Here is a 1153433-nt window from a genome sequence, read left to right on the forward strand (position 1 = left end):
GAGAGGGTGTGTGCGCGTGCACTCCTCCAGAGAAGCCCATGCTTGCTTGGTGGGCACAGGATCCCTGGGAATGCCTGGGCCTGCTGATGGAGAGGGATCACCCCTATGCTATGACTCAGTTTCCCCAGGTGCAGATGCAAGATTAGTAGTATTTTTCTAATGCAACAAAGCATTTTGTTAGGTCCAGATGGTATGCACTAGGCTCAGGCTGCTGCCCCATGTGCTCTGCCTGCCTGCGGTCATCATGTCTTGTAGTTGCAGAAGTGTAGAGCCCCTCCAATGCACATCAAAACTGCCAGGGCCTAGGTGCAGTCTATCCAGTTGCACAGCAGGCTGACCGACACTTCCGGCTGCACAAAAGTTTAACATGATCCTAAGTGCTCATGAAAGACCCATAGGGCAGCTAAAGCTGGCTTGGTCTTGAGTATGGGCCCAAGCATCCACTCAAAATGCTATGGGAACATGGCCATAGCTGCCTCAAGTTTTCAAGGGCCTTTCTGAACTGATCTCCGCGTGCTTTTATTCTTTTGTTTCCCTTTGTATTTTAAAGTTGGGAATTGCTCTTCTGGTTATGCTTGAGAGCTGCTAGGAAGCTCAGAGAATTAGTGTGGCAATTTCCTCAGTCCTTTGTTGAAAAGGAAGAGTCCACAAAAATGCACTACCATTTTAGCTGCAAAAGAGCGTAAATAGCTATCAAACACAGAGATGATTTAACTAAAAAACTGCAAACAAACAACCCCCTCTACACATACTTTTCTGTCCCCATTAGAACTGCAGGTTTCCATTCTGTGGATCTCCCAGCCATCTGCTTGGCCCTTGAAAGAGTCCTTGAGAAACCGAAAAATGAAAACCACTTACTTTCTGAAAACTAATCTTGGCTTCCCGGTGCCTTGCTTTCAGGGGAGTTCCACTTGAGGCTTGATTTCTGTAAGTGCAGATACTCAGTATGTCCTGAACAATTAGATGCCTTTGAGGATGTTGAAAGCTAGACATAAAAAACAAATCAATCAGGAGTTTTGTTTGACAACTGACACTATTTCTAATGGAAAAAAAAACAACCCACCAATGAACAACCCCCCCCCCCAAACAACAACAACAAAAATTAAAACAAACAAACAAAACCAACAAAACCAAAAATCCGGAAAGTTCAACCCTTTGATCTTCATGTTTTAAAACCTACAGAGGTACAAATCTATCTTTTTTTTTTTTTTTTTTTCTCCCTGCTGAGGCAGATAACCTTTACCAGAAGCTGAAGTCCCCTGGTGTGTGCAGCATGGCTAGGGGCCCTCAGAGGGGTGCTTGGGGCTTGCTGATGGATCTCCTCTGGGCACTGATGTCTTCAAATGCTCCTTCCTTGTCACAAAGAGCTAAGAGATGGGGGTGACAACCCCTGCAGCCCCTCAGGAGCCCATCAACACAGCCTCTGGGTAGAATATGAGTGTGGGCATGAGGCGTCTGATGACAGTGACCAGGACTGTGAGCTGCTCAAACTGCTGGGAATTATGCTGTAATTTTTTTTTCTAGGCTCTCATAGAAAGCTGTATTTTCTATAATATAGACAGTTAGGATTACAAGCAATCACTGCCTTCCAAGCAGTTGATATTCAGACAAAAAAAAAAAAAAGAAGAGCAATGGAAGGTGCAGTTTTGTCTCGTCAGCTAATGATCCTTGACTCTCTTGCTTTGTGTTTTTGGTAGCAACCACAGAGAGGTCACACATGAAACTGTGGCAGTGTGAGGTGTCTTTATTAAATATATCAGTGGAGTTTATTAAATGGAATGTGTGGCACTGGGTAGTGTAAGCCACTGTCGGACGGGCTCGGGGTCATGCAGGCCTCCTGCCCCAATGTCACCGGCTGCTGGATTAATACCATGAGCTCACAGCATGGGCCTGATTAGAAGGTCGGGCCCTGGTTGGTTTTACCTCAGCCCTCCGCCAAGCCTTTGTTTGTAACGTGAGCAACACACTTTTCAGCTCATCACCAAGGCTCCATGCTCAGAGCCAAGACAGATCACTTAGGTCTTTTACCACCTCTGGCAGAAACAGGTTTTAAAATCCCCACCCTGCAAGAGGAGGGCGCAGAGGTGGACTCATTATCTCCGGTTGTCCAGCTGATCGTTTGGACTCTAGACAGGTCTTCCTTTTTGAAAACTTTTGCTTTTTTTTTTTTTTTTAATCTTTTCCCCCTTTTCTTCTCATTTTCAACCTGCACCAGGAGGGCAAAACAGAAAAGGTTGCTGAAAAACTTTTAGCTTGCTTTTTCTCAGGGGATTCTAGTTCATGGAAGAAGAAACTAGGCTCTCTAACAGGAAAAAGTCATGAGTTAGAGACCCTCTACCACAATGAGACAGTTTTCCTATTTGAAGCCAATGGATTACTTGCACAGGCTGGGAAGAGCCAGAGATGGAAAAAGCAGAGAGACAGAGAGACATTCAGGCTGCACTGAGGGATGAGGGAGTATTTCATACAACCCAGAGAAAGGCAGATGGGAGGAAGGGATCTGGTGTGATGGTGATCACTGCATGATTAGAGGTGACAAGAACAATAGTGTACATCTACACCACTTGTTAGCTGAATGCTGGCCTCCTAGGAAAGAGGAATATATCCAGCATGGAGATGGATGTGCCTATCTCAGGCAGTTTTCCTGATGCTCTGCTCCTTCCAGTCCTGGCCTTTATTCTGCAAAATGCAGGAAACAGCATGCTGCATGCAGACCCTGCCATGACTGAGCAGGCAAACCGAAACTGCCTAACACTGTTCAACTGTATTCCCAATTTTGGGAACATTTATGCCTGATACAATAGTTAGAAAAGCTATTCTTACACACCACAGTAAATCAATGTTTCTATGCTGATCTGGATCTGGTGACTGGATAACACTTCTTTATGTGATCCTGCAAATTTAATACAACTTTTCATATGGATTATTTTTTTTCTCCTCTCCAAACCTTTGACTAGGATTGACAACACTGCCTCATATTGTCTGAACTTACTGGACCTAGTAAACAGAAGGAATTACTTCATCCTTGCTAGCACAAGATCTATTTCACTTACAACCCAAGTTGTGCTTCTTTCCAGTAAACTCATGATACACTACTTGACTCCCTACTTGCCATTATTCATATTGGTTATTAACCATTTTCCACCTTTTATCTGTTCTATGAACACTTTAACCTAACTGCTCAGCTATTTGATGATTATCCTGCTGCAGCTGTTTGTCAAATTCTTTTATCCATTAATCTGTGAGACCTTTCAACTGCTGTTTATCTGATACAAAAACATTTAACTACCAATGCTGACAGAGTCATACCACCCTGCATGTCATGGTCTTAAAAGGAATATAATCGTGGTGGGCTGTAGTCATTTGTGGACCCATTTAGAGGGGAATACCACATCCTAATTTCTGCCATTCACCTGTACTGTCTTCCCTAAAGCTTCCTTTAGAAAGCAAGTTGTCCCTATCCTGAGATTTGTGGGTATTCTGCTGTGTAGTTCCAGCTTAACACCTAGCAGGGCACATAGCTTGTTCAGTAAAATGAAATCCTTCACCCTTGTTTGCTCATATTGCTTGGCTGTGCACCTGACAATGCAACTGGTATTTCTGCCACTTGTACTGGGTGAGGTGAGAGCTGCCCCACTACATCCTGCTCTTCCTACAGTGACTGTGACAGCCTTACCCTATGAGAACTTGAACCCCCTGTAAAACACATTTCTGTTTTATGCAGATGCATTTCGACAGAGGCAGTTAAACCTGCATGAGCCACTGCACATCAGGAGGCTGCAGTAGCTAATACTCTTGTTTGGCACCCTCAACCATTAAGGTATAGAGGCACTCATGTCACGTGCCCTTTTCCAGGTCTAATGCCCACAGACGTTAATGTGAGGGTCCATTTTGCCAGCCTAGAGCTAGGTATTTGCCACCTTGTGCTTTATCAGACACAACGTATCTCAAGGAAGCGTGTCTGGTGTGTTGTGCCGTTGGCATTTCTCCAACAATATAATCCGATTTTTCTGATTACCAGAAATTTGCTTGTTCCTTTTGACAAGGAGTTGTGGCATCAATAAGATTTGAGATGAATGGACAATAGCCAACAACATGGTATCTCTCTTTTGTGCCAAATCGATACTTCCTTCCTGGCTAACAGAAGCAAACCAACCACTCAATTTTCTGAGTCCAGATATCCCATCACTGCAGCTTGGGCTGGCTTCAGCTCAACCAAGCTGCCTGTTTTTCTGTACCCTGCTCCCACTGCCTAGTTTTCTCCAAAAGCTTAGCTGGAGGACGACTCACTTCAGTGAACATCAGAATAAAATCCTGCATACAATTAAATGTGCCTTACAGTGCTCTTAGCTAGACTGAGCAATGGGTTCGGGTAACTTCTGAATTAATTCCACATTCTGTTTACCAAGAGTCTGGCCTTCAATACCTAGTATTGCTCCTAAATATTTTACCTCTTGTTGTACTAACTGAACTTTTTGTCTATTGACTTTCAATCCTTCCTGTTGGGATTGCAGCCAAAACTTCCTATTTGCTGACACAGTTGTTTCTCAGAATCCCCCAGATTTGGCTGTGATCCATATATGATGATACATGTTTCCTGGATGTGCAGGCTAATTTCTCCCACATTTGAATGATGCGCATATGAAAGATAACAGGACCTTGTGAATACTTGAAGAACTCATGTGGAACTATTTTGTTTCTCCTGAAATGTAAAAACAAGCATTTACCAACACTTCTCATCCAGTGGGCTGAAGAAGAATGCATTTGCTAGATCTATGACTGAAAACCACTTATCTTCTTGTACTATTACAGCCATAATTTCTGGCTTTTCAACAAGAAGAGGTGATGTTTACGGAGTTACAGCATTTAATGCTCCGAAATCCACAGTCAGATGCATGTTTTTATCTCCCTTTAATACCAGCCACACAGGGGAATTACACACAGTGGGTCATTGCACTGGCACTCCTTGATCCACCAGGCTATTAATAGTGGACAACAATCCTTTCTGGACTTCGCTTGGGTACTCACATCATTTCTGTGGTCTTGGATCAAACACTGCTATTAAAGAAAAGGCATTAATCTTTCCATACTCCAACTTATCTCAAGTTTATACTTACGAAAAAATGTAACTCACCCTCATCCTGAGATGTTCGGACTATTTCAGGATCCTTTATAGGAATACATCTTTGTACAACTAAGATAATTATGAATCCTTAGACTTCCGTATTACCCTTCCACAGTCAGATCTAAACCTATTTTGTTTAGGGAATGCGCTGCCAAAAAAAGCACATTTTTTTGCCCTGCGCATGATGCTGAATACAAGAAAACTCAACCTCATTCTCCAATAAGCAACTTGCACTGGGTGTGGGTGTAGGAGCAGAGCTTATACACTCCCTCTGCCACAGAAAACCACTATACACTTCTGCCTGTATGGTGTACCTTGTAGGCACCCACGCTCTTGCAAAATAGTAATTTCAATAGTCGCTGAGGCACCAGAATCTAATAAGAGCTTGGTCTCTCAGTATCTTGTTTTTCATTGCTGTTGCACTGTTCTGCCAATATACGCATTAAGACACTAATGGATTTTATACTCCACCTAGCTATATCTTCTCCCAGGCTCTCCAGTTCCTTCCAAAGCCTGTTTCACATCTGCTTCAAATGCCATTTCCAAGAATCATACAGTCCAGAAAAAAACTCCTCTTACTTCCCCCAGGCAGTGTCCCACATGCTGCAGAAGCACAAAGGTCCCTCTCATCCTCAAGAGCTTTGGGTTTGTTTGCCCTCAAGACCCTGATTAGTAAAAGGGATTATTAACGGTAGAAGTTACTTTGACTAGATTTATTTCTAGTTCCTTTTCTTTCCAGAGAATCCTTCCAGCCCTCCCAGCATGTCCTTCCATCCCCAACCCCCAATTACGTTAGCGGAGTTCACAGGTCCCATAGCTGTGCCTAACCTCTAGCACTGTGATCTGAATCCCAGTTCATTATCAACAGGGCCCCAGTCTCCCCCAGCAATAATTCAGCATCCATCTCAGGAGCTGTTTTCTAGCAATACGTGACTCCAGTCCATCTTTTTTTTCTCTTCTTTTTTTTTTTTTTTGGCCAAATGAAGCAGCTTAGACACCAATTCAGTTCAAAATCTCATCAGAATCACAGTAGCCTGTTCTCTTTCCCTGCTGCAGACTCTTGAAGCTCAGCATCACACAGCCGTCAGTGGGCACCCAGACTGCCTTAGACACACTTAGACACAGAGTCGTTATCAGAATTGGTCTAACTGGGCTATGCTCCTAAGTCCACAAACCATTTCCACACAAATATCCCAATTAAAGGCCCCACTTTGATAGCAAAAGCTCAGCCTTGAGTAACAACCAACTCCATTTCAGCAGTGACTCTTTCAGCGTTCTCTCTCTCATGCTGGTCCCCATCTCCCTGAATTAACAGTATTCTTTACCATGATGACATCCCCCTGACCTGTATGCCTGTAGCTCAATATGCAAAGGAAAGTATTTTTGGAGGGTAGAAGGGTATGATCCAGGTGAAATGGGGTCATCCCAAATGGTTCCATCCCTGTCATCAGGGTCACCACTCCTTTTCCACTTTGTACTGCAGCCAATCTGTCCAGTTTAGCTGACAACTTCTGTTAATTTTTCTCACTTACTTGCTTACTGGAGTCCCAGAATTCAAGTGCTCTTTTTCACTCTAGGTGGCTATGATTTGATTTCTGTTCCTGCTTTGCTCAGACTCTCACAGGCTCACTGTCATGGACTTGACTGCTGGGTTATCACCAATCTGCCGCAAGCAAAATGCGGTCTGATGATGCATACAGGCGCCCTCTTCCCCACTAGCACAAAGCAGAATAAAAATGGCTTGGCCAACATCCCTTTTACTGAACAAAACTGGAGAATGGGGCCCTTGTACCAGACAATTCTTGGGCATTTGTACGTGCGTTAACATGCCCAAACACTGAAGCTGAGTGATGACCAAGCCTGAGGGTGGTGAGGTGAGGACTGTGATGACCATGCACTATTATATTCTCAGATATAGCTCAGTTTCAAAGGAAAACACTCCCAATATATAAGTCCAAACCATTTTTTTTTTCCTAGGGTTAGTTCTACAAACATAGTGGGTATGTGACTTGATTGATTTTTAGTTCTACATAATCTGTGAAACTTTCCTACTTTCCCTACTTTCCAACAGTTTCGAAACCCACTTGCTTCAGATCTACCAAGTTACTTTGGGCTAGCAAAAGACACATTGTGTAGCTAAATCTCTCACAGTAAGCAGTGCTGTAGCCAATGTCATTCTCTGCATCATCGTGACCCTTTCCATAAATGACCTCCTAGTCTGGTTTATATTACCCTTCCTTGCTTAGCCAAGCTGCAAACCTTCAAATATGTGCTGCTGAACATACAAAGCATGCTCTTCCTCTCCTTCCATGGCATAGCCCAAGGACCATGTTTCCCTTCCTCTTCTGTCAGGTAGGGTCTGGTGGCTGAAAGTCCATGTGAGGCTGCCTGTGAGGGCTTGCCTGCCCCACAGTGCTCCTGTTGCAGCTTGGGGTTTCCTGGTGGCACTGGTTCCTTGGCAGATCTGCGTGTGAAAGTTGTGAGCTGCCATGCTACACTGTGGCAGCAATGCTGCTTGTACAGTGAAGGACCCTATGATTTGTGGTGCTCTAAAAGCTGAAAAACTCCATCATTGCCTTTTATATATAATTGAAAACACAGTAATTGACTGCAGTGTCAACTAAAGAAAGCAGGCAGCACCCTTGGAACTACACACACACGTGCGAGCACACACGTGCACACACAGCCTTCTATTGCCAGCCAGGCAGTGCTGCGTGACTTGTCTTAATAGAAGGCTTAAAATAAATCAGAATTATTTCCAGATTAGAAGGAAAAAAAAAAAAAAAACAAACCTTGTGAAGATGTTTCAGTCTAAGCGCAAAGAACACAAAAAGAGCAGTCTCTGCCAGGCAGCACAGCATTTTCTCTCTCCTGGTCCTTTGCTCTCTGCCCTCCTGCTCCCACAACCTGGCTTAACCTTTTTTTTTTCTGTCTGATGCAGCTGAACATGTGACATTGCAAAGCTGCTGCATCCATGCCAGTGTATCTGTAAACAAGTTATGTGTCTCCTAGACTTCCCCTATTCATTTTCTTGACATAGGTCTCAGAAAAGCTCCCCAAACCAATGTCGTTGCGTTCTGAAATAACACTCAGCAGCTTAAAACTCCCATCTACAGCCATAGCATCTGAGAAGGCCAGACCATAAACTCTTTTCCTCCTGGTATCACCTGACCAAGCCCTCACCCTAGAGAGCCTTTGACCCACAACCACGTAATCTGTCAGAGTTCACAACAGGGATCAGGTACACACAGGAGCGTTCATATTTTTGCCAGCTTTAGGGTCCCAAATGCATCACAACATCTGATGGGAGTGGTGCTTCCACCTCTGTTTGCTGCACGCTGCTGGCTTTTCAAAGCAATATGAAAAGCTTTTTCTCTTCTCCAATGAGAATTTCTCTTCTCCAATAAGGGGCCATTGCAGGCACTTCACTAATCTCAGTGTTGAAACACATTGGGATCTTGCATGATTTCCTCAGTGCCTTCTCTGGGGGACAAAGCCTGGCAGACAAGCTGGATGGTACTATCTACCCCAAGTACATGAGTCAGGGGGCACTGAGGGAGATGGGAAGGAGGAAGGAAGGCGGACAAAGGCTGAAAGCACAGCCAAAAAAATAAAACCATCCTACCAACCTGCCTCTCCCCACCTCACTTCAGCTATTTAAATAGGGAGAATTTTTCATTTTTTGCTCATGTGTGACATTTTGTTTACCTTGGGTGCTTTCTGCTGAAATTATAGAAACAGGCCAGTTTACTTCACTCTCATTTTTAGACAGTTTCGCTTTCAGCTTCTTCTGCACAAACAACATGCTACAATTCGGGGGTTGCAAAGACTGCAGGGAAATATTGATTTCCTCGCAATAACACTAAAACAGTTCGACCCAACATTTTCTGAAGGCTTTTACAAAACATACATTTTGAGGGACAAGTTTGCCTTGACAGAGTTCTTTTAAAGTGAACTGCCTTTCTTGCAGCTGCAGTAGAGCTGCTATTTACTACTCTTTATTACAGAAAAAGAATTGTTGATGCTGGAAATTTCTTTTACTCTGGTAAATAGCTATAAAATTTTAGATTACCTGGTTATGTGAAAAGCTGCACTGTAATGCAAGAAAAATTGTAATTATTCAGCTAATTAAAAAGTCTTAATTATAATATAGAATAATTAATTTCTTTTGATACTTACAATTCAGACACTCCCTTGTATACCTCAGGGGTCCAGAAGTCTTAGTGAACATAACAATGGGAATTGCTTCTTAGAAAAGCCAGCTTTCTCTAAGGCTTTTCTTAGCTTGGTAATAGCTCTGTATATGAGAATAGGGACTGATGGCCAATATTATAGCTGGAGATTCCTGAGGCATCAGCTCTCAAATGCAGAAGGTCATATGCCATCTCCACTATCAAAAGCATTCCAAAAAAAGACACCAAAGTATTGTGAACTGCATAACTACTGGTGCACTACCGCACTATGTGAACTGCAGCCCATCTCATCTTGCCATCACAGCCCCACTTGCAGCCCCCTGCTGAGTAGCACTGGACTAGGAACTCCAGAGGCAGTCTTTCTTTGAATTCCTCTGTCCCACGGTCTCATCACAGACTTCCAGTCTGCTCCTGCCTAGTCAAACTGCTCTGTGTCATCCAGCCAACTGACGCTCCAGGAGCAGTGCTGCTCCTCTACCAGCTTTATTATACCTTCTGGCAGAGCTGCATTCACGTGGGCACTGGGGATCACAGCTTACTCCCGCAGAGATGAGTAGCTAAGAACACACGAGGTCAGGAGATGCCAAGATGGGAAGAAGGCTTATGCTTCCATTTGCAGCCATTGAAGTGACACTTTTCCTCATTTTATTCCATTTGTCTCAACTACAGAGCCTAAATCAGTTTAATTCCAGAAAGGACATTTTAGCTTTTATCCTCCCCATCCCATTTTGCCCAGTGAGCTGGGTGGAGCTAACATTCTGGGGGTTGGCTGTTCTTAACCAGGAAAAACAGTTCAGCTATGAGGGGCATTGGATTTATTTGCACCCTAGCCCCTAACGTCCAAAAGCATATGGAGTTGCAATTAGAGGAAAAAAGCTGACTGACACTCTAAAAACGGGTTGGAAATATTAAACATACTCCGATGTTACAAAGCTTGATAGAGAAGGGTGGGAGAAGGCATTACAGAGGCTCTGGGTCTACCACAAAGAAGTTATTTCTTAGGACATTTGCGTTTTTCCAAAGATAGTTAATAAGAAGGACTTGTTTTAGTGAAGGCCTCCGAAGAATTGCTTTGTGAGATCAATATCAGCTAACATAGTACTCTAGCACTCCATACACTCTTGATCTCATGTGTTCTCCTTTCCAGACCCACATGCCAGTGGGAAGCAGCCACTGGGACGTGTGGGTTGGGCAAGGAGAGCTGGCTGACGTGAAGCCATCAGATACTGAAAGTTCATGCTATGCTGACTCTTTTCTTCAAAAAGGCATTTTAAAAAGATAGAATTAGGAAAGTTTTTGAGGCACTTAAGTACAGCATCCTAGCCTTAGACTTTGTGATGCTTCATCAGCACCTCCATCTTTCAGTGTTTCTTACAGCACGTCATGAAATAGGATCCCTCCACACCCTTCCATCCTCTTGGCAGTTTCTGGAGGTCAAGGCAGGACACTAACACAACACAGCCATGCATACTGGTGGGTGTTCAGTGGAACTGAACTTTTACTCTCAAAAAACAATGTGTTTGCCCAATTTCTGTACCCAGTGGAACACTAATTCTCAGTGAAAGCAATTGTGACATCTTATTTCTTGTTCAAGGCTCTAAATCTCCTCTTCACCCGTTCGTGTGTCATAGATAAGAGTTGCATTTACATTCCATCAGTCACACCCTGCTGCACAAGAAGGTGAAGCCACTTTACACAGGCTAGTTAGCAATGCAAGACTCTTTCCCAGAACTGTATACTTCTTTCTGACATCTTTGATGGCAAAATAGGAAAATAAAAATTCAATTACATTTCAACCTTAATAAAATTCACTTATCTTTCCCCTTTTTCTATTTTTAAAACATACCTGCATTTGCTACTTTTCTGGATTTTCTCCCTCATAAAATTTAGTAAACCTTGTGTGCATTCTCACTCATCTCTTTTTCTGTGAAGAATTAAAAAGAATTCATAAGACTGGATATTCGAATGAAATCCTTTTTATTTCATGGCCCAATTTTGCTTCCATAAACTCTGCATTTATAGCAACCTCATAAATTACCAACGCATACTGAAAATAAATACTCCTTGTCTCTCCTACTAAGCATGAAGACTTAGCAAACAGATCTCTCAAAATCATGGGAAAAGAAAAGGATATTTTCTTTTTGACTCATTCAACTGGAAATACAATTTTGAGAAAAGCAAAGCAGTGTTTCCCTTTCACTGTTTCCATTTCATTTGGGCTGATAAATGCCTCTGGGACATTGCATTTCTGGTTTCACCTCTTCCCAGCTGTCTGTCTGTCTCTCTTTCTCTCTCTTTCTCTCTCCCTCTTCCCCCCCCTTTTCAATTGGCCTAAAAATAAGTGGTGCCTGGCAGCTGCAGAGTGTTGGCTGTCATAGGGATTGTTGGTATATGACCTTCTGTCTGTAGTAGAAGAGCACTGGTTTCCTTTAGACAGGCACTGAGCAAGTCGAGAAGTGGTTTGACTGTCTTTGCTGATGACATTAACCAAACGATGTTCAAGAGATGTCAAAGTCCTGTGGTTAGGTAGGCAGCCAGATCTGAATGATGGGACTTTATTACAAACAGTCCTATCCAATAAAAGCATGCTAAGACTTTGAAAGGAAAGAAAGCTACTGTGAATTCATGTCCTTCTTTGTGCTTCTGCTGGCAGCAAGGCGCTGAATTAGTGTGAAAATTGAGCAAAAATTAATCTTTGCCTCATAATCCATTATTTAAAAGGGAACACTCACTCACTATAATTTTCAACTCACTGCCACAGCAAAGTCATTCTGGATTCTGTAAGTTTGCCATAGGGGAAAAATAGCAACATAAGAGTAGGTCTTGAGATTTGTTGGAGTGCCAGACTCTTAATCTGCTTACTGCATTTGCCATTTGCAATTTTACATTGTAGTTACAGCCTCCCCAAGGTCACCCCAAACATCTCAAAGCTCTTAACCATCTGTCTCTGATTCCTAAAAATTAATATGGATATGGAGAGAGAGAGACAGACTGATTCATTAGGGTGAGTCTCATTTACCAGAAAACAAAAAAAAAAAACAAACAAACAAACAAACACCTGCACCAGCTGCACCAGAAGCAGAGCCCTGGGCAGCCACAGCAGCAAACCAAAAGCCTTTGGCTCTGAAAACTAAGCCACTGCAACCTATGTCACCAAAGCATGTGACTGCATGTTCCCTGCTGACACCTGCAGGGAAATGATGGGCAAACTGGGATCTCGCATGCCAGCTTCACCAGCACTCACCTCTGCTAGCCCCAAATCCTGTTGCAGGTAGAGACGTGGGACGCCGCACCTTTTCATGCTTGCCATAGCTTGAGAGACCACCATGAAGGAGGGCCTCAGGCACAGCGTTTGTTTAGTCAAGGCTTACCTTCAGTAAAGCTGTCGCTTTAACATTGATTTCTTAGTCTATGCCATGCTTAAAATGAGGCAGAGTTGTATATGAGACAAACTACACAGCTGTGTTTCATTTGCCATGTGACTGCCTGCTGTCCTCCAGCTTTCCACACAACTTTGGAGCATAGGAATAAGGTTGAGAGGATAAATCAAACAGAGGAATAGTCTTATGGGTATGGGAACCAATCCCAAATCTTTAGGAAGGCTTGAAACAGGTCACTGAATCTTTCTGTGTCTACGTTGCCTTCCTGAAGCACGGCAGGAAAACATACTTTTTGCTTATGTATGTAGATTATGATGTTGTTTGGTTTCCTGCTAGCTGTCGTGCAACCTGAGATGCCATTCTCTGCTGGGGTCCATAAGATTTAATGTAATGTAACAGCACTACAAGTAACAAAATACATACGTTACTGAGCACGACACACACACACACACACAAATCTAGCTCCTCCTATGACACAAGAAATGACTAGCAGAAAAATTTAGAATTTGGTTCTGTTTTTACAAAAAAAAAAAAAAGTAAAAGAGTAATGGTAGCCTATAATACAGCAATAAAAAGAATGGAAATTAAACTGCAGCATACAGGCAATTTAAAAGGAATAAATAACAACAACAAAAAAAAAGTCTAAATTTGTTTCCATTTGGTCTGAAAAACAAATACAGGACAAAAAAAGCTGAATAAAAAAAAAAATCTATGAGCTGCCTAAAAAAAGATATTACGGGAGGAAAAGACTGATGAGTACTTTGAGAATGTGTTAACTTTTAAACAGCTTGAACACTCAAATTGGAATAAAAATACTCCTTCAATTAAAAATTATTAAAATTAGCTCAAAGTATTTTTTGGTGTGTTCACTGCAAGAATTTAATAGGATCTAGTACTCAGCAAAGCTTTGAAGCAAAAATAACGTCTCAGGAGCTCATTACGCATTAAATCCTATCAAAAAGCAGGATCCCACTATGAAATTAACACAATTTGCAAATCATTATTGCAGGCTACTCCTTCCCCTGCTCTTTTGGTCATTTTAAACTTGAATCTGTGATGCTGTCAAAACCACCACCACCAAAAACCACTCAGAAAAATGGGCATTGTATCTTGAAACATTCTGAGCTGTGAACAGCACGGTACAATAGTCACTTAGAACAATATACACAGGAGAAGCTGTCAGGAAAGCCGAGAAGTAGAAAGTGAAGTGAACCAAGGGATGTGGATCAAAACGTTGTTTGGGAACATTTTATAGAGTAGGAAAATTTGAAACTTATGCCTTCCTCGGCTTCTATAGACGTAATGGTGTAGTTTCCAGTTTTCAGCCTCGGTCTTAACATGGCTGAATTAATTGGTTATTTTACAGGACATGCTCACTCACGAGTATTCATGAAATATGAATAACTGGACAAAGTTTCCTTCTAATGAAATGCTGGTTCTTGCTTCCTCTTGTCTGAATCGGAAGAAGAGAAAAAAAAGACAATCAATACTGTCTGAAACAGCTATTGCTCATTAAAATTCTAGGCTGTCAATACAGTATATGTCTGTCACTTCGAAGGCTACTGAAGTGTTGGTGGTAATGGCACTTTACTACTCTATTTGTTAAAGTACTTCTGGAGTCTGCTAAAACTTAGCAGGTGTTGCCTGCTTTCAGTGCTTCTGGGGACCAAAAGAAGGTGACAATTAAGGGAGAGTCATCACTCTCCTTAACTGTCCTCTCCTAATGTGAAAACCGATGTAGTAGAGTTAAGGGATTCGTCTCCATAGAGCCCAGCTGTTATTTTTAATGCAGTATGTGGAATATTAAACTGTTTATCTTGTTATTGAAGCCATAAGAAGGCTCTTTCATGTCATCATTTCTATTTTATTTTGTTTAGAGTCCTTCATTAACTTTTCATATGAAAGATCTGTAATTTACATCTTCAAAGAACTTTCAAAATGTAAGTTTTAGGGACGACAAGTGCTGTATGTGTGCAGTTCTATTCTGATGGCAAAGTCGAATCACAAAAATACCATCAAAAATGTTTCTTCCTTTTTCTTTTTTATTTATGAGTAAAACACAGGGACTTTCTCTGGGGAAAAAAGAATTATTCTGACTTGATAATAATCAGCAAAAAGAGAAAGCTAAAACAGCACTGCCTCTGAAACGCTAAAGAAGGCTTTATGGTCCAGAGCAAAAAGCACTGAATTAATTAGAGGCACTTTGAGACCAGGAATAATCTGCATATAAGTATTGGTTTTGTTTTGTAAGCCTAATTCTGAGTGGTCAAAACCCAAAACCAATGCTCTGAAACGTGAAGGGGGTTTCCTCCTCCCTGTTAGGTCAGGAAACATGGCCTGATTTTTGGACTTCTGGGAGCAGAGAAAAACGCTGGCCACTACTCTTAAGCTTTGTTTCTGTTACAGTGTTCAGTTCTGATAAGAAATGCAGCTTGGAAGATTATTTTACTGGGACATTTCAGCAGCAACCACAACAGGATTTAGAACCTGTACACCAAATTCTTGCCTCACAGAAGTCAGCGTAAACATCCTAACCGTCCCCAAAGGTTTATATTACTACATCTAATGGTGATAACCCCTCTCATGTCAAGTCCCATGTTAAAAATCAGTCGATCAATCCCCAAGATTGCTAAAGCATTCAGTTCCACATTGTGATGGTAAAGCAATTAAAAGCTTGGCCATAAACAAATTAGATTTTGTGTGTTTGGTTTTACAAATGCACAGAAAGGGGTCAGATCTTTTATCACTGTTGTCAAGGGGGAGGGAGAGAATCCATCAAGTCACACAGAACTAATTTACACCACTTAGTGAAAAAAATTGGAGCTATAAATGGTAATCCAAGTAGAAAGGTTTCTTTCAGTACAAAAATGCACCACACTATACAAGCCTGACAGATCATAAGTTGGTACTAGCTGAGGAATCAAAAAAATTAGGGACACACTGGAGAAAAAGGTTCTCTAACAATGACTGGAAAAACCCTGGCATCAGGAGTTGTCTGGCCATGTTTGTATATGTAATCTGTTATCTCAAGACAGTATTTGATGGTATTGAGGCTCCATTTTAGGGCCAGTTCTCTTCAATGTTTTTATAATTGGTTTGGATGTAGGACTAGAAGTTTTTTTTTTAGCAAATTTGCTGATTTACTAAACTTGGAGCAGTTGACTCTGTTGAGGGTGGAAAGGCCTTGCAGAGAGATCTGGACAGACTGGAGAACTGGGCAACCACCAACCGCATGAAGTTTAACAAGAGCAAGTGCTGGGTCCTGCACCTGGGAAGGGGTAACCCTGGCTGTATGTACAGACTGGGCGATGAGACGCTGGAGAGCAGCCCCACAGAGAGGGATCTGGGCGTTGTGGTTGATAGCAAGCTGAATATGAGCCAGCAGTGTGCCCTGGCAGCCGGCAGGGCCAACCGTATCCTGGGGTGCATCAAGCACGGCATTGCTAGTCGGTCGAGGGAGGTGATTGTCCCGCTCTGCTCTGCGCTGGTGCGGCCTCACCTCGAGTACTGCGTGCAGTTCACAGAGCTATAGCACCATAACTACACCCTTTACTGCCTTCCTCTGGATGGTGAAGGCAGATGTGCCTACCTGCACTCACCTGGCATCTCCCTCGGGTGGTCATGCTCTCACAGCACTCAGATGCCTTGTTCCTCTGCTTGATCCCACCCTGCTCTCTTGCCTATTGGGTGCTGAAATACAAGCAATATCACAAGATGGGGTGGTACTGGGGGGCAAGGCAGGGCTCGGTAACTCTGGCAAAACTTGGAGACTGTATCCAATCCTGGGTGATCCTGATGTGTGTCTGGGCCACATTTCTCCATAAATTCTCCCAGCAAGTTCACCCTGTCTTAAGAGAGAAAACTGCTTGGAGTAGGGACTATCATTCATTGTGCCTTTACTTATCAAGGCACATGCCTAATGTCTTATCTTTAATGAAAGTCTCTGAATGTTCCTGTACTATAAATAATAATTTAAATATTGTATGTCTGAGCTCCAGTTGCTGAGGTTGAAGTGATCATTTTGGAAAGATGGAACAGCTCTCATCTAAAAATACGTATCTGAAAAACTATTCTGGAAGAAGCGAGACTTATAAATTGATAAATGGGTTGAAGCTGGGATGGAGATTGTGATGAGAGGAAACATTCAGCTCTCAGAAGGAAGGAAACTATAGAAAAGCAAGAACCGTTCCAAGACTTTTATTGTTTAAAATTAAGAATGTGAAGCGTAGCAATATAACAACTGGGAAACTGGCAGTGTAAAAATGCTGACCTAGATGAAGAGTTTTTGAATCCAAAAAACATCATCAAGAAGAATTTCTAGTTAACAAAAATAAGCAGGAAGAATGAAAATGTCTTTTTATGGAAATGTAACTTTGTAGGAGATTAGAGATGCATGACAGAAACCCAGAATGAGGATTCAGAAGAAGCATATCTCAGCCAGCTAAGCAGCTTTGATTCTAATTGATAGTAACCACAGACGCAGTTACTGCCTTTCTAGTTCCCTCCCTATGAGATATACAGTTAGACACTAGCGTGCAGAGTGTAGGAGTCCATCTCTCCATGGGCTCACACCAGTTTTATATTGCTACACACAGACTGCTGTCACTTGTGGCAAAGCCACTGTAAGAACAATTAAGTGAATGAGGCTTTGGGGTTTTACAGAATGATACACTTTTCACAAATAAACACAGTGCATTTTACCTTAAGATTACTTTTCTCATGGATAAAACCACAATATTTCACATATTCTTCTGAGACTAAATAGCATTGAGGAAAAACTGGACCCCCACAACATATTTCCTTTAATAATCCAGTAAAATTCTAGCATTTTTTTTCCACGTTGCATGTAAAGAACAGAAAACATTTCTCATTTCCCTTTGAATTTTATCACTTCACTAATACAAAAGACATGTACTTCTAAGCATGACCTACAAAAGGTCTTTGAATTTTACAGTGCATGGACCAAATTAATTGCTTTTATTAATGATTATGATAAAACCAGAGTTTTACTTCCCACTTCCAAGAACCTATTTCTCTGGGAGCCTTTACAACGTAAACACACGAAGGCCCTGAGGTGAAGACACCCAGTGCTCCTGGCGCTGCAGCCGCAGAGACTGAGGGAGGAAGGGTGGATGCAGAGAGACTCCAAGGTACAAAAGATAAGAACGTATCACGGGCCACAGGAGAACAAGGAGCAGAATCCGCTTCTGTGGTCATAACGAACAAACAACTTTCATTGTCAGGGGCAAAACAACCTCCCCACATTCTAACTTGAAACCAATTATGCAGATGGAGGAGATACTCATAGTGTAGTGAGTTCTTTGACAGACAGTCCGTTGAAGCAGACAGAAATCAGTAAGAAGCTACAGCACCAGAGTAGGTTTTGCTTTAGCCCTAAAAAAGTATAGCACCCACCAAAATGTTGATGAAACCTGGAACGTCATTGGGGTGGTGAGCAAAAACTGCAGAAGACCATTTTATTGTCTCAGAAATCCCTCATTAGAAAATGGAGAGAAAAAGGGAGCAGATGATGGAAAGCTTGAACAGCACAAGTTGAACCAAGGAGATAGGAAATTAATTGCTGCGTTGACATTAAGTATAGGTGGTTGGACACTTGTGGGAAGGGTTAAAAGTCTGCATTTACCCTGGATCGCAGTTCAAGGCAGGAGACTTTTATACTGACAGAATGCAGGCTGGAGAGGGAAAGGAAGGCTGATTGATAGGAAAGAATCAAGCAAGTGAAAGTGAATAATAGAGGAGCAGACAGTAATTGTTGAAGGAGATTTGATAAACTGTTTCAGAGCAAGACAAGTAGCAGAGAGTCAAATATTGTGCTGCCACAAAAGCCAAAAGTCAGAAAAAGAAGAGCAAAAGCAATGCTTCTTTTTCCTCTCAGAAAATACCTAACCAGGGCCACATGAGAGAGAAGAATCAATAGCACTGATTTCAGGTGTGCTAAAAATTACTGCTAAAGCATTCAAATTATGCTGCTCAATTAAATTGTTGAAATAGCAGGACATATAATAAAATATTTGAGGCCAGAGCAGCGGATTACGAAATGAACGCCAAGGAAGAATGGGGTTCCTGTACAAGCCTGTTGCGTAGAAGGGCTGAGAAAGTAAAGATTGGGAAGTTTTGAGCAAGAAGTTTTTAAGATACCTAACTGCAGAAATAAAGAGGACTTGGGCAGCCTAGGTTCTGAAAGATGAAGTCAGTAACAGTGCTATTTTTTTTTAATTAAATGGCTAAAATGTTGTTTGACCTATTGCTTTTTCTCCTTCTCAATCCTTCTCTGAAAAAGAACATGAAGCAAAGAGCTTTCTCTGCAGACTCAGAGGTCTGGACCCACAGTGCACACGCACACACATATATATTCCCATTGCCAGAGTTTATGTGCTCATGCTCCAGGAGAGCAGACTGTGGGGTTGAGCTGAAAGTCTGCGGTTATGCACGACTGCAAGTTGAGTTTGCATTTGCACTTTACCAATTGCTGGATTGTAGTCTAGAACTGCAGCTGGCCTGCAGGTCCAGACATTGTCCTGGTGGGCTGGCACTGAACAAGGATTGCTGAGGCTCCCTTTGAAGGACAACTGCTGGCCCTCCCTACCATGCTGAACTCCCTGTGTCTGCAGATTAGAAAAGATCTTAGAGCTGGAATGAACTCAAATGTAAAATAATGCAGTTGGCCCCTTCCCAGAGAAAGCTGAATCCCTTCAAGGCTAGCTTTAAAGCTAAGCATGGTTGTCCTGTTTTCTCCCCCATCACAAATGACTAACTCTGGAAAGGCCCAGATCATATATAGCCCTGGATAATCCCATGCCTTGACAAAGGTAGAGCAACACTAGCAAGGATTAAGAAAGAATTGTTTTTCCCTTTAGAGTACAGGTTGTCTTTAAAAGGAGAAAATCAACTGCAAAAAGAATCCCAGGAATGTAATGAAGCAGCACACTGGGAAAGCACAGGATCCTAGCACCTCCCAGCATGTGTGAAACACAAGCAAGTGTAAAAGCAATCGCAGATTAAAGTTTGTCTCTTCTCAGTTTGGCTGGCCTAAGGGAGACAATAGCAGGATTAAAAAGAATAATAATAACAATCAGCCTATGGGAGTAATTTTTAATAAAAATACTCAGCTCAGAAGGAAGTTCTGGCCTGTACCTGTCTATATGCTGTCTCCCAGGAGGGCAGCTGCCGCTGCTCTGTAATCAAAAGGAGCTGTGGTAGGTACGCGGAATACAACATCAGGGCTGTAAGAATATAGGACATGGAGGGTAGCTAGAAGATATGGTCTGAGCCATGAATGCACTGGGTGGGAGTAAAGGCACAGATTACGGATTTCAATGGGGTAAAACTTCAAGTGCATGGGGGGCTGATAAAAGCACTGACACCACATAAACGCTAACAAAGGCAGTGAACTGTGTGATAAGTATTTTTTTAAGGACTGCTTAATGAACTCTGCTTTTAGATACATCAAGTAAAATATGTAAAATATTCACTAAAGAGCTGAATCTCTGAGAGACCAGGAATAGACGACACTGGGAAAACAGCTGCACCTGAGACTGCAAAACTGCACAAAGGGACAATCAGGTATCCTGCAGCTGCCTTGCTGGGCTGTGGCAGGCTCACACGACAGAAGAACACCGAGTCACCACCAGCTGTATATATGCCACAGTGGGGGGATCATATCGCTTCTGTGTCTCATTTTGCCAATCTAATAATGGATCTAATCATATTTACCTACCTTACAATAGCTCAGTGAAACATAATGGGGTTCTTTGAATTCTTGGACAATATGCCCTATAGAATTGCAAAATTGTGACAGACTCCTTGTCAAAGATCCTACGGTGTTTTATCTACTGCAACTGCCACAGTAACTCACTACCCAGATGAGCTTTGATAAAAATCTCAGTTGTCTGTTGCACATTTGCTTCTAAATCAGTGGTAACCCTGAGTGTTCGTTATTGTGATCAGACACACCATTTCTGTGAGGCTTTTTGAGGAATGCTCAAACAGAACTGCTGCCAGATCACTATGGGCATTTCAAAACAGCAATAGATTTACATCCCCAAAACACATATGAGGAACTAGTGTGACTCCAGGGCTGGTGAGCAAAGGAAACTTAGGTGACACAAATGAACAAGAGCAAAAATGCTCCCAGGCTAAGTATCATATTTAGGGATAGATAGTTCTTTCCCCTATGCAGGAAAAAATTGAGAAACAGTTGTTGCGACAGAACAGTATCACAGGTACACATTCATCTTTCTGACTGCTGAACAAATCATGGCAAACACTATCTTGCCTTTTAAACTTTCTTTTTAGTACTCACTTTTTCAAGCATTCAACCAGCACATGCCAACACCCCCATGGACTTAAACTTCCTTAAAGGAAAATAATGTCAAAGTGGCAGAAACAGGAAAATGTGAGCCTTTGTATACAACTCCTGCAATTCTGTAAGTGGTCTCAATCAGCTTATTCTTTATTCCTCACATAAAGATGGTGAAAGTACAAAGGAAACTTATTTCAACTTTGTTCTAGTAAAAGGATAACCTCCAAGTCTCCAAGCATTTTCTTTGGAGGGATAGACTCTCCTACTGTGTTAGCCAGAAAGGGGCTGAAAATAGGGACGATTGCACCACTTGCATAAAATTCACCAGAAAAAGAGAAGGAGATTAATCACCTCCTGAGAACAAAGCTGACCCCAGCTCTGGATAAAGAGGGGCCACCAGACAGACAAAGCTGTTGCCTTGAGGACTGAGTTGCCTCCATCAGATGAGATGTAAGCACAGTGGCAGAGCTTAGGGTAGACCAGGAAGGCAACCACCTCAGTGATGACAACCCACTCAAACCCCTACATTTGGGTACATACTGTGACAGCAAAGTCAGTGGTGGTGATGGAGGGGGACACTTTGCTTGGGGTTACATCAACAAGTGAGGTAGAAAAGGCTCTTCAGAGGACTCTGCACAGAAGCTGTTTTCTTCCCGTGTCAAAGTTGCCACTGCCCTCCACTGCAACACGCTTTGAGATAAACTAGCAAAAAGCTCTATTTAAGATAAAGCCAGCAAAGTTTGTTTCAAGTACTCTCAGATCCTGAGAAATCTAAAAAGCCACCTTCCCCAATCTTCAGTGCAGCAAAGCAGGTTAATGTGAAGAGACCTCTGCAAGACAGCACGTACAGCACCGCCGCTTGGTGCACTGGCTGCAAGAGGGCTTTGTCACGGTCCTTAGGAGTCACCCAGCCTCCCTCCTGGGCAATAGTACTGCTCATGGAAATCCTGCTTAGCATGTGCAAAGGGCTGTAGCATCTGGGCCTTGGCCTTCAGCAGAGAGGTTGGCATACAGGATTAAAAATCCTGGCTGGCTGAGCTGACAACACCTGCTACTGCGTCCTGATAAGCTGGGCTACACAAGGACAATTATAAATGTCTCCAAGACATGTTAGAATACATGTTTTAATTTAATCAGAGAGAACAAAAAAGCACATTAATCACTGCTTTCTTAACAGCAAAGATGTCCAGATATTTGCCAAGATATCAGCATTTTTCCGGAATGCTTCAGGTACAAAAGGACAACAACAACAAAAAATTACTGCCTTACAGGCATAGGTACAAGGCCAAATTCCACCTCTTGTTTAGCTGAGCAGTTGCCAGCACAGCCAGCTGGGGGAAGGGAGAAGCCTGGCAAGACTGACGGAAAGGTGAGTGATGAAGGTCTTGAACAATGACCTTTAGCTTTGTCTGTAGTAAATGACCAAGTGCTTTGGCACTCTTTGCATGAATATGCCTAACCTCAGAGGATGTTTGCAGTAAATGTTGTCCCTCTGATTCTTCTATATGGTAAGATGAAAATTAACAAGAAAACATTCACAGAAATGACAATTGAACACTGATGTACCAATCACAGGGCTGATCAAGGAGCTTTCTGATGCATGATGGAATGATCAAGGAGCTCTCTGATGTCAGAGCTGGAACGTGTCCTTTCCCTACCATTCACGGGAGAGAAAAAAGCTATCATCATAATAATTTTATTGCATTCTGTGCTCCACTTTAATCACTAATTGCCCCTTTATAGCAACCACCTTTTTTTTTTTTTTAATGAGACCACCTTCAGGCTTGCTCTTGATTCTGCTGATGAGCTTTTAAAGGGGGAACTGTACCTGCCTATTTACTTTGAGCAGATGCATTTAGGTTGGAAGCTAAACTGTGTACTCAGTGGAAATGTATCAGCAGGCACTGGTGTCCAGTGGCAGCTAGGATGTTGTGCATTAATATATGAGTGTGAAGCATCTTGTCAAGCCTTCAAGAAAATTCAAGAAACAATTAAGACACCTAAACGCCACAGAAGTAACAAAGCTAAAGAGCCACTTTCCCAGAGGGAACTCTGAGACCTCTATACACCACGCAGAAAGAAGCAAACTCAGCTACTATTTTTAATTTCTAAAAGACATCTCTGAAATTTGCATTGGCGGGTCCTACAAGAAAGGATCTTTAAGAAAATCTGGTCTCCTATCTCCCAGTGCTAATGTCACTTCTGCTAGCTATAGTGTCACGCTCCTAGCAAGACCTGGATAGCTTGACCACATAAAATAAAGCCAGGTACCTGCAAAAAATGTGCTGAGTTTAACAGTGTAGGCAAGCAGCTAAATGGCTTTTGCTACATTACTCCCTGTAGGAAGTGAAACTCCTCCAACTCAGCTTCTTATGACATGAGGTCTTCTCTCTTCTTATTGTTGTTATTTTTCCCCTTTTAATTTAATGCATGCAGCTGAGTTTGGAGGAGCATAGTAGTGAGTAAAGAGGCGCTAAGCAATAATCATCTTCCCTAACTGTCAAAGGATTGTTTTTGATAATGCAAAATGCAGGCAATTTATTGACAGTGATACACTGCAGAGGGATGATTTTGCTTTACTTTCACACGCAAAAAATGTAGACAGAGAAGTTAGACGGATGGACTGGTTTGATCTCAAATGGACAGCGAGCAATAATGATACGTTCAACTGAGAGGCTCAACTGGATCGACAGATGAGAAGGTTTGGCAGTTAGAGATAAGTGATAATGATCTCCATCATGCATTTCTACAGCAACTTTTATTCCTAACCACTCCTAGCATAAGAGGCTCTTTCTTCTTTCCTTCTTACTATAGGTTGCACTTTACGTGGGGGGCAGGGAGGAGAGAGCAGCATCAAGGACAGTGACATACCTGTTCAAGGCAGCTATGTAGGAAGAAGTGCTGAGTGGCAAATTTAGGTGCAAGAGGCTGTGCTTTGATAGGCACACTTAGATGCTCTTCCTGAAATCAGGCCTGGGAGAAGTCCAGCTGAAGTCAGTGAGACTGTTCATGTGAGAAATGATGAGAGGGATTAGGTATAGCTGGAACACACTGATAGCATAGCATTTCTGAACCATTTTCTTGAGCCTTGGTGTTGGCTTCCCTTGCTTGGGTGATTTTACAGAATTACTAGAAATGTAAATTCTAACAGGCGCCAGAGCACCCTGTGTCTTCTTCAGGTTGACTTCAGAAATTTAACATGTGGTTTTTGTTATTTTGACCTGAGCCCTTTTAACATGTAGCTCCGAGACGTAAAGAACAACCTCCCCAAGAGTTTATTTGGAGGCACTCCTTTACATGTATCCAGCACATGTGAAGCAGTTGTGTTAGCACTATACAACTTCATCTGACAGGAATTAGAAAACACATTTTCCATTTGAAGCCACAAGGGAATTTAAAGAGAGAAAGGGAGGAAATTCATTACAGAAAGTACAAAATCATTTTATCTGTGTTACTTTGGCAATTCAAAACAACCTCAGCTTGCTTAACATATCACCATTTATGATTTTTTTATTTATTCACTCTATAGGATGACAAATGAATCAGCTAAATGATTGACTATTGCTTGGTCATATTTGATCAAAAATGCCACTACTACTTCTATTCCACTTGCTACAAAACTCTGAGGAAAAAAAAATGTAAATGCAAACAGGGGAGGAACACATTAGAAACACGTTAATACAAAAAGCCTGATGTATATTTTTGAATTTCTTCTCCCATATGATGTTTCACAGGAGGCCGCCTAAATGGGAATTTATTGGGACGATCTCTTGCAAAAGTGCAATCAGATCTCTAGTGACAGTATGTGCTCAGAAGCTTGCTTTCCATCTTGTTTAAAAGACTGCATCTTTAGTAGAACAGAGAAAAACATCACCTATGGAATCAGAGGCAATTCTTCGGCCCAGCTGTTTCTTGGAAGCCACCTATTTGAGTAACCTGGACTAACCCGCCTTGCCTTATGCAAGCTGGCAAAATCACAGTGGAAGGTTGTTGCAGAATGTACAAAAACTACAGGAGAAAACTTTTTTTTTTTTTTTTTTAAAATTTAAATAAGGGAGTAGAAGAAACGTCCAAGCAGCCCTTTGGTTTCTTTGGCCTTTGTGTCTGCAAAAAGTGTAACTGAACTGGTAGCTCATGATATACATCACTGCCTTAGATGAATATCAAATTACTGGAGAGTACAGAACAGTACTTGATCATTTATTGAAGAGCCTTGTAAAACGAATGGGAACTAGCATCCAGAGGCTTTTGCAAGTCATATCAGTATGTCTGGAGGCTGTGCAGTGGTGTGCCAGCTACTGGCTCACTTCATCGATGTGCTGGCACACCTTGACACAGCCTCTAGAGAAAGCAGCTGGTGTCCAGGTTTGTATCTAGGCTTCCTAAGTTGCCAATTAAATATGGAGGTCTGTATTAAAACATAATTACTGAATTTTAGAAGTAGTAAGTAGAGGAATGCTTGCGACAGCCACAGTGAGGAACCAGTGTCCAGGAGTGTCAGAGAGTATCAGAGATATCAGCAGGCTCCTGCCAGTACCTTCTGCTTCAAACCCTTTCTCTGCACTATGCTATAATCTTCTTAAGTTTTAAGCATATGTCTGGGCATGGCAAAGAAGAAAAGAGGTGGGAAGATGTCCTTTATTTTCTGGTTATACCACACGTGAAGCTACAGATCCACACTGTCTTACAGACTTTACTGGGTCAACCAAAATCTTGCTGGTAGATCCACATCAATGTGTTCGAAAGGATTATACTGGTCATTTCCAAAACATGGGTCTCCTGGGTGGAAGAACATGTTACCGGCTCCACTCATTTAGCCTGGAACAGAGTACTTAAGAATAAGGCTTCCTCTGCGCTTTTCTCTTGGATTACCCTGAGGTTAATACCTAAGCACTGTTAATGAGCAGGCTGAGCATTGCAGCTGCAGGAGATATGGGAAGGAAAAGGTCAGACGCTTGCGCTCATAGCAAAAGCATTTGTCACTTGTGGAGCTGAATCTAGAGAGATGCTGCCTTCAAAATTCCTTAATCTCTTTGAGGAGTTCATTACTAAAAGAACTGCTTTCTGCTTCACCAGGAGCTCAGCAATACAGGGGATTTTGTTCTCTTAGCTTTCTGCTTCAGCCTTTCCTTACCGGAAAGTAAAACCCATCTTCCCACCTTCCAAAGATATTAGAAATCTCCTGTTATATTTTTAACTGGCAGCTCATAATCACCCTCCTCTCCCATCACCTGATCCAGTCAGCTTGAAAACTGCATTCTGTCCTGTCATACATCATCTCCTAAACATGGCTGAACTCTCTTGCCTGGGGCTAGGCACCCTGCCAGAAACCTCCAAGAGAAACGGGCATGAGCGCTCCACCCCTTGAAGCAGGAGGCCTTTGGGCCTGACGGCACTGGCTGTGGTCGGTCATACAAAGAGAAGAGTGAGAGGATCTCACTGCTGCCTTCAGCTGCCTAATGGCAGGGTGCAGAGAGGCAGAGCCGGACTGTTAGAGGTGCACAAAGGATAGGGTGAGAGGAAGTGAACAAGAGCTGCAATAAGGGAAATTCTAAGCATATGTTAAAAAAAAAAAAAAAAAGTCACCATCCAGCATTGGAACAACGAGGCTGTGACATCTATTCTAAGAGATGCTCCAATATGGGCTAGAGAGGGCACTGAGCAACCTGACTGAGCCATCCCACCTTTAGCAGGGGATTTGATCGGGCGATTTTCAGAGGTCCCTTCCAACGTACGTTGCTCTAACAGTCCTCTGCTTTGTCAGAAGAGTCAGTATGTTCAGATCGTAGTGGGAAGTCCAGGCATACAGACTGACTGTTCCATCCCAGTCCTAGCTAGTTCACAATACATAACTAGATCCATTACCCTGCTCTCCAGTGACCCATAGAAACAGCCCCGCCAGTACTGAGGGGCTGTGGAGCCTTTCAGAGTTCTTCTGCAGGGGTGACATGATTATGATCATAAGTCTGCAATAATGATGATGGAGCTAACCATAATACTATTTCAAACTGAGGTAAGCTATGGATTTGTATAGAATACGTATCAAATTATTTCTAGATTTTTTAAGTTCAGAGCCGACAGGAGTTTTTTTATTATAATGATTTTGTATTGACATAACAACGACTTTCAGCTAAGCGGTTAGGACTATATATTTCCCTCACGGCCTCCAAAAGCACTGTAAATTGAAATGTACATTAAAAACAGTCAATTTTTGTTTGCTGGTAACAGTGAAGGAGAATTGACTGTATTTTTATTAAAAAAGCTCATATCTTACAGTGACTGGACTACAGTGAAAAGGACCCTTAACAAAGTGCTCATTTAAAATAATAAAAAAAAAATCTCTGTTTGACTAGATACATGGGAGCATCATTTTGGTGACTCAAAGTGTAAAGATGCTTGTTAATGTCTTCACAAAACCAATGACTTGACACAAAGTCCAAAGTCCAAAGTACTGGACTGAAGAAAACGGGGACCTGAGTACTCCATCCTGCACAAACCCGAGCCATAAGCATGTCTGCTTGCAGCTGCCCCAGCAAGCCTACAAGACAGCCTGTTCCCTCGGCTGTCCTAGTGCCTGGAGAGATCTCTGTTCAGGCTCCTTGGTTCAAACACTACAGCGGGAAGCCATGTTCAAGGAGACCCTGCATGTTCAGTCTTAACATTGTGGTAGAAAAGAACAGAAAACAGGAAAAAGCTGAGATTGGTACTGAAAAAAATCCTCTTGCAAACCTGGACCTTAAAATTTCACTCAGGTAAAGCAAATAAATTGCATCTAAAATCTGTAAAGGATGAATCATAGGACTTGGCCAGCCAGGCCCAAGGGCTGCCTCTTCAGCAAACAAAGACTTCTGTGCAGAAGTGATAGCTGTTAATTAATAAATAGTGCTGTTTTTTCTTTAATAATTACTTATTGATAGACCTGATAATGCACTTTGATAAGTCAGTTTAAATTGGTAATAGCTTTTATCACAGCTGTGAACAAGCACTATCAAGTATACAGTGCCTTTCCTTTTAAGTTGTTTATCTTCAGCTGTTACAGAATTCTCTGCAGAGTTTGTTTGGAAATGCAATGAATTAAACACCTTATTTTTTATTATTATTATTTGTATTATAGTAATGCTTAGAAATCCCACTGTGGGCAAGGGCTTTGCTGTTACGTGAATACAACTCTGAACACAGAAAAGGCTGTGTCCCAGAGAGCTTACCCCTGAGCTTTGTGATTGATTGCTTATACATATTCCTTCCAAATGTTATCTCTGAGCGAGTGTTTTCTGTAATTTATGTCATATTCTATCTCTTGCCTTGTTTTGTGTCTGTATTTTGGGATGCAGTTTGCATGAAGCAGCCAAAAATATAAAGTTGTATTGCACAGGCTAGCAAACAAAGTCCTCAAAGCACCAAGAAGCACTCTCTGGAGAATGAAACTAAATTCAAAGCAGAAGAATAGAAGATTTTCTAGCCAAGCCAAATAAGTTGATGAGAGAAAGACCACGGGGAAAAAAAAAAAAAAGATAACAAGATCCTTAACCAGTATGCTGGAGCTGATTTGAAAGACTCAAATACTGTCACATAATGTGATCATCTCACTTTGTTTTCTTCAGGAAAAAAAAATCAAAACCCAAAGTAGTAAACAGAGCAAGCAGATTGCTGGCCTTGGAGCAGTGAGCCTCCAGAGCACTGATTAAAGGCATCCACCCTCCAACACACACAACTTCTCCAAGAACTAAAGATACAACGAATGCCCTCACAACCTATTAGCCAGCTTTGTATTCTGAACAAGAGAACCCCAGGGCCTGGCCCAGAAAGGTCATGAAATTTTGTAGGCTCAAAGTAGGCCTAATCAAGGTTTTCCCAAAAGAAAATGCAGGAAAACAATGTTTTGTAAGAGAAAAATCTAAAGAAATCACTTAATTCTCCCATCCTTTAAAGTATCCAAGTGCAGCTGTGAATGGTTCATGGATCTGAAGGAGAAAAAAACAAAGCCCAGTTCTGGAGAAAGACAGAGGGGCCTGCAAACACACCAACACCCCTGAATCTTCACTTAAGTGACATAAAAGGGTTGGAATAAATTCTGAATCGTGTTCACTGCTTTCAGTGGCCATGGGAGTACTCTGCCAGTCTAGCCTGCTGTATCCTATATTTTGTTATTCTCAGCAATTTTTTCCATTATTCTTGAAGATGCCACCTTTTCTTTGTTAGAAAGAGAAAAAGGTTTCTTTTATTTTTCTTTGACTGCATATATAACTCTCGCACCAAAATGTCCTCTCACACACATGCTTTCTTGTGAACGGAGAACACCTCTTCAAACACCTCCTAATTTGTCACTGGTGATATATTCTGCAGCTTTTATTAATGAAAAAGTATTAAGGTGGGATCACTGGGCCAAACAGAACTAGTTAGAAAGCTTGACAAAAAAAAGAAAGTTTTATTTTATCAGAAGAATATATATCAAATGACAAAACCAAGTTCACTATGCACATGTTCTGACATCCCCCCTCCCCCTTTTTAAATATTCAAATACATCCCATAAGGATGATTAGTTGCAAAAGAAAAGCATTTGCTAATGATACATCTTTAAAAACAAAACAAAAACTAGAGCTGCCTGCTTCAAAAAGGCAGTTCATTTTTGGGTTCTGAAAGTAAAAGATTTTAGAAATGTAAAGAATAACTGACAGTTTTATATCCATAATGCATTCCTCCCTAGGCACATTTACAGTCTATATAGTATGTGGTATTTAAAAAATTCCAGAGATATAAAACTAGTGACTTAAATACGAAATCACTCTGAGGCTAATGTAGTTTTTTATCAGTGGTGAGTATCCTACACTGTCTCTTCAACTGTGACCTATGCTTTACTCGTATTCATTTGGTTGTTGTCCAGCCCTGCTTATCATGAATTTGATATTTAAGGTGAAACTCTTTTTCAGACTTTCTACTGCACCATTTATCTTCATAGCACAGATTCTGTTTCCTCTTGACTATTCCACTGACATCTTTGCTCGACTTCGTGTTCTTCCATCAACCCCCCAGGCTATGGCTGCCTGCTTATTTATGCTGTCGGCTTAATTTCTTGATTGATATTCTCACATTCCCCTTGCTGCTTACTTATTTACATCGTCTGCTTGTTTCCAAGTCCTGCTTCTTTAAGATCACAACACTATTTTATTTATGGAAGAGAACGACTGTTTTCCACAGCATGTTCTTTATGCTTCTGCCATGACCTTCTATAGTACCAGTTACTCATCCCAAATCTTGCTTGGCTCAATGCTCTGTGCTTTTCAATCCTCTGTGCCTCTCTAAAGGAATTCTCTTCCTGGGGACACTTCACCTGCTGAATCAGTGCATTTTTTTTTACTGTAGTCATTTCTTAACACCTAAGTAGCACTACATTCTCTAGGTAACTAGAAGATAAAGTCCTTATGCTACGTTACTCATGATCTATAGATCTGATTTACCCTTCTTCATGGTAAACCAACAATAGTCCATACAGTCAAAGGATTTACCCTGGGGTAAAACAAATTGGTAAGGAAAAAAGTACCATATGAGCATATGTGGCAGCCTGGTGACAAAAGATACAACATCCCAAGTGGGAAGAGAGAGAAGTGGCTAATCTTGTCTATAATACAAATGTTTTGGAAGGCCTACAAACACATGGAATTAAAATGCTGTCTCAGGAAAGGCAAGAAACAACTGATTTCAGTAGTGTCACAGCTTCACTGGGTTGTTTGGATGCTGATGGATGAGAGTCAGGGCAGGAATCTCAAAGGATTCTTTGAGATGAGAAAAAGGGTGCGGAGGCTCACTTCAGAGGGTTTTGGAGATTTAAGGGATAATGATATGTGTGTGCGGGCTTAAGTCAGACTTACACTGGACAGATGCTCAGAGATAGCTTCACCTTGAAAAAGTAGCCAGAAAATGTCCTACCCAAAGAGCACTGCTCCTTTTAGCTATTGCCAGAACATTTTCATTACTCTAGCCAAAGGTTTGTCATGAAAAACGTTGTACCAAGATCTCGTTGTGTGTAACAAGTGGGAATGTGACTGGTTAGGTGAATTCCCAAGTGTTCCATACATCCCATAGAACTTTTCCTTTAGCACTTCAAATACAGCACACTCAGAGTCATGTTTAATTGGTATTTAGCCCTGGCTATAGCCAAGGTTCACTGCCTGGTGCTCCAAGCTCTCCTTAACATGCTGGATACACACAGGTCTGATGTGATTTTTAGAAAGTACTAGTAGAATGCTTTGAGATGATTACACTGAGCTAAGGTAGGGAAGCTTGCCTTTCTTTTGCAGGTGAAAAACCTGCAATGCTCCTAGAACCCAAAATTCAGCAAACTGACAAAACAGACTAATTTGTGGCCTTATCTAACTGCCTTGCTAAATTTGTTGGCTGTAAAGAAGTTACACAGTAGGTTTTTTTTTGCTCTGGAGTGAGGAGCAAATTCGAGTCTGTCCTGCTTTCATACTGCACAGAAGGGGAAAGGAATCAGCAGAGGATATTCATTTAACAAGTGGCAAAGTGGCGATGCCACAGGGGGAAAAAATAAACGCAGCTGAGCCTGCAGCATTACTTAATCTTTCTCCCTCCATTACCTTCAATGAAGATTGAGCCCCAGCCAGCAAAGGAACAGCTGCTGGTGGTTATACGAAATATCATGCCTGAGTCCAGCCTGAGGCTGGGAGATATGTTTGGTTTTCTGCATAGCACCTTTCATAGTTAAAGGTTTGCAAAACTGTCCTCATTGACTCTGCTCCAGGACTCTGCCTCAGTGTTGGTACGGAGTAGGGGAATACTGAAGAGGCATCTGTTTTGATAAAATAGCCAAACTGTAGCCTACTGTGCTGGGTCACCAGCAGCAGGGCTGATAGCACTGTCCTTACTGCACTGAATGCCCTTAGCAGCTGACAGGGAACCTCACTTGAAGCTGTCCTTAAAAATCTGTCCCCTCTGCCTGTGCCACCCCTCTGTGGGCTCTGTAACCACGTCACATTGCATGGCCCAGAATCTGCTGCCTTCACTGCAGGACTGGAAAAGACTTCCTGGGTTACAACCCACTATTATAGACAAGCATTTAATCACATGGACATAACAATAATAAAAAGACATAAATACTCATTTTTAATTCTCAGTTATATAGCGGCACATCCAAATATAAATCACAATGAAAACTTCAAAGAGAACTAAATTGCTTGATCCAGTGAAATAAATCGGATCCAAAGCAGCCTACTATCCAGCCGCAGAAACACAGTTCACAAGACACTAATTAATACAGGAGCAGAAAGAAAGATTGATGCCAGATTTAAATAGGCTTATCTCAATTCACAGTCTGATCCAAGGTATCTTGAGTTATATCCTTGAATGAAAGAATTAGTAGTGGATGGTGGAGCATACCCTGCCCTAAGAGAAGGCTGTCCCTCGTTGTTTCAGCTACCATAAAACTTCAGAACACTAAGATTTCAGTGGTCTGGTTTTGCTCGTTTATCCATGAGTTCATCTGCTCAGACAGAACAGAAAGCTTTTTTCTCTCATGCTTTGACATAAAATAAAAATGTTAAAAATCGACAGGAAGATCCAACTATCATGAGCCTGTCAGAATATGGAAAAAGGAGAGGAAAGCAGAGATTAATGGATCCCAGTACCATTTAATGACCTGTTTGGAGGTGGACAGTACAGATACTGTGGCTCCACCCTGGATGTTTTACCGTTGCATTTGCAAGAACACGTGGCACGGTGGAAGTAGCCTGGCCATCCCCTGCTCCTGTCCCACCCATCTTAGTCTAGGGATCTTACCATTACCTTTCTGCTACAAGTAGCTGGTCCTCTCTCTCTCTCCTCAGGATAAACAGTTTTCAAGTGTCACTGACTACTGACTCCTTAGGAGTAGTAGCTCAGGAATGTTCTTTACTTAAGCAAGGGCTTTTTCAGTTCCTCAGAGTGGCAATACTTTGTTCACACCTCATCTTTAATTCTTGCAGAAGTATTTTCTTTCACTGAGAGAGCTCCCATAGGACCTTCCCTCAGCATGACTAACATGCTTCACTGTACTTCAGCACATTATCCTGTGCTTGCATATTTGCAAGGCAGCCTGGATGTAACAACGAACAGACCCTGGTGCACAGTGTCTGGCCCAACTCGAAGGATGACATGTCCCATTCATCCAAGGAGACATCTATTAAACTTACTATTGTCTACCCTAAGGGGAGAGTAAGTTGTATAGTAGTTAGACCTTCAAGAAATCCTCGAGGCTGGCTGAGATGCAGGCTCTGTGCCCACAGCCTCTGAGCACCTGGTGAATTCTAAAAGAATCACAGACGTAAGTCCTGACTTAAGCGAAGTGATGATGAGCATGTGGGCGTAAGAGCAATACATTCAAGAGACTTAAATGCTTTATAAAAGAAAATCTGTCTTGAAAAGAAAACAACCAGCTGGTTTAGTCAGATGCTTATTAAAACCTCATGCGTTACCTTTTGACCATGTTTTTTTTAAGATCCCATCCTACAAAGTGCTGGCATCTTCTCAGAGGTAATGAATGTTCTTGCCTGACAGTGAAGCCGGAGAAAGGGAGCACTCGGTGACTCTCACAATGAGACTCTGAGAGTGGATGGAGGGATGAGAAAAGCAAAGCCTCAGGCTTGGATGATCAGAAAATCCTGGAGGAGTTCAGATGCTTTTCTGAACCTATTCTGCCTAGAAATCACAAAGGATCCACTTCTCTCATGTGATTCACAATACTGCCCTGGTTTCAGCTGGAAACTGCACGGTATTTCTGCAGATTTTTCTGCTTCTAGCCTAAACCCAAAAATTGCAAGAGCACAATAAACACTCTGTTAAGTCTGACCAAACTTCTCCTAGCCTCAGAAAAAAATATCTATCCTTGCTTTATTAGACCCAATTTGGATCACCCATCTGTTGTCTGAGGGAGTTTGAAAGCTCATGGGTGGAATAAAAAAAAAAATACTTTCTATCCTCTTAACTATTCCACTGGCATTTGCTTACTATTTTCCTGCCAACCACGAAGTGTCTGAAGGGGACAGCACCTGAAGCTTTTTGGAACTGGTTTAGTTCGAGCTCTACATAACAAGCAAGTGACAAGTGTATTGTGTATTGTCACGGGCATCTTTCCTCATAAAGGAAAAAAGGCATGTATGTATGGGCTTTTTTCCCCACTCCTCTTTATTATTTTTCCTTTGTTCCGTTGCTTATCTATTCCTTTTTAATGCACAAGATAATACAATTCCTATTCTCCTGGCTTGTGATGTTCAATGCATTTTGACATATGATGCTGGTTGATGAAATTGGAGGAGAAAAGCTGCATGATGATTTAAAGTGTTATTTTCATGATTGTGCCACTCTTGAATATGGCACAAAGGCAAACATGACACATGAGCCTCCTGAAGAAAATAATCAGGATGACAGAACGTTAAATTAAAAATTAGACTGTCCTGGTTAAACCAGGATGTCTGGACATCTAACCTTATAGGATTATATCTAACATCCTTTTACCAGCGACAGTTAATGCTTGAAGGGATTTTATTCTCATGTAATCCCTGCATTGCTTTCAAATCTGCTTGTTTGGGGAGATATAATTAAAACTTATTATTCCTCCCTTCTCTGCCAACCAACTGTCAGAGAGCAGGAACAGAGGAAACAAGATTTCTTTACCAGTGAAAAACCTTGTTATTTTAAAACTGAAGCCTTATATATCTATTTAATTTCAAATCAAAGGATCAGTACCGCCCTTTCCACTGGCAAAACGTAGTGGACATGACAGGCACTGATATCAAACTTCCTTTAAGAAAAAAAACATTGGCAGATCATTGGAGAAATCAGAGTTTTAGAAACGATCTTTCTCCTCCTCCTTTCTTTTGTTCTGCATCTTAGAATATATCAGCTGGCTTTTGCATATGATGCAGTAAAATGACTAGATGATTACTTTTGTTCATACTATTTTACCTGTTTCGTGTATTCAGTACAAAAGAAGAATAAAAGAGAATTATATATAGTATTCGCATGTCACTGGATAAAAGTGGAAACCCCACATAAAATTGAGGAGGAACACCCTAGTGTACATATGTATTAGCAAAGCAGTGCTGTTTAGATCCCTGAAGGAGTTTTGGAGTTTTGACAACTTAAACCCAGGGATCCAGGACTTTTTCATTGCGGATACACTCTCTCATGTCAGTTCAGGTTCATTTTACTATCTCCAATCCAGGATACGAAGGATGGCATCTCTGCCAATTACAGTGAGCACAGAGAACCTGCGAGGAAAGCTTTAGACACCATGTGGCCAGAAGAAATTAAATCTTTGCTTTTATATTTTACTGGCATTTAAATAAACTGATAAAGGCAAAACTCAGATACTGGAGGGTAAAGGGTAGCTAGAAAATTTCCAGTGACTATTAGCTGTATTAGAGCAAGCAAACTTTAATTCCTCCTCTTCACAGACATTTGTATTCTCATTGAAGACACTGAAGCAAACAAACTTTTCCTTCCCTTCCACTCCCCTCCCACCCACCCATCCTTGCCTAGCACACGACTGGCTCTTTCACCCGATATCCAGAAGCAGACTGAGCACACACTAAGCTCTTCTCCTGCCCTGGGACAACAGCATACTAATAGACTTCCCCCATGCTAGCCCCCAGCCATTTACCTAAGATGCTGTTTTTGACTTCCTTGGTAAATTGCCACAGCAGCTGTGGCTTTATATTACTGTGACACATTTTCCCCCAATTCAACAGGCTAACACTTTCTACATAAAACTGTTTTGTTGTGGTTAGCTGAATCACCTCTTGTCTCACGGAGCACTCACAGCCTTGTCATTAGTGTGATATTGATATTGTCCCCATCCCTGGTGGACAGGCAACGCATGAATAACCCTGCCCACAGTCCTCACCTCTTTCCGAGTCACCGGGACCTTCGGTTACAGGTCTGAGCCACACTCACAGCTGTATGCAAAAATGTATGGAAATTTATGGAGACAAATCAGATCAATTTCCATGTGCTGAGACTCTTCTCCAGTATGGCCACAGCCACCAAACTCTGTCCAGCAGGATCCCAGCCACAGGGAGCATTCTGTGCTGCCTGCTCTGCCTGTAGGCAGCTCTAATCCCACTGTTTTGGTGCGGCGGGTGCCTTGGGGAGGCCTCGCTTCCCTAGGAGAGGAAACGGCAGCCTGCCTGTAGTCATTTTTTAGCAGATTTCAAAGGACAAGCCAGTCAATTCTTCTAGGAAGAAATCCACAGTAGTAAATGATCCTATTAAGTTTGGTGTGCAAGTCCTGAAGCTGAGCTGAAAAAAAAGAGTGATTTAATAAATGAGGGTAGTTTGAAGACACACTCGTAGCCACTAAAGGTCAGCCATTGCAACAGTTACCATATGGCATAATGTGCAGGTGGGAGGCACGAGGGAAAATGCAGGCTCCCAGTTATCACTGTGCGGTACTTGGCAGATGATGGGCTTTCAGTGGTGACACTGTATACATCACTGAGCAGATTCTGCAGTCAGACCGTAGCAACCTTCATTCAATCAATGAGGTCGCAGCAGTGTCAACACCAAGGAACTATAGTTTCTTGTTTTCCTCAGATGAGAATTTCTCAACAACAAAAGAATAAAAATACCCGAACCAATCTTCCTTGCAAAAGTGTGGGTGTGATTATCACATGGTGTATGTCACTCCGTGCAGCCCCATGATAATTGATGGGGCTGTATTCATTTAAAACCAGCTTGGATCTGATATATAAACATCTAGCATTCCCTTTAGCAGTCAAAATTAACAAGATCTTGTATTTTTTGAAAGCCATGACTGAATATATACATATTTTTTTAAAGAAAACTATTGCTTATGTAAATAAAGAAATTCCCAAGGAAGTAAACTTTCTGACAGCTCTTGGTTCAAAGAAAGAAAACAGGTATCTTTATATTTACCTGAGAAACCCCCTAACTAGTGATTCTCAGTCACCCAGAGGTGGCTGATTGAAATACTGCATCATGATTGTGTGGCAGCTTTGCTGCAGCCCATTTTTACAAGGTAAAAGAATGCATTATTTTGCAAAAATGCAGTAATTAGATCAGTTTTTAAAGTCATTTTAAGGCTAAACTAAATTCAGCCTGTCTTTTCTAACTGTCTACCAGACATCAGCAATGCAAAACTTTTCTTCACAGATCTTTAAGGTGAAGAGTTTATAAAGGATGAGAAGATGCCTCAGTTTCAATGTTCTAAGTAGCTGGCTGATAGACTAACAATACATTACAATTTAAGCTATTTATACTGGTTTTGTGGAACTTGGCTACAATCATGGATGTAATACATTTTACTTTTCTTCATTCCCTCCAGTTCTTTGTTCTTCCCTCTTAGATCCTGAAATTCAGTCCTGTGTTTCAATACATCCGTACTCAGAACAACTTTTTAATAACGTAATTCCTTGTGAACACTCAGCTTTAGTCTGAATCAATAGTAAAAGCAACTTTTTGGTATTGCTTTGTGCCATCTTTAATGAAAATTCAAACTTCTGTTCTAGGCACAACCTAAAATCCTAGTGATGAGAGAGAGACAAGAAATTTTAGCAAAATTGCTGTAGAGATTTCTGATGCAGACAGTCTCTCCCTTAAAGTAGCTCAAAGTTTCAAGAGCTTTCAAAAAAGTTCAGGCAAACTTACAGTCTGTATAGCTACCCAGTAGGTTCATATTCACTTTTCATGAGCCACTAAGCAGATATCAGACTGTAAAAGCTAACAACTAAAAAATAGTTCCCTCCATCTGAGAACCAGCTCTTTGGATAGGGGATATGAAAAATATGTAGGAAGTCTGCAATCTGCTTGTGACTATAAAAATTTGAAGATTGTTCATTCTCAATTTTTCACTTATGTGCAATAATGAATTTAAGTCATCAGAAAGGCAGGGACAAATTCTAGTAACTGAAGTCGATGGGGTTAAATATGTGATTTATGTCAAGGCAGAATTTACTTTGTAATCTGGATTTGAACCAGGTCATCCACTGATGAAAAGCTACATCACCTATTCCTTGAACCCATGCTAACCTATCCATATTATGATATTGATTTCTGCACTCTCATTACTTCCTTTTACACATTAAGTCATTGAGTAGCCACCTTTTTATCACATCACCCCTATTTTTGCCATGATATTTTATCTACTTTTTAACACTACGTAGAGGCCATTTTATCCTATTGCTGAAATCCTTCTTACACAAGGACATGTAATCCTTTTTATTACACAGTGCTTTAATAATGTGCTTCTTTGTTAATGGCCTGTTCATTTCAGATAGTTTGATACAGTAGCTCCTGACTGGATTTAGTAGTTAGCAAAAAGCTATGTTATCTTTTCACAAACGGAAATACAGTGTTTCATTCTTATATGTTGATCCAGATTTTTACCTAACATATGCTTAAGATAACATGAGCATCTCTTAGCAGCAATGTGTTTTTGCAAAATGCATGGTTCATTGCTGAAGTAAAACTAGAGCTGGGTAATCTGCAAATTGTGCTGAAGTAAGCAAGAAAATGCCGCATGGTAGCTGCAGAGATGAGAGGGTGAAGATCATGATAACTGAAACTACCAGAGGAACTCAGATAAGAAGTTAAACACGAAGACTGGAAATTGGCCAGCAGATCTAGGTTAATGGTCTTACCCTTGGAAAACTTCATTGCAAGTACTCAGCACCTAGGTTTTTACAGCTCATCACGAATAGCTGGGTGATCTAATAGCACTGTAAAGATGGCTTTGTTTCAGGGTCAAAGTCTGAAGGAATGGAAAAGGGAAGAGCAACGTGTAATAATGTTATTCTTTTTCAGTAAATATGGTGTGTTCCTCAGAAGTCTCCCTCTCAAGTGTAGTCCAGAATCAAAAGGTGTAGCTCCAAATACAGTTTCAGCTATTAAAAACACTCAGATATGGGTATCTCATTATAGAGAAATACCAGAGCATGTTAGATTTCAGCTTTTCACAGCCATGGGGTTCAAACAATTTCCTAAATACAACAGTAATTATATATTCAATTATAACTTTGTCCACTACAGAGCTTAAACACAAACCCATCCCAGTCTACCTTCAACAAAATGAAAACCAGTTAACTAAATACCATAAGACCCAGTAGGAACACTGAGATATGTATTCAAGTTATTTTAATTAACTATACAGGACAGACACACACAATCTGCTCCCTTATGAAAACCCAGATGTAGGCTTAGTACATACTACACCTAGAGTGAGAAACATGACCAGATGCTAAGCAACCTCTCGAACCAGCAAACTCTGGAAAAATCAACATTTCTTTCTACATTTCTAGGCCTGTCCAACATCTTCCGCATTCACCCTGAAATAACTTTTGCAGGCAACCAGTCAATTACCACAGCCGGTTCTCCAACCTGCTTTTAAAGTATCAGCAAACAGTCAGATATTTTGACATCAGCAGGTGGAAATGCCTCATTACTTTGCAGACCTAAACCCACAGCTTAATTAGTAACATAAACATCTATAAAGGAACAAAAGGTGAGGGACAGCTTGTTTAGCTGAGCTCCCATTAAATGATTGCCTAAATTTATGTACACTGATCTACTTGCAGTAATAGCTTGGCCTCTTTCTCCCACATCCTCTTCTGGTATGGTGCCAGGTTCATAGTGTGGGGATCATACTGAGTTAAATGAGTAGTGTGGGGTGCCTTATCTGCAAAAACACACTTTCCCACTGTTCGTGGTATTATGAGATTCACACAAGTCATTGCAAATTTTGCTGACTCGGGTTTTGTGAGAAAGTAATTAGAGGTAAGTAGTATTGCCAACCAGTAGTTTGAGAAGTTTCAACAGAGAACACAGATCAGCGTCTCACACGAGTAATGACGATATTTCAGTACTGGTGGAGCTTCTGCAGATGAAGCACACTGCCACAGAGCCAGGCTTGCTGGTACAGAAAGGAATGTCCTGCAGCACATCACAGAACTGCACAGCATGTGACAAGCATTTTGTAACTTTACCGACCGAGAGTCACATTTCTTTCTAAAATGGGTGGAAGTCAATAAATTCCTATGGATAAAAGTTGTTAATTGATTTTGCTGCCACCTGTGAGCCAAAGTAAGCCGTGAGTATAATATTACTTACTGGCATCTTCACACTATAGCGAATATTTCACACAAGAGAACTCTAGACAAATTATTCTAGTCCTGTGTCTTTTTATTGCTGCTAATAGCTTGTTTCAACAAAGAGTCAGACATTCCAAAATTGATGGGAAGAATATTGACATTGGCTTAATAAATCCTTCCAACCAGAAAGAGTTGGACAAAGGGAAATAGGTCATAGTTTTCCTTGTGGACCTGTTCCATAATTAAGGAGCTTGGAGCAGATTTTAAAGACTGAGAATTCCAAAAGTTGTGTCAGTTTGTAATTCCTCTGATCATTTTTTCTCTCAGTGTGCCCCTCTACCATCTAACTGCCTTTTAAAGTCTGCCCCTTGAACACATCTTTCCTTGGCAATTTATCTCTCTGCATATCCTTTTTGATATGCAGGAAGCTTAGATATACTACATACTGATGGCTTAAAGTGATGGGCTGTAGAAATAAAGCTTTAACTAAGATAAAATCAGAAAATCTGGAAAACCACAGTGACAAGGTTGCCTGAGCAGCTTGTTCCAAGATTAGTGATGTGTAATGTTAAGGTTTTAAGAAAGAGAGCCTTAGGTTTTTCAGATTTTCAGAACAGAAAATTCAGCCCACCACAGGCAGCTCAGCACCACTTGACTGCCAGAGCTAGACTGATTTTTATAATGGTCATTGATATCAGTTACTTAATAGGCTGGTATGTGAACAGCACACAAAATCTCAATTAGTATTTCTGTGACAATGTAGTAGTGAAATAGGAGAGGTATCCAGGGGCAGAGGTAGGAAGGGGAGGAGTCGCCCACTTGGGATCTGTGGCACGGGGTGACAGAGCTCCGTCTCATTCAGATGCATAAAGAAAAGGAAAACAACACTTTCTTAAAAGAGATCCAGCTTTTATAACACAGGAGTACCTGGAGGACAACAGAATAGAAACCGGGTCCATCATGCTGGTGAAAGACGGACAAATGCTTTTAAAACTCTTTGTTGGCACTTGACAATGAACCTCAGAGGTAGAGTTAAAACAAACCAAAGCATGGTTTGTATAAAACAAACAACCACCCAAAAAATTGCATTTTCCACAGTCTTGTAGACAGAGCTGTAGTTGATAAGACCTGTAAGAAGACCTTAAAAAACATACCTTTACAAGTAAATTTCTTTCTATGCGGGGAGTTAATATAAGAAGGTAATTTTCTAACCACTTCTTCCTCCACCAGCCCTTTTGCTCTCTGAAGGACGAGTCCATGTTCAAGCAGACTGGGATTTACAAAAATCTTAACAAGCACAAAGGATTTTTTCTAAACCCTTCTCCGCTCTGTTGCATGTAGTTTTGCCAGCCTCATTCTCCTTTTATTCTCTCTCCTACATGATACCTCTTATCTCTCCCTTGCTCAGCCTCTGTGACTGATCCTTTACGAAACTCTGCATATCTGCTTGGCCCATTGCCTCAGCTGTGGGGACAAAGCTCTGCTCACGGATCTCTCTCAATCATGAAGCGTTTGTTTCTAAATCAAGTTCAGGGCACTTTAGGAAAGACATGAGAATATCTCATCTGTCTTCTTGTCTACCTGGAAAGCTATAGTCAGAGGGGATAATAGAGATGTTTGGGAGAGGGGCAGGAGCCCTTCCACATAGCAGGAAATTGTGCTTATGAATGTAGTCTCATTTGGAAGGAGAAACTACAGTTTTACTCCATAACTGGCTGGAGATGTCATCACTCCAGCAAATAAATAATGAGGATGGGTGGGAAAACTGACTTTCAGCCTGATCTGAAAATAATTTCTGAATGAAAGTGTTTAGGCTGACTGCTAGAGGAAAATATGGCTCTTGAATGTGAGAAGGGAGTGTAAGAAGAAAGCTATGGTGCTTAGACTGCACACAAAAGGTCCGAAGCTGTGCTTCACTGATTTTCACCTCTCAGTGAAAATTTCCTCTCCCCTGGTCATAGAAAACACAGGTCTGTACTGAATGGCTGTTTGCTCAAGAGCAATTTTCTTTCAAGTTCTGGCAAATGGTTCCTGTGAAAACTGCTGAGAATTCAGTACCACAGCTTTAGAAATGGGCTTTTCATTAGTAAATATCAAACTACCTTGCCATTTTCATATAAGGCACTGTTCAGTAAATAAAGAGCACTAATAATTGACACAAAAGCCAGGCATTAAAATTTAAGAAAGTGAAAAAAATTTCTCTGTATTGCCCCTTTGATTCCATCCCAGTGCAACTGAACTCTGCCTACACAGAACCTCTACTTAAAAAACAGCAACAGACTGTCCTTTTTTTCCTTTGTACGTTTTTCTGCTTTGTGTTATGTAGTTATACTGACTTTGCGGAGTCATTGCAGTTACTTGTAAATGATGTATTCATTCCTGTCCTTTCTATGCACCAAGAGAATACTGGCAGCTATCAGCAAACCCAAGTATGCTGCTTGCTTATATTATATTCAGCCTCATCAACGAAAGATCCTGAACTGAAAGACAGTTATCCATCCAATTACCTCTATGGCTACTTCAAAGCAGACATATTTCAGAACAGCATTTCTTTGCCCCCTTATTGCCTCCCCAGTCCACCTACAGGTTATAAAGATTTTGGTTTTAAAAGGCAAGTTTCAATGTTTAGTGGGAAAGGCTTGGGAAGGGGGATTTCTAAAGGCTCGGGTGTGGTTCCCTCCGGCACCACAGCCAAGAATTCCCCCAAAGACTGTTCTAACAACCAAAGAAGCCATTGGCACAGTTGGAAAAAAACAAAACAAAAAAAAATTAAAAACAAACAACAATAACAACTAAAAACAAACAAAAAAAAAACAGAAAAACACTCAATGACAGAGAAAGAGCTCAGCTTTTTCCCTCTAAAATTCACCTTCTCAAGCAATGGTGTCTTAAAGCTTTTGGATGCTGGATTCTTAAATCCATAAAGTGGTTTGAAAGTGCCTGTGTGTTAAACGCTGGCAAGGATGCACTCATTTGTGGGAAGTATTCTTGCTCTGCATAGGGTGAGAAAAGACAAGGCAAGAAATGGCTGGGACATCTGGTGTCACTTAGATCAGGGCTGTACATTTGCAATGCTCTGCACTGACCAAGTACATTTAGATTTCAATTCAGCAGCTGGATGTTAGGGAAAAAAAAAGAGAAAGAAATCTTTGTAACCAAACAATCCACCTAAAAAAATTCCCCCCCTGCAAATGCATCTCCATTATTGCTTTTGATCCCACATTACCTCCCCCTTTGCCTCCCTGTGAGTTTTAGAAAGAAAGCTAAAAGAGCTCAGTAGACATTGATCCTTCACCTGCTTCCTGGCTGCTCTGCTGCTGTAAGCTGTTCTCCAAACGGATGTATGGGCAGACATGGAAGTCAGACACAAAGAAGTCCAGGTAGAAAACCCATCCAAAGCCGGCATAAAATACTGCATTCACTTGCCTCTTCAATTCGTCCACAGCAGACCAGTTCCAGACAGCAGTGATCATCTTCTTTTGCGAACTGCCACTACCTGGACAGAACAAAACATTTTTTTTTTTTCCAGAAATCCTGTTTTTAAGATTCTATTTCAAGGTTAATCATGTTCTGTCTTCTATGCCGTGTGGAGCTGTGATGTCTGTCCACAGAAATACCCAGTCAGGCTCACGACCCACAGTGTTAGAGACTGTATAAAAACAGTTTTGGTGAGAAAAGTATGCTATGATTAAAGGTGTCTGGCAGGAAACTCTTTGCACATTTTTTAACACTTCCTGCATCATTCAGTTCTTCTGTAGTTCACTCATTTGGATCTTACAAAAGCCTTCAGTGACTGAAAACCTTTGCCAGCTCTTGCTTCCTTCAAGTAGCTACTGTGTGCTAAGCACAAGTACAAGAATTACCACCTAAGTTAGCCCCAATGCCACTGCTCCATGGCATTTCTTCTGTCTCTTGATGGCTGTGAAGTTGCTCTGAGTCACCCAGGGGCTACACAGGTCCCCCTGCACTGGTCTGAAATGCAGGGACAGCAAAGGCAGCTTGCAGGCAACTTCCCACCGTCACCCCTCCTGTCCTACCCAGGGCGGGTGAATCTCAGAAATTACACGTCATGCCTTCTTCAGGAAGGAAGAGTATTTCAGAATCACATTCATGAATATACTGACTAACACAAATCAAGGTCATGTCATGACCAAGGCAAATTACAACTTTAATTCAGTTTTATTGGCTGTGGGATAGATAATGGACTTCAAGCTACATCACCGTCTCTCTAGCATCTCTCAGAAACATTACATTAACTCAAATAATGGAAATAAGAAGGTCAAGGTTTGCTCTAGAGCAGATCTTCTGATCTATTAGCTCAGTAACCAGAGCAATAGTTTTTTTTTTTTTTTTTCTTTTTTTGAGCCTGATCTCAAAAGCCTCACCTTGCAGGTGTCCTTATACCACTAAGTAAAACCGAGTTGCATCACAATACACTTGATTGCATCCATACAGAAATGTGTAGTGCATTTTAAAGGCCTGAGTTTGTAGGGCTCCTAGTGAGGGAAGACACTAAGAAAACAAGGTTTCCTAAGTAAAGATGAAGAAGTGACTTTCTGTTTGCAAGAGGTATGCTGCTTTGCTGGGCAAACAGCTTGTTGTTTGAGTTTGTATGCTCGCTTTCACTTAAACTTGACATGGTTGATCTCTCTGTGCCAATCACACACAAATATGTACATCAAACTGTGTTTGCATAATGCAACCTTACAGTTAATTAAGAAATACAAAAAGATTTAATCTGGATTGACATTGCCAAGTTAGCTAAAAGAGTTATACATTTTTTTCTATTCTTGAATAGAAATAGCTGTTCTTGAATGAGGAACTCAGTATTTCAAACTTGTATTTAACTTCAGCCCTTCACACGTACAATCACTGTGGATTTATGATTACAGCAGAGGCATGATGCCAGACTTCCTAGGTGACATTTGCATTTTCACCAAATTATTAGCCTTATATAAGATTCATTTCTAATTTACTGTTCCTCCTGAAGGCTTAGGATATTTTTTGGTCAATCAGCTCTTGTAAATCACAGATTAATCTGAGAACTGATTGTAGTTTTGCCACTGGAACATGTCACAGTCCTAAGCATAAGATCAAGAAGAGCACTGCCTTGTATAACCCAATAAGATTGGGTGGTCTGGGAGAGAGGGGATCCGGCTTCACATTGCCTCTACCTTTAAGAAAGTGCATACAACAGAACTACATATGATGCTGATTGCAGGACAGTTTGCTATTGGTAGCGTATACAAGGTATAAAATTATTTCATAAGTCTTTAAAGTATCATATATAAAACACTAAAGGAAGCACAGCTATCTGGCATTCTTGTGAAGGCTGGAACATTGGACGTTATGTATAAAATATTTAAGAAATGCAGTTTTGATGTGTTATTTTCCATGTCTTTTTGCCTGCAAGTGGAGAGGTGGATGGGATTCCCAGAGAGTTTCTTTTTGAGATTCTGCTGACAGCTCTACAGATCCACTTCCTTTCAAGCCCTGTTGGTTCTCTTTTTAAGGAAAACACAATACAAAACAAAACTGGTACATCTTCTCCAAAACTTTACAAAGAAAAATAAAAGAAACTTTGCCTACAGAGAACTTTGGTTTTAACTATTCAATTTATACGTGGTTTCATTAACTCCAGGTGCCCTGGAGACCTAGGAACACGTAGCAAGTCACAAACTGGCTGTTTGGCCCTCATACAAAACCTGTACCTTGCCACCAACATTAAGCATGGCAGCCTCACAGAGCTAGGTGGCTAGCAGGTTTGGATGTCTTTGAGACAGTACATGACAGAGAAAAACAAACAAACAAACAAAAAAAAAAAACCAAACAAGCCGTTTTAAAATTTGTACTCAACTACTTTCTAGTGGCTGGGAAATGTGAAATTTCACAATTAAATACAAAAACCTAGCTGTTCAGTGTGACTTTTTTTTTTTTTTTTTACATTATTTACTCTTCACTCTACTGTAGTGTATGTCACTTGACTTTGCTTTTGCTAGAAATCTTTACGGTACTGACTTTTAGCTAATCACTACTGGGTACCTGACTGTTCCAAAAATGAGACTAAACAGCAGTACATATTGTCTGATGAAGGAACAGAGGGCTGGAGGAAAGACTTCTGGCTTCTATTTTGAGCTCTGCTACTGATTTTCCACATATCATTTGGCAAACTGTGCAACTTTCCTTTTCCCTAGCCTTATACTTAACTAGCAAACAGTTGTGAAAGTCAATATTTAGAAAGCATTTTGAGATCCATGGGTTAGAAGTTTCAAACAAGTTTCAAAGTTTCACCGCCCATAAATGCCAAGCATTGTTATTGACTATAATCTCCCTGTCAAATGTTAGGGGAAAAGGTAGAGAGGGATGGGGAAAAATCAATAACAATACAAATCTGCCACCTTCACAATAGTGTAAATTTATGACCCCTTTCATAGGTTAAAGGTGGTCTTCTGTTCATTAGTGTCAGTCACACATTAAAGGTGCTGCTGGAGCTTGGCACAATACAGGTAGCAGTTGAGAAATCCAGTTATCGGCCTAAAACCGTAACACCAGTGCTACTCAGGAGAAAGAAAGGAGGAAGTATTCTCTCTCCTCTCAGTTTTAATTGCCATTATGCTATCTCACCAGCTACCCACTGCAATATTAGTCTCAATTAACAACCTGATGGCAGATGCCCTGTTGCACGATTGATTTTTATGCCTCACCTGTATGTCTCCCTTATGCAAGTACCTGATTTAGGCAACGGATCTGAAACATTTCTCAAGTTAATTCATATGAAGGTGTACCCACAAGACATTTTTGGTTAGATCACTGCTCATGTCCACCCATTTCCAAATGAAGACAAGGAAAAGTTGATAAAGTTCCCCTTTGATAGTGATTTTAGGCTTTACGTCTCGGACTCCCCTTTGTGATGCTCCCTACAAACTGGCAGTACGGCACTGGGTCTTTGCTAGCATCAGTTTTTAAAAGCTCTATCCTAAATCACTGATACATATTGTATCAATCCCTGTAAATAGTGGTTCATGATATTACTCAGGATTTACATGTTAGGATAACCACCACATAATATTGTTGTCACTACTGATGCTTCCACAGGAAGCGGAGTCTGTCTCTTAGCAGAAACAGACACCTAAGAAACAACTGGTTTTGCATTTGGGGAGTTATCTGAACAAAAGTGAAAAAAAAAGTTTATAAATAAGTTTTTAATTCAGTTATTTATTGGTTGCCTTTTAAACTTCTGTTTGCAAACACCTGCTTGCACTATTTTTCTTTTTTACAAGATCCCACATGTTTACATATGGAAGGTATCAACAGGCAGCTTGCTTCACAGGTGGATTCACCTGTGCAGAAGCTTAGAAATTAAAAAAGCTAGCACTGCTTCTTACCCAGTAGCCTGCTTCAAAGCCTGACAAACAAGCAGGAAGCCCCTCTCCTCCAGGATCCAATCTGTCACAGCCAGAGACCAGCCTGCCTCCATCCATCAGTGGAGCCACGCTGATTTTCAGCAGCTGGCAGTCTGGTCCCATATGTCTTAGCTGACCAGTCACATAGTACAAATAATGAACAGTCACAGTGAAAGATTAATGAACTCCAGACCACAAATCACCCATGCAAATGATCCTGGGATTGCAAGTGTTTGTGAGCAGTGAACACAACTGCAGCTTCTCGCACAGCTTACAATTGATCCACAAAGCGCATGTGAAACAACACGGATGTGAAAGCCTCAGCAGGACAGAGCCATTAGCACAGCAGTTCAAACCACAGAGACAAGAGCAGTGCATGCGATTTTGATCAGGAAACCAAATGCAAACTTCAGCTAAAAAATATTTGGTGAATATTAATTCTGCCAACAAATGCTATTTTAGGAGGATTGTAACTACCCATGAATTTAGATTGAATTTGATAAAACTGTTTCGACTCTAAACAATGAAGAAATGTTTCCAGTACACACCAAATATTTAATTCTGTTATTTTCCAAGGAAAATATTATGGCTTTTTTTTTTTTCCCAGTTGAATATCTACTTATGATTTGAACACTTTAAAGTGGTAATAGGAAGTGTCCATCATCTTGAAAATGAAATTAAATATTTAATTTGGATATGATTGTTTAAGTTTGGATCAAATTTGGATCTTTGTCCATAATAATAACACACGTGATATATGTATGTATATACATGGAGGTATGCATGCTTTCCTTGCATCTGGTTAGGCCAATGAAGTGGAAAAAGCCCTTCTGACAGCTTTACACAAGCATTTCTATCAAAATGGCAAAGCCTTTCCTTCACACTCATAGCATTCAAAAACCATGGTTGCTTTTCCAACCCTTTGCAGATCCTCAAACTTGCACCATGGCCCTTTCCTCCTGGCTCTGCCTGAAGAGCTGAACTGACCTGATGGGTGCGTGGCATCCCCAGAGGCTCTCAGGCAGGTTAGAAAGCACGCGCTTCTTCAAGTCCATGTGGCCCTGCAAGTCTCTCGGCGTTTGAGACTGCTTCACTTAGGGTGCCTCACATCCTCCTCAGTCAATTATGGAAGGAGCCTTGGGAAACCTCTCAGTGTGACCTGAGCAGGGTGCTGGGGGGACGGGACACATTACTCTGAAGCAGACACAATCAGATGGCATCCAAGAGGTTGCAAGTGCGTGGAGAAAAAATTCAAGATATATTTTGTAGTTGCTAAATTTAGATTGCTCCCCCGAGGCACCAGCCTTCAGGGATTTCTGCTGTGGGAAATAAAGTGGCAGGCACGCATGGAGGGGAACTTGCTGCTGCTCTCCTGAAAGCCTCCCTGAATGTGCTGTGGGGAAAGACAAGGGGACAGAGCAGGACTGACGCTGGAACAATTCTTTCCAAAGTCTGGAGTTTAATTTGCCCTAAAATAAAGCAACTTGTTATCGGGTGTAAAGCACTGCTTCTGACCTTCAACAACTACAACGTATAAACCAAATAACACGTCTCTTATCATATTCCCCTTTCCCCTTTTTGCTTCAGAAATACTGCAGAATATCTATGGAAATAATCACATGAAAAACAAGCAGTCACGGAAGGTTTTCTTGCAAACAGGATACAAACCTCTTGGTTAACAGCAATGTCACAAAGAAGCTGTAAAACCCCCAAAGTCATTTCCTTCTTCTAATTCACAATGACATTAACAAGATCTGAACCCTGACCTGCAGGTGACTAAATTATGTTGCTAAGCAACTACACTTTTGAAAAAGAGAGAGAAAGGAGGAGCACTACACTCACCCCAGGTTGCCAGTACGGGGTAAATACGCTTTGTGTCCGACCCCCCACACTCATGGTGCAGCACAGGAGCACTCCCCCCTTTGGCTTTGGGAAGGGAGCACAGCCCGTGACAGGTGTATACGCAGGTTTGGATTTTTCTTTTCTTGAGAGGCGCCACGCAGACAGGTATACAAGACCATCGCTACAGCTAAAAATGACAAAATGAAATATAGCAGCCATTTTTCTTGGAGAAGAGGTGCTTATAAATTCACTTCGTCCAAAGTATCTCTTGCTTCAGCAATACATCAAACTATGCAGCCCCATCAGTCTGAATCAATTAGAAATTACTCACCAAGTAAATTACATTGAAAAGCTTTGATTTGTTACCAGAGTTTGTTACTGTTCTCTTCAATCTTAAAAGACTGAAAGCAAAAAAGTAATAATGTGACGGTGACAGTGAAATGTAACTTTTATTGAGATGGATGGGAACCTATTTGCCACAATATTTGCTTTTAATAATTTAATTTTTCAAACACTGCAAAGAGAGCCATAAATATTTGATTATGAAGCTTTCCAATTTGTGGTACATTAGTTTGCACTGGTTGCCTATCTTTCCAACTTTTTTATATTTCATTTCTAAAAATAATTCTATCAACAATATGTTCATAACTACCTTTTACTTTGCCTTCTTACCGTGTTCTTTTAACTTTCATCTGTCGCAGGTTAGTAACCTTTCTACAAAAGGTACTTCTGGCACTGAAAGAAAATACAAAAGGACAACTCCCTTAAGAAAATATTATGGTTTTTTACTGCTTTGGTTCATTTTTGAATTCCCTTAAAGGGCCAGCTCTTTCTGTCATGAAGGTCACTGACAAAACTTACAGTGATTTTGGTGGGAGCAAGGCTTGCTTCCCTCATTAGCATTGCTCACGGTTACTGTGACTGCTGCATGAATGAACCACAGGGTTTTGTAATCGTTAAAACAGAAAGCATTTCCCAAGCTAAAACATAAAACAAAATGAATACCAACAGGATTTATGTTAACCATAGACCAAGTTTCTATCTAGAAAAATTTCTTCTTGTATGGAATTCACAATTGCTGGTTAGATCAGAGGACTTTGCCATTTTTGAGGACACCTGTGGCAGATAAAATTGCCTGGCTGGACTTCTCTGATATGACAGTTCTTACAGATGTGTGTAAAAAATGGGTGCAAGAGCTAACCTTGAGCTCACCTGGTCTTCGGCCACATTTTAAAAGTTAAAGAAGGTTAAGAGCTGAAAGAGCTTTTATCTCCTGTTATACCTAGGTGCTTAACAAAGCAAGGAACGCACACCCCGGTTACTGCTGCTGAGTGTTCAGACTGATGGATTTCACGTACTGAGAAAGATGGCTTTGCTCCTCATTGATGACCGGATGCTACCAGCTTCTGCTTGGCTGCCTCAATTGGATATTAAAATAGATCATCTTGCAGATGCCAACTACAGATTTTCTGGTAAAATACATTAGCGTCCAAAGAGTTTTTCTGACAGTGTGGCTGCCTTCTGGGCTGGTTATTTCACCTTGGATCTGTCAGAAAGTTCTGGTGCTGGAAATACCATACTAACCCCCTCCTTTCACCAGTCCCAAGCCCCTGCCATTCCTGACATGATATTCTTAGTGGAAGATTAAAATAAACAATGTAGTAAAATATAATAGTATATAATAGTAACAGCAAAAATTAAGACAAATGCAATTGAAAAGCATTTCTGACATAAGGTACAGCTTCCTAGGTAAATGTCAACTTCTAAGTTGTCACTTAGAGAGAAAATGACTCAGAGACTGAGAGAGAAGGCAAAAAGAAGAGTCAGGTTAAGATCTTTTAAAGGCTACTAAGGAGATGACAAATGTAGTTCAAAGAGTGTAGGTGAAGAATGAGTCATTATTAATGACCAAGGGCTTTAGTTATTGGTGCCGAAAAAAAAAAAAAAATATTATGCTTGAAGCTTTATACTGGCATAGAGTGGAAATTATATGCAATCCCTGCTAAGTGCCCGATTTTACTGCTAGAAAATCCCTCTGATTGAAATGTACTTCAAAGTAAACTACTTCAGAATTTCTTTGCACTGTTGGATGCCCAACCAAAGGTCATTTTCTCCCTCTCTCTCTTTGTGCATCATTTTAGCAATTTTTTAAAGTCGTCTCCCCACACCCTTCTGCAGTTTACTTTTATTTTTCTAGACTTCAGAGGGCCTAAACTGAAAATTGGATAACTGGGTTTGGAAATGAAATGCAAAATAGGGAGCCTAGGGTGATTTAAAATGAAGATGTTTATTCATTATGGACCTTCCCCTGCAAGGCACTGGCCACCCCCTCATGCCATTGAACTCAATAGGCGCGAAGGGGTTACAGCACTGCAGCCCCTGGCGGGAGCCGCAGGCTGGACTCCAGCTCTCCCCCTCCTCCTCCTTACAGCCCAATTCCTCACAAGATTTAGTTTTCCCTAAGGCAAATTCCCACTATGCCCAGTAAAAATCCTCTATCAAGGAAGCTTTTTTCTTAACATTTTGGGATTCTCTGGCTCTAACAGCTTTCTCACTTGCTCAGTGTATTTTTTCCTCTCCTGATAATCAGAGCACTGATACAGCACCCTGGTTAGAGGCTGAAAGGACAGAGTTCCTCACTTTGGTTTTAAACACATCTGCTACTAGTAATAGTGAGGAGCACATAAAAGGTGGCAGTGTTAGGAGCGAAGCGGAAGGCTGTGTAGAGGAAGTAGTGGGCATGTCATCCTCTTTTGTTACTTCAAGAGAAACCCCATCCCAAACCTTCCAGAGCAGTAAAGCTCCTCAGGGCATAAATTGGGGTACACTTCAGTGTAGGTTCAGACAGCTTACATCTCACTGCTTTGGCTCTGCTGCTGCTCTGTTTAGGACACTGTAGAGCAGCCTGAACATTACTCTGCTTTATCCTGGCTTAAGATCAAAGGTAGCAGGGCACTTTTCCTTCCCCACCTATGATACAAGCGAGCAGGTGTTGGAAAGAAATGATTAAAATCCTGTAACAGAACACAGCAACTGAAGATCAACCCTCAGAACAAGACTACGGCGTGGTGCCTGCTCCTGGATCTATAAATACTGCAGAAGCAAAGCAGCTTTAGCTGTTCTAATTTGATGATTGCTTCAAGACTATCTCTTAGACTGATATCAAAAGAGCTAATTCAGCTGAAAAAACTAATGTTGCCAATCCTCCCCTCTTCCTCCCCTTGCCTCCCCCCCCCCCCAAAATAAATAAATAAATAAATGAATAAATAAATAAAAAGGTTAGTGTTAGCCCACTGCTTTTTGATCCAGCCTACAGGTACCTTATATGAGCACCAGCACCTCCAGACCCTGCGCATATGAACACTCCCTATGGCAGCCTTCACACTGCAGGCAGTCATAAAGCTGCAGTGAAAAATCCTATCCCTTTATTTATTTTCTTTCTCTGATGCACAAAACAGTACGTAGCTTTTGACTACTGTGTGATCCAAAGGAGAAAAGAAAACACCAGAAACAAAAGAACAGTTAACAGTCATGAGAAAAGGAGAGACCTGTACGTCTCAGCAAATTGGACTGCTGCAACATACGGCATTATGTTTTTTCTTACTATTTTCAGTAACAGCAATATGACTTTTGTCTTGCAAAATGGCACTGTATGTTGCAAATATAGTGTGTCCTGAGGCCTTTCAATTTTTTGGGGGTAGAATACGAAGTTGTGCTTACATGGACCTCTATGCTACACTGACAGGAGGGAAATAAAGGGGAAAGAAATAGGATGAAAAGAAAAACTCTTCAGGGCAAGCTAGTAATAAAAGAAATGTGAAGTTTTTAAACTGGCCAGGGCATTGGCATAGCACCCAGGAAACCTACATTCAGTTTCCAATTTCTGGTGTAGTACAATACTGAGCAGTTCTCTTCACCTCTCACTGCTTCCATTTTTTTTAATCCAAAAATGACACTACTAAACACCTTTCCTTATATTTGTGCTGTGAAGACTAATTCATTATTAATAACTGAGAGAGGTTCAGAAACACAATGATGCGTGGCATATGAGCCGGCAGAAACTCTTCTATCCCCTCTGCACCACGCTTCATTCAAAAAGAGATAAAGGGGTTGATTTCTAGCAGGAGAGCTGTGACTGCTGTGGATAAAGGTTCCCTACAGACTAAAGAAGGCACTATTTGAAGGTATTTAGTGCTATAGCTTTCCCTTCTCAGGCATCTTTACTCTACATAAAAGCATATTTACAGAATCCATGCTTCAGTGTGCTGTGCAGGGAAAGGCATTCATTTTCCCCCTTTCCCCCCCGCCAGTTTTCCCTCGACAGCTGATCTGACTCTATCCCCTGCTCCAGGCCCCTCACAAAACACAGTGTCTTGTCAGCTCCCTTCTCACCTGTCCCCTCAAAAGGCCATAAAAAACAGAACAGAACAAAACAAAAACACACTTACAGAGCAGAAGCTTATATCACCCCCTGCCTCTAAAGCCATTTCACTTTACCTAATAATATTCTGTGTGGATCTTGATTTGGAGGCCTGGGTTTGTCCTCAAAAAAATCATGTATCAAAGAACAAACCCAAAATCTCTTTGAGAAAGCATACAATTCTTTACTGACTGCCTATGCTAAGGAGGTCAGAGGATGAAAAAAACCCCAACACATAACACATTTCTAACTGAATCACTGGAAGGCACTGATAACGCAGTGTAATGGTATGTAAGCATGTATGCAGCAAAAACGACCATCCTCAGTACTCAGTCAGCCCAGACCGCAGCTCAGAGAGGGGCTAAAGGGACAGCTTGGAACTTCACTTGGAGTTAATACCAAGTTTTTTCAGCTTCTTCCTATTTCTGAATAAGGCAGTTGTAAAAAACTTTTTTTTTTTTTTTTTTGGGGGGGGGGGGGGTGAGGGCAGGAAGGGGGAGATACAGCCACAGTTGTGGCAGGGAATTTAAATATCTGATGGTAGAAATAGTGGCTGGAATTTTTGGCACTAACAATGACTTTTCGGGCTTTTTCAGAATTCACAAAAGTAAAGAAACTTCAAGAGTTACCTGAAGAAGTCACAAGAAGTTGCACTGTGAATGACAAGGACAAGCCAGAGGCCTAAGCAGCACTGAGACAAGTTCAGGACATCTTGCGACACTCTACCGAACAAGGTGAATTGAGGCCACGGGTATGCAACTCTTCTGACCTTAACTTTTGTTGCAGAGGAATGAGGACAACGTGGCAGACCAAAGGCAGGCAAATACATTCCAGTACTTCATAAATGCAAACACTCCTCCTCACAGGATTTATGCCAGTTGACATTCAGATTAATTTATTTCTTAATTAGGATTAACCACACTTTGCTAATACAGAAGGAAAAGAAATCCGCTGCCTGATATAATATGGCCTTATATGTTACCTCATAAAAGTCTTAACGTAAATCTCCATTCAAACATGAAAACTCAGTGCTGAAATATTAGCCAAACTCCAAGCATCTGGGGGACTTTCATCCTGTCAGATAAGGTGAGTGTTTGGAAAGTAGATGGCATCAACTGCATGGAAGGTTCAGGGGCAAGAACAAGGTTCATTGTAACCAGCACCTTCCAAATTCCTGGTCTAAACTCACTTCTTATCATCAAGTCTCTCAAATCTACAGCCCAATTCACAAGTAGCGTGACCACAGGCAGGTTGGGTAGAATACAACCTTGTAGACTTATCACAGAATTATTTCTGTAAATAATATCTCTAAACTCACAAGATTGCCTGGAAAATAACCTCTGGTTTATATACGCAGAAACTGGATGAAATCCTCTAAAAATCCACACCACATTTTACAAAGCTTTCTGCTGGTAGAGAAGTTCAGGATTTTTAATTAGTGCTATGCAGACATGAGGCCAGACGTGCAATGTTCAATAAACCAGTTAGTTTTTACATCAGTAATGAGTCTTAGAATATTAATGTAGGGCCTTCAGAAGTCAGAAACAGCAGAGTGAATGTGCAGTGATCCTAACATTACCCCCAGGTACACGTAAGTAGCAGAGATATTAAAGACCTCAACAGTATGAAGTTTTGTTTTTTTTTTTAAAAAACACAGTCTGTAGAGGTGGAAACATGTATTTCTCATGGGTTAATATAATCAGCTGCAGGTAGATTTCAGAGGATTATTTCCACTCTTTTGAGAAGAGATTTCTTTTGTGGGCATGATAAAAATTGTTAATATGTTGCTGCTGTTTTATTCAAGGTGAAAATTTTACTTTAATCACTTTCAAATAAATGCCAAACTCAACCATTACTCCCTTCTAATAATACTGAAGAAAATAGTTCACACTAAATCTAACATAATGAACACAGCACGTTCATAGAGAACTGAGTGTTCTGAGCTTAACTCCCCTTTAATCCATAATTCCTTTGGAACTATGTATTACATCCATATGAATACCAAAGAGGTTTATGATTAATGTTATTTTAATGAATAATAATAATAATAAAAAAGATGATGATTTACACAGAGTTATTTTATTTTCTTTTTTTTTTTTACACATATAGATTTGTTGGTTAGAGACTCTAATATATTTAAAAAAGAGCACTCCAATCTGATTGGGATGGTAATACATTTCAAAAATCTTCTAAGCATTGTGAATGCATAGCTGAATTGAGCTGAGAATAGCTGCAGGCTCTGACAAGCCCCAGGTACTTCCTGGATTTTTCCCTTACCCAGGCTGTGCTGTGGAAGCATGACGTGAGCTGCACATCCTTGGGGGAAGTGACTTTGCCAGCACGTGTAGCTGGGCATGATTCTCACCTTGCACTGGCCTGAGTCTAGGTTTCCTATCAAGTTACTCCTCATGTATGGTGACAGATGATGTGAGGTGAGACCTGGCCATACTATGCATCATTCAGTACAGAGGAATGCTGGGTCCCAGCACTTGCCCTTTGAGCAAGATCCTTAGCTGTTGTAAATGCCAGCAAGGTCACTGGCAATTAGTTACACCAGCACAGCAAATGACAGTAAGTTATAAATGGCCTGATTTCCAAAAATAATGGACAGTTAGGGAGCTCTCACATAAGGACGGGAGCCAGAGTTTCTCAGTCCCTCTGTATGGTCACATTACAATCTTCAGGAGGGCTTTTACTGCATCAGCCAACTCACATGTGCAGACATCGAAAGCTGTCCTGCAAATGCTCTCTGCATATGGAGTGGGATTACAGCAGCTGGTGATATCAAGGGCTGTGGTTCTCACCCTGCTCTCTGGTACAGAGCTGCAATACCAGCTGCTGCTCACCACTTGCTCTCTTGCCTTCTAATCTGAGGCACTAGCTCTGGCCAAATCTATTTGGCTCATCTTTCCAAGAAAGTCAAGAAAGTGAAAAAAGGGCTGTGAAGCAGTGATAGTGCAGCATAAGCCTGCATACAGTGTATCCAAATAACCTATTAATGGAAACCCTTTGGCAGCTGTTTAAATGCTGTGAGTAGAGAAACGTCTGCAGTCAGAACTCTGTGGGATCCCTTCCTGAAAATGCCATCACCATGTTGTTATAATTAAAATAACATCCTCACCAATGCCAGCTATCTTTATTAGGTACCAAACACTGAACCTCTTCCCAAGTCACTGGGGTGCAAATTGCTCTTCAAAAACATTTCTGGAATTGATTTAAACATAAGCTTTCACACTGGAGTGAACCTCCCCAAGCACATCAATTGTGTTCCTACCCCTAGGCACTGTGGTACCCCTTCCAGAGACTTCTGTGTAGTTATTGACATGTCTGGATGCTGCAGATTTTTTTCTGGACTGAAATGTCAAAAGATTCTAGATCATACTCCATAGTAGACATATACATACATATATATATATATATATTTGTCACTTTGACCAAGGAAACAACTGCCCCAGTGCCTTAGAGGGGGACTCCAAATGAAGGTTTAGTCTGGAAAACAGATTGTTAGTGTGAAACCAGGAAAGCCATGAGTTGTACATGAATATCCACCAAAATTAACTCAAGTGATGCAATTTACTATAAGATAACTAACTAAACATTCTCATTTTTAGCATGCAATTGTGAAAGTTTCCTTCTAGAGGAAAGTTGTGGTGGTGTCTGCCTTCCCACAAGCCTGCCCAGAGATCTGGGCACAATCCTGTATGGTGCTAGCAGATATCAACCCAGCCCTAACGTAAACATTATTTGACAGGGTTCATTACCTGAAAAGGCAAGAGTGATAATCTGTAAAAACTTCTCTCCTATTACTCGCAGTTGGTGTTTGATTCCCTAACTGTTACTCACAGCCAGCCCAGGAACCTACTTAACTCTCCCATGAGAGAACTCGGCATTTACTCCAGAAACATCGCTCTCTGGACTAAATGTGGCAAGGCAGAATCTGGAGTGGAACTGCTGAAACTGATTCCTTAAAACAAAGACTCCAGAGGGATTTTGAATCTCCAAACATGAAATAGAACAACCCATTTTTTAGCTAGAGGATGGCTGCACAAAACAGAATGAAAGAGTTTGAAAGCAGATCTCCCCTTCTCAGTTCTCATCACAGCGAGTACTCAGTGGCTTCTTGTGCTGCAACAAGTTACATACAGGTGACAGAAATCTACTGGGGAGGGACTCACTTATCTCTGTATTGGCATGTTGTACTTTTTGAGAAGCCGTAGGGTACCTGAGGGACCAGCTCTTCAGAAGGGTGCAGGTCTCCCATACAGTTTGTATCATGTCTGAGTCCTGGCTGCTCTCTGACCTTCTCAACAGTTTTCCTGTCTGCTAAATCTCACGTCATGACTTTGTGCCCTCTCTGTACTCTGGGGGCATCCCTCAGATCTGTCTGTGTCCGCAGAACTCGTCTGACCAATGCACAGCAGATGGTACCACAGACACAAACAAGTCCTCCTCCCTGCTACCTACCCACACTCTTTTAGAGGATGCAGTAAGCTGCAAACAAACAAGTAAAACATGTGCCAGGACTCTCAAAGGAAACATACAGTTTGAAAGCTTCTCTTCCAATTTCTCAGGCTAAACACCCTGGGTGTTTGTGGGAGATGCTGATCATGCCCTTTCTGAATAATTACATGCTAGTGGTTAAACTTTCTCCATCCCCTTTCCCATGCATACTGCAAGACCTTTGACAAGTAAATGGCTAATGAAATATTCACATAATTGTTTCATAATATGAAATTTATGTTCTACAATGCAATCTACATTCAGTCAACAAACTAAGAAGCAGAACAAAATCTGGTCTGCAGGAAACAGAAACAGCTTTTCCCGATGCCAAAGAGAGCTGCTCAATTTACCCTGGATTTTCTGAGGGCACTGACCATCAGACTGGAGAATATTTAAGATTTGAAAGTGGATCTTCTTCTAACTTTTATATCACCACTAAAGTTATTTGTTCTTCTCCCAGCTTTTAGAAATTACCGCTGGTTTCTAGAACAACTTGGATACTTCCTTCATACACAAAATGTCATTCCTGTGCCTTACAAGATACACAGTGTATCTGCTGGTCAAAGCCATCCTTCGGAAACACACGCAAGCACACCCCAGAATGTCTTTTACTGATAAAAATTATTGGACCACAGTTTCTTGCAACTAAATGTTTAAAATCATTGTTCTAAATGTTTAGAACCATAAAAAATACATAAATGTTACGGGAGACAAGTAAGCAAACAGACTATGTGTGTGTTGGATGACCTCATTATTCCACCGTGACCAGCTGGCAAACTGTGACTTTCTACGAGACCTACCGACAGCTGATGCAAACTTCTGCTACGTGGACTGTACAAGGTGGAAAGAAAGTTTCACAACTGATTTGCTTTTTTCAAAAAGGTTTTGTGTGTTCTCTATAGAGGAAACATGGAGAAACTTTGCTCACTATCTCTTTCTAACAAACAGCTGACAGCTCCACTACTTTTCCAGGCATCCGGCAACTCTCCGGTTTGCCCCTCCAAACGTCTTCTGGGCTGCTGCCTTTATTGCCGACTCCAGAAATACCATTTATAGGAGAGGAACTTCAGAGGATTCTATTTTATTATTTTTTGCGCTGGTGTTTCACCTTCAGTGTTTTGCTATCAGCTTTGCCATAATCACGTTTTAGCATCTGCTGTGTCAGCATCATGTTTCAGCATCAGCATTTAACCATCAGCTGTTCCACCATATGGCATTAGAAGCATCAGCAGTACAGCACTTAAAACATACATATGAACAAACAAAAAAGCACTTTCAATTCCCCTCTTCTGCCTACTACCCTTTCTTCATGTCATAGCCACATTTCTCTGTGATGAGTCCCCCATTTGTCCTTCCCTCTTTTTTTTTTTTTTTTTCTGAAATGCATTATTCAGAAATACATCCTGAAAGGAAGAAAAACAAAAGAAAGTTAAATTATTCAGTTCCTCTATGCAAATTTGAAAGAATTTCTCTTGTGATTTGAATTTCCCCTGAGGTTTTAAGGTCCTATGCTATGGTAGCAAGCTAAGGGTCACTGACTGTCATGTTTTCAGTCACACTACCATTTGGCACAGGAGCTTCCCAGCAGCAGTGGCAGGAAGTCTCCTTGAGTGCTGGGCTGAATTTCCAACGAGTGCAATCTTTAGTACTTTGGAAGATGAATTTAGGACACCCTTCAGACTCAAATTCTTCAGAAGGATCCAATTTATTCTGCAAATGTTTAGTGTGCAGGACAGGTTGGTTGAAGTAAGCAATACTAACCCTGGCTGCAACTGCATGAGGCTTTTCTTTTTGCTACTCAAGGGATTCACAAAAGCCTTCAAACAGAAAAGGAGAGCATACTTTCACCTTCCTGATCATGCAAGTCAGGGAGGTCAACACAGCCTACTGCCTAAATAGCAATAGCTTATATGACAGCTTGGTTTTACCACAAATCCTTGAGGCATTATAATCTACAGCTATATCCCTTCACGCTCCTGACACGTATTTTCTTCTCCTGATGCAGTCTGTCTAACTGAAGCTCAAAAACAGTCTTCCTAAGCCAACTTTGCACAGTAGAGGACCAACTAATAAGCCTTTCAGTACATTACAACTACAACCTTTGTGACTGGTGAAATATTTTAGACCCACATTGAAATGTTGGATAGGTCCTGAAGTCTGTGAAAAGCCATTCTGTCTTTATGCCCCAAAACAATATAGGAGTCTTGGTATTTGAGTATTCCAGTAGACACATCAGATACCATCAATTTCTTCTGATCATATTAAATTCCCCACAAAATAGTAGCAAATGCGGCTTTTTTTTTTTTTGGGGGGGGGGGGGGGGGGGGTGAGCTGCAATCTGCAAAACCAAAGCATGATGTAAATCCTGACCAAATGAATTTGATTTCTGCTTTGCTTACAAGCAATTAAGTCTCAAATTTGTTTTGAGTAAAGAGTGCCATTTTTCCACCTCATTGTAAAATTTGACAAATGCAAATTTTGTAGGCTTCACTTTGAGTGTGAAATTTTCCAACATGGTGCCTGTTTATCTATAGAAAGCTGTAACGAGCGAGATATCCTTAAGAAAAATGCAGCAGAAAGGGAATTAAATGAGACATAGGACTTTTCACCATGGTGGTCAGAGTCTAATCACTCCTTCCCCTGTTTTGAAGAACAGTCAGTATGAAGCAGTAGTTTTCCATTTTATAGTGTACTAAAGGAAGAGTTGATCTTTGGAAACCATTTAGGAGCAAAAAAGCTGAACTAAGATTACTGCCACACCAGAGAGCTGACAAAACCCACATAGGAAAGGACAGCATTAGCTGGTCTCTAATGGTGTGAATCAGGGTTACCAATGCCATGGACACTGGTGCAAACAATTTAAAGGAGGATGATTAATGTAACAGCTGACAGAATTTACTTTTTGTATTTTTAGGTCATCACTGATGAAACATTCTTATTAACTTTGATTCAAAATTTTAGATCAGAAAGTCTGAATACGCAACTCTAAAAGATAATTAGCATTATTTTAGTTGTCAGGATGCTAGTCTCTAAAGCCACAATTTATGTATGAAGCTGTTAGAAGCTGATCAAGATGTTAGATGAAAAGCCTCACATACTGGGAGGACTAGTTCAGATGTGAGGAAGTCCTGAACAGCAGCAGGGAGTCTCTACCTGTGAAAATACAGTTCAGTGGAAATTGAGAGGCACCTGTGCAAGCCTTACACAGGTGTAAGCTACCATTATATTCCTTCTAAGTGGACTGGAGGAAGTGAGGGATGGCCACAGCTTCTTTTCCCAAAAAGTCAGATTCTGTAGTGACTGCCAGAATCTTTAAGCTATGCCTCATAATGAAGAAATTTTCCCTTGTAACTACGTTCCTGGAAGACCTGACTTAATGTCAATCTGTGGATTATAGGGATTTTCCATTGAAGTGTATTTCCAGTGTATTTCATAACCTTCTGGAATGTATGCGGCATCCCAGTAACTGAGGATGTCCCTTAGCAGCGTGTTATCAACGGTTATTTTATTCTGTGAATAGATCCTTAACGAGCCCAAGATTCTCCACACACAGCAACACTTTTTGCTGTAACATACCACATTTTTCTTCCAGAAAATGAATCTACTATGCTTCCCAGCCAATATAAGCTTTTGTAACCAGCGGAGCCTGCATCTGCACTACTAATCACTCCAACCTTGTAAATTGTAAACAGGTCTCACAAAGCCGGAAGTAACACTTCCAGCTGTAATGCTATTAACCTAATCCTTGGTAGTTATTACAGAAGCTCATGACACACAGCTTAGCAGATACCAGAAAATACAGTCCTTCTTCAGTAAAGTTGGAGCTGATCTTTGTATATCATGAGCATTATTAAAACCAGCTGAATTAAAATGTAGAAAGTTGATGCTTCTACAGCTTTGGTGCAAAGATGCAAAAAAGGCTTGTATTAACTTTCCTGGCACATAAAGATAATGACACAGGGGAGCATGTTGCATACCCGTATAGTGCATTCAGGTTTTAACATTTTGCATTCAAACCCATATTACAGTGATTTCCTTATACGCAATTCAAATTCATCAAATTCTCTTCTCTGTATGTGTTTTACTGTCTTTTCCACAAAGAGAAACACAGGGCAAAATCATGGCCAAACTCGATCAGAAGATATAAACACTTTAAATCTTCTTATGTTAAGTGTGTTAGGGTAGATTCTCATTTATAAAGAAACTTCCAGACTGCTTTTACAATGCAAAGGGAGCAAAAACTTAGTGGAAAAGGGACTTACCTTATCATCTTTAGCAACTGAAATCATCTATGATTGCTCCAAAATTATATCATTCTAAAAATAAGTGCCTTGAAGTTATTGTTCACACATTTCTAAGGTGTGCAAAGGCATCAGCCATTTGGTTTTAAAATTACTGTAGCGAGCTTCGGAAAAGATGTGTTTTCCATGGCCTATCATGGAAACACTGTTTTTGTTGATCTCTAATGCGTTTCTTCCACTAAAGTAAATTACTTTAGACTGAAAGTTCTCTGTTTGCCTTTTTTCTAGGGAACTGTAACTCCCACAGATATAATTCTTGGCATTGTAACTGCAGAAGACTGGAAGTGATATGAAAACCATGGATTATCTCAGAAATAAATAATGATACGCTCCGTTTCTACGTCATTCAGTCACGCAGACTCCACTCTTCCTGGGGCCAGCTAGTTGGAAAACGTTTTTGAAGCTACATTAGCAAAAGCTTGTGCAGTACTTTGAGACACATGGGAAGCTACTGTTTCAGATGTGAAGTATAAGATGTTTAATACATTTACTGTGGGTTACACCATCAAAGGTTTCCCTTAGAGAACTGATTCCACTTTCTGTGACTGCTAAGTTGGGTAAGACTGACAGATATTTGGATAAAGCTCTCAAGTGAGGAGCACAGTACAGGTCTCACTGACTAAGGTAAGTTACTTTAGAAGAAATCTATGAAGAAACCTATACTTTCTAAGAGCTCTAGGATCTTATTTCCCTCCCAGAGTGAAGGAGGAGTTGTAGGAAGGCAAGGAGAGTGAGCAATAGGAGCAGTGCCCCAGAAGCAGTGTGAACATCAGTGTGATTCATAGAACCACAGAATATCCCAAGCTGGAAGAGACCCACAAGGATCATCGAGTCAGCTCCTGGCTCCACACAGCACTACGTGAATCAGACCCTATGTCTGAGAGCTCTCCCCAAACGCTGCTTGAACTCCAGCAGGCTCAGTGTTGTGACCACCGCCCTGGGGGGGGGGGGCTGCTTCATGACACAATAAAGCTTCAGGAGCAAACACTGCTCAAAGGTGAACCCAAGATCCAGAGGTATAAATTCATCTCACAACAGTCTTCTAGTATTTCATTAGCACCTGAGCTGACAGTACCGTAAATGGAGTGAACAAATTTAAGAGTGAAAAAGCAGAATGTTATGAGGTGGTTTTTTTTTTTTTTTTTTGAATGTCCCAGTTTTTGATTGTAGTGCCTTCTGTAAATCTGAACGAGACACTGTTTTTCTCTTCTGAGATTCAGCCATTCCGTTCTGGAAAGTGGCCCACAGAAGAGGTTTCCTTCCAGAAAAGGAAGGAACATTCTTATAATTTTAAATTAAAGTGTGCAATTACTGTTCTTTATTGTTGCCAGTTAAAAGAGATTTGCTACAGTTGCTTACATACACATATAGGAGCTGAAAGAAACCAGCAGATTCTATAAGGTTTCCTCCTGAGAGGTGTGAATTTCACAACAGCAGTAAAAATGTTTGCTACAGAGCACAAGCTATGATTTAAACACAGACAAATGCTTATTTCCCTTCTGATAGCATTTCCCTTAGTTCTTTCTGACATATAAATGCATTGCTTTGGAAAAAGACCTGGAATATTATTTTAAGATAAGATAGTACAAGTTCATAGTAATTAAGTCAAACCCTTTTTCTATGAAAAGATGTGAGTGAGCAGGTTTCCATGGTAATTCCTTTCTTACCTTTTAAGACAAAGGACAGCTTAGAGCTACAGAATTAAGTCTTTTTCATCCCTTTCTTCTCATGCTTATACAGAAGATGTTTCTGTTTTAAACTATCAGAGGCTCATATTTTCTGATAAATCCAGCTTCAATATCAATTTCTAATGCAAATTTGCATTAAATATTTAATGATTAAAAAAGTGAAGGCAAACAAAGAGTTAATGAAAATATAGAGTCCTGATTTTTCATGGCCAAATTATTGTCAGGTTACCATTGAAGAGAGGCTGGGGGTGGTACAAGTCTAACTGAAACAATTTTACCTAATTATTGAGTTATTCCAAGGTGTAACTTCAATGAGTTAATTGGCACTGCAACAAGGATGAATTTGTCCCAGTGTAAATTCATCTCTTCTCCATTGTTCAGGCTGCTCAAAAGAATGTTTTTGTAACCTATTTCTGAATCCCACCATTGTGTTTCATTATGATTTTCTTTTGATTCTGTTACCATGCGAACAGTGAAATACACATAACCACAGCTCATGATCTCGGAATGTCAACCAAGGGATATTTTGTGCTTCAGAACTGATTGGAGTGACTCAGAGTGCTTTCTGAAAGTTCTCTGAAAAAGTCACACGTGTGTTTAGATCTGAAAATTAATTGGGGATTAAGGAACCAAGAAGCAGGGAAGGGAAAATTTTGATCACCTCAAACTCTACATAAGAACTTTGCATTGAGAAAACCTTTATTATAAACAACTCTTAATTGTGGATTAGATTCTGAGCTGAGGTAAACTGGATTAGTTCCATTGACTAAATGACTCAAATTTAGTGGGGTTACAACAAGCAGCAGTGGTGCCAATTTATATGAGCAGAAAAAATGGCTCTATAGTTAAGACACTAGTTTGCAAGTTCTCAGTATGTGAATTATCATCTGTATTTACATTATATTGAAACAGAGAGCACCCATAAATCTACCTCGCTAAACAGCACAGTGTCCATTTACCCCTCATACAAACAGTGATTACTTATTTATTAATTTTGCTGAACATTTCTTGAAGACACAGACCATGATTTCTAACTATTGCTGAGGAGTTCACAGAGGAACTCATCACGTGGACTCCAAATGCTTCAGACTCCGTGTTTACATAAGGTAAACGACTGCCTCAATGAACTAATACATGAAGAAATAGGATCCTGGACTCCCCCAAGAACCAGAAGCAAAATTACTGGCCACCTTCACCTTCTGGCATCTTTATTAGAGACAGTGCAAAAAATAATACAAACTAGCAAGAATCTCAGATGATCCCATATAGAATTTTGAGGGATTCTAATTATAAAAGCATCCTTTTGGTATTCAAACTGAGTCAGTTTGAAAGTAGTATCACCTAAGAGAGAACAAGTATGGATAGAAGAAATAACACTCACTTGATGGTACAGAACAACCAGTATGATTGTTGATCACATAAAGCTCCAGTGGATCCCTTCACTAGACTGACTCAATAACTCCCACACAATAAAGCAAAGACCCAGGCTAGGAAGACCACAGGGGACAAATATAGCATGATGTAGATTTAGCATCATCTGTCCAGAAGCCCATGCTTGCATTGCTGCACTGAAACAGCAGCAGCTGAAGATGTCTGCTCTGCACCACGTTCTTTAGCGCTTGTAGTCTTGGGATGAGGTTACGTGGATCTGGGCTTGTGTGTCCCCACGCTGGGGGAGCTCTGTCCAGCCACCTCATGTTCCATGCTGGGGAACACAGCACTCATCGGTGTCTGGCACGGCCCCAGCTTTGTTCTGAAGTCTACAGCACACAAGAATTGCAACAGCCTGCAATGACTCATGTGGCATTTAGCAACAGAAGGAAGACAACTGTGTGCTTTTGGCCTCTGCCGTCTTTTTCAAGTTTACCTACAGCTTCATTATTCTTAGGGAAATTCAGCATGTGTTCACACTGAACTGGGGAAAACTGAGCTGGGTTCCATGACTTGTTTTTTGCAGCCAAAAGGTCATACCATAGTTGCAATCAAATTAATTTTTCAGAAAGTAGTTGGATGCTTTTCAGGGTCTGCTCAGCTTCTCTGATCCTTTCGTGACTATTCTTTGTGAATCATTTTTTTTTTCTAATAGAAAGTATAAGTAGGATTTTTTTTCCTTTTTTTTTGTTTGTTTGTTTCTTTTTGTTTTTGTTTTTCATGTAGTTACCTGAGAGTTAGAGAGTTACAAGACATATACATCAACAAAGAAGGTGTTTTTCCCTGTGACAGCCATGGATATGGCAATACAGAAAAAAATCTGAACAGTAGTTTCACAATGCTAAAAGCTCAGTTGAGACCAAAAGCAAAAAAGGCGAGATGAAATATTTGTGTCTCTTGTGCCCCTTGGATTATGACCTCTTTTGTTTAACATAGCTGTTCTTAATTTGTGTTTTGTAGTTTGCCACCAACTACATGTAGTTCTCAAGCCATTTTATGACAAACCATCTCCAAAAGAATTGGTGGGAGAGACTGGAGGAGAAACATTACTCCTTACAGTAATTCATTTCTCTTTAAGAATGCTGAAGGGATCCTCTCATCTTCACTGGAAAAAAAGCAAGTATTTCAAAACACTGTAAGAACTGAAAAACTACTGGGGTTGCATAATTCTTGCAAAGAGCAGAGACAGAAAAATTGCTTGATTTTGAGAGAAACTGTGAGAGATTTCTGGCAATGTTTCTGGATAAGGAAAGAGAAATAGATCTGAGATGCAATCAAGACAGTTTTCTCAGTGCCAGCAGAGGCACTAGGGTTCAATGACCCCAGCGACCCCATAAAATGAGACGGGTAATACTGCCAGCTCTTAGAAAGGTTATCTGGGTTTACTCCCAGCCGTGCCACAGAACCACCAAGTAACTCTAGACAAGTCACTGAAATCCAACTTGCTTCTGTTTACCTGTCTAAAAATCAGAGAGCGAAGTATGTAATTTACCTCATCCACTACATATTCAGATTATAAATGCTCCTATGAAACATTTCCCTTCCCTTAGGTGGAGTGCCAAACACCAGGTCAGCAGCACTCTTGACTCAGCTGGAGCCTCTTGTTTCTAAAATAATACGAATATCAGTAACTGCTCCCCTCCTCTTTCCTGTGCCAAAAATCCTTCCTCCTTCATTTTTCTTCCTTCCCCAAATTAATACTTATGTACCCACACCTCCACATGGACCCCTGCCATGGCCAGGTGTGGGCCCTATCTTTTCTTTTCTCATAGTTTCAAACAAAAAGAAAGAGGTGGGAGGCCAGCTTCACTATTCCAGCTCCACTTCCACATTGCAATGTCATTTCTTTACAAGGAAGAAACAAGGAAGAACAACTATAGGTGGCTGTTACTTTTATTTAAGAACAAACCCAATGACATTTATATAACTTTTCTTGTATTATTACAGTATTAGCAGCTTTAGCAAACATCTTAAGCCGGAAGAGCTGCCAATTCTCAAGTGGCCACAGTTGATTTATAAACTGCAATTATGTTTGTCAGCTGATAAACAGAGACCTGATCAGTTTTCACCAACTCAGTGGACTGAAAGTGAATACTTTATTACCTTCGCTCACTATTTCTTTTCAGATACAAAGTGCTTTCAGTAGATAGCAACTTTCTCCATGGAGTAGCAGATGATTCTTGGTCTACACCGTAGAAACTGAATGCCTTTGTCATATGGCAATGCTAAGAAATGAAAAAGTAATTCTCATCTTTCTAATACTTAACATGGAGCTTTAAGAGCTGTTCTTAACATCACATTTCCACACACTTCTCTTACTTTATTCTGTACTGTTAAACCTTCTTTCGAGGACTTTCCTTAGTCATTTACTGCCTGATTTTCTGGTATGAACACAAAGGCTGCGTGAACAATATCTCTGTTTCTTCTTCATGTTTCTGCCTGCATATCTGGCAGACTGGGTGCATCACAGGTACCACCACAGAAGAATCCTGGGTATGCTCCAGAAATAAACTAACTTTCAATTTTCAGATAATAACTTTCTGGAAAAAAATGACTAAAGCTATTCTTTCTGTAGTTTGTAGTAAGACTGACATTCACTGAAAAATACCATTCATTTCAATCACATTCCTTTACTGCAAAGACTTGATCCATGGCACATGCCAGGGTAAAATACCTCTGCAAAGCCCAACGTCCAAAAAACATACTGGAATTAAAGTGAAATTAGAAAGAGAAAGAGGTCTACCTAAAGCAGAAGTTCCAGGATAACAAAGAATAAAGATTCAACAAGGAAATATTCATAAGTGTGATGTCAGCTCTGCAATCTAGAGCAAGTGCTGCTTTTTTGACTTAATAATAGTGAATGTCAAATTCTTCAGGAAAGGAATTTGCAGTCTTGGTAACAAGTCTGCTGTGGAACTAAATCGCAGTGCATTCACCACACTAGATTATCTGTCACTCATAAAACCAGTACTTTCTGAGTCGTCTCTCTGCATGGCTCAATATATAAACACAGATAAAAAATATTTACAAAACCACTTATATTCACCGATATGATGCCACTTTCTTAACTGATTTATAACTTCAGTCTTCAAAGGGAAGATCTGCAATGAGCAGATTTTTACATTTGTATGACAATGGAGAAATACCATTTTCACTGACCAGATACAAAAGAATGAAGAAAGTAATAAATTTCTTCTAAAGAGTAGCTAAAAAAATCCGCAAAAAACAACATACAAAACAACAACAAACCAGCACTATGCAGAAGGACCAAATTCCTAAGCTGGAGAAAGACAGATAGCCTGTTTCTCATCCCATACAGGCATAAATCAGGACTTAACATGCCAAAAGCCAGACTAGGTTGTTAATCACACTGATGGAATTGCAGATGTCATCAGTGGATCAGTGGGATGGAGACAATGAAAGTAGTGTTAATGAGATTAGTGCCCATCGAAATGGTACTGCCTCCATGCAAAATGATAATCAGGCTCTGATTAGACAACTCCCATATTATCACTTCAAAGCAGATGCAGCAAAATATGTTGATGGAGGAAACAATGCATAGGGAGCATGCTCTGTGTGATGAATGAGGAAAGAATCTCCCTTTCTTGGTTTTGAATGAAATAAAGCAGCATACCCTTCCAGTTCACTTTCCTCTGTGGTTAGCTGGTGCACTGGGACTTTGCATTTTGTCTCACTCTGCTTTAACCACATGCAGTGGTAGCTTGTCCAACCACACAGCAAATGCTGGGAGGAAGGTAAGTGGCAGGAGATGTATCTCATATCTCTGTGCCAGCATAAGCAAGCTTTGCATTGCATTTCAAGAAACAGGTTTAGTCAACTTTCAGGAGTGCTCAGGTCAAATTGTGTGCTGGTTTAAACTCAGCATGGCACCACTCATTTCAGAGAGATTGCAGAGAATTTGCTTTTCTGAGCATGTTTTGCCAAATTAAACTCTGGAGAATTATCTCCATAGCTTGAATGAAGATATACAAGTTACTACCTAGTGGAGACTGGATTCTTTGTCTGATAGAAAGGAAAATCCTTTCAGTGAATTATATCAATGTCTAGCTTTTTTTTTTTTTTTTTTTTTTTTTTTTTGTATGCTGCCAGTGCAGGTTACTTGTAACACAATGACCAGAACTGTGAAATTTCATGATATTTGCCAGGCAAATTGGAACTACAAATGACGCTGTAGCTGCAGTCCTTGCTTGGTTAGTAGACCTGAAAAGCCACACTGATCCTCCTTGAGTGCAGTAAGATGTAACCTTTATTTTTTCACTACATCTTTCTTTCTTTAGATCACTTTTGTCATTCAGAGCGTTGGCAATCCTTCTGGCTAGGTGAGCACAGAAATGTTCAGGTTATAACATATAGAGCATTTGAAAGGTATGACAAGGAAAGGAAGCATTGTAAGTACCTCAGAGATTATAGGGAAGGGAGATGCGGTATTATAAGGAGTATTTGAGAGGTAGGATGAGGAACAGATATGCAGTGTAAGGGGATCACTGACAATACATTAAAGACTACTCAGCATCAAGGGATGGAAAGCATTTGAGAGAGACAGTAAGGAAGAGAATTACTATCCAGAATATCTGAATGATGGGACAAGGAAAAGAGCTATCTGATATGCCTGAACTTTATCTCATAACTGTAGTATTCATTACCAGTTACAAGCTATTCAGGAACGAGTACATTTCATTGGGTAATCTGGGACTGACTAAAACACTGAAGAGGCTGTTGGCTGTTTTGGAGTTACTAAGCCCTGATGCATGACTGAAAATGTGCTGGGAGAAGCCTGATGTTGCAAGGTGCTGAGCACCTTCACTGAAGACAGCAGGGGACAGACTTTAGAAAGGTGCTGAGCAGCCACAATTCCACGGAAATCAATCAGACCTGCAGGGAGTCACCACCTCTGAAAAATCAAGTTGTGGGAGTTGAAGGCACCCAGCAGGTTCAGGTCTGAAGTGTCACATTAGGGATGTGACAGCAATGTCTAATAAAACTCTCCACACACACACACGAGTGCGCACACATACATATTTTACCATACTCCTCCATCTTCCATTGTTAAAATGATAGAAGTGTAACATTTAGCGAAGGCAATCAGAGAAGTGGTAATTATCACAGTGGGTCTGAAAACTTTGGCGGCCCAGTAGTGGGAGGAAATACAGTATATCTTGAAAGACAGAACAGATATGAAGAAAACTTATTTCTTAACTACAGAAACCTGCTTCTTCTGATTATTTTATTCCTCTTTTAATAACCAGCAGCTGTGAGTTGTAGTACAATTGTGCGCATGCCTTGAGAAATCCTCTGCTTCCATCCACCAAATAGCTTCACATGCTAAGACATACACATCAAGGCAAGATCTTCTAGCAATCATTTCTTCTCTTGGTTAAACACTTCCTACCTCTCCCAAAGTAATGGCCTATTCCAGTCTTCAATGCAAAGTAGCAGGTATAACAACAGGGCTGTAGAAATACAGTGTGACAATGTGTGGGTCAAAGCACTGTTACCAACATTCATTTTCTTTGGGCACACAAAAGGAGATAAACAAGGTGACCCAGACCCTCCAACAGTGTAAGTAATGGTGAGCTTAACTTCCTGGAAATTATGCAATGAGCAGCAGAATAAAACAACTTGTCTATTCATACTAATTTTTACATTTGCTGTTTACTAAATGATGGCACGTGCCCTTTCCCACAAATAGCATCCACTTTTTGCTCATATCTTCACACAGACAACAAGACTCTGCCAGCATAACTTTTGACAGACTGTCTCCTGTGGCACCTTCTCATAGCAGGGTAATCTGTGCTAGTTCCTGCAGGTTTAGTGCACTTGTCAAAGGTACTAGTCTTAGTTCTCCTTTGCTGCAGTATTTTGAATTCACTATCAAGTTCACCCTGCATAATACCCAAAGCATTCTATGCTCTCCAGAAACTTCAGCCCACGTGATGCAAATCCCTTTGCCCAAGACATTCTCGCTGCTTTCTTAAGGGCTACATTCTGCCTCTTTGAGTAGATACTTGAGAAAACCCTGTTTTAGATCTCAGTCACAAGCTGATCTTTTCTCTCTGGGACTCCATCCCAAAAGATCACAAGGAGGGCTCTTCAATCTTGGATTAGTGCAAGTTGTCTTTTTCACCTTTCTTTTGTAATTTTAAAAAGCTGCTCTTACACAACTCTTTGCAAGAAGTGCAGCACTTCTCAAACCTGAATGTAAAATTAACTGAAAATATTAACACTGCAAAATGCCTGTGTTCTTACCGATCAGCCCTCAGATATATTCTGATACATCTTACCTTCCGTATGATGTAAAATCTAGTTCTTCTCGGCTCACAGAAATACCTCTTCATGATAACACTTTCCATAATATTCTACAAAGCCAGAAAAGTCAGTCAAAGACTGTTCTCAGCCTAATGTCTCTCCAGACTGCTTGGCTTACTCAAAAAGATATCTGAAGAGATGCCAAGGTTACTGTGAATTCTCGGAGCTATCAAGAAATCATAGTAAAGTAATGATTTAATATCTGCCTACTGAAAGGTAACTGACGAAGCACCAGCTAGCGCAAAGGGTGATCTCCTGCTACAGGAAACTACAGGTTATTCTGACTGATTTCAGAAGGATGAACAGAGCAAAACCAAAAAGTCTAGAGCTAGCAAGCCAGCTGCTATTGCCTAAGGGAAATTGCCAGTCAGTAAATGCACGGCTATTCGTGTGAGTAAATGAGATGTCAAGTCACTTCTGTCTTCATGCTGTTGTACTTTGTAGAAATGAACAATCAGCAGACTGATCTCACCCTAGAAGCAATGTTTTTTGGTGGCATTTGATCTTGAAGAAGACACTGCTGTAGAAGAGGCTGCTCAAAGATAAGACAGTGTAATCATGATACCAGCCCAGCTAACTGCAATAAATCTGTTTTTTCTACCTTTTAACATCTCTGGCATTCCTCTAGATAAGGCACAGATTCCCTCTTTGAGCACATTTGGACTGAGAGAACAGCATGTTAGGAACTCTTTTGCCTTTTGCAGATTTTTTCTCAGTCTGATGCCTGTTTGTTTATCATTAGCACGAATTATGATGGGTGTCTGTACAATTTGAACAACCTTTTCTCTAACAGCATCATCTCAGTCTTTTTTCTCTCTAAGCTGCAGTTCGCTACAAGGGCTGTGACAGCTTTTATGTTTAACAGAATCTTTAGTCTGGCAATCATGATTAACTCGTCTCTACAGAGAAGTGTTATTTTAATAAGACCGAGTGAAGAGTTCTAAGAAAATCTTTTTCTTCTTCTTCTTCTTCTTTTTTTTTTGAAGACTTTTATACATCTAAGAATTAAGACTCTGTAACTAAAGTTTAGATACAGCATAGCCAATTCATCTGTTGGCCCCTTGAAATGTTTTGGAAGGTTTCCAGCAGACCCAATTATTTCAAATATGCTTCAGAAGTTACATTAAGGCCAGCATAACAAAATCTGTGAATTCATTCAGTCCTTGCCCTCTTCTGACCTCTGATTTCTTTCCAAATAAAATGTTTAACATTTTTTTTTTTCTTTTCGTCTAATAGCAGCTTCTGGGGCTCCGACAGTGACATCATTTGATATGTAAACTATCCAAACCTAATAGCTTATTTAGGGTCATAGTTATGCTTTACAGGGGTAACAAATCAGGAAACCATGTTCTATGATGCTTAGACAAAATAACATATTGCCCTTTCAAGGCTCTTAAAATGCTTCACAAACATTGGTATGTCTTGTACTAGCCAAGGAAATACCTCAGCATCATTCTGCAGGTAGTAAAGTCATTGTTCTTAAGCCAAACATCCTCCTCAAAGTTTGAGAAAGATCAAGACCAGGAAAAGGTAAGGAACTGGGGCAATCAGAACTCTATAAACCACATTATCTCCCCTAATATTATTTAAAACAGTGTCTCTCCTCATAATACAGGACGATTTGGAAATTAAAAAATAATGATGTCAAAAGAAGGCAAATACAAGTCTTCATCCCACTTGTCCCTCTTCTCTCCCCCAACCCATAGCCCAGTGACATTTCATGTTTAGACTGAATTGTAGGAGTTAGCCAGTCTCTGTATAATATCAACTTGGGGACCCAAGAGTTCTGAAAGAACAGCTAGGCCAGACAGAGGATGAGGTTAGAGTAGGAAAGGTTTGAGAAAGAATAAAACCACAGCAGGGTTTCTACTTTTCAGGTCTTTATCACGCATCATGATGCTATACAGAAAGATCTTTTATAAAAAGAATAATATATTTTTTTTTTTATAAAAAGAAGAAGAAATGAAGGAGAAATCTCAAACATCTAATAACCCTTTAACTCAATAGCCTGAAAAAGTTTTTGTTTGGTTTGTTTTATTGGAAACCCTACAGAAATTGATCTGAAAGCAATGCAAGGGCCAGAGGGATTCCTCTTCTTTTGTCACAACTTTAGGTTGTTCCAATACATACAGAATTCAGCTCTAACCAGAATTCTTGAGGCATCACAGAAAGATCAATAATCAGCAGAGGTCTCAGATGTTTCCAGAAAGTGCGAGCAACGAAAAAGTAGGTGAAGGTATAACCAATACAAATCTACCAGAGGACTGGTCAGCCAGCTTCCTAAAGAAGTTCACCTTTTATTTGGAGTAGGGAGACTTCTGGTCCTTGCCTTTCTTGTAAAATTGCATTCCTGCATGAACAGGGTAAGATAATCACATTGGAACTGGATCAGTGGAGAAGTGTGAAAAATGTGGCAGCATTCAAGTTTCTATTTGAGAAGAGGCATTTACCAGTCTTGGGAGAGAGAGAATAAGAAAGTGTATAATTCAACATTTCCTTTTGATCTGTAAACTACTTTTTTCTTCTAAGTTAATTTGCTTAAAAAATGCACAAAGAGGGAGGGCAAAGCAAAAAGTAAATGTGCTAAAATGTTTGACAGAAATTCAAATGTTTGTGAGGAAATGAGTTTGCTATTCCATGCACAGAGAGCATTAGTATTTTCTTTGCTTAGTTGGGTGCATAAATCTAATGCCAGAAGAGGCCTTAACAAAGTATTAGATTTGAGACAAACTCACAAAACTGAGGCTCTTTGTCTGTTAAAGAAATGTGATCCACTCTAACTACATCACTGAATGCACAGGGCAAACCACTAACATGGATACTGTGCACTGGGGCAAACCTAGGTTTTCAAAGATATTGCTTAATCTAGTAAATTACTGGAGGGTACTTTGATGGAACCACACTAATGTAAGCACTGTAGTGTAAATTCCCATACAGCAGACATGGCCTGGGGAAAAACGGAAAGATGATTAATACCCTAAACAGAGACATTAAAGAAACATCTTGAATCAGGTTCTGTTTTTAAGAAGTAACACCACCTGTACTGGGCTGCGCAAACTCTTCTTAATATCACTTTGGGTGAATATCATGCATGGAAACACCACCAGCAATATGAGCAGCTGCATTAACCTCATAAGGATCGACAACACTGCTGCCCTGAGTCACACTCTTTCTGGGAGTGCAAAGACCAGCAGCATCAAAAGGCAGGTTTCCTGGGGAGCAGGAAGACCGGACAGGAAGGTCTGTCACTGGCTGGAATATCTGGTAGCTAGCAGCTGTGTGGGAAGGAGTTGTGGGAGGACACTTGAAATGCACTACCCATGTTATGATAATCCTTGCTAGTGAAAGATGCCCTTCTTTCCTAACCCACGCAGACAGGAGATGGCAAAAGCCCAGTTTTAGCAGGACAAGATCACCCTGCCTATCTACCATCCATTTCATACTATTTGTTGAGTAGCCAACAGCCCACATGACTGTGTAAGACAGAATCAGGACCTTCTCATTCCTGTGCAGCCAGGCTAGTGACACTGAGAGCATGCTGAGTTCCCTTTGTGCTAGACACGCTATATAAACACATGATCACAAGCACTCCTGAATTAATCACATTACTGCTCACATTACCATTGAAGAGTTAACAATCAGATCTGCAGTACACCTGCAAACAAGCATATTAACTGTGATATCACCATAGTATACAGTACCCAATGTAGAAGAAGTAGAAATAAAGCGTTTTAGGTGATAGTGTTTGAGGACAGTCGCTCTAAATTGTAAACCCTTTCTTTATGCTCGCTGCTCCTACCTAAATTGACTTTGGCAATTCATCCCACCTGGAGCTAGCCTTCCAACTGAGCACCTAGGTTAAGAACCACGAAAAACAAAGCTCTCAGACTGCACTCTGCACCAGAGCTGCTTATATCTCTTCTGTGACTATTGCAGGAACTGGTGGATAACAATCTAACATAAATGCTGGATACTAAGTGGGACAGTCTGTCTGTAAAAGCTTAGTCCCTAAGACACAAAAGAAATGGACTCAGATTATATTTCCTAGTTCCGTATAAGTTACTGGAAATACATCAGAGCAATCTCCAGTTTCTAGCATCTCTGAACTGTCTGAAATTTTTTTAAAGGAAAATCAAGGTCCTCGTTATGCTACAATAAATTAAAGTGAAACCCCACATTAAGTCAGCTTGGACTCTGGAGTATTTAAAATCTGTATCCCAATTTTGCAATTTAAACCTATTTATATGTAAATTAAAAAAGGAAAAGATTACTTCCCTATTATTTCCCCTATGATGAATTAGCCTGAATTAGTGATGAATATAAAGAATTAACTCTTATATTCCTTATGTTTTGCCTCATTTACAAATGTCATAAGAGCCCATTAGACACTTTAAAAAGTATGTCAAGTAAAAATAAAATTCTCTAAAGAAAACAAAGTAAAATGTTTAATGATATAATGAACACTCATTAATGTAATGTTTATTTTTAATATTAAAAATTCACAAGAATCGTCTCAGCTCTTGTCTTAATCAGATGAGCTTTTGTAATATTTATTTGTGTTGTAATTTCATAAATATTTATACATCTATGTTCAAACTTTACTAGTCTTTGCTTTATTAAATACATTTTAAACTTGGCAGTCTTTGAGAAGTATGTTCTCCATCTGTGCAAGACAGCCATTTTACCATGCCATGTGATCACAGGTGCAGGTAAAAAAATGTACAGGTACCAGCCTCTGAGAGTAATTTTCCTATACCAATTCACCACATAATCTACCCTACTGCTTTTATGATATGTGTGGATGTGGAAATGGAGCTAAACGTAGAGGTCAGACTATCAATCCCCTCACCCCTACGCCTCCTCTCTTCCTATGCTCTGTGGAAAGCAGGTCAGCAGCCTCAGCCTCTTTCTCCTCTGTTTTCCAGATGGTGCAAGTAATTGGTCCAGGGGTCAGGGGCTTAATGCCTTGCTTGCAGTCAAAGATATACAAATAAGGCCATAATCTTGCCTTACATAGTACTTCTGTAAAAATTCCAATCTACAAGAAGTATAAAGAAGTATGGTATAGAATCCTTCAAGTGAAAAATTCAAACTTTACCCCTGACTGTTGGAATTCCTTAAAAAGTCCTTTTATCACAGAAAAATTCCCAAACAAGTAACTATTACAGATTAGTAGAATTAACAGAATACATTTCGGGTGAAAACTGGTACAAATTCACATAGTGCGTTAGAGAATGGAAACAAGGCTCAAACTTCCTTTAGCCTTTTCTCAGGTTTGCCACTTCCTACATCTTTATCTGTAGATTGAAATTAGATTTTTCACTGTATTAATTAAGGACAGATTCAGCGAATGTGTAAAAAGCATGTGACACAAATGCAAAGCTGTCAGTAATACTCAAACTGTCTTCGAGTTTATGGGCTTGAACACTACCAGGGCTACCTGCACTGGGTTGGTACCACCCAGTACCAGTAGGTAATTAACTCTGGTGAGCATATATACATAAATGAGTAGCTGTGCCTATGTGTACCTGTGCCACTCTGTGCTATGTATTGCTATGTATGCGCTAGGTATTGCTATGAGGAATAAGCTATGAGCAGTGCTCTGTACCATATACACATACCGTTTAAGACAAAGGGCCACAGCACTTGCTGAAATCACAGCTGTCTCTCTCTCACCTCCTCCTTTGGGTGTCCGAATATCACTGTGCTCGCTGCAGCAAGTATGAAGGAGCTTTTCGTAAAATTACAGATGAAGGTCCAACATGTAACTTCCTTTTATGTCTCCTGCTCATGCCAAATGAAGTAGAGAGGGATTCACACTACATACCCAAGGTGCTTCTGTTAAAAGCTCAGCCATCCCTGGGCTCCTCCAGACAGGAGGCTGGCAGCTCCAGCATGCAAATCAACCTCACCTGGATGCAAAGCTAAGCTAAAGGTATCTGCTTATCTTCACTGATTATACATAGGACCAATGGTGATGGCCTTGCTCACATTAGCTCTTAAGTTAAATGCTTAAAATTAGATGGCAGAATTTCCTCTAAAAGGCCCAATTGCAAATAGCATACAAATAGAAAACATAAAAGCTGCCTATACTTCTAAGCCCCTCTGATACACTACTGTGAGCTAAACACACAGATATCTTTCAGAACAGTTTTTCACTTCATCTCTCTTGATTTACCATCCTCTGTATAATCTTTCTAGTAATATTCATAAATAGTAATTGCTTATGCACTGTTATGGACCTCTTGAATTTGATTCTCCTCTCACTTAAGCTTTAAATATGGAATAAAATTAAAATCAGTCAGAAAAATCAAGACCCTAAAGACTGGAATATATTTAAAATCACTTACAGTTCTCTAACTTTTTAAAGTCATTTCCTACTTTAATATTCTCTTGGGTTGCAAACACTACAGGGGAAAGTTTACATCCAACTAAGAACACATTTACTGAAGTGTTTAAATATGCACAAAAGCAATTCTGCTAATATTAAGTTTTCTAACTCTCTCTCTCCTGGATTAAATACAAAGCAAGCCCTTTTATCCCTGACATTTTAGAGTCTTGAACACATCAAAATGTTTCTTCCACTGCAATGGAAAGAAATTCTGATTTTCTTGTCCTCCTGTGTTTGAGACAAAGAAGCTAACACAGAACATCCAAATTGAACTTTGTGTTTTCAGGGAGAAAAAAAGGAAGATACAAAATCCAAACACAGAGGAAGATTGATTCCTCTGGGCTGGTGTCTAACTCACAAAACTCATGTGTGTCTTCTGAACCTGGTTTCAATGTCTTTTTGAAATAAAAGTTTAAATCATGCACATTTATTGGACTCACATAGCAACTAAATAGAATTATTTGAGCTATGCCATTTAAGAATTCAGATTAGATGATTTAATCCTTTCTGGCCTTAAAACTTACAAACCTAAAGACCATTTCTTCTGAGATTCAGATTCAAAGTGGAAGAAATACCCGGCAGGCTCAGGAGGCATCATGACAATTTCACCAGTTTGGTTCAGAGCTCATGAAATGTTTTTTTCACCATTGAAAAAAAAAACCCGAAACATTACTTCTTTCCAGCTTTCTAAAATACACTGAAGACAGTCCTAATCTAGATCAGAACAGGCTCTCCTGTCCGTCACCACTTTGAATTTAACACTCAGCTTTGAAGTCTACAAATTAATTTCTTTTTTTGCACTGAACTGAGACACACTGAAAACAGAGGAGATGGGGGAAAAAGAAAACAGGTAGAAAACAATTCTGAGGATGAAACCTTGATGTTTGCATCACAAAACCATAAATAGAGTATAGGCCTATCTGCAGAGATCATCAGTATCCTGTTTAGCAGCAATCTTCCTTTCCAGTATCTAGCTGCAAGGATGACACCATTATATCCCGTGACAGTCCTAGGCTGCAACATTTTGTGTGCTTCTAATTCACTGTGACTTCCATAATGTATTCATCTGAAGCAGCTCATTCACATATGCTATTGCTGTTAATTTCAATCTGCTTTGTTATTATCTTTACAATTTGACAAATATGAGCTCAACTGAAAAGGACATTCAAAGAGGTTTTTTTTTTTTTTTTTTTTTTCCTGGAAATGAGTGCTGAGTGATGCTCACCATAAATTAATTTCCAAGCTTTGTAGAGGATATGTAAATCTGCAGAATGTTCTTCTGATGTTTAAGCCACAGTTTGACAACAGCTTCAAAAACTGGTCAAAGAACTCTTCTTACTAGCATCTGCTTGTTGAAATATTATATGTAATGACATGGTTGTGTAATACTCCCCATTGATCTTTGGATGCCAGGTGATCACTCAAGCTGAAAAATATGCACATGCACAAAATGGAAAACGGGATTTTAGATCTTACAAGTGATGGAATGAGAGGAAAAAAAAGTAGTAAACTTTCTTCACCTTCTTTAAACTATTATTTTAAAAGATGTAGTAACAGATACAGCTGATAAGGTAACTAAAATCCTTTCAAGCATTGTTATTCATTCCTACTGTTATTCTTGCGAACTGTTTTGTATTCCTTATCACAGCTGAGAAAAATATTTCAAACTGTGATCCTCAAAACAACTCCCAGCTTAGATTTTAAGTAAAGTTTAAAGCAGCTCAACTGTTTGTGGAAAAATGGGAATCACTGCGATTTCCTTTGAGGTTCAGCTGTTTGAGAAAGCACTCAATTAAAGCAGAAAGGAAACTGTTTTACAGCGTCTGACATTGGAGGTCTGTAATGCTTTTGTCACAAATGATGTCTCTTTTTCAGAAACATGGTTTCCTTGCCACCAACAGAAGGTTTAGTTTAATTTAAAATACAATTTAAAGTTTTATACATGGTGGGAACTCTCTCTGTCAAAACATTCTGCTGAACACAATGGGTGCAGCCTCCTTTCAAGCATGCTGTGCTACTTTAGAGAAACACAGATGCACAGTCGGCACTGCACAAGCATCCGAAGTTATACTGAGAGGACAGCTTACCCTACTGGGAAGTTTCAGGAGTAAAGATTTTATGGTATGCACAAACGAGACGATAAAAATATAAAGTTCCAATGATATCAAAATGCTTGGTTTTATTTGATTATCTGGCAATTTTTTACTTCCAAAGATGTGTATATATATATATATTTAATTATTGTTATAGATATAAACAAAAATAATCTGCATCTTTATTTACCCAGAAATTAAAGGGTTTGTGATTCTCAAGTGAAAATGTATCAGAAAATATAAGGCAGAGAGTATCTTTCCCCCATAAACAACTTAACTTTATCGTTGAATAGCTTTCTTTTATCATGGAAGTAAAAGACCTCAATGCAACTTGTATAAAAAGCAGCAAAGAAGTTTTGAGATTAGCTATCAGAGAGAAAGAGTGGCATAACACACTGAAGGTGACAAAAGTTCGTAGGGAAACATGCTTGGCTTTGTTACTTCTTCATAGCAGGTAGGCTGTATGTGATACGTACATCAGGCAAATGCATTTCAGAAAAAGACTTTTCTCTTGTAACGAAAGAAAAAAAAATCCTATTGCAATGAAACCCTTATCCACTCCCTTAGCCAAGAATAAAATATTTATGGAATTTCTAAATAATGAATAACGGCATTTTCTTAGAGAGATGTGCTTTTGATTCTTAAAATGTGCTTGCATTCTCTATGACAACGGGCCACATTAACTGGTGACCTAAGTAATGGCATCCACTATCTTGCACAAATGAATGATCATTGTCCAGTGGAGTTAATCGATCATGAGCTGAACCAGAGACTTTTGCAGAGCTCTCTCCATATGCTCTGGGACAAAATTTGGAGTAATGTCAAAATTACTATTTAGTTAATAAAGTGACTTTAATCACTTGCTTCCAAAATATGATTAAAACCACTAAAACAAAACAAAACAAATAAACAAAAACACTAAAGAACTTGCACTCCAAAGCACAAATAACAAGCAAAACTATAGTGGATTTCTACCTAAGCACATGAGACAAAAATCTATGAAATCCTTCTTTCAAGACACAGAGAAACTATTGAAATTTGAAGATATGTGGGACCTGAACCCGGAGCTATTAAAAAATAAAATGCAGAGAAAAAGACATTGTTGATATTGAACATTCCTGATTATGATAACCTTGTGTGGAGAAGTCATAATGTCGCTTGTCAGATTTTCACTAGTAGTGCAGATGAGCATGCATGGCAGATACACAGAGACCAGCATGACTTCTTGAAGATGTGGCAGATATCTCCTCTATACTTCTGCTGATTTCAGTGTCTTCATCTTGACTTGACCTGACAGATGGTGATAGATCATTTGCTGTTTTTTTTTTTTTTTAAATGTTTTCAACACCTATTCTGTCAGCATTCTTACTTTTTGTCATGTTGTGTCCTTGTGTATTTTCAATGAATTCTTAGGTTAATTATTTATATTATTTTGAAAAGTGATGAGATTTTGAAAGCTATTGTTATACTCAAAGTCACTGGAAAACTAAGTATCAGCACCAGATGTTAACTTTTACAAAAGGCCATGAATATAGATTAAAAGAGATATTGGCAAAGCTCCAAAGTTTGGAAGGAAGCATGTGGATAAGCACAAAAAAAAAAAAACCAACAACAACAACAAAAAAAACACACAAAAAACCACCACAGACAAAACACAACGGTCTCCTTCCCAGACCCTCATCTCAACTATTTTCCAGTTTCCTAACTTTACAAAATTTGGTAGAAAATCTTTTGAGTCCAGGTTTAAAACAAGGTTCTACCTGCATTTTATAAGATATTACTTGCATCTGGTCAGGTTACTCAAACCGTCAAGACAGACTTTCAAATAGTACTTTAACACTTCTTAGCTGAGCAGAAGCTGGCAGCCCAGGAACATGGAAATGCAACATGATGGGAAAGGAAGTGACAGATATCTTTCAGAATTCAGCGATTCAGTCTGAATTTCTGGCAAAATTTTGGGTTGGTTATTTCTCTTGACAAACCAGTGTTGAATTTTCATGGAGCCAGACACTGAGTCTCATTAAAAAACACTGCCCTTCCTCTCATGAAAGCTTTAGCTTTTGTTAAGATAACAGGACCCTACTATATCTGACTAAATAAGTTATAGTTGAGTCTATACAAAGTAATGCATGAATAAGTACATCCCTCACTCTCCCCCAGATAAAACACTGAAAACAACAACAACTAAAACAAACAAACCATATTTTAAAGTCAAAACTTAAGAGCACCATACTAGGTGTGATGTCCTCCAGTTTGAACTACTTCAGTAGTTTTGTGTGTGTGTGTGTGTGCAGTGTGCATTCCTATCCACCTGTGCCGTTTTTCTGCATCTGAAACTTATTCTCTAAAATTTCACCCGCATGTTCTGCAGGTGAACATTTTGTAAGCCTAAATCATGTGTTTCCCATCTCCTCTTTCTTTGCAAGTAACTAATTTCTACTGCTTATTTAAACTGGCAGAGTGCCTGCTTTATTATCATTTAAGAACTTGTGCACAAAAATGACACCAGTTTGCATAATTATCATGAAATAAGACAGGCTTTTTTAGGGGTAACAATCTGGTAACTTCATAATAAATCTGTCTGAAGCAATCGTAATTACACAGTAACTCATCTTAATACATTTGTATTCACAGCAGATAAGTGTGCTGATAAGAAGACCCACTATCATCTAAGATTCAATGAAATGAGAATCTGTATACAGAAGCATTATATAATAAAATTTCTAGAGCTTACCACCCTGTCTTCAAGTCTTACTGCAATAGCCCAAGGCTTTGTTTATCTAATCTGGAAAACAGTTTGATTTTTTTTTTCCCCACAGCCAATAATATAATATAGCATCAGAGGTAAAATTTCCAGTGTTAAATTTGTATACATTCCAAAATCTGAACATATGCTCCTTAGTTCAATCAGTACCTCCAGTTGTGCATGGAAATTTGTTAATTGCCTATTTACCTCTTAATGTAATAAGCAACTATTCAATGAATACAAGGACATGAACATGTATGTTTCTTTTCCTTCACCGAAATGAAAGAGCCTTTGGAAGTATAGCAATATGTTAGCTGTGCCTTTACAGGGGATGAAAAGACCTGTAAGAAACAGGTCTGAGGGAAGTCTTTGCTTAGCAGCGGAGCACAAAAGAGAAAGGAAGAGTAAAAACTGTGATGTATTCAATAAAAATGGGTAATGAAAGGATGCTCTAAAACTTGTTCTTACGAATTGAAAGTTGAAAGCAGTTATATAAGCTCGTAGCAGTGCTGATAAGAACACAGATGATGAGACAGATTTTACCACGTAACCGACAAGCAGAACACTGCACAATGCTGCACAAAGTTGGTTGTTAGTAACCGTAAGAAAAACACGAGGAAAACCTGCTTAGCTCTCAGCCTCTTGCTGATATTCCTACAAAGTTCTAAAGCTATTTGCTGTTCTACTGTGGCCTCAGTTGTTGCTGGACCTGCCTTGTACCCCTCACTGTGCCAATGCAGCCACTCAGCAATTCTTTCTCCTCACTGTGAATTCCAAATCTCATTTGTTCTTCCTCTTGGTTTTGCCTCACGCTTACTTCCCACCTTACTAAATGACATAAAGCAGATCCAGGAGAATTGCACAGTCCATACTGCTGCCTGAAACAGGAGTAGCCACACCCAAACATTCCTGAGAGGTGGTTCTCTGAATTGCTTATAAAAATGTACAGTGACAGAAAATCCATAACCTTCAAAACATAACTGCTGCCACCAGGAGAAATGTTTTCCTAATGTTTATCAGATTCTCCTTGGTAAAATTTAAGTCTCATGCTTCTCATATTATCCACTTCTGTTTTCGCTAGGTCTCCCTGGTTCTTTTTCACTTTCTATTTCACCTCTCTCTATCAACCCCATTTATTCCTCATCAAGTAAAACCAAGGTTTTATTTTCAATGACAAACAGAGCTTAGAAAGACATACACCCACCTTCATTCTGCTCTGGATGGCACTCTTCTTTCCTGTTTCCTTCCACAATTTTTTTAACCCTTCAGGTTGTGAGAGAGAGCACACAATACAAAATCAAGGGAGTTATCAGTAGCTCAGAAAAAAAATAATTACTAGAATTCCCCAAACTCTGAGATCAAACTGAGCAAATGCATACATCAGACAGAGCTATAAGAAAGGATGCTAAATATTTAAATCAAGAAGAAATGTAATATGGTATTCATATATTACACAAGTTTATAATCTATGGCACTGCATATACTGAGCACAAAACTGTCAAAAGACAAGATATGTAGTTTACAGATCTGGTCCCCTGAACATGGACTCAAGATAGCAAGTCCTAATTGCCACTGAAGTAAGTCTGAGGAGATTCAGAAGAGAAGTTCATGTGCAATGAAATGTTATTGAAAACTGCGAGTGAGGGAATGTAAAGGATATATAGAATTAATAGCACATTGATGAGAAAATTTAAGATGAGGATCACGAATTAACTCCAGATGCAATCTGATTTTTTATGACATATAACTAATTACACGGGCAATAAAAAAGAAATTAAATTGATCATTTTCTTTGACTCTCTGGTGCTAGGACTAATGTGCAAAGCACAGTATCTGGCTCTATTTTCACAAAGCAAGAATGATTTTTTCAAGGAAGAACACTTAAACTTAATTTTGAGGCATAGAGAGGCACTGGCAAAAAACAGTAGAAAAATTCTCACACATAACCTGACTAAAGGGGAGAATCCTGCATCTATGAACTAGAGGATCAGACCTGCAGAAAGATGTTTCTGTAAACATTTGGTGTCAATTCTTCAGGAATTTATTTTTTAAACGGTAGTGACTAGGTATACCGCGCAGGCACAAGTACCTCCTTGTAATAATCACTGTACCCGTAATAATCTCTGCCTCAAAAATTAGCACTGGAGATGGCTAATCTAAGTTACAGGTACATAAACTATAAGTGAGGTGGAGCAAGGGAGAGGAAAAAAGTCTACCATCAAAGCAGACGCTTTCAATTGGTCCTCACTCATTGCTGTGCATCAGTAGCCTGTTATGTATGTCAAAGACCAGGAGGAAAAAACCTTTTTCTCAGCTCAGAAAGCAACGCGTTCTTGGAAAGATTATTATTACAGTTTTCAAACAGAGCAGGTGGGGAAGAGAGAAGTGGTAAGTAACTTTTCTGTGCTACAGCGGTTCACCCTTATTTTGCATTCATTCCACACATAGCCATGTAACGGTGTAATGCTGCACTGTTGAGACAGTACTAATTTCAAGCTGTATTTACTTTTTTTTTTTTCAAAACCAAAATTATGTACATGTATCATTGTAAGATATCTTGAAAATGTTACCCTGGTAGACCAGAGCTCATTTTAAAACTACTGTTTCAATAGTAGTTATCTCTCATCTACATGCTTGGGCTAATCTCATCTCTATTATGCCAGTCTCAGCTGCCTTCATGATACATTTACAACCAGCTCTGCCAGCACACTCAGAGTTTCAGAACAGCCTGAGTCTGAAAAGCAACTTGGATTAAGAAACTGACCCTTATTTTTAAATAGCATTGACAAATTGAGGTTAAAATACTGTATGTCCTGTTGGAGAAATGCACGCTGGGCCAAAGACACCTCTCTTGCAACTCTGCCAAGCTTGAGATGAAGCGAGGGATGCATTTAATGTTCTTGTCCTCTTGTTCAAGCTGGCACGAAGTCATTATGAAAGCAGGAATTGAGACTGGATACAGTTTTACTGCTACAAATAAACCAGTACAACCATGAGGAGGAAATAGGAACAATGAAAAATTTCTTTTCATTATTTCCTCTCCAAACCCAGAAGTTAAAGCTAACTTCTTTGACATTACCACTAAATTTCTGGTGACCCACAAGATGTCGTAAGGACATGAGCAAGACCTCTCAGTAATCAAACAGAAGGCAAACACAGGCTGTGAAAACAAACTTGCTTAAGATTAAATAGACTTCCATATAAATTGAACACAGTATCAGTAATTTACAGATTCTGATAAATGATTACCATGCAAGTATTTTCCTTGCACTCAAAGCTCTGTTGTATTTAGCGGATTTCTATATATCTGATTTCAGAAGATTCATTACACAGGGAATGCCCCAATATTAGTTTGTAGTATTTCCTGACCTTGTGGTGTTCACTGACTACTGCCCTAATATAACTATATGATCTCCCGATTCACTTTATTGATTTGTTCTTTACTGCTTAAATGGAGACACAAGCAAGAATGCCTTCAGCAGCTACATAGCTTCATTAGCCAAACATTACAGCGTTTACAGGCAAGCTTAGTGCAGAGCCTTCTCACAGGTCACTTTTGAAGGAACCATTCCTGGGTCACTACATTTCCACAGCTGCTACTACACCGTAACACTGCACATGAGGAATTACGAGGCTTCATGTTTAAATCTCAGAGGCTTTTGCTCATTTACATGGAATATATCCGGGATGAAACTTGGAAAAAAAAATTAAATCCTGTCTGCCTTTCTCTGTGCAACAAAATCAAATTTTCCTGTTAGGCCTCCCATTCCTGTGACAGGGAAGACAAAGGAGCACTCATTTTTCTGTATTTGATAGAAGTTTGGGCATTCAAGACCTGGGAAGGGCCTTTTTGATATCTGCCACCGGAAACATCGCTTTTGAAGTAGAGTTATATTTTCAAGAAGAGAGTCCTGATTTTGGTCCTACAGGAGATAGAAATGCTTCAATAATCTTGCCAATGCAAAAGGGCTCACAAGAGCAACTTCTGTCTGGTTCTGGCTACCCATGTTTGGGAAAGGTGAAGGCTGGGATAGATTAGGGAGCAGCAGCGCTGTGTTGCTTGACCACCTCTTCTCAGCCCCTACACTGTCACAGTTTGTTGATACTCTGAAGCCACAGAAAGTGATTTTGACTTTCTACATTAACATTGATATATTCAAATAAGAGTTGGCAATTTTATTTTTTTAAATTTTTACATAAGCATTTATCTCAACGATTGAATAAAATGAATCAAGTACCCTTAGTATATGGATAGCTTGGCAGTAACTAATTTGCTCTCTCTGATACACTAGAGGTGAACAGACTAAGCAAGCTAGTTTGCTATCTAGTAGATAAGAGGGGAATGTATTATCATTTTCTCTGATTAGTATCTTGTGCAGGTAATTATACTTCTCCTTTGCACATAATTAAAGTGAAGGTTGATTTCCATTCATTCTTCACAGTGGTAAAATTATCAAGTTACTTCTCAACTAATTATTTTCTGTAGTATAGCAGTGTTTCAGATCCCTGTCACATTCCATTTAGCAAACACAAAATAGCTCTGAATAAGACTTACCACAGCCTGGGACTTTTATGCTATTAATTTGCAGGGGAAAAAATCTTTAGATGGATGCTATCCAAGCTGAAAATGAATTTCATTCCAAAGAATCCAATCAGTTTTTTTTTTTTTGAATCTAGCACTGAATCCTTTGCCTTTTTACAATCTCTAACATTCGTTTGTTTAATTTGTCCTTAATTTGCTCAAGCCCATAATGCTTTAACTAGTAAAGATTTACTGAATTAACTTATTAAAACTTTTTTTTTCTAGTTTTATGTATTTCATATGAACTACACCTTGCTTTAAGGCTTTCAGGGTACCAAACACCAGTGATATGTGGTTGTTGGAATTGCATTTTTGAGACACAGGTAGAAACACCATCAGCATTGTGATTTGTAGAGAAGTAGCCATGCAGAATAAATTGGCAAGAAATTCCTACATTATCAACACATGCAATTGTTGGTTGAAACCACTTTTTAAAAAAACAATTTCTTTTATATTTTTGCTGCCAGAAGCACTTAAAGGACTCTGACTGAAACTGCTGTCATTTGCAGGAGGAAAATTTAGCTCCTGCTATTATTTTCCATCTTTCCATTTAGCATCCTTTTGAAATAGCTCTAAATTACATGGTCTGCCCCACTCTTGATTCTTAGATTTTATGTCACCCTACTTCAATGTTTTTTTTTCCCCCTTTCTAACAGTAAGAACAAAACATAATTACTATTACCATTCTGCAGGTGTCAAATTTAAAGCCATCCTTCAGTTGCTACCACTTGTGGTGATTTTTCTTCTCCTGTTCATTGTCCTGCTTGGCCATTGTGGTTCTTTGTTGTGCTTCAAAAGCACAAGTTCTGCAGATTATTTCTTCTGCTCAAATGTAGTTCTTCTTTGCCAATTGGATCAATTTGATTCCATTATAGACCTCTCAGAGCTGGATTCTCCCCTCTTATTCCACAGTAACTCCATTGAAAATTATCTTTTTTTCTGACTTGCCTTGGCAAAAATCAGAGTAGAAACTCCCTGTCCTTTTTACTCCTTTTTATTTTTTTTCTTTCTTTCCCTTTCACAGCACTGAGATGTAGTATTTGCCTGCAACAGTCTTTTATCTACAGAAGACAGTAAAAAAATTAAATTCCCCTTACCTCCAATGCTACAACCCTATAGATGTAACTTGATATCTTGAGATTTTAATGCGAACCTCCACATTAGCTTTTGCTTGATTCCTGGCTACTGCACTTATCTGGTGTCTGATATACTATGAAATATTTTTCCTTTTCCTAAAATTGACTCTGTATTATGATAATTGGACATATTGTCTCTGAGGTCTTTGCTCTTCTTTCTCCTATAGCTTTTAGAGTCTGTTTTCATTGCAGTCCAGGCAAGGTGCCATCAGAAGCCTTGAACAATCCTGAAAAGTGCAACCTGCTCAAAGTCAGCTCCCACTTATGTCTTGAAAATTCTGGTATCTGCTAGTTATGGAGCAAATCAACCTACCTTCCCAATGACCTCCACAATTTATGACTCACTTAAAAAAAATAAAAGTGAAAAATAAGAACTATTAATCAGGTACAGCACTCAAATTTATTTATTTATTAGTTTTTTATTTATTAGTTTTTTTCGCTGTGAATTTAGTGCCAAGAAAATTGCTAGACTGGCAGCATGGAAGAATTAAGTCAATTTTCCACAAACAAGGTACAGTACAAACAACACATACTTCCCAATACCATTTGATGAGTATGCTTCAGGGACAGAACATGGAGAAACCATACTTACAATACAGGGAGCAGAGCTCTATCACCATTTCTGCAGGCACTGATCCAGCAGGGCACTTGTGTACGTACACAGTCTGATCGATTTCAGTGGAACTATTATATACTCAAAGTTTCTCATGTATTTAAGTGTTTTGCTGGATTAAAGCCACAATCCCTCAATTCTGATAAAACTGGCCAGTGCCTGTTAAGTTCCTCAAAGAGGGTTCTGTGAAGATACACTTGTTCATTGGGACATGGATTGTGATCACCAGTTTGATCAGGCAGCTGACATTCAGCTGTCCTAAAATGACTGTTCTGTTCTGGCACTAATACCTAGAAGTGGAAAAAAAAATAATAAAAAAAATAATAAAATATAAAATAAAATAAAAATAAATCTTCTTGTCCTTTTGCCCCTTAACTAGGCTAGCCAAAGGAAGTCTAGACCCCCTCAAACTTAATAAACTTATTTTACAGAAATTAAGGAAAGCATCTAAGTCCTTTTTTAGAAAATGAATTAAGAACTGCACCTCAAAATATGTTTTGTATTTGGCATTTCAAATGACTTTTATTAATGCTGGAGCTAGTCCTTTCTTTGCTTGTTTCTAAGGCATACTGCATGTGTGTCTGGTTTTATTTTACAAGAAATAGCTGTGGATATAGGAAAGAGAAGTGAGAAAATATATTATATACCCTATTCATACCTGAAAGCAAACTAGTTTCATCATTTTTCCCCTTCCCTAAAAGCAGATTTTAGAGATACCTCTCCGCTAAGAATCCTGTCCATGGATATTGAAACTGTAAGTCATTCAAGTTAGAATGAAGGTCCTCTAAAGCAAAAGAGAGGAAAGCTCAAAGACTGAGCAGCTGTCCAGTAAAGAAATTTAAATTCAAAGAGGAAATAACGCACTACAGTGTCTGTATTACCTGGCCACTGGAGCACGCCTTTGGTGCTTTTTAGGAGCAGTGCCAGGTTTCAAACTGAGGCAATATCCACTTAACAGGCACTCTAGTAAGATTAACTATAGCTTACTCTGAGAAGAAAGCATCCTTTCAAATTACTGTGGCTGTGAATACTGTAAGGAGATAGAACACAAATGAGAATTGTAAGAATTGTACTTCTATATTGCAGCTATTTACAAATTGCATCATCTTACATACTCATTTGGTTGATTTGCTAATTGTTGTTAGTATCGATGATTTAACTCACAAGAATAATTATTGTCTCATTCTTCATGAATGTAATTTTTAAGTGGATAACAACTGCAGAGCAGTTGCACAAGTGTCCTCCAGAAACTTTGTAGAGAATGAAACTAGAGGAGGAAAAAACGTTAGTTTTCTTTAAAAAACTTATATAATTCCTTGTTTGCTTGAGACAATCACTGTGTGTCAAAATCGAATATACTTGATTTAGCCATTTATTTATCTTCTGATACACAGACACAGGGCAAAAAGAAAATACTGAAATCTCTAAAGTGATTTCTGAGAAGTTTCAACAATTGGGCATGAGTTGAAATCAGTCCTATTCATCCCTCAGATTTGCATATTTCTAGGTAGAAGAGCAATTTTTTTTCCAATGAATAAAGGAAAACGAGGATCAAGAAAAACAAACAATGATAATACCCAGTTCTTTTTCAGAGCTTTTGATCTGGATGTATAAAAAAATTGGGATTGTTTATTTGGCAAATATGGATGACAGAGCATTGCAACTCCCTATGAAAAAGATACAACACAGAGGGCAAATTTCTGCATCAAAATTGCAAATTTCATGGACTGGGAGAATGCTGCAGTAAACCTAACTTTCCTTTTCCAATTCTAACTTAAACTAGCTATTTCCCTCACCTGAATCCAGATGATTTGTCCCTGATAAAAAACAAGCATTATCTATTCTTCCATATCTATACTCACATTTATGCCAGTTTTTGAAACCCTGCAGTACTGCAGCAATAAACCTGATTCATAAATACATCTTTTCTCTATTCCTAATCCTATCACTAGCCTTAATGATACCCAGGAGAGCAAAATCCAGAAGAAAAACAAACAGTTGTCATTCATCACTGCTGACAACCTCACTTATCCTATGGTTCCACTCCACGTAGAATGCAGCATTCAGCCTAACTCAGAAATGTCTCTTTTCCCAAATTTTTAACTCTAATCATAATCCCCCACCCCAAACCTAGTATTAACCTTCACCAGAGGCCCAAGACCCAGACAGAAGCTAATACCCGCCCCTCAAACATTATACGTTTAAGATGACTGCAAACTCATCCTGCATTTTCCTGCCTTAGAGAATATAGAAATAAATTTGAGTTACAAATGTTTGATTCCCCAGACTTCCCTTGTACCTAGCTTTCACTGCAACTGAGGGACCATTACTTAACCAAATACTGAACATCAGGCACTCATTTCTGCTAAGATTTGCAGTTATCTTACATTTCTGAGCCTCCAAAAATGCAGCAATAAACTCAATTTATATATCTGTGTTTTTCCACAACCCATTGCCAGATACTTCCAGGTGATCAGTAGCAATTGTTGCACTCATTTTTGATTTCCTGCCCTAAAAAACATAGTCATACATGCTAAAAAAAAAAGTCATACATGCTTTCTTTCACCCCAGAATTGAACCCTAATGCCAACGTTAACTCAATATTTAACTATATTCATGTGACCAAAGCAGAGAGAAAAACATTAGTCATTCAGTTTGTTTGACAAAAGACCTAGAAAACTCATGGAAGTGATATGTGCTTCTGTGCATAGAGGAAAAATAAGTGGCAATCATTCCTCACAGCTAACACTTTCTCTTATATTTCCAGTCCATATGGAACATGGAATTAAGAACAATTTGTATATGACTCCTTTGCAAATCATAATCTTAAGTATAATCTCTTACTCCAAACGGAATGGTTATGATTATCAGGCCTATGAAATTGGTAGTTAGACAAAAAGTCACCTCTGGCAGCATTACATGCGTCTCCAGTTTGATCTTCTAGAATGCAGCTGTAAACCCACTACTTCTCTGCAGCCTTAACTCATGCAACAGCCCCAAACATAGCTGTGACCTAAACTGGGCCATCAGCACATACATGAAAACAACAAGTCAGTCTTTCGTCCCTGCTGGCACCTCTACTCATTCGTGGCTTCTGGGTGCTGCTGAATGAAACACAAACACAAAGGAAAAATGCATATTTTCCCTTCACTGGTTAGGTTTCCTTTGACCACTGCTTGAGCCTTTACCCTCTGCAGTCACTCGTGCCCACCTTAGATTTTGACGTCACACAGGAACAGACTTGATAATTTAATGCTTGCTTCTTTTCCAAAGCTCTAGCCCTAATCTTCAGTAGGAACTTAATCACAGCAAGAACTTACATTAAAACCAACACCTGTCATAAATCCTTGCTAATATTTGCATTCATCCTACTTTTCTGGTCTATGCAAATGGCAGTGACAAGCCAAATATATAAATGTTGATTTTCCCACACCCAGCCATGCACCCAATTTTAACTTTAAAGTCAGTTATGTGGGGTAGGCAATACATTACTAATTACTAATTTTGCTGTACTAGCACACTTCTCTGTTGACACATAGGTTCACCCCAGTTTTCCAGACTTTGTAGTGATGCTAGATTCCCTACCAAGCGTGGTGTTGCACATGTGTGTGTGTACACATGTATATGCAGTATACCATTTAGGGTCCGCAGTTCTGTGGTGGTTTTCCTCCTTCGTTCCATTCTCAACGCATGAGCATACCTATAAGAAGGTTTACATGGTTCAAGCAGACTGAGGTGTAATGTATAACACTGGTATCCAACTACTTCTGTAGAGAACACAGGCTCCAAAATAATTAAATGCCTGCTGGTATTCAAGTTTTATGATCAAAGATTAACTTTTTGTCCTATCCCAGTGGCAGGAAAAGAAACAGAAAAGCAAGCGCCTTTCAGCAGCACTAGGTCCAGTTTTTTATCCTAAGCAGGAAAATGCAGAGCCGTTTGGAGAATCCTCCCTATCACCTTGTGGCTTCTTTACGTTTTCTGTTCTCCTGTGATACAATTTATTGGACAAAAGTTATGAGGACAGAACCGTGAGTGTTCACCCATTTCTTTGCATAAATAACTTACTTATATTACAAACTTATACCACTCTTTTATGTGATCATGAATACATTAACAGAGTTCCTATTGAACTCTGAAAGCTGCTGTTCACTACCCTGATGGAGGATCTATTACACATTATAGATTAGGCATTTCTTAAATAATCTTGTGTCTTGTATATAACACAAGGAATGTAAACCTAATGATAAACACAGAATATCAAATAATCAATGCAACATGCGCTGAACTGCTCTGCAAACAGTTTATCCATCAGATCAAATAAAAAACTATTAATTGAGCAAGTTTGAACAAACACATCCATAACAATCTTGATCTCCTCAGACAATCTGCAAACAGTTTAAATGAGCTCAGTCACACTAGTTCCTCTTCACAAAACCTTTCTCTTTGAACACACATGCTGACAGACTTCTCTTACCTCTAACTGAAGAGGCCCATAGGGTATGAAACGACCAGAAACAAAAGGGATCTGTTGTGGAAATCACACGGCACCCTCAGCAAGAGCTGTCCCCCAGTGCCTTTCCCCAAGCCCCCTGAGAGTCACAGTGGGACCTGTCACCTTCCAAACTCATTTGCTCTTTCTACACAGGCAGGCATTTACTCATGCAAGCCCAGACAGGATTTGGGGATTCCGTCTGGAAATTTTCTGAAACTGTCTTTACTTGCTAGCATGACCTATCTACAACAAGAAAAACAAGAAACACAAGCTAACATATGTGAAGCGTTAAACAATAAATCACCACCTAGCCCACTGACTCAGTGGTCCACAAAGAACAGTCAGACCAGTTTTACTGTTCCTTCTTTTAACATTAGCTTTGAATTTTGAGTTAATGATTTTTCTTTTGAGTCAAGGGATTGCCAGGTAACCCATCTAACCATCAGGCACACTACACGTTACCAGCCACGGTCTCCTAGAAGAAAAGCATTTACACACACACATCCCATTGGATTTCATATAGTAAGAAAGAAATCAACCAACATTGTCACACTAACAGCATAACTTTGTAGCACTTCTGTTGGACAGTTGAATGTTTTTGTTAAAGTGTATTGAGTGACAACAGTTAAAAAGACAAAGGACAGGGAGCAGGACTCCAGGAGCAATAATTTATCTTCTCTGAATAGCATACACTCAAGTATGCAAAATGAACAAAATGATGCTGAAAACAAAACTTACGCAGAATAACACTTACATGGCACAAGTGTTAATCAGAGCAGGTTATGCATGACTTTCAGATTAAAAGATGAAAGACAATATGAAAACAGCTCTCTTATTATTACCAGACACATAAAAAATTTTTGCCATTAATTGCCTCCCAGATCAAAATGGGTTTGCATTTCTTACTTCAAGAAATACAGCTTTTCCATAGACTTCATTTATTTGAGGACACAAGAAAGGAAATTTGTGAAGTATCTCTGGGTTCCATGTCATTTCAGAAATCAATAAACTGCTATTTCTTTTAAAGCTCCTGAAAGTTGGGAGAGAACTATCTAACTTGCCAGGATTCACATGCTAAATGGACAGACAAGAGTAAATATTTTCAAAATGAATAGCATGCATAAATTATGAGTCAGTATTGATGGCTATTAAGAATGGGTCAGAGTTAATGGTAGACATGTCAGCAATTTTTTTCAGACTATGCAGATTTTTGAAAAATATTTTTAAAGATAATAGGAGCTGTGTGAGATTTTAAAGCTAAATTTCTGTTGTGTACAACAATACAGAATGCAAAGCACATCTTATTCAGGAGATCACCCACAGATTCAGTATGCAACTCACTCATCATTAGAGTGAAACATCTTGGTTTACTGTCTCTAGGTCTAAGTTATCTTCAAAATTCTCAGCTTTTCTGCTTATTCACTTATCTTTTTTGGCTGTTTAGAGGGTTGGCTAATAAATAAGCAACACAGGCAGAATGACATGAAGCATAATAGCAAACCAGACAATTAATTTGCTAAAGCAGAGAAAACCTTAAAATCCTGGTAAAACAAAGGAAATAAAAGATTATGAAGTTAAATTAAAATGAGGGCAGGCAAGTTCCTGAGTGCTATAATTGTCTGAATGTTTTTCAACAAAAACATATTTTTGTAAAAGAAGATTTTCTTTCACAGAGAAGTAACAACTTCAGCAAAGTTAATTTTAAAAGTGAAAATATGATTTTCAGAAAATGTAGCTTTCTATGCTTCCTGTGAATGCCTTGCATCTTTTGGTACAAGGAAAACAGTAAATAAGCTGAGGCTATGTTTTTCCGCACTTTTTGAATTTCTTGCAGCTTTGCTGTCTAAAAAAAACAAGTACAGGAAAGCAGAAGAAAACACAGTTTTGTAATTACACATGGTTTTCCAGCAGATGGAAAAAAGTAACAAAAATAAGTAAAGTTCTCCCCCTTCCCCCAACCTTCCTTCCCCTGTCCTTTTTAATTCTCACACAGAAAGAAAGTTACTTCTCAAGAAATTTTTCAGTGAGGTTTTCTCTCAAAATTCCCAAGAGAGAGTTCTCATTTCTACCCAGCACTATTGAGAGCTATACTTGTCCCTTGAGATAAGCATGCCTTTCGCCTGTGCCATCCTGCTTAAGATTCTTTAGTATGACAGATGCTTAAGTCAGTGATTTTATAGCCCCATTTACTTCATTGGCATTTTCAGGTTCTGAACTCCAGGGCCAAACATCCATTTTCACTTATTTATCAACAATTGTGATTACACATAGGAGCTTTTTCCTTCAGCCTCCCTCATGCAGTGGGGGGTGACATAGCTGTGCAGAAGTTCAGCCGATACACCTTTCTCTGCCTCCTCCGATGTCCACAGCTTTATTCTAGGGAGCTTGACATATCCTGATTTTATTTGAAGAACAGAAGAAAAATGAGGGGCAAAAATACCACTAAGGTTCTCTGATGTACCAATCCCTTCCAGGTAGCTATGTTGGGCTATGATGTAGTGCTTTCAAAAGCTGGCTACTGCAGCTTTAACAATAAAGATAAAGGACTCTCAGAGATTTTAGATGGGAGAAGTGCAATGGTTTAAAGAGCAGCAGGTCAGTCTTTGCTCCTATGAGACTCTGGAATTTCACAGTGACTTGACAAGCATGGTGGAAGCCCAGCACACATGTCTACATGTCTTCAGAGATATCCAAGTCATTAAAAAGTCAGCTTTTCCATATAATTCCCTGTACACAGGATGCTTTTCCTGGTGAGACTGTAAAGCTACTAACCTGTCTGCCATCAAGATCCTTTTCAAGGTATAAGGAAGCCAATTCATATCAGCCGGGATGGGTGACCTGTATGAATTACTGACACTGATTTTTATCCCCTTTTTTATTTAAGTGTATTTAACAAGAGACCACTTTAAAATGAGTAATAGCAAGTGATCATACTCATAACTAGTGTATGCTTATATGGCACACTTCTAAGCCCAGGTCAATGTTATTTAACTGCCAGTAGGACTTAATAGTTTAGGATCGGTGACCAGTTTGTAGAGCTGTTGGCCGTCTCACTGCGAGTGCAGGCACAGGAAACTCACAGATGCTTTCACATCACCATGTGAAAACATGAATTCACTGTAACTCATGTCACCACTGTGATCTTTGCCCTTTTTATTAATTTTCCAATTGTAAGTATCTGTTTCTTTGCATACAAGTACTTCAGAGGAAAAAGAGTCTATTAAACTGCATTTCAATAGTATTGTATAGTCAGAGGTATTTGTATTGAACATCCCTCCAAAAATGGAAAGAATCTATAAGAAGTTAACATAAAACAAAACAAAAACCAAAACCAACAACAACAAAAAAAACACAGAGCAGGTGCCATAGCAGTTCAAGCATAGAAAGTAGGAAATTAAAAAGGGAATTTCAAGGTCTTCCATATCAGAAAATTTGTCACCTCTTCAGACTTTTCCATGTGAGGAGAATGCAGGGAAGCCAGCAGAGACTTAGGCTCTGGCACAGAAGGCTGCATGCCACTTTCAGTGTTCTCACATTTGAATGAGGCACAAAACCTGTTTTATGAACGTATAATGATGATGATAATACTTTGCACTTCAAAAGCTGCTTCTCTCATACAGTCTGAAAGATTAACGAATGAGACTTCACAAACCTGTGCTAGTTAGCATTTAACTGATCACAGTATTTACACTGACACACACGTCTTTATTTTTGAGAAATAATTTCACTGAAAGTTTAGTAAATTGCCGAGAAGAGGGAATTATAATCATCAAGGGCCAAATCCTACCTGCTGACTTCATAGCAATTCAAGGAGTGTCAGGATTTGGTCCAAATCATTTCCTATATGCAGCAGCACATTTCCCAGTTTATTTTCCTTTCTCTTATATCCTCATACACTACAGTCTTCTTTTGACTCATTCTTTCTCTATTGATTTGATATCGTTATTTCTCTTTCTTCCTCTTATGATAGTAACTGTGCCTGAGAAGACTAAAGCGTGATCAGTACTCTTTCTTGAATTGCTTTCCTTGGCTGCTACGAGTTCTCTTTCAAGCTGCAAGTATTCCAAAATCTACAGCGTATCTGTCATGCAGAAACTACAGCATGCAAATCAATAGACATGCCTGGGCTGCTAAGAGCAAAACTCTTGACAATCCCAAAATAGAGCTTAAAAACACGTATTGGTGCATGGTGATTTCTTGCTTCCTCCCCCAATGACCACATATACTTGTTATCCTTGCTCTGACTCCAGCTCCAGCAGCAGTCAGCTAGTCCTGGTTAGAAACTACAGGCTGCTCTTTATTCTCAGATCTATGCTATTTTAGTCATTACTGTTCTGCAGGAGAGTGTTTTTTGCTCCTGAGTGTTTGGTTCCTCTGAGACATTCAAACTCATTTGAAATACTTACGGAAAATGTAAAGGACATAGGGGAGGATGGTGCTGTCTGCAGAGACCTGCCAGACTAACCCTGCAAAAACATGTCCATCACAAACACTAATCTTTCTCTGAAAACTAAAGCAGGTGTTTCCTTCAATTTTTCTCCTGTTTACAAATGTTGGCCCAGTTCTGTCCTACTCACTCAGGCACAACTCCCAGCGAAATCCCTCTCTCTCTGAAGTTCAGAAATGTTGCCTCAGTAGATAGGACAAAATGTCTGTATTGACTGAGGGTGCTGGGCCTCATTTTCCCCCGCTGTCATCATAATGTCACTGATTAGAGCAGAATTACTCAAGAGATGCATCTAAATGGCAAAACACAGTGCTGTGGGTGAACACAGAATGCTATTAGGAAGTGAACAAATGCCACGTCTACCTGGCCAGGTATGAGCAGCAACACACACTGGTCCAAGTTGGTAGATGTCAACCAGCTCTGGTCTGGAAACCGAGTAGTAGTATTAGTCTTGGAGCTAAAGAGCCCAGGTGAAACGCAGACCTGCCTCACACAGCATGTGTTGAAGTGTCTACACAATTGCTGCACTACGGCTGGTTGGTGTTCAGCTGGCCCTGCTCTGGCTTCAAGCTGGCACATGGCTACAGATAAACCCTCATCAGCCTGCTCAGCATGTCACTGCTGCTGCTCTGGGCAATTTTGCCCTTTTGTTTCTAGTGAGTGAAATACAGACAGAGTTTACAGAGGCTGTTCTCCCCTCCATGCCTTTCTGACCTCCATTATTCTGCTAGTTTCATGAACAGCCTCATGACAGATTTTCAGCCCAGTATCCTCCAAAGAAAAAGAGAGCGAGGTAAGAAATACCTGGTCCTTTGAGAAGATAAATGGCAGAAGGGTGGGTCCATGCAGCAGAGTAAAACATTACAGGGGAGAGATTCTTCCTAAGACTGCAGGCGATGTCCTATGGGACACTTTACAACACACTACAGAAAGATCACCTCTTTGTAAACCATGTGTATACTATGGTACAGAATAACTGTCTTTGAAAAAAGAAATACAATGCTAAAAGATAAAAATATTCTCAATGTACCTTGTTCAGATACCCATGGAGATGAATACAGTACTCAAAGTCAGGGTATCGTTATATTATCTTAGTAGGACGTGTAAGGACAAAGGTGAGCAGAACACACTCCCAGCCGTGCAATTCCTTCTTCTCCACAGACAGCAGGGCAGATGCTGGGGAATTTGTGAGGGACAGCTACGGTATGGGTATGCTACCCAGCCCCGGAGCCCCAGTTACGGCAAGAACCACTAAAAGCAATGGTTAGGGGAGGTGCAAGAAATGGCCTTGAAAAAAGCTGCAATGGTAACACAGCCTCCCTGAGCGATGAATATGATGGTAAAACCACTAATTGGAGAGCTAATTCATTCAGCAGGTTAGAGTAGCAATGAAGAATCATCTACTGGATGCCAAAATCAGATCATCTGACACCTGCAGAGAGCGAGCGGGGCTCGTCCAAAGTAGTGGGCCTGCTGTTAGCCTGTTAATAATTTCATTGTTCATTTCTTGCTACTTAATCTATTTGCTTTGCCCAATTTAGAATGTTTGATTAGAAACAAAAGCAAACAAATAAACAAAGAGTCACACGCCTGCTGACTGAAACGATGACATTTCACAACAGCCACCTCTCTTGATTAATGCAATTTTCACCGACTTGCAATGAATGGAGTAATCTGGTATTTACTAGATCTCAACCATTTTTCTTTTCCAAGCTAGAAATGGGACACCCTCAGGGGATTGTTGTAGCTTTTATGTATTGTTGTTTTATATACTGTTTTATATATTGGCTTTTGAAGTACTGTGAATTTCCATTTTGCCAGAAATTTGTTCATTTTTCTTGGTGTTACAGCCAGTTTTCCTGGGTGACCAAAGGAGAATGAATTAAAACAGTATCTGGCCAACTGCAACCTCTAATCACTGGCAGAAAGCCTGCATTTGAATAAAGCCTATCTAGTTAGTTAGAAATTGAATGTTTGTGTCTTTCTGCTGTTACAAGGGTGGGCTTAGAAAAGTAGAAAATAACCCAAATTTTCATCATGGAATCAAAAGCTCAATCAAGTAGTAGCATCTGTCAGGAAGTCACCTGCTATAAGACATTGTGCCCACTGTGCACATTTCATTAATAATAATAATAATTTCATTAATAAATAATCCTGCAGTATTTCATAGCCCTGATTCAGAATACCAAAGTATCAATATCTTAAGAGTCACTGCAGAGAAGAAAAGCACAATTGAGAATACCCCATTGTGTGAAGGATGCACTTATCCTTGGGAAGCAAGCAAACATTTTTCCCTCTCAAATAAAGTATGTCAATAAACACATCATAAAGTACTGACCCTGTAAGGTACTCAGTACTTTGGGCTTCACTGAGTTGTTTCCATTGGGAGACAGAGTTGCTTGTATGAACCAGTTACAGATCTGGAACAAGTCAGTTATACACAAAGAGTACAGACAAAATTCTTTTTCTGTAAATCCAAATGGAAAAAAAGGAATATGAAAAATGATCAACAGTTGCTTGTTCAGAAACCCAAGCCTTCTTACTATTCCAATCCCGTGTCAAAGGAAAGTGTTCTCAAGCTTATTTTGGGGCTATACTTACATTTCCTTCCCCAGAGATCTGACACCTTTCTCTTCAACCATCCTAGTCCTGCATCTGTAACATGGCTCAGGGAAATCTTTAAGTTTATTTGTAAATCAGATCTTTCTGTGTTGTTCAGTGTTTTGGATGTCAAGTCTGATTTCTGCGGCTACCCTAAAATTAAACAATATCTAACTCCTCCCCTGTCCCATTTAATATGGAAGAAGAGTAGCTGGTAAACCAACTTGCTTCACTGAGATTTACAAAGGAATATGTATTTTTAACTCCTCAACATCCAACAGCATGTCAGCAGAGAGAAATTTCATGATGAAAATAATAGGTTCCTCTGAGTGACTGAAGCTTTATTATCGACGGAAACATTTAAACCGTTATAAGGTCTCAAAATCAGACTTTCAAGCCGTATACCTCTGTTCCTACTAGAGAACTAGTACTAGCACATGATTTTTTTCCAAGTTTAAGATATGCTGGTACATCAGTGTCCACATTCCACCCATTTGCAAATTCAGTGAACCAAATTCCATTTTTCTTTCTAATCAAAAGACCACTGATGTACCTAAGCATTTTCTTGCGGTAACACTGCCAGCTTAAGCTGACCCGCACCCCATGACTCCCAGCCTTCCCCTGTTCCTAATACATACTGGCCCAGTACAATTGTTCTTGGCACTGTATCCTGACCTGGATGAAGGCATGGATCCAGATTAAAAGTAAGTACTTTTCTGGATTGCTTTCATCCTGTATCATTTCACTGATCTGGCTCCCCATGGTACCCCTGAGCAGTTGGTGGCTTAACGGACAGGGTGGCACGGTGATGAATACAAACTGCTCAAGCCAGTACTGCCACCAAAAGAAATGTCTACTAAACTACAGGTTTTAGATATATACCAAATCCAGTTAGCAGCTTCTTACTGCCACTCTGGGAGGTGTTTTCTTTAAGAGCAGACTGTCAATATCCTGTTTACTCTTCACTTCAGAAAGGCGGGTTTTTGTTTGCTCGCTTTAGCATGACAAACTATGCTGCTATTGCCAAACTACAAGCAAGAGAGAGCGACACCCTGGGGTGTCAGCCAGAGGTATGTAAGATCTGTCCAGTTTGGTCTTTCTCATGTATCTTCCTATTTTCACTTGCAGTTTACAGTCACTGCTTCTGTGTTTGGAGAAAGTCAGTCTCAAATGTTGAACATTTTGCTATAGTAAGGTAGTCTCTGCAGGGATACTTACAGCTTCTGCTCTTAGTGCCTTCCAGAAATGTTTCTTTAATAACACACATTAATATTAAAGAAAGAGAAGGAAAATTGGGAGGAAGAGAAGGAGGGGTTTGTTATTTTTTCTGACCCAATTTCCATCCATCACTTCAATTAGGTTCCCAGAGACAGATGAACTCTGCATCCTTTTTCCCTCCGATACCTTCTGTACAACTCCATATGGATCTTCGAAAAATCCTGTCTTGCTGCTCAACCTTCCCTCCCTGTTCTCTGTCTGCATGAGTGCCCTATTTCTATTCCTTATTTCTTGGTAATTGTATTCAAACACACTCTTTGTTCTTTGTTTGCTAACCTGCATTTTTTTCCTCTAGTCAGCTTATCTCTTTTTTAGTCCTTTTGATTAAAGTTCTCAATTCATTTAGTATCTTTCTGTTTCTCCCCAGTCTTTCTAAAGTGAAACTATAAAGCACTGCAGGGAATGCTTGTATTTACCTCCCAATTCTCTTAGCCAAGCTTTCAAGGCTGACTTGTGAGCTGTATACTAGTACATCTTAAAAGTTTCCAGTCCTACACTGAGACATTCTCTGGCAATAGCAATAGCTTTACTCTTTACACCATCATAGTCTTTTAGAATTGTGATTTGCTGCTGCTAAAGACCTTTCCTGATGATCATACAAACTGAATAACCTGCACAATTAGGATTGAACATCTTTGTGCACTGGCAGCATAACTGGCAGGAGAAGTGACTGCTTGCTACACTGTGCATTTTTCAATGCACACATTATGTCGCAGTTTTTTATCTACCGTCTGTCTCAGGTAGCAGGAAAATTGGAGGAGTGTTAGCCTGTAATTCTCCTGGGATTTATCTTACATTTTTAAACAAAAACTAGGGGAAACAGCAAAGAAGTGTGCTTCATAGTCGGCTCGGTCTGACTGGGGCTTTTATTGTTACTCTAAATGATCATTTTTCTCTCCTCCACAGGCAACAGGCTGGTTTGCAGCCTAGACGTGTTTCTACCCACCACATCAATACCAGTAAGTTCATCTTTCCATTTTCACTGAAGTTGCTTAGTAACAGAAGATGAGGGTAAAGCGTGTCCAGACTGCACTGCAATGTCTTGTCTTCAGGTTCATTGAAAAAGATGGACTAATGGACCACCAATGTGAAAATGTTGTTCACATCTGAATCAGTGGATCCATTTGATATTCCTCAAGGAGCTTTTAGAAGAATAGTTTTGTCATATTTCTTTTCAGCCTACATATTTTTATGTGATTGCCCTTTGACTATAGCACATCTAAGAAATAATGAAGAATTCCCTTACATACTTGTTTCACACGGCATTCTGACCACTTTGATAAATATACAGGATGAGAATTAGCACACTTTGGGCAGACACGCTTTGAATCATTTTTAGTACCATTTTTAACTGAACTTACAGTCCATTAAAAGGAGAGTAATCTCAAGAATTTTTAATAGTGTGGACCAGAACTTCATAAAAACACAGTCTCATGCATGGCTTCCTTCACTACTGTGATCCTGAGAACGATCTTCTCTCCCACTGTAACTGTATAACACCACTCAGTAGCAGGACTGCATTAAGGAAGTGTGCAGGTGCGATTTTCAAGTCTTCAGCTGTGATCTAGCTTTGCTGTTTTTGCAGGCAAACAGTAAAGACATAGTGCTTCCAAAGTCTATTACAAGATTTCTAATTGCCTTTGAAGAAAACTCTCTACTCAAAAAAAAAAAAAAAAAAAAAAAAAAGCAAGCCTCAGAGAAAAGGTCAAGAGCCACCATTCTTGACCAGCAGTCTACAGACTAGATTTAGGACAGAGCCAGCTCAGGACTCTTCAGCGATGCAGTCTAAGCTGAATTTTACATCCATGGCATGTCCTTCTCTTTGCTCTTGTACTAAGGACAGCATCTCTACCTTTACATAAACTCGCTTGCTACACAAACATCTCTTTTCTGGACTAGCTCATTGCATCCAAAGACAGCAGCAGCAGCTGTCAGAGCCACAGTACTAGATACCGACTGTTTTTATCTCCCTGTGAGGCCCAGGGAAGAGGGGGAGCCAAGCCCAGGAGTGTGTTGTTCCACTGCCTGCAGCAACAGCACACTCCTGTGCACTCAACAGCACAACCAGCAAGAGGACGCGCAGAAGCACAAGGGCAGACAGAGCAGAACAAGCTATGCGAGCACTACATCTCGGCAGCCTGCTAGTGATGCTGTGTCCCCTGCATAGGAAAATCTTAAATAACTCCCTACACTATTTATAAAGCAAGCTGCAATTTTGAGCTCTTTATGTATGTATAGTGTGGTGGTAATAAATGGCTCAGCTCAAAGGGTGAGCTATATGCTTGGATTGCCTTCTGATATTGCTAATGAACAACCCTTGCTAGTTCTTGGTGATCCATACCCTTGTCATGAAAGGGTTCTCGTACTTACACTGATGAAAGAGGGCGATAGGAATAAATCCTGAATATATGCTTGTATGTATCAGATATGTATGTTACAAACAAAGCTTTTCATTTATCTGTTTGCAATGAACAAAACCCAGCACTTTTAAAATATGAGTGCTGGGTTCGGTTTTGGATATATTTCTGTTTTTAAAAAGAGAAATATTTCTGCTTATATTTGCAGAATATAGTGTGAGACTACCTCTTGGTTGTTATTTTGCTTTTTTAAAAAATATTTTTATTTTTGAATCTTAAGAGAAAATATGTTGCTGCTCCACAACACTACTTATTCAATATCCTCAAATCCCCAGGGCAAAGAGTTCAGTTAGACACAAGCTGGCTGAGTACAGATCATAACTATATTGAAAAGCAAGGTTTTTTTAAATTCAAGATAAAAAAAATGAGATCCGAAATTCAAAGTTTGACTAATGTACGGATGGCCAGGAGGCCACAGCATTATCTTTAAATACTTAAGGGTATATTACGCAAGGCATTGCATTATGCATTTATCATCACTCTTGACCTCAGTATCTTATCAGAAAATACATGTTCCAACAAATAACTCCTATAAATCCTAACAAACAGTTAATACTTCTATTGCATGTTTCCCTCTGGATTTTTCTAAAATACTTTAGACACTATAGCCTATATATTGGAGAATGATTTTTTTTTTTTTTTTTTTAATCAGGACTGAGATTACAGGAGGGGTTTTCTTTGATAAATAGATCAGAATTCAGCCCAATGAAGAAACTGACTGATCCACCACTGAAATTTTGTCAGACCTAAAAACCACACAAAATCAAACATCCTTCAATGCACAGTGTCACTATGCAAAGTTTAGGAAGAAGAGCTGAAGACACTGAAAATAGGTGACAAGAAAAAGAACAAGAACATTAATATCATAAAAGAAATAACACAGGCCTATACTTTCTTCTTTGCAAAAAAGTGTCAAAGATTCTTAAATGAATATGCACTCATAATAAGAACAGAAATGCCTGCAGGAGTTAAGCTGGCATTACACTCAAAGCCAAAGAACAGAGCTGAAAGAGCGAGCTCATGCGCTGGAAGCAGCACCTTTTCATCCTCTGCTATCCAGCACCTAAGTTGTGATCCACTGTATTGCAGGTTGCTCAACACATTTGCAAGTGTAATAAAAAGAACTGAACCATTTCCCAAAGAGATGGAATGAAAGAGAGAATTACACTGGGGATACTTCCAGATTTTCTACTTTTTTTTCTCCCAATCTCCTGAAATTTTAACAAGGGAGATTCCCTTCTTGTTTAGTGCACTTTGTAAATAGTAGCAGCTATTATTTATTCAACATATTTGTCTTTTGTAAAGTTGGCTTCAATTTTTATTATTCACACTGATATTCTTCAATAGGGTTGTGTACAGGGGCATATCTGTTTGTATTTATTCATTAGTGTGTTGTTAATTAAATATGTGTTTCATTAAACTTGTTTAAAAGAAAAAAAAAGTTGAGAAGAATGAACATACTGAAGTACAACACCCCAAGGCTCTGAAAAAGCTTCCACAGCTGAGTTGTTAAAAGTAATGTGGGCAGCAGGAGTGTCAAAAGCATCTAATGTTTTCTGCAGAGTACCAAGTTTAAACAAAATGCATGTGCTAAAGGTGGCAGGTAAAGTTAACATGTATCTATCTACTTAGAATATTCATGCCTGTGAATCAAAGCGCTTCAGTTACTTTTCCTCTGGCTGATCCCCTGGCTGGCTTTTTGCCACATGCATTATTTTCTTAGAAGATTCCTTTACAAAGATGTACAGAGATATACCATGCATAAATGAGTATAAAGTGATCGCCTACTTCAACTACCTTTGCAGTGTGAATACTAAGGAACTGTTTTTCTGTTCAAAGCCTAGGAGCCCACGTCTCTGCCCAACTTATTAAATGCCACTGAATCTTCAGTGTGACATCCCAATCCAGAAACTGTATTCTGGCAGATTTGGATGTTCCTGCTGGCTGCACAACAGTCACTACAGGCTTTCCACAGCAACATGACCCTGAAGCATAGTAAATGCAGCAATGGAATTGCTCAATGATAAACTTAACTTTAGGATGGGCACAAGCTAAAACTCAAGCTACATATGTACAAGGGGTACTTTACTATTTTTTGACCCCGTAGCTGGCTGAACTTTCATAAATAATTCTGTTGAGCTTTGCCATGCAAGGCTACATCCGCTGATCCTGCTTTCACTAGCTTACCAATCTAGTATGACAGCTGACAGTGACAAGTTGTAGTGAAAAATGAATTTGCTCTTCCAAGTGTGTGAATGCTTCTGTATTTAAACTACTGCCGACCTAAAATTCTGGTGTCAACATCACCAGAACAAACTAGTGAATAGCTCAGATCAATTACAGAGGATACTCATACAAACAAGGAGTTCATTGTTAGGCAAGTATCTGATCATATGAACTAGATGGAAAGGCACATATCCCGAGATCCTAGCTGCCAGCTGCACAAAGGCTGCACTTACCATTCAGGAGGAGGAGTGGGAAAACAAGCAGGCAACTGGCACAGGAACAAACGCATCAAGCTGGAGCACCAAGAGTTATGACATGAACTCAGCGTATCTGAGATTTGCAGGAACATTATAGCAATCTGTAGATCTTGCAGTAATGGCACATAAAATTAAATGATATGCAGGGGAAATCACCAGTTTATGCAAAACAAAAAGGATAGGCAGATGAGAAATTTTTCAGAAGGAACATTTGTCATGCATCTACCGTGACTACTGACACACAAAGATGATGATGGTGGACACAGAGAAAATGACCTGGGGGCTAGATGAAGTCAAATGCTACTGGCTACAAAAATGAGCTTGTTAGAAGGAATAATGATGCCTTCAAGAAAACAGAAATAAAAGATAAGTTTTAATAAAAGGTCTAGGGCATGAAGTGAGTCTGTTGCAAAAGATTACAAAAAGACAGTTGTAAAAAATCTCAGCATATGTGAAGAATGATCTTGGAAGGATATAGTACATGATAATATACACTAGAGTGCAAGGAATGATAAACAGAGGAAAGATCAAGAGTGAGCAGAACAGACAGAGTGAAGAATGGCACAGAACAAAAAGGTTTAGCGATAAACAGAGTTATGGAGCAGATGCAGAACACAAAGTGCAAGAATGTCATTCAGCTCCACTGCTACAGCTGCACTGGCAGATGGAAAAATACAAATAAGATATAAAACAATACTCTAAGATCCATAAGGTTTCCGCTCCATGGTTATAGTGGTCCTAAATGTACCGGTTTAGTTCTCCAGAAGAATCAGTGTTTAATCTCTAACTATTTAAATACACCATGTAGACAAGCAAATGCCTCTCACACATGAATTTTACTCTGTTTAGCTGCTTACCTCTGTCTTACTCTCATGGACCTTTGACAGCAGTAGGATTCAAGAAGAAACTTGTGATAAAAGTTAAAGATGATCACTGAACTAGGGATGTCTTGGGCCTTATCTGTAGCCAATTGATCCCTAAAAACAGCAGTTGTCTGAGACAGAAAACCAGCATAACTGAAATCAAATTTAGCCATATTTAACAACATATGGAGTGTTTTCATTCAACTGTAAGATTAAATTTTTATTATTATTTCATCAAACTTTAACTATAATCTGGAAGAAGTTACTTATTTTCATTATTTCCTTAGGATATTTAATTCTTTTACAGTAAAATATTAATATTTGATCATATATTTTCCTTCTGTTTTTCATTCTTTCTAGTTTGTGTCCATTTAAATGATAAAATAACATAATTAAATAACTTCTTCCTTTATTGTTTAAAGACTATTTCCATGATGAAATAAAATTTATTTAGCACTGTATGCTTATTGTACATGAACAGACTGAAATAAAAACTCTTCCTCAAGACCTTATAATCTACTGCCCGCAGAAAAAAAAAAGTGCAATTTGATAATGGGCAATTGTTTGAATGACACAATCTAGGCAACTGACACAGGAAAGGTAAGAGACTGCTTAAGACATGCCGTACAATCCTGAAGTCACTTGAGTTTCTTATCTGATTTCAGTGGACCTGGTTTTCCTGGCAGAATTTATGGAAGAATTTAATGAAAAACAGAAGTTATTCAGTAGAAAAGAAATAAAGATCATTCTAGATATGAACTAATTATCTCAGAGACAGAGCAAGATGAAGAAATAAAGGTCAGATTTGGAAGAGGGATGAATAGATAAAGTGAAATATCACAACAAAAGCTTCTAAGAATGAGAAGACAATTTGCACTGATGAACAGTACTGAGGAATCTGTGGAAAGAGGGAGAACAAAAGGAGGTAAAAACAACTGAAATGGAAACAAGACAATTTCTGAACCTCTGTAGGGGTAGCGAAGGAGACTCAGACTGGAGGAGTATAATTACATCAATACATAGGTTCCTGGGTTAGATATGAATAGAATGGAGGAAAGAAAAACAAACCATTACAAATGTCAAAGTTAACATAATATTTACAGCATAGACAGTAAGGAATGACTGGATCATCCCTGTAGAGATAAAGGTAGCAGAAACAGGTAGTGAGATCAGTGATAAAGACACCAATATTCAAATAGTGACATAATAACAAACAAATGATTCAAAGTTCAAGAAACTGTATGACAGGTCAGGAAAACAGGTAGTTATTTAGGATTCATCTGAATATTGGCTATGTCACACATGTCACAAGAGTGAGAAGAGAGCCAGAGGCAGAGTAATTTAACTTTAAACACCAGAAAGTATTCTTCCATCATTACCATCCTAGTAGATGTCTCCCTGCAAGCTGACTATGACGGCCTATCAATTAAGACCTGAACTTTCTGCCTATGAAACAAATGAATTATGGGTTTCTTAAATTATTTCTTAGATTATTTTTGGACTCTACATGACTGTGCTACAGACAACTTTAACAGAGAGAGATATTAACTCCTACATGAAGTAACTACTGACAGTGAAACAACCTGCACAATAAACAACCTCAATTAATATTATGCAGCTTTTGTAGGACTACAAATAACTATAGGACTTAAGTATCCCAGTTATAGAACAGGGTGCCGTAGTAGTAGTCTAAGGACCAATATAGAACTGAAGCCTAAAATCTTTTCCAAAAATTAAACACAATAGCAATGCATCTTAATCTCACTACAACAATGCAGATTAATCTACCACTGCTAAACCAATCTTTGAAAGCACTTATTTTCCTGCAATTCATTCTGTTATTGTTTATCATGCCTGATATAAAATGAAAACAATAAATTATTTTGATAACAATATTATGAAGAATATTTATAATTATTCTATTTAGTTGTTTCTAAAAATCTGGGAAGTGGTAAAATAATGTTAGAATTTATCATTCTTTAGTTATGAGAAGTGAAACCAAAGGACCAGAAATAGTCTAGATCTGCCACAGCCTCCTAACAGAATACTACGTGAATATCCAAAAGTTTAATCCTGTAGAGAAGAGGTCATCTCACTTCTATTCTGCTGCTGACATGAAACACAGGGCAAATACTAACACTGTGGTTTTCCTCACTATCAAACCCCTTCATTCAGTTCCCAAGCATGAATGAGCAGTCACACTGTAGTAACAGCTCCTTACTAGTTTCATTCCAGAGCAGAGCTCTGTACCTTTAGTATATTCTGCTGAAATTACTGAGCATTGCACTTCCTGAACAAACCAAAGAACAACATGGAAATTTTGGTACATAGTCATCCCCGCAACCACACACACAAGAGCGTACACACTTCATTCATGCAATTACATTGAGATACTCCTAGTGTGACATGTTAAAACAATAAAATTATTTGAATGCTACCTCTGCTGAATATCACATAATTTATATCTTCATTTCAGTTTTGAGTGAAAATCTCTCTCCTCAGTGCTACACATATTAAATGAAAATCATTATTTGCTTTAATCCCCGTTAGTAAAGATAATGTTATTCCTCTTTTTATAATGAAGTTAAGTGCTTCAAAAAGTCCTTCATGTAGCGGCATCATCTGTGTGTAAGATGAAGTGTCCATATCCACCACTTCAGAAAGTGTTCTCCTTTCTATGGATACCCATTGACATATGCCCTGCATAAAAGACCCCTTCTCATTTCATGGAAACTGAGCATGGTGCTTAGTGAAAAACTGTTCACCACCCATCTTAACTCACAAAAACATATCTAATGTTTGAGTACAAAGAAGAACGACAACTGCACTAAAGTGATTTCAGTGCATCCAGTGTTCACAAAGAAATGACAATTTCAAGCTGTCACGCTATTGAAGAATTCTGAAATTGCTGTTGATGCACCATGTAACTAGTGAACAGGTGCTAGAAATGATTGGAGCGCAGTTCATATTAAATAGAGACCTTTGGAAAAGAAAAATACATTCTGCCAGGCAAATTTGGAAAGGTTCAGCTGATAACACATATTTATGAACAGTGGCAAGCAATGGCAAAAGAACAGGAGGTAGAAAGAAAAAATAAATCTTAGATGAACACAGTGATATCACAGCAAAAAAGCAGACCATCTCTCCATTGAGAGATTATAGCCGTACACTGTGCAGGACGGTCAAACCTTTAATAACAACAATGACGCGGCATGAAAAAGATTTCCCTCTTGAAAAGAAAAATCAGCCACTGTATTTAATAAGAAACCTGTTTTCCTAACATTATCGGTATGTGAAGGACAATCTAGGTGCTTTGAGACACCCCACAGTCATTATCTCAGGGAAGGTTAAATGGAGTTACCAACTCTTCAGCAACTTCCTTCTTTTTACTAAGCTCAACAGTTTTACACATTCAACTACAGATCCAAAACAAAGATAGCCAAAGGTATGTAGAAAATTGTTTCAGCTGAGTGCAAAACAGTGGGATGCATTTGGCGAGTTTTAAGCCAGAACTAAGTCCCTTCCAAAGAAACCAGACAGTTCAATGCCCCTTTTGTACCTCCCAGTCTGTACAGCTTCTACCGACCGTTTGGCCAGCCTGCCTTTGTGAGAGTTACTGCAGTTGGTGACGGGGGTGTGTGAAAGGATTTATGAAGGATGAACAGAGGAAAGGTATTAACAGCTAGAGACAAAAATCAAGCAAGCTCATTTTACTGTTGGGAGTAGATATCAAGCATCCGCCATTCTGTTATCTCCTTCTACTAGACTCCTACAAGGTGCTCAGTAACCTGGCATGTTTGTGCTGTACATGCTAACCTCAACAAAAATTGTGCAGAGCTCTAAAGCATTCTGCATAAGATTTGGGTGCCACAATTGTGCCACTTTGATGTATGGGTTTACATTAGGCAACCAGGATAGAAAAATAGCTACAAGGGGAAATAAAGAAAAAAAGAAGAAGAAAAAAAAAGTAATTTCCTATGTTCTTCCTTTGCTGTTCTGATTCAATGTGTTGAACTGCCTCAGACTGGAAGATTGCAGAAGCCAGCACATGGCTGGGTACAACAGGTAGTACCCACTCACTAATTTTGTCATGTATATGCATCTGTAAAAAGCAAAAACAAATTGCCCCATCCACCTGTCATACACACTGTGAGCTAGACTGTGCTCTACAGCAGATGGGAGGGCATAAATTCCACCTTGACCCTTGGTCAGCAGCAATATTTTACTCCTGTAGTTATTCCAGACTGGACAATAGCTGCAAAAAAAGCCTTTAATCCTTTCTGAAATCCCCTGACAACATTTGCCTTCATGATCCTTTGTTTTATTTAATTTCAGATAGTGAATGTTGCATAAACAAGCTATTTTCAAATACAGAATTGCTCAGCTTTATTTCAGTGGCTGAATCCTTGATCCTGTACTCTGGGATGGGAGGAGGTAGAAAACGATTTGATCAGATCTTATCAGCTTATGTATTTCAGTCAACTGCCTCAAAATAAATCTTATTTTTCGTAATTTCTATTCTTCCGGCCTTTTATAAATGCAAATAAAACATCAGCATTTGGTAAACAAAAGCAGATCGAAAAATAAACAGTTGGGAAAACCAGGTAACTGCATTGCCAGCTCCTTCTCTATGCCTGAATATATTCCCCTTTCAGACAGCCACAGTGGATAGCATTTTTCCAAGCCTATCTAGGACATGTGGGTTTGATTTCAAGAACAACTGTGGAGAATTTAGAGAAGCTTCCAGTAAGATCTATTTAAAATGTGTATTCAGATTTCAAGTTATGTAAAAATCCTACAACTCAATGATTCTGGGTTTGAGCTCATTCTTAATGAGAACCAATCCCTAAGATACCCCCCACTGGCTCTGAAATTTTGTTCTGGGTAAGAAAAAGAAGGTATGGATAAGGCTTTGGCAGAGTATAGAATATAAAGCACAACATCAAACGCAAAATATCTGATCAGGACTTTCCCAGTGACTTGTAACTGATATTACAGACACGGGTGAACAGCCAGATATCAAATTTGGGGTATTGGGGTATAATAAATACTACAGAAATAGTATTTATTAATATCTTAGCTGTCAGGTCACATGCAGATGTAGAAAGATGTACGTTTCTCGTTTCATGAAACAACTTGCATGGGATATCACAAATTATTCCAATGACTTGCACAGCAAAAATAGGAAAGTGAGGATCCATTAAGGTTACTGAAATATTGTGGGATAAAGATAAAACAGATATTATAAGGGCAGCTGACAGAGACTCTTCTACTAATTATAGAGGTATTTTGCTAATATGCCAAGAGGGAGATGGGTGTAGAGAACCCAATCACTCTTGCTGTGCCTGCTTCTCAAATCTCGCAAAGGTCAAAATGAAACTGGAAGTAATCTAAAATGCCCTGTTCTTTCCCCTTTGTACCCAGTGATATTTTGGAGCCCTGTGCTGAACTAAGCAGCTTGCCACAAATTGTACTTGGGCACGTCTCCATAGAAGAGAGTATATGAAAAAGCACTTAACATTGACCTATTTGTACTCCTATTTTAATCAACTGGAAAACACAGACTGGTCAAAAATGGATTCATCTGAAAGTCCTACCTGTATGCATTAAGGTTACAAAAGTTAGATGTGAATAATACTGATAACTCTGCACCAGTCTCCTAAGGCTCTACTCTCCCCAAAAAGACATGACCATCTGTGGTTCTCAGATTGTCGAGCAAAGGGAGAGATTAGGCTTGGACAACAGAAAACGGACAGATATACAGGGGAAGTAGACACGTGAGGAAATATAAAGTGTGTTAAAACAGGTGAATTAACACATTGGTGCATGCTACAGAGCGGACGACAAGTACTGTGCTAGAAGTTACTTCCCTTAAAGCAAGCAAGAGATATAGTAATACTTCAAGATGCAAAGTGCACCCTTTTAATACAACTGATTTTATATTTTTAAGAAAAATCCTGACTTGAGTAGCAATCACTTGATTACATAAGTATGACTTCTTATTTTCAAGTAAGGCTTTAAACTTTCCTTGCCACCAGCCTCCTCGACCTCTCTTTATACTTTATATACTGTACAGCATGCAATTTTGGTTTCCTGCTGAATTCACACACTTTTTGTTTGCTTATATATTTCAAGATCTCAATCAATCATGTTGTCAAAACAGTCTTTTTGTATCATCTACCTACCACCACTTGTCATTAGAGATGTTTAAAGCTCTACTGCTGCAGAGTCTGATTTACACTCTGACATCTCCCACACTGAGCTTATTATAATTGTCTATAAACTGCCCTTTCACAAGCTTTAATTAGGAAATAACAAATGGTTCAGGAGCATGCTGTTAGGCAGTTTATTCTTTCTAAATTCAGTATTTCCACTGTACTCTACTGATCACAATGTCATGCTATGCAACAATCATGTTGATTTCAAAATTTTTACTTTAACATTTAAATCTCTTCATGACCTTTTCCCTTCTCCTCCTCTGCTTGACTACGTTTTACAGCTTTATGAATTGTTCTAGATGCAATATTTCTGAGCTGAAACAGGAATAAGCTAAAAATAAGTACCGCACCATCAGAAAACGTTTATTTTATTAAAGGCCCATTGGAGAGGTGCCTTTCTTGGTTACATACAGTACTCTCTGAATTCTAATATACCACTGTAGCCCTCCAATTTTACTGAGGACTAAAAAGTGAGATGAATTATATTGTTCAGTGGCTTGGAGTCACAAATTCTAGAAAGGGTTATATAGTTCAATTAACTAGTCACCACATTGCCAGAGCTTATTTTATACAGTAAAATTAACACTGGAGAAATGCATCTATAGCAGCTGCTGCAGACCACCATATTACATCAAACAAGATCTGAAGAAAGAATCACAGATCACAAAATAAATGCGCAAGGAAGTTCTAAAGGTCAAATGAATGCAAGGTTTTGGATGCATATCTATACATCTTTTGTTTGCAAGGCTTTGTTTTTCATGTCTATAAATGGGATAGTTTATTTAGAGAAAAAGATTATTTGAACTGCACTGATATAAACAGTCCTGTACAAGCTATTTCCCTGAACTTCACAAGAGTATATTTTAGTATTTATGAGGAATAGTCACAGCCTAGCCCACCTGCAATCAATCACTGCTGTTTTGTAGCAGAACAAAGACTTCTTAACAGATTAATCACTAGAATTTTCTACCTAACAATAATGCTATGCTAAAATCATGTTTTCACTGCACATCACTGACTGTAGCAACAAAAAGTTTGAATGATCTCAGGATATTTCTCTGACTTGCTCAGATGCTTTTTCTTATCCGAGAAGAGGTTACTGTTCAGGTATGTATTCCCCTTCTCCTCAGTACCAGGTCAGACTGCTGCAAATAACTGTTAAGAATGTTTTGGTACTAAAACAACAGAGGAACGCTTTAATGGTTCACAAGTCCATTCCTTAGTATTTCACAACCACTAGTTACCGTCTCTTTTGTATGAAGCTTCTGCACAGCTTGAGGTCCAGCTACATATAGTGGCTGGGCTCTCCAGCCGGCATGGGTTCTCCAATGGCATTCTGCTGCCACAGGCACATTTGGGTGGTAAACTAGAGAAAGAATTAGGAGTTTTAATATTTTGAGTAGTCTTTTAGTATTTTGAATTGAGCTCAGACTCAGTAAAGGCATAAGAACCAGTTAGTGCATATTCATGGAGAAAAGCAGCAAGAAGCACAAATGGCAATGAATAGCATTTAAAATTTCATATTGTCTTTTATAGCCATATGCACACAAGGGACAAAAGTATGTGTATTACACACAGATAACCTGTTGAGATAAACATGCTGAAACAGCAACTTGCCTTGTCAGTGCCTGACAAGGTAGGATATTCCCGTGTGATAACTGACACCATTTTCCTCAATGAAGACATGTTTTGGGGTCTGTTCATAAAACCTACAATCTGTCTCTATACTGGTCATTTTGCAGAGTTTTTTTCTCTGATTTTCATACAGAAAACAAACAAACAAAATAAAGCAGCAACAAAAAAAACACACACAAAAACAAAACAAATTAAAAAAAACACCCCACGTGTAGAAATACTAATACAATACTTCATTAAACCCACCATATGGCACTTTCTTTTATAATAGACAGATATGCATTTGTTTGACACATGAAGATAGATGCATTGTTATAGAAGTGGTGTACTGGAGTGCACTGTTGATCAAACTAAGCCTAACCTGTTGAAAATTGTATTTCTGCTTTGTTAGCTCCAATCATTCATCAGCTTGAACAGAAATTCAGTCAACATCTTTCTCAAAGGGTTGTTCAGGGAACAGAACACATAGCGTGTTTTAAAAACTGATATATTTTGTTTTAATAAAATGTTTGGCTTTGCATACATAGACTGATACACTCTGTCAAAATGTGTTAGATCCCTAGATAACTGCATAACACCAGAGTATTATTTGACACATTTTTGAAGTCTGTTTTTACTTATTTTTGTCTATTATTTTATTTATGTTTGGTGCTAGCTTTATTTTATTTATTCACATTTGTTACTTTCAAAGTTTAGTCCTACCGTTTCATCTGTACATATTGTGTACTTTTGGCATGCTCAGAGGGAAACTGTTGGGACTGCTACATGTGAAACTTGTACTAGCCTAGGGATCCCGTAGTACCTGGATCTAAAACAGTGTAATAGTTAGGTTGAAACAGGGCCAGATTCAGCTGTGTGCTGACTGACTTCCAAAGGATGGTAATTTTCCACCTTCCAGGAATGTCTTTATGTTGCAGATATAAAGAAAGACCACATTTCAATTTCTTCTAGATCTGACTTAAACTCTTATAAGGCCTGTTTTAAATCCTGCTTATGTCTAGCTTATTTTGTGATGTGTTATTACTCTATTACATAATGTAGGTATGAGCATCTCAAAAGTAAAGTATTCTATATCAAAATAGGAAGAACTGAAACAACAGAGAAACCATTTCTAAAGATCCAAGGAATAAAAATAATGGCAATGAGGAATTTTTAAATTCTAATTTTTTTGTGTATCTTGCCTACTCCCTACCCTATTATACAGTGTTTTTTTTTTTTTTTTTTTTTTTCCCCCAGAGAGTTTTGTTACACTAGAAGCAATACTTGACAAAGTTCAAGAGACAAAATTCGGTATCATTTGGAAGAATCCTACTAAATCAGCTTAATGGGCCACAAATGACCCAATTCTGTAAACGCCGTATGATGAGACTATTGTATGAAACCCAAGGTAAGTACAACAAACTCAGATGAGTCTCAGCAAGTGTTCAGATACTTATACTAGTTTAGATGCACAATTTAACCCAAACAGAATATCACTTGTACATTTTTGTAGCTTTCTCTATAACAATATTTCAGTAATTTGCAGTGAGAAAAAATATTTTTAATGACTAAACAAATGGAAGAATCTGAAGAAAATTTTCCTTTTTTTTTTTTTCCATTCTAATATTCAACTGCTTCTTCATATTCAGAACTCATCCTCAATTCTTGAAAATCCTTTCGTTACAGGTGAATAATGATAGCTCGGCAATGCAGTTATTTCTGCTATGTATTACAGTAACAGCACATTTTTCCTGTGAGCGCACGTATATATGAAAAGTCCTAAATGAAGTTTCACTGTGTTATGGAGGTACATAGATTGAACTATACATCAGCTGTAAGTCTATTTCTCCCAAGTGCAAGGCAAAGGATCCGAATTCAAAATGTACAACAGCTATCGTAGATGTATTGTCTGCACTGAATACTTGAGACATATTTACACTAGTATTCACAATTTGAGTTGTACTGTTTCTTTAATGTGAAATTTATCTAAAATTGAAACTTTTGTCAGTGACGAACTTCCTGCCATGCGGTACATGTGAAGGTGAAAAAGATACATGAACCCGTTCCCCCTGTGGATGTTTTTAATGCTATCAAATATTCCTTACAGAAATTCAATTTTCTGAAGGACAGCAAAAACACAGAGAAGCCTAAAATTCAAGACAGCATGAGAGAGAGCACTAAAATATAGTGAAGCCTCTGCAAACACTGAAAACTTAACGGATTAAAATAAGAGAGAGAAAGGAGCAAGTATGGCATTTTCCTGTGATCTTTGTTTTCTTCCCTTATTTTCCCATTCTGCTGTGCAGTCACGAGCACAAGTAGGTATAGTTCTAATTAGAATTGGAAACGTTCATGGAGAAGAAGAGCTGTGCCAAATGGCACCACAGAGCTTCAGATCTGTAAGGCTAAATACCCCCACACAGTCATAGTTAGATATGTCTGCAGAGTCTTTTGCAGAGGGATGTGAGCTCACTGTGAGCCCAGGAAAAGCCACATAGCAGTGACATTAAGCTCAAGTTAATAAGACCTGCTGGGAGGTATTTGCTGCAAAGTAAGAGGCAGACAGGCTCTTTCTTTCTGGTTCCAGTATGTTCCACGTTGACTTTATGAGCTTTTTCAAAAAAGCACAGAAATCTTGGTGGGCCACAAGAAGAAATCATACAGTAGCTGAACACTGAGAGGCTGATAGCTGTAAGGAGCAGGACAAAAGTCCTAAATGAGTGACAAATAAGCACTAAGAATCAGTTGAAGGTTCTAAAATGTCAGGATGCTGAAAACTAAATGGATTACAGAGCCCATCAGTTTTGATAAATAGCTCTCTTGAAATAAAGCAGTAATACCCCATTGGATAAAGCACCAGTTGCTCTTCAGCTGAGCAAACAGGTCAAACACATGTCCAGGCAAATATCTGTTCTTCAGCATTAAAGAGAGAGTTGCAACTCCATTTCTTCTCTCTGTCAGTTTGCTTTTGGATCTGCTCTGACTCAGGTCGTACTTGTGGGGATTTAAATACGACATATCAGAGCTGGAAGGGCTGTTCACCTATGTCTCAATAATGTGGGTACACCTCAGTCAAAACCAGGCTATTGATAGGAGTCATTCCTGATGGATGTTTACCCCTTACACAAAGAACACAGTCCTGATGTCATTAATAAAGCAAATATACTAGTTCATTAAAAATACAAATCCAGAGAAGGACACTATTATGAGTAAGCACTCTTGATCTATTTATCCTCCCAAAATGACACATTTCTAATCCTTTTACAGGTGTCTATCTGTCTAGGGTTTCAATGACACCCCATCTACAGTAGGTAAGATTTAGAAGAGCACACAGTATTTTGTATTCATAGCTTGCTTTTCATCCTGAGATACTTTAATACCTTAAATTAAATTATAAATTAGAGAAAGATTATTTATTCTACCCCTGTAGTCAACCAGATTATTTATTCTACCCCTGTAGTCAACCCTGTTCTATGGTGGGATGAACTAACAGTGATTTCAGACCACAGCACACCAGGTTTGCAAAAATAAAAATTAAAATCAAAATAAATCCTGAAGTGACTGCTAACCTAAATGCATATTAATATCAACATCCATGGTTTGTGTATATAGCTTTCCATCAGGTCTGACTAAGGAAGTCCAAAATAATTTCTCATAGTCTGCTAAATGTCAGTTAGTAGCAGGCTTTTTGTTTATTTATTTGTCTTTTTTATGAAGAAAGACTTTTGCCTACCTGAGCTAGACCCAGAACTGTCAACAGCTCCACAGTTCCTGTAAAAACCACTGAGATGTTCAGATCTTGAGAAGGATTTGAAATTAATATTTGAAAACATCTGGTCAAGCAAAACATACTGAAATTTGACGAAACATAACTGGCAGGAAACAGAGGTATAATTAATTCAATTTTAATGTACACACAGAGGCATGACTAGGAAAACCAAGAACTTAATTTCTCAGTTTCAAACTTTCTGCCACTCTGTAAGAGTAACTACAACTACTGCTGTCTGAAAACGCTTTGAGCAAAAGCCTTAACATTCCAAATGATCCTGCAAATCTCATTTCTGTATGCTTTTTAAGTTGTTTAGTTCTGAATCAGCAGTCTAAAAGTGTGTTTAAACACTGCAGGTAACCATTTCCCATGGAACAAATAGGGAGGAAATCAGGTTATAGCGAGGGCGCCCAGCAGGACTCTTCTACTGTCTACTCAGTGTCAATGTAAACTGATTCCTTTAAGAAAGACACTCAGGGAGAAGTGAACAGATTGTGGGAAACATGTTCTGCATGCAAGAAAGAGCAAAGGGATGGAATGCAGGATACTATGAGATACTTATGCATAGGAAGAAAAAAAAAAAGAAAGAATCAGACAGGATAGCAACAGAATAACAATATTTCAGGAGGTGGGAGCTCTACAAACTAGGTTGACTTGCAGCAGCACAAAGCAGGTAATAGCTGAGCATTCTCTTGCTTCCATGCTCAGTTACTAATTCTCTCATGTAAAATAACTGCCACACTGCAAGTTTCTGACGGTTTCTCTATAATTGTTCAGGTCAATAAAAGTACTATTTTTGCCATCTATTCAGCCATCAACTAAATAAGAAACATACTACTGAAAATTATAAATGTTTGTGTATTAATCTGAAACAAAAAACACTTTTGGACTGACCAAAAAAATTGCTTGTGACAGCTGAAAAAATGAGAAAAGTCTGCTGTAATAAGCACAGAAAAATACCTAGAAAGAAGCTAAGTAGGCATAAGTCTTAAATGTAGGTAGCCCAATAAATCTCTGCATGTAACCTGCACGAAGCTATATGCTGGTTATCAGGAACAGCATCTCCCCAGGTACAATCTTAATAACACATCGTGTCACACTATACAAAAAGTGTGAGAGCAATCAAAGGAGAATGCAATTGGAGATGTGCTTCTCTGATGCAATATCAAGCTGTTTAAACAGGATTTTAATGGTTCTAACAACGATCTAGCAAAACAGAACACATTTAGACTATCAAAAAAGTGAGACTATGTTAGTGATTAATAAAAGATATCATTATTTTTGACACCAAGTTTTATTATTTTGCACCTCTGTACTATAGACTTATTAAAGGAGCTACAAAAGGGATGCACAGCCAACAGAAATAACCCATCAGAAATGCTCATGCAGCAAACCAACCTACCTGGATACTACAACAGTGCCTGGAAGAGAGGGCTCTGCACATGCAAGGACCAAGACTCCAATGCTACCATAATCTACCTGTACCAGTGAACTGAGATGAGCCTAAGGGTAAAGGAAAAATAATCAACTCTTCTCTGATTTCAAATACACTTGATTATTGTGGGTTTGAAATTTCAACTCTTGATGCATTTTATTTTTAGTAGAGAGAGCACAATTAAAGAAGATAGGCTGAAAAAATCTATTGGGAAAAACATAGTAAAAATGGAACAGGGAAACAAAAGGTACTGGCAAACAGAAAAGGCATTGTATATAAATAAAATACATAAAACACAGAACAATGCATTTATGACACAAATGACCTGGGCCAGTTGAGGACTCTGAATTTCCTTTTTCCCTTCCTGCATATGCACAAGAAAAAATACTTTTAAACTGATTAATCCTTGAAACAAACACACAGCTTCCATGATAGGCAAAACTCTAGTCAAAGAAGTTCTTGAACCTTAAAACAGATGACCTCTCCTTGTCCGTTTTAAATAATCAGTACGCCTGTGGCAAGGTCTGGGCTTTTGTTTATCTTACATCTAAATCTGCTGCTTCCTTTCTAAAACCTCTACAAACAGCAACAGCATAAAGCCAAATAGTGGTTTGAGCACTGCACTGTGATACGTGGTATATAGAGACAATGAAACCTGATTTTAGAATGCAACAGAGTGAAAGCTATGATTTTGCTAGTTTGAAGCTTTTACTTTAGGAAAGAAGGAAGAGGACCATGACAAGTCATCACTGGACAGAATTCTGAGATCCTGCCACCCAATTCACAAATTCAAATATGTCAAAGAATTATGAGTAGTACAACATAAAATAAAAAGGGAGCGCACTAGATAGTCAATAATGGAAGGTAGCTGCATAAATACCACTCTAATTACAGATTCCCATTAAGTCACACAAATAATAGAGGGTATGTATGCTGCTGTGACTACAGAATGTGAAAAGCAATGAGTAAGTACAGAAAATACTACTAGCCTTGATATAATACAAATCATAGATTTCAAAATTGGAAAGTTTCAGAATTAATAAAATGAGAGTAAAAAGGCTCTCTTCATTGCTAAAAAAGTAGCCAACAAAGTTAGGATGTGAACGAAACACTGGAATGGCTAGTAATTACAGAAGCTTACAGGTAACAAACGTGATGCTCAATCACAAAAAGCCATCAACAGAAGCAGCTCCAATATTGTAATTGCAGGAAAAGGTAATTGTGGAAGTGGTACATATAATAAAATAACCCCTAAATCGTGGTAAACAGGACATCAGAAAGATTCTGTAAACTGTAGTACAAAAGAGGGAGTAATAAAGAATAATTTCAGACACCAAAATGTATCAGCTGTTAAGAAAGAATGATAAGGGAGTAGGAGGGATTTTACAGCGGGCTTGACAGAGGTTTGTATTTTTTGATTTTTAAGACCAAGCTAATTAGACACTAAATTGTCATCTAGAACAAAGGTTAAGCATCGGCTGTTAAGAAAGAGTAGGGCACTCAAGGTGAATCTATCAGGTCTGCAAGTTGCAATAAAAGATAAAAAAAGGATGATAGAAGACTGGCTTAAAATTTTAGGAACAGAAAGAGAATATGAAGTGAAAATTTCTACTATGTTCTTGTTATTGATGGAAACAAATAGTACCCATATCATTCACATAGTATATCTTCTTAATGCACTTTTTAAAACATAACATGGTTCAGTAGCTGACTCTTGATGGAAATATTTTCAAATATATTCCATAATTAGAATAACATCCACATGAGTCAGAAGGATTTTATTTTGTAAAGTGCAGTTGGTTTGCTTTCCTGTTTATTATGACATGATTCCTGGAAATATGATTTCAACTAAATATTCATGATTGTGCAGATTAGGACCACTGGAGTCTCACTTCCAAAGCAGAAGGGTAAATGGATCCTACATAGAAGAGAATTATTCTGGGTAACACTCAATTCCATACATAATAATCATTTCTTTCTAAATCATTTGTACCAGTAAATTACTACTCTTCTGAAATGGAATTTGACATCTTTTTTGCAGTCATAAGTGAAGGCATATTAGTTGGGAGAGACTCAGTGGAAGCTCAGCACTGAGCTGAAACCAAACACTGAAACAGTTCTCTGCTTCGTGAGATCACCCAAACAATTTGCCCCAGCCACAGATCATGCTTTTGGGCAGTGTCATTTTGTGAGGAGTGTCTTCATCATTTTCTGCACTAAATGCTTTAGGGTATACTCGGGCTCTTTCCTGATATCCAGAGGAGGGCTGTCTTACTGTTACTTTTACATCTTTCACTCAGATACTATGGTACTTGATGGATTTATACTAAGTGTATTTATTAGAAATGTCTGCATTTCTAAAACCCCATAAAGATTTTCAAAATATCATATTAAAATAAATGTATCGACAAGCTCAGTGAGATTGCCTCTATATTTTAAAAACTGTTTCAACATTTTTTCTAAGGCGTCATTGTACTAGGTATAACAAATATATATAAACAACTCATTTTATCTCAACATATATTGGTCATTAAAATTCAACATAACTTTACTCTGACAGCCTAAATGGACTTAAGTAGTTCTTTTCTTGATATGTTGCAAGGTGAAACATATCTGCTGCAAAAATTACAGACATTAAATTTCTCACTAAATATATATAATCTTTTATTTTTTTTCCCTAGGAATATTTAAAAATATTAAAGATTTCTTTTTAAGTGTCAGTTGCATTTTACAGCATCATAGGAAAATCCAGGCTGGAAAGGATCTCAGGATGTGACTAGTTCAAAATCCTACTCAAAGGAGGGGTGGCTATGAGTTCAGTCCAGATTACTCAGCACTTAACTTACTCATGCCTTGAAAGCCTCTCTAGATGGAGACTACAAACACCCCTGAGCAGCCTGTTTCACCACTGGGACAGTTAAATGTGGAAAAAGATTTTCCTTATATCTAGTCAGAGACCATTGTCTCTCATCTTCCCACCACTCACCACTGTGAAGAGACCTCCAGGTGTTGGAAGGCTGCTGTTAGAGCCCCCCCAGACCTTCCCTTTTGCAGGCTAAGCAAGCCCACTGCTCTCAGTCCTTCTGCACAGTGCATGTGCTCCTGCCCCTTGACCAGCCTGGCAGCCCTCTCATGAGTAAGGGTAATCAATGTTTTTCTTGTTCTGGGTGTCTGTAGGGATGGGGAACAAAGCCAGACACAGTGATCTTGATGTGCTCTAGAGTAAGAGGTGGGTAATTGCTTTCCTCAGGGAACGAGCCATGCTCCTGTTCTTACAACCCAGGTTGCTGCTGGCCACCTGTGCTGCCAGGATATTCTGCAGGCTCATGTTCAGCTTTGCTGCCAGACAGGACCCCCAGTTGATTTTCAGCAGAGCTGCTCCCCAGCTGGCTGGTGCCCAGCTTGGATCACTGCAAGGGTTTTTTTCCCTCCCCTGTGCAAGCCTTTGCATTGGTCTTTGATGGATTTCATGAGGGGCCCATCAGCCCATTCCTCCAGCCTCTCCAGGTATCTCTGAACGGCAGTGTTTATTGACTGGTCCCCAAAATTGGTGCCACTGAAAACTTGATGAGAGGATGTTCGCATTAGCTACAGAGGGTTAAATTGCATATTTGACAGAACAAATAAAATGGCTATGAACTTAACTAGGTGATTCCACATATGGAATTTAAATTGGAACGACTAATAGTTAGTTTCAGCTGGATACATATAAAGAAGATGAGAAGAAAGACTCTAAAAAAGAACACTGTGCTAAAATGCTGCCTGTAAAATGAGGGGCAGATCCCAAGTTCAATAGCTCATTCTCCTGCTGATGCTGTTCTAATTTAATCCAGAGTACTGCACCCACATAGATCTCAGGTAACAGTATCATAATATCTGTAGCAGTGTGCAAAAGCTTTATAAATTGGGTAAAAGCAAGTGAAAATAGAAACCTAAAGAAAAGAATTAAATATTTTCCTATGAAAGCATTAGCAACCACATTATGATTACAAAACATAAAGTATACACAGTAATACTCCAGTAACTATCAAGTATACTGTGATACTCCAGTGCAACATTTCTGAAGCAACAAACTTGATGGAACCTGGAAAATGACTAGATATATAAAATATCAAGCTGCAAGGTCAATCAAGTGACAGGTAAATTAAAGCACAACAAAACAAGGACACTGATTTGATTCAAAATTCTATATCTGCAGCAAGAATTATATAAATAAATTGGCAGGCAGGCAGAGAATTCATATAGAAAATAACAAAAACAACAAAGAATTATGGAATTGTGAGTTATTACAATTCTCTGAGACATTTTTTTGATCTTCTTCAAACTATTTATATTATGGAAAACTCGGATACAAGCACCAGAACACTGACTACGCATAGCTATTAACTATTGGGTTGTGCAATCTTTGGAGACTGTAGACTGTAATGCAATTAACAGCAGACACGCTGATTTCAAGCCATGTTAGCTGGTTCATGGTTCCACGGGTTACAGCTGACCTGCCTGGACAGCTCCCTGACCCCTTGATATCCTTTTTCCTAAAGAATTCGTAAACAGGCATACAGCAGGGTGGTGATATGACCAATTTAATTTGATGGCTCACAAGCTGTTCTCAACAACTCTCTTTCCTACAAACACGGTCAGAACAAGCAGTCATTACAGGAACCCTCATATGAGCCAATGTCTAGGTAATGCCATTGCACTGTCATTACACTTGGGGAAAGGGCTCTGTACCAAATCATTCCACCTGCTTTAGCAAGAAAGCCTGGAAGACCTAACAGGACTCTTGGCTTAACAGCTAATGTCATGTTTGTTAGCTGACACCTGAAAACAAAAGGAAAAAAGGGGGAAAAAAAAAGAAAAAAGAAGAAGAAAAAAGGTTCAGAATCTGCAAGACCAAAATTACTACCAATGTAATACTGCTGATAAAAGTATGTGAAGAAACTTTCTTCTACAGGAGTGACCAGACACATAAAAATGACCAAGTCAGTGGTTGAAATTAATCTCATCCTCAACCGATACAAAATAATATGGCATTTATTCCCAGTCCAAGGTGTGCAAGCTGAAAACATCTTCATTACAAGTGGCTTAACCTACAAGGTATAATCTTACACTGCAATAAACTAGGAATTTACTCATGGTCAATTACCCCATATCAGCAAAAGAGGGGAGGGTGAAATTCCTAGCTAAGCATCAGCAATTCCTTGAATAGCTGAAGCTCTGCTGCTTGTTTTAGTCCAAACATCATTTAATTATCATTACAGAACAGAGCATGTGGCAGTTACTGACCAAAATTTCTAATTTAATTCTCTGCAGTCCTAAAACGCCAGGTATAAACCAAGAGAGAATTTGACTTCTGAAAGGTACTATATATGCAACTCTCTGCCCAGGATCCTAACGATTTTTGAGAGCTTCTGTGAGGAATGACTTGAATAAAAGTATGAGGAATTTGGCACCTTGAAGAAACAAGCCTACTTTAAAAGGTAAATTCTGTGTGCCTTGCATACGCAGAACTCCCTCAGACAGGTTTCAAACGAGCCCTGCTGTTAGTGCATTCACACTGCTCTATTCACAGTAAGGAAAAAAGAAATGTAAACATGAAAGATCTTTAGAAAGCATACTTCCTTAGAGATTTTTTTTCCTCTTTATATTTTATCCTCTTGTTCCATTTCCACTAAGCTTGTTTTTTTGTTTTCTTTGCTGAAAGAAATTTAAGGCTGATTGCTTCAAAGAATGCCAATAATCACATATCACTATCCACAATATCTTATAAGAAGCCCTAGTGTATGTGACTATATTACCTTTGCCAACATTTAAGGTCAGAATAGCATGAAACTGCTGCTTCTCATGTCACAGAGGTTAGTTCTCTTGTGAGTTTGTATGAAACAGCTAGTAAAAAGTAACTATTATCTGAATCCAAATACACAAAATAATCTTAACTGGCTAGCATTTTACTGATAGTCTGTGAGATTCAATTGTGTAATTTACTGAATACAGCCACTAATGACAAGATACACTGGAACTGTGTAAGTAGTTCTTTTCAGAGCCATGTCTACAAATTGACTGAAAATTGCAAGCACAGTAGAGGGGGAGAGGGGTAAACAACCCCCCCTCCCCCAAAAAACGGTAGTGGTTTTGAAAAGCCAGTTCAGAACAATTCTCCGCCCAGCTGAACTGACTTCCATTCTTCCCTTCAAATGCTTACGTGCAAATATACCAGGGCACGTTCCAGAGAAATAACAGATCCAGCTCCAGATAGAACAGTAAAAAACACAGAAAGTGGTATTTGTGTGCTGTACATCAGTGTTAATATGTGAGATCAAGACTACAGGACAAAATACAGTAAATATAGATAGAGCAGCAGCATACGTGGAGAGGCCCAGTCCTTTACTCCCCTCAAAGACTCCAGAATACAGATATTATTTACACCAGTTTGCAGTAGAAAATAACATTTTATTTTATTTTTTATTTTTTTTTTTTGCTGGTAGTGGTGATAATTTCCTTCCCAGCAAGCAAAGCATGAACATTTACTCAAAGATGAATAGAACTTAACAATTAGAGTTACTAATGCCTTGTGAGAAACAAATCAAACATAAAACAAGCAGGTGTAATTTACATGAAGGACTAAACTGAACTGTCTTATCAAGACATTGTACCTCAAAGTCGTGCAGAAGGTGGACTAACAAGAAATTTGTACATGGGGCTTGATTCACTGTTGCCATGGATGTAACCTGATCCCTGTATCAGTGAAAAATTGCCATAAGACAAAAGATTTATGCTGGTTCTGCTCAGACCTATGTAAACACGAATAGTGATAAAACACAGCCAGATCTGACCATTCACTAATATCAAATCCAAAACAGGATGACAGGATGCCCAGATCACCACTGTCTTTCAAGGCCTTGCCAGATGACCACAGATTCAAAGACTTTAGTCTTAGAAGTTTGTCTGTTTTTTCCAGCTGCTTCACCTGCTCTAATAGGGATACTACCTCGTCTTCAGGATTTTGCTTTTCTTGTGTCCTTAGACATCAGCCACACCAATATTACTATGAGCAAGCGACAACCAAAGCACACAATATATCCCAATTTAACTTTCTTCCCCTTTACTGTGTATCTGATTAAAACCAAACCAAACCAAAAGGGCCTCAAGAGAACCTCTTCCACTTGAAGAATCCTCTCAGCAAGTTACAAAGCTACAACTGTCATGACAGAGGCAGTTGTTAGGAACTGAAATCAGGTAACAAAAGGTTGCAAGATCTTCCTGCCAGTTAATCTTAGCTACACACCATTTGCAACTCTACTGCAACGTACCAAATCAAAGCAAGATGCATGTGTTTTACAAGCCTTTTACAGCAGGCAGGTAGTCACCAATTATACTAAGCCAGCACTTATATCAAATCCTTTCTGTCAGCTAGGTTTATACTACTGTTGATTCTGATCCAAAGCAGTTATTTTAAGAGTATTCAAAGGTAGGTAGCAAGCACTGTTACTTATGTATTTGCCTTGCAACTTGTTGCTTCAAAATGCTAGAGCACACTAGGGGCAGAATAAGGAAGAAAGATGAATGCTGCTGAGTAATGAGGCCTGCATAGCCCAGGAATCCCTCTTTTGGCATTTCCTTGAGGTGCCAAGCCTATGGGGCTTTGCCGAATCGATCCCTGCAGAACACTTTCAACTGCCCGATCTCCTTGGGGGTCGCACACAGCCCAGTACACAGCAGCAGTGACACCACTTAACACCGCTTCCATTACTGCCTTTAGACACCAAATTCTGTTTCACAACAAAGTTAAAAGAACAACAAAAATGGTGCCACAGCTGTCAAAGATCTAAATCTCAACTTCGCCAATTTAAACATTCAGAGCTAGAGTTGCCTGTAAATGCTGCTAACACATTCCAGTTCCACTTTCAAGTAAAATCTGATGCTGACTATTGTTTGGGACAAAGACCATCAGTCTTTCATCCTCACCTTTAAAGCACTCCCACAGTGTGGAATAGGACCTTGATTTACCTCATTCCAGTGTAAAAAGTTGATCACAAAAATCACAGCAGTCTTGATTACCTGCCTCTTATTAGGGGGAGATTTTAAATAAGGTGTTTAATTTATGACATTTCTTGGTGGAAGGTAAATTATAGAAAATATCGAGCACAATTATTAGCTTGCAAAGCGTATACAAATATTCCTCCATATTAACTTAGTCATGACTATTTGAGAAAGCAAACTGTTAAACTTCTACATCTGATAATGCACGGGAAATATTTTAAATTCACTTTCCATGAGCTCATTTGAATTGAGTTGTTCAAATATTATTCAAGTTAGACTCATCTTATTGGCAACAGAAACAATGCCATGTGACTTATTATTTTAGATTTCTGCATCTAATCAGTGCAGCTGTAAAAGTGAATATTGAACTAACAATTGATAATTAATTCATGACAAATGGTGCTGAATGAATCCACAGAGAAAACAAATGTGAACACTCACTCTTCTGGCAAGTGAACACTCACTCTTCCAACCAACAGCTGAAAGGGCCAAAATCTGCCTAATAAATTTCAAACTATACATTCAGCTCTAAGTTTCAGATGAATATTGCCAAAGTAGAATTTCATTTTGACATTTAATTTTCAGCAGTTTTGTCTGCAAAACTGTTTTGCCGGTTCCAGCACACACATCTCATGAGATCTTTAAAACATGGGGTATCTGATGCTACACAAAGGGCAATTTTTTTTTTTTCCACTTACTACATCAGCTTTGATTAACATTTCAGGATATTCCTCCTCCCTGTCTCAACAGCACAATTTAATACTACTTTACATGTATGTGCTAAGCTGTCTTGCTGAAACGTACTCCTTCTACCTGCCACTGTTATGCTGAAGATGGCAGCCACCCCTAAACACTCTGCCCTGCCCCTCTAAGTTATTTTGCTGTCAATTTGCAAGTTGAAATTAAATTACTATTTTAAATGTTTATGCTAACCTAAGTTATTTTACTGAAATCAATTGGAAAACAATGTCACAAACAGTAGAGAAGATAAATCAGAGGGGACAGTTCGCTCCACCTACGCAGTAGTGATACAAAGCTGAGGGCTGACACAGGCTGCTATCTTCTTTAGCTAGAAAAGCTGCATTTTGGGGAAGAAGTTGAAGTGGACCCTTAATGTTATAGCTATAACACTTATTTTGGTATAAAATGGCCCATTTCTACATAGGTCACATTTATTCCGGATTAAGAGCATCCACATGGGAAATTATACACAGGATTGTAGCAGTAAAGCTGCACAGATACAACTATACTGGTAAACTGCTTCATCTAGACAAGCTGTACATTTTTCCTTCCATATATAATTCCCCTAAAATCAATGTGTTATCAATTTTGCTTCAAGGGAGAAGAAACTAGAATAATTTGCAATTGAAGAGAATATCTAAGCTAAAACACTACCAGCATGGCACACTTTGCCAAAAAGGAGGTGTCTAGGGAACTTTTCCTCCAAAGTAGTTCTGAAACAGCACATTTTACTGCTACAATGCAGAGAGAGCTTGGGGAATAAAAAAGAGGTGAACACACAGTTGTATACACAGACACAAAAAGATATCTGGAATCCATCATTCTCCTCCTAATTGACAGCTAGTTAAAGCCAAACGCTCTCTGATCCAGTTACATTTGTAGTTTTTGGATGTCTTTATTGGCATAAGACCTACAAACACCAGCCGGTCATAATTAGAAGCATGTGAACTGGATGAAATTCAGTTTGCCATTAACTTTCAGACACTTGCATTCAGCTAGCATAATGGCTTAGTGACTTAATCATGTATCCCACAGCATGGAGCCGTGGAATTACATCCTTTCTTACACCGGCAAGGCATTCTACACTAAAGGCGATGCAAGTGTCTGGGCTTTAGTCTGGCCTCAAGGAAAAAGCAAATGAAAGACAGTGGAACTTTCTCAAAGCTATGCTAGTAAAGTATAAAATCCTTAACTGGAAGATTGTTGGAATCTGTACCTCAGATACCAATAAGCATTTATCTCAGAGGGTGTACACGACTTAGGCTGCACTGGCAGCAGAGATGCCAAGCCACAAGATCACGAGAGAGAACAGAGCGATTGGCCCACCCTGTTGGCTCAGTCTAATAGGTAACATGAGTCTCTTTACAGTGCTCATCATCACAGAAACCATCACTCCCTGTCAACTCAGACTGCAACAAAGTGCAGTATTTCCCTTGAGCCTGTTATTTTCCTGGTGTATCACCCACGTGGACAAAAGCTATTTACCCATCCTCTGCCTCCCCCTGTTCTGAGAGCCTAAAACTCCTGCATTTTGCGGAAAACAGGCTCCTGTACTAGAGGACGAAAGGAGGAAATCTCCAGTGTATAAAAGCTTTGTACTCTTACAAATTACAGCAGCTAACTTTGCTGGGCTTTAAAAAAAATACAAACAACAACAAAAAACTCAACAAGTTGAGCAGAGAATTCCTAACTTAATCCACTTTTCATAAGAAAAAAAAAGTTTCAAAATGAGCTGCACTTCAAGGATCCTAGACACAGACAGTATCCCATTGCTATGGCATCTTCACACTCCCCTGCCAATGGCACGTCTGTAGTGTCGACCACAGTGTTCAAATAACTGATGCACAGCTGACCCTTGCAGATTCTATCCTTGAGTTTATACATGAGCTCTTGGGAGCATTTTAATTCAAACAGTCTTATTTCCTTTCAGAAATGAAAAAGTGAAACATAATACAACTGCAGCTAAGTTGGCTGCACTCATCAAAGCCACCTACCATTTGTTCTGAATAGAATGGTCTTCAAACCAAATCTTGCTGTCATGTACATGTTCTGAAAAAGCTTTACTGAAATTGTAAAATGAGGGTGTTGGTGCAAAACTCGCAAGGAAGTTTGAAACTGTTGCTCACTTAGGCTAGAATTGCACAGGCATATCTGGAAGGAAGAATCTGACCCTTAAAAAGACATAGTCCCTTTAAAAGACATTTCAGTATTAGCAACCAGCGTTTCCCTAACTGTTGCAAATCAAGAAATTACTCTGCCTCTGTATGTCTCCCTGGAAAGTGCAAACTCACAAGCATAGACAGACACAATTCTCTTGCTGAGTAAAAAATTAATTATTACTCATTACTTGTTTAACATTAATTTTTATGCTAATTGTTATTGCTGAGTTAAAAATATTATTCTTATTACTCCAACTTGATAAAGCTGAAAACAAGCCACCCAAACTTCAGAAATGGAATTTCACAACTTTAACAAGTTAAAATACTTGGGGAGGGGGGTGAAAGAGACAGACAGACATTCCAGAATATGACTATTTCTCCCAAGTAGGATTACCATTGTGCTCAGTCTATCGTAAGAGTCTTACTGACTTCAGCAGGAGGATAACTACACAAACATTGACTGCTTCTGAAAAGTCAATGCTATTTATTTACAGGGTTTACTGCACTGGGTACCTAGGAGATTTGCACATGAAGGAAGCAGCATCTGCCTACTTTTCTGTACTGTACTGGAAGAAAATACCTGAGTTCAGTCCGGTAAAATAGGAAATAAGGGGGAGGAAACCAAATGAGACACAAACCAAAACCAGTGACCTGGAAAGCCAGAGGCTGGCTAAGGGGTAAAAGTGTAGTGATGTTCTCAATACACAAGGTATTGCTGTGTGCAGCTGCAGCTAAGTCAGCAACCAGACTTGTGCAACTGCAGTGGGTCTGTAGAGTGAGACAGCTGGTGATGTGCACTACATGCTTTTTGAACCTGATCAAGTAGACTGAGCACCCACTTGCAGCTGGAATACTTAGAGCATATTTCTGGAGCCTTCTCACACACGTGGGGCTCAGCCCACTCCAAGGACAAATAACATTTTCTCTCCCAGCCATATGCTAGGGGCTTATCTGCCACCAGGTTCCAGGAAGCTGCCTACAGGAACTGGGGTAGTTACCAATAACCGTTTGTGTTTAGATTTGGAAAAATACGTAAGTAATATATCTACTCATAGAAGACCAATCAAGCGACATGAAGGAAGAGTATTTTATACAAGTACACAATCATTTCAGGTAAAAGTTTATACCATATTAAGTTTAGTGAACGTTAACAGATTACAAAGAGGCACAGACGAGTGAATGCTGTAGGGAGCCAGATAGATACGAGCAGCAATGTAATATAAACTACTGTTTCCTGACCTCAAGAACTAACTGTATTTGCTAGTAGCAATGTTAGGTTATAATCCTCCATAAACTGGTGGAGAGGGACACATTTTATATTCTGCCTGTCTGATCCACAATGATAGACTATGTAGTCTGCTTTCTATGAGAAACAAGAACCTATTATGATGAAAGTTAACTGATCCCACCACTGTACTTAGGAAAAAAAAAAAAAAACATACTTTAAAATAGCACAGAAGCAACCAAGACAAATCACATACCATCTAATGAGCAGGGCACTGGCATGTTCCTGGAGATCTGAATTCTTTTCTTGATTAAACAGTAGGAGTGGACTGTTTTGCAAATATTTAATTTTCAAGCTTCTAATTACAGTGGCTGAGTTTTCTCTCCTGAGAAAACAGGTGTTGACACAAGATCTGACAGATCCTAGCAACTGGCATTTGCTGGTCCCTTTCTCAGTTTTACAGACACACCAAAAAAAAAAAAAAAAGCCCAATCTAACCTAAGGGACAATTATTTGGGCTGTGTATCTGGAATTTTTCTTATCTGTGTTTAGATGTTGAGTTGTTCATAATCTGCTCAGTTCTTCCAAGGACAGAAGTTTCAGCAAGCCCGATTCTAGATTAGCATTCCAGCTGAGAAAAACTTTACACATGGGTCAGTTAATAGGAAGCAATTAAATACATTTATAATTGAATCTTTTTAGTACGGGGATTTCATCTTCTCGTCTTCCCTGGGCACATCAAATGGGGAAATAAAATGCATAAAAGAAAACAAAGTGACTATTTGCTGTACAACAACAATAAAAACCCACAACACTTCTAAAAATATGCAGCTTCCACTTCAGATTTTAACTACAAATGTGAGTAAAGTCAAATTTACAGTTAAGAGTACATCCCCAATCATCTGCATGTTCCAATATTGCTAAAAAATTAATGCATTTGATGGAAGCAGAATAACTAGGAAAAATACTACCTATCACACATTGTTTTGCTGTACTGCCTACATATAGCTAATTGCAGATACCCTGCCTTCACTCTGAAAATCTCTTGCTTTTGTGGGTTTTATTCATTGTCCTTAATGTTATTTAAATGCAGGGCTTTGTCTGAATTACCATTTTATTGTAGTATTAAACTTGTGTTGAGACACATTAATAGCCCTGTGTTATCACATGTCAGTCAGTTCAGTCAATAATATATGTAACCTCTATATTTAGTTTATTTCTGTGTCATGCCCCCCCAATATTATTTGCTTATTCACTGGAGCTGTTGTAGTCTATCAGCCAAATACATGCATTTTTGGTTTGAGTACTAATTTGGAAACACATAGTTCTTACCAACTGTGCTAGCCTATTGTTTATACCCCTAACGAGATGTGTTTTAGAAGTGCATTTTTGGTACAAAGCACTAAACACTCTAGAGGCTGCCCACTGTATATACACAGTAAAACTATCCTCTGTTCATGCTTCTGCTGCAATAACACAAAACCAGCTACGTGTTTTATACTACTAAAACACTCAACAGCTGAACCTGCCTTGCCTCAATTTTTCTCTGATCTTGAAATGTTATTATGTATTGTCCCTCCACCCCCCTCATTAGATCAAGACAACTCTATTAATATAATCTAGATGCTTTGATATCCTCAAATGAAAGATGATAGTTCTTGACATCAAAGTATCACATCTGCATCACACAACTCAATTTTAAACAGAGATACCCTATCCAGCAAGTGCACACAGGAACTGAAAGCTGACCAGCTCAGATGGAGGCTGTGCTGTCACAGCCATATAACTTGAGTGATCTGAGCTCACATCCCTGTAGATATTTCTTGAAACTAGCTATTTCAGAGCTATCTGAAAGAGTTCAAAATGGCACCAAGCAACATGACATATGTATTAAAGTTTTTTTTATCTCGTTCAAACCTATTCTTTTTTATATTTAATTACTTGCTATGTAAATAAGAAATCAGTTCAATGTCTGTTAGTGTATTTTTTACTTCCACATCACTCAAAGGCATGACAAATTCAGACATGAATTCAATCAGAAGGGACTTCTGAAAATGTCTGGTGTGACCTGGTGTAACACGGAATCCAAAATACAAGCGCATAGAAGTTAATATATTTACAACAGGGATGGATCCAGATGATTCTGCCTGAACTGCACAAAATGCATCCATTTTTACAGCTGTCAAGTGATATAAGTGATGCGCAGTTATTTAGGTCCCTATGGTGATTAGCAGTGGTGATCTTCTTGGGTTTCACAGAACGTGTCTTCACAGCACCACATGTGTTTTCTTTACACTTCTATGCATTTCAGGTTGTTAAATTCTGCCAAACCCACCATCTTCAATAATGCAGAATACTTTGGTTCTAGGTCTCAGAAGTCAGAAAGTGACCAGTGATAGGACCTGCAGGAATGGTGTCAAGCTGCAGCAGGAGAGGTTCAGGCTGGATATCAGGAAGAGCTTCTTCACTGAGAGGGTTGTCGCGCACTGGAACAGGCTCCCCAGGGAAGTAGTCATTGCACCAAGCCTGTCGGAGTTTAAGAAGCGTTTGGACTGTGCACTTAGTCACATGGTCTGAATTTTTGGGTTGACCTGTGTGGTGCCAGGAGTTGGACTCAATGATCCTTGTGGGTCCCTTCCAACTTGGGATATGCTATGATTCTGTACTCACTAAGATCTTCACAATAGAGAAAGGAGACACCAAGGCCTGTGCATATGAAGTAGCCATGGTCCCAACAGATGGGCTATGCCCATTGTGCAGAAAAAGACAAAAATCCGCACAAGGTCAAACAATCAGAAAACTGTGGAAAAAAATGTATTTCAATACAAGTCCGGCAGTTTGTCTGCACTAACCGTGTGAATTTGCTAGAATACAGAGAGTCTGTTCAGGTACATGGTTGCTACGCCCAGGCACTGGTCCATCTTCTCAGGATTCCATCTCCAGCCCTTTTTCTTACTTACTTCCACAAAAAAGTAATGTGGCTTCTCTGATAAACTGAATATAAACTTCCTCTTCAATCCCAGGAACATTTCTGACTCATTTAAAAACTCTGCTCAGTATTTGTGTCCCTTGAAGCTCTGAACAAGGCACAAAATTCTAGTGACCATGCTGTCCCCAGAAGCAAGATACTTTCCCACTTACGCTTAAAACACCTTTCTCCATTTACCTAAAAGACCATGTTTCCTTTCAGCCACAACACTGTATTGAGAGCTCACGTTTAGAGGCCTTCTTATGGCAGCCCCATGAACGCGGCCTGAGTACTTACTTTCAAAAACTTCAAGTCGCTGAAGTCTAGGCTCATTGTTCCCAAGCAAGTGACCTTGCATTCATTTTATTAAAGAGAATCCTTTGCAATTGTGATCAACTGACTAACTTACTTGGATAACTCAATAAAAGTAACCTGTCTGCTCTTTTGTTGCTACTCCACCAATGTTTGCAAAGCTTGTACATTCTGCAAAAAAATTACACTTAAAACAATTAAAATCATTTATAATCACATTAAAAGTTAGACCACAACTCAGTCTTCCTTACTCACCCTACAAAAAGAGCATTGCTTACTGATATCTCTTCCTTCTTTACTATCTTTTGAGATCTACCAACCAATCAATTTTTAAAAGACACCCAGCTAAATCCAAGCTTTCAAATCAAAATGTCATGCAGTATTAAGTTCTGAAGAAGTTCAAGCATACAGTGTCAGTTAATTTGCCTTTATCAACCTGCCCATAATCCACTTAAAAAAAAGAGAGAGAGACTAAGTGTCTATTTGACAAATTATGCATTTCCAAATAACTCTATTAGCATTAACTGTGTTAGAATTAATTAAAATTTTAGCTGCCATCTCTTGCTGATGAATCAAGTGTTTTGTTATTTTATATAGAATCAATATCAGGCCAATTTGCCTATAGCTTCCAGGTCATTCTTTTTTACAACTTGTAAACAGGAAACAATATCTAACGTTCATCAAATTCTGTGATATTTCCTTGATTTCCAACATTCTTTTAACTACTGACTCAGACAGCTACTCATTTATTTATTTATTTATTTATTTTTAATAAGCATTCCTGGATAAGGAATTTGTCATATTTTTACCACATTCTCCTCTGTTACACATGACAAGCCTTCTATTTCAGCTACACCCACAATATATAGGATAGGTACCTCCACACATTTCATGCCAAAGAGTTATCAGATGTACCAGGTGAACACCTCACTCTTTTGTGTTTTCGTTGTTTATGATGTTTCAACAATCACTTTTATTTCAAACCATACCATTTAAACGAGGCCTAGCTAGCTATTTCATTACTTTCTAGCAATGAGTATTATCTTGTGATATCCCACCAAGTCCTACAGTGAACAAAATACCACAAAGCTTAATTCGATTTTGTAGTTAGAAGGCAGCCCACAACTAGATTTCTGCTTCAATGGAATCCCCTTTCTAAAGGAGGGAAGTATATTGCCTTTAAAGCTATTTGAGTATCTGGGGCCTTCCAGGATCATCTCGGCTTACCTGTGAGAAAGTCAAGTCTGTGACAGGCAGGAGTGAACAGATAATCAATAGCAAAGCAGACTGCTCAGAGAGGGAGGGAGAGAGGGTATTTACCTTGGTAACAGACTGAAGGAGAAAGTCTACTGGTATCTATTGACAGAGAAGAGCAAAAGGATTACACCTTTACTAATGTGGTAATAATGAGTTTATATAAACTAAGGGAATGCAAACTTTTCAGACACGTGAAACAACTAAAGCTAGGAATATTTTAGAACTGACACAGATAATACAACAGGATAAGAGTCCCCTTTGTTACCAAGCTCTACACCACTTATAAATGCAAAAACGGCTTCATACTGTAAGGAGAAAACAAAAAGCTCTTGCTCTCCAGAGAGGACATTCATGTTCTGGCACACATCTGAAATGAAAGAACCTCACAGTCACCTTGACAGACAACTTCTGCCTCTCAAGTTCATACCACCATCCCCTTTTCTAAGGAATCTCTCTGCAGAGCAGGAAAAATATCTGAGTTTTGCAGGTTGGTTTCTCTGGGAGAAGAAAGTTAATGGCACAGAGGCTGCTAATGCTCTTCTACACAAAAATCCCCCAAACAATCCCATCTTCTAGGATTTTCAACTCTCAGTCAGCTCTCATTTCTCAAGGAGCAACTCCAGACCCAGAACAGAGCTTAATTTGAGTTGGGGCAAACACTCTTTTGCCTAACTCCCTTTATCCAGGTTCTTGCATAGCCAGAAGTTAATGGATTCTTTCTAGCAGGACTGAAAATTTACCAGCACACCAATAAGAAGAAACTAGAAAGCTCTGTGCAGAAGCACTGCTTGGCAACATTCCCTGTATCACAGGTATGAATCTGTCAGTATTTTGCTACACCACTTCTCAGACAAGCTCTTTGTATCACAGGGCAGCGCTCTTCCATCATTATTCTGTGTAGAGGAGAGGGTTTAACAGCTGAAGTTAATGATATTTAAACAAAACAAAAATATAAAGTTTCAACAAAATCCAGACTCTAAATTTCAAAATTAAATAACCTAAATTAAGCTATTTTTCTTCATGGAAATTAGAATCTGAGAGAAATTCTATCAATACATTCCACTGCTCAAAAAGGGAAATGTTCCTGAACCCACAATACACAAATCCTGAATTTCAGCCAGCTTCAGTAAACAGTTTATCAACACTCATTACTCACAGTCAGTGTACCACTGCACACAGCCCTAACATATGCTGCCTGACACCCAGCCTGCCTGGAAAACGAGCGACTGCACTGATGATCTGGTTACTTAAGCCTGAGAGCTAAGAGACATAAAGGAGACAAATCTGTAATTATAGCCCAGTTACTATGCAAATACTTAAGCACACTATCTTGGTAAGAAATCTAGGTCTTCCCTCTCAGAACAATTTCATTATTAGAAACGATTATTGCCTTTATTCTACCACTGTAATATTTCATTCATCTCATACAGCACAGATAAGGAGCAAACAAGAACAAACAGCTTTCACCTCTGCAGTCCTTACTGGCAGCATCAAAAACACAGCCCTGAAAGGACCAGACATAAGAAATACCCAGGGATTTTAAATCTGTGGTTAGCAGAAAGCCTGAATAATAAGTCACATCTCATATCTTAAGACTGCAGATATTTTTAACAAGTTCATGAGCCTTTATGCAGCTGAACCCGCACGGGTCAGACACACACCACGATTCCTCATGTCATGCAGGTGGTGAGTCTGTAATGGATCATTAACATGGGGTCCTGGCTGTGAACAGTTTTTTAAGCATGTTTTCTTCTGCTGGTATTTTTGACTGGGCTTGTGCCACAGAACTAAGACAGGAATTCACGGAGCACTGCCTATTAGCAAGGCGGGTACTGTACAAAGGCTGCTTGTGGTCCTGGCCCCAGTAAGCACGGCAGTAGGGAGCGGGGAGGCAGATGCACCAGGAAAGCACTGATACAGACTTTGCTGTTCGATGGGATTATTGCTGACAGTCACCAAGAATGACACTGGATGTGCTAGGACGAATGCTATGCGGACACAACTGGGGTAAGCATACTGCATTGGATAAGCACATCAGACCGAGCTATGCATAGCATGGTTTTATCTGTACTGTAGGCAAGCTGCTTTAAAGCAGCTTGGCCGAAATATAATTCAGAAAGGAGAAAAATCCACAGGCAAAGACTTGCCATTGAAAGTGTCCTGCACCTTAGCCACAACTTCATTATCTCACATTCAGTGGACTACTTCAAAAAATCCGATGTTATTCACAGCCACAGAGTTTTCACAGAATCAGCAGACGAAAAGAAAAAGATGCTTAAAAAAAACACTCTGCTCAAGGAAGTGAAAAAGCGAGATGTCCTGAGTACTTCATCTAGTCCCTCATGTTTATTACAGGCAAAATAATTTCTCTCTCCTCACATAAACGGAGCAGGTACTGTATCTCTCCCCAGAGCACCAGAAGCCACAAGGGCAGGCTAGATTAAGCCTACAGGACTGATGCAACCTTGTGTGAGGCATTACTTCATGAAGCAGTGAGTTAGCAACATGTGTTTTGAAAAATATTTTGTGTGCATCTTCTCTCATGAAAACAAAAGCAGTAATTGTGGGGAGATCTGTTCTGATTTTTTTCTGTGCTGCTGCTACTTTCTGCTTAGATGTAAGCACTGTGTCAGGCAATTCACAAATGACACCTCATCCTGCAAATGAATGTTGGAGTTATACATTAAAGATCACCAGGATATTTGCAGAAAGGATAACAGAGATCTGGACAAAGCATACATAATAGTATCTGATACATGGAAACAGATGTGTTTGTGGAAGCCAGATATATTCACTGTAATTTTTTTTGCATTTTCCTGCTTGCTATCTTTTCTCATTTGAAGGACATATCTGTATTAGTTTCCAAACAGTGAGCCTATTGTTCCACATGTTCTACAGCTCCTGAATCACACTAATTTGTATTACTACATTTTTAATTTAATGATTGATATGTTGGCTTTGCAAACTGACTGTCAGAATAATTCATATAGTATTAAAAAACCCAAGCGTACAGTAGTTTTATTAATGCACCCTTAAAGAATAATGAAACCTTCAGCCTCACTCTAATGAATTCTGGTGAAACACTTATGAATGATACTATTCATATGTGCCTGTCCCTCAGGTGGGGAGGAGAGTGAGGGAAGGGAAAGAGAAAGGAACAAAAAAAGCAAAGAATTCTAGTGATAAAATGGAAACATTTTCTAAAATAACCTTCCAATATTAAGTCCCAGTAGGAGAAATGGTAGCATCAGACATCCACTTATTTATTCCATGGCACCACAGAATTATGAAAGATTGTTTCTTGTTTTATTTCACTTAAAACCCCAGGCACAGCTGTTCCAGATTCTCTAACAGTACTGAGGCAAGATCTATATACCTAAGGTCAAGTCCTGAAGCCCTAAATCAGGTTTTCAATGGGTATTTTGCTTCAGGGGCAAATACTGTTCTCAGCCCATATTTATGGCTCTCGAGACTCATCAGCATACTATGAACATGATTCATGTGAGTACAGGAAGGTTTGAAGCCCTGTGTATGAAAGAAGTACACATGATGCACGTGTAGGATTTGTTTTCAGATGGCCTAGCTACGTATGACCAGCAGAAGGAAGCAATGAGATTACCTACCAGCCAGCGTGAGGCTCCATTTCATATTTCTGCCCAAGGACACTACTTCTGATATTGCACTGCAAAATGTCAGTATATTGGGATTCCCTCAAAATCTGTTGTTTAATAACTTTCATTAGGACCAAGACAGAGTTACAAGGCACATACCTAGATTCCTACCTGCTGTTAACATGTCAGGAAGTATTATGCAGAAAGGGGAACGTGTTTATAGTGTCCAAGCTAGTTGAAGGGCAGACTTGATCAATAAAGTTACAAGAATAGATGGATGAGAATACCCCTTCTGAGAATACTTTGCTTCTGGCAACCAGTATAGGACTTCAGAATAAAATAAAAACTCCATAAGAGACACTTAAAATGAGGAGTGTTGTGCTTTAAAACAAACAAAACAAACAAACAAACAAAAAATAAACCAACAAACAGAAATAACAACCATACAACACAACTGAGTCAAACCAAATAAAACAAAAAACCTACACTAAGTTAAACTGTACTAGTAGGGAAGGGATCTTTAAATCTTGTTTAAAGATGCTAGGATAGAAAGGACTTTATTCGTCCTGTAGGTTTCAGATGGACCAGCTTTGTGCAAGGTGTCTAAGCCCCATCCTGTTCATGACTGAAGAAGTGCTGAGTGCAAGGGAGGAGCACAGCTACAAATCCAAAGCTTTGGAACAAAAGTCTCTTCTCTTTTTTCTTCCTCTCAGGAGGAATAAGAGACACAGCATCACTGCCCTCAGAAGACAGGGAAGCACAATATAAGAATGAGGAACTGGACTCGTTATCTATCACATTCTAATCTCAGAAACTCACTTCTTCCATGACCTTCATATTTCTGAGATGGACAGCGCATAAAGACCCAAAAATGAAAATGGCCTGAATATTGTTGGTGCTTCTGCCTAGAAAAATCTCCAAGCTGATAATGAAGCTGATAATGCTGCAATGGAGCAGTAATCAAGCTGAAGAAGCTCTGAAGAAATGTCCAAGCCAGAAATGACAGACAACTGAGTTGACTGGCTGTGCAGGGAGGATAAGATTCCCCCCACCCAGGTTATGCTCTACAAATATGGTGGACATACTGTGTTTTAAATTTTATTATGTTTATGCTCCTCATATATTCAATATTCTGCCTCTTTCTTGTTGACAAGAAGGGACCTCTGCAAGCCTGAAGTCTACAAAGGACAAGACAACAAAGATAAACATCTCTCTCTCGGGAATATCCTGAGGTGAGATGAACCTTCCAAATCCGGCCCTAACTCTGATCTTTTTCTTCCCCCAAAATAGTCTGGATGGTGCAGTATTTAAGGGTTACGCTGCAGGCCTGAGCCATCCAGCACAATGGGTAGCTGACTGACTTCTTATGCAGTTTTCTCTGGTGCCTGCAGTGTACGTGCCAGTGCCCTAATCAGTACAGGCCGTGCCACCAGAGAGGAGAATCTGACCATTCGACTTTGCCAGAGTTTATACAGTTATTCGAGTAACACCAGCATAAAATTACCAAGATGCTCCATATATCTGAAATATGAGGGAAAGTTAATTCTAACAAAGCTATAAATAGAAGAAGGGGTAAATCACAGAGTTTATTTGCTGGCCAACAGTCTAGTTCAGGCATGTTGTTGAGAGGGATGGAAAATTGGAATACTTTCATACTTTGTGTGGCAGATGGATGGCAGCACCCACTGCTTGGGTGAAAACATCTTTGGTTTCATTCATCAGCTGTATGTATATCTACAGTAAGAACAACAACTGGAAACAGAATTTCCTGTTATGCAGAAATGTTGTTGGCTGGCTCTAGTCACTATATCCTAGCTTCTGACTAATATGCTGTAATGATGCCAGGCTGGTTGTTTCACTTTCCTCCTTTGTAACAGGCACAAAACTTAAGCATCAAAATCTCAGGGGTATCTTACAACTTAATTACATACTACGTGTAAAGAACAGAATTAAGGAAATACCGAATGATTGTCCCTTGAGAAATTCCAACATTTCAGTAGTTGACTACTTTTCACCACTGAGACATAGTATTTAGAAATATTAAATTTTCAATATTTTAGGCAAAGCAGTGGTGCATTCTTGAAGCAAAATACTTTGTTCTGACTCAGTTCAGTATTAAACTGCGTTTCCCTCTGCAGCACGTTGCTTTGCAGGAATTGTTCATTGGGCTTCTTGATGTCCATAATCTTCATGAGACCAGCCCATTGCCTAGATTAACCCTCCTGAAATACTCCTTGCACCCAACACCTGGACCATACCGCACCCCTCTATAAAGCAACGCTGCTGCACCACAGGAGACACAGGCAGGAAGCACAGCTCCTGGCAGAGTACAGTCACTGACTACAGCTCCTCAGAATCAGCATGCCAAAACAAAGAAACCTAAATATTTTATGACAGTTCATTTAACTGAAGTATTTCAGTTCAGGTCAAATCCAATGCAATTCAGACACAACAGGTTCGACAGCCAGATCTATTTCTGTTGTTATCCCTTCAAATCACTTACCTGTGAAAACTCCACCTCTCTCTCTACATTAATAACAGCGATGCAAACTCTAAACTGTCTCAATCCCTTAACGACACATAAACAGTGTTGTTTTCATTCTGCAACTCCTGATGACTGGGATAAAACCAAGTTGCAACCAAATTTGCATTTGCAAATAGTGTAAAATTGTTACTGATTCCAGCACTTGAACCTGAGACAGGAAAAGTGTTTTCAAAGAAATCAGGATAGAATAGAATAGATGGTGGGAGTACATTTCAACAGCAAACAAACTCAGTGTCACTGACTGAAGTCCATTAAAGTTTCCCCAAACATTAAGTAATTTTCAATGTTTCAGCTGCAGATGAGGAATAAGGGAAACATCTCAGAAAAAAAAAAAAAAGGATTTAAAGGCTACTTAAAGCTTTACTAATTTTAGTGTCAGCCATGTACAAAGATGGCTCCTCACTTGGTTTTCTCTGCTTTTTTCCAGCTGGTAACACTACTCAGTTTCTCCCCTAGAGGAGCATCTACTACAATACCACCAGAGTGGTTTACTTGCAAAAACTATGAGCTATTTTTTTTTTTTTTTGGACTGCAGCATGACATAAAATTTTACAAGGAAGAACATATTTCTTAGCTCTTTAAGTGCAGATGAGTACACAAGAAACAGATGATGAATGCTGATATAAGGGTATGTCAGCCAAGGCTAAAGACTTGAAACGGGAACCAGATCCAGCAAAGTGTTGAGTTCCCTGTTATACTAATAGCACATTAGAATGCAGACCATTTTTGCAGAAATGTGAAGAAAAATCCTAGTGATTAGAAAAAAAGATTATTATCTGCACTGTCTTGGGGGTGGGGTGGGGTGAGGTTGGCTCAGGGTGTCTTGTAATTTGCCTGCCATACTCCATCAATATAAAAACACTTGGGTCATGCATGACACAGTACTGCCAGATAAGAGATGTGTTTACTGGATCTTACAAAATTCTTTTGACATGACTAGCAAGAATTATTCAAGACTGTAATCCTGATCTATAAGACAAAGCCCAGTGCAGTCAAAACAAAACAGCAACAAATCCCCATCTGCAATGAAGCTGACAAGCCAGCCAAAGCTAGTGGCTCGGAAGTCCCAGTACACAGTCCCTTGTATATGTGGTGGGAAGAGGATGATAGGAGGGCACAGAAAGCTGAAGGAGGTACCAGCCACTTCAATTATCTGGAAAGCATCTAATTAAGTGCACCAAATCAATGGCTGGAAGTCCTTTCCACATCTCATGTTTCTCTTTTGAATGCTGTGCAATAGATTCTATTTTAGTATAATAACACAACAAACTGTAATGCACTGATATTGTACAGAAACTTTAGAATGGAGCCGTGGCAGGCTACAGATACATATTTCTCAGACCTTGCTAAAGAATGTGATACATGCTGCCTACTCTAAAGAAAATCAAATATTTCTTACTTTTCTCCATCTCTCAAAGAGTATCTGCATCATGCCACAAAATGCCTAGCAGAAAAGAATTCCAAGCCAGTAAATAAATAATCAATAAATCAATCGTTTTCTCTTTACAAAACATTAGCTGATACTGGTAAAAAAAAAAATAAAGTAAGCAGTCCAGCTTTTGACTTTCTGTATTTACTAGTTCAGCAACAGGAAAAGGCCCTAAAAGGGATGTTTAGACTTAACCATTAACAAGTACTAATTGTACAGCAGAACTCAAAATGTTTTTTAGAAACTCAATCTCATTTCTCCATGAGAGTATTTTTAGTACCAAACTTTCTTAATATATAAAAAAGAAACCTTTTCCTATGCTAGTAGCCCTATCATTTCCTGATTTCCTGAGACCACCTGAACAAAATCTGTTATTTATCCACATCTTGGGTAGGCTGGTAGAAGCTCCCCCACTGATGAACCTAGCCCTGTTCATAAGGATATTATTTGAAGGTTAGCAATGAGTTTCTTCTTCATGCTCTGTGCAATTGCTTCTTTATCACTGTCAAATAGCATGAGCAATTTGCGGTTTTGTGGTACGGGCACTTTTCTATTAAAAGGAATTAGATGAACTACTTCCTGCACCTCAGGCTGAATAACTGTAAAATAATTGCACTTTCTATGAACATGGGGATGATTTAAAATAGTATTTTAGAGGTACCAAATTTTAGTAACAGTCTGCAGTGTACTACTACATATGATGTTTCCTTCCTCATCCAAAACAAGCACATATTGGCTTCATCTAGGTAGAAATTAGCAATTCCATACATTTAATTGAATCGTGCTAAAAAGCGGTACATATTGTCATTTGCTGTTCGTTGATATCAGTTTTACGTTGTAAATTTGTAACATAAAAGGAAGGAGATTCTGGCTATTCTGGTAAATGCACAGTACTTTGGGTTTACAAAACAACCACCCCTACCCCTGGCCTTTCAGAAAGTGCTCAGTTTGAACCCAAGGACACTTAATACCCCATCAGAACTCTGCTCATTGAAGCATTTTTCAGTAAATGCCACTTGGTGATCTGGCAGTGCCAAAAAAACTAATCAACATTTCAAAACACTGATCAATGAAAAAGAGAGGAAAAAGAAATGTTTCTAGAAACTTTCATTCTCATTCCATTTATCTATTCATTGAAAAAGTGGCAAGTGTCACCACATCACAGTATCTATAATGTGCGTACTGTATCTTTACACACCAACTCTTCTCTTTAACCAGAAAAAGAAGATGGAAAGAAGAAGATAAATATAATATTAGTGCTGGATTTATATGCTGCAGTAGAAATAAAATGAATACACAACTATTGGATTTGTCAAAGACATATTTGGGTAGTGGCAAACTCCATCATATTTCAGAAAAACGGGCTGCGTTCTCTAGTCTGTCAGATGAAGTGCAGATACAAGTTCAACATTAAAACAAACAACAAACAGAAAAACAAAATCTAAGTTGAAAGAGGAAATGTGGAAAAAAATAGTCAAAAACTCCAAACACTTCCAGGGAAATTCATTACTTTCTAAAAAGAACAATCAGCTCCAAGCGTCGTTGTCTATTTTGCAGCACATTCAGACAGAACTAGTCTAGCAATAACATGCTACAAATATTCCCAGAGCTTCACCAGCCCTGTGCTTGGTCTGTCTAGGTTTTATTTATTTATTTATTGAACATGCAAGTTTAAGGTTGATTCAGTTCTCCTCTGCAACCCCCTTTATTTTCAAAGGTTGTATAGCTGGATTTACAGTGACTGGTTATTACAAGAAGGAGAGGGAGGAGGCTATAATCCTACAAGCCTAGGAAAATTGCAAGAATAAATCATGATGGAGACTTTTTCTTTTATTACATTTAAAAAACAACAACAACAACAACAACAACAAAAAACCCACAACAGTATAAATAAAAGACTGCAAACAAGAACGAAACAGAAATCAGGAATAATTCTTTCATCTATTCCTTCCTAATTCCTGCTAAAGCTTTTTCTATCTTTAGTCTGGAAACATAGCCTTCTAAAAATCTATTAATATTCTTCATTTTCCCTAGCTAACTGTCATTATTAGAGAAAGTGAGAAATGGCTGTCAAGCTCAAAAGCAAAATCAAGCATGTTCTAAATCCCCTACAGCCACGCTTGTTCCATATAAGGACATTGCTGCTATTATAGCAGTAAACAGAGTAAATAATTAAAAAATAATAATTTAAAATGTTAATAATTAACAATCCCAAAGCTCCATATTTTTTTCACAGAGTTTGCTCTCCAAACTGCAGAAAGGTTCTTTTATTCCACACAGCACTTATCAATGCCCAGGTCACCAGAGAGCAGGAAATTTAGATCTCATAGCTTGTATTGTATTATTGGGAGAACACACTTAAACAAGACAAAAACCTATACCCAAATGGTACAGATCAAATAAAAGATCAGCATGGATTCATCAAAATGGAAGACTGCACTCTAAAAGATGTCTACGTGCTTCCTTCCTAAGCACTCAGAGGACAAAGCACAGTCTGTCAGCGTTCAAGAACTTCACCCTTCTTAACTCCAGAGAGCAACCAGGGGAGAAGAAATATGAATGTCTTCTCACAAGAAGCAGACTTAAATATAGTCTGGAATTAGTTCGTTAGTTCATATTCCAACTGTAGGGTCAGACTTTAATGACAAGGCCAATTCAAGCCCAGTAACTTCCAGTCATAATCACAAATTCAGCGCCACACAGACATGGCCAGAAATAAAACAGCCTATTTCACTACTCTTAGCTTTCTGGGAAATGTACTTTTAATCTGTCTGGCTGAAAGTCATTTCAAGTTATTTAGGGTTGACAATTCTCAGTGTAGCTCAGATTAGATCTGGCCAGATTTTAAGGTGCTGTGAACACAAAACTGGCGCTGGACCTCCAATAATATTATTGTTTTACCTTCTTGACAGTTTTTCAAAATGCACTGGTACCCAAAATGAAGAACACTTCTGAAAATCTGGCCCTTCCTCTCTGCCCATCATGCTGAAGTTAAACCATCTCAAGACCAGGACCTTGGAAGAAGCTCACTTACACTTTATCTTCCCCTGTGTTCTTAATCAAGGCAGGACCTCCTCTGCCTTTGCTGGGAAGTGGCTTTTCTAAATATCTTGACTTTCACTAGACTGTTGAGTCATCCTGCAATAATTGTTTTAATGACAATTAAAGAGCTGTATTTCTGATCATTTAAAAGTACATTAAATTTCAGCCCTAAGGCAATGAACTACTGGCAAAAGAGAAGCAGTCCCAGTGAAATCTAGGATTTCCTTGTCTCTCTCTCTCTCTCTCTTATTTTTTCACCAAGTAATCTCAGAGAAGCAGGGTTTGCAGGGAGAGGTAATGTACTTCATTAAACCAAATGATGCTACTACGAAAAGCAGACAAGCTTTCAGACACACAGTTCCTTCAGGTCAAACATCAGGTCAATAATTCTCAAAATATTGCAAAAGTGTACTTATCTCCAGTGATAGCAAATGTGCTTTTGAGCTTTACCAATGCTTATTAAACCGTTAACATTTTGGTTTGGAAATGGATGCAAGTTCTGCACGGCGCTGGAGCAGAAGACTCCTCTATTGGAGCTTACAGACCACAGAGAGCACAGGCTAAAAAATCCCTCCCTGGTCTGTGCAATAAACACCCATTATGTACAGTGCAATGAAAATATTTTCCCTTCCATTATTTCAAAATATTTTATTTGAAGTCACTGAATTCTTCATAGGATGTTTTAATTTTCATTTTTCTTAACGCCTGAAGAAACTATACGCTAAAACATCTTCTCCACACTCATCCTTCACCCTTTCATTATTTCCTCCATCTTTCCAGTCGCTTTTGCAAGAATCTTTGGAAAATCCTGTATTGGACCTTACCTCTGCACTTGTCACTCCTTATCTTGACAGACCTAACTTTGATCTGTCAAGTCACTGGACCGCACACAGAGCTGCACGTGGTGCTGGTCAGCAAGCGCAAGGGGAGGAAGGCTCTCTGCTCACCGCCCCCAAGGACAGCCTCCCTCTGGGCTTTGCACCTCGGCTAGGAAGTGGCAGCTCTGCCCCAGCACCTGTGCGCTCAGCACTGGCAAGGGCTCAGATTCAGCGAGCCAGGGAAACCCAAATGTTGGGGTGAAGAAGGGGCTTGACATTGAGCCAAGCCTCAGAGAGGGAGGAAAGCCTTCCCTCCCCCAGGAATCCATGGGCAGGTCATGGAGAGCCTCAGCAGGACAAGGACAGTTGCTGGACTGCAAAGAAAGCCTGGAGGAAATCCTGTATTGACAAACAGAATATATTTGATTTTTAGCCTTTCATTTACCTTCTTTCTCTCTCTCTCTCAAAATCTGTGCTTTCTCCTTCTAAAGAGATGCTTTATTATTCTGTATTATCATGAAACATACGTAAAGAAATTAGAAGTCTTTGGTCCCTTTTTGGCACATTCACTTTGAAAAAGGGGAAGATAAATTCAGGTGTTCATTTCAAGGAGAACATGAAATCTAATCACGCTCCCCTTCTTCCCACCAGGTTTCACCACACTTTGAGAGTATTTTGGAAGGCAGAAATTGTCTCTTACTGTGCTTTGTGATTCTGGGTGCAGCATTTCAACAGCTGTTCCTGTTTGCTTATAGAGAGAACAAAGATACTTCTAAATTCTGATTTTCTCAACTCCCTGAGGCTCTGTTATGAAGTATTTAGTAAGTGACAACAATCCCGTTTATGACATTCTAAGTTACTACCGATAATTCCACATGGTTTTAAAAGGGGCCCTGACATACCAAAGGCTCTGTCTTTTACATAAAATATAGAAACTAGATCCTTCTGTTCTCAGAAATCAGAAGCTCCTACACAACCCAGTTGGTAAGGTTGGTGTCCTGGCCTAGCTCCACCCTGAGCACTGTTATTCTGTCTTCTCGCTCCTCCCCAAGCATTCCTCCTCCTACCCAAGGACAGATTAGGCAGGAAAAATGCAGCATGCAAGTGTACAATGTCCCAAAGGTATGCAAGCACAGCAATGGGCTTAGAGAGCCCCATGGTATTTACGCCATACTAAATTCAGGAAAATAAAAGGTGCGATCTACACAAACCATTAAATCCTTACTTGGAAGCTTTATAGGACTAAAAATACCACACATACATATATATATATATAGCATAGTGAAGTACAAATACACAACTTTGAACATAAACAATGTACTTCACCATGAAAAAAATAACTATGAAATAACCACCTGATTTCAAGTGCATCTGTGTAAGTGACAACCACGGATTGCAGGTTGGATAGACTTCAGTACATGCAAATAAATATTTTTTGCGTACCTGTTATCGTTCATACAGCACAGAAATGTATGGTTCATAAGTAATAGAAAAGACAGTACTCCTCAAAAAGTTATTTTTAACATCAAAAAAGATATTGTCCAAAATAGCTAGTACACAGATGTTTAAGAAATGTTAAAAATTATTGTAATGAATTTAGAAAAATAAACTGACTGACCACTTGAAATCATGTAGTTCTAAGAGGTGATTTTAGGTCCTAGCACTCTTTGGCTTTAATATTAATGACAGGATCAAACAAATGTAAAAATAGCACTACTGGTAGCCTACTGACCTGGCAATGCACTGGAGCAAAGAACTGTGTGGAGAATCCTATTGCAGTAAGCATAACTGATCAAAGGATAACACCAACCAACCAAAAATCACATCCTGGGAACCACGATCACCTGAAATTTCCAGTGATTTCTGTAACTTGGGTGTGTTTAAGCTGTACCGTACTCCAGAGGACTGCAGTCCTTTTCACACAAACTCAAACAAACACACACCAAAACCTCAGACAAACCTGTCTTCCCACAACTTTTGTATACTGGGGATGTCAGGGAGGAGGAAGAGTGAGAAGAGCACAATTCCTATGTATTCTGGATAAACTCCATTAAAACCCCAAGTGAGAAACATGTATATATATTCCTACGGTAGATCACCAGAAACCCTGCAGCATAGGCAGGTGAATCACAAACACATTTCAAACCCATTTTGCTGACTTGCAGAGCCCTCTGAAGACAAGAGGCTGAAACTATTTGTGTGCAATCAGCAACCTGGAAAAAGAGTTCCTGTGTAACAGTGGCTTCAGATGTGGAAGGTGGCAGTGGTGTGACAGCATACACCAACATAGGTGGTTAGCATTAGGTTTAGTGCTGTCCTTTGACAAATGTGCAACAGTTGGCAGAAGGTATTTGCTTGCACCCCAGTAACAATATCACTTTCAATCCAGCGTAAACGTGTGGTTGTCAGAAGGAGCAGCAATTGCTCAGCCCCACCGGCTGGCCTGGGCCAGCACGAGCATTCCTGCTTAATGTGGTAACCTGGATTAGACATCTAAACTAGCTGAAAATGACTCTCCTGTTTCTTTTGTTCAGTCAGTTTTTAGCCATACCTGAAGGCAGCTCACCCTACAGTTTACCCTACGTGACTGGAGTAATTTCATTAGCACACTCCTAATTTTTCACAAAATTGCCCAATTTAAACATTAAGTACAATCAGGTCTTAGTCTGAGCAGTTGAATATTTTAGATTCAGCTTCCCCCATCAGTTTGGATCTTAAACCTGAGGCTAAACCAAAGCTAATGTACTAAACCACAGGTAACCTATTCAAAAAATCTATGGAATTTATTGTACCTAGAGCACCAAAATTGAAGGCAGGAAATGGCAAACACATGGGTTTGCTCTGTGCACTAGTTTGCAGTTGATGCTCTATTTTCTTCCCCTCTGATAAATATAGATAGGCCCCCAACCAGGTGATAGGCCTTCTCTCATACATAGTTGTTCATCTAGAGACAGACTATAGAGATTTGTCCATCAATTGTTCACAGTTGGTGCTGCCCTGAACTGATCACCCCTTTAATTATCCTTGTTAAACTTGCTCCCTGAAGCTTATGATGCTTCTGTCACTCGCCTGTGGGTTTCCTCTTCTCTACAAGCCTGAGTGCTTCCATTAAGTTTACAGTAAGAAGAAACCAATAGAGAAAAGGATGAAGGATATCCCTGTGCGCCATTTGAAAGAGTTATTACGAAAAGGCTTCACAGCGAACAGATTTTAATAAAATAGCACTTTTTTCTTTGATGCCTTGGGAACAGAAAACAACAAAAATACTTATTTTTTGCTATATTTAAAATATCTTCTGTAATAGCAAAATGAAAATTACAAAGCCATGGGATACCACCACAGAGGACGTAGTGCATTCACCAGTTGTAATATTGTAGTCCTCTGATCTGCTGTATCCATGGTTTCATCTTTGAAAATTTGCATATAAACATCATGTGGATGGGAAAAAGTTGGAAACAAAGAAAGGTTTACTTGCCTACCTACTTATTGGTAGATGGGCTACATCTTTATAGAATAAACAGATTTTATACCCAAAATAGAGCTTCTGAAAAATCTCACCTATATAGTAAGAATCCAGTGGCCACCTTAGAGATCTGCAAAATTTTGTCAGGTCACTATTTGTAGCATCACCATTATCTCCTTTAATGAGTCTTGTAAATGATGAAGTGTCAAACAATTAACACATTTCCCCTAGTCTTGCACTTCGGATAACACATATTCCCCATGAGTGGGAAAGAATTTATTTGGCTTACTTTCAATTTGAGCAGCAAGGGTATAAACGTAGCCTCGAGAGCAGCAAGTCTGGTATATCATTACCGTTTTCCTCAGGTACACACATTTAAAAGATAGGAAGGCTTCAGCCTGAGCTCCCAAAATTACTAATGATGAAGCAGAAATGACTGTTGGCAAATACGCACTTTGTAAAACGAGTGAAGTATTTTAGGACCTTGAAAAAGTAATGTCAATGATATGAAAATATTCTTCCTCTTTGCCTTTGTCTGAACAAAGACAACAATAAGAAATCCTGATAGCTCTAAGTATATTCTTCAGTGTTTAATGCCATGTGTAGCCATCATTATTTTTCCCAGTTATGATACAGGATAAGCAATATGTGGGTGATAGTTATGAGCAAGGACCTCTGAAAATTCAATGCAACCGGTCTGGAGCCCATGTTCTCATTCTGTGTGTACAAATCCTCTGGGTAACTCAGAAAGTAATTCAGCTCTTTCTAATAAAGTCTCCTTTTGTGCAACAGACAACTGGAAGCAAGGCACAACATCCCTGTTTCTCTCATTGAAAAAGAAAGTTTGGCCTGCCAGAAAATGCAAACTCAAATGCAATGTGCCAGATCTGAACAGCTGTATGTATCCCACTTCTCCTGAGGCTCCATCACATGCCACATGCCAGTCACCATAATTAGTGAGAGTTAGAAGGAAAACTCACAGTACAGTTAGGAAATGTACAGCATTATACATAAATAAAAGATTACTGCTCCCCAGTGCTCTTGTCTCTTCTAATTCCTGTTTTTTCTCCCCACAGACCAATAACAGTGTTGAATTCTGATGAAGCAAAGTGTGGTTCAACCTCAGGCATTTTGTGAGGCAGAGAGCAATTAATTGGCATTAAAGCAATATATAACAGTGCATACTTTTTCTGGCAGGGAAGTGGCTGACTAAATAGTTAACTTGGGCATTACTAACAAATTTGAACCAAAAATTTACATGCTTACTTTATTTACTTTTCATCACTGCAAAGAAACTTCTGTATAATTAATGTAAGCATTTAAATATATTTTTTAACTCTAACCTGCCCATATAGTCTATGAAAGTCTGAAGGATAAATAATTTGACTAATATTAAATACATGCTTAAGTGTTTGCTGAAATGAGCTTGGATGAAATATGAATTGGGTGATAAATCTTGGTGGGAGAAAATACAGTAGAAATTTTCGCCTACGTTTCTCCAAACAACAGCATGAAACAGAAGCTGTTAAATTGTGACTCCTGTAAGAATTAATGAATCCTAACACAGTTGCTAATTTTTGTTTGTTTGTTTCCTGAAAAAATAAGTCAGATCCAGAGAACGGGAGTGATGAAGGGAAATACCGATCCAAAATCCCATCCTTACAGGACTCTTCTGTTTCACCTTTGTAAAATCCCTATTTATATTGTGCTTTCTGATGCAGAGGGTAGTGATGGGCACAACTAGTAATAAGTAAATAAATAACTGAGGATGTTTAACAATTTTCTTGTTTTATTTTCAAGAGATTCAGGTTTGACAGAACATATGAGGCATAGCAAGATGGACAGTGTGCCTACATCTTTCAAGTTTACAACTGCCAAATTGTTAAACTATGCTATTTTTAGTTAAATTACAATTTGGAACAGGCATGTTGATTCCACACGGTTGGAGTCTGCGTCAATGCCAGTGAACATGCTTTGATTTATTGCTCTTTTATTCAGGTCAGGAACCATAACCTGAGGAGCAGTCAATTCATTGGTCTCAGTGCTCTAGACAAGAGGTGAATGTGGCCTTTAGAATTAAAACAGTTTATGCTATGAAGGAGAAAACAATCTGAAGCAAGTATTCTGTAATTAGCTATAAGTAAATTTGACTGCATCCTACTGAAACAGACATCAGGGTAGGAAAACGGTTGTTCATTTTTAAGGGAAATGAAATCTGGAATTTGGGAATGAGATTGAGGGAAAAAACCTACAAGAGAAACAGTAGAGAAAAAAAAAAGCTAATTTTAAAGATAAATCATTCCTTAGATAAGTGGGAACTGGCAGATTTTTAAGATGGTGTTAGTGGAAACATCATAAATATCTTGAAATAAGAATAGAAACAGTAAGCATCTGACAACAGTTAATTTCCTGCATCCATACAACTTCACTTCAAATGCATGTGTATTCTCTGTACTTTGATCAATAATGTACCAGTATCTGAAGTACAAGCAACATCATCTGTACTCAAACAAAGAAATGGAAAAAAAAAAATAACCCAATAAAGTTGAGGGAGGTACTGAGTAGTCAACTGGAGAACAAAAATGGTCCTCTAAATGTCCTTTCTAAAAATTAGAGAAAGAAGTTGGCAGTCACACAAGAAAAATCAGAAACATAAGCATCCATTGCTCCCAACAAAACCAAGGCAGTTCGTTCAAGTCTTCCTGAAGACCTGTGCAATAACAGGAGGCATTTAACTGCACTGAATTGTCTTGATTAGAGCTGCTAGAGAATGAAAAGAAACATGGCCTTTGTGGCAACCTGACAATTCACTAACAATCCCTCTCAGACTGATGGTGGCTAAGTTTGAAAAGCCTAATGTTACGACAGATGTCAAGGAAAAACATATAAAAAAGGCAATCTAGAAACAATATCCACGAAAATATATCAAACTTCTAAACCTGGCACCATTTCTTTAAAGTGAAAACAATTAAGCACCATTTAAAGCAAAATAGCCAAGGGAAATGACAGAAATCAAACATTTTTATTTACAGATTAAGTGACATTAAGAGAAGAAAAACACAAAACACAAAGAATAAAAAGGATTGGTTCTGCATTGCTAAACCATAAGGGACAAAAAACAGTGTTGGCATAACATTTTTCATTAACTACAGTAAAAGGAAAATGTACATATCAGTGTTACACATCCTCTTCTTGCCTAAGGCTCTGATTAAATTCTCCAAACTTCCTTTGCTCTACAGCTTTTAATGCACCACCACATATTTTTCTGCTATCATTGAACATGTCAGAGAAATATCTCTGCAGCACACTAAATCTAGGTTAAGAATCATGGAGACAACAATTTTTTTTTTCATACTTGGGATATTAAAGTAGCCACAGTAAGGGTTTTTCTTCTAGTTAACTACATCTCTATCTGAGAAATAACAGTCTTGGTTTTGTTAGAGCATTGGCCACAAATGCTCAGGTTACCCAAGGTAACTGATTGGTAATGGTCACTGGAGAATTTCTTTTGCATAAGAAACTATCCTGATATGAATCTCGTACAAGCCGTATTGTCTCCTCCCGTATAAATTCCTTTCAATTTGTAGTGTATACTATATGTGTTTAAGGGAATACAGCAGAGGAAAAATGGTCTCTGGGATTTTACAGAACCACAATAAACAAGAATAGCTCCTTAATTTTTCATCTCACTGCATCTCCGAACTGTAAAACGTTTCCTTGACAGAACTCCCTTTCCTTTACAAAAGGCCATAATGCAATAACTGCTGTATTGTAACATCAGTCTTCCTGAAGGCAGGAAAACACTACTCCTTACACAGACATCCAGACAGCGGAGGGCTGAATAGTTACTGGTACGCCTATCTGGATAACAATGTATGTATGTATGTACATTCAGGTGCTTACAACTTCTCCCTGAGCAGAAGCTTTCACTTCTAGAAAAGTGTCTCCCTCCGTGTTGTGTAGGGTCCAGGGAGGGGAAAGGGAAGCTGTATAATAGCATAATTATAGCGCACACAGAAATAATATAGCATATTTAGATAATATAGGTAGACTTAGAAAACAAAAACTGCTAACAACTTCCCTTTGCAAGACACCTTATCCCTATCAGAGGAACAAACTGCATCTAGAACTTTCTGATCCTCCTCCACAGGACATTACAGAAAAGCTGCAAAATCCGGGTTTCTCACGTCCACGTACAGATAGTCACCTTGGAGGAAACATAGCACACAGATCTCTTCTGCTATCCTCAACCATGTATTCCGTGAGGTTGCCTGTGATACTCACAGCCTCAGTCTTACTAACAGCTAGGTGGGCATTTGGTGAACGGCTCATGCCTGAAAGTGAAATCGATGGAAAAATGGGAGTGATTTGTGTTTTTCACCAAACTAAAGCTGAAGAAAAAAAAAAAAAAAGACATCAACTACTGAATGCTCAAATTTGTTAACCACACTTCTGACTGCACCCTTTAACTAAAATTTCTGCAATTATCTCTGAAAGCCAATCATATATAAGGTATGTGAGAAAATCTACTATTACTTCAGGTTTTTGTGGCCAACTTTGTTCTAAATGTACAGAATTTACATTGGTACGAAGATTAATATAAGAATACTGAGCCAAACACTTCATTTTGTATTTCAAATCTTATATTTTTCAGGCACCATTAATATCTCATTTATGCACTGAGCTTACCATGAAGCAAATGTACAATTTGTGTGTATTGTCATATCCCAAGACATTGAGATAATAATGCCTTGGGATACAGGCCCACAGACAAGGGGTCTTGTCATTCCCACCACAAATAAAAGTTTTATGTTCAAGTGAGGTTCCTTTGTTGCCCCCCTTCCTGCAGAATGAGAGAACAAAGTACAGTGGTATTTATAATGACCAAAAAGGAATACAGGTATTTTCAGTATTATGCAAGCAACCCAATTAGTGCTTGAGTGTGTGAACCCAAGGAATTCATGCATGGTGCAAGGAACACCATAGTCCAACTTAACTGTTTTGACATCTAGGTCAGAACTCTAGAACTAAATATTTGCATTGTCCCAGCAGTATAAGATCCCCACCAAGCCTCCTGGAAGCTGCCAAGTATTATGGTATTTTGTTTGTTTGTTCCCCCCTTCCCCCCCCCCCCCCCCCCCCCTTTTCTCATTTATTTTATATTTATATACAACTCTGCACTGCTAAAATCTGCCTGGAAACAATACAGAGAACTAGTGAAACAGGGAAAGTCAAAATTTCAAAACTATTCAGAAGTTAAAAGTATTAATAATATTTTGCTTTTGTTTTTGTTTTCAGGAGGTCAACATCAGGAGGTTTTTAACAAACTTCTGAATACTAAGGAGGTTCAGGCTGGCTTAGAAGAATAAGTCAAAACAAAATACCAAATTTTTTGTTGCGCCATATATCACAATTACTGTTAACATCATGCATTTCATTTAGTTCCAGTTTCACATTTGCACTGACAGTCTCCATAAAATCAGTAAAAATCTAGTAACTCTAGATTTCTCATGCCAGTCTTCCAAGTGAAAAAACTTTTAGACTATGTCTAGAAAAAGATCATTTAATATTGCCAGTAAAACATCTCATGCAGAAGTTAGTAAATAAAACAGTTTCTCTGGTCTAATTCTCATGCACTATATAATGTGTGAAATCATTCCTTGGCAGGGAAGCTGGAAGAAACAGGGTGTTGTTTTCTGTCTTCCCTGCTCTGTCTCCTTCCTTCAGCAGTTTCTTAATTCTGTGTGGGCCAAGAAACACCAAAAAAGACTCAACTCTTTTACTTGACAAAGTTAAGTCTTTAACTATTTTTATCTTCCAGAGCAAGAAATAAAAAGCCAGTTATTTCTTCTTATCACTTAAAGGATTGTCTAGCTTGACGGCTGTGCTTCACAGAAACATTTTTTGCCATCTTCTGTCAATGGAAATACATCATTATTAGTATTGTGAAGAATTTTGTGACAACCTGTTAGCAGCTGAACGTTGCTGACAAAGGGGGAGGAACTCAATAGTGCAGGCTATCACAAGACATTACATGACACCAGCATGGTGTGAGAGTGGAAACAGCAAATGTAATCTTCAGCAAATGTACTCATTTGTAATATCTGGAAACTGGATGTAATTCTGATCACCTGTGCTCCAGAAATGAATTTGCTGTGGAATAGGCACAGAGCCAACCTAGTGGGATGGGGAGAATGGGGAGAATGGGGAGTCTATCTGAGCCTGATTTGTTTAGCTTTCCAACATGAAAGCTGCAAGCCCTTATGATTGCTATCCATAAATGTACCTGGAGAAAGTATATTCGGGCTGAAAAATAACACTGATACAGGAATAAGCGGACATAGGGCAGCCATGATTAAGTTGCAGCTGAAAAGTCACATGAAAGACTACTGCCTGTGTTGTGATGCGATTCTAAAATTCTCTCCCATTACCAATTGGACAAAATGTTTGACTGGTGTGAGGAGGGAACTGTATCAAATTATCTTGTCACTTGTACAGTCCAGAAGTCTGGATTCATTACCCTTAGAGTAAGAAATGACATGACCTTGTGATGGCTCCTTCTATCTTTTCCAGTGCACATCTGTTTGGGCAGGCCTACCATGTGCCACACCAACCATTTCACATTCTTGGTCTGAGAATGATTTTTCCTTACAAACCACATATATTTTTCTTTTTAACTGTATTAACTTAAGGCACTACAGGGACACACAAGTGTAATATTACAGGGAACAGTGTATGGTGAATTACATCTCAGGCTGCCAACCCAAAACTGCTAGATGAAAAATACTCTTTTCAACCCCAAGCCTTACAAAATTTCCGAAGTCTTTCTCCCTTCATTTCCATAAGTCTCCTTTCCATCTCAACACTCTTAACTAGCTCTAACATCCCAGTCACAGACAGTCCATGCATCTACAACACACTGGCAGACATTATATTCTCAATATTTTATTACAGCTATTAAAAGCCATCACAGGATTGGTTTGTTTCTAAGTTTCCATCATTTCCTATTTTAATTATGAATTGTTTAGCTGAACAAAGCCATATTAAATGAAAAGCACAAAGCAGAAGTAGAGGAAGAACTTCACAATCACAGTTGACAGCTTAGCTATTTATGCTGTAAATGCATCATAAATAATTTCTGAGGTCTTCATACATTTCTGTACATGGTCTGTAGCAGGCTCATAAATAGATTGATAGCCCTATATTAACAAGTGATATCCAAACCTCAAAGTAAAGCAGTACCACAGCCTTCTCTCAAAAGTACAGTGCTAGTTATAATCTCCACAGACCTGCTCTTCACCAGCAGACACAATGAATACAGGAATCAGTTTCAAAATGACAAATATCAGATCAACCTTTCTCACTAAGGATCTTAAACACATAAGAAGAATCAAATTTCCAGAGTCCCTCAACACATCCAAAAGCACACACCATTTCAGCTTTCATCAAAAACCTGAAAGAAGTGTATAGCACATATGTCAACAATTTACCACCACCCTCTCCCTACATGAAAAAAACACTTGCAAGCCAAACATGTAAAAATGATGAAATACTGTTTTTCTAAATGATATTTTACTGAACAAGTATCAATTAGCCCCATGTAAATGTATATGTCATTTTAGTTTTTATATTTAAAAACTTCATATTTTATCCAGTAAACTCAACAGACAATCATTGGATAAAAGGAGGACAGTATAGACCAGGAAGCTCTTATTTCTGGACTTTCCAAATCATCTGCTGCAACACTTAGAAAGCAAACAAAATGAAGGACAGAGGGAAATACATGGGAAATACGGATGTGGAAAAGCAACCAAGTGTCATCCAGAAGAGCTAGATTCTGCTGAAACGATGGGTCTGTCACTCCAAATTTCTGTGAGCAGTCAAGTGCTTGAGATACATGTATTCTGACTGGCAGAAGCACATGCCTCTCTTACCTGAATCTGCATTTAAGAGGAACCATCTTCTGAATATACAAAATTCTATGAAATAGTGTTCATTTAAAGTTAAGGTCCTATATTTCTCTGCTTGGGTACTAGATAACGCTTCTGACTTTAATCTCAGTACTTCAGATCCACATGTGAAAAACCAGGTTGTCAATAGGTTTTGTGAAGATAACAAAAAGTATATTGAAGAACTGAAGCACTATGATAGCAGCATTATTGGAAAGCCTATAAGAACTAAGTAAACCCATATTCAGTGTGTAGTACAGTAAATAATTACGTAGCCACATGAGAAATTAAAAAAAAAAATTAACAGCTGCACAATCATTAATTCATCTCTTTCCCTTTCATTAGGAGTTTTTTTTTAATATATTTGCTCACCAAGTTCTTCTGTAGGTTTTTATTATTTGACAGCTGCTGGATAGCAGCCAATGAAGACCTTTGGTCTGACCCTGCACGGCTGTTTTTACACATTTTGCTCACTCCGCTCACCTTGCCTTCCACCCTTCACCTTCCCCTTCCCCACTTTACTGTCCCACAAGCCAGCCTGTAGTCTCTGAAATATTGCCATACACTGCTAGAGCAGGGACCTGCAAACCAGGTACAGCAGAAGACTTAGATTCCTTAAGGTATGTCTTCTTGTCTTTCTTTTTTTTTTTTATTTTTAATTACTTTTGATAGAAAGCCCAGCCTAAAGAGGTACCTGGACAGCTGCACCACAGCACAGCAACACTGAACACTGAACGGGAAAGGTGAAAAAGCACTTGTTTTTAAAGTATTCAATGCTTTCCAGACCCAGATTTTATTCAGCTGCTCAGAAATGATAATTTAAACCTGCTGCTGAATCCTCACTGCCCCCCTCTGTACATAGTATGCCTAACTGCACTGCTTAGCAACACACACTCGTGCACTGCCAGATTGGACTGGGAGCTGGAGCACAGGCTTTCTAGGCAAAGAAGTGATGATCACTTCATGCATCATGGGTTTTTTCAGCTGTGTTCCCTCTGCACAGAAACTGAGAGAAGTCTCTCAAAAAATCAGCAACGTTCACCTCACATTGTACAGTTAAAGCAGGGGAGAACAGCGACCGATTTAACAATATAGTTGTCCTCAGCAAAAACATTTCTGAGTATGCAGATTTTGTAAGGCAAATTAGTAAGTCATTCAGCCCCATGTCTTCAGTACTATTTGAAATATTCTTTGAAAGGTAAAATATGTAAAATAGGTTAAGTATCAAATGCAGCAAAACAAATGACCAAATAACATCATTACCACATACAGTATCTAATTTTTTTCGGCTCCTGAGGAGTTAAGTAATTATAAAACATTCAGCTGCTGCTTCTTTCTAGCAGAAGTCATGCAAGAAGAAACAAACACTATTTACACACACTTAAGGGTTTTTAAACGCTTCAACAAATACCAACTAACTACCACAAGTGAAATTGTGGAAAAATAAAAATAAGGAGATGAGTGAACAGGAAAAATGTGTCTTCTTTTACACATTTTCTTTAGATGTTACACGAGATAGAAGGGGTTGAGAAGTGAAAGAACATTGGAAGAGACACAAAGAAATTCAGAGATAATAAAAATGCTCTAGTCTGATGTACTGAAGGACCTAAAGTGGGGTTAAACAGGAAAAAAATAAGTATTAAAATGAGTCCTGGGTGACCAAATAAGGACAACTTTATACACAATGTGAATAAGAGATAATTACAGCATAGCAGCATGGCATTTATAAGCAAATCACAGTTATTAAAAGATACAGTATGAAAGTAGGGTAGCGTTGTATACTAATACCATGAAGAAATAGGAAAGTAATGGGAATGACAGTGCAAAATCACCTGTGGTCAAAATCATTTTAGAGAAACACGGTAAAAGAATACTAAGATCCAATAAAACCTCCACAATCAGACTTGGATTAAACTAAAGATCTTAATGTTAGAGAAATTCTGTCAAAAATGTTTTCAACTTCCCAGAAAGAGCAAAAAGAAAAAATGGCAGGAGGCAGATGTTAGGTAGCAGTGATTACTGCGTCTCAGGGACTCAGAACAAACAAGAGCTAGGAATTTCCCATTTCAGTCATCCTTCCAGTGCGATCTCACCACAAATCACCTTTATGAGATATTCTTTTTGACAGCTGTATTATTAAGATAATGCTATAGGAGACTTAGAATAACATCTCATTATTGGGAAACAGAGAGGAAAAAATTTGGAACTACTGTCCAGTCACAGAATGCTCACAAGCCTGTAGTACACTACAGCAGTGAAAAATTAAACCAGGAGAGGTATTTAAACAGTACTAGTGAGGCCTTGTCTAGAGTAAAGTATACAATTCCACCCAAGGAAAATAAATTTAATCTGCATTAGTAGTATGTTTGAGGGAATTAAAATTTACTTTGCAAGAAGAGTCTCATGGTTTGCATAACCTCACAAAATGGAAGTTGAGAAGGATTTTTTCTGTTGTTCACTCTTTCTCATCATAGAGCTAGCCAGCAGCAAGGGAAAAGAACTATTCACCTAAAGGTTAGTATTGGCACAAGAAAGAATTATTCAAATTGGCCATAAACACATTTGGGTTAGAAACTACAGTATTTCTAATTACTTAATATGAAAGGGAAAAATAATAATAATAAAAAAAAAAGGAATAGAAACAACGGATGCAATAAGCCATAACTAGTTAGGATAATCAATATACAAAAAAATGATTACATAAAACTGGTTGCATGGAACTGGATTTGACTGCCTACAGGGTTTCTGCTTGCTTATGTGCTTGTTTCCTAGATTCCATCAATCAGATGTACTCTAGCTCAGGTCCACACTTCATGGATCAGACCATCTGCGGAATGCCTGCAATGTTAGGGGAAGCCGGGGAACCACACAGATATCCTGCAACAGAGCCTCGCTTATTTGCACTGTCAGAAGGTTCCATTGTGAGTTACCGAGTCGTATGAACTAGGGAGTTAAAAAACAGCCTTGCCAGATGTGCTTTTTCACATATTTTGACAATTATAGTTGGGCTTAATCATTTATGATAATACTTCATAATGTTCTAGCAAATGCTCTGGAGTATACTCTGTAAAAAATAATAAAGTCTTAAGTAACATGGCAACTCACCCAGCTTTTAAATCTTTTCTCAGAAGCAGACAGAAACAGGCAATGTTTTCTGCAGATTATGGAGAACTACTGTAATAAAATTAGGAACACTTCCATCATTGCCCCCCATCACTTTCTTAAGCATTAACTACTTTTCAATGTTACACAGCAACTAGGCACCCACAAGTGCCACCAAATAAGACCATAGCTTCTCAGCTTTAAAGGAAGCAATGCTATCAAAAGTCACATTGGGTTATACAAAAGAAACCACAGGAAAGGAAAGGACTAATATTTTGTGTCCAAATTTAAATTGGTTCTCTAATTCTCATTGAAAGTCAGCTGCCAAGTCCTACATAATTTAACTGTCTACTCCCTTGCTTATCATGGCTTTGCTCAGCAATTCAGCTGCTGAAAACTATCACAAAAAAATGCTTCTTTCACTTAAAAAAAATATCATTCTGATAGAAATTTTCCATCTGACTCCTTTATCACAACTTCTGGACAGGGTTGGATAAGCACCAAAAAACCAGTCACGTGACCTGGCAGAGCTTATTTATGAAACGCACCAAGTTGATATAAGCAGTTAAACATCTTGTGTCACTAACACGAACACTATCTCAGCTTTGAAAAATGTCAACAATTGAACAGCGCCTGTACTTAATTTCCAGGAAATTAAGGAAATCTGTAGCATTCAAAGAAATTTGCTATTTCCATACTTCCTTGTTTTGCTGATTGGCAGCAGTTGCCATTATAACATAAGGTGGAAAACAGGAACAACTTGCACAGATCTGTCATATGTTTCACATTCTGCAAGTGTTTAGGTGGGAAGGAGTTATTGTTCCAATGCTGAAAAAGAGGTAACCGAGTATTCACTGCAGATGCGAGTCTGAGGCACTCACCATTTGATAAAATCAGAATCCTTCCAAATGTTGTGCCAATGGAGACAGTAAACTGACAAGAAATGTAGATCAATGTTCTTTAAACATTTCAGCTTTTCTGATAAGCAAACATTTCAGTCTGTGTAATATTGTCAAACTACAGCTGCAGAGAATTTTGAAGAGGCTCCTATGCATGCTTTAAATATTCCTCTTCCTTTCTACCAGAAAATGTTCTCCAGAGAGCATAACGCCAACACAGTCCTGTTCATACTGCAGTCAGTTCTCTGTATCAATTGTGGCAGAGAGAACGGGTAAAAGCTCAATGAAAGCTTGGAATTTGATGTCATTGCCTGACTAAGGTACTTCACAAGTTGCAGCAATGGAAACGGTAAGATAATTTGCCCCTAGCTTCCTGCACAGAAAATATAACTGATGTTGCAGAGAGAAAGGATTTGGCAAAACAGGCAGAAGGCTACAGGCATTGCACTGCCATTACATTAGCATTTAATCTTTCCTTTACAAGATGCAGAATTTTCCTGAGAAATGTGATCTTTGCAAGATACCAAACTCTGTGATCTGTCAAATAGTCAAAAAGTTGATTTCCTGGCACAGAAAAATATTCCCATGAAATAAGACTTTTTGAATGACACAAAGAAATGACAGGAAGGTAGGGAGAACTTCTTGGTTAACTGGAAGCATTTTTTTCAGAGCTCCTATCAAGAGGCAAAAAGAATCTTTAATATTTAGAAGATTTTATATGCATATGGAAGAATCTATATAGAATTTGGATTCCATCTTTAAAACAGAGTCAAAAATGTCCGAGGAGATAAACAGAGTAATGAACTCAAACTCTAAGGTGCCCAATGGCCTCAGGAAACTTTGTCCCATGTAATAAGGATTGAGGAATAGCAATTTGTACACTTGGATCCATGTTCTGCATGTACAAAGACTAACACAAACAAATTTGAAAGGCAGGAAGGAACTATCATTGCAAATTAATTATATTTCATAGGTTTTTTTTCTGCATTCATCAGTAAATCTCTCAAATTGCTGTCCTTCCATTGCTCACTATTAGGAAGACACTAAAATGTTCTGTAGAAATAAATGATTATTTACTATCCCCTTAAATTATTTTCTTTATAACTTTCCCCCTTCTTTTTAATTTTGTTATTAATTCTTAGAATAAAGACCAAAAAGTCCATCTAAACCCAGTATGAGAACAAATTAAGTTGACAGTTTTGGATGCATCAGTAATGACTATTCACTTTCCTACACACTATTTAATAGATCAGTTTTGATGATAAAAATTAGTCTGCATGCTTGTGAGACGCCAAGTAAGGATGTTCTCCAGAGGGCAAAAACCTCCTATATCTAGGTGATAAAACACAAGAAAACAAATAACATTAACACTACTAAATTTCCCACAAGCAACAGAACAGTAAAGCTTGCTTGCTGATCACTTTACGATACTCTATTAATATTTTGGCTATAGATTTTAAAATGAAAAAATTAACCCAGATATTTCTTTTCTACTCTTTACGATAGCCAAGATCCATCATATAAACTGAAAGCAGGAATAGCAGTAGCAACTACAAAACTGAATTCTCATGTCATATTTTAAAGAGATCGAGCTTTGCAGGTTTCATGAAGACTTCAAGGGAATTTGTGTTACAGTATTTGAGCTCATTACAACAGCTCAAAATCGAAGAAGATCAGAAATGCCAAGAAAAAACAAAAGATATGTCTAGCATTTTCCACAAAATCAACTTGTGCCTATGATTTTACATCAACATGTAAAATTATAGTAACAACAGAGTCAAACACCTTTGCATCAAGTTGGCTTCTTGAAAGTGACATTAAACGATCATGTCTGTGTAGCTTTATGAAAAGTAGTAGAGCCTCTGTATTAATAAAAAAGTTCAGCTATGGACCCTTCCAACCTTATGGAATAACAAATTTAATGAAACTGCTTTAAAGAAACCTGATGCCTATAAATTTTAATGACATTTGTATGTCCTTATTTTAATGACTCTTCACCTGATCATCTCATCTCTTTTGATACACTGAATAGCTATTTTGCGTGTTCCCCTCTCCTTGCCTTCTCTGTCTCTGACTGTTGGCTTTAAAGTTAACATCAGTTTTCTTCTCATCCTTCAGCTGCTTTATGCTGTGGGAACAGTATAGAAGGGTGGCTGCTCTTACAAATTTCCAGTTTCAAACTTACAATGAAAAAATACATACCTATAGAAGAGCTGTGGCAAAAATGCTGACTAAAGCAATCAACCTGCTGGCACTTCATGCACATGCCTATTTAACGTTATTAACCCCTGAACAGTAACATTTCAGAGACGTGCAATGAACATGCACAACTAAATCAACACCAAAGGCTACTAATAAAAAGGACTGTTTTGTAAGTTGACTGTCATGGTCTATTCACCCTGTTGTGTAACCAGAGTTTCTGGTAAGTCTTAATACTCTAGTACAGCCAGAAGTTGCAATGGAAAGCAGTTGTGGAAGGCAACATGTATACCAATGTGTAAAATAATAGAGGGCTATCCAACAGTTCAACGTGAGGAAAAAAAGAAGATCTCTGAAGTCTTATCTTGTATGGATTCACCTCTTCATATAGCAGTTAAAGCAAAAATCCTTCTTCATTTCTGGACAAAAATAAAACACAATCAAGCAATTTTAAAGCATAGAACGGATTTTTTAGTTTAGTTTAGTTTTGTTTTGTACAAGACAATATTAACTTCTCTATAGGATTAAGCAGTCACCTATTTGCAGGGAACAGAGGATAACCTGGATTAAGTTTGTTGCTTCTTCTAGTGAGAAATAACTTGTTTGCCAAACACTTTTGCAGTAACTGAGCCATCCAGAAAGTCTACTTGAATTTGGAAAGCAGAGAAAAGTGGTAGTAATGAAAAAGACTTAGAAAACAAAGATACCATCAAGAAAAATAATGTACTGTAATAAATGACCATATGGCAAATAGTTCTTCATATGTACCTGTTAGACTTCCCCTCCAAAAACATACTATGGGCCCGTAGATGGGTAGAAGGAAATACCAGATATGACAGAACAATAAGAGATACTGAAGGTAGCCTATATAATAAAATCAGTTATAAACACAACTGCTTTCATGAAATGTAGCACATAAATTAACAATAGGAAAGTTTACAAGCAATGTGAAATCCATGCAATTTGTTGCTCTAATTCAGATATTATTAGGAACTATTTATCCGTGATACTATAATTTCTTGCTTTTATCCTAGGATGTTCTTTTTTAAATGTCTGAGCATCTACCACCTGTACAAACAATATTAACTCTTCTAGCTAGGAACAGAAGGTTGTTACCCATCCAAGCTGGTGAAGGGGGAAATGAACAGTCCCTCTGACATTAGGGTGACAAACTTTTTCACAAGGCCAGTCCAGAATGGACAAGCTGTAAGCAAACGAATTAGTAATTATGCAAGCAGAACCATTGACATGATAATATAGAAGAAAGAAACCAGACCCTTTAGAAAGCATTTATGTTGCTGGAAGCACTAAAGGACCTGTGTTCTGTGCAGGTGACATCCAAAATTTGCTAAAAAGAGATAGATATAGCCCATTGCTTGTTCAGTACACATCCTGTACACTTGAAAGACCTTTTTCATAAAATCAAGCTCCAGATGTTCAGAAAAAGATTACTGTTTTATGAGAATATTCTAGTGAGATACAGGTGGAGATCTCTGAGATACAGATAGGATGAAATGGCCGCAAAAGATGTGTACTGTTCTTCAAGAAAGCACCTCATGTTCACAGCAGATGTCTGCAAATTGCTAGCAACATGTCTTTTTTGGTGAATCACAAAAGGGAGAAATATACAAATAGTGAAAAACATTAGTTTGCATTTCTTCTAGGATATAAAGATGAAAACATCTATTAAACATGCATAAAATATCATAACATCTGTTTTTGTCTTCCCTGTAATGGTCAGAAAGATGACAACTGTCTTGGAATCATGATAATACTTAGGTAGTGGGAAGTACCCAATAGTAACAATAACTGACCCTCTCCCTCACCAACAGATAGACAAATCTGTGTTACCGGAGCCTCTTTATTGTTCCTATAGAAAGGCAAACTAGACACAGCAGCAGACAACATGGTAATAGCATGAGCAGCACTCTCTAACTTCCCCACTGCTGAGCATCCTTGAGAAACTATTAATTAGTTAGAAAGTTTAAATAGGCACCTTCCACTGGTTTCTTTATGAAACCATGTTATTCATCTCAATTAAGAGGAACCCCACAGAATGGCTGTGGGGAGTTCAGAATAACACCTTTTTCAGAAGACTTTTTCTCATTTCACTGCTTTCTCTTCTTTTGTTAATTGCCTAATCCACCTTCTCCTGGCTGCACACCCCTTGGGAGGTAAAGACCACTTAGCTATTTATTCTCACAAGCAAAGTGGCTTTGAAAAAAAATTGTGTTTTCATTTTCAGACATCTGACAAATGAGACCAATTCATTAGTAATTAAAAAGTATAGAGTTTTAATAGCTCATCCTATTGGCATACTGGAAGACAGAGAGAAGGAAAAAGTATAGCTCTGGAGAATGAGGTTGTCAAATGTGCATATGTTTGCTCACATGAGAAAGGTGAAATTCTCACATGTCTCATCCTTCCCAATTCTCCGTCCTGCCAGCTTCATCTGTAATGATTGATTAAACATCCCAAAGCACTCTCATGGGACTACCAGTTTGCGTTTGATGATAGTCAGAAGGATAATTCAGTCTGCATCTGCTACCACTTCTGAAAAGTCAGAGCACCTAAGAGTTTATCATCTTTACATTATCCTTGTGATTACAAAGAGAGATATAGGTGCAGGTTACATTGCAGGAGTCAGCTTTTGGACAGGAAACTAGGACTTGCCTGTTTTAATAGAGTACTTGCATTCTAAATTTAATTTAATGAACGATCTCAAAACTACATTTATACAAGAAAAAAACATGTTACAGGATACTCTACCCTATTCACTTTCAGGAACATCCTCTGCTACTGGCTGTGAAATAATATTTCTTTATTTCAATTATTTCCTGTCAAGTAGAAATACAGTCACATTTGTTCTGTGGTGTTGTAGAATTTCATGGTCTTACTGCAATACTGACAGCATTTAACAATACTACCAAAGCACCAGTTTCTGGAGTTGGGCTGTTATAGGGCTGTATTATTTTCAAGTAATCATTCCTTTCACAGCTGCAAAATAAAGTTAGAAAAGTTTTAACTATAATAACAGCACTTAAAAGTTTGAAACATATTTCCATAAACAAACAAAAGCAGTTATCTTGTTATTATTTACATTTGATAATTCTGCATTGCATTTGATTTGGATTCAATATAGTTGACTTCAACTCCAGTCCTTCTCATACTCTGCCTTGTTTTCCTAACTCAGTATGTATTACATGGTTGTTTAATTTGGATTTCCAGTGCTAGATTTTTATCACCACTGATATCATGCTTTAAAAATTCTTCTTTAATGTATTTAATTATATATTTATTTACTGACTGGATCAAGCATTAAAATACACCAGACTTCCAGAGGAAGAAAAGAACAATTAGAAAAGATTCAGATTTAACTAGAAACAAAGGTGATGCATTAGGCCATAGCCAAAATAATTCCTTTCTGGTAGCACTATTAAAAACCTATCAAAAGAAATTATTTTGAAATAAACAAACATCCAGCCTTTTGAGTATAACATTCAGTAGACCTTGTGCATTAACAACATTCCTTGTTACCTAAGATAAGCATTTCCAATAACTGTTTTCCAGTTTATTAATGTTTTGCAAAAATTTAAGCTTCAGTTCTAGTAATTACATTTCTTCCCCCTCCTGAAATTTTCAGCTATTTTCATCTAATAAATACTATCACAAAATAAATAATGAGTAGAGAATTTTAAGCTGAGCATTTTCATCCAACCTTTGACATAAAATGCTTGGTATTGGACATGTGCCTAAATGACTGAGAAGCACTCAGCCGGCCCAGCAGTGTCCCTGGCCTTTTACGTCTTACTCACATGCATTGCTCTGCTCCCTTCAAGCTACCTTAGGACTTTGCTGACCACAGTGGCTTTGGGTTCTCTCACCCAGAGACTTATTCAAGCACTCAGCTAATAACACACTTGATTAAGAGCAATGTCTTTTGTATAATCTTCTCCACAAATTCATACCCCTGGATAATAGGCCAGAACAAGATGAGGTATTTCATCAACCTCCAAAGCATGACTCAGGTTGAGGTACACTAAAAATATATATTCTGCTTTAAGTTTAAAACCTCTGACTCTAAAGTGTATCAACAAGATGAAAGCCAGCAAAAACTGTACAACTGAGTTGGTTGTGTTTCCCAGGTTTAGCACTAACTTTATTGGTATGTAAATGCCTAACAATGTATTTTGTAATATTTGCTGATATTCCTCATGAAAAAATGAAGAAAAAAAAAAGAACATCTAAAAATCATTAAGGAACATTAAAGCTGGCAAATGCTCGCATAGTAGATAACAGTATAAGATACACGGAGTCAGTTTGAATGTGCAGCCCATGTTTTAGTTGGAAGATTCATCCCATCATTAAAGCTTTTCCTTCCCCAGTTCCACAAAAAGCTTCTATGAGTGGCTGGGGCCTCTCACAATTCTGATATTTTATAGCTTATATAACCTTAGTCTGCTTAGGAAGGTCTAATTAACCTCATTTTATTAAAGCTGTATGCAAACTTGGTTGTACTCAGACTTGGGGAACACCCTGATGGCTATTCAGCTAGAGGTCACCACCATGTCGAAACCCAATTGTCTCAGAAATGTAAATATACCACTCAATGGAATTAAACACATTAAAACTTGAATACTTTTTGTGACATCAGGTCTTAAAAATGGTTAAATGTATCCACATCATTACAGAGTTCCAGTTCAACTGCAAGCAATATAAATTCCAGCAATAGCTTAAAAAGGACCTATTGAACACAAATGAGTAATTTTAAAAGGGTGAAGAAACATTTATATTTAATCACAAGCACCAACTGGAAACACATCTACATTATAATATTAACTCTGGCTGGGATTACTATTGACAATTTTAAAATTAACAAATAGAACACACTTTGATTATGGTGTTAAATTCATTATTATCCATGCAAATCTAAACTGAACAAAACACAGTTTTTTAAATAATTAATTAGTAAATGACAATATAAGTGGTTTTGTATTGAGTGGACCACCTCTGAAATCAATAAAGTTGTTTTACATTAAAGAAACTGTTGTATTATATTAAACACCTTAATAGTGTCAGGAGACTTGCATCAACATTAATCTCATGCAGATAATGTATTCAAAAATACAACTTTCATTGAGTAGAAGTCTCATTAATATTTTGCAAGAAGTATTATTTGCTGATACAGGCATCCGAGATCACCAGATTTTGGTCTTTGTTGCGTTCTCCTTAGATATAATTAACTCAGTAGTGAGCTTGGACACTTTTAGGGCAGAGATCAGCAAAATACATGCTGCCGCCTTTACTGTCATTCTGGCTGGGCAAGGAAGATATTATCAAAGTAAGTTTGAAAACTTCAATTACTGGGACTTGATCCTGAAATTGGCTTAATTTCTTAAGGAGATGGACAGAATGGGGTCAGTTAATGCCACTTATTTGTGCGTGACATACTTAGAGATCAAGCAGCGAGGACATTATCAAAATACAACACTGATCAATGTGCAATAAACTGCTGTTTTACTGGGCTTGGAGACTTGTAAATTACAGAGAAATGGGCAGGAGAAAACATTGCACATTGAACAGCAGTCACATTTGCCAAAAAATAATGGGGCCCACAAATATTGTCTAAGCACAGAATCATTAAAAAGGGCTTTACTATATTAGAAACAGCATTGGCTTAGCTACTCTGAGTCATGATGATGATCTCTGTGTCAGGACAAGTTGAGGGGAATTTGTGTTGTAAAATAACTTCCTCCAATATGGCCTGGAACATCTACAAAAAAAAAAAAATCATTTTCTGACTCAGCATCTGAGTCATTTCCTAAAACACACATCAAACTGGATGAAGTATCCCTCTGTTGCCGTATGTTCTCTCCTTTTCTTATAATACCCAGAAAAGCAAAAACACATTAGTAACATGGGAGTTGTCCCACACCAGTGCAAAATGGCGGCATTGTTATGAAATAACCATCAGGCCCACATCAGCTATTGCAATCCTTAAGGAAATAGCATGTATAGGGAAGACGCTGAAAAAAAAAAATAATAAAAAGTGATACACAATTGTAGTAGAGTCAGGGAATAAAATCAGACTCCAAATGCAATTTCAGAGAACTGCAACGTACCCCCAAGTTACTTAAAATGCCATAAACTATGAACAAAACCTAGTTCTCAATAATAGAGAGCTTTTATTCTTTCTATTATGAATTCCATCAAAGGAAATCAAAGCTTCCAAATGCTTTTTCCAGATCCCAAAAGAATCAGGAAAACAATTCCAAAGGATTTGTTAATAGAAGGAAGTGGTTTTGCATTGCAGTAATAGCTGACATGAAATAATTCAAGACATAAATGTCAACAGGATCTTCCTGGGGAAAAGTCTGTACCTTTGGAGTATGCTTCCAATCAATGTAACAAAAACTCAGACGTGGACCTTCAAATACCATGTATTATCTCAGGGTAAATGGCATATTTACTCCTAGATTTTCTAGCTTTTTGCTAACTGAATTCAAAACTTACTTTCCACTTTGACCTCAAATTTCTTGTGTTGCCTGCATATTCTTTTGAGTTCTTTTATTACTCTGAGTAATCGTGTGCTGACATTTTTCATAACCACTAATTGCACTAGATGACTCTTGTGATCAGAAACAACGCATTTGGGAGGGATTAAATGAATGAAACCATCCTCAGATGATTGTATAAATGCTGAAGTCTTCTTACAGACAGATAAATCTTCATTCTTCTGCACAAAATAATTTATTCAATATTTTTTGCCTTCACTGCTAAGGCAGGAGCTTTGATAAATATGAAAATGCTGCAGTTTTTGGTCTTTCTGTAATTTAGCATTATTTCAGCTTTCTAATATATAAAATTTAAACTGACACACGCAATATTTCATTAGTGTTGGTTCCAACTGTATGGCTAGATGATGAAAACTTATCAAATGAGTTAAAGGAACTAAAATGAAAATGGTCTACACACACACATGCACAAAAGGACAACGAAACGTTTTTTTTTTCTGCTTTTGAAACAATTAATAATTCAATTAGTATAGATCACAAATTTGTTGATTTGATAAAGAGAGCTCTCCAGTGCGTAGAAATGTTTATAAAATAATTGGGACAGCAAATGAAATCCAGAAACAAAAATGATTTTAAACTGAAAAAGTATTAATCTTTAACGTATAAACTTGGACTGTCAGGAGAAGTATAAATTAAGTAGGCATTTCCAATGAAACAAAAAAATACAACCCCAATCAACCTGAGCCTCCAGTTACTAAAATGCCCCAATTCCAAGTTATTATTCTCAAGCATTATTGCTGTACATAATACAGAGTACATATCCTGTTTTTAAAATCCTGACTCCTGCAGCCCCTAATTCAGTTCCTAGACTCAGCAGGGACACTGATTGCCACAGACAACTGTTGCAATTACTGTTTTGGCATTCTCCAATTTCTACTACAGGGATTCAAAATTAACCTCAATTGTCAATGCCTTTCACACTACTCCATTACAACATAAATGACAAAATAATTAGAAATACTAAGTATTTTATCATAAATCAGTGTAATAGAAAAACACAGTAAAATTCATACTAAAGCACTGTCTGGTTCCCTGGGCATGTGCATAAACCAGATTAAACCAGAAACTATAGAGATGCAATCTATCATGTCCAGCCCAACGCTGGGGGGATGCTTTGACTAAGCTGATGTCCACATAAACATGAACAGGAGGATTACAGCTTATATTAGCTAATATGTATCTTGGTCCTTACTGTATGTACTACTTTTTAGACAAAGTCCTGTACTGAGAAATAAATAATACTTTGCTTTGTACAAGTTATTTTGTTTTATAAGGGTCACAAATTGTGAAGAGAAGCCTCCTGAAGAGGTGAAAAATTAACTGGACTTGCAGAGAACCTGTAGCAATGGAGCAGAGTAACAGGGAACCAATATTGTGACAAATCATGAGATCCCACCTTGAGGGAAGAAGAAATACAAACTCATCCCTTAAATTGCACGTGCTAAGAGACAGAGCAAGGGGGCAAAGGTACATCCTAAATGAGCATTTCTGAGTGGAACAGAAAAGCAGCACTGAGACTAAATCCCACATACACTACACACAGCAAACTACTACTTTCCAAGCCAGTGTCCTGTGGAGAAGTTATCTCCACTAACTTCAACAACACAACTTCCTTAGCTCAAAAGCTGGGGTTCAATGTCCACAAGAAGTATACTGGTGAGAACAGAGCTATCTTGGACTAGGAGTGGTCTGGTTCCTCGGACAGTACTCTTATCAACAAGTGATACTCCTGGAAAGCACTTACTCATCTAAAAATAATCCAGTTTGCATGCTCAAAGACTACTTCATGATGCATACGAAAGCACGATTATCTGGAGGTAATCAGGACGTTTACTTCAAAAACAAACTCCTGATCCAAATCAAAATGCTAATGTAAGCTCACTTATTGTAACATTCAGAATTACAAACATCCACAAAGCTCACAATTTGTAGTATTAATGATCTAGAATGAAAAAAAAAAAAGGAGAGACTACCATACAACCTACCCTTATCACAAAACAAAGATCTAGGTACTTAATTATTATTCATGTGTCGTTACAAATATGAAATACAAACAAGAAATTTAATATTAAAATTAATATGATATAAAATATATAATTATATATGAAAATAAATGACAAGTTTACATGTGATCAGCAGCTAGCAGCTTCTGTTTGGACAGCAAAATACCTACTACAAATAAGCAAATGAACAAGTTCAAAAAAGTTCCGAATATACTGAGCTCTTCTAGAAATCTGTCCCTCATTGCAATTACCATGTTCTTTTGACTTATTTAGCCTCAGACATCCAACCTAACTATCACTTCTGTAGAAGTCTAGAAATTACACTAGCTATCTAGTGAGATAATTAAAACAAAAATTAAGTCAAAAACTTTCAGAGAGTTATGTTGAGACAGACTGGAATTTATAAGCAAATGATTAGAAATGATTAAACAATGGAGCTTAACTTTAAATGCTGTGAAATGAATTCAGTACAAGCAGAACTTCATTACTTTTTCTGCTTGTGTATAATGGATTTTTTTTGAGTATAATTTCCTCTCTTGAAAAGCTTGGAGATATTAAAATGTTTGATTAACTAGTCAAGAAGCAAAGTAAACAACAGCCATTTTTGTATACTAGTATCCAAATAACTCAGGAAAATAACTGTGAGCACAATGAAAACTAAATAGAGCCAGAAATGCATTGTAAATATTACAGTAGATGCTTCTGCCAAAATATTGTAAACTAGCACAGATTACAGTGCCATAATTACAGTAGATGACATAAAATGATTATAAATTAACAGTTTGTAGTACAAAGTTATTCATTATATATTTTTCTGGGTAGCTACACAACACATGAAACAAAGGACTCTGAAACATTCTCAAAGTGATTAAATTGATCACAACATTTTATATAACACACTGCCAAAAATTACAGGCTCGTTTTAAACAAGGTTTAAATTCAACACAACTGTTATTAAGCAAGATTGTTAGAACTGGGGAGAAAGGTTTTGAGTGTGATTTTGCCTAATATTCCATTTCTGTATCGGGATATTGCTTGTTTGTTTCTTAAATAGAGCTATGCATTTAAATAAATAAAGCTACACATTTGAATCCCAGGCAAAAGTATTTTGAATTGAAAGCTTAAAAAGCAGTAGAAACGAAGGATGACTTCATAACGTCATTCAAATTAGAATGATAAGCCCCTCTGATATACTGTAAATAGGCTCTAAACTTTGTCTCTTGTTTCACCTAGCAATAGAAAAGTTTACAAAGATCAATATAGTTTTTATATGACACAAATTGGTATCCTTCAGCTGCACGAGGAGTCATGCATTTGCTTTTTTTTTTTTTTTCTAAAATAGAGTGCAATGTCAATCAAAATAAGTAGAAACTAATAGCCCCTTTACAAAACATGAAAGACGTTTAGCTGAAGCTTAGAGTAGATTGTATGGAGTCCTTTGACATTGGACGGGATTGTTTCATCGTTGCCTGAATACCTAACTACAAATCTCAATAGCTTTTTGATCATGATTCCACCACAAATCAACAAAATACAACCTAACCAACAAATTTTCATAAAACTAAACCTTTCCTGTTTCAGTTTTCTAGGATAACATCCATTATTCCCCAATTATGATGACGACAACTTCTCATTTGGACCATGGATCTTCTTTATTTTGCAAGCACATATGTTGTAAATGTTATACTAGATTTTCTTTCAGTGTAGTGAAGTATAACTTATCTGCATCTCTGTGAGTGTGAACATTTATTTTAAGGTAACATATATATGTAACGTATATATGTAACATATATTTACATACATCTGTAAATCACAATTATTAAATTGAACTCAGCTTTACTAACCATTTTTAAACTCAGTTTTCCTTAACTTATTGTCCTTTCTACAGATGAGGCAGGACCAGAACCACGCTTTAGAGGTGCATTAAGAACTGTTTGTGTTTCAAGCATCAAAACTTTATCCTACAGTGGTATTTATGAGTGAATTAGGCAGTATTTCTCCTTTGTCTTAACCTTTCTCCTTTCTTGTAAAAATGGTTTCATATCAAGAATGATATTGCTTTCTTTTAGAGTATCTTTGTATTTTGGCAATGCTTGTTAACATACTTAGGATCAAGCTGAGAAACAACAAATATTTGTTTATTTTACAGCTTGAGAAGATCATAGTCTACAATCAACTTGTATATATATATCCTCCATTTCTGAAGTCAACCCCATTTCCAAAGATAGCTTTGCTTTGACTGAATTCAGTGTTAGTGAATATAATTCAGTCTCTCATTACTCTATTACAGATATTATTAATACAACTTAGATTTATTATAAAATATATATAATGTATATTATATATTTATTATATAAATACAACTGTTATACATCAGCCAGCAAAACAGAAGTAATCTTGTAAAGACAATGTGCCTTTCCCAAGGAGGACTCGTGTGCAGTAGTTGTTAAATTTAGGAATCAAATATGTCTATGACTTAGTTTTTTAAGGAATGAAACTGTCAATCCTTATCTTCTATCTCATAATATATAACCAAAAATTTTCCCTGCACAGAGCTCACAATATACCATATCTGAAAAAGTATTAGCCTGTAAAAATCAACAGCAAGAGATATCCCATGCACATTGTGAACCATAAAATCTGATCAAAGACCAAAAAAAAAAAAAAGCCTTCAGAGTAAAGAGTTAAATGAAAATTATTAAGAACATTTTGAAGAGCTGCCATCACCCCCTGCAGTTGCTGTCAAAGGGTTTCTCATGCCCAAGACAGCTTTGTTTCAACTTGACCAAACACCAAGTCTTTTCTTCCATAGAATAAATTAATAATAATAGCAGATAATGTATATAAAGTTAACCTAACAGCAAAAAGAGAGTGAACAGGCCAACTATAACTTGGCCCTGATATAATTCCAGTTTACAGAACATTTTGCCATAATCCTACTCCATTCATCAATAACAGTAGTCTATCTTAAAAGGAAAGATGGATACAGTACTGATTTCACACCTGTAAGAAAGGAAAATTACTACTTCTTTTCCACGGATTATTTTTTTTTCTTTTCTTTTTGAAGTGAAGAATTATCAGGACAAAACAGTTTAAGAACTGTAGATCAGATTACAGAGCTCATACAATACAAATTCCCATTCCAACTAGTCTCTGAAGACCTGTGGCCACCTAAAATCATAATTTGCAGAATGCAAGTTCAGAAAAATCATCAGAAAACCTTTTTCTACTTTAACTCAAACTCTATTTAGTTTCCTGAAGATGCTCAACTTTTTCTAGATCATCTTTTCCCAGTAAAATAGGAACTTAAAAATAATGTGTCAAATAATAAATAAATACAAATATCTAAAACTCTTAGTTTTTACACCTATATTTTAACAAATGTTTCCACAAAAGGCCAAGGCGTTATGTATAAACATACCTATCTGTGTTTTAGTCCTTCCAAAAGGTACTCAAGCTGAGATGGCAAGATAAGAGTTCCTAATAAATGAGGATATATGGAATCTGGTCTCTATGCAGACCATTCAAAAAGTACCCGAAGTTCTGGGATGTTACTGCTCACTTCTAATCCAGCTCTTTCCTATCTCCAGTTCTGGGGAGACCAGATGGCGGATTTTCCTTGGGATGAAAGTTTCTAGAGCAGGCAGCCTTTAGGGGGCAAATCTAAACTCTCCCCAAAGTGCTCAGTACTTATGGATCCAGCATCATATTCACTTGTCAGTTAACTTCCCTAAACCAAGTAAGATAATTTACACCTACAAAACAAGATGGAAAGGGAAGGAAAAACAGAAAACAAACAGAAAACACTAAAACAAAGAATGGTTTCTGCATGATAGTTCATCAATACAGGTAAAGTACGGGTAACAATCCTATGCAATGATTATGCAAAAACAAAAATATGAGAAGTTGATGTGATACCAAGTTCTGTGGTGTGTGCCAAAAAAAAAAAAAAGCCCTTATCTACCACTTTCTTTTAATGAGATTTTCTTAGTGTTTGATTTATTTTTCTAATGACAGTATAATGTGCATTGACACCTTTTCATTTCCACATCATCACAAGTTCTCTAAGGGTTTACATTGAAATCTCTCTCCTATAATCACAGTGGTATCAAATTAGCATCTTAATGAATACTCCATGGACTTATGTCCTTATGTATTTTCCCCATTCTAATCTCCTATCATAATGGTGCCAACTGGGTCCCTACAGATTCTGACTGAAATCAGTATGAAACAGTTAGCATCACTGATCCACTAGATTAAACAGAACAGAAAGTCCGTAGCATGGTAAAAGAAGAGATTCTGAAAAGTAATTAGTAGATACAGTTATGATTTCTGAGTTGGTGATTTATTTATTTTTTCAATATTCCCAAAGAAGTTAAGTCTCTGTGAAGGAAACCTACCTGGCAGCATAAAAAATTCTTAATATGGAAAATATTCAACGAGAAAATTTTCAAGCCGTTTAGCACAACAACATGCTAGCTCTTAACTAAAACTCGACAGTCAAATAAATGAACAACTAGAACTTAAGAGCACAATCGGGTGAGTATATACATACAATTGTATCATGGCAATTTATAGACATGAGTAACAAAATGGAGCAACAAAACATTATCTTTCTATAGCCTAACAGGAGAGGCCAAAGTATTTGGCATCTATAACGAGAGGTGCTAAGCACCAGTACCTTGTCACTTCCTTGAAAAGCAGGTGTAAGCAGAAGTCTCAAAATTCTCACCCTTCATGGGAGGCCCTAACGCTACAGTGGTGTTAGTTCAAACCTAAGTAAACTTCTCCGCTTTTCCAAATTATACCTGACATTTGGAGTGAGTGGAGAAATCTGTTTACCTACATTTATTAAATGGGGAAAAGACCCTTAGAACTGTCCTTCTCTTCTGAGGTTCATGAAGACTAAATTACTGATGTCAGTAATATGCTCAGTAATAAGGTGCTGTACTGAACAAGAAGCATGTAAAGCTCTGTAAGGGTTACAGATTGACAACTCTCTAAAGTTCTATCTTACTGCAAAACATTTTTTTAGTGTTGGTAACTATACGCACATACCAGGCTGAACTGTATTCTAAGGACAAGTTGGCTAGGAAGGTCCGCCCAAAATAACATACCAACCGAACATCAGGTGCAGAAATGGAATTGCAGAGCTTGTAACTTCCAATAAGGAGTGCACAACTGTCCAATGCAAATTATTGGAGATAAGATTCCTTCTGTCTCTGGGGAAAAAATATGTTTTTTGCAGTTTTCAGTTTTGATTCCCATTTGAAATAACTGCATTTTTACCTCCCAGTACAGACATGTCACAGAGAGCACTGAAGAGAAGCTGTAACTCTTTCACATAACATAGCAAAAATTTGGAGAGACATCCCAGGAGAACAGCTGATGTCAGTTTCAGGGGAAGTAGGAAGACCAGAAAGATGCAGTTCCATAAATTCTTAAAAACATCCTACATCTCCTTTTGAATTGATAATGCATTAATTGCTTAGGTATATCATCTTCTAACAATTTGAAGGAAAAAAAAATGACAGAACTTTGATGATATTTATAGTAGGAACAGAACAGAGTATAATTAAAAATAAATGACAAACTTGGTCATAACAGTGTTATTCAAGAAAAGGTTGAGTCACTAAAAAAAATTAGCTTATTAAATTTCTCAAATACCACATGAATTACACTAGTAATGGATAGCATTAATGACAGTTTGCCATAAAATAAAATAGTCTGGCAGTCTTTTTATCACAGAGACTCTCGTTTCAAAAGTATTTTGCAAATACTTTTTGAACATATATCTGTGTTGAGGGCTTAGCTAGCAAGCCAAGAATAGACAGAGATAGAAGCGGTATACTGCTTAGACCTGGAGAATAAAGTCCTAAAACAGCTAATACTAGAAGGATGAAGTAAGTTCAGCCAGTTGATAATGTTCATCCTTTCTTTTGTAGGTACAATGTGAAATACTCAGTCCAGACTGCAGAATTACTTTCAACATAAACAGGATTGCTTTTGAAGGTTAGAAAAACAATCATGTTCACAGTAATGATGCAGTATCAAGTTTGTTGCCTGAACTGACTTGGAAAACAACTTCCTCAAATCTTATTCTGGTCTTATTGCTTTCATGTCTGATCTAAAATGAACTTCATGACCTGTATGCTTATAGTAATTGTCTACATTGCCTTAAAAAATCATCAGTAAAACTAAAAATATCTATAAATTGATAGTTTCTGGTACTTTTCTTTGTTAAAATACAGAAATCTCCTTGCAGTTTCCTAAGTATAAAATACAACATGGCTAAACTTTCTAAGCTGTTGCATTTATTAAATTCAAAAAAAAAAAAAAAAAAAAAAAGAAAAGTTACAGATATTTTCAAAGACCTCTGGCTGAACACACACCTGATCTACAGCTATTTCTGACCAGTCTGACATGAGATGCCACTTAAGATTATCTAATATGAAAATACTTCACAAATAACAGCAGCGTGGTTATACAAGAAAACTTAAAGTAAAATTATCTCCACTGCACTAGAATCTTTGGTGATATGTTCACTTCCTCCTCTAAAAGAGATCCATCTAACTGACAGAAGAAATATTTTAATACAGCTGTTTTTAGGTTATTAATTTAAAGCAATCTTGATAACATAGCTTTCTTTTAGTTTTGAAAAAAAATTTATAAAACAGGACAACAGAATTTTAAATTATTTTTCTGATTTATTTTAAATTTTCTATATTATATTATATTATATTATTATATATTATTATATATTATATATTATTATATTATATTATTAATTTTCTATATTATTTTTACCAAGTTGGGGTCTAAATATATTTGCACATTTTTAAAGCAGTGATTTTAATCTTAGCCTTATTCTGACAAAAAGAACAAAATATAAAAGGAAACATCCCTCATAATGACAAAGGAAGAGGTTACATATGGACCATTGAACCCTAGTTAGAAACCCATATTGACAACTCATTTATCAATGCACTGGCAATAAATTGACTGATTTAGTTTTGCTGTTCATCTTACACAAAGTAAGCAAACCTAATCAATGAGGAGAACCTTCTATACATGCTGTCACCATTGAAAACCTGAATTATTATCAGTAATCAAGCAAAGACATTAAAAACTAATTTTAAAAAATCTTGCTGGTCTTGCCAGTGTCCCCTTTAAGGCAGAAGTTACTACTATATTCTTATATTACTCACAGTGAAAACATTCCCTCTGAAAGTACAGGATAACTACTTGTTATGTACAGAACGCTGTCTGCTTCAATTCTAATTTAGTATGTGGCTTACCTAGCCTCCACATCATTAGTACTTACATAGAAAACATTCCACATAAAAATACATCGGTTCCTCACTGCAAGGATGTGTAAGTGCCAGCTTAAGAGAAAGACAATATTGTGCTACTCATGGAGATTTTCTCCAGTGCACAGCAGTTGAAGTTAACATGCTTTTTCTGGGGCTGTTACCTTACCTACAGGCTTCACACCCTTAAATGACACATGCAAAGAAGTCAACTGGGTATGTGTCTTCTCAAGAACTCTAAACAGGAACAGACTGTGTAGCCTTGGCATTACTTCATGCTATGTTGCCTGAGATGAGACTCAATTAACTTTTGACAGAGTTCAATATGAGATTCTTAGGGATTGCAAAGATCACTACAACCAAGGTGCTCCTTAATCTTTGGAAAAGCAGTAGCAGTATCATCACAGAAGAAACTACAAATAACAAAATGGGCTCTAGAGACATTTTAAAATAACATACACCATAGCTCTGAGAAGAGCCTACTTCAACAATATCAGAAAGCTGTAAAACATTTTGCAAATATTTCTTATAATGTAAACACATATATAGCTCCCACTATTGCCTTTTAAGTATTCCTCTTAAATTCTCTCATGTAAAAATTGTGAAACTGGGAATACATTCTAAGAAAATATAGAAGTATGTACCTAAGCAGGAAAAGACACATCACCAAACCATTTGTGAATAAAGAGTTATTGAATGGAGCTTTATGTCCTGAAACATGAAGACCTGTTAGCTTTTTACACCTTCAGAATATGGTAATATTTAACGCACTGTTAAGATGTGTATGCGAATAAGAAATAGCACCTTTTCTACTTTGATAGCATTCTTCTACACACAAGCTCACAAACACTTCCCTCCTATCTATAAAGGAATCATTATTTAAGAAAATAACAACAAAAATTGTCACTGTCCCCTCCAAACAGTTTTTTTCAAGGAAAAAAAATGTATAAAGTGGTCCCTTTTGCAGATCACAGCAGTTCTACTGAATGGCAAATACTCATTATTATGTACTGATATGCAGAAGGTATTACTAACAATTCCCAGGGTGTTCCCTCTTTCATAAACAGATTGTTGATGGCTGATGCATAATCCATCAGAGCAATGCAATAAAAGGAAAAATATCAAAAAAATATACACTGGGCAGTCAAAAAACTATATGCCAAAACTGTAACAGATAATACACAGTAAAATATATTTTCTGTCTACATACATTTCTCATAGTCAGTGGCATTATTCATGAAGAAATGTAAACTCTTATATTTTGCCACTGGATTTGTGTTTGCAGACACTTGTCAAGCATCACTGCAAACATTTCACTTAATTTAATGCAATATTAAAATTACAAAAAGTATACTGATATGATACTGTAACTCTGACTAAATTCTTACTTTTGAATTCATTGTCGTGCATGGGAGAACACCTGAAAAAATATTCTTTATATTATAAATCTGCTGCATATACAGTCAAAGGCATAGCACACCAAATCCTATGGAACAGCAATGCAAGAGCAAATCATAAAATGGGATGATGCTTTTTGGCCCCAAGAATTATTTGCAGAGAAGTTCTTCATATAAATATTTTATTTTACCAACTATACAAACAGCTTCTAGCATACTGGTTGTCTTAATGTCAACTTAGGCCTCTAGGTGCTTTTGTAATACAAATCACAGATGTAATGAGAGCTGGAGAACTATTTATTATAAATAATTTGTGGCAAGTTTCAGCATTTGTTTTGAAAGCAACTGTTCACAGACAAGACTTGCAATTCTGAACAGTTTGACAAACAGCTAAATAAAATCAGGGAATAAATCACTAGACATTATTGCAGTGTAAGCCTGCAGCCAAAGCTCTCCCCCAAGCACTGCTGCGGTCAATGAGGCTGGCTATGCTTGCTGGAAAGCTGGAGCAGTGGACTGAAGCCCAGGCAAACCCCAGCAGCACTTCGAGGCCTTTTTTCTACCTCATTCGCTTTCACAAAAGGCAAACCTCCATACAAGAACCAAGAAGAGGCCCAGTTCTGAGAAGGGTTCCAGGTGGGTATCACGTGGCATTGCATTTTTTTCCACGAAGACTGAAAACATTTTTGAGACTGCTGAGAGTGAGGGTCTGGCAAAACAAGGCAGAGAGAGAGAGACAGACAGAAAGAGAGAAAGACAGAGAGAGCGCACAGAGCTGCAGCCTGTGAGCTGGCCGAGAAAGTCGAGCAGCTGGCATGGCCACACGGGCGTCCCATTGAGAGTACAGCGAGCAAGAACCACTGATGCCGAACCCAGTTAGGAAGCTGGCAGGAACAGCTAAAACTGAACGGATCCAGTAGGAGCAGCTGGTAATACACACAACAGGGACACCTGCTCCTGGCCACCAAAGCTATGAAGATCAGCAGTGTAGATCACCAACTCTAACCTGATATTATTATCTAACAGAGGAGCAGTGACTAAAGAGGTTTTGCTCAGTGCCCAGGAAACTCAGTGCCCAGTTTAGCAGCAATAATCCACGCGCTTGTGCAGCCCTTGGCAGACTCAGGAAGACCCTCTTACCTAACAGCTCTTGCGCTTTCCCAGTTATTTCGAGGGAGAGAGCAAGGGGAGTGAGGAAAGGAAAGGTCAGAAAACTAAGCCAGAAAACTATCTCAGAAAGATGAATTTTCTGTCTTTTTATATTGTCAGAGACAATGGCTGCTGTAGGACCGGGACATCTGCCACAAGATCTTCACTCTCCACACTTCCTAAATCCATCGTCAGCAACATTAACAGGTGCAATAGTTATCCATGCTGTCAGGAGGGCTTTAGGCTAGTGTGGCTCATTGTTCTGAGGCACCAGAAAACTTGACAGCATATTTCCTTGAACCCTGCTGTATGACAGTGACATACGCTTACCTGCTTACGGTTTGAGCTGACACTAGTTGGTCTCCTTTAACCACGAACAACAAATTGTGGGTGGGATCCAGTAATTGAGCACAGGAGTTAACCCTCCATTCTCAGTGTCAGGAAAAGGATGTAATTGGGATGATAGCCAATTTGGAGAGTAGTTGGGTAAGGGACAGGACATGAGGAAAACAATTCTGCCTGCTACTGGTGCAGATTTCTCAAAATGATCTGTTACCATGATTTACTTTCTCCTTCCCTTCCTCAACTTTGTTTCCTTAAATAATAATAATAATTTAACTAAATCTTTTATTCTTTTCCACCATGTCTGTATAATGTAAAAGCAAACCTTTGATGTGAAAATCCTTAATCTTTCAAGTCAAAACCAATGCAAGAGTTAAAAAGAGTTAAGGATTCATTCACCTTTAACCTCACAAATGAAGAGACTTAATTATTGCAGATAACACGATCCTTGATCTAAACTTATTTCTGCTTTATTTTTCCTTTGTCATAAAGGACTTGTACTGAAAATACAGTAACATTCCAATATCTTGCTGCCTTCTGCTCCTGAAGTACAAATTCTAACCCTTGTTTGTGACACACCAACTAATATTGTGCAGCTGCAATTATGTGAGTGGGAGGTGATTAGGATGTCAGTAACACAATTTTATCAGTTCAGATGAAGGATAAACAAAGATAAAGATAGAACACAGATAGGAAGCTCTGCTGTAATTTTAGTATTTTCCAAACTTATCATTTTATATTTGCTATTTCTTTATTTTAAAAGAGGTGTGAGAACATTATGATCCACAGACTTAGTGCAATATAAAATTTTCCTCTTTGAAATTTGTTGTTGTATCACAGAAACTGAGCTATGCTGAAATAATCAGCAACATGTCATTACTAACAAAATTTCTGATTTGAATCAGATTTGCAATTGGAAAAGACAGAACACCTATTTCTAGTCTTGGAATATTTACTATGTTATCACTACTGCTAGTGCTGCTTATGTCCCCTTTGTAAAACAAAAATGTGGGTGTTTCTTGAGGTTGTTATAGTTAAATTCCCATGCATCCACTAGATACAAAAAATAAAATTAAAAATACATGATGTGTTAAACACATAGTAAGGAGTATATTCAGTTTCAGCCTTTATGAAGTTCTGCATACAATGACACCAGATAAATCTGTATCACGTTTCTAAAATCAGACATATGCATCACAATTTATTCTAATCAAGATACATAAAGGTTACTACCATCTGCTTCCCAGACTATCTTCATAAGTTACAAGACAAACTGAAGTTTTGAATTTCCTTGAATTTAAGTGGTTATCTTATTGACATTTGGGGGAAAAAAAAACAAAAACAAACAAAAAAACCACACAAAGGTCAAGTCAATAACTAAGAACAATTGTAACAGTATTTTGTGGTGGGTGGACATGGTAAGTGAAAACATGACTGATAAGGTCAAAGTTCAATACTTGAATATGCTTGTTTCACCTATATTCTTGAAAAGGCTATAATCTTTGTCATACTATCTAAATGCCATAGCAGTGTTCTTAAACTTACTAAGGCCCAATATAGGAAATCAAAGGGAAGGGAAAAGGGAAAAAAAGGGAAAAGGGAAAAAAAGGGAAAAAAGGGAAAAAAAGGGAAAAGAGAAAAGGGAAAAGGGAAAAAAAGGGAAAAAGAAGGGAAGGAGTCTTTAGCAAAAATAAAAAGATTAAAACAAACTCTTCTTTGAAGCAACAGTTAAAAGTACAAATTGATGAAGATCATTAACCAAGGGTCATGCAGCATCAGCTTTCTTAATAAAAAGTTGAAATTAAGAGGAGAGAAAATATCACAAGAAAGGCTACCTGCATTTTTCCTTTTGAAATGTGTTTCCATGATATATATATTTTAAGAATAATTACATAATTGGACCATATGCTGTATGGAATGCCATGGGAACTTGAACTTGCTTTGGATTCCTGATTGATAGCATAGTTAATGGTGGCAGCCCTGATGATTAAAATATTCTTGAGTCAGACATACATGCAAATACTTTTTTTTTTTTTAATGCAACACATTTAGTTTTTAATTATTTGCCTTATGTCCATTGATAATTTAGGATATACGGATATACACAGGACACATTTCTCAATTAATATCTCAGAACCCCACAGTAAGACTCTCTTTGCATATAACAGCTGGCATTTTCAAATGTGCAAAGCTGGAGTTCAAAATCCATACAACATACCTTGAAAACAGATTTTGTAATACTGTGAACTAGAAAGTACTTTCCAGCCTAAATAATGCAATTTTAGATCAAGGAAAAGAATGGACCAACAGACAATTAACACTAGTTTCTCAAGAATATCCTTAAAACACAGACGTTGGAGTGCTTTAGAAGGCAGGACAGTTTCCAGATAAAGCATGGGTACAGTATATGATGGCCAGTGATAATATTTTAAAAGCTGTAACAGTGATGACAAAAACTATGACATACAAATAGGACACTTTATACAACCTTCTCTGAGTTAAAATCAGCCAATTTCATTGTTTGTAAATAGTAATTTTTGGTAGATCTAGTTAAGTTTTACAACTGTTGACTTGATGAAATCAAACTGGAAAAGGTTTTATCAGGTTCATAATTTATTTGCTAGGGTAACAGTTGGTGGATGCACTTGGTGACCTTAGAGGTCTTCTCCAACCTAAATGATTCTATGTTTGGATGATTCTATAATGGAATTTCTAGTCATGATCAGTATCCTAAGCGTAAAGCTACCAGCTCTTTTGAAGATGGTCTCCCAACCTTTTCTGCTGGAACTTGACTACTTCCCACAGATAAACCTCTGAGAGGAAAATTAGGCACACCCATGTCAAAGATACAAAGGATGTCATTAGTGCTTGTAATGGAATATGGAAAATAGCAGATCCAGGATATATTAATTCCCTAGGTCAGTATGCCAAGCCATTTTGAGTCTTGCTCTTACCATAACAATGCTGCTATTTTCTATTTTTGGAAGGTAGAAATATTATTCTGAAAGGACCTCTACATGGCCATGATTTCACAAGACATTTCCATGCCTTAATTTACGCCTTAGAATCTAAATGTTGGGCTTAAGCACACTTTATGTGTGCGTCAGCAACTTCAAGTGCAGATTCATCCGATGGGGGAGTTAAAAGCCGCTAAATTTCAGGAGACAGAAAATTATGTTTTATCACAGATCAGTTCCCATCTCCTGTTTTAAAGTCTGGCAATGTGACTGGTTTATTTATTTATTTATTCTGTAGCTATGGTGACAGTTCATCTCTGTCAACCACCAGCTAAAGAGTTAGGCACACCTATCTGTAAACAATGGCAGACACACAATATTCTGTAGATAACACAATTAAGAAACCTTATTAGTTTTAGCAATATTAATATATATCCTCACAGTAAGTCCAAGTAATGCTTATCTGCATACAGTATTTAGTTTTTTTTTTTTTTTTTTTACACTGCATGTGAGTAAGAAAATGAAATCTGTATTGAGCATCTGGACCAAGAGGATATCCAAAACTTGGGAGGAGGGAGACTGCTGCAGCGAAGACAGGACAAAACAGATGAAATGTTAAATGATTTCTTTCTCCACTAATATTCTATTTTATTAGGTACATAATAGTGGAATGCGTGTAACTTTTACAAAGAAGTGGGAAGGAGTTATAAAATAAGTGTCTATTCTAGTTATAATCTTAATCTTTTCATACTAGATATTAAATGTCTCCATTCATACAGCAGCTTCAGAATAAGCCTAAACTGAAAGTTTCATGCTTCCCCCATGACAGACTGACAGCCCCACTAAGGGCAGAGCCGCACTTTGGCTTGAAGGTCACATCCTCATTGTGCAGACTCAAATCTTTCCTCTTCCTGACACCTTGCATCACTACAGTTACATATTCATTCATTTTATTTCATTACTTCAGGTTAGAAGAGCACGCATACAAAACCATTTAACAACAGCTTCAACAGTGCTTCAGCAGATCCTCCCCTCTACATCATTTTATCTTTAGTATTTGTGATAAATGTAATCCAAAGGACTTTTGTTAGTTGATTTATTTATGTGTGTGTGTGTGTGTGTGTGTATTTCAGCACTCTTTGGAGTTTTTGCACTACTCTCATTATCTTAAGTTTCATATTTTTTTCTTTATATTCTTTATCATGCTTATTCTTGCAAATACTTTGAAATCATCTGAATATTGTTTGTGCTATTCTTTATACTCACCCACTAATCATTTTCATTTATTTTATTAATTCAATTTAATTAACTGAGTTACAATATCATTGCTGCTAACAATTTCTTAAATGTTTCAAATTTCTCTATTAAACGGTTCACTATATGTTATGAAGATACTTAAATTCCTTAGGGCATTTTAATATTCCCTCAACATAAGCTGCTTCACAATCAAACTTTTGTTTCTTTACTTATTCTTAAAGTGTACGTTCAGATAATACTGCAATCATTAGTTCCTACATGCTTTTTTTTTTTTTTTTTTAATTAGACTTGTCTCCTTCACAGGATTAGCTCCCAAATAGCCTTTGACTACATGGATTGTTTCATAAATTGTCTCACAGAGCCATGCAGTATTATCATATATATATATATTTAATAATACAGCTATCACAATCAAAATCTCAAGAATTAAAATCTGTGATCAAAGTTCTGGCTCTCTTGCAGACTTTTTTCTTTTATATCAGCAATATGTTTTATGATCTGCTTTTCTTAACTGCCCTCAAGGCTTATAATAACTGGATTACTTTATTGTTCTTATCTATTAAAGCTTTCTGATGTACCAGCCAAAATTCTTAAATATTTCTCTGTTGGCAGCCCAATACCATCTTACTTCAATAGAACCACAACATTTCTTTGCCTTTTCTTGTTCATCCTACAGTCAATCTTCTGCTTCTCAGTGTTAACATTTTTTTTTTTTTTTTGTGATTTTCCTTCCTGAGGAAGCCCTGATTTCTGTTCAGTAGACTGCATTGGGTACGTATCTTGGCATTTATTCTAGGGAAAGACTTTGTTTTTTGTTCGTTTTCTCTTTCATCTTTAAATTCATAATTCAAAATAAGGACACGGACCTATTGGAGCAAGTCCAGAGGAGGCCATGAGGATGCTCAGAGGCTGGAGCACCTCTCCTACAAAGACAAGCTGAGGGAGTTGGGGTTGTTCAGCCTGGCTCTGTGGAAACCTTATAGTGGCCTTCCAGTACCTAAAGGGGGCCTACAAGAATGCTGGGGAGGGACCCTTTGTCAGGGAGTGGAGTGATAGGACAAGGGGGAATGGCTTTAAACTGAAAGAGGGGAGATTTAGATTAGATATTAGGAATAAATTCTTTACACTATGAGGGTGGTGAGGCACTGGAACAGGCTGCCTACAGAAATGGTGCATGCCCCATCCCTGGCCAGGTTGGATGGGGCTTTGAGCAACCTGGTCTAGTGGGAAGTGTCCTTGCTCATGGGTAGGGACGTTAGAATTGCATGATCCTTAAGGTCCCTTCCAATCCAAACCCTTCTATGATTCTATGAATTTCCCATTAGTTCTGACAAGTTAAGCATTATTGGGGCCTACAGCTGGACTGTCTCTTCATTCTCTCCACCTCCCCATTTTACTTCATTTCTAGTCTAGGAGTGTGTGCTGCATAATTTACATCAATAGTTAACCTGCTTTCTCCTTCCAGGGCTCCTAAGTGGCTTTGAACAGTGGTTCTACCAATGTCACTGTTCCACATGCATGCAAAATCACTCAAAAACCTGACTGTAAACCTGTATTAGCAGCAGTTCCTATCACAGCAGGATCATCTTCATGCTGTGTTACCAGAGAAAGAACTAAAGATAAAGACAGATATGAAGATAACATTGCTGAGAAAGTGATAAAGCACTGCCAGGCAACTCTATTAACAACTGCATATATCTGAGTCAGAGGGAAGGAAATAAAAGGGCCACAACTGTTACAGGATATATCCACCCAAGGAACTGTGGTCCTTTTATTTCCCTATATAGTGAATAAAGGAATTACTATGCCACGAATTGATGGAAACACAATACAAACAGCAGCATTTCCTACCAATATTTTAGTTGCCAACACACAAAACAAAGTATCTTAAAACCATGACTAAGCTACAGCTCCAGATGTTATAAATTTACATCTCTTGCCTTTTTCATAAAATATGTTCATGACAGTCTTTTGTGAGGTACGGAAAATCCGTTGCTGCTTCTGATACCATTCCTCTAGTCAGCAAACTGTTACATTTGAAAAATTATAATGCAGTATATGTAAGGTGTCAGCCAGTCAGTCGTGCACTGTCCCCTCTGAACCTTGAGATATATTTTCATCAACAACTTAAATGAAATTGGTCATTTGCTAGTATGTTAAAGTATCATTCTGAGTACCCTGTGTCACTACATACAGCTGCAATATGCTTCAACTGTAGGGAAACAAAAACTGTATCCAAAATACACTATTTTTTTTAAGCAATGTCAGAGGGATGATGAGATTAAAAAAAAAAAAAACTATTCTGGAAAATACTAAAAAGGACTAAAAGCTTGAAGATGAATAAGATGAATATCTAGAGTGCACAAGATCACCTATGTGACAGTGGAAGAAGCCAAGTAAGGACAGATGACAGAGCATTTCTGTTGACTCACACTATGAAGATTTTTTTTTTTCTTGGTCTTATTTGCTATGTAATTAATCGGGCTTTTACAGTATAGTATTTCAAAGACCTACCACCTGTGTAATTTCCTGAACTTGCTGGACTTTCTTTTGTATGTCACCTTCTGTGCTGCCCAGTGTTATTCCTGCTTTGTTCATAGGCTTTGACAATATATTTTCTCTCCCAGAGCAGACAACCCTCCGCTGTAGCTTTCCACACTGTGAAGCTGACTCTACATAAATCAGCTTGTGCCTTAAAGTTGCCCTTATAGTGTTTCATTTGCATACTGACCTCTCAGCTGTACACCACAATATTATAAGAAAAAAAAAAAAAGTGTGTGTTTGTTTGTTTGTTAGGGGACAGACTTCCAGCATCTTTGCAGTACACACATTCCATAACCAAACAAAACCAGATTACCACTACAATACTATTTAACCACACCCTCAGAATTCAGCTTTTGAAATATTTTTCTGAAGACATGCAAGTATATAAGGCTACTAGATACGTAAATAGCTGATATCTTGATGCAATAACTATATATTTGTCAAAATTTTGCAACGGCATAGAGAAGTAGTAACAACAGATGGCTTTGTAGAAATTTACTTCTGTTTGAAGTCCATTGATTCTCATTCTAGACATTTATTTTGCTAGGTAGCAGTTTTTGAGTGGTTTTATTACTGATCATCATGTTCTGATACGGAAGGCTGCTGAGAAAACAGTTAAACTAACTAGAACTAATGAGCAATTAAACTTGCTAGGACAGGTATAGTAGCAGTCAAATAGGAGCAAGCACAGGACACGAAGAAAAATGTGTCCAGTTTTCCAGTTTCTCAGACTTATCATTATTTTTTTAAATAATACTCAGGAAGACCAATTCAGAATCATTTTCTGGACAATATCACATTCATTAGAGAAAAAGATTTAAATACAATGTCTTAAATACATATATACATATTAATACATATCATTACACATATACATTAATACATATGTATTAATACAGAAGAGAAGAAAATCAATAATAAAAACTGTTCAATGGAGCCCCATTTTAAAATTATATACTTATTTTCTTCAATGTAAAGGTAGAGATCTCTTTTAGAGGAAAAGAGTAATGCCCTATGTTAACTTAACCTTTTAAAACCAATTGCATGCATTGGTGACTGTTTCCATGTATTTTGTGTCTTCTGTATGAAATTGTTCTCAAATTGAAGCTCATTTACCTTTTCTTGTACTATGTTCCCAGTTCTTCACCATTTTGTGCATTTGTCAAATGCTCTTTGGATCTTACCATTTCTTTCCTTTCCAGTGAAGGTGTGATTAATTCCTGAAGGACTCAGTTAAGTTTTCCAGCAAAAATCATGCTGTAGGAGTGAGACAAGAAGGGCTGGTGTGGTGCCCAAGTGTTGATGATTAGCAATGTTACAGTTAAATCTCCGAAACTACAAACCATCCCAATCCCTGCTGAGAAGAAAGTATTTTAAAAGTTCAGTATTCATTTATTACAATGTATGCAGGTATTGTTTGATGAGCAGACACAGACAAGGCCTTGTTACAGTGCCTGTGGGCTGTTTTGAGAGCATACTACAGCCACACATTTACCTTGTGACCTCAATGAGTAAGATAACCTTAGCATAACCAAATTTGTACTGGAACACAACTAACATTAGCAGAGCTATAATTTGGCTTGACTTTTTCACTTCCTGACATCCTTAAACATACTGGGCGTTATAACATGCAAGCATTAAAAAGCAAAAACATCCTCTAGTGTACATGACTGGTTAACAGCTTTACATATTACATCTTTAAGTAACAATACATTTAACAATACATGCCCAACAATAGCATTTTCAATAGCATCTCTTGTAGTTTGCCCCTCTGGTTATACTACCAAGAACCTTTTATTCACAGATCAGGTCATTTTAAAACATATGCATCAGAAAGACAAGAAAGTACCTTCCATCAGCCATAGAGCGCAACCATTAGTAACCTACTTTTTCTTAATGCATAGTAATAAAACTTACAGGAATTAATTATAATATATAGATAACTAAATATGATTGTAAAAATTAAAACAATATTAAACAGATATACATTCTGACACTTTATAGCAACTAATTACTGTAAGAGGTAGTATCCATCTTCTGAGAAAAATCCAATTAGTAACAGAGTGGTCAGAAACAATCCTAAGAAACTGCTTTCTTCCTGTAGGTTTTAAGAAAAAGTGTTGTCAAATGTTTAATGTGGATAGCTCTGGCGTACTTAAAGGTTTGTTCGATTTTTAGTAGAAAATCTCTTTTCTTATTTAGATGAGATAGCTATGAGACAGCAGATGAGTTGAAAAGGATCCTTATGCAAGGCTTTTGTCTCTTGAGAAGGTCTCTCATAAAAGAAATGGAGACCTTCATTTTTTCCAACTTCTCATTGAAGCCTCTTACTGAAGCAGATACCACAATTTCATTGGATTTTTGTTCAAACTGTATAAAACCTCTGGCTTGCTACCCTGTACTAACACCACAGTGCCTTTAAAATGCAGTATGTTAAATGGTTTCTATAGTGACTACCACAGAGTAATTACTGCCTTTCCTAGGAAGCAAGTTTTGGAATGCTAAACAAACTAATATTTTCAAAATATTTGCTTATGATTGGGGGGGCAGAACTTCATGGTCAGTGCATCCATGAAAAAAAGATGACCATAGTTCCAATTTCTTATACCATGCCAAACAAAAAACAGCATTTCCAATAAAACACAATTCAAGAACCATTTCAAGCTGATGCATCCATCGATAAATAAAAAAGGGCACAGTATTTTCATTATGGAAATTTCAAAAATACTAAAAGAAATCTGATATGTTCAACTAAATCACTTGCTAAGGGTAATTCTCCCAAGTCTGCAAGTTGGCTGGGAGGGATGGCAAGAGCTTAAGAAGCATAGAATATGAAATGGAAAGAAAAAAAATATGTTGCTTTTTGACAGCTGAGGAAAAGCCTGAATACACAAGCCAAGGAACAATGTTTTTAAAAGTCACATCTCTGGAAGTCTAATGAAAGGTAATAAAATCTTGAAGACCAAGGCAGACGTATTTCAGAACTAGATTCAAGATGAAATCCTCAGGCTACACGGACTCCCATATGATCAGGGTAAGAACAAACTAGTTAATTTTCTTGAAAATTGGATTGCAAAAGCTTAACAGCTTGCATTTGAAGATGACCCACTTTGCATTGAAAAGGCACACAGAATCGCCTTTAAGAAAATAAAAGAAAAAAGAAAAAAAGAAAAAGAAAAAAGAAACCCTGAGTAGGAGGCAGAATTATGCTTGGCCTCTCAGGTCAGAGGTACAAGGGAAGGATCCTCCTCAAGGCAGCATATAATGATAACAGACTTTTCTAATGTACGCCATGCTTTCTTTTTTTTTTTTTTTTTCACGTCTCAAGTGCCATAATTGCAGCAAGGCCTCAGATTAGCCCTGCCAAAGCACAGAAGTGAGGTGGCCACATCCCCTTATTTTTCAAGAGGAAGTAAGGTTTCACATTTCTTTCCCAGAAGACTGGGAAAAGCAGGATGAGCATACCTGTGCAGCACTCCCTGTTTTTGCAAACACCTTTCACACGTTCAGAGCTCTACAGCTTTGAAAAATCACTATAGCCAAACAGAAAAGAATAACCTAATAAGTATTAATGACCCTTGATAATTGAATTTTACTTTTTTTTTTTTTTTTTTTTTTTTTTTTTTTTAAGAACTTTCCAAGCACAGAACCCCAGGAGTCACTGACAAACAAATTTCCAGTCATCTCCAGGTTTTGGTCTTATCACTGTATAACAAGCAATAAACATTTCATTTCAAACTGGTAATTACCACAAACAAACCTATTTCTACAAATTTTGTACTTGTTCAGCACTTCTGAAGACAAGATCTAAGATATCAAATCACGTATGTGAAAACTGAGATTAGAGAATCTCTTTGACCTTTACATTTGTATTTCCTTCATGTAAATAAATTCACATCTTTCATAATGGGAATGATAAAACTTATGCAAATATTCACTCAGTACCTCGATAAGATAATTTATTTCCAAGTATCAAGTAGTACAGTGACCAAACATTACCAAAAAAAGCTTTAGGAAATGCAATTGACCATAAAAGGTATAAAATTCCTCTTTGCAGAGTAGCATTTGCATTAACTTCTACATCTATAAATCAAATTCTGTGTTGGCTAGCTGTTTTTTAAATGGATTCATCTTTTTTAATGTTCAGTTTTTCTACCATCAGTAGCTACACTTCAGTGGAAGAAGGTATTAGCTGTTCAACAGTTTTTTTTTTTTTTTTTCATTTTTTTCCTCTAAAACTCCATTACTGTCACCTCAAATCATAAAAATCACACAATCTTTAGAGAGAAAACAAAACAAAAAACCAGAACCAACAAACTTTCAACTGCTTTGTCAAAAAAGTTCTTTTAGGTTAAACAGCTAGTAGAACCATTTTCAGTAGAATGATAAATTAAAATGACTCAAAAAAGAAATAGTATTCCCTGACTTTTTACTGTTATTAGGAAAAAAGAAAAGATAGAACTGTAACTTTTTAAAGACAACTGTAGTAATTTCACAATTCAAGGGTCTTCTCATATTTGTTTTCTTACTTTTTTCCACTTATGTAAATTGACATGGGATAATAAAAGATCCACTACATCTCATAGTTGAACAACTACCTCAAAATCTTAATTACAAGCATTCCAAATATAGTTAGTTTTCAAGCTTCCCAGGAACATTTTATTTTTGTCGTTCTCCATATTGATCTGCATTAGCTGCCATTCTTATTTGTAGATCATTTTTCTCCCTTGTACCAAGTTGTTCCATTCTTTCCTCCAATTTAAAACACTATTTATCCCTTTTATTCAGTTTTAAGATACATAATTGACCTACAGCTGAAAAAATGAATGCCCAGATTTCTCTGAAAGTCCTGTGTAAATAAAAATTGTAGTTTGCTACATTCAGATCTTAATTAATCTTAAATGAAGCATGTTGTTTCTCACTGAGGTTCTGTGAATGTAATGAAGGAAAAAAGAAGTTACTCTGCGTACATAATTAGAGAGCTATTTAAATTAAATTTGAAAAAAAAATGCAAAGGTTTTTTATTTTTTCTTTTAAGCAAGTTTAAAGATTTTTGAAATAGTTAGCTGGAGAACATTGGCCTATATTCAAAAATACCAAATGGGGTGCACTAAGGAACATAAACTTTGTGATAATTATTTGATCTTTTTTAGATTGCCAAGTACATTTTAAACTAGTATATTGTGAACGTACATAATGAAAAAAAATCTAGCAGATAATTTTTCAGGTGATTTTTTTTGCAGCAAAACAAAATGCTCAGCTGAAAACAGATCACAGAAAACAGAACATATTATTTCCATTTTTTAAAATATTATTCTCATGGTTAGAAACTATTTTTTTTCTTTTTCTTTCTTTTTTAGCAGTAGCTGAAGAAACCTGGTGATGTTATGCTTCTTCCTCTTAAAATGATACCACATCAGGAACCTTCTGTAATATTACTTAATTGCATAATTAGCAGCATCAGCATCCTAGGCTTCTATCTAATTATATTCTTCTACTCCCAGATTGCCATTCCCACTCACACAACCTGCCAGAACCCTGCCACCATCTACAGTGTATTAGAGGTAGAGAATTCAATGTCTTAAAACTGAGTAAAACATTCATTCACACCTCAAGTTCTGCTCACATATAAGTACGCTCTGCTGTACCAACACCTTCACAATTCTTTCTGAACCACACTGGCAAAGTCATTCCTTTTTATTTTCTTTTTATTTTTTTTTCTTTTTATAAAATTTATTTCCGGTTCCAATCGTTTAGAGCTACAGTTCCTTAAGTTCTATTTAAGCCACCTCACTGTCTTCTGGCTAGCTTTTGTCCTTTCACAGAAGTGGTAAAGCAGTTCTGAACTGTATAGCTTCAGGAAGTCCTGTCTGTTGACATAATGAGCCTACAATCACATGGATCCACTGAATTTGGCCTGAGAGAAGGGGAACAACAGACTTAGCAGGCAGACAGCTGTCTGATTTGTGCTGTTAGCCTAATGATCCCCTGGACTAGGGAATGGGCTGCCTGGGGAGTAGCATGTATAGGCAGTTTTATAACAAAGCAGGCATCTGTTCTTGTTCCTTTGATATGTTATCAACCACGACACAGAGCACCACTAGAGAGAAAAGTGGAAGCACTCACTTTTCCCAGTATGTCATTTCCTTCTACCCACCTCCAAATCTCAATATCAGCACTCATCCTCTCTCATCACTGTTTTCTACTAGCTAACACTGAAGCAACTCAGATATTCCTGAAGTGATACAATACGTGCATAAAAGCACAAAAGAAAAAGCCCTGTAGTTTTAAGCACTCATCAGCAACAGAGCGAAGCAACACTGCTGGTACTACATTCAACACACATCCTGCTTTCACTTTGTTTCTTTTCACGACTGCTGTGAATGTTTCAAGCCACGGTATTTGGGCACAAAAACTATGGAGTAATGAAAACCTGTGATCACTAATTACCTAAAAAATAATTTTCAAAAAATATAAAGAGCTTCTTTAAAAATTTCTGCTTAACTCTAAAAGACAACTAGTGTGACGAAGGAAAAGCAGCCACCTATAGTCATCCACTGTTCTACACTGCAAAGGACAAAGTGAGACAAATTGTGAAAACTGGAACTAACACACCGATACAAATATTTTCATAGAATTTAAAACATTTTTTTCTAATGAAAATAAAAACTCAATAATAAAATTTCACAAGAGTACAGTACCAGTGGAACACTAGGTAAAACGTGAATCTAAAAGAGCAAAGTAAGATCATTAACATCAACTCAGTGTTATGTCCTTTGAGTCTTACCTTGTCTTGTTAGATCTTGATTGTGAAGCTACACCAGTGTTCTTTATAGCTGGATTGGGAGAGAGAGAGAAGAGCAATACTTAGCATGCACAAACTATTACAACTGATAAATAAGAACCGTCAGCAACAGTTTCATTTCAATTTTGCAGTTAAACATTTCAATTCTTTACCATCAGTACAACTAAATATTAACCCTAAGGGGAAAATTATTTTTCTACCTATATAGCATAGGCAAAAAAAGGTGTTAAACTCATGCTGGTCTCTTAAAGCTTCTGGTGTTATACAATTTGGGGATTTTATGTATTTTCAGAATTTCTACGTTGACAAGATTTTTCACAAACAGAAAAGGATGACCTCTTGCGCCTATATACAAAAAAGTAGCCAAGGTTTTACTACATATAAGACAACAGCATGTATAATGACAATGCAAAAAAGTCAAGACAAAAAAAAACAGTATATAACAGTACTTCATGTCTTGCACAATCATTCGTGTCTACACAAAAACTTTTATAATGACAAAAAGTATCAACCTTAAACAAATAACATTAGGCCCAGCTTGGATCCACTTCCCAAACTGAAGAAGTCACACTGTATTACAGATAAATCAAGTTAGGTTATTAAGACCCAATTTTAAGTATAATAATAATCTTGCTAGTAAACATGCTTAAGCCTATTGGCACCATCAAAATATAACAATTTCCAGATCATCTAGAAATTTTCTCTTTTGACCATAAATTGTTCCACTATTGCATCAACAATAACACAAATACTTCTTCAATTTCATTTACACTAAATTAAAATCCATCTGAAAACATACATCTATAAATTCAGAGGGTAATTCAAATAATTACAGAAAAAAATATGAGTAGCATATGAAGTGAAATCCACAGCTTTATAATTACAGATACAGTCCACTTTATTTTGGCCAATCAGCTCTTAATAGTTTAGCCTAGTAAGACTAAAGTCAATTAGTACTTCTTTAATAGACTAATCATTTTGCATTTAATTGTCATATCAATAATACTGGCATATCCCTACAGCAAAGGCAATAGTTATTATATCAGCTAATTAAGATTTGAGTTAAAAGGTAAGTTAAAAGGTAACTCGCTGAACGATCTGTTCAGAAAATGCAAATTCTTAGAACTAAAACCAACACCTGATGGGGGGGGGGGGGGGGGGGGGGAAGGAAGGGATTCTTCTCAGATTCAACCAGAAAAACATTGTGTGGCTCTCTCATACTATTAGAAGTGACTTTTTGATTGGTATAATGAGAAGAACAGCAAAGCAGATGGGTCTCTGAAGTTGCACAAGATCACAAGATTCCCACTGGACAGTATAAAATGCTGACAGATAACAAAAGAATTCCATACTTGTTATTCATTGCAAATTAAAATTTAAACATCATCGGAATAAGCCAAGCATTTGAAGCAATTTTCTTAGCTTGGTATTATAAAATACAATTACTGGTAGGAAAATAAGTTGTAACAGGAATTGATTGTTTGAGACTACAGGTCTATTAATGACCCCAGGAAAAAAATATCCCTATTTACAGTAATGAGACTAGGAACACTATCAAGTTGCTATGCATTCTTGTGCTCTTCATGAATTTGAAAAGGCTTTTGTAGGAGCATTGCTCTTAAGACAGTCTAGAAAGTCATATGTAACAATACTATATGCATACATGCAGAACAGAGTAGTCAAAGCAGAGACAAAGATCAAATATTATACACTGTACATTGTATCACGTCAGACTTTTTTAGAATCATGCCATTGAACAAGTTGTTTTATGCAAAGAAAAGCCATAAGAGGCTAGGGAGTTTGATATCTGAGTGTTAGCAAAAAATTACTGCCTTTTTTTTTTTCCTAGAAAATAAATTAAAAAAAAAAAAGGAGAGAAATAAGATCTAGGATATCTAAAACTCTAGGTTTTATGGTTGAATTAAAATTCATGGCAAGATTGAAAAATGAGGAGACAAAATGAAGAGAAACCTTATTTCTAAGGGGAGGCAAAATGAACTACTCCAGTAACATTTAAATGAATCTACAAAAAGAAGAAGTGGAAGAGGAGAAGGAGCAACAAACACAGTAATTAAGAACAAGGCAATGAGATAATTTTGGAGATGGATGATCAATGATGCTTTTGGGAATACAATAGTTTGTGGAGGTTAAAGGAAATTTTGAAGTGCCTGAGCTGAACGAAACTGTATTTCAGGCTCAAGAACATCCCAGATAACAGGAGAAGAGCATACATTCTTCTGTGACTGCAACTGCTAGCTAAAAAAATATGCAATATCTTCACAGATTCATTTATAAATAAATTATATAAAAAATTTTACTGTGAGCTCATATACATCTGTGTACACAGATTTGTTCATTCTGTATTCATGCCACACACACCTCAACCTGCAATTCTAACATGATCATGATCAGTTTTTAAACATACGGTTCTATAATGATCTAGGAGTTAAAATGAGAAATTGACCTTGATGAATAACATAAAACAGTCTCTAAATACGTTCTGTACATAGGAGGGAAAAAATAAACAAAAAAAAAAAAAAAAAAAAAAAAAAAACACAACAATAATACCATTAGCACACACCTGCAAATAGGTATGCTGTACATGAAATATTTTAATATACGGTTTAACACAGATTTTCAACATTAAATACAGTTCTGGCCTCATAAAACCAGCCAGAAAAAAAAGTAAAGCAAAAACACTGAGAAACTGAGATGGAGGGTGAGACATAAGCACAAAAATTTCATAAATGTCAGATCGTTAATGCTCCTCAACACCTCTAAGTGTTATCTCATCTCTAAAGGTGAAGAAAGAGATATACAAACTAACAAGTTCAAACTTTTGCAAAGAGTATCGCTATGAATAGAATCCCCATATTCCTGGTCCTTGAGGGTCAGAAATATCAAACTTCTAACAATTTTTAATAGAATTTTTCTAAAGGACAGAATGGCATTACAGTCTTTACATTTACGTATACATACGTGTATTCGCACACATGCACACACATACTAAAGTTTGCCTAAGTCCTGACTGGGTCATTCATCATAGCAATAAATGGAGAGAGAAACAACATTTCTGCTCACCAGGAAATAATCACAGTGTTTTTCCTTGAATGTTTCTCATGCAAAATCCACCAGTATTCTTCCTGCAACATCATACTGAATTTGTGGCTAGAAGAACTAAAAAGCCAGCCTAAAAAATTATATTATTGCAGCCTTGGAACAGATTGCTTACAGAGGGTGTGAAGTTACTGTCATTAGAGATGTTTTAGGATAAGTTCAGCCAGCATCTATCTGTGATTTGATTCCATCTTGCATCTATACAGACTATACAATCTCCTGCAGTCCCTTCCAAGGCAATCTTTCTGCAGTTCCACTTTTCTTCTTCATACTATGAATGCATAAGAGAAATCAGAGAAAGCGTAATGGGATTTTTATTACTAGCAAATACTAGCTACAAAAATAGAATGTAGGAGGTCTATCACCTCTGTGATTTGACTACTAAACCACAATACCTCAAAGCATGTATCTTATTCCCTCACAACCTGCTAATATAATTCAAAAAAAACCACACAACAACAACAAAAAAAGCACTGCAAGAGCCAGAGATTTATTCTACTTCGAACACATGCAGTTTGTTGTATGAACCAACTAATGCACAATATATATTAGAATTAAACCCTGTCCACCTCTCTTGAAACTACTTTAGGAAATTCATATCAAATCTGTCTGGTGCAGTTAGTTTTTATGACAGAACTATTACAGAGAAATAAACAGTGTCACTGGTGAAAGGAATGTCAAGCTGCTTTGAATTGGCTAAACAGCATCTGATGTCCTCAAGGATTATAGTGCATTATGACCCTGCCCTGCCAATCTGTTTAGCTTCTGACGCTTCACCATATGGGGTCAGAGCTGTGATTTCTCATATAATGCTAAATGACCTAGAAAAGCCTGTAGCATTTACATTGCCAACACTTACTAACATTGCAAAGACTTAGGCGCAGATAAAAAAAGCTTCACATACCTATTGAGATACAGTACCATTATATTACTAAATTTGACTCTCTTTATTCCTTGGTGGTTAGAATAACAAAATAAACGTCCACCTGTGTGGGTTTCACATATACATGGAACTTCTTTTAACTGCTGCAGTGTTTCTGATATCACCTTGAGACTTGTACTATATCTTTTTTCACTGATCATGGCATTTAACAGAAATGGCTTGGTAGGCTGGCAACAATCTTGGGAATAACAAAAAATGAGGTTGTACTAGAAGAAACCACTGTTCATGAAAATGAACATTTCACTGTTTATGTGAAAATAAAAATTTGTTTATGTGAAAATGAAAATTTCACTGTTTATGAAAAGCATCCTTAGCAAATAGTACAGTGAAATGTTTATTAAAAGTAAATAAAAATGCCTTCTTATGATGTAGTGTATTTTGGCCAAGTGAACAGCAAGGTACTCATTCCAAGTTTAACAAACTGTTCCATTTTTCAAGTTCTGTTTGGTGTCCCATACTGAGAAGCCACTGTACAATATGTCTATTACGAAAAAGAAAGTTTCATCCTCTATCAGGCATGACACGTAAGAGAAAAGAGAAATAGGCACCATTATCCCAGTTATACAGTTCATGATGTACCCTCAAATTCCACAGAACTGGAGGCTGGTTTAACATCTTTCATGACTAGGCTCTCTAAAGTGTGTGTGTGTGGGGGGGGGGGGGGGGGGGTGGAACCGACCACTCTAAAGTGCTCTTTAGGTGACCACCTAAAAGGCATATATTCATCCATGATGGCAGATTATTTGCTGTGAAATTAAATATTCCAACATTTACATCTCTGAAGACAGAAAAAAAAAAAGAATGTTAAATTAGGCAAAAGAGAAAAAAGCTTCCATCAAGCGTACTGCATGAATAGATGCAAAGAAACTGGAACAACATAGGACCAAAGACAATCTCTATAAAGATGTACTCATGTGGTCCTTAAAGATTGAAAACCCATGGTTTCACAACAGGAGTTCTGGTCTAAAAATATATAAACAATGAAAAGAAGGAGCTTTGAAAGTTGAAAGGTTTTAACAAGATTTTACTTCCTTTTATTAGAATTTATAAGAAAAAATTATCTGTTTTCATGACTAGCACACATAAAAGTATATGTTAATCCATCAGAAACAATACAACCAAACATTACATTCCTCACAAGCAAATGAAGCTGATTCACTGATAAAAAACACTACAACACTTGACATAAGAAACTCTCCTTTGGACATATGCATTAATTCATCTGGAAGACATTATCATGAAAACTACAGATAATGAGGAAACAGAAAAGATAAATGGGAAGGGAAAGGCAATGCAGGGAAAGGGATAATAGATCAATAGGTTAACCATCTTCAGTAGTTATTTCACAGTGAGACATTCTAGAACATCTTAAATGAGCAGAAATGGCTCAAAGGATACAAAAGGGTATGTACCAAACATCTAAGAAAGCAATTTTGATGTGTTTACAGAACTGTCAGTGGGAGCGATGTCAAATAATAAAGTGGATATGATTTGATTTCATAGACAATTACGGGTGAATGTTGAGTGTCGCGTTCAGGAGCAGAGACCCAACCTCCATTACTGTTAATGGGAGCACTGACTCCTGCAGTGTACTAGAATTGTAATTGTTTGGCCTCCAAATACCAAAGCGCTGCTAAAATGAAGACGTAGTGAGGATTTCTCAGAGATGGAGGCACTAGAAATGCTACACTAGTTAAGCAAGATACTTCAGCAGGGAAAGAAATTCTCACTTGCTATTACATTATTTTCCGTTTGAGGACTATGCCTTTTACTAAGAAACAATTGCCTGCTTCTCTTTGTTCTTGCTCTTATTATTTTTCCTATTCCTCCTACATGAAAAATATGAGATTACTTTATTTCACAGCTTATAAACTTCCCCTACCACAAACTGACAGCCTCACCATCAAACCATTACTTATTGTCCAGGAGTTTCCTTTCCTAAAATTTTTTGCTTAAGGAAAGGTTGACTAGAAAACAGGAATTCAATTTAATAGGAAAAAAAAAGACTCAGCTTAGAAACATTTTGCAAAGCAGGTACCACTCTTATGTCCCATACAAACAGACAATTACCTCACCTGCAGACTTATGTTCGTGTCACTATTCTTCCCCATAATCACATAAAGAATATAAGAATAGCCATCCTGACTATTTAGCTCATCACTGGCAATGTTGTATATTAGATGTCTTCATCCAGCATACAATAAGCCATAGCTCAGGAGTTTCTTAAATATTTCTGTATTTAGCAGCTATTTATGGATTTATTTTTCTTCTAAGGATTAATCCAAATCTCTCTGAACTGATGTAAACTCTGCACCGACAGCATCATGTGGCAAGGAGCTTCAAAACTTTTAAGTAAAAAACAAAAAAACAAACAAAACCAAAACAAAACAACAACAAAAAACAATCATCCCACAGTCCACCTCATCTTCACACTTTAACTCATTATTTTCTGTGTGGGGCCAAATATCTCAAGCTGAGTATCTGAAATATTAGAAGACACGCTTTAAGCCTCAAGGTACAGAGCCCTTATTCTCTTTAGGAGTCACTGCACTTAGTGTAATTGCCAACACTTCCCTGAAGGCAGAGCATGAGAAACTAGCTATGGTCCAGTGATTAAGGCACTTATCAAGGATCTGGAAGAACCAAATAACTGGCATTTTTCCAACAGAAAACATGTTTCATTGAACAATTTGCATCTAGCTATGTTAATGAGCAAGCCTGCTTTCCAGATGCTGGGACAAATCAGTGACCTTGCCCTCATCCTGAGCGAAATTCCACCTTTAAAGTTCATCCTCATTAGAAACTGTACATACTGCCCCCACCAATGGGAAATAAAAAGGCAAACAACAGAGGCTAGAAGTTACAGAATATTTCCTGTGTTTGAAAGCATGAAAGAAAGAGATGCATCTTAATCCTCATGTTCTCAAAATAGACTGTATGTACTGGATGGACCAAACCAACACACTGCTGGATACTATCTACAAGAAAAGCTGATAGACAATGACGTTTACTGTATCATCAATAAATGCAACCAAGACAGTGAATGCACCAATATACTCCTTGGTTGTTTGGTTCCTTTGAAGCAATGGGACAGGCGTATCAGGCATTGCCTGCAGTTCTTCAAAGGTTGCAATCAATTGTTTGCTCAGCAGTTGATCCCTCTTTGAGAGAAGAAATACCTAATGCAGTTCAGGGTTTACTGCTTAGGGACATAATGAAAACAGTGATACAAAAGTCTTGTGTAGACTTGAGCCTTCGAGGTAGTATTAACAGTGGACTAAGGGAGACCTACAGACTTTGAGTCCATGTGAAACAAAACAAATGCAAAAGGTATTAACAACAATGTCACAAAAACTCTTTGGCTGTTTTTCTTTTTACTCCAAAACTAACAGTGTTATATATCTACCCATCATTAATTTAATACCGATAAACAGGAAAACTTAAACGCTGAACTATTACATTCTAGCCAAAAGGGGAACAAACAGACAAGCACGTTTTCCTAATACTAGCTATGTCAACGAGACAAGCACTTCCCTTATGAACAAGTCTATATGTAAAATCAGTTTCATTTTTTATGGGAACAAAGTGAAGCAAAACTTCATAGAGAGCTCTTTTTGTATTAAATTTAAAATGTTTTGGTGTAATGACGAATTCTACTAGCTAAAGGGATGTTTACAAATATCTTACCTTATTATTTCACACAAAAATTACACTATGCTGAAAAACTACTTGTAGAATTTAAAAATTAGGCACAAAGCAAGTTGAATATGAGTCAGCAGTGTGCCCTGGCAGCCGGGAGGGCCAACTATATCCTGGGGTGCATCAAGCACAACATTGCTAGTCGATCGAGGGAAGTGATTGTCCCGCACTGCTCTGTGCTGGTGTGGCCTCACCTCGAGTACTGTGTGCAGTTCTGGGCACCACAGTACAAAAAGGATGTGAAACTATTGGAGAGTGTCCAGAAAAGGGCGACAAAGATGATGAAGGGCCTAGAGGGGAAGACGAACAAGGAGTGGCTGAGGTCACATGGCCTGTTCAGCCTGGAAAAGAGCTGAGGGGAGACCTCATCGCAGCCTACAGCTTCCTCATGAGGGGGAGTGGAGGGGCAGGTGCCGATCTATTCTCTCTGGTGATCAGTGATAGGACCCAAGGAAATGGTGTCAAGCTGCAACAGGGGAGGTTCAGGTTGGATATCAGGAGAAGGTTCTTAACTGAGAGGGTTGTTGTGCACTGGAACAGGCTCACCAGGGACGTAGTCACAACACCAAGCCTGTCAGAGTTTAAGAAGCATTTCGACTATGCTCTCAGTCATATGGTCTGAATTTTTGGGTGGACCTGTGTGGAGCCAGGAGTTTTGATCTTGATGATCTTTGTTGCTCCCTTCCAACTCGGGATATTCTAAGAAAAATAATCAGCTGTATTCCAAAATATTCAACAAACAAATTTCTGTTTGAATATAACCTTGCATCACAAAAAGAAATGGTCAAAATTTAAAGTAAGGTCAATTCAGGTGACAAGAAAGCACCCATATGTACATAAAATCCAGAATATTTTTCTTTATGGTTATACATTTGAAAATACAAGTGCATGTACAAAACCACTTTTTTTTTTATATGTCCAATTCATGTAGTCCCATAAATCCAGAAAAGTATCGGTAAGCACAAATAGAATTTAAAATACCAGTATTCATTGAGAGTATATATGAACATGCCTGCACCTGTTACAGAACCTCAGAGTGGTCGGACCTTTGACAAAAACTTGTCTAGACCTTTTCTTAAAAGCAAGCACTAAAAAGATGCCGATCTAAAAAGATCAGAATGGCTTTTAAGCTCAAATGCCAGGGTTTTTTTTTTTTTTTTTTTGAAAATACACAACACAACAAGTAATTTTTCAAATAAAGAGAATTGAGAGTGATGAGAGAGATCAGAAATAAATAATATTTCTAAACAAATGTCTTCCTATTGCATCCTTGCAGAGTTTTCCTTACTCTCAGGCTTGCTCTCAATCAAGCTATTCTTCAAAGTTTCCTTGGCTGCAGTAGACTGACACATGCTCTGTTACATCTCTAGGTAAAATATTTCATGTGTTTCCTCAGAAGTCTCAGCACTGTGGGTCTCTTGCATGTTCACTTGTATTTTCCTCTTGCCTCAGCGTGTACACCAGAAGTGTATTTCTTCTCCATTTCCTTCTTATATCCATGAGAAGGAGCAATCTAGTGCCTTGTGCACAAATGGCTCCACCTGACCTTAGGTCAGGACGGGGCAAATAAGCATTCACCCTGTCCAGCCACAGCATTTGAAAGGACATTGTAACCCTCAAAGCAATAAAACATACTCTGTCCATCATATTTGTACCATACACCACTTTAGCAGTAATTCAGCCAGAAGGTTTCAGCAGCAAAATAATATCATACGATTATACAATCTAGTTCTAAAAGTGTCGTAGAAACCGATACATTAGACAAGTCAGGAAAGGTCCCCACACTATGTAATTCAACAGAAGGCCAGAGCAACTTCATAAAAAGTGGACAAAACCAATACTAAGTGCATTATCTCAGAATCACAGAATCGTCTAGGTTGGAAGAGACCTCCAAGATCATCTAGTCCAACCTCTGCCCTAACACTAAGAAGTCCTCCACTAAACCATATCACTAAGGGCTACATCTAAACATCTTTTAAAAACCTCCAGGGATGGCGACTCAACCACCTCCCTGGGCAGCCCATTCCAATGCCTAACAACCCTTTCGGTAAAGAAGTTTTTCCTAACATCCAACCTAAACCTCCCCCTAAACCTCCCCTAAAGTTGCCCCCTGGCGCAACTTTAGCCCATTCCCCCTCGTCCTGTCACCAGGCACGTGGGAGAATAGACCAACCCCCACCTCTCTACAGCCTCCTTTAAGGTACCTATAGAGAGCAATGAGGTCTCCCCTGAGCCTTCTCTTCTCCAGGCTAAACAACCCCAGCTCCCTCAGCCGCTCCTCGTAAGACTTGTTCTTCAGACCCCTCACCAGCTTCATTGCCCTTCTCTGGACTCTCTCGAGCACCTCCATGTCCTTCTTGTAGCGAGGGGCCCAAAACTAAACACAGTATTCAAGGTGCGGCCTCACCAGAGCCGAGTATAGGGGGACAATCACCTTCTCTCTCTATATATATTTATAAACAGATCAATAGGACAGCTGTGTGAAAAAATGTGAGTTCTTTTCTATCTTTGATGAGTTACTTTGCAAGCTTTTTAATATATGTTAACTCTAAAAAGAAAAGGATAAAGCAAACAAAAAAAATATTCCAAGTGACAAAAAGCTTCAAGTGAAATACCAAAATTTATCTGTAAAGCAGATGAGCAATTAGAAATAAGGCTAGCAAACCAAAAGAACAAGGAAATATTCCATGTCTTTGGAAACTAATATATTAAGTATTAGTCAAGAATTCGTATTCAATTCTATGACTGACATTGTGAATCTATTTATCCAAAGTTAGAACAAGCATTTTAGAGAAATATGAATTTTAAGTGCTGCAATGAACTGACTGGAAAGTATGGATTCTTATATTTCCAAAGACTTAAATCAGGAGAAACTCATGGTAGACCTCAAACATTTCATGTAAACATAACTTAAGAAAACTCAATAGATTCATATCTTTGTTGAATCTAGTAATTTCTAGCCTAAAAAGAGAAGAATGTATAAGAATCTAAGAATTTTCATTTAACTTCGTGGTTTCATTTTGATAATCATCTTTAAGTGTCAGAATGTGGCCCACTAAATATAACTCAGGGTACACAGGGTACTTTCTAATATAATTTAAACCTACTAGAAATAACTGACAATTTTACAGTGCAAGAAAAAACAGCAACAATGAAAGTTACTGAGACATTGTTCTACTAGGCATAAAAATGTACCAAGGAAATTGCATAAAACTGAGAAGATTTGATTTAAACTCAAAAGTTACACTTCCACTGAAAGAGGATTGAGAGTATTTTCTGCTCATCTGTATTGAAACTGTAGATCTTCCAGTGACCTATCATTTTACACTACATAGAAACTGTTCAGCCAACGAGTCCTTCAAGAAGGTAAAGATTGCCAAAATGAGAATCTGGGAAATACCTCAACACCTAATTGCAGAGTTAGTGTAAGGCCCTGTAAGAAATTTAAAATTAGCTGGAAATGAGTTAAACACATTCTTATCACTTGTTAGCATTTTGACTTAAGATTCCTTCTCTTTCTAATAAGGTTTTACCAGCTAATGTTTATTATTTTTCACAATTGCAAGCCCCAGCAATCCAGATTTGTCCAGCTTCTTTAAAAAACAAACAAACAACAACATAAGATCAACCCAACAACAACAACAACAAAATACAGGCCTACTGTGTTGTGGGTAGTGCACAAAGAAGCATCTGGAGAAATAGAACATTAATGTTTACTAAGTGTAATTACCATTTGTGCATAGTTCAACAGAAATTCATTTTCCCTTGGCTTTCAAACTAGGTATCACATCACTAGCACAAACTGTTGTTAGCTAATTATTCAAAAGAATGTGCTGCAAAAGCAGCTGCCTTTCTTGAGCAGTATAGTGTGCAACTTTTATAACAAATTCTCTCTAATACACCTACCATTACCGTACTTGGGTTTAAGTCTGCAGTGGGTTTGTGCACTGACTTTAGAACATAATAGTAAGTATCATGTCACCCTCCAGATATGTTATCATGATTTCTAAATCACGCTACTGATTTCAGAATATAACTAATAATGCATCTGTTTATTCTGGGGATGCAAGATTTCATTTTGTCCTTTCACAAAAAGCAAGGCTAAATTTTGTTGAAATAGGATACAAGGACTCAAAAAAGATTGGTAGTATCCAAAGATACTAAGAGCAAGACTTTTCTAATAACATGGGAAACTAACAAAACATTAAGAAATAAGAACAATGACAACAACAACAACAACAAACCACAACCAAATTGTTGAATTCCTGTGATTTAAAAAAAAAAAAGTTTCAGTTCTTTGTCATTGGGATTGCCATTGTGGAGATTCCCTGCTAACCAAGCCTCCTACTTTCATGCTCCACATACACATGCCCAAAATTTATGCCAGAGAAAAGAACCACTAATTGACTTCTAGTTTCACCCCAAATGGCCTTCATTTGGCCCTGTTTGCTTACATTAAGACTAGCAAGTAATCCATCTGCACACAAAGATACTACAAAACACTTAGCACAGTCAACAATTCGCTCAAACAATTAGCACATTTATATTCACTACTGTGAATATAACTTGTCTAAAGTCAAATCACCTTCAGATACGTCCTTTTCATCAATCTGAAATATTACATTATTCTGCAGAATAATATCTGCTTGATTTACACCTGGCCTTGACCTCTGAGTTCAGGTTAACAGGAAGAAGCTTTTTGCATGACCTCAAAACCATAGCTGTAGCTCAGAATACTGTCAAGTCCTCCTGCCCAAGCTAATCAGTGAATTTCAGAAATACAAGTTTTAAAAATGGATCTGTTCTTCGGAGAACATACTCCATGTTCATGTTCTATATTGGAAGCCTACCCACGGCCTCCTGCTTTTCCTCTGTTTCTGTGCTGCATGCTGTGCAAATGTTTTTCTGTGCTTATTTTTCAAGTGGCTTCTTAGAGCAGAGTAGATATTCCCTTGAGTGTATTTTCTTTCTTCACCATCACTCTTTTCTATACAAACAACAGATTGCTCTGCTGCTGCCCTTTAAATTTAGAGAAGAAAAATCCCACACTACAGATGTCTCATGATAGGGGAGGGTTACTGCTTCTTTAGCAAAGTAACGAGGAAGTCAAATAACTCAAGTCTTTTTCTTTGTGCCTCTTCAGAGGATACACAGCATGGATTTTCCTCTAATCCTGATCATGGTTCTCAGTCTATGATTTACAGACCATTGTTAGAAAGCAAGATCATATTGAACACTATTGAGCTACTTTGTGAATTTCCATATGCTGTTTTTTATTAATTCTGCAGTGATAATATTGCATAATTGTGTAGAATTGGGAATTACTGGAGTCTCATTTCCCATAGAATTGTACTTGTTGCATGGGAAAACAATGATAGACTAATCAAAACCAAGAGTGGTTTCAGTGCAGACATGATAAATTGCATTGCCTAGCCTCAGTGTCATTATTATTTTTTCTGTTAAAAAAACTACTAAGAGAAACAGAAGTGCCAACTAAGCAAGTAAAATTGCAAGTAAGAATCTTGCACCACAGACACGAACACAGAGAGAGAAATGCGTGGATATTCAGTGAACCTGAACTATAACAGGACATCTGCTAAGACTGTGGAAGCCATACACTATCTAACTTCAACTGCCATTTCAAAATGTTAATAAAGAAAAAAAAAAATCCTTAGAAGCATCTAAAAAGTTTATTTGAACAGGATACATCCACCACTGTAAGCATGGGCAAAAAAAAAAAAAAAGAAAAAAGTAGCTAAGCCACTTCCACTGTGACATAAAATTAACTGAAGAAATTACTTCATAAATATCAGTACTACAAGCTATACTGGTTTAAGATGTGTACACAAAAGTATCCTCAAGGAAGAGCTTAATACATAAAAGAAGATGCAGACAAAAGGCTCAAGAAATAACTACAGTCAGTGAGGGGAGTGATGAGTAGGAATCTGGTTTTATTATTGAGATAATAAACAAATTTTTTCAGCATTAGTAAATGAGTATGCATTACAAGAAACCAGAATGGAGAAACATATAAGCCTTACTGTCAGCTAGCCAACCAAAGAAAAACAAAAATGCCCATACTTCTAGAATTCAGTTCGATACCTGATTTTTATTTATTTATTTACTTCCATCTGGTAAGCCCTATGTTTTTCTGTTCAGTTTCTGAAAAGTTATTTCAGGATTAACTTTTTTACCCTGAGAAAACCTCTCTTTCATACTCACACAACTCTATTCAAAGAATTAAATAATATTAAAAAAAATTATATAATAATAATAATAATAATAATGTAGATACATTTTCATAAAGCCAAAAAAAGAAGAGGTTGATCTTTTAAAATACTCTGCATTATTTCTACAATTTCTATTATTAAAAAAGTGAAAACAGATGTGGATTACAAATCTTTTCAATTTTACATTTTCAAAATTATTTTTTCAACTATTTCAAGGTTGTTTTTTGTTGTTTGTTTGCTTCTGGATTTTAATTCATTATACAGATAAGTGATTTCCTAAAATTTTTGGTAAAACTAAAAGCAAATCTCCCCCCCCGCCTCCAGCCCAAATCTGTTCTATGGAGTGCTGAAGTCTTTAGACAGATGTAATAAAGCAACAAATAGTCAGAAAATAAGCTAATAATTAGCAGGGGAGGAAAGGTGTAGCACACAAGTGAAATTTTCAGTGTTAGAAATTATAATATATAAATCGGAACTAGAACACAGTTCAGTCGCATGGACCAACAGTTATACATTCACAGTAGTCTGCAGGCTCATGTGACATTATGCGAGATTAAGTGACATTGGTAGAATGTTGTAACACATGGTAGGGTATGCTGATCTTATTGAACTACAAGGATTCACAAACTGGCAAAATCAACGTTAAAATTACTTCTACTAACAGAAAGGTAGAAGTATGACAAACACTTTTCCTGTGGTTTGTCTGCAGTTTTAAAACAAACTCTCTGGAGGTCACTTCTGATGATGTGTGAATATTTCAGATTTGTGTGAATATTTCACATTTGTGTGAATATTTCACATTTCTAATTCTGAACAACTTTTGAGAGGGTAAACCCTCTACAGAAAAAAAAAAAAAAAAGGCACTTTCTGACATCATAGAAAAGAGGATCTATATCGCATAGCTCTACTCACCTCAATCCTTTTTTGGGCTTTGGGAGAAAGCAAGTCATATGAGAAATCTAAGAGGAAAGCCATCAAATTTGTCACAACATGGAAATTCTACCACTTTTGCTCAATAGTCCACCCAAAAGCATTCTATACAGACACTGCTCATGGCTTAGTTAAAAACAGCCATATAAACAAAAAAAAAACCAAACAACTTTTGTCACAAAAGCATCTGTGCTTTCTGAGAAATTCTGAGATTGGCAGAAAACACTAATAGTATGTTATACGCTGTTTCCAGCCATATACAGAGACATTTTTAGCTGCAGATTCTTCATAATTGTATTAACCCTATCTTGTTGTCATTTTGTTTTTGCCTGAACCACTGCAGTATTCCTCTTAATTCTCTGAACTCTCAGTCATCTGTTCCCACACCCAGGTTAATCTGAAAAAATTTCACTCCTCCTAAATTTCTAGATTAAAACTCTGTAAAAAATATAGGCCACCGAGAGAAGAAAAGATGTAGCAGAATAGCTTGGAGAGGCAGCTGCATCTTGAAAAACCCAGAATTGACACTCATAAGCTGCAGAATTTCTCATTAGTATCAGCTGTTCTGGCCCTCCAAAGTCCAAAGATTACATATTTTCAGGGTGAGATAGGAAGCGGGTATTCTTCTTTTAGTCAAGACACTTTCCTCCAGTTCTCCACAAGCACATTTTGAGAGGGAAGAATGAATCAGAACTGAAGATACTACTAATCAGTATCCAACAAACATGAAAAGCAAAGCAAGCAAAGACCTATTTCACATTCCTGAACAATGTATTTTTTGCCCTGGAGTATCCTCCTTTTTAATTGGCTGAAGTTCTTTCTATCATACTCTACTGTTTAAGCACACATTTTAATATTCACAAATGCACAGGCATGCCTTTTTTAGCAGTCAAGAAAAACATTAAATTGACTCTTCTGGATGGGAAATAAGTCCAGCTACAAAATAGATAATAGCAAAGGTATCAGAGGGGTGAATCTCTTTAATGCTTTGCCAGTGAATATTAAAACTGTTACAATATAAGATCCTCATCAGTGGAAAAAAAAACCAACACATTTCAAACTATAATACCGTTTAGACATTAGTTTCTCCTCAAAGACAAAGAGTAAAAACATTAATCTGTGCCAAACATAACTATTCTACTTTGTGACTGAAAACTCAAAGACCATAGAAAACATCAGTTGATATCAGCCAGAGAGGACTGGCTTTGACCATTTTAGACATAAAAATGACATAAGTACTTTAGCCATTCTAATAATTCTATTTGAGTACTCTAAATTTTGTATGCCTTCATGTGATTTAAATTTTCTCAGCAAGAAAAAAAAAAGGAAGCAAAGAGAAATTATTTTCTATGTTTTTGCATTTGATTTCAGCTTTTGGAGGCAAATGACTGAATGAACTCAACATATATCTTGCTGTGCATTGCAGAACATCAAGCATTCCTTTGTTGCATTAACACTCCATGTGTCTTGCACAGCTTTGCTTTTTGTTGTTTTTTTTTTTTTAACCTTAAAATACCTCATAAACATTAGTTAATCCAATAAAACAGCAGTGTAATACTGAAAGATTCAATTGTTTCCAGAACTTTCAACTATTTCATTGCCAGTATATTTCTGTTTTCATGCATTGAAAATACTGAATAGCCTGCCAGAAACAGCTGCAAATTTGACAGGAAGGAGATGCTTTAGGAAGACAATTTCAAATCCCACAAAGCAGAGAGTAAGCAGTTTCGTTTTGCGATTTTCCTCATCCTAAAACCAGTGTCTTCCTGTTTTTCAGAGAATTTTTAATAATGCCTTTCCTTGTCTCGAAGTCAATGGCTTAGTTGATTTCCAATTTCAACACCCTTAACCGCCATTGACTTTTTTGAAAAACAAAAGTTTATTTAAACCTCTGGCTATGATTTCTCAAACTAGTAAAACTGTGGCTATCAGCCCATGCCACAAAAATAGCTTCTCTCTTTCCTTGCCCTCTAACCACTTGGTGATCACAAGTCTGTCGACCCTGCTATCTTCCTTTGCCTCTCTGTTCTCAGAGAAATGCTGGGTCAGGAAGTTAAAAAATGTAAGAACTTTCTTTTTTATCATCAGTCATTGTATACCTCTGGGATTTAAGGGACATTAGCTACAAGCCATACTTTCACTACACAGAAAGAGAGAAGGCAAACGTCAGAAATAGATGAAGTGATAGAATAAAAGCCAGTAAAGTGCTTTGATGACAAAGGTTATGCAAGCGTGAAGGAACACTCTTACGCTTCTCATCAGCAGGGAGGAAGGGACTTTGAAGTACAATTTGATGGCCAAACAAAAGTCAAGAACTGACCAAAAATTTTGGTTTGGATGGAAATTACAACAGTGACAGAACACAAAATGCTACCATATATCACCCCAGAAAATTCTTACATTCACAAAAAATAATCTGATAAAGAAGCAGATCTTTCAAAACATATAATTTTCACACACAAACCTCAGACATGCAGCTATTCTATGGTGACTGAATACCCTAGAACCTTTGCTCCAAAATGGGTAGGCTCTGTTGTGCATTTTGCAAATTCATAAGCAAGAACAAATCCAGCACTGAAATGCAGACAATACATGCTGGATAAGTAGAATACAAAAAACAACAACAGAAAGGAAAACAAAAATATATCAAAAAAGGATACCATACTTAATAATTTAGTATAAATAAGTATAATTAATGAGACACTCTTTATCCTGTTTTATCTCTCTAAAGACGAATTCAAGAAATGGAGACTGTGCTGAACACTACAAATTAAAATCAGGTATCTCTGTACAAATTTTACAAAACATTCAACAGGAAAACCCTGCTTACTGTTAAAAACAAAATTATTCAGGTTTATTTTCTCTAGGATGTGACACTAGGCCACTGCCCTCTCTCTCACATTTTCCTTCTGGGCCAGCATATTCTCTATGCTTGTATCATACACATTTTGCAGTACACGTGAGACACATGATGGTTCTTCCACCTCATGCGTTACAAAGTCCTGCAAGAGCTCATTTTCTGATACAGAGCTCCACGGGAAAGATGCAAGCAGAAAAACAAACATACACACACACACACAGAAAAAAAAAAAAAGAAACGCATCCTCCCCAGACACATCTTTACCCCTCTCTCTCTGTCGTAGCCTTGTATACTCCTGCCTGCCTGACACTCTATGGACTGTAGAAAACCAAAAAAATAAGCCATAATGCTGTTATCAAGAGTTGTTCCACCTATCTATACACCACCCCTGAAACAGTGAGGTTTGCAGAAACTGCTGATGGAATCCTTACCCCCATTTACTGAAGATGATAAATACTAGTTGGAAAACATTACACAGAAGCCAATAAATTAAACCATTTGCTTACTTAGCAACAGCATGGTAATGAAAACTTCTGAATACATATACATGCATATAAATATAAATAATGGGAGAAAAAGTACCCTTAAGTCATCCATAAAGTTCAATCTCTGTTACTGTTTTCCAGAGCCTGATTTATAAATCTAGTATTTAAATTTCAAATAACTACCCTTCCATAAAATGTAAATAGATCATGTAAATAGAAAAAAAAAATCAAAACTAAAACAGGCTGTTAAAGCTATTTAGGTTTCCCATAGTATTTGTTTCCTTTAACTTTATGGTTACAGCAGATTTTTCTTTCATAGAGAGGTCATGTTTCTAGAAATAATGGGCTTTATGTATAAAATCACTTTATTCTTAAACAACAATCACATAAAAATCACATGTAGATTATACAAAGTTCTCTCAAGTTATTCCAGGAAATAATTTTGATGGATTTTTATAAATTTTTAAGTAATGTTTACTTCTGAAATGTAGCAATGGCTTATGACATTTCTTTGATCTATACTGAATTTTATCTATTTTTATTGTACTATAGAATGCACTGGTTCATATATTGACATCTTTTGATGTACTGAAGTCTTCATGTAATTTTTGTTATGTATCATACTTAGAAAATGGATAAACAAACATATGGAGAATATATATTATATGCAGCAGATCACAGGTAGATTCAGTCTTTATTCATGAATAATAGAGAACAGAATTCTGATTGAAAACAACAGTTCATGTGACTGCATACATCTAAAGCTAATGTTACTTACACCTGTGTTCTCTGAGATATGCAGCCCATATGTACATTCACATATATGTATAAACATCCCCTAATACATGTGACTGAAGTTTTGCATACATAAAAGACGCACTCCTCTTCTTACTCCTCAGCACAGAACATGTAAAAGATGCCATATTCACTTGCATTTCCCTTTCTTCTTTGGCAGAGGCGGCGGAAAAAAAAAGTGAGCTGTACATCTCAGAGAGTAGAAATGACAGATTAATAGGACATTTTTCTTCCAAGCAGAGTGCAGGTATATGTTCTCACACTGTGTGACATACGCAACTGCTTTGCACCTTGTATGTGCAGCCCCATTCTGTTGAGGACGTAAACCTTGCCCAAAACTCAACAGCACTGTGAAGGGGACCAGTCCCTCACAAATCAGTGGACCCAGGCCAGAAAAGTGTCCACATAGCTTCTCATCACAAAAATGAAGCATCTGTCACAAAGAGCTTTGTTGGCAGGGGTGATTAAGATGATCTCTGCCAATGGCTGTTTGACTGAGTCACCAAACAAAGGAACCCTCGATGTTTGCAGTCAACTCAGAAATTGAACTGTTGCACTGGACTTACCTGAAACTTGAAAGAATAATAATAATGGCAGTTCTCAAGCAAGTGGCCATCACCAGGGTTGTACAAATACCTGGAACATGGGTGCGCAAACAGGCTATGCATCTCAGAAAGTAGCCCAAGACGGTAAGATTCAAAGAGGAAAGGACACTGCTTCAACAGCATCACACAGCAAGAAACCTTGGAGGCTGGGCAGACTGTAATAGTGGCAGATGCATTTCCCCTGAAATACTGAATCATGTGCCACACAAAATTTTAATGCATCTTAATAACAGAGACTGCAGCAAAGATTTTTTCATACTTTCCTGCAGTGTCTTTTAAAACACACAAAAAAGAACACAGTAAAGTTCCACAGGGCTTGTCATCACTTTTATGACCTGACTTTATTTTCAAACACGCTACCTAAATCTTCTGCTTCTCCTTCCCCCTTTCTTGTTTAAATAATTAGTTACCATGGAAACAAATATAATTCTGGTATAAACACCAATTTGTGACACTGACATTAATGTGAAATGTCTCCTCTTTTTGTAGATACATGGAGATGGCAGTGACCATGAAATATACTTCAAGTTATATACAGCTTCACACTATTTCTAATGACAAAGAATATTAACGTTGAATAAAATTGCAAAGCTGTCCAAATAATAAAAAAAGAAGAAATTAAGATCTTTTCTTCTTTTAAGAGAAATGGGTTTAGATCACATTGAGTAACTGAGCAAGTATTTCATCCTCCTCAATTTACAGTTACTTTAAACAAACCAATCACTTCTGCAAAATAAATCACAGTCAAATCTATAAAGGAGGAACTGGGTATCATTTGGACCTCCAGTGGCAAAAGAGTATGTGGCTTTTCCATTTCAACGACTTCACAAGACCTGTCTGGCTGGTTGAAAAAAAAGTCTATAATGCTACTTTGGGAGACTTCATTTCAACAAAGTAATCATAGTTCTTTTATCAACTCCTCTCACTTGAAGATATAAACGGCCCTCAGAAATGTGGGGTGCAGAGCACTCATAAGAACATTTGCCCTCACAGGTAATTCCATGCAAATAAATGCATACTACTAGATGTATGAGAGCTAGTCCCATGAGTAAGGATATGCAGACCTACCCCTTAATTAGAACATAGTTTCCTGTCATTTAAAAACTGTTTCATATGCAGATACAGTAAGAGACATCTAAATGAAATCATTTATTCCTGCAATTATTTCAACATGAAAAGGAATGTCAAAGTATGAAACTATGACTGAAAACTGACGTGACTTTAAGATTGTAAATACTACCCTGTATTTTCAGAACTGTAACTGCACAAATACAGTATGTCATTAATTTACCTTCCCCCCCCCCCCCCCCCCCCCCCCCAGCCAGGAAGGGAAAGGAAGGCAATGATTGAGAAGGTATGAGAATACAGCACAGAAAAGGAAGAATTATGTTTTGAATGAATTTTGCATAAGATCTTCTTTTAAATATTTAAAGCCATATAACTAGAATAGCTTTATCAGGCTCACCATTTAATCTTGCAAATACCTTTTATTCATTAACTTGAATTATCAATTCATTTAGAGTATGTTTTTCAGTAACCTATGTAAACAGATAAACTGGCAAAAGAAGAAAAAAAAAAGGAAGTCAATGAGAAATAAATAAAAAAAGTGCAAGTCCTCATCATACTTATTCAGAAGATAAGAAAGTGAATTTTTCTACAGCAACTAGAGACAGAGGAAATACTATGAATAACCTGTAGTGACAGAAGAACAAGATAAATGTGTGCATGGACTGGAGATTCCAAATCAATTCTTAAAAGATTTTTTTTTTTTTAAACAATGCTTTTAGCAGAGCTTAGTCACTCAAAGCACACTTTCAGGTTATTAGCTTGATTAAATGTAGAGAAGAATTAAATATATTTATTTTCAGAAGTTTTCAATTATGGATACAAGTTTCTCATTATTATGCTCCTTTAAGTTCTGCATTTGTTATATGCCATCATGTAAATCTCAATATATTAGACAACCTCAGCTGCTGATAGCCATAAGCTCATTAATAATGGGGATCAGGGCACATGCACTTCAGTAAGCCCCCTTTTTTCCCTTCCATTACTATTGCCAATAATTAAAAATTCTTTCCTTAAAAGCATTAAAAATGCTTTCCATTCCACTCAAGGCATTAAGCTTGCAGTATACAATTCATCCAAATATTTATACCTATCTGTACCATGCTTCACTGAACCTTGTTATGAGGGCCCCCAGCCTTCCATGGAAGAGTAAGCAGACACTTACCCAACTCCTGGCTCTCTCTGCCATTTACTTTCTGAAAGCCAATATCATAAACTGGGCTAATGAACTATTAAGACAGCTCAAGCACTCATGCTGCTGCATTAGAAAGAAGATACCTGGAAGATGCATAAGAAGATGCCAGACTGTCAGCAAAACTAATAAACAGGTAGAAATGAACATTAATGCACAGAAAGTCAATGCTGACTGTCACACAAAGAAAAGTTGGGAAATGTAAATTACTTTCTTTACATGGTTTGAGTAATTATTGAAACATATGCAGTTTGAAAGAAAACAAACTAAAAGTAGTCGTTTTGCTGAAGTACCGGACACAGTAAAACCTTTTACTATCTATCCAGACAGATAATGAAACTTTCAAATCAAAACTGATCATTTGCAGCACTGTACATTATATTTCTTCTAACCCTTGAGTAATCAACCAATAATTAAGAAAGAAGATTAAATGGCTTTTAAAACAGTCATCTCCTTTAAAAGTTGTCTTCCGTGATCACTAAATATGACCCCCAGTTTGTTCTAAAAGCATTAACAGAACTGGGAGTTTACAGTAAGAGACACACAAAGGGATCACTATCCAGTTTCCTTTGTTGCAGTGTACAGTTACTATATTCTAGGAATATGACAGGACTACACACGTGGTATATGGATGCAAAATTGCAAACACTGAAATAACAGCAGTTCAAGAAATTTCTGTTCTTTAACATAGTTACCAACGTTCAGCCGAAACCCATTTTGCGTTTGCATACAATCCTAGCCCCCTTATATGTGACCGTCACATTTAAGCAGGGTGATTATTTCAGCTGCTGTCTAAATCATTTGGTTATGTTCACAGTGTAACTGCATTCAAAGTGTGGCATTTGACCAGGGTGAACTTGTTAATGGGATAATAATATCACAAGTGACTACCTATCCTTGCCCTGATGTCTATCACAGACCTGCAACCTAACAAAGTAAAGGTTTTTAGAGATACTGCAAAAATATCTTTATTCACCAGTAACTGTCTCTAGATGTTGTTAGAAGGGCCTTTTAGATTTTTTTGCCTGCTTTTCTGAGAAAAGAAAAGTCAGCACCTGATCACACTGAGAAGTATAAATTGGCAATGTGATGCTGTCGTATGTCAGTCATACTTATTAACTTTTGAGCTGATTGGCCAATTATAACCAATATGACAAAAGCACAGCAGTTTCAAAGACCATTAAGTTCCTGATGGGGGGGGGTCAGGGAAGGATGGAGAGTGATAAAGATTTATCATCAGATTTAGTGCCCCTTGCAGAAGGAAAGGCTTTTATGTCAGCTCAATAGTTCTTTCTTCAACCAATCAAAAGTGAATTAACAGGAATTAATTATGGTACTTGTTATCTATTATTCAGCTAGAACGTGAGAAGGATTTGAGAATGCTGTGAAAGAAGTGGCAATGGAAGGAATAGTATGAGCCTGTTAACACTTCAAGAGAGGTCAGAAAATACAGAATATGGTGCTGAAGTGTAAGAGACTAACGTAAAAACTGCAGGAAGTCCAAGTCCATTAGCTCTCCTCAGGCGTGAATCAATTTTGCAATCATGTGCCCACCAAGCACTCTAAGATGTTTGACAGCTATTTTCTTCTCATAGAGAAGATCTGTTACGGAACTATATTAAAAGCAGCATTTTCAAAATTAAGTCACAGGATAAAAATATGCTGGTAAAAGACAGGCATATGCATCTCGTTGTTCCAGAATTCCATCACTGATCACGTAATACCATGCTCTGCTAATCATCATCAGTCTCACAGAGTGGTCATGTCCAAAACAATTTTTCCCCTCAAAAATTAATGTAATAAAAAAAGGATATGTGCAAGGACTTGTGAAATACACAGATTTGTACAAAGAGTATATACAGTAGGAATGACAGTATCAACACTCAGAGGAGATGCTTGTATTTCAGAGGCTGAAAAACTACTTAATGTATGAGACAATGCCTGATCATTACTCTTGTCCCCTTTACTCCCCATTGTTTTTCATTGATGCATTTGTATTAGTCTGAGGAAGATGATGATGACAACAAAAATGTAACTATTCAGGAAGGCACAGCAAGAATGCGCTTGCAAATGGACTGGCATCTCCTTGATGAAGCCGCTGAGATATTTTGGAACGGATTCATTCCAAAAGAGCCAGACTCTGCCTTGGCTCACTGGGGATGCCATTCACAAGACACCACAGCTGAGCGGTGACACTGAGGTTTTATAGGGAACAGTCTCTGGAGGCTGCAGTACTAAGGAAACACTGGTCTGAAGCTCAGCGTATGGAAGCTGAGGGAGCTGTAAGAACATGACAATGCTGGTGTTGCTGGGGAGAAAAGTCACTGGTCAATGACCTGGCAGATGAACAGTGCCTCTGCACTTGCTTATCCTCAGCTTTTCTCTCTCTGCCCACCAGCAGCCACGGTGCTGCACTATGTGAAGAATACACCACAGCCCTTCCATTACTACTTCCCTCCAGCATAGAAAAAAAACAGGGGCCTGTGTGAACAGACCTCCTAGCATGTGATTTGGCCTCCATCCTGATCTGCTTCTACATAGCTCTGTATGTGGGATCTCCCCACAGGTAGCTGCGTAATGCCCTTAACTTTTGGTCAGCCCTGAAGTGGTCAGGCAGTTGGACTTGACGATCTTTGTAGGTCCCTTCCAACTCAACCGTTCTGTTCTATTCCCTTATACATCTCTCTCACCACTTACTCTCTGAAGATTCTCAGATACTCCACAACTTTATATTGCAGTGATGATATACCCCAAAAGGACTTCATTTCCATGTTGTTTTCCACGTAGTTTATAAGGAGCTCAGTGGGGTAAATTTCCTTGGCAGGAATTTAGGTCGAGTTTGATTCTTCCAAGACTGCTCAGTACTTGTGTATGAAATATCTATAAACGAATGAGGCATTTATTTTGACACAAAGAGAACCAGACACAGGCAAATATCTATGATCTGCCATCTTAAGTGGAGGAATAATAATTCCATTTCCTTTTGGACTATAGTCTGTTTGACAGCTCAAGTTTAGAACCCACAACACTTTGACACTAAGCCAAACTGTCACTCTGACATTTCTGTGTCTGAGAAATCCTGAATCTCACAGGTAAACTGTGAAAGCTGAGAAGCAGGGAGTGAAAGCGTGAGGCTCATAACTGTGACAGTAGACAAACTCTGAAGAGTCACTTTGTATGACCTCTGTTTTCTTATAACTTGGGGCAACATAAAGCTGGGAAAATAGAAAAGAATAAAATCTACAGGACTTTCTTGCAGACAGAAGAAACATATGCTCTACATAGCAAAAAAATAAAAAAATAAAAAAAATAAAATATGCATGGTAGACTAGATAAGCCAGACATTATTTAAAGTGAAATATACCCTTGAAATCTAGATAAGGAATGCAAGAAATACATTCATGTTATCATTTTTATACACTGTTGAGAAGGAAAAGAAGGAACATGTTACAAGTCTGAATTTTCTCAGATTAATTTTCTTTGGTACTGTTACAGAAAGCAGAAGAATGTATAGCGGCTTTCATAGGGTCAAAGGAAGAACCAAGACCTACTGACCTCTATAATTGTGATTTATTGATTTAAGTGAGTTGTTTATATCCTGGCAGCACATTTAATGCTATTAACATTTACACAATGAGATATATCTTATTAAGATGACGCTCACACCACTCACGCTCTCAATATTCCGTTTCAAAAATAAACAAAAACGTACACACACTAGGAAAACTTAGCACTTCAAAGGAGCTAACAGCTAACAAATGTAGCGCAAAACCACCACAAGCCTAGAAGAGAAATCAGACTACCTCTCAGAGCCCACATAAAGTTGAAGTTCCTCAGACAAAACAGAAGCACAAAAGTATGTCTTATCTATAGTGATTCTTTATCACCTTATTTAAAATCTTCCAGACACAAAATAGCTTCCACTAAAACGTAGAAGGGCTCAAAATATTTACTGGATAAGCACTTCAGGAGATACATTTTGTCAAGTTAATTTTTGCACTAAGAAGATAAGTAAAATTTTCAGGAAAATATAGCAGATCAGAAACAGAATTAAAGCAATTTTTTAGAACAAATTTGTGCATCATACAAGAACAGGGAATATCATAAAGAAATCAGTTATTCTATGAAACATGCCAGCATTTTGTACCTTTCACCTAAGAATATCCAGAAGTTGCTTACAGAGGAAGGAAAATGCTTGTTATCTTTTTATTAAGCACAGGGAAATTAGGCATAAAACAGCAAAAAAAAGGAACTCCTCCAAAAACTTGTAACAGGACAGTGAATTAGAAGCACATTCTTTGCATTTGCATAATCTTGCCCAAGTAATCTGCTACTTCCTAATAGAGATTCTGTATGCAAAGTGTTTGTACCTGAGTTGGCTTTTTACAGTACAGTCACCTGACCTTGAATTTGAGGATCACTTTATAAGGGTAACCAGTCTTATATATTTGTCAGGGGAAAGCTGTCAGGCATGGAGGAGTTGAGTAACAAGCTAAATCAGCAGTACAAATAGGAGCAGTAAACTACCTGCTTCAACAATTTAAATAATTGCACAATTGATGAGGAATTGAGGAGGCATGCTTTCCTTAAGAAGACATGGAAAGTATCAGAAAAAAAACCCTCCCCCCAAAAACAAACAAACAAAAAAAAACAAAACAAACAAACAAAAAATCTCTAGTGATCAGCAGAACTAGTCCAATTTCAGGATCCTCATGCTGTTATTCCTATGTCCTTCAGCTTAACCTGAAGACTATCTTTAAAGCAGAGTAGAAAATGTACCGAAAAGTTCCAGGCTCATTAAATTCTTGGCCAGAATGGACAGAAATACCTGTGGGTGATTACTACTGCAAGAAGAACTTGAACTGATGACCTCACATGAGCAGACATACATTTTATCAATTCCCTAAGTTGGAATTCACAATATGACCCAAACTGCAATTTCAGCAGCAACAACCAATAACCTTTTCTTGCAAACAAATACGTGCTTCTTAATACTTGCAAGATATCTTGCGCTGTTCAACTTGTCTATACTCAAATATACAAAATACACTGTGTATGCAAGATCAGCATCTAAATAACTAAATTCCATATTTTATTTTAATTAACTTCAAGGAGTGAAAGTCAAAACAAAGGTTAGCAAAGTTTGTTAATATTTTCCAGAGCTAAGTATTGTGTGAAAAGACTCTGCTACACTGCCAAGCTGTAGAGCCAATTTAGATTATTAGGAGTTGATAAATAGTGATATTTCATGTTCAGGAAGCATATGACAGGAACTGCCGTGCACCTTGTCATATTACAGGGACTAGCTGTTAATGCTGAAAAAGATATTGAAACTGTTCCTGGACACATACACGTAACACACACACAAACAAATCCAAGTAATGTCATCAAAGAAACATTATTGTACATACTAAAAAAAAAAGAAAAAAAACTATGTATAGATGGCCTCAAAAATTTAAGATTTGTATATTTAACTCACTGAAGAAAAATGTAAAATAGAAACCATTCACATACTATGTGAATAGTATGAATAGTGAATAGTATACTATATTCACATACTATTCTTGATTTTGCTTGGAAATGCTATACTATTTTATTTTCTAACTCTCATGGAAACAAGCATTATCTTGAAACAACATTTGGCACTGGATGGAAATGCACAAAATGAATGGAATACACGATTACTACAAGTAACATTTGCAACTATTTCAATTCATTGCTGGCTATGAACAAATAACTAGTCCAGAGCTCTGAAACATGACACCATGCAGAAAACAAACACACAGAGCAGCTCAGAAAGTAAACAGCTTGTGTCTCAGTCTTCTTCAACACAATTAACAATTTTCAGTATTAAACCACAACAAACTGATTCTAAGTTATTTGTAATTCAAGCTATATAACTGGAGCATAGCAGGATACTTCTTAGTCTGTGTTTCAAGTCAGAATATTTACCAAGCATCTCACATAGTTTATTTTTCCATGGGCTGCTCGTGTAAAAGATTTGAGCAAGACTACCCACAGAAAAAAAAATAAAAAGTAATATGTGTATATATATCTATATATAACTGAAAAAATAACTTGTTATTAACCTGTTATAACTTGTTAATAAGTTGTGATCTCACTTTCACATTACAGAGTCTAAAGCTGGACACTGAGGGAAGACCAGGCCCATATGATGAATGACTTAATCTCTGCAATTTGTCTAAATTTAAAGATGGAAGATAGACTTGAGGAAAATTTAAGTCTTCTATAGGCAAGTAATAATAACTCTACATCATGCGTCTTTGCCAAGACCAGCTGAAATCTAGGTAGTCCATTTATCTGGACCACAAAGAATTTAGCTGATTAGAAGCATACTGGATTCTCCCCCTTGTGACCTGCTTTATGAGTTTCCATCAGTGCTGAGCAAGAGCTTCTAAATTAAGAAGCAATCTTAATGCTGCCTTTCAACCTCTTATTAGTGTGCTAGATTTATTCCTACACAAAATCTTTTTTATTTTTAATATACGGTTTAGTATATGTTGCTATGAAAAGCTTTTAAAGAACCCAATGAATCTCTTACAGCAGACTACTCAGCTTCAATCAGCTCATATTAAAACATGATTGTTGTAAGTACAAAATGAATTAATATGGTAAAGTTCTGTGTACTACATTAAGTTAAGAAATATTTGGCATATGTGTATTTATAGTAGAAATACACGGTTATAAATTTGTTGCACAGTAAAACATCTACACATTCAGCACACCACAATTCTGTTGCATTTACGTAATGATTTGCAGTTTCTAGAAGTTGTTAGACATACTAAAAGCCAAAGTATGAATGGGATTACAATCTATCCTAAAATTTACTGCATTCAGTAAAGTAGTAGAGCACTCAAGCTTTGAAATCATGTACTGCGAAGGCTGTTTATTCTGCACATAAAGTGTTTCAGGATATTGTAGAGACAAAGATATAAGGCCTTCAGTGGAACAGACTGCTAAACAGCTCAAATATTAATTTATTAGCTTCCGAAGTCATGTTCAGAGTGCGTACAGAATGAAAGAAAATGAAGAAAATAAAGGATTGGTTAAAAAAAGAGCACAAGAGCTGGCACAAATAGTTGGCTGTTCTGCAGTGTAGAGTTTGAGTATTTTAAGGCTGTGAGCTACGTGAATGGAACATCGATGTGAACAAATGGATATATAAAGTAGATTTTTTTAATACTTATCATTAAGGCTATTTCATTTCTTTACACTTATGTAGGTGAAAGAGAGTATAACCAAGTGGAAGAGCTTAATGACAAGAGATTGGAACAAGAAAAGCAGCTTTGTAAAAGATTAATTTCCCTTTATTGACATGCCTAAATATCGTGGATTTCCCCCATTCCCCATTTTAAGAAGACACATTCTTGCTTCTGCCTACTGGTTCTTCCATATATTCTGTGAATCATGAACAGACAAAGAATATAAGCCTTATATTCACACTAGTGCATCTCCCTCAAATATTTGAGTGTATAGGTCCTGAAAACGAAATATCCATTTCTAAAACATCTATGATAAAATTCTTCAAAAAGGCAGCAATATTAAAATGTATCTATTGAGGTGGAAACATGTTTTATATTTTTGACTTTTAACATTGCTCTAGCACCCTAACAGCTGGGTTGGGCTTATGTTATTTTTTCACAGGTTACATAAAGGCTTGAACATTAACTGCAAGGTAGCACTACAAACTAGCAACCTTAATATGCTTTTAATTATTTAAACACTTCGTAGCAATACACATTACAGGTAGAGAATGGTTTCTTCTACCCTGAAAACTCCTATTGAAATATATACTCTATGTAAGGTCATTTGCTATGTGGGTGTTATGTTATTGAAAGCCAGAAGGTGAGAGAAAATGAAGAGGAAATAGAAGTGTGTTCTGTCTCACCTTATGTCCACTTAAAGAACACTAATCACACAAGCATACATAAACAACTCTCATTTATTAGAGACTAAAAGACAAAAGCAGAGAGGCAAGGGACTTGCCCAAAGGAACAGAATTCTTGATAACATTCATCACTCAGATTATCTAGGTACCTAGTCAGGCAACCTAAAACTCAAGTTCTGTGTTTTAGCCACAAGAACTTTCTACTCTCTGAATATTAATGACGATTAGTTCTAAATGAAGCATAGTATGCATTGGGTGAATCCTCCATACCCTGCAGCTATGAACGCAAACAAGACAGCCAATTGATACCAAGAATGCTGCTGGCTTCTGTAATATGGGCATCTGGGTGTCAGGAATGGAACTGCCTGGCCTGGTTATGTAGTTCACTGAGAAAACCAAAACAAATCTTTGTTCAGACAAATGTCTGGTTGGAATCTGTGACCTGGCCCATAAACATCTTCAGACTTCTAAGAATCTAAATAATATTATAAAATTTTAGTGTTTTGCAACAACAACTCCATCCTTTAATAAAAAAACTACTTCACAACATTAACTGTATATCAGAGGTGTACTTTCAAATTTATGATTCTATAATATATCTACTATGTAACTGATCTAACGAGCCTGCATATCATCCAGAAGCAGCAGCTGTATAGCTTAGAGATCTCCTGCCTGACAATAGAGATAAGATTTTCTTTTTAAATACTAAAAGTAATTCCTGTGCAGTCAATACCTTCTAGGCAACAGGAAAATTGTATGGCACCTCTTGCTTCTGTACATACACTACAGAAAATTCATGAACTTAAAACCAGAACCTTTCAAACTGCAGGTATGAAGTGTATCTGGGACTACACACTGTGACGGTCTCCAGAACAGGGCCTTGAATCTCTTGCATTATGTGCACTGAAATTCCTGCCAGCTACAGGTGTTTTTTGCAAGTATGCTATACTGCAAATTTCAAAATTCAACATATCAAGGCACTGACAATTTTATTTTTCTTCCAGAAAGTGGCCCAAGTTATAATATCAAGAAACAGTCTGTTCAATCACAGCATACTTCTATATGGCAAAGTATCAGAGGTAAAAAGATTTTTTTTTTTTTCCTGCTAGAGAGGGTTGATTTTTTTTCCCCCATCAACAGGAGACAAACTCCTGATACTAGAGAGACATCAGCTTCAAGGAGAAGACTGAAAGTGCCGTCAAAAAACAGTTTGATGGGAGAGACTGTGCACCTATACTACTGACAAAAGTAGCACAGATGTACAGAGTGGTCATGTTCATGGAAATTCATCTGAAAGTAATACTGATTTGCCAGCATACTGTTCCATCTTAGAAGTATACAGGAGCAACAAAAATGTTTGTATGTATCCAACACGTTTACACAAGAACTGCCATAGTCTGTATCAAACATGTAATACACATTGCTAAGGATTGACTGATTCCTGTGGATATCCTGTACAAACCATAGACAATCAGTTTACACACCTCCTAGAATACAGAATTGATAATGAATTGCACTAAGAATATTGTATCATAATTGACAAATCAGACCTCTTCATCAAATATTTAGAAAATGCCATAAAAAAAAAATCAAAGCAAAGTCTATGATTTACCTCTTTCAAAATGATATCGAGTTGTTATCATGGTGCATAGCAAGATATTTGGGGTAAAGAAATGAAATAAGGACCCCAAATTTCAAGATTTCCCAATGACTATCTCAAGAAATCCAAATAATAAACTGTTTTCTAATGAGCTTTATGGATGATCTGCAGAGGAAAATTGTGTGAAAACTACATGCTCAGTTGTCCAGATCATTCTAAAATACACGTCAACTTTCACTGTAACAACAAAAAGGATATTCAATGAATATGGTTTCCTTAGCAACCACTACGTCATTCATATTAACGTTATTTACTGTACCCCACAACTAAGTAATACCAATTCACAAAGAGCATATATATTCCTCGCTACAGAAGTTGTTAGATTTGAATACTCAACAGTGTTGTTTTAATTTAAGTCCTCATTCCTATTTAGTTATTTTCTACAAAAAGAACTGACATTTCATGCCACACTTAACCTCCTTTTTGTCTCTGAGTGCAGTTTTTTTCACAGTGACTATCAACTCAGTTCAAAGGCATGTGTGACATGAGTGAATCTTTTCCCATTCTGGAAACACTCTTCATGCAGGTGTGGTGCCCACTTTCTACTGAAAACATAGCTAATTTCAGGTAGACATCTGTTTATAACATTTCTTTATAAACTAATCTTAATAACACTAACATCCTTCTCACTCTTAGGTATGGTTCCAAGAAATCTGTAGTAACACCCCTGCTGCACATTTTCAAATATGGGCATCCAGTTCTTTGGAAAAGACCTTTTTGCCAATACCTTGTTGATAGTAGAGAAAGTAAGAAGCAGTAATGACTTACCACCATTTCTCAGGCCCATCCAGAAGAGACTTATGTTTCCCCTTTGTGCCTTTAGACATCTTTTGCACAACTGCAAAATAATTAATTTCCTTCCCTACTCATTATTTACAATAATGAAGAAACAAGACTTCTATGTTTCCATGAACATTCAAACAAAAATTTATAGAAAACAATACTAAGGATAAAGTACCACTGATGTTACTTATCCTTAAGCAATGTTATCAACTGTTTACAGCTCTACATTTGCAACAAGAAAGTTTGGAAAGTTTTGAATTCAGAAAAAAACATCCAGTGAAGTTTCACTTAAAAGAAATAAGTAATTCTCTCCCTCTGCCAGCCAGAATATTAGATCAAGCAATGTTTCTATCACTTCAAATGCCCCTTCCTTAAGGTACCAAAGCCACGATTCACAACACAGAGACATTTCTGCTTTACTTCTGATAATTACAGAAACAGACATGGGAAAACATGCAAAGGAAGAACTGAAGAACCCTTTTTCTGATTTCCAAAAGTAAAATATACATTAACATTCAGATGAAAGTTCAAGGGTTGAAATGAAGTTCTCAATTTTCCAAACACTTTTGCCCATCACTTCCTATCTTTAATTACATGTAATGTTTGAATGAAATGTAAAAATACAATGTAAGCAAGATGAGACCAGTGATTATACAATTTATTGCAAATGCATACACATATTCAGAATTCATGATCAGTATACCAATTCCATTAGTTATCAACAGAACATTGCTAGCGTAAGGGTAATCAACACTGAACCACAAAATGGGATAACAACATGTTAATCAGGTATTCTTACTGAACAATTGAAATCAGAATCAAGATGACACTACGATCTAAAACCCATATACAGAACAATTAATCAAAACTGTAACTAATATAGCGGAGATTCTCTTACCATGGGTTATTTCAGATGCATGTGTGTGTTTTTTTTTTTAAATAGGATTATAAGCTGTTGTATTTTTTTTTTAATAGCACAGCTCTTCAAGCATCTTTTAAATTAAAAGTGTTGCTTTCTTAATTATTCAAGTTTTATTTATAACCAATACAAGATACTTGTGTGGTTACATCTGCTGCTTAGGTTCTCTTTACTACTGATAAAAATTGTTCTCCAAGCACTTTGAAAATATGAGTTTTAAAGAGAGAGGAGGAAATTAAAGTTTTCAACAGCAGATATGTAGGCGTTTGTTGAAACTGGGCCAAAACCCATGAGTTTTCTGATCAAAGAGGATAAAACTGAGTTTGGGGAAAGGAATTGTTGTTAATGAGACTAACAAAAAGTGGCACATACAAGGAAAAATCAATAGCCCATGGCACTAGCACTTCAGACCAGAACAACTAAAGTGAAAATCAGCTCCCCTTTGCTAAGGCTTTATTCTGATCACATGTGAAAAGTACTCACTTTTCCTGCTTTCCAGACCAGCTCCAGCACACCGAGCCATTTTATTCTTATAAAAAGGCAAATTGGAAACCAACTTTCCTCTACTTCATATATCAGCTAGATGTCCATAACAACCAAAACACAATACACTAAACAGACAATACAGATTTGCTGGCAGAAAACTCTAGACCAATAATGGCTAACGAAGTTTGCCTCACAAGAAAAGAAAGAATCATAGAATCAAGAGTACATTTTGCACGAGAGTAATTATTAGGATTAACTCATTAATAATACGATTATTAGGACAGGTAAGATTTCCTCACACATCCTCTCTTCCAAATGATTAGTACTCATGATTTCCTCCTTTTACTCTGTTTAAAAGAATATTCAAAATAACTGGAAATTAGATCTTAAGAACTTCTCAAAAAAAAAAAAAAAAAACAAAAAGCAACAACAAAATTGTTAAACGCCTCTGCATCTGCGTGTAACTAAATATTATATGAAATAACATCCAAGTTTCTCTGATTTTATGAAATCTTGCTTAATAGTTTTCTATCAGCCCTATATTACTTGCATGCTAGTTTTTTTTTTCTACAACAGTACTTCCTTCTCCCACCAAAATGCTGATTTCACATCTGACATAGTGCATTAAAAAATCAGTAAAAAACAGGTTTAGAACTAGAAGGGGATCTGTTTAGTTCATCTTCCCATTTGGCTGCCTTTTCTGGTCCTTAACATATACATTTTTTTTGCTCCCCCCCTTTTTTTTTCCCCGTTTCAATTCCAAAGCAGACCTATCTCGCACCAATGAAAGACTCCTCCAACATGCAGTATTATCTATTTTGTCTTTTCTGCTCAGCTTACGTTACAGGGCAGTACTGTCATATCGACGCTTTGAAAATACTCTCCAAAACTACACAGACAGATAAAAGAAGAACTATGTACTTCATATTAGCATAAAATTTTAGGGAAGAGAATTAAAACTGAGAAGAAAAAAAAAAAGTAAATCAATTGTGGGGGCTTTTGTTTGTTTGTTTTTAAGAGAATCTGGACATATTTGTTAAACATAACCTTCTCTTACCATCATGACACCTGCATTCCTACAAATCCTAATACCATAAAATTTGTTTCAAGGTACACTTCAATACAATTCTTAAGGAGATGATAGGAAAAGCAAAGAGAGGTAGAAAAGGTGTGAACTTAATGTTTATTACTTCTAATCCTAAATTAAATAGAAATACTGTTTTTAAATTGCCTGAGTGTTCTTATTTCCCTTTTAAAAAAATCTAAATACAAAACAAAAATAAATACATCAGTTGAACTTGAAAGTTTATATGGAGGAAATGTTGATATCCCTTCTCCTTATGCAGACTGACTGAATAAATAAATTTAAAGATTAAATACACTAACTCATAAGCCTGGTATCTTAGTTTTTTGAAAAAGTTATTTTTTGGCTACTCTGGGGACAAGAGACAAGTTTCGTTTTCCTAGGGAACCTCTATAATGTAAAAGCTTAGCACAGACAAATTAGCAGCAGTGCAAATAGTTTTCTCTATCAAACAATCCTTATATTTTGCATTTACTTGTCTTTTCACCTATGTAGGGATTCAGTTGCACCACATGGATACCCTGGTAGCTCCCTCTTTTTCTGTGTTTAGCCTTGCCCTCCAAATACAAGTTAAAGGGGCAGACTTATGATTTCAAAAACAAGGTGCTTGAACACTAACAGCTTTGGTGGAACAGACCCAGAAGGCTTGCAATAATTCTGCACATGCTTTTATGAAGTTATTAGATATCCTTTCTTGAGAGGAATGCTTGACAAGGGACATGGCATGTGTTTCCAGTCCCTTCAGGAATTTGACAGAAGGTTTGCTAGAAAGCATGGCAAAGGCAATATGAGTCCATTTATAAGCTGTGCAGTGTTCTTATTTCAAACAAGCAGCTCAGTGATCCTTTACTTACTATGACCACACCATGCCACTCTTGGGCATTTTTTAATAGAGAATTACAACATTACATAAGAATCAAAAGTTAACAGAATGCAATATTGACTTAAAGGTACAGAATTCACCTACAATACAAATAAAGATGACATATTAAACAGAATATCCATCCTTTAAGCTTGGCTCCAACATGGACTTACCATGAGCTTAAAATCACTTAGGTCACAAAAAAGACATGACCAAATGCCAACAGCTTAGTATCCTAAAGCATATAACAACCTCAAGAATTCATGCCCCAAATATAAATGAAAAATTAAGGCTTCAAAGCTTAAATGACTTCTGAATACCAAATTTATTCTATGCCTTGGTATGCGTCTTTCAATCCCTGCAGATATTAGATAACAAGGTAACAGCAGATCAGGGTGTATGTATGATACTATTTCAAGTGTTGCACTACAGATGCGCATGCTCCTTTCCAGTAGACACCATTTTCACTTATCCTGAAGCAGAGATTCATGCGTGTGATCCTGTATAAACAACTACTGAAAATGCAAATCACCAAATCACCAAACCAAACAAACTTTTGGGAATGTAGAAACCTTAGCCAGAAACCAAGCTATGTTCCCAGACTTGTATGAGGAGCATATTATTGTCTGCCATGCATTAACTGAATTACATTTATTGGATCTATGCAATTTGATGCCTGTTGAACTGACCCTTCTCTGACTCATTTGCATTTTGTTAGTTAGAAGTAACCACTGGATCTTTGGTTTGCTTCATCTATATCAGGATGTAATTAATATTGACCGTTCATATGGAAAGAAACACAATAGGGCTTGGATGTGCTAGATTAATCAATCCTCTTTCTTGAAGTTCAACTGACTTGCCTAACTTTGAGGAAAATTAATTCACAGAACAGAATAATAAACAAATCAACACAACATAACCTTATTTTTAAGCATTAACTTCTTACAACTTTATGCATTATGGTAAATATTAATCTTGTTCTCTGATTTTATTTTTTTTTTTAGGAAACAATTACATTCAGGCTCAAATTCTGCATAATTTTAAGCATGCGGTAATTGGAAAAAAATAATTAAAGCAGAGTAGAGTCTCAGAAATACTGCATCAGCCTCTTTAATGATAGCAAAATAGCTGAAAGATTTTGCAAGCTGTATCTGATTTGGTTTGAATTTATTGGCAGAATCTATCAGGCAAGAGACTAAACCACTTTAGAACATAGAATTAAATGGTTGGGTTTTATTTAATATCCACATAATACTACTTTGAAAAGAAATCCTTTATTCTATTGCCACCAGAACAAGAGAAATGCTGATTTTTCTCTACCAGCTGTCAAGTGAAGTCCCTTTTCTTTTCTCTTATGTACATGGGCTGTGTGAAATTCAGCAATTTCATTTCACAGGGTGTCTTTGGCATTAGTCACAGTGTAATGTAACTGGAACTACTGAAGTTCATCTGATTTCACACCTAACCCATACAGCCTCACAAATTACGCATTTCTTCAATAAAAAAAATAATAATAAAAGAAACATAAATTGTCTAAGTTCTTCTGGAAACAAAGCACGTATTCCTTTGAGTTTTCTGGTGAAACTTAGACAAGCTTGCCAACGAACACAACACGTGCTTATTCTTTGTAATAAGATGTCTGCATAGAAAAACAAGATTTTTCATGTGGTTTGATACATTTTCTGGGTCAAGACTAATTTCTGAGAAAACATTGTATAATGCTGAAATTTTAAAAATCATACTTCATGCACAGCTTCTGTCTCAATATCGTGGAAGAATAACATAAGACTTCCAGTAGTGGAACAAGATTTTACATCCTTTAACTATGCACATATTTCTGTTTACCTTAATTTCTTCAACCAGGTGAAGAAAATCTTCATCCTGAAAAACCAATTCTTTACCTATATCAATATATACTTATTTTTTAATGGAAGCTGGAGAAGAGAGGCACTTCACAGAAATAGAAAATAACCTTTTGGATAGACATCCAATGTCACTTTGAGACTTGCAGCTCTGCACATTTCACACAAATAAATTTTTTCTCAATTGGAATCAACTATTTAAACTGATATTGAAGCACAGTGATGAACTTAATTAGACAGTCTACTGCCTGAAAATAATAGAAACACATACGCTCATGCCCTAGGTGATAAACTCAGATTTTATTATTATTGTATGATAATTTCCATGCCTTTTTTTTTTTTTTTTTTTTAAGAAACTCTCCTTGGACTAAATAATTGGTAGTTGTTCATGCATGTTTTATTAGTGTTTAAAAAAAAGTTTCCCAACAAATGCTATCCAGTAGGAAAGACTACCTGAACTGCATTTTTCCTATGGCAGATTTCCCTAGTTGGCCAATTAATAACAAAATATGGGTCTTCTTAAAGTCACTAGAAAAAAAAAAAAAAACAAAAAAAAAACCATAACTTAAGAAAGACAGTTATGGTTCACTCTTCCTATCTTGAACTCTACTAATGTACACAAAAATGTCATTTAATATTTCTAGTACAATATTCTAAGTCATCAAAACTGCAAAGATGACTACATTTCTGCACTTTGATTTTCCCCCATTCAACTAATACAGATCATTTAATTAAAAACAATGGCACAAAAGCTTTACACACCGTGCTTACTTGTAACTACATAAAAATATACTGCTCTATTTGTACACTATTAACCAAAATTGACTGAGGAGGTTATAAACCAGCATGACATAAAATGTCATCATAAGGTACTGGTACAGTTCCTTCAACAACAAGAAGACTGTTGAGCATACAAAGTTTCTACAGGAACAAAAGACAGCACCTGGCTCAACTTTTGTCACTGAAGTCATGTATTCTGCAATGTTAATTTCTGTAAATTTGCAGCTTTGCACTGACTTTTTTTGCACACGGGTGTAACAAAAATAATGTCAACAAATCAGTTTCAACAAGAACCTTTATAATTGACAAGTTAGTCTTGTCACACCCAGAATAGCAAGATGGCACTCTAGCTACCCGAAACACAGGACTAAATTTTCAATTAATCCTTTATTCTCCCAAGAGGTACTAAAAGAGAAAAGTAACATATTCAAATTTAAAGATGTAAAAAAGATATCATTAGGTTATAACAAGCAAATGGATGGCAGACTGGCAAACTAAAACAGAAAAATCCAGTGGTGGAATGACACTCGCACTGTGATAATTTCATCAGCACTAACAATATATGATTGTTATAAATGAGAGTTTCAAGATGGCATGAATCGCAGAGTGGAAGAAAAAGCAATTTGTACAGAGTTTTCTGGATGTGCATGGTATAAGATATTGCCTGATCTAACACTGAAACTGGGGAAGAAGATATTTAGGAAGAATTCACACTATATATAAAAACAAAAGCTCTTTACCAAATGTTTTTTCTTCTGTCCTAACCCACTGCTTCTCATTCAAATGTCTGGGGGAAAAATAATAAAGAAATACACAAAGGTTAAGTTAACAAGCTATTTTTTGAAACTCAACAAGCTAAAGCATGAGGAATGACTTAACAAGAGCTGAGAATAAGAAATTAATTGCCTGCTTGAATATGGAAGTGAATCGATCTCATTGAAATATGCAACTTTCTAAATAAGACTTCCCTATTTCTTGTCATTCTTTTCTGTGCCATTTTATAGCAAAATTCTTAAGTATGTTTGCTTGTTTTACAGTATGAAAATACATGGCTGCACTTTTCTCACTTGTGTATCATTGTGTAGTATCAATCTATGCTGTTCCCAGATTTTTAGCAACTGATTTTCTCCTGCTCAGTATAAAAGCTAGAAGGGTGAAAGGAGCGTTGGTAGGTTATTTTTTATTTCTTCAGTAACAGTAAAGAAACAGAGGAAAATTATTAAAGAAAGCATCCCAGAAATAAATTAGTCTAAATGAGGTTGACATTTTCATTAAGAAGAAAAAAAAAATAAAAACATCACAGTTGTTATTCTTAGGAAAACAGTCCTTTCCAATGAATGTCACACCAGTACAATGAAGAACCCATATTGTATGTTGCTAAAGACTGTTTCCTTGGCAATGCATGCCAAAATCATATATCAGAGAGATTACAATTATTACGAAGTGTTTTTTTTTTAAATAAATAAATCAAAAGTTCTGAAAAAGAAATAGTCTGTGACCACTCAAGCTTACTGCTATGCAAGCCACATAGTATTTCAGATACTATCTGAATATAGTATAGTGAAAAGTATAATAGTATCTGAATATCTATAGAAAAGGGTTCAATATTATAATTACCTGGGAAAAGAATAGAAATGACAGTTGTAATAGTGTCCAAATCTGAACTGTGAGGTGATGCACAGTTTGAAAATAAAGTCACAAAAGTATGTACTTAGTGCCTGAAAAACAATGCTGGCCTACAAATGCATGAAATAACGATAGAGAAAAGGTGCTTGCTATATGCAGTTAACAATGCTGTGGGGCTCGTACCCTTTAGATTTTTAAAGGAGCTATGCGGTAACAGGATTAACTTTGATCTGGATGGTGTATTTCCCTAGTGTATGACTACTCACTAAAACCCATCTAAACCATGTCATTTGTGATAAGAGCAGCAACTGAACCATACTACCCTGAGAATACAATTCCTGTGTGTTAATCTAATGTATATTTCTTTCCATATGCAATTTGTATATTGTTAAGGCAACTCTTCTTCCAATGCGAAGTATTTAAAACAACAAAAAAATCTTTTCCCAGCTGTGAGCCTATGTTGCAGCATATCACAATACTAGGATACACTTCTGACTGCAGAAACACTAAATATCCACAAACAGTGCTCAAAGATCCTGTAGTACAGTAATCTAAAATTTTAGCACAAAAAAGAATATTTAAAATTTCCAGATACAGAAAGCATCAAGTCCCAATTCCATGTTCTGAAACATGGAGAACATGCATGATTGACACAGACAGGCACATCATCATGAAGGAATGGTGCATTTCATCTGATTATCTAAGTTTCTAATGACACCGAGTGTCTTTTTAATCCTCTACCAAGGAAAAAAAATCCTCCTTTGCATTTTTCTTTTTCCTTTAGAGGAATAATTCACCTATTAGTAAGTTTTTCTAGGGAAGGCTGAGTTTAAAAGAGTGACAAAAAATAAAAATAAAAATCCCTGACCAGTTCTATTCACTGAAAAATTAAGACTGCTATCAAAAGAGTATGCTATGTATAGAAAGAAATCTTATGACTATCATAAATCTCCACCTTAAAATCCCACTTACTAGAACCATTAAATCACAGTGTAAGGTCTTACCAAAATAAACTAAAACAAAGCAGTTTCCAGACCAAATCTTGTATGCTGTTCATTGTAAAGTAAGAGAGGTTGGAAACCCAATTACATTTTCATGACTAAGTGCAAAACTTGCATTTTGGATAGTGTTGTTCTCAATATTACACATGAGATCTTATAACTATTAAAAATCTGTATTTTTCTCTTAATAGTCCTGAGGAGACCATAAATTTTCCTTATAGAGAGAAAAAAAAGACAAAAAGAAAGGTATTGCAACAAGTGTTGCACTCAGATTTTTTGATGATGAGCTGCCTGACATAAGCATGGCCTCAACTACGTTAGAACAGGACAAGATCTATTCCCTCCTGCTCAATGAAATGGCAAAGCATCACTCACACCCATTCTTAAGCAGAGGCACAAATAGTCAACTCTTTACAATGCACTGCATGGGCATTAAGCAGTAACATAGTGCATAGTTATCTCAGCAAATTATTTTCAGGGAGAAAAAAAAATAGCTAGAGGCCAAGAACACTTTTTAAGCTTTAATGAGCATGAATTGCTAGAAATCATTAGTAGCGAGAAGCTTCTGTAGCTGTAGTGGTTTTAATCAACTCTCAAATATTCTGTAGTTATATGCTTATAGCACAGGTTGTTTTGTTTATTTATTTGGATTTCAACTCTGTAACAGAAGTACCCATCTCAGAACTATTGTATTAATAGAACTAAAAATTATTACAAAAATTATTATCTGGAATAATACTTCACTTAAAAAGTAACTATAACTTCTTAAAGGAGTAATTCCAGTTTTATACAGCTATAATTTGTAACAGTTGTTCTGAGTCCACAGAAAAGCCACCTCAAGCACAATGACACAAACCTCCAAAAAAGGGAAGAGAGTATATCCAGCTTCTCTACATTCTGTACATTTCTTCATAAAGCTTTTTGGGGACAGCATTCTACAAAATGTGGTTAGTATGGATTTGCTCCCTCTGAACATTCCAACTTGTAGCTGTTTATCTGAATCAGCATTCCTCTAACCCACTCCCTGCCCCTTCTCCACTACTGGCTGTGTAGAAAAAAGCTCTGTAAGCTAAGGAAAGACTCTGGCAACTCACTAATAACAGAGTTGTTAGGCAAAGATCAAATTGTAAAGCAAAATCAATGTAACTCTATTAGTCCTTGATGCGAATTCAGAAGTCTAACCAAGGATAGATTTGGCTGGCAGGATCTTTCTTTCTGGCAATGGTACACAGAAGCTTGAAGGAATACAGCTCAATATCCTGATCTTAACACAAGCTTTCTAGAGATGCTAACTTAAGAAACAAAACAACAACAACAAAACAAACAACAATAACAAAAAAAAAAACTTTAGGAGAGTGAAGTAAACAATTTTCACTGAAGTCACTGAGACAATCAACATGAGATCTTGAAGAACAGTGGCTTCTACCTAACATTTTTACAAACAGAACTCAGTAAAAAAGCATGTTTTAAAAATGTTACTGTTAACATACAAATCCTCAGCTTCAGAATTCCCAGGCAAGTAATGCAAACACTCTTATAATCATGCACACCAACCCCACTTCATGGCAAGTCAAGTGAATCTCATTTTCATATCTTCTGCATGCTACAGAGTAGGTGCCACCTCTAGGCAGTAAACAGGAACCAGTGGGGCCCCCTTCACAAGTGGAATGCATTTTGACAAATGATGACTGACAGCTATAGTTCCTCTCAAATCAATGAATGAGCTCTGTGGAGCTCCTTGGAAAAGAATAGTTGTTTAAGTGAAAAGATGACAGTCTCTTGTGTGAGGCTCCTTTTCCTATCATTTCATGATCCTTCTTATTGCTCCCTATATGACAAACCGAGATCAGGGATTTTTTTAATTACTGATCCTAAGAATGACTTCAGGAAAATAAAATCATGAAACTTAAATTTAGTTGACTCAGTAAATATGTGCTTTGGGGAAATACCAGTCACTTTTCTATTTTTTTTTTCTCCAGGATAAATGCTAAATAGAGACTAAAAAAATAAAAATGACATAACAAGACTTTGCTTGGATAGCTTTCCCCTAAAGAAAAAGTCAAGGTCTCATAATCACTGTAACTGGTTTTGATCTTGGGTTAAGTTAAGCAATAAAAATTGGAACAGAAAACACTGCATTTCAATAAATAATAATAAAAAAATCAGTACATGCCCTCCAGGAACACATCTCTGTTTATAGTTTGATCAATCAATCTTTCAAAAAAGTGCTTACTTATTTTTATCTTTAAAGCAAGCATTTTTATCTAATGAGATTAACAAATCTGAAGCAGCACCTCAGCTGCAAAACACTGGCTATGTCAGATCTTCACCCATAAGAGAAAAGAAGCTGGTCCCAAGGCATTGCTACTGCCACCAATGAGAATGGCACAGACCCCCTTTTCAAATCTGTGTTGGACTTTATGTTTGAGACTGGCTTAGGGATAACAGAAGAGTAGGCAGAACATGAAGGAAGCAATCATGCTGGCAAGGCTTAGGTGCAACAGGAAAACAGTGATCAGCCTACGGGGAAGTTGAAGGCAAAGATCAGCTTCCCTGATTCTGGGAGTCACTGCAGCAGCCACACACAAAACGCGCTGGCTGTGAGCCTTGGCCTCCACCAGGCCTTCTCCTCCCTTTGCCAGGCTGCCGTCATTGGGCCAGAGGCATCTGCCACACTCTGATACTGAATGAAAAAAAAAAAAAAGTTATAGAGAATTTATTATTTTCTCTAGTGCCAGGTGGATGAATATTTTTATTTTCTAAAACTGTATTGCCAAAGGGCACATGAGGCAGCTGCACAAGGCAGGGTGCAACTGCATGCAATTAAAACAGTCATCTAAGAAATTCATGCACTTTTCAGTGTTTGGATTACATTTGGTATTTCTTTCCAGAAATCCTAATGCATGTGAGATTTTCTTCTGTGTTCAACAGTCTTTGCCTTGAAGGGCAAAAAGGAGATAAATACACATAAGATGGAGCACATGCAGTAATAAACACTAAACGTAGCCCTAAAAACTGATACAAAGTTTGAAAGTTTGAAAGACAAACTGACAAGATATGTGTATCTTACAGCAAAACAATTCACGATTGGGTCATGAAGCTTAACTAAAAATTTAGGCGCACCCGTTGCACACGTAATCACAAGCACAGCTCCTCTAATTTACAATCAGCACGTTAACTTCTGTTTTATGGTTCTTTCTTCACAGAGACAAGAACCATATCCCTCCCTTCTTTCCAATGATTACAATCCATTCACCTTCTCTCACCTTCAGAATAGCACTTGTCCATTAAAGTACCTGGACAGCTTGCTGGAGATAAGAGTATGGAGAGATGTAACTTTTACAGAGCGAAATAGTGTTCTCTTTATTTCTGCCAGTGAGTTGCTAGGCTCCACTGTCAAGGAAGAAACAGCTTTCTGTCTCTGCTGGAAAGTGGCTAATGGGATTTCACTCTGTATGGGAATCTCAACTCTCAAGCACAAGCCTTTAGACAACCCCAGCGTTCAAACAGGCCGCTCCACAAGGATATGGAGATGCTTCACCCAGCTGTAAAATTTTGCAGCAGAACATATCTGCAAGTTAAAACATTGTAACAGAAGCTAGCCACCATTCCAAGCAAAAAATAGGATCTCTGAGCTTTGCAGTGTTTATTTAACATTATCAACAGAGCTAAGCTCCATCCTGTGAGGTGTTGTTTTTTTTTTTTTTTTTTTCCAGTCTGTCATTTGTTTTCACTGAATGACCTGCAGTACAATATTTGTGGTTTATTTCTTCCACTACATTTCCTTTTCTTGGCACGTTGTCCCAGCACATACCAGGCTGTCAGTTCTGACATCCTAGCTTTTCATAATAAGAGGAAGGACAGCGAGTGGTTTTCGTTGGAGACACACTCAGGAACAACCAGAAAACCCTCCGCACCCTTACAACTTAAGAATGTTGCCATCGTATCAAACACAAAGGGGGAGAACAGAATTCTTTGAGAAAAGGTGATGTTACTGTCTTTTTCAGGAGACAGCCTCTTGACCAACTGAAGCTTATGTGTTCCAAGAAACTCAAAAGCTGTGCTAAGAGAAGTTTTAAGTCCTTAGTACATCACTTGTGGAGAACAGGGACAGTGTGAAAAGTAGCCTGGTGAACATCCAGACTTCATGCTCAATAACAGACCTGTGCCTTCCTAAAAATGTAGAACTGAGGAATCACAGGAAAAAAAAATTAATTCCCAGTCTATTTTATGACTCTGGAACTGGGACTGTTAAAAATAAATGTTGCTACAACTTTAATATTCAAAATTTCTGCATAACTTTGGATATTAAATCTGATATATCAAAATAAAATTTTAAATTCTGAAGTGGAAGAATATGAGAAAAAATCCTGACAAAATTTTATTTCTGTGTGAAAGTCTCTTATCTCCAATATTTTTATTTCCCCACAAATAAATGCTTCACATGCATATAGCCTAGCAAGCCACAAAGCACTTAACAGTTAATGTCACCTAATTTCCGAATCTGTATTTCAGCTCCTAGTCAAGACAGACAGTTAAACTCCAGTCAGCACACATTATTCAGAATTCAAAAGAGAATGCGCTGGTCAGCTGCCACTCAGCAGCATCTGACAGCACCGACTGTCCATGCAGGACTTGCTGCCTATGACTTCTCTTCTAACCTTCCTTCTGACTTTGAGAGTAAAACTCTCTTTCTTCCCTTCTCTCAAGCTGACTACTCTCAGCCTAGGTGACTTCAATTTCCACTTTAATGAACGTCTTTCCAGCGCTTCTCATTAACCTTCCTTTTCACTTGCCAGCTCTGAACTGTCTTTCACAGTCACTGCCTTGTTGATTCAGGGCCTGACCTGGTAAACTTGTATGCTCATGAATAATTTTACTCTAGGGAATAGCCAGGTTGACTTCTATACAGTTTCTCCCAGAAGTTAAATTACTTACATGGATATTGTGAACAGGACAAGGGTTGTTTTATTGTTTCTGCTTTACTTGTGGGGGGAGGGTGGAGGAGGTTGTATTGTTTGCTTCTTCGTTTGTTCCCCCCCCCCCCCCCCCCTTTTTTTTTTTTTGACTTGGCTTTCTTTCTGACCTTTCAAGTCTTGTTTCTGGCAATTTCAGTATTACTAATGTCTTCAGTTTTATTATTTTATGCTTTCAAGTTCATTCATTAGAGCATAGTGAATAATATAGTGAAGCACAACAGGAAGTATGTACATGCTATGTTGCAACTCTGTACATACTTTGAACTAGACAGATATCATACATTTTCTACCTGGTTTCATTATTCCACTTGATGAACTTTAAATATTTTTTAAGGAAAACTGAATTATTCTTGATTCTGTGGAAGAAGATATTCAAATTTCACATTACACAAGATCAGTTGTGTGATGCAGGACCTGTGTATACCTTCCATGCAATAAGTACATGCCAGAATCACACATACCCATTAACACGTAGACAACATTTGCATTCATTCTCTGCAAACATTCACCTTAGTTAAGCTCAGCGTTTTGACTCTTTGTAGAAATAACAGGAGAAAAGGAATGAAACCAAGAAGATATGTTTAGAAACCCGAATACAAATTTGCAGACGTGTTTTAGCAGTATTTAACCAGCTTTGGCTTTGTGTTAGTCTCCTTACTTTTGTCATAAGCAACTTTATATCCTATCTTCTTTGAATTAATATTTCCTAGTCTTATAATTCCTTATGCTTTTCCAGCCCTTAAATGTTTCCCTAACATCCTTGTTCATCCATGTACTTTCATATATTTTACCCCATTTTACAATCTACAGTACATTCTTTGTTCATTGTTTCCCTCTCTCCATCTTTACAACTCACTGATTCCTAAAGTATTTAACTTACTTTGCTTTTTCAGTCCACCCTTTTTTTTCTTTCTGAATTTGCTCTCACCCACCCCCAACTGTACAGAGCTCAAAAGTCTAGATAATCTAAAAAAAATGAGGGTTCTAACCACTAAAATGTTCTTTTAATCCATTTTTCTCAATGATTTTAATGTTGAAACTGATCCTGAACTTAAAAGACTTCTCTTAATTTGGATTGCAGGACAAGCCCCCAAGACCATCTTAATGGAAGTATATATTCCTATAGTGATATTTATTATTAACAATAAAAATATACATGCAATATTTTAATAATATTTCCATTTATATGTATGCAATAGAGAGACCGAATACATAAAATATTAAAATTTGATTCTAGATAAATTAGAAAAGACAGAATGCTATCCAAGAGACAAGAATTAAATAGCATCTCAACACCTGAAAATTATGATAACAAAACCAATATTCTGTGTTGGAAGCTGAACATAGTGGATTATCTCTACTGTTTGACAAAGGGGTTGACAGTAATAGCTATGCTAACATCCCAGAGCATGCTTGATCTCATCACTTCACCTCTTTGATTTTAAGATGACTCTACCTTCAAAATTAAATATTGCTCTCATCATTGATGCTGTCTAATGTGAAGACAATTCACTGCACTAATCTGAGAGCAGAATTCAGTGCTGCCTCAGAAGGCAGTGGTTAGGGAGCTCTCAATAGAGAACAAATCAGAATCAAACAATAGAATATTCAGATACATTGCAACCAGTCAACTCAATCACATACGGAGATACTCATGCATTATTCATTCTAAGAAATCTGGGAGTTTTTCCAGAGAATATGCCACAGACTAGAGATAGGGTTTATCAACTGTTTTAAATCAGCATGTTTTATCTAATACAATAACAATTTATTTACTGAGGATATTTATACCATCAGAGCTTTTCCAAGCTTAATTGATTCTTTTCATCAAGATCCTTTGCACTGGGGAAGCCAGCTCACAAAGGAATTTGAGAAGAGACTACACTGACTATCTACAAAATGATTTAGATAATAATGGGGGTAAAGTTATGGATCTTTTAGCATTTCAATTACCAGATTCTTTTTCTTTGGAGCTATTCTACAAGGCCATCCTCATTTGAAGGATGGCAAAAATAGCTTTTAATTTCAGAAAAATGTTTATGTGGACTTAAATAATCGCTAATCACCAAAGCTACAGTTAGAAAAGCCAGTTTGTAAATATATCACTTGCATGGACAAAAACTGTAACAAGAAAAGCTAATGTAAATATGAAAAATTTAATTATTAGTATATCATGAATGACAAAAATAGTCTACTAAGTACTACTAAGTTCAGTTCAGTATCTTCCTCCTAATCCTGCAATCATCCACTTCAGTGCTGTGAGTTTTACCATGGTGAGAAAACAGGAGTGGGTCAGTGTTTATCCTTGCAAATAAGGTTAAGTACGGCTAGGCCCAAACCTCAAAAATTATACAGCAGGCACTCAAAATTAAGAATTCTAAAGATGTTATTAATAACAACACATTGGATGAGCCAGTTCATCACTTGATGTTCAGGCTTATATCTCTTAATTCCAGGAGCTAATGTTTTAAGACTTTAAAACATTAACTCATTAGATAAAAGACACTGCACAACATAAACAGAATTATTATAGTCAGAAAAGCTGGAGTCACCAGTATGCCAGTACTAACTGTGACTGGATTAGTAGTAGAGCAGATCCCCATGCTGGATTGATGCCAGGGAAGTCAGAAAGAGATAAACATTCCTTTTAGTTGTAACAGAAGCTAATACAAAATGGAAACACTCAAAGACTACAGTCTGCTCTGACTGACAAGAATAATTGCTAAATAAGGACACAAATAGAAAAGCAAGGACACTTCTTCATTGTCTATCTTCAGATTCCAAAGTACCTACTTGCAATGTAAAGAATTCTTCTGTTACAGATGATGTCTGAATAAATCATAGTGAAGAGGAAAGTCAACACAAACTCCTCTAACATATTGCAGCTGTTTCATTGAATAAAATCAAACAGATGTTGCTGCAGCAGGTAAAGAACTTCTACCTTTAAAGACAGACTATATACTTAAGAGTTTTTTCTTTCCATTTACATAGGAAAAGTCTGTATGAATAAAGTTTCGCTTGTGCATGAAATCTTAAGTTTCAGAGCTAGAAAATAAATGTCTCTCTGGTTATTCTTTTGACGCAGAATGTGAGTCCTGCTAAGCACTGGCCAGAGTACAGCTGAATGATGAAGCAGCAGGGTAGCAGAGTACTAAGGAAATTAGAAGCAGAGTTCTGCCAACACCTGCTGCTAGATCCTAGCTCTCCATGCCATGCTCTTTGTACTCTGAATGCAGCTGAATTCTCATCATACAAGTTCTTGTCTGCACACTCCATAGACTCTTTTTCTGCAGGTATTTCACCTAAACCATAGAAACCTTTTCTTTTGTTGCTGTTGGTTTTGTTTGTGTCATCCCCTCCTACATAACTTCCCCCCCCTCCTTTTTTTTTTTTTTTTTTTGAGGAGGAGGCGCATGTTTTTGTTTAAATCTAAAAGCCCTTTTCTATGGAAGGTAAAAGTTCTCAAGCCCCAGACTGCCGTTTCCTTAGGACCACTTTTCCCAAAGTATAATTTCTCAGCCTCTGAACCCTTCCCGAAGTAATCTGCCCACAACTAGCCCAATATCCAGACAATAATCACATGTCCTAGTAGGGGCCACTAGTCCCAAAATACTTATATTTTAAGGCAAAGTAACTGGGAGAAGGGACAATATGCAAAGTGACAACAGACTAAAGAATGATAGAAGTTTAAAGAGTACAAAAAGAGAAATTCTTGAGAAAGAAATTAACCAAGGAAGAAAAAAATGTTTCTAAATCATATCAGAAGCTCAGAGTTTGTGACAGAACCAGAGTCTCCAGGAAAGAATGAAAATAAAAAGGTAACTAGGAAAATTACTTAAAATGATGATTTTTTTTTTTAAATCTTTATTGTAAAGAGTGTAAGCTAAGTACTGATTTGGCACCCAATCCATAAAGGGTCAGAGATAAAATTATTTTAAAATGAATGAAACAGTGGTTTGCCTGTTTCATCCAAAAGAAATTGTTTACATACAATTTTCAAATGAGCTCTGAGAACTATAATTTAATAGTTTGCTGGGCTAAAATGAAAAATAACTTCCTAGCCTATCTTTATTTAGTCTTAAGGCTACATAATCTAGACGGAGGAAAGAAGTACCACTACTTCTCTGACTTCCAATGGAATTTTGTTTCTCTATTCACATAGGCTTGTTCTTCTGAAACAGCACAAAGATAGCACCTGACCTACTCATCCTTTCAGAAGGCCTGTAGCGAAGTCCACTGCAAAATTTGCTAAGGAAAACACACACTTACAGAACAGAGGTATGATACCTCTGCTGGCTGAAAATACTTAAAGAGAGAATAGGGCAGAGAAAGTGTTTTTTTAGGAAGGAGTAATCAAAGTGACAAGATGTTTAAGTGGTACAAAATTGCATTAGTTAGAATAGAATACAGTTGAGGAAATCTGAAGGGACCTATAAAAAGAGAGCTGATCGAGTATCATGACACAAGTGGATACGCAACATTTACAAGTGCAAGGTAATGCAGAAATTTTAACTGCTAGCATATAACGCCAGATTCTCAATCAACTATAACAACTTAGAAAAAAAGGCCTGGACATTACTGTGAAAACTATATAAAAACATCTATTTCCTGTACAATCCTGGGGAAAAAAAAAAAAATCAAATATAAGATAAAAAACATCTAGATAACATGTAACCATAATGTAAGTGAACAGTACAGCCTTACCTGTAATGATCTGTGTTCTTTTCACACCATTTTAAAACAACAGCAGGAATAGAAGCTGCTATATTGATATGTACAGATAAATAAAATACAACCTTCCCCCCCCCCAGATCTTAGCGAACCTCTAGTTCAATGGAAGATTGTGTTATTTCTAACTGTCCTAAGATGAAGCAATGCATGGCTCAGCAAATTCAAATCCTGATTGTGATCTGAGCTCAATGACTTTAAACAAGTTACTTAACCTTTCCTTACCTCAATTTCCTAGCCTGTTTAAGAGTTTAAAGCACTTTCAGATCTTTAGTTCAAAAACCCCAGGCAAAAACATAATGTTGTAATTATTATTAAAATATTAATAAGCATTTAATTAGGCTAATTCTAAAAGTTCTTTGTAAATCCTTAGTTCAGTACAGATAAAAACATCATTTGTAACCAGACAACCATTTGAGTAAAAACCAATATAAATCAGCAAAAGCTATTCCAGTAACAGAAACTGTAGCTACATCATTAAGAACAATTTTAGCTGCTTAAGGCTTTTGTAATCACTTGCATTTTATTTTCAAACTCTTTTTATTAGAACATTGACTAGCCATTATCCTGGCACAGCTAAACTGGGACAGAATCAATGCCCTGTAGACTGTTTCCTCTGCTGTTTGTGATAAACACTGTCTAACAAGATAGAAAAAATCCATTTTGATACTGCTTCCCAATTAGACCTGTTAAATGTTCTTTGAATGACTGAATTTGGTTTATTTTTACAGCTGGATGTGTTGCTAAGCTGATATTTTTTAATGGAAGAGTATTGTACAATTTCTAGTAGCTTTCTTATCAATTTTCAACCTAAGCAAATTATACCGTAATTGTTTTCTTAGGATTCAGTGCAAGTTGTTATCTTCTATGTTGTTGGTAACTTTCAGAATTCTAGTCACACGTTCACAGCAGCAGCTGACCTAGATTCATGCTTAGGAAATCATGTCATTAATATCATGCAATGAAACAGCTCTTTTTACATGTGATCATTATAGAACAACAAAATAAAGTAAGCAAATGTCAGCAACTAACACTAATGCCCCATTTCTTGTCATATAACAAAACACAATTTTCTTCACATTAATTTTGGAAGGATCCATCAAACAGTGGGGCTTCCATACAGACCACAAACACAGACTACTCAGCCACATGCAACCGTTTGCAAAGTCACTCTTTAATCTTAGCCTTCACTGGTAAATTCCACTAACTAGTGCTGTAACCAAGATATCCCAGTCAAAACAAATGCTATCTCGGATCACTTAAAGCACAGATCTGAAATATTTCTTTGTTGTTAAAAAGCATCTTCCATATGTAATTAAAATAGCTCATCTACTTTTTCCTTCTGCACTAGTGAAGTTTGGAAATGTTCATTCATTTTTTGTTCACAATGACCTCTGTTCTTCCTTCTCTTATCCTTTTAGCCTATTTTCATGTTGTATTATCTGTTTGCATTAAGCTTATAACCCTTTCCTTTTGCAGATTCACTTAGCTTAGAGGCAAGTTATGTTGACAATTATGCACACTTCAGTTTAATGAAAGCGGTTTCACATCTTAACAGTCTGGGTCACCAATTGAAATGAATATTAAAAAATGTAAGCAAGTATATAAATATCTAGCTAATGGACCTGTCACTAAGAAACAAGAAAAAACCAATCCACTACAGTGTTCACAAATTCTTTTCTTTGAGGGATATTAGGAAATAATCTAAAACAAACAAACAAAACAACAACAAAACAGAAAAAAAATAAGCCCCTGAAGATATTATTAGGTTGTTTTATTTAAAAAAAAAAAAAACAAAACTTCTGTGAAAGCAGTTATTAGATTCAGATGAGCAGTCTACCAAGACTGTTCATATCTGTTCAGTGTAATCAGTGTTTAAAACCTAGTGTTTCCACACCAGCTAAATTACTATCTCACTCACTGCCATTGCTCCAGTTTACACTGAACACATTCTAACTTTTGCACTGAATTTTCACTGTTATTTCTGCTAGCAATCTTCCTGACGAATTATCTAAGGTATTATTAACACTTAGAATTAAAGAACTATTGTTTTGTAAACCTGGAATCCATTATAGCTAAATCATCAAGTTCTCCTAACCAGGGGAAGGATATGCTGTACTCATTCTGAAGCAGTGCTGAGTGCCTTAAGGAGCAATTTAAAACCAAGTAAGAAACAAAACAAAACAAAAAAACTGTGGAATAGGACACAGAAGAGGTAAAATGTAGTATTTTGGTATAAGAAGACTTTATATGTACGTCTTTACACTGAGCATGGACATAAATTTTCTCATTTTACATGAAATTATTATTAAAGTTATATCAAAAGTTTACTTTGAATGGACAGAGAACCTGATCTTGCTGCCCTTTATGTCATACACTCTGGAAGAAACTGCATTAAATCAAACGAGAGGTATTCATTCTTCCACAGTTAAGATAAAGAACCATACACGCTCAGTGTACAGAAACAGCTCTTGAAATAATTTTCCATAGAAACTGAGGGTTATTTTTGCTATAAATAATTGTTTTCTGCTGCTCCTATTCACTTTTCCTTTGATTTTTCCATATTACTTGAAAACAGTGAAAAATGCAAACAGGCTTCGTAACCACTGATGACTACAAGATTCTTCACAATCTGTTTCAAAAAGAGATGACAAGAATTTCAGGGCAAAACGCAGAAGTCCCTATTTTTAATATAAGAAGCAATAAAAGAAATTTCAACAGATATCCCAGATCTGAGTAGACCAAAAGAGCATGCATTTGCAGTCTAAACTTTACTAGTTGATAGAGAATAAAACTGAATTCTTCATTTGAAATCAAAACTGCTTTATTTTTATCAGTGTAGCATTTCTTGAACGTGACCCTATTCAGGTCAAAAAAGTTTTGAAGTACTACATAGTAGCTATCAGTAACACTTTTGTTCTTTCATTATGAGTCTATGGCAAGAAGCTCTAATTACTGCATACAAATGTTTACATTAGTGTGAAAACTGCTAACTACCTTTAATTGCTAGCAGGAAATCATATGCTTTAGGGTAAAATGAGCAAGTATAAACACCTGTAGCCAATAAATAATTTAGTTGTCATTCTCATACCCTAGAGAAGTTGAACTGCCGCTGACTCAGCATGAGCAAAAATTAAATTGCTCAACCAAAAGGTTTCAGAAAACACTCTTTTAGAGACTACATGTGACAAAGTATAATAAATCCACAGGATGGGTTATTCTGTGTATTATTTGCATTTTGAAACATCAGTAACATCTAACATGAAGATGAAAATCTCCAAGCCCTGCATAATGATTTTATTTCAACGGCTAAGCATCTAAATTTTTTCTGGTACCACAAACATGCCACATTGTGGCACTTAAACTTTCAAGACCAGTGTGCTAAAATATACCCCCAAAACTGCTTCAAGCCATGGTATGTAATTTTTTGTTTTCTAAATCTATTTAGGAATCTACATATATCTTAGTCCCCAAAGAGGTCCTAGAGAAAACAGTAAAGAAAAAGTAAATAAATCATGCTATTCCAGAGCTGTTGGCTGTCTTAACTTTTTGAAGAACGCACATAATTCTGAGATCCTTTGTCAATAAAGAAACAACAACCTGAAGGAAGTGTTTTTACTTTCTTTCACAAACAAATTAGGTCAAAGCAATGAAGTAAACAGTGAAGCATTCTGAGTTGGATCTTTAATCAGCAAACGGTTTATAGAATTAGCTCTGTTTTTTGTTTTTGCTTTTTCTCAGTTCTTTGGTTTATGGAAATCTCTGAGATTTCTCACATGAGAATAAGATTACCAGCAAACCATTTGTGTAAAAGTGATTACACTGATTGCCCATGACATCCATATGATGGCAATACTACTAATCTTGGCAGAGCCTAAATGCACCACAATGATTTACAGTTTAGTGATCATTTGTAGTGAAGGCAAGTAAACTTAACATTCAGGACTATTCTTCCTCATCTACCATGGTCATTTTAATAACGAGTAGCTAATTCACTGTACAAAATGGATACTGAGTATGCTAAAACCAGCTAGGTAACTGAAGTAAGCCAGGCTCATCAACAAGACAGAGATGATGTCTCAGCCTCATGCTCAGTTGAAACATTTTTAAAGTCCATTTGCATGTGTATAAGTTTCCAGACGCTTTTCACTCAGCCCATTTGCTAATACCATAAATTTAGCTTGATGCCCTTAATTTGCTAAGTTTTTTTATTCTTGAAAACTATTCTGCACTGCAGAATTTACTGCTCTGCCTAAGACCTTCAATTTCTGTTACTCAGATGAGCTCTGGCTCTACTGCTGATTAAACATATTGCTAATGTTTCAGCTGACATATTTTCCTGGGCTATGAAGGCACGCATGCATGCATGTGTCTCAGTGGTAGTGATTTGTGAATACTTATGAACTAATCCACATGCATAGTATTGAAAAAAATGTTCAAATGTAAATTATGAAGCATCACTAACATAGCCTGACAATATTATGACACTAAAATAAAGGCAAAAGAATGTAGGACAAAAAATTCATCTCTGAAGTGACAAATTTTCAAGAAGATGAAAATCACATGTACTGATAAACACAAGGAAAGGAAGCAAGAAAATATATAGGATAGAGATGAAGCAGAAATGGAGCTCATAATCTTGTGATATTAATAAAAAATATAACAATTATAAAGACTGATAAGGAGATTCAAAATGATTAGAACAAATATATCATTTTAGACTATTAAACAAGTGCAGAGTAAAAAAATCCATCAAATAGATTTACCAAGGCACACCAGTCACTAGAAGGACTAAAACAATGAATGCTAAAAAAAAAAAAAGTAGGACTAAAATAAAAACGTATGATCAATAATCGTTAAGTTCTTATTAAAGAAAAAAAATGGAAGAATGGTTTAGAAAAAACACCTCACACAGCTAGAAAAGAAGGGGTCAGTGGCAACACATCAAGGTGATACACTGCATTGCTGAGTATCCACAAATGGAAGGTCATGCTTTACAAATTTCTGCAGATGAACATGAAATGACAAAGAAAACAATTGTCATCATGTCAGAGCAGGCATTTAGACAACAACTTTGGAATTAGTATACTCTCAAAACAAAAAAAAACAAACAGCAACAACAACAAGAAAAACAACAACAACAAAACCACCAACACAGATAAAAGAAATGCATTCTAAAATATCTGACAGAAGTTCCAGCAGAGATTCTAAAGATTCAGGAGAGATTTGGGCTCTAAAGACTGAAATACTCCTTTCTGTCAGAGGTAGTTGGCATACGATGAACATAATAGAAACATCTTCCTGCCATCACTTACAACTGCTGGGTAACATTTCTTAAATCTCCAGGGCTAGCAGATTATCACAAGCCCTACGTTACCAGAACTAGTATTTTATTCTTGAAGACATTTTCTGGAAAATCAACAAGAAATCAAGTTGAAAATATCATAAAGGAAAGTTAATATTCAATTTCTCTTTTTGTAGTGATTTTTAAAATCTTTATCAAAATAATAGATAAATCACATGAATCTTGGACAGACCACACACATTCTAGCCATGTCACACATGTCCTCCACTCAGTTAAATCCCATTGCAATTTCTGGCACGCTCTGCCCTCTAGTTAAAGCCATTACCTACTAAGGACAACAGAAATCGGAAAATTTAAACTAAAACTGTTCAGAACTCTCTCAGTTAGCATCCTGTAACATAAAATTGAGAGTCAAAGTTGAATCCAAGCCCTCCAAAACAAATATAGCTCAATTAGGGACTTCATATATTTTACGGTGAAACAGGTTCTTTTATTTTTATTATTATTATTCTCTTTCAGCATATTATAATGAAATAAATTCTTTCAAGTTTTTTCCTTGTCGGTGCCAACTTGATACACTATGGAGTCTATAGAGACTAAAGATGAACATAAACACTACATTACCCAGCATTTCTTAACTTCAGGGAGGTCTGAATGAGATTTTAGGTCTACCTTGCTCTATAATAAGCCAACTACATACTAGACTCTAGTCTGGCTAGGAACATTTGTAGTTGAGGGTTGGGGCAACTGTAACAGCAAAAGACATAACCATAAAAGATATTCCCATATAACTCCTGGCTTGTTATGCATATTTGCTAAACACCTCCTTTAAAAAGGCAAGTATACAGGTACCCCTGTATCAAAGTAAATTGTATTTTGCTAGACAATATTATCCAACTGAGAAAACATTTATTCAGATATATTTATTCAAAAATAATTAAAAAGATCCAGCATAAAATTCATTATGCAGCAAATACGTGAAATACATAGCGTCTTAATCAAATGTTTGGGAGGAAATTTGTATTTTATATTATGATTTTATGCATTATCAATTAGCTAGTGATCTAAAATAACACTCTGAGCCCTCTGAGCTTTAAGTGGAATATTAATGTTGTAGCCTGTAATCATTTCAAGAGCAAACTTTTACAAGCAATGCTGAGCCTGTTGCATGTTCTGGCATGTCTTTTTCACATTATTTCTGTGTGCAAAAAAAACCACACAATCCCACGCAGCCATACACACACAGAACAACCTTACCCCAAATAAAAATATATCTCATCCAAAGTACAAACAGAACCTTAACCACATATTCTAGAGTAAGTGGCATTTCAATTAGTACTTCAGATTATTCATATTTTTATCCCCTAGGCTCTAATAAAAATCCTCACCAGAGTTTCTTTAAAATCTTACTGTATATGCAAATTTACTGTATCAAAATCTTTATAATCCTGTTCTGAAGATTCACAGGATACAGATGAGCATTAGATATTGCTCTTTAATGTAATGGTGGTTTCCACTAAGATACGTGAATATTTTAACAGAATTGACTTTGAGGGAATTAAAGGAAAGAAAAAAAATTTAATATGACAGAGGCAGGAAGAATGCACAAATCCAGAGTAGATTTTCTAAGATAGCTTTTGCAAATTAAATTAATACATTTTAACTATGCTTATATGGTGATAACTGTACTCTTTAAAATTAATTCACTGTGTATGATTTACTCTGTTATAAAACATTCAAGGACAGAACACAATGACTTGGTCTTGTGATCTGAGACAAATTCAAGATTTACACCTCCTCTCAATGTCTAGAAACACCAACAAAAAGAATCACCCCACCCTTTAAAGAATCTAGTACGTACACTCATATTTTCTTTATTTCACATTAAAAAGGGCAACAAAGTAATCTCATAACTCAGGAAATAATGCATTATATCAGCAGCTAACAGTGCTAACTGCAACTTAGCTTTCTTTGAACTCACGGGTGCATCTGATTTTTAGCAAGAACAACAGGAAAAAAAATGCAAAATCCATTTCATCTGTAGCTTGGCTTCTAGTATTTTCTTTCACTTTTTCATCATGTCTATCAAATTACGTTTTTCCTTTGTAAACCTGTATGAGAACATCTTGATGTTGGTACTGTACTTTATTCACATGAAATCATCAAGCCAAGTAAGGAAGCAATAAAAAACAAAGAAGAAATACGATGGGAATTTACAATTTGATGTTAGTAGGCATCTTGCTTTTCTAATGTTCAGTGTTGTCTGCAAAAATATTGAGCCAGATTAATGAAAGATAGGAGAAAATATTTTTCATGTATACAGTTTTAAGCTATAAAAACACTCCTATAGTACCTACTCTCACTATTCAACGAAAAAATTGTAGTGCTCATTTCTATAATGATAAAATAGCAAGTGTAGCTATTTAGCACCTTTTGATATTATTTAAGTTAATATCTTCCCTGCACATGTTTTTATTTAGTAGTCTCAGGATATGGTTGTGTATGGATATAACAGCAATAATGTAAAGTGACACAGATACTTGCATCATAAAATAGAGAGAGAAAATGATGATACTGCTACAACTATAAATTGCAATCCCAACTCCTGAAATAACTCACAGGGTTACCAAGCAATTACAAAAAATTGCTAAAGCTAGCCTTTAGTGCTGTTCTTGCCTGTGGCAGAGGCTGAATTGGTCCCTAAAAAAAACAATGCCTAATTGCAGTTTTGTCCAAGTATGTTCACACTGTAACACAACCTCATTTATCTCAGCCTGTCCCATTCTGTGTACAGTTTTCCATTTACATTTGTGACTGAGTATTGGGACTGTGCTTCATTGACTATGTTTTCTGACTGCAGGTAGCAGACTTCTTTTGTGTGTGATTTTTGGTTGACAGATACTGTGTGATTATTGATGTTAAACTGGCTTTAGCTGCCTGTTTTGAAAAACTACAGATTTATCTTTCCCACTGTAGATAACAAGATGCTCTGTTTACCAATATGTTCTGTCCTCCTGACATGGAGAACTGAAACATGAGATAACAGTGCAAGTCGAAATTCCTACTGTGGTCTAAACAGACCTAAAGTAGGTCAAAAAGAGGTGTTGACAGTGGAGCCACTACGTCCTGCCACTGCATGTTCTGCAAACACGTGATTTCTATGTGTTGTTCGTTACCCCCCCGCCCCCCAGTATGATATGTTCTTTATTTGATCTTAGTTTTTTCCCTGTTGAGAACCACCATTCAGCATGTCTGAAATCACCTACGGCAGACAAGGCACTGCAGATAAACAACTTTCTCTGAGATTCCATAAACAACAGCATGGCTTAGCAGCAACAGCCTCTCCTGCCTGACACAGGAGAGGCAAGACAGAATAAATCAGAAAGATAGGTGGAAAGCAAAGCATTTAATATGGTTAGACAGGCAGGTAAATGAAAATAAATAAAAACATTTCCCTGTTCAAAGAAATTTATTCTAAGTAGTACCCATAATGAGTAAGTTCTTCGAGAACAAAGCGCTAGAGCAGAAAGTGAACGTTTTTTCTTCCATCTGTAGTCAAAAAGTCACGTTCATCTCTAGTATTCCTTAATTGTACATATGGAAAAGTATTCTGTACCTTAAACCTCTGAGATATTTCCCTCACCCCCCATCTCCAGCATACTTTTTGTCATTTGTAGTTTTGCATACAAAAAAAAAAGATCAAGTTAGCTTCTCTCAACACCAGTGAGAAAGTTCTGTAGAATTCTTTGTCCTGCTTTTAAACCCTGAGATTGCAGTTGGATCATGTTTTCAAGTTGTTATGTTTTGGTTTTTTTTTGATTGTCCAGAAACATTTACTATGCATAAGCTGACATTCTTTTTCAATTATTTTAATGCTCTGTGCTTCTAATAAATTAGGATAAAGCCACAAGAAATGTAGCATTAAAATGACTAGCACTTCCCCTGATTCTAACAGAGCCATGTTTGAGGCAGACTCAGCCAGTATACTGTTAGCTATCTGCTGCAATCTGAAACACTCTGCACAGTGTTTCCACACCATTTAGCCGTGACTGTATCTCCATTGTCATTGTTACTTGCACACATTTTTATACATCTTTCTTACCTGTTTCTTTCCATCCACCATTTTTCATCTTCTGTACTTTTTCCTGTCCTTCTGTTCTTAAAGGAGTACTCCACATTTTGTTAGTCACTGTCTCCTCTCCACTTCAAATTCAAGGAATCCCATTTCCACTGCAAAAATCTCTACACTAATCTTTACAGCACAAGGAAGTAACGCAATCCATTACTTACAAACTGTTTTTGACATGTAGAGGTGAGAGCAAGAAAATGCAATTCTGACATCTCTGTGCTTTACTGTATCTTATCAACTTCAGTTTTGGTTTGCCAGACAGTATTAATTTGATCATGCTTCATGAAAGACTTTCTTTTTAAAAACACATTTTATGTTGTCTATTGTGTAGCAAGAATAGAACACTACTTAAAATTGAAATCATTCTAGAATTTTATACCTTTTATATTGGTACTTAATGGGTCAAAAAACAAGAGGGAATTTCTTCCCCCTGTATAAAACAAAGCATTGAATACATTTATAATTATTTGCATTAAAAAACAATATTCTGTGCCTTGATTTCAAGACAGAAGCTAGAGGTTCACAAGTTCATATTTGGAAACAACTTTATTTAATGGCTTCACTCTCCTTGGATCAAACTTAAAGTTACAGTATATTGTATTTATTCAACACTTCATAATTCTGTGCATTTTCACATGCATATTCCCAACTTGCAGTAGAAAGTTCAGTCTAAGCAGACAAAAAATACAAAAAAATACAAAAAAACACTAGGCAGAAATACTTGCTTAACAGTGCAAGAACTGATCTTTCATATTTTGCCACCAAAAATAAAGACAAAAAAAAAACACAACACAAAGCAAAACAAAAATGTCTAGAAATGAACTATTAAAAAAAATAACATCAAGAAAATGTGGACTTGATTTAACAAACTGGATTTGGTATAATAGGAAATGGAAGCATCCTGTACATATTTGCCACTTTAAGATGCAACTTTGGCAGGAAAAATGCTGAGCTTCTTCAAACACTGGAAACAGAAAAGAATTGTGGCAGATTTAATCAAAAAGTACTAAGATAACAATGATAAACTGGCAACAGTGATAAACTGGAGCCAGGTCTACCAGTTGATATCTTCACTTTGAGCAGGCATTATTTATTTGATCCTTCCTTTTAAAGTCTGTCTTTCTGAGTGCCCATGCTGTCAACCAATAGGTCTGTCACTGAAATACTTTTTCGCATGTAGTAAATGTCATGCCACATATCTTTCACCTCCTAATTTTAGTGAGATAACCACTTACTTTCACTGTTTCAAACTGTAAATATACTTCAATAAATTTTACACATACACAAAAAAAGGGGGGGGGACACGACATTTCCTTTTTCACTGTTACCAAAGTAACCACATGTATCTGGGCAGGTGATGAGCATGCTCCTATATTATTATGGATAACTTTATGTTCTGTTGACATGATGATCTAATTCAGAATGCATTTTGAGGCTGGAAGACTTCTACCTTGATGAAAATAAAATACAAAAGTCACCACAGATGTTACTTATCAGAGAGAGAGAGAGAGAGAAAGAGAGAGATACAATGCAGCGCAGGAGTTCATGCCTTTGTCTTCTCTACTAGTAAAATGGGAACGTACAGTATTAAGTCACATACCCTTCTGTATAACGTACTGAGCTTTAAGAACCACTTTTTTTTTTTCACTGCTTAAGAACTGAGGTAGTCAATGCAGCTTTGTATATTCTCCAGTAATGAACACTTTCATAGACACTACAAATTGACTCTTGAGTAAACAAAAGTTAAACCATGTTTAAATCCATAACAAATATCCACTCGAATAGGCAGCCGCTGCTGCCAGCTGAAGTCTTGTCAATGCATAGGCAAAACTGAGCTTCATTGTTGCAGAAATAAGGAACTAGGGTTTACCTAGGGAAGGGCAGCTGTTATTACAGGAAGGGATGTGAGAATGGATGAGACAGCGACAGAGAACCACAGTCTGACTTGTCCTTACTGTCACTAATGTGAACAGAGGGTTTAAGCACAGCTACTGCTCCTCTGAGAAGCAGCCATCCCACCACTGTAAAAAGCCTCCTCTCCTACATGATGACCTTTCCCTCCACAGCAGCAGCAGCTTAGCTCTCTAGAGCTCTAATGCAGCCAAATTAGTGAGAAAAACCATTCTGTTGCCCCGGGCAACTGCATGCAAGACTTTTTTTGTAAACATGAAACTTTCTGTAATGCTCTTTTCTGTTTGTACAGGTTATAAAGTGCAGCCATTCTTGAAGTCTCACCATTAAATAGTATTTCTCACTAGCATCCACTTAACAAAGATCTCAACCATATGCAAGTTTCTGTTCTGCTTACATACGTAAGAACTTCCCTTCTACAGACCCTTATTATATCTTAGAAACTGTCCATTCATCTGAACTCATAAAGTTTATAATCAATTCTTACTTTTATATGGTTTTGAATGTTTAGATATTAATAGCATTATACAGTATTTAAATAGTTCTTTACCTCTGCCCTCTTCCCCCGCCCCTCCCAGGTAAATAAGTCATGGAAAGAAAAACTATTATTTTCCCTTTCAAGCAAGCATTTCAAGCTCAGCTGTCACATAATACAATATTTCATCATATTTGACTACATTAAGAATATAACTTTCAATGTATACCCTCACTTCCAGAATTTCTGAATATATGTATGTTGAAATTGAGCAAGTGTGACATGGTTCTTCATTCCCCTGGGAACAATATTCAGAGCTTATTTGAGTTTTGACCTGCTTATGCTGCCAGGAAGTATTAGTATTTTTGTTGGATCTTTAGAATAGAGATACAGAGTGAAGGACAAAGGCAAAAAAATAAGACCTTTTAACTTCACAGATGAAGAACTGATGAGGTACTGCTGTATCTCACTAGCTTTTCATAGGATTTGCCCCATTTTGTAAGCCTTCCTGGAGAGATTATCCTTTTCCATAGTAAAATATTCTGGATAAACTGTGCACAGAGAACTTACAGTTGTCCACAACACGATATATGGTCTGAAACGTCTAAAAATGCTATAATAAAAATATAAGAATGCAAATTAAATTCAGAAATGATTTTGCAAAATGAAAGGCTGTTCAAAATGGAACATATTCACAAATTCTATAATGCTGCCTTTTGTTTCCTGATACCATCACCTTGCATAATTAGAGTTATGAAGATTATCTATTATATTAAATGCCTCCATTATGATTTCTTTGCTTACAACACAGAACTATGTACAGTTTAGCCCATGGAATGGGCCCTATGAACTACATTAGCACAAAGAGTATTTATATATCCTTTCCTCATATAAAACTGACCTCCAAACTTTACTTCTAACTTGTCGTCTTTTTAGGCCATCAATAATTGCAAAATCCATCTTCCTACAAATATTTCTTATATATATTAGGATCAGGCTCTCTTTCCAAAAATACTTCTTACTCATACTCTCTTGCTATCAATTCAAGTCGAGACCAAGCTAGTGAATTCTTTCACGTCTCCCTTCTTCAACATACTGTGGGTTATATTCCCCCCTCCTCTAGTCCTTTCTTCACAGCTCATGGAAGAAATGGCATACATATATGGTGTGCATCTGCAACTGGCTCTTCATTACAACACACACCCTGTCTCATTATTCTGTCTTGATACCCCACTGATTAGCATAGTGCTTGTGAGAGGTGATACCATCAGTATGTATACATCTATTATTAAGACACATACATGGTTTCTATTGTATTCAAACATGAAAATGAGTTAAGGGCATATATTGTTCCTGAAGAGAACTGCAAGTAAAAAATGTGTCACTTTCAGTTTTCAAAATATTCTTTTATTTGCCCTTTCCTGTCTCATTTTCTTCTCCCTTAAGAGACAGTACTGAGCTTGTTCCTCCTGAATGTGAACAGTTTATAATTGTTTTATTTAAACTTGTTGTTGTGCTACCTTAGGTTCTTCTATGCAATATATTTTCTGGAGCAAGACAAAAAATGTCTTTTATAGCTCTACATGTTAATGAATAAACTGTTTTCAGTTTTAGGCCTGTGCAAATGGAGCTGCATAAAATAGTTAAAACATACCCATAAACCAGCAGCAACTGCAGTATGTTCAACATGTTGATTTTCTTTTAATTTTATGAACACACAAAAAGTTTGCATTATAGCCTGACCATAAGCACATTCTTGCCATAAATTGAAGATGTGCCAAGCCAGCTCCAAACACATTTTGTAGTCAACGAACTACTGTGAAACAATAGCAGCAAGACATTAAGACGTTAAGACACAGCAAGCATAGGCCAGTAAGGTATATCCTCTCCAAGGACTGAGGATTATAAGCAAATCAGATTTACCGACCCATTATGAAATGATTTCCCATGTTCACTGGAAGAAAGGAAGACTGTTCAGAGAAACCGTGTGACAAAGAATGAGATAATGCAAGACATCATAGGCTCATGGAAAAACACAAAGAAAGAACAGACAACAGTGAAGGAGTTAAAGCTGAGTGTAATGTAAAAAAATACTAGTATGGAAAAATGTTTTTTAGATAGTAACTTGTTGTTCGTGTGTCTTTTTGAAAAAAAAAATCTAAGAAGGCCAAGTTTTTAAGAAAGCTAATGCAGGCTTTCAAAAAAATCATTGCACATCGAGTGTCAATCTTTCAAGAATCAGACGTCTTACAAGTATCTGATGATCGGTAGAAAAAGCTTAAACTAAACTAAACTAAGACAAGAGCAACAAACCTTATTAAAAACATGCAAAATCAGGACTTAAAAGGAAAAAAAATAAATATTGAAATTATTAAAAGGTAATCACAAAATACACACATTCCTGTATGCTTTCAAAATAATTCCCAATTCATATATAAAATTATCTGCAAGTTTTTTCAAGAAATGTTTTAACTTAGCATTGCAAAAGTGTTAAAAATTGATGAGTGTTAAATAGATTTGACGACTACTAAGTACCGATTCAAGCTTCAGTCAAGGCAACAGGAGATTCTACACTGACCTCAATTAGCTTTTGACCAAGCCTTAAGAGAATTAACAGTCCTCTGAACAGTCGTCATTCATAGGTATATTCATAGAGAGTAGAAAGTGTTAGCACCTTTGGTGCTAATGACCAAAGTTACTCTAATTGAACACAAGACCAGTCCCAACAATTTTTTTAAAACAATTTCATTAGAAGTCTGCCAAGTCAGACTTGCCCTGTTGCTGAACTAAACCTCAAGGTAACCTTAAAAAAACTGAATGCAGAAAAAAGACAGAATGGGCAACCTCAAGAAGAATGAAATTCAACTAAGCGTTCTGAATCAGATTTATCTTTGTAATTTAGGAGCTGAGTAGCTGACAGTTTAGAGTAATTTTTGCCCTAGAAAATTCATTTGAAGAACAGCAATGAGTCATCAACAGTTAACAATAAGCAAACACACTTTCCTATTTCTTTAAACCATCTCTTTACTAACTATTTGTGTAGTCTTGCATTCCTAATTCTCAACCTGGGCAGAAACAGAGGTAATGCAGAAATCAAAAAAGGTGCATTGGGGGAAGGAATGTTTATTATAACCTCCCCCCCCCCCCGCCCCCCCCCCCCCAAAAAAAAAAAAAGACCACCCACATTAAGCCTTTATACCCACTTCTTCAACAGCAAATAAAAAATCTATTTGATTGCTAGACAGTCTCTCTTTATGCAAGATATAAGTTGATTAAGACTGGATTAGAGCTCCAAAATTCAAGCTGAGTAACCATGGCCAATTGTCAAAAGTAGTAATGAAAGCACAGCTATCACTATAATTGAAAGCAACAGGAAATAAAGGAACCTGAATGCTAATTATTAGTGATTAGTTTGTCCACTCAAGGAAAGGAATGCCAACTTACTGATAAACTCAGAAGGAGCAGCAGGTGATTCTAGTACTTTATATGAACTATATTACTCCAAGTTTAAGCAAGTTATGTGGTAAACTAGATAATTTCCTGTTTCGTCAGATATAGGAGTTATAGACAAACTGACAGCAATTAAAGTATATATTGGCCCTGTGTACTATTCAAAATATACCAGTTCAAAATACTAGCTTGCATCTTTTTGAGCTTCCAGTCTCTTGAAAATCTTTTCACTGGAAAACAAGAACTGAATTTTCAATAGACGTGCCTTTAATTTCCTCACTCCCTAATTCTTCCCAAGTAGTGGGAGTGCTACTCAAAAAATTTTACAGTCATCTAAACAGGTCACTTTTAGGATGCCGGACCCAAGTCAAGATCTTAGAATATCCAATGGGACATTCATATATTACCAAGTTAGAAGATTTATGAGGACATTGTTCAATTCATATTTCAGAGATTTTTCATAAAGATATTTCATAAGAATAATGCAATGAGAACTTTCCTTAATATTTAAAAAAACCTAAAGGAGGAAGAACCATCACATTTGAAAATATATCCAGTTCAAAACCAGTCTGTCTAGATCAATCATCTTTTGGCACATACTGAGAAATGAAAGGAGTGTGGCAGAGGGGATGACAAACAAATTAAACAAACAAAAAAAAACCACAGAAAAACACAAAGCAAGAAACAAAAAACTTTCAACATATATTTAGCACCAAATAACTAAGCAATATAAAGCCTCAACAACCTTATTAAAATGTTCTGTGTGGAAAGCATGACGTATACAGAAATATTAATTAGAACACTGGCACTTGTAATTCAATCTAACAGGTGAATAAAATACTATTCACAGTGAAAGGAGGACACACAGTTACCTCGGTAGCTGCACACAGTCATTTCCCATCATTTTTAACCTATGTTAAATCTTAGTCGAGTTAGAACAATCCCCTGTACTTAGCAATCAAAACACTATTTTACAACAATTAGAATGGGCAAAATATTAAAATATGCTAAATAGTTTGTAGGGAAAGAGGTAGATCTATTACCCTACACACCTTTAGGTTCTAAAATGCCATTTGAGGTCTCATAGTCCATAACTAGTTTCCTGAGTTACCAATTCTCACCACATGAAATATTTAAACCATGAACTATTCTTCCCTGAGTTATACCCCATAAAGATCCCTAAATAATAAAAATCACCTAGCATTTAACAGAGGCTGAGTTTGCATCAGTTTACACACTGGATAGCAATGGCATCTGTAACTGATTAGATTTAATCATCTTACACTGAAATCTTGTTTTAGTTTGAGAGAAGAAAAAGCTACAAATCTAGACTGAACACCAAAATACACGTACATTAATCATAGCTTCCTTTTTTTTTTTTTAAATATTATTTCTTTTGGATAAACAGAGGTTTTAATTATACAGGTCCCTGTTTGTTCTGTTTGTTTCCTAATTGGAGAAAAATGGCAAGTATCCCAATCTAAGCTCTTTCCCTCTGAAGAATTTAACAATACATTTGGACAGGCACATATATTTATTTGGAGACTACACAATGAACAAAATCCCTTTTGCACTTAACAGAGCAAAGTTTGCCAGGATTCAGTATGTGAGCCAAGGCTCTACTCTCTGCTAATGGCAAAAATGACTGTCCCTGCTCTCAAGTACTGGATTATGTACTTTTCTCTTGGCAAGTACAAGCTTGGAAACACCCACAACACCTGTTGTTTATTATAAATGGCTGCATTGAAAACTGACATGTTCCTACTGAGGAGGGGAAGGAGGGGAAGGAGATGTGTGTGCATAGTGAAATTACGGACAAAGATAACTGTGAACTCCTAACTGATCCTGCTGGAAGTACTTAACTGCAAAGTGCATTTCTATAACAACTTTCACCTAAGAAACTCAAAATACAAAAGCTTTCTGTAAAGGTAGTTAAAAATTACCATTAAAGCAGTTCACCAAGCAAAATGACAAGAGGAGAATTAGAGAGGTCGGGAACAAAGCCAAGAAATTTCATTTCTAGTTGCAAGGCAAATGACCAGGCTTCTGCACGCAGTTAAATCTGGACTAATGCACATTGTTCAGTAAAAATTCTCTCAATGTGTTTAACCAATGTCTAACTAAGCCAGTGCTCTTTTCTGTAAGCTGTTACTACTGTCCAGATCATACCTTGTATATCAATATTGAAACACTACCAAGTAACTAGGATATGGAACATGAGCATCTTCAATGATTATTTACTCAGAAGAAGAAAAAAAAAAATCATAAAATCTCTTACAGTTTTACCAGTAAGTACAAGGAGATCCAAGTCCTGTGACCATTTGTCTAGATTGAGTCTCAGAGTCCTAAGTCTCTTGTCCTGAATGAATTCCCTATTCTGTTTTCTTCCCTCTGGAAACAATGTCCCAGCTTTTTCTTGGGAAAATCTTTCTGCAACTGATATTGGCAACTAGATTGTTTATTCTTTGTCCTCAGTTTTTGAGGCAATAATGGAAATATGCTGGCACAAATCTCAACTGTATTAATTCCTGCCAGTAGGGTACTGTGACCAAATCTTGGGTCCTGATCTGTCTCATTCCTTTCAATGAAGTAGCTCAGCAATTATTTCTTTCAACAAAAATGTTTCCATCAAAAAATAACAACTATATTGTGAATCAGATACCATTTATTTCTTCTGCCCTGCAAACAGCCATGACAGTATGTAGCTCCTGTCAACGAACTGAGTACAAACTACTCTCTCAGCATCTTTGTGATTAAGCAACATATCATAAAGATCTTTTTTTTTTTTTTTTTTTAATTGTGGGAAACTAAAGGACAAGAAAAAGCATCCATAGGAAAACTACTAAGATTCAGACATTAGAAGTAGGCCTACAAAGCCTACCAAATATCCAGTCAGTAGGATTTCTCTCTTTTGGCAAATGACATCAGTAAAAGAAATTTTCCAGTTTTTTATTAAAAGGGTCTTGATATATATATGGCGTATTAAAAGCATTTTATTCATTTGTACTCAGCCTGGGACCATGTCCATCAACTTTAGCACTCTGCTTATTAACCTGGACTCCTGCTTCGGTACGTTCTTTTTCCAGACAGCTTTTCTATTCTTCCAGACTACACCGTTTCTCCCAATTTTCATACCATACCACCAACAATCACAATGGACAATTCACACCCTCATACAGTTTTAAAATTTTCTGTTGCTACAGCATAAGTGATCTGTTTTCCCCTTTTTAAAAATCACCCTAGCACATTTCTAACCTGGCATTAAAGGAAGCAAACCTATTTTATGAACATTTATTGTAAAACTCAGCTCCGAATATGGCTTGTACGCCCTTCGAGTAAAAGACAGACGTGCTCAAAGCTGTCAACAGAACAGCGTCAAGCTGAGCTGTCACATGATTTATGCAAGGAGGGCCAGACCTGTCATTTCCACTGTCATGACAGCAGGAAGGAAGGGAGGGCAAAATTCATACTTAGGAAATTCTGGGTTCACTACGTCACAAATCCAAGACAGATTGCAAAATGACAGAATGCAGTGTCTGATTAAGAAAACATTTCTTTAACATAACAGAGGATAAATGAATTGGGAGATAATCTATATTAATATTGGAAGCCCAAGAGCAGAATGCTGTTTTTCCCCTATTTGGATTCCAGATGAAGGCTGAAATATTTTGGATAAACAGATGCAGAATAAAGAAAAATATATATATTTATGATTTAAAGACAGTATCACCAAGTCATCTGATGAATTTGGTACTTTATTACAACGGTACATATTCCAGTTCCTGCTACAATTGATAAATCTTATCATCGGGAGTGGGATCTGGTTACCTGCCAATATTAAACATACTAAATTTAATATTTTGCATTGAAGATGTATTTATACTCATTCTCACAACTAACACCTCTGAAACTGAAGAAAATCTAACATTCAAGGTAATCAGGATATTTATAGATTCAATTAGTGTTTCAGTTATAAAAAACACTCATACCTATTGGTAATCGCTCCATTTGAATGGACACACGTCCACTTCTAGACGGTTGTTTTTGGAAGACTTGAAACACTTCCGGATAGAACTGAGCTAACCAAAGAAAGTCTCTCTCAGTTTTCAAGAGAAAATTCAATTTATTGGCATTAAGGAGATTCAGTGTTAGTGTTGACTTTTTCACTAAACTGTCTTAGTTTGGATTTGTGTGCACTCGTGTTTTCTTTGCCTAAAAGACTGAACTGAAGCTGCAGTTTCAAAAAAGAAGACTGACTTACTATATTGCACTACTGTGTCTAACACAGTTGAAGCCTGATCTCCGCTGGGGACTCCAAATGTTACTGTGATAGCTGCTTGCTGACACAAGTAGAACTACCACCTTCACTATTAACTTCAGTAGCTGTAATTCCAATATGCTACAGAGCATAACGCCTACAAACATTGTTTGGCACTCTCTTCAGTTTACAAGCAAGGTATCTATAGCAGCTACTTAAAGAACTGCAAGAATTAGCTTAATATAAATTGGTCTTAATGCAAGGGAAAAGGAAGGAAAGATTCTTTAATATAGTATATTTCCTTAACATTGTCTGTTCTGAAGCTTTGTTTTCTCAGTTCATAAGTTAAATAACTCATGCACATAGAATCATAGACAATTAAGAAGCTTCACTATGCAAGGAAGGAAAACAAACAAACAAACAACAAAATTTTCCTAATCAAGGGATGATATCTGTGGCTGCTTTCTTGTTAGCATTTTGCTTACAGCTGCTTCGTAGATTCCTGCCTTGTCTTAGTACACATACACCCTGCTACCAGACTGTAACTATAAAATGAAAATTAACTATAGAAAAAAGGGCATCTAATTGCTTCCTTTCTTGAAGGTGCATCATTCAGTTCTCTTGTAGGACTGATACAATCTGACATGAGCATTGTAATTCAACGCATCAACTAGAAAATATAAAGAGACAGCTTTTCTGAAAAGGCAACCACTTTTTTTTTTTTTTTAGAATACAAGAAAGGAATAGTAAGTAAACCTGATGTATGTGTTATCTTTATCTTGAGAGAAAGAATATATAATATGTACAACTAAGCAACATTGCATATATCATTACACAAGAATTTAAGTACCTATTAATGGGGACAGTAGCCTGATATCCTGTCAAAGTAACAAACTTGCATCTTAGAAATAGACGATCTGTGGTGGAGCTGCATTTTTATTTTTTACATTAATATTGTTGGGATAAAATGCTTTTCAGCAAATAGTATGTATTTCTTACAATGTTTGCAGAAGATTATGCTTTTCTATGAGCAATTCAATTTTAATCCATTTAATCTACACATTGATTAACATCAAAGCTAAAGGAAGGCTTTCTATAACTGACATACAAACAAAAGCATTAAGTTAGTTTGGGATATTCAGGGGTTTTTCTTCATTTTATGCCTCATCTCCCTTCTTTGGGGATTTCAGAACTATTGTGACGTCAGTAAAATATCAGTGCATGTAATTCAAAACTGTTTTGCCAATCAAACCCTGAGAACTCCAAAAACAATTAAGAAAATCTTAAAGAATGACACAGGTGACTGTCCCCTATTAGGCAAAAAAAAAATTGGTTTAGGAAGAAGGTGGATTCCTTCTTATTATTTTTTACCATATGTAAATTACATTCAGTCTGTTTTTAGGATGCAGGTACAGGTTACTTCTTACATACTCATCCCTCAAAGAAATTTATACGAGTACTTCATTTTTTTCAGATGCATGCAGACAGAGCTATAAGAGATGGTGAGTGTATGTGTACAGACAAGCTGATACTCTGCTTTCCATATACCTGATCTCTTCCAAAACAGATAAACCCAACTTTTTTTTTTTTTTTTTTTTTAATTTCTTCACTTTATTCTGAAATAAGCACAGAGAGACCAGGCCATGAATCTGCAAGCAAATGGTCAACTACTATTCCTCAGCTAATGTGGGAAGTCCTCAGCATTTCATTTTATTGCAAATTATAATGATATGGAAAGGGCAAGTGCCTACAGTCATTACTCAGTCTGATAAAAGAAATCAAACCTCAGTACGATTGAATGACAACACACTTCAGTTCATTTCTTCCTTGGAATCCATTAACCTCTTTCATATGAGAGCTCCAACACGTTTTTTTTTTTTATCTAGGTACAAGGTTCTTTTATTAGCAGTTACTCTATCACATGCTGCTCTAAAAATGTACTCTGCACACAGCCTTTCGTTAGAGGGCTCACAAATTAAACAGCTATCTTGTCTAGTGGTGATAAAATATCACTACGGAAAATAAAGAGGTCATCATCGATAGAAATATAAACTTCAAGAAGATACCCGACCACTGTAAGAGATGAAGACTTAAAAGCCATACAGGACAGGAGAAAACAAACAAACAAAAGCATCAATTGTCATTAATAACTGAAAGCTGTGTTTTGCTACCTTTGCAACCCTTCAGCAGTATCTTAATCTGCAAGAAGTACAACTGAAATGAACAGAGAAAGGTACCATGCAGTGCAATTAAGGGTGAGAGAAGACTGAACATAAACAAACACTGAACTGTAAAAAAAAACACAAAGAACGTCCATCTTTGTTGACATAGTATCCATTTACTCTAACCAGAGAAAATACAGTCCTTGATTTCAGCTGTTGAAATTAGTAGTGCCTTGTTTATTTTCCTGCATAATTTACTATAAATATTGAGCAACTCTGTATTCCTCCCATTTACCCTTCACACAATACATTCATTTCTGTTTGCTCAATTATTCTAAAATCAAAATGAGAAGAGAATACCAAAAAGTATTCAAATAACTGCATATCTATGCTTATTTATTAATAAAAATTAAGGAATGGCAATATGGTACAGTGATCACATGATGTTTTAATAGAAATAGCCTAAGGCAGCAGTAATACATGAACAGTGTACACTTACTTTAGTCATGCAATTTATAATACATTGCATACGTCCTACGGGATCTTAGAGCAGCTTTTTACAGTCAATTTAGGGAAAGGAAATAGAAATGCTTTTTGCAGATGACTGTAACACTCCTGTGAGCCCCAAAATGGTAACTTCTCTGTTTATCCCTCCAAAACAAGATTAAAACAAACCAAAAACAGAACACCAACTGAATTCTTTTGATATTGTTATCCTCACTCTAATTCCACTTTCTCCTGCCAGTCATACAGTCTTCAAATCAGAGTTGCAAAGACTGTTTTCTTAGCCAGGGAGCACAGCCATACAAGCTCACAAGAGCTCCAAGCTGAGAATGGTGTTCTTTGACCTTCCTTGTTCCCTTGTCCTAGGAAACGAAGGTAAGGATTACTCAAGCTAGTTATTCTCACGTGTTTGGTTTGTTTCTTCTGAATTGTTCTTCATTATAACTGTTCTGTGGGTGAGCATGGGAAACAACGCACAAGAAATAATTGTAATTACGAGTTTTGAATTAAAATTGGGAATGAAGGGCTGAACGCTGTAGTCATTAAAAAATATATATCTATTCTTACCTCCAATAGGCCCACTTGTCTTAATCAGCGACAGCTTACCACAAACTGCATCGATTTTCTGCCGCTATGCCATAGTTTCAGCATACTCTTCTGCTCAGTGCCAGACCAGAGACTCCAGTACCGCTGCACCACCACACTGGGCAGAGTGATTCCAGCTGCTTACCTCCTCCCTTCCCTTCCTTTCCTAAATCTAATGACAAACACTTTAGGAGCCCATCCATTCCTACAGAAGAACTACAAAGGACTTTGAGCAGGTCCCGCTGCCACTATCACTTTCCCACAGCCATTTACACTGCCTAATTGTTCAGCAGCACTTATATCACGGAGCACAACAACTGGGGACCATTTAAAGAGTAGCAGAGACCACGAAACATGTCCAACTGGAACTACGGAAAAGGCCATGCTGTTGTGGAGCATTTAGCTTTATAGAAGTGAGTTGTTTCATAGCACTTGCCCTCAAGGCTAGGGAATGAGTGTCCCCCTTTTTTATTTACAAATATAGTTGCAGTCTAGTGGTTTCTGAACCACAAATAGGCTATTACAATAATCTTATTTGGAGTTGTGAATGGCTACCTCAATTTACTTTAAAGTATTTAAGACGTGAAGGAGTCATCAGATTCACAAAGGATTTGATATTACAAGTTTGCATTTCAAAGAGATCATTGCTTAAAATCCACAATGTACAGAATGACAACAGCTTAAATATTTGATTTTGTACTAGGTCAAAAAATGTCTGTTTCTAACAGCAATATAAACACTACAGCAGCTACCCTCCACTGAATGTATGAAAAATCATGTATAACAGCTTAAAAGCAAAAGCTACAGAATCAAAGTTCATTAGACCTTGTACAGACCCAAATGAAACAAACATAATTTAATAAATTTAATCTTCTGGATAAGTAATTTTGTAACCTTGCCTAGATTGTTAAAAAAAAAAAATAAGCTGGGAAAACAGTAATAAAAAAAAAAAATCAAGGCTTAATTTGAACACTTCTCCAAATTTCACTTGACTTTGAGGAAGCTGAAAAGGAAAGAACAAATATTCTTAGCTATCCAAATCTAACTACTGTTTCTTTGTAAAACACTTTATATTAATAATTTAGCTAAAATATTCTTTGTCTCTTCTAAAGCAAGAGAGACTATGATACTTCTCTTTTTAATGGTATTTGGCAATTAGAATCCTCTTCCCCAAAGCCCTAATGATTTGTTTTCTCTGTGCAGGTGAAATTTCCATCAGGGAAGTAGTTACAAAATTCAAGATGATCTGTCATATATTCCAGAGACACTGATATATTTTTTTGTCATTAAAAGAATTCAACACTTCTACATCCAGTATGTGGAGAAGATGTATTTTACACATCAGTTTTTGATCCTAATTTATGCACAGTCTTTGCCTATAAGAATAAATAACTACTAGAAACAAAAAAAAAAAAGCCTTGCATTTGCACCATGAGTTGTGGAAACATATGCTTCTTATAAATAATAAAACCCACACATGATCATACCTCCAGCAATCCTAATATCACTTATGTCCTCTGGCCTGCTTATTTGAATAAACAGAATTTAAATGCCATTTGCATCCCTCCTTGCCTTTCTAAAGTAGTCTTTTGCAAATGCAAATTCAAATAAGAGTACAGGGCTTCTGATTCAAATAATTTATGTAGGAACAGCAATATTGTATCACCATACCTTAGACATATCATATTAGCAACAACAAAAAAACCACACACAAACATACCTATGGGATTAAACAGCAATACTAACATCTTTAAACCCTGAAAAATTTAATTCCAGTCTTTTTAAAGAAAAAAAAAATCTATATAGAAGTAATAAAAGCAAGCTAATATAGCTCTAAGATACCATAGCTTATGGTATATATTGTCAATCTTATACCAGTATGACAATGTTCTCTAAATTATGGTTATGCATTTGCCATTATTGCCTTCTCTGTTGACTCACAGATTCACAGAGCTCCTAATGTTTTCTATACATCACACACAGTAAAAGTATTCTCAACTTAAAGTAGACGCAAGAATTGCAAAATAAGGAGGTTCTTGAAACAGCTACCTCAGGGACATACAACAAACACTCACAAACTATTTCCAGGACCTAGATAGACCAAATTGAATTGCTTTCCTTCAATCCTATACCATTCATCAATAATAATAAAAAACTGAAGTACCCATGCATGAATTCTTTGCAGAATTCTTTTCTTTTATTCTTTTCTTCTGTGTCACTGGTACCAGATCCATGCTTAGCTCACAGAGTTCTCAAAGCAACTGGTAATTTCACCAGCTAAAGGTAAAAGACCCTAGGAAAGTCCATAAGTAAGAAATTCAGCAAGTGCTTATAGAATACTGCAATGATTTACCTCCCTCCTATATCTTTTAACTATTTTAAAAAGAAAATTTAGGCACATTTCTTTTAAAAGGTCCTGAACGGTGTCCAGCATTCTAAAACCCAGCCAAATCACTCTAATAACAGCAGGAGGTCTCCACCTGCCTTCAAGTAAACTGATATATCATCAGATTAAAGTAACAGGTTAACTGACAAATAAACTAACATTCGAAGATGACAAAAAATTATGAAGTTCTGTAATAATTAATGAGCTCATTGATGCACATATCTTACATGCAGACCATAACATTCAAGTTCGTTCTTTTAGATAGCCTTCTCTAATACTACCTGATATATGCAAATATGCTCCCTGAATCTTAGTGTTTCTAATGAAAACAGATTTCACATTACGAATTTTTTCTGGAATCAGAGAAGTCTAAAACAAAGACTTATCATGTCACTAGCATGTCAGTCAAAAGATGATGCAGAAATTATTATTAACAGTGCATTGGCCTGTTTAGTTCATTTACAATGAGACTAGGCTTTCATCATTTCGCTTTGGGAAACAGTTGCATCATCCACTGAAATTCACATTAAGATATTTTTGATCCTGAAATTCAACACCAGGTCTTCCTTTTGTCAATTCTTCCTTGCTTCTCTCAGGATTAGTATTTTGTGCCACTGAAAACAATCTCTGTCCTTCTTGGGTATTTGCACCACTCCACCACTTCCATGAGGTCATCCACCAGACTTCTTAAAGCAAGTATCACAGCTACTGTAAATACCTACGGAAAAATTTCGACTGAAATCTGCTAAGTATTTTACCCATCTGGATTATATTTGCTTTTTCAGTAAAAAGGAAAGTCAAATATCCCTTTATTAGGGTTTTTAGCACACTATCTCTTCATGAAACAGTGACAAGAACAAGTCAAGAAATCAGATTAGTGCAGTAATTTGGCTAAGTATGGCAACATTAAGACTTATATCACAACATTTACCTTCAAGAGACTTCCAGTAATGAAAACTTGTCTATTATAGTGTACCATTTAGATAGTACTACCTATTGCTAAATCTACTGTTCGGAATAACAGCATTCAAAGGTTGCAAACTTTAGCATAAAAAAAATGAACAGAAATGCAGCACCTTCACTGGTTCATCGGCACCACAGCAGACATATTTTAGCATTCTTATGCTTCACTTTCATTTTGAATATCTAAGAAAAAGCTTTACCACTCTTACGAGGCTCTCTCTCCCAGGACCTGTCTGCACCCCCCTCCCCGCAAGGCTGATTTCGCTTCTGCCCTTGAAGCACGGTTCTAATAATGTTGCCAGGATGCACAAAATTCTTTCTTGTCCTGTATTTCTCTTATCTCATAAGTTCTGTAGACAATCTTCAGTCAGTACTTCTGGAATGATGTCTTCTGCTTTCTAATTACATTTCTTCAGAAACACAATAGAAAACAGCCCAACAGATGAGTCACAGCTGTGCTTATTGTGGTACAAACAGCTATCTTATGAGGCTATCATCAGTTAACACAGATACTAATCTAACAGGATATTGGCAATGTGACCTGCAGATGTACTGAGCTTTGACTTCTGAAGAAGAAACAACATAAAAAAAAAGGGCTAGTGATAAAAAATAAAAATAAGAAAAAAAAAACCAACTATGGAACCTGTGTGTGTAAAGCCCTTTCAAGACCATTGCCTTGCTGATGCCCTTGAATCATTCCATGCTTCCTCAGGCCTCGACGGAGAGGAGTCTTGACCCAGAATAATGAAAAGCTCTACACTTGATTTTTTCCTTTCCTTGCTTACTGTGGTTATTGCCTAAAGAGGTGTCACACTTAGAAGCACATCATATTTCCATCATGCTACAGTCATGTCATTGATACTGCTTAATACACAGCTCTCCTAGAAAAAATACATCTTTATGCTATTCACTGAAATTACGCTTTCCCTAGTTTATTTACATACCATTGGATCTTATTTCTCCTAGACAATGGTAATGTCAGAAATAGTTAACCCAAACCCTGAAAGAAATAACCATAAATTTCATCAAACACATTTAAAGGTTATTGAACACAAAAATTGTTATATCATCATCTACAGTTCAAAGAGAAAAAAAGAAAAGCCTAGCTTTCCACTGGGAAACAAGCTAATTGTAATACTATGACTACTTTTTTTTTTCAGTGTTTACACTACTGGTGTAACCTAAGTCATTACAGGAAATCAGAATAAATCAAATGGAAAGATAATGCTGTACAGAAAAAGAAGTTTTGTTTCCGTTTGCCACATTTTCCAAAACAACGCAAAATAAAATGAATATCAAGGCCTGCAAGAAGAGTTCACTGACTTAGATAAGAAAATCTATTACACTAACAGAAGCAATAGAGGCCCAGACACTGAAGGTATTAACACCTTTTAAAATGCATTGACAGCTTGCACTCGTCCCCCGAGCATAATAATTTATTGTGCTACTTTAAAACAACACTAACTTCGAATTGTTCTGTAAAAACAGATATTAAGAGAGGTCTCAGTATAGAGCTTAAGGTGACTGCCTTTCAGTCCATAGGCAAGCGAACAAAGTCATACTGGCACACACAGGAAACTTAACTGTAAGTAGTCCTTGGTATCCTACATTCAAAAGATTTTGTAACATTTCCAACTGATTATCTCTGCCCTTCATATGTATAACATATTGGAGTAGGAACTGCATCTTATTTGGCACTCTGAAAGAACCTCTCATACTTTGGCAAGTACTGCAATAAATTATAACTGGCTGGAGAATCACTTAAAAGTGTACATTTTTTGGCCGTCCCTGTCCACATTAAGTAACTGCAGTCTATCATGTCTGTTTCATAGTATCTGAGCACCATGGACAAGTGAATAATTAGCTTTAGCAAGAATAGCCAGATTTATGTGAGGAAAAATTTAACTCCTAGAAAGCTCAGCAACTCAAGAGATGGATTTCTCTCTTCATGCAACACTAATTTCAGTTCATATTTCCCTTGTAGTTAAGACAAATTGGTAAAAATGGACATGATTTAATTAGAATCTGAACCCTTCACAGAGCTTGTCTCCTAAATGCAATTTGTAATGAAAATGAAAAAGACTATTTTTAAAGATTGCAAGCAGCAGATATGGGGGGGGGGGGGGGGGGGGGTGTAGGAATTCTTATAAATGATGGATGGATGGTCAGAGAAGACAGTCAGATAGCAATCAAAACTTTTAGGATCCTCCTCCCCTACACAAATGAGATGATAACATATTAACAGATCATTCCTCTACAGCTCTACAAAATCCACACCATCTAAAAGTTCTGAAGGAAGTGACAGCGTCATTCCATGCTTCTTGGAGGAACTGTCCCACGCAGTGAAAGGAGGTAGCCCAATGTGTGTCTCAATGTTTTGTCAAGATTTTAATGTAATAAATTACTAATATCTCAACAACAGCTGTTAGCAACTCTGAAAGTTCATAACATTAAAATATTTAGTTTCCTGTCTTTCTCCCATCCTAAGGAATACTGAACTAAAAGTGAAATGCTAAAAATATTTTTTCTGTGTTAATTTTTGTTTCATTCATATTTCAAATTAAATAACAAATATGAATAGTTTGTTATTTTCTTTTAACGCTCATACAGACATGGAATGCAAGTACCTTAGGGTATGGCTTTCAAGCAGCATATTTTTTAATTTTCTTCTTTGATATGGATTTGCTCTTTGACTGTGTAAAACATCAGTTAAAAACTATGCTCTCAGGACTTTTGCAAAATCCAACACTGCACATTTACACAGAGGTGAGCATCTGACAGTAAAACAACTCCCTCTGCCAACATAGCCAGAAACTTGTATCCAGGTTCAAAAGATACCTACCTCCTACAGGGAAGTGTGTAGGACATCCAAGTTAAAGTATGAAGTAGAAATGAAGAAAAATAGAACCCCCAGCATAGCAAGTCTTTTATCGTAAATCACTAGCTACAGTTCAAATACAGTAGGAAGTCCCCTTTTATTAGAAGTCTCTCAGCATTCACTCATCACTCCAATAAACTATTTGTAAGAAAAGGACATTACAAAAAGGTCACTATAGCTATAGTAGCGAAGTATGACACAAAGATTGTTACAGAGTGCAATGTCAAACCTGGACAAAATTGATGGAGAAATAATAATAAGAAAATGAAGCTAAAATACAAAGCCAAAAACTGTTCTCTTGCTCTTGCCCACCTTCTTACATGTAAATCAAAAGAATGATGTACATACAAAATACCTACTGGTTTCTACTTCCTGAAAGTGCCAAGTAGAAATTATCAAACGTACCTTCACTTCTTTTATCTCAGCTCCTTACATTTTTCTTGTGTCATCCACTGCTGACCACTGTGGGAAATAGAATACTTCACTACCTGTACATTAAATCTGATGAAATAATTACAGCCATTCTTGCATTATTTTCAGTTTTACCTCTAGAGGAAATGACAATTAAAGCAATAATGCTGTCTTTGTCCATCTGTCTACCTGCCAGTACTTTATGTCCCGATGCAATTTCAAGCAAGCTAATTTTGACAAAGTTTTCAGAGATTATTTTATTCCTACAGGTTTGGCGAAAATCTGGCTGTCAGGTACAATAGAGACCTAAAGTCTGTAGGTATGGGAAAAAGCACACACTGCATTCGTTAGCAGCAGACTTCCCAACAAGCACACTTACTCCAGCAGGCAGTTGCCAGTGTTGCCATCTCTTCTCAGAAAGGGATGGCACAGGAAGGAAGAAAGGTAGCACTGAATTTACTGTATTTTAGCCTTTGGTGTGGAAACAATGAAAGAGGATTTTTTAAAATCTGTAGGCAATACAAAGTGGAAGTCTCTTCACCTGTGAATGTTAGGACATGTCTACACCCAGGGTATGAATGGACATGGAAGCTAGCTCCTTAACAAAAAAAGCAAGTAGCATTAGACAGACCGAAATAAATGCATACAAAGGAGATTTCCTCCTAAAATTAGTCATTGTTGAAACAGAACAACTTGAACAGTAATATTTTAAACACAACTCCATTAAAAGCATACATTTGCAACAAACTTCCAACATGTAATTAGTTTGAAGATTTGAAAGACTAACCACTTTTTTGTCGCTTTTTAAAAATTATTATTATTATTATTGTTGTTGTTGTTGTTTGTTTTTAAATAGGGGGAAGTAATTGTGAAAAAACAATCTGTACTTAGGTAGTTTCCTTTGATACCATTACTGGAAGGGGATACCAGCTATATAAATGCTTTAAAATACCTATATTCATTTCCAGCAGCCCAACTAAAGATCAGTTGCAGAGTTCCTAAGACAACCGTTTCCTAGAAATAAATGCAAACAGAAAAAAAATAATAATTCTTTTTTTTTTTTTGGCTAGCCTACTTCCAAAACGTAAATGAAACAAACATCAGTGAAAATGGCTTTTCTGTAGCAATAAGTGAAAAACTTTAAAGATGATCTTGAGTCAAAGTATGTAAAATAAAAATATTCCATAGCTTATCTGAATCACCATTAACAATGAAACAAAAGAACTTCAACTAAAAGGAAAAAGTGCTCTGCTTTTGATACTGTCTTGTATTATAAGGTAGAAATCCAATAGAGTAACCTATTATTTATTTAATGATGATGCTGTACTCTACATGCAATATATACTTTTTTTTTGCAGCCCACCACTAACATACAGAAAAAAACATACATTATTGATTATTTGTCTTCCTTTGAATTAAAAATAAGTGTTCAAATTGTCTATCTAGTTACTATGAATTTTAAGCTTTTTCATTGCGTGTCATTGCAAATACAAATCTGGCTTCCACAATGGAAAGAATAAGATTTTTATTGGAACTTGATTTTTGTAGTAAAAACCAACCAAACAACAACAACAACAAACAAACATGAAAACAAAAATAACTGCTGGACTTAGTTTCTGATGACAGATTGGAGTTTTTAGCAAATTATGTGACTCCTGATAGTTGAGGAGCAGGAGTACTGTGGTTGAAAAACTCTGCCAAGAGTATAGGCATTAGCTCCCCAGTCTCCCAAAGCTGTAAAATACCAATTTGTACTCAGTAGAATTTCCCTCTCTCTTTTTTCAAACTAAATTTCTCTTTTCACAGGAATTCTCTGCTGTCAAATTATACAGAACATAGGCCACCTTCTTGGTTTCAGCAAAACTTATATGTATATGGAGCCTGTGCATCTAATTCAGGTCACTTAGCTCAGTCACTTGATAATATGACAGCCAGAAGTGTTAAACTCCTCAACCTAAATCCCTAGTAAGGGCTCTTAACTCAGGAGCTAGTTACCTTAATAAATGCAGCTGGAGTTGATTAGCACCAAACATAATTCACAGACTGAGCTACAAAATCCTTTCCTTTTTGCTTTCTCTTCTCCCTTTCACCCTTCTCTACATACACCTGCTACAATCATTGGGTATCTCTATCAATCTGTGGTGACCCTTTCACCTCTTAAAATTCTTTTCCTTCATAACCTAATTCTGAGAATGTCTCCCCACTCTATCTCCGTCAAGTCCCCCATCTAAAAGAAGATTCCCTTGTGCCTTTTTTTTCCTCACTCCTATGCTCCACAAATGAAGGCCTTTTTTAGTATCTTGCTTCTTATTTTGTATCCACTGAGAAATGAACACATTTTAGCAAATCAAGAATGCATGAAAAATTCATTCATGTATTTGTACAAGTCTTTTAAGACACAATAATGAATCCTTGATTTGCCATATTTTACAAACTGTCTAATTAATAGCAGAAATCCTAATTTGTTAAAAAGCAAATTGACCTACTATACTGTTTAAGATGACATCTTTATTTAGAATGGGTTTAGAGAGGAATCCAGAAGGATGTTTAAAAAAAAAAAAAGACAATATACCACTGGGAGATGTTTTATTCATATAGACATTGTAAGAAAAGGACTGAAAACATTAAATATGACTTAATTATAATCTTGAAATTGATGAAAGAATTATGCTTATTTCTTCAGGCAACATATGAACTTTTAACGTAAGCTTGGTCAGCACGGAGCTATAGAGATCTATTCCACCTTTTTTCCTGTTTTGTTGTTGTTTTTGTTGTTGTTTTAGTAAAAGAATACAATAGTATTAAAAAAAGAAAAAGAATATTCCTTTTTAGTATGAATTCCCTGCAATTCAGGAACAAGCTATATTGTCTGTCCTTTAGGCAACATCAGAACACACAACTGTGAAAGTGCATTTTTCACATGAAAGTTAGGACACTAAAATGAGTGCAACCCTTTACCCATCCCAGACCAGGTATGTTGAGAGTTGGGAGGAAGCACAAAATCTTCCATTTTGTGCTTTCCTGCAAAGCACAGCTGTGCTGGTACCAAAATAAGCAGAAGATAAAGCAATTATAATTTAGCATAGGGAGAAGTATTTAGTATATAGGAGTGGACAGAACTGAGCCAATTTCAGAGCCTACATATAAGTTGAAGGAGGTGATTCTCCCCCTCTGCGTAGAATTATATGATTCTATGAAGTATCTTTCATTACATCTTTTTATAGGTATTGCTGAGTTTGACCATATAAAATCATAGAATGGTTTGGGTTAGCAGGGACCTTAAAGACCATCTAATTCCAACCCCCCTGCCATGGGCAGGGATACCTCCCACCAGATCAGGTTTCTCAGATTTCCATCCAACCTGGCACCTCCAGGGATAGGACATGCACAGCTTCTCTGGGCAGACTGGTCCACTTCCTCCTTCTAAGCACTCTCCTTAATACCTTTGGAAACATTTGGTACAAGATGTAGAGATGCAATTGCTCTGAAAACTGTAACAAATATGGAATTAATACCTTCTGCTTTTTTTTTTTTTAATTACAAAGCAGAATATAGTGAGGTGATATAGTTCGAATGGAGCTAGTGTGACTTTTGTATCTCTTCTAGACACAAAAGGCAGTGTAAAATGACTGATGGGAACACATTAAAAATGCATGTATGTAATGCCCTTTGTGTTTTTTATGTTTCCTTTGTTCTTTTTCTACTTATTTGCTGCTGAATGCTATATGGATAAAAATTAACTACTGGCTTCATTTAAGTCAAAGTTTTAAATGGTCACTGTATGACCAAAACTACATATAGCCTGCAGCCTTGTAGCCCAACGAACATAACATGGCTGCTCTTTGTAACATGCAACAAGCTGTGTGTTGATAACAGGTCTTGGGTTTTGTCCAAATCTATCTTATGTGGCATTAAAAATATATATTTTTGCCTGTTAAATTACAGCAATCATCTGATAACCATTGCTTAATTTTTTTTAGACTCGTATGACTGTGTTGATACATCTATTGTTATATATATACACAAACATACACCCTTCTGTAACCAGTAGATAGTAATAGCAAATAATTATTTTGTACAGAATGAGCTACGATCCTAGTATACTGACGGAACATAAAGGAGTACCACAGGATAACAGTAGAGGCTCTGAAAGCATAGACACAAGATAAAAGATGTCAGACCAAGCAACCACTGGTCAATTATTAGTCGAAGTAATGCTACCATAGGGTCTGGGTAAATCTTGTTTTAGAAATAAAGATCAGCTATTCAATGACTGTAAAAACACGTCAGATGTAATAAATTCAGATATAACATAGATTTGCAGACCAGTGACACAAGATCACTGCATAAGGCATACAAACAACAATCACAATCACACAAAACTGATCCCCAAATTGGCCCAGGAGCAAGAAGCCACCAACATCACACTGCTCCTGGTAAGGAGGAGAAAGCAGCCCCCACTATCAACACACTCCTTTAAGTGAAGGACTGGGACACTGACAAATTCTTCTGAAGTTGCATACTCATATTGTTGAAGTACTGATGCAGAAAATTTTTATTTCCTGTGTAGTTCACATACCCCACAGAGGTTAACAGCCTCTCTGGCAAAACTGTACATGACTACTTTGCTTCAGTTCATGTGTGAGGAAAGAGAGAGGATGAAAAAGGAAAAACAATGAATCATCCACTAAAACTTCAACACTTAAAATGAGATAGAACTGAAACGAAGAACTTTTGCTTTCTTCACAAAGAGCTCAAAAAGCAGAAGTGTATAGAATATACCACGTGGCTTTTCCTCAAGGAAAAAAAAAAAAGAAAAACTGTTTAATGAGTTATGCTGTGTGTTAGGGCATTTGTGATTTTGGATTGTACTTTTGGCCTAAGCTAACTGACCTTGAACAACTAATTACTTAGTCCATGCCTTAGTTTGCCCATCTAGAAGAAACTCACTCTCACCTGAAGAGTAAAAAAAGGTGTCTTTGATTTTTTTAAATACAAGTGCAAATCCATATTGCAAGTTTATAAACTGTGATGCATATCAAACAACTGAATTTAAATACGCCTTTTTTAGTTGTCCAGGGAGAATTTTGGGACTTCCTGTTCTCTAAACTAGATTTTAAAGTTTAAAGACTATAATTTCAGCAACTACTCCCATTATAACATGAAATATCTTACGCTTTTGTTATTTGTAAATATGTGATTTCTTTATTAAACAAAAATTGCTTTCTTACATTGTTTGAGGCATGTGATAATGCCGTAGATAAGTTTCATTTTTTTTCATGCTAGCCTTTACAACTGAGCAAGATACATCTTAACATTTTTAAAAACCACAATATCATATAGGAAACCACTTCAGGAATTCTCAAGATGATTCTTCACACCAAGTCATTAAATTTAGTAACATTACTTTTTGGAGAAAAAAAAGAAACACAAGTTGGACTAAAATCTCTTCAGCTTTTATTCTGACTCAGATGTAATTTCTTCTTAACTAGAGTGGGGAAAAAAAATCCTTGCAATTGTTGGAGTTACCTAGTATTAATAACATAAGAATTAGCACTGTAACTATTATGGCACAGGCAAAATAAAATAAAATAAAAAAATCTCATCTGCCTTGCAAACATTTGTACTTCGTTGCAATTTAATCATCTTGTCTATGCTTAAAAGGAAGGTTTAAGGACAGATAATTCACCTTAAACTGCTTTGAACAAAATTCTATGGGCCTGGCAGTTACTGTGGTAAAATGCATAGTAAATTAATACCTTTACTGAATTATGTACCACAAAAGGAACTAGTTAGTGTGCTTTATGTTCATATGTGTCTGACTTGCATATAGGATATACTTGGTGTCACAGTCATGCTGTACCTGGAGAATACCTTATAAAGAAGGCAGTCCTGAACCTTCAAATTCCTCTTACCTACCAATCTAGCAAGATTTGGCTCGCATACTTAGGTTAGATGTGCTAGTTACCTCAGTTAAACAATTAAATAGTAAATATACTGTTCATGCAGTGCCAAAATGACTTCTGTGTTTACTGATCCTGTGTCCTTCATTTCCTTTCATTCGCCCATCACATCACTAGAAAATACGCAGATCCAAGCAGTTAAGAAAAATGGACTTCATACATGCCTATTTTAAAAGGTCTTTTCTTTTAAAAAGATATCATCCCATTATCTTCCCATCCATTAAGAGCATCTGCAAATTCTGTTGCTCCACAAATGCTCGCATACAAACACGTTGAACAAAATATCAGATGGTGTTTCAAAAAATATGAATGGGTGATACTGCACTGTTAAGAAAGCTGGCACAGCTGTACAGGGATGACTGGCAGGAAAATGAGGGCTTTGGTACTAGGGAGACAAGTTTTGTCTCTTTTGGCGTGTAATAATTTTGACCAAAAATATTTTTAAAAGCAATGTCATCATTCGTACTTAATGATGTTCCTCACAAAACCCAGAACAGTGGAGGATTCCAGTGGGGGGTTGGTTTTCAAAAGAGAAAGTTGAAGTTAATGCCATTCTAACTGAGTTCTGGAACAAAGTTTTACAGGAGAGCTAATTACAGTGAACGGAGAATGCCTCCGGTTTAAAAGTTATTTAATCCCTTATGGTAGAGCTGTGGGTGCTGACTTTCTTACCCTCCTTCTAAAGTGCAAGCTGTTAAAAATGCTAATTGACTGAATTCACAAAATTCTCCCTTCAAAGAGAAATAAAACTGTTTTGAAAGGCAGTTTTTGAATGTGATCTTGATTCTAAAGCAGCCTATTTAGAGAAAATGGGATCCATAAATGTCAACACCACCTGTAGTCTGCCTGAAAATGTGCCTGCCTTCTGACAACAGCATTGATAAGCCACGGGCACACTGGAACAAACATCCCTTACTTTATCAGTTAGATAAAAGTTAAAGGAAGTAGTGGTTACTAAGAAAATTTCTGCTTCTAATTTGTTTCAACACGATCTGCAAATACAGCTATAATCATCAAACAATGCTAAATAGAATTCAGTGGATTATCATTTTTCCTTAAGAAAGCATGGAAGTTACGAGAAGTGTGCTTGTTTTAGGTTAAAATTGCTGTAAAACAGCCACGCAATATTACAAAGGTAAGGCGACTTCTGAGGGCATTTTGAGCATGAGAAATTGTTGTATAGTATAGCACACTGTCCTGGTTCCAGTTAGGACAGAGTTAATTTTCCCTCATAGTAGCTGGTAGGGTGCTATGTTTTGGATTAGGATGAGAAGAGCGCTGATAACATGCTGATGTTTTAATTGTTGCAGAGCAGTGTTTACACCAGGCCAAGGACTTTTCGGCTTCTCGCTCTGTCCTGCCAGCGAGCAGGCTAGGGGTGCAGCAGGAGCTGGGAGGGGACAGACCCAGGACAGCTGACCCAAACTGGCCAAAGGGGTATTCCATACCATCTGACGTCATGCTAAACAATATATAGGGGTGGCTGGCCGGGGTGGGGGGCCGGCTGCTCGGGGATAGGCTGGGCATCGGTCAGCGGGTGGTGAGCAATTGCATTGTGCATCACTTGTTTTCTTACACATTATTATTGTTAATACTATTACCATTATCACTATTATTATTATTATTGTTATTATTATATTCCTTATATTCCTTATATTATTATATTCCTGTCTTAATCTCAACTCACCGGCTTCACTTTCCCGTTTCTCTCCCCCATCCCAGAGAGGGAGGGGGGAGGGTGAGCAAACGGCTGTGTGGTGTTTAGCTGCCAGCCGGGTTAAACCACAACACACACGAGACATTCTTGCTCACCCCAAATCATATGCCTTCTATTTATAGAGAGGACATGATAGAAACAACTTTTAGGCAGGCAGAATACCTTAACAGACATTATGAAATGAAAATAAATGTATTTAGCTGCTATTCCTTTCCTTCGCATGACACAGAGCACATACTATTTAAGGAAACGTGATAAGACTTTAAGTAGCAACTCTTTATTGCACTGTAAAACTAAAACATTGCAATACTTGGGCGTTCTAAGTATGTATTTCAGTGCACATAACATGCAGAAATATAGTTCACATACCCCACAGTTAACAGCCTCTCTTGCAAAACAAGATATGATTATTCTGCTTTAGTTCATGAAAGAGAAAAGAAAATGGAAGTGTAAAATTTGACAATTCATGTCTGCCCAGTATGGTCAAGCAGCACCCCACTCCTCTATTAGATATTCATTACTACTTGGACAAACCAATGTCAATATTGTTTTGCATAAAAATCTCGGGCGAGGAAAAACACATAAGTAAGGTCAATGACCCATCTAGATCAATATCCTACTAATAATGGTGGGGACCTTTGAGTATGCAAAACATATTGTAGCAGATGATTACCATCATTGCAAAGATGCGTGGACATATAGCGGAGAGGTATAAAGGGTCTTACCATCAGAAATCACATAGTCTCAAAAGAGCAAATTGGGGAATTACTGAAAGAAATTTTGCTTTGAATTTATTTGGTTGGTTCCCTACACTGCCTCCTCGACAAAAATTAAATATATATCAAGCATGCAAAGTCTGGATCACTCATGCAGTTATTTTCTTCAGACTCTATGAATTCCTCTGTGTTTGCAAGAGCTAAGTGAAAAAAACTCAAACATATAATTTATTCCCCACACCAGTTCAAGATAGTTTCCCACAGTGTTTAAGTGTACCGTCCAATTCAACTTCGAATAAAATCAAGCCACAGGGCTTCAAAACCACTTCAGACAGTTTATTTCAAAGTCTAACACATTTTATTAGTTCTAAGTAAACGGCCTTCGTTCATTAGCTTAATTTCCCTTAGTAAGTTGCTATTATTTTCCATCTACCAAAATATTCCAATTACTCCATAGAAGCTATAAAAAGAGCCTTTGAATACCTGTTGATGTTTCCTCTCAGTTAGCCAGGCTTTTAAAAATCTGGGCCAAAATCTTTATTAGTGTAAATCAACATAGCAAAATGAAATTAATTACAGCAAATATGAACCATTTTGTAAGAATCCAGGTGGAAGTAGGCTTAAAAAGATGGACAAACAATGCACATGCACTGCTTCTCATCTGTTCATTTTGCCATCAGAGTTCAGGACAGAAATTAAGTTCTATATGAACAGCTAATAACATTGCTTACTCTGCAAAGATAATTTGGAGAGTATTTGCTTTGTTGTTGTTGTCAACATTCCGATTTGGATACACCCCCTCCCACCATACCCCACCCCCCCTTTCCATACAGCTAAAGTTGTGGCTGCTTAAGTTTCAGAAAAGTGTTATAATGTTAACCATTTCTGAAATGTTGGACAGGGTTTCCTCAACCTCATCTCACAGATACAATAGAAATAACCATTTCACATGAGTTTATCTCTATGAAACTGAGCTTTTGAATAGCTACTGAAGATGCAGAGCAGAGGCAATAGGAGCAAAGTTTTCCCCGGTCCCAAACTGCCCTACTTAGATTCTTCAACATACAATGGAAGACCATGTCAGTTGCAGGCACTGTTGAAAAAATCAGACTCTATCATTTGTTCTGAGTCTATTAGAAAGGATACAAAACAGTGGTAGTTAAAATGTGAATCCTTGCTTTTGATATACAAAATGAGGATATTTGCCAGAAATGTTACATATTCTGTCTCTAGCTTCATAGACTCATATCTCAACTAATAATTTAGAACTGAAACCGTGTTAACACATTACAGCTTTCTTGCATCCTATTGCAACAATTACTCCACAAAGTTCTAAAGAAATGCTGGAATCACACTGAAAATTCATGCATTTCTTCTGAAGTTCTCCATAAAACTCTACTGTAGAATCTCTGAATTGGATTGGACAGTATAGGTCACAAAAAACATAATCAATTTCTATCAACTTCTGAATATTTATTTCCATGGATGGAGCTTGATTTTGAATAATGCCTTGGATTCCAACTTGGACTTGCAGAGTATCAATCTCTTCCCTCCTTCTGTCATCCGCTATTAGCTAAAATTCAGGTAAGGAGCAAAAGGAGGAAAGAATTTCTCAGTGTCATCATCCTTAGCTGAAAGCTCTTGCTAGGACTGGGATGAGCAATGATCTGCTTCCTCAGCATGAGGAGACAGATGTTTAACACTGAGATTTTTCTATGTATACAGAATCTAGCTCAGAACTGTCACTGTGACATTTCTTCAGCTGCCCATGGCTCAGAAAAGGGGGAGGGAGGGGGGGCAATTCTCATCACAGAATTATCTGTACTATTGTTGGATCGTGTTGCAATTTTCCAAGGTTTTAATGCTGAAATGTGTTCATATTAGCAAAACCACATAATCGAGTTTATTACCTCTTTGATCAAGTAATTGACTGTCTTGCACTTGAGTATTTTATAAAGACTTCAGAAAAAAAACTATTTTTGAACTTTAATTTTTGTGGTACAATATTGGCAGAAATTTTATCTGTTAAAGCAGAAAATTCTTTCAAGCAACATGCTGCAGACTAAAAAAATAATTCTGTAACTAATGAAGAAATCCTTATATATATCTGGTCAAACTAAGAACTACTTTTGGTGCTAAACTCTCATATACTATGCAAAATATGTACAACTTATCTCACTGAGGAACACTCCTGAAGTACCAAAAAGACTAACAGCGTGACCAATTGCAAAAGACAAGCAAGAAAGATTACCTTCAGTAGTTACAAGCATTCTTCCATTTTGTCATATAATTATGTGGGACTTAGGCCTCTAAAAATTTTAGATAAGAAAATCTCATGAGAGTTCTTATATTTCCAGCTTCCATCTGTGAGGTCATTAAAGCTCCAATCTGTTCAAGCCCAGAAAGGCATGCCCAAGTGGATGAGTCTCAATCTGATTTTCAAGCATCTTAGAGATAGTTACCCAGATTTCTAATTTAATAACAGTTTGTGTCAGCTATAAATTCTTCATTTTATAACTGTTAGGCTACGTGCTAGCATAATGAACCAAGATTCAGGTTTTTAGTATCTCTTGCAGTGAGTTACTCAAAAAGCTTATTTTTGCTCATGTCCACTTCTATTTAGAAAAAAAAAAATAAGTTGTGCAGCGTTCCCCACAGGGCAGACAAAATTCTAAGATATGATGCAGAATAACTCTATGGGGCCATGAACCAGAACATTTGTGTTAACAGAGTCAGGCTTGGTCTGGTAAGCTCTGTCTTGCTGACACTGCCCTGCTACTTGCATTTCCAGAGCCTGAAGGCTCAGGATTCTTTGCAGTCTGTGTCACCACATGGTGTAAATAAACTTTAAATTTATTCTAACTTACCCAGTTAAAGAGAACAAAGCTTAACTGTTTAAGAGGGGATTTGCCTCTCCCTCTCCGCCTCCCCCCCCCCCCCCAAGCTGTTCCCTGCCCCCATCTTGTCTTCAATCTTAAATCTCCTTCTCTACAACATTTTGGGAAAGATAAAGTTAAGTGGGTTTCTTATAGAAATGTCAAAGGAAAGGTTAAACCATTCTCATCTCATTCATCATAATTATTTTCTTTTTCTTTCGTACTTATTCTTTCTGTTATACAAAATAAAATAGCAGTTGGTTTGAAATGGCAACAAATGACATGTACAGGAGTTTTATTTTCAAACAAATCTACAGTTAGATCATGTACAAAAAAAAACCTAGCAGTTCTGATAAATGATTTTTTTTCTTTATATCTGATTTCTGACATTCAAGAATGTGACCTTCAAAATGAATTTCCTTTTGAGTCTGATTTTTCTATTCCTTTTCGTTTAACAATTAAGTATCTCATATGCTGTACATCAAAGTAGAGAAAATGGCCACCATAATAAAGACCTCACTTTCTTTCTCTATTTGTGCTACTTCCAGATTTCATCTCATTCAATGTATCTGCTTCAAGGTGATGTTTAAAGATAATTCACTCAAATTAATAAAACTCCCCTATTTTTATTCTAACATAAACTAGTATCTGCTATCTTTCAAACTCCAGGTTGTTTGCTGTAACTTCTGAGATGTCACAGCTCCTGAGTTGAGTATGGCATATAGAAACACACAATCATTTAGGTTGGAAAAGACCTCTAAAATCATCCAGTCCAACCATCTAAGCTTTTGAAATAATACTCACCTTGTCTCATAGCACTTAATTGCACCTATCTGAGGGGAGTAGAGAGGAAAGAGATAAAGAACTTAGTCATGGAGGAATGACGTCATGTTCTGTTGTTGTCACTAAATTTAGGTACTTGTTTTTTGTTGTTGTTGTTGTTTTAACATGCTGAACTAAGAAGACATAAACCAGGCCTGTGAGGAATTCTAAGCAGATTACTATCATGAAATTGGACAAATGATCATTGAAAAGAGCAATTCTCTACATGCAAAGCAGATGAATACCTCTGTAGGCAAACACAGAAGTCACTTAATGTGTCATTAAGTACCTTTAACTTATCACTTTCTATTATTTCTTATGAAAACGTAACCATTTCCAGTTTCCATCTGGAATGCAATTTCAATTCCAGTATTAGAGGAAAGCAAGAGATGAAAATGTAAGAACCCAAATCTAGCTGTTGTGTTTCCTAAATTGTTAAGAATAATACAAATTTATGACTTCATGACCTAGACTATGTCTAAAAGGTATATATTTTAGCCAAAGGATTACAAAACAGATGGGTCTAGTTTCAAGTGCTTTTAAAATAGGATATCGAAGGGAGTTAAGCATCTTAGTTCCCATGTCTGCATAATTCATTTCATAATTCATTTTTTTGGATTTTTCTACCATGGAGAGATTCAGCTATATGCTGTATGAAAGAAGCATGTATATAATTTTGGAACTGTTGCCTGAACATACACTGTGCCACTTTCTACCTCAAGAGATAAATTTAGCCATCTAGATATTATGGTGTTATTTTTACCTGAAGCTTTGTTCATGGAAATCCTAGCTGTCATACCTACAGGAGCACTGGTTGACTTACAGCTTTTATTTGTACCTAAAAAGAAATAATAGTGGCAAACCTCTTAATTTATGCACCTAAAACCCCTGGGTGTCTTTGACTGTAAATGTACCAAATTCCCCATTATCTTTGCTTCCTGTGATGTGTAGTAAATCCACCACATAACTGTTCTATTTATAAGAGCAGGATAAAAATGAAAAACTAGGAAATGCAATAGAGAAAGTACAACTACATTAAACACCAAAGTTGCTATCCCTTAACATAAAACATTTAGCCTTGAGAGGCATGACAGTAGTCATTTTAAGTCCTAACTCATTCCTGTCTTCTTTCCACCACTTTGACACCTCACCCTTTGCCTCAAAGGCTTTCTTCCACTGTTTGCAAAGCTAAGCAATTTTATAACAAGGACATGGCTGTAATAAGACAGAACTTAAGGACTACTTTCTTTTCCAAAGGAGTTGTGAAAACAGTCAAGGTACTTCACTGCTGTTTGCTTCCTCTGGAAACAAAATCAAATTTCATTCTGAGATGACATAGAGAAGGAAATCTGCTGTAACTGTGTCTCAGAAAAGCAAGGATGCAGCCTTAAGAGAAGTCAAGTTCTAAACTCAATGTTCCACTCACCAAAAGCTGATGCAGCTACTAAACCTCTAAATTGCCACAAAACTGCAATTTACGTGGCCCTGAGGAGTGAGTACATAGAATACAGTGAGCCTAGTTCTCTTTATCACACACACACATGCACAAAATAGAATCATAGAATCATTCAGGTTGGAAAAGACCTCTAAGATCATCCAGTCCAACCTTTAACTTAGTACTGACAAGTCCACCACTAAACCATGCTACCAAGTTCTACATCTACACACTTCTTGAAGGCCTCCAGGGATGATAACTCAATCACTTCCCTGGGCAGCCTATTCCAATGCTACACAACTATTCCAGTAAAGAAATTTCTCATAATATCCAACCTAAACCTCCCTTGGTGCAATGTGAGGCCATTTCCCCTCATCTTATCACTTGGTGCTTGGGAGAAAAGCCTATATTGCCTATATCCACTGCCTCCAGGGCAACAAATCTACCTCTACACAGAATGACTTCCAAGAAATAACAGACAAAATGGGAGGAAGAGGCATCCCATTAGCAACCATGAAGAAAAAAAAAAATAATTCCTGAAAGCAACAGAGGCAAACTGGACCTTGATTAAACCCATGCAGCAGAAAGGTGTCAGTGGTACAAGCACAAGACCATAGTACCATTTCAGTACCCCATGACAGCATGCTGTACTCTTTCCACTTAGTTCCAGAAGATAAGGGATAAGGCAAAAAGCCAGACAATATTTTAATAGAACCTTCAGAAAGAGAAGAACCTCATTAGTTTTGTTGTGATGAGGCTAACCACCAAAAGAACTAGTTTACCAGTGAGTAAATTAGCAAAAATGATACTGAGGGTGAGATTCTTCTCCTACCAATATTACATGTCTTACATGCGTTGCAGTAATACTAAGACCATTTTGTACCAGTCATTGTTAAATACTTAAGGAAAAGACAACGCTAATACAAAACACAAATACTTTCTGTAAAGGAACAAAAGATAACCATAGAGCAGTCCTGAAAAATTAAAATAACTCACCTACTCCCAGGTACAATCTTTGAAAGTTGAATTATCACATAAAATCACTTTCAGCTTCTTGAATAACACACACACAAAAAAGTGTACATACATCTGTAACCCAGATGAAAGATGCCTTGCTTTTCAGTACTACTGTTTTTCACTGAATTCCTACAGAAATTCCTACCTCTCTGTAGGAAATGGATCAGAAGGTTGCATGCTAAGGACTAAAAGACTCTCCATCTTGCCTTCCCACTCATAATCTTAAAATGACTGTCACAAGATTTCTAACTTCCTATGCCATGGAAATCAGGTTAATCTTCAGTGATAGGTGTTAACAAAATCCTATAAGCAGAGCTAAATTCTATGCACTGAAACTTAAAACCATTGACATCCATCATTAGTAATTATTCCTACGCCCAAATAAACCTTTTTTATATGACGATCACTACTTGTTAACTATAACTCTGAAGTGCATGTTACTACTGACTTAAAAGTAGTTAAGTATTTACAATTTGTTCTGGACAGGCAGGTTTTAGGAACTTCTGTTTTTCCCAGAATTTAAATCTGACAGTAATATGCAAGAATTCTTGAAATGAGAGCCACTCACAGAAAAATCCCTAAAAATTTATTAGCATAAAGACAGCTGATCAAATCCAATGAAGGCTTTGCTAGACACTTGACCTAAACAACTCTCATATTTTCACTTCTAAAGATTAATGCATCACCATAGAGTCCACCAAAACCTCTCCATCTAATACTCACAACTATTGAGAGACAGATTTCAAAGATGATAGCTAAAAGTTTATTTACCATTAAGCAGTTGCTAATAAGTATACATTCCAGCATGTGTGGTACCTGTTTGTCATACTATAGTACCTGAAAATATTCACCCTTGAGTTGTTTGCTGATTTAATTTTCTGTTTGAACATATGCAGTAAAGTCCTTGGTCCTGATTCCTCATTTATTGCTTCAGATACACATAGTAAGATTTCTGTGAACTATCTGTCGGCCAAAAATTAACTGCACAACCTAGTCAGGAAATATTATTCATTAGCTAAATACAAGAAAATGATACACTGTGTATAGGTAACCAATGACAGGAACTGCTATGACCTTTCTTCTGGCTTTAATGGTATTTCATATATTCTTCTTCAACATACCATGGAAAAAAATTCTACAGAACCCTGAAAAGAAAGGTATCAATGACCATGAAGTCAGTTTCTAACTCTGCATTTTAATACTCTTATTATTACACAAGGTTTGACACAGATTCAAAAGGCATGTCCGTATCAGCATTTTAGTTCACACTTTAGAAAATCTCACATTTGTAGCGATTCTCCTTCTATACCCTGGTAGCATTGCAGAGCTATCTAAGAGTGCCCAAAGTGAATTTCTCTCATAAATATCTAATCCAAAAGATGCACTCCAAAATCATACTTAACACTTTCAAACCACTAACAGACACTCAGTTCAGAAACTGAATCCTGTAAAGTGTACACAGAATATCAGATCCTCAGCACCATCATTTTTGGCATTATAAATCTTCCATTGTGCTACATTAATTTGAATGTCAGCTTTATGTCAGCTATGATCTGTTTTTGACATACATATATATTTCCATACTAGCATTCATAATGATGAGCAATATTTGGGCTTTTGTGCAAGTTTGCTCAAGTAAACTGCTCTCACAGTTAAAGAAGAGAGGTCTTTCCCAAAACTTAATGTTCATTCACAATAGAAATGCATTTGCTTTAATAGTACACACAATTGTTAGGCTAAAAGACATGCATTTGAAGCACTCACATCTAACCCAGCCCTAGCTTCTGCTGCTTTTTTTGTGGTGCTTTGTACCTTTCTACGGTTGCCAGTGGCAAGAGTGTAACCAAAAGCAGGAGGAGCAGAGACCAATCAATCTAGTGAGCAGAAGTAGTAGGGAAACTGGCACAAAAGCTTTCACAAAATACTCTTCTATTTTCTGCATCTCAACAACTAAAAGAAATCAGTTTTAAATGTTTATGTATATAGTATACTCTGCTTTTAATCCACCATTTCTACATTCACCAACAATCAGTGTAGGTACTATTACATTATTTAGTGCCACTACTGACTTTTCTCCATACATGCTGCCTTTTTTAAAGCTGCTTCTGTGACAGTGTAACTTCTGGTGCTGAAACTAGGTGCACAGTACAACCTAGTTGGCTCAATCTGTCATCACAACACCAATGACTTTAAACAATCACAAAACGCAGAGTTTTCAGTATGGAAATCCTCCTAACATGTCCTGTGATCCTGTACAACTGTTTCTGCTACGGCACTACGATAAATAGTGTTGAAGCATTGTAATGGCAGCAGTAAAGAGATTGGATATTTCAATTTTCAAGGTAATAGGTTATGTCAAATCTTTCATCTCTCTGCTGTAAAACTTCAAGCTCACGTGGCTTTTTGGGGGCTCAGTATTTGAGATTTAGTGTTTTGGTATTAGCCTTTCTATTCCATTCCTTTATAAAACAAGTTAGAAGAGTAGGGAAAATTATTTATTAGACTGGGGGGGGGAGGGGGGGGGGTTGCTGTGTGTCTCTCAGTATTTCTCAAATTATTTCAAATTTCTATAGTTCAACATATTTAGCTACATCAAAGCCAAAACATATACTTCTGAGTTCTTCATTCACTGCCAAAAATCAATGTTTGTGGATAGTGAAATGTTTACTATACTTACTCCAAACTTACTTAAGAGTTAATGTCTTCTATGTCTTCTAATGTCTTCTAGCTGTATCGGTACCAAATCGGTACTATTTTAAATGACTGCAGTCTGCAGGAATATTTACTAAGAGAACAGGTTTATTGTTTACATCAGAAAGCATAAATTAATGCTAAACTTTTACAGGAAAGCTCTCTTTACTCCTTCCATCCCTGCAGCCATACTCCCAGCCGTACATTAGCTCTTCATACTTGAATTTACGATATGAAATAAAAACTGGTGTCATCTGCCATCACAGTAAAACACCAGGGTTTGCATTGTGCTTTGAAGACGATGGAAATTTTCCTTTCCAGGTGTCAAGGTTTCCTCATACTGCGCTTCTAAACTAGCAAATTGTACCCCAGATGCCCATCTCTCTACTCTCAGTTCATCTCAAAGATCTGAGATATATCACCAGATGTCAAGCTGAGAGACACCTAAAAGCAGCAAAATATTGCTCACCATGCTGAGTGTATAACGCAGGCCTGCTGCTCTAAATTTTTCCACTTCTGTTGATTACATATTAGTACTTCTGCTGGTTAGAGAAAGCATGTGTGAGAGTTGCTGGCTGAATTCTGTTTATCAGAGTTGTTATACACAGGGTTGATAGACACTTTTCCACAACTCTTCAAGACAACTTGTTCCCTGTGCATCAAGGAAATAAGAACAATGGATGAAGCAGAACTTAAGAATTTCAAAGGGAAAGGTCTTCTCCTTGAAAACAGATATTTACTATGTTTCCTCTCATGCATGTCTAGAATTAGGCTCTTACCAGGTACCTGAAAGATTGCATCATTATAGTCACTTTCATTCAACAGTACCGTAAGGTTTTCTACACCACCTGTAACTAAGTAAAACAAGATTTACTTCACGTCACGGACCGCCTTGTTGAAAAAAATTGGATAGCAAAGCCCACAGTCGGAGCCTACATAAAAAGAGAATAAGCAGAAAGCAACTTCCCAAATTTCCTGTTTCCACAAATTTCAAGAAGTCTAAGTCATAACTACTATGCCTAGCAATTACAGCACAAAACAAAACAACCCTCATATGTGAAGTATTTGACAGTTTGAAATACACGTTTGGCCAAATCAACAGTCAACATCTCTTCAAGCCACTGTTAAACTGTAAGCTTTATCCTCTTGCTAAGTATTGGTCCCTCTGTAATGACTGGTTACTATCATCAGAAAAATCATTCCTTTTTCAAGGATTATTGGTTATGCACAAGCTTGATATGAGGAGGCTAAACAAGCAGCTTGATACACTAATTTGTATGCAGCTATCTTGTTTACATCTCTAAGTCACAGTTACTCACAGAAGAGGAATAATACTTTGCAGATACTACACTACCAAAGTAATTCAATAGACTTCAATCCTTTCTATAAATTAGCATTCAACTGGCAATTTTCACTTCATAACTATTGTAACAGTTCACTTTTCTCTAGAAAAACAACAATTAAAGCAATAGCTATTCAATAGCATTTTCCAAGTAACGGTAAATACAGAGATTTGACAGTTTGCATGTCCAGAAAGGTCTTTATATGCTGTTAATATATTTCCTACATTATACATTATTGCATGCTACTTTGGCATATTATTGTCCATCAAAAATCCCCCCCCCCCCCCCCCCCCAAAAAAAAAAATCACCAAAAAAACCATGATGTATACATGGGGTCAAAACAAAAAGACAGACTGAAATATTCTCTTTGACTAAGCATACCGTAGGCAAGAGAATATGAGAAAGTGCTATACACAAAACAGGTAGGACAGCAAGCCTGTTTTTAAGTCCTGCAGTAAAAAGGTGGCAAGAACTCATTTATTTTCACCAAACAATATCTTTCAAAATTACAGATCTTCTAGGTTTACCTTCCCCAAATACCAAAGAATAAGGCTTAAAGAAGCTCTTAAATTGAGAATAAAGCATTGAAGACATAACGGCACCAATTACTACCAAATATTACTTCAGCAAGGCAAACTGTAAATACAAAAAAAAAAAAAAGAAAATTTGGTGGATACTAATAACTAACTTTAAAAAAAATAAATAAAAATAAAAAATGAAGTTGGTAAATGTTTAGTGTGTTATCTCCCTGGGAATATGAAGGTGTTGGTCATCACTGAATAAACCTTTTTAGACAATAAAACTACAAATTTACTAGAAAGTAATGGAAAAATAACTAAATGAAAGCATATGTAACCCATCAAGAATGCCCTATCCATGGACAAGCTAAACGTCAGACTGTGTTGTGACAGCAGGTGAAGTGCTAAAAATGCAAATGGATTAGAACACAGTAAAGTCATAAATTCTGAATAAGCTTTTAATTAATAGATATTCAAGTGTAATAAGCCATCAGAAATACTGAAACAGTAATATTGTCCAGTTGTATGACTGGTTACAAAATTGGGAATCATGTGCATATATACACCCACATAAATTTCCTGATGTATAACTAATGAAAAGACATAAAAAGGATGTAGTAAAAATTTTCTTGTGAATCATGAACAGTCCTGGAGTAAATCCCTGCTGCTGAGCAATATAATCCTGTGGTTCAAAAGCTGTCTGTTATTGTCTATTTCCATGCATTTCAAAACATGCTGCATTGAGAGGAGACGACCCTTGAAGCATGAGCTGGCAGAGTCCTTTTGGAAGCCATGATTATCAAACCTACTATAGTGCCAATCTCAGACTATACAATAATTATAGGAATTACTCAAATATAGGATTGCTTGTTATAAGAATAGTAACATGAAAGGTGGAACAAAGGCTGGAGAGTCCTCCATGGAGCTCAAAGCAACACCTACTGTCAAAGGGAGAACACCTCTCACTTAACCATACAAAATGCAACAGGTTCACATCAGTAGGAGTAGCTGCCTGAATTCCTGGATCTTGATTAACACTTAATTCAAAGTTTTAAGGTTCTTTAAGAAAACCAAAACACTTTGAACATGAACTAAATTTTAAATATCATAGAATGGCTTGGTTTGGAAGGAATTGTAATTATCAGCTAGTTCTAACCCTCTTGCCATGGGCAGGAATACCTTCCAATATGGTATTAAGTATTCAGCTGCACAGTAATATTTAACATATAAAAATATATGACAACATGTTCATGGCCTATGACAGTCTACCAAACCCAATATACACTAGTACCAAATTTGATTGGCGTTAGTTAACAATGCTTTGGTTGTTTTTGTGTGTGAAAAGCAAATACCAATGCTGTATTTTTCACTCCACAGTCATTTTAAGCAACATCTATTAAGCAACCACAATTTTGTAATTCCTAGAAATATGTAGAACACATTTAGGGAGCTCTCCTGAATAGAAATTATGCTGTATTACTATGCTGTTCACATTTTTATTTATTCCTGAATTTTCAATACAGGCTTCTGTTATCAGAGTGGCAACTCCCATCTTTTATTTTGCCTCTAACAACCTGCCAAGATAACTAAACCAACAACTCAGCGTGTCTCAGTGACTACAGAATCTTCTGGACAAACATCAGAAGAATGGCATGGCAGCAACTCATGTCTTTTTAAAGACAAGTAGAAAATCTTCAACACCAGATGTCCAGTTAATCCGGCCTCAAAGGCAAGGGGAAAAAAAAAAAGAGAGAGAGAAGAAAAAGAGAACAGGACTGTCGAACAGATACATTTATTTAAGACCACATCCTCAACAAAATCAATGCAAAAATGAAAAATATTTGAATATTACAGCATACAGTTTATATACATATATTTTTATATATATAAATTTGCTTTTGCTTTCCAAGACAATATTTCTACTCTTTTCCAGTATAGACACTTAAGCTTTGCTCATTTAATAGACTAGTGAGAAATCAAATAGATTTTCATCTATGTGAATAGCTCAACAGTGTTATAGTAACAGCAAGAAAGTTTGAGTGCTTTGATGGCAAAATGCCACACTTCTAAACCAGTGTGTCCTAAAGGCCCTGTAAGTGATAACTGATTTCTCAGTGTTCTGAACTTCTTTAGAAAGTCTTGTATCTGTTATTTCACAGACACTAGACTTTTAGTCAGAAAAGTACATTGAAAATAATTGCAGTTGGATCATCTGCATATAAAATATTCACTTGATCTTCTCGACGATAGCCAGACAGAAAGGAAAATACTGTGATGCCGAGCAAATCCTTGCTCTCATCATGATGAAAATTGAGAACAGTGGAGAAGCAAGTCTGATTTCAAGAGCTTTACACTAACTGCATCTAAAATAAAAAAAGATAAACTAAAGTTTCATTACAGCAAGACATATCCACTAAAGTTCTGGGTCAGCATCTTATGATGCAGGCACTGATATTTTAAATTTTTAAGGCCACACTCATAACAAATAAGTGGTATTTGCTATCTTTAAGGCTCAAAGAGGTCTTTCTCGAGGACAAATAATACATAGTTAAAGATAAAATCTGCTTAATATTTTATCAATTTAAACAGCACATTTTCCAAAATAAGAAGTCAGAAAATTTTATATATAATATTATAATAAAATCAACAACAAAGGATGTGTTGGTTAGGAAAAAGAAGACAGATATTAAAGGTTGTTTTTTTTTTGGTTATTGTTTGTTTGTTTAATTATGGTCTTAATTTGAAGGAGATTGTTGGTCAAACATAAATGTTTCCCTCATCTTTTAATGCTGCTACTAGACATTTTTACGTTGAACACTTGTCAGAAATCCCTGCTGTGTGCCCATTTGAAATATTGCAAGTTTCAACTGCATTGTTACATGTGGATTATTTTAAAGCTAATTAGATTTAAAGAAGGCCTTGATTCAGTAGAGCACTTAAGCAACCAAATGATCTTACTGTTAGATTTAACCTTTCCCATGAGATGCATCTTACAGCTACAAAACAAAAGTTAACAATGTTATTTGATAGTCATTATTGAAACATATTGTACAGAAGTATAAGCCTTCTTGCATCTGATCAATTACTGCGAAAAATATCTTTAACATTAACTCCTTCATCAGTCCATACCTGTGTATACTACAATGTTAAGGGACTAATGCCATATCATTCAAAGATATGTAACTGAACACATGCATTACTTTCACACAAAAATACTATAAACCAAATACAGATGGCAGACAGCTTGTATTGCGTAACTACTACATACATGACTTATACATTTCACAGGAAAAAGGAAAAAAGTCCAACTTCAACTTTACACTTACAATACACACAATAATTTATAATGCAATACACATACTGCTTCCTGAGGCATGAAAAACAGCATCCTACGAATCTATTCCAAACATATCCCCTGGAAAACATTTCTTTCTTAAAAGATTGGCATACAAAGTTGCTTCTTTTATTTTATGACAATTCTACTATGTAATGTTTTTACAGTTTTGTAGTTCTGATGTCATCAAACTACTCAGTCATAAAACCGTTCTCTAGGATATGTACCATCATTGCAATGTCAAAGTGAGGTAGAATCATTTAGGTACTGTGATCTAAATATCAAACTATGACAAATTAAATACTTAATGTGACAAAGATAATTGTGCATCCATTTACTTTCTTTGTTCCAAAATAGTTACGTCATTTTTTAAACTGAGCAAAGAAAACACTGCATTTGCTCTGGTAATGAGATTTAGATATGGCAATGGAATAAATATAGTCCAACATAGTATATCATGACTTCTTGTCTAACACATTTGAATGTATGTTATGTGCATGCCTATGGTATTGAAAGAAAACACAGATGATCATATGTATTCCTGTCAAACATATGTGTGGGTAAATCCACCACAAACCAAATTCTGAGCAAATTTTACATTGAAAACACAGAATCAGACTGCTAGAAATCCATTTATTAACTTTTGTTGGGGTAGGGGGGGAGGGAGAGGCTGTGGCAGACTTTAAGTACAGTGTAAACAGGAGCTTGCCACTAATATAAACATGTAAAACCATTTAAAAGTTAAGTGTTTAAAAGAGCTTGATGAAAATAAAATTCTCTCTAGGTAGCTCACCTAGCAACGAACTACTTCAAGTTACACTCTAAAGCTTTTACATAATACAGTTTAACTATATAGAAACTACAGATACTTTGGTAAAACCTGGATAGAAGACTTTTATACTACGGGGGAATTTACAGGACTCCTGATAACAGCATTGTGTCAGCAACGAAGTTCAAGAAATGGGGAGTCTATTTTCAATTTGGTGTTAGGGACCTGTGGAAATCACAGTTGTTACTATCTTTTAGGGTTTACATACATTCTAAACTAACATGAGAGTGATCATTATCACCTTTGTCAGCGGAGCCTAATCCCCCACCAATGACAGGAATGATCACAACTGGCGGAACCAGCTACAGTTGTTGTGCTAAGCTAGTGTGTTTGTTTCCTTAACTTACATTTGAAGAACACAACACCATATACAAGAGCCTCAGCCTAACCCAGATCCACCTAAAACTATCCTTAATCCAGGTACTTTCCCTTACTGTTAGATATTTGCTGATGTACCAAACTGAAGAAGTGCAAGTACTGCTTGGTTTCAGTGATATGTTAGTGCCAGGCTGCTTCTACATGGACAAATATCTAAGCCAGTATCTGAGTGCCTGCAGGAGACACCAGACAGGTATCACTAACAGCAGAGGCCAACTCCTGATTCCATCTTTAGAAGAACACCTCCCAAAGATGCTGTCTAGTTTTGCTTGCATGTTAAAATTGATAGCAACAAGTATTCCTGTGTTCTAGCCCCTCACCAATAGCACAGATCTAGAACAGGAGCTGGGAACCTGCAGTTGAACAGTAACACAAGACAAGATCCAGTTTCCATTCTCCCATTTGGCCAACAGAAACAGGACCTGGGAGCTAGCTCTTGGCTCTGCCAATGTGCAAGTACTGCACGTTCTTTTGCATTTGTCCCACACATGTTAAAATGCGTGTTGTGGTTTAACCCGGCTGGCAGCTAAACTCCACACAGCCGTTCGCTCACCCTCCCCCCTCCCTCTCTGGGATGGGGGAGAGAAATGGGAAAGTGAAGCCGGTGAGTTGAGATAAAGACAGTTTATTAAGTCAGGAATATAATAATAACAATAATAATAATAATAGTGATAATGATAATAGTATTAATAATAATAATGTGTAAGAAAACAAGTGATGCACAATGCAATTGCTCACCACCCGCTGACCGATGCCCAGCCTATCCCCGAGCAGCCGGCCCCCCCACCCCGGCCAGCCACCCCTATATATTGTTTAGCATGACGTCAGATGGTATGGAATACCCCTTTGGCCAGTTTGGGTCAGCTGTCCTGGGTCTGTCCCCTCCCAGCTCCTGCTGCACCCCCAGCCTGCTCGCTGGCAGGACAGAGCGAGAAGCCGAAAAGTCCTTGGCCTGGTGTAAACACTGCTCTGCAACAATTAAAACATCAGCATGTTATCAGCGCTCTTCTCATCCTAATCCAAAACATAGCACCCTACCAGCTACTATGAGGAAAAATTAACTCTGTCCTAACTGGAACCAGGACAATGTGTTAGAGACTAGAACAGGAACCCAGCTCTTCATGTATGAAGAGCTTGTTATGATGTTTATTTGGGTTTTGCTTCAGCCTTAAAACAGAAGAGGCTTCTGTGGAAATAAAGTGACTAATTTTACTATAAAGCCAGATTTGGGAAGACACAACATAAAGAACTAAAACTGCAGTAAAGAAAATTAAAGTTAATACTGCACATGCACATATTGAAAGGTTGAAGTTAGTATCAGGAAAAATTGTCTATAATAAAGACAAAGTACTGGAATAGACTACCCACAGAAAACAAATATTCAAAATTGACATCTAAAAATAGATTGGCAAACACCAGCAATAACAGTTGATTCTTTTCTAGGGTAGGACATATTTAGTCCAATGGTTCTAGAAAAAGGAAGGTTGGAGGAAATTCACCTCTACATATAAACATGATTAGTTCCTAAGAAATTTTAACAATTTACTTTAAAAAAAAAAAAAACACAAAAAAAACACACAATCCAAATACCAATTATTTTTTGTCTACATTTGTAGCCTCAATGAAGAGATCTAGATGAAAGCTAGTACACCCAAAAATACTTTGTCTCCTACCACTCTGTGGGGACAGTGCTCAAAAAAGGATGAGAAGGATGAGAACATGCAGGGGAGAAAGGTGGGAGCATGATAACCCGTATTTTCTTTAACTTCACTGATCACAGAATGACCCCATAAATAGTAGGTATGAAAACTCTTAAACCATACTGCAAAAAAAAAAATAAAATCTGAAAGTGACTTTTAGTTTCCTGTTAATGTCAGACATTTAAAAATCAAGGTAGGATGTGTTAATCAGTATGTTTTCAAAATATTAGTAAATAGAATTCAATCATTCTCCAGAAAGAGGTAATAATAATAATTAAAAAAAAAAAAAAAAAAGGTATGCTTTTGCCTACATGGAAAAATAAACATATAAAGATATGGGGATGAGAGTTTGGCAATAACTATAAGAACATTCTTATTCTGACAATTTTATAACTTAGAAAGGATGCTTTTAATTTGAATCTTTTTATAGCACAAGGAGAACCTTTCAAGAACATACAGTGACCAAAAACCCTTTTAAAAATATTTATTAGCCCCTGGCATGTTTTCATAAATAAGTAATAAGTATACACTACTGAATACATAGTTTTACATTAGCACTGTGTTCAAGAGTTAAAAAGAAAAGCTAAGCAGAATTTAATTTCCATTCAAAAAAAAAATAAAATTCTGCAACTATGAATGTGAAAGAAGACAAAATTCTTTCCATAAAATAATACTATAATCTCAGCCAACATAAACCTAACAACAAAAGGAGTCATACTATTAAAGAAATTAAGGGTCCAGTTCAGTATCTTAGAAAAAAATAAGTAAATTCATAGAGGGAAAGGTCTCGTAGAATCACCATGCTTTATAAACAACTTCACATTACCGAGTTATATAAACCAGGTGTATTTATTGTGTCTGTATATTCTCATACTACCACTAATCACAGTAAAAATTGTTGTATGCAAGGATTATTTAAAGAATCCTTTACCTACGGAACATGTTGTAACAAACTCCACGCTGAGGAAAGTCCAGTGAATTCACTGGTGAAAAAACTAATGGACAAATATGCCTTGGTTTGCATTTTAATCATGAATTGTTTCATACAGTTTTAAAAACGTCACACATTTGAAAAAAAAAAAAAAGGTGAAATTACTATAAATTACAGTGAAGTATTATTTTTGCTTTCTGATGCCAAAACTGACTGGCTTTGGCAATAAATGCTATATTTGCATATGCTAAACACTGTTTCAATCATTTTTTACCATCAAATACTGTATAGCAACAGTATCCAAAGAGCTATTGTATGATGGAATCTACAGGAACTATGCCAACATCTTTTTTCAATGAAGCAAATCTATTGATATTAAATTCACACTAGTAGATTAGACCAAAACTACCACCCACATTCTGGGCCAATTTTAATTTGTTCTCTGCTGGAGTCTTCATCTAAGGCTATTTGTTCGATTTAACTGAACGCCTTTCAAATTTTTCTTGCATCTTCTTAAACATGTGTTGTTTGCCTGCATGCTTGCTCAGTAAGTGTAAATGACCACATAGTTGGCTCTTGTACAGTTTAAACTCTGATTTTGCTTTCCAAAATCATTTGCAACTTTTGTCTTCGCTGAAAGTTTTTAAGAAATGAACACTGCACTACATAATTTCAACTATCATTAATTTTGTTCTCTTTTGCATTTAATTATTTTAATTTTTATTATCTTCAAAAAAACAGAAAATACAACTTCCCATATTCACATTATGAAACGTCCGTTCTTTTTTTTTTCCTCTAGGAATGCTACTTTCACTTAACAAGTGTAAATGAGTTGAGCACACAAACAATTGAGAAAAGTTGCTGCTGTGCTCAAGATATTTAAAAACTTTATAAAAGGCAATAAAGGTCATGAAAAATAAAAAGTATGCAAATCTGATGAATTCCCTTACAGTGAGAAAACTAGCATATATATACTCACAAAGTTATTGCCTGTAGCTACTTATTTCCACTGTTAAATACAAAATTTACTGTGGAGAGCAATGAATGATATCTGGCTCATAACAAGGCTTGGTAACTTGCATACTTGGCAAAGGACTCAAATCATTTTAAAATATACATTTTTATAATAGTTATGTTGTTGCATTGTATTCACTGCGCAGAATTTTCTCTACATGGGATCATATATACCAAAGATATATGGGATATATATATATATACGGAAACAAAATGATAACTTGTTACTGCCCAAGTTACATTATTAAAAAAGTATTAGATCCTTTCATTTCCAGGGGAAAACAGGAAAACAACGGGGGGGGGGGGGGGGGGGGGGGGGGGGGGGGGATGGACTGGTAACAGACGGACATGGAAAATGCTTCATAAACACACAAATTCTGCCAGGGAAGATGGCATCTATTGAAAAAAAGAAAGAAAATTCTACTAGAAAGTCAAAGGCAGTTTGTAACCCATTCAGAGATGTTTTATATTTTATTTCCATAGACATGAAAAGATCAATACACCTCAACACAAACAAACGCCACGCGACCAACCATTTGTCATAAGCCCATTTTTAATTTGGTCATTAATGGCTGGATCAAACCTCAGTGAGGCTCAAGGCCTTTGTAAACAGACAATAGGGTGCAATGCAGTGTAAGAACACAATGATTACAAACTGCAAGTTTTTAGCTACCTCCTCTTCAGTTACTTCCATGAACCTGCACTTTCAGGATTTATTAACAAGTAAACCACATTATAAAATTCAACAGCCAGCTCACCATTACCTTTTTGTTCAGTAGAAGAGGCACAATATTCCCTTTTTGAAATGATGGTAGGTCAGCAAAACAATATAAAGACAAAGTGAAGGCCACTGAAAAAATATTAACTATAATTCCAGGATGTTGACTCACAATTCAAAGTAGATTAATCTAAAATATTTAAGAATTATTATCCTCAGATATCTGCATTTCCCCCTTCAAAGATTCATGCTGCTCCATCAGGGACAATTGAGTAACGTAAACTGTAACAACTCAGTTGTTAATCTACCGTATAATTATGAACTGAAATTGGCAGCAGTTTGCATTAACATAACTGCGCTAGCATCTGAGGTTACGAGTTTCTTCTCTCAGGTTGAACAGCTTCCAGGTTTTTGACTTTTTCTCTTTTCATTATCCAACAGGCTATCCAGTAGTTTAATCAAAATGTAAAGCGTGCATAAGAATTATTTTGTTCTTATGGCTTTCTGACATTACTATTTGTCTAGCGTCTTTATTTTGTAGTTACGGGAATAAGTAAAATATTTTCTAAGATTCAATACTGTGTAAATCATGCAAGAACATAGTACTAGGGACAATTCAAAATGACTTTTTGATTTGGTAGGGTACAAAAATGGTAGATAATCATGTGATGTTTTTGCAAATATCTTTCAAATACCAAAGATTAGACTTCCATAAAAAGTCAATCTGTTACTAGTTAGATTTTTTAGTTTTAACTTGTCCATCAACTAAAAAAAAAAAAAAAAAAAGGCTTCTTATAATTCCATTCCCATCTTTTATTATTCCAGTCCCTCTCCTCTAACACCTCTCCACAACAAAGGAACTGGAGGGATAGTGATTAGATAAAAATCATCATTTGTAAAGAACAAATTCCTGCTGCTGCTCTACAGGGCACACAATTTCAACTAATTTAAACTCAGCATCTTGAAAACAAGTGCATTTTTTGTTTTGCACTGGAATTAAACTGGCAATGAAGAAAGACAGCTTATGAATGGCAGTGCCTGAACTTTCACTGAATCTTCATAGTCATGTAGACAACTTTTAATCATTCTCTGCATTCCACTGTCCTGTGTGGCCATTGCTCGTGTTTTATTTCTGTCCCAGAGAAAAACTCACTCCCCCTTCAATTGCTCAACAATAAGCTAAGTCACTCACCAGTATTAGAAAAAAATATTACAAAATCTGTCAACACTTGTCACAGTTTATTTCAGAGCAGCAGCAGCAAAACTTTGAAGCTTAAGAATGTCATTAAAACAAAGTAAAAAATATCTTGCAACAATTCAGAAAAATATTAATCTTTTCTAATTTGACTGATTTAAGTGATGTCAATCCACCCTCTATAAGCAATGAAAAGACTTTTTGTTAACTATTATTTATTAGCTAGATTTCTATTTCAAAATCCTTCCTAACCTAAGAAGGCTGCTATTTTAGAAGTATTTTCAGACAAGTACATGTTCATCAGGCTTTTTAAAGCAGTCTGCTTATTTCTTAAGAAGATTCTTGACAGGGTAGTAGTTCTGAGTTTTTGAGTTTTGAGTCTCCGAGCTGTAGCATTTCACTTCAGTATTATTACCTTCTCCAGCAATTTTATAAAGCTAGTAGTATAGGTGACAGACAATATCTTACATTATTCTTTTATTTTCCACACTCTAATTATAATCTGGATTATTGCATTTAAACTAGTACCTTCCTACACTAGCGTAAGAAACAAGAAAGTACACCTCACTTAGCACTCTACCAAATAAAATCCATTTCTTTTCAAAATAGTTCCTTAGAGACATTTCAAATAAGGAAGCAAACTTTGGAGCATGTCCCAAATATTAAGAGAAGGTCCAAAGCACAGAACAAAGTGCAGAGCCAGAGAACTCAAAAACACGTAAGCCTATTAGGTAACAGCACCAAAAACGTAAACACACACCAGTTATCTTAATGCTCAAAGGCCAACATTGCCAGGGTTGGCTGCTCTCTGCTATCTCATTGCAGAAGCCAGCAAGAGCCCGGTGACACAGTACCTGTGTGAGAAGAGCAGAGCAGATGCCACCAAGAGCCCAGCTCATCTGGCAAGTTCATGGTGATGAGACACAGTCAAGGCAGGGACCGGCCTATGGGTCACACCCTGAACCGAGAGTGCCCCAAGCCGGGCAGGGGCGTGGGGAGGCCGCAGGTGGAGCAGGTGAGTGCAGTTAAAGCCTATGAGTGGCACGGGTACTACAGTCCTAATGACAGCTCTCTTTCACTTCTTGAAGGTATGTGCATACAACACTTCACAGATCAAAAACCAATCTTAATTTCATTTTAAAGTGAACTGGCAATTAATACATGAAAAGACTGCATGTTGATTATAAAATGCTGTCACATAACTGGCAATCTGCTTCAGCTGAAGTTATTCACTTGTTCCTATCTGCAGACCACAAAGAAAACTACTGCGATAACCTACTCTGGGAAGGACGACATTACAGATCAACATGCACAATCTTTTTCCAAAGCAGATACAAGCAGAATAATATTCTGTGTTTGTGTCACAGCACTGAAAGCCCAGTGAAGATAAGCAGCACTCAAAAATTACAATATGAGTCAGAAAATAGAAACTCGAAAAGGGATAGGTATTAACACCAGTATTAAATTAATTGACTCTCCCCCAAGCCACAAATAATATCCACTTCGTAAAGAATAAATTAGCTTTCCCCAAAAAACAAATCTCAGCCAAATTTCTTAATTAAAAAAAAAATTAAATAAGGGAAGAAGGACAGAGGAAAAAAAAAAAAGTATGAAATATTTCTACTTTGAATAATTGAAAATTGGAACTTCCTGCCTGAAAACATAAGTGAAATCAAGAAGTAACAAAGGTTCAAGAAACTTCCTTCCTCACTGAAAAGAATGAGACTAGCTTCATAATTAAAAAATGTATTCTCCTCTATCTTAAAAAGGAGTGAAACTTGTATTACAAGGTATAGGTCAACAACTAATGAACAAGATGAAGGATAAATGTTTTTAGAGAGTCTCAGACAGCCTTTTGCAAGGAGCAAAAATGAAATGGCAAGCCTCTTAACCTTTGCTGTTTTAGCTCACAATTAATCTGGTAGGAGATAAGAGGCCTATAATCCTTTTATGGCTTTTATCAGAAATAATAAGCCAACAAATTTATAAAATGCATATGCAAAACACTCTATACTAAGCTTATTATAGATGAAACAATGAAATGAAAGAAGATCACCACTGAAGTATCTTGTAGCAGATGCCTAGAGAGAGAATACAAGAAATACGACAAGTAAAGAATGAGCCTTTTTAACCTGTTCCTACTTCCAAGGTATAATGACTAATTTCAGAACTCCTGTATTAGAGGGTGCATTTGGAAAATTATTTTCATCTGGATCTATCTTCCATAAGGGGTGTGTTTAATCCTTTTTGAAACCATTTATAATTTGGCTTCTGCAATGTCCACTAAAAAGACTTCCATAATTTATTTATACATTGCATTAAAAAAAAAATAAAAAAAGATTTGCTTTTCCTTAAACTTCTACATGATAAATTTATTGAGGTAGAGATTACCTCTGAAACAGAAGACAGTTTAAATGGCATGAGTGCTAGGGACAAAAACACTTAGAAATAATCAATACTGCCTGTACTAAAAGAATAATTGTCTTGCTGTAGTTTGCCTAAAGACAGAGACAAAAAGATGAGACAACATTATAGCCATCATCAGAAAAATAAAAGACTGTTGAAGAGAGGAATTAAGTGATATGTTCTTCATAACCACAGTGAATAAGCCATAGGTTTAAGTTATAGTAAGGAAGCCCAAAGCGGGTATTAGAGGAAAAAAAATCCCCATCCTAATGGCTAATCAAAAGAACTATATGCTATAGCTGTATAGTCCCCCTAAGAGAACACTGGATGAGAGACAGTCTCTCTGAAATGATGTGGATCTATTCATCCTATCTTAGCAAAGAGAATGGCAGTAAAAAACCTCTTGATATCCCTTCCGATCTAATACCATACAATTAGCAAGAAAGGTAGTCAAGACACCTAGTATAGTGGTTTGTTTCACCCTCTCCCTTTGTTGTGTGTACTGTTTCTGACTTTATTTATTTTGCTAGAGAATACTCAATTTTCTCTCCCACTCAAAAGAAAATACACAGCATTGTGATTACCTGAAATATAACAGAGTAACTAGAAAGTGGAGGTGTACAGAATTTATGATGGTGTTTACACTCAGCCATGTGACCACATTCAAGTTGTTTTTTGTGTTGGACAGTTTCCAGAAATTGCAACGGCATCTGCTAGAAAACAACTTTCTACACTCTCTAAATTTAAAACACAGATTTTGACAGATATTATATTCTTGCCTTCTGGACAACATAATGCTGGTCATGATAAAAACTACAGTTCTCAATGGAAAGAAGAATCCTTTAAAACTAAAGACACAGTTCCATATAAATCTAAATTCCTTGCTTTCTTGCATTAAGTTCGAGAAGTAGAAATGACTGAGACTTCGTATGTTTAGCCCAGTATGCAGTAAGAAAGTAGTTTTTGTTTTTAGCCTTTCCACCTACATTTATTGAAGAGAATAAGACAATTCTGTATAAAACAGAATAAAAGTTAAGTGGAAACATGTAGTTATCTGGAAGGATGAACCTGAAATGAGAAGTAATTCTATCATAAAAACTAACCTGTTTTTATGGTCAGAGCACGGAGGCTCAAAGATAATATCTATCAATGACTGCAGCTAGTTTCATGTACAGGTAGGTACTTGGATCCATTCTGGACAGTACCATAGTTATCAACCTTGGTTTACATACTCTAAATTATTTATTCTTTTTTCTTCCTTGGGATCCCAATAACTAATCACAGTACTTGGTCATGGCCATGTTCAGTATTGTGAGGCATCAGGCATATGACATCAGCATTCGTCACATTCTTGCTGGCCAGCAGGTTGTTCAAGGAATATTTGAATCTATCTGAATTGGTCCCACAACAGGCAGTCAATTCCATGCACCGGAAATATATTATGGTTTGGTGGCAATGGAGATCTGAGTGGCACAGAAGGAGGCAGGTCCCAGTCATAAAAGTGCACAGAAAGCTCTAACTTGCAATCAGAGGAGGTAAATGGAACTTGAAAATGAAATTCAGTCCAGTTTGCAAAGCTATTTTACATTGCGTATGACAAAAGCAGTGCTACCTTCTCCCATAGCTAGCTGCCTGTTCTAGAACTTGTGCTGCCACCTTCCTTGTCCCCGCAAAAATATTTATGGGACGATGCACCCTCCTCCCCTCCATAAGCTGCATCAGAGAACTAGTCAAGCTGAAAGACAGCCCAACAAAACAGCGCTGGCAGCCCCACCTCCCCCCTAAAAGCAAAGGCTGTTTTAATTCAGACAAATTCTAGTCTGGTTCTTCAGCACATAGCATTTGTGCCACCACAACAGGGGGATGCAGAGTCTCCCTGGTGGGTGAGAGCAGGGTAGGGCTGCTTCCCTCAGCAGCTTCCTTTAGCAGCAGCAGCGTGGAAATACCTGGGCCATCACAGTCCTATGGACAGGCTGATAAAAGCCTTGCAACTTTCCCTCCACGGACAACAAACATACCTTGTAGAAAAACGTAATAAATCATATAAAGAAGAAACCAGCATTCTCTACAGCAATAAAACCAAGCAATTTTGTACTTTCGCAAAGGTTCTGAAAAAATACCCACTCTGAGGCATTGAATATCCATTCACTTGATCCAATGGCCTCAGTATCCTTGTCTACCAGCTATGTGTGTATTCATTATACATTACTTGCTATGTTATTTTCCTTCATTTCCGCTTCCTCATTAATTTTTATGCAGTTTTGTTTTCATTTGTATACTTTTCATCACTTCAATTTCCTAATATCTCAGTGTTCCAATTAGCTACTTCCATATCTTAATCACACTGAGACTCCTTATTCAGCTATAAATATAATTTTATTACTGCTGTTTTAATGACTAACTGTTGCAATAACTGTTTTACATAAAATAATTTCTCTTAAAACTTTCTCCATTTCTTTCTCTTGTCTCTAATTCATTGCATCTCTCATTGTACTCTATATTTTGTTCAGTAGATCTTGTATCATCCTAAAATGTTTCCTGTTCTAAAAACTAATTGCCTGGGGAGGGGGTAAACTTTCACTTTGTTTCAACATAAACATTAAGAACAAGCATTGAAATATTTCCTTTGAATTTATCAGACTGTCCTAAACTTGCTAAATGCAACCCAAAATCAGACAGATAGAATCCCCACATTAAAGGGCATAAACTTTCAAAACATGGAAGTACAGCCTAGATAGGCATTATGAATACAGCACATTGCTCTTTTGTTGTGAATACCAAAATCACCGTTAGAAAATGTGTCTGTAATAGGTGAAACCATTACTTCTGAACTTGGAATCCAGCATTATTCTCATCTTTAATTTCTGTAACAGCATATATTGGCAGTGCCAATATTAATATTTACTTCATGATTCTACAATCTCTGTAATTTCAGACTGATCGTTAACTTCTGCAAGACCTGAGATGCTGACCATCAAAGAAAACAGAAGAAAAGTCTCCAAGTGAAAAGTATAGATCTGATTATGCTCAAACTAATAGAAGAGTTTGTGTTCTCTACATTCTGTGAGTGACCAGCTTTGTCTGGGATATAAAGCAAAGATCACAGCAAGGGTTGCTTTAAGAAAAGCATACGCAAACGTTTATGCCATGTACACAAAACAGATTCAATATGAATCCAAATAGTACTTTAAGTTGTTCTAACAAAGTACATTCAGAGTTAACACTTGATCTTAAATTATGTTGTGTTCAACTGCTACATTTTAAAACTTCAATTTACTTTTATGAAGGAAAAATTAAAAGCATTAGAAGAAGTGAAAATTTATACATTTTGAGTAGTCAGTCTGTGCATAAGTAGTGAAACTTACTTGTAAAGCCCCATTACACTGAACTTCTCTCAAGGCTTTGGAGACTTGTGATTGTGTGTGTGTTTGTTTTATTTTGTTTTGTTTGTAAACTGCTTCAGTCACTTCAAAATCCATGGGTTCTCTCTGGTGAGGTGGGCTGTAGTTGTATCATGTTTTTGCCAGTTTTTGCCCTGTAATAGACTTAACCTAAGCTCTACCGACTCTGCACTATTACAAACTACAGCTAAGCTGTCTCTGCTTATAAAAATGAATCTTCCTTCTTGTTATTTTGCTGTCTTTCACTTCAGGAATTCAGGGAATACCGATACAAACTAAGGCTGTACTAGAGCCCCTTTTTTTTTTTTGTAGGGGAAAATGCCTTTATGCTTCTTGGTACCCAAAATGAAAGCCTAAATCATGTTATGATATAATACATTGCATTAGTTAAAAAAAATCCAGTTAGACATCAGACTTAACTTTTGGGTTTTAGACTCAGAAGCATAAATTCTTTATATAACAGATCCAATTGTAGTAACATCACTGACAATTTCTACCAGCTGAACATCTGATTTTGTTTTAGAAAAACTAAATTCAGTTGCTGATCCCAAAGGACAACAGAAAAATGATTTTTTCAAGTATAAATTTTTCCTACAAACATGTCCAGTAAATCCTGTCACAGATTTAAGATATAAATTTATAATACAATGTTTTATATTCGATAATTTGTTTATCTGATAGCTCTGATAGCTTTGGAATGGTAACCTTTCAGAGATAAATGAACTTTGTCAGCTACTGAGGTACTTTGGTTTAAATACACAAGCTCATGCTTGCTTACAGTATACTAACTGACGTATCTAATTACTACTGATGTCTCCTTCTTTAGTCCTCTTCTACTTTCTACTGAAATATGCCATTAAGTATCTTTATTTAGAGATAAGTGATATCTCAGATACACTGTTTGCTACCAACTACCAAACAATTCAGCACTGATAGCAAGATATAATAACTAGAAGTTGCTCAAATCTGTTTTAATAGTAATTTCTAAAACATATTACTATTGCTTGAAAAATGACAGTTATGCATTGTTTTACAAATTCTTTCTTCACTTTGGTCTTCTTTTCACCTGCCACAGGGAACGTCCCCCCACCCTCTACGGGCTTTCAGCCTTAGGTTATAACCTAACATTTTACTGAGTGCGAACTCCTTTTTTAATTATGTAGTAGTTCAGTGCTGCTTTTCACCTCAAGTAACAGAAACAGCATGTCAAATAGTTACTAACCTCTCTGCAGAAACAGAAGTGGGCAACAGGTCTAAGCAGTCTGCCTAATCTTTACATGAAGCTCATCCAAAGTACTAATATCCTAAATAACAGGGAAGAAAATGAAGTAATTCTCCAATGTGAGAATGTTTTTAGCAGAGATTCCAGAAGCAGCTAGCATTTATACAGAAAGTTGATGTGTAATTCCTCCATCAAACTTCTAAATTTAACTGTCTTAAAGACCAGGATATCAAAACAGTTAAATCTCACATACATTACTATATATGTATCATTTTAAGTTCTCTTAAATCAGTGATTCCTCAAAAACAAAGAAATAAAACAACAACAAAACCTCAAATAAAACAAAACCCTAACCAAGCAGACTTCAGTCATGAATTAATCTTTACAAAAATTAAATTTCAGACCTGGCAAGTTTGTTTTACAATGCCCTAAAGCTTTTCTGAAACTATATATATCATACTCATCAAGAAGATCCCGCAGATTGCTATTAGTATGCTGAAATTCTGTAACTTGCTGTCTCTCAGCCTTACTGGCAAACTCTACTGCTTGAACCTGATCACCTATCGGTAGAGCAATATTTTCCTTGATTTGACACTTTCCTTTACTGTTGTATGTTTGGTAGGCCTATTTTTATTTTTATTTGTTAAAAAAAAAAATACACAGTTCATTTCCTTCTTACTATCATCACTTTTCAAGTATTTTCTAGAGACTGATGGATATTTTTCTTATGTTTTAAATTCAAGGCACTGGCAAAATGCTGCCAAAAAATGGATGTTTCAGTATTGTCTCAAAACTTTTTGAGACATGAGAATATTATTTCTTCAAGATATCTCAAACTGTGAAATACTACAAGACAAAATTTTAAATGTCTTGAGAGAAATGTTTGCGGTATTATCAAAGGTTCATGCTTTGGTATGGTCTCTTCTATCTAAGAGTATAAAAGACAGAAAATACGTCAGTTGAGAAGGACAGAAACCTCTAAAAGAAGATTAACAGGAACAAAGGATTTTAGAATTCATAAACATTTTACAGTAGGTCACCCAACTTTGTACAGGAACAGTATGTGACCCAGGAGACACTCAGGCTGTGTTCCAGTCAGCACATTTCCCTCTTCATGAAGTTGGACTCATGCTTTTCATAAGACACATCCAACGTACAACACTGACACAGATGGATTCATCCAACCACTTTTGTTTGCTATTAGTAGACTGATATTGATGCGTCAGTCTCACAGAACCTGAGCTGGCTATATGCGGAAATTCAGATGCAGTAGGTCCACCACAGCCCAGAAACAGTGGACCCTTTGTGCAAGAGCTGTGCAGCAATTCTTTCTGTGCACAGCAGTAATTTCTTTGAAGTTTCCAAAATTCTGAAGATCACCAGAAACAGCAGCATTTGCTCTAACTGGGAAATTACAAGAAACATCTAAACTCTAAATGCTAGGATAAGAGACCACATCCATAAAACTCTGATTGTACAAAAGACCAACACACAACTGTAAAAAATATATATATGTGAAAGTATTTATCCATCAAATGCATCCCACTACAGAATTCCAACTCACATTTAAAAAGTACTCATTAAAAAACTAGTGATTATTGTTTTCTACATAAAGTGTCCGTGGGTGCCTTTTGTTCCTATTTCATGATTATAACTACGCAATAATTGGTTCTACTTCACGTCATGTGAAGATAGAAGAATTACCATTATTTCAAAAATGGAGTTGAAAGATACACTCTTTCACTGCTTAGAGAGTACCCTTGTCTCTCTGTACATGTTCCTCAGAGGATAATAGCATTTAGGAGTTGAAAGTTTGCTTGCAATCTTAGGTCAACAGGAGTACAATATAATACAGAAACAATGAAAATATATAAATATTGATTTAGAACTGAAGCACTGACAACACTGAGATATTTACTGTGAAAGGCACTGAGCTATTAGAAAAAAAAATGAAAAGAGATACAAGTTTGTTTCTCAACTTTCTCTGTTTCTAAAGGGAATAAATTTTATCCTAAATTAGTGCCTATACCTACCTAAAGTACTTCATATATTTTAAATAAGAAAAATATAACAAAAATAATTCTACAAACAAAGTAGAGCCCATAAAGCTACAGAAAGATATTTTGTGTATTCAGAGAGTCCTTTGAGACTCTTCCTAAAGTCAGTTCTTCTAGTCATATCATTAACCTTCTTTTCTATTAATGTTGTCATGGATTTTCTACACAATATCTACTATTTAAGATAGCAAACTTATTGTAGTATGTCTTCTAGGGGGCTAAAGTTCTTTACCAGCAGACTATACTGCTTCGGAGCCTTGAAGGAGCTACCATGAGTTTGGGTGCCAGGCGCCAGAATGTACCAGCGATGTCTATTTGCAGTAAACAATCATAACAAATGATGGCAACAGCAAATAATCACAAAAAAAGTTGTTACAGCACTATCTTATTTCAAACTGCAAGGAGTCATTTCCTCCATGAGATTGTCTTCCAGTGTTTACAAGATAACAAACAGTAACTGTTCAGTGCTGGTTAGGTGGAAAGAAAAAGGTTATAGAAATTTCTAGACCAAGCCTAGGTAAATATAACCCTTGTATTTCCACTACAGACATCTAGACACTTCCAGCTGTTGAAATTATTGCTAAATATATTTACAGTCTTTGTACAATAAAAAGCTTTATTACTTTTACTACAGGCAGAAGAAAAAAGCTTTAAATCTTTAGTTCTGAAGCAATATCTCCTGTCTTAAAAGCAATGAAGCCTTTCAAGGAAAAAAACAGCACACTAAAAAAGGTGTTTTATGATGTTGTATCTTTGTTGCAATTTTGGTTCATATATTTTTATTAAGTGTAACCTTTATATGTAAATGAAATGATTATCTAACACAAAGTACTGTTTTCATAAAGGAAGAATAGGTTTTATGTCCTGAAAGATAAAGCAGCATAAACCAGTCAGGCAGCTCAGCATGTATTTGACGGCTGTGAAATGAACTATTTGATTTCCTATTACAGCCTTAACACTCTGCACTGTACCATAGCCACCAAACCCATGTGATTAGGCAACTAACCTTTCATCAGGGAGTCAGGTAATACAGAGAAAGTTTGGTATTTCTAATAAGTAAAATACCTCATTTAAAAATCTATGCTTGGAAATAACCCTTACACTGTGAAATTTAGAGAGGAATGGAAATCATATTTTGAAAACTCAGAGATAGATGAACGTATTTAGGACAAACAAAAGGCTTCTACATCAAATATGCTCAGTTTATATGTAAAATATTTTTTCCTTCTCTCCCTGTGCTTCAAGTGCAGCAGGACACATCTAGGACCTGCTTCCCACATCACTGGACTTTGCGGAAGAACACAGAACTCTGCCTCTTGGCTGACAGACAGATCTAAGGATGCATCAAGTTCTTCCATAAATTGGGACCTGCGATTTCTGCATTTGTAATCTGTCTGACAATGCTAGCATTGAGTCAAAGGCCTTTACAGAGTCAAGGGAATTAAAGGGATTCAAATCTTACTTTTTAATTTTGTGTACGCCTCTTACGCTATGAAGAACATAACTAAAGACATTGGTTCAATTAACAGCAAACATGAAAGTATTTTGAAAGGGAAAAGAAGATGACTTTTAAGATATATTTTTAATAGCTATCATAACAAAATAAAGCATGGCATAAACCTTCCTCACTTAAACCTGAAAGCAGGATAGAGGCCATCAAATAATGGTGTATGTCTATCCTCATTTGGACAAAAAAATTCCTGAGAGATGTATAGATGAGAAAAATACCCGTCAAATCTAACAAAAAAATCTTGCATGTCTTTATTTTTCTGTAAAATTCCCCTTTGGTTCAAGTGCATACAGAAAGGTAAAGCCTAATTCACTAAGGGATTACCTGGGAAGCCCTAGAAGTTTCTGGTTTTTAAAAAGGAGCAAAAGTGGCTAACAGCCAAAGAAATCAGACTACTTCAGTCACAGCTGTCAAAACGAGACAGACAGTGTATGGCTTTTTTGATAAGCAGCTGTCTTTAAAAAAAATTATTAGTGACTTGATGGATAAAATTGTTTTGCTCCTAGGTAAGGTTTTCTACCCCTAAATTAACAACTCTCAAAAAAACTGAGTGATTTTTTTTTTTCTAGCTATTTGTTATATAAATCTAAATCCTCAATTTGTTATCTCTATTCTCTTTTTAATCAGATGTATAGTACCAAGCACAATGACTTCTCATTAGATCCTCTACATGCTACAACAACAAAAACTGCCACACAGTTTAAAAACAACCTACTGTTTCAGTCCTTGTATTTTTTGTTTTTACATTTTGTGGTCTTGGGCATTCCTTTAATTTATCATCACGAGAGAATCTGTCAATAAAGAGAGTTATGAAAACAAGATGGGTTTGGAGAAAGAAAATATATAGATTTTTACCTTGGGTGATTAAATTCTCACTGACATTAACATATGACAACCTGTTAGAATGATTTGTAAGTCTTTACAGTTTTATAAATAGCTTTATCTCTTCATTCCACATGAGGAAAAAGCAAAGTATTATTTATTGTACCTTTCTAGCACCACAGCATGGAATATTTCAAAGACTTATTTTAAGTTTTGTGGAAGTCTCTTGATATTAAAGGACTGCAGATACAAGATGAGGAAACCTTCTTTATATCTTCTGGCCCCCTGCTGTACATGTTGTTACACACTGTTTTGTAAAAGAACTAGCTCTAATCCATACAAAGGAAATGCTTTCCTTTTATTGTCATGAGCTTGTAAAGCTAAAGCAAGCCATCATAATTTCATTAAATCATGCTGAATTACTTACAAATGCTGAGAATGATTTGTAATATGTAATGTTTGCTCTACAAATGGATTGAATATTTATAATATTTAGTTTATACCGTGCTATTTGTTCTTTAAAAAATGACATATTTGTTTTTGTTTTCTTAGCAGAGCATAAGGCAAATTATATTAATTAGGCTATTTACATGATTTCCTAACTTGGAGCAGTGAAACTTGCCTTTAGCTAGCAAATAATTGAAATTACAATTGCTGGAGATATCACAAGTTTTTTAATTATATCAAGCCCCATCAAGTTCTGATAGGACATTAATAGTTACTTCCCTTCACTGCCATTGTTTTTTCTCCGCACTAAGGCATTCCAGTATACTCAAAAGCCATAAAACAGAAATATATGACAAGAAACAGTAATCTTCCAATTTTACTCCCCAGATTTCAGGTCTACTGGTATATTCCTTTGGGAAGATAATGACAGAGCTTGTCTTTCATGAAGACGTTGAAAATAGATCGTAGTCTAAAAGTTATATCATTTTGGATAAGCAACCAGTTTTGTTAGAAATAATAAAGTATAAAAAAAAATACAGAAAAGCTAATACAGCACACACATATTTTAGCACTGTAGGAAGTTCTTATCAATATGAGTATTGTTTTTTCCCGCCTTTTGGAAATCAGAAGGGAGGGAGAAGCTTATTAATTCAACATTTCATTTTTAAAACATAAAGAGAATTCAACACAACACAACAATCCTCTAACAAGCAGAATTATGATTGTGTCTGATAAGGTGGGTGCAATCCAGGCTTACATCAGGCTTGATTTTAATTCAGTCATAGTTATTGCATGCTTCTATGAAGGCTGTGAATAACCTTTCTTTTTTTCCAGTCTTTCTAGTGTTACTCCAAGAACTTTAGACAGAAGCCTTCAGAGGCAGAAAATGAATCTGACTCCAAATGACCACCAGTGAAAGAAAGGGATATGCAGAGATTATTCTTTGAAGCAAAAGGCTCCTCAATCTGAAGGGGTTCTATTGTACCTATCAGCTTTAAACATTTAACTATTTATACAGCAGACAGAAAATGCAGACAATATTTAAGTCATAATAAATCTTACCGCACTGGACAGAAGAGGAAATGTAAGTTGGCACAGTAGGAAGTCAACAGCACCATCCTTACTGGAAAGTGCCATAGGCGAAACACCTGTTGACTGATGAGATAACAGTATGGACAGTTTTGTAAGATTTCTGCCTGTCTGCATTTTGTTCAGGAAATTCCAACCCCTGAAATTACAAAAATATGTAAGTTTCAGTTTGCTTGAAGTTTTGCTTTTCTTTTTTTTTTTTTTTTTAGATTGAGTTTCTAGCCAGCCCAAACCAAACAGCTGTGACAAAAACATGGGGAAAAAAAAAAAAAAAAGTAATCTGTAAGAGTTAAACACTAATGAACAAATAATAACATGAAGTTATTTCTTATTTTAGAACATAATCTTGATTTCTTTCAAGAGTTGCACATAGAAATGTCCCTTCCTAGGGCATTTTCTGCTAATTATCTGCTAATACATTTGCATCTTCAAAAAATCCACAGTTCAGCTCCTAAAGTGTTCACCATCTCTGATTTTATATTCCCATGATCTGTATGTCCCTTCAGAACCTTATTTTCTATCTTAAAATACCACACAATTCCCTACCTAGCCTCCATGATTTGCACTGAGTATAGGTGAGGAGTGAGCATAGAAGAAATTGTTTTTTTAAGTAAGAGAGGTAGAGTTGTGTCATTTTTGATCAAAATGTTCTCTGTAGCAACATCAGAAAACAACACCCACCACTGGGCCTGAATATCTATGAAAAATCTCTTAGAACTACTGGATTATATTGAATAAAGATAAATAAACTTATGTAGTTAGCACTGAAAGTTCAAAAATTTTCCATTTCTCAGGTATCAGGAAGCTGTTTAAAGCTTGGCATTGGGCTGGACTAACTATTCAATAAAAATCAGGGAATATGAGAAAAATTGAGCAAAACTCCAGTACACATTTTAAAGACAGCTTGGTGAACTGAAAATTCAGTTAACCTCTCAGGAGTTACTGTGCAAAATTTCGAGATTAAATTCAATTACAGGGTGAAATGGACATTTTTATTTTTGCTTCAAGTGCAAATTGTAACACATCAATGAACATGAAGCTGTTTCCAAAGCCTCCATTACCGTTTTTAAGGAGAAAAATAATTCTTTAGTTTTCAGTATTTATTGCCTGTTAATAATACAAGTGGCTCAGAAGGAGTTAAGGGAACAGGGACCTATCTACAAGGCAGATCACCTGCTGAGATGAGATACAAATCCAGGCATGTGAATGCACAGGAGCAAAACTCAATTTACTCCTCCCAGCCCACAACAAAGCCATACTTGTCCATTTAGATACACTAAGTTGCTTCTAAAGAGCAGAACTTCATTTTGAACAATATAATATAAAACTCTGTTTTCCATATAAACATTATTTATGACTATTCTTCCTTCTGCTGCAGCAACATCAATGTTCTTTTTTATCTTCATCTTTGACTTGCCTATTCTGTGTCTCTGTCACTAACACTGGGTTAAGGAGAAACACTGCAAAAGAGTACAGAAGCTGAAAGGGAGTTATGGAAGCCAAATGACAACATAATCTTAAACTAGAAAGAAACAGTGCGAAGGATGAGTGTAAATGGGCAATTTAAAAACAGTGCAATGTGACAGACCTTTGAGATAGGTGGCTTACAGACACTGGTGTTCAAATGAGATATAGTGAAACATCTATATGTATGTACATCAACAGCAGTAGCTCCAAGGAGCAGGATGAATTGCAGGCACATCGCCCATAACAGACTGCAGACTCCATCCACTGCTACAGTTAGGCCATCACTTTGAAGGTTATTTAAGGCACGCTGGCAACATACATAGGAGAAGTTTTCTATGGCTTGCAAATGGGAAAAATTACATACAAAAAGGCTACAGCTTTAAATTTTAAAGCACCCAAGAATTGTCAGCACCTGATAACCGAGTGTTTTATCAAACTCCACACAAGTGTGGCCCAATGACCAAGCGCCATGTCACCAGGCACTGTGCTACCTGCACTGTCTTCTTACAAACATCAAAGAAGTTTTGAGCCTTACATGTTGTATTTTAATAGTTATGATGGTTTTACCCTACTACACAGCTGAACTCCACTACAACTGCACCCTTACTTCCCCTCCTCAAATTAAAAAGGGAAGAAAATACAATGGAAAGGGCTCAAGGGTGGAGGTAAGGACAGGGACATCCCTCAACAATTATCATCATGGGCAAAACAGATTCAGAGTGGGGAGAGAAATAGAATCTATCACCTATCACTAACAGACTAGAACAGTGAGAAACTAAAAGCAAACTAAACACACCTTCCCTTACAGCCACCCTCTTGTATGTCCTTCCCCAAAGCAGCACAGGGGAATGCGGAATGGGGGCTGTGGTCAGTCCCTGACACTTCGTCTCCTCTGCTCCTTCACAGTCACTCTCTGCCCCTGCTCCACGTGGGGTCCCTCCCACGGGATGCCGTCCTTCCCAAACTATTCCTGTACTGTCTGCCCACAGGCAGCAGCTCTTCAAGAACTGCTCCCACATGGCTCCGTACCATGGGGTCCATCCCCCAGGAGCAAACTGCTCCAGCAGGGTCCCCCACGGGCGGCAGCTCCCCCCAGACCCCCTGCTCCTGCGTGGGCTCCTCCCCGCAGCCTGCAGCTCCGGCCCGGGGCCTGCTCCTGTGGGGGTTCTCCATGGGCCGCAGCCTCCTCCAGGCCACATCCACTTGCTCCACTCCATCGGGGGCTCGTCCACGGGCTGCAGCGTGGAGATCTGCTACATGTGGGACCCATGGGCTGCAGGGGGACAGCCTGCTCCACCAGGGGCCTCTCCTCCTTCTGCACTGAGCTTGGGGTCTGCAGGGCCATTTCTCACTCATCTCTCCCAGCAGCTGTTGTGCAGCAGTTTTTTTTCCCCCTTCCTAAATCTGCTTTCACAGAGGCAGAAACAACATCGCTCATTGCCCAGCTTTGGCCAGCGTCGGGTCCCTTTTAGAACCTGCTGGCACTGGCTCTGATCTGACATGGAGCAGGCTCTTCTCGTAACAGCCACCCCTGCGGGCCCCTGCTACCAAGCCCTTGACACATAAATGCAAGACAATGGTACAGAAATTCAAGCAGGGTAGTTCAATAAAGAAAGCAAAGATGTACTGAGTGAAATAAATTTAAAAGATCTGAGTGGATGCTGACCTTCTGCCCCTCTCTCCTCACCAGTGCCTTTCGTCTTCCTCTCACATAGCAGCCTTCAGTAGCTGCCATGACAAAACCTGGTCAACCTCCCCCAGCTGCCCTGGGAGCTCTCCTCCATTTTATTACCCCCAAAGCTGTGCTGTGGCTGGCAGCAAAACCCTTTCCTCAGGGCAGTGTCCCCCCGGCCTGCCCCTACTTGCAGGTGCCACCTTCCAGAAACCTCCAGAAGCTTAACTTGAGCCTCTGCTGCCACTGCAGGGGCCTTGGCCATCAGGGCTGCCACGGTCAAGGGAGCCACCAGAAGCCAGCAGAAGGAAGCCATCCCCGAGGGTCACAGCAGCTTCTTCGCACAGGCAGGAGTGCTTCTGGTGACTCTTGATGTGGGGATTTATGTTTAACCACTGAGCTGAAGTCAGGGATACGACTTGGAAGGAGGCGGGGTCGGTGTGCCTCAATTATACTGTTTTTGCCTTTAAAGTGATGAACATGAAAGGAAAGCCTTCACTTCACTATTGCAATCTGGAGATTTGTGTCCTTAGCCTAAGCTTGAAGGAGGAAAAATAAGAATGAACACTTGACCATCTGACTCCAGAAGGTGAATCAGGGGAGAAAAGAGACTTTTAACTCTAGGCAATTTGCTGTAGATACAAGCTGTTTCTTATCATATTTAGTTAATCAGCAATTTCTTTGTTTTTAAGGATTATGGGCACTGATTAAAAACAAATCTCTGCTCTTTTTCTGAAAGTCTCACTGCTCAGCCATGAAAGCATTACCACAAAAGTATTTCTGTGAAACAGCATCTTCCCACAAGCGCAACCTCATTTCAATATCAAGGTAAGAGTCCAAAATGTGTACACAGCTTTTCATAATATGCGCAGAACCATCTAGCATAGGATTATTTTTAAAAGACTGAAAAGAGAAAAAGGAGGCCTGCTTATCTGTTTCCAAATCACAACAGGATCATACAATATAGCTTATGTCTTAATAAGAGATTTTTAAAAAGAAATCTTGAATTATTAAATTGATTGATATTCTTCCCTCTGGGAAATCAAAGCCAACAATGATACACTTGCTCAAATGTCGGCATGTTTCATTCTCCTTGAGTGAACTGTGCTGTATTCTGTGCGTGCATCTTGCTGAAATGAGACTTTTGGGGACATATGACCTCTGTTTCTCTTATCATTGGGAAGAAAATCAATGTATTTTCTGCCTTCGTGAACGCATGCATGCATGCAAAGGAGTTAAGAACTAAACATTCTGATGTAATCATTCCACTATGTGTTGAAAAACATAAAATCAAGATACTACTAATCTGATAAATAGAATTTAGTAAATAAAGAAAAAAAACTAATAAACAGTATACCTATTGTATGATCCTGGTGACCTAAATTTATGGAAGTTATTAGGAAAAAAAAAAAGGCAGTATTTTTGTAAGTATAATATTTTAATTTGAAAATTTTACATTGAAAAAGCTGACTGGCAGTATGAAGAATTTTGAGAAACACAATAATAAACTGTTTGGACCCATTTCAGTAAAAACACAGCAAACTAGAGGTAGAACTGGGCCCCATCTAAGAGGTCACCAGGAACTGTATTTGAATAATGCTAGCAAGAATAAGAAAGAGTCTTTAGTAAGGGCATCTGTAAAGGAATGGCTTCATATTTAGCATATTGACTAGGTGTTTAGGAGGAATACTTCACTATATCTGAAACGTTCCCATTTTTACCAAAGAGTCTACATGTAAAATGAAATAAGTCACCAGGTTTTTCTGTGCCCCAGGCTTCATCTGGAACACAGTGCTTCAGTACCACAACAATAGTTTGTTAGGAAGGGTACAAGTGTTAAAGGAATGGGGCCAGATTTGGGAGACAGTACAATAAGGAATGGATGTGCCATAAGAGAAAAAAACAAACTGACTAGAAGTTTTAGGCACAACGCTTTATAACATGAGTAAGCAATAAAATATAGGGGAAAGGAATGTGTTAAATAAGAAGAGAAAGTTTATTTTGACTGGCATTGACTGTGAAAAAAAAATAAATCTAGTATGTCTAGAATTAGACCTTGCATATTGTGTTTTTGTCCCTTCTGCAAGTCTGATGCTTCTTCACTGATATGATTAAAGAGGTTTTGTAGGACTTAGTTGCCTTCATACTGGGAGTAAGTAATAACCGTTTATACAATCTAACAGCTGGAAACAGGTAAAATAAACACAAGCTATGCTACAGAAATCACAGATCCTTTTCAAGAAAAACACGAGTCTGTCAATCAAAACATAAGTCCACATACCATATAGCCCTAAACTAAAAGTTAGGAAGAATAATCAGTGCTGTATTATATTTTGGGAAGTCAGTGGATTAGAAAAATACATTATTTTAAATCAGTCATCGGCTAAAGGAGTGACAATTCTTTAATAATGCCAGGATTGGTTTTGTAAGTGAATAGACCAGCAAAAAGCTGGCTGGGTCTAGTAATCTTCAAAGCTTGATTGCTTTTTCTGATAGCTTTAGAAAATTAGTGGATGAAGGCATGTGTAATATATCTGGTCTGAGTAAAACACTTGATGTAGGGTCTTACAGAATCTTAACTTGCAAAATTAATTCAAATTGGCTTGGACATGGAGTACTGTCGCTTGGATTTAAAAATGTCTGGCTGAGTGCAAATAAAGGGTAATGAAAAATGGCAATGTATCAAGTTGGTGGGAGGTGTCTTGTGGAGCTCTGCAGGGATCACTGTTTGGTCCTGTTTATTTAACATCTTCATTAACAATCTGGAAGAGGGAGTAAAACAGCATGTTAATTAAACTGACACATAATAATAAATCAGGAAATGGTTCTAATGCCAGCAGTAATACTTGACAAAAATGCAGCATACTACTTCCAAGGTTTCAAGAAAGGTTAACAGTGTCAATAACAAAGACTTAGCTGAAATGTTATAATTGCCTTCTACCTTTTAAAAAAAGCAGTCTAAAATATACACAAGGGGGGGGGGGGGGGGGTCAGAAACCTACTAACAATCTACTAGTTTAGAGCATGATTGCACAGTATATATAAACAAAAGTAACAAAATATTATAAATTAATGAAATAATGTGATAGATAAACTAAAGTTCTCCAGAACAGCTGAAGTGCATTAGATTCAGTGGCATGGACTGAGTCAGTTTAGTAACCTCATGGAAAACTAGTATTTGGTGGGTAGGGAGGTCATTAAATCAGTTTTCTGATGTTTTTACATGTGATTGATTGCTAAATGGAGGGAATATACAGGCAAGAGGAATTGGAGATAGGACCACGTCTTTTAGTATCACTCACGGCTAAATTGGACTAGATATAGCATAAACCACATCCTTAAGTGTAATTTAATAGTTTCTTATGAAGTTGAAATTCAGCATTGTAGAGTACTGTTCCACAATGGCAAGACTGTAGTCTACTACTATGGCATGCTGGATTTACTTTAATTATAAATACTCTAAAAAAATCAAATATGTAAGTAAAAACGAAGCTGTTCAGTGAACAGTGATGAAAATTGAGCAAAGACTACAGTGAGAAATGAGAGGTCAAAAATATGTTGCAATGTTAGTACTCTATCAGACACAACTGCTTTTGTTTTACAAACATAACTAATTTAAACACAGACCTTAAATATTGGTGTTATTGTCTCCCTGCTTTGAATGATTTACAGGAGCTTTTCCTGGCTGGCCCTAGGGCTGCGGTTCTGCACTGAATCATAAATGTAGAATCATTTTTTAAAAGGCAGTTTGATGTTACTTCCTAAAAGGTAAGAAAAAGGGAGAGAACATTCAATGTCTACTTTACCAGACCCAGTTTAAATTCTGCTGGGAACTTGTGAAGTACCCAGAAAACACAAGAGTAGCTTAAAGACTCTCTCATGGGTCTCACAGTCATTAAAGTATTCCTATATTACCAGGAAATGAATATAAAACAATTAGAAAAATAAAGCTTTGCAATCCCCACACTAAACGTTGTGTCTTGTTAGACTGTTCTTGCAGCTTTTGGAGGGCAAAGCCTTATAGTCCGACAGGAATAGAGTAGACAAGCAACTCCATCTGTCCAGGGGAGCTCTTCTCCAGATTGGAGCACTGGAACGTTCCTTGTTTCCATTAAAGTTGTATTGCTTTCTGTTCAAAACGAATGCAAAGTTATTAGAAGAAATAGATAATAGGATGCACAGTATTGATGTCACATACCTTTCTATTCATGAGCTAGGCACAGACCTGTCATTCACAGATCTAAAACCTACTTGTCTGAAGGCAACAGTTCCACTGATGTAAATGAGAACAGAGAAATCCAAATTCATGTGCCAATATAGAATATGATGTATATAGAAAAGTGTTCAATACCCTTTAGCAGCAGTAGAGAAAAATTCTCTTGGCGGCTGTTATGTAATCACCCTCCTGAACCTTTCTTGCAAAGTTAGAGGGAAAAACCACAAAAACATTAAAGGTTGTTTAGGTGTCAGCTATTGTAGTACGCTTATTACGCTTTTTTCATTTAATTTATTCTCAGTGGCCTTGCCCTGAATGCTACTATCCATTAATGGCACCAGTTTTATTTAGTTTAATTTTTAATCCTCTCTTTTTTAAGGATTTCTTTTCTCTCTCTCTCTCTTTTTTTTTTTTTCTTTTCCACTCCAGTAATTTGTGAAGCATCTGCATTGGTCATGAACTACTCAAATTTTATTATGCCTATGATGATTTTTAAACAGAAAAAAAAAACCAAACACCTACTCATGGGAGTGCTAAGCCTTCCATTATAGAAATAATTAATCTCTTATATTTGCAAGATGAAAATCTTTAGGGAACATATGAAAAACAGCAAAGAACAACTTTATTTTATTTTATTAAGAGGAAAAATGATATAAACAGGCCTGGTACTATTAAACTGTGGAATGTGAAAAGGCATTCAAACACTTAGATAAAGCTTTATCAGATTTCTTCCATTTGACTCAGGAAAAAAAAAAAAGACATCCTACAGAACTTTCTTTACAGAAGTGTTATAGCAAGCTCTCGCTAGATCTTTTCTAAATCTTTTCAGTGTTAGTGCTTTTTTTTTTCCTTTTATGGTGAATGTTAACCTAAACTTTGCTATTCTAGCCTTAAGAAAGTTATATTAGCTATAATTAGCTATATACTTGTTTACAAAACACAATTTCCCCCAGTTAAATGAAGCTACCTATGTTAAATTAGTATTTATTTACTTTTTAGTTTTTGTTGTGTCAATGCATTTTATATGTAGCAGCTTCTGTTTCTACTGTAGATGGGGAAAAACATGAAGACAAAATTGCCATTTTTCAGATCTCATAGAGATGTTTTCTACTTCCCTCCCTCATGTTAATTTTGAAGAGTCCTTGGAAACATATACAGACTTACAAATGATGCTAGACTTTACTGATCCTTTCACTTAGAACAAATATACTATTTATGTATTTTTAGCAGACAAGGACATTTTAATTAATCTCTCTCCTATCAATGACTCATAAAATAAGAAACAGACACAGTGACTCATAAAAGCCTTTAAAGAGGGAATATATAATATTATTTCCATTTTTGACAGGAAATAACATAATCTATATGATGATCTATTGGTTTCTTTTCTGTGTGGACATTTTTTTTCTCCTATGTCTGCTTCAGATGCAGTTGCTGAGGAAGTTACTGTGCACAGTAGTCAACAGGACTACTCCAGGGATTTAAGGACTTTCAAGAAGATCCCATACATGTTATGTGCCAGAAACTATCAAAGCTAGAACCTATGCCCTGCCTCAGGGAAAGAATGAAAATCCATTTCTTTCTCTTGGAGAGAAAAAATAAATACATAAATCACTGTTCTGGTACCACACTCTAAGTCTGAAACCTGAAAGTTTTAGAGATCAGTAACAACAACAACAACAAAAAGGTTATGATTATTAGTAGTAGGCCTTACATAGGCTTAATTCTTTTTTCTATGTTTCACAGCATAACTAAGTGAAGAATACTTTACAGGCTTGGAGTTTGGAAGAGCATTATATCTAGAGAGAGTTCAGAGTTCATTCAGATCTAAAGTACGGTTAGTTTTGGAAAATGTATTTAGCTTATGGAGCGTAGCTAAGTACAAAATAAAACTTACAGAAGATACTTCTTAAAACTTGTATAGTAAATACCTATAATCCATCAATATACATTAGAATATAGCAGTTCAACTTCATTAATTCATAATTTAAAATTTTAAAAATCCGTAAATATCGAATGCCAGACAAAATTAGTCACAAACTCTATGATATAAAGTTGTTAGAGAATGTAAAATTCTTAAATATACACAAAGATGCTGATATTTTTCCTTATCCCCACTAAAACTAGAGAGGAGCAAAGATTAATTAAAATAATATATGTTTAAAAAAATAGTTTGTGCTTTACCTTTTTTTCTGAATTAGAGCAATAGGCAGAGTTCCAGATGTAAGGTTGCTTCTCATGGCAGTTAACAAGCAATTCTGCTGTTATTCTTCTCTTAAGAGTTTGTTTGTATTCCAACCTACAAAGCATCCAACATCTCATTTAACATGTGCTTATTAAATATAATTATTTGCTCTCTATGTAAGTCAGTCTTGTATTCAAATGCTGATTTGGTTGTTTCAAATCAAGTTAAACTTCAGCTTCCAGCTGAGTTGTGAGCAGGGTAAAAATAGGATATGCTTCTACAAATACTGACCTAACAGCTGTTAATCCTTTCACAGGAAGGATTCAGTATTTCTGCTAAGTGTGTATAAACTGCTGCATTCTGCTTTTGCAGTTCCATTTATAATCTATTTGCAGGCTGAAAGGATAAAAAGGAATGAGAAAGAATTTTTCTGAAACCACATTTTGAGAATATCATTTAGATTGATGTCTAAACAGCTGTAGGTGATTATAATAGACTAGTTTGAGAACGTTACCAGCTTGTCAGGTAGACCAAGTGATTTCTCTATGCTCCTTCTTACTTGGTACATGTCAGAGTTCCTCAGAAATAGTAAGATGATGAAAATCTTTCCAGATAGAAAAAATAAGAGGCTGTTACCTCACAAATCAAATTTTCTTTGGTGACCCATTGCAGAGAATGAAGGCTTCCAGTCATCCTTAGTGATAAAAAATATCCCAATCCCCTACCCCGTGCAAGCAGAACATGGATAAATTAGTTTTAATAAGGATCAAGAGCTAAGCGGAAACCTGAGGAGCACGACATGCAAAAGAGTACAGACAAAATAGTAAGAGTCTGAGGTCACAGATCCACTGTCCTACCTAATGCAGGTGTGCCTTCGCCTGCACTGCAAAGCTGGATTGGCTTTTGAGCATTCTTCCTCCTTAGATGTTTTCCTGTTGTTTCATTTTTTGTGATAACCATCACATGATCCACATGCTCCTGGTCTACAGCAGACCTGAAGTTATGTCTAAACTGAATACATAACATGAAATTTAACAGTGATTTATCTTACAACATGTGACTATTCGTGATACTTGTTAGTTTGGTGAGTTTTCTACAGAAAATATAAGCAAACAGACAAGCTTTTGTTGAGAGACTTGCAGCAAGCTTTTCTCTGCTTTTACTGATTTCCAGAACACAAAGATGATTTTATTAGACTCGAAAGGCAAATGAGACTTTCAAGAAGGTGGCAGAAGAAATGATAGCAGCTACTATGTTTTTCCATCATGAGCTTCTGTCTTGACTGCTATACTGAGTACTTTCACAACCTTGACATAACTCAAGAAGAAGTACAAAATCTTGTCTGTACTAGAATTCTTCTCAGTCCTTTAATATTCAATATAGCCCTATAGACATCCTGTTTAGTCCTTGAGAGAAATGTTCTGAGGAAATTACTGAATTCCAATACAGTCAGTGTAAGAGGCAGGATTCTACAATGGATCGTTATCTTACCAGCCAGAATATTTAAACGATTTATGGTAAACTAATGCAATGTATGCTGTTACATTTAGTGTTAAGGTACGTTGGTCTGTGAAGACAGATACCAGTGATACCTGTGATATACTGTTGAGCAAATTTGCCTGTATGTGGAGTTTCCAAGATGCCATAACAAGAATACGCTATGTTTGATCAAATTAAAATATGTTCTAATAAACAGTAAATTGGAAGAAAATGACATAAAATGATAGTCTGGAGTAAAAGCAGAACACATTGGCTTTTTGCAAAATTTAATGTCAAGTAATACCCGACAGACAAGGGATGGCAACACTAAATTACCTGGAAGAGCCTTTTTCTCAGAGTGCCTCATTTCCGTTGTGTATTTGGCCAATTATATACCTGATACGGAAGAAGTCATAATCCTTCCCAATTGCACAGGATAGCATGTACCCCAAAACCCCATATTTTGCATTCCCCTGAAAAGACAACTGTCATTTCTCCGTGGCTTTGTTTTGTGAGTTGCGCATTCCTACAGAAAAGCTGAGTGCTTCCTTCCTTCTCATTTAAAGAAAGATGGGTCTGACTGAGAGGTTCGGCTGTTCAATTTGTACTGTCTATATATACTACTCATCAGATGTTCTAGTATCTTGTTTGTTAAAGTAATTTCTAAAAGCAGTCAAATTTTCATATACCCCAAATGTTTTCTTGTATAGAATGGTGCCTTTAAAAAATAAATAATTAAAAAAAAAAAGTAATGCTGAATAGACTCTCTGAATATTTATTTTCCTTTTGATTTCCTTCTCATGGTACAACTGAAGCTGTGGCAGCAAGAAGAGATGACAACTTTAAAAATGCTTATCTTTCCATAAAAGGTCTAAAGTAATATCAGTAATACAACGTTAAGAATTATACATGGTTATCATAGGCTGGTCTGAAAATTCTGCAATTGCTTTTTCTAGCTAAATACCTGTATTGAAGTTACAATGGAAGTTTAGACCAACTTTCGACCTTTTAAATGGTTCAGAGCTGCTCTTACAAAAATGCATCTCCAGCTGCCTTTCCTGCTCTGTAATTTGTGAACTTCAGTTGTTATTTTGGATCCAGAAATAATGTAGGCTGTTTGGAAAATTGTTCTTTAGTGTACATTATGTTTACTCTGTTGTAACATTACCAGAACGATAACACTTTCGTATTTAGTAACTGAAAAAAGCTGGTGGCTGACATCTTAAAAGCTTGGAGAAGGTTCATTCACTCATAGAAAATCTGTTCATTTATGTGATCTACAAGTTTTTTTTTTCTTTAAAGCTATTTCTTTAACAATGCTCTTGTAATGTCATCCCACAATAACCACCACTGCTAAATCAGTGTTATGATTTTTTATTATTAAAAATGTCTTATAATACAAGTTCTACCATAATATTAATGCAATTTCTAAAATGATTAAATTACATCCTAGCAGTTGGTTGCACTTCAAATATAATATTTTTTTCCCTTATATCATACCCTTGTTTAATATTTTCATTACTGAGTAGTCAGTATTGGCTTTTCTATAGTATATTAATTTCACTTTTGTTTACTTATTACATGTAAAACATCCATACTCTAATCTGATATCTGGTCTGTATTCTATCAAAGAATAGAAACACAATCAACGAGATTCTATTCAACAACCAAAACATCTCATTGACGTTAAAAAAGTAAGAGAGTGAAAGGGGACTGTCTGGGAGATCCTGGAAACTAGTCTCTGAAAGTACAGTTGCAGAAACTGTAGGCTTCATTTATTTCTCTGTAGTGAAAATTGAAGAATATTGACAAATGCTATTTTATTTCGTATCCAGATGCTCCCTTCTATGAAGTAATAAAATGATTTAGTCAAGGAGTATTATATTATTTACAAGACTAAAGAACACCAGGCAAAATCTCAATTCTATAGCTGGCTAGTTTTAAATCTCTCAGGAGTAGTTGAGGAACTATATATATTCTTAAAAATAATATTATGTAATATACAATGTAAACAAGTTATTTGAAAAGTACCAGTTTCTGTTTCCTGTCTGACCCCAAATATGATCTAATACTTTTATTATGGAACACACTGTATCATGTTTATATGTTAGCCCACAATGACATTAAATATTCCAGTTTATGATTAAAGTATTTTGGGGGCGACTAAAGTATTTGGGGTAATCATTAAATATGTGACTTCATATTTGTTCTGCTGTGGACGAGACTTTGCTGGAAGGAAGGACAAGGCTCTGTTCTTTAGACAATGTCATTAAGAGAAAATAATACAATGAATAATTGCTAAATGAGAATGGGATGCAAAAAGATACCCTGCATAAGAAGCAAAAGTAAAAAAAAAAAAAAAAAAAGTTTAGTGAAGGTACCAGATGAATACATTAAAAAAAGCACATGGGGAGGAAATGAGGCATGGAATATGCTGTAAGGAAGAACAGCAAAACATGACAGCATAATCTAAAAATCTCAGTCATGATAAAGGAAACAGTGAAGGTTGAGAGAGAGGTTTTTGTGGTTTAATCCATTGTCTATTGTGTGAACGAGCACACAAATTTTTACCTTTCAGTATGATATAGAATATTTGAATGTGAAAGGAGTAGCAGATAAACATTGTGTATTTCTTTGGTACAAAATCAGAATCATTCCCTCTAATAATTATAACTTCTAGGTCTCAAAAGCCCTTGAACACTGAATCAGAGTTGAATAGCATTTTCACAATGAGGAAACCTGCAAAGCAAGAGAGTTTAGGGACTACTTCACACATTGTAACAGTCTTTATTTATTGCACCACATTAGAGGTCAGCCACAGTTAGTTTTGTTCTCTTTAAACTTGTTTTTTATATTTTCCTCATATGTGGAATTTCAACATTACCACCACTAGGTTTTCCCAATAGGAGCTCCCTACTCTCACTAGAAGGTTCCCATTATAACAGGAAAATTGGGCGTCACACACTGCCTTATAGACCCAGTCAAGAAGATTGAAGATTTGACAATGAAGATTGTCAAAAACAGAATTGCTATTCTATTTCATCAGAACACTAGTTCACAAATATCTGGCACTGCTTTCCACAAAACTCACGTTTGTAACTTTGCTGCTCATGGTAGCCCCTAGTCACATTGCATTCACAGAATAACTCAGACACTGCAGCCATCTGCAGCCTTACATGCATTTCATGGTTTCAGCATCCAACCTGCATTTTGAAGTCTTCATGATTGTAAATGTTGGTAGTGAGGCTTAAAATTTTCCATTTACTCTTTTTCCATTACAGTACCGTTTGCCAATATAAGTGGTCATAAAACAGAATTATCTTGTGAGGAATTCCAACCTGTCAAGTCTTTCTAATCACAAAAAGTCTGTCTAAAATTTAATTCAAATTAAAAGAGTGAAATCACTTGGTTTTATAATTAAGTAAAATTTTTCATTCTTAAAATATATTATTGAATTTTTATAGTATTGAGGTGTGTATCAACATACAAAATATTGAGCAGCGTATTAGAAAATTACCAGAGGATATATTAAAAGTCTAATTTTAAGTGCACTCAGGAAAGCATTAGATTCCTAAATGCCCTCCAAAGTCATTGGAGAGAGGAAGGTATTTCTGTACAGTAACAGGATGCCTGAATTAGAAAGGTGTTTGCATCTTCATAGATCCAAGAAAAACAGATCATTGCAAGATTGATGTGAAATGAAAATCCAAATCAAATAATTCATTACAGTCAAAACTGGAATAAAATCTGCCTGGTTTATGTAAATTTGCTTTTGAGTACAATGAATTAATTTACATATTCTTAAGATCTTATTGATCTTAATTTAAGCTTTTAATCAAAAAAAGAAAATATTTAAAGGTACTTTGAGTAAAATATATATTGTGTTAAATTTGTCTGTTACAATGCTAGAATATACACTATAAGCAACACACTACTTACAGAAGTCCTTTTAATTTTATAGAATAACTAATGGGTTTTAAGAACATATCTGTTTTCTAATCCACTTTTATCATAGAGGATCTGATTATTTAGAAGTGAATATTTAATTCCGATTTTTTTTTCTTCTAGAGTAAAAATCTTTAACATTACCTCAACAAACAGAGGGAAAGAAGGGTGAGTAAATTTTGTTTTTTCTCTGTTCAGCAAGCATCTGATGTCAACAAACCAGTTTTTAGTGTTTTGGACTTCACGTACTCCCAGTAGTGCGCCCGAAATGAAAGACCTGTGCATTCATCTGAAAGAAGTTAGGATTTCAGCTGTCTTGGAAATATTGTCTCTGAAATGTCTGAAATCCAAGATGCACCCAAATTCCACTGGCTGATGGAATATCACTGCTCTGTTGACCTTGGTACTTCAGAAGGTCTTCCCTAGGTTTTCTTGTCTAGAAGATGCACCTAAACCAATAGAAATTCTCATGTTTCAGGTTTCAACCTGACCTTGCAAAACAGTGCAAAAACCTAGCATCTTTTTTTTTTTTGTCTTTTGTACGTTAGTACTTAAACCAAAAAAAAAAAAAAAAGTACTTCCAACAGCGTTATGGTGTTATGTCAGAATTTCTGAAGATGATACAGACAGAAGATTAAAAAATATATAGTAAGTGACATGAAGATTCAGTTCAGCTGGCATTTTTGTACATGATTTATACTTTGCCCACTAAGTCAGAGGATGGACCAGTCATGCTAACTTAGCCTGAAGCAAAAAGAAGTGGAAATGTTGTGTCCCCTCCCTCTGACCTAGAGCTTTCCTTGGGGTGACTTTGAAAGTGTTTTATATACTTTTGAAAAGAAGTACATGAAAAAGTTTAAGACAAACAACCAAAAAAAGTAGTGGATATAGAGACAGATTTTTTTTTTTTTGGTAAAAACATATCAGGTGAAAGAGAAAATTCCTAATGTTTTCTAACTTTTTTTTTTTTTGTCAACTTACAGAACTATTTTTAAAAACAAAAGCAGTAGAATTCAGAATTGAGATACTTGGCAGTTTTGCCTCTAAACACAAGTACTAATCTGTTATGGCAGAATTGTTTAAGTGCCCCATGCCTGATTTTATTTTAATATATATTTTTTTTAGGCTATAAGGTACTAATTTGAAAATGGAAACAAAAACTAGATTATATTTGGTAGGGAAATACAGCAATTGAAATCCGGCACCAACAAACCTCACAGCATGACTCGTTGAAATTACCAAAAAGAAAAGATGACTTATAATAATAGGGAGAAAAGGATAGGGAGGAAAAAAAAAAAAAACACATTATAGTCTTCTATTCTAAATTTTCTAATAAAATTTTCTAAACCTACATACTGAAAAACAGGAATCAAGCCAAGTAAGTTCATTTAGTTAGGTTAGAGGAGACAAATATTTTTCATCCTAACAAGCATACACGTTCTCCTGTGTTGAATATCAAAGCGTCCAGCAGAGAAAGTCAGGAAGGAGCAATGATGATTGTCTCCCCTAAAAGTGCCTATAGTAAAAGGCTGCACAAATCTCAGGTGAAAAGAAAAACTCGTTTGACAAGGTGAGGCTTCTAACAACATATATGCAAGCTAAACCTGAGTTATTAAAGCAAGAGAATGAAAAATTTTCATGTATATTGCTGGAACGAATACTGTGAAGGGTTGTTCTGCACATCCAATGATTATCAAAAGCCCACGAAGAAGAGCTGATTGAACTAGAAATTTTCCCCTGTTTAGATCAAAGATAAAAACAGCAGTAAAATAATAATGATAATAATATAAAATTTGAAACCCCCCTAATGCAACAGGATAACATATGAGCAGAACTGCTAAAAGCATTAAATAAATATCAATCCATGTTCTCCACACCATCTCTGAGAGACTAGATATGTAAAACAAAGCATTAATATCATGCAATTTTTGATACAGACACATTATGCTCTTTTCCTGTAAAAGGCTTATATGACATCTATTACAGTAAAAAACATACAGGGTAGAACTCTATAGTTCTGTCAGAAACATTCATTGAAGTTAGAGTTTGTATTTATGAGCAAACAGGGAGAACATCTCCATTAACAGATGAGTTCATTTAGATTCATTTTTATGTGTTGTAAGTTTAATTCGAAAGAATTTTCTTTAATGAATTTAAAGACTGGTTGTGTAGAAGTGAGATTGTTTTGGACCTGTATCAAGTACAGATTTAGCTGCCTCCTCATATCTTTGGGGATTCTGAAGTTTTAAACTAATCTGAAATTTCTTTAGAAGTCAAAGCATATTTTGGTAACACTATTAATAGAGTGTCTCTAATTACTGGGTGCTTTAAGCATAATTATGGAAATGTTCTTGGTACACAGTATTAATTTCTTCCAGTATTTATAAATTTGTGCACTGATGTATATCACATTCTAATGCTATCTATCCATAAATACAGCCAGAAGTAGGATGAAAACATGTATGTTTTACAGAGGGGAAGGGAAAAAAAAAAAAAGTTTATCTGGATGCTTTCTACAGATTAAAAAATATCCAGCTCATGCAATTACTGTTTATTGTCTTGTTTCTACAGTAACCTCCATTAAATGTTTCTAATGTTCCCTGTACCTGCTGTTGGAAGATTTAGAAAGGTAATCATTTGTATTTAGTGATAAATAGAATCTAAAAGATAATCCCTGTAGATAACTGGGATTTTTTTTTGTTTGTTTGTTTGTTTTTAAATCAATCATGAATGTGATACAAATATAAATACCAGTTTTTAGGGTAGCATTTCATTCTAGCTCCTATCTAAATCTTTATTATTTATTATTCCCAGAGGCAAATAAAACACCTCTGATGCTCAGCATGCTTTGAAAGAGCCACCATCAAACCACCCAAAGAAGTTGTTTACTTACATCCTGAATTTCAGCACTGAAAGAATTGTCAAGCTTTTGATTGTTTATTCCATTTTAGGAAGAGAAGATTGAGTGTAAATGCACACTAGTTTTAATGAATAAATAAAAAAACTAATAATATTCTAATAAATAAAACTTCTACTATAATCATCATGGGAGTTTGTACCCCTTCCAGGCACAAAAGTAAAAAAAACAAAAATAAAAATAAATCAACAACCAAAAATATTATTATTATTTCCAAGGAGAAAATACATTTCTGTAAAAGAAGCCACGTACTAGTCTGTATTAATGATGAGAATTTGACTCGACCTTAATTTCTAGAGAAAACAGACAAAAAGAGAACAACTTTATATTTATCTGCATTTATGTATATATATTCCCAATTAAGTTGATTCCCCCTCCCCTTTAAATTCACAATAGACAACTGGTTAGAAAACCAGGATCACTGGAATACCAGCCATTCACTTGGATTGTGCGTATTCTCGTATTTCAAGCCAGTTGAGCAGTCTTGCACGTGAACTCATACTCGCTTATATTTGAGCAAACATGCAAGGCAGTTACTCCTGAGTGATGTACTAAATGGGAGATAATGACAGAATGAATTAACCAAGTGTTTTTAGGAAGAATCTGAGTTCTCAGTAAGTTTTGTGACTACAGTATTGCTCTTAAGATTATTAGTAGATTTAAGCAAATACGACAAAAGTATTCTGTAATCAGTTTTCTTCGGTAGTATTTGCAGACACAGTTTTATTAAATATTTAGCTGAGCAGCTTTGATGGAGTAGTCATACATTTATATATGACTATTATTATGACTTCACAAGTCACCTATCAAACGAGATGCTTTAATTGTATGAGTATGTAGATACTGAATCAGTTTCAAAGCAAAAGCTTGAACCACCTTCACGGTGACTTAAACTATGCATTTTAGTTTGCAAAGACTGTATATGTAGTCTGTTACTGTTAATATGTGTACACATTGGAGCATTAATATTGATTTTTATCTTTTTTTTATTTTAAATAAAAGCTGCAAGTATTGCACAGAAATCATACAAAAATGACAGCTTGTTGGCCGAGAGAAACGGACTATTATTTAACCTGGTATACTGATATAATTGCTAAGTAAAGCAGTCAGTTACCTGACACTTGAGAACCTCTGCCCAGTCTAGAAGTTGTGAGAAGGTTGTGTGTGCCTTTCTGATCACTGGGGAGGGGGGGAAGAGAGAGCCAACACAAAAACAAACAAACAAAAAACAACCCACAGACTTATAACAGGGTGAATCTTTACATTAAGGCATAGATGATCCACTGAACACAGCAGAGCCTTATCCATCCATGCTTCTTGTCCATATGAAAACTTTAGGCCAGGAAGAGACATGAGTACACCATTTTGGCATGAAAGCAAGAAGGAGTGGTGCAGTGCTCCAGCAGGTCCTCTCTGAGGATGGCGAAAGGGCTGGGCAATTTACATCTTCACTGCAAGTAGACGTTGAGGGGAGAAACACCCGGGAGCTAGAACAGTGGCACTGAAGGCTGCCATAGCAGTAGCTGAGAATTTTGAACATAAGAAATAATATTTTATACACTCTGGATAAGTAATTCCTTTTTTTTTTTTTTTTCAAATGAAATATTTTGAACATTTATGTCAGTTCTCCTTAATGCAGTTTTATTGTTTTGAACAGACACTTTTTTTTTTATCCATGTGTCAAGGCACAGCAGTACAGGTTTCCCTCTGTTCTGAAAGCAATCTGATCGTTTACACCCCAAAATCATGATCTATAAATACAAAAGTACTTCCTTATCTTTGGAAGAGTTTAATTAGTAGGAAATGTTTTAATTTAAACAGATAGTGTATAATTAATAACTCCAGTAAAGGTGGACAAAGAAGAAAGAGGCTTTGTACATCCTTAAAAGAATTTTACAAGCTATTTATCTAAAATTAATGAACAAATTGTGTAGTCATAAGTGGGAGGAAAAGCTCAAATGATAGCACAGACTGTATTTTAATTCTCTCATTCTCTTGATGAAAAAATTGTTTCACTGGTTGTCTATGGTTTCTTACCTTGTTTGAATTATTATTTTTTAATTAAGAACTGTGCTGTCATGCCTAAGAAAAATGTTTGTCATGGATTCTTTTCTTGCCATTCTTAAGTATTTTGACAAAGAACAAATGATTAATACATTAAAGATTCATAAGTTTGAGATACCTTGTCCAGGAAAAATATTTAAAAGAAAAAAACAAGGAAGATGGATTTCCATCCCCCCCGAATCATCATACCAAAACTAGACAGAAAGATCTTGGCCATCATTTGTACACATTCCAATTCTAACCTATTATTACAGTAAGTTCATTTTCACAGAAGCATTTTCCAACTCATGTGAAACATGGTACTATGATTCTGAGTCAGCACACCACTACCTCTACATGTATGAATTTCTAAATAAATTTCTTGAACCTTGGAAGGACACTTCCTCCCCTCAAGCGCAAACAAAGAAAATACTTCAAATACAAGCGGAAAAAAAGACAATGAAGTAGAAAAAACCCTCCAAGTATCTGATGCAGAACCAAGCTAAATTAAGAGGATTTAAACTATTAACCTGTTCTTTCTGAAAGATTAATTTTAGAACTTGCTTTCTTCAAACAGTCAGAAGCACTAGTATTCCAGAGGCCTCAAAACAAAGTACTTGGTGAAATAAAGCCCTGAAGTGTAAATCTTGTGATATATATGTATGTACATATCAATTATATAAAAATTGAACTATTACAAAAAAGCAAGGAATTTGAGGAAAAGTATATAAAGAGGAAGAACAGGTAAGTAGTGTATTATCCAAAAATCAGATTTAGCAGATAATATGATAATAATAAAACAGTGGAGAAGAGATTAAAACAGAAAAGCACCATTAAGTGCCTTTTTTTTTTTTTTTTTTAAATTTCATTTGTCAGTCCAGAGCTTTAACAACGTACCGCCACATATGACAGAGTTTGCTACTTTGGCCAATGCTGGGTATCACAAAGGATAGTAGAGTCTTTGAATTGCCAATTCCAAAACCACATACACTTCATTCAAACTGGTATTTACTGTACCTGGCATTCTTACATTGATATACTGTTGATATAATCCATGAACGCAATCCTAAATTTCAGGTCTGTTTTTTCAACTCAGTTCATGAACAGCTTCAGTGTTTTTATGCGGGATTTGGGTTAGAGCAGGGAAGGATGCTTTTTTCAGGAAATAGAATCAAAGTTTGCTGTGCTATAAATAAAAGATGGAAGGTAAAGAATTTACAAGTCTAGTCATTGTCTTAAGAGATGTATCTAGAAGAGAATATTTGATTTTGTCACCATGTTAAATGAGTTCAAATCCTTATTCAAGTATTAAAAAAAAAATTATAAAAATGGATTTAGAATTCCACTATGTATGCAGACTCAAAACTTTATCTGATTAGTCTTCTTCCAGTTTTTCACATTACTGGTGCTGGAGGGAGGTTAGCAACTATTCATCAGTTGAAATACTGATTTGAAAATTCCCTCAAAGGTGCAACAAAAATCGACTGATTATTTAAATGCAGAACTGCAGAACAGTAACCTCTCCTATATGCTAATGACTTGCCCAGGTTGCTGTTGCAACTGCAGACAGCTTATAGATTCTCCAAGATGAAAAGGACTCTTGGAAGAAAGATGCTAGGAGATGCAGGCTGAAAGAACCCATTATTTCTCAATCACAATACTCCTCTATTCTCAGAAATGGATGTGATACTTCAGTAAAAAAAAAAAAAAAAAACATGCTCTTCTGGAACTGATCTAAATGAGGAATCACAACTTGCTATTGTTGATCATTTGCTCTGTTTGAGTGGCTGATGTGGCTTACCTAGTTTCATGCTTGTTCAAAACTTATATAATGCCAACCTGGAAAAAAAAAAGATAATACCTAACCACACAAAAATGAACCCCTTCCCTTTCCTCTGAAAGAGACCATCAAACAACATAAAAAAAAAAAAGACCTAAAACCCCCCACAAAATGTTATTAAAACCTTAAGTTTATAAAATATGAAATATGTCCTTGGAACAAGGAAGTATTAAATTATATGACCATATGCTCCCCCCTCCTCCTCCCGTCCCACTTTCTCTATATAAGTACTGTCCCCTTTGGTGACTCAATGCATAAGGTAAACCTGCTCAAAGGTAGAATTAGTTGTAGTTTTTATCTTTAAGGCTTTAATTTCATTTATAGAACAAAGTAGAAGATATACAGCATATGATGTAGGGTAATGCAGGGGTGGAAAAACAAAAAGATGTAGTTTGGACATTTGAGAATGGTACTGGAAAACTGGATTCTATGAGACTTATTTAAAGCAAACTTCTTCACAGGAAATCAGTAGATATATGTTGTGTTCTCTGCCCCCCCCCCCCCCCCCCCCCCCTCGTAACCCCTACCCCAGGGTCTTGTCTTCATATTTTTTCTGTGAAGACTCAGAGAATTGATTTAAATATATACAATCCAAGTTCTCTGAAATTAGTCAGAGCTTTTGACTCTGTTTTTCACTTCCTCAAGTGTGAAATGGAAATAATACCTTCCCATCTCAGAGGGGCATTATGAAAGTACGTTAATTAATGTTTGAAAAGTGCCTATACATTGCATTGAGAAGAACTGTTTAAAAGACAATGAAGTGATTAACAGTTCTTTCCTCAGATCAAAGCCATAGTGGTATCCAGTAAGCCAGTCAGGCCAGGGAGCCAGCAATTAAAAATAGGATTAAATGAACTGTTGAACCTCTGTTCATTGGGTGAATTAAATTATCTCAGCATACAGGACAAAGCATGGATTTTGTATTAAAAACAGAATATTTGTGCAATTGCACTGTATCAGAAACCACCCAAATAAGGAAGCCCAAAGAAGGTTGTGCTGGAAACAATTTTTGCTATGTAATAATTTTCGAGTGCTTGCCTTTTCAACCTTCAGTTATATATTGCACTTTTTTCAAGCATATTTAACCCCAAATTACAGAATCATCTAGGTTGGAAGAGACCTCCAAGATCAGCTAGTCCAACCTCTGACCTAACACTAACAAGTCCTCCACTGAACTATATCACTAAGCTCTACATCTAATCGACTTTTAAAGACCTCCAGGGATGGTGACTCAACCACTTCCCTGGGCAGCCCATTCCAATGCCTAACAACCCTTTCGGTAAAGAAGTTCTTCCTAATATCCAACCTAAACCTCCCCTGGAGCAACTTTAACCTATTCCCCCTCGTCCTGTCACCAGGCACGTGGGAGAATAGACCAATCCCCACCTTGCTGCAGCCTCCTTTAAGGTACCTGTAGAGTGCGATAAGGTCGCCCCTGAGCCTCCTATTTTCCAGACTGAACAACCCCAGCTCCCTCAGCCGCTCCTCGTAAGACTTGTTCTCCAGACCCCTCACCAGCTTTGTTGCACTTCTATGGACTCTCTCGAGCACCTCCATGTCCTTCTTGTAGTGAGGGGCCCAAAACTGAACACAGTAGAGGTGTGGCCTCACCAGAGCCAAGTACAGGGGGACAATCACTTCCCTAGTTCTGCTGGCCACACTGTTTCTTATATAAGCCAGGATGCTGTTGGCTTTCTTGGCCACCTGAGCACACCGCTGGCTCGTATTCAGCTGACTACAGTCACCTTCAGTAATCACCCACCATTCTTTCTGGAATTTTAGCAGTGTGTGGTTGCTATTCCACAACTGGGGTGTTCTCAAATTTATTTCACTTGTATTCTCTCTCAGAACAAAATCAGCAGCATGCAAATTCAAACTTAATTACCAGAAGGGTGTTTGCACTGCAAATAGTTTCCTCTCTCCTCAGGATTTTCTAATGATGGCATTGCACATGTGCACAAAACTCTACTGTTTCTACTAACAATTGATTAATGTGGTGATAGTTTCTAACAAGATATAATCAGGATGAGATACTATAACTAGATAATGTCTTCCATCCAACAAATCCAATTTCAAGCTGCCCAAGAATAGGTAGTATGAAATAAAGCTGGGTATTTCTTTGAAAAATATGTAGTCCAGGATACTGCTGATAAAGCCAGAATGTTCTGTATTTAAGAACAACAACAACAAAGTTATGTTATTAACATGTATATAATGTTTTCACATAAAACAGTAAATGTTTCTAAATAGGCACGTCAAGTTCATGATGCATGTCATGATTTAAATCTTCACTGTGCTCTAGCTGTCCAGAATGTATTTGGGAAAACTCCGATCTGTCATCTCACACCAAGTGCAAATTATTTTCCACAAAATTAAAGAAGCTAAGGAAAGAAGGTGTCCTCACATGTCCACTCCTTTAGTAGCATAGATAATTCTTTCTGCTCCAGACAATCCAATTAACTGAGCAGAACAGGGACAACTCTACATCTGCAAATCGTAGAATGGCTTGGGCTGGAAGAATCAACTCTTTAAGAAAAATCTAACCCATCATAAATGTAGGCATTATTAACATTTATTACTAATTTTTATGCAAAAATTAAATCAACAATATATCGCAAACAAGTGATTTCAAAAAAAAAAAAAAAAGGTAACATAATTCCAATAAAATACTGTGGTGAATTTACATAGAGAACCATAGCTACTGGGCATGTACTTTACACAGGGAGACATAATCCCTTCAGAAGAACTCCATTACACGTTAGATTTTGGCTGTTAGTTTGTTATCTAATATTATGTATTTCAATGTGGAAAGTGATGACATTGGCTCTAAAACCCATCCAAGCATAATGGTGTAGGTAATCACTGATCATAAAAAGAATGACGTTTTAGGGTTTCTGCTGTTCTTGGTATATGTTAAAGCATGTAAACAGCTTCAGTGAGCATTTTTATTGTCTGTTACGAACCACAAAAAAAGCATCGAAAGTACAGAACAAAACCAGCTTGATCAATATTCACAGAACTTAGTCAGGCAATTCAGCTGCAGAGCAAGACAGAGGCAGTTATTGCACGTAGACCAGAAAATGCGCAAAAATGGTCTGATGCTTATACCCCTTTGTATAATTTGTTTGTAGGAATTTCCGTACAGTAACAGTCAAAGTTTGATTTTGATCCTGCATACCAGTAAGACAATTTAAATATTCACCGATATAAGCAAGGGCAGTATAAATAAAATAGATTATAAAACTAGAAGGAAATTTCAAACTAAAGGAAATCCAAACATATTATACTTCGGTGGGATGTTACAGGGAACAGATATCTATAAATGTGTTTGTTTTTAAAAGCTTTTGTTTTATTGTTATGGAATGTATAATCAGAGAATCTCCCAGATTATTGCCATCTCACATCTTTGATTACTTGCTGTTTTTCCAGTAGCCAACTTTTTTTTTAAAACTTACGTGCAAATTCTCATTTATACTAATCCTCATATCAATTCAATCATTTGCTAACCTACTGCTGACCAAGAACTAGATGTTCCTAATTTGAATTGCTCTGTACCCAACTCTTCCTGCTCTACCAATTTAGTTTTTTAAATGTTCTGATATATTTTGTACTTCAGTTAACAGATATACCAGAGAGTATAATAATCACAAAGATCAGAACATAGCTTCCAAATGCCAGAAATACTAGAGAGACAGTCATGTAATCTCACAAGGAGGTTTATAACACATGGGTTTCGTCATATACTCCCACAAAAGACACTGAGTCAAAGGACACTGGCCTCTTCCTCTGGAACAGCAATTATTTACTATGCATATATCTGGCATAAAATTCTCTTCTCAATAGCAGTGCTGTACTTTTATTGATTTTTCCTCCTCCCCCTCCTGGAGATGTGATGAAGTGAGTCAGACTTCTTATACCTTCTGAATAGACAACAGGGGCCAAATTAGATATAGAGAGTAATGTAATTTACAGCTTAATCCATCTATGGATTATTTTTGGACTTTATACAAAAGGAAAGAGCTGGGGCTTGACAGCAGAAGGTGAGCACTCATCCAGACATGAAATGGACTAAAGGTGAAGCTAACAGAAATTACAATAGTGACTCATAACTATGGAAGGAGAAAAGAAGATTAAATTTTGCAGAACAAAATTGATCAATTTTAGATCCATAAAATTAAGAACTAAATATACACAGGTTTAAGATGGTTTGATGTCACATACTTTAAGTAATGTGGCTTGATAGTATAAATTAGTTAAGTTAAAATACGTGTCCTGAAAATGTCAGATTATATACAATATATACTCAGCAAATCTTGTCACTGACTACTTTTCCTCCATCTGATGCAAAGCCTTAAAAATGTGCTCAAATACACAGACACGTTCAGAAACCTACCCAGAAATTTGCTATGAAACAAGGGTCAGAGTCTGGAAGGAAAACCCTGGCAGGTTTTCTAAGTGTTTTGGTGTTTCTGTATCTATCAGATTTGTTTCCTTATCTACCCAATTTTCATTCACAAAGAAAGGAGTAACTTGGAGTATGTCTGAGTAACCCTTACTCTAAGCATCTTCTCTGAAATAGATGCCTTAGGACTCCTTCTGAAGTGGCAATTTTAAGACATTTCATTTGGTTCTTTTTTAAAAATAATATAAGAACAGAAGACAAGAAAAAGTCTGGTAAATGTTATTTTGAGGAGATAGGTTAAGTAAAATGATCTGCTTATGAAATTATTTCTTTAATCTCACAGCTGAAGTGACGTTTAATGATTCTCTTTTACTTCTACTTTCTTGTGAACAGGAGCAGAGCAAAGGACAAGCAACAAACAGTGTGAGAAACAAAGCCAGCAAAATTTGGCCTTTTACGAGTATGTATCACACTTGATTTATTCAGCTCCCTTGCATCTCTACAACCAATCCCTCTACAGTTCTTCAAACTCTCATTCATTCAAACTTTTTCCTAAACTTTCACTCCCTTCTGTATATACTAATATATTTCTTCTTAGCCTGCTGAAGGGAACATGCTATTTAATAGTTTGCAGCTTGACAAAAATTGACTGATTATCTGGCTGCTGCTTCTTGGAGAAGCTTTACCTCTAAGTTACGGGCAAGCAAAACAAATTACTTCGGAGTCCATACATGACTGAACCAATGTCTTGCAGACCTTCGTAGGACCACATGCCTCCTTGTCAGATGTGGTTGAAATTGGCCAGCACAAAGTTATTGGTGAGCAGGAGGATAGAAGGGGATGAATAACAAGTGACAGTGATCAGAAAGCTAAGTAAAAACTGTGCATGAGATATAGAAACTAAAAGCAAAAATAGTAACAGTTCATTTTCAGAAAATAATCAAAAAAAAAAAAAAGAAACACACATGCAATGTCAGCATGCTTTTCCAGTAATTTATATCAAATCAGGCACAAATGAAGATAGCAAGGAATGTATTCCTTTTGGTTCTATTTGCTTTTCTGTATGTTCTCCCTCCCACCATACACCTTTCACAAGTCTCCCCATGTGAAGGAAAGTAGGCTATACACACAGGTTATTTTCTATAGATAGCCTTTAGACTATAGAAACATATACACTTCTGAAGACTCTTTTCAGGCATGTATTTGAGTTTAACACCAATTCCCTTCCACTGTGATACACACTGGAGACACACAAGCCAGCAGGACTCAAGTACATATTGAGAGGTATGTTTCTAGTGTGTCATCCTCTAAGTTAAGATGACATTGTCAGTGCTTCCATGATTTGATACCTTGAAGCCTAGTGAAACAACTCATCAGTCCTGAAATGAAAGTAGGGAGAGGTATTTGAAGTCTGCTGGAAATTAACTGCTATGTAATTCAATGTTTACAATTACACATTGAGATTTTTTTCATTGTTGTTTTTTTTCCAGAGAGAATTATAGAGACAATACATTTTTCCTCATGCCTATCTTCTTGATAAGGTTTTTCAACTAAAGTTACAATCAAATCCAATATACTAGCTTATGAAAGGCACTTATTTTTTACATTTTCAGAACTATATATTCTGATTGAATACCAGATGATAAATCAGTAAAAATGCTTCTTTAATGATTGCTGATTGAACATCAGATCTGAAGTTCTGAAGGTCTGAAGTTCTCATCTGCAGACTGGCAGATCTATTGTATGCTAGCACCGAGTTACTAAAATTTACAGTATATTTCTATTTACTAACATTCTAGCAGGATTATACTAGCTCCTAAACTCTATGTGAATGGACACCCAATTGTGCTATTCAATTTTATGTGTTATTCAACATTACTACACCTTAAAGTCAGTGAAAATTAAAAAAATACATAAACAAATAGGATATTGTTAGAACACATATATATTTTAGTATTGTCTTTCTAGTATGGGACATCCCTTTGGTAAATCTGGGTCAGCTGTCCTGGTTGCGCCCCCTCACAGTTTCTTGTGCAGCCCCAGCCTCCTTGCTGGCAGAGTGGTGTGAAAAGCTGAGAATTCCTTGACTCTATGTAAGCAATGCTCTGCAGCAACTGAAAATATTGGTGTTCTATCACCACTATTTTCATCAAAAATCCAAAACACAGCATCATACAAGCCTCTGTGAAGAGAATTAACTCTATCCCAGCCAAAACTATGACAATATCTCATCTGTAATTGTAAGAAGGACTCACCTAAAGATCAATAAATGCTTTAAAAAACAAAGGATTTCTAAAATACTTATATGAAGACTGTTTTATCACACATTTTATAAATGGGAAAGCTCTAAGACATCATTCAAGAAGAGACCGTTTAAAATATATTCAAACAGTGTTGAGCATTTACCCTAAGGTGACTTTTTAAGGCCATACAGTAAAAACTAAGGCTAAAAAGCAGCAGAAAATCCTTTAGTCCAAAATAACTACATTAAATATACATATATATATTACAAAGAATTGTAAGTTGTGACAAAAATACTTAGGAAGCATCAAACCAAAATAATTGATTTAATCACAAAAAAACAATCAGAAGTTTACAGGAAAAGGAAAAAAAAAAAAAAAGCTCTCTGTTTTAGAAATGCTCAAACACTCTTCCTCTCCCCACTCTTTTGCTAGTTTTTATATTAGAAAAAGCTAAGGAAAACTCTTTATTTCCTGTAATTGGTACTGCCCATGAAAACAACTAGTAACTGATGTCAACACAGAAGCAGAAGGATATCTACACTATAGCATCATTAATGCATATTCTAAAGTGGTATAAACTAAATTCTAAACTTTCTGGTGGGAAGGCATATGCAGCATATTAACAATTTCACTGGGAATCTGTGCTCTATGAACAGATCTTTACTGAATGGTTTCTAAATTATTTCCATCCACACTGAAGGACTACTTCATTAGCTATCATTATCCATTTTATTACACATAGTCATAATGTTACAGTTTTCCATTTCTGAAACTGCTTCAAACTACTGATTTCAAAGTGTTTTTGTTTGTTTGTTTGTTTTTTTTTTTTTTGAAATAGCCAGAAACACAGTGGGCTGTAGGCTTCATCCCCTCAGAAGACTAGGTACAGCTCTTTACTTGGGGCTTACAAAAAGAACTATTCTCATAGCATTCTATAGTAATAAACGAATTTTATCCATGTACTACAAAACATTATCTGTACATTGATAGTTCAACATTAGCAATAGAAACAATTTCTTAATCTTACCTTGAAAACAGCCCACTTCAAAGAGAAAAGAAAGATATCTAGTTTTGGAGTCTCTGCAACCTATCAAAATCTTTTTACTCAGATTTTTAAGTAAAATAAAACAATAAATAAAGAGATGGTAACAGAAAAATGGAACCTGAAAAAATTTTCTAGTACTTCAGTAATAACTCATCTACAGTGATTTTAATATTAACTGAATTTACTCTGTATTTAACAGCTTTAATTCGGTATATTTTCATTTTCTCTGTTTTCTAAATGCAGATTGCGGGGTGGTGTAAAAGGGAGTTAATTAGCTATAAATACCAAGCAGCACCCAAATAAAAAAGCTCATTATGAACATACAGTGAACAGCTGTGCCATTTGATGAATTGGTTTTGTTTCTAGCAGTGCTTCTATCCATTTTCTAGATTGGAGAAGGCTTAACTCTTTACATGACTAGGGGTATGTCCCATGTCAAGGGTCATGAGAGGCCAAAGAGAAAATTAACTATGTTTTTCTAAGACAAGAATAAAGTTTGTAATAGATTGCATTAATAAGTGATGTATTCACCACCACCAGTAAAAACAGTAATATAATTGAAAGAAATAGTATAGCAAGTGATCATTAGATTGTGTTATGAACTGGAAATGCTGTTGGATGCCTACTTATTTACTATTATCATGCTTTAAAAAATATTAATTTGATTACCTCACTTACTGAATTTAGAGCAAATGAAAAATGTTAGATCAATGACTGCAAAGTGTTAGACTGACATACTTTCTCTGCTGAAAAGCTGTAATCTTGAATTAGAAGAGATTGTATCCTCTGCGTTCTGAAGGGATAGGATAGATCATGTAGAAATCTGATGCTAACCTCTAATTGATAAAATACAAACTGTCCCATCAATAAAAAGTGGAAGTTTAAATCAATATAAAAGAATTTATCATACCTTTAATTTCATATGCTCACCGATATTCTGGCTCTTAAAATTTACATCATGGAGGTCCTACTAATGAGTAGCTTATGCTACAGAAATTGCACCCCAAATTCACACGTTATATTAGAAATCACATAAACAGGTGTCAAAATAGATGGGAATCACAGATCCAATTAACTGCCAGATGTTCTGAGTCATAATAACTCTGCCCATTTCAAATCCTCCAACAGTATCAGAACTTATTAAAGATTAGTTTCGTTCCTATTTAATAACTGCTTGATCTGCTTTCTGTGGTGTAGGCATAAAATTATCTGGAATTGAATGGAATATTGCAGATGGAATCAACAAATAGGGACCAGATTTTCAAGTCTTTCAACTACAACTACTGGCTTGGACTATAAAAGTGAGATGTAGAAAACTCACTGTTGTATAACCAAATTCCTATGACATCCAGTAATAACTTTTTCTGTCTTTGGTGCCAAATTGAATTTGTGCATCAGCAGAGTGAATTATGAATAAAAGGTTGTTAATTTAATTTAAAGCTATAATTTAAGCACAGAACATGGTAATTTACCTGCATTATTTTATTAATATAAGTAATTAATCCATGCTTACTTGCAGTGCAATCAACACATAACCATAATCACTGATACACTAGGTGATGCTTTAATTTACAGGAAAAAAAAGATCCAGCAAGACTATGGTAGGAAACATAAAAAAAAAAAGAAAATCTTATCATATTCACTTGGACTTCAGCTATCATAACAGATTTGAAACTTATTCATATTTTCCTTTCCTTTCCTTTCCTTTCCTTTCCTTTCCTTTCCTTTCCTTTCCTTTCCTTTCCTTTCCTTTCCTTTCCTTTCCTTTCCTTTCCTTTCCTTTCCTTTCCTTTCCTTTCCTTTCCTTTCCTTTCCTTTCCTTTCCTTTCCTTTCCTTTCCTTTCCTTTCCTTTCCTTTCCTTTCCTTTCCTTTCCTTTCCTTTCCTTTCCTTTCCTTTCCTTTCCTTTCCTTTCCTTTCCTTTCCTTTCCTTTCCTTTCCTTGACTGAGTCTTTTCAAGTGATGGGAAGCATTTCACAAAAGGAAAGCCCTTGTTGCTGGATTCTTCTCAGCAAAATTTAGTATTGGAGGGTTTTAAGTTATTCTTAATTTATATTATTACAAATGTACAAAATACAACCTCTTATACATTCTTATCTCAATCTGATAGTGGTAGTAAACATAGGTATATATGAGGACAGAATTTCAATGTAATAAAGATCCCACTTGATTAGTAAAATACATAAAATTCTGCCATGTCTCTTTTAATTACACAGTTAATGGACATTTCTGACAATTTTTTTCATTGAAAAAGATTTCATCATTCCATTGTTATTCATGGGATTTACCCACACAGCTCTCCCATGTGAGACTGAAGAAATTTACCCTTGAAAAAAAAATATAGTAAAGGTTTATATCATCTACATGTGGCATCTAACACTAAGGCCCTCACAACAACAAACTGTGAAAGCCAAACCAACAAACCAGGAACTGGAAAAACATTACGTTGATATTCTCCTTCCAGCTATTTTCTTTCCTGCAATAAATTAACATTCAGGTACTTGGAAAAGGGGAACATGTCAAGTTTCAACACCCCCAAACTATAATACTGTAAAGGAAGATGAATGCAGTGCAGCAGTCCACAGGATATAGCATTTTTAAGAAGCTTTTTGGCCAATGGTACCCTCAAGATTCTTATACTGAAGATGCATTTTCTTTTTTTTTTATTTTTTTGTCCTATATTTATACAGTTATTATATTATATCTCTATGAAATATCACAATTATAAGAGTGATTTATGGCACTCATTTCCCTTTACCTGACACTAATGCTTTTCTAGAGGCCCCAACATGTACAAAATGCCTATGGAATTGAATGAGGTGTGATTACACTTATTACTGAAGTAATTTCAGATACAATTGAAAGTGTTAGTTATGGTTTTAGAAGTGTGCTATGAAGTTATCCATTTCTTAGGTTGGTATTTGATTTTTGAAGCCTAGCATGGGAAAGAAAAGACTGCTAATAAATTACTTTTCTCTCTCAAATGATGTACAGAGCCCAAACCTCAAAATACTTGTGACACAGTATGAGGTTCACCTTTTAATTCAGACACTTAATTACTCATTGTATTATTACTTAATTTCCAGAATTATAGAATGGAAATAAAATCATAAAAGAAATTTAATCGTGCTGTAGCTCTTTTACTGATTTATGTGAAATTGTGCTATTAATGAAAGGTCCAGCAGTTAAAACTGCTGAAAATTTGATATGGGATTGAGAATAGAATTTCAGCCCTTGAAACAAGCTGCATTAGATGTGCAATGTTGACAGGAAAACATATGTAAATAGGACATAAGTATTCATGAGAAACAACTGCCATGTAGGTGGATATGTTTTATTTTCTTGACCTCCAACTGCACTTTATTCTGTGGTATTTTGATAGCACAGTAGGTTAGACAAAAACTAAAGAGCAGAAAATTTTTCCCAAGGTAAGACCAATTTGAAAGACCAGAATACAAAAGGGAAAACACACTTTCTGCCTTAGTAATCATAATTATTGGAGGACAGAGATGGACAACAAAGGAAAAAAGAAAATACATCTGCTGCTGCATAAAAAAAGCATGATGTTTTCTACATGACACTGATGGCAATGACATCAGCTTTTTCGATGAGTTTTCAGTCCAGCTGACCACCCTACAAATAGTTTATACCAAAAATAATTCTTCGTCTACTGGCATTTAAACTGAAATATTAAAAAATATTTTTTAAGTCTAAAACTTAACGAATCCCAGGCATTTAGAATGGCTATATTTAGATAGTTCTCAAAAATAATCTGCCCCCCAACCAAAAAAGGAAAATCTTACAAATAACCCCTTTTTAAAATAGGACTAACACTTTGTTGCTCAAAACAGTGGGTGGTTTGGGAACGAAATGATCTTCAAAATGCCATGACAAAAAGGATAATGGCCTTGCAAATTAGTCTTGACTTTAGAAATTAATTTCTCTTTCTTCACCTTCTAGATCCAAGCCTATTTAACTCTGTACCATGCTTACACTTGCCACTTGTTAATTCAGTAACTTGAGCGTGGCATGAAATAAAAAGGTATGAAGGAGCAGCATTACGACATCTCAGGGTATTTTATATTTAAATATGTATTTCTTAAGGCACTTGTATTTCAGATTACATGTTGAAATTAAGAAAGATATCCAGTGCCTAGGAAAATGTTGGATTTTCTGTTTGCATATAAAAACATAGTAATAATGTGCTTGCTTCAAACAACAATGAAAAAAATTACCTTCGTGCTATCTGAAACTTCTTAATTCTGAACAAATAAGGAGACAACTGGAGAATTTACAAAGAAAGAACAAATTCTTCAAAGAGAATCAAGCATAAATGTTAACATCTTAAGATTCGTGCTCATTCTTCCACATCTTTTTCACTACAAAAATACAAATGAGAGTTTTATGGCATTGCTCACTAACATTTCTTCTTCCCATTGTATTCGTCTTTTTTTTTTCTGGCTAGTTCAGTTATTAATTTGAATCCACTAGCTTCACGTTGCACCAGCCATTTGCAGTGGATTTATGTTACACAATGGACTTACGTTTTGTATTGCTATAAAAAAATATCCATACAATTATCAGTAAATTAACTGCAAATTATATATAAGGAATATAATAGACAAAGATACATGTAGAAAAAAAAAAGCAAAACCAAAACAGTTATTTTTATATTCATTATATTTATTTGCTTTCAAATTCCACTCCAGATTTGAAGCTCCAGCCTTCTATGAAAGTTATATATTTCCTGTAAATGTATGAATGATCAGACATTACAATAATAAACATACCAAGAGAAAAATAAGGGAAATATATTTGATGTTACAACTATTTTTACTACAGTTTGTAGAAAAATAAAAAATGGAGAATAATTTTCAAATAGAAGTCTACTCCATTTGCATTGTTGTTTAATATTAGAAACTAAGAATATAACATCGAGTCTTTTAATTGATGCAGTTCAATTCAAGGATTCTTCTTGCTGTACCATTTGACTGATTTGCCAACTCTGAATTTTAGTAGTACGTCTAAATTTGTTTCAACTAATACCTTTCTTTAAGTCTTGAGGCAGCTTTGCAATTAGAAAGTTAATGGAATTAAATCAAATTCCACTATTATTAAAGTGACAATTTCCACAAGAAAGAAAAGATCTTGTTGTTTGGTATCATGCAGCACACACTTAGTATGTACTGATTCCAAACATACATCTGAATGTGTGATTAAACACATTTTTTTGAAGTGACAAGACCACTGCACAAGCCAGGTACTCAGATTCAGTTACAGAACTGAATATGTGATATCAGATGAAATGCAAATATATAGTTATTTTCTATGTGTTATCAGCAAGTAATAGACAATGAGTTATTGACGCTTGCAGAGTACTTGCAGTTCAAGCTCTGAAGCAGTGAAACAAGAGTGCTCCTGACCTGACAGAAGGGAAAAATGATTCACCATGAGGACAGCCAGGCATTGGATTAGGTTGCAATGCAGTTCCCTTCTTAACGGGTTTTCAGAATGTGGCTCAGTAAAGCCCTAAGCAACGTGGGCTTGATCTCATAGCTGATGCTGCTGTGAGCAGGAGGTAGGCCTCCTTGACTAGAGACCACCTGAGATCCCTTCCTGCCCAAATTATACTGTGATTCAATGCTAAATTTGATTAAGACAAGTAGCATGGAAAACAATGCATATATTAAATTATTGCATTCAAGAAATAAGTGATACCTAAAGATGAAAGGATAAAAGGGAAAACCAGAATGATTACATTACAGAGAATTTTTAAGTACAGAAAAACAAACAAAAAACCACAACAAACAGACGTATCCAAGAATTATAAAATAACACCACATTAAATCTGTCACATTGATGTATGAACCTCTGTATACATTTTATAAATCTGATATTTACGAAGTGATAAAAAATGGAGACAGTCTAAACAATTTATTTCTAGTAGGGAACTATATAAGAAATTACAGATCTCTAAAAAAAGAATTAATCTACAATAGATGTATTTTTTTATTGAGAAACTGAGTAAAGCTTACATTAGCAATACAAGGATTATGTTGCAAAAAAAGGCATTAACCAATCAGTTTCTTTCTATAACTGGAATGATATAATGCTAGCCACTTTGAATATCACTCAGAAGCTCTATGAAACAAGTTGGATATAAAATTTCTAACAACATGGTAGAACCTTTCCTATTGGTGGCCGCTTATGTTCCTTTCTCTTGGGACTGTCACAAGACTGACAAAATTCATATGTGACAGCAGCCATTTAAGAGAAGTTTTTCAATGCCTATTGGAAATGTAATCTATATTAGAAATGCAATGTAATCTCTTAGAAACGTGATTTTAGGATAAAACAAAACAGGGAAAAATACAGGTTATCAAATGAAGAGATACTTTTACAGCCCTCTGAGCATGGGAATACTTTCTACTTCTGCAAATAATCCATTACATCAATACACATACACATAAAAAATTGTGTTTTGCAAAATTCAGTCTTACAGAGTTTAAGAACTGAACCATTTGGAAAATATCAATTGGGATGAATTGACCATGTTGTAAAATAGCTGCCCATTTAATTATCTGTGTTCTGAACATTTGGTGTATTTGTATTTTAGTTAAGATAATATACCCTGTAGAATCAAAATTATCTTTATTTTCAATATCACACAGGGACTAGAACATTCCTCACTTACCTGTGGATCAGAGGGATATTTAGTACTTATGAGTTCCTGTGAAGTAGGTGGGAGGACTGGCAATATTTCTTTCTACCTTACTAACGTTATGCAAGAAAATACCCAACACCATTCAGCAGGTTCGGAAGAATCAGTGCACACGTTACAGGACTCAGGACAAATAAGGCTCTCACTGACATGTTTACAGCCTTCTACCATTGTTAAGACTAGACTGGTGTTCTGAATCTCTCTGAAATATAACTTTCCTCTACTCTTAAGACCTTTTCTAAAATATTTCCAATCCAATTTGTCCTGTACAAACTCAATACACAATGTCTGAAAGTTGTATATACAACTAACTTTTAAAGAACGAAAGTTTTTTTAGAGGAATTTACAAGATTTGTCCAACTTCCCTACTTTCAGGAATTTCTCCCTGATCTAAAATATATATATATAAATGATGATAATAAAATCAGTTTGCCATTTTAATAAAAACCTAAAGATTATCCTTGAGTAGTTTTGTGTTCCATGTAAATTATCCTACAATTCTGTAAAATAATTTTACAGTTTTAAAGAGTGATGTTGTATATGCCATTGGCTCATAAAATAAATCTTTTAAGAAAAATTGGAAACCCACAGAACAAAAATAAGAGCACCCTCAAGTGAAATTAAAAAGAAACAAATGACAGCCTTTTTACAACTCATTCTTTTTATATTTTATTTCGTATTCAGTAAATCAGTAGTCCATGGATTTTCACCTGCAAAATACTGCTGCAGGAAATTGCTCAATATAAATTATAAAGAGAACAGTTGAGTTAATTAAAAGTTTGACTAAGTAACAAGTTACCTAGAAGACTAAATCCCAAACTCAAAATAATTTATCCACTTAGTCTGTCTCATGAAAAATTAATGGCAAAAGTCACGTAGACTCTAAATCACTTTTGAAGATATAGCTTAGTTAGTTTTAAATGTGTTTTATTGAAAGTAATTTCATACTTAAAAATAAGAAATACTGTATCCAAAGGCTTTTCAAGGTTATGTCACCATATTCTGTGCTGTTCCATAACTATTGCCAAAAACAGAGTGTGGCAAGAGACAGACTAATGACGGCTTCTAGTTATTATTGGTGTATCCACAGTCTTGTTAAAAAACAGAAGTACAGTATTTCATTTCTTGAGTTATATGTCATATAAAATCTGAAAAACAGTTTCTCTCCATTACAAAGAGTCAGTTTTATTAATGCAATGGTTACATAAAGCCTACTTATTAGAAAAACAGAAAGCCCAAAGAACTCTTTGCATTTGCATTTAAATGTACTGTATGATAAACTTTTATATAGATTTTATCCTTGTTATTTTTGTAATACTTGGTCAATTTTACAATTAAAAAAAAAAAAAAAAAGGAAATCAAAGCTTCTTAGAAAGCAACTTAAAATGTCCAGTAAGCCAGAAAATCAGTGAGTAGTAATGGTTAAAGTTCACATCAGAAGCGAGATCGTTTGAGAAATTATAATGTTGGGGGGTTTGACCAGTTAATGAATCTGTATCTGCTTTGCCGCCCCACTGTAAGAAGGAATTTCCAAATGTAGTCTAGAAATACTGACAATCGTTTGCTTTTCAGATATTTATCTAAAAATTGATAACCCAACCTTGGGAAACAGAGCAATAACTTACCATTGTAATTTTTAAGGAAAATGAAATATTTGAAATTTCAATTACATTATTGCAAAGACACAAGACAAAATCAGAAGCCAGAAAAATAGGATAAAAATATGTAAGAAACATAAAATAAACTCAGAGGAAACAGCAAACACTATGCGCAATCTGTAAAAATATGCAATGCATGTGTTTAATTCCTCCAGTAGAAGGAATAATGGTTTTTTGGTGACATTCAGTGAAATCTAGGATTCGGCTATTCAAACAAACAAACAAACAACAACAACCACCACCAACCTTAAAGCATTGAGGCATTCTATATCTAGACAATGTCACATAGAACATTAATTATCATTATGTTATCTCGGTTTAACTCATTTGTAGCAACATGGATGTTACCAGGTTTCATAACAGAGATCTGTAAAATGAGGAAAAACTTAGCACAGATGACTTTGCAGAACCAGAATTTACAGTAGTACACATAACCTCAGGGCTCTAATGTGAATGTACAGTTTAGAAAACAGAGCCAAATTCACAAAGGTTTATAAGCAACCAAAGATAAAATATGGAAAAACAAATATCCATAAAATTTCAAGCAAAATTTTAGTATTGTTTCTTTCCTTTCCTTTCCTTTCCTTTTCCTTAAAAAATAGAAAACAAGTATAAAGAAATCACTTCATCATAAGGAATATTTCAAAGCAGAAAAAACTTCTCATTTTGCAGGTCAGCCTTAAAAACATGAAGATTTCAATTATACTCAACTAGAACAGGAAAAATAATCACAGGAGCTCAGCATTAACATCACAATACAAGATAAAATAAAAAGGTCATCATGTCTCTGAAAACAATAACTCACTCCACACTTTATGTCTTCTGTGCCAAGGCCACAAATACAATAAGACTCATATTCCATCCTTTGATTGTCTCCTGATCATTTAAAAGCTTGTTAATCTCATTCTTTATGAGAACTTGCGGAACTTCCTGGGATCCATTTGGTGGTAATTGCCCCTTGTCCTGTCCCCACAAACCACTGAAAAGAGGTTGGCCAAATCCCTTTGTCTCCCACATTTAAGGTATTTATAGACATTTTTAAGATCCTCTCTCAGTCTTCTTTTCTCAAGGCTGAACAGACTCAGGTCTCTCAGCCTATCCTCACAAGGGGGGATGCTCCAGGCCCCGTATCAATTTTACCAGGCACTGATGTGAGACTGACAGGCCTGCAGTTGCCAGGGTCTTCTTTCTTGCCCTTCTTGAAAATTTGTACAACATTTGCCAGCTTCCAGTCAACTGGGACCTCTCCGGGTTCCCAGTTATTAATATTGTATTAATATTACAAAAAAGATTTGAAAGGGAAGGAACTCGGGAGAAAGAGGAAGTCTGAAGATTTAATACAGTTGCACCATCATGAAATAAAATGTCATACAAACTGATACAGTAATCCTGAAACTAATCTAAAGTAGTAATCACAGCTGAATCACCCATGGTCTATTTTAAAAGAGGTAATAATATTCTCTGGGAATGAATACACTACACAAATATTTCCATAGTGAATGTCAGAATGTTTAACCATATATTCTTACCAATAAGCTTTTATTTGTTAATGTATAAAATATTGAAGGGTATTCCTATATATTGTAGCTGATATTACTGCAGTGAGAAGTATATATTCCTAGGTATCCCTCACTATTATTCCATTTCAATAAAAGGATAAATCTAGATATGTTCCATAAAACTGGAGTTCTCAGAGGAATAAGCATATTAAACTGAGAGAGTTTAGTGTAGGACAAAGATATTTTATATATTTTCTTAAAGGCCCCGTGTGTGTTTGAAAAAACTAGTTCATGCCTGATGTATTTTTCATGAGAAAATACATCAGGTTGGACAAGGCCCTGGGCAACCTGATTTAGTGGGTGGCATCGCTGCCCATGACAGAGGGGTTGGAACAAGAAGATCTTTAAGGTCCATTCCAACCAAAGTTGTTCTCTGATTCTATGAGTTTGATTTAAAGTATTCTTGCTTCCATAATATAAAATACCAGTTACATTAAATGAGAGAGTGTGTTATAATTTCTGCATTGTTAGATAATACCAAAGAAGTGGTCTACAAGGTAAAATTCTTCACAACATCATCATGTGACTGGGGTAAATAAATGAAAAGAAGGTAAACTTCAAACCTTCCTATAAAATAAATAAATAAATAAATAAATAAAGGAATGGCTTTACTGAGACAAACAATAGAAGAATTTAATTAAAAATGAAAAATGATTTATATAGTTTCTACACAAAACCAAAAGACTGATTTTTTTTTGGTGGAGATAACAAAAAATGTCAATAAATGGCAAAAATACTAAACAAAGCACTTATTTCAGTATCGCCATGCCCTGTCCTGAGATGTACCTATCAACTGATACTAATTGGTACCTCGGGAAAGAACGCATCTAAATGTTGACCATGGCCAACCATCAAAAGAGGTATTTTTGCACATATTCTCTAACTAAGATAGAGTTGGTTAGTTCAATGTTTAATGCATGAATAAGCAATAGACTTTTATGGTTACCATTGCATATTTCATGACAGTTCTAGAAGTGTTTGGGTTTAGATGAATATTAAGTAAAATAAACATAGTTTTATACATTTTGAATCTCTACAAATATAATTTCACACAACCAAATTCTTCAGAACTCTTGGAGTATTTTGGAATAAGATGCAAAGGAATAATCCGTTTGTTTGAAAAAGCCAGACTATTAGTTCCTTTCCTCTATGGCTGTTACAGTTATCAATAGGAGAAAGAGCTCCCATCTCTCATCGGTAGATGAGTGCTAAAGCTTTGCAGCCAAAAATCGAAGACTGAAGCTCATATAGGAAACTAATGGCAGAAAATAATCATTAGAATCCATGGGGATAGTTATTTTAAGACCAAAAATACTGCTTACAAAGGCAGTTGTTTTCTTTACTCCTTTCTATCTCTGAATTCATGTGTTTTCAGTTATGCATTTTGGGATCTCTTTTACAGTATCATGTATTACATGATAAAGGGAAGCACAGGTGGGGATTTCAGTCCTTTAAAGGAATCTATATTCATTTAACATGCAGAATTAATATATTACTATGTAGAATATCACAGTTTTCTTGTCTACCATCGTGATGCAACTGAATTGCTTTTGCCCTTAAAAAAGCAATAGGTTATGTTGCACAGTGTGCTGATAAATAGTTTACTAATTTGTAATGTAACAAAATTGATTTGTGAAAGAATCCTATAGCTTGCAATCAGCCACATTACAGCTTCTAGTATTTTTCTTTTTTTTCTCTGATGCTGAAATTTAGTAGACAGCATGTGCTCTGAGCATAGAAATTTCAGAAGAATCTGCACTACTGTTTTACAGTCATCCAAGTATGTATTTTTACCTATAACAAGTTTTTCTCAAAGAAACTGCTCTTTACTAAGTGTTACACTTAGTACTGTGACTGACATATGTTTTGAATACTATTAAGATACTTAATAATTAATCTGAAATGCTAAACTCATTCCAGTTAGTGCAAGATAGATAAAAAAAAACATTGCAGGCAACTGAGAGACAACTCTGGCCATGCGTTGTTTTCAGCCAGCTGAGTCTGACACCAGGGTATTGCATTTGATTCTCCTGAGAGAAAAAGACCCAGCTGTGCTTCTCCTATAGCACTTTCTACCAGATGATCCAAAAATGTGGCAATTCCAGAGAGACCGAATGCTTATCTTTTCCTTGACTATGAAGTATTAAAGTTATACCATGTTTATTCCAACACAAGGTGTATCTTGTTATTGCCAATTTTTCATTATATCAGTTGTACCATAACTGTAAAAGCAGACATTAGAGTGTTAGAAAATACTTTCTTTCCCCTAATTGTTTTGTTTTTCTTTTGTCCAAATGGTCATGAGACCATTCTACATGAGACAGGTCATACACAGTTCAGCTGAGTTTCACCGTGACACAATTGCTGAGTAAAAGAAACACAGTCTTCATCTTTCCTTTACCTTCCCATTAAAAACAAAAATCAAAACTAAGTTAAATTAAAACTAGACACAAAGAACACGGGTTCTTTATTAAGCATGACAATATTCATCTGAATTTTAAATATTAACTTAGTGTCCATAAAAAAGGTCAACTTGAGATCATTCTTTTCAAAAGCTAAACCTATTTGAAACTACAATTGTGCAGCCAAACCAATCAGAGGGGCAAAAAAATATTTGGATGGAAGCATATAATGAAAAAAAAAAATCTCATCTAATAAGGATTTTTAATGAAAAGAAACTAAGTCAACTCAAACTTTCCACCTGAGCCGGCATGAAAAATGCCTTTTGAGCACCTGTAAGAAAAGAAAACAAAGAACTAGATTCATTAAACTGGCATTGATAGCATTTCCTTTCTTTCCAAAAGGTTACTCCTTAAAGCTGTTTCCGAGACAGTAGGATACTTAGCCTCTGTTCAGACTTCTGCCTGCACAGATCTGAGCTTACTTTTATTATTTCTGAAAAAAAATGCCCTACATGGACTATTGAGGCATTCTTTTCTAATTTGCTGATACAGAGCTATTCCAACCTGCATATATCTTTGAGGCTTGGAAAAGAGACTGATAGCTCAATGTCCCATTTTCCTAGATGAGTGTTCCACCCACAAAGTTAGTGACTTATTCCCTCCTTGGCTTGGAGATTATATGAATACACAAATTTGCTGGCTCCATCTACAAAAATTCAGAAAAATCTAATCCAAATTACTCACAGCTTCTTCAAGTGGGTAGTTTATTATATACATTAAAAATCCACTCTGTTCCTGGTTCGTAGTGGTGATTTGGGCAAAGGATTTTGACAGGCAGTGACCTTAGTCTCCTGAGAACTGAACTTAGGTCTCTCACATCTTGGGTGAGAGCTGTTACTCTTGACCTTCCAGAGAAAGAGAAGAATGTCTCATTTTCTTATAAAGCTCTGTCTCTAAACCAAGAAGTAGCTTGCAGTTGAAATTTTTCAGTGATTATGGCCTAAATAATTTTGAGACAAGAGAGAGATTTACTCAGATTTGAAGATTCTCCTCCATTCCAGAGGAAGGAAAAAGTAATGCTGTAGAAAAATATATATATATATATCTTTGATATAGTTTGTCATGTTAAAGCATTACATTTTATAATAAGACACTGTACTGGGCAGTTTTTCCCCAGTTTCCCTGTATTCTCTTTGTTTCTGACTCTTCCTGCCTTGATCTTCAGGGGGCCACAAGTAGAAGTTTGGAGGTGTGCATTTGGGGGTGAGGGTAACAATAGCTGCAGCAATTCATAAGACAAATGAAAGTTAGGAATCAGTAAGTCCATCTGCTACTGTATAAGCAATACCAGTCCATAAATGTAAGCATCCAGTGCTGTATGAGACAACCTGTGGCATCTCAGTCACAGGAACAAGTCTGACAGATATAAAACGGGACATAAAAGAAACCCCTGCCCTTTTGGAGCAGGAGGTAAAGGGCATTAGGCAGGTGTATTCAGGCACATTTGTTCCCTTTCTATCCTTACACTTCAGCCTTGACACCAAAGAATGTACATGAGAAAATAACCACTGGAAAAATAACCCACCAACATCTATTAAAAAGCAAGACAATTATAAACAAATGGTTAAGCACCCAATTTTCAGCGGAGTCCAAATTTCTAAACCATGTTCCAGAGGAATGAGGAGAAACAATATCTATGTGTAGAACTTGGAAACACTTGTTCACATTAATATTAAAGTAGCACAGTTGGTGTGTGTATGTGTGTATATAGATATGTGACAGCGGATGTGGGATATGTGACAGTTTCCCTTGTCCTAGTTTTGTGTGTTGATTATGTGAATGGACTTGCATGCTATTTTGACATTACTTATCTGCACTGGCTTTAGGAACCATATGTTTTCATTTATAGTCCATTGCATATCTGTAAGTTCCATATGCACTGTGTAAATATGAATTTATGTTTTGAGAGCAAGTACAAACTTGCATAGTTTAAAGAAACATATCAGAAGCCTAGAGTGTCATTATTTAGAACAGAATGGTAGTGGTTATGGTCAGGAAGAAAGGTGCTGATCTTAGTATTGACTGTTGTCACAGGTAACTGTATGAAAGCTATAGAAACCTTCTGCATGCGTGTGACTAGCAGCACAGTATGACTCACATAAAATAAAGATCTGAATAGCTACATCTTTCAGCCTTCTTAAATTGGGTTTTATTGTACCAAAAAGATCTTTTGCTATGAGCATTATTTTTTTCTATCAATTCACTTCAGCTGAACGTGAAGCTAAGATATAACATATGCTGTATGCATCATATGTTTGCCTGCATACCCATGCATATTGTCGCTTTGTTTTATTCCAGAAGTCTCTTGAGCACATGGAAAGTAGAGTTTCAGTGGGTTGGAAATTTATGCTTCAGTAAATATATTGTCAATTTAGTGACCATCTGTAACACAGAATTTTCTTTTACTCTGCAGCAATGCATATATTATAGTTTTCAAAACAGTCCCAATAATGTTATGGAAGCTCTATATTTGATTATATATATATTTATATATATAAAACCCAAGTATTAATTCACCATCAAGACAAACTTTTCATGAGTTCTCTTAGTTTAGATAAGCACATACTGACACAGTTCCCCAGTATTAACATTTGCAGACCAGTGTTGCAGACATGCACACAGACAGAAACGGAAAGCTAACCTAGGATGTCCAGGACATAGCATTTAGTTGGATTCATATTACAGTCTAGAGAGAATCAGATTTCAGTTTTAGTCAGTTAGTACATAAAGACATGTTCTATCTTAAGTCTTTCCTCTGAATGCAAATAAAATGTGCATATTTACATGAGCAATATATACGAAAAACAATTCAGTGATAGGAAATTCAGCTTCAAAAACAAAATTCTTGGAGAGTGATTCAGGAGTGATGAGTGAAAACAATATTTTTTTAGTTTAAAAAGCATTATTTATAGATTTTTCTATCATTCAGGACATATATAGTAGCCACCATTCTTGATCATTTACAGAAAAAAATTTAGGTAAGGATGACCACCTAACTCAGGGACAATTTAAGACTGTAATTGTTTGCCACCATTTTCTTTATTAGCCACAACATCTGTATTAACTGTCTTACTGAAATGAGATTTACAGATAAGCAAAAGGATGCAGTTTGTGTAATCCATTTCTGAAACAGCTCCACAACAGTGTTCTTCCTTCCTGCTCACTATAATCTGTGATGAGGAGACTGTACAATATTAGTGAATTGCATTCATTATCCCCTGTCTAGGTGATACATTCACCCTCATAAGAAGTGTTTTTTGAAGAGGGAAATCCATATTCTTTTCTTCTTCTTTCTTCTAATGCAAGAAAACATGGGAAACCCAGAACATAGTACTGCCTCAGCTGCATTTGCACAACCCCAGAAAATATCTTCTATTAAATCTTTTTTGTTCTCTCTCTTGTTTGCTCTGTCATAGGCAGGATTTTAACACTAACATTTGAGAGGGATGTTAATGAACTCCCAGAGGATTAAAATAAAACTACGGTAAATATTCATTTCAGTCACCTAGCTCTATGCTTGTATCTGTATGTAGAATGATGACCTTTATTAATATAATTTCCCTCCTACTTCACAGGTTACTATGTTGATTTTAGAAGGTTTGCACTGCTTTGACTGTAACAGCATTGTTAAAATGACACAAAGCAAAGCTGAAGAGATACTGGAAGCCCTAAGGAAAGAGCTGATGTTGGAGATTAAGAAGAATTTGTCTTTTAGCAATAGTACTGGGCATAAATATTTTAGATAGTTTACTTTCTCACTTTATCAGCTTATAGATCAAATATATATGATTTTTATACATGTGTGTGTGTACATATATATGTATATAAATCATATATCCTATATACCATGACTGCTTATTCATGCATCAATGCAATTCAAAAAAGGACAACTTGAAAGAGTTAAAATGCAAATTAAATAACAACAATCAAAATAGTGGGGAGGGACACAGTCTTCTTCACTACTGGGATACACAAATCTAGTTGTTGAAGTTCTACGCTTCTGTTTGCTGATCTGGAAAAAAAGGATATTACTTACCTCATATAGGTACTCTGACAACTAAGTGTTTTGAACAAACCATTCTAAACTTCTTAAAGTGATTTAATAGAATAAATCATTCTACTGTAAAAAATAAACTTTTAAAGTTCATATTACTCTTCAAAATCTTTTTTTTTTCCTTGGGAGAATTTATTTTCCTTGAGTTTTTTTTTTCTTTTTTTTTTTTTTTTTTAGATTCCATAGCATTGCGTATGTTAGAGAAAGACTACTATTGTAGTCAGAGTGTTTCTATTAATCTTAATGTCATCTATCGGCACAGAAAAACATTCAAAGAATTGAATGAGAAATGACATGCTCTCAGGAGATGGCATTTATGTTGTTACCTGCTTAGCTATGATTGAAATAGCTGGATTGGTGACATGCTGTATCTGGATTGGTGACATGCTACTCAAATTAGTGTTTCTAAATGATACGATTGATTTAGCTGTTTTGAAATTTACTACTTAAGAAATGTTAGAATTTTAACTTTTATTTGCTGCATCATGACAATCTTATAAACCCTTATACTATACAGATAGGATCTTATGAAAATTTGCCATGTCTTCTGCTATATGTATGGCTTTTTATTTATTATTAGTAGTATTATTCAAACACTTGTTTTAATTAGGTAGTACTCATTAGTTTTTCAAAATTCCAAATGTTTACCTCTTACTTCAGTCAGGAAGCTGGGATGCCTAACCATCATCATCAGAAAATACTTTCTTCACTAAGAAATCTTTTATAACTTCCTAAACTTGACATATACAGTTACCTTTTTTTTATCCTAGAGAACTGCACTGTAATGTTGGGTACTGTGAGACAGATCTGGAAATCCAGTTTAAAGTATCGCCCCACTCTGCACTAAAAAACTTCAATGTTAGACAGCTTACTCTGGCATTAGGCCCAAGTATAACTACATAGCCTTGTAGCTATGATTTTTGCTGTTATTAGTAGAAGAAGAAGGGCTTCACAATGACCTGGCAGCGTACTAAGTTATCTGACCTTTCCTTGGCCTGAGCTGTTGTTAGCTTGTTTACAGCAGTTGTTGGTCTAGTGGCCAAGTAGCTTTTGCTTAACCTGTTCTAGCCTAATCATTGTGAATGTCACGTAACATAAAGGCCTGACAAATACAGTCATTCTATGATTCTATGAATATTGAATGCCATGCATTCAAAGTGTAGAATTTTGCTTTTGATACTATCTTAAGTTATGTAAATGAGTTCACTTAAAGGACAATTATTCACTACTTCTGCTATGCATCAGATCGAATGTGTGGCCTTGACACTCTAATTCACAGTATTTAAAATCTAAATTCTCAATACAAGATCTAAAATGATTAACATTTCCTCATGGTCATGCTTTGTAAGCATCCAACATTTTTTAATAGAATATTGGTATGGAACAAGGTTTGTTCTCAGCCACATTATCCATCAAAACGTAGCAATCAGATCATAAAAAATCCATTTATTTTACCTAGGTGAAAAATTCCATTGAAAATAAAAGGCTGGCAATTGGAGAAGGTGTGGATCTGGCTCACCAGTTGTTGAAATTAACCAAAAATTTAGTTAATCATCATATAACAAGGCCAGGTGTACAACACTAACAAGTCTGTGAATGTTTACAAAAGAAAATTTGTCTATGACACAAAATCTAGACAGATTTTTAACAGCTAACAAGAAACCTATGTTCCCTAGATTTTACTGCAATCTTGTCATATTTCTGAATTGAACATTTCATAAGCAGTGGGAAATTATATTTCCTCTAGTTTGTCCCTTTAGTACAGCTTTCCATTCCATAACTCCTTTCAAATTTGTCTCACAAGAAATTAGCACAGGTATGCAATACAAAACAAACAAACAAACAAAACCCACAAAACTGAGTAACAGGTTAATAGAATGATGGAACATTAATGTTATATATACTGTGTTTTTTTTTTTTTTTTGCTGCTGTTATCTGCATATTTCACCAGTGAAGTCATTGAAATGTGAAAGAACGAAAATTCTTGTATTATATCAGTATGTGTACATTTCAGGGAAAAAAACAAAAACAAAAACAAACAAACAAAAAAACTAGAAGTGACAGCAGAAATCGTAATTGAGTACTACACTAATAATGACCACTAAAAATGCTACTTAACTAATCAAGTAATTAAAAAGAGAGTGTTAAGCACATATTTATAAAATCTATATTGTTAAAGTCATTAAAGTTGTTGTAAACTGTCGAGAAAAAATGTAGGAATGCTGAGAAATAAGAAGTAACCAGATTTTAGTATGCTTTATAACAACAAAATCAATGTATAGTAGCTAATATCAGCACAACTAATTGTATTAACTGTTAAAATGAAAAATCCCCACGCACCTCAAAAATAGGAATTATTATGAAATTCTACATTCTATCCTTTCTGTCTGTTTTTCATATAATGCAAGAGAAACTACTGAAAAGGAAGAAGATAAAGTGTATGAACTTTTATACATTTATAGTAAATTTTGGAGTTTATCTTATGGCACTGTAGAACACAAAAAACTCCCAACAGTACACTTAAAATATGATATATATTGCCATTCTATCACATATAGTTTTGACACTGTACACTATGTTCTGAGTTTCAGTCACTATCTGTTAGTTAAAATGTAAGATTGTTCCTTCAGTCAGATAAGCTGTGAAGGGGAGAACATAAAAGCAAAGGTACTGAATGACATATTTGTCTATTAGGAATTGGAATATCTTACTAGCACTGGCAACACTGCTGAGACTTCTAAATTATTCAGCATCTACAACCAACACACTAAATTTCAGTGGAAAGTTCTGTGGTTTCTAAGGAAACTCCTATCTTACCAAATCATATTTGTTAAGTTTGATGTACAATTGACTAAGGTGTTGCAAAAAGGTCTCTCTCCAGCTTACGTGGTAACATTCATTTAACTGAATTTAAATGAATTTAAATTGAACACTTAAAACTGAATTTAAATGAAGAACACTTCATTTCTTAAGAAAAAAATTAGCAACTTACATTTAAAATTCATATCAAATTCTTCAGTCTTCAGATTTACCATCTATCATATAACCATATGTTATCTTCAGAGTCTTTGGCTTTGATGAACCTAGGAGGGACTACAAGGACATCTGTTAGAAGCATCCATTTATTATGTTTAATAAAAGTTATCCTGATCCACAAGGTTCAGACATATAATTAAAGTCAGTAGAAAAAAAATGCAGTAGGAAATCAGAGTAAAATTTAATAGTAAATCAGCATAAAGCAATTCAAGAGAAACCAGAGGGGATTGATATAATACCTGACTGAATGGGGAGGATACAGTATTTCAGGGAGTGAAAATGTCATGCAGTACTGTCCAGTTCAAATGAATGCAGAATACATAGGTGCTAGATAATTCATTTATGTGCAGAAGTGCTGACAGTATAACAGGAATGGCCAAAACACTTTAGAAGACAAATCCTGACATAAATGATTTATGGTCTAGAGATACAGTTCACAGTATTCCCTGCTCTGATTCTAGTTTCTGCATAGATATTTGCATTAGCTTTGAACTATGTAAAGTACCTAGCTCAGGAATAAATACCAGTGTAGGCATCGCAACATGAAGTATATTGCAGATTCCAGTGCTCACTCATCCATTTGAGTGTGTGACTGGGTGGCTAAGTTACACTGAACTTTTTATCCTTTCACAACAATACTGACAACAGTAGCTAAGTAACTAGCCCATGTGGTCTCATTCTTCATCCTCCAAGCCTTTCTAAGTTTATTTATTGATCAGTTGCAAAAGATATTTTCATGATCTCAATTGCCTTGTCTAGACTTCAAGTTCCCATTTCTCAAATTTGATGGGTAGATCTTTGTTATCATATGAAGAACAGTGCAGGAAATGACTGAAGGACTGACAAACTTTAAAATTTTTAAGGCATTCAGGAATTAAGGTTTTTCTGTCTACAAGTTAATCTTGTTTATTCTTACCCAATCACTTTAAAATAATTTCTCAGATGAGAATTAAACTATTTTTGTCAAAGACAAAAGTGCTCTAGTAACTTTTCTGGCAACATCGTTCAAACTCCTTTCTTCTTGGGCTGAACAAGAAGATTGTAATTTATCTGGTAGCATTGAAGTTCTGTAAGTTTTTGTTAAAATGTTGTTTGAGTAAAAATAAATAAATGAATAAAAATCTCTGATTCCCTAATATTTCTAGAGGCAATTCATAATCTAAATGTAAGCAGTACCTACTGCTTAAGTATAAAATACTTCAGTTAACATTAGGTGTAACTAAATTATATTTCTTAAAACATTGAAATAGAAAATTACAGTCCGCATTGGAGTTTGATTATTAAGAAGTAATATTTTATATTCCTTGAAAAACAAAAACAAAAAACACCCCAAACCACAAATATTAATGCTATATAAGACTTCAGTGTGGCTAAATAATTCATAGAAGTTAATTGAATTTTGTTGGTTGGAAAAGGGATAAGATTGATTTAGCAGTGGGACAGATGAGTTAATCCCCTAAAGCCTCTGATATAAGGATTGCCCATTTCTATGACCTCTTCTAATTTTCTCCCTAATAATGCATAGATCAGTCAGCAATCAGTTCCTAGCAACTCCTTAACAGTTGCTGACCCCAGAAACTACTTGTGTGGTGATAATATTTCAGAGGAAGTGCATGAGTCATCACCATTTGAAATAGTTTAGTCCATATTTTGTCCATATATACTTATTGAGAGGTAAATATTTTCCTGACCTCCCCAATGAGCAAGAGCAATTTAAATGTTTATCCTATAATTTTTAAGTTTTAAGTTTTTATGCTTTGTCCTCTTGTACATTAACATATAATATGATTTATAATAAAGTTATGAGCATGTCTTGCCCCCAGACATTCAAGAAGATATGAAGTCAAATGCATATAAATTTAAGGAAATCTGAAGAGGAACAATTTAAATATAAAAGACTGTTAAGACAAAGATCAAGAAATAGGACACATATAAATCAAACATGCATAAATCAGACACATACAGTTTGGACTTATTTAGGGTATATGTGTTTGTTCACGTGAAATTTGCAAGCTATACCTGCAAATTGCTCTCTTAAGCCATATGTAATTCATACATTCTAGAAAGCTGAGCTGACAGCTTCCAAATGCAAGTGGAATTATTAAATGGAGATCTGCAAGCACTGAAAAAGTATATCACACTACTCAGATTATGACATACATATAGGCATGCCAGGAACACAACAATTTTTTTCATATACAGTCTTAATAACCCCAATGAAATAAGAACTCAGATTTCCAGGAAGAAACTATATAAGCAGGAATTGTTGAAGGAAAACAGAAAATTATAGTCTGGAAACCATGATTATCTAAACTATCTCAACTACAGATTATGAAAACTTATTCTGGTCCTGTCTTATTTAAATCCCCAATTCAAATCCAAAATTTATTCACTGATTCACTTTGTAAAATACTGTACCACGGTGAACACTCTAAACCCAGAATATTAAAAGGTCAAAATAATATTAAATTCAGGGCTTTGCAAAATTAAAGAACAAGCTTTCAAAGCTCAGAGTGGCCTCAACACATACAGAAAACTAGAGGAATCAAAGATATGTGGTGCTTTGGACTTGGAAAGATTGTGCCCAAGAGGAATTCTGATACTACATGCTTGTAACAAAAGTGCAGTGAAGAGATATTATTGTGAGAAACATCAATCCTCCTTCTATAAAAGTTATCAGAAGGAAAAATAGATATAGTTAAATGTATTGTGATTCCCACCGTTCATTCAGAATAATTTCGTCCATTTAACAGGATTTTTATACAGTCATTCTGAGAAAATACTATGTCTAGAGAAAAGCATATTACTTTATTTAATAAAAACTTATCTAACACACACAGACACAAAAATACAAACCTGCATGCATACATCTTAGCTTGTCACAAGTCATTTAAGCAGTTTTCAAGACCGAACTTCATGTATTACTTCAAGCCAAAAGCATTATGCCAAGTTAGCTTTAAGAGTTCTGGTTAAATGTATTTCCACAAAAGCAGCGTAGGCTTCTTTATCCAAAATTTTTGAAGATGAAAGCAACTGAACTTAACATGCTTATTCTGTTATCATGTACTTGTCATTAATAGGCTCTGTTCCATAAATAATAGCTCCCCATAATAGTTTTAGTTGCTTAGGGTTTCATTCACTACTTTAGAACAGTTTAGGTTTCTGTTTTTCTTTTATCCTTTCAGCAATTTATAACCCTTTTTAAATTAAAATCCTACAATTTCAGAAGGTTTTTAATGAATTCTTTATGCATGCATAAATAGATAAATAGTCATCTTATTTCCAAATATTTCTTGGAATGAAAACTCTATATGGAAGTGAAACAACTAAATTACAAAGATTGATGCAAAGCGAAGTTTTATATTCCAATCTAAGCGAGACATGCAGTATGCTATTTCTGCTCTGATACATCAGTATAAGAATAATTTCACTGAACTTGGTTTAAAAACCTGGATTTCCAGAGTACAAGGAGTACACAGCTGTACAGAATTGACATGCAAGTGTTTTTATTTGCCAAAAAGTACTAAATTTGGTAAGAGAACAATCTGTGATACTATAAAATGGTTCTTTAACATCGATTTTCAATCAATGTCAGAGTAGAACCAATCCTCTAATTCCTATTCCACAGCCAAGTCTGCCATCTGATTTTTCTACTGCTCTCTGCAATAATTTTCCTAGAATTAAGAGTGCTGATGGAATCATAACACTCACCTGTTGTGAGTTTTATTCTTGCCCTCTTCGTGGTTTTACCATTTTATTCAAAATCAAGGGAAGGTACACACAAGGCCCTTTTGGCTTTTCTCTCCAGTGACCTCTGCACATTTTCATCTTGAATAAGTGCCAGTTTGTTTTCCACAATGTGTTCGTTTGGTTTTATTTTTTTAAGTTGTTGGTGGCGGTTTATGGTGTGTGTATTACACACACTAGAGACTTTCAGAAGCTGTATAAGCATCATTTTATATGAAAGGTTGATATAGTAAGTGACCTCTTGCAAACTGAGTCATCTTGCAGATTTACAGTTGTTCATTGTGCAGTACGCATTGCTTTTGATTTCTCTTTTTTTATGAGTCCTTGTTATACAAGTTATGTTTTTAGACATACACTGATGAGAAGCATCCAAATACACAATGCATGAAACAAATACAATGTATAGAAAATATTAAAATAATGTGATTGGTTTAGAAATGCCTCACTGATATATTTTAGTGAATTTAGCGGTTCAAGGAAAAGTAGTTTGTACTGACTGTCATATAGTCAAATGAATTTTACAGGTAAAAGGGAGCATCTATGTACGGTTTACTCAAGTGCATATACAGTCTTACCTTGGAGTTCAGCTCATTTTTTCTAGCACAAAACTAATAAACACAAAAAGAAAGCAAAGTCCTTGACTATTACAAGGTAGATTTCTCAGGTGTCTTCTTCTCTCTTACCTCTTCACAGTCGCTAGAAGAAAAACATGTCTTTTTCTTAAATAACAAGTTTGTGTGGCAGACACATTTAGTTCTTTCCTATCATTTTCTTGTCAGAAGGGCAGTAAACATGTTAAGTAAAAAGCGTAATCTACTTCAGATGCAGATGTAATGCATCCATTGCATAACTTACTGTAAATTAGATATGCAACAATCAAATCTCTGAATGTCATATTTTTTATTCAAAAATTTTACTTCCTCTTAGAAGATCTAAAAGCACAGCATTTCTGCAGCTGGGACTGGTAGAAATTCTCAACTACAAAAAGGACATCAAAAGTGTTTTTCTATGTTGCACTTGTAATATAAATTTCTTTGAAGTTAATAATACCTGAGTTGAATAAAATTTCAAGTGTGCATGTTGAAACTAAACACACATATCAGGGTTTGACCTTGAAAAATATTTTCTATTACTATCTAGAAGACAAAAACATTTAGTGCCAAACAAAACATTTCTTGTTTAACAAGGGAAAATGATGGGACTAGCAAGAATAGCTTAAGCAAGCATAGCTTAAGCAAGCATAGCTTAAGACATGCTATACTGTTCTAAGAAAAGGCATAGAAAATGCAATTAAAAATGTCAAAACAAATAGCAATAGAAATCATAAAGGCAATCATTGCCAGAGAAATTACTCTTATTTTGTTATACATTTTATTACTTAGTCAACTATCTGCTGTTAGATAAAGGACACAAAATAGCTCTTGAAAACAACTTTATACTGGATAAAGCATATATAAAGAAAGACTGAAATCAAATCCATTTTGAAAGAAACATGCTGGCAAAGTTACAGTACTGGCACCTTCTGGATACACATAGCACAGGTGAACTGTAGATAAGAACAGTATGTTGTTGCACAGTTTTCCTTAAGAAAACCTACACAATTTTACTTAGGCTATTATCTGCCTGTGTCTTGGTAATTCCAAAAGGATCAACAGATACTTCAAACTGCTTTATAATCTAGACACGAATACAGAGAAAAAAAAACACATCACTTTACTAAAAGCTTGAGTACATGCAGGGGCATAGCTGTTACAGATATAAAAGAGGGATGCATAGTATATAACACTGACAATTGCCAAATGGGAACACTATTTAAGTGTTTAATATGCAGAACTTTGTAAAATACTGGTGTTACAACTTCTGAGGGAAGTCGTATGTCATAAATGGTACATTTATCATCAGACTTCCTAAGAAAACTAGTGTTACTTCAAATATTCAGATTTTTTTTTTTTTATTATTTTATTTTACAGAGAACCAATGTAATTCTGTAAGAATTTAGAAAATATTTCTTCCTTCAAGGATTATTTTCCTTATCTGTGGAACTCAAGTTTTTAACTCAATTTGGATTTTGGATATTTCATAATTTCCAGTCATTAGGAACTGCTTTTCTAAAAGGTATTCACCTCAGAATGGCTTTAAGATTTATGAATCTTGGAAAGCAGATCTCAACATTTCCATGGTTCACCTGTTTCTCTGCATTATTCTCAAGCTAAATCAATCTTCAGATTCATAAAATAAGTCTGTAAATATTCATGCCTGCCAGGAACAGTATCACCTCAGATACCTAGCAGAGTAGTAGAATGAAGGAGAAGAAACTTTTTTTTTTTAATTTCTCTCCAGCAAAATGAAACTTTCTACTCTAGAGAAGGAAAAAAATAAGGAAACAAGTATAAGAAAAAATCTGAAATAATCTGGAAAAGAAATGCTAGAAAAGCTGGTTGAAGAAAAAAAAAAAGAAAGAAAGAAAGGGAGAAGACCAAAAGAGAAGAAAAAGTGCAATGTGTCAAAAAGTTATGAAAACAAAGAAGAGAAGGAAGGGAGGAAGACAGAAATGAGAGAGAAGAAAGCATACAGAAAAGCAAATAAATAAAAAGAAAACCCAGGGAAAGAGAATGAACACCAATGAGATTTATATGTATACATATATATATATGCACATATATATATCACAGAATCATTAAGGTTGGAAAAGACCTCTGAGATCATCTGGTCACTTTCTGGGAAAGTATCAATGTCAAAATATGTAGTTGAACAAGTGTATAAAATAGATATGATATATCACATCTATTGGGGGAGCGGAGGGGCAGGCGCCGACCTATTCTCCTTAATCACCAGTGATAGGACCCGCTAGGAATGGTGTTAAGCTGAGGCAGGAGAGGTTCAGGCTAGACATCATGAAGAGGTTCTTCACTGAAAGGGTGGACGCGCACTGGAACAGGCTCCCCAGGGAAGTAGTCACGGCACCAAGCCTGTCGGAGTTTAAGAAGTGTTTGGACTGTGCACTTAGTCACATGGTCTAAATTTCTGGGTAGACCTGTGTGGTGCCAGGAGTTGGACTCGATGATCCTTGTGGGTCCCTTCCAACTCGGGATATTCTATGATTCTATCAGTAGAGATCAGGGACAGACATACTCAAATTTACCTAGAGCAACTGAATGCCTAAGGCTGGTTCTTATTATCATCATGCTGGGGCAGCATATATTGCCCTGGATTTCTCCTGTCATAAAGAATACAAAGCCTGGCTTGTATTTACTGCCAATGCTTTAATTATAATCTTTGACATGTACCATCCAGTAAAGTGATGACTGACATCAAGTCTCCCTCATTTGTCCTACACTAGTGTATTTTGATCTCTTTTTGCACTGTAGTTTCTTACTTGAAATTTTTCATTTACTTCAGTTACTCTTTCCTCAGTTGTTCATGTCTTGCAAGTATTTTCTTTCCTTTTTTTTTTTTTTTATATTTGGCTTTTTTTTTTTTTTTAAGAATCTTTCTTACCTGGTAGATTGTCTCTGTCTTTCATAGATCTCTTGGTTTTGTTTTCTCCTAAAAGAAAAGAAAGTAAGGTTAGAGGTATATTGAATACAAGCAGGAAAACTATGCATTTGTTTTTGCAGTGATGTCTATTTTATTTATTTATTTTTTTAATTGGCAATCCAGAGGAACTAAAAGAAAAGCAGAAAACAAAAACAACTGCCAAGACAAAGAAAGAGAGCATATACTCTTTCTTCCAGTTTCTTACATGATATGTTCAAATACCTTTTAGATACAGTATGTCAGATTGTGTTTCCTCATATGATATGACATAATGCAACATGACACACCAATTGTTTTGTGACAGAAATGTAAAGAAAAAGAGCTTCTCCGCTCTACTGCTAAAGAAATCATTTTAAGTAGAGAAAAAGACAGATTTCTCCCAACCATCAATACATCAAAGTGTAACGGCCTTGAGGTCTTCCCCCCTCCAGGAATTCCTGCTGCCAGGGATCAGGGACAACTTCATGATAGTGCAGCTGCAGGCTCTCCTCTTTACCTGACAGCTCTGCTGGGAGGCCTGAGCCAGACTGACTCCACTTTCCTGTGGGATCTGCTTTTAAGTTGAGATGCTCATGTTTGGCCCCAGCCTGACCTATACCCATATTAGTATTTGTATGAGCCTACAACAGCAAAGTCCTCACACAATATATAGCAAAGCTATTCAAGTGGCACAACACAACTTAGTGCAGTAACCTGAACCAAGACATATGCTCTAGAAACCCTACCAGATAACTCCAGGTTACAGCAGTGCCAGTATTTGTATATTTGTATATTTATAGAAAGAAGTCCTTTGGCACTTTCAGATGAGGAAACAAAGAAAAATAAGACTGCCTTTGACTAATTTAGATATCCAGATCTAGATTATCTAGATTTTTCAAGCATATTTCAGCAAAACTTGATCCTAAATAAAGTCCATGGTATCCTACTGCATACCCTCAGGGTAGATCTGAGGCTTTGTCTTAGCTGATTCTTGAGACTCTTTCAGCTGGGGAATTGCAACAGTGCTATTAAAAACGGTTTTATTGACATGACACATTCCCTAAGATAGGCCGCTAATCATTTCATGTTATTGTATCAATAGTATACTTCATGTTTTAATTCAAGCAAAATCCTAATGATACAGCTATCAGGAGGAAAAATGCTACACTGAATCTAAGTGGTGCTTCCACTATGACTGAGTAGTGTGTTCAGACTAATACTTATCAGCCGGGTTTCTGCTGTTCTATATTTTCATTTATTAAAGAATTGTTTATAAAGAAGGAGGAGGTTAGCAATGTCATTCTTGTAACCTGACTGCCTACTTAGAAAGAACTGCCTGGAAATAAGAGTTTTGTTGTGTCATTTTCTCTGGAGCCTTCTCCCAAAACATATGCATAAACATATCTTCATTGATAACACTGGGCATATGTTTCAACCCCAAGCAACACTGATTACTGTGGTTCTATACCAAAATAACTTAATGAGACAGAGGGTACAGGTTTTACTACTGTTTTCCAAATAATACCCTGTCCTTATTTACGTCACTGGGAAAAGGATTCATTTTAACTTTACAAAGTATAAAAATTTTAAACATCTCAGAAACAAACAAACAAACAATAACAATAAGCTATTCATGTGTGATTACCTTAATTCATATCTACTACTTTTGTTGATTCTGACTGTTTCCCCAGCAACCTCTCTTGGCAAAATAAACAAGTAACATTTTAAAGTGGTGATGGAGAGTAAAGCAACACCGTATTTATAAAATGGAGGTTCCAAGATAAGGAAATTGTCACTGACACAGAATGGAGATTAACACAGCCGCATACCCCCACCCATCACTCAGCAGAGTGAAACCCGAAGGGAATGAAGAAATGCCTTCACTCCTCCCTAAAATCTGACAAAACTGTAGTGCTATAACTTGTGATATGTTGTATAATTGTGTTAAGACTTGACATCCATGCTGAGGTATGAAGAATCTGTGGTCCTGCTCTGCTTGTTATCTGCTGTTGTAGATCCATACTGTCTATACGAACTTGGTCTTCACTTACTGCACTTAACTTAAAATGGTCCTGCACAGTTTTAGTGTTCTTGTGTCCTGCGTTCCAGGGTAAATCCCATTCATACCTGGTTGTATCCCCCTGCTCTGCTTGCCTCCCCATCCTGCTGAAGGCACACTGCCACTGGCAGACATGGGATCAGTGATCACGCACACTATGCTTTCCCTTCAGATTTCAAAGATTTTGCCAAGAAAACAATTTTGTGGCAAGTTTTAGTGGAGCTATTGAGAGCAGCTGTTTAACACAACCACCTAAACCACTTGTGAATCCCACATCACCACCACACCATTGTTTTCACACTACCTTAATTCAATCTAGAATTGAACAAAGAATATAGCCTACTCTATAACAGAGCAATAGAAAACAGAAAGTGGAAAAAGAAAGGTGATAGGAATGAGAACTGAGGTATGTCAGGAAAAAAAAAAAAAGGAGAGAGAAAAAAACAAACTGCAATAAAGCTCATTTTCCTTCCAAATTAAGCACGACTATCAATCTGCTGTGTTTTTGCAGACTTAGTTTACAAATACATTAATTCATCATACCTCTTTCAGGTTTAATAAAAATAATACCAGTTCAAATGAGCATCAGTCAGTTTTGTTGTCTTATAATAGACTGATGGCCTTAAGCTTTCCAAAAGGAAATTCAATTTGAATAAGGATTTATCTTGAATTGTCAGTGAAATATTCATCCCTCAATAATTATTTCTCACATTCACTCTAAATTCTGTTAGTATTTTTTCTTCCAAAACACCATGTTTTGAAGCTAGCCCTAGCTTAATCACAGAATATCCATATTAATGGAGATATTTATAGTAAGAGCATTGTTTTTTCTCACAGTAATTCATGTCCCAAAAATATCTTTCCTAGTACCATAGGAAAAGAAGATATATCTGTGCAAAATGTCACCAGTGTTGAAGCAAATATACACAGTATTTGTTTCTTTTGATATTTCAGCTGAGGTTTCTAAGTTCAAGTAATTAACTTAGGGTTTTCTTGTATCCTTCTACTGCCTCTTATATCTATCTGTCAAAATGATTTCATTAAAACACTCACAGATGATCATTTTACTGAATTTCTGACAAGTTAATATACTCCTTGTAAAGCTGTAACTACAGGTTAGATTTGGTTTTGATTCAGTGCCCAATCCATTTACTGTTTACAGAATAGGAAAAAATATCAGGTGTAATGAATGGTGCTAAACTGGAATAAAATAAATTGAACATGCATTTTTTTATTTCTAACCTCTTATGATCTACTGCCTTTTCAGACGATATTTAAAATGAATACATATCATTCAGGTGTTCAAATGTGCATATGTACCTTTATCCCAGGATTTAAGAAGAGAAATGGCAATCATTACAACTACAGAGTGCACAGCTGGTCATTAACAGCACAAGTTACAGATCCTTCTGAATAGCCACTACCAGTCAAAACAAGGTGATGAGTGTTTTTTTTTTTTTTTTTTTAAAGAGCACTACATGAGCCACAGTCAAACATCACTGGAGCAAGCCAAGTCAAAGAAGCAGACTGTCTAATTAGAGTTCTCAGTTCCTTATATTTGTTAGCTGCCTAGAGAAGCTTCTTCAAAGATGCCCTAAAATCAAGTAATACAGAGGACAATCAGAGGAGAAAAAAAAAAAATCTGCTTTTCATGTAAAGGAGTAAGAATTGGACTTCAGAAAACAAACACACACTGTATTTTTACTTTTCCTGTGCATGAAAGGTAAAGGAGGTAGACTTGTTTTACAAATACTCATTCAAGAATATTTCCTATAGGTTAACTAATTTTGAATTCACCTACAAATCAAAGTAGGGATATTTTTAGCTTTGTATTGTAAGCATGATGTAGAAACAGCAAAAAACAAAATGGTATGTGGTACCTCTGTTGAGTTTTCAAATCGCAAACAAACAAGAGGAAAGGGATATATCTCTCCAAAAACAGTTTCTGCCAGTTATTTGAAACAGATAAATCCTAAGCAAGTTAATGAGCAGTAATGCTTCTCTAAGCATTACTCTAAACATCTGAAATAAGTAGAAAACAATGAAGGAGAGACTATAGATGAGTCCATTCTTCTTCCAGCGCATGCCATTCAAGATGATAGCTAATTAGAATCCCCAAAATTAATGCTGAATTTTGCTCTCTTTAAGTGAAATGGTGGAGATAATATGAATATAACTCAGTCTTATCAACTGATTCAGCTCCAAAACCCACACTTTTAACATATGGTTATATGGTCAGAAAAGCCTAAATATCAGAAGAATAATTCTTGAATGGAACAGTAACAGTCTGGAATTACATGCTAGGACTCACAAAACTGGATTTCCACTGCCATAATATCAACAAATAAATTTTATACTTTGACAGTTCATCACATAGAACATAGTGAGAATTTCCAGAAAATGTTTAAATTGATCAACTCAATTTTTGAATAGTGTGATTCATTCCTAATAAAGGAAGTAAGATTTTTTTTTCTCTTAAATATGGCCGATTTCTTCATTTAATAAAATAGAAACAAAAGAGCTCAAATTCTATCAGGAAATACAGCTTAGTACAGAAAAACACAACATAAAAAATGGTCCATTGATTCTGGTCCATAACTAATAGACAATACTAGCAAAGCTTTAACCCATTTTTCTTGTACTGAAACATTTTTTTTTTCAAAAACATATACTAGTTGGATATACTACATATTCAACTCATGATAGTGATTTCCGTGAGTAGATTTTCCAGCTTGTTCTATATGATCGCTGCATAATTACTAGTCTTAAAATGCCTTAAATTGCTCTTATTTTTCTAGTGTCCTAATCTATGAACCAAATAGATTCTCTCTTTTTAATAAACACTGAGAAAAGGCATCTCTTGCCAAGATTCTGATAAAGCGTTTCCAGAGACTGTTGTGAAAAGAAATACATCAAGTATACGTTGTCTACAGAAGCCCAGACCCCAGTAAAAACTAATTTGAACAAGGACTGGATATCCTGGCATGATTTTTGATCCCTGAAATCAATATGAAGTTGCTAAAGGCAGAGGGAGGAAAGGAAGCACAGCAGTCTCTGGCTTGGTTATTGTTTTGCATGAACACTGTGTTTCTAAGTCATACACCATACTAACATGTCTATTAGGTGTGTGATCTCCCTAGGCCTCCTTAAAGACATCTGCAGAAAATTGGTAATAGTTTTGCCAGGCTTAATCACTTTCTTTATTGTGTATACGGGAAACGCAAGGCAGTCGCAATCCCAACTTCAGCACTGGACTTCTTTGTCTTAACGTTTACCACTTGTAGATTAGTGCTGCCTCTACCCAGTCTTCTACCAAGCTCATTGAGACTCAGTGCAACGATAAGCATCTTCCACCATGAATAATGCCAGATGAGGACAAGGGACTATAATGATAGGGTGAATTAATAATTAGATAGGAAATTAGATGGTTCTTGATGGACTGCAAAACAATCACTTACGGTACAGGTGATCTGTAAGTGGATTACCACAGAATTAGGAAAATCACAAAAATCAATTATTTGCATTCAAATATATTCTCCAAAAAGAAAAGGAGGATGAATTAGTGGTGTTGCTACTGAGAGATTTATCCTGTAGGAAAACAAAAACAAACAAACAAACAAAAAACACAATCTAAGATATGCTATAGAACTTATAAAGTACAAAAAAAGAATATTTTTCAGATTTTTTGTCAACATTATACAAATGATATCAGAGGTTAAACGCTGTTAGCTTTTTTAACTCATAAATCATTACAATAAATTAGAGATGTCCAGTTGCATTAAGTAAATCATGTAAATGTCAAAATCATTTGTCAAGAAATTATGATCATAATTACCAGCGATGTTTTTTTAAAGGGAATAAAAGGTAAAAACAAACAAACAAACAAACAAACTTAACTTTTCTTTATGGTACTTCAGAACCTCCTTGTTCTTCATATTTCAGTGATGATCAGGTTTATGATCAACTTAAGCTACTTATATACTTGGAATAACATAAATCAACCTTGTTTTATAACTCCTTTATCCAGAAAGTTTTACAAAATTGATATTTGGAAGTGAATTCTTACCTGCCTTTTTCTTTCAAGATAGAGCACATGTGAAGCTGGTATGACCAGGCAAGTTTAGCCTATCTCTGTACTAATCTATACTTCTTATAGCAAAAATTGCAGAATGTATTTCACAAATCATCACTGCATGTTTAAGAGCATTTCCTGGAAAATTCCACTGCTAAGAAAATGGAATAAGACCTTGGACAATTTTTTTTACAGTCTCCCTTTTTGTTCTTCTGGTTTTGCTTTTGATCCTGCAATTGGCTGCTTTATGTATTGCTTCCACTGAGAATGGAGTGAGTGTTCCAGTCTCTATGTATTGAGGATCTAAACCCTTTTTATCATTTAAGCTGTTTTCATGCATCATTCTCAAGCTAAAGCAACACTGTTGAAATAATTATCACCTTCAGTCTGTTCCTGAAGTTAGAGGTTATTGCCTCCTCTAATCTCCCAGTGGAGCTGCTTGTATAAGTGATTCTTATCCTGTTTCAGTTCCAATCAGTTTGATTAGCAAAATTCTATTATGTATGCTCTATACATTAACTTGGATCATTTAGTTAAGAAGCAGGCAGATAAGAAAATCCATCAATTCAGAAAAACAACTACTTTCTACAGGGAGTATTGACATGAAGAAGCAGATAGGTTAGGGGAACAGCAACCCCTTCAAGCTGGTATGACTCCAGAGAGAATACACCTCTGTATTTCCATCAAGATAGCCTGAATGCACAATAAAATATATATACTGGCATATTTTTTATACTAGAACAAATATGACTTACATCAGCTGCAGGAGAACAGGAAATTCCTGACCTAACTTTAAGTTAGATTTTTCACAAATAGATGATATTTGATATAGCATAAACTCTTCCACGAAAAAGCTACTCTTTCAAAAATATTAATAAATATGATCTGACAGAGAACATTTATATGAGTCCAGCAGAATGTCTCATCTGGAATCAGCATTTCTGGTCTGTGAAAAGCACAGTTAATATCCCATGGAAGTGCTGTTCGTGTCCTCCAAGGCAGGAAAGACTACACCTAGTTCTAAACTATGAACAGAAAATTAAAACCTGATTTTTTTTTTTTTAAATGAGTAGAAATATAGCAGGGAAAACAAAGAAAAATGTCAATTTCTGAAGTTTTTGTAGATGTGTACATTTGGCACATGGACCAATCAGCGCACAGGTTTATAATATACATGAAGAACAGGGTAGACAGTGATACTGCTGTTTTGAGATTATCTTCCAGTTAAGTGACAATTAATTGGACAGATATAAACCTGAATACTTTCATCCATTATTATGCACAAATTGTTTAATTCTTCAACATCTGATTTTTTTTTAATGTATATCTCATTTTTAACATGTATTTCTACTGTAGCCACAATATTTATCAGCATGCAGTTAATATGTTACCTCCGTATGCCAATAAATGTTGTGGGTAAAACATATACATCTCCTAACTTACAGTTAGTAACAAATCAGATTTTAATGCTAGAATTGTGACTATTTTAGAAGTATTTACTGTAGCTAATGTGACTTCTTCATAGTATTGTCATTTACTCTTATTTTTTCTAGATTTCTTAGCATAAAAGTAAGCAATTTTGCACCATACCTATGTCATGTTTTGTTGAATTCCCATCAAGATGGTAGTGCCCTGCAGCACCTGGAAATGTGCACTGATCTTCTGCAACACTAGTTTCATCTCTTCAAGACTAAAATTGATTTTTCTCAAACTGGCATGTAAAGGTACAAAGTGTACTCAGTGATCCATAACTCAAGTGAGTGCAACAAGACCAGCCTCAGTGGTTGAAGAAGCAGTAACTTTTTAAGTCTCTGCAAGCAACAGTGAAAAGAAAAAAAAAATCAGACAGTAGTGAAGAATTTATCTTGTAAAATGCCAGGCAGTCAAGTTGTTCTACTGCTGCTGCAGGCTATTGTCAGAGTTGCTAAGTAAATGGTAGAAATAGTTTTCTTTAATTGGAAAGAGCTGGGATACCATGGTGATGTGCTTTTTATAGCACACCTAATATAAACAGATAAAAAAGGATTTCTAAACTCAGATTTTATCTCTGCATTATTTGCCTGATTCTGTAGTTCACTGTGAAAGGTTTGAATCCTCCCTGAAACAGAAGGAAAAGCATTGGAGTTTCTCCTAGCTCTCCCCCACTACATAATCCTGTCTGTAAGGCCTAGGCTTATGAAAGGGAAAGCAAGTAGAATTACAGAATCACAGAATAATAAAGGTTGGAAAAGACTTCCAAGACCATCTGATCCAACCATCGCCCTTACTACCATTGTCACCCACTAACCCATGTCCCTAAGCACCAGGTCCAACCTTTCCTTGAACACCCCCAGGGACGGTGACGTCACCACTTCCCTGGGCAACCCGTTCCAATGCCTGACTGCTCTTTCTGAGAAGAAATGCCTCCTGTTTTCCAACTTAAACTTCCCCTGGCGCAACTGGAGGTCATTCCCTCTAGTCCTATCACTAGTTATCTGCAAGAAGAGGCCGACTCCCAGCTACCCACAAGTTGGACTATGCCTTTAAACAGAAAGACTGGTCAAGTCTTGCACTCACTCAGCCCCCATTAGCAATTGCCTGGCAACTCATGTACTTCCCTGATAAAGAAGAGCAGTACATATGTCTTGGAAAGGACATGCATAAGAAGCAGCATCATCAGTAGCCAGACCCCATGCTACTCTGTCAGGCCATGATGCTTTCTTAATATACAATCCAATAGAGAATACATGGTTTCAGATGTGATGTCATCTGTGGAGTCCCTGACCTGTTAACAACAAAATATCAGTAATACTGAGTTTTGAAATAAAAAACTGAATTTCACAGACAGTTCAAATTTCTACATTTACTAGTTTCTGCAGTGTCCAAGACTTCAAAAAGCCTTTTTATTTTCACTACATGTGCATAAATGGTAATGTAGGAGAAATGCAATGGAGTGTTCAGGCACTTGGGAGTAACGAGAATTTCCACTGTCATGGAATATCCTGATGCTAGCTAGCTTGCTTGGTATTATTAAACTGAGGTAGGTAAAATAGAAATTAATAAAACCATTTAAATACTAAATCATGAGTAAGAGAAACAAATGTTTTCTCTACACTACATAGCCCAAGATCAAAATATTTCTTCTTCCTTTTGCAATCATCTGATTAAGTGGTAGATGCTATCCTATATTCTGTTTTCAGTAACAAATAATTGCTTCTCATCGATCTTGTGTGCTCAAAAATGTAAATTCTGAGAGTGCAAATGGAAAATCTTTATGAAAACTGAGAAAATAAATGTCACTCGTATGAACATATGAAAGCAATAGAAATTGAACACAATTTTGAGGGTCCAGACAATTCCTACCCCAAGTTTGTGTTGCTCTGACAAAATAGTATGGAAAATAAGTAAGTTTTAGAAAGATACAAAGACCATACCATCCACGATTTTCTTTCTAAAAAAACTTTATTGACATGTATATTTTACATAAAATTATTCTAATTATACCTCTTGCTTGCAGTAACTACCTTTTTTTATTAATGAAGTTTCTGATAATCACAATTTCATAGAATCATAGAATATCCTGAGTTGGAAGGAACCCACAAAGATCATCAAGTCCAACTCCTGGCTCCACACAGGTCGACCCAAAAATTCAGACTATATGACTATGAGCACAGTCCAAACACTTCTTAAACTCCGACAGACTTGGTGCCGTGACTACGTCCCTGGGGAACCTGTTCCAGTGCGTGACAACCCTCTCGGTGAACAACAGTTTTCTGATATCTAGCCTGAACCTTCCCTGTCACAACTTGACCCCATTCCCTCGGGTCCTATCGCTGGTTACTAGAGAGAATAGATAGGCACCTGTCCCTCCACTCCCCCTCGCAAGGAAGCTGTAGGCTGCGATGAGGTCTCCCCTCAGCCTCCTCTTTTCCAGGCTGAACAGGCAAAGTGACCTCAGCCACTCCTCCTGCATCTTCCCCTCTAGGCCCTTCACCATCTTAGTAACCCTTAGTTTCTTTCAACAAAATTGTTGAAAGAAATAGCTCGAGTTACAGATACCATTTTCAGAGTGCTTCAGGTTACAATGCCACCAGTATTCTAATTCTATTCACTGGATGCTAATACATAAATCAGGATTAGATTTCTGTAATTTGACCATACTGTGATAGTGATTAGCACTGTGTGCAGTTTAGGCCACAATCAAGTAACTGCATTGACATAGCAAAGAATTCTGACACTGTTCCCAATTACAGAGCAAAGACTGAATTGTCTCTAACCGGTTTGAAACATTGCTTTGAAAAAGGGCCTATCATAGCAATAACATATACAGATGTTCCTTTATCTCAAATGCAGAGTTATTAATAGACTGCTTCATCCTTGCTAAAAAGAGAGCCAGTAACGCAGCCTTACTTTTAATTTATGATTTGTTAGGTCTATTTCTTAATGTGATTAATGACAAATCACTACTTAAAGCATGGAACATTCATCAGCAGAACTGTATGCCCTTAAAACAGGTGTTGAGAGAATTTGAGAACTTTACAATGCAAAGTTCTACTGTTTCTATCAGTCTAAATCACCAAAAGAACTGAAAACAAGTAAGGCTTTCATGGCTTTCATCCATACGTGAAGGGCAAACTTCAAAATTTGCCAGTGCAGAATGTGAGACAACAGGAAAACAGAACCTTTCTTGAAGCTAGAAAGTTTTGGTCAAGATTTGCTTTTTTTAAAGGATGAAACATTTAGAATCTTGATTACTGGCAGAATAAGAGTGGAAAAAGAAAGAAAACCTAGAATATAACTATATAGACTACTGACCTAATGTACATATAACACAACAAGAATACATCTGACTTCTAGGTATTTCTGAAATTACAGCATGAAAGATCAGTTCCCAAAATAAATTATTTATTGCATGAAATAAATGTCCACAGAGGATGCTGATGACAAAACTAAGTAGACCAGATGAGCCAGAGACCCTCAGGATAAAGACCATGAGAATTCTCAAAAAATTTAAAAAACGGACTAAAAATAGATAGCAGTAGTGATTCTCCTTCCCTAAAATATTAAGAAAGGTATAAAATAGTTAATTAGAGATATTCAAAACCAATATTATGATTTTTTTCTAACATCTGTACACCTAGGAACATTTTTACCAGGTATCCTACTTTAGTACTAATTTCCCTTGTTTTACCAAGAATCATTGGTGATTTTTGCTTTTCTGCTCAGTTCTGTTCAGTTTTTATTTCTACTTTCTTTTCTTTCCCAGTCCTGTTATTTCATCTTCTCTTTAATGTATATTGTAAGTTCTCTAGAGTAAAAATTTTTTCGTTGTTATAGGTCTGCAGAGAGCCTTGCCTAACCCACCCATGATACACAAATTGTGGGTTTAAGTGATAGCATACAAATAAATTAACACAAAACGTTTATTGCACTTATACCTAACAGAAATAGATGATTAATGGATATTAAACACTGGTTTAATTAATGGAGAAAAAAAAAAAGCAGGGGAAAATCCTGTTGATAAACAGATATTTAAAAATTATTTCAACACAATCTGTTGCAGTAATTACCAGAAAAACTTCCTGGTTCTGCCTTCAAAGACAGAGAAAAGGAAAGGAGGAGTGTGGGTGCCAGGGAATACTGTTTGTGAAAAGGAGGCCTGTGAATTGTGTAGTACTTTTGTGTCTTGACCACTGCAGAAGACTGAAAACTGACTAGAATAAAGAGAATCTGCAAAATTTGACCTCAAATAAACAATTTTCTTGTCTCCACTTTATTCAGAGTTGGCCATTATCAAAATGTGTATTCATTCCAGAATGCAACCTTTTTTAAAAAATTATTGAGGGGCTGGTAAAGAAGTGTCAGATACTAATAATTCCAGTCTGAATATTCTCACTTGAATGTTGACTTCCAGACATTGCTTCAGTTCAAGGTATGCTAAGATCTGGGCCCTGTCTGGATTCTAGGCAGATCCAAGTCTGGGAACACAGAAGTAGTTCAGAACTGCCCTCCTTTCACCTTCAGAAATCAGCCCCCTGTTCTCTGAGCCAGTTCATATAGTGAAGCTCATACCAGGGCTAGCTCATCTTGAATCACATTGGTTACAGCCATACCATATATACTTGGGAGTGCCAAAAGGATTTCATTGTGCTAGAGTAGCTTTTTTTTTTTTTTTAATTTTTTTAAATTATTTTTCAATTTTAAGTAGTGAAAACCAACCAAACAAGCAAGCAAGAAAAACACCACAGTGGATAATTTTCTTTGTAGCATGATATTTGATGGACATCCTTGATTTCTGTGCAAGAATGTTTGAAAGTGACGGATACTATGGCAAGATAGTATTGGGCTAGCTCTTATATAGGACCTTTCAATTTTCATATCTATGTTCTTAATTCTGGTTGTTTCTAAATCTGACTTGTAATTCATCCCCTTAACTATTTCTAAACTAATGGTATTTCAAAGTAATTATTTCTAAAACTTTTCATGGTTTGTTTTTACCTCCTTAACAAGAATACTTAAAAAGACAAAAATTCATCCTTATTCTCACCTCTACCTTTGAGTATTCTTCCCTTTACAAATCAACTATCCACTAATTATAGAGACTTCACACAAGATGTGTTAAGTGGCCTTTCACAAATGGTGTCTTATAGCATGAAATGTTGGTAATATCCTAGTCATCTAAATCAGAATATGCTTCAACATAGAAGTGCAAGATTACCTTTTTTGAATAGTTATAAATAAAAACTTTGTACTTATTTTTGGGTATTTAATATTTTATTTCAATTTTTGAGTTATTAGACTCCTTCAGTATTATCTGTAAACTGAGAATAAATCAGGATATGTTTCAGACCAAAACAAAATCAAAATGGAATCATCTAGGAAAAGTAGCATAAGCTATTGTCTTTCACCAGTTGACCATGCCTTTTAATGAACACTTCTACCCAGGCAAAGCCAAAGATGAAATTATATCTTCCAGTTAGGGAATTTGTCCTATCTGCCCAGTTTTCCAGCTTGACGGACTGGAAAAAAAGATTTTCCAAACCATATAACTGGAGGTTGAATAATCATTGTCAAAAAGATGAGCCCTGAAGTTTGTCCAATTGTATTAAATAAATAAATAAAAATAATAATCAAATATCAGAATGATGCTTGTCTACTATTGCTCACGATCAGCATGTCTTTCATCACAGAACTGCACTGCTACAATGCACACCTCAGTTTGCTTGGAAAAAGAGAATTTCGAGCAGGTTAACAACGAAGTGACTGCTCAGTTTTGTTGACTTCAAGCTTATTGTCCAGCATTCAGCTGGATTCAAGCAGTCATACTCATGTATAGAAAAGTAACAGTGTAATTAGCACAACCATATTTAGGTATTTGCATGGGATAAAAAGTGACTTTTATTCATCATTGGGAATAAGAACTTCTAGCAATAGATTTTAGGTTTATTTTTTCCTCTACTAAACTGGTTTTGACAGTTTTTCATTCCACATGTTATTTGTCCTGGTCAACTTCTGAATAATATCCCATTTTAGTAGTCAGTGACTTCATTTTTTATTTTTTGTTTGAAAACAATCTCTTTTTTGCCCTTTTTTATGTGATTGCTCCTTAATTACATATTGTCTGGTCGAGTTTTCCTCCGACACTACATGCAAAGTACTGTAGAGACAGCATTGTTTTTGCTTGCTAAACATCTGTGCCATGAAAAGATATTGCCTGGGAAATGAATTAGGCATGAATCAGTTTTATATCCCCATTTAAAACAAATATGAAATAAATCAAATTATTGTTTAATATACTTAATTATCTTTTTATGTGTCTCATGTCACATAGCATATGTCCTGTAAAAAGCACTTGGTTTGGTCCTCTGAACATGTCATTTATATGCTAATGAAGAGAGATGGCGCAACACATTCTTGCCAGTCAGAATTCACTGTAAAAAATATGTGTCCCTAAATAGAGTTCTACTCTAAAAATTACATTAGTACAGGCATACTTAATTTTGAAAAGGGCACACTAACTATAACATCCTTTCTCTGAATATGGTAGATAATTCATTTTATTGTAGAATATTTACCAGAGGATTGTTTAAGTTGGATGGGACCTGTGGAGCTCATCTAGTCCAACCCCCCTGGCAGGGTCAACTAGAACCTATTTGACCATTCTAATTGAAAACAAACAAACAAACAAAAACAAACAAACAAACAAACAAATTAAAAAACTGCTTCATCCTTTCATCCTTTAAAAAGGGCCTTGACTAAGCTGTTTTTATTATGTTTATCTTGGATTTCTTCTATCACAACTTGTGCTATTTACTTCTCAATATGTCACTGGGCATCACTGACATCCGACTAATTTTCAAAGGCACTTAAATCTAGTAATAGTTTATATAGCGAAAAAATGTAAATATGTTATTAAAAAGTAGCTGTAGTTCTGAAAAAAATGCTAAGGGTGCCACTCAGTCCAAACTGTGTCTTCTACACATCTGAATTACAGTCTTTGGTGAACACTGTATCTCAAAACACGATAAAGTACCTTTCAGTAATAAATTCATTATATGACTTTGAAAATAGAAGAAATAGCACTCTATTTGTAAATAATTTGTAGTATTTGCTTGGCTCTAGACAATAAACCGAATTATTTTGTGACCTAATGCCACTGAGAGCAGCAAATTCCTGTCACAGAGGTACACACTTCATCATTATAATATAGATTATGGATATCACTAACTGTATATTTTCACATTGCCCATATATATATACACTTACAAATTTATATATCTAATACACATAATGTCATGTGTTCAACTGGGCAACATTTGCATTTACTAAGCTCTCCATTTTTAACGAGCCTGATATAAGGAACCTGTTAAATGCCTACAATATGTTCACCTTTCACAACATATAATAAAGTCAAACACACTCACACAGCTACTTCATTACAAACATACTGTCAAAGAAATGGAATCTTTAAAGGAGTGAACTCATCTGGAGGTGGTGATTGAAAGCATTTTCGCATCTCAGGAAAGGAGCATTTTAACGTTGCTTGTCACAGACATCCAGTTAGGCCTTCATGAGTTTCAGATAACACCTTTGGTGCAGCTTCTTTAAGACTAGGAATGAAATTTTGCTATTGGTTCTACTGTAAAATTGAGTTAATACATTGTACTCACAGGTTGTTTTATTCAAATGATAATTTTTGCTTGCTTCTTGCTATTCACCAGGAAATAACCAGCTCCATATGACTCATCATGTTGTGGGAGTTCAAGCCTGCTTGCACACAAAAGAAAATTACATAATTAAACTAAATTTTGCAAATCAAAAACATCTTTGTAATTGCCTAAAGAGTATTTTATATTCCATTTTCAGAAGATGCTTCTCTGTGTAGCTATTTAGAAGGAACATATATTATAAAAATTAATTTTAGTTTCTTAAAGAATTAAGCAGTTTGGTGAGTTTTAGTTGTTGCTATTGGTAGTGTTTTTTTGTTTTCTTCCTCCCAAAGAATACCTCTCTTATGCACATTTCTGAATTTTAGGTTTATGTTTTGGTTTTGTCCTGATTAAGGAAATGTCATTTACTGTACATTTATCTGATCTGTTTCATTTTTTTTTTAAAGATGGGCTATTGGGCAGAAAAATAAACAAACAAGCACTGATGTTCCTAACAATCTCTGAACTAAATTTAACTTACAGAAAATATTTTAAAGTTAATAAAGAATGGGAAAAAAAAAAAAGAAAAAAAATTGTTATTTCAACAGACGTGAAAACAGACAGAACTTTCAAAACACTATTTCAGAGAAGTAAAGAAAGGCCAGGGAGAAACGTGATTAATGAGTAGAGCTTTAACATTTATTTTTGTGGGTCTTCTTAGAGTCCAACGCTACCAATCCACCGGTCAGCAGCTATTTCTGATGTGTTGTTTCCTAACCTAACTACAGACTGTCACTTCAGTCTCCAGAGAATGTTATTGCCTAGGAAGACTGAACTGGTAAGGGGGAGAAAGAGACCAGGAAAATCACTTCTAATTACTGTGATGTCAATTTGGAGACTGACTGGAAACATCAAAAATCTATCCTTATTTCTTACACTAGAGTAAAACCAAAAAAAAGTCTCTTGACTTCTTGATCCACAGCTCTGTCTAGTTCCTGAAAATGCCAGTTTCACTAAACAGGATTTCTAGACTGCTCACAAGTGGGGAGGTAATAAAGGACTTATCATAATTTAATGATAATCGGTCACAGAGTTCTGTTTAGCGAATTCTAATGCTTCCAGAAATTGGATTTTGATGAGGTTTCTGCACTTTAATTTCCTCTCTGTATGCATTCCCACTAAAGACTATTAAATAGAATACAGACTGAAAGCTAACCCACACTGCATACTTCAAGATGTTTTATTAGCTTTTGTGAACATTAGACAACCTGTCTGTATTTACCACCTGTTAATAACAGGATGGCACAGAAAATAAAATACATGCCATGAAACTTACTGATATTTTCTTCCATCTTTGACACTTTCCTCTGCCTCTTTGAATGTTCTGCAAAGAAGCTCTCTCTGGTTCTCACTGTTTCCCTTTACCTCCACTACATCAAAAGCAGAGAAAAAGAACAGAATTCTTAGCCTAATATTGTGTAGGTGACAAAATATTTCTTATGCCTCTGCTTTGGGAACAACTTTGAAATACTTTTCATAGCTGCTTGACAAATCCACAATTTGTCCTGCCCAAATCCTGGCTGAATTTCAGTCTTATAATTACATTCCACCTACCTAAAATTCTCCCTTTAGTTCGAGTGGGATAGTGTGCCATTTTCTGAGCTCTGTTAATTTACTTATAAACTCCCACAGATACTAAAGAGAAAGTCAGGCAGTACTTGGTTTCACTGCTCTAAAAACATTATATACAATGTACCAATTGTTCAGTAAAGCTAGTGAAAATATTCCAACAGACCTAGGCCATAGTGCTGAATCCAAAACTGTTGCTGACCAGCTAACTTTCTGCCTGTCTGTGGCAGCATTTAAGCTGATTTAGAGTGGTGTGGAGTGAAAAATCTCTTGATCCAGAACTCATGAGCCAGTGCCCAATATAAACATTGTAATAGCATACCTGTCTTTTTTGAAAACTGTTAAATGGCACCATTTTTATTTCAGTGAGGAATTAAGAATTTCCCAAACTTCGTTTTCCAGGAAAGAGAAATGTCAGTCCCTGGTAGACTCTGCTTTTCAGGTCCTAGTGTAAATCTCACTCTTGGCTTAGAGATGTGACATACAACTGTAGAAGCTGTAGGCTTTCCCTTCCGTATCAACTATTTTCTTGTTCATCCAGGCATCTAAGTTTTCATTTATACTTGAAAAATACTACTAAACAGTTACAATGCTCGATTTCCTGATCACTAGGTACCCATGAAACCTAAAAGAAGAGTAGTTTTTATTTTGGGATCATTGGATTTAGACTTGCAAACTAATATTTGTAAGATAAAGGCAATTATCATTAGTTAAACATGAACTTCTAAGTGTTCAGTTTCAAAAGTTCCAAGATCATGGGGTGTTCAAAAACTAAGCCAGAAAAAAGAATAATTGGTAAGGGGAATAAAGGTAGTATCTTGATACATATAAGAAGAGGAGCTATAACTACAGGTACAAAAAACTGATCTTGGAGAAAGAAAAAATGACAGAATATGAATCAAAAGAGAAAAAAAATGTGTTTGGTTGAGTTAAGAAAGACAAAAGAAAGTTAAAAATGAGGATGCAAGAATAGAAATAATTCAACATCTCTCTTGCTCAGGATTTCAGTTAATTCTTTTCCTTTATCTTATGGCAGAATCAGATATTCAGAACTTTTTTGTGTCTGGTATATTCATCACAGATAAGTTTGCGGTGTTAAGATTTGCTAATAAGTAGACAGAGGGATTTTGTCAGTAAATTGCTTTGGTTGCTCAGCAATTACCAAACACAGACGTGTTGTGACATATTTTCACACAGAACATATTTATTTGCCTGATGAGGAGGAGGAATGAAAGAAGAGAAAAAAATCAGTGTGGACATGGTGACCTCCACTATGAATTTTACTAAGTGACTTAATAGTTACTGTGAATTTGTGTGACCCTCCTGCTCTTTTAGAAACAGTGTGATAGACCTGATGGATATACACAGCATGCACCCAAATGACACATTTCTCCCTTTGTACCAGTGGTAGCCTCCCTAGCAAGCAGTTTGAGATGTACTGAGTATATGGCTGACTTATCTGATGGCTAACATGAAACTGGGAGCCTGAAAAGCCAATCTTAATTCTATTTCTCCTCTACCAACACTTATGCCTTGGGGAAAATCGCTTAACTTCACTGAGAACCTACTATACCTCCAGTAAAAAAAGGCTTTCCAAAACAGATTGAGTCTCTGCAAGGTTATGAGGTGAAGACAAGATTTTGTCTACTACTCTGAATATGTAAAATCTAACAAGAGCTGGCTATCTGCAGCATTCTGTAGTTTAAAGAATGAATAAAATGCATACTACAGTCATTTTTTTGGTGTGCAGACATAGTTATCTCTCTACAGCAAAAGCACATAGTGCCAAATTCTGACCGTAGGGATATGTTACCAGTAAGAGGCCAAAGACACAAGGACAATTACAATATTTATCAATGTTTACTAAAAGTATACCATAAGAATTTGCATCTACACTCAGTAATTAGTAAATATATGCTGTTAAAAGTTTATATATATTATATATAATTATATTTAATATATATATATTTAATAATTTCCAGATTAAATTGACATTTGTAAGCAGACCTCCTATAGACTTTTTCTGCAGTTCTTCTAAGAGGTATTCTGTCTAGCAGGACAATCAACAACTCCTATGTTTCCCAGACACCGCTGAACCTCCTAAAGTATTTGAGCTCATTTGTTGTTCAGTTATTAATAACATTTGCATCTGTTGTACCTGATCTTCTCTGATCATTTTGTCTAGTGCTAATGTTTTACCTTTTCCTTTTTAAATTACTGCAGATGTTTGCTGATTCTAACCATACTGCAGCTACCTTTTAAACAAGCTACAAAATTATCAGAAAATGCATTGGACATCAGAAAAAAATTTCACTAGCAGCAGGTTTTCCACATGATGAAGAGACAAAATGCTAAGAAAACCTAATTTACTCTTCGTGTGAAGTAGAAGGGTTATATTCCTCTGGGTCTTTATTCCTGTGCATGCCACTTTGCAAACGAAACACACCATGAGTACTGTATGAAAAAAAGCATCATGAATACTAAGTTGGTCTTGAGTTACACAGGAATATAAAATGCATTGGTTCTAGTTAAAATTGATTTTGCCTTGGAAATAAGTATTGGATTCACTTTCTCTCCATCCCCAAAACACTTAGACAGATGGAAAATATCACGATTGCTGCTGTATATTTGAGGGATAAATATACAATCAAGAAAGCTAGCAATATTGTTGGTAGTTTCAGGAAAAAAAAATGTTACTATTTCACTGCAAAGAGGTACAGCCTCTGGAATAAGTTCACAGAGTTCAGCAGTGTTGATTAAATTAAAATAAATAAATAAATAAATAAAACAATGGAATCTTTATTTTTTTCCCTGTACTAAACAAGATATAATTAGAGCTCCAACAGGAGCTACCAAAAAGTCAGGAAGGCAAGGGGCTATATGAAATTATAGAATTAAAACATCTTGTGTACTGTTGTAATAAGTGTAGCAGCTGCTAAATTCTTTGTGTTTCCCTTTATATTATGTTAAAATAAATTACTGGTCTAAAAGTGTTTTTCTAATTACTGATCTTAAGGAAAGATATTGATGAGTGCTGATGAGATTAGATAAACCAACAGGAACCAACTTGAATAACCATTTGAAGGCCCAAATGACTGAATATTTTAATCCTGTAAAATACATTCAAATATTTTTCACACATGATGTTCAAGGAACTATGTTTGATACAGATTTTCAGGCTTTTCAGATGGGCTTCTTCACAGTTTGTATGTAACTGAAATGTGCAACCAATTTCTGCTCTATTCTAAAGTATCAGTTGCTGTTTAAAGAAGGATTATTGATGATATTGATTCTTGTCACCAAAAAAGGCAGAGTTGATCAGTCTGGGGCTATAAAACTTATTTATTTATTTATTTACACAATTCCTCAGTACCTTTTAGACAGCATCAATTGTACCACTTATTAGACCATTTTCACAAAATAAGAAGTAAAACATATCTTTGGTTAGATTGATATTACTGATCTATTATGATTTGATCAATTGATAAGGTTAAGCAAATCATAACTTCCTTTGCTCCTTTCATTACATTCTAATGATATACAGATACTTACAGTATAGACTGAACAGTTTGACAGTGCATTTTATTTCAACATCAAATAACTTTACCATCTGACTTACTAATAAAGTTAATCTGTCTTTGCAGAGCTAGGCACCAGATCAGAAATACTATGGTAGACTGATACGATCTCACTCAGCTGTCTTTTTTTTTTTTCTTTTTTCTTTTTTTTGAAACATTTAACTAATGGCTTTGCACTGGCAGGCTTTTTTTGTTTGCTCATGTAGAAGTTAGTCTGACAGAAATATGAGCATGTACACTTGTACTGGTAGATATTCCACCAATGAATAGGTCTGCCATTATTACTGTGAAAACAGAGTCTGAATTAAGAAAAAAAAAAAAGGAAAAAAAAGTGCTTCTGCTAGGTACATCTCTCTCACAGTTTCATTTTTTAAACATTCAAACTCCAATGCAGACAAAATACCCTTGAAATTTAAGACAAATAAAAACCCCAAGAAAAATAAATTACCTCATTCAGTTAATGAGCAAGGGAAAATAAAGGCCATATGCAAACCAATATGAATGGAAAAAAAACTTATTTGCACAAATCTTTGTGCAGCCACATGGTGACTTATCAGACATTCAGACATGTAGAGCAGGCCCCTGAACTAAGAGTTTTAACCTAGGCTACTTTAGATGAATAAATAGCCATCAGATTTCATCAACAGAGCTTATCAGAGGTAAAAGATGTCCATGTGATCACAGAGATCTTGGGCAGGCATAACGGAGAATATGTGCACTCTAGTATTTTGGGCTTGGACTGTATTCTATAAATGAAAATAGATTTGGTGAAGATTTGCAGTAAAGATACCTAGGTATAAGTGCAAAATATGAGTGAAGAATTAATGAAAAATGTAAGGCACTGAAAGCGAAAAAAAAAAGTACTTAAAAGATGCAAATTGAAACATAGTTGTGTATGAAACTAGGACAAAAAGCTTGGAAAGAACATTCTCCAGCCCAAGAAAACTCCTACCTACTGCCAAATACTGCAGAGGGAAAACACCCACCATGTTGGTGAACACAGCGTACTCTGCACTAGTACATTGATGTCACTGGTGTGCAATAACACAGCAGGTGCTATGCTGTGAGGAATTAAATGTTGTAAGAGTTTTCACTCAGCAGAATCTGTCACTTCTCCACCTCCCAGCTGTTCTTCTCTTTCACTGTGGATGTTGGAAGGCTGCACAATCTGGTTTAAAGTATGGCAAAAGTAATTATCTTTCTATTGTAATTCTTATTTTCTTTTGTGTTCTCTGTGAGGCTTCTGAAAATTCATCCACTATGTCTCTGCTATATTGCATACATTGCAGATATTTGCTTTTAAAGATTAACTAATATTTTCTTGAATTTGCATGCAAACTGTTGTGAACTGATAATATCCTTCTGTTCAGTTTTATATTTCTACATTAAGGAGAACTGTTGGCATTTCTGTATTATATCACAGCACACTTTTACTATAATCCCCATTTACCTTAGTAACTGATCAGACTGCAGTTTATATCTGTAACAAAATACTTACTCATTTCTCTGTCCTATTGGCATACTTTTGGTTCTTTATGTGAAATGCTACTTTTTGCATGTATCTCCCAACCTGTCCCATACTTGAATTATGAGCTTCAGAGCTCTATACTGTGTGAAATAACATTCTTCAGGGTTGAATACACTCTGATAAAATCAGTTTCTTTTTCTAACTCCCCAAAATAAAGCCTTTTGCCCCCAAATTCCCCAAAGCTTTCTGTAAATTATTCACTTTGCAATTATACATACTCTTTCAACATATGGAAGAGCGTTTGTTCACACTGAGAATTAGATGTCCATTATCATTCTTTTCTCTCCCTGGATCTCATACATATGCACACAGACCCACACAGCAACTCTACATTTTTTTTTTTAATGAAACCAGTTTTTCTGCTATACTGATGCAAGACATATCAGGAGAACAATGCTTCCAAGAAATCTGAGAGAAACTACTGGAGAGATACAGAAGTTTTGCCTGTTCAAAACTGGATTTTACGTTCGGCAAATTTTCATTTTTCCAAAATGACCTGGCATAGAAATAATCATTTTGTTTTGCCATTTTGACCATGGTGAATAAAATCATAGAATCATAAAATCATTTAGGTTGGAAAAGACCTTTAAGATCATCAAGTCCAACCATCCACCTAATACTACAAGCCCAGTGCTAAACTGTCCCAAAGTGCCACATCCATGCTTCTCAAATACCTACAAGGACAGCAACTCAACCACCTCCCTGGGCAGCCTGTCCTTATCCCTAACCACCCTTTCCATGAAGAACTTCTTGAGCAAGCTTATTATAGGAACTTGAGTTGCACCAATAACTACACACCTTCTTAGAAGGCAGACCTAATTGTTACCCCTTTTTTGCATCAGCTGTTTGAAGATGGATAGAGAAAGACAGAAAAGCATCCTAAAACATTAGAGTTGAAAGAATACCAAATAGGATTAAATGTCAGATGGAGCATTGTGTTTTAAGAAACCAGTGGATAATACAGTATTAAAATTGGAAATCAAACCATATATTTGCATTTGGACTTCTCAGCTATTTATGACTATGATGACTGAAGAGTATTCCCCTGACCGAAACTGGTTTGCATCAGACTAATGTTTTTTGTTTGTCTTTTTGCAATATATTCAAATACCAAGAAATTTTGTTGTTTTGGCAGCTAGAATATAACCATTCTATTTATTATTATTATTATTATTCAAAAATGTCCTACTGAGCTTGTATTTAAAGATTTCACAATTTCTTACTCTATGTGGAGCTTTAAATTTAGGGAAGATGGCATTGCTGAAGTTAGTTACATTAGCAACCAGAATTTGAAAAAGATCCTGTCAGATATTGTTAGGCATTTATCTTATCAGTGGTAGATTTCATACATGCTTAATGAAATAAGAACAGGAGATATTCCTGCCCTACAAGCAGAAAGAAACACTATACAACAAATTTTTCAATGACCCTCATTTATCTTTTTCCTTCTATTAAAAGCTGTTTTGATCACGCTTTTTCCACAGCACAAAGAAGCCAGATAACTGATATACTTTGTCCTCCAACCTTTTTTTTCCTCATCACTTATTAATGTTTCTTATAGTTATGCAAAGTATGAGATTGCACCAATTACATAACATAAATGAAAAGCACTAAAATGAGTGGTTCTCCTTGCAAATTCATTGTGCTACTACTGCATTTTCTACTTAGCTACTTAAGGATGTAGTTTAAAAAAAAAAACGATACTTTTTCACCTAGGTTTCAATAGGAACTAAACAGTATAAATGTTCACTTGATCTAGAACATTTGAAGAAACATTTAGAGTATAAAGTTTTCAGTGAGGTTTCCAACACTAACTTCTCCCAACTGAGCTAAAAACCTAAAAGTAATTATCATAATCATAATATGACATTTTACCCTGTATTAATTGTGAAATAATAAAAGTGGAGGGACAAAAATTGTGTCCATGTGTGTTTATTTCTTAATATGTAGTAGCTAACTTCCATACAAGACTACGTATTGACTACATCTGTTTGAACTTAACTTCAATCAAGCTATAACTGGGGCAAAACGTCCTTTTCAAAGTCACTTACTTTGTCCTAAAAGTGATAAATTATAGAGCGATAGAAAAAACAGAACAAAGAAAGGAAGTCTTCAGAAGAAATTGTCAGACACTAGCTTCTATACATTTACATAAGAGCAACTCATGTAGTACAAATATGGAATTCATAGCTATGTCTCAAATTTAAAAGAGGTCACATACCACATGACAGATTTCTTGTATAACAGTCTTGATAATTTTTTCATCAAGATGCTATCTACTAGGATATGACAGTGGGGAAGGGAAGTAGAAACACCGAAAACAGGATGCGAAAAGATGCATTAGAATTAGAATTCTAATTAGAATTAGAAAGTAGAAACACAGAAAACAGGATGCGAAAAGATGCATTAGAATTAGACTAGATGCATAGAATTAGATGAATTAGAATATACTCTACAGCTTTTAAAACAGTGGGAAAACTTCATTAGTCGGAGCCAAAACTAAAAATGAGAACTAAAACCTGTAAAGATAATACAGTCAAGGAAGATAATAAGATAGCATGTCTGTATAACTACAGTGACAAAAAAAAAAAAAAGAGTGGAAGCAAAAACCACTAGAGTTGGAAAATACAATACAGAATCTAAAGAATAAAGTGAACGTTAGCACTGTGATTGAAGGGCACACAACAATAAGCACCAAAATGTGGAGAGAGCATAACATACATTTAGTATAAAATGTCAGTATAGAATCATAGAAGTAATGGTCAGTAGTTCAGATGCAGGAAAAAGAATGATATTATGATGCTTACAAAATTGTTGAATGAAATATAAAGGTAGAGAAATATACAGTCAAACAAAAATTAGATATTTGCAGGACATAAATGAAGAAATGAAGAACGAGGACAAAATGCACTCTATATAAACAATGATAAATTAAAAATTATTATATTACAGAACAGGAAACTGAAAAATAATATGCAGAAAGAAGCCGAAGTAAACTGCAGTGCATTTGTGGACAGAAATTCTTAGCATCTCAAACAGTTACTGAAAACTAAACATGGTAACATCATCTGTGGAAACAACAAATAAATTATGGAATGAGAAAAATGATGACGTGGTTCTGTTGTACTTCATATCATCAATTAGTAACATTATGATTTATAATACAAATTCTTTGGCGTACTAGGTTTTAAAAAAAGCAATACAGAAACATCCACAATTTGCAACTTATATTGCTTAGAAGATTTCTTTAAAATCCTTAAAAACAACTAAAGTATGCATTGAAAATCTTAGTTTAGTTCACTGAAGCTTACAGATGTATCTTCTGGTTATCAGGTTAAATGATCTGTAGAGAATCACTGTGAGAATAATCACTGAGAATCCCACCGTTCCCAGTGGGAGTATAATCTGAGAGATAGAACACAGCTGTGTTTTGCCCTCCCCAATAACCAAAGTCCAAGTCTAGTGGTTCTCAAGAAGCAGCTCACTCACGTGTTCATCCTTCAGTTTTTCATGAAGGAAAATGACTTCATCTGGCAACTAGCATGTAACATAAGTACGGGAAGCCAGAATTAACACAGCTTACTTTTGAGAGAAAATGCAACAAGTTTGTTGTTAGGTGGGGCGTAATGGCCACATGGACACCAGGGTTCTTTTAGGATCAGTAACTTCACCTACTTTATTGAGGGCGTAACTTCAACTAACTTTACTGAGGACAGGCTCCCTTCTTATACCATTCGCTCTACAGCAGTACTTCTCCACTAACTATTCATTGGTCAACAACTTTGCCCGGCAACAGCAAACACCCAGCAACTTCCGTGTCTTAACGGCTGGAGAACAAGCAGTCTGAGACAGCAAGATGTCCCCTGAATCACAAGAATCTTCTTTGTTCCCTCTAAACTTTAAATTCCCAATGGCCTCATCGTTAAGAGTCCGATGTTACCACCAACCATGGGGCTTGTTGACCCCCATGGCCACACTCCCACAGTTAGGTTTGACTGTCTCATGCTCAAGTTCTGAATAAGATTTTAAAATACTTTTTGAAAACACCTTAATCATGTTTGCTTTTCAGATGAAATTAAAAAAAAAAAAGTCCTAAGTTTAAGAAAACTCTCTCCAGTTTTTCACTTTTTCAGCAGTGGGTCACTTTTCACAAAGACACAAATGTTTCTAAGTCACAGAATGGAAACTAGTTCTGCTTCTGTCAAGCTAGATTTCAACAGATGTTGATGAAAACAAATTCAGTATTAGTTCTCAATGCCTCATCTTTTCTGACACAGTACTCAAGGTGAGGCTGCACAAGCACAGAGCAGTCACTTCCCTCAACCAACTAGCAATGCCAGTGTTCTGAAAAGCAAGAAGAAAGGAATTTAATTCTGGCATAAACCTGTTGGAAGCAACTGTTTTATTGTGCACCAATCAATCAGAATATTGACATTGTCAACACGCAAATGCCAATCCATCAGAATTCAGATACTGAATCAAGGCACCAAAAGGATTCTTGAAAACAGAAATATATTAATGATTATAATCTCAGATCTAATCCTTTCTTCCCTCCATAACATATCTTGCCAGTTTTTTTTTTTTATTAATCAGCACCACCACCACCATCTTATAGAAGTGCAGGTACTTTTAACATAAATAACAAAGGAAAAAAAATGCTAACTGCTCATAAAAACTGAAGGCTTCAGCCAGCCATCGAAACATTGTCTGGTGTAGAGCACAGACGGAGGAGTATCACAACAGAAAGCCAAAGTCAGAAAAGTTATGCTATGAGTTTATCAGACAAACGGTTGTGATAATTCACTGCCATAGACTATATTTTCTATGAGAACAGAAAAAAAGAAGAGCCTATTCTCAGTCATCATGATTCTACATTCAAATCAGTTTGTGTTTACCACCACCTAGATAAGGCCAGAGGAAGAAAATTAACTACAATGGAATCACAGAAATTCTGAATTCTTCAATTTGTATTCGTCATGTATTGCAGCAAAGTATCTTTTAAAGTGAATATCAAGAAGAAAGGAAAGAAAAAAAAAAGTTGTCAAATAAAACTGCCACCTAAATGCATCTTTGGATTCATGTAGAATTTAATATTTGGAGAGACATCCATACAGTCCCTTAGCTTCAATGGGAGATATCCACAGATGAAAAACTGATAGGTACTAAACTACAAGGATGCATGATAAGGGCATTTGATGTATTGTTTGTGTGTGTCCTTTTTTCAAATTCTTTGTTGACAGAATTGCAACAAATATGGTTGATAGTCCAAGTTAATCTGAGCTGAAAATGTAAGCAAAATATGAGAGCAAATTCTACCTAATTCCAAACAATAATATTGTCCTCGTCAGAACACGCATAATTCAAGATCGGTCTATAAGATCTTCCTCCCTCCAATCATGGCTAGTCTTTTAATTAGAAAGGTGCTATGCTGAGTTAGCAGACAAAAGCAAAGGCCATACACAGGAATAAAGATCAGCAGTTTATATCAGTCTCAATAGTGTCCCATGTTGTCAGTATAATTTGTGGCATATGCATATTAATATGAGTACCCCATCATCTTTCCTACTGAAAGTGAATATAAAATTCTTCAGCTTTACTTACAAGAAACGTTGGTGTTAAAATTGCCAAAGAAATACCTATAAGATAGCAAGATATTGAACTACTTTAAAATTATCTTAGAAGAAGATAGCAAGTTTAAGTGAAAACTTTTTGAAGAGACTAATTAGCAAGCCTTTCCGTAGTATATACTAAGTAAACAGGTATCACAAAGTCGTCTTTTTCTAAAAACAGCATGCTCCTTCATACTACATCAAAAGAAAAAAAATTGTGATGTGTCTCTAGACACAGAAAAGAAAGAATTCTGTAAATAAAAGAAACAGAAACACAGCTATGTGTGTGGAAAATGTGTCTGTTTCAAAGTACACCAGCACCGAAATTCCTTTTTGTACAGAGTTGTAAGAAGTGCTACGCAGGATTTTAGAAACCTCTTCCCATGTTTGTCCTTCTGTGTTCTTCCATGCCTGCCAAAATTAGGAGCCTTTTCCACAATCCCAAATGCCCTGCATAAAAAGGATAATTTTTGAAGTCATATGAAGGGTAAAGGTAAAACACAAGATAGCACTGTTATCAGAACTTCTCATTGGGTTGGTTTGTAAAAGATAAATTACCTTCAGCAGGAGGTGCCATCTAATAAAGTAGTGTGTCTTTATATTGCTTGCTTATAGTTTGCATTAGTGTTAGAAGAAAACAATAAAGTAACAAACATCTTGCATGCCTGCAGGGATTAGGTCAATGTAATTGTTCATTGTGCATTCCTCTGAGGCTGCTGGTGATACAAATGGTGCGTTCACCAACTTTTACCTAAATAGTTCTTTGCACATTTGATATTCCTAGGGAAATTCAGTCCAAGTGCTCACGCATTTATTATCTGAAGCTTTATACAGGTAACAGGAAAACATTGTAAAGTTGGAGTTGAGAGACCAAATCAAAACTGCTATGGTTAAGTTCTTTTTCCTGAGAAATGTAGCTGAGTATTCTCAAATGCAATTAAATGCACAGCAGGACATGATCAAATCCTCTAGACAATAATGTTAGGGATGAGATGGGCAACTCTTATTAGATAACATAGTTTGAAATACATGACTTTGTTTCACAGTGCACGAATTGTCAATAAGTATTTTCAGATCTTGACAGCTGTGGCCAGCTCATTCTGCTGCCTGTAATTGTGCAAACTATGTTGCAGAGGCAGTGGGATCAGGAACATACTCCAGGCAGCTGGTACTGAGGACTATGTGGGTAGCCAAAATGAGTGATTCCCAGGAAAAATGTATGAGCTTGGACTAGTATTAAAAGATGCCAATCCATGTTGCACTTCTCATACTTAACCAAGGCCAGCTTTTTTGTCAGAAATTGCAAAATATTTCATTTGCACTGAAACCAAATATCTTACATAGTAATGCAAAATGAGCTTATTTACCGATATCGTAAGAAACAACTTAGCACCTTTTTGGGTGGGACTCTACTTCACTTTGATGTAAATCTCTTTGACAGATTTAAATGATTTTCTTGGTTGATAGTCAAGAACTCATAAGAAGCCACGCAATTTAACTAATTTATTTGGTTCTCAATTAAATATCCAAAAATATGTAAGTTGTAAACTTGCAATAACTCACAACAACTCAGGCTGTAATGGGTCTCTTATATTTTCCAAAAGTAGGAAGTGAATGGTAAGTAGAAAGGGAATAAGTTTGCACCTTGGCTTCAAAATACAAAGGACTCCAAGATTCTTTAAGAAAACCTGAGGCTCTGATCTCTTAATATGAAGGTCACCTGAAATAATGTCCTGGATTTTCATAATGATCAAACAGTGCAAGTAAAGGTAATGACTGTCTCGCTATCTTTTAGCCATCTGTATCTATAGTTTTATTATACCTTTTCTGCTTCTTTATAGTAAACATTAATAGAGCTGTGGAAAAGATCACTTATAGTTTGCTCATATAGAAGGACATTTGATTGTATTAATGAGATTATGATTTTTGGTTTGGAATAGTAGCAATTAGAGTTAAAATAAGAATTCTCACAGTTGATCAGAGATATGAAAGGCATACTATAATTAAGACCTGTATAACACCAGATCGTTTCTACTTATCAGATGCTTGCTCATACACCAGAAGATTATATAGACTACTTAGCAGTGTTGTGAATCCAAGAAAGAAAAAAGTCAGAAATAACTTGCATGCCTTATTAAGAAAATTATTTTTCCATGCATTTTGTCTTACAATTGCCCTATCATCAAATCTGGCAAAGAAAACTGATCCAGAGATTATACCTCTTTTGTTATTACCAAATAGACTTACTGTATCAGTAAATCCAAAGGATGGTTGATGTTTAATCACTGACAAATTCTTGCTGTTTTAAAACTGTGATCTCTATGAAGCTTTTAAAATTGTATCTATTGATAAAATATTCCTTGACTTAGCAAAATGTCCAGCACCTTTGCATTCTGAAGGATTGAAAATGCAGCATACCATGAAATGTGCAGTAATAAGTTGCCATTTCATGGTGATATCAATTGTCTAAAAAGCAGTTATTTATTGTATCCATTTAATGTTTAGTCACTGTAGGAACTGCAGGACTAGTAGCCCTCCCTTTATAGACTAATATTTTAGCTTTGGGAAGAACTCAGGGTGTATTACATCAATATCCAATTACATGAAAAGAGGTAGATGTGATTATGGATGTCTAAAATACATTAATCCATGGATGTTAATTTCTGTATGTGCCATCAGAGATTTCCACACCACTTTATGATACTGCATGGACTAGCTTGAAACCAAAGATTTAAACTTTTCCACTTTTATACACAAAATACCATTTTTCATAAATATTGATTCACTTTCACATATTTTTATATGTAGCATAAGTAACCCTACGTAAAATTCCCTGAGCTATGTTCTATTGTGCAGGTATCAAAATGTAAATGCTTTTCTTAGATCTTGAAAATTTTAAACTACAGGGAAGGATATAAATGTAAGTTCCAAAATAAACTCTTAAGTTCCTTCCTTCCAAAAAATCTATGACTTTTAAAACACAGGTGAAAGTACTGCTCACCAATAGATAGTAATTCTAGTCTAACATACATAAAGGTGCAGGCGCATTATGAAGCAACTAGTTAACAACATACACATCTCTAGATACTGTCAATTACATAGAGGTTTACTAAGAATCAGTAAATCACAATGATTTAAGCTAGAATGGATGGATAAAAATCTCCAAAATTTTAATTGTTTTTTATAAAGAAACAAATATTTTTGAAACAAATTATAGAAAAAAATCAATAAAACTGTATACTTGGGTTTCTTTTGAACACAGTAACAGCTATTTCTTCACAAAGATATAGAATTTACTAAGAAATCTGCTCCCAGGATAAGTTATTATTACTTCAGCCACTTCCAAGTTCCAAAAGAAATGAAAATAGTTTCAAAAATGCAGGATGTTCATGAAATGGAAAAATGGATGAGAAATTTGTGCTACTTGCTGCATATTGTCAATTGTTTGCTTTTCATCATAAACTGAAAAGACTCCATAGACCAGCCACTTGGAAGCAGAGCCAGTCTGAAGCCTAGGTCAATGAGGAGGCTACTTAATCTAGAAGGAAATAAATAATGGCAAAAGAAGCAAATCTGGTAGCAGGGAACATCTATTAATCATCCACAGTAATTTATTGCCTGGCAAGAATTGATGAATACAGTTTTTAAGGTATTTCTCAGTGAGTTAAGAAGTTTACAAAGGAAAATCAGTAAAAATATTCTTCTCTGTTATAGAAATAGGTTAAAGACACCACAGGAAATATGTCTTTGATAACCTGACTGGAGTTAAACAAATCAATGGTCAGCATTGTACTAAGAGCTGGAGATGGGAATGTTGAATTTTCCTATGCTTCACCCAGACTGTACAGGAGAAACACCAAGAGAAATGAAAGGAAGAGGCTCTGGTTCATTGCGGGTGATCCAGAGTATGGTGAAAGATTTTCCTCACTCACAAAAAGGGTGGGAACGGTACAGTCAAGGTCTGAAATGATCATCAGATAGTCCTGCTTGCATACCAGAAATCACATTTATTATGCCAATGACTAAGAAAGCGAGAAGCAGCATTATCATAAGCATTTTGCAAAGGCTTAAATCTGTTTTAACTAAAATTAAAATCACGGGATCACAGGTAGAAAGGTTGCAGGTGAGTCTTCTTTATTCTATATATGCTGACTAGCTAAAACAAAAAACAATTTGTACATTACAACTTGTGCAACTTGTTCCAAGACAAATACAGCAACTTTTTTGCTCAATTTGATAATGGCAGAATGAGGGGGAATGGTTTAAACTAAAGAGGGGAGATTTAGATTAGAGTTTAGAATGATATTTTTCACTCAGAGGGTGATGAGGCACTGGAACAGGTTGCCCAGAGAGGTTGCGGATGCTCCATCCCTGGAGGTGTTCAAGACCAGGTTAGATGAGGCTCTGAGCAACCTGATCTAGTGGGTGGCGTCCCTACCTATGGCAGGGGCGTTGGAACTAGATGATCTTTGAGGTCCCTTCCAACCCAGTCCATTCTATGATTCACTGGATCTATATCTGGTTTTGTGCCAACTTTCTAAAAAATTGGCTACAAAAGGATGAGTTTCCTAAAAAACTTGAATTTGTGTGCTGGTTAGTACAGTGGGGAACAAACAGCATGTATGCTTCATCCAGTGAAGCAGAACAAAGAAAACTAATCTCAATTTTCCTTTCTTTTTCTGTGCCATAGGACCAACATTATCACAAATGTTGTTCATAATAAAAACTTATATTTATTCATTTTGCAAATGACATGATGGTAACAGAGCTGAAAGGTTTTGTTCCTATACTTTGACTTGTCAAGTAAAGAAACAAATCTTTTTCAAAGAAGAAATCACTCTTAAAATTGTAACATCTAATAAAATAAAAACTAATTTCACTATTACCCTGACTTCTTGTTATGAGTTATAATTTAAACTATATTTCAAATCCTCCTAAAGGTAATAAATTTGACATAGAAAAAAATAATACAAAACCTAATTACATTTAATTTGATTAAATTAGAATGGACAGTTTACAGTAATCTCATTTAATTCAAGACATTTGTAAAAATTGCTAACAATGTCTTAGGAAAAAAAAACCACACACATACAAAAGTTTTACATTTTATCAGCTGTCTACCTTCCCCTCCACTAGGGGAAAGATGAGAATGGAAATGTCATGTTCTGGGCTAAATTCTGCCAAAGACAGCCACTTTCTACACTCCACTGACCTGAATCTGTTAAGAGCCATAGTTTTAGAGCTAGAGAAGAAATGGGGTACAGAAAAGCACGGTATTCCTACAGCTCTCTCTTTCTCTGCAGATGTATGGGAATCTCACTGCTATTTCTCTGAGAAAAAAAAAAATAAGAATAAGAATCTCACTGCTTGTCTCATCACGTTTATCCTAAAAAGGATTCACAGTGCACATTAGTAAAACTAATTTAGTTAGTAAAACTAACATTATTTCAAGAGATGCCCAGAATCCACCTCCAATAATGATGGGTGAGTGAAGCAAGATGAAGTAGCTGTCCCAGACAGAATTACTTGGTTTCAGCAATGCCAGATAGTGATTCCCTGTTGAGAAGAAGTAAAGAATCTCCATGTACATTATTATATTATTGTTGAACTATTGCTAGAAGGAAATTTCCATCCCCAGATGGAAATTCCTTTTATATGCTTCAAATACCACTTTTTGTAAGCTTGATCTTAATGGAAGACATTCTTACTGAATCTTCACTGAGAATCACATTTTCCTAACACACAAAAATTATTTATTCACGGATGCAAGACATCCAAGCATCCTCAGATATCTGCAAGCAGATGCCAAAATCATCTTCATAACTAGGTTTCTGTACAAACAGTAATGAACTATTTGGCTTGTAGAAAAACATACATTAGTTAACACACAAAATTGCAACTTCAATGTTATCCACACAAAGCTCTTACCAAAAGGGAAAACATATGTATATTTTATTTTTGAACATTAAATATTCACAGAATGTTTATTAAGACAAATACATAGCCTCATCAAAATGAAAGACTTGTGAATTTTTAAAATTAAAAACGAAAACATAATGCTAATAAGACCTAATGGCATAGTTAAATATTTAAAATACATCTGTGAAAATGTCTTTTAATACTCAGATAGCTAAATATATTTTTCCTTATAAAACATCTTCAGCTATCAAAACTTTGCTGTTCATCAGTTAACTAATCAAAATGGACTTTTTTATGCTCTCTTATAGTTTCTGTCTTCTTCATATGTAAATAGTATATATTTCTTCTGAATCAGCTGGCTAAGCCAGATAAAGCTTACAGGATTTTGTAAGTTGTACCACATATTGGATATATTAGGGAGCATCATTCATTTAAAACAGATTGGAAACATACTGTTTTCTATACAAAGTCTTTTCTATAGCTTATATTATGTTACTTGAGATCTATGCCAAGTGGAAAATCAAGTAGGAAAACTATTTTGTACTTGCTAATGCCGTATACCTATTTATAAGATACGAGATCCTACAACACGAACTGTGGTTACTTTATTCCAGATAGTGGCACAGGTAGCAAACAGCAATGACAGAATTAATTGCCATACCAAATTCTAACTACTGGTTTTGTTTACTTATTTATGGCTAGAGCAATGACAAAATTTATGAACATTCTTTAAATTATTCCTTGATGTTTTAGTTTGCCTTCTCAGCTGTTGCTACAATTAGATCTTACATGGACTGAGATCAGCAATCACTTCAGATCCATTATAGAAAACATTCATTCACGGATACGTCTTTAGACAAAGCAGTATGCAGAAATAGCAGTTAAACTCTGCAACTCTTGATGTATTTATTCAGGGAGGATCCATAAAATTATTTTAAAATATTTAAGTAAAATGTTTAAATAAATCAGTTCTACCCAACTTTGACCTCCATTCTTAAAATTTAGCTGAAAATATATCAATACACAGAAAACAAAACAAAACAAAACCAACCAACCAAACAAGCAAACAAAAAACACCCTTTGCTGGAAGTACCTGAAATATTAATCAGATTTTCAAATGACTCAATCCATCCAACCTCACAATGGCTAGCACATTAATATTTCTCAGGTCTTTTGCAAAAAAGTCAGATGGCCAAAGCTTCTCATTGAAAAAATCTTGAAGCTATAAATGAAGAGCTTTGTCTTCACTGATCATTACAAGGAGAGGGAAAAGAGTATGGATTATACAATAAAACCACCAGAAGGAGTCAGCCCACCAAACTATACACTCTCACTGGCATTTTTTTTATTTGGAATATGAGAGGAGCATTATACTAATCGCAACTTTTTTCAGCTCTGACTTTACTGATGGCCAAAACGTTAAGCACAATAGCTTGACACATCACCCCAAACAGCTGAAATGCTCTGTTCAGCAATGTGTGAACATGGTTTCAATGCCACTTAAACAACTTTTATAAAAAGAGAAAAAACGAACAAAGAAACAACAAAAAAACATGACCATGGAGTGTGTCTCATTGTTCAATCTTAATTATAAGGACATTCTATTAAGAAAATGATATTAGTGCCCTTCTTTAAGATAACAGTCCCTGGCTTGATCTTTAGTTTGATTAGCTTTAAATCCCACAGATTTAAACTGAATCCTGTACTTATGCATAAACAAAATGATGCTAGTTTGCTGCAGTAAACAGATGCCACTGATCTGCACAGTGATCCTGAAATCATGTTTTTCATTTCTCTTGCAAAGAACAGTGTGATCTCTAAACAGCTGCTTTGTTGACTCCCACAGGTATCTCCACTTTATTTTGATGGAAATAATTGCTATATATAGCGTCCATATGTTCCTTTTCTTTCAACGACTTAGTAGAAATTAAGTAAACAAACAAAAAATCCCACTTCAAATGACCACATAAAGGCTATCCTCTGCTTCTATACAGCTACCAAAAACTCCTCTCAGAAGACCATAAAGTAAAGCCCCATAATGGTCTAAAGGTAGTAACCAGGGTCAAAATCTCTTAATTTATTGCTGACCTTTAGTGTCAAATTCAATTGTGCTTATCTGTGGCTAAAGTTCAGCACAGGAGTAAATATTAAACAATGCTGGGGCCTTTATCTGGGAGTGAAGGTTTTCAGCCTGTTTTCAGATGAGCAGTGAAAGCAGTGGATTGAAATACCATTTTTATCCCACTCACATCTACATTAAAACAAAACAGGACAAAAAACAATAGCTCCAAGACTAAGAACCACCACCATTTGAACAACTGAACAACTGAACAAATTGAACAAATGGTGGTCAGATATCATTCTAAATTAAAGACTACCTACTCTATTTTTCTCCATTAGTTTGCCACACAAATTGCAATATAGTATTAATTTCATTTGTACACAAATTACCCAGTACAAAATAGGTACCTACCAATACCTCCAAGTTCAAGTTTTGACTCCTGTAGTTTGGGATTTCATTTCTTTCATTATTTTTATTTATTTATTTATTTACAATTTCTGCTTGATCTGATTCTTATATTTGTGCCTTGTAAGAATACCATAAAAAATCTGTTCAGTTTGTGCTGTGGGAAAAAACTTTGATGTGTCTGATGTTCAATCCTAGCTTAATTTGTAAGTGATAAGTTGGGAGGCTTAATCTCAGTACCCATATGTCACATCTCAAAACCAGATCGCACTTTGGCATGAACGGCAGGCTCTGCTTAGCAAAGCTCTAGATTGACATATTGGAGTGGGTTTGGGAGATGCTCAGGAGGAACGCTTATTCATCTTTTATCACTGGTGGAAGTATTCATACTTCAAATATATCAAAAAACATCAAAGGATTCTTATGGACAACTATATATATATTTTTTTTTTCTTAGTGTCAGTGATCCACATATAAGGATTGTTTCTACCTAAGTATTCTAAGTAATAGATACAGCTTCCATCTATTAGCTTCAGGTTCCATACAGATGGGGAAGAATGGTCAGAAGACATAGGGTGCAAACTTCAATATATTTTTTTTTTTTAAATAGAACCATTTATTTTCTGTTATATATATTCCTGTCTATACTTGAAATTTCTGTAAAGCAGTATGGCACACAGCTACTCAAATACCACATTCAAGTACGTTTATTTGCTGTTCCAAAACTGAATGTAAAAATTATCTCCACAACTTAAAGGAAGAAAAAAAATTTGCCCCTAAAACATGTAATATAGTTCATACAAATGTAAAGGTAATAGAAGGACCAGTAGTTTTGTATTTAGGAAATGCATATTAGTATTGAATAAAATTAATTTGTGCCTATATTGTCTGTATTCATTTTTGTATATCATGGTGTTTACTCTTAACAGTACCAATTGCAAAGAACAGTATGCAAGAGATATAGGTCCTTACATTCAGTGCTGTTTACTTTCCTAATGGTGTTGCAGCTACCTTACACAACTCAGTGCTATTCTGTTTCCTCACCACATGCAGCTTTAGACCAGATCCCATTTTCTCCTTTCACAGGCAAAATGGATTGTATTGCAGTGCATCCTAAATCCCAAAGTATCCACCACAATCTTCTGTAGATTTAAGACCTAAGTATGGCCAACTAGTTATCACATCTTCAATTGATCCTCAGACAACTCTTACTAGAACAGTCATTTGCTAAGGCTAGGGTAACAATAGACATAATTTGTTGTTCTCTAAACACCATCTCGTGTGCTTCAGATGCATACACATCATAGTAAAACCCTTCTTCTAATAACTCTCTGCTGTTGAAGCACTCTACTGTCTTGCTCCCATCCTTATTCATTAGTAGTTTATGTGTTTTCAAATGTAGAAGATAATTTCAATCAGAATTGAAACATCTTATGCCCAGAAATGGCATCTTAAATACAGGTTTCTAGCGACTCTAAAACTATTTGCTATCACATTATAAAGGACTGCATTCCATTTGCCAGGAGTGGAGAGAGACAACTTTTCTTCAGCGTTGTTCTCTCCTCCCCTTTGTGTCTTCTAACAACTTTACAAGGAATGGAAAAGCCATTTAAAGAAAAATACTATGAAGCACTAAGGCCCCAGCATTAGCAATCTGATACATAACTGCATGGTTAAGAAGGCTATATACTTAGCCCATTTCACTGCAGAAAAACTTGCCAACGGTCTTTGTTTCTTTCATTAGGTGGTTAAAATAGCAAAAGCAAAAATGCTAGTTTCTCTATCAGGAGTTTTTAAAGGTAGGATAGCTAAAAAGGGAGGTATTAAAAATCTGATATGATAATCAAGATAACCAGAATGAGACAATATGAAATAGCTTTAAACTTTAAAGGAAATTTCTCTTAACAGATACTTTTTCTAAAGTCTTCTTTTCAAATAATAAACAAATGCAGTAGAAAAATTATGAAAATTTTAAAAAGAACCTACAAGTCATAGCTCACATAATCACTGGAACAGATTCTATTACGCTGTTGCTAAACCTACAGTGCCTGATGGATAGTTGGTTTTGTGAGCCATGTAGCCCTACTATAAGCTGTATTATCCCTGCTAAACAGCACTAATCACAAAAAAAAGAGGTCTTCATACTCCATTGTGTGTGACTGCCATCATTTAAATTACAGTATCTTTGATTTGCTCTGTGCCAAGGTCAAAATTAGGACTAAGATTTGCACAGTATTGTAGATTCCAATTTTAACCTTTGTTCTAGTCCTGTGACATAATTCAGCATTTCTCATTATTTTGCAGAGACTGAATTTTATTCTTTTGCCTATTTTTTTATTATACCTTCTAATTTTACAAACTTCCTATTGAACGAAATCTGATGTTGCTCTGATTGTTCTTTCCTCAACCTCATAAACTGTGGTCCAACCAATGCATTAACTTCAGGAATTCTGCTCTGGTAACTGCTCAGTTTTGTTACAAAAACACTTGCACATGCAATTTTTCACACGAGCTCAATTGTGTGGAAGGAGATGGGTAAGTGTTACTTCCATGGAAGAAGCAGCGAATGACTGGAAGAAGCTGACTATGTGGATAATGATAATCTCTTCATCATCATTCCGGGAGAACACAGCTATCAATCCATGCCTAATCTTGACAATGTATTTCTAACAAACTCCTCATATAGCAGGAAATGATAGCTGCAAAAGCTGATTTATCCAAGCTGCTCTGCTAGTTTCTATTCCATGACAGGATAGCTAATATGCTGACAGACAACTTAGGCTGAGCTGTTCTTGATCTCATTATGTGCCAGCTGATGCAAGTTAACTACCAAAGATATAAATTATCACACAGACAAACTTCTACAAAAACTAGTAGAATTACTTTCAAGCCAAAACTTGAAAAGTAGCTTAGTTGACTAGTCACCCTATAGCTTGGCTTGAAATAAAATAAAGCAAGGCTGTTAGAACAGAGAAATGTTAGAGAACAGGATTTTATTGTTTTTTGTCTATGTTTAAGTATACAATTATTTGTGACTGATTAGACCCAGGGTAAATCTAGGTCAAAATGTTAAATATTGATATAGCCATTGGCCTGAAACGTTCTTAAAGTAGCATTTATTGTTGATTCTTGTGGGGGAAGAAAACAAAACAAAAAACCCACTGACTCCATTCCATTCTAGGCAAAGCAAACAAGAACTAGATTCTTGTGGGAAAGCAGCAACAGTAATACTATATAAACTGTCAAAGTCTGTGGGATGATTTCACAATAGCAGTGCTGTCTAACTTCATCCATAAAAAAGTCAGATTTATCTGAAAATTCTAACCTCACAGAGGCAAGAAAAGTAGTTATCTATTTTAATAATTTTGAGTTTACATATTTTTAACATGTTATGATTTTCAACAAAAAAAAGATTGTTTTTAGATTGAGCTTATTTGGCAGTATCTAATTAAAAACAGCAAGTAAAATTAAGAAACTAAAGTAGTGTTAATCCTGGAAAACTAACAATATATTTATCTTTTTATTTTTCCTTGTAAATTTCATTGATTTTGAAAGCCAATCATTTTTCCTGGCTTCATTTAGACACTTCATTAGTCAGTGGGTCACCACCTTTCACCCCACTGAGTAGTGGTTATTTTTCATGCCAACAAAGACAGAGAATTCAGATCTGATTTGAATTACAGGTAATAAAGGGTAATTATCTGCATCTTTTTTTCTGATGTGTATCACTGTCTCTGAATGGGTGGAACTAGATCTTTGTGACTTTGATGACAGCGGATTGCAGAATATAACTAGTCCTCTGCTATACTTATTGGGGCAAAGACTTAGAGGTCATGCATTCAAATTCGTGTAATTACTGTCAGTTTAATGATGAAGATGAAGGAAGATAGTGTATACTTAATTAAGCAGAGAAGCATATGAAGATTTTGCATTAAATATTTAATGGAACAATAGACACAACTGGAAAAGGGACAGTGGACAAAACATATCCCTTTACTTTGAATAGACAGGACAAACAGTACGTGCTTTTTTCTCCAACTTTTTTTTTCCCTGATATAATGGTAATTGTGCTATTAGGGAAGCCATGATCAACTTTAGGATATGTAGTGAAATTTCACTTTTCTTCCTATGTGAGTCAATGGTGAAAGGTGCCAGAGTAGATGCACTAGAGTCCAAAGTAATTCATCAGAGACAGTGTTGACACAATGGCAAAAGCTTTTTTTCCCCTGACTGTAACAAATACGAAAATAAATAAAAAACCACACCTGTCATAGTTCATGTGTTTAAAATGCACAGCTTCTAATTATATTTATCTTTACAACATCCCTATGACATGAATGCTCCCTTATATAGAGGGCAAACTAAGGAAGCATAGCCAAACATAGGAAGGACTCAGACAGCCTAGTCATCTAACAAAGAACAGAACCCCCCAAATCCTTCCTAATCTATATGGCACATGGTGATCACTGTAGTGTCTACAATGCATAAAGTTCTACATTTCCTCATACGTGAAAGGGTCCCACACTTCAGATTGCTTCTTACTTGGCTGAGAGGCTCAGCACAGGTGTCATGTCTAAGCCCATTCAGGCTGTTTGTCCCTTCTATGTAGTGCATTCCAGTAGGCTTTCTCTGGCCATACTTTACATGCATTATCATGCTCTGCAGGAAATACAGCAAGAATATCAGCTTGTTGGAGTAAAAGCTGCTTAGGGATAAAAAAAAAAAAAAAGAAAAACGACAAAAAAAAACCACCAAAAAACTCTGCGTAAACATATTCCATGAAATAGGGAACATGAGCCTGAGGGCAGAGTAGTACATAGGAATGCTAACAAAAAGCTAGTATAATGCTACCACCTATTCCTGGAGAGATTACTTCCACCACCGAAGAAAATGATAGGGCCACAAAATTATTATATGAAATGATATATGTATCTTTAGCTATGTATTAAGAGAAAGTAGCGATCCTTGCTCTGATATTGAAATATGTGATACAGTTATTCAGCTAAGATTCTGGTCTAAGCCATGCAACCTCAGCCCAGGGTTGGACTCCTAAACTACCAAGGAATTTAGGTATTAATATGCATCCTCCTCTTTGACAACTTTATTGATTAGTGTAGATGATGTCCCTTCTCTGTGCTATTGTAAACCCCATTGCAATAAGCCTCCTTCCCCTCAGTGCACATGATCGTAGGTGCTTACCTCAGAGTTGTGCCTCTTGCACCATCAGGTTACAACACATTAAGAATGTCTGTGGAGCCAGCCCTAAGGTCACAGACAAGGCTACACCACAGCAGCAAACTGAGTCCAGCTCTCTTGGATCTCAAGCTGTGTCCCACTCACTGGCCTATTTATCCATAAGAAAGCAACACAGACTGATAAAGAGCAATGAGTCCAAATCTAACTGGATCCTGAAGATTATCACATTTTCCAGTTTGTACATCTTAGTCCACTAAAATGGTGATGGGAATTCTCAACTATATTTCATCATATGAACTGGAAATGTAAAGTTCTGTCACTTTTTACAAGCTCATGAAATTTCAAGGGGATACAGTTCTAATTACCTCTCATATCCAATTTGGTAGATAAGTAATAATTTCCACTCTTCTATTAAATGTAGATGTAAGAAGCATGTCAAACAGCTCAAGAGTATAGTGCTCCCCAGATGCTACACCTGTTTCTCATATATCACTTTCTTCTGTTTCAACATTTGAGTTTACCAGAAGGTTATGAATAGCTAAGTTCTGCCACCAGGGAAGGTCATCTCTGAGTGATCCTTATTACTTATTACCACTATTTGCTTACATTTTATTAATGGCCCACAGACTCTAGTCAGGATCTCACTTGGCTAAATGTTGGAGAAACATATGGTGAACATCCCCTGCTGAACCCTATAAGAGAAACAGAAAACTGGCAGGAAAATCTTATATTAGAATGATTATGAAAACCGACGTATTAGTCCCATTCTCTTTACCTATCCTTGCTTCTAAATATGTACCACACACACACACACACACACAAAAAAAAATCTTGACTTCTGCTGGCATTTGAGATACAATGATGCAAAAGATTAAAAAAAATAAAAACCTAAAAATACTGTAAAAATAGAGAGTAGAATGATAAAAGAGAACTCTGAGGATCAGTTGATAATGTCAAGATGAGATGAGGTGCTTTGTGCTTTGGACCTCTTACATCTCTTTGGAAGGAGTTCCTACAACTGTTTTTGGTGAATTTACACAAAGATGTGTTGAAGCATTTATTTATATGGAAACAATGTCTCTCTTGTTCTAATATTAGAAACAGTTTCAGCCATAAATTTTCCCTGGATTTTGGACACAACAACTTTCCAACTGATTTAGTGCACTTTAGTCTGATGCCAAGATTCCAAATCATCTTCTACAGAAGAAACTTTCTTTGATAGTCTGTATCAGACCAAAAGTCCAGTGGCTTTGTAACCTTTACCATTTTGTTCAGGCTGATGACTGGGGACTGATACACAGTTCCATGGAAGAATTCTACTGTAGACTACAATATTATTAGTCAGTTGCTGCATCTGGTTAGAGATTCTGAAAGCGGTGAGACTGAAATCCCAGAGATAGCTGAGGGCAAACAACATACACTGTAGTTTTTCTAAACATCAAATTATTGTAAGATGAGCCTTAGCAAAATGCCTTACTGTGTCATTTCTATTTCTGAATGCAATTCTTCACCTTCTGCCACAATGAGTCTGTTTACCAGTGCAGCACTAGTGGGGTTAAATAACTCATCTGCAACACCTGTGTAAAGAACTGGAGGGGTTTAGGACTGAACTGTACAACTCTGATAACGAGACAGTAAGCCTGGCCCAGTGACCCAAAACAAAGGAAGCAATGGATGTAAAAGGGCAATGCTGGGAAAAAGAAGGAAAGTTCTGAATTAACCTGGGATGATTATGTGTTCTGACAGAATGAAGTAACTCCTACTCTCTGTACTAAAGCTACATGACAGCAAAATGGAACAACAATAACAATAAAAATGATGTAGACTTTGCACGCAGCAGATAATATAGTATCTTCTCTCATATATGAGTAAGAGTTGCTAGAAAAAATTCTGTCAACAAACATTAAAAATGCAAATAATTAGACATATATTTAATATACCATATTTAATACACATCCTTATGGACAAGATCATAAAGGTATAGCATAAAATCACAAAGGAGCATGCATACCTTCCATAAGATATTTAGTTATGATTATCCACAGAATATATTACTATTATTATACTTATTACAGCAACTCCTGGTGCAGCTTTGCACCACCCACATATCATACGTATTCAAAGCTATGGAATATATCTATAAATAAGTTTTATTATTGTTGTGGTTTTATTTTAAATTTCCTAGTGCTCCTGCTGACTCTTTCAATTCATACCTCTTAGAGTTAAAGGGACTAACTGAAGCCAAAACCCATGTATTAGTGGGTTCTACCAGACAGGGATCACTTCCTTCCTAGAAGGATGATTACTTTTCTACCTTGGATCACTCTCTTTCACTGCAGTCTCCTGGCACTGTTGAACAAATTTATGTTTCCTGTGTAGAAGTAACAATAATCTTATACTGTGCAAATAGCACTCAGCTGTGTGCTCCTCAACTCATGCCCTGGCCTCTGACCAACTTCACCTCTATGAAATGGAATGTAAACAAAAAACAATGCAAGCAACATAAACACAGGTCTAGAGATTGACTATATGTCCCTTACTCCTTTTATAGCAGATATTCATGTTGCCACTGCTATGCAGTAATAAGCCTTGCCTGAAAGCAAGACTCAAGTCATAACATGGCTTAATATCTGCACACTGGTAGCCTTCTCTATACAATTAAAGGTGAGTTGGCTTACTGGCTACCAGTTCTCACTTGGCTTTGAAGATTAAACTTCACTGGCAGGTCTGTGGAAACACCATGCACCTACAGTTCTTGCTATTATCCGGTGTTTGAGGACAGACAAAAAGAGCAGCAAAGCATTTGAAAGGTAATCTTCATACAGGAAGAAGGAAAGCCTGATGCAGTTATTGTTTTTAAATGTGTGCGAGGCCGTAGAAAAGAACATAAACAGCCATAGGAAACTAATATTTTGGGACACATGCTACCCTCTCAGATTTTCTATTTCCCATTTAAACTGTCAATTTTCTTTTCCTAGTTTTAAATGTAAGGGATTGTTAACCCAAGATAACTAGATTAGCAATGGTTGTACTTTTCATGGGAAGATAGAAAAAGCATTGCACCTTGTAAGATACTTTTCTTCTACTCAGGAATTTCTTAAAACTACTTCTGAAGTATCAGAACCCTTTCTAGGCTCTAATTTGAGCCAAGTCTCCTAAGGAACCAATCTGTGCTTCTTATTAGAGCTCTGTAGTTTAGGTTGTATAGTTGAGAAAAGGGAAGTAATGCTTAGCTGTATAACTGTAGTTTGTCAACACTTAAAGAATCACAGAATAATCTAGGTCCAAGATCACCTAGTCCAAATTATGGTCATGATTTTATCTCAGAAAAATCATGTCTGAAAATATCATGATATCAGTTGAAAACGTGGATAATAGTGCCAAGTTCTGAGAGATGTGCCAAGAGATTTGAATCTATCCCCTGAACATTTCCCTTTCATGATATTTCCATCAAGCAGAAGGGGCCTTTTCTGGAAATACTTATACAATCATTCCTAAATAAATATTTAAGATTTAGTAATTTTTTTTTATCACATCCCTTGGAGTTAAAATGTTTGCCATCATCTGCTGCAGAACATTTTGTGCTACCATGGAATTCCTGAAGATTACTGGCTCACCATAGTGGAAATCGAACCCAGGTTTGCACCTGAAAGGGGTCCCAAGAAAGTCATCACACAGATGAAAATTTGACTGTCATCTGAATATCAGTGTAGTTACAATGATGTGTCTATGTGGGAAGGAAAACTGCTTGTTTGTTTGAGGAGACTTGTTGGTTTAGCAACTGCCCTCTCCTGATATTTGTGCATACCACTAACATCAAATGCAATATCTGAGCCATATTTTTCAATATAAGTCCATGCTAGCAAGGTAAAATATTAAGTTAGGCATACAGAAATGTTTCTTATGTGAATCTAGTGGAGGATGTCTGACTGACAGGCAGGAAAAGTCTATATTAAAAAAACAACAGGCAGTGTTGATGGAGGCTTCCTCCTCTTCTCTTCTTCCCTCCCCACTGCCTTGCCAACATACCACATCATGCTTAATTTGCATGGCCTGGAGTGGCAGTGTATCCATAGAGTGAAGGAGAGTTACTGCAGTGCAGTGACAGATCCTGGGATCCCAAAGCCTTACAAGACCATTTCAGGAGCCAGCGAAGAACAAAATGAATAACATTAAAAATGTTATTTTTAATTGTATCAATTTTCTAGGTGAATGGTACAATGGCAAATGAATTATGTGATAAAAATGAATGGTCTTATGCAGCAAAGTTGAAAGAATAATATTACTGTCAAATAAACCAGGAAATTATGAATGTAGATGGCAGGCTTTGAATCTCTGTATTCTCTTAAGCTATCTTTAAATATTTTTGTAACAAATACAGTTGAAACTTCAAAAAATTAGAAAGCTGATTTTCTTCCATTTTACACATTCTTTCTGCCTTAGCTTTAAAGTCTGTTGTGATTACGAGGGTTTTCTGTATCTCGTACAAAATGGCTGGCTTGAAGCAAAAATATTGTACTATGTCAAATAAAACAAATTTAACACCAATCAGCTGCACTAATTGGAATGACAGTGACATTCTGCACTACACTTGAGTGGAAATACCTTATAGACAAAAAACCTGACATTTGACTGTGATTCTCTATCTAGACTTATTATCTTGTTTAGAAATGCAGCTCCTAAAATTGAAAGCATAGGATTCAAAATATAGTAGCAGTTACAGTAATTGTAAAACGTCTTAAACTTTCTACACTACAAATTCTGCCTACAGAATGATCTTCACAAAGTCTCTCCTATTTTAACGTTAGTGCAAAAAAAAAAAAAAGAAAAAACAACAAGCCATACTGACTTAAAAATAAATGTTTCCTTTGATATTAACCTTGCTACCCTGAAATACACTTAGAATATTTTTTCTTTTTTCTCCTTTCTATTCTTGTCCAGCCTCCCCCTCAAGCACTACTCCCCTCCAAAGATTATTTGCCAGTTAAGACATCTATACACTCCTCTGCTCAGGGAGAAGGAATTGAGACCAGGGATAAAACTGTTTTTTAGTTTTCAACACCAGCTAATCTTTTGGTAAGACAAATTGTCAGATCTGGAAAAATTTTCAATCGTAGAAATTTTTTCACTAAAAATCAATCAACACTAGCAAGGAGAACTGCATAAGTAAGAAATTATAAATCAGAGACAAATCATTGTTGATGATAATTATTAACTGGATTAAAGTCTGCTTTGAGATGAAGGACACTCCCTTTTGCAGGTAGTATACATCTCAGCAATTTATGGTGACACACAAATGTTAGGAAAACCATACTGGATAAAAAAATCATAATAATTTAAAAAATTAAGTCAGAATTCTGAGAATAAAACTGGAATTCTCACTCAACTCTGGACAGCAATCACAGACCACATTTTTGAAGAAATCCCTAGAACAGATACCTTAATCATGACACAAACTACTGACTTCAATGAACAGCTGCAATGTCTTTTGCTTTCAACAGAAATCCTGTGTGCTGAACTTTCCCCAACATAATTCCCCATGCATCTAAAACTGAGAAAAGTTGACATGACTGAAATGATGATACTTCAAATTCAGATCTCAGTCTTTCCGGGATTGTTTTTCCTAAACATTAAATAGAATACTTAAGAAAGAAATGCTAAAAACATACAAAACAACCAGTCAACAACAAAAAACAAACGAACAAACAAACAAAAACAGCAAACCCATAACCCATAGGTCTGAGGACACAAAAACCTTTTTCTGGAATAGACAATGATGAAGTTCAGAGTATTTCTCCCATGTTAGTTCACTGATGATTAAACTGGTTTAAATATGAGCTATAGTTAGAGCAGTGCAAAATAGACTTTTTCAGAAATTACACAGAACTTTTCCATTTCATAGAATTCTGCACTCTGTTAGTTATGGGCTTGCAGTGCTGATTAAGTAGATTTCTGCATCAAAAATGCAAATGTATACACATTTTTGATGCAAAACACTCTTTGCTTGAATGCTGTTACGTCTGCTGTGATACTGGCCTGTTTGTGCTCAACAAATTTTTCTGTTACTGAAACTTCACAGTAGATTATGGACTCAAAACAGACCCACTTGGGGATAAAGAAAACATCCTTAAAGTTATGCAAAATATTCATAACAAAATGCAAATACTGTTTACATTCTCAGACTCTCAGTAGAGCAACTCATATTCTAAACCATAATCAGCTAGAAGCTATATGGAAAACTTTTTATCAGTCTCTGAGCTGGATACTTATGTTGTTGTCTTGTATGACAAATGTTACAAAAAGGCCCAGCACAGCATTAGATAAAAAAATACCACTTTTAAAGTAAGATGATGTTTTTAGATACATTGAACACCAACACATTCAGAATGGCATTCACTTTCACCAACAAAATTTTCCAAGAAGGACATTCAGACAGACAGGGGACTTGTTTCTAGGAGCAGTGAATGCATACAGTTAAAGGATTGGGTTTTAATTCCACTATGTTAAAATGCACTGAAAATGAATTGCGCCAAAATAATTATTCACATCATACACTGCTGGGCAGTTGCAGATTGACATATTTACATTTTGCCAGAATAAGCAACGCCTTCTGAGAACTATATATCTCTACTTCTTTAACCCTCGTATCACCAATTATTACAATTCTTGTCATCTTTGCTCACTGACATATTGAACATATAACTTCTCATCCCTCCATGCACATATACCTTCCTGTCTTCCTTCCCACTGAGTAAAAAGTCCTCTACATTTAGGACCAAATGTTCTGTTTCCTAACATGCTGCATTAATAAACTAATGACACTTCTGTCACTCTCTTGTGATCAATTCTGCCTCCTCAAGAGATGTCCATAAAATGGTGCATATACCTCTATACTGTACCTAACTCAACCTCACTGATTCACAAAACAATTCTGGAGAGTAAGAATAAACAGCTATAGCACAAAAAGACTGGAAATTTGCAGAAAAAGAAACACAAAGCTATATGGATTGGATCTCCATCTTACTAAGATCCTTTGTTAGTTCTGTGTCTCAGGTAATACTCATTTAGGAGTCAGATTTTTTCAGCAAATATAGGTAAATGAAGTATGTTTTAGAATTTATACTCACATGCAGGCCTTTACTGCGGTGAAGTGTATCTGTCTGAGTAAAGATGTCTGTTTCCATAAAAATTACGAGGACTTGCTCTCACTGTTTCAATTTGCTGAATTGTTTCTTCAGAAATTTCTCCCACATGTTCTATTGGATATTCCTTTTTTTTTTTTTTCCAGTCTGAAAATGTGTAGAAAGGATGTTCACTGATAACTTCAGTGTTCTGCTCTGCAAAGGGCTACTATCAAATTGGCAACTGAAATTATTGAAACTAACAAAGAACACCAGACAAAACAGGTTGTGAAAGCAAAAGATTTCAAAATTTGCTCCACAGGTGAAAAACAAATGTGAAGTTAAACAGATACCTTTTGGTTTAAATTCACTATATGTATCCTTCCTGATCTTTTACATTTGCTCCTTTTAGGCTAGGACACCTCCACGAAAGAAATCTGATGAATGAAAGAAACGAAAGAAAATTATGACTACACTGGTACTTGATAGTACCAAAATGGCAGGCTATGTCTTTACTACACGTGAATACTTGATTAATGTAGGAAAATTAGCACACTTTGTAAGGGAGAAAAAAAAAAAAAAAAGACTTAATGATGACAGATGTGTTATATAATTTGTTTCCTTGATTATACAGTGTACTCCAGTAAAAATATAGTTTTGCTGACAGTTTTTTTTTTTTTTAATTAATTAATTTATTAAAGGCTTCCCCTGCTTAACTACATCAGGGCAGATATCTCTTAACTGTCTCGACCAATGCCATGACTTAGCTGAAACTGTCAAAGTAAACCCTCTCCTCAACTGTAACACCATTCATCCATCTGACTCAAACCAAAAACCTGTAACAGTGAAATGAATGAACAATACAAAAAAACGGCTAAGCGAATAATCCCAGTACTAAGCAATATTTAAGACTAATCCTGGCATAACTCTTCTACCAAGTATTTGAATAATATGCACAAATGAGGTTTTAGTTTGATTTTTGAGCAACCAGGTGTAGGGGAAGGTGTCCCTGCCCATGGCAGCGGGGTTGGAATTAGATGATCTTTAAGGACCTTTCTCACCTAAACCATTCTATGATTTTCTAATAGTTCAAGTTCATCAAGAGATAGTGTTCAACAGATGCATTTTTATTGCATACCTAGTTCTCTGTTTACTTCATATTTAATGTTACAAATTTTGCTTAAAAAGAAATCATGCTTGACCCTCATTTAATTTCATGTAGTTCATAAATAAGTAACTTCAAGTCTGAATCACTTGGACAAAAAATAAAAAGGAAATGGATAAGAGACCTTTTGTCTACTATGTCAGTTCTCTGCCAAATGCAGGAATCAAAACCACTCAAGATTTTACAGGGCAAAACAAATTATGAGCTCAAGACATACAGTAACTAAATGAATGGGAAAGTACGACATTTCTCTGATACAGTTCACTAAAACCCATAAAAATGAAGTTTATCCTCTTTAAATTGTTCCTTTGTGTAAAAGGGATTATATTTTATATGATTTAGTGCTTCTTTAAATGGTTGCTGCTGTAAAAGTAAGATTACAGAAATGAAATTATTTAGGAAGAAAATACAAGGACAGATGCAAAAAGACCCAAAAAACACCTAAAACAGTGTTTGCAGAATCATTTAGCATAGCTATGCTCTTGGCCACTTTTGCAACTTGTGTCTCCTCCTCTTTATGATTATTACATTGTAGAAAAATTCCAGTTTAAAAAAGTGCCATGTCACCTCACTTCAGCTGTAGAGAAGTCTGAAAATACCAAAGACTTTCAGTGGCAAAGCAGTTACTTCTGTTTCCACATTTTTTAAAAAATGACACCTTATATATATAATATAAAATAATAACAATGATCTTTTTAATTTTAGCTTTACAAATTAAAAAGTGACATTAGAGTTGGATGGGGCTTTGAGCAACCTGGTCTAGTGGGAAGTGTCCCTCCCCATGGCAGTGGGTAGGAACTAGATGACATTTAAGGTCCATTCCAACCCAGACTATTCTATGATTTTATGTCTGCTTGTTTATGGCATTTCTTAAGTGATTTCTTAAGAGACCACTCATAATTGGTATATGGTCCATTTCACATAGATGTAGGACTGAATTTTGTTAGTGAAGTGCTGTGGCAGAAATGCCTAAAGGTGTGCATCAAATTTCAGCAGGCAAGAAAATTATTATTTCTAAAATGCAGTTTAAATAGTTGGAACTCAGTTATGGCTGACAGGGAATCAACTCCTACCCTTAACTCTTCCCTCACACTGGCACTTTTCACATGCTGTAAAACAGTATTAACCTTATGGACAAACATGCTGGTGCTTTCAATCACAAGCTGAAGAATGAGAGCTGAGCAACACCTTGTGTTGGTTGATAAAACTAACCATATGCTGTGATTTTGCTCCTTTTCTTCCCGGATATAGCAAATTTCTCTCTCTACTAACAATTTCCATGTTTCATCTTTTGAGGCATTTATGTATTTTCATTTCTTTATAAAACACCAGCTTTCAGAAGGCACTTGATAACATTATTTTATATGTGCTTTGTTCTTCATTTCTTTCCTATGCTTTCTGACACTATCCATTATGTCAAATGTTGCTTTCCAGTGTAAATCAAAGTTCCTTGAGATATTTTTTGCCAGATTGAGAGCTGAGACTGACAGCTGATTATCACTATTCTACTTCCTTTTTTTTTTTTTTGGCAGTTGTTCACTATTAAAAAGTTAGATGTCTGTCTCTTACTCACTTCAATTGAAGATAGTTCTTTTCTACAAATGTTTACTATATCCAGTTGGGTAGGAATGCTACAAAGTTATTATTCAATTTTGTTGTTGTGAATGATTGCAGATTATTCGTTTTTGTTAGGTGACTATACTGTACAAACATATAGAGATGACTCAAAACACATTTCCATTATGTTTAGTTAAATTCACAATAACTGGATACTTGGAAACATTTTCTTCCCAACAGAATCCATACCCAGTTTTGTAATAATGAATTTCTAAACTAGTTTTTAAACTGATACAGCAATTAAGCTTACCTTTATACTTCAGAATGTAAGGATTCAAACCTAGGGAACCAGCTACTTTTAGCAATGAATGAGATGAAAAAATTTTATGTGATAAAACAAAGCATTCTATCACCTTACAAGAGATATTGCTAAAGAAAGCATTGTGTTTGAATAAACTCATACAAATTGATCTTACCCATTTTTTAAAACAATTTAATCGTGCTCCAAGAATCAAAAGTTATTTAAAGCTAAATATTTAGGTGGGCACCTGCAGATGGTCTTGGGGAAAGCTTTTATATGAAGAAACAATTTTTCCTTTCATTAACTTAGCTTTCATTAAAATTACAGATATGGATAATCATAACATGTCTTATAGATGGGGTATATATTTCTGAAGTCCACAGAAAAGCTGCCATTTATTTCAATCAATTTCAGAGTATCGGCTTAAAGTAAGCACAGCCAGGCTCAATATGCATAACCTACACAGTAGCATCCAGATGATTGACTATAGTACACAAACATTATGATAATATGTTAGGTAACTGCTCTCATAATAATAAGCTAAAGAACATTTAGGATGTCTGGCTTGGCTTATTAACCAGATCTAAAGATCCAAATATGAACCATATATGAAATCACTATAAATTATACAGAAGCTACAATTTGTACCTTACCACTATCTAGCAAAAAATGATGCAGTTTTTGTGTCTATTAGCTCTTGAGGTAGGGTTTTGTTACCCTTAACACCAGCTCTGTGTTTTAGCTTCTGGTACCAGTAGATCAAAAGAAGCTATAAATTACCCTCATTACCTTAATCACAATCAGGTTGTTGAGTAAGCTCCTTTCCATCATAACATAATCACATTCCAGCATCTGCATCAGGCTTTCAGACTTCCTATGGTTTATGAGGAATAGGGATCTGAGTCAATCAATACAGAAAGCATTAACGTCATGCAACATACTGTACATGTGATAGACACGCTTGCATATCATTATAGCTGCAATAGTTCAATGATAAACTTACATATCTAAAGTGAATAAATACAAATAGTTGTTTCAAATAACACATGCAGGTCATAATGACAAAATATGTTTTGCATTTCACCTGCATACATATCTCATTTCACAGTTTCAGGTGTTTTGTTGTTTTTTTTTTTTTTTTTTTTTTTTCCCTTTGCTTTTCTTTCAACTGCAATTCAGTGTTGAGACTTCTACAGGTGTTGGTGCTGAGGGAATATAAATAGGTGTGCAGACTAACTACAGAAATCTGCTAATGTATTACCCAAGAGAGAGAAAACAAACTGAATTTAGATGACTTTATCCAGTCAGTACAAGGAAAAATTTCTTTGCCAACCTTTCAAAAATCAAGTTGATAACAGCATAATTTTATGCAAGTTTTGTTAGCTTATCTTTAGTTTAGAGGTATGAAAATTAAAGTCTGAGTTAAATTACTTGCTCTAGGTTAGTAGTTGGGCTAAGAACAGAATCAAAGGACCATCACCACCAGTTTTATGCTGCATCTGTAAACAGGTCTTTCTTATTGCACAAAATTCCTCCACATTGTACATACAAATGTAACCAAATATCCCAGCTTTCATTACTTTGATATTGTTCTTCACCTTTATGGTGCAAAGAAAGCTGAAAGATGTGAGCAAACTGTTGCAATAATGCGTGAGCCTGCAGTGTAAAACTGTAACTTTGAGGAAGCAACAGCTCCTTGCTTTTCAGGCAGGGTCCAGGGTACTAGAGACGTTGCCTGTCCCCTGCCCTGTCTTCCTGCCCAGCTAGGAACTGGCCTACAGCTGCATCCTGCTTCCTAAAACTCCTTTCCAAGACCTGCCAATCAAAATGCAGCATTCTGCACTATTCCAAAGGCAGAAAACAGGACTGCCCAGAAGCACAGGCTCATGAGCACATAGATCTGCCTGCTCAAACTGTTCCTGCAGAAGCCCGGTGCTTGAGCCAATCTGCTGCATGTGTCTGCAATTTGGGTTTTCACTTGGGAAGGCTAGTTTAGAAGATGAAAACCCAAGAACAGAAAAGACAATGCTGTATTGATGTGGATTTTCTTTCCACATCCTTCTAATTTAGTAGTTGCATTTTTTTCCGAGTGTTTCTCAGCTTCAGTAATTCTTTTTCTCCCGAATTTGATGATGAGATGTTTTATATCAATAATTTCTCTTTCAAAAAAAAAAGAAAATCAAAGGAGAGCTCAATGCATTTCAAATAATCTCTGATTACATTTTGGAAAAAAAAAAAAAAAGGCATTATCACCACTGTATAATTTGTCTAACCCTCTTCCCCTCCCTCCAGTTTACCATTATTGATTTTATACTTTTCATAGAGAGAATAGTATTTATTTAGACTTAATGATGCCACAATCACTGACTCCTATTACAACACAACAACTACTACTAAGCTTTATCTAAGCTTTATTCCCAACTGGGAACAATATCCTGTGATAAGCTAAAACTACCAATCAGAGCAAAAGTCACAATGTCAATCATTTTCAGTTTATTCCTGTGCTGCAAAAATCTTTGCAATAAAAACTATTCATTCAACAGACTGCTTGGAACAGTATAAGTTCCTCTCTCCCCCCCCCTAAATAACACATTTGGGGACTTTTGCAGTTAGGCAATCTGCAAGGTGAATCTTAATTTCTGAGCGCTAAGAATTTGAGCACAACTCTGGACATTGAAAAGTCACAAAGAAAAAATATTCAGGTGAAATAAAAGAATGCTCCTCCTTAGTTTTTTGTTTCTTACGATCTCTGAAATAAAAATGATTAATTAATGTTTGCAAGTGCATCTCCTACTAAAAATAATAATAAAAAAAAAGCGATGACTCTTTCAAGACCGATCACATAAACACAAAATAAACTTAATAAAATAGTGTTAATCTATTTTAGTTTCTATTCAGAATTCACTAAAGGTTGCTCAAATTATTGTTCACGGGAATTAAAACTATATTTTATTGAGAGAGATTTTAACAAGTTCCATGTAAACAAAATACATGTTCCATGTATTACATTTACATAGTCATTGCCTAAAATGAAATCACATTTCTATTGGATTACCAGAGTTTAGAAATATTTTTGAAAGCACCATTTTTGTTTGGCCATTTGATGTTAACAGCTTTCAAGATTTCAATACCTGCATTAAACTGTAACAAATCAATTTCAAAATCTATTGATTACATACAGCGCAAACACACGTAGGCAAATTTGTCTGTTTTTCTATTTGGTTTTAGTACTACTCAATACAAGTAGTATAAAAGCCTTTATACAGGTTTATCACTACTTTTTGCCTTTGTAATTTCATTTCTCTTCATGCCAATGAACTCAGTCAAAGTCATTTTTGAGATTTATTCTGGTGGTGGTTTTTTTTTTTTTGTTTTTGATCCACAAATACTGCTGTTCTCTAAGTTGACCGATCCTATACCACTTAATTACTTAACTGAAATAGGTAATAAGCATGGAATCAAGTCATGGTGCATTTAAAATGTTATTTCTTTCAATTTACAACTTTATTTACAGTTTATAAATACTTACACTTTTTGTTAGCATTAATTTTACTCTCTTCAAGATAAACCATCTCTGTTTTTACTTCTCCAGCAGACAAAAAAATTTGAAGGATGTGATCTGCTAACATAGTAACAGCCTGACTTGTACCTCCAGTCTGATAGTTACTCATTAAGTCATCTTTGTACTCTCAAAAACTGTTTAAAAACCAGACATTTCCAAATATAACAAGAGAAGCATCTAGAGGTCAGAGGTCAAGGTATGCGGGTTTTGTGTAGTGTCAGCAGACTCATGGACTTGGAAAGCACACAAGCACTCACAGTGCTTTTCAATCATCTGTGTTTCACAGATAATTTTCCCTTTAAGGCACAGATCTATTATTTCAATGGAAGAAAGTTGGTCATATTGCCCTTATGAAAACCTTGCCTGAAGACCTGGCTCTTCTGCCTCCCTGTGAATGCATCTACAAAAGTATTCTGCAGGCTGTCGTGAGCTTGCTCTGCATGTGGCCTGAGCAGGCAGGATGAGAGCCAGCTGAAATCAAAAAGCTGTATAATTTTGTTAGCATGGTGCACAAGATATCCTTTGCCTCTCAGATGGGTTCCTTAGGTTGGCTGCATTATTATACTAACACAAACAAACAGCTTGCAATACCTCGTGAATTTAACTGGACTAAATTTAGATTTTTGCTCACAGCATTGCTCACATTGTGCAGGCAAAAAAGAAAAAAAAATCCTGTACGGGATTTTTTCTTCTTAATCTGTTTCACATCTATTGAAAGAGCCATTAATTATAGCCATTAAGTACTCATCAAATACTTCCATGCAATTCAATTGAATGTTTTTATAATTTTACCACAGCCCAGTAATACTGATTCTTAGGGAGAAAAAAAAAAAGAATAAGCTAATTTTGAGATGTTGTCTAGAGGAAATAAAGGAGGGAAGGAATATAGCTCAAAGTTACAGAAAGGATCCAAATGTAAGGAAGCAATGTAAGTGTCAGAGAGCCAGAATTTGCTATCGATCTCAGGTGCACACAGAGAACTTCTTAAGCATTTGAGGAAGCAACAGAAATAATTACCATTGAGAAAGGTATTAAGGTACCAGCTAGTTATTTGAGAAGAAATTCTGCCTGCTAACCTCCCAAACACAAAATATGTAAGAGGATAATGGCAATTCTAACCTCCCATACATGTAAGTAAGAAACCTTAACCTAAAAATAAGGAACGGGAATATGGTGCATATATATGTAAGACATCATTACTGCATTTGCCTAATCACGACAATCACAGCATTTACATTTATAGCTCACACTTAGAAGTTTTCATTTATTTCATGTTATTCCCGTAAGAAAATAAATCTTTCTATAAAATTCCAACTATAATTCAGTTCATTATAATAAAATGGTGCATTAAACGATCCTTTGGTGTATCTTTACCACTTACAGAAAGTTACTTGACGAGTGTTATACCAAATTGGCTGATCATATTCATTACAATCTCATTCACTTAGAATCTTAAGCTTTTATTCCAGGAAACCAATGTGCTGTCTATACTTTTGGGCAGTTCAACTTGTTATTGTGACATCATTTAATTGTTTAAGGTGCAACAGACTGTTTTCGAAGTCTGCCGAATTTCTATTCTGCAAAGACCATTTTCTGATGGAGTGAAGTAAACACAGAAAACAACAACAATAGCTGTCTAACTGAATGACTATGTCTCTGCCTTAAAAAGCTGATACAGGAACCCAGTCACTTAAAATAAATATGGACCCATGCAATTTCTTTAGTGATTCCCTTTTATTGTTATTGTTGTAAAAATAAAACGGTATCACCATAATTTGTTTTTTAATCTGTACATAGGTTTTTGGTCATTTTGTTTTTGAAGTTTTCCTCTATTAGAAAAAGTATAATTTTCCTCAAAATCAAGTCAAATATACTTGACACTGTAGAGAAGAAATCCAAATATCCAAAAACCTTAGAGAGCCAAAAGTGTCAGTGAGTAATTTCCAGTAATTTCTGCATTATAATACTTAATGAAAACAGATTTTAAGGTGATGATACTCTATTAGTAATAATCATTATAAAAAAGTAAAACATTGGCGCACCTAGCAAAATTATGTTATGTATATCTTTATTACAGTTTTCAGAATACATGGATAAACAATGGCCAGGCTGTAATTTCATCAAATTCCTATTTTAAACATTACATACAAACACAGAGCTGATTAAAAACAGAAATGCATGAGTTTTGTCACTTTTTTTTTTCTTTTTCCTTTTTTTTTTTTTTTTGGCATTAGGAGTCACATGACTTCTAAAAGGGAAATCAAATGATGCATGATACTGACTAATCTGTAATCAATTATTGTTCACTTTCTGTGGCATATGTACCACCTCAAACAGCGCTAAAAGAAGCACTACAAGAACAAATCTTTCTCCTTCAACATTTTTCTAATGACATCAGTAGGTGCTGAGTGACAGTTTGCAGGACTGCAGAATTCACAGGCTTACACAACTCCCTTTCTTGCGCACAAAAGCAATACATGATCTGAAATAGAGACACCTGAAGCTGAGGGATTTGGCTTCATCTGCTTTGATTTTTATTTTTTTATTTTTTTTTATATTTACATTTTGTGTGCATGCGTGTGCATGTGCATGGATACTGTAGAAGAAGTGATGTAAAGATTTCTTACAATACTTATATCAAAATGAGTAACTTGCAAATACATTATGGCACATAAGAGGTGGGCTACCTTACATTGCTTCATCTCTTAGCATTTATGACACCTGAATTCTCACCAATTTGAAGGCAAAACATTGAAGAATAATCCAGCCAAGCCTTTGTTTAATGGATAAGAAGCAATACACTTTATGTAAGTAAGTTTGCTCCCACTCCCACCTATCACCAGTTCTGAATATTTACTAGCTATACAATTTTCAACATAGGAAGTACTAAATTCACCCATCAAAGCATGATTTGCCTGAGGGATGCAGAAGCTGAACATTGCAAAGTTTTATTAATGAAAGCTATACAAGGATTTCCAGAGCCAAACCTAAAACTCAGCCAAATTCTCAAGAGCTTTGCAAACAATTGTGGGATGATTTTGAAGTAGGTCACTAATGAATTGTGTTTTGGATAGAAACCATGAAAACATTATGGTTTTTACAGCATTTCTCTGAGGTAGTACATATACCACACACAAAAGATGCAAAAATATACATATATTCATTACTATTTGTATATTACAGAAGGGAACTATGGGAATGTTCGCATTTGTCTCAATTTTCAAAAAAGAATCAATAATTTCAGGTAACATTTTTCATATTGACCATGGTTGTTTAAAACCAAAACGAATTATGTAATAATAACTCTGGGAATACTTCCTGAAGTTGTTTGTCAATGCCCTCTGAGGTACTAATTTTGTTTTGGCTTTAGCATCAGTTCAGAATATGATTAACACAAAACAAACACCCCTATGTGCTGGGAAAAGATATTTGCTCAATCACAAACAAATATACATGACAAATTGTGTTGCACTTTTTTTCCTCAGCAAACTGCATAAAACTGGAGCAAAAGATGTCTAGTGTCATTTCTGATCTATACAGCCAGCAGTTTTAAGCAACAGAGATGTATATTTGTATATGATTTAAACATTTCATTCCCAAGTCAATTGCAAACTTAACTCAATTCATTGCAAAGGTAAGATTATTTTCCTCTTAAATAAACTAAGAAATGTAAACAGTGTAACATCATAAAAAACTCTTCAGTACTTGTAACTGGTAAAATGTGAATGCAAACAGATGTGCTAGTATATTGTTAATATAATGTCTCAGAGGACATATAGTAAAACATAATTAGCAAGAAATTTATGTATGAAGCCTCCAGTAATTTTCTTTCTGGGATTACTCTGAATACAAATATAATTTAACTGATATATTTCATTTTTTAAAATTAGAAAATAAGGCAAGTGCATTTCTGAAAAAAGGTGCTACTCTTCTACACTTTTAGATAAACGTGACAACTCTGAAAATTAGATCAATAATAAAAACATTAAAAATAGCTGCAATTTAATATAGACTGAAAAACTATCAAAAGACAAAGTGACCAGCATCGATTTCAGAAAATATTTTAGACTTCATAAATACGAGCACCCTATATTTACATAAATCATCTTCTAGTTTTCCTTTGAAAGACACTTTTGTTCTAACAGATATGTCCATTAAATAATATAAATGTTTCAAATATGAAAAAAATAGTAGTAAAATAGAAGTATCAGATGATGATGATATTTTGGATTTGCTTTTTGCTAAGATTTGGTTCTTGAGAATCTGTAGTCAGCTTTTACAGACCTTTTAAAAAAATTAAAACCATGGAAATTATAAACTTCTGCACTAATTACTGCTACAGTATGAAGATTCTACTTTGAGCTTTTGAGTTTTCACATATAAAGATTATATCAATACTTGTAAATCCCAAAATGATGATTTTAAAATTTGAATTTTAATACACTGTTGATTTCAGTACAAATTTATGCACCTAATCCTTTTAAACTGGCTTTGCATATTAAGCACAGAACTGAAAAATCAATAGTTCAACTTTAGAAAGTTATGGTTGAGTACAAGGGTTGATGTTGACCTTAAACAAAACAGAATAAAATTCTTTGTATCTTTTACTGAAAAACTGAGAGAATCCTGTTGCATGCTTTTTTTTTTCTTTTTTTTTTTTTTCCTCCTGAAGTACCATACAAGTCTTTTACTTTATTACTAAAAATCACAAAAAGCCCCAAACAGTTTGTTTAGGTAGAGTATTAGTTGACAGTGCACATTTCACCAGGCTTCAGTCGCTTTTGTATGTTTAGCGATATAGCAATGGGCAAAAACTATTTCCTTTGAAGACTAAAAAAAGAAATTCAATACTAGTCTGATAAGGAGCTGTATCTTTTCTTTCAATAATCGGATATTTATGAATATAGTTTGAAATTATAAGAGTTTATCCCAATCTAGCTGGATAGTCTTTAAAGTAGCTTACCAGAGAAGCAAAAAGAATGTATTGTACAAAATGCTTGGCTCAAGCAGTAGTGCAAAGTTATACCACCCCAGTATCGAATGCTCCTCTAGAGCTAGCAGTTTGTGCACAGAAAATAATGTGACACCTTGCCTTCCAAATATTCTTTATATAACATTAAAAAAGACGTTCTCCATAAATCCAGGCAATATGTGTATTTGTAATAATTCATCAGTGAAAAGCAGTAATAATCTGAGAATAAGTGCCATCTACTACACTGTATCCCATTTTCAAAAATATCATAGCTGAACAACATACAAGTAGTTTGACTGAACTCCCACTCAAAATCCTCCATCCCATCCAAATTAGCAATGAGCCTTCAGTAAGGATGGTGAAGACTGAGCTGAACACCAAAATAGACTGTACATTCAACTAGTATCTGGGGAGAAAAGGTAACTGTAGTTTCCCCTTGAGTGGCAGAACAATACACAGTGTCAGCTACTGAACTGACTGCTCACCTGAGGTACTGCAGTGCAGGGGCCTGTATACAAAGTAGAATGGGAGTAGTTTCCCGAAAAATCAGTCTGCTGCAATTATTGTTCACTGCTATATAGTGCTCCATGTGGAAAATTTGTTCTTAGCTGCTAAACCATCAGCACTAAAATCCACCAGTAGAGATCCTGCTACATGTTTTACCTGAGAAACAGAGGAAAAACTCAGAGGCAGTCCTGAATAGCTTCGTAATGTAGCCTATCTCTGAAAACCTACACAAAGGTATTTTTAGCATAATTAAAATAGGACAATCATATTTTCCCCCAAATATCTGTATAAAGAATATATAAGTGCATAATTAGAAAATTCCTCTGTAGATACAGTTAAAAACATATTCTGCCCTTGATATCATTAATTTTGGTAAAATCCTATGCTTTTTTTTTTATTATTATTTTTTTAGCAGTGATAAGTAATTACACATCATTAAATCACCAAAAGTGTAGATATGTGGTATTACCCTACTTGCAGCCAAAATTGCTGGATCCACCAAGCTTTACATTGAGATAAGATTTCCAGCAACCTGACCAGGTTTTTATGCATTGCTTTTTTATGGTTACAAAAATGATTCTGATATTGTACATCAGCTCATCTCTGAATTTATTAACATGCAATTTTATTGTTTTTTTCTTTCATGTCCAAATGAACTGCAAATGGAATCCACAGCTGTATTCTTTCAACAAAATTGTATTTTCTTACCCATAAAAAACATATCCTAGAAATCCCCAACTCCCTTCATGTAAGTTGCCAGCTTGAAAAAACAAAAAACAACTAAACAGAAAAAAGAGAAAGAACATAAGAAAGTGAGACCTTACTGTTTAACACTGTTTACAGATCTTGGTAGTTGGGGTAATAAGACACAGTATGTGGATTATTTAGCAATAGCTTTTAAAATACATAATATTTGTATATCTATTTCATTTAATCAATACCAGTATTATTTTATGATCACTGCCAATTTGTATGATAAACTCGTTTCAAAGTATATCCATTTAATTGTTAATAAAACAATTCACTAAATTCTTTGGCATCAGAAGAATCATACAGCTGCGATTGTTCCACTGTGGCGAGAACGAGACCTTTCCAAAGTTACTTGTCTGTTATCTGTAATATAAAGAGAAAAAAAAACAAATCACCATAAGATTTGAAACATGGATAATGCGATGTCAAAAGGTTTCCAAACAGCCCTGAAAACCATTTCAAATGATATGTAAATAAGTAACTAGGAGACTGGATCAGAGAAGTTTCACACCGCAGCTGCCAGACTGAGTTCAAGAGTTCTGCAATCAGCAATAAATTACTTTCTTGATTAGAGAAGCTGGGTGATAAAAGCATTGAGAGAATCCTGAAACACTGTCCCCTTGGAAATAGCACACAATAACTAAAAGTCTGGGTAAAAATCTTATTTTATAAACAATTACGTACAGAAGCTCTGCAAAAATACGTTTCAGTACTCATCAGATTGTACTTACCAAAGAGGTGATGGAAAGCCTACTCTAAGATGCTACAAGTACAAAAGTGCTATGACTATTCACTATAATTTGGTACAGATTTAAAAATAGAACAGTTAAATCAACCACTTCCTAAGCACTTCCTGATTGTACAATGTGAACAACTTTTAGTAGGAAATATTACACAGTAATTATTGCAATGAATAAAAAATTTCTTTCACATGAAAAGAAAACAATCATGAACTACCAACCACATCTAAATGCATTTTAAATAAAGTTTTAAAGTAATGAATACACACATACAAAGGCAGAAAATCAACCCCCACTTAATTTTCTGGATATTTTAAGCTTTATTTTTTTAAGATGTAGTCCTGCCGCACCAGTTTATTTTTTCTGTCACTGTTTACTTTTGACCTAGCCTCTTCCATTCTCTTATGTCCAACTTGCTGTTCTTTGTATCAGCAGAAGACTTTCATTGCTACAGCATCAGGGCATCCCACTATACAGCTGGAACTCATAAGTACTACCAGAATATTTAAAAACAACAGTAACTGCTGAAGCAGAAAGTCTGACACACTGCAGTCAAGCAGGTTTTCTCAGCTTTTTTCCAAATCAAGTGATTTAGTTGTATTTGCTTCCACAATGCCACAGGCTATAAAGGCATGTGCTATAAAGGTGTTACTGCTTTGGGAAAGCACTACATTTGGGCCAAAGCACAGGAGTGAAAATTCATAAGCATGAGACTCTACCCCATCTGCTGGACAGAAATGTATTCTTTGAAAAAGATATTGACTGCATCACCATGTTCTAAGCTAACAAAGCCAGAAATGGTCTAAGCACATTAAATAAAATTCCAGAGTAGACAAAGATCTGTGATCTGTTTCTGGATAAGAACCGAGTATGCCTGTGAAGACCGCATGGGCTCTGCAAAATCAACCTTTTCTTTCCCTGTTCAACACAAGTGTTTCCAATACTACAGGGAATTATGGCTCCTTTACCAAGATTATTGGTTCTTTTTATAGTTCTGCCTTGCCTTCTTTTCCTAACGAATCTATCCATGCATAAAGTATTCAAATTACCCTAAATCAATCTGTTTTGCATGGGAGTAAGTCTCTACACTGGCTGCAGTGTCACTAGGCACTGGAAATTAAAACATAGAAATGCTGTCTAAAACCTAAGAAGGAGTTATCAACACAAATGTGCTGCTGTTCATCTATAACAGCTAAGAGTCCAGTGATACTTGCTCTCAGTGACTAATTTAACTGTTCTGGGAATAAATATCTACAACATAAAAAATATTTGTGGAGGTGCTATTTACATGAACGCATCATTCACCATGTAATATGACTCTTGTAATGTAAGAAAACAAACACAATAATAAGTGTATAAATATATACCATACAGTAAACAAAAAAATAAATTATATTTAGACGTTATAATGTTTTTTTTTCAGTGACATCACCCTTCTGCCTTATACTCTGTATGGGTAACATATCAGAATTACAATCAATTAGAAATACAGGGGAGAGGAAAATATTTTTGCAAAAATGCACTCTGCAAAATGTGTTTTCCTTTCCTTAATGCTCCTTCATTAGTTCTGTTATTAAAAGAGAAGTCTCAATAGCTGCAACAGATTTATTAACTCCATAGCTTGTTATCAGCATGAAACTCAGTTATATTAGGAGAAAAAGAAATTATATTTTACAGAACTGCAATATTAAGATTAAGTGACTTTTCCACTTCACTTTCTACTTAGCCACTTTGCCAGGTAGTACCTTTGTGTTCTCCTAATTACAAACTTTTTTTTTTTAATGAACAATCAATATTAGTAATAATACAGATGATGTGTAATCGAACTGACTAGTTATGAGACTGAGGTATCTGGTAATAGAAAAAGGCACATTCTACAAAACTATATCTTAAAAGTACTCAATTAGAATTTGTATAAACCTGTAACAACCACAAAAAAATTATTTGTATTAAAATTATAAATCTACTGTAAACTGCTATCTTGGACTTGGTACCTTAGTTGGCTAATTCACCAGGATTAAATTATTATTTTTTTTTTCAGTCACAGCATTAAAAGTGTTTTTATGCTGTATTAACAGCAAGCAATTCAAACAGGAAACTAAATTTAAAACCTCCTTTCTCTGCAGACCTTCCTACAGTACTCATCAGAAGACTATCCAAGTTACTCCTAGATGTGACCAAGACTAGCACTCCTAGATTAACATTAAAAACAAAACTAAACCAACAACCAAATACGCCTGGTGGAAATAACTACCGTTTTTGTTGATGCTTTTGTGTTTTGCTTATTTGTTTTAAACAAAAGATTGAAACATTAACCTAGATGCAGAACGCAAAGCACCTATAGGAAAATAGGTGCTTTAGGGAAATGGACTAAGAATACCAGGGCTTTGAGGCAAGAGTACTACCAGAACTATTTGCCTTCCTTTAAGATAATGGTCACGGGACCCTCAAACCTGGACAACATGTATTTTAAAGAATGTCTTAGTTAATCACATTAACGAAAACATAAAATAGTGGCAAAATTTTGAATCCAGAAGACAGGTAGTGTATGTCACTGGGTGTTCAGCAGGGAGCTGTTATGCTGGAGCACATGCTGGAGGGCACAGTAAGGATAACTCTGAAATGTTAACGTATTTAAAAAGCTCACACAATTAATTTGCATATTCACAGTCACTACTTTTTCTTTTTTGTTTTGTACCTACCCCGAGGTGAAAGAATCAACTTTCCCATAGCTGACAATAAAAAAGATGTTTACTGCTCAGAGAAAGTAGGTGCCTGCATATATTGACTTGAAAGAGACCATATAAAGGAGTTACTCAGCAATGAATACAGTATTTCCGATTTCATCTTTTTGCAAAAGATGCAGAAATGCGTCCTGTAAGGAAATTTATAAGGCTTATGCCTTTGGGAATCAATGAAAGTGTTTGAATCAACTATTTATTCCTTCATGTAAAATTTCATTCACTGGGAAATCCTACTGAAACTCATCTTGTTTTCCTGAGCAACCCAAAGGAGAACACTCACAGGTCCTGGTACTTCAGCACACACCACGAACCATATAACATGGAAAACAATGAGAAGACCAAAAAAGATTTACGTAAGTATGATTACACTAAAAATGAGTAGGTAAGCCACTTATTATTTCAAATAGATAAGCTGTCACAGCAGGTGTCTATTCTAGGGGGAAAAAAAGACATCTGTGATATTGATGACAACAGCATTCCTGCTTGAAAAAAGGTGGAAGTCCAAATAACACTTTACAACTATTACTTTTTTCTGACTGAGATAACTAATTATTTCCTATACACTGTCATTGATTAACAATGGGACAAGTTACAATCAATTTAAATCACGTTAGTCTGGGTAGCTGCTAGTTTTCTTCTTCAGCTATCTATACACAGGGAAAATTAAAGCCAAGTTACCATGTGATCTGATATAACAGCATATTATCAACTGCTTTGAAGAAACCCAATGACAAGAATTAACTTAATTATTTTTCTATATTGACTGTGTGCATCTTCATCATCTTAGCTTACCAAAAGTGAAAGGTAAAGCTTTTTGGAAATTGTAATTGACAGAACATAAGACAGAACAGAACAGGTATCATGTAACGTAACAGGGAAGCCCATCTCAAGCACTTTCTTAACAGCTACAACTGAATAGTGCTCTCTATATTATCTGACCTATATCTATAACATTATTAGATGTAGTTTATATGACATATGAACTGAGATATAAGTTAGTCAAGAAATTAAGGACTTCAAAACTGTTGTGCCTAGCACAAAATCTTTTGAGAAACATCACCCTGAAAGAAAATATCTCTAACTTCAATTCTGTTAAGATTCAGTCCATTTCTATGAAATTTGATTTCAAATTGATCTTTCAGAATGTGCAGCCTATATTTAAAAAAAAAAAAAAAAAGCAATGAGTTAAGGTCAGCTATGGAAGAAAAATAACACCTCAGAAAGCACTATCTCAGAAAGCACTCTGAAATAATACTCTCCAGATCTATATTGCAGACAGATGAAGCAAGAAAACACAAGATTTCTAACTGTGTTAGGGGAAACAGTTAATGTGTTTTCTTTTGATTCTTTAGTATTTTAAAGACTTATTTCAACCTCAACTGGCACCCTACACATGCCTGGCAAAATCTGAACTAGACACTTTATAACCATCTCAGACAGGTCATTTTACATGTATTTGGATTTTATATTTTTGTAACCAAAAATGAAAAAAAAAAAACCCTCAAAACAAGTTATACAATTTCCCTGCTCTCAGCTTTTATTCCTGAACAGAATCTCAAATTCTGATAATCAAACTTAAATGACAGCTAAATTTTTAGCAGCAAAGGAAACTGAGATTTCAAGCAAAATCCTGGTATATTTTGTTTTAGGTCCAACCCCAGACTGATGTGCATGCTGTGTGATACCTGAGCATATAAATAGAATATGGTGTCATGAAAGAGAAAAAGAAACTTACCCTCAGGCTAGAGAAACAGCTGCATTTGTCTTTTCCCCCCTTTTTTTTTTTTTTAAGCTCTGACCATAGTCAATACAGTCAACACAATAAAAATAACACCTTTGCAAACAAAATCTGTGATATATAAAATCTGTAAATAAAAAATTTGTGATACAAAAACTCAGCAAATTCTGCCAAGCAAATAAATACTTATCCTATTTAGAGCTGAAGAAAATCTAATAAACTTAAGAATTTATAGAATAAAAATAGATTTATAAATCCTATTTTCGTAAACTTTATCTGTTTAAAATATTTTTTTATTACTTTATCCAGGCCTTAAAGATTTCACAAAAAATCCTAAACCCAATAAGTTAACATTCCTTAAAACTTTAAATGATCTACTTAGTACTTGAATTTGACTTGGCTTTCTTTGTTAATAGTCCCACTTGGGATATGCATTGAAAGTTCTTCCACAAGAGTTGTGATGGAAAAGCCTTACTTTGAGACAATACATGCCTGCCTCAGGGGTTACAAGATAAATCAATCTATTTTTCTCCTTTCCTCCAAGGGTAATTGGCTTTTAAAATTACAGAGAAAAATAGGTCTTCACATCAGTACAAGGCAGGCCCATATACAGCCATTTTCCATTTCTTTTTCTGTTGGAGTTCTTAGCTGAGAACTAAAGGTGGATCCAAGAAAGAAAAAAAAAAGAGGAATGACTGCAATGAGTTGAAATCCTCTCCAATAATAACACTGTGACCCGCATGTGAGTCTGGAATTTACTGAAACCTACTATGAATAGCTGTTATTTTTCTCATCAGTATTTTTCCTTCTAATTTGTGATAAAATTTACTTCAACTTCTGTGACAGCCTGCACCACTGGAATTAATGGAGATTTTGTTACAAAATTCAGTATAAACTGTGAAGTTAAAATTAATGCATTGTTGTTATTATAATCTCATTAAGTAATGCAGACTTGTACCTCATCCTTACGAAACTGCCTTTTACAAGCAGCAGTCATGGCTATGAGTATCCTTACAGCCCTTAGGCTGTGCTACACAATCATATATAAACTCAGAGTTTCAGACTTGGAATTCAGTTAAATCTACTGCTCTTCATTCCACTAACTTGGCTAATAACAAATTGCTTCAAAGCAGTGAAACTCACATGATAGCCTTCAGATTTTTCTGATTGCTATTAAATGAGCTTTGTAATACATTACTCATGAGAATTTCTTACTGGAGATATGATAAGTGAAATTTTTTTCCAAAGCTTAAGATGAGTAATCAGCTAAACTACAACTCTTACACAAAAACAACAACAAACTCTTGAAAAAAGTCAAAATAACTTAGTCTTTTAAAAACTACTAAAATTCCCTTGAAACATAGTACTGAACCTGTACCACTAAACCTTTAATGTGAACTTGCTCACTGGGACTGTGTATACAGGTGTAAAGCAATTATTAGATTTGATATCTGAATGAACTCAGGCTCCCATTAGAGCTTGAATGCTTCAATAACCCTATTATTTTCCTTCCAATGCTCCCAGACCTGATCAACTTAATTATTCTGACTAGTGAAACATTTAGGACATGAATGTATGATTTGTTTTAAACCAAAAGAGACAATTGAAAGTACTACATAAAATAACATACAAAAAAACCCCACAGGATAAATGTTGTGACGTGTCAAATCCTGGAAAAAGGTCAGATCCACAAAAAAAAAAACAAACAGGGAAAGATATACATTTATTCAGACATTTTTCCTTGAACTTTTAATTTGCATCCTTTATTGCATCTAATGTACCATAAAAAAGGTGTATCTTACTAATCAAAGGGGTAAGGGTATTTCAGAGAGTAAATAAATTAGGTCTGCTTTGCTAAGCAAAAAATCCCAACCCCCAAAACACAGAATGTCTCCTCTTTCATGAGTACACACAGACTTTCAGTAGTTGTTCAAAAGTAAAATAGATTGTCTAATAAAAAAACACATTTTATGTTGGAGATAACAGATTTGCTGATATAAAAGATCTGTTTCCCAATTTTAACTGTACCTGCTATTTTACTGTTAAGGAAAAGAGAGTTAGAGAGCAAAAATGTATACCCACATTTTGTACAGATTTGGTACAACGCTAATAAAACCATAACCTTCATAAACAATATAATTTAAAATAGCTTTCAAAATTTGCTATTCCCAACTCCCCTATTAACACTGCTGTTTATACAATTTGTATTTGCCTTGAAAGCAAGTTGTTGGTAAGGTTAAAAACATGACAAAGAAATACAGACAGTAATAGGTTCTGAACTTCAAGTATACAAACAGCCAAAAAGTTAGCATCTTCTCATTTGAATGCATTTGTCCTTAAAAAGAATCAAACTGACAACAAAGTGGTCCCCTTGTCCCTTGCCTCCTTTCACTAATGATATGTAATGGCTGCTGAGCCTGCAATAAACGTGTTTATGTCCAGCTAGATTGCCATCATTTTACAATCTAATCTGATACTTTTAAGAAAGAGGAAAGTCACGAGAGACCAACACCAGCTTGTGCTGAAGGCATTTCTTGACATCAGCCTTCACTTTGCACTTCAAATATAAGTATTTGATTTGACAAAACATAGAGAAAGTCATAAGAGAAGGCTCTTCACCTCTTCTCCAAAACTGCCTGGTAGAAGTCAATACCAATTCGTTTACAAAGTTACAATCAAAAACCACCAGATGAAAGTCAAAGGGGAAGCTTTCCAGTTATTCCTTAAAATATTTTATTAAAGGGCAGCATAAGACGACATTTGCCTCTGTAGGATTGCTCCCACCTACACTTCTCATTTTTATCACTTAGCAGTTTAAATATGGAATTTACATCGCCCATGTGCAGATGCTTTAATCTTTGCCTAGAACATGAAAGCAATGAACTCAAAGCTCTCTGCTCTGTAAAGAAATTTCTTTCAGAACAGGAGTCGGATAACACTCCTGAAAAGCAAGTCTTTCCTGCTGTTTCACACAAAATGGCTACCATTTCCCCTCCATACCCACACAATTGACAGCCCTTGTCAAAATCAAGTGATTTTTCTTGTAGCGTGCAAAAGTCTGTTGTATTTTTTTTATGCATCAGAAACAAATTCTCGTTATAAAAACGTAATTCTGCAGTAACTTGTAGTCTACATGTAAAATGAAATACTTTAAATAATACAATAAAGGCCAACTATTCATAATTATTTTTTTTGATTAAATAAAATATCAACATTTTTTATTCATGGCTAGGTTAACATTTACAATTCAGCATTCTTCAATATTTAAATGGAATTGAATATGCTATGAGAAAACTTAAAACTACATCGCTCCTGTATGACTGGCTGGTACGGGCTGTAGTTGTCTGTGCACATCTGCAGCTTCATCGTGTAACATTAAAGTAAAGGCCCCTGTTTGAGCCTGACAAGATGATCTCACTACTACTTGTTACTTCGCTATGCACCCCAATGGAGAATAACTAAATACTGCATGGGACTTTTACTATAAATTATTTGCAACAAAGGCATGTGCAGGTCATGCGAATTGAACTGTTGCTTATTAAAATAATTCATATTAAAAATAATTTAGACTATAAGAAAAATAAATGACAAACAAGTAAAATATCGTAACTTTGGGGAATTTAAGAGATCAAATTTTATTGGCTAAGCACAGACAACTCCTTTATGATTCAATGTAAGACCTCAACGCTTACATGAGGTAGAATCTGACCCTTAATGTTCATGTGAAGAATAAAAGCATAGAAGTACTTAATGCTGTGTCAGGTCAACAAGCTTTTATTATGGAGCTCAAAATAGTTTCTACTCAATACCAGTACGTGAGTAAATTTTGAGACTTCCTGTACTATCTCAATAACAACTCTCTTGGAGTATTGGAAAGCAATAATTAACACCTCATTGTAGCATAATCCGGGTGTATTTTCTAAACTAAAGCCGAAGTGCCCATTCAAAACACACACCTGTAGGGTCTGCCAATTTATCCCTTCCCCCATCAATATAGCTCCTTCTGACATATAAGCAAGGACCTCAAAGGAAGAAGGGTGGAGGGTAGTGTGCCATCAAAACACATGTACACGTTTTTCAGAGGATTCCTAACAACCTGAGACTATTTTAAGACAGCCTTAGTAGCCCATTGACAAAGAGTAAGCGGACAACAGTGCTTAGGTGTACTATTATTGTCTGCATTTAGAAAGCAGATTTAAACACACCAGGGCTTTTTGAGACCCTATACTAAAATACTACTTCCAAATGAGTCTGACTGAATTAATCTATGTCTTTGAAGTATATATATATATATATGTATATGTATATATATACATATACATATATATATGTATATATGTATATATGTATATGTGGACACAACTGCTCCAGAAGCAAAATACGAACACACACTATAACTTTTTTTTCTGAGGTCAAGCTTTTCTACATTTCCCAGATGCAAAACTATATACCCTTCCTTACTAAACAATGAGCTGTGATAATGCTGATAGCCTGTATAATGAATTTATTTAAAAAATAATCTGTATTAAAAGCAGACTAGATCTGGCTTGATAGACATCAAACACATCCCTATTAGTAACAAGAAATGTAGGAAGTTCTCAGTGCAAGTTACAAAACTTTTAAATAAAGATTTCAATTTATTTTAAAGAGAAACAAATTGTACAGAGCTAAAAAGAAGTTAAGCTCTCCTAAATGACCAAGATTAGAAACTGCTGTTCTTCTCTCATCCCACTATTCCTACAAAAAATGCTCTTGAGGTCACCAATTAATAGACAAAGCTTTTTTAAAACCCGCAAGTGTTGCACTCTCTGGACAAATGACAAAAATGGAAAATTAATTGGCATCTTTCAACCTCTCAATATCAGAGCGGTAGACTTTTGACAGTACAAACTTTTATAAAATTAATTACCGCTTAGGGTAGGAGCTCCCGAGCAGGCAATGCCAAAGTTAACAGTGATTATCTTTGCCTTTATCATGCAGTGATATAATCTTAATGTTTTTATGGTTTTTGTTTGTTTTTAATATTCTGTTAAATGTTATGTTGTCTTTTAAGCACTTTTGGTTTAAATTAACTTGCACTAAAATTCAGTGCTAGTTAAGAGATGAATGACTTAATGAGGAGAGTATTTCCATGTATTTTCAATCATTGATTCAGAAATACCTATATCTAAACGCTAATGCTGACATTCATGATATGAATAAAAACATTTTTACATATATGAATCATAATAAAACAAAATGGCTGTAATGTGCTGACTACACCAGAAAATTAGTCTTTCCTTCCTAACTCCAGCCTGTTCTTTTAAATAACATACTCATCCAGAGTTTCTGTCAACAGCCTATAATCTTTTCCCCTGAAAACCTTATATACATATAAGCATTTCACTGCGTCTCTCTTCTGAAGTTTATCTAGTTACCTAACCTTAATTAAGATAGTATCAAAAACCCTAGAACATTTTAGTTACCATCTTCTGCCCTTTTCAATACCCTCATTCTTTTCTGCTGTATGGAAGGTCATCAAAACAAAGCATTTGAAAGGGTGCTTTATGGTACTGAATAAATGCTAAAGCCCTTTGCCTGTGCACAGTGTGTCTCTCCACACACTCCTAAGAATTCCTTTTCTCTCAACTGATGCTTTTAATAAATACTTTTTCTGCCTTTCCTTATCAACATTCTGCATTTGTAGGCAAGTCTCTTTAGTGAAACCACAAATTTAAGAGCATTTTCCTCCACATAAAGTAGCACAACAACCCTACTTTTTAAAGTTTTATTTTAATCTAGTTAAAATTGAAGTAGAGATTATAAGGACTATTCTGCACTGTATGCACACAACACAAGAAGCCTTCAACAAAACAGTAGATAACAGTTTTATGACCAGCAGAAACAACAGAGAAAAGGAGCTCAAAACTGTGGCTCACTGTGAGGCACGTGTTTTTTCAAAATGCTCTACAGCAAGTCACCCCAAATTTGGTGGGGTATAAAAAGCTTCCTAATTATACTTATATATATATATACTTATATATACTTATATATATATATAAAGGAGGAAAATTCATTCAACATATTCTACATCCAGGACAATTTGCATGGACAACTATTCAAGGACACCTACCTGTTTGGTGCCATGCAGTCTGACTTCTCTGCAGCTTTACTGCCCTGCCCCTCTTGCTCACTGAAGGACTGTATCTACTTTGCTTTTTAAAGATACACTTCATCAGCTTTACTGGGAAGGGAGAACTCCTGCTCTATGCTTTTAAGTCTCACTTGGTTACTGCATTGTTTCTGAAAGTTAAAATACTTCATATCAATTGCTCTCTATCCTCCTGTGTTCTCTGACCTCTTTGTTAGTTATTCATTTCCTTGATGCATTATCTACCAGCTATTCTTCCCTGACATACTGAACTTACACCACATTAAAATTCTCTTTAAGATAACATTTTGATACCTTACTCCAACTTCTGCAGTGATAATTGAAAATGAGTTGTGTATGTAACTATGAACACAGGAACTGAGAACTACTCAGCAGGCGGAACAGCAAATCACCTTCACTTTCTCCACTCTTACACGAGCAAGATAAAACAAATTCTAGGTAACAGACAACCACAAGGAATCCTGCATTTCACCTTTTCTTTAGGTAATGAATAGCCATGAGATCCTTTAGTCACTTATTTATGCGTCTATCATCAAAAACTTGAAACACAACATACAATGAAGATCTCATTAAATATGTTCCCCCACCTGATTCATTACATATTTCCCGTGACTATTTTCCTTTTTTTTCCATTTTTGACAAGGATGTATTTACATATTTTCCTCTAACTACACAGATGCATGAACAGTAAAACAAGAGTCAAGGTACTAACTGCAAATTGAATTATTGTTTGATTTGAATTATAGTTCAAAAACAAACCTCATGTACTTCAAGTCCAGCACAGCAAGAGACAGACCTAATGTCTGGTAAGTCCAATAGGAAGGATTAGTAAATGTTACAATACCTTTAGGGCACAGAAGATCCTTAAAATAAGTAATGATTCAAAAGCTTAAATAAGAAAGGTACAGTGGGGTGCACTGGAAAAAAAGATTTGCATCAGGCTGAAAGGTCTACTAACTTAAGTTTCGTGAAGAGCAAACTAAAAGGTCACCATTGTCATCAGTGTGTGCTCAGTTACAGCTGTTTGAAGTGAATCATGCAATCATTTAACTGTCCAGGTAAGGAAATACTAAAACGGTTCAAGTCATACAGTTAAAAAAGCTTATCCACATTTCTTCTGTGTTATTCATATATATGACAAGACTGTTCACAAAATGGACCTTATGAACATTAATAAAAATGCCTTATATACTTCAAGTTTGTATGGTTACGTATGTACACATAAATACATTTTATAACTTAGAGAAATTATAGATTATTCACTCTAACATGCAAAGCGTCACTAGAAAAAATAATATAGTAGTTAGTCTAAATGGCTTATGACCAAGACTCCTAATTTTTATTTACATTTGTTGTGTTTTACGCCCAGCAGGCAGCTAAGTTACACAGTCACTTGCTTACTCTGGCCAGGTGGGATGGGGTAGAGAATTGGAAAGGTAAAAGTGCAAAAGCTCATGGTCTGAGATAAAGACAGTTTATTAGGTAAGGCAAAAGAAGGAATTCATTCTCTACTGCACTGGCAGACCGATATTCAGCCACTTCCAGGAGAGCAGGGCTCATAACGCATAAATGGTTTCTTGGGAAGACAAGTGCCATCACTCTGAGTGTCCATCCCTTCCCTCCTTTTCTACCCAAGGTGTCATAGCTGAGCATGATGCCATATGGCGTGGGACATCCCCTAGGCCAGTCTGGCTGTGTCCCTTCCCGGCTTCCTGTGCACCCAGCCTCCTCTCTGGCAGCGCAGAGAAGCTGAAAAGCTCTGGACTCTGTGCATGCACTGCTCTGCAGCCACTAAAAACATTGGTGTGTGATCACCACTATGTTCATCAAAAAATAAAAATAAAAAAAAAATACAGCATCATACAAGCCTCTATGAAGAAAATTAACTCCATCCCAGCCAAACCATGGCAACAACATATGTAATGACTACCTGTGAGAAGTCTGGAAATACACAGCTTTATAATACTCTGGTAAAAATAGTTATCATCTACCTTATTGTTCATGTGATCCTTTGAACACTGATGAGCATCTGAAAACCATTACAATTTCACAGTTGAAAAATACTAAGAAATTACTTTCAAATTAGCTGTGATTTTTAATTCTCATTTTAAAATGTTTATGGAAAATAATCTTCTCACAGAAGGGAATTTCAAAAATCTTTGCCATCTGAAATCAGAATAAAGTATGCCAGTCTAAAAATGTTCGAAAAAAATACTAGAAACATTGAAATGTATAACTTATCTTTTTAAAAAATGCTGAAATAAAATGTTGAACAATCTTAGAATCTATGATTCTATGAATCTTCACCACTTATTCCAAGGCACTTTTGAAACAGAAAAGTCAACCAACACATTTGTAAGCTTCTGTAAACAACATGGCTCCAGCATATTGTACCGTTCCTGTAAATACTTTATTACACAAAGTATTACTTGGTTCTCCTTTGGAAGATTTTTAAGCACTGTCAAAATTGGTATTTTTTTCCTTGGATGCTATCCATCTAGTCATCCCCATCAGTTTTACAGATAAGACAGCTGATATGATGGCAGCATTTTGTGCAACAGCTGCTGCAAGTATTAGTTTTACTCATTTGCTTTCACTGTATCTCTTCTCAGCTTTATACTGCAATATTTTATTATGAAATAAGTATTAAACTTTTATTTTTTATTTTTACAGACTATATTAACTTTGTAAACCATTAGTTTCTTGTGAGTTTGGTTGTAATCAAAATATTTTTCAAATGAGTTTGTTATTTATTATAGCTTCATAAGAGGAAATCCAAGAAGTTAAATCTGCTGCTAAATGCCTATCTCTTTAAGGATGAAGAATGAGATGCAATAGAAAGTTTCAAAATTTTTGTAAAAGCCAAAATATAACAACAGTACCCATCAGGGATTCATAATTATCTTTTATGTGAATGAGGATACTTGACAGGAATTTAGATTGTAGTTTGCCAAGGGCTAAGAGAGAAGATTCATGACAAAGATAAGCGTTGAAATACTATTTTGCATATTAAATTGTGCCACCTCGTGTTTCTTCAAGAAATTATCAGAAATGTTTGGTAGATGACTATTCAATTTGTCTTTACAGTTACGCGTTTGTGGATATTTCAATTGCTTCAGAATGTGAGCACCTGCACAGCAATTTATCACTGAGAAAAATGAAGGCATTCACATTCCAACAACTCCATTTCCTATCAATATGACATTTTAAGCCTAAAATAAATGCATAGCACTCTTACACTTTTGTAAATAAAACATACACAGTATTTAACTTGTAGAGGAGTAAAATCTATAATTTTTAAAACTACAATCTAATTTTACTGATGCTGTGAAAGAACACAATCTATCCACTCCAGAAAAGAAAGACTATATGGAAAAGAGATGAATGATAGAAACAAACTGAGTTCTGTACAATACTGAAGACCGATAAGAGTATAAAACATAAGAAGGTGAAAAAGATATGGGACTACATTGCTAACAGTCTGATCAGAGATGCCTGCTGCAACATGAGGAGAGATGAGAGAGAATGCACAGAGGACAGCAGAAGTATTGGCCTTCACTTATCCCCATATTAACCAGGTAAATAACATTGGGCTGTTACAGAGACCAAACTTTTCAACACAATCAACAACTCACAGAGCAGCCAACGAAGAAAGGCAAGCTTTAGGTTGATATAGAATAGAATAGTATTTAGATGATGCAGTTCAGTGTATATCCTGTAACAGTAATTATGTGGTACTGTGACTTAAGATCCTTGCATAAGCAAAACCACACCAAAAATACACTAGTCTTGTTCAACTCCAAGAAAGGAAGGCTATGATGCAAAGACAGCTTAAATTTACTCTGTTTAGAACTACAGACCAAAGACATACCAAGTAGGTTTACAACACACAGGAAAAGAGAAAAAAAAAAAAAAAAGGAAAAAAATGTTTGATATACAGAGGAATACAGAACCTTGTTATGAACAAGCTGGCATCTTTCCAAAAGTTCAAATCTTGTCTGAATTAATAAAATGGAAAGAAGCATGATATTATGACTCCAATACTGGGTATTATGCATGTACACAAGACAATACCAAAAATTTACAGGGACAAAAATATTGGTACAAAACAATTAAGCTATTTCCACTGTAGCAAACCACTAAGGGCAAGAGTATAAAAGTATTTCCCCCCCCATAAGTGGCTAGTAGAATTATTACCTATACATCTAAGTGGTGTTGAAAATCTAAATATCTTTTAAAAATTCAAGGTCAAACACAGTCAGTATTTAAGCAAACCACCACTTAACCTCAGATATTCTGGGTCTAAAGCTAGTAGTTTAAACAACAGCTAAGCTGACTTCTTGCTTTCTGAAAATGGCTTAATCATCCAGTCTGGCCTTATACAATTAAAAAAGCCTCACTGACAACTGAGGTAACTAAATATTAATTCACATCATACAGAATTTAATTTGTAATACTAACATTGACCATAATACATGATATAATACACTATATAATCCCTGATTCTTGTCTCCATTCCTCCTGCCTTTGAAAAATTTACATTTTGTATAAAACCACAAATTGATTCATATCATATAGTCTCTGTATTTCTCCTTTATGAAATTCTGCATTCATTTGCTTAATATGCCTTGTCTTGCTTTTTCTTCCAAGTGACCTATGAGATGACAATTCCAATGAACTACAGAAAGGTTGAAGGAGTAGAGCTCGTTTACTCTTTTGAGCAGGTGGGCTAAGGAGGGATCTAACAACAACCTTTGCCTCGAAGGTGAGTCACAAAACTCCCGTCAAATTATTCTTGGTCACATAGATAGTAAAATAATAGACAGTAGTTGAGAATTGCAGCTTAAATGTTAAGAAAAAAAAATCTGCATTAGGAATGTAGTGTAACACTAGAACAGGGAAATCAAGAGGTTGTGCAGGTTTTCAGGACTTGGTTTGACAAGTCACAGCTGGCTCCGTCTAGTATGGTGATAACCCTGCTTCAAGCAGGAGGCTGTATTATATGATTTCCAAGAGTCCCTTCCAAACACGTCTCACAAATTAATCAATTCTGTATTTCTTGGCAAGTACATATCAGGGATTCAGAAATGATAAGTGTTAACAGTAGGGTTTTTTTTTGGCTTATCATTAGTATTTACAACACACTCTTAGCAGTTCTAAATGTCAGGCCTCTAGTTTCAGTGATATTTTTCCAATGGGAAAGTTCTGATGCTTGGTGGCTTTTTTTTTTTTTTTCCTTTGCCAATCAATCATTTCTAATTCATGCAAAGCTTAAGCCAGAATTCTTCAGTGAGACTTCTTCATAAGTAATTACATAATGAAAATAAATTAAAATTTATTATTTCACTTATTTCCTGAAATAGTCGTTATGTGCCCACAGGCTAAAGCATATACTGAAAAAGTAAACAAACTTACAGATGGTGGATCTTCATGACACTCTGAGGACTCAGCAATAAGATATAGTTGGACTCAGGCTAGCTACCCGATAAATTCCTGACTACAAAAAAACTACCAGTAATGGTTCGGAATTTAATAGATGTAAAATGTTAGTAATAACATTCATAACTATCACATCCATAGTTAGGTATGACTGAACATGTAACACAGGCATTTAGGAAATGCTGCTACCAATATGGTACAGAAGCTGTATGTTTTGGCTATGTACACTTCACAGTATTTTAAAATCCTGTACCCATTGTGCACGTACTGGCCACATCCTAGTCACAGAGCAGGTGCATTCCTCAGCAAGTTCCTTGCTCATTTTATTTGGGGCACCCGGCAGTGAATAAGCCAGGTCACTTCCGGTTTGTGCGTGTGCATTTCCTTCCAGAAGTGCCTGGAGGAACACCATGTATCAGGATGCAGAGGCAGTGCATACACGTGGACCAAGATTCTCAAATATGCCATTAAACATCTGTCCATGCCACAGATACAGCCAAAGGGACTTGAGGTCAGTACTGTGATGAGAAAAACAGCCTCTCTGTATTATGTAACAATAAATAAATTAAAAAGCTCCTAAGACAGTTTCCCATCATTTTCCACTAAAAGCCCAGAGAATATGTTGTGCAAGCACAGAAGAGTGAAAGAGAAGTGAAAAATGGAGATGTTATTTATCCTTTCTTAATTTGATTACGCCTAAATTCCTCATGGAGAAAGCAAATAATAAAACTACCTCCCCTATCTTGTTTCACAACTGTATGAGAATGTGAAGCCATGGTATGTGGTGGATAAGCATACTGTGTCAACAAGGGCAGCATGGCACGTCAATGCACAAGAATATAAGGTGCTGCGACAATATGGGCTTATATTCACATACACAAAAAAACAAAAACCAGACAACAAAAATCCCTTAAACCTTTGCAGCCTAATTGCTTTTCTCTGACAGGTTATTTTAATTGTCATTGGCAAGTGAGAACATATCAAATTAATAAAAACAGCCTTTAAAAAAAAATACAATAAAGCAGTAATAGATACTAGGTAGAAACACAGGCGCTAAAGTTAAGTGTCAGTTTTTTGTAAGGTAGTATTAAACTGTGACAGCTTTGCTTTAACTCTAGCTTTCCTTTAAAATAAAGTTGACCAATTCACTCAGAAACCAACTCTTCCCAAGTTTACTTCAATTTCTGAAGATAGCATTATATGCAATCTGTGCATACAGCTACATATGCTCTTTATTAGAGCTTTTTTGAAAAAGTGTTCTAAACAAAGAACACTTAAGCAGTGATCCCCATCCCAAACCATGTACATCTTAACCCACCTGAAAGGGAGAGAAAAAAAACAACACATGAAGTATGAAAATGCAAAGAAGGATTTATGAATTGAATTTCAATTTTATCTACTAGTCACCCTGAGTTGCAACATGACAAACCAATTTAACACTGAAATGATATTCAAATATTTGACTCCAATCCCTTATTGCTTCTAAATTCACTTCAAAGTCAAGATTATTAATTCCTACTGACAGAAAATCAAGATTTAATGATCATCTAATAGCTCTTAGGAATTACAGAGTAAATTTAGATGATAATTCAGACAAATTAAAATGATTTTATAAATATAAGGAAAACACCATGCAGAACGCCCATTCGGGCATTTCTTTTGGGGCAGTAACTAGCTTTTAGCAACATACAGAGCAAAAAAGTATATTTCAATGTGTGCAATAAATGTTTACAAGTGAAAAGGGAACCTTTAGTACCTATGAACATTTCCATACCATTCTCTGCTTAGATAAAAAAGAGGCACAGCATACCTTGAAAAGTATCCATAGTAGGAAAGTGAATGCAATAATTTGAACCCAATGACTTTGCAGCAATAATAACACTTAGTTTAAGGATAGTAACACTTTCAAGATCAAGCTATAAATTCACCAAGGCACATTTAGCCAAAACTGTTACAATAATTTGCTTTGTACAACTTCATAAAGAAAATGACTTCAGCTTAGTAAAAATGATATGCTGTATGTGATTTTTAGGTAAATTTTTAGCTTTCAGATTATGGCTGCAGGGAAGTAACAATAAAACTGAAAACGGTGTGAAAAATGGAGACACAAATTTATAGCCTGGGCATTGATTCCTTGCGCCCCAGAGTTTTCTTTGCTAGCAGGAGCACTTTAAAACAAATTACGAGCCAATGACAATTTATTTTTATATGTCTGTGTTCATTTTTTATTTTGGATTTTGTTTGAATCTAATGACTATTATACCTCATAGCAATTAAAATTGTGCATCTCTTTACATGCATTGCCTTTCCTTTTAGCAAAGTTACTATACAGAGAAAAAAATTCAACTGGTGCAACATCTTGTCTAGCACTGAGTAGAAATTACACCAGAAAAATTAACAGTCAAAGTAAGCTGTAAAGGCAGTTCCAATACATTCTGTCTGTAATAAAAAATCCAGATAGATGCTTCTCTAAAATTCTTTAGTTGTAGAAACTTGAAACAGGTTGTAGAAATTTCCACTAATCTGACCTGGGGAAAAAAAAAATGCTAATATGAAGTTTGTTTGTCTTACCCTTACCATTTCAGCAACACATGTCAAATTGAAAAGAGGGGTGGGAGCATGCCCTACTCTGCTGTGCCTATGGAAGGGAGACCAAAACAGTTGAGAATTCCACCCTGATTGCAGAAGTCTCAGACAGTAATATGAGAAATAGTTAAGAAATATGAATTGCTTGAATGACAGCTAAATCTCAAGTTTTTGCCTACCATACAGTCTTAAGACCTATCAATGTAAAATACAAACACTTACAAAGCTCCAACTTTTTCTTTTCCTAAACATTTGTGCGTAGCAACTGACAAAACATTTTGGAGATGCCTGTTACTGCAGAAATGAAGGAAGAGAACAACAGACAACAGCATTTCCATTTTCCTTATTGCAATTCTTCTTCCTTTAGCCTTTTTGCCCATTCATCATGTATTTCACCTAAGTACAGTTTCACTTTTAAGTTAACAATATGCTTCTGTCATTGGCAAAGGGCTTCCATATAATTCTATGACATTTATCACACATGTATATTGTGCATGCAATCCATTTAATTTTTGATATTGATTGGTATGCAGTGCTAGTATTACGCGGTTTGCAGAACATGGACAGAGTAAAGGTGAGAATTTCTTCCAGTTGTTCTTTATTCTAACTTTCTATGACTTCCGAATCCCCTAATGGTACCATTCTTATCTATGAAATCTATTTCTTTGCTACTTTAAACATACTAAACTTAAAAGCCAAAATGAGAAGTCCTGAATATCCTAAGTAGTACAGGAGGCACTTGGAACTTGCAGTAAGTAATTAACTTTCTTATAAATCTTTTGTCTTAACACATCCTCCTTTATCTTCCCATCCTGCTTTTCAATTTGAAGAAGTATTTTGAGATACCATCTGGCTATTAAAGAGAGTGGAGAAAGGAAGCTTTAAAAGCAGCCATAGTGAAGATAAAAAAGCCAAAAAAACACAACAACAACAAAAAACCGCAGTAAGCCAGTACCAGCTCCCCCCCCCCGAAAAAAACAAAAACAACAAAACAACCAGACAAAATAATTTACTGTTCAAGACCTTTGTTCTTCATTTAGGATTTAAAAGTGAAAGCCAAAAAAGCAGCATGAAAGCTGTTTTTGAATTCCATTTACTATTTTTAATCTCTTTTATGTAGGGTTTTGCTTAAGTATGAGTTTTCAGCATTAAAGACACTTAATCTAAACCTAAGAACTTCCTCTGAAACCATCCCTTCCAGTCCCTATCATGAAACATTCTAAACTGGTTTATGTCATTTTAGTGGGCATTGGAACACTGGCTTGAAATACAAATAGAATTTGGGGAAGAAATATCTACAAATGCTTACATAACAAAAGGTAAGGCGATTACTTTATTTGAAGAGCTCTCCACTAGGATACCTGAAAGACTGGAATTCATCATTCTTTGAGCTGTTGTCTAGTACACATCAGTTTGATGTAAAGCACTGATATAAGGTGTATCCATCTCCCTGAAGTTTCTGTACAGGGAAACTGATTACATACAGAAGTTTAAGTAGGTGCAGCATATAAATCTTTATGTGCTTTAACTTAAAATTGCTAGCAGTTCACATCAAGACTATTAGAAATTGAGTAGGAAATAAGTTTTGATATTTACTGTACATTTTGGCAGCTGCTCAGAAGACCAATGTTTAATCTGCTCCTGTTCATCTCATAGGGATACAGACAGGATAAGAACCCTTTTTTTCTGCATACAGCATTAAGAGGATATGTACTGTCTGCCTTACAGCTCTCTCAAACCACGGGAACCAGAGTCCTGCTCCGGAAGAGCTTTAAACTTTGCAGGCCGAACACTTACACCCCTCACAGCTTTCTTCCCCCCAGCAATTTTAAACGCCAAAGTTGCAGTAAAAACTTAGAGATGCTGGCATTTGTGGAACTGATATAGTCGCTGTCTTCCACATGGTAAACAGAAGTGATAATGATAAATGACGCCAACAATTATGCTGTTAGAGTTTTGAATTACTCACACAGAATTTAATATAATGATTTTAGGGAATCTTTAGCCTCGACTGATTCAAAAAGTTACAACATCTTCAATATTATAATATTAAAACCGTGAAGTGGTACAAGGTAAGCATTTTAGCTTCCTAAAACAAAACAAAAAGAACTCTGATCTTACTTCAAGGCAAAGGCTGAGATTTACATCTACAAATCATATTCCTGTACATGAGAACAAAAAAACTGAACTCCCTTTTCACCGAAAGCCTCTGTTCAATTGCAATATGGAAGATACGATACGATTTTTCATTCTGAAGACTGTCAATGAAATGTCAATGAAAACCAAGAATAATTATAGCTCATACTAAATATTACCTACAATATGGCCTAAAACATACATTCACTATTATTTCATCTCTAAATTTAAATTGCTATCCCAGTTGCTCCTCTGCTACTTACTGTCCCCATGTCTGTGCTCGGCATGGTTACACTTCTTATGGAATCACCAACATGACTGTTTACTGAACTCAGATAATCACATATCCACTAACAAACACACAACAACGTCCTTAGACATCAAGGACCAACAAAGCATGAATTTCACATTTCAAAAGTCATGAATATTTTATGAAAAGCATTAAATTATGGAATCAATTTTTTCTAGAAAGTCTGTAACTAAAATGTAGATTCCTATACTTAAAGCACTGTGTTTGTGAATATTTAAGTAAATACATATACATCAGAATAGGGTGGTGGTGGTGTACATATACACACACCTTCCTCCCCCGACTTTTTTGTTCTGCCAGTCATTACTGTTTAAAAAAAAAGCTGGTGTTACATATAAATCCCTATTAAATGGTGATGAGGGAGCTTTCTTCTCTTTCAGACCACAGACATACACTTTGTTTCTAATAGCAAATTATAGTTGAGACTTAATTTAAAAACCAAGTTGCTCTAATCTAGAGTTCTACTACAACAACACTTTCCATTGGACAAAGCGCCCCCCCTTTTTCTTAGTTTAAGATGATTTTAGACACAAGTAATTGAAAATGTAATTTAGAATTCTTTACTTTGGGTGGTTAATTACAGCAGAAGAGTTGCAAAAACATGACGACGTAATAAAAAGTAATAATTCTATCTCTGAAACATGGTAAGAGTAAATAAAACAAATTAATACGAGTATTTTTATTACATTGAAAATATTAAATGTATACCAACATGTAATCTAGTCCTAACGGTTCAGCACTGAACGAACATATTCTAGAAGTTTATAAAAACAAACTTAACTACCAAAACATACAGAACTTGTAACAAGCCACTCTTATATTGTGTTTTGAATAGAAAACTTACCATTTACGACTGTGCAATTAGTCCACAATTCTTAAACAAATGAATGTATTTCCTAACCACATCAACTAAAGAATGCAACTGAGCCAAGGTTTTATCTCCATTCTATGTGAATTTTCCACCTCTTTTGATTCACAAGGAGAATAGAAGGTGCCTGTTTAACCAAAATATCTGATTTCGAATGATAATGAAAATTCTTTTGCAGTGATTGGGTCCAATCCACCTCCAGCTATTTTGCAGCAGAAGAATCCATGACCGTATTCCTCTTTCACAAAGGGCACAGAAGTCAAATGAAGCCTTTACCTATGTTCCTGAAAACCAGGAGTGTGAAATAACCTAAGAAGTTCTCTGTCAGACACACAATTCTGCATCTTTTTCTTCCCCCCCCCCCCCCCCCCCCCCCCATCTTCAGAAGATTGGAAGGTTATCAGTAGATACACTGATTAATGCAATTAAAGCCTTGGGAACATTTTTGTCTGAAGATCTTAAGAATAATTTAAGTGGTTTTACTATAGTTGAGTGGTAAAGAACTGTCATGTATAGACCACCTAAGAAATTTGCTATGCTAAAGTATACAGCTATTTTTAAATTGCTAACATTGCACCTGAAGTTAAATATTCGAATTTGGTAATGTGCTTTACTCTGACCTAAAATAAGGAGTATCCTGATAATTTTAATTTTCTAGGGCACAGATAATTTTTAACTCAGAATATCATCTTCTCAAGGACATGTGTCCCTGCAGAAAGGCTGGAGTCTCTGTGTATACTTCAAAGGATTGTTTCGTGATAGATTATACCTGACAGTCCTTAGTGAGAATAGCACAAATATTGGTGAATAATGTACGGTGCAAAGACTGCAAACGTCAGTATAATATTTGAGGTATCACAACATGAAAGCACACAATCTGAAACATTTGCAGAGATGCTGTCATGATACCATGCCTTGTGCACAGCAGTGTTTTCAAGATAAGTTTATTAGGATGTCTTTAAATACTTAGTTATATAAACCATAAATAGCACATGGCTGTCTATTTTCATTTGTACATGATCTACTGAAGAGATGGGAAAGTCAAAATGCCTGTGGGTTTTGCAATAGTAAGTCACCTTGACTATACCACCATATTTCTGCTTAAAGCAGGATGCAGACACTCTAACAGTGAAAACACCAGGGGTGTCTCTCATCATACTCATATTGTTTGTTTGCCTCTCCTCCCAAAAGTCTTAAACACTTACTGTATTTCATAACTAATATACATTTTATGTTCATAATCCGTTTTTACTTTAAAACAATTCTTTAAAGAATCAGACTCTCTCTGACTACAGTAGAAGATGCATGAAAAAGTTCACTAATGTATTTCAACCTATTAATTTTCAGGTTATACTTTTAAAATCAACATTGTCTTTAAAAACAACTTGTTTCAGATACACAGAATATGCAAGTGTAAACACCAGATAGACTATTAACAGTAATTAAAAGTATCTGTGAAGACTAACATCTCAAAGCAGGTATTGGGTAGCTTTTCCCAAACCCGATACTAGTTCTCAATTTAACGTAGCAGAGCTGTAGTTGGCCAGGGTGGCTAAAGTGCAAGGTTACATGGCTTATTTGCATCTCAGAAATATTTAAGCACGTCTACAGTTTTCTTGGAATAAACTGGATCACAATAAGAAAAATTTCTTTGAAAAATATTGGTTCTAGAAAGAAACTAATACATACCAAAATATACAAAATATATTGTCATCAAGTTTGAGTTGTCTAATTCCAAGATATAGCACCATGGAAGCTGACATTATATTACAGTCTGGTAGAAACTTTACAGAAAACTTTATCTGTTTTTTGTTGTTCTTGCTGTTCTTGTTTGTTTTCAATATTTTACTGTCTATTGGTATTTAATATGCATGTCAGTAAAAATTTGACACAAAATACTGGATAATATCAAACATTAAAACATTTAGACCACATCTGCTGATGGAAAATAGTTAGTAAAAAAGAGGGCTTTCTGCTGAGAAAAGTCCATTCCATGGGCAAATACTGATTGTGAATTCTTGTACCCATTATGTTGTCAATAAAGGAACTGAAGGTGAATTGAAGTTCAAAATGCTCTGCCATCCTTAAAAAAATGTAAGTAACATTATTCAAGAAAGGTCAGTAATTAACTGAAAATTATGAAACAGAACAAAACTTAATCTTCATGATGGTAAAAGCATTTTATTTAAAAGCATGCGTTTTTCCTCATGCTGTAAAAAAATGACATTTCATTACTTTTATATTCACCTTCTAAGGGGTTTAGTTAAAGACTTGTGCCAGCACAGAATTCTTATATATGTGTATATATAATTATGTGTCAAAGTAGACATACACACATTTACATATGTACACATATATTTTCAGTCTCAATTTCTGTACAGCAAAAGTTACTTTAAAAACCTACATATTCCAATATATAACATCAAGATGAAGTGAATGATAAAAAGACACCGTATTTTTCAATGATAAAATGTTTTGACATTCACTGTGAAAGTGTTTTTCTCTTTCACACATTTTGCACCACAGGTTGTCTAAAATATGTTCTTAAGTATATTATTCTTGCTTATGGAGTATTTTACTCACAGATTTGTCTGCTATATCCAAATACTGTCTGAAGTACTCCTATGTATAACATTACACGAAGAATTTCTTCACAATTCCTTCTGAAAACTGCTAGAATCAGGGCAAGGGCATACTGACAAACATGACAAGGATCATCATCCTCACCCTCTAATCTCCTTGATTTTAAGGTAAATATAAGAAAAGAAAAGGCATCGAAAAATCCTACAAAATGGAACTGAGGTGTAATAATAAAACATGCCATTTGCTCCAGAATATTAGTGTTTTGTTGTTGTTGTCGTTGTTTGGTTTTTTTTGGATTGTCATAAAATTCAGAATAATCTGAACAGAACAATAAATGTTTACCACTATTTTTTTAAATAAATATATGTCAATTAGAAACCACAACAGCCTTCATTACATGCTGGACACAATTTTAATTGATAAATATATTTTGCATAGATATAGTGTTGGATAGGGTTGGAAATGCAGTTCTCATGGTTAATAAATTCCCATCCTTGGACCTTGATGTTTGAGTACACCTGAGATCAGAAGTGTAATTTATGCTTTTAATAGCAACATTTCATATTTATCTGTAAAAATCAGTCCAGCATAAGGGGAATATTTAATACTACCATTACAATACAGTTACAACAAACCGCTGAGGGGGGCTTTCCTGTTACTTGTTTTTGTCCTCTAACCAGGATTCATACAGGCTCAAACTCTTAGAAGCAGAACATTTTACTTCTAGACAGTTCTGTTCATAAATTTCTACAGTTTCTAAAACAACGTGTTTTTAAAGAATAAGAAAGTAAGAACTAACTTATGAGGGAATCATTGCTATTATTTCTAAATAATTCACCGACAATCAGAGCTGAAATATACTATACTGACTTATACCTTCACCACTACGGCCATGATGGTTGGGTTTTCTGACTCTTCTAATAGGTTTAGAAACTTGTTGACTTGTTTTGAAACTAAGTTTGGAAAGTGAAATGCTCAATAATTGCCAAATATTTTCTATTAAAATTTACTTACACAATGACTTGTGAAGAAGCTTAGTGACACAAACAACTGAGTCCTATAAAATGTTACAACTTGGAAACACCTTCAATACATATACACAGTGAAATTTTCAATATTGATTTGTGGTGCTTAGGGCAATACCCAAATCTACATGAAACAACCAATGTCCATCAGGATTCCTGACCACAAGGTTTGTAAAAAAATAAAAACTAGAAAAAAAATTGGTTGATGATTTCAAACTATGGATCATCTGCCTGATTCTTAATAGGAACACATTATGTTTTCTGAAAACAATCAGGCCATACCATTTTAGATATAATATGTTATTAGCATTACTCACTACCTAGAAAACTTTACTACTTCTTCATACTTTGTCCATTCTTCTCTAAGACTGATTGTAAAGGATATAAGTAGAATGTAACTAAATGATACACTCCATAGGTCAAAGAAATGCTGTTCTTAGGTAGTTTGCAATATACAATTCTCTAAACAGAGAATGCCTAGGGATCCCACAAGAACCTTAATACAATACAAAGTCTTGAATATGTCTTCCTGTGTGATATTTATTGTTGACGGGTTATTATTAGGTTGGTTTTCCTCCCAAATTCACAGGTAATTATATAAATTATGAGTTCAATTTTACGTGAAGATGGACTCTGCTGCTATAATAGATGTTTTTAAACAGCTCACAAATGAGAAACTCTAAGCACTGATATACGTCAAAACTAGTAACAAAATGAGTGAAAGTAAAATACACTTTCTAAATGCTTTCTAAATTTTGCCCATGTACATAAGCACAAACACAGACCTATACTACTGTTGTGAAAGCAAGAGCATTCACAAAACAAAGCACACATGCACATAAGCATGGAGAAAACAAACCCATGCTCTCTCTATCTTTTAAGAGACATGGCCAAATTTTCAGTGTAGTTGACATCATCTTTCTTGGTAAACACTTACAAAAGCCTATCAGATTGATGTGAAGGAAATCAAAGACATTATTTTCACTTACATTCCCTTTTAAAAATGCAGAACTTCTTTTAAAAGAAGACATGAAGGACATCAAAATTGTATTATTGTTATTGCATTTTAGATAACATCTTGCAAGTGACTACCTTGTATCCCAAAACATGTAGGTTGCTGTCTTTAATATTGGTAATATATTACAGTATCCAGACTGTGAAGAGATTCAGTTTGACTTGAGTTACTGACTGTAATATTTGCAATAATTGTGGATGTGTAACAATAACCTGTAAAATATTATTTCCAGTTAACTTACTACTGTACTTTAAGTTAATGTATCCTCATAAGACATTGAGAAGGGCATATGATTTTATCTATGAAGGAATGAAATGGCATGGTTAGGGAGAATGATTCCGTCTGCAACTTGAGGATGTATAAAAAAAGTTTCTGCCTTAATTTATGCTGTTTCAAAGTCCTAAACTAGTTTCCAAAACTTTGTCCATCAAAGGCATTCTTAATATTCAAAAAGATCTTGCTAATTAACTCCTAAAACTACCTCAAGTAGAACCTGCTTCTCCTGCTCCTTAGAAAAGTTTTAATTACACAGATTAAGCACTAGGATTCCAGATGTCACCTTCCCATAGCTTTCTTCCTTTCTAAATAAGGTGCTTTTGTGCTGATCTCCCCTTTGCTTTGAGAAGAGCTTTGGACAGGTTGTTTTTATGATTAAGCAATTCCATGTGACTATTAAAAATGATGTGACAGCATGGAAATCACATTTAACCACTTACAGAAGACTCAACTCTTTTCTGAAATGTTATGACGGCTGGCCATCAGAGTAGGTTTTACTTAACACAGATATTACTTGAAAACCTAAATGATAGTTACAGAGAAGATCATGGCACTACACTCACATGGGTGTATGATGGCAGGACAATAGGCACAACTTCATTCACTGTGATCCCTTTACGTAAGAAAAAAAACAACCCAACTCCATTGAGAAAACAATTAAATATAATAGGCTCCCCAGACAAACAGTGGAAACTTTTTTTTTGTCATTAGAAATACTTAAGACCTAGCTTGACAGGGAAATAGTCCCTAATCTAAGGCCTTTCTTTCAGCAGATGGGTGGGTCAGATGACCTTCCAGAGTAGACTTTTGTTTGATTCTATGAACAGATGCATGAGATGACAAAATACTACCAATGCAGTTCTCTCCTCCCTTTCTGTATTAACATTAAGTGGAAGATAGTCAGAATAGTATTTCAATGGATGAGTAGAATTTTATCTGTGCAGTTCCAACCACCACTGCTGTATGAATAAAGTAAGCAACAGGGTTAGTGAGAGTAGCTCTGCGGAAATATACTTAGTTGTGAAAAGGTCTCTCGATTACCTTTTCCAGTGTGCAAGCCTTCCTTCAGATGACAGAGTTTGCATGAACATATATATGCACAGAAACTGTAAGTAATATAACAGTTTCTACAGTCTTCCATTTACAGCCACTGCTCTCCAGCCAGGATGCTGAGCATGGGCCCCATTTCCTGGATTTTCTCTGATCCTAACCCACGTGCAGCTGATGGGCTTACTAGATATGACTGACGGGTAGGTACATGCAATTAGAGAAGGATGGTGATACTGACCAATTCAAAATACTCAGAATGAAAATTATTAGAATTGCCTACAAACCACTGTCCCAGAAAGCATTATTAATACAACAGCACACATGGAATTTACAGTAAAAATCTTGTATCTAAAAGTAGATGACAAACTATATTTTAATCAACATCTGCTTATATCTTTTACAGCATGCTCAGCAAGAAGCACTTTCCTAGTTGCAGCTCTACTGAACTGGCAATGTTCTGTATGCTCAGGAAATAAAAGTATTTGCCACAAATGTCTCAAAAAAAAAAAAGTAACATAAGTAAATACCTCCCCACAAGTACAAAAAAGAACTCTCACATTTTGGAGTAACATAAAATGGGTTCAGATCCACATCAACTCACTGATGTACAAACGATCCAGCTAGGTTAATTCAGGCAGCTCTCCTCACCAGCTGAATATGCTTCATGTCATCACCTTCTAGCTGGCTGTATGCCTTTCCTCTTAACTAAAACAGAGCTCTCCAATTCTCACCAGTCCCACCTCTCTTACCACATAATTTCCAGCTACCTGCACATCCCACCTGCCATGCAGCATCAGCATTAACCTCCACTAAGACTTGTTATGGAAGTCCTCTGTAAAGATAAATGTAAGAGCAATACCTTCAAATAAACAGAAATGATATGACTTTTGGTTACAGTCTATGTTGGTATTAATCTAAACTGGACATTTATCTTCATGAGAACGCAGAAATTGGAAGTAGTTATTTGCTACCGTTCTATTATATACGGTCTTTAAAAGTGAAGTTGAATACCATAAAAAAAACTTACTATATAGAGCATTTTTCTATATTAAATATTCTTTTGCTTACTGCTAACACACAATTCTTTCTCCAAAAAATACTCTGTGATCACTTCAAATAATTAAGTTACATTTTTCTTTACTCCTTGGAATGAATGGTTTGAAAACAGGGTGTGTACTTGTACAAGTACAAAAAATTATTGATAAAATCCATCGAAATTAAATAACACTCAGGCAAATAGTTTTGTACTACCTTTTGACAGCACGGTATATACTGAAAAATATATACATAAAGACTTTCAGATTTTAAGAAAAAGAAATTATTTCTAGGAATTAAACACACACTCCCAGTGAAGAGAGATTCATAATATTGAGTTATATGGATATTTAACAAAAAATAAATTTTATCCCTAGGTAATCACATGGTTATGGACGCAGTAGTTAATCTATACTATGAATTTATTTCATCAAGCCTCAAAGCAAATTTTAACAACTGCCAAAAACTAGACATCATGTGAAAAATATTATCGTTCTTCCCACAAAAAAATTACGAATATTCTTTTTATATTTCTTTAGCATGAGAGGTAAAAAGGGAGATTTGGACTAATATCACAATTCTGAAGTGTTTTCCAAGTCTTCAGAAAGGACTACTGTATCTTTTGGGAAAAAATGGCATAGCATTCTAGTCACTAAGTAGCTGATTGCTTACCCGGCTTCCCTAGAAATCTTGAACTAGTGGACTACAATGGTTTTATTGCTGAAATATACAGTTATTTCAGACCATTAATTTTTGTCTAGGCCATCTGTGAAAATGTGATCTTTGTCAACCCATAACAACCATATTGCAGTGGTTAAAACAGAATTTGTGTGCAAAATACATTTGCACAAATATGCTTCGAAACACATTTATACCTTGTAATAAGTTTCTGTTAATTTTTTTTGTCAAAAGAAAATTCTGGGAAGTATGTACGCTCCACTAAAACCAGATCATACTTAAGAATGGCCATATGATTTCTAGCAATATGATACAAATGATAACACTATATGCTTGCCATAAAAATTCAAACACATATGTAATGGCATCTTGTAACCTGAAACAATTGCAGGGAAACTAGTTTAATGACTGACTTCAATTGCAGCAGAATCAGACACTAAAACGGTTTTAATATGAAGATACCACTGCCACTGGCATCTTTTTCTCACTCAGTTTTGAAAAAAAAATCCTGAAAATTCTTACAAAAACAGAAGAAATATCATGCTTGAAATCCTACATCTTCCTACAGAGCACTGAAAGCCTTTGCTAGCTATCAACTAGATGACACAGACAAATGTAACGCATCTCCATGACGGGCATAGTAGCAGAGTAAGGCTTTAGAAACAGACTTCAAAAACGTGCAACCCTTAAAATTAGAGCTATACTATTATAAATAAACAAAAAAATAGAATAAGTACACCAGATTTCTTCTACAATGATGTTTTCTTGCAGAAATAGAAATTTATTAAAATGTATCATAAAAACGACACAGCCAGCATTTCAGACTGATCACAAGTAATGGTTCATTTGCGTACTGACACCAAACAGGATTACATACCCTTGGATCCTGCTGAAGTACACTGCCTCGCAAAAGCTTAATTCTTTCATCATCATCCCTCTTCAATCAAGCAAAAACAACTACAGATGTTCACAAGACAGGTTGAAGAGAGATAAAGAAATAAGCTTGCTTGAGCTACAGCCTTTTCTTCTTTGCCAGAAAACACGCAACAACCAAGAAAGAAAAAGGAAAACATGTAAAGGGGAGTATAAGTCCACAAAAAGTAAAAAAGAATGACTGAGGATGAGACGTAATGAATTTGGCACTGAGTTAGGTACTGCAAGTTGATACCCCGCTGTAGCCAAAAAACATCAGAGGTCCTGGAAATAAATTCTTACATGTGTACGGTGATGACTTCTTTTAAGAGTCAGATATCACCTTCATAAATATTTTCATTTCCTTGCACTAAGGGGGTGGGTGGGGTGGGGTGGAAATCATATATAAGTTATATTAAGGTGACTAATTTTGAAGACTATTAGATATACAGGCCCCTTAATACTCTGCTAAACTCGGACAGTTTCTGCGTGTGCATAGAAAGGAAAAGAATAACAAGAATCTGTTCCTTATTAAATCCTCAGGAAGCAACAGTTTCTGATGCATTTGTTTCATTTTCTTATCTCTGCTTGAACAGCAAGAAAGGATCTAAAAGCAGCAGGTTTTATGGCACAAGTGATGCCTACATTTCCTACCCATAAATTTAACAGAGTGTTTTTATACTTAAAGAAATTCTACAGGTGAGTAGAAAGACAAAAATTCAGAGGGATACTGACATACGTGTTATCACACTTTGCATGCTTATCAAACTCTGAGCTTTTGCTTCTAATGCACACACAAACAACAACAACAAAATAATAAAAAAAACACTTGAACTCATAATAGATTAAAAAAATTAAAATTATCTCCTAAAAAATTATTGTGCCATTTACAGAATTTTCCTTTATATGTCTATAATATTTTGCATGCTTACATCAACTATTATCTTATTAAGACAGTCAAGGTACTTCCAAAAACTGAGAATTAGAGGTAGCAATATTTACGTATGCACTGGAACAGCATATTTGCAACCTCCTGCTATCTACTTCATGAAGATTTCCCCCCATCCCCCCCCCCTTTTTTTTTCAGTCTTTACAATTAAATTTTATTTCCTTCTTTGCAGTATATTAAAAAATTAAGACTGTGAATACAAAGAGTTCAGCGAAGTTGACACACCACACTTATTTTTTCAAGCATTCCTCAAAAGACAAACCAGTTCTGGTTATAATTTTCTATTTCAACAACTCACATCTTTATCTGGTTTTGATTGGTTCTTTAAATTGATGACAGGGTGCACAGTTGAGCTAGCAGTTGTGATTAAGAGGTCAAACACTGAATTCAGTAGTGTTTGTTTCTTTTAAAATCTACTTCTTTCCACAACTATTACTTTAGTGTCTTAAGTTATACATATCAGCAGGAGGCTATGTCTGAACACCATCCCCCAGTCAAAAACACAGAGACAAGCTTCATTATCACCTATTGATTGAAGTAAACAAACTCAACAGGAGTTCAGATAATCCAAGCACATATATATTGCCCTTTGAATTCAGTAATTGTGTGCTTTTCCTTCCTCCAAACCATCAATCCCTCTTTAAAAACCTTCAAAAAATTTTTTTAAATTATTTATTATTTGGGGGGAACCTCTTTTGTCCTTACACAAAAAAAGCAACAAAAAAAAAATGTACTCCCATGGACAGAGTCTGTTAAAAATCAAATTACTTCCACACCATTCTCCTATTATTCACCTGCCAGTAAAATATGTACACTCATTGTCTCTGCTTTCTCTGCTGGTCATTTTTGTATTTATGACTGAGTTACTAAGTTGTTTTTCTCCCCCTTTTTCTAAAGCATGTTTTTCTGTTCTCAAAAACTGGGCCACATGCCTCTGAGGAGAAAGTAGTGCATTATTTCATTCCCACCTTTTCTTCTTTTTTGGCATCTCTGAGGCCTGCTATGCCCAGAAGTGCTTCCACTCAAGCTGGACCATCAAATCAATTATCACAGCAGTCTGCTTTCTAAATATGAATGGCAATGAATGACAACAGGCAAGGCAAACTTTCAGCTTTGATTTGTCATTGGTAATGTAAATTTTTTTGTTTTCTTGTACAGATGTTTGTTATAGTGGCAATTTGACCAAACTCTTCCCCCTGCTGTCTGCAACTACACTGTGTAGATCTTGAGATGAAAACCTTCACCTTTGCCAAGTCAAAAACGAAAAGAAGAAACAATATGGGATAGGCCATTATCAATATAAAAGTTCTCTTTTTCTGCTACCCTCTTACTACAATTGTTCCTGTCAAAAAAAAAAAAGCACCATAAACTTTACCTGTTTCCATTAAAATGAATCCTAGATGTTTCACAATTACAAGGTTCAACTGTTTAGTATTGCTGTTCCACCAGTTAACATCAGATCTTCATTTACAGTAATATGCTTCATTTTTTTCAGCTAGAATTAGTATGGCCTTTTGACAGTACTAAAAGATAGATAAATTCCTGTATAGAAGCATCCACATATAAGACCTAAAGTACAAGACAATTTAAGTAGACAGTGAATTAGAAAAAAAAAGAGGTCCTACCCTTATTTATCATCAGTCATATTCTCCAATGAAGACTCATATTATTTTGTTAAGAAAGGAATTAAACTATGAAATATAATAAGGGATTAAAATATTTTTGTGCTTTTCTTCATTGACACTACTGGTTCAAAAACATGCAAAAACTGCACTTTATATTAAAAGCTTAAATTATTTTTTGGGAACTGATTACATACTATGAAAGTGGATTTTAGATAGCAGCTGGGACACATTCAGGAAACTTTGGAGTGAATTCACCTGCAAGTTTGCTTTATTGCCAGTATATATAAACTGGGTGGCAATATGGGAAAGACTATATTGCCTATTCTAGTGAAAACAATTTCAACCAAGCAGGTAGTAATTTATTTCTGCAGTCACAGGAGAAAAGAAAAAAAAAAACTTAGGTCCTTTTGAAACACTCTTGGATTGTAAATTTGCTTTAATCTTCTTAAAAAGGGAGGTTTAACAGTACCACCTAGTGGTATCTATCCATAGACTTATGGACCAAATGGCCATCATATGGAAATCTAGGAAAGCTTCCTAGAACCTTCTGACGAACACCAGAACTCTTAATGATGTCACAGTTGAACCCTGATTTTAGATGCCTTTGCTACTGTAGGACTTAGGAAGGCTTTTTATTTTTTTTCTGTGTGGTATTCCATTTTTATGTAAACCAAACTATATCCAATTTCAAAACAGACAATTCCATTTATAATGATTTTTTTTTTCATACATGCCATTACCTTGACCTTTAAAAGGCTATACTTAAAAAAGACATGAGACTGCAAGCAAACTGGTCCTACACTATTTCATTCATCTGGAAATATGACTACATGAAAGACCAAAATACTGCAATTCTGACAAGCAGACTCCCCAACAGGTGGACTAAAATTACTACGAAGTGATTACTATTAAAAAAACATAAAAAAAACTTAGCAGTTTTCACAGTCATATTACTTATTAAACATTGAACTTTTTTGCATAGAATGAGTGATAAAGCCTGCATACCTGCATGCCAACATGAAACTGTACAACCCCTCATCATATTCAAACCAAACTGATTGAGAAGATTAGTTCTGAACTTGGAATTAGACTATCCATTATTCTTATATCAAAACCTTATAGAATCCATTATTCTTATATCAAAATACATCACTTCAAATAGAACACCTAAGAGCATGCTTAACATAATAGATAACTAAGAGAAACCTTCATCTGAAGATGACTACCTGCCATAGCAGTCTCGCCAGTACATATATACATAGCGGTTTATAATATAGTTTAACATTCTCCTTACAGAAAAAGGGGTTATAAAAGAACGGTGAGGTCTACTTTACCACTTACTTGTATACTCTACAGATACTAGAAAACTACCATTTTGGAGGGTTTTCCAAAGTGTGGATGAAATTATTCATTTTAATACCTTTCAAGTTTCTGGTATAAAACGGTATGTTATTGTGAGACAAGTTTCTGTAGATAGGCTTCCATTGCTTTTGCTTAGTCCAGAAAAGGTAAAAACATGGAGAATGTGATTGCAAGCTTTTCTGTATGGGGTAAAGGACTGGCCATGATGACAGGAACAGATGACAGGCAACAGTACATGCACTATGAAAAGGCTGACTTCAAGTGCACAGTAAAGACAAGCATGGATTAAAATGTTTGTAGGCAAAGAGGTATGTTCAATTTTGGAGCTCTGTACTTCAGTTTTTCTGTGCCTATAAAACTATTAAATAAAGGATAAGCTTTAAATCTAGATATGTTAATTCAGACTGGTTATTCACTTGCTTCAAATTAATTTTCATTGTAAACCTGAACTTAGACAAGCCCATTTTTTCCCTTCAAACAGTGGTCCTCTCCTTATGCCCCTTCCAATTTCTTTTTTGTTAAAATATTAAAACTTCTACAATTAATCCTAAGAAAGCACTGTGTAGTTAAACAAAAGAAAACTATTTGATATCTGTGGATCTTATTTTATCATTTTTTTAAACATCTATTTCTCTTTCTGTGGCTAAGAGGCAAGTTTACTCTGGATCAAAGTACTTCAGTAACTTTGTGAAAAAAGGGTTGCTGCTGGGTACTTAAGTGGTCTCTCAAGAAAGCTGCTTTCACCGAAGTGAGCACATGAATGGAAGAATGCATATCATGGTTTCAATGACTTGCATCTACCAAGTGACAGACAGAGAATGTCTTTAGTAAACGACTGATCTAAAGTTATCCTGATTGCCTGTAGCAACAAGAGAGATTTAGAAACAACTCATCATTCGTCTTCCTTTAAAAAAAGCTACAGATAACTTTAGATTACAAACTGAATCAAAATACGGATTTAGCTAAAAAAGTGTGAACACCTTTTCTGAAGACATTTTTGGATTCTTTTATTTTAGAATATAAGATTTATTTTACATTATGGATATATTTTGCCATGAAAACAAAATTGCAAAAACACATATGTGAGTTGCAGCCACATCTACAAACCATTTCATAGTGTATGAAAGAGGAAAAGGAAGGCTTGGAACACCCTTCTTTGGTCCTTCTTAGTTTCCATATGCCAGTTGTGAATTCTGCCTCAATAAGATAAATAACTAGTCAAGAGTGAAGAAATGATCTGCTTTGGAGAACATCCTCAGGCCTGATGGGCTGACTACCTGTCAGATAATGTTGAAAGTAGGATTATGTCTGAAAAGGTTGACATACCACAGACTTCTCTAAATCAAACACACGCTGTTTAGCTAAACTCAGTGAACTTTAACTGATTAGCCCATCAGTACAGTGAATTTGTATCAAATAATTTTCAAAAGGCTAAACCAAGAGCCTATACTGCATAATCTTAACTTCAAATACCGATGGTAAACAAGCTAGTATATCAAAGATTTCTTGTTAAAAAATGAACTAAAAAAAAACAACACACAAATGCAGCCTTTTAATCCTAATTGTTCGAGATCAAAGCTATAAAACACTGTATTCAAAAAAAGATAGCTAACAATAAAAAGGTACAGACACACAAACACACACAAAAGTTTCCACTAGACTGGAAAGCAGAAATCAAAAATACATCTTATTTTCCTGCCTTTTTTTTTTTTTTTTTTTTTTTTTTGCATTTTACATCAAGCACTATGTCAGTGAAAAAAATATTTGGGAACAGGAATTCTGCTCAAAGAAAAGATCATCATAAGGATATTCCAGTTTACAAGAGGAATCTGGTAAAATGAAAAAACCGAAATGCAGAAAACTTTGGAAAAATAAATAAAACAATTTTTAAAAACAGAACCAAATTAATCTTTCAGTTCACAATGTCATGAAAATTTTTTTGTTGTAATAGGGTATACACAACAAATGCAAGAAATGCTACAAAAGAAACAGAAACATTCTGTGCTTTGTAACTGTAGAAGAGTAGCTATTAAACTCTGCCTTGGACTTCTCTAACTCTTCTTTCCTTCTTACTGACTTGTTAAACAGGCACTCAAAGAAGAACAGAAAATACAATACAGTAGAGGTGCAGCTGTTTTCTGGCTATGCAGACAAAGCTCTAAGATTGCACTTGAAGCAAAAAAAATGATGGAAGAATATTTGTCCAATTTAAAGAGTTTCACATCTGTTCTTCATAGATTAATAGAACAGTATTTGTTTCTTTTTAAAAGTACAGAAAACAGAAAGAATATGCAGTCTCCAGTTCTCTCCTCTGCATTTCAGAGAAAAACACAATCTTTTCAAGATAAGTACAACTTTCTCTCTTCTAATACCACGAACAACACATAAGTGAAGCGTGGTTAAGAGCATAAGGGTCACTCCAGTGCAAAGTATCATAATTTACATGCACACGCTTATCTTCAACAGATAATGATGTTTTGCTTGACAACAATTACTCGTCTTTCAAGTACCTAGTTCTACTGTTTATTATCACTCAAGATCACATCTCTTCAAAATCTACATCAATACAATTACCAAATCTGTAAGCTCATTTTTAGAAAAATATACCAGAGTGCTCTCAGTATTTCAATTTCAAAAGCTGCAATCTTTACAGAACACCAGCTGTTAATTTGATTTGGAGAAAAAAAAAAAGCTAAAAAAAACTCAACAGAACGTCAGTTCAGATTGCTTGTAGATCATAAACTGTTAATTGTTTTAAATTTGTATGAATGTTTAGATGCAGCTGAAATCCTGAACTCATTTATTTGATTACAAAACCAGAGACAAGAGTGACTAAATTTGAACAGTGTTACTGGTTTATGTATTAAATGCCACCTGTTAGTTGCTGGAGCTGTATTTTTTTGTATTTTTTTTTTTTAATTCCTTCCTTGTTTTCAGATTGTTTTCACTGAGATTTAACTATTAAGTTACAAGCAGAAGTCTGATGTTTTAGGCAGAAATACATCTTTGTATTTTATAAATAGAATTAAAAAATACTGAAGCATAAAACAAAATTTTAAAGGTGAACACAACCTTTTACCCAAAATGCATCTGGATTTATGGCACTCCTTAAAATACCAATAAAGTTACATACAAGAATGTGGCAATGTATTGCGGTCTAAATTTAAAAGACTTGTCTAAAAATGTTCTATAGTTGCCTTCTTAAGAAATCCAAGTGTTGTTTCTAATTCCAATTTTGTTATTTATTCTACAATATTCCTCCTTAAATCTTGAAAAATCACATTTCAAGAAAAACTCCTCAATTCAGTTAAAATAAGCTGTGTCATGTTCAAATTTTGGCAGTCCAAAGCCATACAATTTCGTAGATTTTTTTTTTCCTACAGAATACAAACTGTTCCAACAATATTTTCCAAAGGTGTCCTACCAACTTTCCTTAATAGGTCATTTGCAAGTAAATTCTTAAAAGTCCTTAGTAGTCAGAAGTCACGGCCACCCTATTTTAATACGTCAATTACAAAGTGTACAGTTAAAATCCACAGATACATTTACAGGTTTTTTTATGCACTTCTATATATGTAATTCTCAGAGTAATATTGCCTTAGTATTGATACTTTGCAGAACTTTCTTCAATTGATGCTTTAGTGTTAGTGTAAGAATCCTCTTGCTGCATTTTCTTTTCTGAAATGTATTAATATTCTGGCAGCATGAGGATAATTTTTCCAGTATACATCAAAGAGGACAAAACTGACCAACTCGGGTTAAAGTTTCGTACTTTACACGCAGTGATGTTAAAGTCTTTCCAGGCTACATGAGCATCTTTGAAACAGAAGACATGAATATTAGAGCTTACATTAGTCTTTCTGTTCTTCAACACAGACTCTAAAGAAACCGCAGGGCATAGGAGATGTTTGGGAACATGGAAAATTCCAAGACACATCAAACTTCCAGACTACTCTTTTCATGCTGTGATTATCTTCTTGGGTTGGCTAACTCCTGACTACATGGGCCAGATGACACCTCAAGGAGCTGAAGGCAACAAAGAAAGTAAAAAAATTAAAAATTATCTGCAGTTGCAGAGAGTTTTGACAGTTTAAAGCTTTGCTTTCTTGAAAATATCAACAGTTTTTTCCAGGTCAGGTACGTTAACCACACAAGAGAATTGAAGATAGTATTGAAGATGTTATTTCTGACATCTGAAGGGCAGAATGCATTCTAAAATCAGGCATCGACTACAAGGAAGGCAAGAATTGCCTCTAAAAAAGCATAATAAATGTGATGCCCTAAGAGGTTTCAAACAAGAGTATGAGCGATCACTTAGAAAGGATCATAATGTGCTTTATGCAGTTAGCTGTCTTCCCTGCCCAGAACTGATTTGTTTAATAACTTACTTTCATTTATGAAATCTTGTTATATTCAAACAGAAAGGGAATAATACTGCAGGTATTATTAGACAAAACAAGTATGAAACAATCACAGGAAATTACAGAGCATTATGTGCAAAAATTCTGAAGGAGAACCAAACCTACAAAGGGTAGCATCTAATAACCCGTATCTAGAAAACACTTGAGATTATGTGAAGCTTCAGTGCAAAAACAAGCCTATATAGACTATTTCAGAAAGTTCTCTGAACATGAAATGTTCTTATGATATGCCAGCAAATAGTAATAAAAAAGCCATCACATATGCTGTCCCGGGAGACAAACAGAAAACTATAGTGTATTGAATCTGTACAGGGTAAATTTACCACCAAAGGTCTTCCTAAAGGTATTTTAATACCTGGCAATTGATACTCAATCTAGTACAAAATGTTCTTATTCACTCTTTCATGATAGAATTTTATTGTCCATTCTACTTTACATGGTCAAAATCACAGAAATGTCTGAAGACCTGGGACTGTTTGAGTACCTCTATACAATGAAAGAAGAACTTCTCTACAGGTTTTTATAGTCCATTAGATTGCTTTGTCTTTGAATCCTCCATGCTTTCAACTACTCCTCTAACGGTAAGTACTCTAACACAAGCGCAGTTCCAGCAAACTGCTAAAACAGATTGTTACAAGCTTATATATACCCCTAAATTCTCACTTCAGTGCTAAAAAGCTTTCAAATTATTCAACAGTACAAATATTTTCCAAAGTTTAAGCGCAACACAAAAATACAGCCAAACTCTGTTCACGGTGATATGTTGCTACTGCTTTAAAAGAAAATCATAATTGCTTTCAACAAAGAAACAGCATCTTTTTCTGAAACATATATTCTTTAGTAATAGAATCAATCTTACTAGAACTGCAAATAAATGTTCACACTCCACAATAGTTCCACCTTCCTTCAGATGGGTTGTCTACTAGAAGAAATAAAACTTTTGGTAAATCTCCCTTTTTCATTCTAGTAAAGAAAATCTAAAAATAAAACATGCTTATGTGTCATCCACCTTGTAGTGAGCTATGTCTATACACAAATAATGTGAATAATCACAGATTAATTTTATATTAATAAAATGATTAAGCTAATTGACTTCCAAATAGTTGATTCAATACTGTACTAAATTTTAATCAGACCCCAGTAATGGTGGAGTTTGGTTTTGTTCTAAAATCAACTTAATTCAAACTCAAAGTAAGCCCTAAGAAAAGCCATAAAGAAATTGTGTCCTCCATTGTGTCCTATTTTATCCATAATGCTTGCATAGATTAAAGCTACCTAATCTGGCAATGTAACTAGATTATAGAAGGTAAATGCTGCAACCCCTAAAGTTGGAGTTTCTCTCACCCTCTTTTGCTTAGGAAATAAATAACAAATTATAAAAAATAAAAGCATTCTCTGGTCTGCTTAGTCTGACTGACAGCTTCTATAGACTGACCTAATGAACCTTTCAGCCCAAAAGTCTTCACACATCCCCTGGTAGGTAGCAAACTAAAGTTTTACTTTGGGCATTCTCTCATAAATTACCAATGATACCACTGTAGTTCAAAGGTCTCAAAAAAATAAAAACAAAACACATTGTTAAAACTTGAGGAAGATCAATTCCTGAGGAATCACTGACAATTTGATTTTAATTTTAATTGATTTTATGTTATTTTGGAAATCTGTTCACTTTGAAATGCAAAAAAAAAATCCGCACAATAATTGGACATTTCCGTATTTCAGTGCGATGTGTCTGTTGTTCTTTGAAATTTGATTTCATAGGGAAAAAATGCAGAAAGACCGACATCACATTCCAATAATATGTTCGTGAAGCTACAGGCACACAGACATTGTTGTACAGTTTTATATACCTGGCATATTAAACAAAATAATTTTCAACAACAGAAGAAACACCTAATGCGTTAACGGAAAATGCACAAAAATACAGAAATAACACAAAAAATGAAAAGCAAAAAGAACACAGCTCTAATTTGAAAAGCACCACTATCTCGTTTTTTTTTTTTTTTAAACACCCATGTGGAACGCACTGTACTGTATGCACATGGCTTTTAAATAACAGTATTATGATGTTATATACTTCCATAAAAGGGTAAAAGAGGATAAACTAATTCACATACTAATTATAACATGCTCAAGAAATCTTACAGCCTAAAACACTTGACTCCAAAAAAGAAAATCACGAGTATAATATGCAGTGATCTTCTACTGAAACTAACAAAACTAATCGTATCAAATCATATCTCCTGCAGTATGTTTTGAAATGGACTAAACAAAACCAACTCTTTGGATGTTGGTGTCTTGTTTATATGGGATATAGATCAATCATTCTAGGTTTTGGAATTAAGAGTTCCTCAAAATATATCACCACTGCAATTATTATTAACCTATATTATCAAGTTCAGACCTGCTTTTATTCATCATTAAAAATAACTTCACCCTACTTGTAGCAGCCTTTAAAATATTAGAGTATTTAATCTGAAACAATCTAGTAATACATTTAGTGATTAATTAGCACTGATGGTTTTTAGGATATGAGAGCAATTCCTGAGCTACATATATTACAAACTTCACATTTCAGCTACATTACATTGAGGCCATAATGTGCAATCATTAAAGCAAGCACCTGTGCCACAGTTTCAGACCTGTAATGGAGATAGTGACAAAGCTGCATTAAAGATTTTGATTGACCAGGACACAGCATGCTCCCTGAAATTCAAACTTCCCTGGAGCACAAACTACAAAACGTAGTCTGAGAAAGTCCACTGCCGTGCAGTCAGACCTGTATTCATTTAAGCCCAACATATTATGAATGAATGGCCAAAGACGCTTTGGAGAAAGATAAAAAAAAAAAAAATTCATGGCACAGAACCAGAAATAGTATGCTATTAGGCAAAATATCCTCCTAAAATTATCTTCGTAGCAATAAATTATTACTTAACACAAGGACACTTGGGTACATTACTTAGCACATTACATTGTATAAGTTACTAAATGCTTTAGGTGAATTACATAAACTCAGATGTAACGAGTTAACAATTAAATAGCACCTCTTTGAAGGACATGTTTAGAATGGGTATCACTTTTTGTTTATTCAGATAAAAATCTTGTTTTAGAAAAAAGAATTAAAATGGCAACTAACAATTCAGAATTATACAAAGCAATATAAACACACAAAGTCTAAAGTTCATAGCACACTTCTCTAATTTACCAAAGATTCATAAGTACTTTACCAAAAAAAAAAAATGTATTTTTGAAACCTCACACCTTTTTTTCCAATATTAGATAACCTCACTGTGTCAATGTGTCAAGAATCTCTTAAGTACCAAGATCTGAGAATCAATTTGAAAGAAACTAATCAGTTTTCAATACTTTCTCCAGTAAAAGGTAATAACCACAATAACACAGGAGAAAACAATATGAAAATTATTCAAATGTATGCAATTCCCTATTTTTTTTGTCTTTATTTTCATACAGTTATTAATTGTGAGGTGTTTTCAGACCCTTTTCATTCCCTTCATGCTTAAGGGTGTCACCCATGTAAAAACCTGGAGAATCTAGTCTAAGTAGGTTTTAGGTTAAAGCCTGCTTTAGTACCTTTTATTTTTTGTGTGTTTCTTTTTTAAAATGTAAAATATATTTTAAATAAAAAACTGGAAAATAGAGCGTACCATGAGCTTTAATGAAACGTAAATATATAGTAAATGCTATTTACAAACTGTATGCAACAGGCATACTTGTAAGGGGAGGAGAATGGAAAAGAGAAAACACTGCAACTGCTTAGCTCTTGCTCAAATTTCCTCAAGACCTAACTTGCAGGAAGCACTAGTTGTTCAGACTACACCTGTAGAATACTATTGTCTTCTTCAAAAAAGTAGATTATTTTTATTGTAAATCGACTTTCACAGCTACACACAGTACATCTTCCAACCAAACAAGAACATATTTAAGACTTGTGCTTAAAAATGATGACCGGCTATATTCTTACACCAAACTCTTACTGGTGTAAGAAGTCAGTATTTTTCATCACACCGCCTACAATAAACGAATTATACTTATGGTTTTAAAGATTAAGACAGACTTGCTTTGTGCAGTCATGTTTTTAAATTACACTTGAAACATAAGAAGCACCCTTGTTATATTTCAGAGCCTCCAGTTACCTGAAGATAGAGCTATATTTAAAAATCCATGACCAAAAAGAAGGAATTCCTACCGAATTTTCACAGTAGCTCAGTGGTTTCCAGAGGAAATTGTTTTTAAGTCTTGGCAAAATAACTTTTCTCCATTCAGTTCATAATTAAAAGTTTTAAGAAATCACCATACCGTGTCCCCTTGGTGTTCGTTTCCTGCGATCTCTGAATGCTGCTCCTGACTGCAAGGCCTCAAGCAGACTATCCATCACTCCAGTCTCATCACCCTCTGAAAATAGGAGAAAGATATTATTAATCCCAGGGCGATTGAAATCAGAATGTCAAAAAAAAAAAAAAAAGGAAAAAAAAAGAACAGTGTCAAGCTTAAAAAAAAAGAATAGTGTCAAGCTTACATAATACTTGCAAACAACAGAGACATGTCTTAATGTAATGGATGCTGTCAGCGCTTCAGGTATCCCTGCCTAGTTTTTATATGATGCTCTATTAAGTAAAATTTATGCCATTCCTACTGTTCTTTCAGTTTAGACATGATCTTGTGCATTATTGATGTCATTTTCAGCATGCAGACAGATGCTGTTGAATGACTGCAGTTTCACTGCTAAAATTCCTTTAGGAACATCCTGAAGTAGAAACAGGGCACTTTTTTTTTTTTTTATTTAATCAAAGCACACAGAAAATCTGATGAAACTGAATACCCCAAATATTGTAGTACTGCATATATATTTGTGTTGACTCTTATTTTTATGACACATTGAATCCTTACTAGCCACATAGTACACTGCTACACATGTAAAAGAATACCATGGATGATCTTAAGGCAAGGTAAAGAAAAGAAAGAGGAAAAAAAATGCAGTGAAAGAAAGAGGTGCAACACTTCTTAAAAGCTGAATGCTATTTCTGCTAAATCTTCCTCTTGGTTTTCTATTTGGTTCCCCCCTTCCCACTCCTGACTGAAGCAAACTTGCTGCTTTTAAATTGCTGGATTTTACGGTGCAGTATGAAAAAACAAGTAGAAGGTTTATTTTTTACATATTTAAGTTGTTAACTTGCTTTGCATTTCAGACTGTTATTAAAAGTTGATCACAGCACAGCACAAAAAAGAGAGGTCAAAACTGCAATGTTACAAAACTGTTGATGATTACCTCTTTTCCTGCTCACATCTGTGTTATAATCCAAAGCTAAAATATAGACTAGACTCAGCAGGTAGGAGGTGAACATTTTATTCATCTCTCTCAGACTTCAGGCTAATACAAATTACTCCACCAAAGAGTGGGAAGATAATTACTTTATGCAAAAGATTTACATTACTGGAAAACACTTGTGACTTGCACAAAATGTAGGAGTTTAAATGTACATTCAAGGCTCTCAAATGCTAAAGTTTAAAAGCAGCTTATTAAGGCAAAAGGTATTCTGCCCTGGTTCTCTATTACATTTAGATTTATTAGACTAAATCCAGACCTGATATAAGAGCATGCAAATCCTAAATCAATACCTGGTTCTAATTTCTACATAATGATTATCAGTATAATTACTTGGTAAATTTAAATTATATATCAATGTAATTGCAACTATTACGTATAATATGTCACATGTATAAAGTTATCTTCAACACCAGATGCAAGGGAGCAGAACAACAGTAGCAACCAAAAGACTGAAATACAAGTCTTCCAGTACAGAAAATCTTTTTAATTTTCTTTGTGTACTTTACCATTCACATGCTTATTCAATGCTTTATTGTTGGTTCTGCATTAGATTTATTTTCTAAATCAAAGATCTGTAAATACATTTTAACCAAACTATTATACTACATGTTGATCTGAAACATCTAATGAATAATAAATATGATTGCAATACACATAGAGTTAGTTAGCATGTTAGAATATTTTATATGCAGAAAAATTACAATCATTTGACCTTCATAAAAAAATTGGCAGAATGTATGCAAAAAACCTTCAATACTCCATAGATGTTTACACAGCTTTCCACATTTTCTGCTGAGTGTGCTACTCTACCTGCTAATTACTGCAACTGCTAAAGAACACCCTATTTTGGGGTATCAAAATATACAATACAAGGAGACATGAATTACAGAAGCTGTAGAACACAGTGATGAGATTTTTAACTCCTCAAAGTAAAATTTATGCTGGGTATGCTCTCATCACTGCATCTTTATCAAAGTTGTCAGTCGATTAAGTGGAAACTGGACAAAATTGCATTTTTAGTCAGCCTTCATTAAAATTCATAAATAATAATATTCAATAGAAGTTTCAGACTTCACCCACAGTTTTTGCTGAGGTACTTCACATATTACAAGCTACCTCCTTGATTTACTATTATTATTATTTTTTTATTTTAATACAACCTGCAACAGTTTGCAGACACAAATCAGCTAAGGCAAAAAACAAACAAACAAACAAACAAAAAAACAACAAGTTTCTAAATTGAGTTAACTTATTTCTAACCAAAACTGTCCATGAAAATATGATGTGGATGCCCATCCTTGGAAGTGTTCGAGGCCAGGGTGGATGGAGCTTTGGGCAACCTGATCTAGTGGAAGGTGTCCCTAACCACAGCGAGGGGTTGGAACTGGATGGTCTTTAAGTCCCCTTCCAACCCAAAGTGGGCTAGCTACTACAATTTTAAAAAGAAATATAATAACTGAGATAGCACTTTTGACTGGTGATGGTAAAACAAAACAACAAAATAGCTTAGGTCTTTACTTTAGTCACTTTGGAGGACAGATGACAGAAACTGCTTGAAATCAGAACAGATGTCAGACCATCCATGCAAAACATGGTACACCTCCTGCCTGTTTGGCTTCTTCTGAGCAGTAGCTGTGAATCTGAATTGGCTCCCAAGAGCCCCTGGGAACACTTTCTCATTTCTAGAGTGTTCTGCCGTCTTCCCTTTGATTTGTTCACGCTGACTAGGAGAAGATTACGAAGAGAATGTCCATATATTTTACTGGTGCACTTCCATTTTCCAGTAAAGACAATGTATTTGCAAAACAGGTTGTACTCTTTTGGTTTCACATGTACTAATTGTAAACTAATTTAAATTAACACAAACGTAAGTAATTGCATGGCCATTTGGACAGAAGCTTTCTGGAACTTTGCAGGAAATTTTTCACAAATCTAGGCCCTTACTGAAAGAGTCTTATCAAATACCACTTTAAGTAACACATGATGTCTACCTGCCTGCCTCTCCAGATGGTTTCAAATTCATACTTCTAATCACATCTTGCATTATATTATCCTGCTTTGAATTTTAGCACTTCTGATGAGTTACATTTCAACAGTGGAACCACCAAAATGGTTCACTGCTCTTTCATGAGTCAAACCCATGTCCTGTATAAACTTTGAAAAAAAAAAGACTGTGTATTCATAATTAGTATTAGGATTCTAAATTGCAATATATTCACTAAAAAAGGTCAATTTTCAGCGTCTCTTTGTCAAGTATGTATTTATTTTTTCATACATTTGTATTTTATTCATCTGCTAAATTCATTTTGCAAGCATAATAAATATCTTCAGGAAGCAGTCTTCCTTAGCATTTTGCACTAGAATACAATCTCGTGACTGTTATTTACTTTTTAATTAAATGGAGAGCAAGTTTGGACAGTATGACTGATAAATGAACCTATACCTCATGTCAGTTTACAAAAGAAGACAAATCCTCGCTTACATACCAATTAAGCATATTGTTTATGATAACCTGATCTCAGGCTTATATCAAGTTAATAGAATGAGAAAAATGTGCTTTGTTACACTGGCATGCTACTAAAAACCACTTTTGAAAAGCGCACACATTTTCAGAAAATGTCACAGTGGTCAAGGTCTACTTCAACAGGAATGTATTTAAGTGAAATGTGTAAACATTACCCGTGGGGATCATTTGCCCCTTGCAAGGATGATTTACACACACACGCGCGCGAGTGCAGACATTGCCTCTGTGTGGGAAGGAAATGATTGCGTGGCTCCAAAAAAAGAGAGAGAAAAATACCATAACAATTGAAGATATTCATAACTAAGTTCCACTATTGTTTCAAAGGTTACATTTCTGTTACAGTATTAAGCAACTTGTAATTGATGTCATTAGCTGACACAGCACTTTTAGCATTAGAAAATCACTTAAAAATTGCTGATAGTTAACAACTCAAATATTTTATCTAAAAAAAGAAGAAAAACACAAAAAATGTAAAAAAAACTAAAAAACTCGCAAATGTTATGCAACTTTCTGCTTCCAACAAAAATGTATACTCTGCATACTAATCCAGAAGCAGTCTTTGTTTCTACTGCACATTAAAAAAATTAAATGTAATATTGTTACTTTAAAAAAAAACAAAAAACTTCTCCCAGTGGATTACAGAACTCACCAGTGATCAGGAATTTCAAGTTCAAAGTTTGACTGTACAACTAACAAACAGCCATGAAATCAATGCCATAAAGTTCAAATTACTTTAATTTGGCATCTATACCTGAGAAAAAAAAATCCGCTTTTATCACTAAACTAAGCATCATTTGGTGTCTTACAGAACTTAACCTTTTAAGTATACATTTATATATTTTGTCAAATGAACGTTACTTAATTCATGAAGTTAACTTTATCTATACAACTGTTAAACAATTTTGGGAAGAATGTTTTAACACTAATCATACAGTAAAAACAGGCTCATTAACATAGTATTCTTTCCCACATAATTAGGGAAATTACTGTTGTTAAGACAGCATCTTAACAATGCTATTACAAACGAGATACTACAACCACAAAGAAAACAACCACTCCACTAGACAAAATTTAGACACCAACCTTGTCCCCAGTTTAAATGAGGACACAGTTCCATTTCACAACCATTCAACGAGCAATTCTGCTATCCTGATTCCTGGACAAACCCTGCACTATAGAAAAAGCTATTTGATCAACTAATTATTGCAGAAATGCTTTTTAACATTGGCAATTCTACAAAATAGATGAATATAAATTTAAATAGCTATTATATTGGATAAAGAATATAAAGTATTTTCAAAAGAAACAACAACACGTGCTTTTCAAAATAAGAATACTTTTCCTACCAAGGAAAAATAAAGTTGATTTTGCATAGACAACTATATTAAAAGTTAACACTTGTTACTGTCCAGTAAATACTCCAGAAGAAGCCTTATTTTAAGTGAAAGAATCCAATAGCACTGCCTTTCTTCACCTGCAATTATCCCAATTAGATTTCAGTCTAATGATTTTTTTCCCATGAGAATTTACCCCATGAAATCTTTTCATTTTACCTACCATATTCATAAACAAACAGAAGTTTTCCATTACTTTTTTTTTTTTTAATTTGAGATTATATTTTCATTTCTAATTTCTTTTTGTCTACCAGTCCATGCTTCCATCTATTTGCATCTCTTGATCTGGTTTTGATCTATATTAACAGCAACATTTACAGGAGTTTTGATTCTCCCCCCATTTTCCACGTGGCTTCAAAATACTGCATAAACACGGCTTAAAATTTTTGAGCAACTCATGTAATTGGAGAAGAAAATTTCAAGCCTTGTTGTACTTCTACTGATAGTTTTGAACATAATGTAAATCTCCATTTATTTTTTCCTTTCTTCTGTGAAGATTACATTTCAGGAAGAACGCAGCATATTCAAATGGACCATTGACATCAATGTGAAACATAAAGAGTTCCCAAATGAATTCTAACACTGATCTCATTGGCATCCAGCACCATAAACTAATAATTAACGGAATGTAAATATGCCTCATGTTTTACCATTCCAGGTACCTCATGCAATCACTAGCCGACACAAACTCAAAGGATTAAGACTAAGATACTCACAACAAAATATGCATCTCATAATAAACTTAGTATGTATTTTTGTTTATGCTAAAGGACATAGAAAGAACACAGCAATTAAGAAAGCATACAGTCAGTAAAAAAACAAGAATGACATTCTTGAATTACACCCTGCAATTGCCAATGCAAGTGTAAGCTTTTCAAGGAAACAACTGAATTATTGCTGGTACTAGTACATAGCAATTTGAATAAATGGCATATGAATTCTTATAAAAGAGTACTTAAAAAGGGAAAGTAGGAATATCCATCAACCACTAGCATAGAACTTAATTTCCATTATCTTCATCGGCATTAGGGGACAATGTCAATGTGTCTTCAAAACAATTTATTCAATACGAATTGGGACTGAGCAAGTTCATTCTATTTTTTATCCCAATACTGTCAGTTAAAAGGTAATTTTAATCACCATGGTGATCAGACATAGTGAAGAGGAAAACTGTTTCTGATTAAATAACATTTGCATCAGAATTGCTGTTATAAGTTTTTCAGCTCCTAGAAAGGTGACTTCATTTCTTTTTTCCTCTCTTGTTCACTTGGAAGCAACATTGCAGGAATTTTGCAGATGTTAAGTCAGGTGGAAGTCATGAAAACACTGTATAAACATATAGCCCAGTCTACTACAGCCCTCACAAAAATATAGAACACTGCTGAAAAATAATGTTCCCTTTTCATAGAGCTGGCAAGTCCTAGAGAAAAGACTAATTTCCAACTAGCCAACTAAAAATTTTGATAATAGATTCTTCAAATCACAATTTTTTCATCACTACTTAAGCATCCACTTTTAGTTGCATGTCAATATCTTCCTCAAAAATGCTTGAGTGTGTCACATATAGGGAAGAATGAAATATTCTGAAAATATTTCTCTGGAATTTTGATGTGTGTCATAAGCCGAGCACTACCTAATACCTTGTCCATCATGCTGCCCTTATAGCAAAAACTCACAAAAGCTACCTTTGACTCAAGCCACTACACCATCTTTTCTGTTAAAAACAACCCAATTGTATGGGAATTTGAATGCCAAATAATACAAAAATCCACTGACTTCAACTAAAGAAGAAACTCAACGGAAATTACTTCAAAATAAATTATAGGCTGAAAAGATCTTATTGTCGTTTAATGTTTTCTTTTTGATTAACAGAGAACCCACTAACCTTTCTATACCTATTACAGTGCCTATTTATAAAAAATAATAGGCATAAATACAACAAAGTTTTTTTGAAGCAAAAAGAATAGTATATGTTGAGTAAGTTCCTAACGTTTTGTTTTTTGTTTTTAATTTATTTTGGAAGGTATATGTTTATTTTGTCAACTATCAGTCCATCTTGGTTTTGTATGAAACACCTATATTTGGAAATGTGTATGTCTTTTGAGACTTAGAATCACTTGACTTTTTATGTTGTCTATTGTAAATCACTTCAAAGCTTATACTGAGTTGAGAGATTTTCTATATTATATTTCTCTTTACACATTTTTGAATGCTTAGTAGGATTTATGAAAGTACTGCATCAACTGGCTGATATGGCATCTCAGTTAGACTAGGCACTCCACAAAGCAGAAAATACTAGCGAATTGAGTAACCTGGTCTTTATATAATATTGGCAATTGAAGTTATTTTTATAGCTAGGAATTAAAGTTCTTGGACAGTTCTTGATTCTGGCCACACTGCAGTCTTCTGCTTTCTCGCACCAAGAAACAGAAAAGCAACTAATTCTGACTTGGATGTTCCAGTGACTTATGCATCTGTGTAAGAGTTTTCTTGCTCTTACTTGGTTATAGAACTACCCTTAAAAGGCTTGAAAATATAGGAACCCTGTTACTATTGCTCGGACCTGAGAGGCTGTAGCGATGTTTTTTGTTTGTTTTTGTTTTCTTTTTAATTGAAGATACAGCTGAAAAAATAACTAATGCATAGTTAGGTTAAAACACCCTTCAGCTGAAATTACCTTGTCAAAATGACAGCTTGAGAGGACATCTGTGTCCTTCCTCTAAGTCTTCTGCTTCACGTTTGCTTAGACAAATTTGTGAACTACTTATATAAGTAGCAATGAGCATACAGAAGTAAGCATATCAACAATATATATATATATATAATTAGTTAAAAAACCTGAATATCAGTGTCCTGGAATGTAGTGGGGATAGAGCTATCACCCCACTCCACCCTTCCTACCATGGCAATAGAGCTCTAATATGCAGTGCATTCAAAGTGCACTGGTATCAAATGTATTCAGAAATTCAGAATGCAAATAAAGCTTTTATTTCCCCCAGTTCTTCTTAACACAGTCAGGAAATACAATAGAGAACCTAATTTATCATTTGTTAGTAGCACATATAAAGTCAACACAGTAAAAAAAAAAATAGCACTAATAAATAAAATTTATCCTCTGCATCCATTTTTAGTTTTGAAGATTGATGTGGTTCCTCACTTTCACCAAAATAAAAATATGAAATTTCTAACCACAAAAAAGCACAAAACTGTGACACTTGGTATACATATATCAATAAAGATAAAATAGTATAACCTCCTGAAATCATTGCAAATATGACTCAGTCTGACAAAGTAATCTGCAAGTAGACTGTATATATTTAAGATATACTATTATTACTGTAACTGTATACCTGATGTAAGAATTTCAGTTAAAAACAAATATAAATGAATTAATGGTTCAATGCAAATATCTAATTGCTATTAAAAAACACATATAGGCCCCAAAGGAGGTTTCTGGAACACAAGTCCTATGAAGAGCAGCTGAGGGAACTGGGGTGCTAGGAATGCCCCTGTGATTCTTAGAGTGAAAATATGCTGGTGACGGCAAATCTTAGGGTTTTAATTGCTCTCTGAAGAGCACAGGGATGGAGTAAGGAACTTGAGGAACAAAGCGTTCTCAGTACTGCATCTACAAGATCCATGTTTTTACTATGGCTGTACCAGAGGTACAGATCACCTTAAACGCAAGTTCATTTAAACCACAGAGTGAAGATTAAGCCTACCAAAAACAAAGACTGTAGAGGATCATGGTAGCCAAACAGGAAGGGGAGGTTGGTGACCTGACACTCCTTAGTGTGACAGCTAGCTGTCAACACACAAGTCACAGATTTTCACTGGTCACAGGAAATTTACTGTTTTGCAAGAAATACCGGCATTCTAAATATGTTTGACACCATACAATAGCATAAGCATTACATGCCAGTGTTTCTGCACTACTGTGTTATCAGTGATTAAAATGCTGACCAGAATCTTGTCCTTCCATGACTTAGATTGCTTTCACCTCCACAGCCATCCTCGAAGATGTTGCAGTGGACTTTTTTTGCCTGGCCTAGTGTTTCTCCAGTGTTTTCCATACAATCTTCTCACAGCTGACAAGCTTAACACTGCTTTTCATAATGCTGAAATATCATTCTATACTTAGGCCCTGAGCTCAACCAGATTTTCCAACCATAATAGGATTGTTGGGAGAACATACATTATAACTTGGAGCCTCCAAGTCCAAAAAGGAAGACATTAATTGCCACAGTATCTTGATTATAAAGATGTTCACAGAATGAAATTAACAACAAAGCAAGTAAGATACTACTTCTTGGAAGTAAATCCTTATGAAAAAATCAATTAACTGCAACAAACGGAAACAAGGCAATAATTCACAGCAAAATGGCTTGAAAGGAACATTGTACATAATAAATGACAAATACAGAATTATAAAATCAGATAGGCCAAAACAAAAGAGTTTTCACTTAAAAAGCTAACCTTTTTTTTTCTGCTTGCAAAACAGACAGCAAGTATTTTTCATATTGACCTGGAACAGTCTTCAGCTTGTTATTCCCCCCTCGCCCCCTTAACAAATTTCTCTACTAAAAATGATGCCTTACCTTTGTTCATATCAATCAACTGCTGTTTCTTCTTCTGTCTCTCCAATTTCTCTCGTTCAGCCTTTTCTTTTGCCAGTTTGGCTCTTTTCATTTTTTCTTCCATTTCTCTTCTTTTGTTGTTTTCTTTTACAGCCTCCTGCATTAGATAAAATGAACATGGGAGTCTACATACTGAGGACTAGGAAAAATAACAAAAACTAACCTTGTTTGCACAGATATGCATTTACGTCTCACATATGTGAAAAAATAAAAAGGAACTGATACATTTTAAGCACTGTCAGAAATTTTAAAGAGAAGATAACTTACCATACTATTTATACACATTATTAGATAATCAGAAGAATGAAAATTAAAATCACTTTGCGTTTATGGTGATTAAAAAATTCCAGATTATTCAGCAGCAACATGTATATTTTTTTGTTTGGATTTGCTTTTAAGACTAAGCCTAGCTTAAACCAGTAGCTTACTTTTAAGAGGAATAAGTGTAGATGAAAGCAAGTTTCTGTCATTATGCAGTTCAACTACGAGTAACTAAAATTCATTTACCAACATTTAAGCTACAATTCCTCAAATATTTTGAAATATACCGAAATATCCAAAGCAGTCTGCATTGCTTAAATACACAAAACACATCAAAATTAATGGAAAATAGTTGAATTTATGGATTAAGACAGCAAATCTAAAGTCTCTGTGGTGACAGGTTACACAAAGTGCCATGCTAAAAGCTATAAATGTAGAACACTCCTGGACAAAAACCTTCCACAATCCTTCCTACATTTAATCTAGAATATATCCTCCTTTTCCAAATGAGGTTAGTCTTGATTTCCTACTGTGCTGGGTTGACCTGGGCTGGCTGCCAGACACCTACCAAGCCACTCTTTCACTCTCCCTCCTCAACAGGACAGGCAGAAAAAATAAGATGAAAAGCTCATGGGTTGAGACAAAGACTGGAACTGGCTGTTTCTGGCATGGGGCAGGTCCAGTCTCTCCTCACAGAGCCTCCTCCACCGTGACCCCTCTCCACTACCAAAACCTGAACACACAAACCCAATACACTTATTACTTCTTTGCTCAAAACCAGTCATAATTCCTATTGCACTCCTTGCTCTCTTAAAAAAATAAATACTTGAGTTCCTTTCAGCTTTTACGTAAGACCTTAAATACATCCTTAGTTTCACCCTTCCTAAGATTCATTTATCACGAGGAAATTCACTGAAATCCATCATGATTTAATTTCACTTAACGTTATAGATAGACATGATAAATGTTAAGGGTAATTTTCTTATTTATATTCACAACTAGACATGTATTGCTTCCTTTCCTCTCCAACTCACAGTACCCTAATATACTCTGCCTACAAGTAGTGTAGGTCTGGGCTTCAGGTGATTTTGGACATTATGTCCAACAAAACAGGTACAATAAAGGAGCAACTGGATCTAAAACCATCCAGAATTAATGCAACATGCTCATTAAAGATGCTTCAGCAGAACAGCCAAGACTTACTAAGGACAAGGCATAAAATAAATGGTTTCAATTTTAACGTTCACTTTATTTCCTGTGCAATTTAATCATACCTTAAAATACAGGAAAAAACACAAGATTACAAATACAATAAAGAGAAAGATTTATTTGTAGATGTTCTGTAAAGATCCAAATTGATGTGTCAGATATTACTCCACAAATAAAATTCCCATAGGAGATTTGGAGCAGACTTGCTATATTACACAGTCCAATATATTTCTCAGAAATGACATCTCAAATGTTTATAAATGGAAGATAGCTATTTGCCTACCTGTGTACATGCTAGGAATGAACTATGGGCAATGACTGTCACTTCCATAAGAAAATCCTATCTAAAAACATTTTTAAGTGTTAAGACTTACAGAAGTTATATCAGTATTTGATAATGCAGGACTCCCAAATACCTCCAATTATGGAATACTCATGCATCTCAAGGGCAACATATTTCAGTGCAACCATTTCAAGAGTTCACCGAGGTACAATACTACATATAGCACCTTATTTAATAAGGGATACTGCTTTGCAGCGATGCTGGATACCACAGTTACGAGTGATGTTACCTGTAGAGGCATATGAAAACTCAACTAAGAACTGTATTTGCTGTACGATCGCATAACCTACCACACTGTAAAGCACCTTTTGCTTTAGAAGAAAAAAAAAATCGCTATTTTATCCTCTTTGGTTTTGGACAATTCTGTCTCTGCACATTTAATCACACTTGATAGAGATTTCATTTTACTGTAACTTCAAAAGTTGGAATGAAAGTAAATGCCCACAGTCTTATGAAAGAAAGTAGCTAAGTAGCCTGTATACTAGTAGCACCTAACAGAATTAGAAGTAGCCCACTAGCTATTAAGTTATTATGATTAAAGTCATAGATTTTGCCATATTTTCTATCAGGAAGACTACTATAGACTGAACTAAACAAGCCATAAATTTATTGTATCTGCAAAATTAATTTGTGCCAGCCTCTAAACTTCCTAACTGAAAGGACATGATATGCAAATACACAGTTCATAAATCAAAAATATATGCACTTAAAATACGCTACCTACTCATGGCAATTCGAACAAAAAACATTCAAAACAGAGACAGAAATCCAAATGGGACATCACACTAACATGTCTCTGGGGCTCTTAGTTCCCAGACTGGCAGTTTTGGAACTAATAGAGTGCAATGGAACACTGCACCCATACAGTTTCAGAAGGCTTTTCATAGCAACAGTAGAGTTACTCTAGGAAAAAAAAAAAAAAATCCCAAGTCTTATTCACCCTTGGCTTCACTGTAGTAGTCCAGCAATTCTTTAGTAATGGTCTAGTATTCTGATTAGTATTTAGTGGATCCTTTCCTGCTATCCCTTATCCTCTTGAACCTCCTACCCACTCACCCACCCAATTTTATGCCACATTCCTTAAAATTGACCATCTCTTCTTTTCCTTTACATACCACTTAAAAATGAAGACTGAAAAAAGAAAACGATTTGTTATTTGACACATCAACATTGTTTAGTGAAAGTAATCCTTTTCCTTCAAAAAAATATCCCAGAACCAAACCACACAGAAAGTACTTATCATTACTCTCCACCAGCCAGTTCCACATTTGCTATGTCATTTACTACTATAGACAGTCAGACAATAGCCTGAAATATATCATTCACAAGAACATATTACCAGATGTTTTTCAAGCTATGTGGCTAAACCAAAATAATTATATGTTCATCTGTATTTATAAATATACTTTATATTTGAATTAATATTGACCATTCTTTTTCAAAGCTAGTTGAAGATGACTCTAAATAAAGGTAAAGAGAACTTTGACTCGGATGAACGGTGTTGTTTACAGAATTTGCTCTACCTTGATTATAACACAAATCCTTTAAGTTTCCCTCTACATAATTATTTGTCACCCCCATGTGGCTTTGGGTATTTCCTTATTTACTCTTTGCTCACTTTCTAGACCTCCAGACTGTGAACTAGCCCAGGTACAACAAGCCTGCACATGACTTACCATGGTGTGTAACTCATGTCCTACCATTCTAAAGTCTAGAGATGTCACACAATTAAAATTGGGCATTCAATTTTTTGGAGTGATTCATACAGCAGCAAAAGTGTATGGGCCATACACATGCATAAATTTCGAGGCTAGTGGATTCAAACAGCTGTAACAGATTGCTTTTACAAAAACTTATGCACACAGTAACATTAGCAGGAACATGACCTATGCCGATACTATAAAATAAAAATTAGAGCAGAAAAAATAAGAATTATAAACTCCCTTCAATGTTACCACTTTGAGAAAAGCTAAAGTGGTTGAGTTCTAAAAAGATATCTATTCGGTTACATTCATTCACTTTTACGCACACTGCCTATGAGATGTAATATAATCAACTTATCATCATTCATTCTGCAAAGTAACAGAAGAGAGTACTTGATTTTTATGCGTAAAAATGCCACTTTAAATTGAATTTCTACACCACTTTAATAGCATAATGTGAGGCATCCACAGAAATTCATTCTCTATGCCTTAAAAATAATACTTGCAGATCCCTCAGACCTTCCCTAAATTTGCCTTGCACCAGCAAAATATGTGATTCAACATTACAAGAAATAAAGAATTGCATCATAAATCAATAGGAACAGTGAACTCAAATTAACTGTTAAGATGCAGCAGATTGCTCAATGTGTTCGTATAAAGACCTTTCATAAGTATTCCATGGAGGATAACATTCAAGTTATCCTTATGACAATAATGCAAAAGAGATGCAGCAACCTAGAATTAAACAAGAACAGAAATACTGAATTTCCTGATGGGTGGCTACAAAACAGTAACTAGAAAAGATTATTTAGGATACTGCCCTATGATTCGTGAATCCCAGCCATTATATCTAACATAAAACATCTTTGGAATGCTGTCACTGCAGGTCAAGCTCACCCAGGACCAAGGCCAGCATTAGCAGGAGCACCGGCATTTACTCAAAGGCACAGCCATTCAGCACTGGGGTCCCAACACAATGCCAGAGCTGGGGCTGGGGACAAGGGCCAAGCCAAGGCATGTACACGACCCCAAGCAGAGCCATCCGGCTTACTACACCTTATGCAGCACATAAATTAACATGCATAAATATATGCACCACCTTGTGTTGCTCATTAAGTACAGTCCACTTGCTTCCAGCTGCTACTTATCATTATGGCTCTCAGGTGCGTCTACATCCAATATCTGCCTGTGTTGCTGGCACCAGACAGTTCTTTATCAAAGAAATCAGGATTTCTGGACAAGGGAGGGGGTCATCTACACTAGTTCATCATTACGTCTTCTCACACCCTACAGATGCCATTACAGGGTAAGACTTCTGCAGTTGTAGCTGCTGTTGTATATGCAAGGTGGGGAGGAGGGTTTTGCACCAGCTAATCAGCAATATTACATTTTAATATACTTAGAACTGTATAGCTGTGTAAGGTAGAAGAATCCTTCACTATTTACTGAATCAAGTTTAAGGGTAACAATTAAAAACAATAAGTAAGCATGTCCCAGCAACATGCTTTCCAATAATTACAAAATAGTTGTCAAGCAGACAGATTTGTCTCAGTTAACAATCTGAGCAGAGGAACCGAGGACCACATCAGACAAATTGTTGTTTAGGTCAAAAACAGATCTTTTTGGGTCAAGAAAGAGATGGATAAATAGGTCAGCATGCGAAGCTTTGCACCATTATGCAAGTGAAACCTTACATTTTAACAAAAAAAACAAAAAACAAAAAACTTATTTCAAGGTGATTTTGTAAAATGTTTTCCTAAACTTTCTACACGCGCCTAAAATCAAGCAGAAAGTGATAGTTTTGTTCTTCCATAGATCAGGATCTTAAATGTGATGCGTTGAAAGGACTCAAAGTTTTTGCCTCGAAATTCTCAAATTTTAACAGAGATTGCAAGGATGACTACGCTGTGCAATGTATATTGATTTAAGTATCTAAACACCAAACCCATCAAAAGAACAATAAAATAAAACAGCATGGGTTTGAAAGCTTTTACATGCTTCCTTCAAGAGAAGACAGAGACTATTAAGCAAAAGTGTTCCTTCCAGAGAATATATACCAATACACCCTTAGGAAATGAAAAACACAAAAAAAACACCACAACATTGCAAGGATACTCATACTCATCTGCAATTTTTTTTTTTTCCCAAGGCTTCCCATACCTTCCACTTCATGCTTCATATTACATTTTGACAGAATAATCCAATTCTATTAGCTTGCTTTGGAATTTCCTAAACATGATAAGCCAATCTAAACTTCAGGAAATAAGCTAATTTACTCCAACATCAGCAAGCTAATTGAAGATGTAGTAACAGTGATCAATCAAATGACAATTAAGACAAATGGGAGGTTCAAATTATCAAATTATTATCTTGATATGATATATGAACAAGCACAATGATGAGCCTGAGAGTAGATGGAGTGCCCTTGCGGAGACTTCAAGAGAGAGATCAGATTACTACTAACCCAAGACCCAAACACAGCTTTTTCTCTAACAAATGTGATAGGTGCAGATGCAAGCATCTGTAGACTGTGGGCATCTTCTGTGGTAGGGTCTCTTTTAGACTTAGAATCTTGCCAAAGGGAGTCACTTAGAAGAGGTAATAAACCCTATTGTTTACAAGAGTTCTTCAACATCTGGGTTAGATTCACATCTTAAGTACTGTGATTCTCGACATTCTAAACTATGGCTGGTTTTCAGAGTGGAATAAGGATTTAAAATCCTCATTTAAGTTTTATAAGCTTCCAAGATAATGCTAAGGAACACCGAGAAGACTCAATTAGACTTACTGCAATCAGTACTGACTGGACAGTCAGCTTAAAACTATCGAAAATGCTAAAAAAAAAAGTTTTAATCATGTCCCTTTTCAAGATTAGGAAGCCTAACTTCTGTTTCTTCTAGACCATGTTATCCTATATTACGTCTGAAAAAAATTATCCAAAGGCCTCACTACCATAAAATATATCTATTAGTTTTCCCATCCACAAGACCTATGACACTGCCAAAGAAACAAGTTAGACTTGCCAGAAACAAATCCCAATCACATCTACTTTGCCAGTTATTCCTACACTTGACTGCTTTTTAGTGCTTGTAAATGCAGTGTACTGCAATTCAGTTTATTTTTTATTGTAATTTTTATTATCTTCCAAGAGAAATGACATCCTTACCCTTGTATGTCAGAAATAGGGCAGCCACCTACCTAGCAGCACTAACAACCTGTTAACAAAGTCAGTAAGTTACCACATCTATATGAATCCTTTAGCCTCCAATTCCATTACTTATAAACTTTCCTAGCGTACACCCAATTCCTGATTTATCTTATTAAAAAAAAAAAAAAAGAAGTTCTCATTAGCACAAGTTGGACTTAGATGAGAAATGAGAGACCTTAGAAAAGGGTCTTCGGGTGTTTCTTCCTGTGTGGTTGGCTTTTTTTTTTTTTTTTTTTTTTTTTTTTTTTTTTTTTTTAGGAGGACAGCAAGGGCTTGCTACATGCTGCCTGTTAGTAGGGGCAATGTTTCAGTATTGCCTTCTGGAAAACTTTGCTGCAGGAAGTACTTCTTGGTGTTTTTTTTTTTTTTTTCTTTTAAAGGCAGAAGGGAGAAACTGTATTCCCAGACAAATAACCTGGAAGACGAGTGAATAAACACACCCTTTCTTTCAAGTCATTCTTGAATTACAAACTCAACTTACTAGTTTAAAGCCTGAGAATTCAGCTTGAATTTATGTAGTGCCTTTCATAAAAAATATATATGATTATGTATTGTGTATTGTATATTCATTGATTTATATTATTGTAACCAATGTCCTACTGCATTCAAGGGATGCTTCAAAAACAGCCACAGGAAAAAAAAAAGCTCCTGCATCATACAGCTTAACATGTGCTTTGAAGCATAGTATAAGTAAACAAATATTAGAAAGAAGAAAAGGGCTTACAAGGACATTATACTCAAGCTGCTGAATTCACTGTGATGAAAAAGTCTTCATATGAAAGAAACAAGTTTTGAAACGAATGTTTTGTTTCCTGCTTGATACAGGACATACTTCTTAAAAACCTTGAAAGACCAGGATACTTGTGGCCCAATAAAAAGATCATTTAATATCCTATCATTTTGGGGGGAGTTCCATTTTCTGGATCAGGGTTACAGTAAAATATCCCAGCTATTCACAAATCATCAGTGAATCAAAAGGCACTGCTGACACAAAAGTGCAGTTTATTTCAATGGACTTTTACATGCAATCATCACATACTGCCAACTGATGTTACTTGTATCTGTTTAAATATTTCACTATACTAGAATACAACCCTTTTTTCTTTAAGTACATTTATAATGTAATCAAAAGATTTTCTTACTCAAAAAGCTGCACTTACAAAAATCTTTTCTAGGAGAGAGAAGCAGTCACCACTGACAAAAGTCCACCAAAATATCAAAAATATCCCTTCACCGAAGGAAGAAGCTTCTTTGCGTTTCATAACAACTATGCCTATAAATGCCAGATTTTACCTCTAAGTTTTTGGGTTTTTTTACCTCCTCAAATTTTACTGTACTTTTGTAGACATTATTGCAACATTGCTTATAGACTTAATATTCATCTTTAAGACTACCTGCATGAAAGGGGGAGCCCACAGGGAAAAAAAAATAATGAAAAATTTAAGAGCTATACACGGAAAAAAAATACATCTCATGTTATACATTTCACACACCTTTCATAAAGCATACAACCTCATTAAAAGGAAATTTATGTGCATTTTTAAATGCAGGCATGACAGATTTGGTGGATATTTGTAAATACTCTAGTGCCAACAAAAACAAACATCCAGAAAGTGACAGATAAAAATATTTCAGATCATTTGATATAAAGTTTGTGAGACAGCAGGCTAAAGTGAAGAACCAAAACAGAAAAGAACAAACAGGCATCTTGCTTCAGGCAACTGATTAATCATTACTTGATAAGAGCCTGAAAACTATACCAAACCAAGTATATCAGGTTGCAATTGTTCCAAGGTTATGCTGCAAAGGAAGGACAACAGAAATTTGTGTTTACTTTCACTGAAAGGAAGGACTAAATCGATATTAGCTAAAAAAAATATTTTTTCCAAAAATGTCCCAAATATGAAAGGCATATTCTTATTCTGTAGATCTACTATTATATGAGGAAAAAACAAAATTGCTACTTTTGATTCAATTTCCCTGTAACTGTCAGCTCTGACAGAAGAAAATACGTAATTCCTCCCCACACACACATGCCCCAGCTTGATTTTGAATCAGGTTTCATTTACAAAGTCCTCATGCTCAAGTGCTTTACTTAGTTCTTGTGATGTTCCTTGAATACAACAAGGTTATGAAGATGTATCTAAGCACTAAATCAAAGAAATAAACCTAGGCAGAGGTGACAAAGAATTACTTGTTAAAAGCTCACTTCTAAGGTTTAAATATTCTACCTCATCTTAGGGAAAAGAAGAGACTGAACAAGAAGCAGCACAGCCATGTAAAGACCAAGAAGGGCAGGATTTCCAACAGCAAAAGGTAAAGAAGACTTCTGAGGTAAAGCAATGCAAACTTGATTTAGTCCTCTCACTACACTCTTGGCTCTAACTATGTTTCCTGCAAAAAGGGTAGAAAAGCCTAGAAATAAAAAGTGAGCAGATATAGCATACATAAATAATATAACTCTGTTTCTTCCATCCACATTTCTATATTGATTCACTATACTGCAGCTTGATAAATTGAAATGGCTCAAAAGCCATTGGCTTTGAGCCAATGGCTCAATTTTTGGTTAGGTAAGTCATAGGTGCTCTAAGTTTATTTGGTTATTTGCAAGCATATGATAGACACTTTTGCAAATTTAAATGTGAATTCTTAAGTATGCAGAGCCTTCTTCTCCTAACATCACAAAACAGTGCAAAAAATGATTTACTTTCACACAGCTAGACGGATACTGATAAAGAACTAGTTATGAGATTAATTTGGTATTTGACTGCAAACTCTGTGTGAGGGCAGTCTTAAAGATATTAAAAAAATGAAAAAAGGTTCATAAATAAATCAATTTCTATTCAACAAGCCAATGTATACTTCTCTAAAAAAAAAAAAAAGTCAGCTCTACCACTCCAACCCCTTCTCCAAGTATAACGAAACATTCCAGTAGCAGTCAATATGTCTCAAAAAACAGAGAAAGGTCAGCTACTGTACCTGCCTACATGGCCTCCTTGTAATTTCCTTTTCTGCTGTTGCTTAGGGATAACAGAATAACAGCTTATTTATATGGATAATCTTGTTGGAAAATAATTTGGGAAACTACTGAACCAAAATAAGTATCACTGTATAAGTGATATACTTTGATCAGAAAAGTGAAAAATGAAAAAGCAACACTGACTGTTCCAGAACTTCTTTTCTGATAAACTCTACAACTTGATATTCAGCTCAACAACTTCTAAATACTTAGAACTTATGGAGGTGCATTTAGTAAGTATTGTTTCTCTCCAACTTGCAGAAGAAATAATTAGAAAAGATGATGCATGCATATATTGTTTATTTCAAGAAATCAAAAACTGGCATTATTTTCCATTTAATGTACGCCACTTCTGACAATGATCAGCAGTCTTGAACATATTTTCAAAAGACCAAATGTTTTTATTTTCTTAACATTGAAATAGTGCAATATAAGCATTACAAGAAAAACGTATCATGCAACAAGCACATATTTTATATATGATATAGATATGTATATATATGCATACATACATAAACACAGATTTCTCTGTGACCATTAAATGTGCCTTTCAGAATATATTTCTGATTAAAGATGAGCCTAAAATTAAAGACATTGATATATTTCATCTTTTTCAAAAACACTAGCTGAATTTCATTATTATATAGCATAACAATCTTATCTGCAGTTGCAAATGAAAGAAGAGAAAGAAAAATGACAAAGAAAAATAACAGAGTCAGTAATTTATTTAGTCAGCATACTTGCTTTCACACAGCAAAATTATATACAGAGTCACAGGTTAAGCAAAGGGAAATAGTGGTTAAAGCTGTTATACAAAGCTAACAGAAGAAATGTCACGATTTCTTGAAGGGCTGTGTTGAATTCTAAGTTCCGATGACTGGCCTTTATCTAGAACTATATATGCTGTAGATTCAAAACACAACATATTATCTATCTATATATATACACACACAGATAACCGATCTTCAAGGAAAACCTTCTCCAAGCACTAAGATCACCATCCTGTCATGCAGGAAGCTGAGGAGGTTTGGCAGGTTTAAGTGTGGTTGAACAAGGAACTCTTGATGTAGCTCTGATGTAAAACAGAAAAGTTGAAAGCTAGAAGCATGGTTACACTACGCAAGAGAAATACAGCACTACTGCACAGGGAGGGAAAGAATTAAGAAAACCAAAGCTCAGTGGGAGATAAAATTGGCAAGTGACATTAAAGGCAACGAGAAGGGTATTTACATCTACAAAGGCTGATTAAGGAAGAGAGAGGTCTGCTGCTGAATGGAGTATGGAACCTAACCTCAGAGTCTCAGGTACTCAGTGCCTTCTTCATCTCAACCTTTACCATCGCTGTCTCACAGGCTACTGGGGCAGCTGACTGATGTCATTGCAAGGCCTCTATTTCATCAAAAAGCTGCACGACTCAAGGGACATCCCAAAGCCTGTGAAAAGCAAGTGTTATTCTCATCTTAAAAAGAGTGAGGAAAGCTTGGTGAACTACATGCTACTCAGCCATCACTTGTGTTTTCAGGAAGTTCACAACACGATTCCTTCTGGAAGCCATTTCCTGTTACATTAAGGACAAGATGCTGACTGGAAACCAAAAGAATGGACTTAGCAGGGACAAATTGTGCCTGACCAATCTGACTAGCTTCTATACTGAAATGACTGACTGGCTCTGTGGAGGGGAAGGCAATGCATGTTTGTTGTTATTTATCTTGGTTTTACCAAAGCCTTCAACACAGTCTTCCACAGACAGGGTATCTCAATTCATGGAGATATTCAAAACATGGTCCCACGCAGCTTGAACTACTGCACTAGCCCTGCTTTGAGCAGGATGTCAGACTCTCTAGTATGTTCTTCCACACTAAACTACCTCATGATTCTATGGTATGTCTTATCATAAATGTTCACACCAGAAATGTTAGCAACAAAACCGAAAGCAGCAATCTAAAGAACTCCTGAATTTTTATTTGTTAACAGCTGTAGTACAAGAAATAAATCTGGAGAAAGACAAACAAGAAGAGCCAAGTCATCCATATTTCAAAAAATACCTGGAATTATATTTTGGCCATCTACTTCAACCATTTACCATAAATGGGGAAAAAAAAATACTTAGAAGCAGCATGCAGGCACTACTCTGCTTTGAAAACAACACATTTAATAAGTAGGCATGCTCTAGAGGACACCTGGAAATGCTGTATATACTCAGTTTTCTCCAATGGTTCCTGAATTCTTACCAGTGGTTATGAATTTTTACAGTAAATTCCACAGATTAAATGAGTTTCAGTGATTTCTTGCTTTTTCTTGCTTTTTTCCTTAAACTTGAAAATGAAATGCTTTTTCTTTTTGAAAAACTTTTCATAGCCATCAAAATGTTGCAGGAAATTTTAATTCTTTAAAATAATTTTCCTCATATAAAGTAAAATCATTGTACTGCGAACTTCTAATGCTTGCCCTAGGCCTTCTTCATGCATATGGAAAAATTAAATCCTTAAACAAGAATCTTTACGCCACTGAAGTCTACAAGGTTCTGCTCTAGTGGATAAAATAAGTCAGGAAATTCTCAAAAGACCTAATTACAATTACTACAACTAGTGTATATATCTGAACAAGTCAATTTGACTAAAGCACAAATTATACTAAGGAAAGAAAGCTTTTCCTTAAGCTATACACATCTCAGATCTCACTTTTTTATACTGAAGCTTTAATATTTAATATTTAAAGAGGCTTAGAAGATAATACAGATAAAAACTTTTAAAAACCTTAGCACCACACAGATAATTAGCTATTCAGACCAACACATACAGCATTAAAACAGTATCTTACTAGACTACTGCCCACTTCCTAAAATTATAAAGCGACACAAGAAATTAGCCCCACTTCTCTAGAAACTTGGAAAGATTATTTGTTGTCTGTCTTTTCTGTTTGGAATGCAAGTCTGATATTCCAAACCAGAATACAGAACTCGATAGTTCTGTCTTAGTAAACTGAATTAATTCATGGAGATTTAGTCTTTAGAATAATCTCCCACCCTAAAAAAAAAAAAAAAAAAAAAAATTTTTACTGCAGTTTTTTCGTATTAAGTAAAACAAACATCATACAAATATCCTAAGAAGAGGTGACCATACATAGGTGTTTAGAAACTCCAAAAGCAGAATTGCTGGTGGATTCTGATCTCTGCAAGGAGGTATAACTCAAGTTTGCATCTGTAATTACTTTCCCTGAACACAGAAGGCACTTTACATCAATTAGGTAATAAAACAATTATGTTTTGCAATGCATTAATTTGCTGACTGCATTTACAGCACAAGATGAAGGTGTTGTGGAGGTATTATTCAAACATAATAACCCTTTAACAAGGATTATGAAAACATACATGTGAGGTTATCGTGATCCTCATTGACAAGGAAGTACATGACTGTGTAGTGCCTACCAGAAAGATGCTGTCTTCTTGATTTGTGAATAGCTAACAGTTCTATCTGAATTTTAAGAAGGAAAAGTCCATTAAAAATAATTTAGTATGTAAGTGAAATACTAAAGACGGATTACATTGGAAAAAATGAAGAATAGTTGCAGTCTACTGAAAATATACAACTACTTGCTCAAAGTAAATCCTTTTTCTGCTAGATTCGATGTTCAAGGAGTATTTTATCTTTACCAAACACTATGATAATATCCTCTTCCCCTCCAATAAAAGCAAAAAAGGAAAAAAGAAAACAAACGTCAAGACAAGTTTGCTGTCTGCTTTCAGTACTGTCTAGTAATCTTAAGAACACAGATGTTCCCACACTCATACATAAAGAAAGTAAAGGACATCCTGGCAAATAAAACCCAGGTAACATCTCATGGTAAAAATTATCTGGGTAGTTTATAGAATTTACACCTCTTTTCCATATCCACAGAGGAGTATTTGCAGAAGATACGTATACAGCATTAACAAGAGGATTATGTGCATGTTGGGAATAATAATTAACAGTAGTTTGCTAGTAGTTTTCAACACCTTCATTACTCTGATTGCTACAGTTATTTCAGTGATTAAAAATAAAGTTAGAAATGCCCTAATTTTTAACAGTTTCCTAAAACAGTGAGAATTGGCTATCTGGAGCCTTGCTATAAGTACAAGTGAACAAACTGCATACAGAAGAGAAATTTATTCTCAATGTAAATTAAAATTCTTCAGTGACGTAATACACTTCCTTCCTCCCAAGTCACACTGCATTTACCTGCATTCTGTATTTAATGTGCAAATGTTCAAAGCCACCTGAACATTCTGGATTTAGAAGCAGGACCTCATTTAAGTGAGGTAAATTAGCAAATATTTGAAAAACAAATAAAAAAACAGATACTTCAAGGCCACATAACAATCATCACTGAAGTAAAGGTATTAGAGATGCAGTGAAATCCATTCCAGACAGTATTCTCACAAATGATATTTAGGAAATTCAGTAAAACTTAAAAATTGAACCACCAAAAAATTCGCAAATATACAGTTTTCTATAGTATAGGCTAACACCACATTACTTAACCCTAAACACAACTAATGTAAAATGCAAAAGCAATCCTAGAAAGCTGCTCTGAAGAAAAATGAAGTTAACTTGTGAACAATTGGTTGGATGAGAGGCAGCAGTGTGCCTTTGGAGCAAAGAAGTTGGAATCCACAGTCAACTATTTTAAAAGTACAGTAACAGGTTGAAGGAGGCAATTCTTCCACTTTACCACTCCTTGTAAAAACATATCTGGGGGAGTTCTGTGCCCAGAATGAGTTTCAATGAATATTGGAGCGTGTCCAGTAGTTGATATCAAGATGGTCATGAGGTTGGAGCATATGACAAGCAGAAGCTGAGAACTGAGCTTGTTCTCCTGTAAGAAGAGAAGGCTCTCGGGCAACCTAATTGCTATCTACACAACATAATGAGATGGTGTACAAAAGACAAATCTAGATTCTTCTCAGAGGTGCAAAGCAATTGAACAAGAGACAATAAATACAGTCTCTTATGTTATAACTTTTTTCCTATTCTGCCACCACAAGTGTGATCACTGTGGAAAACAGAGAGGTCATGAAGTCTCCATTCCCGAATAAAAATTTAACTGAACAAGGCCCTAGGCTACCTGCTGTAACTTGACCTTACCTTGGAATATATAGGTGGATTAAATGATCTCTGAAAGTCCAATCAACATAACCACATGAATTTAGACATAACACAGCCGACAACATAGTGCTGATGTTCTAAATATGACATAAAAATTAAAAGCTCATAAAATAACCTGATTTGTGTCTTTGCAGACTGTGGAACTTATATCAGCAGAACATTTATTGCATTCATACATTTGAAATTTTGGCACCCCAAGCCTTGTGGTAATTCCTGCCAGTGGGATTAATCCTAGATTTTTCTTGAGTCGACTCTTTGTTCTTTAAATTACAAAAATATTAGACATATATAAAATCTTAACTATTATTATAATATATATTATAGCCATCATATTAAAGGATAAAGGACAGAATAACCACTCTATTTTATAGAATACGACATTTCATATAGAAAATATATAACTATTATACCTTGACATGAAAAGAGATTTGTCTCCTGGACAAGCATACAGATAAATCTCAGAGAATTTTCTCCTTAAATAAATAGCAATGAATTAAAGCTGATCCCACCCTCCCCGCCGTTATTATTCAGTCACTTCAAATACAATTATAACCAGCAAAGAGCAACAGGCTATTAGTCAGATCTTGAGGTAGTCAACAAAGAAGGAGTAGACATATTTAAGCAACTGGAAGTATTTTCATTCTAATATGCTCTCTAGAAAACCTGGATATTTGTTCTCTGGCTCTTATCACCTTCAAAGCCGTTTAAATACAGACTTGAGGACAGGTTTTTCACCACAGTATTTGGATATTGCTAGTTTGAAGTCTGCTTCAAGTAGTTACAATGAAGTAGACTTCAAAAATTAGACATCCATGTTTGAAAATGTAAGCTTTGGATTTATGAAAAAGTAAATGCATTGAAATAGCTTATGCCAACTATTCCTGTTTTTGACACATCTTCATACAGATGTGTTGGCCTACTTACTTATTATAAAAAAATTGGCAATTTGCTTACAGTAAAAAAAGAATAATTACAGCCAAATTAAAATGAACAGTTAGATATATTGTAGTAGAAGTTTACTAATACAGTAAACTTAACACTAAAATTACATTTTAAAGTGGTTATTCATCCATCACACCGAAAACCGAAATTCCTATGATTATGTGATGAATTAAGCCAGATACTGGCAAAAGACACATCTCAGAGCTACAGCTGGATGGTAAACAGTGGTATTTCCAAGCAATTTTAATATTCTCTAGAGACGTAATGTGACACTCCAGGCATCTGTTTTCCTTGTGCACTTCCTACGGTGCAGCTGATTATGGCTTCCAGACAGCCACTAGGAAAGATGACATTAAACCCATTTAAAAACTTAGGTGTTGAATAAAATACTTAAATTCCGACATAAAGAAGCCAAACCCTGATAGCAACCATACCAGCTGAATAGAAATAGTACTACGAACATCTAAGTGAGTATTCGGAATTCAGTCAGAAACAGAGGGCTTATTATGAAAGTCTAAGCTTTAGCATCACAGCATCATGAAGACATGAGTCAGATTCCTACACAATGTGAACATAGGTATGCCCATTCTGCTTTTTGTTCCATTATTCACTAAGAGTTTGTGTTTTTTTGGTGGTTTTCATTTTTGTTGTTTGGGGCTTTGTGAGGTGGGGGGTGAGGGAGTGGGGAGGGTTGTTTTTTTTACCTGTTTTCTGATTATCCATGTCTTGCTCACATTGACAGTTGGGTTTGCAAGTTAAAAAATTATAATTATCAGTGACCAAAATCAAATTAATTCTGGACACATGCATCTGACACCCTGCCACAGTATAAAACAAGAAGTTAACTAAAACTCTAGGAAGAAAGAAGAGGAAGGAATTAAACTTGAAAGAACCCAAAGGAAAAATAAGAATATATGATGTTTTGCAGACATTACTTACCAAAAACAGAGTTCTGAAGTTGCTCAGATCGCCAAAGAATTCTTCTATGCTTACTGTTTTGGGATCAAAGCTAAAGTATTCTCCCAAATTTTCATACAATTTAGTCATGTTGTTGTGCATGTTGGACAGTTTTTCATACTGTTCTCGCGCACTCTCAGCGAAGCTGTAAGGTTGTGTTAAGGAAAATGATTCATGTGTAATTAAATCTACCCCCAAAATATAAACAAGAAAAAAACTTCAGTACTAAGTTTGTAGAATCACAAAATATGCTAGTATTGTCTTGCTGTCAAGTGGGACATTTTTTATATGTTTATATGTATATGAGTACGTTCCAACATAAGAAGGTAGAAAATTTCCTTGATCCTGTTGGCTTAGAAGTCTAGTCTAGCTCATTATACTGAATACATGATCATAGCTCAAAAGCACTTATGCCCCCTTGTATGTTTAATATAGGTAATAGAGCTACATAATTTACCTGGAATACTGTGTTCAACTCTGGGTCCCCCAGCACAAGAAGAACATGGAAGTATTAGAATGAGTTCAGAGTAGGGCCACAAAAAATGATCAAGGGACTGGAGCCATCTGTCCTATGAAGACATGCTGAGAGCACTGGGGTTGCTCAGACTGGAGAAGAGAAGGCTCTGGGGAGATCTTGTACCAGCCTTCCAATACCTAAAGGGGCCCTAAAGGAAAGCTGGGGAGGGACTCTTTGCCAGGGAGAGCAGTGACAGGACAAGGCGTAATGGCTTTAAATTAAAAGAGGGAAGGTTTAGATTAGATATAAGGAGCAAATTCTTTACTACGAGGTGGTAAGGCACTGGAACAGGTTGCCCAGGAGAAGTTGTGGATGCCCCATCCCTAGAAGTGCTAAAGGCCAGGCTGAATGGGGCTTTGAGCAACCTGGTGTAGTGGAAGGTGTCCCTGCTCGTGGCAGGGTGGTTGGAGTTAGGTGATCTTTAATGTCCCTTCTAATACAAACCATTCTATGATTCTATGATAATTTTTCACAGCTTATGAATACACAAAGATGACAGCTATACAAGATGTTGAGGGGTTAATGTTCTCTGTATTTCAAGTCGGTTTACAAACAACTTCTCAAAAACTCATGAGTTCTAAGCTAGCAAGAAAGCAAATAACAGGACAGGAAAAAAACAAAAACATTCTTCTCTAAAGAATGTCCAGACATTTGTCTGTTGCGGTGGAAGTAAAAAGCTGGATGATAATTGCCAGCTACTCAAATGCACCACAGAACGAAACCCAAAACACGAGTATCTAATGCAAATGTACACTTTTATATTAGGTAATATCAACCCTAAATCAATCAGAAATTCTCAACAATATTAAATCAGAGATACAAAAAATACCTGAATTCTTTAAGTACTAGTGATAAACAGGTAATGAATTGTTGTACAATCGGAAATGAAACCATGGAAGTTGACGAGACTGTTGTCTATATCCATTCTGTTCCATGCTCTTTTATCCTCTCCCACACTGAAAGAAGTACCTCTTGCTTTCATTTCCATGAAATTATATTATTAAAAGGTCACAGTATATTAGACATTGTATTAGTAACTGAAGAGTGTAGAAATTAATCTTAGACTGATTTCCATCCCAGCAGTGATCGTTAAAAATTTGCCATAATCATTTTAAATAGAAAAAAGGGGATTTTTTATTTCTATATGGAAAATTGGTTTTAGAATAACTTATTCGTAAACATAGAAATAGTACAAGCTGTAAAGGGAAATATTACTTTGCCTTAAAGCTAGTTAAGTTTCAGTCTGCTGTTTTATTTTGTTGTGGTTGTTCATATCTGCAAAGATAAAAACTCACAAATCACTGTAAAAAAACATCTCGTACATGATTAAACTAGTTCTGCGGATCACGAATTGTAGCTGATTAACAGGTTGTGCTGGATGTATCAAAACCTAAGAACAAGATATGAGTTTTTCCCTGACCCACAGAAACCATGCAGCCTGACTCCCTGTGGCTTTTATCTGTAATGACCGTCTTCCATGCAGATTCTCTGATACTTAATACAGCAATGCTCATGACTCAAAGTTTCCCCATACTTGTGTCTCTAATCTGAGACTCTGCCTAGTTATCACATTACTAACTAAAAAATATCTGAGATCCCTAACTCTCTGCAAAAACAACAAACAACCCAGAAACTAATTACAGGAATGAGACATGAAGACTTGATATAAACAACTTATTTTTGAGACCAGACTGAGCCCCAGTACAATTCTTCTGAAATCAGCCAATAAATTGCATAATTGACAAAAGAGAGGAAATATAGGTAGATGTTCTGTTTCTAACATATGCTCCTTGGTGTTTGGACACTGTTGAGCACTTAAGAGGCTATGTCATTTCATAAGTCACGTGCAAGAGTGTCAAGGCTGAAAATATATTTTATTGGAAGGATGATTAATATTTTGTTTGAATTTTCCTGCTCTAATTTCAGGTCATCTAAAGTCATTTAAAAATTGGTTCTTTGAAGTATGATGGAAAAAGCTTTTATATAATATAAATTTCTCTCCTGGGAAAAATATTTTCCAAGTAATCCCCTCTTCTTCATTAAAGCCTCAGTATCATAAAAAGAAAGTTTTATTCTTTTGCTAGCTTTACATGTTCATTTAGGATGGCAAAAAGATGAAAACGCTGTGATGGACATTAATAAATATCTTTTTTTTTTTTTTAAACAGTATCTACCTATATAGTTTCATATCAGGGCAAAGGCAAGAGTAATAACTATATTTTCATTTTAGTTCATGAATTTTAACATGCCTGGTTAGAATTTCAAGTGCAGAGCACTGAATCCTTCATCTTAACACAAGACAAACCTGGTATAGTTCAGTGTTCGATGACATTTAGCTGTATAAAAGGAAATGAAAATTTAATGGCAAGAATATATTAAATAGGTAATAATGTCACATTACTGAATTATTGAGCAGAGTCTAAAAATTTCTTAGAAAAACACCAACCACCTTACAGTCAGTAGACTACTGTCTTGGACAACCCACCAAAAATACTGAGAAACAGAAATACAAAGATACGCAATTATACAAATTACATCTGCGGTTCCTTTCAAAAAAGCTCAATAATATAATATAAAACCAAATTAATATATCAGAAATGATAAGAAAGTCTGAAAGAAAAGAAAAAACTCATATTCTAGATATGAAACTCTTTGAGACACACCTCCCAAAGTCAAATTCACCATTAAGTTTGCACATGCGACTTCAAAAATAACAATAACCACCACAATGAAAAAAAAAACATTTCTACTGAAACTAGACCATATTTAAGAGCAACACTGTATAAACATATACTATAGTTTCAACACTAATATTTTTCGTTCAGTAAGTTCCAAACTGCAAATAAGAAATACCATTAATAGATGACTTGTAAGAGAAATGAAAGTTAGCAATGTCAGATTAATATGATGAGCAAAGAGAATGGACTATTTTAACTGTACTTAATGTTAAAGAAAACAAGTCAGTGCTGTAGAGACAATAGTTTCAAAGACCATATCCAGTCATGTTAAGAAAATTATTCTTAGTCACATGATACGCTTCTTACAATCTTCATATTTATAAAATAATAGTAATTTGAAACATCACCTTGAAATATACAGCAATTCCAGAAGGGAATTACTGGCCACCACTTGGGCAACTCTGTACACATAAGCCTTAGTAAAGTTTTGAAATACTTATTTCAGTGGTTACTAGGTAAAAGAAAGTTTACACTCTTTAATAAAATTCCACTTCTTATTTCAACAGTATGGTAGATGGCAACTACAAAAAATGACTGAGATTTTCTAAGCATCAAGTCTGAATTTTTGAAGCAGTGTTAATTTTAAAATTTATGGGGAAATTCCAGATGTCATGACCTCTTTCACTTGTTTCAACACTTGACCCTGCATTTAAATATAAAAAGTAAAAAAAAACACTGTTCTAGTAACTGATACTAATATATGGTTTTATTGTATAACCCAGTAAAATTCTCTGTATGTCATATCTCTAGAGAATTTTAAATAAATTAGACTCCCTATTAACTTCTGCTGCCAAATTTTAGTTATCAACAAATTCTAGTTTTTTCTAGTCTTTCTGTCAAAAGAGAAAGGCTGCGAAACTTTCAAACTTCTGTTTTTCCTCCACAAAATGTTTTTGTTTGCTTTTGCATTGCTGCAAACTTGAGTTTCCACCCAATTCTTACAGATAAGTCACTACACCAATGATCTTCGCATTTTGAAAGAGGACCGGGTAACTATGTCACTATGCCACTAGGCTACATCATTATGTCAGAGAGAAAGAATCTCCAATTGCTGTCAATACTAGATTTGAATTATGTATCAATATAAAGGAACGGTATCATGGTACTTCCAAGCTTTTGTTTGGTTTCTTTCAAGTAAACAGATGAGAAAAAATATCAGAGTGATGAAGGTTAAAAACCTTAGATCTGCTGGATGGTTAGTTATCACTTCAAACATAACATTCACTATCCATATATCAATCATTATTTTTCTGTTAGTTACTCCAAAAATTCCTCAACACTCCATTTACTATTCTGAAAATGGTTGATTTCCATCAGTGTTCTGTATCTCAGATAACAAAGTTTAATTAAACTGGCTTATTAAAATTTACATTACAAATTACATGTTTGAATGTTTCTCTGTGCTGTCCTGAAATGAACTACGGAATTAGTGTCTACAATACTTAAAGTAAAAGGGAATGCAGCTGCATGACATACCACCTTATCATTCTGAAGATACACATACATTCCACAACTCTTCAAAAGGACAAATACAGCTGCAATATCTGGGGAAACAAATACAGTTAAGTATTGATAAAATTACAATTTAGTTATTAAACCAACACAGAGTACGTAAATGCTACCAGTATAAAACTAGCCTATTATCTCTACTGCGAATTCTTTTATTTCGGAAAAACGGAAATTTGTTTTATTATTTTAACCATCATTAACTTATTGTCAGTCAGTTCAGTGCATAACATGTTGCTGCCAACACCAGTGAAAATTAATAAACCAGCCGAGAAACTGCCTATTTAAAGAATTTAAAAGTGAATCTGCTGGAGCCCCAAATGAAATAATAGGGGGAGAACTAATTAGGCAGAAAGAACTATATAAATAACCATACAACAGCTGAATTTTGTTTGTACGCCTTCATGATGCATTAGATAAACCATACAAGTGGTATTAAAAAAACATTTATGACACACCTCATCATAAATGTTGCATTTTACTAATGTGAATGTGTGGATTAGTGTATCTGCTTGCAAATTCACCTTATTCATAGGTGGCACTTGTCATCCTCGGCAGTAGGAAATTAGCAACAAACAGACATTAAGTGTACGGTTGATCAGACAAGATGAGGAAACGATTTGAAGACTGCGCCTCCACAGAGGGGTCTGTGTTCATACCTAATAGTACTTCAATGAAAAATCACGACCTAATTTGGCCTTCCGTATCTTCTGAATCAAGTGCTGACTTGCAGCCAAACTGAGCTTAAATGAGCGACTGAGCACTGACACAGATAGCCCAGAGAGGTTGGGGAATCTCCCTCCCTGGAAATACTCAAAAGCCATCTGGACATGGTCTTGTGAAGCCTGCTCTAGTTGGCCCTTCTAGAGCAGAGGGGTTGGACCTGATGAACTCCAGAGGTCCCTTTCCCATCTCAACCATTTTGTAATTCAGTAAAATCCAGATGTATAAATATAATAACCAACACCTTCTTCATAATTTCAACTTTACACTGTAACATCTCAAAGAATTTCTTCAGCTAGATACACAATGCAACTTCATGCCATTCAAAAATCCCAAACTTACCAACAAGTTTTATGCACTGTACTTAACCCTAGTAGACCTTTTACCACTCCAAGCATGCCAGAATGAAATTTAACTAGGAAGACTGCTTAAGAGAGACATGAAACACTAAGAACATACCAGTTGTCAGAATCTTCACTATTAACTATAAACACTCAGTTCTAAAATTAGCTTGCCGAATAGTTATTTCAGTAAATTGAAGTCCTGATTAAACTTGTAAACTAGTATTTTATGAAATGCCTATGATCAGAGTAACTACATTTATTAAAAAATACTGGCAATTCAGTTTTAGAAAGTAAAAGGACCAGATACTTACAATGCCTGCCCTGTGTTTGATTTAGCTTTCTATCTGTACCTAAGCCAAATCACGGTTTGATTTAACACACACAAAAAACGCCTACACCTGTGCTTCAAAAAACCATCTGTGAAAACAATGTAATCTCTTGACATCCTTACTTGAAATTAAAGCCTTAAGTAGACTTCTTGCAAATCTATATAGCCATACACTACTCACAGTAAAACACTCCCCCCGCCCCAGGGATACACCTATCTACTACTATTAGAAAAATACACTTGAACAAGAATACAAACCTTCTAATCACTTCCAAATAACTACCAGTTAGTGTCAAAATGTACCAAAAATATTTCAAGTACGCATTCTGCATTCCATCATTTCAAGCTAGGAAATCATTTCAGAGCAGAACTCTGGATTATGGAAAAGCCAAAGGAGGCTAAAAATATATTTTACACCGCTACAAGAGAAACTTTTATACAATATTGTCATCATCTTTAATAAAGGGTGTATCATTGCTCGTAGTTTCTAATCTCTAAGCTCATCCATAATAGAGCATTCTTTGAATTGAACTGCAGAAACAAACAAACAGAACTTATTAGCTGAAGACAAATTCAGCTTTAATAACAGTAAGTCATTTACAGAGAGAGCTTTATTTTCATCTGCTATCAGTAAGTAAACAGATACTAACAATTTTATCATTCACACTACATACATAATGCATCTCTCTGACTACAGAGAAGTCGACTTCTGGAACACACAGATAATTATGAATCACAATTATATACTCAATCTTTTATTCCAGTAGAAAGCCTATCTTTTCTGGAAGAAAAAAAAAAAATACGGCAGAAATCTTCATTACAATACACTTTATATACACAAATTAGAACCCAAAGAAATCAAGACCCAAACAAAGAAAAACATTTTACCTGTTTATAAAAAATCACATCCTTTTGAAGAATTTAAAGATTCACTAATAAAATATCAATTAAAAGTTCAGTGTAGTGATTTGTTTCCCAAAACAAAGCAAAAACAACTCATCATTTGACAGAGTAGCCTGCGGAAGGGGAAGGGAGTGTTGTTGCTCCTCAGTTACACATCTAAGGGTTCTGTGCCTCTCCCTGGCCTCAATTACAGCTGCATTCAGTGTGTACAGACACTATTTAAGTGTTTGTGTCCATGGAAGTGAAGCAAAAAGATCATAACCATCTGATAAAAATACTAATTGTAGCCTACTCATTCTCCCTAAATTGCAGACTCACTCCGAAGTGATGTTAATCATCGAGGCCTTTCTGACTTGGCCCTAAATAGCCATAAAACTTTCATCTTCATAAACATGAGAAAATATCAATGCTTTGTAACTCCTAGCTCTAAGCATTTATATCAATTTCGAATTTTCATCAATTCAAACTTCTCAATAATAGTAAGACTCTTTCCATTGACTACACATATACCTCTTTAATATGCACAAAAGAAAGCTTCTATCAACAGAATTTCAATAGTGCCTTTTTACTTATTTATACTCCTGTTAATCAGGAAGCAGAGATCAGTGGCCATTTCTCTAAAAGTTCCATAGAAACCCTCTAGGCAAAAATTGATAAATAAAAGTCTATTTACAAAATATTCAGTATAAGGAGCAAAGCTCCACAAGCTGTTTCTTAAATTGGTTTGTATTAGAAAAGCCTGCTCAAATACTTATAAGGCTGATATAGGAGCTTTCTCTGGTAGCATGAGCAAGTAAACTTTAAAAAGTAAGTAAGAGTAATTGGCTACTCAAACAGCATACATAAAAGTCAGCATTTATGAAGCCACAGTCTATCAAGAAGGGAGGATATTCACTACCTTAAATGGATAAAAAGAAGGTTGGAAAACTCTTGAAATTATAGTTAGGCATTAACCTAAATTAACCTAAAGCCAGGTTGTTTTTTTTTGTTTTGTTTTGTTTTTTTTTTTTCCCAGCGGAAAAGACAGTTACCTGACTGACCTGAGAAGTTAATAAATCTGTATCATTTTTTTCATAACTAATAGGAAAACAATTCCCCCAAGTTTATACTGTTGCCTATTTTTTTAATTAAAAGTATTGTTAACTGAGAAAAGAAATATCAGAACAATTTTTAAAAGCACTAGAATGCCTGATAGCAAAACAAACCTCAAATCCTGACAAAACCAAGCCTTTATTTCTACTGATGAAGTCACCAGAATTTTGAAACTACTTCTAGAAAAATACACTGAAAGGAATTGAATTTACTAACACTGCCTGAGAGCTAAAAAACATAGTTCCAAGAGAATGGCAAAAAGCCATTCATGAATGAAAGAGGTGGACTATTTAGCTTCATGTGTTCTGAAATGGAAGTTGACAGCTATTAAAAACAAGAAAAAAAGACTACACCAGATTAAGAATTAAATTTATAGTTAGATACAGGTTTAGGTTATATATATATAGGTATGTATGTTATATATACATTGATTATATGTAGATTTTATATATATATATATATATACACACATATATCTGTATAACAACACACACAGCTAATATTGGTTACATGTTTCATGATCTATCCCCACAATTCTTAAATCTTTTTACACCAATAGCACATACTTCAATGATTGCATAAAAAAAAGGGTAATTGATGGGAGTCCTAGAATAACAACTGTAAAAAGATGACAGGGCAAACAAATGAAAACTGACATAAAATTACAGCAGAAAAATAAAGAATTTATCCAGTTTCTTATCCCAGCTTCATAATGCTTTACAAGTTTTCATTTTTCTTCCCTATGCTTGTACAAAATTCATAAAACTCTGTTAAAGTCTTTCACAGGTCAGATCACATTTTTACCTGAAATCCCATACTAAGATTTCTGAAAAGAAGTCGCTTCCTATCTACTTTATGCAAATGCTTTTCCAGCATGTTTTACAATGGAAACCATCTCGATTTTCATCTAATCCTCATTTGTGATATTTTGGGTTAAAAATTATTTGAAACAATATGAAGAGTCATATTCTATAATTTTTTGGACATCACTCTCATTTATAGTGGTGCCAAGCAACTAACTATAACCACTATTTATGCATTAGAAAGCAACACAGAAGACTTGATAACCAAGAAAATATTGCAAGAGTAATGGATTTCTAGTGCATCTTCCCTGCAGAATAATTATATGAAAATCTGGAGAAACAAAAACAAGAAAACCAAAAAGCAGCTATTACAAACAAAATGATACTGCAAAATTTGTTTCTCGTATTATATTCAAATTAACTAAATAAGAATGTTTCAAATAACACAAAGCATTGACATATTAAGTTTTATCAACCATTAAAAAATTAATTTCAATTAATTAATTATTAATTTTAGCAAAGCCACTGTAAAGTAGCCATTCCTAGAAAAAAACTATTAGTTTTGGAACATAAAATAAGACGCCTTGAGCAATAATTACAGCTTTGTGTGCCCTAAATCTTTCAGAGAATCTGCAACCATATTCCCTTTCTCTTTGATCGTACAGTTTTTCCTCACTTCATCTGGATTTAATTACGAGAAATATGTTTGAGCTGTCAGTTTTACCCTGGTTTAACAAGCTTCAATCAGTAGACGCGATGGTTACTTCATCAAGATAACGGTTTTTTTGGGGGGTAAAGTGTGGGGAAGGAATTGAGAAGTGACTAAGTCACATATTTCTAGGTTTCCTTTAATGCCGCAGTGTTATGAAGCCCTCATTATCTTTCTTTTTTTTTTCCAAATTCTAAAAAAAAAAAAAAATCACTTGGTACAATGTTTTAAGACACTAGATGTTTAAAATCAAAGGAATGATTTTAAAATTTATGGACAAACAGATATCTAATAAAAAAGCTACCTGATAGAAAAATGTTGAATAAGTTTATTCAAATAAATTACTTACTGCAAAGAACTGTTGTAATGAAGTGTTCACAAATTCAAGTACAGGGAAAAAAATGAGAGTGCAATCTAAAAATGAGTCTGTTTTGCAGCAAAATAGTATTTTGAACACCAGGTGCAAATTTAAAACCACTCTTCACGTATAATTTTGAGTAATACAGTTTATGTCTTGAATTTTCTTTCCAGATATTAATACCACAAATATGTAACCACCCTTGTAGACCCCTTTTCAGGGTTGAAGAAGCACACAGGGCAAAATGTAGTTCCACAAACCGCAAAATTTTTTTTCAAGGAATTCCATTTTGGTATCTAATGCTGCAGTTAAAGGGACTTATAGTATGCACTCTCCCATTAATTTCAGATTTTTAAATAAGCATATAGCAATTAGAAAATGGATCTCTAAAGAATTATCATTTTAGCAGTGCACAATAGTTGTTCTTTTTTCATTAAAAAATCTGTATTAGTAATCTCTACAAATTGATTTAATATAGATTTAAGGACAAAAGCACAGTTTCCCTCAGGCAATTATTCACAATCAAGGCAACTTTAAATTTTCCATGGATTTAAGTAGATTTTTGTTCATAGAAGTTTGCTCTTAAAAATCTCAAAAACATCCAGGCTTTTCCTCCAACACAGCTTTTCAAGTCTGCTTTGATTTCTGTTCAAAATTCTTCTCTCACTACTTGGCCAACATGTATGTGCTACAAATGCACTTCAACCTTTGCCCTTTTCTTGTATTAAATTCTCTCTCAATCTTTCTCAGTCTTTCTCATAAGCATCTCTTATGCTTTAGAGCATAATTCTAGATGGGCAGTCTTTAAAGTGCAGAACAGAACAGAGCTCCCTCATGTGGTCTATCTATATAATCTCATGGATTAAACAAGCAACCAAAGCAGAAAATTGATAATGTTTTGTATAACACTATTTTCATTTACACTGAAAGAATTACAACAGCTTTAATACACGTATGAAAAATTATATGATCTGAGAAAGATAAATTAGTAAACCCTTTTGTTTCCTATTTTTGGCTTTATAAACTCTCTCTCCTGTTTTCCTCTTCTCCAGGCCCAGCCACTTATTTAACACCTACAGTTTTTCCTTCCACCATGCCATTTTACTGTCATTGCCATTCACAAACTCCAGCACATCATCACCTCATCTGCTACTTTGCAAGTCATATCCTCAAAATATGACTACTCCCTCTTCCTGCTATATACTTTCCAAGATTTTGGTTTCTAGCAGCTTTCCTCTTCAAACTTTTCTTTGAAAGGGAAATGCAGTGGAACTGGCTGACAGAAATGCAACTGTAACGTCCAAGTTCAACAGTACAAAAAAATCGACTTCCATTTTCAGCATCTGTAAACACTGCCCTAACACTACATATGCAAGTCTGTAGGAGCTTCCATAAGCAAAACATACAGAGTTACAACATAATTCATGTATCAATAATAAAACAACCCCAGAAAGTCAAAGTCACAAGAAAAGGAGGAAGTACAAAGCACCAATCCATATTCCTATGAACTCTCCCCAGCTCTATACACAAGCCATGCCTTAGAGCATGATGCAGACTTGTCTACCCCAGTAATCTACCTTCCACCTAATTTGCACCCGAGGGGAAAAAAAAAAAAAATACACATCTATATACATACGGAAATTTACTGAGGGCCTGTGTCTGGCCAGAAAATATATTTCTAGCAAAAATAACTTTAAAAATGACTCATATGCTTATTCAAGTTCCTTGCTTAATCGTCTTGGCAAAAAGTACTACTAGTGCAAAAGATAACCCCCCCCCAACCTGACAACCCTATTTTTAACTCCATATGTAACAATTCTCAAACTTATCTTCTTCCACATAGTATCTACATAACTGTAACAAAAATACCTCAATACACTTCAAAAGCTACCCCCACTCAACAAAATAAAGAACATTCTCTTTGCAAAATCAGAATAACTATTTTTTTTCTCTATGAGGTAACGTGAACACATGATCTATACTGCATTCCCAACTGTGCTTGCTTCTTGCAGTGCACACTTTTGCAAAGTTATTTTCCCCTGATTATGTCCTGATTGCATTGTTTTTCTCCCAGGGCCCTTTTATACTCCACTCACTTGTGTTTCTATTATTTACTGATTTAAGTTAATCTTGCCATATTAGACTTGACCAATTTAAAGTTTTCCTAATTCTATTTCACTGAATGACTATAACAAAAACAACTAACACACAATAACTCAACTTGGAAAGTATCTGCTATTTGATGGCATGCAATCAAAACAGACTCACAATTCCTTTGATGCACAGTGCACCAAAAAGGGAAATACTTTTATCTCGGCAGAGCTTAGGTAAAAATTCATGTATTTTGTGTGTTAAAAAAAAACACACACACAAAACCCACCAACATATATTCCAAGACATTTCACACGTTCAATATCCCTTATTAGAGATGAAAGAGAGATAATAAAGGAGATGGATTTAGATTTGCAACAGATAGTGCATTCACTCTGTTTCAAGATAAACCCACTACTCTGTATACCCTAAAAGAAGCCCTTATAATTCCACACCTGCTTTCTACATTAACAGTTTCTTCCTTGTGAAGAAAAAACTTGACATAAAACTTCACTAAAACTTCATAAAACATAAAACTTCCCTAAAACTTCACATAAACCTCCTTCATCCTCCAAACCATTCTGGTCAACAAGGAACCACAAAGAAAATATTCTTAATGTTGGTCTCTCTCAGTACATGACAATGCAGGAAGATAACACTCAAACTCCTCTTTAATAGAAGTATCTCCCTAATATGGTCATGATATAAGGTATCATTAAATGAATGAAAATGTTTCACTTAAAATGGATACAGTAAGAAACTGTGTAGCAATTCTGAATTTTTATAAAATTATGAATTCTGAAACTATAAAATATTGTGGGAGTTCTAGTAAGTACTGAGACAAGGGGGTGGGGGAACACCAGTATCACGAAAAATTGATTTTTTCACTGATTTTAGGAATCCTAATTTGGGGAAACAATGATCAACTCTGTCATCTACTGTATTAAATAGCAAACCAAACCCAAATGTATTAAATTCACAACGCCAAAAGAAAAATCATTACAGTCGGTTAGTAAAATATGTTGCCTTATTACAGCAGTTAATCATTGTAAGTTAATTTTGCATAAAGATTCAAAGTTTTCATGTGCTTCATATTACAGCTGACACAACAGGATATTGTATTGCATGTCTAGAATATTTACATACAATAGGAACACTGCATTTAACCTTATACGTTACAGTGAAGTCTGTTGGCCTTCATAGCATATAGACAGTCATACAAAATGTGACACCAGTCATGCAAACAATTCAAAGCAATTAGAGTAGGGGGATTAATATTTTTTTCAGGGTCAAAAATTATTGAAGCGAAAGGATTAGTAAATTCCACAAAGCCATATTAACATTTCTCCATGGAAATTAAATTGAATAGCAACATTTATATGATGGCTGTCACTGAAACAACATGGAAGAAAAATGACAGACAATCCCAGAAACTGTGAACATTGCTGTATTGCTCAGGACTGACACCTTCAGAAAGCATTTCTGACATCATACCTTCTACTTGCAATAGATCCTGGATGTATTTCTGACATGTTGATTACCTAGTTTTTAAATTGGTACACCTTCAAAAAGGCTAGTCTGTACAATCAGATCATTTTATATGCTGAAGAAAAAATCTCTTCAAACTGAAATCACAGCAGTGCATGAGCTCAAATCTCTCTTATAGCAGTCTCTCTGCCCCCCCTCATAACTTAATAATGTCAATATGTCAAACATAACTAAACATAGTACAAGTTGCTTTTAACCTGATTTTGAACTTTGCAGGGTCAGTTCTTCAACAGGATTCAGAATGCTGAGATGCTATGAGCTTGAACAATTAGCAGTGCAAAAATAAAAAAGACTGTTCACTGATGCCCTGAATTTTCTAAGAGAGCTGCGAGTTGGGAAAAGAAAAGCAGATTATATGTATATACTAATTCTTCCCATCTTCTATCACAGTGCTTTCAGAAGTGGGATATTCTGCCTATGCTGATCAAATACAGCAGACCTTTGGATGTACTTCTAAGAATTACAAGCACGATCAGTTTAATCAAGTTTGTCTTGGTTGCTTTAGCATACTCATTTAAATATGATGAGAGTGTTCAGACAGATGAGGTTCTTAAATGTAACCTCCTATAAAATGATATACTGTTGATTTTCTTTTTAAAAAGTGCTTCTTTTTGTGCAATTGATTCTAAAATTGATTCTTTTTGTGCATTTAGTTCAACACAATATTAATACAAATTTGGGGTATACACATACAGTGGATCTAAGTCAAACAGTCAAGCAACTCATTTAAATCTTAAAAACATTTATCTACAAGTGACAAATTTAACGCTCTCACAGTTCCACAAACTTAAAATAAAGCATTCTGGATGTAAATTTCAACATATACCAATGGCATGAGATTCTTCCTTTGCACATCATGTTAACCAATTATGTGAATTGGAATAAAAAAGCCTACAGAATATGTAGTAGAAGGTAGAAGCTCTTAGGAACATTTTAATATCTCATTAACAGCAAATCCAAGTTCACTGCTCCACTATAGACCTTGGTCAATGTTATCCCTGTTACTTAAATATAAAATGTACGTCAAAATTTGAACATGAACAATTTATATACTTGGGAATGCGCTGCAAAACTGATTGAAACCCAGAGAACTACAACATCAAAACAGAAGTTGCTTACAGTCTAAAGCAGGCCTACGTATTAATTAGCCTGTACACTCAATTCTGAAGACACAAACTATAAAAGGAATCACACTTGCTATGTAAAATTAATTATAAAGCAAAAAAAATACGATACAGTGGGACTAATATTTACTGCTTAAAGCCTTTTTTTTAAAGACTTAAAGACTACTCCATTTAAGAAGTACTAAACATGTACTAAGGATGGCTTACAAAGCAGCAACTTCCGGGTTGGAAGCTGTCATCTCTGTTGAGTTGAACTTTATTCTGTCCTAAGTGTTTCTAAACTCTTTCATTCTGACACCATGCCCTTTACCCTAAAACCTAAATTATCAATCTTAATCTTTCCATCTTCATGCTACTTTCCATTCTCCACTTACTACATGCTCTTCCTATTTTTTCTCCAGCTGATTGCTTTCTCATCTCCCATTCTGTTATTTTACTCGGCTGACTAGAGCAGAACAACAAAATGAAGCTGATTAAACTGGAAGCCCAACAGAATCATAGCTTGAAAATTAATTCAGTTCACATTCCTACTTCATCAGATGTCCTCAGCCCTAATGAACTCGAAAGAATGAGAAGCTAAATAGAAAATCTGCGCAGAAAGAGCCAACATACAGCATGATTATATTTTACTTCTAATGGAGTATTTTTTGGCTGTACTCTTTTCAGAAGAAGAGAAAGTGAAAAGGAAACAGAGAACTTTCAACTGAAGAAATAAGTTGTTCATCACTATACTTGTAATGCACTGCTTACACACTTATAACATTAACTAGACAGCTGGAAAGTCTCTGCTTACTAGGAATTCCTATAAGGTCTTCTCTGCCCTCTTTCCTTGAGCTTTAAACTCGTAAAGCATGAGTAAGAAAGTAATATAAGGTACAGTTAAAACAGAAAATTCCATAAACCAAAGATTCAGCAGGAAATGCAAGATTTCTTTTCTATATTGTACCTTTAGTAGGCTGTGCAAAGCCTTTTTACTCATCTGCTTACTATTTAAATAAAAAAAATAGAGGGGGATCTTGTACGTTTCTAACAGGAATCTCAATCACATTTTGCAGAAACAATTTAGCTCACAATTAATATTTACTAATATATTATTTATGTAGCTGTTAAATTGAAGTAATACCAAATAGGAGAATTCTCATTAAAGGCTGCAGTATCAGCAATACTAATTTATGCTTATTATAATTTGTTGATACTAAGCAAGCTCCAAAAATTTCTACAAGTTCATAATTGTTTCATAGGTGATAACAAAGTAGACCAGATGGTCTCAACTGATCCTCTTATGAATCAAGTAAATCAAGCTTTGAAAAAGTTGAGTGAAGCTTACAATAATCTATTTTTCCCCACTGAAAGAAAGAAAAAGATCTTCAAAGTTCTCCTGTTTCTAGCCTTTCCTCCATTACAAAAAATAGCAGTTAATATGCATTTATTGTTAATAGTTCTGTTTTCTCTATATTTGAAATAAAGTCTAACAAATTGCTTGACTATCCATTTTAAAAAGTAATAATTTTTCCTTGGAGTCCTGCAGAGAACATCTGATATTTTTTATCTTTTAAGCTAGAATAAGTCACTCAGGTTTCATTCCCCTTCACTGCCTGCACTCTTAAGTCCTCTTACTTAAGACTTTAGAGGACTGAGGCTAGCAAGTCTTAAGACATGTGCTTTCTGTTGGTTATACCTAGAAGTTCATTTTTGACTGCAAGCTGCAGGCTTAACTTTAAATGAATTCTTAGCACTATGAGTATCAAAACACCTGATTATATTCTTACAATGCAACGACAACAACGAAAAAGCTACATCCAGAAGCTCGGTCTTTCTGTTCCTTTATTTACCACATAACTTAATACTTTAGAACTTTCCAACAACAATAAAATAAAGATTTTCCATCACATTTCATTTTTTCTTGCTGGGGTGGTATGTAAAACAGAGAAAGAGGAAGGACAAGAAATAGGTTGAGAAGTTTGGAAAAAAAATCTTCCTGTTGTCTGGAAAAAAAACACCTTCCTGTTGTAACTTCAGCAAGGTAAACCTTCTGTCCCTAGACACTACCTAGGAAAAGTATTTTGTCTAGTTACATAACCAAGATTTTTCTGAAATGCCTCTTTTAATCAAAAACTGCACTTGCTGATGAAATTATTTTCAAATACTACTTTTGCGTATAAGAACAAAAAACCTTTACAAATATTTCAAGAAAAAGTACATTTAGAAGATGATCTCAATAACTGTACATGACCTATAATTCAAAAATCTTTGAATGACTTTCCTTTTCCAGTTCCAAGAGTAATGACAAGTGCATTCAGGCAACAGATATTTCAAATGTAGGGGCACATACAAGACTTCATAGAAATTTCACCCTTTGGTGTTACTTTTGAGGCACCCCTAGGTATGAGAAAATTCTAATATTAATATACATACTGATGAAGAAAAGAAGGAGCCAGTGCACTTCAAATTGTCTCATAAACAAAACAGGCTTCCCCAAAAAATGACATCTCAAAACACTAAGTGAATAATTTTTTCCATAACAAGCTAGGAGGATATCCCAAGTGCTAAGAGATAAGAGTGTTAATGCCATTAAAAGATTTTAACAAGATTATGCATGTTAATATTTTTTACTAAGGTAAATGATATAGAAGAAAAAGACAGCTTAAAAATTAATTACTAGTATGTCACTTAGTCATCATTAATACATCTGAGATACATTATGTTAAAAAAAAAAGTGCGATTCTTTACAAATTATATAATGGTCCAAAAGCAAGACCTCTGATTCTTTAAATACAAGCAGCTATAGCAAAAAGCTAGTTTCCCTAGCAAGACAAACACTCATGCTTTAACATCACTAAAAAGAAAACAATCCATATACCTACTACTTGTAAGTACAAAATTCTGAGTTTTCCATTTAAAATCTTTAATTATAGGCACAAACACTGAAACAAATCAAGGAGTGAAAGCCAAATTTGTCATAGTCTATAATTACTTCTAAACTGTTGAAACAAACTCCCCTGTGCTGCATGAAGCTGGGCTAATTATAAAGAAACCTCTCACATACATATGATCTTCAAGTAAAATACTATTCTAGTCCTGGATCAGATCATGAAAAAGTTACTTAACATACCATATAATTCACAGGCAGAATATTTTTATGTCTTTTCTTTTTCTGTAACCATATTACATTTTACTTTCTGTTACAGAAGAGCTGTAATTCTCATTAGGTTCTGAAATCAACTGCTATTGGCGGCCAACCATACAAGTCAGCTTCAGGATCCCAGTAACTTCAGACAGTGCTGTGAGCACTCCTTAAAACTTGGGCAATTTAGTGCCTGAAGAAAATCCCAACATGAGGCAGGTAAACTAAAGTCCAAGCATGACAGCATGATAGTGCCTATAGTATCACTTCAGAATCCCACAGAAATATTTCTGTGCAGTTACCTCCTAGAAGCTCAGTGTTCCTTATAAACAACATGTAATTACACTTATAGGATGCAGACCTGTGTCCCAGCAAGTAGTGGTCATGGAAGCAAGTTTGCATTGTTTTCTAATGGTTTGATGGTTGGACTAGATGATTTAGAGGTGTTTTCCAACCTCAATGATTCCAACTGAATACAAAGTTCCACTATGATGGTGGTGACAGAAACAGCTTCTGATGTAGAACAAAGACAAATAATATTAAATCTTTAACTCATGCCTGTAAAGCTACAAAAATACTGAAACACTGTACTTAGTTGCAAACTGCATTACAAAAGCACATTAAAAAATACCAAGAACAGTAAAGAAGTGAGCCTACTTGGTTATCACAGATTAATTTAAGCAACCTGACCATACTATCAAAATTCTTGCACTGAGAAAGAGATACGTAATAGCCACTAAGTCTTAAAACACTTAAGATGGCTAGAAACTGAAACCACGAGAAGTCAAACCAGCATCTATCTATGTATTTTTGAAAGAAAATCATTGATACAATCTATTAGGAATGTAGAAGAAATTATACTGAATTTTTCAAGTCAAGATTTTATACTCTCATAAAAAATATGCTTTTAGACAGAAAAATCCAAGTATGAGGTTGACAGTGGCATTACTTGTTAAGACCGCTCTATCACAGTTGAAATCAAATCGTATTATCACAATAAAATTAATTGGTTAAAAAAGATGGAAATCAAACTACAACTGCATCATCTGCAATTCTTATTATATTCACTGAACCTTATGAACAATCAAATAGAAAAAAATCGTACACCCTTAGGCAGGAAGTCACACTGACACAACTACAGAACCAATTCACGAGAACCAATATCTGCATAGTCCTAAAGCAAGTCTAATGGAAAACCAAATGTGCTTGTGAAATCAAATGATTTCATTTAGTTGCCTTCAGTTTTAAATATAAACTGTTCAGATAACTCATTTTGCCTCAGTTTATATGTAATGAAAATGTGTCAAAATAAGTGTCTGAAATGTGTACCCAGTTAGCAGACTGTAGTCATAACTACATTGAACTAAAGCTCTTAGAGTTATATTTAAGTTTTTTAGTCAGTGGAGCATACTTACTCATCTACTATTTTTGTACACAGACTGTGGAATAGTAAAATATTACTCTTCCTGTCTTTGTATTTAATACCTAACGTAGCTAGGTAACTACATCAAGTAGTGTGCACCGAAATGAGTAACTGTACACACCAAATAAAACACTGATAAAGAAAAGTCACAAATTAGCCTGCTTAAAAATGGATCAAGGAAATAAAATCTAACTCAAAAATAAGCAGAATTCATACTCATTTTTTTGTCACTCAGAATACAAAAAACTTGCATTGTTTTTCTTTTAAGTTATAAGAAACCAAACTTGTTTTATACCATTTCCTTCTACACTACAAATTATATTAATTACTTTTATTATTATAAATATTACAAGTGGTATTTTTTATTGTAATTAATGTCCTAATTTAGTAGGATACCAAACAATACTCCTTTTATGCTTTCTGAAGGAAGTCTCTTTCACAATTACTTGTACGCTGCTTTGTTTAGTGGCAGGTAAAGAAAAGAGAAACTATGCCTTTAATCCTGCGTGCCAAAACCCTACTGAGAGATGATTTATGTTCCAACATGTACCAATTTTTCTGAAACACTCAAGCAGTTAGAGATGTTCAGCTTGAAATTCCTCAACTTCCTAATCTCAGTATGTGCTATCAACAACAGTTCTTCAACAAGCTGACAGAAACAAAAGAAACAGATTGATGATTAAAATGAGATATTTTTCCTCTTAAATAATTCCTCTTAAATTCCTTCCAAATTTATCGTCCATTCTAAAAAAATATAGGAGTGTAGAAAATTTTAAAATATTCAACAAATTTGATCATCTGACATAACATTCTTTAGGCAGAATCAGTTCATTTCTTAGTCTTATCTGTTTTGTCAAGCCACCAAATTCACTGGTATGATAAAAGCTGTCAGACATCTACAGTTCAGGGTGCCTACTTTAATTACCAGGAACTGGTAATCTAACTGTGACATTAACATATGTGCACCAGAACAAGTCTGCGTTCTTAATAGACTTGCAACAATTTTTTTTTTAAAGAATCCTTATATTATCGCTAATACAAAAAGCTGTTTATATACGTATATATGTATATATACGTTTTAATCTCAGTCACACTCCAAGGCAATCTTCGTGCTTCAATAAATTTAGGAGATGAGCAGCAGATACAAAAGAAGGTACCTATGTGCCTCTTTTCCTCACCAAATTACTTGAATGATGTAAATAATCTTCTCTAAGTATAGTAAATACACAAGCAGAAAAATAACAAATGACAAAGCACTGGCTCAACACAACTGAAAGTATGTATACAACTTGCAATACAGAACTGTAAAATTCAAAATGACATAGTTGCAAAAGGTGCATTTCAATATATTGGTTTCATGTTCAAACAAAACTGATTTACTTTACTGTATTCAGCCTACACACAATGTCAAAACAAAGGGCTATTACAAGTGAAGGTTTCCCTGTGTGAATGCATCTCAGGAAAATATTTTTTTTTCTACTAAAAAAACCAGCAAACCTGATAAATGTGATTACTAACAAGTCTCCTAACCTTGTAAAAAAAGACAAGGTAGAAGAGAACAAAAATTTTCTTCTTATGAGTTGTCTCCTTTAAGTTAGTTTTCCAGTCTTGACAGAAACTTACAATAAATGCATACAGAGAAGACATTAAACATATTCTTGTGAATTTCTGTCACCGAACCGATTCAGATGATTAATCCTGCTAAAACTCAGATTCAAATACATAATAGTTGGGTGAATCCTTCATTACATCCACCTACTAAGTGTGATGAGCAAGTAACAGCAGCTCTAGACATCCATCTCCATTTTTTTTTGAACAAAAAACCCCCACAAAATTATTACTTCTGTCTCATTGCATTATCGTTGCATTAAGATAACACATGAATTATCCAAGCTTCTATAAATGCACAAAATGCCTGTCTTTATCACGTACCATACTCTAAATGCTTCCACACAAGTGTGCTTTATGCATTTTATTTATTTATTTTTTTTAAAGGAACATGAACTTCTGCCTGGTCTCAGAAAATTTTGTGGGCTTCTTGCACTGACAGTATACTTATTACCTTATATTTTTGCACAAAAGTAAAGATTGATATGTGAAAATTTTGGAGAGAAAACAATCTAAACAAACATGGTTTGGTATTCTCCCACCGTTTTTCCTTGTACTAAACAATGTACAGTCTCTATTCTCTATTTATTCTGAAATAAAAGCACAAATCTCTCAAGTACAAAATACGTAAAAAGTTGTACTCTAAACTGATCTGTCAAAAAACAAACAAATAAACAAAAAAACACACCTGATACTCTCCCCTTCAAATATCAACCTATCTGAAGCTAAAATAAGAACTAATCTTAACTCTACTGCAGGTAGTTAATGAGATAGAAATGACTCAACAATTACCATTAAATACTGTTCTTTAGAACAAAAACATAAAACTATCTTCATGAGAAGACACTTTAATTCCTTTAAGAAAGCTATCTGCTTTTCTCCTTTGGAATACGTTAAATTATACACCAATTACGAATAAAACACAAGATTCAGCTTAGTAAATGGCTTTTTTGTTTTCTTACATTCAGCATATTCTGATATACTTTTCTCTCTGCTAGAATAAGAGCATGAAAGAAGAGATTTAAAACTTATTTTTAAGTGTTGTGAAATACTTAACCAGACAAAGATAACATTGATATCAGCAGTATAAACATGCAAAAAGGATATGCTCATCTTTTCTACGAACTTATCATGTTCATCTTGTGTTTTAGGGAAATTCTCAATGTCATTCTCTAGGCGCTGGATTTGATGGTTCATTGAATCAAGGTTGCTCTTCAGAGTCTGGGCTGAAACTAAGAAGAAGAGTCAATAAGTAAAAAGCTTCCAGAATATGGTTAAAAAGAAAGGGTATCAGAAAGGGAGAAAACAACAACAGTATGAATAGTCTCAAGGAGAATTATTCCATTACGTAGACACATTCTTCTGAATTACTGTTCATAAAAAAAATTCAAATCTTCATGAAAATAAGTGAAAATATCTAATGTAATACACCAAATCATCACACTTCATATGGAAATGTCACCACTTAATTCTACCATTAGTTCAAATGATTCAATTTCTATTTAAATTTATTGGTAAAAAATCTAATATCTCATTCTTTTATATGTAATTCAAAGATTAGAAAGTAACTAAGGTTCAAAGAAACTTCACCTTATTAATACATGTACTTGCTTAAATGAATCATCTTATTAATGCATGTACTTAGTTACAGAAGTGATTTAAGGAACAGACATAGAAAAAAGATCAAATATTTTTCTTTTATTGAAATTAAACTGATTTCTATAAACCAATGTCTGTGAAACCCTCTGTTAACATCAAAGATAGGTTTGAATAACACAGGTCACTGACAATTAAAAAGAAGTAAAGGACTCATAGTACAGCACCCAAAAGTAAATAAAGAATAGAGACATACATATGGCACACACTTAATATCCAGGCACATTTTGAGATATATAGTCCCACAAGCATACATGTGTATATTACACACAGACACATGTGTAATATATAAATGTATGCATCTGTGATATATAATATTTTATCATTTCAGACTTTGATTAAAATATGACTCAACTGCTAAAGCAATTGTGTATGGATTCTATTATCCTCTCAATTTGCAAGCCAAGATGAACTGCAATTTTAAGGTAAGAACACCCTTTTTGTTGTTTGTTTGTTTGTGGTGATTCTCCTGGATGAATCCTGACAATTTATGCTTATTTTGTGACCTGCACAAATCCTGTGCGCCAGCTTCCTACTTTATCTGAAATATCTTGTCAATACCATACTTTTCGTATATTTTCACCTACGAGTAAACTGCCAACAGTACATAGCAGAATATAAATCTTTATCAGTTGAGCATCAAGGTACTTCCAGTATTACAAATAAAATTCCTTTAGAAAATAGATGTCCCTATTTCAAAAACATAGCCAGAGGTGATCACTGAAAATAGCAGTGTGTCCAGCAGCATTCTCCTGGCAATATGGATCTCCTCCAGAGCATTCCACAAATTAACCTTACTTTGAAAGTAATTTAATTTAAAACATCTTTCAAGTTCTCAAAAGCTGTGTCTATGTTGGAAAAAATCAGTATCTATTAGATGAGCATACACTTCCTGGAAAAGGCATAAAGTAAAGTTAAAACGCAAGTCAGGCCAAGGCAAATGACTGAACTTTTATGTTCTTTCTATTAATTTCAACCAATTTGTGAAGTGTTGATTATTCACAGTAAATTCTGCTGCGTTTGCGTCAATAGCTCGCATTTTGCACTGTCACTATTAGTCTATAGTCCAACTTTGCTTGGCTTGTTTGTATAGCCTAAAATTTATATATACACATATTGTATATAAATAATTCACTGTGAAACAGCTATGGCACATGATATACCACCATGGTGTATGTGCAGAAATCGCAGGCAGAAAGGAATGCAAAGTAAGAGGAGGAGTAAAGCGTCGGTAACACAATCAGGGAAAGCTGTTCAATCACTGAGTTATTAAAAATGCACTAGACAAGGCATGGAACAATTTGATCTAACAGACCTCCTTTTCAGGCTCTCAACTTTTAACAAGTGTTTGGTCTTTCCAATTTGTTGAAGTGCAAGCCATGCCTCCAGAGGCATAACAACCTTGCTCATATCAAGAAGAGTGCAAATTCAAGAACAGATGAGAATAAAAATAAGTAGCATTGTGAAAGCTACAAAACAGTACCAACTTCTCACTAAAGGTTGGTAATAAGGAATTCTGAATGGATTTCTTTCTTTGAGAAGCCACTTAAAATGGTCTTCAAACCTCAATTGGTTTAACTATATTCATAAATTCTTTAATGCTCTAATTTCTTTAATAAGTAACAGCCTATGAGAGTCATCTGCACTGTTCCCTATTTTTGCCCCTGATAATTGCACTTCAGTGAGAGAACTGAATCCTTAAAACATATGCCATACTAGAAAGCTTTGTTTAAAGTGGAATTCAAATCATAGCTTGAAAATGTAGCTTCAAATTCCAAACTACCATGACTTTGCATAACACTTACTACACATTAGAAGATAACTGCCAAATAAATTCTAAAGCCCCTAAAAGACAGGGAAAAGTTTTTAAACATTTTTGCAGGCCAATCCCGAATCCTACTGAGTCTCCCAACAGGATGTCTTTCAGAAATTGCAGTTTGGAACTGCAACACAAAATCTGCGAAGCTTTACTTCTCTGTCTTCTTCACTGAAATCTTGTCAGTGAAAGAGAACACTTCTGTCAAAAAGCTTTTAATGAGATGATGGATAAGCTACCATCAATACCATGATGATATATGCAAATACGGGAGTGCAAATACATATGCATATATGACATGACATATGCAAATACAGTTTTCTGGAGGAAAACAATTCTCCAGTATCTGATGCACCTACAATTCAGAAAAATACATTGAGAGATTTTCTGACGTTTTATTATTGCATTTTATGTAAATGAAAAAAATGACAGAAGTCACTATACAGTGTAAGACTGACTTTTGATTCTGAAGCAAAATGCCAGCTTTCAGATTCTATTACGGAAAGAACAGACACATACGCAGGCATTATATTTATAATGCCATAAGTCACTGTCTGTTTCATATCCACTAACATGCGAGATCAGGCAAAATCTGTTTCAGCAACTTAATCTGTGGTATTTTCTACCTTGCACAGCTTTCTTTGTTAAAAACAGTTTCTTCTACTGCAATGAACTATAGAACTTCCATTTGACAGAAAAATGACTACTACTTATGAGTATGTTTTAAATTGCTATACTTTAAAACAACAATCACACATTTTAAAATATTTTCCCCCTCTGAATTTGACATTGTCTCAATGAAACACCTGTACAGACTTTCAAAAATGGTATTTACTTCCAGTATTTGCAATAGTACATAATATAAAGTATATATATTTGCATTCCAGTGCTTATGATTGCTAATGTCCTTTCTAGAGAAATGTCTCAATTGTCTGAAACACATTTGTAAATCCAGAAAAAAAATTGTATGTCAACATGAGTGAGAAAACTGTTCCTGTTATCAGTACTTTCTACTCTACTACACACACATAATTCGCCTCCCACAAGATCTCTTTCACTTCCTTTTAAATAGAATACTCCGCAGCTGTTTTTTGTTGGTTTTTTTTTAAACAATACTTAAAAAATATATGGTATACCTTGATTTCAGGCAAACAATCCTCTATGCTATGTACTGGGAAAAAAAAAAAAGGAACAAAACCCCACAATTTCTGAAAGAGACCTTACTACCTATACTGGATTCACCAGTAAACTCTGCCCTTCACCTGGAGTTTAGCTGTTCTTAAGAGTCCTACTTAACTGCAGAACTAACTCCCCAAAAGATACTCCTCCAATATGTGTGTGTGTGTACATATATATGTAAGGTATCACGTTGCCTTGACCAAAAAGTCAAAGAAAGCACATGGAACACAATGGCCAAATGCAGAAAACTGCACTAGGGATCCACCTTAAGTAAACGAGAGTTGGACCAAAAAAAAAAAAAAAAAAGCCTTACAAAACTTCTCATGAGTCTACATCCTGGTAGAAAGCCTAGTAGTTCCCAACTTCGGCAGACAAAGCAAGCAGATAACAAAAGTATGTCAAGAATTGTTAAACTCAGGAGGAACTAGTCAGAATAATCAACTGATAAAAATATGGTTATGTTTCATTTTAAATATAGGCACTCTATTTAAACCACAAACTATGATTTACAGCTATTGTTCTTTTAAAATTTGAAAACAAATTATTATTATAAAATATATGGTTAACTTTCATCTTCTTCATTACGTGGGTTATGTATTTCTTTTCTACCGTTTCTGGTAAGCTTAATAGTCAGAGGAGCTTCAAGTTACAGTATACATATCTTTTGCAAGGATTTTCAAATACTTTTAACAACTTTTTCTAGAAATCCCAAACGTGTTGCCTGACTCTAGTGAGGTATTCTCTTATTTTTGAAGTTTTTCTTTGACTGCAAAAAGGGATGTGAATTTTTTAAGTATATATTAAAATCATAAATCATAAAATTGTAAGAGAAAACGCTATAACTGAATATTACTTGCAACCAGTTTGTCACAACCACGTGATTTTATTGCTTTTCTTTTCATATAGTCTGCTTTAAGTAAGAAAGAATGCTTTGCCAATAATCTCTTGATAGTTAATCAGTTTGACCTTCACATATACTTTCCAGAAAAAAAACTGTTTCCCAATTTAGTTTTAGTTTTCAAAAATCACTAGGTTGATATTCCATGTTTAAAAAGATAAAAATATTTTATTATACCTAACATCAGATTATTGAAGATTTTGGTACATGCATGGGCAGTTCATCTAATTCCCACTGACCTTTGCATATTAAAATCCAGTTTTACGCTTTATCTCCTATTTGTTAAAAATCGTACATCTTTTGTTCAGATACTGATTCTTTATGCTTACATGAAAATAAAAGCAAAGTAAGACTTCATTTTAATCTTTCCATAGCTAAGCAACAAGTGCACTAAAAAAGCACAGCTTATTATATATAAAAGTTATCCAACAATAAATCAAGTTCTCTATCACATCTACTGGGCAATACTGCAAACTGACCAAAAATAAAATCAGTATTAATCATTGACTGTACAGTGTAAATTGAATTGTACCTTTCACATGGAATCTGAGCACGTTAGAAAGCATATTTGCTATTCTCTTTTAAAAAAATCAGGTATTAAAATGAGAAACATATGCATATACATGCATGGGTGTTTACTCTCAAACAGTAAGACTTGAAAGGCCTAACAGTAATCAACAATGCCTATACAATTTTTTACATATCATTTTGTAAGCACTTCGCTATGTTGTATTATTTCCACAACCTACTTCAGAAGAAGAGAAGTTACTTTATTACTATTTCTCCCCCTCACTTTTTCTTAAATCAATAAACATCAGACAAGAAAAAAAATCCATGTGGATTATCAATGCTTACATGTTACATAATCCTGCAATCTGAAGAGAAATGTTTTGACATGAAATATCTCCAAAGAGCTATTACCTCTAGGTGTTTCATCTACTTGCTTACCTTTACTTGCACTCTCAACATGCTGCAGTTCATCTGGGAATTTTAAGATGTCCCGGTAATTCTCCTCACAGATTTCTGCCAGAAAATGCAGTAAGGTTGTTTTCTGATCTGTTGATTTAGTATCTCTAATCTAAAAAGTGAATAGAAGGAAAGAAAAAAAAGCACATTTTAAAAACATTTTTTTACATCTGCCAAATTCATTTTATTTAAAGTCATTAGCAAAAAGTTAACGGAATAGGTTGCCTGCAAATGAAGCAAAAATTTTTAAAACAAACTTCTGCAATTCTTTGTTTTAGGACTACAGAGGGAATTTAACCCCATACTGTATTTTTTGTTCTCATTTCTTAAACCTGAAGACAGTACAATAAAGTTTTGAGATTTTTAGCAAAGGCAGTTCAGAATCCTGTTATATAAAAACAAACAAAAAAAAGATGTGAACAGAGATCAATAGAGTTTAGTTCATTCTCCGAATGCCCCCACTGCCAGATTTCTAAAGCAATGCCTCTGAAACACTGCATAGCTGGACACAGTGTTAAAGTACTTGCTCTTTCACCAGGCAAGTTAAAGAAAATTAATATAGTAAATTCTCAATTTTTATTGAAGCAAAATCTAAAGAATACTGCTTGATATTAATCTTTCTTCTTGCTTGGATTTTCAGACAAATTCTATTCAAAGACATGATATAAAAGCACCACACTGGGACACCAAATGACGATAGTAAAGCAAAAGTAATCCTAACTACCAGTAAAATAAATTCATTAAGTCCAATTTTATTCAGGAAAATATGAGAAATGCATGAGAAAGTGCATGAGAAATGTACACACTGAAGGCAATTTCATACTTTCACTCTCCTCTCAATTGGACAGGCAATTTCTAGTGGTCTGAAATAAACTAGTGTTCTGAAGGCAATACGACCCTCTGCTCCCAATTAACGTAAGGGCATTAACTGCTAGAATCAATTTATTATTTTAAAGATTGTTCTGAAATCATTGTTAAAATACAGGTCTAGTGATAAAACTCCAAGTAAACACATATACTTGTGGCATGTGCATGTAAATGCAAAGAAACATCACGAGCTTAAGGGAATGACAAAAAGAATTTAAGTCCACATTCAGTTTATCCATTTTCCTGCAGATGTAAAGAAAGAATGCGTGAGGTGACTGAAGAGTTAGTGGAGATTACCCCTTATTTACGAAGTTCACAGATACTGTATGTGTATGCAACAGTTTGAGAAGAGTGTTCCCCACTTTTCACAGAGAAGTGGTACTACAAGTATATCTGTGAAGACCTTTAAATTGAATTTTATTAACCACAGTTCTTGTACAAAAAAAAAGCTACAACATACAGAACAAATGAAATCAAGGATTTATTTAAGAAGTATATATAAATGTGTATAAAATCTCCTATTTGTTTTCTCATTCTGTAAATCACTAGAAGTTCTAATTCTATAATCCTCATGACAGGCTTGCCATTGATGTTCAATTTAATACAGGCCTTTCAGCTTTATGGATTACCCTTTAAGAATAAATGAGTGCAGTCCCAAACCAGGCTTTTAAAAATATAAGGTATTTAGGCAATTAAGAATGCAATTTAATTCATAACAAATCAGCGGTTAAAGATTAAACAGTGCTCGGTAACGGTATGTAGTTAAAAGGTTTTAATACGCTACGTATATATAAAGGTTTTTCCAACTTCAAAAAAAAACATAGATTTAGTGGCCCAACATCTGCATAGTAAGAAAAAATTCCATTCCAATTTGTCTGTGAACAGCAACTGTGGAATTTACATTCTTTGATCTTTATGATATCATAGTGGATAAAATATTTGTACCCTGAAAACAACCAAATTATTTCACCTACAGATTACAAAATAAACATGTTTTGTCACCACCATTAACATCCAAACTAATATTAGCATCTGCTAAACTGTTTAAAACATTTAATAAACAGTCATACAGATCCTGAGCAATCTTGTCAAATTCTCTACTTTAGCCCAATCAAGGAACGCATTTTAACTAAATTAATTCATATTTGACTTTCAATACCTAATATTGAGTAATTGTATCAATATTTTAAAATAAAATTCTAAGCCTACTAATAATGAGAGAAGAAAATAGGCATTTCTCAAGTGTAGTTTGGCAGACATTATTTAAAAATAAATCTACAAACAAGACAGAACCCGGAATGCTAACAGAAGTTTGAATATGCTTTGACATTCCCTTGCTTTTCAAATGCTTCTGCATTTTGCCCCCTTTGTTTTTACTGTTTCATTTCCAAAGCATTCCCAGACAAGTTATAATGATTCCTTGAGACTTAATAAACAAAACAAACTCATTAATATTAGAAGAATTCACCATTTGGGAATTTATTTTTTATTGTAAAGCAAAATAACCCAATTTATCTACTACTTCTCTAGTAGTATTAATGCATTGGAACAGAAGAGCTTTTATAGAGCAACGCCCACATATATGGCATTTGTAAAACATTATTAATGCATATCACTGACTTAAGGTTTTCCAATCCATTAATTTTTATATGAGATACTAACACGGATGTTAAAATCTTCAAACATGGATTTTGATTCCACGGACTTAATCTGAGAGAAAATGTGGAAATAACACATTTGATTGAAGAAGTCAGTAGATCAATATAGGTTTTATGGAGCAGCTTCCTGCTGAATGTCAAAGCATTAATTTGGATACTATTGGATTCATTGTTTGGGAAAGGATTAAAGATAAATATACACAGAACACAATACTTGCAAGCATAGCCATTCAAATCAATTAAATATAGAGTATCTAGGTCTGTAGTTCAAAAATAACATCAATGTAATAAAACTGCCCTGTTTCTTGCAATATTTTGATAAACGATTTAAAATGGTAAATCACACCATAACCAGTTTCAGGTTTTAATTTGTTTTTCTTCTTTAACAGGTATTTTTGGATTAAGTTTTCAGGTGCAGGAGATAAAAGTGACAGTGAATGTAAGGCAACTTTCTATATTCACAGAATCACCACTAGAGCGACATTTGATTATTATAAATCATAGAATACCCTGAGTTGGAAGGGACCCACAAGGATCATCAAAGTCCAACTCCTGAAAGAGCTTTCTATTGATTTAAACGAGATTACATAAAATAACTTCTCATGCCAAGAAATCTCTCTCTCTCTCTATCCCTACCTTAACAGAGAAGAGACCGGTAGACAATAAATAAACACTAGTCAGTGATACTCAAACTATATGAACAGCTCATCTTGTACTATTCACACTATGAACAACACAAATATTACTTATTACATAAAATACCCAATTGTTCCAGATGGAATAATAGAAAAGCTTTATTTAAAGCAACAGTGCTTGCTGTTAGCCTTTCCATCAACTCAAACACAAAACAACAGAAGTTGTACTCTACATATGCTTAAGGCTAATCTTTTTTCTTTCAATTAAATTTCTTTCTAGCCTAAAACTACAAGGGTTTTCTCATCCTTGAAAAGATGGTTACTATCGTCTTTTTGCAAACAACTACAGTTCAATCATTTACACACAATAATCAAAAGTAACAACTCAAAAATACTCAACTTCGGTTAATTATTACAGCACCCTCCCTGCCATAACTCTGCTACTTCTGCCATATTCATGTTTTCACAGAGCACTTGACACTTAGGCAATCAAGAATGCTCTAAAACATACACCAGGAGTAACTGCTTGGCCTCTCCTATTTAAACAAAATTAAGTTTTCTGTATTCTGCCAAAGGTTGTTTACAAATCACTGCTTTTTGCAATATACTCTGCAGTGTAACATTCAGAAACATAATTTGCTTTTAAGGATTTGCAATTACCACAAAACCATTAGTTTTCTAACTATAACCAAATAAGTCTGAATCAGTGTTTTCTCTTATTGAACTTTATTAAAAGCTATTACACAATAAGATTTCCGTATATCAGATGACCAGCTGTACTTTAAGGACATGCATTTCACAAAACAAAAGATTTATCTCAGATCAATACCTGCCGTGTTTTTGATTGCATATCTACTAACAGACAATTAATTTTAAGATTGTTCAAACAACAAAATCAATATGGATATCAAGTTCTATTGAAAAGTGAATTTATCAGGTTAGGATACTTCATAAAAACAAACTGATTTCTAAATGTATTTTACATAAATGGGTACACAGACACTTTTTCTAACTTGCCGACAGTCAGAAATTCTGGCTCTACCAAAAAAAAAATAAAAATCAAAAGCTCTCTTACTGTGTTTCCATAGGCAGAAAGCCTAAAGACAGTTTAAATTATTGGTCTAATGACAAAAATCTTACAATCATCAAGACTTCAAAAATTCTTGATTAATATCCACTGTTCTGATTCCCCTGAACCAACTATATTTTCTGGTTATTTCTTCTGAGACTTAAACCCTTGTCAAAACATCAAATACAAAGAATAGCTAAAAACTAACATACGAGCCACATTCAGCTTGATTTATAATAACTCATGTTCACATAACAACTGAAGTCCTTCTAGAACAAGAATATTCAGAGGATAATAGCGTTATTAAACTTAGATCATGCTTTATCCGATCAAGTAGACTACAGTGAGCTTAAAAAAAGCCATCAGTCCAAAAATTAGCAAAGTGACCAACATTTGAAAACACTAAGCTAAACAGTCTTAATGGTTTTTAAAACTCCTGTAGAAACAGTCACTAGGTATGTAACCTTTAAAAGTAGACAAACAGGCATCCTCATCTTTAAAATTGTCATCACCTGTGATATAGACAGACATCAAAACGTAGTTGTTCTACACAAAACAGAAGCTTAATCGGGCTAGTAATTCCAAAAAAGACATTCATACTTTCCCCTTTTTACTTTGCCTCGTGTCCCACTGTATGTTTTTGAACTTCATGAACAGTTCATAACACTAAGTTTTGCCATCGTTCATGAGCCACTGAAAGAATCAAAATGCACCTAATACAGACTTTTCCTTTGTATAGTTGTCCCTGACAACAGAAGACTAGTCAAAGCATCACTTCAAATTAACAGAATTATTTATTACAATCAATCCTCCCTTGATTAATAAAAAACAGTAACCTCCAAGAAGTTGCAAACTTATAAGCAAAAATGTCATACTATGAAAGCTTTCTTTATTTTACATAGTAAGAAATTATATACTATATATTTATATAGTATGAAAATAACACCTTCACGGTGTATTTCAAAAGAAGCTGACATAGATATTTTAAATACTGGGACAGGGAATGAATGCACTTCATACAAGTGCAGTCTCAGGTTAAAGCTCTTCCCAAAACTGGCAGCAACTTCATAATTTAAAATGTTGTTTTTTGTTTTAAGAGAATGGATGATCTTGTGGTTAGTAGAAAGAAATTGTGTCCTCTGATTTTTTTCCTAACTGATTAAATATGCCAACTGACAGGCAGAACAGCAGACAGAGAAAAGGTAAGAAACTTTTCTGTTTCTCAAGTCACTTAAATAACAACAACAAAAAAGTCACTTTCATGGCAAGCAAGACAAAAAATTCGGTTGAAATTTCTTTGGCATATTATACCTGACATCTAGTCTAACAATGTACCTGACATTATGGAAATGCGATTTCTAAGTAATAACATACTATGGCTTATGAGGGTTCCACACACAAAAACAGAGCTCACAAAACAGTAAAGTAAGTTAGTTATTATTATGCTTTAAATATATTCTATCAAAATGCAAACTAATAGCTCTCAAATTCCTCTATAAAAGCTTACAACTCAAATATATTGCCTGGGAGAAGACACAAATACACTTGAAAATTATTCAAGGCAGACGTTTTTATGCAGTAACGTTGCCTTATCAAATTGCCACCAGAAAAAATAATTAATTAATTAATAGTCTTTCAGTGTTTACACAGCCTTCAAAATTTAGTAGCATATAGGTATACCACAAAGCAAACACACACAAGCCACAAGACACTGGCAAACAGACTGCTATCTTGTTTTTGCTGTAAAATGTCACTTCTTTCTCTTAGTGCCTTCAGCAAAAAAATAGAAGTCAGGTATTTCTATTTTTTCTATTCACAGTAAGATTTCTGTGAACAGGACATTACACTCAGCCTACCATCCTTACGCATACAGAAGCATTCATTTACATCATTGAAGGCCAACCATTTTCCAAGTCTTCAATTCCAAGACTGTTTTAATCATGTAATAAAGCTGGTAAGTGGCTACAGATATATTAAATCTGGTGTTTACAGAAGATACCACCACCTGATATAATTTAATATTTTATACTATTCAAGACAGTTAACGAAGGTCTGTGAGATTATACTCTTAGTTAATAATACAGAGCCAATAATGCCATCTTTGCTACTTTGAGGGGAGAGTAAGAGGGCAGAATTTGAAAGCTATTTAACAAAGGAACCAAATGCAATTACCAATCAAAAATAATGTACAAAAAATAGTCATTACCCAAATATCAGTTTTGTCTATAGGAGTAATGAAATTAAAAAAAAAAAAAAATCAAGAATACTAAGTGTGTAGACACCTTTTTCTTTTTGTATACAAAATAAATATCAATGGTCCAGAAGGGTGGTTCTTTAATTATGACGCTAAAGCAAAGGTACAGAGACAAAATTTGAGAAAAAACACCTATAGCAAAAGCACGTTATTATAATGATCTAATTCAAATTAGAATGGCAAATGCATAAAAGCAATGAAAACCAGAGCACTAAACGGAAGCAGCAAGCATCTTTTAACTTAAGTAATAAACAACAGAAGCAAATAGCCAATAACCATGTCGCTCTGTCTGGAGAAATTTATCCACTAACTTAAATTACTTTTCCTGACTTTGCAACTAATTAGTGGTAATTCACAAGGTATAATTACTATACAGAGGTATTAATGATACAATTTTATGTCTACATTTTGGTGAGACCTCCTTTTTCACTCCAACAGACATCACTGTCCTTGTGATTATTTTTATTTTTAGACATCACCTTACAATAAAACATAATTAACAACTAAACGCAGCAGCACAGTAAGCAGTTTGTTATGGAGAATGTTTAAAGATCTTCTCTCACAGGTAAAAAAGTACTTCCTTCAGAAACATGTCTTGAAAAAAGGTGGGTTGTTTTTTTTTGAGGGCAAGGCAAGTAGTCATAAATTTTTATCTCAGTTATTTTAAATGGAATTTAGCTGTAAGCACAGATAGTTATGCTTCAGCAATTACTCAGTTCAAGTAGAAAACAATTTGCAGGATTAGTCAATCTACATTAGCTGTGTCAACACCTGTGGGATTTGCATTGACAGCAATTCATAAGTCACCTGGAATGCAAGAATACCTTCTCAAATCTGTGCTATGCTAGAATACTATTTATGCATAGTCATCATTTTCTCTCCCTCTAAATTAAAAAAGCAGATTTCCACTTTACTCACTAATTTCCCTTTAGATTCATATGTTAATGACGAGAAAAAACAGAACTGGATTTATAAAATAAACTTCAACTTGGCCACTCTTAAAAAAAGCCATTAATGAATGAAACTACTTTCCGGGTCATGGTTTTATTTTACTTCAAGTTGGCAAAATCTTTGTATTAAACTACAGTAAGCAGTTTACAGATGTTTACATCTGTTTACAGATGTTGCATCTCTTTATTTCAAAGACAGGTACTTTACAAACTGAGATGGTCAAGCTCAGATCAATGCCTTAATCACATTTCATCATTTAAATAAACAAGTGCTGCTACAAATTAAGTCGATGTTGTATTTCATTTTGCCACCACAAGTGAAGTTTAACGTAGGATAACAATGTCCATCTTTAATTCCACATACTTACTTCTTGCTTTATGGATAGCAGGATGGAAGACAGAAGCAAGAGACAAGTAGCCAGAGCTATTTAACACAAGGTCTATGCGTATACTATTGAAGAGGTGATGGCTGAAAAAATTGGGGTTGGAAAGGCTGTTCTACTTTTATGTTCCAGAAAGACTCAGAACAGACTTATAGTTTAACGACTGCCTTTAATCACCAGTGCACTGAGTAGGACAGCTATAGCAACGTACCATGCTAGAAAGTTTTATTCTGTGTTTGTGCATCTGTTATTTAAAATAGAGATGTGGGCAGTAAACTACATTGATTGGTTGTTTTTCCCTAACTTATGGCAGTTTCTCTTGTGGTTTTAAGCTTCATGAATCTGCACTTACCAGTTTTATAGTTTCATCTTACCTTGCAAAGAAAACTGATGTTAAAACCAAGAGACTGTGCATTTCTGGAACCAGAGTTCATGTAGTTTCCAAGGAACAACACTAACTCTAAAAGCCTGCTAAAGCTTTCACTCTTCTTCAGCTCTTCACAAGCTATTGTAACCGCCATAATGTCAGGTTTGATATTGTTTACGTGTTCTTCAAACATAAGCTTGAAAAGGATCCCATTGAGACGTGACCGCAACATTTTCACTGAACTCATCTACAAAACAAGAGAAATTGTATCAGAACATAAAAGAACAAAAGTTTATACTAAAAACCAACATTGTGCAACCAGAGTTGGAAGACTACAATTTCTGTGTTTTCATTGCCTATCTTGTATTTTCCAAGAATCTGTACCTGCACAGAGGTATTTTTTCCCCAAACCATACACTTCACTTGAAATAATTCAATAAAACAACATACTGAAAATAAGAGTGCTTTGTGTTATCAAATCATTAATTTCCAAACTCACTAGCAATAAATGTACACTACTAAAATTGTTCCTCACAGCATGTATGTAAGCCAGTTCCACCAGTTAACAAGAACTGAATATTAGCCTGAAGGCATATGTGATGACCATTTTGTCAAAGCTCCAGTGAAGTTAAGCTTGGAAGCTAAGCTTCTCAAGTTTTTCTTCCTTCAGAAACGGTCTAAACCAAAGACACTTGAGAGATTGTACAATAGCAGAAATATAAACAGTTACAGTCTGATTAAACAAGAGAATTCTCATTTTTAGACTCTCTTACTGAGCTGATGCAGTTCTCAAGTTGCACTTCATCACTGGGAGAACAGTGGGGGAGAAAAAGATGATGAATTCTTAGGGGCCCTTGTGGAAGGCCTTGGAAATATCCAAGTGAGTTTGAGACACTGGAGGTCAGGCTTCATTAGTCAGATGTTTATATGAAGCCAGATTACATTAGTGCCACTGTTCATGGAATATTGCCATTGTACTAATGGGAGCTATAACTTATGATATTTGCTGATAACATCAGCAAATTACATTAGTGCTACATCTAATTTGGTGATTACTTTTGCAGGTTTTAATTAAACTGAAGCTCAAACAGTTTTCTGTTATTACCTATACTGATATCAAGTGATAAGTAATATGAATCCTATCAGCATTTTGGAATGATGGTTACCAAACAAGCTCAAAGTTATATTATAGATACAGTATGATATATATTTGACCTGAAGGCTTTTAAAGTTCATACCATCCAAGAAAAAGTCTCATCTTTGTCTATCCCAACAAAAAAATCCAGATTTAGGAGGTGAATGAAGAGTTTTTGGCTACTATTCAACTTGTCGTCTTTTGAAACAAACTTTCTAAAACTTCTCCCCAAGACACTATTTTCTGTTTCAGGGATTTTGTAAAAGGTAGTACAGCACTAATTCATTCCTGACCTGATGGGAAGGTCATAAATCACAAAGTTGTAGAACAGTACATGACACAGATACTGAGAAGTATCTCTGATAGCAATATCATTAAGTTAAACCCCCAATACCGATTTTATTATTCTAGAAATTATTCTTTTGTATTTTGCGCAAGTAATCAGTAATATTTCCTTCTACTTAGCCATTCATAAAAATACGTTTAAATTTAAGAAAATAATACGTATTGAAAATTTTTAATCCACTTAAAAATTTTCATTTAAATGCAAGAATGATTACCTTCCAAATCTAACTCTTAATTTTAATTAGAAGAATACAGAAAGATTTCTCCCCCAATGTATTCACTATCAGTGGTGTTCCTGAAGCACTTTGTCCCCCTGAAAGAAAAGCTTTGTTATGTGACAAATCACAGATCTTGGCCATCAAAGCAAATAAAAAAAATCTTTGTTTATGTCTTTTGCTCAGACTTCTACCACAGCTCCTTTGAGGAACTGAGATTTTCGATGAGGAAAAGGAATGATTCAGTAAAAAAGTGTTTCAGCATAACTTGCTTTTTAATTCCCATTATTAGAAATATCTATTGAAGCCTCCATAAGCTACCACCATTCAGTCTTGAAACACTATTTTTCTAATCATTCTCTATCTCACAAATGTCATACTGAAAACATTTGTCCTGAAAACAATCTACATTCACTGTGCTACAGTAAATGGAAGTCAAAGCAATTTAAGTGATTAAGTGACTTTTGCAGGACAAGCTCCAATTAATGTTTTTATTCAAAATGGCATCAAAAAAAGTTGTAAAACTCTTTATATCCTGAAAGCAATATTTTACCATATGGTTTAGTAAGAAATAAATTTGAATATGTCAGCAAGCTTCAAGCCTTTCATGAGGTAAACATCACCATTTTGATATGTTTGATTTAGTGTTTTTTTTCCAGTTAACATTGCATCACATGCTTTTAAATCCTTCGTGAAGTTTTGTAGTCAGTCATTCCTCAAAACAAATAATCACAAATAAATATCATGACTGTCTGAAAAAAAGCATATTTTTATGACTTCTTCAGTAAGATTTGACTAAAAACCAAGAACCATTTAGATTCAATCTAGTAGTGATCACAAGTGAGATAAATCCAAGATCATCTGTTCCTAAGGCAACCAAGAGAGAGAATACAGTCTCCCCAGCCACTTTCAATTAGTGGCATAGTTTTCGGAAAAAGAAAAAAATCATAATACTACATAGAAGGAATGAGAAAGCATTAAGCAAGCACTAGATCTAATCGATAGAAAACTGACTGATTAAAAATTTGAACTATTCAACAACTGCTAAAACCCAAGGCTACTCCTTCTCAGGTCAAGTGGTTTTCAGGTATCAGCAAAGCCAATTGGCATGAATTCATACTCTGGTAAGAAGTCTCTTGAGAGCACCTACTTTCTACACATACCTAATACACAGTACTTATATCTTGCCAACTTCATTAATTGCTTTTGGTTTACCACTAAATGAAAACAATGCAAGAGAACTAGTCCTTCTTCTAGTCTTCTGGATCAAAGGAAAAAAATCTTCCAAATAGGAGAACAAAAACATTCTCCACATATTATCATACACTCAGTATTATGTCTGGTAACAGAAAACTGAAATAGCTTTTGCACTCCGTCAAGTCACTTTGCACTTGGTAAATTAATTTACACTCACTGTGCAGCCAATTCATATATAAACATGCTAAAGTAAACGAGAGCATCAGTTATGTTCTTTCATTTATCAGTCATATTCATTCAACCAAGACGAAGCCAAATATATGGCAAATAACGAAAGACTATTTTGCAGGTTTTCTTCACTTTACAAAGAAATGTTTCCACAGGGATAGATCAACATTTTGATACCTATAATAATTACACCTTAAGTTTACTATCAGTTTTTTTTTCCTAACAGCAGTGTATTAGCATATTACCAAAATTGCACATCCATTGGTCAAATATGACCAAAATAGGTACAAAATGCAAAACCTGATCCTGCCTGTCCTATGCCCCATCAGAATTTCAGATGAAGTTGCAAGTTCTTTCGTAACACCTTCTGAACACACGTTAAAGTGGAGAAATAATTTTATCTTCATGAATAGCAGATCATCTTTGCATAAATGAACAAATATAGTTACCTCAATTCTTAAAAAAAAGTATATGCTTCTAAAGTAAGCCTATGAAGAGCAAACAAATTTTGGCAGCAACAAACAAGTTTGACTAATCTGTTTTACTGCATCTGGCTAGGATTAGTTAGTTTTCTTCATAGCAGACCGTACGGTGCTCTTTTTGTTTTTCCATGTATGATGAAAACAATGCTGATAACAGTGATGTTCTAATAACTGCTGAACAGTGTTTGCACAGTGTCACAGCATTCTCTGTTTCTCAATCTGCCTCCCCCCAGCGAATAGACAGGAGGTGCACAGTAAGTTTAGGAGTTGAAAGAAAGATGCCATTGCATCACTTTTGTTTTTTCTTCTTCCACTTCCCCTTCATTTACTGAACTTTTTTTTTTTTTTTTTTTAATCTCAACTTCTGTGCTTTCTTTCACTCCTTTCTTTTTACCCTGTAGGGATGGGATATAAGGAGGAAATAAGTAGCATTTGTGCGGTGCTTAACTGTCTACCCAGATCAACCCACAACACCTGTTCTTTAGTGAATAGCTGCCCTTGACTACCATTTGTAACTACCTAAAGGGAAGAAACAGAGAAGACACAGAGGATTCTTGAAAGTGCATAGTGATAGAGCAAGAGCAAAAGACAAGATGGTGCTCAGGAACTTCTGACTGTATGTAAGGAAAACATTTTTGACAATGAAGATAGGTAAAACTGAGTTCAGCCTCATCCTTCCTCATCAGGAGAATAATTTACCATTACCCACCAGAGAGCAGAATGGTGGGAGGATGCAGATACACAGTATAGCATTCCAGAAATACCATTACGTAAAAGCTAGAGAGAAATGCAGCAAAAACTGAATGGGGAGAAAGACTGAAGCTGAAGAGACAAGAAGGGTATGATGTTTATAAATTGTAGTGTGCAGAAGGCATCAAGCTGGGAGAAAATCTCAGTTACAAAGATCAAAGGTGCAACATGAAATACCTTACAACAGTAAAAAGAAGAAACATCTACAAGTAATGCTTCAAAATTCAAGATCATTACGCACAATTTTCTGAATTTTCTCAGTTATTTTAAATAGTTAACTGAATGGAATTCACAGACACCAGTCATTTGTCCCAGTGCCTCTGCCCTGCTTGCTTCCATCCTGTGTTTTCCTCACACGACATCTACACAATTTGCCACTTTGGCTTTTTTGGTACATCAGACACTCCCTGCCACCCTTTGCTTGTTGCCATTTCAGAAGTAGGCAGGAAGCAGACAGTGCAATTGTTCTGGCCTGCCTGCCTTCCTTCCTAGAGATTAAAAGCCCTTTCTGCCATTGGGCTGGAAGCACAAATGTCATTTTATCACATCATTTTAGTCACTAGAAATGTCTGTTACATGACAGGAGGGAACAACATATTCCTCCAGGGGTTTTAAAGAGTTTATATAAATATTACATTATAATAAATACAAAATAATACATAATATAAACTATTCCAAAATCATGTTTCAGAACAACAAGGAAATCTGGTAGAATATTAGGTATGAATATGTTCATATTCTACCAAATTTCCTCGTTGTTCTGAAATAATGTTTTTGGAACTTTATGCCATTTATAAAAAATTAAAATCAATTGCCTAGGAATTTTCAAAAGAAGTCATGGATACCTTTCATTTTTTTATATCCTCTACAAAAATCTCACTAGTTCAAATCATGTTCTCTGAATCCAAACAAATCACTCAACGGTATTTCTGAAGCCAACTTACACTCAAAGCAGAGACTGCTTATGTATACATATACACACACATGCACACACACACATATATAAAAATAAAGCTGTTTCTACTCTTCCAAGAACTGCTATTTCCGTTTTAATACTTTTTAATTTACATAACTGTAAATTAAACTGTAAAATTCCAACAACACCAAGCCTAGCTCCTCTGGTGTTAAATACATTCAAATATATTACAAAGGCGATCATCATTATAGTCTTTCAGAATGTCAAAACTAAAGTGAAATGATAAACTAAATTGCTTTAGGCTTTATCAAGTCTTTGGAAAACCAGAATCAGAATCTTCCAAGTCCTAGCTTAATACTTGGTACCATAAAATCACCTACCAGCATGTATTTGGCAATTTATGCAAACTGAATGATTTCATTCAGAGACAGGTTCTAGTCATTATATCTGATATGCCTTCCTCTCTAATAGATACATTTATTGAACACTAGTAAAAGCAACAGAATATGATGTTAAATTTCAATTCTATTACAAATCCATGCTTTTTCTAAAGCAGTTTCGTAAGTATATGTATACATACACATACATACTGTATGTATATGCATGTGGGTGTATACATACACACATGTATATTATATAGAATGATAGATTATCCCAAATTGGAATGGACCCACAAGTAAAATCGAGTCCAACTCCTAAAAAAGCTTTCTATTGATTTGAGCGCAATTATGTAACTCTTTCTACCAAGAAATCTTTCCCCCACCTTAAGATGTACAGACATATCTTACCAAAAGATAAAACCTGAGTTGAGATATTATGAGCACATGACTTTCAGATGTTCAGTTTTCAATAAAGAAGAATAAATTTGTCAAAGTTGTCAGTGCCACAGTAAATGGATCTTTAAGAAGTTAAATTTCTAAGACTTCATAAAACGGTTATGAAGAACACTCTAGGCACAATAAATACTTAAGTGTTCCATGCAAAACATCATACAAAAATCATATTAAAGACTTGGTCTGGCAAAGAAATGCCTTAATGATCTTAATCACATGCCATAATCGCTACCATAAGAAAACAAGTATGAATTTACAGAGATTTTTAGACTGTTTCTGATCAATAAATACAGCACCATTTTCTTTATGCAGAACGTGCAATAACACTAACCAATATACTTCAAAGTTACATCTATTTGATGAAATAATACTCTGCAGTTAATTACTGCACTAATACATACCACAACTCCAAATTGTTCTGACTCAGCAAGATCATTATATTCATCCTTCAATTCAGCTAAGGCATTAAGTTCTTTCTGCTCAGGAAGATTCTTCACTAGGTTCTAAAATAAAAGAAGGCATTATATTACACTTGATATAACAAATGAGCTGGCATCTTAAAATAAAATGTTTAAGACGACACAACACAGAAATACATGAGGAAATTACAGGGAACTTATTTTTATCTACGTAGCTTAGACACTATAAAAATCAAATGAAACCAGTAATTAATACAGACATCAGCACTGTCTTCAATTTGAAGAATACCTTCACAGTATTTAAAAGTTATAGACAGATAAAGCAAAGTGTTTATGAAACATGCAATTCTATAGCATTTTGATAACAACTTAAGACTTTTGTGGAGATAACGTAATCTTACATTAAAAGTTACAAGTAATGCTAAATGTTATATCTTAAAAAAAAAATAAATTTTGCTTAAAAAATCCATGCTAAAATTTGACAAAGTGATGAAGTACTAACTGTGTAGAGACCAGTTTAGCCCAATCTCCCTGGAATAATCATTTTCCAGGACCAAGAAAGGAAGAAAACATTCATTTAGAAAGCCTTGTGGGAACCAGGACAGGGTCACAAACAGGGGACAACGAAAGATGAAAGGACAAACACCAGCCTACTACATTAGCTAGGAAAGTATCAGTTAGTGAAGACTGGATCAGCTGGTAATGATGACATCAATAATCTGCGTAGGATATTAAGAGGAAGTAATTCAACATCCGTATCATCATTGTGCTACATCTGTATACCATTTCAGGTTTGCCTTCTTCTCTGCTGTGCTCTTACTCCACAGAGATTGCTCTCCTCCTACAAGACTCTGTCCTCCCTTGTGAGGACAGCAAGCAGAGACATGTAAAGAAGCTGTACTCCATATTTTCATCTCTCTGGCTGACAGATTTTGGCCTTAAAATAAGATCAAAGATGCTCAGAAGCAGGTCTGATTTATAGACTCTTTCTGTTTGTTTGGTTGGTCTTGCATTGCACTGCAGCAGTATCCTGAAACATTCAAGTAGTTTCATCTATCACTAGTGACAAGCAGAGGTTTTTCAACAAGAAGCCTTCTGAAACTCTATTATCCACTAGCCTAAACTAGGTAAACATTTGTCTCATGCTCAAAAACTAGAGTCAGATTTTTTTTTAATCTCCTACATTATGAATTTTCGCTTTCAAAAGAAAGAATTTTTAAGAGCCTTTTAAAGACAGTTTTACTGCCATATGTAACCATATACAAAAGTAGAAGTGAAATAAACAAAACACTAAATTCAAGTGATATATTTATAGCTGATATCCAGAAAACTCTACACTGTTTTTACTTTTGAATTCTTACAGCTTTATATCATTTGTATGTACAACACACTATGAACAAAACCAAACATTTTTCACATACCTGAATCAAGGATTCACTCAGCTTCTCTTCATCAACCTCTAAAATTATATTTTTTATTTCTTCATAAGGCAAACGGAAAGAACCCAAAAATATTGCTGAAATTCAGTAAGAAATCATTAGAATCCAAAAGGTCAAAGAAGATGGATGTAGGAATGCAAATTTCAATTCTAACAACTCAAAAAAAAAAATCTATCTTGATCCAAATTAAGATAACTCACAACAAGAAAGTTTTCTATATAAGCCAAGTGTTATATGAAGTAAAATTTCAATTGAAATTATAATCAATGTCATTTCTAAGAAATCAAAATACGACAACAATTTGGACTGTTTTTGCATTGTCATTTATCTGTCAGATATATTATTTTTTTTTTAAATGAATAGCAACACACTTGCATTACTACTAAAACAGACATGTTCAGCCCATTATAAGACTTTAGCTGCTACTTTTGCTTTCACAACCTGGTCTACACAGCTGTAGTGAATTTATAACTGGCTGAGTATTTACATAACATTCTAAAAAAAATCCTTGCCAAAGGCAAAGACAATATATTTATACACACACACTCTACCTCCTCTACCATTTTTTAAGTAACTAAGCTTATAAAAGAGACTATATATATTGTATATGTTTCAAAGATGATGTTTGTAAAAATAATTTGATTCCAGGATGTTACAACATCTCAAAACTCCATTCCATAAAACACAAAATATCCCTAACGAAGACAGACTGATACATTGTTTTTTATGAAGCGCTGTATATTCAACCCAATTACTATGTCTGATTTTCCTACAACCATATTTTCAATGATTGGTTTAAAATTTTATATCACTTGTGTCATAGAACTTTTTCTGCTTAGAAAAATGTATTCATGGATGTAGCAATAAACAATGCACGGATTTGTTTTTACATACTTGCTTTGCCACAAGTGTAGATGGACTACGGGCATTTTAAGGTATTTCTAATTCAGATTAAACAAAAAAAAATCTACTACTCTCAGAAATCAATTTCCCTCCATCTTAAAATGGAAAAGCAAATTAAAAATAATAGGTGGTGCTGTGTTCTTTATAACTTAACATAGTGGTATTTGCACCTAATTTATCCCATTTGGCAATATTTGTCTCTTTAAAAGTCTAGCCCTTATCAAGCTCTTTCTCCACTGCTTTAACCAGAAAAATCCACTGGGGATGGGAGCTGAGAGGCCAAACCTAAAACCCACCAACACTGTGCATTCCCTGAATCGGTGATTATCACTTAATTATACTTCTAGTCTAATGCAGTTAGAGAAAGAATCAACTCTTTAATTACAAAGAAACTATAATTAAAATTTAAGTTTACACCATTTTTTCTTTCTTTTTTTTTTTTTTTTTTTACATTTTCCAAGGCTGTAAAGTGTATTTAGATCATACTTACATAAAACCTCTCTGAACTTACGACTTACATTCACATTAGCAAATTTTTAGAAAAATATTGCACATCTAAGCAAGGAAAGAATATTTAAGAACAGTCATGTGGACATGATAATTATTCATTTATAATATTTGACACTCACATAAGTTTTGTGCAGATTTTCCATCCAAAACTCTTAATTCTTTAATCTTTTTCTTCGACTGAGCTACTTTCTTTTCTTCTGTTTCTTCTATTGCCTTTTTAGCTGTAAAGAATGTATTTATTAAATTCTGATACAATTGTTAAAGAGACTAACAGCAACTTAGTCAGAAAGCCGTAACAACGCATCTGTAAGAATTAGCTCAAGAAAATGCAAATCCATTGCCTCAATGTACTGCAAAATATCTAAAGCAGCAAATAACACATTTATCTAAGGAGAAGGAAAGTGAAATGAAATTTTTAATAAGACGATGACAATTTTTTCATGTACTATCACATTATATTTATATATTTTTGTATATTTTTAATCCAGAAGTTCTAGTATCTTCAGTCCAGTTTATTCCAAACACCTTTAAAAATGCACTGATTTGGTGTTACCACAAAGCACGTGAGTGCCCTCTGTTGACATCTAAGTATCTCAGATAGCATTAGAAGTTAACCCAAAACCAGTAAGGTAAGTTATTCTAGATTCATCACACAATAAACCTGAAGAGGTAGGTTTTTACTAATTACATATCTCGTCCCTAGTAAAGAGCAAAACCCCCCAAAAACACTGTAAAACATTTAAAAAATATTTTAAATTGGATTCTTTTATCGTTTGTTTGTAAGTAATAAAGATTGCTAGCTTTATATTCAGTATTTAAAATTATACAGAAAGTAAAATGGTATTCAGATATTTAAAATATATGCTGATTTTCTGCATAATTCAGTGTACTTAATGTTTACAGAATTTGCTAAAGTATTGTGTAAACCCATTAGCAAGGGTTTATTCCCTTTTAAATATTACAGAACATATTTGGCACTGAAGAAACAGAAACTTAACACGTTTAATAAAATTTGATGAACATTTTAAGTCAGTCAGAAGTGACTGAAAAACTTTAAAGTATAATTAAGAGGAAGTTTTAATCAGACCAAATGTTTTTCGTCTCAGAGCAGTTTTTTTTTTTGCTGTGCTGTTTCATCAGGATGGGTTTCACTACAATTATCTCCTAAGAAAACACGTTTATTTTTAGTGTTAAGAGTAACACTAAAGCCCCAGTTTCAACCTCTTAAAGAAAAAAAAATTACTTTCACCTCATACACATTACTAGCAGGAAAACATCTCAAAATAATACTACTGGGTTTATACCACTTGAATAATTAGTTTACCCTGCGCGGTTGCATACCAGCATAAACTAAGCTAGTCCAAGACAGTTCCCTTATCTCCAGCTACCTCTAAAAAGCCTGAAGCAGAGAAAGCTAAGCAGAAAAGACTGTTCAACAACGTAATGCTTGCTCTCCCCTTCCCCTGCTATTATTTTGCAAGCCTAGCCACATATGACCAGCCTGTTATATATTTGAAAAAGGACAGAGCTACACATCAACTTTACAGCAATCTTGCAGACAGCCAATACTCAAAATTCCGACGAGCACTGACCCAATGAACTACAGTTCAAAATCCTAAAGTGACAGTCCAGTCCATGAAATAATCAAACCCTTATCACTAACTGTTCTCAATTAAACATGGAAATAAAACCAGATGCTCAACAAATAAAAAAAAATAATCCAAGAGTTAATAATGACTTCTCCCATGACAATGCAATAAACGTTGTGAGTTCTGTTAGAGCAAGAGAAACTACTGAAAAGCAGGAATTTGTGTCTGGTGAGACAGGTGTGAGAAATGATTTGAGAAGGTAAGTGACTTATTCCTAATTTCATCCCTTTAATGAAGCCTTCCTGATTTCCATATATAATCAAGTCTTTATGGAAATATGGTGAAGAACATACATCCTTATAATCTGCTTACAGAGTACGAGACTTGTCAATCAGCCACGAACATTAAAGACAAACCTGTTCTTTTATTAGTTAAAAGAAAATACACAAAGCCAGTGCTATTTGTCTTGAGGCTTCCAAAAACTGCAGGGCTAACAAAAATATTTTGTAATATACAAAACCAGAGAAGCAAATATGCTACCAAATGTCAGTTCACACAAAGGATTTTTTTTTCCCAGTGATAATTCACATATACCTGATCAGACAGAAAGAGAAACAGCTTTATGAGCAAGAGTCCACACAGGGCAAACAACAAATTTTCAATAGTATCCCTCCTCAACTGTTTCCAGATTGCATTTCTCTAGGTGTTGTGAAACCAGTAATCAAACTTACAACACACAAGACCAAACTTTCAGAAGTTTTGTAAGAAACTACAGCTACCCTTCAAATATTTTCAAGCATGAGACTAAGAACTATTAGTTACCTTCATGCCAATTCAAGAAAATGATAGAGAAATAACTGAAATCACAACTAAATTCGGTGACTACACCGAAATTGCTGTTTAGCATCTACACCAACCTTACCAACTTAAGACTCACAGGCAGAAGAGACGTTAAATTACCAGAAATTCTTCTACACAGTTTGATTGATTACATTAAGGAGAGTGCTATCAAAAGTCATGCTTTTGCCTCTTCTGTTATAGAGCCTTTCTCACTCCAATAATGCAGTCCATTTTAGCAGTGACTTGACTGCAACAGAACCACAAATTACAAATTTTTAAAGAATTAAATAAATAAAACACTACTTGATACATTTAAGAATCAATATACTACTGCTGACCAACCTCCCACCTCTTTTCAGGTATTCCTGACACAAGTGCCTATTTCAAGATGAGACAGGCTTTTCATCTTGATGCCAGAGAACTAGTTGAAGGGAGAGATGAATAAGGATTTTACAGCAGTTAACACAGGGTAGCTCAAAAAAGATTAAAAAAAAAAAAAAATCAATCTGGAAGCTAAAACATCTGTATTGCTTCATACAGATGTAGTTTAGTGCAATTCTCCATTTAGTAGGGAAGAAGCAGCAAGCTTTTTTTTAACCCATCAACAATCATTCACTGAAGCGGCAAAATAACTACTAATGCACAGTTATCTCGCACTGATTATACCTACAGAATGTTTTGGTTGGTTTTACTTTTGTTTACCATCTTTCTAAAGCAGACAGGAGAGGGAAAGGTAGAGAGAGCCAATATGATCAAGCAGAAGGAAGAAAGGGAGTTTTAACACATGCAGATGTCTCTTTGAAGAAAAGAAAAATATCTGAATCCCCATGTTATATAACCTACTTTTTAAATTCAGAATTGAGTTCTATTGTGTTAGTAAAAACATATTTGTTTATCACTGTAAGAGGAAAAAAGCTGATGCAACATGCTGCAAGGCATTGTTTTCTGTTCATCATACATTATGCAATCAATGCACATGCTGCTTAAATGGGTACCTTTAGTGATGCCTTCAGCTGGGAACTAACACAATCCCACAAAAAGTACACTACTTGAAACCCACATCGGATCTAAACAAAAACAAGTGACACTAAACAGTGTTAAATATATTGAAAAAAATACTTCTAACAAGAATAACGATAACCGTGGCAAAAAATATACACAAAGATCTTGAAATACTTCAGAGACTTAATTAAAAAAAAGTTCTACCACCAGTACTTTAAACTTCTGTACCAATATAAATAAGCACATATGGCTTTTCAAAATTATTGTTCTACACTTGTTATTCAGCTACTGTAAAGTCAAAACAAATTTTTAGAAATACAAAAATGCCAAGTAAATGGGACCCTAACAATTTCTGAAAGTCACTGAATGATAAAACAGATATTTATAGCACAAAAATTCGGTAAACTTTACTAGAAAATGAAACTTCTTTGAGCATGACTGAATTGGTGACCTTGGGAAGCTATTGATCAGCTATTACTTGCAGAGGTACCCAAGAATAGTAAAAAAACTAAAAAATATTTGTTCAGTTGGAAGGAACCTACAAGGATCATCAAGTCCAAATGCCTGACCACTTCGGGGCCAACCAAAAGTTAAAATACAGTATTGAGGACATTATCCAAATATCCTCATTAACTAACAGAAATGGGGAAGCAATCACCTCGTTAGGAGGCCTGTGCCAGTGTTTGACCATCCTCACAGTAAAGAAATTTTTCTTAATGTCCAGTCTGAACTTCCCCCGGCGCAGCTCTGCACCATTGCCATGTGTCCTGTGATCGGTTCCCAGGGAGCAGAGACCAGCACCTCGCTCTGCACTTCCCCTCCTCAGGGAGTTGCAGAGAGCAAGGAGGTCGCCTCTTGGCCTCCTTTTCTCCAGACCAGACAACCCAAGTGCCCTCAGCCTCTCCTCACAGGACATGCCTTCCAGCCCTTTTACCAGCTTTGCTGTCTACCTCTGTATCTTGTCAAGGACCTTAACATCGTCTTCATATTGTGGAGCCCAGAACTGCACACAATATTCAAGGCAAGGCTGCACCAACGCTAATTATAGCAGGCGAATCAGCTTTTCTGACCAGCTGGACCAAGTGTTTGATGCAGTCCAAAATACAGCTTGCTCTCTTGGCTGCCTGGGCACACTGCTGGCTCATGTTGAGCCTGCTCATCAACAGGAGTCGAAGTCAATACAAGTCAAAGAAAGGCACAGGGAATAAAGTTTTATATAATAGTAGTCTCACACTTGCGCTTACTCTTTCCTCACTGATACACCAACAATAAATCCTTCCATTTGTCTCACCACACAATTCCTCACTGAAATGGAAATGCATCAGTTCACATAAGTGAGGCCTGGTTAGCATAGCTAGCGGCATAAGCCTGTGGACTCGGAGCAACCATTTATTTCAGTGAACAAAATATGACGAACCTTTTGCCCCAGACAACAAAACTGAACTCCAGGAAGTTTTTGTATGCTCAAGGAAACAGACAGTCAAACTATGCAAAGAATCTTGATCATCTGTAAGTGCGAACGTGTCTAGAAGTATCTTCAGTGTAAGCCCCGACAATGACAACAGCACAAGTTGAACAAACCCGTCACTGAGGAGATATTCTTTATTTAATCCAGTAACTGATTAAGCTAAAGAATATTCAATGGATCCCAGATTCTGGAAGATGTCAGGGTCCTGTTCCTGGACTCTGAACAGCACAGCTGAAACCACAACTTCTCTCCTGGACTGCATCACCTCTCCTGCAGAACATGTTATGTAGGATGTCATGGAATTCATAAATTACATCTCCTGTGATCTAAGCCACGTGGTAGCCAAACGTATTTAGTCTCCACACTGTGATTTGGTCTGAAAACATGACAAACCACAAACCATTTCCCTAAATATCCAGAGATAAATGCAGGAGCATTAACAGATGCTAGCCACACCCTCCATCAATCCTGTCAGCAGCTGTGTGATCTCATGTTTATTCCTAATGCCACCTGGCATTTTTAGGTTCACCTAAAATCACTCAGTTATCAATTCCTGACATAAAATTAAGCACTCCTGCTGTTGTTCTGTCCTTTTTCTGCAATCAGAATAGCTAAATAGCTAATATAGCACTAAAAAGAAAAAAAAATATTACAAAGAAAGCAAGCAATTGATCTGAAAATGATTCTTAGTAAAGAAAAAAGGAAAAAAAAAAAAAGTAAACCAGCAGGAGAAAAAACATGGAACATCACATCTCGTATGTTTTTTGCCTAATTAATGTAATCAAGCTGAAGAAGGCAACATCAACCAACAGATTCTGCTCCATGGAAGAAAAAAAAAAAAAACAAAACTTAGTTTTACAAGAAATTTTTGTTAAAAAAATAGCAAAGGTATTCCTATTACTTACTCTTCTAATGCAAGCAACTGCTATTAAATTTCACCATCACATTTAATGAATATATTAAATATTCTTATTCTATTAAAATTGCCCTAAAATGGCTGTAAACTAGCCTAATTTTCAACTGCAATTTGAAAAAATGTATGTAACTTGTGCAGTTTAGTTGTACAGTTCAAATGTACTTTAATAACCATTCCATATTAGAGTTGCTCCCAGCTTTTTATCAGCATATGCCTGGACTACAAAAAATAAAAAAAAAAAACAACACACACAAGTTTGCCTCCTTCTGTTTACACTGATAAAAGTCCATCCAAAAGATGTTGATCTTTCTGGAAGACTAAGGAAATAGCAACAATTAAAGGAATACAAGTGGTCACAGAAATACATGCAAGATGTATTACGCGCATTTTGCAAATATGTGCAAATACAATCACAGAAATTCCTTCTGACCATTAGAAACCAAACAGCAGCAGGCAAAAAATGATTCAACTGAAAATATCCTCAATGGGGCCTACTTAACTGTCTTGTATAATGTGCTGTAGGAAGCTGAAATAAAACCTTGTAGCCTTTTCCATTGACACTTCTCTCATATTCCCGCCATGAATATTTACAAGGCAGAAAGCCCCAGGACTGCCTACCCCATTTCTCCTTTTGCCACTGCCCATACTTCAACACCTGCAACACAGAACACACACAAAAAAAAAAAGAGGGCTTTTTCTACAAGGAGGCATTTATCACTGGTGGGTTTTGCTGGGCACTGAGACATCATAGATTTTCACTGTCTATGCATCAGTACTTGACTAATTACTAAAAAGATCAGCCAATGCATTTTAGAAGTAATACAGTAAGTTTCTATGTGGGTCAGAAAACACATTTGTCTAATAAAATAAAATAAAATACTTCCTATAATAGTAATTTTAATTTAGACAGTCTCATGTCCCAGTTATTTTTTTCCCCTCACATATTAGGTCATTATCACAACAGACTGTGAGGCAGAATAGTGAAGTATTTTCCAGACCAAAAAAAAAAAAATCAAAGTAAAACAAAACATTGGAAAAACTGCTTATTTCATCAAAAATTTCATAAACTCATTTTCTGTTATTATGACAAGTCTGGCAAGCAAAAGTCTTTTAAACGAATAGCTCAACTACTGTTCCAGTTGAACAGGCACATCTTCCCCAATAAAGACACGTGAATTTCATATTCCAAATGAATTTTATAAATAACGACGCTAAAAAGAATTGAAAGATCTAAAACCCTTTTATACACCCAAGTTAAGTAGATATTGGTGCACAGACTAAGTCTTTACTGAAATTGAAGTTTTAAAAAAAAAAACCCTCCACTACACTGTGCTATTTGATATGTGAAGTCCCTGAGTGAATATTTAAACACACACAAAAACACACATCCCCAAATGCACCTTCTAATATCCTCTCCCTTTTAAAAATATTTCGCTGTTATCAATATTTAAAACAAACCTGCATGAAAAACTGTTTCACTTGTATATATTATAATCCCCAAATCCTCCATTTGCTCACCATCTACTGTAGTCTGTAGTTTAAGTGTAATTTAATGTATTCTGGATATACAGTCTGACCTACGCAGTTAACTACATAATGTTTCATTTCTGTTGACTTAGTACTTGTAAAATTCCATTAAATGCTTCCTAAAAAGAACTGTACTCTCCTACTAATTTAAACTTAAAAATAAAAGAATAAAAAAAAATCAATTACTAGGCTTGAGAAAGTAATTATCAGTATTAATAACACTGGTAATATGGTCATATTTACTGTTTTATTAAACAGAATAACAAGCAGAACTCAAAGGGATACTTTCATAGTCATTGAATCCAAAGCCTAAATTCATATGGGAGAGATTATATTTTAAAAACTGGGGAATTATCTTTCTTAAGAGATTCCATTATTTTCTATAACCAGTAACCAGTGCCCTGTGATGTTGACTGGAAGTCACAGCTTTGATAAATACTAATAGCAACTTTTTCCTTATTAATAAAATGTTGAGAAATTACTCTAGGTGTAGAAGTCTGTGTCACCTGAAAATGTGGTCTTGTCATGGACAGTATAAAATAAATCTAAGTAGTTGTGTGTAAAATATAACAAGCATATCTTTCAACTTAATATTATAAAAGCATCTGTGCCCACAAACCAGTAACAAGAACACAGCTTACTTCTACCTTTAAGTTAGAATTACTGAGTTTTATTCAGACACATTATGAGGACAGTGGCTTGTTTGGAGCAAGAACTGCCACAGAACACATGTAAAGCATCTTTCTACATTACAGACACTCTAACTAAAGATCGATCTACGGTCATCCCAACGGAGCTGCAATATACCAGGACAGTGAAATGCTTTTACCATACTAACACAATATTCTTTAGGATAAAGAGTAATTGATATATTTTTTGAGTAATTACTGACAGACAGTAATTGAGATGGTTGAAAAACATGATGCTTTGCTTCATTGTTTTCTAATTATTGCAGTAGGTCAACTGATACTTATTAGGTAACAGCCACCACACAGTGATGTCTTACTGTTTGCCTTTTGTGTATAATATACACTTTCGGTTTTCCCCACCAGTATGACAGTGGTCTTTGAAAGCACTGAGAAAGTGGAAAGGAATTATTAATAGGACTTATAAAGAGAAAAAAGGCAGCAACAAACCATAAAAGAATAGCAAAAAGCAGGCTTGAAATACAGAGATCAATGGCACAAGTTATGAATGCTAAAAGATTGCATGAGTTCATTGAAGAAAACACTGAGCACTTTGCCATGTATAAAGATGCAACTTCTCACTCAAAAACTGAACTGTTTGAAGCCGGGAAGTATCAATGCATTCAGTTTATTCTATCTGTATAGTCTACAGAGACAGTCTCTATGTACTAAGTAACGTGTATTTGCCTTTTTCTTATACCTTAACCTAAGCATCTACTCTCAGTCATCTGTTTAGGACAAAATACCAGGGTTAACTGGCCTGAAGCTGTACGGCTTCGTATGTTATTGCTACAGTCTAATAGATCTGACCTGAAAACACTTCCTTGGAGCCCCAGAATTTCAAAGGGTGTTCAAAACACTCTCACGCACAGCGAATGTATGTGCAGTGGTTTTTTGCCTTCAATAAAAATGATAAATTACTTCCATATTACAAGATTACTCTTAGGGGACCCAACAGAATACTAAATTAAGCCACCTATTCTGTAACAGGCTTAAAACAGTCTTGACAAACAACACTACCAGTTGATGACATTTACCAACATAAGTTAGCTTTAAGCATGGACACATACAAAATCCATATTATATTTTAAGTTTAGAATGTCATCTATGATTTGCTTACCTTTGTTTTAGCAACATAAGCAAAATACAACTTATTAAAAAGGCAACGTATCAGCATGAATGATAAAAATGTCTTAAATGCAAGAACAAGAGAGCCAGTAAGAAAACCAAGCTTCTTCCCAGTTCAGAATACACAACTTAGATAGTTTCAAAACGATTTATAAAAATCAACCAATGTAGCACGATGACATTCTGCTTTTAGAAAGTGGTTAAGCAGGAAGTTTCTTATTCCCCTGCCTCTCCACCTTGGGAAATACATTTGTGTTAGTGTTTTAAAGAAATTATATTCTCACCTTGAAGACTAGAAAAAGCTATCTGAAGGAATTACGTTACAAAAAAGTATCAGTTTCTCACAGCTGCACAGACATAATTTTGTATACTCTATAAGTATTGTTTCATTTCAATTTTACATCCTTCAGGGACCATTAACAAGTAATTCAATAAGTCCACAAAATTATCAGCTTTTTATCTGCCTATGTACCTGATACTTTCAATTTCTCAATGAATTCTGAAGGTTAGTAGTATAATTGTTCACTCTTAATCCTTTAGATAGCTTTTTAAATGTACCTATCTCCAAAGAACCTTTATTCACTTAGGTAATAGATCTATCCATACTTGCTGCATATATGGCAGACATTCTTGCAGTGGAAGATATTACATTCAAAGCATCTCCTAATAGAATTACAGCTGAAACAGCTAGCAATCTCTAAATGAGGTGAGAATTTATTTATTCGGTTAATTTTGATCAGCAAAAAAGAAAAATCAGTTTTGCACATACAATTATCAGGGGACAAAAGTTTTTGGTTTTTAAGTACAAGAGCATTACAGGTCAGTAAATACGTAACTGGAACTTGTCTATGAAGCAGAATACATTTTGACAGTTCATAGCAAAAAGCAACATTTCATTTAACAGAAAATCGAGAGAAAGTACGTTTAGGAAGCTGTGTATTATGAACTAGCTATAGTTCTCCTGGTAAGATGCAGGCAACAACTCTCGTGCAGACTTCAAAGAATTATTTTATAAGGAAACACTTAAATTTTGGTTATATCTTGTTTATGGTGGATTTATTTGTTTAAACAAATACACTGTTATTCCTGCTGGTTTCAGGACATGAAAATATAGGTGCATGAACTATTCAATAGTCAACAAAAACTTTCTTGGTAAGTAAAAGATTCTTTTCAGCATTTTCCATCCTTTTCTCCACTAACTTAATTTTTTCCTCCCACCTTCACTTCATAAACTCACAGCCAACTGCATGGCTGTACATCAGCTAAAGAAACTAAATTACAACTCTCAGCTTTCTAGCAGTAACTAGATAAGGAGCCTACTTTACTAGTATTAAGAAAGTTTTCAGTAAATTTAGCCACAGCTACAAATAACACATAAGAAAACAAAACATTCTTAAAAACCATCCTGCACAGAACTACAGAACACAGACCTAGAAGTGACAAGGGCCTGACCTCCAACTCCTTACCACCATGAGGATTTTATGTACTTTGATATATAAACACACAGGAAAGATTAGCCACCCTTCAGGAAAACTTTCACAACAGATAACATCACTAGCTCATTTAAGGGAAAACTGTCATAAAAAAAAAAGGAATAGGCTACTTAATCATGTTCTGATACTTAATCATGTTCTGAGTGCTTACCTTTAAATTAAATCTAACTTAATTTCCCCCGTTAAAAAAAAAAAAAGGTTAAAAAAAACAACCCTTGAAGAATACCTTGTTTTTTTCCTCCTGTTTTGACATTAGATAAAGCATTCTTTACAGTCTAATCTTTTTACCAAATATATTTTATTCCAGAAATACATGCAGATTTTGATCTAAAAAACAAACACTTTCAAGATTTTTTTTCAGTTCAACTTCTGAATTTCTTTTTCTCTGAACTCAAAGAAGAGATACTCTCTGTAAGAGCATTATAGATCAAGACTACTTCATGAATGTATTCATATTTCATGCTAATTAGTCTTTGTACATAATCCCTTTCCCTGGTGTGCCTTGTACATGTGTCTCCGTCCTCAACTGCTCATTAAATGTGCTATAGTTCATTTGAGCACTGCATCACTGAGACTGAAATAGACATTTCAGAATACAAAAAAATGCCTCTCTTCCTCTACTGTATTTTATAAAGCCACTACAAACAAAAGCTCTATTTTCCTTAGAAAAACAATGTGTATAGTAGAACATTCTGTACATACCAGCAGTTATCACACAGTAGACTGGAATTTCATGCCTCTTGAATATGTTTGTCAATAACATATGCTGCCTGGGTAATGATCTTAACTCTTTTCTAATGGGGCCCTCTGAGATACCAAATGCAGGGGAAAAAATCCATGCATTTAAGAGTTCCCCACTTCTCCCTTTACAATTTTTATGATAAAAAATGACTCTTCCACCATTCATCCTCAATATTTTGATTTTCAATTTCTAAGAACCCTGGTCTAATACATTACTACATTGATTCTTTAAATTGCCACTCAAAACTTAAGATGTTGTAACTAAAATAACTCAGTCACAGCACTGTGAAAATATCCTTAATCAAGAAATACACTCTTATGTAATTAATTTTAAGATCATTTAAGAAGGAAAGTAACACAAACACACACATACACATATATATATATAAATCTACAAATAAATCTAATCTAATAAATCTACTAATAAATCTATAAATCTAAGTAGTAATAATTGCAGGCAGCAGTTTACTTATAACAAAGCTTTCCCCATTACTTAATTTGACAGTACCAATTGGATAAATTATGTTGAAAAAGAAAGGAAAAGATGGAGAAGATCAAACTAATATCTTGCTCCCCCTTTTTCATAGTACTTGAATTTATTCTGTTGTTGAAAAAGAACTCAAATGCATTTGAGTTGACAAACCAGACCACTTCTATGGGAAGCTCATATATGAAATTTGATTACATAATCAAGCAGTAACTAAGTGAAATTCTGGAAGACACAGAAGCACTTTGTAGACCTATACCCCAAAGCAGTATCTTCCTTTGCTCTGAAGTCATACACTTCTGAAACAGAGGGTAAGGAGAAGGAAAAATACACATGCTGAATTAACCAGAAGACCAAGGGAGCCACCTGCAGTTTGTAAAACCCCAAACAAATAAACTAGGAGTATGTTTTTTTCCTTTTTAATTTCACCAAGACAACACACACAGTTGAGCCAGCACAACATATATCTGTACTTAATACCAGAGGTTTCTGTATCAAACTGAAGCTATCGATCTCACACTTAAAGCGAGCTGTGTGCTACGCAACTTTGGAGTTTGAAGACATTTAAGGCTTGTAAAAGTTAAGTTCTCCGGTTAATTTGATCTGGGCTTCTTAACAAATTCATCTCCTTTCTTTAGGAAGTTCTAATCACTTTTCTTTTTATTTATGAAGAACAAACAAACTTGAAGGAAAACTGTTTGTGTTCATTTAGCGATAAACAGACCTCATTCTTTAGTTGCTACGTGCCCTCTTTACTAAATAATAGCTGAAAAGTGATCATGAAGAATTTTTTTTTTCTCCCCACTAAGAATGTATCATTACCTCAAGCATAAAGAAAGGGCTGATAAATAATGATGCATATTTCATATTGTCATTAGTCAGTAAGGAATAATAGTGAACAAAGCCTTGTAACATTCTCACAGGAACACTGTAAAGAAGTAGAATCAATCTTGAAATATTACATCACCTAAACATAATAAAAACTTAAAATCTGCATTTAGTACATGCAATCTTGATTATTTCAGTGTAAATGACTGAAGCTAAAACATTCATTCTGATCCAAGAAAGAACAGTATCTGCTTTGGAAGGCTAACTGGTCATATAGTGGGGAAAAAATAACACAATTCATGTCAGAAAGACATACCTGTTAACTAAGGGGGCAAGGATGACAGAAATAAAACTATCTACAGACTTTCTCTGAAACTAGCCTGTGTTCCTCTCTTTCTCCCTCTCCTCAATATCTGGTAGCTGTGTAAACAGGAAAAGTATATAAGTTACCATGGATATTAAAAATAATAATAATAATAATAATAATTTAAAAATTTAAGAATGGGCAGTTTCACAGAGGAAAAAAATACGGAGTAATTGCTTCAGGAGATGAAAAACAGCCTGCTTTATAACAAACTTCATGATGAACCCCAATGAAAAAAAGCAAACCTGAGATACTAGTCAATGACCATCTGACAGGAAAAAAAAAATTTAAAACTGTTAATATCTTTTTATTAGTATTTTACCAGAAAGCTAGATCCCCAAGCAGACTTAAAAGGAAGAAGAAATCTCTAGTGTTAGATCATACAACTTTTAGTGAAGAATGCAAAATGTTGATGACATTGGACCACCATTTGACCTTCTCTGTTCATGGGAACAGAGGAATGGTAGGCATAACGTCAGAAAAAAGAAAGCGTGGATGCTAAGAAATTGGTGTTTGAGCTTATCTTTCAGCAAAACTAATGGATGATAGTTAAGTGCTTGTTGTATTTTGATTAGACTTCAGACGGGATTAAAACAAATTTTGAATTCTCTGGAAGCTGTATATACTTACTGTATATGAAAGCATTACAAGCAACACCCGCATAAGTCTACTATGTCACTTACTTGCAGTAATAGCCAGTATTTCACCTCCACCTATCTCTACCACCAGTCCCCTTGCTACCTTAGATGAATTTGAAGAGAATATTTATGTCAGCATTTACAATAAACTTGGATAAACTTGGTTACTTGCTTACAATTCTGCACAAGTACAGTTTCCCAAATCATTTGTATTCTAAACTTATAGCACAAAACTAGAAACATTTATCACTCTCAAATAGGTATTATTAATGGTGTTGCCAAAAGGTGTTAAGACCAACTAGTGATGGTCTCATCTGAACATCGCCTTTTTCTAAACCTCACCACATCATGTGTTATTTCTTACTCAGAAGTGGTATTTTCTCCATTGATTGTTCTTCAGCTTTTTTCATGTCAGATGCACTTTCTTACTTAAATTTTTACAACCACCCGTTCAAACTACATTCAGCTGCCTCCTTGAACCTCCTCAACTAACAAAACAAGATTAAATACCGAAATCCTGGCAATAACCAAAATCACAAACAAGTTAAAACTACACTTTAGTTTATCCTATCCATGTTTTAGTGTTTTTTCCTGATTGCTATTATTTTAAAACTGAGCTACAGAGGAGTTTTAAAAATTGTCCACAGAGGGAGATACCAAAGTTAGGACTGGACAGCCACCTGTATTTTCCTATTATAACTGCTAAAGCAAGACCATATTAAGATAAGCCATTTTTTATATTTTGTTACGTACTACATTATACTTATAAAAATTTAATATCTTGTTCAATTATAGTTTATGCACAACTTGGTATTTTCTCTTGTCCTTTCTCACTCACACTCAATAAAGTAAAACAAAAAACAACAACCCACAACTCAGCTATTAAAATCTTACCTCAATCTTCAAAACACGCATCAAAATGATTGTTGAATTATATTTTAAAAGTCTAATTATAAAGAAGCTACAGAACCCTGATTGAGAAGTTTTCCCTTGAGGTGAGTTGGATAGATAATGAATTCTGTACTGGAACAATCCCAGTAGTTACAGACTATTATGTACTAATTACTACCTTTACAGATCTACTGTACACATAATTAATTTCTTCAGAGTACCACTATCATTCTTGACTGGCAAAATACACAACCTAAATTACAAGAGCCAGAAATTAACATGATCCTTTAGGGAGAAGGCATTAACTTGCTTTGTAGTGTTTTGCAATTAGTCTATCAATCAAACAGTAAAAAGTCATTTTGATAGCAGCAGGGCATATACGTTGGATACTGTCACATTATAAGAAAACTTAACCATAACATTTTAATCTTTTACTGTTACCCAATATACAATTGTGCCTCAAATATTCACAAAATTAAACAACACATGGAGCTCTTGAGATCATGTTCCACAAAGCACCACAGATACCATACTGCTGCTGATGTTCCTTTTCGTCATGCACATAGCTGACCATATAGTTTTATGCCAGTTAAAGGGATGAAAGCAAAATTCAAAAAACTATTTTTCTAGTTGAACAACAATGATTTGATTATATGCTTTGACAGATTCGCTATTAGGAAGGTTCTTGCCAAGAACACTAAAAAATAAAAAAGTCTTGACATATAATCAAGCTCTTCGTCCAGCCCAGCCCGTCCAAAACAACAACAAAAATTAGTAGCCCAAGCTTACAGAAACGTGTAACGACTGGATTAATAAACTAAGCATAAATTCTCGTTGAACTTCATTAAAATATTTCCCTCTCTAGAAAATTGTTAGTCATTTAATCAAAAGTGCATTCATTTTTTAATTCTAAAATTTTAGTAGTGGGACAATCTCTGTCAAAAAGGTGTCATTCTTAGTTCACAATGCACCTCAGTATTCCACTGTACATCAACAGAAATTAATTACTTCCTTAAAATCACTTAACAGGCTCATAAGGACAAGATGCATTTATTTGATCTCTTGGATCTCCTCACTTGACATAAGAAACACTGCAGAGTTAACACTATATAATCCAGCTAAGGAGGATGACTCATTGAATTAATTTCACATCCTCTTGATACTCCTTAATACTACTTTATAAAATTCTGGGTGATGTTAGATCATCTTTTGCTGTTAACCAAGTTAAAAGGAAAAAGTAACTAGTTAGAAACTAATACCTTCTCTACCCTTTTTTTCTGTACAGTGTACAGCTACACAAGGAAATAAACATGCATTTGTGTGTTTAATTGCCACCTACAGTCCAGAGACTGTCCTAATTCTTAGTATCACCCAACTTTATAACAACAGTTGCCCATTCATTTTCAAGTATACCCAATATGAAATTATTTACTTGCAAAAACGGTCCATGAGACTGTAATCATCATCCCCACCTCTACATCTGGAAGCACAATTCCAAGCTCATAATGTTTATCTTCAGTGAAAATTTGAAGCCCTGGAGTCCATTCATCACAAGCCCTTAAAAGGTATTCAAATTATATATATTTCTTTTGAAGAAAACTGAAAATCCTTCAAGACTGTACTGAGACAGGGATAATTGGATATCAGTTAACTTACATCAAATCCCAAGATCTCAAAACCTTGGGAAGTCTTACAGACAAAGCTATTTAATGATTCCTTTGTTCCCTGCACAATGCCTATTTTCATGTTTGGGCTTCATAACTGATTTTACAGACTAAATACTGCAGTTTGACTATTAGTAGTAATTTAAACCTAATTAAAGACATTCTACACTGTGCATGCATATTAAACATTTAACATCACAATAGCAAGCAAAGATTTTAACCTTATGCTTACCCTTTAAAAGAAAACTTGTATGTAACTATATTTAAAATAAAATTATTTTACCAGCAAGGGAACATTCCTTTTTGTTTCTGGTGCTGTGTGGTTAAATACTCCTAAAATTCTAAGCAGCTAAGCTACAAATGTAATACTTGTTTAACTAACAAAAAGTATGCTTCAGAGGTGTACTATTATGACTTATTTTTCCCTAAGGTCAGTTTTCCGAAAGTACTGCTTCCTTGAAAACAGGTGGTGCTCAGATAATGAGGAAGCATAGAGAATCTTGGTGAGAACCAAGATTAAGTTACTCGTGGAGTACCTTAAAACAACATTATGTTAAACAAGGGCGGGGGGAAGGAAGCAAAATGTCATTTTCCTTGTCCCATAGAATCATGGATAGAATTTAAAGGTTTAATCAAGTTTGAGTGCTGCAACCTTGAAGGAATATGCAACTTACTAATAAGTGCATATCATTTGTTTCACTTCAGTTACTACTCCCACAGGCATTCCAAAATCCCATGAAATACAAGATAATAAACACTAAGTCATCAGAATAAGTTTTTAAAGATTGTCAGTTTTCTCCCGCTCACCTATGTATTTGTTTTACACGTTGACTGTGCTCTCTAGAGAAAATAAAATGCATTTCTATTTGCATTTCTTTAATTCTCCTGTAATATACAAGTAGATCACACCAACAAATGGGACTAAAGCAGAGAAAAAATTGACTCTAGATTATCCTTAAAATTAATATTTAGATGGTTAATGTGATGCCTGTGTTTTTTAAGGCAAAGGGTGAGAAAGAAGAATGCTGATTATTATTTTAATGTTTCTCTTTGCAGATAGCAGTTTAAGAAGGCAGTTGCTTGTGAGATGCAATAATTTCAGCATATGCTACTACTAGATACTCTGAAACTCCTCAACTTCTAGTAGCATTTTAAGTCTCAAAGTAAAGCTGAATTCAAAGAAAGGACAACGTAACTTTCTCTACTACCCGGCTAAATAGAAGTACATTAAATAGGTGTTTAAATAACCTGTCCTGGGCAATAGGCAGTAACTTCTCTGAAAATAGTAGGTAGCCCATGTGAAAATTGGCTGATATAATTATTTAATTTATGACAGAATAAAAAAAGATGGCTCAAGGTAGCAACAGCAATGTAGTCTTCTTATTTCTACCAGCCTTTGTCATGGCATGTTATTTTCTACAACCATTAAATGAGAATGGCAAAAGGAATAACAGGAAAACTATCTGCAAGGCTATCACCAAGTTAACCTATGTAGAGAATTTCTATTGCTTCTTGTTCTATAACTGTGCAACTAGGTCAACACGAATTTTCTCCCATGAAGCCGACAGCTATGTCATAATTTCAGAAGAGTTTTTTCAACATTTTTAATGAAGTGGCTTTTTCAGGAATTCAGAAACATTTCTTCAGATTGCTGATGAAAGGATTCAGCTTAAGGCAGAAGTTTGTCATTTTCACTTAGAAGGTTCTCAATCCATTTCAAATATCTGCTGCCATGTGCTTTTTCCTTGAAGGTTTTCTTGGTTTGCTGTCACACCCAAATCAGTGGCAAACTCCACATTATTTTAACCAGATGGCAAAACTATGTATCGTTTTTCTGAATTATCCCTGTAATTCAGACAACAGCCAGGAAATCACATACCCCTAAGTACAATACAAATTCATTCTAAAAGTAATAAAATCCTATTGTAATTGACAGACAGGGATTCTAGTTGAAGTTCAAACAGAAGACACACTACAATCAAAACACAAGGCATCACAGGAAATGTTCATTCTCAAAGCCAAAAAGTTAAAGTAAAAACCGCAACACAAAAATACTTAACTTCAGTACACACATTCACTTCAAATTCCTAAATGTTTGTTTGCTCACTCAGATTTGGCCTACAAATACTTGATCATCTGACTTGAACATCTGCCTCCATTCAGCTTTCAGAATTCCACATCCCTCAAGTATATCATATTCTAACTTGTTGACAAATGGATGAAAGATCTGTGGCTAAATCACAAATTCATTCTTTAACTACCCACCACTTTTTCAATTCTAATTTGTTGGGCTTCCTCATTAGCTCCTGATTAAGTTATTATTAAACCATAGTTCAACTGTACTTGCTCCTTTTCAATGTCTGAAACAAATTGCTGATAAATGGCCACATATGAACTACCGATCACTTGTTCACCGTAATCTACGGTTAATGATAAGACTTCAACAGACTACATGCAGCTTCATAAGTACTCAAAGGCCATCTGAAGGCCGTAAAAAGTTCAAGATAGCATTAAGTAGTAGATTTGTAACCAACAATCAGTTGTCCATAACTGCATTCCTGACTCAAGATATAAATATTAACACATTATTTCCTACCAAAATAAGTGTTTGAAAAGTTAAGGATTTTTTTTTGTTTTAAATCTAGAAGCACTACCAAAAAAGCTATTTACATGACACATTGAGCAGCCAGCCTCACGTGGACTTGACACAAGCTCCAGCGTAGTTCTCTCTAATAGAGAAACAGAGCTATTCCTCATTGCATTCCACCAAAAATTAGTATAGTACCTGATGTTTCCCATGGTATTATGCAAAGTTTAAAGAGTGTGTGTGCACACATTCAACCCACAGAAAACTATCCTTACATGTTGTTCACCAACGCCAGTAACAGTGTAATTTATCTTTAGCAGTATATAGCTTCGGGGGAACATGCTTCTCAGATTATACACAACATGCATTTAAAAACTAATTTAATGGCTGTCTTGTAAGAAGCACTTTTTCTTAAATGAGAGCTGCATGTAATAAATATTCCACATTAAAAAAAAAAAACAAAACATGAAAGCAAAGATAAAGGAGATGTATGTCTGCAAAACATGCTACAGACAGACATGAAATTTATCTAGTCTGAGCTTTAAGCCAACCAAGAGTTGGCTGTAGTTGCTACGTATCAATGAAACTTGTGTGACCAGTCACACACCTGTAGTGGAAGAAGACTCTGAGGAGATAACCCTGCAAAAACTGTGTGTCTTTGAGACTCAGGAGAAAGAAGTGATTGACCACAAGTGTTGCAAATAATTCTGAACTTACCTTCACAAATAGGGAGCAACAGTGTAGCCTCTGTTCTAAACAAATGGCTCTATCACCTGATTGGACCAAGCAGTTACTTAACTGTTTGTCGCCAGATTAAAAGCACACAAACAAAAGACGACAACAAAAACCACACCCCAACAACACTGAAAATCTTAGAAGAGAACAATGGTTTCAACTCGCAGATTCCAGAATCATGGCATTAGGCATATTACAGGAGTTGTGATTTAACTGCATGTTGTAATAGCTAGATTCTAAGTCTCATTTTCAGTTGTGTGGGATTTTCATTTACCACAGTGGTACAAATAAGCACATTTTTATTACACATTCAACCCTTCCCAGGTGATCAAGAAGAACCTGACAACTTGCACTCTGTGAAGCTAGGCGTATTAATGCAGATGAGCATGATGCTAGTATTAGAATTTGAATATAGATCAGGATTTAATTTGAAGATTCAACCTGTCTAGAACATACTAGGCAGATTTGGAATGCATTATTACATAAGGTTGTTACCACCCAAGGCCATGAAGTGAAAGGGACACAATTCCAGTAACAGATGACAATGCTTAAATACACATTGTAAATCATCTTCCTACTCTAGAAGTATTGTATAATTCTATAGCATTGCACAAAGCATAAAAAGACCACCACTGCAGCTTTAAACTTAATAAAAGCATGAGACAAAGTAAAAGAAGAACATACCTTTAGCCTGTGTTCCAAAGGTGATTGCCAATTTTGCAAATAATTCTGGACTTTCAAATTTATCTTCTTCAGCTTTTACCCAAAAGCTGTTTTCTGCTATTTCTTGGGGCTCAACCTGAAACAGAAATGTCATTTCCAAAGTTAATAACTCATACTTTTAATAGCCAAATTAAAGCCAACTCCACAGGACTGTTGCGATAACTGGACTGAAATGCATTTAGTTATGTTCTATGTATTATATGTTGTATTAAAAAATAAGAATTCTTAAAGAACACATTCAAACAAAAATTGTTGTGTAGGTTCAGGGCAGTTTATAAGATTTTATTTATTTTTCTACGATCAGTTGAGCATTGACCAACACCCCCAGACCCTTTTCCTCTACACAGCTTTTGAGCCACTATGCCCCAAGCTTTTAGTGTTGCATGGGGTTGTTGTGGCCAAAGTGCAGGACCTGGCATTTAGCCATGTTGAACCTCATCCCATTGGCCTCTGCCCATAGATCCAACCCCTCCAGGTTCCTCTGCAGGGCCTTCCTACCCTCCAGCATATCGACACTTCCCCCACCTTGGTGTTGTCTGCAAACTTACTGAGTGTGCACTCAATAGATGTTATACACAATTATGAAGTAACTCAAATTCTTCTCTTTGATGCAAAGAACAGTGGCTACACTGATCAAAGAGAAATTTTACAGAAATATGTATCTAATCATACATGTATACCTGTGTAACTTCTTCCACACCATCCCCCAACAAAGTTATGTTTCAACAAGTAACAATGGTCACATGTTGGCAAATCAGAAACTACCCTTTTATTTCACTGTTCATGTAGATGCTTATATTTTAAGATTAAAAAAAAAAAAGTTTGCGTAAGTATAAATAATATAAATGGGTTAGATTCTAATAGCTCACATTCAGTACAAGATAATGGTGCCCAAATATTTCACTTAAGCAGTCCCATAGCTCCTCCCAGTGGCCACAACCCTGCCCTAGCACAGAAATAATTTGAAATCAACGAATATTTGAGATCAATAACTTAAGTATCATTGCAGCACAGATATCGACATTCTCTGAACATAAAACTAGATTAGACTTAAACAGCACGGAAGCTTTCTATATAAAATAGGATGCTGTTGGATAACTGCTAGTTGCAAACTACTTTAAAACTGTTCCTCAATGTTTGTATATAGTTATGCAACTCAATGCAAAGTTACAATTCATTGTTCACACATAATAGAATGGTACCCCTTCTTTTCACCTCGATCATGACAGTTTTTCAGTCCACTTTGCCATGGATCAACAATACAAGCAACATTCTGCAGAAGAAAAATTCAGTGAGCATTCACTCACTGATCATACTCCATGTACCTCAGAACAGTCAAAGGGCCAAAAGAGAAAGGAAGTAGGTACCTTCCACCATCTCTTGCTGTCATTACCTAAATCCACCAAGCCTAGTAAACATCCTCTGAAAGTTTTCATGGAAACAAATAATCTCACTCAGCAATGTGCAACCCAGGGATTTTTTCAAAAAGAACTGTGTGAGAACTAAATTAGCTTCATGGATTACTCATCTGCCAAACATCAAACAACTTCTGTCAAAAAATCTCATTTAAAAACTCACATACTACACTGTATCACCTGTACTTGTAAAATAAATGGGGAGGGACATTAGCTTCACAACTCTACCAGTCAAATGACTCTACCGGTTAAATATTAAAACTGCCTACTGCTAAATCCAGTACAGTAACAACTTTAAACAAAACTAGATATCTAAAAAAATATTTAAATTCAGAATTAAAAAAGCATCTCTTCAATACTAACAGTAGCAACTGATACGATGTAACACCACTGTCTTTACTACCTTATGATAAGCTCTGCAATATCAGCGTAAACATGTGCCTTTCCCAGAGAAAGGCATTTATCTTAAAACCAGACTTATGAAAGATGCTGCTGTTAAAGTATGCTTTCTAGTACAACTATCATTGACAGGTAAGGCAATGAAAATCAAATTTCTTTTAAAACTTACAGAACACATCATAAGAAGAAAAATGTGAACACAAAATCATTTGTTTCATTTCCTAATTAATGCTTTAATTTAAAATAAATTATTTATTCAGAGGACTAGTCTCAAAATAACACAACTTCCCATCAAGACATCTGTCCTCACAAGAAAATTTTAGTGGTATAGGTCTGTATACTTATCACAGCAAGTAAGGATGTCGCTTTTTACTAGGAAAAATTCTTTCTCCAATGCCTTCCCAACAGTTTTTTGAGGGACTAGTCAAGTTCTTACGTTTCATGAAAGGCTTTTGAAAGGAAACTAGAAAAAAAAACACTATCAATGTTACCATAATGGTTTCCTTCAAACTTTTTTTTTTTTTTTAAAAGAAATTCCTAGAGAGCATAACCAAAGCACTGTGCTGTTGAGACAATATCAGACCTAAAATTACACATTTTGGAAGCCTTATCCACTTTTAACTTGCCCTCAAAAAAGCGAACAAAAATATTATTTACTGCACATACAAAACACACAATTTATGACTCCAACAGACTGCTTAACCCATAGCAGACAAAAACAAAATCAGAGCTCTGCTTTGCAGTGTCTTCCAAAAATATCATTTAACCATTCGCACCAGGTTTTACTGCATTTTATTGCTAGAGACTTAATTTCTCTAAGTTCATCTCCTTTTGCAACATCCTTTCTTATTACTCAGCCACAGCTACTTCAATTAAGTAAACACAGTGGTAGTCATCCCTTGACTCCAGATCCCTCTGTCAACTGTCAGATTGCCAAGATTCATAAATGGCAATCTTCCCAACGGTTTTCTACCCAACTGTCAACTTCAAGATTCATTTCCCCAATCCTAAATACTAGTCATCTTTTAACTAACTCAATCTACTGAAAGTAGTAGTAACATGATTAAAGTATACACTTAAACTGTCTGATAACTTAAACCTACTTGAAACACAACATTTAACTTCTGAAGTTTTTACTTGGCAAACCAAGCATCAGTTACAGCTGAAGACATATAGAACCTATCTCTACAAGAAATTACTAAAAAAATTTCAGATCTGCTAGCTACTCATATCCCCAGAATACAGGATGCTCAGTATTAAATACTTTGAGTTTCCCCCATAAGATAAAGTGTCCTCGAAAACCAATACCAGCTGCATCACAACCAGTGCATTAGAAGTATTTTGTATAAAGGATTTAATGAATTCCCCGAACTTCATGAGTACTATCAGCTACCTAATGTAAAGCCTGACATGTTACCTTCTTCCTCAAAAGCCACTTTTTAATCAATGGGAGAAAAAAAAAAAAACACTTTGTAATACCTTTGACCAGTTGATTCTCTTCATAGAGACCTCCAGCTTATATTTTTTCTTCTCCTTCATTCCATGTGGTAATGCTGGTATCACTGGAAAGGGAGCAAAAGGAACACCTCCAAGAGGTGGTGGCATAGGAGGCCCACCAAAAAGCGGTGGTGGAGGCGGCACTCCTCCACCCGGTAGCGGTGGCGGTGGAGGTGGCACTGCTCCACCAGGCAGTGGTGGTGGCGGAGGCGGCACTGCTGCACCAGGCAGTGGTGGTGGCGGAGGTGGAGGTGGCACTGTTCCACCAGGCAGTGGCGGAGGAGGTGGCACTGCTGTACCAGGCAGCGGCGGTGGCGGCGGCGGAGGAGGTGGCACTGCTGTACCAGGCAGGGGCGGCGGTGGCGGCGGAGGGGGTGGCACTGCTACACCAGGCAGCGGCGGAGGAGGTGGCACTCCTACACCAGGCAGCGGCGGAGGAGGTGGCACTGCTACACCAGGCAGCGGCGGAGGAGGAGGTGGTGCTGGAGAAGAAGGTGTCACATTCTCAGTTGATACTGGAGGAAGTGGTGCTACTTCTGTCTGTTGACTTCTCAGGACTGGACCCTGAAATTTAAAAGAGCAATCCTTTTCATTTGGGGAGGGAAGGAGGTTTAATATGAACTAGTCTACCTTGTAGTCTGCTGTACCTTAATAAAGTGAGAAATAGAACAATCCTCCTATTTAAATGAGAAGCCATAACAATAGATTACAATAGATTATACCATGTACCATAAAACTGCCAAGTAAACTGAATCACCTAGTATTTGTAAACAAAGAAATGGTTTCCATTTCCAAGACAATGTAGTAGTAGCACTAACATTTAAGAGAACAACATATCAATTTATAACTAATCAATGAAATAAAATAATTTCTCCACTCAGGACATCCTGGAGAGCTGTGGCAAAGATGGTAATAACCACATTTAATTTTAATAACACTAAACTGCTGGTGGAACGTTTTTGAACGAAATCACTGAAGCAGCTAGGGCAGTACAAGAGTTGTTATAACTATCCTGACACCTTGTGTGGACACAGGGGTGGGGAGTGAGACAAACATGCTTGGTTTTAAAACTGTCTGCACTTGTTTCTTCAGTGATAGGAAGGAAAATAGAGCACTTGCAATATCCATTCCAATAAATTATTATAGTGCCAAATTCACAGACAATTGTCTTTTAATAATGGTTTAAAAACAGTTTCTGGAGATATGCACAAAATGCCACATGAGCTCATATTCTAAATCCTCTACATACTAACTAATCTTTTGTTGCAAAATCTTTAAGTAATGTAGGCTTTTCATTTAATCTAATTTACATACTCTTTCCATGCCCAATTTTTTACTGTTTCTACTTTAATGAAACCAAGAGTTTGTCAAATTTCCCCCCCCCCCAAAAAATACCATGCTGAAAAGAAATTAAGTGCATCCAGAAATAAATGCCATCACATTCTACGTTAGTTGAGATTGTAAATGGGAAGCATAACTCTAGAGAAAAAAAGGCATAGTTAAAAAAGGCAAAGTTAAGGTATATCACTTTTAAGTGTACCACTATTAATAATGAACTGTAATGTCTAGATAATATGAATTGTGTTCATGATATATGAATGATATATATATGATATATGATAATAGCAATGATATAGCTGGATTATTAACTGATTAGACTAAAAATAAATTCTTGGCTTTGCTTAAGGTATGTTTCTTTGGCCCATGAACTACGCAAGTGTACTATTACAATTGTAATGCAACAACTGGTGGAGAACTCATTAAAACTGATTGACAAATTTCAGTGTAACTGTCTTGTAGAGATCTGTAACAAACATTAAAGTGGGTACCAATGAGGCATGAACAGAAGCGTTTGTGAAGGAAAACAGCAATAGAAACCATAAGGTTTGTAACCACAAGTTACATGAATGACTTGCATTGAAAACTAGTGACACAATGAACAGCAATCCATCTGTTAAACACAACGTAACATGTTTATATAAAGACAAGAAAGCCTGTGCTGTGAAAAGGCTACAGCACAGATTATTTGTCAGAAAACGACCAGCATGTAGACAGCAAAAGGATGGCAACCAGGTTATAACACAACATATGCTATTCCTCCTCTTCTAATCCAAACAGGAAGTAAGACCACTGTTATTAAGGTACCCACAATTAGAAAAAGTACAACAGGCAGGCCCTGGCTAATGCTCAAGGAATGGCAAATTAGCTAGAGTAAGGCAAAAGGATCAAACCATAACAACTGCTGGTTGCCACAGGCCTATCTAAAACCCCACTCATCATTAAACAAGAACCTCCTAATAGATGTAATGACAAGTGAACACAGAGCATCTCTTGCTTTCCACCTCACAGGTGATCCTGGAGAGATAATCTGGACATACAGTTTTGGTACCTGTGAGCAAAACTTATGAAGAAATGAATTCAAGTAAAATCAGCTTGGCTGAAATTATGTATCACCTTCCCCTTCCATGAGGTCTTGCATTTTTTGTTACATTTATCTCTGAGATTGTACAAAACTACTTTAACATTATTTTAGAAAAGGCTATAGCCTGATATATGGAGTTCAAAAAAGAGATTTATTATCAGACTTCACTTGCATGCACATTCTGAAAGGTATTTATGTTATACATGCACAGCTATCATGATTTCTACCTCTGCAATTCAAATATAAAGCCTTCTGAAAAAAAAAAAAAAACACTTTCTGCAAAACATATAGAAGTAGTGATATTAAAGCATAAACAACAAGGAAAAAAATGTCAGGCTAAATTCAAACTTTTCATAGCCTAAATATTTTTTTTTCTCAATAAAGCAGTTATCTATGACAGATTTTGAACACTCTGCTATTTGAAAAAGGCTACTTCCATTAAATAGCTTTAGTAGTTTATACTGCTTAAAAAACAAACCAATACAACTATAACACACATTTCAAATTCTGTAGAAAGAATATTCTCCAAGACATTTTCCTCTTGATTCTGTAAAAACAGTTTTCAATTGAAGAACTTAATGTAATTCAGTTTTATTACCTGTGTTCGTAGCTGTTTGATTTCTGTTTCAAGTTCTTTGATTTTCTCCTCTCGTTTCTGCAGTTCCGCTTGTGCCTCCTGTCGAGCTGTGAACTCTTCATCAAACTGTAACAATTAATCATCATCACAGAAGTGTTTGTCCATTTTTGTTCACACTAGATATTATAATTTCAGGAATTCTTTGAACAATAACACATACAGACCAATAGATTGCACTTTCAGCATTTAAAAAAATCGTTTTTTCAAGTATGCATTTTTTCTACTACGATATAATTTCTTCCATCAGTAAGTCACGGCACAGAATCATTCAGATTCAGCTGCTTATTACAGCTCTTAGTTCAACATTTTAACATTTAAACTCAAGTATACATCTCATACAGAAAGCTTAAATTTGGAGGGAGATGAGTACAGCTTTGTGGATGAGTATCATCCACAAGTCAATATACAAGGAGGCATCCAAGTAAGTCACTGATACTTGATACTACACTAGGGACTCTTGATGTCCCTATATAAAGTGGAAAAGTCCTATTTATAATATTTAAGTATAACTGTGAAAAATTCTTATTGTATTTTCATCCTGCTACTGTTTGCTAGGTTTAAGAAATTATTAGCATATACAAAAGCTTCTGTTAACTCACTCTTCCTCAGGACCAAACAACCAATCTCTAAGAACACATGTTGACTTGCACTAATAAAGTACATTCTGATGCAGGATTCTGTACAGTAGCATTACAACAATTTGCCTTCTATAAAATTCAGACACCATAACTGTACTAAAAATGAAACCCCATTTAACACTGAAGAAAGAAAAATTGACAGTTTCACTGATTTCTTTTGAAATTCTTATTACATTCAAGAAAATATACTACCCTTTGGTATGCAAAAGGCTTTTTAGACTAAATAGTAAACATCAAAATTTTGAATGCTTTAGTATACAACACGATATACAAGTCTTAAGTACTATTGCAGCCAATATAGTGCATTGAGCATTTCATATCATTAAAGAGATTGTGATCAGTTGAGATTAACAAATTATCCATTGAATTCCTATTTCCTAGGTAATTTTAAAAGTGATTTGAGAAAACATTAATCAAGTTACTGTCAGCACAAATATGAACAGTGATAAAGCAGAAGGATAAGCATCAACTTCTTCAGAAATACAAAAATTTTTATTACAAGAAGAACACTGAGCTGGAATTCTACAAAAGTATTTTAAAGGCCTAACCTCTTATGTTTCTGATAATATTTCAAGACTTCCCATAACTGAAATAAGGCTAAGTTATCAAGTTCCTAATAAAAGAGAGCTGGACCAGAAGAAAGAAGTAGTTTGCAAAACAAGTTCCAAAATACCCTATAACGCTCAAATGTGAGTAATACAGAAAAAAGTTATTCTTCCCCATAACATAATACTTCATCTTCGGCATTATAAGGAGCTAAAGCAGTATTTTCGTGTTAGCATCTCCACAGTTAGAATTGATGCTTTTTGAAACGTTGAATGACTCTGCTTTAGGTACGTTTACACAGGTTTGAAGCCAGCACTAGATGAAGAGCTATGACAACTCGTTCCTTCCCCCCTCACACACCGCCCTTTTAAAAAGCATTATTTAGTCAAACACCTAAAATGCAACATGTTTCGGGACAAAATAGTAGCAACTGGAAATCTTTTCCCATCAGTTATCTACGGGAGATTGATACAAGTGAAAAATATTCACAGCTAATAGTAATCACCTGCTTTTGATTTTGGAGGAAGCTGGAATCTGAGCCTTGCACAGCAACACCCCCAGAGCTATTAACTGTGGAAGAACCTCCTGCCTGTGAAATTCGTTGTTTCCAAGTTTCCACTAAATTTCTACTGCGAAACAAGCCTACAGCATTCTTGTCAGACATCTGTTCCATAACTTAAAAAGAGTGGTGACAAGGACTTACTTTTCTGGAAAATTCTGCTGCCTTTTTTTCACTCTCTTCTACTTTCGCTTTGTCCACACATGCATCTGAAAGTTAAATTAATCAACACACAGAAGTCAGGTAAAACATCACAGCTCTAGGGTCCCTTCCAACTACAATTACACCATGACACAAAAGCAAGAGACAAAAGATAAAATGAATTACTAGGCTGATCTGACCAAACATTTGTTGAATTATTTTGATCAGCAAAATCTGTGACTATGAAAAAAAAGCAGTGAGAACACGACTAGTTTTTTAAGTTGAAGATAAATAACTACAGCTGTTTTGTCTCTAACAGATTACAGTTTGCACATAATGATTTTTGCCCTTCTCTTCTAGATTAATCTACTCCTAAGTATGAGGTGAAAAAGGACTTCTACACTAGCATGAAGTAATAGTTACTTCTGAGTTTTCAATTCAGAAAGCCTCCTTCTGAGATAAGAAACCCAAAACTGAGCTGCTTCTGATTTTAGTAAAAGTCAGAGGTGAAGACAATTTGGACAGACTGTAAAGCAGGTTTCTTCACTCAGTGGTACAAAATACTTCTACTGACTTTTCATGGATGGTAAAAAATATAATTTTTATAAGTGAAACAAACAAAATTAACTGTATTATAAGTAGGAACTGGCATGGATAGACAAACCAGTTATTCCCTCAACTAGTAGGTCAATGGAAAAGATTTTGAGGTAAGATTAAGTGACCAGGTTCCTAGTCATAACTGAATAAAATACAGATACACAGATACACCTTTTTAGATATGGAAGTTACTTTTTCATAAAGCAATTCTTCCCCACCCCTCCAACACAACCTGTACAACATCCTTTCTCACCTTCTCTTATCACATCACCAAAAAAGCTTTTCCCAAATGAAGATGTTCTCAAAGAGTAACTACTTCCTTATACGAAACATTTACTCCAGAGGATGCCACCATTTAAAGAACACAGTGTATTCCACCCATCTTAAGAAAACTTACAGCAACGCTTTTAAATGCTGTTAACTGCCATTTAATTGATATTGTATTATTCAGCTGCTTCTTTCCCAAATGACACAAAGAACTGCAGCACTGTGGATGTTCAACTGACTGGTTTAGCTTACTAAACCATCTCAAATACTTGGAAAATATTCTTAGAATTAACCCTATAACAATTAAAAATTCAGTAACAGTTAATATTGACATAATTTTTGGTATTTGTTACAGACCTGAAATTCATAAAATTTATGAAAAAGCAATTTTTAGTTAGCATAGTTCTCCAATACAACATTGGAGAAGAAAACTTCATCTCTGTCATTTATTAAAGGCTGCAGAGCTTAATCTGGCCTTTTCTACAAGTACACCTGTAACTTACATGCATATTTCTATGAAACTGAGAAAACTCACACAAGTTAACCTCAGACACCAGTACAGAAAGGAAAACGTACACTTTAGTAAAACACAGTATAAGATTGCTTGTAGTATACAAACCAACAAGGTGAGTAAAATCCACATCCATTCTTCCTCTGCATTTAAAATCTGGGTCCATGCCACTAGAGTGCAATACTATCTGTGATACGCATTCTTCAATTATCTTGTAATACTGAGGTCTAACAAAGAACACATTTTACAAGACAACATGAACAATAATTTATGCAACAAGGAGTGGAAAATGGGGCAACTATTACTCCTAGTATAAGAATTTTACAATTCTAGTAAAAGGATCAAGTCAAGTCTTATTTGTACGCTGGCTAATAAAGCACTATTACAACATTAACTACTTCAGTATTTTCAACATATGCTGCAGCAATTCTTTAGCACGTCATCAATACACTGAATTCCATCACTTGCAGAATTAGTTTACTGTTAAGTTAATCAATCGATATTGTTGTCTAAATAACAGTATCAGGGTCCTGTAACATTAGAGAATTCTGTGCTCAGAATTGTTAGTTGTAACCAGTGCAGGGTATTACACACCTCAATTCCACATAGCATTGAGTTTTCGAAGTAGTAAATGCTCAAGCCTGACCTGGCAGTATTCCAAACTTCGACAAAAAATTAAGATTTTGAAGATTTCTCAGGTTATATTTTACTTCTTAATTTCATTTTGCACATCAACTGTTTTTATCATTAACTTACAAGAAAACATTTCCTAAAACAAAAATTCTATACATAATACTTTTACATTGCTAAGACACAACGAGGTGCACGTACGGTAAAGAGAAGTTTACAGTGGAAAGAAGATGCAGAGCATCATGAAAGACTTTTGAATTACTAGTTATACAACTAACATAAGTTCATTGAAGCCCCAGAAGCTATCAAACTCAACTGAAGGGTCATGTGCTCAATAAATTAAGAGATTAGAGGATGAGGGTGCTAGAGGAAGTAAGGCTCAAGTCTTTTAAACAAGTATTATATTTAATATGATCTTTATAAAATTAACACTGAGCAGAAAAACAAGCATCATGTAACATATCAGCTACAGAGCAAACTACTCAGAAGTGATCACGAGCCACTCAATTTATTTTTATTCTTCCCCTTACCACCTCCAAATATCAACCCTGACAGCTGACTCTTACCTGACATAGTAATCATTCCTGATGAGAAGGAAGTGTTGGAGAATTGACAAAAAGTAGTTTTCAGAAGAAGTATCTTTCAACATATTATACAACAGGTGATATACTTCATTCATATCGGTGCAAACATTGTTAAGGAAATACAGGAATTAAAAATAAATAAATAAATAAAATTAAAAAATAAATATTTCTTCTTCTAACTTAGTTATCAAAACTTAATTTTCCTCAAAATTATAATCTTTCATGGATGTTATTTTATATCTTCATGTATCACAAAACAGAGTTTAGTTTAGTAAATGCTATTCACAACAAATTTAGTTCCTAATTACTCACATTTAAATCACAAATATTACTACTAATTTTCTAAGTAAGATTTTAACAAAAACAAGTGGAATGAGATGTGCCTGAGCAAGTCCCTGCAAAACACGCAACTGCGACAAATCAATTGCATGTAAAGCATTCTACCTTTAATAGTTATTAAACAATGTAATAACACCATTTCTACAAAGGATATTCCATTTCCGCTCTGATATCATGGAGACGATGTGACAGTTCAAGCAAGTCTTCTTCTTTGTTCTCATCAAACACTTTCAACTGAATATCAAGCTCTTCATTCTCCTTATCTTTCAAGGCCTATTGTTCAAGACAGTGCATCTTAATTTTGCCTTTTTTTCCTAAAGCAAGAATTCCACCACCACCACTCCTACCCCTACAAAGATTACATCACGGCAAAATCTAAGACATAAAGCTTAGGAGCAGAAAATACATATTTTAAAGAGGAAAAAGTTGTAACTCAGATATTTTTTAAATGTTATTGCACAGTTGAGGAAAAATTAAGGCATAGTATCGGCCAATAAGGCAGAACAATAAGCCAATATCAGATATAGGCTATAGAAATACGAAACTTTCTGATTGAGTTTTATTTTCTTAATGGAACACAGTTGACAGTTCAGATCTCATGTCAAAGCACAAGTAAATTTCAAAACATTAATGAAAGTGAATGTAAAAAGCCTAAACAAGTGTAAAAGACATGCTTACAAACTTTTAAAAGTTAATCTACAACACAGCACGAAAAGTATCTGTGGTATATTGAGAAACATTTACAAGTAAAACAACAGAGAAGAGAAACTACACACAACAAAAACCAGTATTTTGAGTAACGAAAAAAATTGGTTTCCTTGAAATAACACAAATAATTTCCCTAAAATACTTGAGAGCCAGGTTTAACTTCCTACTGGGCAAATCATAAAAACAAAAAACTAATTCAAAAGCCGTTAGTGTGAATGTACTTCATGCCCTAAATAAAAATGTGCCTGGAGTTGTCATAACTTGATACGTACAAACTAAATGTTAAATATATGTTTCTACTTTTGTTGTTGTTGTTTATGTATTCTGATTCTAATGTTTGAAAACCAGAGAAGCATACTACGAATACTCAGAGCATGAGACAGAACTCTGGATCCTCCTGAATTTTTCTTATTTCAGAATCCCTCTGCACTTCAGTTTCTTGAAAAATAACCCATTCTACCATGTTTTCTATCATGATTTATTACAATTCAGTTCATCTGACACCCCACTTACCCCCCAATTCTTAAGTTCTAGAAGTATTCATTAATTGTGTAAAGACTAATTTTCAGTAGGTGTTAAAACACACACACACAAACAGCTCTTTAGGCTTTCAGAAGCGCTATAACAAATAAAGACAGCAGATCACATTCAAGTACAAACATGATATAAAACCTACGTACCCTGAAAAAATAGACATGTAAGTATCAGAAACCTTTTCAAAGCAAAAACTACAGTTGCATGAATTCAGACAAATACAAGCAGGTATGCCATAATTTCTCACATCTCCTGCATGCCTTCGGAATATATAAACAACAACATGTCAATGAAGCAATCAGTTATTCTTCAACAATCTCAGGTAGTTGGCTATCATCAATTCCAATCAATATACAAACTACGTACAGGCAATATTTTCTTCAGGCCACAGCGTAAAAACTCATTTCTCAAGTGTATCCTGAAATCAAGTTCTTCTGGAGATGTAACAAGGGCATTGATGAGCTGCATGCAGGCTACCTGTTATTGGAAATACAGGAAAAAAAACTTTTAGTACGCATACAAATGAAAATAAATACTTATTGTCTTTGCCTATTTCAGTTTACTCTATAAAAAACAAGTAGCAAGAGATTGATATTGTCCATTACATTGTACGCAGGCAACAGTTTGACTGACTTTGGCTAGTCAAACATCAAATACTGTCCTGCTTTCATATTGTGAGTACTTCTGCTACTTCAACGTGGTATTGGGTGTAAAGGATTAAACAATTTCAGAAAGCTATTACAACGCTACAGTTCCACGCTGCAAGTCCTCTTCTTCCTTAGTACATGCTAATTTGAAAACAACCTGTTTTTTTTTACAGTACTCAGAAATCATTTGAAAAAAACACACACTAAATATTTTGCATCAGCAGGTGTCTTTTCTACTCCTGCACCTCATTTTTGCAAAATGCCTGAAGTTTCAGACTATGGGCTAATGCTTTAATTGAACAGCTGTGCACTTGAATTAATTTTAAAACAGGTACACAATATCATAATGCCAAAGTGCTGACACACATTATAAGATGAAAACAGGACTCCAGGGAAATACCATGTTTAGAAAGAACTGTTAACTGCAAATAGAAGTAGCATTAGGGTAGACATAAATAAACAAACAATTGCTTCAGAGAAAAAAATCAGATAAATACACCCTTCTAATTTTAATTACATTCACTATTTAGTTTTAATGGAACATCCTATGGAGCCTTAATTTCTATTAAAACACTTTCAAAGACACTCCCTTTATATAGCTGCATCATCTGATAATGTAGTATCATCACATTTGCTTCAATGATTCTTATTATGTTACCAAGACACGACTTAACAAGCCCAAAGTACAAGTCCAATCAGAAATTAATAGAGAGAAAAGGTGCCATCTGCTGTGATTGCTTTTGCCAGAAGAGATGTTGGCTTAATGACTTGTGCCATACATTACAAGTGAAGAACAGTTTTGCCAGAAACAAGTTAATGGGTCTTACGATTGTATATTTATTGAAGCGTAAATGTAGTTTGGGGGTGGTTTTTTGTTCGGAGAGTGTTTTGTTTTGGGTGGTGTTTTTTGTTTTGTTTTTAAATCAACACGGTCAAGGTTGGAGGTATCAAAATGAATTTCTTTTGTGATAACATCACTATTAATTTAACAAGCATGCTTAAGATGCAATCTGATTACATAGTACCAAAACAAAGGCAACCAACCATTTCAGTTTAAAATGCTTTCAAAAAGTTAACATGTTTATTAGTAGTAGAAAGATAAATGTCAATCTCCATTTCGTCTTAGGCTTTCAGGAACACCCACCCATGTTCATGGTAGCTAGCATTTTAAAGCATTTCCACCTACATTTCATAGTTATTCTAAATTATTAGTATTATGAAGTAATTTGCTTATTTATGACAACATGACTAAAAACCCTGGGGAAAAAAAGAGTAAGTATATTTCATAACTTACTTCTCCAAGACTGTACCTTTAAACAATAGAAATAGTTTTAACTGATCCCAGTACAATTGAGTTGCATGTGGGTTTCTCCCTATCACAAACTAGACAAATTTTTATGCTATTTCTGCTGAAGAGTTTTAAATTCCATACTTTTGAGTAATCTAACCTCTACTATTGCACTTTTCCAAAAAGATTTTCTGGGTAGATATTTTCAAAATTGACAAATTTCAAAACAGAATACATACTCCATTTTGTGGATACTATGACCAAATTGCTTCTAAGAAATACGTTTTACCCAAGTTCATACAGCACTGCTTCAAAGCAGATGTCATCTATAGAAACTTGCTGAACACCTAATCAGCTCCAAAACATGAGTTTCTGATGGTAAATTAAGACTCCTGTAGCTGACATATATGATCTAATAATGGATAAAGGGATCCCTTCCATGCAGTTAACGGATGCATGGTTAAGGGAATTGAGTGCACCCTCAGTCTGCAGACAACACCAAGTTGGGGGGAAATGTCAATCTGCTAGAGGGTAGGAAGGCCCTGCAGAGGGACCTGGACAGGTTGAGCAGAGGCCAATGCGATGAGATTCAACATGAGCTAAGTGCCGGGTCCTGCAGTTTGGCCACAACAACCCCACACAGCGCTACAAGGTTGGGGCAGAGTGGTTGGAAAGTTGTGCAGAAGAAAAACATCTGGGGTATTGGTCGACACTCACCTGAACATGAGTCAGCAGTGTACCCGGGTGGCCAAGAAGGCCAACAGCATCCTAGCTTGTATCAGGAACAGTGTAGCCAGCAGGACCAGGGAGATGATCGTCCCCCTGTACTTGGCTCTAGTGAGGCTGCACCTCGAGTGCTGTGTTCAGTTTTGGGCCCCTCACTACAAGTCTTATGAGGAACTGCTGAGGGAACTGTGGGTGTTTAATCTGGAGTAGAGGAGGCTCAGGGGAGACCTTATTGCTCTCTACAACTACCTGAAAGGAAGATGTGGGGAACTGGGGGTCAGCCTCTTTTCGCAGGTAACTAGTGATAGGACTAGAGGGAATGGTCTCAAGTTGCGCCATGGGAGGTTCAGGTTGGAAATGAGGAGACATTTCTTCTCAGAAAGAATAGGTAGCCATTGGAATGGGTTGCCCAGTGGAGGTGGTGGAGTCAACGTCCCTGGGGGTGTTTAAGGAAAGGCTGGACATGGTACTTAGGGAAATGGTTTAGTGGGTAATATTGGTGGTAGAGGGATGGTTGGATTAGATGATCTTGGAGGTCTTTTCCAACCTTAACAATTCTATGATTCTTTCACAGACTTATTACTTGAGCACTAGATCTGGCATCAAAGAAAATGAGTATCACTGATTCTTTTATTTTCGTTCTTTGTCATTCTGTTTTTGGGACGAGAAATTTTTATGTTTCACACAGTTGACAAAATCTAGTATCAGCAGGTCTTTTCTATTTTTCCTCTTTTAGTAAACCCTGGGGTAACAGTAGTAAATAGTTTTCACTGGTAAATAATTTAAAGATTGTTAAATAGTACACAGTCTTTTAGTATTTCAGATTTCTTAACTATTGGTAAGCATATAAAAAAAGTAAACCCACCTGCAGTTGTAAGAATTCATGATTCTCCAGTCCTTCAACAATCTGAGAAAAGCGTTCCCTGTTGTTCCTCTCAGCAGCAGTTGTTATAGCTCCTAAAAGCTTGTCCAGCCTAAGAGAAAGATGAACTGTCAAAACATATACAACTGCCAACAGTCATTTTAAAGATGTGTAGCCTTTATTTATGCAACGCAAGATTTTAGTGCAGTTGTAGATAATCTGAAAGCATTTATCTATATTCATCTACATACAGTTGAAAACAAGCCAAGAATCAAGCATTAAAATACATACATGATTAATGACTTACCTATGTAAAGTTGAAAAACAATCAAGAACTAAGTGTTAAAATATCTACAAGAGTCATGTTGAACTATAAAAGGTGACTAGATCTCTAAACAGTTGTGACATTCAGCTAAGAAAGAAGACATGGCAAAAACAATTACTACCTTTGCAAACTGTGCAAAGTACTACCAGAAATCTTTCATGCTAGAATTCCCAAATAACCTGTCTTTTCAGAACCCTTATGTAGTGAATAGGCAAAAACATTCTGAAGACAAAGTTCACCATTTTTAATGTTCAGTAAACTGAGAGACTCAATAATTCAAAGCAAACATATGCCAAATGATTATCTTTATTTTACAAAGACAGTGGGCATATCTTAACATGTGATGCTAAACTAGTCAATTTCAAAAATCATCAGTTCATCTCCCCTCCTCAGATGCTGATGTCCCAATTGAATTCCTCCCAGTAATGGGACCAGTTGTGCCCCACGATAACAATTTTAAACACTCTAAATCTGATAGCTTTCCTTGTAGCAATTAGAAGTTTGCTATTCCTTAACAATCTTCTCAGGGATATATGAAATAACTTATGCTTTGTTTTTTTTTCAGCAGGTATTTATGAATGTTCATGGCTAAAGTCATCTCTTCTCTACAGTACATCGTTATATCTTTTTCAGACGTTTTTCAGGTCATGTTTCGTAAATTTCTTATTTGCTTTTCTCTGATTTAATACCAGATTAATGCATCAGAACAGGTGAAAGTCTCTTCTCATTTAAAATACAAGTAGCATTAAAAAAGTAATGACATAACAGATTACAATTACATATACAAGTTCTCACCTGTGTCCTAGCTGAGAACGCAAGAGCATTCAGAAAAAAAGAATTTTGTTTTAATGTCTTACTTACATGTTCTCCTCTCCAACGATGCAAAGAGCAGAAAGTATTTTCACTGTTTCTGTCATCATGTGTGGTTGCCTTGGATCAATTGCTCTTGATAACAGTAAGAGACTTCTTTCATCTCCTAGAATCCTTTGCAATCCGTACTTAACAAAATAGAAAGCTTACAGTGAAAATAAAATATTGGCCTCAAATTCTCATAATCATCGGATTTCGGAACCTTAGGTATCCTCAGACACATGCACACACTCCATATGAATCTTGGTAACATTCTACTAAAACCTGGCTATTACTGCTTGGAGATGGAAGTCAGACTCCCAGTCTTACATTTAATTTTTTTTCCTAGGAAAACAAAAATCAGTTCCTAAAAAAGATAGCCAACCTTGTAAAATTAGGTACCAGTTCGTATTTTTTATCTGAACTACCTCAACAGTATGAAGAGTTAGTTCTTATATTTCCACCTGTCCTACCCTACCCCATAACAGCCCCTGGGCAAGTCAAAACACACATGCACATACACACACTAAATCACAGAAGTCAAAAACTAAGCTCGTTTTTATTGTATACTTGTAACGGAGCTGAAATAGGGTAGGTCAAAAAAAAAATTAGATTGGCATTTGTCTAATTTTTTTTTCTTCAATTTTCATCAAGTACAAGTTAGTTGGCAAAAAGTTATATTAACTTGAGACCTATATTTTTAAGAGTCTGCTAACAAAAGATATATGAAATTTCCTTGCTTTTCTAAGATTCAACATGCTTCATTCATCTTGAAATCAAAAAACTACTATACCAGAAGTTATCTGCATTTTAAGTATTTCTTACTTTATTGTTCATAAATGCTTTGAGGCACTGGATAAGTTTATGTTGATTCTTCTTATCAATATTTTCTTGCCTTGAAAGGGAGAAGGAAAACAACGTAAGTACAATCTTCATGTGCTACCCCATCCCTCCCCCCTTCAAGTGATCTGAGTCCTTACTGTTTCTTGTCCAGAAGCCTTTCCAACACATCCAACATAAGTCCAAGACCTTCGTGTCCAAAATTGTTAACCCAGCTGGAAAAGGGAGGGAAAATGCTTCTAATTATTTCTTAATCAAACCTTAAGCTTACAAAGCTATGTCTCCAGTACTGCTCTCTTCAGGCACACTACTGTAAGACTTACTTTCTAAGAAGTTCTGATCGACAAGACCAATGCTTACTTCCAGAAATCAGACTTTATTAAGACCCATCAGAAAACTCAAGAAAACATTGCAGACAATTGCAGGCAACTCATTTATCCTCTTACATTGTGCTGAGAACTACGTTTTGGTGCCAATACGCACGCGGCTGGGTGTTTCACAGGAAGTGACTAATGGGAAAGAATCCCACATTCACACAAATTCTCTTAATCCTCAAAGTCGTATCTGCCTACACCTCTGTGTACCCCCCAAGACCTGCAAAAAATCACTTTGAATAAAACATTCAGAAACTTCCAATCCTCTGGAAGGCAGTAACCCATGCCATTGCAAGATCTTTAAAAAAAGTTCGGTAAAACTGATTAAGAAGTTTGTTTAGAAACAAAAAGAAACAGTAACAATAATCATCATCTTTTATCACTTAATTAGCAGTTAAGCTATGATCCTGCAACAATAGAAACGTGGAAAACGGTTTCAGAAACATCTCATTACATATGTGCACTGCTTTAATAACTTCCCTCACAAAACATTTGTTTCAGAAAAAAACAGATTTGGTTTACATAGTTCATACTAAGAACAAAGTTTCATGTATAAACTAGAACAGACTTAGGCAACCTGTTGGAGCTAGTCTGAATACAACTGTTGTACCATTTGCATCCAGAGTAGGAACAGAATAAATCATTACAATCAATACAAATTTCATCCTCAAATTGCAGGGTGCAGACAAGATTTTGATATTCAATCATCCTATTTGATATCAACGTGTTATTGGCTACTGATGTAAAATGAATTCCCACCTTTAAAAGAAGGGATCTCAGAACTTTCAAAACCAACCCTTTTTAAAGCATTAATGTAAAGGCTCTGGCAAAAAAAACAAAAATAAAAACCGAACACTACTTTATACAGATAAACACCATGATGAAAACCAGAGCAGAAGTTACTTACCTAACTGGATTGCTGGTTAGAGACACTCTCAAAGACTCTAGACAATTAAGAAGCTTTTCCTCTGCAATTCCAGATCGCAATTCATGAATATATTCTTGTGAGGACAGCGTGCATTCATGCTTGCTGTTTTTCAGTCCCCCCTATCACAGAAGAGAGAATGCTGCTTAACAGTCATTGTAGCATTTAAGTAGATGGTAACACATAAGCATGTCAGTATTTCCACATGCATTTTAATATCGCTGTTTTCCCTGTACAACTATTAAAGACCCTTGCCTGATTTTTGAAAAATGTTTAACAGGTTAGATTTTGTATCACAAGGGTAAACACATTTCTGGAATCTTTTTCACTTCCTTGAAGAAAGTCCATGGTACCACATGTTGGATATAAAAACGTACTCTTATAGTTCAATTGTATTAACATATTTGACTGCTTAAGACAATCTTATTTAGCATTTGCTTCACCATACTGTATTAGAAACCACCACAAATGCACTCCAAACCCCCACAGTTGTTGTTAAGCTTCTCTTATCATTCTCTCTTTACCTTTCTTCAATATTTGTTTTTATAGCTGCATTACCATATCCTGACACTCAAATTCTCTCTTCTCGAGAAAGAATAGCAAGTTAAGCCACTGAAGATGACTTCAAAAAGGAGCTGGTATCCACTAACTGTTAAATTGGTGTTTTTAAAACCATGCAAATACATGACTCAATGATTTCTTGTTGTAGCAGAACTCCCTGCTTGGTCACTAACAGAGATCCCTAGAGGATCTTATTCGTTACAAAACAGAAGAATGATGTAGAAGATTTGACAAAGAGCTCATCTCCCTGCTGTAGTGCTATTACAGAAGAATAACCATGTACAAAGGTATTTCAGTATACCTTTCAGTATGTCAGTATTTCAGTATATGTTATTCAGTTTTTAGAGCTGTAGCATTCAAAACCATGAACAATGCTCAAAACATTTTACCAAAAGGTGCAAATAACCCTTTGCAGAGCTCTGATCAGTTGTAGAAAAGTAGGCTTATCTTCAAAGTGTGGTTATCACTAATAGGCAGTTGTTAAAGCTCCTTACCTCTCTACAGTTGAAGAGAACCTGATAAAGTTGTGTCATGAGTGTAAAGACAATATTAAAAATGTCTGACCCAAAAGAGGATTTGCATGCATTTAGTTTTATTTGTATCAGGAAGTTCAAATGCTGTAACCTTCCACTTGTGCCTCTTTCAGAAAGCTACACGTTTCATGAAGTTTGTTTTGCTTTATTTAAATTCTTAACATTCATGTTCCAACAATGACACTAAATATGGTTGTTGACAAAATAATGCCTTTTCTACATTAAAGTTAATGATTTTGACCTACATATAACCCAATGTTAATTCATATAACAACTATTAAAATGTTCACAGTATATATTCAAATATATACAACATCAACAAAACAACAATCTGACAGGGACTGTGAATGTATTAAGACAAGAGTGCTCTCATGCCTGTGTCAGCTTTGGAGATGTGGACATGAATAGTGCCTTTAGCTAGACAATGCATGCCAGTTACACAGAAAAGGACTAGGAGAGCGATGAAGATGAGAAATAGCATGTAAAGGAACTATAGTCTGTCAATATCAACTTTCTAAACAAAGAAATGCTGTGATGCAAAACATACGCTTGGCTTTAAATCAAGGAAGCATATTAGCACTATGTATTAAAAAATCATAATAGTACTGCAAAATCATTATTCTCAAAGTCCGTAATGTAAAGAAGTGGAAAACAGGAACAATTTCATGCAGTTCATTGCTTTGGATGGAAACCTGGAAAAGATTATATGTGTTACTATCACTATCTGCATTGTACTAGATGCAGATTTTGTCATCTCAGATGTTCCCTAAGAGTGTAAAAAAATACAGAAGCACTGCTGTAAGTCACAAAAATATATACAGAGATAATGGAAGCTTCAACCATATGTCTTTACATATTAAGTTAAACCCTAAAAAAAGCACTCCAAAATGCAAGACATATTTGGTTTTCAAAAGATGATTTCCTGTGTCTAGCCCTTCCACTGTAGTTTGCTGCAAACTCTAAAGAAGTACCTACACAGATGAGGCATTTAAGACTTTTTTGTAATGTTTTCTTTTATACGTAAACTTGGTGTGCTCTTGCTGCCTCTCTTTCATAGGCACTTAGGACATTAGTGAGGATCCTCTGTTCTATTTCCTTGCTTCCGTAGAACTCAAGATTCCTTCAAAAACAGGTAAAATTTATCAACAGGTGAAAAGTTGCAGGAATTGGAAGCACGATCTCCTAAGCCTTCTTATCATGTTTTATGGAACAGGTGTACTTCTCCATTGTTGGCACGACTAAACACCTTTAACTGCGTGACAGTAAGAAACCATCTCAGCTTCCTTCCCCCCAACCCTTCAAAAACAGATTATCACTAAAAGTGGCTCAAAAAATCCATTCTCAAAGCCTTTTATCCAAGTACTCTAAATCATACTAGAGAATTCTCGGCTTCTCAACAGGATTACTTCGTTGTTTTCTGCAAGCAATTTGTCAGTCTCATTCCACTCTTCTTTCCTCTAGCCACGCTAAACTCAAGTGCTACAACCAGGTGCTATTTCTTTTGTTTCTGTATTAAGACCATTTTATTCGAATGCTATATTTAAGTACTGCTATGCCTTTATATGGTTCATATTTTAATATATATATTTCAGTTATTCTGAAAGCACAGCCTAGAAAAAAAATGGAATACAAGGTCACAGTTAAGTATAGGCTTTACGTGAGAGCTTCTGGTAAGACTGAAAGCAAAAGTGAAGTACAAAGGGATGTAGATGGCTAGGTCCCACACTAGAACTTCCAGAGATTAAATCGAGCATAAGATCAAAGATCTTAGAAGTAACTTCACAACCGGTCACCTCAGTATTACAACTAAGGTATATAATTATTCATTTATGATCACTCAAACGAAAGCTTGGACCACACATTTAAAATCCTTCTCCGAGGAAGTCAGAAGTTAAGTTTAAGGAAAAAAATAAGCTTAACAAAACTCTGGGAAGTCTCACCAAAAACAAGTGTATGAAAGAAAACCCAGCTTGCTTTCTCAAGAAAAAGGGTAAATCTAACAAAATCAGCTGTGTGCTATACACATTTCAAGGTTTAAGGGACAGCAGTAACAAGACAGATACCTTACAGCACAGAACATAAAAAATCATCTGAAGTATGGCTTTCTCTCTACTTGTTTAATTATTCCTTAGAAAAACAGACAACAATTAAATATTTAAAATATTTTTATTTTCAGTTTCTTATTCTACATTGGCTACAGGTGCTAGACAATAAATTCTTCCCCCGGTAATTTAGTAAATGTCAGAAGGGTCTTCCAAAGTGCCCACCTTCATACACTACTAAGGTTTTATCACCAGAGGAGACCTGTAAACAAGGTTAGAAGCCAGTATCTAACAAAACAGGAACACAAAAAAGCATTTTAACCTTCATGAGGAATATGCCAGTATTCTCTCTACTCTGTGCTAAAGAACTATGAAGCACCCCTACAGCAAACAGATGGGCTGCAACAGTTAAAATACGAGACCAGAAAAATCTGAAAAATCAGATGAAGAAGTTTTAACTATGTTGCTTCCATTAGACAGGCATTTTTTACTTCAGGGAGAATGCTGGTAACCAGTACATTGACTAGAAATCTCACAATATCATAAGTGGTCACTTCTATCCAATTCACTATACCGCTGGTACCAGAATACTTATTAATGAAGTCAAAGTAGTAGCTTATATTCCACCCCCATCACCTCACACCAAATGACTGAAGAGTTTTTACATACCGTCTATTAATGCAATTCTATTGCTATGTCAAGCAAATGAACAACTATATTTTAATTAGAGCGTAACAACAAAGGCAGATAAGACAACGGAGGGAGTGCTCAGAGACCTTCTAAATCCTACATACTTGCAGCACATTTTACTCAGAAAAGCAGTGCCCTTTTTCAACCTATGAGTAAAAATATTGTATCATCTCATGTACTAGAAGCTGAAACTCTATATAGCACCTATCCACTTTACCCCTTAGACACTAGCCAGACATGCTAACTCAACCCAACAAAAACAGAACCTAGTTCTACCTCAGATATCTATGTTAGCGTCTTACAGTTAAGCATAGCTGTGCCATTTGAATGCAGTTCTCTCTGCCTTTAAAAGACAAGAAAGCTTGTTAAATGGGCAGCTCATATGACAAGCAGGCACCAATGTTTGATGTCCCGAATAAAACTCAAATGAATTGAAGCTCCAGGTTCTCCAGGAACAAGCAAACCTCTTCTCTGCAACTGTACTAGAACCCATCAGTATCAGCATCAACAGCATCATCAGTCCAAAGTTCTCCTCCTTTCTAACCATAAAATCTGTAGCTTTTCAGAAAAGTAACTACATACAATATATACAAGTGTCAACCTTTTTGTAAACAAAGTGAACAAGATAGTTGTCAGTCATCCAGAAGGCTCAGTCTGCCTGGAGGCATGCTGGTCTGGAACTTGGGGAGCAGCAGGTGGATTTATTTTGTTGTGTGTTTATTTTCTGTTTATTTATCATTCTCCTTCTCAGAGTACAACACCAGTGCTGTCAGATGCACTCAATTTCCAACGGATGAATCCGATAAAAAACAAACACTGAGAATAAGCACAACATGCATTCTTTAAGCCATTATATGTATGCATAAGCCATGCTTTAAGAGGGGCATTTCTTAATTTCCTAGTTACTTGTGCAAAAACATGCTTTTAATGCATAACTATTAATTCACAGTCTGACAGAGAAAAAGAAAAGGCATGCAGAAAATGACATTCTGGTATATTCTATTCCACATATCCCAATTTCCTTTATAAAATAATCTCTTCACAAAGCAGCTGTTCAGAGCAATTCATATTACAAGGAAATGACATGGGAGCAGGAATTATTTGAAACTGGTTTGAATGCATATTAATAAAAGAACCTCTGAGGTAATGATTTTTATGGTGTTGTTTTTGTTTGTTCGTTTTAACTACAAAATAGAAACATTGAATATGACCTAAGTAGCAAACCTCGCAATAAAAAATATAATAAATAAATAAAAAGCCTGCTTGGCTACAATTAAAGGCCACCCATAACTAAAGAGAACATCTTTACTTTCAGGCATTATTTAAATTGTAAATGTAATTATTCCCAGAAAGTCATTTTGATCCTTTTTCCTGAATTTAGTCCTGATAAAAGAAGCATCAAATACTTGTTTTAAGAAGTTAAATACTAATAAATTCAACCATGACAATATAAAACGCAACCAAGCACATACTAAGGCAATAGCTATGCTGCCTATACTACTTAATTGACCTTCTGAATCCTGTGTTAATCCTATTTACACTGATATCCAGGAGCTGACATTTTCACAGTGAACTATGAATGTTAACAACTAAAACATTACAAAAATCCGCATCTAAACAGAAAGAAAGAAGTCAAAGACTAATTTCAAGGTTCAGTTGATTGCCTTCAGCACAAAAGCATGACAAGCCTAAACTGTATTGGTTGCTCATGATGAGCAGATGAATTCTCAGAGTTGCAAGTCTCTTGAAATAGATCCCTAAAAACTTAAAATGGATCCCTTGGTGCAATAAATAATTTTATAGTGGTAAGTTAAGTCCGACTGTGGTCATAAATAATTAGTCTGATGAAGTAAGGATGCACTTATGCCCATGGAACTTTTAAATCCATGATGAATGTCTAAATTATTCTAACCTACTCTCTAGAAACCAAAACGTATTTATAATAAGAAAACAAAACTATCATGTTCATACTCACCGGAACTTTACTTCCGACTATCTGCATGCAGTGGCCAGCCAAGAGAGGTTATTGTGTGAAAAAGATAATAATAATAATACATAAATAAACACAGCAAAGTACTTAGTAGGATGTAGCATCACACAATTTTTTTCACTTTAATCATTAGTAATAATTACACTCTTATTATTTGATCAAAATGTTTGAGTTACATTTTCTCAACAGGAAAACAGAAGTTCTACTGTAAGAGAAAGAATTTGAAATTTTTATGTTCCACTGCTGAATCATCAGTATTTCACACTTTTACAAACAGCTAAATATCTAGCCTGACATCCATCTCTGGAGAGATTAAGAGATATGCCATATTGTTAAAATTACCAGGTCAGACACTGTATATATGACACTGAGAAAACTAGAGAAAAAAAATAATGTCATACTGATTTTCTTGTTTTTACAAAAATTCATTTACCACAGTACTTTTTATCTATTTAGATGATGTCATCATTGAATTTAATTAGATTTTCATGATCAAAAACATAGCCTACCATTACAAATCTAACTCATACTTCAGAAAACCTCGTGCCGTTTTTTTTTTAACTGCTCAGTATGGATGCTTTTACATGGGTAATTAACCAGTGATTTACAGACTGGCATTTTCTCTTTTTCACCATGGTACAGCAGGTCTGCATATTCATGAACACGAAGTTGACTTCACACAGGATCAACACTTGGCAGAAAGGCAACACACCTCTGCCCTGTTCTACCAGTTTGTGTAAATGACCATGATCCTGTAAGAAACTATGGACTTCTGCCTAAACATTATAGGCCTTTTCTCGTCAGCTATTTGCCACAATCTGAAAGCAGCCCTTTTAACTGAATATCCACGTTTATCCAATCGATAGCCTGAGACGGTATGATTTTCTTCCAATATCTGAATTTGACGGTATCTGTTCAACATCTGCCTGCTTCATTTTCTACTTTTATCTTTTCCGTTACTCTTTTAGGAACTCTTTCAGAAGACAGTCCTCTCAAGTCTTTCACAATCACCTCTTCTCTCCTCTTACTGACGAAGCTTCCTCCAGAAGCACAAGATGCAACTGTCATCACCAGACAGGCAATCTTTCTTCCTAATTTACAACCTTCTCTCACCAATGTTCAAGTCATTCAATATGACATAAGATGTCACCAAGATCAGTTCTGAAAAAAGAATTCTGAGCCTTCACCATTTCCCAGGTACAATTTCCATGGTCAACAATGCTTCTCTACAAATGAGAGAAGAAATCAGAAGCCCAGATAATTACTTCACATCAAAGGATCCAGCTTATTCGCTTCCATCCTTCCTCTGTCCCCCCAAGGAAAAGGAAAGCTTTTTTTCATCCTTTAAAAATCAAGGATTCCTTCTCACTCAGAACTCTGAGGACGGCACAGTGTTTCAGAAAAGCATGGCCAACAAGCTGCAGATGGCACACAAGGCAAAGAATATGAAGCACCAATTTTTAAGTTGGTTAAGACAACATGAGCAAATGAGAGTGATACTTCAGATGAATGGAGAGATCTCAAAGGCTCTAACTAAAATGATCATGAGATGGAATTGGAAAAAAAGTCGCATCAATTGTCCAGTGTGCTTCATGAGCGATGAGCTCTAAGCAGAAGAAAAGGGCAAAGTATCTTCAGTACAGAAAAGAAGAGAGATGAACAGTTATCTGTGACCAAAGAAAGGGAAAAATTTTAAGTAACATCATTTTTTATGCAGTCAGCATTTCCATGGAAGACAAAGCTGAAGACGGCCCGAGGAAAACAAAGCTTGCCAAGTCAAGATGTGGTAAAAATTGGTTAGAGCTTGATTTCAACGAAGTCAAATAGTAGTTTAGCCAAACAGAAGATGCAATTAACAGTGAAAATGAAGTTTTGCTTTATTATAAGATCCCAATCAATATTTTACAATTGAGTTCTACTTCATACATTTTTAAGTCAATTAAGATGCTAGCTATTTTCAGGCTAAGAAGCTACAGACAGGTCATTCATGTCTCTGAACAACCTTAAATATTCCATTCAGATGGTGTGATTCAATTGCAAGGAGCACACAGAGTTAGATACAAGCCCTTTTTCTGTTAGAAAAAAATATTCTGCTTATCTATAGAACATCCATACTGGAGCTGATTTAAATTAAAAGCATATATTCATGCATTTTGGGATTTATTTTCTTTCCAATTGTTAGTGGCAAATGTACTCCCAGTTGCTGCAGCTCATATGGTGGGCAGTAATGCAGTCTGTTAAAATTTTTCAACGGTTAGACATGCCATGCTTTTCTTACTTTACTACTGTATTATGGTACTCAAGGAGTCTACATTTCAATACCTTTATATGCATGGGAGAGAACCATCTCCTAATTGGTTTTGGGAAAGAAATGCAAGTACTCGCATTGAGAAAATTTCTACTGCTTCAATAAAAATATTTTTGCTTATAAAAAAAATTAAGATTTAACATTGATTATCTAGTAAAAACAAAACATTAGAATACAATCCATAATTCTCAAGACAGTCTAGGCAAAGCATATTAACTGAAAATTTCATGATATTTACTGCATAAGCTTGAATAATTTTCTATTAACCTGTATATTTAGCTAAACAATGCTTAACACACTTGATTACTTAAACAAAATTTGCAGTCTTTCACTCTGTCCTTTAAGGTAAATACGTGCAAGAACATCACTCCTCTTAGAAGGGTAATCACCATTTGCACATTGTAATAGAAACTTTTCCTCATTTAACTTTTTAATATTTAATGCAAAGCATTTAGGTTTACTAATTGCATGTGATTCTAGTTTTTTTTTTCCTGAAGTTTAACTACAGCAAGCTGATTTTAAAAGTTAGAAGAAAAAAAAAAGCTTACTGTGTCATTTGCAGTCTATTCTTACAGATTCACTAGGTAGACACCAAAAATAATCTTATTCTCCGCTCCATTTAATTAAGACGCAAGTTACTATTTAATATAATGTTATCAGTATCTTGCAATCAGGCTCCGCCATGTAGAGCTGCTACTGCTGTTGCCATAAGGTGTTTGAACAATTATTCAGCACACAGGCTTCGTGTCTAGTAGGCCACTGTTTGCAATAAAAGGTTAAGTGTGAAAAAAGGATGAGATTCATCCTAATTTCGAAATAAAACCATATACATTATCTAATTTTATTGAAGAACCACACTGATATCAAATCTGGTAACTTGAAGAATACTACTGCCCCTTAAATATGAAAAGCTAACCCCTTCCACCACTTGTCCCCAATGCGGATAAGCAGTTCTGACAATATTGCAATTAACTCAGTTCCTTAGAATTCAGTACTATAGTAGTTCTTTGAAGTTCTATATGCAGCAAACAACATATACAGCAACAATATATACAGCAAACAATGGCACAAATCAGGATACAAACTATTTCTAGTGAAATTACATCCATTTGCATTTGTGTTTTGTGCAATACTCATGTAGCCTTGTGATGTATTCTCTTATTACATAAAAGAACTGTATAGTTCTTTTTGCATATTGCCATAGTCAATTTTCTAACACAGAAAAAGCATTACTGTTTTATTTTATAACTACTTAGTACTAATATTCCTACTACTGAAGAAAATAAATTGTAGCTCATCAGCACTTGAGATGATGTTGCCACACCCTAACAGCTGTTCAAGCATATACTAGTTCTCTTACACTTATTTCTATTACCCCAAAATAAACATTTTCAAAAATTCTCCACGGAGAATCCATCAACTAAGGGTTAATCAGTCACCTTTCAGTACAGACAATAGCCAACACAAATAAAAGGTCTGAAAAGTACTTTTCTACTTGAAAACAGTTTCAAATGGTACTTTAAGACCATCTCTTCACTACAGGAAAGTGAAAAGACCATGGTACCTTAAGACCATCTTTTCACTACCTTCATAGTGTATAAAATGATTAACAGAATATTTAACACAATCTTCAAGCCAGCTACATATTCAAATTAAGCTAAAATATTGACTTTATTTCTAAGTAATTTCAATATTGTGGCTGTCTAACACTGCAAATTGCACATCCAGTATGTATGCCGTTACTTAAATCATGAAGTCATGCTGTCCTTTCCAAGTACTTTTGGTTCAAAAAAAATCATACAAATTGCATAAAAATACTTTCTAGTTCTATTATCCATTACTCTACATCAGTGAATTTGAAATTTATTGTGGTTTACAATGAAGCAGCACCTTTTCACATTGCCCAGCAACTCAAATGCAAACACTTCATACCCAGCTGCAGGAGTTTCAAAGTACACTAGTACGCAGATATTTTTTCCCCTCCTACCAATCTTAGACGGTAAATCGGAAGTTTCATCTTCATATGCATAACCCTCACAAAGCTAAGCTTATTAGTTTCACTTGTTTGGGAGAGGCAACTACTTACAGATTTGGCAGTTGCAGAAATGTACTGGACAACCATCTCACGTTTTGTGGTCAAGTCTTTATCTCTTAAAGGAGCTTTACGGTCTTCATTTAAATTCATGTCTTCCTGTAAAGAAAGAAACCATCGGGATTTTATTTAATATTTTTGAATTTCCTATTTTTATACTCTTTTTCTTGTACAAAATGCTCATTTTTAAGCAGAAGTGAGTTTTTCCAGCATATCTGCTTTAGTCAGTTTAATTCTGATCTGATTTTCTAATCTAATTCGGTCCCTTAAAGTGCCTGTTATTTTCAAGAGTTTGTCAAAAATATGATTACATTGAAAGCAATTGCCGTTAATAAAATTTTGCTCAAAAAATAAAAACAGACGACAATACTCATTACATAAGTATTAACTCTCATCACATTCCCGTGCCTTTTTTTTTTTTAATAAAACCACAAATTTTATTACAACTAACAATGTTCCTGCAACATTGCTTCTACCCAGAAGGCTCAGATTACATGTACTATTAGCTTGCCACTGGGGTAGATGTATGTTCCAACTGATGTATTTAAAACAACCTTGAAAATCCAAATACCCTACTAGATATGTAATATGTGTAAATGCCTGCTTCAACTTAATAATTAAATAAAAAATGCAGCCGTTACTAGCCATGACTGTCTTGCCATTAAAAATCAAGGTTACATCAGATTAGCAGCTAAGACCATTCAACGCTACTGCAAGAACTTAAAGTCAATAGGTTTTTCAGAGAACCACTAGTCTCTGGAAGACTGGTCTATTGTCTCCTTCAATTAACATTACTTGAAAAAGTCAAAAAGGAATCCTTTAATGTAATAAGCAAATCAAGCAAATGATCGTCTTTCAAACAAAAATGAGAGTCTTTCAAACGAGCTTCATTACGAAGAGAACTGTGCAATGGAATGGGACAGTTCTTAGGCCATGCTGGCTGTGTGGAAATTTATGACAATTTTCAAGAATGATACAGAAAACAGTACCTAAAGCAATCTCAAAAGGTTGCCCTTCCTGATGCTTTGTGTACCAACACCAATGTGCATGACAGAATTAGTACACATCTATTTCTAAAGTTTGTTTCTATACTACTAATAGAAAGCATGCTTGTGAGTGGAATCACAAACCTTGACAAGTTCATCTAAGAAAAAATGATCAGGATTATATAAAATTCAGCTTTGAATAATTATATAATTGAGAATTAATGGAAATTATTATTTTCCAAAGGTATTTACTTAAGTTTATTAAAAACAATTCCTCAACAGCAGTGTCTAACTACCACAACTAAGGCATACAGAGATTATCTTAATGAAATAATCCCCAGTTTCTCCCACTTTTTTTTCTCCTTTTTCCCTTTATTTTCTCTGAAGAAGTAGTCTAAGAAACCTGTACAGAAAGGATCCCATCACTCAGAGTTATTCAGCTGTTTAAATACCAGAACTTCCAAAACAACATTTTAAACTTACTACTACATTAATAACATGAAAATCTCATAAAACAATTTGGCATGTCATCTTACCATCATTTTTTCAAAGAGATCCATAACTTCTTTTTCTGATAAGTTCATGCAACGTTCATCAACAAGTGCCTGGGAAAGTGGGATTTCACTTATAGTTGGTTGAGCATCGATAGGATGCTGAATAAGAGGTTTCTCTTTTTTCACTGCTGATTTTCTGAAGCTTGTTATTCTGTCACGCTGTAAAGATATCCATTTAAAAATAAGCAGAGACAAACAGAAACATATGAAAACAGAGACATTAACTCAATTACATGATAGTAATACACGCATATTTTTAGTTCATCTCAGCAGCGGAGATAAAATTCACACTACTTTAAGTAATAATTCTCTTACATTCAGAGATTAGTTTTCACAGAAAAAAAAAAAACATTTCAGGTAGATTCACAACAGGTTACATGCAAATGCAGTATGACTTCCTAACAGTTTCAAAAGTATACCATCTACATTAAATTCTTAGCATTTCAAAATCTCGAGTTGATCTTCTGTCATTACTCCCTAATTATTCTCATAGTGAGTAAACATGGTACCACAAAGGTCATGTCCAACGTTCCTTCACCTGAAGAGCTATAAGCCTTTGGAGGACAACTGAAAAAGCCAGCGTTGGGAAGGAGCCACTCAAGTTCATCAGGCTTATAAAAAAAATCCTGCTGAAGTAAAATAAAGTTCATAGAGGAATTAATGCTCCTAGTTCACAACTCCTTGAAGTGCTTTTCAGCACAGACTCCTGAAATTAGCATGTAATTTTAAAAAGCCAGGTAAAAGATCACTCACATAAAAGCAGCCATCCATAGTTAAATACACATAAAGGACATTAGTGAAAGCATACCATATAGTTTGCCACGACATTTCACTGGTTAACACTGACTTGGTTTATGCCTTATACCCCCCCACACACACTTTTTTTTTTTAAGCATGCTTATTCCGTTAATTTGTTAATATTGGAAACAACCAACAAGCACACCTTCCTCATAAGGCCATTTGTTATCGTATTATTTAATATCTAACTCTATCCTAAATAGAGTTAGATACAGACTTAGAAATTTTTTACTTCAGTAAAACCATCTTTATAGATAGGTGTATATATATATACACACACGTATGAACATACATATGAATGGAATGTTATATGTATAGAAATTTTGTAAATTAACTGTTTGCATCAACAAATACTAGTATATTTGTTTTAGGCAAGGAACAGCCTTATTAAGATGTGCTTTCATTTACCAGCAGCTTACGTAGGGTTACCAGTATCATTCATAGCGTTTATTGCACTATCTATCAAGACATATAAAACAAAATTTATGTTGTCTATAATTAACATATGCGAGGTGTGAAAAATCCAAAGGACTATTTCATTTGTAGGAAACAGATTAATTTTAAATTAGTCCAATCTGGAAGGGAGAAATTTGATTAATTGCTTTTGAAGACAGGCAAGAGCAGTTGTTCATTTATTTATCCTGTTTCATTTTGTTGTGGTAGTAGTGTTTTTTTTGTTTGTTTGTTTCAGGGTTTTGTTTTTGTTTGTAGGTTTTGTTTTGAGATCCTATTTGAGACTGTTGTACTTTTGAACCTGAAGTATCCCCAGATAAGCTGCATGTCCTTTGAACTTTTGGGAAGTTATTTTTTTGTGTTTGTGGTTTTGAGAGGAGTGGGTTTAGATTCTTTCCCCCCCCCTCCTTAGAAGTCTTACATTTGTGGACAGAAACACATTACCTAAAAGGATATTGTCAAATTTTTAAAAAATGCAACCATTTTACACTAATCACATTTTTCCCTGACAAGAATAGTTACGCTTCTTTGAAATTAAAATTAGGACATATCCTACTGAAAAGGCTACAATATGTAACATAATGCTGGCAAAACAACACCCAAAATTAACCAATATACATCAAATGCAGTTTTACTCCTCACTTACATTAAAGTGCCCTTTCAGCAGTTATGAAGAAGTAATTCACGATCAATTTCACTGTACTGTGATCCATTTGAAATACACATCATTAACAATAAATTTGTTTAATCAGATTGTGATGTAAGATTGCTTTAAAGACATAAATGAATTTTACGTATGATTACTAGGCACAATTTCTTCGCTTCAGGTATGTAAGTGATGACTAAATAGCCAGCATGGCTTAACTATCATACATAGAAAATAGAATTTGATAGTTTTACTGCAATCTATTTTGAAATTATGAAATAATATCAAGTATATGCAAGTATTCAAAATTATCTCCTTGGTGCTATTGAATACAAAGTTCCTCAACATACAGTGTACTATTATTAGCCAAAATAGTTCCACTTGAATCATGTAGTTACTAACTTCAAAGAAACACTGCAGACCCTTTACTGTTAAAAAGAAGGCCAAAAGAAATAACACCAGTTACTTCCAGAAAGTTTAAACACATCTACAGTATTACCAAAGCATTTAGAATATGGTTAACGATAACAATTTGGAGAAGCATCTTTAACAACTTTTCTTCAATTGAAGTTATAAGTGAAGGTCCTTAAGTATAGTAACTGATTTTTCTAAAACCCAACACTTAATATCCTTATAAGAACATGTTATATTGTCCACAACATTTGGAATAAAATAGCATGCAGTGTGTAGTTATCGTTGCAAATTAAGATATTCCGAAGACCTTACCACATCATCTGCCAAAGTTTTTATTTGGATATTCTATTAAAAAAAGACACACACACAAATCAAAGAAACAAGACAAAATTACCTACTGTTTTAGAGTAAAGTCTATATTCCATCTATCCTAACATTTAAAAAGCACCCAAAATTTCAGGAAGTGTTCTAACACAAGCACAACTACATGAGTATGGAACCTGATGTATGCTATCAAAAAAAACAGGCTTATATCCCCTTTCACCCTGTCTTTCAACCAGTTAACTCACAAAACTGCAGCATGTATAACTAACACCTCTACTATTCCGCAATAAATAAATAAATAAATAAATAAATGCAATCTCTCTTTAAACAGCTTTCCAAGACAAACTTTGAATAAGCTGAATCAGCAAATAGCTATGACAATCTCAGTTTTGACAGCTGTCGAGATTTGAGCTGAGAATTTACTGTACCCTAGCTTTTTGATCCTTATATCATTTTAGCACTGTCTCATCTCCTAAATTCACCTCAATACTCTCAATAGTGAGTACCATAAATTGATTGAAGAAGTAATGTTAAAACCAGTCACTATTATCTATGCCTCCCTATTCTCACTTTTTCACTAACAGTAGTAAAAACCTGCTGACACAGATCACAAGTATCTTTATCAGCCAAGAAAGCAATCTTTATTGCACTACCATTATCAACAATCACATCAAGGAAGAGTAGGTTAATAAGCATTACCTAGGAGGAAAAAAAAAAAGAAAAACAATTGCTGTATCTGAAAAAGTGCAGTAACGGGTCAGTGACACAGCCCTACAAGTCACTGCTTCTAACCAGCAATCCTTGGGCAGAAGGACTCTTTGCTCCTTGGTTATGCTCTCACCAGCCAAGACGTTCAAGGTGCTCAAATTAGTTCAATATTAGTGGAAATGAACTTGTAACCGTTCAACATATACCATATAATATTTTATTTCCCCTGGTGGAAGATGTTAATACACAATACTGGTTTTAATTCCACTTTCTGTCTCAGCTACAGTTGCCATTATTATATTTCTGAAGACAAAGAAATGTGCAAGAATATAGAAATACTGGAAGACGGGTCAAGGCATGAAGGAGAGACAATAGGTTCACACTTCAAAACCTGAATGGAAATGAACTTTTTACTCAGGCAGATAATGACAGGACAAGGGGGGGAATGATATTAAACTAAAAGAGGGGAGAGTTAGACTAGACGTTAGGAGGAAATTCTTCACTCAGAGGGTGGTGAAACACTGGCACAGGCTGCTCAGAGAAGCTGTGGATGCCCCATCCCTGGAGATGCTCAAGGCCAGGCTGGATGAGGCCCTGGGCAACCTGGTCTGGTGGGAGGTGTCCCTGCCCTTGGCTGCTGGAAAGAGACAGTAAGAAACAACAACAACAGAGAACTTGACACTGTAAGCACTGTTCAGCGAAAGCTAAAACACCAGTATGTTAACACTGTTTTGATCACAGATCTAGAACACAACACCACAAGGAGTGCTACAAAAAAAAATAAAAAATTAACTCCATCCCAGCCAGACTCAGCAGAGACAACGAGAATAAAATGTCTTTCTAGTCCAGATATTTACACCAATCCTTCTCCTTCATAACTGCAACATCTCAAACCTCTTCCTTCCACCCTACAGTTCTCCTCTAGTTTCACTGTGTGGATTTAGCATGGAGTTAAAAGAAGAATTAATACTCTAAACTTGAAATCAAAACTAAGATTTCTTTATTCCAACAGACTTTCTTAATGAAGATTGTTCATCAACAAGTCCAAGAGAAGTAAAATTCAACCATGATTTCAATCCAGAGACATCTATGTAAGCAAGAAGTTCTAGAACTCAGAATGCTTTAGCAATCACTTGTACTAGGAACATTCCCCCTGCTCTCCCTTTATTTAAGTACTGTCAATCTCTCCCAGAACCTCCAGCAGGATAATCTACTCCATCTCTACATTTATATTGCATTTGTCACTCAAAATCGTCTGGACAAAATACTGAATACTAAAGCAAGATACCACACAACTTCTTTTTTTTTTTCCCCAGACATCAAGCCTACTTCTCAGAACTCCTTACGGTGCACAAACTATGCTGCTGCCAGTAGATACTCAAGATAAGCAACACATTTAACAGGTAGAAGTGAAACCGCAAGTAGCTGGAGGCAGAAGTAAGGTAGTTATATGCCTGTAGATTCTCACTGACACACAGTTTTGACAGTCTCTTACACTAAGAAGCAAATCACACTGTCTTGTAACTATTGCTTTCAGACTGATTTAAGAACCTAAATGAAAAGTAGTTTACCTCCCTAGAAGAAAGCTTGAGATATCACAGTGTTTGCAGTCAGTCCTCTAGCATTAATCTTTCAGCCCCCTATAAGATGGCCAGAGCATTACAAGACGAAAAGAGATCAATCCTTTCCTAGCTTGTTAAAGACACAAACTTCCTGATTTTAACAGTATCTCAAAGGCAAAAGGTTTTGCAAGAACCTTTATGATTAAACATTTGCAAATAAAAGATATTAATGTTGATACATAAAACCACAAAATTTAAGAGGTCAGCATAGGAGTTGGACTTGACGATCCTTATGGGTCCCTTCCAACTGGGGATATTCTATGATTCTATGATATCACCTCTTTTCCTCCCTGCTTGTTAATATTAGCACAAACTATGGAACTTCACCAATTCCTGTATCAAAGCACAAATTCCTACTGATTTACCTAAGTCTTTTCAGTGAAGGTGGAATTAAGTGACAGAGCTTTTTTCAAATAGAATGCCTTTCCATTCCACCAATAATTAAAAATATTTACTCCACCCAGTTTTAGTGTATTGCTGTTAGTATCCCACTACAGACAAATCATAATAAGGCACTCCAAAAAAGAACAGCATATACTAATACAATTGCACCACTCAATTCTTTTATCTTAAAAGGTCAGTTTCAACCTTGCTCATGTCCTAATAGGGACTGCAAAGAAATTTTTACAACAGCTCACTACATCTATTGGTATAAAGATCACCATTTGCTCATCAAAGCTCAGTTCAGACTACTGAAGTAATAATATCAACATTTAAAGAATAAAATGATTTGAGATGATTAGCTTTTAATGTTAAAATCACAGCAAGTATATATTTTTCATCTTTTTCTAATTTCTTTATTAGCAAAGCATTCCAGATCACGTGGGAGCTGGCCACAAATTCTAAGTTGCGAAGATAACTCATAAACACTGTATTATATTTAAACAGTAGTTATCTGTGTTCAGAGCTGTTACACTCAAGATTCTCACTTTCACCACAAAAATAAAATTAAAAGCAACTCACAGTTTACCACATATATATATTGAAACAGTGATCGATCAGCTGGGTAGCTTCTAAACCTACAAGCAGTTTTTACTCTACTGCTTGCCACTCACCAAAATCACAGCGTGCTGTAATACCCTCTTCTGACCACAGGCTACAATTTCAGGTGAAGCAAACTGAAACTTGACCTTCTTAGTTTAAAAAAATCAGAAAGTCAAGAGAAGATGACTTTTTTTTTTTTTGAAATTACATGGACTTCAATCCCTGAAAGAGACATTGGAAAACTTGGCTCAATGAAAAGTGTTTTTTAACTTATGGCCATCCTCTCAGCCTGGTTGCAGGAAGCTCTCTGGCATTCCCTGATTACTGTACTTTCTTCCCACATTCAAGAGGAGACTGATCATTTAGAATTAAGCAATACTAGGAAAATAAGATACACAGCTCCGCGTCAAAGCCAGAAGGTCACCCAGGGTGGTTATTATTAACAGCAGAGGGCACCAAGCCTTTAATGATAGAGCTAGAACATTGAACACATCAGCACTGCTCCCAGATAGGAGGGAAGAGAGACACAGGCTAGAGGCACATTAATAGCGTACAGCGGCCCTCACAAATGCCATTTGCTGATCCTCAAGGGATGAAGGAAAGGCGCACCTTCACACTCCATCCCTGTGCAAGGGGAATACACAGATCCTAGGAAGCTTTCTGGTCTGACTTCAACAGCAGGTTGAGAGAAACTGAAATGGTTTCCTTATTTTTGTCTGATTTGACAGAACACTATTAACACTCCAAAAGCAAATGGACTAATCAAGAAACAGCATTTTTCCAGATGACATAAAAAAGCCTTTGCCAAAAAGCAACCTAATTCAGAAGATGAAAATAGTAACTGTAAAGAAACTTAGATGAATTTTCTTCAACTCCTTCAAGAAACTTTTGTTATTTGTAGCTCAAAATAAGCTTGTTTCAGACAATGAGTCATTGATGTTCATAAGTAAGCTTCAAAATCAGAGCAAAATTAAAAGGTGTAGCTCCACAGCAGTTTAAGCCAATAAAATTGCTGGTTGTGAGACACAAGGGCAAGGGTGGCACTGGGAAAGCCACCAGTTGGATCAGCTCAGAAAATTGTAAAAAAATAATAATTCAGAAAGCCTATTAGAAAGGGACAGTTTTCACATTAGCCCAGTGCAAAGGAAGATAAAAATAAGTTTTGACATTTTCCGGAGCTACTGCTAGAATCCAAATAGTTTCCACCAAGTTTCTACATCAACCATATCAGACAAGTTCTCCTTAAAGCAGCACAGGATCAGCAGTTTATACCAGTATGCTACATGACTGGTGAGTTCTTTATACAGCAATTCGTACGTTCAACTTATTTACAGACTGGTGGAGCCGTTCCCAAACTACGCAGGTAAAGGTACAGCAGTAGGCTTTGATAAAGTTTCCATCTGTAAACTGAATATGGTTTTCTTCTGACCTTTTAAATGACTAATCTGTGCATTCCTATTTGAACTTCAGAAAAAGCTTGATAAAACAGTAGCTCCGTTAAGGTTAGCTCACAGTATACTGAGATTGAAGCTAATTCCTGAATGACTTTTGAGATAAACAATAATCCTATCAGTTAACATTTTACATTAAAATATTTGTTTCATGAAATCATGGTAAAGATTTAATAAAATTCACATGGGTAATTTAAGCACATACCACTCTTCAGTATTATGACAAACTATCTGTTTTGCTTACCTTCCCCTCTAGCAGCATTTAATACTTTCCTCACAACCCATTACAAGCACCTGGAATCATGAATTCCTGCTCCTTCTTAACAGGAACTCTCAACTGTACTGTAGTCCAATGATCCTACTGGCTTCTCCATTATTATGTACAATATAATTCCTCCCTATTCACATGCTACTTCATTTCCTACTTCCCTGTAGGACAAACAATCTTCTCAGGAAGCTGCTATAAACAGGAAAGAATACAAAAAGGAGGAGAAAGCCCCTGTTTGTATCTCAGCAGCTGTAAATTCAGTTTAACCCACTGTTTTGACTACTGAGTTGCACTGTAGTCTACGTATGCTGGTTATTACTGAACCTAAAATTTCTGTTCTTCAAGGAAAAGCTAAAGTCCATTGCTACAGCAGCATTACTCGTTTTCCCAAGTTTTACCATTATATTAAATGTATGATCAAATCTATTATTGGAGAAAAAAAAAAAAAAGCAACTTTACAATCAACTTGTTTATGAAGGGACCAAATACTGGCCAACCAAAAATTTGCTCTTTGCTAGGAATTGTCTTGGAAGAAAGAACAATATTCTAAGGAGTTGTTGACATGACCACTGTGACCATGGTCCACGATTACTGGGTACAGACAAAATGAACAGTGTTCGAGGGTAATTCCCACTCCTTTGGCTCACTGCATCCCTTCCACTGCCAGTTCCTTTGCAAGCTCTGTTTTTGGTTGGCTGAGTTCTGTGGTATTCTGGTGGTGTGGTTTGCTTTGTTTTTAAATATTAAAAACAAATATACATGCCCTCACTTCTTCAAAGTCTATCAAACGTAAAATTCTCAATTTTCAAGGAGCTGCCCAATATTTGATTGTATTCTTCAGTGTATGGGCTTTGTTAGCTTTTGCAACTTACTATGGGTCTTCTGCTTTATTGTTAAGTATATAAATCCTCTCCCAACAGCAACGTTCTACTTTTTTTTAATCCTCTCCTGAAATGGTAGCAAAGGAATCATCAAGTAGACTGTAATATTTATTTTACTGTCTATTGTACTCACAAGAGCAAGAGGTGTTCCAGGAAACCAATAACATACTCAGTTAAGAGTCTTCTCAAAACTGTCTCTGCATATAGCAGTAAGGAAAGTATACAGAAACTGAGACTGTCACTTCACTGGGATAATTAGACTATATACACCTTCATGCACTGCCAAATGGGAAGCAAGTAAGCAGGAATGAAAAACAATATGCAAGGTTTGTGCATAAGGACTGGAGAATTTTCTCAAATCAAACCGGTATCTCAATGACTTCAGAAGAACTCTCTCCAAGTTAACCAGTCACTGTTCATCTTAAAACAAAATACCTAACTTGCAACAAAGGATTAACCCCAGGTTAAAGGCACATGGTTGTAGTTAAAAGGGCTCCATGTCTATGAAAGGGTAAAGACCCTACTTCAGTAAAAGTGAAGATAAGCCTTCTAAAGTTAAAAAAAGTCGCTTTAGGAAATGGGAGGTAAAAGGTGGTGGCTTATTCTCATTACTCTTAATTGACCAAACTCAATAGCTTTATAATAGCTTTTACTCAGTCTGACCAGCTCCACAACATACCTAAAGGAAAAGATCAGCTGCTTGCACTCAGGAGAGCACAGGACAGGGAAGGAAGATGCACAGCAATTTGATGCACACCAAGTGTTGCTATCTAGCAAACTAGCTTTGTACTGACACTACGTTGAAAGCAAAAAAGCTCAATTCATAGCTTGCGTGCAAGCATCAAATTGAGATCAAGTTGGCACTTACTATATCAAGAATTGCTTTGACATGTTTTTTCCAATATAAGCATTCCAGAACGTTTTTTTCAAAAGCACTCCACAATAATGGTATTAAAAGAAAAAAAAAAAAAAAAAGCCAAGTTCCTTAAAAACTCAGAGCTCAGAAGTCAAGTAGATGTATTTTTTAAAAATAAGCCGCAGAGATACAGGGCTTAATATGGCCCCGACAGGCACAGTTGGCAGAAAAGCAAGAAACATGCAGTCAGCTCAATAAGCATTTAAACGATCCATTTACCACACCAGGAGCTTTACTGCAGTCACTTGTAATGAAGTCCCAGAAGTTGATCCAATGACTATTGAAGTGATTAATCTAACAAGTGATTTCAGTCTATTTTCCCAGGAAAAAAACACTTCCAGATTTTCTTCCAAACCAAAACCAATTTATTTGCTTGCTCTAGGTGCAGTAAACAGAATATGCTGATACTGACAAGCAATCCTGCCCAATACCAGTACAATAGCAAACACATGAACAGTTCTCTAATAAAGCATACCTGGCACTTTTTTTTCCCCCCAGGCACAAAATATATGTACAAAAAGCTGTGTGGGTATCTTAAAAGATTTTTAAAATTATTCAGATGAACTTCTCACATCTAGTATTTTAGTAAATGAAGCTTAAGAAAGCCCACTTCAAAAGCTACACCTCCTATCAAGCAAAGCATGAGATGTATCTGACACTCAACTATCCAAATTCCTGTTCTTTTTTCATAAATACAATGGTATTCAAGAAAGACCATTAAAGTATTAATTGCCAAGACTATTAGACTTGAAATGAAAATTAAGTCCAAAATAAATGCAACTCTGCAATGCTATGTTGTGTGTGGCTCAAAAAGCTAACTGTATATGGCATCAGCATATATGCTTAGCTTGATAATCGAAGTACACTAAGAAATAGAATTTGATTATTTTCCCCCTTTACACCACTGATGACCACTGCAGTCCCAAACACTCTTCTGTTTTCTTCCTTGAGCAAATACTTCCCTACTGCAATGCAACTGGAACACTGCATGTAACTAAGATTAATAACTGCAATGTTCTCATCTCCTCATGCAATCAAATGCAAACATCCAGCTCAGTTCCATTATGAAGACACAGTTATTTTTAAAGCAACTTCAATTCTATAGCTATACAAGTATATAACAGCAGAATATGAAGAACCAAAATGTAACAGAAAAGCAAAAAGAAACTATACTGTACAAGAAATAACTACATGTATCTAGAATCTACTGAACCTCACATTGTCTTAGTATTTGTTCCTCACAAGAGCTACACTCATCAAAAAAAACCCACACATCCTCGAAGGTCAATATTCTAATAACCATCATTAGCTCTTGCCACACTACTAACTGAAAGAATAATCACTACAGAACTAAAATTTCTCCTGACCAAAGTACTTTGCATCACAAACTATCACAAGATGACTGACAAACAGTCAATCATATTTAACAGTGGTAATGCATGAACTTAGATAAACTGAAGGAAAAGGAATTCTAGTAAACAGTCAAAGAAGAAAATAAATACAGGAGATTTTTGACTGGATCAGTCTCTTCACCTCATTAGTGCCAAACAGAATGGTCAGAATAGCACTGAGGTCAGCACAGAGACTAGGCGAGCAATGCTGTCCAAGAATAGCTGATAGTCTCCTCTTCTCTGCCTTTGAACAAATATTTTTAAGGCCACCTTTAACGTTCTATGCCTAAACAGCACACAGTCTGTTCAAAGTCACAGACGTTGGCTACGTGTTCAGTTCAAGAGACTTTCTGAAAAAATAAGCAACTACTTCAGCATTTCATTGATTGTCATCCCTTTCCTCCATACAATCAATTAGTAGGTAACAAACTTTACAAACTGTTATTACTACTTTTGTTCAGCAAGACTCAGTTTATTTACCTAATAGAAAGTTAGGCTTGAAATCAGGAGACCTACAGATACTTTACTAAAACTGCAGGAAAAAGCTACTTCATTCACAAGAAAGTGATGAGTTTGATACAAAGTAACATGTAAGTTTACCCTGGTCCAAATTAGTTTTGCCTACTTGAAACTTTTCAGCTAGTACACAGACAGAGAATGCCTTTCAATTGTTAATGTTCTCTAAAAATTATCTTCTCTGCTATTATAAAGGGTTATAATGGTAAAGTTATTTCCTCCAAAATGAAGTTATTAAATAATAAAAGATACCGAATTTAAAGAATGACCATGGCACGCAAGCTGTAAGGAACTATGTAAAGCCATTCATTTTAGTCATTTCCTAACTTCTTGTGGTTTTAAGGTTAAACAAGTAAACTGATGAATAACCAACTGAAATTGTCAGTTGCTTCAGCAGCAACGGACATCTTTTCCTCTACTTGGCCTCTAGAATTGGGCAGGGATGAAAAGAATTAGAGCAATTTTATTAGCCATTATTGTTTACCCCTACAGAATTGCAATTGATGTGGAAAACATGAAGTCTTCTTGTAACCCACCCAACATTTTTAAGCCTTAACCTCTTCCTTCTACTGGGTCATCAGCAATCACAATATCATTAATGCTTAACAGACTATTTGCAATACAAAAACAAAAGTTTGTACTCTAACTAGGATATTGGACACCACAATGCTTCAACTCTCAGAAAGCATCACTCCGGTATGACGAAAGCACCACTCCACAGTATGATATGCATGCTGTTAGTTTTCATGGTAATCCTCTTCCGCGTTGCCTCGGTGAAATCTGGTTTGTTTGCAAAGCTTCCTGTACCGTATAGAATAGCTCTACAGTTTTGTCTTACAAGTAGTAGCTCAGGAAGTTTAATTACCACAAACAGATAGGCTTATCACTGTAAGTATCACTTCATTTAAACAGTGTCAATATCAAATCACATTACAAGCTAAAGCTAGTCAGCACTAAGTACGTCCTGCTCTACCATATTAGAACTAGTGCCCGATCAGTATCCTTTTCTACAACATAAGCAAGTTTTTTTAAGACATCAATACCACTCTTCAGTTGCTGGAATATCTTTACTTTGATCTAAGCACACCAAGCGCCTTCTAAAACATACATATTTCAGGTGTATTTCAGACATATACTTGAAGCGAGAATCCTCTACAGGCATTCACTAATTTTACTGAGATGCTGTGATCTCAAATGTAATTTATTTTATTCATTTGCCAAAATCTTTGCCTAACATGATTCATAATTCATGAATTATGAGTCTTTTCTTATGTGTTCTTTCCTGCGCAAAGAACACATTCTCTCGCCGCGGGAGAATGACACCCAGCAGCCTGAGGTAAACGAGGTGGTGTTCCTACAGAGCACTGCCCAAGGGTGACCGATACTACTGACAGCTCATTTCTGCCCTGCATTCCTGCCCTGACGTACGTTTCCTAGCTATGTTACTCCACCCATCTGCCAAGTACATTCAGTTTACTTCTGCATTTAAGCTGCTTGATAAGGCTTTTATTCCACTTTTTGACTCTACTTTGTAGCACATTAGTCAGAATCCTGGGTCTATACTTTTTGATTCATCTCAAAGCTCACACTGTTTAAAAAGGCTTCAATATGAAGCATAAATGATTTCTACTTTTAAACTAAAGTATGAGTTGCTCCTTGTAGGATGAATCATCAAAACCACATCATCAGATCTACTTGCATTCCAATTAAATAACCTTTCTCTTACCCCCAAGGTTTTATTTTTTTACCCCATGTTACAGAAGCTCTCTCTCTCAATCTACTGTTAAAGACAGCATGATACACCACAGCCCTTTTCAGAAATAAAGTTTGTAGCTAAGTGAAGCATCTATCACTGAACAGCTAACACACGAATCTGAAATTAACTTGGGGGTAAAGCAGCATGCTTTTACCATGGTACTTAGCCACTATATGCACAGATATACTTCTATTTATGCCAATACAAAACCAACAGGATATATTATAAAACACAACTCAGACAAAAAATTTTGACCATAGTAACTTCTAGGTAGACAGCATTCAAATAGCCAGGAAACACCACATATCCTGTTATAATATCCCTTTTCAAGCACTGATTCATATCTTCACATTCGAAAGGATCTCAGGTGTCTACTCCTAATTCTATGTTGATCCTCAAAAAGCAGGGCCAAGATAAGAATCAAACCAAGCTGCTCAAGGCTTTGTCCAGGTTTGCACCCAAGGAAACACCTTGGTGCAAATGAAACCAAATGAAAACACCCAAGAATCAATATTCCAAGTATCTCTGGTCAACCTGAGCTTGATCACCCTTCAAATGATCTTTTCCCTTCATACCTAGTCAGAATCTCTCTTGTTCCAGTTTATAACCACTGTCTCCCATTCTCATAGCATGAACTTCTGTAAAACTCCTGGCTTTAAACCCCCCAGAAGACTGAAGATGATGAAGAACTGGAAGAGTCTTTGGGTTCAGCAAAGCTATGACAGCTATGTCCTATCAGACCCAACACTTTCAAGCACTTAACTGTTTCCTATGTAGCCAATAGATACTTCCAGTGTTAAGAACAACAAACAATGTCCAAGTTAAGGACTAACAAATACAAATGCCAGCAATTTCCCTGACAACCTTAGTCTGTTTCCCCTAGTACAACAGGCATACTTTTAAACAAGCAAAACAAGCATGTTGCCAAACCAAGCTAAGAATGTGGCTGTTCACTGTCGTCGCATGCCAGCCTATCCTCAGGGCTGGCATGAGATCACATGATTGTTTGCCAAAGCAATTTAATTTTTTCCTGCCCATTTCACTGCAAACAAAAATAATGACAAAAAAAAACTGGGCACTCATTCCCACCTCCAGTCCTTGTGACAGCACAAAGTGATGTGGAAAAAAAAAAGAAATCAGAACTCTTCCACCAGCTGCAATGTGTCAAGGTGCTCAAACTAGGCTATTAAATTTTAAGAAAATACTCCAGTTTACATACTACTAGTACAAAACCGGGAGCTAAATTCTAATTGTGCAGTTCTGTTAAATTCAACAAGTTATATTAAACTTAAATGACTTCCAAAACGACCCAAAGCAGAAAAAAGAAAAACGAGTTCTAATACAGCCCATCTTCAATTATGTGTGTGAATATGCATCAATTTAATTATCTAACACAGAACTATTTCAGAGAACTGTTTGTGTTGGAAGAGACCTTAAAGGTCACCTGGTTCCAACCCCCTGCCATGGGCAGGGACACCTCCCACGAGCCCAGGTGGATAAATGATGGAAAGGCAGCGGACATAGTGAATCTTGATTTCAGTAAAGCCTTTGACACAGTCTCCCACAGCACCCTCACAGCTAAACTGCAGAAGCGTGGTCTGGATGATCAGGTAGCGAGGTGGACTGTGAACTGGCTGAAGGGAAGAAGCCAGAGGGTTGTGGTTAATGGGACGGAGTCAAGTTGGAGTCCTGTATCTAGTGGAGTCCCTCAAGGGTCGGTACTGGGACCGGTATTGTTCAGTATATTCATCGATGACTTGGATGAGGGAATGGAGCGCGCCGTCAGCAAGTTTGCTGATGACACTAAACTGGGAGGAGCGGCTGACAAGCCAGAAGGCTGTGCTGCCATCCAGCAGGACCTCGACAGGTTGGGGAATTGGGTGGGGAGAAACTTAATGAAATAAACGAGGGCAAGTGTAGAGTCCTGCATCTGGGCAAGAACAACCCCAGACACCAGTATAAGTTAGGGATTGCCCTGCCGGAGAGCAGCGAAGGGGAGAGGGACCTAAGGGTCCTGGTGGACAGCGGGATGACCATGAACCAGCACTGTGCCCTTGTGTCCAAGGCCAATGTCAATGTGGGGTGTATTAGAAGGGGTGTGGTTAGTAGGTCGAGAGAGGTTCTCCTTCCCCTCTACTCTGCCCTAGTGAGACCACATCTAGAATATTGCGTCCAGTTCCGGGCCCCTCAGTTCAAGAAGGACAGGGAACTGCTTGAGAGAGTCCAGCACAGAGGCACGAGGATGATTAAGGGAGTGGAGCATCTCCCTTACAAGGAAAGGCTGAGGGAGCTAGGTCTCTTTAGCTTGGAGAAGAAGAGACTGAGGGGGGACTTTATTAACGTTTATAAATATGTAAAGGGTGACTGTCAGGAGGATGGGGTCAGACTCTTCTTGGTGACACCCAGTGACAGGACAAGGGGCAATGGGTGCAAGCTGGAACAGTGGATGTTCTGCTTAAATATGAGATGAAACTTTTTTACGGTGAGGGTGACAGAGCACTGGAACAAGCTGCCCAGGGGAGTTGTAGAGTCGTCTTCTCTGGAGGCATTCCAAACCTACCAGATTGCATTCCTGTGTGAGGTGATTTAGAGATTCCTGCTCCGGCAGGGGAATTGGACAAGATGATCTTTCAAGGTCCCTTCCAATCCCTGAAATTATGTGATTCTGTGCCCACAGCCGATCCAGCCTGGCCTTGGGCACTGCCAGGGACAGAGCTTCTACAGCTTCTCTGGGCAGCCTGGGCCAGGGCCTCACCACCCTCATGGTGAAGAATTTCTTCCTTATATTTCATCTCTCTCTCCCCTCTTTTATTTTAAAACCATTACCCTTTGTCCCAACACTACAACCCTGACAAAGAGTCCCTCCCCGGCTTTCCTGTAGGCCCCTTTAGGTACTGGAAGGCTACTATAAGGTCTCCCTGGAGCCTTCTCTTCTCCAGGCTGAACAATCCCAGCTCTCTCAGCCCGTCTTCGTAAGAGAGGTGCTCCAGCCCCTTGATCATCTTTGTGGCCCTCCTCTAGACTCCTTCTAATACTTTCACATCCATCTTTAGCTGGGAGCCCCAGAGCTGAATGCAGTGCTCCAGGTGGGGTCTCGTGAGAGCAGAGCAGAGGGGGACAATCCCCTCCCTTGCCCTGTCAGACATGCTGCTTTGGATGCAGCCCAGGGTATGGTTGGCTTTCTGGGCTGCAAGCGTACATTGTTGGCTCATGTCAAGCTTCTCATCAACCAACACCCCCAGGTCCTTCTCATCAGGTCTCTCAACCCACTCTTTGCCCAGCCTGGATTTGTGCTTGGCATTGTCCAAATCCAGGTCCAAGACTTTGCACTTGGCCATGCTGAATTTAACAGTTCACACAAGCCCACCTTTCAAGCCTGACATGGTCCCTGCGAATGGCAGCCCTTTCCTCCAGCATATCAAAAATTTTATTTGCACTGATTTGTAATTCAAACCATCTTTTTCATTACTAGCACAGATTATATCTCGGTAGTCTAGTCTTCCTGGCATTTCTTCTTGACTGACTGGGAGTAAATGAGGCTTTACTCCTTTTAAAAGACAAAAATGAAGAAACCCACACCATTATATTGAACCACATCAAGCACTGCTGCCTCCCTTTTACCTTTAGGTGGACGTGGATGGGAAGCAGAAAACCTACATCTCCTCCAAGAATCCCTCTCCCCCCCCAAAAATAACTTTGGCTTTCCCAGCTCCACCTCTTCTGGAGCCACAGACATACAAATTTTTTTTTTTAAATCACTTCCCCAAAGGGGCATACAAGCAGCTTTTCTAGATAGTTTAGGTACAAAGTTTGTTTTTATTCATACTGTATAAGGAAGTAAGAGCTTGTTTCTAGTAACACCATTAAACAAAATAAAACAGAATATTTGGTTATGTTTTCTTAAGATATACAGTCACCTTTAATACAGCAAGTTATTTAATATTCTTTCTGACATCCGTGTAAATAATCGCCACTTTCAGTATATTTTTAAGGCATTATACATTATGAATTTAATATCTTCCCTCCACGCATTCCAATTGAGTTTTCAACAAGAAAAAAAAAGGAGTTTCCAAGCTAGTCAGCCCAAGGTTCTTCTGTACTATACTTGAGAAGAGGACTACAAGGTGGGAGCACACAGCTATTAACTAAGTTTTACTATTACCCGTGAAAAGCCTTGCAAGGTTATACAATAAAGTTTGTAACTCGGACTATATTCACCACGAAGAGTCCAGTAAGCTTTAAGCATCCACTACACTGCTTTTCTGGAAATCCAATTAGAAGACTAAGTTGAAATATACTACTTCAGTATAAACCCAAATAAACGTGAGTACCGAAATTAACGATTCCAAGTAAACACTGATGCAGTAACCATTTTTGCTGCTCCCACATTTATAACTTGCGATACACTGCAGTACTGTTGGCTGTGAAATGCACCTATACTTCAGGTTATCAGGCAGAATCAGGCAGAATCCATAGCCCTAAAGGGGATTTGATTCAAAAGCTGGCCTCCACTGATTACAAAAAAAAAAAAAAAAAAAAAAAAAGGAAATTTTCCAAAAATTTTCCTGCCCGCGCCACCGCCCCCAAAAAGCACTACGAAACCGCATTAATTCCGTAGTTCCCTCGGGAAGCACGCGGCTGGCATCAGCACCGCCGACGCGCCGGGTGCTCCCGCAGCGAGCAGCGCCCGGCCCCGCGCCGCTCCCCGCCCGGGCGGCCCCAGCTGCGCCCGGCCCCGGCCCCGCCGCCGGCAGCGCCCCGCGAGGCCCGCAGCGCTCCCCCCCTCCAGCTGTCCCCGGTCCCTACGGGAGCGCCCCCAAACCTCACGGGCTGTTTTATTGTTATTATTATTATTATCTCTAAGTCCGCCATTCCCACGGCCGCCCGCCGGGCCCCCCGTCCCCCCCGCCGGGAAGCCGCAGGGCGGCGGCCGGCCGCCTCCCCCGCCCGCCTTCCTCCTTCCCCGCCGCCCCTCACCAGCTTGGGCTTGTTCCGGCTCTCCTCCTCCGCGGCGCGCCCGCCCCGCTTCGGGTTCATCCTGCCGGAGCCCAGGGGCTCCTCTCCGCCGCCAGCGCCCGGGGCCCCTTGGCCCTCCATCCTCCCGCCGACTCCGCGCAACCACCCCTCCGTGACCGGGCCCGAGTCCTCAAGGCCCCATGGGGCCGCCGCGCGTTTCCTCGTCCCCTCCCCGGCGCAGCCGGAGCAGTTCCTGGAGCCGCTGCCCCGCCGCCGCCGCCTCCCGCCCCGCCGCCTCCGGCCGCCGAACGCCTCCCTCGGCGCAGGCGCGCGCCCCGGCCGCCCTCGCTGCGCATGAGTCGGGGCGCAGCGCATGCTCCGGCAGGCGGCGGCGGCAGCGCGGGAGGGAGGGCGCTGGGGTGGGGTGGCGGCGCCCGGCCGGGAAATGGCGGAGCGCGGGGCTGCGGGACGCGGGCGGCCGCTAGGAAGGCGAAGCGAAGCTGACCGGCGCCGCGCTGGGGTTGTGCGGAGGGCTCCGAGCTCAGCCGTGCCTCAGACGGGTTGTTGGGAGAGGGAAGGGCCGAGTCCGCTGCCTGACACGTCCGGGTAGAGCCGGGACGGCCGGAGCAAGCTGCGGTAGCACGGGCTCCTGAGAAAATGGGGCGGCTGGCGATGGCTGGGGTAGGAGGGATTCGCCCGTAAACCCCGGCCTCGGCGGCCTGGGCCTCACGCAGCAGTGCTGGGCCCCACGCGGAAGTGCTGCCACTTCCCACGCAGGGTTTTTCACGAGTTGATCGTGGCTTCACAATGCTTCCCTCCGTTTTATTTTGGAAATACACTGTGCACAGCACTTAACTGTGCCGTGGTGACAAACATTCACTTATTATTACCAGAAATGAGAGACTTTTTATTTTCTTTTAAATTTTGAGAAGCCCAGCCTCCCCCTTCTGAGGCTTTGTACACATGTTCATGTTTAACAATATCAGAAGAAACTGCTTGAAGTCTTTCCGTACAGTAGAGATTCCATTTGCTGGGCCTCATGGATGTCCTTGTATTAACAGAAGTGTTATTAAACCAAACAAAAAAAATCTATGTTGGCATAACTGAATGTATGTTTGTTAAATTATACCAAGAAAACAATCAAAATGTGGTGGTGTGATGGGACAAGGGCAATCCACAAATCTTTGGAGTCCACATCTAGATAAAAACATATTACTTCACTGACGTCTAGAAAAAAGAGTGCCAATTCACGTAATTAAAGCATGCCTGAGATTCATGTAGCAGTCTCGCATTTCTTGAGACTTCCCAAGAACAGCCTCAGTACCAGATGAAATAATAATAAAAAAAATCCAACAACAAAAACCTGTAGACAAAAATCTGACAACGCCATCTTTCAAATAAAATCACTGGTCTAAACCTTGTAGGGCTCTTAAAAGCTGAGTAAAATCTTAGCAGAAGTTTAAAAGCCTTAGACTTAGCCAGCTCAGTGAAGGTACTCAAATCCAAACTTTTGTTGGGCATGTGACTTAATACACATTCTCTTTTGATCTTTTCTTGTTTTCATAGCACGTATTTGGACACAGTTTATGCTACCTTAACTACACAGAATTTCAGAATTAATCAAGTAATCATGAATTTAAGCACTTGTTTCTCGTGACAGGCAGTAAGTTATTTCAAGCAACATCAGTATAACTTACAGTGTATCATCCTAGAGCAACAGTTTAGCAACAATTTTGCCAGTTTTGCTTAAAAAAATACTCATATCTGTTTTCCTCAGTGAGCTCTAATGCCCATTTGGTTTTGTTTCTGTGCCATCTTAATTGTATTAAGCAGCAACCATAAGTAGAGGAGAAAGGTAGTCTTTGTAGAGTCAGAGCAATTTCTAATTGCCTGATGTTTCTGCACACAAATTTAAGAGTTTTAATTCAAACTTTGCAGCACTATTTGTTCAGCATAACTAAAGTATTCAAGAGTGTTGTTTTACACAAATATTCTGAGTTTGCCATGATGCTAACTGCTTTAGTCAAGTCTTCTCTGGTGAAACGTTTACATCAGACTAAGCTTTAAGATAGAAAAGCAGCAGGCAAAACATTACAAAAAATACTTGGCAGGATTAACGAAAACAAGTACACATGGCAGAGCTCAAAAAAAATCAACCAATTGTGCATTTAAGCTTGGAGTTAATTTAATTTTAGGTGGAGTAAAACATTGTGTGTGTGATCTTTTTAAACAATAGAAGAGAAAATGCACTGAATGCAGGTTTAGGGACTATGCATATTAAATTGAAATAAACCCCAAAATATTTACTACTTCAGGGGCTGTTATGCAGTAGTAGCTGTACCGTGACTAAGTGGAGAAAAGATGTGCAGCCATCAGGCTGCTACCCCACAAGTAGTCGTACTTCCTCTTCCTACTGCCATTTGCTGCTCTCCTGGAATAAATGTCTGGTTTGTTAGCACAACTATTTTTCTTTTCTTTTTTATCTCCAACTTACAAATATTTTGCAAATCTCCACATAGAGTGCTCAGCTGTGACTTAAAGTCATTGAGTTGTACTTAAATTGCTACAGGATTTTCTGGAGGCTACTTTTGAATAGATTACTATAAATCAAGCACCCCTGGGATGACTTCAGTCTTCTCAGCACAAGTTAAAGCCCACCATGTTCTTTTTGACAATGTTTTTAGTTATACTCCAGAATTTCAGTATTTCTATTATTTTCCCTTGTTTCAAGGACCAAGAAACAAATATTCTTTATATATGAATTAACAACTTATGAGCATGTAAACTCTGCAAGCTATTTTAAGCAAAAGGAGTGAGGTGATACAATGCAACCATCCCAATTAGGAAAATATAAATGCAAAAGCCCCTCCACAAGAAAATATATACAACAAACAAAACAAAACATAGTAACAACAAACAGAAAACCACAGCTGTGCTTAAGGCAACCAGACAACCTCAAATTATTTTGGCAGCTGGTTTGCAACACAGTGTTTTGGCCCATCTCCGAGAGCAACATAGTATGGCCTGAGGGTGGAAACTAGTAGTAGTACAAATTGTTATTAACTTTGCTTCACCTCTGAAGAAAAATTAGTTACACATTTAGTAAAAATTATTTTGCAATATTAAGAATATGTAGCTACAGAAGGTCACTGCTATGTGGATGGTAACATTTCTCTTTGTGGTTTCTCATGTAATCTCAGCCACATTCAGACACAACAACAGCTAGGTGACAGAAAGTGGCATCTATATTAAAAAAATAAATTAAAAAAAAAGACAACTATTACCTTACAGCAAAATGATCATAAACTGATAGACATGAGATATTTTGAGCCTCCCACAAATATATGCTATTTTATATCTGAATTTGAACAAAGTTTTTTGAAGATGACTGTTGGATCCAGCAATGTAAGAACTTAATGTTCTTAACACTCTGCCTTTAGACATATGAAAAAAATACAACTGTGCAAGTTTACAGAAGCCACATACTCCAAAAATATCTGAAATAGAAAAGGGTTCTGAGTTTATGAGTTATAAATTCAGAGACAGAATTTCCATTTACCAGTGGTGACATAGGCTTCTGCTTAAAACAGCAGTTCTAAAATAGCTGCAGTCAACTGATCCCCAAACAAGCTACCTAAGTTTTAGTCCTTGAAAAATGTTCTATTGTACAGCATTGTAGTCTTGAAGAAATAAGTTAACAAGCTTGAAACACATGTGCTAGCTGTACAGGGTGGAGGCAGTTGGAATAGAGAAGAGGGAAGAAAAAAAAAAAAAAGGAATTGTTCTGCATACAACCACAAGAGAAAGAGAAAACAGACTGTATTTAACTTCACCACAAACAGGAAACATGCTACGAAGTCACCCACTAGTATGTATTTAAGCTTTTCATCCAAAAACACTGTATCATTAGCACAAACGCTATACAACACAAGACATGCCACAATCCTTCAACTACTCATATACAGCTGTAGACTTTCGTCATTGCATTGTCTCCTCTCCTGATCTCTGTCATCACAGTAGCCAGTTTTCACTTTCCTGTCCCTGTTAAATGGAATGCAAAGTGATCTGCATTAAAATTTAGCTTATTTAAAAATAGCTTTAACCTCCCTCAGCAATCCTTGATCTTGCCTATCGTAAGGTCTCAGAAATACCTAGCTTTTCTTTTGTATCAGTGCAGGTAAAAGTTGAGTGTAAATTCCCAATGCTATTCAGCTGTTCCTTCCAGGAATCCAAGACCCTTTCTAATCTGGCTCAGTTGTGTAATCTTGGCTCTGACTGCTGACAAAATTGCTAAATTGTGAGGAACAGCTGTGAGAGACTATAAAAAAGAGCCAGAGTTAGGGGAAGAAAAAAATAAAAAAAACAGAATTGCAGGCTGAGATTGGGTTTATTCTAGTTTTAGGATTAAAAAGCAAAAATACTAACATGCAAATAATTAAAATCCCAACTGAAAACACTAGGGACTTAATAGAACATAGTTACACAGCAGTAGTAAGGCTGTGTTGTTGCAAACAGTGAAAGTAGTACTTCATTTCCCTTACTTTTGCTTTTTTATTCTCTAATGATTTTTTTCTGAGCGTTTTACAAGCATAGTGGCTGTATTAATCTTCTCATGGTAACCTGTTAAATTTAAGGCATTTTTTACATGTGTTAACCTTGATATAATTTCTTTATATTTTGAAGTTGCACCCATATCCTGTTCAACCAGTCTCATTGTTTGTGGTGGGAAGCCTAACAGAGTGACCGAAGCAGTGATGTACAGTGTATTTTAGTAGAGCTATCAACTGGTTCTATTTAAGTATAGAAAGCAATGTGTACTGGATGTGCCTACATAGAAAGTGTCAGGATGTGGTATTTTTCATTTCATGACAGCAAAAAAGCTTTTCTGGAATTCATTGCTTTTAGACAAATCAGTTGATATACTGTTAAATGTTTTTGTTTATTTCTGGTCCTTTTTGGGTCTTAGTGATACTTGAAACTGATATTTGTAGGTCATCCTGTGAGTTCACGCCTTCTAAATGGCATTGCTGTTCTGATTAGCTGTGTACTCCTATATAGCAAACCTAATATAGATGTAAAAAACTTAATTTTCTTAAAAGCTTGTTAGTAATTGATAAAACAATTTTGTTAGTATGATTCAAATCTCCCTTTTGTCCTTTGTGTTCTATTGGTTTAATCTTAGTGTAATTTTATTAGTTATGGTTAGCTAGTTAAATTAATTCTTGAAATTATTTCTTGAAAGCAAATCAGCGCTTTAACAAGACTAATTGTTTTTCTTTATTTCTAGTAAATGAATGCCTGTCCCAAGACAGTATCTACAGGTAAGGATCTGCGCTTATAACTTATTGAGTAGTACTTGCTATTGGTTGTAGTATATTGAGATAAACCGCGGTGTTAGTTTCTAAGTGGAGGAAAAATAGTACAAGTTAATGTAGTGAACTCAAATTCTGTCCTGAAACAGTCTAACTACTACATCCTTCTAATCGAAGGAAGGTGTCATTATCGGAACCTACAATAAAACAGTCTTTCTTTTAGAGGAATGATGGCAAAAGTATTGATAGTTTTTCAGTCTCTCTTAACAGTGTAATTTAATGATGATGTTTTTTTGTTGGGCCTTGACTGACATTCAGGCAGGCATGAGTGGGTGTGACAGTGCATATCCTGAAAGGAGATTCATGTTGTTTATACGTTAGGAATAGCAATCTTTAACTTCTGCGTAGACAGGCATTGCGAATTCCTTGTTTCTCTGGATTGTATAAAGCACAATGTTTCTTGTTTGTTTGTTTTTCTAGCAATATGCAAGTATATTTATTTCTCTCTAGTACCTGGTTAAACAAGCACTGACTGTGAGGTTATTCAAACAGGCTGAGGCAGGTTAAGAATTCTGATGTATCGCAGTTATCCAACATCACCTTTGTCTTACTGAAAAAGACGTGAGTCAGTATATTACAAATAGCGATGACATCATGTTGCTTAAACTCTGAACTGATTAGTCTGAGTTCACGTGATCCTTAGTATTAAGGTGCACCTAAACAAGCTAACAGAGTGGAGCATGCTGTAGGAACTTTGAAAACGCTGCCTTTGTAGTACGTCTTATAGCACTTATTTTTCCTGTTATCTTTTTAGGAAATGTCTTTGTGGTTGCCTTTATGACAGAAAAACAATTCTGTAAAAACTAGGCTTCAGAACATAGTACTTTTGTTTTTCTGTGTAGTTCTTGTGAGATGAGTCACTAAATCAGTTAATGTAGTCGTATAGTCACTTGTTTATGGTTGAATAGGCTCAAGTTAAAAATACTTTAACTATATGAATGCTTGGATAAGGGGAATGACATAACTGGGAACAACTCCCAGGTTTCTTTAAAAACTGAGACATTATTTTAAGTTTTATAATACATCCTTTTTTAATTGGGGGTCTCAGGTGCTACGTCAATTATGTCATGCTCCCTGAAATCCTCAGCGGTAATGTCCATAGTCTTCAATAGTATTCTATTTATTGTCATAGGAGAGCTAATCAACTAAACATGCCCCTGCTGCTAAATACAGCCAACAAGCTGCTTATGAGTCAAGACTCTGGAGGATAATTCTGCTGCATATCAGTACAAACTTTATTGGCTAGCTGTCATGTTCCTTGTGTGAACAAATAGCAACATCTTTGGTCTTTCTTTTTTGCATTCTAGGTTAACATTCAGGTGAGCCATGTTTTCAGTAGTTTGTAGTAAGCTTATACGTGTTAAGGACTGCAATTGTCATACAATCATTCTGGAGTATAATGCGCAGTAAGCTTGGAAATTTATAGTGCTATATCCAGGGCTACTTATTAATTAGCCTTTCAAATGTTTATGAATCTAATTTCCATACAGAGCAGCAGTTCAGGGCAAGTTACTGGATAAACACAGTGATTACCTGAAAACAGAGCTACATAATTTTATAGCAGCTTTGAAAGTCTTTGGATTTTGTTGCACTTCTCTTAGGGGGGAACGCTGCATTGTAAACTCATACTTTTAATTTAAGGGACATGGGATATGAGTGGTACTAAGCCTCTTTATAGAGACAGTGAAATTATTTTCTGCCTATTACAGTAGTTATGGAAAAATGAACTTTTTTACTTTGTCATGTATTTCTGTATCTCCTGCTATTGCATCTGTTAATCTTTAAAAAGTAAAATAGAAAAGGCTCTCATTGTCAACTGCTTGGTAGAATTCCTTAAATCTAATACCAACTTTGAAAGATAAGTGATCATTCAAGTATGTCCAATGCTCACACTTCTGTGTAAATTTTATATATAAAGCTATCATAATAAGCTTGCTATTATCTGAGATTAGTGGATGAAGAGTACTCTACAGCTAAGCAGCTGTACACTTGGTTGAGATAAAGGAAACCATCTTTGTTTATTTATAACATGCTTTGGAGCATGTTATAATGCTTTTTTTTCTGTATAGTAGTGCATAGCCAGTAGCCATGAACAAACTAACAGCCTGATGGATATCAAGTGAGAGAAAAAAAAATTAGTTATATTGGCAACCTGTTTCAGAGCTGGTTTTATCTCAGAGTTTTTTGACATTTTTAGACATTTGTCTGAGATGTACTGACCTGTTTCTTTCAAGAGCTATTAAAATTTCTCCAGTGTGAAGTAAAACTTATTTCACTTCAGAAATATGTCTGTGCTGACTCATCAGTGGGGCAGAGCTGTTCCATCCTTTAGATCTGTTTGTTATAACATATGCTCAGTTCACAGCAGCTGCATAGCTTTCCGAACTGTGATGAAAGATGAGAGAAGGAACAGTAGGAGAATGGGAGAACCTAGTCTTTGAAGGTTTAGGGATCTTTTGAATGTGGGCTTCCCACAGCTCCCTTCCTTAGAAAAAAATTGATATTCCTTGGCAAGCCCTGGCTGCAGTTCTGTTTTCTAGCTCTCAGCTTCTCCTGGTTTTGGCTGCTCCTGGCATTGCCCGTTTAGTCGAGGAATTCGCTGTATTGTGCCTTTAATGAAGCTAGTTTCCTTGTGAAATGACAGCACCATTATGCGGTTTTCATGCAACTGGCACACCAAATGCATTCAGCTAGTGTCACAGTAATAAGAACATCAGTGTAAGGGGAGACCAGGGAGGTACCTTTTTTTGGGGGGGGGGGCGGGGTGGAACTTAAATGTCAAATGTCACAAGCTCATAAGCTCATGCTGGACCTTTGTGAATAATAAAGAACACGTATTTATGAAAAGAGAAAGTGTATGGGGTTTACATAATTTTTCCTGGGGTTTTGTGTGTGCTTTTTTGTGTATTTTTACTTTTAGCTGAGTACGTCAGAATGTAAAAAGTTCTTTCTTAGTAGATAAACTTAACATTATGAAAAATGTAACTAGCAAGTTTACCACACGGTCTGCAGAAAACAGGAAACAGCTTTTTGTCATACTTCCTTTTTTGAAGGAATGCTTCATCATGACACTACTGAATATTAAACATTAATTTGTCAGCTCTGGCCAACGCCCAGTTTTGCACACTGAAGTAAATGGGTACAAGCAAATTGGTTTCAGCTGCTAGAATGGCAAATGCTTTTTTCCCCCATCCGAATAATTAAGTTATTCAGTTTATCTTTGTGCATCTCCAGGAACTAAAAGGAAACTTTGAGTAGTGCCAGTGATCTTTGTACAAATATAACAATTGCTGTTTACTGGATCTTCAGGTAATGCAACCTTATAAGAAAAGGCTAAGTGCTCTGTTTACTGCAGGATCACTGAATATTGTGTTTTTAATAACAGCTAAAACAGTAAAATAAATGTCACTGAGCATCAGCTTTATTTTAAAATATTAAAGTGACTCCTTTTTAAAAATACTCTACTTAAAACAGTGTATTTCAGTTGTCTGACAAGTATAAGTTCATGGAATGCTTCTGTTAAAAGAAATACAGGTTTCTGCAGTCAGTTAACACAGTTCGTGCCATGCCTACATTTCAGTTTGAAATGTTTTAGATACTGAATACCAGTGGTTGAGAGCCTCTGACTCTGTGACGTGTGTGTTCACTTAGCACTATGCATGGTAAGACACTGTGATTTAAAAGGCAATTTCAGATTTCTATCTGATCTAATTTGTGCATCTCTGAAGTAAAGGATATTGTTTTAACTTGTATTTGGCAGCAGCGGTATAGCAATCATTAACAATAAAAGGTTTGCTTAGTGAGTCTTGCATGTACCTACAAATGAGTAGAGTGAAAGGGAGGTAGCTAGCATTTACTGTCAGTACCCTTTAGACACTGAGTGATGACTAGTATGTTAATTAAAACATGAGTGAATGCAGCTAATCATGTCCTGTTTTATATTTCTGAAGCTGAAACACAGACAAGTCTGACTCATCATAAACACTCCAAAAAAGCTATTAAAGGAAGCTGCATTAGACCGGTTTGTGTGTGGAATTCCTGAAGAACTTGTTTGGTGGGGGTGAGGGAGAATGCACAGCTTCTAGAAGAGATTTTTGAAGGCATAATGGCATTTATTAAAAAAAACAACAAAAAAAACAGTATTCTAAAAATACAACATTCAACAAATGGAAAACATTTTCTTCATTAGAAAACAAGATGTACATGTATTTTTCTACTTTTCTGAATGCTCTGCTTAATTTAATTCATTTTCGCATTAAGACTAAACAAGTACTTTTCTCTGCTTTGAAAACAAGTGTGCATACATGCTTCATTCTGCATTGGCTTTTTACAGATAAGGCTTTTACTTCCCAGACCTCATTAAGCAGTCAGTTGAGCAAGCTAAATGTGTTCCAAGTAGTAATAGATACTTACTCCATGTAAGTACAACAAGATTATGAGATACTGAAATGCTGAGTACTTAACTGGCATGGTATCATTTATATTACAAATAAATCTATCAGGTAAATAATTCACGTGTTTAAAATAGCAACATATTTCCTAGCTGTTAATAGTGTAGTTCTGGGTCACTAGATGTGTTTTTTTCTACTTCAAGCCTTGTATCTTCAATTCGATCTCTCTGAGATAACCTTAGGCTTTTCAGAAAATAAATGCCTCGTGTAAGATTTTTTAAGCCTGAATAGAAAATAGGCAGAAAGCTTTCATCAGAATATTTGTGAAATTCAAGTGCATTATTTTAAGCTCGTTTACGCACATTGTTTATTTTGTTTTGTAACATTCTAGGTTGTTATGATGCTTAGATAATATTGCAAAACTTGCCTTGTTTTCTTCAAGTTCAGACTGCAGTTGTTCAACTATAAGCAAGCTTAGATTTAAATAAGTCTTGCTTTGAGAACTTAAAGTCACTAAAATTACAACAAAACAAAGGACATAAAAGGAAAATTAACTTAATGAGCAGCAGAGTTCCTGAAGACTGGCTTCCTTAAATTTGTTGTCTTCACATTCTAATATCCAATGTATAAACTTTGCAACTTTGTAAGGTTTTGAAGGCTTTTGAAACTTTTGAAAGGTATAAACTTTGAGGCGTAAAGGATAAATTTATTCTATTGCTTTTTCCTTTCAGTTACAATTTACCATGTCTCTTTTCACTATCTTTCTGACTATTTTCAAAGACACTGTAAAAGCTGTCTTCTGAGTTTTTCTTTAAATTGAAACGAGGATTTAAAATACAAGGAAGAAGAAGAACACAAGTTCTTTCTTTGTAACATTAGTAGTTCAAAAACTTGGGTAAGGAAGTTCTTCCTGACAGTAATCCGAAGAGTTCCTGGTCTGGTAGAATCAGCAAAAGGTTTGTAACATGAACTGGATAGGGTTTCTACTGTCTTATGTTATCTGCTTACAATGGTGTTTTCTAACTAATTAGGGATAACTGCTTATGCTTTTTAAGAAAACAAAAGTTTTGTGGAACACTTAATAAGCAGTGGTAACACTAATACATACCACAAGGAATATTGAAGATCTGACCTTCATCAGTGGTCATGTTGTGATCCGAAGCACATTCTCACTTATTTTTCTCATAGTGATCCAAGAACTTTTCTCTGGATTCTCTCATTAATATTATTGAATGTACTGAGTCAACAATAAGAATGCATTTATTTATTTTGCCCTCACTTTTAGTTAGGTTTGGTATACAATCCCAATATGACTTGGGTACTTTATCATAATCAAAGATATATAATAATGTCCTGAAATATAGAGCCATAAATGCACATGAGAAATCAATCAACTCAGCTGTGTTTTGTAATTCATGGGACAGTGAGGGCGTTTCATAATATGTGACGAGAGAATGGATCACCTCGGTGTTTACCATAAGTGCATCAATGAGGCCTTGAGATACTGTCCCAGTCAGTGCATTGGCTTGTTTTTAAAAAGAATAAGAGAAATCAACTGCGTGGGGTCAATGTGGGAGGGGGAGAATGGGACAGAGGGGGTAGGTGACACATTCCATTTAAAGAATAATTGTTTGGTAATAAAATAATGAAAATAAAGAATATATTTCCAAGTCAATCTTTTTGTTGGCGAGTTTGTTTTTTTTTTTAAATTTAAAGCTCAATTTTTGATTGACTTTATACTTGAGAAGTCAAATTCAAACCCTTGGAAGAAGAGCCTGTATACCAGTAAACAAATTCTGTTTTGTAAAAGCAGCACGTGTGTACATGCATGTTCATGTGAATCACCTTTCATTTTCCCTTCCATTTCCCTTTCCCTTTGTTTTCTTTGATCTAATAAGTGTACTTCTGTGTATATCTTGGACTTGTTTATATTTGTATGTCATTGTGGCTACTACAACAAGAAAAATTAATACATGAAAATGTAAATTGCTGCACTAGATGAATCCCTGCACCATATTGACTAGATAATTTTTCTTTAAAAATTAGTTTTCATAGTGATAAATATATTGGCTATTATGACTGAAAATAATAAAGGTATTTCTTCTGCAATCACTGACTGAATATAAATCTTCTCTGGACTATGTCTAGTTCTTGGTAACTGTTAAGGCTCAGATAGGACATTGTAATACTTTTGAAAGAAAACAAGCTTTATTATTTCACAGCTTCACTTTTAATCTTCGGTATTTTTCTTTATTTTCAATTTTGAACTGGTATCAATGAGCCCAAGTGTTTTTGATAACTAAGTCTGAGTCAAGCATGTTGAATTGCTTTCCCGGAGTGTTCTTTGAATACTCTCTCTATAGTTGCATCTTCCAGGATTAGGTCTCTCATGTTATTTAAGTTCCATAGTTGTTTCGAAACAATGAAGATGTGCCCATTTGCTGCTTCTGGTGCCTAGAACATGAGGCTCTTAGAATACAAAAAAGGATGTGCAAATGCTGTAACTGTCTTACTTTGTGTAAGTCACATGATTTAAAAAAAACCAACTGCTTATTCAAAAACACGTTACACAAATGAATGTCTGCATACTGAAGCATGGTTGACAAGGTTCATCTATGGTATCTCTTTTCTACTGTACCCCAAAATAATGTTGTCTATCCATTGCGTATTTGAGTAAGATGGGGGTGGATGGATTTCACTACTGAAAAGTAATATTTTCTTTGACAGTAAATTCTGTGGGGAAAAAAAAATTGTAGAATAGTTACTGCGTATAGATGCTTCACTGACAGTTTTAGGTATTGAATAACTATGCTGATCAAGTTATTGCAGGGTGCCTCGTACTTTGTAGAGTAATGGTAAGTATCTGTTTTGTAGGCAGTAGTTTTAGAGATGTTTAAAGTGACACTGAATAAGGTTACCTTTGCAAATGGCTACCTCAATACAAGTCATTATCACTGACAGAAACTGGATAATGTGATCTCTGTTTAAATCATTTTTTGTAATTGCAGGCTAGCTCATTTTATTTGTATAAATTTCTTTCCCAGCTGATCAAATGTTTTCAAATGGTAGCTTGTATTTGCATGTGTGTTGTTAGGATAAAAATACTTCAATGACGTGGGAATAGGTGAAAATTCAAAAAAATTAACATTTTTGATTGCACTCATTGGATCACTAACTTGAATTAGATACAGTGGATGATTTATACTTACATATCATACGTTTATAATTTGCAATGGAAAAAAAATATTCCCAGCTGCTATAGTTTTCCAAAACAGATCTCTCAGCCATATGGAAATGCAAATTGCAAATTCAGTGCACAACACAGTAATCCCTTGGAACAGAGCAACCAATTGCATTAAGCAACCACAATTAATATGCTTAAAAGTCCTACAAAGGAGCTTTATATTTAGCTTCACAGAGCAAGTAAAAATAATTTTGCGGTTATGAACTGTGGATTACTTAGCAGTATTTCACTATACGCAGCATTTTCTTGTGGTTTACCTAGGATGATGATGATGTTAATTATGGCTACTTCAGGTGGAAGGACTCATAAGCAATGACGGACATCTTAACCATTATTTTACATGTGAAATAACTTCTGATCTTTAAGTATTGCCTTATACTAAGAAAGGCATGTTTCCACCCAACTGGAGCTAGTCCCACAGCTGTGGCAGGTTAATGTAATTCTAGTTATTTCTTCAGAAATGGAAGAGGCCAACAGTGCAAAGAGTCTCATTCCGTGCTAATATCAGAAGACTTTCAAATAGTAATTTATTAGCTTATTAGCTAATTAATAAGTAGCTAATTAAAAAAAAAACCTGCAAAGCAAACAAAAACAATGTGACCTTTCTAATACATTGACTTGCTCTGCAGTCTGAAAAGTTAGGTGATGTTTCCGTGGCCATAACTTACTTGTGGAGGTTGGCCCCAAAGTTAGGGCATACATACCTAGCAGTTTGTTTCTCCAGATGAAAACTGATTCACAGTTGAGAGCACCAACTATTTCTACTTAGCTTTGTTTCATGCCAGAGTTTTCAGTTTTATTTAATGCTGTTAGATATTGCTCTATACATAAAACATTGAAATGCAAACAGGGTACCATTGCTGTACTAGTAATTCTGTGAAACAGAATTTTCACTGAATTTTCCTTTTAATGAATATGCTACAAAGCACCAAGTGCTTCCAGGTTCTGGCAGTATTTCAAAATAGTGAAATAAATACACTTCTAATAAGAATATTCTGAGGAAAAATTCAAGTGTTCCCTAACAAGTGGCAGTAATATTGTAGCAAATTTTAGTGGTGTGAATAATTTCAGAAAGAGATGTTCTCTATTAAAGAATGAATTGCTATAAACATGATTAAAGATGATAAACGTGAATTCATTTTCAGTTTGTTTGTTTAATCATGTCAGAATCCAGTTAGTTATGGAAGATCACTTTGATACTCAGTTGTGTATGTTAGAAACTCCGAAATGTGTGATCCAGACTTAAAATTGCCTCTTCAGTTTGTCTTTATGAATTTACTATTATAGTCCAATGCTTTTATGCTAATTGCATTTTTGCCTATTTTGTGCAGTGAAACTTTATTTTAAGCCCTACTAGAAATTGTTGTGCTTAAGAAATAGTGTGTTCCAGCAAGTAATGGGAACATAATGTAATTAAATGAAGAAACACCTTTATATTTCTGAAGATAAGAGTAGAAATGAGTCACAAATGGAACCAGTCAATGGTACGGAATAGCATTGCCTTTAGGTATTTGTAAAGTCACCAAGGTAATCAAAGATGAAGCAGAAACTGAAAAAAATAAAAATAGAAACCTAGAAATGGTGTCTGACACTTCGAGATTGCGAAGTTATTACAGTTAGAATGTGTCACAAACCTGCTGTAAGACACAAAGTACAATTTTGACAAGGTTATATATCTTTGAAGGGAGGTACAAGTGGGTAACACGAACATCTGTATTGGAGAGGCAGGAGTGTGTTTATGTTTTGCCCGCATATATTTATCTTCTACCGAAATAATGTTCATTTCTGTTGAAGAAATTCTGATTTTGACCTTTATCAGCATGAAATGGAAGTCCAGTTTCTGTGCAGGGTGAAATATATTTTGGAAATAGGCACAAGTAAGAAGACTGTCTTCTGTACTGAAATCAGGTGTTGGTGCAAGCTGTGTGAAGACAGTGCAATGTATTCTCTTACAGCTTTTCTAATCGAGAATAGACATTTTCATAGTCATCACCTAAATCTGCTTATATGCAATTCTGTCTTTGTATCTTAAGTCCCTTACAAACTCAGACAATACATAGTGCTATTGATATGTTTGAATATATAGGTACTTAATCATCTTTATTCCAGTTGCATGATTCCATAGTTTGTTTTAATTATTGATGTTTTCTCTATGTTATGTAGTGGCTAGGGGCAAAATGAAAAACTTGTGGCATGCTTAGATAGTCTCTCCACAAAATGTCTCAAATTAGTATACGTGCATGAAAGTTAATCTTAGAAAGCAGAGGTGTCTTAAGAGTACAAAATCATATAAATGCCGGTTATTAGGGTGACCGAGAATACTAGATAGGTTTAATAAAGAGAGGTATGTAGCATTATGGTCATGATACTTCCCTTACTTAGATGAAAACAGACTCACTCACTGAAGTAGTGTAAAAGCTGTTCTTACAAAACAGCTGAGCTCTCTGCAATGCAGAACTGCATTAAGAAATGGATCCTAAGTTGGGAAGTCACAGATTATCATAATTTATCATAGTTTTCATGCCTCTCCCTCAAGTGTTCCAGTTTTTAATGTCCAGACCTTGGAACTTTCCAAACATCATGGGAACATAAATTTAAATACCAAATAGGATGTTTGTTTTTGTGTTTACTTCTACATGTATAAATCCAGGACGTATTTGTGCAAGTCTTGGTGTGCTATTATGGACCATCAAACTGCCATGCTATTTCCTGAGTCTGTAGAGAAGACATTGGTGTTAACAGTGATTTACAGATAACATTGTGATTTATGTCCCCAGGAGCTTTGTTAGAGAGGAAGTGATTGTGAAACAGGAAACCGGGCATTGTATAAAAACATCCATCACTAAGTCACTGGAGAAAAAAGCTACAAAGAATAATTTATGAAATATATTGCTCTTTTTTTGTATAAAAATGTATTTCTCGTTGTGTGCAGCCAGATGTTCTAATTGTTGATAGTAACACAAGTGACTAATTTGATTTAAACCTGACTTTTTAATTGAACCTTAGCACTCGAGAGGAAGAAAAAGAAATCACTAACAGAATAATAACAGAAGTATCAATACTTTGGTGTGATCAGGGTTTGGTGATCTTTTCTGGATTGAAAAAACTTTTAAGCCAAGGAGCGAAAGAAATGAATGTGGAAAAAAAAAGAAATGTTCAATCTTATGTAAAAGTATACCATTGTGTCTTGTATTTACGAGTTCATACATGCTTGGCAGTAGTAATCTGGAGTAAGTATCATGATGTTTTGCCCTATAGTGAAATCTAGTAAAAAGCCATGTGCAAAAGCTGTTTTATGTTGTGTCTAGAACTAACCTAACTTTATGTAATCAGAATGAAAAGATTGTTTATACGTGTCTTATTTTTTCCCACCTTTTTTAATGGTTTAGCATATACGTGTATATATGCTAAATATATTATTGAATGTATGTGTCTGAACACTGGAAAACACTTAATCTGCTTTACCTTGATCACCTTCTTGACTAGTTTCACTAAACAACAGTATTACTGTATAATGATGCTGGCTTCTTAGTTGCTGATAGAATTAACCTTGACTGCTTAGTGCTTTCTTTGTGTGTTATGATAGCTTTGCCAGGTAACAGTTGTATTGTGCTAACCTGTGTGTGTGTTGGGGCTGTTCTACAGTAAAATTCTATAAGATACATGTTTCACCAAGGCACATGACTCATAGCATTAATCTTGTTAGTCTAGAAGTTCAAATACTGGAAAAAGCTATCTGTCATTACCAAAAGTTGACTGCAGTTGCATTTAAATTATTTCTGGGGTTGTGCTTTTGCTGAATTCTTCTGAAGACTTTCTAAGCTTTTCAAAATGGATTTACTGAATTCAGAAAAATGTGCATCTGTGCTTCTTGGTAAAGTAAAATTTCTGGTTTTTATTCACTGTGTTTCACTTAGATGTATGTGATAACTGAAGTAACCTGCAATTGTAATATCTCAGCTAAATTCATCATATGTGTAGCCTTGCTGAGCTACAACCGACCTGTGGCTAGTTGTTGAGAATGGTTATTCTGCCTTAACTTTGTTTCAAACCTGTAGACAGTACTAAGAACCATGTAAATACACAGAAATATCCACACTATTATCCATTATTAGAAAAGTTCTTTAGCTTAATACAAGTGGTATTAAGGAGACTGAAGTAATAGTATGATTTATTTATCTCAAATTTCTCACATAGTAAGAAGAATTGATTTTGAAGATTTCCCACTTAGGCTTTTCCTGTGTAGTTAATTATACCTCAGAAAAAAATAATGCGTATTGTCCAGAGAAGTGGAAATAACCCTTTCATTTCTCTTTCACAAAAGGGTGGCACACTGGAGGCTTATTATTTCAATTGTTGAACTTAAGTATCTAGAGTTGCATTATTCTTCTAAGGTATGACTCTTTCAGCAGAAAGCAATACCTCCACATAAAAAGAAAATCATTGACAGAGATATTGCTGAATTTAATGTTTTAATTGCGCTGTACCTGAATACACTCATTAAAGTTAATATACAAAAGCGTTTTCCTATGACTTCCTGGGACTTGTACATTGTAACATATAAGGTGATCGGGTGAAAAGCAAGATGTTCTTGTGCTGCATAATTCCACATCCAGTTACTATGGAAAGAATAAAACAACAAATTAACTGAAGTTAGGTAATTTAAAGATCTCATGTGACAAATACTGGCTTCTTTATGGAATGTGATGTGAGCAATCTGTTTCAATTTATTCTTCCCATACCTATAAGCAAAACATATCCATTTCTTTTTGCCCAAATTCTTTTAACTCTTCTTCATATTCTTCCTAATGGCATACAAGCTAAACGGAATGCTTAAGTAGTTCTAAGGATGACAGTCATAGCAATGCATGGGGAGGAACTGAAAACTCTTCTGCTTACATTGCTTCAAGGTTTGGGGTGGGGGTGGGTGTAGGGTTGATAGCTTAGTTACTAAACTGGTGAATAGATGAAATGTGGTCACTGGGGAGTAGAACATACTCAGATAGTATATCCACTTTGATTTGGGAATATAGCTTTTCTTCCTTGGGCAACTAGGCAGAACAAACAGCCTATTAAAACTCTTGGGAAAACTGCTGTTAAGAAAACAACAAGCAGTTTGCAAGGGAAGCTAGCCTTATTTAAAATCTAAGAAGGGAGAATAAAATGAGTGAAAACTCAAAATGAAAATCCAAAGCTGATCTTGTACACTCAACTGAAGCTACCAAACTAATTGCTAAGCAGCTGAGGATAGATGCATTTTCATACAAATGTTAGTTGGATGTTCCTAGTCAATGTCAGGCTGAAGATTGCCAGCCAAATTCCATATACTTGAAGGGATAAATTTACTTTTTTTTTTTGTTTATTCTCCTCTTTGTTTTCCCTTGAAAATGGAAGAAAAACTATTCTTTTCAAAGACAGAATGTTACCAAGACAATATTATAATAAGAAAAAATGTTTAGCCCTTGTCTAAACTCATTAAGCCTGTCTGAAATTAAATGTGCTTGTTTTACAGACTGAGAAGGTGAAGGCATAACTACACAATTAATTGTTGTCTGAGAGTGAGCTCTACGGCAATTCCTATTTAATAAATATACCAATATTTATGGAGGGAAGACTTAGCAGAATAATAAAGAAAGGCTCACCTGTCTGATCTGAAGTTGGTTAGAAATAAGGTTAGAGAAAACTATAGATAATTTTCTCTCTCCTTGCTGTTTTGAGCCCTGGAACAGAAGAATACATAAATTGTTATTCTATTGTGAGTGGTAGGCTGTTTAGACACTTTCTCTTTTATTTGAAGGAAAAAGCAAATGAAATTAGCAGGATAATCAGTTGTAGAGAAGAAAAGTTATTGTTTAAGTTGGTACAGCTCTTTCCGCTGTTTCCAAACAAGAAACTGTAGAGTTCTGACATTGGTTGGAGGAATGAATGCAAGACAAAAAATTTGAGTTGCACCGGATTAGAAGGAGGTTTTAACGCTGAAGTCTGTTTTGTTAGGTTGTTGGTGCTCCCCACTCCCCTGCCCCCAGCTACTTATCTAGGCATTGAATATTAGTCTTTCTGGGATTTCTGGGAAAATGAAAGCTGTAGGAATAATTCAGATTTGCTCATCAAAAGATAGGGCACTATCCTCAACTTGATTTCTGTTCGTGAATTGTGTTGCTTTTTACAAGTATGACAGCTTTATGGCATGGTAGTGTTCAATACTGGAATGATTTTAGGTCAAGCCAAGTCACCAATTTGCTGCAAAATGGACCGCTTCTCTAACAGTGATAAGAGCCTTGACGTAGCAACATTCGTTCAGCTGTTCAAGCTGCTTCTCTCCCTCCCCGCCCTCCCTGCCCTTCTACTTCTACTGCTTTGTATGAACTCTCATGGTTTTCCTATTGTTGAGTGAACGCACCTTCTTAAGGCTGCTAACAGACACTCATGTTTGCTTTTGTATTGGCCTGTGATAAGAGCTTTGGAATGAGTGAAATGAAACTGCGCATCCCTTGTGTAACTTTGCTATATCTATTTAAGGTTATTAATTTTTATGTACCTAAAGAGAAACAAAATCTCTTTGTGGCCTTTTAAATTTTGGATGAAGGAAAGTAAAACAAATGGGAAGTCTCATCAGGGCAATTGGTTTAGTTTAACTTCTATTTATCAGAGCTAAAGGACAAGAAGGCAAATATGTTAAGCTATATTAAGTATAGAAGATGGAAGGATCAGGGAAGAATTAAGCTTTATAACTTTGGGGAAAAAAATCCCCTTCTCTCTTCATCTGAATTAAAATATTAATGCCAAAATTAGAAACCCCTTGCAGTATCATCATTTACGTGCATCATTCCTTCCTCCTGCAGCAGTACTTCAGCAGGTTCCAACAATAAACATCACTTGATGAGAAAACTACAGAATTCTTCAGTGGTTTCAGCATCTATACTGTCCTGTATAATAAGTCATAGCTTTGAAAAGCATATTTGGGAAAGTACTTGTTGGAGCTGAATCATAAAGCGTTCTTACATGTGGTAGTGAATTATGCTAATGCTTTAATGTTAAATTTGGGGATGTGCTGCTGCCCTCTACTGTCCGATCCACGGGGAGTAGGTTGTTTTATCTAGTGAAGCGTGCAACAAAAATATTCTAAAAAGAGCAGCCTATGCTTAGGAGCAAAGTAAGAGGATTCATATTAGTCTCCTACACAGGAAGGATTAAATCCTTTACCTGCATCATAAAATCACTTTCTTTTGTGAAGTGACTAAAATTACATCAGTCAGTTTTGGGAAAGTGAAAGGACGCTAAACCCATTAATATTTTAAGCCATTTCATGTCTACTAGTAACATTGATGGTAAGTATTAGCAGTAAATCACAGAGAGCATGCAATAAAGTATTTGAATTTTGCAGGGAACACTTTCATCCAATGTAGAATCCATGAACCATATAGCCTCTGAATGATATTAAAAACTTATGTTTCAGCTTAACTTTGTAATAAAAGAGAGTCTAAATGCTCCTTTAATTTCAGAGGAGAACTTCAGAACATAAATCTCATTCTCTGAGTTAGTGCAAAAACACACAAATTTCCTGGTTAGTCACAGTATGCAAGATTAGAAGAATAGATGCTTACCTTTCAATTGTAGTAGCTTCTCCATGAAAAGAGCTACCAGTAATAGTAATAATAGTAAGTGGTGATAGTCTAACATAAATGTTCAAAGACACGTGTTCAGTTTTACTGCATTGACAGTGTGGGGCTTTCACATACAAAGCATTTACATATCATGGTGTGTTCTTTCAAGAGGTTGAGAGAGTTCTATGTTTAGGACATATCTTCATTCTTTAAATTACGCCATTTTGCCTGTGTCATGTAATATTGTAGATTCTTCACTATTGTAGCTAAGGGTGAATAGCTCGAGGCACCATTTTTTCCCTTTAAAATGCAAATTGTTACATGAAATTGTTCGGAGCTTCTGAGAGGCTGCTCAAGTTGGCTTCCTTGAGATGTGCAGAAACTGAAGGTGTCCATGCAGGACCGTATGTTCATTCAGCTGTGTCCTTTGCACTTTCCTTGTACAGCTGTTATCCTGCAGTAACAGGAAGAAGGTTGATTGCTGCTATTGAGTGCACATTAAAAACCTTACTTTGGCAGGATTTATCAAGTAGTTTATTACCTCCTGTGGTGGATTTCTATAAATTTTTGTGTTGTGGACCTATTTTAAATTCTCTGCAACATCTCAAGATAAAGATTATCATTGTGAGCTTGAGCTTTAAGGCCACATCTAGGAATGCTAGAAATGCATTCCCTCCCCTTATTCAGCCCTTCAGAAAATGATAATACTTTAAGAAATCCTTCTTGTATAGGTACATGTTTTCAAATACCCATCCTGTTCCCTAACACCATCATCTCTGCTGTCTCCATCTACTTGCTTCTTCTCACTTCTGACAATGAAGTTCTGACCAGCACACAGTGGATTTCATTTGTATTCCCCTTTTCTTCCCACTCTCTGTAAGTAAGAACCAAGAAAAGTAGTAGCTGTAAAAAAGGCAGAGTTCTTTGGCTTATTTTTGAAGTTATTTAATGTCATTTGGATGGTGAACTCTATGTGTCAGTTTTTAGCTGTACTATCAAAAAAGACGGAAACGAGGAGAAAGTGAGCAAGGCGTATAAAGAACATTTGTGAAATAAGGTTTTGAAAATAGGACAATAATTAATTAGAAGAAAAAGTAGATGTGAATTCTAAATGTTTTCCAACCTGGAAAAAAAAAAAGGCTGCTATGATTTTGGCTAAACCGATTAATTGGCTTAACTGATTTTTGCGTTTCCGTTGAGGTAAGACGAATAAGGCCTAATGTAAAATTATTGTTGGTATGACAGTTCCTGTTTGAAAGCGATGATAATGGTGACTGCTGTGAAGTGATCAGCTTAATGGAAGCTTTTTTCTCCCCGCTATTTTGAGTCTAAAATTGGGTGACAAGAACACCGTAACCTAGTACATACCGGTGTATCTTATGTTGATATCTTATGATGATTTAGAATGAGCCATGTGAAGAATTACTGCCAGTGTGTCTGTGCATGTACACGTGTAAATCCATTGCCAGGTTACAGTTTTGTCCTTTTTAGTTGTCTGGAATTCTGGGGCAAACATTACTGTGCCTTGCAGGTAGGGTGGTGGTGGTGTTCACATACATGCACGCTGGTGATCAGCTACCATAAATCTGCAAAAATAATTAGGCTTCAAAATGTTTACTTGAAGTAACTAACTGAAGACTTAGGAAAACAAATGGTAGCAAAAACTGTATAATAATGTATTCTGTGAATAAATGTTAAAAGTAATGTAGGTGACTGATGTATTTCTGTTTGTAACGCAGAACAGAACGTCCCAGCTTGAATTATTTCTAGATTTCTGCCTGATTTTATAGATCAGATTTAGTTCTTTAATGTAAGACATTTTTAAACCCTCTGTTTTCTCTCAGTCCCTGGAGGTGTGACACTGCATTACATACTCAGTCTGTTAGGCATGATGGGGAATTGCTAAAATACTCGGCATGAGGATAGGAATAGCTTTTCTTTCCCCAAGTTTAATTTAGAAACAGTTGTCATAGGAAAACTTGCATTAAAATAGGTGTTACACATTAAAAAAAAAAAAAAAGGAAGCTGGAATTGCTACTTCCACGTTACAGTCTTATCCATAATGTACAGGGATGCTCCTGGGACATGGATCAGGTGCCTGTTGAAAATAGCCCTTTGGTCAGATGAATACTTTTTTTTTTTCTCTTTCCTCCAGATGGTACAAGTGTAAGACCTGATAGCACATAGCCCTGCACTTCCTGAAATGACACTGAACTTTCTTTTATAAATTTCTAGTGTGTGAAATTGCAAAAGGAAGTTTGGCCAGTCTATAAAATGGCAGTACTCAAACCAAGAAAAAATAACATACAGTCGCAGAAGTGCTGACTATTAACAGTCTTCCTTGATGGAGGAGAAAATATTTTTGTCAAAGTTCTTGTCAGATTAGCAGAGCTATAGAAAAGCATTAGATGTTGCTATAAAGAAACTTCGGGTGAGAATGCCAAACCAGAGCTTGAAACGTGTAGGGGGAATTGTGTACTTTGCATAAAAACTAAATGGCCTTGTTAAAATTTTACTAGTAACACTTCAGCTGCTTTGTGAGTTAACTCCAGAAACTGTAATTGCTAAAGCTGCTTCTTATGTCTATCTATAAAGTTTGGAGGCCTTAAAAAAAATTCCTGTGTGTTATGGAATGAATTATATAATGGAAAAATACTTTTTTTTTAACGTGTATTAATAATTTACTCCTAGTGTCTGAGGAGATTTAATGAAAACTACTGATATTGTGGACTTGAGCAGCAATTATGTTCACATTGTGTTCATGGGGATGAGTTCAAAAATGGAAATTGTATTTGTCAATTCAGTTCTAGTAAATGGATGAGTTTTGCTGGATAAGTTTATTTGGTAGCATTAAGTAATTTAAGTTCTTCTTAATTCACCCTATTAGAACAAAACTTACTACAGTATCTGTCTTTCACTCAGAGCATACTGATTTATATTTTATACCTTCCTTCCCTTCCCTGTGACTCATCCTCTGTTACCCGCGTTAAGTAGCTCCTGAAACATGAAGTGGCTAATGAGTGAATAAATCCATATCAATAACATACTGTATTTTGAATTTCATTTCTGTTGAGGCTAGGAAAGCATCTGTTCCAACACAAAATGTTGGCTACAGTTAGTATGTGCGAAGATACAATGAAAGTAATCTTCAGGCTTTCATCTCAGCTTTGGTGGACTACAGGGATAAGTGGCATGGTGTTTGTGTTTGACCCTTTGATGACAAGCCTTACTGAGATTCTCAGAAAGGGGAGGCAGTGGAATAAGAATAACTGGAGAAGTGGCTTTTTGCTTAAAGCTTATTACTTGGTTTACACATTAGTATTAGATAGCATGGGAAGAACAGAAAAAGGAGAGGAAAAAAAAAAACAAAAAACAAAAAAACCCACAAAACTTAGCTCTGTGGAACTGTAGAGTGTTACTATAGATAGGCTGCAAGATGAAAGAGCTGTCTTGGCATATTTGTGGCTCAAAGACCTGCAGCCTCACCTGCAGAACTCCTTTCTATCCTAAGGAGTTTTTCTTAGGAACTTCATACTTCAGCTATCACACTAAAATGTAGCTTAAGTCACGTCGTTTTGTCTCAATTTTCCATTTGTCATTTTGTTCTGTCATGACCCCATTTTCTGTCTCTTAGCTTGGCTCTTTATTTCCCACATATGTGGTTATTGGAGTGATTTGTTGAGAAACATAAACCCGTATTGGTTGGTTGGGTACTTTTGGACACGCGACATGCACAACAGCAAATCTCAAAACTCAGATGCTGAAGTCCCATGTGGTGCATGTTATCTAACGCTTGGTTGACCGCTGTTGATTTGGAAGTTTCCAAGCTAACTGCATGACATCTGCAACATGTTTGTTTTCATGGAACTTTGTGAGGCTTTAGCGAAGGAGGAGATGATGTTTAGTGTGTTCAAACACTAAACACAGGGGGTTATCTCTGTATCAGATCTCAAGCAATAATATTTTGCATAGGGAAAAACATAGCAAGAATAATTCATCAGTTCATTGCTTAGATTTATTATGTGAATTAAAAAAAAGTCTGTCTTGATTCTCTGTAGTACTGGAGGAAAAAAATATGTTTCTCAGCAGTGGAAGAAGAAAATGATTTCTTCTGTTCCTCTGAAGTAGAAGGGTACTCAGTGGCTGGCAGTGAACGAGCAATTCCATTGTGAAGAGGTCTTTTTATTTTATTTCCTGTTATGGTAAGAAAATTACTTTTTTCAAAGTCACATTTTACTGCACGATCAGAACTTAGCAAATGTTCTTTGGTTTCTGTAACTGCTCAGTTGTGCTTGAAAAATCCTTATTAAGGTCTGTCTTCAAAATGTTGCCTTCTCTTTTATTCAAGGAGTTAGCTGTGCTCGGTCTTGTTAGAAAATAAGAGCATTGCTGGATACTTTGACTTTGGCCCTCTCCATTATTCAGCAGCCCACAAATGTTGACTTTAAATAAAGTCAGTATCTATAATCCTTTGTGCTGTGGAACTGTTAAATTGAGGGATCATTTGCCGCACAATTGACAATTTCTTCTAAAATCTTCATTTCCTTTGCTGCTACTTTTAAGAGAAATGTTGTCTAGTATTCCCTCTTTTTCAACCCAAGTAAAAGGATATAATGATGGATGATGTTTTTCTTGAAAGTTAATTTTTCTGTTCTACCATCTTTAGTGCAGGCCATCCAGTTCTCATTTTATCCTGTAGTTTTGATTTTCATCCCATTCCAGTACATAAAAGTGGAATCTTTACTGCTAAAAGTAGTAAACTTCACCATAGTTACTTCACTCTTCCAATGCAGTGTGAAAAACAGATATGTATTTCATTGTCTTATTGGTTCTTCAGGGCTTTTTATGGCCTGGAAGAAGCGATGAGACTGCTCTTTGGATAAAACTTTGGAACTAACTAATGAGAGTTTTGGGGTAGCCTGCAGTCATAAATACACTTGCCAATTTAACTTTTGGACAAGTAAACATGCCCTTCATTTTCAGAGTGGTAAATTAATTCCTCTTCTCTCTTCTTACATAGCTTAATCTCTCTCCCTATACCATCAAATGACAATCTCATGCATTATTAATCCCATTTAATGTTAAGCTGTACAGAAAGTTCTGCTTGCTGCCAAGGTGCAAGATTATGAGAGCATTGCCTGTGGTTTGTGCTGTGATGTTTGACTCTCTAAGGAAAGCAGAGAAACTGTGGAAAGGTAACGCTGGTTTTAGTTTAACACTTGATCTCTGCAAGCATTTAGAGGACAGAAAATTCTTCAGGAGGAAGTAAGGGATGCCTAAAAATATCATCCAAAAGTAGCTGTTGAACTGTTCTGAGAGGGCTTGCTTTCTGTAGTTAAGCATGGCACTTACCCTCTGCGAGCCAGTTTTTGTGCTATGAGAGTAGCTGAGAGAGTTTATCAATACTAGAGCTTCTGTAGTAAATCTGCTGAACTTGCTGGTGATTACTTGTAGTCTTCCAAATAATTCTTGTAGCTTAGCAGGGATGAAAGTTTCTAGTTTATGTTGCGTTGTGTGCACGCTCTAGGTCATAACTTAAATGATTTAAAGGAGAAGGAGAGTGCACCTTGTTTAAGATTAACAAAACAAAATTTGTGTGTCCTTCTGGTAAACGGTCTAGGACAAGCTGGTAAGTAGTGAGTTCACTGCTCCAGGGAAGGTGCCTGCCTGGAGCAGAGGGCACAGTGGGACGCCAGTCTAATGGAAGAGAGGGATTAAAAAGCACTGTGAGAGACTTTTTTGTCAGCTGCAGGGATTTTCTGGACTGGAGAAAACCATGTACCCATCTATCTCCCCATGGATAGAGAGGAGAGTGTATTAAAAACCTTGTGTTCTGGTTTCTCTCATCTAGCAATTCTCAGCTTCTCTAAGTTTAGAATTTTCTTGTTCTAGTTCTTAATTTTTTAATTTATTTTTTCTTTGTTATAAAGTAACTGTAGTTCTTATTCTTTGGTGCGCTGGTGGAAATTGAAGGAGGGATTGCTAATGTATAGTAAGAGGTGGGTAAAATGGCAGGGAACTCTTGTTTTATCATGAGGGAATCAGTGTTAATAAGTCAGATCAGTGATTTTTATTTAGTCAAAATAAAAATACCAAAAACATATGTTTACTTGCTTTACCAGCTGTCATAAAATTTTGGAGAAAAAAGGCTACTTCCAGGCTTTCCAAGGGGAATATTTCACAGAAGTATTCTAACCTTTATAGCTTACAAAACCAATTGGCTTCTTTTTTTCCTATAAAGTATTTTTTTTGGCTGAGATTCTACTGCAGCAAAGCTTTAGATGTGAGGAAAAATACCAGCTCTGAAGGAAATAACTGGACTGCCTTCTAGTGGTTTTTGTTATAGATTACAAAAAAGAACTCATCTCTTCAAGTGAATCATATTCCAGATTTAATAAGCTCCCCCCAAAATCTTAGTATTCAACAACTAAAAGTGTATTTCTATGATATCTGCCCTTTAAGAAGCACAAGGCAGATCATACTAGTCACTTAAGTTGGGGTGGTTGCGTAATCTTAAGAGAAGTCGTTTTGCGTATTTCTGTTAATTTGGGTAGTGTAGAGGCATCTACTGCTACATCAAGAGAGGTTAATTTTAAAATAAATGGCTCAACTTTTTAATTCCTTTGGATAGTGTTAAAAAAAAAAAGTGATAAAGTCCCGAGGAAAGTAATGTGGTGTTAATCATTTTAAATTTGATTTGTGTCATCAGACAGCAGCAAAAGAGCACCTTATACAGAAGTAGTAGAAGACATTGATCTGAGAGGGTGTAGGGGATTTGAATGTTTGGTATTAAGTAAATAAACAGACCTAAACTGTTGCAACTCCCTCATAATTTTTCTTGTTGTCATAGCAAGTATTATTGTACACTTCTCTTCTGCTACTGTTTGTCAGTAGGAAATATTAAGATCTCTGTAAATAGATGCATGTTTCACTGGGTTCTGACTTTAATGTACATACAGTATATTCTCCTGATGACTCATATAGTTCATCTTCATGTTGAGTTAACAGAAATGAAAGCCTATCATTATTACCATCAACAGCTTTATTATGAATTTCCAACTTTGTGTAACCTTTCGTGATTGTTTTGTTTCCCATCAGGGACCAAAACTTACACTGGTGAGAGTGAAGATTTTTTTTTCTCCTGTTAGAATCATAGGGCAGAAATGATATCTTAAGTAATATCCTGAAATCAGAACATTGTAGAAATGCTCTTATCTTCAGTAAGAGTCCTAGAATGGACACCTTATTGGAAATTTATTGTGAAGAGAAAAATGATGCTTCTGAAATTTGATGCAAATTATCTTCCAGAAATAACATAATTACATATGCAGAGATTTTAGTACTTTTTCCTGTGTGCTGATACTTCAAATAAATGAATAAGGAAATTACAGCAGGGCAGTGTCAACTTCATTTGGAGGTTATATTAAAGGCAATTCTCTATGATAAAGATGTGCAGATACAACTGAAGAGCTGTAGAGATTGCTACATTTCTAGTAGGGTAGGTTAAGGTGCACTTTAGAAGAAGGTAACTAGTTGTGAAATTAACCCTTAAGTAAATTGGCAGAGAAGTTAAGTAATGAGATCTTAGTTTTAATCTGGATAACAGCCTTGCAAAGATGCTGAAGGAAACCGATAACTGAAGTGTGACACAGGTTGAGTTAAATGAAGGGATAAGCATGTACAGAGATGGCAGCAGTGCTCAAGGACACTAAAATATAGAGGGTGACAGGAGACTCTTGAATCAGCAAATTATGATCAAATTTGTGAAGAGGCTGACTACTGGAAAGATTGATAACCTTCAGTCTGAAGTATTAGTGTACACAGGCTCTTAAATCTGTCATTAAACTTGAAAGGAAAGAAGGCGGTTAGAACTTATATTGACAAAGGTAAGTACCATGTGGAGGCAAAAGTCATGAGAGGTATTAAAAATGGTCCAGCTATTTACTAATACTGTAAAAATAACACTTATGACTAGAGGAGGAAAAGGAACTCCCACTGGTGTCAGAAAAGTCCTGTGTTAAAACACGGCTGTTACTGTTTGTAATTTTTTTCAATTGCTTTCAAAGAATGTTTGTGATACCTTTGATAAAAGTAAAATAATTATTTTGAATTTGTGTATGTTCACAGGCTTACTGATGTTAATGTCAATCTGATTACCTGTGTTCTCTTAGTCAGCATTGGTGAGTAATACAGCAAACTAGTTTGTAAGTTTGAACCTGGAAACGATATTGTTTATATCTCATCAGGAATGATTTTTGTAAGCAAAAAAATATCACTAAGTGAAGCTGACGGAGATTAAGTTAAAATGGATAATATTTCCCTTTGGGCAGTTACATTCTTTTATGATGGTTTGTATTTCCCAGCAGCAGAAGCCTGTGGTGGTTATGAAAATCAGGCATTTTAAAGGTCAAGAAGAATCACAATATGGTGAACTTGTCTTTTGTGGTGGTTTTGTTTCCATGTGCCAAATGCTAGATTTCTGGCTTATAGGATTCTCTTCCTCGTCCTTGTGAGAAATAGAAATGAGGATTAACTGAAAACTCTCCTACTCAACTATGTATACAAGGTTATTTTTTTTTTCAACTCTGCATGCAGGGAAATTTTGGCTTTTTTATTTTTGAGAGGGCTCTTTTTTCAAGTTCTTACTGTTTAATTGTACTGTGATTTTTTTTTTAAGATTCCGTTTGAATTACTGACTTCATTCTGAAACTGAAATTTTGATTCTGTATATGACCCTACTGATCCTTATAAGAATAAGGAATAAATAACAGGTAAGGAGAAGAGACCATGCTTCCATTACTGCTTATGAGTGATATAACTTCTTTTGAACAGCTCCTTTGAGGCAGCAAAGAAAAAGCATGGTGCTAGAGAGCAGGACCTGAGAAAATTTATTAATCCTTCAAGTATTTTTTTTCCTTCTTGGGAATAGTTTATTATTATTATTTTCTTTTTTTTCTTCTTATTTTTTTCCCCAACCTGTGATTGAGGTTTTCATGCTTGGGAGTTTTTAACCACGTCATAGTGTATGTAGCTATTTTTATTGTGCTAAGTCACCCATGGAACTCGAAGTTTTTAGTTTAAGAACAAGCCTTTAATCTCAGTACACTGTAGTCTATGGTAGCCTTAGGGGTGTTCAAAACTTCTAGCTAATATTCTTTGGTTGTCTTGGGGGCCAGCTGAATGCAAAGCAGGCTTTTTATCATTCTACTTCAGTATCTTTAGTCATTGCCCTGATTTCTGTAATAAAATGGCGTATGCATTTTATGTTATCAATATAGTAGTTATCCAACAGAAAAACACATAAATGGCAATTAGTGCTTGTCAAGTAATTGAAGTGTTCACCTTAATTCAGTTTGGTTCTAGATTTCTGTCATAAAAGATTGGGTAGGTTTCTTGCAAGTTGTTATATCTCATTTACATCTCTGATGTCTTCATGTGTTGCTCTAAATCTCTGAAGAGAACTAAGGTATAGATTAAAAACCTTTCCTCCTTAAAAATGTTCAGCTACATGACAGTAATCAATTAAAAATACAAACTGGAGGTAGGATTAAACTAACCAAGAAGGTAGTTTAAAAATAAGCTTTAAAACTCAAATCATTATTGACCAGAAATTCTTCAGGGACATTAACAATGTATTTGATAGTTGCCAAGGAAACACAACCTTCCCAGTGACAGTATGCATTGCACATAATAAGTAACTGAAGTAATTCTGACAAAGACTTATCTACTTGGCCATATCTGTTCTTCCTTCAGTGTCTGAAAAAACTGCAAATGTGTTTACATTCAGCTAGATTAGTACTCACTGTATATGCTGCACCATTACGGCTTCATATTTGAAGTTGCAAGTCAATTCAAAACAAAAAACAGGATATCAGTTTTTCCTGATTGGAACACTGTCATTTTGCAATGAAACAGGCAGTAGGTGTGTGTCTGGCCTGCCAGATTGATTAACCATAGGGCATTTTGGAGGAGGCAAAGGCTACCACAGACTCAAAAATTGTATTATGTTTATGCTGTATATTGATGCAATACAGAATCAGTGTATTCAAGCCAGAAAGTCTAAAATAGCAGCAGACAGTTTTGCTGAGCTTCACAGTGTAATTTAACGTGTATGTGTAGAACTCGATAACGTTGTAGCAAATGCAGCATGAACTTGATTTATTTTTTGTGTCTGAGGATGAATGGAAGTGTTGAGAGGAGGAAATTTCCTGTTCAGATATGGTGGAAGCGCAGTGAAGAACCTAGGGAGTAATCACAATCCATTGGAAATATAAGAAAATAACACATTATTTCAGATTGGAACTGAGGTATCAAATTATGGTAATGGGAGATTGAAAAGATACACAAGCAAAATTGCCAAAATGGATCTTCTACCCAAGTGACCAACCTGATTTCTTGAAGTGCTAAGAAAGATCTAAAAGAAAAGGGAAAATACCTGTCAAAGTGGCATGTGTAACATCAGAAAGACAGGGGATTCAACTCTGTGTTCCTTAGTGCTGTACCTGAATCAAGGTAACTTGGTCTATGTATAACTTCCTTAATCGTAATGAATGTTTTAGACTCAAGTTGATATTTGAAGTGTTATACATAGTCATGGCATATATAACACTCTTTGAGGAGACTGCTGTTGAGGCTGTGGAAAAATGCAGGTTACTGATGAGGAAAAATTGTTTCTGAAAACTTGGATTTGACAGTGAAGCTTTGGTAATTGTGAGCATTTCTGTCTTTCACTGCTTCTAGTCACAACACTGTTACATGTGCGATGCAGTGTTTGATAACATACTTGGATGAGGCCTTTCTACATGATCTTGGGATCTCTAAGTGTGAGCCCTCAGTACTACTTTCCAGGCAGGAAATACACTCTCACATCTAAGCAAGTAATATCAATCTATGTATAGGTGACTGCTATAAAATGTGAGCATGTCTCCAGTGTTAATTACATGAATTCAAATAAGTAGGTGATACATAGATTTAACGTCTCCTGAGAAATATTCAGAAAACTGAATTTTTTTTTCTTGCCAAATACACATTTTCAAAATTTCACCGTGCTTGCAGAATTGATCCTTCTACATTAAGGAGATTGTTTTATAATTTAGCAATACATAATTCTTATTTCATTTTGATGTTGGCATTTGGATATTTTTTTAATGGGCTTTACTAAGAAAAAAGATAATGACTTGATTGAACAGTGGCTGAAATAATCTCAAAAGATGTCTTTTACACCATAAATTAATGCATGTTGTTGTCATATCTTTTATATAACTGATTGGTCCTTTCTCCCTCCCCTCCCCTTGTTTAGGCTGATCTCCATTTTACAAAATAAATCATAGCTAAAATTCAGTGAAGACCTCCCCATTTTGTAACCTGCGTGAAAATATACTTGCATCCATTATCCAAGCACAGTTGGGAGATGGATCACAGCTCTTGCTTGCTGCCATGTTGCTGTGATATTTGGCAGCTAGAATGCCCTTTCTAAGGGGGAGAAGGAATGACTGAGAATGGCTTGAATTAGATATGTATCTCATCTTTATAGAGGAGGAGTCAAGAAGAGATTTAAATCATAAAAGCATTTCCTGAGGCACTCAATCTACCCAGACCGAAATTATTCAGAAAATCGTAACTTTTTTCTGAAATTATGAAATACATGTGCGGTAACTTCAGTGAAGCATCTCTGAGTTCATTGTTTTTGTATTGGCATGAAATGAAATATATCTTAATTTAGGATTTATAACTGGGAATTTTATAAAGATGCTGTACACTAACAGTTCACACTTTAAGTTATCCAGTGCTTATGGCCTGGCAATGGATATCTTTGTGTCGGAAATATTTATCTAAAAAATGCAACAGATAATCAGTTAAATTATTACAAATCAATCCTTGAATAATTGTAATAAATTCTTTAACATGAGCATCTAAATTTACCTTTGTGTGGAGCAAACAAAGTGTAGTAATTTTCCAAATGTGTTTTAATTTGTTTACCTTGATCAAACTCAAATGTTTAGTACATGCATGGAAGGAATAGTCAAGCATGTCTTTGTATTTGGAAGTGATGCCTGTCATCTCTTTCGGCTTTTTTATCTAAGAGCTAATTAAAAATGAAAGTAATATAAACAGTCAAAATGAAACCTTCAATAGCGTTTAAGTTGTGTGCTACTGCCATGAGAAGCATTTTTTTATATGGCTCCAAAAATAAGAATTTCGGAGCTTGTTTTCATGAATTCAGAAATTTGCAATGAAGTTTTAGACTAAACTCAAGATGCTCGCTTAAGGTTTAAAAAACAAAATGTTTTTTGAAGTAATGTTCAACTTTGGATGCTTTCTTCGGGGTGAGGGGAGACAAATCTAGTTGCATTTGATGTCATTGGTATAGAAGTATTTGTTCATCTTAAACTTGGGAACTATGAGCAAAAAGCTGTAGGCCTTCCTTGACTACTAATAGAGACGTTTGGTGATTTACCTTCTTTAATCCCTATCTCAATAGTACAAACATCCCTTGTTATTACAATGACATGATGCTAGCATGGATAAGTAAGAATAGGAATTCATCTTTTTCTGTGGCTGTTTGATTTGCTGTTAAAGGTAAGAATATAGTGCAGAAAAGAAGGTACAAAAGGACATTCTGCTAGTACATTCAATGGCTTTGCTCTCTGAAACAACATCAAAATTGTTTATTTAATATTTGTAGAACATTTGACTGTCAGGTCATTAATAAAATGTCTTTTTTTAAGGACATTCATATCTTAGCTGGAGCAACAAAAAATTCTGTTGTAAATAAACAACAAACTCAGATAACTTTGTTGTGGGTAGTTTGGGAAAAGCTTTTCATAGAAAATGTGATACTGGCATTCTTGAAAAATTTTGATTGGCATTTTTTAATATTACTTTAATAATAATAGAGCTGTTTTGATGTGTCCTTCTTCATATTCACTCTATTCACAGTAATAACTCTTATATTTAGTTATGGTTTCTGGATGTCTACACTGAATTTTTTAGGAGTGCACTAGAGACAAAAATCCAATTCTGTTTTTCTAGACAGAATTTGCATTCCTTTTTTATTCCTTTTCTTTATCTCCATTTTACTTCCTCCCCCTTTCTTTTGGATTCCATGGAATTTCTTCTTCATGTTTTGTTGTTCAAGTGTATTGCATTGCATGCAACACTGTATTTCCTGCTATCACTAAAAAATTTTAAATTCCTGTTATTATTACATGCAAGTCCTCTTGCAGGTTTATTATAGTTCCCTCAGGCCACTGTCTCAGCCCTCTTTTATATCAAATTATTATGATATAAATGGATCTTGTATTTTAAATGAGTAGTGATGTAAATTGCTAATGGCATATGTACTGTCATAAGACCATTTAGAGCCCTAATCTACCTCTGGTATAATGTAAATAAGATTGCTGGCTGTGTACAGTGAAAGTGAAGTTTTATGGATAATCAGCTGTGATAATCAATGTTTTTACTGACTTAATGATAAATATGCAGTCACTTCTCTTAGCTAGGGACAAGGGTTTTGTGTGAATATACAGAGTTCCTCAGTTCTGTGTGGATTGTAAGTGGGAGAGTTCAAGGTTGTTTGTTTGTTTGTTTGGTGGTGGTTGTATTTGTTGCTTTTTAACTTTATGAATGTTGATTCCCAAGGAATAAAGATTTACCATGGAGGAAATGCTAGATTTTATTTATTTATTTATTTATTTTAGTTACTGAGCAGCTTCTGGAACTGAGGTGAACATTGACAATTGTGACCAACCAAACAGAGAGCTCAGAACTCAAGGCAATCAAACTGCTTCAGTCAAACACACATACAAAAAGATAACAGAGAAACAGTAACACTTACTGTCAAATCATGTTAAAATGTTTTAGTTAAAGCATGTATGGATGGTATGTTTCAAAAATATTTTTTCTATTTAATAATATGAGAAGCTTGATTTGAAAAACAAAAACCAACAAACCACGTGTTAAAAATGGGAACTGAACTTCTCATACGATTTTTTAAAAAAGGGGTTATGTGTCATTGGCAACAGAGCGAAGAGGAACGAAAGGACTAAAGGTCACTGAAGACTGCTATGTACCTGCTTATGTACATGTAGTTTTGTCTGAGGAAGGAAAAAAACTGTGCAAATGTATTCCAAGTTACTACGAAGGGCTTACTTAGTTAAACCTTATCACTTCTGCAGCTTGGTTGTGGATCTGTTCTGCTGCTAGCTTCTCAGCAGTCTCCTACTCTGTCTTCCTAAACAGCAGCAAAGTCTATTCAGCTGCTGCAATATGGAGGAGTAGAAAGGAAAAACAGTGATCAAGAAGCCAGCAATATATGAGCAATCTTCAGCAGTATTCTCCTTGAGCTTTGTCAGCAAGCAGCAAGGAAAGGAGAACAGGAATGGGCAGATACCATCTTTACTGTTTAGCCACAGTCATTCTGACAGAAAACAGTACACCAGAAGTAAACTGATAACACATAGTTACACCATCTGTTATGGTGGGAGTAGCCATATGGAACGAAGTTCATAGAATCATAGCATGGTTTGGGTTGGAAGAGACCTTAAAGTCCATCCTGTTCCAACCCCTGCCATGGGCAGGAACACCTCCCACCAGCCCAGGCTGCCCAAATCCCATCCAGCCTGTCTTTGGGCACTTCCAGGGATAGGGCAGCCACAGCTCTGGGCAGCCTGGGCCAGGGCCTCACCACCCTCACGGTGAAGAATTTCTTCCTTATATCTGATCTAAATCTACCCTTTTGAAGTTTAAAACCATTCCCCTTGTCCTATCGCTATATACCCATGTAAAAAGTCTCCATCTTTTTTATAAGCCCTGTTCAAGTACTGAAAGTCTGCTATAAGGTCTGCCCAGAGCCTTCACTTCTCCAGGCTGAACAACCCAGTGCTCTCATAGGAGAGGTGCTCCAGCCCTCTGAGCATCCTCAAGGCATCCTTTATGTGGTACTCAAGTAAGTAAAATGAGGCTGCTACTGATTATCAGTACCTGTCTTGTTGGAGTAGGATGGAGTTTATTTTCCATCTCCTCAATAGCGTCAGAACTGTACCTATTTTGTGATATCTGAAGGCCCAGCTTTGCTCGCACCAATGGTAATCAGGAGTGGTGAGGGAGGAAAAAATGAATATTTTAAGGATAGATGGCAGGTGTTATGGCCATGCTCTGTTCCACCACTTGCTGTGGCTTCAGATCATTGTGTATGCACTAATCTAAGCTAGGAAGAGAGCAAGTAAGTAAAGAAGTGACTTTCTAAACTAGTAGCTCTGAACATGTTCTGTGTTTGACAGAAGTCTTCATGTTAGCATGGAGAGGAACTTGAAAAAGACTGTTACGCGTTATAATCCTTTATTGTATGCTTTGCTAACTTTGCCAAGGCAGCTGTGCTTTCTCTAACTGAAGGCAGTATAACTTGATTTTAAGATACATTGCTAGTTAGGCTGATAATATGCTAAGGTTTCTTCAAGTGTCTGAATTCCTTTTATTAGGGACTAGAGCACACTGTAAAGGACAAACGTGCTGTATGGTGTTTCATGTGCTGTATGGCGTTTCACATGCTTACTTGCATGTGGCTGTTGTAGAAGAATGGTAAGGGTTATCGAAGAGGTGAAAATAAAGGATCTTGTCAATTTATGAAGATTTCATTGAAACATCTTGTGCTTTTCTATTCTAAAATGAGAATTTTAATTGGTAGTAAATAGGCAAATTTGTATTATTACATGCTGTGTTATTACATGTCTCTGCAACAGTAGTATCTCAGTATTTAATGTGATGATAAGCCTGAGACATATTTAAATTCTTTCAGTAAGAAAACACCTTTTCTTCGGGGGAAGAGAGGGATACAAGAGAAGTAATTTTTCATGTCAGATATCTAATATCCACATGCTGTGGAAAATGACCTTGTTACAGATACAGTGCTTACTGTTAATCTGCAGATAGAGTGATAAGGATCTAAAGTTTAGTCATATGGTCCTGTAGCTCAGATTTTAATCATATTACCATCTGACTGTTGTAGTTATACTCATCCAGAGATCCTGAGGTACTCAGGAAAATTATATATAATTGGTTATTTTGGTCACTGTTTACTGAATCTGCTAAATGCCAGTTTCTGCTAGATGACAACTGAACCATTTCTGTGCTAGTGACAATGCTACTTTGAATACCAGTATAATAAGAACACTGATTGGAAGAAAACTAAACTGAGTACTTGGTGTGTCCTAGAGTTTCCAGCCAACATAGTCGATCAGGTTTCACAGATGTTGAGACTGATATTTTTTAAAAATAATAATAATAATTAATAAAGGATAGGGGAGCCTGGACCAGTGAGAGTATGGCTTTTTGGAGCACCAGAAATAATTGCAAATATTTTATATAGTGTAGCCAGTAGAATTTTTATTTGCACTAAAGAGCTTTTAAAAAAAAAAAAAAAGAACCGCCTTGAGGTAAGGGATAGGACTAAGTAATCCGTTAGGGTACCTTCCAGATCTGTGATATCTGAAAACCAAACTGATCTCTGTTGGGTAGCAGCTATCAGGGTGACTATTTACCTTTTGCAAAGCTCCAAGACAAAAGATAATCTACAATATCAAAGCAAGGTGTCAAGGACATCAAGAAATATGAAGTAACTTTGCTATACACTCTCTTAAATACAAGTTCCAAATTGTGTCTGAGGAAATAAACTATCAGAAACTATTAATGTATATGATGTAATGATGCAATTATTATTTAGCTGAGTAAATCTCAGCTGACCTTTATTCCTTATTAAACTACAATGAAACAAACTTATAGTTTAGCCCTTAAAGGTTAATCTTCCTTAGGTTTATAAATGAATTTGGACAGGGTCTTGTTTTATCTTGATTGACCCAAATTAGAAAGAAGATGGAAATAGATTAAGGTCATTGATGTAGTGATGCAAAGAATCAGATAGCTTTAGCCAAGAAAAACTGATTTGCAACACCAAAGAAGTGACAGCCATGTTCCAAGGTCATCTCTTCTATTTGTTTTTGTTCTTGTTTTTGTAAACAATAACCCTTTCTGTGGGGATGTAACGAAGCTGGTGTGTATAGTTTGGTTGCAGCCAGTGGTTAGGAAACAGACAAAAAAACTCTGTGGTGAGAAGTTCTTTATTGGCGTAGTTGTTACTTCAAGCTGTCACCAGGTCGGGGCAAAGGCAAATAGTACTTTCCAGGTCACATTATTACCACATTGCTATCTATTTGAGATAGCGTATATACAAGCTGGAAAATTCCAGGGTTTCCAATGTTTTTCTTGGTGTTCTTTTGTTTTGTTTTGTTCTGTTGTTGTGGGTGTTGGTTTGTTTGTTTTCTTACTGTAAGTCAGTTGACTCGCAAGGTCTAACTGAGTTGTAGTTCTTAATATGCTGGCTGTTTACTAGTGCTTGTAAAAATTCATGGCTCACTTTGTTAAATATATTTACCTCTAACATTTGGTATCAGAAAAGCTTAAAAGAGAAAGTTCAAGGAATTAAGCCCCTTTGTGTGTTTTGGTTTGTTTGTTTGTTTTAAAATTGGAAAGGTTTGGCTCCAAACCAGAGGAGCAGTCAGAAATAAGGATAAATTCTCAAGAAACTTCATCTTTGAACTCAAGTCTTGCCTGTAAGAGTCCATGCCATAAATTTTACTGTTATACATTCTTGTTTGAACCAAGCTCATAAAGACAAGATGCATAAAACTGAAAGATTTCAAGGTAGTAGCAAATCCAGTATGTAACACCATGAGCATGCCTGAAACTGGGTAGGGTGTGTAGTGAAGAGCACATCCTTGTGCTTCTAGATTTTTTATTTTCCCGGGGTTGCAAATTTGTCACAAAATATAAATTGAAATATTCATACTTAGATGTCTGAACAGTGCATCTAACTGGAGAATATCATCTATTTAACTTGCTTCCAGCATACACGTTGTCATGGTAGCATTCTGTATATGTAGGAGTTAAATGAATGCTGCAAAATAAATGTTTTGAATATATGGGATGGAATTTCTTTTCAATCAGAAAGGTGGCTTGTGAGTCTGAGAATAACTCAGTGCTGAGGACAGGTTTTGGCCTGTAACAAACTCAATTTTAATTGACCTGAATGCTTTAGCCATTGGACTTTCTTAGATGGTTTGCACTTCAGGAGTTCTAAGATTCCTATTGGGTTCTGTTTATATGTAGGTTTTTTTTGTATGTTTTTAAAATACTGCTGAACAGCAAGTGTTTTCTTTGTTTTGTTCAGTATAGAATAGAACTAGCTGAAATCTCTTTTGTTTCAGGATTATAGTTTTCCTAGCAGCTGTAACCAGACTAGTTTATGAAATACAGGGTTCTTATCTTTCTTATCTTTTTTTTTTAATGGAAATGACCTTTTCTTACATCTAATGGTTACAGAATATATGCCTGTCTGTCTGCCTTTCTGCCTGTCATTCTTATGAGGTAAAAAGAAAACAGCAAAGTAGCTTTAAAGGACTGTAGTGTAGCGGCATTTTGAAAAAGCTAACAGGGTTTATAATCATGCACAGAACAACTTCAATACAAGTTACTGTTACTGTAATGAACTTGAAATATCAAGGCAATGTTATGCAAAAGGTAATCAAATTGTACAACAGGAACATTTTTCTAACTAATGTTAATTAAAACTCTCCTTTTGGCCTGCTTCCTTGTGTTCAAAACATGATTAATTGAATCAAAGTTTTTTTGAACTAAATACTTCAACCCTGGGGTTAGCTGTGTTTCTGGATACACGATCTTTATCCAAAGCAAAGAGGGAAGCAAATGAAGACACAAATGCCAGTCACACAGTGAAATGAAAAATAATACTGTCCTGGAACAATTAATGTTTTCTCTAGGGATGCAGCCAAAATGATCAGCTAAAGACTGCAGATAAAATGGACAAAGAAATTCTATATAATGAACAAAACGTTTCCAGATATAAAATTAATTTAGGATCTTTATGCTCCAAATTTACTTTTTTTTTTTAAAGCTAGCATACAGTAATTGCTATTAAAGCTAATACCACAACAAGGAGTTCTACTATGGAGCTTCTAAGCAGTGGCAAGCAAGAACATCATGGATTTTCTTTTTAATGGTGAAAGTTCTGCCCTGATGAGAATAGATATAATGTGAAGTAGAGGGATTTTGATATTTTTAATCCTTCTTTTCCCTAGCTGCTGTTAATGACGTATGTGATGTAGAAAACATTTGCGGTTTCTAAATCCAAGTTATCAGTAACACTTATCTGAATTTAGATAGCTTATGTTAAAAGTCCCAAAACTATGTAATAATCTTTCAGTTTTGTTAATCGCTTACTCTGTGACAAAATCTATTGGAATTAGTTTCTTAAACAATGTATGTTCCATTGATCAGTGAAAGCCTTGAGACTTGAACATGACTTTACCACAGGAAAGAAGTCAAAATTAGGAAAGTATTATGTCACCAAAATTAAATACGTATCCTATTGAGGATTAGAAGTTGAATTCAGCTATATAATTTGTGGTGTGGAAGTAAAGGATTGAGATCATATGAAGAAGAGAATGAAATTCTGGCCACAATGAATGCCATCAATACACAACTTGACTGTTTTAACACAATATGAATATTTTTTTCTGCATCTAACATGCATGAATAGTCAGGATTATTTGGGATTTGTTTGTAAGACACAGAAATCTGCCTGGGTAAATAACAAAACTATTTTTTTTTTTTAAGCCTTCAGTTAGAAAGTCTCTAGATTATGCTAACCAGAAAAAATAATAAAAAAAAAATCTGTTCAATTACCATTATTTAAGTTGATAGAGAAGTATGAGGGCCAATGGACACAAGTTGCATCCATCAAGAAAAATTCCAGTAGGATGTTAGGAAAAGAAATTTCACATTTAAGTCATTGTTGTGGTTTAACCTGGCTGGCAGCTAAACACCACACAGCTGTTCTCTCACCCTCCCCCCTCCCTCTCTGGGATGGGGGAGAGAAATGGGAAAGTGAAGCCTGTGGGTTGATATAAGGACAGTTTATTAAGACAGAAAAATAATAATGATGATAATGGTAATAGTACTACTACTACTAATGTGCACAAAACAAGTGATGCACAATGCAATTGCTCACCACCCGCTGACCGATGCCCAGCCTATTCCCGAGCAGCCGGCCCCCCACCCCGGCCAGCCACCCCTATATATTGTTTAGCATGACGTCAGATGGTATGGAATACCCCTTTGGCCAGTTTGGGTCAGCTGTCCTGGGTCTGTCCCCTCCCAGCTCCTGCTGCACCCCCAGCCTGCTCGCTGGCAGGACAGAGGGAGAAGCTGAAAAGTCCGTGACTTGGTGTAAACACTGCTCTGCAACAATTAAAACATCAGCATGTTATCAGCACTCTTCTCATTCTAATCCAAAACATAGCACCCTACCAGCTACTAGGCGGAAAATTAACTCTGTCCTAACTGAAGCCAGGACAGTCATCTTTCCAAACAAAACAATTAAAAAAAAAAAATAAATCTTTATTGTTATTTGGATTGCCTTTTTTCAAGCTCCTGCTTTTTCTGTGTTAGAGACATAAGTCAACTTAGATCCTCAACACCTTAAAAGGCTAACACAGCTTTCAAAGATAGTTACTACTCTATGTAGTTGGAAGCTATTTTTTTAAAAAGGGATCTGTTAAACTCTCTATTTGAATTAGATGTGATAAAAGATGAAGTTTCTTTCATCTCTTAAGCAGCTTTGATTCATATTTAATGGTGGACTTCACCACAATTCTGATTTTCTTTCATGTTCATTCTTTACTCAAATATATATTTAAATGAAGGATTTGTTTCTTTTCCTTATGAAATACCTTTGAAAGTGGAAGAAGCATTGCCTTTGTGTGGTCATATCTGTAACTGATTCACATATAGTATTAGAAATTTACTATTTAATACTTACCTTAGACATAGCGGTCTTGAAGACAACTGCACAAGAGAAATTCTGAAAAGGGGGTCACTAGGATAGTGAAACTACTGGGCTAGAATGTCAAGTTACTAAGTGTGTATAAATCAAGTGATTCATCTGGACGTTGAAACTCTGGACATCTGATAAAGCTAGCATACCATCTATAATGACTTTCTAGTTCTGCAGATATTCTGCAGGAAGTATTTGAAGCAGGAATTTAAAAGAAAATGCTGAGGCAATTTTATGATGTTGGTTTTTTATTGAGAAAGTTTTTCTCCTAGTGCAACTAAGTGCATGCTTGCAAGCAATTTGGAGTGATTATTATTATTATTTTTACAAATTTCTTTGTAGTCGACATCCTGGTGAATAACAATCTCTAGTCACTCTTCAGAAGACTAAAGGGAGAGGAGTGAAATTTTGCAAAAAAGATCAGAGTCACAGAATGGCCAAGGTTGGAAGGGACTTCTGAAGATCATCTGGTACAAACCCCGGCCAAGCAGGATTGCCTAGAGCACATTGCACGTGTTGGCATCCTGGTGGGTTATGAATATCTCCAGAGAAGACGACTGCACAAGGTCTCTGGGCAACCTGTTTCAGATGCAGAGTATATGGAGTAAATACTGTCATGCTAGCTTGAGGATCAGACAAAATGAGATTATCTAGTACTTTAAACAGATTGCAACATTGGTCCTTGGTACATATGTCTTATAAATGTTTAAGTCTGAACTTGATAAAATATTTTAATTCTTTTTCTCAGGATCCTGTTGGGGAGCAAGTAGGGCATTGATTCAAAATGGAATACAATTTTTCTTTTAAAATTTGGGACTGAACTTTGAAAGTTTGTACTTTCATATACAATATGACCATATGAATATACAACAAGACCATATGAATATACAATATGAACATATGAATATACAATACCAGTACTGTTGTACCTATTGCTAGTACTTTTTTATGTAGTAAAATTGAAAGCTTTAGTACCATTTTCAGTAGTTCAGATAATAACCAAAATAGCAGCGTTGAGGTTACTGCAAAGAGTTTTAGAATATTATGAAGATGGTGATGAAAATTAAGCTATTACCAGATTATTCAGAAACAAACTAGAAATCCCACTGTTTAAATATGTATGTAAGGAGCCCTTTTGTATTTCAGTCTAGTTATGTAGAATATCTTCTTCTAAGTTGTCATTTTTTGAAATGATACTGTAATTCCAACTTCTAAAGAACTACAAGCAATTTAAAGGAATTTCATAGCTATCTGGCTGATGGTCATTTAGGGAAAGTTTCAGTATGGAAGGAGGGAATTACTGAATGGAGCAGAAAATACCATTTACTAAGAAGTAAGCATAGGAACATTTTAACTGCTTGGTTATTGATGGAATTTTTATGTACACTGTTGAAAAAAAATATTTAAGGTTGGATTAGATGATTTTATAGGCCTTTTCCAACCTTAATGATTCTATGATTAAAATAAATAAGCAAACATTTGCAATATTACTGTAAAATCCATTGTATTCAGTGCTGTCTTGAATTCTTTCAATTTCAAAAAGTATTTAGAACAAGGAAGAAGTTCAGGATGACTGAGAAGGATAAGATACAGAATTCTTCTTGGCCTTGTCAGTTACTCATGTAGTATAGATCACAAACTAACTTGCTTCTTTACAGTAGGTAGATTCACAGCATGATTCATCAAAATTGCAAGTTCTTAAAAATTCCTTCTCTTTCATTTTCAAACTTTAGTGGGTGTTAAAGAAGGTGGGAGCTGTTATTCTGCACAGTGTGAACCTCTTGAAAATGCAAAGTGCAACAATTTAGAGCTGGTTGGGTTAGCTGCATACCCCTATGTAGGTGGTAATGGAGTCTTGCTTATTGTACCTCCTGCTGATTTCTTTTCTTTTCTTCTCGTTTCTTTTCGTTACGTTTCCTCACACCCCACCCCCACCCATCCTCTGTATCCAATGCAGCTTTTCTTGAAGTGGAAGTTCCAGAAGAGCCCATCCTAATATACCAGCTAAGGTGAAATAGATATCACCTCACAGTTGACCTTAATGGAGGGCCGCATTGTTTTTTTGGGGTTGATCTCTGAATGTGATTTCTGTTAAATGAAAGTACTCTGTAATGCTGGCACAGATGATGTTCAGTAGTTTAATGGCAAGATAGCAGAAAAAAAAGTAATTTTAAATTAAGGTAGAAAGGTATTCTGCCAAAAGTACTGGTGTGTAATCAGTGAGAAGTTGGTCACTTTGAGAACAGTCACAAAAGTCAGAATAAGTGTGCAGAGAAATGAGGTGAATGATTTGTGGAAAGACGTAGAACATGATAAATTCTTTCAATACTTGGAAGTGAAACTTCAAAATTATGCTTAGTGAGAAGTGTGGTTAAAGATCACCTATACTGGCACTTTGTCTTTCAAAACATGTTTGATTTTCATAAAATTTATTGATCTAAGTGGCATACTATAAAAAATTAAGCAAATTCTAATGGTATAATTTTTCTTTTATTGTTTGTGTGAAATTTTGTAAAGTGGTTTGAGTGTATGCTAGATGCATTGTAATAGAGAGTCTCGATTTCTTTTCTGCCTCTTACCTGAGGAACAAATTTGGCCAAATACTTAGTTTTTCTTTGATTTGATTTAGTTTTTATTCTTTGATAACTAAAATTTTATCACAAGAACAATTTCCAACGTCCCTATATGGCAAAAGAGAAAAGCAGGGAACGTCTTTGCTCTTTGCATCAGTTGTTAGAATGTGACACCTTAAATTTGTCAGCTTGGGAATACTGTAAATCTTCCTACAGTGCCATCTACATGTGCATTGCAATGATCCAAATGTATTTTCTGTGTGTTTTCCTGAAATGACCACACAGTAATAGTGTTATTTCTTTTCATTTTTCATTAAATTTAATTTTGAAGTCAGACTGTTGTAACATATTGATTGATTTAGTGCTGTTATTTATGGAAGAAGTGCTGTTCTCTTAACCTGAAAGTTTTGCAACAACTAAATTAAAAGCAAGCTTTTTTTTCTTTTCTTAATCTAATGGTTTTGTATCAGTACATGTTCTCACTGCCACAGTCCTCCTCCTAAAGCTGATGAAATGAAAACTAACATATTACTCAAATTGTTTATTACAGCACCAACAAAGCTTTTGCACTGGTTTGATCCTCAGCTTCAGGTAAAGATGCTGTAACTTATGCTGTTGATTATAGAATGGCATAATCATGACACACGAGGAAATGAAGTAAAAAGACATGACCTTACATTGTAGGAGTTTGTTGTTTGTTCTTTAGCTTGTGAACAGTGTGCCAAATCTTTCTGTCTCATTCCAAACTGACTTGAATGCCTACTCTGATGGAGCTTTTTTCTCCCCTATTTTCAAGGCACTGAAGTAGCTAGCATTTTGGTACTAATGTGAACTTCCTCCTGTTTTCTCTCAAAGCATAAAAATTTCCTGCAACATCTTTTCTCCACATATAAGTATATCCCTCTTGCGGTCCTCCATAGTATCCTCCATCTTTGTGTTCTGAAGACATAAGGATAGTTTGGTCTTATCCAATTAATCTTTGAAATAAATTCTCTAATAAAGGGGGGTGGGAGGGCGAGAAGAAGTAATATTAGTCCTTTGTGAATATTAAAGGAGGAGGTGAATATTAGTTTAGGCAAAAGGTAATAACATGAACTTGTATGATTCGTCAATGTTAAGTTTTTGAGATTTATTTCTTAAAATGGAGACTGTAAAGGAATTTTCAGGGCTAGTTATGAAGACTTAAATGCTCTACCTACAAAATGAGTGAAATTCAATTCAGTCTCCATATTCATTTCTTTTATTCATTTGAATCTGCCAAGACTGGAGCCAATTAGTGTTACAGATGATACAAGCAGCTAGACTGAGACCACCAAAGTGTTACATGTTCCATGTAAATCAATGAAATATCCTGACTTCATAATGACCTCCTGTCACTTCTAGTGGTGGTGTGACTTTACAACTAGTTTTATAGAAGTGAGAAGCTCTGTGATTCTGTTATAATCTTCATGAAATTTCCAGCTTTCAGGTTCCTTGGAGTTAATAGACTGATAAGTATGTCCAGAAATTGAAAAGTTTCAGAAAGTTTGCAGGTGGCTCATTATAACATTACTATAATGACCCCTGACAGAGTATGAATAAAAGAGCTCTACTCTGTTAAGATCAGAAATGATCGTTCACTTAAAATGTGTTTACTTTAATTGAATTACTATTAAATATGTACATCTCTAATTTTCCACTTATTATTTGTAGACTTAAATATATATTTTTACTCAATCTTTTCTAAAAAATTACATTATGCTGGTACTGTCACAGCTTTTCTGTAGGGATGCAGAAGCAGCAAAACTTCAGTGTTTTGTGAGTGAGCAGCTGCTCAAAACCCTGTTTAAGACCAACCTGTTATCATCTGTTGCAAGGTGATTTACATTTTTGCTAACACACACAAGGCAATTTAGGTGCAGGTGTATCTTGATGTTTTTGAGGAGCCTTATGATATCACGTGGAAAGCATGCACTGTCACCCAGTGCATTTAGACTCAGGATTGTGTGTTAGTATCCCTGAAGCATTTACAGTTGTGTTTTTGTTTCTTTTTTTTGTTCAAGTGGGGTAATTTTGTTCTTCATTTTCCTACTATTTAATTATCACTTTTCCTGTTTAGTGGGATCCCTGAAGTGGCTTTGTGCTTGCGATAGAACGAGGGTGGCAGTGGAAGACGGCACAGACTTGGGTTTTCTCAGTGGACTTAAAATAAATGTCCGTATTCTTGATATGGAAGCTGGTTCTGTCTGGAATTTAAAAAGATACAAGAACCTGTAGAGCTTACTTTTCTTTAAACTGTTAAATGGAAATCTGAACATGGGGAGTGTCTGCTGAAGGGGCATTATATAAAGCACTTAGCAGCAGAGCACCTACAGATCCAGCAGCTAATAAATTATCTGACGCAATTTAAAATCTTGAGATTCTAAACTGTGGATTGCCTATGTGCTTAGCTGCCAGACGGGTTAAACCACAACAGTCCTGCTTGAGCAATCTTTGCTAAATTGTTCTGCACAGAACTTAATGTTTATCCTTTTAATTTTAAAGGCATATTGCCAAAGAATTACTCACACAGTCAAAGAAAATAAATAAATAAAAATCATTGAGCGTAGCCCTAAAGCAAGCTACATAATCTTACTCTCCTTTCCAGGTTTTTCAACAAATGAAATAAGGGATATCTTTCAAAAATGCATTTACCCAAACAGAATCCTTTCAAGTCATTTCTAGTACATGCTACTATGGCTTTTAACAACTGTTGCAGTAAGCTTGGTAAATCACTTTCACTCTGTTTTATGTGTATTTATACTTGTGTTGTTCTTACTGTAAATTCCATTGGTCTCTTTTGTCCTGATGGATGGTGCTTAGCATTTTAGGTGGAAATATTGCATCAAAGTTGGAAAGAAAATTTAGAAAAGAGAGAATTACTCTAAGTGATGCTTATTGTAATTACTGTGATTTGAGAGTATACGCAACAAGCAAGATACCATAATTAAACTATTCCTCACAAATAGCGGAAGATGTTTACTTAAAGACACAGTGCTTTTCCTTTTTCTAATGATGAAGGACCCCATCGCTGGACAGCCATTTGTGCTTCTGTTGAAAGTTAAATGATGTTGTTTTCATTATCATACTGAGATGATGTATTCAGATTTTTATACATTTGTTTTATTTTATATTGTATTTTGCTATTTTTCTTAAAAGACAGTTTAACTTCTGATTATGTATTTGTGGCTGAGGTTCAGGTTATAATTTCTAGAACCATGCAGTATACAGCCAAAAGTGAATTTCAGTGAACAATCCTCAGAGTAACTGCTTTTCCTCTTAGAGGTCTGTAACTTATATTGAATAAAAATTAGAGCACTTCCATCTTGTGTAGGAGAACTGATCCAGTCCTTGGCATTGGAAGGTATTTACCAATGTCTGACCTGGAAAAATCTCTTGCTGCAGTGTAATACATTGCTATCAGTAAAGGCAATATATACTTCCTTTTTTGCAGCAGCAGCATGTTATGTATTTAGTTAGTTATCATACGCTTCTCTTGACTTCTCTTTCTTGCAAAACAATCCAAATTAGTTCAATCTTTTTTGTTAGGTTACTATCCTCAGATTTTTGATAGTTTTTATTGCTCTATGTCACCTTTTCCCAGTTAAATTTGTTCTCCAAGAAGTTGGAGCTATATGCCCCAAAGAAAGCATACATATGCATAAAGCATAGGTTTTATCGCTAATTGGAAGAATTATTTATTATTTTTTATTTGTAAATTGGAAGGATTATTTGTTGTGCCTTACATCAATATTCCTATGTCTTGTCCATTATCACTTTTTAGCAAGCGTGGCGCTAACTTTCCTTAAGGACTTTTGCTTATTTGTACAGTTGTTTACTTCTATCTGTACAAAATAATGTATTTTAGAGAAGAAAATTTTAAATTGTGAGCAGCTCTACATTTGCATCATATCTTATAGGCATGTTCCTTGTTTTATCATGCAGGCCCAGGACAGGCTTTTACAGATTCCTATTGCTCATTTGATAGCAATAGTCACTACCAGTAACTGTAGTCTGGGTACATATATCTAGCCAATTGTATTTCACAACTCTCATCTCAACTGCATCTCCTTAGCTTGCAATTGTGAAACAAGGTCAAAAGTCTCACTTAAGTCTCCTCAAGTAGCTTTTCAAGATGTCAGAGGAGGAAACTTGATGGATTTGATGCAACATCTTGGAAATGGATGTTAGCTCCTAGCCAACACAGTGTTGTTAGGTAATTCTTAATTAACGTTGGATAAAATGATGACTACGTTAATGTCAAAAGCGAAACGCACAAATGGTATAGAGAGTCTTCTCCTTAGTCCTGCAAGTACACAAATCTCTATTTAGGCAGAGTTTTGCTCTCCAATTTACATTGATCCCTAGTGCAGAAGTTGCAAATTTGGACTGTCCTTTTGTATTTCTGGACAGGTACTGGTATTCAAAAAATAACATGTTAACATGTAATATATGACCTCAGAGCAGGTAAGAAGGTTGTGGATTATTCAGTCTGGAGACAAAATCTGGGCACTGAGAAGCATGGAGAAACACTAAATAATCAAATACATTAATTCTATATTTTAAATAAAGTATCAGAAGGATGATAATTGCAAATTATATAATAAGTTATAGCTGATTGACTTGGTAGGTCTCAGCTGTCTAATCTCTCACATAGAAGATATTTCTATTTGGAGGAGGGTGTAGTTATTTAAGTGGGTGTGGTGGGAGAAATCTGGAGCCGTATCACATGATGTCAGTATATATCATAGTAGCAAGATGTCAGACTCTGAAATCGTAGAAGTTCTGGACTATTTCAGTGAGGCATTATGAATGCTGGTGGAAAATCATCAGGGGAAATTCCCATTCATTGACTCATGGATAAGAGACAGTAAAAATTGTGATACTGGCCTACCCTTTACACTTAGGCTAATGAGAGTGGACAGGCAGCAAGATCATAGGTCTGTCTTCTCAGAATGTTTGGAGAAGTATTACTGCAAAGTAGTTCAGTCCACCTCCACATTGTATCCAGTTGTCGTGATATTTACCTGGTTGCAGTGTTTTTTAGGATACTTGAGACTTGTTCTATCGTGTACTAAAAATCTAAATACATTTCATGTCGTTACAACCTCCTTGAGGTACCTCTTATGTGATTATGAAATTAGGGTAAGGAGATTTTTCAGTGGTTACTTGTGTAAGACTTCCTTTTGAATGTTGATAAGGAAAAAAGATGCTAAGTATGTGGGGACAGCCCCTTGAAGTTGAAGGGTAATTGAGTTAAAAGGAGAGAAAGCAACATCGGTGGGAACCTGCTGAGTATGTTAAGGGGGAAAACTGGAAGAAGTCAACATATTTGAGTATGTTTATATAGTGGTTATATGCATTAAATACATGAAATTAAATTCCCAAGTCCTGTAGTCTCTGTATTTTTTTCCCCTGTGTTTTGGGGGGTATACAGGGGTACATAAGTAGAGTAAGAGAAAACATGCTTGGAATCAGTCTGATATCTGAAGAAACTTGACAAGTATGCATTACAAAACAACTGATGCTAAAAATTTGAAAATAATGTGCAATTATTAAATATTATTGGCTTCATTGAGTTTAATTTATGTGTAGAGGGAATCTGCAGCATGTTAATAGAAGTACTTATTTTATGGAGGGAAAAGTAGAAAAATAAAGGAAAGGATTTCTCTTCATTAAGTATGTTGAAAGAATTTATGTATTTAAAATAGTTTGGAAGCATTAAGTAGCAGAGAGACAAGAAGCATTAAGTAGCAGAGAGACAAGAAGCATTAAGTAGCAGAGAGACAAGAAGCATTAAGTAGCAGAGAGACAAGAAGCATTAAGTAGCAGAGAGACAAGAAGCATTAAGTAGCAGAGAGACAAAACATGCTTTAATGGAAATATTTCCCTCATCTCTTTTTTTGTTTGTTTGTTTAAAAAAGATGAGTGCAAAAAGATAGCTATTCAGAAAGGCAAAGCTTAAACCATTCCTAAAGCCTCCTTGTTTTTTTTGTTTTGTTGTAATTATTCCAAAGCCTCAAAGTAAACTAGGCAGAGGCCAGATACTATACAACCTTGAAAAATGCTAAGCAACGCTGCATATAGAGGAAGATGAAATCAAACTACAATACAGGAAATTTTTACAGGATATTGCTTTCAAAAACTGCATAAAACCGAAGACATTAGCTTATATTTGGACTTAAGCAGTGGAGTTGTAAAGCTAGGCATTAAAAAAACAAAATACTAATTATCATCAGATAGCTAACTTTATAGGAGGATGGCTTGTTTAAACACAATGTTTGAGGAAACCTTTTTTTAAAAAAAAGAAATAAAGCTGCTGAGATATGCAGGCATTTGTTTCAGCCCGCAGAGATTATGCTTGCAACTGGAAGACAGCCATTTTTTCTCAGAAATTTTACCGTCGGGAGTTCTAAAACTTGTTAGTTCCGCTAACATATTGCCACTTCTCTCTTCATAGAAACTGATAGCTTCTTTCATTTCTAGCTGTTTTTTTCAGTGATTATTTTCTGAGAAATCAAAATTACACACAAATGATTATTAATACATGCTCTGAGAAGTCTCTTTTTCATACTCTATAGAAGTTTTCTTCTAAGAACATGGAATAAATTAAAACTTTTGAGTATTTACTTCTTCTAACATAATGGTGCTTTAAAGTTACCATTTAAGTGACATAAACTGCTAGAGAACTTTTCTCAGGGACCATAAGAATGTCACTCCCAGTGGCAACAGTGCTTCCAGCACTGAAGGAGCGAGGCAGGATAGACCTGTGACAGCTATGGGGTGAAAGATACTTGAAGTAGGATATGCTTTTTTGTTGTTGTCTGGTGAGGTTTGGGAAAGGAGGGCATTGGTGTTTGGATACCTACTGTCTGAGGATGCCATAGATACGACTTCTGTCATAATAAAATAAAAGACAAAATTATATATATAATCATGTGCACAGTACTTCAAACTGACTGAGATAATTCTGTTCATCTTTGAACCTGCAAATACAGTAATATGTTGCAATTTTCTTTCCAGCAAGGACAAGAGCCAACTGCAGGGAATCAATTTGTTAGGTGTGCGTAGTAAGAAAAAGGGGACATGAGTTTTGAGCTGTACATGAAAAAGAATGATAATTGTGTTTGTAGTTTATAGCACTCAGAGTCCCTGTTATAGTCTATTTTCCCACTTAGTTCTGGTGCCAGAACTAGAAAACTGATGAAATTATTATCTAAAGCTATCTTCACCACAATGGATAGTGAAATTGTTATATATTAACTAGAGTCAGCTGAATTATCTTTTTGCTAATGATTGCAGTAATATTACCCAAGATAATTAGTGAGGTTAAGGTAAGAGAGATATCCTATTCCTACTAAAAAATAATAGTGCTATAGCCTGATTATTTCTTTCCACTTTTCAGAAGTGCACACTGAATACACAATCCATAAGTGAACTGCTACACTTGTTTTCAAACTTAAAAATCCACACTAAGCCAGTAAGTACAAAAATATGAATCCTAAAATTATGTTTTGGTATGTTTTGAACTTCAGTACTGAAGGACTTGTTAAACTGAAATATCAGCACTTTAACAGCAAACATGAGCTAGAAGTTGAACTATTTCAGTAACTAAAAATAATAGAAGTCCTCATGATGAATCTCTGAAAAGTTAATTTGAAGCTCCTAAGACACGCACATATGTCAAAAGCATGAATAATCCTGCATTACCAATGAGAGAGAACTAACTTTTTTTTTCCAAGCAGCAAGACGATGATATGATGCTGTTACACAGTAGTAAATATGGGTTAAAATAACTGGAGAACTGCATAAGTGAACAAGCATGCAACAATTGCGTAACAGTACAACAGAAGTCAAAAGCTTGTAGAGCAGCTGAAAATCTGCATGATAAATTACATCACATTGCATGATAAAACAATATCATGGAAGATTCTGCACGATGTAGCAGTAACGTATACTTTTTTTGTGTGTAAATTTAACACTAGAACTGCACAGCTTTGTGTAAGGAATAGGGTGATAACAGTGTAAAGGGATGTAAAAAATTGATTTTATAAGCAGTGTTACTTTCAGTTTAATATCAGATTAGATTTAAGATTAAGACCGAATTTAATTACTTATGCTAGGTTTAATTTTTAACCAGAAATACTATAATTACTATAGAAAACAATGTATTGGCCCAATGGCCAATTTCTTTCTTCTCATTAGCAAGTACAAAGACACCAGTAAGTACTAGTAATTTTGTCTCTATTCAGAAGCAGGCAATGTACATGATTCAATTAGTGAAATAAACACTATGTAAATATGCAATGTAAATGTGCCTTGCAAACTCTGAGTTAAGATGTCATTCCATATTCTCTTAACAATACAGCATCAGTCTACTGTATGCCTGCTCCATCAGCCTTTTCTATACCTGTTTTCTTCAGGCAGGCAAGTTAAGAATTATCAGTGTTTGAATATTCCTGTTTGTATTCTTTTTAGCATACAGTAGAAAATACTAAATGTCCCTTTTTTTTTTTCTCTGGGAAGCACGTAGTTCTTTCCTGCTAATTAGATCTCACACGTAAGGGACAACTCTTACACTGATTAGGTTTGTAATCTTAGTTGTAGTCTTAAATTGTTTCTGTTGCTAGGAAGTGATAAACCTGTGCTGACTTTTCTTCTGGAACTATCTAATGTTTCCTTTTAAAGTTTTCTTAAATTTAAGCAATGAAATCAATTTATTTCTTGTGTTAGGGCCGAAATCTAGAGCGCGTTTTAAGCTAGAGTCAGCTTAAAACAATATTGTTATAGTTGAATTAACACATGACGGTAGATAAACTAATTTTTCTGTGGTGTCTTATCTGCAATATAATTTAGAAGATAGTTCTGATTGCTTCTTCAGTTTTCCTTAAGTGTCAGATGATTTGGGGCAATCTCTCAATTACTCTTTCTCCAACCTTAGGATTGTCATCCCGAGTCTTATTACCCTTGCAATGGGATATTTCCTTGGAAGCTATTATACAGAGCAGAGATTTTGGTAACAGTGGGAATTTTTATCTGTAACTAATGAATGAAAGTTGCTGCCTTATCAAGAAGGGATGCAGTACTGATCTCATTTTGTCCCAGTTACCAATAAGGTAAATTACTTAAACTAATTCTATTTTTGTGTCAAGTTAAATAACATTCAGGTGAACTTCCATGCAACAGTCAAGAAAAATGTACAAATGAACAGAGGTGTGGGTCCTTGAACTTTTCTAACAACTCAGAGTGTCATTTGAATGGACCCTTACATAGCTAAACTATATGTTGGCAAAATAACAGTACTCAGTATGTGCCACATAGGTAGGCAAATAAGTTACTAATAAAGAAGTTCCTACTTGGAACCCATCTTTTTTTTTTTTTTTTTGATTTTTTTCAACAACTATTATTTGGTACCATTCAGAATTGGTTACCCTTCTCGGAACAGTGTGGAGGTTTCTAGAATAGACAGAGCTTTGCAAGAATATCAGACAGGATATGCTCTCAGTTGATATGGCTGCATTTCATATTCTAATACCCATCCAAGAATTTGTACTGGAGAAACCCAGAAGACAAGGTAATCTGTAGAAATAAAAGGTATTGGGCTGGTTGTAGTGGAGTATAAAATTTATTACTTGTCCTGTTTTCTGTTCGTTATGTAGGTGACAGTATTTACTCCTTAGCTAGTTATACTATATTTAAAAAGAATCACAACAACAACCCACCTTTGGATGGCATAGTCCATTCTGTCATGCAGAGAATTCTATATTCATTGTATTGAAAACAGAACTTGGAATGTTTATCTTAAAAACAGAAAGCTTCCATTTGATGTGGTTATGTTGTCTCATTAACATCTGCAAAATATGGCTATAGCTTGATCAGATTTTACTGGTGTTGCTCATTACTCAAAGAATGCTGTATAAGTTAATTGAATGCTGCGTTTTATAGAACTGTGACTAAATTATAACAGCCAAGTTGTTACCCCTCCCTCCCCCCCCCCCCCATTCCTCTTTTGTCAGGTTTGTCATGGCTGACATGTTTCAGTATTTCAAATAGAAAAGCTGGACTTCTGTGCAAAACTACGATGAGGTATCTCTTTTAGTTATGTACCATGGAAAGAACATAGATTTTTTTCAGAAAAAATCTATGTTTTGGCCACTTTTGAAGGAGAGACTGATAACCTTAGTATAGAAATTGCAGTGTGATATCTGGAAATAAGTTGCTGCTTTTTCAGTATAAATATATAGCCTGTTTCAATACGTCTAGTGAAGTACAGCATACAGATTTGTACAACTGCTATTTTTGATTTGCTTCAATTAAGTCAATACTCAGGATGCAAAATAAATCTAAGAATTTACTTGCTTAGCGAACAAGAGGTTGTTACTCAATATGAGCCACAGCTTAGACTGCAAAGAACTTGTCGGTAATGATAGCCGTAAGAGACTTCTGAACTAGGTAAGCACAACTGAAAATGAGGATGCAAGAAACTGTTACCATGGCCATGTGGGTTTTCTATAGAAATTGCACACATTATGGATTAAATTTAATTCTGAAGGGCTGGAATAATGAGGAAGTGTTTGCTTACTAGTTCAGTAACCCTCATGATGTTGTTTACAACATGCTAGGGGAGGAGAACTGGATGAGCACTGACACTGTCACCTCATTAGCTTCCTGATACTGTGCTGGGAGATAGGGTCATAGGAATGTGTGTGCTGCTGGGGGGGAGGGGAGGGACAAGCAAAGAAAGGAAAGTAATTAGGAGATTGAGTGGTAGCTTTAAAGACTCTATGGATTTGATTGCCATTTGCATACATTTGACTTCTGTCATTTCAGAATATAAACAGAATGTGATTATAGGGAATTAAAGTGTGTTCCTACGGTGGGGCACAGAGCAAGGTCAAAAAGCAGAGTGATTTGAATTGTGCAAATTAGACAATAATTTTGAGAAATACATCATGACATGAAGCTATCAAAAAATGGTAATTGAAGAAAAGAGACCAAGGAAAAGGTCATAACTGTATTCTTAACTGTGTGAAGTTGCCAAACAGTAGAATAACTTAATTTTAATGAAGCAAGAAGACTCCACAGAGGGTGATGAACAGTCAAGTAAATAATGTCAGTTTAATAAGATTCTAAAGGTTGCATGTCTTGTTGTAAAGCTTGATTTTGCTCATTGTATAGCACATGATGTGTGTTAGTAACCATATAATGTACTGGGGTATGCTAACGAGGTAATGAAATTACATAATAGGAGTGCAGTCTTATACAAAAGCATCCGTGGTGTCTAAACTTTTGCCTACAATGTGATTAAAAATAAATAAATAGGTGAAACAAGCACTGAACTGTAGGCTGAATAAACAACAGAGATGATCTCTACTCAGAGGCAGGATAGGGTCCTCCATTCAGTGTATTGTGGCTCTGTCAGATTGCTGTGTTGTCCAAGGTGGAGAGGTCTTCAAGGTGTGATATTTTATTCCAAAGTAGGATGATGGTTTGAAAGGAAAATTGCATGAAACAGTAGTAAAGAGATACGTTCATTAAAACAGTGAAGATCCATGGTGCTAATCAAAGTACTTGCTAAGTGTGCACTAGTTACGTAAGATTCTTTTGACATAAAATTAAAAAGAAATCAATTGAATGATTTACAATTACCCTTTGGGCAACTATATTAATGTACTGAAATTACAGCATTTAAAGAAAACTGTTGGGAGTATAAGTTTAAAATCAGTTTTCAGCACCATTTTTGTTGCATGTGCAGCTATGAAGAAGGAAATGTGCTCTATAAATCACTGGTTTATCAAAACTGAAGTGTTAAAACATTTAAGTTACTGCCACAAGAAGTGAGTTCTTCAGATTGGATATAATTACATAAATTGGGAGACTTATTTAGCAGTATGTCAAATGATGCTCAGTTTAATTAGTGTTTTTCTAGAAAGAAAATGGAAAATAGAAATATCAATAATTTTCCACTTATAATGACTCATAATTTCTAAGGTTTTGGTTTCTGACTAAAAGGCATAATTATGTCACGTTAGTGTTGTATCTCTACATTTATCTCATAGTCACTGAATAATTCAGTCAACTTCAAAAACACTCAAAACTGACTTTTCCCTACGTTTTCTTCTTTTGTTGTTGTTGTTTCAGATTTTTCATTCTTTACAATAGCTTTCACTTCTAAAGGGTATTCTGAACTATTCATGATCTTACAGCAGAAGACTGAAGTCCCTGTTTTAAAAGTAAGCAGAAACAAACATTTAAGAAATAGGGGAAAAAAACAACTTGTTCCCTATCTTCATGTGAGTGCATTTCCTTGATATTGAGGAGGAAAAAAAAAAAAAGGGTAGTTAAGTATTGCCCTTTATGTTAACATTTCATTCAAAAGAATTTACATTTTTAATTATTTATTAACCTGTTTATTTTTATTTTTTTTATCACGATGCATTATAGTAAAACAGTCACCATTCTAAATCAGCATTTTGTTATCTGTACATATTTGCTCAAAAGAGTTGAATGGCAATGCAAATAAAGACATTATTTCATAGTAGAGTTTAAAACAACTGAAACCAATTACTTCAAGCTGAAAAAAAAGTAGCTCAGCACTGATGCCTCTGAACAAATGCTGTCTTCTGCAAACATTCATTGTCTTATACCTTAACTTTTTCTTCAAGTTAGTATAAATGTATGCTTGGATGGCACTAAGATTTTCTTATTTTTTTTAATCCCATGACACTGAATTTCAGTATTTGGCCACGATGTGATTAATAACTTGTTGTTTTGCAGAATAAACAGTGTATAGAAATACGCTTACCATGAAAAGAAATCTGTTGTGCATATTGAAGTTAGTTGTTATAAATGAGATAATAAAAGGAATACATATAGCAATATGGGTCATATGCTGTCAATTTGCATAATTTTACCTTATGGCATGTCATACTTTAAAACACACATATGTCCAGCAATATTTTGCCAGCACTCAGTTAAGAGGTGTCAGCTGTGAAATTATTTTGTGATTAAAGATGAAGTCTGATACTTCACCATCAGCTTGAGCTCCTCAAAGGGACATAGAAAATGGTCTTATAAGGTTCTGTGGATACGGTGCAGTGACTGAAAAATTGAGTCAATGTTTTGATATTCTTCTGATTGTCCTCCCAGAAAAGCCACCCAGGGGATGAGTGACATACAGTCTTGTTAACCTCTGAAAGCTGTAATTACACTATTGCAAAACTGATGCCTTCAGTATGTTTGTCCTGGCATAACTAGTTGAAATATAGGAAGGCATTGTACTTGCTCAAAAGAAGAGAAGCTCTGACTTGCATTGCTAACAGGAGGTGAAAGCAGCTAAACTTTTGGCTTGGTAAGACAGCACGTGAGTTGGAAAACACGGGAATATCTCTTATTCCAAACATTTTTTTTGCATATAGCCTTGCAGAGCAGTGTTGTATATGAGCTTGGAGAAAGACTGCTGACACTGATAGGGCTTGAGCTTCTTGTATTTTGTGCCTACTGTAGTCATTTGCTCATTGATGCCCTTGGTGTATTTTCTCTGATATGTCTGTTCTTTTGTATTGTTCTAATTCTGAATTTTTACTTCCTTTTGTCCTTAAATCCTCAAAATAATGGCAATTTAATCACCCTAATGTCTCTTTACTTCTTTTTAATTCTGCCTGTTAAATAATCATAGCATCAAATCCTGCATGTCTCAGTGTATTTCAGCTGGTAAAAATACTCTAAAAATCCCTCCTACCTCTTACATAATCCTTTAACTCATTCTAATGTATTCAGCTCCAAACATATATCTAACAAATTTCATGAAATTCACAGAACCTTAGTGAGAAACTTCAGCTTTTCAAGTCAATACTTTTCTAAGAGGCCAAAGATCTACCAGGGCATTACTAATTTGTTCTTCTCTTGTGAACTAAACTCTTCTAACCCTTCTAGTCGTCACCTAAATTATTATTGAACAATAGCAATTGCATTGCCACTCAGACTTGTGGTGTTTTTTTTTCCTTCCCAATTCAGTATTAAAGCAGAAATCAAACGTATTTGGGAAAATGAAAGCCATTGCTTTATGTTATATGACTTGACTGAATGTCCTTGTGTTCTCTCCAAAACTTCATTTCACATTTTTTTCTTAAACATTTTGCAGAGCAAAATTGCAATTCAGAAATGAAGAAAATCCCCTACCCTCCCCATTAACATCCTGCCCCGGGTGCTTAGGCTTTTTGGCTTGTTTGCTATCTACCACTTGTAGATTTATTTTTTTTAATATATTCTGATCAATAATATGTGATACTACAATCTTCATTTGAAATAAAACAAATTTGCCATTGCAAGTATACCAGTGTGTTCAGGGGTTGTAGTTTTAACAAGAAAGGCACCAAATGCTTGGCCCAGTTGTTCTTTGGTTCTCTTTAACTCTGTTTTGTGAATAACCAGACTGACTTGGAAAGCCTTCAGTGCATGGTGGGATAAGAATGAGAAATGAGGCATCCTTTACCAGATCTTGTGCTGCTGAGGCAGGTGGCACTGCAGTAGGTGAGCTGTCATTGGAGATGCATGTGTAGCCTGAGTCTGGCACTAGTCTGGCTAAATCTGGTACTAGCAGTCTCTGAGAAAGCCGACTCAATTTTTCAGCTGCAATTTGTTCCCTTTTTAACTTAAATTTTCTGCCAAAAGTTAAAAGTTGTTATGCATGTACCATGCCATATTTCTGTACTCATCTATGCACTATGCTGGCTTTGATGTTTTGTTTATAGTGTAAAAATATAACATTTTCTTTGAAATTAAAGCTATTTGACCCTCTAATCGGGTGTCTATGTTTTCTGCATGAGCAGCATTTTTGCCTAGCACTAATATTATCTCTTATATAATTTATGGCAAGCTTTTGTTTCTCTCAATATTGATGATGTTTCAGTTGTAATTTGTGGTACTGTCTTCAGTGTATTGTCATGTATCTGGAAAGGGGAGCGTATTTGCTTAGTTTCTCTTCAGAGGTTCTAGGTAAAAATTTACAGCAAACTCCGCAGCATCATCTTCATGTTTAGATATAATGACATAATTTGGGGGTTATTTAACTATTGTCTGCCTTCAAGAACACCTGTTTTTGATTCTTCTTTAACTACTACAATGTACTCTCATCTACAGATGTTATCTTTTGACAAGAGGCTTTCAGGTAGTTTACATTTTCTGTGGCATCAAAACATATGTTGTGCGTGCCTCCTACAGTACAGAGGGATTTGGTACTCACTATATTTGTATATCTGAGAATGGAAAAGACAAAAGATTTTTTTATAGGAGTATACGTTAGAAAAGCTTCATAGCATGTAATTTTGGAGTTTAATCAAATCTTGCTTATCAGTTTTGGGGGATTAAAACTGGAAAAGGAGAGAGCACAGGAAATAAATCTCTTCAGCCTATTTTTCCCCCCTCGAAAGGAGGAAAAAAAATACAGCCCTGTTACCATGGAAGAATCAACATGATAGAGAACTGTTGGATCTCCAATACCATTTTTTTTAAAATCCAATTGGTTGCAGCTGTACTGAGAAGGAACAAATGTTTTGCTGCCTTTGCTGCCAAATCATAGATTATATTTGGAAGCATGAGACTAATGAAGAAACAGTTCAGAAACAGTGATTGCAAAGCTTCAGGCATAAGAAACGAAACTGTTAACTTTCCTTGTAAAACATATTAGGCTCTAATATAGTTTTTTTGTTGTTGTTGCTTGTTTGTTTTTTAATAGAATGTTAATTTATATATAATATTGTTTCCTGGGGATTCAGTTTTTCGCTATGGCAGTGATCCCAAGCTTCATGATTTCTGCTGGCTATCATTTATCTATTTAACAGCAGCAGCTGTCTGCTTAGAAAATTATTAACTCAAACTGAGCAGAGGGGGTAGGCTGGTTGGGAGCACTGACCAGAGTGGTGGGGATTGCAGACATGGTGCCCCTGATTCTCTTTGTATGTTCAGTACAAACACCAAAAGGTTGTTGAACAACCTTCTGTTATTGACATATGACAGTGACTTTTTCTTGAGACACTACCATGCAACAGACTCGGGGCATGTCAGTCTGGATTACATTGGTGTCTCAAATAGCATGCTTTTCAGTAGCAGCCTTTCTCCCTGTCACCTCTTGCAGGAATTTCAGCTAACCTATTTGATTGAACTTATAGGTTTTGGCAAATTCAAAGATCGAACTTGCTGAAGTTCACTATATCTGGGTGGAGGTATCAGTATTTTTTTTTTTTGAGGGTATCAGTATTTTTTTTTTTTTGAGGGCATTGACAGGCATATTACCATAGGTGAGAGTTCAGGCTTTAGAATCCTGCTACAGATTTCTGGAAAAAAAAAAAAAAAAAAGCTTGTTTTGTGTGGTATTTACTATATTGAGCAGACTTCACTTACGTGCTCTCAGCTGATCGGCTGATTTAAATGCCACAGAAAGACATTGGCTTTCTGTGAAAGGATTGGCTTTTTTGGTAAGTCTGTAAGAGGACTGCAAGGTGAACACATAGTCCTGATATTAAGTGGTACAGTTAGTGTTGTACAAACTCTTTGAGTCGGCACACATATCACAAGAGGTGTGGGCAGTGGGAAAGCTTGGCAAACAGAGGGAGGAGGAAGTTGGGTGTGGATTATACGGAACTATAAAATCCTGTGCTTGTTTGTCACCAAGGCAATTGCTGTTGATAAGCAGAAAACAATGAATATAAATAGACAAAGATTAGAAAACCTTAACAGTAGAAACCTCTAGTTCACACAGTGTTTTCATTGCCTGTGTTCATCATACATTCTGTGACCCTAACCCTTAAATTAATAAATGTAAATAAACTGTTAATAAGGTTAAATCATATTTATGTATATATACATATATAGAGAAGTTATTAGTGGACAAAACGTTTTAGAGAGCATGTAAACCCACACCAACAATTTCAAGTATATATCAAAATCTAGGAGGTTTTGTTTTGTTTTCATTATTAGTTTCCTTTAAACAGTTGGCCAGTTGATTAGTCTTTTGCTTTTGAAATGAGCAGACCTGTATACCTGCTATGGAAAGGTGGTCAATGATGTAGGAATTTAAACCTTTTACAAGTAACCATCTGCTATGAAACAGATTGCAGATGTCTCCCTTAGCAGCCTACTGCAGTATGGTAAAAATTACTTATTACAAACTGAGCTAGGTAGTTGACTGTATTACTATACTAGTAGTATCCCTAACAGCATAAACATTTTAACTTCTGTGGGACATAAATGGATCAGGCACTCTTTGAGTGATGTGCACTGCAGTGAAAAACTGAGAAGTTGAATTTAGAGATGTGGAGTGCCTGGCAGTTACAGGTCTAAGTTGCAACTTTCTGTTGGTTATAAACAAGAGTTAACACCTTGCCAGTTCAGTATCTGTGGCCAAGCTGAGGCCTATTTGGCAGCACGTTTTTTTGGGGTGGGTTAAATAAAACAAACAAAACAGAAAAAATACTTTCCTCCATATTATGAAGCATGTTTGGTATCATGTTGGATGCCATTAAACTTCTTTGTATAATTTCTAAAACATTACTTATATGGAGAAAGTCATTCTTAGAAGCTGTTGTATACCTGGGGTTTTAAGCTTAGATTACTCCTAGTACAAATATAATTGTTATAAAATCACATAAAATGCAATAGTGAAAAAGGCAGAATGATGAACAGTATTTCAATATATTTTTTTAATCAGACACCTATCCCGAGTTACAGACATTGTTCTAGATTTTCATTTTTTGACAGAGAACTTCCTAAAAGGTAATTCAGATGCAGAAAACCTGCAAGTTGCAAATAATTTATTTGATTCACTACCTGTACAGTACTTTATTTTGTAGTGAATTAAATTCTAGTTAATGATCTGTTATTGTTTGTTCACATTAATTTGGATATCTTCAAATTCTCCAAATATATCAGTAGCTCTGCTACTGTGGGGCCTTCAGGCAAACACAGTCATAAAAATGCAGGTGTGTTTAGCATATATAATAAAAGTACAATAAAAATGCAGGTGTGCAAAGCAGGTTTGTGAAGTGACACTTGTACAGACTAAAACTAACAGTGTTTATGTGAGTTGAGAGGTAATCACTAGAACCGAAGTTTCTGATTGCCTTTCCTCCATGGTTTTCTCTCCAGCTCTAGCATTACTGTGGCATTTTACCAGTGTGTGCGATGACTCAGTTCCCTGTTTTATTTTCTCTCACAGATGGCATCATTTCATCTGATGCTCTGAAAGTGACAAGTGGCACTGTGACACTGACTTTATTGTATTAGACTGTGCTAGCTGTGATGAATTTATAATCTGTGTTTGAACTTTGTGTCCACCTTTGCACAGCAGAAGGTGAAATAAGAAATAAGGAAAGCTAATATAAGACCTCAGATACTACTGATGTGACTTTGAGCGTGAAGGCAGTGTCAGTAAGATCATTACTGGTCACCATGTTGTAGCACTAATTTAAAAAAAAAAAAAAAAAAAAGAGTATCTAATGTGCCAGGGAACATAGAGACCTGTGGCTGACTCACTGGCTGATGTAGTTGTTTTGGCATACAATCAGTTTGTACAGTGCTGCCAGTTCTGTCTTACTCTGTAGGAACTATTTGCCCAGAGCTTTCTAAATTCATTTCCAGAGATGGCAATTTTGGTGGAACTGTAACCTATACATCCCAAATCACTTGAATTTTTGAAACTGTGAGACACATAAGTATTTGATCTATTGCCAGAATGAACAATATTCCAAAACCCAGTGTGAAAGGTTTATTCTTTGTATTTTTATGCTAGTGTTTATTTTCCGCCTCTATTGTGATAGGCAGGCACTGAATTTTATTGAAGGGACTGGACTGTGTCTGGACTTGACCTTGATATTGTGGAAGGGATAATAGATGGACTAGGACCTCAGAATAAAACACCTAAGTGCGCAGGTATGACTTTGATTAATATCTCTATCACTTGGATTAGTATCTGTGAAAAGTGGTGTCAAAAAGCTGAATGTATATGCAGGCTTTATTGGCCAACAGTCTGGTCTTCAGCTCTGGAACAGTTTTGCTGTATTTTATTGCTCTTTCTACCACTACCACTGTCAAGCTAGTCCTGAGAGCAACATACCTTTGAGTTGGTATGAGAAATGTTGAAAATATTCACAAACTAAACGTTATTGGTATCATAATATTTTGTATACTCTTGTGAAGACCTTACAAAAGCCGATTTTCCCAAACAGTGTTACTTTCAGAGCTTGCTTTCAGTTGAAGGAGAAATTCTATAGGAGCTCCATTTCCATTTGTGTCTTTGTTCTCTGTAATTACTTTGTTTACTGCATAAAGAATTTTTTTTTTCAGTAGTTCTTCAAGAGAATTATTTGAAGCTTAGGTTGGTTTGGAGGGTGGAGGAGGGGCCAAGATAACAAAAATCTCTTCCATGTAAGTAAGCGTATGTACTTGCCTGCAGAGACATTTCTGCAGCAATTTCCCTGTACATATTAAATGAAAGACCTGGAGTACGTTTTTTCTACATAATGATTTTAACAGATATTTTTCAAGGAAATAATATATTTTGGTGGTGAGTAATTTATTATGCAGGTCTCATAGCTCAAATTGAGAGACCATTCCCTGTCGAATATAGTGGCATGTATTATAGTGGCATATATTCCTATGTAGAAATGAGGCACTGTCAATGTCAAGGTCAGGTCATGCATGTTGCAGAAAAACTGCTTCCAGATATCTGTCCTTCACTCTGATGCAGAATTTTGATGTTCTGTGCTCTCACTGGTTGTGTCTCAGGATGCATTTCTTCATGCTGCTTCATGTAGCCATGACCAGACCAGTCAAGACCCAGTTATCGTTAACTTTAAGGCACTCATGGCTGTAGAGAACAGCTTTCTCCCCAGCACTGTTTTCTTTGAGGAATTGTAATTGGAGACCTGGAACAATTGTAGAAGGCTTTAGTGGAAACAAGAGGGGGAAAATGAGAGAGAAGAGAAGCATATTCGTGTGTCTGCAGGTAGGATTTATTAGCCTTTATTTACTACTTAGCTTGGAAATAGTTATATTTAAACATAAAAAAGCTTTTTCTTTTTTTTCTTCAAATTGCAGTGCCTTATGCAGCAATACAACTTGTCTATTGCTAAATGCCAGCTGCAAAAATCAGTAGAGATTTGCTAATTTCACTTGCTCTGTCACACTAGAATAAATATGACCATGTCTTGATGATCAAACTAGTATCCAAATACATACTTGTTGTACATGGAATGAAGCCTCAAGTGCAGCAAATTCTATTTACTTTGCTTATGCTTTATGTGGATAAAATAAAGTATGTGTCTTCAAGTGAAGTTTGCATCCAAATGGGAATATTTATTAAATATATATATAGCAAAAGAAATTATGATTGAATGCATATATAATTTTATCGATTTCTTATGTTGGAAAGTCCACTAATAAGAGAAGATAATTTTGTCTGAAATGTATTGCGTTCGGAAAGCATTCTTGCTGTTTTTTTAGCTTTTATCCATTTTCCAAGTTGTAGGAGGTCTATTAATACTCAATATTTTAATGTGTCCTATTGCAGTGTCCATTTGGACACTATTATGAATGTCTCATCTGATAAATTTGGAGTAACTATTTAATATTCCGTATTCCAGACATTGGAGTAAATGACTTCTTGATGTATTGCATTCCTTTCCAAAAATACAGATATAAATTTAAACTACTGTATAAAATTGTTTAATAGCTCTGTAAAATAAACTGTGTATATCCATGTAGCTGTACTATTTGGACATGAAATATGTATACACAAAGTTATCCACACCAGAGAAGCACCATGTTGTAACAGCCGGGGTACTAGAGCAGGACTGAAAATCCAAGTCACCTGATGAGCTTCTTTGTAGTATTTTTTGACTTTGTAAATCACCTTGGAACTGCATATGTAGAGCAGTATTATTCATCGGTCATCTTTGGGCATGATGTAAACAGTTAGCCAGAGTGCTGTACAGATGCATGATATTCTTGATAGTTTCAAAAAATTGACCTGCCGCTTAGGGGAAAAATTTATTCTGCTACTACAAACTACAGCATATAAAATATATGTGTATTATGTATATATAAATATTACAATAATTTTGAAAATAATATTACTATGCATTAATATAATGTTTAGATATATGAGAAGTTATGCATTACTTTGTTTTTATACAACACAAGACTGTTTCTTTTCAGGATGAGTCAAGTGTATCGTGTATATCAGATTCAGATTCCCATATGGAACGTAAGGTTCCATGGGTTGATGGGTGGTAAGAATCTGGAATGTTTTGGTTACACCAGATTTAGCATTTCTGAACAACAGAAAGATACAGTGCAGACTTTAGAAATCATAAATGGGGAATTAGCAGTTAATCTTTCTAGGAGTGTATGCAGACTGTTGCTGGAAAATGAATCAAGCTTAAATTAGTTTAACCAGTTGAAAAATGAATTCCATAATGTACTCCGTTATCATGAATAATTCTGCCGTTCTGACTGTGAAGTAGTAGTAAATAATGAAAGAATTTAGATCATGGAAATTAGGCAATCTTTCACATTGTTTTAATAACTGTGGCTTTGAATTTCATTCTGACCTTTACCAGAGACTTCATATCAACATGTAGCACATCATGATCAGCAGGGGGGAGGGGAGGGCTGGTTTAACAGTAAGGGGAAAAACAGGATTGTGAAGAAATGCAGTGGAGAAATTGAGGAACATGTTATTACCTTGTTATTGAATCCTCCCTGGAACCTTTAAAATATTTTAATAAAGCAAAAAAAAAAATAAAAGAATTGTATGAGGAGATGCTTTTAAATACCTGAAGAATGTAATCGATTGGTCAGTGATTGCTTTTCTATCTGGCTTGATGAGGTTAAGTCATTGCATTGAGTAGTATAACAGATTTTGTATTTTATTATTATTGGAATTACTGGCATTGGAGCAGGTTGCCCAGGAAGGTGACGGATTACTGTCCTGGGGGGGGTGTTTAAGGAAAGGTTGGACCTGGTGCTTAGGGACATGGTTTAGTGCATGACATTGGTGGTAGGGGGATGGTTGGACCAGATGGTCTTGAAGGTCTTCTCCAACCTTAATGATTCTGTGATTCTACCTGGATAATCTTTTACTGGTTTCGTCATTTATAAGAAACAAAGTATGTCACATGGATGTTAGTTTCCCAGAAGACTTTTAAAATAAGAAAACAGCAGTGATTCATGAACTTGGCAGGGATTCTTTCAAGTATGAGATAATTAGAAAATATGATCTACTTTTGATACATAGATTCATACTAATATTTCAGAAAACATCCAGCATTAACAGCTTTTTTGGTATAAATACCTCGCAGGAATAAGCTTTATTGTGTAGAAAATATACATGTAGAAGATACACTCTTTGTACCCTTCTTTCTTAATATATATGTATTTAAAATTTCTTGTTTCACTGCTTAATTGCTTTGAGCAGTATGCAGGAAATAATATTTTGCATAGCTTAGTCAAATGATTTGTGTGTGAACATTATCAAAACTGTAGCTATTAAAAATAGAGGAAAGGGGTAAAATGTGCAAGTCAAATGTTTTCCTCTTTGAGGGCAGAGACCAAATAGATATCACAGAAATAATTGAAAAAATGTTCCATTCAACTGGACTAGTAACAAATGATAGTTGAATAGCAGTCATGGCAATAAATCCAGTGGGACAGTATTCAAAATACCGTCTTTTATTGGGAACATTTTATCAATTTCTCCTTAGTTAGATGTAATGCTGAGATAAAACCGATCTATGTTTGTAACCTTGCATTAGAATCATAAAGATACTGCTTATTGTCACTATTTAGACTTGTTAACGTCCACATAGGCACTATCTGATGTGACCAGACCTTTAAGATGGGCCTGTTGAGGTCTTTTCTTATAGTTCAGGTCTTTTTCTTTCTTTTGTTCGGGTCAAAAGGCTTTTTATACAAACAAACAAAAAAGCTTTATTAGGATACAGATTGAAATATCTAACGCTTTAAATACATCATGTAGGTGAGATAGAGCACAAGTAAAAAAGATCCTTGTATCTTTGTTTCTTCCCCCTGCTTCCTCCTCCTCCTCTCCTATCCTTTCGTGGTAGGTCCTTTCCCCCAGTCTTGGCTTCAGTCAGCTTGCTCGTTTTAAACAGTAGCAAACTCCACACAGCCCAGTCTAGTCACTATGAAGTTTTGCTTCATCCCTGCTGAGGAGTGAGTGTTTTCCCTTCCCTTTCCCAGGAAAGGGAAGGTACGGGCCCTTCCTGAGCTCAGGTTCTCAGCACTGTGCAATGACGTTCTTCCCCCAAATATCACATAGCTTTGGGTATCTTATTACTGCTTATCAATAGAGGCCTATCCATATGTCATTTCTCTTTTCATGGAGCATAACACAGATACTCAGCACAAACAGAACTAGTATTGTCTATGGTAACATTAGTATCCACGTGCTTTTCAAAAACAAGCAGTGGAGAAATCAATATGTAATGGCTGACAATAAGATGCTTAAAAAAAGGCATTTGAAACTAACTGGACGTATTAGACAAACAAAAAAGTAAGATGAATCATTTTCTCCTCAGAGAGGTCTACAGGGAGACCTTGACCTAACTGCGCAGTAGATCTGAAGCAGAAGAGATTTCTTAGGGAGTGCTTTGGTGAATTACGAAATAAAAATAATGTACTGGGTAGGAGTACTTTGTTTTAAACTATAATGGTGGAAAAGTCTTCATATTTTGGCCGACTTAATACATAATTGTGAAACTAAGATGTTCTTGGCAAAGAAGGTATTTCAGCTTCTGTCTTTTTAGAAGATGCTGCTCCTCTCAAAGCTGATTTATTTTAGTCTGGTTGCTGTGACAATAGCCACAAAGCAAAATTTGGCTGTTCTGGGAAGAGAGGGTCAGGTGCAGGCCACTCCTGCTGTCAAAGTGAAAAGGGTGTGGAGAAATGATTAAGTGGGATAGGGAACTGTGGGGGGAAAAAGGAGAGGGTAAAAAAAAAAAAAAAAAAAAAACAGTGAAATTTCTGCTGTGAACAAAATGGGTGCTGACTTCTGCTTGTAGAAGAGAGTTCTTGCTTCCAGCAGTAGTGGCTGCCCTTATAACATCCTGACCCTTCCCTATTAGCAGCAGCAGCCGCCAGCCTGACACTCAAATGCTCCAGCTGAGAAAAAGAGCCCTTTGCTTTTTTGCTACGCAGCAGCAGTCTGTGGCCTAGGCATATAATTTCATTGCTTTCACCAGAGGTGTGTATATGGTGTAGTGTAGAGTACAGAGGCTTCATCTTGACCTACTGAAGGGTTTGGTTCTGATTTATCCTGTGGGCATTTAATTTTAACTATACATCACTGGTCATTATATTTAAAGCTTTAAGTCCATTATCATTAAGATATGAGAAGAAAATTGAAAAACCTCCAAAATGAATGGATATGATAAAACAAGATAAAATGAGTTCCATGAGTTCTGTTAATTGTTTTTTTATCATGAAACAAGGACTTAAGGGCTCTTATTTTACTTCTTTCAAATAATTCTTGTTATATAAGAGAAATTTGTTATCAGTATATATTGGGAAATATCTTCACTCAGAAGGGAAGATCATATTAATGTTTCTGAGAAAAGTATTCTGAATACAGGCAAATGGAATTCCCAATTTCTTTCAAACCATAATTGAAAGTACTTAGTTGAAAAGGAAACCTGAAGAGCTTAATTAACCTTCAAAAAGATCTTGTTTTATGGTAAGAGCATAGCTACTTCAGCTCCTAGAATAAGACAGCTCATGTGTTGAATAATAAGAACACAAGTATATATTTATTTGCAATTTAGACGTATTGAAATTTGAAAGAGTTTGAACATCAAAGTTTCCTTAGCTAATTTTTGGTAAGGTAGGATATGACAAGTTTGAATGGAATGTCTTTGCAGCTTCTCCTTCAAAAGCAAAAATATACCAAGATGACTGTAACCCTGTAGGAAGTTCATGTGTTCTTTACTTCTTGAACTGGAAGCAGGTCCTTCTGGCAATGCTAACTTCACTGGCAAAGAAAAGCAATTTAACATTGATTCAGTAGTATATAAGCAAGATAACACATGAATAGAAACAATCTGATGTCATATGGTTCAGACCAATATTTTCAATAGCTAAAATCATATCCAAAAGACATTGCAAGGCCTCCCTAGGAGAAAATCTGTCAATCAAATACTAAGAATATGAATGTGTTTTGGATGCATACAGTAACGTATGAACGTAGCAGGGTAGGAACAAACTATGACATATTTCTAGTGTTTTGTGCAATTCCTCTTGAAATTTCCAAATGAGTTGTTTGGAAATGCTTGCCAATGTTTCCCACATCTTTGCCTGGTATTCCTTCAACTAGCTAAAGAATATGCTGCTCTGTACTGGATCTGTTTAGCTGAGTATATTTCAATTCCTATATTATTTCTGAGAACAGGAATGCCAACTGCTTTATACATTGATTCACATTTCGCATTCTTTTTAGGTGAATTAATTAGGGCTCTTGAGCATAAGTTTTCAAAAGGTGTTTTCTACTGAAAGAAACTCATTTTTCTGAAATCAGGTCCTTCAGAATGATATGTAGGGAAGGATGAGAGACAAAAGGGCAAAGCTGAAATGAGGTTCAAACTGGATATATTGGGAAAAATATTTCTGAGATCAGTCAAACATTAGGATGGGTTGCTTTTAGAGACAGTGTAATTTCCATTTGGGAAGGCTTTCAAGACCCAAATGGGTAAAGCTTGAGCTGAGCTTTGTTTACGCTTATTTTTTATCCAGCTCAAGTCTGATTTCACAGGTGACCTACTTTGAGCAGTAGGTTGGACTAGGTAACCTGCTGAGTCCCTTCCGGTCTGTTTTTTGTAAGGTCCTGTGCTTTGTGTTTAATCATTATTCAGTTTAATATGTTCATGCTCAGAAACTTGTAGTTTACTCTAGCAAGGTTTTCAAAATGGCTGTATAAGTGCCTGCTCTTGCAACAGCATGCATTCACCATCACTGAGTCTTCATAATAGAGAAATGGCAAGTGTTGATCATGAAACAGAAAACCAGATGCATCTGTTTTAGTTGCTTAACACACACTTGTGACTCAGGCAAAGATTGTCACTTTTTAAGAGTTTGTTTAAAACACACACACACCTCTTCCTCAAACCTGTCACATGATGTGAAGGTTTTAAGTGAAACTAGACCCATTTGAAAATTTCACATCAGGCCAAAATATATATACACACACACACACACACACATGCTTTTTTTTGGTGGTTTTATGCAACTGCTAATCATGATTGTTTTGGAGTCTTTTTTCTTAAAGGCTGAATTGCAAAGCTCAGAACTGGCACCATTAGCTAGGAGAGATGCAATCCTAGAGAGGGAGGAATCCTCTTCCTCCACACACACGAGGAAAATAACAATGTCTTTTTCATTAAGTAGTGTGGGAAGAACAGAGTTACACAATTAAATGAGTAGGTAACCATTTAAAGAGATTTCTCTAACCAACTCCAGCCTGTTAGCACTGTCAAACTTCTCTGTATTTCCTATCGTTCCAGTACTTCCTGTCGTCTGTCTGTGTACATCCCCACTATATCCCTCTTAGTTGTGCTGTTAATGGGATGCAATGTGTTCTGCGCCACTATGGGTGCAGTGAAGCTGGCCACTTGGCATTTGTTTTGTCCATAGGACAACAGACTAATAGGGATAGACTTGCATTACATTGAGTAACAGAATTCAGTCCCATAGTAGTTATTTGTAACATTTATGAGTGATAAGTAATGACCTTATAAGTGCATGTAATAGTGTGCCAAATGACAGAATAAATTAATAATAGCGGTGAGTTTATTAGTTTATTGATCATGTAATTTTTATGTTAGTTTTTTTTAGTAGTGTTGCTTAATAACTAATTAAAGAGACCATGTTATTTATATCTTGGGTCTGCAATTTGAGAGGTATAATCAGGCCCATAAACAGGGCCATGTGTTGCTTGGGCTTCAGCTAAGTCTCAGAAACGATGAATCCATGCAGAACAATCAAGAAGAGCACAGGTCTGTGTAAGCAAATGGACATGTTAGTAAATAAGCAAGATTAAAAACAGTGTGTTTGTTTAACTCTCCAAAGAATTATTTATGATTATGAGTTTATAGTGGTCAGTGGAAACTCATTTTGGAAAGCAGATGTTCCAGTTCTAGAGAATACCGTGTCCCTATGCTGATGTTAACGTAGCAACCATTCCCAAGTCACAACAATGATGAATGCCATTTGCACTGTTTTCTTAATTTTGCATCAGCATCTTGGCAAATTCTTAACACAAATGTTTCATATAAAATTAACTGGCTTCTTTCTGGCAACTCTGAGAATAAATAAATTCTAGCATCAGCTATCCTTGTAAATATTTTGTTTCTAAGCATTCACATAATCTAAAAAAAATAGGGCTGAAGGAAAGTTGAGAGGTCATCTAATTCATTGAACTGCCTCCTCATAAATCTTCATCCCTGCTTAAAAACTTGAAATAGTTTCTAGAATTGCATTAAGTGGCGTGATCCAGTTCTTCACTACCTTATAGTCAAAAAAATTGCCTACTTCTAATTAATTTTTACTGGCAGGAGTGAAAAGTCACCATTCTTGTTCTGTTCGGTGGATACAGAATTCATGTCTTCCTTTTATCTTTCCAGTAGCTCTTCTTATAATTTGTTTACTAACATGTATTTTCAATCTCCAGATTCCCACAGCAGGCAAACACCTCTTTAAAAAATAAAAAATTCTTCAGAACGCATTTTGTAAAAGCACTTAATTTTCTTGTTCAGCTTGTGGGTATATTATATATATATGTGGATATTACATATATGCACTACTTGGCAAGGTGGAAGGCTTGCCTCATGATTTGCATTTGACATTGCTATTTATATGTGCTGGAATGTGAACATTTTTCACAGTTTATACTGGTGATTTTGTGTATTTTTGTTTAACTTCAATTTAGTTCTCATTTCTAATTAGTTCTTTTGATTATTTCTACTGAATTGTACTACTCTATCCAGTTTTTGAATTAGTCTGCTCGTTCTGCAGCACTTATCCCATCTGTGCAGTCCAGTGCCAAGACCCATTTTTTACAAAATGATGCAACTTGGGTACCTACCTGTTACTTGTAGCCGCTTCTCTGGATGTGATTAAAGTAGATACTGGATGTTTTATTGTACCTGAACAAGGGAAAGATGAAAAAGACTAAGAAAAGTACAAGTATCCTTAATCTTTTCCATAAGTAAAGAAGGTCTTATGAATATAGTAATTTATTGTATAATTGTATAGCTATTATATCATCCGTGAAAGGTTGGGCGATTAGAGTAAAAAGCTGATCTATACTGATCTATATGTATAAAGTTCCAAGATTTTTTTTTGTCTTTAAGGTTGGTACAAGTTGGAAATTTGCTGAGCAAGAATGTTTGGAAATAATGGCAACAGAATTGGCAGGACTGTAGCTAGCCTAATCAATAATAAAAGGATAATCTGTCTTTCTTTGTGGTGTACAAAGCAATAACTTGTTGTTCAGATTGATTAACAATCGAAGCAGAGCTGAGGCATTTAATCTATCTCTAAAACTGTTGTGAGTGTAATACAAAGTAGTAGAGATTAGGGATAGCAATGACAGTGATATTAATAGAAATGGGGGAAATAATTATAAGACGTGAGATACTGGATTTTTTTCATGTCAACTTAGAAAGTTCTGCTTAGATGAGGGTTTTTTTAATGTATTTACACTGTGTAAAATGAGCTGAAAAACCTTAAGTTGACTATAAAACTTAAGTTCTGTGTAAGGTAATTAAATAGATGCATATTCGCATGCAAGTAATTGAAGAGGGGCTATATCAGAACTAATTTTTTTTCTGCTTTGGGTCATTTTGAGAGTCATTTAATTTTGATGTAACTTTTTGAACTTTTCAGAACTGCACAATCAGAATTTACCTTGGAATTTAATTGTACAAGTAGTGTGTAAATTGGAGTATTTTCCTAAAATTTAATGCGTTAGTCTGAGCACCTTGACACATTACAGCTGGTGGAAGAGCTCTGATTCTATCTTTTTTTCCACATCATTTTGTGCTGTTACCAGGACCAGAGGTGGGAATGAGTGCCTGTGTTTTTTGTTATTTTGGTTTAATTTCTTTGTTGCTTTTGGTGGTTTTCTGTTTTCATCATTTCTATAAACAAACAAAATTTAAATTATTTATATTTTGAATATGAACTCACAAAGGGAGTCCAGTAGAAGCCACCAAGGGGCTGAAACAGTTGAAGTTTGAGAAGTGTCTGATAACTGGGTTTGTTGAGCTGTGAGAAGCCCCACAGATGATGTTATTGCTGTTTACAACTACCTAATAGAAAAAAAAGTCAGAATCTTCTCAGAGGTACAGAGTGATAGGACAGGAGGCAATGCACGTAATTAGGCACAAAGAAATATTTTAATTAAATATTAATAGTAATAAAACAAAAGTTTCCATAGTGAGTGTAGTCAAACTTCAGAAGCGGTTGTTGTAGAGGCTGTGATATTTCCATCCCTGGAGATACTCAGGCTTGACAAGATAACTCCTGGAGCAATCTCCTTTAAATTGGCCCTCCTCTGAGTCCATGGTTGGACCAAATGACTTCCAGAGGTCCCTTCCAACTTACCTTAGAGTCATAGAATCATAGAATGGCTTGGGTTGGAAAGAAATTCATAGATCACCTAGTTCCAACCCCCCTGCCGTAGGCTGGGATGTCACCCACTAGATCAGGTTGCTCAGGGCCTCATCTAACCTGGTCTTGACCTTATCTAACCTTACTTTCTGTGACTCAGTGATTCAATAATATGACATGGAATAAATAAATATATATATATATATATATGTGTTTTGGATGTTAGCCTTTAAATAGATCTGGTGCAACTGGTGAGAGCAGGTGAGTTGATATTTATTTATCTTTGTCTTCTGAAGGGCTTCCTTTAACTGAGAGGAATCCTTGTAACACGAGCTTCTCAATCATGTTGTCTTGTCATTATTGCCAGTTATTCATCCTGGTCATCTGAATAGCAGCACATAGTTAGCTCTGTGTTGATCAGAGGCACTGGGGGGAGAGGGTAATATTCAAATCCAAATATCAAAAATCCAGGGAATGTAACTCAGAAATGTATGTCTAAGCCTGCTTTTATGACTTGAGTCCTAAAGTCTGTAACTGTTGATTTATGCACATGAGCTTTGAATTCTGTTATGAAATTTTATCAATTAAGAATCTACAGGAGTTCTAGAAGGAAAGTACAGAGCTCTATCCAAATGTTAATATGTCATTTAAATACATTACCTTTTTTTTTTTAATCTGCAGCCCTGTTTTCACTTTAAATATTGAATTTTCGCTTATTTGTCTAGTTGTTTTTTTTGAAGAGGCAATGGAAACTGTGGTCTTGACATTATTTCCATTGTCTCAATTTTTAATTGTAATCTTGACATTGTCTCAAATTTTAATTGTTATCTGTAACCCTATATATACAATCTTTATATGCGTACTTCACCAAAGTGTTTTCTTAACATCTGTTACAGGATTGCAGTTTTCTAGTGGTGGTTTTTGTTTGGGGGCGGTGGGATGTTTGATTTTTTTTTTTGTTATTGTATATATCTGATAAATAATTTAAGTGTTTAGAAAAGGCTTACGTCAAATTGGTCCTCCAAACTCGCATGAAATTCTGTACTGTCAAAACTCCAAGTGTCTTTCATACTAAAACTTCATGCAAAACTTGAATCTGAAGCTGTGGCTCTGCAAATATAACAATAGCTATTGCTTTAAAGACCATTCAAAAATGATGTTACTGCAACTAGGACTTCATCAGAAATGAACAAATATCTCCCAGATCTTTTAAAGAATACTTTATATGAGTAACTGTCTTCCAAAGGTGGTCTGGTTTGGGCAGATTGTCTGTTCCATCATAAAATGTACCAACTTAAGTAAGGGGGCAGAATGTCAAACACCCAAACATATATTTATTGACTGGCATTAACAGACTATTTGGTTCTCATGCACCCTCGATCCCATACGCTTACTGCTTCATGATGCATCAATTTAGGAGTCCATGTGCTGAACATCAGCCTCTGTATTCTACTCTATAGTCAGCCAGAATAGACTAAACAGGACTTGAAAAAAAAAATGTGCCTTGACAAGTGAAAATCGTGTCTCCCATGTTAAGGTTCTTTAAAGCTGGAAGTGTCTTTGAATTTAGGCAATCAGTTCTTCAATAAAAGATCACAGTTCCCTTTTTGTTCTCTGGCGTTGTAATCCATTTGAGGATTCTGTCAACACCCCTTTCAAAAACTGCATAAACCTGTTAAGATTTGTAGGAGAAAAATCAATACAAGTTGCCTTTAGTCATAAGTTAAAGTTCACAGCCAGGGCTTCCTCCAAGAAAAGTTTCAGTACTAGTAAAGAGAAAACAGAAGTGTTTCTTTACAGTTCCCAGTTGAAAGCAATTACTGGTACCACTATATTTTTGGCCTAGATCTTTATTTATTTATTTATTTAGTGTGTATTTAGGGATTATTCTGGTTGCCCACTATTTGCAGTAACTGACCAGAATGTAAGGACATGTCCTAACAGTGACAGAACACTAGGATATCAACAGAGTAAGTGCAGCACTTGAAATGTAGACTAGCTGGAAAGCATGTTGAGTTCTCCCAAAAGAGATTTGTCAAGATTCATTGCAGCATCTATTCCTTACCTTACTTTAATTTCCTGCATCATTTAGCCAGTGTCTTCTGTGGCAGTGCTTCCGTTTATATTAATAAATAGTGGCTTAGTTTATACTTTTTTTTTCTGTAGTGGTGAATACCATCTATCTGGGTTGCAGATGAAAACTAAAGGCAGCTCTTCGATCTTCTTATTAGAAACCCAAACGTGTGAATAATACATGGGAAACAGCCTGTAGTTCAAATGGCAGCTTCTTTCCTCTGACTAAATTTAGTTTAATCATAAACTTTTACTGTTCTTTATGCTAATGCTTTCTGGCTTCTCTCTGGAACTTTATCCATACCAAACTTCAACGTACCTCAAACAACTTTTGGTCCAAGTGTAGTTTGAGGGTATGGAGTGGGGGAAAGGCAATGCTACATTCCAAAGTCAACTGAAAAATAATATGCCTACTTACAAATACAGGTGAGAATGTTTTGTATAGAGCTGCATTCTTAAAAGATACTATTGTGTATTTTGAGCCACTCTATTATGTGAGCCATGTTCTGCATGCAAACTTATTAAAATATCTTGATGCCCCAGCCCTTCAAAAACTGTAGGAGTCCATGTCAAATAAACTTTTAACTGAGTTAATTCCTAGTTCAACTATAGCTACATTAAGAGAAATGGGAAAAATCAAGGAAACATTAAGGTAAGGTTAAACAGAAGAAAGAGGCAAAATTCTTCCCAAAAGAAACATTCAAATTGCTGCAACCTTCACTTTTAATGCCTGCTGTGTTTTGTTTGGGGGTCGTATTAACTGCCTGTTCTTTGTCATCCTCTTCTTTCACGAGTCCTTAATTTTTATTCAGCAGAACAGAAAACTTTCAGTAGTGAAAAGGTGGTACAAAAAAATCATTTTTTTCACTTACACAAGCATCCTCCACACTACCTTATACTGTGATGCTTTTCAGGCTTGTTCCATTAGCAGTTCTTTAAGAAACAAAAAACGTAAATTTACATTTCAAAACTGCATTCTAGTCTCTTTAGCGATGGTTTTGACACCTCTTATACGTGCAAAGCAGTTCTACATAACTATTAATTGGGTCTTTTGTGGAAGGTGAGCAAAATTTCCTCTTTGGGGAAGATAAGCAAAATATGGGCCATGGAATTTCACCCTGAAGATTAAGGTCTGCAAGAATCTTTATCTCATGGCCATTCCGTACTCACGTATTTTCCTACTGAAAATAAGTGATTTGAATGTATGCCAAAGTATTATATGGTGCAAAAAGTGGTTGGAAAGTGATTAACATTTATATCAGTGAAAATGGAAGAGTTTGTTTTGTGAGAAGTATATGTTGTAAGAGAGTATTGTTTCATGTATTCCTTCTGCCAACAATGCCTTAATCAAGCAGAACCAATTTGTATTACCTGTAATAGTGATTGTTCTGTATTACAGTTGCTGCTTCTGTGTTTTTAGGAAATTGTTTGGATTATTCTTGTTCTGCATCTCTCCATTCATTTACTATGAGTCTGCAGGCTATTCTAGCCTACATCTGGCAGAGAAGGCTGTTTCACAGCCTTGCTGCCTAAAGTTTTTTCCTAGAGGTTTTCAAGCACAGTCTAGAAGAACAGAGTATGTCAATCCACTGCAGAGAGAAACTTAAAAAAAAAAATTTGCTGCCCTGCAATCTAAGTAGCATTGGGCATCTTTAAAGTCAGGAGAAAGACCTTCTCCTAGATAAATTATTTGTCAGTCAGCTCTTTGAGCCACACATGAACAGACTGTTTTCAAGATCATCAGTTAAGAAATAAGCTCTTACACTAATTCTGAGCATCTTTGTATTTTTCATTATAGAATGGACTCAGCTTTTCTGCTGATCCTTATTGGCTTCTCTGATATATCCACTTACTGGATGTTTCAAACTTCAAGTAAAATAAAACTACTCTAAATACTAGCCAGTACATTCTCTACTAGTAAGTAGTTGAACATCCACTGGAACTGGAGAGAGAGGGAGAGAATTTCACTTCAGTGCCAAAGATAATAAAGGCAGGAAGAGAGGGTCCTTGATAAGTAAGACAAGTAGGAGAAAGTTATGGATTTGGTTTAGAATAAAAAGAGAGATGGTTTATGCACCGTTTGGAAGCTTGTATCTGTGCTGATACATCAAAGCTATTTTGAAAGCCTTTCACCACTTAAAGCCTTTCACTCCCAGAAGAGGGAGGGGAAAGGGCAGCTCTGGAGGTGACTCGTAAACTTAAACAGCGTATTGGACATAAAAGATAAAAAATTAAATTAAAAAAATCCATGCCAAAATTTAGGAGTGTTGTATATTAAGCCTAAGTGCAAGACATTGCTTCACAATAAAAGTTAATGAAATAAAACAACTTTACTGGCTAAATCAGTGGCATGACTCTTTTTTTTAGGACACTCACGAAAATTTACACATACCCATTGAGCCAAAGAAACATGTTTGTTGAATTTCTTGCTGCCTGTGAAGTCTTTTTTATTCATCTTAGAAAGGTATTTGCTTATTTTTTCTTGTTCAGTCCAGGTAAGTATCATAACTGATAATTTAAAATAATGATTTTAAATTTTGTCGATGCATCACTTACAGCATGTAGCTGTTTGAAATTATTGTCAACATGTTGATAATAGTGGAAGTTAAAGCATGGGAGAAAATAGTTGTAAGCAGTAGAGGATTCCAGTAAGTTTGTTGCTTTCTTTCAATTGTTTTGGTAGATAAAACAGATAAAACACTTGAAGAAAATACGTGAATGTAACAGGAGGAAGAAAATGATGAATGTTATTGCGTTAGAGACAGGAAAAAATCAATCTTTCTGCATGAAGGCCTCATCCCTCTCCTTTTTGTTCTGCAACCATTTTAATAAGCATTTGATAAATATCTATTTAGCCATGGCAGGAAAAAATCAAGTTTAAAGTATTGGTTCATGGGTAATCTTTCAAAGCATTACATCTTAATAGTTAACAACTTTATCAGCTTCTGTGCGAGTGTTTAATGTCTGAGGTGTCAAGCAATTATCAGAAGAAAGCAGTGATAAATTTTGTTCTGAATTGTAACACATGTTACAAGGAGGATATAATGCATATGTATTCGTAGTAGCTCTGAACCGATTTTATAAAAATGCCACTGGAGATACTGGTCTCAGAGGAGAAACACATTACTCCAAATACATATATTTAGAATAACAATGAAACCACACTGAGTTTTTCTGTGATGTTATGTGTGCACTGTGAATGTTACTGAAAAGTAGGAAGGGAGGAGAAAATACAAACACTTTACAGTGTTAAGTCATGTGGAGGCTGTAGCACATATGTATAAAGGTGTTTCAAATAAAAAAAAAAAGGGATGTGAGTGTAAATGCTACATGTAAATTCTTGGACTTCTAAAAATGCACTCCTGTTTACTTAGTAAGCATTTGCAAGTTTGGCCAAAAATGAGGTGCAAATGATGGATCGGGACTTCTGCAAGTAGGCGTAGTAGGCCTAGTGTACTAGTTTGCTAGTAGGCCTTTAACAATAGCTTGAGCCCACCTACAAAATGCTCACCTAGTCTGCATCTCTACAAAGAGACTGTAAAGGCTCTTCCTTGTTTCTCTTGTACACATTTGTGTGCAAAACACTATCTAGCAGTTTCTATATGTTCTTAAATTGCATTACCAGAGCAGATTTCCACGCGCTTTTGGAAGGTGGCAGAGACAGCAGTTCTGTTCTTGAGGAAGGTACTGGCTCATGAAAGATCTTTACTATATATTACATCTGTCCCTGGTGGAGGATTGCAATTACTATTCTACTTCCAGCAACTCTTTGCCTGAATCATGACAGCTCTTAATTATGTGTGAAAGTAGAAGTTACATACAGAGAAATTTCTTAGAGAAAATTACCTAGGAGATGTATTCAGGTTTGGAATGGTCTTCAAGTCATTCTCAATCTATTGTTTTTGCTTCAGGAGCTCTGAATCTTTGCCTGACTTTCATACCTTTCATACCACAGAGTGGTTATTCTCCCTCATTCAAAGTTTTTTCTTTTTTTTTTGTTTGGTGGTCAAATTTGGTCCTCTTTCTTTAAATAAGCCGCCCCTTGTAGTCTATTCCTAAGTAGTCTACTGCTGAGTGTAGTACTACTTGAGTACTACTTAAGGAAACAAATAAGTAACAAGCTTTCACATTTCTGATCAAACTTACTGTGTTAAATCTTATTACTCAGCTACGTAAATTGTATTACCCTTGCAATACAACTGTTGCATTTTTAGTTTATGTATTTAATGACCAAGATTTATTAATGTCTGTCGTACTTAGAGAAATGTATCACAATGGTAGTTGTGTTGGAGTTGACTTTCAAAATAATTTCAAGCCTACAGAAGCTGACATTTCAAAAATCCACTATTCCAAGTCATGATAAATCCAAGATTTTAAGCGATGTCCGGCTTCCATAGCTTCTTAATGAACAAAGACAGCTGAGTCAGGACAAACGTACAGCTCCCTCTCCCAGATAGTGTTTGGAATTCTGCCACTTCATATAGAAGAATGAAATTGAAGTCAGTTGCCTTAAAAAGACAAGAAAGGGGGTTTAAGACTGTTCTCCTTTATCCCACAGAAACACTCTGGGCTGTTGTGTCAGAATTTTAGTGCACAGTCCATCTTAAAGATTTCTGTTTATGTGGAAAGTTTGGGCTTTATTGTATGAACATTGTCAGACAAATTGTTTTCAATGACAACTTGCAGGAAACTCTCCATGTGCTACAACAATTAACTTGCATTTATGCTAGTTTGTTATTTCCTGCCCACTCTTTGACCATTCATAATTGAAAAATCCTAAATGAATAATCTGATTTTTAATAAGCATTTCTTAATTCAGATTTTGGCATGAGACCTATGATGGCTTGAAATAAGCCTCATTTATTAAAGGTAACCCTGATAGCAAAAGGTAGGTTAAATTATAAAATCCAAAGAGTTTCAGGGAAGAGGTGATCATTAGGGATTGTACTAGTAACTTGATTTTGTAGATTGACCATTCTCTAATCAATATGCTATAGTAAACAGCTACTTGTGCCATGCTAATTCATCTTTGTTTTGTGTGTCTGTAGTTAAGCAGCCAATATAACTGTCAATAAAGGAGCTGGCCACTTGTTGGAAAGCTTACATACATAAATAGTAGAGAAAGATCCTGTAAAAAGACATTGGTCTTCCAGCAGCTCTGAGAGTTGAGTTTCAGAAAGCCATGTAAGCATTTGTGCACTGCAGTTTTTCTGCTGTAGGGCTAAGCGTTACAAGGATGACAAGGTCATCCTGATGACCTCAGAGGACGGGAACAGCCCAGCTGCTTGGGGGACTAGAATTGTAGGGCTTTTTTTCCTGCCTAATTAGCAATATTACTTTATATTTTGCATGTTCTTCTGCATGTGTTGGGAAGAAGTCTGTAGGGAGCTCATTATGTTACTAGCCTTGTACTTGCAGGCTTGCAGAGCCATGGCTTGAGGGATGTGGGAGGTGCATTCACTGGAAGAAATTCCATATCCAGACTGAAACACTGTTGAAAATTTGTAGGAACTCTGCAGGTTGTCTCTCATGGGATATGATTATCCCTTCCTGCATGTTCCTGAAGAGAAACTCTCCAGATGAATCCTTCTTGACATATTTTCACTTTGAGCTAGTGGCTAGGAACAGACATTTTGCTCATCTGTTAGTGAGTCTCTAACCAGTGGATGGATTTGTGAAGGAAAAGGAGACAATGAAACCTTGCTAGTCACCTTGCAATGTTTTTTTTCAGAGCTCATTCCAAGTCCCATGACCAGCATATTCTAGAAGTACAATTTAGTATTGTGGGTTATTTTTTACCCTCTTTGGTGAACAGAAGGTGAAAGATGACAGTCACATTCCCAGCACAGTACTACGTTAACACACTCAAAACTGTTGCTGAGAGGAAGTCAATGTCAAGAGAAAGCATATAGGGCAAGATTTTATGACAATGCTTTGAGGATGATAGCATGACCATTTGTTGCAGGAATGGGTAGAATCCGTATTCACTCGCTTTTCTTTCAGCTTTCCTCTTTTAAAGATGAAATAAATAAAAAAGATGGCACACCATACCTCATGGATATTATTTTGTATAACTGATGTAACTGACTTAAATTATTTAAACTGAAGATTGTCATAATTTTCTGGACATCATAGAACTATTGTGGCAGCTGAATCTCAAAATTGTCTATACCTTTACCAGCAATGAAGAGAATGTTTAATTGTGAGATTCCAAGTGCTGAAGCTAATTAGTATATTGAGGAGAAATATTAACTAGAGATTTAAAACACACACACAAACACACAAATGGAATCAGAATTGTCATTTAATTTCTCGAGCTGATGAATCGCATCTTTATTTCTCTTGCTACCATCAGATAAATGATTTTGGACTTTTGTAGTCATTTTGGGATATTAGACAGCTGACATCACCCCATTAACAGGTTTAAAAAATCAAATTCTATTTTAACTAATCACAGACATGAAATGATGTTATCAACATATCTTTCGCTGAAATATAAATGCATAGAACCTAGAATAACTTCTGTCATAAGGACAGGATAATCCTGATTTCTCAGTTCAGACCTGTAAGTAGAATTCAACTGCCAAGATTGCAAAAGGATACACATTTTGGTGATTAAGACCAATAGAACCCACAAGCATTGTCCAAGACACGCTGAGGCAGAATGTCAGGTGTACTAGACTAATGATTCTTTGTGATAAGCTGTTACAGCTGAAATAAGCTGATATCAGCAACAAATGTGAAAAAGGAAAAATAAGTTTTACTGTCTGACCCTTTGAGAAAGAAGTGACTAGGCAAAACCCTGTCCTCTTCCCCCAACACATTTGTTGCCTTCTATTTAGCTTTGTTTGAATGTGGCTTTTGCCTGAGATTTTAACTTCAGAGACTAAAGGCAGAAAGGGGAAAGTGCACTGAGATCAATATACTAAAGAGTTATGACCAGTTGTACTATCTGCATTTATTTATATATAAACCATGCAATTTGTGAGTCTAAGCACTGTCTTAGCTGTTGAGAATTGGCATGTCAAGAGTTGTGAGTTCTTTTTGTATTTCTGAAGCAATTTGTCCCAAATGCATACTTGTGTCAACAGCACAAATGTGTGCATACTCAATTAGAATGCTTTTCTGTTTTTAAAAAATATTATAAATTCTGCAGTGTTGTTCTTCAGCTTTTACCTTCTATAGAATAAAAAAAAAAAAATCCACCCTCATTTAAGTACCCGCATTTAAGACAGAACACAAAATGTCTTCCCATTCTGCAAAGCAGCTAGTGACTGTTCATGATGACAGTTTCAGAGGCAGCAAAAATCAGAACAGCTTTAGTACCAGCATTCACTGTCTGCTGTGCTGAATGGCTGGGGTCCAAATTACAGGTACAGAATGGGTTAAACTTGTCAGCAAAACCTGTGAATCAGTGCTTCTTCCTGGGTGCACTCATTTCCTAAAGTGAAGAAAGCATCGGACTTAAATTTAATAGTGGCTATTATGAAATATCTCGGTTACATAATGCAAATGAGAGATTGAATTGCAACCTTGATATTTAACAATTATTATTATTGTTTGTTTGTTCTGCTTTTAGATGGTTGCAAAAGAACAATATATTAATAGGAATGTCTGCTGGAGAACTTGGTGAATGTTTTTTGGGGGGAGCAAGTCTCATTTGTTATCATGTCTTAATGTTTTTCTCCTATAAAGCAATATAGTGCAGCTGTGTAAATTGTGTCCTAGTGCTGAAGAGTATATCTGGGGATGGTGGAAGAAGAGTCTCAATATCTACAGATACTTCATTTATTACCACAGAAAGACTGAAATACTGACATTTGACTTTAATATTTTTTCTTTTATGAATATAACTCCTGGGGACTTGATGATCCTTGTGGATCCCTTCCAACTTGGATATTCTATGATTCTTATTCTATACCACCTCAATGCCCCAGAACTGAATGATTCATCAGTCAGTTAACAAGCAGTATTGCTCCTAGAAGCTAATTATTGTGTTTTAGAATTAAAAAATCAAACTTTTTTCACATAGGAAAAAACATATATATATGTTGCTACAGTGCTGTTATGTTTGGCCATAAATCATTTGATTTGGGGGTGGTCAACCTTAGTTCTTCTTGGTTTACTAATGTGACAGGGTTTTTTACCTGTGTCATTCTGTGGGACGTAGAACAGGTTGGGAAGCTGCTGAGAAATATGCCATCGTGTTATGCCTGAATTATTATGTGGATAAAATTTACCAACTTTCATCCTCCACCTTATTTGGAAAGATGCATGAAAAATAAGTGGCTGTTTCTAGTGAAGGCAACTGCTACTCAATCTAGAATAAGTATTCTGTTGTGAGAAGATTTACAGTGTTAGTCTCATCTGCTTTATGCAATTACTGCATTCTCTTGGGCCTTTTCTGCTGCTTCTCCACTCCATTTTCAATTTTTGAACTTCTCGTTTGTCTAACTGCTCGGATAATATGGAAGGTGAAGAATGACCAGGCAGAACTGAAATGCCATTTTGTTGTTATGCTTAATATCTGGTTAAAAAGAGCTGGCCCATCTCTAGTGTTCATGCCCAAATACTTTCTCTCTCAGGTTTTTTAAATTGAGTCATAATTGCCTATGCCAAAAGCTGTCAGTACAACAGGGTAGAAAGCAGTCAGCTCTTTTTACTCCTTGTGTTACATAAAGTTCTTATTTTGGAAGAATGAGCAATGATAAAGAACTGTTGCAGTGCTTTTGGTAGATCCCTGCTTTCACAGTAACTGTGAAGTTCATGGTGCTTGTAGTATTGATCTTTTTTTCTCTTGTAAGGAAAGAATTCAAAATAAAGCAATAGGAATTTAACAACAATATATAGGAAAAATAGGGCTGGACATCTAGAAACATTTGTATCTAACATGCACATTCCTGCATCCAGTGTAATAATGTATGAAAATGTGTAAAACGTGAAACAGTAAATTGTTTCTACTGTGGCATGTACATTAGGAGATGCTATTGTCTAAATGTTCTTTAAAAGGAAAATTAAACACAAACCATTCTTATATCTATTATACATATAGCACAGTATGCTGACTTCCCTAATCATGTGTGATTTTATGGGTAGTATAATATTTACAGTGTTTGCAATCTCAGTAGAGAATACTATCACTCTTTACTGTAGTATCCACTTTTACAAGTGGACAACAGAATTCCTAAAGATTTTTGAGAACTTGTTTATTTTCCTCCTCATAAATATTCAAATGACTTTTAGGACAATTAATGAAAACAGAGCTATATTAACAGAGCAATTAATGAAAACAGCTATAATTTATCTTCAGACCATTTGTTGCAATTAAGTAATAATTTAGCTCTCTGTAACCTACAAGGTAATGCTTCTGAAGTTCTGTTTTTATTTATTTTTTATTATTTTTTATTTTTATTACCTTTAGCTAAAAATTGGTCTCGAGAATTACAACATCTACGGCAATATGTGTTCATGCATTAATTCGCTGAGTCAATGTTCAAGCTTTTTGGTTCACCTCCTTTACTGAGGTGATAATGGCTTTTGTGAAGCTGTTCTGCAACAGAACGAACTGCTTTCTCAACTAATGACTCATTGTTTTTCTATATTATGCTTTAAAAATTTCAAAGGGGACAATCCATCCCCATTAAATAGATGTAACTTCCCTAGGTTGCTTGTATTCTTCCTCGTGCTATTACATTTCTGCTGTTATCTGACTGCAGCTGTCAAATGACACTATGGTAAGGAAATATATTTAGCTGACACAGAAGCAGAAATCCAACTGACTGCAGGCTCTATAAATTTGCCTTATAAATGCTCCTTGCCTTTATAACAAAATAGTAAATACTATAGCAAAACTAGAAATGGTGAAATTCTTTGTAAAGTACAAAATGCTAGAACATAAGGCATATTTTAGAGGGAAAAGCATGTGTTTACCAAAACGGGGGTCGCAGTTAGTAACTAAAATAAGAATGCAAAAGCAAATGTGTTGTTATACATGATATAAAATGACAACGCAGAAATTATTTATTTTATGCATGCTTTATAAAGCGAACTGCATCCAAGGAGGCTGATTTACTTGCCAGCTGTAGGCTGTCTTTTTGTTCTTCTTGCATGCATCAAGTAGCATAAATATTATGTAAGTGGTGGACTTTATTTTTCCGGACAAGAAAGATGATGATGACTAGTAACTACAAATTGGGTAGCTCTTTTAACTTTGTAATATCCAGGTTATGTCTGATTATTTGGATTTGAGATTTGGAGTCTGGGCAAGTCACAAGGTTGGAAGCATAAAAGAATGGCTTTTGTGTATAATTAACCCCAAAAAATCCTTAATTCCAAAAATCCTTAATCACAATTAGGTCAAACATAAGCTATTGAGTATCTTTGGTATGAGATCATTGATATACTCAGTGTTTTTTAAGATAAAATAATGAAAATCTGGAAGATCAGTAGCCTTGCTTGTGGTACCTGAGAGGAGAAGGATATTGGGAAAGCATTAATATGTTACATCATTGTTAATTCCAAATATCTTAATACTGTACTTCCCTAATGACAGAATATTGCTGCAACTCAGTACTTCAAGTTCCTTTGAAAGTTCCATTTCTCAAGATAAATTCTAAGACAAGGTATTCCTTTGTCTTGGGACTGTTTAGCATTCTGTAGCCTTCGTAATTCAAGACAACTTGTTACAGCACCACACTTAGCACTGTGAACTTGTGTACGCCTGTAGGCTTCTTTTCTGGTACCACGGCCACCTCACGGCAAACTAAGCAAGCAATGTTGGAAGGTACGTATGTGAATTAACGGTGTGCTTCAACCTCAGCATTTTTCATCATCTGCCAGCAGCTTTGTATTTCACAAAATTCTATGCTAAACTGTCTGCCTGCATCATGGAAATCATCCTATTTGGGCAAACTATATAATGTCCTGATTCCCAGTATGACCTTGGTCTTTAAAGAAAGAAAGAAAAGTTACTGTGCTATTCAAATCAGAATAAGGTAAAGATCTTGTAAGGAAAGCCTTAAAAGTTCTGTAGCCTCTTTTATCAGTAGCAATACAATAAATACTGCATTCTGTTTTTTCTTGGTGGTGTTTCATCTGTCATATTTCATGTTTAACATCATTTAAAGATTTCAAAGGAAAGGGTAGATGACAGACCTATCTGTTGAGGCATATCTGTTCTTTTTTCAAACTGGTTTCTAGTTTTGATTAATCTTTTGAATGACCGTATTTTATTTTTCACCATACACGTTTTAATTAAAATACTGAATCTGAGATGTTAACATTCAAAGCGAGAATTGTATAAATGTGCTTATAATACAAATATATTATTAGTATGCTTATACCAGTCACTTCAAAATTACCTATCTCATTTATCTCTTAATTATATTGTCTGGTCTGGCTTTAACGCATTCTCATTTGTTTGTACTAACAAGGGTGATGGGTAAGGATCATAAGTAGTACACCTAAAACACCTCAAAAAATGCAATCCTGATATTTTTCCATGTGCTGCTTTCTCTGTAATGCACATACATCTATTAGTACTAGAGGACAAGTTTTCTATGCAAAATTATGTTCTGATAAAAATCTGTCCCAAAATGGTGCCAAATCTGTACATCCAAACATTTACAAAAAGTCTAAAAATGACTTAGTAGTAGTATGTGTAAGTGGTAGTAATTTGAAGATTAGTGCATGTGGGGGACTCATTTGGTAACTGATTTATGTTAACCTAGGTTCCATCGTAAAGGAGAAAAGGCTTGCAGCAAAATAGGCTGACACAAAATATATTTTTCATTTCATTACCAGTGTTACACTTCCAACAGCTTTCTACCTTTCCTTCTACAAGTTAACACCATGCAGGAGGTGTTAGCTTTGTAGTGCTTGAACTCTTAAACCTGATCTCTGGGGGAGTGAGGAGGCTGTAATTACTATGAACTTCTAGTGCTGATGGTGAAAGAAAACTTGATATTCACAAAAACTCTCAGTAGAAGCTGGACTAGGACTTCATTAACTTGATACCTCTAATACCACTAATTGATGCCTTGGCTAGGTCTCCAATGGAGCATGACTTCAGTGGTGTTCTTTAAAAATATTTTCCCCAGATACACATTAAACTGACTTTTAGATAGCTCACAATTGCTATCAGTTACAATGCCACCCAGAAATCTGAACTGTCAAGTGTCTTTTTTTTTTTTTTGATTTGGATGAATGTTTTAAGTACTACGAGAAATTATATGTATAGTGTATAAATGTAATCTTCAAATGTACTAGTAACCCAGAACATGATTTAAAAGCCTGAGACCTGCTTGAAAACAAAAACCTTAATATGATTATGTATGCTTTACTCTGCTTTTGAAAGAAAATATAAGAAAAAGAATGCATGAAACATAGCAGATGAATTAGTAGCTTGCTTTTGTAAACTTGTCAAGAGAGGAGAAAGTTTTAAGCCAATTACTAGCTTTTCTTGAGATTTGCAACTCTTTTTTTTAAAGGCAACTTTCATGTTAAGAATTTTTTAATTGTCATATTAAAAATATCTCACCTCTCACATTCTTTTCTTGTGTTTGAACTTGTCACTGTGAACTGAAAATAAACTAAAGGTAACCAAAACAGAATATGTGGAATAAACCATTCCATAAAGAGAAATAAAAAAGTAGCAAACAGCCTTTCATATTGTTTGAAAAATTAACTAACCCAGTTTTTGTTAATTACCACAGAAATTATTTTTTTAATGAGACTTTTTTGTTTTTACCAGAGAGCTAATGTCCTTTGTGCCACAAGTCAAATGTGAAGAAACACCTTGATGTACTACTTTGTAAAATATTATCAGAGTAAGACATAGGTTTTAAAACTACAGGAGTCAGCAGACGTGATGAGTGACTTCCTAGTTCTTATTTGTGATTATTTCAGTGTTTTAACTATAAATCATCATTTGCATCGTGTTTGTTGTTGTTGTTTGTTTTTTTGTTGTTGTTTTTTAAATCTCCATAAAGGTAAAGGTTTGTGAAACATAACTTATCCCTTCTCAAAGGCAGCGGAAATGTGGGACAAAAAAGAAAGACTGTGTGTTTCCCTTCTGAGTTTGTCACTCTCTTTTTAAAACTAATCCTTTCTACATTGATTTTATTGGCTTTTCAGATCTGTAAGTTTTCTGAAAGAGAATAAAGAAATATATGAGATCAAGGATTGCATGTTATTTTGATTTCCTTATCATTTCTTTTTCTGGATACATTCTGCCAAAAAGATTTGAACAGGTATTTAGCAGGGGCAAATGTAAACTGTGGATTTCACTTACGCATGCTTAACAAAAAAAGGTATTAAAATATAAAACTGTCTGAATAAAAACATGCACATGATGGTTACCTGGAAAGTTACCTGGACAAAAATTAGAGTCAGATAGCTAAGAGTGAACTAAAATCTTTTCAGTACACCACTTGACCACTTGAATTCTTGTAAAGGTGTCTTCATCTTTCTCTCCTTATTAAGAATAGATTCAGCTCTATCTCAGTGTTTCCCATCATCTTGAACTATATTACTTCCCTCGCAGTTTTGAAACTTAAAGGAATTGTGAAAAATAATTCATTCTCAAGAGATCCAAGTCTACCACAAATGCAGGTAAAGCAGCTTCACTAGAGCTATTAGAATTAATACCAGCTGACATTCTACCCACCAAATCTCTTGCTTTTCTAAGAGTCTGTGATCCAGTGAATAAGTAATGCTGCAAATTTGATCACAGTGCTCTTATTTTTCATCTAGGTATTACCTCTGCTTCTTTACCCTTGATTCAGTTCTCCTTTAAGCAATTGTACTTAAGAAGTAGTGGATATTTTCTGATCCAACTGATTACAAGTGGTTCAAGTGGTTTCAAATTCACTAAATCACTTTTTTTTTTTTAATTTTTATTATTTTAATTTTTTTTTTTAAGTAGCAGTTGCTCAGTATCTAAATAGAAGCAAGCAGGAAGATGACAGTAGTGCTTAAACAGGGCTGAAGCTGAATGTATTTTCTTCTGAGCTCTGTTAACTTTTGATCTTTAATTTCAGCTGGAGCTTTGACTGTGCTAATTGTAAAACAAACAAAAAACAACCAACCAATGAAAAACAAGCGAACAAAGCAAGGAAAGAAGACAAAACTGTGGGCTCACTAACTGATGACTGACTCTTACACAAAAAAATGGACTTCCTACTTCCCTTGCCCATGTGAAACTTAATTTTTCCTTTTTATTTTTACTTTATATATCAGTTTGCAGCAATACATAACCAGAATGATAAAGAAGCACAGTTGACAGAATGATGATTTTCCAGGCAATGTACAAAAAGCCTCATTTTTGAGTGTAGTCTGAGTTGTTGATTTCAGCATAGTTCGCTATTCATTTTGCTGGATTTCAAAAGCTTTACATGACCCTGAAATGTAGTTCTTTATAAAAATAAAATAATAAAAAAGTAGCTTTGGCTTTATAAGTGTTGAATTTGCAAATTGAATTGTAAATCTTCCCAATGTTGAGATGTTCCCAATTTTTGAATGTAATTTTTCTATTTTAAAATAGAAATGGTCTCTCAGGTTTCTTTCTGCTATGTTTTTAAATGTAGATGAGGAAATCATCCAAATGGTCTTTTTTTTTTGAATATGGTCTTTTATCTGTGGACTTTATCTAATACACATGAATATATGGATTTAGCTAAGAGATAAAGTACTGGATTGTATTGCTGTGTCTGACTGCCAGTATTGTTCCTGATAATGACTGCAGTACAGAGAAAAAGCAGTGTCCACAGCTTGAGCATGATTGTACACTGTGTCATAGAGAAAGTCAAGGAAAACATAAGCTTCCATTTGTGAAACAAACAAACAAACAAAAAGACTGTATGTTCATTTCAGCTGTTTCAGTAAGAGCAAATAATCTCAGAAAAGTGATGAATGAGGCTTCCTACTGCTCACCTACTTTATGCATATCAGTCAATTTTTTTCGAAACAAAAATACCATGTGCAGACTGTGTCCTGTATGTCCATGTAAGTTATGACATGCTTATTTCAGCTTTTTTTTCTTGCTTTATTTTATTTCATTTTCTTCTTGAAAAAAATAGGCTGATATATTCCTCTGAGGCTTATGTCTTCAGGAGTATTTAGGGTAGTCCCACTGATTAAGATTTTCATATTCATACAGAATGTAATCAGCGTGAAATTGCATAAAGAAAGTCATCCTGCTGTTTTGGCAGTGAAAATGCAGAATAAACAACTCAAAATTTGTCTTCTACCTTTCTGAAGTATGTGATGGGTTAATCATTCATAAAGCAACTATTATCTTACAAGTATGACTTACAGCTGAAGAGAAATGAAAAATAAATACCGTGCTGTTATTTTTCTTTATTTGAAGACATTCCATGATGTCTGCATGCAGGGAATGTTGGACAAGTGTTTAAAGTGATCAAGCTACTATTTGTTAATGATTTTGAGAGAACTGAAAAAGCTATTACTAAATGGCACGCCACTTCATTTTTTTAAAAGGCTATAAAAGCTTACAGAATAGGTAACAAGACTGAGTAAAGAAATATAAATACGAGGGGTTTGCCTAAAAATGACAGACATAGGCTTTTAATTTTTAGTATAAGTAAACTTTATTTCAAGTCCCACTTGTGGGAAAAGTAACTGCAGATCAAGAAAAATATGACTGAAGTAAGCCTTTCAGATTCATAGAATGATTCATAGGCAACTTCACTGATGATGCATGTAGTGGTGGGGTTGGGTGGGGTGTCTGTGCTGCACAAGACTGAATTCTGCACATTCAGTTGCAATTTGTTGACTTTTTCTTTTCTTTTCCTGGCCCCCATATTGTATCTTAATGAAATGACTTAATAAGGTGTGTTTTTGTTGGTGGTGGTGGATTTTTTTTCTTTTTTTTTTTTTTTTTTTCCCCTCACAACTATAAACCATTTTGCCAAATTCACTGCACCAATTTGCAAACATGTGATGTTTTGGACATAAAAAGAGAAATTAATGGAAACCTCAGTGAGTGAAGAACAACCTTATATGGGAGGTTGTCTAAAAAGTGTCTGATTTTTTAGATTCTGTATTGAAGGGTGCTTAGGGAGAAAAATAAAGGTAGAAATGCTTAAAGATCTTTCAGAACAAACAAACATTTTTAGCTACATATAATCTGTATTTTTGAAAAGCAGCTTCTAGAAAAAAAAGTTTGTTTAAAATTTAAAACTTTTTTACAATTTAAAGTTTAAAAACTTTTTTTTGATCTTAGGAAATAGGAAGTATGGAAAATGCAGTTATTCTTTTAGTGTCTTCCTCCCCCCACCCAGTCAAATCTACTTAGGAGCAAGTGTACATTTTTAAGCTTCATAATGGCTGAGAAGTTTGCTTAAGAAAAGCCTGTCTCTTTACCCATTATATGTGTTCTGTATGAGGAGCTTTGTGATGGGTGAAACAGCAAGGTCTAAAGCAACAGAAACCAAAAAATTGGTTTGGCAAAATCATCTGGAAGAAAGAAACCCGACAGTTACTTATGCACGTCTGTTCTTCTATTTGTAATTCCTACTATTGCTTAAATCAATGTCTGTATGTGTCAATTTTATGCACTGTTGTATCTGATCCATTGTCTTTCCTCTATGGTTTCCAGAAATTGCTGTTTATGAACCTGCTGTAAACACTTATGTGATTCAGGCCTCTTAAAGGACAGTGAATTACGTATGAAAATTTCGTGGCTGAATAAGTGGCAGTAACATGGTAAGTATCCAAAAAAGTTCATGTAATGCATACCTTTCGGTTTCCATTTCCCATGGGAATATGTCAGAAGACAAGCTACATTACTAAGTTAACCAAACACAAATTTGCCTTACAATTTTTCCATGCATTCAAATGGGACATGAATATTTTGCTTCCTAAGCTGTACAATTACCCTCAAGCTCATGTTGCAATGTGTCAGTAAAATGACAGCTTCCTCTGAATGACAACTCAAAGCTCTAGTGAAAAATGACATGATTTGTAAACCAGGGTTTGTTCAAAGAAAAGACTCGGTTCTTGAATGACTATTTTGCATTGGCATCACAGCTGATTTGCTTTTTACAATACATCTTAAATTTACTTACTTTAAAATGACATGCTTAAATGGAGTTGTAATGGTGTGTAACATCGTATCACAGAACATACTGTAGTAGCACCTACTAACATAACTTGTTGATAGCAATTAAGAATGCTCAGCAATGAGGCACATATTCTGTGTGATTTAGTAAAAGCAAGTCAGTGGTAATGGGTCTCAGAGTTCGTAAATGTTCACCTTAGTGGCAGACTTTTTTATCATGCCTTTTATTGTCCCTTGAACAGTTACCGTCTCCAGCCATTTCTCTAATGGCTTATTTTTCATGTAGCATAAGCCCCTACTTACCTCCCTAAATGTCCATTTGTATGAAACTGTTACACCTGGCATTTCATCTTATTTATTCTTAAGTTCCTTTGATGGCATCTTGCTTAACAAAAAAGGTGAAATGGTATTTTACATGTGTGAGAATAGGAAAGAAGGCTTAGGCTGAAAAGTGAACTTGGAGACTTTCACACAGTTTTCATCCTCATGCATAAAGATAAAGCTCTAAGTATGAATTACCATAAGGTTTGCTATGCATCTTAAATACGAGTTTTGGTACTTGAGTTCATATCTGTGCTATATGTTGACTGTATATAGTTTCAGTTCTTGGGACAAGGAATTGGCTATATAACATCTTTGAGTGGCAGCTAGAATGAAGCTCTATTTGTACTTGAAGATTAAGGAAGCTGCAAAATGTGTAATAATAATAATTATAATAATATGACGGTTCACAAACTAAGGAAAATAACTCCAAACATTTAAAGTGTTTTTGAACACTTCCAAAGTATTTGGAAAGTCTCCGTGATTGTTTTCAGGTGTAGTAAGAGAGAAGATGGAGAATGAGTGGATACTGAAGGTGGATTAAGTGGATACTGAAGACATTAAAGAGAATAATGCTATTGTCCCTCTTGCTTAATTTTTCTTTTGTAGCATAAATATATAGAGAGAGTACATAAAACATGGGAAGTAATTTGAATTGGTTCACAAAACCTTGCTGGTTTGCAAATCGTTAGGACGTTTCAACTGCATTGCCTAGTTCTGAGTTAGTATCTAGGCATTTTGCATAATATTATACCTTGGAATTGTGTCTGAAACTTGTGGCTTCACGATACAGTTTCTGAGACTTGGTATTTAAGGTTGAAGGAGTAGAGCAACTGCTAGGCAAGATCTCTGGTGTGAAGTTCTGGTCACAGTGACATCTATAACTTCTTTGTCTAAATAATGCTGACGGGTTTGTCTTTCGACTGCACATCAGCGCAGGCAATTTATTTTGACTCTGCTCTCTTCTTAGCTTCTCAGATTCTTCATGTTTATGTTCATAGAATTTCTTGAGATATTCCTGTAACACTTAAGAAATGATTATCTAATTAATCATGCCATATATATTCAGTATCAAACCCAAAGACTTTGAAAGGAGCATTGCTTTCTAGAAAGTATGTACCTCTATAGATTTTGTTCAACATCTGTAGATATCCATGGTGTTGTTTGGTATACTGGTGGTTGAAAAAGGTATCTCTGAAAAGGATGGCTGTATTATTTTAGGGTATTTTGAATTTTCAGTAATTAAATTACAGTCATTTTCACAAATATTAAATAACCTTAATGAATAAATAGGATTTATAATATTAAACAGTTAATGACTATGACAATTTGTTTTCAGCAGATGAATGGCATTTGGAAAAATTAGAACAAATTCTTTTAATTTTTTATAGGAGGAGTAGTGGATATCTGCATATCATCTGAAATGCTGATGTTCCACACTTAAGAAAAGTAGCATTTCTAGTATATCAGTAAACTACATCAATAGGCATTCACAGAAGGAATTAAATAACTTTAATGTCTGCCATATACTGACTATCCTGCAAACTCTGGACATCAACCTACTCTTGTTACTCCTGTTTTGTTGAGAAGTGATTCTCATCTTACTTTTTGTAGCTAATAGTTATTTAGCAGCCATTAGCTGGCAGCAGTTGATTTTATTTTTCTTTTACTATTTTTTCCTCTAGAAAAAGAGTTCTGCTGGAACTCTTACTCTTCAGCATTAGCAGAATTATCATTTTGCTAAATTTGGCATCAGAGAGAGTCTTTTCCAGTTTTAGAAGCTTGACAATTACTGCAGTGTATTTGTAAGGGTGTGGCTTACATAGACATATATATTCTTCTCTTTCATGTCTTTCCTTCTTCTTTAGCTATCTGCTTTTGCTTTAGCAAGCAGTCCGTCACCGTAAATAACATAAACAGTCATACAACATAACGTAAGAGTTCCCAGTTTACTGCTGATACTGAGAAGTAATCATCTTCCTATGGGAAAAAAAAAAAAAACAAAACAACAACAACAACAACAAAAAACAGGAAAAAGACATTAACTTACTCATTAGCATCTTAGGGAAATAGTATCTGAATATTTGGGTGTGGGACACCCTGTGTGTGCTTGGCAATCACAGGAGTGGGCCCAACACTAGGGGCAGCAGTTTATACGTAACATAATTATTCCTGACTTGTTTGATTAAAATAAATAATGCAATCATTGATGATATACTAACTGGAAAAATAACACCTGTACACTGTTTCTTCTGTGCTGTTATGTGTACTGGCAGTTTATGTGGGTGTGGTATTAAGGCTTCATTGGAAAATGTTTGGGATGACTTCAATATCCATGAATGGCAAATCCTCACACCAGCTATGGAGGTCACCTCAAATGAGTTACATTTCTTCAAATAGGCTTCTGCAAAGATCTCAAATAGCTAGACAGCATTTTCTATGCAGCCAGGCTAGTGAAACTTTCACTTGCTGCGTACCAGGGATTGGTATCCTGTATAAATATCCTGAGTAAGGGCTGTGTCATATGTGATGAGTAAGAGAGAACATCATTCATTTATTTTTAAGCTATATATGCCTTTTAATTTTCCCCATAAGAAGATATACCTGAATGTCCATTCACACTTCTCATTGGATTATTGCTTGAACAGTATTTCAATATTTGTGTCGCTTTTAACTGAAGGTGTCATCACCAAAGTATTGGGACATAGCAAACACAATGGTTAACGATGCATATCTTTTTGGCTTGGCTGGAAAGAGACTTCGCTATTCCTGTGTGAGTACAGTTCAATTGGCTTTTTAAGGACAGTTGATAGTAAGTAGAACATTGCCACCTTTTGGTCATAAAGAAAAGATGTATGGTTAAAGCAGCAGCATTATGCAAGTTGGGGATGCTACAGCAAAACTGTTTAATCGTATATTCATTTGTAATGTAACTGCTCAATAATGGTAGCCTAGTTCAGTTGAGGTTGTAGGCATCATTTGTTTTGATTGTGTGTATTTCACATCATGGTGATGTGTTTAGAGAGAATATATTATGCTACATACTAATTATGTTTTCCTGAGAACTGAATTACATATGCATTGTGAAGATAGTATGAAGGCTACCATGGTTACCATTGTGCACCCAGCAACTTATTTTATACAGTGCCAATTAATCTGAGGTAATGCTTGAGAGAGGAGAACATTGAATAAGGAATGCTAGTGTCTCAGCTGAAAGATGGAAATTAGATATAAAAGCACAGCTGTTATTGAAGATTATATGTCAGGGTCAGCATCTATAAATGAATCCAATGGTAAGACTAAAACCAGTAGTCCTGTCCTACATAAAAATAAAACAAAACAAAAAATCTCTATGTAGGCCTAATTGACACACAAGAAACTCTTCTTCTTTATCGAGGATATTCTCTGAATAGGAGGTTTTTCCCTGCACATGATTTTAATGCTGTATTCATGCAGTGCAGACTGTAATTGGAGATTATTGCTATTTCAGAAAGAGCGTGCACTTCCATGATGCAAAGACATCTAAGCCTGATGTTGGCTACAGATGCTAGAGACAAATCTTATACCTCTGTCCAAAGACTTCCAGCTGGAGAAGACTGGGTATACTACAGTTCTAACTCTGTCCTGATCATGACAGTTACTCAGTTTTGTCAACTTATATTAGTGGGAGGTAGATGGCAAAATTAATGGACAAGCTGTATATAAAGTATAGTTCTAATTCTTACCTTCCCATCTCTGCATGTCTATTTTGCACTGGGACAAATGGTTTTAATAGAGCAAGAGAATCTAGTCCAGAGCAGTCAGATCCAGACTCCTCCTCAGTTCTGAATGCAAAACAATGCTGTTGTAATTTCTAAATGGGAACTTGGAGGAAAAGTCAAGTGAATACATCCGATAAGCTCCCGACAGCATTGCAGATTTTCTGCTTGAATGTTTTTGTTAGATTCCCTGTGCGTATTTATATCAACACAGCATAAAAGTGTTAACGAGTAGCTGCAGAGCAGTGTACTGTGTAGTGTCACGGCCACTCGTCTCGATGCTTTTTCTGCTGCTGTAGGAGTCTTGTAGCGTTCTGTTATTGATTCTCACTGCAGCAGCTGTTCATACCTTGCAACAAAGATCTAACTTAGCTGTAATGAAGCAAATCACTAAAGATTGGTAATACCAACATTTTAAAGCTGTTTCAGGATAAAAAGATTTAGACAAACTTCAAGATGAGTTTAAATTTTTTTTGTGTGCCTTGATTCTTACCATCCTGTGAAATGTACATAAGATTAAATGTTCGGTGTTCAATGTTTAGCAGAAATTTTATCATATGATTCTGCAAAATGTATGAATGGTTGGATTTAAGTTAACTAGCTAACTTTATACTGAAACAAATGAGGGAATGCTTGTAAGATTCATTCTGCTGGCTGAGCAACATCATTTTCTATGGGGCTAGCAAATTTTGGCAAAGAAGTAATGGTAACAAACAGTTGGGAGGTAGTAACTTCAGCTTCCACAGATGTTCCAGCAGTAAACAATTGCCTAAGGCAACGGCTTCAATGCTTAACTCATGGAATATTTATCTTAAATAATATGAAAAAATAATTTAAAAAATCTAATAAAAAGCATAGACACTTTTTGCAAGTGTTATTCATTAACACAGTTCACTGGCTTCTGTGACTTGCAACTGTATTATTACTATTTACCATTAAAAACTAATTTGCTGTACATAGTAAATAACTTTTCTGTAGTCTAAGGAATTTTCAACAAAATTCCCGGGTTAAAGCAAATACCAAATTTCAGTAACTATTCACTCTTTAGTGATAAGTCACTCTTAAACTTTTTCTACAACATTATTAGCACTCTGGTAGTTGGACTGAAGATATTTAACTCAACTTCCTGCAGAATTAATCACAGGACTCTTTTAACCGTAATATATAATGAACAACTCTTTCGCAATGCTTTGAAAAAGAGTATAGTGGGAAATATCTGTCTGGTAGATGTAAATCAAATATTTTTTTCCTGATTACCTTGTACTGAGTGAAATTTAGATTGTTTACATTCATATACATCCTTCTTTTGATCCTAAGAACATGGCTTAATTTTTTTTTTCTTTTTTTCGGAGGTGGGCCGAAGCTCCTGATCAGGGTACTTGTTCAGTCAAGTCAGTATAGCAGAGAAAAGTTGCAGTGATTTATGATAATAAATCCATATATTTTATGCAGTTATCTTTTTATCTAATTTGAAAAATAAATAATTAAGCTGTATAAATGCCTATTAGTGGAAAACCAACGGACATAGTTTATAAATAGAAACTGTAGCTTCTCGTCCTGATGAAATCTGCATATCCTCTGAATTTCTCCCTTGGTGATATGGTTGCTTTCTGTTAGTTTTTATTATAATGCTTCCAATTAGAGATTTCATTTTCTCTGGGAAAAAAAAAACACATATAAAAACTATATGAATTATTTTTGAACTGTTATATATATTGGTGTATATATAACCCCAAAAATTAATTCCCTGATTTGGGGCAACTTTTGCTTTTGTTTTGGGGCAACTTTTGCTTTATATATACAATATATATACATATATATATATTATTTTTTTCAGACTTCCCCGTAGTTCTAGCAGCAGAAACAGTTGACTTGTAAAGAAAATGCTGCACCTGACCAACTGACAAAACAGTTGAGGGCTCCAGAGAGGTTGGTTGCTGGCTTTGCTTGTGGGGCTGAAAACTGCAGTTATGGTAGCAACATATTTCAGATATTGATACATCAGGCAAGGTGGATGAAGTGTTTTTCAGAGCATCTGGTTCTTCGGATGGATGGACACACAGATGGAGAAGTTCTGAGTGGCTGAACATTACTGAGGTTATTCAGCAAGCTGGCACAAATTTGTTTCTCCTCCAGGAAGTCTGTAGTAGTGCTTTAGGCCATTACAAGTGAAAACCTGGAACTAAAAGGACAGAGGGTAACAGGGGAATACAAGGAAAACTACATTAATTAATATTATTTTTAGAAGATTAACTTTTCAATTAAAATTTCAGTTTAAGTAGTTCTAGAGGAAGTGTAGGCATCAAGAAAACATAGGAAGTGATATAAAAGCAACTTACTTCATTTGCAATCCAAATGAAAACTTTTTTTTTTCAATTTATGATATTTTTAGAAATTAAGACTACTGTCCTACAAATACAAATCATTACAGTGAGACCAAAAAAACTAATTGTAGTTCTGATAACAGCTGCTGTAGCCTTGACAGTAGGTGTTGCAAGATAGGGTATGCTAAATTATATTCAAGTAAGTGAAATATTTAATTACTTACCTGTTGAATAACACGTTGAATAACAAATTGAATTACCCTTTTGAAGAAGGACAACCGTTGCCTCTAATGGTGTTAGCATATTCCCCCATTCCTTCTGCTTTACTAATCATTAAGTCCCTGATTTGTGGCAACTTTTATTTTTGTAGTTGAGCTGTATAATTTATCATAATAAAGAGCTGAGACTGGTAAGCAGTATATAACTGATAACATATCTAGTAACTTTGGCATTTTATGCTTTGGGGTAAATGTAAGCATAGCATAAAACTTTTTTTTTCTTTTTTTTTCTTTTTTTTTTCAGCATGTGTAGCAATAGTCAAAAAAATTGGTTTAAACTTTGGGGTTTGTCTATAGTCAATAGAAAATAGGATGGTACTCTGTACTGATTAATACCTATGGAGGATGGAAAGAGACAGGAACTACCATAACTACAATTACAAAACATTCCTATGAATCTGTTTTTCACTATATTTTATGACTGTGGGAAAATGAATTTGTATATTGCCTGCAAGCTCATCACTTAACAGTTGAGTATTTTATCAACTCAACATAAATGACAAGTGTCTCTTGTCATGTTTGATTGTTAGACTTTCTGTAAGGTCTTTTAAGATATAACTCCATTTGGAATAACTTTAAGGTTATTCTGTCCTTGAGGCGGAAGTAGTAAGACACTCTTCTGTTTTCACTGGAGTGTATGTAATGTAGAGGAAGGCAGTGTTTCCAGTGAAGTGAATTCTTCAGTGTGGAAGAAAGAGAGTCCCAGTGAACAGACTTTTGCTCATTTACTCCCTGCAGAGAAATGACATTTGTTCTCGACAACATTTTCTCTTGAGAGGACCAGTTATTGGCTTATGTCACAAGCAGTCTACCGTTCTTCAGTGATATATTCCTTAAGGCATACATGGATCACTTTCAATACTCAGTGATCCAAATTCCACTCCTATTGATTGTATGAATGTGCTGTGTCTGTGAGAACAGAAATTGTTCTTCTGTATGTGATAAAGTTCATTTGATTTTCTTTCTGATGCAGTGCTGATATGTGTTTCTCCATCTATATGTTGTGTGTGTGCATACACATACATATATATGTTTATATAAATAAAAAGCTTCAGTGGCTTTTTACTTTTAATGGGCTGGCTCTAATTCTAACCAGCCCTCTGCTGCGAATACAGATTTGCAGATTCTCTCTCTAGGGAATCAGAATAGCAGAGGCTCCCCTTCTTCCTTGCCCATTGCAGATGGTTTGAGGGTAAGTAGTAGGCATTATTGCTAATTTTTTGTTAGTGTAAGGATGATAAAAACAATGAAATTCAAGATGTGTTGAAGGGAAAAGTTTATCATGAGAAAGTACAGTAACATTTGATGAAAATCCTGTGGGTATCTACCCATACCCTTTGTATCTCTGAGATTTAGCTGAGATAAACTGTATAAATATACAGTAAAACAATTAAATGGTCTATTAATTTCTGGGGTGAGCAGGCCTCATTAACTTAGTTCAGGTTGTGCAGCTAAACATCTAGAATATACACAGTAAAATACAGTCAGGTAGAACTTGGCATTGACTGGAACTGGTATTTTTATTATTGAGGTACTTCTGTACTGCAATACAGTTCTGCCAGGAATGAGTACAAAAGGGGAAAAACAAACAAAAAAAAAATTTCATTCAAAAAATGGGGAAAAAATCACTTAAGAACTTACTACAGACTGGACTCATGACTTTTTATTTTTTTTTGCTTTCCTGGTTAAATATATTAAGCCAACTGTTCTGGTGCTTTACACAGTACATTAAACAACTTAATCATACTGTCCTGTCTTGCATTAATAATTTACCATTTGTATTCTTGAAGCTGCTATGTTTTCTTCTTTTGCTCTGTTTCAGTTCTCCTTCAGAATACAAATTCTGACTCATTTCCATTTTTTCCAGACCTGGTTGGCTCTCTTGTTTATTTTTTAACTTTCTTGTCCAAAAATTGATTGTTTTGAGGACCACCACTGTATTTTTTATATGAATATTCCTTTCAATGTTGTATATTTCCCAGAATTCTTGAGCATCCTTCTGGAAGGAGGGCATTCTGGGACAATATCTTTGAGACAGAGACAGGAGAGATTGTTATTCTTTGTGAATTTTACTCTGAACTAATTACTTTCATGCACAATTAATTGCCATGTTTTCACAGGCACTCATTCTGGATGCACACATCAAAGAAAGACAAAAGTTGGAACTTTTAAGATGGAAATTAGTGGGTTCTATGCTTTGTCCTTCTGGAAACCTCAGATCCAAAACGTCAGAAATTGGTAAGTAAATCCACAAGACAATTTCAAGTTTTGGTCATAGATGCATATGCTGATCAATCCCCTTCATTGCTTCAGAACTAATTAGTGTTAAAGAGAAGACTGCAGGCTTAAAGAGAAGTCTGGTTCTCTTTAAAATCTGAAGACAACTGCTGAAAGGAGATAAATTTATATCTTAAGCTTAGGTCAAATGATTTAAAATTAATTTTACCATTTTTTTTTTAAAAAACTCTGGGCTTGTAAAAGCTATAAAAGATAGAAAGTCCCTAAATTTCAAACAACTAGGAACAATACTGCTATTGGTTAACATGGCACTTCTGATTTCTTCTTAAAGAACTACTTTTATGAATAAGCAGTAATTCAAGTTCTGCCCTGTTTGTACCATGTTTCTATAGTCTTCAATGACAGGGCTACTTGGGATAGTGCTTAAGAGGGTAAGTGACATTTGAGCGGCTCATCAAAACAAAACATCCAATTGTTGCTTCTGTCATTAAGAAGATGGATGCTACAGAGGAGATGTGCATTTGCAGGGTTTAGTGATTTAACACAATAAAATGTAACAAGTTACATTCTTAAAATTTCATCAGCATCATCATATTCTGTAGATTGACTTTTAAAAATGCACCCAACTCCAATTATGTTATAGAACAATGTCCTCGGCACCCAACTCCAATTATGTTATAGAATAAACAATATAACAATATATCAGTGATGGCAACTGATAGGTTTATTGTATGTGCTCAGCTTGGGTATAAAAGGTTTTCATTTTGCTTAGTAGCAGCTTTTTGGGGTGTTCACATAACTTTGTTCAGTTCTTTGGTGATAGACAAAAGGGTATAACTACTAAATCCGAGGCATTAATAAAACCTAAATTTTGAGAGGAGCTATTTTAAAGAAAAAGAAAACCAAGAAAATGTGGTTTGCTTCTCTGAAGCTCTTTGATACGTGTAAGTAAATAAGTAGTAAGTAAGCTTTAGGCGTAAGTAAATAAGTAGTAATATCTTGGCTAGACAGTCTGTCCCTTCTATAGACTTTCAGGTGGTTTCTGCTGTAGAACTGACCAAGTCATACCTAAATAAAATACTGGTAAATAGAAGAAAATCTTCTTGGTGATACAGAAATGGTGCCAATCATTAGACAATTTCAATAGTTGTTCAGATTTTCTGAATGGATGTACTGGCTCTGTCTGGGATGGAGCTGATTTTCTTCATAGCAGCCCATAAGGTGCTATGCTTTGAATTTGTGACTAAGACAATGTTGGTGTTTTAGCTGTTGTTGAGCAGTGCTTATGCAGAGTCAAGGTCTTTTTTGTTTCTCACTGCCCTGCCTGTGAGTAGGTTGGGGTGCACAAGGGGCTGGGAGGGGACACAGCCAGGACAGCTGACCCCAACTGACCAAAGGGATAATCCATGCCATATGAAATCATGCTAAACAGTAAAAGCTCAAGGGTGGATGTTCAGTGTCATGACATTTGTCTTCCCAAGTAACTGTTAGGTGTGATGAGGCCCTGCTTTCCTGGAAGTGGCTAAACATCTGCCTGCCCCTGGGAACTACTGAATGAATTCTTCTGCTTTACTTCTGTGTGTAGCTTTTGATTTAACAATTAAACTGTCTTTATCTGTCATCCCATGAGTTTTTTCACTTTCACCTTTCCAGTTCTCTTCCCTGTCCTTCTGGGGCAATGTGAGTGAGTGGCTCTGTGGTGCTTAGCTGCCTATTGGGCCTAACCCACAACAGTGGTTTGAGATAATCGATAGCAGGGGATCATGCCTAAACTGGAATGAACACATAAGATTACTGGCCAGCTGGATGTAAAATTTCAGCAAGACACGAGCTCGAGAAGTCATCCCCGGCCCATCTGAAAATGCCATTGCAAGGATTCTTGTGATAGAAACTCCTGTTGCTACCCAGAAAGTGACCATCCATCCTGTTAGAGATTTGATTCCACACTGTGAGTTTAACCGTATGCCAAGATCATTATTTTTATTAGTATTTATTTATTTAAACGGTCTCTCTATGCAGCAAGGGGGAAGCAAAAGATGAATCTGGGAACCATGTAACAGGTTTGACATTCATTTTGCAGTGCTCCTTTACTGTAACCTACTACAGGAGTAGGCCGCTGACTAGCCCTTACAATTTTGCATTTCTTATGTGTATGCTAAAGTGAATGTTATGTGGCAATGTATGAAAGTAGTATCTCTTAAAACAGGGAGCAAATTAGAAAGAATTGCTTGTTGCTTTTTGTGTTTAATCACAACCTTCTTGGGAGTTTTGCATACAGGTGTCAGGCCAAAACATCAGGAAGTTGCTAACATTGTAGGATTAACAGAACATGTTCCACAAAGATTCAAGGAAATTGTCTGAAGTTCTAACATTAGTAATGCTTGAGAAAAAAACAAAACAAAACAACAAACTTCTGCAAACACTGCAGGATACTGCAAATTGCAGCACTGGAATCTATTCTATTTTAGCTGACAGTACTATCTAGTACTTTACTGTTATTTTTCCTTAGATCCTGTCTTTCTGTGCTACACAAAAGAATGCATATGTTTTTGTTTTATTGCCTTTACTGTGGCAGCAAACATGCAGAATAATAATGACTGATGTTTTATGAGATTTCCTATCTTTCATGATATGATTTCTTTAACAGTCATTCTTATTCTTCTTCCTACATATTTTTGGTACTTAATGCAATTCATCATTTCACATCTTTTCTTATTGCCATTCTCCACATTTTCTACTTTTGCTGACTTAGAGAGCAGTGAAGTTGTAACAATCTTGTAGAAAGGGAAAATCAAAAGGAGAGTTTCAACTATTGTTAATGCAGAACTATTTTATCATAGCAGATAATAGCAAACCTTTCATAGAAAACTACATTTTCTTTTATCAGATTGTCATTAAGGAAAGCCTTGAGTCTGAGGTTCTTCTTCCTGCCATCAAAAAAAAAGGGGCACATGCACGAGTGAGAGTAAGGCACAGGGAAGACTGCAGTCTAGTCCAAGAAAGACTATACTTGGAAATGAGAGACAGCCTTATTACTTCATTCTACTTGTCAGTTCCTTGCTTCCTGTGCTGAGAATGCCTAAGAGGATGCCATTTACAATGGTTTTTAATTCTAGCTGTTGACTGATGCACAGGAGCATCTCCTTCAAACTTACTTTACATTATCCTCTTCATTACCATAATTTCACAGTGATTTTTCTGTTTGTTGCATAGAATTTTGATATTGATAAAAAGGTTAGGACGTTTTAATTGTTCTATCTGGGGATCATACTTTTAACAGGACTGAATTTTAGTTATAGAGGGAGAGGGACAGTATTTACACAGAGGAGGTTAAAAAGCCCAACTTCCAATTATAAAGTTGCTTTACTATCCTAGGAGGTCACTACCTGTATAGAAAAGTTATAGCAAAGGGTGCCAATGAAAATGAATGAGCTGAAGTGATTTTTATAGAAGTCACACAGCAGGTGAGTGGTAGAGTGAGGAATAAATTTAAAGAGTTGTGAGTCCCAGACCAATGTGCCTGCAGTGCATTCTGCTGTTCTAGAAATCTCATTACTTACAGAACACACCAGAAGAATGTAAAAGTTGGGTGATACATGCAGTGCCGATTGGAAATCACCATGCCCTGTTTAAAAATAAAAACCCCACACCACTGGATTCAAATCTAATTAAGCTTCACCCTATCTCTGTTTACAAGAAATCCATGAATGATGAAATATATTCTATACTAGCACTTATTAGTTATGATCTCTTCTGAAATAAAGACATCTGGAATCTATGGAGCCATGGAAGAGTAGGAAGAACTCACCAGCAGAGACAGCAACAGAAATGTATCAAATATGCTTAAGAATTGGGGGTCTGGGGGGGATGATTCTGCTTGCTTCTTTAAAGGTTTCCTAGCTCTCAAGATTTGGGGAGTGTTTTTTTTTTTTTTTTTAATTGGGAAATATTGCCTTTTGTCATTTTTTTTATTTGACTGTTCTTTGTTTCATAAACATCTCATAATGTGTTCAAACACTATGCTCGAAATCTTTCATCCACCCCCGCCCTTTTTTCCCCTTGAGTACAATCCCTCGCATTTGCAATATATCTTTAATTCACCACCACCACCAATCACTAAGGGGTTTGTTTGTTTGTTTGTTTTTTTTATTTCAAGTCAACTATCAGAAACCAAAAAAGTAACCTGTGATTATATTACTCTAACAGTTCTGCAGAGAGCACTTAGCTATAAAAAGTGTTGCAAATATTTCACTTTTTTATTCAAAAATTACACAGGCTTACCAAAATAGCTTTAAAAATCAGTTAAAAGTCTTGTTCCTTTTTACAGACTTGCAGCACATAGTCTGCACAATGGATATAAAAGCTTTCATCATAAGCACTTACTTGGAGAAAAGATCTGGCAGAGACTGGGTAGATTAACAGTCTAATACAAAATGTGGAAAAACCTTGTCTCCATCTCATTAATACCATCTTCTTACTTAGTCTCTTTTCTTCCCTGAACACCAATCTGTAAGTACAGACAACTGGAAAGTAATTTGCAGCTGGCTGGCAGACTACAGAAAGTCATCCTGAACACCTAAAGTTTATATGGAACAAATATTTTTAAAATCCCTTACAGCAAGGTCATAGGACACTTCACAAACAGAATCTAGGATAATAATAGTCAATGGTAGCTTAAACTACTCAAAAATTATGACTCTCTTAACTGAATTTGAGACACATCATTTTGCATCACAAGGCACATAAGGTTCTTTCTTTAAGGAAGAACTTTCCCATGTACTAGTGTATCTGAAGATCCTTATGGCATAACTATTCTGATGGATACATTAAATAAATACATTAAGAGTGGTCTGATTCGTTTCTGAATTATCTAAGAACATCTTTTTTTTTAATGAGGACACTGAAGCAAGAGTTACAGGCTAATAATGCATATTGGTATTTTTTTTATGACTGAGTGTAGCGAAAGACACGCTTAGTGCAGTTAAAATTCACCATCTACATGCTGCCAGTATTAGTACTAGCATCTGACTGAAGAATTATGTGATAACTTGAATCAAGGAAATGCTGAAGTGATCTTGAACTGTGTTGGACTGGGCAGATTCAAGATCCAGAAAAATTAATTTCAGATACTCTTAAATTGTTAATTGTACAATTGTACAGGAATGACATATGCAGGAACAAATTTAGAATGGAAACTGCTTCTTAGTTATCAGACAAGTGGGCAAGCAGAATTACCTTTCAGAAGGGTGAGTAAGGGCAAAATTCATTAACTTAAAATGAAACTCTACGACTTTATTGAGGGTTTATATGATACAGTTGCCTACAGCAATGTTTTGCTGTATTTGGTGATCCAGGAAACCCTTTCAGTCCCTGTGTTTATAATGATTATGCAAAAATTCTTCCCGAGAGTAAACAAATATGATGTATTGCCAGGCTCCTGAGGAAACTGTTTATTTTAGCGATGCCTTACAGATATATGTAATGACATCTATCCTGAGATTTGATTTTTTATAAATGTTAAATCTTTGGGGTATTTTTTATATATTTTCTTGGTACGTTTTACTTTCCTGTGGTGAATCTCACAAGTTGCATAACATGGAGCCTAAAACCAAGTGGAGATTACTGCTATGAGCTAGTGGTATAGATTCTGCTTTTCCCATGCTCCCAAGGAAATTTAGTACAGTAGCTAAGGCAGAATCCAATGTGCTGACTGCTGTCTCCAAGAGAGAGATGGATGTTAGAATACAGTGGGAAAGGGAGACATTTGAAGACAGAGAAGTCTGAGAAAGGTTTTTTTATATATTTAACTGTGGAGAAGCTTCTAAACTTGATGGAAGCAGAAAATTAAAAACATTTGTTTGAAATATTTTTCAAAACGATTGAAAACATTGTTTAATTGAAAGGGAACATTTTTCTTAGGTATCAAACAGTTCAAAATATGTCTGAATAATAGAAGTGTGGCACAGCTTTACATGTCTGTAAATCCTAGATAGATAACTAAGCATGCTTTACAAGCAGTCCTCATCCAGGAGGCTACAAAAGATAATTTCAGGCTATATCTTAATTCAGTATGGTCTTGAGGAAAGGATGGTGTATCACATGTGCAGCTCTAGTGTGCCTGAAAGCAAATAATTCTTTTCTGTTTCATCCTTTCTCTTCTCAGGGGGAGTAATTGTGACTCACTTCTGTTTCTTGCCACATGAAAAAAAAAGAACCAGTCCCAAGGTCTACCAACTAACTGGTCAAGTAATTATACAGTAAGCAAGGGTATTTGAACCTATTGTGAATACAAGGTGAAAAGAATCAGATGGCCATGAAACTGCTCCTTTATTACTAAACTGGAATGAAAGGAGATAGAGAATTTGCACATCTGCTCCCAAAATCCGGGTGGCCTGACGAGAAGAGCTTAAAAATGTGCTAGGCTTTAATTAATTATGAAGAATGTTGGTTCTTGCTTAGTGCTTGTTGTATGGCTCTACAGATACCAAAGCTTTTTAGTTAAAAAGGAAGATCAGAAAAAAGCCTGTTGCTGAGAACAGAACGGACACTCCATAAAAATAAGGGTTGATCAGAAGTGTCATAAAGGTTTGAGTTTGTGGATGTGTGATCACCCCTCCCCCCTAAAATGGAAGTTAAAGGCAAGTGCTTGCAATTATGGTAGGCCAGGATTTTTTCCAAGATAATTTTCATCAGAATGTGACAATTTATTAAAAGGCATTATGAAAAGGTCAGTTTTTGAAAAAGCTTCAGAAAGAAAGTTATTTCAAGTCAAAATTGAAGACCTGATAATAAGAGACCTATCAGCATGGTTCTCCTAACATTCATTAGGGGGTGAGAGGAGCAAGGTCTTAGGTCTGGTTAAGTGGCTATTCCTGTCTTTTCCATCAGAAAACTTCAGGTTAGCGGCAGTACAGAAAGGGATTAAGAAAAAAAGTTTAGCATAGATGTTCTGAAGCAATCAGTCTTGCGCCAGTCATATTTTTTATAAGCATAACCCTTCTTGAACCGTATCACCCTCACATTTTATCACTATCTCAGTGAGGTATTTTACAGCAGTTTTATTTTCAAAATTTATCCTCAACAGGGAAAATGATCATTTTATGAATGAATAGGGAAGTACCCAAGATCACTGAAACCTGAACTGGCCAAACAAGTGAAGTTTTAGGTGGTAGTCTACTTCTACATTAATTGTAAAATACCTTCCCTACCTTTGTTCATTCTCTCCAAGCTAATTTGCTCTGTACATGCTCAAGTTTTGAATGCTCCAAGTTTTCTTGTGGAATCAAAAGTAAAATCTATTACCTTTGTGTCTTGCTCTAGAAATCATATTTGTGACTGGAGAGAGCTCAACTCTTTCATTAAGAGTTGAGGGCCAACACAGATGGACTCATTAGACCACTGCAGCAATGAGCTTTTCTCTTGTTTTAGGCAAGAGGCGAATAATAGATTCGGCTATAGATTTTTCCCTTACTTTGTCTTTCTTAGATATCTCTGTTTTCAGAGGGAGTAATGTAATGCCTTTACACTGATGAAAGCCAGAGTAAAATACACGGGCAAAAGAATTTGGTTGTTGCTTGAAAGCATCTACAATTTGCCAGTATGAGTTTTTGTCAGATATCTTCATAAATTTCATCTCTTCTTTTAGAAGCTGTTTTAAGTTGAAAACTAGGCCTTGACTTGTATAAATTGGTACTGCTTTGTAACTCAGTTGTTGGGATACATTTGTGCTCAGATAAACATAAATATCTACTTCATACGTCATAATTACACTATGCTTAGCTTTTGAATTACAGAACTGCAATCTCTTTTGTATGTATATTGGTTAACAGTATTGTTGCCTCTAGCAGAAGAGATACAAAAGATATTCTTACATTAAAAAAAAAAAACAACAAAGATATCTTGCTGACGAAGCAACAAATTAAACCAACCAACTTTTATAATATAAAAGTCATAGTATTTCCATCAGAAAGAAAATGTTGATCGGGAACACTTTTAGAGGTCTTAGGATATTGCCAATTTAACGGTAACACTGCCAACACCACCACCAACAAAAACACCATATGCAGATACTGAAAAACATTCAAGATACCGTGTATTTAGCAGAGAGTTCTAAGAGCATACTTTCAAGGTGTCAAGGAGACCATAATAACAGATTCCTTCAACGAAGAGAGAAGTAAATGCCATTATAAAAGGAAATCCAGGAGCATGCATTATTAGCTTTTTTTTTCCTATTTTTATACCTAATTAGAATATAAAACAAGACATAACTAGAAAAACCTGTGCTGACACTGAGTTATAAAAGTTTGTGGAAAAAGTTAGTATTAAAACTCAGGCAGGTTTTTAGCATTGGTATGAACAATTAGAAAACATCAAAAATTCCTGTCAGTGCAAAACCTCAAGTAGTTAACGGCTATACATGTTTCTAGGCAAACACTATCAAAAGGTGTAGGATGCCTAGTTTCAGGATTTGAAAAATGCCCATAAGTAATATAACTTGATACAATGTATTTTAAAGTGAATTTAGAATGTTTTTTAATCCTCTATTCCTTCTTCATTCTTTCTCTCCATCTTTTATACATGCCATGGAACACCTGCCCATACACAAATACAATATGAAGGAAATGTAAGCGTATACTTCATAGCAGTATAACTGAATTGCTGTAAAGGATTTTAAGGGCCTAAGCTCTTCTTTGAGACTCATCTTCATTTTTTGAATACCCAGATTATGAAGAAGACATATGATAAATTAAGTCAGAGTCAGTTCCTCTCAAAAAAAAAAAGGCAAAACAAAGAAAAACAACAACAACAACCAATAAAGCCTTTTAAAGTAAAGTGGAGTTTGGTTGCAGTGAGGTTTGGCAAGTGTTCCTGACTGCCACAGCACATTTATAGCTAAACAGACAGTGTAGATTCTCTAAACATCCAAGCATAGCCACTTTTTTCTTGATGTTTCTAAATTATTCTTGCTCCTCTCATAAAAATCCTTGTAGCAGAACCAAGCATTCAGCAGTTCTTTGACAGGAGAGACTATTATTTTAGAAACATAACTATTTTTCTTCAAATGATCTTGTTGACAAGAGAAAAACAATGCTGGAGTCACTCAGAATGTTTCCTACTGCATGGCAAAAAACAAACAAACAAGAACCTTTATCACTTGCAATTTTAGTGTGCTCTGCTTCCATGGAGGAAAAATTTATAAACTGTCATCTCCCTGCCACCTTCTATCTTTATTTCCTAAAAATATTCAATTGCAGGTCAGTTTTTGCAGGACTAGATATCTAGATTTGCTGAAGGGTCAGAAATTTACTTTTGTCCTACTTTTGACCAATCTTTAGACTGACAACCTTCTTAGATTAAAAGTTTAAAACTGTTGGTACAAATTTTCATTACAATAGAGGATAAAAATAAAAACCACTATCTGTGTTGTGTAAAATTTAAGCTGTATCCATCTGAATTAGATTCCCTGTAAACTAGGTTGACATTATTTAAAGTACTCTGTTAGTGGTCTCATGTTATGAAGCATTATAATTCAGTACCAGAAAAGAACACTGTATTCAGTCAGTTCATCTGCTTTCAGAGAAAGCAGTAGATAGAGAGCAGCAGAACTGCTTTAAGTTTAATTAAAACAACAACAAGAAAAAGATTGTTGAAGCTTTACATAAGTGTCCAGTGACGTCTGAAAAAATAACTGAAGTGCAGGCAGTGAGCTTGCCCTCCTTTCAGCAGTCTTCTCCAAATGTTTAATCCTTCTCTAAATGTACAGTTGAAAGTCCTATCAGCACGAAGAAAAAAAAAATATATATGGTTTCAAAAATAGCAAAAAAGCCCTGAAGCAAGTTCCTATACCCACCTGCAAATCCCACACATCCATGCAGTGCAGCTACAAACCCACATCCCAGCTGCAGCAATCAGTTCCTCAGAAAGCTGTATGGAGAGGACAGAAGGATTTATTATTTTTTTTTTTAGCTTCGAAGTGCAAGATTTTGAATAATAATTTAGACATTCTGCAGTTTTTTCTTTGCATTATTTTAAGCATTGTGTTGTTTATCAATACTCAGAAGAAAAGCTATTTCTTAAACAATAAACCTGCCATGGAAAGTACTGCAGTACTTTCTCCCACGGCCTTTATTTCCACACATCCAAAACCTACCATTTCAATTTTTAGATACCTGCGGATACAAACAACTTGAGATAAAGAATCACCCAGAAAATCCTTTGTACTTAATGAACTTGCATGTTTGGACAGCGGTAGCATGTTCTTAATAAGATATCTATTAGTGTTAGAGAGCTGTGAAGTCTTAAATGCAATCATTACTTTTAATTTTTTAAGGTATTAAGATGTACTTTCTTTACCTCTCTGTAACTGTCCAACACAAAGCAGTAAGGGAGCAGGCACTACTCTTACAATACTAAGAAGTTTGTGCATTGCGGTAAGTGGGAACTCTATCTTTAGAAACGGCAAATGATTTCCATGTACGTTTCAGTCACTCACTTTCATCTTATATTGAATTCAGTTTTAGAAATCAACAAAGGAAATACAATTATAGACAAATGTGACTAACATTGAAGAATGCATAAGACTGTAAACTGAGCTAGACAAAGAAGATAACATTTTCCTTTAATAAATTCCTCTTAAATATTGATTGCTATTTCTCTTAGAAAAGTTCTGCTAGCTATCTTAAAGAAACTGTTTTTTGAGCATAACACCAGTAGAGACCAATTAAGACACTGAACATTCTCCAGCAACTTACATTAGACAGTCACAATTTTTAGTGATGCTTAGGAAGCCAGATCATTCTGGGAACAGCACAGTCTGTTTCATGTTTTTACGCATAAATGGGTAGAGGACTCAAGAACTAGCATTTATTTGGAAATTTTTTTTTTTTTTCCTCCAGTAAAATACAAAAATACATAAAATCCTTACCTATACCATGTTTATCTGAAACAACTCTCCACTTATTTCTTTATTTATGGTCAGTTTTAATTAAATCTGTTTCATTTCTGAAATCGACACCTCTCAAAAATTTAATCAAATATTTGAAGATAAATTTCACAGAAATACAAAAATTAAACTTGTGTGCGTTATCTCTTTCAAAAAAGCTATAAGCATTTAAGTTATTTAGATTCTTTAACATGTGAATCTTGCATTACGATACTGCACATAGAGTCCAAATTCTTTGTCAGAGAGTCACCTGGTATGGCAGCAAGAATGAGAAACATCTACTGTTTAAAGCATCCTCCATAATGTTTTGAAAATCGTATGGAGAAAAAAAATACTGTGTTTGGACAAAAATTGAAAAGTGGTTAAAACATATTGCACTTCATTAAAGTATTTAAGTCTGCAGTGGTTTATCAGTGCTCCAACATCCATTTCAGTGCTTTTGAGATTTTTGTTTCCTAAACTAGATTTTTTTTTTTACTGTGTTCCTTCCTGATCTTTATTCTCTCCTTCCTAATCTTTATTCTGACAATGGCAGTCTGAAAGTCTCTTGGGTCCCCCACTTCCCCTCCTGAAACTTCAGACTCCTCTCAGCCCTTTTTACTCACCTTCATATCTGCAGTCCTCTTGAATTTTCAACATTTAGCTTCCATTTCCAACATTTCTGCTGTTACTCTCCTCCATTCCACCCCATTTCTCAAGAGCACAGTTGACTGCCAGTGCAAAAAGAAAAAAAAAAATTTTTTTCTACAGTGCTGAAAAGTCTTGAGCTATCTCTAACACATCACACAAAGCCCTCTAGTGTCACCACTTCTGTTGTGTCAGCAAAGGCCATGCAATCTAAGCAAGCTTTGTTTCTCCATCAGGCACTGCTTCCTGTCCTTTTTTGCTGTTCAGCTTTAAAACTAATGTTCCCAGACCAAGGTTACACCAGCTATTCCTTTTTTTTTAGGCTTGTATCCCTTTCACATTGTTCCTACCCTATTCCTATGTACATTTCATTGTGTTCCCCCACCCCACCCCCTGCCACTGTGTCAGGGAGGGATTATGAGAGCACCAACTCCCAGTTCTAACCAAGTGCCCTTTTTTGCACCGCTCCTTCAAGCTCCAAGCATCATGAGGCACCCGTTACCCTTCAGGATGGCAAATTTCCAGTCCTTTCACTTTCCAAAGCCGTAGCTGGTGGTGCATGCTCAGTTAGTCTGAAGAGGTAGTTCATTAACAGTCTGAACATGTAGATGCTGTGTGAGAACAGATGATACAGGGCCTGCTCAGGCAGAAGAGTTGGGAAAGGATCGACTACAACAGCAATACGCCTTTCTGAGAATTGGCCAGAATTCTTAGTCTTGTGATTTAAAAAACATGGACAGGTTTTCACAGGGGCAGGGAAGGCATAATAGTGCTAAAGGTCATCCAGTTAAGTTTCTGCACCAAAGCCTAGTTTTTCCAAAAAGAAAAAGGTTCAAGAGGATGAGGGGAAAGTAATATCCAAAGTTAAAAAAAAATACAAATAAAAAATAATCCAGCACTATACTACTTCCTTAGGTTAACTCTCAGAGACTTCTGCAACTACTTTGGCTGAAATAACAAAATAAAACAATAAAGGCAATATGAATACATATACCTATATATGAATCCAGAAAAGCCATTCAGAAAGGAAAACTGCATATAGTTGCTTGGCAAAGTTATGAGCTAGTAAAAATTCAACATTATTAAAAAAAGTGTCAGAAAACCTTAACAATAACCACAGTGACATTCCCACCTAAAACATATGCTATCATGGCAGCCAGAAACAAAAATCTCTTCCTAATGGGGCTGTGTAAAATATTCTAGGTCTTCAGCTTTTGTAAAACAAGGTGTCCTCTCATTCCCAAATGATTTTTTTGGGGGAGAAAAACAAATAAAAAACAACGAACACAAACTCTTGTGTGTTTCTGTGACAAACATCTTTTATTTGCATTATCTTTTCACAGTACGCTTTCTGCAGTGGAATCATAATGACCCTCAGGGAAATGTGTCATTTATTCTGTCCTGAGAGAGTACATTTATGCCATATCATTGCTACTTTAAAAGAGGTTGCTTATTATCCTCAGGAGAACAATTCAGTTGCATTACCCTGCCACTGGCTGCTTCCAGATGTATTTTCATCCCAAGGAAGAGCTGCTGCTGATGCTTTGTTGACAAGAAAATCAGAACTGTTTTCACAAACATTTAAATTCAGCCATACTAGAAATTACTCTCCAAGTATCTATGCAAGTATCCTCAAAAAGTAAAGCAGCAGAGGCTGCTTTCTGGGTTCAGAGGTTTATTTTAGGGAAAAACAAACAAGCAAAAAAACATTTACTTAAAAAAAAAAAAGAAAGCATTACTTTATCTGTTCCACTTGCATTCAGGAAACTGTAAGAATAACTTGTGCTTTAAATTTATTATTATTATTTTAATCAGTGCCAGATACTCCCGAGACTGAAGCAACTCAATAAATAGAACAACCTGAATATTTTATACCTGACAACCATTAGATTGAAGAAGGATGGTTGTTGAATCCCAATTTCACTACATCTTTTTTGGACTACATTCTCCCCCCACCCTAGGTTAATCAACCGTTTTTCAGAAAATAGGGATAAACAACTTCAGAAAAGTCCAGGGCCCAAAATGTATTAGTTTAAAAATGTTTTAGAAGAATTTCAGTGGAGATGGGTCTCCCCTTCAAAGCATCATACAAACTGTTGGAATAAAAAAAATCCCTTTCCACTCTCATTGCTTAGGCAGAAAAAGAGAAGCAAATGCGAGCAGCTCTGTAATCATAGTAACATTTGCCTGTATTTTTTCCAAAGAATTTCTGAAGCACTGCAATTTGGATTCTGCATTCTGGGAATAAAGTTTGTATCGAGGAAAAGAACAGAATAACTGTTTTGATGCAGTGCCTTATGATAACGTTTTTAAAGATTTTTTTTTTTTCCTGAGAGAAGTAGTTTGAAAAAGAGGTCATATGCAAAGAACTACAACAAAAAAATGTCGCTGTTGATATATACATATTTTTTTTTTCTTTAATAAGGTGCAAGATAATTTGGTAACTCAGGAGATAGTATCTGAAATTTATTAGTATGCATGAAGGCATACTAACTTAGAATGGCCAATTATAAGAAATTTGCAATAAGGAGTCTTTCCATGCATTGTCTGCTTAATCAGAAAATTATTTTTATTTCCCCCCCAATCCCTCAGACTCATGAATGTAGGTTTCCTAGCTACTATTGCTTGGGTCAAAGTTTTCTTTCTGCCTTCCTTCCCCTTTATGGGGACTTATATGCAAGTCTTAACTTACATTGAAGAATTGTATTCACAGTATCTTACAAGTACAGCCAATTATTTTACCAAAAAAAAATAAATAGGCCTTTCCAACTTACAGGTAATAGTCCTTGTTTATAAAAAGTCATACTTAGAAATAAAGTTATAATCATAAAGTAACAGAAAAGGTATTTTAAAAAAATCTAGAAGTTGAACTATATTCAAATGCACAGTACAAAGATGGTGAAGGGCCTAGAGGGGAAGACGTACGAGGAACGGCTGAGGTCACTTGGCTTGTTCAACCTGGAAAAGAGGAGGCTGAGGGGAGACCTCATCACGGCCTACAGCTTCCTCACAAGGGGGAGTGGAGGGGTAGGCACCGATCTATTCTCTTTAGTGACCAGAGATGGGACCCCAGGGAAATGGTGTCAAGGTGCGACAGGGGAGGTTCAGGCTGGATATGAAGAAACGTCTCTTCACTGAGAGGATTGTTGTGCACTGGAACAGGCTCCCCAGGGACGTAGTCATGGCACCAAGTCTGTCAGAGTTTAAGAAGCGTTTGGACTGTGCTCTTAGTCACATGGTCTGAATTTTTGGGTTGACCTGTGTGGTGCCAGGAGCTGGACTCAATGATCTTTATGGGTCCCTTCCAACTCAGGAAGTTCTATGAACTTTTAGCTCAAATACACCAAGGTCAAGGGTTCACTGGATCTCTTTAGAATACATCGAGAGAGAAGGGGACAAAGAGACTTGCTGATTAAATTAGGTCCTAGCTATTATGAGAAAGAGTAGTGGAAGAAAAGGGACAGTAGCGTAGCACTTGGACAACATAGGTTCAACAGCTTACACAACTCCAAATTCTGAGGATGCTGTGCAAGTTACTTTATCCACATATCTCATTTCTATTTCTTAAGAGAAATAGTACGATGATTCCCCCACTGGAGTCAGTAAAGCATGCAAATATCACCAAAATGGCAATCATAATGCCATGGCAAATACTGTCTAGGATCCTTATATTCTTGAGCAGCATTTTGATAAAATCTTTATCTTTATTTTCTTACTCTAATATTTCTTGTGAGAGCTCTCAGTTAGTAATGTTCTTCCATATCTTACGTGGTCAAATTTAGGTGATTTATTGCCTAATAAAGTTAAAACATTAAGATTTTATGTAAATGATATGTAGCTCCCAGGAGGTAACTAACCTTCACGCAAAACTGAGCTACCAGTTTTCCTTTAGGATACACGAGAAGTTATATATCCTTTAAGGACTAATCCATGCAATACACAACAGGATTTATTTGTATTTACATGAAGGTCAAATTGGCAACAAGAGAACTAGAATTCCTGAGATGTAATATATTTTAAATGCATCATGCCAAATGAGGAAAGTATCCTTTTAAATTGTTAAGAGAAAATACATCAGAAAAGAATACATGATAAAACTCTGCATGTAGCCAATACAATTCATTTATCCTTGCAATTTCAAGTGAACTGAGTATTTGACTTCAAACAAGCACAATCACACATGCTGCAGCCTATCAGAGAAGCCAAGAGAGTATTTCACTTGGAGATCCTTAGCTGGGCATTGTGGATGTCGTGAGGATTGGCCAGATAGAGTCCACTGACCATATCTTAAGTTTAGGCTTAAGCTACAGCAGTAAAAGGAGGTTAATATCCCTGCTGACCTACTTTAGAGCATTTCAGTTCAAAGCTCACTGATTCAGTTTAGGGAAGAAGTGACTATTTAAACCATTCTGTCTGATTTTGCCTAAGACACACAAGGTAGCATTTGCATCAACTGTTTCATCAGCAGATTGTCACTGTCCTGTTTTTAAAGATTAACACTGTCATGCACCAGCAATGAGCTGCAGCTGATAACCTTTTTTTACTCACACAATTATCTCTGCAAGATTCCTCCACAGCTTTTCTCTCTGCAAACACCAACTAGAAAGAGAAGGAAATAGAGACAAAGTTTCTGAGAAACCTCTACCTGACCATTTGGCAAATGATCCACCCTTCATTTGTAAATCCTACTTTACACTTCAATCTCAACCTTGTGATGTGACAACAAGACTAGAGCAACTACTTGAACTAGAAAATGACAAATGTACTGAAATCACTGTCCATCCTTGTTTGTAAGAATGTTAACAGTAGGATTCAGTTTCAGCAGGGAAGCAACAGGTCTAGGAACACTGCTGATGGCAAAAGCAAATGGTCCTACTTTGCATGTCAGTATTGTACTGTGATTTTACCATCACGCTTTTCCCCACACCACCACCTCTTCCAGTGCTTGCCCAACAGCATCATCTCTGCACTGCACTGACAGGATGGAGATGGAACACTCTGCCATTATAACAAAATGGACCGTGCTTAGAATTCTTTCAAGACAGAATGTTCATGGCCCTGCCTAGTTCGTGGTAATTGAAAAGTCTGTGTAGTGTATTTTTGTAACTGCTGGCTGATATGCCTGCTGTCAGCCAAGAAATTCTGTTTGCATAATGTCTTTGAGGTGATAAGCAGTCACTCTTTCAGTTATGCAGCAATGCCAACTTCGATCACACACCAGCTAATTCATATCAGATCCTCCTTTTGTAAGGTTTATGATTTTTAACGTATTCTAAGCTAACTTTGTCTTTAGGGCTGATTATAGATACGTAATAGATATGCAATTATAGCTATGTAATCTCAACTGGATTTTTACTCTGCTTTGCCAGTCTAAGTTTATAAAAATAACACAGTTACATTTCATGGTAGGCAGTTCAGATGGAAAGAAAATCTCACTTCTAAAACTTCCAGGAATACCTCCCAATACAAACTCCTGTTGGAGGACCATTTGAGCACTAAAATAACCAAAACAATAACAAACAAGTGTCAGAACAGATTTTGCGTTTGTCTCAAGAAGAAATAGAACAAAGAGGTGCCATAGGGACAGTGGAAATATTAAGTAGGAACAAAGCTGTGAAATTCAGTCTAATCATAAAAAAATAAATAGAGGAGAATCCAAGATGGTTCTACTTCCTTGGCAGGGAAAAAGTGACCATATAGTCTGTTAGCTTTACTTTGTAGGTCCCTTCCAACTGAACTGAAGACCTATTTTTTTTTCCTCAATGTCTCTCTTACTATCCCTTCCCTTAAATTAAAAGAAAAGGCACTAGATATGGAAAAATATCACTATTACTTGTGAAGGAGCAGAAAAGTGGAAAACGATTCATTCTTAAAATATCATAGAGCTAACATGAGGAGGGACACCAAAGGGCAGTGGGAGGGGGGAACGAACAGCCATAAATAATTTTCAGGATGCAGATTAAGCACAGGATTTAATCAGAAAAGGAATCCTCAATTGTATTATGACATCCATTGTATTTTATTATATGGCTGATGTCAGCTAGTAGGGAAGTAATAAAGAACCTGGAGGACAGGGCAAGCCTCGCTTCCCTGCAAAAACATCTCTTTTTATCTTAACTTGTGACAGTAAATTTTATGCTCAGTCTTAGATGTGAAACCTGACAGTTAAAAATCTATTTCTGTCAAATCACAATTAATTTAGTAAACAGTAATCAAATTCAGAAGACTATGCCAAATTATTAAGTTAATTGAAATAATTCACTGCATGTAGAAAAGTCACTTACTGTCTTCAGACAACCTGCTAGAAAAAATACAAACCAGACAGAGTGCACTGATACAGCAGAGCCTAACGGAAGGGGAAATGATGCACCAGGTTGTATGTTTCTAACAGTGGACTATTTTAATCCTCTTTATGTGCACGATCCCGACATAAGTAACCCTGTAACAGGTGGACACAACAAGCTATCAGGTCTACTGAGGTAATCATCTGCAAATTAAGTGGCAATAGGTCCAAAGTATGTCCCCGTGCTAAAGTTGCTAGGGCTTTCTCTGTCAATACCCTGCATAAAATCAAGTCTCCCGTTATACCTCAGCACAAATTGTAATGACTACAAATTACAGCAGTAATTGTATTATACAGCAAAGTGATTTGATTTATTGCTTACAAGGCATACTTAATAAGTTGAAGTCAGATTATCTCTGCATTCCATCTTTAGAATCTATTTTTCTAAAGAGTAGTTTGCTGTGATTTTTTTTTTTTTTTTACTTAATGTCTCATTGCTCTGACTGCCACAAATAATTAATGCTTTTTTTTTTTTTTTTTGGTGAAAGCTTAGTGTATAACTTTAAAGCACTGAGGTAAGTCTGGTAAGGTCTGTAAAGAATCAAGAGGCTTTGCTACCACCAAGAGATAAAGGGCAGAGATGAATAGAGATAAACAGGCAGTCTTGTATGGCAGAGAGCTCTTCACGTGCATCCGCTGATGAGTGAAGGCAGGCAATTGACTAAACCAGATTGCATGAGCATTTCTGTTAGGTTATGGTTTATTTTAATCACAAATCACGTGATTAATCATGTGCTTGACTCCTTTTATTTAATATACATTCAAATCCCACTTATCTTAGGATATATTTCCTGAAGGAGCATCTTAGAAGGATATATCTTAGGGCACAGGAGTAGTTCTCCCAGATGGAAGTTTTTCTTCATAAAGCAGAGATGAGAATTCCCCTGAGTATACTTCATGTAATTGTCCATCTGCATCTATTTTTGTTGAATAACGTCAACACTACAGAACTAACAAATCTGCTAGCTAAAACAAGTTTGTACTATCAAAAAGGCTGTCAATAGCAGTTCAGTACATTAAAAACTTGCTTTCATGCTTATGTTACCAAAAAAGTATTTTATTCTACTTAAAAACAGTGCAGGTACCCTACATCTCACAAAAGAAAATCCACCTACAAGTAAGAATTTTAGACGCTGTGTGATACAACTCTGTACATTACTACTTTATGACTCCCAATTTTGGAATTGTGAAAAAATTGAAGTTCACTGAGTTACTCCATAAAGGTGTATTGAAATTCCTTCTAGGCTGAAATTTAATTAAAATAGCCACAAAATAGTTCGATTATTTCAATAGTTCTGCACCCTGATGATTACGCTGCTTTTCTGACAGCTCTGAAAAAATATTATGTTTAACACTGAGCCACAGTACTGAATCCCTGTTACACTGTCAGCCTATTTACTTTTATGTAGAAGCATATGTTCCAGGGTGCAATGCAAATGTTCTTCAACATGAAAACCTTAATATTCATTACTTTCCCAGTGAAATCAGAAATGACTGTGATATATTCATTAACACAAACAGATGCTGTCTTTGTTTTTAACACCCAGATATACTGCAACTATTTCCATTTACTACTCCTTACTTTCCAGGTTTCACATTGAATTCTATAAGCCTTAGATAACTTTACAGCTCATTCTAACACATTTCATTTGCAATACTGTGATGGAAAAGCTAATCTCAGGCCAAGCTCACGTGCTCTGATTTTTCAGACACAGTTAGCTGTTACACACCAAAAAAAGAATAACTAAAACCACAACGTATTGAAGTCATCACAACTACACATCCCTCTCTAGAGGCAGACAGGTAGGTCCTTTATCTGCTTTGTCCTACACAAATGCACTATCCTGGTAGCACAAACTTGTCCCACCAAAACTAATGTGCTTGTAAGGCGTCAATCCCACCTTTCTTATATGCTACTGCCTCTTTCACATCAAACACTTGTATGAGCCTCATCTTAATAAAACCCCTAACCAAGACGAAGGTTCTTCATAAGCTTGCATTACTGCATTCTCAACAATGCTATGAAATCAACACAAAGGACAACACAGCGTAGTATATCAGTTAAACATCTGCACCTCTAATTGACTTCACAGTTCTCACTATCTCCTAAGATACTGTTACTCTCCTGTCAACGTCAATTACCCTGAAGAAGTTTCCAAAGAAGCAGTGACACAATAGCTTAGACTACCTTTTGTCAGACACAGAATTAACACTGGTGTGCTTGGCTGCCCAAGCTGCCCACTGCTTTTGCAGTGCCTCAAACCAACAGCAACTCAAACCATCAACACAAGGTTGTGTTGTACATTTTTCTGCACCAAGCTATCAATACTGGCTGTATCTTACCTCTTACACAGTGATCGCTGTGTTCGAGATACTTGGGTGGTGATGATTGTCTCTACCTTTTGCTGGCTTTTCTCCCCCCCCCCCCCCCCAACCCCCTTTTCTTCATTGTATTAATGGAGATTTAAAAGTTTAAACAAAATCAACGTCAAAGACATTGTAGTAGCACTAAACGCTGGTCATCTAGGTTGCTCTGATTAGATAAAATTGATTCAGTTGAATTTGATTTTCACTAGAAATTCAAAATATAAATGTATGGAAAAATATCATGATAGATGTGTTATTCTCACTTGTTTGAAAAAAAAAAAGCTAAAAATGTATCAAATGTTGTAAACATTTTCACTGCTGACACCCCATTTCAAACATCAAATGCTATAATTTTCCACACATTTACATAATACCAGTAATTAAGTTATCAGAAATTTCATTGCTGCTCACAACAGAAATCAGAAATAAAAACAGAGCATTCACAGTACTTTGACCTCATATAAGATTTTTGCACTACAGCATAAGAAACGGTAAAACAACCAACCTGAAGCATGGAAGTAGCACTCTTTAATTACTCACTCCCTCAACCATACTAAAGTCAGCATCTTTCCCCCAGCATAAAATCTGCTCCAGCTAGCAGCAGCCCACTGACCACAACCCACAGAACCACCTTGCTGCCTGGAGAAGACCACTGAGGTGAGTGCTCTCTTCCTTCACAGCTCTTACTAAATTACATCATTACCATGACAATTTAGTTCTTAAAGAAACTACAAACCCTCAAGGCCAGAATTATCTGGTAACCTAGAGAGCAAGAATTTAGCCTTCTCTTACATTATTTCAATGTAATCTCATGTCCCTCCAGTCTATTAGAGACACCTGTTGGGATTTATATTGAGGTAGTTTTGATATTCATCTCAGATGCATATGACAAGATATAAGCTATTCATACGAACATAGCAGAATTTTAATAAAAATTACCATGGGATTATCATTACTTCATGCAGGTTGCCATTCAATTTCCTCTCAAAATAATATATGCTTTTTCACAGTTAATAATTAAATCGTATTATCTCTTTAACCTCTATAGTAAAACCAAAGTTTTGGAGTAGAAAGAGAGTCCTGCAGAGAACTAATACAGAACATCCAGAAAGCCAAATGATAGAAGAGTAGTTTGAATTCCTTTCTGTTCTATGGGAAGGGATATGTATAAAAACTGCTGGCAGACACTTTTAAAGATTTAACTTTAAAATATCACAGAAAGATAAAAATGATCAATCCGTACGATATGAAATCTTCCCTTCTGGTTCCAATACACAGGAAATTAATCCAGACCAAATCAAAAACCGCATATATCAGTTTAAAACTATTCCAAAAAAGGGTTGAACAATCCACAATAATCAACTATGAAAACAGCTGCACCAAAGCTTCCCAAGCCAGGAGAACTTAATCCTATAAATTGGTCTTCCTAGAGGCAGCAGAGTTTAAGACATAAATCAACGTTTGAAATACGATTCTAAAATAAGAACAATCAAAAGTTGTCTAGAATGCTTCCATAATCACAGTGAGAATTCTGTCATTCTTTTCTCTAAAGGAACAGCTTAAATTGCCTAAGAACTGCCATTTTAGAACATTTGATTTCTGCGTTATCATCTTCATACTCATTTACAGTAACTTTCATGGTTTAGAAAAAAATCTGGTAAACAAGCATATGGATTTTCTTCTTCTTCAAAAAAAAAAGGTACAGAATGGGCAGCTGCATGGTGATACAGCAGCGTGCCTCTACCCTGATTTGCAGTGAATTTGCTTTCCCCATTGAAAGTTGTCTTTACAGTTTAGACTGACTTTTCACATGGAGAATTAATGATACTTGCTATGCTTACTGTGAATCTCTGTATTATGAAAAAAAGATATGTATATAATTTAGTACCCCTTTAAGTACTTTATCTGCATCAAAGCCATACCACTTTCTTCTCTCACCTTTCAGCTGTGCCTTCTGAAAGTCAAAAATAGCCAATACATTTCTTTTTATTCTTTATAGGTTTGTTGCAAAGTCACTGAAATTAGTGTAAAACCTCAACTTGCATTTATAATCTAAATAAGGCTGTACACGGTTATTTCCTTTGATCAGAAGACATGAATAGGTCATATTGGCTGTAATTCTATATTTGTCTGGGGAAGGCCTGGGACATTTGGGCTTCTTAGTTTTTTTTATTGTGTTCATGGCAGGCATGAGAAGTAGAGCTGGAAAAGAAGTGGGGATCATACTGGTGGTCATCTAGTGAATGTAACTGTGTATCAACTTCATTCTTCATGAAACTGAAATTGGAGTTCACCATTTCAGAAATAAAATCTGAAATTAAATAACACTGTAGCAATGGCAAATACTAATGCATTCATTTGCACTCTGGAGAATTGGAACTCTGGTGAAGGTTTTGGTGAACCTTCTACTCTGTAAGTGGAAAAAGGAAGCTAAAATTACTGTAAGAGAACAGATGATTTTTTTGAGCAGTGATATTACACTTTTGCTCTTATTAGTCAACAAATTGTGTGAGTCTTGTGTGGAGTCAGAAAATGCACACATTATTTGGTTAGTTTTAGTTATAGCAATTATAGCAAATTCTATTTATTTATTTATTTATTTTTATTTTTTCTGGGATCCACAAGAAATTGAGATTGAAAATGAATGACAGGATATACCCTTCAAAATAATATTGCCATCAGTTTTGTAACATGGGCTCAGGGAACCTCAACATTCTATGCAAAATTCAAAGGCCACTACAGAATGCAAACAGTTAGGATAGGGAGCAAGTAGAAGGCTCACTGATAATCCATGTTTTAGGAGTCCTGGAAGGTCATGGAATTTCAGGGGATAAAGATGGATGGAAGATGAGACATAGGGGCACAATGAACTAAGCTTCAGTGATCTGTATTTCTCTCTTTCAAAGCCTAACCTATTCATCTCTTTTCAAAGACCTTCTCCCCATTCCCTGTCTCAATGAAAAAACACCCACTCCCTCCTAAAACTTACAAGGTAGCTCCCAACATCTGCAAGCAACCTTGTTACCTCCATCCTTTGCTGGGAACCAAAATGTCATCTTTTCCTAACACCATCCAGTGAAAAATAGTCCCCTCTGCCCTCCAGCAACATTCCGGTTGGGAAACCACATTTCCAGATGGGAAAAGCCACGGTTTTCCTTTCTCACAGCTTCTGAGAACAAATGGACAATAACGAAAAGGGTGGAGCAAGACCTATGCTAAGAAACAGGTGAAATACAATGAGTACTCTGCTACTTTTTTTTTTCTTTTTAACTGAGAAAGTTTTAAAAAAAGTTTAAACTTTTTTTTTTTAAACTGGTATCTACTTTGCTAGTAAATGCTGCCTCTTGCAATAACTGACCTTGTGCACCTTGTAATAGAACAGGAAAGTTGTTTAACATTAGGAAAGTTAATCCTTTCACAATGGTCACAGAGGAAACCACTGGCAGTTTTAGGATTTGTGATTTCAACTTCTGTGTTATCACTTAATTCCACTTCTTGTGTTTCAGTCAATTTTAAGATTTTCAGGCCATAGTTTCTGGTTAACCTAGTATCAATGGAAAGGCAACTTACTCATTCCATGCTATACACAGTATTACTAAACTTCCAAGCCATCATCACACATTCTATAAACACAACTGAAAATTGCTTGTTCTGGAGACCTTGCTTTAAAGGAAAGCTTCTACAAAAGTCTTCGACAGATCACAAATTCATGGCTTCATATTTTGGTTTAAGTACTGCTAAGCAAAAATTTCAAGCCAGATGGAGCTTGACTGAACTTAAGAACTTATGAATTTCTTGTACCCTTTATCATGAACAACAACAACTTAAGAAAAAGTGGTGTCTATAAGACAATCAATAAAGTAAACAGAATCATGTTTCACCTTGTATATTATATGGAAAAAAATGAGGACAAGGTAGATATGCTTAGAATCAGGGGGTGGGAGGAATTAAAATTGTATAATTATGCAAATTAAGTTTGTTTTTGTATGTGTTGTACAAAAACACCACCAACAACAACCAGCAAAGAGAAAAGCAGTTGCAATGTGATGAAGATGAACTACTTGATTTAGTGTGTAAAAAAAAAGAACATTCCTGAAGGAGGCTTTAATTAGAAGGGACATACTGCTGCTGAATATCCATTCAGCTTACCCATTGCATGATTTTCTTCAGATGGAACAAAATTCTAATATAAGAGTTATTGGTATAAAGGCTTCAGAAATTCTAGGAAAAGGAAAGATAATTCTGAGAGGATACAAGGATATTTCTCTGAAGAGCAACACAACCAGTTTGGTTAAATAAAAGGTTAGCTACAGAAGTTCTTTTCCTTCAAACAGGAAAAGCAAACAAAACAAAACAAAAGAAACCCACACCTAATACTGAGAAGTAGTTTTGAAGTTACAATGGAGAGAACAAGCTGAAACATGAACATTAGATTTTATCTACAGCAATTATACAATTACTTTGAAAACAGCTGTAGCAGTTTTGGTATCACCATGCTCTATTTGAGACTATACAGAAAGCTCATTTTGCACTCCTGTGTGAAGTTGTGGCATTACTTGAACCTTTGGAGCAATGATGCATGCTAAAATAGATAACTGGACTGAAATAATGAAAATAAATTCAATAACAAGGATCATAACTTTCAGCAGTTTAAACAGTCAGCAAACTGCATATCTCTCTCCAGTTAGATCTGCAAAAAATATGCTTGTGTTGCACAGGGACTTTCTGATTATTATTAAGAGATATTAGAAGCTTTGTATGAATTTGAGGACATATTAACATGCCTAGTTTTTGCTTTGTTTGCTTTGGTATATTAACGTTTTTTCCAAGTTCTGAAAGAGAAAAGCGTCTTCTGGAACAGCTAAGAGGAAAGAGGTTTATCTCATTAGCACTACACAGATTATGCTTAGATGAAAGCTTAGGGAAAAGCAAAACGGGTATAAAAAGGGGATGCTACAGAATGATTCTTGGCATGCTTTTGACCCTGAAAACATTATAGAGAAAAAGGGACCTCATTTCTGAAAAATTTACTTCTAACTACAGCAAGATTTACTGCAGTGGGGAGGAGAGGCTCAAAATGCATTATTACAGACATCGAGGTATCTATTTAAGTACAACCTTGATGAATTATTTCTAAAAATAGTGTTGATGCAGGTAATCAAGCTTACATTTTTTTTTTTTTTCAAAAAGGGGCATCCCCCCCCCGATATTGATTGCTTATAGTAGGAGTATGTTTAAGAATGATAAAAGGCATTTTAGTCAATGCAGACTGTGGCCACTGACATCTTGTGGCACATGCATCAATTCTTTTGTTTGTTTGTTTTGATATGTTTCTTTTCCTCCTCTGTTAAGTGCTGTCAGTTACACAGCTCCCACAGTAATTGCTGTTCTACTTATTTCTCTGATTACATTTTGCAGTTATGTTTTGAAAGCACAAATAATTGTTGACTTTTGCAACAGCAGCACCTCACAAGCAAGTACACAGCTGAAAAGATTGGAAGGAGAATAGGGAATGATGGGTGTATTATGAAATAAGTGATTTTTCTTCTGGTTGTAATGCTGATACAATAAAGACAGCAGATAAGATTCTCCTGTATTAATTACATGTTGTCAATTAAAAGTTAAGTAGCATTTCAAATCACAAGATGTATTCACAGAAAACACCAGCAATATTGTGCCAAAACCTTGACAAGAATTGATGCTAGCAATTTTGAGCTTTTGACAATGTATCCACTGAGAACCTAGCTACCTGAACAGTACAGCTAGTACTTACCTACAATGAGGACAGTTACTGCTTCACTGGCACATTCAGAAACTCAAATAAAACTGTGTACTCTGTCTTATTCAACCCTAATTTGTATTCAAGTAGGGATGTCAAGGTCTACAAAATGTAATGTATATTCTCTTTGTAGATTTCACATGTATGTTTTTCTTCATAATGCTACAAATGTCTTCATTCCTACCTTAAAAAAGACTTGAAAGACAGATTAGCTACAACAACAGGAAATCCATGGACATATATGAGACAAGAAATAATTTCTAAAATGAGAAAAACAATACTCAAGCCCTTCCCTTCCAAACCCTGCACCTTGAACTTTCCACAACTATATTACAAAGAAAAGGGAAGACAAATTTATAAGAAATCTATTCTTAGTATTTTTTATAACTAATATTATTAAGAAAATAAATGGCTTCTGAAAAACATAGATAAGATAGATATAACCTGTATCTATACACAGAGAGCATGTCCAAATTACCCAAATGTAAGATCTACAGAATATCTCATGATATTGCATACCCAAGAAGAAATTTTCACCATTTATTTTAGTCGTCAAGTGAAATTAAATAAATGGCAATGGAAGATAAAGTTCCACATACCATCTCCTATCCTCTGAAACACACTGCCTATTAAGATGTTTCTGAATTATAATGCCAAAAAAAACTTTAACAGCATGGCTATCCTGGAGGCAATAGTGAGCTTTGTTTATGGTGCAGCAAAATTTAAGCCCACTTTTAACCATGAGATTTTATAGAAAACTATTTAGGACAACAAATAAACATGGAGTCAAAGAGTCTCTTTTATTTCCCAGATATTTAATCTGACCATTGAACAATAACCAAAAAGGCAGAGAGCTTGCTGCTTTGGTCAATCACACTTAAAATCTGTAGTTCTAAGAGGGTGGTTTTTAATGGTGTGCATAAATGGAAGACAGGTTGCTCATACAGGTGTTTGGGGCTTTAAAGCCCAGACATACTGACAATGATTTCAAGCTGAAGGCCATCCCCAGTGAAGACAGAAGGCATATTTCAAGCGCATCTTCCTTCATTTACCTGTTATCAGCTTCATTACCAGTCCTGCCTCTTCCCACCTGCCATACCTCCAAGATGCCTAACTCCACCAATATGTAAGTAAATTCAAGTTCCTATTCAAATTTGGTTTAATACCCAGAACCTAAAATACAGCCTTTCAAACATGCTAATACCTACATTTTTTTTATGGTCCTCAGATATCATCACTGGTAATAATTAGTAACATTTGCAAAGAATAAATTAAACATTTCAAGAAGAGAAAATTTTAAATTTTATTATCTCACGGCCAAATCCATTTTGATATCTATTTAATGGGGATGAAATATGACATATATACACCTTATTTAGCAAATTTCTCATTTGTAATGTTGAACATCTTTGGTTTATTCACGATCGTAACTCTTACTGCTGGACTGTCTGACATAATTCTGTCTTGGAATCTGTTTAATTTGCATGTGAAATAGTATGTTCATAGCATGTCTTGACATAAATACAACTTAGAAAAGAAGGAAAAATTAACAGAATATAAGTAGTATATTTATAACTATGAGGCAACAACAGGATACTACTTATGCAAATTTCAAATATTAAAAAACATAATTCTGAAAAGGACAGAGCAATTCAGAGTTAAATAATTACTCTTGATAACATCATTCTATTTTACTCAAAAATTTTAAATATGTAGAAATATGGAACTGTGCTCCTCTTATATTGTGAAAACAGGGATTCAAAAATAATTCAGTGTCCTGTCAGACTATCTGCATAGCAACAAAAAAAATCTGTTAATATCATTCAGCCTGCCTTTCTCTTCCAAACTATTCTTAATAAATACACTCTTCCCTCTCCTTCCTTTTATCACATTGTGTTGGACAGAAAAATAGAGGTTGAGGAAATATCTCTACTACAGTGATTTTTCAGTGTGTATTTGTGATATTCAGTAAAATGGGGTTAAACCTCTATTTTTATTTTCTTTAAAGAACAATATTCCCATGCTGTAATACAAATAGTGGTGATAGTAACAGATATATTTTGCCCTCGACTGCACAGAAAACTCCCCCACTAATTTCACAGAAGTCAGACTTCCATCTGAAGCCAGGCTTGCACTGCACATAGCTTCATATCACTTCCAAACATTTCAGCCTTTGTGAATGGTACTTTCTGGAATCTCATTATAATAGATTATGTATGTTTTATATGTTGTCTCTGAGAACTGCATATTTTAATATGCGCACATTTCATCAAGAAATACTAGATCTGCCAGTTTTACTTTATCTACCCTCCATAGATAATTTGCCTTCTGAACAGAACTGAAAAGAGATTTTAAGTGATTTTAATACAGAAAGATATCCAGCAGCTGGATCCAACTGTTAAAAAATTTGAAGTCCTATTAATTTTTTATCACATGTCCAAAAAGGCACTGCTCTGTGTAGATTATACAAGCATATTCAAATAAATTTAGGAAGAAAGCTTCAGACATTCTTCTCAGAATAATTTTAAGTAATGGATAATGATGAAAAGAGCAAGAAAAAAAGATGCTAAGAAAAATGTATTTTGATCAACCAGCCAACTACAGAAGTGTTTCAAACACATGCATTTTCATTTCTCTAAGAACAGGTTCAATGAAGCATTAAAGAACATATTACCACAGAGACAGCTGTATTCTAGCATACCAAATCAGGAGACATACAGGTTACTTTCCTGATTTATGTATCCCATAGCATCTTCCTGCCAAGGCTGAGTCCCTTGACAGAGAGAGCAGAATAATTCTAAAGACATATGCTGTACTTCATCTTTTCTCAAAATCTCAAGCCATTGTGACTGTGGTAGAATCTGACACAGAAACTAAAAGATTTATAGGGTTAAGACTTGCACAGTTTGCAAAGATTTGCAAAGATGACCAAAGAAGCACTTATTTCACACACTTACTAATTTGATTATAAAAGCCAAATCAGTTTGTTTATAGTGATGAAACCCCATAAAAATTAAATGGCAAAAGATCTTTATTCTAGATTTTTGACCTTTCTCTTTAAGTTCTCAACACATAAGACATAAAATTTTTATGTTCCCACTGCAGCTGGGATGTTCTTTACCTCTTTCAAAGGCTTCTCCATCAAAAAAACTAATACTACCCACTGACTGCACACTTTTATTTGGTGTTCAAAACTTCAACTTCACCTCAGAAAACATTTTCACTAAATAACAGAAGTTGTAGAATTATTCCCTACTATTGTTAAAAAACCTTGAAATGACAGATGAAAGCTGTAGATCCCCTGGTACATGGATAAAAAGCCCTGATGGTATAGAAATGAAAGAAAATATAGTTAAAAATCATATTAAAAGATTTTAAGCAACAGTAATCACAGTCAAGCTGAAAAGTTATTTTTCAATCTTCTAGTCTATCACTAAAGGTCAATCAACACAAATCTAGATAAAAAAGAAATGAGATGCTGCTTGCATTGAAAAAGTTTTGTGGCATATCCTCTCGCAAAGCAAAAATGTTCTTCAGTCCTCAGAATATGCAAAAAATCAAAAATAAAAAAAAGGTCCTCAGGACAAGTGAGACTGGCTGAGCCGCAGAGTTCAGCAGAGGGCTGCAGTCACTAGGGGGATGAAGCACATATGAAGAGTTGCGGAAGGGTGAAAAGTGACTGCAAACATCCCTGAGCAACTGGATTTAGCTTTCCTCGCATCCCTGCTTTGAGCAGAGGGTTTGACTTGGAGACTTTCAGAGGTCTCTTCCATTCTGAAGTGTTCGTGATTGTCTGCATGGTACACTATGTGCTGAGGTTAGTTCTGAGCACTAAAGGATTTTCAAAATGTCATTTAATACATAGGACAATGGGATCTCATTTAGAAAGGTATCTGAAATTAAGATCAAATAGATTGAAAAGGGTTTTGAAGCTGTACTAGTAAAAACAAAATTGACTGTGATGATTGGATCAGATTCTTTTAGATAGTTCTCTGTGTTACCTTACTACAGCTATTTTTATATAAAACCTAAATATAAAATTACATCGGTGAACTAATTATTGCCTGTTAAATCTATATACAGATATCATGGTATAAGTAAATGTCATTGATTTAAAAGCAAAACAAAACCATTTTGAATTAAAGTGTATTGCAATACAAGCAAATAGCACCCCCCCCCAAAAAAAAAATTGATTTTTTGAGTGTTTTACAATCTTGAATAAAAGTAAAAGCTGTGCAGAATACCACACTGTGTGATAAACGCCACCACAAATCCCTAAGACAAAAAGACGATTGGTCCCACATACCACTCTTTTTTAGGCCACTCTGATTTTTTCTGGTACCGCTGCTTACTCTCCTCCAGAAGAGCTCTGCAGCCTCCCACTGATCCATCTAATAGAAACTTGTCACCCCCAGTATACACCCCCACAGCAGGATTTTATTAGGAAAAACTTCAATCATATGCAAAGTCATATGCATACTTCAACAGAATACAAAGTGACACAACAGACTGTGAATTCTGGTTACAAAAAGGCATAAAGAAGACTTCATCAGGTGCGTTGACTGTCCACTAACTTAAATATCATTTATTTGAATGCATGCACTGCATGCATTCTGCTCTAGGGAGTTGCTTTTAGTCACACCTCCATCCACAAAAATGCAGACTATGAAAACCCCTTTAAAATACCACCCCAGCCATCTCAGGGCAAAAAGAAATGCAATATGAAATCTTATGCAACAGGAATACCAAATTAGAAAAACAGTCAATCAATCAAACAAAAAATGCAGTCATCCAGTACTTTGCCATGTTATCAGTCTCCAGCTAGGATTTTCACACATGCAAGGATAAAATTCAAGCAACCAATGACAAGTTGAAAGAAACACTTAGCATGTAAAACAAGTAAGCTGCATGCTGTACTAACATACTGTAGACAAAGTACAATGGAACCACACTGAAAGCTGATCTATATAACTACATATTATTAGAACAGTTATCTTACCTACACAGGTACAGTCCCTTATGACACTGCTTTTTAAAATAAACTTAAAATAGAGTAGGTGAACTCTATTCTATGCACATTTATCAAAAGTAGGTTAGAGATTTTCATAATTAGCACTCCCTCAGATTGTCATTTCCTTCACTTACAGTCAAATGATATTCAAAAGAGCGACTGAAATACTTTCATATGTTCAAAGTGTTGGAAATGCTATTGCCTCTGTGATCCCTGTGAGTGAGTGCCACCTTTGGTGAGGACAAACAAAAGCTTTCCTGAAGCAAGTTTTGACCTGTGCGTAGGAGGTAGTGATCATTAAATAGTAATCAAACAACAACAACAAAACACAACAGAAACAACCAGTATGGCACGGTGCTTTCTGCAGTCTACTAATCCTGAAGAACCTCTAGAAGAGAGACAGAACCAGTCATTGGATTTTTACTCACTCAGAGCTACCTCAGTGGTTGACAAAAAGTGCTCCCCGTTAGCTGCCTAATGACTCCCAGCAATAGGTTGGGAAAGCAAAACTTCAGAAGGATTTAAGACACACAAAATTGAATCACAAGAGCACTGTGCATGGTACCTTGCGATTTAGTGAAATAAAACCGTATCTGAACATAGCAGTAACAATCCCTCAAATCAACAACTGAAAGAAAAGCCCTTTTAAGTAGCTGTTACAGAAAACTCTACAAGGCTTCTCTAAACGTACGTATCCATATGATCCTTACTCTAGATGCATGAAAAATTACATTAAAAGAGAAAAAAGAAGGGGGGGGGATATTGATTTACTCGTAGAAAAGCTTTTATTCTTGTGATAAATCACTTTAGAGTAGAAGAATGAGCTTGCAGGCACAGATTGCATCTACTTGAATTCTGAAAGTATCTGGACAAGTGGACAAATTGGTACAAAACCAAAAGAAAACCATAATTTAAAATCCCACTTGGTCTGATTTCACATTGCAACTACTATAGTAGGGAGAGATATCAGCAGTTATCTTGTTGCAAGTTTTATTTATTTATTTATTTAAATCAGGAAAGAAATTGTGTAAAATGGGCTCAAGGAGAAGATAAAATCTAACCAAAAATAATTAGAATATTACCTCTGTAATTCTGGAAATAGGATCTTTTTCTTATTTTGCAAAAGGAATGTGATAAGCTGAGGACTTCTTTGGAACAAAATAACATAACTTTGATTTTTTGATTTACTAGATTTTCAGCTGCACAGAAACCCCTACGTGGAAAATAAGAGTATTCTGTTCATTTCTATATCTTTATTTCATCTTGGTTTGCCTTAGGTATAAAATGTTCCAGTTTTCTATGGATCTTCTGTACGTGTGTAGCATTGGAAATTGAATTACATGTTTAGGAACTTCCCACAAGGTTCAATTGTGAGTTTTGATTGTTTCGCTTTCTTACCTTCAAGTGGTTAATCTTAATTTTCACTCTCTGCAACTATTTACAAATTGTGCACTTTCCCATTGATGGGATAGAAATACAATTGGTAGAAGCATTCCAGTAAAACATCACAAATATTACATGATCAAGTACATTTTGGAAAGGATCGGAGAAATAGATTAGAAAAAGATAGGAGACCTTGTGCTTCAAAGCTTAAACTGCCTGCAGGTATGGGGAGAGGTTTACCACTGCTGAGTTTGGACATATTCTCTTATCTGATCTCAAGCTCTTTTGACAAAGCAAGGAAGACACAGAAATGAACTACACGTACTAAATGCGTGTCAGCCATAAAGAAACCTATTAGGACATACAGTAAGCAAAATTTCCACTGACAGCAGTGCAGGTATTTGGATGACAAGACCCACACCTAGTTCTGCTTTAAAGAAATGTTGTAACTATTTCTGTCCTTTTAATATGGCCTTGAAATGACACAAAATGAGCATATACAGACACAAAGACAGGTATAATACAGAATATTGGATCTTTGTGAATTATGGACGAAGAAGAACTAGAGGTCCCAAACACATCTTCTTTAGTTATAAATGTCATCTTTGAAGGTATGTTTAGAAAGTCTGTATGAATGATGCAATTATAGTTCAGAAACAGCAGTATTTTCTTTAGTTATTGAAGGTAACCAAATGAGCCAGTAATAAAGTACAAGGTGAAAAAGAAATATTCTGAATAATATGTACTTCATGTACTAATAGTTTCAATATATATTCTGCACCTATATCTAACCCATGCTTGGAGTCATATCCTCAGAACACCCTTTGTTGGAGTTTTTTCATTAAAAAATAATAATAAAAAATTACTGCATATCTCACTCCTGCACTATTGTAGTGAAGTGAGTAGGAAAGTCTTTATTTCTAATTTTTATTTTCATTAGCCTTCAGTGCCATCAGAACTAACACTTAGAGGCTTTTCTTGTGAGGTTTACCAGGGCAGGTTTACTTGAGACATCATTTTTGTTATGGCCACTGATCTTAAATCTGCACCAGAGTGCTTACCCTCACTCTCTCCATTCTGTAAAGTGCTTCTGTGACTATTTAACAGATTCATTAGTTCAAAAGGAAAAATAACTATTATTCAACTCATTCTTATCTTGAATACCTGTCAGCTGTCCTGAATGCTTTCAGCTTAGAAAAATATAGGATAACAGATAACATAGATTTTTCCCATCCTTTCACTAGGAGAAAATTGAGTGACTTTCAATTACATTATGAAATACATGTTCTTTAATTTCACTGCACTGAATGTGCATAGAATAAGGTACTTCAGAAGAGCCCTTTAGCTTTCACAATATCATGTAACACTTGAACTAACTTATGTTAAAGAGTTTGTGCCTAAGAATAAAATACACCAAATGCCATATACATACTTAGAAGTTTTCTTTTTTTATTAGGTTTCTAATAAGAATCATCTTAAAAAAGAAATAATTACAGTATTCTTTTAATTATTAATTCTAATAAGATATTTTTATAATAAATTTGCTAAAAACTTACATTTTGCAACTGCTGAAAAATATATTTTTGCATTATCTTTTTCAGAGTTGTGCTATTGTACACTACATGTATTTTTTAAATACTGAAACATTACACAGCTTCTCAGAGGACAGCAGTAAAGATGTGTTGTCAGTCTTGTGCAGTGAAATGACAGATCTGGAATAAATTTTTACTTCTGTAAGCCTCCCATCACTCACAGATTAGACAAATCCAAATCTTGATAGTTCCAACACCTCAAACTTCCAAATCTATATTCACCAGCTACTTTGTCTGTTAACATTTGATGACTTAGTGTTCTTATAATTACTGAATGTTAAGGACAACCTGCCTTGAATTTTGGATTTAAACCAACAGAGATTAAAACAATTCAGTGGCACACTGAATAAAGGCTGTGAAATCACTTTGCTTCCCTCCACAATTTATTTCAGTTTACGTAAAATGAGTTGTGTTGATACTGCTTTCCATTATTGGTGTTAAAGAACTGCCTCCACATCAGCACAGTTCCCTTTCCCATCATCCCTATGACATTTTCAATGACAGAGTAAAACATTATTTCAGCCAACGATTGCAGCTTGGGAGAGAAAGGATGCTGCAAGTCCTGAGTGACAATGAACTGTACAGAAAAACTTGCACTGTGTATTTACCATAAAGCAATCGCTCCATTTTTTATTTATTTATTTATTTATTTATTTATTTATTTTTTGTGAAATGCTATAGTCAGGTTAGTTATTTATTGAAATAGAGTAAGGTAGTAAGAATATACTCTTTCTAACTAAATTGTGTTACTGAGTATTATGTTACCAGTTGCCAACCTGTTAGTAAAGTAACAATCTTATACATTCATGGCATAAATATTTTAATATCCTTACAGTATCACACAAAGTACCCTCAAAGTTAGTGCTCGGCCTCCCTCTTTGATTATAATCACTATCTACACTAACACATAGTTAGAACTATAACAATTTCCTTTCATGTTACTTTCTAATGATGGTGTACTCTGTTCATCCTTGCTTTTTTAAGCTTCAAATTGTGTAAGGCATAACATATACAACAACCTCTATCCTGCAAATGACTTGACATGAATTTCCTTTTTTAGTATGGATATATTTTTTTCTCACCCTTGTTGGATTTTTCAGCTGCAATGATGTACAAAAAATCTGAGCACTGGAGCAGGTTGCCCAGAGATGTTGTGGATTTCCTTCCCTGAAGATATTCAAAAGCTGTCTGGACACAATCCTGGGTAATGTGCTCTAGGGAAATCTGCTTGAGCAGGGAGGTTGGACCAGATGTTTCCTGAGGTCCCGTCCAACCTCAACCATTCTGTGATTCTGTTATGAATATAAGGGAATGGAGGGGAAGAATGCACATGATTCTGAATCACCTGTGCCTACCATCAGATTTCTAACTCTTTGATCCTTATCTGTCTTCTGAAAAGTAATTCAGAGAGGCAGATCATTACATGACTTAGGTAAGGTTTTGTAAGACATGAAATTTCTTTCAGTTTTACACTCCACACATCCGTACTTCTGTCCATCAGTCTGCTCTTGCTTACACTCTATTTAAGTAACTGTAGGCCACTCGTCAAAAAAAAAAAAAAAAAAACGCACAATGATAGTTTGGATTTGGGTAGTATCCCGAAGCCCTCTTCCCTAAAAATGGGTGTGATTAAATTTGAAATGAAAGCTGCATGAAACTTCTGCTATAAATACTGTGTTTGTCATAATTTAAGACAGTTCAAGATGTTATCAACAAACTAGATAAAATTTCCATTGGCCTATTAGTAGTCATGTTGTATCAGTCAAACCCAGGTAAGCCAAAATGCACTTGAAATCTGTTCTTGCTTTTACCTCAAATCCATTTTATTGGTTTATAGGCTGACATTAACCTCAACTCATGCATAAGCAGTCTGCTGCTTTTTCACCACATTTAATTTGTAGTCCTAGTTTGTCTTTAGAATGCTTTGATGCCCTTTATGTTTAAGTCTTAAAACATGCATGGTGAGTTTTCGTGGAGGTTATTCTGAAAGCCTTCGTTGATATCTTTATGTGATAATTGTGGGGAAAAAAAAAAAGGCAAAAAAAAAAAGCTGTAAACTCTACTTTAGAACATTTCTTCAAATTATTTCAGACAGTATTTCTGCACACTGTTGCTACCAACACCACGGAGTGCATTTTCTCTCAGAAAGTATTCCTTTTATTTTTTTTCCTGCTCAGATTTGCTTGTAATGTTCTATAACTCTGCGGCAGTCATTCTCCTGTAAGCTATAACCAATACCAGGACTTCTACTGATGTTGGTTGTGGCTGTGCATGGTATTGCTCAGAAAAATTATGAGAGAAATAATGTGACTGGTTGCATTTTGGTCAATTACTTTAACCAGCTGGACAGAACAGCTAGTTCATTTGTGTAGGGACACTTCCTTCTATTTATGAAATGCTTCTGACATTTTGAAATGCTTATTGAGCAAGAAACATCAAGCATAGAAAGAATATAGAAGAACTTCTGCTCTTCTTTGGCAGTTTTTGTCCTAAGTCTCCATCCTGGTGTGTTTCCTTTTCAGACATTCTAGATTTCACTTTATTTTATTGCAATCCATAATACCTCAAAATAATGCTTAAATAAAATGTTTGGTCCTTCAGTCTTGCCGTGTTTGAAGGTGTTAACTCTCCTTGCAGAAATACCATGTTTATCTCAGTAATGCATGTTTCTAACCCCAACAGAAGTGTTGAGAATTGCACTCGCTACACTACATCCCATTATTTATAAAGTTGTACTAAATAGACTGGATAGTTTTTCAAATATAATTTGTAAAGCATTTTTGTTTGCCTGACAAAACCACATTGTAATTAATTCACCTTTCCCACCCTATCCACCACTTGAAATGTAAGTGAACGTGTGCACACAACACACATCAAATCCCGCATTTAAGAGCCACTGTCTATATTTGAACAAATCCTATCTAGCTGCATAGATAATAAAAAGAAATGCTAACCAACTGCTTGTGAGTAGTTGCCATCCAGAATTTATCCAGAAGTTGAGTATAGAGAAGATATGCTTGTGTTACACCTTGAATGAATCTGAAGTATTTTAAACACAGAAATACATGTAAAAACATTAAAACTGGAACAGTTATTGACCAGAATTTGTTCTTCAGGCAGAATGGTAGCTCTCATTTTACAATACTGCTACTGAATATAAACTTTGAATGTTAATTGCTTGACTAATCAGGAGTAGCAAAAACAGATTAATGACTTTTTTGTGTGGTAGTGTATCATACTTAGTACTAGACGGAGAAATTTGGAACTGCTTGCAGAGTAAAGGAGGATGAAGTGCTTTTAACATAACTTAAAGTACGCTTGAATCGATACTTGTATATAGAAAATCAGTACTTTCTATTAGAAGCTTACCCTCCTCCCCCTCCCCCTTTTGTTTTTGGCAGTCACGCTTGTTTGCACTTTCGTCAGTGGAACATAAGCAACAATTGCAGGCTGCTACATGGCTAGCTTTCCTAAGCATACACTTGTTTTCTGAGGACATAGCACTGCCTCAGGAATGATTTGTAAATTTTTTGTAATTCAAGAACACCACTGCTATTGTAAAGTGGTAAGGGAGTAAACTAGGCACTTTATAGTACTAATTGGGCTACTATTTGGTTTTGATTGCTTTAAAAGAGTTGTCTTGGTTCTCCAGCTTATTATTTATTTATATTTTTTTAATCCTGGTAAAACAATATGTGTATTTATGAGCATTTTTTTTGTTTGTTTGTTCAACCTTAGTACTTTTTTTTCTTTTTTCTTATTTGAAATGCATAATTCACATTTGTAAGTGCAAATCCACGAATGTGATGATCTGAAACTTTTTATTGGAGTTGAGCGGTATTGGTCATTGTGTATGTTTGAAGAATGCGGGTGCTTTATAATATGAAATACTGTTGAGGGCATCTTCCAAAGCCCGACTCCTTTGCTTCACAGGAGACAATTATGTCTGAACCTTTGTGGCTTAAGGCTTTTGTCCTAAATTTGGTCTACAGTTGAAAGTGTCTAGGAAAACATCTTCTTTGGGAGCATCACAAAATATGTTGCCATAGTTAACAGAACTCTTCCTAACTTCTGAGGACAGAACAAACGTAGCAATTGAGAATATGCTATTACTATTTAATAGTAATAATTATATATATATATATATATATTTTTTTTCCTGCTAGTATGCTTTTAGCCAAAGATTTACCACTTAGGCTGAAGTTTGCTTTTCTTATTTAGTAAGGAACACATCATGTGACCTGGGATGGTATTAAAATACTCAGTTTTCCCATAGCTTATTCAACAACTGTCTTAAAACAAAGTGGATTCTCTACCCAGTGCTTTACATCAGCATTACTTCTGTCCATGGAGCAGCCTGATTTGGGAGGTTGTTTGTCTGTTCTGCAGCATAAAATGTCTGTTTTGCTCACTTTTCCCCAGAACAGGGAAGTCCCACCAAAGACTTAATTTTATGAGCACAGTTTGCTGATTATTCTTTTATTTATTTAATTAATTATTTATTTGGTCCCCGAGGCACTCACCAGATATCTGTGCACCATTAAGTCAAGTCCCCATTGCTACTATGGAGTGTTACTAGTGCACATAATTATATCTGCTCTGCGTTTATCAGCAGGGTTCAGTCTCAAAATGGATATGTTCAAAAGTGATGTTTCCTGTGGGCTACCTTATGAAGACACAGTACTACATCAGTAAAGCACCTCTCCATCTGTTAGAAGGTGCTCTTCACTTGCTTCAGTCTGTAGAGGTTACTGCATTTAATCCATATGCCAATTAGAAATGTAAGAAAAGAAAGAAAGCAAGAAAGAAACTATTGACTTTGAGCTGAGCAATGTAGCAATAAAGTAATAAAGAGGACAATGCAAGATGGTAATAAGTAAATCATCACAAAGGAAAATAAAAAATAATAGCTGAATTTGATTGGCTGCTTCTTCCCTGACTGGGACCTTAAATAATGTTTGCTTCTAGTGAGGAGAAGTAAGTGTTTTGCTCACAGAAATAATAGCTAATACAGGCACTCAGCCTTCTTTGATGTGTTATTTAAAAATCTTACTATACTGATTTACAAACATCACTGACTTTTGAGGTTTCCTTTATCTATACCAAGTTTTAATAATCTGTTTCACAATTTTCTTCCTCCCAGCCCCCAAGCTCTGAAATGGATGTTTGTTTCATTCTGATGAGTTTCTGATGTATATTACATGTGTGTTGTATAACACTGGGGTGTTGTAGTGGCAAGACAATGAAAGCAATGTCATCTCTGAAAGTACTGAGAAAAGTTCAACTTATTTTGAAGCAAAATTAATTATTTCAGAATTTACTTCAGTATTTGTTGTTTTCTCAGAAGCCCAGATTATAGTAGGTACTGTACCAAGTAAGGCTGACCCGCCTTTGAAAATGTTTGAAAACAGTGCATGCAATTGGTCTTATTTTTTAATAATACGAGTTCACCCAGCTATAATCATACTCTGTAAAGATAACTGGAAACCTCTGTTATGATACAGGGAATGCCACTGGCGCATGGTTTGTAGTTCCTGCAAGTTCCACCCCCCCAACACCTATTCCTGGCTTTAAGTGTGTTAACCACAGAATGCAGCTTGCCAAAAATGATTTATTAAGAGGAAATAAATGCTAGATGTGAGCCGGTTGCAAAACTAAAGCTCTTGTGCAGAATTATATTATGCCTTATACCTAAAATAGTTGCATATGCACTGCAGTGTCTACAAAGTTAACTCTATGTGAAACTGATTTGTATTGGAAGACCAGGAGTGTTTTTCATTGGAAGTGGATTGTTTAAAGAATACTCAGGCTGTAACTGCACAGGAGTGAGGACTATCTCCTCAGGGAGGGTTTTCCCTGCGGTTTGGTGTATGGGCACATTAATGTGCACATAGTTCTGGTGAAGAACTGTCCAGTACAAGGGAAATGCTAGCTATTGACGATTATTTCAGTGCAATTCCTTTCTATTTGATAAGCAGCAGTAAAACCAAAGCAAGACAAAATCAGTCTATATTCTACTGAGTGGGATGGACAGGGTCTTTTGGCAGAATAATAGGCTTTATTATTTTATTTTTTTAATGGCCCTTGGATAATATACTCAGTAAAAAAGGATAATGAAACAGCATTAATCTGCCTGCCTCACCAATAATACATGTGGACCTGAAGAACCACATTAAATTCAATTAAGCACCTATTTGGTGCATCAACACAGTCAAACTTTCATTTAACTCTTGATCTGACCTTCTATAGAAGGACAAAATTTTATTCCAAAAGCTAGTTATCTGTGTGTCAGTACATGTGTAAAATTCAGATTAGATTTTGGATTAGTGTTTGCACCATAAATTAGTTTAACATGTAATTCGTAGGCTCCCAGCTTTGTTTTTCATTTTGTGACCCTTTCCCGTTAAATACATTGAATCAGACCCTAGGTTGGGTACCCAGCTTCTAAGCCAAAGTTAAGTGGCCAGCATAAGCCACTTAATGGAATACAGAGATAGCTAATTTTGAGCTTCTGGCTGCTGTTAATAAAGCTCCAAAGTATTTTTGCATGTTTGTAACTGTTTACCTGCTGCAAAGATGTAATATTGACCAAAAGTAGATTGGAAGGTTTGTTTTCTGAGTTCCATAAATTCCATCCATTTCAACTGCATGGTACAGTCTAGGCAGCTGCCTGGAGAGCATTTTAATAGTCAAAAATTATTCTTTTGTCTGTAAAGATGGGAATAAAACTGAAATAAAACCACGAAAGGTCAGCCAGTACGTTTGCCAATTAAAGTCCACTCTGGCATGACATATTTTGCAGTTTACATGGGAATTATAGATTTTCATCTCATAATTGTACACTGTTCTTCACAGCAATTCAGTTCTAGGAAGCTTATTCCTTTTACTGTCCACGTGACATAATGGGAGAACAACAGGTGATCACTTATTAGTACTTTGTACGCAGCAGTGTGCATGTAATTTCTAAGGATATATTCTTATGCACTGTGTAGCTTAATACAGTTTTAAAATATGAACAGTTTTCCAAGTAAACTTGGTTTTAGTTTTAGTTTTAAATGAAGATACTGTTTAGATGCAAACAAAATTCATCTATCTTTAACTTATGTACAGAGGTAGAAACAATTTACTAAAAGCATACTTAGAGCAAGCTGAGGTAGTCCTGAGCTAGCCAATGTAGTTACTAAGCTAACAGAAGTATACTGAATTATACTTTTATCTACAGGCCTACTCACACTATTGCAGAGTTGAATGAGTTCAAGTTTTTCCTGACTTTGAGTAAAGGCTAATTTAATGAGATAGAAATGAAAGGGTTTACAATTCATAAATAAAATGTTCTTAAAAGCAGAATGCCTGTTTAGAGTGTAGGAAAGATGAACTTTGTTTTAGTGGCAGAATGTTTACAAGATGGAAGAATTTAACTGCAACTTCCAAGTGCAATATGCAGGTGGAATTGAAATGGACCCGCTAATACTGTTGATGACACTAAGAATGAAGGTCTAATTCTGTAAATTTTACTGTAGAAATGAATCTAAATGAGTAAACGGGCAGACAAAGAAAAGGCAGTTGCTTTCCCTCAAGGGACCTTTCACTAAGAGGGATCTTAAATCTACAGATTTTGTTGTTGTTGTTGTTGTTAAAGAGAATATTTAATAAGTGAAACCAAGAGAAGTATCAATTGTATAATCACATGCATTTTAAATTTGGGATATTTTGGAAGGAACAGTAGTGAGATGGCTCAGCTAGTACCAGTTTTAACTAGACTTGTATTACTATATGGTCCCAGTTTTAAACTGAACACAATATAAACAGATCGTGGCTAGGAAGGGAAAATGATGGTACAGAGAGGTACTTTAGAGATCATTTCCCTAACCATCTTGTTTTGTAATGCTAGTTTTGATTTCAACAGCTGGCTTGGATGAGCTGCATGACAAAACAAACGTATCCCAAACTGTAAGACTTTGTAGCAGATTTCATGCTACTGTACCTAGCAAAGACCTAAATGCTGCAGCCTGAACTGTCATATTTCTTAATAAGGAAATCTTATTGCTTCAGCGTCTTTCAGTGTTGTCTCATAGACTTACATCCTACACAGATTGACAAACATGAAATAAGTGTTCAGCCCTTCCATCTGTTACTTTAACTGAAAACAAAGAAAATACCAAAAACTGTAATGTTGTAACTGATGTCCTGTTGACCTGTAAATCTTTAAATTAAATACAGAACTATACTAACAAACTTAAATGAAATATTAATTTTTCTGGTAGATGTTTCCATACATTAAAGCCATAAAAAACCACTTAGCTGTTTGGCGTAACCACTCACATGCCTGTACAAACAGACACATACTTTTTTTCGGTAACATGCACTTATAGAAGGCTGGTTACTGAACTATTTGGATTCTGACTTTATGAAAATTGCAATTATACAAACCCATAATACTAGATTCAGTATGGCAACGGAGAGAACTCTGTTGCTCTGGAGACCGTCTTCCTGGCGTCAGTTCTCTTTGTATTGCCTCTTTAAATGAGATGTTGCATTTCAGAGGATGAATGTGGTAAAATATTTCTTTGTATATTCCCCTAGTTGTTAATAAAATAAGATCGAGGAATTCACTGCATTTCTCAGCTAAGACTCGTCCTCTTTATATTCTACTGTGTTAGTAGTAGTGTTTTCAGCTTTATTTTTTAATACTATGTACCGCTGCTGTTACATCTACCTTTTCTATCTTTTAGCTATCTTTTAATAAAATGAGACAGGGGTGTGGTTATCGTGAGACTATACTTCTGGAATAGAGTAATAAATGAAGTCTTAATAGGGAGCTGGAAACACTGGTGATTTATGGCTTTCTACAACATTCATTACGCATACACATCTATGAGTAACATCCCATAAATTATATTACATGCTGTAAAAAGCTATAAATTGTCATTTTTTAGTGTAAGTTATTACCATTAAAGACATTTATTCCTTGCTGCTGGTGTGAGTTTCTACAGCTTTCTCACCAATTCCCTGACTAATGAATTCAGAAACTGCAGGAAGGAGACTGAGAAATGCAGTGGCTGATTAAATAGTGCAATTGACTTAAAGCTGTTAAGTCAGAGGTTAAACTACGTAATAGGGAAAATACGATCTATTCACATGGTAGCATCCTTAGCATTGAACATTTCCAAATATCATTCAGATCAACTGTATTATTTTTCTTCACTGTTAATATGTGCCTACAGAAAACTAGAAATGCTTTTAAAATAATGATACCACTTTATACTGAACAGTCAGCTACAGGAGAATGAAGATAAGCTAAATCCTGGGGAACAATTCAGTGTCTCCCATTGACCTGCCCATCATTAGAATTTGAAGCAGTACCTCAGAGGAAATATTGCTGTAAATGTAGGAAATACTACAGTACAGTAACAATATTTTTACAATTATGTTATAATACAATTTTACAATTATATTGTAGTACAATTTAAACATTTTTATGTGAGGAGCCATTAAAATACTGGGTTGTGCATCTTACTTTGTAAGATACTACCTTTTTTTTGTTGTTGTTTTGTTTTGTTTTGTTTTCTGCAACACTTCTGTGGTAGTTAGTCTCCGGGAAGGCATTATGGTCTTCAAAATGGTTGTGATTGTCATTGGCACCTCTATCTAAGGGTTTGTGCTTCAGGAAGGCAAGACATGATGTATGAAAATTCACTTAAGTTCTTTTGGACATCCATTAGGATACTTTTATTTGAAAGGGGGTGCTAACTTTCAGGCTTCTGGATATAAAGAGTTAGCATGAAAATCAGATGTTGGAGCTTGCAAACAAAATGCAAAAATCAATCATCATGAAATTTCCAAGGAATCACCTGAAACAAGTCTGTTCCTTTCTCTGAAACTGTTGGGTTTACCATTACTTTTGGGGAGATTATTCTTCTTCACGGTTTCATTAAACTTAAGTTTGGCAAGTGTCTTTCCTCATCCAACGTCCTCTGTATTTTGGAGGGAAACACATCCTAAAAGGTATCTTGGTAATCTTGTTGTTTTGGGGCATGATGAAAAGGATAGATCAGATTAAAAATCAATTTAAACATTTTTACTAGACACTTCTGTTGCATTCTAAAGGTCTTTTTGTCTTCTTGTCCCGCCCTGCTGACTGGAGTACATTCCTGGCTAAAGCATGCCCTCTAGTGAGCCTGGGAAGTGGGATTAAAATTGCAAAGTGTTCTCATGTCTGGGGTGGATTTTTTTTTTTTTTTCTTTTCTTATGCAGCTTGGAGAATTAATCAAGTACAGTTCATAGTAATGGCTAATTTGTACTTTGTTAGGTGAGATACAGAGGTCAGTATTTTAGTATTTCTAATATATTCCTAAAGCTGCCACAGTTCTATCTAGTAGAACTTGGGAAAAGAAAGCAGTCCCAGTTGTACTTTGTAATCCTTAACTGTCAGCAGTTTGAGAGCTGTCTGTTGCGTGGATGACCTCAGCAACAATATGAAGCTAGAAAATAGAAGGCCAATTATAACTGAATTCTTGTTCAATTTCACAAATGGATCTGTTGTGTATCTCCATGATTTACAAGAGGATGAGCCAGAGAACACCTAGAAATTAAGAAGAGGAAAAAAAAATCACTCAAAGTAAATGCATAAACTGAATAAATTAATTCTGAAATTGAAATTCAGAAATATCTGTCAAAGCATAGAGGGATGAATTGCTCTTTCCTGAGTACTGATTTAAACCATTGTTTGGATTCAGTTTGAGGCCTGCAATACATTGTCATTTGATAACGTCAGATGGTTATCTAACAGTTTGAAATGTTAATATGTTTTATATGTTCTGTTGTTTCAGATTTTAAAATAATGGAGACCATATTTATAAAATGCTTGTTTGGCATTTTCCAGTTCATTCAGATTCAGACTGTTCAATCAGTTTCATTCATAATGGCATCTCTTGGTGTTGTAGTTTATCAACAGGATTTTTAGGATCAAATACTGTCTGACACCTCTCAGGGGGGAATTTTGACTGAATGGGAAGAAGTGATTTGTGCCTATATTGTACATCATGAAATAGGCATCTTTTATGAAGAACTTTGAAGGTCTAATCCTAGTTATTTATTTCAGCATTGTTAAGAAACAGAATTTATTCATATACTGAATATTTTCGTGCTTCCAGATCCAGCTGGCATTCATAGTATTCCTGTACCCAGACCAAAACCCAGAAGACTCTGTAGCTGATAAGGGCAGATTGATAAATGGACTAGCTGGTGGGCACTAGGAAGTGGTCAAAACTTACGTGCTTCTCCTCACGCTCCATTGATGCAACAATCTGCAGTACTCTCAGATTCAGCCAGCCTAAGAGCAAGAGGGACTTGTGGTACAGTCAGATGTTGTACTCATTATGCTGCACATAAGAGCTCAAATTTAATCCCTGTACAAATTAGAGAAAAGAGGACTGCTGAGAACATGAACTTTCTGGTTTTCTACAGATTCAGATTGTTTAGGAGTGCACAGAAGCAATACAAGGATGAAAGTTTAGAACTCCAGCTAGCCATCTGAAGTTGAACTGTTTGCATTGCATGTGAACACTACCTCTTAGCAACAATAATACAACAAATTTACATGTGGAATTGAATGAATTTTGCAAAATTAAATTGCATTGAAATAGTTGTTGGCAGTAGTGTGTCTCTGTTTCTTCAGTGCTCTAAAAGGTGAAGAGACATTGGTTTCGTTTGCATTGTGTAATAGGTGAAGAAAAAAATAAAGAAGAGGAAAAAACAGGTGCAACTTGAGCTGGCAAAAATCTGTGAGGAGAGTGGGAGAGTGCTGAGTTCTCATTCACATTCCAATGCTGTGCAGATTATGATTAGTAATATATTTGTACAATTGATGTACATATTTTTTTTTTCATTTGAAAGTCAGGAATACTTTTTGCTTGTTTTCCCTCTTATTCTGCAGGGCTATGCTTTAAGTAGTCAACATTTAATTGCTTATAAATGGTCATTATTAAATGTTTGTTAAAAAAACAAAACAAAACAAAAAAAAAACACCACACACAAAACAACCTCCCCCACCACCAAATCCCATATGATTGTAATTAATCCTGCAAAGTTATATACTATGGTTTTAGGCTTTCTGAAGTTTCAAGCAGTAGAGTCGTAACTTCAAGAGTTATACTAGAAGGAAAATTATCCTTATTTCTTATTTAGAAATTGAAGTTGATGACTTAATGGCCTTTCTGTTACTCCTCCAAGTAAGACTTGCTTCATTTCTGTTGTCTGTATATCAACCAGTCTGTATATTCACAGCCAGTGGGAAATAGGCACTAACAGTTTACAAGGCCATCTATAAGTAGTAAATGTTTGATAACTGAGAGTCATGTGGCTAATGTGCAGAAGATTACCTCAAACAAACATTAAGCCAACTTCAAGGAAAAAAAAAAAGAAAAAGGAATACACTTGTTAATCATCAGTGAGAGTTTATACATAGGAAATTTTAAATACACACAACAGACAGACAGCTGTAAATTGGGGTATTTTGAGTGATAACTTCTCTTCTGGGGAATGTGCTCAAGGGACTTCATTATACTGTCCTCGGCAGAACTCCCCTCTCTGCTGCTCCCTGCTCAACCGTGTCAGCATGCTCCAGGTCTGTTTTTCAGTAACAGATGTGATCTTCCACTTTTGTACAAAGTAGCTGCAGCTGATACTTAATCACAAATATCTCTAAGAAGATATTTTTAGATTAAAGGGATATGAATTACTTCAAAATTATCACATGCTTGAAATACACACACTGCATTTATTTGTTTTGAATTGATAGATTGTTTATGGAGCGCATACATACATATCCTTTTGTTCCAAAATGAATGGGTAGAAAAATTTGGAAACACTGGTTCAAAAAGTTCTTTCCATTTCTAGTGGCCCTTTCCCTAGCTATTAGTCAGCTGTGCATATAAGAGCTCTGATTGAAAATAAATCAGTTTGTGTCCGTATTCTGAACAGTATTAAAACTAGCTTGATTCTTGTCTTCCAATTGCAAGGCTATTACAAAGTTTGTTTTGTTGTTGTTTTTATAGTTAAAAACATCTCTGTGATTTCTAGCCTAAATTTATTTATGGCCATTGGTTGTCTGTCTGACTTAAGACCTTCGAAGATCTTTAATTGAAATACCTAAAACTAATTGTATTACATACTAAACTACACTATTTTCTCTGCTGAAACATTTTTAAGAGCATATTGAGAAGGCACCTATTGCAGAAAATGTGGTAATATCTTGAGTTGGAAAAGGGGAGCTCTGGATAACAAATTCATTCTTTCTCTTCCCTTTGGAGTCACACATTTAACAGTGATTTCTAATCACTATAAGAAGTGATTTTGCTGTCTTTTTGTGTTAGTAGCTATCCTGTATTTCAGAACAGTCTCTGCTATGTGACAGTGTTAGAACATTGCTGATCCACACTAGCAAATCCTACCAGGTGAGTAATAGCTACCTTTCAGGACATTTAAGAGGAAAAAAGTTTGGTAGTCTATATACATAATGGACCTCTGAATGCATCACAGTCTCCTTAACGTAAATTTTTAGGGCCTGTAGTAGGGATAACAAGCATTTTACTTAAGCAAATAAAACAGTGTTTTTGAAGATTTAATGTAGAATTAACATAAATGACAAGAGCGTGTTTTATGGAAGTTTGAGTTTTGTTTTTTTTTTTTTTTTCTTGTGCTCTTAAAAGAAATTGCTGCCTTGTTAGCTGTTAAATCATAATCAGCTTATGTAGGACTCCTTGAACTCAGACATTGACAAAAAACATTTTCATATGAAACTCTTTGTGTAAACATTGTCCAAATTCTTTGCTGACAAAAAAGTGGTAGTTGGGTCAAAATAAGATTTGATCTGAACAGATTCCTTCATCTGGGCCAGATTTTGTGTCACACATTGTAAATACCATTATATGGTAGGTAAATGCAAGTAATCAGTTGTGAAATTAAATTGTATGTAATAGTAGGAATATGGAAAAGGAAATTCCATTCCCAGATGGTTGCAGGTAAGTCCTGAAACAATTCTGGCTTTGGATTTGCCAATTAGTTTTTAATTTGCTGTTATATGAAAAATAGTTGATACCAGCATTTTCAACTCATTTTCCATCCATTTTAAATGTATGAAATGAAGATCTGCATTTTCTTTCATGTTTAAACTTCACTCTCATTCTGCCTTCAAGCTCAAAGGTTGAATATGGGTATAGTCTTTGTCCTTGAGTATCTTTCCTCAACTGTATATACTTGCTGCAAAGGATTCTTCAAAGTTTGAGGTATTCCAGTTGTCATTCTGGTATACACAGAAAAGACTGCACTAAGGACAGTGTGTCATTACTACTTGCTACGGAACAAGCATTTTCATAAGGTATCTCAGTGGAAACTGGAAACTGTTGATCTTGTGCAGGTGTGGATTTTTTAGGTTACGTGATGAAAAATGCAGCCTAAATTTAGCTGCTTTTTAAATCAGCTGCTAAATTTATCAAATATTTACTGAAATCCCCAAGGGTCTTTGGAAGCTGTTAGCATTGAACGCTATCAAGGGCATCCAAAATAACATTTAACTAGAGGTTTTTGAAATTTATCTCTGTAGCAGCAAGCAGAAGTTAAAAACAAGAACCGCCTTGTGTATATTCATTCCTATTACAGCATGCGATAAAATTTTGTACTGAGTAAATGAGTGAACTTCAAAAAAGTTGAGTAGAATATTGCTGATTTCCAAGGAAAGCTTTTAGAAAAGGATATTGATGGGGGTCAATATATTTTCTTTCTTTATACTGTCTTAACAATTGACGTGATTTTAAGTAGACAAGTATATGAATATAGTGAATTATCTCAGTTATGCATAACCCTATGCCCTTTATCAGACCATTCTTTGTTGCTCTTGGTTTTCTTTTCTTCTGTCAGTCAGGACCCTAACAGCTGCTGAAATCCATTGTCTTTCTGCACTTCCAGCTGTTTCTATGCTCCCATGCTGCTTCGTCAATGGATGGAAGCCACACTTACAGCTTTGTGTACCTAAAGTAGAGAACAGTGGTAGTGATGGAAAAAGAAATAACATCTCTTCCTATTTTCAGTATTTGTTTCCTGGAGATCTTGAAAGTTAAAATGCTATGGGGTGTTAAGGATAATTAAACTGGTGTACTAGTTGTGAACTAGCATGTGTGAACTCTGAAATGAAATGCAGTGGAGGAAACTCACTGCTACTCTGTCCTCCCAAATGTCATTATGCTAAAACTATAAAATTAAAAAGAAAACAAAACAAATTTCCATCAGCATTGCAGGCAAGCCAGCAAAGTGTTATGCACAAATGTTCTAAACAGTGAGAGACCATGTAGAACATAGATCAACAAAATGTAGAGCTTACAAACATGTAAAATTTATTCCATTGGGAAACTGATAGCAAAACATTTTCATCACTCATTTCTACAGGCTTTAACCTGTAAAGCAGCCTGTATCTAGGAAGTAGATTGAATCTTTTTCCTCTCCTTTCATATTATGTGTGCATATTCTTTATTACTGTTTCCTCATTTACAGGTAAAGTGTCGTTTGAGTATAAAAATGGCTATTTATTAATCCACTGAAAATCTACTCTGCCTTTAACCATCCTGATCTAATAGTTCTACCTTAGGCTTCATGTACAAAGAACTGATTCTGAACACACATGCTTTCCTGTACTGCTGCAGTGCTGCAGGAGACAAATGGAAGTGATGCTTTAAATAAAGCAGAGATGTTTTTTCTGACACTATTCAGAAAAATTGGAGGTAAATGGCAAGTGATTATCATCTCTTGCATATAATAGTTTCCACTGTTGGTCATGTGTATAGTTATGTGTGTGTGTGTATTGCGTATTCCTAATGTCCTATATTTCTCACTTGTTTATTTCAGCATCATCTACACTTTCTCCTATCGCAGCAATTGTATCAATACCGGTTTATAATAAATAATGATTACGGTGCTTGGTAAGCATCTATTTGCTGTGGCACCAAACACCATTTTGTTTTAGAATTACCAGGCAGTAGCTGGTATGAACAGCTGTAGCACTGGAAACTGGAAGAGCTAACGGGTGCAGATTTTTTTTTGGTTTAGTAAGGCAAAACAGAGGAAGTCATGGCTGTGGCCTCACTGTGGCACTACAGGTGATGTTAAAAGCTGTGGCTGCAGTAGTCTGTACTGGTGAGTACCTCTGTGGCCAAGGGTAGTACCAGAGATGAGAAGAGATGACAGTTTGGCCCTGGTGCACAACTGATAGTGTGTGTGTTTGTGTACATATACATGGTATATATATGAGCCACCTCTCACAAGACAGAACCCTTCTTAAGCCACACATCTTTATAAATAACTATAACAAATGGCTTGGCTTGAAGTAATTAACAACATTGAATGTATGCACACCATTAAGCATAACATACTTGTTCTGTCCCTGTTTTTTTCGTTGTTTGAGCCTTGCCACACTACTAAACTGTTTATATGTATTTTTGCCCTTTTAAACAATGTTTTAAGTCAACCCAAGTCAGCTCATGCTGTAGCCAGTCAAACTAACTGCGGACTTCATGATCAGTGTAACTCCAAGGAAATTACATGATTTTTAGCAAGGGTAGAAGAATGGCACAATGGTTGTGAAGTGCTTCTGTGAGTACAAATCTAAGTGAATTTGCCTTCCAGCTTTTTCTTGCATCTTCCTAGGTGTATTTAAGGGATTGCTCTAGTACTTCCCCTGAGCTTGAGATCAAAATTTAATATTTACTGAAGAAAATGTCAAATTCTCAAACAGTTTTTGCTTTCAGGTGGGTCAGTGACCTAAAAGTCTGTTTTTTAAACTTCCACTAGTGGACAGAATACTATAAATTTTGTAGCTAGCACAGTGTTCTTACCATGTGCAACACTATCCACTTTAAATCACTGCTTCAGTAAGTACTTTACATTGATTTATACATATATATATTATATATATTTTAATCAAAGCCCTGGACCTTGCTACACAATTGAGTTTGCTGAAGTAGATTATAGAATATGGGCAAGTTACAGCTGGGATGCTAATTTGTATACTAGTAGTTATTTCTTCTTTCAAAAATAAAAAAGAGTAAGGTATATTTAAGTAAAGTGTTGAAATAACATAATATCAATGCTTTCCCTCTGCCACGAAGCTGAAAAAAGGAGTCCATTCTATGTCAGGCTAAAAATGTAGCTGTGCTGAACAGCTTGGTCGAGGAAGTAGTAACTGTAGGTCTTTCTGGACAATGATGCTGTAAGAATAGCTGTCAAAATATATCAATTGTCAGAATATATTGATTATGTACAGCAATCTCAAAGGATTTCTGCTCCACAAAATTGGTAACATCTGTTCATCAGTTTTAAGGAATTGAGCTGATTTTGCTTTTCATTTCAGAAAAAAAAAATATAATTATACGTAAATTAGCCTTCTGTATTTCTACATAATAGAACGACTTAAAAAAAACACAACCTCTTTTTCTAGGAAAAAGTCGGCTTATTCAGTTTTATCTGATTGGCTTTATCTGATTAACTTTTGTGAATTCAGAAATGTTACTGCATTCAGTATTTGCTAATTTGTTCAGTGTAGTATTTTATCACTTCTTCATCTCATTTTTTGTTCATTAATGTTTAGCTGCACTTTAAGCTATTGAGTTAATACATGGTAAATTGATACATTTTGTGCTGGTTTGCAGTAATTAAAATGAATTTAATTGAACTGCTCTAGCATTTGTGCTAAGTACAGTAGTGTCTTAGTACTTAATAGCTTCACCACTCAATTTTCTTGATTTTACAGCTGTAATTGGACTTTTACATACACAGATAAAGTATTTCTTTTATTATTTTTCCTTTCAGTAGCCTCAAATTTTAGCAATGTTTTTGGTTTTCCAGCTCTCCAGCACTCATTAATCCTTCACAAACAAGAAGTATATATGTGTATGCTTTATACACATTAAATTACTCTTTTTTGTTTGTTAAAGAACAGTGTCTGGGTGCTAATAAAGTATGGTTACAGTGTACTTTTTATTTTCCTTGAGTGACTCCTTCATGCGTAGCTTCTTCCAGTAGGAAGCAGCTTAGTGAGAAGTGCAGGTTTAACTCAACATTACATTTGCTTAAGAGTTTTTTTTTTTTTCCCCTTTCTTTCTTGCCCTTCAGAAAAGGAGTTTCACAGAAACAACTTTTTCTCAAAATTCCTTTCAAGATTTTTTTTTTTTCCCCATAAGATCAAAGGGAGAGAATTGCAAGTAAGCAGAGACCAAGATTCATATCTCTGCTCTTTGTCAGCTGTAACAAAAGGGTGGATGTGGTCATACGCTATTATACAGCATTGAGCTAGACCAATGAATCTGAAATTGGGAAAAAGAAGAATTGCATCCGTGCTTAAGAGAGCAACTTCAGAACTGAAAAACTCAGAGGTGCTGTTGGTATTTCTATTGTTCCCTGTTATTCAGGAAGTTTTTCTTTTTAGTACTTGGTGTATGTTTGGGACTGATCTGTTACCTGTAAAGATTCTGACATTTTTTGTAGTGAGATATGAGGAAAAGCCACACTTCTTGACTTTAGAAGACTTAGCTTTCAAGCAGTGTTGGTTTGAATGTTATTTATTACCATGCCTTATTGCATGATACAATTTTGTGTAAAATAAACTCTTAATAAGCCTCTTCTGTTATTTTTGAAAAAGGGGCAAAGAAAGCAAGAAGCTCTTAGAATATCTTCTAGGATGTGCCGAATTCACTATGTTAATGTAACAGATAGAAAATACATTTGATTTGTGATAATATTAATTTATCCTTAATAAAGGTTCAGTAACAGTTGCAATGATTGACACAATCTGAACATAAGCAGGCAGCTGTTGAACTGCTGTGCTTTTGTTCTGAACAGACTTCTAAACACCTCATCAGAATTTTACTTGTTGCAGCTTGTGTTTGTTGCCTCTTTTCACAGTGCTGTGTACCTACGAGAAGTCTGGCTTCATCTTTTCTCCACCTTTGGCAGATGTAGACAGGAATAAGACATTCCCTCTCCATATCCCCTCCAGTCTTATCTTAAAACTGAAGAAATGGTTCTCTTGGCCTCTTCTTATGGATCACATGCCCTATCCCCCTAAATCATCTTTGTGGCCTATATTGGACCCATTGGAGTGTATCAGTGTCTGTCTCAAGCTTGAAGGGTTTCTAAACAGGCTGCAGTATACAGTATGAAACAAATCCTGATAGAAGGGAGTAATCATTTCTTCCAGTTTGGTAGCCACATTTCTCCTAATCTAGCCTGGTGTGTGTTTGGCTGCCTTCACTGAAAGGGCACTACTGATTCATGTCAGGACCCTCACGTCTCTTTAAAGCTTTTCTTTAGCCAGCTACTGCCCAATGTGTACTGCTGTGTAGAGTTGCACCCTGACAGATGAAGGACTCTGCATTTGCCTTGTATGAACTTGATGAGGTTCTTAGACCATTTCTGCAGTCTGCCAACTTTCCTCTGAATAACAGTTCTGCCTTCCAACGTAGCAGTTGTTGCCATTAATGGTATTGTGGGCATACATGCTGTGGGTGTACTCTGTGCTGTTGTCCAGGTTGTTAAGGAAGCTGTTGAACAGTTTTGGCCCAGGGATGCTTGAGGGATGCTGCCAGTATTTAATTGCCAGTATGATGTTGTACTGCTGATCACAACCCTTTGGTTCTACCAGTTTGGCCCAGTTTTCCACCAACATTATGGTCTACTTATCGAGTCCATATCTCCCCACTTTGGCTATATGTATACTCTGCATAATTCTACCAGAAGCCTTTTTGACACACTATTATCAAAATGGTATGACAGTATGTCTCACTGTTTAAGGGAAAATAATTATATTTTGAGGACTACTTCAAATTTTAGAACATGTTATTTTATCCAGCAATGAAGCAAAAGTTCCTGTGCAGAAAGCTTGGCAAAGGAAACTTTTTTTTTTTTTTTTTTTTTTTTTTTAATAATTATATCTCTGTGGGAGGCATGGGAAACAGACTTTGAAGTCTTTGCAGGAATCAATCACCATAAAAAATTTAATATGTATACCACCTTGCTGTTTTAATTGTGTGGGATCAAATGAAAAAATACAGAATGCTTTGTAGCTCAACAAATTCTAATGTACATCTTCTAGTATTGGTGTACTTCTTGAAGCCATTTATTAAATTCTGGAGGAAGAGTGAAGATTAAATGCTAAATGTTTTTGAGGATCTGGCTGTGGTTTGGAAGCTATTTCTGAACAGTTAAATTGAACATGTAAAATAAGTAGCGGGATGATGTCTGAAATTGTTAAACAGGGCAGTGACATGAATATAGTTTTATGTCCAGGTATCTTTCATATTTTAAGAGGTATCTTCCAGATTTCAAGAAACAAGTTAAACAGCAGGGACTTTGAGGACATCACCAAAGGTTTGTATGTTTCTCCTATGAACACAGGTAGAAGCAGTTAGGAAAATACATGGCATTTACATTTTTCAAAACTAATCATTTCAATCAGTTGAAATATTTGAAAATAAAAAAAAATGGTTCAAAAGAATGTTGTAATAAAAGTTTTGTAAAAGAGATGCTGTGTAGTAAAATGTTGTAAATATGTTCTCTTTATGTTCTCTTTGACAGAGGTGTTTGTATTGGGGGGGGGGGGGAGGGATGAGGACATGAGAAACAAACAACCCAAAAAAACACAACCAGAAGTGTACCAAAAATGTACAAGAGCATGAAATAAAGCAAAAATAGAATTGCATTAGGAAACAAGAGAAATTTGGTATACGCTTCTGAAATCCTTAATGAAGGAGTACATGCTTGAAAATGGATCTGGAATCTCAGTTAGCAGAGACAAAAGAACAAGGCCAGATGTGTGTGTCAGAGATTATTGTTCTGTCTTGATGTTAATTTAAGTTCTGATAGTCTTCGAAGGAAATACTAGCACAGGTTAGCTATTTTAATTCTTCCTAAATAAATTTCTAATAGACTTAAAACAAATAAAATTTATTTAAATTTCTAAAATACCACTTTGGAAACTGTCTTCATTAGTGATATTGAAAAAATATGCCATTTCATTTATAGAGTAATAAATCAGTTAATAAAATTACTAAATTAGGGCTGTATATCTTCATGTTTCTTTGGGGAGATCAAAAAAAAATGTCATGAGAGGAGAGAATTGGAAAAGCTAGTGGAGAGTATGGGATCAGCATGAGTAGAAGTGTTTGCTTGTGTAAGGGATTGCATTAGTAGTGTGGCGAATGATGAAGGTGGAAGGCAATGCTGTCTTGGAAACGAGTTAAATTAAAAAAGATAATATGGCCTTTGCATATGCAGCAGGCAGATGCTGTTGGTTGTTATGTGTTGGTTGCTATGGCAATCCAAGTGGTTGACCAATAGGTTGAAATTCAGTAGCTCTAATACCTAGCTGCTTATCAGTCTGTACACCATAAGATTTCAGAACAGCAGGGACATCTATTCTGTTATCAGTTTTGTGTGTATTTTTAACCTCTTTCAACCATAATTTCAAATCTCTAGAATGTCAATAAAATCTTTTTCCTATAGTCTTCTCCTTTATATTTTCATACTGATCAGCTCTACACATTGCTTTCTTTCTCCTTTTGACATGAAGGCTGTTTCAATTTGAACTACTTTGAAAAGTTTCTGCTAGTGAGGTTTGCATTTTTCAAAATGTGTGTTCAAGGATCACGTAAGACTGAATTACAAACACATCTTTCACTAGTGGCTTTAATGAGGGCTTCTTTAATAAGATGAGATTATATGAGAAATGTTTTATACAGTGCTACCCTCTGGTCTGGATAAGCTGGTAGGTCATCTTTAGTCTGTAATCTTGATTTTTTTTTTTTTTGAATGACTTTTGTGTGAGTTTGTACATTTTTAAGTGAAACTTACCTGAGTTTATCTGCTAAAATAGACTACACTGATACAGTACAGCTACTTCAATAGATGCTTTCATGCATTATAACTATGCAGCTTAAAAGCAGTGTCATTTCATATTGATGGTAGAATTCCTCTATGTATGTCAAGTTTAGAATTATGTCCTATGTTTCTTGTGAAGTCTGCAAAGGTAAAATGCAATTCTGACTTTATCTGGAGGCTGTGCATGTGTTTCTCAGGTGAGACATCCCCTATGCAATATCGGTCTCTCTGTCCCCCAAAGTCAGGGTGAACATCATAGCTTTAATTAAATCTTCAAGACCAGTCCTTGAAAATGAAGTCAGAAATGAAGATCACAAGATTGTACACTACATAGAAATTTTGAAAGGATATTACATTTTGGGATCACATTATTCACTTTCTAGTTTTTTAAATCCTTAATTTATCTTCATGTAATGCTTCCAGACTTTTTAAATTTGTGAACATAAGAGCTGAAGCTATTCTTGTATATATGTTTTTCATCCAATCTTCTGATACTGGGCTTCAAGAGAAACAGAGAAATCACAAGGGTCAGACTTGGCTGTGCTATTTCATGCAGCTGATAGAATACAATGCATCTGTTCCACAAGCCTTCTGTATTTGCCTTTTTTTTTTCTCGTAGATCTAAACATGTTGAAAGAACTGTAGAAAGGTAATTCAAGTATTACGTATGTTTTTAGATCCTAGAGGTAAACTTTACTATTTTGAAGGGAGTTGTGTTTGTTCTGGTATGAACAAAAATTCAACTACATTTACTTGTGGAAAAACAGAACTAATACATAGTATATTCCAAATTCTTGACAGAACTCTGTCTCTTTTAAATGGAGCCATAGGCCCACAGTGCTTTCTTTTAAAGATGTTAGTCTGATAGGAAAGATAAAATTGTTCTTTACAGTTTTATTGGGGTGTGTTTACCTTCTTATGTTAGTGCTGTGTTCTGGAGTCAGCAAAGAGTTAAGAGAAACAGCTTTGCTTGCTTTCTGAATCAAACCTATGAGAAGATTTTCTACATTTCTTCAATAGTAAAGAAAGTGTAGTAAAGGTGAAGCAAACTGCTTAAACCTTTACCTCATGTTCATTGCATCTCTGGGTGATGATGCTGTAGCAACTACTAAATTAAGTAAACTGAGTAAAATACCACAAGAAGAAATGTTGCTTTTCTCCTCTGTTTAAAACATGGCTGAGTGCCAATTGCTTCAGTGTTGGAGCAGATGTATTTCAGTGCATCTTGTGTGCATTCTGTCACTTTCGTTCCTTCCTCTTGGGGTAGAAACTCAGTGCAGCTAACATTGAAATTCAAAAACATCCCAGAAGCAATGATGTTTTCTGAAAAAGAGTAAAAAATGTGGACTCTACAAGGCTGGACCTGATGATCTCTCGAGGTCCCTCCCAACTCCTACAATTCTGTGATTCTATGAAATCTTTGTTGTTCTACTGCTTTTAAACTAGTTCTGTTAAAATCTTCATAATAACAGAAGAGAAATTGGGATAGTTGGAGTAAGACCATTTTAACCTTTCAGTCTTAAAAAGTGTCTAATAGAAAAAGGACATAAATTGTTCTCAACAGCAGAGCTCTGTTGAAAGTTTCTAGTCACTGAATACTAAACCCCTCTAGAGTGAAGTTTTAATTTCATTTGATTTTGTGTGTGCTATGTTCATTATTATAGTGGATTCTATGCAATTGCTGTGTTCATTTTTGAAATAGTGCAGCACTGTGTATAACTATACTAATACTTCTGGGAAGACTTATTATTGTAACCTACTGTTCTTGATATTATAGTGCATTTTAAAGTCACAACACATTCATGAATATAGTGATTTCTGCATAATTGTTTCATTTTTCCAATAGCAGATGATTTATTTAATGATTGAAGTTAACAACATCAATGAATTTCTTGGGCTGTCAGATATTTTCTAAATGTAATACTTTAAAAAACAAAAACAACTTCATTTTGACACTTATTTAAAAGCAACAACAAAACAGATATAATACAAGGCTTTTAAAGTGCATTGATTTTGAAATTCTGACTAAGGGGAGTGAAAATTATGTGATTTTCAGTGATTTGTGACAAATAATTAGCTATCAATTGTTAACTCAGATTTTTACATATCTGTTGTCAGCTGCACATGTTTATTCATTAGCGAATAATGCTTTTGCTGCGTACTTCTTTGTGCCATGTACTGAACTCTATAATTGTGAGTTTTGTGCTTATTTTTTTCACATTACATGAGCAGGCTAAATGCCCACTTTAATTTAAGAAAGAGATAAAGAAATATAGAGGTGGTTGATGCATTAGATTTCCTTGTACAAAATACGCATAGAATGATCTGTCCTCACATAAAAAATATTTTCATTTGGTTCAGTCTGAATGTAAATATTTTAAGGACGAAAACATGCACATAAGAAAATGGAAAACATAACAGATATGCTGATGTTATTTACTCTTTTGATTCTGGATATGTTTCCTTGTTAAGTTACGGTATAATGCTGATAAATGGTCTCGATGTTTTCTCATTTCGCTCAAAAACAACAAACAAAAAACTTTGCTTCTCATGCTCAGTTTATCGTTGTCCTTTCTCTTTTAAGCAGCTTTACTGCAAATGTTTTTTGGTTTTCATTTCTGTCTTTTTTACTTTCAGAATGATGAAGTTGGTACTTCTGTATGGACTTGTTTGTTTTGCTTTGTTTTTCAGGCATTGTGAATATTTGCTGGAAATCATCTCTTGATGATGAGTTGAATCTGTCCAAACTTTATATCTGGCTATCTGTAAATACTATGTCAACAATCCTCAACTGCTCATAACACTACCAGTGAACAAAAGAAAAAATGAGGATATCATATGTAAGTCTTTTCATATTACCTCTTTCTTTAAATCGCCAGCTGCTAACAGCTATTCTAGTTTGTGATCATGAGACAAGCTGTTAACATAGACTATGTCATTTCAGTTTTTCACACTTTTTTTTCCCTTTGTAACAGGCTTTGCCACTTCAGTTTTTTGCACTTCTGTGTGTGTGTGCTTGTCTTTATATGGTATGTGTGCTGTAAATCACTGAAGACTCATGTCGGCAGGCAGCTGCCATGGGCCACTCATTTGTAAGAACACATTAGTTCAAAAAATGTCAAACAGAATGAAATAGTTCCTCACTTCAGCCCAGAAAAAAGAAAAAAAAGAAAAAAAAAAAAAACGGGGGTGGGGGGGGATGGGATGGGGAAGAAAAGAAAAGAAAAATCAAGCCAACAAAATTTATCTGCAGTCATTGCTATGGGTTATTTTCATGCAGTACCAGGTTGTTGCAGTTCATCAACCAGACTCAAGTACAAGTAAACTGCTTCTCTGTGCTGTTTCACTGAGGATGATCAGTTGAAAGACTGTTTCTGTTGCCTGTTAAAGAATAACAATTATATCAATGAACTCCAAGTATCTTTGGAGGAGGTATACAAAGGGTGAAGGGCCTATGGTAAAGGTAACAGAAGAGAGATCTTGCAGGTACACAAGATACACAAATATCCCTCGGCATTTATTGCACCAGTTGTGACCATTCTGCAGCAGACGGAAGTCTCTCAACCACTGCCAAAGAGTTGGACAAGAGTTGGTGAGACTGATATAGTTGGATTCAGAGAGCTGAATATCAACCTTAAAACTCACAGGGAAGGGTGATGATAGAATGCTTCACTAACTGCTGGCATTATAGTCATGGGTAATCTCTAAGAGATGCTGTCCTTTGCAGGAGGGCTTACAGATGTGAAATTAAATGACTGTGTTCTAGATATATTCGCTTGTGTGAGTGTTACAACTGACTTAAGATGGTAAATTCAGGAGAAGGGGAATTTGGGAGTAAATGCCACCAATGTGACACAAAAACTTATTTTTCTTAAATAATGTCAATCAAAAAGCGGTTTAGTGCCTTATATATATATGTATATATCCTAGTGTTCTTACCTTGATGAAACCAGCTATGATGGTGTTCAATAATGAATATTTCTTTGTAACATTCTTTGTAACTTCAAGTACTTTCTGCATACAAGATGTAATGTAATGAATTTGTGAGGAATTACATTTCAGTTCAGTCCCCTGGACACCTCTGAGAGCTACCAAAAGCTGAAGTATCAAATAATGAAACTGTAATCAACTGAATCAAAATGTTCTTGGTTGGTGTGGGAAGGAACAGTTCAAGTTGAAGCAAGACTTGGAAAATAGGCCAAGCAAGAGTCAATAAACAGCATGGGCATTTGGCATAGGTTCACTGAGAACATGCTTGTTCAGGAAAAGTGCAGATAAACTAAGCAAACGGGCTGGAGAAAGCTACTGGGGTCCTTGGAACTTGAGAGAGAAAATAAATAGTTTTTCTTCACAATCCTAAAAGTTCATCCGACTTGTTTGGTGTGTAAGGTAAAATAAAAGCAGTCTGAATGCATATGTAGGCTTCACGTGTTCTATTCTGTTTCTAAGCTTTTCCCTTAATAAGGCTGTTCACTTTTTTATTTTTAGCTAAAAATGCTCGAAGGTAAGATTATTAAATGCTGGTAATGAGCTGTTATAAATCGATGGACTGTTTTTCTTATAATAAGAGCATAATAGTTTCACTTTGAAAGACATGAGGATGGCACTGAGTAACATTTAAGACAGGAGAGGGGTGAAGTCAGTCTTGATGTGTCGTTGACTTCTGAATATGCAGGATTTATTTTATTGGGTCATTTAGTTTTTGGAAGATTTCTGTTATGTCCCTGAAAGTAATTATATTACAGAAAGGTACTTAATGGATGGAGATAGGTGCAAAGAGATATTCCTAAATAGATAAAACAGCACAGCACCATTTGAAGCTTTACATGTTTGCATGTCTTATTTTATAATAGTGCTTTATCTCTCCTGCTTTCTGAGAGTCTAACTGATTATGAAATCTTGTGGTGCCATCTGGTGGATAAATTATAACTAAATTTATCAACTGGCCTATTTGAAATAAGGCTAATAAAACCCACTCAACAAAAGAGAAAACTGTATGGGTAATCAGTAAAAATAAGTCTTGATAGACACAAATGTGTAATATTACTGAATAGTTTATGTAGAGAGCAGTCCGTGTACCACTTGTACTTAATGTTCCTCTCAGGTTTGCTCTTGACTGCTCAGAAATCAGATTTTTGTTGTTTCTAAAGACTCGAGGGTTTTTTTTCTTGAAAATGTATGCCTATTGTTACGTGCCTTCTTAAATTAGTATGTATTGCCTCAGCTTTCCAGAAATAACATCTGCCATTTTCTATTCCCAAACTTTTAACGTAGAGACTTTAAATCTAGAATTTGTATCTCGATTATTCAATTATTCTTTAGAAAACTTTTTACCCTGAAGCAAAATCATGTAGAGAACTAAGTACCTTCATGAAAAATTAAATTAAATTAAAATTAAAATTAAAGTTCAGGGTTGAGGCTGCCAGATTCCACAGCAATTGTATTGTAGGCTGTAAGTTATGTGATAGCTTAATTTAGAAAACAAAATAGTTTTAATTAACTGTTTATAGAAATACAGGATGCACTTATAAGATTGCCATAATACTGTTTACTATAACTGACATTTTGGTGCTTTTACCACATTTGGTTTTGCTACATCAGTGTTGTTTTTGTTCCAATGCCAACAGTTCTACTCACAAAACAATTTAATGACAGATCTACTTGCTAAAAATGCTTTTTTTTGGCCTGTAATCTCTGTGGAAATGTGCTTGGTGGGACAGTAGTTTTGCTGGGCATCACACAGCACATCTTCTAGTGCTGCATTTTTTTTTGTTTGTTTTGTTTTATCAAGCAGCTGGAGAAAAAGAAATATTCCTTTGTAGATGAAAGATGTAAAAAAAAAAAAAAAAAAGCACCTTTAGAAAGACAAAAAGAAGGTAATGACTTAATGTGTCACTATAGTAAGTGCTACTACTCCTGGTAAGTATTCTCAGTGAATTGCTTTTAAAGAAGGTGGTGCGCTCAAGGTGGCCTACTGTTCTAGTCTCCATTTCGAGGTTATGATCACAAGTACTTTTGGTTTCGTTTCGTTTTATTTACTAATAATACATATGACTAAAAATGTTTTTCAACTGCTAGGAGACTACAGAAGGTTACTGTCAAAGGATTATTACTTTCTTCCTACACCCCTGCTTTTATTCTCAGAGTTTCAGGTAATGTTTTTAGGTAGTTGTTCATATTCAGGGAACTAAATATGAGAATCAGTCAAGTAATTCAAATCTCTTGCTTAGTTGAGAGCCCAAGTAACCTAAACAAAGAAACTTCACTTGTGAGTCATTAATTAACTGTACATTACAAATCCTGTATATTAAGCATCTGGTTATATCTAAATTAAACACTTGACATTCTAATTTAAAAGGCTGTTGTTAGGCTGCTGGTCAGTAAATCGGTTTACAGCTGTGGCATATCAGAAAATGATATTTTTCAGTGTTATATTTATGAATTTATTTTGCTAGGTGTTGACTGAGCAAAACAGTGCTACATATGAATTCACTTGTTTATGTTTAAGGATTGTTTGATGACTGTAATATAATTCAATATTTTTCCCCCATAATTTTACTTCTTCATGTACTTCTTGGAAACCTTAGTGTCCTAGGTGTTTGTCTAGACACCTTACATACTTGAGGAGGTGATTGAAGAGAGATGTCTTTTTGGATTTATAGCTAACTTAGATATCTGAAATTAGCTCCTCTTTTTATGTTAGGCTATGTTATCAGGAACATATAATGTTGGTTTTGACCTACCTACCCACCCACAGAAATTCTTAACAAATTAAAATGACTGTATATTATACCTAAGGGGACAGGAAAAGTGTGGCTGATGTTAGACTGTTGGGTTAGGTGGTTCCTTCCTTGTGTCAGACTAGCACTCTTATCTCAGGGAAGAGAGTTTACTTAGGGATTTTAGATGTAATGCTCATCTAGCACCATAATATGCGAAGTCTGAGTGAAGATTCATTGTTACAAAGCACAAAATGCTAACCACAATGGAGTGAACTGCTGTGAAGCACCCCAGTGGTCTGTATGGACCAAACTTGACTTTGTTTTATTAAACATTCATGCCACAGGTATAACTGCCTGCAGCGCATTTTTCAGGATGCTGTAATGAAACTGTGTTTAGGCTGTGCTGACAGTGCAGTCCATGTGAAGGTATGCAGGTTTCTGCTGCATGCAGTGACAACTTGCTGTGTGTGAAGGCATGTGCTACTGTGTTTTCCTATATCTATCTTAAGGACAGGTGGCTTTAGGAAGTATTCCCAGACTCTGTCTGATGTTTGATTTGGGATTTTCATAGTTTAATTGATCTTTCTTATGAATAATTAAGGTTTCTGTCAGTATGATTGAATAGAAGGACTGGACATTCTATTCTATTCTGGACAAGACGCTAATTGGGAGACCTTTTCGTTTCACAGAATATATTTTAGTAATGTAACATGAAATGACTGACATAGCACAGAATAGCAAGCTACTCCTGCAGTTTACTTAAACTTTAAAATAATTATTGTTAGAGAATAAAAAATATTTCTCAGAGTTTATCTTATTCCACTTCATCTTTAATAGAATTTGTGATAATAATAAGAAAGTTAGGTCGCATGTTTTTTCCAGTTTTAAAAACTGACAGTCTGCAGATAGGAAGCATACCAGATCACTCAGTTTTATTTTCTAAATAGTTCTGTAAGATGAATATATCCCTTTTTGCATATCTTTCATTTTAATTTTGACAGTTTGCCTGAAAGAAAGCACATACTGCCCATTAGATTCACTGTACAGAGGATTTATTACTTCAGAGGGTCGTGTTGTGTTCAGCTTTGCTGCCATGAGCATCGCAGTTTTGTCAGTAACTTACATTTAAGGAGAATTGAACTCCTTGTCTCCTTTCTCCTTCTGTCTTTGAACTGATGAGTCTGCTTAGTCAGTGTAGAAAATTCACTAAACCTAATGCTTTTTGATTTCCTATCATCATCTGTTCTTTTCTACTGGTTATATAAAAACTGCAATACTTAATTTAACATATAGGAGTGGTTGTAGCATTTTACGAGGAAAAAAAAAAATATGGCTTGTGGCATTAGTTGTAGCATGCAAGTCTTTTAGCAACACTGGGCAGTGTGTTAATCGTACATGTTTCTAAATTTGGCTTTGCTCATGGAGGAATAAAATTTAAAAGTCAAGTAGGAAATCATTTCACATTCTAAAGAGGAGTGCACATTTTGTAGAGAAAATATGTAACTTTTAAATTGATGAATAGAGTTTGCCAAAGTAAAATTTTGAGAGAGATTTACTTGCTGTTTACAAAGTTAAAATTTTCATATCCTTATTGGGTGAAAAAATAATAATTACACACTGTGGAGCTGTATTTGGTCATATTTTAGAATACCTGACTGAAGGTTTTTCGAGGGGGAAAAGGGGAGGAGGGGAGAGGAAATGTTTTTTTTTTCTTCCATGATTTTAAATTTCCTGTGTGACATATTATATCTTACGCTTTGTCAAATTACACTTGTCAAGTTGTACAGGATGTGGCAGTACATGATACAACTGAAGCAACACAACATGAGGTATGTCAGTGTCTCAAGCAGAAAGTTATAAACAAATGGTTGGATTTTAGAGAATGTTGATGTATTTTTCTTTACCCACAGCAAGGCATGTTGAGTGTTGCCTATTTTGAAGAATTGTGTATGTGTGTATGTATACTGGTGATGGAGGTGAATTTAGTCTTGTGTGGCTATCTGATGGGTTTGGTAACCAAAAGCTAGGATTTTGAGAAGCTTTGTGCTAATTCATTACAAGGAAAACATCTTAGACAGTGGAGATATTTTTCTTTTCTTTTCTTCTGGAGTTCTGACCTGTTCAGATTAAATTTCAGTGACATGTATGCATGTAACATGCATGATTACAAGTTTTTCAGACATGAGACTTTGAAAGTAAACTATGTTTTGTCTGTAAATCCATGAGTAGTAGGCTGTATCTAGGGAAATGAAGTGTACAAATGAGTGTACAAATGGTTTCTTGGTGGTTTCCCTTACCATTTCATACTCTGTTGTGCTTGGTATGTATACAACATCCAGTCAGTATATTCCTTACAGATCTGATATCAGATTGATGGAAGGTAGGTACATAATGTGTTTGTCCCCAGAAACACTTAGCTTCATGTAGTTGGTTACATTATTATTCTTGGCTAAGTTTCTTATGATTTATTGAAACTCAACTTCATTTTCTTTTGTCACTGATTCCCTCTGGAACTGAAAATGATGAGTTCTTAAATGTTATCCTTCATTTAATTTATTTGCTTTAATGTTGTACAACATATAGTTAGATATATTTGTATAATACAAAGGAAAAATGCTTTATACTGGACTTCTTTTGCAAAATGAATTGTTTTAATGAAGTCATTAAGTAAATTCAAGGGGAAGGCAGCTTACTATTTCAAGTAATTTTTTTCCTTTTCAGCAAGTATGTAAAATTGCTATTAGGTCTGTAATTAAAATGCCAGATGGAACAATAAAACCTTGAAAAGATAGAAAGAGTAGTAGTCAATAATGAAATGCTGCAGAGCTCTGAAAAAAACCCTACCACTCTAGTAATCATAAAATGTGGATACAGCTGTAGAAGTAAGCAGGACATTCTTATGAAGAAAAAAAAAAAAAAACTACATGGATTTATTTCCTTCAAAAATATCTACTCAGAAATCTGTTAGTGCTAGAAAATATTTGAAATATTTACTATAATACTTTGTTTTAATTTTACTATTAAAATATATAGAATATTAATTTTCATATCTAGGTAGATGTGAATAATCCTTGTAAATGCATGTTTTTTTCCATTATAGGGTTGATAAAATATTTCTGAGGTATCTTACAGTAGGGCTGTGTCTATTGCAGTTTGAGACCAAATGGCAGTGTGGAAATTAAAATGCATTCGTATACCTGAATGCTTCAACTATGGATATATGCAATTTCACAAATTATGTGACCTCCCCCTTCCATTTGGTGGTGCTGTCTAGTCTGCTAAGGACACTTCTGGATGTGTTTGCATTTCTTGATCAGTAGATGGTTTACATAACTGTGGCTTATTTCTTTGAGCATGGAAAAACTATTCAGTTTCCCTTTGGCTCTTTGGAAGAAGAGATTTGTTTTCGTAGATGAAATATGACAAAAGTTTTGTTGAAATTTGGTCTAAAGCTAGCAGCTGTGCTGACTAGGCCTGACCCATGCTAACTGCCATAGCGGCAGAGTCTGGTCTATTGTAAAAAAATCTAACTCAAAGAAAGGTGACTTTCAGAGTGTTTGTACTTTGATAGATAGGGCCTTTTATTCTGCCTCATTGTATTCAGCTTTCTTTCACATACCTTTTCATTCCTTGGCTTCCAGATCTGCTTGTGGAAATTGTTATTCACATTCATCTTGGATAACAATCTTGTTAATGATAAATGCTAACAATTTTCTCCTGTTAATTTTTAATTTCATTTCTCTTTTGAGTTTTCTCCTGTTAAGTTGCAGGTTTTAAAATGAATTCAATTCTTTTATAAAGAGTTGTTGCCTCTCTTTCAAGTTCTATTATGATTTCTGCATGTGCAAGTTGTATATTTTACTTTACTACCAGATACCTCTGGCAAAGCAGATGAAGACTCCAGCCTGAGGACTCCTCCAGATGAGGACAACCTGATCATATCGGTAAACTCTTAAAACGACTGAGTGTAGGTAAGAAGTTCTTTTCCTTACACATATACAGCAGAGATGTTACTAGACGGTAACTGCATGGTGTGGATAGAAGAACAGAAGACAGTGTGATATGTTAGTTCAGAATACTCCATATAAGTGGAAACCCAATGGATTATATATTAGGAATTACCCTACAGCTTTACTGTATTTCCAATTCCTCATGACAGTAGTGGCAGGTGATGACTCTGCTTATATAAAAGTATGTGATATAAACTGGAACATAATTTGGATAACCACCAATATAGAGGAAGTTCAAAAACTTACTTTATATTGAGCATAGTAGCAGTCCCAAACCTGTGGGACTGGGAAATATAAATTGGTGGGATGATGAAGGTGATACAGATTAATTTCTGATTCAGAGGGTAGGGGTAATCAGTAGGAATGGGGAATAAGAGGAAAAAATGGATTGTGATTGTGAGGTTGAGGAGAATGGAGGAGGAAGTAGAGATGCATTCAAAGCTGAACATGAGCAAAGCTTCTTATATGAAACAAAATTGGAGAAGTTCTATAATGTTAACTTATTTTAAAGATATTTGATCTATGTAGCATCAAAGTTCAGGTTCGAGTACTAGATACTTTTATAGCTCTGTACAGATAAAAATAAAAGGGGAGGGTGAATGAGCATTTGTGGTCTGCTTGGTGATGAAATAAATACTAAACTAGGGCCAGGTTTTGGGCATTAATACAACAGTAATGCAAATTACAGGTAAACTTATTAATATTTTTTTCTTACTTCTAATTAATCCTTCAGCAGTTCAGCAGATAAAACATGATAAAACAATTGTTCTTTTCTGTGTGGCTTTTTAACTGTGTTTTGAAAGAAAATGAGTATAGAAGTAAAGTTAAACATGCCTCAGTGTATTCTGTCTTTGAATCCATTGAACTTGGTGCATTGAAGAAGATTACATCATGAACTCAATTACCACATTTTATTTCCACTGTAATTTTTCTCAATTTAGAGGCTGCTTATTCTATTAAAAGAGAAGACTTGAGCTAATGGTGATTGGTGATCTGCCCTACTGTCTTCTTTTACTGATTTAAATCAAATTTAGTTGTGCCACTGAGGATGTTATTTAATATCTATCACTTCATTTATCCAATTAAACATGGGTAAGGATTCAGAAAGCATATTTTCACTTATACAAAGACAACTGAGGACAAAACAGGTACATTACAAATAAGGGCTGAATATATAGTGAACTCATATGTGCCTAAGTACTGAGACCAAATCTTTGTGGTGGCAGACTGGTAGGACACTCCCTGATATGATTTTGTCCAGTTCCAACCAATGAACTGTGGAAACAAGTCCCAGATGTAGTTTGGCAGTCAGATTTTTCCAGAGTTGTCTGTAAATGTGTCTATGTGATCTCTTCTGGTACTGTCCCAGTACATTTTTGCAACATCAGCTGTATGCTAATCCAGTGGAAATTGTTTAATTTTTTTTCCATCCCCAGCATGTTTAGGGTTTAAAGCACTACAGCATCTTTAATTACTGTTATTGAAGGTCTTTCAACTTTGAAAATTGGAAATATATTTCATTAGAGACTATACACCACATTAATTGGCATGTTGTTTGCAATGTATGCACTGTGTTGTTCTTATTTCAGTCTGCTACATTGAAGGTTGTTTGCTGATTTTCAAAGAAGTTTAAAATTAATTCAATTCAGTTTCCATCAAGTAATTTTGTTTGTGGAAGTGAAACTGTAATTTTTCAAACTGTGAATTAGCAAAGTCTGCTTTGCTCAGAAAGATGCATTTGAGATACAGAGCATCATTATTTCTTTTCATTTACTTTAATGAGAACAATATCATTGTTACAACTCTTGTTTTTGAAAGTATGTTTTCCCATTGCAGTAAGCGTAAGAGTACTAAAAAATTCTTAAAAACGAGAAGTGTGACTTTTTTCCTCCAGTAAATCATTTTACCCAACCCAACTATATTCAGCTATAATCAGTATTTTGGCATCAAATTATGGAAAAAAAATACTAGCAAGACAGTCCTGAATAAACTGCCTCAGAGCTCCTTCATGTCATGACGTCATATTTCATAGGATAAGACTTGGTGATTGTTTCACATCAGCAATCAAAATTGTATATGCTGGCTGATATTTAGTCTTCCGCATCAAAAATTCAGCATTCTGAGGCTGGTTAAGCACTGGAACAAGTTGCCTACAGAGACTGTGGACTTGCTACCATTGGGTGATTTGAGTAAGTAACAGGACAATGCTCTGAGCAAACAAGTGTGAACTGAGGGTCAATTTTGGGCAGGAAGTTGGACTAGAGGCCTCTTGAGGTCTGCTCCAAGCTGAGCTTTCTTTTAGTTTAACTCAGTTTACTTTTGATAGGAGGTTTTTTTTTTTGTTTTTCCTGGTGTGCAACTCCACCACAAAACTTAGAATCATGTTCTCGCAAAGATTCACAGCCACTTATGTTTTGTTGCCAGGAAGTTTTTTCCTAATTGTATATACCTGAGAAGCTGCTGTTTATAGGCTGAGACTAATTTAAAAATCCAATTCAGGCATCTTCTGTTTCAACAAAAATGTCCTTGAAAATAAATCACAGAAATCTGTTGCAGTCATAGTATTCTGATGACCAGAGGCTTTTACGTGAATTATGTGAATTCACTTACTGTTACCTATTTTTGGATGACAGTCAGTCATATTGGAATCCATTACAGTGTATTATTGTAAACTAAAATGTATCGAGGAAAATGAAAACATTATTACAGTAATCAATATCTGTGATTTATTCCACTCCACATAGATATGTAAGAGGTGAGACATGCACATCTTGTAATATGAGCAACAGTGTCACTGGAGATAAAGGTTAGAAAAATAACTGAAATTAGAAGTTGAGCTCCATTGATGTGCTGTAGAAGGCAACTTCGAGAAAACCCCAATTTCCATAAAAGAATATCAGATAACTACACACAGCCTGGGAACCGTCAGTCATCATTTCAACAAGTATCAAATTGTTCCAAGTACCCGGAAGGCCTGATGTTATTTCTGGGATATTCTGATAGATGTCACTTCCAGGACTTTACAGTAATTGATACTTTGATAAATTCTGTTACCTGTCCCCCCCTTCTCCTGAAGAGAGAAACTTCAGTGTGCAGTGCAGGTATTAGATGTCTTGCGTGTATGTTCACAGTGAGGGAACTTGTATTATGTGGGAGACCTGTGAAGTATCATACTCAGGGTGCTGTAGGTCTTTCCAAGAGAGCTTCTGAGTTTCTTATTCCACTCTGCTTTTACTTCCTTTGTTTTAAAGAAAGGTTGGTAATACTGTTGAATATTTAGACTACTTAGTTTTTACTACTAAAATCTCAGAAAGTTCCTCAGGGTTAACTTCACAAGGCAGTTCCATCATGGCTGCCCTGGGACCAATTTTGTGAATGCAATGGGATGTCATCTTGTGTGTAGTTTAAGAGAAACAAAAATACTGTGACAGCGTGAAACAGTAGGTATGAAAATGTGTACCTTGTTTTTAGCCATTCATATTTTTCATCCTTGATGATTCAGTAGATTCTTTTCAGATGGCATTGGTGAGGGCAGTGAGGGAGTGACCACGGAACAGATCTTATTTTCTAGTCTCTATTATGCTGCTGATGTAGACTGCAGATAATGATAGCTAAACCTAAGGAACTTGGCTCATTTCCTTGTGTGCCAGTATCCTCTCACAGGAACTGTAAACTGCTACCAGTTGTCATTTACTGTTAGTTTTTGGAGTTCCCAAGTCCAGCCTTATATATCCGAAGCAAGCAGGAGGTTTTATAGACTGTGTAATTGAAAGTACTACACAGTGTTTTTGTGAACCATAGTGGAAAGCAACAGAACTATTGTGCATAAATAAAATAAAGAATTTTTTTCCTGTCCGGTGCTGTATAGAAAAACAGACAAAAATGAACAGAAGAATAAAAGTAAAGTAGGAGTATAGCATATTACTTATGAATTGTAAATATGAACTAATAATATTTCATATGGCATTTTTTTTTAATTTAACGAATTGAGGCAAGAGCAGTAAATTCTGAGTTGAAGGTAGCACCTGGAGATATTTATAGAAACTGAAAATAGGTTTTAATTTACTTTAATTTCTCGCTCCGTCCTGCTAGTGGGCAGGCTGGACATGCAGCAGGAGCTGGGAGGGGACAGAACCAGGACAGCTGACCCAAACTGCCCGAAGGGGTATTCCATACCATATGGCATCATGCTGAACAATTAATATGGAGTGGCTGGCCAGGGTGGGGGACCGGCTGCTCGGGGATAGGCTGGGCATCGGTCAGCAGGTGGTGAGCAATTGCATTGTGCATCGCTTGTTTTGTACACGTCATTAGTAGTAGTACTATTATTATTATTACCCTTTCTTGTCTGTCCTATTAAACTGTCTCTACCTCAACCCACAGGCTTCAGTTTTTCTGATTCTCTCCCCCATCCCAGAGAGGAAGGGGGGAAGGTGAGTGAACGGCTGTGTGGTGCTTGGTTGCCGGCCGGGTTAAACCACAACAGTCTTGATCATTTTTATCTGCTGAATACATACACAATTGCATTATACGAATAATAGCTGTTAATCCACAAAACAATCCATGAAACTTTAATTCACTAATTTAAACTTGTTCAGACACTTTAATCTTCATCTTGCTCAATTAATAATTGAATTTAGTTTTGAGAGGCTGCTGTAATAACAACACTGAACACCCAGATTCTTTGCTGCCAACACTGACAAACAACAGAGGTAGTGTCAAAGGCTGCCTGCTGTCTCATTCCTCTGGAGGAGCAGAACCTCTCCCTGTAGGGTTATTTGATGTCCAATATTTTCAGCTTTTTATCTTTTCTGGGATAACAAGTAAGAGTAATTCATGTTATTTGTAACCAGTGCTGTTATGAGAAAAAAGATTTGTCTGGGTAAAATCACTCACTATTATAAAGCTAAGATGAAGACCTGACACAGTTTGGGTTCAAACTTGTGACTGAAGGTGAGACAACTCTCTGTTATTAGTTCTTTGAGTGAGTTCTATTCACATCTTGTAAGATACTTTATATAGAAGTGTAAAACACCCAAATAACTTGGGGGGAAAAACAAAACCAAAAAACAACCACCACCACCAAAAAAGACTGCTTTGTCTCCCAGGTACTTTTCCTGTTGATTATCTCCCTTCTGTTTCCATTTGGTTAAAAATTTGTAATATGCAAATTAAAGGGTGGCAGAATAATATTCCTATGGTTTGTGGTAAAACTTGTGATCATATAACTTGCTACATTTGAGGCTGTTGTATAGATCACTTCGGTCCTGAGGCTGGCTTGGAGCTGTCACTGCTTATTAGTGCTGCATACTGCTGCCGTGGCCTCTAATAAATGGCTTTTTTTTTTTCTTTTCTTTTTTTCTTTTCTTTTTTCTTTCTGTGTTTTGCTGTTGAGGATAAAAGGAAAGTCAGCTGTATTCCCTTAGCTATTTTCTATCTTAGAAATTAGGGGGACAGGTGGAGAATCATTTTATGTCACACAAGGACTCCTGATTTTTTTCCTTTCATGTAGTTTTTTTAACTGCCTTGTGTTGTCTAAGTTGAGACTGACTTGATACTCAGTTCCTCAATGAATAGTCGTTAAGATAAATCAGCCTTAGAAGCCTTAGAAATCATGACTGGAAGAGCAGAGATTTCTAGGTGTTAGGATGAAGTATGTTATATGCAAGCATCTCTGCTAAAGGTATAGTTCACTTATATCTGGGTAGGTTTTTTTTTTGGTAGAGAGTAATGTAAGCTGGTATTTGTTGCTGCCATTTTTTCCTGTATGCTTCCTGTAAAAAGTTAGCAGTGCAGCTGCTGTTGGTGCAGTCTGTCAACACTTTCACCAAGGTCTATGCTCCCTCTCTACTGAAGAAGGATCTTTGAACTTCTAATTCCTTTGCTTATGAATTGTTTGTATATACTTACTAACTTGCTAGTAATATTATTGGCTTGAAGTTATTCATTCTGTAAAGGTAACACAGCTGTTAATTGTTCCTGGTTTATCTCTTTTTAACTGTTTCAGATTTCTTAACTTAGGATATTCAAGATTGTCCTGAGTGACAGAATGAAAAATACTGAATGTAATGGAGATAAAAGAGATCTCCAATAAAGGAGATTGTAAGATAATGCCTTGTTAATTCAGTATTTTTGATTAGACCAAGCTCAGGCAGCTGAATACTCTCTACAATGCTCTGGTTTGTTCAGGAAAGAGAAAAGAGAATCCTTCCATTTCCTATCTCATTCTCTCTTTGAAATACGTATTTATGTGATCATTGTATTGATAATCATACCATATTGTGTTGAAACAACACTTTTAAAATAAACTACTATTGAATTTTACAGGCAGAAACAGTGCATAGTAAAATAGATTTAAGATTGGCACATTTTCTACTTTTGCTGTGCTGAGATTGGATTTTTTAATTTATTTATTTTTTTAAATTTCATTGCAGATTTACCTGCTTAGACAGTCTGTTTGCTCATATTTCATCTAATGGTAATGAAAAATGAGTGCTATTTTCCTTGCTTGTCAAAACAAGTTATCTAACCCAGATGAATGGAGAATATGATAATATAGGTCATGTTTTTACTGCTGGTTATACAAAGTTGCAGAAACTTTAATTTACTGTGTAACTCCAGGACACAAAATAGCTACTTGGTAAAGAACACCTTTTTTCATTTAAAAAAAAATAATCATTTTTCTAGAGTGCAAACGAGTTTGATGTCTACAACTTAATCCTGAAGCTGTTCAAATTACCATGAGTTTTGCAACTGAATTTGTGGAGTGGGTTGACCCTGATGGTAAGCAGTTCAAGGAGACTTCTCGCATCACAGAACTGAATTCTTGTTTCCTAGGAATGTAGTTGCAAATGAGCAGTACCTGCCGTGCCATGAGGAGTCTGTTTGAACTTGATCTTGGATCAACTTTAAAACAGATTTACATCTACTTATATGAACTTGCTTTTCCACTAAAAAAGTATTCATGTATTGGTTTCCCAAAAGGTGCTCTCAGGTAATGTGAAGATGCAAACTATGTAAGTGAGCTGGTATAGGTGTAACCTACCATTTCTACAGTCCTTCACCGGTAAATCTAGCTTCAACCTTTTTTTTTTTTTTCTGATCAGAAGGAAAATGTACTCATTGAACACCTATTGAAAATATCCCCATGATTTTGCAGTTTACAAACAAATGTACTGACATCATGGCTGAATGACTGACATTCATATAAATGATGGAAAGTGGTGGAAGTCTTGGTGTTTGAGAATTACTTCAAGTTGTATCTGCTTGAATTGAGCTGATTGTATTTATAATGGCAGAATATTACTGTCTTTTGGTTTAAATGGGAAAAAGTTATATAGGGGATCCAATTCATGTTGGAGGGTTTCATGAATAAATGATTACTGTTACCTTTATCTACATGCCTGGTAGCTTTTAATTAAAATTGCATCATACTTCTATTTTCATAATTTACAGTGTAGAAATCAAATATCAACAGGTAGTAAGGTGGATAACACATTTCTGCATTTCACCAATACAGTGTAGAGCCACTGCTCTTTTGAGCTGCTGTGAATGTCAGGGTTCAGCAGTTCAGTAGGCAATGACATTGCATTTATTTTTAATGTTAGGCATATATCTGCCAAAGGTACATACTATGGTAGAAATAGCAGAGAACCAAACTGTTGAATATAACCCAGGGAAGCAGATGTAGCAGAATCTTTCCGGCCTGGTGCAAAAAAACTGACAGCAGCAGTTGCAGTGAAAGATTAATGCAACCAGTACCCAAGATTAATAAAGGGTGTGCTTACAAGATGTTAACTTATTGCATAGGATTTGGTTTTTGATGTAGCACTCCCAAAGAAGTGCAACTGTATAATTTAAATATATGGTTTCTGTGACTGAATTATTAAAAGAGGAAAGCTTAATGTCATTATTTTGTACCTTTTGTGGAAGAAAAACATGAAATCCATTTTCAACAATCAAAATACCTTGGAGGAAGAACCTAAGAATTTAAGAAAGCAAGACAGAAATGGTTAGAATCATGGGAAATAATTTCATGGGTGTTTTCTAAGAGCTGTGTCACAGATGTCATGGTGGATTGGCACTGCAATATTTTTCTGCTGTCTCTTAACACAGTCACTTAGAAAGGAAGTCAGTTCAGAGAAAATTATTTCTAATTATGCAGACATATAAAATTTTAGAGTGGGGCACAGGGATTTAGCCATGTGACACCCATTAATGTTAATGGAACTCATGCAGCTAAAACACTCTTCACTTTTATGAAAAAGGTATCCCAGAGAGTTTACATAAAGTCATAGTTGTCTATCACACAGCTAGACTATAAAGCATGGCTGAAATACGTACAAGTAACCTAGCAGGAGAGATGAACAATTTCGGATAGTGACTTTTTTTTTTTTTTTGAGGTTTGTGGAAAACCACACTTCAGGTACTTGAAAACCATAATTTTTCCAATGCTTTCAGGTAATTAGCAAATTGAGCATATTAATGATTTGAATAGTCCTACTGCTGTTTCTCATGGCAGCAAGTGCTGTAGGCACTCAGCATCTCCATAGTGGATGTGATTCTAAGGTAAGCTGTGAGGTTAAGCAGCATTCTGCTTGACAGTGCCTTTCATCTCTCTGCTGAATGTGATGCCCCTGTTCACATGATCTCCCCATAATGGTATTTCTTTCTCTACTGTTATGGAAAGCCTGAGAATTTAAAGCCAGAGTAGGGTAGATCTCAGTCTCTGGCACCCTTTATCACAGGAGTTAGAAATGTCTTAAACTGTGAGTAGCAGGTGCAAATACCTCAAAAGGTCAGCAGGTTTATTAAAATGATTTGTTGTTATTATTTTGTTTAAGTAGTTGATACCTTGCTTTTGCACTAAAAACATTTTAGCATTGAATTATGTAGCTGCTGATATATGCAAGTTAGGGGAAGGAGAATAATAGCTAAGACTGTTGAATTTTTGACTCAGGCCTCCAACATCCATCACTAATTCTTACTGCAGAAAACTACAAAAAGAATAAAAAAGTTAATTTCATGTATGACACCCAGTAAACTTAAGCTATTTAGTAAATATTTAGTATAAAAATAGAGATATTAAAAATACTAATTTCTGTATAATAAAGCCTCTTGCCTTGGGACATAATGCAATGCAAAAATCAGATGAAAGAAGTTCTTTAACATTTAATTAGAATTCTCCCTGTTTGTGTTAAGTCTGGTATCCAAAATCATTACTTGAAATGCTTTTTTTAAAATTTTATTCCTTTTTTATTTCATTATTTTATTATTACCACTTTATTGCTATTATTTATTTTTATCATTTTTTATTTTATTTAAAATTACGAAAGAGCAATTTTCTGATTTTAAGGAAGAAATATTTTCTTTTACTCTCTGTTTTTAGGAAGCTGGAGAGCTTTAATAAATAGATGTTGATTAAACCAATAAATAAACTCTACGGGTTTTGTAACATGGACTGAAGCTGGAAATGCAGTGATTGTATACATTCTTGACTGAGCAAGCTGCATAAGAGAAGGGCACATGCTGAGAACAGTGGAATATACAGCAGAAGCAGTAATGCAGAAGCACAGCTAATTAGAATTCCTGTAGGCTTTATCTACAGGTCTACAAAATACAATAATTAAGATGTGACTGTGAAAACATGTCACTTTGATGTTTTTGAGATGAGACAAACTAGCTTTAAATTACCCAGTTGAAAATTATTGCTTAACGTCTTTTTTATTTATTTTTTATAATGATATACACGCAATATATCTGGTACAGCAGTGATTTTTGTGATTACTACAATCAAAGCTAACACTAAGTTTATTTTTCTGTAAACTGTACAATGCATACATTTCTGCAAACTAATACTAAAATGAAGCTGGATTGGCAGAAAAATACTCGATCTTGGTACAGCTGAAATGTGTATATTTACCTGTGGGAAATATGTTTCTAGGTAGGAGAGAAATTGGCAGTAATCAGTAGATTTGCATGAAGACTGCTTGATATTTATGTGTGGTAAATGTTCTAGGAAGATGTAGTTAATTGAGTCAGCTATTTTAAAATGAAGTTGGTAGTGGTAGACAAAGTCTAATAACAGCTGAAGGTCTGAAAGCAGGAAATTGAGGGTTTAAGCTTGACATTCCACCTGCAAATTATTTTGTTGAAATGAAAGATGGAAAAAAAATACACTCTAGTTGACAGGACGATGTGTCAGTGCCTTTATTAAATCTTTGCTGTAGGTAAGGATGGGAGTGTGTTCCCAACCTGCAAAGCATTTTTAAAATGGTATTCTTTTTGATTCTTACTGTAGAACAATGTAGCTAGGGTTTTTCTTGTGACATGTTCCTGTCTGGCTAACACAAGTCAATTGGACCTGTGAGCTTTGTGACAGCAGTGGCACACCGGGACCATCTAGAGGTGGTGATGGTCAGGGGAAAGAGAGGGGTAAGAGCTGGAAGGAGAAGGTATCTGAATCTTAACAGACTGGAGTTTTTTTTCTGTTGGAGAGGAAATATAGAGGTAGAGTTAGCAAGTGTTTGGGATCCCTGTGAGTGAATTGGTGTTGCTTTGCTGGTTTTGATTTTGCTGGGCTCTTTTCTGCTTTTGCAGCATTTTGGTGAGAACATGGCTTCAGTAGGCTCCCTGACTGTTTCCAGCAGCCTTTAAAATGTTAGAGTTAACTGCAGCAGTAATTTATTAGCCTGACTGTTACAGAGCTTCCTTTTTATTTCTTGTGTGTACATAATGTGTTTTGTGTGGCCTCAGTAATAGTTTTTTGGGTTTTAACAGAATTAATATATGGACAGTACTGAAAACTCTGTAAAAAAACTGTTTCCTGGTCTTCATGTATTTTTTGGTAGCTGAGGATAAAAGGGAAGGACAAGTGTCACTTGGTAGTGCTTTCCAAAATAGTGACATGATGGTGGATTTGGGTTTGTGTTTTGGAGTGCTTGTATGTGCTCTCCTGATTTAAAAAAAAAAAAAAGAAAAAGAAAAGAAAAAGAAAAAAAAAAAAGAAAAAGCTCAATTGCTTTTTTTGTTTTCCCTTTAAAGTATTATGTAATCTACTGGTTATTATGAAAATACATGTATGAGGTTATGTTTATGGATTTGAATGTGAGCATGTAGAAAATGAAGAAACTTTGAAGCAATATTACTTGCAACAGAGGGTGTTTTCATCTGATGTGCAAGAACCCTCTGGATTTTTTTTTATTACTTTTGGTAGTTCTTGCTGTACTTCAGATGAAGCAGGCCTAATTAGAAAAGATATTAAGAAAAGTCTTCTCTTGGGGTATCTTTTTTCTTCGACTCTTCTATCAGCTTTTCGGTAGGCATTATTATGCTATCAACCTAATAACCTCTGTATAGGCAAGTGGCTGCCCGGTTCCCCGCGATCAGGCCGCGGCAGAGGTGCCCTGCAGCTCTGGGGCTGCGCTGCCATCTGCTGGGGAGAGGCCAGAGCTTGGGAGACGCGCTGAGAAATCTCAGCGTCCAGTAGTGGGTTGCTTTTGCTAATCTAATTCTATTAAAATCGTTAATTATTTTTATAGTGGGGTGTTTCCCAGTTTATGTATAGACTGTATCTCCAATATAGCTTACCTACAGAAGGAATGTAAATTCTATCACCAGGAGATAAGTAAACGAGTACAAAATATACATAAGGTAATGAACACATGATCTCAAGACCTTTTTAAAATACTTGACTTTTTTCTTCTAGGCTAAGATTTATCTGTACCTTAGAGTGTTGTATATGTAGTCATGAACAGCAGAAGAACTAACTTTATGTTGTGCTTCTATCTGTTATTATTTTTCCTATTAAGATAATATTTAACCAAAATTTTAGGTGACCTATACCTTGCAGTAAAGGTAGATATAGCCTACTACGACTTTCCATTAAGCTGAGTTTGATGTGGTAGCTAGATGATGATCTTGACATGATTTCTCTTTTTACATGCACTGCAAGCAACAGGTGTTCGGAAAAGCCTCTGTATGGACTTGACAGAAAGCTAGACTTAAATATTAAGGAAACTTGTTGCCAGTGTTGTAGTTTTATCTGATAACTTGCTGAAGGAAAAAATCACAGAAACAAATAACCTTTTTGTTTGTTTGTTAGTTTTGTTGTTGTTGTTTTTGTGCTGTATAACGTGATGTCAGTGGTAACAAATTCCAACTATTTAGGGTATAGTTAGCCTTAAATTTACCTCAGAGCTAGTAGAAAATTAGGCAATCCATCTGGTAATTAATGAATACCTTTATAGTTGAAAAAATCATTAACCTTTGTCCTTCATGTGCGTGTTTGTGTATTCATCCTCTGAGATAATGCATTGGTCTAGTTGAACTGATTGCTATTTATTAGTAGGAACAATTATTCTTGTGATTAAATCTTAATTACTGCTTCAAACTTAGAAATTTTTGAAAGTGTTGAAAATACTTGCATCAAGAATGGATATCAAACATTTATTATTGCTGAAAACTATTGTGTCCTCTTAAAAGTGAATATTGTCTCATTGTGTTAATAATTCATGAGGTATAAGAGAAAGATTTTTCTCAACAGCAAAAGAAATGAAAGATAGTCTAGAGGTATTGTTGAAGTCTAGAAATACCACAGGAGTTGCTTTTAAAGAAAACATATTATTACTGTTTATGAACTGTCAGTAAAATTTAAAAATATATTCATCTGTTTACTTCTTACTATCATCTCTAAACAAAAACAATCTTATTCTTCCCTGCCTTGAACTTAAGTTTCCGGCTTTTGCTGTGCTCAAACCAAATTCTGCCTTAGTTTTAACACTTGGAAAGAAAACTTGATTTTTAAAGAGTTTGTGGCAGGATTGGCTGTATTGAAATACAAGAAAGGGGAAATAAACTGAAAATGACTACCTCAAGCTGTGGTACAGCTGTACACAAACCTATCTTCATCAGACAGCTGTGAAGGATATGGAAGAACATGTTGTGATTAACTTTCTGAAAGCTAGTCGAGTGGATTAAATCAAATCATCGTGCTTTGGAGCAACAGAAGTTAGTAGATGCATCTTTTTCTAGAAGTCTTGGCATTCTCAGAACCATGTCCGTGGTTTGGTAAGAAAGGCAGTAATGCTGAAAGATTTTACTTTGTTTGTTCTGTTGGAGAAGTTTGTTGTATTGAAATGTCAGAAACATTCATGTAACTGACCTCTAACCCCAAAATTGCTTAAAGCAACCCTAATCAGATTCCTACCCCATTTCTTCTGAACATGTGTGTTTGTGGTTGGGAGTGGGTAGTAAAATTCTGGATAGAATGCAAAGAGCAGGCAAAAGCTGTGTTTTAGTGTTCTCTGTTATATGGGTGCTGTGGTTTAAGTATGGAAAACAATAGGAACAGGTTTAGAATAGTGAGGTAAGAGCTATGACTTGCCCGTGATCTTTAAATAGACACCAAGTCCTCTCTGCTTCAGTAAAGAAATGTATAACGGGTTTTGGTGGAAGCTGAAACTACACAGAACGTAATAGAGGAACACGCTTTCATCAGTAAAGGTCATGGAACTGCAGGATCAGATGACTCATCGTTGTGAAGGAATCCTCATTATCAGCAATCAAAAAAGCAAGCATTGGAGAGCATCCAAGAGGTTTAACTTTACTCAGGTTAATTCAGAGGTTTGATCTTTGGCCTGTCTTTCAAATAAATTCGATCTGGATTATGATACTTCCAAGTTTTGTTGTGTAACAGATCTAAATAAAACCAAATTTTAAATCCGTTAGAGCATTAGGATTATTATAACATTAATATTCTAAAGAAAAAGATGGGTGTGTACACGGCTGGCATGTTGTAGAAAAATACAATTTTTCTCTTAAGTGAGTATCTCTTTATTTCACAGACTTTTCTTATCTAATGTACCTTTTGAAGAAAGGCTGTTCTTGAAGTACTGTCCCTGGATGATACTGTTGTTGGTATTAGTTGACTGACAAATCTAGGAGTGGCTCTAGTTATTAGTAACTTTTTCTAATAAAAAAAAAAATGAGAAAAATATGTTTATTGCATCTCTTATTACAATGTTAGAGCTTCAAGTGCAGGGTGTGTTGTAAATAGAACTTAAAAGTAATTCTGATAGTACTGCATTTCCAAAAAATATGTTTTCCTTTGAAGTCTAGGAAGTCATTTATCATAATTATGTTTGATGTATTCTGTGTTCCAGACAAGTTTATTTTTTTCAGAGAATAGTTTCTTTTCAATATGTATGCAGATTTTAAAGGATGACTGTGCTGTAATTGACACTGTCATAAGGAGAGGTTTCTTACAGAATGTCAGCAGTCTCTAGAAGGAATAGCTTATGTGTAGATTAACACGCTGAGAGAAATACATTTTCTATACATAACTCTTATCAGAAACTGAGTAAATTCTACTGCTGTCTTTCCAAGTCAAAACTGGCAGTAACACAGCTTCATTGTGCTGTGTGCACAATATATACGGTATATTTTCTGTCTGGATATGATAGTAAAGCTAAATTTTTGAAACAACATATCTATAGAATATGAAATCTACCATCATGTCAAAACACCATCTAGAAAATTGTCTATTATATATGTAATAAATTCTGAAAACAACAACAACAAAAAAAAAACACTGCATATATAAAAGATCTATGTCTATCACATCTTTTATATATAAAAGTGGGACTCTGATTCTGCAGTTGTTTGAACTGTATCTTTTTTTTTTTTTTAAGATGGTAAGTAAAATAAATGTATGCAAACAGATACTTGAGGTATATTTGACAGATAAAAATAGCATTTAGAAAAGGTGTATTTCATTTGAAGTTGTAAGAAACCCTGTTTTGCAATGAGGAAAGAGACTCAACTGTTAACCAGGTATTGTGTGACTTTGATGTTGGTCTTCCATTCTTGGCACGCCACTTCTCAGAGCTTTCTCTGTAAAGCTTCATCCTTTACAGGAAAAGAAGAGCTCTGAGAATGTGTGTGTAGCTTTGAAATCTTCTCTGTGTTTGCTTAACATAGAAAACATCAAACCCTGTATGTGTTCTGAAGTATAAATAGATGAGTGAACTTTTTTTTAAGTATGTTTACAATAACATTTCAAGCATAGAAAGCTTATAAATCACTTCAGAATTGTCCCTGGCAGATATGCCCACTCCCTGCTTTATACTAGAATAAGAATAATTTAAGGTGCAAGTTCTCAGGTATCTGGACAGAAAGTGCTCTCCCTTAAGGCATCATTCTCATCCATTCCAAAATTCAAATAATGCGGTTCTGCTGTGTTTGTTACAAACATACCTTTAATCAGGCTGTTGAGGTTTTTCCACTTCTTAAATTGTTGGTAAAGTCAGGGCTCACTGATTCCTTGGTTAAGCTGTAACTGAGACTTCTGTCAATATTTTTCCATAACTCTGCCACAGGTCTTCAATATAGTGTACTTAATTTAAAAGGGATGTTATGAGTGTTGCCATACTGTGATGTAAAAGATACTGCCCTAATTATATATGTAGAGAATTTTCATGATAGCTGACTAGTATCAAAAACTTTGAAACTCTCCCAATCTGAGAATTTGTTACATTTTGGAAAAGTACAGAAAAAGCCCTGTCATTATTGGTTGTATTCTAAATTCAAGTTGTGCAAAGGAAGTGCTGAGAGTCATAAGCTGGCATTATAAGCACCAGAGCATTTCCAACCTTAGTTACAGCAATAGGGAATTAGTAATGTTGGGCTAATGCAGTAAACTTGCACTTATAGCTCTTGGAACAGTATGCCAGGTATTAAGAGTTAAATGTGCTAGCACAATGCACAATAAGAAATATTTTTCCCAAATTAATGTTTCTTAAAAAAAAAAAAGCCAAATGAATTTGCAAAAAGTAGGGAGGGTGGTTATTATGTTTAAAGCTCTATATCCATAGAATGATTCATACTGGATGCCTAGATGATACTGTTAGGAAAGGCTAACAAAAGAACAAACAAAAAGCAAAATCACTTATTTAAATAGTCTACTTTATGATTTATGCTTGACATTCAGTGTAAGAAAAGTCAAGTTCTTATTAAATCTTTTGATTTATTGATAAGCAAACAGTGTATTTCTAACTAATGTGCTGAATGAAGAAATATCAGAGGCAAAAAATACTCTGTATAATGAAAGTTTTTTACACAGCATTTATTATACACATGTCCCACAAAGACAGCTTTTAAATTGCAGTCAAAACGGTTCTACATCAGAAAAAAAAAAGAACAAAAATAGCCTCATTTATCCATTCATCATCTGGTGGTTTCATGGTAAGAGGTGATCAAGGCCTAGTGAAATATTGTAATCTCTTTGATAAGATTTTTTTCCTCCAGAACTCTCAGAGAGTGGAGGAAATATCAGCTGCCCTGCAGTTTCAGAATGAAGAAGTAATTTCAAATACTTATAGCTTTAAATACTTACACACACTGCTTTTAGTCAGACTTTTTATGAACTGCTATCTATTGGAATGGTTGTTCAGAAAACAAGTAAGACCAACCTCTCTGAAGCACTTGTAAGAAACTTTTCCATGGACTCCTGTTATAAGGTTAATACATACGGTTGTTATGATAGATACCAATTATGCAGAATGATCAATCTCTGCACCTTGTACATAGGTAAAGGTGATACCCCTGTTTTGTTACAATAATAATTCTAACCCAGAAAAGATGAATCCATTTGTAGGATTAATTCCTCTCCTAATGGGTTTATATTGCTACTATGTCAGCTATCAAAGTACTGGACAGATTTGACAGTATCCTTGTTTTTCATGTTTGGTGTTTATGTTTTTAGACTTATTCATTAAGTTTAAATTTGCTTTTAAAAGTACCTTATGTATGCTTATATAAAATCTGAAATAATGATTTCTTTTGGCATTGATAAAGTGAAAAAGGTATAAAAATCAGTTCTTCTGTTCTATTAATTTCTATAGATATCAATTTAGATATAATATTTTTCTCCTAGGACTGTGCTCTATTGCCTTTACATTTTAGCAAGGATGTAGGTATTTTTCTCTGAAGACAGAAAATATGGAGCTAGTGTTATGTGCTTAAGAAGGCAAGGATGCCATGAATTGCACTTCTGAGTCCTTTTTTTCTGGTTAAATAGTTTGCAAGGAAACATACATTTACCTATGTTGGCTGTAATACTACTTAATGTGATGATGTGTTTGAATTTATTTCCGTCAATTCTTCAGAGACAGATTCACTTCAATACAGAAAATTTGTTCATCTTCTGCTTTATATTATGGATGGGAAAATAATACTGTCCAGTAACATGAAATTATCATGCTACTTATTACTCTCCTTTGAAGAACAAGAAGGATTAAATAAGCTCTATTAGATCCTAAATTGTCAATTTCCTGTATTTGATTCTGTGATTAAAGATTAGAAGATCTCTGCATCCTTTTGGGGGGAGGCAATGTTAATTTTTATGTTGAAAGCACATTCTTTCTGTTGGCATTAGAAAAACGTGCAAAATCCATTATCAAAATTATGTGCAGAGCTCCTCTAGATGTTTCTGTCCGTATATTATGTCTGATTCTCTGGTGAAGTTTGGATGCATGAAAATATAATTTTTCATTAGACAGTTTTCTTAAGAAGTAGCATATGTTGATGGATGAGGTACTGTAAAACTATAGGTCTTTGTCATTTTGAAGCTTCCCTGCTGTGTGATATTGAGATATCATTTCCAGAATTAAGTACAGAGTCCTGAAAATATGTTCTCGCTGCATATTTAACCTAATGAAATATTTGCTATGGGACGTATGGCAATAAAGGCAAAAGAGATGTTCAGAAGTCCCTGAAACAATATAGCCTGTAATAAAATAAGTTTATTCTGTAACTTGTCCAGTTGCTCCTCTTCTGTTTCTGCAGTCAGAGCCACAGTATGAGTGGACAGAGTACTGGGATAACTCCTCTTCTATAAGATAGGTCCTTAAAAGTGTGGCCTATCTTAAAGGGGAATTTACTTCCAAACAACTGGTTTTCTAAAAATAATAATTATTTTACTGTACTGAAATATGTCAATGCTCATTAGCAATGAGTAAAGAAAATAGTAATGATGTAATGGTTAATGTACATTCATACTCTGAACAAAGCATAGTTTAAAAACAGAAAAAAACATGTCAATTCAAAAACTAAAAACACAATAGTTGATTGTAGCTCTCTAATTATTATAATAGCAGGCTCACTTTACTTTGGCACTTAAAAATGGCATTAGGTTAAATTTGTTAAGTAGATTGTCATCTCAGGTGTGAAGGAGAAATTAAATTAGGTTGCTGGGATAATTGACCTTGTTGGCTCGGCAGCCAAACTTGAATGTGTGGAGTGGCACCTTCATTTGATTTTAGAAGTAAGCCTTTGGTTACTTCTGAGTTTTTTTTTGTTGTTTTTTTTTTTTTCTGAATTGTTCAATTAATACAAGTTTGGATTTGGTGTATATAATCCATAATGTGTAGAAGTAAGATTGCTAACCAAATAAAAGCAAAATCAGTTTGTTTTGCTATGTGCATAGAGCAGAATGGTTGCCTGACTTATAAAATAGGAATCATGCCTGAATGAATAGTGTTTAATATCATTAGAAATGTTAGGCATTTGATCCTGCATGTCTGAAGAGTTTTTCTTTGGTATTTAATTAAACCTTTTAATATGCTTTGATATGTGATTAATGCTGTTGTCATTGATGAATATGAAGTTTATTACTTTCCTCTTATCTTGTAGCAATTGAGTTGTGTGTAACTCACTGCTCCACCTTTTATTGTAAAATAGATAAAGGAAAGTTTCCATTAATCTTATCTTTTTGGCTGTAGTCTACTTCTTAGAGTGAATAGCCATCAGTGGAGATGGTACTTAAAAAAAAAAAAAAAAAAAAGATGAAATTTAATTTGCCTTGTAGCTTGGTTGTGAAATGTGTGTGGAATCATGAAAAGATGAGTTCTGGATTATAAGTTTAACACTGAAAAAAATATCAGATTTGTAATTACAGAGTAAATAGTTTTATATGTATACATATATATATGTATATGTATATATATATGGTTGTGCTATGCTATTTATTTCCTGTTTCTTCACAGTTACTGTTTAATAAAGAGGTATGGCTTGGTTTTGTCTGTCGAGCAAATACCGCTTTGTTTGGATGCCATCATAACTGAAGAGTAACTTTACCCATTCTTTGTATAAACAGAAGTCTTTTTCTGGCATAGAGCTGAATAACAAAACCAGATGAGCCTGCCTAGTATAGTAATGATTTTGAAAGCATTGTTCACCTGCTTCTTTGTTGCAGAAGAATATTACATATATAGGCTTAATTTTAATTAGCAACTTTAACAAATTGAATTGTTTAAACACTGTGATTCTAGGTGGGTTTATTTGCTTTCTTTGTCTTTGTTTAAAGCCCATTTGCTGTACGTTCAAAACCCAAAATACAATTTCATGGTTTTGTAATAAGCAATATATAGTTAAATAAGTTTCAGCATAATATTCACACCCTTGATTAATACCCCATTTTCCTGAAGCACCCCTTTTGTTGTGATGGTCTGATGAAGAGTTATTCTGTGTGTGTCTGTATCTATTAACTTATCTATATATACACACACGTACATATATATTTGTAGATGCAGAAGCTACTGCCTTCCTCTTGAAGCTCTGTAAAGGAGAGAAAACGTGAGCAGTCTGAGAGTGCATCATGTAATACCAATGATTTCTGAGTGCCCTACAAGTAAGAGAACAAGGGGATGCTGTAAAATATGGGTCCGGTCATTATCTTAATTATGAATCAGCATGTAGACTGTACTAATTGCAGGTAGAATTTTTTAAGGTACTCCAAAGAAAATATTTTATGTTTGTGAAATTTTTAAGGAGACAACCTGAACTCAAATAAAGGAATGACTAGAAGACTTTAATTCAGATGTATGAATGTTTTATGCAGACTGTGTGCACAGTATGCTATCTGGCTGCTGTTCACTGGAATTGAATAGCCTATAAAAATCAAGGTTCCTTAACTCAGTGTGGGACCAGCAGGAGAGCTCAAGAAGAAATAAGAAAATGAAGCACGAATTCACCGCCAAAGCCCAGGTTAATCTATTTTTTTTCTGTAGAAACAAATGTGTTCTGATTTCCAAAAGAGAAGAAAGCTATTTTAAGTTTTTGAAATAATGTGATCTCTAGAATGGATAGCAAGTTCACAGGATAATAATCTGTCAAATAAAAATCGGATACAAATCAACATCAGGTGAAAATTACTCATCTTAATTGACTGTCTACCATTGAACTAAAACCCTAAACCAGTTTTCATACACTTTTCTGACAGTTCTTATTACTGATTACAATTATGTTGACCAGTAGTAGTGCTCATTACATGCAGAGTTGAAATCTTTTGTAACTGAGCATTTTCTGATGCTCAACACCTTAGGTCACCAATTTACTACTATTCTAGCTGAAGTATATTATCTTAATCACATAGCAAATCTCCTATTTCAGGCTTATTTACAGGAGGGAAGGAATTCAAGGTGATCAATCTTTATTTGCCAAATAACTTCAACATTTAACTCTCCATCAACCTGATGCTTACACAAGTGGGAATTTACTTCCTCAAAGCAGTTAAATTGCTATTTTTCTTAGAATATTAGGATCCTGTAACTTGTTACTGATCTAACTCACAGATTATTTTAATAGATATTTTTAGTATGGACATAGTAAAGAAAATGTAGTGTTGTGCAAATATTGTACAAACAATTTTTTGGGATTCTCTTTCAAGAGAAGTAATTTTTGTAAGATTTATTTTTAAAAAGTGCATGATATTTTATGCAAATAAAGGCTCAGACCTTTAAAATGGTCCTGGTTTTAGGTTCAGCATGAACAATTCTAACAAAATGTTTTAAAAGAAAAAGGTTTTTTTGTTGTTGTTGTTTAGACACTAATAATAAGATGTAATAAGATATAATAGCAATGGAGTTTGTGTTTTCAGAATGTTGCTAAACAGGGAAGAAATACTTACAGTCAATACATACCTGTGTGTGGGATCAGACTGTGAATTTGTATTAAATGAGTTATTTAATCTTGCTGTTCATTAAACAGCTACTCTGTTTTTATTCTTATAATTTGGTAGTGTTTTACTTTGCAATTGTATGTACCACATTGTACCTGTGATAAATGTACTTTGTGATTCAAAACCTTTTCTTCCCAAAGTGAAAAAAAATATACTTCAGAAAAGCTTTTTTTAAATTATTATTTTATTTTCTGCCATAAAACATTTTAAGAGCATTAGAACACATTACTAGTTTTTTGATTTATAAACCTCTAAAATACTTACAGATTTTTATTCATAAAGCTTTAAATAGCTTTGGACTTACCTTTAAGACTGTTGGATTACATGGCACCCCACTGAGAGAGCTGGGAAGTTTAGAGTTTAACTTGCATGAGTTAGGAGAAAAAATATATCTGAAAAGAAGCTATTTATGATCTTATGGTTCAGCTTGGTCCAGATGTGGGATCATGAAAGTGGCAGGAAAGTAGTGGCTCCGCCTGAAGGACTGATCTTTTGTTAGCAGGCCTTTGCTGTTATACCCTTTCACGCATCTCAGCAGTCAAGACAAAAATGACTTTGCTAATCTAAAATACGTCCCTGCTGTGCTGGGAAAGTGATGTCATAGAAGCAGGTGGGACAGGGAGCTACAATGCTTGGTTCAGTGATGGTTGGACAAATAGTGAAATCTAAAGAAAATTTAAGCCGTAGAGGGAGAGCAGAAACTTTAAGCTACCAGCATACCTGTTGTTGCTAATATATCATCAACATTATTTTCAGCCCTAAAGGAAGAAATACTGCAGGCTACTAATTTTTTACGGAACTGATGAACAATAATAGAAATGAGAATAGAACAATTTTTCTTTGAAAAATTCTCCAGAGTACATTATCTCAGATTTATTTTATTAAGGGTTGTTTTAAACAGTTGTATTTTCATGAAATATTTAGATCAGTTCTGAAACTAGCACCACCATCCTGAGCTATTTTTGCGTATTCAGGGTGAGCTTTCTGCCAATATGATAAATTTAGAGAGAAGAAAGTACATGATAATCTTTAACAGCTACTACAAAAGAGAATTAACATTTATTAGCCAGTCATACTGGTTGCCAAAGAACAGCCATTGATGGAATGAGTGGTTACAGATTGGGACACAAAAGCATGTGTTCTTGTTACTGACAGGGTAGAATTACAGTTTTGCTTTGTCATGTGTTTGGAAAAGAAATGGAGGCTAATAATAATAATAATAAAAAATAGTGCAACCACTCTTTATGGTACTTTTGTCATATTCACACTCCAACCAGCAGCAAGGATGCAATGACAATTATAGATGGATAGTACTATCATAGGAAAAAAGAGACATTTCTTTTGTCTTGAACATATGTGGAATGGAAGGTATATAAAAGAGATGAAACAGATCAACAAACAGTTCTTCTTTCATTGTCCATGTCTTTTGTATACCATTTCACTGGGTTACAGATGGTGTATAATGCAATGGTTAGGCTGGACCCATTAGCTCTTTGCAGTGGATTGTTCTGTCACAAGCATCGTATAGAACCACTGATGAATGTTTTGAGTTCTGTGAAAAACAGGATGTGAACAGAGTACTATTTTGTAAAGAACAAAACTAGGCATATCAAAATGTGTTGGGTTTATCTGGATAAATTGTGAAATCTGAAGGAAATGATACTATTTAGTAAAAAAAAAAAAAAAAAACATTAATCTGTTATGTTTCGTTTGTTGATTTTTGAAGAAGGTATTTTGTTAATGCTTCAAGCTTCAGATGAGAATATAGAAGCCAAGAGTCCTATTCCCAAACCTTATTTCTCTGCTGTGCTGCTGTTAGTTCGATTTTATAGGTGATAGTTCTGACCCAGCAGGGCCATTCTGGTGTTGTGTAATAATGTGAGCGGGATGATGGCTGGCCTGTATAGGGAGCACTATAGGGAAAGTTACCCTGCTGTATACCTTCAGTCATAGAATACAAAGTGAAGAAAAATCTGAAAGAAACCCCAAATCCCTAAATTGTTTGCTACCAAAAAAAAAAAAAAAAAGTAATAATAATAATAGTGTTCTGTGGATTGTTATTTTTGCTGAGTTCTTTTGTTGGATGAGTTTTTATTTTTAGACAGATGAAATGCTGTCATCTGTAAAATACTACTAAATAATACAACAAGTTTACACCTTTTGTTCAGAAGAAAGACCAACTTCTGTTAGGGTGTTAGTGTTGTTCCTGTTATCCTTCTTAAAATAGAATGCACATAGGTAAGGTAAGTCTGTAGTTAAAGTTCTGTTTAAAACAGTCACAGTGCTGCAGGTGAATAGGTTAACAGGGAGTGACTGTAATAACTTATGTACATCTTTGCCTCTGTGACATAGACCAAAATGATGTGCAGGAAGTGCCAACTGATGTCTACATGAGTAAACATGCAAAAGGGGTATATAAGCCTGTTACGAGAAACATAGGATGATCTTACAAAGATTACTGTCTTGTTCACTGTATATGGTTTGGAATTAATCCCACTGGACTCCTAGAGGCCTCTGGGTGCTGCTATTATCCCTATTATGGTTAATCAATATGATATTGATACTGTACTGTGTCATCAGACTTTAAATTTCACTCTCTGTATGGTATAAAGAAAGCCAGCTGTCCTCCGAAGGATAAAAGATAAAGAGGAATTTCTCTGAAGAGTTTAGTACATGAGATCAGATTGTGAGAATATGATGCTGTGATACAAGAGAAATAGTAGGAATGCTTCTAGAAGATAAGGGGCACAAATTCAGGATGACCCAGGAAAGGTGGTGTAATGGGAATCAGAGACACTGACAAAAAATTATTCTGCTAACTTGATAGTTTTGGTACTCCCTAAATGATTGGGATGGTCTTTTTTTTTCACATATGTCTAGTCAAGGAAACGTTCAATAGAACTTTCATTATTGGTTGTGTTATCTCTGAATTTACTACTTTCTGAATTATAATATTTAAATTATAAACAGTAAATATATTTAATCAATATTACTGTAGAAATTATGGAGTAAAATGGTTGGTTCTAGAGTAGGCAAGAGGTAGATGCAATGCAGTCCTTCATTCAATACAACTGAACTATAGCTAAAACCTGTATAGGAATCAAAACTTTTACTGCTGAGTTTGCTTCAGGCATAACTAAGAATATTTTGCTACCCAGAATGTAATTAAATTTTTCCTCTCTGGTTCCTGATGCTTTATCTAGATTAAGAATAGCACTTCAATAAACACTACGTAGTTGTAATGAACACTTCTTCATTTCTGCTCAGGGAAGCTTGTTTATTTATTTATTTATTTTTGGGCATCATTATTAACTTAATGCCAATTATGATTGTAATTATGGCTGCAGTCTCAAAGTATTTCATTCTCTGTGAATTCCTTTATTAAAACATTGCTTTTGCTTTGGCAGTGTGCACAGATTGTTCTCAGGATTACATAGATATGAGAGGAATAATAAATATATAATAAATAATACAGAAACCTTTAATTAGAATATTCTTAGAGCTGCATAAAAAAAAAAGTCCTGTTTTGTTCTTGGCTAAGCTAAGTACACTTCACTGTACTGTGAATTGAGGAGTAAAATATAACTTTTCATGTTTAATGTTGGGAAGTGCAGTTATACTAATCTGAGAATTAACTTCATAATACTGCTAAAAAAATAGTAAAAAGACACTGGCTGGTGAAGGTAGTTTACCATTAAACTAGGATTTTTCAGAGATGAGCATGACTACAGCTAAGAATGTCTTACTGAATGTGTTCCTGAAAGCTGTTCAATTTTTTTTTTTTTAATACTTCCCAATACCAGTTATCATATATTTGCAAGTAAAAGGTCTTTTTTTCTGAAATGGAATTCCATTCAAGTCAGTAAAATTTAAGAGGGATAGCCACATTCTGCTTCTGGATAGGTTTAAAAATGGAGTAATTAGAAGTGATTTAGGGTTCTTGTTTGCAAAATAAACAAAATAAAATCAATTCAAAATTGAAGACTGCTGTTTGTATGTAATGTTGGATCTTCAGCTGCAAACCAAAAGTCACTTAATATATAAGGGATCATGAAAACATGGGTCTCGTGGTGTTGAGTTTCTGCTCAGCTGCTCAGGTAGGGAAATCATCTTCCCCCCAGTTTATTGGAAGAACATGGTCCTCCAATATGTCCTTCACTGACCAACTTTTCAAACATATTACTGCCATTGCTGTTTGTGACATAGCTAATGTGAAAAACACAAGGCAGGAGAATCGGCAGCCTGCTCACCTTTAGGTGGAGCTGTTTCTCCTTCAATGATTTGAAGATTGCAGATACTTAGTGTGCCTAACAAGTAAAATAAGAATGGACTGATTTGTGCTGTAATCCAGTAATGTTTTTTTTTTTTTAAAAAATGCATGGTTATCACTGCCAAAGAAAGTGTATCCTATTCATACCTCGTCAAATATCTCTTACGAGAACTAAATATTGATAAGGAGAAGCAGGTATATAATATTTAGGTAAATATGCAAGTATATTTTGTATAATTCAGGTTGGCAGTAGTTTTATGGTATGAAAAGAATGTGAACACTCCAAGTAAGGTAGCATTACATTTAAGTATTTCCCACGGAGAAAAGATAAGTCGATCTCTGTATTAGTAAGTGACTGTGACATTCTTGCAGAGAACTCCCTTGCTTACTGCTGGGTACTGCACCAGCTCTGGCCAGTTTAGGTGAAATGGGGTCCATTCTGTTACCTGATGGTATTGTAGAAAATAGGTTAGGCAAGTGAAGTATTTACAAAGGTAATACTGAAAGCTCTGACTTTGCAAGCTTGTTGATTAGCTTCAGATGATATTTATTCAAGCTATACTAGGGAAAAAAAAAAAAAGAGAGAGAAAAAAAAAAAGGGAGGAAAAAAAACAAACAGGCCAAACCAAACCACAAAACCCAGTAACACAACACACCAGAACTTCTGAATCTCCCCCTCAGTCCCTAAATTATTGATAATATACCAAATAGACTAGTAATTAAAGGGGCTTATGAAGGATTAGGGTTTTGAAACGAAAGGGAATTATGCTTGAACTACTTAAACTGAGATTACATCAAAAGTGAACTTGGTGACAAAGCTCAGCCTTCAGTCTCAGTTTGTCTTCCTAAGGAATTCCCTTGCAAGACAGCATTTTCCTTAAGCTGCCGTCATCAGAGGATAGCTTCTAGAGATTGTTCTTCAGATTCTCTCTTCTTGATTTCCTCTTTTCCCACAGAATATTAACTCTTACCAATGTTTTTGCCCTTTGAAGTATTTTTTTTTTTTTTTCAGAGTCTAGGCAGATTCAATGTTTTATCCTGAAGTGGGATCTTTACTTCTGGGAGAGCACCTGGCTGTTCTTAGTTAAAGGATTACTCCATTTCTTCAGATACAGACATTACTTCAACGTTAATTCTGGGCAACACCTTGCTCAACATGAAGTAAAATATTTCACTTGCTTTCTGTTGATTCAGATTAGAAAGAATATTCTATTGAATTTTAGATTTTCAACCAATGTTTTAATTGAAAATTATTATTAATAATATAACCAGACCAAATGTCTATAGCTCATTACTGGCTCTTTATTGAGATAAGTAACAAGGACAGTTAACAAATTTGAGGAGATAGATTCCCCAGTACTTTTTACTAAGCATATCATAATAGCTGTCTGTATCTTTAAATGGCAGCATGCAGAAGGTAGGAATACAGGTAAACACGCTTGGCTATTATTATTACAAAGCTTCTTTATAGATTTGTAGAATGACTCTTCTGGATGGCCTGGCCATCACCTGGTTCTTCAGTGCAGCAGGCACTAAATGCGTTCATTAGCCCTTTAAACTTGCTTGGAAACTTTAGTTGTGGGCAAACAGCCTGGTTGGATATATCATATTTCTCTGTTGGTGATACCAGCTGGAGTTTGATGTGGGAAGGAAGTATTTGTAAGTAGATCAAGCCAAAAATGAGTGAGATGGTGCTGCCTGACTTCAGAGTAGAAGGTACACTGTAAGGCTTGTGCCCTAGGGACGTAGCCAGCTTCTTGCATAAGGGCTGCAAATTCCCTGATGCTGCTGCAGGGAGCAGAGCAGGTGTAGGCAGTACACACTGCAGTGTTTGAAGGGAGCTAGAGGACCATCGGCTGGTTTTCCAAAGAGGAACACCCCCCCACACACACTCCCATCGCACCTTTCTCTGACAAACTTGTGTTTTGTCACCTGTGTAAAGGATTATAGAAGAACCAAGGGTGTAGAGCCGTGTGAGTGGTTTGGTCTAGTTACACAGAGAAGGAAGCTGAAGCTGTTTGTCCTACTGCAGTAACCCCACTGCTGAACTAACACCTGCCTTCCACCTTCCCTCTTCGCTGGCCTGAAGCTGTAGGAACTGGAATCAGATTAGGCAGATGTGGGAACCATCCTAGAAGCAAATGCTGGGTGTTGTTTCATTAAAGCCTAGTAAAGCACCTGACACTTGGTGAGTTCATCCATTAGTGACATGGCCACTGTGACATATAGCCACATCATTGCAACTGCTGTACCAATACAGTTTAATGTTCAAACATATGTATACCCTGTAATATTCCAAAAGCAACCCTGACCACGGTTCCCAAAGCTCAGCTTTTGGCAATGGTTCTGTAAAGTGTTTTCTAGTTTCTGAACTTCGTCTGTCTGTTCCAGCAGGCAGTTGATGGAGTACTGCCCAGTCCTGCCTCTTAAATCCAGTCACCCTACCAGAAACAAATTGTCTTTAAAGCAGGATTGGCTGCACAGTTTGCTGATGACTTTTTGAAGGTGCCAGGACTGGGTAACTTGCCATGCTTCTATTCCAGGTTCAGACTGAACTGAATCACACATCCAAAAATAAACATCTCTTGACATTTTCCTTTATGGCACATTATACCAGCCTAATTTCAGACAGACAAATACACTCATTTTCAACATACGTCCATGCAGGGCATAGGACAAAACAGATCTTTATATTTGCTCATACTTGTGACAGTAGATGGAAGTGACTTTCCTTTTATGTAATTTACCTGTTACTTTTTTGTTGTTCTCTTCAACTGTCTTGCCTATTAATATCAAACTCCTGAGAAGAAAGAATATTGTCTAAAGCCAACAGTGCAGAGGAGTTGTATCAAACTAAAACTTCTCAATACCTTTTGGAAGCTTACAGATGGGAGATAGTTCTAGCATTTCAAGATAGCCTGAACTAAAAGACACTGATATAAATACTGTTTTCTGATTATCAGCATACGCTGATTATATAATTGTCATTATATATCCTTGTCTGTATGTTACTGAGTCTGTCTTTCTTTAGTATCTGTTCCGCTCATGACTTTCTGGAGAGCTCCCACAACCTAATTCAAATATTCTTTCTGGCTTTTGGTAAGATCCCTGGAGGTTGTGATAAAGCTTTATTAGTTTCATTAGACTTTCATTACAGAACAATCAGAATTGTACTAACAAATCCCCTTGTTATTGCTGTATAAATCGTACATCATACCTGCTTAGTAGTTTCTTAGTGGTGAGCAACTGAATGTTCTACGAGTGCAAAAAGTGAATGAACATTTGCTAAGCAAAGGCCTGTCAGGCTCCTGTTTGTTACCAGAGAGTCCTGAAATTCTCTGTCAATCCTTTACTCATTCTTGTCTTCTCTGAGTGAAAGTATTGAACAGCATTTTCACCTGGTGTCTGGCAACATCTTAGAATGTACCCAGTAACTGTTGAGAACTGGATGTAATGGGAAGTAGTAGTTCCCTATAAAGCCCAGCCTCTGAGAAACAGGCAGAACTATAGATAACATCCCTTTTAAATTTCTCTTTGTATGTGCTATGAAGAGAATATCCAAGAACTTATCTAGCAAAAGTATATTACGTAGTTATTTCTGTTTCTGTTCTCCTACAAGATTGTTGTAATTAAAGAAATTGCAAGGTGACAGAGTGACTTCTAGCCTTCTAAAATAATTTGTCTTTTAATAACATAGGAATTTAAAACCAGTTTAGAAGTGTGTTCATTTGGAGAAAAAGCAGAGAATCAGGCTCAGATTTGTGATATGAAGGCATTCTGGGTTTTCAATAGAAATACTTGTAATACCATTTTGTGATTTTATTTTTTATTTAAAATTAATTTTTTTTTGTATGCATATGTGATTTCAGCAGCAGTGCTTTTTGTGTATTGGTGATGCATAAACTTGCATGTGGTGTTACCTACTGTGAAGTCCGTCACATTTTGTACTGTGCTTATGCACCATTGTTCTCTAACCAGCATCTCTGCAGATTTCTTCTAATGTTGCACCATTATTAGCAGGCGTAGTTTTTTTTTTTTTCCTAGTTATCCAGGAATCATCTTTATAATATAATTTATTACTTTGGATTAATTGTCAAATGTGAATATGGATTTAGATGGATTTATGGATATGAATATGGAATTGCGGTCAAATTCTGATGGCTTGGTGTTGAAACATTAGCCAGAAAAACATCAAGTTGTTTTCCTATGGTATATTATTATGACTCTACATAAATAAAAGGGAAAGGCTTTCTACATTAGTGATAATATGTCAGTAGCAACTTTTGGCAGTTCTGTGGAAGAATAGAGCTACTCAGGAATGCTGGCATACTGACCCCTGGTTTGCTCAGCAGTGCTGCCAGGTCACGCTGCTTTTATCTAATCTTATGTGCAGTAGTGGTAGCTTCAGAAAACAAACAAACAAATACAACAAACAACAGCAACAACAAAAAACATATATCTGAGTGCATACCTATTTCTAATTGGTTAATGCAGGTTTGATTTTGTTGCTCAAGGAGCAATGAGAGGAGTCTTGTTCTTTATGCTCAGGTTCGTATTTCAGAAGGGAATTCCTATCTGTCTGGGGGCTGGAAGAAATGATTTTGGGGGGAGATTTTTTTATGATCTGTCACCACAGTTGTTTGTAGCTATTTTCTGTATTCTATCCAACTGAATATGTTTTAGACGTAATTTAATGTGCATATGTTTTTCTGTATGCCTGACGATTTTCTGGTATTTTGCTATTAAGCAGCTCTTAAACTCCTTTCTGCTACTTCAATTTGACTTTTTGTAATCAAGGAAAACTATTTACTGTGTTTCAATACTGCTCTGGTAGAACCTAGTTCAGAAATGATGTCCATTTCCATTTGTACAAATGAGTTGATTGGCTGTTGGCTTAAGAGACTCGTTATTAAGTTTTGTGGAATATTTTTCATTAGCAACTTTTTGTTTGTTTTGAAAGTCATTCAAACTTTCTGTATACACTATCCAGGGATAAGACAGTTTTATTTCAGAAGACAGCTACTTATGCTCTAACTTACGTTCTGTCACTTGTTCTGCATTTTTGTGCATGGATAAAATGGTCAGAGTTTTTTACTTAATACTGAACAGGGCACCACACAGTTTCTGAACCTCCTGTTCAGACGATACCATTCAAACAAGGATTGCTATAGTTATTTCTCAGGAATTGTACCTTTTCCTTATTTCTGTTTAATTTCTTTTCCAGAGTAGCATACTTACATGTTTAAAAATATCACTTTATGATTTATCACTTCCATGATTTAGATACTAATTACCCAAATATTTCTTCTATAGGAAATAAAAGCTTTGATTGACTGTTCTTGATATAGTTCTTGATAAATTTTTGAAGTCTTGCACTGCTTTGGATGACGTATACTCTATTTCATGATGACATCTATCTTACCACTGTGGAGTAGGAGCTTTCATATCATGAACAGACTTTTGCCCAGAATCTTCAGAAGGAGGCTAATTTTTGTCAGATTCAATAGAAAGGGAGGAAAAAACAATTTTATAGAAAGATGTAAGGTGATTACTTTTTAATGATGCAAATCGTTAGATACTTGTCTTCACTTTCTTCACTTCTAATTTTAATGTTTGGGTTTATTTATATTTGTGTCTATATATTGTGTCTGTATATTTATATTTATTTATATATGTCTATCCTCATATGTTTTCCCATCTAATTATTATTTATTTTTTTTAGTAACATAAATATGTAGGAAGTTTGAAAGCCAGGTAAATAAATCTACTGTGATTTATTCCTTTGGAACTTGTTTGTATTGATTTCTGCTTTCTTGAGGAAAAGAAAGAAGTAAGCATTAGTGAAGGTGGGAGGGGAGAAGAACACTATCAGGAATCAGGAATGAGTTTTTCTTTAGACGATTTATGTGAAGGATGCCTTTTTTTTCTTTTTTTTTTTTTCTTTTTGATACTTAAAAGCTCACATCTGCAAGGAAAAACAAACAAAAAACACCTCACAAAATTCATTGAAAATCCTATTCAGCTGGAAATACTTTAGATTATATTTTTGATCAAGGATACATTTCTAGTCTTGGTTATTCTCCATATCTGCACTAGCCTCCAAAGTTCTGTTGAAGGGCTGAACAAGGTGGGAGGATGCAGTGGTGAAACCCCTCCTCCCCTGCTCATTCCTGCCCACTCTGTGTATGTGTTCTTTGGTGTTGAGTCCCTGATGTGGTACATTCTTGACGGGAAGGAATAAGTTTCTTTGTTGTACTTAATTCTGCAGTTAGTGTTGTCTCTGTGAAATAGTAAACCTTTCATCTGCAGTTTGCATGGGGGCTTCTGAAGTGCTTATGGGAGAACTGCATAAGCACCCCTCAGTGTTTGAGTGTTTCAGTCAAGTAAAAAATTTAATATTCACTTCGGAGAATGAAATAGATCCCAGAACTGAGATACTTGGTGTTTGGTAATATATAGATTAATCCCACTGAATTTTCTAATAGCAAGAAAGCTATTTTCTAATAGCAAGAAAGAGAACCATCTCTCTCCAGGCACAAAAGAGAGCCTGTTATTCTCGCCATTTTACTGTGATGGCTTCAGTCTAAAATCCTTATTGCTCATACAAATGCTTTTGCAGTTCAATGTACCCTTCTACTTATAGCCAATAAATTCAGGATTTATTGGGTTCATTTTCTGTGGGGTATAATAAGGGAAGGTAAAATATTTTCAGAAAAGTCCCAGTATAAGCTTAGTTTTCATATTTAGATCCTAACTTCTTTGAGGTAAGTTGAGTATTACATAGGTTAATTAAAATGAAGTATGAGAAAATTATTTTTGTCTTGTGCTTGTATCTTAGATACGAGCACAGCATAAAGTCCTGACTGGCATGTAGTTCATTTTCTCCCAGAGCAGAAGATGCATCTTCTTTTCTGACAGCTTCGTACAGAAAGAACAGGTCACAGTAACTCAGCTAGTGATGTATTTAGGGAAATTTTTTTTATTTTTTTTTTTTTTTCATGGCAAAGTATTGTGGAATAATTTCAACAGTGGCTAACATAACATAGTGATGGTTTCATGGCTTTGGAGGCTTTGGATGAGGATTGGAATGGCCCTGTCTTGCTTCCTGAAGCAGTTGAACACCTTCCCTCTCCTCTGACTGCAGCCACGTCATCCCCATACCTGGAACTGCCAGTCTCCTTGTCACACATGGCCTTGCGCTTGTTTGCCAGCTGCTTGCATCTGTGCCACCAGGTGGCTTGTGTACCTCCATGGTGCCAGTGCAGGAAACTCTGCCAACCACTGTGAGTGGAGTGGCCCAAAGCAGCAAAGGTTTTCTAGTGAATTTAAATGGCAGTTTGGCACAGTAATATAATTTACTAGCCCTTGCATCAGTGGAGGCTTCATCGTTTACCCAGATTGATATAATATGTGAGAACTTCATTCTTTTGTGACTTACAGCAGATTTCTCAGCTTCTATATGCATACATGCATGTAAGTAAATACAAAAACAGTAAATACACACACACTCAGTTTGAAGTATATTTCTTAATATTTTTGCCTTAGCTGAGTGCCACAGACCAACCATGCTGCTTTGTCTTTATAGTTGTGGAAAAGGTTGTTCACGTACTCGGAGGGAAGATGTACTTTGAGCCTACACCTACAGCCCTGAGAAAATTCAAAACTAATGTAAAAGTGTTTTTCTATTGACTATACAAGATGCAGAAGTGCTGACTACTAGAAATTGTATAAAAGAATTGTCTGAACTTATTAATTTCCAAGGATGTTTTGATTGCCTGTGACAGCATAAAAAAAAAAAAAAAGGAAACTGAAGTACAATGGCAGGAAATATTGTTGTGTTCAAATAGTTGTCAAGAAATTCTTTGCTAGTCATTTTTCGTCCCCTTTCTCACAGAAGCAGCAGAAATACAGTAAATGGATCATGAGCATCTTCATGAGTATGTGTGTGCAGAATGAGCCATTGTATGGAATTAGTCACTGTGTTAAATTAAGTAGCTGAAGGGCCAGGATCCCTATAGCAGCTCTGCAGCAGTAAGAGTCAGGTGTAAAAATGCTGCAAAGGTAGTTTAAAGTAGGACCTCTTATCAGCCCCTCTGATTTCTCCCCAGGAAAAAGTCAGATTCATTCCTGCTTGGGATATATGCCCCTGTCCTTTACGACATGGATGTGGTATAATACTTAATACATTTTAATTTGTAGGTGTGGGCTCTTGAATTTCTATTTCAAAATAATGTCCCACTGAGGAATATTGGTCACAAGTGTATTGCAGTGTCCTTGTGCTACACTTCCTCTGTCCAGAATCCAGATGAACTGTATGCCTGAGCTACCGTGCTCAGGTCCTTTTAGTAGTTACAAAGAATAGAAATCTCTTTTAACTGTGAAAACTTGTAGTTTCAGGAGAGACAGGTTTTTAGATGATGACATAATTTTTATATGAGGTGGTAACATCAGTTAACCTGTCTTGATAGTTTATTTTTTCTTGGAGAAATTTTCTAGCATGTCACTTTGCTTCACACAGATCAATTGTTGTTTCACTTTTCACCATTCGTAGCTGTAGTGATCTGTCGTGCTGTAAAATTATACACTGGCAGAAAACTAAACAGTTCTTGCAGACTGACAGTATTAATAATTTGTTCCATTTTGTCATATAGATAAATCTTATTTTAATGAGTTTTTTAAAAAGCTAAGTATAACAGAGGAGACCAAGAATTTGGAAGCAGATAATGGTATAGTGCTTTTTCTCTGAAAAAAAAAAAAAAAAATTATTTCTTTGGAAGACGATGTACTTACTTTCACAAATGTATGTTTTTTTTTTTTAACTGTTTGACGTTCATGAATTTTCTCACCTTTGTGAAGCAATAAATGCATGGTGTGAGAAATATAATTTTCAAATGAAAGGAAGATAATAATTAAATTGTTTGTGTGGGTCCAAAAAATAAATCACTTTTTTCTGACTTGTAAATAGTTTTGTTTATTTTGGGGTGTGTGTTTCTTTGGTTAGTAGTACTTACATTAAATTCCATTGAAAAATGATGAGGAAAAAATTAATAATACTCCTTCCTGTCTCATTAGTCCGAACAGTGGCTTAGTATTTTTAAAAGCTAATGCTTTAAAGACTAATGCAGCTTTATCTGTTTTGAAATTCTTGTTTAAATCAAGGTTCAGGTAAAACATTTTTAAACAACAGAAATATTTCTAATCTTTGAATATGTTTTCTCACAATTTTCTCTATGTTTCTCTCACAATCTTTCAAGGACCCATTACAGAAGACGCATGCATAAGGCTTAGAGTGGTTTGCGTTTAGTCATGTTTATTAATGATTTTCTTTTTAACACAATGAAACCGTCAGTGATCCTGTCATGAGATGAAAATCTCTATTTGGGAGAGGAGAAGGATCTCTATCTTCCCCCTAGTCTTTATTTGCCAAGTTATTTGCCTTGTTGTCTTTGGGGGGATTCTGGCTTTTTTCCTTACTATCTTGCTTTTATTTTATTTTTTTCCTTTGTTTATGAGGTTCGATGTCAGACACATTAAAAACCCAAGCAGTTCTGTGACAAACTTATTAAATTACTCTGATGCTGATAACAGAAGATATTATGGCAGCTTTTGGAGAATCAGCTGGAGAAGAGTCTGTTGTTTCAATTTTTCCTGTGGGATACCAGGATGATGGAGTATTCCATGCTAACACATAGAGCTATAAATGCTTTGTAGTCTAATAATTACAGTGCAGAATACTGAATGCACAAAGACGTGTCATTTTACAAAGTAGAACTAAAGTATGAACAACTGGGAAGATTTCACTGCATCCCCTCTGTATTTTGAAGTTGTATTAAAAAAAAAAAATCACAGAATGATTATTTTTTTTTGTAAATTTTCATATACTTGCATTAATGAAGGTGTAGTTCTTTTTAAATGACAGAACAGTTCAAAAGTCTGAAGAAAGAAATGGTCCTTGGTTTGACCAAACCTTTCTAATGAGTCAGAAATCACTTTATTGTTTCTGTCTATACCTTTTCTAATCCCATTTTGTTTTAGGCCTGATTCCTGTGACAGACTGTTAGTACTATCACCCTAAAGTAGAGGATCACTTGTCTGCTTATATTTAAGACTTTACTACACTTACAGATAGCAGCAAGTTGTGTGGCTTGGTCTATAAGACAAGCCTTTTATTGTTTTCCATGTTACTATGCCATGCAGAAAAAACAACAACAATGTCTTTCAGAAATGAGTATATCTGGTGATTTATGGGACAGTTTGTTTCTTTAGTGATAGGAATCATTGACATGACTTGGTTGAACCAGACTGATTCTAAAATTCTACAATTAGCAGTTTTGGGTGGAGGCTCTGGCATGATGTTGCTTTCTATTGTTTTGTATATTTTTATCCCTGTATAATGACTGCCAGCTAATTTCATGGTTGCTGTAAAGCATGTTAGTGGTGGAGTTTACTATAACTCAAATGGTATTGGGCTAACTGATATAATAGAATTACTTTCTTGTTTAAGCTTTCCTCAAATGAATCATTAAGCTAGTCCTGAGTGTAGCTACTGTTTCTGGTCAAGACTGCGCCTGATGGCCACAGTTTCTCTGCTTAGTGTCCATGCAGGTCTGCTGCTCTGGTGGGTAGAGCAGCAGGAGTCACAGAGTTGCACTAGTTGACATTCATGGTCTAATATCCCTGGTTTCGTTAATAAGGTTATTTGTAATTCGTAATAAGGTAATTTCGTTCATAAGTTTAATGCTGAATGGAGAATCCGGGATGTTACGTGTTTTTAATTTTGTCTTGGAATATTACTTGAAGATAGGTCTAAGTATTGAAAAGTCAGAATCAGTCTCCCCTTGTCACAGCTCATGCCTCTTTCTAACTCCAGTAATTAAATGTGCACTGAACACACAGAAAGTGCAGTATCAAATCTAGGACTGCGTGCGTGCCACATCTCAAGATGAAGAGGTGTATTCTTTGCAAAGTCAGTGTGGAGGAGTTGTAAGCTGTTTTAAAAACAACTGTAGTTTGGGTCAACTGCAAATAGATGAGGTCCTCTCCCTGACCTCCTGGATCTTAGTTCGTGGTAGGGTTGCACTCTTCTGCTTCTCTTAAAAATTAAATTAATGACTCAATTTTTTTCCCAGGCTGGTAACCTTTTGTTAACATGTACCGAATATTCTTCTCTAAGTTATTCCAGACATACATTCCTTGAAATCCAAAACAAAATGTACATTTTACAGTGAAAAACAAAGAATTCGTAGTATCTTTGATTTCCTTTGTTACTAAACAGAAGTACAAAATTCCTGGTGCTTTTCTATTTCAAATTTAATCTACTAGAATTCACCCTGCTTTAATGATATAGAATGGGGGGGACCACATTCCCATTTAACCAAACATTTCCAAATAAAGTATTTATACTACATCTAGTGCTTGGAAATCCATTTCTTTTTTCTTTGAAGATGTAGGTGTCATTACATTTTATTACTGTTTAATTTTCATGTACTTCCTTGTCAAATACAAGTTGAGTTTTAAGTCTATTTTACCCCATTTCTGTTATCTGTCTTATGACAGAAACTGTGAATATAGCTCTTATAATCAAACTGGACCAGAGTACTGTGATTGGGACATTTTAACGAAGTTGCAATTTTAGGCATGATCAAGTAGCATAATAGAAATACTCATGTATTCACGAAGCCTAAAGTAATTATTTCAACGTTTAATGTAAACTTAAATCTCCGAGCAGCCAGGTTGTGCATATATATCCAATATTTATGGATTTTATTTTTTTGTATTTTTTGCTTGCTTTATGGCATTGGGCATTACTAAACTCACATTTTCTAGCAAGAAGACACTAGAATAAAATATTTTTGAAAGATAGAATTGCAAAACTTAATTAGATGCTAAGAATGAAGGTGAAATAAGTCAATTCCTTTAGAAAAAATGTCAATTCAATTTATTTTCATTAGAAAGTACTACAGGGATTTACAATCCTGGAGTATCAGAATTTTGTGACATTTGCATTTCAAATTTTAATTATATCATTGTTGAACCAAAAACATTGTTATTAATTACTAGACAGCAAAGGCTAGCATTTCATTACTAACATTAGTTTTAAGTTTGCACTGTGTCTTTCTAGTTCAAATCTGTAGTGGAGACATAAGGGAGTAGTGGCACCCCGACACAGAAACCTGTGTGGTTAACTCAGTTTTTTGAACCTGGCAAGGAATATGCCTTAGTTAGGAACATACACAATAGATAGCAACTGAATGCCCTGTATTCCTGTCTATTTAAGTCTTACCAATGGAGATGAACCAAGCTGTACTTTGGAATTATTTTGGGAACTTAAATGGTTCCACACAAATTTTGAGCTGACACAGACAGGTATAACCCTTTAGTTTGACTCCAATTTTTCATGAAGATTAATAGTCTTCATGAAAGAACTTTTTAGTTTGGACCATTAATTGTTAATTGCTTATCATACCAAAGAGATTGTTGAATAATTTGTAGATAGATTTGGGACTTTAATGTTCACGTAATAACTATTTGTATCTTGTTTCTCCACAGTTCTGTGTCAATTCTGAACAGCAAAAAGACTCATGAGGCTTTTACCTTCTTTGTTTTGAAAACTTTAAGGAAAGTGTCTTTTTCTGAAATAAATTTGATTTACAAATTACACTGAGAATTGTCACTCAGGAAACATTGACTCAAAACATATTTCTTCATGGTGATACAAAATTTTCTGCGTAAATAATACTGAATGCCATAGCAAAGTCTCTTGCTCTTAAAAGTAATATCAATTTAAACATATACTGCTTTTTTAAGCTGTCTTTTTAAGAAAAAATTTGATTCATTATGAATCTATGTGCATAATTTTTATATAATGTAGTCTTGATTTTTCCCTAGATATCCTAAATATAAATATTATAAATACTATTTTCTTTCTTTTCTTTTCAACAAAAGCTGAAAAAGCCAGTGGTGTTAATAGAATTGTCATTACTTGTAACAAAACTCCTTAATGTATAAATCATGCACTCTTGGATCCCCAGGCAGTACTGATTTGATCCAGACCATATATGAATACATTATATGATTAATGTTCTGTTAGCTAGAACATACTAGTAGGATTCACAATTGCTTATTACTTCTGTGTTGGATGTAGGAGGATAGGTAAATAGGTATAGAATTATAATAGAGCAGAAAGACTATGATAGAAAAGCTGATGTGACAAAGCTGTTTTTCAGTAATTTTGACTAAATTTGAAATGCATTTGGGCTAGTGTTTGCAGTTATTTAGTTGGCTAATTTTGATTTACTGTGTCATTACATGATGCCGTGGATTATTGTCTAGTGTAGGTATTCAGCATGGCCTTATCCAGAGATGGACAGTCTACAGAAACACAAGCGTGTACTCATGAGTTCAAGTCACAGCTTTGCAGCAAAGGCAGATGTGGGAAAGGAATTCGCAGGGAGCTTTGTGCTGTTTCACACGTCCCTGAGTTAGAGATAATGAGGAAAACAGCGGTAGAACCAAAAACTTGAGCAAGGTCGAGATAAAGTAAATTGGCTACAGTGTTAAAGATGAGCTTTGGGCAGTGGCCAATTGCTGGCTGGCTCGAGGCGCGTGCCTGGGGGTCTCTAACCAATTGTAAGACAGATTCGGGCGCGTGGACAGTGTGTGGGGCTACAGGGAAAGTATTTGTAGTAGTGAAAAAGGGCAATAAACGTCTCCTGTTCAAGAGCCATCAGGAGTCCGTGTCTTGCATCCCCTCAGGCAGATATATTATAAAATGTGTATCTCTTCTCAACTTTCCTGATTCTTTACCTCTGTGATATCCATCTCTCTGTTTGTTCCACTTCCTCTGAGTTTCACCTCTTTGCCCTTGAGCTTCTCCCCTCCTTCATTGCAATCTTTCCTGCTGGAGTTCTAAGGGGCTACCTTGCTGTTGTGCCTGTGTTTTGCTCTTCTTTCATGACCTCTATTTCTTCTGCTGAGGGAGCTAATGTTTCCCTTTGCTGCTTACTGATGGGGTTAGTGCCCCTGTCTCCCTGATTCTCTTCTCACTCCATTCTTTCCCTGCTGCTGAGCACAAAAAAAAAAAAAAAAAAAAAAAGAGTAGATAGGAAGTAAAATGGTGAATGACAATTTGATAACCTTCTTCCCAACCCGAAACTCCCAAACTATGAATTTTGCCCCAATGTATCAGCCAAAAATGAATTCTAGAGGAAGATTTAAAAGGAATGTAGTAAAAAGAGCAAAGTAAGTAACCTCCATGGGGAGTTTCTACCATTGTATCTGTTTCAACAGAACAGTAGAACTTGGAGCTTTACTTGTAAAGCTCTCTTTGGAAAACAACTTCCTTTTATTCTCTCAAGAACTTCATGTCCTCAGGATAGAAACCAACACTTCATAACACGCTCCATGCAATAATCCCATCCCAGGGAGAGGTGTTAACACTTAGCTGAATTCTTTGCATATGTTTAGCAATACCTATTTGCAGGTCTGTTCTTCCTGATTAGTAAATGCAACAGAAACTTGTGCAGCTGCTGTAGGAACTTTAATTTGCTAAAGCAGAACTTAATAAATTTTTCTACGAAGTGTTTTTTTTTTTTTTTTTGGTAGTGTAAGTAAAATGGTGGGTTTTTTTAACCTTAGAATTTACAGAGCAAGCACACATCAAATATAGTATTTTTTCAGGGAGCAGTATGAGATCTTGGAAGTTTTACAACACCATTTGTATGGAGATATGTATTTTCAGAAAGAGTTTTATGTAAACTCTTCTCTCCTGTCATTTCTAAGTCCAACCTTTGCACCTTTGGGTGCATTTTGGAACCGAAGTCTGTAAGGGTTAAAGAGGCAGCGAAGGATATACAGGGCATTCATCTTTAGAACTCAAGGGCTTCATAACCTCAGACTGTCTCCAGTGAAAAGATGGGTATCGTTTAGACAGTCCCAGGAAGCCTAGTTCATTAGCATTTCTGATTCTTTTTATAGTTTAGATAAAGAAGACCCCATAATAGTCATCCATCCTTGGCTCTCTTAAACGAAACACCAGAAGTGTAAAAGATATGTGCACGTTCCCAGTGAACATTTGTATTTTTGCTCATCTCCTACCATGTGTATAAATACTTCTGAGATTTTCTTATCTTACATAAAAGATAACTGATATCTGTTTCAGAAATGCATAAATGAGTTTGTATTCATTGATTATTTCTGAATATAACCAGAGTAGTAGTTTATAACAGAACATGTGGTATTTTGATTTTTTTACTTTTATTTAATCAGTGTTGCACAGCTCAATAAGTTCTTTCATGCCTCGATGCCCCAGTATTTACTACATGGGAGAAGAATGCTAGAATACTGGGATAGAGGACATGTGGTAGCTACTGCACCTTTACTTCAATAGAGAATTATCAGATTTTATTTTGTGGGTGTTTGTTTGTTTGTTTGTTCATTTTTCTTAACATCTCCTATGAGGACATTTCTTATCAATTCCTGTGCCAAAACTGGTAGGGCCAGTTCTTAAGACTACTTGTCCTGCTATTTTGCTGTGCACAAAAGAACACTTTTCAATCCCTACAGCCATTGTTACTATATTGTATTTTATTTTGATAGATGATTCAAGTCCAGAACCCACAAACATTGAAATAGTGTGTTGAACACAAAATTACGATGCTTTTAAAAAATCCTTATACAAAAGTCACTTGCAGCTTTATTGAATGCATTTAATTTCTCACATAGTAAAAAGTTACAGGTGAACTGACTTCTAGCAAAATCACAGTTGATCAAGATGGTTATAGAGAACTAAAAATCAAAAGAAAGTATAAGAAGCTTCTCTGCTTTGAAATGACCGAGTTTTTTTTCTATGATAGACAAATGTGTGTGTTTCAGACTCGCATGTACTTGAAATGGAAATAATACTCTTTTTCCAAAAGTATGCAGCATCTGACATTTCAAAGAGATATGTTCTAAAAACATCTTGTGGTAATGAGCATAAATAATATTTTCCCACCAGATATTAATTATAAATACTGAATCTAAATAATATGAAAGTGGTTTCTTAAAAAGATTTCAGTACTGTATTTTTGTTTCAGAGCAGACATGTGAGATTGTTTTGTTCTTCCTTTGCCTTCTTAAGTGCATTTTTATTTTTTAATTTAAAAAAATAAATATCAACAGTTTGATTTAACAGAAAAAAAAAAAGCAATATAAGAAACAGAACACTGACAGTCTTAGTATTGTAGTTCTTTTTATGGACAACTGTTTGTACCCTGGAACTTCCTCATTCAGTGCATGTGTTCAAAAACTGCAAATCAAGAAATTTCTCTGGCCTTTATACGCTTCCAGAAATTTGTCTGGGAGGGGACTTCAAAGACTAGGAAGAGCTGACGAAAAGAATAAAGCTTCCCATTTTAAAAGAGAGAGACACAGCTTAATCCCTTCTGAAATAGCTGCCATTCACTGAGCAAAATTAGATCAATTTTATTTCACTACTTTCCTTGACTTTCAGTTAGTTTGGTCATCTTTTTTAATTAGGTCCTCCATTTAGTAGATATTACATGCATCTCATCATTTCCGGTAATGTGTTTATACTTTACATCTTGCTTCATGAACTGCGTGATATTAATCTCTTTTTAATCACTGAAGCATTTAGATATTCTTTTATTGTTATTATTCTCAGAAATATCAGAGAACAATTTAGATTCCTGTTTTTTATTTCTAAGAGTAGAGGAGTTATTGTGTGGTAGTCCTGAGGTAGGACATAGGTAAAAGAATAAAAATAATGGGGCAAAAAAAACCCACAACACTAGTGAAGCTGGTGTGTAAACATAGAGTTTTTAATCAATTGTTGCTACTAAAACAGTACAGTACATCAATACTCAGTTGCCCCTGATTATATTAAAATCAGTAATGACTTACAAAAATTTCTTAAAAATGAATATTTTTAATAAGTTTTATGTGTGCTGCAGACATATATAGTCTTTCCTAGCAATTTTTCTTTTTATGGAATGAAAGATGAACTGCTTTATCTTAGGAATTTGTTTTTCCTCATTTGGTGGGCGGTTGCTGTGGTATGTGTTTGCTTGGGGAAACACACCCACCCACCACCACCACCACCACCACCACCACCACCACCACCCCAAATTAATTTAATTGTGCCAGAATGCTCTCTTGTTTTTTGGAAAAGATGTTCTAGAGTAACTCCTTTGCTAATGTGCTTTCTTTTTTCTTTTTCCTCTTTCTTTTTCCTCTTTCTTTTTCCTCTTTCTTTTTCCTCTTTCTTTTTCCTCTTTCTTTTTCCTCTTTCTTTTTCCTCTTTCTTTTTCCTCTTTCTTTTTCCTCTTTCTTTTTCCTCTTTCTTCCTTTTTCTTTTCTGCCCCCCCCCCCCCCCCCCCCCCCCATATGCCATATATATATTGTCTAGGAATAGCAAAATCAAAGAAAAGGGAGAGTTGAAATAGAGGTGTCATTTTTATATGTCCTGCTTTGTTCAAGTACTAAAGCATAAGGCTGTGGTTTTGAAGTGTCTGGTACTTTGGAATGTCCCTTTAAATACCAAAGTAACACTTAATCCATAAGACTCATTCTGCATGTAGGAAAATGTGGCTCTTTAACTGTCTTTCAAATAGGATATCTGCAGTCAGTAATAATTTCTGAAAATTGATTAATCATCAACTACTTACTTCATAATTATGTATGTTTTGTGACCTTTTAGGAGAGCATTAACCAGAGATGTGATGGAGAAATAGATGTTGTCCTTCCTTAGCAAAACTCTGTTCCTGCTAATACTCAAGAACCTATGTTGTAATGAAACAAACCTAAATGTTGAAAGCATTTTTCTTATTCTGAACCCAACTTCTTATTCATTCTATTACTTGCATTATTGTGGTTAAAAAATACAGAGGATGATTAGAACACCTAAAGGGATGAAATAATGATCTCCATGGGAATTTTGTGAGCTTGGAGACACTGCTGTTATATAAATGCATATTCTTGGCCTGCATAAATCTTGATGCCAGTGGAAGTTGAAGCGCTGCAATAGGTTTCACTTGGTTCTAGTTCAATTTACAGATGTGGAGTAACCAGAGTAGAAAGAAAAAAATGATAAAATAATGTGATTTTTAAGCAAATGTTTATTCATGAAGTTCCCATTTTTCTGCTGGTCCTGTATGGCTGACTGGTCTCCCAGCAGGTTGTGCAACAAACACCACATGGCAGAGTAGCAGGCACAAAACAGCAGCAGTAAGGCATCTGTTGCACAGTCAAAAGAGAATTTAAAACGCAACTCAGCTGGAAAGAAGAATATATTTTGTAGAGTAAAGACTTCATTATTCTTCCACCAGTTTTAATATAAAAGGGAATAAACTTGCTTACTGATGGCAATAGATTATTTCTGATTGATGCTACAGGAAGTTTTTGCATGCAGAAGGATTTAAGAAAAATGTTGTCTATTAAAGAAGTGAACCTTATTTATTATTCTATCTTATAGAAATAAATTGCAGCATAAGATATACACAGTAAAATGAGATCTGAATAGCTTCCCATACTAGTGCTTTCTGAAAACTTGCTGTTTTCATCTCTCTTTCACTACTGACACATAGATTGCTTCTGTCACCTTAAGGGAGGTAATTAATGAAACAACTTATTTAGAGTTCTAGACATGTGAGGTGCGTGTGTAGGTATATGTGTGTGTGGTGGGTTATGTAAAGATAACTTAGTAATGCTATTATTAAAACAGTGTAAATGCACTTAAAAATGCACAAAATCAGTAAAACATGGTGCCATGAGTTTATTTCGAGTCATTAATATCATAATAAATTTGCAAGTTAGTAAGATTACTAGAATTACAAGAATTACAATTCTTTGGGCTGTTCTTCAACAAAAATTAATCTCTTAATTAAATCTCATGTACAGTCTATCATATAATCATATCAACCACATTTATTTTATTTAGAAGCACATCATTTCACATGTTTATTGACATTTGCCAACTTTCCTGATAGACAAACAATTTAGGGCATTGAAAATGGATTTACAGGTGATCATATTGGGATGTAGTAGTGAAGCCAGCATTCTCTTTCACACTCTCCATGGAGATATGAAATCTTTTATATTCTGGTCTATGTTCTTGTTTCTACTGAATTACTTGTCAGTAATTAGTGGTAAAGCAGTCTGCACATTGGAAACAATGGTTTGGTTGGATCCTGCAGAAAATAGAGGAGGCCCAGGGGAGACTTTATTACTCTCTACAACTACCTGAAAGGAAGTTGTGGGGAGCTAGGGGTTGGCCTCTGCTTGCAGATAACTAGTGAAAGAACTAGAGGGAATGGCCTCAAGTTGCAACAGAGGAGGTTTAGGCTGGAAATGAGGAGACATTTCTTCTCAGAAAGAGTAGTCAGGCATTGGAATGGGTAGCCCAAGGAAGTGGTGGAGTCACCATTCCTGGGAGTGTTCAAGGAAAGGTTGGACCTGGTGCTTAGGGAAATAGTTTAGTGGGTGACATTTGTAGCAGGGTGATGGTTGGATCAGATGATCTTGGAGGTCTTTTCCAATCTTAATGATTCCATGATTCCATGATTTGGATGGTTGAAATCAGCTCACTAAACTAGGCAGAGTGAACTGAGTTCCAGCCTCTGGTGAACTATATATTGTTATAGGTTTGGCTCCAGACAGTGACTGGACTGGGCTGATGTGGGTCACCGGCATCATGGTTTTCCCCTTACTGTTAAATTAATGAAAGTAGCCAAATACATTGCAAGAAACTTATGCATCTTGCTCTGATCTTGGACAGGTGTTCTGGTTAAATGTTACCTTGGCAGATTCTTCCATGCCAGGCAAATGCCCACCCACATTAACGCTCAGACTTCTTTCTAGGCTGTTCTTTGATTAAATTTTTTAGACTTATTAGTGCTTGTGTGTTTGTGTGTATTTTGGTGTGTTCTCAAGCTTATCATAATTATGAATGACCAGATGACATTGTAGAATTTTTTAACTTGAATGACAAACACTTAAAAAGCCACTGAGAATGGCTGGCCAGGCAGCGTAGATACCTCCTAAGCAGGAAAGACAGTTATTTTGGCTTCTAATAAAGCTGGGGTCAAACTTTAACAGTAGAGCATATTAATATTTGAAGGAACGCCAAAGCCCCTGCATGATGTTTAGCTACCTTTGGCTTTTCTTAGTTTTCCTACAGTTTTGCCAAATAAAAGCAATTTATCAGTTTATTAGTTTTTCTATGTTGTTCACTAATTCTGGAAGACAAAATATTTTAATGATATCCCTTTTAAAAATAATAAATAAACAATCTCTTATTCCAAGCTACGCAAGCATAAATAACAAAAAAAAAGGGGGGTGGGAGAGGAGGGGAATGAATTCAGTATTCTGTTACTCTGGCTTGGAACACAAATATTCAGAATGGCACTACGAACAAGATGAACAAGTTCATTTTGTGACTATTCCCTCTTTTCTAACAATATAAACGAGGAGATAATGTCAGTGGAACAGAAAATTATCTCAGGTTAATAAGTGCCTCCTGCTACTTAAATGTCAGGGCAAAGCAGAAGATTTTATGGATAATGAAAATTGAGAATATTTAAAATCCATTGAGTAGTGGGAAACAGTGGTCATTTCTGACAATTACTTTTACCATTCATCTAGCCGGTTTGCAACAAACTGATACCTGAACTCATTTAAATCCTTATCATAATACAATAAGAGATTAACATATTTTGTCTGTATCATTTGAGAATTAAAAGTTAAATGTGAAATAGAATATCAGAGACCTATTTTGAAAAGAGTTAAGTACTCCTCTTGAGGTCTTCAGTAGAATAATAACCACTTAAACCACTAAGTGGGATCAGCCTGCAATAAAGCAATTATATTACTTTGGGGGTGGTGGCAGGGAGTAAGAGGGGCTGGTGGTGAGGTGAGTGGGTGGAGAATGATAACATAACAAGACCCCCCGTGAATTCAGAGGTATTACAATGTCAAATGGAGCTTTTAGTCAGCACTTCCTGAGAGTCCAAAAAGCTTACAAAAATGGTTAATGAATGAGGGAAGAAGTATTACTACTTCCGTGCCACCTTTCCTTTCCATTTCTTTCCCTTCCCTTCCCTTCCATTTTATTTATCTCCGGTAGTAACTAAGACTACTGCATGTGCCTATGAGAGGTACCCAGATGCTCCCATGTTACAGAGCCAAGGTGACTGCAGTCCTGGAAGAACACTGAACTGAAGCTAGCTGAGATACTTGACCTGTTCCATAAGTCAAGGGTTTTTTGTTACATTCAAGAAACATACATCTGTGAAACTGCTAGGTTATTTGCAAATCATAGTAGGTGCAGAGAAGAATTGACTAGATTTTTACCTTCACTTATTTTAAGGGTTTATTTAAGAACTAATTGTTTTTCTTGCAATATAGCTATCACTTTTGTCCTCTGAGCCTTGGGGGTGTATTTGCACATTCATCATCCTAATAGAACTGTGTGGAAAATGTAGTGGCTGATCTTTTGTTTCCAGAAATATGCATTAGATGAGGAAGAATTTGAGGGAAAACCAGCTCTGTGTGCCGAGCAGTTGCCTGGCTCCCGTTTTCTGTTCAGAGTAGTATCTGTATTTCTGGGCTTTCCTTTTATGAACTTACATACTTTCTTTTTGAACCCTTACAGGTTTAAAATATCCACAATGTACTGATGGCAGATGGTTGGGAAATGGACGTGTGAAGGAAAAAGTGGTCTTTCTCATCTCCATTTCCATTTGGCATACTGTGTTAATGCTTGTGATAATAAAATTCAGCATTTGCACTTCCTAGTTCTTTGTTTTGCAATTCAGAAGAGCTCATGGGAATGTTTAAGGTACCTAGCCCATAGTGATTTAGCAGTGTGCAGCTTTAGTTGCATATTTCTCATTGTGACAGTGATGCATGTTTTAAGCTGATCACTGATGCTTACCCTGTTACGCAGGCCTATCTTGGTGAAGCTATGCAGTCACACCAAATTCTAACATAATTAAGCAGATAGTATATCATATTTTGAAATGACTTTAAAGGGCAAACTGAATGACAGTGTTTTGTTTATGACCTTTTAATCCTGTCTACAACAAATTAAATTTTGTCTACAGAAAACAAATTTATAAAGATGATGAAGTGTCTTATGGCAAGAAAATCCATTAAAAAGTCTTGAGTGTGTTGTGATAAAAATAGGTTTGTTATCTTCACAGCAATTTAGCACTAGATCTAGTGAATTCAATTGTGTTTGTTATGAGGTGGAAGATAGACAAGAGACACTTCATTTATCTCATTGTGAAGAAATATTGATGTGGATAGACTTAAAAGTCCAGTTTAATTATCATATTTCCTCATTCTGGCATCGGTGTGTGGAAAAAAAAAAAAAAAAACAAACAAAAAAAACCAGACACCCTACAATTATTGCACTTTTGCAGGCATTTACTAAACCAAAGGCTTAAGTGGTAGAAAAACATAATTGACAGTTACTGAATTGTTGTAAGAGATTATTTCTTTATTTCCAAGAATAAGTAAGATCATGTTGCCTACATACGGATATTAACAAGTACAGCCGGATTGATACCACTAAGTGGTAATTTTTTTTTGTGCAGGTTACACAGATTGTGAAGAACACACTGAAAACCACAACCGTACAAGTCCACAAATGGGTAGGTATAAAGTAGGAGTAAATGCCAGTTTTGCAGCTGCTGTATTGTAGTTTCTGAAAGATCTGATAGAGAACTTCCTTCCCACGATTAATGCTGTCAGGAGCTTTGCAGGAATGAGTATGTTCAGCTTCCAAGCAACACTGATGAGACAAGTGCTTTTTGATTGCTAACATTGAAGTGAGACCTGTGCCCAGTGTTATTTTGTTTCCTGTGTGGTATTTTTCCACTCTTCTGGTAAAACCAGAAAATTCCTCTGCTTGTTTAGTTCTAGAATAACTCACGTGTTTCTGTTTTGTCACAATAATAAATCTAAATGTTTGAAGCACATCTTTGGAATATTATGCTATTCACAGCATCACTGGCTTGTGAAACCTGTTTGTAAAGCATTTTGTCAAAATAAGAGGAAATGATGTTTTCTAAATATGGCAGCTTATATCCATTTGGATAGTTTATATTCAGTTTGGATCCATAGAGGTCCATGGGTCTGGATGGGATTCATCAGAGAGATCAGAGAGCTGGCTGATGTCATCGTGGGACCTCTCAATTATTTTTCAACAGTCTTGGGAATCTGGAGACGTCCCAGTTGACTGGAAGCTGACAAATGTGCCAATTTTCAAGAATGGCAAGAAAGAAGACCCTGGTAACTACAGGCCTGTCAGTCTCACGTCAGTGCCTGGTAAAATTATGGAGAAGATTATCCTGGGAGTTACTGTAGTGCACCTGGGGGACATTGCAGTCATTGGTCCCAGCCAACATGGGTTCGTGAGGTGTAGGTCCTGTTTAACAAATTTGATTTCCTTTTATGATAAAATCACTCATCTAGTCAATCTAGGGAAGCCATCTGACGTAATCTTTTTGGATTTCAGTAAATCTTTTGACACAGTTTCCCATAGGATCCTACTGGGCAAAATGTCCAGCATACAGTTAGATAAAAACATCATATGATGGGTGAGCAATTGGTTGATGGGTAGGGCTCAAAGGGTTGTGTTAAGTGGGGCTACATCAGGCTGGTGGCTAGTCACCAGTGGGGTCCACCAAGGCTCCATTTTAGGGTTAATTCTTTTCAATGTTTTCATAAACAATTTGGATGTAGGAGTAGAAGGTGTTATGAGGAAATTTGCTGATGATACTAAACTGGGAGGAGTTGCTGACTCTGTTGAGGGTGGAAAGGCCTTGCAGAGAGATCTGGACAGACTGGAGAACTGGGCAATCACCAACCGCATGAAGTTTAAAAAGAGCAAGTGCTGAGTCTTGCACCTGGGAAATAGCAACCCTGGCTATATGTACAGACTGGGCGATGAGATGCTGGAGAGCAGCCCCGCAGAGAGGGATCTGGGGCTTTTGGTTGATAGCAAGCTGAATATGAGCCAGCAGTGTGCCCTGGCAGCTGGGAGGGCCAGCCATATCCTGGGGTGCATCAAGCAAAGCATTGCTAGTCAATCGAGGGAAGTGATTTTCCTGCTCTGCTCTGTGCTGGTGTGGCCTCACCTCAAGTACTGTGTGCAGTTCTGAGCACGACAGTACAAAAAGGATGTGAAACTACTGGAGAGTGTCCAGAGAAGGGCTACTAAGGTGGTGAAGGGCCTAGAGGGGAAGATGTATGAGGAAGGGCTGATGTCCCTTGGCCTGTTCAGCCTGGAAAAGAGAAGGCTGAGGGGAGACCTCATTGCGGTCTACAGCTTCCTCACGAAGGGGAGTGGAGGAGCAGGAGCCAATCTATTCTCTTTAGTAACCAGTGATAGAACCCAACGAACGGAGTCAAGCTGCGGCAGGGGAGGTTCAGGCTAGATGTAAGAAAAAGATTCTTCACCGAGAGGGTGTCATGCACTGGAACTGTCATGCACTGTCATGCCCTAGTGACGTAGTCACAGCACCAAGCCTGTCAGAGTTTAAAAAGCATTTGGACTGTGCTCTTAGTCATATAGTCTGAATTTTTGGGTAGACCTGTGTGGTGCCAGTAGTTGGACTCAATGTTACTTGTGGGTCTCTTTCAACTCGGGTGTTCTATGGTTCTGCGATTCTATGATATGAAGCAACACAAACTAACTAAATAAAACCCCTATGGACAAATGGTTAAATAATGTGTATGTAAAATGAACTGCTGTGGAGAATAATGAGTATAGATCATACATTCTCACCAGTGTTAACATCTTTAAATCTCCTTTAATAAAGGATGTAGCATGATTGGGAAGACTACAAATATCATAGTGAATGGTTGCATTGTGAAGGAAGTAGAGTGGCCTTCATAATAGCCTGCATAGGGTGTGCTGTAATGGGAATGTAGTGGAAAAGTTCCTGTAAATGCCTTTGATTTTAGTATCATGCATTAGATGAATGGTTGAGAGGTTGTCTGGATTCCTCATCCAAGGTCCAAAGTTTTTTGTTTTTTTTTAAAGCATTTCCCTCCCCAGCGTGTTGCATCATTTATCTGCAGTAATAAATAAGTCAATGTCTTTGAAAAAAAATTCCTGTGCTCATTTGACAGTTGCCCTGGCTTATTACTGGATTTGGAGAATGAAAGAAATCTTTCTTTTATTCTAGAAGGGATGAAATCATGCTTTGCTGGCTAGTAGTTCTGATTTGTATTCACTGTGGCGTTAGTGAAACTAGTTTAATAAAACAAAAGGTATTTGTAGAATATTTTGTCAAGTAAGTTGGATTTGGTATGAAAGACTCCATCTATTTACTTGTGAATTGTTGGGAAAGGTGTTGGGGAAGTCAATATACTAAAAAAATTACAGGTTTAATAGTAAACATCTCCTTAAAAACTAAAAATTTAAGTGAGTATCATTAAAAATATATTTATTAGGAGCAGGACTGTTTTTATGTGATATCTGTGTGAAAACTAAATTATTGGATTGGGAAGAGAGAATAAAGAAGAGACATACAGCTTAGGGGAGATAGAACCTTGAGAAATAAAAGAAGATTTAGCACTAAGATACTTTGACCAAGTACTTAAAATCTCAAAGTCATTCAGAATCTGGTTTAGCTAAAGAGAAATCGAGCATTTAATCGGTCTCACTGCAACATGGTCTTTCTCCATTTGTATTGCTAAACATAAAAATTAAGAAGTGATCTGAAATATCAGCAGACATTTCCTAAGTATTGTTTCTTTCTTTAGTCCCTCCTTTAATAACTTTAGAAGTGAAATAGAAAATTGCAACGACTCTGGTCTTTCATTTTCTAACTTGATGACCATTTATACCTTTTTGTAAGAACTATATTTCTTGTGATTTGTGAAACATATCATTCAGTGTGGATCAAATGAACATTAAAAAAGATCCTCCTTTATCTTTGTTATGTAAATGTGAAGGTAAAACCAATATATTCTGCTTAATCCAAGTGGGCTTTGATTTAAAAGATTTTGATTTAAAAGTTTTCAGAAAGGGCACAAGAACTGTAACCACTTTAGACCTTTTGTATTGTCTTTTCTAAGTCATTAGTAGATAAATGGCTTGTTACACTTGGGAGTGATAGGTATTAGCACAGTCCGCCACGCAGGTTGAGCAGCTACTCTAACAGACTTGGCACTGTAATAGCTTTGCTAGAAATGCCATTTCAAAAGGGTATTTCAGAGCTAAGTGTTCCAGAATGGAGAGGAGACCTGTTTTGATAGTAATAGCATATGTGTTTACAGATCATATTCTTTCTTTGCATTTTGTGAAGTATTAGCTTGAGTAAATTTTACTGTACTGAATACAATTGTGTTAGAGCTGAATGCGTTCTCGCTTTAGCACCATTAGTATTCCATGTACGCATTTTATTTTTGAAGTGCTCTGTCAGCTTTGAAATACATGACTCAATGAAATATTCAAAGAAAAAAACAACACAACCTTACCAATCTGTCTCATTAGTAATTGTGAATTAAAATATTACTGATAATTATCCTTTTACTATTGACTACATTATGTAAGAAATTGTGATGAAATATCCCTAAGAATGTGCTAAACTGTTTATAAACATTGGCACCTCTCAGCCAGTGTGGGTTCAAGTCTCAATTTTCATAGCAATGCCTGACTTCTCTTCATAACTTGAACCCTCTCAGAATAGGACAGCTGTTATTAAGAACCCGTAACTCCATAAAAGCTTTTTTTGAATAACACATTGGATCACAGAAATAATAGATGCATAGCAAAAAACCTCATGTGGTCTTACAATAAGAACTATTTTCCTTTATCATAATAAAACTATCCCAATATTACATTTGTGGCATTGGATTTTTTCAACCTAATTTTGACTCTGTTGCTTTTTTTATTTTTATTTTTATTTTAATTTAGGGAGAAGTGCTTCCTCAAGCCTACTGCTGTATGTTCTGTGTTCTTCTGCATAAAATATGTTCCAGGAGTATTGTGAAGTGCACTTAAGCTCTCAAGGGGTGATGCATGCCAGGAGCTGCAGAACCTCTGCTTGCTCATTACCTTGGAAGCCAGTGGAATTGGTCTGTGAAGCTGGTTTCTTAGAGCAGCTGAGAATCACCACACAGAATGTTTAAGCATTGGTTGTGTTGGTCTTTGATGCCAAAGGCAACTGTACAATTGGTTATTTAGATGTTTCACTGCTATGAAATTTGTAATTTTTCTTTGTTCCTGGTATTATGCTCATATTTTCATGAATTGCATTATTTTAATGTGTGCAGGAGTTTGAACTGTGCAATGCAGGCTTCTTCTGGCTCAAGTAGTTGTAACAATATTTAAATTATGTGTAAGGTACCATATTTCAGCTGCTGATATGATCATTTATGACTAACCTATTACAATTTGTTAGCACAGAACTGACCTTTTTCTTGTAAGCAAAGGGCACATTTTACAGCTTTCTGAACATGTCTTATCTACTTAGAAGGTTTTACAGAAAAGTAAGATGTAGTGACATTTAGTTTTATTCTAGTTCACTGCCATTAACCTCCTTCTACTGACTTTTAGATAGTTGTGTATAGTGCTTTATCAAGAGAGAGCAAATTAAGCTTGTCTGTTTGATTCTGAAGCCTGTTAGCATGCTATGCATTACAGAACTGCAATATATGAATGTTTAATGATACGCCATGTGTGTTCCTGCCTGACACACATTTACACAACTGCTTACAAAACGCAGTTTCATCAAGTAAATGATCACATTTCTTCATTGCTCTAAAACATCATTCCTTTAAATATCTACAAATTTCCCATGAGGAATCTTTGCTGATTGGCCTACACCAGTGTGCTTATTTGTATACTGAGATCTTGATATGTAGAGTTTACATGGTAAGGTTCTTTTGAATATTCATATTTCACTTGGTTTGCTATTCCATTTCCATTTATGCCATGCTGTGTTATTTAGTATGCTCAGTGCTTTGCTTCACACCCCATGGATCAGTTCAGCTATGAAGTTAACAAAGTATGGAAGGTTTCTGTGAGCACATATTCAATCATGAATTTTCTATACTTTTTTTTTTTTTCCAGTGTGTTTAATGGATTTGGATATAAAATCTACAGGCATTTCACAGGCTGTTTGATATGTATGGGAAAGCACAGTTCAAAATGAGGTTTTCATTTCAGTTAATTTAATGTTTGGAGTCTGTCAGATTTACTGAAAGATGGGTAGTTATACTGTGTGAGTAACAAAGGAATCGTATCATCCCTTCTCCACCCCTATGGTTAGCCTTCCTTGAATGTGTTCATTAAACTGATAAATGATTTCCAGCAGGGAACATTAGAAATGCTCCAGACTAAGCAAATAAAGTCAGAACTGCATAGGAAGCTGTCTAAAGCAGATTGGGAGTCACTGCAGCTTTAATTATTGCTTTGGCTTGGTATGCTTTTCAGGTGTTACTATGATTTCCAGTATTTGACAATGCTGATGGATTTTGAAATAACAGCAACAGTGGATACAAATTTAACCCAAATACAAATTGTTTGCCAAATATGCAGTAGTCTGTACTTATTAGCACTCACTAATATATAGCTGGGTAAGAGTGTTTCAGTTTTCAGACATTCAGCCAGAGCTTTTTGCTAAGCAATTAATACACAATGTGTAATACCATTTCCTGTGACGGGTAAAAGCTTGCAGAGGACAGTCATTTCTTTTGGACACTTTCTGTCCTTTGAACACATCAGTCCTGAAGTATTTTTGAACTTGTCTTTAGACTACAAAATTAAAATAACATGAACTTATATTTGATTCCAGGCAATTATTTAAGCCTCTGTCTCTTTTGCCATGTGATGTGGCACTGATCCTTAGGCCAAATAATGTTTATTTCATTTATTCACAAACAGGTTTATCCTTGTACTGCTTTTGTTTTAACTAGTTTGTGTTAAGTGGCTGACTATCAATGTCCATTACATGTTTCTTTTTACTCATCTGAGGCTTCTTAAATGAACACATTTAGTGGCTAGATTAGAGTTTAAACACACGCACCAATTTGAAAAAAAAGTCCAGCAAGTAACAGAATAAGGCTACGAACACTAAGGATATAAAAGTTCAGATCCTCTGTGCTACCAGCTCTGTTTTTTTTTCTTCTCTCCAGAGAAAGAGAATTTAGTGGTTTGTAAATGGTGCAAATGCCTGCCCTCTGTACTTGATGTTGCAAAGGTTTGCTTATGTGTATTTGTCATTCAAGTACTTTAAGTCAGTAAAAGAAACAATCAACTTGATTTCTGAAGATTTGTCTTGAAGCAGGAGAGGTTTCATGTTATATATATAGGAAGAAAGATGTATTTCTATGGCACCTTTTATTTGTTTGCTTCCTTTGATTACAGACAACAACAAGGTCTTATAAAATTTTGCCTGAGAAATCTTTCTGCTGTGCTTTGGTAAAAATGAGATTTCAGCAGTTATCAGTAGCTAAAATAATCTTACACAACAGTAGATAAAATACACAACAATATATCTTACACAACATAGTAGCTAAAGTAATCTTACACAGCATAGTGAGATCCTGGGGGTCTTGGTGAATAAACGTCGAGCACAAACTGACAATGCACCCTCATGGTAAAGAAGATCAACAGCATTCAGGGCTGCGTAAGGCAACCACAGCAGGTTGTAGGAGGTGATCCTTCCACTCTGTGAAGGCCTAGTAAGACAGCTCTGGAGAGCTGTGTCCAGTTCTTAGCTTCTCAGTACAAGACAGACATAAACACACTGGGATGTGTCCAGCAAAGGGCCACAAATGCTATTAAGGGCTTGGAGAATCTGGTGTAAATGGAGAGATGGGGAGAGAGAGCTTGCACTGCTTGGTCAAGAGAAGTGGCTTTGGGCAGGGGAAAGGAGGTGTTAGATTTCCTGTATGTGTATAAAATGTGTAGCTAAATAACTGAGGGAAGGGACTAAAGAAGAGAGAGCCACAGTCTTCTTCCAGTGGTGCCTACTAAATGGAAAAGAAGCAATGGACAAACTGAAACACACAAAATTCAATGTAAGCACAGGCTTTTTCACAGTGAGATTGGTCAAACACAGCAGCAGGTTGCTCAGCGGGGTTGTGGCCTCTCCATCTTCAGAGATGTTCAAAACCAACTGGATGATGTCCTGAGCAAACTAATCTAGTTCACCCTACTTTGGGCAGGGCTATTGGACAAGCTGGTCTCCAGAAGCTCTGTGTTTCTGGAATCCTACTCTGGAGTCTGGGTAGACTTATTTGGTGCCAGCATATTAGATGAATTGCTGTCCCTTTTCAGTTTCTGTCTGTCCTTAATAATGGTACTGCTTAGCCCAGTGAAAATTAAAAGTCTGTCAAGATGGTTAGTTAATCTTTCATGCTAAATTTCATTGTTTGTTTTTGTTTGTATGTTTTGTATATGGTGTCTATGCAATGGAAATTTCCTTTCTGTATAAATAAACACCAGGATGAATTTTTATCAAGAGGCACATATTTACATTAAAAGCTGATGTTTACAGCAAGTTGAAAGCACCAAAGAAATGTAGTGAATCATTTTATGATCTTTAGTTTCAACAGGCATATTATAGTATTAAAACTCCCTTGTCCTGTATGGGTATGGTTAGAAAGATATATGATGTATTTTGAGGTATAGCAAGAGCTGTGCCCCAGTGCCCTACTTACAGAAGATTAACAAATCCCTCTGAAAAGTCACTTATAGTAAAAGTATGTGAGACTGTAAAAAATATGAGCTGGATTTGAAGGAGAGGTAGGGTCTTTCCTTTTTATCCCCCTCTCCCCCCCCAACACCCTTGCCCCAAAGAAAGACATAACCAACTAAAAACCTGTGATAGTCTGCTTGGTATCACAGGTAAAGGTATCTGCTTTTTCAAACTATTAAAAATTAGCAGACCTTTAGACTCTGTCAGTCAGGCAACCTTGATTTCACACAACTAGTGTAATTAAAATAAGACTCCTAAAATAGCCAGGGAAGCATAAGAGTTAATACTATAAATATAAAATTACTGTTTTTTTTTTTTTTGAATGCTGTTATTGCAAAAAGCTTTAGGAATTATCTGAACTGATGTTGTTTTCAAAAGCAGAATGTGCCCTTTAAAACAAATCAAGGGCATGTCTGAACTCTTAAATTTTTTTGAGTTATTGCTGTTGGAAAAGAGGTCAGATTAACTGGAAGATGTCTCCACTGGAGTTCTGAAACCCCGGGTGGTTTCTCACTTCAGACCTGCTTTAGAATAGTGATATAGAAAGAAATAAAAGGAATTGCAGGGGTTTTGTTTTTTTTTTTTTTCTTTTTTTTCTTTTTTTTATTTTCTGAAGAATGATATGACCTTTTCAGAAAAAGTCTACGATGCCTGAAGTCCCAATACATCCACAAACAACTCTAAAAAATAATGGTTACCATCTTTTCTTTAATTTCCAGTCTAGATTACATGACTGGGTTACGCTTGAATATTTAAGAAAAAATACTTACTTTAATTAAAAACTCATCCTTTTCTTTTGTGCAATAAATGAGCTAAGATACAATATTCCTTCATAATCAAGTTAGAGTTAAATAATGATTCCATGTAAACTAAGTCATTAATATCTTTGCAAGAGTAAATCAAAATTGTGATTTTAAATGTGGTCTCTGAAGGTTATACATCCTTAAAAAAAGCCCAGTAGAGGCAGAGGTATATGTCCTTCTTCCATCAGGTCACAGAGAGACAGTCTGGCCATGGCATAGAGCCAGAACTCAGGACGTGTACCCGGTGAACAAACCTGATCAGAGCTTCACTTCTCCTGTCTTTCACAGGAGATGGTGTCTTGGTGTTAAGGGATGAGTCCATAGAAAACAAATATTTATAGATTCTGTCTCAGGTTTACTCTTTATGGAAGAGTTGGTCGTCATCTGGAAATGGTCACAGGAAGAAAAGAATTCCTGAGAGTCAGGAATCACAGCAGATTCTCTGACTCTTACTTGGGCAATGATGAAACTTAAAAGGTGGGAAAGATCCCATAAGATTGACTGTAGTTTTGAGTCTCCAGACAGAGTCATTGAAGTCTAAATTAAAAACTATGCTGAAGATGAGCAATTTGAACTTAAAAAAAAAAAAAAAAGATAATTAGTGCCGTCTGCTACTGGCAGTTTCAGAGGAGGGAATATCACCTATCAAAAATTTTGGTTTATTTGAATGTAAACACCTGTCTCCATGATACCTCTGAAGTAGTTTGAATATGGGCAGAATGGGATGAATCATTTATTGGTAACCCAACACATCTATTACGTATGATCCATACTTTTAGTCAAGACTTCAATAGCTGTTTTACTATATACATGTATGAAATTATATTTGGAAATTAATGTGGAAAAGGCATGTACTCTGACAGGTGGGTTCTACCTGCTACTGCACTGGGAAGTTGTCTCTTCTGCTCACTAGCACTCCTCTTTTCTTTATCTTATTTTTTTAAGGTAGGGTGTATGTTTTTTGTGTGTATATATATTTATACACATAAATATAGCTGTGTCCACAGTTGCTTTTAAACTGTAACAAAACATGGTAAGTAACACCACTTGGTAACACTACATACTTCAGTAGGTTTATTCTCGTAGCGTACTATCAGTTGTCAAAGATTGAAAAATAGAGGATCTTTTTCTGGCCATGTTTGTTATTCAGGGTCAAGTTAATTCTAGTAAATTGTTCTGTTGGTGGAAGGGCTCATATTTGGAAGGCTGCTAGTTGTGTTTGTTACATTTGATATTTTGCCTGGTAGATAATCACCTTTTTAAGTCTTCCTTTTATTAATCACAAAGAAAATTTCTGGTTCTGCTGATTTCTAAAATGTTTGCTCTATTTTTATGCCATGTTTCTAGAGGTCTTTTGGATTTATTACTGGCAAATGCTTTGTTCCCCGTTTCTGTCTTTTCCTGTAGATGTGTGTTCTCTTCAGATACACAATGGAATGTTGGCTACCTTGTCAAGTTTATGTTAGAAATAGGTACTGAAGAAAGTTCTTTCCTCAAAGTACAGAACACAGTATATAATCTTAAGAAATTAAGTGATTAGAATTGCAAGGAAATCTATACAAAGATGCTCTTTGTATTAATTCCTTTGAACAAAGGCCATATCTTGTTTTGATTAAATGTAAGAAGTTTCCTTAAAACAAATGAAAAGGAAAGTAATTTTGCACTGACATTCTTTTGTTAATGCTGCTTTAAAAACAAACAAACAAACAAAAACAACAAACATACCTATTTAAATAAGTTCTTACATTTTCTGCAGCAGTTTATATTTTTTGAGGAATCCTCTGATGTTTTATCAGCTAACTACCCCTAAAGAGAAAAATGATTTTTACCTTTTTAAAATTCCTGGGTCAACCATTTTTATAATATTCTTTGGGTAAAACAATCTTACCTGGGTTTAGTTTCTGCAGACTTTATCAATTAGGAAAAAAAAAGTCCTACAAAAGCAAACATTTTTTAATGTGTATCATCAAAACATTTATTCTGGTGTATTTTTGTTTAACATGCACAGAAAATATGTAGAGAATTTCTTTTAAGATCCCTAAGTAATTCTAATCTTAGCAGTTTTCTTTCCTTAAGTAATTTGGTGAGTATTGTGAGTCTTAATAGGGGTCTGAATATACTACCTGTCCAACACACTTGCAGAATATTTTTAGAGCCTAGATTTTAAGAAACACTTCCATTGAAGTGCTGTGTTTTACTTGTTAATGAATGGAATAAATCCAAATTTTAATAAATGGTGAGTAATTAAAAACTAATTAAAACCTTTTGTTTAATCTTATTTGTTTTCAAGAGAGAGGGAAATGAAAGAAAAAATAGCAATGAAAAATAACAGCTGATGTTTTCATCTCTATTGTGGTGTAGTAGAAGAAAGAATTCATGAACAAAGAAATGCTTCAGGACTTGAAAAGTATCAAAATGTAGATGTGGTGTATTTTACAAGTTGTACTGGTGAAAATGCTGTGCTCTTTGAAGAGGAAGCAGGGTATAGCAGAATACTTGAAAATGGCAATCTTGGGGTAAGGATATTATTCCCTTTTCCAAGTTATTGTGGTCAAGACCGGGGCACATAAAGGTTGTCACAAGGATTTATAATCTATATACAGAATTACAGCAAGTGCTCAGAAGGGGTATGGAAGGGCCAGGTCTATATGGAATCCTGCTTTTTAATATGTGGTTTTGATTAAGATGATCTTGAACAGCTGGCAGTAGAAATTCTATTCTTCTGCTCAAACTACATCCAGAACAATTTGTGTGATACGGCCTTATTGAAGTACAACATGTCTGTGTGCATACAGCAGTCAAGAAAGTGGGGAGGGTTTCATGTGGCAGCACTCACTTCCCTGCTAGAGAGGATGATTAAATCCTTCATCACTGTAACCATAAAGTGTAAAGAGATTCCAGACTTGTTCATGTCAGAATTGGAGCACTGCTCTGATTACAAAATGCTGTATTTGGTTTTCTCACAAAAGTGAAGATGGAAGAAGCAGTTCTAGAGCAAAGAGTGATTTCCATTCTAAAGTTTCATAAGATGACAGGCTACTTAGCAGAGTATGTCAATTTTATGGTGCTTTTCCCCATAATGGCAGGAAATAGTATCTATTTTAAGCCTGCCCAGTTGTCTTTGTTTTCACTTTTTACACCCTGCTCGTATTTCCAGAAAAAGCACAGAACTGCTGTTTGAGCTCTGAATGAAATTCCTGCTCTGCTTCACTGTTCTCTGCCAGACAGCACTAACAAGAAGCCTTCCAAGCAAACCCTTAGATGGAAGAAGCTCTAATAACCTGAAAGAGGACCTTTTGTTGTGACTCCTAAACCCCAGAGGTGTGAGTTGTCTTTTCCTCAAAGCACATATTCCTCTAAACCCCAAAGATGTTGGATCTTCTCTTCCTCAAAGAACACAGTCACAAAGCAGGGGAGACAGAGGGAAAGGGGTAGGGGGAGTAGAAAAAGACCTTTTGAGAGCAACATGTCTTTTCTAGTCCTTTGAGTGCCTGGGAGATGGAAGCAATGGAAACTAATGTGCCAATCCTAGAAGTGCAGTCTGCAGCTGAGTGCTTTCTCAAAAGAAAGGACAGAGTTAATGCATTAGCGCTACTATCCAGCCTCTGACAGCTCTGCTGCTGTGTTACCTGCAGTTTGTTCCTACTGTGGTAGCACTGAGAGGTCCCATGTTCTTTAAAACAACCCAGGGCTGAGGGACAAAGCTTTACAGTTTGTAGAGCAGGTGGGCGAATTCAGCCTGGCACATCCTAACCTTATGAAAGACTAATTTGGTTCCTTTGGTATCAGTGTAATTTAGAAGGAAGTTAGACCTAGGTGAGTGCTGGGCATTTTCTCTTTGAGCAGATTCTTTGTAAATACCTGCTGGGTGAGGTGGCTGGCAGTATGGGAGATGCTAATATGGCTTAAGCCATAAGGCTTAACCTTAAGGTCTCAGTGTTCAGTTTTTTTGCCTGTGCCATTTTCTCAATCTTTTTGCAGTCATGTCCTTTACCTCACAGGAGCTAAGACACTGAGGATGAAATGGGGAAAAAAAATCTTTTAAAAATGCATTAATAGGTAAAGCCAACTTGTGTAGAAATCAGTACATGAACGCTGTATCTAGAATGAAAGTTTCAAAGGTTAGTGACTAAGTAATAATTTTGATTTTTCTGTGTGTTACTTAATTGGAACAGGACTGTTCCTCCAAAAAGTGCATTAAGTAGTCTGTGACTATGGTGAATAATTTCTGCTGTCTGGAGCTTTCCTGAACTTTAAATGGCTGTATGTATACCCACTCCATCGCTTACTGTCAGTGCTGGATAGTATGTATCCTAGACCAGGTGCAATAGTGAAAAAAATCAAAAACTAGAGGAGGTTTCCATTCAGCTGCTGAGCTTGTGTGGAGGGGCTGGAAATACAGACCGAAAAATATGTAAGGATGAGGAATAGAGGCGGTTCTGAAAAATGACTGAGTCTGATAAACCCAAGGACACTTACAGATAAGAAATAGGGACCCAGTTATCTCAGCTTTCGACATGTCTTGCATGTGAGAATCACCACTGGGCTATGACAGGAGAATGCATCAGCTGTGTTGGAACAAGTAATAAATGTAACTGTCTGTGAATCCTGTTTGGAGAGCTGGCTCATTTGAGGAGGGAAGACCTCCGTGGTCTCACTGGGAAGACATTTCTGATCTTCAGTTTCTCTCTCTAACTTCATTTCAGTTCCAAGTAATGCTGCATGGCTGGTTAGTTCCTGCATTTGCCCAAGACAGGCTTTGCAGTGGGATGAGAGATTGGCTTGTGTGTACCTTGCACTTACTCCATGGAATTATACAGGATCCGATTACTGGTAAGCTTCCTGCATGCTGAAGGAGTGTATTGGAGTGGGTAGCAAAACCTAGATGCACACAACCCAGGATGTGTAGCCATTTCATAACCATCATGGTGGAGTGGTGGAGAAGTAGTTGTGTAACACAGTGCGAAGACTGCCTTGAGATGAAGAATCAGCTGTGTAACATCTTTCAAATCATCACAAGAAGCAAGACTTAGTCATTAGCTTGCTGCTGTTGTACCAACCAGACAATTTATTGTTAAATGCTTCTCTGTAGAGAAAAATCTGCTTTTTTCTAGGAGCTCTCGATACCACTGACATTTACACAGAGTAAATCTAACATGGATTGGCTCAGAACAGTACAGCTTGACAGACATGACATTTACTACTGCCATACTTTAACCAATATTGTGATGATAAGGTCTTGGATATCCAATGGAATTGGTGAAATGCAATTTTAAACCTAATGGATAGTCTATTTACCTTTACACTAAGTTGTAATAAGAAATAAATTAAGGATCTTTCCATGCTTCTTGGTGTACACTGAGAGAACCTCATGAAGTAGATTTTACCTTAATTACCATTATCTTCAGACATTAAAAATACAAGCTAGATTTTCCTTTCCTCTTTTGCAGTTTGAAAATTTTTCCCCAAACCTTGCTAGACTGTAGACTGATTATACATGATCTTTAAATACTATGTGATTATTAAAAACAAAACAAAACAAACAAACAAACAAACAAAAAAACCAGAAAAGCCATTCTATTCACTTTCAGTGCCATCCATAAAAAACAAGTGTTCTTTAAGTCATAAATGACCTTTGATAATTTTCCAGACTTCTTGAAAAATTCAGCCTGAGTTACAGTTCTGCCCTGCCCTGTGCAGTTCAGTCCTATGTTTTCTGTCAAGTTGTAAAGTAAGTGAAACAACAATTAATGCACATCTAAACAGAATCATAGAATGGCTTGGGTTGGAAGGGACGTTAAAGATCATCCAACTCCAACCCCCCTGCCATAAACAGGGATGCTACCCACTAGATCAGGTTGGCCAATGCCCCATCCAGCCTGGCCTTGAACACCTCCAGGGATGGGTCATCCACAGCCTGTTCCAGTGCCTCACCACCCTTACAGTGAAGAATTTACTCCTAATGTCTAAACTGAATCTATCCTCTTTTAGTTTAAGACCATTCCCCCTTGTCCTATCATTATCTACCCGAGTAAAGAGTTCTTCTCCATCCTTTTTATAAGACCCCTTTAAGTACTGGAAGCCCTCAATGATGTCTTCCCAGAGCCTTCTCCAGGCTGAGCATCCCCAGCTCTCTCAGTATTTCCTCATAGGAGAGGTGCTCCAGCCCTCTGATCATCTTTGTAGCCCTCCTCTGGACTCTCTCTAAGAGGTCCACAACCTTCTTGCAATGGGGGCCTCATGAGAGCAGAGCTGAGGGGGACAATCACTTTATTATTGACTGTTGAGTGTATGACTACATGTGTATACGTGATGCTCCATTTCTTTACTACCTGACAGGAGCAGCAGACAAGACCTGGTGACAGGAAGCTCACACATGCCCAGTTTTTAGAAATGACAAGATAAACTCCTTTCATCTTCCTAGCATACCATACTTTGCATAATAATTAACCTCATTTATTTACTGGTATTTTGAACTTATTTGTATTTGTCTTAGTTTTTCCTTTAAAAACAAAACCAAACCAACCAAACAAACAAACAAGAAACAATAACAACACAATCCTCTTTTGAGAGGATGGGCTAAATGCTTGATGAGATCTTTGTCCATACCTCCAAATAAGGGTCCCCAAAAGCTCACAAAAGATTAGTATTACTTATTGCCTCGTAATTCAAGTGATACTGTTTTAAAAATATGGATGCTTACTTAACTGGACTGATCTGTCACAGCTGTCCACAGTGTTTCTGAAGTTGTCAAAACTCTTGACTCATAATTTATTTCACCCCTCTCTGCAGCAAAATTGTGGGCTGACCCTGAAGTGCATGTTTTGCTATCCTCCGGTTCTACTCAGACATCTGAACTTCTCTAAAAGCTAGTTTGTTAGTACTGAGTAAAACAGTTCCTGACTCTGCAAACCCTTCCTCTGAGAGCTCTGCCATACTCCAGGTAACAATTCTAGGTAGGGTGATCACATTTTGTTTGCTGTCAGCTCTCTCTGTATTTTATCTGTATAAAATAAGGATATTATTACATATACCTGAAAAGGGGTCAGCTTAAAATTACAAGCAGTGTTTTTTCCCCTTCAAAATATTGTTGTTGAAGTTAATTTCTAGCCAGGATTTGCTTTAGCATGTAGTTTTTAGTGTCAGTGGTTTGTAGAATTGAATGAATAAATTAAAGCTTTCATATGCTACATAGCAATGAAGACTTGTTTTCATAAAATTCCAAACAAGTTAGGTATCTAACTTTCTGAACTTTAGAAATGTTCCAGGGATTTATTTATTTATTTATTTTTCTTTTTCTTTTTACTTTAACTGTCTTACAGTGCTTTTGCTATTTGCTGCTAAAATTTAGTTAACAAAAGCAGTGCCTTGTATAGCTAGCCCTGTTTTGCTTTTTTATGACTTTATTCATGTAAAAAAAAATAATATCTTCAAGCAGGCATATTTACCGTAGCCCCTGTTTTGATGCATTATTTGAGAAACTTCAATGACTTCTAAAAATTAATTACTTTATAAGATCAAGTTATTTTTAGGTGCAATTCGCGCTATCAGCTTGGCACAGTGTTCATGAGCTGTGTATTTTTTGTTGTTTTGTTTGTTTGCTTTTTTAAAGAGTTCATATTGAAATCAAGGGGAGGGGTTGATTTATTATTTTGGCATGAGACATGAATTGAAGGCAGAATTTAGAACTTTTATTAAGTAAACCATCCTCATTCCCCAAACCACACTAATTTTTAAATGAGATGAAATGGGCAGACATTTGCAGTTGTAAAGATTGCTGTGGTACAACATGCAAAAGAGTTCTTTCCAAGCAATCAAGTAAAGTTTAATGTGCAAAACCCATCGGTACTGATCTGCGGACTCCTGAAGGTGAGATGGACCATGGTAGCTCCCATGAAAGCAACCTGATGTCTTTACCCCTTACTTAACACTCACTGCATCCCTCATCCCGAACAAGTGATAGAATTTTCTTGTGGTAGTTAATGAATCAGGAATAAATGGCCTTGGTGAAAGAGAGGAGAAGAATACCAAATTGAAATGATCTCTTTAAAAACAATGTTCTGGATAAGTAACATAAACATGACAAGTATTTGGCATCAGTGAGGAATATCTCACAGGAAATGAGTTAATATATTATTAAAAATATGGAATACTTTTATTTCCAATAAATGGAAATGAAAGAATTGCATGAGGTTATCTTAATATTTTTCATAAATCATTCGCATAATATTTCTTTCTTAGTATTAGTCATAAGTGCAATTATTAGTAGAGTAGTGTGTCGGGAATTAGTTCCATCTTAGTGAGATCTAATTATTTATGAGTTTATTTTGTCAGATTTTTTAAAAAGTGTGTTAAAGTAAAGGTTACTGTCCTTCATGGTCTAAGATAATCAAATTACACACACAGTGTTATGGGAGGAAAGCAATTACCAGTCATGCACGTAGAATTAAAATAAGTTTTGAAGCTTTCAGAGAGCTTTAACATTTTATTACCATTCTTAAATAAGGATATTGTCATAACAGATTATAAAGCTGTTGGAAAGTCAAAATGTGTTCATTTTAATGCAGACTTCTTATAAATGTATTTTGGTGGATGTTCCCTTTGAGTATAGCATCTTCGAACAGAACAGTAGTTCTGATGAATAATATCAAATTTTGAAGGGGCACATAGGAAGAAGAAAAAAGCTTACTTGTACAACACTCTGGAAAGAACATTCTGAAGGTTTTCTTTCTCTTAAAGCTGCAGTTAATGAGATCCTCTTGCTTTTCTAACTGCAGTAGCACTTGTTTAGAGGAGGTTTTTTTTGCCAAGAACATTGGATGAAATCTTAATGCTTGAGAAATAATTTGAACTCTCCACTGTCCTACATAAAATTGCACTTTGAGTGTTAGGCCACTTGGGTGTAAACGGTTGATTAATGTTCTTGAAGGGGCAATAATTTTATTCCAAAAAGTACGTTAAAATAAACAGTTTTCATATTGCAGAATTGTACCTAGTACTTGATAGAAATGACACTAGGCTCAATTAAGTAAATTGAAATCTTTTTAGAATGTATCAGAGAGTAAGGAGGACAAGAACCTTATATTTTATGGTTAAGTTAGTTTGCCAGGTTAATAATGTTTGCTTTGTGTAGTTTTATGGCATAGAATGTCGGTTTGTTATTTACAATAAAATATCAACGTATTTACTTTCTTTGAAATGTATGCCAACAAAGGAAGCATAATGCAGTTTAAGTCAAGGTGGTGGTCATGAAACAGCATTTTTCTTAACACACTCTGGAAATAACAAAGACTAGTGCTGGTCAATAATCTCCAGAAGCATCTATTTGTGAGTTTTCCTTTTTCAGTCTTTCATAGTTCAGTGCCATCGAGTCTGATCAGTCAGAATGTATGCCAGTGAACTAGATCTCTCCCAGGATTAGGTAGGTCAGTGACCCATTTTACAACAGCAGGACCTTTCTGTTCAGTTTGGAATTTGTCTGAATGCAATATACACAAAGAATTTCTTACAGTGAACATAGAGCTTGGAAAAAGTATTTTTACTCTTTGGAATAACTAAGTCAAGTGAGCCTTTCTATACAAAAGTAAAGTGTTATGCACTATAAAACTAATAGATTATGTTCATTAGGTAATGCACAGAGTTTTCTGAAGATTGCTGGAAAAGCACGACAGATAATCTACAATGTACTCCTCTTTGGGAGCTCTGATTCCTGTAGAATGTAACCTTTGAAATACTTGAGATTTGGAAAATAAAGATAACAGGAACTGTGTTTATTTCCCTTCACATAAGGAAGTTGTGTACAATCTTTCTGGTGCCTTGCATCAGAAGGTGGAGAATATTCTGTTAAGTTTTTAAAAGGTTTGAAATAGCTTTTTTCTCTCTCTTTCTCTTTTTGTTTGTTTGTTTTTGGTATGTAAATATTACAGACTAAAATATCCAAAAGTTGAAATCATTGAATTTCTGTGGGTCATTTTTATCAATCATTTATATATTTTACATGTTAAAGAATACATGGTATAGCATTTAAAGTGTGCATGACTGAGAGGCAGAAGCTATCTGTTAAAAGTTAGAAATACAGACTGTGATAGTCAACAGTGGAAAATATGAACTTTCTTAAGCTGCATTCTGACAGATATTGATGTAACAAAGCTGTAAGTAATGGTGACTGGTGACATCCCAGTGGGACAGTACTGGCAGGTAAAGATATGTGCCGAATCATTTTAAATCTGCAGTAGATCAAAATAAGGCAGGTATAAAATGTCATTGCGGTTTTGCAAAGCTGGAAGAAGCTGACATTCTTGACAACAGCTGCCATCGCTGTATTAGTGTTACTTCTGAATGTCAGTCATTCTTCATTTGAAGAGTGAATGACCTACTTGGAAAATCAAAGTAACCTGCCCTTGTCCTTCGGGAAGTAATGCCAATTTTTTCCAGATTGAGTTACCACCAATTAGTAGATGCTGTGTGAAACTACCACATGCAGACTTTGCCCTAGGCTGCAGAGCAGGAGGAAATTCAGAGGATAACTCTGTGTTGAATGGTACCTTGGCAAATGTGACCATTTCTTTTGGGCTTAGAGTACAATGTTCCATACAGATTTGATCAACTCGTGAAGGCCTACACTAATGAGAGAAACTGTGCATCTTTCAAGAGGGAAAAAATGGAATGACTTTTATCAAAATGTAGGATCCAGAATGATAATGATGAAAAGTTGAGGAACAGGAAATGCTCTTACAATGACGAACGCTCCCCTTGATGACAGTGTCCTATTTTAAGAGGTGTATTCAAAAAAAAAAAAAAAAAGAAAAAATTAGCCAGAAATGTCAGGCATTGCATAAGTAAGACTTTCAGTTGCTGGCAGAGCTCATTTGGTGTCTAAGTGAGAGCACATATTTGACTATTAGTTTTATTGTTTTCCAAAGGGAACCACATATAGTGCTCTGAGTGCCAAAGGGAATCTTAGCAGCTTGCTCAAGAGGAGGAAACCTGAAATACATGCTCTCACAGAAGTCAGAATCAATGCAAGCACAAAACCCTGAATTACCAATTTTGAGCTTCTTTGTTAAGTCCAAATTCCAGAAAGAAAGTTTGGGGTGGGAGTAGAGCGTGCATGTTGGGGGGAATCACTTCACTGTGTGCAAAATAACTTAGTTCTGTTTTGTTTATCACACGTCACTAATATCAAGAATGTAACTGAAAGAGCAGCTCACTTCACTTTTCAGCAATGATTTTGCAGAATTTTAATTAAAAGAATATTTAAATTTATGTATAAATATATAAAATACAAAATATTAATATAAAAATATAAAAATATAAAAATATAAAATAAAAAGAATATTTAAATTGAAAATTAAAATGTTTAATTAAAATTAAAAAGAGGATGTGTAACTACCTCTCAAATGTAGGTAAAAAGGTGTAAAATGTTAAATAGAACTAGAGTGTTTTTCTTATTCCTGCTGTCACACACGTTGTCTAGACTAAGGTTTAATTCACCTTTGCTCAAGTGGTCAGACCTTTCTATACTGCCATTTAAAAATCAGAAGAGAGATGGTAGGATTCATAGGGTTGGCTGGGTCATGTATAGGATTAGTTTTTATTGGTTTTGATCTCCCATAGACAGCATAAGATCAGCCAGTTTCATGGCAAAAGAACAAGGCAGGGAGCCTTGATGTGCAGAGTTGTGCCCTTTTCCATGCTGTACTCTTGCAGACTATGGCTACAAGACAGAATTTGGTTATCAAGGGAACAGTATGGCAGTTCTCCATAGCCTTTTGTTGTTAACAATCTCATCTATGATGGTGAATGGAAATGGTGCCAGGCAGTCAAAGCCAGACACACAGTCAGTGGAACTGCAGAAACAAATAGTCGTGAAACTGAATGGCTTTGGAATTTTCTGGTCTCAGTGTGCAGAGGAAAAAGCAGTTTCTGTACTTAATTTTGTGTTCCACACTGAGGATTTATATAACAGTGCCTTCTCAACCTACAGTTTCCACAGAGAAATTAGTCAGAGAAATCAGTACAACAATGTAAGAGAAGACAATATCAAGTAATAGAAAATGGTTATCTAATCCAATGTCAAGCTCTAAGACACGATTGACTCTATCTGACTACCAGAGGTTTATTTTCCTCTTCAAGTTACTAACTGTGGCTCTCTGAGGTGATGACAAAGAAGCAGGATATCATCAATCATCCCACATTCTCAGTGCTAAACCATGTGGTTGCTGTAAGAAGAATATTGAGCTCTTTTCTTTTTGACTGTGAGACTCAATTCTAGCACACATGAAATTGCAAGCAGACAATGAGCAGAGAAGAAGGCTGTCTGAAAATCAGATTCTTCCTGGTTTAAATGCTATTTATTCCAAACAAAGTATCTGAAAAATAGCTGAAGTTTTGAAAGTGTCTGCAAGGAGGACGTAACAATAATTTTACTTAATTTCTTTCCTCCCTAAATAGTGAAACATTTTCAATAGGTGAAAGAAGAGCCATCTATTATAGTAATTTCTAAGTTCCTTGGGTTATTCTTCTTCAGAAAAGTTGAGGGAGAGACAGTTCTGTCACAAAACAGAAATTTCAATACTGGCATAGTCAAAATGTTGAAGAATATTTTTATTACCTCATCACAGACCTTAGCAATTCTTACATTAATAGGCACGTTAAAGCATTAGCTAGATTTTGATACTTTCAGTCAAGTGATGGTCACTAATGGCTTTATGATAAGTGATAACATCTGCTTTGATAACTAAACTGTGGAAATTGTGATTTCATCAGTCAAACAAATGATAAACCAGCAAAACAAGCCTCTGACATCATAAAACTTTTTTTATGTTGCTATTATCTACTGAGAAAACAAATGAAGTATATATTTTTCTTTCAAGTAATAAGATGCATTTAATAAAACTTAAAACACAGCTAGAATGCAAGATTTTAATGATGAACATCCTATGAATTTCTTTATTGAGTAGCTTTTCATGTGGAGATGTTTTCATACTTACCAAAATTGTCTCCAAATAATATAGAAAGATTTTCTATTACTTAGTCTACAGAGGTTTAGTTGTATTGACAAATGGAGATGAGAACCATTTGTTAAGTGGTAAGCAGCATTTAAAAATTTCTGCCCTTTTGTACCCATGTTTACATTTAACACTTAGTCTGAGTTTTGTGATGCATTATGGTAATAAAAAATGCACTGCATTTTCTGTAATAGTAGTAGCCTTTGACCCTCTTGGCATCAAGAGATAATAACAAGAAAAGTAGGTAAACAACATATGCTTGCTGCATTGCCAGGCTTAAAATTGGCATCTGGTGGTAATGGAAAAAGTATTCCAAAGCAAGCTTTTCCCTGCTTTAAGATTTTGTGCTCTTCAGTGGCTCAGAAGAGCTGAATACTTCAGTTGGTTTGAAAAAAATTACTATTTCCTCTACCTTGTGCAGGAGGGCAAACAAAGCCAGGGAATCACTGTGTTGGAGTTGTATCATCAGTGAGCTGCCATGCAAATTGAAAGATGATGGTTGCACTGAGTAGTGATATCAGGTAGAGATTGCTGAGGCAAGGCTGGAACTGAGAGCTCGGGGGGCCACAAGGAGTATCTGTTTTCTGCTACTTCTCACAGCTAATTAAATAGGATTTAGAGGCTTTTGCCTAAGCTAGTATCACTAAATGGCTGTTGAGTTAGACAGAAACTGTCTTGCTTAGTAGTACAGGCATGTAGTACAGCATTGCATCACTCTGTGTTGGCATCCCCAAAACCTTGCCTTTAATGTGAATGCTGGCATTTACACAAACCCCATAGCTCATTATAAGAAAGTAGTTTCATCAGAATAAATCATTTTAGTACTTCATTTTTGTAATGAAATAGGAGTGACTGATAGTGGAAGAGGCCAGTCCTAGGTTCTCTTTTCTCATCCAACTACTTCTTTTTTTTCCTAAACTCTTTAAATGCTATATTTTCTAAAAAGGAGTGTAAATTTTACTATTACAAAATGAATACTCTAGCTGGCTTTTTTTTTTTTTTAAATATTACATGATCCGAAATTAAAAAAAAAAAGTGAAAACGAACTTTTTGAGTAAAGTATGTTATCATGGCTTTGAAAGATTATCTGATTATCTTATTCATCAAAAAAATTGAAGCATGCAAGACTCCTCCTCATTTAGAATATGTAAAAAATGGCAAAAAATAAAATAAAATTCAACTCAGCCTTGAAAGTTTAAAGAGCACAGTTACAAACACTAGAAGAAATGATGTCATCAACACCTGCTGAGTACTACTCTGTAAGAAATAAGGCAGGAAAGTTTCTCAAGTACAGGTCTGTGCTAATATAGGGCTCAGCAAATTACTCTTAAGAAAAAAAAAGTTACTGTTGATAGTATTAATCACTAAGTCAAAGGCCAATCCTCAGGCAAGATATTCTTAGATCATTTATGAAAAAGTAGGTTTAAAATTTAAAATAGTTTAAAAGAAAGGAGAACAACTTAATGGTTAAAGTGCTGCCATTACAGTGCTCCACATATAAGAATCACCAAACCGTTTTGTAAAATTGTGTAGTTTCAGTAGATAGGCCTGGGGTAGATTTTATCCTTACTTGAATCAGTATAGGAAACCTTTTCAGCCACCTTTGTCACCACCTCTCAGCTTGGTGGATCTCTTAATCTTTAAAGTTTTCCAGCTGTTTCTTGTCCTACGCCATGTATGCTATGCTGGTAGCATGTCGACATCTTTATTCTCTCAGCTGCAAAGGAACGTAAAAATTATATGAAAGAGAAGCTGTTATGAGCACCTGACCTAGATTTGAATCCTCTTTAAAGCAAAGTGATTAATACTAACACTGAAAATATTCCACATTTACTAGGCTTTGTAAATTTGTTGTGGTATCAATTCTGGATTGAAAGCTAAATCTATGCATAAATTGATTCCTTTAATTTCTAATAGCTTAAAATAAAGTTTAAAAAACAACAAAAAACACATAACTAATGGTTGCAATTGAATACTCGTTTGTTCCTCCTTATTCTTATTTCTTTCAGACAGTGCCATCCTGAAATACTGCAGCAAATGTTTAGTCTGTGTATTTCCTAAATGGTATGGTCACACTTTGATGATTAGTTCGTTGTATGAGAACAATGTGGTAAAAGCTTGGGTTGAGATAAGGAAGGTAATGACGTACAGATTACTCACTCTATTGGGTGAAGCTTCCTTTGCAAAAGGGGGGAGTATGATCATGTCTGAAGTCTGGATTTGAAAAATGTAGTAAAACAGGCTGTGACTGAATATTGAACAGAGTGAGGATTCATGGAAGAAAAATCCATCAGCAGTGTCTAAGTTTAAAGATGGCCCCTCTGGTCATGAAGCTTTTGAGATTTCATGTGTAACGGGATGCTCTTATGCTCTTCTTGGTAACTACTCTCAGTCCCTCTCAGGATATTGGGCTACAACAGCTTTTACTATATAAAGCTGTTCTTATTAGAACTCTGCATGTTTTGAACAAAGAAGCTGGAGGAACAATTGACATGTAAAGATCCTATCATAATCTGCATAGATGCATGTATGGACAAGGATGACATCCTTCAGTTACAGAATCACAGAATCATCTAGGTTGGAAGAGACCTCCAAGATCACCAAGTCCAACCTCTGACCTAACACTAAAAAGTCCTCCACTAAACCATATCACTAAGCTCTACATCAAGCAACTGCAGCAGTCTCAGTGTAACATTTTACATCTCTTCTCCTTGGGTGAACTGATGGCACACACACCAAAATTAGTATCTTAATACTGTTTTAAAAGGTTGACTCTCTAATAGGTAATAACTGATTACCAACACAATATTATTTGCAGTCTCATACAATGGACATATTAAGGAAATAAAGGGACAGAGCTTCAAATGTTTAATTTCTTCTCTTCTCAGAACAGGTTATAAATATGCATTAAGTCAGTATTGTTTCCCTGTTTAGTCTGTAAGAATTAATTTTATAAGTATTTTTCTGATTTAACAGCTCACATTTCCTATTTTCCACTAAATATAGAGGCTGCTTTGGCCCACCAAATCTTCCAGAACTGTTTATTTTTTAGAGTTGCCAACTCTGGAAACTACTCATGACCTTGGGAAATGCTATCCGTGTGTTTACAGTCCCCAAGCTGTAGGGAATATATTGTCCTTCAGCAAGCTTTTGAGTAGGCCTACTATGTTATTTTGGAATTTGAGACTGTTTACTTAGGGAATCTCTTACATTTGGCAGGAGCAATACATCTTATGCTTTGAATATTGCAACAGCCTTCATGGGTATGGACAGTTTCGCTTTGCTGTTGGTATTCTTTGTGAAAAGGTATCCAAAGCAAAGACAACTTTTTTTTTCTTTTTTTTTTTTTTTTCCTTTTATTCCTTCATGTTAAATGTGGCAAGTGATTAAATAACAGAACTGAATTATGATAGTGGCACCTACTCTATGCTACTCTGTATCAGTGGGATAGATTTCAGGATACATATGTTAATTTTAGGCAACAGAAATATGATCTTAAATTAAACTCCCGTTTTTTTTTTTTTTTTAACCAAAGCACCTTGTCAAACTGTAGAAGTTTTCAAATACATACATATTTTTCTTTTGGGGAAGATATTGGTGGGAAGAGGTTGGTTATCTCCTCCATTTGGCTTTATTTGTTTTAAGTCAATATATGTTCTTTACTTCTTTGTTCCTGGAATCGAGGCCATTTTCTGGTTCCACACATTAAGGCTTTAACTTCCTTCCCTATCTACCTTTTTTCCTTTGAACTTTATTTTTCTTACACTCTATACAGATACAAATGTATATCCTATATCCATGGTCTAATGAATCTGATGTTTTCTTATCAATAATTCTTACTGTGGTGGGTCATATTCAGATAACTCTGGACATCAAATAGTTTCAAACTTTGCCTGAATTTGGTACAGTATTTCTGTTTCAAGTATCATTTATCTGTATTCAGACCATATCAATAAGACTTAGACTCATGCTTAATGCTAAAGAGATTTTCTGTGTCAGTGCTACAGGCAATGAAATACCTAAGCACATTTATAACTTTATTTTTAGCTGACTTTTGATTTATTTGGTAAAATCTTTGCAGAAAAAGGTGTGCAATGTTGTCTGAAAATGCTTAGGATAGTCAGTAGATGAGCATTGAATGTTAAACTCTCATTAAGTCCTATAGAGAAACTGGATCTTTCTGATAGTGCAAACAGATTTCAAATTTTTCAAAAAGCTCTGGAAGATAAATGTACTTCCCTGTGCCACGGAACGCTTACATGAACCTATGGTATTCACTGAAGTATATATAAGATAAAGAGGACAATTTGACTTTGCCATCGTAAGATTTTATACATTTTTTTATACAATCTTACTATGCTGAGATATTGTAGTTTTTAGAATTTTTGTTCTATAGTTGGTAAAAGAAGATGATAGAGAAGAACTGAGACACTAATAATTATCAAGCTGTGCTGAAAACTTGCTTTTCCAAGCAAGATTTTTCTTTTCCTTTCATTTTCTTGTGTTTTATTAGGTAGTATCTTCATGAAGTAAGTGGATGTTTATGAAAAGTAGATGGATCATCATTTAAGAACAATAATCTTTTAAGTAACAGATTCAATATATATCAAATTGCTATCAGTTACAGTCAGGAAGGAAATACAGGAGGAAGAGAATACTTCTGTGCTGATCACTGCCTAACTGGTCTGCTTGATCCTGCAAACTTTTACAATTAATTTGAGTGAAAACCTTGAAATAGTTTATTGATTCTGTACTAATTTTAAGAACAGATTCTGTACCAATTTTAGGTACACTTATGTATTGCTTCTTAATTTTGAGTGATGAGTAAATAAAACAAATTCAGTGGAGCTCCTGCTGCTGAATATTTATCAAGCACCAAATCATTTTTAGGACAGAAGCATTTTCTTTTAAAATATATAAATAACTAGCAGTAATTGTTTCCAAACTACATAGTTCATATCATCTGATTATTTCTGTTCAACTGATAATTTAGCTAATTAAGAATTGAATGCTATTTGTATAAAGTAATATGAGAAATTATAATATTTAGTAATAATATTTTAATTAGTAAAATCTATGTTCTTGAGAATAATTCTTTAACAATATTCTGAGTTTAATTATCAGTTATATTATTCTGCCTTTTATAGTATAATAATTAATACATTACTAATTCTGTTGGCACAGAGAGAAGAAAGTAATTACTTTAAATTTTCATGCCTATAAAAAGATGAAATTCATTATGATTATCATTAGAATATTTTTTACAGTATTTTGGGTGAGTAATATTCTGGTTTATTTTCCTTGTTAAAAAAAATTATAAAAGAGTAATCAAGTTCTAACAAGAAGTTAGTTACAGAAAAATTACATAACCTAATGCACATATATATATATGGAAGATACACATATATAATGGAAATATATCAAGAATTTCAATTATATGTATATATATTTAATCTAATACCTTGTGTTTTGCAGTTTTTAATGTACTGTGTTTGGTCTCTATGGTTTTTACTATCAAAATTTAAGCAGGACTGCTCACTGTTACACTGTTACAGTTATTATCAGATGTAATTTACCATGGTGAATTATGGACCTGTAGATAAAAAGGGCATAACAGAATTTCAGAGTCAGCCCAGTCTATCTCATATATATTTCAGCTCTATTACGTTTGATTAGCTTATGTTACTAAAGTGTGCATAACTGCAGTGTACTTTCTGGCAATAACTATTGGGGTAGATGATGTAATATTCTGCTGTGAATAATTATGCCAATATAAGTGTAGGTATAAGAGTAGGACTAGTAAAACATCTCAGGATAGCATATCTTCTAATTTTTTCTCGTTGAAATCTTTGACATATATAGGGTGGCTCTTGTACTAGATGCTACACAAAGGCTATCCCCAAAACCACTGCAATAAATGTTAGAATAAATAACTGATAAATGTGTTCCAGGAAACAAAAAGGTAAAATTATGGAAATGCTAAACAATAGCTTCAGGCTAATTCTTAAAACAGTGTTGTAACAGTCCCTACATCAGTAGGGAAATTGAGGTGGAATTTGAGTAAGACAACTGAGTTGATAATGCCAGCGGTATCCATCTCCATCCTAAGCAAAAATGATGTGAGAAGTCACAAATATAGTTATTTGAAACCATCAAGTGAGCAATGAAGGCTGATATTAATGACCAGTTGAGCTAAAGCTATCATGTTGATGGTAAAGGAGTGATGATGGAAAGGATGGCATAGATCAAAAGGGGTCAAATGGCAAAAGCAACAGACAGTTTGATAAATCAGGGAAAGGGAGGGAGAAGTTGTAAGAGAAAAGCAAAAGTCTGACATGGTGAAGTGAGAAGTCTTGGAAAATAAGTTACGGTAGGGTTTTTTTGTTTGTTTGTTTGTTTGTTTTTGGGCGGGGGGGAATGGAAATGAGCAGGGCAAATTTCCATTTGCCAGGATCGGAGAGATGATGATAACCTGGTGAGCCTATCATTAGAATCCATGCCAAGAAGAACCAGATAATAAAATCTTAGATTAGGAAATCTGTTTTATTGATACTCAGTTTGATTCGATATTGAAAATGTGATGAAAGACCTCAGTGAGTGGAAGGCAGTCCATGAGGACTTTATTTTCCAGGATTTTCTGCAACGTCTGTTGGACAGTTGAACCTCCCAGTCAGTGGATTGGAAGTGGTGTAATGTTTGTTAGGCTAGGAACATGCCACTAAAAGTCAGGATCTATTTGGCATGATTTTGCAGCAGAAAATCATGTCCAGAATATCTGTCCAGTTATCTATGCTATGCACAAAATACTACCACCCTCCACCCCCCCCACACACCCCCCCCAGCAAGTTTTGTGATTGCCTGATGATACGGTAAGGTAAGAGAAAGGGCTCTGCTGGGGTTGGAAGGGACTTAACCAGGCTGATAGCGCACTGCTTGCTAGTGTAAAATAACGAGTATTTCTCTGTTCTGTAGACTGTTGGTTTTGTGGTTTTTTTTTTGTTTGTTGGTTTTTTTGGTTTTTTTTTTTTGGATTAAATCCATCAAGTGGAGAAATACAAGCAAGGGAATACGATCCTACCTCCACATAATGCTGACATTTTAGTCATTAATTACACAGGAGCAGAAGGGGTCAATGGATTGTTTCTAGGACTGCTAGCCACTGTTTACTAAACAGTGAGACAGCCTGGAAGAACTGCGATTTTAACCTTTAAATAGGCAGCTGTAGGTGAAATGATCTCATTTTCCCATTGCTCTGTCACATTCAAAATCCTAACTTTATCAAGCAGCATGCATTTTAACTGATAGGGAGCCGCAGTACTAATGCAGTGGTTTTAGTGCATTAAACTCTTCCTCAGAAACTTGTGTACATGTTCAATTTCTCAAGTAATATCAGTTTGTTAATCCTCATCCTTTGTCAAAAAGATTTCACGTACATGCACAGATAAATGTTCCCTCAGTTTTCAGCATGATTTACAAGATTAGATCTTCAATTAAGGTTAGAACTTTGAAAAGGTGAAGAAGTGCAGATGAAGACCGAGGTACGTTAGCATGGCTCTGTGTGATCCAGCTCTACCTTACTTACCTTCAGACTGTTCTTTTTTCTTTTTATTTCTTTTTATTTCTTTTTATTTCTTTTTATTTATTTCTCCTCGTCTCGTCTCGTCTCGTCTCGTCTCGTCTCGTCTCGTCTCGTCTCGTCTCGTCTCTTCTCTTCTCTTCTCTTCTCTTCTCTCTCTCTTCTCTTCTCTTCTCTTCTCTTCTCTTCTCTTCTCTTCTCTTCTCTTCTCTTCTCTTCTCTTCTCTTCTCTTCTCTTCTCTTCTCTTCTCTTCTCTTCTCTTCCTTTTTTCTTTTGTTTTCCTTTTTTTTTTCTCTCTCATTTTGCCTTATAATCAATCATCCACTTTCTGGTTAGCTTGTTTGCAGAAGTTACTTTTCCTCTCATACATACAGAAATCAAGGCCCACTTCTGAATGTGCATTCTCTTTTCCTCAGAGCTTTACATAAAGATATGTAGTTTTGGCTGTTAAACACAACATTTATCATCTATAGCTTCTTTAATGGAATGTCAAGAAAAATGAAAAAGCAGAGGTATTTGCATTGAACTACTTCTAGGAAGTACACTTTGTTCCTTGAAAGGCAGGTCTAATGGGATGGCCAGATAGATTTATATTGTTACACTATATAAAGAAATTTCTAAGTCTTCATTATCTGAAGAGAACTGTGATTTATGCTGGCAACTCACAGAGAATTACAAAGCAGAATAGAATGAGCTCTTAGGTTGCTGATGGCTCTTCAGTGCTCTACTTATTACAAGGAAATGTGCTTCTGTACCTTTGGCTTCAAGTTCTTCAGGTCTGTAAACAGTCAATAGCAACCAGTATGTCTGCTTGGAAAGCAGATTTTGGCATCTCTCTAAATGTTTTTTGATTAAATATATTTTCACTCAATGTGTATCTTTCATCAGAAACAAATAATAGAGAGGTGCTTTGGAGATGAAACAATAGTATCATGATTTACCTTTTAGTGTTGATTCACTTATGCATGAGTTGGTAGAATTAGAATTAATAGATAGAATCAATAGATAGAATTTTACCATCTTGCTTACACTTCTGCATACTCAGAAACCCTGTTAGTAAAACTTAGCATCTAAATAAATGACAAAGGATGTTATAAAAGAATTCAAGAGCCTTAGGACTGGTATTGCTGCCTTACCACAACCATTAAATTTGTCCTTTCAAATAGATAAGAAGTAATGTTTACTATTGTCTGTGTAAGTAATTAACATAGGCTAAAATGTGATCAGGAATTTAGTAACATTATAAATTTTGGCTTACATGTAAGCTGTACGCTTATGTAAACTGTTGAAATGTTTTTTGTGCTTGCATGAAAGGTAAGCACTTAGTGTTTAATGTGGAGTTTTTATAGAGAGTACTTCATTGTGATAAGAGCTACTTACCACTGGATGGCAATATTTAATAAATTATATGAGATGAAGTTGTTTGTTACAATATACAAACTTTAGGTTTAGAGAACATTATAGAAGTGACATTTAGAGTTAATATGTATATACTGTCTCTGTTTTTAATAGAGAGCACAAAATACTGTGTTCAAATAAGGGCATTCATTGACCAACAAGGCCACCTTAACAGCATGTGTTGTATATGAAACTTAGTAACTGTAGTATTGTAGATTTGCAGTGTAATGCATTTTATATTTTATTGAAGTTCTCATCCTGACTTCTTCAAAAGCATATGGTTTTAAATGCATAAATGTTTCTTCTTTTTCTTCCATTAGGAAAAACAACTTTTAATACAGTCTTGATATTACATGGTGTTATATTCCTTAATATAAAATGTTGGCAGTTACCATTCAATAAATAATTTTTTTTTTCCTTCTTCTTATGCAGGACCATAACAGAAATTACAGACAGTGTACAAAAATTGGGCAATTCACACAAGAAATATTCCAGATAAAAAAGAAATGGAATCAGTTTAATTTGCTAGGAAGGAAGAATGCTGGAATGCTCTCTTCCAGTTTTTGAAAGATGATTGAGGAAGAACTTACACCATATATAGACAAGCCTGAACTTAACATATAAAAGCAAAATGACTGTAATAAGCATTCATTTAAGAACGTGTCAAGCTTCACTGACAGGCAGTCAAGAAATAAAATTCTGTGAGGGAATTAAAGAAAAATAGACAGCTATCATAGCATAATAATATATCAGGAAAGTGCAGAAATGTAGGGAGTGTGATGATAGCATATGCTGTTCTTTCTTTTCCTACCCAGTTGGTGAAGTGGGTGTGTAGTTTCAGCTGGCAGATGTTAAACATCTGTATAGTAACCATGGCTTCTTTTTTCAAAGAGTGGAGCTGAAGTTAATAATGATCAGGGTATAACCTTGTGCTGTTAATATTTACCATTTTCACTATGCTGAGTATCAGGGGGATGATGCCATAAGCTCTGTATGTAAAACTACATCATTCCTGCAGCTGTGAATTTTGTGGTTAACTTGTACAGTGTTACCTTCTATGGATTCAGTACAGAATGAGCTTGCTTCTCTCTCAAGCAACAAATTCAGGATTTAAGAGGTTGTGTTCTTGATGTGACACAACCTCTAAAGTATTGCTACAGACAATTAAAAACTGAAATAACTACTGGCATGTATGTTTCCATTCTCTGCTGCTGATAAAAGTGTTGTCATTCAAACTAGGAATGAAGAATAGTTTCAGTTAGAGTCATAAAATCAGAGAATATCCCAAGTTGGAAGGGACCCACAAGGATCACTAAGTCCAACTCTCGAAATATACTTGTCTGAAAATAGTTTTCTGAAGCAAGAGATGTATTATCTGAGAAGCGTTTTGTCTGCATCTTTGCTTGCATTTCTCATATCCCGCAATTTACAGTAAGAAATAGGAATCAGAGATAACTTGTTTTTATCATTGTGTAATGCATGTTACTTCTCCAGTCTACAAAAAAAAAAAACAAACAGACTGCAGTGGTTTCTTTATAAAACTTGCCTTCCGTTTTCGGATCTTGGAAGGATAAGGCAGATGACCTTTAAAAAGCAAAATGCAGTTTGCCAATTGTCTGTTATTAGACTGAAGATTCTTGGTCTCTAGATCTACAGGAAAGTCAATTTTCTTGTTATCAAACCAATGATACTTTTGATACTTTCAGAGTGCAGATTCCTTATATCACCTGACATTTTAACATCAGTTTAAGAGGTCGCCTACTAAATCTTTACTTTATTTCTGAGAAACTTAGTTCAACTTCATATTTCCATTTCTTTTTAAACTGTGCTAAGTCTATTTAGAGAAGTATGAGTATTTAAGGAATATTTCTCCTGTGAGTTTCTTCTCTTGAAGTACTCTGTTGCAACTGAGGATGGTAAATGCTCTGTGCAATCCTCAGTGCTAGTTAGACTATGAAGTGGCAGTAAAAGAAGCTCATCTGTGAACACTTTGCCCATGCTGTATAAACTATTTATCTGACCTACAGCTGGTAAACATTGTTGTGCACTGCAGGGGAGCTGTGGTGTCAGCCTACCAACCCTGCAAGCACCATTTCCACCTGCAGCACTGCTGCAGAATGTAATGAAGACATTGCACATTGACAAAAAGATTATACCCTGGAGCAAGAAGATGGTGAAACAATCACTGTAGGAGCATTTTGGCTTTGTTTTGCATTTTAAGTGGTGGGTTTGTTCTATTAATTAGTTGGAACACATAGCTTTTAATTTTGCAGTGCAGAAATACCACTGTGATTAGCATGGAATAAGGGGAATAGGCTAGCTGGACCATATTCTTTAAGAAAAAAATAAAAAATAAAAAGAAAAAGACAGAACTGAGACACGTTTCAAAATCATATCGTTTGGTTTCATTCTAGATTTGACATAGCTTTTGAAACCATTAATTCTCATCTTCTAACAGTATAAGACAAAGTTTATTGCAATAATATTATAATCCATTTCAATGTTTTGTTTAACGCTAATGATATTTTTAGATGCTATCTTAGATAATTGGATGGAAGGATGAAAACTACATATTCTGTATGCTTTCAGACAATGTTATAAAAGTAAGAGCTCCTCTTTCAACGTTGCATAAGCTTTCCTCTGAGACATCCTAGGGATGGTAAGAGTTTAAGAATTCATGAAAGTGATACATCTATTCTATAAATATTTTGGAGAGTTTCTTATTCTTGTTGTCTAACTCTGGTAGGCTGCTCAGCCCCACACAGTCACTTGTTTTCACATACACTCAGTGGGATGGCAAAGAGAACTGGAAGGGTAAAAGTGATAAAACTGGTGGGTCAAGATAAAGACAGTTTGATAGGTAAAGCTAAAGCTACACATACTGGCAAAGCAGAACAAGGAATTAGTCCTCTCCTTCTACTACATTGACAGGTACGTTTAGCCCTTTGCAGAAAAGTAGGGCTTCATCACACCTAATGGTTACTTGGCAAGACAAACACTGTAACTGCAAACATCTGTTCCTTTCTCTTTCTTTCTCTGAGCTTTTATTGCTGAGTATGTCATCTGGTATGGGACATCCCTTTGGTCAGTTGGGTCAGCTCTCCTGCCTGTGTCCCCTCCAGTTTTTTGTGCACCCCCAGACTCCCCAGTGGTGGGGCAGTGTTCTCACAGCTGAAAAAACCTTGACTTGGTATAAACTCTGTTCTGCAAAAGCTGAAACAACAATGTGGTGTCAACACTGTTCTGGTGACAAATCCAAAGCACAACACCATATGAACTGCTATGAAGAAAATCAAATCTATCCCAGCCAACATCAATACACATCTACTTACATAGAAAACATTGGGAAACAACATTAATACTGGAGTTGTTGAAAGAGATTAATAAAAAATGAAGTTGAAAGTAAAAAAATAATACCATAATTATTTGGTATATATAATCATATATATATGATTATGGCTCCATAATAATAATCTTAATAACAAATTACTTTGTAACTATCGCTTTCTTTCTTGAAACTTGACAGCAAGACTACTTTTGCAGCTTCTTAGGCCAGTATAAAATGTTTCATTGTACAATAAAAGCTGAAAGTAGAAGCTTTGTAGAGTTACCTATGTTAATGCTATAAATAAGATAAAGTAGGTATATATTTGCTGTCTTTACCTTTTTAGTGTTAGGAGGGAGATCTAAGAGTGATATTAAAATGGTTACGAGTAAAATAATTTAGTATATATACTATTATCGCAGACGTGTTTTACATAAAAGATTGATTATATTTTATATTCATGGTGCTTGAAGCATGTTGTAACAGACTCTTGATTTTAAATTGCTTCTTGTGCTAAGTGGAACATTTTAGCTTTAAAGAGTTTCACAAGATTTCTCTTTTGTCTTGTTAGAGGTCAAAGAAGACAGTATCTTTGGCCTTGCAACAACTAGCAGTTCTCACACAGGCTCTCTATGATGATTTGATAGCTTTCAGGGAAAGAAATTTCTGTATCATGTTCTTTTACAATGTCTAAATGTAAACAGAGTTAAAGATCTGCATTACCAAGATTTTAGATGAACTAAAGCATAACAGGGTCATTAAATTTCCCAAGTCTACATAACTACAGTTTTAGTTTTGCTATGGTCAGTAAATTTTAAAGTGAAATATGATGCCCATATCATGATAAAATTTTTGTATTAAATTTTTTAATGAAAGTGTCACAAGTGTCTAACAACTGACATGTTCAGAAATTTTACTCATGTACTTGACTTGATTATTAGCAGTAATTCTATGGTGAAAGACAGCATATCAGGTTACTAAAGCCACAGTAAGAGATACATATAAATGCTCTATGAATCATCAAAAGTCACTTTTCTACATGTTTTCCTTAAAAAATTATTCCTCTTAGGTTTTAGAGAAATACTCTTAGAAATACTCTTTCCTTTTCAGTGTATTCAGCTAGAATAAATATTGTAATACATTGGGGGGGGGGGGGGGTATTGATTATTTATACATCAGGTAAGTCTCTTTCTAATGCCAGGATGTAAATATGGTATGTCTCAAAGCATGCATTTAAGAAGATATTAAAAGTTTATTCAATGCCACTGTGAACGAATGATCTGTCTAGGTACTACTTTGTCTTAGTGATCACTTGGCTTAAATTTCTTGTACTGAGTAATTTTAAGTACAGTATAATACAATTTCATTTTTTGTTTATTTTTTAAAGCGGCTACAGCTTTTCTTTGTTTAGTGTTTCAAAACCATTTTATATAACTGATGTGACCATGTACACGATTTCTTATTTGTCCTCCCCAAGCGTTATGCATTCTATGTGGTTTTAAAATTACAAACACCTCCCTCCTCCAAACCAAATTTGTCAATCTCATTAATTTCTGTTGTTTTCTTAAAAATTTCCATGGTTACCATCAGTATGGACCTTTGAAACACCTGGAAAGAAAGAAGATAAAAAGCATACAGTGACAACAGAAACCCAATTGACTGTCTGTCCTATGGAACACTGCAAGTTTGAGTCCTTGCTATGGTTTCAGGGATGCAGTCTTCCACCTGTCAGAATGTCTACTTATTAATTTATATGATAAATACTGCTATTTATGTTGCTAATGACTCAAGCATAAAAGCTTAAGACAAAACGTTTGGAATTTGGGAGTGTGGTATTGAACATTAAAGGTTTTTATAAAAGCTTCTCAAATAATTTGCATTGTTTCTTGAGTGTTAGTTTTTATCCCTTGTGTTAATTCTCATTAACAATTTTGGAAGTCTGTCTTGTTACTCAGAATTTGTGAACTTTTGACGTACTTCTGAATTTTCTGGGGAACACTTTAATTGTTTTTCCTGATGTTATATAGCAAATGTAGAATCTATGGCTGAACAAAGTGTCTACCTGAAGTGTTCAACACTTAGTCTGCAGTGGAGATTAAGGTAGATGGTCTGTAGGTAGGGCAGCTGTTAATTGAATTGTATGCCTTTTCTTCCTGGTTTTAGCACTACTAAACATGAAGATGAATGTGGCTGTATTTCCAAGACCAGACTAATTCTCCCAACTTCTGCTGATTAGATTTAATTGTTTTACTTTTACTGTTTAGATTTAATTGTGGTTTTCCTTTCACTTAAGTTGTATTTCATAATATGTTTCCTGTTTTAAGTCTTCAGTGGCAGAATTATCTTGATAGAAAGCTTATATTGTGTGCTTTTTAGAAAGACTTAATACAATACCTTCCTCTATTTTATGTAATGTATTGCAAAACATGGATCCAACATTTGGACAGAAGTTAACTATCTACTTTTTTTTTTTTTCTTTCTCAGAGGGCTGTTGGTCTACTTAACAGACCTTTAAAAAAAAAAAAAAAAGAAAGAAAGAAAAGAAATCATCACAGCACAAAGCTCTTTCTCTTACCAATATGAGCTATTGAAACAGTTGTAATTCTTGTGATTATGTATCCATCTGTCTGTGTTATCCCTTTTCCTAATCCTAACTCTCCATAGTGATGCCTGCTGCCAGGTTAGGTGTGGTAGGAGCACTGACACAAGGCAACAGTACAAAAGGTTAGTGGCATTGCTCTTTTAGTAACCTTCCTGTTTACTGTCTTTTCCGAGAGGACCTTTAAATAGCAGAGTTAAAATGCTAGTGACAGTAACCACCTAACCCTCATTAGTGCTGCTGGTATGTCTCATGATTGATGGTTCCAGAATGTTTATGCTGTTTTTTCTGCCAAGAATAGAGTACTGCTAATAGAAGTAAGCAAACTGATTTAAATACTAACCCATTTAGTATAATTTGTGCACTTGTATTAAAATTTCTTGAATGCATTGCTGCTGGAGGTTGCAACAGTTTATCAGAGTAGTTGCAAAGGAAGTTGTTTCTCTTTTCAGCAAAAACAACATACAGATGTGCCAATCCTTACTAAACCTGTGCACTGCAGATAGGAAAGATGCACCCATCTGCCATACTCAAATCCTTTTATTGCATAAAGTTCTATAGTAGGCAACTCAGTTCTCTAGAGCATAAGGTGCTCAGGATGTGCTGAGAGATAATTGTACAGGTAAGAGGTTTGCATTATGGCTATTTGCAAATACCAGATAATTCTATATCCCTGTAGTTTGTTGCAAAATTGTTAGTGGAAAAAAATGTAGTATAGACTTACGGACAAATTGATACTGTTAGTTCATGTTCATTATTATCTAGCAACCTGGAGAGAAAAATTACAATCTCCATTACAGCACCATTTGGTATTTTTTAAAGCAGCTAAAAATTACTGTTGTTTTGGTGTCTCTTGGTATAAGCAAGTGCAACAGTTAACACAGCACATGGTGTGTTTCCTTCTGTGCAGTCAACTTTTTGTTCCTTGGAAAAGGGTATTCTTTGAAGTTGTTTTATCTAAAAATTTGAAGCAGCCTCCTATGAAACCACCTGTTATACCTAGTGTAGCTGGCATACCTAACAACCAGTGTTACATAATTTGGCACTGATATCCTTGTTTGAGGAATGCAAATTCTCTTTATCAAATGAGATGTAGTATTAAAGTTGTAGGCTCAGATTTGTGCTCATAAAGAACAGTGTTCATAGACTAGGAAATGTCTATGAATACAATGGCATCCTACTCCTGCCTGCTAGTAACTTACAAGTTTAATATGGAATGATTAATATGCAAGTCAGGAAACCTATATTTGAGGGAGAAAGGATGAGTGAAGATCAATTATTACGACTGGCTTCATTGGAATATTTATTCTACTTGGAAAATGATTTATTTTTAACTATTTATTTTTAGCTGATACTTATTCTCAGGATTTTGATTCCTTCAAAAACAAAAGAAATGAAGTTCATGAGTTTTTGTAGCATCCATTCTGCTGCAAACCCCAAGTGAATTCTAGGTGGGTATTCATATTCCTTACCCTGGGCTTCTGGGCACAGAAAATGGCTTCTCTGGACCTGTTTTTAGCATTTGGAGTCAGCTTGCAAAGGTGATATTTGGACATGTGCTAAAAATCTAGGGGGTATGCAGAATATGTTGCCTCTTGCCCTAAGAGCCCTTAATCAGAACAACAAAAGAAAATTTGGAGAGTTCTCAAAAACTAATTCTCCTCCTCAAAAAATTCTAAAACTCAAGTGAACTTTTAGAACAAATGTACTTTGTATCTTTTTTTCTCTGTGGTAAGTTTCTACAGGCAGAGGGATTGCACGGTTCAGCATACTCCTTTGTTCTCTAGCCAGAGAGACAGTAAGCAAGTAAGTGACTTGTTTAACATGGTGGTTGCTAAAAGTGAATCCTGTCTGGAATGTCATTTTACTGATCTCTAACAGAAATTCAGGCTATATTCAGTGTCTATCAGCTTCAAGGATATGTGCTTTGTTTTAAATGATCAATAATAGTTTAGTGCATAAGAAAGTTAAGTGTTCCTGAAAGTGATTAAAATGTAGAGCTTGTGAAAAATTTGATATATAACTTTGAAGGAAAGTACTGTACCATTGCTCTGAATTTCATAAAAGCTAGTTTCCATGGTCTTTTGATTCTGGTTTAACACTCCTCTATTTTAAATATCCACCTATTTATTATGTTTTATATATACAATTAAATATTTTGAATATCTATTTTCTTTCTTACATTGAGTCTTACACTCTGTGCTAATTGTAATCTTAAAGGATGTATAACCTAACAAGACTTGTCTAGTTTACTGCAAACAAAAGGTAGAATAACTTCTTCATGGCTGTCACTTCTGTTTATGAAAGGCTATCTCTAAATGGCTATATTTGTAGCTCCTTACAAGTAAATAATCTGGGTTCCAGATGCCAAACTAGCTTTGACATGTGACAGCACCATTGTAATATTTCCTGGAATTCATACCAATATAGCTGCTGGGACATAAGAATGATTTCTGAAAAAGGTGGATCAAACTAATATTACCAACATTATAAGTTATTTAATTTGCATTAATTTTCCCCAATGAGCAATGTATAAATATTAATGGTATTATCAGTATAGTTTATGTTTTGAGATCCTACCAGAGATGACAGAAATATGACACAAATATTTTAACTTTTTTAACTACATAATTAATTGATTCCCTGATGACAGTCACAGCAACATTAGTAGAAGAAAATTTTTTATAATAAATAGTTTTATTTGTGGGAATAATCACTTGTACTTTTGAATATATTTATTACATAAGTATTTGTGAATCCAGTGGAACTGTTACTTTGTAGGTCTTTCCTTTGTGTGTGTGTGTGTTTTTGTTGTTTTGTTTTGTTTTAAATCAACATTGTTTAAATTCTGGCTAGGCTCTGAAAAAAAAAATGAATTCTTAATTAAGTCGTCATTGCCACTGGTGTGTATTGTTGAGGACTATTCAAATAATGTTCATGTGACATACTTTGGAAAGAATCACTGTAGCAAGGGAAAGTTGTAGAAGTAAAATGTATAGTTAACCTCCAATGCAGAGGGGAAGTGGTATTAGTTTCATAGGCAGCAGCTACTGAAGTCAATGTGAAACTGTAAGGGCTTATCTTTGTCATTGGGTGGGGATATGCCTCTCTGTATTAGCTTTGAACCTGAAAGTACAGGAAAGCCTGGTAAAAAGTATTCTAATCTGAGCAGGTGCCAGTCATGCAAATTTTTTTGATCAATGTCTTTAAGAATATTTTGTATTTAAAATTATTCAAATTTATAAACATTTGAAATGTTCCATTTTAACCCTTTTTTTTTTTTTTTTAAATAAAAATGTTGGAGAAATACAGTACAGCCACTCAGTTCCTCAGTTCTGGTTTTGAAGAAGGTGCCATTTCATGCAAAAACAGGTTATCAGAATGTTCCCTATTTGTCTTACAGTCAAGAGTTGGCATCCATATCTACTTGTTAAGTAACGCATAGCTTTCCTAATGGAAAAAGTCTTTACTTAATCTTTGATATTTTGCAGTAAAGCTTCTGCTATGGCAATGATGATTAACATGCAATTACAATGTCCTAACAGCTATCACTTCAGTTCTTTTTACAAAATCTTAAATTGTCTTTTCTTAAGGAAAGTCTTTTAGATTCAGTCTTCTAATTAGTTTGTGTCTGTGTGCACATATCTAATAAAAGTAGTAATATCTGTTTGTATAGCACAATTGACCTTAAAATTTGGAAACTAACTTCTGCTTTTTACACTCTGCCATTTACAAGATCTTATATTTTTATGTGTAATGCAGAGATTTCCAGAATACTAACTAGTTTTGTTATTGGTAAGTATAATATGTTATTTGGTATGTATAATAATGCTTTGGTTCCTTGTATGCCTCACCAGCCAATTACTTATTTTTTAAATGAAGATTGCTGAAATAGCTATGTTTGATGAAATATTTAACAGGAATGGTGTCATACCATGAATGTCCCAAGTGGAACATTCAATAAGCTGGAAACACAGCAACACCTCATAAATTCTGGATTGGAGGATTTAACCATTTCTAAGTTGCAAAGAGAAACATAGGAAAAAAACACTATGAACTTCAAAAACAATTTGCAGATTAAGACTAAACACTATGGGCCTTGGTACTTCAGGAAAGATGATGAGCTTTTCTTACTGTACAGAGGAAAAAAGAGACATACAGTGCCTTAAGAAGCATGCTAAAAAATTAAAGATGGGCTGTTGAAAACCTTTGTTCTTTACTCACTGTCATTTGGGTTAATTGTGACTTTTTGTCCTGAAACCTGTGTAAATAAATAAACCAATTTATTATTATTATTATTATCTGTCAGAAGTGATGTAGCTTTGAAAATAGCAAGAATCCAAATTGGTTTCATTTCTATATAATCTTGAAGGCAAGTAATTTCTGTGATAGTTTCATAGTTAAAATTGTGTGGAGTTATTGGTATCAAGAAACTCTCAGTTTAGAATTGTAAACAATTTTTGATTCTGCCATTAACTTGTGCAATGACTGCTAGTTAGGTCTTTTGAAGATTGCTTCCATTTTTTACCTTTTACTGTTAAGAAATTTCCTATCAGTTTTCTTGGAATTTTAATAGCTTTAATTATTGTGATTTTAATAAGGACTTGGCAATACTATCAGACACATTTTGTATTTTACAGCTGGGTTTCACAGTAGTCAGTACACAAGAAATATCTGGGCAGATAAAAAGAATCTTGTCACATTTAAGCTTCCAAATAGTCTTACTTTACATAAGCATATTGCAAACATATTAGAAATCTTACAGGAGGTTTGCTGAGGTAAGACGCTATTCCTTGCCAAGAAACACTGTTGATATTTTATAATTACAATGAAAAGCTTGGTAGTGTCACATTGTGCAAGACATTTTGTCATCATCCTAGTCATTACCATTAATGTGTTGCTGAATGCCAAATAAAATATAAAGCTTTAGCTCTAACTGGTTTTGATCTGACATATTTTTTTGCACAGTATAAATAAATTTTGTATTATTGTTTTATATGTGCTCAACAATCCATTAAAGCCAGTCAGTAACAACAGTGCCATTTGGCTTCCTTTTTCCTTTAAGGAACAGAACAGTAATTTCTTCTGCCACCTTAATGTTGTGAAGACTTTCCCCTGAGCTTTGGGAGAAACAGTTTATTATTACAATAATTGGGTATTCTGTGACAACTTGCTATAATTTCTTTATTAATTATGTTTCTTAATATGGAAGAAGCAACATCTTTGTGCGTTTGAATTCTGTTGTCCAGACAAAGCTAATTGCTTCTCAAGAGATGCCATCCTGGGACGTCCTGGGATTGTGAAAAAGAACAACTGCTGACTTTACTAACTTTTTTCCAAGCAATTTAATATTTTTCATATAATTAGCCCTGGTGTTCATAGATTAACAGATCTACTAATAGTATTATGCCTTAAAATCTGAAAACTGAGGATAACATAACGTAGAACATATTCAAAGGGTGCTCACTCATTGCACTGAGAAGTTTAGTAAGTACAACATTCACAAATGCTTCAACCTTCACCAATGCTTAAAGAAATTTCCAGTACAAATTTGATCACATAAGTTTATGGATCTGTGCTTTACTTGAATAATGGGGTAATCTACCAAAATGAACTTTTTGATTATTTTGTTTGTAATCAGATTCTTTCTAAAGAGAAATTTTAATTCATTAGTATCATCCACTTCATTAACTCAAAATCTAACGACAGGGAAAAGAGAAACACACCTCACCTGTGTCTGTGTATATATATATGGAATGAAGTTTTTGTTGTTAGTCCAAATAATGCTTTAGAAGTCTAATAGTCCAAATGATCTAGTTGCTAGAGAAGAGCTCTTTAACAATGTGGTAAAGTTCTTATACAAAATCTTACTGTCTATCCCTTTTCTCTGAGAGGACTGCCATGTTCGAGGTGTGGATCTCCTTGCATTGGGGTCTGTGTGTGTGTACATTTTCTTTTCAGTTCCTTTCTCCTTTTTTCCCAGCTGCAGTTTAAATGGGCTTGGTGTTGTAGGCAGCAGGTGCACAGGCTTGCTCACAAGCCATAACTAGTGTCCACAGAGCATGAGCTACACCAGGCCAGCCAGCAGTCACAAGGCTACCAGAAAAGTGTTTTGAGAGCTGAAAAAAGCAAAATGCAGCATAGTCTTGTGACTAAACTTTTATGTCCAATGTTGTATATTTTATTTTCACATAAAATGCCCATTGTATCTACCAGTTCATACTCATTTTCAAATATTGCCTCATGTTGTCTATAAAATAGTTGCTTGCATCTGATACTGCAGCTGTGCAAAAATAAGTTGCAGTATGTTTTACTTAAAGCTATGATTGTTACTTCAGCCCATCTCTGAGCTGTGGGTTGGACTAGATGATTTCCAGGGCCCCTTACTACATCTGCTTCTGTAATTTGTGATGTCCTTGAGAGTCCTCAAGTCTGTAGCTTGTTGGAGCAGGAAATTACTACTCCAGACTCATGTAGCTGACTTGGTTGTGTTGGCAGCCAGAGCTGAAGGTCTGGCCATTCCTGATCCAAGCCTTTTATTCACCTTTTGATTTGTACAAAGAAAAATCTAGAACATAAGAACAGTCATAATGTCTGAGACTAAAGGTCAGTCTAGCTACTGTCACGTGTCTAGCCCTGTGCAAATGAGAAAGAAGGAGGACGAAACATGTAAATCTTCCTTCACATTTTCTTCCAGCCTGCAATTATTTTCAGCACAAAGATCCTGAGCTAAATGCATTTTTTTTGTTTGTACTGTCTTGACATAGATTTTTTTCTGCTATGAACTTCACTTACTTGACACCTTCTGCCATTAGAAGGGAAAATATACCCACTGAGCATGTATTAAAATAAAAGGGTATTTTATTTTGTAAGTTATAAGAACTCAGATACCAGTAATGCCATTGGAGGTCTAGCTCGTCTCACATTAGGAAAGTACACAGAGACAAGTTACTTAATGGCATTGCTGTTTATCAGTTCAAATGTTTATCTGTGTTTTGTAGGTAGGTGAAGTTAAAAAGATGCCTTTAGCACTCCACAGTTCAATTGCAACAATAGCCTCTGTTAGTATATTGATACGAAAGCCAGCTAAGGGAGTGGGTTTTGTGCTTGCTTTGAAATGTGAGGGCAGACGGAATACGGATATGTTAATCACTCACGTTACTCTGACTGCCCTCAATAGACTAAGCTTTTTTTTTTTCTGGATTGCAGTCAGATTTGGGAAGAATGGACACAATTTCTGCATATTACAGTAAAAATAACATTCTGAGTGGTGTAATACTCATTTTACATAATCACTGTTACAAATATGTATTGAAAATGCACTGTATAGAAGGTGACTGTACATTGGTTATGCACTGCAAACACTTGATAGATATGTTGGATATTAAAGGTTACTTGATACCTTTAGAAAAATCTTCATTTACTACATTACAATTTTATAAAGCTAATTTTTCATGCTTCAATATGATTTTCAAGATAAATTTTTTTCTTCAGTGTAATTGATCTGCATAGGAATTAAAACAATCTTGTACAGAATTGTCGAATTAAAATACTTATGTCTCATAGAAATATTCTTTAGAGCTCTTCTTCAGGGAAACAAAAATTAGGAGGAATTAATTAAGCATGAACTGTTTATAGGCCACAGGCTGACAGTACATAGCTGTTAATACTAGAAAAATTGCCATAATATTATAGTTTAGTAAAGTTGATAGAGAGGTCTATAGCCTTGAAATTGCTAGTGGAATAAAACTTTATATTAGTAGCTTCTTAACTTTCTTAATAGCTACAATGCCATCTGCTTTATTCAGCCTTCTCTTGATTGTTTCAAAGTAGCTAGCACATGTATATTCCAGTGAAGAAATTAAAAATATCTTGCTTTCAAACAATTTAAAGAAGGACAAAGACTAGAACATGACAGCACATGGTAATCTCAAGATATTTAAAAGTATTATTCTATTTTGGACAATTATAACAGTCTATGATTGGCTTTTGAGATGTGAAGAGCAGGCTGAACATCTGCGATCCTATTGAAAGATTTTGACTAAAGATTTTGACGTTACTTAACTGTAACTCTGATCTCTTAAACTTTGGAGTGATTGTTTTCACTGTAGGCTTTGTGACACATTTCTAAGCATGAACATTTAAATTCTGTATCCCTCCAGGTGTTTAGCTCTTTATATATAATATTCCTTTGTTGTAGAAATATCACAGAGTAGAACTAATACTTGGAACGCTTATCAGACCAGCATTTCTCCCACTGTTAGTATTTCTTGTACAGTTTACATTTGTTTGTGTTCATAATCATTTCTCCTTCTTTCTTGGAGAAATTTAGACCAAGATATCAAAGAATTAGACCGAAACAGAGAGACATTGTGTGATCTCAGTTTTGTCAAGGGATTCCCAGTGTGTTAAGTCTGCATACTTTTCGGTTTTGAAGTGAAGAAGCTATAGCCTTAATAAAAGTACCTAACTTTATACGGGTGCATAATCTGAAGTAGGCCCAAATATACAGTAACTGAGTTTTCTTTTTTAATTTCACAAACAAGTTAATTTTTTTAAAATATTTCTGTCTAGGTGTTATGACTAGTGATTTCTTTGATAAACAAAGTATGACTGAATTGCTTATATACACATATTTTTTCTTTAATTTCCTGAACCAGTGAAAACTGGTTGATGGTTCCATAGTTTTACTTATCTAACAAAATCGTTTGTGACTGAATATGTGCACATCAGTATTAGATGTTTCTCCTTGCATTTTTATTTAATTTTATAATTTAAAATGTTATTAGCTACTAAAAGCTTACTCTCTGCTGTTATGTTTACAGTTCATTAGAGCAGTGGAACACTTAAGCATCTATTTACTGCAGAGATAGCTCACACGAAACTAGAGACTTAATGTTTTGTATTGTCATTTTTACCCGTGCCAGAAGTGACATTACATTATTAAAATAGTTGCTTAATTCTTATTTCTTTAAAATAATTATTCTTTTTATGAGATAAGCAATCTGAAACCTTTATTCTCTTTGATAAGCACTTGGCTTTTTAACTTGGGCTTTTTCTTTTTGCTTTGTGCAGCTTGGCTTATTTTAATTATATATGCTTGTAAATTGAGCATTGAATTCCAGACATTGCCTTTGTTTTTTCCCATGGTTTTCACTACAAACAATAATAAAAAATTCCTGAATTGTAAACAAACAGACGAGAAAAAAAAAAAACACAATTATTTCATTCTTGTTATAAAAGGAAATCTAGTTTAAAATTGTAAAATATTATGGAAAGTATAATGTAAAATATTATTAAAGTATTATGAAAGTATTCTCTTTTCACGGTAGATCATATTTAAGTAATCCAGAAAAAAACAGAGTGATTTGATGCAGTGGTAGAGATTCCTATCTATAACATCTTACAACTCAACTTAATGAAGGAAACCTATAGAGTTATTTTCAGACTGCTGAGGTGCGAACTATTGTTAACAAGAAGCAGATGTTTGTCTAGATCGGATTTTGGTATTTGTAACCTGTCTGATCATAGCATTGAGATTTCCATGGCAGCTGCGCGCTATATCACCACTGTAGCTCTGTTTGTGTGTCAGCCACATAACTTATGCTCACCTGTTCTTGATTCAAACAAAACCAAGGCTGCTGCCTTGGTGTAACTCTAAGTCCAGTGAAAGGTTAGTTTCTGAAGCTTATCTATGGATCTCAGTGGAAAGTCTTTTCATGGACTGCTCCAGAATAAACGTTTGCAGTGCAAATATTCCCTTACATGTTAGGTAGTTATACCAAGCCATGACTGTAGGCTGTTTCTTATCTGGAGCACTTGTACAATGACAGCAGCATGCTCTTATGTTTTCTTATTTTATTTTTTTATTTTCTTTATTACGTGCTCTTTCATTTGATAATGATCCTTTCTAGTTACCATGGTCAAGTATTGCTTATAGAAAGCATCAAGGCCATATTGTTAGCAGGGCTAAAATACAACTTGCCCATTTTATCATTCTTCCCTTACTTGAAAAATAGCCATTTGGTATGTACAATAACAGTTTTTATGACGCGTTAGGGCACAAATCAGTGTTTGACCTTATAAAACAATTTTATGCTCTACACTTTTATAGTGGAGACTTTGGATCATAAGAGGCTATGAAACTATGTAAAGAACATTAAAACCTATCTTGGATTTTAGATGAGAAGGATGAGGTGCATAATTATGATTTTTTTTTTTTAGCATTGACACTTTTTGCTGCAAGATACTGTTCACGCATTTCTTTTCTAAAAGTTTCCTTTTCAAAGCAAATATTTCAATTCTAAGCAATTAAAGCAAAAAAAACTCAGAAATTTAAAGAAAATATTTTCCATAAACTTTCTATTTGATGAGTTCATTGCAAGGCAGGAGAAGTTGAGACGTGGTTTCAAGCTGACTGGTCCAAGCCTGCCCATGCTGTTTACCTGTCAGCATATTGCTTGGCATACGTTTGCCTCTGCCTGTAGGTGTTCTCAAAGACATTGCTTGAGAATAGATTGAGAAAAGCAATGGTCAAGGGGCCGTTTCAATAGCCTTGGCCTTAAAATTCTGGGGGGGAGGGGGGGGGGAGAAAGGAGAAAGCAACCCAATATATAGACAGCTGAGTACTCGTTGTTTGTCCAAATAATGCTTTAGATTCAAATAATCCAAATGACCTAATTAATAGAGAAAAGCCCTTTAACAGTGCAGATGCAGTTGTTACACAAAGACGTCCTAGTATCTACCCCTTTTCACTTGTGATGACAAGACTGCAGTAGGCAGTATGGACAAGGCATTGCTGTTTTGTTTAAGTGGAAAAGAGTTTAGTAATATAAATGCAAGGTAGCAATTTAAATGCAAGATTTTCAATGCTACTTCTCCTCAACAAATGAATTATGGCCTTTGTATCTACTTTGACTATCTTCATCCAGAAAGAAAAACAGAAAAGAAAGAAAAGAAAAGATCCAAGAAAGAAAAACAGAAAAACAGGGAAACAGTGCTGGAAAAAGACATTGGGCAACACCAGAAAAAGAGAATGGAGAGGAGAGAAAGAGGAAAAGGGGACTGGGAGTGCTGCACCAGGCTTGGTACTGACATCACACATTGATTAAAAAAACAGTAGTGTCACACAGAAATGTGAGATGAATTAGTAATTTAATTGTAGTTACCAATTTGAGGAAATAATACCAGAACCTCTCATTTCTTCAGGTAGAAAGATTTGCTTAGGTGGAATGAATGTTTAAATGCAAATAAGGAGACACATAGTCCTTGTTGAAAATTAACTTTCTTAAAAAGCTGACATAAGAGTTCAATTAAAATAAGCATCAAGAGAGTAAAACTTCTCACTTCTCATGAATATTTCTTTATTATATACATGATGGAGCTGAGGTACGTCATGCTTCTTAGCTATGAGATTGCAGAAGAGGTTTGCACTCTCTACAATACCTAATAACATCTCTCAGTGGTGTGAAAATGAAATTCACTCTTAATCCTTAGAGTCTAGTTTACTGAACAGAAACACCCCAAAGTGTTACATAAATCATTTGGGGATGGATACAGTGGTCAGATTCATTATTTCTTACCATTGTCCTGAAACATTTTGTAGAAACAAGCATTGGGATAGCAAGGAGAAAAAAAAAAAAAAAAAGGGAAAAAAAAAGTGGAGTAGGAAAATGATTGTGTGATAGTACTCAATCAAATCTTGAAGCACGTGTACCTGAAATGTTTCTGAGAGCTCCCCAGAGAAACCAGGAAGGCTGAAATGCTAAGGTCTCTGCTGAAATGCTAACTAGAACATGGAACTTCTAAGTGATGCAAAGTAGACGTGATGAAGTTTGATGTGACGCAAATAAAGAATGATTAAAAGCTTTTCCAAATGTAGCAATCAAATATCAGGGAAAAAAATCAGTCAAATTCCAGCTGGCCACTGCATGTCTCTGGCTGCTTCTACATCTATCAAACTTGAATCATCTGTCCTTTTTGTTATTATCCCTTCATTTGGTGAAATGTGGAGTTTTAGTGTTGCTTTCTGCTTTCAAAATGCATCAACTCAAGATTTTGTAGTAGCAAGTTTTTAACCAATATATTTAAGCACTTAAATGTGGTTTTACTTTTAAGAAGTAAAGAATCCTTGAGATGTCTTTGCTTTCCGAAGCTGTAATAACCCTCCAAATGTAATTTGTACTTTAAAAGCATATTTACACAAGACAGACCACTGCTAATGACATTTGCATGGAAATTTCCCAAATGAATATTTATAAATACTCAATATGAATAAAATACAGTGTGTTGTATGTACTGGCACAAGCATTTCTATATACAGATATATGAATTTTGTTGAACTCAGCACAACTGACAGATCTCTTAGGGAAACACCAAACAGCTTGTTCCACATACAGATGTCCCTTTGGCATCTTATTATAAAGACTTCAAAACACACTGTTTTACTGGCAATAAAGCAGCAATAATGTCTTAATAGAATCTGAAAGAATAACTAAGCACTTCAAATGCCTGAAATAAAGAGGTAATTGAAGTTGCTTTGGGTTTAAGCCTGAGTAATTTCTTACTTTATAATATCTCAGGTGATTGTTTATGTCTAATGAAAGGCAATAAAATAAGAGCACATTACTGATTGAGAATATGAACATTTGCTTGTATCTATAGTATATTTCATTGATACACATGACTAATGGAAGAAACGACTTATTTAAATTATATCTCATTATGCTTAGTACGTGGTACTAACTCACTTGTGCAGAGACTTTTCTTAAATTTTGCAAAAATTTTGATATTTGTTGCAGAAAAAAAGATAAAATTTGTATTCAGGGCTTTCTTGTTAAAGTGAGATCATTGAAATTGTTAGGATTATTTATCTCAAATACTCAAAACTCTAGAGTTAGACTTCTTTTCTGATATTTTAAAAATAAGGGTGATTTATTTTTACTGATCTGAGCATTGTACTCTTTGTTTAAGATTTCTCCATAGATGCAGACCCTTTGAGTGTACCAAGGAAGGAAGGCTGTTCCCACACCAACCCAAGAACAGAGAGATGGTGTTTAAAGAAAAGCAGTGACTGTGATATGAATAAGCAGCTTGGTTTTCAACATTAAGGACCAATTTTATGCCTTTAGATGTTTTGGTATTGTGCTTAGATTGCAGTGGAAGCTATAAAGAGTGTCTGGTTGAGGTCTGCTGGTTAAATATAGGTGGCCTTGTCTTTATCATAACTGGAAATTTGCATTTTGACTTGTTACTGTAGGCATTTGTTCTTATTCTTTGTAAGCTTAGAGAAATGTAGGACAGATTTGTTATGAAGCTAGTATGTCAGCAGCCCCTTTGTTAACATTACCTCATACAGGATGTACTGCCAGAGATGTGGCATAGGGTAGATATATGTGCTTATAAGCCTAACAGCCACGTCCAAACTGTACTTAGAAATTCTATATATGCTCTGTGAAGGAGTTTGCTTCCCATTTTAAAACAACAACAACAAAAAAGTAAAATTATTCTTCCACTTCTGTGTGAGCTGCTCTCCCACCATTCCCTAAACCTGAACAATAGAATTGGTGACACGTGCCCTTTTCTGCACGAAGTGTCAGTTAGATCATGAATCACTTCTTCATATGCCTGGTAGTGCTGAAGGGGTAATAGTTAACTTTTTGCTCATAGTTTCTATTCCTGATTGTAGTACATGCATGAAAAAAATTGGAAAAGTCACTTGGAAATAGCAACCCTGTGTAAAGCTGTATAAACAATGATTTCATGCTTTTTTGAGAATTTCATTCTTTTTTTTTTTTTGATATTTTTTGAATATAAATAGGTTTGTTAATTGGGCTACTCCAAATCTCAGCCATTGCAAATCAACAGGACTCTTTCACTGAGAGAACAGTGTAATACAAGTGAAGAATCTTGCTGAGAACAGTAGAATGCTTCTATGCAAATTGGTGGTTAAAGTAGTGCAACAGCTCTTAAAATTTAGCGAAACCACATATCCACGTATATATTTGTAAGTTGTGGCTTATATGCTCAACATATTAATATTTCTTTTTCTCATCAGCTTTGCATTTGTACTTGGTACTGTTTTGCAAATCAAGACAGGATTGCAGATTTTTATACAATGCTTTACCTTAATATTGGGATTCTTTTGAACTTTCTTTCATGTAGTGGAGGTCAAATTGGATTCTTCTATATGTATTCACTCTTTTTTGACTCAATATTCTTTAATTCTGAGTTTCATTTTAGAAAAACTGACTTTCATAGAGGTTATAATGTCATAATGGCTCCAGATAAAACTATTCCTGTGTGAATCACTTGTATCCTGTAGGAAGTCAGTATTCCTCATTATACTAAGTCACTCATGTAACACTCCAGTCCAGCAAATGGCCATTGTGACTGTATTCTTTTAGCATTATAACTGTAGTGCATAACAAGTCCTGTTGAGAAAACAGGTAAGTAGTATAGGATAGTTTGTGCATAACTGGTTAATTTAATTACTAAAAGTTATAAAGAATGATAGTAATTGGCTGTTCTTTATTCTTTTTATGTTCAGTCTCAAAGATACTATTTGTTGAAATAGATCAGCACTTCTGATTGTAGCTTAAATACCAAAAGGAAGACAAAAAGGAAAAAAAAAAAAAAAAAAAGGAAACAAAACACCCACCACTACCAAAACCAAACCAACCAACTAATCCCTTCCACTCCCCCCCCAAAAAAAAAAAAAAAAAAAAACTAACAGAATATGAACCTATTAGAATTATTCTAACAGAATATGAACCTATTAGAATTATTAGTGAGACCAGTGCAGCCCCCAGGGCATGGCGAACATCACCCAGTTGATTAGCAGAGCATAAGTCTTCTGGAAACCAGAGTATTTAAAAGTGTTTTTTAATCTTACTTTTTTTAATCATAACTATTTATAAAGTGTCTCATATATGTGTCTCACGCATATATGTACCCACCTGAGACTCTTCTGTAAGACATCTTCATAATAGTTTTTGGTGAAGAAGCCATGTATTGATAGTTTTTCAAATAGTGTTTGTCTTAATTCTGTGTTTGGGAGAACAGTTTACTTTTTCCCTTTCTTTTTAGCCTAGCATAAAGTACCTGAAATCCGTGGTTCTAAAATTTTAGGGAATATAGAAGTTACCTTAGAATATTTCAAAAGTGAGTCGTAACTATTAGCGTAGCTTTCAAATAACCCACAATACTACAATTCTAATCTGGAATTGATACTGATACTTAGATTAAAGGAAACATAGGTATTCTCCAAGAGCTTAAAACAGTATGCAATCTTCCCCCCCCCCCAAAAAAAAAAAAATAAGTAAAACACATTTTATCACTCATATCCACATCTCCACACCTCTGTGCAGTACATTTTGGCATTGAATGGCTAACCTGGCCAAAGAAGTAGTTGTAACATGGAGTTCAAAGTTTTATAGTGGTTAGTCAAATTAAATCAAATGCTTAGCTTTGTCTACACTGATAATTAAATAAGTGTTTTTTTGGACAGCAGTCATTATTTGTAACATTTCACTAAAATGAACCAAGAATTCTTAAAGAAGAGTTTATCTGAACACTGTAAGAGCATTTGCCATGTTCTGTATTAGCCACCCAGTGTCATTATTTTGAACCAAGAAAACCCTCATGATAATGGGTTTCAAGCTCTTTGAGCTTCTACCTGAACAGAAGATCATAAAATAGTTAAAAGGCTGTAGAGGTAATTTCTGGCAAAAGAGTATTTGTAGCTGCCCAAAGTCATAATTCTGCTCATAATTTCAACAGGAAATTGCTTCTATAACACCATCTTTCAAGCAATACGGAGCCACTTGGAGACATCTTGTTGGCTTGGACAGTCCAGTGAATCAAAGGTTGGACAGGTGTCCATAAAAGCTGCTTTGCACAGCATGTTAAATTTAACCATGTTCTCAAAGTGAAAGAAGAAAAGAGTACTCTCGAGGGGAAACTCTGCCTCTGCTATGAAGTGTGTCACGGGTTCAAAATGTAGTACAAATTACATCTATCCTGTGCATTAGTAGAGTATCAAACCCACATTTAAGCAGAGTTTTTCTTTGTAATTGTAATGAAAGCCTCAGCTTGGACTTTAACAAGTGCATAAATGTGTGCTTCCATGCAGGATGCCTGCCCCAGCTTTGAAACGGTTTGGGGAGGTTCCAGCTCTCTGTCCACAAGCTCAGTTTTTTGGGGGGCAATGAACTACCAGTGTCTGCTTGCTGACTGACTATAGGACAGGTATCTGTATGCAGTGTGGATTTGTAGTATGGATTGAATGTGCCTACTCAGAGAACAGGTCACATAATACTATTTAGAAATAGCTACTGTAGAAAAGATTATCATTAGATGTTATAAAAATATCCTATTTGAATGGTGTCTGCATCTTCTATTATTGCAGTAGTTGAATAAATATAGTTTTGACACCTTTATTCCAGCTGTCATGGCGTGATATTTCTATTCTAGATAGTCTGGGATGAAGGAACAGAAGAAAAATGTATCCTCAGCTCTCAAAAACATAGTCTTAAAACCAAAAGCTTGTTTCTCCCTTAACTTTACTTGCTGGCTATGGTCTTTATTATTGAAGTTGATCATATTAGTGTTTTTCAGTTCAGTTTAAGCACAACAGAGCACTGAATAAAAGCAAAATGAGAAATGACAGTGGATTTTTTAAACTTTGACTAATTCTACCGTGCAGGATTTTTTTAGATTGATCTGGCAGGCAATGTTTTGCAACCATAAAGCCCAGAAAAATAGTTAAAAGTCTGTAATTCTGGGCAAAAATGTGTTTTTGGTGACTGCCTGAAGTCATGCTCTTCACACAGCATGGAGATGAACATCACTGAATCATTCAATCAGCAATTCCTGTTGGACACCAATTGAAGAAGCTGTCATTGGAGCCATCTCTTTTTGGCTATTTATCCCTTGTTGAAGATGTATTTTTAGCAAAACTTGAGATATGAAGATATTAATAACGGTTCTCATTCTGAATTGAGATACATTGACTCCCAGATGGGCTAAGGCTTAGCTTTTTAATGTTTGCAACTATCTTACTCATTCCAAAAGTAGAATGTAGGTTCTTTAGCATGTAGAAACGTATATAAAGATGTTAAGCTATAGAGAATGGCATTTTTTCTGACCATTATTGTGCAATTATATATATAAAAAAAATCAAAGTACTAAATATATTCTTTATTTTAAGAAAGTAGAAAGGAGAGGAGCAATTTCGTTAGGATTTATAAGCATTAATTCATTCATATGAACATGGTATGACTTCATTTGAATATCTGAATGTTAATTGCATTGACATTGTTATTAAAGCCTTTATCACCTATTTCTGACTGTGGCTAATCAACTGCAATGAAGTACTATGGCATAAAAATTTATAGAACTATATTTACAGAATGACGATCAGATTGATCACTATAAAAAAGACAACAGATTTATTTACAAATACTAATTTTAATTAGTACATATTTAGTGAGAAATAAATCAGCAATTACTGTTAATAATATGTGATCTTGCCTATAAGCTGACTGTGTATATACACAACTGTACGTAGCCAGAACATTTTACTAGAGAACACAAATAATGTTTTAAGTATTGGTTTTGAAGAATAATTTATTATTTGCCCATTAGGAAGAGTTATTGGTCTGTCTTAACACACTGAAAATCTAATTTTCTTTTTAAAAAAATATATTATTCCCCCTAGCCAAGAAGGACTACATCATTAACCCCAAAGGAATGGTAATAAACAAAAATAGTTTAAAAGCTTTATTAAGTTCAATTAATTGGTTGTAGCAGACTAATTCTGTCATGCTTTGGTAGACAGTGTATTGTAAGTAATTTTGATGATCTCCAATTGAGTGGAGCAAACAAGCCTGCACACTAAAGCAAAAATTGAATTGTCTTGATAATTACAAAAGCCATTGGCCTGTTTGGTATTTGTGATAAATGGGTTAATTAGCTACTTTTTTTTTTTTTCAGTACATCTAGGCTTTCAATGCAGTAGAACAATGGTAATATATTTTACTGTGTAAACTAGCATAGTCAAAATCCTATTGTCCTGATTTGTTCAGGATAAAAATTTTTAGATCTATTTGATTTAATATTAGAGAACTGTGACTGTGAACATGCTTTTCATTATCTTATGTTTGTTTACATAATTTTTGAAACTTTCTTTTATGCTACTCATTGTTCAGTCTTTGCTTGGATGTTAAAGCAAATTTTGTCCCGTTTCAAAGGGCCTAAGTCACACCTAAGCCATCAAAGTCACACCTAAGAAAGTTAGGTACTGATACTGTAGAGTACTCTTAAATAGACAGTATACATGAAAAAGAATTTCTAGTAACCAGCTCATTAACCTGGTGGATGAAAAGTAAGAAATTATCTGAAATTATAGTTATGTAAGCTTCTGTATAAATTTCGTTATTATTGAGCCTGAGATGATTTAAAGAGTTTTGAAGCTACAAACCCACTTCCTTCAGGTCTGTTTGGAGAAAATCTGTAGCTCTGTCCTTGAGAAGAAAGTGTCAGGCTATCAAGTATTTACAAAGTACTTTCTTTTACATCTTCCTGTAGTAAGTGGATTGTACTTCAAAACGTTTAGAAGCATATGCTATATACTCACTGAAATATATAGTAAAAGAAATATTTTTGAAGTTGTTTATAATCTGATATTTTTATCTGAGTAAATTCTTTATCTTAGCTGAAGTGATGTTACACTAATAATCATAATCAAATAAGTGTTGTGTTTTTTTTAATGTCTTGACTATCTTATTCATGCTTCACGCCATGTTTTATCTGACTTATTTATATGATCCATTCTGTTGTCAGTCATCTCTTCCTTCAGCAACATCACCTTAATTTTTATTTTCTGCCCATGACTCTAAAAACTGTCAGTATGTGACAACTGGTTAGCTTTCTTCTTCATTTCTGAGATTTGAAATTGGACACTTCTTGAGCTGTCCTGATTTTGCCTGAGACAGAGTTCATTTTCTTCATAGTGGCTGGTATGATGCCATGCTTTGGATTTGGGAGAAAAACAATGATGATAACACACCCATGTTTTAGTTGCTGCAGAGCAATGCTTACACAGAGTCAGGAACTCTCATCGTCCTGTAGCACCCTGCAGAACCAGGACAGCTGACCCAGATGGGCCAAAGGGATGTCCCTGTCCCATGTTATGTGGCACCATATGGAAGAATAAAACTGATGGGAGTTGGCCTGGGAGTGGGGCTGTTGCTGCTCAGGGACTGGCTGGGCATTAGTCAGTGGGTGTTGGGCAACTGTGTTGTGCATTACTCATTTTGTGTATACATATATATATTTTTTATTATTATTTTATTATTTTCCCTTCCTTTTCTGTGCTGTTAAACTGTCCTTATCTCAAACCATGAGTTTCATCTTTTTACAATTATCTCCCCCTTCCCACTGTGCTGGGGTGTGGGGGGCTGAGTGAACACCTGTGTGGTTCTTACCTGCCTGCTGGGTTAAACCACAACTAGAGTATGATTTAAAATTTTAAGGTAAGCTTATGTTTATAGAATTTTTCCTTTATTTGTGTGTTTGATTTTGTTTTAATGATAATTTTTAGTTATTTATTTTTTTCAAATAAGTATTTACATTCAGAAGGAATTTATTATTAGCTATTTACATCATAAGGAATTTATTACCAGAACAACATCTAAAAAGCACAATTAAAAACCTTTATTATCACTTAGAACTTCAGCAACAATGAACTTCCAGTACACAAAAATCCTAAAAATCCTAACTTACAGCACTGTTTGTGCATATAGTAAAAACTTCTGAGCATCTGTGGTGAATTAGATGAAATGTCTGTGTATTTTAATAGCCTGTCTCCTTGGACTTCCTAAAGAGAGATTTTTGGGGAAACGTTATGGATCAGAAATTCCTGAAAAAAAATAAATAAATTTAATGACACAGCATATACGGAGGTATAGTCTTCATTAAGGTTAAAGTTACCAAAGATGGCGTGGTTGATCTAACAAGTCCTCACCTTGAAAAGACACAGTTCTGCCTTTCCCTCTGCTACTCTTCCTATGTGTATGCTGCTGACTGTGCATTTGTGTCTCACTCTTGCAATGACTGTTTTTCAAACCCTTCCCAGAGCCAGTTCAGATCACTCATTTGGAAGCTATTTAACTTATTATTATTCAGATTAGTCTTCCTGGATAAGTGAACTGAAACACCAGGAAAGAGCTGCAGCTCTGTTAATAATGACCCAAATGTTTCTGATGTAACCTGTTGCGATTTGTGTATTATTTCTTTGAGACCTAAAATAAGAAGTCAGTTTGATCTTGGGTAAGAATGTGTCTCTGATTCTGCTACTCGTTTGGAACTGACCTGTTGAGCTTCCTCTCTCCCACTTTATTCTCCTGGGAGTGGGGACTGCATGCATGGTTTCTTAGTGTATGTTAAATCTGGTACAGTAGGGCCTGGAGGCATTAATCTGGTGTACCTTACTGCTTGATTTTAGCTGTGACTGCAGAAAGTTTAGCATTATACTTACAACCAGCAACAAGATAAAAAGAACATATATATATATATAAAATAAATTACCTTGTCTTTTTTTTTTTAGGTGAATTGTATTTTAAGAAAATTAAAAACAAAAACCCATAACCCTCCAACTACCACCCTTCCCCCCTCCCCCGAAACCTGTGCCTTCATTTTGTTTAATAGCATTTTTGAAAGAGAATTTCCAGACACACTGATCCTCTAAGAAATCTAATTACTTCTTTCTCCTTTACAACTTTGGAAGGATTATTCAAATATTTTATAGTGCTAACAGCACACAGCACTTTAATCCTACTGTTTGTAGATTGTCATTCTTCTGGGTTCTTTCTGCTTGCAGTCTCCTATCAAGCAGTACAGGCACATCCATGGTAATCTCAAAATCCAGGAAAGTGCTATCTGGCAATCAATGTCTGCCTGCCCCCTCTATTTATTTTCCACTCCTTGCATATTTTAAAATAAGAGAACTGGACTCAAAATCTCTTCTCTAGCATGGTAGAAACTGATTAACACACACACACACACAGACACACAGACTCAGACACAAAAAAAAAACAAAAAACAAAAACCATAATTGGTCTGTCCTTACTCCTGAGCTTGTCAATGCCATCTCTTCTCTTGATCTGCTTTCTGATAACTGCAAAGGATTCACCTGTTTGCTTTCAGAGAGGCATCTTGACCTTAAGGAAGTATTAACTGAGTAAAATAAGATTCCAAGCTCCTAGACAAAAGGAAAAAGGATACGAGCACATATCTCCAAGTAGCAGGGCCTGTCTCAGATCCTAAATTTCTGTGTAAGACACTGAAGTGCAAGTGCTGTAAATTTGCAAGAGCAGTAAGTCTCCTTTCGCTGCTTAATCCCAGATGTCTCAAAGAAAGGTGAGGTCAGTGCTGGTATGTGCATGTTGAATGCGGTTCTTACCACGTCTAGTGTAGGCACTGCAGTCTATTTGGATGTAATTGCTTGATTATGTAGCCATACCAGAGATTTCAGGACAGTATTTCTGTCAAACTTCCATAAGATTTGTAAAATGAGTTCTACTCAGAATGTTCTTTAGCCCTATCCAGTTGTTGCTTTTCATTTTAAATAGAAATTAAGAATTGTGTGAACAGATTAACATGTATGTCACTGTTAATATTAAGTATGCAAACTGCATATATTTCAGCATAAAAAAACCAAAACATTGCAACCATTTGTAAGAACATAAAAAAACTGAAAAAAGATTCATGAAAATATCAATACATAATCTTTAAAAAAAAAAAAAAAGAAAAGATTTTTTTCTTCTTTAAAGAGATGGAGAAACTGCCGTATATTAAGGATGCTAGTAGATCTGTGCAGATGGCAGAATGTCTTCTTCTGCAGTAAAATTTACTCCTTTTTGTTGTTATCCGTTCTACCAAATCCATCCATGACTGGTATTATTGTCACAATATGTGCTAATGAACTGGTACAGAAATTATTTTGGCTGGGGTTTAGATAAAATAATAAGGAAGAAGTGTTTTCTGAACATTTTTTTCTTGGTGCTCTGCAAGCTTCTGTAAAGAAACTGGGAGGTAAAATACATAATAGTTGCATTGCTCAATTTCTCATTAACTGTTCTGTGCTTCAGGAATCAGAAATATGTATTTGATGTTCAGAGCTGTCATTAGTGCATGTTGTTACTGCTGTGTAGGTCAACAGGCTATTTAGGATAAACATATGTATTTTTTTCAAATTTAATTAGTGGAATCTGTTGTCTCCTAATGTACAAGGCAGTTTCTGGGAGTTCTGAGTAGCAGCATGATTTTATACTGCATTTAATACCTGTAGTTAAGGTATGTTGATAGTGTGTCTTAAGTAAATACTACATATTCAAAGGAAGATCTGTGACACTGTGAAAAAATGCAAAAAGCAAAAAAAGCAATAAGCTTGAAAGGGGTTTTGCTCTGTAGCACCACAAGACTATTTCTGTACTTACCATAGAAATGAAATTAGCTGAAGCCTTTTTTGCACCATCCTATCTTATTGCATCATTATATATAGTTTAAGTTCCTTGAGTTCTACCTGTCCTTCTTTAACAAATTAAGGAAAATCAAATTAAGGAGATCAATCCTAATTTCTTAGCAATCATTGAAATCTGTTGGGAATGAGCTAAGTACCACTTTAGCTGTTCTGATTTACCTCTGTATTTAACTCCACTGTTCCATAAGCAAAATGATCTGAGGGCTGCACTTGCTATCATTCCACAGTTCATCAGTTGCATTTCATAACATAGCATTTATTTCTATTCATGCTTCTGAAAATAAGTGTTCTGAGCCCAGTATGTGGTTCCAACTTTTGTCACTGCATGTGAACTCCAACCTTCTCCGTTGCCTGACTAATAAATCAGTCTGTTTTTCCAGTTCAACAGATTTGTTTCACAACTACGTTACTGGGTGAGAAATGTTCACGAGTAGCTTTGTTGACAGGGGAAAAGGCTGCCAGAGCAGATTTTAGAAATGGGGATATTTTGCCACCTGTAATGTTTTGAGACTTAAGAAACTAACAGACTGGTTAGTTGACTTGTTACAAGGCCTTCTGATTACCATCTGCCACACACACCTTGCATGATAATTTACCATTGGGAATGAGGTCTTCAAATAGATTTACAGCTGGTGTGTACTTTTTCTTACAAGAATTCACAATTGCTTTCAAGTAAGCACTAGAAATGTTTTTATTTTATTAAATGTTTTATTACCTAGTGTTGATCAGTCAAATGTTATGGTTAAATGTGTGATAAACAGTGTGACTTGTTTTATGTTATATAAATGCTACACATTCAAACAAGATTTTTTTTTTTTTCATTCTGTCTTTCAGACAGACTGAAAGAACTGAGCCTGTTTAGCCTGGAAAAGACTGAGGGGAGACCTCATTAATATATATAAGTATCTAAGGGGAGGGTGTCAAGAGGATGGAGCTGGTCTCTTTTCAGTTGTGCCCAGTGACAGGATGAGAGGCAACAGGCACAAACTGAAGCACAGGAAGTTCTTGCTCAATATGAGGGGGCACCTCCCACCCCGCTAGGGTGAAATCGGCAAGCACAGCTCGATCCCTGAAATGCCTGTACACCAGTGTCCGTAGCATGGGGAATAAGCAAGAGGAGTTAGAAATCTGTGTTCATTCAGGAGACTAGTGAGAGACTAGATCGTCTAGTGGCAATTACAGAGACATGGTGGGACAGCTCACATGACTGAAATGTGGTCATGGATGGGTATGTCTTGCTCAGGAAAGACAGGACAGCAAGGCAAGGTGGCAGAGTTGCTCTTTATGTGAAAGAGGAACTACATTGTATTGAGTACTGTCCAGGGGAGGATGGGGAGTGAGTTGAGAGTCTGTGGGTGAGAATTAAGGGGCAGGCTGGCATGGAGGATACTGGTACGGGTGTCTATTACAGGCCACCAGATCAGGATGAGGAAGTTGATGAGGCCTTCTACAGGCAGCTGATAGCAGCTTGGTGAACACAGGCCCTGGTTATTGTGGGGGGATTTTAACTACCCTGACATTTGCTGGAAGGCCTAGTCAGCCAGCCATCCACAGTCCAGGAGGTTCCTTCAGTGTATTGTTGATAACTTCCTGATGCAAATGGTGGACGTGCCAACTAGGAGAGGAGTGCTACTAGATCTTGTCCTCACTAACAAGGAGGGGCTAGTTGAAGCGGTGAAAGCTGAGGGCAGCCTAGGTTGCAATCACCATGAGATGGTGGAGTTTAGGATCTCCTGTGGCAGGAACAGAGTACCAAGCAGAATTGCAACCCTGGACTTCAGCAGGGCCGACTTTGGCCTTTTCAAGCATTTGCTAGGGAAAATCCCATGGGACAAGGTACTTGAAGGAAAAGGAGCCCAAGATAGCTAGTTAATGTTCAAGGACAGCTTCTTCCGAGCTCAAGAACAGAACATCTCAACAGGAGGGAAGTCAGGAAAGAGAGCCAGAAGACCTGCATGGTTAAACAGGGAATTACTGGGCAAACTCAAGTGGAAGAGGAGAGTCTACAGATCATGGAAGGAGGGGCTGGCCACTTGGGAGGTATATAAAGCTGTTGTCAGAGAATGTAGGGAGGCAACTAGGAAAGCTAAAGCCTCCATAGAAGTAAACCTTGCAAGAGGGGTCAGGGACAACAGAAAAGGCTTTTTCAGATACACTGTGGAAAAAAAACTAACATTAGAGGCAATGTAAGCCCACTAATGAATGAGGTGGGTGCTCTGGTGACAGAAGATAAAGAGAAGGCGGTGTTACTGAATGCCTTCTCTGTCTATAATACCAGAGGCTCTCCTGAGGAGCCTCATACCCCTGAGGCCCCAGACAAAGTCGGAATAAAGAAGTAGTTTGCCTTGGTTGATGAGGGCTGGGTTAAGGACCGATTAAGCAAGCTGGACATCCACAAGTCCATGGGTCCTCATGAGATGCATCCATGGGTGCTGAGGGACCTAAATCATGTCACACGTGTTCCTGTGTGACATGATCTAGGTGTTCGTGCTCTGGCAGGTGGAGTGGACTAGATGATCTTTCAAGGTCCCTTCCAGTCCCTAATATTCTGTGATTCTGTGATTTTTAATGGATGAAAGAAGTGAAACATTAGAAAATGTTTTTCCACTAAAATACTTTACATACATATGTAGATTATCCTCTAGTGATAACAAAATAATTAAATTCCCTTTGTTCTTCATTTTCCTTACATGTTAGTAAAATATATACATATTTTTTTTTCAAACTTCCTGCAACCTTCCAACCTGCCAGACAATAGAGATTGTATCGAATTTATGTTTTTAATTTTAGAAGTATCATACTTTGGGCAAGGGGCAGAAGGAAATGCTGCTGCTTAAAAATGGGGTTATCCCTTTTTGGATATTAAATCAGACTTTCAGTCCCTTGAGGATGCACTAAAGAAAGAACGTTGAAAGACTTGGTAGAAGAACAACATTTAGGATGTGTTTCTGATTAACATTTAATTTTTTGAAGTGTTATAAAGATAGTATAAAAGTTCTTCAACGTAAATACTCCATCAGATGTTGAAGCCCATAAACCTATGGCAGTTTGTAAATCCAGTGGTGTTGAGTTTGGTAGAAATTCTGATATTTTATTTTCCGGTCAGGTGAAGCAGCTGTTGTGGTTGTACCACTGAACATCCTTGCCCAAAATCCCTGTTAAGATAATGTTTTCAAGTTTTGTCATTTATTGTGATCTACTTAGTATTCTTCATTATCTATCAGAAAGTTAATCTCTCTGTCTTGATGTTTTCAATGTCAACACTGTGAGTGTGCCCATTATGCTCATTGTTGCTTAAGCGATCTACAAAAAGGCAGGGAGAATTTGCAATTGACTGTATTTAAATTGTTGTATAGCATAAAGATAAACACTTTTATGTACCTTAAAGTGTAGTTTGTTATCTTTCACAGAATTTCTGATGGGAAAAATAGAGTGCCTCAAGTTCTTTCCGGAAGAAAACCATAGCGTAACATTCTGAAGTGTTAGTCACATTCTTTGGTAGTGGTGAAGATGGCAATATGAAGATTAGGGTTGTCAGTGGCCCCATATTTGAGGTAATTGGCAGTACGTTGGTACCACATGCAGAATAGAAAAAGTTAGATTTTTTTTCCTCATTTTCTCCAGTTAAATGAGAAGTTCTAATAATGCTGCAATGCTGTAATGCATTTTTTTCTACTTTAATTACATCAAGGACACATGTCTGACTATCAAAATATCTTAACCTTTAAGAAAAATAATGGCCTATAGAGGGCAAGCATCTGACCTAAGATTTCTTACAATGAGGAAATGGATTACTGTTTTATTTTCTTCACTGTCTCTCTTTTCTTTTAAAATTAGTTAAACTCGTCTGTCAGTTCCCCTTTCTTCCCTAGCATTTTCATATATATTATATATATATATTATATATATATATATTGTATAATCAACCTTGAAGATGTCTCTAATTCTTTAATTTTTTATTTTCCACTAGGCTGTAGAGCATAGTAGACTGGTATTGTATTAATGGGGATAAAGTTTAATGATTTTTCTCAAAAGTTTTGTTATTAGGGCAGTGGAACATTTGTTTCTCATCTTTTCTGTGGGTAGAATAACTTTTTTTTTTTTTTTTTATTATAGGGGGGTTTAATTCCATCCTGTTTGCCACCACCTGGAACAAAATATTACTGTTTGCATTCATCTAGTTCATGGCTAAACCAATTTGCACATAGCTCATAAAATTTATAATCGTTTTTGACTTTTTTGACTAATGTCTAAAACATACTTTAGGCAAGCACAAGAATATGTGCCATATGTATATCTGGACATTTTTAGCCTCTTGAAACCCCTTATATCAAGGAAAGAATACTTCTTTCATTTCAAAAATGACTTGGTCAGTCGTGCCTGTAGTGATCCTTAAGATAAAATAGTCAATATTTAAATGATATATTTCCATTTACGAATTTACTTTTTAAAGCTGCAGCTTGGATGCATTTTGTGTAGTCAGTCTTGTTTTTCTTGCAATTATGTTGTCTACGTAGTAGAATGGTTAAACAAAAAATGTGAACTGTCTGTTTCACAGTAATAAAATTAGCTTTCTGCTGACTATATTGAAATTGCCTTGAGAGAGCAGATAGTGAATTTATGAGAAATGGAGAGGTTGTTAAGATGCATACTTTTAAAGTATTACTGATATATAGTCATTGGTAGCAGTCTTATTTTAATTTTGTTTCACAAAGTGGGTATTTCTTGTGGGCAGTAATGAAATTCTTTCTTTAAAGTAGAATGTATTAAGAACTAAACTAGTCTTTGACCCTATGCAGGAGAAAAAAAAGTCCAGTGACAGATTATATATCAACACTTTAATGGAAACATTACTAAAGGCTTACATGTGCCAATATGAGTGATAATAATTATAACTTGAGCAGTCGTAAAGAAATAAATAAAATTAGTATCTTAATGCAACTCCTGCAAGTAACGTATTGCTCAGCTGTGTCACTCACCTCACATCATCATTCAGATCTGCTGCAACAGCCAGACTTCTCAGAAAAAAAAAAAGTAGGAAAAAAAATCAGAAAAATGTTACCATATTTCAATACCACAAAATATTTTGTAATATTTCCTGTAGTTTGCAATTTAAAGTCAAGATATTATGACAAAATTTATTTGGTCAAACTCTTAGAGGCCAGATGACTTTATCCCTATGCATCCTGTAACTTCTACTGTTGCTACCCTGTGTTTGAAAATTGCCTTTTATCATCTCTAAAGCAAAACAGCTTTCTCAGGTTCTATCAAACTCAATCACTTTATGTAGTTTATGTTCTACACTTTTAATTTGGTAACAGTTAAGTACTCCATCTATACTAGCATTTGATAGAGCCTTTCTCTGATGACAATAATGGCGATAAAGACAATAATTGTTTTAGGTAAAAGTTTATGCTTATAGGATATTAGAGGAGATAAGGCTATGTGTGAGCAATATATGGATTTCAACACCTTTGCTGGTTTTTGAAGTGATTCTGAGTTTGGTGTCTCTTCTTTTTTATTTTATTTTAGTTTAGTTTAGTTTCTGTGTTAATAATCTGCATAGACCACACATTATAATTGTGTGAACAAACATGACAATCCAGCTCTTTCTTTTTGCTGTTTTCCTGGCATCCAAGTGGATTACTGAAAGTTTAACTTAGGCAATAAAGTGGAAACTGGAAGTGAAAGTAGATTTAGAGAGCAAATCTCCTGAAACAATAGATGTCAGGTATTTGTATCTCAGATCTACACTGTAAGCAATGATTTTGTTTTCTTGTATGCATTAAAGAAAAAAGAAAAAGTAATCTAGGCATTTCTGCGTAATGCTGACAGGAGACAATATAGATAGTTATAAATATGATATAATTAAAATAAATATTATTTTTCTTGAGTAAAACTAAATCAGATTAGATTTTAACATATGAAGATGTCTTTTTCTGCAGTTAGGGTTTTCCAGATGCCTTCATTTGCTTCAGTGCTTTGATTTTAATTCTCCACCTTGCTTTGTCAAAATTGTTTGTAGCTGTACATATTAAATCTGAATATGTTGCATTTCATACTTTCAAAAAGCAGTTGTATGCTAGAATTGAAGACTGGTTTAAAAGCAGAAAGTATTGCGTCCTTGGTATTTATCCTAGTTCATCTTTTGCAGTGCCATCTGGTGTCAGTTAAAAGAATAGTAGAGTTCCTTGTTTTCTGTATTCTAGCTGAAAGATAAAAAGTAGAACATAAAAGACAACTAAAACTATTTATAAAAACAGTCTGACGTTTTTCTTAGAAATGTATTTGAAAAAGGGGGGGACTTGGATTTTAAAAGTACAGTATATTATATACAATAAATGGAATCATGGCAATTTATCATTTGTTGCTCTTTTGAAGTATTCGTGTTAGGCCCTATTTTGTGTTGGCCATTAGAAAAGAATATGGTAAATATGGTTTTGGAAGTCAAAAGGCATCTATTATTTCACTGGTAAGTTAGCCTGCAAATAGCTTTATAGTACATAGCTTCAGTTTCCACCTTCTGCACACACATAAAAAAATCTACCAGAAAGATTGACTTCACTTTAAAAGCATAAGTAAAAAAATAAGGTATTGTTATGTCCATAATGCTGTAATATACAAGATATGAACATCTAGTTGGTTTTTTTGCATGTGGGAAGACACCTTTACACCATAATAGATTATTATGTATGTTCCTTTGAGAGTAGATTTCTCATTAAGAAAAGCATACCCATGACAGAATTCTGACTATTCCAGAATGTTTTTCTTAAGATTTAGGTTAAATACAAGGGTATCGTGGTGATACACTATTTGGGTAGATAAATTATTAGCTGACATGGGATACAGTAGGCTATATCAATTGATGATGATTAGCCGTATAAACTACAAACAAGTATATTGTCTGAAAACTTTTCCTGTTTTGTAAGATTGGACTATTGGATTTCTTTTATTTTTTTTTATTTTTATTTTTTTGGACTGGAATTTTTGCCAACCTGGATATGCTGGGTATTTATGGACTTCAGAACTAATATCAACTGGGATTTCTACCTGGAAAGCCTTCTCTTATCATCTCTTATTTTTTGTTGCCTCGGAGGAATTTGTTCTTTTGAAGTTAATAAAAACTAAACCAAAATGTATAGTGCCTTGCTGACAATGGAGTTCTTGTTTTTGTGTAATGCTGAATCTAACAGATGGTATTTTAGAGGACAAAAGGACTTGCTGGCTGTGCAAAATCTTGATCTCAACACAACTTTTACTTGAGGTTACTGTAAAAACTTACTAAGCAGATTATTCTAATTGAACCAATTGACCCAATCCTTTGTCTCTTTCAATTTATCCTTAATGTATCTGTCAAGCTGTGCCTTCGAAAATGTCTAAATCTGAAATGCTAGCACTTAGAAGACATCTACTTTCCTTCTTAATACTTCTAAGATTTGTGATTAGAATAGCTTATTTTAATAACTTAAAATAGTCAATCTTTTTTATTAACAAACAAAAAAATATTACCAAAGAGTAGGACTGTTTTCAGAGGTCAAGCATCAACATTAACTGTTTCATTTAGCTTCTCTGGTCTCAATCTGTATTTTATCCACCTAAGTAAAACACAGATGTTTATATTCTCACCTGAAATAGGATCAGAAGCTATTCTTTCTTTATCTTCTTACTGTCTTTAGATCATTAATGGTTACTTCATGTGGTTGAAATCAGGGAACTAATGACAGCTGTGTCATTTATGCCCTCTATCTGCAGTTATTGCAAGTCACATCTGCTACACTGGCATTCTTTTCACCACTACTTGAATTCTCTTTAGAGCTATCTTACAGTGTTGATTCTATGCAGAGTTTATAACTGTGTGACTCATATTGTTGTAAACCTTAATCCCTGGTTCTTGTTCATTTAGATCAGATTCTGAATTCATGAAAGATGGAACAAGCTATATTTCTGTCAAGCTCAGCATAATGATAACAAATAAATAAATAATCCACCTGCGAGGCTACCTAGCTGGAGATTCGCTAGGTTTTTTGTTTTAAAGTCTGTTGTATAGGCTTACAAAAGCATAGATAACTTGAAAAACAGTTAAATAGTGTAGCTGACTCCCTTTGGAATGAATACAGGCTGGCCATGAAGCTTCAGAGAAAAGAGAAAAAAAAAAAAGATACTGTCTGTATTTTCAGGCTTTTGAAAACTTGACCCTTCTCTTTATTTGTTTGGTGGATTTCCCCTTCCCCTGGCCCATTATAAAGAATATCTCTTTAAGTGTTATGTGATTTGGGAATTTGGAGATTGTTAACTTCCAGGATGTCTCACCCTTTTTGTAATCTGAGGTTGTAGTAGAGGAAAAATACAGTAGAACTAATTATCCAACTATAATCACATGTAATTATGCATTTCATATAATGCAATCAAGCATTTCATTTTAGCTACTATTGTTATTTCATGTCAACAGATTGCTTCTTTTCACTGTCTTCTGTTTGCCAACAGATGGCAGCAAAGGATTGAAAAGTAAATTTGGCTTATTTTGTTTGAACAAATAATTACCTACCAAGAAGCAATCAAATATCACTGAAGGCATGTTTTCTTCATCTCAGCAATATAAGATAAATTTTTAAAGGTGCTTTTTAGTGATCAGACAACTCAAGAAAAATAAAACGTGATTATTTTTCAAGGTTGTTTTTAAGCTCATCTATCTGTTAATGTGTATGCATCAGGCTAAAATTCTTTCTAGTATAATACATTAAGGAACACTGACATTTTGTCATCAGCGTGCACAAGGAATGAGTCATCCTCTGTGTTTTTTTTTTTTTTTTTCCACTGAAGTCTGTATTTCAGATAAGTTTATGGCACAGGGCAGTTTCCATGGAACTTCCTGACATGAATGCCCAGATTCACAAATGCTTCAGGAGCTTGGCTTTCTGCATGAAGTTCACAGCTCTGAGACAGGTGTCTATTTTTGCAATCTGCAAGGATGCTCAGGAAATAATTTTGCAATAGGCAATATTTAAATAGAGAGCCACAGGAGTACTTGATAAGAAACAAAGAAAAGAAATATGCTTGAAATCCTGTTTGTCTCCAGAACTTAAGTACCTACCATCTACCACAGAAATACCTTCATGGCCTGGACAGTCTTTGGTGAGAGACATAAGGCAACATGAGCTTGCAGAGCTTGAAGTTCTGCTGGTGAGTGGCAGTACAGAAAACATTATTGTAGGTCAGCCAAGCTTTATAACTCATTCACTTCCTAGCTTGACGGCAATGCCCCACTGGTATGGTTGCCCTCCTTCTAAACAAAAGGTAGTGTTTCTGTAGAACAGTGCATTCTTCCGGGTAGCTGTGTAAACTTGGGTTAGGAGTTTTGGACAGCTAGGGATTACTGCATGACTGCGACATACCTTCTGTTATCCTGCTGCCAATGGAAGACTACACTGTGCTTTGCCGGTATAAGTCTGGGCTTATACCGTTACTTCTGCAGATTGTTCTTTTTTTGGTTATAACTGGTGTTCTGTTTTGGAAAAGCAAATCATTACATCTGAAAATTTCATTGATATATATGGACATGTTTTTGTAATACTACAGTAATTAGATATGATAGTTCTATCTTGCTGCTTTGAATATATATATTTTTTTTTCAGAATCACATTAGTTTTTTTGTTCATTTTAAGCAGTGATACTGTGAGAGAGAGAGATGGAAACATTTCCATTTGAGTTTGCAAAACAGTCAATGAGAGTTGATTTAATCTGTTACAGAGGATTGATTCATTAGTTTGAATGTTCAAGAGGGAAGATAATCTCTTATTTTCCCCTTGTATAATGTAAATCTATCCATAAGCATGTAAACCTGCAATATCTTTGTCTATGAGAACAGGATACCGTAAATATACTTAGAAAAAAGTTCTGATTATATTGTTGTAATTACATTGCAATTACGTGAGCTCATTGTCTGTACAGGCACCAGTAGTGTTGTCATTGATGAATGACTCCAAAAGTAAAGTATATATTTGAGATACTATTTCTACAGGCCATGCATTTGAGAGGCCTGATCTAATAGTGAACATCCCCAAATAATATTTGGTCATCTTAAACGCATACTTCACCCTTGATCATTTTTGCCTGAGAATAACATGTTGAATAGTAATGTAAATTTATACCAGTTAAAATGAAACAACATTTTCTTGGAGACAGGAATAATAGTTTAGATAAATTATTTCACCTGTTTTTAACAGTTATTATAGTTTAAAGTTACAGTATAATGAATAAAAGGTGCATAAAAATATATAGCAAAGTAAGATCACAGAATCACAGAATGTTAGGGATTGAAAGGGACCTTAAAAGATCATCTAGTCCATTCCCCATGCTGGAGCAGGAATCCCTAAATCACGTCACACAGGAGCATGTCCAGGCGGGTTTTGAATGTCTCCAGAGAAGGAGACTCCACAACCCCCTTGGGCAGCCTTTCCAGTGCTCTGTCACCCTCACTGTAAAAAAGTTTTGTCTCATATTTAAGCGGAACCTGAGGAGGGACTAAGAAAGAGAGGAGAAAAGAAGCATGATGGCCTCTCTGTGATGTGTGGGGATAAGATGCATTGGAATTTCAAACATTCCCAATGGCTTTACTCAGCAGAAATGGTCTGCATCTCCTTTGTGTAGGTAATATCTCAGCAAGCCTTGGAACAAATCCTCACAGTCTACTGACTTTTAATGCTTAGCAGAAAATGAGTTGCTGAATAAAAGATGCGACAAGTTAAAAGGGTCTTTTCATTGGGAGTCAAAATAAATGCTGCGGAGAGTTGGTGCTTTTGCTGTCAAGAGCAGGTGAATTACATTTCTACTCTCATCTCATCTCACGCAACTGCTTACAGCTTTTCTAACACATACCTGGGGATCTCTCTTCATGTGAAACTTAATCCATTTATGTGGAGGACAGTTAAGAGACTAGTCTGCCGCTCATTAAGGAATGTAAAAAGAAACCTAGGATAAAAGGCACATTTTTAAACAGTACCCAGGAGAGAAAAGAGGTAGGCAGGGGATTGGAGTGTGAGTATTACAACAGTTTTAACTGTCATTATTTTTTATTAAGCATTGAGAATTCTGAGGAGACTTAATAATAAAGATTTAATTCTCTATATGGTTTAGGGGCCAAGAAACAGAGGATTTGTTTTAAAACACTGAGTGAAAAAAAGTTGTCATGTTTCTAAGGGGACGGAAAAGATACAAGAATGGGGGGGTTAAAGCTAATAAAATCATTGATTCCTGTTCTGACCCCTCCTTCAGGCAATAATAGACATTATAATAATATTTCTACAAGGATAGATCTAGATCAGGCTCAACTGGCGTGTGCAGAGCTCACATCATGGAGAAAAAGAAAAAGCTGGTAAAGGTCTCGAGAAAATTCCTTGGAGAAAATGAGTTTGAGAAATCATTATCTCAATGCAAATAGATAGTGAATGTTTATGAAAAGTTAAGAATTTCTGTTGCAGGTTGGTAGCATTATGCCATTGAATTACTGCACAAAAATAATGTATTCTTGCAGTCCTGTAGTAACCAGCAAGAACTCCTTTTAAATACATTTTATTTATTAAATCAAATTCTTATTTTCGTAATCCTAAATACCAGTGTTAGAAGCCTCTTTGACAGGTAGAAAGAAATATGATCTGCAAAACAACTAAGGTTTTTAATATATCCTATATCTGTTGTATGTTACCATAATGCTATAGCTTCCGGTATCAGGGGCAGTAAATATGGATATTAAAGATGACAGCTTTTCATCCTTGGATTCAGATCAGTTTTATTTTAGCTAGCACCAATAGCACTTTGCTGGCTAAAATCAAACAAACCATGCTTGATTTAAAATAGAAATTACATTTATATTAGTAGAAGGAAACATAATGATACTTTGTCTTCTCAAAAAATATAATTACTTCATAAGTAATGTCTAGCTCTCTTTAAACAAAAATAAATAAAAAAATCAGAGGCTGAAATCTACAGTCTGTGTATGAGTGTATGAGGAAAACATCTCTATAGAGAAACCAGAGACATGATACCATTAATGAGATGATTATTCCTAAGGCAAATTCACATCCTAATTGCTTACAACAATGATTTAAGTAGAACTGGGAAGAGTCAAATCAATACCTGAGTGGGTTTCAGTCCACATCACCAAAATACTTGCTTTTTTTTTTTCTGATTTCTTAAATTTGTGAGCTCATACTGAAAACCTTGCACTATGACATTTTTCCCCGGCCTTTGACTTACTGCAAGTTAGTGAACAGCTTCATTCTTTTTCTGTCTTACCATCTTTTTGTCACTCTCCACAGACCTTCCTCCTGCAATAAAGGAATTTATGCCAGGTAGCAACAATAGCAGAAACTTTCTAGGAAGTAATTTGCTCATTAAAGATGTTTGTTGTTGTTGTTTGTTTGTTTGCTTTCCTCTTGAAAAGATTGCCTTTTTTCCATTTTAGATTAGAATTCACAGATCCAGTTCAGTAGTGGGTAGCAATTCTGAAATAATAGCACAGTTCAGAGAGAGGTTTTAATTGGTCCATGAGAGTAAAAATAAGTGTGAATTTACAATCTACTGAAAAACATAGACATGCAAACTGGAGAAGGATAATATGGTTGCCATAGACACAATTTCATATTATTTTCTCTGTTTACTGCACCGATAACTGCTTTTTTGAAACCTAGAAAAGAAAATTTGTGGATGTTCTGAAAAGTCTGTTATCCTTGATATCATAACGAGTTATCCTTGATAACAAAACCAATAATTAACATAACAAGATTGTCCCACAGAGCTCCAGTTGAGTATTTGCACAAGCAAGAATACGTTCAAAATCAGTATGTAATTATGATATGCATAGAAAGATTTCATAGTCAAATTCAGTAAAAACAGATGGACTAGCTACATATGGCTACCAGAAGTTTAAAGTTAGTAGGAAAATTATAATTTCTGTAGAATCACAACAAGAATGTAAGACTCCATTTTCTTCCTTATCAGGAAGACAATATGCTAATTCATCCAAAGTCTGCTGCTTTCTTCTTTTGTACAGAATAGCTAAAATGTTAGTAGGAGTTAATTCATGTGTGCATGTGCCATAGAGACATCTAGAGAACCTCTTCTCATAATTTTGCATATTATTCTACTAGCAAAATTCTCCATCAAGTCGCCCAAAGATAGAATATGATTTTATGCTATTTGGATGTCATCGGAATATAACCGAGTCCTTAAAAATTCTTTTTATTGGAAATAGATGTGAGATTTTTAAAATATCAAAGGAAAGACTTCATTTTGTCTAACATAAAGGAGAAGAAAAAAAAAAAAGAAAACACCACCAACAAAAAAAACCAGACCATTCATTTTAAACCTTTGGAAGCTTGCAAGGGTATTATCGCTTAAGAAAAACTTGACAACCCAACATGTAGGGATTTAGCAGGTAACTCCATTAACTCTAATGGGAGCAGTTCAGCTAATCTCTGACATTGCAACTGGACTGCTGACAAGCTCAGCTGTTCTTTCAGATGAGGGAATTGTGGCAATTGAACAGGTGATAGTCACATAGCAAAACAGGGTATCTCTAGAAGAGTTAGACAGGATTTTTTCATTAACGTTAAAGAGCTCTCACTATTCATTAGGCAGCTTGCTATAGAGACCATGTGGGGATTGTCACTTGTATTTTTTCATAAGAAATATATGTATTGTATAGAATTATAGTTTATTTTTTTCCTCAAGGAGATTCTGCACAGAAGTAAAATACTGGCATTTTTTACTTTTGTTAAAATATAGCAGTATATTTTAGCTGAAGTTTTAAAATGTTTGTCTAGAATCACAAAGCCTTTACTGTTATACTTGTTTGTGTGCTGTGTCCTGAGCAGGGGTAGGGGCAACATTTGTATGTAGGAGGCTGCAGCAGATCTCAGCAAGAATGTAGTTTCGACTTCTCCAGGCCAGGTTCACTTTTGTCATGCTCTTGCACTATGCTGTGTTTTCACGTTGCTATATTCTGCACCAACACCAACCCTGACATGTGGTGGGGTTAGTGCTTGGTTGTCAAGTGCTTCTATTAAAAACAGAATGGTTTTCAGTTGAAGATAAGGAGGGCTGAAGATGAGAGACTTATCTCAGCTATGTAGTTAATCACTGGGTTGCTTGAGACATCAACAGAAAAAGAAGCTGGCCAGATAGAAATTTTATGGCCCAGTACAAATTACCCAAGTAAAAAAAGGTAAAAACAAAGCTGGATGTAACCATTTCTACTTCAGAAGCATTTTGTTCAGTGAATTACTGTACAAATGAGTGAGGGCCTGCGATGTTATCATCATAAAATCATCATAAAATGGCCTGGATTGGAAGGGACCTCAAGGATCATCTAGTTCCACCCTGCCATAGGCAGGGACACCACCCACTAGATCAGGATTATGTGGCATTATTAATTTACAAAGTTGCTGTGAGAATTACAAAGCAAAGAAGTGTTTCTTCTTCTATTTTTTTTTTGAAGCGTGCCACACTTGATTTCTATCTGAAATGTTCTTTGATAATGGCATAATATTTTTTTTCCTGAACTTTATTTGGATATCTAAAAATTTTGGAGAAGTCTATTACTGCTGTCCTTAAAAACAGCTGTAACCTTTTTATTTGTTTGAAAGTGTTCCTAGTTATTGAGAAGCATTTGTTGTTACCAGTCTCATCTCCTACGCAAACTATATTATTCTGATAGCGTTTTTTTTTTTTTTATGAATGTATCCTAAAATGTAAGACCAAATTAAAATAAGAAACATTTTTTCCTTCATTTCTGTTCTTTTATTTTTATTTTTTTTGGCTTTTGTATTTCTTCATTGCTTTCTTCCTTTGGAAGTGGCTGTTATAACTTAACTATAAGGGTGTACATGCAGTCAATAAGGAAACTTTGACTGAAATGAAGTGAGTCCTAGAATTAGAATTTCTGAAATTAGAATTCCTAGAATTAGGAATGCTGAAAGTGTCACATTTAAGATTGTCTTATGCTAATTTTACTGTATTTTCACTTTGTTTCTGATATTATTTGGGGTATATTCCTTGAAGGTTAAAAAACCTCTAATTTAAAATTATTATCTAGGAGTAGAATAGGAAATTATTCCTAGGAATTCCTAGGAAATTATTCTAACTCAATAGAATAACATGTATATGTAGGCTGAAAAATGTGTCAGATGCTGCAATGTATAGTTATATTTTTGATATTTAGGATAAGTGAAATATGTATGCTTTGTATATTTCTACATGTTTTCTTTGTGGGGTGATAATAAACCATTATATAGACATGGGCTGTTGCCCTCATTCATTAGTCATGTCTAAGCTTTATTTTAGTTTATTTTTCCATTGTCTTTGCCACTACATTTAAATGTGGAGCTGTACTGTGACATTCCATACTTTTTCTAATTGGCTTTATTATTTGTTGTGTAGGAGTTAATCAGTTTTGTTGGGTGGTATCTGCAGGTGCCTACGGGAAGGATATAATACATTGATTTTTAATTTTTCACATCAAACCAGCTGCATACATACACCTGTTGCTGTGTTTGGTATTGACAACAGAGTTATTTATAGGCAGTCAGACAAAATGTAGCAAGTATTGGGACAATTACAAACTCCATAGTATAGATTTATTAAATATCAAATAAGAGAATAGTAACTTGTAGCAGCTGATTATCCAAGATGGAGGGTTCAGAAGGCATGGAGAGCTTCACAAAAGCATTCAGCACTGGTAGAAGAGTTGTTCAGCTAAGCATGAGTTTCTGCTGATTTATTGTGGTGATAAGTGAGGTACGATGGTACCTCCTTAACATGAATATTCTCATGCAAGCATTTGATTTTATCAAATAAACTGCAGGTCAACATATCCTTCATGTTAAACATTTTATAGGAATTATAAGAGCTGCTAAATTACAAAGGTAGGTGACTGGAGGTAGATGGAGAAAATATATATGCATACTAATTGTAATTAAAAATTATTATATATTTTGTATATGTATATGTATTTGTATGTATAAAACATACAATAGTATGTTTTCACTGCACACATTTTAAAAAACAAACAAACAAAAAAAACACTTGGCAATTCATCTTAACATGAGATACAACAGATAAACCTGATAAGGCAAATACAGTGTGTAGATTGTCCTGATAAAGTGTAACCCTGTCACCACTCACTGTGTCCTCTAGAGGACTATGTCACAGAAACTTATAACAATATTCTTACCTCAGAAAGAGCTGATTCAGGTGCAGTCCATCTGAACAGAGCTTGCAGGGGACACGAGTTTTTGCCTAGACTTTGGAAGTGGGCAGACTTCAAAACAAGCTTCATGTCTAAATTCAATATAACAGGTTATAAATAGTCTGTTTTAAATTATGCTTCCTAATCCATCTTCCTTCACAGAAAAATATTCTGTGCAAAGTGGATAATTGTTCTTCTTGTGGTAATTGTCAAGATTTCCAAGGCGATCTTAGAAATCTTATATTTTCTCTGCAGTTTAATTTCTGATACTGTGGTCTGCACAATGATTTAAGTATTATCAGTTTCAATGTATATATATAGGCCTCTGTATAGTAGAGATTAATAAAAATCTACAGCCCAATTTTACACTTTTTTTTTTTGTTGTTGTTTGTTTTGGTGAACACAAAGCAGATTGATTAAAGTCACGCAACCATTTGGGAGTGTAGTAGTGTTCTGACTGAGGAAAAGGACGGTAATCAAGTAGGCTGTCAGGAGACACCAGAGAAATGCTGCAAACAATCCTGTATTTGTGTCAGATTTTCTTTCTAGGCCTAGCTTTGGTCTTCTAAACTATGAATGACCATTTTTTCTCTTGCTTTAAGTTCGTAGCAGTTTGGAATTGTATAAAAGATGGATTTTAAGTAAAATCACTCATTTTAATTGACTACAGTATGGAATTGAGAAATTTTGGTCATATGGTAAAGATCTGTACAGTGTTATTAGATGTTCAGCTTTTTTTTTTTTCCTCTCCTTTGTGATATTTTGTGTGCCATTGAATTTCCTTAGAAGTTAGTCATCATTGCTTTTGCATCTATGAAAGTGACTTTGCTTTGCTTTTGGAAACACTTGCACATCTAGATGCAGTTCGACCCACGTCCTGAATTGGTGACATGCTGTAAATAGGTTCTACCTTGCATCTGTTAGAGATGCACTGTTTCTACCCAGACTCTTTGGAGGAGTAAAAATGAACTGTTTTAAGCTTTATTCAGTTAAAAAGATCAAAGTTGGAGAGATTTCTGTGTCAGAAAGAAGGCACCAGTCTCTGCTCTAAACTTGAACAGTGTCAAGTATTGGATTGCATCAGTATACTGCATTATCCCCTTTCAGTTAAAAACAAACAAACAAAAAAGTGCATTTCATTGCTTAAATAGAATTTGAATAGCACTGCTGAAATCAACAGTAGCTTCTTACCCATATAAAGATAACTGAAGCTTTTTGAATACAATGAGTATTTGTCTCCTCCCATTTTTCCGTTTAACACGTTAACATAATAAAATTAAATGTTGCTTTGTAAAGGGACTGTAACAGTGGTATTCACTTTCACAACACTTCTTTGTAGTCTGTTTTAGCAAATTAGCTGTATATAAATATAAGAGTTGATGCTTTGAAATGGGCAATGTAGTAAGAACTTTTCTTTGTGGTGTACAGAAATCAGTCACATCTATGGTCTGTGGTCGTTGCCATAGTATGTACTTCACTCTTCACTGTTATTGTTTTCCTTATTTTCTAACATTAGTCCATCCTGTGTTAGTCCCTTTGTGCCTGTCTGATCTGAATCTTAAACTTTGGGAGTGGAGATTCAGAATACCTTTTATATTTAAAAGCAAAACAAGACAAACACCACAACCTTAATCCTGCATTGACCTGGAAATGTACAGTTTACTGCATAAGGATGTTAGAAGTAAGAAGCAGAAGTAACCTTAAAGATAGGTGAGATCACAGGTTTTCAAACTCTTTTCTGATATGATAAAGAAGCAACATCAGCTATTGTGTGATGGGTGCCCTTCTCTTCCCATTCAAAACAGTAGTTCCTGCTAGGAAGTAATGAAGTACAGACCAAGAATCTGCCTCTTAACATGGCTAAGAGACAGCTTTTCTTATCTATCCAATATATTTTAGTATATAAGTTGTTCTATGGATTTGTACCTGTTCAGACTAGCAGAGAAAATTCCATATCTTCTGTTTTAAGACCTAAATTTTCTGTTTCTTTATGTTTGTGTATACTGAACATTAAAGTTTGGTGGTGTGTAATAGCTAGAGTAGAGGGTAAAGATCTTTGAAATTTTCACAGTGGGTCACCTCCCATAAACAGCCAATCTTGATCCATTATCAGTCTCCCAAAATATCTGTGTATTTTAAAAAAAATTATTGTGCTCCATTAAATATCACCTCGTACCTTTTAGACTGCTTTTGCTCTCCATTTACCTTGATGAATTTGTTGGTCATTAAACTTAGACTAAACCTACAGAGATCATAAGTGTTATCCATCTGCTCTTCTACAACTCTTTATTTCTTACCACTTTTTACATGTTGGTAGATAGAGGAGAAAGAGATTATGGAGAGAAATTGTAAAGTTTTTAGACTAAAGAGATGAAAATATTGTTCAAAATTTTAAACATGCGATGCAGTCTGGAATGGAAGGGGAAAGAAAGTCTTTTCTATACACTGAAACTTTTATACAAAGGTTTTCTATTTTTGTCTAGTACTAATAAATTTTAAATTAGCTTTCAAGCCACTGCAGGTGACACAATTTATAATGTGCACTGTGACAGAACCCATGGCTGATGAAGTGGTCTTGTTGCTGAGCTGATGATAGCTGATCAGTGTTATCTGGCATGTATTCTGTCAAGTAATACAGTTCTTACTAGCCTGTGAAAATGCTGCCCTGTTCCATCTCAGCATAAATTGCTAGCCATCACATACAGACTTCTTGCTATGAGGTCTGCTATTTCGTTATGTTTTCTAGAAATTTTTGCCTTGGTCTTTCATTATCAATCTGCAAAGTCTTTCTTAAACCAATTTGGGGGGCTGGAGTTAGATGATCTTTAAGGTCGCTTCCAACCCAAGCTATTCTAAGATTACATTTGAATTTACTGTATATGGAGTATCTCACGTATGCTAGATGTCTGTTCTTTGTTAGTCTTAAAACTAGTGCCCATGTCCTGTTTGACTATTGGCCAATTGCCTTGGTCTCCACTGTAATCCTCAACACCTTTTCTTTTCATTCCGTACACATAATCCCTTATACACTGTCTCACATCTCTACTTTTGAGGCATCTGCAGTCATACCATGCCTACATTCATCTAAATTCATCTCACTTCATTTTAAAGTTAGAATAATAAATATTTCATTCTATACAGCATAACTACTTGACATTGATCTCTGTATTTTATATATTTATATAAATAGAAATAAAGTAAATTAGGCATAGGCCACTGGTCTTTAGGAAAATTCCTTTATGACCAAGCAAGGTAAAAGAAATCTCCAGGCTGGCCAAGAGAAGTTCAGACAAAGCCTGACAGGCCTCATTCCTGAGGCCTTACAAAGGCACCATGGAGCCTGTGGCCTGTAATGGGTGATAGCAATTCTACTCTTACTGGGCTGCAGGGCTATATAGGCCAGTATATACAGACAAGGTATGTTAAGCAATAGATCTTACATATTATGAAATAAAACTTGTCTTGTTGGAAGCGGAAAGTTGTCCCCCTAAGCAGCTTAATAGTTGTGGTTAAGCACATTCAAACACTGAATCTGGCACCATATTTGGACAACAGATTGCATTAAAAACTTATGCCATGCAGTGTATTGCAAACTTACTCAGTAAGGTAGCATATTTGTTATAATATGGTTTAGTAGTATGGATTATTTGTTTTTTAGAAGTAACCAGAAATCAGCTGGTTCTGTTACAGCTCTTTTTTAAGCTTACATTGCAAATCCACTATGACTTAGGCAGAATAGTTTGCTAGATGGTGATGATGATGAGCTTTGCTATAAACAGGAAAAAGCAGTGATTCTGAGGGTTTTTGTAATGTTTATCAGTAGGAAAACAGAAGTGGCAATTGCTTTTAATTGCCCAATAATTTTATTATTCAAAAGATGGAATTTACAGGAAGCAGCTGCAGTTGTAACTGAACCAGCTCTTTAATGTATTCCTGTTTTTTTTTTTTTCCCCTGTATTATATTATCTAATTGCGATAAGCTGCCTGCTTCAAATAAATTTTCAAATACAGTAGGAGCTGGAATTATTAAGGATGGGATGAATACTCCAGTACTCTCACTGAAAAAGACCTTTGTGTATTTGGTAGTTCTGAATTATCTGTAGAAACTCCATTCCTTAAATTAAATCAACTTTCATTCTTTGTTCTCTCAGTACACAAGAATTTTAAGATTCTTAATCTATTTCTGTTTTGCCTTTCTCCCTTTGTAGTTTTTCTACTTGTCTCTGTTTTGTTATTTGTTGTGTAAGAAAATGCAGCCCCACAAAGAACATTCACTCCAAATTAATTAGATATTTTCTGTAAATACAAATAAATGGCAGCACAAAATCACAGAATCACAGAATTGTCTAGGTTGGAAGAGACCTCCAAGATCATCTAGTCCAGCCTCTGACCTAACACTAACAAGTCCTTCGCTAAACCATATCACTAAGCTCAACATTTAAACGTCTTTTAAAGACCTCCAGGGATGGTGACTCAACCACTTCCCTGGGCAGCGCATTACAATGCCTAACAACCCTTTCGGTAAAGAAGTTTTTCCTAATATCCAACCTAAACCTTCCCTGGCACAACTTTAGTCCATTCCCCCTCATCCTGTCACAGGCACGTGGGAGAATAGACCAACCCCCACCTCGCTAAAGCCTCCTTTAATGTACCTATAGAGAGCGATAAGGTCGCCCCTGAGCCTCCTCTTCAGGCTGAACAATCCCAGCTCCCTCAGCCACTCCTCGTAAGCCTTGTTTTTCCAGACCCCTCACCAGCTTCATTGCCCTTCTCTGGACTCTCTCGAGCACCTCCATGTCCTTCTTGTAGCGAGGGGCCCAAAACTGAACACAGTACTCGAGGTGCGGCCTCACCAGAGCTAAGTACAGGGGGACAATCACTTCCCTAGACCTGCTGGCCACACTGTTTCTTATGCAAACCAGGATGCTGTTGGCAAAGGGAAGGACTAGCTACTGTCACACCTCTTAGTGTTAGGGTTCCTAATCTCAAAAGATGTTGTAAAAGGTGCTTCAGTTCCTTCATTGATGAACAATGTCCGTTGTCAATGACAATGCTCTTCGTGTGGCAGGGTTCCACACTAACAAATTATTTCTGTGAGTCAGAGCCTAAATAATAAGCATGATTTCCTTCATGCATCAGATCATGTTTGGAAGATTGTGAACAGCTATTTAGCTAATATGACTAACAGTATAACTCACTCACCACAGATGACCAAAATTGTCAGTAGATCACAAATTCCCCTCAGCACTTTTGAGATTGTGTTGAATGTAATTTGGCCTGCTCAGCAGTGAAGAAAAGCAGTGCCTGTTAAAGTGCGTGTTCATCATTCTTTCCAAACAGTTTTTGTCCAATATTAGGCAAATGTTCCCTGCATCATCAGGGATCATATTCCCTGAGTGATCAGGGATGAGCACCTGCAACAGAAAGTTTGGTAGAGCTGGCTTTTCCATTGCAGATTAACACAAGACCTTACTGTTCTTTCCACCATACTTTTCAGTGTCACAGGAGCTGGGATTTTTAATAGTCCTGATTTGGCTATCTTGTCTTGGTTAAAATCCCAATTTATACTATTTAACTTCAGAGCTGGTGATAGGATAAAATAAATGGTTGCATGGCCTGTTGCAGACCAAGCAAATGTTAAATTTGCAGTCTAAATATAAAAGGTGGGAAAGTGAATATTTTAATTTCCTTATTTTCAGATAGTTATGTGTTTATTCAAAAGCAATGCTGTTCATAGTTTATAAAGCTTAAAAAGCTTTTGTCATAGTATTTTAATGGAATATGAGGAAGGTAAGGGTTATCATCATGTGCCATGTTCTTCAACTGACTTACCTACATTCCACATTAATACTGAACAGGACATCAGAGAGATATATTTATGCTTTTGTTAATCTGGACAGGCAGTTACAAAACACTGTTGTAATTAAATATCTCTTTTCATTTGAATGGTTGAATTAAACAAATATTTTCCTTTGGAGAAAAGTAACAATTTGATGTTAATTGCTTCTATCTGTTTCTCAGCATTGTCAAATATCATATTATAAAAGCTACTTAATATTTCCAAGGGAATGCTATAGATTGCATAACTTACTTCCTTTGCTAGTTATTTCATTTGATGGTTAAACAGTAATTGGAATGAAAGGAATAAAGAAGCACTCGTGGGTTGGGAACCACTCAAGGGACTGAGAATCTAAAGGAGAACAATGATTTAACATTTTTTCTGTTGTTGGGCTTTTTTCTTTTCATATGTTTATTACATGTGAGTAAGAGAGATAGGGAGGAAAATAAAGGGGAAATGCAGAACTCATTTAGATCAAACTCTCTGTGCCTAATAAGTGCACAGAAAATCTACACTGTCAAATTTTTAGTCCATTCTTAGTCTTATTGGATGTTGTACAATTTGCAAAATCATTCTGAGAAAGGAAATTAGCCTATTAAAGATAAGAAAACACAAAAACAAAGCTTTAGCATCATACCAAGAGATATGTGGCTTCTAGTTACTGTGGAAGGGGCAATCAATAGAAAAGGCAGGAAAGAAAAGAAAGAGCATCCGCAACAGAGATTTCCTGGAATAAAAAATGTGCCTGGATTGTTACTTTATTGAATTTTGCTACTGTAGGACATATTAAAGGACAAATCAACTCTCAAGCATCCATTCAAAATATACAAGGTATTTGCATGTGAAAAATGTCTAAATATATGTTCATTTTCAAATGACTAGTATCTGGACAGTACCTGGACTACGTAAAAGGCAATAGAAATGTTTCCTCACAATTATATGTATAAATGACTTACATGCATGTGTGTGTCTATGTATGTGCATTGCTTTTTGAAATGTATGGCTGGACAGTAGACAGGCAGATCTCATTTATCTTATCAGGATGCTGGGTTTTGAGTCAAGGAAGCTGTATTCAGGAAAAAAAAAAATGGTGTGTTCTTGAAAACAGCCAGCCATATTCAGCTTGAAAAACTTTATGAGACTGCAGAAAAGGACAATAGTATGGGAGTAGATAGGATGCCTGATTCCTCAATACAAACTGGAAGACCCCTCTGAGGAACAGGGCAATTCCACATCAAGGGTCTGCACATCTTGGAGCCTGTAAAGAGTTTGAGTTAGCAGATACAGAACTATGAATTAAAATTTTAGTGTAGTCATACTTAGCTGTGTATATGACTGTCTTTAAGAGGGAGACAAAATTGTTGGGTTATCCTATCTGATCGATCTGCATGAGCCATGAATCATCCAGTTTTTGAGATGTATAGAGACATTTTTATCACAGATTGAGCCTGTCTTCCCTTCTGAATGTGTGCTTGTTTTCGAGTAGACTGAACTGGCGATGCTGGAGAACTGTAACAATACTGATATTCCAATTTATCATTAAAAGAAAGTAATTAACTGTGTTTTTCACCTATGGGAGTATAAAAATCGAGTTAATTAGAGTGTATTTATTTTACATTAAAAAAAAAAAAAGAAAAAGAAATAAAAAAGATACAGTTATTATCCAAAAAATTATGTTGTTTCACAATGGAAAAAAATGTAGGTATACAACTCCACAACATATTTGTGTTCTATTTATATTTTGGTGTTCTTATGAAAAAGCATAACCCTGATTATTGTTGTTGTAATTCCCTATTAAATGAATTCTGTTAATTTCACAAATGAGTGAAGTTTTCATGGGTCAGTTTTGTATCTTTTTAGTCAATGAAAGAAGTGACTCTTCCTTTGCCCAGCTTTGCTCTGTCAGTATGATTCGGTTGATACCTGAGTGTCGTTCTGATTTCTACCTGCCTCATGAATATTCCTGGAGACAGATGCTTTTCTTGGCTAGTTTTCCCCTCAGACTAAGCATTTCAAGCACTGGAACTGTTGTCGGGTGTGGTTGTTTCAAATTTCACCTCATTCTGAGAACTGAAAACTTCTTGCATGTTTTCCTGAAGGGCAACATGACAAGAGGACCATGAATACAAGCTGAGCAAAAGAACTTATTAAGTAAGGAGAATATATAAATATGTTCATGATGGAAAAAGGGCCTTTTGGACAAAAGTCTCCTTTTGTTTTTAGATTTTTATGACAGGCCTTATGAGTATTTTTAAGCAGGTATTCTTACATAATATAATATAAAAAGAGCAGTTAACATCCTTTCTTCACAAGATTCACCTTTGGTTAATGACCCTATTTATATAAAACCTAACTATGTATCATAAATAACTATTCTCTGTGACTTTGTCACACATTTTCAGACATGATCTTTCTGAAGTGTCAACTTCTGTCCTAGCAAATGACTAGACTAATTCACAAAGTGTATGTCAGGATCACACTATCATTCAGAATGTGAAGTCAGAATTTTTGAACTGTAACAGGATTCACAACACACTGGAGCCCACAGTTTGATATGTAAATATGTGTCTGGTAAGCTGGAGTTCCTTGTTTTTTTCTTCTTTGATATGGAGAGTTGCTTTTAGTCTAAATGATACTATTTATTTACTCAAAAAATCACATTTTCTGAGTGCCTAAGTGGATCACAGAGAGACACTTTTGCTTCAGTGAAATACCTCAAACTGGGACATTACTGGCCTGCGTGCAAATTTCTGTGTTATTTATGGCATCTTTTCTGTGAGGACTGTGAAGTATTAAATACGATGGGAGCAATTTTTTCTTGTTCATTAAATATATATAATTCAAATACATTTAGTGATTTAAATTAAGTACATTGAGCCTTAAATTGAAATGTTACCATTGTATTTTCTTTCCATATTTGTCTTCTAATTAAGTATAAGAAGTGTATATGTATTTTAACTATGTCTTATTTTATTAAGAGTATTTTTCACACAATTTTTTTGTCAGCACTTCTGTTACTTTAAAGCCTATGAGTCCATCGGGTCTTTAGAATTTAAACTGTTTTTCTGTCTTTCAGTGTCCTAGTAACATAACTAAATGCCCACCAGACAAGTAATTTTACCTTAAAGTACATATGGATGCAAAACCAGAAACGTACAAACCAGGAACGTATAACCCTCCGTGCCTGGATTTCACTTGTTCACACAGTGTATTCATGTAGCTTTCATTGCCTGCTTTTACTTTCAGTCTCACAGTGGTTATTTCATTAGCAAAGCTTTTTTTTTTTTTTTACCTTCAAAGCTTTATGGTGCTGTGCATTTTTTATGATTTATTTTATAGACTGCGGCACCTCTTATAAATAAATACTCAAGCCTTAAAATACAGTTTAGCAATTAAAAAATTAAAGGTGTGGTTTACAGTTTCCTTTTATGTCTTTATCCTGGTATGTCTGAAAGCTTTTTTGTACTACAGCCAAATTTGGAATAGCTCAATCGCCTGTTCTAAGTAACAAGTAAGAAATCTGCAAATGGAAAAATTCTGAATACGTAGCAATAGGTCAGATTGGTTTTACCTGGAGCCATTATGCAGGTAAGTATGTGGCCATGACTTCCTCAGCTCAGAGCAACCTAAAATGGTTAGAACTTCATTCTGAAGCAGGAGGAAGGATGAGGAAAAGATTTGTAAAAGTTGGTATTCAAAGTTCTGTGCCCTTAGAAATTAATAGATTATACTATTCTAGTATTATCGACTTCAAAATGGTGTAGTTGGTATTTGGAACAATAATTTCTCTCTCCAATAAACCAAGGCATTGTTGATCTTTGATATAGATTTAACCATAGCCTCATAACTGGTAATTTGATGCAATAGAAACAGATCATTAGATAGAATCAACAGGTACTGAGCCTCTACTGCAACTCTAAGTGCATTTTGGGGTTTCACTTTGTTCCTTGGCACAGTAGCCCTATCATGTGTGTTGGTCAAAACTGTGACAGGATAGTTACTATGTGGTTCCTTATGATCCTGCTAGGGTATTGGGGGGGCTAGAGGGGGGCGTGAATTTTTTTTTTTTTAAACTGTGCTACTATATAGAACAATCATATCCTGATGATGTACTGTATAATGATGAGCATTTACATGGAAGACTGAATTATATAGGATGCAACGTCCTCTTCATATAGTTAGTTAATGAATGTAGTGGAAAATGAATGATGGAAATATGGTCTGTCCTGTGTAATACCAACATCTAAAAATTGGATTATATTAAAATACCTTCCATTTTGCAATAAAAATGTTGCATCATGAAGATGCAGTAAAAATATTTTGATAGTTTTGTTTTGTTGTTGTTTTATAGGTATTTCTTGAGCTGCTTTATTTACTAATTTAAGGATTGCATGGGAGAAAGAATTTGGGCTGCTATACCTGGAGAAAGGAGTTAGAACTGGGATTCAGAATTGTTCAGGCAGGAAGCAAGACAGAAGGAATCTTGATAGAAGCAGAAATCAGTATGGACAGTGTCTCAGACTGGAGATAAAGCGAAGATACTACACTGAATACTGCCAGTTTGGCCTCAGGGCCTCTCCATACTACAAAGGTTCCCGTACAGGAGACCATCTGATTCACTCTCTGAACACAATTTTATGCTGATCACTACACATTATTCAAGGTAATAATATATACAACATGTTAGTGTCCATGCATTATATGATTACTGTAGGAGGAAGTCTCCATTGGAAGGAGAAATTTTCAAAAAAATGAATACTTCAGTGATTGTGTTGGCTTCAAAAGTAGAGTAGTAGCAACACGGAACATTGCTTTAAGTTTGGTCTTAAATAATGTGTGATTCTTGTCCTTGTCAAGAGCAGGTGGTGAACGAAGGACAGCAAGCACAAAGTGTATAAAAGTTTGTGTCAGAAATGAGCACAGCTGAAAATACTGAGACTTTGGATCAGCTTGCTTTATTTTATTTTTTATTTTTTTTATTTCTTTAAACACACTTATGTCTCACTTGTTGCTAACTAGGTTAATATGAGCAGAGAACAGCAATTGGAATGTAAACTTGCTCACTTAATCAAAGGGGGATTAAATGATTTATGATTTATGATCAAATCATAAACTATCATACCCTTTCTAAAATTTACAGGTTTAAGTTGAAGGTGCAGGAAGATATGTAGGACCTGAGGGGATTCTCAGCTTGTTTCAATATGTATTATTATCTTCCCAGAGGACACCTGTGATGCAGGCACTAACAGAAGAGGTTAATTCTCTGGAGGAGAAGGTGGCTGAACTGGAGCACTGAGGAAATTAGAAGCTCTTTACATGAACACTGTGGAAGTGAAGGTAGAGTTTGTGAAGAACTTGCATCTTACATTAAACAATCCTTGCATATTGTCAGTGAGTACAGATTAGGTTTCTCCTCATACAGGCCACTCAGAGACAGACATGGCAGCTCCCTTTTGCTATCCATAACATGCAGTTGTCTGTCTTCAAATGGTGGCTGACTCTTTTGCAGGCTTTCACAAAAAAAATCACCAGAAAATTCCAAAATTCCAAAATTTCCTTTGCATTACAAGACTCGGAGACAGATTTTGGTATAGATTCTGAAACTGACCATTAAACTAGTAATTTGAGAACAGACTGAAACTGAACTACTCTGTTTTTTCAATAATTTTGTTAGGCATGTACATAAGTGTGTTGGAAACTGAATGCTGACTTTATAGTTGAAGTTGCTTTGAGCTAAATGTCTTTGAATCTTCTTTTAAGAAAATTGGCCCACCAAAATCTCACTGTCAAAGTTCTTCCACTCCCCTACCAGGAATGTGTGATAAATGTTTTAAGTAAAGGGTTTCAAATGATTTTTGCAAAGTCTTATAAATGTCCCATATGTCACATTCTCTAAAATTATAATCTATTATCTCACTCAAGTGGAATAATAATGCAATGAAAAAACTAAATTTATCCCAGGTGCCCCAGCAGGTTGATTCTTCATTATGTGTTAATCGTTAATGGCAGTTTTCCATGGAGCACCTGCCAGTACTAGTGAGCAGAGCTTCCAGAAATTATATTTTAATTTTAAGCATAGGCACTATCAGAAGAGAGAGAGTGGCGTTTTTTAATCAATACTTACTTAAGGGGTGTGTGAATGTGAACTAGATGGGCATATATATTATTTCAAGCAACAGTACAAAATATATTGATTTATAGAACTTAATTAAAAGATTATTCTTGTTGTTGTGTTCTAACTTTCTGGAATACTTTTCTAAAGTACTGCATGTACTGTGGGTAAGACAGTGACAATTATCTGCTGAGACACTATACTAGTATTTTTATGTATATACAAATTAGTAATATAACATTCTACAGGGTTAAGGATTAGAATTAAGTCCAACTGGTGTTGAGGAATTTCACTGTGCAACTTTGCTACTTATTTGGAGTAATATTAGTCTGTACTTCAGTTCTTTTTTCAAGGTAAAAAAAAAAATGGTGAAAAATTATTAGAGTAGGATAAAAATTAGTTGTCTTCATTTTTTAAAATGTGCTATTCTGCACTAACTACAATCTAGATTTAAATGAAATTGTTAAGGTGACTGCATGTATATCTTTGCTTTGTCCCAGGAATTTAAATTGACAATTACAATACATGGTATAAATATATGAAGAGATCATTGTAAGTTATATTTTTATGTTCTTACAACAATTCATTGAGGTTTACTACACTTCAGAGTCCTTTTGGATCTGTCTTTCTGTACCTCTAAACTATGACCTGTTAAAGTTCTTTATGCTCTGACAGAGTGTGTCTTTGGCTATGTCTTACGCCCAGGATTTGAGTGTGCAAAGTGGGAAGAATCAGTCATTCAGTCTGTGCTGATCCCTGATCTCTATGTTTATGTGACCAAAATCAGAGCAGGTCAAAGCATAATCTTTGTGCCCCAGCATGCCCTATGCTTTTCTTGGGATGAAAGTTTATTCTAGAGGAGTAGTATGTATCTGAATATTGATTCCACAGTGCAAAAATATATTGCAAAGCCTTAAAAATATATAATATTTCATTATATTATTTAAATTTTTTTAAATATTTTTTTAAATATTTTTTTGAAATAGTATACCTGTATTAATCAACATCACAGCAGATAGATTTAGCAGATAGCAGATAGCTATTTAGCAGATAGCAGATAGATAGCAGATAGCTAAGCATATTAAAACTGTTTTTGAAATTATGTCCATCCAATTGTCCAGACAAGGAACAAAAAGAACAGTGGATTCAGGATTTTGATTCATGTTGTGCTAGCTACTTTTCAAATACAGGGAAAGAAACACATTATTTTCCTAATTGTCTTCAAGCTAAATAGACAAAGCAAACAATAGATTTTAAATATGAACCTAAGAGAAATAGACCACAACCTCGTACAGTTGCTGATTGTTTTCTTCCCTTCACCTTTGAAAGTTGAGTTACTGAATAGATAAGGTTGCCCATAAGAACAGTGAAACTGTTCAGTGAGTAGATCTAACATCTGATAGAGGTTTGAGAAAGCAGGAATAAGCAGTTAGGGGCAGTAATATTTTTGTCTCAGTTCTTTCACAGAACAAATTACATTTGGTGGACAATAAAATAACTGAAAAGCTAAAAGATGTTTTGAAATTTTAGGTAAAGATTTGATATGTTTTTTCTGTGTAATCTAGTTGTATGTAAATATATGCACTTTTTATATGCATAAAATAAAATGAAAAGTTGAAAAAAGTGACTTGAAGATGCTCTTGATGGAAAGAGTATGATGATGTTACTTGACAAAAATTCCAGTTCAGTTCATGACTGTCAGTGAAGCATGTTGTATTTTCCAGTACTACATTTCTTACATTCGTTACATTTCATGTTCAGTACTAGATACTGCTTTGAACCTTGTTTATATTTTTGAATTTATATGCAAGCTTTGCTGTTTAAATGACCCAAATAATCAGGAAATTGATTATATGAAACATTTTAAAGATGTTAGGGAGAAAAAGGAGAATATATCATTCTCTGTTTGTAAAATTCTAGGTGTTCTTTTTAAAGATAAATGCATATTTGAGTTGAATGTGATTCAGCCTGTGAAAATATGTCAGTATTTTCTTCATACATGGCCAATTTCCCTTGAAAGTCAGTAAAGCAGTTCTCGCTAGCAAATACTTTTCTCTTGTATAATCTTTCTTTTCACATGAATACAATCCAGACTAGAAAATTATAGACGTAAAAGAAAACGGGCATTCTTTTTGGAGGTGTGAATTGTTCAGTTTTCATATTGCCTGAATAAAGGAAGAAAACCTCTTTTGATTACAAAATTACAAATACCTTAAGGCTTTCGAATAGTTATTCTGCTGAAACCCCACATAGAACTCTGGAAAGGCATTCATGACAGAATGATCTGTTCTTTTTCCTATTTGCAATGTAATTAAATGTATACGATTCTATCCTGTCAGGAAGAGAGCAAACAGTTTGTTTCTGGGTTCTGAGAGTTGGTATTTGATGTTCAAATTCATCATTGACTTCAGCTTTTTTTGCATTCGGTTAAAAAGATTTTGATATGTAATATAGATTGTGCATTTACAAAAGAAAAAGAAGAAAAAGTTTTGCTTCCAGGTCATGCAATTTTGTTTTGTTTGTGAGAAATGAGGGGGGAGAAATAAAAAACAAACAAAAAGTGTAACCAAAGACAGGTAATTATGGAAATATACAAATTATTAAGATTTTAAGATGAGGTGTTCAGGATAAATTACAGAGCAGTCATATCTCAGATAATGAAGCTATGTTTTAATTCAGATTTCCAAAAGTGATGGGAAGGAATTCTAAGACAGAACCTTAAACCTCTAAGATAGATGTGGTCTATACAATTAGGCTTTTGGTTTATTATTTTCCCAAGCTTTTATTGGAAAAAAAGCTGGAAGATCTTGCACTTTGTACTTCAGCTTGGCTGCTCAAGTGAAAATGCTGAATATAATGTTAGGATTAATAGGAGGGGGTATAATGGTGAGACTCATGCATGTGCATATGGTGGTAGTGGGGAGTCTGAAGGGAATTGTTTTTCTCTTCAGTATTTCAATTAGTTGTTTTGGAAGGGGATTCTTCAAGTAGCATTACTTTTATGGGTCAGTTAAACTGTTTGCTTGCTATAAAATTGCAGGATATAATAGCAACTCTTTACCGTCAAATTCAGCTTCAGAAATTAATACCTCACAGGACTCAAGAGCTTTAGGGAGAGTCCTACACATGTAGGACATATGTACATATGTACATAATGTGACATGAAAGATCTGTGATGATTTGATAGTTTTCTATGATTTTGCCTGTATTTTCACATATTTCTCTAAGAAGTTGAACAGTTCCAAGAACACTGGAAATTCTTATGTCCACCATTAAGACTACAGAGGTCTAGTAATAGAAATGTTTATGATAATGATTGCTTGGTCTTGGAGCTTTTTTTTTTTTTTTTCAAGTAAATTTTGAACTTCTGACATTTTTGCATTATAAATTAAGAAATACAATGTACCAATGCAAATAGGATAACAGCCTTGTTGAAGAACTGGACAGATGTTTAACAATTACTTAGAAATATTGATTCTGTGTTGAGTAGAAGGTGCTCATGCAGAGTGAAAACATCCGATTTCTGAGATATCAAGCAGTTGCTTACACAGTTACTCTAAAATGTTGACAAACTTCAAAGTCACTGTTTGCATTTGTCTAGAAATAGAATTTAAAGTAAGAAAAATTAACATGGAAAATGTTAACCTTTTGATCTCTGTAGATTCACAGTTACTACACATTCATCACTTTGCAAACTGTACAGTGATAAGATAGAGTGCAGAGCTTCCCACAGAGCTCTATGGCTGCTGTGCTCGTAGAGAATGACACTGCAATGTTTTTTGTGGAAGCCACAAAAAGGATGACTGATGTTTAAAAAGCAAATACAAAACTTAAAAATGTTTTGGCTGTTTTGTGCAGAATAGGTGAGTGTTGACTCCTCAGAAAGGAGCCTGCAACACTCCATTAACATCATGAACTAAAGCAATATACATTCCAGTTTCTTTATTTTACAGCAGTTTTATGGATTCATAAAGTACTTTTGTATAATAAACAGCTCAATGGAATATTATCTGAGAATGTTTCCCAGGTTTATGAGAGACACAATATGTTTATATATTTAGCTAATGTTTCAAAGATTATTTAGGTTCTCATACAGAATGTATTATACTTTTGAAGTATCGTACACTTTCTGGAGTAGCAGGATAGCAGCTTTTTGTGAAATTCCTTGTCAAAATCTGGAGATGTGAGATGTTTGTATAAAGAATAAAACTGTTTCTGCATGGCCATCATTTCAGTTGAAACCTGAAACCTAACCTGATAGAGAAACAAACAAACAAAAAAAAAGAGTTTAAGGAAAAAAAGACACCTTTTTGACACCTCTGCAGTCAAATACTTGGATTTGGGAACATGAGAGAAAACATTATCTAAGGCAACAGCTTAAATCTTCAAACAGTAGAACTAAGTGACTCTTCTGTGAAAGAAACTTTATTTTGCCAGTGGTGTTTTTAGCCCAAGTAATTGGAGATTTTTTAATATTGTTCTCAATACTCTCTTTCTGTCTTTACTGATGAAGTCATTTTACTTTTCTGACAGCATTGTGGACAGTAGTGTTTGAGTCTGTAGGTCAGCACTTGAGTTCGTGTTTAGAAAAACTTGATTCCTTTGTGGATATGGTCTAAAATAGAATTAATACTCTGAAGTCTTGTTGTGATTGCTGAATTCCTCTTTCATGTGGATTTACAAGGAAGCTGCAATAAATTTAGAAACAATTGCTGTTTTTTTTTTCCCCTCCTTTTACCAATGTAGTAGCTAGATACACTTACTAATAATTTCATGTGCGCTGAAGACTATTTCTGTTTCAGTTTCTTTTTTAACATTTGTTTACTTTTGGAAGAGCAAGATAATTATTCTTCTTGTCTCATTTTCAAACCAACTGTATTACTGATGCATAATAATTCCTAATTTCCATATTTGGTCAGTATTTTCAAGTTGCTGTTTGATATTCTTTACTGTATGTACCCTTTTTAAGTATCATATAATGTGACAGTGATAACAGTTTCTGAACAGGAATAAGTGGTGGCAATCCATTTTGAAAGATTTATAGCACAATAGGAGATGATCTGTACTAATCATGGAGGACCACACTTCAAATAATTTTGTTCACCAGGGGTGACTATTTTCAGTCTCAGAGTGGCTAGAAGTATTTATCATTTTTCAAATGTTTCCATCACAGTATTGGTCTCCTGCTGTTGATCTGACAGACCACGTAGAAAGCTCCCTGTATTTTTTGCTTTTAAAGTAAATTCAGTAGGAAGGAGGTAGAAAAGATTCTGTAGTCTGCTATGAAAATAAATAAATAAATAAAAAGTACATAAATAGACCATATCCCTAAAAAAAAAAGTAATCTTCAAAATTAATGAGATTTGAGCATTTAAGACCTATAAAAATGTTCTAAAATAGGTTGCAGGATATTTTGGAACACAACCCTGATGTTCTTGAAATCATTCTTTGACATTTTTAACTGAAATATCTCAGCATATCAACCCTTTTCAACAGAGTTTGTTATATAGTGTAAATCAATGCATTTTTTACACATCACTAGATTATTCTGCACTCAATGCTTAGAGGTTTCTGAGACCAACTCCTATCAGTGCTCATGGGAATTAAATGAATTTCCAAATACACAGAATAGCTCTTAATATGAATGTATTTTTTCCAAGTTGCAAATACAATTTTCTTTTCTGTATCAAGTAAGAAATTCACCAAAGTACCTTGTGCAGATAGCAAGGCATAATCTATTCAAAATGATTTAGTCAAATGTTTGTCCCAAATTCCATATTTTTTGTTCAACCCCCCCTCCCCTTTTTTTTTTCAGGAAAACACTCTAATTTGTTTAGGAGTAGAAGAACCCCATTTAAAGATTTGCATAGATATGCACAACTGTATTTTTAATAAATTCCAGCATTGTGTAATTTTTCATATGGTGAAAACACTGACCTGGACAAAAAGTTATATATTGAGAATAGGAAAAAAAAAAAAAACTTAAACACTCAAAGTTTTAAAAAGCACTCTCTCTTTTTATATTTAGGAATTAAGTAAATTTAAATTGCAGAGTCCTTTCTTTTCCTGCACTGCATTTCTCCATAGCCCAATAAGCCTACCAGAAAAATCAGTTTTCAGTGAATTGCACACTGCTTGGCATTTTCTGAAAAGCCTTCAGTACTTAGTTCAAATATATTTTACTAACAGTTCACCATAATTTCTTGACCACTTTTTTACGTTCAACTTCACTGACCACCAGTTTAATAGCTTTTACTGTTTTGTTTTTAAAGTTCTTTTTTGATAATATTTATAAGTAAAATAAGTACCATTATACTTTCTTAACAACATTTCTGGTACTGTCAGTCTGTTGCTGAGACTTTGGTGCTGAATTTCAGTGTCCACTAGTTTAGCTTATTGTGAGGAAAAACAGTGATGCACAAGTTAACTTGCAGTGTGTTTGATGTAGCAGAGATTTAGAACAGAATCAGCAATCAAAATCTGATTTCAAACACACATCACTATTCAATTCTGAAGAAGGTATTCTGTCTGACATAGCATTCGAACAGATTTAAAAACAAACAAACAAAACAATTCTACCCTTGTTGCTCAGCAAAATCGTTAAAGAACTTCATGTTTAATTTAACAATACATTCAAGCATTGTAAATTTTTGCAGTTACTTATCTATCATCTTAAAGGACTGTATTCACCAGAGCTTCTTGCCATGGACTCTGAAGTCAGTATCACCTACACTTTTCCTCCACCATCTAACCTAGGAAACATGGTAATTCTCTTATGATTCTTATCCTGAACTATTCAGATGCCTTTTTTTTTTTTAACCCATTTTTCAGTTTCACCTCTTGCACGGTACATTGGTTTTGTATCAATTCTGAGCTCTTTCTATGATTTTTTAACCATTCTTTTCATCTAGACTTAGTTTCCCTCTTAGAAATCAGATTACAGTATGTTATGTTTAACTTACGCTGTAAAATTTCTAGATTCTTTCCTTCATATGTTAGTTGAAGCTGAGTCCACAGGATATTTTGTGATTAGGAGGCAGAAATAGAAATCAGTCTGCTGGTCAGTAATCAAACAGTGCTTTTTTCCCTGTCTGTTCAAAGAAGGAGGAAAAAGCAAAATACTACATTTTATACTGAGTGAAATGTACAATAGTCCTAACCTGTGAAGTAAAGCCTCACAATGGCTCTTAAAAGTGAATCCCTGTACCTGTGCTACAGAATATAGAGTTTCTGCCATCTGATAGGTATTTATGACTCCTGCCAAGTATATGGATTAATAAAAAAATAAAAATTAAAATTAAAAAAAAATAATTAAAACATCCAGAAGTCATGGTAATGTTACAACCATAAAGCAGGAAAGAATTCATATACATTATGTGCTTTTGGATGAAATGCAATGCAGATGATAACACAGTAGTAAGTTTTTTCTGTGCACAAAAGAAAAATGTCTTGATATTTTAAATTCATGATGCACAAAGCTATACATTGAACATACACATGGCTCTTTCAACCATCGTAAATACAAACTTCAAATACAGTCTTTGCTTGCAAGTTACCTGATACAGTAATTTTAGCAAATATGTCAGGTGGCCAGTAGAGAGAAGTAAGTTCTGAAGTTTTATTCCTTTTTATGATTAGCTTGCTACATTAGCTAATTGGGGGGGATAATTCATAAAATAAGGTTTCCATGTAATAGAACCCCTTTAACACTCTTGCCTCTTTATAAAACAGAGCCTGTGAATTCTTGGAAAACTTTCACAGTGGGTCTGAAAGATGGACTCTTGTGGCTGTTTACATTTTTTATCTGTCCTCATACCACTTCCAGGAGTGGTTAGACACCCTATATCTATATAGCTACCTTTTGGGTCAAACCTACTTGCCTTGATACTATTTTATTTACTCATTCGTAACCTCCCACATACTACTCTCATAACTTACAATGTGGCAGTTCATTTCTAAATGTAAAAGCAACAACATGCTGTGAGAGCTGTCTGATTCAAAGGGAATCAGATCAGCAAAGAGTCCTTGAAACAGAGGAAGAATGGAGAAGGAAGACCAAAATGAAAAATACCTAAACCAGAATTTGAAAGTCTGGAAAAAAATTGCTTAAGGGGGATATATATAGAGAAAGACAATGATAACGTTGAGAATGATATAAAATGGTGATTACTGCATTATCCTCTACATCCTTAAATCTCATAGAGGAATCCACTAGTGGCCCCATAAGAAGCAGGATAATGTGCTACATTGATCTTGGTCTCACTCGGTGTGATTTTTCTATTTGTTCATTCTCTTCATTCTCACTCTCTTCATCTGTCTATGAGAGCTTCAGTAACACCAACAAAAAGTGGAACTCACAGATAATGGATATATATATATAAACTATATATAAAAATATTTATATTATATGTATACAAACTGCTTTGTAGCCAGATCATATTTACTGCAGGACAAATCTGAGCCACTGATCATTTTCATATGTCATGTGATAGCTCACCCAAGTCTCTTTGGGCTCTTTGATTTCTGTATATTTATCTCACAGGATGTCAAGGCTGCTTGCAGGAAGCTGAAGTGATTGTATTCACTAGCAACTCCTGTGTACAAGTTCTTCTCTGGTTCTTTTCCCACCCCTTTGAAATCCCCCCCCCCCCCCCCCCCCAAAAAAAAAGTAAAAAAAAAAATCATGGAGAGGTAAGGGTACAATCAAGGTATTAGGTTGAGGTTTCTGCATATAGAACTTTTTCAAAACCCACTTCAATATTATTTACAGAATTGAGAACAGATTCTCTCTCAAGCAAGCCATTTCACTGGATGGAAAGTCTTTCAAAAAGACTGAGGTTTGTTGTCAAACCTCTATTCAGATTTTTAATTCAGATAGGACAGTATCCTAATGCAAGGATATGCAATTCCAGTGTTCGTATTTCCTTTTAGAGTGTTATCTACCTGAGAAATATTCAGATCAAGTGTGCTATCGTAGCCACTTCAAACAGTGGAATTTTTTTTTTTTTTGAGTGTGTTTGCATCATACACTCACCTCAGCACACCAGGTAAGTGATTGCAGATCAGTAGGACTGAAATATTTATTGACAATTAGTGGAAGAAAAATGCTTATTCATCTTAACAATTCTATCAGACACATCCTTTATCCCTGCTATGAATTCAGGATTGGGAATTATTGAAGGATCTGGGTGGTGCTCCAGTGTGCTCTTGGGACAGGGCAGGGGATATTCCAAATGTTAGTGCAGATCCAGTGCAGATCGAGATCTTGGGTTCATGGAATAAGTCGGTAAAGAGAGAAAACACATGTGAACAATCAGTGTAATACTAGTACAAATTGAAATGAATAATAGCATATTTTGCTGTCATCATAATATTATAAATAAGGTAGCATGTGTAGATCATAGTGCTATGCTTGTATTGTCTATGGATAGCCAAGGAAACAATAAATCCACTTTGTGATGTTCAAGTGTAGAAGTAAATGTCTGAACTATGAAACAGTGACATACTGTACTAAGCATATTGCTTGGGGTTGCCTAGCAATAACTCATTATGGCTACTAATAGAGTGATAGGTTTGATATGAAGAGCTTTTAAGAAAGCGAGGTGGGTAGATGCATCAGCATAGTATAACACAGGGAAATTAAGAGGAAAAATAATCTTTATCAAAAGCGACAGAACTAAGCAGAGAAAAGTCTATTGCAGGAGGATACTGTAAAGGTAATACAGTCACACATTTAGCATGAGAATTTGCCTCTGGGCAGTTACTGTTCAATTTAGCTGCATAGAAGCAACTGGATTTAACCCTAGAGTTTAACCCCAGACTTGGAATGGAAAGTAAAAATGTTTCATAATTTATATTAAGTAAAGAATTTTGAATGCAGTAATTTTCATTACCCAGCTTTAAGTGCTTAGTTTACACAGCTAAGAGATACTAGTAATGTATGACCAATTGCTAATTACACATACCTTTCATATTCCCTGAAGTGGAATCAAGGCTGCATGTACATACTCTTACAGAGAATAAAGCCTGTGTATAAGCTCACAGAGGTCCCCTGACATCATTTTGTAACAACTTTCTGTTCAACTACACATATTTCCCGCTTTACGCATTATGGAGCACTCAGCATTTTAAACTGTTTTTGTTAAATATCTGCTGTGATTCATTTCTGAAATAATTGCATTTCAGTTCTGGGAGTGATGCTGATACAAATAAAGTACTTGGGTATCTTTCGGAATAAAGCATGTTTTACAAACATGAAATGATAAATAAAGACTACTTATAACTTAATGATAACCATCCTATATTCATAGCCATGAGCCACACAGGAGTCTTTTATATTGCCTCTTTATATTTTTATTTAATTTAATTCTGAAACTGTGCTTCAGAAAGAATCTGGAATCAGTCCTATGCTGTGAGATTATTCTGGAACCATAATGGCGGTTGCCTCTCTAGACGTAATGAAAATGTATACAAAGTTAGAGAGTTCATGCTCAATTAATCATTGCTCCTGCAATTAGTTTTATTTAAATTTTAATAGGCAAAGTTCACTGCAAAATTTTAATTTAATACCGAGGACATTTAAAAAAAAAAAAAGTAAATAAAAGAGATTTGAATGGTCTTTAGAGTATCCTGTAGTTGTTTTTTAATTCTCCCAACCCTTTCTTCTCTTGCATCTTCTGTTTCAGTGTATGAGCTAATACAAGTGTTCACATATCTCATAATTTTTCAGAGTATTTTAAGTCCCCAAATATTCTATAGTATAAGGTGTGATATATGATAGCACATCATGTAACAATATGATAGTACATCAAAGTATGTATTAAATATATGTATTAATATATCATATTTTAATATATTACACATATCCAAATTAATATTAGTATAGTGGACCACGTGTGGAATACTGTCATCTGCTGGCATGCTGGAATTTTTGGGGGGGTGTAGCCTGTGCCACTTGAAATCTCCCTGAATTCCAGCAGTTCCCAAAAAATATAACTTGCAATCTTTCTGTGTTATCAGTGCAATTGGATCATGCTGTTATTTTAAACTGTGCTTTCAGAGAAGACCTTTGTTTGCAGAAGCAAAAATAATATTATATGGATTTTTGGACTGTCTACAGAGAAATCTAGATTTTATGGGTATTCAGATTAGCATTATTATCAATGCTGTGTAAATGTAGGTCCACAAACAGCCATATCCAGCCATTTTCCTGTTTGTTTTCATCTGCAACTAGATGTCTTGATCAGAACATGTTAAATTGCTACCTATCTATTTCAGTTTGCTGGAAGGAGCAGTGGTAGTCTTTGCTGTTTAAGATGGATGGTTCACTTGTTGTTCACAGGAGGAGAAAAAATTTCCAATCATTCTGCACCAATGGAGTCTGGCAAGAGCTACTGAGAAAAGGGAGGATAAATGCCATCAGAAAAAAAAAAGGCAGATTTGAGGGTGCTTTCCAATGTATAACATTACTCTTACTAGAACATGTGGCTAAAATGCACAAAGCAGTATCTTAACAGTGGTACAACCACAGAGTTTACGAGTTTACTTTGTTTTAAATAGCCATTCTGAGTAATTTAGCACAAATGACTTTTTTTTCTTTTTTTTTTTTTTCCAAACACCCTATGTATTGAAGTCCTTCAGTTATAGCAGGCTCAGGGTATGTAATTATTTTCTTTTTTCTTCTTGTGACTTGTGGCCAGTTGTATCTGTTCTGTTGCTGAAGTTGTTTGCTGTGGAGCAGGAGGAGGAAGAGAGCAATGTTAGAGTGCTTACTACTCTGCTCGTAATAAGACATTATTATGAATATTTTTTTTTTTATAATTCACCAGTTCTGTCCAAGGATAAAGTTGTCATAAAAATGAGTTGTATCTATGTATGCTGGAGAAACATTTTAGCTACCTGAAAAAGCAACTAGAAGCTTCAGGTTTGCCATTTCCTTTCTTATTCTGGGTCAGTGCTTTTTTTCCTCCTTTGTCCCTTTAGCTACTTGAAGTTGCACTTCTGCAACCTGACATATAATGAATTATTTTGCACAGTGTACTGTGTCTCAAGGAAAAGAGGACATGCTTAGCTATGCAAATAGCAGATTCTTAAATAGTACTGATATGTGTATCTGTTTGGGAGAGAAACAGACAAACTAACATAATCTAATTTTGCTACTTCTTTCCCGTTTTGACTGTTCTAATGAATGCAGTGCTTGTTGCTTCTTCTATGTCTTAAGTCTTCTATCACATGCTGTTGCTAAGAAACAGTGCTATTACAAGCGATCTAAATAAAAGAACGAATTCCTATTAAATTCACTATCAAAAAAGAGGGGTTATTTGCATGGTTTCAGGATTTTTGTTTCCTGAAATGCACCAATTCAATCAAATAGCTTCTAATTTAAATGTTCTTGATATAGCAGTAGATGAAGTCTATAATGTTGAGTGTTTGGAAGAAGACCCCAACTCAAAGTTGTCTGAATGATCTCCAGCAGAAAAGCACATGATACTTTTTAAAGAGCTAATTGCTGTCTGCTAGGGAAATAAAATCTTTTCTGAGTTACAGAACAGTAGAACTTTATGAATAACTGAATCTCTTGGTTCGCCTAGTTGAAGCAAAATAAGAGAAAACAGGAACGGTCCAATGTGACCTGAAACTTGAGCAGGGTAGAGAAGTTTTCATTTTAAACAAAAACTAGCAAACAGCAACAACAACAACAAAAAGGACAATGCTTTGGTTTGAATTTAATGTTTTTCAAAGTTAAAAGACAAACTCAAGTTCAAAACAAAATGCCACAAGAAGAATATGGCACATAATGAAAACAAAGGAAATACATTTTCCCAGCTAAACTTCCTTCACAAATTAATTAGCACAGAAATAAAATGGTTAGAGTGAAAAGAACTTCTAATAAAGTAAGTTCTACCCTGGAATTTCCTCTGAATAGGGAGGGGTAGGGCCCATTTCTAAGAGATCTTCCAAATTCTCACACATCCTTAGATGGTAGCGTAGGGTACAGATGGCAGCAATGACTTTGGAGTCAAAAATGATCTAAATGATGTTTTCCAAAGAACGTGATTGTTAGTGTTGGGGAGAATCGAATGGATGTTCTATTAATGTTTCTCAGGTGATGGATCATACGGTATAATTAAATATTATTAAATGTACTTACATTATCAAGTAATCTATGTATACTGGAAACCTAGGGAGTGCACTGAACATTTAAAGGAATCGTTGAAGGGGAACCCTGGGAGGGAATAGGTGCAACCTGACCTTGGATAAGGGCCTGGAGATGATGAAATGAGTTGAAGCAGAATCAAGGAGCGAAGGGAGCATGCGTCGAGTGAGAAAGGTGAAAGAGTTCAGCGGAGAGGAAGACTCCTTACTTCATCTGGACGACCACCTGGACGACCACCAGAGTGCGCCACGCATGTGCAAAGGGGAGGGGAGCTAATTAGAATGAAAAGCGAGGCTGATGTTGCAACCTGTAATGAATATGTATACCTGACGCAATATTGTATGTATAAATAATGGCTGGGAAGTAACGGGACTTGAAGCCAGATTTGGGCACCTGCCCCGGCTTCCAGCGCTGAATAAAGCACCTTCATATAATCACTTGGTGGTTATGTGGTTGCTACGCTAACATGATGAACATAATGAGATTTCTTTAATACTTTTCAAGGCATAGATATTGAATTACAGTATTTATACATTAATGAAGTTTTGTAGCATTGCTATGAAGTATTTTTGAAGGCTTTCTGCTTTAATTTCTTTGTTTGGCTTGGAGTGAGCCTGAAATTTCTGTAGTGAAATGGAATAGAGTGTACAGATGAAACTAATTAAATACTAGATGTCGCTCTTAATTTTGAAGCTCTGATTTTTTTTTCCCAAACAGTCTCAACTTTGATTATTAAAATATGTATGGTAGTTCTCACCCTGTGTAACCTGTGAATGTTTGTCCTCTTTACTAATTAGGTGTCAGGATGTCAGTGATTAATGTAAAATGATGAATAAATTACAAATAAAAGCCATAAGTATGTGCAGAGCCATTTAACTAATTAAAATGCTATGCAGCACCAAGCACACTAGTGATAACCGCTTCTGACCTTTGAGTTGGAGCTTCATTTTCCTGGAATTTCATTGATTGATTAAGTAGATGGTAATAGTTAAGTCAGTCACAGCTGTAAAACTCATTTGTCATAACAGCGCAAAAGACAATCTCCATCTGTCATCACTGAAAAGAGTTCAACAGATTTGATCTACTTTTCAGTCCTGTACCTATTTGTAATTCAACATTTACATAATAGAGGAAAATATGGTTAAACTGCAATTGCAAGTAGTGATTAAAACTTAATCATGACAAAAACAAATGTGTAGAAAATAGAGATGGCTCTGCGAAAATCCTGCATTCTTGCTTTAATATGCCTACCTACTTCCCCCCCTCATAGGAAGGAGACCGCAGACATCAAGTTAAATGTCATGAGAGATGGACAGAATACAATTTGAATCATTCCTCATATACCTGAGGGAGAAGGAAAAGTAATTCCTTAAGAAAGAAATTGTCACTAGTGAGCACTTAGGCAGATCCATCTCTGGGCTTTCTTTAATGTCCTGCAGGGTTTTTGACCTGCATCCATGTGCAGTGGTTGAAACCTAGACAAATTGATGATTGATAACTGTGGGTCATAGAATCTAGTCAGATGTGTATATTCATATGCTACTTTTGCTAAGTCATATCGATGCCTTCCTGTCTGCTTAGCTGCTCTGTATCTTTAGGAAGCACAAATCTCATGGGATAGTTTTTTCTTCACTTCTTTTTCCCTGAACATATGATTGCTGTTTTTACTTTGTCTCATCTATTCCTTATCAGAGCCATTATGGTTTTTCATCTTTTGCGTTCTCTCTCTCTCTTTTTTTTTTTTTTTTTTTTTTTTTTTTGGAGGGGGGGTGGAAGAGGAGAAGCTTGCACAGAGGCCGGTCTAAATCTAAGCTAATCATGCTTTGCTAGTGAGAATCTTGATATCAGGTGAGAGTACTGAGGATGTCTTTCCTGAATTCAATTCCACTCTGGATGCCTAACAACTTTTGTAGATTGGTCGTTCAGTGGTTTATGTTTAATCTCATGGAAAGATGCTACACAGCAGTCAAGTCACATAGCTCCTGGTCTTTGTATCATTTTGACCAGGCTTGTGTCTGCAGGGTGCTACAACTCCCTTGCAACCCAAAAATAGGGCACTGGGAAGCTAGGGAAAGCTTCATACATGCTGATGTGGGTTCTGTTAGGGGTCTGCACCTGATCTTATGGAGTACAACTCCATAGCAGTGTTTTTAGTAGGATTCATGTTATTAAGAAATGACATGTTCAGGAATCAGAGTTTTCTCTCACAGAGAGCTCATCAACACAAAAACCTTCTGAGTATCAGATCCAGGATTTTTCAAACATCCGGTCATTCAGCAGAAGTATATAGAGCAATGAAATAAATGGTATAAAAGAATTGAAATAAATTTTCATTACAGATCAGTCTGAAACTTTAAAGTCAAAGATGAATGGATTTAATTAGCTCAGGACACTATTTGGTTTTCCTATAACACTAATTTGTCAACTTTACAGCATGCAGGCCCTTAGGCCTTCATTTGAATCAAGTCATCTTTATTTTAGAGTGTTTAAACTAGCCATCTATTGTAGCATTCGTGATACTCTGCAAAATGTGACAGATTGTGACTAGGGCATTTATTTTCATACCTGTAAATAAATGAAGAATTGTTTTATAGTGTTCCAATAAGTCTATTTTATGATCAGTCATGAAAAAGCTCAAAGAACCACTTTTAGAACAGGCTGTGGCTCTGCATTATTATGCTTTCAGTTAAGGTAATGGGAATTCAATAGAGCCCTGTCTGAAAGGATATATCCTGCCAGTAGTGCAAGTGCAATAAGGATCAATTTGATAGGCATTAATTACTTCAGTACTCATCTGGTGATTTTTTATTATTATTTTATTTTTGTGAACTGTGTGTATTATAGATCTAGTGCATTTGCACAAAACTAGACCCCTTTCCTCTTCCAGGCTTTTAAGCTGTGCTGAAGCGAAGAAGGTGCATCCAGCAGTGAGATGTAAGGAGCGATTGTGGTGAGAGTCACACAAGAGTACTGGGAACTCTGAGTTCAGGTCATCCCTGCTTTAGGTCGTCTACTTTTTCTTCCTCCAGGTTTATGCCATGAGCTTTTTGCCCTTAAGAGGACAGGCTTGCACCGGGTTTCAATATTGATTTGAATTTTAAAATTTGAAATAATTTGAAAATTATTTCATATAAATGAAGACATCAGCCAGCATCCAATTACTTTGTACACTATCAAGTGATACTAACAGAACCTGAGTTTCCCATTCAGAAATGACACTAAGAGTCAGGCTTGTGAGAATATCTTATTTGCTTTATAAAAGGCTGTTCAGAAAAGAAAGATAAATTGCTCATTTTAAATAGCTGTATAAAGAAATTAAAGTGATATATTCTGTAGCACTGGAAAATTGTCCTTGCTCTTTGGCTTCTGTCCCCATATGTTTTTTAAGATCTTGTTTATAATGGGGATTTGCTTCCATTTCAGTCAAGGACAAACTGCTGTCAGAATAGCTAATTTGTTGTAAATGCCAGCTGTGTAGGGTGTCCCATTACCACAGCCTGTTCTTTAACTTACTGTGGTTTCAAGGAAGAGTCATTTGTGCCAGTACAAGTAGGAAACTTCATTACCTACACTAAGACTGGGGTCAGTGTGAGGGTCTGAGCTGGGTGAAAATATTGATCCTTACAGCTGTTCATCACTGCTCTGCCCTGGAAGCAAGTCCCCTCTGTCTCTCCTCGTTCAGCTCTGTGGGTGCAGCAGCATATGTGGCTGTTCCCTGGCTGTGACACACGCAGCTGTGCAGGTGAATTTGTGGGAGTGGCAATTCTAGCACAAGAGAGGAGGGCCATGAGACCATTGGGGTGGCTAGTAGGCTCAGCTGCAAGCAGGACTGCAGCTGAGGACCCAGTGCAAAACTGCATTGTACAATTAATCTGATATCTGATTGCTGATAGGTATGGAGCCAAGCAATATTCTTGCTAATAAAGGCAGCAAAGAAACTTGTTGCTGTTGACTTCATCTGTATTTTAAGAGTCGGAATGAGCAACAGTGCGCAAATAATCTTATGGTAACCTGAAATATTTCTCAGATATAATATCACTTACTGTCTGTTTGCAGAGCAGAATTCCAATCTTCTGAAATGGCACTGCCATCTTTCTTTAGAAGAAATGTATTCAGGGTGACTGTTTTTACAAAGACTTTCTATAGGCAGATTCAGTTTTGCCTTTTTTGTTCTTTACAGTTTTAATCTGATTCTTTTCTCATTCCAAAAAAACATGAACATCTTAGAATGCAGGAACCAAAGAGTAGATACTTTGAGGAGGTATAAAATATTTTAATTCTCTTGGTTCAGATATATAAAACATGTTTCCTGGGAGTGAGGGGTGGGGGTTCATTATTAACTCATTTACAAGATAACTGAAGCTATTTGTGTTCAGCTTTAATAAGGCATTAGTGTGTCTGATTAAGGCGTATAAGACACTACAAATAAAGATGTCTTTGCATGAAGGAAATGAACTCTAAGTGATATATATATATATATATATTTAACAGCAAACCTGAACAATCAAATAAGAAAGAAGGTTTTTAGAAAGTAAAACTGGAGGATAAAATCTTTAATACATATAGAAAGGATGTTGTTGTTGAAAGAAGGGAGGAAAGACTATATATTTTTATGTGCAAGATATGAAAAGACACCAATAATATATAAAAGAATAACTGGTGTTGGCAGTACTGATAACATCATTTTGTGCCTGGATTAAAATGTGCTTTAAAATATTGCTTTAAAATAGTGCAGAGCCAGCTTTCCTCTAGCAGGGAATGTTGTATTCCCTTGATTTATGAAATCTCATTTCTATTGCAAACCATTGCTTCTTCTGTGCTTGCACCTGAGTACTGTCTAATTCTGCAGACAGCTAAACTAGCAGCATTGCTAAAAGAAAGAGGAAATTAGATGTATTAAACCTGAAGAATCAGTGACATTCAAAAAACAGTTTTGCTCTTGTATTTCTCATTTGTTATAAGGCAGTTCCTAATAAAAATTCTAACATGTTAGCCATGGAAACAATGAGCAATGGAACAAATGCAGGACAGAGGTTCTGACACTTTCTTAATTATAAGATGATGTCTGGTGAAGTGCGTGGCTGCCACTTGTCTTCCTCTGAACTTACTTCTTTTTTCTCTTCATCGTTACATCAGACTCCCTCCCAACTCCAACTTTAATCAGAAGTGGCAAATTGGATCAGTGCTCATCTATTCTGAAATTTCTTTAGAATTTGTTTTGTAACAATATGATGTTGAGACAGAGAGAGGTGGAAACTTTAAATGTATTTGGTGGCATAGGAGTACAATTCCTTCTACATAGATATGTAGAGAGAGCAGCTTCTCTTTCTGATTTTGCAGGAGATACATCTATCTCTTATTACCATATGGCCTCTAGTATTAAGTTTTTGTTTTGTTTTGTTTTTTCCCCCTTTTGAAGAAGTTTGGGGCTAGATTGGCCCCCTTTTTTACAGTGTTTCTTTTAGAGACAGCCAAACTTATAAATATTTGGTTGCTATGCTTGCCTTTTTTGTTAAGAATGTTGTTTTCCTTAAATGCTGATTGTATGTTTTGTTCTTGCAGTCTAGGCTTATGCTTACCTTGGCAAGCTAAAGTTTCAGAATAACACAGGAAGTACTATCTTATGGTATTAGAAATTCTTCTCGTACTTAATGCTATTTGTAGATATTCTGTTTTATTATGGAAAACTTTTTTTTAAAATATATTTTTTTATTTATTATATAACTTCCTGTGAGTTTAAAAACTTGGGTATCTTGTAGGGTTATCGATAGCTTGTTATTGCTACCTGGAAGTCATAGAGAAAATTCAAGAATCTTCAAATAAGTCTGAAAGCTTGGATGTAGTGTTGGGTACACAGGTATTTTTAAAAGATAATTTTGGTTTGAACAAACATCTAGAATGATTATGTTACTCTGGGTACAGAGAAGCAATCTGTTAACTGTTACTTACATTGCTATCCCCTCCTCTTCTGTAGAACCTGGTACTCACTGATTCCAGAAGGTATAAGTATCAAAAAAAAAATAATAATTTTTTTCCTTGTTACTTTAAAAACCTTAACATTTAGAGTATTTTCCAAATAGAACATGTTAGTTGTCTTTTATAGTGAGAATTTAGTTACATATATGATAGTTCATTATAAAATATTTTTTTCAGTTCATTCTTCTAAAGTTATGTAAATACAGGGTTTTATATTCTGTGAGTTTTATTTGTCACTTCATTAATGTAAAATCTCATCAACTTTTTCTGTTGAATGGGAGAAGGGTCTTAAAACCTTTCTACCCATTGAGAAATTGAAATTTTAATTGTGTTTGGTCAGTTTATATCTGAGCGTATTTTTTCCCTTGGATGCTAATGCTCTAATATGTATTGCTTTCTTATTTTCCTTTCAGGTTTTCATTAGATTTGTATCTATTAAATTAATTGTATTATAAAGTTCGTATTAAGTATATGCAATTTGTAGTATGTCTAGTAACAATTCTGCTAGGTCCTTGAATTTTGGAATTTCTTACTTCTGTATCTCTGTGTATTGCAATTAGACCTTTCTGTAGCTAATGAAACATATGTGATTTGTTTGTTTACGCCTGAGGACTGAATTTGTTGCTGAATAATGCAAAAACATATGCAAGGACAAGTATAGTAAATGGAATTAGGAATGTGTGCATAGGGAATGTTTGACTAAAGTCAATTGAAGGAGATGTTCCAGACCTGGCTCTAGCTCTGTCTATTCAGTGCAGGTGGAAGCATCTTCATGTTAATACTTATGCACCTGTATCAGAAAGGAAATTCACCAGAGGCTGCACAAGAATAGCTAAAAGCTGACAAAAAAAAAAAAAAAAAAAGTAGTGGCTCATACAGATTTTTACTTTAAATGGAATTAAAGGACACAATCCTAATAGCTCAGACACTAATAGGCTATTTGTTAAGATACAAGCATTTTCTTTCCTTCCTTGTGTTCTGTTGGTAGATTCTAAACAGAGTAGTCTCTTTATACAGCTATCTAGAAAAATCAGCAAATGAACATCCACGTTTCACTTTCAAGTATGTTACTATTTGAAAGCAGGTCTAGAGCATAAATATTTTGCTAAAATCAGTTTCAATGAGATTTCGAGGTGGCTTCTTGTTTGCAAAAATGCTAATATTATTCTGCTGAGAATGAACTTGAATTCCTTTCCTTGAAACATCTCGTCATTACTAGTCCTTTTGTAACATTAATAATCTTCTTTCGTAAAACCTGGTATTTTTTCAACAAGTACAGATAAGATGAAGAGGAAATCCAGTTTAATTAAAAGGTATCAAAATACTGCAGATTTATAGTAGTGAATTAGATTTTCTTCCAGAAATAACTTCAGTGGAATTACATCATGAACGAATGTGGTCCAGTTAATTTTGTAGTTGCATTTTGAAGGAGTGTAAAAGTAGATAAGAATGGCATCTTGTATAAATTTGTTGTATAAAAAAATAAAAATCTTCCTGGGATGTTTCTTTAGTTGAGAAACTGCTCTGATTTTGACAGCAGCATAGTGGGCGCTGTTCCTTCATCCACAACACCTTCTTTTCTCTGGCATCTATGGTGATGCACAGTGTCAATACAGTTTTGCTCATAAACTTTGACAGATCCAGTATATACTCTACCCCCGCAGACAGTCTTCAGATCTGCTGTCCATGCTGTGGAATTAATGCTACACAGCTTGAAAATTTGCCTTGAGCACATCCTTGTAGTGTTTGACTGGCCAATCTCTCAGTTTTTCACTGCATTTTAACTGGGCATATACAGATGACTCTGAGCAGTATTTATCTGATATATGCATTGAATGACCAGACCAGCACAACTAGGCTTGAAGAAGCACTGGTTCAATGGTTAATATTTTACTGTGAGTTTAATTATATTAGTTATAATATCAGCCAAGTATTACTCTCCATGGGGATTGTATTGTTTAACTAATCAACCAGAAGTTAATTGAAAATCCTTGTGTCTGGTTATGGATACAGAGTGATTTTCTTACAGTAAGACATTCAGCTATATTCTGCAGTACAATGTACCTCATGTTAATTCATTAAAGGAACTCTCCTGAAGTATTACTTAAGTCTTTGTTCTCTTATACAGCATCTTGTTATCTATTTACCCATACAAAAAAAAAAAATAATAATTAAGAAGTCAGTGCTTCTGGTTTTATGTATTTTGTATTATTTTGTAATATTATTTGTATTTTATTTACAAAAGAAGCTTCAACTGATTCATTTTTTTTTCCAGAAGCAACCTAATAGAAAAAAAAAAAAAACTGATAAGATCACTCATCAAAATTATATGACTGCTTATTAATTGTGATCATGTGATCTGATAAGTGGATTGTTACCCTAAGAAAGTATGATTAAAAGCAATCAACATATATTCTAGACACTATTTCACTGGTAAGAAATAGTACTTGCTGAATAGTTTTAATGTTTTGTGTGTGTGCGCGCGTGCGTGTGCTGCTAGTTTCTTGTGACATCCTCAAAAGAAAAGTGTTTACTGGTCTTATTTTATAACTAGCTATTCTGCGCTTAATAATTTTGGGGGCAAGCTCACGCTCTGATCACATGCCTTCTCTCCCTTTCTGGCTGATTTCCCATGTCTGTGCATTGCCTGAGGCTGTTCTTCTGAAGGTGAATGTCAAATGTTGAGGTTGCCTTTGAGTTTCAGCATTACCATGCATCAGACCACAGGGTCCTCATCTACTGTGGCATGGAAGAAGTTATTTTCTTTCCTGAAGTAAGGCAGTTTGCATACACTTTTAGCTTTAATTATCTGAGTCCTATTGAAGTCTCTAAGGTGACATAGCCTGAAGTTTTATACTCATAGGTGGGGAAATTTTTGCAGAATCAGACTCCAATTTCATAAACGAGTTTTGTGGTAAAACTTAGGTGACAGGCACAGTTTTATAGATTGAGGGGAAGGTGGAAAAAAGAACAGATTTCTGAGAAAACTGAAGATTAATAGAAACCATATGTGTGACACTTTAAGTGATTCAGCAGGGTCTAGACAGTTGCCCTTTCTTTCTGTTTAAATGTCTTGTGCAACAGTGATAGAAGCCATATGTGAGCAACTAATAAACCCGTCCTAACTCTCACCTTTTCTCTTTAAACTTTAATCAATCTGTTTTAGCTGAAAGAAAATGGTTATTTAAGAGTGAAAATGTCACACAAACAGCATACCAGCATATATCACAAGATATGTTACGAAATTCAAATCATATTATGTTTATTAATTCACTAATAAAACTGAGAGAAAACAGTAACTCCAAAATCTGTGGCTACTTTATGACAGATAAAACTCTATTATTTATTCCATATCCTAACCTCTTCCTGTATTCTGATTTTCTTTACTTCATACATTCTCTGTCCTTTGACCCAATGTCTTTCCTCATCTTTGCATCTATCATCTTCCTGCTTGTCTTTTTCCATATGCTTCTTTGCGTTTTATTTACTTTTTATTATTTTTACTCTTTATTGCTAGTAGTTAGACGGTTGGATGTGTTTCTCAGTGGTTCGTCTGCCTTACTCTTTTTACATGTGGTTCTCAAGTTTCAAAGGCAAAATTAAAAAAAATTACAGCCCATTCAAAAAATTGTCATAAACAATTACAATTCAGGAAGACATACACTATTTAGGAACTTAAATTCCATTTTCAATACTGATTTCAGCATGAAGAAACCTATTTTTTCTATCTGTTTTTTTTTTTTTTCCTGATTAAGCTGTTTTTCTAAGTAAATTATGAAAAAGACTATAGGTTAGAAAATCCATTACAAATTATCAAAAAAGAAAAAAGGGAAAAAATCCTCAATTCCTCAAGATCGTTATAATGATGATGATTATTTAAAGAAGAGCAGAAGAAAAAGCAGAGGAGGTACTTATTCTCCTATGACAGCTATATAGTAACAAGTTCTTTGTCTCTAAATGGCCTGTTTTGTCCTTCAGATTTAGCAGAAACTCTGGCATGTTTTGTTGTTGTTTGTTTGTTTGTTTTTATATTTTCCTTTTATTATCATGCCAGTATCCTTGTATATTCATGAGGTGAGGTGAGTGATTTTTTCAAACTCAAATAGTAATCTAATATAGTTATCTTTTGTACTTTGATATTTCCAAATCATTACAATTATGTTAGATAGTTAACACCATTTTTTTAATAATGGGGAAAAAAAAGTAAGAAATAAGGTGAAGAACGTTTGTCTAAATAGTGCCAGATACATGCAATGGAAATAATTATACCATATCTGTATTAATAATAATAATATTTGAAAGGACAGTTTTGTTCTGAAAAACTTCATTATGGAATGTTGGATGCCATCAAGAGTGAGCTGTCTCCTTAATTAGCATCAGGTTTTGTATATCTTGCCAGGACTAACAGTTTGTCATTTGGTAAATAAATATTTGACTCAAATGTAATCAGTGACTTCAGCATTTGCACATTGTATAGCTGTCATAATATTGGGAAATTAGATTTTTCCAAGGCCAATGCAAGCCTTAATGTTCAATCTGTCACAAAGCTTAGGTAGATCCTGACGCACTTTTAAAGATTTATACTGCAACAGTACATTTACTAATGGTAATAAACTGACTAAATATTAATATTTCACAGTAATGTGCATTTTTGAGGAGTTATAAGTTATTCAGTCACTATATAAAGTAAACACACATAGATATCCAGACATGGGATCTCTGAGTTGGTCTCACTTTTAAATTAAATTATGAGCTATATTAACAAATGGTACTGTTAACTCAGACAGAGTAGAAATATTCTGTCAAAGTAAATGGTTTAGCAACTAAACTATTTTCCCTTGTGTTGCTGATACTTCTTATGAGACAGTCTAAAGGTCAAGGAGACTTTCTGCTCATCGAATAGTAGATAGTATTTGGTTTTCTTAGGATTTATATTTGATCCATCTTTTCACTGCAAAATATTTAGAAATTCAGTTAATTACATTATTATTATTGTTATTGTTAAAATAATTTTATCAGTTTTATTATTGAGGTTTGGAGTTCAACTCTAAGGACACTCTGCAAGTGTCTACACTAGTGCAAGAATCTCTTGTCCTGCCTTTGCACTGTTATGGTTCCTGTTGCACTGCAGCAAGACCTTCCCTAATTGGTGCCGGAGCAATTTCTCACCTGCAAAAGGGACTTGCTATGTTTTCTTTAGAACCTGATCTGGGTCACAGCAACGCTGAACAAGCTGAACTCATGGGGTGTACCCCATGAAGAAAACCAGAAATAGAAAATTATTAACAGTGTGGTCACTAATCTTTTATATCAGGGAACTGTTTCCTTACATAATGGCAGAAGAATACTGTCACAGCCTGAGGTGCATTTCCACACTTCTGCAATATTGTACATCATGCTAGGTGTCTGTGGTTCCCGAAAGTATCAGTATTTATCATAACAACTCTGAACTTTTGTGAAATTATCTTTTGGATTTATTGACAGTCTGTCTTTCAGTAACTAACACTTTCAGAACACTTAATTGTGAGATATTCTTTCCTTAGATGGGTGTAACAATACCACTGAGAGAATAAAATGTTGGGGAAAAAAAAAAAAAAGTAAATCTGTCATACAAAACTAAGAGAAATGATGAGGAAACTGCAGAGGATAATTTTCTCTTAACATTTCTAAAGAGTTTTTATTATGATATAGAAAACAGGCATTATTTGTTTTCTTTTGTTTTTCCAAAGCCAAAGTGCCTCATTTCCGTGTATTATTTGTCTATGCTGCCTATATCCTTCTTTATCCTGGTAAAAATTCCATAAAGTTATGCATATTCTTATTAAATGTGTGATCAGATCCTAATATTTATTTCAGGTTATGGAAAAAGTAGCTGAAAAATTGTATTTTTATATTTTGCAAAGCACACACAAATTATCCTTGAACTTATTCTAATCTTTGAGTACTAACCTTTATGTTATTTTCAGTTCAGAAATGTTTCAAAAAATGTCATTTAGTGGAAAAAATATATATTTTTGACAGGTTTATTGTCAGTTTCCTTGCTATTTGCTTGGGCAGCTCATGTTACTTCCTTTTTCTATCTATAAAGGTTTCAGAATTACAACTTTGATTTTCCCAAAGGATTTCAGAAGTTGTTTAGAAAAATTTTCATTTTCTGTTGAAGATATTGCTGCAAGAAATTAATTTCTGGTTAAAACATATATATTTTTTTCATATTAAATGTACTCTCGGCTTGCCTCAATCATATAAATTCTATCCAAAACAAACAAACAAACAAAAATCTTTAAATTTACTTGACTCTGCCTGTTTTTCCAGGACAGTATCTGACAGAAATTGCGAGGAGTCTGATACCCAGTACTATTGAGAAGTCTAGTTTTGCCTCTGTATATTCAAGAATATTCTAGGGCTCTACAATTTACTTTAAAATAAAATACCATTCTCCTGATACCTCTTTTTTTTCTTTCTTTTTTTTTTTTTTTCTGGTGAACATGTGAATTATTTCAGTAATTTTCCTCAAAGATGAAGACGATTGATTTTAAATGAGTCACTATTTTAATGTAGTGTTAACATAAACCAATAAACTAAAATAGACTTTTATTATCAAGGATGGGTGATGAGAGCAATTGTGGTTTTTGAAAAATTACCATATACAGTGATATGAGAAGATTGGGACTGTTTATACACAAAGGATGAATAAGAAAGGGCAGAATAAAAGAAACCACAATAAGTAGTTGTGTTGACTAGGTTGACTAATTTATTTTTTTAATTTTTTTTTCATGTTTTTTAAAAAAAAAAGACATCTACTCAGTTTGAAGTACATTAATGAAATTAATTTCTGTACTATTTCCAAAATAGATACTGAATTATTTGACATTATTTGACACCAGATAGAACAGGGGACTGGTTCTTAAGATTCAAGAGAACCAGGGAGTGGATACTTACAGAGTAATGATAACATCTGCATTTCTGATCTTCCATAATGTCTAGTATTTGGACAATGTCACTAACCCTATATAGAAAGGTATTTTGCAGATTAAATATATATTTTGCCACACTTTAGCAATGAAAATCTGAGGCAAAGAATGTACAGATTTCTCTTCAGTGATTCAGATTTTACCTGACTTGACCTTAGTACAAGGCTCTGAGATATAGTCAGGTGTTCTCCCAATTGATCTGGGAGAAATATAGTTAGTCTACTACTGGAGATAAAATAACAGATCAACATTGTTGTCTGCAAGGATCATGTAAATGCAGCAATGTAACTTGGAACGATTTGAACAGTGTGAAGTTTCACAAAGTGAAATACTTTGTGTTCATTTCTTTCGTCTGGCCTCATTTTTAAGTAACATTTGAATTTTATTTTTTGAAGCTATTATGCTTCAAAAAGAGATAAATGTTCTTCAGAATTGCATTCCAGTTGTGTCATATTGCTATTCTATTCTGTTTATCTAAGTTCAATAGCGTTTGAAATTGTCTAAGATGGAGATGGAAGCAAGAAATGTAGAGTGCTGAGCAGCCAAGAAGGTCAGCTGAGAATAACAGATAATAAACTAGAAAAACTGAGAGTGAGAAAAAAAGTAAAATAAAAGGAGAATTAGTAGAGTTAGTTTTGATGGAATACAACAGTGAAGAAGATAGAAAAGCAAAAATAGTCTAGCACACTGGTACAGGTAAAGAAAATATTTAACATCCTTTGTCCAGCAAATATTTGCTGGTGTATTAAGAAGTCCAGAAAATAAAATGTCTAATAGATCTGAACTCCCCAAATATTCTGTAGCCATAGAGAAGGAGAATGGAGTCAGGATCAATGCTGGTAGATTGATACCATATTTTCCTGCCGAAGAGCAAATACAGGTTCCGTCCTAATTCATTTTATTTCCTTTTGTATTATAAATGGTTAGCAAGATTGTTTTGTATTTTAACTTATAAAGGATGGTTTTGGAAGCAAGCAAAAGCCCTCTTTATGCTTTCTTCCATGGATCACACACAGTTTATCTTAGTGTGGCAATATGCTTTTCCTTTGAATGGTTATTGTGAACAATTATACATCTAATCATTAATTGTAGCCTTTAAACTGCACTCTAATTAGTAGGTTTCACCGATAGGTTTATGTTTCCTAGGTCTGTTCCTTGATACCAGCATGACCGAGTCCTAAATGGCATCTTTAACTAAGACCTTAACACACCAGCTTCCCCATTTTCTTCCCAAATCAAACTCTTTGTTTCTCACCGTGCATTTATATAGGTGCTGACCTATCTTACTTGTTAATGCAAATAAGCTGATAGAGCTTAAGGCAGTCATAATATTACTCAAGATGAAGCTGCAGTTCAGTTGAAACAAATGCAATAATCTATCATGAGACCAGACAATCTTGCTTTCGTATGCCAGAATCACTTCTCAGTCATCTCACCTACACTTTTATTTATCATGACCTTTAACATTCCCTTTGTTAAAACAGGAATTGGAAGTAATTAATACATTGAGTGGTGTAACTTGAATGAAAACTGTGCAGTGTGGATAAGGTTATAGAGAAATAAAAGGAAATCAATGTCTGCCAGAAGCACAAAATGGAACCTAAACATGCAAGGCAGAAAGCTAACCTGAGCTAGAGAGTTAAGCTTAAGTAAACAAAAAGGGCCAATCCTATGGTTATTTTAAAGCACTGGATGCAGATTCAGGCATCCTATAAAGTAATGAAATAATATCATTGGATCTGGAGAGCGGCCACCAGTATCCTGCACATGTTGAAAAGAAGTTGAAGTAATCCCTGACTAAGGATTTTAAGTCTCTTCATGAACATTGAACAATGCACGGGAAAAAGAAATGTATTCAGAGTCAAGGCCTCACTGTCCTGTACTTGGTTTTATTCTGTATGTAGTAAGGTATATAAAACAAACGAACAAGCAAACAGATTTTTGTCTATGTTTGGAAAGTATCCTGCATGGAACATTAAAAAAATACAGAGAATTGAAATGTGTGATAATGCCCTGTGACACCTCTGTGATCTAAACCCCAGGAAGATCTATATTAATATTTTCGTTTTTGTTTTTTTGTTTGTTTTGTTTTGTTTTCTCAAATACAGTGGTAAAAATCAAGGAGACTAATCTTGTGGTCTGACTGCTGCTTTAGCTACCTAAATCCAAAAATTGTATATCCCTACTGCTACCAGTAAAGTTCTCTTGATCTCCAAATTGTCATTCTTAAATCTTACCAATGTCAAAGGCTAGGTGACTATCTCAGATTTAAACCTCCAGTTCCTTTGTCACTAAGAGAGAAAAAAGTATCAACATAACACATGTATTTGTGAGATGTATGTGAAAAAGAACAACATCAAAAAGATTTTGTCATAATTAAGGAAATATGCCAAGTTAGAGAAAAATTTGTGCCTTAACATAGTAAAGTGTGTGTGTTGCATAGTGGGCCACAGGAAGAGGAGTCACACACATCTGTGTTGTTTTTAGAACTATTTCTTTGATTTCTACATGAGCAATTCTTTTCCAGCAGTCTCAGGTCTGCAGCATGAAATAATTTTATAGAAGAAAAAGTAGTGCAACTTCAGATTTTCGTTCAGCGTTACATTGCTGAAGGAGTGCAGGTGACCAAATGCATCATTTATTTTAACCTGGTTATCATTTTGTCATTGAGTAATTGTTAGAGTGTAATGCAGGGCTACTTACTTTACTTTTCATTTACAATGCTTAGGTTATTTTTTTCTTTTGACACCATTTAAGTGTCATTGATTTTAAGATAACCCAAATATCTGCTAGTCAACACCTCATATTGTCGCATAATGTACCAGTGACACAGGGAATATTTGACTCAAGTTTCTATTGCAATTAGCAGGAATGTGAGACAGGAAATTAAGAAATCCAGAAAATTCAATGTTTACGTAATCAAATAATCAGTAGTAATGCCAATGAAGATCTTAAATACTTTTAAAAAACAAATGCAGTAGAGAAATTAGGGGAAGTTTATATACATTTATTTGAATACAATGTATGTGAGAACAAATATGAACCAAAGATTTGATTTGTGCTGAATTATCCTTGGCTTCAATTAGTTCAACTCCTTGGTTACAGACAGGAGCCAAAACTTCAGTATCTGACAATATTAAGTGGCAAGTGAGTTTTGCCAGTTAGCTACATGATCCAGTTAATGTAAAGTATGTTCTGGTGTAGTTTTACAAATCAAAAACTAGTCTGTAGTAGTTGCCCGTGTGTATGCTTTTACTCCACAGGAAATAGTAGTGAGAAATGAGACTCAAAGTAGATGATTAATCTTGCATTTATTGCATGAGAAAAATTTGCATATGGGCAATTACTTACAGGGTTATAGTGACTTGTATATCTGTATCTTGGATTTTAGCCATTATTTTACTAGTTACTGAATACATATTGCTTCCTGTTATGCTAGGGAATGCCTGGATTCCCTGAGTTCAAAAATGAGAAGGCCTTTACACAGACCTTTAGTTACAAGTTCTGTTGAATAGATACTCATAAACAAGAATGCTCAATTAAAAGAGTCCTTACAATCTTCAGGTGGATTGGGATGGGCTTCCCAAGCTGTTGCTCTGCTAAATCATTTTATCCAGCTGGCCTACATGACCAATACAGCACATGGATAGTCTATAACTTTGTAACTGAAACTCCTGGCTGGAGACCAGCTGCAGCTATTAGTCAAATATTTGATGCTGAAGGTAGCTAGGAGCTCAGTCAAGCACTTAGCTTGGAGATGGTCTGTTGGCTCACCTATGCAGACAACTGGCCTGGTCCATCAGGGCAGTTAGCAGGCTATGTGCTCTGAGTGTGCTCAGTGAGATGGCCCTGACACCCACTTACACCACAGTTATAACTCTACAACAGGCTTGAATTTTGTACTTTCGTACTCATTGGCAAGTTCAGTTCCATAGCTCTTGCCACAGTTACGCTGATTTTATTTTATTTTTTTTTTCTGGAATCACAGAATCACAGAATTGAAGGGGTTGGAATTTGGAGATTATATAATTTCACTTTCAAACAGCTGAACTGTTTTCATTCACTACCTCTATATTCATTCTCTTTTAATCTGTATCATATCAAGAATGTTGTCTTTGGGAAATGTTTCTATAGAGAAAATTTCATTGTACTTAAAATAATTATGTGCAATATCTGTTGTTTTTAACAGAAGTCATTTTCATAATTCACTGTGCATCTTCCTGAAAATGCATACCTTAATATCATCTTAACAAAGGTCTCTGTTAGCATGAGTGTTTTCAATTCTGTCTACGATGTTTGTTGAATAAAAGTTTGTGTTTTAGTGTTAAGTTAATTGGTGCATAGTGACACTGAAGACCAATTACTGTTGGAGTTTCTGTTGTGATGTTAAGTTTCTTATCAGTATATGAGAAAGTAAAAAGTCATTAGTTTTATAAGTGGCATAGTCCATTTCATAGCTTGATCAGTCAGAAACAAGAAAATGAATTAAGTATGAAGAAATACTAAATTAGGGAGAAGGCACTATTAACATAATTGTGGGTGTGGAGTACTATGTTTTGTGTTTCCTAAGCAATTGTGGTGCTACAGTGCAGTATCACAGCTAGTAACAGGTTTTTGGTATCTTTTTCAGTCATTTAATTAAACCTGCTTCTAGAATAAAAAATGTGAATAATAACAGAAGTGAATTCTGCTATATAACCAATTCTTGTGTGCTGTAAATGTGTAGATGTTTCAAATATTTTAATTTGCTGACCAAGCAAGCATATGTTACAGGTTGGAAGATTTCTTTGTTCTCTTATTTTCAAGTACATTTATCAGGCATCTGTAAGCAAGGTATTATCACGTGTCTGTGGTTTACTGATGAGATTATGGTAATTGTCCTGTTTTTGACAGTTGCTCTACTGGTCTCATACGTTATGTGCAATTCTGAAATGAATTTTCTTGCTATGACCAGGACAAGATTGGGCATAGTTTAACTGAAAGTCTTAGCCACCAAACTTACCACACATAACATACTTATTAATAATATCACTACCATTTTTCTTTCTTTGATATGAGTTAATATATCTAGAAATGAATAGCAATTTATATTATAACTACGGATATGTTTATGTCTTCTTTCATGTCTGTCAAGGTAAATATCTGGGTTTCTTTCTTCCTGAAGCCTGTACTGTTTTTATCTAATTTGTTTCATTTGCAACAATATGTTGCTTAGAGGATTTCAGTTACTAATAGCTCTTTCATAAATCCAGAATAAATATTTTTTCTCTTGGAAGTAGTGGTGTACATCTTTCTTTTCAAACATTAATAAAGCAGAAAACTTACCAAGAATGTTTATAACAGAAAAGCACTGGAGCTTTGTAAGCAGTTGGGAAAGAGACAGAGCACTCCTTCATCACGGGAAGATCATTTACTTAGTCCTGTGCTCCTGTTCAGCTTTGGTGTCTGAAGGTTGAGTTTTAAATAGGCATATAGAGTCAAAAGGGAAGTGTGACCAAACATCAAACTGCAGCGACATAGTCATAGATGCTAGTGACCTTCCCTGCAGGCAGCTTTTCTTCTCCTGAAACCAGTACCACAGGCTCAGGGTCTTTCCACTGACTCCATATTAATACCCTTCCTTTGTTTCACACAGTAAGAAGTGGTTTTCCCTTACAGCTTTGTCTGAAATGATTCCTGCCTTAATTTTTGATAAAATTTATGAGGAAAGCTGGATGTTACCTATGATGTCATTTTTCTTATTTGAACCAAAGTGACACCATCTTAAGTCTGAGGAAATTGCCATCAAAATATTTCAGAACTCTGAATTTCACTCTGTTTCCCCCACGCTACTTCCTCCTCCAGTCCTGGAATTTACTAAGCTTCTAACTGAGAAACAGCTTCACATGAATAAAATCCAATCTTGTATTCACTCACTGTACATCTCAAAGTGCAAGCGGTCAGCTCAGCCCATCAGTTGGTTTTGCCCTCTACCTCTTGTCAGCATCGCCGTCTGTCAGAGGGTCACCTCCCAGTCCCTGAGGACTGAAGTGCCCTCTGTTAGCTTTGCTGGCCTGTCAGTTTTAGTAACAAGGCTCTTTGCAGTGGGTTGGAGTGAATTTTCATAAATATTTTTTGTCAGGTCCTTAGTTTTGTCTTGATTAGGTGAAATTAATATTTGTTCCTGTGCTATCACCTGGAGTTATTTTCTTCTACTTAGTGTAAAAGCCACTCCAAATGCTAAAGTATGTCTTCAAATGTTTGTAGTCCCTGTTAGTATTTGGACATTTCCCATGCAAGTATATTTGTCTTGCCCCAGAAGAGCATATTGCAATCTCTAAGCACACACATGCTATGCATGCTTCTTAGCACACATTAAATACCTTGGTTAAAGTCATGCAGAAGGCTGCCATGAAGCAAGTCATCAAGGTTTCCAATTTTCAGGCTAATGCTCTGAGCTGGTTGATGGTCCTCCTTCTCTCAGGTATTTCCTAAATAAACCTCATAACTTCATTTTTTTTTTTTTTTTTTTTTTTAATCTATTTCTAAAATAACCTTTATTGCATATACAGGAACTCCTTCTGGAACCAAGCTGACAAAGTATACTCTTTCCTGGCTAACAGTTAAGGTCATTTGTATATTAGTTCTCTCCCAGTTGAAACTAATATCCTTTTCTCCCCACTACACTTCTCTCCGGCATCTGTCTTTACTGGCTGCAGTCCTTTGGATCCTAATTAGGCATCCAATGGCTTGGCTCAGAGTGTAACCATAACCAATTTATCATTCTCTTCATCTCCCTCTGGGACATTCATCGAAAGAACAGTACCTGAATATTTCCCCTTTATCTACAATTTCCAGTCTATATCAAACATGAGATCTTGACAGATGGAGTCCAATCTGTCACAGTGAGTTAGTGTATTTCTCTTCTGATTGGATTTATTTATTGCACAAAGAAATACAGAAAATCTGTAGAGGTGAGTATTTTAAATTTGGGATATAGAATTGTTGTTTTGGTTGGGTTGGGGTTTTATTGGTTGTTTGTTTTTGACATCGGGGGAGATCTGTATTATGTTAGATGAATGATAAAACTATGTGAGGCTTGTTTTTGTTGTGAAAAGAGGAGGGACAGATCGGATCATAACAAAAACAGATGTAAAGTACGAAACCATAACGTAGTCCCTCATGTTATCTACTACACGCGTGCCTGCTGACCGGCAGAGAATGCAAGGAAACGTTCTGCCTTCTGCCAATGAAGCATCCCTCTGCCAGCGAATCAGTGGGTAAGATGGTTCCTGAAATACATTCTGCAGTAGAAAAGTGTGATAAAAAATTATTCTGCCAAAGTGCTGGGCCGATCAATCAAGTGTTAATGATGGATCATGAAACCCATTTGTTGACAAATAAAACCTTGTGTGCTGTGCCAGTGAAACCAACTGTGTCACCCATCTCCTAGTGACTGTCTGAAATACCACTTGCTGAAACAGAATTTATTGATGGAAGGGGCTAATAATTCAGCTAACCCATCCAACTTAATTTGCAGGTGGATTATAATCTTAACTCTTAATCATGCTTGCCCCACAGAGGATATTGAAGTGTTCCCTCAACCAAGAGTTCTGCAGGAGGTAATGGACAAAGACCAAGTATAACATAGGCTCATTCATTTATACTTTGCAGCTGGTTTCTGTATTTGGGACCATGTGATGCAGTTAGTATGGTTGCAGGCTTAAATGGGAAAACTAAGTGCTTTAGTCTGGGAGGGAGCAGAGCTGAGCAATTATGTTTAAAATCTGAAAGATTCTCCAGTAGAATCAGAGCTGGAATTCCTTCTATTGCCATGCCTACAGGAGGGACTGGGAAGCTTTCATGGAGAGACTGTCAGTTGGCTATCAGTATATTGTTGCTCTTTGTTGCTTGTGAATGTTATTTTTTCTTTTCTCTGTGCTTAGCTGACAGGAGTGAGGAATAACTGGCTGTCTAAATAAATGTGAGTGGTGCTGCGTGAGACTGCCAGTGTAGGAAAGTGAGGAATTGACCAAGGGGTTACTGAGGTGTGCGTAATGCTTTTTTCATAGAAATTGAGGTATGAATTTGTGATATAAACCTTGTCACTCTTTGTTACTTCATATTTTGAACTACTTTAACCTGGTCTACACAGAAGCAAAAGGCTAGACTCCTGAGGAACTTGAATGTTAAATTGAAAACCACCAAAGAAATAGCACAGTGGCATCTAGTATAGCAGGTGGTGACTAGATGGTCTGGATTGTGGTACCTAAAGACCTCTGTAGAAATACATTTTATTTCTTTATTTTATTGCATGGTTTCTGTTGGTGATCTGTCTACTTTTGTGTGTTGTGTCTTACCTAAAATGCACAGTAGTATTAGCCATACCATTGAAAACAAACAAGCAAACAAATGAATCATATTTCCGATTACCTTCCTATTCAACAGGACTGTTGGGAGAGATATTTATTGGGATAATTTTTGAGTTCCTGAACTGGTTTTAAAACCCTTGGAGTAATGAACTGGAATGCGTTGTAGTGTCCATGTGGGAAAGAATCACAAAAGGCTCTTGTTAATAACTCATGATTTTAGGAGAATTAAAAGGACAAACTTTTAGCCCTCAGTATTGTTACAGAGTTTGAATTGTCTTAGCAAAGGGCAGCTATCTTCCAATGGAGACCATGGGTGAGCACTGGGGCTTCAAGGTCTATGCACCAAATTTTTGATCTAGCATTTGCAATTCCTTTCTATAAATAAAGAAAATGTATGCAGCCTTCCTCTTTCCCCTCAGCTCTCCTCCACCCCTTACTTTGAGAACACTTCCGTGAATATCTATTATGCTATGTGATATTTGGCCTTAAAAATGGTCAGGGAAATAAGCAACTGAAACTAAAAAGTCAAAATGATTCCATAAGTGCCAAGTAATTTTTCCAAAATAATGCATATCTTCTATTCTGCAGTTCAGAAAGTATTTGTACAGGACTCGCATGAAATATTCTTTTCTTACTTGCAGTGAAGCATGAGAATTTCATTTCTAAAGATTTGATTTATTCAGCACAATATTAGGTGATTGATGTCAGATTGTGGCATAAACAAAAATACTGACTATGAGTTAAATAAGAAGGCAAAGCTACAGCTGTGAAGATGAGATCCCTTCATCATACTTTTCGTAGGTAGATATAAGCTGTTGCAAGATGCTACTGTTGGAGATACTGATTCACCATGCTGAAACCTTCAGCGTGCTATTAGATATGGAGGACACTGGGCAATATGTTCTCTTTGCTGACCAACTAGTTTGCTTTTGGGGGAAAAAAAAAAACAAAACAAAACAGAAACCTTTGTTGTGCATTCATATATTGCCTTGGGTTTTGGACACAGAAAGACCATCATATGCTGCAGCAGTCTGTGCTCTTCCTAGCACAGCACAGCCCCCCCCATTCCCCCCCCCATAATCTCTTATGTTAGAGCAACAGCTCCCCAATCATTTACAGGCTCATAAACACAATCCAGCAGCATCCGTCTGCCCAATAGACCAGGGAAACAGCTCAGAAATGAAAGCCAAATAAAACAATAACTCACAGCAAACAAACAGGCAACTACAACAATCAGATCATGCTGCAGAAGCCTTTCCAACAACCCAGACACTTCATTAGGCATAGAATAACAAAGGAGAATAGACCAATGTCATCCCATCTAACTTGCTTAAGCATGTTACCTCTCTTTTTTTTTTTTTACTTTTTTTTTTTATCCCAACTCCTAGCTATGCTTATTTTCTTCTCGAGGTAAGGAAATGCAACTTATGGCTGGAGACAGAATGAGCTGTGTTTTACAATTATAGAACTGGGAAGTGAAGAATTCTTCAGTTATAGTTTTGCTTTTTCATTGATATTTTCATAGACTTTGACATTTTCAATTTTCAAATTATATTTTTTTTTATCTCTTAATATATACTATGCTGCACACTTGACCATAGCTTTAACTCTATACTAGATCTATCTATTAAAGAGAGAATGCTTCCTCACCACATATCAGTTGTGGACAAAATGCATTCTATCATCCTTCATATTTTACCTAGGCTTTACTTAAATTACTTCAATTATACATATCCTTAAATTACAATGTATTTGCAACCATTGTTACACCTTTTTTTGCAGAAGTGAGTTACAAGGCTAAATCAATGAATGGTTGTACATTATTTTGCTGATGCAAATTTCAGTTGAAACAAGATTTTTTATACATCAGAGATCTGCAGTTCCCCCCATCTTTTACTGAACTTTTCATATTTCATTTCATATGTTGTTTTTTTTTTTATCCATGAATGCAGCTTTTTTTGTTTGTTTGTTTGTTTTGTTTTGTTTACAGTGATGTTTCAAAGTCTAGGAAGCTGTTTGTTGCTGCTTGCTGAAGAGAAGCTTCCTTCTCTCCTCTTCCTGTGTATTCAGGCACACATTCTCACTCCCTTCTTACTTTTCAGACTGAGAGATAAGCAGATGGTCTAAAGTTTTGACCCTTAAAAACCCTTCCTCACATGCTACCTGAATACTAAAGACAAACAAATTGTTTTTAGGAATACTACATTTTTTTATTTTCACTTAGAAGATAAAATTTTATTAAGTGGTCCAAACCTGAGAATCATGAGGTCCTTGCCATTGGTTTAAGTCACAGATATGCCTAGAACAGTGTACCCTAAAAATGCGAATTGTTCAAAACACCAAGAGTTTAAGCAAGATTTAAGTATTAAAGTCTTCTCTGGGAAAATAGCTGATGAAAAAAAAAAAAAAAAAAAAAAAAGGATGTAGATTAAGACTGCAATGCCGATATTTGTACCAGTATATATCATGTGGAAAATCCTTTCAAGTCATTATTGAAAAGAGAAATTGTAAACAAAAGGTATTCTAAACTTTGGAAAAGGTCACAAGCGTCTACCAGCTGTTTGTAGAACAGGTTGGGTAGAATAGTAAATCTGTGAGGTACTTAACTATAGCTGATTTCTTTACATTGGATTGAGCTTCAGATCTGTGAAAATCAGTTTAGAGCCTGAGCTTTGGAATGACCATTACTGCAAGGGGACAATTTTTATTTAAGAAAAAATATCAATATTTTCTTTATATCTTCACAGTCTGTTTATACAATCTTTCTTCTTGGGTAACTGATCTAAATACAATTCCATTGTTTAATCAAACCTGAAAAGCTTTACAAATATTGTAGAGTAGAGAACACTTTTTCTCAATATTATGCAAACTGGGATTTTTCCATGATATATCCATGTGACACTTTCCATGAGTTGTTTGTGAAGAAGATCAATTTGCATGCCCTGGTTATTGAATTGACACTCATGGCATTTGATACTGCTAGCAGTGGATGATAGTAATGGCACTTCTGGGGGTTTTGAGGCAGTTGTGGCTGGCACATCACAGTTTCAGTGCTAAAGAGGCCTCGCTGAGCCAGGTCATTGCACTGATATGCATGTCATTAGATAAGTAGATATTAAGGGAAAAAACAACAGCAGAAGTTAACTTCAGTCTCTTTTTACAGTACTTGTTGACCATGTAAGTGCTGGGTACTAGGCTTTTAGCAAGTGTTCCATGTGTGGCAAAAGGATGGTGCCATTTATGAATTATCCAATTTAATCCAAGGTGAGTGTAACTGGTACACAATGTTCAACTGGTAACATTTCCCCATACATGAAAATTTAAGATAATACTTGTGACTGGTTGCATACTGATTAGTTAGTAAGATGTTTAAGTTCTACATGGATATCAGTTGCAAGTGAAAATGAGAGATACTATACTAGGACATTGGTGATTAGTTTGACTTTTTTCTGTTTTGTATCTGTTAAGTTGTGATTGTATTAATTTTAAAGTCAACAACAAAAATGCATCACTTCAGCGCTAGAGAAAAGCTAATCTACTAAAAATGTTCAGTGCTCATATGTAATAATTCATTCACTGATCTGTTTTATCACTTATTTGTAGGAGATATTCCACAGATTATATATGTTTGTTTCTTTGAAAAATGCTAACTTACTTTGTGTAACAGTAAATGTTGACTTGAATCCTAGTGTGCAAATCCAGAATACATCTTATGAGAGTCTCCAAACACTGTGTACGCATAGGAAGCATCTTGAGACAAAGGTCACTGGGCAGACCTTATTAGTGGACAACTGGGTGAAAATCAGATTGCTTAAATGATAGCATTAACCAATATTGTACAAAACCCTTATATAGTATACGTGAAAAATGAAGAAATATAGCCAGGTTTCTTGAGCACATTTAATTTTTCAGGTTTGAAAGGGATGGGTATTTTTGTATGAATGAAACTACTGCACTCTCATCCTTCCCTCAGTGCACACTTGTCTGGGTGTTGGTGAAGGTGTCCTACCTGCCTACCTTTATCATTTTACTGCTGTGTTTTGTTGAGAGAGACCCAAGTGAAAATGCAGCCTTTGATCAATACCTTGGTGGATACAGGAAGAAATACTGTTTTATACAAAACGGGGAAACTTCAGCTCAGGAGGAAATCCCATTGCAACCTGTTTTTGAATGCTTTGAATATTTAGTTTAATTGCCAGGGACTTGATTAATCATTCCCTATTGTTTACTGCCTAACTTCTGTATCCCATACTGAGCAAAGCTGTCCCATACTGCTTGGTGTTCAGGTGCTCAGTTGACTGTGTTCTTGTCTCCACAGAGCACTCAAATTCTCTACAATATAAAAAATATTTTCTTCATCCTCTCTCCAACCAGATTTCTGGCTATCACAATTCATGTGAATAAAGGCAATCTCCCTTTAGTTTTTGGACTGAAAGCCATGCTGCTCTAGTTCAGGGACAAGCAATCCCTTACCATTGTTCAGCTTCCCCAGTGAAAATCCATTGGCTTTTTACACAAGCACCCTTGAATAAGTTAAGGCTTTTGCAGATGGCATTGAGCCTGCCCACTTTGCAATACGGACAAACTGTCACACCAACGTCGTTCAAGGACCCATTAGGGTCCTGCTGTTTAGCTGTGGTACTTAGCGTATCCTGCTAATTTCGTTTCAGCAGCTAGATGTCTCTCTTTCCTCCATTATTAAGATAACAGTAGGTGAGCAGCTTTTGCCTTTGGAAAAGACTTGTTGCCCTCCATCATTTGTCCATTTTAGAGCCAAATGTAAGATCTGAATTTGCCTATAAATCTGCAACTCAGTGAGCGTGTGGCTTGGTTTTGCACATAGCTTTTTCAGATCATTGATTGTTTCCCTCTATTAATCTGTTCTGTCCTGAGGCTGACCTATGTTTCTGCTTTTCATGTTCCTCTCTGCTTTCCAAGTAGGATTGTAGATTGAGACACTTTCTGCCTTCGGCATTCTTCTTTTCTCTTAATCACAGCTGTTTTCTACCTCATGTAATAGTTTGCATTTCATGATATTTTTAAAGTCAGAAATGCTGTCCTGCTACAAGAACCAAAGTCTTTGGTGTAAGCTTTGAATTGTGAGTGTACGGTTCTGGAGACCAATTCCTTGCACATGAACCAGGGTATGCAGTCTGTCTTTTGAGAGAAGGCAGGGCCTGGCATTTGTTTTGTGGCACAGTGGAAATCTTCATTATTATTATTATTATTTACTAATATTATTTTATTATAACTTTCTTCTTTCTTATGCTTCCGCTTGCATTTCTCATGTTAACTTTTCTTCCTTCAGGGTGTCCTCATATTGTTCCTACTGGTGTGGACTAAACATACAGAAACTGAAGGAAAGGTTCCCATTTTGTTCTTTTATGTAGTAAATAAGATATAGTTTATCTTATGTCTTTCTCTAGGCTGTTAACTCAAAGGCCAAAAAACCTCTAGCTGTTCTAGCTGAGACGATTAATGAACATTTGTAGTTAATAATTTGGATATTCCCCTAATCTAAAAAGGAGACAGCACATATATATATATATATATATATAAATAAAATAAATGAAATCTCTATTTGCAGTTTTTAATTTTTTTCATAGAAGAAAAAAATGTTTTCTTTAAAGAGCATTCAGGTGTGGGCCAAGGAAAATTGCTAAGTACTATTAAAAGAGAATGATTTTTCAAAGCACAGGAAAACTGAATAAACTGATAATGTTCGGTGTTGCACATGCAATTCTAGAAATAGCATTTAAAAAAAAATCAAGGGGCTGGGCATTTCAAATATTTAATGTAATTAACATCACACTTTTCAAACTCTGAAGGTGTTATAAAGCAAGGATATTTCTGTTTAAGAACATCAGTCTTTAGTACAAAATAACATTTATAACACCAATATTAAGTAATAGATAAACCAGTCCACTTTTTTCTCACTATGGGTAGTGATGCTGGTATGCAATGTGCTTGCTTATTATATTTATACTAGGTCTTTCTAGTATAAATTATACCTCATGTTTGCAAATGAAATTCCACACATGTACTAACCATTAAGCATTTTTGAAAATTTCTAGTATATTGTACATTATTGGGACAAAAGAGAAATACAGTTGTAGAATTTGTAAATGTTGAATTAGTTTTGGCCTAGCAGCTTAGATCTGGAACTCAGTTTTTATAAATAACGTTTAAAGTTCAAAGATACATGGCTATGTGGGCAGATACGAAGAATTTATTTTAAGTGTGTAAAGTAAACTATGCTTGTTCACTTTTGTAATTGCTTTATCCCTTCATTTTGTTGGTTAGCAAATAACATTTAAGAACTGTCATTTGCCCAAATAACAGTATTCCAAATGTATTACTCATTCACGGAAGGAAATTAGCATGTATTTGGTTAGAAGGTATCAGAATCTATTAAGATTTTATGCATGGAAAACTTAGACCTGTAAGTTTTAACAGTGTTCCCCTTGAACACTGCTTACCAGTCAAACTTATAGATTGGACACTGTTCCTTTTTCTTTTAAAGACAGCAAGCACTAATGACATAGGCATATGTAGCCAGAGACCCTCTTTCTGCCTGTGCACTGAGCTGGTGGCATCTGAGGCAGCACTGGTCGAAGAAGCCACCTGTGCTCAGCACCATGCTTAAATCAGTAACAAGGGCCATGGTACTCACTTGAGCACAATGTTGGTGAGCAATGTATGCTGCACAAGGGATGCCTTAAACATTATCAGTCTGAAGTATAAGCATAGAGCCCTCACATCTGCCTCTGTCATTCCATGTCCATATGTTTCTGAGGAGGGTTTTAAGCAAGCGTGTTTTCAAACTGCGTTTCAGCAAAATCAGCCACTGGGCTCCAGAGCAGGAGGGGAGGTGTTTTCAAGAGCAGGGGGTGAGGTCTTCCTTCTATGGGCTGACATGCATGGAAACTGAGAGTTGCACCCTAACAGACTAGTTTTTGTAAGAATATCTCCACTATGTTTCTGAAATTTAGAATTCTAGCATACATGCTGTATGTATGCTGGGCAGCAAAACTTTGCACCTTTAAAAATTTCATCCATGTAATTCTGCCTGTGCTATTGCAACCTGCAATAATAATCCATTAATCAAGTGTCACCCCTCTAATACAGAAGAGTTCTTTCTTTATTGCCTTCGTTTATAATAATTTAGTTTATTCTTTACAATGTTATTGGTTTTATGAAATGGCTCATTACATTTACACAAAGCTAAATCATTCAATTAAATGTTTTAAATTAAGTAATATTAATTTCTTACTAGATTTATTGTTGGATTGAATTGGAAATCAGGCCTTAAGAAATTATTTTTAAAAATAATTATTGGGAAGACATTCTTACTTATATTGTAGGCTAGTGAAAGAACAGAAATTGCTCAGCAAGTTTTTTAAATGATTAAAACCCAGGTTCCCTTTTGAAAACTGATGGGTGGCATAAGCAGTGGAAAGTTTGCTTGTCTGCCTCTGCATGAACTTTCAAGGGGAAAACCACCATCCAAGGAGATTTTTTGTGTAGCTTTGGTCAGAGAGAAGAAACATTATTCTGGAAAACATTCCAACAGTCAGCTCCCCATATAGGTGCATATTCACGGGAAACTGAAAAGACAGGGAAAAAGGGTCTATGTAAGACCCTTGGCTTTCTTATGCCTTCTGTGCTATCCTGTGAAGTAGGGGTTGAAAGCTGGTCTGCTTATTTCCATGGAAGAAAAAACCCTATGAATGTAGATGACATTCACAAACGAGTTTAGTGTTTTTAAACAATTTTTTTTTCTTTCATCTTTCTCTCTGGTGATGTTATTATGGAAATTTGTATTATATATGCATTTCAGAAAATTAAACATTTTTTTCATCTTCTTAAACTGAAATGGGGAGGAATGCCCATTGGAGGAATACAAGCACACCAGAGGCAAGTCTATTCTGAAGTGCGTAAAGGAGTTTGGAGCACGGTCTTCTCATCACTGATTGTAAATTACACAGTGATTTTAAACCAAGTTATCCTCAGTTTGGAAGCAGAGTGAAAAAACGCATCATGGCTGAAGTCTCAATAACTAAACCCATAAATATTTGTAATTCAAAAGTGATTTCAATATGATTCAAACTTGAGAAACTTTTTTTTCCAGAAGAAACTCATTTAAAAATTGTATTTGTCCTAAGACATCTATTATCAATTCACAGTGATGGAATTCTAGGGTGAGGTGGCTCATTTTTAGTTAAGATACTAACTTTTCTCCATAATCTTTTCCACTTCTTTGTTATTATTTCAAACCCATTACATTCACAATTTTCTTGGCAAGAAGTTCCTTTTATACTTCCTTAAGAAAGCACAACGGGAGAAGCCCTTTCCTTGCATTGGTTCCTAAAGCTAGGTTTACAGTCTTTCTGCCTTTGGATGGAAGACCATCTTCCCTTCATAAACATTTCTCAAGTTGACAAAAGTAACTGTGAAAATCCTGAGTGAAAATAGTCTAATCAAACAATAATTTTACTAGTAATAACAAAACAGCAACTGGTGATAGATACTGTTGTTAGGATAAATGTTAAGGAAAAAGGATGACTACCACATAGCAGTGGCAAGAAACTTTTGGCAGAGTGAAAGACAACGCAGTAGTGCATGCTTTAGAGCATGGCAGCACAGATCAGGGCTATTACCAAGTGGATGGCAGCATTTAATGCACTGCCTCTATTCACTGGCACCGCATTAGCCCTACAAAAGATATTCTGTTTCTAGCCCTATGCTATCCTGAACATTTCTTCTTTAGTTTCATGTCTTATTTTTTTTTTCAGTATTTTCATTAGTTCCTTTTTTATTTTATATATATATATATATATGCATATATATATTAATTTTATCTTGCTAGCCGCAGTGCAGTTTTAACAATTTTCCTTTTTATTGCCTTTGGAACAGTCTTGCTGATCTTCCACCTCCTTCTCTTTGCCAAAGATGACAGGCTTACCATCTTTAAATTTTTTGAATTATTAAAAGCCTTGAATCTTTTGTTACCCTCTGCTGGACTGCCTGGATTTGTGGCTTAAAAACAATAATAATTAGGTGCTCTGAGCTCTTGAAAGTATTCCAAATGTTTCCTTTCTCTGATAATAAAGGCAGCTCTTTGTATTAGATCAGAACCTATCTATTCACCGTACAAAGAGATATTTTGTGTGAATGTAAAGTTAGTAAGGGATATTTAATTCCTAATAAGTGCACTTTTTTCATCTTACCTTGTTTTCTACGTTTTCATTTGTATCTCATCACATGATTAGTGAAAAATTGTTGCTTTTCATTGATGAATGTTATAAACTATCATTATTTATGTGTACTGTGTTTATGCAAGACTAGTTCTGAAGTTTGTTTTGAAGACAAGTTCTGAAGTTTTCTTTTTTAACCTTTCTCTTTTCTTTTTTTAAGTGTCTGTTGCCTAGTCCTTAACAAACCTTTTTACTATGTCACCTTCAAAGCAACTGTTCAATCTCTAATTACATTTCTGTGTTTAAACTTTTTCAAATGATGTTAAAGATTCTCCCCTTGAGTGCTTTTCTTCACAGTGTGATGCCCCATCACCAATGCTTGACCCATTTCTGCTGCCTGTGGTGCAGTTCTCTTCAGCCTGTCAGCTGCAAATATGCAAGACCTTAAACTTGAAATAAATCCTGCATCCCTGTCCTCTTCTGTTGTCAAATCAACTTTAGGACAGTCATTTCAATGCCCTTGCTAGGACAGAATCCCTTGGTGGGAGAACCGTAGAAGTACCACGGAGGGACTCCTCTTCTGCTTCTCTGTGTTGGCTGAAAATGGCAACAACTATTACCCTCCCACACCGCAGTGCCACCTGCAGCATCGTGAAGGGCTTTTTCCTTTCTGTGGACTCAGCATGGGTGAGTTGGCACTGCTTTATCAAAATCTGAACATCATAGACAACACAAAAACAGTGTGTTGGGGACGCAATGTTTGAAAAAGGCTTATAAAACAGATTTGATTTAAACTTGTATTCCAGTCAATGGAGAACGGGAATTGGGTAAAAAGCTTAAGCAGAGAAGGCAAGAGATCAAAATTACCAGTTTGTTTTCATTCAATATTAGCTCACTTCATATCTACTGTCTAGTCCAAGCAAGCATATTATCTCACTATATGAGAGGGAAAAGGATAAAGCTCATTGGATTATTTTGCAGTTTTTCTCAATTTTGCTTATTTCAAATCCAAGGTCTCTGATATGAATTAGATTAAAAGTTTCTCGTAGACTAATAGCTATGTACCCTGAAGTTAGTCCATTGCAAATTTTCTTGTAATTGCTGTTGCACTACATATGAAGTAATAAATACTAGTCGATGTGGAACTTTTAATATGGGTCTCCCAAAACCCATCTTGAGAGTCTTTATCAACAAGACAGCATATTTTCTCTCTGTGTCCCCGTGAATTTGTAATTATTTATACAAAAAGCAGTGGTTAGAAATCAAGAAATATCTATGTAGAGTAACCAAGGAATTGATGATGATCACCTAGGAAATGACAATGAGCAGTATAAATGAATTGCCTACTGAGAGGGAGATTTCAGTCCCTTCGTTTCCTAGGTGAGCTCAGTGTCCAAGAAATTTGCAGAGTGAAATCTTCCTTTCCCCCTCTCTCCACACATTCTTTCGTCTTCTGTTTCAAAGGGATTTTTGACACTGTGTAGTACATAACTTTTTTGTTTGTTTCCCTTAAAAATGGTGAATAGCTGGCTTAGAGGTAAAGAAGAATGTAAAACATTTATGTACCAAATAAATCACATAGCATATAAGTAGTTTTGGAACACTGCATTTCATTCGTCTGGGGGGTATTAATGCCAATCCTAGAGGACAGAACAGAAAGAATAAAATTGAGTTAAATAAAACCAACGTGTTTAGTCTTACAAACCCACCAGCAGACATCAGTGCCAAGCTTTAATTCCTTTCCTGCTGGCAGCAGGAAGGTGGGTGAGACAATACTGTCACTTGCACAAATTAAGTCACAGTGGCAGAAACACAACACAAATAAATAAGAAAAACAATGCAAAGAAAAACAGACTGTTGTTGCTACATAAACCTTCTTCCAACCTGAAGGTGCAGAAAAAGGAAATGTAATGACTTGGTGTGTACCATCTTGTAGTCTGACATTCCCTTTCAGAATAAGAAGAGAGTGTAAGATGTCAGGAGAGGACTTGCTGCACATTCTGATAGCGAAAATGGGCTTGTGCATAGCAGAAGAATCCCTTTTTCATCAGACTGAGAAATAGAAGTCAGCTGTATGAAGCCCTAGGAAGCTAAAGGCAGCCTAAGCTGAAAGAGAGGAAAGCTATGTGATAACACACATATGGTTTTTTTTTGCTCAGCATCATATAACTGCCATAATATTATAGGCCCAACTTCCAAGATGTTTTTTCACAAAGGAAAAAAAGCTGTATTTAACAAAAATATCTAAAATTTCCTGCTCATCTCACACAATAAGAGAAGCTACTTTTTCTCTTCTTCTATCAGATAATCAGATAATCAATCTATCTGGGGCTGGGGGAAGGAGAGGGTATTTTCAATCACTTTCACCTTTTTATTTTTCATTTTAATGTTTCTATATGTACAAGTTATCTGTCAAATTTAAGTTTTATTATTCTACTTTTAGCACTTTCTGCACATGATCCTTTTTCTTTGGCACATTCCTAACTCAGCTGTTTTCAGAGTTCCATTATGGGACTGCAAGCAAAAGTTGAGGATAGAAATAATATCAAAGCAAAGGGACAAAGTGCAGGTCCCACATACTTCTTACAACATGGGACTGAGGAATAGCTGTGGATCAACTGAAATTCTTCTGGTAATGTAGAAGTTCACACTTGTATGATATGCATTATCTCTTCTATTCCTAAACTAATTTAATCTAGCTACGCTGATTTTAAAATAACGCATAAAGTTACCCAAAGCAATCTAGTTACTTGCTAACTAAGAATGTACTTCAGTAGTCCAAGTAAATGTTTCTCCTGTGACCAGTACTGCAGACTGAAAGGAGACTGGGATGTTGCCATGTCCCATAGCTAGACATAGTATTTACAAGAGAGAATATATTCAGAGAATGCTGATGTACTGTTGGAAAATATTTTTTATAAGATTTTTGAGTCAATGTCCAAAAATATTCATATGCCAAAGTAAACAAGTAACTGTTGACACAGTTATTTGGAGCTTTTGAACAACTTTATTTGGATGTGTATATTCTGCCCTAATAGATACGATTGCATTTGGGTTTATGTGTGCTGTACTAAATAAATCCCTGTTATGGTGCTACATGAAGGCCAGGATAAATAGGAATGAGACCTGAAAGCATGGACAAGATTGTCAAATTTACCAGCTTTTTTTGGAAAACAAGCAAGGCTAGTGATTACATTTGTACAGCTTCTGGGGCAGCAGTAACTTCAGGCCAGTTTTTTCCACTTAGTGTGTAGAAACTTCCCTTGCTGGTGATCTGGTTGTCTCATCCTAACTTGTGCTTAATTTGACCAACAGGACGGTCAAAATTTTTGATTTCCAGCATGAACTCAAACTGTGAGCCAAAATAATAGAATAGATAACCTTTTTAGTCTTGATGGAGTTTATACAGTAACAGTGCTTGCTGTGAGGTGCTGGAGGTGATCACACTTTTTTGAATACAATTAAGTATATCATCTTGTTTCTGCTTTGCTGTCACCTCTGAAGACCCTATCCACTGAGAAGCCAGCCCAGAAGTCTAGGAAGTCATAAGGTCTTCCTGGCTGGAAAAAGGTCATTATTTTATAATGCCAGTTAGTAGCTATCTTTTTCTTTTTAAATATATTTATAGCCATGCTTTCTTATGAAATATTCTTCTACAGGTCTAGTCAAAGACAATAAAATCTATGGCTTTGAGGATTCCATACATTAACAAATTAAATTGTGCAGGTCATTAATTTTACAATAAGGTAGGCAAATCTTTTTTTCTAGGTGTTCAGAGGAAGATTTACTTCTTAAACACTTAACAGTTCATTCCAGAAAGCAACTGTCTTAAGGATTTACTTCAGTACTGTCCATCAGCTATGTGCTAATAGAGCATGTTCTTCAACCACTACGAGCTTGGGCAGGTGTTTGATTTGCCAGTCTAAATCCTTTGACAGCAAATATTATTTTAATGAGTGCTTTGCTTGAAATTTTAGTTGTTTTTTATAACTCACTATGTTCATTTGACTTAGTGTCATGGTATCAAAAATATTAATGGAGTTAATTTAACTATAATTTGCCTCATTTAATGAGGAATCCTTTTTTAACAGTGAACAAGTAAATAAGCATTTAATTTGTAAACTGTTCTCATCTAGTTTATTCTATTTGAAGATGAAGATTTATTATTTTCTCTCGTATATATCTGGATAGAAATAGAAATAACATTTAACAGTACTCATTGATATGAAAAAGAGGTTCTCAGTTGAATGTGTTTAAGATTACTTGAAGTATTAATCTAAGTCATTATATTTATTTATAACAACTTAAGGTCTATTCAAAGTACATCTTATTTGGTACTGATATTCTAAGTTTATTTTGGTGGTTAGTGATGCATGGACAAACAGGGATTTAATCAAATACACAGAGAAAGAAACTTCTATAAATCAAATATTTATATGTATGTATATATATATTCCTCCTTATGTATTATAAGAGCATTTAGAATTCAGAAATTAACAAATAATTTTGAGTGATTAATTATTCATCTTTTGCCAGCCTACAGAAAATAAGAATATAAAACTGACTTCGTAGTTTTTTGACATTTTTTCATAATCTGTCATGACAGATTTCAGGAAAAGCATCCAAATGTTTTAGTACATATTTGGATTAAATTGTGAAATATATTAACCTAGACATGTGTATAAAATAAATAATTATGATACACTGATAAGAAAGTTGCCTTCTTTCTGTTAATAGAAAATAATGACAAATTTCAACAGCAAGCAATCTGTAATAATAATAATTCGATTAAGATAGTTCTTGACTTAATCTTTCCTGTAATAAATGCTTTGGGTTTAGTAATTGCCAATTAGAAAACTAATTTAAAAACTTTGTCTGATATTGAAATGGTCATGATATACTGCATGAAAAAAAGCATGAGAAAATATATTCTCAATGCTCCATTTCATTTTTATGTACTTAAAATAGAATTGGTTTCTAGAGGCTACAATAGGCTCTTGAATACAAGGTTAAAACTTGTACTAATAAACTGGAACAAAAAAGAGGCATTCCTCACCAGTGTGTGACATCTCTGTGAACAAATTTGTGAAGAATACAGATAGGACCACTGGGATTTCATTCCTCTCACATTAGTTTTGCAATAAGCTTTGCCAAGAATCTTGTTTGTTAAATATGAATTAGAACTACAGGCTTCTGATCAACATTTTTGTTGATAATTAGTACATATAAAGCCTTCAAGAAGTGTGGGAGGGTTGTGTGTGTGTTTTTTTGTTTTGTTTTGTTTTCATATCAGGATATGATTTATTTTGGCAAATGTTTTACTATCCCACATCTCAAGTTAGATCATTGGAGTATGGTGGTACATAAATCTCATGTGAGAATAAGCAAAATTTATTTTCTAAATAGCAAAAAGTCATGTGAACGTGTTTCTTAGAAACTCTTCCTAACCACAGTGGAAAATCTAGGTGCCCAAGCATGATCCAAGTGATACAAACCCACTGCATGTAGCAATCAACTTCTACAGCTGATTCATCTGCAAAATACTTCACATCACATGCACTGTAAATTAGGGTTCATTCAAACAAGTCTAAATGTGAAGTCATTTTTGTAGAGGTCTCTGCTTTAATTTGTGGGCATCCTCTGGTCTAGAGAAGCAAAGGGAATGAATCAATGTTAGGATTATCAAAACTGGGTGAATGTGTTGGAGCGTGGGATATGTAAATAGTTGCTGATTTTCTTTGGTCTTCTGCTCTTTTTTTTTGAAGGAGGGAAAAAACAGATGTAGTGCAGCTCACTTATTTCTTTGAATAGGAAGACTGCATGTGTCTGTCTGAAATCTGGACAATCAAGCACTATTACTGTTTTCAATCAGTAGGAAGCAGCGCATAATTAGTCTTCTACAGTTACAGTTACAGTTATTCCTGTGACCTTCCTCAAGTTCAGTAATCATAAAAACTCAATGTTTAGCAATTGCTTGTCAGCCTAGTTTTAACAGTGTCTTCCTCTGCTATTTATTTATATTACTAATATATATAAATGGCTATCACATGGCACTTTGCATGACAATAAATTTCACTTAGTGTGATACAGTGGTAAGGTTGCAGGTTTTAGCAGAACTGTCTGAAATAATATTCCCAGGTAAATGCAAGAGATGCGGTTCCCAAGCATCTGAAATAAATGGCACTGTCTTTCCCAACGGCATTTTAGGAATATTTAGCATCTGAACACATGTGAAAACTACAGTGGGCTGAAAAGAGTACTGAATTGTACTCAGCATTATTGAAACTGAAAGGCAGAGAAGAGTTGTATAAATGAACGAGCTCCTAGAGGCTTTTTTTTTATAGATTATGGGGGGAGAATGTGTTATAATAAAAGGTAATAAGAGCTTTCCTGCCTCTGATAGACTCTACCTTTGGCTAACCTACAGCTATCAGGAGTCAGTAATCCATGCTGGATAAAGAGACTTTGAGGAGCAATTTTATTCTATTGGAATGCACCAGTTTGCACAATGGATTTGTTCGCCTTTTGCAGGCAGCCTTCCTGAGAGACAATATTTCTGAAGCTCTGCAAAGTGCTTTTTCTGTTTTCATTCTGCAGTTTTTTAATTGGATGAATGGGCTGCAGGGGCTTAGGAGTTGGACAGACAGTAAAGTTTGCACTTTTTAAAAAAACAGCCAAACAAAACACGTCTTGCAGTTTCACGTGACAATAGGATAAAATGAACATGAAAGAAACACCTATTTAAAGAGCAGTGCATGAATGTTTTAGTGGTGTTCACTTCAGACTGGCACATATTACATGAGTCTTGTACCCTCATGGGAAAGTAATATGCTCCAGATTGACTAAGTGCAGATCCTTTTCATAGGAAGGTGAAGGAATAGACACTGGTAATGCAGCAACAGTGGTGTACTGAATACAGGATTGGGATATAATGCCATACAGCTAATTAGCATCATGTACTCTTGATGTGTTCTCTTAGGGGAATCATGGTTCAAAACGATAAGTATGTAGCTTGAGAAATTCTTAATCTGGGCAAGTGGTGCAGTAAAATATTATTCACTGAATAACAAAAGGAAAACAACAATAAGTAGGAGCAGTCTATTTCACATAAAGTGCAGAGTATCCTTTTGCTCCTTTTCATATTGTTTAGTTACAGTGATTTACTCACTGAATAGATGATGCAATATGTACTATTTTAGACTTGCAGTATAGGGTTTGTTTTATGTCACTCTATAAAGAACTTTTATTTCTGATAGGTTTGTCCTTTGGAATACCTTTCTTTTGGTGCAATCTTGATGTTCAGCAATGACAGAAAACTTGATGTTCAGCAATGACAGAAAACACCTTGACGTTCAATGACTCAAGAAGCATTGGTTTGTAAGTTTTTTCCTCAAATATGTTAAACACTCCAGAACAAGCTGTACTCAGGCAGGCTCAGTGTACCAGAGTCTGGGATACTCAGTGTATCTCCTGCTACTTCTGGGAGTAGATAGAAAAAACAGCTTTAGAAAGGTGTCAAGGTGCCATTAAAAAAAAAAAAAAAAAAGAAATTTCATTTTCTGGGGAGATGAAAGAGATCCATTTTGGCAAAAGTGGGACCATTTGTATAGCAAGCAGCTTCAGGGTGAATCTGGGAATTAGTCTGGGAATAGGAACAAGAAAAATGTTAAGGAATACATCACTCTTTTAAGGGTAAAATATTTGAAAACTACATGGGTAAAACAGGCATTTTCATGGGAGAGGGACTGACAGCTGCTGAGATATGCTGGTGTGATGAGAAAATGAGAATACATTGCTATTTGGATTGTTCATGTGCATTATGTTTTTCTAGGATTTTTTTTGCCTTGAAGAACTTTTTTGTCCTATTTTTGAACAAAGCAGAATCCATGTACTTCTAGCAGAGCTGAATTTTGACACATCTGGGAATAGCAACAATTGTAGGTCTGAGTCCAATGATTTTGATTGGAGGTTCAACCTTCAAGTGTAGTACAGATCACACTTTAAAATACCTGTCAGTTTTTGATTTGTCTTCTGTCACCAAAAGGAAGAGCAAGTTAAATGGTCTGTAGTAAAAAGCAATTGAACAAATCATTAAAAAAAAAAAAAAAGAAAAAAAGAAAAGAAAATAAATGAAAAGAAAAGGAGTGTATTCCTCTTTCTGCTTGGTTTCTAGCGGTAGTTTCTGGGTATTTTTCAAAAATTTATGTCTCGTAACAAAAAATATAGCACTATCTACTTAAAAAGCTGTGCATATCTATGTTTATTGATATACATTCCTGTATATACGTATGCCTTATGTGCAAACACATGCACACATTCTAGGCATAAATAACCTTAGTTCACCAGTTCTATCGAATATACAAAATATTTTCAACATTTCCTTCTGTAATTTTTCCCACTCCTTCAGAAGACTAAAAACAGACAGCAGCCATTTTTGAAGTAAGGGATAAATATGCAGACGAACAAAAAAAATCACATCTCTCAGTTCTTTTCTGTACATCATCAGCTCTCATCATATGAGGAAAAAAAAATATGTTTAGGGTTTGTAACAGTACTATTCTTTGCATTGAAGAGCACATCTGAAATACCTCAGCCACGGAAAAGTATATGGCTTGGAGATCATTTCTCAGTGCTTGTAAACAAAGTATATATGACAGGTACAAATTAAAATTTGTGTGTTTTGTTGACTGATGGGGATTTTTAAGTGGTATTTGACTGAAGGATGAATTGCTTCATTGGTGTCTGTTTTTAGCTTTTTTTTTTCTGAAATAAACAGTTGTGTGGAGGTTTTTTACCTGTTTTTTTGGGGAGACTTGAGTTGTTTTTTTTTTTTTCCTGTGCATGCTGTAATACTGATTCTTTGAATCATGCTGAGACATATTTTGGGAATTCATGGGATTATCACCAGGGCTACTGCTATCAGGCAGAACACATGCACATTTTATTATCTCATCCAACAGGTTTTCATTTTCTATGCACATTGAGTCAGCATAGAGGGGGAAACATGCTGCCATTACTACTGGCATAACTTGATAAATATTATAACGGTCTTTTCAGTACTGCAGAAGCTCATTCTGTCATGATAATTCAAAATTAAAGGTTTCTTCAAGTCCTTATTTCCTGTCTTTTTCTTTCTCTCATCTTCCCTTCCAAAATGGACAGTATCCTGACCCTGAGCAACCTAAAAGGTGGTTCATATTCTTAAACTATGAAATGATTAAATTTGTCAAATGAGTTTGTGGAATCTCTGAAATGTAAACACAGCTGTAGCCACTGTCTCCTTTCTGGAAACTAATCTCTGACAGTCAGTTAGGAAGAAGAGACAGGTGCATTGAGTGAGAATAACTGTTAAAGAAACTAGTTTGATTAGTTTCCTAATACCCTGAAAACATCAGTCTGATAGTTTAATAATCTACTTGGTCTGAATTATAATTTATTGTATATAATGCAAACTGCGTCAGATATGGATCTCTATTTTGAGTTGACTATCACAGTAAATTCTAGTGTGGTTTGTGGAAACAAACACAAGAGACGAGACAAGGTTAGCTCACCATACAATCTATATTCCCATGAGGCTGACTATAGGACTGTCTTTGTGGAAGTGTGAGCTTCTCCTGTGGACACAGTGTGAGCCCAAAACACTCCTACATGCCAGTACAGCGTCAGCAGCTTGCACCTTTTTCTCTTCAGTTTTGCTTTTCCCTGTTTTCTCTCCTTCCCCAGCAGGAAAAAATGAAATGAAGTCTTGCTGGCAGAATGTTGTCAGGTAACTGACTACAGGTACCTTAAATACAGCCGACTACTCACATGCCAGCTTGCTAGGGCTCCTGCACAGGTTGCCTTTCCTGCATTGCCTGGGGCAGTGTGCTGGGAAGGGCGCTGCACAGTCCAGCACCTGGGAATGAGTTGTGCTTTGGCAGAACAAGCTACAAAAAGGGTAATTTCCCCTCATGAAATCTGCCTCTGACAGTGCCTTTGGAATTTTGTTGAATTTGTTTGTTTCAGTATTTTAAACAGGCCTTTCCTTCTAATGTATTTATTAGAGGTGATGGAAGTCCATTGTTGTAAGGATAAAAACTGCTTCTGTGATTACTAAAATCTCTGCACATGTGAAATTTAAGGCTTAAAACTCTGGGTTTGTCATGCAGTGTGACCTGTCCTGTTTATTTAATGTTATTGTTTTTGAAATAAATGTGTTTTTTGTTTGTTGTTGTTTTTTCTTTCCCTTGTTACAATTTCTTCCCCTTCTAAGTGACTTCTGTGTCTTGGAGAAAAATTGTATTTTTTTTTTGTTTCCTTTTTTTTTTTTCTCTCAGTGTATTTTTGTAACCACTAATGCCGTTCCTTTTCTATCCATTTGGACTGTGTGATTCTTTTTTGCATGGATTTTCCCCTTGTATTCCTCCTTCTCCCCTGTCAGCTGGTTCTCCATCTATCATGTTCCATTTTCAGATCTGTTGCCTTTTTTTCAAAGTTAATCCACAATTCACAGTTCTCTTCTTCGAAATCTTCACACTTTAACATATGCACAAAAAGTGTGGAAATTCTGTGCATTCTAGTTGTTACAGGACAAAAGTTAGTCTTTCTATATATCTTTGACAAAATTTGAGGAAGGTGTTCTGAGCTCTTTCATCATGCTAATAGTAGTAATTCAGTCTTTGTCTATTTCGAAAGGGGAAAAAAAAGCATTTAACTAGTCAGATGATCTTTTCACAATCAGGAACCAGCCTACATATGACAAAGTTAATTGGAGATACCTTGCAATCTGGGGCAAAAATCAAGACCAATCATTTCATTGTATTGAAAATGATGCGTTCAGGTGTGTAAGTTAACGTCGGTAATAGGGATGAGACACTTAAGTAGGGAAGAGGAACCATGCTTGGAATTCAAAGATGATATGGCAACAAGCTGATAAATCTATTTTTTTAATGAAGAAAGATATTTAAAAAACAAACAAACAAACAAAAAACATAAAACATTTTATTCTATAATGCCTATATCTCATAGTTTAATTAATGAAAGCACTGTGAGAGCAAGTCTTTATCATACCTAACCATACCTTTCTGGGTTTTATAGTAACAAGTCCCAGATTTTAACTCTATACTCAAGTGCTTTAATTGACAATTCCCAAACATAAGCATATTCACCTTATTCATTTCTACAAGGTATGCACTGAAATTAAATGCAATATTTTGAAGTCCTTATGTTGTGCAGTTTTTTTTGGCTTTCTTGCCCGTATGCTAGAAGTATTAGTCATGAACGTACAAGAAGTAGTGCTCTGATATGGGGCAATCAGAACATATAAAGTGTTCTTCTGCTGGTTGGAATAGGTTAAAGATCTCTGCCCAGCATACAGCAAGGAATGGGCAAAGAATCCGTTACCTTCCATAACTCTCTAGGCAGTGAATATCCTGAATTTTTCCTTTCCCAGCTGTGCCCTTCACTGTTTATGTTTTTTTCTTTTATGACCCTCATCATAGGTCTTTAAATATGGGATGTTGTTTGCTAAGAAACCACTCCATTATTCCAGGAACATATGTTCATGACAAGTACAAGTCATGAACATTTGAATAGTCTCCATCTGGCATGAATTAATATAGTATCATAATAAATGAGAAGTGTTGATACTAAGAAGCTTGTATAGGAATTCTAGATTTAACCAATATTTATAGTTATATATATATAAAATTTGATTTTGTATTTACTTTGAAGAGCATAAATAAAAGCATGATTTACGATACCAAAACTGACTGAAAGCCATGAGGTGCTTCTAGTAGTGTATTTCTTGAAATACCCTGATTATAAAGCTCTCTGAAACCCCTAAGTGATTTTAAGTGCTTTCTAGATCTTGGAAAAAAAAAAAAAAAGTAGGGAAAATAATAAGTGCAAAATTAGAATATATTGCTTTATGCTGTATTGAAGACATGGGTGCTAACTCAGCATTATTTGTGAACATACGTACTTTAAACCTTCTATTGCCCCTTGAGTATATAACATGTATATAGCGTCCATATGGCCATACAAAGAACAAGCACACAGTAAAATTACCTTGACCCCAGTGTGTGTGTTGTTTATTCAAGAGAGTTGCTCTTACTTTCTAAATTGAGCAGAAAATAGTATTTTTTTTTTTACTGATGACGATGAACTCCTAGCATAATATAGCAAACACTGGATTTTACAGACTATTGTGTATTCTGTAGAATGGCTAAATATAATTTTAAAAGTTGCTATTCCAACTGTACCTTTGCACTGAGTATATTTAAAGTTTTACCGTGCACTTCTGCACTCTTCATAGAGCTTCCTATGTTCTGTTTTTGGTTTATTTTGATTATCATGAAATGATTTTAGAATGCATAGAAAAGATGTACTGCATAATCCCATTATGGAGGCTGTACTTTTTGTTGTGGTCTTTGCTAATACTGACATATTTAAGATCACAGCAGTCCTGCCACACTTGAGTTTGACATAATATTTTTTTCTCACAAGCTTTCATCTTCTTGTTCTACTTCATTTAAAATATGATACTCTGATACTCATAGTGCACACATCCCTGTGACATGTGTACACTTTCCTGAGTGCCTAAGTTCAAAAATTTACAGTAAGGAAAGAATTTTGTCTTTGGTATATCTTTAAAAGGAAGGGAAGAGGCAAAATTATAAGGTAATAATCTTAGGATGTTCAATAGAACGGAAGAAAGGAAGAAAGATACATTAAGTTGATCTGTGGCCTATACAGTATTTTCTAGCACTAAAAGTGTCAGGTAAGACTTTTGAAAGTACCTGAAAAATTTAAGCTGAGAGACATAATACAGATTTTTTTCTGGTAACTAGGATAATACTCCCCCCAAAAGGGCAATAAGCAACCAGAAAACCATCCTTAGTCCCAAAGAAACAAAAGTCAGTGGGGAGAGGGAATATTTTGTTTTGTTTAATGTTTCTTCATTCTGCTTTACAACACTTCATTACGTCACAGCTCAGACGTAATACACACAGTTGTAGCCTGTCCTGCAGCGTGCTGGTTATTTGCCAAGCAGCAATACAGTGATGTATTTAGTTTCCTATTTTGGATGTCCACAAATAAGAGTTAATTACACTTCTGTATAACACTTTTCTGCAACGTGTATTAACTGTAAACAGCATGGTATTGCCCAATTTTTATTTTTGTTTTTCAAAATACATTAGTTGATCCCCAAAATACAATTTGGAACCTTCATCTAAATACCTCCAAATGTTTTATATAGCAATCATGTAGTTCAATGGGTGATTCAAGCTACTCACTTTTTTTTTTTTTTTTTGGATTCATGATTTACTTTTGGTTAAAAGGGCAGACAGCAATGTCTAAACTATTTCCAAATTTCTTCCAGATCTTTCTTTTGCTGTATGCCTTTGGGAATGATTGCTTCCTGGAATAAGTGTGGAATCTGGAATATCTTCTTATATACAGGCAATGTTCACTGCATGTGAACAAAATTACACTTTGGGTATGTTGAAAGACACAAGGTAGCCTCAGGTGGAGATCTCAGCAGAGAAGTCCTGGAGCCCTTTCCCAGCTCAGTTTCCAGCCTACTGTTTTGTCATGTTCTTTTACAGCAGTCTTCCCGTAGTGCTCCCTGATGTAGCACATGTGAGGAGATACCAGCTCATTAGAAGTCTCTTTGGAATCTTTTGCGCTTGGCTAACTTATTCTGTATAATGACTTTCATTTTGAGGAAAATCAGAAGGTCTGCTGGCATGAGGAGCTGAAGAAATAGAAAGACAAGGAGCTATGAGTTGTCTAAGATTTTTGACAACTTGTGTATTTTGGCTGAACTTCATGTGAAAGTCTATGGCAGAGACGCATTTTTTCCCTTCCTCTGCACATGAGTGTGACACTATGTTCAAGTCAGTAGTAGGAAAGGGGCAGAGTCTGGCAGATTGCATAACCCAAGTAGTGTTTTTAATAAAGGTCCTAGGACTTGGCAATGTGGAAGAGGCAGATAGGTAGTGGGATAGCAGTCTTGTCTGGCTGCCACCCTCAAGTAACATACAGCCTCCTTGTTTAGTGTGTCTGGGTGTAATATTCACTGACACAGAACAAAGTATTTTTAGGAGTGATGTCAGTTCACTGGCTGAAAAGCATTGTTTGGCATGCTGAAATCATTCCCAAAAGCACTCACTGCTTTTGAGAATGGCACTTTTCTCTTTGCAGAATGTTATTATTCTGCATGGTAATGACTGTTTTGAAGGGCAGGTCAGGTAGTCAAATAAATGTGTGGTTGGTGTTTTCTGATTGTTTCTAAAATAGGCAGGCCAATTTCTGCTGAAGGAGAGTGAGTCTGAAGTGTGCCAAAAATCATTCTGATTCGCTAGAGAAATTCCAATAGCTGTAAGCACAGCCAGGGGAGCTGGGCTAATGTGTGCAGCGAAAATGATCATGTACTGTTCACAATGTGGTCATCTTATCTGTGTGCCTCTGTGCAGACTGTACAACAAAGACAAACAGGAAGAAGAAGCAGAGCTGGCTCTGAGTGGTGACCCAAAAGCATAGATTAGCTCAGAAATCACAAATATTTGTGTTTGTGAAGTGAATGCTTGTGTAGGCATATGTGTAGTGTTTAGTGACATCAGACAGGGAAAATAATTAATTTAGATTCTTCTTCATTTATAATAATGAGAAATATCAGAGATTTTAAGTAATAATGATTCCTATTTTTGCAATTGTATGGACTTAGAATGACTGCATTACAAAAATACTGTACCCACTCTAAGACTCTGTAAAACATTTCTAAACAATTGAGGAACAGATTTGCATGGATTTCCGAGGGAATTACTTTCCTGAATCATTAAAGCAATCTGCAAAATTCCATCCATAATTACTGAACGCAGTCAAAGAGTGAGGAATAATAAGAGGAAAATATGCTGAAAGTTGTTGCTCTCTGACGGTGTTTAATGAGCATGTCAGGTAATACAGCTACTCTGTATGACAAAGTACAATCTTTCATGCTGTGTCAAAAAGCTTCTCTAAAGTGCTTTTCATATTAAAGGTGTCAGATATATATCAAGTTTCTCTCAATTTTATGAAGCAGAAAGTGAAGAATGAGTTAGTGATTTTTAAGATCACTAAGAATTCAAAACCAGAGCGAGGAGCTCACTTACTTCTTTCAGTCCCCTCCTTTACTCTCAGGACATTTTAGGAGTTTTTCTTTTTAAATAATTCTAGGAATGTAGAAATGAATGTTTAAAGACACGGGGTATTACATCCAAGCCAGTGAGGTTAATTCATTTCAGCATGTGACTGTCATTTTGTGCCACTGAATGCTAAGACCTCATTTTACAATTCATCTAAATGGATTCATCCCCATCTTCGAGGTAAATGTATTTTATAGAAAGTTCTGAGCTCTCAGCAGTATGAACCGGGATGAAAACAAGATATTTTGGGTTATACTGTGGGGAGAAAGAAAAAAAAAAAAAAAAAAAAAAGGCAGTGGTTAAGTTGTCTAAGAGCAGTGCCAGCCATGAACTTTATCTTTTTTTCCCTTTTTTTTTTTTTTTTTTTTTTTTTTTGGGGGGGTGGGGTGGGGAACGAGGGAGTGGGGGTGGGAGGTGGGTGTGTGTTGTGACTAAAGATGAAAGTTTGTTTATCTTATCTTTTGTCAGACCAGAAGTATTGTTGAGAATGAAGCACAAATGAGGAACGGTTGCAAATGAGGACATCTTTGTGTCTGACACACAGCTGGTAGCTTTGACATGAGGCTGGGAACCATGATTCAGAATTGGTAACTAAAAGCTGTGAGTTCTGCAGAGTTTGGGGGGATAGCCTGCTCATTTCTCACTGATTTTTCATACTTTAATATTCAACACATATTCACATATATCTCTATTTTTTCATCCCACAGAGGCTAGCAATTTTAACTAGTCATATTAATCAGTTCAACTATTAAAAGATAAAAGCAGTTTGCACTTCACAACAATAAGGGATCAAGGGAATTGATGCTGACCTTGTTCCTCTTGACAGTTTTAAAACCTGTATTTAAATGAAGCTCACTTCTTTTGTTTCATGTCTGTAGAAGGCTTGTGTGCCAGAAATAATGTATTGTTTAAATGGCAATTTTAACCTAGTTCTAGAAACATGAGGTTTCATGACACCTTGGAGTTCCCCTAAGAGCTTGCTGCTTTCTTCTGGGCCTCCTCTCTCACATCCTGTAATCCAGGCACTCCTCTTGCTTCTCCTGTGCCAGCTCCACTGCTTGTCACTTTTTTATCCTGAATGTTATTTTGCTGGCAAAAAACTAAACCACTCCTCTGCAAGGCCAGATGAGCATGTAACGAGTGCAAGGGAAGCTGGGAACAGCAGGACTGGACCCTTTTGACATCAACAAATCCTTTGATCTTCTGGGATGTCTCATGGGGTTCACCACAAGGTGTAGTTTGGCAAATGCCGAAAGCTGCTGCCAAAAGCAGTCCTGCCACCTCCAGCCTCAGGTAGCTAATTTCTACCCCAGCACCATTTCCCTTGTGCCGATCCTGGAGGCCCTTCTCAATCAAGGAAGTGATTTTGATTAACTAATCAGTTTGGGGAAAAAAAAAAAGGGGGGGGGGGGGGGAATTTTTGTTGGAGTAGTTCCATCTATTTTGCTGCAAGACTGAATAGTTACTATAGCACAAAGAGGGAAGTGTCGTAGCTCCTGATGTACAAGGGGTTTTCTGCTGGCTGAGGGGCAGTTACATGAGAAGTTTTTGTTATTGCCACGTTGACACTGCTAATGTAGAAGTTTGTGGAACTATTCTGGAGTATCAAAGCAAAAAAAAAAAAAAAGTGACATTTTTTAAGCTTCTGATGCATCTGATGTTTTTTAACCCAGTCAATTTCAGTAACTGTGAGAAGCAGTGGAATGCAGAAGACAAATTGTAAAGCTGCTTTGTACCTGGAGGAAATGAATCATCAATCTACAGAGTAAACTAAACAAAATGGACCTTCTTATCATTTCAACCAGACCTGCGAAAATCAACTTAGAACTAGTGTGTTCTGCACTAGTGGGAAAAATCAAGATTTTCCTTTTTTATGCACTCCTGCATACTCTGTCCAGCTGAAAAGTCACAGCTACTCCCAAGTACTGCTACTAGAGTATGCTGCAAGCTCAGTTTTCTGCTTCTATGGTTTTTACAACCAGTTGTCCTACCAATTGGATTAATCATATTAATACAAGTAAGTAACTATAACAGTCAAAAATTTGGAAGCTTTTGAGAAAATTAGAGGATTGCAATATTTGGCTCATATCCAGTTTATTTGGACAGATTTCTTCTGTCCAAAAGTTCTACCCTCAATCTATTTAAGCAGCTCTTTGCTGAAAGCATATATTTTCACTATGCACTATAGTGGTGCCAGTGGCTTCACCTTTTCTTGCAGTAGTGATAATGTTGTTACTAACTAGCAACCAAAACAGCTGATGCTGGCAGAAAAGAGTTTGCAAACTTACCTAAAAGGGATTTAACAAATTAGATTGAATCATGTTGTGTTGCAACTTAATTTTGTTTTCCATTTTAAAAGTTGTCCTGTAGTGATATTGAAACAAAATGCACTATTATATTAATGCATTATCATATTAAAGCTCCTTAATCTATCTCTTAATTTTATAAAAACTGAGTAACAGCTTGGTGGAGTGCAGATGCTGCAGTTGCTACTGATTCTAAAATGCATACAACTGTTTTTTTTTCTATTTGAGAGAGTAAATTTCATTTATTTTATATATCATATGTATTTAATTTAGAAAATGAAATGCTTTATCATAAATCCATTAAAAATCTGTTCAAAAACTGGATCTGTTCAGTTGTATTACAAAAATGCTAATTCCTAGTATCTTTATCATAAGCTTTTTATTTTTTTAAATATAGTTTAGCAGTGCATCATTCTGTAATTTTACAAGTGCTCACTATAAATCTACTCTCAAGTTTTACTTTAACTAACTTTTATTCTGAATATTCCTTTATTTTAACCCCTTTCTTTTTCTAGCAAGACACAAGGTGTTGATTTGAAATGCCTTTTCTCTATGTTGAATTGCTTGAACAAGTTTGTTCCTAATTTTTGAAGTGCAGAGGGTCTGTCCAACAGCTTTCTTTCTAACTGACTCTGCTCAGAGATATTTGACAATTGTTTTTGACAAATAACCTTCCATAAAAACATAAAGAGGTTTCAATATTTAAGCAGGTTTTTCCAGTGATTTCTACTTCTGTACAACTTTGAATTTCCTGCTGTTTGTGTTGACCTATACATAAATGAAATGAGCCTGTGTTTGTTGATACCTGTTTTGATGTGTTGTAGTTTTCATTGCAAAATATGGAATAGAAGATGAACTGTGGAATCCCTCTGGAAAAATACAGTTTTTATAAGCTGGACTGGATATATATGAAACATTTCTGCCCACTCAGTTAGCTCTACTTGTATAGTGTAATGCATGTATTCTGGGTGTGTTTTTCAGAGAAGACAAGTTCCCCAGGTCGGTGTTGGGGGACATTCTCTTTAATATCTTTATTGATGACTTGGATGAGGGAATTGAGTAAGTCTGCAGGTGATACCAGGTTGGGGGGGAAGTGTTGATCTGCCGAAGGTTAAGAAGGCCCTGCAGAGGGACCTGGTCAGGATAGATAGATGGGCAGAGGCCAATGGGATGAGGTTCAACATGGCTAAATGCTGGGTCCTGCACTTTGGCCACAACAACCCCATGCAGCGCTACAGGCTTGGGGCAGAGTGGCTTGAAAGCTGTGCAGAGGAAAAGGATCTGGAGGTGCTAATCAATGCTCGCTTGAACATGAGACAGTAGTGAGCCCAGGTGGCCCAGAAGACCAATGGCATCCTGGCTTGCATCAGAAATAGTGTAGCCAGCAGGACCAGAGAGGTGATTGTCCCCCTGTACTCAGCTCTGGTGAGGCCGCACCCTGAGTACTGTGTTCAGCTTTGGGCTCCTCAGTACAAGAAGGACATCGAGGCCCTGGAGCATGTCCAGAGAAGGGCTATGGAGCTGCTGAAGGGCCTGGAACACAAGCCCTGTGAAGAGTGGCTGAGGGAACTGGGGTTGTTTAGTATGGAGAAGAGGAGGCTCAGGGGAGACCTTATTGCTCTCTACAACTACCTGAAAGGAAGTTGTGGGGAGCTGGGGGTCAGCCTCTTCTCACAGGTAGCTAGTGATAGGACTAGAGGGAAAGGCCTCAAGTTGTGCCAGGGGAGGTTCTGTTTGGAAATTAGGAGACATTTCTTCTCAGAAAGAGTATACAGGCATTTGGAATGGATTGCCCAGGGAAGTGGTGGAGTCACCGTCCCTGGGGGTGTTTAAGGAAAGGTTGGACGTGGTGCTTAGGAACATGGTTTAGTGGGTGATAGTAGTAGTAGGGTGATGGTTGGACCAGATAATCTCAAAGGTCTCTTCCAACCTTAATGTTTCTATGATTCTATGACAAGACCTCTCCTCCCATGTTGGTTGCAAAACTTTACTGTGTGTAGTGCAGAGAGTTTATGTAGAAACTGGTTTGAGATTTAGGGAAAAAATGTTTGAGTTGTCAATTCAGATGTAATGAGCCACCTGAAGCCTTAGTACTTGAACTGCTTACTTTATCAGTCAGGCTTGTAACTGCCAGGGAAATGTTCTTTCAGCTATATTTATGTAGAGCATCCAGATGTCAGTTAGCTAAATCACAGTCATATATTCTCTAGAGAGATTTTAGGTCTTGTTTCTAGCTAAATGATACTGCAGGTGCTAATCAGAATTCAGATCAGATGTCAACTACACCAGAAGTTTTTGTCATTTCTCTCTTCTTCGTCTTTGCACGTGTTCTCATGAGATGGACAGAGGAAAGCATAAAGCAGTATGATAAAAATTTGATAACTATGGTAAAAGAAATTCTATTATAAGGAAAAAGACAGGAATGCTATTCACATTTATTAGTGGTTTATTTTATTTTTCTTAGTCTGAAGAACTGACTCTATAGCCTGTTTTCATAAGTAATACTTTGAATTATAAAAATGGCAATGTATCTTATGTATCTGTATAAAACACTATAAATGAAATTAATTTAACATATTGCTCTAAAACTTAGAGTTGGGTTTTTGTTTGTTTGTTTGATTGATTGATTTCTGAAGCTACTATTAGTTTTTTGAACAGATAATCTGTAATTCCATCATAACTAAATCTGAATACCTCATGTTTAAAGTCTTTGCATCTATTCAAAATAAGTGTCTTGAGTGGGAGTTTTTGTTGGTTTAATATAGTTTTTTCAGTGCATTAGCTCTTTGGTAGAAATCTATTTTATTGCAATTCTTAGCCATCAATTAAATTAATTCATTAAACAATGTTTAATATGAAAACTATATATATTTGTTGTTCCTCTCGATAATATTACATTCATAAGACCACAGAATTACATTTTTTTTATATTACTTTCAATTACTTTTTTGTTGTAGGTGGTATACAACACTATTCAGTAATAAAGCATATGTTGATGTTATCATAAAGACTTGAACATTTTTGTCAGAATTTAAAGGTAACTTAAAAGAATGATTCTTGGTTAGGCACTTTTAAAAAAGGTCTAAGTGTCCTAAGTTGCCATACTGTAATATCGAGGGATTCAAATTTATACATATTTGAAATTGAATGTGATTAGAAAAGGAAATCATACATGCACTAGTCAATTTAACTGGATTTAAATACAACCCATTGAATCTTAAACTAAACTGACCATATGCAAAATGTAAGTTGTACCTAAGAATACCTATGAAGCTCTGTTGTTGGCAAAATTCAGCAACCATCAAAACAAATCAACTTTAGGAGCGTACTCAAAGCTTGTTTAAGGCAAATCAGCTTATGGGAACTGCTGGACTGGACATCTTGCTACCTCGGTGTAGTCCATCATTTCACTCAGACAGGGAAGACCTCATGGTCTGTTGTTCCCCCTAGATAGTCCCTGACATCTCCTGTCTCAAAGGTATTTGCATTTTGTAGGCAGCGTGGCAAATGGATCTCAGACCAACACCAGGCTTCAGACTACTATTATAATCTGCCAGCTCAGGTTAAAAATATAATTTGCCCCATGTTGTACAGGACAACCACACCTCAAAGACAGATGTTTTTATTCTTGCAAGATTTTTATAGTTTTCAAGTGTTGTCAATGGAGCAAGGGAAACATAAATGCTCTTTGGGCTGCACTACCTCCAGGATAGAATTACTTCTCTGGTCATTGCCAAAAAAAAAGTCTGTTTTACCTTCAGCCTGTATCCTTCAGTAGAATACTCGGCTGTGCGGGATATTTTTTTATCTTGTACAAACACACACAGTGCAAGAGTAGCTGATGAAGAAACAGTTAAATGAAAAGTTGGAGTTTTACTATTTGGAAAAAGCAAAAAAGCAGAAAACTGAATGTACTTATTTCAAAACTTTTAGACCAGTTTTGTTTCTAGTGCATGTCAGGCTGAGTGTAAGCCCCAAGCAACAAAAGAACACTTTGTTTCAAAAGAAAGAGGCTAAGGGGTATGCTCATTAGATGCCATGCATACATTCCTGGGGAAAACAAAAAAAAGTTTTTGTTTTGTTTTGTTTTTTAAAGGTAGTGTATAACTTAAGGCTGTCCCTTGATGGCAGTAACTTTTGAACTGAAAATTTATATACATTCCACGTGCTTATTTTCCTCCACAGTTCATGAATAAATGAACTAGTAGTGCAACAACATTATTGCTCAGTGTACTGCAATTTTTGTAGCCTGACAATTAGATGCTCTGTCATACCAGTGTAGTGTATAAGCTGTATCAGTCTTAGCCACCTGAAGATGAATATTGATAAAAGCCTCAAATGCCATAGCAGTTCTTTTTGTATTATTTTCTCTTTTACCACCTCTATTATCTATTAGTTTTTAGGAGAAGGAAGAAAAGAGATGAAATAGTACTACTGTCAGATTTTGCATCTTTCTCCTTGATCCTGTTGAGATCACACTATTGTGAATTATTTTCCATTAGTATAATAGTAGAACTTCCAGCTGGACCGTGTGCTGCTGATCACAAAACTTTGAGCCCAGCAATTCAGCCAGTTTTCAATCCGCTTCTCTGTCTGGTTCACTATCTGTTTCATGCCTTGTCAGATTTTCTGCAAGGATACCTAGGGAGCCTGTTGTGGTTTAACCCAGCCAGCAGCCAAGCACCACACAGCCATTCACTCACCCTCCCCCCTTCCTCTCTGGGATGATGGAGAGAATCAGGAAAATGAAGCCTGTAGTTTGAGATAGAGACAGTTTATTAGGACAGAAAAGAAAGGAAAATAATAATAATAACGATAATAGTACTGCTACTAATAATGCGTACAAAACAAGTGATGCACAATGCAATTGCTCACCACCCGCTCACTTATGCCCAGCCTATCCCCGAGCAGCCGGTCCCCGCACCCTGGCCAGCCCCCCCCATATTAATTGTTCCCTTTGGCCAGTTTGGGTCAGCTGTCCTGGTTCTGTCCCCTCCCAGCTCTTGCTGCACCTCCAGCCTGCCCGCTGGCAGGACAGGGCGAGAAGCTGAAAAACCCTTGGCTTAGTGCAACAATTAAAACATCAGGGTGTTATCAATATTATTCTCATCCTAAGTCCAAAACAGAGCACCATACCAGCTACTAGGAGGAAAAATAACTCTATTCTAGCTGAAACCAGGACAGAGATGACATAGCAAACCTTGCTAAAGTCAAGATACAGATCATCCACTGCTCTCCGCTCATCCACTGAGCCAGCCTCTCAACTTGTTGTTTAAGAATGTTTTCTCCTTGGTAAATCCATGCTCACTACTCCCGGTCATCATTGTGCTTTTATTTCATTTCCAGTACTACAATGAAAGTGAGTTTTTATTAAAAAAATGTGGAGACTGGAAAACAAATTAGTTATATTTTGTCTTAAAGCCTTAGAGAAGTCATACGTTGCTGTACGATAACCTGTATAACTATAGATCTGTGATTTTCAAAATTGTAGCTGTAAGTAAAGATGGTCATAAACATTCTCCTTCAAGTGTTATTTTTAAAAAAAAAACTCTGTTGTTACACAAAAAGTGTAAATATATGTATTTCCAACATTTGCAGTAAATTTTGAATGTTGTCATGATTAGGTACTGCTTTTGGTTCCACAGGTTTAGATAAAATGGAGATTCTCTTAAAGTGTAAATCCACATTTCTGTTAGTGAAGTGTCAGGGATAAATTAGCAGAATCAGTATGTTATTCTTTTTTTTTTTTCCTTTTTCTTTTTTTTTTTTCTTTTTGTATCAAAAGAAAAGAAAAGGTAGCATTTTTCAGTGTTTAGAATGGTTGTTATGTAACTATGTTAGTTAGCCATTTCCACACTATTTATTATTAACAGCTTGACAAGTTTAGGAAAACTTTTCAGGTTCTGTAACAGTAGTTGTTTCTGAATTTTCCTAATTAATAGTGTCCAATGCATTAATTATTTATTTTCAAGCATGTTTAAAATGCCCCAAGGATTTCCTGTTGAAAAGTGGGATAATTCATGCTGCCTAAAATTAATGTGAAAATTTCACAAGACTGAAGATAGCCAGAAGCAAGCTATTTGACAATGCCTACAAATCTCTTCTGTGTGTGTAAGCTTCAGTGTTTCAGTGTCTGGCTTGGTGTTGCTGCTTTATTAATGTAATTTTCTGTATTATGGGAATCTGCATTCAGGTTTTTGTTTGTTTGTTTGTTTGTTTTGTTTTGTTTTTCTCCTCTAAAGAAAGTATAGTTATTGGTTATTTCTTGATGGTTTTGTACTTCTGTCAATTAAATAAAAGTCAATCGTGGTCATATTTTCACACATTGTGACTCAGAACTGAATGAAAATGTTTTTTATGAAGATTGATTGGTAGATTTAAAATTTTCAAAATGAAATTTTGACAGAGACTACATCTTTTACTTGAAGAAGAAAATGTACTAAGAATTTACTCAGAAATGCCCCAACAAGAATGCTTGTGGTGACTTATGTTAAGGAAAAAGGATGTGAATAGAACAAAGGGGATTAGTCTGAGTCACTCACTGTGTGAGGTTACTCATATCCACAATGAAGATCAGAAATTGTATCAGATGAGTTTTGGTGGCAAATAACTTCACAATCCATATCTTGAGGCAGACACCATAGAAGGCTCAGTAGAAAAAGTTTTGTTACATGTTTTGAATACCAGAAAGATCTCTGACAAAACCTGGCAATGATTTTGTGCTAGTAAATGTACTTTGAAGCATTGGAGAGAGACTGGTCTCTAGAAGTAAAGGTGTGGCTTTTGTTCTCTGTCTTGGAAAGAAGTTTTCTGTCTTGCACTGAGAATAAAAAAGGCCGACAGAACTAGAGAAAAAAAAAAATACAAATTCGTGCTGGTTTTGTTTTCTGCAAATTAATTCATGTCTTTTGTTTTCCTTTCTCATTTTATGCAGGTACTGCAAAAGGCTTTATGTGTCCTTAAAGGTGCATTTTTGTGTTAACGCAGTACTCATTTTCTATACATACAGTGATATTCTAGTATCTTTGCTATCTTTTGTTTTCCTAATTGCTCGCTTATATATTTTAAAAGAGTTTTTCATAAATTTAGTCCCACTCAATTTGGCCCAGAGCAGTAAACCTTCTTCTTCTACTTCTGCTATTTTGACGTGGCATAATTGTAAAGATACAGAGAAAGATGATATGTTTAGAAATTGTATATATGGATGTTATATTCTAGGATTTATGACAAGAAGAGGGGAAAAAAAATCACAAATAATATCTAAATAAATGGTTGGTACTTTACCTAAAACAAATAGGTGAATAGTGTTTAAAATTACCTATCTGTAAATAAACTCCTATATAGAGTTTTATAGGTGAATGATCTGTAAATCATGCTCCTATAAGAAGTAAAAGCACTGAGTTTTGACTGAGAGTCCATGTATGTATGGTCCATATAATTTCAACCATGCCATTAGTGAAAATAGTGAAAATAACCATGTTAGTGAAAATAACTATGCCAAAAGTTTTAAATTTGGTAATTCATGAATGAATCACAAATGGCTAATGGGAGGGGGAAAAAAAAAAAAAAAAAAAAAAAGCTTACACCAAAAGAGCAAGAAAAATAAATTATAGTAGTAGATGTGGTATTCTCCTACACTGACTCTTGTTATTTATAATGGTTAGATTCTCAGACTGAGTGTTCGATGTTTGATGTACATACACTTATGTTTTATTGCTTATTCTGCTACTACAGTCAAATAATCCTTTTTATTATTTCAATTTTTTTTTTTTTTCCTGTGACTGTTGAGTTATATTAGCTGTAGTTTTACCTGGATAGATAATGAAGTAGTTCCCTGAATTTGAATATTGGCTTATGTTGACTTTTGTTTGGAGTGCATTAAACACTATGATCTTGAATTGTAGCCCAGATTTTACTGACATTTAATGAGACTGATTTCTGGAGAAAACTGTTCTGTCAGTCTTTTTAAAAGTTCAACGTGCAGATGAAAATCCATTTTCTAACTAGAATTTAAACACCGTACTTAATCAGGAGATGCATATATCTGAAGATAGATTATAAATTTATTTGACTATATGTTTAGAAAATTCTTTTCTCTTGCAACAGTGAAGACATTACAAAAAATATAATGCCTGCTTAATTTAAAGTAATTGTAACAGACTGCAATTTTCTGTTATCCACTCTTGCATTAACTTAAGCTATGTCATTTGAAAATCGCTTCCCATAGAATTCTTTTTTTAAAAAAATAAAAAAATCTCAGCAAACATCCAAAACAATAATGACCCCAAAATACTTTTTCTTCCATAGGTATTATAAAGTAATTTCTGTTGCATACATACAAACAAAAACATCTATAAATTGTAAATTCTGACCTTTCACTTCATTTACACACAGTATGGTGGTATGAATATGTGGAAATCCCAAATGTCAAGTATTTGAATGATCAGTTCTTAGGCCAAATACTTGAAGAAATTCACTCTCTTTCATGGAAAATTCATAAACCTTCCATTTGCTGACTACATTAAAGTTCCACTGTTGACTTTAGATCCATTAAAAATGGTATATATTTTTTTATCCAGTTATCATTGATTTTTCTTTATCTGTATAATAAACTCTGAATAATTTCTGGAATAACAAAGAAGAAAAAATTAAACAAAATCTTAGAAATCATGCATTTTTTGCACTTTCAAAAGAAAAGAGAATATTGGGAAAGAAGAGTGAAAGCCCAAAGAGAATTTTCAAATATTTGAAAGCCCAAAGAGTAATAATAAATTCAAAATTATTTTTTTTAGACTTAGAAAAAAGTTTGCTAAAATAAGTTATTTCTTTCCTGTTTCATTTTGATACTATTTTAGCAGAAATAATCTTTCACTGAAGTGAAATAGGAATGTAATTGTTTTCTGGTTGTTTCAGAACTTAACTCCTGATTCTAGTAGCTATAACGTCTACTGACTTTAGAGATTACTTTTTTTTTTTTTTTTAATATACCAGTAAATACTGGAATAGTGGACTAACATCATACTTACTGCTCTGAAGCAACATTTTCATCCAAAAAAGTACATGACAGTGATTTGAAATTGATGTTTCCTCAATCCCAGATACTGAGCTGTAGATATCATAGTCATATTTTGGAGGTAAGATTATACATCTGAGGTCTCGTTTTTATAATGGAAATAAACTTGTATTTTTGGTTATAATATTTATATGTATAATACATTAATCACATCTGTGAGGCTTTTATATATTTAAATAACTTGAGATCTGTATCTACAGCTGTGTTTTCAACACTATTTCATACTGACAAAATCGGTTATACAAAATGATTCAAAGTCTTCACATATGAAACAAAATATAACAGACATTTCAATCCTAACTGAGGTGTTTTGGAAGATTATTGAAAATTGGGCCAGTTGTCATGGAAAATGAAATGTAGATTTACAGCAAATAATTGTGTGCACATAGGTACAGTTCAGGAAATGCTTGTCCTTTCTTATCACATGATAATAACTTGCTGAAGCTGTGTGTTCACTCTTCTGATCTCCACATCTTTTATTGGAAAACAGGATTTTTTTAGCTGATAGACCTCTATTTCATAGGATTGTGATAGCTACTTTGCTCATGGAACTGCTTGTTACTTTATGACTATAGTACCTGCACCCTGCTATCTGGGAACAGATCCTTGTGTGAGGTTCATCAAGAATTCAGGTGTCAGACCTGGCAAAAGTAAAGAAGTACCACTTGAATTGCATATATTGTCAGCCCAGACATCCTTTTCAAAACATGAAGTCCAGTCTGAATACAGATGTATCAATGCTGTGTCCTGTTCTCACAAACGTTTGAGAGATTTGCTTTTGTTCCTGTGTAAACACTCAAAACTCTGTCAAATATGCATGTTTTGAAAACTAATTTAGCATAAAATTTTATTTTACTTTCTGCTTAGCCAATAGATTTACATTGGATTCAAAATGTAGTTAATAAATCTTCAGGGCTCTGAGAATGCTTCTAATAAATCGATCATCAGTAAAGCCAAAGCATTTGCAGTGTTTGCATCAAGTATGTCTCTGTCACTATAATATTCTAATTTATTTTAAAATAATGGTCACTTAAACTTTCTCATAACACAGTTCCAATGGAATAAAGGCATCACATTCTCTGCAGATATATATATATATATATATTGTCTTTCTTACTTATGGATGCTTTTCAGAGGGTTTTGAAAATCTGTATAATGTGTTTGTGAGGGCATAGGTATTCAGTTTTACCTTGCTTCTTTCTGGAGAGCAATAAATGCAGGTTTTTATCTTTTGATTGGTTCAAATAATTTTCTATCTCTCTGGGAAAAAAATAAAATGGTGTATTATTTATTCAAACTTATATTCTAAAAGATTTCTATTTAATATCATCCTGATATTTCTGAAAAACTTGTTTTTAAAGCTATTATCCTCCACTGTGAATTTTCCGTCTTTCACATACTGCATCCAGAAACCATTGCATACCTTCTTACTTCATGTATGCTTGAATTGCATGTCCAAACTTGTTCACTTCTTTTATCCAGGAATATAATCTTTGTTACTTCTCTGAACTCTCTTCAGTGAATTTAATTGCTGGTATTGGAGCAGAGTACAATTCAAAAACTTCTTCAGTAAAACCCTACAAACAAGTTAAACAAATTGAAAACTTCTGATGAATACTTTTGACATTGTAATTTGCTACTGAAGTCACTATCTTTTTTGTTTGTTTGTTTTTGTTTTGTTTAGCCTCTCTTCCAAACCAGCCATCCTGAATATTCCGAACTGCCCAAGGACTCATTTTATCCTACAAATGTTTATGCAAATGTGTTCCATACAAGTTAACGTATTATATAAACTGAGTTTTATTCTCAGGCTTAGCATTTCATTTTATCAGGCTGTCATTAAAAATAGCCAGTTGCAAATTAGCAGCGCTAGCTGACTCTCTTTAATCAATTTCCTTAGCAATTGTGAGGTTCAGAATTACTTTCAGAAACATTTAATAATAGCAGTGTTACATTTATATGGTATCTCAGGACAAAGGAGTTAATCATGACACAGAATCTAAACTGCAGATTGACAGAAATAAATCAGATGAGGGAGAAGAATTCCCACTAGTATTATTTCACAAACAGTGGCATCTAATTGCCTTCCGTGTGTTCACCAGGACTGCTCTGAATCTTGTTTCTGAATGATTGATTGCTCAGCTCAGCTGTTAAACTGGATTTGCAGTTTATCGGAGGCTGTTGTGAAGTGAATAAGCCTTGAAAATGAGTTGAACAGCATCATACATTACAGTTGGCTGCTGTGTTGGTTAATGCTGCACATCTAGCCCTCTGACATTATCACAGACATTATAATCTTCTATTACTGCAGGGGAATGGCCTGCTATCAGTAATGTGTTCAGTCCTTGAAAGATTCAATAGCAAAAGCCATTTACTTCTGTAGGACTGCAAGTTTGTTCTATGGATTCCTATTCCCTTATAAAGGTATATAGGAGTTGTTAGGCCACTGTGTTCAGCTGGAACATCTTGAGTGGCTAGTACTATATAAATGTGTAGCATTTCAGTTTGACATTCTAAATGCTGCTGGACCCATACATAATCTGTGTATGCTTGTATAGAAAGACTACACTGTGTCATTTGCATTTTTCTCTGTGCCTCTACAACCTGTAGTGACAAACCTGTCTCACCATTATCCAAAGATCTCCAAAGGCAGACAGTAAACTCCACAATACAAAGCACATCCCTGATCTTCAGCTGTACACCAGTGAAAAAAAGGACTAGTGTACTATGGTACCGTGATCTCAAACAGAAGTGGTGAGAAACCTTAAAAAGGCTAAGATTTGTTTCAGAGTGTACCAGTGTTCAAACACTGGGGAAGGCATTAAATTCTTCTGATTTTTCATGATAAAGAGTGACTGAGAAATTAACTGTACAGCATGGTATCTTGCTTTTCAGTCTAGGATTAGCTCATTCTATATTTCAAATAGCTTGTTTTAGGCAGTTCTCAACTATGAGTACTTACGAGCAAAACATTAATTGAACATAGCCCCAGTCAAAGATTTGAGCTGACATACACAGTATACTTCAATCCAGCTAGAAGGACTAATAAAGAATACTTGTCACTGTGTCTTATTTTTATTTATAGAGAAAAAACATATATTTATACATATGTACATATATACTAAAATATGTTTATGAAGAGACAGTTTTGTTCTACAGTAGAGGTCAAATGTTGATTCATCTTTCATGAATTTGCTGAATCCAGTGCTTAACTCTTATGGTAAGAAACAGCTCTTTTGGCTGTTTCTAGTGCTTGCTGTGGGACAGACATCTCTTGCTATGGATAGAGTGTTATTTAATGTCATTTTAGGTCACTTTTGTAGAAGAGCAGCACAATTATGTAGTATGAACTATATGCACTGGCAGCTTGCTCAGCAACAAAATCAAAATATTAATTGGGAAGCAGAAATGCAGGTGGGGATTAATGTGTGCTTTCAGATTCATTCTGCAGATCAAATGGGAGGTTTTGATTTCAATAAGGATTTTTGTTTATTTGTTTGAAGTCAGGATTCTGCTTACTTTTACTTCACTTTGCCATCTTGTTAAAATATTTTCCACATGATTCTGCATTAAAATGTAAATGACTTTTCTTCCTCTAGTCATTGCTTATGGGCATAATTTGAAGAAGCTGATTAATTTCACCATCTTTTTTAACTAAATCGATAATGGACACTAGGAAGATTAATGTTAGTAAAAGAAAAGTTGATATAACAGTAATAAATCTTTTGTGGGAGTCATATGTCTTCTTCAGTTTCCAGTACAGAAATGATCAACTTAAATTAGGTGTGTAGTAAAGATTGCCTGCTAGTCATAGGGCATAACTCAGCCATGGTGGAAGGGGCAGGACTGGTCTTTCTGCTGACATTGGGCTGGTCCCAGCTCTGTGGCAGAGGACTTGGAATTCCTTCCTCCACATGATATTCAGGATAACATTTTCTTGAGGAATTCACACAGCTTCTAAAAGTTCTACAGAAGTAAAATAACTTTAATTTTTCCATTGGCCTTTTCATTAGAAAAAGCACATGAAATTAAAAAAAAAAAAAAAAGCATCTCTGAAGTAATGTTTTGAAGAATATAACCTTTTCCTATTCTTTTATCATAATTGACAGGCCATAAAAACTCATCTCCCAGATGTTTTGTGAAAAATGTTTTGCCAGGACTGCTGAACAGGCTACACTGAAATCAAGTCCCAGCTGATATGTGAATAATCTTCACCCTGAATAATTTGGAACTGTAGTGAAAGTGTTGTCTGATAATAGACAGATGAGTCCATGCTACAATAACTGAGGGAGCTGCAAGAAAACCACATGGCTGGAGGCTAAATCCTCCCTATTGCTTCCCTGCCAAAGAAACCTACTCCTTCAGCTTTCAAAGTGAGAAGGAAATTTCATTGTCTCCTTAATCTTAAAGTCCTTTTCTACCAGTAGCACTCAGAGCAAGTGGACAAGATATATTCTGGGACACAGCAAAGCAATTTTTCTTCACCCAGGAGGCTTTATCTGCAAGGTAAAACATCCATCATAAAGGTCAGTTTTACTATGGTGGTTCTGACTCCCTCTTTCTACACAGGTAATGATGCCAGCTAAACCCAGTTGCATGGAATAATTCCTATTCTCTTTGCAAGATCTGTTATCACTCTTTGAGGGGTCATAGAAGATGATCATTCTTTGGCCATAGATCTCCCCATAAAAACAAACAAACAAACAAACAAACAAACTATATGGACTATGAATTTGACTTTTATCCTGTGGTTTCCCCTTCACAACATCGTTCCAGACTCTCTTTAGATGTTATACTGATGAAAACTTAAAATAGATGACTGACAAAAAAATAAATAAAAATGAAGTAAAGAGAAGTAAAAAGTTAAAAAATGACACTCATGAAAGAATCATGTCTAGAGTTGGGATCTCCCATGGCATATCACAGATTCTCAACCAGCATTCCCAAAATTAAGACCAAAGTGAGAATAGTTTTATTCCAAACCAAAACACTAGAAAAAAACATGTTGAAATTCAGAATTCTAATTCTTCCTGAGCTGGTACATATGTGTGAGTGGGGTTAAATCAGTGTCGCAGTTCAGTGGCAGTTCCCTAATTCCAGCCATTCACAATCTTCCAAGAAGCTAGTACATGACTTGGCGTTGAATGATGCATTTGGATACTTATTATGAATGTGGGTGGGCAGGTGGGGGCAATGCTAAGATATTCTGGAAACTGTCAGATTTCAAGTGCTTCCTCTGAGTCTGGGTTTCCCCAAGTCTGGACATTTGCTTCTCTTGAGAGACCTCTCAGAAGTGATAGCAAACTTTTGTACCTCCTTTGATACTTCTTTTCAGTTGGACTCTATTTCATGGAGCACATTTTCATTTACTTTAGAATTTAAATAGATCTGATAACAACGGGTGCTCAGACAGGATTTCATCAGTGTGTATTGTTGGATGGAGACCATTGTGAAATTTAGATCGATGGTGTATTGCAGGTACTTTTCTTGAGAACAAAGTTGGTTGGGTGTTGTTGTTGTTGTTTTTTCCTCAGTGCAGCCTACCAGCAAATGAGATTAACTCATGGAAGTTTCCACTAAAATTTGGAATAAAATTAAGTTGGTTCAGAGAAATTATCCAATACCAGTTAGAAGACGGTAATGCTGTTTTAAGAAAGAGCTTTTAAACTTTTTTAGATAAAATTTGGTTGAATTTCTACAGCTTTATAATTTATTGAACATTTTTATCCACAATCATATTTTTGTCCTTTCCTTGTGCAACAAAATTCTATTGAAATAATCAGGGAAGGTTTTCACCTGAAAGCTTTGTGCATCTTTGCTGTCATTAGAAGCTCCCTTTTAATAAGAGTTAAATGTGATTACATAATTCCTTTTTCATTGATTCACAAACTCAGCAGTGTCTTTGCTTCATTCTTGCTGTGATATGGTATTGTAAGTAGCAGTCCCTCATGTTTTCATGTTTTTCAACCTGAAAAAATATTATAATGTTTTAGTGTGAAGCATCAGGCAATTGTAACCTTAATTATCAAACTTCATAGTTTTAATCTTGAAATATAAATGAAATAGAAGTGTTGATATTAATTTATTGGTTTTATTCATAAAGTGCAACATGGATTTACGTGTCCAGGGATTTCCTTCAATTTTTTTTTATATACTGTTAAAAGAAGAAAAAAATTATAATTAAAAAAAAATGCTCACACATCTAAATTCCACCAGATAATATAAAGATACACATTATAGTAGCTCACAAGAGAATATACAGTTTGAAAAAATTGTCAACATAAATTTGTCTGATAAGGTCATAGTGATGCTGTTGACAGTAAAATAAGGATGAAAAAATATTATACTGCTTCCAGGCATCTTTGTGTTAAGTGAAGTAAAGAATAAAAAGAACAACTCAAGATATACAAGGAAAAAAATCTCTCAAAGGAAAAACACAGAAAACATTTTTGTATTGTTAGTAGCCTTGTAATAGTCTGCATAAATGAGTGCTGAAGCACACAGAGTTTCTTTTTCATGAGTTCAGACTGAATTAGGCAGTAGTTTTAGCTACATCTGGATGAGATAAATGCATCTTTTGCAATCTGAAATCACAGTAGGAGTTTAAGTTCTGACACTCAGTCTTGTGATTTATATTCACTTTTATATTTGTATTCAATTTTATTAACTCTGACCAAATCTTGATGCTATGAACACAAATTTAAGGTATGTATATTTCTTTACCATCCTCAATAAGAAAAGAATTTGGAGACTACCCTTTTGCCTTTTGATATTGTGTAAAAAGACAACTCTAAACAGATCTACTCTTTACTTGTCTCTAGTGTCTTTTATATAAACAGTTTTAAAACACTATAGAAATATTTAATTATAGACATTACTCTATAAAAGAATTGACATGGCAGATATGAAAATTGACTAGATTGTTCCTAATTTCTAGACTGCTTGTTCTCTTTATATGTAGTATACCGAGCATGTTTCAGAGTTTAAATATATTTCTTCTAGAAATGTAAGTTGGCATTATAGGACACATTCTGCAGAACATTAATTGTACTTTCATTGACATTAATAGAAGTCTTCTTTTCCTTTAAGCAAATTATCTGTCATCTTGCATTGTAGGAAGATAGAAAAAGAATAACTGTCTTGCAGTGAGGTTATTTGCTTCGATATATCTTCCAGTCCTTTTCTCTAGACAGCTTATGAAATTATTTGGGGTGATGATGAGTTTGTGATGAGTGTCCTGTCGAGCATGGAGAGTCAGGTGCTGGGGAGCCACTTGGAGCAGAGCAAACCAAGGATAGCAGGGAACACAGAAATACAGTAACTCCAGAACAAATGGAAAGGAGAGGGAAGCCAAGATGTTAGGAGTAGAGAAGACAGAGCTGAGCATGGCCTTTTCACAAAGCCTTCACCAGGTACAGCTGGGTTGCATCCTATTAACTTTCTTTCTGCTCCCCAGTCCAAGGGACTCTGTGAAAGCATTGGACAAGGTAGCCATGGATCCAATCCTAAAATTCAAAGTAAGTCCTCATAGAAGAATATAAAAACAAAGGGTAGAAATAAGACTTCCCTCATGTTTCCTTAGTGGTTATTTGTGTTTTGGTCAATGACACTAAAGAAAAGTGTGGTGTAATACTACTTTATGACACAAGAAGGAAGAAAAGGACAGAGGTTATTTTTATTTTGTGGAAAATCCCTTTTCAATGTTGGTGGCTAGGTGGTTTTGTTTGTTTGTTTGTTTTATTTTTTTTTTTTAAGATCCAGGTGTATTAATAAAGTCTGTACTGAAATGATGTTTAATTGGTATCTTAACTACATTATTCCATCTTGTTTACCTAAGAGTGAACTAAGGAAAATCTGGAGAAAATGAGAAAATGTTAGGAGAAAAATGTGATTATTTTAATACTTTTTGTTTTGCTGATAAGAAATGTTTTTATTCCTTTAATAGAATTTCCAATGTCTAATTTACTTATATGTACTGTTTAACAATTGCTTCTTTGATACATTAAGAATTACCATCCAGATGCCCCTAAACAAATCTCAGATTGTCTGAGAAGGACACAGTAATGAAGGTAACTGCAAAAGCTTTGTGGATGCTCTACAATGTGCTTCAGTGAACTTCTGACAAGTGCTTTTAAGAATATATCAGTAACTACCAACAGATGCTAGGTTTAAATTCCATCTGCAATTTACAGAACTAGATAAAGAAAAAGAAAAAAAAAAGTGGAGGAATTGTTAGGGGAATATTGACTAGGTCCCTGTTGGCAATAGTTATAGGAGTTAATGGACATTAACCTGAAATTTTGCTCCAGGACTGTCTTGTGGACCTGTTGGTTTTCATTTTGTGATGGTTTCCATGCAGCATAAACTCTACTTAAGGTGTTTTTGCTCCTACTGCTGCAAAAGTCAGTGCTAGGAAATATTTGAAAATAATCAAATGTAAATTGTAACTTTTTTTTTTTTTCCATAATACTTTCACTTTAAAATGAGCATTTTCTTCAAATCCTTATTAGGTTTCCTATACTGCCTCTGTAGCATGAGGTCCTTACCTTACCTAGCAACACTTTCAGGTTGCTAATGTGAGCAAGATCTTCCTCCCGCTTGAACAGACAAAGGGGTTTTTGAACCTTTTCTTTGTCTGTCTAAATAGGTGTTGTTTAGGTTGTTTTTGTCAAAGATACTGTAATCTGCTTGTTCCATTTTTTTTTCTGTAATTTCAGTTACACTGAATTTACAGTTTTCTTTGTTTTATTGTAGCACAAGAGCTCTGCTTTCTTTTACAAAATTGTTTTTAGTCTTGGGTCATATCTGTTTTGATATGTGAGACATCTGGTTAGATAGATGTCTGATTAGATGTCTCACATAACCTTAGCTATTTGTTAAGAAAGCAGAACGTTTCTACTTCTTAAAGGAGAAGTGCAATGTGAAGAAATAATAACTTCAAATGTACTCAAGTTGTACTCCCCTCCCCTTTTTTAAGGGTGCTTGCAATGACATAAAACTTTCATGTTATAGAAAATTACTTAATAATCTGTGGAAAACTGATTACAAGAATGTCTCCCTTTGTTGAAAGTGTAAGATGTTCTCTTTTCGCCCTTGTGATTGTTTAATAAATGATTAATTTATTACCTCCACTTCCCTTCCCTTCTCAAGGATGTATAGCTACTGTGATATTTGGTCTTGACTCCCAAGCAATAAACTTATTCTGCTCCTCTTTTGGCATATTTTTTTCAGCACAGGCAACCTTTCCTGATGCATGAGTTATAGGCTATAAGGATAAGTTTTTTTTTCAAGTTTCTCCCACCATAGGGATTGCTTTTCTTATTCTAAGTACATTAGATATTATTCACTTTCAAAATCTATTCATATTTCATAGTTTTTTTCTATATTTCCTCCTGGTTCGTATATATTTTATGTGTATTTCAGGCTATTTTGCATGTCATGTGTGAAAATACCTTTACTTTTTTTTTCTGCACTTACCTTTGTAGTATGGCATATTGATTGTTTTGGGTGCTTTCAGTCCCTGTTATAGGAACTTACATACAGGCAAGCTGAACTTAATTTTCTAAGTAAGATTTATTAAAGAGCATATCCAATGAACTGCTGTAATTGATTAAGAGTTTGGACAGATTTTTCTTTTGCTAGATCTAATTAAATTAAATTCTCTGCCTGACACTGTATGTTAACTACAAGTTGTAGGCTATGCTCAGGAATCATGGACTGATGCCTATTGTGTTTCTTGCTACATGGCCTCTCAGCCTGAAAAATGACAGTTGTTCCTTTCAATCTCATATGTCAATGTCTCTTTCAGCCACAGATGTAACAGTCTTATTGAAAACTTTCTTTTTAAAATGTAAAATATTTTAATAAAATAGTGGTCTCCAAATATTAAACCATGAGGAAAATGTAGGATTGAATCTTCAGTTCTGAAGTAGTGTTTTGTATGTCTAAGAGCCATTTCAGACTAAATTTAATCCTCGAGCAACCCCTAGGTCAGGAAGGTTCATGGTTTATAGGATTAAGTATGTGGAAGGGTCTCAAGGGAGAATCCAGGACTTGAGCAACCTGATCAAGACTTCCTGTTTTTGTGAGGTGTGCTACCAAATAAATACAAAACAGAATACTGTTTTAATACCACAAAGTAATGTAAATACCACAAAGTAATACCACAAAGCCAAATTAAGATTTTACTCGCTTTACGCTGCAGGGTTCGTACATGCCAAATCCTCTCAATTCTTGGCAAGAAAGTCCCAAGTCTCCTGCCTAGATGCCGTTGCAGAAAGAAGCATGCTGTTTGCCCTTGCCTTAAAAAATCTGCAAGCTTTAGATGAAGTTTTGAGAATCTCAATGTAAAGCTACAGTCAGTTAGCTAGGGTGTTTTTATTATTATTATTATTTGTTTGTTTGTACATTATTTTGCTTTGTTTGTAGCTGTTTTTTGTTTGTTTGTTGTTTTTTTGAGGGGTGGGGATAGGATTGGTGGTGAGAGTGGTGGTCCCTCAATAACCAAGAGAGGGAAGATTTGTTATAGCTTCCTATAGGAGACTATAGGAGTAACTTGCAGAGCTTATTAAGAAGCTAATAATAGTTCAAGGTCTTTTAGGTAATAGAAGATTGAATGATAACCTTTTCATTTGGATTACAGTAATACAAGTAGTGTCAGACATCACAGTGCAGGCTGTCAAACCTACTATCTCAGGTATTTATCACTTGTTATTTAAGATTTATTATTTGAAGTTGTATAAGGCGTTTGTTTTCACATGACTCAGATTATGTGATAGGCTTCCAAGCACTTTTAAACATCTGAGATATATATATCTTCATTTATGCTTATTTTTCCACAAACATTTTTTCCTCAGTTTGATAAAAATAAATATGCTTACAATATGTTCATTAAATAAGAGAAACTTTCTAGGTCATTCTCACCTTGATGAAAATATCAGATAAACTTTATCTTTAAAGACTGGAAATATTTTCTTTATTTATTAATAAAGGAAGTAATCAAACTATCTATGTATTTTATTCACCATCTTCAATGCTAGACAGGTACAAAAAATCATAGATATTTTACTTCCTTTCTCTGCTGTTAATGTATTGATAGTTATGTATAATTCGTGTATTGATCAATATTGTTTCTTTTTTTGTGAACTTAAATGAATTATTAAAAATGCTTTTTCTGTTGAGAAAAATAATGAGTGAAAATTTGGCATAGGGATAATCCTCTGAGTTTTCACAGTAAGGTATGAATATTAACAATGCTAAGAACGCACTCAGCAAAAATGTATGTCTGGTACATAGAAAATGAAAACCACTTGCTGCATCCTACTGTTACTGTAGGCAGTAAAGTTGCTTATTCAGCCCAACATGCCAGTATTTTAAATTTGTCATCCTTAGTACTTACATTTTTCTTATCTTTTCATTTGAATCGCAATATCAGCTTCCATATTCTGAAACAAACATTATTTAAAGAAAATAACTGAATCACTGAAATAATATTAACTTTTTTATTCATGCATGAAAAAGTAAGCTCTGTGGTACTGAAATAAGAATAAAAAAGGGGTCTTCTGTGGATTATTATAGAGAATAAACTGAAATCCAACAAAGAGTGCTAGCAAATGTTTTATTTATCTATTTAATGTTAATGGACGAAATAAATGGCACTGAATTCTCAGCCTTGTAGTAATCAGCACCCCCACTGGCAGTGTTTGCAGATCAGTAGGAGATCAAATATACATAAAACTATATATACTTCTTTGAAGCAATCATCACTGAAGTACATTGTATCTTGAACAAATTGTTTGTGGAACATCCACCAGTGGTGGACAAGCTGATACTTTCACCAAGGAAAACACCACTTTTACACTTGAAGTAAAAGAGAATAGCAGTTAAAAGATCACAGAATTTTAAAAATATTTTCTGCTTAACTCAAAGTTTAAGACAACTTATTTTAAATAATTTCAACAAACTTTATTTAATAAACAAGAATTATCGTTTGCACATTCCAGTTGTCGTTTTCATTATGTTTGCCTTAAAAAAAGTCTAGCAGATGCTTGTTGTGTGCCTAAAAACATGATGGAAACAAGTAAGCACATTAGAAAATTGTCAGTAAGTCTAGTATATTAAGTAATGAAAACAGAAGGCAAGAGAAAGACATCTTGTGTGTTTGTTTCTTCTGACAATTCAAAATCAATACAAATTTGATAATGTTGAACTGTACTCAGAGATACTTTCCTAGCTAATATTCCCCCAGACATACTGCTTTATCCATACTTTTACTTCTCAGCTGAAAAAAAAAAAAAAAAAGACAAAAAAAAAAAAGACCAACACAGTGTATATTGGTATAGTTAACCAAAAGGAAACAAAAAGTGTACTGAATAGAATAGATATCAGGAGAAACAAATTATCTTGTTTATAGCTTGCAATATCCAAAACCAAATGTATTTTACTGGCAGTCTTGCAAAGCTTTATCAGTGGAGCCTGCCTCATGTGAAGTATAAAATTAACAGTTTGGTTTTTAAAGCAGACATAGATCAGTAGCACTGTCATCAGTAAATAGATGTCATTTATCAGCTTTTGTGGTACAAAATGTACTATTGCTTTGGGAAATTTGGATAACACAAAGAGAAGTTATAAAACTCCATATCTTTAGAGTTAAAATAGGTAGTAATAAATGTAAGGAACACTGTACTGATTCATATGTGAAATTAGATTTCTGATTGCTATGGTATGTAACTAGGTGTTAGCTCCTTATTATTAGGGTTATCATTTGTCAGTGGAATCCCTTAGAATGCTCTACATCTCAGTCTTTAATAATGCATGAGATTAAAAAAGTGCACCATGATGCCACTTTTTGAGAATAGTGTCACAGAAGACAGGATGCAGTGCTATTTATGGTTATCTAACATTTACATAAAATGTTTTTTAAAAGATATTCAATTTGCATATATTCCTGACAGAATAAGAAAAATTAATAACACTTTAGGTACAAAAATAGATGTATCTTTTTAGGATTTCTAGAGCAACCTTTGTTGTTTTTTCAGCCTTTGTGCTTTTCTGCTATTCAAGTATGTTCATATATGGTGACCTCAGCTAAGTGCAGTAGCACTTTTGAGAGAACTTGCATAGAAAGTGAGATGAACAGAAGGATCTGAGGATATGAATCCTCCCCAAAAGGGAAAGATATTTTAAAATGAAGCATATTTAACAAGTAATCTTGCTCCTTCTGATTGTTTATAATTAGAATTTACTCGGTTTTCCTCACTTTGATGTTCAACTAAAGAGTAAGATGCATTTCGGATAGTGAGTGTTGTTGACTATAGTGGCAAAGTTTGATGATGAATCTAATCCACTGGCAAGGTAACATTAATAATAAGGGGTTTTGTGGAGAATTAGAATTCATGCCTGAATTATGTTCCTTTTTTGTAGTCCAAGCCTTGGATGAAAACAGTTTCCACTGTTTGTGGAAACTTCTGTGTTCCTCAGCTTGATTTATGCCAGTCTTGATGAAATGGTGAAGCCACTAGTATTTGATTTAGACTAAATATGCAATGTAAGTTTAAACTTCAGCCACTTGATAACAGAATAAATTATGGAAATCAGAATGTGGTGAGCCCATTAAAGTGAACCTTTGCTGTGTGTGGAAGTGAGTGCACTATATGCTCAGTTTCCTTCTTGAAATAAAATACACTACCACTTGTTTTTGTTGATGTGATGGCATCTGTAAGTTCCCCAAAGTGGTTACAGAGAACTGAAATCATGGATCTGCAGGTTTGGTGCCCAGCCTTGCTGGTAATTCTGTGAATTTCTGCAAATCAGTCATTGGAAAATAAATTCCGATAATATAGCTTGTAAGCTTGTAATATCACAGACCAGCTCAAAAATTATGGCAACAGTATAGAACACAAGTCTACTTAAAAAAGACAGCTCTCAAAACCTTGATATTTTTCATGTCCTCATTAGTTTGGAGTTACTAGTTGACGTATGTATCGTTAGTGGAGGTAATGGGATTAATTTTCTTCTTTATTCATCAGCTGGCAAGAGGGCACAGGTTTGTTAACACTTGAGAAGAACTGCCTAGTGTTCTATTGTTGAATTAAAACTTCCAGTAACAAAATAAGACAAAAAAAAAAAAGTCTGCCACTCTCCATTATTTCTTAAACAACTAGCCAAGCCAAAATGAACCAGTCGTATTGTGATATTAATTGCCTAACATATTGCCGTTCTTGGTTCATTGTTAACACCCATTTTGCTAGATGGGTAGCCTTTTTAAAACTTTGATCAGTTATTTCTTCATTAATTTTAGTTAATGCTTCATTGTTTTAGGAATTGATTTATTCTGCTGAGTTATTGTGATAAAATTCTGGAAGAAAAGTATGTGTACATCATATAATTAGTTCTTATTTTTTCAGGAAATTTTGCTAATTTTTTAATGTTCTGTTACCACGCCATTGCTAAATGTGTATTCATTATATTAGATATTTCACTTAGTGAGATAAATAATTTTAGTATCATTTATTACAGAAATGCAAATTAATAATAATAATAATAATGATAATAATAATAATAATAAAAACATAGCAAGAACAAGTTCTGGCAGGAAAATAGGCACTTCTAAATACCATTTTTTTCTCATAGTTGTCTTAAAATGATCTATGGGTTTGCTTCACGTTTGTATTATTGTCTTTAGCAAACTCTGTGGACATAATGAAGAGAACATTTTAGAAAAGGACCATGTTGCTAGCTATGTATTTAAAACAGAGAAATCAGTGCTCCTCCTTTTTGCCATGCTAGGACTTGCTTTTTTATACTTCCCAAATTGTGTTGACCACTTATTTTTGAAAACCACCTTTTTTCAATGATTACTGATACTTTGTATCCAGTTACTTAAAGTATATGTAGCTACCACAGAAACATTCAAGGACAATTAACAAGGTCCTAGTATGGCACTGTTACCTAATTACCTCATGAATCAAAATGCACATGTGACTATTAAGTAGGACATCTTTCTTTATTTTCCAATGAAAGTATTCTGCTTTGTCCAAGTAATTAAAACTTTATTGGATTGATTCAAAAATAATGTCTTTCTGGCAAAGTGCATATCCTTTTTCTGAACATCAAACTTTTATTTTTCCTCCTTTACTCTGAGTTTTATGTTTACTACAAATATTTTTGAAAGTCTATAGTCACATGGAGATAATTTTTTTAACTTTTTTTTTATTATTTTTATTTTCTGTCTGCAAATAATCTGCAAAAGAGGGACAGGTGTAACATCTGCGAAAATTTGGATAAAACTTTCAGTTTTCTCAATGTTTCACTGCATTTGTTATGGATTATATTTTTCACTTTTTTCTTGTAACATGTAAATTAATATTAGAAACACTGGCCACCTTTAAAAAAATACATTTCTGATCTATTTTTTCCTTGTTATTTTTGATACACATGCTAATACCATCTGTTAATGAGTCTGGTGATAAACTACTTCCTTTGCTTTTCCTACCATGGCCTCCTTTGAAGTTTGCTTTCACTAACTCATTTCTATATAAGTATTATCAGTCTCAGACCAATTTATTATGAAATTTTGATCAAGGTATATAAGAAAAAAGAAAAATATTTAGAATAAAGTGTCTTCTATTTTAAATGTGTTATTGTATACTTTGATTCTATGTAAAAATTAGATCTAGAAGAATTTTATACATTAAAATTTAATTATTTAACTTGTACTCTGATTGAGGTTATTTGTCCAGAGCGAACTAACCCTTATGAACAGAATATAATTATGAAAAGATTTGTGTCATCTTGTACCTTAGGACTCATACAAAACATGTTTGTCGGTTGTGTAAGTAGTTGGCACAGAAAAATGTTGGCACATTTCATTTTCTATTTGCTGTTATTACAGTACTAGCAGAGTAATTTGATCCAGATTTTCATGAAGCTAGCCAAACTCACCTTGGTTACTGCATGCTGATTAAAATTATTTCTGTACAGGTTAATATCGTATAAAGTACAACTTGGCAACACATAAATAAATAAATAAAGACAGGTTTTTACCTTTTGTAATCAAGCATCTTTATCTATACATGAACTTGAAACATAATTTCATAAAAAGATCATTCCACCAAAGCCCAAGCACATCTTGGCCTACTCCTGAATTCGTCTTTGTTTTTGTGAAAACAATCCTGACAATAAGCGCTTTTACCTCTCTGTCTCCAGATAAATGAGCCACTCATTCACAGTCAAAGGACGGTGGAGGTTGGAAAGGGACATCTGGAGGTCTTCTGGTTCAGCCTTCAGTCACGTTTCCCAAATCTCTTAATTTTCTTTTACACTTATTCAGACTTATAAATTGAAACCCAATCCTTAAAATCTATATTCTTGCTGAAAATAATGTATGTGAAGGAATTAAATTATTGAAATGCACATGACACATTATGAGATCAACTACTTACTTACTGGTGTATACAGCAATTTTTCTATAAGTTACTTTGAAAGAACTATTTCATAACATATATGTCAAGAAATAGGATTCTTACTGAGGCTGTAGTTTGATATTTTAGTCATTCATTGTCACTATTGAATCTCCTTGATACAAAGGCCTCTCTTTTATTCATCTTTATAAATAAACAACAGTAAGACATTTCATAGACATTTCATTTAAGATAGTGCAGCTATGAAGTAGTACAAGTGAATTTACATTCAATACTCTGTGACTGTTGGAATGAATAATTGTAAAATGTGTTTCAGTTGGAGTACTTCTTTACAGTCTCTCACTACTATTACAAAAATTGTTTAGAGAGAGATCACATCCTAGATCCTTAGAAGCTCTGTTCTGCCATGTGATCACTCAAGTCAATAAAGATACAATGATGTATCTATCAGTTAGGGATATGGTCCTCAAAAAAGTTCAGTTATAACAGTGAAACAGACTGTGTTGAATTTCTCCTGCATGATCTAATAGGAAAATAGAAAGCTAAGTTGACTGAAAGCACAGAAGTGCTCATTGTAGCCCATGATTACAGTAATTCCTTTGTTCTCGGCAAAATCTTTTATAAACCAGCAGCAATACAAATGTTTCTGAAACATCACTTTTATTTATTTATTTATTTATTTATTTAAGAGATTGTTACAGATTTCCCCTCCTGTTTGGGGATGAAATTGTTTCCTTGACAGTTGGCAAAGACAGGAGATTCACAAGTCTCAGCAACTGTTTTCCTGGTGGAAACATCCAAGTGAAATGATTAGAACATCTGGCAAAGCTCTTAAATAATACAGTACTTTGAAACAGAACTGATTCAGTGTTTCCTAGGACATTACATCAGTGTCATTAGAAAAATTAATATTCCAAAAAAAGTGCTTAATTATAATTATACTTCACAGATGTTCTACTGGAAAAAGTAGAACATGGTGATTTCAGGTTGAGCTCTCATGCCGGCAGTCTAATGCAGTGCCACTTCACTTTCTGTCTATAAAGAAATACTAATTACCTTGTTATAGCTAAATTATAGGTGAGGAAAGTTAGCAACAGCAAGTGCCCAGAATTTGAGATTATGTAAACAATAAATTCCCCATTTTATCAGCTGCTGTATCAACTGTATTAGACTGAAAAAAAAATCCACATGGTGATACATCTCTGCCTGATCTGATAAACAAACCAAGGAACTCCATGGCTGTGGCCAGTATTCTGCTACCTGAAATGCAAATCTATGCACTGTTTTTTACAATCCTCTACTTGCTACCAACTAAAAACAGGGCAGTCAGATTGCAGAGTGCTGTTCCTTCAGTTGGGTGAATGACTTCCCAGTAACATGCTCAATGAAAAAGTGGGATCTTAGCATGCTATTAAAACTCAACTGTATTTAATGGTGCCTAGGAGGTAAACCAAGGTTGAAAAATGAAACTTTGGGGACATTCCCTAGCCTTTCACTACTTGAAGAATTTTAGAAAAGTTTTTTTTTTTTTATTTTATTTTAACAGTGAAAAAAATTGGTATGTATTAAGCTGTTGTGAGCTAGAGGAGAGAAGGCAGATTTAAAGGTAAACACAGGAACAAGTGTGGTACACAACCTGAGCTATCAGAGAACACAACACTAGGAAAAAGAAAAGAAAAAAAAAAAAAGCCTAGCAGAAGGTTTTGTTAGAAACTTGTTGAACAGACCTTGCTGATCTGAGCATAGAAAAGTTTGCTTTGATTTCTCTGGTTCTCCAGAAGTTATATTTTACAAAATAACAAAATCTCAGTTAACAGAATAATGAGTAATGTCCACCACCAGTTCCTCCTTCTAAGAAAAACAAAATCAATTTTTTTTTTGTTGTTGTTGAGGTCGTAAGTACAGCTTCCATGCTAGATAAAAAATAATCTCCATGATTTCATGAAGTCACCTGGGAATACTGTGAGTGAGTTCAAATACAGCCTTAACTCATCTGGAAATAAAAAGTGCTTGGACAGGAGATCTACATTTGAGATTTTTAAAAAATAAATAATTTACTATAACTCCATCAAGCCAACATTTTCCAATAATAAGGTGCAGTTAACATGTGCTAGCCCTGTTCCACTTCTATTTAGCCAACTGTTAATCATAGCTTTGTTATTGTAACAAACTGTTATTCATGGTTCATTGGGAAAATTTATGTGCGTGGCCATTTAAAATCAAACAGTGAAATGTATTTCTGAGTTCCAAGAAAGGAGGATAAATTTTTGAAAACTCCTGCTTCCATACAATTTGAAAATATGTCCAGTACTACTAATTAAATTACTCAGCTGAGCCTCTGAATTTAATTAACTGAATGAGGCTGTGATGGATGCAATGTTTATGTTATTTTGCCTGATATTTCATCTCTAATGAAACCTCAAATTTGTTTTCTCAACATGTGAGAAAAATTAAATATTCTATATATTTATTTAATTAGGTATCTGTAAAGTGCTTTGCATTATTTTTTCCCCCTTGAAATGTTCACTGCTTCTAGTAGCTTAAATAAGTCCTTTAGGTTTAAAACAAACAAAAAACACCAACCAACCACCAACAAAAACACAATAAAGAATTAGGAGGGTGTTGGTTCTGCAGGTCTACAAGTTCTTCATCTTCAATCTAAACGGTGGACATCTCAAGGGTGTCCAGTGTAACATGCAATACCGTGTAGTGTAAGTGGTAACACTTGGCATGCTCACATTCGTCAATGCAAAGCTTTCATGTCCTCTGTATATTCTGAAAAATGTAAAGGAAATTTTTTCTTATGACTACGTCCTGTGCATGTGAAACCCAAGATTAAAAGCATACTCTGATAGATTCACAGTTTACCTTTCCTTTGTTGTGTTCAAGAAATTATTATCTCATAATAGAACTTGCAGTTTTTAACTAGCAATTAAAAAAGTTGCACAAGATAAAATATATGATTTATTTTATTTTATTTTATTTTATTTTATTTTATTTTATTTTACTCCTAGGCTAGCCTGCATGTGCCAGTGAAGTATGGATTCATTTTTAATCAAATACTAATATTATTTTTAAATATTTTTTATACCTCAGCTTTCATCAAATCTAGACTTCTTTTTTTTTGTAATCTTTGCTCTCAAATCCATGTTTTAAATTTCCAAACTATTTTCATATAGTTTGTTGACTTGTGCTGCATTTGGCTTGATTTTGCATAATATTAACATCAGCACCCAAACAGTGATGTTTTGTTTCTTTCTTGCTCCGTAATACTTTTACTTAATCAAGCCCTAAGATTTATTGAACAGCTTTAGCTAATGCATCCTTGGTTGAATGGGGAATAGAGGAAAAAGAATGGAGAAAACTATTTCCTTCTTTAAACTTTTATTTCTCTTACCTAGCAGTTATTAAACTATGTAGGAAATGTTACATCATATTACTTAGTTCTGCTGACTCTAGTTTATAGAAAGGCATTAAAAGCAGTAGGATTTTCCACATTCACCTCTTCTAATGCAGACGGCCTTTGGACCCCTCTTTGAATGAAACAGCATGAATTAGGATTTTGTGGGGCATGTTTTTCAGGTATTTCTAGCTACTTCCTCTTCTCAATTTTATGGTCAGAGAATAAAACTAGTCTTTTTCAAAACTGCTAGTTTTTGAGATGAACTGTTATTAGTACTGCAGCTTTCCATAACCTATTGTGTGTCTTTCAGCCTCATCAAGCAAGACTCTTTAGGTTACTGCTCCAAGTGTCTTGGGACTCAATTTTATACAAGAATCCCCCAAAGGGTGTTCTGAGTTGCGGGAACTTCAGGCTGTGTCAAAGATCCTATTTTGTGCGTTGCTACCATCATGTAGTGACATGTAACACAATACTGTCTTGGAGTTCCCTAAGCCAGTAGTTGAACACTTGACAGGTGATTTTACACTGAAGTATCTTAAATTTAATCCAAAAGTTTATCTGGCCTGCTCTTAAGTGATAACAGGAATCAAGCTTAGTGAGTTTTTCCTTGTTCCTGAACCCTTCATCTATAAATGAAATCAGCGCAGAAACTTCCAAAGCATAATGTTTTTTCATAAGTGCTTTTTAATACTTGTTTCATTAAGACTTCAAATAAAAACTTCTTATTTACAAAACAAGAAAACAAAAAGCCCATACATGCCGAAATTCAGATGTGGACTCCATGTGAACCATTCTATGTTTGTTGACGACTTGTAAAATACAGTATAAAATGTGTACAATTTATTTTGAAGTTTTCTCTGAACATGAAAGTAGTAGTATTGGAGTTTAAGATATAAGTGGAAATATGTCCTGTATTGCATTCTGTTGTGAGGCAATGCAACTAGAGACATTTTAGCATAAGGTTTCTGTTATGCTTATTACAAGTCATTTTGTTACTTTGCAAGGTTGTGACTTGTATCTTTGCGATTTTGTTGCGTAAATTTCTACACCTCCTCTCATTGGGTTATCTGACAGGGACAGTAATTAGCACTAAACTCCAAGGCAATTTGTTTTCATAAAATTAATAATAATGAAGATAATTTCATTTTTTAAAGCAGCTCTGTGAAAGGCATCTCAGATCACTGTATGGAGATCTTGATTATGCAGTGAAAAGGAGCTATTCACAGGAGGGAGTATTAGCATAGCCACATTCCACTAAAACACTCTTGCCAAGTTTCTGTGCATAAAATCATAATCATGCTGTGTTTATGTTATTAGCTTCCATCGTTCAAGCTGCTGCAGTCCCCTCTGTAAAAGTCTATATAGAAGAATTTTTATATGCCAGGGAATACAATCCCTAAACACTTTAAAGTGTGATGCATTTAAAGTAATGCAAACAAAGTACATCAAAATCCAGAAAAGAAGACTGGGTGAATCACTATTTGAAATATTTCTGTTTTCTGTCTGTGAAAATTGAAATGACTGATGGTAGGAAGAAAACTGATTTTGTTATATTCACTTTTATTTCAGTTGCTTGTCTTTAAATTCTATGAAGTGAGTTAGAGAAAGCAGCTTGAGACGTTATGGAATCAATGTATAAATTTAAACCTGATTTGAACAATGCTACTCTTGTTTTCTTTCAAAGCAAAGTATTATGTGGCTCTTAATGCCAGTGCAACATATAGGGATAAATCATGGCACTAAATTGGTGACTGACAGACCTTTTTAATTCATGAATTTGTGGTGCCTAAATGTCTTCCCAAATAGCACATGAGGGTTCAGACATATTTTGTGAATCTACTTAGAAGAACATCAAAACTCTGTGTTGATTTTTTTGTTTGTTTTGTTTTGTTTTGTTTTGTTTCATTTTGTTTTGTTTGGTTGGTTGTTTTTTGTTTTTTAAATGTAAAAGAGTAAACTAGATCAGGAAGAATAACTACTTATTGAAACCAAAACTGTTGTTTTGGGGACTTGATTTTCTGAATATACTTACACTCTGGCTTGTGCTAAACCTCTTCTCAAACTTTGTCACTTTTGGCCTTGCTATCTCACTTCTCAGACATATAGCTGAGCCAGGGTTTCATCTCATTTTATTTAAACCTTCATCACATTTCTTCATCCTTTTCTCTTTAAATTTTCTTAACTTGGAAACCCATTGGTTAATTGGCAGAGGTGCTGTGTATAGTTAAGTAGTCTGAAAATTGTATCCCTAAATATTTTACATTGGACATCCTAGTTTGAAGGGAACCTTGTTGTATCTCTGTCTCATTTACCCATCTATAAAATGAAGATAACACTATTGCCTCATCAGGTATGATGGTTCCTGTCTGTTAGTTGTTTGACTGCTATGGAGTATTTAAAGAGCTCGTGAATTATTTGGTATTCTGGAAAAGAGTTGAACAGAGTGCATGAATACATGCAGAGGTAAATATCATCAACATTATTTACATATTGATGAAAATAATAGGTCAGATTGAAAGGTAAAAGTATTAGTAAGTGCTTGTTCAAATATTGCTCTTGGTCCTGAGCTTCTAATGAATAAAGGCACCAGATCTGGCACAGGGCATTTCAGAAATTTACAATACTTAGCTTACAGCCTTTTTCATTCTGTCAGCAGATTTTAAATCCGTAATCTTTACAAAGATTAATGAAAGACTAAGAACAAATTCATCTTAAAAAACTTAGAAGTTTGGAAATACTGTTAGTAAGATAAGATATATTTGCTTGTTATTAATGGTTTAAACTCATTACTTTGATATAACCTTATCAAAAATGTTTGTGGCTTATTTTCAAAACTAAAAAACAAAACAAAACAAAAAACATTTTTATTACCATTATCATTATTTTTACAATACAACAATAAATGTGGTAGAATATTTATAAGAAAACTGTGTATTTTAAGGAATGGCAAACTGTTGAAAACATCCTGATTTTTTTTCCCCCAGATATATTTGTTGAGTGTTTTCACCAGGTTGTTCATGTTATGCTGAATCCAAATGAACCTGATAATGAGAATTAAGCTAGCCTTCAAGATGTGAAGAAAGCATGAATCAGAGTGAGGAGAGTAAAATGACATTTACTGCCATTGCACATATTTGCAATATGTGCAAAATATTACTGAAGTGCTGCTGTAACATACTTTATCTCCTGTCAAATACTGATCAAACACAAGTTCTTCCTGTTGCTTTGTTTAAAATGGCTGCTTAGAATGATTTCAGAATTACACAAGGAAAAGCATGACTGAGAGTCAAGAGGCTACAGCAATTCTCTATACATCAAATCCCTCCAGCATTGCAGTGTCATGGAGCATTTCCTATTAGAAGAGGAAAGTGTGGGATGTTATTACTTCAGCTCTTCTTTCTTTCCTCTGCAGAATTGTTAGTTGTCATTGGATCGTTGTCTAGCATTACAGGAGTGAAATGAGGGAGGAAGCCTAGAGCAATCCTGGAATATCAGGGATGCAGGTGGGTTTTACTTCCCTGATGTTGACTAAGGCAGGTGGTGAAAGGATTAAGACTGCAGGCAAAAAATTCTTACTGGCTAAACAGGTTAGCAGAAGACTGTTTTCTTCCCATTGCTCGGATATTACTCATGCATCCAGAAAAGTTAATGGTCAGGATATGTAGCTGCATATTTGACATGTTTCACATGTTTATTATGAATTTAATGTGACTAAAGTTTGTTGTATTCTATTTGAAAATGCACTCAGTATGTGATTCATTTTGATTACTTGCTACAAAAGTTTCCTGTAATATAACCCCATTCTTCGCTGTCCCAGATTCTCATTTATACAAATTTCTTGTATCATGAATTTTGTACAGATTCCTGACAAGGTCCCCCATGTCACTAAGCTTGTTAAGGTCTGTGCTGCTCCATGTGGTACATCTAAAATCAATTTCAGTCACATTTGACCATTGCGCAGATGGAACATTATTCATACATTAGACTTTCTAAGTGGGGTAGAGCAGAACCTTACATTTATTCCTTACAATTGTATCTGCATTTTTATATTATATATGGTTCAGTAACCTTTTGTAGAAGACCAGAAGATGCCTCTGGAGGCAACGCAATGTGCATCAGAACTGATTTATACTATAACATCTGTCAACTTTTCCCTAGGATCTAGTTGTGCCAGGATACACATGTCATCCCTCCTAATGACTTATCAAAAGATAGCAGCTGACTGTGGAAAGAGATGTACCACGGGAATGAGTCTGATACTACTTTATGCCATTTTTCCAAGGAATAGTGTTGAATGTACATTTATTGGCTTATGGATTTTGGAATTTGCAGTTTAGTGTGGATTTTGTCCATAAGGTTAATGATTTTTCTTAATGTGTTTCTGAAAATAAATAGTTGAAATTCTGTTGTGAAATGCATAAGTAATTAATTTTGAAAATATATCAGGTAGGATTCAGAAGAACACCATTTTCCTGTTCTATGAAATTTGTTAAAATTTAAAAAAAAAAATCCTCAAACCAATATCCTCCTTCTCCCAAGCAAACAGAAAAAGCGGGTAAAAGAGGGTTCAGCATAGCCAATGTGCATATATTGTGTAGCACTGACTAGTGCATGGACTTGAAAATAGATCTGCATCTCATGTGAATATTTTGCCTACTTGAATATTACTTGAACATCTCTGTCATTTTCTATACCTGTTGTTTAATATGCTAGGTTTTGATGAAGACTGAGTGACAGCCAGATACTCACAGGAGTTACCTAAATGATAAACGATGTAGAGCTTCTAATTCCTCCTTTAAGTTTTACATCCATTATACTTTTAGTATGTGGTTATTTTGTGGAGCCTCTCCAGCCCTGCCCTGCCCTGCCCTGCCCTGCCCTGCCCTCTCCTCTTTTCCTCTTTTTTGTATTCTTAATATAACTAGAATTTTCTTTCCTTAACTTAACAAAATTCCTTTGTTAAGTCCTTCCTTAACAAACTCCAAGTAAATAAACACCCTTTTCAATAAAATTCTAACTAGTAAGTTTTCTCAAAGACAAAAGAAAGAACGTTTTCTCAAAGACGAAAGAAAGAAAGAAAGAAAGAAAAGAAAGAAAGAAAAGAAAGAAAGAAAGAAAGAAAGAAAAAAAAAGAAAGAAAAAAGAAAGACAACTGAAAAACAGATCAGAGCTACTTGGTGTTTTATAAAGAAAGTGTGTCTTCACTTTTAAAAAACATTTTAAAAGTTTTCTCCTGAGATATGTATTTGTATTAAAATATTTATTCTAATATTTTTGTTATTAGGAAAAACAGCCTTTAATACCATATTTGGAGTTCATTGGCGTAGACATCCCTGATCATTGAACTGCTTCAATCAGTCAGTTCTTTTCTCTGTGAGGATGCTGTGAATATGAGCGTTTTGTGACAGGAGGTTTGGTTCTGAATTTTTGAGATTGGGGTATCCAGTAGCTAAATTGTAGCAGTTAATGGAATTAAGTGTATAAATGAGCAGGATTTTTTTTTTCCTAACGAGAGATTAAAATTATTATTTATCATATGCTACAGAAATCCTATTTCAGTCTGTCTTGAAAAATCTCATTTATTTGTTCCTCTTTGGTAGTAAAGTGGGAAACTCTAAAATGGCATTTTTATTATGATTTTTATTTGGAATTTTAATTATTTTGACTAATATTAGTGAGACTAAACAATAAATTTCTAAGATTACACATAGTGCATGCATGCATACAAAAGTAAAAAATAAAATTAAAGTATAGTCTGAGTATAACTGCAGCTGTCTTTGCAGATTTTAATTCTGCACCATGTTTTGTGTCTCTTTATGTGATAGTTTTTTGATAGAACATTAATTCAATTTAACAGATTGGCATATATGTTAGCATGATTTAGACTGATACATGTATTTTTATTTTCCTGTTTAGAAATCTCTGGTAAGTGAAAAAAAAAAACATTATATAATTTGCAGAACATAAAATTAAGAGTTAACTACACAAACTGGTATTTTAAATACTGAATATAAAGTGAATATAGTATAACATAGTTATCTGTATACAGCATAATGCAAGGTGAAACTATTGTGCAATTTCTCATACAGTCTTATACCAATCATTAAAAACGTTCCATCTCACACAAAGGGAGGCGTCAGCGTTATTGCAAGAAGTCCCATTGAACCAGAAGATAAAGACTTCTAGCTGCGATCTTCATTCCGGAGCATTAGGTGACAAGTCAGACCTAGGCAAGTACCTTAAAACCAAAGATCTAGCTACCTCACCCACTAGTTGTGGGTAGTTATAGATAAGGATTCTTGATGGATAGTACATATGAGGAGTCCTATAGTAAGGATTTCATAAACTTATTTAAGAAGAACTTATTTTGTGTATATTATCATATGCAAAAAGTGTTGGGAAGCACTTCTGTCTCTATATCAGAATTTTATGTATTTTCTTTCCCAGAAGATGAGAAAATATGAGAGAGAATGTTCTGGAGTCCAGTTTCTAGTCACCAAGGTTCTGCTCTGCCTGTATGAAAGACCTGCAGCTGTTTCTTTCAAGTTTAAAGACAACGTCCTAATTAGGCACTGAGCTATATCAGCCATTCTGAGGAGAAAGAATCTCATTGCCTCCTAGCAGCTGACCTTATTCTAAATAATCTCATACTCAGCAGTTCATAGGCAGAATTCTGATATGTAGATCTAACTTGCTTAATTAGTGGAGTTATCTAGAATGTGAGACCTGGCTTCAATCTCTTAGTTGCTTATGTAAAGTAGAGTAAATCTAAAAGAAAAAAACTGTAAACTCACCTTGCAATAGACTTTTTCTGGAATTTAGCATATTCACCTGAAATATGACAGGGTGAATGATGGGAACTTTGATAAGCTTTTTTCTCAGGAATTCTCAGTTTCCTTTATGCAACTCTGTGCTGTGGCACTTCAAAGATACCATGGTATCAGTAAACAGACTACTGCAGCAAGGGTTACCAATATGAGAATGAACATCTTTCCTTTAACATTGATAGAAGATGACTCAATAATACCTATAGAGCAATTTCAGGTGTGTATTCTGACCCAATACACTGTCATCCTGAGCTGAATATATGTATTTCATTAATGAAACTAGCCCAAACTCCAGTACAAGTTTATGAACTTTCTGGAAATAGGAAGCATGGCTAGGGAAATTTTGCCTAGGATTGATATATGCAGGGCAGTTTTTTTCCTTATTGTTTGTACTCTTGAAGGTTGGAGTAAAGAAGGAAAAATTCCTGTCTTAAATGAAACATTGATTTATTTTAGACACAACTGTCAATAGTTCCTTGTGACTCTCTTTCATTAGGTTAAGGTGAAAAATCAGGTTAAGAGATAGGACCTCCTTTGGGTTGTTCAGAACTTCTTGAAAATGAGGACAGTTTAAAGCAATTAACTGATGACATGACGGCTTGAAGATTTTACTGATTTGTTTTGTTTTGTTTTGTTTGTTTGTTTTGGGGGGGAAGGGAACCACGTGGAAGGATTTGGGGCAGTGTAGTACTTATGCAGCCAAAGGCACTTAGCATGTCTGAAACTCTTTTCTCTCTTGTTTATTCATTAGAGTAAAACAAGAGAACATTATGAAGATTTGCCTGGTATTCGGTGGGGCTGCTTCTTTAATTTCCTGAAGTATATGTATTGGATATGATTTCCACAACAATATTAGTGGTGGTAAATAGAAAGTAACATGGAAGTAAGAATGATAGTGAGGCAACTGTGATTTCAGAGCGATGTGGCTCCCCTTGTGTGTAACGTGGAATAAGCCATCCCGTGGCTTTCCTCACTTTAAAATATTTCAGAAAGCTGAATAAATTTGGTAAGAAAAATGCAAAATAATGAAATATATGATCAGATAATCTCTGTGATGGAGTTTCCAAAAACATTTTTACAATAAGAAAATTTTAGCAGAAAGTATACTGCCTCAGCTCAAACAAGTTTCTTCATGTACATATTCAATGTTTCTTCATTTTGGAAGAAGTAGGAACAGGGGTATACAACAGGATCTTTCATGTAAGCAAAATGAAAACCTACATATTACAATCAAAAAGGGAAATTTACATTTTGTTTTGAATCTTTGGGGCCAGAGAACCCCAGGTTGGTCAATATCTAGCCCTAATTCTGTAGAAAATGCATCTTTTAATAACTTTTATGTATAGAATTACAGAACCATAGTTGTATGTATATCCCGAGTTGGAACTCTGGACTTGTGACATCGAGTCCAAATCCTGGCACCACACAGGTCTATCCAAAAATTCAGACCATATGACTGAGAGCATATTACAAACTTTTCTTAAATTCCAACAGTCTTGATGCCATGACTACGTCCCTGGGGAGCCTATTCCCGTGTGCGACCACCCTCTTGGTGAAGAACCTTTTCCTGATATCCAACCTGAACCTTCCCTGTCGCAGCTTGAATCCATTCCTTCGGGTCCTATCACTGGTCACCAGGCAGAACAGATTGGCGCCTGCCCCTCCGCTCCCCCTCATGAGGAAGCTGTAGACCATGGTGAGGTCTCCCCTCAGCCTTCTCTTTTCCAGGCTGAACAAACCAAGTGATATCAGCCACTCCTCGTAAATCTTCCCATCTAGGCCCTTCACCATCTTAGTAACCCTTCTCTAGACACTCTCGAATAGTTTCACGTCCTTTTTGTATTGTGGTGCCCAGAACTGCACACAGTACTCACAGTGAGGCCATACCAGCGCAGAGTAGAGCAGGACAATCACTTCCCTTGACCGACTAGCAATGCCATGGTTGATACGGTTGGCCCTTCCAGCTGCCAGGGCACACTGCTAGCTCATATTCAACTGTATAGCTGTATGTATTTTTAAATTTTATTTATTATTGCCTTTTCTAGATGTATTGTTTTTGTCCCTTTGTGTTGGAGTGCATGAAAAATATAATTAAAAAAAAAAAACAAAAACACTGTGGTTTTCTCTCTTGAGATTTCTACAATTTGAATGGAGGTACTTTATCCTCAAAAGGTCAATGGGTCAAAATATTGTACATGAAGTTGTGTCAGACAACATTGACTTACCATTAACTTTCTGTTCCAGCTGTATTATGTTTAAATCTTCAGAACAAAGCTGTGGGTATAATTCCCTTTATTTTTTTAGTCAAGGTAGAGGATTTTTGTCTGTAAACATTCCAAAGGACTCATATGTGGCTGCCAAGCAAGCATTCTGTCTGGCATTTTTGAGTTGATGAAAGAGCTGCTATAGGTTTATAGTTGGATTTCAAAATACAGAATTTGGAGAAGTATATTGCAAATGTAATGTTACCCAAGCCTCCCTTGATGAGAATTTAAATAAAGAATGACCCAGTGGAATTGCAGTACATACAGTGCAGCCATTTAAGACAATGTCTCAATTTCTCAAGCCTAGAGCATGTTAAAAATAGGGATCTGAAGCTTTTGGTTTCCTTGGGGAACAAAGTAAGTGCTTTTCAGTTTCTCAAGTCATTCGCTGTTGACTGAAGTAGCCTTCTATAGTTGCTAATAGAGAAAGACTATGATTTCTAAAACAAAAGAATAATAAACATTATTAGTATATAATTATATATGCTATATATATGCCTAATATAGTGGAAAAAAATATTACGGGCTTTATTTTCATCTTCTTTTCAGTCAGTGTAGGAATAATCACAATATGATGCATTTTTAAAGGTATGATGCATTTTTAGAGGTACATGTTGTGGTGGTTTTACTCAGGTGGGCAGCCAAGTTCCACCACGGCTGCTCTCTCACTCCCTCTCCTCAAAGAGGAAGGGGGAGAAAATACGACACAAAGAGATCAAGGTTTGAGATAAGGATGATTTAATTAAAAGGAAAAGGAAGATGGGAAAAAAAAAAAAAAAAGAGAGAGAGAGAGAAAAAAAAGCAAAGGCCGCTCAGAAGCACAGAGAGAGAAAAAGCAGTTACTATCTACTTTCCATCAATGAGCAATGTTCGGTCACATCCTGGGAAGCAGGGCCTCAATGCACATAGCGGTTGTTCAGGAGGACAGACACTTCCACGAGAGCTCCACCCCTCTCCTTCCCCTTTCCCACCTTTTATTGGTGAGTGTGACATCATTTGGCATGGAATATCCCTTTGGTTGGTTTAGGTCAGCTGCCCTGGTGATGTCCCCTCCCCATCACTTGCCCACCCCCATCCTGCTCGCTCCTGGGGGCTTGGAGGGAGTCCTGATGCGGTGCCAGTATTGTGCAACAATAGACACAACACTAGACACAACACTGGTGTGATACCAATGCTGTTCTAGCTACAAGTGCAGAGCACAGCACGGTATGGGCTGCTGCAGGGACAGTTAACTCCATCCCAGCCAGACCCAGCACACATGTAAAAAAAGAAGATAAACTACAATATGAAATATAGCTGCTTATACCTGAAGCATTCAGGATTTCTGGATGATACACAATTCAAATTCTGGGTAGATCTACAAGTGCTTAGCTTCTGAGAGCTTTCTGCTCTTGATACTGGCCAGATTTCCTCTGCCATATCTACATGTGGTCATATGTAGAAACAGATTGGAAGATTAATTCTAGAGTAAGAGTATGAGGGCCCAGAATTCTCCCAGTTGTCCATGTATCCAATACAAAGAGAGAGTCATGTCCAGGGTGTGGTAGTGATCTTAGATGGATCGTATTCTGCCATTTCTGCATGTTATTGTTGGCTGTGTACAGAATCTACAGTTCTCAACCCCACAGTTATATACTTGAATTTTGATGGATAATTCCCAGTGTAATAGTGTTTCATTACAGTTCCTGCTTATTGTCAGCTTTTGGAAAAAAAAAAAAAATTATATTTAGGATAAAAAATAAAAATGATGGGTAGTGTGAAGTAAAATAAAAAGCACTATGTCAGAATTTGCTGGCTGGAATCTCTCTTGACCTCGTCAAGTTTCCATGCATATGTCTGTTTATATAATATAAAACATGAAATAGAAATATATGTGTACCAAAAATAAGCCAAAAAATCATTGATAGGCTCATGTGGGAGACATATATATTTATGCATATATACAACTTCTTAGTGTAGAAATACTTGCTAGGTTAGGAGATTTCAATTGTGTTAATTGCAGTGGTCCTGCAATACATCAACATCATTATTGCTCTGAAAATTATCCCCTGGCACAATGAGGGTCAATGTTTGGTATTGATATATTCCATTTTTACTTTCTTAGGTCACTTGTATTTCAGTCTGGAAGTACAGTCAAAACTTAGGTAAGTTTTTTCTAGTGCCATGAACTGTTTAGAGGTAGATCTATGAAAAATGCAGGCTTTTTAAAATACAAGACTTGAGCAAAAGAGAGATTTGTTACCTCAGAAATTTTTAGAAAGTCATAAGTAATTGCCCACTACCTCTCTGAAATAGGTTTATAGGAAAATGTACATCCTCCTCCTTACATAAATGGAAAAAAAAAAAAAAAAAAAAAAAGGAGATAGTAATGAAGTGATTTCCTCAGGGCCATAAGCTGTGATTGGAATCAAAATTGTTACCGAGAAGTTTGTAATTCCAGCCCAATACCTTGGCTGTAACAGTACTTACAGGGACTCCCATGCCTGCCTGTCACTCCTAGAATTACTGGACCTCGGAGCTATTGCTCTGTGAATGATGATCATAGTTTACGGCTTCAGCTTATTCAGAAATGTGTTTGTTGGACAAGCTCTTTTTTTTTTTTTTTTTTAATCTGTCTGAAGTTTCTCTTCTAGATATAAATTGTGATTGAATGATTTAGTCCATATTGTTTCAAGTGAAAATGGTGCTTCTATACCTTGTTTCATAAAATATTTCCTTTTCTGTTAGCAAGTATCTATTGTTCTCTAGTACTTGGGGGAAAAAATTCTTCATTTTAATGAATATTACTGCTTCATGCAATTGCATGCTGCAATACCTTTTATTTAGCTGACATGTAAAGGTTGAACAGACGATCAGACTTTCATTTGTTTCTGCTTCTGGTGAAGTTAAAAGTGAGACTTTCACCAACGTTAATGGAAAAAGGTTTTGAACTATAGAAATCAGGGGACCACTCCTAACACCTTTCAATTTATTGGAGTTCTGTTATCAGCTGTAATGTTAACAGGTTTTCCTGGGGTTTATTGATTCCTGTGTGCTGTCTCATCATCTACTTCTACTCTTTGAAAGCAAGCAAATAACATGTAAATGCCAAGATTAATAGATTTTTTAAAATTTAACATTTAAATACATTTTGTCTAAGCTTTAACACTGGGGTGGGTGGAACTATTACAAGCTGATAACTAAAGTAGCATCCAGAAGAGGAGGGAAGAAGGAATGGTCACAAGTGAGGGCTGGTTCTTGTCAGGTGACCTTACTGATGAAGACAATCAGAAGAACAGAGCTTATATTAAAGTGGTTAATATGACTCTGAAGTAGCAGTTAGGCTGCCTTCTCGATCTTGTTAAAAGATAACAATTTTAATTTATTTTATTTTTCCAATTTCTATAAAAACAATGTTATTCCTTATCTTCAGCTGTGATAAAGTGGTACATGTAGGTAATTCTAAGGTAAGTTTTAAGAAGGGTACTTGGACATATAGCAAAGTGTGTTTCCATGACCTGTGACTTTCCTGTTCTTTCCCTTCTAGCAAATACAAGGGAGAACAGATAGCATTTTCTTTTTAAGTGGATCTGTTAAGCACACCTAACAACAGTGTAACTATATTACAGAAGACAGAAAATAAAAAATACTAATAAAAGTTAAATTCCACTCATCTGTTTCATTTAAAGATCTTGTGGTTTATGTCATGGGATATTATAAATGTTTAGATATATTCTTGTAATCAATAAGAGTAATCTTGTTGATTACAGTTTTTATTCCTTAGTCTGTAAAAGTAAGTATGTGCATACTACTACCAGAAATTAAGTTTTTTAATACTGTATTTTTGCATGTTACAATGAAGAAATTTCTTAACTGTAAAATCTTTTTCTCTGAACAAGGCCAACTATTTAAATAACTTTGCTTTCATAGTAGTGTAATAGCAGCCTATGCAAAATGACAGGTGCTCAGGAGTGGTTTTTTTTTTTCTCTAGTCTTGACATAAAATGGCATAACGAGTCATAGAATTAAGGACAAAATAGAGCATTTAGAATTTTTGTTGTTGTTGTTAGTAATTGTCTTTGTAGTTGATGAACAAGTTTTTTTCTAATTCCCATAATACATACATCTAACAGGTCAATAAAACCCTATCATTGGAATCGACAGGTTCAAGTTACATGTTTTGTACTGTTCATCTTTTTTTTTTTCCTTTTGAAGCAAAATTAATTTTTATTCTTTTATTTTAGCCAAGGATTGTTATATACCACAGAAGAAGTGTGATACAGAGTGGAAAAGGCAGTAAAATGGAAACTGAGACATTGAGTTAGGTAGGAAAAACAGACTCCTGTATCTATTTGACTTTGCTATTTAGCTCTGTAGATCATCTATTACCATGCTTTTTAAATATGCTTTTTTGCAATATGTCCAAATTAATTAATGAAAATCTAGAGAAGCTTTGAAGAGAGAGGCCTGCTTCTTCAGCTCTAGTTGCGCCATTGTTTTTGTCCAATAGTTTTAGGATTGCTTTTTCTTCCTCTGGCAGATTTTTCTTTGAACAAAGCAGCATTGTTCCACTGCTGTTTCCATCTTTTCTCTTCTCTTACGTTGTTTTTTTTTTTTAAAGTTTGTTTTAACAATGAGTGAGTTAAAAATTGACCTACACTTTCACTGAACTACAAAATAAATAAATAAATAAAAATAACTTTGCATTGTTATGGGGCAAGTATGAAAGCCACTATTTGGAATTCCGAGATATGATTTAGTAGCTTAGTGGGTAGTACTGGTGATGGGAGGACAGTTGGACTAGATGATCTTGTAGGTCCTTTCCAACCTTGTGTTTCTATGATTCTATGAATTAATGTCCATAGCTTTCAATGCTTTTGAGCACTGAGAATTTTTTAGACGAACTCTGTTTATTTGAGAAATGCCTTTGAATTTCAGAGGGAATTATATTTTCATCTAAACTTGTCTGAAATAATGAAACTTTTATGAATTAAAAAATATATAATGTCTATCTAAAGTATATCAATAATGTATATCAATATCTAATTAATGGAAAATTCAGCAAGCCACTCATTGTTTTTGTACTGGTTGAAAGCTTGGATTTACCAGTTGCTGTTTTACTAGAGTTCCACAAATATTAAAAGTGTTTTTATTTATTTATTTGAAAAACACATTTTGATTACAATAAATTTCTGGTATTCTATCAAATCCTCTGCTACATTCATGGTGATTATTAGCAGCAGGCTTTTTTTTAGTATGTCAGATAGGTAACTTTCAAATGTGTACTCACACATTTTTACTCACAAAATTTTTAGGTAGCAGACAACGCTTTTCTGGCTGCCTCATGTTGCATTGAATTTACTTCATGATTTTAAATCAAGGACCTGAAGAAGGCTGCCCTTACATAAAGTAATCACCAATGAAGCTACAGTTGATTAACTGTTGGGCTTTCATTGATTGCATGGTTACAGTTGCACAGGAAGATTTCTTACTTTTGTGTGTAGTATTAGTAAATAATGAAACAATATTTTGTATATTGTATACATTGTATATATGCGCACAGGAAATGGGGGTCTACTATCCCATCTTGGACTTGCAAAACTGAACTTCATTTCTGCCACATCAGTTAATTTTCTTCTTCACTTTCACTACAAAAATTCTACAGGCTTTTTGAGCAGGAGATTGTTCCTGTCTTTTGACTTGTGGGACTAAGCAAAGCTCTTCAGTGTGCCTGTTGCTCAGAAGTAGATGTTATAGATAGACTGCCTCATTAGAGTACTTTCCAAGGGGGACTAAAATATTCTAAGCTCTGTTCTATTCTGTTTTAAACACTGTATTGTTCTGATCCTGTCCTGCTGTGAAAAGTGAGCCTTAAAGCTAGCATAGCTGCAGTCAGTGACTGCTTCAATTCTAACCCTTCACTTCTACAGGCTGCAACACCTTCTTTCTCAGTATTAGTTGTGTCAGACCTTTCATGGCTTAGACTGAACTACAGACTGCCCACAGAATTGCATTTGAGCCAGGCTATAAGATAGCAGCCTACTGAAAAATATGGATTGCTCTTGCCCTTCTCTAAATCCATGTTACTTCCTTTTTGTGTCATCTTATCTTTGTTCTAGAAATGTCTTGTTTTTGTTGAAGTTCCGGCAATGAAATCTCTTGAACCATCATCTGAAATTGCCCCAGTAAATAAGTTTTGTTCACTTGTTTCTTTGTTTTGTATCTACTTTGCCTTTCTGCTTATGCTTTTCAGAAGGTGGCCTGTTCTTAGAGGGTCCAGTAGCAGAGCATTCAGCTAAACCCATATATGTTTCTGAATATAATGGAAGGGTCATTCGAAAATGTATATGTAGAGGATGTACTGCAGAGGTATTTCTGAAGTAATTTAAGAAATAATAACTTTGAACGTGTTTCTGTGTTAGTGGATTATATTTCAACATGGTTTACTTCAGAGTATATTTTTTATTTTTTCCCATCAGGCAGGGACATATAACCAGTTGTCAGGATAGCAGCTAAGCAGTCTAACAAATAAAAATCAATGTAATAAACAGTGTGTAATGGATGTCTGAGATCATATTTAGGTTGTCTGGGGATTTCAGATAGATTATTTTTAGTGGTGTTATGCACAGAATCGTAGAATGGCTTGGGTTGGAAGAGACCTTAAAGATCATCTAACTCCAACACCCCTGCAAGTATAGGAGCATGCTTTCAGCTAAACTTCTGTGTTTACTACCTGGGCTTATAACTGGTAATGAAATTGGATGATACAGGGAGATTTATCACCAAAGAACAGTGCAACATACAGGAGTGAGATGGTGCAGCTACATTTTTTCTTCAAAGAAAAGAAAGATAAAGAATGAACTGAAGTTACAAGGAAACAATTTCAGGTGTTAGTTTAAGCTAAATAAACAATGAGCAGCTCTCAGCTGTATGAACTTTATTATTGAAAGAACAGATTTAATATTATTGGTTTGATTTAAACACTTATTACATAGTTTATTGTAGAACTTTATAGTAACACTTATAAAGAAGATAGTTGCAGAGGTTTATGACTTAAAATCATATAAAGCATTTCAGCAAAATGTGGAGCAACTATCATTCAAAGTCATAAAGATACTTAAATAAGATAATAGATGATTTCTGATACTATTTTAATCCCTATATTTTGCCCAGTAAAGTTAATATGTAATGAAAATTTTATCATAATCTTCTCCACAAAATTTTAGTGCTCTAATTTGTAGTATGGTTATAAACTTCTGACTAGGATAGAAAAGATGATAATATTTCTGCCTAGAAGAAACGTTTAAAATCAAATATGAATCTGTTTATATGAATGTAGTTATGATCGTATTTTACAGTCTTTTCTTTATATGAACATATTGGCTTTGGCAGATTGGTAATTTTGGTTTTAGGGTGTGTAATCAAATTTAAAAAAAAATGTTTTTATTGAAGCTATTATAATCTGAATCAGTTACATCTGGCCAGTGGCTAACTTCTCTTTTTCTCCTGAAAGTTTTTACACTCCATATCTGAATTACATAGTTTAGAATGATTCTAAATAGATTAATCATTTTATTATTAAAATATACATGGGAGATAGCTTAAAATGGAAAGACTATACCTTGACATATGCACTTACAGAAGAGACATAAAATCTCTCTTATAAACAGTGTTGGATTTCTTGTATCTAGCAACTTTGACACGTCTGACATAAGCATTGAATACTGCAGTATGTAATTGTTAGATTCATAAAATATGTGGGTGGGTAAAGTAAAATATATAGAGATGGCATTGTCTTGAATAAATGAATCCTTTGTTAAACATTTTCCAAAGTTTATTTATAGCTCACTGCAGTTTGTAACAACAAATGTACTGTATGAAAGAGCACATGGAATTAAGGACTATTGTATACTTCATATGCATGAAGGAAAACATTCCTTAGAAGTGAAACCATTAATGTTATATTCTGAATCACAAATACTTAACCACATAACCTGCTTATATGCAATGATGCTGAAGTACTTAACGTATATATTCTTAAAGCTCTCTCAATCTACATAGAATTAAGCATTCCACAGTACTTAGTGACGCTGGTTTTAAAGTGATGTCTATTAGAAATAAATGTTAGTGTTTTAGTAAACATGTAGGTGTTTAAAGGTGATTCACGGTGTCTTTCTTTTAAATAATGAGAATTGTGTACTGCAGGACAAGTTTGGGAAGTATGAAAGCACTTTACAAAGGAAAGAAATTGAATACAGTGTAAAATATTAAAGCTTTATACTGACAGAACTGTTTTTATTTAAATTTTTATTGAATTTTTTCTTTGAAGTAACAACAAGAGACACATACTGTTGGCAGATAAACGATGCTGTGCTGAATGAGTGGTTACTTAACCTTAGAGCTGTCAGATACCATTATTTTCAATGTCAAGGAGCTGGAAAGCTTTATGCAATGTATTCTGTACTTCATATTAAAATGGTCAAATTTCTGTTCATTTATACATTTCTGTGCTACAGCTACATACGATATGTAGACTGCTTCAGCAGGGAATGCTGAATTTGGCTCTAGACCTGCTTACAACATGAAGCCAAATTATGCTTCAGGTTATCCTGAAAGCTCAAGCAGTAGTGCCTGAAGCACTGATGTTCTTTTGCTCTGAATTTTGAAATATTCTAATGTCTGAAGCAGGCATGCTATTGTCCTGACTAATAAAAATAACAATGTGAAAATCTCTCAAGGGCACAGTGTGTAATTCTATTTTGGCAAGAGTTTGCCATATGATAAATTCCAGTTCCATAGTTGGTATTTACCTGTTAAAATTAATTTGAGGACATTTTAGTATTTTAAATTAGGGATGGCCATTATTTACATTTCTGATGAACTTGCTATTGCAAAAGGCACGTGCACTGCTCTTGCTAGTATTTTTATGTTTGACCAGAGTATATAGATTCTCAGACACCTGGCAGCTAACCCCCAGAGATTTGTCCAGTTCAATGTCTTTGGGAGACGATAGTGTATATTGTCACTAGTACAATAAAAGATGTATTTTATTTTACTTGATCACGGAGTGGACACAATGCAAAATGCTGTACTGTGCTTTTGAATTCTGATTTAACATTAATTTGTAAAACACAAAAAGAATGAATAGGAAAACTAAAACAAAGGGAAGTCAGAAATTGTTATATGTTAAGATCATAGGATCAAAGGGTAACTCAGGTTACAAGGGACCTCAGGAGGTCATCTCGGCTGACCTAAACAGGGTCAGCTGTGAGCTCAGGACTTCATTCAGTTTGGTTTTTAAAACCATCCACAACCTCTCTGAGCAGCCTGTTTCATTGCTTATGGCAATAAATACCCATGCAGTAACTGACTTGTTCAATGCATTGAAATGCATTTGATTAATGTATGATGATCAGCTGTTTTGAGCCCTTGTCTGTGTGCAGATTTTTCCTGTTGTTTTCTTTTTTTTCTCCCACACAGACATTTTTGTTTGTTTGCTTGTTTCCAACTATATTGCTTAGCCTTGACACACCACTTTTTTTTTTTTATCAACAAATATTTCAGTGGTAGTATTCAAGTACATATCATGAAAATATTCATGAGGATTATTCATACTAAAGTCATTCAGTATATTCTTGGATGACAGTTATAATTATTTATCGCAGTAAGGGTTCTCTATCTCTCATTTCATTTTCACTTCCAGAAGGCAGGCCTTCCCTTCATGTTTTGAAGGAAAGGGCACGATCAAGAAAAAACACAATACTTTTACTCTGAAGTTCTATAATCTCTTCTAATTTATCCTTAAAATTATGTGAACAAAGGATCTGCATAAATTGTTGTAAGAATTTCTAACAAGTGTTCTCTCCATGTGCTCAAATTCTTCATTTACCTTCCAAGAAGAAAACTGATAACATTACTGAGATGATGGGAGAGGCTGAGTTGTGAGGTCGGTGAACACACTGAGGAGTCAAGACAGAGCCATGGAAACAGGCATTCAAGCGTTCCTTGTCACCTTCATCACATATGTTAATGCCAGGGACACAGAGTACCAATGGCTGAATTCCTTGATAGCAGACTCATGGGAATCAGTGGATTGTGTTTAATCTGTGGATTATTTTATTATGAAGTATGCTTATTTAACAAGTCTAATAGGTCAGCACAGAGCACCAGTGCTTGTATGATATAGAACGTGGTGAACAATGATCACGAGGAAGTTTTGGAGCTGGTAAAGTGAGTTTCCTGCACCAACAGCTAGCTCCTTCCCATTCTCTGTAGCTGACATGCTCTCTTTTAATATATCACCAATAAAGTGTTGTGTCATGTTGCCGTCCCCATCTCCACCCCGTATTTATACATAAATTGTTACTTCAGTACTTCAACTGGTTTACCTGAGGTGGGGGACAGGATCTTCTCTGCTATATTTTCAAAAGATAAATCTGATTAGCTGTTCAAAGCGGTGGAATGCTCTGCAAATACTGTAAAGACTGAGAGCTGTGGTACTTGTGTGTTGTGCCTGAACAGCAGGAAGGGAGAAAACAGGTGCTAAACAGCAATGATTAGCATATGTATACCAACTGACGAGGTGTTAAACATAATTTCATGCAGAGGTGTCAAAACCTTGGCCAAAGGATATGTTATAACTATGTGAAATAATACAACCAGATTATATAAAACACAGTGGAACATAAAAATCTTCAAATATCAAATGACCTGGTCAAAACAGTACAGCTCATTTACTAGGATACGTATTTTCAAGAGGCTAGGGATATATATGTTCAGAACCAATGTACTTCTCAAAATGATACGATAATTTCACGCTGGCTTCAAAACAAATGAATGCTTCATTTTGTACTGCTGCAGTGGAGCCTTAAAAGTTAAATCTGGTATTTCCTTTTGTTACTTGTATTATTTACTGTGTGATATTCTTTTCCTTAAACATTGCTTGCACTGGAGGATGGAATGTAAGATTTAGTGATCTTAGTTTAAGTAGTTGCCATGGTCTGGTGCTTTTCATACATGGAAATTATCAGGTTCTATTAGAGATTGTGCTCTTCTCTTTCATTTTTATGCCATATATTCCTTATGATCATTTAATGAATGCACTTAACTGTAATACATATGAATCTGATAGTCATGCATCTTTCATGATTTTTTCCTTTAACTTTTACTCTCTGTTTCATGCCCCAGGCATGGCTTGAACCTTTTTCCTTTCTATTGTCACAATAACTTTCATTGTCTCAGCTTTCACTTTGTTGTCTTGATAACAACTGAAGGATTCAGTCCAGACTAGAAGACCTTGCTACTTTTAGCTATTAGTATTTACTTATATGTGGGCTACTGCACCCTTTATTTTAATTAAAATTGAGTGAAAAAGACCATTTTTAAAACAAGATATTGCTTCCATTTTCTGCATTCTCTTCCTTTCCTTTATTATTTTGGTGGTTTTATGAAAAAAAAAATAAAATAGTACTGTTAGAAGTGACCATCCTGCCTGGAAGTCATCCCTATGTTATTAAGAGAGCTGTCCTCTCAGTGAGACAAAGTACTGCATTAAACTCATCTTCCTCCTAGCTCTCATGGGGCAGTATCCTTTCAAATTTTTCTCTGCTATTCCACTGAGATCCACTATCTGACAGGAGAACAGGGCTTCTGGGCATCTCCCTTTGCGGACTTCCAGCTGGCCAAGTCTCAACTATTTGTTTCTTTGTTTGTTTCTTTAAAAGGGAACATCCTTGAAGAGCCTGCTGATTTGTTCTAGGAGATGCCATTCTTGAAGATACATTTTAACTGCCTCATAACAGTGGTTTGCTACAATGTGCTGAGACATATATATATATATATATATTCCTCAAATGCTGTAAAGAGAGCTTAGATCCTAACAACACATCCACAGCCACAGAACATTGGCCTAAAATGTGTTTGTTTTAGCAGAATATTTAATTCAGTGCTGGGTTTCTAAGAAAGTATTTCCAGGTTTTCAAAGGTTCAAAATAGTTCAGTCTTCACTTGCAATAAAGCCATTCTCCCTTAATTCTTCCCTTTTGACTATTACTACATACATAATTATTTTTTCAAAAACATACCTTTAAAATTAGAGTGTTGAATCTGTTTTGAAAAATAATCAAATGTCTCAATCTGAGGCTCAGTGTCTAGAATAATCTTATTGCATCTGATCTTGGTTGCTTGTACCTGAGTAAATCTTTCAGGTAGGTTCTGGTGCAGGGGATCTCAACATCCTCTTGTACCAACGTGGCTTTGCTAACTCCACAGCATTTTGAAGATGTGTCTAAAGTGGCATAACATGAGATAGGCTGAAAAATGGAATGTTAGATGTGAACACTGTGGGATGCTAGCCAGGCTAAATTACTTTAGCTCTGCTATTAATCAATGGCATTATCAAAAGTATTGTCAAACATACGCTAATCTCAGGATAAAATATTACAATTATGACTGGGGAAAAAAAAAATATATATATATATAAAAAAACTAGGAATGGTACATTGGTTAAGATAATTCATTTCTGCCCTTAATGGAAAACACATTTTTTTGACTGTATTTTGTGTATTATAATTAACAGATTGTAAAGAGACTGAAAGGTAGCGAGCATGTTCCTCTCTAGCTGATATTTAGCACTGTATAGCAATGACTGAGGCAGTAGGATTTCCATTGTTTTTCAGTGACTGATTATTCCTTGTTGGCTAGAGTTCAAAAAGTTTTTAAGCATATGCATACCTTTTTCCACTTGAGATAGTTCAACCACAGCAAGAAAGCATTTAAGGACACAGTCATGTAGTTCTTCAGATCTCACCAGTCACTCTTGAGAGTCATAGCTATTCTTAACCTGTACAGAAATTCTGAATTGTATTTGGCTTTACATTGAGTACCAATCTCAATATGAAGCTCATACGTCAGAATAATGAGCATGTGTTTGGAGGGAGAATATGAACAAATATCTTTCTAGACTCCTAATTTTAATTATTTTTATTATTTTAGATTATGCATTTAACAAATAAGCCATTTATTAAAATGAGACTGCCACGTTCCTGGCTGACACAAGAGGGCACTTTAAAGTAAAGGAGTTGTTTATTGATTCCTATAGTCCCTACAGCATGATAAAGATTGGGATTTTTAAAATGTAGACAACGTTTATTAACGATCTAAACCAAAAAAAAAAAAAAAACACGCTACAAAATAAAAACAATGTGGGTGTACATCAGGGTTAGTACATGCTGTTGAAACCTTACTCGTGTTATGAGATGGACTTAGGGTTTTGGAAAGGGAAAGAACACACACCACATGACATTCATTAACGTTCACTCAGATAATAGCAGTACCACTCACTGGCAGTAGACCACAAGACGTGCAGTAATAAATCCCCTTTGTTACAGTGTAATTAACAGTTAAAATTTCAAGTGAGGTCTCATTTGATATCTTAGATGAGATTTAGAATATGGGTTAAAGAGTTTATGTGTTTCCTTTTAGTTACTGCATGAAATCTTGATTGGGGAACCACTACACAACCAGCTGCAGTGAAGGGAAGCTTTGCAGCACCTTACACAAGGTATTGCAGGGAATGTAAATAAAGGTAATTACCCTCCACTGTGCTATTAGTGTTTTGGGATCCTTTTCTACATTGTGAGGAGGCCGTAGTTGTGAAGCTCTTAATCCCACTCATAAAAAAATCTATCAGCAAGAGCTTCTGTAGCACAATTTCCTTTCCGTATCAGTGCAAAGTTTAATATCTAATTTTTCCAATAATAGGTCATTTTGTTCCCACACATGTTAACCACAAGGTTCATTTTTCTCTCTTTTGATTGTGTTAGAGACGCAAGGCAAACTTCCCAACAAATGTAACTGACTAATGTTTAAAATCTGGTGTGAGGGAGTTGAATTTTCATAGCTTAATTAGTGTCAGCAGGTTGCCAATTAATTAATGAAATTCTTTTGTGCTATCTCCAGCTGTATTTAATTAGACTGTTTTTAGAGGAGGGAAGGCTATTGTCTAAATGTAGCTAGGTGATGAGGTATTTTTCAGAAATTGTGCTTTACACCTTGTTAAAGATCTTTTTTCTTTCAAATTCTGAATTCGATCTTTTTTCTTTCAAATTCTGAATTCTTCACATTCTGCAAATGAGTACAGTTTGTTCTGTCAGCAAATAAGTATTTAGCAAGGTTATTAACTTTATGATATGACATGGAAGCCTTTGGATTAGTGTTTTAGATAAACCGTTGAAGTTCATTGGGGAAAAAAACAACAGTGTGATTAATTAAAAATACATTTGTTAAGATCCAAGTTAAATACTGATATAATCCAACCTAATAATATGGCATTTTAGAAGAGGACTAAATTAAATTATAAGACCAGATCTTTAAAGTATTTTATATTAAAAATAAATAAATAAATAAAAATAAAATAAAATGTATAATCTAAAAGTAATGAGCTATGAGTTAATATTTTGCACAAGCTGATACTTGTGAGAAACGTCAGAATATTGCTGAATTTTTAGTAACAGAACTTCTATCTTGTGATAAAGTGAAATTTTAGTATCTCTGCATCATTCATAGTTGGATTTCCAGTTCTTCCCAGCACACTGGTATTAAAAATAGTGATTTTTTTTCAACTTTATTTTTAATTACATTTTATTAATAAAATGAAGAAACTTCTTAATCTTATTAATAAAAGTAACAGATTAGGATCAGAAAGACTGTTTTCTTTTCCTAACTTTCTAACTCATTTACAAATGCAAGAACCAATTATCTGAATTTTACTATTTCCTTCATACTTAAGAATTCTGTATGGTTATTGCAAATTATCACAGATGGAAGGGCCCATCCTGGACATTGATAACAAATGTGAAAGATTTCAGCATGTCATTGGAGCAAAGATCTCAAATATTTTGAAAATTAATGAAAATCAATGCATTGTTGTATCAGAGTTCAGTACCTTAGAGACATTTTTAAGTGCAAGAGTATCCAACTCATTTTCTATTGAAAATTAATAAATACCTGAGTAAAAATACAACAACAGGAAATTTAAGGTGTAGCTTTAAATATTTCTTTTCCCAGATGTAACTGTGCATTGCCACCCTCTAGACTCTGAACTCACAATTGAGTTATTGGTCTAGCTGACTGCTCCCAGTAGCCAAACTGAGCTTTTAATATTACAGTCAGTTACAACCTAGTCTTGCACCAGGATTCAGAAATGACATATAGTTTGGACACAAGTTTGTCTGTGCTTACTTATATGTGCATAAAATGATAACAAAATTATGTTTCCATGAAAGCAGAGTGGCTCTAAATGGTTTTGCTAAATCGTTTAGTTTGTATGTAGGAGGAATTGTATTCCATTGCAGAATGTGGCTTTACTTAGTTCTGTATTGGTGTTAATCTGTTCAGGATTATGCCTAAACGTTATTGTTTGAAAAGTACCTGCACAATTTGAAGCAGCTATTTCCTTTCTATGCATTTTGTGATAATCTTGTCAGAGTTCCTTGGGCATCTCCATCCAGGTGCACTCAAATTGCAGCCATTGCAAATTATACACCTACCTTGGCAAAACATCCTTCCCTCAATACCACCATAATAGTTTCAGCTAACCAGAAAATTCATTCCACCAATTTTTATTTTTTATTTTTAAATTAAACAATACAAGCATTTAAGATATTATTTATATCTCTTAGCAGGAAGACTACTTGAAGGAACACCCTGCATGACTGAATCCAGTTTCCTGCTAGCGCAGTCAGACATAGGTAAGGGATTGTAACATAAATTGATCAAGCAACATCTCAGAAGCAGATAGGATCTTTATGTTGACTCTGCCGTGTAAAAATGCTGGGATTCTGCTCTAGAACACCATGGCCCAAGAAACTTTGATTTAGTTTATGTTTGTTCATACACCCGTTGACCTTCATTTCTCTTACTGCATTCATATTGGATCATTCCAGTTCTTACACTGATATTCCACATACCTGCTTCACTTTTATGAACTTCACTCTTAAGTCTCTTCAATATCTTTGTCAAATTATTTCCTTTGGTGATGAAGCCATGATGAAGCAATATATGTAATGATTGGAAATGAAGGGCATGTTTTAGTTTCTCCTATTGTAACCTACAATCACTGTCAGAGTTACCTCTCAAAGACATTAGAATACGTACCTCCTAAAAGTCATTATTTTCAATTAGGTAATAAAATAATCTCTTCCTTTAAATTTTTCTTTTGGAGTTAATGCAAGAGTAATGTGTATGTAAAAGAAAAATAAAAATTCAGGTAATATTCATCACTATTTAAGCAACATTGCCAGCTCTTCATTTGCAAATTGTTTTGTGATCACAGGTAGGCTGATGCATCTCTGCTGACTACAACTGAATTGATCTTGCTTAGTCCAGCATTTAATTTGGCTTGCTACTGCAAAGGTGTATTAACAGAGTAGTGTGCTATAATGTATCCACTAAATCTATTCTTTATATTTCAGTGGGGATGTAGTTGACTATTTTACTGTGGGAAAGACTTACACGTAAATGTTAAAGGGGCAGTGATAGCTTTTAGGCCTAATATTTAGTTGACTTAGTAAAATCCACCTCTTGAAATTTACTTGTTTTACATTATTTCTTTATATGAATTACAAATAAAGACTTTCAATATATATTGAAAGAGAGAAATGTGATTAATGTAGGTATACATTTTGTTTTTAAGACAGAGTCAAATCTGAAAAGCTCTTTAGTTTTTTTAGAAGCCTAGTTTTTTGTTTGTTTGATTTTTCAATAAATAAAATCATATTTATTCCTTTTTCTCTTTAAGGTTTTCAAAAAGTTTTAGAGCAGAATTGCTGAGTGCTGCCTGTGCCTGACTCTGTCTGCTATTCTCTTTATTATAGCAACAAGGAGGTTATTTTTTTGGATCTCAGTAAGGATTTGTGTGCTTATTTTATCTTTATTACTATGTCATGGAATGTGATTTTGGTTCCCGTGTCTAGAATCGTGTGAAAAAAAAAAAAACTCTGAACTGAACCAAACTGAAGTTTTCTGAGCAAAACAAAGCTTTCCCAAAATGAGGGAAGAGCAAAAATCTGTAAAGGTAAACATCTGTTCAGGCTACTATTGTGAAGGGCTGCTTGGATTTACAAGCAGATTGAGTATCTTTCCAGATGGCCAGTGCTTCCTCAGCTATGTTCATGTATTACTTTAGTTGTTCTAGCAGAGAAATAACTGAAATAAAAATCCAAGACCGAATATGTATTTCTAATAAGCAACTAGCTACAGTAATACAGTTCACAAAAGTTAAATAACAGGGATTCACAAAAAGAGTTACATATGAAAAAAAGTCCAGATCTTTGTTTATAAATGTGATATGTATACCACAGGTGATTTCTTTTTTCCTTTGCAATTCTGTCTGCTGGTTTAGGCAGTGTACATAATATATGCTTGTAAATTAAGAGTCTAGTTACTCTCCCAGTCACCACACTTAGAATATTATGGCATATGGTTTATGTTAACTATCTAAGCCATAATCCTGTATGTGAATCAAAAATATGTACTGTTTTTGCCAGGTTGGATGGGGCCTTGAACTACCTAGTCTAGGTGTACGCAGGTGGGTTGGAACTAAGTGATCTTTAAGGTCCCTTCCAACCCAAACCATTCTATGATTCAGATCATATAGGAATAAGCATGTTAATTCAGATTTTTCCTCTCAGTATGATTTTTACGAGTTTATGCATGAGTGTATGCATGAATATAATTGAGGTACTGAGGTTCATTATATCCTACCTTATATTTCTAAACTTTGTTATTTTATCTTCATCATTCCCATTAAATGGCAACATATATTCATATAATTTTGAACATACTATATTAATATAAATTTGAAAAGATTATCAGTTCTGTTCTCAAAGAGACTTGATGAAATTTTGTCAGGCAAACTAAGTCAAACCCAAGATGAAAAATGGTAATAGGATTAGAGTTATGTTTAACATATGAAAATGCAAATTCAGAAACTTGCCTTTTAAAATTGTAATAAAAATCTTCAATTACTGTAATAAAATTCTCAAAAGTTAGATTGAACTGACATTGTATCTACAAGGTCTTTTACATGTTAAAACTATACCACTGGGGGTGGAGTTCCAAACTGGAAAGGGAAGCAAATTGTCCCTGCCTCGAGAGTCCTCATAGGTATTGGTGTCAGCCATGTGATAAATGGGATTTTTTTTGTGTTAAACTGTTCATCATTTCATCTGCATGTTCCATATACTTTCTGTGCAAAACTGCCAATATACAAAATTCCTATGTGATACCAAATCTCCTTTTTTTTTTTGCTTGATTATGAGGTTGTTTTTTTTTTCCCCTCCAAAATAAAAAAATCCCCTTCCCCAAAGTCACACAGCCCAGAATGTTCTGTGTCTCAGGCCCAGACCTATCACCTTTCTACTTTCCTGTTGCTAATGAGATTCATGCTATTACAGATTGCAAAAATACTTTCCCAAATGAAAAAGAAAGATTGTCTACAGAAGAAAGCAGATTGTGACAATCACTCCTTTAATATTCTGATCTAATAGCCCCACATGAGGCATTTTATTTTAGTATTAAGGAACTGAATTATTTAAAATTGCAGAAGATTGCAGTTCTATCATCTGCACTGAAATAATGGGGGCGGGGGGGGGGGGGGGGGGGGGGCGAACACAGTAGCAGTCCTTTTCTAAAATGCTGTTCAGCAAACAATGCAATCCTAGCCAGTAGGAGTAAAACTGATGAGATACACTACTTCCCTCATTTTCTTAGCCCAACAGATTCACCAATATTCCATCTCCTGCTCTCAGTGGAGGAGAAATGGGGGGTGACATTCACGTGTTTCCAGCTGTCAGGAAGAACAAGAACACTGCCTTTGTCTGCTCCTCCAGGCTTGTTTCTGGCCAGGATGTTGCCTCACATCTACCAGTTTATCATGGTTTCCTTGCTTCTCTGTGCGTTTCAGAACTTTGTAGATTTCCTCCCAAAGGTTTTCAGACTCTAGTTACATCCTCATATCTACCTCCACTGCTTCAGTCCTCTCTATTAGATCAACTTCTCGGCATTAACATGGTTCCTGCGGCATGTGAGGATTTTTAATGACATGTTTTCATGAGCATGTGTTTAGGGTGGTAATTCTGTTCTTTTGGTGGTTTGTGAATGAAGATACATAAATTGACAGTGGCTTTAGCAAGCTTTGACTGGTAACAATGTTATAAGATGGAAAAATTGGTTCTGAGCTTTAGTAAACAGCTACCTTTTATTTTTTTGGCATACGGTCCTCCAGCTTGATGCCAAAGTGCTGCAAACCCATCTGTCTAGAAAAACAGAATATGCAATGATGTTATAAATGGGTCTGTGATCAATCTAACCATGAGTTTTATGATTTTTATGCACACAAGTGCTAACCTGTGTTTCATGAGTCACTGATATCTCAGTTCTGAAGACCTGCTCGTGTGAATTAATTATATATATGTCCCCTGCACTTTGTCAAGAATTAAAAAGAAAAGCTTCATATGAAGAACAAAATTTGGGGTCATCTGAGGTGACAGATGCTTTCTTGTGCACAGATTCCATTGTTCAGTGCTGGAGTGGAAGGGAGAAAAAAATCAGAGGCTACACCTTCATAAGTGTTTCCTCTTGCATTCTTTAATAAGCCTTTTTAACTTAGAAGACAAGTTGCAAAGGTTATTGAAGGAAAATGGTGGTCCTTATTTGTGGTTGCTGACTAAGTAGATTTCTGTCTGTGTATTGAAGTTTCCATTAGTGTGAGATTTTTAAATTTAAATTTCATAGCAAGCATATTTCCTCCTGGGAATTGAAGTCAGTTCATTGTAACAAATAAAACCACGGTAAAATAACTTTGCTTTTTCACAGATTGCAGATTATTGAATTGATGCTTTAACATGGAAATTTAGCATTTAAGATGTATGTTATTACTGTCATTTGCACGCTAAAGAAGCTCTTCTCAAAAAGTACTTTTACTTTAAAACTGCCTAAGTGCTTTACACCACACAGAATAAGGCAAATCTAACTTTGTGCTATTGAACAGTAGGACAAAAGCTGTCTGTTAATAGACCAAGGAAATGATTGGGAGAAAAATGGAGTAGCTGAGTTTCTCTAAACCTATACTTTTTTTTTTACTTTTTTTTTTTCTTAATGAGCAATTTAACTGGCAATTGATCAGTCATTCAGCATTACAGTAAATGGTCAATCAAATATACAATGATGTGAGACTGCACTTTAGACCGAATCTGGCAGCAATCAGGAATGCTTAAGAATAAATACAGAGCAAATTTCTCTCTGTATTTACTTTAAAAGATAAAAACAACAAAACATAACCAAAACCAAAACAGCAATAACAAACTACCAGGCAGTTAATCAGTTGTATTCTTTATTGTGCATGGCAACATACTTGCTCATGAATTTCCATTTTATGCTTTTGTCTTTTTTTTATTTATTATTTTTTTTTACAGGACTTATTTTTACTGTTGGATTTCAGTCAAATATGACTGCTATGGAATGGTTGCATTAACAAGGTCTCGAGATCACAAATCTTTATAGACTTGTTTAATTTTATGCATGTGAGCTCAAGGCAACTATCCAAACAGATGACATTCAGAATATTGGTATGTGTTGCAGTATTAATTCCTACATTAACACTCCAGGTAGGCTCATTACAGGGGAGAATTTCTGTTTTTATCATTTTAAAATTATAAAGCTTTTAGTTTTCAGAAGCAAATCTTTGGTTCTAATCAGGTAAAATTCAAGAACTCATCACTGTCTTGCTTCTTGCTAAAAATATAGTATGAAACAGTCCTTTGACCAGTGGCATTTGCTAGTGTGAATGAGAAATACTGTCTAAAAATAAATATCGTCTTTTATTTACATGAGGTGTGAAATATACCATTATAGGCAGCTGTCAGTGTGAATGGGTTAACATTTACCTAATTTATAATGTGTGAAAATAGACACCTACTAGCAGAACTAGAATGGAAAGAGAGCAGTCTCAAAAGAGCACAGTTCACATAACGTTTACCCCTTTTCCCTGACTCAGGTCTTTTGGCACTGAATACATTGTTTGAAGGGTTGTTAAATATTTGACTTTTACTCTGTGACCTCCTCTTTCAAGTGTAGAAGGAAATAGAAAGGCTCAGTTTGACATCCCTCAAGAGATCAGGCGGAGTAATGGGTAGCACTTACCTTTTTTGATCCCCAAGTTAAAGAAGAAACTTTTATTTTCCTAATAACTTGCAGTAAATGAAATTGGTATTCTCTGCGATGTGACCTAATGATCCTGGGAGGCTAAGGGAAAGTCATAGCATAAATATAAAAGTAGCTTTTGACAGGACACAGGTGAGTGACTTTGATGCATCTTCCATTGACAGTTTTTGTCTTCAGAACTGTTCAGACTTCTGGGTAATATCTGTCTATTTCTGGGCAATTTTTTTCAGTAGGCTTGGAATGGTAAGAGAATCCCCGCATCTCTACAATATCATGTATGTGTACTGTACATGATCAGCCAAACTTTTTCTTGCAGCAGGTGCAAATAATGAATGTAATAATCAATGAATGTAATAATCGGGTAGTCTGCAAATGGTACAGGGGCATTTGGCAGTCGCAGTATTAAAACAAACTAATTATAGTAGCATTAACAACTCTTTTCTGCACACACAGCTTTATTTAAATTTGATTTTGACCTAACAGAACTGGGTTTTGAAAAGAGTAGTAGTTCTGTTCTTGATTAAGACTGAACATGATTAACATTAATTATTGATCAAGCTTCTCCACATCTTCAGATAGCATCAAAGAGAGATTTATTGATGAAGTCTGAAAGGTCTTAAAACTGTAGTTATTATGCTGTAATTCCTTTTGACTACAGATTAAGTGGAATATTCACAAGATATCTTTATGCATGTGGAAACTAAGCACAAAGTCCATCTCCTAAACATTACTAGTTCAAGAATATTAAAAATTCTCAAAATCTTTATTGAAGCATGAATTTGATTTTGGAGTGTTTTGTTTAGAATTTTTTTAGGGGTGAGTGAGGAAAGAAATGCAGATGCTAGATTAGGAGATACAGATTCTAAGATACAAGAGATACAGGAGAGCCAGTTTGCTCCTGATTATATGTCTGGAATAGAAAATTCTGTGGCATGTGAGACAATTTTGTGGCTCTTTGTTAGTAATTAACCTTAAGACTATATTTTTTTTTTAATCTGGAAAATGCTTTGTCTTTGATGAATCATTGTATTTGAAAAGAAAATAAACTAAAATTACTGTATGAATAAATAATGCTTCAGTGAAGAAAATACTATAGCAATGATCTTTAGGGAATCAGAACTATTGTTACATTAGATTGTTAATTAATGAAGGTTTGTTGCAGAATAGTGTCTCAAAATAAATTGTTATTCCTTGTCATTATTCAGGAGAAGTGAAACAAAAATTTAAGACCTTTTTAGACTAATCGATCTACTTATTTATCTACTATCCCATGTGTTCAGTAAATATTCAAATGATATCTTCTGGGTTAAAAAAGAGCAATATTTCTGTTAAACAAAGGATGATACAATAGTGGGATAAAGAGGCAGTTGCTTTAGAAGATTGGTTTTGTATGACCAGTGCAGCTTCAGGCTCCTAGCTCCAGATGAGAACTGCAAATCCAGATGAGAGGGTATGGATAATGTTAAGACAGTAGCTGAGGGAGAATCACTCCTTCCCTTACTGTCTTCTACTGGCTATCCTGGTTAAGCAATTTCAGTCTGATATTTATGATTTTTCCTACATTTTGCATAGGGAATTCATTACCTGAATTACTGAAATGCTTAAAGATGGATAGATATAAAACATAAAATGGGAATAAACCTATACTTGTGGGTTTTGTTTGTTTGCTTGTTTAAATCTATTGAGGTGGAAAAGAAAGCACACTACAGTTGGCTTCATATACATCTGGATGGTTATCATTTTTCAAAGTATGATGATAATGAAATACTTCTCTGGGAACAAGTATACCCACACTGGCAAAACTATTTACTTAACACCATGGAAGGTCACCTTACTCTTGTTACTGCTGCATTGTGGTATTATTTTAATTGGACTTTTCTCACTGATCTGCATGCTCAGTTTGCAAAAGATGCTAGAGAATATGTGGCTTTGGCAAGTAAACAAACTCTCTGCACAGGGTAATTAAAGCTGGGGTTAATCCCAGTATAGACAGAATTCTGTAACAGCTAGTGAACAAATGCAGTTGACCACTTGACATTGATTATTTGCAAACAATAATTCTTACACTTAAAACACATACAGAAAATTAATTTTTCATGTATGTGTTATTTGGACCAACCAGGTCACTGAGCAAAATTACATTAAAGTACAAAAATGAAGCAGGAAGAAGGGAAATGATTTACCCACTGGAGCTAACTTTTAGAAATTGAATAGCATTCCCAACAGCACTTCTGCATATCCAAGTCAACCCACGCTGTAGAGAATTCTTTCTCTTCTTTACTGGATGTATCTTTCCTTTCTCTGTTGCAAAATGAAACTTCTGTCATTGCTGTTTTTTAGATAATGTTTTTTCAGAAGCATATGTTAACCAGGTGTGCTGTAGAACTAGTAGGAATATTTCAGGTTAAAAGCTGAATTATGAAGCTGATGGTTGTAACAAGGGCAAGATTCTTTGCTTGACATCTCCAGGCAATTATTATATGTCTCTGTAATTTGTTTTAGTAGTTCTTTAACCAGAATAGTAATAAATAAATAAATAAATAAATACTGAATCTTTGTTTTTCACCTTTTGATGTGGCAATAATCATGTTTTTCTTTCCAGTCTTCATGACTATCTTCCATGTCTGCATTACAGCCTTAGATATGTTACTACAGTGATCTAAATAATTTTGAGCATTCTGTAGGATGCAAAAAATAGATCTTCTAATAGTAATAGAGTCCATGTATCTATATGTAAAGGACTAAGATGGAATTCTTTTTGCTACAGTGCATTTTCAGGTACATTGAAACTAAATTTTATAGTTCACATTGAAGGAAAAAAAAAAAGAACATTCTTCAATTCTGTTTTTGTTTTCTTTGTTTCCTACAGTTTTCCTTGTTTGTGTGGGAGGTAGCTTCTGGTTATATGGTAGCTTGTGATTGTATATATAATTAGAGAATACATGTTGTCAGTTCATTTCCTGATCTGAGACACTCAAAAGGATACAAATGGAAAATTTCTTATAATAAGGAATAATAGGATTTTTTTTTTTAATGGCCATTGTAGGTGGCCATAGAAGTAAAAATGCATATAAAGAACATGAAGAGCTCTTTGTAGGGAATACTTACAAATAATGAGATGATGCTATCTGACTTGTCTTAAAGGATTACTATGTTAATCTAGGTCCCTCTGATGTGTAATTTTCAAGGCTTTGAAATTACTTTAAGGTAAGTAGTGTTAGATCTGATATTGACACTTTAAAAGAATACCATTGGTTTTCATAAAACAAACAAACAAAACCCCCTACATTCAGGAAATAGCTTATTCTCTGTTACAATGTGCAAACATGAAGAATAAAAGCTATGGCATTCTGGGTGGTTGGAAAAAACACACAAGGGAAGGCAATATATTGGTTTATTCTTCAAGGGCTTCTGTCAGGCTTGTGAGCAGTGCTATGTGCCTGCAGATATTCTGGCAGGGAGTACTGTCAGTCTGTAAATGCACAGGCAGAGCGTGACTGTGTTAAACAGAAATCTAGAATATTCTCTTTAAAAACAAAACAAACAAAAAAGAAACACAACCACTCATGTTAGGTGGAAAGTAGGAAAGTAGGAAATATTTTAAATGTTAAAACCTATAGGGAGTTAATATTCATAGCCAGGCTTCTCCATGTGTATCAATGAGTGATTCAGATAGAGAAAAACCAGAACAGGGAGGTTTAGCTTGGTCACTTGAAAATAATTGTATTCCAACCAATCTTAAGAAGGAACATAGAGAGTATATTAACAATGGATCATGACATAGACCTTGGCACTTAAATGTAACTGTTCATGTAAATTACCAGAAGCAGGTTTTGTGATCCCATACATTTTGTATAGTCATTCACAGCTCATTAAACCTTCACCAGTGTTGTCATTCTCGAAATACAAAGGTAGCATAAGAACAACATAATTAGAGTTTAAGTCAGACTGCCCTAGCTGAATTTCTAAACAGTAATTGCTCTACCTGCAACTCTTTGTGGATTTGAGGAATAAAGGTTAGAGCAGGCAATGAGCAAGATGTATGCTAGTGGGTCTCAGAAGCTTTGGCCTTTTATTGAACTAACAGACCTTCACTGTGTTTTAAATCATTGTTACAAAGACATTCTATTAGCTGAAACAAACTGTGGTCCTGCTGTCCTGCTAATTTATTATATTTTTTTGTATTATAACATAGGATCATTATATATTTATTTATTTATTTATTTTTCCCCAGGGTTTTGTCATATGGCAGTAAACTTAAAAACAGGTGACTATAGGTGGACATTAGAGTCACTTGGTGACGTTCTGATAATGTTTCCTTGGGTCTATGTTCAAGAACAGTGCTGAATGTATATTAAGCAACAATTTGACTTAGGTATCAGATGTTTCAAGTATAAGCAAATAATATTTAGAGAGCTTACTTTGTATCAAAACTTAAATTAAGTGAGGAAGGGCTGTTATGTATGTGACTGACTGCTCCTGTCTATGTTGCTTTTCAGCTTTTTAGTGGACTGCTAACCAGTTTGCTCTGGAGAGCCCACTACACATGATGCACGTACTTTTCTGCTTCCTTGGCCTATCTGAGCTTCAGAATTTGTGATTTCTTCATCGGTACCCCTGGCACGCCTCTTTGTAAAAGAAGAATGCCAGAACATTGGTCCTTAGACTAGAACATAGACTGAACATAGCTACACGTCCTGCAACTCAGAAGCTTTAGAACAGTATTAGCTTCCCAAAGTAAGAGCTTGAGCCTAGCATCACACTGACAAAACTGCTTCTGCTCTTGATGTGAGAGGAGTCTAACGATGTGAAAGGAGTCTAGCCCATCTAATATGGCAATTTTTGGCCTGAATTCTTTTCCACCTGTCTGACACACCCTATATATGTCACAGATTTACTGAAACTCACAAAACAGCTGCCTGTATTGTCTTACCCAAGGTTGCCTCACCCTCAGCACTCTAGAGCACACTATTTCCTGTATTTCTTCACCTAACGAACAGTCTTGGTAATTCATTTTTCAACTAAAAGCAGATATGCAGTTTAACTTAGCCAAAGTTTCTGTACATTAAAGCTGTAACGAAGAGAGAAATAGTCACTACAACTCTGATAAATATAGTAGGAACAACTAGGCTCTCAATTCATTTGTCTCCCTGCTTTGTCCTATTTCCTGGTCCCCTGATCAGTGTTGCATACCTATTAATTTACTGATGTTGTCTCTTTTGGTTTGAACTAATTCTCTCTGAGCAAAAACACAGGTGTGATTCTGGGAATCACTTGCTTCAGGGACTTCTCCCAGTGACCAGTGTGGAGGAGACTGATGCAGGTTTGACTCTGCCTGTTCTGGGACACAATGAGCTGAATCCGTTTGACAGAAAACTAACAAACAATGACAAATAAAAATAGGTGGCACCCTGTATATGTGAGCTCCCCAGCACAAGAGCAAGTGTGGGAGCATTCAGACAGGGAAGCACTATCACATGCTAGGTCACACCTTACATTGGTTGCCCATGGTATGATGAGCTTCAGCTGCTTGTGCAGCCACAAGATTGGGCTCTTGAAAATGGGAGTGAGATGCTTGTGAAAAGATGTATTCCACATCTATTTTGTATTCTTTAGTTATGCATATGTTATTTGGGATATATGTATCCCAAAATACTGCATCATCTTTGTAAGAAGCTATTTAAAGAGTTTTTAGTTCTTGAATGAACAGGGTGTTGCTCTGTGTTGCAGAATACAGCGGTGTTGCTCTGTGCTTTAGTCTTGCATTTCAATGCTAATGATAAATCCTTTTTTTTCTAGCTCAAAGCATGTTTTTATACATGAGAATGTTCTTGTTTTTCATTGCTACTCAATACAGTCTATTGTTTGTATAATTAATGTAATTGTCTCTAATTATGTAATTACTGTAAATACATGTAATCAGTGATTCTAATTTGTAATTATAGAATTTTGATGTTTATTTGTGTAAAAGTCCTTGCAAAACTTAGTGAAGGGGAAAAAAATTGCTCATGTAGAGCAGGTAAATTAAAAAAAAAAAGTAAGACAGAAATTGCACAATTTTTTATTGTAGCTCTTGCCAGCTACTGAAAGGAAATTAGTTTTCATTATTTACTAATTGGGTAAACATTTTTGTTTTTTATTAAAGGTAATAATTACATGACGGAAGCCTAAAACACATTTTTTATCCTCTTACGTTATAGCTTAAATGAATTAGCAAAATATTAGATAAGTAGAGTGTAGGTGCCAAATTTAACCTCTAATTATAGCAGCCACTTGCAATGAAATTACAGCACAAAACTTCTAACCAAAAAAGGTAAAAAAATGTTTTTGCAAAACCCCATTTCACCCTTCCAGTATACAAAGTAGGCTACTTACAGAGAACTAGCTGTTGTGTTCAATCCAGACATGAAGTAAAAGCTTCTGCTTGGGAGAGTGTAATAACCCAGTGCAGTTAAAAAGTCATATGGAAATTAGATTCTTACCATATGCATATCACAAAATCCTTCTCTTTTTACCATCTTCTTAGCTCTCTACTCTCTCTGTTCGTGAAAACCAGAGAAATTCCTATAGTCCTAAAGCTCTGTCTGGGTTTCTTTAAGGGAAGATCAATAGCTATGAGTTTCAGTCCAATTTCTGTTTCTTTTTATTATAGCTGTTGGTTGGTGCTACATATATATGTAAATATATACATATTTACAGCCTCTTATTTTGTAAGACAGACTATATCCTGGTGCTATGCAAATTGTGTTTTTGATTTGGGAATCAAACTGGAAGTAAAATAAATCAAATCAAATCTATTTTAACTGTACTTTTTGTTCCATATAAAATGGACTTTTTCCTCTAGTCTCATTTTCTATCACGAATTTCTTTACCCAAGATGAACTTGGATATTTTACATCTTTTATTTTTAATTATTTACAATAAAAGAGAAGGAAAAAATGAGCTAGATGTGCAACCAAATCCATGCTGCTTCCTCCTGATATCCAGATGGTAAGAGCACCAAATTAGGATGGGGGAAAAGGAAGTTCAAATTTCAAATATTAATCTAACTGGTTAAGCTTTGAAAAGGGATAATCTTTTCATGTTGAAGGTGTTTCATTTTGCAAATTTACATCTTCAAAGAGAGGAAAAAAGCTCTGTCTGTCGCTGATGATTAGGGTACTCTCCAAAGAAATGGAATATCTCACTTCAGAGTATTTCTGTGTTCGTAGTCGCATGTGGATTTGTGTTGTTTGTTCCAGTTTCTTGAAATTCTTCTGTTTTCTGTCCAGCTTAATTCTATGAAATGTGTAATTGCTTCAGGAAAATTAGCAGAGAAAAGTATTTCCTTTTTGTTGAGAATCAAACTTTTTTTTTTCTTTCTGAAAACAATTCATTTTCACATAGAGTTTACATTTTCTGTGATTAAATTGTTCAAGGGTCAGTTTTGCCAAGCCTTAATGTCTGATTCATGTGCAATTAGAAAAATATCTAGGTTTACCCTAAATTCTTCTAATCTCAGAATTGAAATTTTTTGCTAGTTGTTCCCAGTGTTAAGGAAATAGGACAGATATTTCTACTAATGTTTAATTGTTTAATATAAAAAAATTTAATATATAAACATAATCTAATTGGATATTAGAATATTACTTATAGTATATACATCTAATACATGTTACACTATTATATTTTATATTAATAATATATAATATTAATTTTATATTGATAGACAATTTTTGAAATGGTAGTTTAAAGAACCTGAAATAAATGCTTTTTATCTTGAGTCCAGTTCATAAAGATGAAGTATCTTTATAAGATGTCATTATATATCTGAATATTAGTGTTATAATTTCTAGATAGATAATTAGGTAAAAATTATGAAATTACCTGACCACTGAGTCTCACTGTAGGTTCCCATCCAGTAATCTACACATTTTTATTGTCCTCAAAAAAAAAAATAAATCTACTAATTGCAGAGAAAAAGTGTTCTTTAGGTATTTCTAATTCAGGTTGGAATTTACAAGACTGAAAGTGTATGTTGAATGCACTTAAGTTTGGGTTTTAGGAATGATGGGAGCATTTCCGTGGAAGTATCACTCTAAACTTGCCCTGCTCCTAATTTTTTCCTTAAAGTCCAAATAGAGGCAGACAAATCATTGTCATAGAGGGATGTCATCCACCTAAGCTCCTCTTAATGCTTTCAAAGGTGCCATATTTCAGCCATATCAGTCTGAAAAGTCAAGTTTTCTCAATGGTGTTTCTAGGTCTTGACACATAAAACCTATAATAATTTGCTTTCTGGAGTGAGTCGTAGCTTGTCATTTGTTCTGTACCTAATGTTTAAGTGTTTTTAATACAGTGATAAATTCCATAAGTGAATCTGTTTGTGACTTCTAATGATGGAGTGCATGGTATTATATTGATGGTATAGTAGATTATAAACCTGAAGCGTGTGCTGTTTTTTGAGTCTTGGCTTTTAAATGATATCCCTGGTCTTTAGCTTGGAGCAGGAGATGCTTTCTGGAATATATGTCAAATTTCTTATTACCCACACAAAGCTTAAAAACCCCCAACCTCATAAACTTCTTCATTAAATGATGCCTGGAAGCAATGAGTTCCATGTGTTAATTATTTATTATATTAAAAAAAATAGCAAAAAAAAAAAAAGGATAGTCTATTTTAATAATTACTTCCCAGTTTTCATTAACCCTCTCTTAGTTCACTTACAATGAGATGGTGCATTTTGATTTGTGTCATTTGTTATCTTATATACCTCTGTCATCCCTTTTCTTAAATCAATACATGTAACATGAAATTTTATAGTTCTTTTTAGTTTTATTGATTAACTTAAAGGTTTACATTATAATCTAAAAAGTGTTACAAAACAAATGGTCTGAACAAGAGTAGCATTGGAGAAGTAATCATAGATGTCATTTCTAAATTATTAGCATCTCTGTTTTGTGATTTGACCAATATGGTAGAAAAATTAATATCTCTAAATCCCATAGATCAATCAAATGACCTTATGAAATACTCTCAGTAGATTTTTAAAAGAAAAAAGTGGAGTGAAAGTGCCATTAAAATATCTTCAGTCAATGTTTTCAGGCAGATGGATAACACTGGTACTCTTGCTGAGGATCATACCATAATCTAAATCTTTATCAGCTGTTGGCAGTTAGTTTTCACTGATGAAGTGGGAACCTGCTTGCACTCAGTTCCATGCAAATGTCAGTTTGGAACACATCAAATGCCAATGTTTATAATGCCATGTGTAAATATAATCAATATGAAAAGAGTAGAGTTTGTTGTTTTTTTTTTTTTTTCTAGTGAGAATTGATAGTGATGTAATGACCTCCTGCCTATTTAAAACTATCTACCAGAAGCTGTCTGCTGAGGTTTCTGGCTTTAAACAAGGATAATACATAACAACATTCCTAAGAACTGGTGTACATGAAGTTTTTCACCACTCTAACATTAAAAAATGTAAAGATTCACCACTAGTGTGCAAGCAAGCATCCAATTTAAAGAATTTATAGGACAGTTTATGCCATGGTATAGTATAATATTTTCCATAATCTGGGGTGGAAAAAAAGCAACCCATGAAGCAACACCCTCCCCAAACGAAACAAATTTGATTAGGTGTGTATTCTAAAATGGCACTGAACCAAAAGGTCTGAAATTTTAGGAAAGAAGCATAGATGACAGAAATGTCTCTGGATTCAACTTTGAGCCAAAATGGAACAGGTTCACCAGAAACTTGGCCTGTGCTCTTGTTAGACTTACGAGTCTTTCAATATTCTGTCATGCTGCTAAATTTTTTGTATCTGACCAACTCCTAAAGTAACCCCCCACAAAAAAAAAAAAGAAATTATGCATAAACACTGTCCATTCTAAAATTTCAGTCTTAATAGAAGATAATAGAGCATTATCTGTCACTGATCAATGTTTTACAAGGCAGATACCTTCACTAAGATGCTCTAGAGCAGCAGCAGGATACCGTGTTAGAGCAGCAGAGACCCTTTTGCATATTTTTCTGCCCATGCTATGGTTGTGCTCCTTCTGAGACCTGAATGAGTACAGCATTACAGGCACCGAGCTTGTATAAAAATCTTTTTCTGAGTAGCACAATAAAGACTACTTGCTTCTAACACTTCACTGGAGCCAGTGAATCATTTTCTGCTACCCAGATTCTCTCTGATTCAGTTGCTGCTATGCAGTAAATTCTATTTATCTAAAAAAAAAAAAAAAGAAAACAAAAACAAAAAATAATAATAAAAAAAGATGCTCAATATTTCCTTATACATTCAAATGTGACAAAAGAAATAAATGTTCTCATGTTACTAGGGAATGGCAATTTGTTTCATCTCCAAAATATGAAGGACATTATTTGACATGGCAGAATAGGAGGATAGGTCCTCTGCTGACAGACTGAGCCAGTCATCACAAATCAGCTGCAGCGACCAAGTGTGTCTCACTGGCGACTGTTTCAGGAGCAGATGCATTTAAGGCCAGTTTTGAAAACATCCTCAATATGCTCATGAAACTGCAAGATTGTGTGACACAGAATGGCTGTTGTGGGGCTTGCTTTATTATGCCATACTGGGATATATGCTTCTACAAAGTCTTTAGATAGAGAAGTGTTATTCTTAATATTGGGATTTTGTGCACAGAAATTGAATTATTTCATTGTTTAAAAAAATATATGTTTATAGTGCTATACATTTACATAACAGTTTACAAACATTGACATACTTGCTGCCCTGAAGAAATGAGGGGAGGAAAATAACTTTTTTTTTTTTTTTTAAGTGGATCGGTGCCTAAGGTGCACTAATTATGGAACAGACATTGGGTAGAGAGTTGATGTATTATTTTGTAGAAATCTTTGTATCTCATGTTTCTCATCTACCATCAATATATAGTGATTGTTTCAGGGTGAATGTTAAGTCAAAATTATTTTTCCTGAATATTTTACCTTCATCCAGTTTGCCCTATCATAATCTACTGTCACTTGCAGTTTTCTTGACTGTTGTGTTCCTCTCTCTCTTACAATACTTCTGAAAACATATCTCCAGAAATCCTATCTATCGTTGAAAAAGATCAAAACATACTTTTTCTTACTGTACTTTAGGAGGGGAGTGTGATTGTAACATGATATCTGAATATGGAGCATAATGTTTCAGATCCATAACAGATCTGAAATTAACAAATACAGCAGATGCTTACATGGGATTAAGCCCAAAAGGACAACATTTGCTATGAGTTACATTTTTATAAATGTAAGGTATTCCTCTAAAACAAGCAGCACTGCATTGTTGGAAATTCACAGTAAATGAGAGGATTTGTGAGGAAGTCTCTTCTGAAGGGGCAGATGAAACACATAGAGCTTAGTTTTGCCAGCTGCTTCAGCCAGGTTTTGTGGACTGTATATTTGACACCCAAGACATCAAAAAATATGTAATTGCAATTATGCATGAAGTATCTGCTATTTCAGTATGTTTGTTAAACTGTAACAGCATCATGTGAATGGATTGAAATCAAGTAAGGTAACTGAGGTAGCTCCTGGGTATCCCTCAACTCTGTGGAATTATTTATCCATGGAGAGCTAAATCTTGAACTGTAGGGACTAATGCATATATACAGACACTGTTAATAAAGTATGCATGAAAAATGCAACCTAAGGAAAATTGAAGTGAAAAATGGGATCTATTGAAGCATTTGTTAATTTGCTGGAGACTTTGCCTTCAGCAATAGCATATTACGTGTTTTTCTTAAGGAGTATGAACTATATCACTCTTAACCTACGTGTAAATGTGTTTGGATAGAAATAGTTATTTCTGTACAAAAAAAAAAAAAAAAAAAAGAAAAAAATGATGTTAACTTGAAAAGCTTACGAACTGAGACCTATGATTATTCTAAAATAGTCTGAGAGACTTTGTTACATGGTGTATTAGTAGTTTATCAGGCAATATTTAATCTCAGCTTTCAGACCTGAAAACAGTCTGATGAACTAAAGAAGAAGGTCAGTCTAGTCTCTGAGGAAGGCAAGACATTTTTTTTCCCCTGTTGTTCTTTGTGGTGGCTGATGAGGAAAGTTCATTCTTATAAGCTACACAAGCAATGTCATTTGTATTGTCAGTAGGGAAAATGGGAAGGATGAATTCAGTTTCCAGGAAAACATTCTCTCCTTTGATGGGTAAAATTGCAAGAGGCTGGAAACAATAAAGAGTGAATGTGATACACCATTATATTTATGTAGTAGGAATAATAAATGCTGGAGTTTGAAATGCTTAGTTGTTAGTGTGAAATTATGCAACTATTAAATGTGGTAATTTGCATAATTTTTCACTCATATAAGCCCAGTTTTGAGCACTTCCTCATCTGTCCATTTACAGATAATGTGGGTTTTGATTACCCTTGAGTCTGGAGGGAGGGATAGTCATCATAACATGTAAACTGCCTTATAAACTCTCCTCTTCCTGCATAAATATGTGAACAAAAATCCAAATGCATTTACAGGTACAGGCCATTGCTACCCAGATGCCTGTGAAAGGCCAAACACAAATCATCTTGCACATAGCATGTAAGACTCTGCAGGTTAGGGTGGTGGTATTTGGCAAGATGGAAGGCACCGGTCAGGGAGCTCTGGAAAACACTTGCACTGTACAGCTATGTCCAACAGCGCTCATAGGAAAAGTTGTACTGATACTTTATAATGTAAATAAACTTTCAACTCTGGATAGTAGAGAGTTGGATTTTAGATAAGATATATTAAATGAAAGCAACCAGGGATGGGGAGAAAACAGAGGGAAGGGATGAAAGCATTAGGTCATCTGATATTTTTATATTATCTCCATGGCCTGAAAGTTTTTGACACAGATGGGAATGAGCACACTCACTTCTGTGAAATAATCCAAATGCATGTATGTAAACACATCACTTGTTGTTCATTGCTCTTCACTGTAGCTAATTTAATCTGGAGGGGTGTTGTAGTTAGAATCACACTTTAAAATAGGCCTAAAAATACAGTCAGTTTCTGCATCGACATCATTAATAATATCACTCGGTAGCTTCAGGAAATACCATAATACCTCAAAGTTTACTAGATAAAAGATATATATTCATTATAGCTGAATTGGAGTAAGGAATCTATTATGTCTGTCTGTAAGCTACAAAAGCAGATATAACTGTACACAGAATCCTTGAAGATAGCCTTTGTCTAGTGTTTAAGAGTGTTTAAGCATCTCATACTGAGACGGCAACTTAAGAACTTGTACAAGTCAACAGCTGTGACCTCAGTCAAGCAGGCAACTGAGTTTTCAGATAGCAAGCTGTGCCTCATTCTTCTTTGGCCAGAGCTATGTATATTTAATTAGTGTCCTCTCACCTTCACACTACGTATTTTCCCACTTGACAGTTCCTGGCATCAAAAGAATGTCCTTGAGAAAAAGTCAGGCCTATTGACTCCTAAGCATATTATTTGACTTGCTGTTCAAGTAGTCTGAAGAAAGAGCTGGAAATAATGAAAGACACTGCAATGTGGAGCTGCCTTAACTGACAGTGTCAGGTGGGTCGAAGCTATTGAACAGTTCCTATTAAATTAGCTTACCTTCATCTCAGCTAGTTAAAGCTGGCATGCTGACAAATTAGTTGCTTTCTGTATATAAAAGAGGAGAAGCAGGATGAGATTCCCATTTTGTAGCTTAGTGACAGTAGATATGTCACATCACAAGGTCAATAACAATCTGTCCATGGAAGAAATGTAAATGTTTGGCTGATGTCAATACATCCTGCATTAGATTGTGAAATATTCATTCCTATAGCAGATGAGCTCATTTGCACTAATAAAGACCACTTTATTCCAACCCAGTTAATTACAATGCTTTATATTGTCTGCTTTAAAATCTGATTACAGCTTTTGTTTAGCTTTTCCAATATTAGCTCTTGCACACTCTATATGCTATTTCTATCCAAGGAGTGTTAATAGAGAAAGTTAACAGACATGCTTGGAATGTGAAAAAGGTTAGGTTTTTATTTATTTATTTCTGCTCATCAGAACAGATGGATTTTACAGTTTTCTGTAGAGGGAGACTCTGAAACTGTCATAGGCTCTTTTTGAAATTCAAACAGAGAAAATGTTATTCAGGTTAGTTGGTTGCTGTAAATGTGGATTATCTCATATAGCTAAACTCAGATTTTAGGAATAAATAATCTTTAAGAACGTTAAAATGTTATTCTTTATTTTATCACACTGTTCTGCAAGTAGCTGTTCTTCATAACTTTCCTACGTTCTCAACAGTATAGTAAGTCTTGGGGATACTTTGTTGCCCCTCCTGGCATATTCATTTCAAACTCCTTTATTACTATGTTTCAGTGCTAAATTCCTCACTGCCTAAAAGACTGCACCCTTCATCTTTTGGGAATAATCTCTGGTAAGGATATCATGACCTGTGTTTAAGCACTTCTAAATTATACTGGTAATTACCGTAGAGCTAACTAGTACTGTTCTCAGTTAAGTTACTGCTTCTTACATACTAGGGTAAATATTTTAAATGTCTTTTGAAAATTAAGCATTTGGAAATTTAATTACTGAAATCACCAGTACAAATAAGTATATGAAATAAGTATATCATTTTAGGAGAGTTGGCAAAGTTTCTTTATAGTTGTCATTTGCTACAACTATTCAGTTCTGTGAGTAGTTTGTCTTCTTCATATTTTTTATCTTTTTATGAAAATATTTCAGTGCTGTAATGATCTCCAGGAGTACAATATTGAATTTGCTTCCACAGTTTTCAGGATGTGTAAATCTGTGAAGTTTCATTATCACTGAATTTAGTTTTGCCAAGTCATTTGGTCACAAACCAAAGCTCCAAGTGTTTCACTCAACTTCTGGTCTGTGCTGTAATGCATAGGACTTAGTCTAAGTAGAGGTGCGGATGTTTTCTACCTCATTGGCTACCAATCCTAAAGGCTTAGAGAAGTCTCTTTTAAAGATATATGTACATATATATATTCACACATTTTCAGAATTTCATAGAATCAGAGAATTTGAAGCTCATTTTCTGTAAGAAAGGTTATGCTAACTGTAAGTATACACTCAAATGTGTACAACCTTTTTTTGCTTGTTTTCCTTTACTTTCAGGTTCATTAACCTGATTTGTATAATTTGACTTTTATCAATGAATGCTTCTCAGAAGAAATATTAGTGTCTTTTACTTCTAGCAACCTGTAACTGAATGATCTCTGTTCAAGTCTCTAAGTGACTTAAACAATCAAGTAAGAGTCTCAATACTTTCTTTGGATGATGTTAATGTGTCTTCAGTGCTTTTTACTTGTTTTGCAGGGCCCTAATTCTGTCAGCAATCGCACAAGGCGTTAACCTGAACCTGATAATGATCATGGACATGCAAGCAAAGTCTCCCGTGCAAAAGTGCCTTGCAGTAGGACATGTCTGTAGATTGTGCCTCATTTCTGCTATCACACGGCCTAGTGTACTGCTGTAACATTAGAAATGAGCTCAAACATATATTGTGCAACTTATTATGCCAGAGGCACATTTTATCTGCTATGCATTATGCTTATGCATTATGATTAATGTATGTGATTGACATGTCTATGCATTTCTGTAAATTCAAATTCCAAATACAGCCTTGGCTTCAATTCTTCAGGAACAAAACCAAATAAACAGCATTCATACATTGTGAAGGACTTCCAGGTATTTGTGTATAGGTTTGTTAACGTGGAAGTGAAAAGACTAAATATGCACAGCCATTCAGACATTAAAAATTGGGAAAATATTGTACTGGGTTGAAAATGAAATGGTGTACAATCGGTTTCCTAAGCTTTGTAACTGAAAAACTTTATTGTATACCATATTTGATCGCATATAGGGAATGAAGTTTTATCAATATATGTATCCATATTACTATTATACATCTTTAGAAACTGAAAAGGCAGTCATACTGCATCAACATCGTCCTGGGAAAACACAATTTTCAGTATAAATAAATTATCTGGGTGATAAGAGTAGCTGGTGTTATATGAACCAACCCATCAGCTTGACGCCTTGGTGTATACCTGCAGGCAGAAAAGAAATAAAGTAACTTCTATTCCATGCTTCAGCTTCTGATGAGCATATAATAGAATATGGAAATACGAAGATATTAAAATTATAAATTTTTCATCTGGTGTGCTCAGCAAGCTTGTTCTTTTTGCCTTATCCTGTCTTTCAAACCTATGGGTCTCTTTACTGGGGTTAGTGAGCTGTCTTAATATTTTAAATCAGCAATAGCTGGAATGAGCACACATAAATTATCCACAGGTAGTGAGGTCTCTAAATGAACCAGCTCTCAGAAGATATTCAGAATTAGTGTCTTCTAACTTTCATTTCTTGATGTTCTATTTGTTTCTATCTGCCTATTTGAATCAGAAACCACAGAGGACCACAGAGGACATTCTGGTAAATGTAGAGGAAATTTTTATTTTGTGGAATTAGCTATAGAAGCTGATTTTAATCTGTGCCTGAGAGAAATCCATTATTGGCAAAAAAATTTAATCAGATAGACACTTGCAAAAATGAAATGACATCTGCTACAGAGGTGTAAAGGAACACAAATATTTTTGTATTCTCAGTAGAAAAATTAATGTTCCTGGAATACTTAGCCTGTATTTTTACTTCTGAAATATCTTCCTACTTTTAGCAAAAGTTATTATTGACAGATACTGCCTATACATTGTGGCACTCCCTTGAATCCAATTAACTGCATAATTAGGTACTGAGCATCCTGCACAAATATCACTTTTATTGGTCTGAAAAAGTGTTCATTTTATTGATGTTAGTGAGGAGTTGATTCAGTGTCATGATGTTTCATGCGTTGTTTTATACCGACTCTCAGCTTTAGACTTGTCTCTAGAGAGGAAGCACAGAAATGTATGGAAAGAAGTGAAGAACAAATTACAAAGTGCATACTTCCCAGTTGTGAAAATATTGTTTTCATTTGTGTGTGTGTTGAAAAGAAGGCAGTTTCTTGATCTCTGGCTGCTTCTCAAAAACTATTTAGTGGATTGGGTCCATTATTCCCAGCAAAATCATATAGATTTTTGTCTGTGATGTGGATTTTCTCGTTTCTTTCTTTCATGCATTATGTTTGGGAATATCTTTCTCCTCCTGTGAAAAAGTAAGCAGAAATAATTTAAAATGAGGAGACATTTTGTATGTCGTCAGGAAAATGACTACAGTGTTCTTTTTTTAGAAAGAATGATTTTTTAAGACCTTCATGTAGAAATAGATGTATTGAAGTGACCTCAAAGCCATATACAGACGATTTACTGGTGCTTCTGTTTTCAGCATAAATAGGTGAACTGAGAGTATAATTCTACAATGTATTAATTCAAAAGAATCCGAATTTGGGGGTTATGGAAAGAGTTTTCTAACTTAGGTCAGTCTGATGTTCCCTGTGGTGAAGAAAAGAAACCTCAAAGTACATTAACTATTCAACAGAACATTTGATCACTATATATTGTTTTGGTTTTGCCACAGCTATTTCAATACTTTTTGAAAAATCTTGAGTTATTAGTATTTTATCATTTTAAAAAATAATATTTACCTAAAATTACTAGGCCGAGTGCCAAGCTGTGTGAAGTTTTACTGAAAACAAATTAAGCTGCTTACTCAGTGACCTTAAGTTAAGCAGCTAATGTACTGACTACTGGCTTCAGCTCAAAATAAGATGTCACGTAGTTCAAAGAAGAGAATAAGGACTCTGCTTACTCTATAGGCTATAATGAAGTTTGCTTAAAGTCATACAATAACTCTTGAGGGACTTGGTTGGTAAAGGTAAGGCAGCAGTGATAGGGGATTGTCATATGAGTGACAGCTATGATATGACCAGCAGTGGCTGGTAAAATAGATTTCAGCATGACATCCTATTTCTGTTGACAGAAGGTATATTGCAGTCATGTTCTGTAACAGAGGATATGTTTTTCAGAAAGCATTGGTTATCCCCATCTGTTTTCAAAATGTTTCGTGCAAACTGTAGCAATGAACCTGAATCTATAGCATCTTGTCCAAGGAACAGCATATAATAGATTGCAGTGTTACTTTTTTCAAGGTCCCAAAAGCCTGGTGGAGGACAGAAACACCAAAAGCCTGGTAGAGGACAGAATAACCACATTCTGGCCCAGGAACGAGGGCTGAGAAAAGTTGTCTTTGTTGCCTCCCCCTGTAAAGTCACAGTTGACAGTAGACCTGACATTGAACTGTACATATGAAGTGAGAAACCACAGCTTGAAAGTGTGGCTTGTTCATTGCCAAACTGAATGAGTACCTGGAGGGTCATATCTTGGACTTGGACGCCTAGTCTGCTTCCAAACTGTCTTTGACTATATTAATGCACTAGCAGTAACAGCTCTTAAATCTAAGCTCCATTGCAGTAGTGTGGATTACTGAGATTGTAAAAGTTAGCAGTTGTTGGTAAGACATCTAGTACTGGAGTATAGATGGGCAGTATCAAAAAGTTAAGGGAGATTAATGTTTAGATTATTATCTTGCATTGTGCAAACTGAAGGAATACTCATTTTTCAATGATCAAATTGTAAGTATTTAAAACCTCTCTTGCACTTTTCTTCTGCTCTCAATTTCATGCAGATTTTCTGGTCACAAATTTCACTAGAATGCTTTTTATGTATTCAGATAGAGCAACTGAAGTGCTGCTGCTGAGCTTACAAGTTTTCTCAGAAAAGCCATGAAGCTGGGGAGAAATACTAATGGGATGCTTTGACATCACTCCATCAAATATTTAACCCCTTTCGTTTCTTCTTCACACACTAGTTATTCCAGCAGCTATACTTTAATTGTTTAGGGCTCTATTCTCATGAAGTCAAGTGGTATACTTCTGACCTACTTTTAGTGCCATCTTATGCTTAACAGGTGACATGGGAACTGGCACAACTGTAAGCCACTTCCAGGCACTTCTTACTGCACAGAGAAACTGCTGCTATAATATTCCTCTGATCCATCTGAAGGACCCCTCCATTCATACGATTGAATTTTTACACAGCAGTTTCTAATTTTGCTATCAAATATGTAAAAGGTAGAAGGCTGAGAAATGGAATGGAATAGGTTTCCATTTAGTAAGAAAGATATATTTTATGCTTTAAATTGGCCCCAAATTTACAATGAATGAGATTAGTTTTGCATATTAACTTTTTTAACTGTCCATGGGTTCAGACAGAAGACCACTGAGCCTTGTAACTCAAGCTAGTTTCATCCATGATGTCTGCTGTTCTGGTTGTTTATTATAATCCTACTGATTGTATTAACTTATCCTAACTAAGGCCTACCAATATTAATGCTAGTTTAACATTGCCAACAAGTAGCAGTTCCTGTAGAGATATGTTACTGGAAACTGCAGTACCCAGTACCTTATAAAATTGAATTATTTTTCATTGAGAACTAATTTGGAGCATAGGAGCAGGAAAGTGTCTTAACTGTAGTTGTGGTACTTGAGTTAAGATTGCTAGATAATGTAGGAAATTCTAAGTGCATTGCTAAAGTTAGTGGCAAGATATGTCTCTCCTAATCCCAATTTTGTGTCCAACCTACGAGACCATGTGATTATTGACAGTGGGAGATTGCCACCACTTCATTTTAATTCTGGTTGGAAATTACTTGCAACATCTCTGCTATGTGAAATACAGATGGTAATAAACTGCCAGCTTGCTCACATTTCCAAATGGCCTTATAAATTGCAGAAAATGCTTCATGTGAGGGAACAGTAGCACTGTATGCCTATCTGAATAGAACTGACAATTATAATGAAATCTGGTGTTCCTTCTTCTATTATATGCCATTGCAAGACAGAGTACAGAGTTTTATCTGAGTCTGCTGATAGTACTAAAATCTTTGGGATTCTTGATGGAAATTCAATCAGCTTTCCTCAGAATTTTCTCCCCAGCTTTGTATATGTTCTTTCAGTTGTATTCTTGTTAAACCTAGAGATATGGAAAGGTTTCCATTCAATGGTCTTTTCAGACTTTTTTCCCCCTAAAGATTACATAATTATTCTGGCGACAAGTGTGGAGTGCAAAAAAGGCATTTCTTTTTCTGCCAATTTTGATATTTACTTCACAGTGTGCATTCATTGACTGATAATTATCCAGTGCTATATGCTGGGATAATGTATTCTGCAGAATATAAACAGCAGTGCAACTTTTAAAGGTATTAAACAATAGCAGCTTCTTTGAAATGGATAGGAGTTGCAGGCATTGTATCTCTGCTTACATGATTATGTATGAATTTTATACTTATTTCTGCTGTCTGTGTGGTACCATCATGGTTCAGCAAAACTAAATCTGTAGGGAAAAGAACTAATCAGATAGGAAACTGAAACAGGATATAAATGAGTTCACCATGCAGTCAGAGAAGAAATATAAAAATCCTATTCATTGAGGTAAGAGAGAGATGAAAAATATATGGTATGAAACGTGCTATGATTGTCTGCATTCATATTAAAGTTAGAACACGGACCATTCGTAAGCAAAGGTACAGAATGTGATTTCAGTAAAAATTATCTTGGCTAATCATACTTTTCAAATTATATAAAGTCTATTTAATATTATGCAGCATTAATCATACTAAATGTTAGGACTAGCAATAGCAGGAATCTTGGTTGGGAGTCCAGGCCCCTTATCATTAGGAATTAAATCATATAATCCTATTTGCAAATGCTGCAAGCTTTATCTTACAATTAATTAGATTGCATCCCTATCCCCCTACTATTGCTGTCAAAAGGCTATCTAAAGGCTCTAAAACCTTACAGTTTAACTATGGTCAGGCAGGAGGTAAGTTGAGACATGTTGAGTAATGGCACCTTAAGAATTTAGTATCATTCTTATCTACTATATCCATTTAATAAATACTGGCTCAATAAGATTTTTGAGGATTTATCATAAAGTTTATTTAAAAACTCTACTGTGAGATGAGTATGTGTCTGAAAAAATCACTGCATTTTAAAGATGTGTTGAAAAGGAAAAGAAAAGGCACTAATTAGTTTTCATGTGTACTTTTAGTGTGGACTGGGTGTCATAGTTACAGAACAACTTCAAGTAAGTTTAAATATTTTACTACCTCTAATTCATGGTGCTTCATGTTCCATTAATGTCACCTTTCTTTGTCTTGCAAATGTACAAAGAAGAATCTTCATCAGTTTAAATTTCTATTCAGGTGGGAATTCAAATACGTTTCATTCTGAAAGTGAATGAGATGAAATTTAATGACAGCAAAAAATGAAAAAGTATAGAGAAAAATTTTAAAGAGCTTTTTTGACACTAAAGATATAGTAATATCCTCTATCATTCATGAGTTCAGATTTTCAAAAGTACTTCAAATGGGTATTTTTTACTAATATCCAGTTCTGTATGTGTGACATACATTCAGACTCTTTATTTGTTATGCAGTTTCATGGTAAGTTTGTTTTGGTGAATGTTAAGAATAAATTTTAGGCAAATTTTATTAGCTTGGCATAATTTCCCAATGGCATGTGAGCTGTTTCTTGTTCTTGTTAAGACAGCATGTGTCAAGTTTGCACAGTCAGTCTCCTAAGCACTTCAAGGCTTAATCTATCTGTACTGCTAAATTCTTGGCTTTTGCAGTTCTTGCTCTCTAGATCCTACTTCAAAGTCAGAAGACATGAGTTGTTTGCATGGCAATGCATTATCCTGTTAGACTTCATCCATCCCAGTTCAGATACATCTTTTTGACACTCAAACCTGTGTGTAAAAAGCATGTTTTTTCTCCTTATTATATTTTTTCAAATAAGACCTTAAAATATTCTTTCATTCCAGTCTTAGCACTCTTGAAAAATTCTACTTTTTTTCACTATAAACTACTTCCCTACCAGAAGCTAGGTCTTAACAGTAGAAGCCATAGTTAAGGTTAAAATTACCATCCTAGAGGAAGATTTCTACCTCATTCATTTTCAATAAAATGAAATAGTTAGCAAAGTATTTTAAGTATGCTACATGTTATGCCAGTTTACATTCATTTGTTTTGTGCCACGCAAGTAATGTGATGAAAGGTAACCCAATTTAATATGACAAACTCTACAGGTAATTAAAAACAAGTTCAGATCTAATCTATTACTACACCAGGTCTTCATTTAAAATTAGAAGCAAATGGACTTTATAGTGCATTATAAATGTACCAGATACCACAGTTCAGAGTACAGTTTCCTGAAAGGAAACCTTTTTGAACAACTTTTCAAAAATTTTACAGCTATATGAAACGGTTAAGGAGCTAATACACCAACTGTCAGAGAACTAAAAGTTCTTATGAAAAGAAAATTGCTAAAAGAGTAGATTTTTTCAAACTGTCCTTCATATGCTATTTAATTTTTACCATCCGGTTATCTCCAGGTTACCTCTCCTTTAGGAATTTATGATTTAGGTTAGGTGCGTTCAGTTGGATGTTCCTACCTATGTACTTAGGGAAATAACTTTTCTCTTTTGCTGTTTTCTGTCACTAGTCTCATAAGTGAGACAATGCCATGGAAGTAATTATATAAACATTTGGGTTCCCAGTTAGGAACTTATTCATTACATATGATATGCAACCAAAATTCAGTTACTGGTTCTACACTGTTCTTTCTTTTTTAAAGTTGGTGACATACAGATCCTGTATACATTTGGACCTCAGTTAATGGTTATTAGAAATTATTCTTAATGTTTTAGACACCGTTGTAAGATCCAATGGAAAATTAAAATATTTTTGAAGTTTTTCCTGATGACCAAGCTCTTCTCTTTTTTTTTTTTTCTTTTTTTTTTTTTTTTTCAAAGGACTCTTTTGGAAGATGGGTCAATAGGCAGAGGCCAATGGGATGAGGTTCAAGATGGCTAAGTGCTGGGTCCTGCACTTTGGCCACAACAACCCCATGCAGCGCTACAGGTCTGCGGCAGAGTGGCTCGAAAGCTGTGCAGAGGATCTGGGGGTGCTGACTGATGCTCGCCTGAACATGAGCCACCTATGTGCCCAGGTGGCCCAGAAGGCCAATGGCATCCTGGCTTGTATCAGAAATTGTGCAGCCAGCAGGACCAGGGAGGTGATCATCCCCTTGTACTCTGCTCTGGTGAGGCTGCAACTCGAGTACTGTGTTCAGCTTTGGGCTCCTCAGTACAGGAAGGACATCGAGGCCCTGGAGCATGTCCAGAGAAGGGCTACAAAGCTGCTGAAGGGCCTGAAACACAAGTCCTGTGAGGAGCGGCTGAGGGAACTGGGGTTGTTTAGTCTGGAGAAGAGAAGGTTCAGGGGAGACCTTATTGCTCTCTACCTGAAAGGAAGTTGTGGGGAGCTGGGGGTCAGCTTCTTCTTGCAGATAGCTAGTGACAGGACTAGAGGGAAAGGCCTCAAGCTGCACCAAGGGAGGTTTAGGTTGGAAATTAGGAGACATTTCTTCTCAGAAAGAGTATACAGGCATTTGGAACGGGTTGCCCAGGGAAGTGGTGGAGTCACCATCCCTGGGGGTGTTTAACGAAAGGTTGGACATGGTGCTTAGGGACATGGTTTAGTGGGTGATAGTAGTAGTAGGGTGATGGTTGGACCAGATGATCTTGAAGGTCTTCTCCAACCTTAATGATTCTATGATTCTATACCTTCTGAACCAGTGCATCCATGTTTTTCTTAATCTGATAAACTGTATAGGCTAGTCCAAAGTATATCTAGGGTATGTAGGTCTTAGAGAAGGAAAAATATCAACCTCCCTTTCTTTACAGCATTAGTAGCAATAGCTCTTCTCTTTTTATAATATGACCCATTGAGTTTGACAGTGTATTTAATTTCTTGGCTACTGACTGAATTATACCCATCTGAAGGTTTGGGGTAACCTCTTACAGGTCCCTTGTTTGCCCCTCCTTATCAATTTTCTAAAAAAAGCCAATATAAATGTCTGCATTAACACAGAGACAGTGCATAAAGCAAGCATGAAGAGGAAGGTCGTATGGAAGACATTCCTCTGTGGAATTGTGCGGTGTGAAAGGCAGGGATGTGTGAACTCAAATTTATAGGCTGTCTGTTGAGACATTTCCAGAATATTGCTCATAATACCACCATACTCCATCAATCATCTTTCTATGCGCTTCTTCTAACTCACCTTTTTTTTTTTAAATGACAAGAAATATTTAGAACTTTCCATTTATATTCTTATCATGAATTGAAGTTTCATAAGCACTACTTATAGGGCTTATTATTTTATTTGATTTATTATTTTGTTACTATTTCTAGTCCAGCTACTGTTCTGAATATTGCTCACTGTCAAGACAAACAGATAGTATTTTTATACAGTATTTTGTTTGTAACACTAACTCCAACTTAACACAAAGATTTCCTGAATTAATGCTGTCTTTTCACTCTCAATCATTAAGTTATTAACAAGAATTATAATGTCTTTAAAACCATCATCATGGTATTTCTGTAGGACTTCACCTCCTTTAACTTGAGATGCTCATATAATGCTCATTTTTGTTCCATTTGTTGCCCTAAGTTATGATATATAAGCAAAATCAAACTATTAAGGTGGAATTAATTTCCATCTGGCTTTTGTAACAAGTTTGTAAATTCTGAGTGCTTTAAGATCATATATATTTATTTTTTTTAATGTCAAAAGTAAGATGAAAAGGAAATCCTCCATGTAACTAGAGAATTAAAGCTAGGGAATCAGAGCACAGAAATAAGATAAAAATACTCATACAGGGTGCCCAAAATGATATGCTGGCATTTTCACCATATTCATGTATCCTGATATGGAACTTGGTATTTTTACATCCCTCTATTAACTTAATAGTAGCATATCTGTAAGCTAGATCAATTCTTAAAAGCTGCGTGCTAGGGAATTAATGAAGATACCAAACTTTCCATAAAGAAAATGACCACCTGTAGAAAAAAATAAATGAAGGGATTATGTAGCATTATGTATGAACTGTACAAAAAAGGCAATTCTAATTTCTATTTTAAGATTTTCATATTCATATGTCTCTTTTTGCTTTGTGGAATTCCTTCATTCCTTCATTTCCTCATATTGGTGTTCCACTTTCATCATCAATTTTGGAGTATTTCAATGTACTGCTCAGACCGTGCAGCCCGTTGAATTTTCTTGCTGAGGACAATAGCTTACTACTGCCATACCAACCACCACCAGAAAGGAGGGAACATATTACTGGTAGATTTCACATATCTCCCTTAAAAAGAAATATTAAATTGTGTGCCCATTCCAATGGACTGTTTCATACATGCCACTTTTCCCTACCTTTATGTGCCTTTTGGATTATTCTCTTCACCTAGCAAGAGGTTATTTCCTAGATTCATTTTTGTCTGTCTAAGTCACTCGGTACCCAGAAACACACTTCTCCATTCCAATGTCCTTGCCCAGTCCTTTCTGATTGTCACTCTCAAGTAAGTATATAAGTGATATTTCATGTCTTTCAACACTGTCAGAGTACTTTCCTCTACTTTTTTTTTTTGTTGTTGTTGTTGTTGACCAACCAGCAGCATTCTGAATCATGGAATAAAATGATTTTTTCTGCTGAATTCAGTGATGTGGATATACTGAGTCTTCTTCAGCTGCAGTTTCATTATTGCATAAGTATAATCAGACTGGGATATATAAAATTTCCTTATGGGAGCAAAAATTTCTTTAAAAAATACTATAATTGTGTTATAATAATATATTATATATATGTAATAATATTATAAATAATTAAAAATTATCCAGATAATTAAAATTATGGCTGCACTTGCAGCTAATATAAACAAATAAAGAGATGATGTGAAAAAATCTTTAAAATACTGTGTGGTACACGCTCTCACGGTAATTAAGAATCATTACAGCATGAGGTAGTGCAGTAGGCCACAGATCTAAGATTTCAGCTATAAAAGTCATTTCCTAGTTCTCTTCATATGTTACAAGGACTCATAAAATTTTTCAGAACATACATTCCTTCATCCAAACCTGGATTTAAGTTTTACAGAGTCTGTTTTATGGACTGTGGCAGCAGTCAGGGCCTGTGAGTGGTTGGCAGCCTGTGCTCAAGCCAGCCCTGGGAGCAGCCAAGGCACTGGCCCTTTGTGTTGGCACTGTGCCCCTGCCCTTACTCCAGCCCACACAGCCATGTGCCTTGCTGGCATGACACTGTCATGGTTGCCCGATGTCACACTGGGCATCTTTGCGCGCTGGGCCCTGTCCCTAGGCATGCTGGGGCGCTTGGCCTGCACCCCTCTTGGCATGGCTCCCCTGTGGGCCTTGCTCCTGCTAATCACTGTGAGTGTCTTGTTTTGAGGTGAGGTAAACATTTTGCATTTAATGAGTCACAAACATTACTTTTGCCCATGTAGAATGAACTTTCCAAGACTTTGCTGTCATGTGCAGAATGACTGTGCCTGACTGATGGTGAGGCAGGAGGGAGCAGCAAGCTGGGAGGAACAGGAAGCCCTCACCTAACCCAAGGTCAAAGCCTCAGCATGGAAAAAAAGGCCAGGGTTTGCATCAGGCTGACTGGCCCATGAACAGTTAGGGAAAAGCTTCATTCACTACACATCTCTGTTGTCTTCTTATGAAATATAATGTAATAAATTTAAAGGGTGTTGAGCCATGGTTTCTATTAAATACAATGAAACAAGAAAAAGCACAATTTCAGTGAAAAATACATCCATAAGTAATTCCCTGAGGACTCACTGTGGTCTGGGGATTAGGTTTGGGATTACTTTCAGAATTCAGCAGTGACTTATTGTGTAATTTTTGGTAAACCATTTAAGCTTGGAATTTTAAATTTACAATTGAGAAATGAGGTTGATAGTTTTCTGTCACATACATTAGCATTTGTAAAGCAGGCCATGTCTTTTCTTCTCTGCATTAAATTAGCTTCTCCTTTGCTTGAATTTCTGTTTTATACATTGTTGTTTTTATTTATTAATTTATTATGTTTAACTATAGTTTCTTTTCTCGTAAAATTGCTTATAAGAAATGGCTATCTTCTATCCATGGTACAGGATTATAAATATATATATAAGCATTATGAAAAATGAACTTACAAAAACAATACAAACAAATTGTTCTCTCAAGAAAATGAAAAGAGAGGGGGTCAGAAAAGAGGGGTTCAGGGAATTGGTCTTGCTCTACTAGTTGCTGATATCCCTTCTGTTTAGAAATATCTGGCATGTATGTCGTCAGACAGGACCTTCTGAATGGTGTGTTTCGTTGTTCTTTGTTCTTTTTTTTTTTTCTTTTTTTTTGGGGGGGTTGGGGTTGGGGGTCTTAATTCTTTGATTTTAGTACATACATTACACAAGTTTTTGACCTTCCACTAAATTTTATATTATTCTAAGTCAAAAAAAAGGATGTCTTGAGACATACTGAGAGGTTTGCCTTCCCAGTTGTTCATTTTCTTTTTTCTGTCTCTGGTTGCCGTACCCTTCCATTCATTATTTGTTCCTCTGTACTGATCTCATCAATTATGTCAGACTGAAGTGCCACTCTTTCTTCCCTTGAATTTTTGATTTTATAGTTCTCTGGAGGTCTATCTCTGGAAAACAAGAAGTTTTGTAGTTGGGATGAGTACAAAACTGATCAGTATCTATGTTGGACTATTTCACATGTTGAATACAATCAGACCCTTGAGTCAGAGCAGTCATGGATGTCACTACTTTGTGCTTACTGGTCAGTCTCATCAGCTGCACCCATCTTACCTTAGACCTGGTTGACAGTTGTTTGCCTAATATACAATTTTCCAAAAAATCATGGTGTGAGCATTCCTTTTTCTGTTACTCATCACTATCAATCTAGAATTATGCACTACAAGGCATGCATTCAAAAACTTGTAACTGCTGTGGAGATACCATTTGGTGTAGCTGTAAAGCTTTTTTGCAAAATGACTCCACTAGGTTTGTAGGTTTCTGGGCTGTATAGCCTCCTATGAAACAAAGTACAAAAGCAATGGCTGCTGCTATAATGTTTGTTTTCATCAACTCACCAGACAGTCCTTTTGGGTGCAGAAAATTGAATGACTTCTTGTTTACCTAAGCTAAGTGAATAATTTATTACAATTTTACATGTCGTGTCATTGTAAGTCCACAAACATCATGGTGGGTGAACTTAACTATGTGTGTACTGTACAATTTGCTATGAATAACTTCTACGTAGCAGGTGTCAGCGTTCACTTCGTTCTTGGTTCTCACCTATGTAGTAGCTTTAAAAAGAAAAGCTATAATTTATTTCTTGAGGTGAGTGAATAATTCATAAGTATTTTTGCATCTCGCTGTCAGTCCACAAACATTAAGCTGGAGGAACTTAACATTTGTCTTATACTGTTTACTACCACATTACCCTCTATGTATCAGATGTCACTGTTCACCTCTCTGTTGAGTATCAGCTGTCTACCAGGAAATACTTTCAATTTACTGTAGCAGTATTGCTGAGCAGCTGGAAAATAATTTTTCTAACATGTGGCAGAACAAATTATTGCACAGGAGGGGGTTAATGGAATTGTCTGCTAAAGGAATAAATAATTGAAGGGACACGGATCTACTTATTAGCTTGAATAGAGGCTTGATGTCCTAAATTATACCTTGTTAGATGTAGAGAGCCTATGCTTTGTTGCAACAGAAGCTGACTTCAGGCAACAGTGTCAGTATACCTGATATTTTTATCTCTCACATATATAATACGACCTAAGAGTTTGAAAAACTGGTAGTAGTAATTCTCACATACAATTAAGATACTATTAATTTTTCCCTGTGAAAAAATTTCTGTTACATTGACATCAGTCAGAAGCAGTGAGTGGAAACTGTCATCTTTAAAAGCAAAGATGCAGTTGTTTTACAGTGGTCTGGTTAATACTGATATTAATGATGGGACTGTTTGCTGGGTTTTCATGATTTTTTCTACACTTTTTTTTTTTTTTAAGGATCCTGTTTAGTGATATATTACATCCAGCTGCTGTTTTTACATTCAAAGCTTAAACTACATCTTAAACTCTGAAGTTTTCGGTTTTTTGTTATTTTTTTTGTTTGTTGTTTTTTTGTTTTTTTTTCTGGAGACTTTTTTCAAAATGACATGGTTACCTCAAATTTTATTTCTATTTACTCTCATATTTTTAGCATAAAAGCAGAACTGAAGGCTGACTTAAGAACACTTCTTACTCTCTGAATTTGTTTACTGTATGTATTTCATAGCAGTCCTTACAAAGATAACATGTTTTTTATCTAGGAAGAGGGAAATATTTTATTAAAATTAAGTTTAAAAAATTACTGTATTATTTTGCAATCTAGCAAAGGGAATATGAGGCAAGATATACAAATTGCTAAACATCTGTAGAGGTTGATTGGGTTGCAAAATGATTATAAGCTAACATATAAGCAAGAGGGCTGGATATTTAACAGGAAAGCAAATAGCCCCTAGAAGATATTATGTACCTCTATGCACCTTCAGGCACTAAAAAAAAGCTTTGACAATCTGCTTGTAAGTAAATAAATAAAAAATAAAAACCAAAACTGGTAATAGCCTTCCAAAATCAACTCATATAAAAACTGATTTTGACTACTGATGATTTTACTGAAGCCTTGTATTCTTCATTCAATCACCTTGGAGTACCAGCCTGAAGTTAATCCTGGGATTCTGATACAGGACTGCTCTACAGCAGAATTACCCATAATTGCCTCAATTCCTGCTGACTGGTTATTTTTGCACCAGTGACTCAAATTAGGCACAGCTGGCCACGGCAAGTTGGAGTTTAATAACAGCCAATTGTCAGAAACTAGCTGATGGTCAATGTTGTTTTTTTTTTTGTCTCAAATGGGTGAAAGGAACAGTGACAGTTCTCCCTCCTCTCTCCCTCCTGCCCTCAGACAAGCAGCTATCTACTTTCTGAAGCTGAAGAAATAAGTTGAGTAAGTTTCTTCCTGTGGCCACGTATTCTTTTTTCCTGCTTTTGACCAGTTGAACTGATGTGTCTGTGCCAACCACATAAGTATCTGATGGGTGTTAACAACAAAATACAAGAGGCTATCATTCATTTTAATATAGGTATTGAACATTGACCCAATGAAATTGAAAAAGAAAGATGAGATTTAGTCTAGGAGAATCTTTAACAAGGAATCTGGTCACCCAGACAGCAGGGAAGTCTTTGCTTTTGAAATGAGACTGACAGGGATTGATCAGGTGCTGTAACAGCCTGTTGGCTGATAGCTAGGTATGTCAGGTACTGTGGTAGCTGTTGGCTGATTTTCCCCCCAAAATGGCATTGAAGTCCAGAATGACGAAACAGCAGCCCAAGACCAGCCAGAGAAGTCTTACTGCCGAACGGGTGGTTGTCTGTCTGGTCTCACTGGCACTTCTGGTTGTTGCTTCTATCAGCGAATCTATGATTTTGATGTTGCATACCATGGTATCTTACCTCATACTCTTTTTCTTGGTAGAGATGGGAAAGTCTTTTGTGGCAAACTTGGCAAGACCATGTTTTGTAAGAACTCAGGGAAGATTGCAGCTCTGTCAATAACAGGCTGAAAACATTTTGAGAAGTCAGCTGCTGAGTAATTCCATGGATTTATAATGTGCAGTTTTAAGGCAGAGCTTCAGCTGTGTTTGGTTCTAACCAAGTATACATGATTTTGAAAAATTCCCTATTTAAATTCTTACTGGCTATATTGTAATAGTGTGTGTATGTGGACTTGTTCCTACCTATGATAAGCTTAGATCCATTACTGTTTTCTTCAGTGCTTAGCTGTCCAATTAATATGAAAGAATCCCCTGAAGTTAATTAGTGTTGCATCAAATAAGATCACTGATGACAAAAGCAGAATACCAAAGTTAACCAAAGCAGAAATGCTGATTTTCATTCACTGTCAAAACTGTTCAAAACTATCAAAACATTCAAAATCAATGAACAATGCAGATAAGGCTATTTAAAATAGTATTAAGTATTTGCTTCTAGAATACTTAGTGAATCCAAAGATATTTGCTGCTTATGTCTTTCTTCATTATTCTGTGAGACCTTTAAAAATCACAACTGCCAACATAAAGACATTATATCAAGACATCCCCAAGGGTAAGTTGAATAAAAATTCCCTAGAGCCTATAAATCTATTTGAAGGTTATAACCTAATCACTAGTATGCCTGTCAAATCTCAAGGAAAGTGATAAGTAAAACAGTAATTCTATGAAATATGGACTTTTACTTATCTGGCTTGACCTTTCCTCCTGCTCTTTAACCTTTCTGCCCTCCAAGTCTCAAAAAATGGTTGCGTACAAAGAATCATAATACAGACTTCTACTTGGTAAGCTGGAGACATTGAGCACTTCAATACTGCACTGAATCTTTCACCTACTGAGGATCTATTTGGAAGCCAACATAATAAAATGAGCATAATGTGGCTGTATTCAATTGACCGTTTGTCCTTTTGTGAAAAAGGTTCCATCAGAAAACAGGCTTTATATGATACTTTGAAGCTAAATTTTGGAAGCAACGTGGTCAAAAAAAGTTAGCTAAGGATGTACTGAACTCTGTATTGCCCTAGTTAGCTTCTTTCAACATTGAAACTAGGTCATTCCTCTGTATTACTCATGTATTTTTGTGTCGCCATTCAGACAGCAAAACCCAAAGAACAATAAAGAATTGAATGAAGGTCAAAACAACAAGTTAGTTTGTATCACATTTCTTTAATCAGTGTTGATCAGAACCTCTGGTGACCTAAGTGGATACCAGCTGTCAGTGTAAAAGCTTGACCCACTCCCCTTAATGAGAAGCCTTGTTTTCCACAGATATGCTTAATAAACATTCTGATTAAATTCATGGACCTATCAAGTATCCTAAATGATGGAAAGGATGATTAAATTTTAAAATTAATAGAGTGACTGAGGAATTAAAAATACCTACATTCTTCAGTGATATGATGGTTTTATACAAAACTGACAATGAAAATAAAGAAGTTGCACACCAATTCAATGCAATTAAATGCATTAATTTGAAGAATATAAAACTACTTACTACTTAGTCAATAAAACAACAAATATTAATACTTCTATGATCAGTATTTCATATATAAGAGATGATTATATTCACTTCATTTAAGCTGTCTAATCAAAGTCACAGTTCAGGCAATGATACTATGTAGTTCTACGGATTTATTACACTATATTCATTCTGCTGCCATTAATTTAGCAGGAGTAGTCATATAAAGATGAGTGTGCATATAGGCTTGTAGAAACAGGGACTTCATAAGAAAACTAATAAATGGGTTAACAAAATTAATTTTAACTCTAAGTCTTGATTACGATAAATCCAGTATGCCATAAATTACATCCATATATGAATACATAAAATGTTTCTTGAGCCATAAGTATCTAGAATTCAAGAGAAAAAAATCAATTCAAGACACGAAATTTTCCATGTGTTCTACAAAATCACAGTGGAGTGCATTATCAAAGCACATTTCACCCTTTTGTTATATATTTCCAGTTAAGCCCCAAATTTACTTTGATACTCCCCCACACAATCTGAAAAAACGTGTGAAACAAAATACTTGGGAAGCAACTCCCCAAGACAGGACAGTAAACTTAAGCTTTTTTTTTTTTTTCCTCCTCCCCTGAGAGTTAAAATTTACATTTTAGATGACAGTTTAATTTTGTTTCTTCTGTAGCCTGCTCTCAAGAATATATTGTGTTAGGCTGAAATCTGGGACTTTAATGTTCTCTACAATCATTAGTTTGTGTTAGGCTTCCTGTTGGGTTGTGAAGATATTAGAGAACAAAATAAGATGTTGCAGTGCATTTCAGTCTCTACTTACTTACCTGAACTTGAACCTCCATTCGTATTTTTAATGTGTTTCTAATTGCATACTAGTAATGACATAATCAGTCGAAGAAATTTGTGTTTCCTACTTTGTGTCTTATGTGAGGCAATGCAGTCTGTGCCTATTAAAATGGTTGATTGAAGGAGATCACTTGGTGAAGTCTAGGAAAATATATTTTTTAACTTTCTCCTAGACTTACTTTCCCACTTCATATAGCTATTCTCTTTCTTGCTTGAACGTGCCTTTAGGCTCCAAGATGGATTTAGATGTTTAATTCATTTTCAGTATTGGTAGGATTCATTCTATAAGTGGTAAAATAAACTCTGCTGTTTGTAAAACAATTTTATTATCAGTAGATTTTAGTGTTTTTGGTACTCTGTTTAGTTTGCGATACCACGCCTCAAAACGCTACAAGATGTATTGTTCAGTGGCAGTTCCTCTTTTGTCTGTCAATTAGAAAAAAAAATAAATATATATATTTACAATGCACATAATATACAGAAAATGTAAGGTTAGAAGAGACCATCTGAGTTGTATTGACTGACTTCGTGCTTTACTTGATTAAAGAATTTCACCTATACCAAATCCCAAGCTCTCCTGGTTAAGCCTAGCCAGTTCTTAGAAAGGCTTCAAAAATAAGCTTTAAGGTAAGTCATAGCTGATGAGTTTTCTATAGGACTCAAAAAATAATGGGGCTTTTTGAATTGCCAGCCCAGGTTGCAATAAGCTGGATAAAAATGACGTATGAGGGAAGAAGGGCTGTCAGGGCCCTTCAGCTGGTACTTCCCTGGATTGACTTCTTGAGGGTTAGCCTTCCTGAGCTTGTCCTGACTAGCCAAGGAGACTTCCCTTTGAGTCTGGTGGGTGTTTATCACTCTGCTAGGTATGACAAGCAGTCTCATCTCTGGCTTTTAGCTTCTTGGTGCACTTTAGTTATGGCTGCTTTCCTTCATCTCACTCCCTGTTCCTATCTGTTTAACTATCTACTGCCCACTTACCACAGCTGTAACCCTGTATTACGCTTAGTGGTCAAATTTCATGTACTGTCTTATACAGAACTCTGTTGTATGATCAGCTTACATCAGAGCAATGTGCCGAGCATATCCTTAACATTTTTTAAAATTATTTCAGAGGGTTTTAATCAGAAGACCAAGGTTAAGTTTGCGACAAAATATGTTTCTAGCCATGGGAATATTTTATGTCCGATTTATTCTATCATATCACATACTCATTTGCAAGTGGCAATTCTAATCCTCATTATTTATGTCATTTATTCACATGTCATATAATTATTATTTAATTAAATATGATTTTATTTATTTTATGTATTTCAGCTGATGGTTTAAAAAAAAAAAAAAAGATTAAACTTATTTGAGAGGAGAGGATCCCAAAATAACTTTCATAAGGTTCCAGAGTTACCTCAAAACATCTGATGGTTTTCCATTTTGCAAAGAAAATAACTTTTTTCTGCTAATCTGGAAATTTTATATATTTGATATTTCCCCTGAAAGGTACAGCAGGTGAATAGTTCAGCAGTTATGTTAAAAGGCCTCATTAGGCAAACTAATTAAATGTGTCTGGAGCAGAAAACTCTTATTTTCTGGTACAGAAATTGACTTGTGGTTGACTTATCTTGAAGGTATATCTGTATGCCTTTTACATGCTTGAAACTTTAACAAGCTACCAAAAAAATTACAGAAGCATACCTATTTTAGGAATATGCTGGTTTGTTTTTAAATTGATAATTTTATTGTATTTCTTTTTTTTTTTTCTGCTGCAATCTTCTTCAGTGCCATCTGCTCTTCAGCTTTATTTTTCTCTTTTGTGTTTCTGTCTTTAGGCTGTACTAGCCAGAACCTAATTTTTTACATGTTTCCAAGATACCAGGTCCACCTGTGATGATGTGTATTGCAAATAAATGAAATTTACTTGATCTGCTATTGTTACTGCAAGCAAAAGTATCCCTGGAGACTTGTAAAGAAATTAAATATTTCTGCAGACACTACACCTGGACAGTTCATATACTTTTATCTAGCTTTTCAACAAGAGACTTTTTTTTTTAACCTAAATTTATATAGAAGTAATATAGCTTAACCAACTTATTTCAAAAGAACTCTCCTGGGTTTTATTAAGTTACAGAAAATCCAAATGACATGTGGTTATTATACACTTTGGAGTTACTGATTGGAAAATGTATTTATCAAGTACTTAAGACCATCTGAGCCACCCACCCATCCAGGCGGGGGATATTCTTTTGTTGTCACAGGTATAAACCAGAATTATTTCACCAGTATACTTTGCTTTCTTACATGTAAGCTTTTTTCCTCTTAGCTGTGATTTCTGATTGCCAAAGCTTACTTCATCAGCAGAGAGGCATCTCCTTAGCGCTGTACTGCTTTATTTATTCAATCTATTCACTGCTTAGGTTTATAAGGAGAAACCAGATTGTAGTTAACTTCAAGGACTAAAAGATGTTTTATGAGTTCTAGTAACTTAATAAGGTAGAACCCATCATGGTACATGTTGCAAACAGACAGCCTGAAGTCCCTGAGCCCAGAGTTGCCCCTCTGCTCTTCAAGAGTTAGTGATCTGCTGGGGATTCCCTTTGCCTTCCCAAATACTCATGTACCTCATAGATTTGGGAACACAGCAATGAGATAACCAAAGGTTGTCAAGAGCTGCCTACCTGGACCACAGTATTCACTGGGATAATGTCTCTGAGATTTTTATCTATGTTCTTTAGGTACTTAGGAAGAGCTAATCAGCAGATATTTTGTTTGTCGAGCGTTTTGACTCTGTACACTGTATTGTGTATGTGAAAGAAATTATTTCCTCATTGAAGTGACGGAACTGACGCAGAGATAAATGTATGTCTCTATTGCACAAGTCATGCAAAAACTTTCATGTTTGATTGTAGTTTTAGCCACAGACTAGATTTACTGTATTTTTAGTGTCTGAGCTTCTCAACTTTCAAGTTTTTCTTTTTTTTTTAACGTGCTTTTTCTTTCTGTAAACACAGTTACATTTTTTCTTCAAATCTGGAATCAAAACATAACTAAAAGACTAAACGTATGCAGAGAAAGAACATTTCTGCAAGCTACTTAGAGATCCTAATTCTAGAACTTTCATGAATCTTCAGTGATTGATCAATCAACAATTCCTTTAACTGGAAAAATAGGAAACTATTTACAATACAACAACCTTAAAAAGAACTTTTCTCTCCTCTAAAGTTCTGTATTTCCAAACTTGAAGTCTAGCCTATATTGCATTTTAAAATAAGTGCAAACAAAATAGAAGTAAGAATACAATAAAGCAAAATCATAGAATCGTATAATATCTGAATTGGAAGGGATCCTCAAGGCTTATTTAGCCCAACTCCTGGGTCACCAAAGGATCACTCAAAACACAAAACAAAACAAACAAAAAAAAAACATACCGTGTGTCTGAGAGCGGTGTCCAAACACTTTTTGAATGGTGGCTGGCTCAGTGCCATGACCACTTCCCTGGGAAGTCTGTTCTGGTGCCTGTCCACCCTTTTGGTGAAGAACATTTTCCTGATATCCAGCCTGTCACAGCTTCAAGCCACTCCCTTAGGTCCTATCTCTTGTCACCAAAGAGAAGAGATTAGTGCCTGCCTCTCCACTCCCCCTTGTGAGGAAATATTTCAATGTATTTGATGTTATGGATTTTTTCTACTTAATTATGAAGCTAACAGTCTTATAAGTGCATCTTATAACTATTACTAAAATCTTCACTTTTCTGAAGATTTTAAAAATCTGAAAGCTCAAGTTTGATAGCTTTATCTTATTTAATTAGGGTTTAATCCTGTAGGTTGCTTTTGAAGGTGTTTTTTTTTTTTCCTCAAAGAGTAAGGTCTAGTAAGGGATAGGAGTTTTTGCTCAATATTGTAGAGTTAACATTAACTCATTAACACTAATGTTCTAGATTTTGAAAGCATATTGAGGTCATTTATTGTACTGGCTTTTTCTAGGATTTATCTCTTTGCCAGCATTGTGTGGGAGTTGTGCTGGAAGACTTTTTGAATAAGTCAAGCCTTTTTTTATCACATATGAAAGCAAAAATTTAAGTTGTTCATGAAATTGATTGCAAACTATTTTACTGCCATAATTTTGAGGGCAAGTGAGGACTTTTTAGCTCTAATGTCCTTAATTGTATGCAATTAATAAATAGATAATTTGGGAAGAAAATAATTTTTCCAGTTTTTGACTGATTCACTTTTAGTCATTCTGTATCATTGTTCCAGAAAAAAACATTAAGCAGGTGAAATGATTTCCTGTAATGCAGAAGATGATAAGAAGATTTTTAATAAAACTATGAGTCATAAATGTTTAATTTTTCTGCACATTTATTAATATACTCAATTTTTTTAAGTGCTATTACCAGCATATCCATTTGCAGAAAGAGCTACATTATTAAGTTTAACTTTTAAAACCTTTTTTTTTTCTTTTTAATTTAAAATTTTTATTACAATTAACCAGTAGAATGAAGGAGGAAAAAGAAAACAAACATGCAAAACCCTCTTTGGTTGTTTAGTTGCGTTAGTGTTCCTCCAGATCAGCAGTCTCGTTCACTGCACTGTACAGTTACAGGCTATGAGGTTAAGCACAAGAATTCATGGCTGGGAGGGGTAAGAGAAGATGTCCATTTTTTGTAGCATCCTACAGTTAGGATTGACAAAGCTTAAGGTGAAACTGCAATTCTAAATAACTGCATCCTCCTTGACTCTCTTTTCTTTTTCCCCCTCTTTTTTTTCTTCTCCTCCATTGACTCCTCCAAAACAATCCCTCTCTGAATATCTTTGAATTTCCTTCATCAGGTTATGAAGCACAGTATGTGATTACTTATAGATTAAAAATGCTTGCAATACTATGACAATTTGATACTTTTAAAGTATCATGTCCTTGCCCTGAATAGTTTCTTAAAATATGGACTTGTCATGTTTGCATGTGCCTGTTTATATCATGAGGTGTTGGTACCTTCCCTCTTCAGGCTTTCAGCAGTCTGTGTCATCTATGAGTTCTGCTACAATTTCTGTGCAAATGACACACTGCAAATTTTGCTTCTTTCAGTTTTCTGTTTCACTATTTCTTTATAAACTTCATGAGGTCAAAACTGAAATTGCGTACAGGGTGGGGAATATATTGTTTGATCAGTTAGGAAGAGTTTATAAAACCAAGGTGTCAGTGGCTTTAGTCAGTTAGAAACAGTCCATTATGCAAGCATTTTATTTTAAGAGTCATTATGCCTTTGAAGCTGAATGAAAATTCTAGGAAAAATAATGATTCAAAATAAAAGTATACAGTATTAAAAATATCAGTTATTAATGTTTTGATTTAGACATTTCAGGTTAAGTGTATTGTGGTTTTTGGTGAGTATTCCTTGGACTTCTGATTAAATATATCTTTACTCCAACTCCTTTTTTGAAAAAGGCATCCTGCGTTCAATTAGGGAAATAGTTAAAGTGCTTTTGTTCAGATAATAGTTTATTCAGTAGGTTGAGTGGATATTAACTTTGAGATGTTCAAATACGGATGTGTATCGTTGTACCTATTTCTAGTTATCACCTCCTTTATTCTGAGTTTTTTCTTTTGCTTCAGCCTTTCATCTCCTGATTACTTGTCAAGTAATTGAGTATAAAGTGAATATATTCATCAAAAATAGTTCCATATTGGCAGTTTTTATAAAATGGTCAATATTGTGAGCCCAGATTTTTATTAAATGTGTTATTTAAAATTGTTTTTCTGCATCACCATCCATATATATATTCAATAAAAAGACACGACATAAGATGTTTGATACACTATTGTTTTAAGAAAAAAAGTTAACATTTTATGCTTCTGTAAATATAAATAATGTGTAAATACATACTCTTCAAAATTCCTTCTCCTCCGTTAGAAGTTTTATCTTTAACAGCCATCTCATCCTAGTGTCCACAGGCAAATATGGATCACTTTCTATCTTTACAGCCTAACTTGCTGAAATCTCATCCTCTCCAGAGTTTGTAGAGTAAAGATAGTCTGGAATAGAATATTCCTTTATTTTTTTTCCCCATGATTAGACCATCCCATTAAGAATTCTACTTGACTTTTTTCATTAGGAGCTGTACTTAGTATCTCTGATTTTCTTAGGAATTTTGTCTCAATTTTGTCACCAAAGGAAATACACGTAGAAAAGTTCTCTGAATTGTCTGTCTCTCTCTCTTTCTTTCTCTCAATCCAGTTTAGAGGATTCGGCATCCAAACTTCTTATATCCAAGCCTTCAAATTGATTATCCTTATGATCTCAAATTCCTGTACAGTTAATCTTACTAAACAGTACCTCCGCATGCCAAGAAATCTCATTTGTATTTGCCAAGTCTTGAGGAGGATACCCATTCCTCATTTAAAATTTTATGTCATTAAGTACTGCTTAGAAGAATCATCTTGGTTTCCATTTATAAGGATCCCTGCAGTTTTGTCAGGTGGAGTAGAGGAGATAGGGGAAAAAAAAAAAAAGGGGGTGGGGTGTAATTAATGTTAATGTTCACTTTATGCATCTGTCACTGCCTTTTCCAGCAGCACTTTTAAAATTGTGTCCTATTTCTATAACCCTGCTTAATAAGAGTGAGACTGTGTTCTTACATGCAACAATCCAAAGTATGTTTCAAAACCTGTTTTTTATTCTGAAGTCATTCAAATACTTTTTTCTTTTTAAGTAAAAGTTAAGGGTTGTATATTCTTGGATAAGCATCTATTTTTTACAGTTCAGATGATGATAAGGAAAGCAAAAGCTGGAATAAATTGAAGTACATAACATATAAAATGTCATGGTAGCAAAAAAAAAAAAAAAAAAGAATCCAAAGCTTCAGAAGCCCTACTGCTAATTTGATCCCTTTGTGAAAAATACTTTAATATGAATCTTCAGACTGTGACAAATCAAGTGACTGTGTTTTAAACTTTTATTTTTTTTTGAAGTACTTCATCAAGTGAAACTAGGCATAGGTATGGTATCTTTTGAACTGTCATTTATAGAAAAAAAAAACACTTTGTTATCGTGAAATTTCACTCTAAATGTTGGTTATTCTGACTGGGTACTTGAGAACATAGGGAATCCACATGGGGTGGGGGAGTGTTACCCTCTTTTCTTGATATAATAGACTGTATCTGAACTAACCATGGAAATTGGTCTTTGTTGCTGTTTTGGCATTCTTTAGAACTAATGTGGGTAAAATAATGTACAAAGTAGAACATTTTGGGCTGTTCTGTTGTTGCTCTTCAATGTTTATTGTTTTGTTCTGTTTTAGATTCTGTTCTTTAATTTAACTGTAACTTGTGTATTCACAATAGGGCATTTTAGGTTTTCCTCGAGCCTGGATTTTTTTTCTGAACAATAAATACATATTTTAAAATGTATTCTTACATTCTGCAATGAAAAGTAAAAGGAGAACAACACAAAACCAAACTGTTGTCTATGTGAGGAGTAAGCTGCTTGACTTGAACTAAAGTGAAAATATTATTTGAACAAAAATCTAATGAAGGAATTTTGAACTAAAATGTCAATAAAACAATAGTAAAAACTAGGCAAAGCAAACTGTTCATGATTGTTTCTAGATCAAATAGCACTCAGCAGTTACATATGTTTTATTTAATTTTTATTTTAACGCTTTTTAAGGTGCTCACTGTTTTAAAGAGCTTTTTAGAAAAAGAGGAAAAATGGAAAATATTATCAATAGATAGATTGATAGAAGGTCTAGATTACGGTACCAGGACTGGTCTGGATCACCAGAACCACACATGCTAAAGTATAGGCACCAACAGTTTAATGTTTTTAGTAGAATTAGAGGAACGCCTCTAGAAAATACTGGTTTTTGTTTGTTTGTTTGTTTTTCCCTTACCTATTGTTTGAACCTTTATGCTTTATTGCACCGCATGCAGGGCTTGTTATCTACACAAAACAAACAAAAAAGCTGCAAACTGTTTGTAGATATAAATGCTTGTAGGATCTGTTCCTCCTTTTATTTTAATGTATTTGCCAAATTTCAAGCATTGAGAAAGGATGTGCTTTAAGATTAATAGTCCTGTATATTTGATATTTCACTGCTATATTTTACTAGAACCTTTTAGTGACTGTATCTACATTATCTTTGTATCTTTTATTTTTCAATAAACACTTCTTTGAACGTGACATCTCATCAGTTGTGTGCTCAGTACACATTCCAGAAGATCCACATTTTTTCTAATATGTTTTATCTCTATTTTCTGATATTATTTATACTCATTTTTTACTGTAATATACATTTTGTTCAGCACTGGACACAGATTAGGGGATTGTTTTTGTAAAACCTGTGTTTGTTATATGAGCAATATGTAAATTAATTTTATTTAAGATTCAGAATGTCTGAATCAAAAATGATTAGTTAATACATGATGCTATGATTTGTTTATATGCTTCTTGCATTTTATTGATGCTTCAGTGAATTTCAGAAAAATAATTGGAGTGGACTAATAAGAAATAGATACTTAAATATTTCTGAATGTTTAGCCCTTTAATGTGGGTATCTTCAAAAGTTAACTCATTAACAAAGGTCATAGAAACTTTTTTTTTGGGGGGGAAGGGAGTTCGATTAGGAAGTTTTAATGCATCTTTAACTTTTAACTTGAAACCAGAAAAAATTAGGAACTTGTAATCAATGCTTGCCGTTAGGTGGAGTTGCTGATTTTAGTTCAGTAAACTATAATAAAAGACTTCGGCTGTTTTTGAGATCTAAGTGAAAAACATTCATTTGTTAGTTGTAGAGATGATAATAGATTTCTATAAAGAGAGCCATTCACAAATGAATAATCAAATGTCTGCACAGTAGGTGAAGTCTGGCAGGAATTTTACAGGCACAAAACACAGAAGGCCTCTGTTCTTGAGAATTCTTCATACAGTATAGATTAGGACATACTATGTTATCTATCCATACCTCAATTAATTTAAAGTCTCCAGCTTAAGGGCTATGTTTCTTACAGCACATGGTACAATCAGAGCTAATCTGGATAACAGTGGGGAAAAAAAATACGTTAGAAACTCAAGACTTGAGGAATGAGCTAAGCTTCTTCCCTGAGATTGCATCAGTGTGGAGGGAAGAAGGGGAGACATCAAAAAATGATAAAACAAAAGATAAAAGCAAATATCATACTTCCCACAAATAGCGTTAGATATGTTTCATGAGAAATTCAGGAGTGTTTTAAGTGGGTTCTCTTTTTTCATTCCTATATATACATATGTGAAAGCTTGTCTATTATACCATTTTATCTTTGATTTTATAAGCTCCAGAAAAGCTACGGTATTTGTCTCTGTGGTGGTGGCAATGTCTATTAATGTTATCTTTTGTGATTTCATCTTCTCATAATGTCTGAGAGCTCTGCTTTAAACTAGCAGTCTGTGATTGTGACTGGTGAGATAAAAATTTCAGTGAGATAGAGAATGCTTACGCTAGTATGTGTGACAAATTGCAATGACAAGGCTGTGTTGATAGCAGCTTATGATGTGAAATGAAATCACAACCACAATGCCATAAAGATGTGTGCTTAGGGCATCTTTACAGAGCTCAAAGTGAAAGAAGATATGGTCAAAATGTCTAGTAGACACTGCATTCCTTTTCTGCACTTCTTTTTATTGCTAAAGTTAGCCAGTACCATTCAAACAATGTTTTATACATTTCAGATATTTTTTGGCTTTGCTATATATTTTTCTATGTTGCACCTTGTGCAATGGATACAATCGGTATCTGAAGATTAACTAAATTCACTATAGAAACAGAATATCTGTTGAAGTGTGCAAGTTAGCCGTTCAATTTGATTAATCTGATTGAATGATACGTTTCATAGAATAAACAATAGGAAAGGATAACTAACTGAGCAGTTACAGAAGGAACTCCATGAAACCAGAATTTTGTATCAATTTGTTTACTCATATTAGCTATTTATATGGCTGAGAAGCTGGTAGTACGAGGAACTATATTTGTGAAGCTGTTCTGAATATTAAGTGTAGAATTCTGTTGCCTAAATATTGAAAGCTAAAGCCATTTTTAGATATTCTAGGCATTCAAGACATTTCTGTGGGGCTAAAAGGTATGAAGATGGTACATCAGCTCTCTTCTCGAGCAGCTGATGGAGGCTACGTGAGCTATCCTAGAACATGTAAAATGGCTCAAGAAACCTATAGTAAAGTAACTGAATTATTGAGTATCACAGTATCACAGATTTCTAGGTTGGAAGAGACCTCAAGATCATCGAGTCCAACCTCCGACCTAACACTAAGTACTCCACTAAACCATATCCCTAAGCTCTACATCTAAACGTCTTTTAAAGACCTCCAGGGATGGTGACTCCACCACCTCCCTGGGCAGCCCGTTCCAATGCTTAATAACCCTTTCGGTAAAGAAGTACTTCCTAACATCCAACCTAAAACTCCCCTGTCGCAACTTTCGCCCATTCCCCCTCATCCTGTCCTGAGTAGTGACATGACAGCTGAAATTTGGGTTTCTTGGAAAAGAAGGTTTCTGGAAATCGTAGGGAGCGGCTGTTGTGAAATTTTAAATTCAAAATGTTTGTATTTTTTTCATAATCTCAAATATTATTAAGCACATAGGAGAAAAAGTGTGTCTCCAGATCAAGATGCAAATTTAGAGGTGATGTACATTCAGAGCACAGTTGCACAGATCCTTGAAATGATTTTAATTTCCTGGCACAAACTACTAACTAAATTGGCCTTTAAGAGCTGAATTTTCACCTTTCTGTATAAATAACCAGATCCATGATAAATTGGAGGAAAAAAAAAAAAGGCAAGAAAACTATTTCTAAATCAGTTTCATTCAGGAATAACTTTCATAATAAATAATTATTTCAGTCCTTTTATCTTTATGTATTGTTTATTTTTATTTAGTTTATACGTTTTAGCAATAAAATCCTAGTTAGTTACCATTCAAACAATTATTGTCAATTATCTTTTCTATATTGGCTCTGGGTAGTGGTCTGCCTGCTAAGATTAAGATATGCTGTGCTTCCACGTAAAATCTGTGTTTTTGTCTGAATTCTGGCCCATCACAGTGTTTAAGTGTATTCTGCAGATTTTCTGAGTACAAGCCTAAATCAGCTAAGAATCTTTTCAGAGCACTTTCTTTAAAAATATATTTATATATATATATATCAAAAAGAGATCTCTTAAATAAATTTGAAGTTTCCCCCCTTACTCATTATTTTCAATGATTTACTATAGGGCAATTAAAACAGTGGAAGATACTCTCCAAACGAAATGGGAAAGGCACAAACCAATAATTACTACAAATAGTATGGTGGTTCCTGATTAAAGAGCAAGCAATAACTGATAATGGAGCATGCAAATATTATTTCCCACCAATAGGTGCCAGTATAAGCTAATTAAGCCAAAGTATTTAATGACAGGTTTAAAACAAATGTTAGAAAAACATATATATTTTACATGCATGTTATGTTAAATTCTAATGATATTTAATAAATAATGCTTTCTTTGTCTTTATATTAGAAATGGAAAAGTAGTTTTAAAACATATTCTGTAAGCAGAAGTGGAGAAGAGTTGTTTTCTTGCAGTCATTTGCAAAGTGTTTTTTCTACCTTCTTAAAAGGGAACACTGAAATCAAGCTAGCATCGATATGGGCAATGCAGTGCATCAGCCTCTACACGTGTTCTCTGCAACTTAAAAATCCTCTAGAATCTGCTGCAGTTTAGCCATCAGCTAAGCAAAGAAAGCTGATTTGCATTGGACCTGTTCATGTTTAACTTTCCAGAAACATTAAGAGTCAGCTGAGATATCCAGACATTAATTGTATTTCTTCAAAAATTATCCTTTTATTTAGGGCATAATCTTTCTTGTGGGAATTTTGAGTGCTGAGGGCAAAGTTTCTGTTCTGTCCCTTTACTGCGCCCAGCTCACTTTTGTCCATTATATATGGACATATACACATCCCTTGTTTCTGTGTCTAGCCTTTAGACAACCTGTCTCTCTATCCCCCCACACCTCTTTTAAGACAGATTCATTAAAGCTCTTTAACAGGAAAAACGTGCAGGGAAGAAAAACAGCAGAGGATGTGCCGCAAAAGTTGAATTGCAGGTTTCAGCAGCTGGACCTAATTTATAGAGGAAGAGGAAAGAAGTACTTATTGTATAGGAACAGAGTGAACTGTCATTACAGCATTTCTTTAGTCATATGTTTTCCTTTAACCATATAGATATATCTCAAGCTAAACTTCACCAAAATTTGGCTAGCCAGCCTCATGCAAATGTTTCAGGAGAAAAGATGGAGAGTATCATTCCACACTTTTTAAATGCAACTCAGCTCCTAACCTCCCCCATACTTAGTGCCCTGCTGTAGATGTCTGTAGCCAACCATGTAATTTAATCTCATTCCTATTCAGTCTTAATGGAAGGATGACCTTTCAACAGATTAGAATTGATTTGTTTATAAATCTGCTAGTCTTGTCAAAGCTTTGTTCTTACAGACAATAATTTTGCTATCATCTGGGAAGCACTGATACTTATCAGTGTATCATGGCAGCTGTAATGAAATATTTTTTATTTTTTTTTTGCTTGTTTGTTTATGGAATCTGTATAGTACAGCCTTACTGGGCACCTTCTCAGCCATGTTCCATGCCCTTCTCCAAAGCCTGGACTCTGTGAAGTTACTTGCAAACCATCCGTCCACCTACCATGTGAAGTCCCACAGAGAAAGTTCCCTCTCTTTTCCCCTTGCTCCCCTCTCATGATAAGCAAACATATATGCCAAACAAGGTCAGGTCAACAGGAGAATATGAAAAGGAAGAGCCCCTTACCTGCATCAGCACTGATTTTCATCACAATATTTTTCTTTCTTTTCAATCAGTTTACACTAAACATGATCAAATCATGATTACTTTCTATATATAGTATGTTGCTACTGTGAAAAATTCAGGTAGTGTCTAAAGATAGTGTCTAAAAGATGCTACTTTTTATAGTACTCACCATAATGAACCTTTCATCCATTTTACGTGCTCTCTTTACTATGTGTTGTTTGGTTGGGGATTTGTGTAAGCAATTGAATTACACACATGATAGTAGGCTGTTTTCTGTAAACTGTTTTCATGAGAAGGAAAAGTAATGCATGCTTCAGGTTTAGTAGGGAACTTAGTATGGAATTAATTGCTGTACAGCTTTTTCAGTGTTGACTGTAAATTTCGTATCACAGGAAAAGTATCCTTCTGAATGCAGTCGTACAGCATTTCGTATAGAAAGGCAAATTTTGAGAACTATTGAGATAAAATATACTGAGAAACTTCCTGTTGGTGGCAGCAATAACTTATGTTTGCGTTAGTGGAAGTCTGCACAATACACGGCTACTATGCAGGCTGCATGCAATACTGACTTTCTGTGCATTTGAACAAACTACATTAATTCTTATCTCTTAATAGTTGTTTTAATCCAGACTTAAAATCACATATTGGGTATAATGCTAATATTTTGCATAATCTTGAGAATAAGGTCTAAAGCATAGTAGTGTGCCATGGATGTTTAAATTTCCAGAGAAATGCCCCTGTTGATTTATTTATTTACGTGTTTATTTACATTTATTTTTGTTTTCTTGTAGAAGAAACACGATCCAATCTTTGTGTTTTCTTGAGGGTGCAATATCAGATCTTTTGTAGCTTCTGCACTCATAGTTAGCACACTTTTGATAATGATTATGCTGTTCTTCCATGAAAAAACGAATCAGAATATTTCCTTGAAATAGTGTCTTATAGGTTGTGTAGTTCATAATGGTGTACATTGTATAGAAACATGCGGTGAACTGCATGGAGACATATATTAACTCAGTTTGGATTGCCAACAGAAATTTATTCCAGAGTCCGTTTTTGGCTGAACACTCACACAAAGTGTGTGTTCAGCCAAATTATTTGAACATTTTTTGTTGAAGTGTTCAACAGTTTTTTGAAGTTGAAACAAGACGGTTAAAGCTTCCTCAGACTTGGTGTTTTGTATTAAGCCTTATCATTTCATAGAGCTTAATCAAAACTTTTCCCCACTAAATATTTAAAAGAAAAAAAAAAAAAAAAAAAAAAAAAAAAAAAGAAAGTTAAAAGGAAATTATGACTCCTCGAGCAAGCATATTGATTCAGACTGTGTTTAAAAATGGGCATACTGAGGAGGATCTTCTAAAACCCAAATTGTTTTTTCAATGAAGAGAAAATAGAATAGTTCAGTTAGAAGAGACCTACACAGATCATCAAGTCCAACTGCCTGACTACTTCAGGGCTAACCAAAAGTTAAAGCATAGTATTAAGGCATTTTCTAAATGCCTCTTGAACACTGACAGACATGGGACATCAACCACCATGCTAGCAAATCTGTGCCAGTGTTTGACCACCCTCACATTAAATAAACTTTTCCTAATGTCCAGTTTAAACCTCCCTTGGTGCAGCTCTGTGCTGTTCCCATGTGTCCTGTGATCGGTTCCCAGGGAGCGGAGACCAGCACCTTGCTCTGCACTTCCCCTCCTCAGGGAGCTGCAGAGAGCAAGGAGGTTGCCTCCTGGCCTCCTTTTCTCCAGACCAGACAACCCTAGTGCCCTCAGCTCCTCCTCACAGGACATGCCTTCCAGCCCTTTTACCAGCTTTGTTGCCCTCCTCTGGATGCTCTCAAGGAGCTCATAGGACATCCTATCAAGGATGCTCTCATCTTTTTCTTATTGTGGAACCCAGAACTGCACACAATATTCAAGGTGAGGCTGCACCAACACTAAGTATCACTTAGTGAATCACTTCTTTCATCCAGCTAGCTATAGTGTGCCGGTTCCTTTTTTACAAGGGGAAAAAATAAACACAAAACTTATTCTACCAGCCAAGATGTCTTTTTCTTTGTTTATGACATAAAAAAATATTTTTTATTTTATTATTTTATAGTAGGCTTTGTGTCAGGGCTCTGTCACCTGAAATGTAACTGCCAACTTTCATACTAAATGTCACAAAATAGAATTTGTGGATATAAGTCTGTCCTGATCTCTCTGTTTTGCTCTCCCTCTCCTTCTAATGCACCCTTTCGTGACTGTTTTGCTTGGATAGCGGATCTGGCAGTGTTCAGATGACATACTATAATTTCTCACCTTAGGTCTCTCTAAGAGAATGGACAGGAAATGCTCATTCTTTCTACAGACTGTGCAAGTGTCATCTTTAAATAATGCTGTCCTCTCTCAACCAAAGCAAGTAGCTGTTGTCTTCTTGTTCTCTTACTTCATTAAAATGTTTGAATAAGTACTCAGAAAATCATAATATTGTACTTTATGCTATAGTATGCTTATATATATAGTATTATAGTATGGTAACAATTTCTGATGTATTTTTGCATAAGTACTTTGATATGCATCTCTTGAAAACACATGGTTGGTTGTGTGTGTGCTCAGTGTCTGTTTCTGTGCTGCAGCCCCTCGTCTGAGCCAGGCAATGCAGAGAATCACAGGCTGAGAGTGGTACTTCACTTACCAGTGCAGTGCCACAGCAGTGACTCCCAGCAGCAACTCGTTGCAAAGTGTGTTTGTCTGGGTTACAGGAGGTACAGATCTGTACTTGGCAAAAGACAAAATCAGTCCAGACAGAAAGAATAGGCAGAAAGCAGCTGTCCCCAGAATGTTAATGAACTGTCATAGCTATTTTAATTTCAACCATCTGTACTCAAAAGAAGACAGTCTGTCCAGAAGAGCTCTGTCTGTTAGAGAAAATCTAGATAAGACTAGAACACCTGGGTTTTCATTGAGTTCTGGCTGCCAATGACTTTATCACAATCATTACTTCCTATGTAGTAATCCAAGGCATTAACCTTGCTGTCAGGTCTCTGTGAAAGCTGCAGCCATTCCTGTCGAGCAGCATGCTGTTCACAACTGTATGTGTAGGTGTGGCTTTATCTCAGGACTCACAGTCCTTTCACTTCTAAAAAAATTGTTCCACTTCTGGTCCTTCCACTTCTAGGAGCAAACCAGCTTACCTCTTTTGTCTTTTTCAGCACTTGCACAGATTCTACCAGGTTACTACAGAGGCGAAACTATACTTCACCAAAGAATATGTTTTTGTTGGTTCCCTGGTTGGTTGGTTACAAGTTTTGTTCATTTATTTGTTACCCGTCTATCACCCACATCTCAAATTTGGAGATGAAATTAGGAAAAAAACTTCAATTTAGAGTGACGAGTTCGTGGGTTTTTTTGTTTGTTTTTTTTTTACCTTTCTTTCTAGTTATGAAGAAAGGAAAACTGTTTTACTGAGTTACACATTGACAATATCCCAAAGCTTTTGAAAATGAAAGTTTTCTTTCAAAAATATTTCAAAAAATACTTAATAGAGTAATTATGACATCAGTAATTTGGAACAATTTTTCCCCCTACACATTCTTTTTAAGCTGGAGGATGTATTTCATGTATGCTTCACACCATATAAAGTTTGTACATAATCTTCTCTATTACTACTTTTCTATTACTACTTTTTCTTCTCTATTACTACTACTTTACATACACTTAGTAGTAATAGAAAAGATTATCTCACAAGATGTTTTTGGACAGTCCAGAATTATCTTCAATGACCATTAACATTCATCAAGCATTTGCAACACACTGAAAGCACAGATTTTTTTTTTTTTTTTTTTAAAGTCACTATTCTAAGCTTGCTAATGTTTTCTAATTTCAAGGTGAAATCTTGGGACATGGTTACCTAGTATTTCCTTCTCCATTTTTTTTTTTTGTTAAACATGAAATCATGTCTCACTGAGGAACTATATTTTGACGTGTTATCATAAGCTTAACTCAAGATAGAATATTTGTGGAATTACTAATTTGGTGCATTGTTACTGCCCTTTGCAAACGTGTTCCTTTTCAAGGAAGCCTTCCAATGTTTTGCAGTTGTAGAACTAGAAATTATTTTTTCCCTTGAATGAATGGTTAAAGGGTCTCCCCACACAGGCTTTTAATTACTATTTGCCTCTTGATATATCTATATACATATATATATAATCAGTAACATTTAACATGTTTGGCTGCAATAAGAAAGGCAAATACAAGGCACATGCAGGCTGATTTTCTGCTCTGTCTGTATTCCCAGCCAATTACAACAGCCAAGATCCATAACTAAAAAAAAATACAAAATATATACAGTTATTTTTATTGTTCTGGATATCTTAATATGTACACTAAACAGTGGCAAAGTTGTTTTCACTTTGGTGTGAACATCAATTCATATCTTCCCAAATCCTCATAGCAGACATGGCAGTGCAGGGTAAAAGGGACATTCTAATTTGCTGGGTTAAAAGCATTTGTCATTTGAGGAAAACAACTAAAATACAGTTACTCTTTTCTGATGGCTAAGGTGGGCAACACATGCTAGATGATTTTATCTGTCTTTCTGAACAGCCTTTAACTCAAAAATATGCCAGAATATGCCTTGATATGCGGACAGTAGCTTTTTCTAGGAAGAATTCTTTTTGCTCACTGTGCTGTGCTTAGGAGCTTCTTGGTGTTGTAAGGCAACAGGCTCATTCATCCTCAGATCATGATGACATTTAGATTCTGTTTGCCTATTTTTCTGTAATTTTTGCCTATTTAACCTTATAAAGTTTAAGCGAAAATTACTTGTTATCAGGCTGGAGCAGGAAAATTGTTGAGCTTCGAAGTTTCAGTTGAGCTTTGAAGCTCATCAATTTCTGTTTTGCTTAATATAGATTGTGCTTTGAATTACATCTTCATCATCTTACTTCAGCTTTTGAGGCTACCCTTTCTAGAAGAGAGGTGGCTGCATTACATTCCATAGTTATGTTGTCTATACTGACTGATTTGAGGTTGCAACAATCGAGGTCTTTATTGACCTTGGTGATTTAATTGAAAGAAATGCTCTTATGACGCCAAATACATAGCTCTCTTGACAGGGAGTAGAAATTTTGTGGGATGTTGGGCAGTGATAAATAAAGTGGAAGGGAGGTGTGGGTGGTTCCTTTTTTGCTAGAGATTGGCCTAATTTAAATTATTTGAGTATTAAATGTGCAGCAATGCATTGAGAAAGAATTATTTTAAAATGTACTGATACAACATTAGAAAATTCAAGTTTGTAGCTCTTCAGTGTCAGGCCTTTGAACTAATTTGTTTTTGTTCTTCAGCTTACAATGCACTTTCTTAATTAGATTAGTCTGGCATGTTCTCTCGACAATTTCAAATGTTTCTGGCAATTAAAAACAAATACAACAAATGAATCCATATTTTAAAAAAGGAAGGGGTAAATGGTCCAGTTACCCTGGCAGGAAAAACTCTGCTATAATCTCAGAATCTCACTGCAGCTTGTTGAAGTTCATTTATGCAATCATTGGTTATGGTGGAAGGCACAGAAAACTTATCATGGCGTACTTCAGTTTACTCTTATTTATAAAATTGGTATCCAGTTGCTTCTTTTACTTTTACAAGGTGTACAAATTTTCCTAGTCAGAAATATGAAACTGACCTCAGGAGAATCTTATGTCCTTATTACAAAAATTTAAAGTTGGCATTAATATTTATTTCAGTAATGTTGCTTCAAAGTATGGTCTGATGTTTTAATTTTGCATGACATTTGAGAAGCAGCATAGTCTAAATGATTTTCTATAAATACGTTGACTTTATAATATTAAAGACTTTATTCTTTAGTGGAAGTTAATAGCACTGTTACCATGGAACACTATTCCTTTAATTTCATGTAAATTTAAATTTTATGATGTTTGCTTTTCCAAGATTATATAATCCCTTTTTATTGAAAAGAATCACAATTATGCAAATGATAATATCCAAGGAGACAAGCAGCAATTAACTCAAAAAGACAGGCTGTTACCATAAGAGTTTACTCACAATGAACAAAACAGGACCTCCTTTAAAATAAAACTTTATTTAAAGAAATCAATTTGGCATAGTTTCTGAAAGAAAGCAATTCATTCAGACAGAAGTTTCTGGCCTAGGAGTGTGATTAATAACAACTTTTTTTTTCTTTTTTTCTTCAACTCCAAATGCATTTTTTCTGCATGTGGAAGATGGAAAGAGGAAAGCTTCAGCATCAGCATGGGATTTGCTTCTAAGAAAGTCCATAAAAGATTTGCCTTTCTATAGAAAGCTATTAATGAAGGAAAATAATCATCTTAAGCATGGAGTTATATAGTCTAATACTCACCAGTCTAGCTCTGGAAAGGTAAAATAATGTTCAAAAAAACCTGTGTGGGTTGCTACTAACCTCCCTGCAGAAAGAATCTATTTGGATCCAGCCCTGTGCCATGCATTTCACTTACACTCCAAATGATGCCATAGTCTCCTGTGTACTTTGGAATGCACTTTAAAATGTTCACAGATGGCTTGAGAACATACTTAAGAGCTATATCTCCTTGGATATCCTCCCTGTGCTTGATGGGAGAGTTATACTGCTTCAGATATGGGCAGACGTGCGACTAGGCAATGTTTGTGCTCTTATATATTAGAATTAATTTTGCTTTCCTGATTTCCTGTGTGGTGAACTCAGAAGTGTTGGAAGAAGAGGCAACAGCAGGTGGTTTCTGAGGAGGAAAGGCTTTTTCCTCAGTAACTTTGATATCTCATAGTATGAGCTGCTAAGGAGCCTCAGGGGAGTCTCTGCAAAGGAACATAGGCTTCGGAAGAGGGATTTGAGCCAGAGAGCAAGCAAAGTGTGTCACAAACCTCAGTGCAATACAGTTAACTATGCTTCATTCATGAGCTACCAAAGTCCATTGTATCTTCCTCTCTGCCCCTACACACTAGGTTAAAACATGATATATCAAATATATTTTGTCTCACCTCTTTACAGGTAATAGATAGATGTGAATAAATTCTGGGACTAGGGCTACACCCCTACAAAGTAAAACATACACTTTTCCTCTCCTCCACTTTTCTTCGATCAAATCAGGTGAGGGATCAGCCTATGCAGGGATCCATCTAACTTAGCTGCAACAGCAAGGCTGTTGCTTCAAACACAGTTGTTACAGTTGTGCACAAGCTCAGGAAGGTCTGATGGCTGCCGAAGCCTGAGGAGCGTCAGTCGATTCTATGTGCTTTAACTTGCAAGACCTATCAGAAAGCTTCATAGCTACAGATGATGGTTAGTGCACTTGGAAAATATTTTTTCACTAGTGGCTTTTCTTCAATGGAAAGAAAAGATTAAATAAATAAATAAATAAGCACCCTCCATAAATAATTTTTCAGAATTCAGCTGGTAACTGTAAAATAAAGATACTTCATTTTATGAATTTTATTTGTAGTTCTCAAAGCATTTTATAAATGTGTTAAATCATCAGTGTGGTAAACACTGAGCTATCACATCTTATAGGTAGTTCAATACCAAAAATGGAGATATACAGTGAACTCCACATTGAATCCCTTCTTGTACGTGGCTTTTATCTGTAATAGTCGTCATACAGATATGAGGTTGTGCAATGGGCAATTGCCTACCCAGAGCATGTTGAACAAAGGCAATATCAACTAGGAATAAGAGAGTTCTTTTCTATTTTTATCAGGTTAAGGTTAGTTTCCATGCTGAAGGTAATGTTAATGTACAGGGTTATTGTTCTTTTACAGAAGAATGTCAGACAAGTTTCAGTAATGGTGGTGATGGTTTCCTGATATACTCTGCCATATAATCCTGTTATACTCTGCCGTGGTTGAGCTACAACTGCGAGGATCATAGAGATCATTTTCAGAAAGCTTTTGATACAGGAAGAGGGTCGCAATAAATTATGTGCGGGATCAGGGAAGCATTGGCATTTCAGTGCATTGTGAATGTAAAGTCATGGAAAGCCTTAACCACCAAGTATTAATTATATTTACATTCCTCTTCTATGTTCCCAAATACTTTGCACCCAAACTGCTGATAACTCATGGCAGGCATTAAAAGTGTTGGAGCTCAAATGATATCTAAGTGGGGTACCATTTTTTTTATTATTATTTGTATTTTTAATCCCGTGAAAATTGTATATAAGGGGGTAGACTTGACCATGTCTTAAAAAAGTACCTCACTTTGGAGATCACATATAATAACATACAGAAAGGACAAGGTGGAACAGTTGATACCAGACAGTTCTTTCCCATACTACTAAGTGTAGTTTGGTTGAGGCAGGACAAAACTTACTCTGTTTATGCTTTTTTAATAAAAAATCAAAACTCAGGCAGAAAGTGAGCATTGATGATGATCAATTTGTAATACCTGTACAGCAAAATGAGAAAATAAGCTATCAAGATACAATATAGGTTGAGGGAACAAAAGCATTTACTTCTGTTATTGGATCAGCTCAAAGTGTAATGTTTCAATTTCTTATTTATTTAAGACAATACTGAGGACTGAAATCACTTGCAATTAAATAACAGTCTTTGTAGAAAACGATTGCACAGAAAAGCACTGAGCATTGTAAAAATAACTTTTTTTTTTAAAGAAATGTTTTCCTGTAAGGAGTCCCCATGTAAGTTATCTGTAGAGAAGTATTTTAAATGTTATAATTTTAATAACACAAAACATAACCGTAATTTTGATCTCTATGCTGAAATAAACATACTAGAGAACAAGAACCTAAAGATACAGCAAAGATCAGAATAAAAGGTTAACCTTTCCAGGAAGGTTATTTGAATTGCACAAGAAATGTAGAATACTTGAAAAAGGTATTTATGTGAATGATATGCTGTGGTATCATTTAGCTAAATTTTGTATCAACATCTTTTTCCAAGACCTGTAGTGGTATAAGTCTCTCCACTAATTTCCCTATTTCAATTTACAATCTCACAGGTACTTTTCCTTTAATATATTCTAGGTAATACACACACACACACACAAAAAAAAAACTTCAAACTTATAAGCCCCTAAAACTGTAGGTTGTTATACTGTTGGTTTGGAGGAAAGATCTAAACAAAGTGATTGTAAATTCTAAAAATTTTTGAGCAGCATTCAGTGAAATATCTCCTATAAGTAGTAGTCCATGTAATAATTAATTTAAATAGCTAATATATATGTGCTTTCAGAAACTTCTTCTCCCATATGGAAAATTCCAGTCCTCCACCCAGGCTCAGAGATTGGTTTGTTTTTAATTCAATGGGGTGGTGATATTTTATCTCATTAACTGGCACCTGTCATATTCCTATCAAAGTCTGAGCAGAGTTGCAGTGAAACATACTACAATGTCTTATTGAGGTTTCCTCTGGTTTAAACATTTCATAAAGTTTTTTTCTTCCAGAGTTTCAGCAGTATATGAAACATAACTAAGCTGATTAGGATGATATAATTATACAGATTTTGTCAAATAAAACTTGTCAAAAAAACCTCTCTGAATTAAATAAGAAGGGCATTTCAATAATCAGCTGAAGCAGGCTGTAAAAGGCTTTCAAAATTGAAATATTTTGTGAGAAAAGAAAAGCTGAGGAAAAATACATATATGCAACAAGAAACACACAAACACACACACACATATATATATATATATATTTAAGTTCAGTGTCTTGGCTCCTTTAAAATGTATATTCTTTTAAACTCCAAGGAATTTATCTGTACTGAATTCTTTGATATTTGAAGTTTATCCTAAACTTTTTGTGCTTTCTGGGTGTGAAATATTTGTTAGCAGTACAAACTCTTAGTTTGAGACCAAAAATCATTTTTACATTTGTTTACAAAACCTATAGGAGTTTTTAATATGAAAAGCTTTCTGAAGAGCTTAGTTTAGATAGAAAAATTGTTCTTTGTGGTACCAGACATTCACCATTCCCTCCTTTAATTCATCTGACTCTGCTATTGGTACAGCTACAAAAGAAGACCAGTCCATTATGTGGGGTCAAGTCCAACTGATCAAGATTTAAGAAATCCCACCCTAAATTTGTCAAGCCCTGATTTCTTTCTCAAAGCTAATATTCTTAGGTGGTTATAGTTAGCTGTTTCTAAAATGCCTCTAATAAATACAGCCAGACAAAAATGAGTCCATGTTGAAGGCCATGGTGTAGAAAAGTACTCTGGAAAGCTTGAGTAAAACATCTGAACTTAAGAACTAAGAGGTAAAAGTTATAGGTAAAAGAGGTGGAAAAATTAAAAGGAAGGGAAAAGTCAAATAGCAGTGATGAAATAGAAAATAAATAAATCCTGATTATATCCTGGAAATGTTTCAAAATAAAATAATAATAATAATAAAAAGTAAAAATAAAAGCTAGCTTGTATAGATGTCATAAGCAAAAAATTAACTAGAAAAGGAACTTGGATATAAAAGATAAGAATGTTAGTTTAAGTTTAAATCATTTATAACCTCTTTCAGAGATACTTAAAGGCAAAATATAGCATCTATGATTTTGTATCAGTGTCTAAAAGAGGAATTTGGAAATTCAGTCCATTCTCAGTCATTTCTTTTAGGCTTTTGATCATGGTATAGAAACACAGCTTGTACTGCTTTTGTAGGGACCACTCATAGATGGCTGGCTCAGTTTCAAGTCTATTTCCACTTGGGAAGTCAAGTCTTTTTCAGCTTCCTAGATAGTAAAAAGAAGAAAAAAAAAAAGACTTGCTGTGAAGTTATGGCACATCAGCATATATTTTTTTTAATGCTGGAACAGAATTATTTCATAAGTTTTGTACAAAAAAAAAAAAACCACCACCACCACCAACAAGAAAAAAAGTTCATTATTTATTTCTTCATTAGATAACATTCCTTAGCTACTGATTGCATTCTGGTGTGGTCGTTCTGTAACTCTGAGTTTGAGCATCTATATGAAAATATGCATGTTTATAGGTTAAAGTTCAACTCTTGGCAAATAGCTTACTTATCTTTTCAAGTAAAATATAGGTGAGATATAGAAAGCATGTTTTTAAGCTTCTCACCTTTGTTTCTATGTTACAGGTCAGTTCTCTGTGTTCTTTAGTCTTCCTTTAATATATGAACTAGTTAGTCTGAATTTAATAATAGAGTACTTGATTTGAAGTGTGTCCTCTCAGACCTTAGTTTACATGATACAATAAAAAAAGGGGGAAAGAGGGCTCTCTCTGGACAGCAGAAAAACAGTGGTAATTATCATAATCCACACAAATACATACTACGAGTCAATTCTACTGTCATAAATTACTGTAAAAGACTTGTGAGCCTAGAAAGAAAGTATCGGCAATTTTGTGTGTGACTTAAGCCTCCAAACAGAATCTCACTGTAGTGCTCTCAATGTTGTATTAGATCCAAAATGTGCAGGTGGTGTTAGGTTATAAATATAGCCAGGAAGATCTGCAATTGAGTCTCCACTGCAGTGCCAATTTATATTGTTGTCTGTAGTAATCACAATACACAATTTGGGACAGAAGAAGAAAATCTTTTCAAAAGAAGCAACAACAAGTCCTAGAAGAATGAATATTCCATTAAGAGAGAGTATCATGGGATGAGGAATTCTATTTATATTTGTATCAAATTACTTCTGTGAAAGGAATTTTTACCAAATTACTGTATCATGTAGGATTTCATCTTTCTTTAGCTGTGAAGGTGTTCAGGTGTTTTTTTTTTTTTTTTTTTCCTCTTAACTTTGTTTTGTTTCTGTAGCATCCCTTAACTTTGTTTAAAGAAGTTGGCTAATTTGCCATGGTGTATGACTTGCAGCTTTCATAGCTCCAGGAATTGTTCAGACCATGGACAATCATTTAGGAAGCATGAAAACATTTTCAAGCTCTTTTAGTAATGTTTTACATTAGCTGTGTTCTCCCCCCTGAAATGTTATTTTCTCCATGTGCCAGTGCTCTGTATAAGCTGATTCTTGAAAAAAAATCTTTTTCCATGACTCAGTTTTATCCCTTGAAACTATGGATCTTATGGATATCAGGTATAGTATATACTATTTTTAAGACATGGTCTGAAATTAAATAATCATGTCATACAATGCTCTTTTCCGAAGATTTTTTTTGAGAAACTTTGTTATTATCTAGTTCGATATTGTGTACCTGGTCTTCCATCCTGTGGAAGGCTGAATGCTTTTACTCCTTTAACTTTAGCATATGTTTTTAAAGTACCTGCCCACTGGTTTGAGACTACTAGCTTTGCAGTGTTTCACATAAACTATGCATTGGGAAATGACCTTTCTGAAAGGATAGTCCATTTGCTATGCTTACTAATGGGGTAAGATGTCTTTTGTAAAACTGCCACTGTCTTTTCTTTCTGTAAGTCAAATTACCAAAGTTTAATAGATGTCTTATAAAATTACAGGCTATGAATGCTCTTCAGCTTCCTGACTATGTTTTCAAACGTGCTCCTTTTCCTTGTCATTCTGAAGCAAATCAAGAGCTCTTAAGATCTTTACTTTAATTGTTAAAACTTCTTGTCCTATGGTTACAGCAGTTATTCTTCACCAGGAATGTGGTACTATTAAGTACCACATGGCTAAAAGTAACTGGCAACTCCTTTTGTGAATGACAGATCTGAAATGGCAAAGCCTGATCCTTCATGAGAGGGTGATGGTGAAGGATAGCAAAGCAAGAGCAATAACAGGAAATAAGAGAAATATGTGGATTTTCTTTTCTATCTGTTATCTGACAATTTGTTTTGCTGTCATACTACATTTGTCTTCTAATAAAACAAGTTCCTTTTATTCACAAAAGCTACTATTTTACAGAGTTAGGAAAAGAAGTGTTTGCAGTTGTACACCCTTCAATGAGAGACTGAACAGAACAGAGAGAGAAACAGTCATCCACTTTCTCTAAAGAGACAATTTATCTGTTGTCTTATAATGGCAAATACACATTCATCTCTGCCTTTCTCTCACTCTTTCTGTCCCTCCCCCTCTTTTTTTATCTTCCTCCCCCCTGCCCCAGCTTCCATAAAGCTTTTGACATCTAATCCAATTACTTTGCAGTTTTTCTTCTCCATGCCTCTATTTTCCTTAGAGAATTTTTGAAAGTGTTAGGTTGTGTATTCTCCTTTTGTGCATTGTCTGAAGAGTATCTGTGCTCTCCCTCTTGAGGAGAGTTTTGTCAGACAATGACAATGAATAGCAAAAGTCTGTCTTTGACAGGAATACATATACTGACCTTCAATTAAGCTGCAGGTTAAGACAATACTGAAAAATCAATAGCTCATTTTCTGTCTTTTGTGCTCAGATTTTGATGTTTGCTAAGATAAAGGATGACAATGCTAAAAGCAGGAATCTTTGTGGAACATCCATTGATGTTGCCATGGGCTCAAGGGCCAGGTATGACCTAATCTTCTTAAAGCTTCCAAACACCATGTCAATAAATATCAACTATGGCTTTATACAACATCCACTATCTCAGAATTTTCACCAAGTATCATTTTCTGTTCTCTTGACCTAGAGATTCCCAGGAAGGGTCAAGAGTAATCAAACCTCTGTTCATTAGAGGTTACAGTTTCTGTGATGAAAATCTGTAGGCTTAAACTGTTTGTATCTAATTTCTAGGTTTAAGGCCTAACTTTCATGTTCTGGTGTCTGCAAGTCTGGTTTTCATTTGGTGGGGGGAGAATGTGTGTGTACAGGATTGAGTTTTATTTACCTGTGCAATGTAAGTCTACCCTGCTAGCTGTTTCTTTATCTCAATTCTTTCAATTTCATATGGATACCTGGAATGGAGGGGTAACAGACCTCCATGTTTTGACACGTTTCTCTCTGGCAAAGTAACTACCAGCTCCAACTAACATTTACATAACTGTACACACAACAACAATGGATTAATTAACATATGAGGCAAAGTCAATCATTCAAGGCAGGACTTTTCTTGTTATGCTGAAAGGTAAATAATTTTGTATATAATACAAGCTAGTTCATCTTAATGGACTTCTTTTCATTTTCACAAATTTTGAAATTACACAATTTTACTTTAATCCAAAATTGTTTGTTTGTTTTTCAAAGGGAAAAAATGATTTTTTTTATATGTACAAGAAATACTATTTAATGATTATGATCATCTAGTAACAGTGGAAAGGGAAGGGTCATGACTCTGGTGTGAACACATGCAGCCCTGGAACTTCTCCCCGTATCTTGTCAGGGGAGCTCACATGGGGAGGCTGTTTGCCAGGGAGACACACAGGGGTGAGATCCAAGGAAGAAAACGATGCAAATCGGGAGGATAAAATAGGAGGAGAGAAAAGATAATTATCTATCTCCCTCCAACTCCCTTTCCCCATCCACTGCTGTAATGATGAACTGTTTGACCTTAAGTGTAGCTGCGAGTTATTACAACTAATATGCTGGGTTCATCATAGGTGCATTCATGTGGGCAAACTAAAGTGGATAAAACAATTCAGATTTCACTCTTCACAAATTAAGTATTTGCAATGTATCAAAACAAAAAAAAAATACTTTGTCCTACATATATTTAAATTTTGACCTAAAAAATAGTGTCATCTCTTCTTATTAGATCTTCACAAATTGATCTTATTGGTAATAAATAAATAAATAGATTGTGTTCAAATACAAAACTTTAAATGTAAAATTTGAGCTTGGGAAAACAGTTTGGTGTGCTCTACCATGTCGTATCAGAAACAGTCCTATAGGCTTTGCCATTATGTCTGTGTTAGGCCTGCAAATTAAACATTTGTTACTATTCTTTGTTGACCTGTCTGGATAGAGTGGTATTAGCTAGCTCTGACTGACAGCCTACAGTCCTTGAGTAAAGATTTGGTAACTGTGATGTGAGACCCTGAAGCAGAGAAGTGTAAAGGTCAGAAAACTTATAATGTCCCTTACAAGCTCCTGGAGGGAGAATTCCCAGGAGACTGTCTGCCTGTTAAGTAGGAGTACAAAAAGAAGTGGAATAGTCATGTGCAAAGGAAGTGAAATGTAGCCATGTTCGTGTATATGAATAAGAAATTTTTCGCTCATTCTACATTTTGTGCTGGCTCCCAGAGCACCTTTTATTTTCTTTCACATTTTTGCAGGTTAGCATCTCTCCTTTCTTCAGGTCTATTTTTTTTTTTTTTTGTAAGCCCTGCACATCATATTCCAAAAAGAATAAGAAAGGGTACAATTCTCCCCAGGCGAGGTTTCTGCCTACCCAATAATCCCACTGACATGCTGCTTTCTGAGGCACTTGCTGTGAGTGAGTGCAAGATTTTACAGAGGCAGAGCAGCACAGGAGTGCTGGAGGCGTTCTTCTAACGAGCTGTCCAGGTTACTTTCAGATTCCCTATTTTATATGTCTCTTTGATTCAGGAGAAACCAAATACTGGACTCTCCCTACCCTTCTTTCCATGCAGATTTTGAAGGGTGAGGAGCCTAGTTCTTTGCTGAACGTATAACGTTTTTTATTGTTAATAGTAAATGTAATAACAATGGGCCTTTATGCAAGAGCAATGAGTGTTTTTATTATTAAAAACATTTTATTATCTTTATAAAGACTGTCAATAAGCCTTTCTACCCCAGTAGCTGATACATTTCTTAACTCAGTTCTTCCATTAATCACAGAAAAGCAAGGCAGCAGAACTTTATATGTTGCTTTTTTCCTTTCCTACAAATCCTGCAGTGATAAGCAAGGTAGAAGCATCTTCACCTAGAAATATGACTGACTAAACTTTGTTTTGAGCTCTCTAAGTATTATTTTATTATTATTTTCTATTTGTGTGTTTCCTGACAACCACAGCTGGTAGAATCCAAACACATTTCTGAAGTAGAAATATAAGTAAAAATGTAAGCAAGAATCTTTTTTCAATGTAGTTTAAGAACTGCAACTCATAAAATAATAGTAAAGTCCTATATGGAGTCCTGTTTCTTGAGGCTATATCCTCAGCTCCTTGCAATTTTATGAGAGGTTCTTTAAAGTGTGATTGATGCATTTTACAAAAAAAAAAAAAAAAAGTGTGAAACTATCATTATTTCCATTAGATTTTGATTGCATAGATTAATACTTTAATTCGTCTTTTATATTGAAAGTAAACAAGCAACACAACTGTGATATGTACCTTAAAGTGGACAAAAATATATGAGTTTGAATTTTCTTACTGAGAAGTTTAATGAACTGGAGAAACAATGATTCACTCAATAATTCAAATAAAGGTGTTTTCTTCCATAGACATCATCTGTTGTTTCACTCTTCTGGAGGAGAAAAATGAATCTGTTCTCTGGAGGCATGATATTAAATGAAAGGAAGAATAAAATATATGTAAAGCTGACATTGGAACTAATATTGCATTTATGTTGTTCCCATGAAAAAGTAAATAAAGAAAAAGCTTTCTCCAATACTTCTTCAAATATGATTTTCCATTAAAAATGTCTACTAAAATAATAATTGCTGAAATTCAATGGAACTAAATAGTTAATATGTTCACTTTAAAAGCTTGGTCTCTTCTGGTTATTGTTTGTCGGCAGATTTTTTTTTATTTTTTTTAAACTGTGTTAATAGTTTAAAAAATCAAGTTATTGAAATAATTTTGAACTCTGGAGATCGTGTGTAGTTCAGTAGATATTGACTGCTGGAGGTTGGGATTTTGTGGTAAATCAGATAAATCCCACAGCAGTAAACCCTTCCAGCACAAATACTTTTGTGTGTGGATTTTACTTTCTTTCTGCAAATAGTGGTGCATAGTACTTTGAAATTAACTTTGCACAAATGTGCATGCCAATAAGTTAGTCACTCAAATGTTCATGAAAATCAAACACCCCAAAGGATGTGAGCATGGCCTAGGAGAACTGATTTAATAAAATCAGCTGAATATTCAGATATATTCTTTTCCTCAAGAAAATTGTTATACCATGGACAGAACCTTAATATGGACAATTCTGATAAGTGCCTCTGTAACTCAAAAGTGATGTCTTTGCCTAAGGGGCATTTTGCTTTCAATCATAGCCAGCTTACAGGGAGATATAAAAAAATAATAATAAAAAAAAAAATAGTGATTGAGAACTGCACAGTTTACCTGACATAAAAATATCTGCAGCTAGATGCTTAGAGCTTGAGTGAATGTAGTTGCACTCTCTTCTGTGTCATTCTGAAGCCTTTGGTGTCCATCAAATGCAGATTTCTCTGTGGTTTAAGTAGCAGTGGTACAATTACACATACAATTTTGAGCCCAGGCTCTGCACTGGTTAAGACTTGGAAAACCTTACCCTGGCATAGTACCACTTGTAAAGTAATAGTACTTCACATTTATCATGAGGAAAAAGTAAATGACTGCCTTAGATAAATTTGTTATAATGTGTTCATGCACTCACACCTTTACTTCAGCTGTGTTTTGCAATCTGTGTATTTTATACATTTCAATTGGGAGATCTCCCAGAAAAGTCTTACTGAAGACCTTTTCTCTAAGGATGAAAATAACAAATCACTAAATAATACATATTTTATTCAGATAGCATCTGACTTGAAGATCCTAGCTTCTTCTGCTATTTCTATATATGTAAGGTATTAAGAAATTTCATTCTTTACTATTTCTTTAAAAGTTTTCTTTAAAAGTGATGACTTTTGTGATGGTGAAATCTGAGTTAGCCCTGTGAATGGGATTCAAAGTACCAGTCCTTATTCAATTCCATGATCCCAGACCTAATATAATTTTCAGACAAAAGCTGAATACATCCAATAAAACACACAGATTATGTTTTAATGACAAGCTGATATAATATGGCACCTGATCTGACAGATCCCAATAGAGTTTTCACTAAGTAGGGTCCCTTGATGTGTCCAAATTACAGTTAGCACTGATAAAAATATGAGATTTCCCAACACTATTCTGGGTGTAAAATAACCTTTAGTTATGAAATGGCAGGATATAGAGAGATATTGATTTATTATTCCAAAACTGCTCTGTAGACTTTATTTTTCTTCATAGTTTCCCAACATTTACAAAACAGCTTATCTGGAAACCTAAAAGTGAAGAAAGAATACAGATAACTGCATATATTTGGTCTTTATATACCAACATATAAATATAAAGACCAATATATATTTAGTCTTTAAATATATGTATAGCTTTACATTGCAGTTTAACAGGATTTATAAGTACAGCTGAAGCTGTCACTCAGATCCCTATATAATTAGTAAGTTTAAGTTTAGAAAAATGTATTAAAATTTGGAAATATCATCAACTTAGTATTTAAGGTTCAGATATTACATTAGTTCTTCATCTCCACTGAAAGTAACTGTAAGAACTATAAATGATGTTGGTATAATATTTCACATTGTCATCCAGCAACTTGGCTTTATCTTCCAGCAACTGGGAACTCCTTCCAAACCTTTGCCATATTACCTATATAAGGCTGAAAGGAGTGGCAAACAACTGGAAGTGTTTATTTATACATGTTTCTTCTATCACCTTTTATTTTTCCCAAGAAGTTGTGTGGAAATGTAAATAAGGAAAAAGGTATGACCCTTCTGTACTAAACCTGATGATTTTTTTAAGGCTTATATGAGCTTTTAAATAGAGAGCTTGCAGAGAGGCTCTGTTATTCAGGAGATATGGAACTGCTTTTTAACATTGCTCTGAAATAGCAGATGCACAGATCAATGGAAACAGGGTTAAAATGAAGTTAAAGATGTGGTGGATACAATTTGATCTAAAAAGTAATATTCAAGATCATGACCTTTCACAGGGAAACTTCTTCAATGTCTATCACGCAAACATGCTTGACATTGACAGGAGTGACCAACCAATTTGTTTAGGTGCAGAAGGTGTTATACATTATTTTAATACCTGTGTCGACATCTAAACTGGGACCAAATTAATGCTGATGTTCTCTGACCTCTTCAATTGTGATGCCAATTATATGCTACTCCCATTAGAATACAACTGCTTTCCACATCTGGAGCAGTGATGCTGTAAACTGCTTGGGGTAATCTGCGCAGCGCGTGATGTGCTGCCATCAAAATCCATTTTAAGTATGGATTACACAGGGCCGCATTTGCTCTTACTGAATGCTTGAAGAAGTCAACATATGAATTTAGTAATTTATCAAAAGCTTCTGAATTCTAAATGTGTGATTAATCTGATATTGAGAACCATTGGTTTTACATTTGTTATTTGGTGTCTGATAAGTGTCTGGTGTAATAAGGTCACAAACGCTAAGAAATTAAATGCCATTCCGAACAGTGGTTGTTGTGTTACTGTATGCCTTATGGATTACAGTTCATAATAATCCATGCATATGAATAGAATACAGTAGATGGCTGGCCTGAATCATGAAGATACTTTCTTTCCACAATTAACTCTCCTAATAAAGAAAGAAAGAAATCAGTGACTACAAATAGTAAATGAGAGTTTAGTATTGCTGAAAATATCTCAAAAGGACTGCAAATGTGTAAATCATCATTGCATAAGCACTGACAGCTCTTTTTGCTTTACTTTGTACCAAGTCATCTGTTTAGATTTGTTGGTCTTGTTCTGTCTGAAGCATGTTAGCCAATATGCTAACTGTTGCTGTAGTCTTTTTAAACTAGAGGCATGTGCTTCTGAAAATCCTGCCAAAGTAGATTATGAATTAAATTCAAACTGCCTGGACTTTTTGATTTATTTTTTTTTTCTTGTAAAGTCAGCTATAGACTTGCCAATAAGGCATGACAAATGACGGTGGCTCATACATGTTCAAATAGGTGACTAGAAATATCTTTATTGCTGAGCAATTAACACATATCATAGAAGAGAGAGATGAAATGAAAGTATAATCTGTTTATCAGGCAGAGTCCACACATGGAAACAGAAACAGTTATGACTGTGGAAAGACTTCAGTTTGAAGAGAGAGGTCACAACAAATGTAAGAGTAGGCTTAGCAAAGAGAAGAAATAGCGTAGATGAGCTGATCTTGTCTGGATTTTACAATGAGTGCATGTTTATGAATTATCAGATTTTTATTCTTTAATTTCTACTTTCATGGTTGAAACTATCCTCAATTCTCTTAGAAAAGCTAAGTGTTAGAGATTAGCCAAGTGCTAAAAGGTACAAAGGAACAAAAACTTCTACTAGAAATAATTCATCGTCTGTTCTCTAAGATGTTTTTGCACATTCTCTGCAATATCTGGCTAGTAAATTTAGACTGTTTTTATGAAGCGACATACTAATTTTTTCTTTGTCTGTGCTGTAGGAAAAAGGAGTGTCATAATCCTATGCAACAGATAGAAAAGTATTGAAGCAATTTTGATCGTTAATCTGTCTGCAGTGCTTGAAATTTGGTAGAATGGCAGTTAAATGTAGTGCAGAAAGCCCTTCATGCCAGTAAGAAAATGAAAGTATCATTGTATGAATTTTCATTGCATGCTGTATTTACCCAGTGTTTTCCATTGTTTTAACAGTAACAAGGTGACCTTGATTTCCTAGATTTAAGCTTTCTGTAGTTTCTTTAACTGAATTCAAATGAACACTGCAAACAGTATCTGCACAGAGTACTACCTGCAAACATGTGTAACTCCTGCTGACCCAGAACACAGGAACAGAGAGGGTCCATAATAAGTAAATAAATAAACAAAACAAAACAACAACAACAACAAAAAACCAACACGTGGATTCTAAATGACATTCTCCTGTATAAAGGACATAAGGACACTCCATACTTACTTAAAGGCAAATGAGATTATTAGAGTTATGTTCTCTATAAACAGCTGTAAAGAGGTATCCTGTATCTAGTAAATGTAATGTTTCAATGAAGTTAGATTTCACAGCTAGTTACTAAAATTCCCTCATACAAAATACAAAATAATAAATAGGTCTAAATATCATACTGCACACCTCAGCAATGTTGTTCATATGTCCTGTAGTTATATTTTCAGACTTTATTTGGACTATTAGTTGAAATTTCAGCCATATAAATTTCAATACATTTCAGCCATAACTCCAGTCTATAAGTTTAGCCTAATACTGCAGGAGCTTTTTATATTTTTCTTTACTATTACTGATCATAACTCTGCTATGTATTGTAAGAATGTTCTGACTTTTAAAAGTCAGAAAAGAGGGAAATTGGTGAGACTAATAATAGGATACTTATTGCTGTCAGGGGCATCAATATGAGTTTACTGATGGTGACCTGGAATATAAGAATCATGTTAATGTTTGCAGATGAGTTAACATCCATACACAGACACAGATCTTTTTTTAGTATTGTTGCTAATTGTTGAGAGATATGTCCCTTGTTGCTTAACTGTCATCTATTTAAAAGTAGGGTAGAACATTATATTCCAGAACTGTTGATTTTTATGTAATTTAAATTCTGGTGTCCTGGTGAGTGTGTTCTTTTTCTAAGTACGGTTCCCTAGTATACATAGGAAATGGCATGATTTAAGATTAACGAGCAACTGTACTACCTATAATGTCCGAATCCTTCATTCAATATTCACGGTAAAACACTTAGAGATTTCTAAACAAGGAGAAACAGGATTTGTACATCGTCTTTCCTTCAACAGAATTTTTGCCAGATGAAAAGCATATCTGGTCAAATCCTCAATTTAGAGAAACACTTCCAACAGCTAAAGACGTATCTTCAAAACTATACTTGTTGCTCTACAATAAATAGCTTAATTTTTCTTTATTAAAACTATTCTAACTTCTTTGTTTTATTAACCTTTTAGTGAGCTATCCTCAGATACAGATAAATATTTTAATGTTTAGGAGTTGTGTTCCTTTGTTATTTCTTGAAATAAATTCTCATTCCAGCTAAACTGTATGTTTTGAGAAATATAACTGTATTCTACCAGTCTTGTTTATGCATTATTTCAGTGATTGTCCTTCTTACAGCCTTTGTTTATCCTGTTTCCCTTGAACAATATTGATGTACTTTTTTTGTATGGTCTCACCCTATTGGGCTTGTCCTCTCCATTTTAGCTTCCTTTTAGTTGTTCTTCAAAAAAGAAGGAAATAATTATGAATAAGTTCAGACTTTTAAAAGACTATTAACTTACTCTTACTAAAAGACTACAAAAACAAGCTGTAAGATATCAGAATATCTTCAATGAGATGACAAGGTTTAATAGTAATTGATTCACATTTTTATGAACAGCAAGTTCAAAAATAAGATGCATATATACATCCAATATGGATATGAAGTTCAAAAATAAGATGCATATGGATATTATTGGATGTATATATGCATCTTATTTTTGAACTTCATGACTAATGTATTAATCTGTATCATACCGCTTCGAGAAAAACACACACAAACACACATAAAAAAAAAAGACATAAAAAACAGCTTTACAATATAGTGTAAAACAGTTATCAAGATGTTACAAGTATAGAAAATACAAGATGATTATTAAATTTTCTAATTTATTCATGCCCTATAAATTTTGGACTGCAGGGAGAAAGTACAGCATAATTGTAATATTTTATGTTTTCATACATATTGTATGTTGCCTTACCTTATTTTCCTTAAACGTACAATAGCAATTACTTTGTTGTTGTTGTTCTGTTCTGTTCTGTTCCGTTTCGTTTCGTTTTGTTTTGTTTTGTTTGGAAATCAATGGTATGCCTCCAGAAGATGAAGCGGTCTCTAGAGATACCTTATCTGTTGATATAAAGTATCTACCCAACATTTATCCAAGAACTGGATGTAGTGGAAAACATACAGCCATGATATTTGGATAATTAGAAAACTTTCTACAATTAAAACAGCATTTTTTTTTGTATTTGCAGAAGAGTTAAATCACTGTTAATTATAAACTATATTTGTTTCATTTAAGATAAGCTTCTTTCAAGCTGAGAATCATAATCTTTTTCAGAAAAGGAATTTTACCATTTCTTTAAAAAATCACAATCATATTTTGAACAATTTTTTCCTTAGAACTGCTTACACTCGATGGATTAGCCATGTTGCCAGGATAACCTTTAAGTCCCTGATTCCCAAATTCACTGGATTATAGCACATCATCTACCATCAGTGGTTCTAAGACTGTCATGGATCCTTATCATTCAACTTTTAATTGAAAATGTTCCAACAGGGATAAGATTTGGAGGCCACTTGTGGAATACTCAGTAAGGTACTGAAAACATAATTTGGTAACTAGTACCCTAAACTAAGAAGCTTACAAATAAGATGCTATTTGGCTAACAGTGGGTTTACTTGTAGCTTTGGGGCATTTCTGAAGTGATATGCTAAACTGACTCTCTAAAGCAATTAAATTCACTTCTAAAAAAATTAAGACTTACTTTCCAGCTGTCATAGCATAATCAGAAGGAAATGCCTATCATGGGAAAACTAACCTCTTACACCTCCTGGGCTTTTCTTCAATTATATGTTGGCATGTCACAGTAAAGATTTATACTGAAATATTTATACTGAAATACATTTATACTTAAATTTATGAAGTTTCATTTAAATTTATCTTTTTTTTTTTTTTTAAATAACACTTTGAAAAAAAAGTTATTTGTGAAAGTGGATTCCAAGCCCCACTGTAAATTGTGTACCTGGTATATTTTTCGTATGTATATGAATTTGTCAAGCTATGGTTTGACAAACAACATTTGGTTGAGTTCTCTGTTCTAAATGTGCATCTTATTTCTTTTTTAAAGGAGTGATCAGGCAAGGTGACACTGTCTAGAGAGAGAGCAGACAGTGCCTTTCCTGGGCAAACACTGAACATTGTCTGGGGAGATTATGCCAGGCAGAAGAGATAGACAGGGTTATAGCAGCAAGCTGGGCACTCGCAAAGGATATGTAAACTAAGCAGAGCAGGGAACGGATTTCAAGGCCTTGACAACCTTCTGAATAACCTTCCTTGATAAGCAGGGATTATTAAGATTTTGCCACTATTCAGAAAGCTGCAGAATAGACTGAAACCCACCTGGATGCAGGGTTTTACCTGGACACTTGTTTTTAAATAGGTGTTATATACCTAGGCTTACTTAGCTACTTTGAATTTTCTGTATTAGAAGAAATATTCTAATTTATTTTCTGGTGAAATTTAACTTCTGAGTTAAATGTGATTTAGTCTTTACAAAGAATAATGTCAAGACAAGACCATTCTAGAGTATTGGGTAATTCAGTTAAATTGCCATGAATTTTTTCCTCCTAGGTTGTCTGTTGATAAAATTTATCAAGAAGTGAGAAAAGCTAATTCAAAAGAGACTTAATTATTTGTGATTTAATATTTTATGAAGTCTCTAATACAGAAAAATATGTAGAACTGAACATTTAAAGTTATTTCTATTTTTACACTACAATCAGTTTTTGATTTGTTGGTTGGTTTTGTTTGTTTAAGTAGCCTTCACAGTAGTTCATTGGAAAGTGTGGTAGTTCTTTTATCTTGATTCTGTTTGGCTGGACCAGTGGAAATGAGTAGGCTTGAGAATTTCCAGTCAGTGATCTTCACAGAGAAGCAGAGCTGAAGTTTGATGTGTGGATTATAATTTATCACTTTATCAGCCATGCATCTTCTAAAATTGGGTTCAAAAGATCAGATTTAGTAAATTTTCAGTATATCCACTTCTAATTTGATTGGCTCTTCTAGTTCTTATTTTGCTATTTTTTTCTTCAATCATTTCTCTGCACTATTGTGATACTCTCATACAAGAGCAGCATTTTTACAGTAAAATCATAGGCCTTTGCGAAGATATTAGTAGTATGCATCTCAACAATGAGCTGCTTTTATATGAGATTGAAATTTATTCTATCTGATAAGTGTGCCTTCACCCCTGTTCAGCAAAGAGCACATAATTTCATTGTTCTTCTAAGCTTAAATATGAAAATAGGCTGTTGGCCTGACTCTGCTTTGCTCTTTGGAAGAATCTTTTGAATTGTCATTGGTCAAGTGAAAGATGCTCATTCACTAAACCATAATTCTTTAATACATGTGGCTTGCCTGTTCTAATCTATTTTGCTGTGTTGTATTTGTAGCTAGGTCTGGGTGTGAAGAATGAGGAGCTCATGAAGCTTACTATGCTTCATTCAATTTGAAAATTAATTTTTGCAATTTGAGAATTGTAAACACCTTTGAGAAGCATTGCTTCCTGTAATGGAAAGCAATAAATTCCCACAGTGTTGTTACGAAATAAATTTGTATCATGAAACTTTAATAAGTCATTCAATATGTTGTGCCCTTGGGCTAGTGGTATACCAGGAATCGTACCTGCGTTCTGGAAAAAGCATACAATTTGAAAACCTTTTCTTCTTTTCATGACATGTAACAATTTGAATCTTATTATGTTTGCTTGTAATAAGCCACAGATATTTCACCCTTTTCTTCTTACAGTAAAGCTTCTCAAAGACAGCATCTGTTTCCTATCACTAAAACATTGCATGTTTGTTTCAGCAGTACTGAAAGAAAGTTCTGTTCTATTAAATATCATACTTCTCAGTATGTATTGCATACATTTTCAGTATCCTTTAGGGTCTGTAATTGTGTTAGTTGTTATTTAATGAGGCTTTCTAAAGACTAGACATTGGATAGTCTCCTGCCCATGCACCTTTAAGCTATACATAAAGTATTTATTACAAGAAAGCTGAAAAGAAAAGACCACATTCCTTTTTCAGAGGTCTATTGTAGAACTTAATGTGCTATCTGTGGATAACAGTACAATTTGTGCATAACAATACAGTGTACTCTTGCAGTGACTCTTTAAAAGACATCTTTTTCTTTGGAAAAAAAGCTGTATTTTGTCTGTGTTCACATGCACTCACATTCAAGTATGTTATTGAGTAAGAGGAATGTATAGATTTAAGAAAGCCTAAGTGAAGTGTTAACTCTTTCAACACCTTCTATGTTAAATGAAAGGTACTAGTTTTCAAAAGTTTTTAGAATGATTAGACTCAAATGACATGTTTTTTTTCTTTATTACACTGCAGTAAATATTAGGAATTACTTACATGGAGTTAGAAGAAAAATGTACATCCAATTTAATTATCTTAAGATTACGCTTTCAGACATCTAAATTATTTCAGGATGTCATTTCACCACCCTGTTTCTGAAGTTTTTTATTTAAAAGACAGGGATAAGACAAACTCTCCATTTTGTTGTTGTTGTTGTTGTTGTTTTCGAAGTTATAATTCTTTATACAGAAGTTACTCTTACAGTAACGTCAGTATTCTTATTTATTCCACGGACGCTGTTCTTCTCAGAATGCACTAGTTAAAAAAATCCATAAAATATTTGTGGCAAAAAATAAAAAATAAAAGTATGACAAGCAGAAAGATAGGTATCAATTGATTTTTAACTCTTGCAGTAATTGTATGTTCTGAAATTCACTGATGAAAGTATCTGTGTATTTCTGATCTCAGATGTAAGTAGAAGCATTACATCTCAATAGAGAAAGAAATTTCCCACTTTTTAAATATGTTCAACAGTTACATTTCTTAATAAATGCTTTCAGAGGCAAATTATTGACCATTGAGGAATCCAGAATCACTTTAGAGTGAAATTTTAGCAGTATATAAAAAAAATAACTTCAGCAAAAGGAGAATTTCTTTTACAAGTAGTTGATTGGAGTGTCTTTGCAGATCAAACAGAGCAGAAAGAATATTATCCAGTTAGAACCTTCCATTAGCTCAGAAGTGAAAAATCATTACCCATAACTCTTTTCTCCTCTGATTTACACATTTTAAATTTAACACTATGGTTGATTTCAGTTCATGCTCAATACATTCCATTCTATTGTTTTAGGATCCTATCAGTGACTTAAAGCTTGCTCCTGTTGATGGCTCTTAAAAAAAATTTTGTTAATCCTACTGTAAGAGCAGCAGCAGGCAAAACTAAATTACTGTAATTATCATTATTATGATTAAGACTTCCAGACTGAAAAGCTGTGCCTTAGGAGAGACCAAACCAACTCTTCACCTGAATAATGAATGAAAAATCTCAGATTATGAGTATACTTACTCACTATTGTGTGATTGATCAATAAATTATCTTTGAATAGTAATAAATAAATGCAGTCAGTCAATATAATTCAATAAAATTCAGAGTAAAAATGATCTGAAATAACATGAGAATTTTTAGAAGAAGAAACATCAATGTTCATTTCATACTATATGGGGCTCATTGTCTCATGGTAATCAGTTTTTCAACCTTTTCCTTTTAGACTCTTGCTTCTCTCCTCCTTACTCAAGGAATATTAAGGTCACTGTTTAAGGTTTCACCCAATAAAGTGAAAGCTATTTATGACTGTCCCTCTGCTTACCTGAGTTAAAAAATTAAAAAACAAACTGGGAGAAAAATCTTTACTTGCCTTATCAGTAGTACCGTATTCCATTTCCAGTGTACAAGATATAATGTACTCACTTTTAGAGAATTTAGATAGAACTGTTCTGTTATCTGTTACCTGTTGACCGTACCATATTGTCCTTGTAAAACTTTGCCTGACATATTCCTTAAGACCTCAATTGATGGAGACCCTGTAGTTGCCCCAGACTTCTATAGTCTCTGACTTCACTATTCCTGTGAGAAAGGTTTCCCCTTCACTCCCAGGCCCAATTTCTCACTGCAATTTAAACCCACAAACATGAAAAACAGATTGTTTCCTTCCTCTTTTCAAGGGCCTCTTAAATTCTTAAAGAACTTAGTCTTTCAGCTAAATAGTACCTAACTCTGTTTCTTTTCTAGTGCATAATGTTTCTCTTGACCCGTCCACCTCACTGCTCTCCTCCATGCATCTCCTGGAACACAATGTCTGAAACTCCTATTTCAATAGAAATTCTATCCATGCTGGGTAAATAAGGATCACTTCATATATCTTGTGAGTACTGACTCCTGTTTGTAGATACCAGTATGGCATTTGCCTTCTACAAAGTCATGACATTGACTCATACTTTGGTCACAATCTAAAACAATTCCCAGATTTTTTCTGAAGAACTTCTGCCTAGTATTTGGTTCTTTATTGTGTTTGCAAAACTGATTAGCCCTATTTCAGTAGCTCCTTCATACATTGAAATCTGCCTTTGTAAGTGTGTATGTAGGTGTATGTATTACAAAATTGTATGTGGGATTAATGCTTATTAGTAGTATCTTTGATTAAGACCAAGTATAATTATAATTTAAAAAATGGGGAAATACTGAGTTGTAGTGTCTTGCCTCTAGTCCGTATGAACAGTTACCACCACAAAACTTCTAGAGTACAATGCTCTAATTTAGAGCATTATGTTTAGAACTAAGTCTCTGATGTTGCATTTTCAGGCTAAATTAGGCCAGCAGTGACAGAAGCAGAACCAGGGCTCATGCACAAGAATCTGACTTTTGGTCTCAAAGTGCATGCAAGAAATTGTTGTTGGGTTTTATTGGTTTTTATTTTTGCATACCATATGGAAGGAAAAAAGAGGAACAGTGTTTAAGCTTATATTTAGTTGTGCAGGTTACGTTCACAGAAAAAATTCTTCCATTTGTGAAAGCTAGGTTTGAAGCTAGCAATTAAAGTTGTAGACAGGAAATATGCTTAAGGTATACAGTCAAAAGACAGAATCCTTGTGTAAAGAAGATGGGTTTAAGTCATGTAAATGGCTATGCCTATGCATTTCAGCTTCTGACGTCCACGTAGCAGTTTTGCCTGTCTTACACTAACGAGATGAAATCTTGCACTGGGAGTGAATGCTTATATTGAGTCACATTAACTTATGCAGCTATTCACAATGTAAATTGGGGTAAGTTGCTATGGTAACCTGCTGCATAAAACAGCTATCCTTGCAAGCTGAACAGGCCTGATGTCGAACCCCATGGTGTTCAGGATCTGCTTTGATCCCAAGGAGACAGTGTCAGATACGTGGTGAAGAGGACAATGCTACACAACCGTCCTTTGCTGTGTATAATGAGTAAGCATTTTCCTTTGTGCTTTGAAACCCACAACCTCCTCTTCCTCTCCATAAAAACCACCAGCCATCCACTTATTTCTTAAGGATTTTTTTTCCCTTTACATTGAAATTAAGGCAAATTATAATTTGTGACAGTTAATTGTGACCTTCAGTATTTTGTAATGTGGGAACTCTGCATAGTTTTTTTTGTTTTGTTTTTGTTTTGTTTTTTACTAATGAAGAATTAATTATTTAGTGATTCCATAAATTTCTCCATTATTGTCCTTTTGTATTTGTTCAAAAGTCAGCCTACCGTTCCTTGTTTTGTTGATTGGCCTTTCACTGCAATAACAGAAGTTGATTTTAATTAATTTCCCTAGAAAATACATTATTAACATATTGAGACAGAATGAGCAGACTTCATTAGAAGTCTAGTATTACACAAAGCTTTTGAAATGGTTAAAAACACAGCAATGCTTTTAAAGCACAAATGCTACATCATTCACACCCTGCTCTTTAAGAAGGGCAGTGTTTAGATCTAAGCCTTAAGCCATTCTATAGAGTAGCACAAAATATAAAAGATGACAAACTAGCGAGGAACTAAACCACCTGATGAATTGGTACAAGGATTACCTTCATGATACTCATTTTTCTTTCCAGTGTGTATGCTTACAGCCTTTGCTCTGTAGACAGATAGTTCTTGTGTTTTTCATTGAATTTGTAGTACAACCTGGGGATTCTTTCATTTTTGACCAAACTGCAAGATTTTCTTGTTAACTCATTTGTTGGCAAACCTCCCCTCATTTGCAGATTTCTCACACCCATCCTGCTTTTTCTGAAGTGTGCACATACCTTTAAAGGCTCACTGGACAGCACCTCACTAGGCTTGAAGTAATTTCAAGAATCAATTTAATCTTATTGGGAGTATAGGCTCAGAAAGACCCTCCTACGCTGAGACTAGTTCTCTAACTTTATCAAGGTTCATTTAAAAAATATGTTATTTTCTTTGTTATGTTTCCCTCCTTTTCATTCTCCTTTTATTCAGGGGAGGCTTCTTCAGAATCTCACCCTTCCTGGAGTTATAAACCAGTTTCCTGTTTGTAGTTTAAATATATTCTTTGCTTTAATGCTGATGTGACAACACTATCTTGGAGCTTTAACAGCTTTTCCTTCTCCCAGTGGTTGCTACTGCTAATATATTTGTAAATAACAACTGCTAGTCAATAAATAAACCTAGCTGTGTATTTAAACTGATGTTTAAAGTAATTCTGGAACCCAGAATGTCAACAATTTAATTCCCCAGAAACAATTTTGTTCAAGTCCTGAAGCTCTGGGGAAAGTAAGAATGTGCTGAGAGGTTGTGCAGACCCATTCCCTTAAGACAACAAGAGCTAAATTTTATGTTAGAGATCCTGAACACAGCATCACCATTTCTTCTTCCAGTCTTTCCCATTTCTCCATCCCAGGTCTGTTGTCCATTTTTAGAAACAATCCAGGAAACGAAATCAAGACAGGACTAAAATGTATACTGTGAGAAAAATCACAAGGAAATGCTTATGAAGAATTGTGATTCCTATGATTTGAGCAAGACAAGAGTAACTATCAGGGTTGCCTAAAAATCTTAGCATTGATATATAATTGGGCTTTTCTTATTACAAGTGCATAACTGGTCTTCAGAACACAAAGCTGTCTCAACAGACAAATGTTGAGAACTCAGTACATATTATGATGTATTCTAAATAAAAATGTTTTAAAAGAAATCTCAGAATGTATCATCAAAACAGTTACTATTTTTCTATTGAATTTATGTGAATAAGTGTTTCCAAAGAATTTGCTCATTTAATGCGTAATAATATGCTGAACCCTAAAACTAATAGATCTAGGCACAAGAACTTTCAGTTTGTAAATAGCTTCAGTGACACAAAGCCTAAGACTACATCTGTTATACATGCTCCTGGTCTCTGAAAAATATTTTTGACTATACAATTGACTATACAATTCAGCATAACCTTTAGTATTAAGTGACTGTTGCCTTAGTTTCCATTGCATGCATTCTTTTACTAATTTCTGGAAGGGTTTGGAGTATTACTATTTGCAGCATAAAGCTGAACATGGTTAAAGGATGAATGAGTGAGAAATGCCTCTGGAAACATTTACAGAGAACCGTCTTTTTTCACAAGGATGCTTGAAAGAAAACAATGAAAAGAAAAAAAAAGATAAACTTTAGAACTTTCACTTCTTTATCAGAAGAAAAGGACTTTAATACAGCAAAATTATCATATGTTGAACTAAAAATAAGATTTATAATTCTGGGACATTGTGTTAGCAATTAGTTTTATTTCAGTGTATATAACAGCTTGTTTATACATCATCATGTGGCTTTTTCTTTACATTTAATACTTGTGATGTTCAAAGAGATTTATTTCTTGATCATAGATAATAGCAAGATCTTACAGATTCAACTAAACTGAAGGAAATTTTTCAATCACCTAAATTCAAAACTAGCCTGATGTCCGTTTATTTTCAAGGAGATGTAATTTATAGTCATATGTCAAAGCAAATCTCTTGGGATCTGGATTTTAAATGATAGCTGAGAGTATGAGTCTCCAGGTGCCATAGATTGTATAGATCTTCATAGATATATAGATAACTGTGGATTTACAGTGATTTAAGCAGGCAAGAATTAGGAGCTTAAATAAATTTTTTTAAAAATGGTCCTGTGACACTTTTTTTTAAAAATCGTCCTGTGACACTTGTTTTTCTCAAAATAGCTTGCATATGATGTGATGCACATGGTAGTATGTGTGAGTGTGTTGGTTTAAATAATTGTTTGAATAGAGCTTACCTTAAGTGTCAGCTTAAGGAAAGTGGAGGAGACCTGGTCTGGCAATGAGGGACTACAATAGCTTGGAAGCCCAATCAAATAATTTTCTATATGTTTTATTTTCTATTATTCATGTTTATATCTTAGTGGTGAATAACAATACCCTTTAATACCCTAACATTCAAAAGCCAAAAATGAAACCTAAGACATTTTTTTATCACTTGTCAGTAAAAATTCAGTAACCCATTTGTTTTTGGAAAACTTTATTGCTTCAATTTTTAAAAGAAAATATTTACATGACAAGAAAGGAGTGCTAGATCTGATCCTTGTAGCTATTAGTAATTAATACTTTACTCAATAAAACATTTGGCACTGTTGCCATTAGAAGCAAAAGGATGCTTTCTTTAAATCAGAAAGCCCTTCTTCCTCTGTAGACAAAATATTATTTAGCAGTAATATTTCTATAGAGCCTCCTAAATGTTCAGTGCTATTTTTTATATACAATAGTTTTCTGAACTGCTGTATTTTATAAGCAAAAATATTTTAATATTAAAACCAAGCAACTTGGTAGACAAAGATCTGCCAGCTTTAGTGGCATCAGACATATTCTGATAGTTACAACCTGAATGTTCTCTTCACACAACAGGGAAGAAACAGAAGAGGCCAGCATTTCACCCTTATGGGACTGTCTTCATCAAGGACAGCAAAAAGAAGAAAGCATGCTGATATATTTGCATCAAAAATACATCTAACAAATTGGAGGAAAGAAGCAGGTAAAGAACATTTGAACACTTTCCCAACCTTCATTATTTCTAACTTAAATCTTTAGCATCTGATTAATTTGCACGGCTGATTCCATTAAATACATGTATGGAATGAATACACATTTTTAACGTTTGTTACCAGAAGTAATTTTAATTTGAAAGGAGACAAATTATTCTACAGCATATAAAAATATATTATTTTGTTCTTAGTTTTAATTGGTTATAGTTCCTATTAACATTATTGGATATCATCATAGGTGTAATTTTGGACAAGGAAAATGCATTTTGCTACCATTCAAGTTAACATATCTAACTTTTGAATGCGCTTTTTGGGAAAGATCCCAGTAGGGATCGTTTTTTTTCCCTTTATAAACAATTATTTTTGAGTTATTACTAATAACCTGTACTTATTATTGCTTGTTCAGGATAGTAGAAAATAGCATTTATAATGCTGTTTACATCAAATGCCTCCTCACTGAAACCTGATATTTTACTTTCTACTGCTACATTTGTTTTATTACTAACAAAATAGGCATCTGAAACACTTTTTATCCTTGCAGGAAAAGTATATAAAAATAATATAAAAATATATATAAAATATATAAAAATAATTTAAAAAACGTATATAAAACGTATATAAAAAATACAAGGTGTATATACCAAATTTTACCCAGAATTTGAGCAGTCTAGCTTAACAATGTTGATTATACAGAAATGGCATTACGTTTCAGTCGGTTTGCTTTCCCCCACTGGAATTTGCAGTTAAGCTGTTAAAGTGAGTATAGGGAGTGAAGGAAGGAGGCATGAATGTTCAGGAAAGAAAAATAAAAGGGAAAAAGCAAAATAGATATTGGAAGTAAATGCTGAAAGATATATGCTTTCCTTGTTGTCCATGATTGATTACATTAATAGTAAGGTTTTAACCTTACTTTTAAACTTTTAATTTTCTGTCCTTTAAAATAATAGACTCTATTCTGCTACATTAGCTTTATGTGGGGGTGACTTAAATACAGCTTCTACAATCAGAAAACTTAATTCAATATGGATATCACAAAGCACAGTCTGCATCCACCTTGTGTGAAATCGATGGCAAAATTCCCATTGACTTCAAAGGCGTTGGATTTCATACCCAATCTCCTCTTTCTTTTTTCTTCAGCCTCTATGCTAAATGGGATCTCTTTTCCCAGATGGACTGTTTAATGCTATGCACAATGATCATTTCAACCTTCTTTTATGAAATGGTGAAACTGTTCTAAGGAAAATTCTGTCTTTTCTTCTTTGGTTCCTTTTTAGTACAGTACTGACTTCCCCCACAGTAAGGCTAGAGTGCCAGTGCCATTCACCTCATTTGCTGTCTCAACAGTATTTTGTCTCATTTTTTTTCATTGACAATTTAACAAATCCTGGTTTTCAGAAGGTCACATTTTAAATGTCAATTAGCTGTATACCAAGAACACAAGTTTTAGATAAGAATTATATTCCACAGTGAATGTTTATATCCATGTAGAGTTAATTACACAAATAGCTAAACTGCAATTTATTGTAAAATAAATTCCCAGATTAATCTCAGGGAGTTACCATTATCTTATCAACTTCCCACTCTGAATTTTAATTTTTCTTGCTTTTAAAATACATATAGTATGCCTTTATAAAATATTTACTCTTTGGGCTTATTATTAGATTTTAAATAATAAAATAAAGAATAATAATAAAAAGGTTTTAAGTTTTGTCATTTAATTATACTGGAATAAACAAAAATATTTGGGTTTAGAATGTTTTGGTTTTTTTTCTTCTTTTTCTGCAAGCTTGGTAAGGCATAAGGACAAATTAGGAATTAAACTGTATAATGAAATTCAGATTTGCTTCAGATTCTAGTGCACTGATGTTAGGTGAGAAAAGAGTTTTCCCAGTTGTGTAAAGGATAAGATGATATCATTTAAAATCAATGTACTTTCAAACACATTTATTTACATTCTGCTAGGGAAATTGCAACTTCTATAATATCTGACAGAATCTGTGATGTTTTATAGAAATCTATTGTGATATTGTTAAAAGTTCATATAAATTTCTCAAATTCATATGAACACTTCAATTTAAAGTCTGTCATGGTGTGAAAATTATGCATAAAATCAACAATGGCTGTAAGGATTAGGAGAGTCAAGTGGAGAGAAAATCTTTTAATGTGTTATATGGACAGACTTGTTAGTCTTCCCCAACATTTCCCTCTTGACCAAGCCTATAATCCTCTTCCAGAGTTTGGCTCAAGTGAAATGCAAGGAGCTTCAAGTCTTCAACTATTATCCTCAGGGAAAATATTTTTTCTGTTTCATTGTTTCCCTCAAATTAAAACTGAAGATGAAGTGGGGAATGAGGGGGGGGTGGGGGTGTGTGTGGAAGAAGTCATTTCAAAGGTCAAACAGAAAAGAAAGTTAAGGATCCTCTTGTGAAGCATTTTGAAGTTAACCAGAAAGTCTGTTTGACATCAGCAACAATTTCTCTGACAGTTAGATTATCTTTTCACTTATGTGTTAAGTGAATAAATTCTGGTTTATTTCATAACATTCTGTTTGTGTGTGGTCTGAATATATCTTGAACAATATTTTTAATGCCTTTTTTTCTCTTAGCCTTCAAACAGTCAAATCAGGTTTTTAAAAATGGTGATTTGATATTTCAAATATTCAAATATAACATCTCTGTTAAAAGCTGAATTCGTTTTTAATCTGTTTTATCGCAGAATTTTTAACTTTCGTGTCAAATTAAATAGCCATATTTTTCATAGCTAAATAACATCAGTCAGATGTGCTGCAGGCCAGAGTGTGTTTAGAGTACGACATAAGCTAGAAATAAAATTATCTGTGTTATCTTGAGATCATTTTGAAATACAACCTAGCTTAAGGCTTTTATGAGTGTAGATTACCCTACTGAGTCTTGTGAATGAAGACACCTATTCTTCTACTACTTTGTATAATTTAAGAGAGGCATACTTACAGGACTTCCAGTCTTAGCATCTGGAATACTGATTTTCAGAACTATTGTTCCATTTTCTCTTGCTTGTAGTTGCAGTTGAACAAAGATATTGCATAAATTGACATCCAACGGGATAACCTGCAACTGCATCATGGTGACTCTGAATGATCAAGATGCAATGAAATATGGGCTGCGTTTTCTTTATTTTAATGGGTTCTTTGGTTCTGAATCTGGATTTTGCAATAAAAACTTGAAATTAAGAAGGTGACAAAAATAACTTTTATACTTGTAAGAAAGAATTCAGTACTATAAAACACTAAAGACTGGAATGAAGCATTTACTTCCACAGAGTAGCCTACTTTTCTGATTACTGTTTACACCAGTTTACACTGGTAGTTTTTTAACTTTCCCTTCCTGATTATTAAATCTCACAGAAGTTTTGTTTTGGAAAAGAAGAATGTATTCTGAGTTGTATAGTGACAACCTAGTGAAGATTACACACTATTCTTATAGAAATTGACCTTCAGATATTTCTTAGTGTGCTTAGTCTGTTGAAAAAAAGTTTTATTTTACTAAAACTTTTGATGTTTATTCTCTTAAATTGAGTCTAATTACCACATAATTTTTTCAGTTAACAGAAGAAACTCTTTCCATTTATCTGTATGTATTACTTTCTGTAGCCAATTAATGTCCTGAATCTGGGGCTGTAGTTAAGCAAGGGCATTCTGCAGGGTGCAGGGTCATCCCCTTACGTCACACCAAGGTCTTTTGCCCGGATATAATTTTGCCAAAACCACAAAACATTGCTAATTATCAGAAAAGAACAATAAATTGCTAGCAGCATGCTATGTGATGAAGTAGTCATTTAACAAAATGAAAATATGTAGACTTCCAGTGATGATACAAATATCACCTCATCAGCATTATACACTCTCAGAACGCCCCAAAATCTCAAATGTCAATACAAATAGTTGAGCAAAAAAATTAGGAAATTGAGAGTGGCTCCTTGTACAGTATACGTTTCAGTCAATAAAATCTGTGCGTGATTGAATAATGCAGTTACAATTTAGGGATATTTTTTTTTTCTTTTCCCTTCCTCTCCTTGTCTTTTTGGTGGGGTGTGCAAAAATTCTTTATTCTATTCTTTGCTCCACTCTGGCTTCTTCTTACCAATATTTATTTCCTAAGTGGAAGACAAAACAATATTTAAGTCAATTCTTGTAAGTGCATTATTCTGCAAATGCTTTTGAACTAAACTTAGTATAGTGGTATGTCTCTAATTGTGCAGGTAATTCACAATTACCCTCAGAGGAATACGTTTCCATGCTATGTGCCATCTTACAACATAGAACCTACCACAAAAACCATCAGTTGCTAAATTATAAACTTTCTCATTGGTCCCATGTGACTAAATCATTAAAGCTCCGTGTAGAAAGGCCATCTATAAAAACTTTATGAGCAGAATAGACGCTTGCAACATCTGGATGCAAGAAAAAAATAAATAAAAAACACACAAAAGCAACAAAAACAACAGAACACATTTTGTCATCTTTTCTCTCACTTTTGAACATCAGACCAGAATCTTGTTGGTTGGTTGGCTGGTTGTTTTTCTTTATCATAACTGCACAGCAATAAGCATTTCCTTTTCAACACTGTCCTGAAAGATGTTTTGTGACAGAGCAGAGGCATATTTTTTTTCTTAGTTATATAGCATTAATACTGAAACTACTGGAAGCCTCCAAGGTTGAAGTTCTTCTCGCATATACAGTTATATGATGCAAGAGTTTGGTTTACTCTTTGTTTCCAGCCTTGAAAGAAATGGAAAAATAACTATTGCAAATGAGGATACAATTTACCTTTCTATAAAAAGCACAATCCTATGTATATATTGCATTTTTTAATCATTTGAGCACAGAAGGAAGTCTACCATAGCCACCTGGGGCACCAGGAGAAAAATCTCTACTACCAAGTACTCTTTGTTTTTGGTATAATGTCTTATTGTCTATCTAAATTGCAATAAGGACCTCAAAGCATAGCTTACACTCATTTCCAGTTAATAACATTTGAAAATAAGAGAACATTTTCCCCTCGCTATTCAACAAAAACAAAACTCAGATTGAAATTTTTGTTTTAAAATGAATGTAGTTAAATGATATTTTGCAAACAGTAAAGCAGTGTATTTATGATAATACATGCAAAACAAATCACTTGCTTGTAATATAATTGGTACATTCATGAGATGGTTCCCTTCAAACCATTTGTTACAGTTATTTTAGCCTAGTGTCCTAAGGAAACAATATTTGTGTGATTGTGCACTCTGTCTGGTATCCTTTCCTACCTTCAGTAAATGTTGAACTCCTTGGCCAATTTCAACCTGATTTAGCAAAGTGACAAAAGTCCCAAAGATAATTAAGTTCCTACAGATTTCAAGAGAAGTAGTATACAGGGGGATTAGCAGGGGAGGGAGCAGTGTGGGTTCACCAGATAAATTCTGTTTTTACACACTCAGTGCCACTAGCAGACACACTGGTGTATAAAGACTACGTGAGGGGCTGAAAATGAAACAAGGCGTGCAATAGAGTATACACAGAGCTAAATTAGAGTATACACAGAGGGGCCATAGAAAATATTAGTTATGAAGGTATGGGAAATAATTGCATTATAGTGGGCATGAAGAGTGATACAGGTTGTGTGAGGTCAGGGGAAAAAAAATCTACCAAACAGTCTTTTTAATTCTACCAATAACTTAAGAGTTGTTAACAATTTTCAGATTACTGGAGTGGATGGGTAAAATGAGATTGATTAACCATCTATTTAAAGAAAGCAAGACTTAGTAGCAGAGTGAATGTCATTTCACAATGATGATTATAAAGCTGTATATTAGAGGTGGAAAATAACAGGGTGGGCAAAAAATCCTCAAATATTTGTTTGAATTTAATAGATTATTTAAGCAGTATTTGTCCTTATGCTTAATTAAGAAAAAGAAGTGTTTTATTGCTGTTGTTTGGTTGGTTGGTTGGTTTTTACATTTTCATGGAATGGTTTGGTTTTGTTTGGTTTGGAAGGGACCTTAAAGATCTGGTTCCAACCCCCCTGCCGTGGGCAGGGACATCTCCCACCACATCAGGTTGCTCAAAGCCCCATCCAACCTAGCCTTGAACACTTCCAAGGATGGGGGCATCCACACCTTCTCTGGGCTGCCTGTACCAGTGCCTCACCACACTCATAGTAAATAATTTCTTCCTTATATATAACCTAAATCTCCCCTCTTTTAGTTGAAGTCATAACCCTTGTCCTATCACTACATTCTCTGATAAAAAGACCCTTTTTATCTTTCTTGTAGGCCCCCTTTAGGAACTGGAATGCTGCTATAAGGTCTCCCCCAGAGCCTTCTCTTCTCCGGGCTGAATAACTCAATCTCTCTCAACCTGTCTTCATAGGAAAGGTGCTTCAGAGCTCTTTCCATCCTTGTGGCCCTCCTCTGGACTTGCTCCAACAGGTCCATGAAACCTAAACATTAAACAAAAGCAGAATTCACATTTCTAAATTTATAAATTAGGTCTATTTCTTGCAATAATTTCTACCAAAAACTTTATGGCCTGAAGAAGTCAACTGCAGCAACATGGCCATTTTGATGAAACTTCATTCTGGAAAGAAGCATTCAAATCTCTTTAATTTGAAATATTTTTTATTTTATTTTCAAGCAACAGTAACAGAAATGCAATTTTTGTGATGAACTCTGTAAAGAAAAAATGTGGAATGAGACAGTGATGCTGAAGCAAAATAAAAAGTGTGCTTAAAAGAAATATTTCATGATTTAATACATAGAGTGTTATTTATATCACATCATATATGCTATCACATCATATATGGTATGAAATTTTAATTACCAGTTACAATTGCTATGAATTGTAACTACCAATGAAATAGTAATACCAAGATTTGTTTAGTGTTACTGTTGGATTAACTTTGTTCAGCATAATTTATAAGCCTTGATGCATTCAATTTGCAATATGATTAATAAGATAATGTAGAAATTCAAATTAATGCATCAAAATTAATGTTTAAGTTAATAATCTAGGTTTATATTCATGTTTATCAGCAGTAATGAAATAAACATTTCTCAGAACTCTGAGTAGAGAATGAGTGATTACAAGTACAAGAATGATAAGAGTTCTATTTTAATTCTATTAAGCCTAATTCAAAATAAAGGATTCTTTTTATTATTTTCATTTAAAAAAAAAAAAAGATATAAATTGCTGCCATTTTGGTTTCTTAAATGTATCATTTGTTATTCCATTATAAAGAATATGCATTTCTTGACTGTCTACTTTTCCCAGAAAGAGATGTACAGTAATGATAAATATGTGTATATTTTCATTAGGTAGGCAAGCAAAAGTATTAAATTGCATAGCCTTTCTAAAAATATATATGCAAGACTTTCTTTAAAATAAAAATAGTATCTGTTCGCTAAAATGTGTATGTCAGTTGAAAAGTACAGTTCAAAGTTATATGATCTTGTATGAATAGAGCAACTGCTAAGTTCTACAAATATAAGTCCCTAAGTTTTTGTTTTGTTTTGTTTTGTTTTGTTTTGTTTGTTTTTTAATTCAAGTTCTTTGACCTTGGCCTGGCAGAGTATTATAAGAGACAGCTTGCTTATGTGCAGTAGGGCATTACAGATTAATGCTGTCTTGCTTCATGTTTCCCTTATACCTTCTTTTCAATTTGTCAGTATTCAGTGCAGAAATTATAAATTGCATTTGAAGTTATACAAACAAATAACAACAATCCCAAGCCTCTGGCTAACTGGGATCAAGATTGAAAGTAGAAATGGCAAAAATTATGTAAAACTACTCTAAACCTCTAGGCATTGTTAAAGACAGAGTATGAAATGTTTACATATACAAAGGAGCCCTAATGAAACAACAGAAATTTGATCTTTACAGAATTTTATCATGATGTTGTCTGGAACAAGAAATGAGAAATGAACAATAAATATGACAGCCTTCAGCAGATAGGTAGTCTTATAGAGCTTTCTACAATCAGCAAAGAATACACTGGAAAGAGGCAAAAAGAAATTTTGTCATAGTAGCTCACCAGATTTGGTAAATTGTATAGTAACTTGCGAGTGTTTTAGGAGTGATTATACTAGGGAAGGAATAGACAAAGGAAATATACTTCAGGAGATAAATTCACAGACATACTTCAACATTGCAGACTTCTTGAACAAATATAACATGAGTAGATAGGTGTTGTCTGTTCTTTAAACATGCAAGGGAAGTAATCACAAAATAATAAGAATTTAATGTAGATCAATATAATTTTAATAAAGCAACAATAATTAAAGAAAAAAAATCATAGTTAAGATGTGACCTTTGGTGAAGCTGTAAGTTTTTAACTACAATGCTCATACTAAATCTTTTTAATATGAATTTATTCATGCTGTGGTTAAGTTTAGTTTTCCACTTACTCACTGGTTGCTAAAAAGAAAACAGAATTTCTTTGTGACTTATGTAAAATTCTGGAGTCTGGTGTCTGGATTCAAGAATCTGTGGGAAATTGCCTAAGATATCACTGGAGTGCATATGCTGTATGGTAGCAAGCTCTATGATTTAACTTTTTCTGTAAAAATGGAGGTTGCTGCAAGGCATTTAGTGAAGGAGAGATCTTAGTAATTGAAACCATAGTAACTGAATCATTTAAAGTGCATAGTTACACTTGTAGCTAAAGAAATATTTCTATCTTAGAGTATTGATGAAATACAGAAATATGTGGGAGACTGAACTGTACAGTAACAACAAAAGTTTTGGCTGGGTCACCTAATTTTTTAAAGAAATGATGGAAAAATACATGGTTTCTTGCACACAATTTAAAAAAAAAATTCATTGACAACTATTTTTTTTTCAATCTTGTCTCACAAATAGAAATTTTCTACTCCAGTGTGGTAGTCATTCTTTAGGAAGAAAACAAGACCTAGGTAGCAAATCACACTGGATTTTTAACAAGATATTGATTAAAATAAATAAATTAATTAATTTTGAGGGTAAAACATTTAAAATTAACGTTTTCAAAAAAAATCCTAGAATTGCATATAGCTTTTCTCAATGTTCAGAAGTTTCTATTCCAGGTGTTACTGTAATTATGTAGCCTTTTTTTTAACAATCTCTAACTAAAAGACCAGCAGTTCTCATACAACTTACTGCTTTAGTATGCTACTTTTGTTTTATTTTTCTTTGACTGCACATTGGACACATTACCAAAGATACTTTTTTCTTTTTTTTCTTCCCTCTCGGTAAGGCAAATTGAGCTCTTCTAAACTCTGAATTGCAATAAAAAATATTCTGAAGTGTAGTCTTAGCTGTATCCATGGAAACCAGTTGCTTCACTGGAGCATATTCTATATCCCATTCAATAAGCTTGCTTGTCATAAAATCATAGAATATCCCAAGTTGGAAGGGACCCATACGGATCATTGAGTCCAACTCCTGGCTCCACACAAGTCCACCCAAAAACCAAACCATATGTCTGAGAGCATAGTCCAAGCACTTCTTAAACTCCAGCAGGCTTAGGGCTGTGACCACTTCCCTGGGGAGCCTGTTCCACTGCCTGACCACCCCTTCAGTGAATAGGTGAGATATTTATCTTTTCCTAATATCCAGCCTAAACCTCCCTGACTTGAAAGAGGGAAAACGGATTTGGACTTAATCATTATCCTCAAGAAAGCATAAAGGTTACCATTACAGGTGTTTGTTGTTAAAAGGTATTCAGCCTAATAGTCCTTCATGAATTTAAGTATCGCATCACGGTGCCCTTTGGCCTATCTAGACTGAACAGGTTTACTAAGGGTCTAAACGTGCTTCTAATTGAAATCACACTTACATAGTATTGAGGAAATTTTCTCTAAAACTCTACCAGCACAACTGTGTTGATGCTGGATGAAATCTCTAAGTGATTCATAATTCGATAATATTAAAAATTTGTTTGTGTGAGTGTTGGTTCCTATGTTTTAAAGGGTGTGGTTCAGCTAGAGAATTCACACATGGAGAGCCTTAGCATATACCCCTTTTTGAATGTGAAACTATGAGTAAAGTGAAAACAATTTTCTATACGTTACTTCCAACTTTGAAAAACTGAAATGCCTCGTTAAAAACTGTCCAATATTGATGTCCTGCTTTTTCTGTTTAAATATGAAATAAAGCACTTGCAAGGTATAATGAAAACTTTCTGAAAATGTGATCTGTACGGGTATCAAACAAGAGGCTAAGTCTCTGAAGAGGTTGAAGCTGAAAGTTTCAGGAGGACTTAGGCTTGCAGTGGAGGTTAGCACCCTGTGCAGCAACTGGCAGGAGGAGAGAGATGCCTGAACTGTTGGAAAGGTTGCTCAAGGACTGGGCAACTCCAGCTAGCAAGTGGATTGGTCAGAACAGGGGCTGGAAAAATTCAGAGTCCTCAAATCCCTTCAAAATCTGTGAAATCATATAGCTTTTCATTTGTGAAATGAAAAACAAGAAAAAGAAAAAAATTTCATGTGATTATTCTTTGTGCAACTGGAAGAATTTTATTTAATGGTTCCTCTTTATGTCTTTGTGGAAGAGGTACCATTGCAGAAAAGCAATTACAACACTCTGTAGTTTATAGTATTATAAAAAACAAGGCAGAGAACTAGTACTTCTTTAATTCGGTAGTGGTCCTGGCATAAATAGCAAACAGAGTTCAGTGTCTTGTCTGGTATGAAACAAATTAGGAAGTTAGGTGCTACAGGATTGAAATTAAGTTTTGGTTGTTTTGTTGTTGTCATCGTTGCTTGCTTGCTTGGTTGCTTTTTGTGTGTGTGTGTGTTGTTTTGTGTGGGTTTTTTTAAGCAACACGAAAAAAATGGTCCATTATCATTCCTTCTGATGAACTGTTACTTAACTGATGTAGCATGATTCAAATTAGAGGTGACTAAAATGAATAAAATTCTGTTCTTCTGCTTCAAAATATTATACTGCTATCGAGTTAATACCTTATTTTTGTATCATTTTAATGGCAAACTACATTTCCATAACTTTCCTCTGAATATATCATTCAAATGTAGACACCCACCTTTGTAAAGCCTTACAGTGCTCTACTGCTTTGGCTTTCTGAAGCGTCTCTACGGAGTGCTTTCAAAGGAGCTGATAACATTTTAAAGCATGGTGGTTTGGTGCATGTGTTTGGAAAGACCTGACTATACTGTAAAATGGGATTTCACAATTCCTTGACCACATGTGTTAGTGAATGTTACTAAAACTCTTAGGATTCATTTTCAGAGACTGAATAGAGGATTGATCAGAGAAACTTTAGTTTTCAAAACTTTGATAAACTAAGGTTATACAACCTGTCTTGGACTGAGCATCTACAATCAGTATCCACTTCTGAAAACAGAAATCCTAACTACTGTGCCTCAATTTCTGTTTATGTAAATTATTGCTACCATCTAGAATAAAGACTTTTGTATGTTTTAACCGACATCATGGTATTTCGATGTTAAAAAAAAATGGTGTTTAGAGAACTATGTTAAAAATATAATTTAAAAGGATTTCCAAATGCATTTTCAGAGAATATTCTAATTTTATTAGATAACTATATGTTTAAACAAGGAAATAATGTTGGCTTAATTTACTTTTGATACTTGGTCTTCATTTCAGTCTTAACCGATCAATGCCTCTATTTCAGGCCGGTATCTCTGATGTAGCTCTCACTCTGATGTAGTTTAACTACTTAAGGTTTCTGATGTGGCCATGTGATGTCTATAAAGGATTCCTTTTGAACATTTTTGTGTCCATTCATTTCAAAAAGAAACACCAGTAGCATTTATTTTATCACTTAAGAGATGAATATTGACTGAAATCAAGAAAGGTATTTTTAAAAAATACATCAAATATTTGACTTCTTTTTAAATAATATCACAGTTTTCACAGAACTTTAACTGTGTTATCATTCCAGTGGCTTTTGTCTTCTCTTTTATTATTAACTAAATACTTCTGATTAGTGCCTCTGATTTTTATAATGAAATAAAACAAAGATTTGATCAGTGTATGAATTAAGTAACTAAAAAGAACTTTTTCTGTTGGAAATGTATAAAGCACTTACATTTACAATCTACTTTTCATACAGTAATCAAACAATGTAGGCAGTATTCAAAGATATGTGTGTCCTGCCTAGTATCTGCAATCAAATAAGTGATATTCTGTTCTCTATTTTCAGTATATTTCAGCATTTGAATGCTGTGTGACATCTTTACATTACCTAGGGGGTTCTTACCACTTAGAAAAAAATTAATCCCCAAAGTTCCTAAAAAAAAAAAAAAAAGAAAAGAGAGAGAGAGAGAAAATCTTTGTAGTGTCTATAGCAGCATTTGGGCTAAAGAGTGGTTTCAGAAAAATTTAATAATAGAAACCAACAGCTTCTTTTAAGTATTCATGTACAGATTTGCAGGCACTGTAAACCTAAAATAGTGAACAAAATGAAACCAAACCTTTCTGATTGCATTTCTTATGTTCCTGAAAGAATAGAAAGTACCCTGAATGTATGTTCAGTTTCATCTCAAGTCACGTTGAGTTTCACCTCAAGTCATGTATAGTGTTGACATAAAATATAAACTGTCAAAACTGTATTATATAGTTTTATTATGATACAAATTCAGTCTTCAGTTCAAGTCAGTTAATGACCCTTAAGGATGGTGCATTTGCATAAAGCAACACAACAGGTTTTCTGTAACTACTCAAATGCATCTTTGAATGTTAAAAAAAATTGTTAATTCAGCACATTTTCCAATTAGGCATCTATTTAATGCTAGCCAAACACTCTGCAAGTGTGTGGCAGTAACGGTGATGTTACATTGCTGCCCCATGGGAATTAAGTGATTATCCATCTCTTGTTTTGCAATCTGTACAACACCTGCAACTTACACCTTCCTGTTTTTGCCACAGTATTAGTGAGAGTGAGAACTGTAAAAGGAAAACATAATGGTGTAAAGGTGCAAGTTAAGCTTTATTACCTGACTCCAGGAGCAACCTATTCTTTATAAAATGATGTGGAAAGCTTACACAAATAAGAAGAATTATGTATTGATTGAGAAAAACAGAAACGAGCTCTGTTGGCTCAGCCAAATGCTTGCTAGTGCAACAGAACTGAGATCTAAGCTGCAGGTGGTATTGCATGCTGGATCAGTCAACACTGAATCTCCAGTGAAAGGGATAATGCTTTAAACATCAAAATTAAGAGTAACTGGAAAGTACTGAAGCCATAGCATTTGGTTTGAATTGAACTTGATGTTCAATTCACATCTTTCTGACAATGTATCTTGAACCAACAATGATTGTTGTTAGAACAGCATAGTCTAGAGACACTTTTTGATTTTAAGAACTAACATGAGAAATGGTTCAAAGTATGAGTTTAGTTGTTGCAGTACGTTGTCATGGAAATTTATTTTCCTGCTGTGCTTTTTTTTTTTAATAAAATCCATGCAGTTTATGTTGGGAAATAGACCCAACACCAAAACTGAATGTACCATTCAGACTCTATTCCTGGGACTGTTTAGGGTCATGGTCAGGAGGGAGGGACAAACAGAAGAGGTAACCTGCAGCAATGCTTTTATCTCCTCACACCTCTGTATAGTTTGTGCTGTCACTGTGAAGTTTTCCCACATTATGACTATAGGAAGGAATGTGGCCTTAGGAGAAATTCTCTTTAGCTGCAGATACTTCTTCAGCACATTACATGGGACGGTGGCTTTTGGTAGCAGAATGATAGAGTGATCTCTGCAACTTTTTGCACCGATTGATTTTCATTCCAACTGCTCTAGCACTTTACCTGAATCTACCAATTGATCTATGACCATATAGTGATGAAGAAAATTTCATTTTCAAAGCTAATAAACTTGGAATTTAAAAGAAAAAAAGGAGAGGGAAAAATCAAGCTTAAAATATTTCTGAAACAGACATTAGTGACAGTAGAAAGAAAATTGTTACTACTGTTTATCTGACATTAATTTAATGTGTATTGATTTCAGTGTATTTTTTCTCTTGATGTGTCTCAAATAGTTTTGTCCAAGACTTTTCCTTTTAAATCATGGCAGAGGCTTAATAAAAACACTAAACTCTCTAAATCTTGGAGAGATATTCTGAGGGCTGCAAGTACAAAATAAGACACTTGATACCGTAGTTTAGGAAAGCAGGAGTTTTTATTACTTCATTTAGCTGAGTATCATAAAAGAGTATATCTCAACATAAAACATAAGATGTCAACCTCAAACACTGAGGAAGAATAAACTTAACTGATCAACTTAGCCACATAGGTTTTTTTGGCTTTTTTTCCTCTTCTCCTTGCCATTTGGCTTGTTCAAGGGAAACTGATGTCTCACAAGCAGTCCTTCCACTTACATTCTTTGTAACTCTGATAAATATTTATTTGGTAAATTCTCTGAAAGAACTTGCACAGGTTTAAAACAATAAAAATGTTTTCAATATGCAGGTAAATGGTCATTCATAACAAAGACTGACACAGTTAATTCTCTGTACATTAAATCCAGTTTCTAAAAGTTAAAATATCCTTTACGTCATTTAAATTGCCTTACTCAAAGGCAATTTGAGAAAGAGTAACCTGCCTTTCCTTATAATATTTTCTGTACTCAGAAATGTTCATTTTTACTACAAGCTTCCTTCATAACTTTATGCATGAATGTGAAAGTTACTATTAAAGTTCTGAATTCCTACTCCCAAGGAAGAATTATTGAAAGCAATGAAGAATGTGTTCTTAAATTATACTCTGAAATATTGGAGGAGTTTGAGAGAGAAGTTAAATTTATTTTTTAATGTCATTTCAAAAAACAAACAAAAAAAAACCACTATGTTTATCATTTTCTGTTAAGCCCTAAAGTATGGATATTATACTTTAATACCATTTTCTGTAACATTAAATTTACCATGTGGAAAGGCACTAGGTCGGATTCATCGTTTCATTACACTGTTCAGAGTTCCTTGGCTTCAACAGAGTAAACTGCAATAAGATAAAGAACAATCTGTTTTTTCTTCTCTCTCTTCTCTTACAATTACTCTGCTTATCTTTTTTTTTTTCCTTTTTATCTGCTTGATATTTTTCTTGTTGTTGGTTAGTTGATTTTTTTTTTTATAATTGCACTGCAGAATTTGTTACATTCTAATTTGAGTGAAATCTTTAATTTATCAGTTTAAATTATCATGGTTTGTTGCAGTGGTGTTTTTTTTTCTCATTAGAAACCACCTCAACATAAACCGGATTGAGTTGAACTGCAACTGAAAAGCTTCTGATTTAACTTCAGAAAAGATTTTAAAGAAATACGATTTTGTGATAAATTAGCCATGATTCAAGGAGCATTGAATGCTTAGATGAGAGAATTAAGGCTCAAAGAGACATAAATGCAAAGAATGAAGACACATTTACCTGTTCAATGATTTTCTCTGAGTGCTGGTTAATTTTCCCTTACTTACATTCATCTGATTTCTTTGTATGTCTGTGCTTTAAAATTAAATAGGGCTCAGCAGTTTCTAACTCTTATTTTTAAGCCCATTTTGGGTGATGTTTCTAGGACCAGCCTCCTTAAAGATGAGTTGTCAATACTCAGTGAGTAGCACAGACATTAACAGTCTATTCAAATGCTGAACACACTCCTTTCCTGTCCTATATATAGTTAGTTCACTTCTTCAGAAATAGCTGGTGGCTCAAAGAAGTATGTAGACTAAAATTTTAAAATAACTGTTTTAAATCTTGAAGAAATGCTCTGATTTCAAACAAACAAATAACAACAACAAAATCCCAATAACTCTTTTCTATTTGGTTCTTCCTTGTTATCCTTTGATTCTGGAAGGAAAATCATATATTGTTTCCAAACTTTTATTCTTAAAGCTTATCGAGATCAACAAGAGTGCTGGGTCACTGTAAGACTTGCAGATCCGCGGTTTTGATGCTTGGCTTCTAGAGCAGAATCCAAACCCAGTTCAGCTTTTGTCAATACAAGGAAAGATTACAAAACTCAGAGAGGCAATTTCTACAAAGAGAATAGGGAGCTGCCTAATTCCAAGGATGTATTCTTAAATCTTTCCACTGGGAACTTAAGCATGGTGGATTCAGTCCTCCCCACTCTGAAGTTTTCTTACTGTTAAACAGAGTTTGCCGAGTAGGGAGTTCCTATTCTTTCCTCTCCAGAAAGGAATGGAAAATTCAGATGGTAACAAACAGGGACGAAAAAGAAAATTAAAAAAAAATCTTAATTAGCACTCTTCGCTTCAGAATTATTTTTCTTCCCTTGTGAGAGCAATTGTGTTCTGGTTCTGGCTGACTGACTTTAATAAATGTTTAGAGACTGCTGTCTTCCAGGCCATCCTGTAGTCTCTTGTATAAGTAACGCACAGAAACAGCGCAGTAGAGAAATAAGGCTGTAGTTTCTTATTAAATCAATGTATGTTCATAAATTACATACAAATTCCCTAGATTATCACAGCTCAATCCTCAGAAAATAGTATTAACCAAAGTGTTATGTTACTTCATACATTTGTGGTACTTTGTATCCAACATACTCTGTGAGGAAAGCATATACATACTAGAAGTTCAACATAAAATCTTATAATAGCAATAGCACTATGAATGACAACTTTTAAAAGTATTTTTGTTCTCAACACCTGAAAAATAAAAATAAGCAGAAAGCAAATACAGTAACATCAGCCCAAACTCAAGAGCATTTTCAGAAAAAAAAAATCGGAAAAAAAAATAAATCATCGCACTGAGAAGCCATCCCCACACTCACATCAAAGCCCCAGGCCCTCACTACTAGACTTCAGTTTTATTCTTGGTCCAGTGAAGTCACGACTACATGAGCAATTCCCACCTTTCTCATTCTCTTGGCATTTGTGTCATCTTAATAACAGTGACAGGTGAGAGCAGCATGCTGAAAAGAGTTACGGGCAATGTCTATTATATTTATTTTGTGCAATGCATTTGCACAAAGAATGCATGCTATCTCAGATGCAGCATTGAGGAAGACCTGGATATATTTTCTACTCATTTCTGTCAGTGTGGCTTCACTGAAAACTAATACTCTTCATATTTAGAGAGGATGCAAAGACTAAAGGAAGATGGTATTTACAATGGAGAGATCTTTAGATAGGGAAGTGTGAAGGTGGAAATATTTTCCATACTGAAATTCAAAAACATCAGAGAAGATGCTGCAGGTCCAACAGAAAACCATGGCCTTCAAGGCATTGTATTCTATTGTGTTTTATTATGGTTTGCTGGGTAGCACCTTTGGCTGATTAGAATTAGAAAATTTTCTGTATTTATGACCTTGTACAGATTTTTGTCATTTTGGCTAATTACTGTCTGTTGAGCTTCTGAGACTATTTCTTTGCATTAACTTTCTTCATTATAGATTGTGCTTTGCTATATACATATCTGCACGAGTGAATGAATGTATTCAAAGCAGTACCTCGAAGCTGTTGTATATATAAGGACCTTAATAATGAAGTAACAGTGGCAACAGTTATATGAAATAAACAGGAGGTCCTTGAGATTCAAGACTTGCATTGATGTATTGTTAGTGTATGGTCAAAACTTTTAGACCAGTCTTGTTACTGATACAAAAGGGGTCTTACTGTTGGCTCACTCGTTTCTTACTTGGTGGGATTTATTTTACATGTATCTTTTAGACTCATGTCTGGAATCTTCCAGATTCCATATATAAATAATATAAAAGCTAGCATTATTTCTGTGTTGAGTTCACATTTTCATTCGTGCAGAAACTGCCATAGTTTGTGGGTTTTGTGTTTTTTTTAAGGCATCCAAAGGCAGAAACTATTTTTATGTAGAAAGACAGCGTAATGAAGTCAAGCTGCTGTTCATGGACTCTGTGCTTGTCTCCTGGGATTGATTTGCTACTTTGAAATGAAAATGGTTATTTTAGGACAGTAGCTGCAAAGTACTTTATACCAAAACCTGCATTTTTATCAGCTGGTCAGCTTATGCATCCCACATTCCATTTTTTCCCTTTTCTCTTATAATAAAAGTTTAAGCAGTTAAAACATTTTATGGCAGTAGGTGAGCTCATAAGCTATGCCTGTTGAACAAGATGGTAACAGCCCTCATCTTAGACAGGGAAAATTAATGCATCAAGGTCAAATGATGTAGATAAAGAAAAAAAATCAGAATAGTTGGAACGTAAGGATTTCTTGATCTTAGTTCTCTATTGGATTGATAAAGGATCTCTTTGTCTCACCTTCTTGGTGCAGGAGAAGAATACCTTTTGCATTATGGAACAGACAATAATAGCTATTTTAAGAGCTGTGTTTCAACGCTATTAACTGACAACTCCATATTGGATGTAAGTCTCTAGATACCATTTGGACAGGATAATGTTTTATGCCAGACAGTACAGGAAGTAATAAGTAAAGAAAGCATTCATTGGATAAATGTACATAATTATTCAAGCACTTGAATAACAGAGTGGCTTGTTGATTGGGACATTAGAATATACATCCTAAGGATTTAATTGTATGATTGTATGATGTTATTAAAATCACCCCAGAGAACAAAGAGTCAAAAGGTTATCCTAAGTATAATCCTATTATAATTTTCCAAGACTTTCTCATTACTCACAACAGCTGTGGCTTTATGTGAGGAACAATGTATTGAACAAAATGAAACATGTACCTTAATTTTAATGCAATCTTTATGTATTTTTAGTATTACTGATCTCAGCTCAATAATCCTACAACAAAGAATGTGTGCCCACCCTTCAAAAAGTGAACCAAAGAAAGGAATGAATCAGTATCTTCTATTTTAGCAGCAGAATTGTCCATACCAGAAGCTTTTGGGAAATTTTGTATGAGGCATCAGCAGAATATGTAATTGCATGTTAATACAGAACTTCAGTAGGTCTATTTAAACCAAGCACTGAGTATCCCTAGCCAGCCACTTTCTTTTATTTTCTTCCCTCTCCCCATACATTTTATTTTGGTCCTTCTGCTGTTGCTATCATTTGCAATCAAACATTCTCTTTCTTAATACTGTGGTAAATAAAAATTAAACTCTTTAAAGGGATCTTTTCATCTGATACCTATCCTGTACAGTGTTGTTTAGAGCAACTGTTTTAAAAAATAAAGTAGATAAGAAAACACGACTAACAATATAGTTTGGAGGAGGTTGGAAGGCATATTTTTGCTCTTCTGTATGAGTATGTGTTTGTCAATTATAGATGAAATTTCAATAAGCACCTCAGATTTTTTAAAAAAGATTCTAGCTGTTTTAAAGGTTTCCACTCAGAATCTAAAATGTATGGTTAAACTAAATGTGCCTGTGCCCAGGTTGTTAACATTCTTTTCAATAGATCACATGCTAATTTTTCTGTATTTTTTTTCATGTGGTTAAATACAGTAGTAGCCAAAAACAGGCCTCCTTATGGTTCACCATAACTGATTATATAAGATTGGTTATTCTTGACTGCGTATTGAAGGAACTTAAAACTGGAATATGTCTTCTGATTTCAGTAAATGTTAGATGTGGCTCCACCTGAAAAATTCCATTTGACTTTTAGGCAAATTTGCTTATATCACCTGGAGGTCAGCAAGTATTGGGACTCTTTTTAAAGGCCTCATTTATTCAACATGTGTTCAATAGTTGCTATTTGAGCTCATCCTGCTGTGCTGATGAATTAAGAAACCATAGGAGTTATGGTTATCCTAATTTTCCTCCTAGAAATTTAATTTCCTGCCAATGACTATGCACTGATAAACGCACTGTTTTTTCCAAAGATGGGAATAACAGCCAACTGGTCTTAATGTATTAATTAATGACCATATTTTTCAACATTCAGGAATTGCATCTTGTTCTTTATTCCTTTCACACATATAATTTTAATGAAAATGCCAGTCCAATGACAAATACAGCAAATTAATATTGCTATTATTGCTGGTATTCTTGCAGTCCTGGAATCTAATTTATCTGAGTGCAGCAACAAGACAGTGCCTTGGACATTCACCACTGTACAGTATAACATAAGAACACACATTTTTTTCCAACTGTTTCATTAATTGAACTCCAAACAGTAAAATAAGTACAACAAACTATGACTTTAATGGAGAGGTTAAAATGCCTTCAAATTATGTTAAAATATTTTTGTTTCCTTTTCTATCTACAAAATAATTACATCTGTTTTCCCCTCAAGTCAAAAATTAGATATTAAAAATAGCTTCTTTTTAAATGCATTTACAGGTGGGTGAGAAGTAATCTCGTGTGTTTGGCTTTTAATTATTGTTTACAAATCCTAGGTGATCATGGATAGCGTCCTTTCCAAACACATACTTCCAATCACTTTACATAGTATTTTTCTCTCGTTTTGGTTTCATTAAAGGTATCGATGCTATTTACTTTGATCTGTGTTCTGAAAAGCAATAAAGGTTGTCAAAATGTGGCTATTCATCTATTAGATTAATGCTAATATTTTATTCTTGTAATATTTAGTATATAGAACACCAAGGTTTGACCAAAACTTAAGTAAGCACGAGGGACTTCTCTAAGAAACCAACCTAAGTCCTACAAATGCTAGTGGATATTTTGCATGTTGTAAGTCATAGTGTAAACATGATCCTCTTGATATTATTCTATAACAGATGCTGAACACTAGCACCTTTTATAGAAGTTCTTTGGAGCTTTGGGTGGTAAGGGACAATTTAAAATGAGGCAGTTGATCTCTTACTCTACATCTACTTTTTTTTTTTTTTTTGCTTTTCTTTTCCTTAGAGCTACTCTGCTTGAAAGAAATACTAGAAAAATAACTTCTAAAATATTTTCAAGGCATACAGACAGGAGAGAGATGAGAGTAAAAGTCCTTACTGTTCAAATTAAGAGTCGTAAATATAAGTACACTTGCATGATAAATGCAGAGACTGCACACAGATGGTATAGTTATGTTTGACTACTGTGGGAATTTTTAATAAAGAGTTTCAGGGTATTAGCCAAGACTTTGATGCTTTAAATACCTCAAAAATATATATATATATATATTTATTTAAATGGAACAGGGTTCTGATGCAATCATTAGCTAATAAGAATTTTATACCCCAAAATAATGTTACTCTGGCTATATTTCCAACAATGTTGTCTTAAATCTATCTCTAACTTTTTTTATTTAAATTCACATTTTCAAGAGAATAATTCTTATTCCGAATTCTTTCCTGATGAGAACTTTAAAGTAGAAGGGTGAAATTTTTTTGAAAAAAAATACTGTTCTCTTTAACACATTGTGGTTTTCTTTCTTCAGTGATGAAAATTTAAATTTGTTCTTTATTTTCTCAGAGCACATTCACCCATTCAGTAGAAAATAGAATCAGGGAAACCGTTATGTTTAGCTTGCAAAGCATACTCATCAATATCTCTACTAGCAACATAATCTGAAAAGTAATTCATTTATTGGCACATTTAACACTCCCTACTTTATACATCACTCTGTCAAGCATGATTGGAATCAAACAAGTCAAACAGTCAAATTTACTAATTCTAACAAGCAATAGCCTCTGGTTATTCAGTTATCAGAACAGTGCCCTTACTGAGCTCACTGCAAGGTGGATCAATGCAATTATCATCCACTGACATATGGCAAGAAGCTATGAGTATTTTCACATGAACTAAATTGAATGGGACACAAATCGTTGACTTATGTCAAGGAAAGCAGAGAGAGCACCTGATATACTGCAAATTTCAGGGGAGCCTGACAGGCCATGAGTGAGGAAAACAGAACTGCATGTTGTTGATACTGTTCTGGACAAAAATCACTTAACCACAGTGCAGCTTAATATTTGCTCTGTCACCTCCAGCAAGTTAAGTAGTGCAGTGTGCTCTGCTTCATGTATGTCTCCTTTATTTATGCCAGTGTTTTCTTGCTCATTTTCATGTTCTTTCCAGAGAGTAAATGCCCTTATAACAAGTAACTTTTGTTAAATATAATTGGGAAAGTTGTAACTGCCACTGACAATTTATATGGAAAATAGCAAGAGTTAATAACAAGAGTTTCAATAGTCAAAATGTTTTCCACACTGTTGTCAGACTCAGCAATGTAGATAACTGTTTAAGAAGACTGAAAACTATACTTTTTGTTTTTTCCTTTTCAAATATTGACTGTCATTTTATGAAAACAAACAAACAGTAATAGTGACTTAATTTAATTTGAATACTGGAAATTTTGTTTCAGCTTAAGACCATGTTTGTAGATAAAGAGGAAGTGTGGTTCAATGTGTTTAGTTCACCCTATTTGGTACATAAAAGCATAGTAGCACCAGCTAACTTCAAGAGTTTTTGGTTCCCAAAACTGGAAACTAATCTCTTTAAGCTACAATGAAATTCATAAAGAGAGGGATAGATTTTTTCACGGGACAATTCAGAGTGAGAATCTAACTTAGATGCTTTGAATTGGATTTCTCCAAAGAACATCCTCCTACTATTTTTGGTTCTATAGCGTGTGACTGGTTTTCTAACAGACACTTTTGTTAGGTGACAGAAAGACCGTGTAGGTATCTCCTTACAGCCCCATGAATGTCAGGAATGGGACAAAAATTTTCTTGCTCTTGCTAAATAGCGAATTCTCTGTAAAATACAATTTAACTGTCTTGAAACAGTTTATGTGAGTAAAATTCACAAAACAGATAAAATTCTGCAGATAGGTTGAATGTGGGAAAATACCGTTTCCTGGTGAGTAATGACTGTGCTTTTTATAATTAGTATGTCTGAATTTTATTTCATTTTCATCATGACTTTAGAAAATATTAAATAGGCTGTGAATGTGCAAAGGTTAAATACTCTCAAGAAAAATGTGCAACGATGCCAGACAGAGATACATATGTATGTTAAATATATTTGTTACCTTCTTTAAGCAAGTATTTGAAATAGATTTGTGAGTTGCCATGAGTGTTATAGATCTGTTCAGGTGCACAGTTGCCAAATTTCACGAGTTATTTATTTTTTATAAATCTTCCTTTCAATAGCTAATTTAATTAAGTTTAATCCTGCAAGCCATTTTGCTTGAACAATGCACTTTTAATGTAAATCAACAACTGTTTTGAGGGAAGTTAGCATATGTAGAGCATACAGTGAAAGAAATTTCAGTTTGACAGAGGATTCAAATAAGTTTGATTCATGTTTTGAGCATTTGGGATCAGCGTACCAGGAGAGGTAGGGAGAAAATCTCCTAGCAAAGGTTTAGAGGTTTCATTTCTTTAGCCTAGCAGGAACTACTGACTGCTTTTTGCCAGTCCACTTTTTCAGGGGGAAAAAAAAAAAAAAAAAAAAGTAAAACAACAATATCAAAAATAGTAGCTGCCTAAGGATTAACTTTAGAGCTTTTTGAGTTTTCTCCCTTTTGTTTCCCTTGTGGCTGACAAAATCTCCTTACTGTTTCAATTACCCCAGGCCTGGGCACTTTCTTTCCATAGACCATTTCCTTCTAAATGCCTTTTGGCTTTTACTCAAGTCTCCATCCATCACGGCCTCTTTCTGAAAAACTTTAAAGAGAGCAGCTCTGATGAAAACTCTGGAGAAACAAGACAGCTTTCAGGCCTTTCATGTACTGGCTGGACAAGCAAAGAATGGAGAAATAGACTTATGAGAGTACACAATGACTTTATATTCAGTAGAAAACCACAAATACTCAAGGGCCATTCTCATCCAGTCTGTCCTTCAACTGACAGCAAAAAGATATCTCAAAACCATTTTTTTGCTTCCATTTTTTGATGTGTTTCAGAGGGCATTGTGGCCTCCGGTAATAAAACACCCTCAAAGACTGCAACCTCTAAGTTAAGCTCTTAACTAGCCAGAGTGATGTATTCCCACCATGTTCCTGTTAGCTAGTGTGGGGAATACAGCTGGTGTAGTGTTTATCTAGCAGTTCTGATCTAACCTGAAGATGAACTTTTCTCAGAGGCCATACTGAATGTGCGTTCATTGGCCATATAAAAAAACTCCAGGAAAATGAAGATTATATTAACAGAAAACTTGAGGAGTAAATACCTTCAGGAGTTATTAATAATTAATGAATTTCAGCTATGCATCCATGGATTTTGCCTGTCATTCCTCTACCTGGATTTGTATTTGCTGATTATGTTTCAGTTGTATTTGTTTCCCTAAATGTGTTTGAGTAAATGTGTAGCACAATAAGAAAAGTATCTTACTGTTTAATTTACAATGGATGCTGACTCTGCTTATCTGAATACTGGGGTGTGTGTATGGATAGATTTAACTGTATCCTTTTTTTTTTTTTTTTTTTTTACAAGTCCTAACATTAATAGTTATTACCTTAGCCAAAAGTTTCCTTCAATACTGACTGCTTTGTAATGTCTGATGTCTTTGTGTTGTGGTTTAACCCAGCAGGCAGCTAAGCACTACATAGCTGTACAGTCGCTCCACCTGCCCAGTGTGATCAGGGAGAGAATCAGGAAAAAAGACAAAACTCATGGGTTGAGATAAAGATGGTTTAATAGGACAGAAAAGGAAGGGAAAATAATAATGATAAAAGGATATACAAAACAAGTGATGCACAATGCAATTGCTCATCACTCACTGACTGATGCCCTGCCAGTCCCCAAGCAGTGGCAGCCCTATTTCCCAGCCAACCCACCTAGTTTTGTTGTTCTGCATGACTCCATATAGTATGGAATATCCATTTGGTCAGTCTGCATCTGCTGTCCTGGTTTTGTCCCCTCCCGGCTTCTTGTGCACCACCAGCCTCCTCACTGGCAGGGCAGTGTGAGAAGCTGAAAACTCCTCGGCTTAGTGTAAGCACTGCTCAGCAAAAACTAAACCATCAGTGTGTTATCAGCATTGTTCTAATCCTAAATCCAAAACACACCACTGTAGCAGCTACTAAGAAGAAAATTAACTCTAACTCAGCTGAAACCAGAACAATATCCAGCCCTTCTTCTATACCATTTATGTCATGATCAGGTCTCACACTTTCCAATACATCCCAATTAATCACCGCCACCTTTCCTGTTTTTTGACATATACACACAGATATAACTCCCTTAGTCTATTGGCCATCCCTTTAAAATATCTGTTGAGTTTGTTCAGTCCATGACTTTGGGCTCCATCTGTCATAACAGTCCTTCAGGGCAGAAGAGATGGTGTGTGGTGTTGGATTGTTGCATGCTGAAGCCCATTCTTGTTCCATCACTGCTGTGCTTGTCTGATTCTATCACTGTTGCACTTTGCTGGGTTCCATCAAAATAGTCTTCACTGATCTGGGTGATTCATACCATAATACTGTTGATATGGCATATAGCAACCATAGTAGTGATGAAACACAGTATAATATAACAATTAACTTCATATAACTCAAATCACTGGCTATTCTTGCCCCAACTCAAATCCCCTTGAAGTACACATCAGACTTCCCCATCCTTATGCATTACCCACTAACTGCACCCAGGTCCTTGAGCAAAAGCAATCCCATGGACAGGTTTGCCTTTGCCCAAGGCAGGAATAACCCAAACTGTCTTCTCCAGCGTGTTCTTTATGTGCACTACAGGGATTTTATCCTGTTTTGAATGGGCAGGGCCAGCTCAATTTGCAGTCTGCCTTGTGTTGACTAACCAGGTGGTCTTTGCTAATTGTGTAATCCCAATGTTTGAATCTCCCAGCACACATTGCCTTCAGTGTTGTATTTAACAGTTCATTATATCATTCAATTTTCCCAGAGGCTAGTGCATGATAGAGGATGTGATATACCCATTCAATACTGAAGTATTTGGCCCAGGTGTCTATGAGGTCGTTTGGGAACTCTTTCTGGGGTGCAGTGTCACCATAAGACTTACTTTTCAAGGTCCAGGATAGTGTTCTGGGTGGTGACAAGGGGCACGGAATATGTTTCCATCCATCCACTGGTTACTTCCATCATTGTAAGAATATGGTGTTTGTCTTGGCAAGGTTGTGGAAGTGTGATATAATCAATACATCAGATATAGCTGCTGGCGCACCAGCAATCAGCTTGTGCTGATTGTGCAATCAGATTGTGGTAGCAATCAGCTGTTCTTCAACCCTCAGGAACCCCAAAACAGAAGGGATCTCCAAGAGACCAGGCAAGGTACACAGGTGTTTAATTTTCTGTGCCTCCAAGGCACTTATGCCAAAAGCTCATCAGTATCCTTCTGGGTCCTTCTTGGGTCCTCTCCTGAGGTAGTCTATGGCAAGGATGCACAGAGCCTCTGGGCCAGTTATGATAGGGTGCTTTTGCCACTCCTTCTCCAATAGGCTCACTTTTGCCTCCAATGCAGTTAGCAATACACACCTGTGGGTCTGATGTTCCAGGCTATTGAATAAGGTAAGTTTACAATAAAATAGTGACATGTTATGGTACCTTCTGTACTTGAACATACCTTTGATTTAATTTCTATTGATTACATGTTCTACCTTCTGTTTTTCCACACCTTGCTTGTCTTCTCCCTTGAGAACAAAATTACAGTTTGTCTGTTGAAAAACTTAAACGTTTTTTGTACTGCCAGGTTGTATCAAATTAATGAATTTAGTAAACTGTAACATTTCTTGGTCACACACTCTGAGCTCAGAATAGACATCCTTCAGGCTCACATTAATATGTACTTAATCAAATAGCAGTTCATTTGAGCTTTGTGGATATCTTTTTAAGGATGAGGGTTAAAATCATATTATTCAGAATATTTCTGTAATCTGTAAATGTTACAAAAAAAAAAGATAAAAAAATGAAATATTAGATCAGGGTTATAACATCCTTCATTTCTCAGTGTGGAAGTTCCTTTTCTGAGTTTAAACCTGCTATACATTGTTTTACCGGTAAGTCAAAGAGTAGCATTACTGTATTTATAATTTACATGTTGTCTCAGATTATTATTAAGAGACTTTGTGTTCAAGTTCAAATACTTTCAAAAATGACATTTATTAACGCTTTTTATTAAAACATTAACCATTGGGAGGACAGAAAATGCATTTGCATCAAATACAAACAAAAATTAGAAATGACTGAAATTCTAATTTTTAAAGAATGGAATTTCAGAGTACTGTTACAGTAGGGGAATACCACGCTACAGATTCCCTATAAAAAGGACTTCTTTATTACATCTTTCCTACTCTCTTCCTCCCCCCCCCCCCCCCCCAAAAAAAAAAAAAAAGAAATACAGAGACATAAGTAAATCGCCTTTTAAATTGTAGGGCTTATGAAAATTGTCCTTTATATTGAGTGAGGGAGGAGAGAGATGTGCATGATAGTGAGTTTGCATACAATTTATCTTCTTCTAGTTGGAGATAATCACTTAGGCTGAGCATGCCCAAAGATGTCTTGATGTCTGATGCAAAGCTTTGAAGAGAAACATTAATGAAGCTAAGATGTTTTCATTAAAGAACTTCAAGCCTATGTGTATATATTTATATATACTTTTTTTTTTTTCACAAAAGAGTTTGCCAGTACCACAAGCAACATATGTGCCTTCTTTGTAAGAT

General features: G+C 35.6%; 1 protein-coding gene and 8 long non-coding RNA genes across 25 annotated transcripts; 4 read left to right on the forward strand and 5 right to left on the reverse strand.

The window, feature by feature from the left end:
• Positions 1-325088: 325088 nt before the first annotated feature.
• Positions 325089-389603, forward strand: LOC106037448 (uncharacterized). 6 transcript variants are annotated; one of them, XR_001208036.3, is made up of 7 exons: positions 325089-325205; positions 325309-325444; positions 336565-336609; positions 339013-339070; positions 348037-348103; positions 366747-366814; positions 366906-367044. It is a non-coding gene; the product is annotated as an uncharacterized lncRNA (long non-coding RNA). The 6 variants fall into 6 exon arrangements; XR_007168517.2 differs by lacking the exon at positions 366747-366814 and adding an exon at positions 361627-361728 and having other exon boundaries at positions 366906-367022; XR_001208038.3 differs by lacking the exons at positions 366747-366814; positions 366906-367044 and adding an exon at positions 389357-389603.
• LOC106037450 (uncharacterized) lies at positions 325657-352715 on the reverse strand. 2 transcript variants are annotated; one of them, XR_001208042.3, is made up of 5 exons: positions 350914-352715; positions 331875-332028; positions 331017-331131; positions 328244-328377; positions 325657-327378 (listed from the first exon to the last, which is right to left on the reverse strand). It is a non-coding gene; the product is annotated as an uncharacterized lncRNA (long non-coding RNA). The 2 variants fall into 2 exon arrangements; XR_007168524.2 differs by having other exon boundaries at positions 328244-328745.
• DIAPH2 (diaphanous related formin 2) lies at positions 377602-623943 on the reverse strand. 8 transcript variants are annotated; one of them, XR_010834759.1, is made up of 31 exons: positions 623575-623943; positions 608093-608125; positions 605452-605628; positions 603924-604028; positions 599515-599535; positions 593696-593835; positions 592555-592629; positions 592400-592469; positions 591587-591723; positions 590404-590512; positions 587244-587354; positions 585790-585908; positions 585279-585395; positions 584191-584309; positions 582711-582775; positions 580785-580889; positions 577747-578328; positions 574415-574529; positions 554266-554367; positions 552716-552810; positions 551277-551378; positions 544782-545021; positions 536574-536703; positions 531183-531308; positions 509120-509283; positions 492313-492448; positions 482767-482862; positions 392964-393060; positions 385405-385625; positions 383201-383330; positions 377602-377713 (listed from the first exon to the last, which is right to left on the reverse strand). XR_010834759.1 is itself a non-coding variant. In XM_067005015.1 (29 exons), exons 1-28 carry the CDS (start codon positions 623926-623928, stop codon positions 393008-393010), a joined length of 3798 nt encoding a protein of 1265 aa, XP_066861116.1. In that variant the 5' UTR covers positions 623929-623943; the 3' UTR covers positions 377602-377713; positions 392964-393007. The 8 variants fall into 8 exon arrangements, 6 of the variants coding, with proteins under 6 accessions (XP_066861116.1, XP_066861120.1, XP_066861115.1 ...); XM_067005015.1 differs by lacking the exons at positions 383201-383330; positions 385405-385625; XR_010834760.1 differs by lacking the exons at positions 377602-377713; positions 383201-383330; positions 385405-385625; positions 392964-393060 and adding exons at positions 434626-439166; positions 477876-478051.
• A 3086-nt stretch (positions 623944-627029) lies between these two features.
• On the forward strand, positions 627030-792288 carry LOC106037415 (uncharacterized). 2 transcript variants are annotated; one of them, XR_007168919.2, is made up of 7 exons: positions 627030-628168; positions 628841-628874; positions 716034-716140; positions 725297-725414; positions 746271-746350; positions 784072-784220; positions 791976-792288. It is a non-coding gene; the product is annotated as an uncharacterized lncRNA (long non-coding RNA). The 2 variants fall into 2 exon arrangements; XR_007168914.2 differs by lacking the exon at positions 627030-628168 and adding an exon at positions 628187-628309.
• On the reverse strand, positions 721575-746437 carry LOC106037413 (uncharacterized). 3 transcript variants are annotated; one of them, XR_010834762.1, is made up of 4 exons: positions 746199-746437; positions 736962-737066; positions 735265-735338; positions 721575-722756 (listed from the first exon to the last, which is right to left on the reverse strand). It is a non-coding gene; the product is annotated as an uncharacterized lncRNA (long non-coding RNA). The 3 variants fall into 3 exon arrangements; XR_001208001.3 differs by lacking the exon at positions 721575-722756 and adding an exon at positions 734657-735186 and having other exon boundaries at positions 746199-746436; XR_010834761.1 differs by lacking the exons at positions 721575-722756; positions 746199-746437 and adding exons at positions 734657-735186; positions 737486-737614.
• A 7743-nt stretch (positions 792289-800031) lies between the features above and the next one.
• Positions 800032-813570, reverse strand: LOC106037390 (uncharacterized). Its single transcript, XR_001207988.3, has 3 exons — positions 813433-813570; positions 805977-806081; positions 800032-800093 (listed from the first exon to the last, which is right to left on the reverse strand). It is a non-coding gene; the product is annotated as an uncharacterized lncRNA (long non-coding RNA).
• A 215468-nt stretch (positions 813571-1029038) lies between these two features.
• On the forward strand, positions 1029039-1042671 carry LOC106037385 (uncharacterized). Its single transcript, XR_001207985.3, has 3 exons — positions 1029039-1030127; positions 1030905-1030985; positions 1042341-1042671. It is a non-coding gene; the product is annotated as an uncharacterized lncRNA (long non-coding RNA).
• Positions 1042672-1060522: 17851 nt separating this feature from the next.
• Positions 1060523-1063725, forward strand: LOC125184665 (uncharacterized). The gene is made up of 3 exons (XR_007169011.2): positions 1060523-1061425; positions 1062233-1062290; positions 1063202-1063725. It is a non-coding gene; the product is annotated as an uncharacterized lncRNA (long non-coding RNA).
• Positions 1063726-1064310: 585 nt separating this feature from the next.
• LOC125184661 (uncharacterized) lies at positions 1064311-1084506 on the reverse strand. The gene is made up of 3 exons (XR_007169009.2): positions 1084125-1084506; positions 1068986-1069105; positions 1064311-1065025 (listed from the first exon to the last, which is right to left on the reverse strand). It is a non-coding gene; the product is annotated as an uncharacterized lncRNA (long non-coding RNA).
• Positions 1084507-1153433: the final 68927 nt, after the last annotated feature.

The sequence above is a fragment of the Anser cygnoides genome, chromosome 13 (assembly GCF_040182565.1).
Source record: "Anser cygnoides isolate HZ-2024a breed goose chromosome 13, Taihu_goose_T2T_genome, whole genome shotgun sequence".
Lineage (NCBI taxonomy): Eukaryota > Metazoa > Chordata > Aves > Anseriformes > Anatidae > Anser > Anser cygnoides.

What these genes read in the sequence shown, in the direction of transcription:
- DIAPH2 (XM_067005014.1), bottom strand. Translation starts at nt 623,928, where the DNA reads ATGCGCTGCGCCCCGACTCATGCGCAGCGAGGGCGGCCGGGGCGCGCG. An exon ending in TGAGTGAATCCTTGATTCAG is followed by an intron (nt 551,379 to 552,715) that starts GTATGTGAAAAA and finishes CTTTTATTTTAG; the next exon opens with AACCTAGTGAAGAATCTTCC. An exon ending in ACATCAGTTTTCTTTGCAAG is followed by an intron (nt 536,704 to 544,781) that starts GTAAGATGAAAC and finishes TTCACTTTTTAG; the next exon opens with ATTAGAGATACTAAATCAAC.